The sequence below is a fragment of the Typopeltis vanoorti genome, chromosome 8, assembly GCF_054136105.1.
Source record: "Typopeltis vanoorti isolate ZY-2024b chromosome 8, IOZ_Tvanoo_1.0, whole genome shotgun sequence".
Classification (NCBI taxonomy): Eukaryota; Metazoa; Arthropoda; class Arachnida; order Uropygi; family Thelyphonidae; genus Typopeltis; species Typopeltis vanoorti.
In genome coordinates this window covers 61,975,765-63,129,197 of record NC_143556.1, presented here as the reverse complement: position 1 = coordinate 63,129,197, position 1,153,433 = coordinate 61,975,765, and the positions used below count along the sequence as shown (strand labels likewise).

General features: G+C 35.7%; 8 protein-coding genes and 4 non-coding genes across 24 annotated transcripts; 6 read left to right on the top strand and 6 right to left on the bottom strand.

Annotated features, from left to right (window-relative positions):
• Positions 1-17,513: 17,513 nt before the first annotated feature.
• On the bottom strand, positions 17,514-19,645 carry Bx42 (Puff-specific protein Bx42). Its single transcript, XM_090396714.1, has one exon. It carries the CDS (start codon positions 19,339-19,341, stop codon positions 17,743-17,745), a length of 1,599 nt encoding a protein of 532 aa, XP_090252840.1. The 5' UTR covers positions 19,342-19,645; the 3' UTR covers positions 17,514-17,742.
• A 25,453-nt stretch (positions 19,646-45,098) lies between these two features.
• Positions 45,099-209,224, top strand: LOC150104049 (uridine-cytidine kinase 2-like). The gene is made up of 7 exons (XM_090396713.1): positions 45,099-45,242; positions 72,606-72,765; positions 90,605-90,701; positions 105,142-105,287; positions 116,465-116,562; positions 138,614-138,662; positions 207,522-209,224. Exons 1-7 carry the CDS (start codon positions 45,132-45,134, stop codon positions 207,647-207,649), a joined length of 789 nt encoding a protein of 262 aa, XP_090252839.1. The 5' UTR covers positions 45,099-45,131; the 3' UTR covers positions 207,650-209,224.
• A 30,766-nt stretch (positions 209,225-239,990) lies between these two features.
• On the bottom strand, positions 239,991-244,187 carry LOC150104048 (SWI/SNF-related matrix-associated actin-dependent regulator of chromatin subfamily E member 1-like). Its single transcript, XM_090396712.1, has one exon. It carries the CDS (start codon positions 243,977-243,979, stop codon positions 242,576-242,578), a length of 1,404 nt encoding a protein of 467 aa, XP_090252838.1. The 5' UTR covers positions 243,980-244,187; the 3' UTR covers positions 239,991-242,575.
• A 59,234-nt stretch (positions 244,188-303,421) lies between these two features.
• LOC150104047 (uncharacterized) lies at positions 303,422-306,669 on the bottom strand. Its single transcript, XM_090396711.1, has one exon. The coding sequence runs from the start codon at positions 306,478-306,480 to the stop codon at positions 304,927-304,929; it is 1,554 nt and encodes a 517-aa protein (XP_090252837.1). The 5' UTR covers positions 306,481-306,669; the 3' UTR covers positions 303,422-304,926.
• A 36,306-nt stretch (positions 306,670-342,975) lies between these two features.
• Positions 342,976-383,289, top strand: LOC150104045 (uncharacterized). The gene is made up of 8 exons (XM_090397012.1): positions 342,976-343,485; positions 355,033-355,083; positions 359,041-359,099; positions 371,271-371,365; positions 373,581-373,649; positions 380,250-380,310; positions 380,680-380,776; positions 383,086-383,289. The coding sequence occupies exons 1-8, from the start codon at positions 343,020-343,022 to the stop codon at positions 383,130-383,132; spliced, it is 945 nt and encodes a 314-aa protein (XP_090253138.1). The 5' UTR covers positions 342,976-343,019; the 3' UTR covers positions 383,133-383,289.
• TRNAP-AGG (transfer RNA proline (anticodon AGG)) lies at positions 360,697-360,768 on the top strand. The gene has a single exon. It is a non-coding gene; the product is annotated as a tRNA-Pro (tRNA).
• A 34,423-nt stretch (positions 383,290-417,712) lies between the features above and the next one.
• LOC150104042 (uncharacterized) lies at positions 417,713-597,629 on the top strand. Of its 2 annotated transcripts, XM_090396710.1 has the most exons (7): positions 418,427-418,451; positions 487,199-487,313; positions 493,620-494,261; positions 588,934-589,025; positions 591,108-591,244; positions 592,380-592,543; positions 594,840-597,629. In XM_090396710.1, the coding sequence occupies exons 2-7, from the start codon at positions 487,272-487,274 to the stop codon at positions 595,014-595,016; spliced, it is 1,254 nt and encodes a 417-aa protein (XP_090252836.1). In that variant the 5' UTR covers positions 418,427-418,451; positions 487,199-487,271; the 3' UTR covers positions 595,017-597,629. The 2 variants fall into 2 exon arrangements, with proteins under 2 accessions (XP_090252835.1, XP_090252836.1); XM_090396709.1 differs by lacking the exon at positions 487,199-487,313 and having other exon boundaries at positions 417,713-418,451.
• On the bottom strand, positions 461,293-461,364 carry TRNAP-AGG (transfer RNA proline (anticodon AGG)). The gene has a single exon. It is a non-coding gene; the product is annotated as a tRNA-Pro (tRNA).
• On the bottom strand, positions 519,186-519,257 carry TRNAE-UUC (transfer RNA glutamic acid (anticodon UUC)). Its single transcript has one exon. It is a non-coding gene; the product is annotated as a tRNA-Glu (tRNA).
• A 2,078-nt stretch (positions 597,630-599,707) lies between the features above and the next one.
• Positions 599,708-940,294, top strand: LOC150104041 (ecotropic viral integration site 5 ortholog-like). 5 transcript variants are annotated; one of them, XM_090396705.1, is made up of 19 exons: positions 599,708-599,819; positions 614,935-615,078; positions 693,578-693,775; positions 761,105-761,309; positions 775,293-775,592; positions 789,730-789,855; positions 793,125-793,268; positions 807,972-808,061; positions 813,315-813,412; positions 820,061-820,121; positions 833,636-833,689; positions 853,978-854,145; positions 863,624-863,770; positions 870,610-870,759; positions 874,104-874,271; positions 897,613-897,759; positions 917,217-917,312; positions 930,264-930,356; positions 938,093-940,294. In XM_090396705.1, the coding sequence occupies exons 3-19, from the start codon at positions 693,630-693,632 to the stop codon at positions 938,354-938,356; spliced, it is 2,457 nt and encodes an 818-aa protein (XP_090252831.1). In that variant the 5' UTR covers positions 599,708-599,819; positions 614,935-615,078; positions 693,578-693,629; the 3' UTR covers positions 938,357-940,294. The 5 variants fall into 5 exon arrangements, with proteins under 5 accessions (XP_090252831.1, XP_090252830.1, XP_090252832.1 ...); XM_090396704.1 differs by lacking the exon at positions 599,708-599,819 and adding an exon at positions 614,069-614,317; XM_090396706.1 differs by lacking the exons at positions 599,708-599,819; positions 614,935-615,078 and adding an exon at positions 614,301-614,317.
• A 4,205-nt stretch (positions 940,295-944,499) lies between these two features.
• Positions 944,500-1,124,362, top strand: LOC150104039 (kynurenine aminotransferase-like). 8 transcript variants are annotated; one of them, XM_090396702.1, is made up of 13 exons: positions 944,500-944,580; positions 972,343-972,401; positions 974,724-974,874; positions 1,004,745-1,004,894; positions 1,035,402-1,035,488; positions 1,049,304-1,049,426; positions 1,058,476-1,058,596; positions 1,070,170-1,070,246; positions 1,078,304-1,078,393; positions 1,095,308-1,095,350; positions 1,114,798-1,114,871; positions 1,119,567-1,119,653; positions 1,124,160-1,124,362. In XM_090396702.1, exons 2-13 carry the CDS (start codon positions 972,349-972,351, stop codon positions 1,124,220-1,124,222), a joined length of 1,119 nt encoding a protein of 372 aa, XP_090252828.1. In that variant the 5' UTR covers positions 944,500-944,580; positions 972,343-972,348; the 3' UTR covers positions 1,124,223-1,124,362. The 8 variants fall into 8 exon arrangements, with proteins under 8 accessions (XP_090252828.1, XP_090252822.1, XP_090252829.1 ...); XM_090396696.1 differs by having other exon boundaries at positions 1,095,308-1,095,494; XM_090396699.1 differs by having other exon boundaries at positions 944,509-944,580; positions 974,729-974,874; positions 1,095,308-1,095,494.
• On the bottom strand, positions 1,100,599-1,100,672 carry TRNAA-UGC (transfer RNA alanine (anticodon UGC)). Its single transcript has one exon. It is a non-coding gene; the product is annotated as a tRNA-Ala (tRNA).
• Positions 1,124,363-1,153,433: the final 29,071 nt, after the last annotated feature.

Genomic DNA, 1,153,433 nt, shown 5'->3' with positions numbered 1-1,153,433 from the left:
TCTGCAAATTACATCTTCTCAATCTTTCCTCATACTCAACATTCCAGAGGTCAGAAACTACCTTAGTCGCCTTTGGACCCTTTCCAACATCTCTTCATCCTTCTGAAAACCCAGTGACCAAATCTGGGCACAAATAGTCCATGTGTGGCCTAATCAAAGCCTTATACAATGGAACAAGAATCTCCCTACTTCTACACGTCAGTGTCCTCCTCATCATTCCCAGAAGTCTTTGTGTTGTCTTCGCAATTTTGGCAATGTGTCCCCTAAATTTTAGATCCTTATCCACTATCACCCCCAGATCTCTTATTTCCTCTACCTCCAACAATATATTCTCACCAAGCATAAATTCTTAATATCATTTTTAAGGAAGGAAGAGAATGAGGGGCCATCCCTGGACATTATGTAAGAGTGTGGTTAACAAGGGTGTTAGGACTAGATTTTTTACTTGGAGGGTTGTGAAGGGGTGGAATGCATTGCCAGAGGTGGTTGTGAATGCTTTGTCTGTGAATGAATTTAATTAGAAATATTATAGGTATTGTGTAAATAATGGTTAGTGTGTCAATGTGGGGTCCCCCGCAATGAGTCTTTTGATTCCATGGAGACACCGTTATAAAAATAATAAGTTAGTGAAACATGATCTCCCTTTAACACACCCATGCTGATAACCACAGAGAATACTGTTGTTATCAACCCATTTCTGTATCCCACTTCTCACCAATCTCTCCAGGACCTTCACAACTCCAGATATACAGACTGGCCTATAATTTCAAGCTACAGCCTTATCACCGCCTTTATGCAGCGGAACAATTTTATCCTCCTTCCACTCCCTTGGAACCTATGCTGTTGCAAAACTCTTATTAAACAGGCATGCCAGTTCCCTGGAACATTCCCTTAAGATGCATGATGATATGTCATCAAATCCTATCACCTTATTAACATCAAGGTTATTTATTTCCTCGAATACCTCCTGCTCACTTACAATTAAGCTATCGTCTCCTATGTACTCCACACTTAAGTTCATGATTCCACCCTGATCAGGATGAAACACCCTTATAAATTGATCACTGAATACCTCAACGTCTTCTGCAGCAGTTACCATTCTGCCACTTTCGTCCCTTAACTTCATCGTTCCATGATCATTCTTCCTTTTACTTGCCACATATCTAAAAAACTCTAGGGTTTTTCTTAGCCTGATTTGCCAATCTCTGCTCATACTCTACTTTTGTTTTCCTTACTAACTGAGTCACTCTCTTGGCTTGTTCTTTATATTCTTCATGTGACTGATTACCATTATTCATCCTGTACTTCCTCCAAAGGACTTTCTTTTTCCAGATTTCATGCTTAAGTTCCACATTCATCCATTTTACACCTACCTTATTTAGCCTTTTGGATATATTCGTACATTGATGCTGTTATGTATTTCTTTGTAAGTTCCCATGCAGCATTTATTTCCTTACCGCTCAACTCCTCATTCTATGTTATAGCTCAAAGTTGTCTCTTAAGCTTGTCATAATCACCGGCCTTATAATTCCACATACAGTGGTATCTCGCTAATCCGAACCCTCCAGTAATCCGAACTGCGGTTTGAAAGGAAAAAAAGTGTTATTTATTATGTATTATTATTTTGTGTACTATTATTTTTATTTAATAATTATTATTTTAACTATTATTATTTATTTTATTATAGTACAGTATTTTTTACGTACTGTCGATTATATGGTTATACTGGAGGCCTATTTTGATGTATTGTGTGTTCACGTTTGCTTTTTTATACTGTACAGTACGTACTGTATTGTCGGCATGAATCACAAATATACACAAAAAGAGGAAATTCAAAACGTGCATAATTTGGTTAAAAATATAAATCCAGATGATGAAATTTCACAAACATGTTACGGAATGGATTACAGGTAGAACCGAAAGTGAAATCAGTTCTACCTGTAATCTACTGTAACAGTAGATTACAGTACAGTAGCTTTTTTTCTATCAGTTTCTATCATTGATGTACCATTAGAATCTGATTATTTTTGTCTTAAACGCTAGTTATTGTTGTCTCTTGGGGGGAAATTTGCTAATCCGCAATGGGCACGGTTTTTATTAGTTCGGATTAACGAGATACCACTGTATATCCTTTCCTCGCAAAAGCCTGCATATGACTAGCCACAACACAGATGATTACTTTATGATCACTTTCACCAACTGGAGGAAAATGTGAAACCCACTCTAACAATTACATCCTCTGATGAAATGATGAGATCTATAACTCTTGATCCTCGCGTGCCTTTCTTTACACCTGAGATAGTTCTCTCTCAAGAACTCAAGAAATTCACTTTCCTTATTCCCAAATGCTATCTCTTCATTCCAATCTATATACCGCCATAATTAAAATCACCCATAATAATTGCCCTTCCTTTGTTCACTAATCCAAGTTGTTTATACATTTCTTCATCACCATCTTCCACATTCCCAGGCCTATAGCAACAACATCCATTGAGAGGAAGACTAAATATGTCTTCCTCTCAATCTCCACGTTACACCACACTGCCTCATAACGATTGCCACTATTTTCCCTTTTCATATCTACCTTATGTGGACTTAATTCCCCTGCTATCATCAGCAATACTCCCCCCTTCCTTCCTGCCCTTTCTATCCTCACAAAAAATACTGTACCCTTCCATTGCTGTACCCTTCCATATAATTCCCATTATATTATCATCTTCATTCAACCATGTTTCACTTATTCCAATGTTCTGTGGGCAAATAAACTCAATCACTGAAACCATTTTATCCCTTTTATTTCCGATACTTCTGGCATTTGTAATCAAACACAATAGTTCAGTTTTAGGTCTATAGCTAGTCCTATCCAAGTCATATGTTGGTTGTGATTTCCCCACTACACCTGCCAAATCACCTTTATCACTGCTTACCACATATACCTGCTCAGTCTCCACTTCTCCACCCACACTGCAATATACATTCACTTTTTCTATGTCTCCCTGTCCACCTGAGCCCCCCCCCCCATTTCCCTGTTCCTCTTGTATTTCCGTTCTCTCTTCCTCTCTCACACTACTACTGTATCAACTGCCAAGCACTGCCGTCTCTTCAGTACCACTCTCCTGATTTTTCTCTTCATCTCACTGTACTTCCACACAATACTTTCATCCAGCAACACTTTCTCCAGCACACTCATCACTCCAAAGCCATTTAAATACAACCCATCACGCCTGTATAATTTCATTCTTCCCTCAAACACATGCCGTACTCCCACAAACTCCACTCCCTTCTCCTCACACAGCTCTGCCAACATACCGTTCATGATTTTGGCTCTCCGTCGCAACTCGTCATCATCATACCTGGGTAACACACTAACAACTTTCCTACTACATTGTTATCTTTCACTCTTCTCGATAGTCTCCTGATATTTGTCCTCGCATCCTTCTTATGTCCAGTTAGATTATTCATCCCTACAATCACAACTAACTCTTTCGCTCGTTTCTTCCTCGTATCCAATGCCTTAATTATCATACTCATTCTTCCACCCGGATAGCAGACCTTATGGACTCTGTCAGTAACTAGCCCTCTTATTATGGATCACTCAGAAATCACAATCGGGCATACCCTGGGCAACGTTGAAACTCAATGTTGGCTAATCCTTCAGCTACCGGAACAACCATGCGAACTATAAATCAGCCTTCTTCAAGGCCAGCTTTTAAGATGACTTCAATAAATATTGAAGGACTGTCATCCGAAAAGGAAGTTTTATTAGCAGACATGTGTGATACATGCAAATGTGATGTTTTGGTTATCCAGGAGACACATCGAGGGGTAAACAGCAGTAGACCAAAAATTCATGGCATGAAATTAGTAGCTGAGAGACCACACGAGCAACACGGTAGTGTTATATTTGCTAAACCAGACTTGGATATTAGATCTATACATATGACATCCCATAATAATATAGAGATATTAACCATCGAGATCAAGTTCTGCACAATCACATTGGTATATAAGCCACCTAATACAGATTTTGTCTTCAAAGAACCTGCCAACTTTAACGCCCAGAAGGTTAAAATAATACTCGGAGACTTTAATTGTCAGAGTTTAACATGGGGCTACAAAATCACTGACAGGAATGGTGCTGAGCTGGAAAACTGGGCTGAGAGAGCTTATCCACGATCCCAAGTTAAGACCATCATTCAATAGTGGAAGAGGGAGAAGAGGATATAATCCAGATAACATCTTTATCAGTGAACTGCAAGCGACGAAGATAGTAGAAGAGCCGATACCAAGAACTCAGCATAGACCTGTTTACTTGTGAAGTCAGAGCCATTATCAATCCAGAGATAGTACCTTTTAAGCGATGGTTTAATTTTAAAAAAGCAAGATGGGATGGATTTGCGAAGGAACTCGATCAGACAGTAAACACTCTTGAAGCGGATCCAAGTAACTATGAAGGGTTCGTGAATACCATCCAAATAGTATCTCGGTGGCACATACCATGAGGGTGCAGAACTCAATATATATCGCTGGGCTTAATGAAAACCAGACGGAACACCTAAAAGAATATAAAATCAGATATGACAAGGATCCTTTCGCTATAGACACAGTTGAGGCAGGCGAAAACTGATGGACAAACTCACGGATGGTAGAAAGAGGAGATGGATGAAGCTACTGCAGGATTTGGATATGAAACAGAACAGCAGACGAGCATGGAAACTGGTGAAGAATTTAAGCAACGATCCAACTAAAACTCCAGTTTACGTAACAGAGGTCACGCCAAACCAGATCGCTCACCAGCTATTATTGAATGGCAGGACAGAAAAGAAGATACTGAAAACCAATCTTACGCACATTAAAGAAGCTAATTCAATAGCCTCTCCGTTCTCCGAAGAAGAACTAAGAAAAGCAATATGTCACCTGAAAGAGAATAGAGCTGCTGGCTCAGCCGACATTCGGACAGAACAGATAAAGCGTTCTGGTCCGGTAACCATCCAATGGCTGGTGAAATTGATGAATAGGTGTGTAGAATCTCTTCAGTTGCCCAAATTATGGAGGAAAGCTCAAGTGGTACCTTTACTTAAACCAGGAAAGGAACCTACAGAGTTGAAGAATTTTCGCCCTGTTTCTCTCCTCTGCCACTTGTATAAAGTTTTTGAACAAATGATTCTGGAAAGAATAGCAGCAAACATTGATGAGAAACTTATACCCGAGCAAGCTGGTTTCTGTCCCGGAAAGTCCTGCTGTGGCCAAATTCTGAATTTCATGCAGCACATCGAAGATGGTCACAAGAAGAAGCTTGTAACTGGAGCAGCTTTTATCGATCATTCAGCAGCATATGACACTGTTAATCACAAGAAACTGTTGGTCAAGCTGTACTAAATAACGAAAGATTTTCACCTCATGAATGTAGCTAAAACCATGCTCCAGAATCGACGATTCTATGTAACTTTGCAAGGAAAGAAGAGCAGATGGAGAAATCAGAAGAATGGTTTACCTCAAGGAAGCATATTGGCCCCGATGCTCTACAATATTTATACTAACGATCAGCCAACCCACCCAAAAGTGAGGTGTTATCTATGTCGACGACACAGTTATATGCAGTCAAGCAAAGAGTTTTGAAGTTGAGAAGAGGTTGACAGAAGCCTTAGAAATACTCTCCAATTACTATGAGACCAATTGCCTGAAGCCTAACCCAAACAAGACTCAGGTATGCACTTTCCATCTGCGCAACAGGAAAGCAAAACGCCAGTTAAACACTGTCTGGAGAAGAAAACGCCTCGAACACTGCAGCAATCCCAAATATCTTGAAGTTAAGCTGGATCGTACCTTGTCGTATAAGGTACATTGCCAGGAACTAAAAGGAAAAATCTATGCAAGAAATAACATCATAAGAAAAATGACCAGCACAACGTGGGGAGCTCAACCAGAGGTACTTCGCTCGATGGCTTTGGCATTGTGTTTTGCTGCAGGGGAGAATGCTGCCCCAGTGTGGGTGGCATCCACCCATGCGAAACACGTGGATGTGGCTTTAAATGATACCATTAGGATCATGACCAGTTGCCTAAGTCTAACCCCAGTCAACAAGCTGTATCCCTTAGCAGGCATAGCACCACTAGGCATAAGACGTCAAGTGGCCGGTGAGATGGAGAAAAAAAAGCAGATGACGGACGAAAGACATCCAATGTATGGCCATATCATCACGGCTTCTCGACTCAAATCGAGGCATAGTTTTATGCAAAGAACTAAACTACTGATCTATAAACCTGAGGAGCGACGCCTTGTTCTATGGAGGAAATCAGTTCAACTTCAAGAAGTCCCCATAATTAAGGAAGAGTTAACCAAGGGATATCACCTATCCTATAGCACCTGGAGGACTCTGAACCGTCTTAGAGTGGGAGTGTCCAGATGCAGAAGAAGTAACCTGATGAAATGGGATTATGCAGATGATGACAGCTGTGACTATGGAGACGCCCAAATTGACGAACATCTTTTATGTTGCCCAGATCTAATCGATGTGTGCTCCATGGATGACATTCTGATGGTCAATGACAGGGCGATACAAGCCACTGTTTTTTGGATGGAGAGGATATGATTGGTGTTCTGGACTCGGAAAGTAAAGTAAGTAAGTATTATGGAGTTTCCATATACTGTACCGAGAAAAAAAAAAAAAAAAAAAAAAAAAAAAAAATTATTAAATTCACTAATATCAGAGTACAATGAAACTGACAGGCACACAGCACTAAACCAAGTAATTCTATAATTATGTATAATCTGTGAAGTTAATTTTTAATTATTGTAAATGGTCAATAAGAACATTTCTAGTTGTGTCAGAAATATATTTCAAAGAACCATTAAATAACCGAAATTGTATGTATTGCATAAAATTTTGAAAACAGTATGACACAAAATCAAGTTTTTATTATTATTCAGTATTCCTATTGAAGATCTGCTCAATATGGAAAGAATAATGGAAGATCAATGTGGAAAGCTTGCATTAGATACCAAAAAAAAAAAGTATTGTACAGGGTGGCAAATGGGATTAACGTGTTCATTGCCAAGCTGAAAATTGGAATTTCATGTGGTGGCCAAATTTTTGTTTACTTGATAGTGACGTCCACGCGATAACGCGTGATCGGCCGTTTGGTGAGGCCTCGCATCACGCGATATCGTGTGATTGGCAATGAACGTGTTAACCATTTAATATTTTTATTTATTAGCTATGAAAAACTACATCACATAAATGTCCTCCATTTTCAGCTTCACAAAGATGGGCTCTTTCTATGGCATGTTCCATGACAACTGTTAATATTTATGGCTGCAATGCCCTAATTTCTGCACAAATGTTCTCCTTCAGTTGATGGATTGTTTCAGGATTGTTCACATACACCTTTTCCTTCAGGTAACCTCATAGGAGAACATTTGTGCAGAAATTATGGAACTGCAGCCAGAAATATTAACAGCTTTCATGGAACACGTCACAGAAAGGGCCCATCTTTGTGAAGCCAAAAATAGAAGGCATTTATGCAATGTGGTTTTTTTTTCATAAAAATCTCCAGGTTCTGTATTTCATTATAACAAAAATAAATAAAAATAATAAATAAAAAAGTTTTTAAATATTTAAACCCCTTCGTGACTTATAAATCACTCTGTACTATTTAAATTCCTTTAATGACATGAGGAGCTTAATGATCTTCCTCAGCCATAGCCAAGTTAGCCAGTCTTGGGAATGGGCAGCAGGGTTTTTCCCCCAGTTTATCTGGGGTTTTTCATCCCGCAAGCAGGCAAACTGGCCCTGTGAACACACAGGTTACAGTCATAGGATACCTCCAGGAATAAGGAGTAACCAACCTATTCCGTAGGATTTCGGTTCCGAATGCCTACACGGTAAAAGTGTAGGTCTATGCGCGAGCTTAAATTACGATTGGACTGTCTTGCACCCTCCAATCTCACAAGCAAAGTATTATGTGCACTTACCACCCTTCCCCCCCCCCCCTCTCTCTATCCAAAAATCCATTCTCTTACTCCCTTATACAACTTCCAGGTATATCTCCTTGTCCATTTCTGTTGTTCTACCATTTGAAATATCTCTCCCAAATGAAATGTCTCAAATGATATGGCCAATTGAAGAACTGAAAATAAAATAAAAAAATACTGTCCATAAATGTAAAAAGGCCATTTTTTTTTTTTTTTTTTAATGTGGTTCCCACTCACCAAAAATTGTAAACCTATTGTACATTAGTACCATAATCAGAATAAGTTATTTATTGCTCTTATTTTATATTTTTACAGAATCCAGAAACCTTGTTCTAGCAACCAAATATCACAATTTTTCAAGCTTTGGAAATTAATTTCAAGTGTATACAAAAGCCAGTGCAACTTATACAGTTAGATGAAGGCACAGATGTATCAAAAGGAAAATCAAAAAGTAATATTCAAGTCCTGAAATAATTATTATCAGTCTTTGTATTCTCTCTAAAGTTTCATCATGCCTTCAAATGCTGGTAACAAATCTAAGTACAGATGTGTTTTAATCAGGACTTTATACAATCGCTACTACATCTTTCCCCAGTTAGTATCCTCCTCAGTATTGCAACAATTCTTTAGATCTTCTCTTACCAGCTGCATCATGTTGTCAGAATTTTTTTTAATATCAGTTTCTATCTTCAAAAAGGAAGATCAAATACATTGAACAGCTTAGGCCCTTGTGGGCTCATTAATAATTGAACAATTTTTAAAGGGATAAAAAATGACAGTTAAATACACAACTGCTGATCAAGTAAAATTGCATTCTCAAAATTAAAAAAAAAAAATATATATATATATATATACATCATCATGTTGTACCATCATTTTACATTGTAGTTTAAACCAATAAGAATACAATTCCAAACTGCCAGCCCATCCTCTTTCATTCAGTATCCAGGTAGATACCTAACAGGGTGCACCATGAGAAGGTGAGGATTGGACATTAGATCAGAAGCCTCAGTCAATTCTCTGCATTCCTTAAAAGGCTACGTGGTGTGAAGGTCTCCTCCCAGTTATATAGCTTTGACCCTTAAGCATCCCATATATATATAAATTTTTTTCCCTTGCCCATTAGCCAGTGAGCAGAAGCTGTATATCATTTCACAAATAGTAAATATAAAAATTTAGTGAATGTGCATTAATAAAAATTATAATTTTCATCATTTTGCTTAGTGTTATCTTCAGTTTCTCTGCTACTAATAATTCATGCAGTATCAATACAAGTGCTGACAGAAATGTTTTTATTTAGGCAACAAGTCTACATTTCTTTTGAATACCATGAGTTTGATCAACACTTATATCCATTCAAATTTTTAAATATAACATGTATCAGCAGTAGAATGTGTAGAAAAGGAATTTTAAAAAATTTTAACATTATGAATCTTCAAAAATTTTATCCTGATGCATACCAAATGACTTCAAGAAAATTGGCATTATTTCACACATTTGTGTCATCTAATTTACATTAGCATTGGCTTTATGTATTCTTAAAATTAATCAGACATTTCTTCAATTCTAAGCTTAGCTATATCATTTAAGAATGAAATTAAATCTTTTATAGTTTATCTTCCAGTTTTATCACATTATTTTTGCAGCAAGTACAATTAATTCTCTTGCAATGTCAATGCTGTTTATCCAATAAATTTCAATCTTATGCAAACCTATGTTTACCTTGGCTGTATCATAGGGATGGAAGAAAAGAGTTGTTTTTTAATTTCTTTTCCCCCACCCACAAGGATGTCAAAGTCTGGTTGGTTTTATACATTCATTGATAAGTTAATTATGGATTCTGTTTATCTTCATCTTTTAAATGTCAATCGATTAACTCTCACTAACTTCTATGTTTCACTTGCTTTTAAGTTAATTCTTTTTATTGCAGAATATTTTATTACTGATTCATTATCCTATATTGCCATTATTTTTCCTTTTTATCAATAAATTTGTCTTTACCCATCGATCCCATATCTGTACAGGCTTGTTTTGTAACATAACATTTACTGACAAAGAATACATCACAAAAATAACAACAAAAAAAAAAAAGACAAAGTAACTGGCTCAGTCAATATGCATCTTTTCTACACACACTTCTAATTGACCATTCACCTCTTGGCTGCCAAACTATCTACAAAAACCCAAACTTATTTCATTTTGTTACTTGCGCTTGTATAATTTGAACTTTATACTGATGCTCTTGATACTTTGGCAAAAAAGATCTATAAAACAAACTGTCATGCAAGTCCTCCAATTGTTATTATGTTTAAGTTAATAAGTTTAGTTTAATCCTTTATCCAAGGGTGAGCAAACAAAGTTTGTGCCTGAAAGTATCTTCAGGACTGGGGTAAGGTGGTCAAACCTACCACACACATATTCTCCCATCCCACAATATATGAGAAAAAAGTAGAATTATCAAGTAATTATAATTTCCATAGAGCTGCACTGAAAAATTACTTCTCTTTTTGCTTCAAGTCTTAAGACCTGCTACCAAAGTAGTTCTAACTGCCTAAGACAAACCAAGGATCACCTAGATCCTTGGTTTGTCTTAGACAGTTAAAAGAGGGATTTCCTGATCCCTCTTTGATCAGGAGAAAAGAACATAAAAAAAGTACATTCAGAATGCAGAATCAAAAAGTGGACTATCTCAGCATGCCATAGAGAAAGACCACTTCATAATGGAAGAAAGCCAGGCTACTTTACAAATCCCAGTTCAAATCAGAGACTGTTCCTGGAAGCAGCACAGGTTCACAAAACCCGATTAACTGCAACAGAACAGATGGTATAATTTTAAATAGATTTCAGTGCACAGCCCTATCTATCCATCAGCATTAACAACGGAATCACCACAAAGAGCACCACTGTCGCTCTCCATGCACGGGACTGTGCTTGTAATCCAGGTCATTTTAGTTGGTCTTCACTGAATGTGTAGTGTTAAATTGCCTCTGATAGCTTAAAATAATGAAACATCACCTGTAATTGATTAATTTAAGCTATTAAATTATTTGTTTACACCCAGTGTTCACATAGTTTTATGTTCCTGTGTGTTAAGGCTTAAGTGCTGGGAAAAACTCACGATAAAAGTTTAATGGAGTGAAACAGCACTAGGAAACAATTAAAAATAGGTGATTAAAAAAAATTAGTATATCTGTAACTGAGATGAAATACTGAAAGCATTAAATACTATTTTTAATCATTTCCTAGTGCTGTTTCACTCCATTAAACTTATATTGAGAGTTTTATTGTTTCAGAAACTTTACATGAATAACAGCAATGACTAGAAATTTAAACATGGAATTACATCTTTTTGTTATCCATTCAAACAAATAGGAAAAAGGATCATTAAACTAAGTTTCACAGCTTACACATGTAACAAAAATTACACAGAATTTATTCAAAAACTCCACTATATTTCATCCAGCATTATGTAGACATCATCAGAGAGATAGACCATTAAATACATTCAAAAGAAAAATCAAAATAATGAGTCATATCTCATGCATATATTAGCTCACGTGTTGGTTGCAGCTTTAGTATATGATATTACACCATTATAGTTCAAAGGAACAATTGTAGTAAGCTGTGTAGATTAAAAAAAAAAAAAAAAAAAAAAAAAAAATATATATATATATATATATATATATATATATATATATATATATATATATATACACACAATTAATAGTGATCACTTCCTAAATATTGGAAATTGGCACACAGGTCTGATCAGTTCAGGTTTGGATGATTTCTTAGTATTTTACATGTTTCAAGGAAAAGACAATTGAATTTGAACTTGGAGTGAAGAAGTTATATCTGGTTTCAAAGAACTCTGTGCCTAATGTCAATAGCATGAGAAGCAATGCAAGACTGTATGCAATATCCAAGTTTTGGGAAATGATTACTATCAGTTATTCATAAGTTTTTTGTTTTTAATTTAATAATTATTTGGATTTTTTTTTTTAATCTACACAACTTACAATTGTTCCCTTTAGACTCTAATAGCGTAATATCATATACTTCAGCTGCAACCGAGACATGAACTAATATATGCATAATTTATGACTCGTTTTGATTCATCTTTTAAATGTAGTTAATAGTCAATCTTCCTGATGATGTCCATGTAACATTGGATGAAATATATTGCAGTTGTTGTATAAATTCTATATAACTTTTATTACATGTGCAAGCTGTGAAGCTCATTTTAATATGTCTAGTGCACAAGCTCCAGTAAAGTTATTAATTAGGAAAAAGGATTTTACTGGTTGTAAGCTTTTTTTGTATATCTCTTCATTTCTGATTTTGTCAAATTTTGTGTTTACATAATTTTCCAGTGTTCTCATTTGGTAATAACATTTAACTGTAACAGCTCATTTCAAATGCATAATTAATCTTATTATACTTCTACATATACTTATCACTCCATGTTAACATCCAGAAATCTTGTTCTAAGTGATTGCACTTAATTTTTGTTTAAAACTTTAGGGGAGAAAAAAAAATGTACATAAGAAAAAATTAGGACTTAATAGAAGATTGATACAATATTTCCCACAGAGATGGATAAACAAAGCTCTCAGATCTGTTTAAATTTGGAAACCGACAATTTGCTTTACTGTATAATTCTATCAATCTATTAATTCCTAAGTTATCATTTTCTTATTTTATACACACAAGCACACAATTTTTTTTTTTTTATTAATTAGGAATTTTATTAACCAGTTGTCATATGATATGATGGTGGTGCTTTTTACAATGCTTCTATTTTAATCATGTTCCACTGTCGCTGTACTGAAGATGTCTTTGAAGGTGAAAATTTCAAGTCATTAAAATATTTTTTAATGACTGTTGGTACTCATGCTGTTGGTACTCAGCAGAGTACCAACAGCATCAAATGATTGTCACCTTCCAACCACTAACTATGCTCAGACTTGCTTAACTTTATGCGTGAGCCATTAGTAGCAGAGACTCTACCAATTGACCAACCTTTGCTGGCTTATTATCTCTTAAATATCTTTAATAAGATTTACTAGTTGCTTTTTTTTTATTTTTTTCCTACTACCATTATTATGTCATCTGCACAGAGATCAGACTTATTATATTAATATCAATTTCTTCTTTTTCATTATTACATATTCACTGCTATATTTAGAATATCATGTAATTATATACTATCAAATGCTTGATGCAAAACTATACAGTACGAGAAGCATTATATTCTCTAAATTTTTCTATTAACTGTTTTAATGCAAATATTATGCCTGTGCACGACCTGCCAGATCTAAAACATTGCTGTTCATCATTAATATCAGAGATTATCACTGTCCTCATCTGAAACCAACAGTTTCTGTGAGAGAAAAATCTAGCTGTCACTCCTTTCTTAACCACACAGGCAAACTTAAATTCCACAAATGCTTCTTTATCCTTTCCTCACATTCCATATAACAAAAAATTTTCAATATACTAAGTACCTTCAATTCTTCAACCTCTGTTTTCACGTCACCGTCACCTCAGCCAACAATATCTTCACTTGGATGATATATCCTATACAAAATGATCACTCAGTATCTCAACAATTTTGTCTGCCTCTGTTACCTTTGTACTATCTGTACTCATTAAAGTTATCCTTCCATAGTCATTCTTCCTTCTACTTGCTGCCACAACAACAAAAAAAAAAACTGGAACTTCCTTTCACATGTTCAGCTAATCTCTTCTCATAATCTGATTTTGCTTTCCTTACCATGCTAGTGTCACTTTTCTTCTTATATACCTTCCACATTTTCTTTGTTTGCAGCTCATGCTTAATGATACTATGCATTCGCTAACTCCTACCTGATTGACTCTCCTGACTTCGGATATATAATGTGATATTGCTTCTTCCAGATACTTCTTGACTATCCCTCATGCACTGTGAACATCCTTCCCTTGCAGATCTTTATGCCATGGTACTGCTTCAAGCTGTCTTGTAAGTATATCATAATCACCTGCCTTGTAGCTCCACATATACCCCTTCTTATCTGGAATTTCCACATTTTGCTATCTCACAAGTCAAAACCACATAATCACTTTTCCCAATGTAGTCACCTTAGTTATGGACATACCTTCTGATCCTATAACTAGATCCAACACTCTCGTACTCTAAGTACCCTCCATCACATTCTTCTTCAAGTAATTAGCTCTCAGTAGGTGTATAAATTATATTTCCTTCCTGCCATGTGATCTTTTCTCCTTCCAATCTATGTCTCCAAAGTTGAGATCCCCATTATAATTACTCGACTTGCACTCTTTGTACTAATCTGCTGGTGCATATCTCCCACACCATCCCTGGCAACCCCCCCCCCCCCCGGGCCTACAGCAGCAACCAATTTTATATTTTGCCCTATTGGCCTCAATCTCACATGAAATTGACTCAAAAGAACTGCCATCTGACATACTTTTCTTGGCTGCAATTCATCTCCTATCATCAGTGGTACCCCACTCCCTCTCCTGTCTGCTCTATCCTCCCTGAAAATACTAAATCCATCACATTCAATCCAAAAAACTGCATCATCTGCTGTAGCTGTCTCACTAATGCCTGTAATGTTTGATGAGCTACACTAACCAATGGCAAAAATTCCTCCCTCTTGTTCCTGATACTTCTGGCATTGATATACAGAAACTGCAGCATCCCTTGAAGCCTCCCCCCCCCCAATCACCTGTACTTCCTGAATTGACTACCCTATTCAATAGTTATGCTCAAGAAACTAGATTCTGCACTTGGTGATTCTCACACTCATTTGCCTCATGAGTGCTTCCACACACACACACAACCTATTTGCATCAATCCTAGTTTCTTTAGTTTTTCCTAGCTTTGCACTTCCATACTCTCAGTGAATAAAGCTCTCTCTCTAAATACAGGAATCCCTAGATGTTACCGCATATATCAAAATCACGTTAATCAAATATAACAATCAATGCTAAAAAGTACAATTCGTCAATGATTGATTACTGTATTAATAATTCGTTTTATATGATACTCTTTTAGGAAAGATAAAAATGAATGCAAAGTAAATGTTTAATAAATACTTGTACCTACATTATTTACTGGAATTTTTTTATCGAAACAAGTTATCAAGAGTCGTTTGAACAGTTTTGTTTTTTTCTTATCGGCATAATGACTCTCCAGACCTTGGCAAACAAGCAATAAAACAAAGAAAAACACTGCAAATATAATACATGATAGTACAAATTAATTGGATATTGAATCCAACATTATTTCATAGCCGAATATAGAGACCACAAGAGTTTTGTGCCGAATATATAGAAACTAAAAGTTTCGGCTGATGCAAGCATAACCAACCTTGTGAGAAACCATAGTAAAGGTGGAGTAAGTTCCAGATCACTTTTGCTTAGTATTTTCCATAAATGTAAAACACATCTCCAAGATGACATGTATGATAAATAAGCCTTTGGCTCTCTATTTCAGTAATGCATGATGGTTTATTTATTTTCAGTTACAATCTAAAAATTATTGAACAAAGAATAAAAAAAAAAAACTAAACCATACTATACTAACATTGGAGGTCACGGTATCTCCCAGGTACAATTTACTGTCAAATATCACTAACCTTTACATAACATGTGTTAAACCAAACTCGCAGCAAAAAAACAGTGCAGAATATCACTTGTAATATGAATGCACAGCAACTCATGACCTCCAAGCTATACACTAATTGTGTAAGAAAATTTATATTAAACATTTTGCATGTATCTGTCAGATCAGTGACGAGCTCCGCAGGGTTAAAGGCGCGTTAATCAAAACTCTTGCCGCATATATCAAGGGATTGTCGCAATTAATTTTGCCACCACGTTAATCAAATCCCGAGTTAAGTAAAACTGCGTTAAGCAAGGGATACCTGTAGTTTTCCCAGTATTCTTGTCATCTCCCAGAGCAGTGCAGAACTTTTAAAAATACCCTTGTAGATATCTGGAAATACTGATTTAAGCATTTTTTTTAATAATACAGGTATCTAGTTATGCATCTAAATCACTTAATTGTTGTTTTCAATCTTGACAAAGTCACATACTTTCAGAATATAATGATCAGGATTCATCTATGCTGGGCTCACTTCATTCCAAACAAATACTATTAAATGTTAAAAGATTATTACACTACTATAACATAGGAAATTCAGCACAAAAAAACTAGTATTAAAAGAGGATCAGGAAAAACCTTTGGTTGCCTTAGCTTGGTACTAATATATTCTATTCCATCTAAATATACACAAATTGCCAAGTAAAAAGCTTTCACATGCTCAAAATATTTCAACTGAAATATTTTGAGCAAGGAAAATAAATAAGCAAACTACACTATCAATTTTTTCACTTAGTTATAAACTTAAATCACTTAAACAGAATGGGCAAAGAAAGATTAGCAAAACAAGTGTGCTCTGCCAGGTTGGCAGGAAAACGACCCAGAGGAAGAACAAGATATAGGTGGATTGATACGGTACAAAGTGCCTTAGACGATAGAAATATAAGATCTGATAATGTTGGAGTCTTGACAAGTAACAGACTGATTTGGAGGAAAATTGTAGATAGGAAGTTAGTGATGATGTAATTTTTTTTTCATGTAGTACTATCATATCCTGTACACCCCTTGAGGGTACATGGCAGGAATTTGATGATGATGATAAACTTAAATTTGATATCAGTAGTTTACTTCTGTAATCATACAGTAAAGCACATGTACAGGTATTTATTTTTCCTGTGTTAAACCAAACTCACAGCAAAAAACAGTGCAGAATATCACTCGTAACATGAATTATCGCCACAGAAGCTAAACAAGACTGAAGGGTATATACATGTATTTAGTATTATTTCTGATCTCAATGGAGTCAATATAGGATTTCGCTATGCATGTCCATAACATGTTCTCAGACTAGTCATGTTTCACAGCAGTACCTGCCAAGAGAAAAACTCTGTTCATTCCATTTAACACTGCCTGAAAAGGTGTTTAAAAAAATTGCTCCCAAAGAGATTTTAACTCAGATCTCTTTTCCAAAAAAGTAATGTATGGCAAAAACCATTCTGTCAGAAAAACATTTCCAATTCACAAGCATATTATTTTCAAAGATTCACTCTCTTTAAAAATATTTGCAAGTTCTAAGTTCTACTGTATGATTTGATTAATTGCAGACTATATATATAAATTTAACACACACAGATCAAAAATAATATTGCACCCATCAAAAAAATTTTAGAAAAAATAGGAAAATTTTTCTGACTGAAGTAGTAACACTAACTTGCTTTAACTCATATAAGGAGTAAACAATCATTTGGTTTACATCTTATTTTTTTTTAACTATTAATGACTAATGTTTAGGTAACACGAAGGAGAAAATTTTATTTCAATTTCCCCTATTAATTTCTTTCTTGTCATTAGTAAAAACTGCAACTAATTTAATCCTGTAACAAAATCTTTCATAACAATTTTTTCCTTAAACAAATAAATCATGCATAAATAAGAAACACTTTAAAAAAAATTTAATCATATAGTTAGTACACAATGTTATGAAAATCATATCAGAACTGACATTGCTGTGGGAAATGCAAATAATGAAATCTATGTACATATCTATATACACCACCTGAAATTAAAAAATGTTTACCCATGTGTATATGTATATGTCTATATACACAAAATCTTAAAAACCACTCTGGCATGTTCGTTTATCTCTGAAACATACTGCTTTAGTCTCTTCTTCTTTTGGAATGCTCTCTTTCATACTCCCTTTTATCATCCACAGGACGTTTACTAGCTTTTTTTGCCTCCGTCAAGAATTTATCCAAACCAAAAGGATCTTCTTCCTCCTGTTTTTCAAACTGTACTGGGCCTTCACGTCTCACTGAACGATCAGTACCAGAAAAGTCTTTATCAGGTACAAAACGAGAACTTTTAATAAGATTTTCTAATTCATCTCCATATATCTCTTTATCCTGATTGTGTGTTGGTCTGTATATATTACGACTCACACTTTGATCTCTCCAAGGTTTATCATAAACTGAATAATCTTCATCATCACCAAACCCACTGCCTAAGCCTTTAGTCTGATTAAGCAGTCGCTGATCCACTTGAAGTTCTCCCATTGTTTGTCTAGTATTAGGGAGACCAAGAGCTATTTGTTCACTAATATCTCGCTCACGCTGCTTTTCCAACTTGTTTCTCTTATCTGGGGCAGCTCTTGCAAGATTTCTATCTTTCTGTCTTTCCTTATGACGTTCATATCTAAGCTGTTCCCGTTCTCTTGTTTCTTCATCAGCATTAGCTTGTGTACGGATACCTGCACGTTCTTCACGAGCTTTTTGTGCCAGTTGTCGCAAATGTTCTTCTTTTTTCTCCTTTTCTTTCTGGGCTAATTTCTTTTCTAACTGTGCTCTCATTTCTACAGCTTCTCTAGCTTTTCTATCTGCAATATATAAAGCTTCTGCCAATTTTGCAAAATTTTCATTTATATGTACTTGCTGAAGTCCTCTACCATCAGCAGCTAAACGCTTATCCAGGGGTATAGTATAACCTTTGGCATTTTTCCAATTAGAAATACAAGGTGGAATCCTCCATTCCTGTTGTTCTTTAACTGTGACTTTACGCGTGGGGGAATGCATTACTGTTGCTGGAGGAGATGGTGGCCCACGTGGGATCTTTTTATTTGTTTTAAAATGAGGTGGTTCCATTGGATCCTTCTGAACCTCTACCATTCGAATTATTCTCTGCTTAGCTCCAGAATTAAAGGCTATTCCCTGTTGTGTTGGTGTATATCTTATATACTGAGCTGCTGCTGGTTTTTCTGCTGCTCGAACAGGCATTGCTGCTGATATTTTTGTGTGAATTAAACTCTCTAATGCCACTCGGGTTCGTTCTGTTGTATCTTGAATTTCCTCTTCAGATGGTTTTTGCAAGTGTGTATCATCATCTCCAGGAATTTCTGCTGGCAACAAGTCTTTGAACTTATGATATATAAGCTTATCCTTACTATGTCCCTGGCGTACAATAACATCATATTTTATCTTTCCTTGTGCGTCCAGCTGTACAGGGAGTGCATTTGATGTGCTTTTTTCTTTTTTACGTCCCATCTCCAATGGATACTGCGCGACATGTATCTCAGGAAAAGCCCCGCCATCGCCGAAATCTTCAACAGAACGGGGCACCCAACCCTTCCTTTGTCCATACGGTGGCGCTGTACGCGAAGTAACAACTAATGCATGAGATGGAACTCGTCTTAATGTATCTACCTCATCTCGATCATACACAGCTTGAGTGGGAGCTGGCAAAAATGACTTTAAAGTCGCCATATTAGCTGATCAGGTAAACTTCATTGGCTTCTAGCGGTCATTTATAGATTTAAATTATCTTCCAAAATTAAAGTATAAGAAATACAAATCACACACATATTCGTGCGCTGTTTTCTTTTACATGAAAATAAAATATCTTGCAACTGAACTGCAATAAGCACGCACAAATAAACACAAATCATCCATATCACAATTCCAATCGCTACACTATATCACAAAATAGCTTTTTAATCTCGCACTAAGTGTTCTTAATCCAATGGCATACGAAAATACACATAACATTTTTAAGAACTAATAGTATATATGCACATTGAATTAATAATAATAATGATTCATTTAGTTATAATAATCATTGTTATTTAAGAAAAATGTAATTAGTGATAATCTTGGGCCAGCTATCTCTGATTGGCTACCGGGCGTTTGACCTGCTCTCTCAGTTTCCAATAATTAGATAGGGCTAATATATAGCCTGGAATAATCCTTATAAGGGAATATATGTGCTGTGATTTTTTTTTAAGAAAAATTAGTCCGTTTAAGTAAGAAAGCTTTAAAAAGTTGTTTATTTTAACGCAGTTGTACTTCACGTATTTCTACAGACAACCACCAGGCTTGTTAATCTTATCTGAGGATAACTTGGGACATCTATGGTTTACTATCTATTCGGAATACATTTCACGTTACGCACCCGTTTTAATTGCATACATAGTTGTGGTTTAGCAAGCAGGAACACACACCTGTAATCATCATTTCGTGTCTGTGCATTCAACATACGATATACACCAAATGGTTTGCTGCCATTTTGCGCTGGCGAGCATCCGTTTTTATACGTGTGTTAGGATGAGAGGCCTTCATATCCTTTAATGCTTTTTATTCCCCAAAGGGATTAACTGCAAGTTTTTTTCAACACAACTGAAGTGCTCAGTTGTTACTGGTAATTAATTTTTTGTCTCTGACTATTAAAAATATTAAAAAGAGAGTTCAAACAACTGCACCCACTTGTATTCTTTAACTGTTATACGATTGTTTGAAAATAGTGTAAGTTCTATTTTCGATTTTTCTGCGTTGTTAGATTAAAGATTCGAGTTTTAGGGAGAAAACAACTTATCTGCTTGAAAGATAGGGCTATTCAGGAACTAGCTGAAAAACAAGATAAAATAACCTTTGGTCAGCCATTAGCATTGAACCTGTAATGCTTTTTTTAGTGATGGCAAAGGTTGGTCGATTGGTAGAGCCTCTGCTACTAATGGCTCAGTTAAGTAAGTTTGAGCGCGGTTAGTAGTTGGAAGGGGTTCAATCGTTCGATGCTGTTGGCACACTCTCCCTCGATGAATCTTTGGTCTCCTGGAGGTGTCAAATAATAATAATAATAATAACATTACGGAAGCTAAAGGATTATCATAAGAACTACATAGGCATCTATTCGATGCCTATGTGGTTCTTATGATATTTTCGGATTTCTGTAGGACCCGCATCATATTTATCGAATGGAAATTGGTTGGTTATTGTCAGGTATATGAAATATTTAGGTGGCCTGTGGTTGTTATATTTATATATGAAGTAGTTTAATTAGTGTAGTCTTCTTGTCAAACATTGTTTTAGTTATTTTGTGTAATTGGGACTGAAGCAGCCTTCGACATTCCTATGTAATATATATGCATTTAAACTTCAATATCTTGTGTTCTCTGTGCACAATGCAAATAAGTGGTGGCATCTTCTTTCTGTTCCCCAAACTCCACTTTTGCTATTTTATTGCAGTAATCGTAATTTTTCCCGTTTATATTCTACACAGAATGAATATGTTGCTATAATATATGTTAAACTGTTTCCCATGATACCTTGTACAATAATGTTTTTCAAATAATGGATGTATACAAGAGGTAGCTGCTCAGGGGCTCACTTTAATGAGCGGGAGTGGCGAACCCGAGTTACCTATACTGGGCAATGCCTTAATTCATGTAATATACGTCTGTTATATTATCTTTAGACTGATCCCTACTATTCTTTCCTTCTTACTCCTTCTCCCCCCCCCAAACCTTTCCTATTTTACTTTTCTTCATCACGTGCAGTGGGAGCCTGCCTTCTCTTCCAGTTATTTGCCTTATCTAGTAGGCTAAACAAACACAAAAGAAGACAATGGTAAACTACTTCGGTATGTATTTTTCCAGGTAAATCTTATGAATAAAGGCTTAATTTATTGTAATATAGTACTGGAAGTTGGGATTCTTAGGTTGGATAGCAATGAAATGGCTACTGGGGAAGGGCAGTGAGCAACTTCCAAAGAAGTTAAAAAGAACGATGAAACTCGATCAATGTGTTCTGGAAGTACAACTTTTGATAGATAATCTCAGAAGAAACTTTTCGGCTTTATTGATTTACATAAAACTGGAACATGGAATGTAAGAAGTAAGTATCAAGGAAAACTGAACTGGTAAACAAAGAAATTAAGTGAGATGGACGGGAATGAGTCACTTTCATAAGGATGATTTCATGATATATTACTCTGGACATGAAAACCTTCGAAGAAATGAAATAGCATTCATACGAGGGTAGTCTGAAGAGTTTTCGGCCTCCACCATAGATGGCAACACAAGCAACACGATTTTTTCTTCAGTTGATACATCTGTCATAAGCATCCATGTGAAATTGCAAGTCATTCTATCAAGTAGTTTGTTTTATACAGCTGTCTGAAGCAAAAGTGTTGTCCGTATCCCTTGAAATGGATAAAATGGAGTATAGATAGTGCGGTTATAAAATTCTTTGGCAAAAGGTTTAACGCCCAAATAAATTCTTTCAAAGTTCACACTCTTCTCCTTCGTTTTCGACAATTAAGAAATGTGCTGCCGAGTTTAAACGGCCCCTACCTAGTCTTGAAGATGATCCACGTAAAGGACGTCCAAAAAGTATAACAACACCAGAAATCATTGATCAAGTACATGATATGTATTGTATGACATGCGAGTCAAAGTGCATGAAATTGCTGAGACTATAGGCATTTCAATAGAACGTGTAGTATATATTTTGCATGAAGAATTGCAAACGAAAAAGCTTTGCGCAAGATGGGTGCCGTGTTTACTCACAGCTGGTCAAAAATGCACTCGCATGAAAGTCTCTGAACAGTGCTTGGAGCGTGTTAACAAGAATAAAACTGATTTTGTGTGTCAATTTATCACTATGGATGAGACTTCGATTCACCATTACATACCAGAATCCAAACAGCAGTCTAAACAGTGGACAGAAGCTGGTTGTTCAGCGCCAAAGAAGACAAAGTGGGTTCCATCAACAGGAAAGGTCATGGCATCAATGTTTTGGGATGCTATTTATCTTAAAAAGGGTAAAACAATAAACAATAAAGCAAGGGAATATTATTCCGACCTTTTAACCAGACTAGACGAAAAAAGTCGTCAGAAAAGACTCGGTGTGCAGAAGAAAAAAATCATCTTTAATTAGGACAGTGCACCTGCCCATAAAGGTGTTTTGCCAATGGGAAAATTAAGGGATATTCGCTATTAATTGTTGGGACATCCACCGTATTCCCCAAATTTTGCTCCCTCTGACTTTTATCTCTTCCCAAAACTAAAACACTTCCTAGCTGGTCAGCCTTTTTCTTCGAATCAAGAGTTGATTATAGCTGTAGTGGGGCATTTTGCAGATCTTACTGAGAACCACTACAGAGATATGATAATTGCAATGGAGCATCGTTGGGAAAATGTATTATTCTTAATGGAGAATATATTGAAAAATAAAAATAATTCTAAAATAATAAATTCGTTTTTTCATTGTTAGGGCGAGAACGTTTCAGACCATCCTCGTAGTTAGAAGAGAATACAGAAAATAAATTTTGGGTTACAACTCAGTGTCCAATAGAATAATTCTAATCAGAATATAGACATATCCAGTGAATGTTACACTCATATAGATGTGTACACACACACACACACACACACACACACACACACACACACACACACACACACACACACACACACACACACACACACACACACACACACACACACACACACACACACACACACACACACACATTACAGATTCAAGTGAAGACGAGGTTGAAGAATTCTACAGCAGCTTCCAACAAGTGGCATGCAATATTCATAACACAGATTTCCTCTTGATATTAGGTGATTGGAAAGAGAAAAATTGGGAGAAAAAGAAGAAAGAGCATCACTGGAAAATTTATATTAGGACTGAGGACTTTAGCAGGAGAAAGGGTATTGGAGATTTGTGTTGTTTTATTGCAAACACTTGCTTCCAAAAACATAAACGGAGATTATACATATGGACTTTACCTGATGGAGAATACAGAAATCAGACAGATTATATTGTTGCCAGTAGAAGATGGAGGAGGGCTATCCAAGCAGCAAAAACTCTACCTTGTGCAGACTGTGGGATAGATCATAAATTATTGATAACCGAAGGTAAACTGAAATTAAGGGCTAAGAAGAAACAAAAGGACAATATATCATATTTGATTTAGATCCTATAAATGAAGCATTTGAAGTAGAAGTCGGAAAGAAATTAAAAGGTCTGGAGAACACGGGAAGAGAATTAGAATAATTATGGGAAGAAACAAAATGTACAGTCATAGAAGTAGCAAGGAAGACTCTAAGTAAAGAAACAAAATAGAAGGTTCTAAATGGTTGACAGAAAAAAGCTATAACAGAGGAAAGAAGAAAATGAAAGAAAGACAAGGTTAGACAACTGAGTGCAGATCTCCAAGGATAGGCTAGGAAATATAAGGGAAACCATCTAAGCAAAAGATGCAAGGAAATTGAAGAAAGCAATATTATGGGTAGAACAAGAGATCTGTCTAGAAATTAAATGATGTTACAGGGAAGTTTATCCCAAATTAGGATTTGTAAAAAGTAATTCGCGAAAAGGTATGATGGAAGAAGAACAGTGAAAAAAAAATGGAAAGAGTATATAGAGGATTTGTACAAGAAAGATAATAATGTGGAAGGAGAGTTTAAAATGAGAGAATTTGTTGAGAAATCCATGATAATGAAAAGTGAAGTAATATCAGCAATAGAATAGATGCCAAAAGCTCCTGGATCTGATGGTGTGTCAGTGGAATTACTGAGAGCACCTGGGGATGAAGAGTGAATATATTGAGTGAAATTTGTCAAAAGGTTTGGAAGAAAATATACTGGCCTAGAAATTGAGAAACATCAGTTTTCATCCCAATCCCATCAGAATTTTTAAATAATCAGCTAATGCCTTTTATTCCCTTATAGGAAGGACGTTTTATCCTTAAGTAACATTTTTGTAGACTGAGTGGGCAGATCAATCTCCACTAGTAGCTAATTAGAGATGGTTGACGCAAGGACCTTACTAATGTAAGTGCCATGCAGTGAAGAGAAGACTAACAAGTGGTCCCTAACCCTAACACAATATTTTAAATGGCTGAAATAATATGGATTCTACGGTAGATTTTCTTGCGTATATGGGGAACAAAAAAAAAGGCTTCTGGGAGAAAAATCCTGCTTTCCAGTGCCAGAGATCGAATAACACGGAAACCGGTAAAAAGGACTTAGAATGGGTTTCTCTCATCCAAGTTCCAAAAAATCAATTTCCAGAAAATATCAGAATTACTGTGAAAATGACTGTTCTCAAACCGTATTTTCCACAACCTACTTAAAAAAGGGCAAGTCTAGTTGCCTCAAATTGAACGTCATCAAAGAAAGGAATGGAGTATTACTAACAGAAGAATTGGAAATCGAAAACAGATGGAAAGAGTACCGTGAACTGTACAATACAGTGGATAAAGAAAATTTGGAGGATCACTCTCACCAGGAAATTCCGATTTGCACATCACCACTCAGGCATGAAGTTAAAAGAGCAGTTCAGCAGCTTAACAGCAATAAGACCCCAGGTGCAGATGGAATCCCAGCAGAACTAATTAAGTCCACAGGGGATGGAGGAATAAGTGTGTTTCATAGATTGAATACAAGGATATGAGAGAGAGGATCATGGGCTAGAGATTGAAAAAGTCGATTTTCATACCACTACATAAGAAGGGATGTATGAAGGCTTGGAAGAACTATAGAATTATTAGTTTAATATCGCATGCAAGCAAAATTTTACTGAAGATCATGATAAATTGGATTGAGGCCAAAGTTGACGCAAAGATGCCTGACAAACAAGCAGGTTTTAGGAAAGGTAAGGGCACCAGAGATCAAATACTTTGCCTTAGACAGATCGCAGAAAAATATAAAGAATTCAGACTCCCTCTGCTAATGCGTTTCTTAGACTACTCTAATGCTGTTAACTGTGTTCAGCATGTGAAACTGTGGGAAGTAATGAATATAATGGGTTTTGTTCAATGCACTATCAGGATGATAGCCAGCTTTTAGAGGGAGCAAGAAGTCACGAAAAGAACAGTTATTGGATTGACTGATTGGCTTCAGGTGAGAAAAGGAGTTAGGAAAGGAAGTTTACTTTCACTTCATTTGTTTAGTACATATTCAGAGGGCATCATGCGTGAACCATTGGATAAGCTCATAACAGGAATTAGGATAAGAGGTAGATTGATCGGTAATCTGAGGTATGCTATAATATCCCGTTTGTAATGACATGGAAGAACTAGGACTAATTCCTAACAAAGTTATCAAGATCAGTAATAAGCGAGGATTTCAACGCAATCCTAGCAAGACAAAGATTATGGTTCTCAAAGGAAATACAAACAGGGAAGCTCTTGATAAACAAATGCACGTCAATGGAGAAACAACTGAGGAAGTCAACAAGTTTGACTACCTGGGTTCCATTATTAATGTGAAGGATTGTTGTTGAGAATACGTCAGAAGCAGATTAGGAATGGCTAAAACAACAGTCGGAAACTTGTCTAAAATCTGGAATAGTGGATCTATCCTTATTGGAAAAAAGGGTTTTGAATGCAGTTGTTTTTGCAACAGCGAATTATGGATGTGAGACTTGGAACCTAAAGGAGTCGGATAAGAAAACAATAGCTGCTTTTGAGATGAGTTATTACAGAATGCTGTTGAGGTTATCATAAACTGAAACGAGTACAAATGAATGGGTGTTAGAAAAGATCTGTAGAACTTTGAGGCTCCCTAAGGATATTGACGAAAGAAAGTTAAAATACTTTGGACACACTGAAAGGATGGAATGAGGAGGTTTCTCACAACAGTAATAAAAGATAAATTTCCTGGAAAAAAGAAAGGGGTATACCATCAATGAGATGGATGGATGGTGTGTTTGTGTGTGTGCGTGTGTGTGTGTATGTGGAGTGACTGATCTTCAGAGAGTTGAGGCCTTCAGAAAAGCATACGACAGGACTGCATGGTGAGGCCTGGTGTGGCACATCACCAGGTGGCAGAAAAATAAGTAATATAAGATATGCAGATGATATAACCCTCATAGCAGAAAGTAAGGAAGATCTGGAGCGGTTGATTCTATTCGTTAAGACGGAAAATAAAGCTGGGCTTAATTTAAACATCACCAAAACAAAAGTGATGGCTTCTGACAATTTTAAGGAATTTATAATAGACTGAGGTAAAATGGAAATGGTTGGTATTTAGGGTGAATGTTTCTTGTTCATAGTATATTCTTAGAGCTCTTTTCAGGCTATTGTAGTTTGTAAGGTTTCTGTATTCATAAGGTAATTTGTTTATCATGTCTGGGATGTTGAAGTTTCGTATGGGCTTTCCGAAGTGATTATTGTATTTATATATGATAAAATTAGTTGTCTGCGGTCTTGTTATACGGTATGTATTTCTGACTATTCTGTAGTTGGCATCGAAATAATGTTTCAGCAAATCTGCATAGTCACATAAGTGTTTTGCTGTCAGTATTTTGCGTTCTGACATTGCAGTGTATATAAAATCGATATTGTGTCATTGTTCCCAAACGATCAGTTTTATCATTTTGTAGTGTAACGACATTAATCAATTTAGTTTCTAGGGTGCACAGCACACGTTGTTACAGAGTATCTTAGTATATTTTGGCATAGTGCTTTTTATATTAGTGTTTTTAGGCGTGTGGGAACTATGTCTTTTAATCTGTAGAGTTTGCCAGTTAATGTTTGGTGTTTGTTGTGTAGTTGGTTTATGTAGCTATTCCAGTTCATATCTGCAGCGAAGTAAATTCCAAGGTATCGTATTGTTTCAACCTGAGTGATTGTAGTGGTTTTAATGTTCTGTGTGTTTTTTATGTTGGAGAGTGAATATTGGATGGTTATATATTTGTTATCAACTGGTCGAGTCACTGGATTTCTGAATATCATTAATTTTTTCATACCTGAGTTTGGGCGTATGGGGTTTTTGGTGAGCTAGGCTATGAGCAGATTTATGTCATGTGCATATTTGTTTGGGCTATGCTTCATATTATGGATGGATATTACAGCTGTATCGTCTACATATTGGAAGATCTTACCTTTGAGAGGAAGATGATCAACATCGTGCGTATAAATGTTGATTAGAGTTGGGGAGAGTAGTTCCCTGTGGCACTCCACAGGTTACTGGTAGCTCTCTACTTCGGTTTGGCCCAATACGTGTGATATGCTTTCTATTTTTAAGGTAGTTTGTAAACCACATGTGCAGAGGCCAATCTTTTCCAACATGCCTCAGCTTTTCTAATAAGATTTGATGTGTGAGTGTATCAGATGGTTTAGATAGATCAATAACGAATACCATTGCAATTTTGTTTTTGTCTAAGGCGGTATTAATTACGTCTGTAAAGTTTTTCAAGAGAGAGAGAGAGAGAGAGATTCCCTTATTTTCCTGAAAACTGTAATGGGTTTTGCGAATAATATGAAAGTTCACTGGATATACGGTGAGTTTCTTTAGTAGGATCCGCTCCATAATTTGATTGATAATTATTAATGTTGCTATGGGTCTGTAATTGCTGATTAAATTTCTTTTTCCATGTATGTAAATGAGTGTGATTATGGTGGTCTTTAGCATACTTGGTATCTATCCTGTTTTAAATATATTATTTAGTAATTTTAGTAGGACAGGGCCGAAGCTAGTTGCATGTTGCTTGATATCCTTAGGTCTTATCCCATTGAGAGCTATTCTGGCGGTAGCCAGTGCCGGATTTACGTATAAGCTAAAAAAGCTACAACTTAGAGCCTCGCAATCTGCCGGGTCCTCAAATAAAAAAACAAAAAGACCAGCTGATGTAATTTAAAACAGTAGGGGCCTCTGGGTTTTGTATAGCTTAGGGCCTCAGAAAGTCTAAATCCGTCCCTGGCAGTAACATAGCTGCCAGCAGGGCCACCCTTGTCAGAGAGGCCTCAACTGAAGAGCCAGACTAACAGTGTTCCATCTCCCATCTTAATGGTGAAAAGTAAGAAGAGGTCCATACCGGATCAGTCGATGCCCTGGTCATCAAGGACTGCGTCTGATGTTAGGGATCCTGAGCATCAAGCGACAAGTGTGCTATACGACCCAGCTGTCCTTGCTGGGCAATCAGGACAGGAAGCTGAAAAGCAACTGGAAGAAACCAAACGTAAAAAATGGATTGTAGAAGAAAACAGAGAAGTTATGAAATGTTTTTACAGATAAACACAAGAAAAACGAGATTTCAGAAGCGTATGCATTTAAATTGGAAACAAATATTCCCAGAATCTGCAATAACAGAGTAAAGATTTATTGGCCAAAAAAAATTCATTTTTCGTAGCAAAATATTTACTGAACTTGAGTTGCAAGAGTTATGTAATAAACCAACAACTCCAGTAATAGCAAATCATCAGGAGGTAGATATATCAAACTTTAGAATTCAACTCAGTAAACCTCAAGCTGACGACATATCTCAGAATGTTTTGACAGAACTGCAGTGTAAAATGAAATCAGAGATATTGGAACATATGAACTCCATAAAATGTTGTTGAAAAATACCTTGACGAGCAGAGAAAAACAAGTTATTGTACCTCTGTACCGAGCCCTGATAAGACTGCATCTCGACTACTGTGCCCAGATTTGGTCACCTCGGTTCCTTCTTGATGGGGAGGAGGTTGAGAGGATCCAGAGGCGAGTGACTAAGATGATAGCAGGTCTATGGAATGAACCATATGAGAACAGGTTGAAGATTTGTGGGTTGCAGAAACTTGTTGATAGGCGGAAAAGGGGAGACATGATTGAGACATTCAAATTGCTAAAAGGATTCTATAGGATTAATTCAGATGATATTTTTGAGATCAGGACTGGTGGTGGGAGAACTAGGGGACATCCATGGAAGCTGGGCAAGAGCGTGGTTAGCAGGGGTGTTAGAGCTGGGTTCTTTACTTTTAGAGTGGTAAATGAGTGGAATAAGCTGCCAGAGTCTGTTGTAGGTGCTATGACAGTGAGCGAGTTCAAGGCAAGGTATGATAGATACTGTGAGAATGTTGAACAGCTGCGTGAACATGATGTTTAGGGCCTCCCTCGATGAGTCTAAGGACTCCTGGAGTAGCCCGTGGTAATAATAATAATAATAATAATAATAATAATAAATGGCCATATAAGACTAACGTCATTAAAAGCTTTACATAAATCTAAGCTAAAACAGCTTCTCTTAGACGCAAATGCTGTGATTAAAACCATCACAACCAACAGCATAAAGGAAACAAATCAACTCCAATACAGCATAGCCTATATCATTACAGTGAAGCTTCGTTGCAAACCGCAAGAGCAAAAGCCAAGGATGAAACAATCTATACCATGGAAAATCCGGTTGAAACGAAATGTCAACAAACTTCGAGCTGATCTAAGCAACTTAAATAGTTTTAAAGAAGGACAGCTGATAAATAATAACATCAAAAACAAACTGTTTAACACATAATTTGGCCAACAAAACAATTTCTGAAGTTACCGAAGAGCCAAAACAAAAAGTTATAGCGACTTCACAGAAAATTAAAAGATATGAAGCAAGAATAAACTATTATATACAAAATATCCAATTTCAACAGAACCAACGTCAGTTCTTTCAGTCTCTCCAGAGAAATACAAATGCAAACAATCATTCACCAGAAAAAGAAGAAACACTCAAATTTTGGAATAATTTGGTAAATCTGGGATAATCCTATTGAACACACTAAAGATGCTTAATGGAGGAAATAGAATCAGAAATGAAACAAAACAAATGCAAAATGTCATTATCTCTAAAGAAATGGTGAGTGCACAAGCTAGAAAATTAAAAAACTGGAGTGCACCTGAATGGCAGAACAATTTAATTATTTGTTGCAGTCAGGCTCAGTGGAAGACTGGATGATATCTGGGCGCACTTTTCTCTTAATGAAATATAAGGATAAGGGTGAAGACCCAAGTAACTATCGTCCAATAACAGCCTACCAACTATGCTTAAGCTGTTCACTGCAATCATAGCAAATTTCATATACCACTATTTATCAGAAAATCAGATTTATCCGATTGAAAAAAAAGGCAATTTTTGAAATGTAGAGGAACAAAAAATTTTTAAAAATGTAGAGAAACAAAACACCTGATCCTTATTAATAAAATGATTCTCAGAAATTCTAAAGACGAAAAACTAAATTAAACATGACATGGATAGACTCCAAGAAAGCATTCGAATCCCTTCCACACTCCTGGATCCTAAAATCACTAGAAATATTTGGTATTAGCAAAAACATATGTTCGTTTCTGGCTGCTGCTAGGAAATCGTGGAAAACAACTTTAATTGTGAATAATAAAGGATTCTTAGATATTAGAATTAAACGTGGAATTTTCCAAGGTGATTCCTTGTCACCACTGCTCTTCAACATTTCTTTGATACCTTTGTCTATGATTCTGAAGAAAACAAAACTTGGATATGAAATTCCTAAATGTAATATTCAAATTTCCCATGTGTTGTATACTTGAAGTTATATGGAAAATCGGCCCAGCAAATAGATTTTTTATTGAACTCAATTCGTATTATCAGTCAGGAGATCAAAATGTAATTTGGTTTAGATAAATGCGCAATTTTATCGCTTAAACGAGGAAAAATTAATGACACTAGCAATTTTAATTTTGATCAAGAGAAATATATGAAAGCAATTTCAGCTGACGAACACTATGAATGCCTAGGAATATTAGAAGCCAGTGATATTCTCCACTCGAAAGTTAAACAGCATGCAGCATCAGAATACATTAAAAGAGTTAGAAGTATTCTGAAAATAAAACTAAATGGATTAAGCACAATTAGAGCAATGAATTCTTGCTATACCAGTGATCTGATACAGAGCTGGCATAATAGACTAAACAAAAGAAGACCTGGACCGCAAAACCAGAAAAGTAATGACATGCATCATGCATTACATCCACGAAGTGACGATGACCGATTGTACCTACTGAGGAGAATAAGTGGACGGGGTCTGCTGCAAGTGAGAGAGACTGTGGAAGAGGAAGAAATTAATTTAAGAAGTTACAGCGACAATAGTTCTGACCCAATGCTTAAAGCAATTACACAAGAGGGGCTTCTAAAAGCAACAGAAAACATATCCGATTACAAAAAGGAACAACAAATAACCGATATGTGCGTTGGAAAAATAAACCCTTGCATGGCCAATTTCTTCCGGATATTGAGGACAAAATTGACGTGAACAAGACGTGGCAATGGCTAAAATATGGATATATTAAAAAAGAAACAGGATTTATTCTAGTAGCTCAAGAACAGCCATACAAAATAATGCAATGAAAGCAAAAATTTTGAACATCAATAATAACAGGAAATGAAGATTATGCGATCAGAAAGATGAGACTATAGAACATCTAATATGCCTGCAGCAAGTAACTCAAACTGATTATATATACCGCCATGATCAAGTGGCCAAAATAATTCATTGGCATGTATGCAAAAAACAAGTCTTACCAACTTCTGATAACTGGTGGCAGCATAAAATAGAGACAGTATTGGAAAACGAAACAAAAAAAAAATTCTCTTGGACTTTATTTATTAATTTATGCTTATGGCTACATGAAACTGGTAAGTAAAGAGTACAATCACAATTTGCAGCAACAAATGATGAAAATCTTAACAAATAAAAGTTCATATTTATGTTGTGAAGTGCATATGACATGCACTTCACAACATAAATGTAGCTGTATCCTAGGTTTAATTAGAGAGCAGTTGTGTCCTATGTGAGAAAACTTTATCCATTAGAGGGGAGCCCATTTCACATTACACCATCTTCTAACATGAGGAGGAGTTCTGTTGATACCATGACGAGGACAATGAGAGTGACAACGAGAATAACATCTTCTTGGTGAGACGGGACCGTGATCTTCTGTTTCTTCCATAACCATCGTCACACCAACTATAGGTCAAGGTCCAGGCTGGAAAGCCAATTCAAGGCCTCATCCGTCACTTTGTGGATGTCCTTCAGGCCACACCGTGAAATTGACGCCTTGGACAGTCGTACACAATATGAGTAATCGTCTGAGCCACGGGAGAACAATCACAATAAGGGTGATCTGACAGCCCCCATTTATGTAGAAGGTAGCTCCATCTGCCCTGACTAGATCTGATCCTGTTTATTGATGACCAAATCTTCCTAGGCAGATCAAAACCATGCTGCAGAGCACAGGGATCTTCTACCAGGAAGCCGTTTGTTGTTCGATTGTTGGACCCGTGTTCTCTCCATATGTCAGATATTGGTGGCAGCGGAGCTGAAGAGTGTTCGTCCATGGACAAGAGAGCCTTTCTAGATTTGATGCGTAGACTAGGTGGGTTTATGAGAGTCTGATGTAGGGGCAGGAGTGGGTTGCTCACTGCTTTATTAAATTTCTTAATCGGGGCTTGTCTTCTCCGTATCTTGGATTTTAGAATGCAAACTGATCTGCATTTGGAACTCAATAGACCTGACATCACAATTATCGAACATCGACAGGTTATTGATTTCGCAGTACCCAGTGATAATATTAACAATAAAGAACTGGAAAAAATGACGAAATATCGAGATATGGCAATCGAAGTTGGCCGGTTTTGGCTTAAACACACCAAAGTCATCCCAATAGTTCTGTGCACTTAGTGCAATCTCAAAGAAGCTATCCAACTATTTACAGCAATTAAACATGAAGGAAGTGACCGCATATGACCTAAAAAAAAACAGCATTACTTGGAACAATCCATATTTTACGACGCCACCTAACGGTCTATTCTTAGATTCTTGGCTAGAATCTGAATTGTTCTGTATCACCAGCCAAATTTTTGTTTATATGATATCTTGTGTTTTGACTGAGTATCAATTATGTGAATAATAATAATAATAATAATAATAATAATCATAATAATAATAATAATTTTTTTTATCGATCTGTTAAAATATTTACACATACAATAAACATCTTTAGTGACATTGCAACTTATAGTTTTACAGAATTCAGCACAAAGTGCTACATTTTCTACATTGGATTTCAATTAAAATTTTTAAAAATACTTTTTGCCTCTGTATTATGTATTTACAACACATGTTCTTCTAATATTTACAATAAAGATTATACAGAATTTTTTAATATAGAATATACATAATAATAATAATAATAATAATAATAATAATTATTATTATTATTATTTATTTATTTATTTTATTATTATTTATTATTATTTTAACGGTGTCTCCATGGAGTCAAAAGACTCATCGCGGGAGACCCGACATTGACACACTAACCATTATTTACACAATACCTGTCATACCTCTCCTTAAATTCATTCACAGTTGAAGCATTCACAACCAGTTCTGGCAAAGCATTCCACCCATTCACAACCCTCCAAGTAAAAAATCTAGTCCTAACACCCTTGTTAAACACACTCTTACAAAATCTCCAGGGATGGATCCTCGTTCTCTCACATCCTGCTCCTGCATTGGTCTTAAGAATATCATCAGTATCAATCCTGTAAAATCCCTTTAACAATTTAAATACCTTTATCATATCTCCTCTCCTACGTCTATCAGCTAGTTTTTGGAGCCCACAGATCATCAACCTATCCTCATAGGGAACATCCCACAGACCTGCAACAATCTTTGTAACCCGCCTCTGAATCCTCTCTACCACTTCTGCATCACCAAGAAATCCTGGCGACCAGATCTGTGCACAATAGTCCAAATGTGGCCTTATTAATGCCTTATAAAGTGGAACAATAACTTCCCTATCCCTGCTTGTTAGTGTGTTCCTCAACAACCATGTAATTTAATGTGATGTTTTGGCAATCTTAGCAATATGCCCTTTAAACTTAAGTTCTCTGTCCACAATAACTCCCAAGTCTCTTGTCTCATCAACTTCCTACAGTTCAGTTCCGTTAATATAGTAAACAGCATGCGATGTCATCCTCCCGAAGTGCATCACCTTACACTTAGCCACGTTGAACTGACAGCCATTTACCTCAGTCCATAGCGTCAGCCTATTTAAGTCATCCTGTAAAATATCCACATCATTTGAATTGATTATCGCTCTTCCCAATTTTGCATCATCAGCAAACAAGTGGATATTTCCATTCAAGGTATTTCCAATATCATTGATGTACAAATTAAACAATAGAGGACCAAGAACTGAGCCCTGAGGTACACCACTAGTCCCTTATCTTTTCCTGGACTCAGCTCCTCCGTAAACCACTCTTTGATATCTGTCCGCCAGCCATCCTTTAATCCAATCACCATCTTCGGATCCAAACTCATTTGCTCTAATTTATGTAACAGAGTTCCATGTGGAATCCTGTCAAAAGCCTTTGCAAAGTCAAGCAGTACCACTGAGTAAGGATTTCCTTTATCCAATTCTACTGTTACTTTATTATAGAACGTAAGCAAATTACTCAGGCAAGACCTACCCTTCACAAAACCATGTTGCCACTTATAAAGTATCATATTGCTGTCCACCCAGTCCTGAATTCTAATTTTAACTAATTTTTCCAAAATCTTAACCACCACTCCAGATATATTGATTGGTCTATAATTTGCAACATCAGTCTTAGAGCCTCCCTTGTGCAATTTAACTATTTTCCACTATATTGGCACTTTACCAGAACTGAGGCTTAAATTAAACATCCTGGTTAGAGGAGTTGCTAATTCTCTTGCACATTCTCGTAACACATGGGCCGATATGCCATCTAACCCAATGGCAGTGTTAGCATTAAGGTTCTTTAATATATTAAGCACCTCAATTTCATCTATCTCTATACTCTCATCAGTCAATTGCACATCTGACACTGCACTATCACTACGAAGATGGTACACTTTTGCGAAATGATCACTAAGCAATTCAACTATTTCTTTTGCTTCAGTAATTTCCTTACCATCAACCCTTTTTAAAGTATTCTTTCCATGGATATTCTTCCTTTTACTAGCCACATAGCGAAAGAACTCTTTAGGGTTTCTTTTGGATTCATCAGCTAGCTTCCTCTCATAATTAGCTTTGGCTTTCCTTACCACACAGGTTACTCTCTTTGCCTGTACCTTATATTGCTCATTGGAACGCTCATCACCTTTTTCTTTATATGTCTTCCACAACCTTTTCTTTATCTGCAACTCTTGTTTAATAGTATTAGTCATCCATTTTACTCCTACTTGATTTCTCCTTCTGACTCTGGGAATACAGTCTGATACAGCTTTCTTCAAATACTCCTTGAGAATCTCCCACGTACCATCAACATCTCTCCCCTTGAATTTCTCATGCCATAATACAGCTGAAAGCTGACTTCTCAGCTTTACATAATCACCAGCCTTGTAATTCCACATATACCCATTCTTAATAGTATATTCAGTACGTCTTTCAATCTCCCAGGTCAAGACCACATGATCGCTTTCCCCAAGTGGAGACATTGTAACTAAATTACTTATTGATATGTTCTCCGATGTTATGACCATATCTAACACTCTAGAATCTCTTGTCCCTTCCATCACATGCTGTCTCAGGTAATCATCTCTTAACAATTGTATAAACTCCATTTCCTTTGTTCCTTGTGACCATTCCTTTCCCCAATCTATGTCCCCAAAGTTAAAATCCCCCATAATAATTACTTGACCTTTACTCATCGTGCTAATTTGCCAATACATGCTATCTACATTCTCTCTTATTCCCCTTGGATTATAGCAACAACCAATTACATATTTCGCCTTGTTAATCTCTATCTCACACCAAACAGCCTCTAATGAACTGCCCTCTACATACTTGTCACAGTGAGGTACTTCTATCTTTTTTGGCTTTAATGTTTCGTCTATCATTAATAAAACCCCTCCCCCCATTCTGTCATCTCTGTCCTGCCTGAAAATACTGTACCCCTTACATTCAATCCAATAACTATATCATTCTTGGTTAACCAAGTTTCGCTAATTCCTATAATTTTTGGCCATGTTGTACTAAGTAATGACAAAAATTCTTCACACTTATTCCTAATACTTCGAGCATTGGTATACATAAACTGCAATACTCCCTTCCTCCCATAATATCCCTGTGTGCGAATCACCCCACTCTGTATACTGTTAATTTTCTGCGAACAATTAATCCCAGTTTCACAACGATTAATGACATTAGTACTATTTACAGCTAACTCTATCACCTGCCTCCCTAGCAAATCCCATTTCCCTGTTTATGACCCTTTACTCTGTCCTTTATCAATAAATGTTCTAAATGCCAAGCTCCTAATCCATTTAAGTGCAAACCATCGCTCTTAAAATACTCCTTCCTTTTATCAAACTCATCCCAGACATTCATAAAATGAATATTCAGTTTCATTTCTTTGCAAAATCTTTTATACAATCTGGACACCATTCCATTTACTATAATTGCTCTTCTGTTCATTTCATCACAATCAAATCGTGGTAGCACACTCATGATCTTTGCACTCTTTGCATTCATTGCAATCATTAAATTCTTCAAATCCCGTCTTACAGGAAATCTTTCGCTACGTAGATCATTCGTCCCTATAACTGCAATAATCTCACTCACTTTATCTTTCTGCAATTTCACAGCCCTAGTTATATCCTTAATCTTTGACCCTGGATAACACGCTTTAATTACTCTACCACCCTTCACACTCTTATTATAGAATTCCCATACAGCACAACATCTTTTTTGCTTCTTCTTAACTTGACATCGTTTACTCCCACTGATGCTTGTTTTTGTTCCTGAACCTCTCTCACATTCTTTAGTATATCACTCAGCAATATGTGTGTATCTATTTCTGCACTATTTATTCCATGCACATATTCACTTCTGTCATTCTCATACTTTGTCATTCTTAATCCCCCCATACTTCCTATTCCATAAAAAATATTAGAACATATTGGAATTCTAAAAGATAGATCATACAATTTGCTCTGATCAAAATTATAAAATATATTACAGTCATTTAAAAATGTCCGTTCATTTGTTTCAGGAGAACTTGCACAACACAGTCTACTCCACATGCTTCTATCCGATACATTGGGATATGGCTGTATAAAACATGTATGTTCCCTATGTGACTGATGGTAGCTAACTGCGAAGTCTTGATGATCACTTAAACTTGGGATATTAGTCAAACCAGATGTATCATCATATATTACATTAAAACTTCTGCGATCATACGAGTCACTTAATACAGGCAAAACATTTGATATATTAGAAGATGTGGAATGGACTGCACAGTCTTTCGTTTTTACTTTGACATCAGATTCAAGAGGGGATACTATAGAAACACAAGATGTTAAGTAATCTGGATTGACATCCCCAGCAACCACAGAAGAAATGGCTGACTCAGATGACATACCCAAGTTTGTGACTGGCAGGTGAGAATCAACCGTAGCATCAGAAACCGACAACACACTGCCATGCACACATTCACCTGAATTGATGAAAGGACCATCATCACCGCTAAAAACCGTGACTGCAGCATCAGAAACCGACAACACACCGTTATGCACACATTCACCTGAATTGATGAAAGGACTGTTGTCATCACTACCCAAGGTTGTGACTGTTAGGTGAGAATCAACTGTAGCATCAGACATTGAACAAGACAATACACCCGTATGCACACTTTCACCTGACAGTTGACCCTCAGCAACCAAGTGAACAATGATCGGTTTCCCTGCTTCGTGACGATCATAATCTAAAGCGCTCTGCTGTATGCCTTCCACAGAATCATTGTACTTATTAGCAACTTCCAAAAAATCTTTCATTTTTAAGAACTCTGCAGATTTTAACAATGATGGAAGCATATCCCATGAAATATTAATTTCACCATGGTACATATATTGGATCATCAACCTTAAGTCGTTGAACTTCATGTCATTTAATGTCACAACAGGATGATTACTTGGGTTCTCTAAAAATAAGCTGTATAGAAGAGTGCTGCTTGCAGATAGTACTATTTTGTGAGCCTTAAGGGTCATTCCTTCACACGATAATGTTACATCCACCAAACTTTCACTAGCAAGTAATTTATTAAAAACAGATAATATATTAGGTGTGTGATTGTGCCCTTTCAAACAAATTGTCTGTGATCTTGTTATCATATTGAGTTCTGAACTAAGTTTAAAATAAAATACTCATATTAAACAACAGTAAACAATACCTAACAAAATTTACATACGTTGCTGGAAATAATTATCTCGGTATTATACACTTATAATCAATAGATTTCATTTAACATCCAGTATATATGCTCAGAGAATGGCAGTATTAGGCTTAACAACAAGAACGCGATCACTATAACATATCATTCTCAAAATGTTTCATCAAACACGTCATTATATGAATAACCAAAAATATCTAACACAAGGATTTACATACGTAGCTACAAAGAAGATTTAACAGTCACAATAGCGAGATTAGGCTTAGCTGCAACGATGCCGAATCATACAATCTGATACCAAATACAAACCAATTATCTCAAATGCAAAAATACTCGACACAAAATAAACACGCTTGACTTGAAAGAAGCACCTAACTGAGAAATACACAGCCATAAAATATAATTTTTTTTTTTAATTTAAAGATGTGCACATTAGAAACGAGCCTACACTACTGCGCCGCCACCTACTATTATTATTATTTATTTTTTTTTATGTGTCAGATAAATTGCATACATAGATGCTGTAATAATTATATATATATATATATAATATTTATAACACATTACAATTGTGAATAACAGGTACTTGCAAGTTAATAATTTTCTTCCTTGAAACTTAGCAGAGCTTATCTGAGGAAGATAGTAGATGATAGATGGTGGTGGTTTCTTGGTTATGTTCCTATACTGGTCACAAGCCAGGTGTTGATTTTACTGTTTGTTGGTACGTACTTGGAAGACTTCAACTGCTATTACAGTTTAACTTTTTTTTTTGTGCAGATAGGGTTGGATTTAGACATGGCATGTTTGTTTCTTTGTGTTCTTGTAGTGATGGTTTTTTGAGAGGGGCTTTGTCATAAGTTTGTGTGTGCGTGTGAGTGCGTGTGTGTGGGAGGGGGGGGGAGAGAAACAGGAATTGCTCTAATTTTCATTCTCGCTATAATATTTATATAACGCCTGTTTCAGCTCTCTGTATGTTCCTAGGTTTCTGTTGATGAACGGCAGTTTGTTTATCATGTCAGGTACATAGAAGTTTCGCGTGGCTTTGCCGTGCTGATTGTTGTATTTATATGTTATGTCGTTTCTTGACTGTGGTCTTGTTATTTGATATGTTGTTCTGATTACTCTATATGTTGGGCTGTAGTAATGTTTTAACCTGACTGTGTAGTGGCATAAATGTTTCACCTTAAATATTTTGTGTTTTGTCCGTGCTTCCTGCATAAGAGTGGATTGTTCACAGAATATCAGTTTTACCATTTTATCTTGCAACCATTGTAGCCTGTTAAGTCTGTAGTCTGCACAGAATGTGTATGATGTGATTGCATATCTTAAAATGTTTTCACATAATGCTTTATAGATTAGTATTTTTATGTGGGTTGGGGCAATGTCTTTTAATCTGTATAGTTTGCTTGCTATTATCCTAAGCTTTTTATGTAGGTAATTTTTATGGCTATTCCAACTTTGATCAGCATCGAAGTGAAGTCCGAGATAGCGTGTTGTTTTCACTGTGTGATGGTTGTAATTTTAGGTTCTGCGCTTTGTGTATAGGAGAATGAATTTCGGATAGTGAGATATTTAGTTTCTATGGGCAGGGTTTGGGGTTTTTGAACACCATTAGCTTTGTTTTTCCAGGGTTTATATATATGCCGTTTTCGGTTAACCAGTTAGTGATTTGATTGATGTCGTGTTGCATATTTGTGTAAGCGATATTTGCATTGTTGTGAATAGATACTATGGCCGTGTCGTCTGCGTACTGGAAGATTTTACTTTTTAGGGAGAGTTGGCTTATGTCGTGTGTGTATATGTTAAATAGAATGGGAGATAGGACAGCTACTTGCAGTACTCCACAGGTTACATGTACCTCTTTGCTGTATGCTGATCCTATACGTGTGGTGTGCTTTCTGTTTTTCGTGTATGCTTTAAACCACTGGAGTAGACAACCTCCAATTCCGATATGGGTTAGTTTTGTAATAATAATAATAATAATAATAATAATAATAATAATAATAATAATAATAATAATAATAATAATAATAATAATAATAATAATAATAATAATAATAATAATAATAATAATAATAATAATAATAATAATAATAATAATAATAATAATAATAATAATAATAATAATAATAATAATAATAATAATAATAATAATAATAATAATAATAATAATAATAATAATAATAATAATAATAATAATAATAATAATAATAATAATAATAATAATAATAATAATAATAATAATAATAATAATAATAATAATAATAATAATAATAATAATAATAATAATAATAATAATAATAATAATAATAATAATAATAATAATAATAATAATAATAATAATAATAATAATAATAATAATAATAATAATAATAATAATAATAATAATAATAATAATAATAATAATAATAATAATAATAATAATAATAATAATAATAATAATAATAATAATAATAATAATAATAATAATAATAATAATAATAATAATAATAATAATAATAATAATAATAATAATAATAATAATAATAATAATAATAATAATAATAATAATAATAATAATAATAATAATAATAATAATAATAATAATAATAATAATAATAATAATAATAATAATAATAATAATAATAATAATAATAATAATAATAATAATAATAATAATAATAATAATAATAATAATAATAATAATAATAATAATAATAATAATAATAATAATAATAATAATAATAATAATAATAATATTGTTATTAATAATAATAATAATAATAATAATAATAATAATAATAATAATAATAATAATAATAATAATAATAATATTATTATTATTATTATTATTATTATTATTATTATTATTATTATTATTATTATTATCCCTAATCCTAACACAATGTGGAACTTATTATTATTTTTGTAAGTTCCACATTGTGTTAGGATTGGGAACCACTACACAACACTTGCCAGCAGTGTCTTCTCCGGATGCTTTAAAATTCGTGGTAGACTTGGGCCAGCTATCTGTGATTGATTAGTGGTGGAGAGATTTAACTGCTCCCGTAGTTAGCTAGAACAAAACGGCCCAGCTTACTCTTTCTATATATATATATATATATATGTGTGTGTGTGTGTATATACATACACATGTCTATATGTTCACTGGGCATCTACAGATGCCGTATGGTCACTCCGATGCTCGGTGATGTATCACACCGGGCCTCGCCATGTAGTCCCCTTGTTTGCTTTTCTGGCGACCTCAACTCTCTGAAGATCAGTCACTCCACACACACACACACACACACACACACACACACACACACACACACACACACACACACACACACACACACACACACACACCAACCATCCATCTCATTGATGGTTGACTTGGAAAGTCAACCAGGAACCTTTACCTTCTATTACTGTTCTGAGAAGTCCCACTTCCATCCTTGCTATGTGTCCAAAATATTTTAACTTTCTTCTGTCAATATCCTTAAGGAGCCTTAAAGTTCCACTGATATTTTCTAACACCCATTCGTTTGTACGCCTTTCAGTATATGATATATGATACTCGCTTACCGGCTTTCGAAATCGAAAAATATTTACATTTTTTTGTGAATTCCATATTAATCTTGAAAGCATGATTTTTGACTGTGTTGAAGCATGCAATAGGTTGTTCGCATTAACAAATACTCTGTTTTCTAATGAAACAGTCATATTGTGTTCCCATATCATGTGAGTTCTATACTGTATAACTCAAGAAATACATCCTGCAATTTATTGTATATCAATTCCACTCAGAGAAAGCACTCATGGACCTTTGAAATATTTGTTACCCAAAGAAGCTACATCATGGTCCAATGGTTTGTGGCATTGGTAATAGTCTGATCACATAAAATCCACTCCAGTCAACATTGTCAGTCAATCTAAATGTAAGTATGCAAAAAAGCCAAACGACTGAAGAGAAAGGAAAGCCAAAAAAGCTAATATCATGTGGAATGGCGATACAGAAATTTGAGTAGTGCTGTGTAGAAACAATTAATCTATAATTCAAAAAAATCTACAGGAATTCAAGTTAGCAGTAGGATATGATACAAAGAGCTGCAGAATTCTGGTGAAACAGCTGACCTGACCATAGATATCAGCAATGTAGAATATACCAGTATAAAGGACATCTGGACTACTCTGTAGAACATTGGATATTAGCATTATGAAGTAGAGACTCACCCTGTTTCCTTTTCTAATCGAATCCGCGAGTGTTGCTGTGGGAAAATGCATAAGGGAATTCCATTTGCCCAGGTTCACATCGCAACAGTGAAATATAGTGCCAGAGGATGATGGTTCTGGAGCTGTTTCTTTTGATACTCCTGTTATGAACTTATTATACCTTGTTGTAGCAAGGAAGGATAAACGCTTAAGACAGTACTTCTGGGTAATGTAATGTTTCTAATATTGTGACAGTTTTATGGGACGGACCCATGTCTCTTTGAGCACAACAATACACCATATGGCTCTTGCTACAGATTCTATTGTAATTGGGAGGGGCGAATTTTGAAATTTTGACTTGACTGCAGAGAGTTTTCATATAAGTTCAATAGAACATTTTTAAGATGAACTAAACATCAATGTGAACCATATTGGTGCATTCGGTGGCACATGGACTGTTGGTCATGTTGAAAGAAGAATGTTTCAAAATATCCTATTTATGGTATCTGTTGGCAAGCATCTGTAGAGTGTAGCAGGGAAACAAAGAAAGGGTGGGACCACATGCTGTTGTGCTATGTGCAGTTTAGGTTTCTTTGAATAAAATGCTTCTTCATACTTATTTCCAAAAAATTACCTTTCCTTTTTCTTAACTTTGGAACTTTTCAGAGCCAAAGTTTTCCAGTCTCCTGTATAATCTCCACTGCAGTGTAGAAGAATCATACCTAATGTTGGAAGGAGAGCTCTGGGTTCGATTCCGGTCCAAGACGTGAGGAACCTTTATCTGGACTCTTTCGACTAAAGGTGAGTTAACTTGTCTGATACAGTATCAGGGATTTTTTCACCCGGAAATTCGGGTTTTTCTCCCCAGAACAGGCAAACCGGTCCCGTGAACACACATCTACACACATAAGTTGGTCGATTGGTAGAGCCTCTGCTACTAATGGCTCAGTTAAGTAAGTTTGAGTGCGGTTAGTAGTTGGAAGGGGACTAATCGTTCGATGCTGTTGGCACACTCTCCCTCGATGAGTCTTTAGACTCCCTGAGGTGTTAAATAATAATAATAATAATAATGATGATGATGATGATGATGATAAGACACACTGGGAGGCATAGGGCCAACTACCTCATTCTCCAGTCTCCTTTGTGAAGTTCACAGCTAATAACCTTAAAGCTTAAGAAGAAGAAGAAGAAGAAGAATGTTGGGAAGATCAATTGTTGATGACAAAACGGCAGCGATGGTGGCTGCGATCATCTTCTTTAAATTAGGATGTGTAATCACACACACTAAGGTTCTATTCCACCGTGACACCAAACTCCATCAGGAATACGGAATACTCTATTACAGCCAAATATAGAACAGTAAGAATGCAGCCCTTCTTCCTTTATACGTAATTACCAACTAAAATAAATAAAACCACCTTCTATAGCTAGCTACATTTTGAGTACCATTTTTGTACAAGACATCTTTCATAATTAAATTTATACAAATGTTATTCCTTTTAAATAGACAAATTAATGAGTACGAAAAGGTCTTGAAAACTGAGCTGATAAACGCCGTAGCCTGTTTATCGTTTATGAAAAACCTTTAGGAATCGAGTTCAAATGTTGCATACAGCAAAGACGTTCATCAAATTCTGCTTTTGAAAAGCTCTATACCCCAAAAGTTTTATAAGGCTTATGTATATTTTTTTTAATTTAAAAAAAATACCCAAATCGTACACCCTAAACTCCGGCTCTCATCACCAAATGTTTGAGCTTGTGAAAAGAGAGTAAAAATTATATATTTCTGATAAAGCTGATTTTACTGAGATCGTGTATCATCTTATTTATTATTTTTTTAATACCGAATAACTAGGAAAATTATAATATTAGAAATGGTTTAAGAGAATATAAAATTAAAAATAAAGGTACAAGATGTATAATGGATTTTACACTATGTTCTCATGAGTTTCGTGAAGACTGCTGATTTGATATACACATATATCTTAATAACAGGTGGTGGTGGTGGTAGCACAACACAGCATTTATTTTAATTTGTTGGAGGGTGACACAATTTTGTATCAGCTGCGTTTTTGTTATGGTTATTAAGTAACATGGCTGCTTTTGGGAATCCTAATACTCCCAAGTTTTTTAATGGATTCTGTGCTTTCGAAGATAGAAGTCCATTTCTGATTGGTGTTGCAGGGGGTACTGCATCTGGCAAGGTGATAACTGGTTTTATTGTGTTACTTATTCTAGGTATACTGCCTTATCCGTTGTAAAAATATATAAATATTACTTAGGCTGGCAAGTTACGATGTATGATGTTGCATCCATCTTCCGGATAACCTTATTTCGTTTAATCACAGACAATTATTTAATTGCGGAAAACGAATGCTATTTTGTAGGATTATTATTATTAGAAAGTCCTTAATTTTAATTCTCTTTATTTCGTGATCATCGGGCGATATATATATATATTTTTCCCCCCATAAATATATGTCAACAAATGTTTTTTTTTTTTTTTTTTTTAATAATCAATCTAGCTACACTGCTTCTGTAAAATAAACATGCAGTCTCGACCTGGAAGATTCACAGACATGCAGTCTCGACCTGGAAGATTCACAGACATGCAGAATTTTCATGTAAGCAGGAATATATGTGGAATTGCAAAGTAGGTGATTATGACAAGCTGTGCAGTGTTACCTCTTCAGTAGAGCCATGGCAAAAGAATTTACAGGGGGATAGATGGTGGTGTCCGGGAATTTGGCCAAGGGATGTTTGAAGAAGGCAGTATCAGACATATCCAGAGTCAGTAGGATAAACCAGGAAGGAGTTAGATGAATGAAAGAAAAAAAAAAAGATCATTAAGCAGGAGTTGCAGACAAAGAAAAAGTTCTGAAGGGAATATGAAGAAAAGATGATCAGGATGTCTAGGAGCAGAACAAGGTGCAAGAATAGGGACCTGTATGCTAAGGATGGCCAAAGCTAATTAGGAGAGAAAGCTAGCTGACAAGGTCAAAAGAAATCCTAAAGAGTTATTTTGTTATGTGATAAATAAAAGGAGGAATGACTATGGAAGCATAACTTAAAAATGTGCTGATGGTGGGAGATAACAGAAGCAATCAAATAGTTGAATTACTGAGAGCATTTTACAAGGGTGTACCATGTAGGTGGTGGTGATTTCAGATGTGCTGTGGTCTTTATTATTGGGGGAGAGGAACATTTAATATCTTATCTATTTTTTTAAGGGCTATAGCAATCAGCTAAAAATATTTAGCAAATATTGGCAAGTTCAGTGGTATGAGCGATATCTTCTTCCTCTTCTTTTCATGGCAGATTGAGCTGCTCAAATACAAATTTTTGCCATTTCTTCCTGTCTGCTGTCATTTTGTATAGTTCTACTATGGAGGTTTAAGTGAGTGCCTTCTTTTATGTTGTTGATTCATCCATTTCTTGGTCTTCCTCTGATGGACTGTCCTTCATTGCTGCCATTTAATAATATGTTCAGTAGTCTTTCTGGGTTCATTATTGAAACATGTCCAAACCAGCTTAGTTTACTTTTTTTTAGTGTTGTAATTTCCTGAAAGCTCTTCTGACTTTTTCATTTGGTTTTCTTTCTGTCCAGTTTGTTTTATTGATTTTTCTTAGGCATTTCATCTCAAAAGTAATGAGTTTATCCATTTCTTATTTTCTTAGGATCCTGAGCATTCTGACCCATAAAGCACTGTGAGAATTATCATTGTTTTATATATCTTGAGTTTGAGTTCTTTACTTAATCTTCTATTGTTCTATATTTTTTCTAACTTGCCATTGTTATCCATCAATTATTGATTTTATGTTTTATAGTTTCGAAATAATCAAGATCTTCGGTGATCACTGAGCCTAGGTAATTGATTTTTTTCACTTGTTCTATATCATTGTTTCCTATTTTTATTTAGATTGTTACCCTTTTTCTTCCTGTTACCATTAGTTTTGTTTTACTAAAATTGATTTTTATATCATATTTGTTACTTGTTTGATGCAATTTGGTCAGAATATTTTCTAATTTTTCATGGCAGCCTGTAGTGTTAACTATGTCATCAGCATAAGTGTGTTATGTCTTCCATTTGCAATTATGCCTTCGCATATCCATAGTGCTTCATCCACTACTTCTTTTAGGTACAGGTTAAATAAATGACAATGGGTATCCTTGCATAATGCCTTTTTAAAATGCTATTTGGTCTGTTTCTATATTTTTGTATTTTACTAATGCTTGTGTTTCTGAACAGTAATTCTAAATGTGATTTAATAGGTATTTGTCAAATTCTATATTTTCTGGAATTTTAACAAGTTTACTTCTGTTTATTGAGCTGAAGGGTTGTTTTTTAAATCTATAAAGTAGCAGTAGTTTTTTTTTTTTTTTTTTGTTTTGTTTGTCTCATAAAATCTGCTGGTCTGTTTAATATGAAAATTGCATCGATTGCGCCTCTGTTACTTCTGAATCCCATTTTCCCTTCTTCCATCTGTTTTGAATAATCCTGATAAATATTTTATAGCAGTGACCTAGAGGAGTAATTGACCTATAATTAGTTCAGGATCTGGTATCTCTTTTTTTGTGGATGGGTATGATTTGACCTGTTCTCTATTCATTTGGTATATTTCCTTATTTTATTATTTTATTGAACAGTTTCTGTAAGTAATTTATTGTTCTTTCCTCTCCTTTTCCCAGAGGTTCTTTTTGAATACTGTCTGTGCCTGGTGCTTTATCATTTGTCATTTGTTTGATTACTCATGTATTTCTTCATTCAGAATGTCTTTTGTGTCAGAAGTTTCTTCTGGGTGGGAGACATCTTGATTTATACTTTCTTCAGCTGCGAATGTCTCTTTATAGTGATTAGTCAGTATATCTTTTATTGTTATTTGTTGTAGTTCATTCTTTTTACAATATTGAAATTGAGTGTAGTGAGTATGTTTTAGTTGATTCTTTAACTATTTCACAAATTGTCTTGGAGTCATGTTTTTTGTATGCTGTTCACACATTCCTGCTTTTTCTTCTAAATATGTGGTTTTTGTTAATCAACATTTTTTGTGCAGTATTCTATTTTCCTTGTTATCTTCTTTTGAGAGGTTAATTTTTTATGTTTTTTTTCTTTCTCATAAATCCATAATCTCTGGTGTAATCCAACCTTTATTTACTCTTGTCTGGTAGCCTAAGTGCTTTTCTGCCTGTTTCTGAAGCTGCATCTAGAGCAAGATTAAGTTTTCTTCCAATGCTCTCTGGTAATTAGATCTGGTTAGACTATCTTTGAGTTTTGAGATGTCTGTTTTCCTTTGTTTTTTTTTTTGTGGTTTGTTCCATTCTTTTTAAGACTGACTCTTAGTTTGGCTGATAGTATTTCTTGGTCTGTCTATGTGAATTTTTTTTAATGTTTTGACATTTTGGAATGAATGTTTCCATTTTTTATTGATTATATATTCTATACAGTTTTTAATTTCATTGTTTGGTGATGTCCAGATATATTTATGCTGTGGCATGTGGTAGAATAAGGTATTTGTGATACAGTTGGTTTATTTTGCAAAAATTAATAGAGTCCTCCCCTCTCTCATTCATATTTCCATGTCCAGATTTTCACATCACTTCTGCTTTATCTTCAGAGCATTGACTAATCATTGCATTAAAATCTCCCACAATAATCATAATATCCCTTTTACTTGTTTCACTGATTTCTTCTTCAATTATTCCAGAAATGGACTATATTCCTCCTCTTTGCATGATTGGTCTGGAGCATAAGCTTCTATTATTTATATTATTATTATTCCTGATACCTCCAAGGAGTCCGAAGACTCATCGCGGGAGGACACCTACAATTGTCTCAACCACTACACCGAACCTCTACTACGAATCAACTCCATCTACCACCCAGCTCCACCACAACTATTATTTTTGTATGTAAATTACGTGTGTTCTGAAGGGCCGATTTGTCTGTATGCGGGACGAAAAACCCGAGTTTCCGGGAGGAAAAACCCTGCTACCTCCATATGAGATCGGTTAACTCACCTTCGATTGAAAATCGTCCAGATAAAGATTCCTCCCATGGCGACGAGAATCGAACTTAGGCCTATTCCAATCGAAGGGTGCAATGTATGCACCCCGTTGTTCTTCCAATTGCGCTATGGAGGCATTAAATATTATATATATATATATATTCCTTTTTCTTTTGTTTTAAATCTTACTAAGATAATTCAAGAAGAAATTGGTCCTACATCAACTATTAAGTTTAGGAGCCATTTTTTAAAGATTAATGCTACACCTTCTCTATGCTGATTATCTTTCTTTTCTGAGTAGAATATGCTTGCATTTTTAATGTCAACTTTCCCCTTGCATGCATGTCCAGTGATATTGATAGTTGAAACATTATATGTGCAGTTTGCATTCCACATTGTCTTCACACCTCTGTGGGCTTGAGTTAGGCATGTTGGCTTCCCTTATATGCACTATTATTATTTGTACTTTTTCTATTTGCTAATCCATCTTTGAGGATTTTAGGCAATTAATACAACCAGTTTGCCACTCTTCTGCTGCATATGCTACTTTGGGTGAAGCATAGACCCTGAGAGAAGTAGTCTCCTACTGTTTTTAAGTAGACCACTCCTAATCTGGGATATAGATGCCTTTTGCAGACGTTCCTGACATGGGGGACAAACACTGCATTCACCAGTAAACCTTGGCTGGAGCCCATTCTGGATACTGACAGCTGGAGCCAGCTAATCCCAGTTATTTATAGAGGTATGCTCCTCTGAAGGATTTTCTGCATTCATCATCGTTGAGATATGAAATCTTTTTCCGTTAATGGGTCTGTTTGCATCCTCGTGGAAGGATGTTTCTGAGAAGGAAGGTCCCGTGGAGTATGATGAGAATGTGGACTTGACTCATCCCCCATGAGCAATATCATTCGAACAAATAGCTCTGGCATTTGTTGTGATTGTACAATGCAGACTAGAAAGTTGACGAGCATGGTTAAGAAAAAAGTTTAGTATGAGAGGAGATTAACTAGTCAGGCCAAGGATATCTCATGGGAATTTTTTTTTATTATCTGGCAAGCAAGAAAAAAAAATAATTATGGAAGGGTGGTGGATAGTTGCTATAGCACAGCAACCATAACACGCAGGTTTTAGGGGAATTAGAAGTGAAAGAAGCAGAGGTGGTGTATCAGATGTTGATTGAGTTGGATATTAATGAGGTTGTGGAAACGGATGACATATCACTTGTATTTTTAAAGAATGTGTAAAACATTCAGCTCTGTCTACCTGGTTATTTAATAAACCTTGTAGTAGGAAGAGTTCCTAAGAGTGGAGAGCAGGCAACATAGTACCCCTACAAAACGCATGGCTCTAGGACGGAAGTTTCAGTTATAGATTCATCTGTATCTCTTCAGTTGTGGTCAAAGTAAGGTATTGAGAGGTTGGTTAGGAACAGAATACAGGATTGGGTTGATGGATAGGATTCTTTAACGGTCAACATGGTTTTGTAAAAGGTAAGTCTTGTTGTAGTATACTTGCATTTTATGATAAAGTGATGAATGTGTTAGATAAGAGAAATTCATATACAGTGATATTCTTGTACTTTGCAAAGGTATTTGATAGATTACCTCATGATAAGTTAGTGTACAAGCTGCAGAGGATTGGAATGGCTCTTAGATGGAGATTGGCTCTCTTAACAATAACCACAAGTTGTATCTGATGGAATGGTGTCTCAAAAAAAAAGGAAAGTAACCAGTGGTATGCCTCAGGGATCTATTCTGCTCCCTCCCACACCATTAAATTTATTTCCTGGAAATCAAGCAGAAAACTTCAGTTGCTTGCTGATGATTCAAAATTCGGAAAAGTTATGAGCAGCATTGCTGTGTTAATTCTCTTAAGCAAGATTTACATACACTGTTCTTTGACAAATAAGTGGGGTTTATAGTTGTAGTTTTAATGTTAAGTGCAAAGTGTTGCACAGGCATTAATTATGGAAATCAAGGTTTTTCCAAAATGGAAACAGTAGGAGAGAGGGAATGAGAGAGATGTATGGGAGTGCTAGAAGAGGAGAGAATGGAAACAGTAGGAGAGAGAGGTATGGGAATGCTAGAAGAGAGAATAACTGTAGAGGAGAGGGAATGAGAGCGACCTATGGGAATGAAAGAAGAGGAGAGAATGGAAACAATAGGAGAGAGGGAATGGTAAGATGTATAATGTATGGCGACTCAATGATCCATGGTGTTCAAGATAGGATGCATGAGGAGTGTTTGCCAGGAGGAACAATAGAAAGGGTGGCTGTGGCAATTAAGAGAGGTGAAAGGGTGGATGAGATGATTGTGATGGTAGGAACGAATGACTTGAGTGGTAATGTAAGTCGGGCAGCGAGAGATATGAGGTTTTTGCTTGAGACTGTACGGAAGAAGACAGAGAGAGGAAAAATAGTGTGTGTGTTGCCTAGGTATGATAATGATGAGCTGAGCAGAAGAGCGGTGATATTGAATGGCATAATAGCAAGAATGTGTGACAAGAGGGGACTGGTACATGTGGATGCTTGGAGTGCGTTTGAGGAAAGAGCGGAATTGTATGCGAGAGACCATTTACATTTGAATGAGGAAGGACGTAGGCATCTAGAGAGATTGCTGTTCTGAAAGAGTCAGTGTGTCCCAGGGAGGATGATAGCAGGGGTGGCCTCTTGTGGGAATGGATACTTGGGAGAAGGGAGACGGTGTCAGGTAACACTGAGCCCAGTGGAGTCTAGAAGGGATAATGCTGGGTATAGAAACAATGGCATTTATATGCTTTATACTAATGCCAGGAGTATCCGGAATAAGCGAGAGGAATTGGTGGCGCAGATAGTATCAGCCTGGCCAAAAATTATTGGGATCACTGAGACGTGGTTGACAGAAGGGGATATATAACAACAGGAATAGAAGTTGCTGGATATAGCATTTTTCGTCAGGATAGGAGGGGAAAGCGTGGTGGTGGGATACTGCTTATGATAAGTCATGACCTATGTCCTCTAAGAGTGGAAGCTTTGGAAGGAAGTGAGACAGATGATTTTGGGTGTGAGGTAGAGGTAGGCAAGACAGGATATTTAGTGGGGTGTTGCTACAGACCCAGGAGCACGGAGGATGGGGACCAGGAGATGTTTAGACAGCTAAGTTTGGCAAGTGCAAGAAGAATGATTGTTATGGGAGATTTTAACTACAGTAGTATAAATTGGAGAGAGGAAGATGCATGTAGCAATAGTGGAATGGAATTTCTAGAATTCTTGAGGGAGAAATGTCTTAGGCAACATGTAACAGAGGGAACAAGAGGTTCAAGAGTTTTAGATTTGGTTATAGCATCAGAAGAGTTGATAATAACTGAGATGACATCTCTCCCACCAGTTGGAGAGAGTGACCATATGGTTTTGACTTGGAAAATGAATAGACATGCAGGAGTATCAAAGAGACGGGAACTTATGTGGAATTATAATGCAGGTGATTATAATAGTCTTAGACGTCAACTTCAGGAAGTTTCATGGAGGGAGGAATTGGAAGGCCGGGATATCGTTAGTGCGTGGGAAATTGTGAAAGAATATTTGTTAGCAGCAATGGTAAGTTGTATACCACGAGTGAAGAAGAGGACACAATTTGGAGCAAAGTGGATGACAAACAATATTAAACAGGAATTGCATGTGAAAAAGAGGCTATGGAAGAGATATAAGGAGACAGGTGAAGAGAGGATGCGTGAAGAATATAAGACTCAGTCCAGGAGAGTGACTAGTATGGTGAGGAAGGCAAAACTGGAATATGAGAGGAGATTGGCCCTAAGATCCAAAGAAAATCCTAGGGAATTTTTTAGCTATGTGTCCAGTAGGAGGAGAAATGACTGTGGAAGAATGATATTGTGGGATAAAAATGAGAATAGAGTGACTGATGCAGAGGACATAGTGGAATTGTTCAATGACCACTTTATTGGAGTATTTCATCCTGGAGGAGTCAGTTTTAATGCTAGAGGGATAGGGCAGGTTCAAGGTTTAGAGGTACAGGAGGAGAGTGTGTTTCAGATACTGAGAACTCTGGATGTCAATAAAGCTTTTGGACTGGATGGTATTTCACCATGAGTTTTGAGAGAATGTGCTGAAGAACTGACAGTGCCTTTAACCTGGCTTTTCAATGAAAGTCTGGCTTCGGCATAGGTGCCCAGGGAATGGAAGGAAGGTAAGATAGTGCCATTGCATAAGGCTGGTAACAGACTGGAAGTGTCTAATTATAGACCAGTCTGTGTGTCATCAGTAGTTGTTAAGATCTTGGAGAAAGTAGTGAGGGACCGTATACAGCATTGGGCATATGAGGGTAATGTTATCTGTGAGAGTCAACATGGATTTGTGAAAGGGCGCTCTTGTTTTAGCAATATGCTGGCCTTTTATAATAAAGTTACAAGAACATTGGATGAGAGAAAGGCATATACTGCAGTTTTCTTAGGCTTAGCAAAGGCATTTGATAGGGTGCCACATGATAGGCTGATATTTAAGTTGCAACACATGGGTCTGGATATCAGATTGGTCAACTGGATTCAGGATTGGCTGTCTGATAGGTATCAGAGAGTTGTGTATGGTGGAGCAGTTTCAAGGAGACGGAAGGTTACAAGTGGGGTCCCACAGGGCTCAGTACTAGGACCTATATTGTTTAACCTTTATATCAATGACATTGCCAGTGGATTGCAAGGGGATATTCAGTTGTTTGCAGATGATGCAAAGCTGGGAAGGATTATTAGTAATAGTGCAGATGTGGTAGCCCTGCAAGAGGATTTGAATAAGCTAGATAGATGGGCAAATGAATGGGGGTGTCAGTTTAATGCAGCAAAATGTAAGGTCTTGAGGTTTTTGTGAAACATCAATGGGATGCTGCATACTCTATGGGAGGAGTTATACTGGAGGAAGTTGGGGAGACAAGAGATCTGGGGTTGATGATTGATAGAAATCTGAAGTTTAGGGGACATATTGCAAAGATGGTGAAGGTAACGCAGAGGATTGCTGCAATTATGAGAAGGACACTGACCTGCAGAGATAAGAGGGTTATCATTCCGTTGTATAAGTCTCTGATCAGACCACACTTGGATTATTGTTCTCAGATTTGGTCCCCAGGATTTGAAGGGGATAAATTAACTGTGGAAAAGATACAAAGACGGAATGACAAAGATGGTCTCAGGACTGTACAAGGATAGTTATGAGAATCGGCTGAGGGAATGTGGACTGCAGAGTTTGGCAGATAGAAGAAGGATAGGTGATATGATTGAGACTTTTAAACTGTTGAGAGGTGGTTACAGGGTTGACACTGGGGAGTTCTTTCACTTAGTTGAACAGCGGGAAGGAGTGATGACAAGAGGCCATCCCTGGAAGTTACGAAAGGAAACTGTGAGCAAGAGGGTGAGGACTGGTTTCTTTGCATGGAGGGTGGTTGAGCCGTGGAATGCATTGCCTGATAGAGTGGTGAGGGCGAGAACGGTCAATGAGTTTAAGGAGTGGTATGGTAGATTTTGTGTTTGTTAGGGGGAACTTCCCCTTGATGAGTCTTGACAGACTTTATGTTCTTAGAAGGACCTCCCACGATGAGTCTTTTGACTCCATGGAAGCCTGAATAATAATAATAATAATAGAATCTGATCATGTGCCATATTTCAGTGGTGTAAGGATAACCTTGTCAACTTCAATGCTACCAAAACCAGCCCTGTTTTATTTCATGCAAGAAAGAGTACGCTTCACCTCTACTCATCTTTTATAATACTGAAATTTCCACATATTTCTGTATTATTGGTAACTAACCACTAGGTCAAGATCTCCAGCCTTTCCTAGAATAAGCACATTACATCCATGGTCTCAAGACATTATTCCCAACACTCCAACCTTCCTAAAGCATTTCCCTTAATTTTTGAAATAGTCTTTACATGTACCATTCACACTCAAGCAGTATCACTTAATCTTCTAGTAGTACAACATATTTTCAGAAATGTTCAGGGTACAGAGCAATACAGTTAACTGATGACTCTTTTCTCACAGACTCACTTTCTCAGAGATACTGTTTCCTTATGCCTCCTCTATATGCATATTTTCATTAGTGCTGAGATGTCTACCATCGTTATTTCACTTTCTTAAAAGTCTGTAAATTTTCAGACATTTGTCTTCCTCTTCTCCACTTTGTCAAATGGAGAAGAGGAAGTTTAGCATTGGTGGGAAATCTGAAGAAAGGAACCAGTCCACAGATGCTCTATAAATTAGAGGCCAATATTTTGATGTCTAGCCTTTGCTTTTTCTTTTTGGAGCAGACCTGAGTGTTGACTGGTTTCTATGCTGTAGGACAGATGCCATATGAGTGAAAGATTGTAAAGATGATATAGGATGGGTGTTAATTCTGGAGTACAAGACTTATGCATATCCAAGCTATTTAGGATGCTTCTTGATGTCCTTCTAAAAGCATTTCCCCTTAATTTTTGAAATAGTCTTAACAAGTCTCATTCACACATAAGGAACATCACTTTATTAGTAAAACATATTTTCAGAAATATTCAGGGCATTTGGAAAATGCTGAACAATTGGGGAGGGGGGAAGGCAAAGCAACATGTCTGAATAAAAGGCTAAATTAGTGCTTAAGATATTAGCTGAATTTTAATCACATAAAACTTGCGATTGTTTTGGAAATTTATAAAGAATACTGTCCATCCTTAGCATTGTATATAATCACAGCAGTGAAATTCAGAGGAAGAAGTAGAGATGTCGTCCTGTGTATACCTTCTTGTTGGTTCAGACTAGAACCTTAAATCCAGTTTTACAGTAACATATTGAACTTCTTCACGGTACCTATGCCCTAGCAGTTTTCTTTAGACTTGGATCTTTGGTGTCCCAATATAATAATACTGTATAAACTGGCTTGTGCTTGATTTGAATAAAAGTTCTAGAATTAGTCTAGCAATCCTAGAGCCTTGATCTAAAACCTATAGAACATTTAGGTAACAACAAGCATAAATGTTGAAGCAGGATGAGACTGATATATCTAACTCTGACATTTGTGATGAACGGAAGACATTGCATGTTATATACAACAAATTATATTCTTGTTTTAATCCTTTACTCCAAGTGTAAGCAAACAAGGTTTGTGTGTCAAGTATCTTTACACACAAACATTGTTTATTCTATACAAACTTGTAGAGGCTGTGACTTCACATCAATTTCTTCAGTATTACATAATACAAAAGCATTGTGGGATACATTACCCAGACCAGACACTCCTATTAGAATGTCGGAGAGGGAAATCATCTCCAAAAATTGAGTAATCTAAAATATCACTAAACCTCTGAAAGCATTACTCTAAGCTCATCACTCCTGATCTGAATCATTCTGAGACATTCAGTGATAAGTCCACCCAGTAACAGGCAAAAAAAAAAAAAAAAAAAAAAAAAGCTACCACTGAGTAGAATTGCTCTATTCCTAGGAAGCCCAGATATGAAAGTTATGAAAATATCAAAAGTGGGAGCTAGACCCAAGAAGATACCTTAAATTATTATTATTATTATTATTCAGGCCTCCATGGAGTCAAAAGACTCTTCGTGGGAGGTCCTTCCTAAGAACATAAAGTCTGTCAAGACTCATCAAGGGGAGGTTCCCCCTAAGAAACACAAAGTCTATCATACCACTCCTTAAACTCATTGACCATTCTCGCCCTCACCACTCTATCAGGCAATGCATTCCACGGCTCAACCACCCTCCATGCAAAGAAACCACTCCTCACAGTTTCCTTTCGTAACTTCCAAATCAATGCAGAAGTTATATATTTTCCATATGCAAGTAGTAAAATGATGTATTATCATATTACTAAATACACTTGATCAGAGATAGTTTTCTCACTTTTAGAAAAAATGTCATACTTAGATAAGAAATTATATTCTCGTTTTAATCTTTTACTGAAGCATAAGCAAAAAATTTTTACATGAAGTATCTTCATGACCAGTTTACTTATACATATATATATATATATATATATATTTCAAATTTCAAGATAATATTTACAAACAAAATCATGGACTGGCTATGGGTAATCCTTTATCTCCTGTTCTTGCAAACATTTACTTAGAAGATTTTGAAACCAAGGCTATCTCTTCCTTTATTTTAACACCTAAAGTTTGGAAACGTTATGTGGATGATGTCTTCATTGTTTGGAGCCATGGACATGAATCCCTTATGGTTTTCCTCGAACATCTCAATAGCCGACATCAAAGTATTAAGTTTACTGCTGAGCTTGAAACGGATAATTCCTTGCCTTTTCTTGATGTCAAACTGACTCGCTCTTCTGCTGGTAAACTAAAAATATCGATATATAGAAAACCCACACATACCAACAGATATCTGCACAGTCAATCTCATCATTTCCCTCCTCATAAGCTTGGAATAATTTCCACCTTGGGACATAGAGCCCGTTCTCTTCTTGATGATCCAAATGAACTGCTTACAGAAATAAACCATCTGAAAACTTCTTTCAAAGTTATTGGATATTCCAAGAAAATCATTAACAAATTCCTTCTTAATCCTCCCAGACATCACTCAGAAGAAACAAATAGATTCAAAAGCAATATATCTATTCCTTACATAAGTACTGTTTCACCTAAATTAGCAAAAGTTCTAAAAAAATACAATATCAGAACCTTGTTCACTCCACTTCCAAAGATCCGTTCCTTAATTAGCCAATCAAAACCTTGTCATCATCAACTCAAATACCCTGGCGTATATAAAATATTATGTGACTGCGATATTCCTTATTTCGGGCAGACAGACAAATCTGTCGAAATGCGTATGGAAGAACACATGAGAGACATTACTTACAAGAGACAGCGAGCAAGTGCATTATCAAGTCATATCCTCTTCTCGGCTAATCCTAATGATAATAACCAAAGTCACAAAGTCTGCTGGGAAAAATCTACAAACATCTTCCGTTGCAGTGACGAAATAGAGAGAAAAAATTGTGGAATCGAGAGAAATCATCTTCAATCCTGTTCATCTAAATAACAACTTAAGCTACAACCTCCCGGATAGTCATTCAGCTGTAATCATGTACTGGCGTTCACGTGATGCAGCAAGCACGCACTCTCCCAACAATGCAACAAATGAAAGAACAGCTTCAAATACAACTACAACGTTTTAATGCTAATTATGTATAAAGACTGTCTATGATGTTCATAGTCTTTTAACCCTCAATGTTTAGTGTTTTTTCTTTTATAATGTCACCTGAAGAAGGCTGTTACAGGCCGAAACTAGTAGTGTGTTTATATTAAAACCTTTTTAATTAAATCTCGATTCTAGTCATTCAATATTTTTCATAAAAATATATATATATATATATAGAGAGAGAGAGAGAGAGAGAGAGAGACTGTTGACTTCACATCAATTACCTCAGTATTTCATAATGCAAAAACATTATGGAGAGGGTCACCACTGAGACTGGTTTTGACCTTTATTGAAATCGCATCAGTCAGAGCTAGATTCAGGAAGATACCAAGGATAAATAATGCAGAAGTCATATATTTTCCTGTGTATATTATTATTATTCAGGCCTCCATGGAGTCAAAAGACTCATCGTGGGAGGACTTGTGTTCTCTTTATAGACTTGTGTTCCTTTCTAAGAAACACAAGTCTATCATACCACTCCTTAAATGCATTGACTGTTCTCACTCCCTCACCACTCTATCAGGCAATGCATTCCATGGTTCAACCACCCTCCATGCAAAGAAACCACTCCTCACCCTCTTTCTCACAGTTTCCTTTCATAAGTTCCAGGGATGGCCCCTTGCCATGACTCCTTCCTGCTGTTCAACCAAGCGAAAGAACTCCCCAGTGTCAACCCTGTAACCACCTCTCAATAGTTTAAAATTCTCAATCATATCACCTCTCCTTCTGGGAAGGAGAGGTGATATGATTGATTATAGTTGATATGATATGAGCAGAGGTAATATGATTGAGGGAGTCTGCTCCCTCCCTCTCCGCTGAGGGAGCAGACTCCCTCAGCTCCCACGACTGAGAGTCTGCAGTCCACACTCCCTCAGCTGATCCTCATAACTAACATTGTACAGTCCTGACACGATCAGAGTCTTATACAATGGAATGATAACCCTTTTATCTCTGCAGGTCTGTGTTACCTTCAATACCTTTGCAATATGTCGCCTAAATTTCAGGTTTCTATCAATCATCAACCCCAGATCTCTTGTCTAACCTACTTCTTCAAGTTTATCTCCTCTCATAGAGTATGCATCGATGTGTCCCAAACCTCAAGACCTTACATTTGGCTGCATTAAACCGATACCCCATTCATTTGCCCATCTATCTAGCTTATTCAAATCCTCTTGCAGGGCTACTACATCTGCACTATTACTAATAATAGTGCAGATGTGGTATCTTCCCAGCTTCATATCATCTGCAAACAACTGAATATCCCCTTGCAATCCACGGACAATGTCATTGATCGTCGATTGCAAGCAACACTTAAGCAACATCTCCACCAACATCTCCTCAATATAGGTCCCAATACTGAGCCATGTGGAACCTCACTCACTTATAACCTTCTGCCTCTTTGACATTGCTCCCCATACACAACTCTTGGATACCTAATGGACAGCCAATCCTGAATCCAGTTGACCAATCTGTCATCCAGATCCACGTGCTGCATCTTCAATATCAGCTTATCATGTGGCACCCTGTCAAATGCCTTTGCTAAGTCTAGGAAACAATATATGCCTTTCTCTCATCTAATGCTCTTGTAACTTTATTATAAAAGGCTAGCATATTGCTAAAACAAGAGCGCCCCTTCACAAATCCATGTTGACTCTCACAGATAACATTACCCTCATCTGCCCAATGCTGTATACAGTCCCTCACTACTTTCTCCAAGATCTTACTATTGAAGACACACAAACTGGACTGTAATTAGACACTTCCATTCTGCTACTGCCCTTATGCAATGGCACTATCTTACCTTCCTTCCATTCCATGGGCAACTTTCCCGCAGCCAGACTTTCATTGAAAAGCCAGGTCAAAAGCACTGTCAGTTCCCTAGCACATTCTCTCAAAACTCGTGATGAAATACCATCCAGTTCCACAGATTTACTGACATCCAGAGTACTCAGTATTTGGAACACACACTCTCTTCCTGCCCCTCTAAACCTCATACCTGCCCTATCCCTCTAGTATTCAAATTGACTCCTCCAGGATGAAATACTCCAATATATATATATATATATCTTATCTACATTGCTTTCTGTTAATTGCTTTATTATCTAGCTAGTTTTCGCAAGGGATTTAAAAAAAAGAAAAGAAATTAAAAAAATCTTCATATGGACCAGCTAACTTTCAGTTTTTAAAATATTCAAAGCTTCTTCACATCTTAAATGGGAAAATTGGATTTGGCTCTTTTCAATCATAGGACATTGTGATTACCAGCTTAGCTGCAGAGGCTCTGTATAAAATTTTTATAAAATATTTCTTACATATATTATTTATATATTCTTATATACATTTTAGATACATGCAAACCACGAAATTAATATTAGGCGAACCTCAATGAACCAAGTACCTTGTATAACCAAATTACAGATTTCAGGGCTGCCTAGTGCTGTGTTTCACCACCAGAAGCACCATGTTTCGGTGTTATTTGTTTGTGTATATAAGCTTTTTAAGGACAAATTGATAATTTCATCTCTTTTTTTTAACACATGATTTGTTTTTAAATTTCCATCCCCATATTTAAAGTGGATGGAAGAAGAGAACAAGTGGAAATATGGCGGCACAGCAGCTATAAATTTTCTGCTGTAATTTTTCAACCAAATACTACATAATACAACCAAGTAATACCAGTGAAATACAAGATGAGTGAAAAAGAGGTATCAAAATACAATGTAGCCATTTAGCATTGGTTTCCTATTTCAATGTTATCAGCGAACAACTGAATATTTCCTGTCAGATCATTTTCTATATCATTAATGTATAAATTAAACAACAGAGGACCAACTGCTGAGTCTTATGGTACACCATTGGTTACATGCCTTCTTCTAGACTCACTCCTTCATAAACTACCCTTTGATATCTGTCCATCAGCCACCCTTAATCCAAATCACCAGATTCATATCCATCCCAATTCACTCCAATTTAAGCAACAGAGTTATATATGAAATTCTGCCAAATGTCTTTGTAAAGTCCAGTATTATTATTATTATTACAGGCAACTCCAAGGAGTCCATAGACTCATCGAGGGAACCCCTAACATCATATCTATCATACTTTGCCTTGAACTCATTTACAGTCATGGCACCCACAACAGACTCTGGCAGCTTATTCCACTCATTCACCACTCTCCAACTAAAAAATCTAGCTCTAACACCCTTGCTAACCACACTCTTGGCCAGCTTCCATGTATGGCCCCTTGTCCTCCCACCACCAATCCTATTCTCAAAAATATCTTCGGAATTAATCTTATAGAAACCCTTCAGTAATTTGAATATCTCAATCATATCACCCCTTTTCCACCTAACAACCAATTTCTGCAACCCACAAATCTTCAACCTGTTCTCATAAGGTTCATTCTATAGACCTGCTATCATCTTGGTCACTCGTCTCTGGATCCTCTCCACCTCCTCCCAATGCAGAAGAAACCCTGGCGCTCATATCTGGACACAGTAGTCTACACGGGGTCTTATCAAGGCTCGATACAGAGGAACAATAACCTGTTTGTCTCTGCTTGTTAAAGTATTTTTCAACAACCAAGTGATTTGATGAGCTGATATAGCCACTTTTGCGATGTGTCCCCTAAACTTCAACTCCCTATCCACCAACATTTCCAAATCCCTGGCCTCGACAATCTCCTGGGGTACAGTTCCACCAATGTGATATACTACTGCTAATCTTTTCACCCCAAAATGCATAACCTTACATTTTGCCACATTAAATTGACATCCATTCTCTTTAGCCCGTCCTCCAAATTATCCTGCAAAATTTTGACATCCTGTGCACTCACTATTGCTCTACCCAACTTTGCATCATCAGCAAACAAATGAACAGTTCCTCTCAGATTCTTTTCTATATCGTTAATGAACAAATTGAACAGTAGTGGTCCAAGAACAGAACCCTGCGGCACACCACTAGTCACAGACCGTCTTTTGGACTCTACTCCTGAATAAACCACTCTGATATCTCTCTATCAACCACCCTCATATCCATCTCACCAACCCTATATCCATCCCCATATGCTACAGTTTACTAATTAGAATTCCATGTGGTATCCTGTCAAAGGTCTTAGCAAGGTCCAGTAGAATCACTGTAAACCCATTACCCTTATCCAGTTCAGCCATCACTGTGTTATAAAACGTGAGCAAGTTACTGAGGCATGATCTACCCTTCACAAAACCATGCTGTGCCCCATACAAGTATCCCATTTTCATCTATCCAATCCTGTATTTTCCTCTTGACTATTTTCTCCAAGACCTTGACAACGATTCCTGAAAAAACAGCAGTCTTGGAACCTCCTTTATGCAGTGGAACTATTTTCCCCTCTTTCCACCCCCTTGGGACTAACCCAGACCCGAGACTCAAATTAAACAAAATGGTCAAGGGCACTCACAATTCTTTAGCCGTTTTACGTACGACACGAGCTGGTATACCATCCAATCCCACAGATGTATTGACATTGTGATTTTGTAATAGACTATTCACCTCCACTTCATTCACCACAATTCTCGTATAAGCTGTGGGTTCTTTCATTCCTGCAATGTCACCACCTGGATGATATACTCTTGCAAAGTGCTCGCTCAGTAATTCCACTATATCAACTGATTTGGTTACCTCCCTACCTTCGGCATTCTTTAAAATCATTCTGCAATATACATTTTTTCTTTTACTTGCAGCATATCGAAAAAACTGTTTGGAATCGCTGAGTAGCCATTTCGGTTATCTACCTGTGCTATCATTTTATCATAAGAAGTAAAGAAATTATTAATGCAAGACCTACCCTCCACAAAACCATGCTGCCCTTATGAAGTATCATATTCCTATCCTCCAGTCCTGAATTTTGTCTTTCACAAATATTTCCAGTATCTTAACCACCACTCCTCAGATGCTGATTGGAGTATAATTTGCCACTTGTGTCTTGAAGCTTCCTTTATGCAGTGAGACTATTTTGCCCCAATTTCTACTCCATTAGCACCTTCCCATTATTGAGGTTTAAATTAAACAGCTTGGTTAGGTTAGGTTAGAGGAGTTGATAATTCCCTTGCACATTCTCACAATACATGGGTCAATATGCATTTAATCCCATGGCTGTGTTTGCATTGACGTTCTGCAATATTTTATGCACATCCATTTCTTTAACGTCTATTCTCTAATCAGTCATTGTCACATCCAGCATTGCAACATCACCACGTACATGGTACACCTCTGTAAAATGCTCGCTCAGTAATTCAACTATTCGATTGCTTCTGTTACCTCTCCACCATCAACACTTTTTTTATTTGCCACATTACAAAATAACTGTTTAAGATTTCTTTTGGCCTAATTAGCTTTAGCCATCCTTACCATACGTCACTCTTCCTGTGCCTTGTTCTGCTCATGGACATGCTGATCATCTTTTCTTTATATTCCCTTCACAACTCTTTCTTTGTCTGCAACTCCTGCTTATTGATGCTTTTTGTCTATCTGACTCTTTCCTGGTTTATCCTACTGACTCTGGGTATGCAGGTCTGATTTCTTCAAACACCCCTTGGCGACTTTTCCCATTCGCCACCATCTGCTCCCCCCCCCCCTTCAAATTCTTATGGCATGCTACTGCTGAAAAGGTGATACTCCTCAGCCTGTCATAATCACCTGCTTTGTAATTCTACATATATCCCTACTTAACTGAAAATTCAACATGTCTGGCAGTTTCCCACATGAAATCTACATGATCACTTTCCCCAAGCAGTGGCAGCATAGCTAGATTGTTACTGTTAAGTTCTCTGGTGCTATGATCAGATCCTCCATTATATGCTGCCACAGATAATTATCTCTTAGGAGCTTGTATAAATTATATTTCCTTCCCTCTGTGTGACCATTCTTCTTTCCAGTCTGCTCCTTCCATCCATAGTGGAAATTGTTATCACATTATGGCATATTGCATTATTTCAATTAAATCTTTATTATATACATCATTACTAACTTCCTGATAATTTTTCTATATGCTATCTATCAAGATTCCAATATAACCAGATTTATATTTTATTCTTCTAAGGCACTTCTTACTGTTAATTATCCACCTAGATAATTTTTTCCTCTTGGTCAAAAAAAAAAAAAAAAAAAAAAAAAAAACACCAGCTTTGCTAACCTTTCTTGTACCATTTTTTTCTAAGACACATATATCACCTTAGAATAGCTCTGCTCACACACTCCTAAATGCTAAAAATGTCTAGTTGTTCCTAATAACCTCATTCTTAATATGGTTCTGTTACTGATGCCATCTGTTTAAAATTTCATAGAACTCGATCTGAGGTCTCCAGTCTTTAATCATGTGTTTTATTTCTAACCTAAATCTCAGATTCATAACTTAAAACTGGTTTGAAAACTGTCTTGTATACAGCTAGTTTAGTGTTTTGATTAATTTTTCTCATTCCATATAAATATATTCACTTAACTTATCAATATCATCTTTGCTAATTCTATTGTCTCTTTCCATATTTGCCATTTATTACAGAATATATCAAATTATTACAGCAGTTATTCAGTTTAGTTATGGATTCCTGCAGATTTATACTGGATTAGGAGTACCACATAATTTACATCACCAATTTTGATATCAAGTTTAACTACTATTCTTCAAAATGTGAGCTGCATAGATGATGAATGATAATGAAGAACGTGTGCACCCTTGTCTCACCTGATTTTACATCAGACTATCTTCCTCTGCCTGCTGATGTACATCTGAAATACAGACTTTATTTCTTGATATAATGTCCCATTTACACTATAAAACTGGATCATTTTGAACAACTTTTGTCTTGGCCCCCTTGTCATTTAGATCTACAGAACTTAAATACAGATTCTTGTTATTCTTAAGATTTTTCAGCTGTTCATCTTAAAGTGAAGATCTGGTTCTGACAACTTCTATCCCAATCCTATCTCCAAGCTTCCCTTTCACAATTTTTTAGCCTTTCTCAAGTCTTCTTTTGCTGTGCCTTTATCCCGTGTTAAACGGGGTTGACGTTCCCATCTTTAATCTTCTTCCTCCAGGTTCTCCGGTACAGGGCGTCTTCCCGACTCCATCCTTTCTCCCTAAGATCATCTGCCACCTTATCCCTCCACCTGAGATTGGGCCTGCCTTCTTCCTCCACCTCCATGCACTCCACTCATTTACCAACATACTCCTCACTCCTCCTCTCTACATGACCGAACCACCTCAGCCTGCTTTCATGTACCTTCTTACCGATTGGTCCCACCTTGACCATCCCTCTGATGTAGTCGTTCCTTATCCTGTTCTTCTTTGTCACATCACTCATCCATCTCAACATCCGCATCTCTGCCACCTCCATCTTCCTCTCCTGTTTCTTTGTTATAGGCCATGTCTCTGCACCATGAAGCATCACCGGCCACACCACCATCTTATACAGCTTTCCTTTCATCTTATAATTCACTCTCTTGTCTCACAGGACCTCGCTCATCTTCCTCCAGTTCATCCAGCCGCATGTTATTCAGTGCTGTATTTCCTCATCCAGGTCTCCATTCCTCTCAACGACCGACCCGAGGTACTTGAATTTCTTCCATGAAATTAACCTTTCACCCCAGAGTCGTATGACCATATCCTCGTCACTCTCCCCTGTTGACATATATTCAGTCTTCATCCGGTTAATTCTCATGCCTCTCTCCTCCAATACCTTTTTCCACTCTTCCAGGGTCTTTTCGGGCTTCTCTCTGGACGATTTGCAGAGAACAATGTTGTTGGCAAACATCATGCTCCATGGATCCTCCTTGACGTCCTCCACTAGTACATCCATGACCAGGTCAAAGAGGTAGGGGCTCAGAGCTGATCCCTGGTGGAGTCTGATGACAATGGAGAACTCCTCCGTCATGCTGACTAGACCTGACCCGAGTTTTTGCTCCCTCATAGATCTCCTTCACCAACCTCGCATACTTCTCCGACCCCCCCCTCTTCCTCATACACCTTCATACCTCCTGCCTGGCCACTCTGACATACGCCTTTTCCAGGTCTATAAACACCATTTGCAGCTCCACCTTGTTGTCTCACCATCCAACTAATGCTATGGTTCCACCTTGTGGAACCACAGCATTAGTTGGATGGTGAGAGGATAGGGAACGATCTGCCATCACACATAGTGTGCGTCCGGACAGAAAGAAACAACAGCATACCAACTTAATACTATGAAACAAAGTTTTCTTCCATAATGCATGCACCAGTGACTGTTATTGCTGACAGTTTGCTGTATAAGTACAACTTTAATTTATACAGTTGATGAAAACTTTTAAAAGAAGAATAAATATATTAATCAAATATGAGCAAATGACAGTTTGGTAGTAATTAAAAAAAAGTTCTTTGTGATGATTCATTAATTTGTGAATTTTACAAAAAACTGCTTGGTGGAAATATATATTTTGTCATCACCATATTTGTACCTAATAACCAGACAAATGAAAAAACATAAGTTTTGTTTCAACAGGACTGAATTTTATTTATTTTTATTTATTTATTTATTTTTTGTGCTGGTAAGTCATGTTTTTTTTTTTTATGTTTATTCCCTTCATGTTAACTGATGATGATCAGTATAAAAATATATATCAATAAAATAAATTTAGTTGAATCCTTTATCCAAGTGTGAGCAAACAAAGTTTGTGCCTGAAAATATCTTCAGGACTGGGGTAAGGTAATACAACACCAGGCAACTCGTAGCAAAGGTGGACCAAGCTAACATCACTCCTATCAGTATCTCCCATAATGTAAAACACATCTCCTTGTGGATATGTATAATGTTATGCATTAAGGGAAAGGCCACTACCCAGACAAGTTTCGACCTTTATTGAGGTCTCTTCAGTGAGAGCCAGATCCAGAAGTGGAGCTACCAGGCAGAAGCAATGGCAGGTCATCTCTACCTATAGGAGTTGCCAAATGGTGTGCCACCTTTTTATTAAATTACTCTGGATTTAGAGAAAGATGTTGAAAGTTTATTTTTCACTTGGTTAGAATATAATAAATTTAGTTTAATCCTTTATCCAAGTATGAACAAACAAAGTTTGCACCTGAAAATATCTTCAGGACTGGGGTAAGGTAGTACATGGAGATGTATTTTGCATTATGGGAGATACTGAGATAGGAGTGATGTTAGCTTGGTCCACCTTTGCTACGAGTTGCCTGGTGTTGTACTACCTTACCCGAGTCCTGAAGATATTTTCAGGTGCAAGCTTTGTTTGCTCACACTTGGATAAAGGATTAAAGTAAATTTATTATAGTCTAACCAAGTGAAAAAGAAACTTTCAATATATCAATTCAGTTTTATTTCATGAAATTCATGCTGTGTCCAAGAACACTGGTAGTATATCAAAATTCACATATCCAACATGGAATGGTGCTGCTTCAGCACATGTGTTCATGACAGAAAAGAGAAATTACACTCTGGAATTTGTGTGTGTGTGTGTGTGTGTGTGTGTGTAAAATGTTACTATTAAAGTATATAATTCAGTTATCCTGTAGAATAATGGGTAATTTTCATTAGAACATGAAATGGAAATTTTATTTCATGCTTTATCTAGGTAATTTATAAAATACCCAAGTTGTCTATAGAGTAAAGTAGTTAATGTGTGTATGTATGCATATATATATATATATATATAACAAATATTAGTTGGCAAAATGTTGCAATGTCTATTAATTTCTAAAATAGAAACATGATTTTCACTTTCATAAATTTCTAGGTCTGATAAATACAAATAATGAATATAATAGTAAAAATAATATAATGTAAATAGCACGAAAAGAGCCATTTGTTTATTTTTAAATCATTCTCACTTTTTTGGTACAAATGCTAATACAGAGCAAGCAACACCTTTTTCATAGTCTCTGCTCTGGAACTTTTACATACACATTAGAACCAATATAAGCTACCAAATATGTGACATTGGAAGTCTTTTATATTGCACAAAATACACATCTTTTCAAACCCATCAGGCTCATCACCTACATCTAATCCATATTATTATTATCATCATCATTTGACCTCCATGGAGTCAGAGACTCATCGTGGGAGGTACTCACTATTGCATACAATGCTCATCCAACTGCATCTTAAACTGATTCAATGTGTCCACATCCACAACACACTCAGGCAATGTGTTCCACTCGCCAACCATCCTCCATGCAAAGAACCTACTTCTCACTCCTTTGTTCACACCCTCCTTATACAGTTTCCAGCAATGCCACTTGTTCTACTCCCTTCTCCCATTCTATGAAAAATCTCTTCCATGTCTACCTGATAATAACCCCTGACCAGCTTATGTCTCAATCATATCCCTCCCCCCTCCTCCTATTCACAAGGCTCTGCAACTTATATTCTCTCAATCTGTCCTCGTACTCCACATTCCAAAGACCACTGACTACCTTTTATGAATCTTCTCTGTACCCTTTCCAACATATCCTCGTCACCATGAAAACCTGGCGACCAAATCTGTGCATAATAATCCATATGAGGTCTGATCAAGACTTTATACAATGGAATCATAACCTCTCTATTTCTGCACGTCAGGGTTCTCCGCATCATTGCCATTATTCGATGTGATGTCTTCACAACTTGCACAATGTGGCTCCTGAATTTCAGGTCCTTGTCCCACCACTCTTAGATCTCTCATCTCCTCTACTTCTGTTAGTTTCCCCACCAAGTGTATACTTTGCATCCCATCGTTGCTTACCAAATCTCAAAGCCTTACCCTTGGCAACATTGAACTGACAGTTCCACTTACCTGTCCATTCATGCAATCTATTCAAGTCCTCTTGTAAGTCATTAACATCAGCCTGTCTGTGCACTGTTCTCCCCAGTTTTGCATCATCTGGAAACAGCTGGATATCACTAGTTAAACCCAACCCAATATCAATATCAGAAAGTTGTATATGGGGGGGTGCAGTATCTCTTTCGAGATACTGCACCCCCCATATACAACTTTCTGATAACTATCTGACAGCCAGTCACTGATCTAACACAGAAGTCTGTTATCCAATCCCATCTGTTTCAATTTATTTAAGAGCTTGTCATGTGGCAGTCTATAAAAGCCTTTGCATAATCCAAGTACAACCACTGTATATATATATATCTCCTCTGTCCAAGGTATTTGTCACCTTGTTATAGTACATAAGTAAGTTAGTGAAACATGATCTACCCTTAACAAACCCATGCTGATAACCACAGTGAATGCTGCTGTTATCAACCCATTTCTGTATCCTACTTCTCACCAATCTCTCCAGGACCTTCACCATGCCTTCAGATATACAGACCAGCCTATAATTTGAAGCTACAGCCTTATCACCACCTTTATGCAGTGGAACAATTTTACCCTCCTTCCACTCCCTTGGAACCTATGCTGTTGCAAAACTCTTATTAAACAGGCATGACCAATGTTACTGCCAGTTCTCTGGAACATTCCCTCAAGATGCATGGTGATATGTCATCAAATCCTATCACCTTATTAACGTCAAGGTTATTTATTTCCTCAATTAATGGATGATGCGAAGCTGGGAAGGGAATTAATAATAGTGCAGATGTGGTAGCCCTGCAAGAGGATTTGAATAGGCTAGATAGATTGGCAAATGAATGTGGTGTCAGTTTAATGCAGCAAAATATAAGGTCTTGAGGTTTGGGACACATCGATGCATACTCTATGGGAGGAGTTAAACTGGAGGAAGTAGGGGAGGCGCAATCTGGGGTTGATGATTGATAGAAACCTGAAATTTTGGGGACATATTTCAAAGGTGGTGATGAAGGTAACACAGAGGATTGCTGCAATAATGAGAAGGACACTGACCTGCAGAGATAAAAGGGGTTATCATTCCATTGTATAAGACTCTGATCAGACCACACTTAGGCTATTGTTCTCAGATCTGGTCCCCAAGATTTGAAGGGGATAAATTAGCTGTGGAAAGGATACAAATAATGATGACAAAGATGGTTTCAGGACTGTACAAGGATATGAGGGAATGTGGACTGCAGAGTTTGGCGGATAGAAGAAGGATAGGTGATATGATTGAGACTTTTAAACTGTGGAGAGGTGGTTACAGGGTTGACACTGGGGAGTTTTTTCGCTTGGTTGAACAGTGAGAAGGAGTCATGACAAGGGGCCATTCCTGGAAGTTACGAAAGAAAACTGTGAGAAAGAGGGTGAGGAGTGGTTTCTTTGCATGGAGGGTGGTTGAACCATGGAGTGCATTGCCTGATGGAGTGGTGAGAGCGAGAACGGTCAATGCATTTAAGGAGTGGTATGATAGACTTTGTGTTTCCTACGAGGGACCTCCCTTGATGAGTCTTGATAGACTACGTGTTTCTTTGGAAGGACCTACCACGATGAGTCTTTTGACTCCATGGAGGCCTGAATAATAATAATAATAAAATACCTCCTGCTCACTCACAATTAAACTATCCTCTCCTATGTCCTCTACACTTAAGGTCATGATTCCACCCTGATCAGGATGAAACACTCTTATAAATTGATTACTGAATTCCTCAACAATGTCTTCTGCAGCAGTTACCATTCTACCACTTTCATCCCTTAACTTCATCTTTCCACGATCATTCTTCCTTCTACTTACCACATGTCTAAATAAAACTCTAGTGTTTTTCTTAGCTTGATTTGCCAATCTCTGCTCATATTCTACTTTTGTTTTCCTTACTGAGTGAGTCACTCTCCTGACTTGTTCTTCATATTCTTCATGTGACTGATTACCATTATTCATCTTGTACTTCCTCCAAAGTACTTTCTTTTTCCAGATTTCATGCTTAAGCTCCAAATTCATCAATTTTACACCTACCTTATTCAGCTTTTTTGCCTTTGGGATGCATTCATACATTGATGCTGTTATGTATTTCTTTGTAAGTTCCCATGCAGCATTTATTTCTGTACTGCTCAACTCCTTGTTCCATGTTATAACTCGAAGTTGTCTCCTAAGCTTGTCGTAATCACCAGCCTTATAATTCCACATATATCCTTTCCTCTCAAAAGCCTGCATATGACTAGCCACAACACAGGTGATTACTTCATGATCACTTTCACCAACTGGAGGAAAATGTGAAACCCTTCTAACAATTACATCTTCTGACGAAATTATGAGATCTAGAACTCCTGATCCTCGCATGCCTTTTTTTACCTGCTGCCTGAGATAATTATCTCTCAAAAACTTGAGAAATCCACTTTCCTTATTCCCAAATGCTATCTCTTCATTCCAATCTATACCGCCATAATTAAAATCACCCATTATAATTACCCTTCCTTTGTTCACTAATCCAAGTTGTTTATACATTTCTTCATCACCACCTTCCACATTCCCAGGCCCATAGCAACATCCAACTAAATATGTCTTCCTTTCAACCTGCACACTACACCACACTGATATACTACACCTAATCCCTGTAATACATGAATTGGGAATTTGCACCCAATGCAAATGATGGAGTTTATTCTTTAAAACATTTTGTTTTGTTAGAATTTTCATCAGATTCCATTTCTATATTCCATTTATATTTGTATCTGCTGTAGAAATTTTAGTTTTCTTCTTGGTGGTTTTCTTTATTAGAAATTTGTTTCGAACGCTTTCCAAAGCTTTTGCTAAAATCCCTGTGAAGTGGTGTTTGTATAGTGCAGCACTAAAGTTAGGATTATCTATTTCAGTAGTATCTAAAGGTATATTTAGGAGTGTAAAAGATAAAGGTTTAAATTTGTTTAAAGCTTCATCTTTTGTACTCCCAAATAAATCTTTAAGTAATATTGAAGTATTTTATACTTCAATATTGCTTAAATTTTACCCTATCTTTGTGCAGTATGAAATGCAGCTTCATAGCAAGATAATTTAATACCACAGTGGTGTAAACTATTTTTCACAACTTGGAAGAATGGTAGTGCCTCACTCCATTTATTTGTGATATCCTGCATCAATATGATAAATATATTTCCATTGTCCTGATTTGCTCTTTTTATACCATCCTGACAATGCATTGGTTTACCCATGTACAGTTTTCAAATCAGGCCACATACCTTTTAAACATTTTTATTATTAGTCACCTACATCTAAACATTATCAAATAATCACCAAGGCTCAACTACTGTTACCAACATCAACTGTTGACTGACTTTCTGAGCTTAACATTCCCAAGAGTAAATTTCTGTTACAAAATAGTGTTATTTTATAGAATACCTAGTTAATGTTCAAAATAATTTCATGCCTTACCTCAAAATATCTGTTACTGTATAGAATACTTAGTCATTCCACAGAATAACCAATTTCATGCTTTTAACTTATATCATCCTTGCTAAATGGCTCCTTTTTATTTTTTTAAAGTCTACAGTATGTAGTAAGATAATGGAAAAGCTTGGTCAAGACTGTGTGGATCATCGCCAACGACAAGTAGTATGCATAAGTCAAGATAGCTTCTATAAAGAATTAACTGATGAGGAAAAGGTTCTAGCATTTAAAGGGATGTACAACTTTGATCATCCAGGTATGTTCAAAGGAGAATTATTTAAAAAAAAAAATATTTTGTCTTAATTTAAAAAAAAAAAAAAAGATTGCTCTGCTTTGGAAGAAAAAGCAAGTTTTGATATGTTTCTGTAATTACACAGGAACGTATTATGAAAGAACATTCCCAGCAGGAGAATGAATGTGTTGGGGGAGGGCATTGTAAGATTGACAAAATCTAAATGTCAAAAACCCTGAAAAATGCTTTAATATGTCACAGAAACTTCCAAAATATGAACTAAATATATTTTGTTTTATTAATTAAGAGCACAGCTTCCTTCTCTTCTCCCTTGTGTTGAATAATGTGTGATGAATGAGGGAGTGAGCAGTATATTTTTTATGCAGAGTGGGTGAGTGGATTGCATTGTCTTGAGTATTGTGAAGAGTTGGAGGTTCAGTACAGTAGCAAATTAAAAAAAAAAAAAAAAACAGCAGTTACTTAAATTTATTTAAAGGTTGAGTTAGATAGCTTTGTCATTTGGTATTTTAAATTATCTGTTGTACATGCTGCAACATGTATAGGCTTAGCTGATAAGTGCCCTGAACATTTCCATACTATCTTTCAATGGGGCAATAACTTAATCTGGTATAAATGCTTAGATGTTAATTATCACTTATGTTGATGTTTAGTGGAGAAAATGCACATCTAAAGATAATTAAATTTATTTAGATAATTAGATTATTAAGCCAATCTTTCACCTTGGTCACCAAGGCAACTTCATTGGGCACAAAGAAATATACCAAGCACAGGTGCACACCTAGCAGGAAGGCAGTAATTGTAAAAGGTGGGCTCCTCTGCAGTTTTTAGACGTGTGTTTTCTCCACTAAACATCGACATGAAGGGGGGGGGGGTAAATAACATAGTCACCTTTAATAATTCCAAAGCAGTTGTTTTTCTTTTGAATTTTACATTCCTATGTAAAATTCTTGATGTTTAGAAGAGGACAGTTCAGCTGATTGACTCTGGCTACTTTCTCAAAGATGGTCAGTTTCTATGTTGTCTCTCTCTTCTACAGTTATTTCCATATGTGCTGTTCATTAAAACAGACATTCATCATGCCTTCCCTCATTTTGCTAAACCTACAGTAATGTTGAACAACAGCTGCCCAACATCCTTTATTAGTCGAACTGCTGACTCCATGAACCTACTATTCTTATTCATCTTTCATTCCTTTTTTTTTTTAAATCCCCCCCCCCCCTTCAGAAATCTCTATAAGACTGATGCTTAGAATAACAGAACCTTAAAGGTTTTGCAATTTTCTTATTTAAATATGAAAATTACTTATTATTAAAATACTCTGGATTAGAGCTACTTGTAGAAAATTTTTTCACTTGGTTATAAATGAAATTAATTAAAAATGCCAATAAATTATATTCTTGTTTAATCTTTTATCCAAGTGTAAGCAAACAAAGTTTGCACTTAAATATCTTCAACTACTATTATTATTATTACGTGACACCTTTAAGGAATTCAAGGACTCATTAAGGGAGGGCAGTTCAACTCTACAACTCTGTCTCCACCACTCAATCCACCAACTGCAGCAAACCGCATCATCTACTGCCCATTACCACCACCACTGGTATTTTCACACACAATCACGAACATCCATGCCAAAATGCCAATAAATTATATTCTTGTTTAATCTTTTATCCAAGTGTAAGCAAACAAAGTTTGCACTTAAATATCTTCAACTACTATTATTATTACGTGACACCTTTAAGGAATTCAAGTACTCATTAAGGGAGGGCAATTCAACTCTACAATTCTGTCTCCACCACTCAATCCACCAACTGCAGCAAACCACATCATCTACTGCCCATTACCACCACCACTAGTATTTTCACACACAATCACGAACATCCATGCCCATGGTGGGAGTCTAACCTGGCTGGAGATCCTGGCTATATTTGGCTGGAGAGTGGATACACTAACCACTTGGTTTTAATGTCACAAAAACTTTCAAAATATGAAATAAATATAAATTTAGTGGAATTGTTTTATTAATTATGAGCACAGCTTCTTTCTCTTTTCACTTGTGTTGAATAATGTGCTGTGCTATATATAATAACTATGCTACTTGTATATGGAAGCTTATGACTTCAAATAAAATATTCTAGTTTAGAGCTAGTTGTAGAAAGTTTCTTCACTTGATTATAAATTAAATTAAAAATCTTGCATATTCTAGTATTTTGTTGGAATTATTAATGCATGCATTCCACTTCTTATAATACATAGAAGGTTCATTTTTATTCAGGAACAGATGGACTTTTACTGTCCCTTCTTTCTGAAGACTGGATTAAAAATGTTGCTATAGTGTGAAAAACATTTCATCCCCAACAGACACTATACTGTATAAGCAAGAAAAACAAGTTGTTTTATGATATCACTAAATACAGTACAGAGACATTTTCAGTCTTTGTACTATATTTATCAGCAATTAGTGTAATTAGAAACAACCAGAATGACATTTCATAATGAAAAACACTCCTCTTCCACGGACAGTATGCTGCATCATGCATCCAAGTAAAACAGATTTAGTATAGCACTAAACATAGTATCTAACTAAATACATTTGTCCTACCATCCTGTTTCAAATTTTCATTGGTAGTAAATATGTGTAACAGCTGTTTATAATGATTGGAGGGAGGAAAGGGAGCATGGCAGGATGGAAGTGGGATTTATACAGTTGCTTGCTAAGGGATAATTACATGAAACAACATGTTATAGAGAGGACAAGGAGTTTGAGGGTGTTGGATCTGATGGTAGCATCAGAAGATTTATTAATTACCAAGGAAGATCGCATGGTCACTCTCCCCATTTGGGGACAGAGTGTCTAGCCTCCAATTAGGAAGAGTGACCATGCGGTCCTGTTCTGGGAAGTTGCCAAACACGTGGAGTTCTCTGTCAAGAAGAGGTTTATGTTCTACTACAAAGCTTGTGATTATGAGAGATTCAGGAGTCGTCTTGGAACATACCATGGGTTGAGAAGCCTCAAGGAAATAATGTCAGTAGTGCATGGAAAGTGATCAGAGACTGCTTGAGAGTAGCATCAGACTGCATACTCAAGGTCAGGAGGATAAACCAAGTTGGAATTAAGTGGATGAGTATGGATATTGTTATACTCTGAATGAAAGGAAAAGTCAAAACCTTTACCTTCATTCAGATTTAACACGGTTTATCGATTCCAGAGCCAGTATTAATATATCAAGAGAGAAATAACCAATTGTAATTTATCAGTTACATTAATATTTAAGAAAGTTTTACCTAATGCATCATATGGAAAATGATTAAGTGTTTTGTGAAGTTTAAACTGTGTGTAATCTATGTAAGTGCTATTACAATGTTGAAGGCAAAGGACAATCCGATTATACAGCAATGGCCTGAAGGCACCTAATAGAACGCGCGCGTGGATGTCCTCCGAAGAGCACGCTAGGGGAGAGATTGGTGCTAAGTGCTGAAAGGAGTGACGCGCCATGAGGAAAGGGGAAAATCAGGATGGCATAGGCAAGAAACATAGGGCGCGCGTTTTAAAAGGCGCTGCAGCGCTAGCTCGACTTTTTTTTCTCGTTCCCTTTACTGGAGTGGTCATCGGCGGAGAAGTCCATCGTGAGGTCATCGCAGCAAGCGGCAATGTCCATGGACAGTTCTAGGCTGTGGAATGACCTGACACAGTAAAGTTCCAGATCACGCCGGGGATCGAAGACCCATGCCCAGCTGATTGATGAACAAGCAGGGAGCTAGAATTGCACCCCCCCCCCCCCGTCAGTGATGTGTTCGTGTCCGAATTCAACTGATGTGTAGAAAAGCTGAAATTGTTATTCTTTAGTGATTTCAATGCTTTAAACTCAGAGTAAGAAAGATTAGGATGAGGAGGCTTGGCATTAAAAAGAATTTTTGCACATTCAAAATGTAATTTGTTGGCTGTTTTTTGGGATAAGGATCGAATACCCCTGTCTATGTTATGAAAAAAATCCATAATTCGATCCTTATCCCAAAAAACAGCCAACAGAATTACGTTTTGAATGTGCAAAAATTCTTTTTAATGCCAAGCCTCCTCGTTTTAATCTTTCTTACTCTGAGTTTAAACATTGAAATCACTGAAGAATAACAATTTAATTATTACAAAAGCTGATAAGGGGAAGGCTGTAGTGATTCAAGATAGGAAGGAATATGAGAGAAAAATGTCTCTTTTACTTCGCGACTGTTCAACTTATAGGCCTCTTACATCGGATCCTGACTTAATTCTCTTATAGATAATGTATCTACATGGAATGAAGATCAAAAGAAAAAACTTAAAACCTTCTTGGTCGTCCACCTAGATTGTATGGTCTTCCAAAAGTTCATAAACCATGCATTCTGTTAAGACCAGTCGTAGATTGTATAGGTTGCCCCATTTACAAAATCTCAAAATTTTTATCAAATTTACTCTCCTCTTCAACTAGAAGAACTGATACTTATATAAAAAATACTTTGGATTTCAAAAATAAAATTTCAGATCTTCATTTGGACGTTTCTGATATCATGATCAGTTTAGATGTTGTTTCTTTATTTACAAATGTGCCTCTTTCTGAAAGCATTGAATTACTACAACAGGAATTTCCTTCAGACATTGTAAACGTATTTGATTTTGTAATACATTCTGGTTATTTTTCCTTTAAAAATAAGTTGTATCAACAAATTGAAGGAACAGCAATGTGCAATCCTCTTTCTCCTGCTATCTCCAATTTCTTTATGGAACATTTTGAACAATGTATCTTTGACAACATTTCTCCCAGACCTACTCATTGGTTCAGATATGTCGATGACATTTTTGCTGTATGGAATGGCTCTTCGGATGAACTTCAACAGTTTCTCACTAAGCTAAATGCACTTCATCCTAGGATCAAGTTTACCCTAGAAGTAGAATCAAATAAGCAGTTAGCCTTTTTAGATCTTCTAATTCTTCGCCAACCCAGATGGTAACCTACATTTCTCAGTTTATAGAAAGAAGACTCATACAGGCCATTATATCCATGCGGAATGTCATCACCATCCCAGTCAAACGGCAGGAACTATTAAAACACTGGTTCATTGGGCCCACTCCGTTTGTTCTTCAGATGATCTTTTACAGAAAGAACTACATACATAACTTCTTCCTTTCTATCTAATGGTTATAAGAATTGCTTCATTAAAAGAACTTTGAGTAGTTTTAATATGTCTTCCTCTTCAAACACAGAAGAAATAACACTCATTCCTATCCCTTATGTACAAGGCATCAGTGAACGTATAGCAAAAGTTTTAAAACCACTGAATATTTTTGTTGCCTTTCGACCCTTTAGAAAAATCTCCACCTTTCTCACTTCTCCTAAGGACAAGCTTCCGCATCTTAATCATCCAGGTGTCTACCAGATTCCGTGTTCTTGTGGATTATCTTATTTCGGACAAACGGGAAGATCTGCCTCTATTCGGCTAGAAGAACACCAATCTTATATTGAATACTAAACCTGAAAAGTCTGGACTTGCAGAACATGCCATCTTCACTAGACATAGAGTTCATTGGAGAAAGACAAGAGCTCTTCACAAAAGTCAGTTCCTCATGGAACACCTTTATAAAGAAACATGTGAAACTCTACTTCATTCTCCTAGCTTAAACAGATCCGACAGCTTACGGCTATCCACTTTATGGGAGATAGTACTTTACAAATCACCTAATCTTTTCTAACTTTTTATTGTATTGATTTTTTTTTTTTTTTAGGAAATTTATTGACATTTTTAGTCATCTTACACCAGCTACTTAGGTGGTGCTTTTTGGAATTGTCAGTTATTGTTTAATTTGACTTAATATGTACTGAAGATGCCTGTAACAGACAGGTGAAAATTATACTATTAAATAATTTTTGTACATGAGTTTTTTCCGTTATTAATTTTGTATTGAGCTCTCATTGAAAGAACTTTAGAAGTTATGCTGATGAAACTTAGGAACTCTATACTTAATTGGAATAATAGTGTGAAGATAATTGTGAATGTATGTGAATTATAGAAAGAATAGCCTTTTATGGTGTCATATATAGATGAGAGTTAGATCTTTGTTAGAATTAATGGTATGAAATTATGATCTAATATGTTAAAGGAGATTTAGCAATCATAAGTGAAACTACTCACTTCCCAATATTATCAAGATTAATTTTATGTCAGTAAAAATTTCTTATGACATGTATTATGTCTATTCAGTGAATTAAATGTTAATTTCTTTTGAAATGAATATGAAGACTTGCCTGATTTCCATTTTACTGAACCGTTCATAAAAGTTCGAACCAAGGTGGGAGGTAAGAACAGAATAACAAACATAAAATAGGGGGCTACGACTGTGAGATAAATCCTAACAGTGAGATTAATTGAGAATACTCTAAGTGTTTAAGAATTACGAGACAGTGTGCTGATCTAGACTTTGCTTCCATGAATAAATATTCATCAGATACATTTTAAGGTGGCGCAGTATAAATATAAATTTTCCCTAAAATTAAAAAGGAACCAGTACCAGAAACAACGGAATTGGCACCAATTAACGATATTTCCTTTGTCTTCATAGCCCATGTGCATATCTTGTAAAATTGCTCATCAGCCTAGATTGATAGTTAAGACATGACTCACTGATGTTAGATTAAGAAATTACTAAAGGGGGCAAGTCAGAACAGAAGATATATGAATACAAATATTAAATTAAAATTGGAACCCCAGTTTAACAATGATGCAGTTCGACAGGATTTGGTTCATGGGATTAAGATACAAAAATAAATGAACCAAAGTGAACAGGTTGTAAAATAAATCAGGCAAGATAAATTCTAAGAAACTTTGAAATTTATAATTTTGTTGGGAAAAAGAAAGTTGTAATTGATACATTGAAATAGCTGTAGCATCTAGTATGAAAATGAATAATAGTGAATTTTTTAGGACCGTGAATCTGCAGCAAGTCTTTCCACAATTTTCTGGGGAGGAATCCGGCGACGTATTAGCATTCTTCTCCTACGTCAAAGAACTAAGAAAATTGGCAAATTGGTCTGATTTTCAGTTGCTGATTTTACTTAGGAGTAAACTAATAGGCAAAGCGAAAAACTTCATGTATTCCTCCCCGATATTGAAAGAAACTTTAGATTATGAAAAATTTAAAGATGTGTTAATCTCTCAATTCTCCAAACTAAGAAGCATAGGACCCAATCTGTGGAAGCTACAGAGAAGCGCTCAGAAGGATAGGGAAAGCGTGACAGAATATTTCAATTGTCTGCTAACCCTAGCCAGCAGTCTCAGTGTCTCAAGTAACGATAGACCTCACATGGATTGGGCAGTATTACATCAATTCAAGCAGGGTTTAAAATTAGAATTGAGAGAAACTGCATACAAGAAAAAAACTAACAAACTTGGAGGATTGTTACAATGCTGTTAAAGAGAAAGAACAGATGCTCAGCGATATTTGTCCCGCATCTACCTTGGGTCAAATTAACATCATCAAGGAAACTGATAATTCCGCAAATAATAGTAAATCAGAAAAGGAACATAAGAGAGAAAGGAGAACTTAAAACAATCAATGGAATAATGATGGACAGAAGTCTATAAACTTTAGTCAGGTAACCGATTATGATGAAAACTTAACAAAAGAAAAGAGTCTGATGAATATGGAAGAAGTGAGTTCTATGGTAAAGCGAGAAGTGAAACGGTTGCAGAAACCAATGGTGGACCGTCTTGATGCGGTATTACAACAGCTGGTGGCCATCACTGTTAGAACCTCAGTCACCTATCCCTCAACTTGAGAAAATTGAAGAAATGGTCAAACAAGAAGTTGAACGACAGCATCAGCCTATGTTAAACTGGCTTGATGAAATGATGCTGAAATTAGAAACACTGACTGAACAAAGATCGATGTCCCTCATCCTCAGTCACAGAGAAGTTATTCTCTAGGAGACCATATGGAACCCCCCAAATGTTTTAAATGTGATAGAATTGGGCATCTTGCCCGGAATTGCTTTTCTAATAGGAGACCCTCATGGAATAGCAACAGGGAATCAAATTTCGGGCATGTGCTCTATAATAAAAGAAGAAATAAAGGCCCTATGAAACCGAGGGAATCGAGGATGATAATCCTAGGAAGCATACAAAGATCCCCATGTCGCATGTTGATAGACACTGGCTGTAATGCTTCTATCATAAATGAAAATTACTTCTAGAGCATTAAATCAAGAATTTGGAAAGGCATAATTGAGTTGAAGAAACCAGTCACACTGTCGACTATTTCTAATTCAATCTGTCATGCATATAAGAAAGTCCGTGCAAAAATATATCTACCTGAGTTTGGGTTGTCTGTCTGGCAAGAACTACTTGCTTTTCCCTCATCTCCTAGCTCTCGTTTGCAAATTATCCTAGGAACTGACTTCTTACAGAGATATCAATTCTGTTGCAATTTTTACAGAAGTGAAATGGCCATAATGGGTAGGAGGAGGTTTGCCAGGAAGAAAAAGGAATTAGAACATGATGTCAGGAAACCCCACTTAGAGAGAGAACTCACGATGTAAGTAATGCAGAATCACCAGACAAAGAAATGGAAAGTATCAGGGATATTCAAAGTGGGTCTCTAAACACTGCTGACCCCGAAGTGAGATGTAATCCAAATATCTGCAGTGTCTCGTGTAACTGGATAAAGTTACACGAGACACTGCAGATAAAGAGCTGGATAAAGACACTTGCAACTCGGAGGCAGAGACAGGATAATTGTCCAAGTATAATAGAGGTATATTGTATTGAAACGATCAATGAGAATAATGAACTAAGCAGTGGAAGTAAGTGGAACAAATGCCTACCAAATCAACTTTGCCAAGATCGAGACTGGCAATTCACATATATACAAAAAACAAAAGGGGTTTTTTACAGGGAGTACATCATATTAACAAGGAAGTTGATGACAGAGAGGATGCGAATTGGCAGAAGTACAACCTGAGACCAAGGAGAAAGCCCCCCCCCCAGAAATTGCTCAGGAATGACAATACAAAAAAAAAAAAAAATTTTTTTTTCTTTTGCAAATAAAAATTTTTTTTTTTGCGAAAGGGTTAGCCTTTGTTATACTCTAAATGAAAGGAAAAGTCAAAACCTTTACCTTCATTCAGATTTAACACGGTTTATCAATTCCGGAGCCAGTATTAATATATCAAGAGAGAAATAACCAATTGTAATTTATCAGTTACGTTAATATTTAAGAAAGTTTTACCTAATACATCATATTGAAAATAATTAAGTGTTTTGTGAAGTTTAAACTGTGTTAATCTATGTAAATGCTATTACAATGTTGAAGGCAAAGGACAATCCGATTATACAGCAATGGCCTGAAGTCATATACGTGCACCTAATAGAACGCGCACGCGGATGTCCTCCGAAGAGCACGCTAGGAGAGAGATTGGCGCTAGGTGCTGAAAGGAGTGACATGCCATGAGGAAAGGGAGAAATCAGGATGACAGGCAAGAAACATAGGGCGAGCGTTTTAAAAGGCGCTGCAGTGCCAGCTCATGGCTTTTTTCTCGTTCCCTGTACTGGAGTGGTCATCGGCGGAGAAGTCCATCGTGAGGTCATCGCAGCAAGCGGCAGTGTCAATGGGCTGTTCTAGGCTATGAAATGACTTTACACGGTAAAGTTAAAGATCACGCCGGAGATCGAAAACCCATGCCAATCCATCGAAGAATTGGCATTGCCTCTGACAAAGTTGTTCATTCTAAGTCTCAGCTCTGGCAGCGTTCTAAGGAAGTGTAAAGACAGTAAGATAGTACCATTGCATAAAGGCGGCTCCAAGACAGAAGTAGCAAACTACAGACCAATTAATATATCAGGAGTGGTTGTTAATATATTGGAAAAGTTGGTTAAGTTGGTGGTATAATACAACAGTTCGTGAAATAGGGATGCAATACTCTCTAATGGGCAGCATGGCTTTGTAAAGGGTAGGTCCTGTCTTAGTAAATTATTTACATTTTATGATAAAGTGACAACAGAATCAGATAAAGCAATGGCTATGCCATGATACTGCTCAACTTTGCCAAGGCATTTAACAGAATATCACATGGGAAAACTATAACAAAAACTGGAGAGGATGGGAATGGATATGAGGCTAGTAGTATGGATAGAGGGTTTGCTGACGGATAGACACCAGAGAGTAGTATATGGTGGAGTGGAGTCTTGGAGAATGATGGCGATTAGTAGATACCTCAGAGTTTGGTACTAGGGCCACTACTCTTTAATTTGTATATCAATGACATAGGTAAAGATTTAAGAGGGGATATTCAGTTGTATGCTGATGATGCAAAACTGGGGCTAGTACAGTTGATAAAGGTAATGTAGATATGGGCAGGATGATTTAAATAAATTGGATTGTGGGCAGAGGATGTTGATTGTCAATTTAATGTTGTAAAATGTAAGGTTATGTACTTCAGGTTGAAAAGGTTGCATATCATGTATCATATTGATAGTATTGGTTTGCAGGAAGTTGATGAGGTTAGGAACTTGTGGATAATGGTGGACAAAGAGTTAAAGTTCAGAGGGCATATTGCAAAAGTTGGTAAAATGAATTACTTGGGTGTTGAAAAGCACGCTAACAAGTAAAGATAAGGAAGTTATTATTTTCTTTATAAGGCTGTGATTTGTTCACAGCTTGACTATTGCACACAGATTTGGTCACCTGGGTTTCTTGCGGACCAAGAGGTGTTCGAAAAGATTCAGAGACAAGTGGCCAAGATGGTGCAGGTTGTGGAATACTCCCTATGAGTATAGGTTGAAGGTTTGTGGGTTACAAAGTTTAGTTGATAAGAGGAAAAGAAGGGACATGATAGAAACTTTAAGATATTAAAGGGGTTTTATAAAATTGATGCAAGTGAAATTTTTCGATGTATGACATAGTCAGAGAACTAGGGACCATCATGGAAGTTGTGTAAGAGTGTTGTTAGTAGGGGTGTGCAGACCAGATTTTTTGCATGGTGAGTGAGTGGAATGGATTGCCAGAATCGGTTGTGAGTTCCCTAATGGTGAATGGATTCAAGGAGAGGTATGATAGGATTTGTTTATATAATTTACTCTGTGTCTGATGTTTACATTCTTTGTGATGTGCACATGAAATGTTTTCAACCTGTACCATTGCAGTGGTGTGTTTGGGAACAAAAGTTACTAATCAAAACCTGATTTGGACTCTATGAATATGCCATAAATAATAATAATAATGCAGTGATTGGGTGCAGAAAGCACACAAGTTATGTAAAGCAAATAAAGATGTATTTGTATGTATATAACTTGCATATCTTACATACACACAGGGTGTTTCAGAATACCCATTACAAACTTTAGGGTTTATAGGGGGTGGGGTCAGGTTTTGATTAGTAACTTTTATTCCCAAACACACCATTGCAATGGTACAGGTCGAAAACGTTTCATGTGCACATCACAAAGAATGTAAACATCAGTCACAGAGTAAATTACATTTTTAATTTCATAAACAAAAGGTGCTTGAAGTTGTGAACACCAGCTTGACAGCATGCATTACACCTGCATAGCAAGTTCTAGTGCACGCTTTCAAAAATTCCTGGCATGGTTTGGATCTTGCTTGCTGCAGTCAGTATCCTTGTCAACAAATCTTCTACTGAATCCACAGGAGTTTTGTATACGTAGTCCCAGATAAAAAAAAAAAAAAAAAAATCCAGTGGAGTTAAGTCTGAATGTGCAGGTCATGCCACTTTTTGTCCACTGCCAATTTATTGCTCACCAAACATTTGTAGAGATGATAGTGTCGGATGTTACATGAAAGTGTGGTAGTGCACCATGTGTTGCCTAATGTGCATTGCCACATCTTCCAACAACTGTGGCAGTATCTCTTGTAGTGTCAAGTACATAGCGGCATTCGGGGTGGAAGAAGAAGACATGGTCCAATCAGCTCATCACCAACGATACCTACCCACATATTGGCAGCAAACTTGTTCTGGAATCTATGGTGGTGGTGAGTGATGTGAGGGTTGTCCCTGAACCAAATGTGGTATTCTGGCAGTTCCTCATGCCTTTCCTAGTGAATACAGCTTCATCGGTAAAGATCACCAGTTCTGAAAATTGAGGCTCTTCTACATGATGTTGACTGAACCACCTACACAACCCAACTCATGGTGCAAAATTGATTGGGGCCCAGTGCATGATCCTTCTGATACTGGAAGGGTGGAGCTGATTGACATGCAGAGCCTACCAGATGCTAGAGTAAGGGACACCCATGTCATATTGAAATATTGAAATAGAAAGCCAGAATGCGAGTGAAAATAGTGGATCGATAGGGAATTGCGGTGTACAAGATGGCAGTGTTGAGCGGTGATCTAAGAAAGAGCGAGAGCAATTATACAGAAAGAGAAAATGATTTGAATGATAAAAAAAATGAGGAATTATTTGTAGGAAGTGAGATCACTAGGCTGCGCGCAGTGATACAAGATGCGCAGCGGCAATTAGAGCACCTGCAAAACTCTTTCCAGAGTGATTCGGCTAACGTAAATAAACAGCGTGGGCGAGTTTCCGAAATGAAGGAGAGAGTGTTGTATGGTGACTCGTTATTAAGAGGAGTAATAGATGGGAGTGTAACTAAATCGTACTTACTGGGTGCGAAATTTAAGGATGTAAGTGAGAGCATTAGAGTGCAAAAACAGAGGGTGAAAGAAATAACAATTGTGGCTGGTACGAATGAATTGAAAGGTGATAAATTTTTTATGAGAGAGGACTTGAAAGTATTGTTAAAGGTAGCGAAAGAAAAGAGTGACAGAGTTAGAATGGTGAGTCTATTAACGTGGTATGACAGAGAGGAGTTTAGAAGGAGGGCCATAATCGCAAATGATATTATGCGCAGGTTATGCGGACGGTGTGGTGTGGAATTTGTGGACGTGTGGAATGAGTTTGATGGGCGAAAGGACTTATACAAGATGGATGGCCTGCATTTGAATGGACTTGGTGTGCGGAGACTGGAAAAAGTGTTGCTGAATGAAGTGAAAATGGATGTGCAGAACCAGGGAAACTAGAACTACCAAGGAGGGGGGGAAGTGGATATCCAGACATCAGTGAGACAGTTGAGTGTAAAAATGTATATAATGTACCTGAGCCAGCAAAAAGGACAAAAAATGGGAATGGGATATTTAGAATAACGCATCAAGATAGGGGTGGGACAAAGGGAACACTGCAATTCATGTATACTAATGCCAGGAGTATTAGGAACAAGAAGGAAGAATTTTTGGCCTTGATTGGCTCTTCCTGGCCACAGGTTATTGGCATTAGTGAAACATGGCTGACGGAAGATGATATAGATAGTGGGATAGAATGTGTAGGTTATAGTATGTTTAGGAGGGACAGAGAGAATAAAATTGGGGGAGGGGTGTTATTGATGATAGCTGATGAACTGCAGCCAAGGAGAATTGAAGTATTGCAGGATAGTGAAAGGAGCTCATTTGAGGCTATTTGGTGTGAGATTGATACTGGCAGAATAAAATATACAGTTGGGTGCTGCTATAGACCAGGTGATGGAATAGATGGTGGAGATGGTATGCATAAACAAATTGATGAAATGAGTGGAAGGAGGGTAATTATTATGGGGGATTTCAACTATGGTAACATTGATTGGAAGGAGGAGAGGACACATGTGAGGAAGGAAATGGATTTTATTCAATTATTAAGGGATAACTATCTGAAACAGCATGTAATTGAAAGTACTAGGGGTGTGAGAGTGCTTGACCTGGTAATAGTATCTGAGAATTGACTGTAATGAATATGACCATGTTGCCACCTATTGGTGAGAGTGATCATAAGGTCTTGACCTGGGAGGTGGCTAAAGGTGTGAAATTTGTGATTAAGACAGGGTATATGTGGAATTACCGTGCTGGCAAGTATGACAAGCTTAGGAGATTGCTTGGATCAGTGCCATGGCATGTACAACTGCAAGGGCTGGACGTCGATAGAGCATGGGAAATGATCAAAGAGCATTTACAGGAGGTTATGGCTGATTGTATACCTAAGGTCCGAATAGTGAAACAAGGAGGGGTTAAATGGATGAATAACACCATTAAGCTTGAGCTGCAAAAAAAGAAACAACTATGGAGGGAATTTAAAGAAAGGGGTGACCTGCAGGCACACGAACGGTATAAAGTACAGGCCAGAAGGGTAACGAGTGTGGTAAAAACAGCAAAAGCCGATTATGAAAGGAAACTAGCTATGCAAGCAAAAGAGAATCCCAAACAGTTCTTTCAATATGCCGCAAGCAAGGAAAAAACTGTACATGGCAAAATGATTTTAAGGAATGACGATGGTAAAGAGTTCACTGAACCAGTCGATATAGTGGAGTTACTGAGCGCGCACTTTGCAAAAGTATATCATCCAGGTGGTGACGTTGAAAAAATGAAGGAACCATTAGTTTATATGGGAATTGTGATGAATGAAGTGGAGGTGAATAGTCTATTACAGAACCTTAATGTGAATACATCTGTGGGATTGGATGGTATACCGGCACGGGTCTTGCATGAAGCGGCTAATGAATTATCAGTGCCCTTGACCATGTTGTTTAATCTGAGTCTCAGGTCTGGCTTAGTCCCGAAGGCGTGGAAAGAGGGGAAAATAGTTTCACTGCATAAAGGAGGATCCAAGACTATGGTTGCAAATTACCGACCGATCAGCATATCAGGAGTCGTTGTCAAGGTCTTGGAGAAAGTAGTCAAGGGAAAAATACAGGAATGGATTGATGAAAATGAGATACTGTACAGAGGACAGCATGGCTTTGTGAAGGGTAGATCATGCCTCAGTAACTTGCTCAAGTTTTATAACAAGGTGACGGCTGAACTGGATAAGGGAAATAGGTTTACAGTGATACTATTGGACCTGGCAAAGGCGTTTGACAGGATACCACATGGAATTCTAATCCGTAAACTACAACATATGGGAATGGATATAGGGTTGGTGAGATGGATAGCTGGGTGGTTGATGGAGAGATATCAAAGAGTAGTTTATTCAGGAGTAGGGTCCAAAAAACGGCCTGTGACTAGTGGTGTGCCACAGGGTTCTGTTCTTGGACCACTGCTGTTTAATCTGTTCATTAACGATATAGGGAAGGGTCTAAGTGGGACAGTTCATTTGTTCGCTGATGATGCAAAGTTGGGTAGGGCGATAGTGAATGCAGAAGATGTCAAAGTCTTGCTAGATGACTTAGATAGATTGGAGTTCTGGACTAAGGAGAATGGATGTCAATTTAATGTGACAAAATGTAAGGTTATGCATTTCGGAGTGAAAAGATTAGCAGCAGTATACCACATTGGTGGAACTGTACTCCAAGAGATTGATGAGGCCAGGGACTTGGGAGTGTTGGTGGATAGGGAGATGAAGTTTAGGGGGCACATTGCAAAAGTAGCTAAATCAGCTCATCAACTCACTTGGTTGTTGAAAAATACCTTGACGAGCAGAGAAAAACAAGTTATTGTACCTCTGTACCGAGCCCTGATAAGACCTCATCTCGACTACTGTGCCCAGATTTGGTCACCTCGGTTCCTTCTTGATGGGGAGGAGGTTGAGAGGATCCAGAGGCGAGTGACTAAGATGATAGCAGGTCTATGGAGTGAACCATATGAGAACAGGTTGAAGATTTGTGGGTTGCAGAAACTAGTTGATAGGCGGAAAAGGGAGACATGATTGAGACATTCAAATTGCTAAAAGGATTCTATAGGATTAATTCAGATGATATTTTTGAGATCAGGACTGGTGGTGGGAGAACTAGGGGACACCCATGGAAGCTGGGCAAGAGCGTGGTTAGCAGGGGTGTTAGAGCTGGGTTCTTTACTTTTAGAGTGGTAAATGAGTGGAATAAGCTGCCAGAGTCTGTTGTGGGTGCTATGACAGTGAGCGAGTTCAAGGCAAGGTATGATAGATACTGTGAGAATGTTGAACAGCTGCGTGAACATGATGTTTAGGGCCTCCCTCGATGAGTCTAAGGACTCCTGGAGTAGCCCGTGGTAGTAATAATAATAATAATAATAATAATATGCAATGCAATGGGTACTCATAGAAGGGGTTCTCAATACGATGAAGAACCTCCTTGTCTGGGGTACGGCAAGTTCTTGGAGCTCCATAGTCATATCTGTTGGCATTGAAGGAACCTGTTTCCTGCAACCGCTGATTCACTGGTAAACAGGATGTGTGATGGAGTTGAGCAATGTGGGAAGCACTGTGTACAACCATTGGGTAGCCCTCCCATTACATTGAGCTTAACTATTCATTAGTGATCGTGTTGGCATAGTTAGTCAGCATTCATATAATATGCCATTGTGTATTAAAGTCATCTGCGTCAATGTGACACTGCATTATCATCACTAGGGAGAGCATTTTTATGGTTTCAGCATGAGCTCAACCTGAGGAGTTATCCAAGGGGGGCTCTATTAAAATGAGTCAATTTCTTTGCTGATCACCCACTTGTTGTGGTTGAGTTCATGATAAAATTGCAATAAACATCCTTTCCCTGGGCAACACAAACCACCTCTTATTATTAATGGCCTGATCCATACCAGTGGCTGAACTCATGTCAGCACAGACCCAGAAATGTTTTCGACCTGTATCATTGCAACAACGTGTTTGGAGACATGGATTTCTAATCAAAACCTGATCTACACTGATTCCCCTACATACCCTGGAAGTTTGTAATGGATGTTCTGAAACACCTTGTATAAATCGGTTCAAATTGAATTTGATATTTTCAATATCAGCAAGACATTTCAAAATGCTAATTTTACCAGTAAAATTCTACCGAAAAAGTTGCAACTAACATGATGTATAAAAAGCATTTCTGAAAATGCAGAAGCAACATACATACATTAAAGCAAGTTCCCATCTGCAGTTTTCTTTGCATATGGACACTGTCCAGCACAAGCGTGTTGAAAAAAGAAACATTACTCAATGTTTGCATTATTCCTCTTCAGTGTATTATTTGAGGAGTAAAATTCTTAAAATAAATTCTCTTTTAAATTCCATTATTGAGCTCATTATTGATATTTTTTCTTGTATTAGTATAACTTATGTTCACTGTTGAATCCAGTACTCTTTTACTGAAATAGTTTATATATATCTGGTTGATGGTTTTTTTAGTATGTAAAAATTTTATCTTTAATGTGGGACTTACATTATTGAGGAATAAAAAAGATAATATTGGTTCTATGAGAAATAACATAAATGTAAACAACAACAAAAAAAAAAGAGCAAAATTTTTCAAATTAAATCTAAAAATGTGAAATGTACAAACTGAGTAGTTTTTTTTTTTTTTTTTTGTGGTCTTGCTGTTTTCCAAACACTGGCTGATTGAGTGTACAAGTTTCTCATTGTTGTCTGATAAGAATTTTCAGTTGTCTTACAGCCAAGTATGCATACACACTGCTTTTTAATTCTAAAGAAACACCTTTTGTTTTTACCCTCTGTAATTGTTCGTGCTACTTTTAAACTTTTTGATCCATTCATACAGTTTTCTTTGATCTATACAATTTTTTGCTATACAGTGTTCATGTTCTCCTATAAATCTTAAAAGATTTCCTTCTTCATATAGAAATTTGAAGTTATTTATTAAGGAACAACTGTTTACTCCTCAGTTGTATAACAGGTAAAGTCAATATGTGATGACCTGAGTGTGTTCTAACAGTTTATTCTTACATCTATGTTGCCTTTTTTAATTTCTGTATATTCTTTATTATTTTTTTTTTTTTGATTTCTTGTATAACTGTCCTACATTCAACATATTATAATTTGTTAATATTCAAACATTGTCTTTTTTATTCTATAGATGCATTTGATAATGAACTTATTATCAAAACCCTAAGGGAAATTTTAAATGAACGTGTTGTAGAAGTTCCAGTATATGATTTTATCTCAAATTCCAGGTGAGTTTTGTAATATAAGTTGAATGCTTTTATAATTATCAAATACTTATAAAATGCATTATCATTTCAAACTAAATAAATCTAGTAATTATTTAGTTGATTAGAATATCTGAAACACTTCTTATATGAATCCCACCTAGGTTATAAACCTATAGTGCATACTACCATGAATGGGGTAGAGATTCAATTTTTCAGAAATTCTTCTTTAGAGACTAAATATGGAACTTTTGCATGCCACTTCCACCATCTAGTAGTTGCAATGGTAGTCTCACACTGGGTGATGAAATTCTTTTCTGACCTAATGACATTCATACCTGTAGTGGAATTCAAACTCTCCTGACCTTATTGGTTGGAGAACAGAAATGTTGTCCACAATATACAACACTCAAAAAAAAAATTTTTTTGGGGGGGGGGGAGAAGAAACACCTTTTAAAGATACTATACAGTTGATGTTTTGACTCTTTCATATCAGAGTTGAGATAAGTAGTGCCTACCTCTGTAAAATTCTTAAAATAAATTCTCTTTTCAATTCCATTATTGATCTCATTATTGATGCTTTTCTTTTATTAGTATAACTTATGTTATACTAATATAAGAAAGTGGCTTACTTCGGTAAGTAAGGCACTTCTACAAGGAACATAAGCTAAGAATTCCATGACATTAATTAATCCATAGTGTTGTTGCTAAAGTGAAAACAATTATGCAACCCTGACCTGTAGAATTTTGAAAAGAATTGCAAACAACACATACTACTATTCGAAAAAAAAACAAAAAAAAATATTAAAATAGACTTGGATAAGCATAAACCATATTTGTCAGCCTAGGTAATAACTAAATACATAATATTCTGTTTTTAATAACAGCTGACACATGTACAAAAAAATAGAATTTATTAACTCCAATATATATCATTCTTGTTACAAGGATATCATCAGGAATAGAAAACGAGCGGTTGACAACATTCAAATCAAAACATATGTCATGTTGCAAATATTTACTTATACTCATCTCTTGGTCACAGCTGAGTACACTGAGAATGTTATTAGAGTTGAAAGGGGAAAAATGATTAGCTTTTGTAATTCATATGCAAGGTTACAAATTTATTCATCGTTACAAAAAAAAAAAAAATTACAAAAGTCAATCACAATTACTTCCAAAAACTGAGACAAGCATGCCATCAATGTGTTAAAATTCAGGCATTGTCATCAAGTTTCAAGAAAAAATCAAATTTAAAACAACTGGAATGAAGAATTTTGGTGTTTCATTCTAACAAACTCTGTGTCTAATGTCAGTTGCATGGTAAGCAAGGACTGACTTATCATATTTGGATTCCAAGAATTTGGTGTAGTCCTATTTTTGGATTCTATTCTCAGCAGAATTTAAGCTGTCTTCTTTTCTACCAACCACCAAAGATAAATAACTACCTCTCTTTGACTGGCATCTGTCAGTTGTTCTGTAAGATTAGAATCCAAGAACATCAGAACTACATCGTATTCTTGGAATTTGGTTAATTTGGTCTGACTTACCATGCCAAATGACAGTTGACAAAGAGATTCTTTAGTCAAACTAAGAATGTTTACTCCAGCCAATTTTAAATCATCTGTTTCTTGAAACTTGTGAAACTGTACAACATCCACATTTTAATCACATGGATTGAATGCAAAGTAATTGCAATTGACTCTTCATAATATTTTTTATAATTAATAAGTTATGTAATTGTGTACTTGAATTAAAAAAGCGAACCGCTATTTTCCTTTGAACTCGAATAGTGCATTCTCTTGCCTAACTCAGCATGTGATTACTTGTTTGTGTTTTGGTCAAAGCTAAGACACGAGCAGATTGGACTGGTGTCGAGGCTAGCTGACGGAGCTCTCGGACGTACTGTCAGAGAGCTCCTGAAATATTTGTGCTTTTTGTTGATTTATTAATATTTTGTTAGATTTAATTGTGTAATTTTAGTTAGATTTAATTGTGTAATATAAAACACTTTAGGGCACTAAAGTGTTTTATAACATAATCTATGTCAGGAAGTCGCCGCTAGAGGGATTCATAGTGTGTAGTGTTCGTGAAAGCTCCAGATAAGATAAGCGTTATTTTCAGTTATCGTTGATAAATTTACTTTAATATTGCGTAGTTTTGTTTGCCTTGCGTATCTTAGTGCGTCTGTTTGTGTGTTTTTGGTGTTTATGATTTATAATTTGATAAAATATGTTACTAGTAAGTATGGCTCCAGTACGAAGGAAAATGGCGGCCAGTAATGATGGTTCGCCATCTTCTTTCAAGAACGGTAATGTAAAGGAGATGATTCAGTGTACTATCTGCGAAATGTACGCTTTGCGGAGTGCAGTCAGAGTGTGGTTAGATAATAATAAAGGAGTGAATGTGTGTAGAAAATGTAGGGAGAATGAGGAATTGAAATGTATTTCGGATCGTGAGTGTGATATTTTTGTCAAACTTCAGAATGAAGGAAATAGGGATATGACAAGAAACAGCGAGGTTGTACCAGAGAATTGCGAGAGTGTGAATGTAGAAAGTGTGAATGATAGTATTAATGGTTTTACAGAGAATAAAATAGATGAGATAGATGCAATGAGTGAGATCGCGTTGTTGAATGGTGCGATACGAAAGGCAAAACAGCAGCTAGAGTGTTTTGCTCATACGGCTGAATGAACCAACCAATAATAAAAAGTATGGCAGGAAAAATAGGCGTATGAGTGTGAACATGAACAAAATGAAGGATAGAGTGCTGTATGGAGACTCGTTAGTACGAGGTGTGTTAGTAGAGGATTTGACAAAATCGTACCAACCTGGTGCGACCATAAAGGATGTAACTGAGTCTATTAGAGAGCAAAAGGAAAGGGTGAAAGAAATGGTTGTTGTGGCAGGTACGAATGATTTGAAAGGAGATAAAATGGAAATGATAGAAGACCTGAATGAATTGTTTGAGGTAGCAAAAGAAAAGAGTGAGAGAGTTAGAATGATTAGTCTTTTGCCACGGTATGACAGTGAAATGTTTAAAAGGAGGGCCATAATTGCGAATGACTTTATGCGTGGGTTATGTATGACGAGTGGTGTGGAATTTGTGGAGTGAGTTCGATGGGCAAAAGGATCTATATAAGATGGATGGCCTGCATTTGAATGGTTACGGTGTAAGGAGACTTGAGAAAGTGTTGCTAAATGTAATGGATGTGCAAATTCAGGGAAACTAGATTTATTAAGGGGGGTGGGTAGATATACGGTCCTTAGGGAGGCAGTTGCAAGTATGAATGAATATAATATGCCCGAGTGAATAAGGACAACAAATCAGAGTGGGATAGTTAATATAAGGCATCAAGGTAGGGTTGGGGCTAATGGGAGTTTTAAATTCATGTACACTAATGCTAGGAGTATTAGGAACAAGAAGGAAGAGTTTTTGGCCATGGTGTTGTCACTTCCAGACCACAGGTTATTGGTATTAGTGAATCATGGCTGACTGTAGAATAAAATGGGGGGAGGAGTATTGTAGAATATTGTATAGCTGATGAGCTACAGCCAAGGAGAATAGAAGTTGAATTGCAGGATAGAGAAAAGAGCACATTTGAGGCCATTTGGTGTGAGATTGTGGCTAGCAGAACTAAATATACAATTGGGTGCTGCTATAGACCAGGTGATGGAAAAGATGGTGGTGACAGTATGCACAAGCAAATAGAAGAAATGAGTGGAAGGAGGGTAATTATTATGGGAGATTTCAGCTATGGTCGCATTGATTGGAGTAAGGAGAGGACACACGGGAGGAAGGAATTGGATTTTATGCGGTTATTAAGGGATAACTATCTGCGACAGCATGTAATGGAAAATACTAGGGGTAAGAGAGTACTTGACCTAGTAATTGCATCTGAGGATTTGGCTGTAACAAATATGACCTCATTGCCACCAATTGCTGAGAGTGATCATAGGGTCTTGACTTGGGAGGTGGCTAAAGGTGTGGAATTTTCAATTAAGACAGGGTACATGTGGAATTATCGGGCTGAAAAGTAAGACAAACTTAGGAGTTTGATTGGTTCAGTACCATGGCATGTACAACTGCAAGGACTAGAAGTTGATAGTGCATGGGAGGCAGTTAAGAAGTGTTTGCATGAAGCAATGGCTGACTGTATACCTAGAGACCGAATAATAAATCAAGTAGGGGTTAAATGGATGAATAACACCATTAAGCTTGAGCTGCAAAAAAAGAAACAGCTATGGAGGAAATTTAAGGAGGAAGGTTACTGGCAGGCACATGAACGGTATAAAGTGCAGGATTACGAAAAGGATTACGAAAGAACATTGGCCATGCAGGCTAAAGAGAATCCTAAACAGTTTTTTAGATATGTAGCAAGTAAAAGGAAAAATGTACGTAGCAGAATGATTTTAAAGAATGCCGATGTTAGGGAGGTAACTGAATCAGTTGATATAGTTGAGTTACTGAGTGAGCACTTTGCAAGTATATATCATCCAGGTGATGACATTGCAGAAACAAATAAACCAGTAGATTATACGGGAATTGTGGTGAATGAAGTGGAGGTGAGTAGCCTATTGCATAACCTCAATGTCAATACATCCGTGGGATTGGATGGTATACCAGCTCGTGTCATTTGAGAAGCAGCTAAAGAATTGTCAGTACCCTTGACCATTTTGTTTAATTTGAGTCTCGGGTCTGGGTTAGTCCCGAGGGGGAGGAAAGAGGGGAAAATAGTTCCACTGCATAAAGGTGGTTCCAAGACTGCTGTTGTAAATTACTGACCGATTAGCATATCAGGAATCATTGTCAAGGTCTTAGAGAAATTAGTCAAGAAAAGAATACAGGATTGGATAGATGAAAATGGGATATTGTATGGGGGGACAACATGGTTTTGTGAAGGGTAGATCATGCCTCAGTAACTTGCTCACGTTTCATAACACAGTGACGGCTGAACTGGATAGGGGTAATGGGTTTACAGTGATACTACTGGATCTTGCCAAGGCCTTTGACAGGATACCACATGGAACCCTAATCAGTAAACTGGAGCAGATGGGGATAGATATAGGGTTGGTGAGATGGATAGGAGGGTGGTTGAAGGAGAGATACCAGAGAGTGGTTTATGCAGGAGTGGAGTCTGAAAGACGGCTTGTGTCTAGTGGTGTGCTGCAGGGCTTGTTCTTGGACCACTGCTTTTCAATTTGTTCATCAATGATATAGGAAAGGATTTGAGAGGAAGTGTTCACTTGTTTGCTGATGATGCAAAGTTGGGTAGAGCAATTGTGAGTGCACAGGAAGTCAAAATTTTACAGGATGATTTGGATAGTTTGGAGGACTGGGCTAGGAAAAATGGATGTCAATTTAATGTGGTAAAGTGTAAGGTTATGCACTTTGGGGTGAAAAGAATAGCAGCAGTATATGGAATTGGTGGAACCGTACTCCAGGAGATTGATGAGGCCAGGGATTTGGGAGTGTTGGTGGATAGGGAATTGAAGTTTAGGGAGCACATTGCAAAAGTGACTAAATCAGCTCATCAAATCACTTGGCTTCTGAAAAATACTTTAACATGCAGAGAGGAACAAGTTGTTGTTCCTCTGTATCGAGCCTTGATAAGACCCCTTCTGGACTATCGTGCCCAGTTATGGGCACCAGGGTTTTTTCGTGATGGGGAGGAAGTGGAGAGGATCCAGAGATGAATGACCAAGATGATAGAAGGTCTGTGGAATGAACCTTATGAGAATAGGTTGAAGATTTGTGGGTTTCAGAGATTGGACGATAGGCAAAGGAGGGGTGATATGATTGAGACATTCAAATTACTGAAGGGTTTCTATAAGATTGATCCAGAAGATATTTTTGAAAATATGACTGGTGGTGGGAGGACTAGGGGCCATGCATGGAAGCTGGGCAAGAGTGTGGTTGACAAGGGAGTTAGAGCTAGGTATTTTACTTGGAGAGTGGTGAATGAGTGGAATAAGCTTCCAGAGTCTGTTGTGGGTGCTACGACCGTGAATGAGTTCAATGCAAGGTATGATAGATATTGTGTCAATGTCGAATAGTTGTTCTTGACATGATGTTAGGGCCTCCCTCGATGAGTCTGTTGACTCCTCGGAGTTGCCCGGAACAATAATAATAATAATAATAATAACAATAGTAATAATAGTAATGTTTTGAAAGTTGTCAACTTGTCTTCCCAAAAGGAAATAATTAGCATTTCTGAGACAAAGAAAACAGGTGAGATCTTACTAAATAATAAGTATAGCATATTATATTCAGGCAACAACAGACAAGACAAGGAAGGAGTGGTAATAGTGTTCAACACCAAACACAAAGATAAACTTCTTGATTGCTAGGAGTTTCATGTAGAGTTATGTGGGCAGACTTCAGAAAGGAGGAATGAAGAATGAATCTTATTTGTGCCTGTGGTTCCACAGAAGGTTCACCTAAGGAAGAAATTTTTTTTTTAGTCATTAGAGCATGACTGACCTAAAGAAAATGGAAAAGTAGTCCTTGTTGAAGATCTAAACAGCAGAGTAGGAAATTAATCCTGTTAAGCATATAGGAATGTTTTGAGAAAAGTTAGGAAAAAGGGCAAGGCTAATAATAATAGTAAGTATCTGCTGAACTTCTGCTTAGGACAAGAACTGTTCATTACTAATACCATGTTCCAACGTAAAGATGTGCTCAAGTTCATGTGTAAAGAAGACATAAGAAAGAAGAAAAGCCTCATTTACTATGTCAATGTTGATAGTGATATCATGCTGCTTCAAGATACAAAAGTGTAGACAGGATTTGAAATTGGAAGTGACAACCACTTAGTTCTAAGTAGGATAAAAATAAATATCACATGGAAAAGAGCAGTATGTAAGAAAGTTTTAAAAAGAAAGTTGAGCAGCTTTTACAGGTAAACTGGAGTTCAGTATTTTGAACTCAATTATACAAACATTATTGAAGAAAAAATGAAATAGTTTGAAAACATGAACCAAACTTGGGGTCTCAGTGACAAAGTGTGAAGAAAACATTGATTGATTTCAGCTAGGGAGGTATATAGTAAGTTGTTCTGCAAGGATTAAAAAATAAAAAAACCATGGCAGACACAAGGTGTTAAAGAAATAGTCATGGAAAAAAAAAGCATACTGAAAGTTCCTCGCAAATAAGTCTGCAGATGCACTAAAAGAATGCAGAGAAAAATGTAAGAGAGCTGAGCTGTGTAAAATTAGCTAAATAAAAGTCATGGGAAGATTTAGAATATAGAAGACAAATATCAGGAAGTTGGGAAAATGTTCTGGAGGCTATTGAAAAAAACTTAGAAACTGAGGAAAAGAGTACCTTAAAAGGAATCAAAGATGATAAAAGCGACATGAAAACTGAAGATAAGGATATCTTAGATATCTGGAGTAATTACTTTGAAAGATTGTTAAATGAAAAAACAACCAGTGACAGAGCTGTAGTAGAAAATTTTCAAGGGAAATGCAAACAGGAGTACATATCAATAGTTGAGATAGAAAAAAAAAAAAACCAAAAGTGTGAAAAGGCAGCTGGAGTAAATTTGACCAGAAGGGATAAATATGGTGGTATAAAAGTTTTGCAGTGGCTACACTACATAATTCAGAAGACCTGGTCAGAAGGTTCAATTCCAGATAATTGGAGTAGAGCTTTCATCTATAAAAAAGAGAATAAATCTGAATGTGAGAATTACAGAGAAATTTCTCTACTAAGTTTTCCAGGTAAGATTTATGCAAGCATTCTGGAAAAGAGACTGAGAAAAATTATGGAAGAGAAGAATAAGCTTTGCAACATTGAACTATCAGTTCAATGTTGCAAAGTGTAAGCTTTTGAAATTTGATAAGCAATGATGGTATGCAAAGTATACACTTGGTGGGGAAACTTTAAAGCTGGTAGAGGAGATGAGAGATCTAGGAGTGGTGATGGACAGCAACCTGAAATTCAGTGGCCACATTACACAAGTTGTGAAGTCGTCACATCAGATAATAATAATGCTGAGGGCCTTGACCTGCAGTAATAGAAGTTATGATTCCATATTACCCTTGATCAAGTCATATAAGGCCTTGATCAGGCCTCATATGTATTATTGTGCACAGATTTGGTCACCAGATTTTCATGTTGATAATATGTTAGAAAGGGTCCAGAGAAGATTCAAAAAGGTGGTAAGTGGTCTTTGGAATACGAAGTATGAAGATAGATTGGAAGAATGTAAATTGCAAAGTCTCATATAAGTGAGTCAGAGGTTATCAGGTTAACATGGAAGAAATTTTTCATAGAATGGGAGAGGGGAGTGGAACAAGGAGCAATTCCTGGTGGGAGGGGAGAGTGTGTGTGTGCGCAGGGGAGTGAAGAACAGGTTCCTTGTATGGAGAGTGGATGGTGAGTGGTTTATTATTATTACATGACACCTCCAGGAGTCCAAAAACTCATCGTGGGGGAGGTACACTACTCTACTTCGCTAAATACATCTCATCCTATCCACTACTACTTAATTCTACAACTACGACACTATTACCATCAATGCCATCTATTGCCCATCATCTCTAACAGCAGTATTTTATTTTTGTCTGTAAAATGTGTGTGTTCTGAAGGCCAATTTGTCTGCACACGGGATGAAAAACCCTAGTTTCTGGGAGAAAAAACCCTAATACTACCATATGAGATTGGCTAACTCACCTTCAACTGAAAAAGCCCGTATAAGGATTCTCCTCATCACAACGAGAATTGAACCTAGGTCTTTTCCAATCGAAGGGCGCATGATAAATGTTCCATTAGCATAGTAATGATTTTATGGCTGTTTCCCGAAATTTGATTCTGCAAGTTAGTTTTTAAATGTTTAGATTATTTGCCCTAGGAAATCCTTGGGGGGGATGGGAAGAGAAAAAAATGGTGAATCCTAAAATAGAAAGAAGGAATGTTTTATATGAATTTTCTACAATGCATTAAAAGATGGAATAGAAAAATATAGAAAGAATGCAAGACAAATGATGATGGGCAAAGAAAATAAATGATCTGGATACCAAAGTGAAATAGAAAAAGACCAAGGAAAAGATGGTGGGATGGTTTTTGAAAACAGGCACTACAAACATTTTATGCTTAATGGCGGAGAAGAAGAATGTACCATCTGAATATAGAAATTCTCTTAATTATCTATTTTTATGATACCCATGGTTTGGAAAGACCTCGGTTCAGATCTGTGAAAGACATGACAAATCTTTATCAGGGCATTTTCATTTGAGAGTTAGCTAGTCGAGGAGTGGCAGGTTCTCCTCCCAGAAACATGGATTTTTCATTGTACAAATAGGCAAACCATCCAGAAGGATACTTGCAGTTGACAGTAGTCATGATACACCCAATAGATTAACTACCCTATCAGAGCATTAATTAGGTTTTCAAAGAAGCCAAGTTACTTGGTCATGACAGGCCATTGAGCATGATATACACAAGAGAAAATGGGAACAGAATTTTATATATTAAACTATTCTTTTCCCTTCTATATACAAGAAATCATTGTGTTTTCTAGAGAAAACACAATGATTTGTTGTATGCCTGCCCAGTATTATCAGACAAGGTGTGAAACAGTTTGTCACATGAGCAAATACGACAGGAAACAGTTAGTCTGTAACATATTAATCATGTATATCAAACTAAAGAAATATAACTCATATTTCTTAATATGAGTTAAAATATTAGTCTGCAAAATGATGCAACTAAATGCTAGACTACAACTTTAAAAAAAAAAGTGTTCAGAAAGATTTTCACTCAGCACACTTTGACTTCTCTAAAACAATCCATTTTGATAAGTAACAGAGCAACTAAATTGAAATAGTGCCACAACTTTGATCTAGAACAAATTTTTATTTATTCATTTACTAACTTTTCCTTTATTTATTATTCATTTTTTTTCTTCAATTTTTTAAAATTCTTTCAAATTAGTGTCATGACCAATACTGTTCAGTGATTTTGTTATGATCTGATTCCTGTTCATCTTTGGTTGAAGGTCTATATTATATCATCCCTTGATGATGAAGAGCAGCTATTTTCTTCATTTCTTTTTACATCCCTATTGATATTATAGTGGAATGGCACCTTTGTAATTTCTTTCTTCCAAACTGACCTCTGTTCTTGGTAGAGAAAATAAACAACTATCAACCAAATCAAGTTCACATCAGAAGAATCTAATAATGCATTGCCGATTCTTTGAAAGTTTAATTTCTAGAACTCCAAGTGGGTTTCTGAGTTTTTCAATATACAGAAATCAACTTTCACCAACAGATATATCCATAAGGACTGATGACATCTATTCATTCGGATACTAGGCATTGCTTAAATTCTTTCTTATTGTGGCAACATAATTTATTCTTATGAGACTTGTCACAAGAATGACTGTGTCCATCTCACAAATGCAAGAAGGTAGTAATAGGTACTTCCCCCCCCCTCCGTCTTTTCCTGTTGCAATAAATCCTCTATCCGCACTCAGTTATTGACTATTTAACATATGCCTTTTCATTTTTTAAGTTCAGCTGTTTAAGTTCAGAAAGCCAACAGAAGTTTTGAAATAGCATTAATTGAACTAATTCATGAATGCTGGTTATTGAATTAGTTGAACAATGCTAATATTTAATTTGACAGGCCAAAAATTGTATAAGATTAAAATATAAATTTTCAATGGAGCAGCAATAATAATATATAAACACTGATATATATTATAATATTTTATATTACATAACATAATATAATTGACTCAAACCAGCACATTGTAATACTGCTAGCTTGTCATATTAAACTATAAAATAATTATGAACACACAAATGTATAAAACTGCTAAAAATAAGAAACCTGTAGTATGTTTAATATGACAACTATAAGTATTACAGTGTACTGGTTCAAGTAATTCATGATCAGATTATACAACGTACTTTGTACAATTTCATTCTACAATGAAAGAAAAGAGAAATTGATTACAAGATTGTGTGCTGTAAAACTTATCATGTACTAAATGTACTTATGTTTTTGGCTTTATCATACGTTCTATACTAAAAAAAGCCTTTAAATAAGGATTTGAAGATTCTACAAAAGGTTATCTTTCAAGAACATTCAGATGTTTTTGCAAAATATCAAAAATATCAGGTGTTTTTCTTATCAGTGCCTTTCAAAACATCTACTACTAAATAGCAGTAGCTAGCTTTTGTTTGCTAGTCCAAAAAGACGAGTAATTCGTTTATTGTAGCATTTCCTTTAAGAAAAAAAATTAAACAATGCAGCCAGCATTATTTAATTTTATTTAAATTTTTAAGGGGGGTACCTATGGAAGTGGTGTTTGCTTCCATAGCACTAGGCCACTTGAAGGACAGTTATGGTTTAGATTCTAGTCGCCAACTAGAGTAACTTTTTTTGAGCCTTTCTTGAGCTTATTCCTAAGTTGTCCCAAACACTCAAATTTTTAACCTTGCATCTCAGAAATCAACCATATAACATACTACTTCAGACATAATATAAACCTATTAGGAGTTTAGGACACAAAGATTATTGAAGGAAAAATGAAAGAGTTTGAGAACAGGAATCAAACCTTGGAGATTCAGTGGCAAACTCTGAAGAAAACATGATTGATTCTGCCAGAGAGGCATGTGGTGAGGTTGTTTGTAAGGATAAAAAAATCAGAACTCCCTGGTGGACAAAGGAGGTTAAAGAGGCAGTGAAGGAAAAGAAGAAAGCATACCAAAAGTTCCTGTCAAATAAGTCAGCTTGTGCTCTTAGAGAATATAGAGACAAATGCAAGAATGCTAAACACTGTGTAAAACTAGCTAAACAAAAGTCATGGGAGGACTTTGGCAAGAATATAGAAAATAAATATCAAGAAGGTGGCAAAATATTCTGAAGGTTGTTGAAGAAGCTTAAGAATGGAGGAAAGAGTGCTATAAAAGGAATTAGAGATGATAAAGGTGACATGAAAACGGGAGAAAAAGATATCCTTGAAGTATGGAGTAATTACTTTGAAAAACTGCTAAATGAAACAAGCAGTGATGACAGCACAATGGTAAAAAACACTGACCAGGCATGCAGTCAGGAATACATATCCATACTTGAAGTAGAAAAAGCTATCAAAGGCTTGAAATGTGGAAAGGCAGCAGGAGTAGATGATATTCTACCAGAAATGCTGAAGTATGGTGGTATAAGAGTCTTACAGTGGCTGCACTGCATAGTTCAGAAAGCCTGGGCAGAGGGACGAATTCCCGATGATTGGAGTAGAGCTCTCATAGTACCCATATATAAAAAGGGAAATAAAACTGCATGTGAGAATTACAGAGGTATTTCCCTACTGAGTGTTCCTGGCAAGATCTATGCAAGTATACTTGAGAAACGGTTGAGAAAAATTGTGGAAGAAAAGCTTGGTGAAGAACAAGCTGGATTCAGGCCAAATAGAGGCTGTCAGGATCAGATCTTCACTTTACGACAAATAGTCGAGAAAGCATGGGAATATAACAAAGATCTGTATTTAAGTTTTGTCGATTTGGAAAAGGCATATGACAAGGTCCCAAGAGAGAAGCTATTCAATACGCTGCAGTTATATGGTGTCAATGGGACATTATATCAAGCAATACTTAGTCTTTATTTGAGTTGTAAGTCAGCAGTTAGAATTGAAGGAAGTACAGGAAGATGGTTTAATGTTAAATCTGGTGTGAGACAAGGATGTACATTATCCCCTCTGTTATTCATTATCTATATGGATCACATTATGAAGGAAAGTGGTATTAAACATGATATCAAAATTGGAGATGTTAATGTCAGCTCTTTGCTTTATGCAGACGATGTTATACTTCTAAATAAATCCGCTACAAGTCTGCAAGATTCTCTGACTAAATTGAATAGCTCTTGTAATAGATATGGTATGAAGGTCAGCAATAAAAAGACAAAGACAATGAAAATAGGCAGAATCATTGAAAATGTCAACTGTGTTTTGAATGGAGAACCTGTGGAACAAGTAAAACATTTCAGCTATTTAGGCACGATTTTTACTGAAGATGGTAAATTAAATATAGAAATAGACAACAGAATCAGCAAAGCTGGTATGGTGGGAAGTCAATTGAATAAATTCATATGGAATAAGAGAGAAATTAGTCAGAACACTAAATTAGCTGTATACAAGACAGTTCAAACCAGTTTTAACTTATGGATCTGAGAGCTGGGTCAGAAGTAAATTCATTATCTATATGGCATCAATGGCAGTATCATATTAAAAACGAGGATATTAGGAAAGAACTTGACATTGTCAGCATCCAGGAATGCATTAGCAGAGCTAATCTCAGGTGGTATGGTCACTTAAACAGAATGGGCGAGGAAAGATTAGCAAAACAAGTGTTCTCTGCCAGGTTGGCAGGAAAACGACTGAGAGGAAGACCAAGATATAGGTGGATTGATACGGTACAAAGTGCTTTAGACGATAGAAATATAAGATCTGATAATATTGGAGTGTTGACAAGTAACAGACTGATTTGGAGGAAAATTGTAGATAGGAAATTAATAATGATGTAATTTTTTTCATGTAGTACTATCATATCCTGTACACCCCTTGAGGGTACATGCAGGAATTTGATGATGATGATGATGATGATAATAAAAAAACTTTTCATCTACTCCAGAAATGCAATTTGAAGAGAACACTGTTCAAGATAAGTATATTTATTGCTATTGCATTAACCAGGAATAATGAAACTCTTAATGGATACAACTTACTTCATGCTCAATGCTAAATTACTTCTTAAATGCATTCACCTTTATATTAAGCCTTTTGAAAAGCCACAAAACTTATAATTTTTTCCCATAAAACTAATTTTAGAATTTCATATATTAAATAAACAGCTATGTGCCTCTAGAGTTGTAAAATTAGATACTCACCACATAAAGGTAATGCATGATCCAGTAATTATGCATTACCTTTTGGTTAACAAGAAATCAGTAAGGCATGACAATGTATGCCTTACTATTTCTTGTTAATCAAACCTAAATGCAAATATTTTCAGGCAGTATACAAATACTTGCAGAGGCTTCATATTCCAAGAGATCAGTGAAAGCAGAGTGCTACATCACTGTTATTAGTGTAGATAATAAGATATATTGGAAAGCCAATTGGAAAGAGAAGGCAGGATAGACCTCAAAAAGGATATTGGATGGATAATGAGACTGGAACAGACTAATATGGTCTATATCTGTAATTAGTGTTATGACAATGATGACGAATAAGATATATAATTTTATAGGTGAATAAAATAAAATATATATATTAATCTTTAAGCCATTTAGAAAATTGGCATAAGGAGATGCAAATAATAGATTTAAATGTTATTGGTTGAATGAAAATCCTTTTCATTGAACTGAAATAGATAACTATTTACTTTAATGTTTTAGTTTCTTACTGTGCAATATCATGCTTATCTCTAACTGAAATGATATTTATTATAGGAAAAAAGATGAATCTATAACAATTTATCCAGCTGATGTGGTATTTTTTGAAGGCATATTAGTATTTTACTTCCCAGAAATCAGAGATCTTTTTCATATGAAATTGTTTGTGGATACAGACCCTGATACTAGGCTTGCAAGAAGAGGTGCATGTTTTTTTTTTTTTTTAATTAGTTATTTTGCTTTAATAAAATTAAATTTTTAATTGAATTTAAAATTTATGATTAATTGCACCAGAAAACAGAAATAAATGAATGACAAAAATACTAAATATTTAAGGCAGGATATAAGCAATTATATATATTTTTTCTCTTGAGGTTTGATTTCCAACACAGTTTTGCTCCACTTAATGTATTTTGAATACAACAGCTTGCAGCTCTTGTGTAGATCACGTTAAAAATATATGTATAGAGCAGCTTTTCTCAAACTTATTTTTGCTAAAAGAAAATAAGTTTGAGAAACACTGCTGGTTTTCCTCATGTCGTCACATTACTGCCTGCTCATCATATTTTTGTTCAGTATGTTCAACACAGCTCTTGAATATGCTAGCTCTTATTTTGATGTCTAGCTTAGGATCTATGATTATGGATTTGATACTGTTAAAGGAGGTCCATGCAACTATTCTTTTAGATATTTTTTTCAGAAATATCGTTGTCCATGTTTATTGTTTGACCAAGGTGTGTGTAGGATTCTATACTTTCTATGGTGAAATTATTTAGTTGAATGGTGTGGATTTGGCAGTATTTATTTCTCATCTATTTAGTTTTGTCAGGCTGAATTTTTAGTTCTATTATTGTTAAATTCTTTGGTCACTTAACAATAAAATTGAGTTATTTTCTTTTGGTTTATTAGTCGACCATAAATATTAAAAGATCTACACATCTAGTTTCACCAGCTATTCTGTCTGGCTACTTCAGGACAAGAAAGTCGGTACAATAACGTTTACTAGTAAAAAAGAAGAATGGAGTAGCACAATTAAATCAAGTAAAATTAAAACTGAAACGTAACATCATAAGCATGGAGTGTGTTGTATAGTTTTTTGCGAAAAGTTTTTTCTGTTTAGATTATCTCCTGTTCGGAGTACCACTGCAGCTTCTTTGAAGTTTCTACATCTAAAATCTTCTATATAAGGCATGGAGCTGTTATCCCAATCGATGGAGTGGTGAGAAATCGAGAAATGATGGGCTAATCCCGAAATGTCTGTTCTATTGTTGTTAACATCTCCTATATGTTCTTTTTTTCGAATTTCTAGGCTTCTTGAAGTTTGTCCTATAATTTAACCCAAAGGAACATGGGATGTTGTATACACCTGCGTATTTGTAAAAGGCATTACTGTCCTTAGGAGATCTTAAGATGTGTCGTATGGTTTTGACAGGTTTAAGAGCAACTCTGATGTTGAAAGCCATGAGTTTGGCTATTTTTGTTGAAACTGAGCTGGCATAAGGGATGGCGATAGATGATGTATGTTCTGTGACTGGAGGTAGTTGCTGTGGATTGTTCCTATGAAGACTCTTTTGGATAACCATTGTTTACCAGTGTTTGAGATATGAATGTGAGTTCATCAAGGAGATCTTTTTCTTCTAAGATAATATTGGTTGCTCTATTTTTAAGCATATATGTAATGATGAGTTTTTTGTGTATAATGGTGAGCTGATTTGAGATGTAGGTAACATCCAGTGTCTGTAGGTTTTCGATATATTGTGAGCTGGATTTGTCCATTCTCTTATTTCTTTATTAGTGTATCTAGAAAAGGTAATTGATTGTTCTTTTCCAGCTCTAACGTTAACTTATTTTCTGGTGAAAGGAATTTATTTTTGTAAGGAACTCAAATAAGGTGTTTTCTGTGGCTTTCCAAATAATGAATATATCATCTAAGTATCTCCACCAAATCAACGGCTTTGGATTTACTTTGGATATGATATCAGCTTCTAGTTTTTCCATGAACAAATCAGCGCACGGAGGTGACAAGACTGTCCATGGCTAAGCCATCAAGTTGTTCATAAATAGTGTTATTTACTTTACAATAATTTGATTTGAGGCAATGGTGAAAGAGCTGAACTATGTCATGTGGTTAGAGATTTTCTATGATCTTGATAACTTCTTCAACAGGCACATTTGTGAATAATGACACTACGTCAAGACTTGCAAATATGTCTGCATTTAAGATGGTGATGACTTTTAATTTTTCCGTGAACTGCTTGGAGTTCTTTATGAAGGAATCTGATTTCTTTATATTATCTTTCAAAAGACCGGCTAGATATTTAGCTAGTAGATATGACGGAGAATTTATACCGTCGACAATCGGGCGGAGCGGAACTCCAACTTTCTACACTTTTAGTGCGCCATATAAGGGTGGCATCAATGGGTGTAGAGATTTTAGACTTCATTATAATTCTGAAGCCACCTTGTCATATTACGTAATAGGAAATTAGTCTCATTTTGATTTTATGTAGTTGAATCTACATCCAATATGCAATAGGTTGACACGTCTGAAACTAAATCAGTGATCTTCATTAGGTAATCTTTGGTGTTCAAAATAACCATATAGTTGCCTTTAGGATGATTATATTTTTGTTCTTTTTTAGGTTTTAGAGACCATGCTTTTCAGGAGTTATATTAGGTTTTGAGGTTGAAAGGATGATGGTGCTTTTTAAATGAATATCATTTGCTACTGTTTCTGAGAACGAAGAAAGTCCTTTTTCTATGTTGCTTATGAAATCAATCTTTGGAACGTGATCTGGAGCGATAGCGAAGTTGAAACCTTTTTTTAGTATGTCAGATTCTGGTTTTGATAATGTGTAGTCCGAAAGGTTGAAAATAACTTTTTCATCTGGGAGACACGATCTTGCGTCGTGTATTCTTTCATAGAGTCTATTGAATTTATTAATTTGTGATTCTTTACCAACTAGAAAAACTTTGTTAAAACTTTATGAACCATGCAGTCAAGAATATTCCAAATGTCGCTATCTATGTTGTTAGAGATGTCTTCGAAAAGTTCTAAGCATTGGAGATCTATTTTACTAAGTACATATCTGATGTGCTGGATTCATTCACGTAGTAAAGCTTAGGATGCCTTAAAGTAAATCTGTTTGGTTCTTATTGATTGTATCTGCTCTTTAAAGTTAAGAACTTAGGAATGATATTGAACTGTCTACATCTTTTTAAAAAGGTTAGATGGTTTAACATTCTTGCTTTTTTACATTTTAGTTTTTCAAAAGAACGTACCTTATGCTTTGTATAGCCATCAAGACTATTCATTATTGTTAAATTCACTTAACATTAAAATTTAGTTATTTTCTTTTGGTTTATTAGTCGACCATAAATATTAAAAGATCTACACAATTGTCAACAAGTTTCACCAGCTATTCTGTCTGGCTTCTTCAGGACAAGAAAGTCGGTACAATAACATTTACTAGTAAAAAAGAAGAATGGAGTAGCACAGTCAAATCAAGTAAAATTAAAACTGACGTGTAACATCATAAGCATGGTGTGGAGTCTCAGTCATTGTTTGTTGAGCGTGTTGTATAGTTTTTCGTGAAATGAAATTCTGGTAAGCTAAGTGAATTTATTAGGCTTTTCCAGATGTCTTTCAGTATCATTCCTTGATTTCTGTTTAGATTATCTCCTGTCCGGAGTACCACTACAGCTTCTTTGAAGTTTTTACATCTAAAATCTTCTTATATATAAGGTATGAAGTTGTTATTTTATCCAAAAGATTCTTCATAGGAACAATCCACAGCAACTACCTCCTGTCACACAATATGCATCGTCTATCACCATCCCTTATGCCGGCTCAGTTTCAACAGAAATAGGCAAACTCATGAGGTCTTTCAACGTCAGAGTTGCTCTTAAACTTGCCAAACTATACGACACATCTTAAGATCTCCTTTTATCTCCTAAGATCGCCTTTTACAAATACACAGGTGTATACAACACCCCATGTTCCTGTGGGTTTAAATTATATAGGCCAAACTTCAAGAAGCCTAGAAATTCGAAAAAAAGAACATATAGGAGATGTTAACAACAACAGAACAGATACTTCAGGATTAGCCCATCATTTCTCGATTTCTCACCACTCCATCAATTGGGATAACAGCTCCATGCCTTATATAAAAGATTTTAGATGTAGAAACTTCAAAGAAGCTGCAGTGGTACTCCGAACAGGAGATAATCTAAACAGAAAAAACTTTTCGTGAAAAACTATACAACACGCTCCATGCTTATGATGTTACGCTTCAGTTTTAATTTTACTTGATTTGACTGTGCTACTCCATTCTTCTTTTTTACTAGTAAACGTTATTGTACCGACTTTCTTATCTTGAAGAAGCCAGACAGAATAGTTGGTGAAACTTGTTGACAATTATGTAGATCTTTTAATATTTATGGTCAACTAATAAACCAAAAGAAAATAAGTCAATTTTTTTTAGTCCTATTTTATTACAGGCATCATTCACTTAGTGAAGCATTGTTTCAAGTTGCAGAGGATCTTGAGCTATAAGTATTATATCATCTGCAAACATTAGTATTTGGAGCAGCTCATCGATGTTTGTCACCTTTTAAGTCAATTTTCCTTAAAGTGCTTTCCAGAGTACAGATAAAAAGCTTTGCTGATATGACTCTTGTTGCACATCTCGCTTTATAATGATAGTTATGGTAGTTATGAAGTTGTCGAATAAGGTTATTTGTGTACAGCTACCACTGTTAATTTCATTAATTTGATTGATGTAGACTGAATCAATGCCTTGTTCTAGTAGTGCCTGTAAAACTGCATTATGTTCTATGAAGTTGAAGGCTTTTTTAAAGCCAATAAATAGAAAGCAAAGTGAGATCCCTGGTATTCTTTGCATCATTCACTGAATTGGGTAACTACTTGTATGTGATCTATTGTAGTATATCCTTTTTTGAATCCTGCTTGTTCATTTTTGGGCAACTTGTATGTAGAAGCTAATGACTTCATTCCTGCTCAGTCCTGAAAATACTTTTTAATGTGAATCCTACCCATAAAGATATCATACTAGGTTCAGTTAACTGTTAGATAATCTGATAACTCTGCTCAGTCACCAGTATTTTTTCACCATAGTACTTCACTCCTTCAATAAGTAGAGTGGCCAGCATTCATAATGATGCTAGGTGATAAAAATAGAGTATCCTGATTTATAAGTCTACTGAAAGAGGTTCCATATCATCAGTGCTATTCTGAAGCAAAATGCTGATGGGAAGGAATTTTATGTCGAGAGTTGACTGATATATAATTCACTTTGACTCCTCAATAAACATTATATGATCATTATTGTAAGTCTTGGAAATAGGTCAGTTTATTTGATTTAATTTTTTTTTATCAGTTCCCTGTATTTGAGTTTGATGAAAATACTGGTCACTAGGGTTAAACAGTTACATTTCACTATATAAAGTAAAGTGCATAAAATATTAATTTGGTTCTGCTTTAAACAATTTTCCTTATTTTTCCTCATATGTCATTTCTATTCTTACACAGGGCAGCCCATAAGTCACAAAGGGTCATTTCTTATTTCTTACTTCTGGAGTAATTACTTTGAACATGTAAACTTTTTTTGATTATTAATTTTTTCGTTCTATTTTTTTCAGGTATTCTAAGGAAGATTTGGGAAATTAATCATGGAAAAGTTCACAACCCAACAGCGAACTAAAATCGTGTAATTTTATATTTTCATGATTTTTGCAAATAATTCCATGAAGATCTGCAATTAATTGGCTTGTGTATGCATTCTTCCTTTGGGGTTACCTGAAGTAAAAGATGTATATGAACAAGCACCAAACAATCCAACAGCCGAAGTAGATATTCATGCAGAAATTAGGGTGGTGCAGCCAAAAGTATTAACAGCTGTCGTACAACATGCCATAGAAAGGACTAGTCTTTGTGAAGTCGAAAATGGAAGGCATTTACATGATGCAGCTTTTCATAACTAATAAAAAAATATCTCCAGGTTCTGTATTTCATTATAACAAAAAACAAAAGTAATTAATAAATAGTTATTACATGTTTTAAACCCTTTGTGACTTATGGGCTACCCTGTATAACCAACCTTTTGCCGTTGTTCATATCCATATTGAAAGTTTCTTTACATCTGCGTGGATTAATTTGTTTTTTTGTAATATCATATCATTTTCTTATTAATACAGTTCACTAGCAAATGATGTTAACAATAAATCTTGAGGTAATCTTTAAAAAAAAAAAAGAAAAAAGTAATTGTATTTAGGCTTTAGTACTGGTTGAAGCTCATATTCTTGCAGTTTAATAGAAAGAAGAAGCATTATGAATGATTTAAAGGTTAACGACTCCAACGTTTTGTTTATCACAAAGACATTGGGGATAAAGTACAGGAAATGTAGTTTACAAGCAATATAAAAGAAAAGAGGAAAAAAGGAAAAGATTCAATAGTCTTAAAAAGGTTGCCTTCTGTGAGTGCTAGTAGGCAGCTATGATTGTTGGGAAAGGGAGCTAAAAATTATGATTTTTAGTTTTGTTTATCACAAAGACATTGGGGATAAAGTACAGGAAATGTAGTTTACAAGCAATATAAAAGAAAAGAGGAAAAAAGGAAAAGATTCAATAGTCTTAAAAAGGTTGCCTTCTGTGAGTGCTAGTAGGCAGCTATGATTGTTGGGAAAGGGAGCTAAAAATTATGATTTCCCATATCTTGTGGACTTTGGTAAGAATATAGAAAATAAATATTAAGAAGGTGGCAAGATATTCTGGAGGTTGTTGAAAAAGCTCAGAAATGGAGGAAAAAGTGTTGTAAAAGAAATTAGGGACGATAAAGGTGACAGGAAAACTGGAGAAAAAGATATCCTTCATGTATGGAGTAATTACTTTGAAAAATTGCTAAATGAAACAAGCAGTGATGACAGCACAGTGGTAAAAAAAAACACTCAACAGACATGCAATCAGGAATACATATCAATACTTGAAGTAGATAGACAAAGCCATCAAAAGCCTGAAATTTGGAAAGGCAGCTGGAGTAGATGATATTTGACCAGAAATGCTCAAGTATGGAGGTATAAAAATTTGACAGTGGCTGCACTGTGTAGTTCAGAACCCCTGGACAGTGGGATGGAATTCCAGTTTATTGAAATAGAGCTCTCATAGTACCCAAATATAAATAGAGAAATAAAACTGAATGTGAGAATTAAAAAGATATTTCCTTACTGAGTGTTCCTGGCAAGATTTATGTAAGTATACTTGAGAAATGGTTGAGAAGGACTGTGGAAGAAAAGCTTGGTGAAGAACAAGCTGGATTCAGAGCAAATAGAGGCCCTCAGGCAGATTTTCACTTTACGACAAATAGTTGAGAAATCAGGAATGCAACAAAGATCTGTATTTAAGTTTTGTAGACCTGCAAAAGGCATATGACAAGGTGCCAAGAGGAAAGCTATTCAAACCACTACAGTTGTATGGTATCAATGGAGCATTATATCAAGTAATGTTGTTGTTATGTTCCATCGAGTCGTTTTTGACTCCTGGTGATGCTATGAACATACACTCTCCATTTAGATCTGTCCCTGGCTATATCTTTCAGAATTTCCAGTTGCATCTTTAACTCTCCATTCACCCATCTAATTCTTGGTCTTACTCTTCTCCTACTTCCATCAACTTTAGCAAGCATCATCTTCTCCAGACTATCATTTGCTTGCATAATATGCCCAAAGTATGACAATTTTTGCTTGATGATCATAGCTTCGAGAGATCAATCTGGCTTTATTCCATCTATCACTGATTTATTGGTTTGCTTTGCAGTCCATGGTATTCTTAGTAAACGTCTCCAAACCCATAATTCAATTGCATCTATCTTCCTTCTTTCACTCTTTCTCAGTGTCCAACTTTCCCATCCATACAGTACTACGGGGAATACCATTGCTTTCACGATTCTGATTTTTGTTGCAAGGCTAATATCTTTATCTTTAAAGATCTTGCTTAAATTTGTCATTGTTTTCTTTCTGAGTAATAATCTTCTTCTAAATTAAGAAGAAGAGTAATAATCTTCTTCTAACTTCTTCAGTACAATACCCATATTTATCAATTCAGGATCCTAGGAGCACAAAATTGTCAACTACTTCCATTTTCTCCCCATCTACTTCAAAATCATTAAGTTCACATGTTGCCATAACTTTTGTCTTTTTGAGTTTTAGTTTAAGGCTATATTTAGCACTTTCTTCTTTAACTTTCATAAAGTTTCTCCAAATCTTCTTTGCATTCTGCTAGCAAGGTGATATCATCTGCATACCTCAAATTATTAATATTTCTTCCACCAATTTTAATTCCAACTGAAGACTCCTCCAGCCCTGCATTCTTAAAATGTATTAGCTGTACAAATTAAACAGGTATGGAGATAAAATACAGCCTTGTCACACCCCTTTACCTATTATGAAATATTCAGTTTCCCCAAGATCTGTTCGGACAGTAGCTTCTTGTTCATAATAAAGATTCCTCAGAAAGATAATGAAATGCTCTGGGACTCCCATTGTTCTTAACACATTCCACAGTTTCACATGATCTACAGAGTCAAAAGCCTTACTATCGTAAAGGAAACAAAGGTAGACATTCTTTTGATAACATGCGATACTTAGTCTTTATTTGAGTTGTAAGTCAGCATTTAGAATTGAAAGAAGTACAGGAAGATGGTTTAGTGTTAAAACTGGTGTCAGACAAGGATGTACATTATCCCCTCTCTTATTCATTATCTGTATGGATCACATTATGAAGGAAAGTGGTATTGAACCTGATATCAAAATTGGAGATGTTAATCTCAGCTCTTTACTTTATGCAGATGATATTATACTTTAATAAATCCAGTACAAGTCTACAAGATTCCCTGACTAATTGAATAACTGTTGTAATAGATATGGTATGAAAATCAGCAATAACAAGACAAAGACAATGAAAATAGGCAGAAGTATTGAAAATATCAACTGTATTGTGAATGGAGAACCTATAGAACAAGTAAAACATTTCAGCTACCTATGCATGATTTTTAGTGAAGATGGTAAATTAAATATGGAAATAGACAACAGAATCAACAAGGCTGGTATGGTAGGAAGTCAACTGAATAAACTTATATGGAATAAGAGAAATTAGTAAAAACACTAAATTAGCTGTTTACAAGACAGTGTTCAAATCAATTTTAACGTATGGATCTGAGAGGTGGGTTAGAAATAAAACACTTGACCCAAAGACTAGAGACTATAGATATGAGAGTATTGAGAAAGATTAGAGGCATGAACAGATGGCATCAATTGCAATATCATATTAAAAATGAGGACATTAGGAAAACATTCAGGAATGTGTTAGTAGAGCTAATCTCAAGTAGTATGGTCACTTAAACAGAATGGGAGAGAAAAGATTAGCAAAACAAATGTTCTCTGCCAGGTTGGCAGTAAAAAGATCCAGAGGAAGACCAAGGTATAGATGGATTGATACAGTAAAAAAAAGTGCCTTAGACAGAAATATAATATTTGATAATGTTGGAGTCTTGACAGGTAACAAATTGATTTGGAGAAAAATTGTAAATAAGAAGCTAGTAATGATGTAAGTTTTTCATGTGGTACTATCATATCCTGTACACCCCCCCCCTAGAGGGTATATATCAGGAATTTGATGACGATATCTTGTGGAGATTCATAAAATATTTATTGAGGTTGACTTGTTTTTAAGATTCACTGCTAATTCAGAAAAGTGTCTATCTGTACACTTACTGCAGTAAAGCATAAGTTATTATTATTATTCTGTGCAGGCTATTCAAGGTGTGGACCTGACCGACCATAATTATGGAAAGGAATGTATTTCTTATGTTCCAAACAGCTATCAACAGATTTTCCAGTTTGTCCACTCTCTTAATATCAACTCCCTCCTCTTAGTTCCAGGTCTATACATAGTTTTTTGTACTTGCAGTTTGGCTTATGAATAAGTAAATGTCATTTGTATAACAACTTTCAAAAATTTATTATTGAAAGTTGTTTTGAACAAGGGAACCATTTGTAGATGGTACCTAATTGATACTGATACATATTGATACTTAAGTGAGTTAAATTACTTTTTACAGTGGCATTAGAATTTGTTTCTGACCATATGTATGAATTTCATGTATTTTTGTCATAATTGTGAGTAAATAGCTCCTTCACAGAACAAAATGTGTTAATGAATGCAATCAGTATTCTGCCAGTTACAAAATTCCATTTGATATGACACCTAGATTTTGAGATACTGAACATTCTTTATGTGGTGCAAATAAATGCTTTCTTGGTTGTAAAGTCTGTGCAGTTTGGTTTGCAGAATACTGAGATATTGATCTTTCATGTTCTTACGTGAGGACACCCACTCTATTGCTGCAACAGTATTTTCTCATTCAGCTGCATACCCAGATGACACATGAAGTCTAAGAAGCATTTTACTCTTGCATTTTGTAGGAAAAATGTTGCTAGTATCTGGCAACAACACTATTCCATTGTAAAATCCATAAATATAGACAAGTATATTGGGCATATTCTATATTAGAAATGTGGAGGGCATACTAAATACAACATTTATCATTGTGAGACAATGATAAATTACAATCTTTTTTTTTTTATGTCATTCCAACTACAGAAGTTTGTAATCTGCAGTACATGTAGTATTTTGGGTGGAATAAGATATATATAATCTGGATACTCCATTCTAGAGAGCAAACTTGGAATTGTTTGATTTCTAGCACTTTTCAAGCTACTTTCGACCTCTTATAAGTGGAGTGATGGTCTTATACCAGTCAAAAAAAATTTATACCAGAGATATTCACAAACAACCATGCCACAGCATAATTTAAGATTGCAGCCTGTTGGTTGGAAAGCAGAGATGGCATCCACTTGGCCAACCAGCTGGTTACAGTAGATGAGCAACTTTTAGTTCCCTTTAAGGTTGCAAGCAACACATATATGGATAAATTGCATTGCATATTTTAATTTTAATTTTTTTTTTTCTTTTTATGGGGAAATCCATCCACAAGAAGTTAGTCAACATTAGTAACGTGGATGGGCGAGAAGGAAGTTGTTCACATTTACCTTGAAGACTTGTGAATCATATTCCTTGGGTGGTATTTATTCAAAAATACCACTGCCAAGCCCCTGAGGTTATGTACGTTCCTCATGTCCCATCCTGTATATATAGCGTTTTATTCAATTTTACTTTTTTGTTAAATGTTAGTCAATACTGAATTTTGATATTCTTGTCATTTAGAATTATGAGCTATTTAATTGATTTTAACTCATTTGATCATTGTAGACATTTTTCAGGTTTATTTATTTATTTTTTTTTTAGTACTTAGAGATACTTCAGTCAGAGGCCGAGATTTAGAGCAGATTCTACACCAATACACAACTTTTGTTAAGCCAGCATTTGAAGAATTTTGTTTACCGGTAAGCTATATAACAGTTAATTGTTGAAATTGTATATGAATTATTTTAAATATGGATATCCATATTTAATAAGATGTTTAATATTTTGTTAAGATGGGAAGAACAAGAGGCCATTCTTAGAAGATGTATAAAGATATGGTGAAGAAAGGGGTTTAGAGTAGATTTTTTATGTGGAAAGTTGTTGGTGAATGGAATGCATTGCTGGAGTGCATTGTGAATGCAGGAAGTTTAAATAACTTTCAGAGTTCATTGTGATAGACATGTTGCTGGTTGAGTGGGCCTCCCATGATGAATCTGTTGATTCCATGGAGGTTACTGAAATAATAATAATCATGTTTTATATAAGTAAAGTGGATATTAGAACCAGCATTATTTCAAAGACAAATGCAGAAACTATGAAAGTTTCATAAAAAAATAAGTTGAAAAGAGAGCTTATGGGAATACACTCACCAGCATTCAAAAGTTGCCTTAGCGCGGACCAATTAGAAAACATAGGTACCATCCAAGCATCTATATGTTTAGCTTCTATTAGTCCATTTTGATAAGATTTCACTGGCCTGTTTCAAACTGGTTGGTTCTCCTTAGAAACCTTAAGAGATTAAAAACTCTCATTCCTCATTCAGTACTATGCAACTTGAAATGTCAGAGAGGTGTATTTTTTGTAAGCGAACTCTCAGTTAGTGCGTAAAAGTATTTACTAAAATAAAGAGCCAATAGGCTTCATTTCAGCGATGCAAAATTATATAATTAAAGTGGATATTAAATCCAGCATATAATTTTGCATCACTGAACTGAAGCCTTTTGGCTCTTTAATTTAGTAAATACTTTTATGCATCGACCAAATGTTCGCTTACAAAAATTACACCTCTCTGACATTTCAAGCAGGGGCTGCTCGTGCATAGGCACTGCAGAACTGCAGCACCCCCAGTTTTTCTCAATATATAAATATATTTATTCATTTATTTATATTTGCTTGTAATATTTAATTTTATCATCAACAATCCTATACAGTTCTCTTATTTTGTATAAAAAATAATAAAAATCCATCTTGTAGCACTTAGTAGGGCGAAGGATGCTAGCAGCACTGTGTTTACCACAGTGCCATATTGCTATGCACGTCATAGTGAGATGCGAGCTATTAGCATAATGCAGCACTGTCCTTCACGCAGTTCCACTGTTGTTTATATGCAGTTTGTGCCAGTAGTCAAGTGTTCATAGTGCTTATCGTATTTATTTGTCTCTTTAAATATTTGGGCATTACAATTAAAGATATAACATTTGTTAGTTTTTATTTTAGAACATTATTGGGTGGGGTTATGATAATGGATTTTATTTTTAAGTAATTTTGAATTATACTAAACTGTATAATTTTATTGATAATAAACAATATTTTTTCATGAAACAAAACAAGAATATATTTTATTTTTAAGTAATTTTGAATTATACCAGACTGTATAATTTTATCGATATTAAACAATATTGTTTCATGTTTAATTTTTTTTAAAATTTTTATCATAATTTTGATATTTTATCCAAATAAGTATACACTGTACTTACAGTGTGTGTGTGTGTATATTTCAAAAGTTGCAGCACCCCCATGATTTCAAGCCACGAGTCGCCACTGATTTCAAGTTCCTTAGTACTGAATGATTTTGCTCTCTTAAGGTTTCTTCCTGGTCTCTGAGGAGAACTAACCAGTTTGAAATAGCTGCCAGGCCAGTGAAACTTTATCAAAATGGACTAATAGAAAGCGAACATATAGATTCTTGGGTGGTGCCTATGTTTTCTAAGTGATCTGCACCAAGGCAATTCGTGAGTGCATTCCTGTAAGCTCTCTGGTCAACTTATTTTTATGACACTTTCATAGTTTCTACATTCAGCTTTGCAATAATGCTGGATCTAATTATCCACTTTACTTATATAATTTTGCATTGCCGAACTGAAGCCTTTTGGCTCTTTAGTAAATATTAATATTTTTTTAGTAAGTAAAACTTTTTTTTTTACTCTTATTACCATATAAAACTTAATTATCCTGAAAATTGGGGTAGATGATTACCATCTCTCAACAAGACCTTATTGGATGCTTTAAGCGATTGAAAAAGTGCCATGTTTGATCATATGTTCATATATGTTTATGTTGGTCTGTACAGCAGGGTTTCCAGATTATATATATAATCTGTCCTTGTTTCATCCCACAATTCAGTTGATAACCATTCATAAGTAGGATTTCAGAAGAAAGTGGAGGGGGGGGGGGAACTGACTGCTTAGAACAAAACATAGCAGAATTTGTTTAATTAAATTAGTGCAAAATAATTCTTATTTTTATTACATAATCATTAGCCCTCATGGAAGTGTACACACAGACACACAAACAATAAATAAAAAATTGCCAGCCAGAAAATAATGATTATATTATTTCAGTCATTGATGTTATATGCAAACCATCTGCAAATGCAAAGAGATGGATAACATGACAAATTCCTGAAATTGCACTTCTCTATTAATTCCAAATGCTTCTGGAGTGCCAAGCTTCTATCAGACTTGTAGAACGTTGATTCTTTGTTAACTAATCCTGTTATTGATTAAGCCATCTTATCCGTTCCCATTATTTTACAGGTTCGATCCCCAGGCCTGTATATTTAATGTTTCACTATGCTATATACATGAAAGTCCGCGCAGTTATCCTAGTGGCTATACGCTTTGCAACCATATGCCTGGGGAAGGAGTGTCCTAAGTTCGATTCCTGTTGGTGACGTGAGATGCTTAAGGATCTTCCTCAACCATAGCCAAATTAGCCGGTCTCAGGCATGGACAGCAGGGTTTTTTCTCCTGCAAAGCAGGTAAACCGCCCCTGTGAACACACGCTTCCACAGACATGGTATACCACCGGGAATAAGGAGCAACCAACCTGTTCCGTGGGATTATCAGTTGTGGAAGCTTACGTGGTAAAATGTGTAGACCTGCGCGAAAGTGTAACATATAATGACGATGGCATACATGAAAAACTAAGTTTTTACTTTTTTATACAATTTTATTAAAAATTGTGTGTGTGTGTGTAAATAAATACAACATATAAAGTAAAATTGTACTCACTTTTACTCTCTCTCTCACACACATACACATTCATAACCTTAAAAACTGGGTCAAATCTTTTCTTACATTAAATGGAGAATATCTGCAAAGGCAGAAGTTAACATATTTCAGTCAGAGACTCAGACATAACAGAGGACTTTACAAATCTTGTTTTTGAAAGTCAGAACACATGTTCATCAATCTTACATTTACTAAGGAGAAACAGCAGCAACAAATTTCCTTGCACACAGTTCACATAAGAAAATGACAACACATGACTGTATGAGTGATTTAATTTAATTTCACTGAGAATGTAGTTGTTTCTGTGTTCTTACCTGTTTTCTTTTTACTGATTTCATGTGAAATTTGTAATAGTTATTCAATTTAGTTATAGCTCTGAAGATTTACTGGATTTCTTTAGGAGTATTAACATTATTTGCATAAACAGTTGAGTTTAACATATCTGCTTTTAATATCAGGTTTAATGACACTTTCCTCTGTAATTTTCACATTTAGTTTTATTTCCATTTGAATAGGTGGATAATATGACACCTGAATCATGCAGAATTAGCCATTATAAAACTTATATAATGCACAGTTGAGCAGTGTGGAATATATTAGCTGATCTTATTATATATTGGCTTAAACTTAGATAGTCAGTATGAAATTTCATACTAGCTGGGTGTCACCTAGTTAAACAAGATCGTTGTTTTCCTCAGGGGAATCAGGACAAATGCTGAAAAGGCTAGTATGGAATAGTTCTCTTGATTTGCCAACCTAGTTAGTGTATCTGATCTCCAACCAACAGTTTATGGGTTAGAATCCCACCATGGACATAGATGTTTTGTGATTGTTCTTAGGTGGTAGATGAATTTCATTGCCTGGTGTGAGAACTACCTTTCCACTCTGGAGACATGAAGTGACTTGAAAAAGTTCCATGTTTGGTCTCTCTTTCTGGACCAAGTAAAAAATAAATTATATAATAAATAATGCAAAAAAAATTATAAAAAATTAATTTAAAAAAATAGAAAACAAATCCTGACTTCACTCAGATCCCAAGTGCTATAGGTTTTACAACCTTTCATAGGTGTGGCAGTCACATAAAGAAATTGGAAAACCCTGATAAAGGTTCATCACTTCCTAGACATAATTTGACCCTAGTGGTTTCAGCCAAAGGATTTCATCAAAACTGAGCTTCAGAGACTATGATTTATATAAATGCTTTAGTAATTTGTTTATTTTCTGTGTACATCATTTCAGTGTTACCACTCCAAGAATCTTAGAAGCTTCCTTAATGGTATTTTGTACAATACCTGTTTTAGCTCTGTGATTCTGATGTTAGTTTTTGCATGTGTGACTTGTAATCTTTTTTGTTTTTCTACTATAGTGCTGCTATTTCATCATTCCAAATTTTTAGTCCTTTTTTTTTTTTCTTCTTTTACTCTTGGTTTTTGTTCCTAGAACCTCTGTATCTGAGATGTCCAGAAATGTGCTATTTACAAACTGTTGTCTCTCTTCTGAAGACTCCTTTTTTTTGTTAAGGATTATATAATCTGTTATTAATTGTGGTCCTCTGCTATTACTTGTATATTTTCAGATATCTTTTTTCCAGAATATTTATTTTTAATTCTTAATTTGTGTGCCTCCACATCTCATTTGACACATGATGACCTTTGGTTGGAAAGACCTGGAAGTGAGCCTTTATGATGGAATTGATGATGTTAGCTGTTTCCATACAGAGGTGGAAGAAAGTTTTCTTCCAAAAACTTGTTTTTGGAAGATTTTATATAAATCCATTTATATAATTTTGGAAGAATTTATATAATCCAGTTAGGATTAACCACCATATCATAGCATAATCAGGTTTCTAAGAATACAATTTGTTTAGCAATGAGAAGCCATTAAGTCGCACATATGGGCAAGAGAAGATGAAATTATTCTTTATTTCATTAAGTTATGAGAAATCTCTCAGCTTATGGCAGTTTTGATTTAAATGCTGTTCTCTGTTAACCTTTGATATGTAGTATACTTTGTTCCTCACTCTATCATTAGCTTCCTGCAGTTATCTAATAATATTTGTTATTAGATAACTGCAGGAAGCTAATGATAGTGTTATCTAATAATAAAAATGTTATCTAATAATAAATAATATTTATTATTAGATAACATTTACTATAAAATTTCACTTTAATCTGTCTTTTCTTTTTAAAATTTATAGTTGCTATTATAAGTGTATCTCTTAATTCTGATTCTTTCCTTTGTTATCTGTTATCATAGATACACCACAGCTTTCTCTTTTAGTCTGTTCTGTTCTGTACTAGAAATATATCTTCACAGTTGATTCTTACTATAACAAACTAATGAGTCCAATCAAAGTTCCATAGATATAGGCTTACCATACGTCCCAGTTTGAAGGTATGGTCCTGGCCAGTTTGTCATTTTGTCTCAGTTATTTGGTAAAAATTTAAAAGTGCAGAATATACACGCAGTACAAAAAGTGTAGCCTTGGAAAATGGCGATTAGGCAACACGAATACCCCACTTTGACTCTGGCCTGTACGCTGCATTACAAGTCATTGTGGAGCATGCACAATCTTAGTTGAGTTTAGATTGCAAGTCGGTGTTTCTTTTTGGCATGTTGTTTGTGATTTTTTTTACTTCATTAAATTAATTTAACCCCAAAATGCCAAAAAGAAACTGTGTGTTTACGGATGAATTAAAAAAGGATTATCCATTTTTGAAAAAAGGTTTGTGGTCATATTGACAAAGTGAAATGTGAACGGTGCTCTTCAGAATTTTCTGTGGCTCATGGTGGACGTTCAGACATAAAAAATCACTTGACATGCGAAACATAAGGCTAGTCTAGCAGCGGCAGGAACTTCCTCAAAGATATTGTCATATTTTAAAGGTGCCGATCCAAGTGACAAAGAATTTTTAATCGCTGCTGAAGAAGCAACTTTGTATTTCATGTGATATCAAAGCTTTTTGAAACAAAGTTTAGACTGGGTAGAACAAAATGTGAAGCTGTCATTGTTAATGTGATTGAGCCACTGTTGTTTCAGCAACTTTGTGAAGATTTAAACAAAATAAATTTTGTGATGATATCGATTGATTCTTCCAACAGGAAAGAAATTAAAACTGTGCTATGTGTTGTGCAGTATTTTGCACCAGATTGTGGAGTAAAAGTTAAACTTTTAGACTTTCAATCAATTCCTGGTGAAACTGCAGAAATACTGACAAACCATTTAATGTCAGTTATGAAAACTCATGATATAACAAAAAAAATTATTGGATTTTGTGGAGATAACTGTAATACCAATTTTGGGGGTGTAAAACGGAGAGGTGAAAACAATATTTACAGTCGATTGAAGCTAGGAAGAAATATTGTGGGAAATGGTTGCAGTGCTCACATTGTTCACAACTGTCTTCAAACTGCAGTTGATGTTCTACCTATCGAAATAGAAGCTTTAGTAGTCAAAATTTATAAATATTTCCACGTTTATACAGTTCGAGTCACTCAACTAAAAGCATTCTGTGAATTTGTAGATGTAGAGTATTAAAAAGGTTCTTCAAGATAGCAACACTTGTTTTCTTTCGCTACTTCCAGCTATTGACAGAATACTTGAAATCTATGAGGGACTGAAATCATATTTTATTTCACAAAACAGTTCTTTGATAATGATTGTGGTGAAATGTATTTGTGGTTTGTGCATGGGCAACTCAAATTGTTTAACAAATCTATCTTGATTATGGAAAGTACAAAAGCGAGTGTAACAGATATTGTCATTGAACTTAGAAAATTAAACACAAATCTTGAGGAAAGGCGTGATAATAAATTTATACTTCAATAAGTAAAAAAGCTTTTTATAATACTGGAAAATAATGGAAGTATTAATACAATATTACAAGAGTTTACAAAATTTTATGACCGATGTCTTTCTTACATTGAGCTTTGGGAAAACAGTTTTGGTGGAGCAGAATCTTTTACTTGGATAAACAACAATGAATTAACTTGGTTGGAAATTGAAGCTTCGGGTGAAAAAATTAATGAAACTCTTGCAAATAATGCAATAAACGTGGATGAACTGTTTGATGAAGTGGTGATTGCAAAAGCTTTTTGGTCGGCAAACTATGACATTTTGAAAAATACAAGTTGCAAAGAAAAATGGATACAACTATTCAGTCATTTCAAAGAAAAGAACATTTCATTGCCCAATCTTGTCCAAATTATGGAATACATTTTCAGCCTGCCAGGCACATCTTCACCTGTTGAAAGGATATTCTCAATAATGAATAACATATGGACTGAAGAAAGAGGTAGAATGGTGAATCAACAGTAAAAGCTGTATTGCACTGCAAACTTAATAGTGAACTAAATTGTAGTGAATTTTTCAACGTGATTAAAAATAACAAAAATTTTTAAAGAAAGTTCACGCTAGTGATAAATATTAATAACTTTTTAATAATAAGTTATGTTCAGTTAAGAGTAATTAAAAATTATTACTTCGAAATGTTGTTTTTTGTTAACCACTCCATTATTTAGCCTTTTGAATCATAAGTACTTAGCGTAGAAGGCGTTACTTTCTGTTTTGAGCAAACTCTCAAAAATGTCCCAATTTGATTAAAAAAAAAAAAAAAATTATGGTAAGTCTACATAGATACAGTGTAAATTTCTAAAAGCCACTTTAATTTTTTATAAATTTCAGGAAAAACATCATATTGAATTCAAAAATCTCCGTATAACTTTTAAAAAAATATATAAGATGTGCAGCTTTCATAGATAAGCTGTAGACTTAAATATACAAACATTATTGCAGAAAAAATGTAATTCTCTTTTAGTCTGTTCTGTACTAGAAATATATCTTCACAGTTGACTCTTACTGTAAAAAACTAATGAAGAGTCCAACCAAAGTTAGTTAGATACAGTGTAAATTTCTAAAAGCCACTTTAAGTTTTTGTAAGTTTCAGGAAAAAAATCATATTGAATTCAAAAATCTCCACATAACTTTTTAAAAAATATATAAGATGTGCAGCTTTCATTTCATAGATAAGCTGTAGACTTAAATATACAAACATTATTGCAGAAAAAATGGAATGTGAAAATAAGAATCAAACCTTAGAGATTCAGTGCAAACATCTAAAGAATAATTGATTCTCTCAGGGAGACATGTAGACGTGATGAAGTTGTCCACAAGGATGGAAAAACTCAGAAATTCATGGCAGATTCAGAGTAAAAGAAGCATTTGTAAAAAATGAAAGAACTGAAAGTTCTTGGCAAATATATCAGCATGCGTCCTTAGAAAATACAAAAAATAATGCAAAAAAAGCTAAGTAATAAGCAAACATCACAGGAAAGATTTTGAGAAGAACCTAAAAAGCATTTATTACAAAAGTAGTGAAATGTTCTGGAGGTTATTAAAAAAAGTTTATAAATGAAGTTTCAAAAGGGTATTATAAAAGGAAATTAGATGCTAAAGATAACAGAAAGTGAAAATAAAGATATTCTAGATAATATTGTTTTATTTTCCTATGTAAATCACACTCTTAAGAGTTAGATTATGTGGAAAGCTGCTTTACAGAACAAACATGAAAAATTCTTCAAACCTCTTTAGGCATCCAGTAAGGCAGTGGCTTTATGCTGGGTGATGAAATTCATCTTCCACCCAATGACAGTCACAAATATCTAGACCTGTCAGATGTTTAAAGTTATTGCTTTGAGTTTTAAATGAGAAAAGCAGTTACAAAACAGTGGTGGAAAATATTCAAGAGAAATGCAATTGGGACTACATATCAATATTTAAGTTAGGAAAACCATCAGAAACTTAAAATGTGGAAAGGCCACTAGGGTAGATAACATTCATCTAGAAATGTCAAATATTTATCCTTCCAAATCAGAGTTGGAAGGATAAATCAGGTAGTAGTTAAATGGATAGTAGTATCATTAAGTAGGAACTATAGAACGCAAGAATTATGAATGATATACAAGGTAGAAAAATTATCAGCAGGCTTTTGAACAGATGCTGATGGTAGTGATCACTTTGCAAGGATGTATCATGCAGGTGGAGATGTTGCTGTAATGGCCATAGAAACAAGAATATCATCTTGTGTTAGGAGGATGTGCAAGAGACTTAGCATTTTCTCTGATGAGGCAATCTAATTATGTGACATTTTGGAAACCAGGGACTCATTGTAAGAGCACACAACTCACTGTCTATACTATTTATTCTTCCATTTATGCACAATGCCACTCTTCATCAAATAGCATAAGTGGAGAGTGGGCACAGTGGTTTCAGAGTGCTGTATCTGGTAATAGCATAATTGATTTGGATATAACAAATGGATACAAAATGATATTGCTGGACTTTGAAAAAGCATTTGACAGGATACTACTTAGAGCAAATATACTGTATGTAAGATGGTAACATGGATAAGAGGGTGGCTGATAGAAAGGTATCAAAGAGTACTATTTAGCAGAGTAGAATCCAGAAGAATGCAAGTTACCAGCAGTGTGCTGCAGGACTCTGACTTGAGATGCTTTTATTTAATTTGTACCTGAATATAATCAGAAATGATATGGAAGGAAATATCCAGTGTTTGCTGATGGCAAATGCTAGGAAAGACAATACTTAATAAAGATGATGTAGAGATCCTGCAGGATGATTAAAACACACTGATATTGTAGTCAAAAGATAGAGCTTTTTACTTTAATGTAGCAAAGTTTAAGGAGGTTATGCACTTTGGGATAACAAGATTACAGTCTTTGTGCTACATTGAAGTATTGAAAAGAATTGAAGTTCAGAGGGCATTTGCAAAAGCAGTCAAAATAGCTCATAGGATCACTTGGATGTTGTTCAACATCCAAGGAAATAAGAAAGTTATTATTCATCTTTATTAAGGCTTTGCAGCTACATCTGGATACTTGTACTGATTTTGTAAAATATTTATTGGGAATGAAAAATGGTGAGGGGATCCAGAGTCAAGTGATTGAGATAATAGAACTCTCAATGAGAATATTTTGAAGATTTATGGATTACAAAAATTGGGACTAGTGCAGAAGAACAGAAGAATTTTTTTTAATATGTAATAAGAAGGGAGAGAACAACCACCTTTGCAGACTTGACTACTGAAGTGGTTGCTCTGCAAAGGTGGTTGTTCTCTCCCTTCTTGTGTGGCCATTTCCTTTATCCAACTCAGCTTCCACTTTATTATAGAAAGTGAGCAAATTAGGCAAGACCTACCCTTCAAAAAACTATGCCTTTCCTCATAGAGGATCATATTCTTATTCATCCATTCTCAAATGCTGTCTTTAAACAACTTTTCCAGTGGAGATGCTGATTGGTCTATGATTCTCTGTTTTGTGTTGGAGCTTCCTTTTTTGCAATGGAGCTATTTCATGTTGTCAGAACTGAGACTTAAAGCCTGAGCGATACTATCGATTCTCTTGTACATTCTTGTAATACATGCTGATATCCAGTCCTATGGCTGTATTCACATTGAGATTTTATAATATTTAAGAACCTCCAGTTCATTATGTCCATTCCCACATTGATCCATGTCATGTGTGTGTTGGAGCATTATTCTCTACCTGGATGATGCATCCTTACAAAGTGATCACTCGCTCAGCTATTTCTTCTGCTTCTCGCTCCCCATTATCAGCATTCATTGAAGTTATCACAGCATAATCATTCCTCTTTTTACTCATTATGTTGTGAAAGAACTCACTTAGATTTTCTTTGGCCTCTTCAGCTATTTTCCTCTCATAATCTGATTGTTGCTGCTTAGTGAGCACTATTTAACTCCCATCTGATTTATCTTCCTCCTGACCCTGTTTATTATGCAGTCAGATACTACTCTCAATAACCCTTGCTCCTTTCCCTTGCACTGCTAACATCCTTGTGTTTATTTTTTATCATTTTTCATCTCTGTAAAGATATTGTTTTATATCGAGTGTTTAGTATACACGAGCAATCCAATGACTTTTAACTCTTTCTTTTAGAATCCAGAAAATTGACTTGAGTTCCAAATAAGAAAAATATATACATTTAATGAAACTAAAACATTATCTACATTTAAATAAAATTACATAAATAACTACAAAATTAATTGGATCGGAGTCCTTCAAAATAAGTCTACTGATTTCATTATACTAAAAAATAAAACCATTCATTCTCTGACTCATTCTATTACTGGGTTGTTTAACATGTACTTAATCATATCTACCCAACTAAACACTTGGTTTTCATAACAACGAAATGTTCATCAGAGTCAGTTTCTTTGTTGGGCCTTTTCTGAAAACATGGAACTACCTCTTCACTTCCATAGGATCCGTTTTTTTTTAATTCCTTATTTAGCATGCGATTTTTTTTCAATCATTCCTCCTGTTTCACTGCAGTATAAATATTCTTACCTCTCACAGTTCACAAATTACCAATTTTTGTACCAGAGAAAGCAGTTTCTTCTACTATTTCATAAACAACATATCTAAGTAGAGCTCTTCATGTTAAGCCACTTTACAGTTTCAGATTTCAGCAATTCCATTGGTTTAGTGGAGATTTTTGAAAAATTGGTTACCGCTCGCATTCAGAAATGGGTTCACAGTGAACTTTGCAATGAACAGCATGGGTTTACTAAGGGAAGGTCATGTTTTAGCAACTTGCTCACATTCTATAATAATAATATTACCATTGAACTAGACAAGGGGGAATAGATACACCATGATACTTTTGGATTTTGCTGAGACTTTTGACAGAATACAGCATGGAAGACTGTTGCATAAATTGGAGAATATGGGTTTGGATTATAAAATATTAGCAAGGATAAGAGGATGGCTGAATGACATATCAAAAAGTGGTATATATGTGTGTGGGGGGGTGGGGGGGGATGAGTCTACAAGCTTTAAGGTAACTAGTGGTGTACCACAAGGATCAGTCCTTGGTCCACTGTTATTCAATTTGTACATTAACGATATTGGGAAGGATTTGACAAGTGACATACAGCTATTTGCTGATGATGCAAAGATAAGTAGGGTAATCAGGAATGCTGCTGATGCAGTACTTGCAGAATGAATTGAATAGGATGGAATTGTGGGCATGGGAAAAATGGATGTCAGTAAATGTAAAGTCATGCACTTTGGCTTGATTAGATATCCAATGTTATATTATATTGGTGGGATTATGCTAGAAGAAACTGATCAGGCTAGAGATCTCAGAGTGTTAGTAGATAGCAAGTTGAAGTTCAGGAGCTATGTAGCAAAGTTTGCAAATACAACTCAAAAGATAATTGCAATGCTGACATGAACTTTAACATATAAAGATAAGGATGTCATTTTGCCTCTTTATAGGGCCTTGATAAGACCTCACTTGGACTATTGTGCACAGGTCTAATCTTTTGGTTTCCATTATGATTTTGATACAGAAGAGAGAGTGCAAATGAGGGTGTTAAAAATGATATCAGGATTGTGATATCTGATTATGAAGACAGATTGAGAATTTGTAGACTGCACACACTAACAAACAGGAGGGAGTGATATAATTGAGACGTACAAACTTCTGAAAGGGTCATACAGGATTTCAGTTGATGGAATATTTCATTTTATGGAGGGTGGGGAAAGGACGAGAGGGCATCCTTGGAAACTGAGAGTGAATGCCTCTAAGAAAGGGGTGAAGGCTAGATTTTGCTCTCATAGGGCGGTGCGTGATTGGAATGGATTGCCATTGGATGTGGTGGGTGCAAGCAGTGTGAATGGATTCAAGAATAAGTATGATAGCTGGTGCGTGTAGTATGTGGCCTCCTGCAATGAGTCTCTGACTCCCTGATAATAATAATATGTAACCTCACTTAATGGATAATGATGCCTTCTTTTTAAGTGATTTTTTGTTGTATACATTTTATTTCAGTGATAGTAAGTCTACTCCAGATGCAGTGCTGGTCCTGAGGATTAAATTTGTTCTGTCGTGGGGCTAAAGTTTTGCAAATGCCTATTTTCTCAGTAGATGATGTGATTTTTTAAATATTAATAAATAATATTTTACGTGAGTTAATTCCGTTATTATAATTTTAATTATTATGAAAAGATGCTTAAATCATGTGGTATCTGAATAGAGTCAAAGAAGAAATATAATGGGAATGAAATGCATATGCAATCTCATTAACAAGAAATCCACTAGAAGATTTTGATGCGAAAAGCATATCATGGGAATAAGAATAAGAGGAGTTATAAAATATTTAAAGCTTAGGCCAGAATAGTTAAGAGTATTGTATGGAAAACTAAGTTGAGGCGAAAAGAAATTGGCTGCCACAGGCTAAAGGCAACCCAAAAGAAGTTTATCATTATGCTGCAAGTAAAAGGAAGAATGACCGTGGAAGAATAATTTTACTGAATGCAGACAGTACCCTAGTATTAGAAGCAGGTGAGGTAGTTCAAATATTGAGACCTAATATAGGTTAATAGATCCACCAAGATCTATTAACCTGGTGTACTATAGTGCACAGTGCTACCACTACATTGGATGAAGAGATAGAGGTGCATGAGAAGGAGATTCTAGAGCCATTGCATAATCTGGATAAGAAATTGGCAGATCAGCACATATGCTAAAGGAATGTTCAGCGAAACAGGCTGGGCCCTTGATATGTTTGCATAATTTAAGTCTTAGCCCAGGAAAGGAAAGAACGCTTGATAGTTCTGTTGGTGGTGCAAAAACTGATGCGTCTAACTACTGACCTGCCAGTATCTTTGTTAGGTGGCGGTGAAGATTTTAGAGAAGTTGGTAAGAACTTGTATACAGAAATGAGTGGACAAACAAAATATTTAATAATAAGGTGTGACACCTTTTGGCTACTTGCATATGAAAATATGACTTCTGCATTACTTCAACCTTAGAATCACCTCTTGGTCTGTCTCCCACTGATGAGACTTCAACAAAGGTTGAAACTGGTCTGGGTAGTGACCCTTCCCAAAGCACATCTCCTTGTGGACACATTATACGTGTCCACAAGGAGATGTGCTTTGCATTATGGGATACTAAGGCAAGTGATGTGAAGTCATTAGCTTCTTTATACGAGTTGCCCCAGTGCTGAAAATAGTTCAGGTGCATACTTGTTTTCTTACAATTGGATAAATAATTAAACTAAGTATATAAGAAGAAGGCAGGGTAGACCTCAAAAAAGGATATTGGATGGATAATGAGACTGGAACAGACCAATATGGTCTATACCTGTAACTAGTGTTATGATGATGAACTAAGTATATAATTTCTTGGTATCTTTAATTTAAACAAGATATACTTTGCAAAAAACAGCATGGGTTTACCAAAGAGAGGTCAAGTCTGAGCAATGTCCTCATATTTTATAATAATGTTATGGCTGAGTTGGATACACTTTTATCCTGTTGGACTTGGCTAAGGCTTTGTTTGAATACTACATGAAAAGCTGTTGCATAACCTAGAGAATATGGGATTGGAATATAAACTATTGATTTAGGTAAGCAGGTGGCTGATGAAAAGGTATCAGAATGTGGTATATGTGGGATGAATCTGCCAAATTTAAGGTGACCAGTGATGTGCCCAAAGGATTAATCCTTGGACATTGTTGTTTAATTTATACATTAATGATATTGGAAAGGGGCTGACAGGAGAGCTTGATGTTTGCCGAGGATGCAAAGATAAGCAGAATAATCAGCATTACCACTGATGTAACGTGGAAGTGTGGCCAAACAATAATGGCAATTCAATTCAGTGTTGCGATCAATTCATTGTCAGTAAGTGTAAAGTTATGTGCTTTGGTGTGATGCAATACCCAACAGCATATTATATTGACGAGATTATGCTTGGTGTAACCGATGAGCCTAGAAATAGATAGAAAGTTCAAGTTCAGAGGTCATATATCAAAAATTGCTATATTGCGATAATAATTGCAATGTTGAAATTAACATTGACATATAAGGATATGGATGTCATTTTGCCTGTTTATAAGGCCTTGTTATGACCACACCTGGACTACAGATTTGGTCTCCTAGGTTCCAAAGGGATAAAAAAAAGCTATGGAAAGGCTGCAAAGAAGAAGAGTAACAAAGATGATATCAATTATGGAGTTATAGATTGAGATTATGTGGACTGTAGACACTGGTAGACAGAAGGAAGATTTATTTATTTAGCGTATGGGTAAAAAGACAAAAAATTAATGAGCAAAATGATATGCAGATTGACAGTTCAGTTAACTAATGGATGGCACATCTGGGAGTGAATGCAAGTTTTCTGAGGCCTCCAGGGTAGGATATAGGGCAGTCATTAGTCACAGTACCTCATATGCATAAAGGTGACTGTGAAATTCCCCACAAATGTAATAAGTGAGCACAATAACCTTTGACTGACCTTGTCCAGTCCTAAATCTGTTTACTGGCTCCAGAGATGTCAAGGTACATTGAATCCTGGAGGTTTGATGGTTGGATCTGAAATCAGGTACTTGTTTGTAGTTCGTTCCAGTCTTCGCCACCAGTCCTGGGGACCATCATCTGGTATTTCCACAAACTGGATGGAAGATTTGGAGGTGAGGTGGAGAGATATCTTGATGTAAAGGAAGGTACATGTTATTTCTGATTTTACTTATTTCTTTGATGGTAGTTTCATCTCTTCTAAAGCATGGAGGAGTGATATGGGAAAGAACAGTCAACCATAGGAGAGGGTATAAGAATTTGGTGATGATTCTCATTGTTATGTTAAGCTGTGTGTCCACAAGAGTTGTGTGATGACTTCAGCTCCAAACTGGTGAACAATACTCTGCCGCTAAGAAGACCAAAGCCAGGGCTGCAGTTCTAAGATTTGAGGCATTACAACCCCAAGTTCTGCCCATGAGATTGTTTATGATGTTGTTCCTGGCAGATATCTTTAACTTCATTTTTTGAAATGTTTTCAGTATGTTAGACTACAGTCAAGTGTGACAGAGCCTTGTGGTTATTTAGGTGGAAAACTGAAACAACAGTTTTGCTTTGGTTAGGAGATAGTCCTCATCTTTCAAAGTAATTTTACAATGAGTTCAGATTTTGCTCAGTGTTTCCTCAAGGCTTTGGAAAATACTGCAATTGCTATGTCATCAGCATAGATAGATTTACAATTAGCTGTTGGAGGGATGTTGCTTGTGTACATGTTGAAAAGAGCTGCTGCGAGGACAGATCCTTGTGGCAATCCATCCTGCATGATAAATGTTTTGCTTTTTTGTGAATCTAGATGAATAAAACAATCGGTCTTTTCTCCTCCCTGAAACGTCTTATTGCTCTCAAATACTGCGTTCTAGATAAAACAATGTTACTTCGCTCCATGATAAGTTTCATTTTATTCTGGGACTTTTTAAAACAAAATCCGATTTCATGAAGTATTTTCCTTAAAGTTTCTCTTTTCCAAGGAAAATTAATTTTTTCTTTAAGCACAGGAATCAATTTTGGAACAGTTGGCACTCTTTTCTCGACCATGTGAAATTCGTGAATAGTTCTTCTTATAACATCTACATCAAAATCATTCAAATCTACGGTGTCGATGGTTTTCTTTACTCTGGCGCTTTTTTTTTAGGAGATTTAAATTTTGGCTTACCTTCACCTTTTGATTTCCTACGAATTCTTTTAACAGTCGACCTTGATACGCCCGCAATTGCACTTGCACGTTTTATGACTTGAGAAAAGGGAACAAGGAGACGATTCTTTTTCGCAGAATGTCAGCACATTATTCAATATTCTTTTGGAAGAGTTACTGAAACTACAGTCAACAAGTTCTGTTGTTAAACAACAACAGAACTTGTTGACTGTACTGGATCCATCATACAAATTAATAATAATAAAAAATGCAAAAAAGCAATAACAAAAATCAAGCTAGTACTAGTACAGCGACAGACAAGAAAGCACGTGATTTTGCATGTTGGCGACCAATTTGTACATCCTTCATTTCTTTATCCCCTTCAGCATGAATCGACTATTCTTGGCAAAATGTCAAGGAGAGATCTACAAACGGTGGGCGAACTATACTGGTAGTAAAGTAGAGGTCATGGTTGTCGCTGATCCCCATTTTATTTCAGATTTGAAGGTTCCAGGTTGCTTGCTGTCATAGAGGAGGTGGAGGCTTTTTTTATTTAACATCCAGTCTTAACTGCAATAAGTCTATAATATCATAATACCATAATATACTGTACGAGTTGAAATCACCAAAGATGTGCTAGAATGAGCTGACTGAAGTGCGGGGCTTGGCCAGTCTAATAGAGGATGCTTATATACATTGTATATTGAGAAGTTGTGCAGCTAGATACCAATGAAAAGTTACTTTGTGAATGGTCCAGAGATTCTTTCCAGATTTACTTTTGCATAGATTGCCAGGACATGTCTTTCATCAGGTTTATCAGTGAGAAAAATGTAATCAGAAATGATATTTCCTTTCAACAAAGAAATACTGTGAGTAGGCATATTTAAATAAATTATAATAACAGAATTAACTCACGTAAAATGTTATTTAAGTATAATTTTCACCCAAGTATCAAAGGCGTCTTCAGTACAAGGTTGAACAATAACTGACAATTCCAAAAGGCACTAGCTAATGCAAGATAACTGAAAAAGATCATTAAATTTCCTAACTTATTAAAAAAAAAAAAACTTACAGAAAATAAAAAATAATGAAATAATAAATATATATATATATATATACAATTAAAAAAGTTAGGAGAGATTAGCTGATTTAAAAAGTACTATCACCCACAAATGGTATAGACATAGACCATCGGATCTGTTTAAGTTAGGAGAGTGAAGTAAAGTTTCACATGTTTCTTTATAAAGTTGTTTCATGAGGAACCAACTTTTGTGAAGGACTCTTATCTTGATTATATTATATTGGAGTGATATATTATATCACTCCTCTTCCATCACACAAGGAAGAGGAGTGATATATTAGAGGTCTATAAACTTTTGAGAGGGTGCTGTAGGATATCGATCGATAAAAATTTATTATATGGACGGTGGAGGGAGAGAGAGAGATAGAAAACAAGGGAGCATTCATGTAAGTTTGTATGCAGTTAAGAAAGGAGTAACAGCTAGATTTTTCTTCTTTTTTTTTTTTCTTTTTTTTTATCCCACACACAAGAGGTACAAGAACGTATAGCACATCAGTGCCATGTGTGAGGTGCAGATAAGGATTAAGAAAAAAGAAACTTATTTGACATTCTTAAAGAGTTGTAGGCTGAAATTGTTGGAAAAACATCATGGGGAAGACTATTTCAGAGGATAGAGGTAGATAGAATAAATGAGGAAGAGGAGAACCTTTGAGTTTGTAGTTATACTGAAAAGGGATGTTGGGCTGCTACTCCTGTTTTAACAGGCCTAGCAGTAAGTGGAGAGATGTTTATTAATTCACTGGAGCAATAACCATGGAAGTACCTTTAGAAGACACTCAGGGCTGAAACATTATGTCTGTGAGATTGAAGAGAGAGAGTTCGAAGTGAGCCTGTGAGAGAACTGTCATCTATGAGTCGAATTGCTTTCCTCTGGACAGGATCCAGAATTTTTAAGGTGGTTTTAAGTGCACTACCCCAAATGTATGAACAGTATTCTAAGGATGGTGAATTTGGGATTTATATAGACTTAATAGCTGGGTGGGTGTAAAATAGCTTCTTGAGCTAAAAAGAACGCCTTATTTTTTAGAAGCAGATGAAGCTATTGATGTGATGTATTTGTGCTAGGAGTGGTTGGAGATAAATGTCATTCCAAGGAGAGATGGTCTTGTCTGGTGATGTGTGTGTGTGTTACTGAGGATGAGGGAAGGTGAGCTGAGATCCCCTTTTTGAGGATGGTATGGCGATTGGTGTTAAAGGCACTAGTTGCAAAGCACATGGTTTGTCAAAGCAGCATGATAAATGGAGAGTGATATTGTCAGCAATGCTATGGATAGAATTTGTAATGATTGAGAATGGGTCATTTATGTATAAGAGAAAGAGGGTAAGTGAGAGAATGGAGCCCTGGCACACTCCTGCATTGGTGGCAAAGCTTGAAGAGAGTTCTATCAACCATGACATGCAGTGAACAACCAGAGAAAGCTAACTATCCAGTTACAGAGGGTGGCAGATAGACCAAACTAAGGAAGGCAGTTTGCAAGGCAGGCTTTGATGTCAAACACAATTGAAAAAACCTGGAAATGTCAAGGATGACATTTCCTGTTTCTCTGAACCTTTTCATGGCATGTGTCCAGTGGTGAGTGATGTAGGTTGAGATATCAGCCATGGATCTGGATTAGCAGAGTCTGTAGTGGTGGTTGCTGATTAAGGTGAGTTTCTAGGTAGTGAAGAAGTTAACCATTGATAATCTTTTCCATTATTTTGGAGAGGATCGAGGTGATGGCAATTGGTTGGTAGCTGGACAGTACACTTTTGTCTTCCTTTTTTGGAATGGGTTAGATACATGCTAGCTTATGTGATGGGATAGGCGCCAGCTTGTATAGAAGATTGAAAAAATGTTAGCAGAATGGTATAAGCCAGGGGTCAACAACCTGTGGCTCCGGATCTGCATAATGGCTCTTTGAATGAATAATTGCAGCTCTTTTCATTATTAAATGATCTATCTAAACATAGAAGTAAAAATAAATTTTTTGTAGGTCAAATGACCCCCTAATCATATGTCGATACTCAAAAAATGTCAGTTTACATTGGGTGCGATCAGCCAGGCAGAGCGCTACTTTGTAGCGAAAATTAATCGCTACAAATTAAATTAATTTGTTATTAATTAATTCGCTACCATAGCAAATGCCGATCGCTACGGTAGTGCTACGATCAAGCAGTTGGCTCGGGCACATTTATGACGTCATGCTAGGCTAGCACATGTAGCACTTGCCTGTCTGAACACACCCATTGTCTTCGCATATAGTACAGGTGTTGTCTGTAAATCTGCTCACTTTGTTAAAATAAGTAAAGGTTGTGTAGTGGACGTTGCAGTGCCTTCATTTTCTGGTGATTGTGTTAGGTAATGTGAATATTGTAACATTAAATTAAATATTAACAAAATAAAAATATTTTTATAGTATTTAAAATGTCAGCAAAGAAGAGAAAGATAGAACAAGAAAATCGAGAGTTTAAAAGTGAATGGACCGAAATCTACGCATTTGTAGCAAATACAGCAGGATTTCCAATGTGTTTAATATGCCATGAAAGCTTTCAAACAATAAAAAATCAAATATACAAAGACATTTTTTAAATAAATACGATACATTTGACAAAGCATATCCACGGGGGAGATGAAAGAAAAAAAGGCAGTAGAAGAGTTGCAACGAAGTAAACCTAACTAAATATTCATTTTCCAAATGGATAAAAGAATCGAGAAATACAACTATTGCTAGTTTTGTGGCCGTTCAAGAAGTTGTTAAAAGAGAAAAACCTTTTACGGACGACGAATATGTGAAAGAATGTTTTATTAAAATGTCCGAATATCTTTTCTGCAATTTTAAAAACAAAGCAGAAATAATTACAAAAATAAAAGACATACCATTATCTGCTAAGATTGTAAGGGACAGAACTATACAAATGGCAGAAGATATAACAAATCAGCAGGTTACAGATCTAAATTCAACACCAGGATTCTCCATTGCATGTGACGAATCATGTGATGTGGATGACATTGCACAGATAGTAATTATTTGTAGATACGTAAACTCTCAAGGACCTCGGGAAGAATTACTTGATATACATGTACTGCCACTTACAGGAGAAACTCGTGGAGAAGACATTGAATCTGCTGTTACCACTTGCTTGAAAAGTAAGGTTATTAATATTAACAAAATATCTATTGCGACCGATTGGGTGCCGAGCATGAAAGGTACAAAAAACGGATTTGTTTCTTTATTTAAAAAACAAATTTTGCATGACGTGTTTTCCTTTCACTGCATAATCCATCAAGAGATACTTTGTGCACAATGTGAGACTGTAAACTTGCACATGATTGTGGTCTGAGTTTCTGAGAAGAAAGCTATCCTCTATAGTGTCTGGAAGGAGAACTAGTTTAAAAAAAAAAAAAATCAGTGGTATAGAGAAAGTGGAGGGGATCTATTTGGAATTTGGGTAAGTTGCTGAACAAGTTGCATTAGATCATTTCTTATAGCACGACTGTCCTTGTTCTGGAGGTCATTTTATTTTCAGTCTTTGCTGAATGTGTGCCTTCAAAGTGCCTTAGATAATGCAAGCTTGAGACTAAAGGAAATTGGCTAAAGCACACCTTGCCACAAGACTAATCCTTTTATCCTTATGAATTATATTTCCATCGAACTCATGCTGTTTAATAATGAAAGCACTAAAAGGTAATAATTAACTAAATTTATTTAGCTTATTAGATTGTAAGCCAACACTTTGCTATGGTTGCTGAGGCTTCTTCATAGACACAAAGAAATACTAAGCACATGCTTGCAGGCACACTAACAGGAAGGCAAATGCAGATAGATTTCATCTATGGGTGCAGTGATGGAATCTTGCTGAAAGTCTCTCAGTGATGTTTTCCCAGATTTGGAGAATGTTATAGTGCTGTGGTTGGATACCAGGAACAATCTGTTTCTGTATAGGAGGAAGGTTTTGTTCCATTTTATCTGATGATCTGTATCCATGATGTCTGCCATCCTAGAACAACTGATGATGGATCTACTTTTTTGCGTTCTTCTAGGTGTATATTTGCTGTTCTTTCATTTTGTATGCGGTATCTAAAGTTTGCAGGCTGTAGAACCAGGATGATCTTAGATGGCTTTTGGGGAGCAGATAAGAGTAGCTAATTTTTGTTATGACCTGAAAGGGGGGGGGAGTATTAATCTAATTAGCTAAATAAAGTAAATTAAGTATTTTTATGTGTTTTCTCCATTAAACATTAACATGACTAGTAATCAACACCTAATCGCCATACCAGATTAGACTGAAGTTGAAATTTACACTCAATGTTTAATTTAATTATTTTATAACATCGATATCATGCCTTTAAATTTTTTCAGACAAAAAAATATGCTGATGTCATCATTCCACGAGGAGCTGATAATGAAGGTGAGTTAAAAGCCTTAAATGTATCTTAGTTATTCCCATTATTATTTATTAGATATGTGTGAATGCATATAACTAATGCATACCTTTTTGCTCACAAATATGCCAGAATTTGGGAAAATTGTTCTGTTGAGTAAGTCTGGCCATATATGGTTTTTAGGTGCTTATGCAAAATATTTAAGGACCTTAGATTATTTTTTGTCCATCTATTGATATGTAAGTTATTCTGAGATTCTGGCTATACAGATTTTGTTGAAATTTGATAATATCTGGAATCTTTGCAAAAATATTTTCAAACCATTTCGATTTTAAATTGGCAAAGAGCATTGAAATTGGATATTGCAATCAATCTTCTCTGGCTGATGGAATTTAATACAATTTTACAAGATGATGTATGTGTAATTTATTAGTGGTTTGCAATGAGATCAATTTTATTGCCAATGTTTTGCAAAATGATTGAAACTGATATTAATAATTCTGCACTAGCTGGATATTATGGGAGTTCATATCTTTCATCACCAGCCTGTGGAATCTAACAGTTGTGCTGAGGTTCAGCAGGTAGTGAGAGAAGAAGAGAAACAGGTAGAGAGGATAGTAGTAGGTATTAAAGAGGCCTCAGTTGACCTGCTTGGCCACACTTAACCTATTAACAGGTCTGGGCCAAGCAGATCTCCAACATTATCTCCCTATATCCGTTCTCTCAGCTTTCGACGGTCAGCCATTTCTGCAGATGTCTGACCGACGAAAGAGGCAAAAACAAATACAAAGAGAACACACAAATGAACAGAACTGGGATACAGCACTAAAAATTACACCAACAAAAAAAACAAGTGAATTGCTAGATTTAGACATGAAAAGAGTGGGGGAAGACAGTCAGCCATCTCTTCAGATATCTGACCGACAAAAGAGGCAAAAGAAAAACAAATACACAGAGAGCACACAAATGAGCGAAGAACAGAACTGGGATACTGCACGAGAAATTACACAAACAAAAAAAAAAAAAATGAGTGAGTTGCGTAATTTAGACATGAAAGAGCGGGGGAAGAGCCCAAGGAGCTGTACCGCCTCGCAGTAAGCCTTTGCTGCCGAGTTCTCAGGTCTGCCCCCCCTCCTATGTGGATTAATCATTATACCTATTGAAATCAAACTTAGAAACTTTTTTTTTTCGAGCTCGATGGAATTTAATAAAACATGCTTATTTCTTTTGAAATGTGTGATAGCATTTCAGTTGAAATGGAAATTACCACTTAATTTATGTATGTTTAAATTATGCTAATTTAAAAGAATGCATGGCAACTATATTTATGAAAAGCACTATGAGAGGCCAACATGATAGCATGCCATTTTCTCATTTTGTTTTGCTGAAGATGGTCAATTGGTCATCTATTGAAAACGCATAATTTTTTTGTGCTTATTTTTACTTATTTTGTGTTTATTATTAACTTTATGACTAATGAGCACACTAATAGTTCTAGTGGAAATTATGGTAAGCTAAGGAAATAGACTTCACTTGAAGTGCTTGAGTATGACACACATTAAAGATCCAAACAGATATTCATCCTCGATGAAGTAACTTAGGTAGGATGAGAGGGGTTACTCTCATAGGTTATTATCATGCTTTTTTGTTATCATTTGTTTATTTGTTTTGTTTGTTTTTCTTCTTTTTTTTTTCTTTTTTTTTTTAGTGATTATTTCCATTACTTGTGAATTTAAATTGGGTGGGATGTTCTGAAATATAACCTTCATGTAAATTAAGAAGCTGCTGTATCTCAAGTATACATAAACCGAAAATAGATAGATTTGTTACAAATGAACTGTAATTTTCAGTAAGCTCATTATATATTTACTGAAGTATCAATACTCAAGATTTCTTGTCTATGAAATTTCCATTATTCAAGTTAAAAGTTGGATTCAACTCTGAACTGTTTAAACTATATATTCATAAGAGCATGTTAAACTACTTCTAAAAGACTGATGAATATGTAAAATGTGGTAATTTTTTCACTATAATAATTGCTTCCTGGCTGGATGGAATGCAGTAATATTTGATATTTAGGATCATGATTAAGTTTTTTAATGGAAAATTAGGCAAATCAATATTATATCTTTAGTACATGTGCTCTTAGCAGCTGTAGGTTCAATCATTATGAAAAATGAATAGTCACTGTATAAGAATGATATTACAAAATGCAACTTTTTATGATCTTTAAATGCATTTGCTTGAATCTGTGATGCAACTTCAAGAAAATGCCTTTCACAATACATTGCATATGCATAATCATAGATATGTATTACACACCTCTTAATGCCTGATATCAAAATTTGAGATATTTAACTCAACTCTTTACTTTATGCAGATGTTGTACTCCTAAACAAATCCAGTAATGATAATGAGCAATGAAATAATGAAAATGAGCAATAAAATGACACTTTGAAAATAGGCAAGAACACTAAACAGCTGCATCTTAAATGGAAAATCCATTGAACAAGTAAAACATTTCAGCCTAATTAGGCACAATTTTCAGTGAAGAATGGCAAACTAATATGGAAATAGACGACAGAATTAGCAAAGATGGTCTGTTAGGAATCAACTGAATAAATTTGTTTGGAATAAGAGAGAAATTAGTCAAAACACTAAACTAGTTGTATACAAGCTCAAACCAAAATTAATTTGTGGATCTGAGAGCTGGAGACTATACATATGAGCATTCTGGGGAGTGGACATATGATATATGGCAGAACTATATTAAAAATGAGGATACAAGAAGGAACTTGAACTTGTTTATATTCAGGAATGTGTGAGCAGAGCTAATCTAAGGTGATATGGTTACTTAAATAGGATGGGAAAAAAATACCAAAGAAAGGAGATTTGGGAAACTGTAATAATTGGAGGGGCATAAACCTGCTATGTGTCATTAGCAAAATTTTCTGCCAAATTATTATTTCAAGAATCTTTAATATTTTAGATGGGGGCATGATAAGAGAGCAGTCTGGTTTTAGGCCAAATAGATCATGTATAGACCACATTAACCTCTCTACCAGCCGAGGTGGATGAAATAGTGAGACCAACTTGCACTTCTTTTCCATGTTATTCAATAAGTGTTACAGAATCGTATCCAGATTTATCTGGACGTATATATACGTCCTGGCTGGTTGGGGTGTTAACAACTTAAGAATAATAATCGAATTGTTGGGTGAATTTAACTCTCCTTTATATTTACTGTTTGTGCATTATGAAAAAGCCTTCGATTCCGTTGCTAGAGATTGTATGTGGAATGCACTTTAAAACAAAGGAATGCCACAGAAGATAATAAACCTCATACAGGAGGGATATAACAAATTCCAGTGCCAGGTGCTGCATGATGGATTTCTAACACAACCCTTTTAAACTCTTTCTGGGGTGCGAAAAGGATGTCTGCTATCTCCCTTATTATTTATACTGGTGCTAGATCAAGTTCTAGAACAGACAGCAATGAAATATGCCAAAGGAATATCATGGGAAAATAAACAAAATTTTGGGTGATCTAGACTATGCAGATGATGTATGTCTAATTTCTCACAGACATGCAGATATCCAAAAGAAACTAACCGCATTACAAGAAGAATAATCACTGAAAGTTGGTTTGAAAATGAATACAAACAAAAGAAATGAGAATCAATGTGAACCACAGGGCACCAAGTACAATTGAAAATGGAAAAATTGAAAACTGTTTTACATATCTTGGCAGTGTTTTATATGCAGATGGAGGAGCAACTAGAGATGTTGACATAAGGATTCAAAAGGCAAGAAGTGCATATGCTAAGCTTAGTAGAGTATGGAAAATGAAAAATATTCACACAGGATACAAAATTAAACATATTTAATGCATGTATATGGATGCGAAATGTGGCTGGTTTCAAAAGAAATACAAAGCAAATTACAAATATTCATAAACTGATGTCTGTGAAGCATATTTCAAATTTGATGGCCACAAATTATTACTAATGAAGACCTCTGGAAAAGAACAAATCTGCAGAAAGTCAATCTTGAAATCAGAAAACGAAAATTTAGATGGATTGGACATACACTTAGGAAAGATCATGAAAAAATCTATCACACAGCCCCGGAATGGAATCCACAAGGAAAGAGTGGCTGTCCTAAAAATACATGGAGGAAGATCAACTTTAATAGAATGTGCAAAGAAGAGTTTTATTGAACTAAGACCAATAGCAAGGATAAGGAACCGATGGAAAGCATTTATAGACTCCTGATGGAATCTGGGAAAGAAAAAGAAACAGGATGGGAAAGGTTAGCAAAACAAGATTTTTTTTTTTGCCAGAATTGAGAAATGATCCAGAAGAAGACCAAGATTTAGATGGATTGATAACAATTTCGTTAGAAGACCAAAATATGAGATCTGATAATATTGAAATAATGAGAGATAACAGATGAATTTGGAGAACACTTGTTGACAGGAAGTTAGTAATGATGTAACCCATTCAGGTATTACTATCATAATATCCTGTACATCTCCAAGGATACATATCAGAAATATGATTATGAATATTTAAAAATGCATAAATGTTTATTGTATAAATGTGTGTAAATACCTGAGTGGTTAGTGTATTCACTCTTTAATCAGTAGGCTGCAGGTCCTAATGTAAGACTGCCTTTCCGAAATCCCTTAGTCCTCCCACAGACTAATGTACACTATAGGTTTATAACATGGGTTGGGAGTGAAAAAGTATAATATCATATTGAAAATGCTTAATGAATATGTACCTAATGAATTGGTATCAAAAAAAGTAATTTTTTTAAAAATAAAAGGTTCATTGGCTGTTCTCAAGTAATTTCCTAGTCTGATTTAGTTGTGTTAGCCTGCTGCTGCTCAAGAAACACCTTTCTAAAAAATCTCATTCAGAAGTAGACAATCTATTTATTAGATGACTCCCTTTTTCACAGATTCACTCCATTTATAGACATTCTGTTTCTGGAATTCTTCTATCTGTATTTTCATTCAGTTGGCTAACACCATTTCTCCATTTCCTTCAAGACATTTAACACGCAGATAGCTGCTGTTTTGCATCCATTCACTGTTAAGTGTCAAGCCTATAAAATCAGCTTCTCATTCTGCTCTTTCTCACACTGGTTTATTTTTTTATTATTTATTTATTTTTTTTTTTTTTTTCACAGAAGGATTGTCTTTTCATTGTTCAAGAAACATTCTCAGTATAATTCTCAGTTAGCAAAGGAAAATAGCATGATACTGTAGAGATCAGATAAGTTATAATTTTGGTTTTGCCTTATCAGGATCATTCCTAAGAGTAAATATTTATAACACAAGTTGCACAATGCACAAACCCAGCCCATTACATGACACTGATGTAAATTGGTTTTATGGCCTCTTTGAATCTTTCCTTGCATCAATATTTTTTTTTTTTATTCTACTGCCAAGGCATGTGCATTTTATTTTGTGTTTATTACAGACACCACTGCTACATAGGTGACCATTTGCTCTAAAAGAAGGAAGGGATCCAAACTGTGCCAACATATTACTAAAAAACTCAGAAGGATTTGTTGGCACAGTTTGGATCGTGATATTAACCATTTTGTAAACACTTGGTAATAAATGTTTATTTTTATGGTTAAATATTCAGCATTTGTTTAAACAAGTACCTTAAAATCCTCATATGTTTAACCCTTAAGCAGTCATGTTGACAGACACCTCACACACAACACTGATGTCTTGTAGATTCTTTTGCCTGTCGTGTGTGGGATTTTAAAAAAAAAAAAAAGCATCATTTGCAATTTATTTTTTGATGAATATTTTAAATATGAACATAACATTTTCCTTAAAATGTAAACAGTTAATGTAAAATGTAGACAAGTAACCTTGTTAGTTTTATGATGATCCACACACAAGCAGTGGTTCACTCCATAATACATACATGGGCTAAAAGTTAAGAAGAAATTTAAGGTAAGATTTGAATGAAAAGGAAAAATATTCATTCTGGGTTTGAAGTTGAACTGTGAAGGGTGGTGACCATTTGTTGCATGTTTTAACAGATTCAGAAGAGAATGGAGGAATTACTGATAATTCTGATGAACACTGACCATGGAAATACACTCAGTAGACAAAGCATTAGAGATAGGGGTGATAGGAAGTTGACACTGGCATCTCCTGCACAGAGCGAAATGTACCCAACCTGAACGCAGATGGTAAATAAACAGACAGTGTATCACAATTAACGAATATAGGTAAATGTGGAGATCTTAGTGACTTTGATTGTTCACATATTATTGGTGCAAGACATATCGGTCATTCTATCGCCCAAGTGGTAAGAACCTTAGGGTTCTCGAGGGCAACTGTACCAAGGGGGTATACCGTGAGTATAGAATCAAACGGATGTACCAGTGAGTGAGTGGTGGCTGACCATACGGCAACTGCAGGATAAAAGCGGCATGAATTACATCCAGAGGTCCAAACAGTGTCAGTGAGTGAACAGTATGGCATACCTTACATATCATCGGCTATGGGAACCAGTGTCCTAATTGTGTACCGCTCCACTCTTGACAGCTTGTCATCAAGCATTGTGCCTCGTCTGGCATCAGGACCATCAAAACTGGACCTCAGCGGTGCAGACCAGAGTTGTGCGGTCTGAATCCTATTATCAGTTGTACCGAGCTGATGGGAGGATGTGGTGTCAACAGTATGAGGCCATGGCCCTATCATGCCAGGTTTGCTCTGTGATGGTTTGGGGAGCCTTTTCATGTGACAAATTAGGTCCTTTGGTGTGTCTGCAGAGGCCCTTAAACACTGCGAGCTACCAGAACGGATCACCTACACACTTTCATGGCTGCACATCCTGTGGCCAGCTTCAGCAGGACACTATGCTGCCCACCAGACTGCAACCACCCAGGCATGGCTCAAGGAACACTTATCTGAGTTTGGAACCATTCAGTGCCCCTGAGTCCCTGGATTTAAATATGATCAATTCTCTCTAGGATGCCATAGAGTGAGACATTAGATCCATATATCCGGGACCAAATGTCTAAGGTGCAGTTGTGGACAATGCTGCAACAGGCATGGCTGGAATTAACTCCAGCAACCCTCTAGCCTCTGATGGAGTCAGTGCCTTGGAGAGTACAAGGTGTTATTTGTGCTAGAGGAGGACTGACATGCTATTACGAGGGTTGTTTGAAAAGTTTGGTAAAAAAAAAAAAAAAAAAGTTAAACACATTTTTTTGGAAAAAATTACCTTTATTTCTCAACATAGTCTCCATCGAGGTCTACAAATTTGGTCCAGAGAGTTTCCAATTTTTTCATCCCATCTAAAAAGTAGGATTTGTCAAATTGTGCAAAATAGTCATTGACAGCTTTGATGACATCCTTGTTCGAAGAAAATTTTTTCCCATCAAGCCAAATTTTTAAGTTTGGAAACAAGAAGTAGTCACACAGGGACAAGTTTGGAGAATACTGTGGATGTGAAACCAATTTGAAACTCAGTTTGTGCAATTTTGCCATTGTGGCTGCCAATGTGTGAGATGGTGCATTGTCTTGATGAAAGAGCACTTTTTGTGTGCAAATTTTGGCCGTTTTTTCTCAGTTCTTCTTTTAAACGGTCCATCAATAATGCATAACAGACTCCTGTTATTGTCTTACCCTTTTCCAAATAGTCTATCATGATAATTCCTTGGGAATCCCAAAAAACAGTAGCCATTACCTTCCCAGCTGACAAAACTGTCTTCGCTTTTTTTCAATGCTCTTTCACTGGGCATTGTCCACTGTTTTGACTGCTGCTTGGACTCAGGTGTGTGGTGGTGGATCGAAGTTTCGTCTATAGTCACAAATCGATGCAAAAAATCCTGCGAATTGCGATAAACATCACCAAACACTGTGTTGAAATGTCTTTTCGCATGTGTTTTTGATCAACAGTCATGGCACCCATCGCACGCACACAGCTTTTTCATGTTCAATTTTTCGTGCAGGATATTTTACACCGGTCAGTTGAGATGCCTACAATCTCAGACGCTTTCACTCACCGGTCTTCCATAGCGATACCATGGATTAGGCAATCATTTCCTTCGTAGTGACCTCAGTTGGGCGCATCTTTAATGCACCATGAACTGCATCTAACTCGGCTTTGATCTGCGCGGCCATCCACATCTTCAAATAAAAGTATTTTATCACTGCACAAAACTCGTTTTTCTCCATTTTTATGAAAAATGTGAACAAGGTCATTTCAAGTTTTTTTTTCCTAAGTTGGTACATCTGTCATAAGCATCCAAGTGAAATTACAAATCATTCTATCAAGTAGTTTGTTTTATACAGTTGTCTGTATCCCTTGAAATGGATAAAATTGAGTATTGTTACGATGTCGTCGTAGTAGTAAATATTTGCTATTTACTTAATATGGTTTTATGGTTTAACTCCTTTACGTAACTATCTCTTGAATAATTTGTCTTAGCAGCACCTATAATGTGTCTGTCTTTGTCTTACTATTATATACTTCAGCCCCTCAGATTATCACGTGCGCGAGTCTGATCTACAAAGAGATTGTCTCAAAGTTAAGCCAACTCCTTAGTAACAAAGCTCCTGAAGTTAACTTCTCTTAAGGTTCTGGGAAAATTTATTTGTTCTGCTGCGCCACCCAAAACCCTTAGATTGGAAAACTTCTCGGTCAAGAAGTGAACCTTCAGATATGCACATGGTTAATCTAATCTATTTCTATACTAAGTTAACAATTATCAATACCTTCTATAATCAACCATGTTTGCAGTTGTGGTCTTAATTAACAATTAACTCCCGCTTAGATCTGAATAATTTATGAGTGGTGCATCGGATTCTTAGACATAGACAACCAAATTAATAAGAGGAAAAGGTTTATTTAACATAATGATCATCATACAGAATAAAGAACTTTCAATTATTAATATACATCATGCAGTAATTAATACTACAAAAACATTATGTTCAAAGATTCAAAGCTCGCATTCTTAGATTATAAAACCAATAATGACTTTTAGGTGATAATCAAGCTGTCTGGATTAGACATCTCTACAGCTCTTAAACATAGCTAGCAATCAACACAAGTACAATTATAATACATAGCACATATTGCTCACCGACTACGATTAAAATATCACAGTTCTGTCTTAATTTTAGATAGTCTCAAAACTTTATGAAGGTCTATGATTGTTAAGCTACAATTATCTTCCTCAAACACATTACTTGATTAAAGGTTTACTATACCGAACTTGAGGATTCCTCATTCCTGTTCTTTCGATTCTTGGATTCCTTTCCTTCCAAACATTTTCTTCCCTCTATGTTAAGGTTAAAATTCCTGTTGTAATAGGTTTCACGGTATGATAAGAACACAGATGGTTAAGAAAATAACTATTTATCAACTTAAAAGCTAATATTTCGCTGGCATTATAGCCAGCATCTTCAGAGCACACAACACAAAATTTGTTACAAATGCAAGACAACCATAATCCGGTGTAACAGTGGGGCTAGTATAAGTGATTGCAGCAGTGCAACACAAGACTAAAGTCCTAATATGGCGCCATCTAGGTTTAAAAAAAAAAAAAAAAAAAATTCAAGTTTTGAAATAGTAGTCCAAATGATAGTCTTAGAAAGTTTGATAAAATATAAATTAAAAAATAAAAGTAATAAATATTAATTTGGTCTTAGGATGACTGTCTCCCAAATCTTTGGTAGATTTATACAGCCATACTTGTTAAGGTTTGAAGTATGTTTTAAGGCTTCTGTTGATTCCAGGAACAACCTCTCTGACTTGTAGAAGCTTCTGTGCATTACTTTTGTTTCTTTCCAATTGATCCTGTGTGCAGGGGTATCCAAAGCATGGTCTGCCAGACCCGACTTACCATAGCGAAAGTGCGGATATATTTTTTGTGTTCACTGAGGCGGATGTCCACATTTCTTCCTGTCTGTCCGTAGCAGGCTTGATGGCAAGAACAGGGCACTTCATAGACACCTGGATGTGATAAAGGAGTGCATTTATCCTTAGGTGAACGGATGAGAGTTGCTAATTTTATATAAGGTTTAAATACTGTGCGTAGTTGGTGTTTGTTAAGCACCCTAGATATCTTTTCAGATGTGCCTTTAATGTATGGGATGGTGATGGTTTTGTTGTAGTAGTCTTCTGTGGTAGATAGAGAGGATTTATGGGTAGCATTTAGTATGTTATCTATTTTATGGGGATTATAACCGTTGGTTAAGAAGGTGTGTCGTAGGTGAGAAAGTTCAGCAGTGAGAGCATGCTCTAACTCTATGGGTTAGTGTTTTTAAGATACACAAATAATCACACTTCTCAACAATATGGTAAGTATCTCCCTGTATGTATGGGTTTTCTATAAACCGAAAATGATAAGGAACCTTCTGGAAGACGTGTGATTGTCAGGAAGGGTAGGCAGTCATCGGCTTCTAGTTCCATTGTAAAGTGAATTTTAGGGTGCTGGCTATTTAGGTGCACTAAAAATGTATTCAATGTGTCTGGGCCATGTGGCCAAATAGCAAACACATCGTCAACATAGCGTAGCCAGAGACTAGGTTTGAGAGTGGCTGTGTTGATAGCTAAGCGTTTCAATCAGTGGTACATTAGTGAATAATGAGGTGAAATCAAAACTCACCATTAGGTCTGAACTATTTAAGGTGTGGTTTTCTAAAATATTTTTTAGGTATGTAGAATTTTTAACAAAAGAGGGAGAATTGTTTGTGTAAGTGGTTAGTAATTTTGCTAAATGTTTAGCTAGTTTATATGTAGGACTGTTTATACTATCTACAATAGGACGCAAAGGTGTACCTTGTTTGTGTATTTTAGGAGCACCATATATTCTAGGTGCTTTAACGTGCATGAGTTTTTTGACAATTTCTTTAGGCCAGGAAGTGATTTTGTTCAGTAACTTGCACACCTTATTCTTTTGTGAGTTGGTGGGATCTCAATTTATGATTTGATATGTAGACCGGTCTTGGAGCAGTGCATGCATTTTGCTTTCATATTCTATTGTATCCATTACTACAGTGGCATTTCCTTTGTCTGATTTGGTTATTGTATTAGTGAAATATTAGCTTTTAAGTTAATAAATAGTTATTTTCTTAACCATCTGTGTTCTTATCATACCGTGAAACCTATTACAACATGTCTGATGAACACATAAGCCTATCCACGCGGTTAAAATTCCTGTCAGCTTAGGTTGGTCCTCATGGAGTCTGCATACCGATCATCTGTGCCTAGAATCTTCTTAAGCTGAGGCGATTCTGCATCCAGAATCACCTCGGCCTAAGATCTCTAAGTACCTGAGAGAGAACAGAGACTCCAGACAAAAAGCAAAGCCTTGGAAGGAGGAGGGGTTTCCAGCCCTTTTATATCAACCCCTGCCGGGACTCCTTGTAACTCTAAATTTTCACCCGACATGTTATTCCTTTGCACTCGTGGGTCCTGCCTTTTCGTAGTGTCTTCCCCAAAAACTTAGGTCGCCACGTGCGTATGCTTGAGGTAACTTTCTAATCCGGTGTCTTGCCTGCGTACTTTTGACCTTATAATCTCAGTTGATTATATGCAATTTACACAGTAATTCTTTTATATCAATTCTAACAGAAAATATGTATATAACAAATTCATTGTCTAACATACAATTTAGTAGGTATTTTACATGAGAATATTCACAAGTTTTACACTAATTATGGTATCCAATACTTGTCAGGCTATATACAACTTATACTAAAATACAAGCATATCCTTTTCAAGGGTTTTAACTTATCAAATTATGAATTAAACATTCCTTAGTGAATTGTATTCATTCACAATTTAACAGTATCGTGCGGTTATGAAATTCTTTTGTAAAAGAAGGTTTAATGCCAAAAGAAATTCATTCTAAGTTCATAAAAGTTTATGGGCACTCTTCTCCTTCATTTTTGACAATTAAAAAATGGGCTGCCAAGTTTAAACGTGGATGTACCAGCCTTGAAGGTGATCCACGTGAAGGATGTCCGAGAAGTGTAACAACACCAGAAATCATTGATCAAGTGCACGATATGGTATTGGATGACCAGTGAGTGAAATTGCTGAGACTATGGGCATTTCAAAAGAACATGTAGGATATATTTTGCATGAAGAATTGCAAATGAAAAAGCTTTGCACAAGATGGGTGGTGCACTTGCTCATAGCAGATCAAAAACACAATCGCATGAAAATCTCTGAACAGTGCTTGAAGCGTTTCAGCAAGAATAAAACTGATTTTGTGTGTCAATTTATTACTATGGATGAGGCTTGGATTCACCATTACACAGCAGAATCCAAACAGTAGTCAAAACAGTGGACAGAAGCTGGTTGTTCAGCGCCAAAGAAGACAAAGTCGGTTCCATCAGCAGGAAAGGTCATGGCATCAGTGTTTTGGGATGCTAAAGGCATTTTGTTTATTAATTATATTGAAAAGGGTAAAACAATAACTGGGGAATATTATTCCAATCTTTTAACCAGACTAGACGAAAATATTCATGAGAAAAGATCCGATTTGCAGAAGGAAAATAATTATCTTTCATCAGGACAATGCACTTTTTCACAAAGGTGTTTTGTCAATGGGAAAATTAAGGGATCTGTACTATGAATTGTTGGAACATCCACCCTATTCCCCAGATTTGGCTCCCTCTGACTTCTATCACTTCCCAAAACTAAAACTCTTCCTTGCTTGTCAGCATTTTTTTTTTTTTTTTTTTCCCTTCTCAAATCAAGAGGCGATTGCAGCTGTAGAGGAGTATTTTGCAGATCTTACTGAGAACTGGGAGGGGATAATGGCCCTGGAGTATCACTAGAATAAATGTATTAGTCTTAAGGGAGATTATGTTGAAAATTAAAAATAATTTAAAAATTATAAATTCGTTTTTTTTTTTCATTGTTAGGCTGAGAACTTTTCAGACCACCCATGTAGATACTTGGTTAGTCAGGTACATGGAATCTCTATGCTGTCCAATAGACCATCATGGTTTCAAATTCTCACTGTGGCATGAATGTTCCTGAATGTTTTTAAATGTTAAACTTTTTTGCCACTCATTGTAATACCTCCACTACCCTATTTAGTGAAGGCCTGAATTGGCTTGAAAAAACTATCATAGTTACTTTATAGAGTTATGAGAACCTGATTATCAAATCCTTAGTTCACTTATCCATAGTGTTAAATATATATATATAATAGGTTAAGAGCCTGTTGTGGATGGGGTTTACATAATGTGATGAGCAAAATGTATGACAGTTGTTTGAACATGATGTAAGATTAGCTTTTGGTCTTTTCAGAATAAGTTTGGGTCGTCTGATAGTTGGCTTGCAACTGTTTTTAACTTTCATATGAGCAGAGGAAGACAGAGACTTCAGTGAATGATAGTTGCAGTATGATTCTTCTATTGAATATCCTTAGCACACTTCTTAGATATCAAGGGCTTAGATAAGAGATGAATTGAACATGAAGTTGGGAACAAATGTTTCCATGCCCATAAGAATTGTTTCAGTGTGCATTCAGTACAAATGTTTATCAAGAAGCTGAAAACAGTAGGCCTGAAAGGAAATGAAGCACAGAAATTGCAAAAATTTAAACAGTCCAAAGACAGTAGCAGTTGTGTGAATGTTACTTTTTTGGGGAAGAAATTGACACTAGATTGTGATTTATTTAGGAGGATTATTGCTGATAACATGAGTGAAAGCAGTTAGGATTGTCTGGTATACTTGTAGTCACATGAACAGTTTTGTGTAAGACTCTTGGTGGTAGCACATACCTTGGCATCTCTACACTGCAGTAACAGTGTAATGGGAAAAGGGAAGCCAGTTGTCAGGTGTTGTAACCATTAAAATCTGAGGAAGGTGATTTTTATTATTAGGAAAATTGAATGAAGAGTTCAGGATTCAGAGAAATTTAAAATCAAAAAGTACAGAAAGTTTAATGGCATTAGAATTGTAGTAAAGACAATTATTATTATTATTCAGGCCTCCATGGAGCCAAAAGACTCATCATGGGAGGTCCTTCTTGGGAAACAAAATCTATCATACCACTCCTTGAACTCATTTATCAAGGAGTGAACTCATTTGTTAATGAGAGACAAATTTGCCTGAGAGAGTAGTTAGAGCAAAAGTTCTTGCTCTAACCACTCTCTCAAGCAATCCATTCCACGGTTCAACTACCATCCATGCAAAGAAACCACTCCTCACCCTCTTGCTCACAGCTTCCTTTCGTAACTTCCAGGGATGGCCCTTGTCATCGCTCCTTCCCATTGTCCCACCAAGCAAAAGAACTCCCCAATGTCTAACCTTGTAACTGCCTCTCAACAGTTTAAAAGTCTTGATCATATCACCTCTCCTTCTATCCACCAAACTCTGCAGTCCACATTTCCTCAGTCGATCCTTGCAACTGACATTGTATAGTCCTGAAACCATCTTTGTTATTTTTCTGTGTACCCTTTCCACAGTTAATTTATCCCCTTCAAATCCTGAGGACCAAATTTGAGAACAATAGTTTAAGTGTGGTCTGATCAGGATCTTATACAACAGAATGATAACTCTTTTATCTCTACAGGTCAGCGTCCTTTTCAGTATTGAAGCAATCCTCTGGGTTACCTTCACCACCTTTGCAGTATGCTCCCTGAATTTCAGTTTTCTATTGATCATCATCCTCCAGATCTCTTGTCTCTCCTATTTCCTCCAGTATAGCTCCTCCAATAGAGTATGCGGCTTCCCATCGATGTGTCCCAAACCTCAAGTCCTTACGTTTTGCTGCATTAAACCGACACCCCCCATTCATTTACACATCTGTCTAGTTTATTCAAATCCTCTTGCAAGGCTGCCACATCTGCACTATTACTGATAACCCTTCCCAGTTTCACATCATCTGCAAACAACTGAATATCTCCTTGCAATCCATTGACAATGTCATTGATGTAAAGGTTGAACAATACAGGTCCCAGTACTGAATCCTGTGGAACTCCACTTGTAACCTTCTGCTTCCTTGATATTTCCCCACCATACACAACTCTTTGATACCTATCAGACAGCCAGTCCTGAATCCATCTGACTAACCCAACATTTAAACCCATGTGCTGCAACTTAAATATCAGCTTATCATGTGGCACTCTGTCAAATGCCTTGGCAAAATCCAGAAAAATGGCAACATATGCCTTTCCCCTCATCAACTGCTCTTGTCACTTTATTATAAAAGGCAATCATGTTACTAAAGCAACAGCACCCCTTAAAAAATCCATGTTGATTCTCACAGATAACATTACCCTCATCTGCGCAACACTGTATATAGTCCCTAACTAATTTCTCCAAGATCTTAACAACTACTGATGACACACAAACTGGCCTATAATTAGACACTTTCATTCTGCTACCCCCCTTATGCAATGGCACTATCTTACCTTCCCTCCATTCCCTGGGCACCTTTACCATAGCCAGACTTTCATTGAAAAGCCAGGTCAAAGGAGCTCTCAGTTCCTTAGCACATTCTCTTAAAACTCGTGGTGAAATACCATCCAGTCCCACAGCTTTACTGACATCCAGTATTTGAAACACACTCTCCTTCTGTACCTCTAAACCTCGAACCTGCCCTATCCCTCTAGTGTTGAAACTGACTCCTCCAGGATGAAATACTCGAATAAAGTGTTCATTTAACAATTCCACTATGTCCTCTGCATCAGTCACTCTATTCCCATTTTTATCTCACAATATCATTCTTCCACAGTCATTTCTCCTCCTACTGTCCACATATCTAAAAAATTCCCTAGGAGTTTCTTTGGATCTTAAGGCTAATCTCCTCTCATATTCCAGTTTTGCCTTCCTCACCATACTAGTCACTCTCCTGGACTGAGTCTTATATTCTTCATGCATTTGCTCTCCACCCGTCTCCTTATATCTCTTCCATAATCTCTTTTTCAACTGCAGTTCCTGTTTGATATTGTTTGTCATCCACTTTACACCAAAATTGTGTCTGCTTCTTCACTTGTGGAATTCAGCTTACTATTGCTGCTAACAAATATTCCTTCAATTTCCCAAGCACTAATGATATCCTGGCCTTCCAATTCTGTCCTCCATGGAACTTCCCCTAGTTGATACCTAAGACTATTATAATCACTAGCCTTATAATTCCACGTACATTTCCTTTTCTTTGATACACCTGCATGTCTATTCATCTTCCAAGTCAAAACCACATGGTCACTCTCTCCAACTGGTGGGAGAGATGTCATCTCACTTATTATCAGCTCTTCTGGCACTATGACCAAATCCAAAACTCTCAGACCTCTTGTTCTCTCTATTACATGTTTCCTAAGACATTTGTTCCTTAAGAATTCTAGAAATTCCATCCTCTTATTACTACATGCCAGAGGTGTAGTGAGGCTATTGCCAATGTGGCCCCGGCCACATGCGCTAATTTTACTTAGGCACAAAAATTTACATTTTTCGGGTTTTTTTTTTTTTTTTTTTTTTTTTTTTTTTTTTTTTTTTTTGTAGAATGGTGCAATTTTCTTTCCTTGCCATATGTGCCAAAATTCCCCATGGCATCTCTGCTACATGCATTTTCCTCTTCCCAGCTTATACTGCTGTAGTTAAAATCTCCCATAACAATCATTCTTCTTGCATTTGCCAAGCTCAACTGCCTAAACATCTCCTGCTCCCTACCCTCTCTGCTCCTTGGTTTCTAGCAACACCCCACTAAATATCCTGTCTTGGCCACTTCTACCTCACACCATATGCTTTCAAAACCATTAGTGTCACTGCCTTCCACTCTTAGAGGACATAAGTCATCACTTATCATAAGCAGTACTCTACCACCACGTTTTCCTTTCCTACCCTGCTACTTCAATTCCTGTTATTATATCATCCTTCATCAACCATGGCTCAGAGATCCCAATAATCTTTGGCCAGGCTGATGCTATGAGCACTGCCAATTAATCTCCTTCATTTTGGATGCTCCTGGCATTAGTATAAAGCATAAAAATGTCACTGCTTCTATACCTATCATTATCCCCCCTTAACCCCACTGGACTCAGTGTTACCTGATGACATCCCCCCCCCCCCAAGCACCCATTCCCACAAGAGGCCACCCCTGAGATTAGGAGAATGGAAGAGATGAATGCAAGGCAAATCAGAGTAGGAGTGAGAGAGAGTTTTGGGAATGATAGAAGAGGAGATAATAGAAACAGTAGAAGAGAGGGAGTGAAAGAGAGTTATGGGAATGATAAAAGAGGGAGAGAATGGAAACAGGCAGAGAGAGGAAATGAGAAGAATGCAAGGGAGTGCTGGAACCAGGGATAGAGTGATGCCAGGACATCAGGTAAGTAGGGGAACACTGAGAGAAAGGATTAGAGGAGGGGAGGGAGTGCAGGTGAGCAATCAAGGAACAGAGTGGTAAGAGGTGTAGTGTATGGAGACTCAATGATCTGTGGTGTGCAAGATAGGATGCCAGAGGAGTGTTTGCGTGGAGGGACGATAGAAAATGTGGCTCTGGCAATTAAGAGGGATGAAAGGATTGTGATAGTGGGCACGAATGACTTGGGAGGCAGTGTAAATCAGACAGCAAGAGATTTGAGATTTTTGCTTGAGGTTGTGCAAAAGGAAACGCAGAGAGGAAAGTTTGTGTGTGTTGCTCAGGTATGATAGTGATGAGCTGAGCATTAATACTGAATAGCATAATATCCAGAATGTGTCAGAAGAGAGGATTGGAATATGTGGATGCTTGGAGGGCATTTGAGGACGGAAGAGAACTGTATGCGAGAGACCACTTGTATTTGAATGAGGAAGGACGAAGGCATTTGGAGAGATTGCTGTTTTCTGACCAAGTCAGAGTGTTAATGTAGAGAAACTAGAAGACGACAAACAAATTATTTGATAAGATGAGACAAGAAGATTTTTAGCCAAAGAAGATTGAAAAGAAAAAAATTCTAAGTTGGTTCTGTGTTTACTCTTACTTGGTATATCAGGATGAACATATGCACAAATGTCATCTGTAGATGAAAAGAATATGAGCATATAATTAGACAAGTGAGAGAAAATGAGTGTCGGCTTCTTCAGTTGTGATTTATCTCAACTGAAGAAGCTGACAGTGAGCAATATATCAGATTGTAAATGGACATTATTTGATGTTGGAAGTAAGACTTTTTGTAGCTTTCACCAAGGTTGTTATAATCCAGAAATCCTGCTTGAGAGACTAAACATGGAACTTTTTCAAGCCTATTCTGGCCTCCAATAAACAGAGCTCTGGTCCCACACTGGGTGATGAATTTCATCGCCCAGTGTAGGACCTACATTCAGACCTACAGCCCATTGGTTGGAGAGCAGATACTCGACCAACCAAGCTAGCATCATGCAGGTCTGAAAGTTTTAGGCGGTTGTCATTTTTGATTGATACAAAACTTTTTTTATGGTTGTTTTAAATAAGTTGAAATTGGAGAAGAATGGAATATGTAATAATGCATTCTTTACTAAGCCACACAATTACTTAGCCTGCCAAAAAACACACCTGGCATAATAATAATAGCAAGATTATTCACTAGCTTGGCATTTCCCAGTCTGACTACACTGCATATTTGTAAAATTATATACAGTAAATCATAGTCTTGATAGTCGACTGATCAACTAAATTAGCTTGCTGTGTCAGCTAATCTGGATCACAACTGATGGACATTTTCACTGTGCAAACTGGATGGAGCTTAAAGTAATAATATGACAGCTTTTCCTCTTATTCTCTTTCTCTGGTATTGTTGGCTCAACGACACATAGATGTTCTGATTGAGTATTCATTTGTGTTCTGTTAAGTAAAGTAAAATATTTAAATTTAATTATGGATCATAAGCTATTGAAAAGCAGTGTAAAAAAGAAAACTTGTTACTTTCAACTTATTAACTTATTGTTAATAAGTTGAAAGTGACAGAACTTTACAAAAATGTTTTTGAAAAAAATATTGCTGAAGGATTTGGCATGAGCCCATATACTTGTCAGGCATTAAAAAAATGAAAAGAACTAATGAATTTGCTTCAAAATTTGATGTGGTGGTGACAAATTTAGCATATCAAATAGGTAGATATTAAAGAACCCAAAGGAAAGTGTTGCTTTAAAAAAAAAAAAAAAAGCTGTACATAAGTGGTATATGCAGCAACATCTAATGGTATTTTTATTTTTCATAAGTGGAAGTACTGCCTGCATAGTACCACACAAAACGTTTAGCAGAAAAGTTTGCAAAACATATTGGCACAGTTACAGCCATGCTAAAACAGAACTGTTGATTAATGAAATAGCTCTTTTTTTGCATGCTCTGCCAAAAAGGGCAGAAGAAGAAGAAGAGCAAAGAGAAATGTGTCTGCACTTCTTTCTTCCCATGTAGGTGTGGAGCCTATCTATTAAAATCTGTTTTAGTGGGTAAGCTTGTTTGTTTCTTTGTCTGATTTATTAAACTCAACAATTTCTGCTTCTAGGAATAAATGGGTCCTACTTTTTATTTTATGTATGGTTCCTGCCAATCATGTGTTCTGTCATCCTATGCTTTCCAACATTTCATTTGTTTGCTGACCTCACCTATAAGAAAAATTAGAAAAATTTTCTAATTTTTCTTTTTTACTCATTTTTTTTTATTGTTCTAGTTAACAGAATTCAGATGTTTTCATTTGTCAATATAAATTTCATTTACACTATTTGCATTACAAAAATCTAAAACAAGCATCAGTAATTTCCCAAAGTTAAAATTTGAATTATTTTTTATTGGAATAGTACTAAATCAAAATTTATATGGCTGTAAAAGAATATAGTTTAGTCACTATCTGATAGTTCCTAATTGCCAGTTACTAGTACTTGAAACTGGGCACCGCATGGGAGAAGTAAAGAGGCTCTCCTTAAGAGGCTGAGAAGGCTATATATATATATATATATATATATATATATATAATGTCTGTGTCAGGACAAACTCGATGTAACAATCAGCCCAAAAAGAGAAAGACTACCTTGAAAGGTAATTGGAACACAATCAGAAGCAAGTGGAAGTGAAGTAGGATCTTTCCTGCAGACAGTAAGGCAGGCCTGAGCCTCTAGGTTACTGAAAATCACCACGTTGTCCTCACCCCATTTGATTGGGTTTGGCATAAAGGCATATTAAGTAAGCTCTCATCTTATGACCATTCTTCTTTTGATGAAAGCTGGTTGTGTTATGGTGATTATTGATCTTTATCTTCAAATTGTATAAGTAATAGTTGGAGTGGAGGGGTAATACCACAGAGTTCCTTTAACCTTCTTTTTTCTTTCTGTATAACAGAGACCATCTCAAGCTGATTATAAATCCAGTCTGAGTTTTGCTGATGATTGTACATTGCTCTCCTTTCTCATTGACAAACCTCACACCTACAATCGAAACTTCTACAACACTAACTTCAAACCATTTTCACACTTAGTGAAAACACCTTTCTCTCCCAGTCATCATTTTTGGTACCCAAATTTCAAGATGTCTCCTTTTGAAATAACTAATGTTTTTCTAATCTACATAAACATATCACAAATGTTATTGCCTCCTCAGCATTCAGGAAATTAGGTTTACTCTTTTGCTTGAGGTATTACTTTATCTCTAAACAACTCTAGTCGAGACAGATCATAAAGCTGTTCAACTGCTGTGCGGTGCTGTCAAAAGTTCCCTAAAAATACTTGATTTAGAAGAAAGCAGTTAGGTTGATTAATGCCTCATCTTTTGGTGATTCACTCTACTCAGTTTGTGCTATATACATTTTCTATGGATATTTTCATGGTCACTATTCATCAGAATTAGCCTCAACTGCAGTTGCTCATGCAATGGTTTTTCGGCACTTTTTCACAGTACAGCTCCGAACTATCAGAAAAAGTTTTGTTCTTCTTTGTTCATTCCCTTTACAACTATCTTTAGAACCTTTATTATGTTGATAAAAATATTGAACTGGATAAAAACTGATCAAAAGAACAAATTGCATTCAGGCCAAATGAAAATTTATCAGGAAGCTTTCACTTCAGGGCAACTAGTTGAGCAGTCAAGGAAATAGGAAAAAGGTCTGAGTTTTTCCCATAAAAGGCATTAACCTTATCTGTCATCACAGAACAAAAAGAAGTGGAAATATTCTTACACATGACAAAAATGGTAGATAGCTATCTGTAAATTTGCAATTGATGAAAGAATGGAGAAACATTCTAGAATTACTGACTGTTGATAATACCCAACATTCAAGCCAGTTAGCAGACCTGTATCTAACCAACATTCTACCAATAAATTATGAAGACTTCACTGAAAAGGAACTAAAAATAGCAATAGATCAAACAAAAGTAGGAAAATCCCCAGGATTGATGGAATCAGAGCAGAAGCATTTCAAAAAATGCTTGGTATGGTATAACATATATTCCAATCTCCTTGCAGATCACCATACAAAAGTCCAAAGTATTCTCAATAGGTTATGAAAACCTTATACTTCATATCAACAATAGACCCTTAGAAAAAGTAAAGGACTTTCAAGGTCTCAGTACATCAGCAACACAGAAAATGATATTAGAAAACATAAAAAGCTGGCTCTAGTCTTCCATAACAAACTCCAACCCATCTGGAATTCATCATTAATATTATTAAAGACAAAATTAAGACTATACCATGCAACCAGCAGATCCATCTTCTTCTATGGTTCTCAAACTTGGACAGTAAGCACCGAAAAAACTAGAGATCTATTGTACACCCACACTTCGTAGAGCTGACCTCGGCTTTGTGCCAAGAATAATCAATTCATGCTGAAGGGGAGAAAGAGATAAAGGATGCATGAATTGGCCACCAACATGCAAAGTCACTTGCTTTATACATAAATTTCCAACTGTTGTACAAGCAAAATAGTTACCACTTTAAGAACTAGAATTTTCATAAAAGAAAAGCTAATTTTCCGACATACAATAATAAACACTCATCCCACGAGACGCATTAATTACCTTAATATCGGAATGGATTCTCCTTCTTTTGACATGTGCAGAAGTGTCGAAGGATTTCACATCTGTGGGCGTACAGTAAATCATTTGGAACTACATGTCTCAGACTGATCCTTGGTTCTTGTAGATAAATTTATACATCGGTTGCACATGACTTTAAATTTTTCAGGAAATGACAGTGTATACTAAAATATTAATTAAAAAACTTTAATAAGTACCTTTTTATATTTCGGCAATGTTACATTGCCATCTTCTGAGAACATAAAACTATGATATGTGCATGCAGGCACTAACAATGAGCAAATGAGACTGATGAAGGCAACTGAAGTTGGTCCTAATGGTGCCCCCTAGTAGGCTAAATTGGGTTGTCTTGATTGTTGGGCTGATGTCTTTAGGATGCAAGCTTCCCAAATTTGGGAGCAATCTCATGCACCCAAATTTGTTGAGGTTTGGGAAATTTTTTAGAGCTGAGGCTGATTCCAGGAATAATCTTTCATACTTATATTTGCTGCAGCGTATTCTGTGGTGGATATCTAGAGCATGGTCAGCAAGTCCTGAGTGGCTGTATTGGTGAAACTGGATGTAGTCTTTGTGTTTGGATATCCTGATATTAGCTGTCCTGCCTATTTGGCCATAGTAGGACAGTTTACAACTTCAAAGGACCTGGTATACAGTAGATCTAGGTCTAAGGTTCATCAGCCTCATTTACTCGTTGTTAGTGCCTGCATGCACATATCATAGTTATGTTCCGAAGATGGTAATGTAACATTGCCGAAATATAGGAAGGTACTGATCCTTGGATACACTTGGATGGACTGTGTCACTAACTCTACTGTGCTAAATCTGGCTAAGCAAGAACCACTTGTCAATGCAGCCAAAAAATTACAAACTCGTATGGCTTGGATATCAACTCAGACATCCTGAAGTCTCACCCTTTTTGGAATCCTTCATCTTGTTCAAACCAGAAGATGGGTTGCCATAGATGAAGACCATGCAAACAATTTTGGTGATATATCTGTGACACCATTAATAGACTGAATTGTAGAACTCCATCTGACATCTACCAGTTAGCTCAAGATAGATAGACTTGGAAAACCATAATTTGCAATCTTTAATTTTTGATGTAAATCTTTTTTCCTTTTTCACATTGTATCAAATTGTGAATAAACTATTATGATGAAAAGGCATTCCTAGAAGTTATATAATGGTGAGGGATTTCTTTCTCTCACAGAGCATGATGGGTAAGTGGAATATGTTGTAAATGCTAGGAATATGAATGAGTTTAGGATTGAATTGTTTAGTAAGACTTCTAATCAGTCATTCAACTCCATGGAGGTTTATTTTTAATAATAATAATTACACACACACACACACACACACACACACACACACACACACACACACACACACACACAGACTATAAATTATGTAATTACAAAACTGTATTATATAACTTAAGTATGAAATTGGCATCTGCATTATTAGTATTCAAGAATGTGCAAGTAGAGTTTATGTGACTATTATATCGTCTGATTCAAAGTAGGCAAAGATATGGAAAAACAAAAAAATTATTAGTAAAAAAAAGCAAGGGATAATGTGAAGTGAGAACAAGATATAGCTGGATCTTCTTTAAATTTATTACAGCATATTCATCCTGTCATTCACTTATATAAAGACAATGTCAAAAAACTATTTAAAAGTGCTGGAAAGTCTGTTTTAGTTGTCTTTAAAACATTTCTCTTCCTGGTAGTCTGGTAATTCTATTATTTTTAGTATTTGCTGGGAGGTAGGGGGGGGGATTGAAGTGCATTATTACACTTGGTTGCATTTCTCCACTTTATGTATTTCATTATTAGTATGACAGTAGTATTTCTTAGCACTTTTCAGTTTTCATTTTTTTTTTTCAATGTAAATTCCAGACAGATTAAGTGTGGAAGAGAAAAGAAGGCAACTGTGACAACTGAAAAGATTTGTTGTCTATCATTATTCAAATTCTTCAACTATTGGTCTGCTGCACCATACTTACTGTCTGTGCATTCATTTCCTTCTCGGTTTGTGTATTTTAATTCAGTTGCCATTCTTTGCAAAAAAAACTTATTCTCTGTGAACAACAGTGCATTTCACTGGAAAAAGCTGTGTTCACATCCCATCTATGAATTCCAGAAATATAAGAACTTTTCACATGAAAGAGAATTAGTCCATTTCCATTGAAGTAATAGATTTTCTTGTCTGAAAATCTGGTATTTGTACTGGAAAAACAGATAAGTGAAAAATGCAAGCAATTTACTGCCTGGTTGCCTGAGTAGTTAGCATATCTGCTTTCCAACCAACTGGCTGCAGGTTGAAATCCTACCATGGGCATGAATGTTTGTAATTTGATGTCTGAAGTGACTTGAAAAAGATCCATGTTTGGTCTCTGGAGCAGAGTTTTTGAAGTATATAAAAAATAAAATAAAAATACAATTTTTTAATATTTTTTATATTCAATTTTGGCACCTGACTTTTTATAGTAGAGTGATGTATATAAACTTCGTAAACATGAATGTGTTTTGAAAGATGGGGGGGGGGGAACTGAAATTTGCATGGCTTGGCTTGTTGCTATAAAAATGAGTTTGATCAGTGATTTTATCAAAGGAACTTTCATTAATGAATCAGCCTTGAGGAGCTAAAATATAATTAGTGGAATTTATTCTTTTTATTTTGTTAAACTGTGCATTCTTTACAAAATAATTATCAATTCTTTATAATTGTAAAGTGAAAAGTAGAGTGATGTATATTGTTATACTCTGATAAGTTAGAATATTGAAATTTATTTTTATCAGTGTCTAACAGAGCAAACACCCAATAAGAAACATAAGATTATGCGTTATCTAGGTATGAGTTGTTTTGAATGTATTAATAAGAAAAGAAAGAATTGTAGAATAATGAGATGTTACTTGATATAAAAAAGGAATATGTAAGAAAAGAGTGCCAATATTAATTATATAAAGTTTAATACTGGGTTAAGATTAACATTACCTTTAATGTAAAATAACCTTTATTGTGAAATAACATGCAATGCCAGACCAACATAATCTGTGTAAACATAAGCTCAAAGTTCGGGGGCAAAGCAGTCCTGTGCTCGCGGAACGTATCTAGAAGTGGCAGGAGAGAATCGGACAGTATGAGGTCAGATGCACATGACGGCAAATTCTACGTGCCGTGTGAACAGCCAGAGTTATGCCAATGGCCGTTAGAGAGGAAGCATAAAAGGGTTAGAAACCCCCCTCCCTCTCTTGTTTCTTAATTTTCACCTCGTGTCGATCGAAGCTCTGTGGTGCAAGGTCCATCACTGGCATGCGATCGGACGGTTTTTTGGCGGGAAATTTAATCCCGAGATACTGCAGCAGGCTATGCCGCATGGAACGTCTAGGAAAGTACCTGTCCGGAAAGCTGTAACAAAAGAGGTCAGATAGAAGATCACGTTAACATATCAATGATCGGAAGCCTAAACCGTGCTATAGAAACAAGGCAATGAAGAAGGAATTTAGTGTAACAAAGGAACAGAACCGTCGTGAATATAGAAAGGACTATAGGAAAGAGAGTTATTGTGTAGAAGATTATGAGTGGAATAAGTATAATACGAGTTTGAATATTGAGTATGTCTGAAATATGTTTATAAGGATTTGACCCAAGGAGTGATTGATAACTGAGATTCCAAAAATTTAAGATTATGGTGTGAGATTTATGCTTTGTGTATGGTAATTAAGATTGATAAAAATTTAATGTGCTTTTCTGTGGAAAGTGTTGGAGTTATCAGATTTGATATATTCTTTAACTAGGTTTGAATGAAACTTTTATTTTGTATTATTAGTAGTATGTACAGTTAGTTAAATAAACCTTGCTATTCTTTAACCTACTTTGTCTCTTTATGGAATTCGATGCACCACTTGTAAAATTGGTTACGAATCTGGGCGGGAGATTTACAGAAAATAATATACGGTCACAATTGCATATCTCGTGTTATCTTTGTTCACTTCTTACCAACTTCTTGATTAACATTCTAATTAATCTAATAGTCCTAAGTGGCACAGCTTCAATAAATAAATTTTCTTAGGACTAAACGAGAAGTTGGTAACGAAGGGTTCGTTACATAGGTTTTGGCTCGACCCTAGGGCTATTCCTTTGTGATCCAGAGATACCATGTGCCTCACATAGGCAAGGCTTTAAGGATACACATAAAATATATGATTTAAAGGAAGTGGGACACAACAATATAAACTTGGTAAACATAAATGTATCAGTAATGAAAAGATAAAGGTGGGGTGTGGGAACTGAAATTTGCATGGCTTGTCTTGTTGCTATAAAAATGAGTTTGATCAGTGATTTTATTGAAGGAACTTTCATTGATGAATCAGCCTTGAGGAGCTAAAATATAATTAGTGGAATTTATTCTTTTTATTTTGTTAAACTGTGCATTCTTTACAAAATAATTATCAGTTCTTTATAAATGTAAAATGAAAAGTAGAGTGACGTATATAAACTTAGTAAACTTGAATGTATCAGTAATGAAAAGATAAAGCAGGGTGTGAGAACTGAAATTTGCATGGCTTGGCTTGACTTGACTTGTTGCTATAAAATGAATTTGATCAGTGATTTTATTGAAGCAACTTTCATTTATAAATCGGCCTTGAGAAGCTAAAATATAATTATTGGAATTTACTTTTTTATTTTTGTAAACAGTGCATTCTTTACAAGATGCTTATCAGTGCTTTAGAAATGTTCTTAAATTTCCTACAAAGCAGCCCTTAAAAACCTAGTATTTTGATTTTCAAATCTTTTTGTGGCTTGAACATTTGTATATTTTAGAATCTTATAGTAAGTTGGCCAGATATTCCATTTGTTATCTTTTATACTTTGTGGATAAGCAAAACATTTTGTGCATGGAAAGAATCTGCTTGTGTCCATGTCTACAATATATGGTGGCTTAAATATGCAAGTTAAATTTGTTTGCTTTTGCCACATTAATTCCTGCAAATATCGCTTTGTTCATCAATATTAGTCTTGTCCTACAATTAAGTATATAAGAAAAGTTTCCAGTGATTTAGAAGACTCGCATAAGACTCCTAATAACAATATTTAATGCTTCTCCTTAACCTTTGTTGTTACAGTTGCAATTGACCTGATCGTGAAGCACATCCAGGAATTTCTGCGTCAGACACACAATGGAGCAGATGTTGTTAGACATCCCATTGATATGGTAACACTTAATGTTGCTGAATTCATTCATTTAGAAGCAGATGGCATTAGGGGTCCCTTTTGTTAGATTCCTCTCTTGTACATATATACTGCTGTTAGATGATTTTATTTTGTTTTTATTTTTAGCTATGCAAAATGTTTCCAGAGATGCCTGCTTATAAATTGTGAAATTTTAATTTTCATGAACGAAACATTGTTGATTTGTCTGATCTTAAGAAACTTGCCTGTTTAAGTGAAATTAGATCATAGGGGATGGGAAAATATTGCAGTGGAAATAAGATGAAGATAAAAATTCATAAACTCTGTAAAACTTCACAAAGAAAATGTAAGAGCATGAAAATCATGAAAAGAATTTGCCTTTTTTTCATATATATAATTACCCAGATTATGTAGAAGAGATATAGAAAGTATTTACTTGTTAGTAATGTCATTGAAGGGAAATGAAGGAAGAATTGGTTACTCTTAAGACCTGGTCTATAATTTATTTGTAAGCCAAAGGCCAAAATAATATATCATATTTCTGATGTGTGCTCTCAAGGAGGGAGGAAGGATACTATGACATTATTACCAACTTTCTGTCAACAATTTTCCTCCAGATTTGTGAGGATTCCAATATTGTCAGCTTCTTATACTTCAGTTTTTACATGCACTTCTAACTGCATCAATTCATCTAAATCTTCACCCTCCTCCTCTGTTTCTTTTTTTCTTGTTTTCAGGCACCTGCTTTGCTAAGCTTTCCTCTTCCATTCTGGTTAAATGAGCATGGCCTTAGATTAGCTCTATTCAGAGTCCTGATTACTAGTATCTTTCATTTTAATTTAATTCATTTTACAAATGGTACCTCTTAAATTTGTTCAGCTTTGTTTGTCTATCATTATGTATATATAACCACTCCAGTTGACCAGATTTTATTGAACTCTTTTTTTTTCCCTTCCTGTGAATGCTAGATGGTGTACTTGAACTTCACTCGCAAAAAACTATTAGCCTGTGGTCAGGTTAAGGGTTAGATAATATGGGAAACCTACTCCAAAGATCAAAAATGGAACTTTTTCAATGTTTTGGCCTCATACACTGGGAAATGAAATTCATGTACCATTAAAAACATTCAAAACATCCATTACCTCACCACTTGGCAATTAAGGCTAGCAGCACTAAAATGCTGTAAGACTCATGTTTTGTGACTCCTGTTCCAGCCACCCTGAGTTGGATGCATGCTCAACTTCAGTAAAAGTCTGGTTAGCAGACTGCTTTGTGTACACCTCCTTTGTTGGACTGTTGATAGCTCTAGGTGATTTTGTACACTAAGAGACATAAACCATTGGACCAAAAGGAAACCACCTAGGATTTAACTGATGTTGACAGGGGGTACAGGTGTAGTAGTCTACATTCCATGGAAGAAGGGCATTATTAAGAACCACTAGCTATTAAATGAATTTCTCTGTTTATATTATCCTGGTTTCTTTTCCATGTAGTATGAGATATCTTATTTTGGTAGTGTATATGGTATTCTTGCATTCTAATTGTAATATTAGAGTGGATCAAGTACGAGACTACTGGATTGGCAGGCAAGTAATCTTGCTGCTGCTATTCTGCCTAGTGTCTGCATGAGAATGAGAGTGCTGCTAAGATCATGATCTGTATAGGAGTTATGAATTTTTTCTATATGACTGAGCAGAGAATTCATCAGCACACATTTCATATGTACTGATGAATTCTTTGCTATGCCATAAAAAGGAAAGCAGAGAGGTGTAATGCCAAAACTTCATGTCAGCAGGGTTCAAAGCTTGCTGCAGTGTTGTATTCACAGTAACCCTGACAAGTGATAAATGCTCACTTCCATGCATATTTGTTGATGAACAGATATGCCTACTATCTGTTCTCTGGTGAGTGAAGATCTTTGGTGCGCAATCTAAACTTTCTTTGTACTTGAATCTTTCATCTTCATATTTTCCAGTGGTCATAAGACCCTGACAAGTACACAAACTGTAGATATAACAATGATTAACAGAAATAAGAAACATGTGTACTAGCATTTCTCATCATACATGTGAGAGATGGATTTCCAATATGAAGAAAGATACCCTTTTTTTATCGATCAATGTTCTCTGCTTCATCTGTATCATGTGTTTGATTATGGGTAACAGTTATATCTACAGTGGTAAGCACTCTTTATTGGCTAGTCTATATGCTCCAACAAATGAGTCTGCTTGATTACTACAATATCAAAAGTTGTCACTTAATAGTACCCTAAACATTTTTGTATGACCAACCTACATGCACCAGCATTTTATTTCCCCAGTAATAGTAATAATAATAATAATAATCCAGATTAGCTTTTGTAACTATAATTTTAGGATAAGGTCGTGCTAGTCTTATGCCTTAAATACATATTTTTGTGTGTAAGTTGTGGATTTTCCTGGCTGGCTTGTTGCAGAATGAATAATCCAAAAACACTGCTACTTCTGTATAAGATATGTAAGGCTAACTACTCTTCATTTAAAAAGCCCTGATAACGGTTCTTCACATCGTTTGCCTCTCTGGTATGCATGTCAAAGACATCAGATGTTGTTATATTACTGATGTCAACACCTTAGTAATATATGTGCACCTCCATTTACAGACATTTAAGCCTGATCTGTTATTTATCACTGAACCTAACTGGCATTCTCTGACTACAACACATCTAAACTTTCCACAGCATATCATGCATGAGGTCTTCCATAAGAAGGGGGAAACGTGCACTTTTTTTTTTTTTTTTTTTTTTTTTTCCCCCAGGTCTGATATCCCATACCAAAGGTTATCAGATAGGGAACTTTCTTTATTATTTGCTTTGGCTCAAGATTTCTTTGCCTCATTTTGTTCTCATCATTTGCAGCCCTTTACTGCTCTTCTAATTCTGATGATTTTATGTCTCTCTCACAATTGATTGCTCAAGTTTAATCACCCAAATAGTGAACTAATCTTACTTGGAGATTTCAATGTTTGCAATTCTGACTGGCTTGCTTTCTCTAACTTCACAGACAAAGCTGGAAGAGTAGCTGAATTGTTTGCTGTCAGTAATGATCTAATGCAAATTGTTAACCTATCTACCCACCCACCAGAAATCCAGATAATTTTTATTTTCCCAATAATATCCTGGTCTTTTTTCTTAAGTAGCTCTCCCTCCAAATACACCATTGATATTAGCTCTCTTGATAACTCTTACCATAACCTTGTCCATGTTTCTTTTTCTAGATCATTCTTTTCTCAGCCATGTATCGTGTTAATATAATGATGCCAGCTAAGATAGCCTTGGGGATTTGTCTCTTTTCCATGATCTGATTATTGCTTTCACTCCCTAATCCAAGCACTGACTCTGATCTAATAACTGAAATTATTCTCTGTAATGAGCACTTTTTTATTCCCCTTCCATTCAAAATTTCCAACCCTTATTCAGAGGCCTTGGATTTCCAACAAATATGCTAAAACAGCCCAAGCTAAAAACTTCAGCTTACACTACAGCCCATAACAATTGAAAAAAAACTATCAACTAATCTAAAGCAGACTGTAAGGACCAAATGCACTAAGCTTGCCTCCTGCTTGAATGACAGTCAAGCTTTCTGGTCCCTTGTCAAGGCCATTGGGTAAAACTTCTGCTATACTATATTTTCACCTCACTGTCATCCTGATAGAACAGTGGCAACATCACCTAGTGATAAGGTAGACAACAGTCTAACCTCTTGGCAGCAGTCATCTCCAACTCTGGTTTGGGTGGCTAAGGCAAATCCCTGGTACTGTTCTGCAAACCATAGTATGCCTCTGATTTTTCATTAGGACATCAGAAAAATATTTATCAGTCTTTGATACTGACAAGTTCACTAACCCAGATAAGGGTGTGTTCTGTTAATCCATCTTGTATCATCTTTATATGTTGTCCTACTCATCTGGTATAGTACACCCACAGATTCGAGACCCTTCGACACTTCTGCACATGTCACAAAAAGGAGAATCCATTCTAATAATAGGGTAATCAATCAGTCTTCTGGGATGAGTTTATTATTACAGGTCGGAAAAGTTAGCTTTTTTTTTTACGAACATTGTAGTTTTTAAAGTGATAACTATTTTGCTTGTATAACAGTTGGAAAAATGTACGTGGAGTATTAACAAAAATTAAAAAAAGGTATAGCAGAAAACAAAAATTTAACAAAATTTATTTTTAAGAAAGTTTTATATAAACTAAAAATAATTATAGAGACAAACAGAAATTTTTTCAAATGAACTTAGATATTCTAAACTTAAGTTGAGAGAACTGAGACACTTTAATGTCCTAAACCAATTATTTATGTGACTCTTTTCAACAAACCCATGTTAGAAAAAAATTCCATTATCAAGTCCTATTAATCTTCATAGTCATCTGAATCGGTGTCCGAATCGCCATGACTTACACTGATCACCAAAGGTTCACATAATTCTTCGATAATTCCGTCTCTGTCCCAATACATATTTTCCATTCATGAGAGAAATATTTTCCCCAGTTTAGAACTGTAATACTTTCAGTCGCCTTACTTACAATCGCCTGTTCTGAAAGCTTAAAAAGTTTCGACATATCAATATCCCCAGTTATGTTGCGAATGGTGAATGAAATTTTTTACTTCTGCCCAAACATACTCAATAGCATTAATATCACAATGATATGGTGGTAGCCTCATATTTACCAATAAACCAATCTTTGAGAATCTTGTTGAATTTAAATAGTTTAGTTGTGGGCGAGTTTCTTTTGACCAAGTTAAGAAATTCAATTTTTTGCATATCTGGGGAATGAGAAATGTTATTTGCAGAGAACCAATCCATAAGAATTTGCTTCTTATTAGACCAATTTGGAACTTTGTTTAATTGACTGGAGTGATATGAAGCATTATCAATTATAACAACAGCATTTTTAGGAAGGTTTGGAATCAGTTTTTCTTCTGCCCACTTTTCGAAGATCATAGAATTCATTTGCTCATGGTAATCTCCAGTAATCGAATTGGCTTTCTATAGTAATTTGAATTCGGTAGGAAAACCATTTCTCCACCTGCACACAAAATTATTATGCGCCGCGAGGTATTTCCAGTTTGTAGCACTCCACATTCTTTAGATTGCCAACATTTTCCATAAGTTAAATTACTATCAATCCAAGTTTCATCTAGATACATAATCGGTTGTTTTCTCCTCCCTGAAATGTCGTATTGCTCTCAAATATGCGTTCTAGATAAAACAACGTCACTTCGCTCCATGATAAGTTTCCTTTTATTCTGGGACTTTATAAAACAAAATCCGATTTCTTGAAGTATTTTCCTTAAACTTTCTCTTTTCCAAGAAAAATTAATTTTTTCTTTAAGTACAGGAATCAATTTTGGGACAGTTGGCACTCTTTTCTCGACCACGTAAAATTCGTGAATAGTTCTTATAACGTCTACATCAAAATCATTCAAGGCTACATTTTTGATGGTTTTCTTTCTCTGGCACTTTTTTTTTTTTAGGAGATTTAAATTTTGGCTTACCTTCACGTTTTGATTCCCTATGAATTCTTTTAACAGTCGACGCTGATACGCCCGCAATTGCACTTGCACGTTTTATGACTTGAGAAAGGGGAACAAGGAGACTGTCTTTTAACAATTCTTTTTCATAGAATGTCAGCACATTATTCAATATTCTTTTGCAAGAGCTACTGAAAGGTTTAACACTGGGTCCATCATACAAATTAATAATAATAAAAAAATACAAAAAAATCAAGTTACTACTAGTACAGCAACAGACAAGAAAGCATGTGATTTTGCATATTGGCGACCAATTCATACATCCTTCATTTCTTTCTTCCTTCAGCATGAATCGACTATTCTTGGCAACTCGCCAAGCAGAGATCTACAAACTGTGGGTGTACTATATCTGTTCAACATTTAGGATACGGTGGTTATCCAACCCTTTTACCCAACCTGTCCTTAAAAAGGGGGATAAGTCAGCCATCAAACTTTGTCTTCACATCAGCACTCTCAAAAGGCGTGCCGAACTTGAAACTTAAGATGAAAGACTCATACCGATTCTTTGGGGGTTGCCAAACTTCATGCGAGGTCTCAGAGGAGGCCTAATAAAAAGGGACTTGAGCAAGCAGAAGGGGGTCCCGGTTCCAGAATTGCTGTCAGAGAGGAGGCTGCCCGGTCCAGAGACTGGGCAGCCTCCTCTTTCCGGATCCAAGTTGCTTGAGAGAGGAGTTTCCCGCTTCCAGAAAGGAGCTTCTCGGTTCGAGACATCGCTAGAGAGAGACTACTTCTAGGCCACAGACAAGGTTTCAAATTGCCGAAAGGAAGAGTTCCGATTGCCGGAGAAAAGTTTCCAGGCCAGGTTAATGTCAGACATTCACCAGTGTGTTGCATTTTCATTACAATTTGATGAATCAAACGACTTCACTGATATTGCTCAGTTAATGGTATTTCAAGATTATTCAAGTAAAGAAGAACTTTTGAAAATTATACCATTATTGGGAGGGACTAGGGGAGAAGACATTTTTTTGCCATTTGATGAATTTGTGAAACAACACAAACTTCCACTTTTTAAACTTGTGTCTATTACTACTGATGGTGCTCCTGCAATGATAGGTAATAAATCAGGCTTCATTTCATTATGTAAAAATGGTGACAAATATCCAGATTTTTTAAAGTACCACTGTATTATTCACCAACAAGTACTGTGTAGTAAAAGATTAAACACAAAAGATGTTTTGGATATTACATTTAAAATTGTAAATTCTGTTCGAGAAAAAGCCCTGCAATGGCGGTTATTTAAATTACAGGCAGATGATGATAGGGAACTTCTGTTGTACAATAATGTTCGCTGGCTCAGCAGAAGTCAATTTTTAGAAAGATTTCTTGTATTAATTAACGATATAAAAAATTTTCTTGATGAAAAAGGAGATATTTATCCACAATTGAGTGATAAAAGATGGTTGTTACACTTATCATTTTTAGTAGATTTCTGTACGAAATTAAGCAATTTAAATTTAGAGTTACAAGGTAGAGATAAAAATTTAATTGACATGTTAAGTTCAATAAAAACTTTCCAACAATACTTTTATTAAAGAAAAATATAAATGACCGCAAATTTAGACATCTCCCATAATTATTAAAAATTTTTGAACAAAATCAAGAAATACTTTGCTATGATTTAAAAGAATTTGTTCGTGGAAGAAATAAATTCAAGATTTAAAGATTTTAATAAAACTGAAATGATTGTATCTTTTATCAATAATCCTTTTCAAGAAAACTTGAACATTACAGAAATTTCAAATAAAATTAGTGGGCTGTTTGATATAAACCAAGCTGAGGTAGAACTTGAGATAATAAACATTCAGAATAGTTTACATTTAAAATCAATAAACAATGAAGTCATTTGGAAGTTTGCACATGAAAAATTCCCAATATTAACTGATATTGTGAGAAAAATTCTGTCGTGTTTGGATCGACATACTTGTCAGAATCCGCTTTTTCAAATATGACAGTCATAAAAAATCATTTACAAATGATCATTTGGATGATTGTCTGCGATTGGCCAATTCTTCATATCATCTTGACTATGAAAATATTGCGAGGTCCAAACAATGCCAAATTTCACATTAACTTTTTTTTTTTTTAAACAACCAGCATTTCCTGTAACTTGAGTTTGTAATCAATCTGTTGTTTTTTCTAACTTTGGTTTATAAAGTTAGAAAAAATGATTTTCTCTCCATTATTTTCAATAGAACTAAGGTTAGCACAATGGAACAATTTAATAAATTTAGTTTAATCCTTTATCCAAGTGTGAGCAAACAAAGTTTACGCCTGAAAGTATCTTCAGGACTGGGGTAAGGTGGTACAACACCAGGACACTCCTTGCAAAGATGGAGCAAGATACCAACACTCCTATCTCAGTATCTCCCATAATGCAAAACACATCTCTAATGTTATAATGTTATGCATTAAGGGAAGGGCCACAACCCAGACTAGTTTCGACGAAACTAGTGTTGGTAGCTTGCTCCACCTTTGCAAGGAGTGCCCTGGTGTTGTACCACCTTACCCCAGTCCTGAAAATACTTTCAGGCGCAAACTTTGTTTGCTCACACTTGGATAAAGGATTAAACTAAATTTATTATACTCTAACCAAGTGAAAAATAAACTTTCAACAATGGAACAATAGTTTGATGGCTGGTTGGTATTTATTTACATTTGAAATGGATTGGATGGCTTGCCTCCATTTTCTTAGATGTCAGATGAATATTATGACAACTAGTATATTATTAAAGAAATTATTAATTATAGAGCACAAGTTTTAAAATTGAGAGAGAGACTACTATTATGACCAGAAGACCTTCTGCTATCTATGCTACTCGCAGTTCTTCAGAGGAGACATACAGTGAGCTGTTCTCAGTAACGTGTACATATAAGGTGATCTGTGCATTTATTGGAACAGAAAAATTATGCCAAGAGGTTAGCCTTATTTTTGGATATTAGTAGAATACCATGTAGATGTATCTGTGAGAGAAACTGATGGAAACATGGTTGGGCAAAAATTGCATCCATTGGATTCAAAAGATAAAAGAAAGGCTCCGCTGCCATTTTAGCAGGAAGCAAATTACCTATTTCAAAGTGTGAAAATATGGTATTATGGTATTCTACTATTGCATGCTGCAGTATAGGCTGAGTGTGAAACTGGAGTTTTGGTTTCAAGCTGCTTGTGATATGCTGAATTTTTTCTTGGACTTGTATTATTTACTAACTGATTAGGATGGCATTTAATTCATTACCAATAGATTTGGTCTTGTGCACTATATATCTATTAGCTTTGCATAACTGCCACTGGCATAGTTAGAACTGTTGTCACCTGGGGCAGTCCCTGAGTTTGCTGCCCCTCTCAATACACACCAAAAATACTACAAAAATTTCAAAACGACATATAGGGAAAAATTTAAAACACTGTTTATTTTTGAAGTAAAACTTTAATTTCAACATTCTAAAATGTTATTTTTCTTGCTTTTCTGTTAGCAAAATTGTCGATGACATTGGGGCGAATTCTATTTCATAGTAATGTAGGTAATTCTTAATCAATTTTATTTAGAAAAACTCCTCTCACAACTAGCAACACTTACAGCAATTGTGAGGAAAATTCACAGTAGTATTACAATATTTGGAACTGAGTTCTCGAGACTGTATTTTAGAATTGACTGTAAAAGTTCAAAGTGCTGCCCGTGGTGGACCGCGCCCTCCAAACCCCCCCCCTAGCTACGCCATTGATAACTGCTACACTACTGTGTCTTGAATAGAGAAAATACTAAATATACTATAATGAAGTATATTTGGACAGTTCAGGGACATGTAGTTATTTTTTATTAAGGGATGATAATAAAAACAACTAGACTGTTAAATGTGCATTTAATATGCACATTTCATCTTAATGTAGTTTTCTTTAAAAAAAAAAAAAAAAGCAGTTTATGAACTTTCTTTTATTAAAGAAAAGATTATAAAGATCTTGAAATATTTCAGCTCTAGTCACTCTGACAGTCATTGGAGAGCAGTAAGAGAAACTGTTAGCAAACATAACTTTTTACATACAAGATGTGAACTTTCCATAGTTTATATCAGTGTTCCTCTACCTGTGGTCTGCAGGCAGACTTAAATTAAATAAATAAATATATATATATTTTTAATTATCCAAACAAAATAAGTAAAAATTATTGAAATAAAATGGATACTTAAAAAAAAACCAACAAATTGCGGCAGAATGATGAGTAATAAAAGAGGGGTGAATTGAACAACAATATGGTTTTATTGCTTCTGCCTTCCCTTGCTGTTTTGTCAGATTTGAAGTAAACACGTGTTATCCACATTTCAACCAATTGCTTGTTGTTTATTGATTTTTATTATTGAAGGTTTTTCTCCTTCAACCAAGGCTCAGTATATCTTCAGAAGTGGTAAGTGATACTTATCAGTAAGTATCACTTAGCACTTCTGAAGATAAGTGATACTTGAACAAAGTATATTGCGAGTTAACCCCAGTATTTATATATTTTTCGGAAACGTTTTTTTAATAATGGAAAAGTGGCTTAGAACTAGGACTTTGAAAAGAAAATGAAGCAGGTGATGCTAACTCTAATTGTGATACGTGTGTTGTAATGGCGAGTAAATCTGATACTATTAAAGTAGAAGAAACAAGCGGTTCAAAGAAAAAATACAGTAGGAAATATAACAGTTCATATTTGGAATTCAGGTTTACTTGTTGTTGTTGTGGAGATGAAAGTGAACAAAAACCTCAATGTGTTTTGTGTTATGAAGTGTTCGAACGAGTGCATGAAACTTGCGAAACTTCAATGACATTTAGAAACTAAACATTGTGATATGAAAAATAAGCCAATTGAATTTTTTTCAGTGATGCTTAGGGACCATTAAATCATGGAAAAGATATAGTTTCAGCCATGGGCACTGGAAACATCCTATCTCTTAAGTTCATGCATAGCGAAAACAGGGAAACCTCATTCTATTGGGGAAAATTTAAATTTACTACTTCCAACTATAAAAGATGTGGTAAAAACTAAGAGTATGTTTGGCAACAAGTTACTAAAAGATGTTGATTTGATTCCTTTTTCAAATGACATTGTCAGTCGCAGAATTAATGAGATGGCAGGTGGTGTAGAATCTCAGTTAATCGAAAGAGTTAAGAAGAGTCCTTATTATGCGTTACAAATAGATGACACTACTGATGTTACAAATGATGCACAGTTAATATGCTACATAAGATATGTACATGATAACAACATTCATGACGATATTCTGTTTTGTAGAACTTTGTCATCCCGAACAACTGGAGAAGAAATATTTTACACTCTCAATAATTACATAATACACGAAGGGATCCAGTGTAAAAAATGTATGTGCTTCTGTTCGGATGGAGCTTGCGTCTTTATAGGCAGGTATAATGCGGTTGTTTCTTAAGGTTAAGAAAGTAGCTTTGGATATGAATTGGGTACATTGTTTCATATATAGGGAAGCTATAAATTTCGATGCAGTAGAATTTTTCCTTTTTTCTTGCATTGACTTTTACAGAGGTCGCAACTCATAAACACGCTAAACTAACTTTGTATTAACATTGTAAATATCTTATAAGCCCATGTATTTAACCCTAAGAAATTAACATGCAAGATTGTACAAAAACAGAAAATGTCTAAATTGTAAGGTTCAAGGGCATTGCCTTAGAAATCGGCATAGTATTGATGTCAGAATTGTATATAGTGTAAGTGAATTTTAATGTGCTCAAAGTCAGCCTGATACCTTCAAGGTCAGTAGTAAAAGGGCGGTATACTTCTGAGGTAGTTCCGCTTTTTTGAAACGAACTAAAAGTGAGCTTTAATGTGAAGGTCAAGACGGTTTGCACAGGAATGTTCGAGGGCCTCGACCCTTCGTCACGAAAAAATTGTATAGAGGTCATCTAGGAGTGAAAAAAAAAAAAAAAGGGAGGGAGGAAAAGACGAGAGAACTTCAGAAAGAGTTGATTCGCCTTGTTTGTCGCTGCGGTTGAAGTCACAAGGGACAGCCACGGGAGCTGTGAAGCTACTGGGGGAGAAGAGAAGCAGGACCAGGCATGCATTGATAGGACAGTCGCTAAGTGCCTCGATCGTAGGACCCCCTTCGGCCAATTCATAGACATCGGGAAAAATGCGCTCCAAGCCCCGCGGTTCATCCAAGAGAGACAATGGAATCTCTGCGTGGAAGTCAAAACCTGAGACAGATGGGAAGCCAAAGGAACCTAAGGAATGGGTGCATAATAGAGTTAAAGAAGATATGCGAGTTAATTTCATTGTGTTTGCTTATACGTGAAACTGTCTGAGAAGGGCTGATAAGTTTCTTTAAGTGTTGATATAACTAGTCTAAGAATGGTTTGTTTACAGTTATAGTTAGAATAACTAGTTACAAATAATAAGAGCATAATATTCCTTTGAATGTTGATATTATATGTTGCATGACTCCGTGCATTTTCTAAATGTTAAATTGCTGAAGTTTTAAAGTGGAGTTAAGAGAGAATCCTTCCTATTGAATGATTTGTATAATTACAGTGTAGTGTAAATAAATGTTTGTTTTGTTTACGAAGTGTGCTGCCTGATCTTTATGCAATGCACTGTTTTGAAATAAACACGAACCTGTGAGCGAAGGAATTTAATCTTGGTCACGACTGTTTAATGTTAAGAAGTGGTTTAGGATAATTTCAGATTGAACTCTACTGGAAGTATTATGATATCTTATACCACAAGGAGAGCACTGGTGGCACAGTCCATTATTCTAAATAAATTTCCAGAGTTCTCCCGGTATAGAAAAAATACTAAAAGTAAAGTTAATAAAGAATAGGAAGTTAAAGTGTTAAAGGATAAAGGGTTAAAAAGGCAGTAGAGATAAACTAATAAAAGTAAGAATAGATTAGAGAAGATTAATTAATAATAGAAAATAAAGCATATAGAGAAATATGACAATGGTGCAGCCAATTACAAAATAAGTGTGCGTGCACACACACACACACACACACACAGGAACGATTACAAAGTGTTAGCATCCAAAGGAATGCCACCAGAATTTAAAATTGTGATATACAATGCTGTAAAGCTAGTTAATTTTATTAAGGCTCAACCTTTAAATAACAGGTTATTTTCAGTACTCTGCGATGAAATGGGCAGTGAATATATACAACTTTTGCTTCATTCTGAAATTCGCTGACTTTCCATGGGCACAAGGTTATTTCAATTAAAGCACGAAGTTTTATTCATTGTAAATGAAGGTAATTCTGATTTTCCATCACTGCTTGTTGACGAAGCATGGTTATCAGTACTATCCTTCAGACATTTTTTCAAAATTAAATGATCTAAATCTCTCCCTTCAGGGAAATTCTTCAACTGTTCTTGATGCCTACGACAAAATAAAGGCATTCGAGAAAAAAACTGGTGTTATGGATTAGTTATGTAAAAGATAGACAATTTGCACCTTTTCCAACATTGGAATCCTTTTTAGTGGAAAATTATATTTTTGTTGATTCTGAGTTTCTGGACAGGGTTTGTGACCGCCTCAAAACTCTGAAACAGAATTTTGAAACATTTTCCGAATAACTTTTATAAGAAATTTCTGTGGGTTCGTGATCTATTTCAGGCTTACAGTCACGAGAACGACCTTTCGTTATTGCAAAAAAAAAACAGTTAACTGATTTTTCAAGTGACAGTGGGCTTAAAATGCAATTCTGTGATTTTGGTTTGGCTCGATTCTGGATCTCGCCTTCGGTCAGAAGTGAATTTCCTGATTTATATGAAGAAGCATTGAAATCTTTGTGAGAATGGAGTTTCATCGCTCCTTCAAATAAAAACAAAATATAGAAATCGTCTTAGTGTATGTGTGTGTGCCGATCTTCGACTGAAGTTGACCAATATTGAGTCACATATCCAGCAACTCTCCAAGGACGGAGAAGCTCAGTCATCTCATTAAAATTAAGTAGTAACATAATTATATCATATTATTTATTTGTTTAATAAAAATGAAAACTTTGTTCAATGATGATACACTTTTAATCGTTTACTTCCGATTTAATTATGCTTCCATATGTATTCAAAACATGCTTTTACATTTATTATGTTATAAATGGCACAGTTTTTCCCAAATGTTGGTCATAATTCCTACGTAGGTTTTTTAAAAAATTACATAGTGGTCCGTGAATTGTTTTAGTCATTTTACAGGTCCTTCGGCTTAGAAACGCTGGTTTATATCATTATGTGAATATGTTATCATTTTGCATTGTTAGCAACTAATCCTGAAGAAACCAACAATATGAAATGATGAAACTTGTCAGTTATTTTCTTACTAAATCCAATTTTTTTTCCATAGATATTTTTCTTGTAAAAAATAATATCACCATGAATTTTTTTTTTTTTTTCATTGTTTTTCCTATGGGGCTGCTTAAAGGTCAAAGCTAAATAGCTGGGAAGACTTCCACATGGCTTAAGAAATGCGGAAAACTGACTGGGCTTCTGACCCACACCCATTCTTCACCTTCTCGTGGTGCACCCTGTTAGTGGTGTTATGTCCCTATCTTAAGATTTTGTTTGTCTTACAAACTGCCTTTGTCTATATTCTCCTAACTTCTACTTTCAAAACATCACCTAAATTTCTACCAATATCTGAGCTATTGTTCCCCGTAGTATCCCTAGTATTTGTATTTTAACTGCGCCCTTTGGGATATTTACTTTAAGATATTTTATACATAAACAGAGAAAAGGAACTCAAATATCTGAAAGTGTAACTATTGCAGTCGTGACACTATTCCTTGTTACTCAACATTAATTCCTTAAACTTCCCGTTTCTTAACATTAATTTCCCGCGTGGTTAGGCTCGAATGTTTCTAAGCGGTGCATTGGATTAGCAATATCAGACAACTTTCTTTATCATTAAACAAAAGGTTTATTATTTCTCTAAACATGGTACATTATCAAAATATTCAACTAAATTACTTACACACTAAAATTAGTTTAATACAAGTAGTTGGGCTGTGATTCGACAAAAGTTACTATGATCATTCCCCCACAAATTTTCATACAAAACATGAATTCACTTAACATGGAAAAATTAGATCACCACACATTATTAGATTATTCAACTTCAAGTACACTAACAAAATCATTAACTATTCTAGTACATACTCATGACAAATTCCGATTCTCTACACATCACACTAGGCATTCAAATTCCTCAGACTACTTGATTACTCAATTTACACTAATCAAACTCAATATTAACAAAATCATTTACTTCATTAACACACAACTATGTCATTAACTTTCCTTTTATATAGAATGTAGTAGGCATTCAAGATTCTTAGGGTAATTAATTATTCACAAATTATCGACACTAGCTAGCTTACTTTTAACACTCTCTATCAAATTCTAAAGTCCTGTTATAATTTCTCCCTGATCACCTTAACAGTTCCGTATTACGACAATGGTACCTATCACAAACAACTTATAGTTAACATAAGACAAAATTCACAATACCTTTCTTTAGCTTCACTTACGGGCCTTTACCTTCTACTGAACGAACTTGCTTGCATAACTTCTTGCAATTCAGGGCTATATAAACATCTGTGCCGTCGACTGTATTATCCGAAACGAGGACATCAATATTTTCACATCTTCCTATGACTCTATGGTATATTTTGCTTTCTACATAGGAATACGGAAATAGCTTTCCCGCTCACCTTCGATTCCTTGTTGTGGCATGAGGATATAAGCCATATCTCTTCACTCAGGAACACCGTGAAGTCCACTAGAAAACCAAACTCAAACCCCTGCTACTATCCAAACGTTTCTTCTCCTCTCGCAAAAAAGGCAAAAAGGCCTCAAGCCTCCTTGACTATCTAAACGTCCTCCCCCAAAACCAAAAAGAGCCTACTCTTTGAAAAAAAGCCAAAAAAGCCACGAGGGGGGGGTTTACCAACCCTTTTATAGCTGCTCCCCTGACGGTGCCCTTTCTTACTTCTTTCTCCCGCCTCCTACTTGTTTTCCGTCTGTCTACCAATTGGATAGCATTTTGCCGCCATACGTCATTTTGATCGGCAGCTCGTAACGAAGTTTCTATCCGGGTATAGGCCCTAAGCGATATTCCGTTATTTCCCTTGTTAGCCTCTATCTTAACCCCTTTTCAAACCTTTTCTCAGAATTCTACTTAATGCTTAATCTGTAGCCTCTTACATAGTGCATTTCATGACTCATTTTTTTATACTTATGCACTTAACTCTTTCATTCTTAATCGCATTACCATATTAATTCTTAGTTAGCTACTTATTTAATACAAATTCCTTGCTTAGTCATAATACATCTTAATACATTCTTTTCTTTTGTTATCTTAACTAAACAATAGACCTTTACATTTTACTCAATTTATACTGGATGCAAGAATATTTTATTAATTAAATTATCCTTTTTATGCAGGGGTTTTTATTTATGTTATTTATTTTTTTGTTACACCATGATAACTGAGAATACTATATTCTCAAGATATCAGGTGTAACAAAGGTCCCCCTTTAAACAAAAAATTTCTTTAAGAGAAATTTCTTTTTCCTTTGAGGTGTACCTCTTCCCCCTTTTTCTTTCCTTTACTTTCCTCCTGACTATAATAATTTACAAGTCTTGTACAATCAGTGAGTATGCGTGCAGCCTTCATAGCAAGAGGTATATCACAAACTAACCACTCAGTTATAGTCCTAAGTTTAAATATGAAACACAAGAAATCTGCATAAATAAACTGCCTCTCAGATTGTACATTTTCTTCTTTTCTCCTATTCACGTTCCTCCTTGAGTATTTAAAGAGACCTCTAGACCTTTCGAATCTCTCTATTAAGTTAACATCGATCTTTTCTTGACTACTTTCCTCTAATTTCTCTTCCCCTACACTTTGATCATCTATTACTTCTACGTTCGTCATGAGGTGAGTCTCCATCTGGCTGTTGTCTTTGGATGTTGAAGTTAATGAAGAATCAGTATGACTATCAATGCTTTCTTCATTATCCTTCTTAGACTGTACACTCTGTACTACGTTAGTCTCATCCTTCATCCTGTCTTGTTGTGATTCTCTAAACTTCCTTACCTTATTGTTTCTCTCTTTACCTGACCGCTTTCTTCCGTTTAGGAACATTTCATTACGAGAGAAGTCGCATGAGAAATTATGCTTCTCTAGAAATCCTATTCCTAAAATTATTTGTGAGCTTGGGCGAGATGTCCTTGGGAGGACCAACAATTCCTGCCAAACACACACATTAAACTCAGGTAAGTACAATTTCACTCTAATCTTCTTATTTATGTAAACACTAGAGGTCACAATCCCCAGTAATCTGATCGGTTTCTTTAATCTAGAAATGCCTCGCCATCCATGGGATTTTATTCTTTGAAAACAATGATCCGATATGATAGAAGCCTGTGAACCCGTATCTAGCAATACATCGCAATGCAAACCTTGTATCTTACCCTCATCATCATCAAATTCCTGCCATGTACCCTCAAGGGGTGTACAGGATATGACAGTACTACATGACAAAATTACATCATTACTAACTTCCTATCTACAATTTTCCTCCAAATCAGTCTGTTACTTGTCAAGACTCCAACATTATCAGATCTTATATTTCTATCGTCTAAGGCACTTTGTACCGTATCAATCCACCTATATCTTGGTCTTCCTCTGGGTCGTTTTCCTGCCAACCTGGCAGAGAACACTTGTTTTGCTAATCTTTCCTCTCCCATTCTATTTAAGTGACCATACCATCTGAGATTAGCTCTGCTAACGCATTCCTGGATGCTGACAATGTTCATATCCGTTCATGTTCATGATTTCTCTGCCTATCTACATAATTATGAGGGGTGTGCCCAAACTTCGACTCATATCTATTATTATTCATGGGGGATCTCCTATTTCTAAAACAGAAGCGAGCAAAGTGCCTTATCTCGTTACAATTGAAGCATCTAGGAGGCTCCCTTCTGTCTCTAGGCTTATTAGCTCTTTCTTGATTCTGGAAAGTAACTGTTTCATGTTGAGGTACAATTTCGGATAATCTCTGCATAACTGAGTCTATTCTATCTAGAAGGGGTCTTTGCAGACGCTCAACTTCTTCTCCAACCAACTTAATTGTTTCCTCAGTTTTGCTACAATTAGGCTCTAAGGTTCTGACAGATAATGTTCCTAATTGTTTCATTACCTCATCTAACCTATCCATAAGGGGCTTGTGGAGTATCTCTATCTCTTGCTTTACAATATCTCTTATTTTATCTGAATCAATACTAGACTCCGTCAAATTGTTTATCTCTTGCCCATTATCCTTTTCTAGTCTCACTCTTGTCCTTGATTTGTCTCTCTCTTTCTTACTCTCTTTACTATGTCTCTGCTCTCTTTCAAATACCTTCTTCTCTTCAATCACATTCACTGACGCCTGAACATGTGCGGGACGAAGGTCTCTGAGCAATTGTTCGCGTTCCCTTACCGCATCGTAACATTCTCTTAAATATGATAGTTTCTTATTGAATGCTGTCTCTTTCAACTCAGGTCTGACTCCCTGCCTGAATTGTTGGAAAATGGCCCAGTCCAAGTGAGGTTTTTCTTCACTATTGACACTCAGGGTACTAGCTATCGTCAGTAACCTGTTATGGAACTCAGCCACACTTTCCTTTTCTTCCTGAGAACACCTCTGGAGCTTCCATAAGTTAGGTCCCAAGCTTCCCAGTTTTGAGAATTCAGAAATTAGGACTGACTTAAATTGGGAGTAATCCAGGGTTTCCTTAAGAATAGGGGAAGAATACAGGAAAGCTTTAGCCTTTCCCACCAGTTTACTTCTGAGTAGGACTAGCAACTGAAAATCAGTCCATCCTCCAACTCTTCTAAGCTCTTCTATATAACTAAAGAAATTTAGGACGTCATCAGTCTCCTCACCCGAAAATTGTGGGAACACTTGCTGTGGATTAATATATCTAAAAAATTCGCTGTTGTCCATGTTTAAACTACTGGAGGGTTCAGTCATACTTGCATCCAATTTACACTAGTCAATTCTCAAAATTTCTCAACAAAACTTAACTTAATTTGTACCTCTTAGTTGTCTGATCTGCTACCAAAACCAACTTATTGTAAGTAGCTTATATTTTAGATTTTATTAGCCAAATTACATCCTGTCGACTGCGCCATTTGTTTGTTTCTGGATACTGAATGAATGAGGATGGCCTGTCAGTTTGGGATTTAGCCAACTAAATTGTATTCTGTATTGGCTTAAACCAAAAGACAATGATACAACATTTAATGTCATACTGGCTTGGACATCACCTAGTTATAAAAAACTCACACACACAGTTTTTTTTCCCTTTGTTTTTTTTCTCAGGAAACCAGGACAAACAGTGAAACTTGGTTACAAGAACAAACTCCAACTCAACATCAGAATTCAAGATTGACAATCTCAAAATAAGAAGTATTAATGGAAAAGAGGTGGGACTCGAGTATGAATTAGAGAGGTACCACATTCGCATAACTGGTGTTACTGAAACAAAGAAGACAAAAACAAGAGATTCTAAATAAAAACTACAAGCAAGATGTTATATTCAGGCAATACTGAGAAGGAAGATGAAGAAAATCTTGAATGGCATGCAGTTTCAAGCTTGTGGGCCATCAGATTGGGGAATTTGAAGTAAGACTTATTTGTGCTTATAGTGCCCTACAGAAGATTCATCCACTTCTTGGAGTCATTAGTCATTAGAGAAGGCAGCTGATTCCCAGCAGGAGTGGAAAGAATGTATGGTAATCCCATTACAGAAGGTGTTGCAAAGACCAATGCCAGCCTGGTTGGCCGAGTGGTTAGTGTACCTGCTCTCCAACCAACAGGTCGCAGGTTCGAATCCTGCTGTGGACATGGATGTTTGGGACCGTCTTTAGGTGGAAGATGAATTTCATTGCCTGGTGTGAGACCACTGCCCTGCTTATTGAAGGCCTGAAGTGGCTGAAAAAGTTCCTTGTTTGGTCTCTAGAGCAGGGCTTCTGGACCATGTAATAAATTAAAAAATTACAAATATATATATATATAATTGATAAAAATGGGGGAAATAATATCCTTAGCCCACCCATAGTACAAATGTACTATAGGTTTAGTAATAACATTTTGTGGGTGGTAACCATGTAAAAAAATTAAAAAAAAAATTTTTTTTTAAAAAATCAGTGGTGGTGAAGATTTTGGAAAAGTTGGTTAGGGCTCGCATTCAAAAATGGGTTGGCAGAGAATCTCTATTTTGCAATGAACAGCATGGGTTTACTAAGGGAAAGTCATGTTTTAGCAACTTGCTCACATTCTATAATAATGTTACCATTGAGCTAGACAAGGGGAATGGATACACCATGATACTTTTTAGATTTTGCTAAAGCTTTTGACAGAATACAGCATGAAAGACTGTTGCATAAATTGAAGTATATGGGTTTAGATTATAAAATATTAGTGTGGATAAGAGTATGGCTGACTGACAGATATTAAAAAGTGGTATGGGGAGGAATGTGAGTCTACAAAATTTAAGGTAACCAGTGGTATACCACAAGGATCAGTCCTTGGTCCACTGTTATTAGCTATCATTGCAAATAGCTTATTTGATGATGCAAAGATAGGCAGGGTAATCAGGAATGCAGCTGATATGCAGTATTACTTACAGAATGATTTGAATAGGCTGGAATTGTGGGCATGGGAAAATTAATGTCGGTAAATGTAAAGTCATGCACTTTGGCGTGATTAGATATCCAGTGTTTATGGAAGTTTTTCACTTGTCTATGCCAGCGTTTCCCAAACTGTGGGCCGCGGCCCCCTTGGGGGCCGTAGGTTTTGTTTAGGGGGGCCCGTGAAATAATGAAAACAAATTTAAAAGGTTTTAAGACTAAGTAGATTTTTTTATTTTAAAAGAAATATTTAACTTTTATTATTTATTATTTCTTTTTTATTTTTTATATTTTAATGGAAAAATTCGCACATTGGTGTTAGTTCACAAACTTTGCTTCCTGCGTATTTCGGTGCTTAATGAATGTTAGTAAATATTGCTTATTCATATGTTTCATTTCAAAGCAGTGGTTAATAATTGTATTTATTTTGAATGCTCTCCAGGGAAGCTCCAAATCTTCCTGTCCCTTTCATCACGCGTTCGTAATCAGGGACTGTTGATATTGACTTTATATACATATCAAAACTCGTTTTATATTATCACTGTCATCCGAGCTAGTTTTCTGTTACCAATAAAAGTTTCACATATACTTCACACATGAAAAAAAAGCTTAAACAAGTTCATGTGGGGAGATAGTAATTCTCTTGCAGTGGTAAACAACACCCTCCCTAACAGCCACTACTGCAGAGGCAATAAAAACAAGTACTTTTATTATGCCAGTTAATAAGGTATGAGGAGTCTGTGTAATATATTTCTCAACAAATAGAGCAATTAGAGACAAATGGGATAAAAACACACTAATTAATGAATCACATGTCCCCTCATACAGAAACTATGCTATATAGACTGAAACAAAACCATATGTTGCATGGGAAAACACAGTATCTAACTAAAAACTAGTGAGTTCGATTTCCCAAGGGAGCAATAAAATTCAACCGAACACGTTAAATTCGTAAAAGTGTTAAAACTAAGTAATATATATATAATGAATGTTATGGCAGTTTCACATATGGAATTCAGTTGAAGAGAGTTAGCATTTCAACTCAATTGTTAGCTATGCTTTTATCTTTCGGTTGTGCGATCTTTTGTTAATACCGCACCAATCATATGCACATTTTAATAACCTACCTTTGCTGTCTGTTTCGCGTTAGGCTAAATTACCGTAAAGGGAGAAAAGTCACAAAAGAGAAAAATGTTCCTTGTCCTGGGATTCCCTTATTCAGGTAATATTCACTAATTTCATGTGTTATCAGTCTGTGGTGTGCCAGTATTAGTAAGTGGTGATATTATTTGATCTATTCTACGTTAAAAAATTTAACCCTGAGATGGATAAGTGGCTGATAAAAAATAAAAACAAATTCCCGCGAACAATCAGAAGAAGTAGAAACAGACTCAAAAAAAAAAAGACAGTATTTCATATTTTACCAGAACAGCCCGCATCGTCTTCAGAACCAAACGGTAAGAGGCAAAAAATGTAATATATGCATTTGATTTTTGTAATATTCGCTGTGTATGTTTTGTATTGAATATAAATACAATAAATATTATAATAATATATCTCTCTATTACGATTTTTTTTCGAGGGGGGCCCTGAAATATTTTAATTTTTGCAAAGGGGGCCCTGACATCCAGAAGTTTGGGAAGCACTGGTCTATCCTAAATTATGTATTGGGTTTTATCCTTTATCCAAGTGTAAGCAAACAAAGTTTGCGCCTGAAGTACTTTCAGGACTGGGACAATTCATGGTAAAGGTGCTATAAGTTCTCATCACTTGCCTTAGTATCTCCTATAATGCAAAGCACATCTCCTTGCAGACATGTATAATGCTATGCATTAAGGGAAGGGCCACTACCCAGACTGGTTTCGACCTTTATTGAGGTGCTGTTTAAGTAAAGACATCTCTAAAAATTAGGCGGTTCCCCAGACCACTCCTTACGAGTGACCGTCCAACTCAGTGGTGGCTCCACTCTGTGACAGACTCACCCCACCACCAAACAGAGCCACAATCTCAGCGGTGGCCTCACTCAGAGACGGGCAAAAAACCTGCTCCCAAGCAGAGCCTCTCACATCTTAGGGAAAGCAACCACTTCTGCACAAAAGCACATCAGTGGGAGCCAGACCCAGAGGTGGTGATACTAAGGTGGAAGTAATGGAGAAGTCATATTTACCTATATGAGTTGCCAAAGGGTGTCACACCCTATTATTAAAATTCTCTGGATTAGAGATAAGTTTATGGAAGTTTTTTCACTTGGCTATGCTACTAATTATATAAACTTGGATACGTTTGCTTACAAACAAAACCAGTCTTGGTAGTTGCACTTCCCTTAATGCATAGCATTATACATGTCCGCAAGATGTGCTGTGCATTATGGGAGATACTAAGGCAAGTGATGAGAACTTATAGCACCTTTACCACGAGTTGCCCCAGTCCTGAAAGTACTTCAGATGCAAACTTTGTTTGATTACACTTGGATAAAGGATAAAACCCAATATATAATTAGATATCAAGTATCTTATTATATTGGTGTGATTATGATGGAAGAAACTGATCAGGCTAGAGATCTTGGATTGTTTGTAGATCAGAAGTAGAAGTTCAGGAGCCATGTAGCAAAGATTGTAAATACAACTCAAAAGATAATTGTAATGCTGAAACGAACTTTGACATTTAAAGATAAGGATGTCATTTTGTCTCTTTACAAGGCCTTGATAAGACCTCACTTGGACTATTGTGCACAGGTCTGGTTTTCTTTATGATTCTAATACAGTGGGGAGAGTGTTAAAAATGTCAGTGGCATACTGATTATGAAGACAGATTGAGAATTTGTCGAGTGCAGACACTAGCAAAGAGGAAAAAGAGGGATGATGTGATTGAGACGAACTTCTGAAAGGGTCATACAGGATTTCAGTTGATGTAATTTTTTTATTTTATGAAGGATTGGGTAAGGACAAGCAGGCATCCTTGGAAGCTGAAAATGAATGCTAAGTAGGGGTGAGATCTGAATTTTTCTGTCATAGAGTGGTGTACAGTTGGAATGGATTGCCATTGGATGTTGTGTGTGCAAGCAGTGTGAATTCAAGAACAACTATGATAGCTGGTCATGTAGTATGTGGCTTCCCTCGATGAGTTCCTGACTCCCTGGAGGTCTCTCTTAATGATAAAAGGAAAAGCTTGTCTTTGTTGGAGATCTAAACAGCAGAGTAGGAAATGAATACCAGATATATAGAGAAATACTGGTTTTTGGAAAATTTGGAGAAAAGAGCAAAGCAGATAACAATGGTAAGTACATCACCCAACATAAAGATGTGCACAAATTCCCCTTCAGAAAAAATAAAATAAATAACAAAAGTATAATTGTTATTGTTGACAGAGATGTCTTCACACTGATTTAGGACATTAGAGTATACAGGGCATTTTTTTTTTTTTATGTTGATCCTATCCCACCTACAAAAGGTTTTTAAACCTATAGTACATTCATACCATGGGTGAGCTAAGAATTGTTTTTATTTTTTTATTAAATTTATATATATATATATTTTTTTTCATATATTTCTTTTTGTTGTTGTATTTTTTTACTTATTTTATATATGGTCTGGAAGCTTTGCTCTAGAGACTAAACATAATAGAACCTTTTCAAGCCACTTCAGGTCTCCAATAAACAGGGTGGTGGTCATCATGCTATGTGATGAAATTATCTCTCACTTAAAAGAATTAAGGAGTGATCACATTTAGTTCTGAGCAGAATAAAAATTATTTTCATATTAAAAAGAAAAATATGTAAAGTATAAAGACATTAAGCAGCTTTTAGAGATGAATTGTTGATTGACTACAAATATTATTGGAGAAAAAAATGAAACAGTTTGAAAATGAGAATCAAATGTTAGAGACTAAGTGGCAGACTGAAGATAACATTGTTTCAGCTAGAAAGACATATGATGGTAAAGTTGTCTGCAAGGATAGATAGTGGACTTAGGAAATTGGGGATAGTTTTTGAAAAGAAGAGAGCATATCAAAAGTTTCCAACCAGCATGTGCCCTGAGAGAAATGTAGAAAAATGTAAGAAAAAAAAGCTTAGAAATGGAGGAAATAGTATTTTAAAAGAAATCAGATGATAAAGGTGACATGAAAACAGAAGATAACAATTTTTCTTGATGTCTGGATAATTACTTTGAAACATTACTAAATGAAAAACAGAATGGTGATTGAAAATATTCAAGAGGAATATCAGGAGTACATATTAATACTTGAGGTAGAAAAAGCTAACAAAAACCTGAAATGTGGACTAGATGATATTCGACCAAAAATGCTCAAATATAGAGGTAGAAAAGTTTTTTGGTGGATGTCCTGGTCTGGTGACAAGGTTGAATTGCAGTTGATTGGAGTAAGAGCTCTCATAGTATCCATATATATATATATATTTTTATGAAAAAAATTGAATGACTAGAACCGAGATTTAATTAAAAAGGTTTTAATATAAACACACTACTAGTTTCGGCCTGTAACAGCCTTCTTCAGGTGACATTATAAAAGAAAAAACACTAAACATTGGGGGTTAAAAGACTATGAACAACATAGACGGTCTTTATACATAATTAGCATGAAAACGTATTTGTATTTGAAGCTGTTCTTTCATTTGTTGCATTGTTGGCAGAGTGCGTGCTTGCTGCATCACGTGAACGCCAGTACATGATTACAGCTGAATGACTATCTGGGAGGTTGTAGCTTAAGTTGTTATTTAGATGAACAGGATTGAAGATGATTTCTCTCGATTCCACAATTTTTCTCTCTATTTCGTCACTGCAACGGAAGATGTTTGTAGATTTTTCCCAGCAGACTTTGTGACTTTGGTTATCATCATTAGGATTATATATACAGGGTGTTCGGGATAAATTTGACAGTTTCGTAAGGAAAAAGAAAATCTTCTTTGTATCTATTAAATTTAATGAATTGACAAAAAAACATTACAGGCAGAGTTAATTACAATACTATCAACAAGATTTACTCAAAATAACCACCATTAGCATCGATCACAGCTTCAATTCTGCTTCGGAACCTCGAACAAGCTGATGCTACAGTCTCCCTGGGAAGGGCCGCAAAAACTGTTTTAATTTTATCCATTAACTGGGCTTTTGTATTACTGGAAGTGCGATTGGTGTCTTTTTCAACTGTGCCCCTTCCAAAATAATCCATGGGGTTAAGGTCTGGGGAGTTTGGAGGCCAAACATTTGGACTGGTGAAGTCGTAGAAATTTTCAGACAACCATTTTTGACTTTTCCCAGAGGTGTGGCAAGGGGCCGAATCCTGCTGCCATACATACGGCCTACCATTGGCTACCCTTGTTATCCAGGGCTTGACTACAGTTAGCAACTCCACGAACAAAGCCCGAATTCCAATGTCAGGGTTCTTCAACACCTGTTCCTGCAGATTTGCGAGGAATTCTGCTGTACGAACGCAATCAGATCGTCTGCTAGGGATCTTTCTTCTTGCTACATCCTCGTAGTCACCATTGCAAGTCTCTAGTTCATGCCTGATTGTTTTTACTGTATTCAGGGAGCATTGGGCAGCAGTCGTAATATCCTTATTTTGATGGCGGGCACGAATCATCATGATACAAGTTATTCTCTTCCATGATTCAGGTGGGTTCCAGCTATCCATCCTTTCTGACATCTTGTATATGAATGAAGAAGGGTCCAAACTTTTAAATGAAGAGAAGTGTGTGTTAATACATGTAACTTACGGAAAAATATAATTAATTATAAATATGTTAAATTTATCCCGAACACCCTGTATATATATAATTATATATATATATAAAAATAAATAAAAAAAAAAAAGGAAAATATGATAGATGAGGCACTCTGGCACTGAATTCCTTTTCCTTTAAGTATATCATCATCCTGAAGTTTAACAGCCCCTCCCCTCTACATACTATTTGTAATCACATGTGCAACAGATGAATATCCTTTTTTTTTATATAACGAAACCTGTGGTGAATTCATCACTAAAATCGCATGTAATAACCACAGTAATGACTATTTAATTCGTAAATATTTCATCCCAAGTATCTTGGGATATCATCGGTACAGTAGTTTTGTTAGCTTACAATACTAGGAATAACATACAGTTAGGGCGCATGATTACAATGGAATCTCAATATGCGTGCAGTAACGTGTTATAGAAGTAAATTAAATATAACTGAAAAACAAAATTGAAAAAAAAATAATAAAATAAAATATATATATATAAAGATTATTTTACAGAATTTTGTATGACAATTTCCCATACTTTAGGAATAGTAAGCACATCGTTGCGGTTTAAATTTGGTCTGTGTAGTAGGGCTTCAGCACATTTATTTATGTAAACGTTCATATTTATATAAAGATCTGTGTAAAAGTTTCGACTTCTCCCAATGGATCCTGTGGTTTGGATTTTCAGCTCCGTGTTGGGAGAGGCCAGATTTCTGCAGTTTGAAAAGATGAACGTGGTCTTGATGTTCTGAGATGCGTTTCTGAACAGACCTACCTGTCTGACCAAAGTAAGACAATTTGCAGGAGCATATGGGATCTCATAAATGCCAGGTAACATCAGAGGTGAGAGTTTGTCCTTAGGAGAAGGTAACAAGTTATAGATTTGGTTGATAGGTTTGTAAGTAGTGGCAAAATTGTATTTCTTCATAATTTTTGAAAGATGTTCAGAGATGCCTTTGACGTAAGGTATGGGAATCCTATGGACTTTTTGTCTGGATTGATGTGTGGGAAGGTGACTGATGATTTTTTGAGTTGTTTTAAGATTATATCCATTTAGTATAGCTGTATTTTTGATTATTTCTAGTTCTTGGTTTAGAGAATCTTCAGAGGAGCAGAATTTGTGCGCTCTGGAAACTAGGGATTTAATGATTTTATTCAAATTTGTTATTACATCCAGTTACTTCACCTGGAAAGGTCAAACTTACAAACAAGAAGGAACAGTAATGGATCTCCTTTATCACCAAACTTAGCAAACCTGTTTCTAAAACACCTTGAAGAAAAAATATTCACTTTTGAACCCAAACCAAAAATTTGGTTACGATATGTCGACAACGTATTTATAGTCTGGGATCATCCCGAACAGGAATTGCAACTCTTTCTAGATAAAATAAACCTTCTTCATCCTCGCATCAACTTTACGCTAGAAAAAGAATCTTCACAGGGTATCTATCTCCTTTCTGGATTTACACATTCAAAGAAAAGAAGACGGTTCCATCACCACGCCTGTCTATCGCAAGCCTACATTTTCAGGTCGCTACATTCACAATTCTTCCGCTCATCATCCATCTCAGAATTTGGCATCATTATTTCTGGTATGCGTAATATTTGGCATGCACATGGGATGTGTAATATTTAGCAAATATTACGCATCATTCTGTGTTAATTTTTATGAAAAATTCTCTGAAATAACTTTTATTTGAAAGATGATTTGAAATTTGTTTTCCTTGTAAAACTGCAGTAAATGATTCTATCTAGAAGGATTTACGATTGGCAGGATTTCCAAAAGTGAAAAAATTCATTCAGGTAATAAACAGTGCTCAGAAACATTCAGAGCAGCACCTGTCTATCACAGTTTACATTAAAGTAAACTTTTTTGATGAGAATAACATCGAAATGCAACTTCTTTTGCTCTGAATTGAAAGACCAAGAAACGAAAGCCACAAGAATTCTTATACCATAGGATTTGTTTGATTCCTATCCTGCTGATATCTAGGAATATCCTCCTCACGTTTAAATAACACTCCAACATCAGTGAAAGCAGGATATCTGGAACTGTCTTGTTGAACTTTGTATCCTGAATGTGGCAATAAAGAGCATGAAAACAAAGATTGCAAGTGCAAAACGCCTAAGTGCATTAACTGTGACTTCAGGAGTATAACCAAAGGTGGAAGGATGAGAAAGAGATTCAAAAGATCAAGATAAAGTAGAACATTGCATATCATGAGGTGAGTGAGAAGTATACTACATCTAATGGAAATCCTGTCGTGCTGATTAAGGTAATAGTTAAAAAAAAAAAAAAAAACAGTATCTGAGAGAATATTAACACGAGTGTCTGTCCTGTCTTCTCACAATTAATCAACCCCGAATGCTGTGATTTGCTCTGCTTCTCATTAGAGCAGATTGTGCAGGGAGGGGGATGTGTTATAACTCCCGTAAACACACTAAACACTCCTGAAATCCTTCCAGACTCAATAGACAAAATGGATATCTACATCCATAGAGAACTTCAAAACCATCAAAACACTGAATATTCCAGATCACATATTCTTCAGTCAACCTAAGACCACATTCACATTTAACCTGACTTCTCTAGCTTCATTTTTATCTGGCCTCTAAAATGTACCTTGATAGGACATTGAGTCTCTTTTCAGTTAGATCAGTGGTCGCCAAAGTGGTCAATATCGACCCTCAGGGGTCGATATAACATTGTTAGGGTTGATAGAAAAATATAAGACATCATTGTACGGGTAATATTTAATTCGGTTAACTTGGATTACCTCCATCCTGAATGAGAACACAATTAAGAGTGAATCGTGGGAACAGTGACATGAATAAAACCTGTAAGATGGAGCAAGGTCATGAAAATAGTTACGGAGGCCAATCATGTAGGCCAAAATGATGTATTTACCAATAAACGGATGTTGGTGGTTCCCGTCCGGCGGCACGGCAGGAGAGAGATTGCAACACGTGCGTGGTTGCTTATTTACTTATACTTACACGTATTCGATCCCAGTTCTCATTTTTGCACATCGACATACAAGTGAGCATTAATGTTCTAAAATTCATCAACATACATATTATAATTCAATCATTATTCATTCACGAACTAAACTTCTCTATGTTGAATAGTTGAGCAGGGCTGGTAGTTTTGTACATCCTATATATACCTATAGGAAGATTGTATTATTGTTGTTTTGTTATCTAAATTAAATTTTATATATTATTTATCTCTCCTATCAAATATGTAATGTTAAGAAGGACGTCGAAAACAAAACTTATCCCTTTGACGTTAAGCCAATATAATAGTATATACTATTTTACATATACAAGAAACACTGTAACTATAAAATAAACAATCTAAAAACTCACATAAGTGTCTTTTCTGCTTGTCCTATTATAATTACGTAATAGTAAAATAGAGGGGGTCGATAAAAAGTCAAGAAACTCTTGAAGGGGTCGACGGTCAAAGAAGTTTGTGACCCCTGAGTTAGATTGTTGCAAAAACAATTCAAATTTTAATTGAGTTCTGCATATTTTAGTACAATTGTAATTTGTACTCCGAAGATGCTTGTTAGAAATCAAGTGAATTATTAATATCTTAATAAATTATTTTGTTCCTCTAATGGTGTTTATGCTGTCAAGTACTGTTATAAATACACCAACAGGTAAGCTTATTATGCTTTAGCAGAATTTGATTCTGCAATAGCCAGTTTACCTCCTATTATTGAATCCTCAACTGCAATATCTAAAAATGAAATTGGTTTCCACATTTATCTAAACCATGCTGAATGTGCAACAGCCAAGAAAAGCCCAGTGATACGCTTGGAATGTGTATCTATGGAAGATACAACATAAAATTTAATTGCTTTCAAACAGGCTTGTGCCCCAGCATGACACACTCATTGTCAGAGCTGAAAGAACTCCTTGATCCAGTTTACATCTTCTATAACCACATTAACCAACAGCAAAGAAGTTGGGGATAAAATAAAAAAAAATGAGGGGCATATATAACCACCACCCACTTTCAAGCCTGGAACACTATCAGAGAAGGGGAGAGAGAGAGAGAGATTTGCCAAAACATTGGCAGTGTTATCATACTCTGAATTCCTGCTACTAAAATACAAAGCAGAAAAACATCTGAACCTCCTCTTTCTTTGAGCAGTCTACAACTGGCCATTCACAATAAATGAACTAAAAACTGCTTTGGTTCAGCTGCTCTTCTTGTACAGCACAATTATTTTTCAAGAATGAATTTCTGGTAAAGGGCAATTATTGCCTTTTCAAAGCCAATAAAGATCCAAAAATTCCAACAAATTATCATCACTGACCAGCTGCTTATTAAATCTCAAAAAAATGGTTAACTCATCTTTTATTGTTTCTGGAGAGCAAGAACCTTTTTTCCAAGATAAAAATCTGGCTTCCAAAAATATCATTTTTAGAGATGCTTTCCTACAAAATGAAGACTGTTTTCTTTGACATGGAAAAAAAAAATTGGTGACTTCGTTTACTTGAAGATCTACAAGGCTGATTCTTTTCATTGAAACATATGATTTTGATGAAAAGAGGAAACCTTCATTTTTTTTCATCAAAACTAATCAAACCTTCCAAGTTTGATTGAGACCTACTCTCTTCTAGTTCTTCCAAGTGTGTTAAATATTGCACTCAAAAATTAACTCAACAGCAGAATAGCTTCCTCCTACTGTATCCATTTTTCCACCTGAGCACTTGCAAATGGCTTTAGGTTTTCACTACAGAGAACTGTTTGTATGCACTTTTGTCGCAAATATAATTTTTATCCTGACTTGGAAACTAAGTTTGTGGGATCCAACTACATTTTTAATATAAATTTTATTAAAGAACAAATTAACATTATTCAATTCTATAATCGGCATCGTTAATTATAACCTTATTCCAACGATCTACTAAGTAGATCGTAACACGTTATATTTATTGTCACGTTAACACGTTATGGTGTCACATTATATTATAACGTGACACTTCTAAGAACTCAAAGTGAGAGGGCACTCTGTTTTGCAGCATTTTTGTCTGTAAATTGTGTGTCTTCTCATAGCTGATTTGCCTGGACATGAAAAACCCCATTTTTTGGGAGAAAAAACCCTTATATGTCTGTATGAGATTGGCTTAACTCATCTTTAATTGAAAAAGCCCGTATAAGATTCCTCTTGTCATGACAAGAGTTGAATGGAAGTCTTTTCCAATTGAAGGGTGCAATGTTCTGCTGTTCTTCCAATTGCACTACAGAGGCACTTAGGATAAAGGTGTTTCTTGCTCAACCTAAACTGAGCACTTATCCAATCAAGACTCAGTTATGAGTCAAGTTCATACTTCTGCCAGAGATGATGTGCTTCCATGGCTGAAACTGATGCATGTGGAACATCACCTATTTCTTACCTTTATATTAAAGTGAATGAACCGTCATTTGTGTTTTGATGACAACTATCTTTGTACTATGCAGTTAAAATAAAATCCTGCCAGATCATCTCACATGGCCAAGTGAGGGGCATATATCCCTTGTTGAACACGGCACTTATACAACATAGTTTCGATATAAGATGGTCTACAAACTGTAGTAACCCTTTATCTTTTCATATATTTTTCAACGCACGACTTAAAAATCAAATTTTATCTTAGTTATATTTGTGTCTGCCCGTATTACACATGTAGTTATAAGTAATGAATTTATATTAGGAGAAATAACTTTAGCATACATTTACGTCAATTGTTTACTGTATAAAGTGTTTATTGTTTAAAATTGTCTTCGTTTTCTGCTAGGAAAGCGCATTAAAAATCATAAGTGTGTTAATCTCAAGCTGAGCACTTTATTTTTTGGTGAGTTACATACAATATGTAATGCTTTTTTTTATGTAAAAAAAATATTTTTATAGTAATGGCCACTTAGAGCGCTTTTGCGACATGGTTGAAAACGAAATTAGTCAATGAATTGATGGGGAAATAGATTTAAATGAGGAGGAACTGGTACAATTAATAGATGACGTTGAGCCAAATGGCAGGGAAAGTTCTGCTGAAGATTCTGATTATGATGAATCCATTAAAGAATTCAGTTTAAAGAAATTAGCAGAAGGATTGAACTTGGCAAGAAAGCTATTTTATGGATAATGATTTCTCAATGGAGCGCTCTGGAAAATTCACGAGATAATTGGATATTTGTTTAGCTCCGTATTACGAACTTAATAAAAAAAAATTGCAGCATAGGTGTAAGCAAGGTCTTATTACTGACTTCTTGATAAATAAACCAGCCGAAGTATGCAATGAGAATTATACAAATGATATCCAAGAGATTTCAAGTGTTGACAACGTCTGGCCACTCATAAATAAAGAACATCTATGAAATGTTAGTTTTGAAGAGAGTGATGACGATTTAAATATACACTTTATTTTATTTTGCCTAAAACATTTATGCATTATATGCAATGAAGTTTACGTACAATTTATAATTTTATACTATGTATTTGTTTCATAGTTTGTTTTCTTAACTTACATGAATTACCTGAATTAAATAAAAATTTTTTTTGTTGGATATGTCATTGTTTATATAATCTTTAAAAAAAAAAAAAAAATCGGAACCTAACCCTACTTTTTCTATGTGATTTGAGTCTCACATAAAGCGATTTATATAACACGACATTTATATGGAACCTAACATCCATGTTATACGAGGGTTACCTGTATTTTATTTCAAGTTGGGAAAACGTGGAACACAATTACACTGTGATACACCCCTTTGGATTGATATAAAAGAATTGATACAAGCAGTAGATATTAATGTAGAACATGTTGCACAAATGGCTCTAAAGACATCACTTTAGCACAGCTGTATTTCATTATGCAGCTGTGCAAGTTAAAGAAATATCCAATGCCTCCCAGCAGCTTTCCAAATGCAGTTTAAACTCAGTTTCTTAAAATTTTTGCAGTGTTCTAATTTATATCATTGTATGTAAATATATTTTAAACCTGTATCATACAAACATTATTCTTGGAAGTTTATTTTGCACCTGGTTAGACTATAATAAATTTAGTTTAATCCTTTATCCAAGTGTAAGCAAATAAAGTTTGCACCCGAAAATATCTTCAGGACTGAGGTAAGGTGGTACAACACTTTGGCAACTTGCAGTATGACCTCTCCTTATTGCTTCTGCCTTAGTATCTCCACGTTTGGGTCTGCCTTCCACTGACAAGACCTCAATAAAGGTCAAAACCGGTCTGGGTAGTGGCCCTTACTGTAATGCATGTCCACAAGGAGATGTGCTTTGCATTATGGGAGATACTGAGACAAGGAGTGATGAGCTTGGTCCACCTTTGCTGCCAGTTGCCAAAGTGTAGTACCACTTTACCTCAGTCCTGAAGATATTTTCAGGTGCAAACTCACTTGGATAAAGGATTAAACTAAATTTATTATAAACATTATTCTTCATACTCCTTAGGATTTTATATGTAGACTAAACTTATACACAAATACTTCAATCTATTTTACAATACAGATGATTAAGAAAATAACTATTTATTAACTTAAAAGCTAATATTTCGCTGGTATTATATCCAGCATCTTCAGAGCACACAACACAAAGTTTGTTACAAATGTAAAACAACCACAATCCGGTGTAACAGTGGGGCTAGTAAAAGTAATTGCAGCGTGCAACACAAGACTAAAGTCCTAATATGGCGCCATCTAGGTTAAAAAAAAAAAAAAAAAAAAAAATCGAAGTTTTGAAATAGTAGTCCAAATGATAGTCTTAGAAAGTTTGAAAAAATGAAATAAAATAAAAGTAATAAATATTAATTTGGTCTTAAGATGACTGCCTCAAAAATCTTTGGTAGATTTATACAGCCATACTTGTTAAGGTTTGGAGTATGTTTTAAGGCTTCTGTTGATTCCAGGAACAACCTCTCTGACTTGTAGAAGCTTCTGTGCATTACTTTTGTTTCTTTCCAATTGATCCTGTGTGCAGGGGTATCCAAAGCATGGTCTGCCAGACCTGATTGCTATAGCGAAAGTGTCGGATATATTTTTTGTGTTCACTGAGGTAGATGTTCACAGTTCTTCCTGTCTGTCCGTAGTAGGCTTGATGGCAAGAACAGGGCACTTCATAGACTCCTGGATGTGATAAAGGAGTGCATTTGTCCTTAGGTGAACGGATGAGAGTTGCTAATTTTATATAAGGTTTAAATACTGTGCGTAGTTGGTGTTTGTTAAGCACCCTAGATATCTTTTCAGATGTGCCTTTAATGGGATGGTGATAGTTTTGTTGTAGTCTTCTGTGGCAGAAAGAGGGGATTTCTGGGTAGCATTTAGTATGTTATCTATTTTATGGGGATTATAACCGTTGGTTAAGAAGGTGTGTCGTAGGCGAGAAAGTTCAGCAGTGAGAGCATGCTCTAGCTCTATGGGTTAGTGTTTTTAAGATACACAAATAATCACACTTCTCAACAATATGGTAAGTATCTCCCTGTATGTATGGGTTTTCTATAAACCGAAAATGATAAGGAACCTTCTGGAAGACGTGCGATTGTCAGGAAGGGTAGGCAGTCATCGGCTTCTAGTTCCATTGTAAAGTGGATTTTAGGGTGCTGGCTATTTAGATGCACTTAAAATGTATTCAATGTGTCTGGGCCATATGGCCAAATAGCAAACACATCGTCAATATAGCGTAGCCAGAGACTAGGTTTGAGAGTGGCTGTGTTGATAGCTAATTTTTCCAGATGTTCTATGTAGAAATTGGCTAGTGGGGGAGAAAGGGGCGAACCCATAGCTGTCCCATCTAATGGTTTGTATATTTTCCCTTTCCAAGTAAAATAACCTGCCTGTACTGTGAATTTAAATAGCTGAAATATATCTGGGGGAAATTGTGAATTTAGTAAGTTAAGTGTTTCAATCAGTGGTACATTAGTGAATAATGAGGTGATATCAAAACTCGCCATTAGGTCTGAACTATTTAAGCTGTGGTTTTCTAAAATACTTTTTAGGTGGGTAGAATTTTTAACAAAAGAGGAAGAATTGTTTGTGTAAGTTGTTAGTAATTTGGCTAAATGTTTAGCTAGTTTATATGTAGGACTGTTTATACTATCTACAATAGGACGCAAAGGTGTATCTTGTTTGTGTATTTTAGGAGCACCATATATTCTGGGTGTTTTAACGTGCAAGGGTTTGAGTTTTTTGACAATTTCTTTTGACCAGGAAGTGACTTTGTTCAATAACTTGCACACCTTATTCTTTTGTGAGTTGGTGGGATCTCGATTTATGATTTGATATGTAGACCGGTCTTGGAGCAGTGTATGCATTTTGCTTTCATATGCTGTTGTATCCATTACTACAGTGGCATTACCTTTGTCTGATTTTGTTATTGTAATGTGGTTATTATTGCGTAGTTCTTTTAGAGCTATTATTTCTTTATGTGGGATATTATTTTTGGGAGGCTTAGAATGGATAAGGATATTGGCTACGTCTAACCTAATATTATATTATTAGCTGGAGGCAAGTGGTAAATCCCGCGTTCAACGGAAGCCATTATTTTGGTTTTAGGAGTAAAACGGCAAAATTGTGTCCAAGACTTAAATGCACTCATGGCCTCTTTGGATAAGGTTGTCGATGATAGGTTCACAACATCCCCATCTTGATGAAATTGTGGCCGCTGCGTAGCTGGAGGATTTCAATTTTTTTTCCGGTGTCGGTTTTTAACTTTAGCGAATTCTTTATTGGCTGTCGAGTCGGAGATTCTATCCAAGATATCCCATAGCTCTGGGTTCAAAATGTCAGATAATATATCACATAGTACACTGATGGAGGAATTTATTTTTGAAAGTTCTCGGCGAGTAGCGTATACCTGTTCTCGTAATAGTGCTAAACTCGCTCTTTTATAAATACGTTGGGCTTTGGCTGAGTGAAACTTGTTCCTAATTTTCATACAGTTTGATATCAAATTGGTATCTCGGCACCTTTTTAAGAAGACACCTGTTCAGTTGCCGCGCCAATTTTACTTTCCACTTACCGTATTGTCGTGCCTTACGTATGATGTTATCTCCGTGAAGAATATTTATACGCGTGGATAGGCTTATGTGTTCGTCAGACATTTTTGTAATAGATTTCACGGTTTGATATGAACACAGATGATTAAGAAACCGTGAAATCTATTACAAAAATGTCTGACGAACACATAAGCCTATCCATGTGTTTTACAATACATTTACCAATGTATTTTATCTGTGAACCAAGCACATAAGTCTGTAAGTGATGCTCATATATCAGTAATTCTGAGAATTTTATACAGTAATATTTCAGAAGAATCTCAGCTTTGGCTTAAAAAGGCAGCAGCTTAACTTTTGTTGATACTCTTTTCCACTAATATGAATTGAAAGCTGTAATATTTTTCTAATCTGTTTTCATATTTAATGTCATCAGCTGCTAAAATATTTATGCATTTTTTTCATACATATATACAAATTCATACGAAATTACTGTGAAGTGTTCAAACTCTCTCACGATACACAAACTAAATTATTATCACAGATCTCCAGGGAGTCCAGGACTCAGTAAATCCTGAATTCCCTGGAGGTCACTCACTCAATATTCAGTGTGAGAAAAATCTAGCTCTCACCGTGTTCTTAACCATACACAAAATTAAATTCCACAGATGCCCCCTTGTCTTCTCCTGCATATAAAGTTTCAACTGGTATTCTCTAACCTTTATTGAAGTTTCTAGTCTATCGTTTCATCTTTCCTTCTCTTATCAGTCTACATACTCTTCTGTTTACACTCTCCACATCACCTCTGAATCTAGGAGACTAAATCTAATCCAGGTGCAGTCATATGAAGGACTTGTAAAGAGATAAAATTACCTACTTATTCTTACAAGTCAGTGTTTTTTTTTTCAGCATCACAATTATCTTCTGAGCTGTATTTGAAATTTTAGCTATATGACTTTGAACTTCAACTGCTTATGTGCCATAACTCTAAAATGTCTAGCTTTATCAGTTTCTTCATGCATAATCACACCAGAGTGCATAACTTTACACTAACTAACGTTGAATTGACTGCTCAGTTATTTGCCTAGTTTCAACTTGTTGAAGTCATCCTGTAAAGTGGTGCATCCCCAGTTGCTCTGGCAGTGTTTGCATCATTAGCAAACATAAACATTTGAATGTCTCTGTCAGGTCCTTTCCAATATCATTAATGAATAGACTGAACAATGGTCCAAGGACTAGTCACCTTAAATCGGGCAGACCCCCCCCCCCATATCACTTTCTGATACCTATTTGTTAGCTATTCTCTAATTTATGCAACAGCATTTTATGTGGTATCCTATCAAATGCCTCAGCAAATTCCAGCAGTATCATAGCATATCTGTTCTCCCTTATCCAACTCAGATGTGGCATTATGAAAAAAAAGCATAGTGAATTACTAAAACATGACCTCCCATTAGTAAACCAAAATCAGAGTATGAGAAGAAATTAGCAGTACAGGCCAGAGGTAATCCCAAAGAGTTGTTTTGGTATGTTGCAAGTAAAAGGAAGAATGATTATGGAAGAATAATTTTAATGAATGCCAATGGTAGTGAAGTAACTGAACAGACAAAATAGTTGAATTACTAAATTACTTTGCAAGAGTGTAACAGCCAGATAAAGATATTGCAGTAACAAGAGAGGGCAAGAGCTTATATGGAAATAAATTTAAATGAACTGGAGGTGCATAAGATATTATAAAACCTTGATATGAACACAGCCATGAGATTAGATGGTAGTGTGCCAGTTTTATGAGAAGGTGCTAGGGAATTGCTATTGCTTTTTGACCACATTGTTTAATTTAAGTCTCGGCTCTGGGTTGGTCCCAAGGGGATGAAAAGAGGGGAAAACAGTTGGCAAATTACTGACCAGTCAGCATCTTAGATGTCATTGTCAAGGTATTGTAGAAGTTGGTTAAGAGCAAAATGCAGGAATAGGATACTATATGGGGACAACATGATTTTGTAAAGGGTAGATCATGCCTCTAAAGTTACCTTTTATAATAGTTTTACAACAGCTGGATAAAGGTAATGAGTTTACAGTGATACTGCTGGACTTTTGACAGAATGCTGCATGGACATGGAGACAGATATAAAGTTGGTGAGGTGGATAAGGTGGTTGTTGGAGAGATACTAGACAGTAGTTTACTCAGGAGTAGTGTCCAGTAGGACTGTGATTAGTGGCATGCCTCAGGGCCCTGTTCTTGGTTCACTACTATTTAATGAGAAAAGTTTCCTGATTCTTGGGAAGTTAAAACTTCCCAAGATTTGAGAAACCTCCATTCTTAAGTCTCCCAACCAATAGCTAAGGGTACCCAATAGCACCCATAAAGGGTGCCCCAACATCCCTCATAGGACTTCAGGCTTTAATTAGTCTCATTTCTCTGCATTGTTTTTTGTTTGTTTTTGTACATGTTATGTCTGTGAAAAAGACAAAATATCAGAGCGATTAAATCTACTGTTTAATTTCTCTTTGTGCTGTATTCATTCCATTAAATTTTAGTAGAGTTCAAAGTAAAGTGTGATAGATATTGCACAAATGTTGTATAGTACTTGGCATAATGTTTATGCTCCCACCTCAGTGAGTCTAAGGACTGCATAAAGTTGCTGATATAATAATAATTCAGAAACAGTCTATGGAAAAGTGAGCAGAGAGAGTCTGTGACAGGAGTGTCTGAAACAGAAGAGGGCAACAAGGCTGGCAGTGCTGTAGATGTATTTGTGCTAGAAAAAGCTAATGTGAAAATTAGCCCAAACAGAAAAATCTGATCTTGACTTGAAGATCTGAATGTTATCAAAAACAATGGAGAGAAAAGTCAAATTTTACCTATGAGAAATAAACAGGATAGTCTTTTGATAGCATTAAAGTTCACCACTAGATTATTTGGATCCCGTTGAAAAATAGTAAGAAGTCAGGATTTCAGACATTATTTAAGAAAGATCTTAAATCACATGATCACTGCAAGGTGTTTGTTGAATGAAGAAGAAGAATGGAGTATACCATCATTAGCAAAACTCTAGATGGGATTTAAGGTAAATGAAAGAAAAGAGTCATTATAGCAGGAAGAGAGAGTTTGGACAAAACCCCAGACATCCCTTGGATACTTCAGTAACTGGCAACCCAATTGCAAGAGATAGAAGGGACCATAGGATGGCAGCTTGATAAGGAGACCTCTACCAGACTCTGTGACATCCTGGAATGTTGAGTAATTGCATGAGTTTTTCCAAACCTTTCCATGGTTTGTGTCCAAAGGAAGATAAGGTTAGCTAGAAAATCTTGCTGTTAATGAAATTGTTAATTCCATATTGATGATTGCCAGTTAATTGTTGGGCCTCCAGGTAGAGAAGAAATTGACAGCTGATGATCTTCTCCATTGGAGAAGATTGAGGTGAGGCAATGGAAAAGTAGTCTGATGGCTTTAATCTCCTTTTGTAAGGATCACAGTGTTCTGAATAAATTTTAATTTATGGCAAGTAGTGAAGATTTATGATACATGAAATTAATGTTTGACATGATTGTTTTGGGAAAATACTTTTGTTGAACAAGGCTAATTTAGCAAAGAAAAAAAAATGCACTGTCAAATTAAGCAGTGAAGAAAAATTAACACACAAAATTTGATTCTGGTATTTATTTACCATATTGTACAATATTTATATAATTGATTTCTGTTACTTCCCATCTTCATTGATGACTAGTTTCATTAACTAAAATTAATCAAATTTGTTGGTCAATTGGTAGAGTCTCTGCTACTAATGGCTCACACAAAAAGTTAAGCAAGTTTGAGCGCGGTTAGTAGTTGAAAGGAATCGATCATTTGATGCTGTTGGCACACTCTCCCTCGATGAGTCTTTGGACTCCCTGGAGGTGTCACATAATAATATCTTTCAGTATGGAAGGTCCCCTTCTTTTATCCTGGTATTATTGAACAACTTATATGATAATACCAAGATAAAATGGGGGAATACAGTTGACGCTTGAAGAATGCAGGTTTGAACTGCCAGCTCCACTCATATGTGGTTTTTTATGATTAAATATATCGGAAAAATATTTTGGAGATTTGCGACAATTTGAAAAAACTCGCAGGCGAACCGTATAGCTAGCTTAGAAATATCGAAAAAATTAAGAAAAAGTTAGGCATGTTAAGAATGCATAAAATATATGTAGATATTAGTCTATTTTATCATTTACTACAATAACGTATTACACAAATCTATTATAAAAGATTAAAATTTATCAAAACTTACACATGCAAACACTACAGACCATACATGGCCATCTGCAGTCGAGAGAAATGTAAACAAACATAAAGTTGCAGTATTAAATCATAACTGCATAAAATTAACTGTTATTAATTAAATTAATTAGCATAAAATAAAAATTTTATAATGATTCATTCACTGATGTCTAGTATTAGTAATATGTATAACATCTGCAGTGTTTAGTATCTATTAAGATAATATTGATGTAGATACTGATAGACATATGATTCGTATAAGCATAATTCATATGCTTAAGAATAGAGCGACCAACATTATCTCAGAAGAAAAAGATCTTGATGAACTCACTTTCATATTTCAGACCCTGATAAACAACAGTTACCCAGAAAATATAATCAAAAAGATTCTTCATAGAAACCCTCCACAACAGCAACCTTCTGTCACGCAATATACATCATCCTCCCTTATGCAGGCCTTTTGTTGTTGACCTTATTCAGTGTCAACAAAAAATTGCCAAACTCTTTCGGTCCTTCAACGTCAGAGTTGCTCTTAAGCCGGTGAAGACAATACGCCAAATTTTAAGATTACCAAAGGACATTAATGCCTTCTTCAAATACGCAGGTGTGTGCAACATTCCATGTTCCTATGGATTAAATTACACAGGGCAAACATCGAGAAGCCTGGAAATTCGAAAAAAAAGAACATGTAGGAGATGTGAACAACAACAGAACAGATACTTCAGGATTAGCCCATCACTTCTTGATCACTAACCACCATCTATTGGGATAAAAGCTCCATGCCCTATATAGAAGAGGATGTTCAATGTAGAAACTTCAAAGAAGTTGGCGTTGTACTCTGCTCTGGAGAAAATCTAAACAGAAATCAAGGAATGATTCTGAAAGACATCTGGAAAGGCCTAATAAGTTCACTCAGCTTACCAGAATTTCATTTCACTAAAAAACTATATAACATGCTCAAAAAAAAACAAAAAAAACAATGACTGATATGCCACATTCCATGCTTATGATGTGTTAAGCGCCGGTTTAATTTATTTCACAGTGTTACTCCATTCATTTTTTTTACCAGCAAACATTGAGTTCCATGTACCATTACACATGTCCTGAAGAAGCCAGACAGAATCGCTGGTGAAACTTGTAGACAATTGTATTTTTTTTTTCTAAAAATCTCTGGTCAACTAATAAAGCCAATATATAAAGTTCCAGTTTAATATTTAATAAGTGACCAAATACAGCATAGAGATGAAGCATTTTCGTAATAAATCATTTAAATTTCAAATTCTAATCTTCATGCAATTAGTCACATATTTAATAACAGGAATTGCTAGCATTAGGGAAAAATTTTTAGCATCAAAAAATTAAAGAATTATTAGATACTTTAAATATATTAATTTTAATAAAATTCTCTTATTTTCATTTTTAGTGGCAATTGATTTAATAGTTCAAGCTATTCAAGACTTGCTGCTTACCCCACACTCCAGCAGAGCAACAACTGATAATCAGAAAACAGTGGCAAATATGCTAGAGTCCTCCATTACCCGACCACATTGAATCATGCTGGAGAAATATTCTATTTAGTGTGTTTTATGTTCATAGCTCTTGGAGCTATTTATGTATAAACTATAGCAAGTGACGAGGCATTGTTTTTGCATAAAATAATCCCGAGCACAAACGAATTTTATTTTTTTTTTTTTTTAGAAAACTGTTTCTAGTCATTATTCAGAATTTCTGAAGAGGTAACTTAAAATGTTTTAGGTAAAGTCATTTTAGAAAATGGTTACTGCTCTTTGACATGTAAAAAGCTTATGAAGTTTATTTTTTTTTTTAATTCATTTCATTACTCATTTGTTTCAGGCTGTAGTGTTTATCTGCCACTATCTCTCATTTTATTAAAATAAATTTCTGATATAACTCTTACTCAACCACTTAAATTCGTTACAACAGGGATTACCTAGAAAAGTTGGAAAAACAAAAGTAATTGCAGTGTATAAAAGTATATTCTATTCATTTTTTATTCCTTTATTTAGAAACCTAGTCTATAAATAAATGATCTGAATATTTTAATACCAGTGCCAAATTATATTCTTTATAGAGTTTTATTTTGAAATAATGCAATCAAAATAATTGATTTATTTATTGGTTGATTTTAACTAAGAAAAGTGTTTTTATTCTGTTTACAGATTTTTTTTTTTCAACCTCAACTTCTTTATTAAAAAAAAAAAAAAAATGCAATTGGTGCATTTTATCCTGACTTTTATAAGCTGAAAAAAAATTGCCTGTACAAGGATTTTGCAGTCTTTTGTGGAATTCACTTTAGTCTGCACTAATGTCAAACAATGGTTGCACATACTTAAATAATTAAAAAACCCTGTCTCTGTAGACCAAACGAAGAACTTTTCAAGCTACTTAGCAGGATATATTGAAATTCATCTACCACCTAAAGACATTCTGCCACAGTAGGATTTGAATATATAAGCTATTGGTCAGAGAACAGAGATACTATCCACTCTACCAACCAGGCTTACATTTCTTTTCAATATTCTTAGTAAATTTCTGTTCTTTGCCATATATAATTTAATGTTCAGATTTTTTTTATAGATGTGTATATATATAAAACCCAACAAATATTGAATAAAACTAAATTCCTTAATTTAGTTTTATTACTGTTTGAAAGGAGTTAAATAGTAACAATTAAGGTTGTTATTGATATTTATAATTTAACTCCAGTTTAAATTGTGTAATTTTAGAGGGTATCCTTCCTTGGCTTAAGTGTTAGCTAGTCATATTGGTTTATTAAATTTAATTGCTGACAAGGTCAATTTTAACACTTGAAATGTTATGACTAAATTATTTTTAGAGCATTCATAATATCTTTTTTGTGCTTAAAAGCATATATTAATTAAAAATGTTTAGCAAGATTTATAATTGGAGTGGAGCTGTCTTTGTTAATGTTACTAAGTACAGTAACTGTTGACAAATTCATTTGATGCATGGTATAAGGTCTAATTGAATAGACATGTTCTCTGAATAGTTGTTTCTAATCGTAATGAGTTCAACACTAGAAAATGATCTGAGAAGTTTATTTTTCTTCAGAAAAAAAAAATTGACTGAATCATATACGGTCCACAAAATACAACCTAAAATATCAGTAAAATATGGTATGTGTATATATATATATATATATACATAGAATTAATAAAAAAAAAAATTAAAAGTATTTCTCAATTATAAAAAGTTATAAAGTTATAATTATAAAAAGAAAAAAATGTTAGTTTTATAAAACTAACATTTTTATTCTTACAGACATGCACACTCACCTGACTGGAAAGTGTTTATTCTTTTTATAATTGAGAAATACTTTTTACTTTTAATCTGTTTTTTAATTTGCTTCGTCATGCAAGTTAATAAATGATCACCTGTTTTTATGTATTACAGTAAATAAAAATGTCAAATTTGTGAATGTGTGTGTATTTTAGTATGTATAATAAGTGAACTTGTTATTAAAATGATTTATATTCAGAGGAAAATACATGTTATTAATGTAATATAGGACTATTAAATTTCAGTTAAGTTTTATTTAGTATATGTTTTAATTATATATTTCATAAGAACCAAGTATCTTTTATTTGTTTTTACACTGATTTTAATTATACATCATGTGAGAGATATATGTGGCTGTATATGTATATACACAGAGAAAGCAGAGTACTTATAACCTTTCTTATGAAAGGTTATAAGTACTTTTGTATCCGTACTTAAATTTTAATGCTGCATTACGTGAGAAAAATGTCTATTTTTAAGGCATTTTTTTCCTCAGTTTTTGTCTGAAGTTGGCTACATTTGAAGAGCTTTTGCAACTGAAGTGCCTTAAGTAAATGTTTTAATGCGTTATGAATTTATTTACACAAGTTGTAATTAACATTTACAATCACTTATCATATATCACAAAACTAAAGTATAGTTCCCACTGCAGTTTCAAATAAATATTTTTAACCTTAGTATGAAATAATTTTTATGTTTAAAGGGATAACACAAAAATGAAATTAAGCAGATAACTTTAAGTCATCTTGGCATAGAAAAAATTAATTCAACAAAAGTTGCCATAAGCAGAAAGAATATTAAAGGAAAGGATTAATTATGTATTTTTTTTTTGGATGTTTAATGTTAAGAGAACATATTCATATGAATATCTCATGTATCTGAGGACTCTTTCATTGGGAGCCCATCCAACCAAAGCACCGTTTCTCTTATCATACCTGTTTAACGTCATTCACAGATTATGTACTCATTCATCATTCCTGTTATCCATCTCCATTCCACTCATCAAGAAAATAATCTAGCCCACAGCCCTATTAATGATATTCATGAACAACTTCTGAGAATGATCTCCATTCTTTCCTCACCAATAATTTATTGGCATCTTTAATTTATAATGTATATCTATCCTATTACCTACCTACTCTGCTAGTTTACAATTCAAATTTCATCCATAAATATGATTTTTTTATCTAGCATTCCTCAGTCCTGGAAAAATCATAGTTACTGACCTGTTTTTCCCATTGCTTCATTAACTTGAAACCCCTGGAAATCAGATCCGAGTGTGGTAACAGAGATGTGATCATTTCTCTTATAAAGGGCTCGGGGAAATGCAACAATACACTGGTGTCCAAAAACTAAGGACAAATTACATTTTTGCCTGTATGTCTTGCCAGCATGCTAATAAATTCTATAAATTAAATTGCAATGTTTTTGTCAAAAGTTACAAATTTCCTCTGAACGTAGTTAAGAATTGATGTACAGTACTTACAGAAAACTATGTGGAGAGACATTTCAGTAGGGAATATGTCCACCCTGATTCGGGAGTTCTTGAGACAAACTGGCCCACTCCTTCTTCAGAGCAAGGATAAGGCCTTCTTTATTTTCTGGAAAGGATTTTCAAGCAGCAGTGCATCTCCCTATTGTGTTGTATTGGACTACATTGGACTAATCTGGGAACCGTGCTGGTGATTTGATTAATATTCTTAGTCTCCAGAAGTATCTCCACTGCACATGCATGATGTGGTGTAGCAAAGAATCCATAAAAATGAATTCTTTGCTTATAGCACCATGGAACAATTGAACATGACATTGAAGAACTTCATTACAATATCATTCACCGGTTATAGTCCCTTTTTCCAGCACTTGTAGCTTGGTGCATCCATCAAGCTTAATACCTCTCCACACCATGATTGCAACACCACCGTATCTATCCCTTTCAAGAACATTCTCGCAATGGTGAGCAGTACCACTTTCACACCAGATCAAGTGTCATCTAGAATCAGAAAAGACTAAAGCGACTTGTCTGTAAAGAGTACATGATCCCATTGATGTCTTGTTCAATTTTTATGAATACAACACCACTGAAAACGTGCCCCATGGTGAGCTGTGAATAAAGGGATATAGACTACAGGCCTTCTTGTCACAGGCATCTTGCCACAGTTTGGCAAGATATCCACATACCTGTGCTTGAATAGCTAACTTGCAAACTGTGACCTGCCATGGTACGTTCATTACATTTTGCTGTAATCACCAACAATCTGTCTTAATGCTCCGTTGTCAAGTGAGGGCAACCTCTTAGCAAATATCCGGAACACATTCTATTGGTTTGAAACGCTACCCAGAGCCTGGATACAATGCTATGTGAGATTCCAAACTTTGGTAATATCAGTAATTCTGCAGCCTTCTTCACGCTTTCCAATAATTCTTCCCTGCATGAAATATTGGAAAGCTTGAAGGTGTCTTCAAGATGATGTCTTTGAGACATTGCAAGACATCCAATTTGCAACTTTATTCCTTTACAAAAAGAGCTTCCTTCAAACAACTCACTTAGCACAGCCTTTTATTCTGTTGAGTGCTACCATGTGACTCCTTGGCATGCGATTCGAAAATTTGAACGTGTACCCACTTTCTACTTGAAACCGTAAGTTATACAAATGACCCCAAGCTGATTCATATGAATTTGGGATTGTATTCTTCAAAAATAGTGCTCATCCTTGGTTTTGGACAGCAATATAGCTCCAGAAACTTCATCTACCATCGCTTCAGCTGCCCAGTTATGTTAAAAATCTTGTCAGCTATGCCATGTGTTATAACTGTAAAGAATGTCTTTACATCAAGTGTTAAGTAAATATACAAGAGTTCAATCTGATTGGTGCAATGACTTTAAACTATTCCTTTTAGATCCAGGAAATGACTGACTCGAGACCAAATAAAAAAATATATGTTTAATGAAACCTTTTTAACACTATATACATTGTAAATAAAATTAATAACTACAAAACTAATGGGATCTAATACCTTCTAAATTAAATCTATACTTTAGATATCTCCTTTACCTTTATAGGATATTTTCATGCTCTCACTGACTCATTCTGTTATTGGTTTAACATGAGCTTAATCAGTCTATTAGACTGAACATTGTTTTTCCACAATGAATTCTGACAAACAAATGTTCATTTGTTTCAGTTCTTTATTAGGCCTTTTTCAAAATCTAAATCTGAACTTCTCTAGGGCTGTGCAGTGTTTCCTTATTTGTCATGCATTTGTTCCAATCATCCCCACTGTTTCACTGAGTATAATTATTCTTACCTCACAGTTTTATTACAAGATGCACAAATTTATTACCAGAGGAGGGGGGGGGGGATAAATAAATTTGCATTAACTTAGAATATCTACTTAACATCTCCTTTTGTTGACAGTCTGAACTCTTCCAGTTAAAGGATTCACCTTGCTACGATTCCTTTTCAGAATCTTCTATTAATATATTCCGAGTGTCAAGTTTTCTTTAAAAAACTTCCTAAAACAAAATTGTCTGGTCTGCATTCTCCAACTTCCATTCTCTCTCTCGTTTTCTTCGTTACCCAAGTACCGAGCGCTCTGTCAATCAACCATCTTTTTCCTCAGTGAGCATGCACACTTGTTCCACTATTGAGAAGCTAGTAATGGCTGACACATTATTGTCATTGGGGAAAAGAGAATGTCTTTACAATGAATGACAGATATAAAATAACACTTAACAGTTGTGTTGTGAATTATAATAAACAAGCATTGAAATTATTACAATTTGCAAATATCTAGTATACTGTGAAATACTTTATAATTCATTTTAACATATATATTAATATCGGACAACATTGCAAGTGCGGTTTATACATGTTACGAAGTCAAAACTAATAAAATACTAACATAGAGAAACAATTCTAAAAAGATTCATAATTGTAAGTTATGACTGTTTTTACAGTTTCCCTTATATAGGGGCTTAGTGAAATGCAATAATGTAGCTCCTAAAACTTCATCTACCATTGCTTTGAAATCTTTAGTCACCTTTATCATTTGTCCAAAGCACCAATTTGTTAATATCCTTCTAATGAACCCAGCTTAGTGTCATCAGGAAAGAACTTGGATATTATTATTATTATATGGGCATTTCCATGGAGTCAGTAGCCTCATTGCAGAAGACCCAAACTATCCACATAATATCTATCATACCTCTTCTTGAACTCATTGATAGATAAAGCACTCACAACTAAGTCAGCCAATCCATTCATTCACCACTCTCCAAGCAAAAAAATCTCATCCACACACCCTTGTTAACCATACTCTTAATTTCCAAGGATGACCTCTTGTTCTTCCACCATTCGTCCACTGCTGAAATATTTCCTCTGCATCAATCCTATAAAAATCTTTTAGTAACTTAAATGTTTCTGTCATATTCCCTCTTATCTAACTTCTGTAACCCACAAATACTCAATCTATCAATGTAGGAAGCATTCCTTACACTACTCACCAACTTGGTCGCTTGTCTCTGAATCCTTTCTTCAAGGAATCCAGGCGACTAGACCTGAGCACAGTAATCCAAATGTGAACGTATTAATGCCTTATAAAGAGGAATAATAACTTCTTTATCTCTACATGTTAGTGTGTTCTTCAATAACCGAGTAATCCTATTATCTTGAACACCTTAGCAATAGGCCCTATGAACTTCAACTCTCTATCCACCAGCAACCCCCCAAGTTCCTTGGGTACAGTTCCATCAATGTGGTAAACAGCTTGTAATCTTTTAATCCCAAAATGCATAACTTTACACTTTTCTACATTGAAGTGATATCCATTATCTTTTTCCCATACTGTTAGCTTATTTAAATCATCCTGCAAGCTCTCGACATCTTAATTATTATGTTACCCAACTTTGCATCATCAGCAAGCAACTGAATATCTCCCTTAAAGTCATTTCCTATATCATTTATGTACAAATGAAACAACAATGGTCCAAGCATAGAGCCTTGTGGCATACCACTGGTCAACTTCTTCATCTTGAACTCGCCTCCTCCATACTCTTTTTGGTGTCTGTCCATGAATCATTCTCATATCCACATCATCAGTTTAATATCCATCCCTATTTGTTCTAATTTGCATAACAGTATTCCATGGAGTATTCTGTCAAAAGCCTTAGCAAAATCCAGCAGTAACACTGTAGCTATTCCCCTTGTCCAACTCAGCTATTATAAAAAGTTAAGAAATTACTAAGGCAAGACTGACCTTCAACAAAACCATGTTGTCCCTAATAGAGTATTATATTCTTATCTGCCCATTCCTGGATTCTGTCTTCAACCAACTTTTCCAATACTTTTACCACCACTCCTGAGATGGTGATTGGTCTGTAATTTTCTACTGCAGTCATAGAGCCTCTTTTATGAAAAGTAACTATTTTACCTAGGGACCTTACCAGAGCTCAGAAAGTTAAACAGCCAAGTAAGAGGCATTGATAATCCCTTTGCACATTCACGTAATACCCAAGCTGATATCCCATCCAAACTTACAGCAGTATTTGCATTCTGCAATATCCTAATTACCTCTGATTCATTAACCTCAATTCTCCTAAGACAGAAATATCCTCACTCAGATGATAGAATTTTGAAAAGTGATTACTCAGTAACTCTACTATTATATCTGACTTGGTCACCTTGTACCATCAGTGCCCACTAAAGTTATCCTTCTAAAATCATTCTTCCTTTTACTTACTATGTGGTGAAAGAATTCTTTGGAATTTCCTTTGACCTGCTTGGCTAAGGTCTAATCATAATCTGATTTAGCCTTCCTTATTATGCTGGTAACCTTTCTAGCCTGAGCTCTGTACTGCTTGTGAAGCATTTTCCAATATTATTATATGTAGATGGAACAGTAATTGTTCAAGGACAGAGTCCTGTACTACCCTGCTAGTCATCATTCAACTACATTCTGACAGCTGTCAGTTAGCTGCTGTTTTATCTGTCATTCATTTATTGTCTGTCTCCACATCCCAATTGATACAATAACCTTCCACCTTAGCAAAGTCATGCAGTATCATGATATTTCCATTATCCAGTTTGCTCATTGCCAAGGCCAAGCTATAGTATGAGAAATGCCGAACACATTAGAAGACTAAGATTAATCTAGTATATTTGTATAAAAATCTTGTCCTTTGTACAAATTAAAATCATTACTCAAAAATCTGTTCTATATATTAAGACGTATTTTATACTTTTAGATCCAGTCTTTTAACAGTGTTTTACAGATGACTATATTTGTAAAAAAATAATTTTGATAATTGTGTAGACTAGGAATATAAGCAAATCTGTGAAATATCACAGTGTTGTATGAATGGAAACATTTGTGGCTCCTCTAGCTAAGTTCTTAGGAACCAAAATAATTATCAATTTTTAAGCTCAGTGAGTTTAATTGCATTAAGCGGTGACTGATGCATATCTTTATATAATAAGAAATTTGTCTTACAACAGATATTTGGTTATTTTTAGTTTACTAAGATTTTTTAATAACATTCCATTTTTATTTATATACAAGTCGATAAAATTTGTTTTTCTTCTTGCATCATTAACATTTTCTTAAACATGACTAATTGAAAAAATTTGTGTAGTGGCTCAGAATATTTCTTTGAAACTGTAGGTTGTTATATATTACTAAAATTAATTCATGACTATATGCATGCTTCAAGTAGCACAAGTACAACATACAAAAATATGTGCAGCCGACTCACTACAGCAAACTGCTGAAAAAAAGTCCCGACCAAAATCTCATAAGTAATATATGTTAAAAGAAATTTCCTATATCAACTATCCCTGTGATCCCTACAAGTTAGCTATAGTGGGAACCAACTGCAACATCTTCATTATTTAGTTTTAATTACTCTGAGTTGCATCTTTCATCAGAATTTTTCATTGTAGAAATTTAGATTTTCACAAAATTTATTCATATATGTCAGTAGTAAAAAAATAAAATAAAGATCTCTTTAACAGCCAGTGAACATGTTAATTCCTCTTCAAAGACAAGTCAAATATACAGAACTCAAACTGACATGTTTTATATGTAAATAAAATTTTTGAATGGCTAAAGTAGGTGATAACCATTTGCTATGATTGTATAGTATTAGAGATTAGTAGTTTGAAATTTGTCACCATATAAACTGTTAGACCTTGCAATCTTATAACCAGTTTTAAAATGTTATCTGAGTAGATCAGGTGTTGTAATATGCTAAGTATGTTGATTGTTGTATTGGCTGAAGAGTATTTATTATTCTGTATGGCATTGCCCTGGAACTTTTATATGTGTGAAAATGGTGCTCACCTCTTAAAATTTCTGTTTTTAAAAATTAATGTTAACTGCTGTTCAGAGATCGTAATATCGTTGATGTGGTAGGAATTCATTCCTTTATGTTCACTATTAAGAGTAATGTAAAATAAAAATATAAGTACAATAAAACTTTAAAAAAAAATTCTTTGTTACAATTTATTAGTATTATTATATTAGCACCTCCAGAAGCCAAAGGATTAATTGGAGTCCCCTTCCTCCCCAGCTATATATATACACACACTATGAAAATGAAACCTAGATTTTGCAAGGTTACTGACCACACCCTTACTTACAAGGGATGGCCCTTTGAAATATTGTCCCCTGTATGCATGTGATAACTGTTTCTATCATCTTTCTCTCTTGATTTATCAGCCTTCATCATATATATATATATACTCTCAGGAATGTGTAGGATATTGTGATAACAAATTTCTATCATCTTTCTCTCTTGATTTATCAGCCTTCATCATATATATATATATATACTCTCAGGAATGTGTAGGATATTGTGATAACAAAACATGAAAAGTTTACATCATTAACAACTTTCCTCTTTGAAACCACTATTTCTTCAACCTATTCTCATATGGCTTCCATAGGCTAGCAACGCATTGTACCTGCAGTGAATTTCTAGTGCGCCCTCAAAGAAATTATTGTAAATTGTTTTGGAGCTTGCAGCGTAGATCGCAGGTTATCTGATTCTTTACTAGTATGTGCTAAAATGAGAAAAAAAAACAAAAAAAACACTGCAAATATAATACTTGATGGTCCAAATTAAGTGAATATTGAATCCAACATTATTTCATAGCCAAATATAGAAACCACAAGAGTTTCGTGCAGTAGTGAAGGTGGAACAAGCTCCAGACCTCTTTCCTTAGTATTTTCCATAAATGTAAAGCACATCTTGCAGAGGTTAGCAACCTTTTTAATATGAAGACCACAATATAAAATTTGAAATTATGGAGGGCTCATGACATCTATTATAAACATACGTAAACCAAAGTATTTGCACTGATAGCGGGAGTGATTCAACAAACACACAAACTAAAAAACAAAGGGTTCTATTTAGAAATGATGTGAAGGGTAGTGAGAGTGGTCACATTGATAACTAGATGACGTCAAAAACTTAAACTACTTATGATCAGAGGTCTTCGTCCACTTGCATCTGATCTGACAGATAAATGCTAATTGTTAACATGAATATTCTTTAACCGTTTAAGAATATTCATGTTAACAATTAGCATGTATCTGTCAGATCAGATGCGAGCGCCTTGCTTTATCAATCATAATGGCAAATGTATTTGTTTAATTTGCAATAATAGTGTGACTATTTCTAAAAAAAAAAGTAATATAGAAAGACATTTCAAAACCATTCATGCCAATTGTAATTTTAAGTTTATTTAAATCAGGAGGAGTCGGCAACACAGCATCCACAAGCGTCATGGTGCCCACAGTATTGCACCCTTCATATTAAAAAGGTTGCCGACCACAGGGCTAGATATTACCTTAGTTGCCTCTAGACCTTTTTTTTACTAGGTTCATCCTCAGACATAAGCACAGAAATATGTGGTCTTATCAATCCTTTGTAAAGGGGAGAATAACTTGATTCCTACAAATCATTGTTTTTCAATATCATTATAATCTTGCAGTTATCTTTAGAGTTAAAATTCAGGGAAGAGGATGCATTGTTAAAGTTTGCGTAGTCCCTGAACTTTAGCTCCTTCTCCACTATCACTTCTAGTTGTAATGTTAGGCCTGCAAGGTCTTCACTCCAAAATACATATCTAGCACTTAGCAACACTGAACTAACACTCATCATTTGCCTGTGGCACCACTATTTTTTTTTTTTTTAAATCTTGTCAGTTCCTTAACATCCTTTCCAACTTTGCATCCTCAGCAAATTCCTGAACACTACTGTGTGTTACTTTTACATGGTATCATATATTGATTTCCCCTTGTCCAACTCTATTCACTATTATAAAATGTAAGGTTTTCTTTTAGGAATCTGCTATCTTACAAAGATATCCATTGATGAATCCTTACATCCTAATTGTATCCATTTTAAGGTTTCTATTGAAAATTTAATAATAATCAGTTTTATGATCACTTCTCTTTACTTGAATTTCAGATGACAATTTAGGGAAGATCTGACACCAGATTTTCAGTCTTTTGTGTTACGTGCAAGTTACTTTCTTGGAATAAAATATAAACAGAAAATGAAGCTATGGGTTTCATCCCCACCTTCCCTGACCAATTTCTACATGGGAAAGTTTTAAAATTGCCCCACTTTAGCTTTCTATCTGATTAAGGTATTAATGATGTCTTCTCAATTTAGGCCTCATGGCCCAGACACAATCCTTGAAGGCCAAATGTTGTCACATTAATTCCGTTAAGTTCAGCCTCCATACATTTCCTTTCTGATACCTGTCAGCCGACTATTTTACTTCATTTATCATTCCATATCACCATGGAACAAGATTAACAATAGTCTGGCCTTTCGACACACCTTCATAACATGTCTTTCAAATGATGATGTTTATTTTACATTATAGAGAAAACCTACTCACATGGGCAGATCTGTTCCAGTGAGGCATTCTTCACAGCTGAACTTAAACATATATGCCACACCACCATAACTAATGGCTACAATTCAAACAAAATTAACTCGATTCTTCCCCAATCCTTGAACTTCTATTAGGATTACAATAATGCAATTCTTATTCCCCTATATCCAGGATACATTCAAAAAAAATCTGTACCACCTTCAAATTTCACTTGAAACTAATTGCCCTTCCTCCCCTAAATACCAACTCTCCTCCTCAAATTTGGTATGGATACTTGGATGTTGATGTTTAGAGGAGAAAAGGCCCATCTAGAGATAATTAACTACAATATATTTACCTTTTAATTACAGCAAAATTTAGTTAATTATCTCTGGATGTCTCTTTTCTTTTCTAAACACCAACATGAGTTGTTCTTTCCAGTTCCTGATGTGTAATTCCTTGTTTCTGAAAGTGCAATAAGTGAATTCCTTGTTTCTGTATGAGTAAACCTGAAGATAAGCTAACATCTGTTTGGAATAACATAAAAACTACAAGAGGTGTAGGGAACTGTACTTTGAACATTACCTACAGATTAAATGGGCAAAAAAAACATTATGCTCATAATAAAATTTAATAGAATGAATACAGCACAAAGAGAAATAATTAAACAGCAGGTTGAATTGTTCTGATATTTCATCTGTCACAGAGACATCTTCAGGAATACAATATTAAAATTGTAATCACGAACAAAATAAGGGAAGAAATTAGACTGAAGTCCTATAATGGGGTGCCCTCTGTGGGTGGGAGGCTTAAGAATTAGTTTCCCAAATCTCATATGCACTTACCCAGATTAGATTCACTGTTTAATTCAGTACTTTAGTACTGGCATGTTAAAAGTGTGCTGCTACTGAGGGCATCAAATGAAGTTTCTTTCATAATATGATGTCTGCATATTATGAAAGAAAGAAAAGGTCCTAGCAGTGGATTTCACTGAGAATTCATATTTGTTTTTTTTTGGAGAAAATGTCAAACAGATTTGTTTCTGGTTAATGAATTAGCAACAGACATGTCATGAATGTTTCTAATGAATTAAGAGGGTGGCAAACCATCAGTAAGCAAGAGATGATTATCTTGTACATATTGAGCAGTGTGTTTTGGCAGACTGGTATGTGAAGATTAGAAACTGCACAAGAGGCAAGTTTTGAGACTTTTGATACATATGAAAATGTTCAAAACGAAATGTAACATTGCTTAAAATATTTTGGGCACAAAGTTATACAAGAAGGATAAGCTAAACTCACTGACAAATGCCTTATCAGGACCATTTGTGTTTAAAAATAGTGCATATAATTTAAGTTCCATTTAATTTCATAACTGTATTATTATTACCTTACACTTCTGACATCCTTTGTATCATATGCCTACCTTCCATTCATTTGGAACCCAGCTAGTGTTCAGGCTCAAATAACCAGATTAGAGGCATTGCCAATTTTCTTGCCTTTCTCTAACACTTCTGTGGTAACTGCCGTACATGAAGTAGTTCAACCCATAATACATTAATACCATGAATGGGGAGAAATAAGAAACTTGTTCACATTTCATTTGAAGACTTGCCAACATGATATTCTTTAGGAATAAATAGTATACCCTTCATACCTACTTATTATTATATATATATATATATAAGTAGGGAAATTTGTTCTGTGTAAGTTTGGAGTTAAACTGCAAAGGAATGTTGAATAGCTATTGCATGTGTTTTCATAGATTTAGAGGATACTAAGGGAATTACAAACCAATTCTGCTGAAGCCTGGTTGGCCAAGTGGTTAGCATATCCACTCTTCAGCCAAAAGGCTGTGGGTTCAAATCCTGCCATGGATGTTTGTGATTGTCTGTGAAAATACTAGTGGTGTTGGTTGGCAGTAGATGGCATTAGTGTGTAGATGATGAAGGTAGTTGCAGTTCATTGTAGTTGGTGATTGAGTGGTAGAGACGGAAAACTGTAGAATAGGTGCCCTCTCTCAATGTCTTTGGACTCCCTGGAGGGTGTCACATAATAATATTGATCGTGAAAATATTTGGAAAAAAATAAAAAGGAAGTATTTGGAGAAAATTGGTTGGCCAAGTAGTCAGCAAATTCTGCTTTCTAATCAACATACCACTATGGGCACGGATATGTTGCAAAGTTCATAGGTGGAAGGTGAATTTCATTCCCTGATGTGAGACCACTGCTTTGCTTTTATTTTTTGGAGGCCAGAAGTGGCTTGAAAAGGTGTTATATGTTTAGGCTCTACAGTAGAGTTCTGGATGATGTGACCTTAGCCTATGCACAGTACTGATGCTAATGTATTACAATAACCTTGTGTGGGCAGAATTCATATATATTACAAAGCAGAAACACCATCTATGTCTAAGAGGTGGAGTATCTCAAAGGTAGGTCATAAAATAACCTAAATTCTGAAATGGATCAAGTTTTTTTAGGCAGTTTTTATAGACATCACCCATGAGAACAGTATCCAGTGGTTGGACTGATTTAACAGCTGTTAGGGATAAAGTAATATCATGAATGAATAAAAGAGAGAACTTAATTATTTGGATGAATGCTGAGGAGACAAACATTTGTAATAAGTTTATGCAAAGAAAAGTTGGAGCATCTCACTTGACTTAATCCTCATAGAAAAGGTTCATTTTTTAAGTCTTTTTAACAATAGCCAAATCTCTTGGGCATTGTCAGGAGTGGAAGGATTTTTGTTTGATTATTTGTGAGAAATAAGACAGTATTCAGATTTGTAAACATGAAAGTTTGAAATCGGCATTTTAAACAATGTCACAGTCCCACTGAGGAATGTTTGGAGCTCAGAATTTAAGATTCATTTTAATAAATTATGGAGACAACTATTGGGTTATAGTAATAACTTCAATTTAATATAAACCAAAAGTCATCATTGGGAGTACACAAATATATACAAAGAAAAAAGGTACTTTACATATAGTATGCTAAAATCGCACTAATTTGGTCAATCATTAACGATGTTGGCCTTAACACCTGGTTTAAAAAAAAAAAAAAAAAACTATATCAAAGCTAGAGAGCTTTGTTATCTGTTTGTCTAGAAATTACTAACAAATAAATTAGAACAAAAACAGTATTGATGGTATCAGTTGTATGAAAGAGTTGAAATTATTGTTTAGGGTCGCAGAAGTGAGAGTTTACATGAAACAGAAGTTATGTGGGCTGTTTTTATTCTAATTTATCTGTTAGTAATTTCTATCCAGACAGTAGATGTCAAGCCAATATTGTTAACAATTAACCAAATTAATGTGATGACTTTAAAATACTATGTGTATTATAAAGTAGCTTGTGTCTTTGTATATATGTGTATACTCCAGATGATGACCCTGATATATGATGGTTGAAATGTTGCATGATTATTTTGGTTTATATTAAACTGAAGTTATTACTATAAATATAGTATTGTCTCCATAATTTATTAAAATGAATGCTGTTCACTGTGTAACTAAGAAAGAAAGAAATTAAGATTGTAAGAGTTTTGATTTTTGTAGCACAAGGCTTCAATCAGAAGTAGTTTATAAGCGTTAGTTTTTTTTTCTCTGTGCAAGAGCAGTACTTGCTTTGCAGAGCATTTATAATAGAGTAAACAATTTAGCACTGTACAATATGTCATAATAAGTTGTGTTTAAAAAATTCTGTGATAATACGCACACTTTTCCATTTTGTATTTCAATTTTAAGTTACTATGATTAAAAAGAATCCTTGTTAATTAATAACAATAAATAAAGAAATACGATTTTTGTATCATTTTGTTTTCACTTATCATAATTCTTAAATTAATCTTGAATAGTCAATGATACCATTATTTTCCTGGAGAGAAATTTTTTTGCTGTGACCCAGAAATATATCTTCAGAGGAACAAATAAATGGCTCCAATTCAGACATATAAAAAAATTTCTATCCAGGAATATTAATTCATGTGATTAGAGGAGGGGGGGGGGGTTCCTTTTGAATCATTCTGGAAGGAACATTATATTTTGGTTTAAGCTATTTCAACCCCTGCCTCAGACAATTATTCCAGAGTGGAACAAAATATTTTTTTTTAAATATTTTGTTCCACTCGAGTAATTTTTTTTTTTTTTTTTTTTTACTCTGGTAAATCATTCTGGTTTGGATCAAAAAATTTCATTCAGAAAATAATGTTCCATCTGAAAAAAAAAAAAAAAAAATCTACAACAGCAAAGACACTGTTTACATCATTTCTATAAATAAAATTTTGTTTTATCTGTATTTTGTATTTCAATAAATTTAAATTATCAACATTCTTTTTCTTGTTAATAGCTCTGATAGTTACAAGCCCCCATCAAACGCTCATCAGAGGAACGATTGTCTGTCTCTCTCTCTCTCTCCCAAAAGTTTGGAAGATTCTCATTCTATGTGAACATCGAAAACAGTTTTAATATTATTTATTAATATATTAATTTCTAGCATGCAGCAACTGTTTTTAATTGGTAAACTGATTGTCGTGTGTACTGTACTTTCATTTCATTAAATATGCTCCAAGATGGCAGAGGACAAGCATTCTCATAGAAAAAAGAAATAGAAGCCCTTGATATGACCCATTGCAGCAGAAAGGCATGGAACTTGATCAACAGAATTAGGAAGGATTTCACTAAGTCATATGAGCATCTGCAGGTAACAACTAATCAAATTGCTCACTAGCTGCTGCTGCTAAATGGAAAATTCCCTAAGAAGCACCTAAAAAATAAGCTACTTATAAGAACCCCAAGCGAGGAACAATGTGATTAACTTAGATTTCACCATCACTGAACTCAACGCTGCCATAAACCTATTAAAAACTAGAAAATCTGCAGGCCTTGATGATGTCTGCAATGAACAGATTAAACATTTTGGAACCAGGACTAAAGAGTGGTTATTAAACCTATACAACACTTGCCTCAGAACTCTAAGGACACCAACTATCTGGAGGCATGGCAAAGTGGTGGCCTTTCTGAAATCAGGGAAAACTCCAACAGAAGCAAAATTACAGATCTATATCACTACTCAGTAACCTTTTTAAACTCTATGAACAATTAATTTTGAATAGGCTACAACCCCCTAATCGAACCCCATCTTATTGCTGAGCAGGCTGGTTTTAGACCAGACAAATCCTGCACATCACAAATTCTCAACCTCACTCAATATATGGAAAATGATTATGAGCAAAAAGTAGCCACAGGAGCAGTCTTTGTAGACCTAACTGCAGCATATGATACCATAAACCATCTCACACTGAGAAATAAAATATACAGAATAACTAGACTATTGCCTTGTTCTCCTGATCCAATCATTCTTAGAAAACAAACACTTTTCTAAGGGGGTAGGAAGAGCCGCTGGCACCTCCAAAAATATGGCCTCCCCCAGGGAAGCGTGTTATCACCATTATTTATCAACATCTACGTCAATGATCTCCCCATCTTTCCAGGAACTAGAAATTTTATATATGCTGATGACCTTGCCATAGCTACTTAATCAAAAAATTTCAAGTCCATTGAAACTACTCTATCACTTGCCTTAAATAGTCTAACCACATATTATAGAAGTAATCAACTAAAACCAAACTCCCTTGAAAACCCAGACTGGCCTTTTCCACCTTAACAATAAGGAAGCCAACAGGAAGCTACAGATTTCTTGGGACGACTCTAATATAGAACAGGGGTCGGCAACCTTTTCAGGCTTGCGGGCCACATTCAACTTTTATTTTTAATAATCAGGCTGCAAGCGAAAATTAAGAGAAAATAGTGAGTGAAAAAAAATACTTAAGCTATCAGTTTTTATTATATCAATCTTACAAAAAACACAAAAATATTTAAAATATGAGATATGAAACAAGCATGAAAATGAAACTCAATGAAAATTATTATCACGTTAAAAACAAAGTAATAGAGTTTATACATCACAATATGTGTGTGTCTCTCCCTGCTTAATATGACTTTTGTGATTGTTTTCCCTTAGCCAGATTATCTATATCCACTTTATAACCTCAGGTTCATCAGTAAGTCGAGAAGAAAATTTATTTTTTCTAAAACTCATGGCAGAAAATGCTTGTTCACAAATGTATGTGCTTCGAAATGCGACTATCATCATCTTTGCGATACTAATTAATCCTTCAAATTTTTTTGGTAAGCATCGATAAAATTTTTGGATATTTTCTAACGAAAATGCGTTCTTTACTGTTTCATTGTGTTGTAATTCCAAAACTTCCATCTGTAGTTGGTTTGATACGTCATCAATGTCGGCATTAAAAGTGTTCAAAAATAAAAGCATTTTGATGCTATTTTTATGAAAATCCAGAAATCTTGTTGAAGATTCCGTTTGTAAATCTTCAATGATACCAACAAAAGTTCCCTTTTGTATTTGTCATCCAATTGTAGATGCAGATTTGCAACATATATAATGCTGTAGATTTTCTGCCATCATATGTTTCTTCAACAGACATTGTTTGCCTTCAAAAGATTTTATGTGTCAGAAAGCAGTTCTGCTAGTAATTTACCTTGGCCCTGGTTCAAATTAAGTTCATTAAGGTACGTTGTAATATCTACCATAAATGCAAGAGACATAATACATTTGTTATCAGATAGTTGTGTAACGTCCTTATACTCAACCGATTCATTAAAAATACTTTGCTTCTTAAATATGTTTTGCTGAGCATTCACAAAGAAGCTTCTAATTTATTAATGATTTTTAATAAGTTCACAGTTCAAACCCTTATATTGGCTTTCATGTTCATTCTCATAATGAAGTCTGATATAATATTCTTTCATAACAGCAAGACTTTTATGACAAATAAGACAAAGGGGCTTACCCCATTTTCAATAAAGAAGTACTTGCTGTTCCATTCATTATTAAAACCTTCTTCCTTCATCTGCAATTTTACTTTTTCTCGAACCCATTTTTGAAATTATTTTTAACAAATATATAAGACGGACCAGGGAACACAACTGCAAAAGTGCAACAAAATCTCGGGTTGCTGTCAGATGAAGTCGCCATCATGAGTGGGGATTTCATCCCCACTCGTGATGAATGACACGGTTGACTCGTGCCAAGTTGCAGGGCATATCACGAAGTATCAGTATCAAATTATTTTTAATTTATTATTCATATTATAAAATGTATTATTTAAATAATTCAACATATGGACCACATACCATGTAAGTATGGTCAACCTTTTATGGGCAGCCAAAAATGCACGTTTGGGCTGCATGCGGCTCATGGGCGGCTGGTTGCTGACCCCTGATATAGAACATTCCTGGAACCCAATCTACCTCGGTGTGACTCTCGATCGCACCCACTCATATAAAACACACATAGAAAAAACAAAAGCAAAAGTGAATGCAAGAAACAATATACTAAGAAAGCTTACCTCCTCCAAATGGAGTGCAGATCTTAGCACACTGAGATCTTCTTGGCTCTTTACTATTCTTCTGCTGAATATGCCTGCCCAGTATGGTCCAGATCCTGCCACGCAGAAAAACTTGATCCAGCATTGAATGAAAGCTGCCACCTAATTACAGGATGCCTGAAACCAACACCACTAAAAGACCTGTATACTTTGGCTAGTATTGAAAGTTTATTTTTCACTTGGTCAGACTAGGAGTTGCCCGGTGTTGTACCACTTTACCCCTGAAGTTACTTCTTGAAGATAAGTCCTGAAGATACTTTCAGGTGCAAACTTTGTTTGCACACATTTGGATAAAGGATTAAACTAAATTTATTATTGGCTGGTATTGTACCCTGCCCCCTTTCAATTCGAAGATCTGCATTCTCAGCTAATGAAAGAAGCAGATAAATGAATGATAAACACCACCCACTATTTGGCCAGACCGCAGTGCCTCAAAGACTAAAATCCCGACAAAGCTTCCAGGCAACTTTTGAACCACCTAAAAACCTCCCAGAGACAAGACTTCAACAATGGCTTGCACTATATCCTGAAAATAATACTGGTATTCCAACAGCTGAATATCTTCCATGTGGTGCTCACTTGGACTGGAATACTTGGAAAAGCCTCAACAGACTTCGAACGACAGGACGCTGCAAACAAAACCTCGTCAAATGGGGCTACTTCACTGGCCCAGATAACTGAGTGTGGGACAACCCAGTCCATGGAACACCTTTCTTGTCCCTTTCTTCCATCACCTTGCACAAAAGAGGACCTTATATCCTGCACAGAAAGAGCAGTTGGTTGTGCAGGATACTGGAGGAACATCTGACCATATTTATTGTATATAAGTTATGTATAGTTTCCTTTTTTTTCATATTTAATTATTATTCCCTGTATAATTCACCTACCAAATTTAAGCTGTTCTCATTTGTAATGTATCCTAATTTGTTGTAAATAATGTTGTACCACTTACTTACTATTGTACCACTTGTGTTTGGATATGAAATAAATAAAAATTTCATTAAAGTTAATTACTGTGTAATTTGTTATTTAACAAAGAGTGAAGTAAAGAACAATCCCTGAAAGCTAATAAAATAACAGGATGTATACATTCATCTATATGGAAAAATGAAATACTGACTTATGCATGCGAAACGAATAAAAATAAATAAAGCTAACGTCTTTTATTTGCTATAGGGAGTAGGCAAGGCCGTTTTAGCCATATCTAACTTATTTGGAGACTTGGGGGGGGGGCAATTCAATCTCCCCTGGTAGCCAATCAAACGAGATCATTTCACATATTGTATTTAAAATATTAAAAAAAATAAAACAAAATGTGATAGAGTGAAAAATAAAACGATTCATGAAGAAACCCCCATATTTAAAATATTAAAAAAAATAAAACAAAATGTGATAGAGTGAAAAATAAAACGATTCATGAAGAAACCCCCATACATGAATGGATAAAACAGAGATCAGAACAGAATGAACACATTCCAGATTGGATCCAAAAAGAATAATTAAACTAGCAAGAGACTAGAAATCAATAAATCCATTGTTCTTTTGGTCTACCAGTTGGTAGACCAAAAGAACAATGGCATTATTGCCTGCATTAAAGTTGTAGATGCTGAAGCTTATAGCAAAAGGAGAATAATAATAATACTCTTTTTTTAATTATTTCTTTTTTTTGTAAAAAAACAAACACATGACAAATATCCTGCTAATATACAAAAATTCATATAGAAACTATGGAAAGAATGCAACCTAAGGAAATTTCTTTTGTTAGTCTCTCCCTCTTGCTAGTGTTAAGTACTACTTTATGGATGTTTTCTATGGTATGTCTTTTTTTGTAACATTAATATCATAAGTAGATTTTAAAACTAGGTACTCAACAAAAATAAATGCATCTGTTCAGTTTTTTAAAGAATTGAAGTTTCATCAAGAGATATCCTTATAACACAAAACAGAACAAGTTATTTATGTAGACATTCAGAAGCAAGTTCAAATAAATTTAAATTACCATTTTCCTTAAAATACACACTATTTTACCTTTTTATTTTTACTTTTTTTACACTTTTTACCTTTATTCTACCTTTCTATAAAATTCCCTTACTGTTTCAAAATATTTTATTTAAACAACTGCTCGCAACATCACACAAATATGGTCAAATAATAGCAAAGTGAACAATAACAAAATAATTTTAGCAGGTAACAAACTCACCAAACTTATAAAATATTAATTAATAGTACACTATATTTTAGATTTCTGAAATTTCTGTATTTCAATGCATGTATTAACATCACTAAAAGCATACTAACACAAGGCAACATATTCAAAACTTTTATTTATTTATTCAGAGTAGAATCTAGTAGAAGGGGGCCTGTGACTAATGGTATGCTGCATGGCTCTGTACTTGGGCATCTATTAATTTGTACATTAATGATGTAAGAAGGAAGTGATCTGAGGGGAAATAGTTGTTTGGCAATGATGCAAAATTGGATAGAGCAATTGTCAATAAAGATTATGTTAAAATTTTGCAGGATGACTGCAAGAGACTGGCAGTATGGGCAAAAGTGAACGGATGTCCATTTAATGTGGCAAAGCGTAAGGTTCTTTGGGTAAAAAGATTACCAGCTGTGTACCATATTGATGGAACTGTACCCCTGAAAATTGATGAAGCCAGGGATTTGGGGATGTTGGTGGATAGAAAGTTGCAGTTTAGAGGGAACAGTGCAAAAGTAACTAAAACAATTCATCAGATTACTTGATTACTGAAGAACACCTTAATGAGCAGACAAGTGGGTTATTATTATACCTCTTCATAAGGCCTTGATAAGATGCCCACCTTGACTATTGTGCATAGATCTATCACCTAGGTTTCTTGAGGATGAGGTGGAGAGGATTCAGGAGAGATCAAGATGGTGACAGGTCTATGGAATACACCTTATGAAGATTAGTTAAAGATTTGTGGGTTACAGAAATTGGTTGATAGGCAGAAAAGTTTTTAACAGGATTGATACAGAGGAAATTTTCCAGAACAGAGAACAGGTTACAGAGAACTAAGGAATCCTTGGAAATTGAGCAAAAATGTGGTTGGCAAGGATGTGAGGCCTATATTTTTTTTTTTGTTGGAGTGGTGAATGAGTGGCATAGGTTGCTAGAGTCTGTTGTGGGTGCCATGACAATGAATGAGTTCAAAGCAAAGTATCTGGTGCATATTGAATAGTGCTTGGCATAATATTTAGGGCCTCCCTTGATGAGTCTATGGACTCCATGGATTGCCTATGCATTACTACTAATAATATTACTGCAGAATTATAATGAAATGATTAAACTGCATCTTAAAATTGCATTTAAAACATAATCTGTTTCTTTGTGGCCACTCTTTCGCATGTTAATTCTTTTTTTGGAAAGTAATCAAAAACTACTGGAAAAAATTAAATCCTTCACATTTTCTTTTTTTCTCTTGTACAAACATTCCTTATGGAGATAAAAAGTTAAACACAAGTTCATATTTATAAATTTAGGGACACAAAAACACACATGTTGAACAGATTATTTTATTAATTACTAATAAAATAAAACTTTACGTTTCGACCCCTGTATCGAGGTCATCATCGGAAGGATACATGTGTATAAGGAATCAAGCTACATGCTCTAGCTCTGTATATCGGTAAACTAAATCTACGTAGTTAATTAATCGTTTTCCCTAGCTTAACCTCTAGTGATTAAAAAAAATAAATAAATAAAAAATAAAATTAAAATTAATAAAAATAAATAATAAATAAAAATACAACTACAATAAACTGCTAAAGTCCTCATGTATTAATATTCTTCTGGATTTGTACAGTTCTGATTGTTATAATATGATTTCTTTCAGTTGCTGTTAAATGTTACAAAACACTTCACCAGGTTGTCTTCTTGTAGTGGGATTTTTCTATGGCTAATTTAGGTTGTAGATGGGTCCTCCACATTCTTGAAATGGTTAGGCCGTCATTTTTGTTAAGATTTGGGTTGTGTTTGAGCATTTCACATGACTCTTTAAATTTTCTCTCAAACCAGGTTTTGGTGCGGTGTAAGGACTTGCTATTTTTCCAATCAATTCTGTGGTATGTTTGGAGTGCGTGGTCAGAAAGGCCAGTTTTTCCAAAATGGAGGTATTTAATATGTCGTTTGTGTTCATCTTGTCTGATTGGGATAGTTCGCCCTGTTTCCCCTATGTATGGTATGTTACATGTGCATTGTATTTTGTATAACCCTGGGTGGGCTAGGTGTGGAAGAGGATCTTTAGAAGAACTGAGTAGATGTCTTAACTTATTTGGGGGTTTCAAGGTGGTTTTAATGTTGTATTTGCATAGTGTTCTGTCTATTTTTTCAGAAATGCCTCTAACATAAGGAATGGCAATAGCATTGTTGATGATCTTGTATTCCTGGTTTACAGCTTGTTCATTAGAACAAATTGTTAGAGCTCTGTGTTCAAGGGTGCATATGACACCTAGTTTTTGTGTTGGGTGGTGGTAAAAATTTTTGTGTATGTATTGGCCTGTGTGTGTAGGTTTGCGGAATAGATAGAACACTACGCAAATACAACATTAAAACCACCTTGAAACCCCCAAATAAGTTAAGACACCTACTCAGTTCTTCTAAAGATCCTCTTCCACACCTAGCCCACCCAGGAGTATACAAAATACAATGCACATGTAACATACCATACATAGGGGAAACAGGGCAAACTATCCCAATCAGACAAGATGAACACAAACGACACATTAAATACCTCCATTTTGGAAAAACTGGCCTTTCTGACCACACACTCCAAACATACCACAGAATTGATTGGAAAAATACCAAGTCCTTACACTGCACCAAAACCTGGTTTGAGAGAAAATTTAAAGAGTCATGTGAAATGCACACAACCCAAATCTCAACAAAAATGATGGCCTAACCATTTCAAGAATGTGGAGGACCCATCTACAACCTGTATAACAACCTAAACTAGCCATAGAAAAATCCCACTACAAGAAGACAACCTGGTGAAGTGTTTGTAACATTCAACAGCAACTGAAAGAAATCATATTATAACAATCAGAACTGTACAAATCCAGAATATTAATACATGAGGACTTTAGCAGTTTATTGTAGTTGTATTTATTTATTTATTTTTTAATCACTAGAGGTCAGGCTAGGGAAAAGGATTAATTAACTACGTAGATAGTTTACTGGTATACAGAGCTAGAGCATGTAGCTTGGTTCCTTATACACTTGTATCCTTCCGATGATGACCTCGATACAGGGGCCGAAAAGTAAAGTTTTATTTTATTAGTAATTAATAAAATAATCTGTTCAACACGTGTTTTTGTGTCGCTAAATTTATAAATATGAATGCTGATCACCGTGATAACCCTAAAAGAAAGAATTAAACACAAGTTGTACTGTGCTTGAAAATGTGGTATAAATGACATAAAATGAACATATTCACATCAATATCAAATTTAAAAATAGAACAAATGCAAGAATATGAAATATGTAGAAAGTTTTCCACTTGGCTGCAAATTAAATTAAACTTACCAAGAAATTATATTGTTTATTCTGTGTCCAAGCATAAGCAAACAAACAAGATCAGATGTGTAAACACACCTGAAAGGATGTATGCTTTGCATTATAGGATACTAAGGCAATTGATGTGAAGTCAGTGGCACACCTGTGGGAGGAGCCAAGGGCCCCCCCCTTCCAAAGAAAAAGGAAAAAAACACTAGAAAATTTTCCAAAAATCTTTTCCTAATTAAAATTCATTTTTTTATTCATGTTGTGTCATGTCTTCTATTTCTATACTATTTATGAATTAGCAATCACTGCAGATGCTCAAAGGCCGTATGCGATGCATTCAAAGGCCGTATGCGATGCATAGTATGTATTCTCAAATCATCTAATCAACTTCTCCCCCCCCCCCCAAGATTAAATACTTAGTGAACTCCTGTGGCCACTCAGGATTTACTGTGTGAAGTCATTGGCCTATATATGCAAGTAGCCTAGTTGTGAAGATACTTCACACACAAACTTTGTTTGCTTCTACTTGGGAAAAGGATAAAACAAGAATATAATTTCTTGGCAAATTTAATTTAATATGAAATATGTTATTCCAGTCTTAGGATTCTAAAATATTACCACTCTCTCAAAAATTTCACAAAGTTGAGAAGTCGAGGTATTGATGTCAATAGTAATGATCAAGTCATATGATGCTATGGCACAAGACTTGCATATTGTAATGAAATTGACCATGATGTCGGAATATTTTATCTCCTAAGGCAGGGGTTCTCAACCTTTTCCAGTGGCATACCACCATATTTAATTCAAGATATTAGATGTACAGTAAGCAAATCTGTTTTCGTACCACCTGGCAGTGGCTCACGAACCACCAGTGGTACGCGTACTATAGGTTGAGAATCCCTGTCCTAAGGGAATCTTTAAACACAAAATTTGTATCCTGTGATCATGATGGTTGCATATTTTAAGTTAACTCCTTGCTCCAAAAAGAAGTGCAAGTGCTGATCCAAAGGACTGATAAATATATCTGAAACAGATTCAACTGGAAGTTATACATACCATAGTATTGCCCAAATTAGATCTGTATCTGCTTAGGTTTCCTCTATTCAGGAATGAGAAATTTAAAAACTGTTAGGGAGAAGACAAAAAATAACAGATCCAATGGTCTATGTCTATCCCCTTTGTCAGAGATAGTACTTTTTAAATCAGCTAATCTTTTCTAACTTTATTTTATTATTTTTTTAATTGGGTGTGTATATATATATATATATATATACTTTATTATATTTTATTTTATTTTATATATATATATATATATATATAAAATAAAATAAATTATGTATATATATATTTTATTTTATTTTATTTTATTTATTTTTAATAAGTTAGGAAATTTAATGACCTTTTTTAGTTATCTTACATTAGTTACTTAGGTGGTGCCTTTTTGAATTGTCAGTTATTGTTCAATTAGCTTTGTACTGAAGATGCCTTTGATACTTAGGCGAAAATTATACTATTATTTTAATGGCTAATATAACCTATTTTCGTTTGGGAGTGCCCCTTCTTTTACATTGGCTCTTTACCCAAAATTCTGGGGCATTACTGAGGTGTTATAAAACTAATATATGAAGAATAAAAATAGGAGAAATTTTTGACATACATACCTTTTTGGATGTTGTTTTCTGTCTCCTTATTCTGGCAATGTGTCTTCATATGCTGTTAAAAGGAAGTTTTTTTGTTTTTTTGGGGGGGGAGGGGGTAAAGTAATGTGGAGGAATTATTTGAAAAAAAAACGGGTTTTTTAAATATATGTATAATATTATTATTATTATTAAGGGTGGGTAGAGAGCATTTTTTAGGAGGGGGGATGAAATTATTTTTTCGGGAAGAGGAAGGATTTAGGAGAAAAAGTCAGGGGTGGGAGTGAGCCGTTTCGAACCGTCGTCTTCAGAACTCGTGGGGGAAGTGGATGCTATGTCATATCAGTTAAGTGTTTCTGTCTTTGGTGTGTTTGTGTTGTCTCCTATTGGTCGAAGTCATGACCTACTTTTTATGTTGTGGAGCTTTCAACTCTCGGAGATTATGCAGGGTCGGTGGACATTTATTGAGTTTTCATTACATTTTATGGTTATCGTTTCCAATATTCTAAGCATTGCTTTGTTGTCTTGTATGTCTAATATTATGGCCTTGTCGAATTGTGGGTTATGTTTTTGTTCAAGGGCATGGACTGCTATTTCAGTTTTTCCTGTACTTTGTATCCTGTTTTTCTTTTGATTGTTGCGTTTTTTATTGTTTAAATGTTCTGGAATAGGGATATTATGGTCACAGAAGTGTTCTTGTAGCCTTGTCCATAAAGACCTGATGGTAGAACCTGTGTAGGTGACATCACAGTCTTTTTGGAAGGGAAATGTAAACAACGTTGTGGTGTTCTAATATTTCTTTGGGTGTGTGAGGTTTTTGTAGGTTTTAGAAGTGTTGCCAATTTTTGGTTTGTGGTGAACACCAGTTTATAGTCAGTGTGTTTGAAAATGTATTTGTAGGCTTTATATGTGTTCTGGATGTATGGCAGTTTGATAATTTTTTGTGTTGGGAAGTTTGTTTTGGTTGTCGGGTTGTTTGGCCCAGTTTTGGCTGTTTTGTTGGCGTAATTTATAAGTTGTGTTGGGTAATTCCGATTCTGAAAAATTTGTGTTAACTTCTTTATTTCTGTGTTGAGATAATTACGGTTTGTTGAAAACTTGTAAGCATTTATGAATTGTGTTAAGATGACTGATTTTTTAATCGATGAGGATGGTATGAGTTAAAATGGAGGTAGCTTCTGATATATGTGTGGTTTTGTGGAATATTTTCGTGGCTATTTTTGTCATTTGTTCTGACTAATGTCAAGTTTAGGAAATTGATGGATTTGTCATATTCAGTTTCTATGGTGAATTTTAGTCTGTTGCTGTGATCGTTAAGGGATGCCTGTAAGGTGGTGATGCTTGTTGGTTCTCCAATGCATAGAATATCGTCAAACTTATCAGCCATAAAAGGTGATGCCGGGGGGGAGTAGGAGTGATTCTATGTGTGTGCTAAGAACAATTTAGCTAAATGTCTGATGTTTTGTCCCATTGGGAGTCCAAAAATTTGGATGTACATGTTATTGTTAAAGCTAGAAAAGTTTGCTGAGATTACTGGTTTGATTAAGTGTATGATATCGCTGGGTGTTAATTTTGTTCGTGAATGTAGTGTGGGGTCTTCTGCGAGTAGTGTGTGTACGATGTCTAGTGTTCTGGGGGACATCTACATTGGTGTATAATGAAGTTGAGTCTAGTGAAGTGAGGATGTTTTCGTGGGGTTTTTCTGGAATGTTCCCAGAAATAATAACGAAAATTATACTAATAAAATAATATTTTATGTGACTTTATTTCAGTATTATAATTTATTTAATTATTATTATTATACAGGTGTGTCCATGGAGTCTGAAGACTCATTGCAGATGACTTGTTATTCCCACAATACTACCTATCATGTCTCCTTAAACTCATTCACTGACAAAGCACTCACAACCACCTATGGCAACCCATTCCACCTGTTCATCACCCTCCAAACATCCTTGCTAACCATAATCTTATACAATTTCCAGGGATGACTTCTTATTATCTCCCTTCCTGCTATGTACTGAAAAGTCTTCTGTATCAATCCTACAAAACCCCTTTAACATGTTCATTGCCAAGCTGAAAATTGGAATTTCGTGTGGTGGCCAAATTATCACGCGATATGTAATTCGGTCAAATAAGTTATATATTTTACAAATAAAAAACATTTAAATATAATAATTATAACTTTAATTATCAGTCTTTTATAATCACATAGAATTTTTAAAAATAACGTACAAATAGAAAAAAATAATTATCAAAAATCAACATTTATAGGGAACTTACTAAAAAAAAAAAAAAAAAAAAAACAATACTCAAAATAAATAAAAACCAAACTTCAAGCACGCTAAATCAACGAATAACTAAACAAAATCGTCGCCTTGTCCGAACACCGCCGCTGTGCGGACTGGCTAACATAAACAATAGACAATGGCTGGCAGCCATCCCCACTCCACGAAAGTCGATCCCTTCCCTAGTGGCCAATATAAATATTACGTGCAATTTTGCTGTGGCCGCTATACTATTCCACTTAGAAACTTGGCAGCGACGTCCACGCGATAACGCGTGATCGACCAACGATGAGAGCTTGTATCACGCGATATCGTGTGATTTTCAATGAACATGTTGGTGGCTTATATGGTACTGTCTTGTTTCCTTTTTTTTTTTTTTTTTTTTTTTTTTTTTTTGTCTACCAGCTAACTGACCCACAGACCTTCAATCTGTTCTCATAGGAAGAGAATTCCATAGACCTGCCACAATCTTTGTCACTTGCTTCTCTGTCCTCTCCACCACTTTTTCATACGTACAGAATCCAGATGACCAGATCTGCACACAGTAGTCATCCAGATGTGGATGAATAATTATTAGTCTTATAAAGGAGAACAAACAATAACCTCCTTATTCCTGCTTGTTAGTGAACCATGTAATCTGATGTGCTGTTTTGGCCATCTTTACAACATGCCTTCCTCCTTGTCCACTGTCACCCCCCCAAGTCCATGGTATCATCAATTTCCTGCAGTTCAGTTCCATCAATGTAGTACACAGCTTGTGATCTCTTCTTCCTAAAGTACATCGCCTTACACTTGACCATGTTAATTCTACATCATGTAGAGATCCTGCCAGATGATCACCTTTATTATCACTTTTTCCAGTTTTGCTTCATTAGCAAACAACTGAATATTTCCTGTTAAATTATTTCCTATATCATTGGTGTACAAATTAATTGAGGACCAAGTAGCGGGCCATTTGGTACACAAATAGTCAGCTGGTTGTTCTGGAGCCGACTGCTCCATAAACTACTCTTTTAAATTTGTCCATCAGCTACCCTGTAATCTAAATTACCAGGCTACATATCCAATCACATTTGCTCTAATTTATTCAAAAGAATTCCATGTAGGATTCTGCCAAATGCTTTTGCACAGTCCAGCAGTATCAATGAATAGCAATTTCTTTATCCAACTTCATTTATCCATTCACTCTGTTATAAAAAAATAAGTAAATTACTTAGACAAGCCCCACTTTGAACAAAACCATGTTGTTCCCTATAAAATGTCATATTCCTGTCCAGTAATGAATTCCCCATGGCTAGGTTCACATCCTATTTCTTCAACCTCTTTTCTTTCACTGGTCATTGTCATCACATCCCACATTGCAATATCACCAAACCAAAATGGTGCATACTTGCAAAATTATCACCCAGTAACTCGACTATGTTTACTTCTGTCTTCCCTGCCATTAGCACCTTTTAAAGTCATCATTCCAGAGTTGTTCCTCCTTTTACTTGCCACACAGCAACAGTACCATTTAGTATTTTTTTGGGGGCATCATCAGCTAGCATCCTCTAATAATTAGATTTGGCCTTCTTAACATACAAGTAAGGAAGTGTAAAGTTAATTTTGAAAGTTTATTTTTCACTTGGTTAGAGTATAATAAATTTAGTTTAATCCTTTATCCAAGTGTGAGTAAACAAAGTTTGCACCTGAAAGTATCTTCAGGACTGGGGTAAGGTGGTACAACACTAGGGCAACTCCTTGCAAAGGTGGAGCAAGCTACCAACACTCCTATCTCAGTATCTCCAATAATGCAAAACACATCTCCTTGCGGATATGTCTAATGTTATGCATTAAGGGAAGGGCCACAACTCAGACTAGTTTCGACCTTTATTGAGGTCTCTTCAGTGGGAGCCAGGCCCAAGTAGAGATACCAGGCAGAAGCATTAGCAGGTCATCTCTACCTTCTTTCTTTCAGGTGCAAACTTTGTTTGCTCACACTTGGATAAAGGATTAAACTAAATTTATTATACTCTAACCAAGTGAAAAATAAACTTTCAACATCTTTCTCTCTAAATCCAGATTAATTTATTAAAAAAGGGTGGCACAACATTTGGCAAATCCTATAGGTAGAGATGACCTGCTAATGCTTCTGCCTGGTATCTCCACTTGGGCCTGGCTCCCACTGAAGAGACCTCAATAAAGGTCGAAACTAGTCTGGGTTGTGGCCCTTCCCTTAATGCATAACATTAGACATATCCGCAAGGAGATGTGTTTTGCATTGTTGGAGATACTGAGATAGGAGTGTTGGTAGCTTGCTCCACCTTTGCAAGGAGTTGCCCTAGTGTTGTACCACCTTACCCCGTCCTAATGATACTTTCAGGTGCAAACTTTGTTTGTTCACACTTGGATAAAGGATTAAACTAAATTTATTATGTAAAGTTAATTTCTTCTGCAATTTTTCTGCAACTCTGCTTAATGATGTTATTCAACCATCTAACTCTTACCTGAGTTATCATCCTGACACTAGGTATACATTCTGATACTGCTTTCTTCAAATATCCCTAGACCACCTCCCATGCACAACCAAGATCTCTCATTTCCAAATTCTTGCCACAGTACTCCTGCAAGCTGACTCCTAAGTTGTCACAATCATCTGCTTTGTAATTCCACATATACTCCCTTCTTAACAGAAAATTTCCGCAAATTTGGCAATCTCCCAGTTCAAGACTGCATAACTGCTTTCTCCGAGAGGAGGCAGTATGGCTAGATTGGATATTGTTAAGTTCTCTGATGGTGTTACCAGATTCAATACTCTTGAACCTTGTGCCCTCTCCATTACATGCTGTCTCAGGTAATTATCTCTTACAAGTTGTACAAATTCCATTTCCTTCCTCTTCCTATGTGGAATTTAAATTCCCTATAATAATTACTCAACTTGAACTCATCATACTAATTTACTAATGCACACCATCTACAGTCTCCCTTATATCCCTAGATTATAGGAGTAACCAATTATGTATTACATCCTGTTGACTTCTATCTCACATTCAAATATCTTCAAATGAACTGTCTCACGCAAGCCTCAATTCTTCTGCTGTCATTAGCAACACCTTCTGTTCCCTCTGAAAACACCATATCCCTTGCATCTATCCCAATCCTCAGTCAACCAAGTTTCACTAATGTCTATGACTTATGGCCAAGTTGACCTAACCAATGCCTAAAACTCCTCATCCTTATTCCAAATACTTCTGGCATTAGTATACACTGTAATACCTGCTTCATCCCACAACCTCCTTTACACCTGTTGTTTAGCCCACTAAAGTTAAGAACCTGGGTAGCTACTTTCAGCATCATAGGATCACTCTCCTGTCTACTAACCTCTAGGCTGCCTGAACCCACACTCATCTGCATCTTCCCCTAAACATTCAAGTTTCTTTGCACTTTGAACTTCTAAACTCTCACTGAAAACACTTTCTCAAGACATATTTCCCAAATCCATTCAAATGCAAACTATCCCTCCAATAAATCCTTCCTTCCATCAAACTTCACACTATTCCTTCTGCATAATCTGTGCATTAACTTATTCACAATCACAACTCTTTGTCTCAGTATGCATCTATCATACCGTGGCAACAGATACAACTTTTCTTATCTCACTTTTCTTATTCACTTGTACTAGCAATTCTTTCATATCTTCTCGCATACAACACTTGTCACCTGCCATCATTCATACCAGCCCAAAATCTCCTGCACTTCATTCCCTGCATCCTTATGGCAATGCCATAAGGATGCAGAGAATGAAATTGTAAACAGAAAAGAAACCTCAAGTCCTAACTTGGTACCCTCTAACTGGATAAAAAGTTTTTGTTAGGTTGGAGTCGGTCTTAAAATAACTGTCTCAAATTTTAGGTAAATTAATGCAGCCATAGTTGGGAGTTAGGAGAGTGATTGTTGCTGTTGCTAACTCAAAAAATAGCCTCTCTCTCTCTCTGACTTGTAATAAGTTCTATATAGCACTTTTTTTTTTCTTTTTTTTTCATTTAATCCAGTATGAAGGAGTATTGCAACTGTGGTTTGCCTGGGTTACCAGAATGATGACAGCAAATGTATTCTTTGTGTTCTCTGTGACAAATGTTAACAGATATTAACTTCCTATTTGTCCATAGTAGAGCAAGTTAAGGTCATAAGGTACTTCCCATAATCGTGGATGTGAGAGAGGGTACAGACTTCCTCTAGTGAGCAGAAGGACTGCTAATTTGAAGTGTGGTTTCAGTATAGTGTCAAGATTATATTTATGTAATACTTTCTTTTCAGATACTTCAGATATGGGAAACAGGAATAGTCTGCTTTGGTCATTTGTGTTTAGGGAGGGGAAGAGGAAACGGGAGAGGGATGTAATGTTGTTCAGAAGATGTGGACATTAGCTTAAAATGTAGCCTTAAAATTAAGGATAATTGGTCCTTTGTGAGCTATGTTATTAAAATGAACAGACCTGACTCTGTGAGTGTCTTTAAGGATATCGTATGGTTGAGCAGAGTGATGGTAGCATCATTGTTTGTGTGTCTTCCAGAGAGTGTGTGTTGGCTTTCTATAAACAGAAAAGGCAGTGAACCATTTGAAAAGTGGGTGACTAGCATCTTCAGATTCTTTCTTTTGTACTGTAAAATGTATTTTAGGGCATTGGCTGTTTAGAGGCATTAAAAATGTGTGCATGTATATGGTCCATAGGGCCAAATGGCAAACAAATAATCTACTTAGCACTGTCAGACTGATGGTTTCAGAGTAACTATAACTATGTTGAGTGCTTTGGCCTTGAAATATTCTATATAGAAATCGGCCAAAGAAGGTGAAAGAGTGGAATGCATCAGTAAAAAAAAAAGTGTAATTTAGACCCCTGTTTGAAAATTAATGTCTGTTTTCATATTAGCATGAGGATCACAAACAGTTGGCAAAAATGGAAGTAATGGCTGAATAGGTTTAATCACAATCAGTCCAAGTGGTTCTCGATATGTTTTGGGAATCACTGAAGAAATTTTATTTTTTTCTTATAGAATAAGTTAAATAATAATAATTTGGTATACTCACTCCAATGTATACATTTGAAGAAGCAAAAAGATATTTTCTCTTAAATTTTTCTGTCCACATTTTTTTAACTTTTTCTTTCCTAAACAGAGTAAATTTAAAGTCTATATAAATTTAATATAAGAAATACTATGGCATGCTTCTATTTAATATGTTGCAGATTTAATAGTTGGCCCTTTGGAACTGCACCTGCAACATCTAATGGACAAGCAGAAAATAAAATAATGATCAGTTCCATTGCATACTGTGGCACCAAACTTGCATTATAAGACTTTACCACCATGCTTTACTTCAGTACCTCCTTTGCTGACTTATCAATCCCATGAGGCCCTTGAAAGACATGCTAGTAATAAGATACTAACTGAGAATGGAATAACATATTTCTTATTCTAGCATCAGAGCCATTTTCAAAATTAATATTCATTATTATTATTCCATGACATCGCCAAGTCCTCCCATGTTGAGTCCTTGGTGACACGCTACTCCATTACAACTCACTATCTCCCTTATATAATCCTTTGACTACATGACACCACTACTATCAACAGACACAGCAACATATGCCACCAACTAGTATACTTTGTCTGTAAACTTTCTGTGTTCTCAAAGCTGATTTGCTTATATATATGTCATTTATGCCATATTTTCAATCACGATAACTCATACTCTGCTTAATAAATGTTTCTGTGAACAGAAAGAACCTGACGATTTGATTTTTTTAAAATTTGGATGCTTTTGGATATTTTACAAAGCAAAATTGACATGCGAGCATTAATTGTATATAAATGCCTCATCTTTGATTTAGTGAGCAAGCCATTATTCTTAGGATATATAAAGAGAGAGAGAGAGCTAGCAGGTATAAATTTATGTTTCAACTAAAGTAATACTTCACTGTAAGACCATCACTGTGTGATTTAAACCATGACTAAATATATGATTGAAATAGTTTTTTATCTTATATATATAATCATGATGTACCTGTTGGGAATATGTTAGTATTCTATAAATGAATAAAATCATTAATTACTTTAGCCATTTAGATTGAAAATGTAATGGAAAACCTGCAGACAGTAAATATGTGTAATCTGATATAAATTTTTTGTATATCATTCTGTGTATCATATCACTGAAATTGTACCTGTCAACTAAAAATATCAAATATTCTTATCAAGTATTTCGTACTTTGCTGAATTTTCGTTGTATTGAACATTTTTTTTAGCAAAAGAAAAGAAATAAGTAGATTGTTGTTAGTGTTTAATAAAAAAAAGTTCTATTTTGGAATCTCAGTTATTTTCGGATAGTTTATCACCTGCAGATCCAAGAGATGATGCAAGTGCAGCTCCAAAAGGCTGACTATGTAAATCTGAAACAGATTCTTGATGTAATCGAATCCCCCTCACTTCTGTAGAAACATTAAATGAACCAGTTACTGCATCCTGAGGAGCTCGAGTATCTTCTGGCAAATTTTTCATAACGGAATGCCCATTCTGCATGTTTTCTACAGGAGACTGTTGCTCACTCTCCCTTTCACTTTCATGGGAATGACTTTCACTATTTTCTTCAAGATGTCCATTGGCAACACTTAAATTACAACTTGAGTCATCTAATACATCTTTATCTTGGTTGGAATGCTCTTCTGACTGAGTACAATCTTGCTGATCATCATGCTGCATGTGAACCTGCTGCTCAACTTCTTCACGTTGCCGACGCTGTTCTTCTCTTAATGACAAGTCTCTTTTCAGCTGATCGTATGCCCTATCAACTAATTTCTGATAAGTTGCTGTATCTACTGCTTTGGTGCATCGCTTTTTAAGCTCTTCCTGAAATGCTTCACTTGCTTCAAGAAACTTGCGTTTTTTTGCTTCAAATTTTTCTTCAATTTGTTGAAGTTCAGCTTCTAATTTTTTCTGATGCATTGTCAATGACTGCACCTGTCTCTTCAAAACACTCATACGAGCAGTAGTAACTACAGAACGAACATCAGGGACAATTGTTTCACTAAAAATTTCATTGATTAAACGATGATTTCTTAAATAACGAGCTGCTGCAATATGTTTTACTGAAAACTCATCAACATCCTCTTCATCTTCTGCTGGCTGAATGCATACTTTCCCATCCATCTTTGGTGGTGTTATCAATGATCCTGCTGGACTGCGCTCCAATGCCTCTCTTTCTTCAGCAGCTTGTTGTGCTCTCAATTTTGCTGCAACCCATGCTTGATATGCTGGAGAATTATGGTATGACTTGAGGGCTTCATTATACTCGATTTTCTCTGCTTCATAATCATCCATGTATTCTTGTTTTGATTCATCTGGTAGTTCTCTCCACATCTGACCAATAATTTTTCCAATTTCCCACAACTTCAAATCTGGATTCTGTGCCTTGACCTGATCCCAAACTTTACGACTATACCTCATATAAGGCATGAGAGGTTTGTCTGGTGGTTTTGGTGGCTTAGGTACTCTGGTATCGGCAACATTCGATCCCCGAGATCCAAGTTTGACAGGACTAAAGGATGGATGGCCATGAGGTGACTGAGCGAAAGGATTACTGGAAGCAGATGTCTGTACTGGCTGAGATGAAGTGGACACACTTGAACCTTGAGTACGTGGTCGAGAGGTTGAACTCTGAGAAGGGGTTGTAGTTGCTGTGGTTGTTGATTGACGATAATTGGTAGGCAATGCCATAACTATTCAATTATTCAAAATTTTACTTGCCTACCATTACTAATTCTACGCATAAAATGTTATTCCTTTCCACTTAAGTGAAGCTCGTTATATACTTCAAAGCATAGACAGTTTCATTTGCCTACCTTTACTGATTCTACACATAAAACAGTAAGTTATTCTTTTCCACTTAATGAAATCTCGTTAAACACTACTTCTAAAACATACACGCGTCGACAACAACAACCATTGCTTGTTTGTTATGACGTCTGCTTCTTAATCGAATTCATGTACAATAGAGGGCGCCAGTATGTGCTTTTTTTTAAAAAAAGAGAATGAAATCATTGGGTTGAGGCGATTAATAATAATAATAATTATAATTATTATTATTTAAAAAATTAGAAAAATTTTAAGGAGGTTTTAGATTAGGCTGACCATACGTACCGGTTTTTTTTTTTCATATTTTCCGGCCGTCCCGTGGTTTTAATGAAAATGTCAATTTTTTCTTTTTTAATAAAAACTATAAATATACTTTAATATTGATCAGTCATAAATTACTATTCAAAACTTATAATCGTATATCAATATCGTGGATACCAGTAATTTGTATAACCATGGAATCGCATTGTTCGATACTAAATATTGATATCTGCAGTGATTTATTCATAGAGAATAAAAAAAAATACATGTTTGCAACGCTTGCGTGTCTCAGGCGCGACGTCTGTTCTACTGTAGCGTTAGTTTTTGTTTTGCTTGTATGCTAACCTGTGGCTCTGTTATTCAATGCCGGTGGTTCAAATTTCATATATTTTTTAAATTTTTAAGTCTTATTTTTTAAATCTTTAGCTCTATCCTTGTAATGTCAAAGAGGCGAAACTGCAGCTTTAATGACGATCTCCAGAAAGGATTCAAATATATTAAACCGGACAAGCTGTGTAGTGATGGAACAAAAGTGGTATGCCAAAATTGTAATATCCATTATTCCGTTGATCATGGAGGCAGAAGCGACATCAACCAACATCTACGTAGCCAGAAACATAAGGATATTGAAAAGACTCTGGCTTCAGTTAAAAACATCAGTTGTTTATGGTGAGATGTCTGATTTTTCATCGGATAGCGAAAATGGATTTTATCTATTTTCGCTATCCAAACTAGCGAAAATCGCTATAGCGAAAGTGATAAAAGTGCAGAAAGTGAAGCTCTTGTTGCTTATCATACTATGAGTCACGGCCAAAGTTTTCGCGCAAATGACTGCTTGTCGACAATGATCAATAAAATTTATGAACCAAAATTTTCTTCAGCACGTACCAAATCAGAAGCAATAATTACCAATGTTTTATTAACATACATATTGGGCAAAGTAAAACTTTTTTTATCGTCTTACTTTTCATGAATACAGAATATTACATAACTACCGTCTTGTTTTTGCCATTCCAATGTCCCGTTTTTGTCTCAATGAAATATGGTCAACCTATTTTAGGTACACCACCCCAAATGTGTGACCAGTATTCTAAATATGGGCAGATTTGGAATTAATACAGAGTTAGTAGCTGGACGGGCTTAAAATAGCTTCTTGAGCTGAAAATATGCCTAGTTTTTTAGAAGCAGAGGAAGCTATTGATGTGATGTGTTTGGGTTATTGGAGGCCAGTGGTAAATGTTAATTCAAGGACAGAGAGAGAGAGAGAGAGAGAAAAAGAGAGAGAGTTATGGTCCTGTATGATGTGTGCATTACTAAGAAAAGGTGAGCTAAGATCCATTTTGCGAGAGAGAAGACAGGACTGCGTTTTATAGGCATTGAAGGTTACTAAGTTAACCTTGTCCTACTGAAGGATGGTATGGACATCATCGTTTAAGATAGTGGCTGCAGATGATCTTAATATATGGGATGACTGCAAACAATAATTATCAACAGAGTAGGATGAATGGAGAGTACTCTCGTCGGCAAAGCTATGAATAGGATTTTTAGTGATTGAGAGTATGTCATTTATGTATAATAGAAAGAGGGTAGTGAGAAAATGGTGCCTGAAGCACTCCTGCATTGGCAGCAAAGCTCGAAGAGAGGGGCGCCGTCCATCAGGACACGCAGTGAACAACCAAAGAGAAAGCTAGCTATCCATTTTCATTGGGTAGCAGGTGGGCCGATGGAAGGTAGCTTACAAAGCAGGCTTTGATGCCAAGCACGGTCAAAAGTCCTGGAAATCTCTAGGGCAACAGCACACGTTTCTCTGAAACTTTTTATGACCATGTCCGGTGGTGAGTAATGTAGGCTAAGATATCAGCCATGGATCTGGATTGGCGGACTCCATACTGGCCGTTGCTGATTAACTGATGAACTTCTAGATAGTGAAGAAGTTGACCATTGATAATTTTCTCCTTTATTTTGGAGAGAATTGAAATGATGGAAATTGGCTGGTAGTTGGACTGTATGTGTTTGTCTCTTTTTTGAATGAGTTATATGTTAGTTTCCATTAAATGGGACAGGTGTCAATTCTGTATAGAAAATTGGAGAGATGATAGAGCACTAGTGTTAGCTCTGGAACACAATGTTTTGATTGAGTTCCAGATTAGAGTAAAGATTTTATAATGTAAATGGAGTAATGTAAAGATTTGAGTACAAAAGCAGAGATACCGTCATGACAAGACGATTTTGCAGTGTTCAAGTTGTCTAATATTCTTCTTGCCTTTCTGCCGAAAGGCCACTGGAGACACACTCGGTTGCTGTTATGCAAGAAAGTGATTTGTCTTCGTTGTCTATGCAGGCGTTAGATCAAAAGAGTGAAGCGAGGAGACGGTTTTTTCTGTGCTGTAACAGTAGTGCCATCTAGACGGAAGAGTAGTAGCAGCAGAGGTTGCATCCAATGGGTTTTGCTAGGTACCAGAGGCCATGGATGACATTTGGACAAAAGATGAGTTTTCTGCTAGTGGCTTTTATGAAGATGGATTTGGATTTTCTGATAGCTGATTTACATTTATTGCATGCTTCTGCAAAGGCTGGGAGTGAAGATTGAGTTCTTGATGTAAACTACCTGTCGTAAGCCGAGTTTTTTCTTCAACTGCTTTCATACATTTTCTATTTGAATGAAGGCTTGGAAAGCGGAAGGGAATTTTGGATTGAGAGACAAAGGATGAAATTGACTGCCTAGTCATGAAAAGTAGGGCTAAATCTGTCATACTATGTAGATTTTGGTTTCATTGAATCATTTTGAAAGTATGCTGAAAATGAGCTAATTACAGAAGTATCACTACTCTATAGAGCTCTTTATATAATGGCAATATATCACAAATCTCATAATTCCCATAAAAACAACTGAACATTCAACTCGGAAATTTTTAGGTAGCATTGTTTAAAAGTTTCTAGCTTACTATACTACCTTTACACTTTGAAAAATGTCAAAGGGCTAAGCACGATGATTATTTGATTACATATGAACAAAGCACTTAAAATATAATTATAATTACCATGGGCTCTTTACCAACATATAAGGCAATATATTCCATGGTCCACCAATTCTCCATGAAAAAGACACTATTACCTCTGTTACAACTTCCACAGGTAGTTAATCGTGTCATCTGTCCATCAAACTCTGTAGTTTGTATGTCCTCAATCTATCTTCATAACCGACATTTCTATCCACCTCTATACCTTTGCAAGGTTATTTCATCTCCATGAAATCCCAGTTACCATTTTAGACATGTATTGCAGATGTGACCTGAGCAAAGATTTGCTCAGCACAACCACAGCTCTTTTATATCCAGGCGAACGTTCTTCTCAGTATTACAGCAATTTTCTAGTTACTTTCACAATGTGCCATAAATTTCTAATTTATATCGACTGAATATCTCCCTGCAATCCAGTGACAATGTTATTGATAAACGTTTAACAGCAACGTTCTCAGTATTGAGCCCCTGAGGATCCTCACGTGTGCCCACCCTTTTCCTTGATACCGCTCTCATCCCTACACATACATTTGATAATTCAGAGACAATTTATATAATCCAATTAACCTGATAACTAAACCCATACACAATTTAAATATCGACTCTGCGGATCTACTTAAATAATAATATCCTCATCTACCCAATTTGGTATATGATTTCTTACTAATTTCTCCAAAATCTTAATAATTATAACTACACAGAGGCGTATGAACACTTTGGCATTGGGGAAGTTGCCAACGTTGCTTGTGTCAGGACAGTTGATCAATTATTGAAACCTTCACAATATACTTGTATAAATAAAAGACGCTTAGCTAAAAATTTTCCAAGGGCACCAAAAATCTTGTTATGCTGTTGTAACTACAGAAGCACAGTTTGACACCTTCATTATATCATCACCCTTATGCAATAGGGTGATGATATAATCTTACATTCTATCCACACACTGGGAACTTTCCCTGAACCTGGACTCTATTCGAAAAGCCAGGTCAGTGGAATCCATCTCTTCAGGAATGAAACCTGAAATAATCCAATAAAATGATAAACAGCTATGTCATCTGCATTGGTCCCTTGACCAGCATTTCCATCTAACAGGTTCATTCGTCCATAATCATTTCTCCTCCTACTGACCATGTGACCATGTGATGAAAATGAAAGAATTCCTTAGGATTTTCTTGGATTTCAGTGCTAGTTTCTCCTTATTCCAATATACTCTATTGTGTGTATATATATATATATATATATATATATATATATATATATATATGTACTTCTTTTGTCCATCGCTGATCATGTCTTCGAGCAATATACCCAGCCCATTGCCACTTCAGATGCTTCACTCTGTCTCATGATGTCAGACTTTGGTTTGATTTCTTATCCACGTGTTCCTTGTGAACCAGTCTTATGATACTAACATACTAAATATGTGTTGTTCTTAATTTTTGAATTTCTTTTGCATTCAGTGTCCATAATGGTTGAGACAGTTGTAGGTGTCCTCCCGCGATAAGTTTTCGGACTCCTTGGAGGTATCAGGAATAATAATAATAACAATATTTCACAGCCATATATGTCAATATAGGAAGAATACATTGGTTAAAAACTTTTCTCTTCAGGCATAATGATAGTTGGCTTTTTAGTAGTTGACCGCAATGAATAGGTCAATTTGGATTACCAGAATTTTTTTTTTTTTTGAAATTCAGTGATTAAAGAATTCAATCTACGTAGTTCTGTAGGAATAATGCCTGCTGTATGAGGTAACCAATAAGTTGGAATTGATTTAATAGAGTCTGTAATTAATCTTAAGGTATTATTCAGTTGGGAATCAACAATCCTTGTACGAGAGCTAATCAGCCACACAGGAGCAAATATTCAGCACTTGAGAATACCAGAGCAAGAGCTGTTGTCCGAAAGGTAGAGGCTCCTGAACCTCAAGTAGTGCCTCAGCGTCTCGTAGGATATTATTACGTGTCCTGAGTTTCTATGCCAAGTTTGAAAGTAACAGAACGGTCAGCTGTGACTCCCAAGTACTTAGGGAATTTATTATGTGGAAGTATAGTGTTCTTCAATTCAATTTTTAATTCCATATTTGCCAAGTCATTATTTAGATGAAAACAGGATATTACTGTTTTGCTCCTATTTAAACAGAGTCTCCATCTTTTAAAATATTCATCCAGTATAGTTAAGTCAGCTTTTAAAATTTCTTCTGTATAATTTATGCAGTACAGGTGGTTCAAAATTCCACGTGCAAACTTTGAGGGGGAGGTAGAGAACATCAAAATCAACCACATAGGAAAGCATGACCGGAAACGCCACCCAAAAGTGATAGGTGGCGCTGTTCGCCAAGGCTCCAGGTGAGCAATTTGGGCTTCCTCATTCAAGCTTTCGATGTCATACGAAGGACATACGTCGTTTTACGAACGCTGAAACGGCAGACATGCACCTCGTTTACCATATTATGTATCCAACTACTATTGAACTGTTCAGTTACGCCTAAGAAAGTTTTTTACACTACTTAACTGCCTTTGTAGAAAGACTATCATACATTCTTTCCCGAACCGAGAATCGAATTATACAAACATATCAAAGACCTGAACATTTCTTTAGCATGCCTTCTGATATTCCATATTTCCGTATTGCCGAATTTTTAACAAATAGCTCTAGAACTTTCTACCCATATACTTCTCTCTCTCTCTCAACTATTTTACTCTCTCTCTCCATCCAGTGTGGTGCCACACCTGAGATCTACGAGTTCTGACGCTTTGATTAAATCTAACACTGTTTGATCCAAACTTCCTTCTTTCACATGCTGTTTGAGAAACTTGCGTCACAACAGCTCAATAAATTCCCCATCCGTAATGATTGCTCGTTTAGGTCTGTATATTTTAGCATCAGGTACACCAGATTGTCTCAAACTCACTGCTATGGAATATGACTATTGTCATTGCTTTCATGAATTTCTACTCTAACTGGGCTTATCTCGTATCATTAATGGTATAATTTCCTATCCAATCTCTTTTATCTTTCTTAAAAATAATATACTATTTACACCCGATTCCAGTTACTACATCCGATAGAACGCCAAATTTTACTACTGCCAACAATCTTAGTCCACAACTCATTCACGAAGACAACAAATCCAATTCCTTTGTCCCTGATACTACTTGCATTAGTGTATAGACATAACAAGTTATCTCTTGGATTTTGGTATTCTTAAATCTGCAGTTTACTTGGTCCAGCTAGATTTCCCTTTCCCATCCTAGCTCGCATTCAACATCCAGACAAACGGACCTCGAACACACAATTACAGCACATACACCTCCCCACCACACCATTCCTTTATTCCTAATTAGGGCAGTTATTCGACATTCAAAGTTAAAATGATAAATCTTATATATTACGTAGCTCACAAAGCAGATTAACAAAGGATGATATTAAAAAAAATAAATAAATAAAAAATTAAAAAAACTGGAGTTGTGATTATATTAATATCTCCTTGACCGGATGATTTTACAACTCGGAATTATTTTCTCATAATGAGGGAAATTCATATTTATTTCTAAGGGAAAAAATTCTATTAAAAGCAAAAGTCATTATGTTATTTCTATGGCTATTTTTAAATGCATATACGTAATTTCTTTAAATACGGGCAGAAGAAAAGCAGTTAATGAAAACATTTGATAGCGTGTGGCTTCACAAAAGAATCGCCTTATTGTTAATAATAAAAGTACACAATGATGAAAAACGTTTAAGAAAATCAGTCTTAACAAAAAAACACCAACTTTTTTTTTCCGATATATGTGAAGTTCTGAAACTTAATTTCCATTACTGTAAAAAAAGAGAAAGAACCCAATATTTAAGAAATTCCTCGATGAACTTCTAAGTAAAAAGCAAATTCTGAAGTTTACTAACTTACCTTTTTTTTATTTACTTAGACTTGCGTAAAAAAGTGCAGTTCTCTGGGATCAGGGACATTCAAAGTTAAAATGATAAATCTTATATATTACGCAGCCCATGATCAAGAGTTTTTTTGCTGTCACTGTGATCGGACGTATTCCTTTAGACTCTGCCTAGTTGATTTTTATATAGGGTTTTTCGGTAAGCTCGCATTGCACTAGAACTAACACAGTTCGTGATCTACTATCTCCCCCTCTGTATGAAATATGCAGAGGTCTAATGGCCGGCAGGCCCCACCCGCAATGAGGACCAGTGGTGATTGAATGGTTTTTAGGGAGTTAGATCGCTGCACTGTGTCCAAGTAAGCTCCTGAAACTCCTTTTTCCTCGTTTTTAGGATAGTCTCCTATAACAGACTAACTTTTTGCTGGTGGACGCTTATCCTAAGCTGTCTACGGGATTTGCTAGTAGACTCTCAGTCTACAGGATTACCCGGGAAACTGCTAGTTTCTCTTAAGCCAAACTATGGACTCTCCCGAGCTTGACTTCAAACAGCTTTTGGCTGTCTTTAAGCATATTGGAGGCCTACTACAAAGGAAATGGCCAGGTAAGGTGGCAATCCACCAAGTAGAAGAGGTGGATACAGAGGACTGTCAATTTCCTGACCCTCTCCCCAGCACTTCTCAAGATAACACCAGAGAGATTATGTCACCGGTTAACGACCAGCCCCTAGTGGACTCAGATAACGCTACAGACTATCAGGTTGTCAGCAGAAAAAAGCGTAAGAAGAGTTTACCAGCAGCAGAGCCTGAAATAGTATGTCAACCCTTGGAAAAAACAACTCCAATGGAATTAACAGCACAACCTAATGAAAGAACAAAGACTGTCTCCAGGGTACAACCCAAAGAGAAGATTCCACCTCTGATCTTGAGAACAAAAGAAAAATGGTCTGCTATCACAACAACGATGAGGAATACAAACATCAAATTTACATCAGCCAAAAGCACAGATGAAGGAATCCGAATCCAACCTGAAGGAATTTCGGACTACCGCCAGCTCACCAGACTTATGGATGAACTAAAAGTCCCATATCATACATTTCAGCTCAAAAGCGAAAAAAACTTAAAAGTAGTTATTAGAGAGCTGGCTGATTCCAGTGGAAGAAATAGCTACTGACCTCAGATCACAGGGCCTAGAGCCGATCAAAATTTCACGAATGTATCGAGCTGACAAGCGCCCTATGCCTCTGATCTTGGTCGAGATCAGTAAAGAGCATAGAGAAATTTACGACCTTAAAATAGTATGCAGTTTGGTCATCAAAACTGAGCCTCTCAGAAGAAAGGCTTCAGCTGGTCAATGCCATCGCTGTCAAAAGTAGGGGCATGCACAAAAACTATGCAAAGCGGAATACAAGTGTGTCAAATGCGGTAACAATCATCGCTCACACACTTGCGTCAAACCACGAACCACACCTGCTAAGTGTGCGAACTGTGGCGGCCCACACCCAGCAAATTACAAGGGATGCCCACTCCACCCATTCAACCTGCAGAAGGCTAGAGAGGAACAACCCCTGCCCAATCAGAAGTGAATTACACCTGAAATCAAAACACGGGTCGTTACTCCTGAAAAGTCATATGCATCTGCAGTCTCTACAAATAGCAAACCAGTATCGTGCAACCAAACCACTGCAGCAACCATAATTGCTACTTTAGAAGAGATGTTAACAGATGCAAAACAAATCCCAATCAGGCTGACACCAACAAATTCCTCAAAAACACACAAATCATCTTCTCTATGATTAATGGATAACACAGTCAACTTAACTAACTCATTAGAGATTGCTTATTGGCATGCCAACGGGCTAAAGAACAATCTCCTGGAAGTAAAAGAATTTGCTGAAAGTTATAAGATAGACATCCTTTTAGTCAACGAGACGTATCTTCAGCCTTGCGTCAACCCCAAAATAAGGCACTACACGCTGCTAAGATCAGATAGACTCAACGCCAGAGGGGGCGGAACTGCTATATTTGTCAAAAAAAAGCATTAGATACAACGAGATCAAGAAATCAGCAACCACAAACCTGGAAGAAACTGGAATTGAAATACATACAAAAAACACAGGCAGTCTAAAACTATATTCGGTCTACAACCCTCCAGGCAAACCAATTCTAGCCTCAGACCACTCCCAGCTCCTTGACACAAACGAAGCAACAATAGTGGCGGGAGATCTAAACGCAAAACACCCTGCATGGAACAGCAGGAACACCAATAATAATGGGAAGAGCCTACACAAATTTGCTATGACAAGAAACATCACCATAGCAGGTCCTGTTGAACCAACACACTACGGACCACTCGGCATACCTGACGTGCTGGATATCGCCATTTTCAGGAACACCCCACATCAATTCCAGTTGCAGGTTATTAATGATCTTAGCTCCCACCACAATCCAGTTCTGCTTAGCCTAGGCGGAGAAGCAGAAACCATCCCTGAACAATCCTACCCAAATCTGAAGAAGCTCAACTCATCTCTCAAGAACATCACAGGCCCTGTCCCATCTATCTCCTCACCCAAAGAAGTAGACATAGCGATTTACAAACTGGAAAGCACAATCCAAATTGGCCTTGCAACAGCCTCCACAGTTACCGTTCCAGCCCAAACTAACCTGCTCCCAGAAGAGATTCTAAAGCTTATCCGCAGCAAAAACAGAATTTGACGTCGGTACCATACAACACTATCACCTCAGGATAAGCAAGAGCTTAACAGAGCAACAAACCTAGTCCGATATGCAATTAAAGACCATAAGAATCAGCAATGGGGGAGGAAACTAAGCTCCTTAAAAGCTGAAGATGACTCACTATGGAAAATGACTAAAGCCCTCAGCAGCGATCACCCCAACATAAAACTAATACACGGAGAAAAAGGTATAGTCTACCGAGATGATGAAAAAGCAGAAGCTTTTGCAGACTCTCTGGAGCTGCAATTTCAACCAAACTACACTCATGCGGACTTGCGCTTCATTGAAAAAATCCACAAGCAAGTATGCTATGCACTTCATCGTTCCACCACCCATGATAACACAAACTATACCATGCCAAATGAAATATACCAAATCATCAAGAACTTCAATAACAGAAATGCACCAGGTCCTGACCAGATTTCAAACAAAATTATAAAAGCACTCCCTCACAAAACAATAATGCATCTAGTGGCTATCATTAATGCGATGCTAAGACTCAACTACTTCCCCACTCGCTGGAAGCAGGCAGATGTAATCCTTATCCACAAATCAGGGAAAGCACCTCAGTTCCCCCCAGATTTACAGACCTATCAGCCTCTTGTCAGGCCTGGGGAAAATAGCAGAAAAAGTAATTCTAAAACGCCTACAAAGCGAAACGGACAATCTAGGTCTAATCCCAAAAGAACAATTTGGTTTTCGAACTGGACACTGCACAGCTCAACAAATCCACAGACTTATAGAATACATAACTATTGGATTTAACTGGAGACAGCATACAGGTGCAATTTTCCTAGATGTGGCGAAGGCCTTCGATAAAGTGTGTCACAAAGGCCTCATCCACAAACTAATTACTGCAAAATACTCACTAAACCTCATCGAAATCATAGATTCTTACCTAAAAGAAAGAAAATTTCAAGTGAAACTTCGTGGCTCAGATCAACCACAAGAAGTATCGCAGCAGGTGTCCCACAAGGCTCCCTATTATCGCCATTGCTCTTTAACATTTTTATCTCAGATGTCCCAAACACAACATCAACCACCATGGCATTTTATGCAGATGACATGGCGATACTGACCAGATCGCTCAGACCATACCTGGCCACACAAAGATTACAAAATGCAGCAAAGAATCTTGAAAAATGGTTTCGGTTATGGAGGATTGATGTTAATGCAGATAAAAGTACGGCCATTCTATTTACAAGGAAGAAAGCAGACCATCATGGAGCAATCACAATGTTCAATACTGTTATTCCATGGCAAAAAGAAGTAAAATACCTGGGAATCAAGCTAGATAATCATCTCAGCTTCAACTCCCACATCGCTCATGCTTGCAACAAAGCAAACTCTGCAATAGCTCAGCTCTACCCTCTACTCAACCATAGAAGCAAAGTCAGTCCAGAAAACAAATTAAGAATATTCAAAGCAATCATCAGACCTATTCTGACTTATGGTTCGCCAGCGTGGAGCCACACCTCTCCAAGCAACATCAAACGACTACAATTAATCCCAACCAAGTGCCTCCGAATGATCTTTGATGCCCCGTGGTTTGTAAGGAACACTATTCTCCATCAAGACGGAAACCTGCAAGACATACCTACATTTCTCCTCCAGATAGCAACCAAGTACTTTGCTCAGGCATCACTCCATCCCAACCTACTCATTCGTGAGTCATCAGATTATGATGAAAAAGGCAGATGGAAGCATTATCGCCCAAAGGCGGCCCTTATCACAAATTGAAATCTCTCAACACAGCCCTAATTAGGGTGAGCCAAGTGCTCAAAAATATCTTGTGTTAAACCGGGAATTATTCATAGCGATGAAGGGATTAGAGTCCACGGGACTGATATCCATCAAGCCACAGAAGTTATCAGTTATCAGTCTCACAAAGCAGCAGATTTGATCAAATGACAAGTTGGAATTATCTGAGCACAATTAGGTAATTTTAACCCATAATATAGGATCGTGGGAGACTACCTAGAAACAACAGTCGACGTCTTCGACTGCTGTTTCATGAACGTAGTTATTTTAGTGTAATTCGATCCACCTGACTTGCGGAATGGAAGAATCTGAGCAAAGGCCACATTCCTTGATAGTATGATAATTTAGCGCTTCCTCTAATGTAACATTTGAAGGGAATTATTGACATGACATTGATTCTTTTACCTAAAAGAATCAATGTCATGTCAATACGCCTTTAGATTTATCACAATACGCCTTTTGATAAATCTAAAGGCGTATTCGATATGTCTTTTGATAAATTTAAAGGCGTATCGAAACAACATCTATCCAATTGCCTTCTTAGCTCAGTCGGTCGTATAGAATACTCCGTTTTATTAGAAATCGCTTCAAAGATGGGGGCGGGTGGAAAAGTAAACTAGTCGATTACGTAACATAAGCCAAATTAAGTTAGTGACTTAATTTTATTCTAAAACTTGAATCACCAGAAAATGTCATTAAGTAGGAATATTTCTATTTATTCATGGTTTCATTTTTAATGTGAATAGTTCATTCCAATGAACAATAAAAAAATTCAATCAATTTGACAAAAACAGTTAAAGGCACTTGGCTTTTTTTTTCTTATTTATTTCTTTTTTTTTTTTTTTTTGTTCTTGTCGTAACCAGCAATCTTGAAGAATACCTATTGATAATATGCATGAAATAAGGCAAATATTATCTTGCATGTTTCGGAATTTTACTCTGTTTAGAAATTATTGTATATATCATTTCAAGGGTAAGACACTTTTACGTATAAGCAGAATGCATTTATTTATAGTAAGCTTTAAGAAAAATATGGACATGCTGCAAAGGACGAATCGCCATTTAAAAGTTACCGTCATTTCCATAAAAGATGCCATCAATCTTCGATTCTAATAAACGACTTTTGATTGCGCATATAACATTAAGCCATCAACAAAATCAACCTTCAGTAGATCTCGATTTACAAGCTTCGACATACTAAAATGACTCATGCAATTAATCTTACTTCTTTTTTCAGGAATGTGATTCAAAGTCCTCAAATATCTCTATTGGTCATTTTGTCCAGCTGTATTGAAAGTATATTTAACCCTGGTGTAATAGTGTGCTCAGACTTGAATAGTAAACTGATCAGAATGACCAAGTGGAAATGTATGGATGCGGAAAACGCTTCCTATTGCAATAGATATTTGTGAAAACAAACCTGTTGTCCATCCTAAGTCTCTTATAATTATTTAGTCGAACAGCATAAGTAAAGGTCTTGTAAAATAAATACACGCTGTTTTTATACTGTGAACGAAAACACTTCTCTACTAGTTCAATGATTACATGGTTTTGTCTGGAGCTCTCTATATCTGCTGTATTCTCTTCTAGTACGAATCTGAATACAAAACATTTGAGCAATGTTGAATTAGAAGTAGAAAAGTAATGCATTAAGCGATCTATTTTAGATCAACTTGGCTTATCTACAATGGCGGCTCGTGGCTTGAAATCGTGGGGGTGCTGCAACTTTCGAAACATACATGCACACTGTAAGTACTGTGTATATATGTTTGGATAAAATATCAAAATTATGGTAAAAATTAAACATGAAAAAACATTGTTTATTATCGATAAAATGTTACAGTTTAGTATAATTCAAAATTACTTAAAAATAAAATCCATTCTTCTTGTTTTGTTTCAAGCGAAAAGGTCAATAACGTTTTCCCTGATGTTTGTGTGACTCTGAAGAATTTTTTTCTCCGTTGAAATCATTGCAAGTGCATTTAACCTATCCTGATTCATAGTGCACCTCGGAAATGTTTTTATTCTCTTTAATGTTGAAAAACAGCATTCAGGCTCTGATGTAGTCATAAGAATTGTGAAGAGAAATTTTATCCAGGGCCAGCGGAAGCGGGCATGCAGGCGCCGCTACGAAGGGGGAACCGCCGCCGGGAGCAGAGTTCATAAGTACATTTTTAAGAAACAATATTTTTATCATAAAAACAAAAAATGCAATATTGATCATTCTAAGAATGATCAATATTGAATTTTTGATCAGCCGGCTCAACCGCCTCTTTGATCAACTGGTTTGTTTACAATTTTGCAGCGAGAGCAGGCTAAATGCTTGCCTGCAGATTGTTGTGCCTACTGCAGTCTATCTAAATTGAAACTGTGAACGGTTTTTATGCGCAGAAACGAATTTTCGTACAAAACATTTGTTGCTAGTTAACCAGTCATATGGTACACATCTCAGTAGGCTACTGACAGTAGCGCAGTGCGGACTATTATTTCGTCTCTGTGTCGTGTTGTGTAATAATTTCTTATGGGTATAAAATAGAAATGGAATCAAAAATTTAAAAAAGTTACCCGTCGCACAAAATCGTAAGCGTCATGCTGCGAAAGAAGCAGATATTAAGAAACAAAATGAGGCTCTTAATAAATTTGTTAAAATATTAAAATATTCTGATGCAGATTGTAACCAACTCGAATACATCAGAAATCAGAGTTGAAGAACTGTGCACATCGTCCAGTTTGCATGAAAGTACTATTGCAACTATTTAACAAGATAACAAGACGCACGATTTAAGTGAAAAACAGTTAGGAGAAGATTTAGTTATGGTTGACCACGAAATTAACACATTGTTAGTCTCTGTAAATTTAGAAGATCCAGGTGAATGGTGAAATATTGATGAAAAGTTACGAGTTGTTTTAATTGAAATGGGGCCTGATCAAAAGAAAAATATAATATATCCCCAGAGATACATATGGTCGTAAATTTGGCGACACGTATTATAATAGAAAAATAGAAATCGGGGAGTTCTTGCCAAGAACATGGCTCATTTATTCCGAAACTTTTTTGCTTTTGTTGCAAACTTTTCGTACTTACTGAATCACGTAGTCTTGTAGAAGGTTATAACGATTGGAGAAATGTAAGTACAACTTTGCATAGACATGAGACCAGCTTAACTCACATGAAAAATTTTTTAAAATGGAAGGAACTTGATAAAAATTTAAAAAACAAAACTACTATTGATTGCCAGACTCAAAGCATGTATGAAATGGAAAAGAAACATTGGACGAGTGGTTTAGAACACTTGATTGAAATGATAAAATTCCTTGGTAGCCAAAATTTAGCTTTTCGCGGATCATCTGATAAATTATATGAAAGGAATAACGGCAATTTTTTAAAATTAGTCGAACTGTTTCCTAAGTTTGATCCCGTTATGGAAAATCATGTTGAAAGGGCCCTACAACGAAACAATAGAGTACACTATTTGAGGAAAGACAGAAAAAATGAAATATTGGAAACTTTAAGTAACACAATCAGGGATACAATTTTATTATCAATTCGAAAATCTAAATATTATTCCATAATTTTAAACTGCACACCTGATGCAAGTAAAACAGAACAAATGACCATTATTATTCGCTTTGTTTCCTGTGACAATGGAATCGTCAAGATCAGGGAAAACGTTTTATTATAATACGTGTCGCCAAATTTACGACCATATGTATCTCTGGGATATATTATATTTTTCTTTTGAACAGGCCCCCATTTCAATTAAAACAACTCGTAACTTTTCATCAATATTTCACCATTCACCTGGATCTTCTAAATTTACAGAGACCAACAATGTGTTAGTTTCGTGGTCAACTATAACTAAATCTTCTCCTAACTGTTTTTCACTTAAATCGTGCGTCTTGTTATCTTGTTAAATAGTTGCAATAGTACTTTGATGCAAACTGGATGATGTGCACAGTTCTTCAACTCTTATTTCTGATGTATCGAGTTGGTTTCGGATCTGCATCAGAATATTTTAATATTTTAACAAATTTATTAAGAGCCCCAATTTGTTTCTTAATATCTGCTTCTTTCGCAGCATGACGCTTACGGTTTTGTGCGTCGGATAACTTTTTTTTATATTTTTGATTCCATTTCTATTTCATACCCACAAGAAATTATTACACAACACGACACAGAGACTAAATAATAGTCCGCACTGCGCTACTGTCACTAGCCTACTGAGATGTGTACCATACGACTGGTTAACTAGCAACAAATGTTTTGTACGAAAATTCGTTTCAGCGCATAAAAACCGTTCACCGTTTCACTTTAGATAGACTGCAGTAGGCACAACAATCTGCAGGCAAGCATTTAGCCTGCTCTCGCTGAAAATTGTAAACAAGCCGGCTGATCAAAGAGGCGGCAATATACATTTTTTTAAATTTTTATTCGGTGTATCTGGCCTTATTTATTTTGATATTGATATTTTTGTTTTTATGATAAAAATTTTGTTTCTTAAAATCAACTTATGAACCGTTCTCCAGGCGGCGGCGCCTCCTTCGTAGCGGCGCCCGCATGATCTGCATCTTCGCTTCCGCCGATCCTGAGAGTAGCGAGTGGTGAACGTTCCTTTTCCAAGTTGAAAATGATTAAAACCTACTTAAGTACAAGTATGTCACAAAAAAAAGGCTTGTTAGTTTGGCGTTAATAGCTATTGAAAATGATATATGGGCGGAATTAGACGTTAAAACCATTATTTCTAATTTTGTGAATATGAAATCAAAAACCCTAAAATTTTAATAAAAAAAATTCAAGTGTATTTATGTAATTTAATTTATTTTCTGTTATTCTGTAAAGATGTTATTTTTTTGAATACTTATATTAAATATTCTAATTATTTCTGAATTCTTTTCTTATTTTCAAAATGCAAGAATTTTTTAAACTTTAGTGCAAATAAATTTTAACTTTAATTAAAATTCATTTTAATTTTGTTAGCGATTCGGGTAGGTGAGAAGGTTATAATCCCTGTATTATTATAATCAACAATTAAAGTGAAGTGGCTTTATCAAAATTTGCTTTAACGTTTGAGAATTTTTTAAATATTCGGGTTTTTAACGATTATCCTGCCTAGTCAACATCCCTGGTTCGTTACATTTAGCGAACCAACGTGTGGCTGTTCTGTCAAAATTTATTTATGAAATTTCAAATAATTTAAATTTTTATTATCGTAAAAGAGCCACACACGCCCGGATCATTACAGGGGCGCTTAGATAGAAATTGCATGCGGGCGACAAAGACCCTAGCGCCGGTTCTTGATCCAAATACAGGGTGGCCATAAAATAACTTTCCCTCTTCGGAGGCATCAAAAAAAAAAAAAAATCAGCTAACGCCTTTTTATTCCCGTATACCGGGAGTAAGCGAGGCCATTTAGCCCTATCTAACTTTTTGGAGACTGAGTGGGCAGTTCAATCTCCACTGGTACCCAATCAGAGACAGATGGCCCAAGGCTATCACTAATTAAGCGGTACGCAGTGAAGAGAGATGGCTCAAATGTGCCGCCATCTCGTGGTCACTAACCCTAACACAATATATATTTAATGTCTGAAATAATGTGGGTTCTACGTTCGATTTTCTTGAGTTTACAGGACGAAAAACCCGAGTTTCCGGGAGGAAAAACCTGCTTGCCCGTGCCAGAGATCGACTAACTCGGGAACCGGTCGAAAAAAGGCTTAGAAAAATTTCCTCTAGTCACCGACTAGACTCGAAACCAAATCTTCCTTCGTGCGGCCAAGCGTGGTGGTGTGCAAACGCCACATCCATTGAGCTACACAGGCTCCCTTTGGAGGCATTTGTAGCTAAAACCAATAAACAGAATGAGACCAAATTCTATATATTAAGACTTCTGAAGGCAAGGGGAGATGATTTCCATGAAAAGAGATTTAGTATGAAAAGTTTCCGACAGGGGAAATTTTGGCGCTGGCGGAGTAGAAAACAAGCGGATAATTACATTAAAGGCAGATAAAATAATAATAACATTTCGACGGTGTAAGCGACAGCCGAGTCACTGATTCCAGATGGATTTGTGGGGTGTTACAATGATAATAATAATAATAATAATTAAACGAAAATAATAACTTGCAAGAGACACAGTAATTAATCTAGTGATTGATCTCACAGGAAATAACGTTTTATTCATCGGAATCTGTTTCCATCTCTTCTTGCACTGCTTTCCGTCCTCTGCTAGGAGGCTAAACGTGCGCAAAGTTAATATGAAGACTACCATGATAATTTTCATATGGTGGTTAAATGGCATTTTTCTTAAACCTCTTTTGTCTGATTCAATATATATTATGCCATGCACGTGTATAGTTTGATTTTTTTTTTTTTTTTCAGTAAAGGGATATCATCAGAATTTCGATATTAGTACTGCATTATACGAGTAAAACGACTGATGCGTTTTATCTTTTTTCAAAATGGTATATTCACTTTCGAGACCTCGTGATTTTCTGTCAATGATAGGTCTCTACAGTGGAGTTACGGATTATATATAAAAATAAATTTTAAAAAATTATGATAACTAAGATAACTTTATGATAACACTAACATAACTCCTAGTGATCCAGTTTATTAAAACTTCTTAATCATAGCTCTCAGTGCTACATCTGACATAGGACCTGTACGCAGGTTATGAAGCCTTCTAAATTCCTGACGGGCCGCTACGGCATTGCACTGTTTAAGGTAAAACAACTTAACAAGTAAAGCACGCTGGGGCAAGGTAGTACGCATATTGAGCACAATTCGTCAGTCAGTTGCCTGAACTGCCTGAACGTTCCCAATCCCTTTTTAAGTGGAATTGGTGGCGCTGCTGTCACGTACGTATACTAAAATTTGCATAATCCTTTTTACCTGCGTTTAGTGAAAATAATTGACTGCTTTCGGCTACGCCAGCGTCCAAATTTCCCCTATCGGTGACTTTTGGTACTAAATCTTTTTTTTTTTTTTTCGCGGAATTCATCTCCCCATGCCTTCGAAAGTCTCAATATAAAATGTGGTCTCATTCCGTGTATTAGTTTTAGCTAATACACGGAATGATACCTCCAAACAGGGAAAGTTAATTTATGCTCACCCTGTATTTTGCACACTCAAATTGCACTGCATTAGTGCAATGCAAGGTAGGGTAACTTGGGGATGCCGAGGATTGTATTCTCGTAAGTTCTCAGAAACTTTCATAGTTTCTACAAAAATTCGGCTTTGCAGTAACGTTGCATCTACTATCCACTTCCAATGTAATTTTACATCGCCGAAATGAAGTCTTATGGCTCTTTCGTTTAGTAATAGACAATTCATAAGATTTAAATTGCGCGCCGTTCTGAGTAGTTCTCAGTTATCAGATCGACTGTCGCGGTATCGCAGTGCTTGTGTTCAAGTAACCCTTATTTTACTTAATAATGGTCCTAAATCGCAAGAGTAGTGAGGCTGGCAATTCGGATATGCCGAAGAGAAGCCATAAAGTGCTTCCTTTTAAGTGAAAAGGTGAAAGTTCTCAACTTCACAAAATAATAAATAAATGACCGATTCCCGAGTTAGTCGATCTCTGGCACAGGCAAGCGGGTTTTTCCTCCCGGAAACTCGGGTTTTTTATCCCGTAAACTCAAGAAAATCGACAGTAGTACCCACATTATTTCAGACAGTAACAAATATTGTTAGGGTTAGGTACCAATAGATGACAGCACTTGTTTGCCAACCTCTTCATCGGTAACTGTTATAATTAGTGATAGACATGGGCCATCTATCTCTGATTGGCTACCGGTGGAGATTGAACTGCCCACTCAATCTCCAAAAGCTAGATAGGGTATATAGGTCTCGCCTACTCCCTATAAGGGAAATAAAAGGCATTAGCTGATATTTTTATTTTTTTTAATTTTTTTTTATATAAATGATAATAACGTATAGTGAGTTGCTGAGATTCCATTCACATAACTTTTATTACAGTATGTTGTTATAATTATTATATTTTATTATTGGTTATTATTGTTAATCTCTTACTGTGCCAATTTATAAATTAAACTTTAAATTAAATCATAGGAAAAAACATAGTATATATATATATATATATATATATATAGGGTACGGTACTATTCGGAGTTTCAGGTATCCGCGGGATGTCTTGAAACGTATCCCCAGCGGATAAGGGGGGACTACTGTAATTAAAACTTGTTACAATGAAAAATGGGGTATCAAAGTCCATTTTCTATCCCGCTTATATGGAAATGTTCTTTGTCCTGTCCAATTTAAACTTACCTTAAAACATTGTTAGATTATAAATGGGGATTATGGTTATTGGGAATATGGTTAGATTAAAAGTAAACACGAGAGATTATAAATGGGGGAAGGAAAAAAGAAAGATGGGGACAAACATTCCAAAACCTTTGCATGGTTGGTGTCTAGGGTAAGGTTTGCGGCTTATCTAACATGGTACTAATATACCAATTATAATAGATTTGCCTTTTATGGGTAGGATTCACATAAAAAAACGGAACAAAAAAGCAATTTTAAAATAATTTTTTACAGAAAGAAAAGGTTATACTACTGAAACCATTTCAGCAGTTAGCTTTCCTACTGATGTGCGCGTAATATCACAAGCTGTGTTGATATCGCAGTTTTTTCATTCTACTCAGATGAAACATGTTTAATGAAACATGCGAAGCATGAATGCGACCTGTCCGAGTCCTTTTCAACGCATTTCTAAAGTTCGTCAATACTGTCAGTTTTGACGAACCTCAAATAAACTGGAAATCACCGATCTATAATGTTGACTCGTGCCATTTATCAGATAAATCTAAAAGAGTGAAATCTGAACATCCTAGCCAAGATTACAGAATACTGAAGCTCGTGAACACGCACATTTTATCGAATACTATCGATATCTTAGTACTTGCTTAAAAAATGAATCTTTACATATCTGTTAGATGCTACTGTAACGGTCTCGTGCACTAGCAATCGCAGTATTTCCTGCTTTAAAAAAAGCAAAAAAAAAAAAAAAACCTCTCACAAGAGAAGCAGTGATTCAAGGATAACCTCGTGGTGAATATGAAGAAATGCGACTTCGAGATAACTTTGACTTTAAATTGGTTCAAAGGATCACAACAGAGCAGCACAAGAAATTGCTGGCATTTATTTTCAACAATTGACTTGCCATGAATTGTTAACATATCTCAATGTTTCTAAGTACCAATGAATAATTTAGTGACGCAATACTGCTGTGGTTTAGAATATTTAAACAATGTTCATTTTTGTTACTTAGAAACATTGAGATATGTTAACAATTCATGGCAAGTCAATTGTTGAAAATAAATGCCAGCAATTTCTTGTGCTGCTCTGTTGTGATCCTCAAGCGATTCGCAAATTGTGAAATCATATTTCGAATTGAATTAGAGCGAAAAAGGAAAGATGGATAGGGAACATCATGAAAATGCAGAACATCACGCCGGCTACAGAAGACTGAGAGAAGAAGCAGAAATAGGTGCCGCTTTCATCGAAGGTTTAGCAATAATATCGCTTGGTTTAACCTTCTTTGTATTTTGGTATAATGTTTTGACATTATACCCATGGCAAGATGGTAAATAACTGATAACTTGGACTCAAAACCCTAGTGTCAAATAAAAAATAAATCCCAAGTGCATATTTAATGGTTACGATAATTATATTGTAGTTGCAATTAATGTAAAATTTTCTAATGATAATAAATATACAAGCAAGAGCATAGTTATGTTTGTCTAATCCAAAATATTTTATCAACTATTTCACAAGCTAGAATAAAGTTAATCGGAATTTAAAAAACAAAATACATTTTCAACTCCTGGAATACTATTTTCAGAACTGAAAACATTGTTTTAACAGTACATATTTCCGAACAGTAATCCAACTACAGCAAAGTATAAGTTATTATCGTAGTAGATGTTCGGTGTAGTGATTGAGAAAGTTGTATCAATTGAGACAGTTGTAGGTGTCCTCCCGCGATGAGTCTTCGGACTCCTTGGAGGTGTCAGGAATAATAATAATAAGAAGAACACAACTCTTCCAGGTAATCGGGGAATCAATTAAGTTTCCTATAATGATTGAATACTAACGCAAGGAAAAGTATGCAAATTCTCATATATTACTTAGTGAGAATAGCATGTAATATTTAATAAAGTAACCCTATCAAAAATCGCAGTACAGACGGAAAAACAAACGTCCCTTGACTAAAAACACTTGGGTTCGAATCCTATTTTACTCGAATTGGCTTAGCAAGCTCAATATTGCGGGAGCTTGGCCGTTCGGTAGTAATGAAGCGGGAGTTAAGCCAGAAGGCAAAGCTGGCTGTCTTTAATACAGTCTATGTCCCCATCCTCACTTACGGTCATGAGAGTTGGGTAATGACTGAAAGAATGCGGACACGAATCCAAGCGGCTGAAATGAGGTTCCTTCGAGGGGTTGCGGAGCTGACAAGACTCGACAGAGCAGCGTAAGAAGCTCTGCAATTCGGGAAACCCTCAATACTCAACCGCTGCTTCTCCGTGTTGAGAGATCACAGTTACGTTGGTACGGACACCTGGTCAGAATGCCACAAGAGAGGCTCCCTCAGCAGGCCATCTTTTCCAAGCCAGAGGGTGGGAGGCCACATGGAAGGCCAAGGACTCGCTGGATAGATTATATCCAAAACCTTGGGTTGACACGTTTGGGAATCCTACCAGAACACCTGAGCTTGGTGGCAGAGGATCATGACCATTGGAAGTTCCTCTTGCAGCTGTTGCCCCCACAACCCACAATATATATATATATATATATATATATATATATATATTGTATTCCCTGTATGTTGTATTCCTTGAGAAATACGGGGGTAAGACTGTTTCACAGTACAGCAGTAACAGGGATGAAGGAGAAGGGAAAGAAACTTGATCTGTGGGTTTCAAGGTGTACTGTAAAAGGATGTTGGGCAGCGGCTGTACATGTTCCAATGGGTTTAGTACAGACTAGGGAAATTACTGATGTTGTTTCAGATGAACATTTCCATTGGAAATATTTATAGAATACACAAATTGCAGAGACCAAACGTCTATCTGAAAGTGAGGGGAGCGAGTCGGTGAGAGATGGGTCATTTATCAGTCTAATTGCTCTCCTCTGTATTGAGTCAAGCATTTTGAGGGAGCTTTTAGGAGCCCACTCTAAATGTGAGAGCAGTATTCGATAGCTGGGTAGATTTGTGATTTGTATAAGTTTAACAGCTGTTTAGAGGTGAGGTAACATCTTGAGCAAAAGAGAAATCCTAGTTTTTTGGAAGCTGAGGATGAAATGGTTGTGATGTGTTTATGCCAGGAGAGGGTTAATGTCCGGGTAATTCCGAGAAGAGAAATCTCATCTTGTCTGGGAATTTGAGTGTTATCAGTTCTTGTGCACAGACCTTCAGGATAATTGGAGGAATGCCATCATGGCCAGGAGACTCTTTTGTGTCTAATTTAGAGAACAGATTTATGATCTCTTTTTTTGGCAATAAGATATATGGGGCATTGTATGTTGGGCAGCTGGAATGACTGGAGGGAATTTGCCATTGTCAGTTATGTGTGCATTGGAGGCAAAGGGTTAAGCCAGGAAGGTTAACTATTTCAGTGCAATGAAGATCCGTGTGGCCAAAACTGAAACATTTGTGGTCTCAAGAAACCAACCAAATGCACTCTACATGTGAGTGGAGTCCTATTGAGGCAGGTGGAGAAGTTTAAATACTTGGGTCCATATTCACGAGTGATGGAAAGTGGGACATAGAGCTAGATACTTGAATTGGCTCAGCGATGAAATGAGGTTCCTTTGATGGCTTGTGGGATGACAAGACTTCACAGAGTCAGAAGCTCAGCAATTCAGGAAACCCTTAATACTCAACCGCTGCTTTTCCATGTTGAGAAATCACAGTTACGTTGGTAGGCACCTGGTCAGAATGCCACAAGAGAGAGGCTCCCCCAGCAGACCCTCTTTGCCAAGCCAGAGGGTGGGAGGCCACGTGGAAGGCCAAGGACTCGCTGGATAGATTATATCCAAAACCTTGGGTGGACACGTTTGGGAGTCCCACCAAAACACCTCAGCTTGGTGGCAGAGGATCGCGACCATTGGAAGTTCCTTTTGCAGCTGCTGTCCCCATAACCCAATTAGGAAAGGTGGGCCTTGAAGATAGATGGATAGATGTTGCAATTGAGCCATCTGGATAAGACAGGGATGGGAATAGTGTAGGGCAAAAGTTATGACCAATTGCCTTCGCGAGAGACCAAAAGGCATGGCTGCCATTTGGACAGGCTGCAAGCTTCCTGCTTTTTGCCTGTTCAACTTCTGTTTTTGAAGCACTGATAATTTTCTTGCATCTGGAGGATGATGGGATTCTTGATTTTAGTTAGTTGTGGTATTCCTGATTTTTCATTTGTACAGCCTTGGTACATCTTTTGGAGAAGCAGGGTTTGGACGGGGGAAACGGCAGTTCAGAGTAGTGTTGGAATGTATGATTTCATGCCAGTGAGGATTACTTTGGTGATAGGTTCGGTGCATATGTTTGGACTGGAAGACCAGAAACAATAATCCAACCATGATATTCTCGGAGACTGACCCAACTGGTAATGTTATAATGCCAAAATACCCTTGTGTGGGAGTGACTGTTTAAGTGTTGTTGCATGGAAGGGAAGATGAGCACTAGGTTGTGGTCAGAATTACCCAGGGGCTTTCGAACAATTTGTGTAAGGTCATTAGTGATGGCAAATGTTTCAGCATCTCTGCCTGCAGGATCTGTATAACTGGAAAGCCAGTTGGTGTTATGGACATTGAAACCACCCAGGAGGATGATTTCACTGTTTGGAGAGTGGGACTTGAGAAAATCAACTTTCAAGGAGAGGAAATGAAAGAGCTCAGAGTGGTTGGTAGTATTAGGAGAGTGATAGAGACAGTAGATGAATTTGACTGAGTGGGGTGAGGGATATTTTCAGCCAAAGGTCGAAATTTGGCGATTCTAGGTTAGGTGCTCTCTGGCAGGGTATGTCAGAGCAGATATATGCACAGACACCACCCTTGGGTGGAAAGGAGTTAAATAGTGTATAGTTAGGAAGGTTGAGATGAATAGTGCTGGGAAAAGGTGAGAATTGAGTTGTTAAAAAGAGTAGGTGGGGTTTGGTGTACTGTAGATGGTATTGGATGCTATGAAGGTTGACGTTGAGGCCACAGATGTTGGTGAAGTGGATATGCAAAAGTTCTGTGAGGCATGGATTTGACCACAAGGGTCTTGCACGTTTCCTATGCAGTTCCTGCATACTGGTCTCCTTGGTGGCTACTAGTGACGTGACTTGATTTTTGCATTAGTTTGCTCTGTTTGTGGTGTATCATCCAACTCGTCTCCATTTTGCCGTTTTTCTTCTAGTTGTCTTTGGAGTTGGCGTCTTTGTTCTCTCTGGGCAAAAGTTAAATCAAGTCGAGCACGTACATGCGACTGGGGAAAGTGTCCTTTAGCTTGTTGTTTATCGCCGTTATAAATTTGGACGTTTATCGGTGTGTTGCAGGTCACTTTCATGAGACATAGAAAGTTCGTTCCATCCTTTCTTTTGCTTATGGATCTGAAACGGTGGCATTTGATGATATTTCTGGGTTGAAAGTTGCATTCTCCTGCTAGTTTGCCGACGTCTTCTTTTAATGATTTACCGGAAAGTTCAGGATAACGGCGTTGAGTCTCCTATTTTCGGCTTCGTGCGACTCGTGACCATTGATGCAATTAGTTCGCGAAGTTCTTTAGCGGGCATGGGTGCCCTTGCGATCGGGCTCTGGTCGTCGAGTATTTCGAGCCTAAAGTTTCCAACTTTTGGATTTTGGAGCAGAGAGTATCTATCATAGTATTAAGCTGTTGTTCGAGGTTTTCAACTCTCTTGCGTAGGTTTAGTAGCTGTTTTACGGAAGGGAGGCACATCGTATAGAAGTAAGGCTGGCTGAGATCAGTAAAAAGCTTGTGCGCTGATTCATCTATTTTCGCGCAGGAAGTATGTAGCCAGTGGCAACAGAAAGCGCCCAATATACCTTTTTTTTCTTTCGGTAACTTCGGTTTCACAGCTGCGTCATTTCGTATTGGCATTCGATTTGTTGGCGATTGGCTGTGCTACGCTGACGGGACTCGAGGTAATCTTTCGTTGTTGGCCTTTGTTGCCGCCATGTTTACTTCGTACGGTAGGCATTATTTTTTAATTGTAAAAAATAACTGATTTGACGGATTATGGGTAATTACGAGTTGTGCTGAAGTAATCGGTTCCTTAGTACCCTGTGTTAGTTTTCCGTTTACTGCTTATTTTGCACTAAAAAAAAAAACACTTTCAATTACGTTAAAATGTGGGAGCACAAGTTTAACGTAGCTTATTCACAGGCGCTACCTGACGTTACTATATAGGATAGGAGTAACATTTATAAGGAAATGTTTGGCGCTTGTCTCACACCGAGGTGCTAAGATTTTCCTTTCATAAAGTACGAACTGATTAGTAATCACAATGCAGATGATATACATGCTTGCCTCTTAGCTTAGCTGTCATGAAGTATTCCTCATCAACAACCTGACTTAAGAAATATTGTAAAGAATTTTGTTTTTGTTATTTAAATCATTGATTGTGGAAGGGTTTAAGTACAAGACTCCTTGATTAAAGAATGGAATGATACTCGCATAAAAAAAAAAAAAAAAAAAAAAAAAAACATGGGTAAGACTGAGTTAGTGAGAGAAGGTATTTATCTATAGGGAGGAACAAAAGTACAAGCTCTGTGATATTCCGGAGTTGGGAAAGAAATGCGAAAAGAAGAAACCATCCATACGTGAATGACAAGACTTGCGGGCTAGTCAAAGTGTGGAAGGGAGACTATAAAAAGACAATTTGATGTGATCTTATAGTCTGATTCGATTGAATATCAAGAACGACCACAGTTTTCTCCGACACTATCCACGGTTTATGCCCAAAAAGGCAGATCAATTCTAGTTCCTAAAAATTATCTTCAATATTCCAGAATATCATCGAAAATTTCAGATAATTATTGAAACATTAAAGAACAAATTTTGGGAATTAGACTGACAAATACAAAAAGCACCGTACCATGCAGATAAAAAAATTATACCTGCCTAGTTACATTTATTAATCTTTGCATGTCTTGAACATACTTGATTTCGAGTAAAGCAAGCATATCAAACAGATAAGGGCGGAATTACATTCTAAAGTGGAAATATCGTAATACAACATTTCCAGGTAATTTGGATACACAAACCAGATAATGTATAGAATATTCTTTTTCAAAGTGGTGTTAAATTTGTTATTGATGAAATCAGCCGAAAACAAATATTCCTATTTGCATAATTTTAGAACGTTTTTCAGAATTAGCGTGTGTTTTTCCCAATCTGTCGGTTTTGTTTTCTTTCTGTTTAGTTTCTTTTTAATTATTATTTTCCTGTTACCCCAAGCTTACATAACTTGATCGTTTGGGTGTTATGACTGTCCAGAATTTTTATTCAACAGGGTCCATAAGTGAGAAATTGCACATCTGCTGAGGTCAATCGAATGAATAATTGACGGAATTCGGTTACACAAGCGTTTGAGGGAGATTTTTGCCAGTCATTATTTTCATATAATTAAATTCATGGCATAGGAACGTGAAACATGAGAGAAATAAGGTCAAAAGGGGAAAAAATGATCTTTAAAAAATTTCGTTATAGTACTAAACTGCATACCAACTCACTAATTATGTCTTTGGAATGAACTAAATTAGTTCATTTCAAATTTTGTGATTTGAATTAGTTCAACTAATTCAAATCACATAAGATTCAAATACAATTAAGACTCGTAAATATTGAAAATTTTCCAATATTCAAGTGCAGCTTTCTGAAAATATCAGATCGCCTGAACAGAGCACTAATTTATAAGATTTTTATATGATTAACAAATTTCAGAAGAATTCGGGCAAGAAATATGACGTAGATCGGTAGTACTCATAAAAATGAACTTGGTAAATATGTTATTCGAATGGAATGAATCACATATTCAAGGTGACAAAATGAATATTAAAGAATACGATCTTATCTCACTTTTTTTTTTGCAGGATTTGATTGTTCTGGTTTTGTTCTAAATTCAAAGTTTATTTGGCGGAGGTATAAGGAAAGCGATTCGCATAAACAAAGCATTCGTATGTAGTTTATGAATTCATTTCTTTCTAATTTCGAATCCCGTTATTTTATTCAGAATATTCGAAGCGACGACTTTTTCATATATCTTAAGAAGAATAATTGGCAACAGATTATATCTTCAAAATCCTACTAACTGAAAGTTAATTGAAAATCTTAAAGAAAGATTTTCCTCAGATGGGATTGTTTCATTTCCAAGATAGGTAAACCATCCGAAGAACACAGTGATCTAACAGTTTACTGCTTTAATTGCTTTGACATAATTCAGAATCAGAACTTAATTCCCTGTAATAAAGTTTTTTTTAAAAAAAACGTGTTATTTGTGTACCCGGTTTCCATTCTCATTTTCGTTGAATGTGCGAGACTGTTCATTCAACTGAGTGAGAGAAAGAGTTCAAAAATAGTTTAACTTTTAAATAACTTTGAAAAATTATAATCGAAAGATTTAAAATATTTTATTATCGAAACGTTGTGCAATCTCAGATTGAGAAATAATAAATAACATGTGACATATTCGGATACGAGTAATTGAGAAAGAACTGAAATTGAAAATAAATGACAAAATCATAAAACAGGTACCATAATTTGAACAGAATTCTGCATACACCGTGTTTTTTTTTTTAGTAGAAAGTACATTACATACAGTTCGCTCATTTTTGTTTTCCCTAATGTCATTTAAATTAAACAGATTTTTCGTTCTCTTCATGAGCAGATGTGCCTAACCCCTTTTTTTGGGTTGGAACAAACAAACTTCTGCTCTTTATTTTTTTATTGCAAGTCAAATTTTATATTATGTATATATATAATTTATATATGTATTAGCTGTATTATATAAATAATTATATATTGGGGGAAAAAACATAAGACCACATACGTGAATAATGTTTACATAAAGAGTAAAATTTATACAATTTAAAATAGGCGATGATAAATTTATTTAAATATAGCATTTATTATATTTAGATAAAGATACAATATAAATGGACAACGAGCATGTATTTTTTTAACATAACCTTTCAAAATCTGGCGTTAAGTTAGTTATGGATATTCTTAAAATTGCTTAGGTGTTCGTCTGCAAATATGTGACGAAATTTGTTTTTCCAGGTAAGTCATGTTTTGTAAATGTTGATTCACAGAAGTAATTATTGCCAAAAATTACAAGTATTTGCTTCGATTTTTTTTTTTTTAATTTGTGAATCCGATAATCATTTATAAAAGTTGTGCAAATGATTTAAATATTAATGAAGAAAATTTAAAGAATTCAACAACTTCCTTTTGCTTGTAATTCTCTTAATAGCTGAATATCTTAATTTCATTTGGTTTGTGATTTTCTATTTGGCTTGAGGGCAACAGAGAAAATTTCATAAAATGACAGTGGAGGAGTTGTATCTGTCTACGATTCAATGAAGGGGGAGGGGGGATTTGATATTCGCACACTTCTTTTTTTTTTTTTGTGTGTGTGTGTGTGTGTCATTTGTTAAATGTTATGTTGTGCATTTTATTTATTTTTGTCTCAATGCTGAATATTGATTGTATATTCAAATATTTAAAATTTATTGTGAAATTTTGAACTGCAATACAAATTGGGGATTTCTAAAGTGTATAAATAAGTGTTATAAATTGCAAGTTCACGGACACAAACTCTTCCAAGTGCATTAGAATGTAAAATTTGCCGCTACACAGACATGTAGGGACTTTTATATGTCTATGACAGGAATAACTTGTTATTTCTTGCATACCTGAGAAGTCCCATGTAATTAGAACAAATTTAGTGGTAGTTTTAATCAATAATTAGTCATTTTGTGTTTCGATTATTCTGGTCATAGTTATTAATGTCATATATATGCTAGCCCACTTCTAAATTTTTAATAGTAATAATGATTAATGTCTAAACTACTGCAATCCATTATTCTTGCAATTCCTACACTTTAAAACCATTAATTCCTTATATAAGAATATTTAAGATATACTGATAGTTCTACTCCTTTTCTCTCTGCTTCTCTGTTTGCATAAAATAGAAATTGTAATAAATAAATAATAATAATAATGTTGTTGTAATACACAAATTTCATGCAACTAACGTTACATTGCCAAATTTAACCCAAAATGGAATGTTCACACCAACTTTCGTCCTAAATTCATTAAAATTCCTTCTGACCAGAAGATCCATAACCATTTCTATAGCAAATGGCTTCAGAACAAGAAGCATCTTGAGTGTTCACTGCAGTTCAAATGCTTTTTCCTCTACCCAGAGCATCCGCAGTGCAAAATCGAGGACGTCGTACATTTGAGAAAGAGTTGCATTTAAATGCAGTCTAGGACTCTTATAGAAAGTTTGATAACTTTTCAATTGAAGGTAAATTAGCTGGTCTCACATGAAAATTATTATTATTGTTATTCCTGACACCTCCAAGGAGTCCGAAGACTCATCGCGGGAAGACATCTACAACTGTCTCAACCACTACACCGAACCTCTACTACGAATCAACGCCATCTACCACCCACCTCCACCACAACTGGTATTCTATGTCTGTAAATTGCGTGTATTCTGCAGGGCCGATTTGCCTGTATGCGGGATGAAAACCCCGAGTTTCCGGGAGAAAAACCCTGCTACCTCCGTCTGAGATCAGCTAACTCACCTTCGAATGAAAATCGTCCAGCTAAAGATTCCTCCCGTCGCGACGAGAATCGAACTTAGGCCTGTTCCAATCGAAGGGTGCAATGTACCGTCGTTCTTCCAGTTGCGCTACGGAGGCAATTAACAAGCTAACAAAATAACAAGCTTTCCCTTCCTTTAAAACAGACCAGAAGAATACACAGACATAATACACTGGCTTCGTTACTTTAGCAGTTTCTACTGTAATTCCACCAAATCTCCACCCCACCAAATTCCCCTAAAAAAATAAATAAATAAACTTATTTTCTCGCCATCGACTGAATATGTTCAGATCAGCAAGTCAACCTGTAGCATTTATTTGTACGAGTAAGTCTGGCTCTCTCAAGATCTTGAGTTTAGCCCTCCCTCATTTTTCTCCATATAAGAGATCAATTGGTTACGCTACGGATACAAGAGTAAAGTTACAGCAATACAATCCAAGTTATTTCGAATGAATAATTGCATGAAATATTGGTGCTAATTTTCCCTATTTTGGAAATAGGGAAAATTCATTTTAAATAAATTGCTGATTGTGTAGTACAAATGCACATTTTATTATTATTATTTAATTGCAAATACACACAAAAGGCTGGAAATCTGTAGAACATGACTTCTTTAATAAAATATTTATTTCAAAAAAAAAAAAGATTTCATTCTTGAATTCTTTCATTGCTATTCTGTGGGTGTATAGGACAACAAAGCACAACTACCTCTTTTTTTTTAATGGTTTCGAGGTGTTACTTTGGAAGGCGTCCAAATTTCACAGTAGAATTCTACTTCAACTCTTAGAAGAGGTTTGGCCGAAGGGATGTAAGAATTATAAGAGAAAATTTCAGGTCTTTATTTAAATAAAAAAAATACTGAGAAGATGAATTTTATTTTACATGAAACAAATATTTCAGATAAGGGAATGGAATCCAGATCTTTTCAATAGGGAGCAATTACTACTGTTGTACTTATTAATGACAATATTTGCTTACTTGGTTGTATTATTAAACAAAACAAAAAAAAAAAAAAAAAACTACATTTAAACAGATGACCGATTCTAAAAATTCCAATATTTGGTAAGATTGTGGTGTTTGTTAGTAACGCTTCAGTACCGTAATAAACAGTTTGTTACTGGGTGTTATGACACAACATGATTATTATCATTCATGAACTGCATTTTAGGCCGTTGTTTCGAAACATTTCCTGTGACGTTTGCAGATTAATTTCATGCAGCTGTATATTTTGATTTTATCCACTGTTATTTACGAAAGAAAACCTCTACAGATTCTGAAAATTCATTCACTTCGAGATTCAGATGGTTTGCTAGGCCCACTATTACAAACTTCCAAAATCATGCACAAACCTTTTTAATGTCTTTTTCCATATGGCACTCATACATTGAGAGGTCACTTCATCCCAAGCCACAGCAATATTTTTAATATCATGATAAATATTGAATGTTTTCCAGAATTGCATGAGTCTGGTCATTTCCTTCAGTGGTAAAAATGGCTTGTGTAAAAGTTCTCCGTAGATAATAAACCTTAAACACTGCAAGAACTCCCTGATCCATCAGTTGGAGGGAGAAACATGACCTTGAACTTGGTAAAGATCACTGGAGCATTATCTAGAATTAATAAAATTTTAAATTCTACATTTTCTTTCACACAATAGCTTTTTATTTCACTTGCATAACAGTTGATTAAGGCATCCTGAAACAATTTTTGAGCTATCCACGAATTTTTATTGCTCCGATAATGAACTGGAAGTATGCTTCCTAATGTTTTTGAAGATTTGTGGATTCTCATTGTGCCATGTCACAAATGGTTTCAGTTTATATCCAGCCATATTAGCCCCTAACAGAATCGTAACACGGTTTTTAAGAGCTTTGAAACCAGGCATAAATTTTATCTTTTTGTGGATGAATGGCCACTCGCGCATTTTTTTCCGAAACAAGGACATCTCATCCATATTAAATATTTGCTGTGGCAAATAATGTTCCTCCGTAATAATTTTATCCAATTTTCCCACAAACTCCTTGGCAGCCTTCTCAGCACTTGCATATTCCCATACATTTCCACATTATGCAGCGCAAAATCTGCTTGAATCTTATGAACCAACTGGAAGAAGCGTTGAATTCATAGTCATAATCGGGTTCTGCTTTCTCCTTCAATATGTTGAAGAGACTTAGTGCGTTAGCGGTCATGGTCACAGTGCTAAGGGGGTATGTGCTTTTGATTCAGGTCCTGTATCTATGAGGCAAGTAGCTTTTCGATATCACCGATAGGACCTTGTTATCGTTTCATCACTATCATCGATTTAATGGAAGTAGATCCTTTCACAGCCTCTACGAGTTTATCCTTATTTTTCAAAATGGTCGTCACTGTAGAATGAGACTATCTGAAGTCATGTGCGATCACATTGAGGAGCTTACCAGCTTCACAACTTGCAACTTCGTTTCAAGATCAATTGCTCGCCTCTTTTTCTGTGATTTTTGATTGTGCATGTAGGAGCCATGTTGCACAAAACATCGAGACATATTTAACGATAAATACACAAATAACCCATTTCTCAAACACAAAATCAACAGAGGAACTGTTGAAGACACATGCCAACTACCGAGGGTGATTGCCGCGCATGCTTTACCTTATGCTCGCTTGCGTCTTGTTCGAAAGTATAGCCGAAAATGTTATTCCCTTATGGAATCACGGACGCATCTTAGAACGGATATAAGTCGAGCGATGACTGTACTACCTTTATATGGCATACCTTTACTATGTGGAGGAAATGCCAACTCAGTTATTAGCTGATGAATCATTAAATGACTTTCATTCCTTCACAGTGAGAATCACTGGAAGTTTAATTTAAGTATTATATTTGCCATACTTGAATCTGGTGCAGAGTTTTTAATTAAGTATTAGATTAAGAAGTTTAATTAAGTACTATATTGCCATCTTTGATTCTGGTGCAGAGTTCACCCCCACACAGTTTTATATGCAGTACAGATAACAGCCTATATTGTATGCCAAACCCACTGTCATCTTCTATCTTCCAGAACATTTTCTCAAGTAACCAGTGTTCCAATTTGAAGGAAGTGACATTTTTAAATTTCTGATTATGAATAGCAAACAAATCATCCCCCTCCCACCCCAATCATGGTTGTTATTTCTACACTCTTTTAAATATTCATTTTTATTCTGTTCTAGTTATTTTATAGCCCTAGTATTTCAGCATCATTAGTTTTGAGTTTTCTGAATGCTATTCTAATGTCTTCAGCATTTTCTCCAAGTAGGCAACTATAGTCTACATAACCTAATTGTAGGTTATGTAGATTATGTTACAGTTGTGCTATCTTTTACAGTTTCTCTAATACATTTTCTAAAGCTAAATTCAGTAGAATAGGTGAAAGGGTATTTCCTTGTTGCAGTGCTGGCCTAAAGTTCAGATCTAAATCCATTAGCCAGTACCATGCTTCAGCTGTCAGTGGTGCAAATTTTGATTAAATTCATTATCTTATGAAAGATTCCAAGTACATTTAATACTCCCAAAAGGCATTATCAACGAATGCATTTTTAAAATCTACTAATAAAATACGAACTGACTTACTCTATTCCCATTTTTTTTCTGTAATATCTGTCTTAGTATAAAGAGACAGCTCCAATGCTATGGAGCTGTCTCTTCAAAATCCTGCTTGATATTAAGTATATGGTGAGATTCTTTTTAGTATAATTATTATTATTATTATTATTATTATTTGACACCTCCAGGGAGTCCAAAGACTCATCGAGGGAGAGTGTGCCAACAGCATCGAACGATTGGCCCCCTTCCAACTACTAACCGCGCTCAAACTTACTTAACTGAGCCATTAGTAGCAGAGGCTCTAGATAAAATTTTGTAACTTGTGAACTGAAGTAACATCCCTCTCTAATTTTTGCATTCATTTTTATTTCCTGTTTTATATATTGGTTAGTAGTAGTAGTTCTTTCCATTTTTAGTTGGTCTTTTTCATAATAAAATTACCAGTTTATGTATTTTATAGTTAATTCACTTCTACCATATTTGATGAGTTCAGCTACTACTCTACTAGTATTTGGCACCTTATTGTTTCTGAGTTGCTTTTTACTTCCTTCTGCTTTGACTAATGAAGGTTTAAAATATTTGTAGGTGGCTATGATGAGTTTTCTATTCAAAAATCTCATCAGGATCATCGCAGTTTAGGAGTTGGTTAAAGTACTCTCTCCACCTGTTTGCTATTCTTTAAGTAGCTAGTGTATACTTTTAGTTTATTTTTTTAAGTTGAGCCCATATATGAAAGAGTGGTTAGTCAACTTATAGTTACATTAATACCATGTGAGTAGTGGGTTGGGAAAGGAAAACTTGTTTACTTTAAAATTTAAAAGTAAAAAATTAAATTTAAAATTTAATTTAAAAGCCTGTATATTGTATTCTTTGGGAAACATATATGAGGGAAGACTGTTCCAAATTACAGTTTTTACTTCCATCTACTTTGGTTAGTGAAGGTTTAAAATATTTGTAGGTGACAGCTGTGATAAGTTTTCTATCCAAAAGTCTCACCAGGATCATCACAGTTTAAGAGTTGGTTAAAGTACTTTCTCTACCCAAATCAAGACCAAGATCATGCTTTCTGATCAGAGACAGCATGGCCATGTTGGTTGTGATTAGATTCTCTGATGGTATCACAAGATCTAGCACTCTAAAACTTAAATACTCTCCATTACATGCTGTTTCAAGTAATTGTCATACTAGATGTATATATTCCATTTGCTTCTTATCCCCATAGTTAAAGTTCCTCATAATAATTTGCTTGCATTCATATGTTAATTTGTTGATGAATATTATCTACATCTTCCCTTGCATTCCTTGCCTGTAATAGCAAAATTGCCTCAAATGCTGCACTGCCTTACATCTCTCTCTCTCTCTGTCTGTCTCCTGCTAGCCTCTTACTCTTTTTGGCTGCAGTTCATCAACTGTCTTCAGCAGTAAATACCTGAAAATACTATAATATTAACTCGCATTCTATTCCTGTACTTACATCATCCTCCATCAGCGGAGTCTCACTAATGCACATAACGTTTGGCCAGTTTGTATTAAACAGTAATAGTGTTAAACTTTTGCTCTTATTCCTACACTTCAACCATCAGTATAAATAAATTACAGTATTCAATTAGGTCCATAACTATCATTTCATCTCATGTGGATATGAATATGGTATTTGTGGATACAAATACTATATTCATATCTATTGCCCACAACTACCTTTTCATATGAAGTATCACATATCACATTCATATCTATTATGTAAATATTAAGTTATATGAAATTTGTTAAATTTAAATATTCGTTATTAGATATGAAACTGAAAACATGGAAAAGAGATTGATTGATAGCTAAATCTCAGAGTATAATAAAGGAGAAGACATCCTAATGTTTAGGCCTATACAATGATTATCAGGCATCATGTTGTTTCAGGAAATGATTTTAATTATTAATTTTAAAATTTTAATTATTACTTCTTATATTTCCTAAGTTAAATTGGCATCTTCAGGTATTACTGCATTGGTATAAAACACGTGCAGGCACTTTAGTAACAAAGTACAACAGGAGAGACTGGTCTATAATTATGCCACTTATTGGTTTTGGTTGTGTTCTTTGCCATTGGGTCAAATGTCTGCAGATAAGGATTTACCATATGAGAGGCAGTTTGATACAACTGTATTTGTTTAGGTCGGGATAGCTGGTAAGAGCTGCAGCAGATTTAAGGAAAAGTTTTTCAGATTTAAATTTGCTTCAGTGAAGTAAGGTAGCTTTTTTTTTTTTTTCAACAGATCATGTGCTGAATATCCAGGATATGGTCTGCTAATCCTGAGTAGCCATAGTAGTGTAACCAGATGCAGTTATGGTGTTCTGGTTTATGTCTGGTAGCAGACAATAGAATGAATGGTTGCAACTTCAGGGTACCTAGTGCACTCCAGGTAAATCTAGTGATTGTAGTTTTCCCAAAAGACCAACTACAACCATTGGATATACATATATATAATATTAAATGGAGGACCATAAAAGGTAATAAATATATAAAGGTACTGTGGGATGATTTCAATAGATTGACAGTGTGGAAAAACAAATGTAGCTGCTTGCAATGCAGTGAAGTGTAAGGATATGCAGTTTATGGTGAAATTGATGTGATTAAACTAGAAAGTTTAGAACTGGGTATTTGAGGGTGATAGTAGATTGGAAACTGTTCAGAGGACATTGAAACATTGGATAAAATGACTCAAAAAATCACTTGGATTAATCCAAAGAAAAGAACAACTGACAAGTGGGAATAAGAAAGTTATCTTCTGCATAAACACCAATACGACCACTCTGCACTAATATGCATGGATTTCATAGGAACGAAGAAGTAGTGAAGGTGATCAGGGGCGCGCCAGTAGTGTCTGGCACCTTTGTGCAAAACTTTAGTTGGCGCCCCTCTCCCCCTCCCCTCCAATAAAAAAAATCACTTTTAAAAAACGTTTTTTTAAAGTATTTCCTCCTCTTTGGCGCCTGCGTGCATCGCACACATTTCACATATGGCCGGCGCACCCCTGAAGGTGATTAATATCATGGCAGGTCCTTAGAATACTGCTAATCCCCATAAAAGACAGATTGAAGGTTTGTGGATTACAAAATTTGGTCAGGGAAAAAGGGGATATAAAATAAAAGAAACAAGTAGCAGACAACAGATTAGACTGAATATGCCAATTCTCATCCAATCATTAATGGTAAGTGGCACTAATTAGACTTGATCAGTTCATGGGAGGAAGAACATCTTGGAACAACAAGTGCTGCTGGGTTACACATCACATTCGCCTGCTGGACTGACTGCATGATAACACTCTGTCTCCACCCAATACATTTTTAGTTTGAATCTTGCTCTAGGCATGGATATTTGTGAATGCCTGTAAGTAATATATGAATTTGTTTCCCAGGAAAACTATTGCCTTACTTATTGGAGAAGTAAAGTAGCTTGAAATAGAACCATATTTGGTCTCTAGAACACTGTTTCCAGATTATCTAGTTTACACTTTCACAATAAATAAATACATGCGTGTGTGTGTGTGTGTGTGTGTGTGTGTGTGTGTGTGTTGTGTTGTGTTGTGTTGTGTTACTCCCACAATGGAAAAACATCTTGTGTTTTCTCCAATGTAGACTGGATGCTAAAGTAAGATCGAGTCATGCTGTTATTTTGAAATGTATTATATATATAACAGTGAGCAAAGTTTGTTTTCTTTTAATGTTCATGAATACAATAAAGGGTTTAATTTCTTAAATTACTTTTTCTTGTAATTTAAGAAATCTGGTGCAAAACTCGCAAAAGTGCAGTTAAATATTAAAGTGTTACCAACTGTATATAAGTATCTGTTCATCTCCACAATTAAAGAAATTTGTACTCTTGAAGAAAACGTGAAATTAACTCTAATTTTTCAACAGTGTAATGCACCATATGTCCTAGTGGCTGTGCTCTTCGCAATTATAACTCTTCTCTTGAAGAGTTGACCAACAAAGAATTGGTCAAACTGGAGGAACAACTGTTGCAGAAGAGGAAAAACGAGAAAAGGAAGAGGGGGGCGGGAAGAGAACCAGAAAGAAGTAGTTAAACAATTTACAGTGAAGGGTCTTGCAGAAATGTTGTTTGCAGTTAGCGATGTTCTCAAAATGGTTAAAGACATGGACCACAATGTTGAACGCTACTTAACAATAGAAACAAAAGTACATGATGCGTTTGCTTGCTATGAACAAATTTATGATGAAAAGAAGAAGAGGAATAAGCAATGTACATTGAACATTTTCATCAAAAAAAAAAAAGTTATACCAGAAGAGTCACAGCCTGATCGTTCACACAGGGAAGGTAATGAAGATGTGATTGTGGAGGAAGATTTGGGTGATTATTCTCCTGTTTTATAGTAGCAGTAACACACAGTACAGTTTTATAATAAGGTTTTAAAAATTAAAATGACAATATATTTATTACAGTTAAGTCCCTAATCCCTATAACTCTGTTGATTTAATGTATCGACTTACATCCTGCTGGATGTAAGTCGATACATTAAATCAACTGAACCCGGACGTGATAAGTCAAGGGATGACTGTAATTGTAAGGGTCAGTAGGGCCATGTTTGTTGAAATAGGATCATCTCTAGATCTTCTCAAATGCTTCTACATCAAAATGAAACTAGATGACCACATCTAAGCACAGTAATCCAAGTGTCGTCTCACTTGTGCTTTATACAGTGGCCCACCTCCTTATCCCTATATGTTAGTTTTTATTATCTACAATTACTTGTCACTTAATAATGAGAAGGACACTGACTGCAGAGATAAAATGGTTATCATTCCATTGTATAAGACTCTGATCATACCACACTTAGACTATTGTTCTCAGATCTGGTCACCAGGATTTGAAGGGGATAAATTAACTGTGGAAAGGGTACAAAGGTGAATAACAAAGATGGTGTCAGGACTGTACAATGTTAGTTATGAGGATCAGCTGAGGGAGTGTGGACTGCAGAGTTTGGTGGATAGGAGGAGGAGGGGTGATATGATTGAGACTTTTAAACTGCTGAGAGGTGGTTACAGGGTTGACATTGGGGAATTCTTTCGCTTGGTTGAAGCTTTTGTAGGTAAATTAAACAAAGCCTCTTATTCTGAGGGTTGTAATCAACCTAACCTAGCCAGACCTCCTGCATTTCTAAATGCTAGATGATGTAATGATTTTGTCATCATCAAGGTTTATTCATAACTCACAGGTGTGAATAGGAAAGAATATACAGAAACATGAATATAACCACAACACTTACTCTTGGAGATAGTGTTGTGGTGATGTCTAAGTTAGTGAGAGGAGCCTATCAGATTTGGTACAATTTTTGGAACGGATGGTGAATGGAGTGGAGTACCCTCTGGCTACGAGTCCTTAGAAGTGTCATGCAGTAACAATAATTATTACTACACGGGGGGGGGGGGGGTTACAATGAGAGGTCATCCCTGAAACTGTTTAAGAGTCATGTTAGTATTTAAAAAAATTGAAAACAATTTTTTTGCATGGTGAATAAATGGAATATATTACTTGGGTGAATGCCAACCAGTGACATCGCATGCCCATTTCAGTTAGGTGTACTGCCATGTGGCTATGCAACCTGTGTTACAAAATTCATGCCAGTTTGATCATATGGTTACATTTTTATCAATGTTTAAAAGTTTTAAAAGTGCACAGTGCATTAGTGCTAATCTTAATTAGTCCGGTGCAATTAATTGTAGGAAAACTTTGAATACTTTCATTTATCAATTAATTTTAACCAAATATGAGTAGAGTGGGGGAGAATGTGTTAAACACATATCGTGAATGAGAAGTGTCTTGTACTCAGTTTTTGTATCTTTGTGCTTGCGGAGAAAATTTGGAAGAGAAGGATGAGGCTTACCTTCTTTGACTACAATCATACAATCTGCATGCAAAAGTTCTGGCAAAAAACAGGACATTCAGTAGATCGTCAAAACTGATTGTCAGCACACCCAGGCTAAACACATCAGCTCACAATTCATGCACACATGAAACTCAGAAAACAAAAACAGCAATTCAAGACAAATGACAATGTTCAGTTGGATTGGTTGACACAATAACCAATCACTGCCACTGATTTCTGGGTGCTATTATCTCAGCTCACACCCTGCCTCACCTTCTGGGTGGATTTAAAACCACTGCAATGCTAAGAATTTGACCAGCTATGCTATCTGTACATCTTTTCAACTGGCTTGAAGGTGTATGTATTTGTGACTGCACAACAGGCTATTAACGCGAATGTGATGAGTCAAAATTTACAAGTTGAAAAGTGTCCTCTTCATGAATCATTAGTATATAGTGTTTAATTTTAGGAGTCATGCAAAACCAGAAGACAGCTAACACTATCCACTCCACTAAATTACATTTCTAAGAAAGCATAATGTAGTTATCTAGTTGGTTCCCCCAGAATGAACATCATTTGCATCTCATCCATTAAAACCAGTCTGTGTGTGTGTGTGTGATGCAATGGCATATGAAAGTGGAAAGAAAACTTGAAAGAAAAATTTTCCTCTCCCCACGAAACAACTGATTTATTCTATTATTTTCTTTTCAATTTTTCAGAATTTAGTTCTTAATATTTCTTATATACACACGGACAAAGAAATTAGCTCACTAAGAAGGAAGCATAGGATTCAACTGAAATTTTATTGGTGTAATGATACAGGTGAGTGATGCACATGATGGCAAAAACAGAGCTGAAGGACAATTACAAAGGGATCTGTGGTACACAATCCAGTCATCATCAACAGTGCATTGCACTGCCTCGTGCAGCATTACATGCTGCAATACGGTCTGGCATGGTGGCGAACAGATGCCTGATGTTGTCCTGCGGCAGACTGGCCCACACGTGTTGGATGCTGTGCTCCAAATCTCGGATATTGTAGCACGGTGGGAGCTGCCGTTTCAACTGCTCCCAAACATGCTCGATAGGGGGACAAGTCCGGGGAGTGGGCAAGCCATGGAAGTGTCTGTACACGATGTAGGCAGGCCTGGGCAACCCGAGCCGTGTGCGGATGGGCATTATCCTGCTGGTATAGCACTCTTGGTATCCCGGTCAGGAATGGGAGAACATGGGGCTGTAGGATGTCGTCCACATACTGCTGCCCCCGTCAATGCGCCACGTACCACTACAAGGGGTGATCGGCTATCGTAGACTATGGCTCCCCAAACCACATAATGCCTGCTGTGTAGGAGGCGTGGTGCTCGATAGAGAAGTCAGGATTGTGTCCTTGACCAGGGGTCCTCCACACCCAAACACGATGGTCATCTGTCCCCAAGATGAAGTGGCACTCATCGCTGAAGACCACATGTTGGCAGTCTGTGGCGTTCCACGTCGCTCTCGTCTGGCACCACTGCAAACGGAGTCGACGATGTTGCAGTGTTAATGGGAGCACACGTAAGGGGTGCTGGGATTGTAGATTCGCCTCTGTGAGGCGTCAGGAAATGGTTTGTGGGCACACAGGAGCCCCTACATCTGCCTGTATAGTGTACCGGGTCACCGTGGGATCCCTCCGCGCTTGCTGCAAGATCCGTCAATCCTCTCTAGCGTTGGTCCTCCTGATCCGACCAGTGCTGCTCTGCTTTGCTTTTCGCTTTAATCGGCTATCGACCACACTCCAGCTTTATAAGGCTGCTGGTTCGTGCTTGCAGCGCCACCGCAGGGTGTGTGGGCATGCGCAATCGCACCAAACTTGGATCATTTGCATACCACCCCACACTGTAGCTATTTGCTTAGTTTCGCCTAGGTGCACTAATTTCTTTGTCCGTGTGTGTGTGTATGTGAAAATGTACTTATTGAGTTTTATATTCAAGCAATGATAACATTTTGGGAATGTGTAAATTTTATTAATCAGAAACAAAGCATGCAAGTATTATCCTTCATACAGTTTGAAGAAAAGAATGCTTTTTTTTGTTTTTAATTTAACAATTTAACGAAGAGTGCTTCTCATAATTGAAGATAAAGGAAACCAATATCAAATATTTACTTTATATATAAATATAAATAATAAGTAAATAAACAAATATACACGGGGATTATAATTAAAGTTCACATTTTGAAAGGTTAACTGCTCAGCAGAATGGTTTAACCTTTAACATGATGATGTGTGCAGCAATAGAATTTCATTCTGCACTAAAACCAATATTTATTCTAAAAGTTGCCACTAAGGTGACTGCAATACATGTAAATTACATATGATACTCCTAGTATGTGGTGAAATACTGCAACCATACCATTTATGCAAATGACAAATGTCTCCAATGATGTATGCTTCGAAAGAAGCTACTATAAAACACGTAGTTGTGGAATATGTCAGTTCATGGCCAGTGAGCAGACAATTAAAGCACAATGTCACTATTATCAAAGGATTGTGTACTTCTTGTGAAGTTGTTTCATCAAAATAACAGATGTGCCTTGATAGCGTTGTGAAAGTTCAGAACATTAAAGAGATTAAATATAGGTTCTATGACTACAAATGACACAAAATGATCCAGAAATTTGGAGACAGGTTCCTTAGATGTCAAACTTGAAAGAGAATGGAATCCCATCGAACAGCAAACATTGGAGGAAGTAGACACAGCTTTAGAGGAAGAAAGGATGGAAAATATCGTAAGCAGCAGCAACACAAGATGCATTGCACAACCTTTAGACAACCCCATAAGCATGGTTCACAAAATCATAAGGCAAATCTGTGCTGTTATCCTTACAAGATTTTCAACATTTAGCAATCTCTTAATCCCGACTGGGAAGCACGAGAAACATTTGCCCTGCAATTTCTTGCTTGGACTGAACTGGACAATGATTGGCCATGCAACATTTTCTGGACTGAAGAAATTCTCTTCCATCTGGACAGTGCTGTGAATATGCACACCTGCAGAATTTTGGCAACTGCAAACTCACATGTTGTGGGGCAGATTCTGCTTCATTCACAGAAGGTCACTGTTTGGTGTGGTTTTGCAGCAGAATTCATTATCGTACCTTTCGTTTTTAAGGGGCTCAGTTCTGCTTGTCTTATGAGAATGATATTCATCTCTCTTAGCCAATCAGGTGATTCCAACACTTCAACAGCATCATCAAATGCCATATCCACTATATTTTGAGTGAAAATCTATGCTTTGTTGTTGAGCATGCGATTTTGTGATTTCAGCACAATGCGGACAACGGAGGATATCATATTGAACATGTGTAATCACACAATGTGCCATGTGTACCCCACATTTTGTGACATTTTGAATTACCCACTACAGCAATGCAGAGCCATGTATTTCCCTAGTGGCAGCTTTTAGAACTAACATTGGTTTTGCACAAAATAAAATTCGATTGCAGCACACATCATGTTAAATATTAACTTATTCTGATGAGTAGTTACCTATTTACAGCCTTTCGAAATGTTAACTTTAATTATAATCACCCTGTATATGTTGAGTGTACAACTAGTGAAGTATTGGCAACTATTTTGTTTCCTTGGTGTTGTGAATCAAGCTACAAAGCTTGATTAAACAAGTGATTGCAGAACCTTGTGATATCCTGCTTTTCTATTTTGAAATAGTGCACTCTCCTCCTCCATACACAACTTAATGGAGACAGCACCAACAACTAGTCATGTTTGTAACCAGGTTACTAACTGATTATCCATTCCCATCCTACTCAATTTCACTAATAGTTTTTCATGTAGTAGTTATCAAATTCCTTTGCAAAATGTGGAACAGCTACTGTATAAGTACCTATCTTATCCAATAAAATGGTTTTAGTTTAACATCACTGACTTGGATTCTCCTTTAAGGTAGTCCTATTTTCACACTCATTCCACACTTCTGAGACTGTTCTCCTGGCAGACAGTCAAACAACCAAGTAAAGGGATCATTTGCACATTCCCTTAACACACACACATGGTGACATTTTATCCAGTCCTACATCACTTATAAAATTAAGACTGGTTAAAATTTCAAACAGTTCACTTTCCTGAATTTCTTATATATCCCATTCATTCTCATTGTTGTTCAACACAAATTCCAGTCCCTTAGCCTAAAATATACTTGAAAAACCTTTCTTATAACTTCAGTGGTCATGACCCATCAACTAAATTCAGTTTTTTGTACTCATCCTTTTTTAACTGGCCACATAAATGTAGGATTCTCTAAGATTTTTTTGGGTGTTCACCCAGTCTGCTTTCATATCCCAATTTCTTCTTCCTCACTACTCTTGTCACCTTCCTGGCCTGTCTGAGGGCCATCCAGTTCTTTGTATCTCCTCCATAATGATTTTTTTTTTAATCTGCAACTCCTGCAAAATTTGATGATTTATCAATTTACTCCCACTCTAATTATCCTTCTTATTCTTGGAATAGGAGATTTCAGTAGTAGTGTTTACACATCACCATTGGTAACAGAATATCATGTGAGTAACTGGTATTATCAAAACAAAAGAAGAATAAAACAGGTGAAATAATACTAAATAATAAACATGATATGTTAGATTCTGGATGCAATGCTAAGAGAAAAGAAAAGTTATCTGTATTACCACTAAACACAAAGATAAACTTCTTCAGTAGCAGGCAGTTTCACGTACAATGACGTGGATATCTACTAAGGAAGAAGTAGAGTAACTTTTTGAATATGAGGATTATTTGAAAAGTTTGGTAAAAAAAATAAGTTAAACACATTTTTTTTTTGGAAAAAATCACCTTTACTTCTCAACATAGTCGCCATTGAGATCTACCCATTTGGTCCCATGAGTTTCCATGTTTTCACATCCCATTTAAAAAGTAGAATTTGTCAAATTGTGCAAAATAGTCATTGACAGCCATGTTGATATCCTCGTTTGAAGGAAATTTTTTTCCACTAAGACAAATTTTTAAGTTTGGGAACAAGAAGTCACATGGGACCAAGTGATGAGAATACGGTGGATGTGGAACCAATTTGATTCTCAATTTGTGCAATTTTGCCATTGTGACTGCCAATGTGTGAGATGGTGCACTGTCTTGATGAAAAGCATTTTTTTTGTGTACCAATCTTGGCGGTTTTTTCTTCAGTTCTTCTTTTAAACAGTCCACCAATGACGCATAATAGATTCCTGTTATTGTCTTATCCTTTTCCAAATAGTCTATCATGATAATTCATTGGGAATCCCAAAAAAACAGTGGCCATCACCTTCCCAGCTGACAAAACGGTCTTTGCTTTTTTCGGTGCTCTTTCACCGGGCATTGTCCACTGTTTTGACTGCTGCTTGGACTGAAGTGTATAGTGGTGGATCCAAGTTTCATCTACAGTCACGAATCGATGCAAAAAATCCTGCGAATTGCGATTAAACATAAGTCAAACACTGAGTTGAAATATCGTTTCGCATGCATCTTTGATCGACAGTCAACAATCGCACACACACACAGCTTTTTCGTGTGCAATTTTTCGTGCAGGATATTATACACCCATTCATGAGATGCCTACAATCTCGTGCACTTTCATTTGGCAGTCTTCCATAACAATACCATGGATTTTATCAGTCATTTCCTTGGTAGTGACCTTAGTGGGGCATCCGGAGCATGCGTTATCTTTGATGGACTTACTACCACGTTTAAACTCATTTATCCAAAAAATAAATAGTCTTTAATGCTTGTGCAGAGTACCATGAACTGCATCTAACTCGGTCGTCCACTTCTTCAAATAAAAGTGTTTTTATCACTACACGAAATTCATTTATCTCTATTTTTATGAAAAATGCGAATATGGTCAATTTTAAATGTTTGCAAAATGAGAACTACGTGTCACATGTGGCTAAAATTTTGCCAGGGATCATGAAAACGATGATACGTGCCGACACTGGTATGAATGAAAGAATTCATACCAGTGTCGTCATCTATTGGAAATTTGCCAAACTTTTCAAACAACCTTCGTAATTGGCAATATTAGCTGGTTCTTGATAAAGTTCTAAATAATGCAGCAGGAAATAAATACCTGACCTATAGAAATGTTCTGAGAAAATTTGAAGAAAAGGACAGTAGCCATTGAAAGAATGACCGAACATTGCATTCTTTGATTGAAAAAGACCTGTTTTTGACTCTTGCCTCGATGAGAGAAATCTTCATATGGACTTTTTCAATTGAAGGTGCATTAGTTGATCTCATGTTGAGATAGCAGGGTTTTTTCCACAGAAACTTGAGTTTTTCATCCATTTACAGGCAAATTGGCCATGAAAATACAAGCAATTTACAGTTAAAACACAATGCTGTTATACATGATGGCAGTAGATGTGGTAGTAGTGTCATTGTGTGTATGTGGAGAATTAAGTAGCAGGGGAGACAGAGAAATGTGTATAGCAGAGTGTCCTCCTGTAATGAGTTCTTGGACTCCTTGGAGGTCTCATGTAATAATAATGAAAAGTACCTGCTGGATTTCTCTACAGGAAATGGATTAGTTATTACTGACACCATATTCCAACATAAACAGATGCATAAATTCACATGAATAGAACACACAAGAAAAGTCTTATATTATTATTATTATTCTGATTCAGGCCTCCATGGAGTCACAAGGCTCATCGAGAGAGACCCACCCTAGAAAACACAAAGTCTATCATACCACTCCTCGAACTCATTGACTGCTCATGCCCTCACCACTCTATCAGGCAATGCATCCCATGGTTCATTCACACTCTCCATGCAAAGAAACCACTCCTTACCCTTTTTGCAACTTCCAGGTATGGCCCCTTATCCTCACTCCTTCCCCCTGTTCCCACAAATAAAAGAACTCCCAAGTGTCAACCCTGTAACTATCTCTCAACAGTTCTCAAAGTCTCAATCATATCACTTCTATTTCTTCTATCCACCAAACTCTGCAGTCCACATTTCCTCAGGCTATCTTCATAATTAACATTGTACAGTCCTGATACCATCTTTGTTATCCACCTCTGCACTCTTTCAATGGTTAATTTATCTCCTTCAAATCTTGGGAACTAACTTTGAGCACAGTGGTCCAAATGTGGTCTGTTCAGGGCTTTATACAATGGAATGACAACTATTTCATCTCTGCAAGTCAGCATCCTTCTCAGTATTGCAGCAATCCTCTGACTTACCTTCACCACCTTTGCAATATGTTCCCCGAATTTCAGGTTTCTATCAATCGTCACCCCAAGATTCCTTGTCTCCCCCACTTCTTCGAGTACAGTTCCTATAACAGAGTATGTAGCCTCCCATCAAAGTATCCCAAACTTTAAGAATTTACATTTAGCTGCATTAACCTGTTATCCCAATTAATTTGCTGCCCATCTGTCCAGTTTATTCAAATCCTCATACAGGACTACCATATCTGCACTATTACTAATAACCCTTGCCCGTTTTGCATCATCTGTAAACAACTAAATATCCCCCTGCAACCCATTTACAATATCATTGATATAAAGGTTAAACAACACAGGTCCCAATACTGAGCACTGTTAAAATCTCCTATAACAATCATTCTTCTTGCACATGTCAAGCTCAACTGCCTAAACATCTGCTCTTCAACCTCTGTGCTCCCTGGCTTGTAGCAGCACCCCACTAAATATCCTGTTCTGCCTGCCTCTACCTCATGCTATATACTTTCAAAACCATTTGTGCCATTGCCCTCCAAAACTTCAATTCTGAGAGGGCATAAGCCATTATTTATAAGCAGTACACCACAACCACCACTACATTTTCTCTTCCTATTCTCAAAAATGCTATACCCTGCTACTTCTCTTCATGTCAGTATATCATCTTTGGTCAACCACGTCTCAAAAATCCCAATAATCTTAGTATATGTTATATACTGTACTACTCTAATGTACTATACTTATATACTAACGTTTTATTGACTACGTAATTAACTGTGATATGTTCTGCTAGTGCAGGATACAAGAGTGTAGTGGATTTAATGCTGGAACTGATCACTATTTAGTTTCCAGTATAATAAAATTTAGTATTATTCTAAAGGGTATTTTTAAAAGATTCAAAGCCAAGCAGCTTTCATTCATAACTATAAACTTAAATGTACAAATATTTTTGGAGGAAAATGAAGAGCTTTGAAAGCTAGCACCAACTGGAGTCAGACTCAGTGGCAAAATCTGAAGAAAATGATAACTGCTTCATCCAGGGGGGGGGGGGGCACATGGTTGAGGTGATTTTCAAAGATAGAAAAATCCAAAGTTCTGAACTCAAGAAATTACAGATGCAATGCTAGAAAAGAAATCATATCAAAAGTTTCTGATTAGTTAGTCAGCAGGTACCCTGAGAGAATACAATGAAATGTAAGAAAGTGTGCATAATAGTAGTAGAAATGTAAAGGGGGTGGGTATGTGTGTGAGAGAGTATCCGTAGCTCAGTTAACATAGATGAAACACTTTTGTCAAAAGACCTGGGTTTGATTCCCATCAGTGATGTGAGGAACTTTTATCTGGTCTCTTTTGACCAAAGGAGAGTTAGCCAGGTAGAGGGTTGAAATAGGGTGGTAGAGGGTTTTTTTTGAAATCAGTCCGTTGTGCCCCATCTCCCCCATTCTCTGGACTTAGCCACAGCAGATTTTTTCCTGTTTCTCAAACTGAAAAACCACTTTGAAAAGACAATTTCCAAACTATAGATGAGATTCAGGAAAATGCGATAAGAGAATTGCATGCCACCACAGAAAGTGCATTCCGACAATGGAAGAACCATTGGGAACAGTGTAATGTCAGTAGAAGGGACTACTTTGAAGGAGAGAGTGCTTGGAATGTTGTAAAATGAGTGATAGTCTTTATTAGCAAAAATTTGGTCTTTTTTTGAACAAACGTCGTGGAAGTGTGTGTGTGTGTGTATATATATATATATATTCTTACTCCAAACAGCAAAGCCATCAGAAATCTGAAATGTGGAAAGACATCTGAGGCAGCAGTGGCTGCTGTGCGTAAATCAGAAGGTTAAATCCCAGATGACTGGATCAGAGTATAATAGTGTCCTTCTGTAGAAAGGGAAATAAAGTTAAATATATGAGAATAAGCCCTATGAACAGCAAGCTCCCCAACCTTATCTTGCAAGTATCCTCTCCATTCTCTATGACTAGCTGATTTACTGATTATTTGAGTAATGATTGCAGATACTTAGATATAAAAACTGATTGAAGTAGGATTTGAATGCAATCAGTCAACCAGGCTAGCAAGCACTCTTGAAGAGCAGCTAAGAAACATTGTGGGAAAAAAACTAGAGTAAACTTGGGCTCAGAACAAATAGTGGTTTTTAGGAACTGATGTTTATATTAAATAGATAATGGAGAAATCATGAGAACATAACAAGGATAAGTTCTGTAAATACAGAAAGGGGATATGAAAAAAAGTACCAAGAAAAAAGGCTGTTCGAAACAGGAGTTATATGGTGTGCATGGTACACTGCGTAGAGCAACATATATAGCTGTTTTAGCTACTTTTGCTATGTGTACCCTAAACTTTTAACTCCTGTTTTAGTAATCTACTTGCATTTTATGATAAGGTGACATGTGTTAGATAAGAGGGAATTATATACACCGATATTCTTAGACTTTGAAAAAGTACGTGATAGATTACCACATGATAAATTGATGTACAAGCTACAGAAGATGAGAATAGATAGTATATTAGTTATATGGATCAGAGATTGGCTCTCTGAACGATACCAGCAGGATGCGTATGATGGAGCAGTGTCTCAAAAAAAAAAAAAAAACAGGAGGGTAACTAGTGCCGTGCCACAGGGTTCTGTTCTTGTGTCCCTGCTGTTTAACTTTGTAAATGATATATCATGTGAACTGACTGGGGATCTTCAGTTATTTACCAATGATGCAAAGTTGGGAAGAATTATAAGTAGCACTGCTGATATTAATTTCCTTCAGGAAGATTTGAGTAGACTTTTTACTTGAACAAAAGAGCAGGGTTATAGTTTTAATTTCAATAAGTGCAAGGTGTTGCATTTTGGAGTGCAGAAATATAAGGCTGCTGTGTACCATATCAATGGTGTCATACTACGGGAAGTGGATGAGATTTGAAATTTGGGAGTGATGGTTGATAGTAGATTGAAGTTTAGAGGGAATATTGCTAGTGTTGCAAAGGCTGCACATTGTAGTTCTGCTATGATAAGAAGTACTCTAACATGTAAGGATAAGGAAGTGGTTGTGCCACCATATAAGGAGCTGATCAGACCACATTTGGACTGTTGTGCTCAGATCTGGTCACCTAATTTTCAATGTGATATGTGATGTGGAGACATTGGAGAGGGGGGGGGGGTCCAGAGACGAGTGACTAAGACAATATTGGGACTTTGGAATGCTGGCTATGGAGAGAGGTTGAAGAAATGTTGATTGCAGAGTTTGGTGGATGGATAGTAAGAAGAGAGGTGATGTGATAAACATTTAAGTTAACGACAGGATTTTATCAGATTAATCCAGAGGGGATTATAAAAAGAGTAGAAGGTGAGAGAGGAAAAACCAGAGAGGTCATTCCTAGAAGTTATGTAAAAGTTTAGTGAAAAGGGATGTGAGGAGTAGATTTTTTACATGGAGAATTGTCAGTGAATGGAACACATTACCAGAATGTGCTGTTAATGCAAGGAGTGTTATGGACTTGAAGATTCTATATGATAAATATGTTGTCAGTTGAATGAAAGTCCCACGAGTCTTTTTTCACATCATAAATGCTTCTTTTTGAAGCATTTATGATGTGAGGCTCGGCCCTGAGCTGTTTCTTATCTGCAAATCTGGCCATGGATGGAAGGTGGAATGAATCATTAAAAAAGAAATTATTTAGCTGAATTCTTGGCTTATTGAAGAGAATGAAGAATTTTTAAGAACATGATATTTTAGAGTGATATCCCAAAGGTAAGACCACTATACTGAAAAGTATTGTTCGGTAGGACATAAAGCCAAACATTTATAGAAGCTGAGGCAGCTATATGGCTATAATTGTATGTAAAGAAGTAAGTCAAGTAGTGTATTTTGTGGGAAATATGATGCTGAAGCTAGATTACATTTTTTTCCTTCTCCTCCTCTTCTATTTAAGGATGGGCTGAAAATGAGCACTTAAGGCCCTACTGCTTGCAACTGATCTTGAAATTTTGATATTTTCAATACTGCCAGGTTTGTCACATGAGAAGTGGAGTATCCTATCTTCAGCAAAACTTGCAGAGCCTATGTAAGCAACTGGTTGATGAGAGGAATAAAAAGGATAAATAAAAAAAGTTATTTTTTATATATATTATAACTAGTGTGTAGAAATTATGAAATAAAAAAAAACTGCTTGGAAATAGATTATTCTATAGTATAGTTGAAAAGTGATTATTAGTATTTGAAAAGTTGAAATAAAGTTTCCTTAATACCTTATAATTAAATTTCAGGAAACATAATCTTAAATTTTAAACATTCATTTAAAATCGTGAAAATAATATTATTCTATACAGTACTCTGTTGAAAAGTTGAATATCTTTTTCTTAAATGGAAATGATGTGTTCCCTTCTGACAGCTGATTATATAAAGTAGTGTATAATAATTCTAAATGCTTGCCAAAAAGAAAAGAACAAGTCAACTTGCCCCTCTTTCCCTTTTTTTAAACATTTCAAAGTTCAGCCCAAGTATATAAAATTATGGATGTACTTCCTCCAAAAGCTGCCTTACCAATGTGTGAATTACAGTGATCTCAATTATCTGACCTTGAAATAACTGAACCTTGAATGGGTTAGTGTCAGACATCTTTAGTATAGCACCAGAGCCTCTGTAACTCAGTCAGTATAGACCAAACTCTTTGGTTTGAAATACCTGGATTCGATTCCCATCCATGACCATGAGGAACCTTTAGCTGGTTTCATATAGGTTTTTTTCACCCAGAAATTCAGGTTTTTCATTCCTCAGAACAGGCAAACCAGCCCATGAACACACACACACACAGATCTACAGTCATCAAATACATACTTAATCCCTCACTAGGAGGCTCAACCAGTCCTAAGGGATGGTCGAGGAACGGGTGGGGGGGTAAACAAAGTTAAACTTTGTGGCCCCACATACATCTTCAGTCTATCCTCTTAAGGAGCATTCCACAAACCTGTCACTAGCTTGATCACTTATCTCTGCGTACAAACCATCACTTCCTTATTTATCCCTAAGAAATCCAGGTGACAAATCTTGTACAGAGTAGTCAAGATTTGACTGAATCATAGCCATATAAAGTGAGATGATAACCTCCCTGAAAACAGAATAGCTTTCCTAAAAATAGCTAAAAGGATTACTTGGATGTTTTCAACATCCAAGCAATCCTTTGCCATTATTAATTCTTCTCCCTCCTCCTCCAAACATTTTGAAATCTTCAAATTTATTGTTCATGCTGGTTATTTTATGGACATAGGAATACATAGACACATCTATATGAGACTGCAATGGAGTCTATCGTACCCCATCTCCCCTATAACCAATTTCTATATGTAACATAGATGAAACACTGATATTTGACCTTTTAGTTTGGCTGTGCTGCTACATTGATGATATATTTCATTTATTATATATATATATATATGATCATAGGCTTTTACTTGGTTGTTGTGATACATTTTAAAAACAGATTTAATGACTTAAAAAACCGAGATACCTTATAAAGATTTTAATGAGAATAATACAACTAGTTTCAGCTTATAACAGCCTTCCTCAAGTATTCATAAAGGAAAAGAATAGTAATAAACATTGAAGTATCTAAAAACTGGAAATTACAGGTAAAAATTGCCACACATAATTGATACATAAAAAAGTTGTATTTTTTCGAGTTGTTCTAACAGGCGTGCCATTGTTTATTGCAAGTGTATGTGCAGGCTCACGTGAACGCCAATACTGAATAACTGCAGCATGGCTATAAATAAAATATCCAGGTGTATATAAATTATGGTGCGATTGCAATATCCCTTATTTTGGACAAATCTATTGAACAACGTATAGAAGAGCATAAGAGAGACATCTCTTACAAAAGATCTAATGCAACTGCATTATCCAATCATGTTCTTTTTTCAAATAATCTTAATGATGATCAACAAAGCCACTCCGTTTGCTGGGATAGATCAGAAAATATTTTTCGCTGTGATGATGAGTTTGAGAGAAAAATTGTAGAATCAAGGGAAATCCTGCTGAACCCTGTCCACTTAAACAACAATTTGAGTTATAACATCCCAGATAGCCATGCTACAGTTATTCAATATTGGCGTTCACGTGAGCCTGCACGCACACTTGCAATAAACAATGGCACGCCTGTTAGAACAACTTGAAAAAATACGTTTTTTATGTATCAATTATGTGTGGCAATTTTTACCTGTAATTTCCAGTTTTTAGATATATGAATATCTGAGGAAGGCTGTTATAAGCCGAAACTGTATTATTCTCATTAAAATCTTTGTAAGTTATCTCAGTTTTTTAAGTCATTAAATGTATGTTTTTAAAAAAAAAAAAAAAAATATATATATATATATATATATATGATATATGATGAGGCTAGGAATCTGTAAGTGATGGTGGACAGAGATTTGAAATTCAGAGACATGCTGCAAAAGTTGCAGAATAGATCAGAGGATTATTTAGATGCTGAAGAGCACATTGACAAGTTAAGATATGGAGGTTATTATCCCTCTTTATTGGGCTATTATTTGGCCACATGTTGACTACTGTGCACAGATTTGATCATCTGCATTTCTTGGGGATCGGCAGGGGCGGTGGTGAAGATTCAGAGATGAGTGACCACACTGGTGACAGGTCTGTGGAATGTTCCCTATGAGGATAGATTGAGGGTGTGTGGGTTGCAGTTTAGCTGACAGGAAGAAGAGAGGGAATATGATAGAAATTTAAGTTACTAAAGGGATACTATAAGATTGACACAAGAAATTTTTCAACACATAGAGAGTGGGGGGGGGACAAGGGGTCACACTTGAAAGCTGCTTGAGAGTGTGGTTAGTAAGGGTGTGCATACTACGTTCTTTTCTTGGAGTAGTGAATGAGTGGAATGGATTGCCAGAGGGTTGTGAGTCCCTAACAGTGTATAAGTTTAAAGAGATGTATGACAGTTATTGTATTAATGAATAGAGTGGTCTCCCATGATGCCCATATAAGTAATATTAATAATAATATTTACTATTTTGCCCCATGATCATAACAGTGAATGGAGCTTCATGCCATGTTTAAATATACTCTATATATGTTCTCTAATAATGTTGGCATTATAGAAACTGCATGTGAAATCATGGCTGATAATCAATACATTCACAATTCTGACCATGAGTTGTCTTTGAAGAATATCCTAATTCATTCATAACTGCATATTGAGATCTAACTGTTGTACTCAACTAATAAATGAGAGCCGGTATGGATTCCACCAATGTCATTCAACAGAGGGATCTATTTACCTATGGCACTTACCTCAGGATAAGAACCGTGAAAAATTTTGCAAATCCCAAGGGGTTGCACTAAATATCTCCAAGACTTTTGACTGGGTTTGGCACAAGGGTCTATTAAATAAGTTCCCATCATTTGGTCTGTCTCGTGGCTTCTACAACTGGATTTCCAATGAGAAATTGGTGGTCAACTGGAGCAGGTTGTTGAGGTATAGAGAAATAAAAAAAAGACGATGGGTTAGAGCAGTGTCTGGTCGTTTGAGGGGTATGTGGCAATTTTCGGCTATGCATAATTAAAGGAGTCATATTTTTCAACAAACAGTGCAATTAGAGACAACAACCAGGATAAAACGGCACCAACTAATGAATCACATTCCCTCTCCAACAGAAACTGCTGTATAGACCAAGCAAAACCATATGTTGCCGGTGGAACATATGGTTTTGCTTGACACCACCCTCATCGTTAATGTGTTAAAACTAAGAAATATATAGTGAATGTGTTTCAGATATTACGGAATTTGGTTGAAGGGAATTAGCATTTCAACTCAACTGTTGAAATGCTAATTTGTCTTTGGTTCGCTCAATCTTTTGTTAATACCACACCAATTATATGCAGTTCTTCGCTGCTCTACGTATCTCAAGTCTTGTAAATTACTGGTAATTTTTACTTGGCACATAATGTGAAAGAAGATGACTTTGACATCTACCCAAATAGTTTCTTTGATGCATGCAAAGAAACTGTTCTCGATGCCAAAAGTAGTGAAAGCGAGTAGGAGCTTCTTGGTAAGTTGCACCATTTTTCAGTTTTTTTCTGAAAACTTTAGTTTCTGAAAATTCCCACACATATCCCGCAACATGATTTTTTAGCTTTAATTTTGGGAAAAAAGTGCCATTATATATTCGAGTAAATACAGTATTTTTTTTTAGCTTTCAAATTCTTACGTATGGATCATCGGTTAAAGATTGGATTTATAAAACCCCCAAAAGAGAGCAATATAGCAAATACAAGTAGCTGTAAGCAACAAGAAAACGTTGATATAGCATCTGGATCAAATGAAATTGATAAGAGTGTGTCGTCTGACATCTCTAGAGAACCAAAATTTAAAAATATATCATATTTTTTGTTTACATGAACACAGGGGCAGCTCGTCTATAGGGGCTGGGCCCCACCTATATTTGTATAACTAGCCCAATAATTGTAGTTTTAAAAAATATATTTGTTGTAATTATTAATTTTTTTTTATTTATTTCCAACACGTTTTATTGTTTAATAAAAAAATTACTGTAGTATTTTGTGGTATAATGCGACTTAGTACTGTCTCTGGGGGCCAGCCACAGCTGGCCCTATTTTATACGTGTAGAACACAGGGCATGTATGAGGCAAGTGCACTAGCGATCGTGTTTGTTTACCAAGTGCAATGCTTATCTTGGGGCCAGTTTAGTTTGGCCCAGTCACTGTGTTTGTACGTAAATAGCGGGTGATTCTTTCATTGTCTTATTATTTATTCTCATTGTTGATCTGTTTTATTGTTTTTAGTATGTTTAATTATTGTTGTCGTTTTTTGTTATAATTTATTTTAAAGTTTAAATTTTTATTATGTCCATAAACAATACATTTTAACTATGAACAAAATCGATAGTTTATTGGAAAAACGTTTCTGGTTATTTCTCAGAAGTTTCGACATTGATTTATAAAATAAATAATAGAAATAATAACTTTTTTGTTTTAACACTTGAAAAATGAAAACATTTTGCATGGCGGCCAGCTGGAGTCTTTGGATTTCTGGTTCAATGCTCTAGTCCGTTGAGCTATGCCCGCAACTGCAAATCTTTCGAGTTTTCGTGTTATTAATACGTTGAGCCCGTATATGTTACGTCCTAACAATTTTAAAAAATGAATAGCTCAATGCATCAGTGGATTCTGACTAAACATTATTGTAATAGAAATAATGACTATAAATCAATAATAGAATCCACTATATAAATATAAAAAAATTAAGTTGTTTTTGGCCCCTGGCCCCACCTGTTTTTATTGTCACCAGCCACCACTACATGAACATATAAATTCAAATAAAATAGATATTTAATTTTAATTAATATTTTAAATTAATTTATTTTAATTAATTAATGGATTTATTTTTTTAAATTAATTAATTAGGGGTACTTGGTAATAATGAAAATTTAAGAAGGGGTACGCGGATATCTGAAGTTTGAGAAACACTGGGTTAGAGGAAGGACAGAACCTTGTAGACCGTAGCATTAACTATGCAACTAATGCTGGGATGTACAGGGTTCTGTCCTCTAACCCCCCCCCTCTCTTTTTTTTTTTTTCTATACACCGACAACCTGCTCCAGTTGACCACCAATCCAATACACAGTTTTGCTGACGACAGTACAATACATTTCTCCTCCTCACTTGGCAAACCTTGCACCAAACAAACATAAATTCTGCAAGCATAAATTCTGATTGCCAAACCAGTCAGATGTTGAAATTGATACTACCCATCTCAATTCTGATTGCCAAATCTTTGGCAATCAGAATTGAGATGGGTAGTATCAATTTCAACATCTGCAAAACACAGTCTGCCTTATTTCCCACAAAAAAAAAAGAACCACATTCTCCCAGCCTTACCCAAATCTCTAAGAAAGATGAGATTTCTCTCTCTCTCTTCCCTTGACATCAACTGTCTTGGCATAAACACATTACAACCACTGCCTTCTCAGCATCCAAAAAATTAGGATTCCTCTTTTCTCAAGGCATTACTTTACCTTCCAAAACAGCTATTAACCCTGTGCAATTCACAAATCTGTCCATCCATTAAGTACTGCTTGTACATCTGGGAAGGTGCCCTCAAAAGCGCCTTAAAAATACTTGACACAATACAGAAGACAGCAATCAGACTGATTAATGACTCATTTCTTCCAACTTACTCCAATCACCCTTATGTAGGCATTTAGTGTTTACTGCAGCATCTTCTATAAATATTTCATTGTAAATGTTCATCAGAACTATTATCAATAATTCCTCCCCCTCTTAAAACCACTGAAACATGTACAACTACCACTCAACATCCCTTCAAAGTCCAACTCCAATACTTACAGAACAAGTTTCTCTTTATCCTCCTCCATTCCTATTCCTACTGCTGCATTCTGGAACAGCCTTCCCATCCACGTGTTTCACAAGGAATACAATGCATGGACCTTCAAATCTAATGCGAACAAGTTCTCCCTTGGTGCAGTTAGAAGTACATTAGAAGACTGAAATGAAATATTGGATTGACAATATTGAAGTCCTGAAAGTAATAATGTAAAATTTTCACAAAGCATAATATGTACTTGTAGAAAGTTTTTTTTTCACTTGGTTATAAATTAACTTTGCCAAGAAATTATATTTTGTTTAATCATTTATCCAAGTGTAAAGCAAAAACAAAACTGCATAACAAGATCCTGAACATCCTAATCATCTTTCCCTCCAAAAAAACTCACTCTGGATCTAAACCTGCGAACAGTGTTAAAATTTAGTCCAATTTTTCAAAAAAAAAAAAAAAAAAAAAAAGCATTAGATGAAAAGCTAGTCAGAGCACAACATCTACATGGCAAAGTAGTTTTGCTAAACATCATTTAACAAGGAGATAAACTCGGGTTAATCTCCTTGTTAAATGATGTGTAGCAAATACAAGAGAGAAGTATAGACGATCTCATATTATGAAATATCCTGCTTTGCTGAAAAATTAAGCAAATAGCATAAATAAACTAGATATCAAATTTTTCAGTAAAGTTAGTTATATAAGGCTGATTGAAATATTTGCAAAATCTATGGTTTGGAATTTTGACTATTCAAAGACAGATATATATACTAGAAACTTTTTTTTTAATGGTTTTTAAATACTGAAATCAGGTGGGGAAAACCTCAGGAAGTTCTGAAAACAAAAAGATGAATTGTAAATTTGTATTTTCTTTAATTCAAAAGCTGCAAATTCAAATTACTTCAAATGTTTTAAAACTTTTTTAATTATGCAATTTTAGAACTTTATTTTTTTTAATTATATGATTTTAAAAATTAAGTTTTTTTTATACTTATGATTTTAAAACAAAAAATGGACTTCTTTTGAGTTTACATAAATCTACTTTTTTTTTCTCCTTATGGCATAAGATGTTGCCAAAAAATAATAATGCATACCATAATAAGCTTCAGCTAAAATTTGAGAAAATATGAAATACTTGATAATCTCTCTCTCTCTCTCTAAGACTAATTTCTAATTCATACATACAATTATAATAACAAAACTATATATCAAATTATGTATATTTGCTGCCAGCAGACATTCAGTTGAAGTTCTAGTTTCATGGCTAAAAAGATGATTGTTATTATTCCTAAAACTACAGAAAGTTAAACAGGTTCATAATAGGATCATTAATCTATTAAATAAAATAATTAAATTAAATAGACTAATAGACTTGAGTTCAAATTAAATGCAAGCTTTATATTCCTATATAAATGGATATATGGAATATTCCAAAATATGAGATTTTAATGGCTAGATCAGAAATTGTGCATTTACAAAGCCTTTCCTCTGTTTTTATATGTTAAGCAGCAGTTACTGATTTGAATGATTTTTATTTGGTATTACAGCTCTGTTGGTTTCAAAATTTCAGTATTAAAAATTCAGATTCATTACTAATAACAAACTCGCAGTTCTTTCCCTAAAATGTCTCATTAAGCAAATTATGACCATTACAAAATGATTATATGGAAACAACACATGCACGTTTATTACCGTCTCTTGCTTTCACCATTTCATTTGGTAATCAAGGGCCCAAACCCTGTCACCGAACTGGTTTATTAATTCTATAAACATACAGAAAAAAAAAAAAAGAAAAAAAAAACGGGGAATACTATGTTATTTCACAAGACTTTTTGAAAAATAAACTACCACAAGAAATACCTGCCAAGATGATACAGCAACGCATATCATAATTAGAAACTCTGAAAATATTATAACCTGAGGAAATTCCTCATTATTAGAAATGTTTTTTTTCTCTCTTTCATCAGTGTTGATTTCTACATTACAATGTTTCCTATGGGATGTTTTTTAAATAACATCTGCTTTCACAATGAGATTTTAAAACTAAGTCCTCAACAAAAATACATGCAATCTGTACAGGTTTTTTCTTTCCCTTTCCTTTTTTTAATCCCTTCAATTTCATTAAGAGATTTTGTACTACACAAAACAGAATAAGCTATTTAAGACATTATAGAAGTTCAAATAAATTTCAATGGCCATTCCTATATAATAGGAACCATTCTTCCACCTTTCTAAATTACCTAACTGTTTTAATGCTTCATTTAAACAACTGATTGTGATGATACATTTAGCATATGATGATGAAATGGCCACGAGGCAAAAATGGGCAGGTATGGTACAATCTTATGAAACCAACACAATGCTAATGTTATAATGCAATTTTTAGTATGCATGTATTCTTTGGTCAGTTTGTTTTGGGCAATGAAAAACTCCACATTTCTGAGGAGAGGGGGGAACTCTCCATATGAGACCAGCTAATTAAACCTTAAATGAAAAGCAATCATAAAGATTCTCCACTTTGTTCAAAGAAGAGTAATAACTAAATATGAATGAACACACATATATATCTCTCTATATATATACATAAATTGTGCATATTTACAAAACCGATGTTTCTTTCTCTTCTTAGAATAGCAGGCAACAAATCATCAAAATTACAGTTATCTAATTTTTAACCAATAGTACACAATACTTTATACTTCCACAAACCTTACGAAGAGGATTTCACGTAGTAGCATTCACTAAATGTATACTAAGACAAGGCAATACATTCAAAATGAAACTCTTTTCAATTACATAAATGTAATTTTCAGTTTTAGTTTTGAAAGATTATCACTGCATATCTCTTCAGATGCAATACTGTCATTGATTATTGACAAGTGGACAAAAAAAAAAAATAAATAAAGGAAAATATTACTGCAGAACTGTAATGAAATAATTTAAACTGCATTTTAAAGTAACTACTTCCAAAAATTTGAATGTGTGGAACACTTGCTCCTTTGTTGGTGGCTTCTCTTCTGCACGTTATTTCTGTTTTGCAATTCAGCAACCAAAACTTGATATAAGAAATTATATTGCTCACATTCTATTTATGTTTATAATAACTTTATGACTTAAGCACATAACACAAATTTGTAACCTGCTTCAAAATGTGGCATAAATAATGACATAAAATGAAGACTTTCACAAGCACATCAACTTTAAAAATGTTCCTAATACAAAATGTTATTCCATTCTTAGTTCTTAAGTATTACCAGCACGTCCCTCAAGTGTCTCATGGGCTTGAGAAGTCACTGGATGAGGTACCGATGTCAGACGTGGTGGTAAAGTTATATGATGTTGGGCATCTTGAGGTACAAAACTTGCATCTTGTGCTGAAACGGATCGTGATGGCTGTATATTTTCAGTTATTTTATCTCCTGCTGTTCCAATAGTTGATCCAAGTGCAGCTCCAAAAGGCTGACTATGTAAATCTGAAACAGGTTCTGGATGTAATCGAATTCCTCTCACTTCTGTAGAAACACTAAAAGAGCCAGGTACTGGGTCAGGGGGAGCTCGAGTATCTTCCGGCAAATTTTTCATAACTGAATGTCCATTCTGCATGTTCTCTATGGGAGACTGTTGCTCACTCTCCCTTTCACTTTCTTGGGAATGATTTTCACCATTTTCTTCAAGATGTCCATTGGCAACACTTAAATTACAACTTGAATCATCTAACATCTCTTTGTCTTGGTTAGAATGCTCCTCTGACTGAGTACAATCTTGCTGATCATTATGCTGCATATGAACCTGCTGCTCAACTTCTTCACGTTGCCGACGCTGCTCTTCTCTTAATGACCAATCTCTTTTCAACTGATCATATGCTCTATCAACTAATTTCTGATAAGTTGCTGTATCTACCGCTTTGGTGCATCGCTTTTTAAGCTCTTCCTGAAATGCTTCACTTGCTTCAAGGAATCTGCATTTCTTTGCTTCAAATTTTTCTTCAATTTGTTGAAGTTCAGCTTCTAATTTTTTCTGATGCATTGTCAGTGACTGCACCTGTCTCTTCAAAACACTCATACGAGCAGTAGTAACTACAGAACGAACATCAGGGACAACTGTTTCACTAAAAATTTCATTGATTAAACGATGATTTCTTAAATAACGAGCTGCTGCAATATGTTTTACTGAAAACTCATCAACATCCTCTTCATCTTCTGCTGGCTGAATGCATACTTTCCCATCCATCTTTGGTGGTGTTATCAACGATGCTGCTGGACTGCGCTCCAATGCCTCTCTTTCTTCAGCAGCTTGTTGTGCTCTCAATTTTGCTGCAACCCATGCTTGATATGCTGGAGAATTATGGTATGACTTGAGGGCTTCATTATACTCGATTTTCTCCGCTTCATAATCATCCATGTATTCTTGTTTTGATTCATCTGGTAGTTCTCTCCACATCTGACCAATAATTTTTCCAATTTCCCACAACTTCAAATCTGGATTCTGTGCCTTGACCTGATCCCAAACCTTACGACTATACCTCATATAAGGCATGAGAGGTTTATCTGGTGGTTTTGGTGGCTTAGGTACTCTGGTATCGGCAACATTTGATCCCCGAGATCCAAGTTTAACAGGACTAAAGGATGGATGACCATGAGGTGACTGAACAAAAGGATTACTGGAAGCAGATGTCTGTACTGGTTGGGAAGAAGTAGATACACTTGAACCTTGTGTACGAGGTCGTGGAGTCGAACCCTGAGATGGAGTTGTAGGAGCTGTAGTCGTTGACTGGCGATAATTAGCAGGTAACGCCATGCTTCAAGTATATTCTTCTTATTACAGATCTTTTGAATTTACTAATTATTGTTTTTCTACTACTGCACTGCATAAAGTACTAAACTATTCATTAATAGTTAACTTAAGCTTGTGTTAAATATCTTTCCTAACAAAAAATACATACTTGACAAAACCAAATATCGTTTGCTGGTTAGCTTCTTAATAACGGACTTTCATGCAATAGAGGGCGCCAATGCAGTAAAATTAGTGCTGGATTTCCATCGTTTCTTTCTTTCTTTTTTTTTTTTTTCTCTATAAGAAATAAAGCAAGTATTTCATATTAAGATGAAAAGCCAAACGGCTATATTTTCTGGCGAAGTTAATTAAATTAAGGGAATAAAAATCCCTTATTATTTTACAGCCAGTATGCCAAACTCTAAGGGGTCACTTACGCTTGGATTCGCCGATAGTTCTTCGGCATGAAACTCGTAGATCGTAGTTTTCGATCTTAGAGTTTTGCATACTGGCTGTAAAATAAGAAGGGATTTTCTTACCCTTAATTTAAGTATTTCATATGTTGTTAATTAAAGACATTTATATATATAAAGATCCGCAGATATTATGTGACGATTTTATAGTTTTATAGAAATATATCTATTCGTGTACGCTACGCATAATGTGTAACCAGAATGTGCACATTCTAAGTTTTACTGTAATATGCCAATAATCAGAGAATAGATTCCAAGAACTGTATATCAGATTAGCAGTAAGACGCAACGGTCAGTTAAAAAGATATTATGTGCATTTATCGAATAGAAATTCACAAGATTGGCCAAAATGGGAAAAAAAAAAAAAAAGGCTTTTCTCTAACAGCGGAGTTTTTATTTATTCATGTCGGTTCCCCCCCCCCTCCCCGTTCCTCGACCGCCCCTTAGGACTGGTTGAGCCCTCTTAATGTATTTTTGATTGTAGCCTGTATGTTCAGGGGGATGGTTTGCCTGCTTGCGGGATGAAAAACCCCAGATAAACTGGGGAAAAAACCCTGCTGTCCACTTCCAAGACCGGCTAGCTTGGCTATGGCTGAAGATGATCCTTGAGCTCCTCACGTCATCGACGGGAATCGAACCCTAGGATACTCCTTCCCCAGGCCCATGAGTCACTAGGCTAACCGCGCGGACAACAGCGGAGTGACGAAAGTTTCTGAACATGATGACTTGTATATGTAGAAAGTTGAACAGGATCAGATTTAATCCAGTTTTTTTTATCCCTCTCTCTTTTAGGGTTATATTAAACTCTTAGACTTGGAATGTCTCACAAATGCATTGTATATCAGATTTCTTTTTTTCTTATACATATATACTGCTTGGAAAGAAGTTAGCAGACACTGTCTTTGGATAAAGTGCATCGGGCTGTGTAACGAGTCACGTGTTTGTAGTCGGTATAAATTGGAGGATATGATGCTCCTAAGTCAGTGCAGCTATGTCCAGGTGAAATAGCTGCGAAACGGGAACTGATTGAGTTTGGAAGAGGCATTGTGATAGGATGCCATGTTGCAGGCATGTCTTTTCGGCAAATTGTTGACAAATTGAGCAATCCCAAGTCAACAATTAGTGATACCATGCTAAGATGGAGTCAACTGCAAGTGTTACCCGCAGTCGGAGCACTCACTACATATAGCATGGCAGGGTGCTATGAAAGATAATAATAATATATATAATCCGCCATTCGTCGGCCAACACATTGAATGTGGAGTTCCGGGCATCGACTTAACACGAATCTGCACAAAAACATTCAGAACCGAGGCTCACAACATGGCTTTCTATGGTAGGACTGCAATTCACAAGCAACACATTACCCTGACAAACATGCAACATCATCTTCAGTGCTGCAAAGAGCGTGTACAATGGGACGTGGAAGCTTGGATGTTTCACGTCTCCACTGTGTTATTGGGCGACGAATCACATAACAGCCTCTAGCGAGCTGATCGACGGATGTGGGTGTGACGGATGCCTGGTGAACATCTCTTTTCACGAAGTGTGTAACCCCTGTTTTTTCTTGTTTTGGCATCGGATCTCTGTTTCTCTGTTTGTGGTGCCACAAACATTGAACTCTGAGAGGTATCTGTTACCAGATACCTCTCAGCGTTCAATGTCATCTTCCAGGTAACATCCTGGAAGATGCAATGCTACCTACTTTGTGGCGTTTTTACGCGACTGATCATTGTCTCTTTCAGGAAGACAATGTTCTCGTCATAAGGCTGCTATTGTAACTGCGTGGTTTATGGAGATAAACGTCACCACACTTGACTGGTCTCCACTAGCCCTGATCTCAACCCTAATGAGTATCTGTGGGATGAACTCGACCGTCAGGTGAGGTCAAGTGAAGTTTGCCCCACAACAGTTCAGGACCTCATGACATGCCTACAGGAAGAATGGTCTAAAATTCCCATTGATCGCTATTGTACGCTTGTGGAAACTAGGCCCCATAAGATTGCTGCATTCATCGCAGCAATGTTACTACATCTTATTATGGTTGCTGCCATCCTTGTTTGTTTTCTCACACTATGTTGTCTGTTGACTTCTTTTCAAGCAATGTATAAAGAAAGCCTAGAGAGTTTAATGCATAATGTTCTGTGACAAATCTCCAGACCTCTAAACATCCCAAACTCCTCTTCCAGAGATCCCACTGAAGCAAAATAGAAAGATCACCTACTTCTTTTGCACACCACTGACCACTTTCAGTCATGCTTAGGAAGTGTTTTTCTAATCAGCAAAACTAGAAACGAACTAAAGCAGTTTTTCTTCGGGCAACCTCTAGCTATGGATGCAAAACGATTTCCACAGGGTAATAATAATAATAATTAGGGTATTTATAGGCCTTTAAGGTCCATGTCCTATCTACATTGGCTTTCAACTGTAATATTAGGATGAGATATGGCTTGATTTATGAATAAATATTTTATGTACACTGCATATGTTTTTCAGGCCAGTTTGCTTGCGAAACAACCCGAGTTTCTGGAGAGAAAACCTTTCCTCCTCCATTGGAAATCGATTAATTGCTCTTATATTGAAAAGCCATGATAAAGATTCTTCATTTCTTATAAATGATTCGAACATAAGTCTTACCAACCAAAGTCTTTTGGTCGGGAAGGCCAATTTTACAGGAGACTAACGCTGATACTAGTATGTTTTAATGATATATTGACTTTTCTTGTAATATGAGAGGGGGGGGGGAGATTGAACTAAAAGATATTAGTTGGAGGAAATTAAAAATGAAATAATAAATGATAGGTAGATTAATGAAGAAAAGGAAAAATAATGGACGAGCTTTAAAAAATTAGCCATTGACGTTTATACTCTAAACGAAGTATATGAAGCCATTTATCCTAACGAACTTTTTGAAGAGTAGTATGCATCTTGCTTCTACCCCTAGACAATCACAGTTAGCTTCCCCAAGACTTCTAGTGATTTTAATTGGCTTCAGGGAGGATAGTATGAAAGGCAATTGGCACCATCTAGTGATCGCTAACGAGAACACCATATATTGTTATGTAAAATAGTGTAAATTCCACGGTCGATTTTCTTGAGTTATGATATTAAGACACGAACTTCCGGCGGGAGTATAGGACCTACTAAAGGGTGCCAGAGATCGGCTGACTCGAGAAATAGTTTGAGTTCGAAAAATTACTCTGTTGGCGATTAACATCGAACTTAGAACGGGCTTGTTTGGATTTCCTTGCGTTACAGATGCAAACGCCATTTTGACATGGCTACAGGCCTTCTGGAGGTCCTTTTATTTGGCAAAATTTTGTTCTCGAGCTCTGAGGTCAACTTGATTAAAGAAGGTGAATTCTGACTTTATCTTTGTTAATCAGGACTCAATGAGCTGCCATTATCTTTTTAAATAAAGGTATTAGATGATTTATTAATTTATCTATAACTGGTTCTCAGTTATGTCATCACTAGCAAGAACTGCCACAACATGAAAAATCTAAGTTAGAAATCCCGCGAGAAACCTTTAGGAGGACTTTTCAAGTAAAGATGAATTTGTCTTATCCCACCTCACAATAAACAAGCGGGAAAGGGGGGGGAGACAAATATCACCTTTCCGTTATAATGACGACTACATCAGATGAAGTACTGTAATATAAAATAATATATACTTATTAAACTAAAAAAAAAGCAAACTAGTCTAGTTTTGTGTACTCGTCAGAAGCAAAGCTTTTATTACAAAATAGTTAAAAAGATGGAGACTTAAACAATATCGCCTTAAGCAACGAAAGAATACAATGGATGAAAACAAAAATAAACAATGAAGGTGCGAAAGCATTAGTAATAGTTGGTATTTTTGAGTTTCACAACGCAATATGCATCAATCCAAGGGCTGTAAATGTCAGATTTATGAATAATAAAGCCTGAACTTGGAGTAGAATGATGTCTTGTTTGTTAGTTCAGTGAGTAGAAGTGCGAAGCATTTCGGAGACCTCCTTAAATTTCTGAAAAAACATATGCATGTCTTTTTTTTTTTGCCAAAATGTTGTATGGTGCTAACTGGTTTTCTAAAAAGCTAAACGAGATACATGTTTTCTTTTCGACATCTTTAAAATGCTGTGACATCGGAATCGCTTTGGGTCGTTCTGTTTTACCACCATGAGAAATGCAGTACAAACAGTGACTGTTGTAGACCTCTGGTTTCTCGAGAGGACGGAATAAAAGATTTCAAAGGCTCTGAGAATCTTAAGATGTTGTGTAGTGTAATGAAAGTCCACTTTTATGTAACAATTTCGAAAAAAATTAAAAATATTGCTATAAGGAAGAATGACCTAATTATCAATGTCTTAGGTGACGTTTGTCTTTGTTGATCTTCCCAGAAGAGTATGGGGCATCCATTGAAGGAGTATGGGGGAGATAACGAATATTTATGGGATCTATATATTACTGGAGATGGTATAGACCCTTCTCTTTATGTTTTGATTATTCCTATTATCTGTAGGATGGTTTTGAGTGAAAGCATGGATTAATCAACCAATGTATTGCTAGATTCCATCATATTTCCTGTTGCTTCTACTAATGAAAACTGCCTGAAAAATAGGTTTTTAATTCCACAAGCAAACTTTATATTAAAGTGTGAGATGTTACGATATTTCTTGAAATGCCTCACTTCTTTGTTTGAACCTGGATAGAAGATAAAAATATCTTGAACATCCCACAACCAAATTTTAGGTTTTGATGGCATCTTTATATGCCATTCTTTTCAATGGATTTCATAAAGAACTAGTAATGAGACCAAGTCCACAGCAAGACTGTGTTTATTTCCAGTACATATCCTTTCTTAAACTGAACACAAAAAATGTCTTTTGTATACAATGTCTGAACTGCACGATGGTATCCACTGGAGAAGATCTCGAAGTACTAAAATTTCTTCTCTAGGACTTTTTTGTAGAAGTTGGTACACAACATATGAACTCTCTAGAATAATAATAGTGTTATACGTGCTACGTTCATTCTCTCAGCAAACTGTAAAAGTGATTCTTTTATTCCTTCGTGAGGTGTTTTGCCAGATTGCAGAAATATGAATCCTTAGCATCTACCTTTGGTCTCAAGCGAATTCCTGTTTTATAAATGTTTGGGGATAATTATAAATGTTCCGTAAATTCTTGGAACTAGTGGATGTTTTGAAGTAAGGCAGTTTTTTTAATTTTTTAGATCAATTATCGTCATATACCTTGTCTCACTCAGAGAAGAATTTATCAAATGGATTCAATTTTGCTTTAGCAACTTACAGTATCTCCAAACTAGACCTGACGGCAATGTATAAAAAGGAATGGAATATATCCAAGAGATTCGTCTAACCAAACTAGCATTCAGGCAACTTCCTTTGTTTACCTCAAGCAAAAAAATCGCCGAAAAATATTCCAGAAAATGAACTGACAGCATTTGAAAGTTATTTCAACAACAACAATAACATCATGGTCATCATAGATGATAGAAAGATGTGCTTCAGTTTTTTGACTTTGAGGAATATATCAACAAAATTAATAATTTATCAGGTGACAACAACACCTATGTCACACTAGATTCAAACCAGGTTTGTCATACCTTCACACAAGAAGCCCATGATTTGATATTAAAAAAATTCGACAGCTGGTTTGAGGAATTAAAAACACACTTCATTTCAAAACGCCTACCGGTTCCAGGAAACGTAAGATTCATAAACTGGAAACACTTTACTTTGAGACTCTACAGATACCAGAGATTAACTATATGCAATTTGTTCAAACATCTCTCTCTCTCTCTCTCTCTCTCTCTCTCTCTCTCTCTCTCTCTCTCTCTCTCTCTCTCTCTCTCTCTCTCTCAGTACCATCGAACACAGAAAAAACAAATTGTTAATCAAATACAGATTATATTTCATTGAGATAACTGAAGAAACAAGAACTCTCCCACCTTCTACCAAGTTTAGATGTTACCAACTTTTTCATAAATATCCCTCAAAAAAGAAACGTTGGCCTTACTTCGAAATCTTTTTCAACCAGCTGTCGTCTTTTCAGTATCTGGTTGAAAAAGATTTCGAAGCAGGGCCAACGAACCAAATTTTTTACTGTTTCACGATATGTAGCAAAACAAATATAAGGTCTTCCTATGTACTCTTCTCCTTCCAATTCGTTATTAAATCATTTGTAAAGAAAGCTATAGACAGAGACAATCAAAAGTATAAAATACGGTTACGATATGTTGACGATATTTATATCGTCTGGCCATGTTTAAACAAAGAATTGGTGCATTGCAAGAATTATCTTAATAGCCTGCATCCTAATATCATTGAAATTAGAAACTGCAGGGCATATTATATCTCCTTAATATTTCCCTAGAAGTCTCTGGGAATAAAAGTTTGACTTATTCAGTGTAGAGAAAAGTTACCAACACTGGCAGATTGCTTCATTCTTCCTCTCACCACCACACCTTACAGAAGATATCGGATATCTGATAAAAAAATATCCAGACGCCTGCTCATCCTAACTCTCATGCTAATATGAAAAGCATTAATATGAAGTTGGTCCACCCATCGTTACTTCTGGGAAGGCTTTCGACCAGATTTTGGTAAGTTCCTGTAATTCCTTTCCATTATTCCAGAAAACAGTATTACTGAGGTTGGTCAGTAATGTCGCGAAGATTATGGTTCTTGAAGGAAATATAGACAGAGAAGGGCCTCCTGAGAAACACGTGAACCTTAATGAAGAAATAACTACGGTACAAATCTGGATATCTGGAATCCATTCTTAATTATTCGGATTGCTGTTCAAAAGATACAGAAAAAGATTAGGAATGTGTCTATGACAGTGGTTCTTATTACTATTGTCGTAGATACATTCCTATAATTCTATAGTCCGGAAAGGCAGATCTAACACTATAGGAACAAAGTTAAGGATTCTGGAAGCAGCTATGTTTTCGGAAACCACCCAAGAGACAAATGGATGAGTCCTAGAAAGGATCTGCAGGACTTTAAGACTCTATAGAAAGAATGATGGAAGGAGGACTTTTCAAAACAGAAAAGAGTACAGTTCCTAGAAAAGGGAGAAGTGGTAGACCTTAAGTGAGATAGTTGAATCGTATGTCTGGAGTGAGCTTTAAGAAAGCTCAGAATAGGACTTCTTATTGAGAATTTCATGTGGCACATAACTAAGATACGAGACTATATGACATCTGCTGATGTCTAATGAAAATTTCACTATGATGCTCAGCAGTTGTGAAAAAAATCTGGGGGGGGGGGAGTTACACTTTTCTGGAAGCAGCTATGTTTTCGGAAACCACCCAGGAGACAAATGAATGAGTCCTAGAAAGGATCTGCGGGACTTTAAGACTCCATAGAAAGAATGATGGAAGGAGGACTTTTCAAAACAGAAAAGAGTATAGTTCCTAGAAAAGGGAGAAGTGGTAGATCCTAAATGAGATAGTTGAATGGTGTTTCTGGAGTGACTGATAGTGTAATGACAAGTAGTGTATTGACACCCCTATAGATATGAGTAGAGAAGACAGTTTATTTATGTTCGTAATAAATTTAATGAAGAACTTCTTATTTATATTTAGAAAATGCAACAAAGATGTTATTCTATATTCCACTTTTATTGCACTATATCTGTAAACATCTTCTACAACACGTATATATAATAGTTATTATATGAAAATAATTGTGTTTTTATTGGTCATTTACAAATAAAAAATACGAAGAAACACCTAGTTTCATCATAAGGATTAATGCTTCTTTAGGAAGAATAAATGTAAAGATGACAAGTATTGTTGTGTACATGTTATCGTAAAATTGAGTGAACCATTATAATATTGAAGTACAGTTGAAGCAGCAGGGTGAGCCAGTGAGGTGTGACGTATTTTCTAGCATTGTTTACAGATGATCGGCTGAAAAGTCTCCATTCTGTCTTCCTTTCATTCCATGCTTAATATACTGTTAGGGCCAAGCAACTTGGCATCTTAGAATACAATTACTGCTTGTGATATGTTGTTTAATCCTATTTGCATTTTTTCCTTTTTTTTATTTCTGTCAGCTGCGTGCAGCCGATTTATCTGTTTTGCGGGATGAAGAACCTGAGTTTCCGAGAGAAAGAACCCCCCCCCCCCCATATGACACCAGCTAACTCACATTTGATTGAAAAACTTTAATAATGACTCTTTGCGTCCTAGACGTGATCTGAACCCAGGTCTTACCAACCACAGGGCATCTTCGATGACTGCGCTACTGAGATTCCTGGTAAAGTTAAGTTAGATATTTTAAGTGATCTAATTACTGAGTTTCAGGCATAATTTAGGATAAGTCCTGTATTTTGTTAAGAGAACCATATATGAATGAATGAATGAAATGGTAGCAGATTATTTAACTGACCAGAGTGTTCTTCATGATATGGTATAGAGGGTTTGTTCAAGTGGATGTCATTATGCGCGTGGGAAGAGTGGTAAGCCAGACCCGATTTTTCTAATATGTTATAAGTCGCATATCGAAGTGTGCCTTTACTCCTATTTCGAAACCCTTACAAATCCGGCCTACAGGAAAAAAGAACAAGGAACAAGGAATTGAAAAAGAAGGCTATACATGATAATGAGAGTCTTAGAGGTTACTCTGATATTACGAATTTTAAGAAATTTTGCAATTTTAATGGAGAGATTTCCGATGGAAAGGATTGAAATGGGGTCTCTACAGCGAATGTCAAAATTTGGCAATTAAAACGTCAATTTGACAATTCTTAAAAAGAGAATTAAAGTCAGGTTTCAAACTGTCATCCTGTTGTCCTCAACTCATTACTCTGAAAAATATTAGGGAAAATCATAGCAAATAACTTCTTCACTACCTAGAAATATATCATTTAATGAATATCACCAATATACTCGTAGATTCCGCCACTCACGTTCTATAGCAGATCTCCTCGCTAACCTCACCTTCATTTAGACACAGGTCATAGAAAGATGTAAAGGAACTCATGTTGTTGCCCTTGATATTTCCAAGGCATTTAATCGACTCTTGCATATGGCTTCGCTCCCAACTGTCATCTTATTCTCTTTTTTCTCATACTTTTATGAGTGGATTGCCAACGTTCTCTGGCCGGTCAATGCTTGTCACGTTAGACGGTTCATCTCATAGCTCATTTTTCCATTAATACTAATATACCCCAATGCTCTGCTTTACCTATATTTTCTCTCTCTCTCTCTCTCTCTCTCTCTCTCTCTCTCTCTCTCTCTCTCTCTCTCTCTCTCTCTCTCTCTCTCTCTCTCATACATCAATGATATTCATCTTTCCGGACTAACACTAATGCCCTACTTATTCATCGCCTTGGTGATGACAATACACTCCATTCCGCTTTGTTATTCATAAATCCTTATCGTACTCAAATAACTCAGACATTAAGATATTCTATGGCTACTGACCTTAGACACTAATCATCAAGTCATTCTTAAGAACATGAACATAATTTAGTAAATTTAATTTGAGCGAAACTCAAATCTTGCCTTTTTTGCTGGAAGAAAAACTATATATCGCTATCCCTCACTTTTAATAATACTCTGCTCAGTAACTAAGATAAGTTTTCTCCCCCTACGTTACGAGTAACTTTCACATCTAGCATATCATGGCATAAACATATCAGAGATCCCAGCTTGTTTTTAGCTTTCAAAAAGCTTGGAATTCTTTTTCATTATAAATATTACTTCTCTTGTGCTCAGCTCCTAACACTTTATAAATCCCAATTCAGCCCAACCTTAGAATAATGTTCTCAGATTTGAGTGTGCACACCAAAGCCTTCCTGAGAATGTTTGATTGTATCAATTCGCTTAATAGATGACAATGTTATTTTTTTATCATCGCTTTCTCTCACAGATGTCCACCTCTTCTGCACTGCATTTTCTACAGTTATTTCTATGGATGCCGCTTTATTTAACTGGACGGTAGTATTCTTCCCTCTGATCATGTACGAACACAGGCAGCTGGTGGGCACCATCCATATACCGATCAGTTCTAGACTCATGGAAGCAACTTCTCATTCTTTTCTTTTATTGTAATTTTAAATACATCTGTTATTTGAAATACATATACCGGCCAATGAATTAGAAACTTTTATTTAATACCGTGTTGGACTCCTTTAACCCAAATTACAGCACATATGCTGTTTGACAGAGATTCCACAAGGTGTTGGATTGCATCTACGTCTACAATACCAAGCGTTCACCAAACAGCCCTTTGTGCAGTTTGGCAGGCGACAGCTCATTGCACTCCTTCGTCTCATTTGATAAACCTTACTCTATAAAAATCACCTCAACTTACATAACATCAAACACCACTGCCCTCAATTCTGATCTCCAAGCCATTCTCCAATTGAGTTCAGATAACATCGTCAATTTCAATGCTAGTAAAATCTAGTTCTGTCTTATTTCTCACAAAAGAACCATTTTCTCCCAGTGTTATCTTTGACAGCACTCAAATTTTTGGAATCATCTTGACATCAAGTCTCTCCTGGCATAAACACATCATAACCATTCATCATCAGCTTCTAAAAAAACTAGGATTTCTCTTCCAGTCAAGACGTTACTTCACCTCTGAACATCTGTTAAACTTATACAAATCACGATTCCACCCAGCTGTTGAATACTGCTCTCACATTTGGAGCAAGGTGCTCCCAATAGCTTCTTCAAAATGCTTTACTCAATACAGAGGAGGGCAATTAGATTGATTAATAACCCACTCTTACCAACTCACTCCTCCCACTTTCGCACAGGTGTTTGGTTTCTGCAATATGTGTATTCTATATATATTTCCATGACAAATGTTCATCTGAAATAGCATCAGTAATTCCCCCACTCAGTACCAAGTCGTTAGAACACATGCAGCTGCCGCCCAACACCCCTTCGCAGTACACTTTGAACACTGAACAAGTTCTTTTCCTTCTCCTTCATTCCTACTACCGCTGTATTGTGGAATAGTCTTTCCCTTATGTGTTTCCCAAGAAATAAAATATACAGGTTTTTAAATCAAATGTAAACAAGTTTCTCCTTTCCGAAATACGTTACATACTTGTACGTCAGTACGGTACTAACGTACTTTAGGTTGATTAACTAATCTATCGTGTATGGGCAGAAACATAAAAAAAAGGTAGCCCCTTAATTGACTCAGAATTGGCGGAAGGGACATTGCTTGCGAATCTATTTTTCTAACATGTTTCATATTCTCAATGGGGGTTCCGATCAGAGCTTTGTGGTATCCAGGGAAGATGGTGGAAGTTGTTGTAATGCTCGCCGAACCACTGCTGAACAATTCTTGCGTGAAAAACAGTAGCATTGTATTCCATGAAACAGCTGGATAAAAAGTCAAGATTGCAGGATGGACTTGATGGGCAACCATGTTCAGATATTCCTTGGTGGATACCAATATGTTACCTTCCAGCAATATCAGGGGACCCATCCCGTAGCAACAGAACATGTCCCAAACCATGACACCACAGCCAGAACCTTAAGTTGTGTTTGCGAGACAAGTTAGGTTCGTTGTTTCATGGGGACTCCCCACCAAACTCTCTGCCTACCGTCAGTACAGAACAAGTTATACCCCTTGACTCGTCGGACCACATGACTTTTTTCCGGAAATTTCTCCTACGGTGATGTCAGTAACACTGTAGATTAGGGTTCCCAAAGTGGGCGGTGGAATTACCTAGGGGGGGGAGGGCGCTGAAGGTTTGCTGCAAAATGCTAAAGTGAGCAATAATTAATTGCAGCTGTTTGGTTATTATTATTGTTGTTGTTGTTTCCAATACATTTTTCGCTGTTTTCCATGTCGTAGTTTTCCAAGACATTTTTCGAGTTTTTTGTTGGTAATTTCTAAAGTGGTTCATTTTTACATTAATAATAGCGAGCGTGTTATAATGTATATTCCCATATTCTTGTTTACTGAATAAAAATGTGAAGCTTTTAGCTATGTAAGTGTTGTGTCACAACTTGGAAAATTATACGTTATGTTATATTGAGGATATAAAGATAAAGGTTATTATTTACAAAAAATTGCTTTCAAGTATGTATGAAAGCTTATTTCTGCATGCTCCAGAATAGAAATGACAGATGCAGATACGTCAAATAAGAAATGTAGGTAGTATAGCATTGAATACCTAAAATATGGATGCATACCAGCACCAACAGACCAGAAGCTGGTGCCCATTATGTGAAAGGATCTTCTCTAATGAGGTCATGAAGCCTTCCAGAATAATTGAACATTTGAAGAAGGAACATCCTGACAAGTTAAATAAGAATTTAACTTTCTTTCAATCTCTCCGAGATAAATTTCAAAAGCGATCAACAATTTCAAGCATGTTTTGCAATGCTTCGCAACAAAACACCGATGGTCTGCATGCATCGTACAACATTTCATTGTTGATCGCAAAGTCTGAAAAACCACATACGACTGGTTAGGAATTCATCCTGCCAGCTGTTAGTGAGGTTCTGAGTACGACATAATTAAGACTATTCCTCTCAGCAGCAATTCTGTGCAAAGGCGAGTAGATGAAATGACTGCTAATGTTGAAGAAACATTATGCTGAATATTAAGGAGAACAGACTTTGCATTACAACTGGACGAGTCAATTTTACCAGGCAATGAATCTTTGCTTTTAGCTTATGTGCGTTTTGTAAAGGAAGAAAGTTTGATCAAGAGTTGTTATTTGCAAAAGCTACTAGATACATACACTAAAGGGGAGTCAATATTTCGTGTTGTTGAGCAAGTTCTTCAAAGATAAGGCAATCCCACTTACTAACATACTTTCTTGTGCACCACTGATGGAGCACCATCAATGACAGGTCGCTACAGTGTGTTTGTCACCTACTTGAAAAAAGCAGTATCAAATATATTTACCATTCACTGTCATTCATCGCCAACATCTGGTTGCAAAAAACCTCAGCGATCGCTTGCTTTTACAATTCACTACACGCTGTCATTACTGCAGTCAATAACATCAAAGCCCATGCTCTCAATGATAGACTTTTTCGATAGCTCTGTGATGAAAATGATTAACATTTTGAACCTTTGCTGCTAAATAGTGAAGTTCGTTAGCTGTCAAGAGGTAACTGTTTGAGACGTTTTTATGATCTTTTTGATACCGTTGTATAGTTTTTTGAAGACAAAAAGGTTTTGCTCAGTGATGAACTCAAAGCTATCAGGCATGATGTTGCTTATTTATCAGATATATTTGCAAAATTTAATGAAATTAATTTGTAGCTGCAAGGCAATGATATCAATCTAATCAAGGGCAAATCTTCTATCTGAACATTTATTTCAAAGTTAAATCTGTTGAAGAGAAACCTAGGCTGTCATGAGCTCTACCAATTTCCCAGCCTGTCCTAGTTAGATGGAAAGCGTGGGGTGCAAACTGATGATCTGCAAGTTTACTGTTACCATTTGAATATGTTGCATGAAGATATGATTGAGCGATTTAAGAATCTACTTTCGTTGGAAGTTCCAGATTGGGTAATAAATCCATGTTCCGATACTGAGGTAGTGGGAGCCATGGAGGAAGAACAACTAACTGAGCTACAAAATTACTTTGAGCTGAAGCCAAAATTTAAGAAATCTTATCAAGAGTTTTGGTTGCAGAAAGAGATCTCTGCTCGCTATCCTTCACTGTGGAGAGTGGTTAAGAAGCTCCTTATTGCATAGGCAAGAGGCTTAATATTTGGTGGAACGTAGTTTTAGTGTGGTCATTCAACTTCTTTCGAAAAAACAAAGAAAAACTCCAGATAACTCAACGTGGAGATTTAAGACTCCTGCTAAGTGATATTAAACCAGACACAGGAAAACTGGTATCACTTCATGACGTCCATCCATCACATTAAGGATTTTCTGAACATTCAAGTCAATAGCTGCTATTGAATAGCATTATAATACAATGTTTTATTAGATTTTAATGTAAAGTTCAGTGGTGGCCCTTACATAAGCACTGAGACACTGCAGCACCCCCAAGGAAAAAAATTAAAAAATTAAATTTTGTTTGTGTTTATAAATAATAATAGTGCTTACAACATTATATAAATGCAGAACAACATGTTAAAGGTTACAGCTTATGTTTTGACATTCATTGAATAGTTAATAATTGGAATTGTTCGATTAACGCTTTAGATTACGAAACAAATGCACTGCGATCTAACGCCGATATTCGTTTGCTCTTGTCATTGCACGTTACGTCATTCCCAACTGTAACTACTCAAACGGCAGTGTATTTTTAGTATGCTTACGCGCCTTATTTCTGTGAGATATGAAACGTTTATTATTGCTGTGTGTGCGTGGTAAACTACGTTTTGTAAATCTTATTTTATTTTGTTAAAATAAATAAAATATTTATTATTATTATTATTATTATTATTATTATTATTATTCCTGACACCTCCAAGGAGTCCGAAGACTCATCGCGGAGGACACCTACAACTGTCTCACCCACTACAACGAACCACTACTACGAATCATCTCCATCAACGTCATCTACCGCCCACCTCCACCACAACTAGTATGTTTTGTCTGTAAATTGCGTGTGTTCTGAAGGGCCGATTTGTCTGTATGCGGGATGAAAAACCCGAGTTTCCGGGGTTTTTTCTCTCGGAAACTCGGGTTTTATTAATAATTTTTATTAATAGTTTTTATTAATAATTTATTAATTTATTAATAAATAAATGTTATATTTATTTATTAATAAATAAATAAATATAATTATTTATTTATTATAGATACAAGGCTGAATTATGACAAGTGTCACTGTTGAAAATATGAAAAGAATAATATTTTTTAAATTATCGTTACACGAAACAAATGCACTGCGATCTAACCTAACGCCGATATTCTTTGCGCTTGGCGTTGCACGTTACGTCATTAGATACACTGCCGCTTGGGCAGTATATCTAATGTCTGCGCTCGTTATTTCTGTGAGATATGAAACGTTTATTATTGGCGCGTGTTCGTGGTGAACTATTTTTTTTGTAAATCTTATTTTATTTTGTTAAAATAACATATAATTATTTATTTATTATAGATACAAGGCTGAATTATGACGAGTGTCACTGTTGAAAATATGAAAAGAATAATATTTTTTCAATTATCGTTACACGAAAGAAAATGCACTGCGATCTAACGCCCATATTCGTTTGCACTTGTCATTGCTATTGATACGAAACTTTTATTATTGGTGTTTGTTCGTGGTGAGGATGAAATATTTTTAATAAAGCAATTTTTAATATGTAAATTTATTTATTAATAAATTCGTTACTGATTAGGAAAAAAATTTTTTTTTTTTTTTTGTATATGAAGCATCCCCACTTAAAATTTTCGCCGGCCGCCACTGATAAAGTTGCTATTAAAGTTAAATGTTTTTATGTAAATGTAAATTGTAAATTAATAATTTGCTTTAAAAATGTTATTACCGTTCCTTGTGGGTTGTGTGAATCGCTTTTCTGAATGTAGGGTGGGGTCAGGTAAGGAAGGGGGGCACTGACGATCAGTTTATGGAGTCGAGGGGGCGGTGGCCCGAAAAAGTTCGGGAACGACTGCTGTAGATGGACATTCTGGTTCTTCGTAGAAATCAGTGGTTTTCGTATATGCATGCGACTGACAATACCAATCCTCTTAATTTCCCTTGGCATAGTTCGGTGAGATATGGGTCGGGAACAGCCTTCATTAAATACTTCCATCAGCATACAGAAATTTCTGTTTGTCCGAACAAGTCTTCTCAGACGATGGCGATACCGTTCCACTGTCTTAGGACCACAGGTAAGCCTTTTAGAAAAGCATTATGGATTATTTTTCCACTGATCAAAAAACACCCAGAATGTATCACCTTTTGAGAAACCAGTCAGCTCTGTTCTTTTCAATATCATGGCTCCAGCCAGATGGGAACCAACAACAAGCCTCTTTATCGAAGGATCCAAAAAATCCTTTATTTTTCCCATTGTGATCAACGCTATTGACAATTACTGACCAGCAACATTCTTAAATAGTTGCTTAGAACACATGGTGACGCATGACCATTGCTTAGACGATTTCATTTAATAATTTGCTACTGTGTATGCGCGTGCGTGTGTTTCTACAGCCGATTTTGCAGAGTTTAATGTTTTATTTATTATACTTATTGATTCCTAGGTCTATTTAAATTATACTGGAAAGGTCATATGAAGGTAATTTTATCGTTCACAAGGATTCAATTTCATCATGTAATGCCATTCTGCATCTTCGTTTTCTTCCCGACAATAATTACCTCCATTTGTTTAGATGTTCTTAGATATGTGTTTAGGCCTGATCTGTGGAGGTGATTTTAGAAAAATGTATCTTTTTTCATGACAGTTCGACCATGGACAGGTGTTGAATCAACAGCCTTTATGTAGCCGTTAAGCAGTATAGGCAAAGTGAAATGTGTCTTTTATATTTCCTGTGTTTACTGAATTATTGCACAACGAGCGTTAACTGAGCCTGCATAGCACTGCGTAAACATTTTTGGTTCCATAATATGCTAAACTTCAAGAAGAAAGACAGTCATAGGAACTTTTACGTAGTCTTTTTTTTTTTTTTAATTATTATTATTATTATTATTATTCCGGTTAGTTTCCAAGTTAGGTCATTTTGAGCACGCAAGTAGCATTCGCACCCCCCCCCCCCCGGATGCTCAGGATTTTAATCCCCAGTCAACAGCACAATTAACACTATTTCAGAAAATAATACCTTTCAGGAATACGAGAATGTAGCAGCTGTCTATCATATAACTCCTTTCCAAAAAAAAAAAAAAAAAAAAAAATAGGACTAAAAGAATCAGGGTAATAAAAGACATTAGAGGATTTATTTTATTTTTCTAATTAATTGTACACTAATATTTATTTGTTAAACTAATTATTCTAATTATTTTTGGCGTCTCCAAGAATATCACTTTGTTTATTAATAGTAGCTTAGCGCAGTTGGAAAGACGACGAAGCTTTTTTTTTTTTATATCTTGTTATTTGCCTTTCATCTGGAAACATCTGACAGACATTTTCAGTTGGGATTTGGATAACAACACAAGAATAATTTTCAATTAAAAACGAGGCAGATAGATAACACTGCCACTTCCATGAAAGACATACGGAGGCTGAGTGTTTCTCCCGCAGAAATTCTGGTTTTTCGCCCCACAAAGTAGGCAAATTGGAGAACACAACACAAATAATATGATGTCCGCAAAGCTTTAGATGCTTCTATCGTAATTCAATCCAAACAGTTTGTTGATACCAGCCATTAAAGGAGTCAATCGGATAAGGATCTGAAACTCTAGATTTAAAAATTCGTGATACATTTAACATAAACAAAAGTCAAAGAAACCTTAACTGATATACATCTAATATATATCTGATGTATAAAGAAACCCTAAGGAATATACGCATCTAATAATACAAAGTTATGTTTTAAAAAACGTCATTTATGAGCTATTCCTGAATAAAGCACTACGTATGGTATTAGTAAGTGCATAATTATTGATGTTATGCAAATTAACTTTATGACTTTGGAAGGAAAGAATGCAACTGAAGTTTACCGTTATGGAGAAATCAGTAGATAATGTTTGCAAAACTATGCGATAACTAGTTGAGCGCAATTTATTTTTCTCTTTTATCTATTATTTAATTTAAGTTATATTTTTAAATATATTTTAATAATAAATAAATAATAGCAAAATAAATAAATAATAATAAAATAAATAAATAAATAATAATAAAATAAATAATAGATATGTTATAAATATAGTTAAACATATTTTATATTTTACTTTATATTTATATTATATTCCTACCATTTTTTATTACTTATTTTTTACTTATTTTACTTCATTTTATTTTTATGGTGTTTATTTTTGGGGAAAGAAATGTTAATTCAAAGCTCGCTAAACTAGTAATTAGCACGCAGACGTAAATAAACCGAGGCGAAATCTAGTTATTCCACACCTGACCGACGTATTTACCTCTTTTATATTGCGATCGTCATCTTGAATGGAATGCGCTCGTCCACCGCTATCACCTTCTTCAAGTTACACTTGTGGTAGCCATGGCAACCTCCAGCTTCTCGAGGAACGTATTACCGTGTGCATTGGCAGCTCAGCCAATCGCAGTTAGTCAAGCGTTGAAGTGGGAATTCAAAAACTATCGCCGTAGGTACCTGGTATGGTGCCAGAACTAAAAGTTCTAGTCGTTTAGAAAAACGGAGTGTCACTCGTTGTGTGTACCATTGAGGAAGTAGTGAATTAGGTATGATGTTCTTATTTACTTGGTTCTGTAGCGTCTGCTATAGAACGACTGAGGTAGAAAGCTATTTGTTCGCTATGACGTAATTATTTGTGTACAATATTTTTAAATTAACAACTATTATAGGGAACGTTTTGAATGCCATTTCTTCTCTATATATATTCTTCTTGGTTGAAAGAGTTAAAAGACCTTCGACAGTGTCGAATATAACGATATACAGGGACTTTTGGAGATTTATTAATTACCTTTAAATGACTCCTGTCTGGGTTCAATACTGATTCATGGAGCCACTCTCGTAATAACTTTCTACCAATGCACTGTAATAATCTTATGATTGCAGTTCAATACATACAGACTGCATTCATATGAACCCTAAAATTCTTTCGGTTTATGTTGTAAATAGCATATATCAGTGTAAATACACAAAACATATTCACAGAAATTTTTTTTTCTTACTTCAGTGACAAAATAATTACTTGGTATTTAAATTTTTATTCAAATATTATTGTCAGTTAATATTATCTTGATAGTTACAAATTAAAGTGAGGTGCTAATTGCATAATTATTAATGCAATTAGCACTAATAATAAATTAGCACCGATGAGATTGGGCTTCAAGGAGAAGGGGTAGAATAAATGCAGCCAATGCGATGCATTGGAATACATAAGGGACTCAAAAATATGTAATTTGTGATTTTCCCTGTAGCTTCCCCACTGCTGGGTATAGTCCTCTACATTGCGGGGAGGGGGGGCCTACTTCTCCCATGGTGACCTACTCCATCTTTGGACAGTGTATATATATATATATATATATATATATATATATATAGTTGTGTGAAGGTGAAATACAATCGCAAACATCCATGCCCACAGACCGGCTGGTTAGCCCAGTGGTTTACGTATCACTCTCTAGCCGAACTAACCAGTCGGTCTCAAAAATATATCTGAATTTTACTATAATATAATATAATATTGGGTCTCCGTAGCTCAGTCAGTATAGACGAAGTCCTTTGGTCCGAAAGAGCTGCGTTCGATTTCCGTCAGGACGTGAGGAACCTTTATCTGATCTCTTTCTCCCAAAGGTGAGTTAATCGGTCTCATACGGTGGTAGAAGGTTTTTTCTCTCGCAAACTCGAGTTTTTTGTCCCTCAAAACAGACAATTGTATATAGAGTCCAAGGAGACTTGGAAGGCCATGGGCGCTTGAGTGCCTTTTAAAAGCCATATTAATGATTGAATGATATAATATTAAATAATCGTTATAATTCTTATTATCGTCATTGACATTTCATTATTATTAATTTTTATTAATAATAACGAAATTAATTAGTTGGAAATAAACTGGTTTACATCTAGCTAGTAAATTATAATTTTACCAAGTAACTAATAATTATAATAATAATGATAATAATAATAATAATAATAAAAGTATTATTTTTGTTATTAATTCCTAACTTATTAATTCCTTGAGAGAGAGCTGCTTAAGTTTTTATCAAACGGCAGAAACTTGAAAGTTTACATTAAAAATATTTTACAGATCAAGGTTTTATCCGCAATATTAAGTAGAATGGCGTTTCCTTTTTAACCATCGATAACAACGGGATGAAGACTCGTTTCTTATTTTTTATCCTGAAATTATACGTGAACTGACAGCTGCTTCCCATCGTAGATGTTTTCATTAAAATGAGCATCTGCAGTGCACATGGTTTAAAGGGAAATGAGGAAAACATCTGCTATGTTGCCTAAGGAAAATTGCAAAACGCAGAACAATGTAGATGTGTGTGATCACGTGCAAGCATAAAGAAGCCATCCTGGAATGATCATCACATTAACTTTAGAATTTATTAGGCAACACACAAGCAAAAACAAAAGTATGCTGTAATAAATTCAGAATATAATTGTATTACTGAGCTGTTTGGTAGTATGTTCCTAATAAACATGATAAATACAGAAATCGTCCAAAATCTCACTGCAAACAAAAATAAAACTAAACAATTAAAAATTTTTTAAAATAATATGTAATGTAAGTAATAATACATAATTATATATATATAATATGTATATGCGTGAAATATATTCACGTCAGACTACTTTTTATAGAGGCTAGTGACTTCATATCACTTGTCTTAGTATGTATCCCATAATGCAAAGCACATCCCCTTTCAGGCGTGTATAGTGCAATGCATAATGGGGGTGGGGGCACCACCCAGACCGGTTTCGACCTTTATTGAGGTCTCTTCAGTGGGAGCCAGACGCGGGAGAGATACCAAGGTTGAAGTAATGCTGAAGCCCCCCCCCCCCCTATTATGCATTGCATTATACGCGCCTGAAAGGGGTATGTGTGCTGTGCTTTGCATTATAGGATACATACTAAGGCAAGTGATATGAAGTCATTAGCCTCTATTTACAAGTAACTCTGACGTGAATATATTTCACGCACAAAACTCAAACCAAGTATAAAATTTCGTAGTATCTTTAATATATATATATATATATATATATATATATATATATATATATACCAAGCAATTTTATAAGCTAGGTTTTTAATCATTTTTACCAAGTAAGCAAACAGAAAAGTAAGTCAAGTTTGCGGCTGCACGTAATGCAACACTAGGCAACTCGTTGTAAAGGTGGAGTACTCCACCTTCCACCTTTACAACGAGTTGCCTACTTGCAGCCGCAAACTTGACTTACTTTTCTGTTTGCATATATATATATATATGTGTGTGTGTGTGTGTGCAGGGTAGTTCAAAATTTCACGTACAAATTTTGAGGGGAGATAAAGAACTTCAAAATCAACCATATTCACATAGGAAAGCATGACCGGAAACGCCACCGGAAGGTCCTAACAAGGATATAAAGATACAGAAATAACACAAGGCAGTAAGTAGTGTAAAAAACTTTATTAGGCGTAACTGAACAGTTCAATAATAGTTGATACATAATATGGTAAACGAGGTGCATGTCTGCACATCTCAGTGTTCGTAAAACGACTCATGTTCTTCGTACAACGTCGAAAGCTTGAATGAGGAAGCTCCAATTGCTCACCTGGAGCGCTGGCGAACAGCGCCACCTATCACTTCCAGGTGGGGTTTCTGGTCATGCTTTCCTATATGAATATGGTTGATTTTGATGTTCTCTATCTCCCATCAAAGTTTAAAAATACATCAAGAATATATATATATATATATATATATATATATATATATATACGTGTGTAGTAAAAAAAATATATATGCAAAACGAAACAAGTGGCCTATATGGAGATAGGTGAAGATAATTCTTAATCTTCCTTCTTTTTTTTTTTTTTATCTTCTGAGTTCTTCATAAAAACAGTTTTTCTTCACTGAACCCCCCCCCCCCCCACACACACACCGAATCCAAAAATACACACCTTTTAACTAAATTGTATTATATTTATTAATTTTTATCGAAACCGAATTAGAAGACCGATGTTCTTGATGTATTTTTAAATCATATATTATATTTTATATATTTATTAGTATTATTATTGTATTATAATATAATTTGCCCATTGATCCCGTTGAGAATCCCTGATGTAGAGTATTAGTCATTTATATCGGTAATAAACTTATAAGTGACAAGCTTCTTATGAGAACTTCATTCTATCAGTTAGTTATTAGAGGAAAGAGTGCCTTGTATTCATCGTAAATTATTATGACGGTTACAATCCAGGATGGTTTCCTAGGGATTTATGTAAGTATTGTGCTGTTATGGATGTGGTTCTAGAGAGGACAGCTGGCTAGAAATTATGAAGCAATACCGAAAAAAAATTAATGTATATCAATGCAAGGAGTTGAAGAGGACATTTTAAATATATTTGGGGAGGGGAGTTAAAAATAGTGACGGCAGTTATCTGACAAAGTATTGCCGAATTTTTTTTCCCGGAAACTCGGGTTTTTCATTCCTCGTACAGACAAATCGGCCTTCAGAACACAAGCAATTTACATACAAAAAATACTGTTGTTGAAGATGGGCGATAGATGGCGTCGATGGTAGTAGTGTCGCAGTTGGAGAAGTGGAGATTAGTAGAGAGGATGAGATGTATTTAGTGAAGTAGAGCAGTGTGACCTCGCACGATGAGTCCTTGGACTCCCTGGAAGTGTCGCGTGATAATGACAATAATTGTGACTCTTCCATCCAAAATGATTTATCTTTCCTTTCTTTCTTCCTTGTCTTCATATGGGCAAATTATTTGATTATTTCAGACAAGCCAAACTGTCATGCGTAATAAGTGAAGACTTTTGAAGTTTGTTTTCCCTCCCTTCTCCGAATATCGGTTTCCCCCCCCCCCTTTCAAAAGCGAACCTCCTGGGTCAAGTCCCACGTGATCTTTCCCTTAGGACAGCACAGAATGAGTCAAGACAGTTTTGATACTTGACTGCGTAATCCCTTCCGTGGTGTAGTGGTTTCAGGTCCCACATTCAATCGAGATTCACTGTTTTAGTCGGATAAGATTTGCCACCAGTAATCAAGCATACCTGTTCAGTCTATGAACATACCCTTGAGGGACACACCACAGATTATTGATACACCACAGTATCCAACCAATCCAGATTAGGTTGGTTGATATTACGTCCGAAACAACCGAGGCTACGAGGACAGTGTGCTATATCTGTTCATTACGTGTGTTCTTTGGCTGGTTTGCCTGTTTAGAATTTGCGAAATGAAAACCTCAAGTTTCAACCTCTTAAGAGACGGCTAACTCACCTCCACTTGCAAAGTCCTTATAACGTTATAAGGCCTTCGAAAATCCCAGTAGGATTCAAACCTAGGTCTAAACGTCGCGAAGAAAATAAAGTATATCTGCTCCTTAAATGTGATTCTCGACTTACGTAACACATAACAAGTTTATGATAATTATTATTATTACATAGCACCTCCAGGGAGTCGAAAGACTCATCGAGGAAGGGCATCTACTCTACAACTTTCTGTCTTCACCACTCCACCAACCCCAACTACCTTCATCATCTTCACCAACGCCATCTACCGCCAACCATCATTACCACTAGTATTTCCACAGATAATCCCAAAAATCTATGCCCACGGTGGGATTCGAACCCGCAGCCCTTTGGCTAGAGAGCGGATACGCTAACCACTCGGCCAACCAAGCCGGCTAGAAGGGGGAGGGGATGAAAATTCCCTATTGCAGAAAGTTTCATAAAGCAAAAACCAAAACTATGATATAAATCGATTTAAATTTTGTTGCATGGCCACAACGAGTCATTAAAAAGAATAACGGTTATTAATTATTTATTACTTTTTGAGATCAGGATGAAATCAATCGCAATACTGATCTTATAGTGGTTCCATTCGAACACAGCAGATGTTTTGGTTTGGAAGCAAGTATTTTATTTATTATTATTATTATTATTATTATTATTATTATTTTTCATCCATGTCGGTTAGCCGATTTGATACGGAGGTAGCGGAGTTTTTTCTGACGGGAACTCGGTTTTTTCATTTTGTGTATACAGGTAAATCGGCCATCCGAACAAACGCAGTGTTGGTGATGATAGATGATAGATGGCGTTGGTGGTATTTGTGTGTAGTGGGAGAATTAAGTAGTAGGGAAGACGGTGAGGTGTTTATAGTGGAGTGGATAAAATGCCCTACGGTGATGAGTCCTCGAACTTCTTGGAGGTGTCACGTAATAATAATAATAATTTTTTTTTTAAAACATTTTATTATGTCTCAGTATAAGTTACATACAATAATAATATTTACAGTATTTACAATAAGGATTATACAGAATTTTTTTTTATGTCTCAGATGAATTGCATACATAGTTGCTGTAGTAATTATATATACAGTATATAATATTTATAACGCATTACAAGTGTGTATAACAGATACTTGCAAGTTAGTAATTTTCTTCCTCGAAGCTTAGCAGAGCTTATCTGAGGAAGATAATAGATGACAGAGGGTGGTGGTTTCATGGTTGTGTTCCTATACTGGTCACAAGCCAGGTGTTGATTTTACTGTTTGTTGGTATGTGCTTGGAAGACTTCGACTGCTATTACAGTTTAACTTTTTTTTTTTGTGCAAATAGGGTTGGATTTAGACATGGTGTGTTTGTTTCTTTGTGTTCTTGTAGTGATAGTTTTTGAGAGGGGGGGGTGTCATAGGTTTGTGTGTGTGTATGTGTGGTGGGGGAGAGAGAAACAGGAATTGCTCTAATTTTCATTCTCGCTATAATATTTATATAGTGCCTGTTTCAGCTCTCTGTATGTTCCTAGGTTTCTGTTGTCAAACGACAGTTTGTTTATCATGTCAGGTACGTAGAAGTTTCGGGTGGCTTTGCTGTAGTGATTGTTGTACTTATATGTTATGTAGTTTGTTGACTGTGGTCTTGTTATTTGATATGTTGTTCTGGTTACTCTATATGTTGGGCTGTAGTAGTGTTTTAACATGACTGTGTAGTGGCGTAAGTGTTTCACCTTAAATATTTTGTGTTTTGTCCGTGCTTCCTGCATAAGAGTGGGTTGTTCCCAGAATATCAGTTTTATCATTTTATCTTGCAACCATTGTAGCCTGTTAAGTCTGTAGTCTGCGCAGAATGCGTATGATGTGATTGCATATCTTAAAATGTTTTCACATAATGCTTTATAGATTAGTATTTTTATGTGGGTTGGGGCAATGTCTTTTAATCTGTATAGTTTGCTTGCTATTATCCTAAGCTTGGTATGTAGGTAGTTTGTATGGCTATTCCAACTTTGATCAGCATCGAAGTGAAGTCCAAGGTAGCGTGTTGTTTTCACCTGTGTGATGGTTGTGATTTTAGGTTCTGCACTTTGTGTATAGGAGGATGAATGTTTGATAGTGAGATATTTATTTAGTTTCTATGGGCAGGGTTTGGGGGTTTTTGAATATTATTAGCTTTGTTTTTCCAGGGTTTATATATATGCCGTTTTCGGTTAACCAGTTAGTGATTTGATTGATGTCGTGTTGCATATTTTTGTAAGCGATATTTGCAGTGTTGTGAATGGATACTATGGCAGTGTCGTCTGCATACTGGAAGATTTTATTTTTTAGGGGGAGTTGGCTTATGTCGTGTGTGTATATATTAAATAGAATGGGAGATAGGACAGCTCCTGGCGGTACTCCACAGGTTACATGTACCTCTTTGCTGTGTGCTGATCCTATACGTGTGATGTGCTTTCTGTTTTTCGTGTATGCTTTAAACCACTAGAGTAGACGACCTCCAATTCCGATATGGGTAAGTTTCGTTAACAAGGTTTTATGTGTTAGTATGTCGAATGCTTTTCTTAGGTCAATGAATACCACTAATGTTATTCTGTTTTTATCCAATGCAGCGTTTATTAGATCTGTGAAATCTTCCAGGAGTGTTGCTGTTCCTTTATTTTTTTTGAAAGCCGTATTGTGTTTTGGGTATGATTTGAAATTTTTCAACGTATGTGGAGAGTTTCTGATGTACAATGCGCTCCATGATTTGGTTGATTACAGGCAGCGTGGCGATAGGTCTGTAATTACTTATTATGTTTCTTTTTCCCTGTTTGCGTATCAGTGTGATTAATGCAGTCTTCAGTGTTTCAGGTATGTGTCCCGTTTCGAAGATTTTATTTAACAGTTTTTGTATAACTGGAAGTAGGTCGGTTGAGTGTTTCTTGATGTCTTTTGGTCTGATTCCGTCTATCCCCGGTCCTTTGTTAGGATTAATTTGTTGAAGTGCCAGTGATAGTTCTTTTGTTACTGTGGGGAACCACATCGACTGGGTTGCTCGTGGACCTAGTGTTTGTGTGAGGAAAGGTTGTTTCTTGTAGCTTTTGGACAGAGTTCACGAAGTGCTGATTAAAGTTGTTTGCTAACTGTTTGAGGGATTTGGGGTCGCAGGCAAAGCTGTGTTTTATTGTTTCTGAGGCAGTGGTTCTGTGTATATTGTCCAGCATTTCATTAATCAGATGCCAGGTTTCCTTTATGTCATTCTGTGCTGTTGTTAATTTGTTGCTGTAATAGTTTCTTTTTGCCGTTCGAATCTGGGTTGTTAGGAGATTCCGTTTTCTTTTGTATTCAGCTTTTAAAGCGATATTGTTCGGCGACTTCTTAAGTTGTTTCCATAGGGCATCTTTTCTTTGTATGTCTGTTATCCATGGATTTTGTTTCGTTTGGGAGCGTATTTTTATTTTTGTTAATGCTTTGTTATATATTTTGTTAAATGCAAGTTTAAGATTATTATATACAGCTTCAGCAGAGTCTAAAGATGCTATCTGCATCCAGTCTGTTTTTCTGATTTCATCGTTCACTATTGCTTCGTTTACAATGCTATGATACTGTTTTGTAGTCTCAGTGATTTTTATGGGTTCTGGTTCAGTGTGTAACTGCAATGCTGTGAAATAATGGTCTGCTAGTTTGCATGTTATGACGGCTGCTGTGTGGCTGTTTGGAGGGGCCCTTATATTTATATGATCAATGCAGGTTGAGGTTGTTGTGTTTCCGACTATCTCTTCTCGTGTATACGACTGTATGGATGGGGTTATGTTATATGCCGATAATAGGTCTAGGTATTGTTCTGTGTTGTTATTTATGTTCCTAATGTTTATATTAATGTCTCCTATTATTATCAAGTATTTTGAGGTGCCTACTTTCGTGGCTGAAAGCCATCTGTTTAGTTCTTCTAGGAATTTTGTGGTGCTTAAGTTGGGTGGTCTGTATATTGCGTTTAATATCAGGGAGTTTTCTTGTTTGATGTTTTTAATTTCGATGCATATGTTTTCTGCGTATTCTAATTTATAGTTTATTTCTGTTACTTCTAGTTTATGTTTGGTAAATATTATTATACCATCGCCTCGTTTTGTTTGTCTGCAGTGTTTGTGTTGTTGGAAGTGTGGCATTTGGTAGGAGGATGCTTCTTCGTTTGTCGTAGATACTTCAGTCAGTATTAAAATGTCTATTTCGTCTATATCTTCCTTCAGATAAGCTTGCAGAGTCAGCCAGTATTTTTGAATGCTTCTGATGTTGATGTGGAGAATAGATAGTCCTTTTTTGGGGATTGTCAGTTGTTTCCATTCTGATATTGATTTCAGAATGTGGCAATTATCATGTTCCGGGGTGATTACGTCTACTTGATGGTGTGCATTCATGTTGGTTGGGGTGCTGGTCCTTCTTTACGAGTTGTCAATATTCCTTTCAGTGTGACAGCCTGTTGAGGTCATCTACGGATTTTATTTCGATTGGTTTTGCGTCTTGTGTCTTTCTAAGGAATATTTTGCTGTCTCTTATCCATATAAACTGGTAACTGGTAATAATAATAATAATAATATAACAGTGTTCTATTCCTTCTCTTCAAAAGACCGACAGAGAGAGAGAGAGAAAACTAGAATGACGAATACCTTACAGTATGATTTACGTATTTTGATCAGAGATTCTTTGAGTTATTACTTGCGTGGTGAAGACGTAATCTTTGGATTTATAAGTTCACAAAGCGTTCATCTTAAGGAACGTTTCTATATCATAACTCCACAGATAGCACTTATAATTGTACTGAGATTCAGTGTTCCTGACATGAAGAAAATTCATGGCGTAAGGGCTACCACTAACGAAAAGCATGTATTCCTTTTTGCATTTACTGACGTCTCCTTTAACCACCGAAATTCCCCGCCCACCAAACCAACGAATGTATTCACTATATCTCTATGAAGTATACTTTATTCTAGTTTCTCTCAAACTGGTTTGAGAGACAGGCTCTTGGATCCATGAGTTTGATGGGTAGAATTGTATGTATGTACGAACACATGTATGAAAATTTTTTTTTTATATCTTAATAAAATTTTAATTTTTTTTCCTAAAATTTTAATGAAATTTTAATTTTTCTTTCATAATTATTTTTTCTTAAAATTTTAATGAAACGTATTAAAAAAGAAAAGGAGATTATGTGAAGAAATAGCGTATGAAAATTAACTAGACTTCAAGCTATTTATTATTATGAATCTGGAAATTGTTGAGCATTTTTATTTTCCGTGCACGCACATTTTTATCCAGCTCAAACCACAGGGCAATCATTTCCTGTCTCATGTCATCTCTTGTACCTTGGATCAGTCTGTAGATATCGCTATCAACGATAATGTGATCACTGTTTTATTTATTTATTTATTTTTCAAGTGCTTGCGTAATGCATGTAGCAACTTCCGCGACGCTAGGCATGAAAAGGAACGACTTGCAGGTTCAATTGTAATCACTGACTATAGGAACATTTTATTAAAAAAAAAAAAAAAAAAAAAGCGAATTCGAAAGTTAATTAATCTTTGGTGCAGACAAATATCTCCCCTTCTGGAAGAAATTTATATTCGCAACTCAACAAAATCGGCCGTATAGAACACAATGCATACAAATAAATACAAGTCAGAATTAGAAACATCGCCTTTCTTCTGAACTGACTATATGATGAAAGGTGGAGGCTGGCTCCTGCTTATTCCATGGAGAAAATAAAAACTGCCACGGATTTACATTTATAACGCTTTTTTTTTTGTTTGTTTTTTGTTTCGTTTGTGTGATTTTATGCAAATTTTTATTTTAGAACATGGAATTAGCAACGAGTCGTCCGTATTCCACAGCAAAAATCACTAAAGTGCTTATCATTTTTATTATACTGTCATTTTTTTCCATATTTCAAATTATTTCTATATGTCTGGGATTAAATTCCAACTACAAATATTTGTTTCTAACAAGAACTAGATTATCTGCTTTCTTTATATTTGTTGCCCTATTTTATAATGACTTGAAAATGTTTTCTTCTCCAACACAGGCGCAGTTAGTCGCATTTTCCAATTTCCTATTTTGGAATTCACCAACATCACTTTGCTTGAAACTACTTCCTGTTAAGAGCTTCCATAGTTCTGTAGTTAATAATCTTCCATAGATTATCTTTAGTATTTGACACTAACTATGCTTTAGGGTAATGACAGTGCCCTTTGATTAGGAAGACCTCGCTTCGAATCTCCTTTGAAATCCTGACACTCGGAATTTCACCCGGCAAAACAGGCAAACTGGCCTGAAGGCTCGGTGCGTCGATTAAGCATAATGCCTTCCCACCATGATCCCAGCACTGCCGTATCTATCCCTCTCAAGTTATATGCAACCGGAGACTCGCCGGGCATGTTGAGAATGTGCACTCATAACGACTCTTATAGCGGTCGAACCACCCACAACGTCTAGCAAAAACTGCTGGTTGCTTTTCATCTTTCGCAGGCAAGAGCATGTTCTGCTAGTTCTGATGTTGGATCCATATAGCCAGCATCCTTTCCATTTTATAAATTGCATAACATCCAGATTTCGTTACTCTGGTCACGCTGAGATTTTTGGACAATTTGAGCGCTCATGCGAATAGCATCAGCCAATATCACTGTAGCATCACTCAATCCAGTGGCTCTTTGAATGTCAATGCTGCTTTCACCGCTATCAAACCGATTCAGAATTTCTAGCTTCACTGCTGAATAATAGGATTTCCTAAGCCTTTTCTTCACTTGGTCTTAATTCACATTCTTCTTTTCATCCTTACTGTCCTTTGTTTTCCCCTTGCCGGACATCTTTATTATTATTATTATTATTATTATTATTATTATTATTATGTGACACCTCCAGGGAGTGCAAATACTCATCGAGGGAGAATGTGCCAACAGCATCGAATGATTGAACTCCTTCCAACTACTAACTGCGCTCAAACTTGCTTAACTTTTTGCATGAGCCATTAGTAACAGAGGCTCTACCAATCGGCCAATCTTCCTCAAAGGACACATTAATTACCGATAAAGACAATACTGCATAAACCAGTGAGGCAGTAGGGACTCTTAGTGTCTACAAATGGACACTAAGCCACTGAAAACAGCGGATGGGGGGGGGGGTAAGAAACAAAGCGCATGAGCGAAAGCTTTCACACCTTTGATAGAAAACAAGGATAGTCCTTATGTAGCGTAATAATGAAACCGTGTATATGCGAAAATGCGGATAACGAGAGTTACCTGTATACATAAACGCTAATGCTAAGTAATGATTTCAGTCATGCTTATGCTGCCATCTCATATTAAAAAATTAAAGTTATCACAATTCAGTTCGTATTATTTCTGAGATGACTTCGTATTAGAAATGAAATATATATATATATATTGAAAGAAAGAATAAATATTTATTATTCCTCTTCGTAATAGCTTGTGATCTCTCATCAGTGTGCCCAAGTCTTCTAGAGATGCCGACCTAACACATATGGAGTTACAACTTGTGATTCTTGCGTGTCCTTCAAATCCGGCCGTTATATGAGCTTTCGAAAACTTACTACTGCAACGGTTTCACGTATCCGCCTCTCTCTCTCTCTCTCTCTCTCTCTCTCAATGACCGCATGTGACCGCTAAGACGTGTTTTCGGTTACCACCCTCAAGGCCGCAAGAAAGAATTTGCAGATCGGTGTTGGAGTAGGGGAGGGAGGGAAGGAGTACTTCTGAGAGCCTTAATGCTAAGGGTAGGTGAATAGTTACAGCCTTGAGATAGTGGGGGCGTGTTGACTATCTATCCTAATGCCTTCCGAGGGTGGTCAAGTCACGCGTTAACTCAATGTGGGAAAAAAAAAAAAAAAAACTGACTTCAGAAATATTGTACGGTACATTAAAATAAAAGTTTTAAAATTTTATAAAGTAAAAAATATAAGCAGGATTTATTCATAGAACACGTAGGATCTCAAATTATATCAAATATTGTTTGCAGCCTGAACGACAAACAAAAACCAGTCGTACAGTTTTGGAAATAGTAACTCATTTATTATTATTATTATTATTATTATTATTATTATTATTATTATTATTATTATTATCATTTTTACTACTACTACTACTACTACTACTATTAGATGTTTGTATCTTTTATTTATAGTATCTTCTACTATACAATATCTCCATTTAGTCAGAAGATTCATCGTGGGAGACCTACATTAACTGCTATTCGCATAACACCTATCATACCATGTGTTAAACTCATTCACTAGACTTACGACTGCCTCTGGTAATGCATTCCAATCATTCACCATTCTTCAAGTAAAAAATATAGTCCGCATATCCTTACTAACCACGCTCCCACACGACCTGCAAGGATGACCCCTAGTTCTCTCTCTCTCTCTCTCTCTACTCGTCATCTATTAAAATATTTTTGTGTCAATCTTATAGAACTCCTTTAGCAACTTTTATGTCTCTATCTTGTCCACTCTTTCCTTCCTATCAATTAGCCTTTGCAATCCCATACCTTATCTTCATATGGAACAGTCCACAGACTTGGTCACTCGTCTCTGAATCCCCTCCACCATCTCTCAATCCCCAACAAATCCAGATGACAAAATCTCATCACACTAGTCATGACGCTGCAAAATCATAGCCATATGAAGAAGCAAAATAGCTTCCCTATCTTGCTTCCCACATAACATTTAAGTAATCCTATGAGCTTTTGCAATATGTCCTCTAATGAAATTTTCCAAGCCCTGTATATATTTGTGTGTGCATCGTCACAATGCTAGGAAACGGAAAATGCTCTCACTCAGTTGAACGTTCGTGTTTCTGAACCGTGTTCAACAAGAGTCACTGTCTTTTTTTCCTTTGTTGGAGGGAGAAAAGTAACAAAGTAGCCGGCATTAATTACTTTGATATATACTCAAGAACTTAAGAATAGTTAATGTTTCAACGAAGATTTCGGAGAAAATTAGATTTTTTAAACAAGATGGAACACCACCCCATTGCCACAATGCAATAACAGGATTCCAGTGAAAATTTTCCAGTGTGGTCATGAAAATCAAGAAATTAAAACGGACTCGACAAGCCTGTAGAATCGATTGGCGGAAGTACACTGCTCAAAACAATTAGGGATATTTTAGTTTCTGTCGGATAATTATAACTATTGGGTACGTTATACATAAATAAATATTTCTTACTTGTGGATAGGGTGTAATTAATGAGATATTATTTAAATAATCGATATTTATTACAAATTTAACAAATTGTGCATTTTAGCGTGAAATAATTTTAAGAAGAATTGCCAAAAACGCTTTTGTTAATTTTTAATAGGGCGTGGTCTCCATCAACAGCCAAAACAGCGGCACATCTTGATTGCATGGACCAAATAAGATGATCAAACAGTTCTTGTGGAATATTTCCCCACTCTTCTGTGAGAGCAATTTCGAGCTCTTGAAGCGATTGTGGTGGCACCAGTGGAGCAGAAACGCGCCTACCTAATGCATCCCAGACAGACATGTCTGATTGGATTACAATCTGGTGAACAGGCAGGCTTGTTCATTCGTTCATTCATTCAATACCTTCTTCCTCAAACCACTTTTGTACTAAATTTGCACGGTGTGGACGAGCATTGTCATCCATAAAAATGAATTCTTGGCCAATTCCAGCAGCATATGGACAAACCAAACTATAGGTTTCAAAATCTCATCGCGATACCTTTCAGCTGTTAAGGAACCCATTTCTGATAAAACAGAGATCAGTATGGCCACCTATACTCATTCCAGCCCATACCACCAAACTCCCACCTTGATGTTGGGGTCTTTCACGAACAAATTATGGATTATTTCTTGTTCCGATTTCATACCATATCAAGATACGTCGGTTATCTAGTTGCAGACTGAACCTGGACTCGTCACTAAAAAGTACACGAGCCCAATCCTCATTTGTTCAATTGCGGTGTTTCCTGTGCCCAAATTCTTCGGGCTCATTTGTGATTTTCAGTAAGTGGAATGCAAACCATTGGTCTTCGAGCATATAAACCTATGGCATGAAGATCATTTCAAACATTTTCCGTCTCCAGAAAGCGATTTCAAAGTCGCAAAATTATGCTTCAAGACACACGACACGCTTAGCGACAACGTGCTGCGTTTGTCCAGCTTCTAATTGACCAATGGCTCTCCATGCCATGGATTCCGGGATATGTTGCTTTGCCATTTTTAACAAAATAATGGGTGGTAGGTGACAAGTTTACAATTGAAGTGATAATTATCCACTGTGGAAGCGCAACAAGCCATGATTTTATACCCCCCACATGCTAATATGGCTAAGACACGTTTCGACAAGTCTTAACATGATTTTGTACGCAGTTGTATGTTCTACACTGTTGTATATTAAGAATATTTTAAAATAAATGTATTATATTTGTAAATTATTTTTATAACTTTATAATTTACAGGAAAACCAAAATGTCCTCTAAGTGTTTTGAGCAGTGTATTTTTTAAAAAAAATAAAAATGTAACGAGTTTACATACCGTTTGGATGTGGTGAGGACTTTAATGTGGACTCCGTGATAACACGGAGTCCACATTAAAAGCTTATTGGTTAGGTTGGTAGGTTAGTATCTTTGTGAGTTACAAAAGAAACCTTGCAGTCTTGAAAATCGTATCTCTAGTTTAGGTTACATACAATAAAATTTTAAAACTGTCGAAGTCTTTTTAAAATTAGTCTGCATATTTATGTTTATTTATTCCTGCATGACATTTCTGTTCCAACAGGAATAGAATATAAAATACTTTAGTGCATAAAAAGATTCTAAAACATCACACTAATTATTACGTATTCTTGTCTTAGGATGTCATAGTTAAGAGAATATATAACATGGAGACTACTTCAAACAAAGTGTCTACGAAGAAGACAAAATTTCCCTTTTGGCTTAAACTACCTGTCTTATCACGAAGAAATAGCCTTCCTGCATCATCAGATAGTAAAAGCACACACCATAATTCTTCCACACATAATAGCAATGCTGGGAAACGATCTATTGGGACCAGCATGGAGCCTGCTGCTTTTCTCTCAAATGAGGTTACTAATTCTCTTAACTCAGTTGCCTTCTGCTCTTCCAGTAATACTGTTTGTATGACTCGACGTGCAAAAGAGAAATCTGCTAAGTCTCACCTCGACCATGACACAGTTCCTAATAAATTTTTGCTAGACTTTCGCGATACTCGCAAAGTCCACTTTGCTGCAGTCGACAACGATAGTGGATATCCTCGGGTATTTTCGAAACCAAATTCCGTTCTTTCGAAGCATGACCTTGAAAACAAGGAAAATTTAGTGAATCCAGCTGCAAAAACAAAATCTATTTTGAGGCCTACATTAAAGGATGTGGAGAAAACTCAGAAAAATGATATCACTGACTGTCCCAAATATCAGCACCATCATGACTCCTGTGAAAACAAGGTGCACCTTCGACATCAACCTTCAGCAGGATTTCCAAAACTGTTTCCTAGAACTTCAACAAGAATCAGTCTAAAGGATAAACGTCAATCGTTTCCATTAATGTCAATGTCGGCAATTATGCCTGATCCATTAGTAGTTGCTTATAAATCATCTCGTGAGTCTAAATCAAGCGGTTCAAGTAGTGATCATTCTCAAAGTGTTGGAAGTCGTCATTCTGGTTCACATGTAATCATCGGAGAACCACTCAGGGAGCAGTTTAAGCCTATAACTAAAACTCAAGAAGTTTATGCATCTGGAGTCGTCAGTAAACGTACAAGTCATTTAGATGATTTTCCTCAACGCGTATGGTCATTTGGCCCAGAAATTCAGCGGCATAGTCTGAGGAATGTACAAGAAGTGCAACATCCCAAAATTTCCTTTCTTCGTAAATACGAACCTAAACAGAATATTATCAACAGAAACTCGATTAGAAATCGAGTTCGGCCCGATTCAGAAAATAATGAGAAATGCTCGACTGGAGATACAGAAACAATGAAAACATCTTCTCCTGGAAAGGGTTATGGACGAACCCTACCAAAGAGCTGGAAATATTTCCAATGGATGAAGGAAGATGACTGCAAGTCCACTATGGCTGATGACGAATGCAGTTTAAATTGTAGCTGTAATGACTGCAAATCTGTAGTCTTGAGAAAACAAAGAGACCACAGAACGGCATCCCGTTCGTCGTGTTATTTCTTCAATGAGCCAGACAAAAACGATGTCAGAATGGCCCAGCGAAAAAGTCTTCGGAACAGAAGCAAAAGCCGCGAAAGTCGTACGGAAAGTGTTATTTCAGAAAAACTTTTAAATAGCAATGCACGACTACAATCGAAAGAAGGAAATGGCCAAATATTAACATCTGAACATTGTGCCGGTGACGTGTGGTACGAATGTGAGTCCTTAGGTGATGATAGTAGACAAATGCAACGAACAGTACAAAATAACGTACAGGACCAAACACAAACGGCTGACATCAAGTGCCAAAATGAAAATATTTACGGCAATGAAAACATCAGCACAATTGTAGAGCGGGCAGTCAAGCAAAGCATTCAGCAATTTCTAAATTTAAATACTATACCTGTATTAAAGACTCCTGTAAAGGAAGTCCATGAATCATCGCATTTGCGGGAAAAATCAACTGTGGACACCCCAGTGTACGTTAATCTCCATGTCTATAATGTTGGATCCGGAGAAAGAAAGGAGAACTCAATGTATTTGGAGAAGTCGAATACTCTCACGGGTACTCCGCTGAAAACATGTTCAGCAGTACTGCCATCTGTCGGGAAAGTATTAAACTTTGATCCTGCACATAATAATCTACTTATAGAGGCATTTCAGAAGTTGATTCATGATAGAAGTGGTGAGTCAGATGCAGCTGTTTCGGAAGATTCTGGAATAAAAGATGATGCGACATCTTCGTTTAAGATTTCTTCCATAGAAACTGTGGGCAATTATCCAACAGTAAGTACCGATAAGACTCGAGTGATTTCAGACCCAATAGTGTCTAAAAATAAAATAGTATCGCTGCCTCATTCAAATTCACTACCAAATTTATGTGATCGCATGGACCACACCACTCAGTCATCCTCAGACGCCCAGTTACAAACTAGAAGGTGGCAAAGCATCACCCGATTGCGTGCAGAAGAAGTGAGTAAAAGAATTGCTCAGTTATTGAGCTGTCCTCCCCAAGATGAAGGCTCTAATATAAGTGCGGATTCTGGTTCATTACCCACGTCGAACTCCAGGAATGAAAGCCTTCCGAGTAGGCATTCTCCGGATGGATGGGAAAAAACACCAACCTCAGACGACAATGCAGTAGTTGTGGATGCGGACGACGATGACGAAAATGCCTCCAGTTACGAGTCCACTTATACAGAAAGCGATCTACAGCTGCTGGAAGAAAACAGAAGACGAGGTATGGGATTACCTGTTATAGGAAGGCTCACAAAACAAAAATCAGGGTGCAGCATCTCACGATCCCCTGTGAAGTCTTTTAAGTACAGGGCCATGGATGTGCTCACCGGAAAAGGTATGTGAGTTTATCTGTAGATTGTTTATTGTAGATTTATAAGTTATAAATGAAAATTGAAAAAAATATAAATATAAAAAAATCAAAGGGTCGGTCAGGTACTGCTCATAATAGCAGTTTTGCTTATTGTATTATTATTTAAAATAGAAGAAACATACGCAATCATGGCTGTATATGAATTAATAAATATCATACAACACGAAACAAATACAAAATATACAACAATATCGCACGACAATATGAAATACGAAACACATCGTCTCTCTCTCTCTCTCTCTCTCTCCGATTTTGATTCACTACTTCAAAACATCTCAAACTGTTCAATTTTGATTGAGTTGCTGAATGAATAGACGAACGCAGGTTTACTCATTACTCTTCTCTCTCTCTCTCTCTCTCTGTGTGTGTGTGTGTGTGTGTGTGTGTGTGTGTGTGTGTGTGTGTGTGTGTGTGTGTGTGTGTGTGTGTGTGTGTGTGTGTGTGTGTGTGTGTGTGTGTGTGTGTGTGTGTGTTATGAACTAAATCAGTAGAATAAAAATGGCCATTGTTGTCTGATTTTTCTTCCCTCACCCCTCTGCAAAGAGTTCCAGTATAAAATTAAATTCCATGAAAGTACAAACTAGGGATTCTATGTCTCGGCTATTTTACTATTTCTGGAACTCGATTAGTTTTGACTTGCTTCTCCGAGTCAAAACTAACCATTTATCACGTTTATCATTGGACCATTCTTTTTTGAGGACATTCGCCAGTCGGGTTCTGTGGCTTGCTCAGTTACTACCGAGAGGCATCACGATATGATAAACAATTTTGTTGTGCCACAGCTGCAGCAGCAGCAGCATCTGTGCATGGATTCAGTCATTTTCATGCAGGATGGGCCCCTCCACACATCAATCGATCCGTACAGAGGTTCTTCGCGAACATTTCACGGAAGTCAGAGTGATCAACCGTCCTCTTTCCCATTGTATGTTCACCTCATTCACTGATCTGATCCCCTGTGACTTCTGGCTCTGGAGGATTTCTCAAAGACAGGGTTTATCGGGATCATCCTGATAACTTACCAGCGCTAAAAGACAGCACAACGCAGCATGTGGACAACATCAGTCACGACCAACTGCGTTCTGTCATTGAATATACTGTGCAAAAGATGAAATTTGTGGCATATCGGGAAGGGCAGCACATTGAACAGTACAGCCCCGCGAATGCATAATAGAAGTAAATAAAAATGTGTTATTTTTGCTTGTGTCGCTTTTCTCCTTCTCACACACGCAGAAAAATTACTACATCTACATTCGGTATACCATATAGCGCCCCTGAGGATGAATTTTGAAACTGCCTTCCCCCCCCCCCCCACCACCACCTCAGATATCGCTTATGAATGACGCACAAATTCCTGCAATATTTTGCAGCATATTTGGATCACTGGATGGCGCTCCACAAGGCCTTAAACAGGGATACTTTAATTTTGATTACTCTATATATATATATATATATACTTTGTCAAAAATTAAAGAAAAAAAATCTAAAATCAGTATTTTTTATTTATTTTTTTTAAAGTGCGTATTAAGATTCACCAATGGGATATTTCCTGATATTACATTCCTAATCCATTTATTCTAATAAAGGGTATTAATAATGATTCCTTTATACAATAAAATTTCGCTTTTTTTAGCTGTGATTACACCCCAAGGAACTGACAATGTGAGAACACTGATCTCGCGTTCTCGTTCCATATATTAACTGCGTGTGCTCCTGCCTATTTACAGTCGTGTGGGAAGACCCTGCCATCTCTGTATGATACCGAAGTTATTTGCGTTCAACACAGGATTCGAACAGAGATCCCTTTTCAATCAAAGGGCTGCTTCACATCTTCCGGACAGTACCTTCTGAAACGAATGTTTCGGATTATATTCGTGTTAACAGGCTGTGCCATGGAAAAGTTTTCTGTGTCTTCGGCTCACTCCCGAGAAGTTTAAGTTAATAACCACTCGCTAGTATCCATATTTTCCCGTCTAATGCCCTCACTTTGCTAAAGAGGCAAAATGTCCTAAAAAAAACTTTATAAAGTTTTATTTACCTAAACGTCAAAAATTAGAACTCTATCAAAATACCCATAAAACCAGAGAAATGTACCAGTTAGCTAATTCCTTATGCGCCAAGGAAAGGAAGCCCAAAAGACTCAGAACAAAAGCTACAAATGACGAGAAACCTGAAAAACAAAAACGAAGAACTCTGAGTGTGGAAGAACCACTATAGAATAACTCATCAGCGAACTTCACTACAGGTGCTTTGCCAGAAATAATAATCCAAAAGAACCTTCTCATTGGGTGTAACAATTATACAATTATACTGTACAAGCATTTGAAACTGAAACTGCAAAAACCGAAAGAACGAGAAAGCACCTGATTGGATAGTATAATAGGAGAAGCTATTAAACATGGAGGAAAAGAGTTTTGGAAATAACTGCTAAATATCTGCAATACCGGTCCAGCTACATTCCATCACAATGGACAGCAGACCTAGTAATACCAGTACCCGAAAAAAGACAATCTAAACAACCCAGAAATTTACAAAGGAATCAAACTGCTTCTTAACACATTGACAATCTATAACAGGATGCTTCCAAACCGAATTGAATCCTCTTCTACTCGAAATTCAAGCAGGTTTCTTGAAAAACAGAAGCAGTGTTGAGCACATCCGCTGCCTTGCTAGAAGGATCAAGAGATAAAAACTTTCCCTCAATCTTAAACTTCATAGATTTCTCCAAATCCTTCGATTCAATCAATAGACAAAGGATGTTCAAAATTCTCAGTTATTACAACGCACCCTTGAAAATAATCAACGCAGATAGCAAAACCTTATCACTCAAGAGTAATGGTTAATTACTCTTGAGTGATGACTACTTAGGGCTTTCTTATTTCCACTGGAGTTCTTCTTGGAGACTCTTTTTCACCGTATCATTTTATTGTTACCCTTGATTATGTCTTCCGCCTCACATAAAATGGGTACGGAATAACTGTCGATGATTCAGCGGGATAAATTATACTGGGTGATTCTAAACTCGGACTGCCCAAGCTACCCAGATAGTTTATGTAAAAATGCAGCACTGATCAGGTTGGTAGTCAACAGCAGTAAAACTGAAGTCCTAAAAAACAGAAAAGAAGGAAATATTAGTCTAAATGACCACATTCTTGAAAAAGTAAATGATTTTCAGTACCTTGGTTGCTACATCGATACTATAGCTGACATAGTGAAAAGAAAACACAAATCTCAATTCCATAAAAGTCTAACTAATATCTGGAAATGTATTATAATCACTACAAATACCAAAATTCGTTTGTACAAAACCAGCAATCAAGCTATATTTGCATATGGTGCCCAGACATGAAATATCGCTACCCAACGAGCAGTTAAAATCATCAACAGCTTAGGGACAAAATGCCTGCTAACAAAAGTAGGATATACAAGATGGCAAGATCGCATTCCTAATGCTGTTATTCTTGAAGAAAGCCAGCAAATATCCTTAATAAAAAAAAACAGTTCAAACATATCAGCTGAGTTGGAACATCAACTTAGACAAGCACCTTCACGTACGTTCAGTGTTCTTGCTCTCTGCAGGCCAACTATTGGACACAGAGGAAGAGGAAGATCAAGAAAACAGTTTTAGTAATACAAAAGCAAACTTCTTTTTGAAGATGAGAACCATCGGACATTTATCTTTAGGTACAAAATTAACAGAGCAACTTGGCTCACTTTCATCTAATCGACTATATCTCCATGAGTTTTTGCTACATGAATATTTCTATGCATATTTCCCTATTCATTAATGAATAAATGATGATGATGATGATGAAATTTAAAATGGCAAATGAAACCGCGTGATTTTGCGATTATGAAAAAAAAATAAAGAAGTAAATTAATAATAATCGACCCACGTAGTTTGCTGTATGCAATACTAGTTATATCAATTCCAACCTGCTTATTCCTTTAAAAGATTCCTTTTCCCCACCTCCCCTCCAAAAAATCTGCTCACTCACATTATCAAAAAGTATTAAGTTTTTCTTTTAAATCGCCTCTTCCTTTATTTATTTAGTTAGTTTCTTGTTTATTTATTTTAATTTTACTATTATGTTTTTTTTGTTTTAATTTTTAATATTTTAAAATTTTTTATTAATAAGATACATATTTGTTTTTGCTCCTGTACCTTGTCTCAATCCTCTTCTTTTAAATTAACAAAATAAACTTTTGGAATTTGTGCACTTATATTGTGATCCACATATAAAACAGATTGCTAATTAAGTTAATTGAATTCATATAAAATACTATTATTTGTTCGATAAACATTTTTCTATTCACTCGTCGTACGTAATGGGCGTATAGAAAACAACAAAATGTAGTAGATTAGATTAATAACACCTATTAATAAAGTGAAAATGTACTTTATTTTCACCATGAGTTTGGTAGACATATACATATCAGGAAGTTATGAATCTTAAAAGATTAAAGCAATCACTGTACTTTTTAAGAACGTTTAATTTCGCTTCCTTTTTCTTCATCTTAACAGCTGCCTAACGGACAATGAGGAAACTCCATTCTTCGTGGGCCACAAATTTGCAGTAGCTCTTTTCTGTTATATCTGCCCTTTATGCCTGTACTGAAGAGGTCATTTCCGTGGGTTTAGTGGGAGAAAAAAAAAAACCGGTTTTCCGGAAGAAAAAAAACCTTGCTACCACCATTTGAGACTAACTCAGCCTCAGTTGAAAGCACTCCAGAAAATGATCCTCCCATCTTGATGGGATTCGATCAAAGTTCTTCCGACCAAGGAGTGCTTGTCGATTGTTTTAGCACGCCACTCAAATTATCTTTAGCTTTGCAGTACAGCATCTTCAAATTCTTTTCTGTAAAACATCTCCAGTTCTGGTAAGAAACATATTTCCGTACAGCGTTAGCCAGGCGATGACGACAATTGATTTTCCATCATATCCTTTGCTTCCGTCTTGATCTCCAGTTCCATCCGATTATCCATTTGGTAGAAACCTAAAAGGAGAAAAAGAAATCCCAGTTATTCAACCGGATCCCTCCGATGGAGATAACCCATACGGAAGGACACAGTACAAAACAGTCAGTGCACCGTTCCCCCCCCCCCCCTCCTAACAGGCAAATATCTGCGGTATTCGTGTCCCTATCACACATCCTCGGGATCCGGTTATTCTTCCTCATTTTCGCCCATCCCCCCCCCCCCCTCCTCAGGCTTTTCCTTACGTCCATCCCCATCACTACACCCTTGATGAGCTTTTCCTGCGTGATGGATGCGCCAGGTTTCAACTACGCAACATCCTGTGTAGGAATAATGGCGTGCTTCCTCCAAATCCTCCTCGCATTCAATACTCTCGACTCAGTTAAAATGCAACGCACTCATCGCTCATCTCTCGTCCTAAAATACTTACGTGACACCAACATACACATGAAAATGAGTCCCAGATTGGTAATTGTAAATCCTATTTATTTGATTGAAGTCTTCTGTAGTCTAACTGTTGACACCTCATAGATGTATACGACTTTTGATTAAGTAGAAATCGTGCTGCTGATTAAATATTTCTGCCGATGACACGACTTGTAACTTCTGTGATTACTATACACTGAATGACACAACAACGAAAGAGAAAACTACCTTTTGCAAAAATTGTTTGTTAGTTTCAATAGTACTGCAGTATTGTATTCAATAATGCAACAGTATGCTTTGCTTTAACAATGGCAGCCTAGAACCAGGGTTTGAAAAACTTCGTAACTGCAAACCCGATCTTTTTTGTTTTTTCCTTCTTCTTCTTTTTTTTTTTTTAAATAATAATAATAAGCGTTATAAATTCCAGCTGGCATACAAGCTCGTCCAGGGCATGCTTTTACAAACAAACAAACAGTTTATTTACAAACTTTATTTACAAACAGGCATACCGAGGATGAGTTTGAAGAGCAAATATCCAAATTTAAAGAATTAATGGAATCGGCTTATCGCTTTAGTCTTACTTTGGATGAGTGGACCAATATTGGAAATATAATGTATTTTAGTATTGTTGTTCATTCGCATGACGCAAAAATGTTTAACCCTGCGGAGATCGCGGTCGAAAAAATTGCAGCTTAGGTCGCGTGTATCTGAGAGATACATTCATTACTAGTATGTGCTAAAATGCGATGAAACTTTTTAAAAAAAATGCAATATAATACATCATGATGGTTTATTTATTTTCATTTACAATCTAGAAATTATTGAACAAAGAAACAAAGAAAATAACAACAAGGTTTTTTTTTTACTATCAAATATCACTTTCGCATTCGACTATCATTCTCATCATTGGACTCGAGTAACAAAATCGTTGAATCTCTTCAACATCTGATGGATTATCCAATCGATATATTTTTCCAGCCATTTTCAACGGTAAATAATAATAATAATAATAATAAACTAAACCAATTCTATGCTGACATCGGAGGTCGCAGTATCTCTCAGATACAATTTACTATGAAACATCACACCCCTTTACATAACACGTGTTAAACCAAAACTGACCTCATGAACAGTGTGGACTATCACTCGTAATATATACATGCGCAGCTACTCATGACCTCCAAGCTATACACTGGATATGTGTAAGAATATTTATATTAAACTATTTGTTTGTATCTGACAGATCAGCCGCGACTTCCGCAGGGTTAATTTAGGATTAGTTCGTATAACCCAGAAAATGTTCGTCAACTGACATTCAGAATATTGTGTATTTCTAGTCTTGGAGAATATGCTATTATATGTGGTATGCCATGCTCTTCCCCCCCTCTCCTAGTTATCAGTTCAGTCGGAAGAGCCAAGTACACTTTAATTGGAAAACCTAAGTTCAGATATCGTCTAGAACAGCGCTTCCCAAACTGTGGGCCGTAGGTTTTGTTGAGGGGAGCCGTGAAATAATGAAAACAAATTTAAAATGTTTTATGACTAAGTAGATTTTTCTTATCTTAAAAGAAACGTATTTAACTTTTATTATTTATTATTTATTTTTTGTTATTTTTTATATTTTAATGGAAAAATTCTCACATTGGTGTTGGTTCACAAACTTTGCTCCCTGTGTATTTCGGCGCTTAATGAATATTAGTAAATGTAGGCTTATTCATATAAGTTTCATTTCAAAGCAGTGGTTAATTGTATTTACTTTGAATGCTCTCTGAGGAAGCTCCAATCTTCCCGTCTCTTTCATCACGCGTTCGTAATCAAGCGACTGTTGATATTGACTTTATATACATATCAAAACTCGTTTTTTATTATCACTGTCATCCGAGCTAGTTTTCCTTATCAATAAAATTTTCGCATATACTTCACACATGAAAAAGAGCTTAAACAAGTTCACGTGAGGCAATAGTAATTTGCTTGCAGCAGTAAACAACACGCCCTCCCCAACAGTCACTAACTACAGAGGCAAGAAAAACAAGTACTTTTATTATGTCAGTGAATAAGGTATGAGCAGTCTGTGTAATATATTTCTCAACAAATAGTGCAATTAGAGACAACTAAGATAAAAACGGCACTAATTAATGAATCACATGTCCCCTCATACAGAAACTATGCTGTATATATAGACTCAAGCAAAACCATATGTTGCACCGACAAACACAGTATCTAACTAAAAACTATTGTTATTAATTAGATGTGTGTGAGTTCGATTTCTGAAGGCAGCAATAAAATTCAACCGAACGTGTTAAAATTTGTAAACGTGTTAAAACTAAGAAATATATATATATAGTGAATGTCATGGCAGTTTCACATATGGAATTCGGTTGAAGAGAGTTAGCATTTCAACTCAATTGTCAGCTATGCTTTTATCTTTCGGTCGCGCGATCTTTTATTAATACTGCACGAATCATATGCGCATTTTAATAACCTGCCTTTGCTGTCTGTTTCGCGTTAGGCTTAATTACCGTAAAGGGAGAAAAGTCACAAAAGAGAAAAATGTTCCTGGTCCGGGGATTCCCTTATTCAGGTAATATTCACTAATTTCTACGTTAAAAATTTAACCCCGAGATGGATAAGTGGCTCATAAAAAAAAATAAAAATAAAAAAAATAAAATAAAAAATCCGGCGAACAATCAGAAGCAGAAACAGACTCAAAAAAAAAGGATCGTATTTCATATTTTACCAGAACAGCCCGCGTCGTCTTCAGCACCAAACGGTAAGAGGCAAAAAATGTCGCATGAAAAAATTCGAAAATACGATCCTTCTTATTTGAAATATGGGTTTGTACCATCATATAATAATCCAAACAAACCTATGTGTGTAATCGCTGTAAACAGTTATCAAATGATTGCATGCGACCCGGAAAACTTTGTCGCCATTTAGATACTGTTCATGGGGAATATAAGAGTAAGACAATTGAGTTTTTTCAAAGAAAGGCTGAAGAATTAAAACGACAAGCTAAATGTTTTTCAAAGCATGTTAAACTGAATGACAAATTAGTAAAAGTATCTTTCGAAATTGCTTTGTTATTTGCAAAAACAAAGAAACCTTATACAATTGGTGAAGACCTCGTCTTACCAGCAACAATAAAAAGTTGCGAAACTATCTATGGTTCCGAAATATCAGAACTTTAAAAAAAAAATTCCTGTGTCTAATAACACAATTAAAAGAAGAATAGATTGCATTGCCGATAATATCATGTGTACATTAATTTCACGAATCAAACAAAGTAATGCATTTGCCATTCAGCTGGATGAATCTACGGATAATACAAAGGACGCTAATTTAATGGTTTTTGTTAGATACCTCTATAATTTTCAAATTCATGAAGATCTACTGTTTTGCAGAAATCTTTCTGGTACAACCAAAGGAAAATATATATTTGAAAAAGTGAATATTTTTTTTAAAGAATATGAACTTGATTGGCAAAGGTGCATTGGGATTTGCACTGATGGTGCCGCAGCCATGACAGAGAGAATTTCAGGTTTTGTAGCAGAAGTAAAAAAAGCTTATCCGAATGCAAGACATTCATTGCCTTATCCATAGAGAAAACTTAGTATTTCGACAAATGGAAGAATCGCTGAGTAAAGTATTATCAGAAGTTTCTACTGTAGTTAATTATATAAAAAGTAATGTTACTAATACAAGACTGTTTCGTATTTTATGCCAAGAGATGGATTCCAATAACGACACTCTTTTTTATCACACAGAAGTAAGATGGTTGTCCCGCGGGAACCACCTTACTTCTGTTCTGAAACGAGTTTTAATATTGAAAGATGAACTACGAATTTTTTTTCTTGATAAGAATCCCATGTTAGCATCTCATTTTTATGATCAAAATTGGTTGTGTTTCATTTCTTATCTGTCGGATTTTTTCGAAAAAGTTAATGATTTGAATCTTTCTCTGCAAGGAAAAAGCACCAATATATTAACACTAAACATTAAATTGCAAGCATTTCAAAGTAAATTTTCTGCGTGGTTAAAAAAGTTTTAAAGATAATAAAAACGGAAATGTTTACTTCTCTTCATAAATATGTTAAAGAAAATAATATTTTACTATCAACAGAAAATAAAAGGATAATAATGAACCACCTCACAAATTCTATGGTTTTTTTCGAAAAATATTTTCCTAATTTGAATGAAGATAAAGAATGATTGGATAAGAACATTTGCTCCTCTACAATTTAGCAATCTTCCATGGTCATCCCAAGAAGAACTAATTGATATGAGAGCAGATTCAACTCTCGAATCAGAATTTCTTAACAGTGATTGATCCGAATTTTGGATTCGACGACAAAAAGAATGTCCTTCATTAGCAAACGCAACCTTAAATGTGTTAATTCCTTTCGCATACGTTTGTGAAACAGCATTTTCATCATTATTGATAATTAAAAATAAACATAGGTCCTGCTTATCAATGGAAGTATTGGAAAGAAATCTAAGAATAGCCGTTTCAAATATTTCACCTGATATTGACTTTTTGTGTAGCAGTATTGAAACACATCCATCACATTATTATTAAACTTCTTTTATGTTTTTAATTCTTTCTTTATTACTAATCGTCTAACGTTTCATGTGCTTGTGTACAATATGCAAATGTACAATAACAATAAATCTATCTATATAAGAATCTGAGATAATGTGCCATGTGAAATGTGTATGTAAGATGCTAAAAATGTAATATTTGCATTTGATTTTTGCAATATTTGCTGCGTATGTTTTTGGATATAAATTATAAATTAGTGCTGAATATAAATACAATAAATATTATAATAATATATGTCTCAATTACGATTTTTTTTCGAGGGAGGCCGTGAAATATTTTAATTTTTATAAAGGGGACCCTGACATCAGAAGTTTGGGAAGCACTGGTCTAGAACGTCCGGAACATCTACGAGAATTTTATGAGTGAAAGTAAGTTAGCCGATCTCAATAGAAAAGAGCATTGCTCCGTACCCCCGAAATCCGAGTTGTTTTCTTCTTCTTCTCCGAACATGCTAAAAATGCTTATAGTAATGCTGAAGCATTACTATAATTGGTGATGACTATAATTGCGCTCATCATTGGTGATGAGCACGCACGCACGCACACACACACACACACACACACACACACACACACACACACACACACACACACACACACACACACACACACACACACTTTTTGCATCTATAACAGCCATCGCACGAAGTTGTTATGATATGCCTTACATTTTGGAAAGGCAGATAGTCCAGCAAAGATCGCCAGCAGAATTTTTCGTCCGATTTTTTTTTTTTTTTTTTTTTTGTTAAATCTGTTTCAATCGAACAGACTCTAGCTGTCATTAAATGTAATGACAGGAGTTTGTATTTCTCCTCGTGGTATTCTGTCTTCCGCTAGTATACGTTCATTTTCAACCCGCACCGTAACTAGCAGACAATCATGCCTACGATGTGTCATCGTATCATAACACCTCTCACATTAAAAATCACCTTGTTTTTAATTGTCTACTCCTGCAGAAGGGAGATCGTCTGTACATCCTTCTTACTGTATTCTGCATCTACCACGTGATTTCTGAATTTATCTTTTTCCTCCAGGATTGAAGTGCCCTGTGACGATATGATGGAGTATAAAAGTATGTGTATGAAAATACATAAGAAACAATATCACAAACTGCTACTTTTCTTTTTCGCTTAAGAATTAGTATATTATAAAACACTTAAACATCAAACAATCCATGAAAAACACGTGCCCATATACACATTTAATGAGATAATACAGTAGTATGCGTGCGTGACAGCTATTCATGTTTCATAAAGGTACTGCCGATTGAAAGAAAAAAAAAATGTATACAAACTTCTGCGAGCTTTTGCAGTAATCTTAGTTAAGTACATATTGCAGCGCAAAATTATTAGGCACGTCATATTTTACTAAATAAATAATTTTTCTGTTACATATTCGAAGTAATTCTTTATATTTTATAAAATAAATGTCGCATAAATTACAAAGCATAATAAACTTTAAATATGTAGTTTACTAAATAAAAAAAGTAATTCATTTATTTTACCTTTCAGCCAAATTGAAGCTGGACATTTACAACAACTTTGGATTGATTACTGTCCATGGTAAGTGGTGTGTGGTCGTGTTCAAATAAACACGACCAGTGTCTTAAGAATGACGTATCTAACCTCTTGGAGAAAAGTTTCGATTTTATAAATGCTAAAAATAACCTTGTGTATTAACTGTATCATAACAAGCGAAATGAGAGTTAATATCCATGCTACCTGTTCTCATTTGCGATACGTGAATGTTATAATTAGGTCTCCAAGCAACCAGATTCACTCATTTAATGCTAACTGCTAACGAAATTGGCCTGATAGAGTATTAATCAGAGTAATCAATATGCAATTAACCTGTTAATTAACTTAATTCCTTAATTATCAACGAATGTTTTTTTCCCTTTTTCTTTCTTTCTTTTTTTTTTTTTTTTTTTTTTTGTATCATACAAGACGATGGTCTGCAGCCGATGCTCTTTGCCAGAAACTGGTCGTTACATAAATAATTACGTACAAAATCAGACTCGTGGCACGAAAAAAATCTCCTGCCCTCGGTTGAAATACTAGCTACCCAGTTTCGAAATGCTTCTGCAATTTGGCGTAAACAGCACGAAGCTCTATCCCCTAGTTGCACAGTTGGGGCTCAACAGGCCGGTGTGCAGGTGGTTAGTTGCGTAATCACGGTTAAGATATTATTCATGTTCCCAACTGAGTTTTGTGTACTGCTTGATTATTATTATAATTATTTTTATTGTTACCAAGACCTTTATGCTGTTATTTTTGTCCTTACGTTCAGACCTTCTTAAGCGCATATGTGCGCGCCTGCGTGCTAACTGTGTAAATTGTGCCAGAAGAGCAAAAAAAGTGAAGTATTGCTGTTGATTGCTTTCCAACACATTTTATATTGTAAATTAAATAAGCGATTATAACGTCAACGATATTTGCAATTGGTTATCCTGGTTCATTAAATAAATACTACTAATAATAATAGTAGTAGCTGCTACTACTACTACTAATAATAATTATTATTATTATTGTTGTTGTTGTTGTTATTATTATTATTATTTATTATTAAGGAGGTAACGATCTTTAGTACAAGCAAGTAGGATCTCCCGGAAGCATTTTAAACCAGCATTCTTAAAAATCGACCGTAGAACTCACACTTTTGCAGGTAATAATACGAGTGTTAGTGTTCAGTGTCACGAGATGGCAACAGTTGTCTGCGTACAGAAAACTGTTGCCATCTCTCTTTCTCCCTCCCTCTGTCTCTTTCTCTCTCCTACAAGGCTTAGTTCATTGAATTTGAGTTATTGCCAGTGAGGGTTCAAGGATGGAAACTGGCTGCCTACTGTCTTCAAAAAGTTAGGGATAAAGGAGCTCCGTCTACTTTCTTTGGGAATAGAAGGCGTTAAAGAAAGAAAGATTTATTGTAATTACTAGTTCAATAAACAGAGTTCACAGTCAACGAGTAACAAGAAACATGAATGACAAATGAGATCAATTCGGGCCTTATCCAAAGGCCGATGAAGCGACTAGATATCGTAGTAAAATGTGAGATGTCTCTAAAAGTGCTTTTTTCTCTGGAGCTGAGATGGTGTTATATCAGGGAAGCTCAACTTTTCGAGATGTTTCATAAATGTTCTTGGTATTATGACAATTGGGACTGTTGTTGCTTTCTTGCTCCAGAGTTTTTGAATTTCAGTCTTCAGATCCCTATACTTCGTTAGCTTTTCATGCACTTTTTCGTCTACTCTACTATCCCCTGGTATTCCTACATCAATAAACCGCGCATGTTCTTCGATTACATTAATGTCTGGCATATGTTCAAGATGTCCATGTGTCTTAATTTTAAAATCCTATATATCTTGGCATTTTCATTTTCAATAACTCTTTCAACTGTGTGTTCCCAAGGGATTTTGCAAGTTTGGAAATAACATTTCTTGCACAAGCTCAAGAACTTTCAACTATATATATAGTTGAAAGTTCTTGAGCTTGTGCAAGAAATGTTATTTATATATATATATAAACCTCGGGAAATATGCCCACAAAATAGTTAATTTATTTAATAATTCGGCCTATTCGTGTTACTGGCAGCAATTTTTCGTTTCCATATCCACAGTTGGAAGCAGTGAAGAATGCCAAGTCCACAGTGTAACCCTGAATCGAAAATATTGACTGACAGGAGTCAACTTCTTGAATCTGTTTGGAGTGGCAAGCGGCCACAAGACCCACGAGTATTTCAACCAGGGGCGCGCCGGCAATGTGTGCGACGCATACAGGCGCCAGGATAGTAAAGGCGCCAAAGAGGAGGAAATACTAAAAAAAAAAAAAAAAAAACGTTTTTTTAAAGTGATTTTTTTATTGGGCGGGGGGGAGAAAGGGGCGCCAACTAAAGTTTTGCACACAGGCACCGGACACTACTGGCGCGCCCTTGATTTCAACCCTACCAAGAGTTGCAGCCCACGTTTTTGTAAATAACAACAAATGGTATCAACCTTTATACTTCCTATATGGTTACGCTCCATCTCACAAAGTAATGATTGTAAACGCGTTGTTTGAAAATAATAACATCAGAACATTACAGTGACTAGTAATTCAGGGCTTCGACCTGACTCTGATATAGAGGCTGGAGTGCAAAATTATCGCCAATATGTCATCATTTTTGGCTTATCTAGTCTTGGTGCATCAAATGGATGTAACACGAATAAAAGTAAGATTTAGTACAGGTCTCAGCCTTTTGTGGTGAGCTTACTAGAAAAAAACAAACAGACAGAATCCCAATTATTTGTATAAATTTAATATACTACCGGAAATAGTGGGTTTCATTTTTCAGCTCAGTCTGTGCGCCCTCTCTGAAATGTTGTCTTTTCATCATCGACTACTATCCATTCAGTTCTTTCAGAACAATATGGTTTCTGTCTCTGTAAACAAATCCTGCGAATTTTTCTATGCCCTTGCAGGATCAACAAACCAGTTAAGTATTCATCTTTTCGACTCAGAGTTGTACGTAATAAAACAGTCACGTGAAATGTTCATGGAAGGGAGATAAAAAGTAGAATATATAAATAGCATGTCAGCATACAGAATTCGAATCAAAATGAATAACAACAACAAATTCATTCCTAAGAGCTGTTGTAATAGGTTTTGGATCACATTTCGATTCCCAAGATGGGACAACTGACATCAGTTGTTGGCCCTGAACAGGCCCTAAGGCCTGCTAAGTATTCGTGGCTTTCAGAACCGTAATTTTAGGACAGGTGGTTAGCCTTGTGCCTAAATACATCTTTTTTGTGTGTAAACTGCGTGTGTTCTCCTGCTCGGCTTACCTGGTTGCAGGACGAAAATCCCCTTTCCGGGAGGGGAACCCTTCCATTATCATATGAGACTAGCTAACTCAATTTTAGTTGAAAAACCCTGATAAAAGTTCTTTGCTTCGTAGGCAGAATTCGAACTGAGTTACGGAGTTCAAGGTAGGGTTATCAAGCATGCAAAATATAGCAGGCCTCCATTAATGATAACCAGAACTTCACCAAATGAAATGCATTGAGAAAAAAAAAAATCAAGTGACCAGTTTTGCATGATCACAAAACACTGACGAGAGAATATGATGAAAGAGAGTGAGAAAGAGAAGCTTCATCAGATAACACGTTATAGTCGTGGCCCAATTTCTTCGACTGGTTCGGTATTAATCACTGTTACGTGCAGAGATGGATCACTGGCCGTGTTCAGTGGACCATTTATCAGTGTAACACAGGATACTCTAAGCAAAGTCTTACTGACTGTGCTAATGAATGCCCAAACACTTCCGAGATGAATCTGCAGTCCCACAGCGAGATTTAGTGCAGGTGGTATTTTCCACAGCCTACATTTCTCTCATTAGTTCGATACGTACTTGGGGTGGGGGGTTCATACAAATATTTAAACTCGTATTACGTGAATCAGGTGCCCATAAAATGCATTTTTAATCTTCTCTATAAATACTCATGAAAAATTATCCATTTGTGAAGATTTATTTTTCGTTTTCAGCAATCCGTGCTGCGAAATTATCTTCCAGAAGATGTCATCAAGCGAATGCTTACATCAAGGTAAGATATCCAATTTGGATATTCATATCATAATTGCATATTATAATAACATATTATGAGATTGTTCTTTGATATAAATTACAGTTTTCTCTGAGTATCCCGTTATCTCCAAGATGTTAAAATGTGTTCCGAGGAATTTTTCTCAATTCCGTCGGACGCTACAAAATCCTATACAGTGATTTTTTATTTATTTATTATTATTATTTTTTTTTTTTTTGAAAGGACTGTTTCGTCTCTTTTGCGAGATGGAAACAAAAAACAAAAAAAAAAAACAGTTTCCTGAAGAAAAACTATGCTTCCTTCGTACGAGACTGGCTAAATCATCTACAGGTGAAAAAAAGGGGAAAAAAAATCTTAGACATGATTCGAACCAAGTTTTTGTTTTCATCAAAGGGCATCCTTGATACGACTAAACCGACAGTTCCTTGTACTAGGATTGTAAGAAGTACAGCCTTCCCATATCTCGAGGAGTTTCATACAACCATATTCCTTGGTGTTACGTTTGATTTTAGCCATGGCATTGTGCATAAATCAAATGGATGTTAAACATTAACCTAACCTCAATAATTATGGTTATATGAAACTCTTCAGCATATGGGAAATTAATCTTGTCCACGATAACTACTTCGTCTTGCAATTTATTTCACCTACTCACAAATCTCCCCCAAGCGAACCTAGTTTTCTGTTTTGGTTATAAATGCACGACATATTGTAGATTTTATTTCCATTGATAGAACCAGCGTTACGCTTCAGTGCTTACACTATAATCATTATTTGATATGACGCGAACATTATAGTCTTCAAACATTTCTATTATACTTGACAAGAAATTTTATTCTTGTGTTAATCTTTTGCCCAGGCGTAAGCCAAGTTTTGTGCGTGAAGTATCCTGACGACTAGTCTAGTCTACTTATAAAGTGTATATATGCACAAACAAATGCACAAAACACTAGAAATTTTCCAAAAATCTTTTCCTAATTAAAATTCATTTTTTTCTTTATGTTGTGTCCTGTCTTCTATTTCTATACTACTTATGAATTAGCGATCATTGCAGATGCTTAGTCATAGGTCGTATGCGATGCGTAGTGTGTATTCTCAAAACGTCTACAGATGTATAACATCTGTCTATTTCTTCACCTCATCCTTTGTCCTAATATGTTACTGATTGTGTTAGTATAAACTTATATTATTATTGTTACATTAACTCTCTTAGTGTCAAAGACTCATCTAGGGAAGGGAGAGAGAGAGAACTTTAGACCATTAACACAGCAAACAGGTTTACAAATCGATAGCTAATGTTTCCGATGTGATTAGTAAAACTATTCATTTTGATCAGATAAATGAAATTTTGATAAACTAGCTATTTGCAGCTGAAGATTCAAAGCAAATAGCCATCTAGCCGGTCAGCCAATTCGTAACAGAAAACTGTTTGAATATTTTTGTGAAGGAATTCAGTATTATTAGTGTACATTCATTTAAATTTACACCACAAGATGGCAGCACGACCCCATGAGATATCTCTTACACATGGTATCACTTAAAATCACGGTCAATAGCTATCTTTATAAATGATAGATACGTGCTCTCATAGTCGTGTGGCTCGTTGGTCTAGGGGTATGATTCTCGCTTAGGGTGCGAGAGGTCCCGGGTTCAAATCCCGGACGAGCCCAAGGTGATTTTTTTGTTTTTTTTGGCTTTTCGTGGCGCACAATGAAAGAAACGAAGTGCAAATATAAATAAATGTCCATACTACGAAACAATCTTTTTTTTTTTTTCTTAAACTGACATGAAAATAGGGAAAACGATTTGAAATTGAAATAGATGTATCACTGAAACATCGTTATAAGGCGTAAGTATGCTGGATGATGGTTTCCATTATTTATTATTATTATTTATGTGACTGATTAAATGCTTTAAAAGTGCACATAGTCGGATCAGTCTATTATCTTTTTTTAATTTTTTTTTTCGATATCATACCATGCTTTCACGAATATCTCTACTCCACACTGAGAAATATGAAGAATGGATTGAAAATTGCATGTTTATTTAATTTAATAAATATGTGATTGTATTTATTTTTATACAAAAAATTACATAAATTACATTGGAGGTGTCGCGGTGTAATAATAATAAAAGATGGAAAGGTAATCATTACTTGGCATGATACCGCTTTAAAATATTTTTTTAAATCAAAATTTGGCGAGAATACAAATTAAGCAAAGTACAGTATAATAATTGAGCTGTTTAGGAATATCCCACTTTAATAATCGATTACGTAGCTGCAATCTCTAGCGAAGTTAAAATATACTAGCTATTTGGTACCCTTATCCCTCACTCCCAATAAAATAAATAAATACATAAATAAATAAAGAATAGCCTGACTTTTTCTTCATTTTCTTTATTATCCTCATTCCGGGAGGTCCACTGCAAAACCCAAGCTACATGAGTGATATGCACGGGCAAAAGAAAGACTGAAAAATCGAAATCCCGTCTGGCATTCCTTGTAACTTCTCGTTCTCCCCCCGCCCCTCACTCTCTCTGGATAAAATCCTAAGAACCATTTATTGATTTGTGCAGAAAATTTTCATAGATTTTTCGACACCTCTGTAACACAAAATAATAATAATAAAAATCTCGACAAGTTTACTTCGTTAAAAATAAAAATCCTTCTTACTCATGAATGCCATCTATTCGCTAAACAACGAACTGTAATTATAAGTTTAATTTACAATTAAAGTTATATTTATAATTCTTATGAAAACCGAGTATGAAACTTTTACAGTTTTCATACTGAGTTAAGCGAATTTTAGTAGTAAATCAAGTGACTGAAAAAATTAAATCACCGCATACGTACCTAGTGACCTGAATTAGGTGAGCGTGAACAAACAACAGGCGGAATTGTTTGTACTCATTTTAATAATAATAAACTTTCGTTTGAAATTAATTGGCGTCATGTTTTTCCATGACAACAGTAGGTTCCATCTTTTTGCAGCTCGGTGGTGAGATGCACCCATCTGCTATTTCCGGCTACGACGCGAAGAACCTCTTTTAACATTCTTTTCATCCGAAGTGGCAGTTTTTTTGTTTTTGTTTTAATCCATAAAACAGGTAAGTCAGTCAGAAGAACACACGCAGTTAATAAACATAATCCACTGTGCCTTATAACTCGAATTGCTTCAGTCGTAATTGTAAAACAGTCCACTTTCAAACATTCCGCGTTTGAACTGAAAAAAAAAAATAAAAATAAAAATAGAAAGAAAGAAAAAGGCACTAAAATTAACCATTTTGGTGTCCTAGGCAGTACAAGGAGTAATTTATTGATAAATATGTAATTCACATATATTTATTTATCCGTCTATCTATTTTTTTAAGGTACTTTCATATTAGAAATGCTGGTCTCAAACTTCGAGAATATGCAAGATTCTTCTTTTTATTTTTATTTTATAGATTGATTTAATTTGTTCTCAAAAGCAATATTATTGTAAAATAGTATAATGACGTTTTTTTTTTTTTTCAATCATTCATTGGTTGCAGAAGAGACGGTGCATGCTAAAAAGTAAGTTGTGATAAGTAAACGCAGTTACTGTACAGATGGGCAAAGTGTTTTTAACTGAATATTAAAATAATAGCATTGTTTTAAATGGACTTAATACAATACACTCTTATCTGAACTGAACAGTTAAGGTAAGAGTGTTAAGCAAACGGTTTCTTTACATGACTCGAAGCATTAAGTTCGTAAAACTGAATAGGCCTGACTGCATTAAGGAAATTACTTTTACAAATAAACTGTATAGCTTTGCAGCATTCCTAGACTTTTTTTTTTTTTCATTTAATATCACTACATACGTTATTTACTGTTTAATAAATGTCGTAAGAAAGTTCATTTCCCATTCCATACAGAGAAGTGAATTGCGATGTAAATTTTGAATTAACTTAAGGATTTGAAGAATTTAAAGAATGAAGAATGGCACGTGTTCTCGAATTAATGCAAGTGCGTTATTTAATGTTGACAGATTTCCTGTTTCGGCACAATGTTGATGACGAGTGACACTGACTGGCGGCTTACCTACTGGCCAGTGATTTAAAATAAGCACGGCAAAACACTTTTTGGGATTTATGATCCAGCTGTTTTACTATTGAGATTGAAGTAAGAGGAACACTTTAAAAAGAGGTGCATTTTATGTATGGGCGGGCTAGAACGTGGGTTTTCTTCACTTACACACGCACTGTAACATTTAAATGACAATTAACAAAGTCCAGCGACAAAGCGCTGACAAAAAAGTATCACGCAACTTGCTTATTGAAGAGAATTACGTTTCACGTGCGTGGGAAAAGCGTGCAGAGCAAATCAAACCGTTCTGGTTTGAGTTGCAGTTCAGCAAAAATATGTGGGTGATGAGCGTGACGATTAAGCGTCCGCCATTCATTCTGTCTAGCAAATAGACTTCCGCGATTTTTATTATCATTGAAATAAAGGGCTGTTATGACATCGTAGACTTGTTTTATGGTTGATTCATTGGCCATTCGTCTCGAAATAAAAAAAATAAATAAAAATAAAAAGCTAGCAATGAGGTGGCTGAAAATAGCTTGCTTTGTGTTTCTGAAAAAGGAAATATCCTTTTCTTCTTCTTCTTCTTCTTCTTCATATAGCTTCCTTGGTGATAGGGTTTAGCACCATGTCCTTCCAGTTCTCTCTGTTGGTGGCTTTCTTTTTTGTTTCTGCATAGCCATGCGATCCTGTCGATGATCTTATATCTTCAAGCCATGTCCTTCGTTTTTTGCCTCTTGATCCTTTTCCCATAATTTTTCCTTCTAAAACTGTTAATATCCTCTGTCCTGCTGAACTTCTCAGTATGTGTCCTGCCAATCTCATCTTTCTCCGGATCATTTCCTGTAATAAAGATCTCTGTGTTGTCATTCTCTGTAGGACATCTGTATTTGTCACATGTTCTGTCCATGGGATTTTCAGTGCTCTCCTATAGCACTACATTTCAAAGGCCATTATCTGTTGCCTTACTCTCTTCTTGAATATCCAGGTCTCACTTCCATACCATATGTGAAAATTGGCCACACTAATGTTCTTATCATTCTTTTCTTTGTCTCGATAGTCACAGAACTTCTGAGCAGACCTTTATTTTTCCAGAATGCATCTTTAGCTATGGCTGTTCTTATTTTTATTTCTTTATCTTGCTTTCCATCTGCAGTAAAGTAGGTGCCTAAATATTTGTATTCTGTTGTATGTTCAATTTTCATATTGTTTATGAATATTTCCGGCTCGGATCTGCTTTCTTTTGAGATATTCGTAAATTTGGTTTTTTTGCATGAATATCTAATCCAAATTCTTTACCTTCTTAAATCAGTAGCTGCAGTAATTTGATTAATTTGTTTTCTGTTATTAGAATGGTATTATCAGCATATCTAAGATTGTTGTATTTTATACCATTGATACTAATTCTAATTCCTGTTTTTTGTTTTTCAATCTTTTTCATCACTGTCTCACTATAGATATTAAATAGATTTGGTGAAAGGATACAACCTTGTCTAACTGCTCTTTTTATTTTCACTTCAGAAGTCTCAGAGTTAAACACCTGCATTTCCTGTTTGGTGTAAATCATTTTTGTAATCTTAAGTACATGCTCTTCTGTCTAATTTATCTAATATATTGAACATTTTATTATGTTTTACCCGGTCAAAAGCCTTATGAAAGTCTATTAAGCATATGTAAATGTTCCTATTTCTTTCAAATGATCTTTCTATTAGTAGTTTTAGTTCCGGGATAGCATTAATGGTTCCCATTCTTTTTCTGAAGCCTTTCTGTTGTTCACTCAATTCACTGCTTATGGCTCTTTCAATTTGTTTGTTAATAAAGGTTAAAATAATTTTAGATTCATGGGATATTAGGCTGACATTTCTGTAAACCTCATAATTTTGTGCATTATGTTTCTTTGGAATTGGTATAGATGTTGTAAAAACTTCAGGTAATTGTATTGTTTTATAGATGTCCTGAATGGATTCCACTAAATAGTTGTTATTTTTGCCAGTCAAAGCTTTCAGCATCTCAGCCGAATATTATCACACCCAGGGGATTTATTATTAGGAAGATTCTTAATTACATGTTCTACCTCCTTTCTTGTGGGTAGAGTGGTATCTGTTGTTACGTTTAACTTAAGGTGTCGTGAATCATCCAACATGTTACCACTATCATCATCATCATAGAGATCTGATAAGTGCTCCACCCATCTTCCATTTAATTTTTCCTTATCAATGAGTATGTTTCCATCTTTGTCCTTGATGTTATTAGACTGTCTGCGTTTTGTTTTTCCATTAAGTTCTTTCACTTTCAAGAATGCTTCTCCTCTGGTTTTGTTCCTATTTTGTAATTCTTCTATCTCGGTGCACTGCCTATTTATCCAGTTTTCTTCCAGTCTTTTACATAACTGTTTGATTCTTTTATCCAAAGTTTTAAATCTTAACCTTTCTTCTTCATTTGCTCCTCTTTTCCGTGTTCTTCTTTCATCAATAAGGTTGATTACTTCTTGAGTTATCCATCGTTATGTTTTTTTCTTTCTTTCTTCTTGTTTATTGATGTGGTTTTTAGCAGATGTTATGATAGCTGCTTGTAGTCTATTCCTTTTAGAGGGTTCATTTTCGTTTTGCAACTGTGCAGACAGCAGTTCTGAAATATTTTCATTAAATTTTGATTTTATAATCTGATTTTGTACCATTTGCAGATCCCATTTTTCGGGTTAACTTCTTTTAAATTTTATTGTTTTCAGGCGAATATTCATCTTCATTAAGACTAGTCTATGATCAGATCCACAGTCAGCACTTGGCATCACCTTTGAGTTCCGTATTCCATTGAAGTAACGTTTACTAACTACAATTGATTGAGTCCAACTGATTTTTGTATCTTCCATCCGGACTTTCCCATGTGTATCTTGCTGTTGGTTTTTGCTCAAAATAAGTGATAGTTATGATGAGATTGTGCTTGTTACAGAAATCAATCAGCTTTTGTACTCTCTCATTCCGAATTCCTAGTCCAAATGGACCCACGTGTGTAGATGTTCTCTCTCTGATCCAACTTTTGCGTTCCAGCCACCCATAGCACAAATAACTCTATCTTTCTTGCCCCAGACTTCCTTTATACACCATTCTATTTCATCATACATGATATCTATTTCTGCGTTGTCCTTTTAAATAGAGTTTTTTTTTTTTTTTTTTTTAATTTGAAATTCGATTTGTGGGGCGAGGGGAGGAGAGTGCGTTTCTGTTATTCCCCTTTGGATCCTCCACTGAAATTACGTTGTACGGCTATTTAAGAATAATATTATTAATTTTACACATGCAAGTTGCAGAACCTATAGCACTTGTGTCGTATTTGGGCGATTTTGAGTATTGAAAAAAAGCTGCAGCACGCAATAATTATTGCATTTACATAACAACTTAGGAATTCTGTTGTTCCATGTGCTGCTAATAACATACTACACATAAAAAACTTATTTTGTTAATACCAGCTTCTGGCTCTTAGCGCATAATATATGCGAGAATCACACCACTGAATACATTAAGTTACCAAGTGCCCCCTTATTAAATAATAAATAAAGTATATTTCATTGTAAATGTCTATTTTATTTGAATTTATATGTTCATGTAAACAAAAAATATGATTTATTTCTAATAGAACAAAATTTGGAATAGGTTCCTCTTCATTTCCCGTCCACGAAAATCCACATTACAAGTAATTCATATCATACTTAAAGATTTTTCATCTTCTTCCTAGTTGGTTCTCTAGAGATGTCAAACGATACACCCTTATCAATTCCATTTGATCTACATACAATATCAACGTTTTTTTGTTGCTTACAACTACTTGTATTTGCTATATTGCTCTCTTTTGGGGTTTTTATAAATCCAATCTTTAACCAATGATCCATACTTCAGAATTTGAAAGCTAAAAAAATTACCGTATTTACTCGAATATAACTGGCACTTTTTTTTCCCAAAATTAAAGCTAAAAAATCGTGGTGCGAGATATATACGGGAATTTTCGGAAACTAAAGTTTTCAGAAAAAAACTGCAAATGGTGTGACTTACCAAGAAGCTCCTACTCGCTATCGCTACTTTTGGCATCGAGAACAGTTTCCTTCTGTGCATCGTCAAAGTCATCTACCCATTTTCTTTCCCATTATTTCAAGCAAAAATTACCAGTAATTTACAAGACTTGAGATACGTAGAGCAGCTATGAAGAAGTGCATGTGATTGGTGCGGTATTAACAAAAGATCGCGCTAATCAAAGACAAATTAGCATTTCAACTGTTGAGTTGAAATGCTAATTCTCTTCAACCGAATATTATTCCATAATATTCCATAATTCCATAATATTTCTTAGTTTTAACATGTTCACGACGGGGTGGTGTCAAGCAAAACCATATGTTGCACTGGCAACATATGGTTTTGCTTGAATCTCAGCAGTTTCTGTTGGAGGGGAGATGTGATTCATTAGTTAGTGCCTTTTTGTATCGCAGTTGTTTCTAATTGAACTATTTGTTGAGAAATATAATGATTCTATGCGTTAATGATGCATAGCCGAAAATTGCCACGTACCCTGAAGACCTTTCGCGAACCCAACGTGCGGTACGCGTACCACACGTTGAGAAACACTGGTCTAGGGGTATGATTCTCGCTTTGGGTGCGAGAGGGCGCGGGTTCAAATCCCGGAAGAGCCCGTTCATTTTTTCCCCTTGTATCCTCGAACAGTCTTCTCTTTATGTGTTTCCCAAGAAACAGGGCCGCATTTATACTTTTGGAGGCCCGAGGTGCAACATCATTATGAGGCCCTCAAAAATAAGTATTTTTTTAGTTTATTGAAAATAAAAGTCAACATTTCCATAAAAACTCATTTTAATAACACAATACAACATATACATATATTTGCATTTTAAAAAAAAGTATAAAAATAAATCAGTTCAAATTTAAATAAAAAATTAATAACTAAAAGTTTTTTTTTTCTGGCTTTGGTTTTAGCAAATATATCTGAAATGTCATCATAATTGATCGAGTCCATTACATCTGATTCACTGCATAATAACGACAGGTCACTTGTTTTATTTTGGTGCAAGTTGCTTCTTAAATGATTTTTTTATTCGTTTCAACACTGAAAATGAGCGTTCAGCACTTGCATTTGAAATAGGCATCGTCAAAAATATTTTTAAAATTGTTTCTACGTTCGGAAAAGTAGACCTTAACCCATCGTTTATGAATTTGTACATATTTTTAATTGAAGAATTTTCTTCCTTTATCATTATTAAAAATTGCTTAACTTCATCAGTAAAGTTTTCTGGATCAATATCAGTCCCATAAGTTTGTAAAATTTTATCAATACTATCTTGTACTGTCTTGATCTATATCTTCCTTCAAAAAATGTCAAATATATCTAATATGTCGAAATAGTTTTTTGTTCTTTCATTAATTTCCAAAATTAGCTTATCGCAAATAACATTAAATTTTCTTTCCATGTAATATAATCTCATTGTTAGATTGTGAAACTTCGTCACACATTTTTTTTTCTTTTTTTAACTCTTTCCTTTTCATCTTTAAATTTTATCTCATCTGTCAATAAAATCGCTTCTTCATTTACAGCAGCAAAATTATTTCTTATATCTAAAATAAAACCAACTAAAGAGTGTAACAAATTATTAGCTAAAAACAAATCCATATGGGGATCTTGTAGAGATTTACTAGTAGCATTTATTCGTTGTAAAATTTTGTCCCACATAACTGTTAAAATAAAATTGCTGTTTCTAGTTTGTCAAAATGTTCAGCCAATGATGAGCTCTCTAATTTAGAAATACGTTTTTCATGAGAAGAAATGGATAGTTCAAGTAATGCGTCTTTAATTTGTTTATATCCACGTTTCAAAGTCAATATAGCGTCAGCTCTTTGCGGACCACCTCGTTTCACTTAGTCTTTTAACTGTTAAAGATTTTTTTTCTAAATGTTTAAGGAGTATACCCCCCATCTTCTTGTTGAAGATGAAAAGTAATTATATACATTTTGAATAAAACAAAAATATTGCACTGCTTCCGGACAAGATTCCGCGGCATAGTTGCCAATTAAATTTAAGGAATGACTAGAGCACGGTATATAATGTGCAGAGGGACTACGTTTTTTCAGCTTATATGAAAGTTTTTTAGCCAATATGAAAGGTATCTAAACCTGTATAGATACTTTTCATATTGGCAGCGTTATCATAGCTTTGCCCTCTGCACATTTTTATATCCAAAGATAATTCTTCTAATTTTTTTAATACTACCTCTTCTAAATATAAGGAATTATGTTGTGTAATTCTGATGAACCCGATAAATGTTTCTCTAATCTCAGAATTTACGGCAACGTACCTAAATATCATAGCTAGTTGGTCATTATGGGCAATGTCTAGCGTTGAATCCAGTATTATTGCAAAATAAGCAGCGTCCTTAATATCTGATATTAATATTTCTCTTATTTGTTTAGCTATTAACGCAATGAATTCATCACAACTATGGTAAGAAAGATAATTTGATCTGCCAGAACCACAGTTGGCGTACATTTTCATGTGATGTTTTAAAAAATCATCAAATTCACTTAAATAATGTAAACAAGATAAATAATTTTCGCAAGAATCAGAAAAAATATCATTTGTATTTCCTCTAAATGCTAGCCCTAGTTTACTCGGTAACTTAATGGTAGCTATTATTCTTTTTAAAACCTCTCTCCTTTTTAATTTTAATTTGTATTTTTGTGTATTGGCGATTAAAATAATTAGCAAAAAAAAATTGATAGTGACATTGATCCTCCAAAGTGATACAATATGAAGTGAAGAAAGTATGAAAGGATTCCTTATTTTACGCTGGCATTAAAAACTATAATTATACGATAAAAACAAGCAGCAAAATGAATATAACTCATAAGTATTTAGTCTGATATAACTTAGATTCCGGTTACCGAGCAAACGGCAAGCAACTGCGTTTCTTGCTGTAGGCCATAGAATCTACTACGTACGCTTAATGTAGTTAAGTGTTCTTTTCAGCGTGAAGGATTATCGCACCTGCTAATGAACATGACGGTCAAACTACACTTCTTATCCATGTTCCTTCAACAGGTGGACAGAATATTATCCAGGTTTGCTGGACGTGTATATATGTCCAGCAAAGAAATGGTACTCTTACATACGTGAATTTTATGGAATGCAGGAGTTCTTGTTAGTTTTATATTCTAAGGAAAGTATTTTTCAGCGGCCTCTAGTTTTTATATTATGAATTTAATATTTAAAAATAAGTATTTTATTTTGCAACTATAACTACGCTGTTTTTTTTTATTGTTCTTTGTGAGGAGTAAGGTTTTAAAATGAGCCCCCCCCCCTAGAGAGTGAGGTCCCCATCCTGCGCCTCATGCGCCTAATGGTAAATGCGGTCCTGCCAAGAAATATAATGCTCGGGTCTTCAAATCAAATGTCAACAAGTTTCCCCTTTCCCAGCTCTCTACTCCATCCACATAACGTACCATAGGTCGACTAACTAACCTCTCGTGTATGGCATCAACTTAAATAAATAATATGACGTTAAAAGCGCCACACAATTAATGTGCCCATAGAGTGATGTTCTAATTTTCAAAAAAATGCAATTTCTTTAACAGGCTGTGAATTTTTCAACAGTTTTGGGCAGGTAACTGGTGTTTGGAACACCACTGGGTTAAAACTGAAAACGAAATGAGAAAAATGTAGATAATGACATTACCTTTATTTGCGTTGATGGGAGGCTTTTTTTGGGGGGGGGGGGGTAATATCGGGGAGGGAATAGTAGCTAAAGTGACTGCTGAGTATGTTGTTGTACATTCTGACTGCAGAAATCCATAAAACTGAATTTTAGCAAAAGCTAAAATAGGAAGAACTAAACCTGTCAAAGGAGAAAGATATATAGTTTTCTCACACACATTAATCGTTTGCTTTCTTTTCTTTCTTTTTTTTTGTTTTCACGGATAAATGTGCGAGACACATTGTCAGAAGATGCCATAATCCATTTTAGTTAATCCCAATAAATTCTTTCCATTTTTTTTATATTTTGTTTATTACTTTTGTAAGAAGGAAGCCTTATATTTTTACAGTGGAAGTAATACGGATTCGTATTTTTAAAGGTTTCTCTTCAACCTGACGAAACTAAACGAGTTCACTGGAGAACTAGTGTCATCAAAGCCAATAACAGTCCTGTATTCGATCAGAAATTTTCCTTGTAAGTGTCTTTTATTATTCTTACGTTTATCCAACAAAATATTAAGAGCAAAGTTTATCCAACAAAATATTAAGAACACCCTCTTTGTTCTTAAGAACAAAGAGGGTGTGAACCTAAAAATATCAAAGAATAGAGAATCTTGTTTTCACTTAGCATTTCATCTAAATTACTTGGTACATGATAAAATAATTAATGAAATTAAGTTTGAATTAGTTTGTTTTTCACTTAATTTAAGTTATTAAAAGTGATATTTCGTTTAACCAAAATATCACTTTTATTATATGTTAATTATCCCAACGGAGAAATAAAATCCTTTTTTGCATGAACGTTCAAAACAAAAAAAAAAGGGGGGGGGGGGGGTTCATATTTATTGATCTGCACTTATAACGCGTTCTTTCAGGAAGCAGTCTGTATTTATATAGGCAACATTGGCCCTGCGGTGACAAATTCTGAAAGACACTAGATATTTAAACATGTTTTTTAGATATTGTATAATTTAACAAAGTTTAAAAATTGTTAGTATTATAAATTATTATTATAAGTGCCTATATAGCCTTGTATCAATGTTTCTTATTTCATAATGCTAGACCGTTAGAAGAAAGACTGTTATAGGTTTGATTCTAGTCGACAACTAGAAGAGCTTTTTCCTTTTTTTTTTTTTTTCAGCTAGTTCAGAGCTAATCTTTGAAACAGACCAATGTTTTTTCCTTCCTCTAGAAATCATGTTTTTAACCCTGCAACTCAGAAAACGCTTACACACAGAACCGCTTACATTTTTGCAAATAAAAATGTTGGGATTTAGGATCACGAAATGACAGTTCTCTACCTTACTCTCACTCCCATACATAGAAAATCATCAATAACCATAAATTCAGCTATCGTTCAGGGAGATCAACGACTAAAGATGGAGATTTTCCATCCACCGATGTCCAAACATTAGCTTGGTCTTAAACGAGCTTCGTCTACTCTCTTGGGAGAATAAAAAGGCGTTAGAACATTTATTTTTGTTAATTATTACAAATATATAATAAAATAATATATTTTATTGAATGATAAGATTTCCATTGTCAAAATTATAAAAGTTATTAAGTGTTTATCTAAATATCTGTCATTTGGTATATGAAAATAATAAGAAGTAAATGTCACATAAAAAAAAAAAAAAATTCCAAATTCTTAAACTCGGTCGCATCCATTTTTAAAATTAAAAATCATAATTATTAATACAGACATTCCTCACTTAGAGAAAGAATTGTTGCCGAAAACCCTTTTATTTAACCAAATTCTTTAAATAAATTCTTTTTTCCTATCGACTTCAATTATGCAATTTGAATATCCAGCATCGGGCATAAAATATTTGATTATATTAAATTTTCAAGTGAAAGCACATCCTTTGTGCGTGAGTATTTTGTTAAAAATATTTCATTTGTTGATATTTTATATTAATCCGTTTTTTAATTTTTATATTCACATATTTTATTTAAAATATTGTTCGTTAATATTTTTACTATGTATTACATTAGTTAAATCCAAAGTTATTTAATAAAATGCCACGAACATAAAAAAAAAAAAAGTCATATTGGGATATGAAGAATGATGCATATTTTTTATAAATATTAATACACGGCGATCCTGTGATTTCGCTCAGAATCAATTTCGAAAATATAGAACATTTCACAATAAAAGTATGATAAAATAAAACGTACAATTTTTCATATTTTAAATATCATGTTTTAAGTCCTTTCTGCAGTGAAATCATATTACTGCACTGTTTTTAAGCATACACAATCGGAATCAAGACTGAAATTTAAAATGCGTTCAGGGAGATGAGAAACTCCAGTTTTTATTTATTTATTTTCTACTTTGTTGATCGAGGAGTATTTAATTCCGACGATGTATTTTAAGCGAATAAATAACTAATATGCTTGTATAGGGTTGAGTGCGTGATTTGCTTTAACTGGGGAGAGTAATGACATCGCTGTTAGAACAAATGAATGCGTCTTATTTAATGATTTAAAAAGTTTGCTCTCTTTTTTTATGTGTAATTTAAAATCAAATTTCGTTCAGCAAGGCATACCTACAGTCTTATTTTGTTATATCTGTAATTATTCTCAGAATTAATTTAATATCCTAAACATAACGCCTTCATTTATCTTTACTCCAGATATATTAATTTTTTTTTTTTAATTTCTTTTTGTTTCTGTTATTTTCAATTTAGCGAGACTCTGGCAGACGACAAACGCAAGAGATTACTCATCTCGCTGTGGCATAGGGACGTTATTAACCAGTGAGTATCGTATAATGTAAATTCTCTAGAAAAGCTCTCGTGCATAATTAATATTTTCAAATAGTTAATTATTTATACTAATGAATTAAATAAATTGCAATACATTTTAAATGATGTTTTGGAGTATATTAAGTATATAAAATAATCTTTAAGCCATATACTTACTCCCAGACCAATTTTAGACAAATGACGATTATGTACATTCTTGAAAAGACCTGCTTCACTGGAGATATTCATAAAGGAAAGAACGTTTATAAAATATAGGAGGAAATATTATCAAAATACTTTTTTATAAAATAAAAATAAATAAACCAGTGGGATAGAGATATAACTTAAAGTTGTTTCTGGAAAATATATCCCCTGTTCTTAACTGTGGCGACACACCTAGTGGCATATACTTCGCACAAGAGATTATTTTAAGAATTTACTCTCAAACTTGGAACATGTAACTGAAAACTAAATAATCAATTGTAATTATTTATAAACTTATTAATACATATATAATAAATCATATAGTAGTAATATAAATAAAAAATAAAAATAAATCACCTGATTTATTTTTCTTATTTGTAATAGATTTTTTTTTTTTTTTTTTTAATCTTTAACTGATAAAAGTGAATGACGTTCGTCGAAAACCGCGTTATATGTATGTGTCGGATTCTTGCCGACAAAAAAAGACACAGAGGAATTCAGGCTGTGAATAAAAATAAACTATGAATTTGTGAATAAAAAAATAAAGTATGTAATTACTAAAATAAAGAGCCAAAAGGCTTCATTTCGGCGATGCAAAAATTATAAAAATCAAGTGGATATTAAATCCAGAATTATTTCAAAGCCGAAAGTTTTAGTTTCATATTTCATACGAAACTTTTATAGTTTCTGTTTTCGGCTTTGAAATAATTCTGGATTTAATATCCACTTGATTTTTATAATTTTTGCATAGCCGAAATGAAGCCTTTTGGTTCTTTATTTTAGTAAATACTTTAACCCACCGACCGAGAGTTCGCTAACGAAAAATACACCCCTCCGATGTTTCAAGTTCCTTAGTTTTTGCTCTCCTAAGGTAAGTAAACACAGACCGAGTGTAAAAAGGCAGGATCCTAAGTCCTAACTACCGTCCTCTATGGATGCATTGATGAATCTTGCCGAAGGACTCAAGATTTTGGTGTCCTAGATTTTTGATAATGTGAGACCATCAAATTTGTTTACATTTGGAGAATGTTGTAGTGCTGTCAAATTCTAGAAATACTCTCTGATTTTTATCTGCTTCTCTGCAAAGAATAAGTTTTCTTCCACTGGATCTGATCTGTATCCGTGGGATGATCTGCCACAACACAACGGCTGTAGTGTAGATAATAGACATAGTTTCCGTGTTTTTCCAGATGGATATTATCGGTTATTCCAATTTTTCCGAAGTATGCTAGTTTGCAGAAGCAGCAAATAAGCATCAGAATGATCTTATATGATAGAGGGGGATCTTTTGCTAATTGGATAAGGGTAGCTACTTTTTAGCATGGCTTGAAGGAGGTCTGTATGATATCTTTTAAGAACGCGTGAAATATTTTCTTAGTTGAGCTGGATTTAAGGATTAGCAATGGATGTTTTGTGCTCTAGACTTAGTGAATGTTGCGTTTGGGGATGGGGATGGGTGCAGAGTTCTGCTGATTTTGTGAAGAGGAATCCATTTGCTAAAAAAAAAGTGTCCCGGATGTGATTGATTTCGGCGGAGAGGGTAGTGTGGTTCGAGCAGATACTTCGAACTCTATTCGCTAAGGCTTTGATAATACCCTACTGCTGGCAGTAGGGTATTATCAAAGAGAAAGAAAAAAAAGATAAAAATCCGTTGATAGCCTGGCGACTAGAGTGTCAAGGAAGAGCAGACAGTTATCGTTTTCCTTTTCAATGGTGAAACAGTTCCTTGGGTGTTGGCTGTTGATGTGTGCTAAAAATACTGCCATCATATTCCAGTCATGTGACCAAACGGAGAAAACTTCGTCAGCATAGTAGCCATATCGTGGGTTTGAGAAGAGGAGCGGAGTTTAAGGCCGTAACCCCCCCCCCCACACACACACACACATACACACACACATCGGAACATTTTCGGATAACCACGTGAATCTGTCTGTTCTTTTCGTGATCTGGAACTGCACGACTGATGTCACATATAGCGCCGGCTTCAGAATTTCTCCGAATATTCTCAAGTAGTAACATTTCTCGCTTTCTTAGGTATTGACTGGTGTACCAGAGCTCCCATTTAGTCTTTCTCTTAATAATAATAATCACTCTCCGAATGTCGCAAATGTTTTCCATCGGCGTCGTTTAAAAATGATTAATATTGTTTGTCTTACCATTACGGAAGTTTTTTAAATAAACACTTATGCAATGCAAACATTACTTAAGAGCGGTTCAAATTACAAAACTTGAAGAGCAGTTCACGCTACAAGTCTGAAGATACATCTGGCATTTGTTACAAATAGCAGAGTTTAATTTAAACGTTCTTCGATTATAACATTGTGTTATGTTTCTCAGAAATCCAGTCATAAAAAACTGGTCCTCTGAAAAACTGTTCCCAGTGGATATCACGCGAGTTTATATAATTACTTTCTGCCATCTTCGTTCTCTTCAAATAATGCTACGAAACGCTTTACTTACAACTATTACACGTTCCGTTCTTGCTACGACAGAATTCTGGTCCCAGAAATGAGTGGTGATGTTATTAGAATACAAATGACTCACTGTATTTGGCAGTCTTTTATATTTACTGAAAACAGACTTGGAAATATGCCGGTGTTTTATTCTGTTTCGTACGGAAACGTTAGCAGCTGCTTTTATTGGAAAATCAAGGCCTTACATTTGAAGAATATGCAACTATGGGTAATTAACTATGCAGAGTTGAACCCAACATACGTAGCTGGCACATGGTTTAGCACACATCATCAGTCAAATTTGCATAGACATTTATCAATCGTTAACTCTTATATGCAGTCAGTTTATTGGCATAGTTTCAAAACTGATTTTCTTCAAATACAGTTTACTGAATTTAATTCCATTCCCATCGCTGAAATCTGATCATATTGCACCCGTCAACTGTTTCTGAAGAGTCGACCTTAGTGGGTAGTGATACGTTATTAGCTAGTCATTTTATTAGTTTCATTAATTAATTAATGTATTGGACCACGTTAGATGTGGAGTGTTGTTCTAACATGACTGCGATGATGAAAAATGGAACACGGTACCATTTAGATCAGCAAGCCTGGGAAACATTGCAGTGGCTGATCAGTAAAGAGTATGATGAAATAATGTTCAGTTCGTCTTACAAATGTTTAGCGATATTTGGTGGTTAGAAAGGTCAAGGATTTTCCATTCATCGTGGATAATTTAATGACGATAACCTAAGGAAATATCACATAAAATATGTGATGTGTTTTCATAAGTGTCATTGTCTTGCACAACTTCTGCCATTTTTCTTTTATTAGACGTTTTATCGCTGCTCACACATGTCCCTTTTGTGTACTTAAAGTTACTTTACGGCTCTGAGGTCGTCATGCCGTACAATAAGTTGATGGAAACTATTTATGTTTTGAAATAGCAACCCACTCTTCTTTTGCAATCCATTTTTTTTAAAGCTGAAATGATATATTGTCATATCGGTTATTTTTATTTTGTTGTTGTTGTTGTTGTGACGGGTGGAATTATTTAGACCCTTACGTAATAATTTGTGATTATTTTAAAAAAAATCGATGTGGAGAGTATTGACCTCACTAAATTAATGATACCATCATCTGTGACTAAAAAAAAAGTTTCTTTTTATACACTTCCAAGAAAGAGATGATGAAAGGAGTTAAAAAACTAAGAAGGAAAAGACTATTGCTGATACTGATATTCTTTATGATAACACAGGTCACATAGTATCGTCTGGTAACCATCAAAATGGTAATAATTATTTTGGGGTGGACAGTTTTGTTGAACAGGTGGCGCCCAAAAGCCCGACTTGCGCTTAGAGATTTTTTTTAACCACTTTTTAACCTTTAGAAGATCTCCTTTTTGTTCAAGATGAGAATGACGACGCTAAAAAAAGGGAAAAAAAGATAGGATAGTGAGTATTCAAATATGATTCTCCCAAATCATAAAAGTCATCATCTGATACTCAGCTAATCGTAGTCCTTTTGGTATACCAAATAAATTACATTGTTTATCTATTAACTTTTTGTTTTGTTTTGTTTTTTATTAGCTTTTTAGAAGAATACTTCAACATAGCAGTCTTCGTGTGAACTAGGATACTTCCACTGTAATTGTCAGATTAAAGTATTGGGAAAGAAACATACTTTTTCTAGTAAACATGGTTTTGCAATAAGAGTCAAACATAATCATTCTCTGGGAAGTTAATGTCGAAATACTTGTTTCATTATAATTATCTTTTCCAGTTGGTTTTTTTCTAGAGAAAAGTCAACTCATTATTAAGAAAGTAAACCATCTACTGAATATATCATTCATGATTTTAGAGCTTATATATGAAACGATCCGGATAATCGGTTCAATGTTGAATGCGTTTTATTGTATCTGGAAAATGCGTATTGCAGAGCGTCAAGGACGTATTGATCATGATAAGAAAATAAAAAGAAGAAAAAAAAAACATTTGCAAAAGTAAAAAGGGGAAAGTAGTTGTAAATCACATCAAACAACTTATCGTGAACAATTTATTGACCTAATTTTGATGTGGATTTAGAGACTAAAGGGTGTGTGGGGGGGGGGGGGGAGGAGAAGAGTAAGTTCGGCATTGAATGAATTAAGAAAAAAAACGTCAACGAAAAGAGTGTTAGAAACTAATGGAAAGTGACGTCATCATGACTTTTCGTAAAGTTTCTTGACAGTAAGATGGATGAAGGAAATTTCCAAACGTTACAAATATCGGTATCTTAAATTGCATAATGTATGTTAATCTGTAGTTGAGATGTCTTCAGTAATCCCAGGGTGTGTGAAGCGCAGTTAAATATCTAACACAGTTTGAAAAATATTTAAATTGATTTCGGCATATTTTCATGAGAATTTAAGTACTATTCTGAACAGTCTTTTCTTTCTCAGGAAAAAATATATCAACGTGTTGGTAATAAATAAATAATTTATAATATTTAGTATTTTAAAAATATTTTATAAGTATTGTTTAGTTATTGATCAGAAAAGTTTAGACTTCAGAATTTTCGACTAAAAAACTACACCTGGATACATTAGAAACTTTTATGATATTATGTTCGCATTTATTAACTAAATGAGAATATTACACAGATTAGTTTTATGAATAACTTCCCGATTATTTTAGAAATGGCCATTTCACCCCTCCAGGTGGTATCACAGCGAAAGCAAGTTTACATGATGCTGAAGGTGTGTGTGTGTGTGTGTGTGTGTGTGTGTGTGTGTGTGTGTGTGTGTGTGTGTGTGTGTGTGTGTGTGTGTGTGTGTGTGTGTGTGTGTGTGTGTGTGATGCATTGTTATTTGAAAGTTGTTGCTCAACATGAGACAAGAAGGAAAGTGATGTAATGGATTTTGTAAAACATATCATTGTAAGATGCCGGTTGGAGGATGGCAGTATTGTAGGCTGTTTACATGTGTTGTAGTCAGGGCCGGCCATCTCGGAGATGCGATGCAATGCACCCGGGCCCCACGATTGAGTGGGCACAGTCGGTATACATATTATATGCGGAAACGTATTATATTTCGAATGTTTTTTTTTTTTTTCTGTGCCAAAATCATTTGCAGGTAATAGGTTTTACAATACGTTTATTTAATCCTTTAATTTTTACCTTTGAAAAATATTTTAGGGCCCCAAAAGGTTTCTTGCACCTGGGCCTCTTTATAAAGAAGGCTGGCCCTGGTTGTAGTTAAGGTATTTCAAGACACTGGACAGGACGGAAGGCGAGCGTCCACGTCTTATCATGTTTGTTTCTGTTGAACGCAGGTTGAACACTGTGACTGATCATATACACCCCTTCATGGTGACTATCTTCTCAAATGGCACACGTGCGTTCCAGCAGGAAAATGCACCATGCCACTTTGCCTCCTATATTGTTCGAGAGAGGTTTGCCGAAAACGACAGTGACGTCTAGGTGTTACCATGGCTGTCGGATTCGCCAGATTTGAATCCCACAGAATATCTCTGGGTTTACGTGGATCGAGAGATCGGGAGCTTAAATCCTCTGCCTTGAACACTCCCAGATCTACGGCAATCAAACCTCACGACGTGGTGCAGCATATCTCTTGCAACCTTTAGAGGTGTTGTAGAGGTCATACCACGTCACGTACGGTAGTTCTCGCATCATAGAGGAAGAACCTACGAACTATTAGGACGGGAGTCATAATGTTTTGACTGGAACATTTATATTAAATGATTACGTGCATATTTAACATGAATACACTACAATACGACTAAATAAGACCCTGCGCATGCTCGCTAGAGTTAAACAAATAAGTTTGGTCAAGATTCTCGTTTAAACAGTTTATAGAGAACTACACGATTATATTTCCCATTCGTTGATTAGGTTCTGAACATCTTTAAATAACACTCACGCAACTATTGATAATTTTTAATTTTCTTTTCACTTTTAGACGCAGTGAATTTTTGGGATGTATGTCTTTTGGAATTCCTCATATTCTAGACTCATCTCAGGTAAGATAGTTCTTTTTTTTTGATGTTTTGTTCTACATTTTAATTGTGTTCGAAAAACGGATAGTATCTTCCATTTACGAACACATAGTTGCACGTATATATGCCGATATTAACATACAGGTAGTACATCTCGAAACTGCATAATTCTTTTAATTGTTAACTCATTTCTACCATAATATGTCTCTTGTTGAGACCTACTATGATAATAATATATAATATTTAGAATAATATAAAATTGGAAAAGAAGGGATCAAAATTATTTATTGCCCATAGATTTAAGTTAGGTAACTGATGTGCTAACTTATGATTTATATTTAATTAAATTAAACACTTTCAGTTTCAATATTTGTTACTATTCTTTTTATTTAGAAAATCGCTGGATGGTATCGCCTTTTAACAGAAGCAGTGGGAATTCGAAAACATTTTGCAGCTCATCCTAAAAGTAAATCCAATCTTCCTTGGAAAGGTTAGTATTTTCATTGACTTTAACGTGAACGGACTAAAGGGGCTTTCATAGCCCTGTGGAAATGGTGTTTGCGTCCACAGTGCTAGGCTACCCGAGAAAGATTGCTTCCTATTCGTTTCTAGGTCGATTAGAGGACCTTTCTTCAGCTGCTTCTCGAGTTACTCGATCTTTGATATTAACATTTAGGATTTTTAATCGAGCATCTCAGAAAATGACCGTAGATTGCACATGGCAGAAAATAATACGAGTGTTAAAGTTTCGGGCTACTAAAGATGGTAGCTGTTTTCTGCTACTCTCTGTCTCTCATAGAAATCTATTTATTGATAGATTCAGTTTATTATCAGTGAAGGTTGAAGGATGGTGACTGGCTGCCTATCTGTCTTCAAAAAGGTAGGGCTCGGTCTACTCCTTCTCAGGAGTCAAAGGAGTTAGATGATTTATAATTATTTTATAACCTACAGTTTCTCCAGTATTTCATCAGACATCATAGAAAACAAGGTAAAGCGTACAAAGATCGAAGACACAGTAAAATAAAGAGAGGTATGATCTCTTATCTGAAAGGTAGATTTAATATTTAATGGAAAGTAATACTATCGTGTTTCAAGATATTCTAGAAAGAACTGATCATTTCTTGCGATGTTCCATCGAGTAAACACATTCAAGGAATAGCATTTGTTTGTATTTACATTTGTCAATTTGAATTTCTGAATATCTAAAGTTGTTATTTACATTTGTAGCTTTCAAACTCACATGATGATTTTCGGAGATGCTTTTCTAAGCTTAATTTATACAGATCTAAATTCTTTTATTTTGCTTATGTCTTATTTCTAATTATTCATGGCGAAGAAAAGTTACATTTATGTTTAATTTGTATTCATATATTTATGCGAATGCACATATCAGAACCTTCAGCACTTATGAAAAATAATTTCAATGACGGCGTACAATTTATTAATGGCCAGTGTGAAGGTATTGAAGATGTTTACAGCAAATGGAATTTATTATTTTTATTTTGTGAATATTTTTACTGTGATTAATGAACAAATATAGAGCTTGCGTTTATTTTCGTCTGCTACCCAAGTTATTCAAGTTATCTGTGAATAGTTTTTTTAATATTTTATTTGAATTATCCTAACGATATGTAATCTTATATTTGAATGTTATTTTGAAGAATTCCATCAATGGTATGTTTTGTTTTTCTCACCAACTGAATGGTTTAAAATAAAGCAATACTTTTTATATCTTGATTGCTAAATACGATATACATAACATAATTCATTGCAAAAATTATTGCTCTTTTGTTATAAGTATTTTATGAAAATATTTTTAAACATTTTAATGGAATCCGTTCGAATTATTTTTCTTTATTTTTTCCATTCAAAATCCATGTAAACAGTTTTTTTTTTTTTTCAGGAATATTTCTTTTCGTTACTCGCAATTTTTTTTTTTCCCAAATGAAAAAAAAAAAAAAAATCGACATATATTTTTGATAAGCAGTGACCAAACATCTGCGAATATCAAAGGAAAATATTTCTGAAAAAAAAAATCTATAAACTATTTAATTACTTTTCATAAATAAATAACTTAAATTAAGGGGATATTAAATTCCGCATAGTTTTAAAACCGAATAAGAAACTCAAAGATCGGAATCAGAGAGTTTCTTGCCGAATATAGTAAACTATAAAGTATCGGCGACACTAGCGTTAGCAAATGCAAGTGATCCAAGTTAGCCAATGCAAGGTTTTAAAACTATGCGGGATTTAATATCCCCTTAATTTAAGTAATGTTTTCATTGCCGAAATGAAGCTTATTAGCTCTTTATACTTAAGTAACTTAATGGTTTCACCTGTTTGGAAAACTCGTTCGCAGAGTACATAAGTTCTTTTCGCTATACACTTTGGTATTAGGTCTAGCTACTCACTGATGAAGCCTCAAAAAAGGCTGAAACCGGTCTGGGTAGTAACCTCCCTCCATAATGTAATAACAGCATACATTTCCTAGGAAATGTGTTTTTACATTATGGAAAATACCTAAGAATAGCGATCTGAACTTCCTCACCTTTGCAACGAGTTGCCCCGGTATTGTACTACGTACTAGGATCACTTGCATTGGCTAATGCTAGTGTCGCCGATACTTTATAGTTTACTATATTCGGCAAGAAACTCTCGGATTCCGATCTTTGAGTTTCTTATTCGGTTTTAAAACTATGCGGGATTTAATATCCCCTTAATTTAAGTAATGTTTTCATTGCCGAAATGAAGCTTATTAGCTCTTTATACTTAAATAAATAACTGTTGTTCTCATTTTAGATACTCCAGGCTCCATCATCAGGGTGTCAAAACCGTTCCTCGTATAATACTAGACGATATACAATGCTTAGCAGCATTCTCATTTCTATAAAGGCAGTCTTTCACGATGAAATTATGAAGAAAACGTGAAAAATTACATTTGATTCGATGAATGCTAGCCTTTAAATCATGAAATATTAAGAAAACTAGAGATTTTGTTGTTGTTGTTGTTGTCACAGTCTTTTATTAATTTTTTTTTTTTCATTTATCCTTTTCTCGTGCTTACACAGTCTTTTTTTAGCTCTTTATTTGCTTACAACTAATTATTAAGTAGAAAAACGTCCTCCACTTTACATCCAGGCTAAGTGTAATACATCAAAAAATGAATGCAAATACTAGATGACTCTGTTCGTAAAGATGCATCTCAATCCTCGTTAATGCCATTGAACGTTAAATATCTTTGCAGTGCAGCATCGATCATTGATTTTGGACTCCGAAATGTTATAAAGAACCCATATTGAGGCACAAATCTTACTACAAAACATTCAAATGCATCATTAGAGTTTGCAAAAGGCTTTGAAAACAAAGCTTCCAAGTCAAGTTACTGTAATTTGAACTGAAATAATCAGTATACCAAGAACGTCGATTAAGTATTGCAAATTTGCTTATTAAGAAACTACATTACCTACACTGTGGCAAATCTAAGAAAAATGAAGTTCAGAATTGAACTTCAAGAATTGCTTACTCCGACCCAGAGGATTTCGTTTAGGCTTAAAGTGAATCTTAAGTTATCAAGCGTCCACCTATATTTGAATCCATGGATGAATATATGAATCCGTGTATGTACTGAATGGTACGTTTATGGAGGATATTTAGCTCTTTCTGTTCTGTTTGAAAAAGAATCCCAAAATCGATTTTCTTTAATATTACAAGCTAGTATATTAAGCCAATTATTAATTGTATTTTTAAAAATATCATCAGCTGGTTATTTCTGTCATTCTTACCAAAGTTTTACTGTACAAATCTGCTTGTTATGTTATTACAAATGTGTACATATTTCATCATGCAATAAATATTGTTTGAACGATGTTGTAATTGTTTTACCTACAGAACCTCCGATGTTTTTTAACTGGTATTTATAATTCGACACAATAATGGCCAGTATAAATTATTACTTAAACTCCTCTTTGTCAGTTTTTGTGGAATATCCATCTTCATGTGTCTTAACGTACAAAGAAGTGTTCCGAAGTTGGCACCAAGCCAACGTCTTTCTTTTCGTTGTTTGGCACCTACTGTAAACAAATGCTAAATTCATTGCCTAATGTATGTGAGTGTGATTTTTTTTTTTTTTTTTTTTTTGAGTTTCCGATTCTGTCTGCCTCGGAAGGAAGACTGGGATGGAGATAACAACAAACTTCTAGAACTGTATACAGAAAAGAGAATATAAAATCGTGATGCGTCAGTTCTTGGGAATTATTTACAAAACACTGCTCATGACAAGCACAGCCATATGCAGCTTGGCGCGTGAGTATAACAGCGGAATTCGATCAATGGGTTACTGGAGAATGCCGAAACGATAAAATTCTGTCGAAATTTCTTTGGATAATATCTATCCAATTCCTTTTGAACGATAATCACTGATATCTGCATACGTCAGGATGTTATTGAACTTGGTCCTGCTTCTATTTTACTGTCATTTCACTTTTTCTTCTCCCGACGTCTGTCTTATATACCAGTACTAGAGCTTCTGCATTCATACATAGGCGAAGAAAATTTTATAGAACAATAGCCCATTTATTACTGCAACAAGTAAGTCGATAAACTTGTACGTTTTGTCGCCAATCTTTGGGCACTCAGGATCTGTTTGAAATCAGCTCTATACAGTTTGATAAAAAAAAAAAATAAAGAAATAAAGAAATCTTCTAACGTTTTTTTTTTTTTTAATTTCCCAAAGGAAGTAAGCAGAACTCCTTTAACACTTACTTTAGGAAATAGGTGGGTACCAGTGTCCACTCTTAGTTGCCGCTGATAGAGTTGAGTTCAAAGCTACCGTTGATTTTGAAAACCTCAAGAAAAAACTACGGTAGACAGCATTTTCTCCATTTTATTTCCTTCAATTTTAATAAAACACCAAAGTGCGATTTATATTATACCTTCTATACTATTTCTGGCAATATACTTTGTGTTAATTAATAATTCAACGCTTTTTTTTAACGGAATAATGAGAAGAATATTTACTTCAGTTGACAAATAGAGGCATCCAATGCGGGTATTCAATTAAAATATGACCTCTACAATGAAGCGCTACATTCTCGCATATTAAATTAGCGGATACGTGCGAGGAATCAAACATATTCGGGATATTTTAGCAATATTAGAGCACATTTAAATGAATCTGGGTTATCTACTTTAAAAAGTTATGACCTTCCGGATGGTATGCAGCGATCTTTGCACTAGTCAACGCATCTGTGGTAAATCAGTCTAGAAATGGTGTGTAGCTTCCGAGTTGTATTCAGCTCTTTTCCACGATGTTTTGAAATCGATTCTCCATTCGAAGTGCTTTTCTGCCTTTGGAAGAGGAACCAGGGAAAGGTAAGCTAGCGAGTAAGATTAGTAGTTAACCAGTGGGATGTGCTCAGCTAAGAATTTTTGTTGGTTATCATGACTGCGTTCAAGTCCATATCAGGTTGCTTTCTGGATAAGCTACTGGTCCAAAGTTCGTGGCATAATATGCATTAATGTCATCTTAGTAACTTAAAACCTACCATCAGTCAATACGTTGCAATGATGTTATCTTTCGATCTAAATGCTATATAACAGATTGGCTTTAACAGCTTGTTGAATGCCAGCAAGATAAACTAATTATGTCAAGATCTATTATAGGTTATACTAATCTACTACAAAAGTTAGTATGGCCTTCATTTATCGCTCCTGTTCAGGCAAAGGAACAGATTACAATTTTTGTTGAGATTCTTCCTCGGAATTTTTGTACTTCTGCTGCTTCTTTAAAAATCCTGCAGAAAAACTGGTTGGACACGAAACATAATTTAAAAATGAAGATTGTCTTTCTTCCACTATGTACTCAGTAAATCTGATTTTTTTCCCTTTCCAGAAATCGTCGTTTCGATGTCTCTTAGCAAATTTTCATAGAACTATTTGTCCTATGTATGTTATCATAATTGTGCCTTTTTATAAACTCCTGATTTTTAAACTAAATGTGCATGTTCCGTTAATTTAAGATGAATAGATCCAAATTTCGTATTTCTCTTTTGTCTTAGGATGACTGCTATTTTTCTAAAGTTACTATGAATAGTAGGGTAATGGAACAGTTAAAATTTTTCGTAGGTACGTTTCTGTTATTAGTCAAGAGAATACAACATAACTTCTTTCTGTATTTCTGTAGCATTCCGTTTTACACATTTTATTATAAAAACAACCACCGGCGCTTTTCAAATGGACTTGAGCATTCCAATATTGCAAATTCACTCACTGAGAAATACTTTCAGTCTAATAAATCTCGTAGAAACTCCTTCTCACTCAATGACAGCTGACTGAGATTTCAAAAGAAACGCACCAAAATATAACTCAATTGAAACCCTATTTCAACGAAATGCAGATCAAAATACCTGCCATTTACCAAACAAAACTGAATGAAATAAGATTCCGAAATCATTGGTTTTGTACTATTGTACAAAAATATGAGAAATATAATCCAAAAAAGAAACACGAAGAATGAATAAAGATTCGCGAATGCATCTTCATCTTACCGGCTAATCGATAGATCTATCTTCTAGCCCATTTAGACGAATTTTTTCTTTTTTATTGTTCATTCCATCCACAAAAGATGGAAATCTATCTTATATTAACACCACCGGTGTGGTAAGAGTTACATGATCCAGAAGCCCTAACATGGACTTTTTTTTCAAACCACTTCAGATATTCAGATGAAAGTCATCTATTAACTAAAGATAGAAACATCCATCAAAGCTACGGCCTGTTAGTTGGAGAGTAGCCACGTTATCTATTCTACTAACCAGGTAATGAGCTAGTATCAAGAGCAGGTTTTCTGGACAACACTCACAGTATAAAGTACGATAGGTTTAAAACCTTTCATCAGTAGATTTACATAAAAGAAATTTAAAAAAAAAATAATACATGCATCTGATTATAATCCTCTGCTATACAATTAAATATATCGCATTCACTATTATGCTTATCTTTGAACACAAGTCGCAAAATATTGAATTATGCATTGTGAATTACAGTATGCATTATACACTGAGCAAAGTCATCATCCATTTGCCCTCCGATAAATACCTGTAAATAGGCTGGAAAACAGTTTAGAGAGAGAGAGAGAGAGAGAGCAATCATGTTTCAACATTGCTGATTACCCATACATCAGCAAGCAGAGAAAGAGTCTCTAGCGATAAATAACTGCTAAGTCATTGAACTACAATTCTCCTACGATCTAAATTCTTTCCCATTTAATATAATTATTGCTTAAATCAAGCCTACTGCTTACCAGCTAATATTCTTTTCTATCTTAAATGTATCCTATACATTTAGGATAGGATATACTACTACAAAATGACAACAAATATGCTGTTGTCACTTTATTCCTCCATGGGAGTAGACGTAATTATTTTAGGCTTAACTTTTGGAAATTTGTAAGCAGCCAATTTTCACCCTTTTTATCTCTGGTGGTTGAATTCACCTTTACTGACGATCTAAGTACGGCAGACAACCGCCACCATCTTTTGTATTGTTGTCTGATATAATGAGTTCTGGCCTGTTTTTCTAAACAGTGGAGTTAAAAGCCAGAATTTCCTGCAGAAAAAAATAATAATAAACCTTCCCTATCAGTGCCAAAGATCGACTAACTCGAGAACTGATTGTGTCAATATTCTATTCTTAATAATATTGATGTTAAGTGTTTGAGTCGCTGCACCCATGAAAAAGTGGTTCTTATCTTCGATATATCAAATACATTAATTCGCATTACAGTACCTACCATGATAAGCTACACGCATCAGCGTCATCTCTCCTCCCACATATTCTTTAGCCTTTTTAAGCTTTTAATAACTTAATGAAAGACTTCATTAATCATCGAGTAGAGATTTCATGGATACGATCGCTTTGCGATCTCTGGAATAAGAGTTATTTGGCATTTTTGAACTGAAATAGAATATATCACACTTCAAGTAAACTAAAAGAAATTTAGCCGCCGTAGCGCAATTGGAAGAATAGCGAAACATTGAGCCCTTCGATTGGAAAAGGCTTGGGTTCGATTCTCGTCGTGACGAGGGGAACCTTTGGACTTTTCAATTGAAGGTGAAAAGTCCATTACATTGGTAGAAGGGTTTTTTCTCCCGGAAACTCGGGTTTTTCATCCGGCGTACAGACAAATCGGCCTTCACAACACACGCAATTTACAGACAAAAAATACTGTTGTTGGTGATGGGCGATAGATGGCGTTGATGGTAGTAATGTCGTAGTTGGAGAATTAAGTAGTAGTAGCGAGGATGAGATGTATTTAGCGAAGTGGAGTAGTGTGTCCTCCCATGATGAGTCCTTAGACTCCCTGGAGGTGTCACGTAATAATAATAATAATAATAAATATCGCTGTTGGGAAATTTTGGAATTCTCAAAAGCCGAATTTCTAATTTACTGTTTTTTCATTGCATAAATTCATATAATATTTAAAAAAAAAATCAGCTAACGCCTTTTATTACCGTATAGGGAGTAGGCGAGGCCGTTTTAACGCTATCTAACTTTTTTGGAGACTAAGACTAAGTCGGTAGTTCAATCTCTACTGGTACCCAATCAGAGACATCTGGCCCTAGGCTATCACTAATTAAGCGACACCCAGTGAAGAGGCGGCTCAACAAGTGCCGCCATCTCGTGGTCGCTCACCCTATAAACTGATAAACTAGATTTGAAATTAAGTCTTCTTTCATGCGGTCAAGCGCCATGATGTGCAAACGCCAAATCATCAAATATGTACTTCACAAAAAAAAAAATAATAATAATAAATAAAAAATAAATAAATAAATAAATAATAATAAAATGCAACAATGTATACTTTTTTTATTCTTTCATGATTATAAAAGCATATTTAATATTTGATCTTTGGTATAATCTAAATTTGGGGAGTCGCTTAAAGTCCAAAACTAGATAACTGGGAAGAGATCGCCACATATTCTTTTAAGGAATGTGGAGAACTGGTCATGGTTCCTAACTCGATATCCAAATCTCACCTTCTCATGGTTTTCCAAGTTAGTAAGAATCCAGTGGATAATGAACGAACAAGTGTGGACTAGCAATTTATGATTTAGTTTACCAAATTGTATTTTCTATTGGCTTAAAAAAAAAAATAAGAAAGAAAATGCTAGCACAACAAGATAAAATGTCATGCAGCTGGTACGTCGTAGAGTTAAACAAACGATCCCCTCCCCCACTGTTTTTTTTTTTTTTTTTTTCAAAGAACTAGGGTGAACAGGGAAAAGTCATTTAGTGAAACAAGCTCAAACTCAACATCACTAAAATTGAAGATGGCCACCATCATCATAAGATATCAATGGAAAAGAAGTGGTACAGTCAGAAGAATTAGAGAAGTACTACATGACATGATTGATATTACTGAGACGAATATTAAAACAGGCGAAACTGTGCTAAATAATAAATATAATGTGTTATGTGTGTCTCACTGATCTCACTGATCATGTTATTGTTGATAGCGACATCTTTACGCTCGTTCAGAACACAAGAGCATACAAGGGATTTGAAACTGGAAGTGATCACCATTCATTTTTGAGCTTAATAAAAACGAATATCATATTGAAAATAAAAATTAAAGAGGAAATCCTGAAAAAGAAGAAAGGTAAAGTTTTTAGCGAGTAAATTAGTGTGTTACCGAGTGAATACAGAAAGAAAGAAAAGAAAAAAACACGCGAGAAAGCGAAGCAATGTGTAAAAAGTTGCTAAACAAAATTAATCGGAAAACTGGTAAGAATATAGAAAATAAATATCACGAAATATGGTAAAATGTCAGTATATTAAAAAGGCTTAGAAATGGAGGAAGGAGTGTAAAAAGAATGCTGGAAATAAATGGAGGAAATATTATAAGAAGAATCAAAGATGATAAATGTGGCATAAAATTTGAAAATAAAACATTTCAGGATGTCTGGAGTAATTATTTTGAAATGCTAAATGAAACAGTGAACAGTGTTAGAAAATGTACGAGAAGAATCTAAAATCTTAAAAAGGAAAAATCATCTTGAGTTGACTCATTTTCATAAGACTAGAAACACACTCTTATATCGAGGTATAAAGATTTTAGTGGTTGTATGATACTATAATTCAGGCTGATCAGAAGGTTAACTTTCGGATGATCGGAGTAAAGCTCTTTCATGGTACTCATCTATCCGAAGGGGAAATAAAAGTGAATGTGCAAAGAATTTCCCTGCTGAGCATGTCAGACAAGCATTCTCGAGAAGAGGCTAAGAAAAATTGTGAAACAGAAAATGTCGGAAGAACAAGCCGGACCCAAAGATGCGAGGATCAGATTTTCACTTTACAACAAAGAGTTGAGAAATTACGATAAAATAACAAGGAAAAGTTTTGTAGATTTGAAAAAGGCAAAATGACAAGGTGCCAAGAGAAAAGTTGTTCGAAAACGATACACAGTTATATGGGGTAAAGTGGACATTATACAAGGTGACAGTCTATATTTAAGTTGCAAGTCAGCAGTTAGAATTGGATGAGGTACGGGAAGATGGTGCGATATGAAACTGTGTAAAACGAGTTGTACCAATTTCCGCTGTTTGTTATGATCAATATGAACCACAATATGAAAGAAAATGGAAAGAAACTTGATATCCGAATTAAAGATTTTAATACATAATAAAAATTAACTGAAAAGATTTAGAATAAAAAAATCGATATTAATAGAAGTCAGACTAATATTAAAAGTACAAATTAACATCCTTTCAAATCACGCGTCACTTAATACTATAATGCTGAAGTTGCAGGACTTGAGAAACCAACCAAGTTTGCTGGTTATAGCTTTAGCTTTTTTGTTTCTTTTTTTTTTTTTTTTTTTTTTTTCATTTAACTTTAGGAGGTTATGCGACAAAAACAACCACTGAAGAATACGAAAGGATAATTGTTGGCATTCTTACTTGTCGTCCCGTGGGCACGAATAAGATTTATTTCACATCTAACAGGTAACCATCCCTGGAGGAGATCACTGGTCTACTGAATTACGTCATATCACGCACACATTCTCGCTAAAAATAAGGATTAGCAGCATGGTTTCATGGGAAAATTTTAGTGCCTGGAAAAAAGTTTTTTTTTTTTTTTCCTGTCAACTATGCATAGTAGTCTTAATCGAAAACCAGTTTTTGTTTAAACGATTAGACTTCATTAATCTTCACTTACAGTAGAAGTACAGTCTCCAGCCAACAGGCGGGAGACTGGGCTAAGTGCAAAAAATATATGCAATTTATAGCAATCCCGCATGGCGCAATACACTAGATATAGGTTTCCGTGAGTTACATAAAAAAAAAATAATAACTTTTCTAGTTTTGTGAATATACTATAAGGAATAGCCAAATCTTCCCCTACATTGTCAAGACGACATTTTTTAAAGCATAGTTGTGTAAAAATGGAGTACTCAGCATACTATGCGGAAACACTGGTTTGGCTAACAGCAAAATCGCTTATTAACTGTGAGCTTCGCTGCGATTGTTTTTCCTTAAAAAATATCCATGTTTTTTTTAGCCATTTTGACAGAATCGATGTCATCTTAGAGAGAGATAATCCAGAATTTATAATGGCTTACGATAATAATGATATTAACGCAAACGAGCGTATATTATTTGTCAACTGTATTGCACTTCAAATTCTCAAGGTATAAAAAAAAATTAAACAATTTGAGACCAGAAAGGCGAAATAGATGGGCTTGTGGATGATGTAGTAAAGTGGACAGTTTTGGAAAAAGAGTTACAGCGTAAAATGGACAAATGGAACAGTGTGACAGAACTATGGATTATTTATCAATATAGTTCGAACAGTGTGACTGATAATATTCGTGGAGATTCAAGTTTTTGAGGTTGATGAAGGCAAAAACAAGAATCTACTTGCACTAGAAAATTCGGAAGAAGAAAAGAAAAAGAAGAACGTGAATTAATATCAGAGAACGAGAGAAAGAACAAGAAAAAGACCATATAAGGGAAGATTCTGAAACTTGACCTGAAGTAACGTCCCTTAAAAAAAAAATAATAAAAAATAAAAAAAAATAATAATAAAATATATATATATATATGGGAAGACAGAAAGAAATAGAAAGCTTCGGTCGGTCAGACAAATTTCCTGTTATACCAATTATTTATGATGATAATAAAAATTTTATAGCACAAGCGATGCACAGACTCATGCTCTCACAAAGGCACGAACGTACTGGAAGAAAACCGACATGTTGCATGTGGTCGGTCGCTCAATGGATCTTGATTAGTTTTATATCTTTAAAATGTCCCACGTTGTTTATGAAATGTCAGATGTAGAACAATATTATTCAACTTTTTCTTAATATTAATTTAAAATTAAGAAATTTCTTAATTTTATTGAGAATTAAGGAGTAATTATTTCAATAATTTTGATTATGAAGAAAAAAATATCGAAAACTTTAAACTGCTTACCCTCCCTCTCCCCCTTATGCGGCAATGGCCCGTATTAGCCAATACGGGAGGTCATTAGCTCTTACTAGGTAGTACATAGAGTTTGGCTCATGTTAACAGCATTAGTTAATTGTTTTTTCTTTATTGGGATTTATCCTACGAAAGAAAGAAAAAAAAATAGATACGAGAATAATCCTTAAGGATAATTTTCGCCCTCTGCAGTTCTTATATATCCTTATCGTTCTTCCGGCATTCTTTTTTTTTCTTCTTCTTCTTTTCTTGTTCTTCATTTATTCTCTCCTTGAATCTATTTTTAAAGTGAGAACTTTCAGTTAATTGAAAAACATTACCTTTGATATTTGCGCTTGGAATTGGGGAACAATGATAAGCATTGAAGTCCTCTCTTTTAGTGCTTAGCAGAACTGCGCTATTAAAAAAAAAAAAAAAAAAAAAAAAAAATGGAATGACGCGATATTCTTGGAATTGTGTTGTGGATAGATGTTAGCGAAAGCTACTTTTAAATATACTCCCATGCGCGTTTCTCTAACTTGCGTTTCATACGAAGATTCTAATTTCGTAGAAAACATTGCAATGTCGAACTTCCAGAAATAGACTCTTTTCCCCCTTTCTCTCTCTCTCTCTCTCTCTCTCTGTGTGTGTCTACCTTGAGCATACATGGTATATGAATATGCTAATTACACAGAACTTGTTCTTTTATGAAGTTCAAGCCATGTTTTATAGATACAAGTAAATGAATATTACTATATATTAAAATTGTCTTCCGTCTTTTGATTCACAACATAATATTTTATAATAAATGTTTCTCAGCTTATTTAGTTCATATTAATAAAAGAAATATCTTAATAAATTCCATATTAACAGTAACAATTGCATGTATCATATTAGCAAAAGGGATAGATTTATTAAATTCAGCGACTAGAGTACCATAAAATATTTATAGGAGCTCTGTTTTTATTTTCAACGCATTTAATTTCTATTATATTATATTATTAAATAACGATATAATGACATTTGCAATCTTATCACTGAATCAGTTGATATAGTGAAATTACTGAGTGAGCATTTTGCAAGAGTATATCATCCAGGTGGTGACATTGAAAGCATGAAGGAACCATTAGTTTATAAGAGAATTGCGGTGAATGAAGTGGAGGTGAATAGTCTATTACAGAACCTTAATGTGAATACAGCTGTGGGATTGGATGGTATACCGGCATGGGTCTTACGTGCAGCGTAAGACCTGTGAATGAATTAATGAAAATGAGATACTGTATGGGGAACAGCATGGCTTTGTGACGAGTAGACCATGCCTCAGTTACTTGCTCAAGTTTTATAACACAGTGACGGCTGAACTGAATAAAAGTAATAGGTTTACAGTGATACTGCTGGACCTGGCTAAAGCCTTTGACAGGATACCACATGGAATTTTAATCCGTAAACTGCAGCATATGGGAATGGATAAAGGGTTGGTAAGATGGATGGGTGGGTGGTTGATGGAGAGATATCAGAGAGTAGTTTATTCAGGAGTAGAGTCCAAAAGACGGTCTGTGACTAGTGGTGTGCGGCAAGGTTGTGTTCTTGGATCACTGCTGTTTAGTTTGTTCATTAACGATATAGGAAAGGATCTGAGAGGAAGTGTTCATTTGTTCGCTGATGATGCAAAGTTGGGTAGGGCAATAGTGAATGCAGATGTCAAAATCTTGCAGGATGATTTGGATCGATTGGAGTTCTGGGCTAAGGAGAATGGATGTCAATTTAATGTGACAAAATGTGAGGTTATGCATTTTGGGGTGAAAATATTAGCAGCAGTATACCACACTGGTGGAACTGTACTCCAGGAGATTGATGAGGCCAGAAACTTGGAAGTGTTGGTGGACAGGCAGATGAAGTTTAGGGGGCACATGTGGCTAAATCAGCTCATCAAATCACTTGGTTGCTGAAGAATACTTTGACGAGCAGAGATAAGCAAGTTATTGTTCCTCTGTACCGAGCCTTGATAAGACTTATCTCGATTACTGTGCCCAGATTTAGTCTCCTAGGTTTCTTCTTGATGGGGAGGAGGTTGAGAGGATCCAGAGGCGAGTGACCAAGATGATAGCAGGTCTATGGAATGAACCTTATGAGAACAGGTTGAAGATTTGTGGGTTGCAGAAATTGGTTGATAAGCGGAAGAGAGGAGATATGATTGAGACATTCAAATTGCTGAAGGGGTTTCTACAGGATTAATTCAGAGGATATTTTTGAGATCAGGACTGGTGGTGGGAGGACTAGGGGACATCTATGGAAGCTGGGTAAGAGTGTGGTTAGTAAGGGTGTTAGAGCTGGGTTCTTTAATTTTAGAGTGGTAAACGAGTAGAATAAGCTGCCAGAGTCTGTTGTGGATGCTATGACAGTGAATGAGTTCAAGGCAAGGTATGATAGATACTGTGAGAATGTCGAATAGTTGTGTGGACATGATGTTTAGGTCATCCCTCGATAAGTCTGAGGACTCCTTGGAGTCGCCCGTAATAATAATAATAATAATCTTCTAAATAGATAACACAATGCGAATGTTTATATACACTCGTTAGGACTAACAACAAAGTGTATATAAGTTGTTACTCATCATCATGCGTATCAAGGATTTAGGCCTAGCGTGGCTTGTTCCGGCATTAGAAGTCATCGTTTAATCGTTTAAGAGGACGTCCTAGTTTTCTTTTTCCTAATCGTTTGTACTTTAAGGCTTGTTTTGGTAGCCTTTCTATTTTCATTCTTTGAACGTGTTCCATCCAATTATGTTTATATTTTTTAATTTTTTCTATTACTGATTCTTGGTTTAATTCTTTCATAATTTCTTCGTTTCTTTTGTGATTAAATAGGGTATACTTTGCAGTTTTTCTGATAAACTTCATTTCTGCTGTTATTAATTCTTCGTTGGTCTTTTTGTTTTATTGTCCAGATTTCACTTCCATACAATAAGACTGGTAGGGCTAATGTATTGTATACTTTTAGCCTGGTTTGTTTTTGAACTAGGTTTGGTTTAAATATAAAGTTAATTACACCTGTTATTTTTAAATATTTTACAATTTTTACGTTTATATCTTTTTCATTTTCATATGTGATCCTAGTTCTGGTTGTTACTAAATAAGTTATTACTAAATATCTAAAAATGATATAGCATATATTTTAATTTAAAAATTAATTATAATTAATGTTTACTGTGAAGTCGTTTTGAGGAGCACTCGTGTAACCATTTTCTATTTTAATCTGATTAATAATATTATACAAAAGACAACAAAGTTAGCTTTCTAATATTCGCAAAATGCCACAGTGCCATCTGGCGATAAAAAATCAAACCATATAAATTAACGAGGAAATTAAAAAATCTCTGCTACAAATGATATAGACAACGAAACTTTTTAAAATATTTTGTTTCTTTTTTTTTAAGTGCAAATAAAAGAATCGCTGTTTGCCTTCTAACCCAGTGTTCCCTCACGTAACCCCCCGCTCCACTACCAACACAAACATGCCTCACTAATCCCCCGACTGCTAAATAAAGATGAAAAAAATCTTATGTGGAAGAAAGAAAGAAGCATACCGTCTCGGTCGTTGCCAGTGTCAACAAGACCCACGTTCCACATTTAGACGTGGAGGGTCTCGGAGAGACTGTCAGTTCAGTCGCAACCTGTGGAACCTCTGGGCATCGCCAGGTCGACGTTTGTTTACAAGAAAGTACTCATTACCCACATGTAACACAACTTACTGTATCTGGTCCTTTTCTTGGCGCTGCAAATAAACGAATTTAAAAAAAAAAACCTCTTAAATCATCGATATACTGGAGCAAAGTATATTCTAGACACATGCACATTGTTATGTTTTTTTTTAGACCAAGAACAAGTATTAAAATATGTTGAAAGAGTATCCGTGTTGATTTTTTAGCTAATGCCACTCTAAACTAGTTAACACAGTAGGTAATAAGATCAGAAAATTTCTTCGTGGACTGATTGTTGGCAGTATTCAATACAGATATCTTTGGCTTCCCTGTTGCCAAAACATGCTTGCTAACAATTGAAGATTAATGTAATAAAGTAATCTTCATGCAATAAATGGCGTTTATTGCACGAAGATTTTATTTCTTTTAAAATAAAACGCCATACTTTGACTTTTCAAATGATGTCAGATTGAGTACTGTAACCATCAAAGTAACTTACAAGAAAGCAAATTTAACATTAAGAAAAATAAATATCCATTTTTTCATTAAAACTGAACTATAATAACAGCAGCACCATAACGTAACCTTTACGGATAACAAACTCTGTGGGAGGGGAAAAAAAATTCAAACTCCCCGAATATAAGTGTAGTGAGGATGCTATGAGCTAGCGAAAGAAGAAATTTGATCTTGGTTACGGTTCTTGTTTTTTATTTCTAAGTCAGCAAAATTAAGAACATGAATAACTCCTCCAACCAGCCATTTCTTCTGTCCTTTTCTGTCATTCTCTTCAAATTAATTTAGCCCTTTCCACTTTTCCTTACTGACCGGAAAAAAATCTGTCACTGATGAGAAATCAAATTTGGGATGGGAAAAAGAATCTTGAGAAACACAGTAAACGTCTGAAGTGATGCCATAGGCACATTTGTTTTAGACCGGCTCCGAGTGATTTACTAAATGACCTATTAATATTCATTAATAGAAAGAAAACATAGTCATGTGAAACTCATTGATTGCAAAGTTTGAGAACAAAGATCCATCCACTACCACATGTGCATGCGACCAGAGAGAGAGAGAGAAAAGTCAGAACACAGAGATCTGACTACTAACCTAACCTATAAGTCAGAAGACAGACTATCCAGTAATCTTCCACATAATCGGTGGTCATGAACTCATCTAAGACCGGCTATCCACTAATTTTCAGAGGTTAGTTAGATGTACAAGATCTTCGCCTACTCCCTTTGAAAATGAAAAAGCGTTGGAGGCTTTGTTATTTATTTTTAATTTGACGGCAAACTAGATCATACACTTTTAATGAATATTTCAAACATCCAGATCAAGTACTCGTTTTTCATGTATAATTTTACTGCCAGATGTATCGCGGTGTTGTACGTGAAAAACAGTAGTTCTCATGAAAGCAAGCCTGCCATAGACAGTATGGAGAGTAAGAAAGAATAGTTTTAAGCAACTGGACAGAAAATAATTCTTGAAGTTATTTCCAAAATAACTAGAATATCTTTCGGAATTCATATTAAACTCCAGAAGGGAACTACTTCGAATGAATAACTACTTCACCTGCAATTACTGGTAATTTGCACATACAACAATTATTACTTTAATGTCACATACATCGTTTTCGTTTTTGATTCATGTATTAGAAAAGGGATGTTGCTATAGAAATATTAGTAACACAATCATTTAGACTACCATCAGTGAATTTAGTATAAGAAATACACACTAAAGCCTATACCAGAACCAAATACCGATAGATCAACATACTATAATTTCGAGTATCATGAAAAAAAGTCCGTTGGTGATTTACTAATACATTTCTTATTCATAGGAGCGAGAGAGAAAGAGAGAAGATAATATCTAAATCTCATTAGCTTCTCTGCGTCGACAGTGCAGTCCCTTATCAACAGTACTGAAACCCTCGAAGTTTCTCTCCCATCCAACCAGAGCAAAGAGCTCTTCTTTGGCACGTGACTGCATCCTTATACTTGCTCTTTGACTTTGGAGTAGTTATTTCTAAGAAACGTTTCTACTTCCCTTTTGGTAATTTCTTTGTTCGTGTTTCGGTAAATCAGCATTTGCATGTATTATAAACGTCCCCCCGCCCGCGCCTATCGTCTGTTTTTCTCTTCAGTGATCTGGTTACGAAGATAAGTAGGTAAGTACAAAGTGAATTTGTCTATATTTGTTCTTTATCAAATACTTTCCATTTGATTATTCTCAACAAAGGAATTAAATATCAATAGAGAGAGAGAAGAACGACGGCATTCTTCACGTCTTTGTGTTCAATTGTCTGAATGAGAAATCCCCCCCACCCCTTTTTTCCAAGAGCACACTTGCTTGTAAATGAATGCAGTTCATTCCTTCGTAGTATTAATAACTGAAGAACTGTATCCACTTCTCTCTTCCCAACTATTATTTGCCTTGGGCTTCATTTTTTTTTTAAACTCTGCTTAGGATGACCTCAAGACCTCCATCGATAGCCTGTCAACAAAAGGAGACCCAGTCTGAGTTTAAATGCAACTGAATGTTTTAATTATCGAAACAGGAGCCTAAAAGTTTTCACTTTGGCGAGGATATTAAAATCCGTTATTCTTAGATAGCCACGTGTTTGAAAGTCAATCGTTTGAGTATTGACTCATGTTTCGATTCCGATTCCAAAGGTTGTATTCTCATAATCTCATGGACTTTCGAAATAATAAGTTTGGAACGTCGAGTGCAAATCGTACTAATGCGTCCAACAACGGTAGGTGATTTTGTTGATATGAAAATAATCTAATATACTTGATTCGTGTTATCACAAACTGAGAGACTGCATACCTAGAAGGGTGGCAAGACTGATCATGGCCAAAGGAAGGCCCAAGAACTATTAAGATATGTGAAGTTTAGATTTCTTTCTCCGAAATGTAGTGTTTTCCCGATGATTATTTGAATAAAGTGTACGAGTATTATGAATGCTCATTTCTAGACGATTCCCAATCTTTATAATCCCTTCCCCGAAAATTTAAGAAACTTAAAGCACACTTTACCATGAGAAGGAAGGATGCTTCAAAATGTTTAAATCGCTCCTCTGTTTTCGTGCTAAAACCGTTCACCTAAAGACCGTGAGTAGAATGACTACCACCACGATCACCCCTACTGGATCTATTTACATTTTAGTCGTTTTTTAACATCGAATTCCGAGAGGATCAGAGAGGCGTGTATCACATGCCCTGGAGGCAGCAGAAGCCATCCAATTCTGGGAGAGTTGGCATCCCCAGTTACCACCCGCATTGCTAGTACCCTGTCCTATCTTCGCTGGGTAGGATTGGTACATAAAATATAAATAAATACAAATAAATAGTGTAACTCACTATTTAGACGAGTCTGTTGTCAATATATTAATTTCGGATGGAAAAGTCGCCACAATCTACGCTCTATTCTATGATCTTACCAGAATTTTTAATGCGTTCGTATTTCTTTTTGCAGCTTTTTATTTTCCTTACGTTCAATAGTAGGTTTGGCACCTGCGCAGTTGCATGCTATTTCGACTAATATACTATGTATTTCATTTTTTTTTAATTTGTTTTTCCATATTCACTTTAGTAAGAGTAACAGTTTTGAGGCTGGAGTATTTTAAAACATCGTTATATGTAAGTAGGGAAAATAATTTTAATTAAAACCTTTTTTTTTTTTTTGCTTCAATAGTTCAGAGAATTATTTCTTTTCGTGCAAGGAAACTGATGCGCCATCTACCGATAGAATAGCAATGTGATGTAGTCTTTCAAATCTTTCATTTCTTTATAGCATTAACCACAGTTGCCGTTTAACATCTGTTCGCTTGTGCCTGGAAAAATCAAATTGAATTTCTCAAAAAAAACAGAATAAGTAGAATGCACTTATAAATAATAACAGCTAACCTTTCTTAATAATATCAAACTACAATGATAATTAAAATAGTAGTGGTATATCAAAATTAATATTAATAAAATTAATATGGTTTTTGTTCTTTTGGTGGCCGTAAGTATACGAGATGAGATTTTAATCGAAGAATATGGAGACAAAACTGTGGCCAAAACCAAAAAATTAAAAAGTCTCGGGACTTTTTAATTGCAGTTTTGATTCTTCTTTAAGATACTAGTATGAAAATGGACAAAAAAAAAATGGAAAATGGTGGTGGAGGTGGGCGGTAGATGGCTTTCATGGAGACGATTCGTAGTAGAGGTTCGGTGTAGTGGTTGAGACAGTTGTATCAGTTGAGATAGTTGTAGGTGTCCTCCCGCGATGAGTCTTCGGAGGACTCCTTGGAGGTGTCAGGAATAATAATAATAATAATAAACCGACATTTTCCCTACGTATCAACTTATAAAGGCGCCAATTTATGTATATTTAATTATAAAGGAAGTTTATTTTATAAATAAAAAGGTAACAATATGCAAAAATAAATAAATAATAATAATTATAAATTTAGTGAAATAATTTTAAAATATAAAATCTCGTAAATAAAAAAAATAAAAATAAAAAAACTGCCTGCCGAGTGGAGTGGGGTTTCGAGACTAGACATCCTGTGTGTGTGTGTGTGTGTGTGTGTGTGTGTGTGATTTCATGAAATGTTCATGAAAAAACGTTAAATATATATAGTGTATGCTTAGCCATTTTTTTCATAAAAATTAATCCTAGCTTCGAAATCAATAGGATTAAACTTTCTCGACACGCTTTAATTTACTTATTCTCATAACCAACGTTATTATTATTGTTATTTCCAATACTATTATTCAACTAACACTTTACCCGCACTCTTCGAACAGAACAAATTGGCGATGTGTTAACTGTACAGATGTAAATAACTTGAATGCCAATAATTTCTCCATGACAAACGTATATTAATGAAAAAACGAATACATTCAACATCATACACTGAATCTCTGTAGCGAACATAAAATATAATAATAATATATATTAATTGTATAAAATCAGTACTATGTATGCACGATGATGTTGATGATGATAGTTTTATATAATATTATGCATATAACGTTCAAGTGTGCACATGCTAAAAATATTATTATTATTATTATGCAAACTGCAATGAAATAATATTACTTACCTTGTGCAATTATGAACTATTATTTCAATTCTTGCCATAGTAATAATAAATAATATTACTAAAAATCATACATAGATTGTATTATTTGATCAATGGCAAATTATGAAAATTAAAATGAATTAATTACATTTAGTACTGAACCATTTGTAAATGTATTGTGGCCTAAATTTTAGTATATGCATGTCATTTATTTGAGAGATAACGAATTATTACTATGATTAAAAATATTATTATGTTTTCAGACAGTTGCTTCTACACCGCACAAAGTGTCACTTAAGACTTCAAACATGGGTAAGAATGAAGTGAAATATCAAACACTGTAAGAGTGATGCTTCAGATCTAATATTGAACAGGTATGTCTTCTCATTCATTAACAGAGTCGAATGAAACTCGAGATGGAAACAAAAAGGACAACTACAAAGAGGCTGATCTGCAAGACGATGTTCTCATCTCACCTAATCAAGCCCGTCATGAAGGAACGGCCTCAGGTACAAGCATCTACTTTTCGTATGACACCGACTCCATCCCTTTCATTGATGACAGCGATCACGAGTATCCGGATATTACCAAATTGCGTTCGAAAAGTCTTAGATTGCCTAGAAGTAGTGATAATCATTTCGACCTTAATTTTAAAGGCAAAACGGCTCTTGTAAGCAGCAAATGTTCGTCCGATAATCCACTAAACACAGTTCCTGAGAAATGTAGACCGGAAATTGAAATCCTTCGTCATTGTGTTCCATCTCGAGAGTTCGCGGAACCGATGGATCATCTGACTGGGCTAACGCCCAAGGTAAAAGATGCGGAGACAAAAGGAAGTATTTCGACGAACTGGTTTCTCCACAGCACGGCTTTTGAACGAAGGAATAGAAATGTTGACAGTCTTCCAAAATTAGGTTTGTTGCCATACATCTGGGGGACGCTTTTCGGGGAACGGTCTGTTTCGGAGAAACACTCATCAAATAGTCGAATGTTCCGTCCAAGAATTTTACCTGAAAATGAAGGTCAAGATTCTCATTCCAGCTGCCAAATAGAAAGGCAGTCATTGAAAGAGGTCCCAGCTGCAAAGAGTCAATCAAAGCTTGATCGAATGCGCATATTACTAGGACTCAAAGAGAGTAGTTTAAAAGAGAATAGTTGTCCAGAAGCTGTGAGAGAAAGCGAAATGGAAAACGCAGTTAGTCGAATCCAGTGGCATCAAAAGAAGAGAAATAGGCTCGAAGTCATCCCAGAACAAAATAGGAAAAATCCTCAGGTAAATCGTTATTGTGTGTTTATTGTTTAGTAAATAACTGTTTATACGTACGTTTGCTCTGCACTAAGAAATGCAAGATATGTTTATATTATGGTTTTGTAGGCATGCAATTAGGTATCTTTGTTTTAATCGGATTAAGTGCTGCAAAATAGAACAGACAAATGCTTTAACTATGCATATATTACCTTGGTTATTTTTCAACAATATAATTCCTGATAGCCATCTTTATTTCCTAAAGATAAAAAATATTTATACATATATTTATTTAGTGATACTAAAAGCACCCTTCTTAGTACAGATATCCAGGACCCAAAGAACACTTATTTTATAAGCACTTTTCAAACGAGATGATATCCGATCTCATATGGGAACGACAGGGTTTATCCTATCACTAGTCGTAAAACAAGACAAACCATCCAGAGACCACATGCGTTAACAATTATTACATACTAATGAGAGAATTAGTTGTCCAGTTCTCCAATTCACTACCACACGTAGGTTTATAAGAAACAAAATAAGATACAGAAATAAAAAAGGAATGGCATCCCACTATCAAAACCTACATTTATTATTATTATTATTATTATTATTATTATTATTATTATTATTATTATTATTATTATTATTATCTGAGATCTCCAGCGAGGGAAGGATTCATCGAAAGAAACTCTACATTACCCACACCAGCTATCATATCCTCCCTAAAACTCATTCACCCTAGATGCACTAACTATACAACAGGTAAATTGTTCCACTCACTCACGTTTTTACGAGTTTACACTCTATATACACTCTCATTCCCATAATCTACCTTCCATAATCCCTATATTATATTCACGACTCTTCTTTTCACTCTTTTCACAGCTTCTTCATTCCTTCCTCCTCCTCCTCCCTGAGCCAAAAAGACCAAATCTTAGCAGTAGTCCAGGTGGTGTAAACAGGCAAAATAACTTCCTTATCCTTAAACGTCAATGCTCGTTTCAGCATCACAATTATCCTGTAAGTTCTGTTTGCATTTCTTGCTATGTGACCTTTGGATTTCTACTTCCTATCTATTACAACTCCGAGATCCCTAGCTTCATCAGTTTCTCCAAGCGTAACCCCATCAATATAATATGCCGTTGGAAATCTCACACGCCCAAGTGCATAACTTTACACTTCCTGATACCGAACTCTTTTACTCACAGTTCCAGTTCCAGCTTATTCAAGTCATTCCATAAGTGCTGCAATCTCTGAGTGCCAGCAAACAAATGAACGTCTCCTGTCAGGTCCTTCCTGATATCACGAATGTATATGTTGGAAAACAGTGGTCCAAGGACTCATCTCTGGAGCACATCAATAGTCACTTTAAATCTGTCAGATTTTCTCCTTCCCCCATATATGCTTTCTGATACCTTTCCATCAGCTGCCCACTTATCCAAATCAACACTTTATATTCCAATTCCATATTCTCCAATTTATGCAACCGCCTTCATGTGGTATTCTATCAAATGCGTTATCAAAATCCAATAGTATCATAGTGTATCCATTCCCTTTATTCAACTCAGTCGGAACACTATTGAAAAATATGACTAAATTTCACATGCACGATCTCTCTTTAGTAAACCTATACTTTTCCTGCCAGGTATAGTTTGTCTCTCAACCCATTTCGGTATGCGAATTCTTACCAACAGTAGCGTAGCTAGGTTTTTGCTATGACAGTTTCGATCCTTCTGACTCAGGCGTCCTTGACAACTGTCCCACTTCCATGGAGTTTCCTACGCTACTGCTCACCAAAGTCTAAAATCTTCACCACCACTACTTCTTAGATACTGATAGGTTGGTAGCTGAAAACGCTACTCTTGAATAATGAAGCTATCATACATTTTTCCATTCCTATTGGATTGTTCCTAAGCTGACTCAACTTTTACAACCAGGTCAGTTAGCTGAACCTAACTAGTTCAGCTGAACATTCCTTTAGCATACATGCTGCTGTTCTATTTGTCCCATTGCTAAATTCTAATTCAGATCATGCAACAGCTTTAGAGCCTTCTCATGCACCATATCTCTTCATGCAATGTAGTGGTAGCAGTTGTACGCCATATTGCACACACCAGGTTTTCACATTTAGAACACCATGAATTCAGTATAGAATAGACTGATACAAGTCATGTACATAAGATAATGGAATTTTGGACCATTCTTCCTACAAAATATGTACCAACTGTGCCAGTGATGACACAGGTAGGAAATGTGATCGATCCTCGGAAAACCGATTGGAAACAACGCCGTGAATGTTTCCATACCTTGCCATATACTGTGGCTGGTGATATACCTACGATTTCTGCGGTTTGATTACGCCAGCTCCTGAAATTATTATACATTTTTGGGGGGTCACTGAGGTCTGACATTTTGCACATTAACTGCACAACAGCTAATTCAACATAGACTGGCACTGCTCTGTGATAGCCAATATCATAAAAATGTATCATAAAAAAGCCCCACTACAATTATTTTGATGACCCCCTGTATATTTCGTAACCTCCATGATCTTCATTCTCACGATATTCCTTTCATACCTATCTTCTTCTTATGGATCTCTTGCTTAATAATGTTGCACCTCAATTTCACTCCCACCCTAATTTGTTCTTCAAACTCTATGAACAGATTCAAATACTGTATCATTTAAGCACTTTCCACTGCTTCTCATGAACTACTGATATCCCTCCCATTCAAGAAATTATACCACGGGACTGACCCTGGTGTTATCCTGAGTTTGTCATAATTTTCTAGTCTGTAGTTTAGCATACATCCCTGTCCTAATTGGAACATCCATATATTTAGCTCAATATATTAGCTAACATATTGAGATCCCTTCTGACGCTATGATCAAATGTTACAACTGAGTTCCTTCTTTTGCTTGAGAAAGTTGTCTCCTAAGAGCGCAATAAATTCTCCTTCATTCTTATCATGAGTTTTGTCTGCTACCCACCCAATGTTCGAATAATTTAACTTACCCATAATGATTTGACTATGCATGTCATCGTCCCCAGATTGAACGCAAATTCTATAGCAAGCAATACCTACCACATACTTGTATTTCATTCCATTAGCCTCCACTTCAAATCAGATAGCTTCATAGTCACTGCTTCACGGAATATTATTACTATTATTGCTTTCTTGCGTTTCTACAGTAACTGGACTCAAATCACGTCACACTATTGTTAGTATCCCTCTCTCTTTTCTCTTGTCTCTTCTGTCCTTCCAAAAAATACTATACCTTTAACACTCGATTCCAATTACTACATCTGAATCTGAGAGCCAAGTTTCGCTAATGCCATCTTAGACATCAGCAACAATCTTAGACCAGAATGTATTCAGCAAGACAATAAACTCAGCTCCTTTGTCCCTGATTCCCGTAGCTTTTTATATAGGCATGACAAGTCATCTCCTGGCTTTTTCGTATAATTACATCTGCAATCTGCTTGGCTCAGTTTGGAAACTTTCTCTTTCCTTCCAGACATAGACTTCAAAAGTCCAAATCCAATGCCTACAGACCAACCTCTTCACTAGATTCATAACTATGCTCACTGACATTAATATCATTATCATATTTGCATACCTGAGCTGCACTTACGTACACACATTCTTACCATTCCTCACATTATTAGCAGTAGTTCTAGTAGTTATTGGTGTTGTGGTTTGTGGTTGATTAGAATTACGACTGGAAAAACTCAGGTCATGAGGTCAATATAGTACAGCTGCTAACTGCGTACGATTTCATAACGGTTTAACTCATCCTTAAGTAAAATTCCTGTAATTTGTTTTTTTTTAAATATCACAATCCCACCAAGAACTGTTGCAGGCTGCAAACCTGTAGGACATTAGTACTGGCTGAAGATAATTTAGAAATCCTGACCCAAACATAAACCTTTTTCAGTCCACTTCAGACCTCCACTAGGCTTAACAGTAACTATAACCGAGAGATGAAACTCATCTACCAGTTTTTCAAAGACATCCTTGTCGCTCTAGAGAGGTACCTAACAGCAATAGTAATGTATTATTAAAGTTGTATTGGTGCTATCAGTTCGTGGATAATAAACAAAAGTTCGTTGAATAAAATTTATTGCACTAAGGTTGTTTAAACATTGCATCTATGTTTCGTGTTAGTATAGTACTCTCACTCCTTCTGTCACATACGAAGTTCAGAATGGCGCATTCCATTTGCTGCAGTTGATAGACCGTCAGCAATACTGGTAAAAAAAAAAAAAGGTCGCTACTTCATGAGAAAGATGAAGAGATGGTGGCATTTGTGGATGGGTGGATCACTACAGAATTCAGAATAATTATTTGATGATTTCAATTCTTCAACAAAAAATCACTTGATTTTTACTGTAGTCCTTGTGTTCCATGTTCCATGTTAGAAATAGGTCTGAACTTATCTTCTTTCGTTATCTGAATTAGAAAATGTAGATTAGTTCAATGGCTGACTCATAGGTAGCGTTATTACAGTTTTGTCTGAAGAATTTACATTTCTATATTACTTAAATAACATTTATTATTAATATCAAAAGTATTCGATCATGTGACAAGCTGTCAAAAGCGTATAGTTTATATTAGAAATGTCTAAATAGAAGAGAGTCTTACCTGTGTCCTGTCGGTGCCGAAAGGCACTTATATTTTTCCGCATATGGAATATATTTGAAAAGAGTAGAAATAGTTAGTGACTGAAAAAAAAAAAACAATAAAAGTGAACCATACTTTTTAATATATACTGTAATGTCGGAGTACACTGATCTTGTGGGATCTATTTCAATGCAAACACAGTAAAATAAGTGGATATGACAGAAACCACAGCGAGGTCCACAGTTTGATAGCACGAGTTTTGTGAAACTAATTTCTTCTTGTCTGTTATATGGCGACGATACGACTTGTAATCCATTTATCTGGTGGAGATTATCTTTCTCAGGTGTAGCACAAATGTGAAATACTATTCGCAGTTTCTTAATCAAAGTGTAAACCAACAAGTCGACTTCGATACGATCAAGTCTGTCCATAAAATAGAATTGAAATAACTTGCATATATATTTCTTGCACTTGCTCAGAATCCCTTCCCTCACTGCTCACTGAGAAAATTCTTTGCTTCCAATAGCATTATTTTGCCATTTATTAGTAAGAAAGCTCTTCCAGTTGAGACTGGAAGACTCAAGCTCACCGCCTGTCTCATTACTTTATCTTTGATCGACGGTTCTATTCTATCAGTAATTGCTACCCACGGTAATAGTTTTGCATTTTTCTAGAGGCAATAAAGCATTTGTTGACAAAAATCAAATAATTCCTATTTAAACATAAAACTGACTAATCGAAAATTGTAAATATAATCCTGAATAAAAATTAGACCAACGACAACAAGAGTGTACTTTTTCCCTTGGTCGATTGCTATATAAATTCACACGAATAAGTCACAAATGAACTGTTAGATTTATCTCATGGATTCTATACACTTAGGCGCCAAACCATTTATGACCACCCAGCGTGTTTTCGGCCAACCAAACTGTAGGTTGGCGGAAATTTACTGGAAATTGGAAAATTTGATATTTTTCAGTCCTATGAACGATGAAGTGTGGGGAATGGAAGAGAATATTTACAATGTGTTGGCTGTTTCGAACAAGTAGTCATCATCAGAAAAAAAATATGAGGAGTGGGTGAGTGAGAATATAGATGGTAATTCCCTATAAAGTTTCCTATAGAGTTAATGCAATAATCTCTCTCTCTCTCTCTCTCTCTCTCTCTCTCTCTCTCTCTCTATATATATATATATATATATATATATATATATATATATATATATATAGAGAGAGAGAGAGAGAGAGAGAGAGAGAGATGTGTGCGTGTGTGTGTGTGTGTGTGTGTGTGTGTGTGTGTGTGTGTGTGTGTGTGTGTGTGTGTGTGTGTGTGTGTGTGTGTGTGATTAACCTCAAATTGAATAATACACTCAACTATTAATTTTTTAAAACCTCCATTCAATCTTTTTAAAATGGGGTCACGTTTATCACGTGGTACTTTTGAATTTAAAAAATAAATTTGGCCATTTACAAGCAAAGTCGTCTTGTGACGAGTTTTTTTTTTTTTTCTTAAAGTAACATTTTAGATTTTCAGAACATCCATTATGTTGAAATTCTGTAGTCATTCTCGTTGGGGATGAGCCAAGAAAATAACGACTTTGAAAAGAGGGAATGCGGTCAAGTGCTTTATTTACGTTTGATACTTTTTAATAGTTAAAACGGAAAAATAGCTTCGGTTGACAGTAAGGCATTTGAGTCCATACTTTAACTAAACGAGAGCACACACACACACACACACACACACACACACACACACACACACACACACACATTGATAGCCAATAAATGTAGGCCAGCAAAAACTGCTTGCCATTGCTTTTAGTTGGCAAGTACTCACCAAGATTTATGCCACTCAATGTTTCCCGGAGCATTTTTGTAGCCGTATATGATCTGAAACAGTTTGGAAGAAATTTGCAATAAATAAATGCTGAAAGTGTTGAAGTGATTTTCTATTAATAATAACAATAATGACGTAGTTGACGTGGAAAATCAGTTTACTCTTATTTATTATTGATTGCTTTTGAGCAATTATTTTAAACTGAGCGGTTTAGATGCCTCATTTGGCGATGTAAACCTGTGGATATTTCCAAATAGCTCAAATTCACTTCTTCCATTTGTACAACCAAGAGATTAAGAATATCAAATCACTTTTACCCCAAAGGTGTGCCACTACTAAAATCATTGGAGCCTAAGTAATTTAATATGTGGTACAATCCCCCTCCTTTTTTTTTTCAGAGCTTTGTTTAAAGACTGAAGTATTTTATGCAAAAGAATATGCATTTTGATATCTACAGTATTTCTGTTTCTAATAAATCGATAACAGTGTCCGAATATGTTACCAGAAATCAGAGAAACTGGTTTGGTAGAGAAATTCGTTATGTAGTCATTTACACTAACATTACTACTACTGGTTTGATTTGTCATTTGCTTGTAGCATCTGCACCACTGATTTTTGTGCTCTTTTTATTGCGGGTATTTTGTGCAAAAAATCGTGTACTGAAGACCATGGAGTACGCACTTTGCGAATGGATTGACAACTGGATTTATAGGAGCTATGTCGAAAAGCTTCCTTGCTGCGAGTCGATCTGTATCCACTCTACCGTTCATTCTTAACACAGAATTAGTCTTCAACATCACTCGTGCCATGCCACGATACTATATCATGGCATGGCATGATAGAATACTAATAGGAGTATTCTATATGAGGATTCTATGAGTTCTTTTGCACGCAAGTTAACTTCAGCTGCGTCTCAAAGAACTCTGCGTTTTCTCTGCGCTGTGAAGGGAGTCATTTTTGCGACATGTATGAGCAATGCAGTAAGCGAAATCACATCTTCGCGAGCTGCTAAACGTTGGTGAATGCTTGCATCTTTGAGTAAAAGCATGCGTATCGCCAAAGCGTTTATGAGTGAAATCTGTTTATAAAATTAGCGGTTTCAGGCAATCAATTTAATGCAACCTGCCTTGCATTCGTCTGCTACATCCCTCTAAGGGGGTAAGCACTTCATGTCTGTAGATGTGTGTCCACGGGGCCGGTTTGCCTGTTTGTGGGATAAAAATTCTGAGCTTCCGGAAGGAAAAAACCTTCCACCTGCGTCTATACTGATTGAGCTAAGCAAGCTCGTCTATAGAAATGTTGGTTCACAAAAATATCGAATGTCATTTTGAATGATAAATAGCCCTATTTCTAAATCACTAATATTAAGAGAAAAAACTTTTAAAATACTTCACTTGAAAATAAGACTGAAATTTATTTTTTTAACTGAATTTTTTTAAATTTAAAATGACGTATATCAAATGTTGATAACGAAAACCTGATCAGACCAGATCAGTATCATGCCTCATCAGGCTATAATCGTTTTTTAAACTGTAATCCAAGGATCACCAATAACAATACCAATAAAACTCGCTATACATACAACGAAACTGCTAAGCTACTAAATCTTTGACCAATCTTCTATTCTTATTTCTGCCAATGATAGTACTACACTTCAGTTTTCATTCTTATTTGAAAGATATTGCGCTACCCAAACAGTGAAAACTTCATTAATTAGTTTCATCTTCCAGAGGACTTGGCTATCTCTCCTCCTCGATGCCTTTTCTTATCACTGATTCATACGTTTCAACTGGCTAAAAATTTGGGGGGAAAAACATGAGGAAGTCTAACTACCATTATACACTAAAATTGGTCCAATCCTCAGTCCACCTCACTGGGATAGACTAAGGATTTTTTCTCTGTTATTATTAATTTTTATGGTGTTTTTTTTTGTATATTTATTCGTTTTTATATAGTGTGGAAACCCTACCTTTAGAGACCAAACAGAACTTTTTCAATCCACTTCGGGTCTCCAAAAAGCAGAACAGTGTCTCATACCGAGCAACAGGCTGCTGGTATTAAGAATTTCTTTAAGAATGTCAACACACACACACACACACACACACACACACACACACACACACACACACACACACACACACACACACACACACACACACACACACACACACACACACACACACACAAAAAAAAAGCCTGAATCAATCCCATAATATTGATATACCAATTTTGATAATGCGTTTTCCACATCGCCATAATTTTCTGTGGGAATATCACATATTTCGTCACTTGTTTCCGAATGATTCGGGTTCGAATCGAATTTCATAGGATTCGAATCAAGTAAGGCCTGCTTTTAGACAAAAACCCAGATTAGTTTATGCTGGGTGGAGATAAAAGAGATTCTCTCCACAACTTAGGATTTTGATCTTTAAAAAAAAAGCCTAAGACATACCATATTTCATGGCTTTATCTTTCTGCATCTTCTTCCTCTACAGCAATTCTAAACAACGGAACTTAACTCACCTTTTAACTGATAACAAATTGGCTTCAATTTTCACAAAATGCTCAGATTCAATCGATAAACTTCCCACTCATTTTATATCTTTACAATGTTCGTTTTAGTAAAATAAAATACAAATAGCGTAATAGAAATATTGCATTTTAATACTGCATAAGTGAATTTATATTTTATAAAGGAAAGAAAATTATAATTTATATTTAAAATAAGCGACTTATTTTCATAAAATTTCATTTCATTACAAATTCTGATGCTTCTTAGGAGAAAATTAGCATCATCATCATTTCTTTAGCTACAGAACACTGTAAATCCAAAAACATCGACTTATTTGCCTTCTAATAGTGCATCTACATCACCAGAAGTAGAAGCAAGATGATTCTTACATCGACTTCCGCGAATTGGGCTTTTTTGCACGCATGAATGAACAATTAGTCAGTGAACGTTGTAGGCCAGCTTCCAAGTTATATTTTGCTAGACGACATGCACCATTTTAAACTCCCCAAGAACCAGTTGTATCCTTCACCTTTTTCGTTTAGTTATTTTTGAGGAGAGGCCACTAATGTGCGTGTTTCAAACGCGGTGCCGTCGAAGGTCATTCCAGTATCGCTGCATCCTCTACCAAAGTAGCGGTGAGACAAAGGCAAGCTAAAAATAGAAACAGTAAATGAAAATGGATGACGTCTCTCTCTCTCTCTCTCTCTCTCTCTCTGTGTGTGTGTGTGTGTGTGTGTGTGTGTGTGTGTGTGTGTGTGTGTGTGTGTGTGTGTGTGTGTGTGTGTGTGTGTGTACGCGCTTAGGGGATCTATCATTGTTATGAGAGATTCTGATTTTTCACACATCCTCAAACCCACGGTATTTGTGCAAACAACGTCATCAGTTGTACACACACACACACACACACACACACACACACACACACACACACACACACACACACACACACACACACACACACCTTGCTTCAGTCATAGCTATAAAATAGGCCTAAGATATGAAGACGGAAGCGAAGGTGATAAAATATTTTTATCTTCCGTTAGCTGCGGAAGAATGTACGAAGTGCGACACATACATGGAAATATCGATTATGTAAAAAACGTAGTGTGTTGGTTTAAAATCATCGTGGCAATTTTGTTACCCAGGGTCAGACTAGCTAAACCTGTTACATATTCATGAGGATTAGTCCTGTCGATGTTTGTTTACCCTCCGGATCTTTTTTTCCTAAAATAGAAAAGAATCGAGGATTTCAGACAGATCGATTCGACCTTCCCTACTTGCTTAATACTGCATAACACAGTGTTTCTAATATTGAAAGATTTATAAAGTTCGATGGGAAATAGTTCTTTATTTTTATTCTTGTTCTAGTTTAACATATTCAAGTAATAATCTCCGATAATAAAAATAAAATCTTTGTGAATTTTTGCTTGCATTTTGAAAATATGAGGTACTTTGTAAACATCTATAAGTTTCTACATTTTTTTTTTATCAAAAGGGTGGGATTTAATTAGTAATATTTCAATGAATTCAACAAATTTTCTCTAGAGTACGCTATAAAGTACAATGGAATAAAATTTATATCTCTTCAAATCTTAACTCATGTCTTAAATAAGTACAAAAGTCCATAAATTCTAAAGCATAAGTTATGAAATTAAATGTATTGTTTAATTTTTGGCTAGATGGGTGAAGCAAGAATGCTTTCATATTTCCCGTTATCTGTGAAGAAAATGTATGGATAGGAGGATAAAAGCAATAGCCAGTGGCGTTGCCGCTCCCTCTCAATACACATCAAAAATACTACAAAAAGTCAAAACGACGTATAGGGTAAGTGTTCAAAGTACCCCCCCCCCCTAGCTATGCCACTGACAATAGCCGAGCCTCAGTTAAAACTTCATTGGCTATAGCATTGCCATCCATTACCCTCCCTGGGTAGCCATTTTAGTCGCTTCGTACGGGATGCATGGGCTATATTGGTGATTTTTAAGTAAAGCCCTGTTTAAAAATTAGAACGATCCCGAGATCACTCTATAGTGGCCGAAAGATCATCTAACTCAGCGTCGGCCCACTCAGTGACAGGCTCACCCTACCATCGAGCAGAGCCGCCCATATTCCAGGGAAGGGCATTCACCTACAAGGCCCCACCCGAAAACACCCTTCCCGGAGACTCAAAATGCTCTCTCGGGGCAACCCCCCCCCTTCACCGAGAGCAAAATTTCGGAAAGAGAGCGAGACTCTGCATCCATTTTAGTCGCCTCGTACGACATGCATGGGTTACATTGGCGCTATTCTTATCTCACCACACATTTCACTGTAATATTATTATTATTATAAGATATGGAGATAAAGAAAGGTTACAATGTATATTTCATTATTCACTGTTAAAACTAAATTATTTTTGTGATAAATAAAACTTTTTAATGCATTATTAAAGAATTAATGTATTTCATAGAAGCTAGAAGTTTTTTTTTTATCTTAATATGAATTTTAATAAGTTAATTATTATTCTTATCGATATCTTTGAAATATCGTTTTGTGTGTAAAGTGCATGTGTTTTCCTGGCTGGTTGGTCTGGTTATTAGATGAAAAACCAGATTTTTCGAGATGAAAAGTCTTGACTTTTTATTTTATTTTAGTACTTACTTACTTACTTACTTCTATTCTTCTCTCTCTCTCTCTCTCTCTCTCTCTCTCTCTCACACACACACACACACACACACACACACCTACGAAAGGACTCTCACTTGATGTGTAGGCAAAGACTGAATTGCAACTAAAACACTAAATCTGGAAACTTTAACAGTGACTATGTAGGTGATGGGCTATTTATAGGAACTACCAATAAAAGCGAGATCGCGCGTGTGTGTGTGTGTGCACACACACACACACACACACACACACACACACACACACACACACACACACACACACACACACACACACACACACACACACAAAGGCAAACAGACATAATAAGAAAACCGCTATAAGCAAGCGACCCTTAACACCAGTCAGGTAAATAACTTAATTCTTGTGTAGGCGTTTAATCATCTCTGGAGTTGTCACCTTCTTCCAACTACTCGCTCGCCTAAGCGTCTTAACGCACGTTGATTAGATGTTTTCTACGACCTTTTCGTGTTCGTTGTATAAACCGTTTAGTCAAATTTACTGTTTTCTTTTTTTTCGTTTACATTGCAAAATATGCTTTGCGCATACAAACACAACAGGCGGTAGAAGGATTAATTAGGAGACTCTTTATACTCATTTATTGGATCTTATTGCTCTATCTTTAGTTACTACGTGTTAAGTGATATGTAATACCATTAGATAGAACAGCGATACATTCATTAAAACCAAAAATAGATACCTTAACAACAAATGTCTCGGGATGTGACTGGTAATGATTCATCTGAGAATATTTTTAAATCTTGTTTTGTATTGTTTCTATGACTACGACGCGAGAATCTATGTAAAATGCATACGCGAATATTAATAGTTAAGCTCGTATAATGTCAGTGTGGTGGCGCCTCGGTATTGCCGACGCTTTCTGGTTTGAAAAAGAGTCGAATTCTATCTAAAAATTCGACGAACATTTATAACAGGATTTTAAGAAGTTAATTAGTAGTAAACAGAGGGTAGCATGCTTTCTTCCTTCCTTGCCAAAGTAATTTTGAAGACGATGAATATGTCAGTGATTTGAGGAATACGATGATGACATCAGCTCTGCTTCTTATCTTCCTTAGTTGGGTTACCAAATTGTTCAACCATTAATCCCTCTCTGAGCACCGTGATGTATTATTTACTTCAATATGTTCTCAGTTGAAATTCTACTTTCAACGAACGTATCTAGTTCTGTTAGCGGAGGCAGAAGTATTAATCAGAAATTATGAGATATTTTGTGCTCACCAAACGAGTTGTGGTGACTTCTATAACCACTATGGGGAACAGACAGTATATCTGTCTCTTGCTATGCTCTTCTTCTTCTTCCTATCATGGATTTTAGACCAAGTGGCCACATATGATCTCTCATAGCATCGCTTTTTCCATTTATTTTATATCCGTGTAGTATTTTTGGCAGTCTACTATTGACCATTCGATTTAGATGTTCTAACCATTTTTGTTTATATTTACTTATACAGTAATTAATTGGTTTTATATTCAGGGATTGTAAAAAATTTTCATTTGTTTTATGATCCCACTTAGTGTATCCAACTGTTTTTCTGAGAAATTTCATTTCTGCTGTTTGAATCCGTTTATCATTCTTCTTTTTATGGTCCATGTTTCACTTCCGTATAATAAAGTTGGTTTAGACAAGATGTTATATTGTCTGATTCTGGTGTAGTTTTGTACCAAGGATTGCGGTTTATTTAACCAAATTTGATATTTTAATGTTTAGATCTCTTTCGTCTTCATACGATAAGTCGTTTCCCAGGTATCTGAAAGTATTTACTTGTCCTAATGTTTTATTATCTATCACAATTTTCCTTCTTAATGGGTTTTCGCCTTTGAAAGCCATTATTTTTGTCTTTACTTTTGACATTCTTATATTATATTGTTCTGAAATTTCATTTTATGATTTTATTGATCTCTGTAGATCATCTGATGTGGCTGATATAATCTGATCATCTGCAAATAATAGCGTATCTATCTTTATTTGTATACCAAATGGGTCATGCTGTTCCAGATTGCTATAATTTTATTTATAATTGCTTGCTCAGCTGTAAAAACTTAATGAGAATTTCTATTGGCTAATAGGATGATAATAAAGAACAAACTTATGCAACACCAATATATGATTAGTTATAACTGAAGTTCTAAACCTTCATAAAAACACAGTCCTTGTAGAACCATCCTAGTAAAGTACAAACAAGTATGGCAGTGAAATAATGTAGACGTGAACTACTTGTAGGTGTACTGAAAACAAATACAAATACGCTAGCAATATAAGAATTAACTCACTCATTTTGTATGGATTCTACAGCTTTAGATTTGGCCATCTTGCAAGCGATATTAAATATCTACTAACACAACTTTATCAACAGTAATTTAGTCACGTGATAAAGACTATTTATAGCAACATGCAGCGCCATGTCGCACTAGGATACAGCAGGTGGTATTGTATCCTACAAGCACGACAACGGGAAATTTGCCTCTTTCTGCCTATTAACCCATGACGTCGGTTGAAAATTCAGAGCAATATATATTTGTACATGTGATGTCGTCCCATTTATCAAACTTACAGGCGCTGTGACGTCACTGAAGGTGTTGAATAAAAGTATAAAGTATCGTCGTCTTGGTAACAGTTTAGTCAAAAAATGTCGATGAAAAAAAGCGCTGTAGATACTTATATAAAAGGTTGATCAGCGCTATTTTGCAATTATTATTAAATTTGATTAATGACAGCAAAATGCTTGCAGTTCCAGTAACACAATAGTGTGGTTTGCTAAGTAATAAATCTACGGACTCTTCCCCCCCCCCCCCCCACACACACACGTACCTCCACCGATACTAAACAGTATTTAGTACGGAGGTATAGTCCAAGCACAGTAGCGGGAGCTCTCGTTGGCAGACTGCCAAGAAGAGTCATTTCATGTTGAAGGGAAGAAAGAAATAAGACGATGTACGAATTGTCACCAACATGCAAAATCACGTGCTTTATACGTAAAATTTTCCAACTGTTATGCAAGCAAAATAGTTACCACTTTATAAACTACAGTGATCATAAAAGAGAAGTTAATTTTCCGACGTGTAATAATAAACAACTCATCCCAGAAGACGAATTGATTACCCTGTTATTGGAATGGATTCTCCTTCTTTTTGACATGCGCAGAAGTGTCGAAGGGTCTTGTATCTGTGGGCGTACTATATCACAATTCCCCTTCTCTCTCTCTCTCTCTCTCTCTCTCTCTGTGTGTGTGTGTGTGTGTGTGTGTGTGTGTGTGTGTGTGTGTGTGTGTGTGTGTGTGTGTGTGTGTGTGTGTGTGTGTGTGTGTTAGAACTTTTCTTCCCATTCTCAGAACCCTAAACTTGTGTTTGGAAGAGTGACATTAGACCCCAACTTAAATTTAGACAGTGCGGTCTTATTTATATCGCAAAGAGCTAAGTTTAGATCCACCAATGCTCTGTTAGCAAAGTAGTCAGTTTGCTTTTGATTCACAATGAGAAAGCCACCCTTTCAGAACTTCAGGTGTCTATACAGGATAACAGACAAAAGTCTTCCCTCCCTTGTGTTTATAACGTAAGGAATATTAATTTTTATTTATAGGCTAAAATATCGATGTGTTTATCTTCTGTTTGAAATCTTAGCGCCCCCCCCCCCCCAAGGAAAACAGTTCATTGCAAATATAAGGTTAAAATGCCACTAAAAGAAAGAAGAAAATCCCTAACGGATTTGATTAGTCCTGCTTTTCAATCGCAACATTAATGAGCAGACCAAGGAAACTCTCTTGTGGTTTACCAGAAAATGGTTCAAAATATAGCGAGGAATTTTTAAAATAGTGAATTTGCTGTGTAGAGAATTTGTTGAGATAATTCAATCAGGATTGAATTCCTTACTTGGTCATTACCAATCGTCCATTATGTTGCCCTTTATAATTCGCTGGCTGACCCATAAAAGGTCTGCATCTCTGAGTGATCTTCGAGTTAACAGGCAACAACGTTTTACAACTCAACGGTCAGAGCCATGGGATACCGATGATGACACAGTAAGTACTTTTCTGTGTTGATTTGTTATTTTCTATTAGGGATATTGATGTCAAATTGAGGCCCAATTTTAAATATGTCCTCTCCTTTCGTAAAAGCGCCACATATGCGAATTTTCAACTTATTATACAAAAACCTGACTTCCACAACACTCAGAATTTTATATAATTTATAAACACTTTAATATTCATTTCTTCATTTCTTGAATTGTATAAATACTTTACACGTATTATACAGTCATCACAAATATTATTTCTGCATATGCTTTCCCATTGCGCTGTTATTTCATTTTGCTTATTCAGTTGTTCCAAAATATAAAATAACATTGCGATAATAGATTTAATTGATTCTCGTTTCTGTTACTGCGTGTTGTCTGAGCATGCGTACTTGGATATTCTATGCCTATTGATAGAAGTGACGCTACAACGTGTTTCTGAGCCAAGTACGTGTTGTGATCTCATACCTAATGCCCTTGACTTTCTTCTCTTTCCCCCACATCTTTGTGTCCTGTTTATTAGCGAATTAAAATCAAACCCCTTGACTTTACAAATAGAGCTGTTTGCAAAGGCTTCATGCATTAAAGAATATCGTTTTCAAAATTTCTATAGCAAACAAATATGTTTATCATTTGCATTTTTTAATATATATATTAAAACTTGGTTATTTTACTCCTAATCCCAAGTAAGCAAACAGTTAAGTTTGCGCCTGAAACTTAGTTCAAGTCTAAAGGTGGGGCAACACCTTTAGACTTTTTTTTTCAGACGCAAACTTAACTGTTTGCTTACTTGGAATTAGGAGTAAAATAACTAAGTTTATAAAATTACTTGGTAACCCTAATATACATTATTCTCAAGGTAAAAAAATCTTATTTTCATCTATATTTCCTCCAGAGATTATTCAAAATAAAAACACCTTTTAGCAATTTGCATAGGTAAAGTTGATAAGGCCCTGTACCTTGGTATTGGATCACGAGCAGGATGTGATCTTGAAACCTTGGTATGATTGAATTTATTGCTTTTTACTAGAATGGACGAGTAGTGATACCGTGGATAAGTTGTTTTAGTAATGTTCGAAGCGTTCTTCATTTTATGAAATATCAAGGTAAGACTTTGATTAGATGCAATTTAATTGCTATTGCTTTCTTTAGCCTACGCTTGGTATTGCTGGTAGTCCTTTGCGGCTGCGGGATATTCTATAAAAAAATTTCTGCTGGCAGGTCTTTAGACATGCGGGATTTTTATTAACGCTCATACGCAGTTAAAACGATATGAGCGTACCTGACCTAGACGTATTCACTGATTTGCTCGATAAAGAGCAAATCCGGCTCTTCCAAAAAAAAGTTCAAGCTGACATGGCCTACTAGCATGATCGAGTCACTCGATAAAAGGCTAGCACTCACTTTTATTAAAAAGCTTCTCAAAAAGTTTGAACGGGATTGGCCCGGCTACTTAAACTTATATTCTTCACCTGAAGTCGACGTTGAGGAAAATGAAGACGCTCCTCAAATGGAAGAAAAACTCAATCTAGTTGTCTCTACCTCTAATCCTTCTGATCAATGAGAAATCCACGCTCGTAAGAAGAGAAAAACTCTCGCTGCTGAGCCAACAAATGATGTTGGTATGGACGAGGACGTTCCCATTACAGATCCCTCTGCCTCCCCCAATGAAAAGGTGCCACCGATTATCCTAAGGGAAAAGCAGAGATGGATAATACTTAGAACCATCATGGCTAACTTACAAATAAGTTATAGATATGCTAAAAATGCCGACGAAGGCATAAAAATTCAGCCCACCACGGTGGCTGATTATAGAAATCTTACAAAGGAACTGGACGCAAGAGGAACTCAATATCACACATTTTCACTTACCTCCGAAAAACATCTGAAAGTGGTCCTACGAGGAGTCTCCGAGGATACTGACACGGATGAAATAGTTACTGACCTTAACTTACAGGATCTACCTCCCATAAAGGTCACTAGAATGTTTAGATCAAATAAGACATCTATGCCTTTAGCCTTAGTAGAAATTCATAACATTTACAAAGACATCTATAATCTAAAATCAATCTGTGGACTCAAAATAACCCCAGAACCATTGAGAAAGAAAGCATCTTCTGGGCAGTGCCACAGATGCCAAAAATTTGGCCATGCCCAGAAGCTATGCAAAGCTCAGTTCAGATGCTTAAAATGTGGAGAATCATCCCACAAACACCTGCGCCAAGCCAAAATCCACCCCGCCTAAGTGCGCTAATTGTGAGAGTCCTCACCCTGCTAATTATAGAGGGTGTATACATCACCCCAAAAACAGATGGAGCAATCCAGATCATCGGTCTACCTCGTCATCTAGTGCGAGAGTTTCTGAAGCTCAGGCTCCTCAGTCCTCCAAGAGTGAGATCACGACAACAGGTGCTCGCCCATCATTAACTGAGCCCCTTAAGAAAATGAATCTTCAACATCAAGCGAGAGCATATGCTGATGTGGTCCGCTCCAAACAGATAGTACAAACCCAGAACCTGAATAATCCACATTCGAATCTATCAGCTATTATCACCTCTTCTCTTGCAAATATGCTGCAGGATTTCAGCAACTCAAATCCATCACTAAGTGCTACAAAAAGATTCTTACAGCAAACCCAATCAATATTATCTGCACTCTTTGATGCATAGGGAAAAAATTGCCTCAAATTCTCTTAGGATTATTGCTTGGAATGCCAACGGTATCAAAAATAAACTGTTAGAAATCCAGGAATTCAATAATAGATACAACCCAGATATATCACTAATCAATGAAACTCACCTGAGACCTGCTGACACCCTAAACATCAGAGGGTATCAGATTTACAGAAACGACAGACTTGGGTATAGAGTTGGAGGTACAGCCGCCCTTATCAAAAACTATATCAGTCATCATTCAATAACCAACCCTACAATCACTAACCTCGAAATCACAGGAATTAATGTCCTCACAAACTCAATTGGAAACCTAAAAATTTTTTCTGCTTACAACCCTCCATTAAAGACATTATTAACCTCCGATCTGGATGCCATCCTTGGAGTAAAAGGACCGGTCGTCATCGCTGGAGCCTTCAATGCAAAACATCCTGCTTGGAACAGTAAAACTATCAATAAAAATGGTCGCATCCTTTCTAGCTACACAGGATCAAACTATGCTGTTGTGTCTGGACCTACCGAACCAACTCATCTCAGTACGTCTGGCACTGCTGACACCCTGGATATAGCTATCCTGCAAGACATTAAAGTACAGTACAGCCTTAAATCACTAAACGGGCTGTCGTCGGATCACAACCCAATTCTACTGCAATTGGGAGAACAAGAATGCCTGTCTCCTCCCCCCTCTCATTTAGGCATATCGTGGGAGAGACTGTCTGAAGCACTTAGGGATCAAATTGGACCCGTCCCTCACATATGCACACCAGAAGATGTGGAATCTGCAGTGACTAGCCTCACCCAACAGATTAAGTCCACAATAACGATTGCAACCTTCCACAAGCCTGTTCTCAAACCTGGTCGTTTACCTGAGGATATTATGGACCTGATCAGAGAGAAGAACAGAGCTAGGAAGAGATTTCGTAACACTCGCGCTCCTCAGGACAAGACAGTGCTTAATAGATTGAATGGAGCAGTAAGAGATGCACTTAAAACTCACAGAAACCAAGTTTGGGATAAAAGGTTAGCCTCTATCTCACCTATTGATCACTCTATCTGGGGGTTACTGAGAAACATAAAAAATAAAAACAGATCCCCCCATAATCTCAAACCAGGGCCTAGTCCACACAGATGCAGATAAGGCGGAAGTCATACTAAAGAATCTTGAGGAGCAGTGCAAACCTTCTTATAACAACTTAAATTTCAATCACTTGTACAAAATCCACAGACAAGTCAGGCATGCATTAAATCTCCCAGATACCAGCGCTGACCATATTGCACCCGCATCACCTGTTGAATTGTATGATATTATTAAAAAACTTAAGAGCAATAAAGCTCTTGAACCAGACGGCATCTCAAACAGGGTGATCAAGCTGCTGCCTCGAAAAGTTGTAGCGCACCTGACCAGTATAATAAATGCAATCTTAATAAATGCTATTTTCTTTCCACCTAGAAACTGGCTGATGTAATTCCTATACATAAGCTAGGCAACGACCCACACTTACCCCAAAATTATCGTCCAATCAGTCTCATCTCCAATCTGGGTAAGGTTGCGGAAAAAGTAATCCTCTCACGACTCCAAACCTCAGTAAATGACCTAAACATCCTCCCTAAAGAACAGTTTGGTTTTCGGACTACGTTTCAGGCGCAAACTTAACTGTTTGCTTACTTGGGATTAGGAGTAAAATAACCAAGTTTATAAAATTACTTGGTAACCCTAATATAATATATAATATAATATACATTATTCCCAAGGTAAAAAAAAACGTGTATATATATATATATATATATATCTTAGTGAGATGTGCTTCACATTATGGAAAATACTAAGAATAAGAATATATCTTAGTGAGATGTACTTTACGTTATGGAAAATACTAAGAATAGTGATTAGAGCTTTACCCACCTTTACGATGAGTTGCCTTGGTGTTGCACCACCTTTAGACTTGAACTACGTTTCAGGCGCAAACTTAACTGTTTGCTTACTTGGGATTAGGAGTAAATAACCAAGTTTATAGAATTACTTGGTAACCCTAATATACATTATTTCCAAGGTAAAAAATCTTATATATATATATATATATATAATATATATATACACTGTATATTAAAGTACGTGAGATTTCAACTAGCATTGATTAATATTGAAAGTATCCCTCCCTCTTCTTTATTTTTGTCCCGTCTACAAAAGGTTAGTACCATAGGTAGGTAGGTAAGCTAAGTATTTTTTTTAATTTATTCTTTTTATTTATGCTGGCTATCTTAGGACGACAGTTACGCCTCTTAGACAAGCAATGTGGGTTATTTTTCCACCGATTAAACACCCAAGATACCTAACCTTTTGAGAAACTGGTCAGCTCTGTTGTTTTCAAAATCGTGGCTCCAGCCAGACGGGCACCCACAATAAGTTCTTCATCTAACTCAGAAAGATCCTTTGTTTTTTCCCATTGTAATCAACGCTGTTGGTAATTACTGGCCAATAACATTCTTAAAATAGTCTAGAACACATGATAATGAACTTGACCAAGTATATTGCATATATGCTGTGTAAGTGACGTTTACTTATATCTGCATAAAAATTTCTAATTCAGTGGCCAATATGTGTACATTTATATCAAAACATTTACTGCATTTTGATACTATTCGATGTTAAAGGTACCTAAAATCAATAATAATTTAAGCATGTATTGCTTTGATTTATTAAAAATTCGTGGAATCTTGTATTGTGGATGTCAGTAATTCATTGGAAAACGTGTATAAAATGATTCCAAATAATACTATACTTCAATACATTCAAACATGTACCACAGTAAAAAAAAATATTCATTTTACAAATATTGTGAATGTTTAATTATGGAAACTCCACAGATCTCTCTCTACAAGAAATACTATACTTTAGGAACACAAAATTGTCCAATAGTCTCATCCAGTTTATTTTCATATTTGGATTATCAGATAACAACAACAACAAAAAGTGTTCTGTGGAGTTTGCTTAGCTCTCTCTATAATAAAAAATAGTGATAAGATTCGCACTATCCCTCCCAATATTTTGTGTTCAAATTCCAATTTGCGCTACAAAGATTTTAAATTCACTTTCTCCTTAATTGCTTCTCACAGTCAAGTAACCGGACTCCATAAAAACGTAATTAATATCAAGATAGGGAGGTTAATCCAACTCTTTATCCTGCTGTTGTTGTTTAAGCGTGTGTTCACTGGTCGATTTGTCTGTATTGAGGGACAAAACATCCTAGTATCTTAGATACTCGTCTAACTCACCTTCAACTGCAAAACACTTATAAATGCACCTTGCGTTTATGTACTAGTACACAGTACATCTATCTATCTATGTATGTAATAAATGTACTAGATAGGATGCGAACTCAACTCTTTACAACCTGGTAATGATTCAACTCGCATTCTCACACAGAAAGTATATCTTTTTTTACCAAAAAACCTCCATTGATTAAGGCAAGAAATATTAAATCACTGGCAGAATATTATTAGTAGGTTTATGAAACTTTAAACTTTTGTTTCATTCTTAAAACTTGTCTAAATGGTTCCTTTTCTGTATGTATGTAGGGGGGTAGTGATATTTTCTATGAAACCCAAAGATTACCTTCAAATTCCATCGGCTGTGATAGAGCTAAAAATGCCATTCAAAAACTGCCTCGAAACATGCTGGTAGAGATTACGAATTTTCCATTTTCCTACTGCAATGTTTCATTCTGTTCATAAAAATGCTGTTATTGAGGATATGCGAAATAAGGTTTAGTGGATGGATGCACTGATGTATTTATAAATGGGGTAGGCAGTTTGGTAACAGATGAAAATCCTTCAAGTTTATTGAGGGAATAGACGAAGACGAATATAGTAACGTATATAAACACCCATCAAATAAGAATATATATATATATATATATATATATTCTTATTTGATGGGTGTTTATCAGAATGTTCACTTAAAAACAGAAATGTTTTCCTTAACTATGCAAGTTCGAGTTGTAAATGTGTTCCGAATGCAGCTTTTTTTTTTCATTCTCAATTTTATTAGTAACATCTCAGTTTAAATTTATTGATATGTTTAAGTAGATTGTTGATGTTTATGGTTAGCGGTATCTACCCTCACTGCATCACCTCTGACCAACAAGCAGCTGGCGTTGTTCCTAAAGTTTTATTTCTAGAAATATCTTAAAAAGTTCATTTGTAATAGTAAGATTTAGCTTATCACGCTGTATTCTTATTGGCTTGAACCAAAAAATAATGATGATACAACAACATGGAATGTCATGTCGGCTGGGGTGTCTCGTAGTTAAACAAGGTGCGCTGTTGTTGCCAGAGAAATAGAGTGAATAGTGAAATATTAGCTGAATTCAAGAGGGATCGTCAACATAAGAAGTATCAATAGAAAAGAGTGGAAAGTGGCAGATGAATTCGAGAAGTACCCCATTGACAAAATAGTTGTTACTGGTTTGACAAAAACAGGTGAGTTCTTCAAAATAACGTGGATTTGAAATTGGACGTGATCACCCATTTGGTTTTGAGCAGAATGAAATCGAATATCGTATTGAATAGAAATAAGAAAGTTTTTAAAAGAATCAAAGACGAGCTCTTGGAGACTCCTGGCGGACCTTGAAGACAACATAGATGGATTCTAACACAGAGGCATGCAGTGAATTTGCCTACAAGGAAGTCAGAACTCTATGGTGGAAAAAAAGAAACGTATTGAAAGTTCCTAGAAAGTTATGTTTGGAGAGATTACAGAGACAAATGAAAGAAAGCGAAGCAGGGTGTAAAATTAGCTAAACAAATGTCATGGGTATAGTTTACTAAGAACATCGAAAAAAATATCAGGAAGATGCAAAAATGTTCTGAAGGTTATTGAAAAAGCTTAGAAATGGAGGAAAGTGTACTGTAGAAGGAGTCACATATGACAAAACGACATGAAAAACTGATGATAAAGATATTCCAAAGGTGTGGATAAATTACTTGGAAGATTGCTAAATAAAACAAGAAGTGATAGAATCACACTGGAAAATTTTCAAGAGGAATGCAATCGGAAGGACATAACACTATTTGAAGTATTAAAAGTTCCATCAAAAACCTGAAATGTAGAAAAACAGTAGACCATATTCCACTACAAACGCGCTAATATAAAAATTTTAAATAACTGCACTTCATAATTCAGAAAACATAACGAGAAAATCAAATCCCGGATAATTGGAGTGCAGTTTTCATGATAATATTGATGATAGTACCATCTATCATCAATATTATCATCAATAGATACGATATGGTTTTCTTCCCTATCAAATTTCGTTTTCGTGTTACAGAAAGAGTATCGCGTAAAAAAAAAAAATAATTAAAACACAAATCAGTTATTATAAATGTGGCGTTATTACAATTCTCTATTAAGTAGTAAGTTGATAATATCAGAATTGTCCTCACCGATGGTTCCAACTTCAAATGAAAGGTGGAGAAAAAAACTACATCAGCAAACCTGATAAAATGTATTTTGCGTCCGCGGCAATGTACCGGATAGCCTTTAGTAAGATATCTTTTAAGTTAGGATTACATCACATCTTTATTCAAAAGAGAAGTGCTAGTTCAACGTAAAAATACACTCGTACGTTCGATCTGTAATGCCGTGCTAATATTTATGTTAGTTGACTGTTTTTAATTACACGAGTTTTCAACTGAGGTTGAGGTTTCAGGTATTTTGGTAGACTATTACTATACTTCTGAAAATCTCAAAAAGATACTTCGATTAGTATTTATAGAGATGTATACGTAAATCCTGTATATCGCAATTATTCATATAACATAAAATAATTAACAGTTTCGACATAATGGACTCCATAGCTCAGTGTTTCTAAGAAGCCCTTTACCTGAAAGATCTGAATTCTAATCGCGGAAAACCTTTATCAGACTTTTTCAATTGTGAAGGTGGTGAGCTAGCCGATCTCATACGGAGAGAGTAGAGGTGTTTTTTTTTTCTTCTTCAAAAATCCAGGTTTTTCATCCCGCATCCAGGCAAACCTTATTCTTCAATTAAGGTTACGAACGCCAATCTAGGAGGACGCAGGCCTTAAAGATCTGTAAAATACCGTGGATTATTATTATTATTATTATTAATTTCAGCACGATAATTGTGTACTTCACATACAATAAACTTCTGCTATATTGTTTAATTGCTGAAATAGATCACCATCATATAGTATAACTACTTGAAATTATTAAGAATCTTAATAAATTATCTACAACATTTTTTAAACTTTAATATTTATAAAAATTAACATTTTATAATTTATTTAAATTGAAATTTATTAAACATTTTAATCCTTATTAAAACACCTTGTATTATTTTATATGAATTATATATATATATTTAAAACAGAAAATCATCTGGTCAGAATGTGAATCGACCGTGAGATGCGTTGATTAATACCCTTAGAGGGTAATGGATGGCATTGCTGTAGCCAATGAAGTTTTAACTGAGGCTCGACTATTGCTGTTACCCTCCTGCCATGATCAGAGCTTTCATAGCGCAATAACACCTTATCCCTACACTGTCCTCTACAGATAACGGGAAAGATGAAAAGCATTCTTGCTTCGCCCCTTTAAGCCAGTCCTTATCCTTATAAGGACTGGATATTCAGATTCAATACGGAGAAATGAATTAATCGACCGTGAGATGCGGTAATTAATACCCTTGGAGTGTAGTGGATGGCAATGCTGTAGCCAATGAAGTTCTAACTGAGGCTCGGCTATTGCTGTTGCCCTCCTGCCATGATCAGAGCTTTCATAGCTCAATAACACCTTATCCCTACACTGTCCTCTACAGATAACGGGAAAGATGAAAAGCATTCTTGCTTCGCCCCTTTAAGCCAGTCCTTATAAGGATTATAAGGTTGTTTTATAATTTGATTTTGGACTGGTTTCGAAACGTAGAACATTCACTTCAGTATTTATATTTATATTTATTTATTTATTATCTCGTCTAAAAGCAAAAGTGTTTTTGTTCTAGACTATAGAGTACAGACGTTGAGGGAATGTGAACGCAAAATTGTCACTTCGAACATCAGTTCAATTTCACACTATTATAAGTTATTACTATGAATATTTTTGTATCATTAAGGTGATCAGAAACATTAAAATAAATTTTGTTAATTTACTGAAGATTACTGTATGCTTCACATTCGGATGCATAAATGTAAGGAGTGTGTTCTCTCTTGTAGAATTTGGAAAGTATACTGAAAAAAAAAAAAAATCAGTTACATTCATAGGGTATAACTAACGTATATGTAAATGATGCATAAACCCAACATTCTGTTTATTAAACTACACATCCGGCCAATGAATTAGAAGCTTTTCTTTTCCGTGTAGGCATGTGGCCGCCAATACCGATCCTTATCAATTCCATGCGCACAGTTCGGTTGGGATAACAGCCTTCGTTAAATGCTTCGGTCAATGGCTGTATACATGTTTGTTCGTACAAGCCTTCTCAGACGACGGCGATCTCGTTCCTGACGGTCTGTCTTACGACTACAGTTCTGTCTCTTAGACAAGGAAAGTGGGTTATTTTTCCACTGATTAAACACCCGAGATATCTGATATTTTGAGGGACCAGTCAGCTCTACTGCTTTAAAAATTGTGGCTCCAGCCAGACAGACAGCCACAATAAGCTCTTTATTAAACTCCGAAATATCTTTTGTTTATCCCATTGTGATTAACAGTATTGACGATCACTGACCATAAGCATTCTGAAATAGTTGTCCAGAACACGTGGTGATGCACGTGACCAAGTATCTTGCATATATACGTTGCGTAAGTGACGTCGTACATCTGCATAAAGCTTTCTAATTGAGCGGCTGGTATGTGTACCTACATAGAACATCCTGAAAAGTTTATATTCCACTACTTCAGGTATAAATACACCGCATTTATAGCTGTCTCAGTATAAGAGGCTCTTCTCTAAGGAGAACTCCTTACTTAACATCTCCATAATGCATTTAGGAGATGGAAAGAGCTAAGCTAATTCCGATTAGGAGCTTATAAGGACCATAAACTTCTTGTTTGGGAGGCCACACAGTGGCGAATTCTCCATGCTTGCTGCGCAAGCTCATTAATTGAGAAAGAAGTAATATTTATTTGTTAATAAATGCATGCATTTATAAGCATTCCATTTAGGCTTTTATTTTTGTAGACAGAAGATGTTTTAAGCTTGCGCGCAATAATTGAGCTTTGCGTTGTGTATCGAAGGCCGACGCTAGTCAAGCTCCCTTGGCTTGCTCGGTTGTGGGAGCATCCAGGTCCTCGCTTCAGCACTGTGATTTCATGCGCGCGCATAGCCATTTCCGCTCCCTTTACGTCATCTCACCCTGTTGCTTAAACACGGGCCATACACAGTCAAAGTAGCTCTAGCCAGTGAGCTTCAGTCAGACTTTACAAGTGTGCGTGTTGCTTGGGAAAATTAAGTCACAACCAACTTTTTATGACGATGTTATTGACCAGTTCATAAAGAAGAACCATAGGGCAGAATTTGTATTCAAGTAGCTAAATTGAAAAAGATAGAATATCATTTATAAAATAAATGTTGTATTTGTATGATTGAATGTACATAAATGTCTAAATATATAGTTTTAAATGGTCAATAATTCGTTATTCCGCTAATCACACCTCTCACTACCTGAATGACAAGCGCGTGTATTTCAAGACCAGCATTCGCCCCTGAGGCCACAAGATATTTCTCCTCCTAAAACTCGAGTTCATCATCCCTAAAAAGAGGCAAACGGGCCAGAAGAATACACCCAAGTAGTAATACACACACACACATAATCTGCTCTCCTCCTAGTCTTAGCTGCTTTGACCATCATTAGAACAACTCAACTGAAGCCGCGTGTCCTTGGTTGTCCCTCGTAAGGTTGCTTACCCTCAGCCTTGATATTTGCTTCGCTAATGAGTTTTTCGTATTTCAGAACTGTTCTGTTCTGACGGTAGCGCACCAAGAACTGACTTAAATTTCTTCAAAAGAGAAAAATCAGTTAGTCTATGACCTTTTTCTTAATCAACTATCTTTACACTTTCTTGGAAACTTATAATCTTATAAACAAGAATGCATGTTGTTTAATATTAATAATAATTAATAATATTATTAATAATATCACTGTTAAACATGTTAAACATAAATAAATAATTAGTGTGATCATAAATTTCATATATTATTATTATTATTACGTGACACCTCCAAGGAGTCCAGACTCATCGGGGGAGGGCACCCACTCTACAACTCTCCGTCTCCACCACGTAATCCACCAACTACAGCGAACAGCAACTACCATCATCTACACCAACGCCATCTACTGCCACCACTAGTATTTTTTGTCTGTAACTATCATCATCGTTACCAAAATTTTCCATAGTGTTAAAATTAAGCAATTGGTTTTTTGTGTGTTTTTCCTTCAACCCAATGGTTGGGTGGGAGTCGAATGGTTTCTTGTTGTCGTCCTTGATAATGGTTATTCACGTCATAGACTGGATTCGAACCCAGGTCTTTCTGTCGAACTCAACTGAACTAAAAAAACTATTCAAAGAAGATCGCCATGCTTTGCTATTAAAATCATTAGAAGCTCTACTCAACAAATTCCAAATATAGAACTTCTGCAAATGTTTTTCACAAAAGTACAATCTAATATATTGATGTGCTAAATGAAAAATCGTTTTATCTTTTTTAAAGTATTGAAATGGGAAAGAAACTTCCGACAGAAGCCACCCACCCATTCCATCCATCCATCCACGCTTTCACACACACACATTATTCGATTTCCTTCCCGCTCTTAACATTGCTAGCAACAGATATTTTTCACCTTCGCCGTCATAGCCACTTTCAATAGAGCAACCAGTCAAGCGGCAGTAATCGTCTGTTTTTCATTTTCCCATCGACCTTTTCTGGCGATAGCTACTACGAACTCCCCCCCCCCGTGAACATTTCCGCTGTTATTTATATTTTACTGGACCTCTGCCATTTCAAATTATCAACCCACCCAACCAGCTGCTAGCTTTTCATACAGGTAGAACAGAATGGCTTATTTTGTATCGATTTTGTTAATAATACAGATGCTGTGACACTCTTATAGTTTAGTGTTGTACACAGGTTGACATTTAAAGGTCTTGAAAGCTTTTTCTACTAATTAATCGGATCGGTTTTGTCTTTGGTTAATCTGATACTTTCTCATTTATACATATTATTCACTTGTGTACTACTAAGACGATACTTTTTCAAATCCTCCCGCTTAAGTACTTTGAAATTGAGCGGAAGAAAGGTCGCTGAAGTGAGTGTTATTACAACTCAGATTAACGACTGCTTAGAGAGGTACTGAGTCGTATCAGAATGTCTCTTGAGGTGGGTGTAAAGCTTTAGGAAACAGAGACTGTTCGGTGAAAATTTCTAAGCTCTGTTCTACACGTTGCAAAATTAGATTTCATGCATAGTCGTTAAAGAGCCGAGATTTACACGAAATATTCATGTGGAGGAAATGTTATGCATTCAGTTTAGCGCTTGTGACTATCTGTTAAGCCCACGAAAGGTAATTAACTGACAACACACAGCACCGTGGGTAGACCAAACGGTTTGGTAATCTGGAAACCCTGCTCTATAGACAAAACATGGCATTTGCTCAAATCACCTTTGTCTTCCGATAAGCACTGGTCTCACAGTGGGTGTGAAATTCATCTACCACCTAAATATATTTACAAAAATCCTTGGACATGGTGAGATTCCAACCACAACCAGACCAACGTAATATATATATATATATATATATATATATATATATATATATATATATATATATATATATATATATATATATATATATATATATATATATATATATATATATATATATATATAAGTGCCGGCACTTATATATATATATATATATATAAGTGCCGCCATTTTATGGTCTACAACGCTAATAGAGGTATATTATGTCCTGAAATAGTGTGAGTTGTAAATATTTTTGTGCCCAAGATCGACTAACTCGCAGAAGCAAGCCGAAAAATAGCCTGGAAAATGTTCCTCTATGCGGCGACTAGAATCGAACAGGTAACGCCCTTTCTTCGAGCTGTCTAGTGCTATATTATAAGGTAACGCCATTTTCACAGAGCTACACAGGTACCCCTAATGATCTAAATAAGAATTAACTATTAAATAATGCTTATCGAAAGTATTTCCATTGACAATATTGGAGTCTTTACAGATAACAAAATAATTCGAAGAAAAATTGTTGATAGGAAGTTTGTAACGAAATATTTTTTTGATGTCGTAATATCCTCACCTTTTTCAGGAGGTAACATATCAGGAATTTCATGATGATGATGTAGTAAAATCAAAATTTCCGCAGAGGATATTGCAAAAAAGTCTTCTCTTATTTTTTTCTACCATCTTATTTTTAGCCATGACATTCAAAGTAACTACTAATATTTAGGGAAAGTTTTCCTCCTCAGGTAGTATTCTTAACTAATTTAGAATTATTTTTCATAAATATCATATGTATACAAGAGAAGCCTTTCTAGAATATGTCCATGAAATAATAAAAAAATACTTTAAAGTAGCTACATTATTTTTTACAATATTTGTCAACACAATCTATCTCCCTTCAGTCTCATACGGATGCGGCAGATTTTTTGCCTCCCAGAAACACGCAGTTTATAGACAAATACACTATCCTCACACCGCTAACTATTTCGGCCATAATTTCAAACAGCGTCAACCTTCCCTCTCTTTAAAAATATTTCCCCTCGCTTCACAGGTCTTTCAATGCCATCATAATAAAACTCTTCAGATTGTTTTCGGAGCAATTTTTTTTACCTCTGCTGTGGACTGCTCATCATTTTTAAAATGTATAACTTTGAAACGTGTCTTTGTTATTATTATCACGTGACGCTTCAAAGGAGTCCAAGGACTCATCGCAGGTAAGCACTCCACACCACACCACGCATTGTCTACAGTGGCTAATCCATCTACTCATGACTAATGTCATGAGTAGATGGATTAACCATCTAGACGCTACATCATCTACTGTCCATTAACATTTCTGTCTGTTTGCATGTATTCTCTGGTCGATATGTCTGTATGCAGGATGAAAAACCTGAGTTGGGAGTAAAAACCCTGCTACCTCCGTATGATAGCGGTAACTCACCTTCAATTGAAAGGGAAAAAATCATATAAAGATTCCTCTCGTTATGAGAATCGAACTCGGTTTTTAATTTAGAAAATAGCTAGAAGTCTCTAGAGCTAATTCTAGCCTGTAGGGAGGATGTTCTATAACTTCAAATCTAGTTTATTAGGCTACAATCGCTTTATTATAGCCATATTCTGTATGGCTATAACTCATGCTAATATAATGTTCAATTTAATTCAACGATTTTCTCTGATTAACTGCTTAGTTTTCTGTTTATGAAAATCAGCAGTTACAGTTTTTAGTCGTCCACTTAGTGATCGCTCATTTATGTCAACAAAACATCTACAGTTGCTTCGCATAAAAAAAAATTCTAATTGGTGAATTTCAATAACCATCACGTTTTAATGCGTCAGAAATTCAAATACTGGGCGCGCTGGAACAAAACAAGATTAGACACGTTTTAAGGTCACTCATAGTCCAAGAGGTGTGTGTGTGTGTGTGTGACAATATATGCCGGGTTTGGTTTGCCGAATGGATAGCCTAGGGCACAGATGTTTGTAAATGCCTTTACGTGGTATATCGCTTTCATCGCCAAAGTGAGACTCTCACGACGCTTATTGGGGGATCTGAAATCGTTCGAGAAAGTTCATGTTTGGTATGTAGAGTAGAGTAGAGCAGAGTTTCCTTATTATCTCTCCTGCTTCCTAATGGTACTGATGTGCTATAGGTTTACAGCCTTACGAGGGATTCACGTTAAACCTTACAGTGGAGACCAATTCTGACTTTAAGCAAGCAATACGAAATATTTATGAAAAACTTCTTGCATTTAGCACATGTTTCAATGAGAACGATGAATTCGACCTTCTTTTCACAATCGAATACTAACGTATACGTATTTTGGAGCCTTCATCGCGCCTTTAAATTCAAACTACTTACTTGCCCAACAAAAATCAATATTTAATAGTGACTTGATTGAGAAAATATCTTTCCAAAGCTCAGAAAATTTTCTTTATTCATTTCTGTAACCCCTCGGGATTATAATAATTTTAGTATGAACTCAGTGTTTATTAAATCAATATCTTTACCTTGAATATTTGATATTTCAGAATGAAGTTTCGATTTTTGCCCACACTCCAGATGGATCCATTGATAAAGTACGTTTGTCCCAAGAGTCTCCTTATTTGTTGCATTCATCTTCTACACAAGTACTTTATAAAATCTGTGACTTCACAGCGAAATTTTAAGATCAACTGTTGGAATGAATTAAGAATTAATTAATTAAATACTTGACTTAATGTATGACGCAAACATCTTCCCATGAACGTATTTAACTTGGCATTTATGAAATTTCCTACGCTATTAATGGATTAAACTGAGCTGGTTTCAAACATAGTTACCAATCATTCTAACATCGTGAAAGTAAGTCCCGAAAGAGAAAACTACGCAACGAATCTCTTTACAAATTATGCAATTTTTTTTTTCTTTTAATTGCGAGCGACAGTTTTCTAGAATGGTTATTCTATAGGTAAGCGCTCGCGTGTATCCCTCGAGGTCCCTCTTGCAGCTCCTTGTGGTAGCAGGAAGCAGACTGTCACTACTTTCATTGATCGGTTTTACTATTTGCATAAAGCAAACACCGTTTTCTCACAAAAACCTCAATTATACTGTTCCTTCGGAGGTTGTTTGAAGACGGCATCAAATGATTGTTTGTACAGCTCATACGCAAAACGTCAGTAAAGTAGCTAGCAGTTACAGTACTGCTTGCCTTCCACGTGTTTATCAAGTTCAGGAACAATCGAGCCGGTCGTGTGCTGCCTAGATGAGCTATTTTTAGCAACAGAGATGCTTCTCAGACAGGTCATTACGTGCATGGATGACGACAGAAGAACACGCTCCAGTTTTCTCGCCTGCCTAAGGGAGGAGAGGGAGGGGAAAAAAAGATAGAAAGGGGAGAAAAAAACGATACGAAGAACCAAACAATCGGACAGCTGTTTAGGCACTTGGTCACGTGAATGTGACGTCACTAATGCCAGTAGTTTTTTTAGTTTTTGTTGTTGGTGCGCTATAAGGATTTCAGTTTTTTTTATTACCATCTATTCTTCCATATCGTAATAAAGTACATACTCTTCATCACAAATTTTACGTTACTTGAGAGCTAGGTGCCAAATTTCTTCTTAATACATGAAATCATCGCCATTTTCTGATGAGTCAATTGCATCAAATAACTCAGTTTAAGCATACTTGAGATTGAGAACTTATTATACCACATCGTAATCTAGTGCATTCACATACGAAATTAGTTAAGCAACCAAACTAATTATATCAAAATGAGACAAAATAATTTTAATTCATCCTATTTTTCTGTGTAGTCATCCAGATTTAAAATCTTTCTTTCAATATCTCCAAGAACAGTATATAAATACATCTACCGTATAATATAAAATGCTAAGCCTTTTTTGTAACATTTTTGTGTCACGTTTTTTGTCAAGTTATTTGAAACGTTTTGAAACTCAGGGGCTACCCTCAGTGTCGAGTTTTCAAAATTCGAGTCATCAGAATTCAAGGAGAACCTGCCTACCATTCCGGAACCCCCGGGGGGGAGCCGTAGGCGTCAGGGGGGCGGATCCCTCTAGTAATTATATAATATTATATAATACTTCTTTTTTTCTTCTTTCCAACATGGATTTTAGGCCTGTTCTGGTGTCATCTCTTTCTTGGTCTTCTGATTCTTCTTTTTCCACTTAATTTATATCTGTAGAATATTTTTGGTAGTCTGCTGTTCATTCGATTTAGATGTTCTATTCATTTTTGTTTATATTGTCTTATGTAGTATTAATTGGTTTTATATTCAGGGACTGTAAAATTTCTTCGTTTGTTTTATGGTCCCACTTGGTATATCCAGCGGTTTTTCTGCGGAATTTCGTTTCTGATGTTTGAATTCGTTTTTTATCTTTCCTTTTCATGGTCCATATTTCACTTCCGCATAGTAGAGTTGGTTTTGACAAGATATCATATAGTCTGATTCTAGTGTGTTTTTGTACTTGGTTGCCTTAAATATATTATTTATTATGCCATTTACTTTGACAAAGTTTGATATTTTAGTATTTATGTCTTTTTCTTCTTCGTATGATAGATCACATCCCAAGTATCTGAAAGTATTACTTGTTCTAATATTTTATTATCTATCACTATTTTACTTCTTATTGGGTTTTCTCCTTTGAATGCCATTATTTTTGTTTGTTCTTTAAGTATTGTCCTATTATATTGTTTTGAGATATCATTTAATGATTTTAACGATCTTTGTAAATTATCTTCTGATGTAGCTAATACTATTTGATCATCTGCAAACAGTAGTGTATCTGTCTTCTTTTGTGCGGTTATCTGTATACCAAATGGGTTATACTGTTTCCAGATTGTTATAATTTTAATTATATATATTGAAAATCAGAGGTGAGAGGGTACCTCCTTGTCGTACTCCTCTTGATATATCTTTCCATTCTGAGATGTGTTCTAATTTAACTGCTATTTTATTTCCTGTGTTTATTTCTTGAACGGATTGTAAAAGTTGGTTTGGTATATTTAAATTGGTTAATATTTTAAACAGTTTTGGTCTACTAATTTTGTCAAAGGCTTTTTCATAATAAAAAAAGACCATGTCTGTTTCTTTTTGAAATTCTCTTGTCTTTTCTATTAATAATTTTAGAGTTAAAATTGGATCTATGCAGGATCGGCCTTTTCGGACACCGTTTTGTTCTTCTAGTAGTTTGTCCTCTGCAACATTGCTTAGCTTTTCTTTTAATATTCCTGCATATATTTTATATCCTGTATTTAGCAGACTAATTCCCCTATAGTTATTGCAATCTTCTTTATTTTCTTTTTTATAGATTGTAATAACCAGTGCTTTTTTCCAAGAGTTAGGGGTTTTTCCGGACAACCAAATTAAAAAATTTCAGAAGTCTTTCATTAAATTTTTCACCTGCATTTTTGTCTAGTTCTATATTTCTATTGTCTTCTCCTGGTGTTTTCCTATTTTTCTCTTCTTGATTGTATTTTTCATTTCTAACATTGTGATATTTTCTATTAGATCATTCTTTGTTTTATAAAATTTTATTTCATTGTTTTTATCTGTCCAGAGATTTTGGAAATGAGTCACCCATTTTTCTAAATCTATTGTTGGTATTTTTATCTTTTCTTGTATTTCTTTATTCATGTATTTTATTACTTTATAGGTTTTGGGTTGTGGCTTAAATAAATCATTTTATTTTGTTACGAAATTGTTCCATTCTCTCTTTCTATGTTTTTTTTCCTTACTTCTCGTTTTGCAATTTCTTTTATTTTCTGCTTCTATTGTTTTGGAATTTAGCCATTTCTGGTAACCGTCCTTTTTTGTTTTTATTATATTTTCTATTTATTTGTTCCACTCTCGTAGTCCTCTTTTTCTAATCCATTTGCGCTTTATTCTGAAGCTTATATAATACAATTTTCGATATCTATATAATTTCTAAATAATACAATTTTCTAAAAAAAAAAAAAAAAAAAAAAAAATCATTGCTTTGTATGCCTTTATTAGATTCAATATAAGATCATTTATACAAATTTTTCAGTTTCTGGAACATTAAATTCTCATAAGTAGGATCTGCAAGTATGTGAGAGGAAGGATATTTTTCAACTCTGGTATTGATTTCTGGTTCAAAATTGCCTGGCATTCAAAGAGATGGAATAGTCTGTTGTGATTATTCAAAATATTATCTGGCCTAAAACTCAAACTTTTCCATTGAATGTGCTGCAGTAAAGGTTCCAAAATTTGTTTCAGTTGTTTCTGGAGTTTCATTAACAATTTGGAAAGCCCAAGTAGGCTGATCAATGATTATAGCATCTTCAGTTCTGAGAAGTTCAAAAACATTTGTCCTTCCTCACTTAGTTGACTGAAGGAATAACATTCCCTTTCTTTAAGACCCTTATGTAATACAAAATGAAAATTGAAATGATTTTATTATGCAATCTACTGAAGACTAGACTCGTCACAGGCTGAAACACGCTCCACTTACCACACTGACTGCCATACATCAAACTCAGTTTGAGTATTTTATTGTCAGTCTCGTAAAATCGCAACATCTTCCACACGAAAATAACTGGCACGTACAGAAAGTACATTTGGCTAGCAAGGAACTGGATACGCTCCAGTTCTTTACTCTGTTTTATTCTAACAAATACTTATTTATTTCGTATCCAAACGCAAGTGGTACAGTAGTAAGTAAGTGGTACAACATGATTTACACCAAATGAGGATACATTACAATGAGATCAGCTTAGATTTGGTAGGTGAATTATACAGGGAAATAATAATTAAATACGAAAAAAAAGGAAACTATACATAACTTATATACAATAAATATGGTCAGATGTTCCTCCAGTATCCTGCACAGTCAACTGCTCTTTCTGCGCAGGATATAAGGTCCTCTTTTGTGCAAGGTGATGGAAGAAAGAGGCAAGCAAGAAGGTGTTCCATGGACTCGGTTGTCCCACACTCACAATTGTCTGGGCCAGTGAGGTAGCCCCATTTGATGAGGTTTTGTTTGCAGCGTCCTGTCGTTCGCAGTTCTGTTGAGGCTTTTCCAAGTATTCCAGTCCAAGTGGGCACCACGTGGAAGATGTTCGGCTGTTGGAATATCAGTATTATTTTTAGAGTATAGTGCAAGCCATTGTTGAAGTCTTGTTTCTGGGAGGTTTTTAGGTTGTTCAACAGTTGCCAGGAAGCTATGTCGGGATCTTAGTCTTTGAGGGCACTGCGGTCTGGCCGAATAGTGGGTGGCGTTCATCATTCATTTGTCTGCTTCTTTCATCAGCTGAGAATGCAGATCTTCGAATTGAAGGGGGTGCAATACCATCCAAAGTATACAGGTCTTTTAGTGGTGTTGGTTTCAGGCATCCTGTAATTAAGCGGCAGCTTTCATTCAATGCTAGATCAAGTTTTTCAGCATGGCAGGATCTAAACCATATTGGGCAGGCGTGTTCAGCAGAACAGCAAAGGACCAAGGCAGAAAATCTCAGTGTTTTTAAGTGGGTTTTATATGAGAAGATGCGATCGAGAGTCACACCGAGGTAGATTGGGTTCCAGGAATGTTCTATTTTCGAGCCTTACCAAGAAATCTGTAGCTTCCTGTTGGCTTCCTTATTGTTAAGGTGGAAAAAGCCAGTCTGGGTTTTCAAGGGGTTTGGTTTTAGTTGATTGCTGGTATAGTATGTGATTAGACTATTTAAGGCAAGTGCTAGAGTAGTTTCAATGGACTTGAAATTTTTTGATTGAGTAGCTATGGCAAGGTCATCAGCATAGGTAAAATTTCTAGTTCCTGGAAAGATGGGGAGATCATTGACGTAGATGTTGAAAAGTAATGGTGATAACACACTTCCCTGGGGGAGGCCATTTTTTTTGGAGGTGACAGCGGCTCTTCCTATCCCCCAGGTCCACATAAAAGCGTTTGTTTTCCAAGAGTGATTGGATCAAGTGGACAAGGCGATAATCTTTAGTTATTCTGTATATTTTATTGCTCAGTGTGAAATAGTTTATGGTATCGTATGCTGCAGTTAGGTCTACAAAGACTGCTCCTGTGGCTAGTTTTTGCTCATAACCATTTTCTATATATTGAGTGAGGTTGAGAATTTGTGATGTGTAGGATTTGCCTGGTCTAAAGTCAGCCTGCTCAGCAATAAGATGGGGTTCGATTAGGGGTTGTAGCCTATTCAAAATTAATTGTTCACGGAGTTTAAACAGGTTGCTGAGTAGTGATATAGATCTGTAATTTTGCTTCTGTTGGAGTTTTCCCTGATTTCAGAAAGGCCACCACTTTGCCATGCCTCCAGATAGTTGGTGTCCTTAGAGTTCTGAGGCAAGTGTTGTATAGGTTTAATAACCACTCTTTAGTCCTGGTTCCAAAATGTTTAATCTGTACATTGCAGACATCATCAAGGCCTGCAGATTTTCTAGTTTTTAATAGGTTTATGGCAGCGTTGAGTTCAGTGATGGTGAAATCTGGGTTAATGATATTTTGTTCCTCACTTGGGGTTCTAAGTAGCTTATGTTTTGTGTGCTTTTTAGGGAATTTTCCATTCAGTAGCAGCTAGTGAGCAATTTGATTAGCTGTTACCCGCGGATGCTCATATGGCTTAGTGAAATCCTTCCTAATTCTGTTGATCAAGTTCCATGCCTTTCTGCTGCAATGGGTCATATCAAGGGCTTCTATTTCTTTTTTCAATGAGGAACGCCTTTCCTCTGCCATCTTGGAGCATAATTTTTCTCCTGCTTGGATAGTCCCTTCTGAGAAGGGGTTGGTGTTATAAAATTGTAAATTATAGGTCTATGTTGAGTATGTGGAATCGGATTTAAGACCTTTTTAACACAAATGTTGGATATTTTTGAGCTAACAAATACGAGGCCTGGCCCCAGGTAGGATCCTTTAGGGCAGAAATTTGGGAGCATTTTAGTTCGATCACTTGCGTTTGGTTGATAGCAGCTTTAGCTTCCCCTAATGGGTACTAGCAGGGTGCAGGAACGAGAACCTAGCTGCTGCGCACCCCCCTAACAAATATGAAAGTGCTTCATAAATCATCAGGGGCGAATTCTCCATGCTTGCTGCGCAAGCTCATTAATTGAGAAAGAAGTAATATTTATTCGTTAATAAATGCACGCATTTATAAGCATTCCATTTAGGCTTTTATTTTTGTAGACAGAAGACGTTTTAAGCTTGCGCGGCAATAATTGAGCTTTGCGTTGTTGTGTATCGAAGGCCGATGCTTGCTCGTCTAGTCAAAGCTACCTTGGCTTGCTCGGTTGTAGGAGCTTCCAGGTCCTCGCAGCAGTGCTGTGATTTCATGCGCGCGCATCCCCATTTCACGTCGTTTCACTCTGTTGCTTAAACACAGGCCATACGCAGTCAACGCAACTCTAGCCAGTGAGCTTCAGCCAACCTTTACAAGTGTGCGTGTTGCTTGGAAAAATTAGTTACAACGAACTTTTTATGACGATATTATTGACCAGTTCATAAAAAAAAACCGTAGGGTAGAATTTGTATTCAAGGAGCTAAATTGAAAAAGATAGAATATCATTTGTAAAATAAATGTTGTCTTTGTATGATTAAACGTAAATAAATTTCTAAATAGATAGTTTTAAATGGTCAGTAATTCATTATTCCACTAATCACACCTCTCACTACCTGAATGATAACAAGAGCAAGCGTGTATTTCAAGACCAGCATTCGCCCCTGTAAATCATTGGAGCAATCTTGTATGCTCTACACTAGAGCACAGAATTATCACGTGCATTCAGGACTGAGTTCTCTTATTCTGAAGAAAGTGAATATTTGTAAAACAAAACTGTATCAAACAACATACTGAATCATATTTATTATGTAATGGACAAAATGATTTTTAACATTTCTAATGGATATTAAAATTCCCGAATGACAATTCCTTTTTTGATGTTTTTTATTAAGTTTTTTTTTCTAATTAACTGGGAAAAAAAGTACGGCTGGAATGCAAGTTTGTTATCTGTCAACTAGAGGTGTTCACAGATTGTCTGGGGAAAGTCGAGTTTTCTGGGGGTAAAACTCGATGGGGGTAAAAAATACAATACTCCGTACGAGACCGGTCAATCCCGATTCATTTCATCCAGAGACGTAGAAATGTTCTTCGTGTACCAAACAGAGTTCGAACTTGGTTAAGACCAAAGCATAGTGATGAGGAAAAATTACGTTGAGTTAGTTGTTTGGAAATACAACTGAATCACTTAAAGCTATGAGGCAAGCAGCGTTTTATATTTATTAATTGTGTGTCTTCCGGCCGGCTTGTCTGTTTCGCCAATGAAAAACCTGAGCTTCCTGATGGGAAATCCTTTCAACTCCCGTATGAGTTCTGCAATCTCGTCTTCAGGTGAAATAACTCTTAGAAAGGTTCTTCGCATCGTAAACAAGATACGAACCAGGTCTGTAAAACGTACGGCAAAATCGTTACCATAATGGTTTTTCTTTCTCACTGTTGTCGGCATCAGGAGTGTATTGATAAAAGACTGTGACATCACCAAAAATTTGGCATAATGATACCATTACACCATACTGCTACTTTACTGCTGTATGTGTGACTCTGTTAAAACATAAATAGAACAGATGCGAGAAGTTAGCAAGCGGCTCTTTCGAATGCCAAATTTGAGAGGCTCTAATGTTATAAAAAATTTAATTTAATAAAGGTTGGAATTATTTCTTACTCAAGAGAGAGAGAGAAAATAAGTTGTACCGGAATAGACAAAATCTTCTACTAAAAGCAAATTTCCTAAGAATTCATATACAGTAAGATTTATATAGTTTCTTTCAATCTTTCTTAAAATGTATATCTCGTTGAACATATTATGCATCTCTTTCATACAAATGGTGATTCAATGGACTGGTAAGTAGAACGTAGGCTCTGTTAACGTCGCTGAGTTCCTTCCCATCATTATTTACAATATTTATTAAGCAATTATTCTTTTTGGACGAGTCACTTAATGACCAAAAGCTAGATAACTGAGAGGAGGAGACTTCTATATTGCAAGAAATGCAGATAACCGAGGTTTGTGACCCAATGCGCACTCTCTCTCTCTCTCTCTCTCTCTCTCTCTCGTAATGTACTCTGTTAGATATTCTCTTGATAATGAACGAACGTAGAAGTTTTATAACGTGCTACGTAAACATAGCAGAATGGATGAAAAGATATAAGAAGAGTATGCCGTTCTTTGTTTCCATGATCTGCGTGAACCAACGAGCTGTTTCGAAGACTTATATTTATTTCTTACTACACTTTCTGTCTAGCAAAAGTTGAGAATTTTTCCGAGATAGAGATGGTATTACTACTTCTGTTTTCTCTCTTCATTCCACTGAGATAAGTTTTTTTTATTTTCCTGATGATAAAATCTACCAACATCTAATTTAAGTTACATTCCGCAAGGTGGCCAAAATCTCACTTAATTGAAAGAAGTAAGTTTAATGAACTACCTAGTATATGATCTAAATCTGTATATTTTATTATCAAAGCAATAAGGAAAACAGAACCTTTGGGACCCAGGCTGTAAAAAATGTAATTTGCTTGTTACGAGAATATTTACATTTAAAAAGAGAATTGGGGAACTGGCTGCGAATATTTGGGACCCTAAAGGTACTTTCTACATTCTCATTGGAATTTCTCTTCGAACAGCTGATTGCTGTTAGCTATAAAAGGTAAAAGATTCTACCAAGATAAACGTTTCGTGCTAAACAACCCACAGCACATTAGTACCATGGATGAGCAAAACGCTGTGGAGAAAGAAGAAGCTTTTAACATTGGATTTGAAAGTGTTCCTGTTGAAGGCCTTGTAGAACGCCATCTAGTGATCCAACTGCTACGAAACCTTGCAGGAATACATTGTGTGTCATGCGGAAGCAATATCTCAGGGGTAAAAAAGTACTTTCAAAATTCACCACCAGAAAAGCGATCTTATGGGATGCTTAAATGTTAAGAACTCCAAGGTGGGTGGGGGGGGGGGGAATAGGATTTACAAAATAATTACTTTTTGTCCATCAAATTTTTTTCTTTAACTTCTTATTTTTCTATCTATAAAATTCTCAATATAAGTATTGCTTATCAAAATAAAAACTATTAATTTTAAGCTTTGTTTATCTGGTTATATCAATTTTAAATTCACTTGCAATATATATTTTATTTATACAGTTTCTTTATGGAGCTAACTATAAATAGATCACCCGTGGAAATAGTTTAGGTTGCCAGAATATCTTGTTGAGACGTTATTACATTAGAAGTATTTCAATCCTTATTTAGATCCAATGGTGAAAAAGATAAAAATACAATTTCTAAGTACATAAAAATGTTGAATTATAGTATATCCAGAACTTCGTTAGAATTCAGTATATATCACTTCAATTTTAGTATATAAAGAATAAGTTAATTGTATATTACTATTTTATTATATTATTACATACATGCCAGCCTGGCTGGTCGAGTGGTTAGCATATCCTCTCCAGACCAAAGGCTGCGGGTTCGAATCCTGCCGTAGGCATGGGTGTTTGTGATTGTCTTTGGAAATACTAGTGGTGGTTGGTGGATTGAGTGGCGGAGACAGAGTTGTAGAGCAGGCGCCCTCTCTCGATGAGTCTTTGAACTTCCTGGAGGTGTCTAATAATAATAATAATAATTAGAAGAGACTGCTAATAATAAATTAGAATAAGATTGGATAAAGTTGTTTATCTTGTCTGCAATGTTTGCTTTGTCCATATATTGCGTGTGTTCTCATGACAAGTTTGCCTGTTTTGTAGGATGAAAGCCCGAGTTTTCAGAAGGAAGAAACCCTGCTTCCTCTATATGAGGCTGGCTCTATATGCGTGTTATCTTCTCTCTCATTACAGTTTTATAGAGAGTATTGATATTAGTAGCGACGGTAATGTTTTTCTTAAGTCATTCCTTGCCATTATCTTGTCTCATTTGCTGCAACGCACCAATTAAAATCAGTAGCCCGTTAGTAATAGTAGGCCGTGGCACGACTCCAATACCGAGAAACTGGTTCACTGATACCAAAAATGTCAAAGGTTCATCCAAGACTGGTTGTTTTCATAGTTCCATAATAGCGAGGAAGGAACGACGAACCAAAGCAAAAATCACTGTAAGCGTGTCCTTTTGTTTAATAAATAGCCTGCAGAGGTATGGCAACAAAAGGTAACGTGTGAACCGCGTCATGAGCTGCACAGATATCTATGACACGTGCAGTGAAGGATGTATCCATTACCAAAAATCATCGCAATATCACCCCCGTTGAATGCCAGTGTTTTATTGCCTTGAACAGATCCTCAATAACGTGTTTTAATATTGCTCTTCCGCAATCCAGCCATGGAGAGAACCGATGTTCAAGGTTTAGTCATCAATCAAGAGATTTAACACAACCGCTGTGACGTCATTCGTTACGTCACTGCTTTGGCTGGAATTCTTTTATGAAGATAGGCACCACAATGTTGGAACTGCCGATTAACTGCCATACAGAAACGTTCCTGTAAACTATATTTGATCGCAGTAAGCCTTGCATTACACTGTCGGCACTCTTGTAGCTTTAGTAACACGGATTGGTAAATGAAGGGCAATGTCAGCAGTATTCTACGGCACATCTCCAATAACACGCTAACAGTTGCAGTTTTTCCTGACGTCACTTCCTGAACTGTATTGATCGACTTTTTTTTTTTTATTATTATTACATAGCTAAAGCCTAACAGCCGAGTTTTTATAGGGGATATTAAGATAGGATGTTAGTATCAGTGCACGACAGGGATGCAAAGGATATAAGCTCAGAATAAAGTCGCTACTTTGATAATGAAAAATGAGTTGTTGGGAACAACAACAAAACACATTAACATTTCGCAAACGACTTTGCCCAGATATGAGACAGAAGGGCAGTGTCTTTATAACTATGTCAAAAACACATTAAATTAGCTAAGTTAAGGCAGATATTTTTCTATAGTCATGGGGAAATTCACGCTGTGTATTTGCAACCGTAAAACTTGCTCCAGTTCTTTAAACATCGTGCATGCATTAGTCAATAGTTTCGCCACTAATTAAAAATATGTACTATAGGTTTGTATATAACCTTTTGTGGGTGGAAGCTATACAATAAATAAATGAATAACGGGTGAATGTTTGGATCGTGGAGAGCGGATGTTCACCGCTCTGCACAAGGGTGTAGTAATTCTTGTAGACTTATAGTATACTGCAGTCCTTTTAGAAAGCAAACGAAATGCATGATATATTTCGAAAAATCTGAAATTCTAAATTTGAGTTGAAGAGCAAATGATAAAACACATGCAAAAATATTAGCTTTCGCTACGGATAGATGTAAAGATGAGTAATTGAGAGATCTGAGATGTTTGAAGAAATTGATAGTTGAGTTTCTTTTCACAAAAAATAAAAATAAACCAACTAATGCCTCTTTCTCACTTTAATAAAACCTGTGATTCTTTGCTAAAAAGACTGGAATTAGAATCTCGCGTGAAGCATGGATGAATGCCTTACGCGAGAGAAGCTTAAATAGATGCTTGGATTTATAAAGTGTTTATTTTTTGTTTTTAAAAAAGGTAATTTTCATTATTATAGATGGAAATGAGCTTCAAGCAGATATGGAAGATTTCAAAAGGTTCTCTCCCCTTCTCCTTTTTCCTCCTTTCCTATTGGTAATTTATTCTTCGTTGCTTGGCTGTTGTTGACCTTTTTTTTCAGACAAATTCAAGTCTGAAGGATATGGAAAATTCATCCACTCCTTATCAATTTATTATCGATCATCCTGCGTACCACTAATCGAACTAGCACTTGGTATAGTTTGGTTGGATTGGAATTACGGTCGAAGCAACTATGAGGTCAGTGTATTACAGAAGTTAACTGCGTTTGTTCTAGCCTGCTTTTTGGGATGAAAAATGCGAGTTTCCGGTGGCGGGGAACTGTATTATCTTCCGTATGAGACCAACAACCTCACTTTCAGCTGAAATCCTTTAGGTTCTTTGGACGAGATTCGAACCCTGGTCTTTCACCAAAGACCTGGGTTGACACTTCATGAGTTTCAGTGTAGTATCAAGTACTAATGCAGTGATTTTGTCGTAAGTTTCAGTTCATCTAAATCTCAGTGATCGGTGTTTTATACCTCTTCATTTTTACTTTACTGGTACAATAAAAGGGTTAGTCGCATTCTGAGTATTTGAAAGTATCAGTCTCAGCAAGATTCGCAAATGTGTATTCTCCTGGTTAATCAAGAAGAATCTTCACCGTCTCATTTCATTTTGTTCTTGGCAATAAATTTGACTCTTTGCAATCCTAGTATTTTTTTCAGAACGATTCTGCTTTCTTTATGAAATCATGGCTATCGAAGAAAGAATGTTTTCCCCTAATAAGTCTTATTCTTTCAATGAATAGTAAAGTCTTCATTTAATTATTGCTTCTGTTTATTTGACTTCGATGCAGAATGTTTTCCGCATTTTAAAATCAACAAAGCCATAGAAAAAAAAGTTGTGCAAGTAATCCTCTTGAGCTTCTTGAGTAAATCCTCTTGAGACTTAATTTAGAGAAACTAAAAAAAAACTTTTGAATATGATGAAACCATAGAAAGTATTGCAGTTGTCGGTGGTCCAATAGAATTCCCCAGTGCCAAAAATTATCTTTAAAAAAAAGGGGGAAGCTTTGAGCAGTGTAATTTCAAAGAATCCACGATCTCTCTGAAAACATCCCTTTTCAGAAAGGAGGAAAACAACTTTCAGTTTCTTGAAACGATTACTTGGAAGTTTGCCCGTTTCGGATAATGGAGGAAGGGGGGGGGGAGGGAGATGTAGTGAGTGCAAAGATGAAGAACCAAATCTTGGCACAAAGTCTGGACGCGGAAACTTTAATGATCGTTAAGTGGTGTCGGAACACGACGTCTCGCTGCCGGCCATTCGTAAGGGACTTTACATTTAGGTTAACTCACAATTAATAGCCACTAATGACAAAAATCTGTGTTCTTCTGAACCTCCATATAATGCACGAAGTGGAGTGTTGTGGGCATATATTTGTCCCAGAAATACATTCTGCAAACATAAACTAAAATTAATCCAAAAAAATTCCAAGTTATTTAATAATTAGCTGGTCTTTTAAGATGACGGTGAAGCCGACTGTCCGGTAGTGAGTCAAATTCTGCTTCTGACCTATTTCTTCTTCTTCTTTTTCTTAGAGACCAAATATGGAACTGGTTCGGGCTACCATTGACATCCAATAAGTTGGGTGGTCTCGCAATAAGGGGCGATGAAATTGACCACATAATTTAATCGCATTAAACTGGGATCATTTGAAATTTTATAGTGCAAAGTGTAATTCGACCCTTCCTCTCTCTCTCTATTTGTATGCGTGTGCATGTTTATAGCACAGCTATACTTTGCTACCAATAGTCCAGGTGTGAATTGCACTGTAACATGAAATTTTATGAGAGCCTTTATATAACGGATCATTTTCATCGCCTGGCATTCCTACCCTTTGATTTTTTGAAGCCTGAAATGGCATGAAGAAGACCATGGTTGATCTCTAGAATGAGGTCCTAGCAAATCGCTGGTCCAAACGGCGGAAATGTCATAAAAATAACCAATATCGCATTACTTGCAAGTATGTAGAAACATTTTAAAAATGTCACTTGATGAGGCCGAATTCGATTCTATGAGAATATACTACTACTACTACTACTACTAATAATAATAATAATAATAATAAATGCAGGCTTATTTTTAGGATGCAAACAACTAAAAACTGCTGTTTGTTACAATGCAAGCAGTTTTTAGTTGTAAGAGTTTCGTATGTACACGACTATTACAACTTCAAACTGCTGTAATAGTCGTGTAGATACGAAACTATTATTATGCTAAAATGCAACTATTGTTACAATGCAATCTTATTAAAAAAAAAAAAAAAACCTTGACTAGTGTCAAGATACAAACTTGGTGAGCTATTGTTGCAATACAAATACAACTGCAATTAGGATGCAACCATTAAATCAGGGGGGTTGGCAACCTTTTCAGACTCGCTGGCCACATTCAACTTTTATTTTTAATAATAGGGCTGCAACCATTTATTGAAGAGAAAACAGTGAGTGAAAAAATTTAAAGTACGAGATTACGAGATAAAGTACGACATTCTTTGATATTATATTCTTTCATAACAGCAACGCTTTTATGACAAATAAGAAAAAGTGGCTTACCCCCAGTTTCAATTAAGAAGTATTTGCTGTACTATTCCTCATTAAACCTTCTTCCTTCATCTGCACTTTTACGTTTTCTTGAACCCATTTTTAAAATTATTTTTAACAAATATACATCCTCTGAAAATAATAGTTGATATTATTGAATTATATTAAAAGGTGGACCAGGGAACGCGACAAAAGTGTGCCAAAATCTCGGTTGTCGTCGGATGAAATCGCCTTTGTTATCCCCCCTCGTGATGACTCACACGGTTTACTACCGCCAGTTGCACGGCGATATCACGAAGTATAGGCATAAAATTATTTTGAATTTATTATTCATATTATAAAACGTATTACGGGCCACATGACATGTAAGTATGGTCAACCTTTTATGGGCCTCCAAAAATGCACGTTAGAGCCGCATGCGGCCCGCTGGCCGTCGCTTGCCGACCCCTGATTAAACTATTGTTATAATATAACTTTTCTCTCAATTCAGGCAATTCAACTTTGCTTGTGATGGGGAGGCTATTATTATAATTTAGTGATTAGCTTCTTAATTCATAGGGAGGATGATGGATAGCCTCATCAATATTTTTAATATTTCAATGGGAGTCTTTAAACATAGTTTGGGCTGATTGTTCATAGAAGTCTACATCACTACAACAAATATTAAAGTTGAACATTTGCGTTGTGAAATACATTTTTAATCCTACTAAACAGACCGTGGGAAGGTTATGTCGAATCATTTATAAATACATTTAAATCCAACACGAATAGAAAATAAAAAGAGGTAAGTCTATATTCACTATTGGAATGTCTGCATTCTATTATAATGTAGACGATAATGACCAGCAGTCGTGACCTAGGTCATTTTGTTAGACCACTCTGTAGTCAATATATTATTCACGTGTGTGCTAGCGTTATCTTCAGTGAGCTATTTGACTGGCCAGACTCATAAACTCCGCTAGATGACTCTGTGTTTTTAATAATATTATCCAACGCAATTGCTTTTTTTTTTTTTTCAAACTTTTTTGTGCTTAATTTGAAGATAGTTGTACTTTAATGCACGCAACGCCATCTGTTGTTTTTTTTTAATAAAAACAAAACAGTAAATATCTTATTCCCCCAATAAACTAGATGTAGATATTACAGCCTTTTCCAGACACGTGTAATGTCTTTTTCTATCGTGCTTTCTGATATAATTGATTTATGAACAACGAAGGAACTTCACAAACAGATTAGTTTTACGAAAATTATGTCGTATCGGTGCAAATATTAACTGTCTGGCAGAGTCTGGTGGTCGTTGTAATTTCTCATTTATTTCTAATTCCATTGTAAGTGATGATCCTTGTAAAGGGAGATTGTTTAACAGATCCTCAAATGTTAAATCGAATCCGCAATGAAATGTTTGATGGATATCAAATGTGGATTATCGTGTGGTACTCAAGCTGTCTACGAACAAAGTACATCGATTTCTCGAATACTTATTGCCTAGCACTATATTGAGAATTCCCTGTATTCATATTGGGTGTTTTTCTCTGCAATATTATACAAAAAAGGTTACGTTTTAGTTCAGTCTAAAAAGAAAAAAGAGAGAGAGAAAGTTGAGAAATCTAGCTTAAGTTTTAGAAAACACAGAATTAGTAGCCGGGAGAGGGAAAATTTGTGTCTTGAGCCAAAAATGATGGCTAGCGTTTTTTTTTTTTTTTTTTACTGCTGAAGAGAACTATGTTATTCTCGTCCCATTGAAGAATTGTATAGAGATCGCTGTTTAAGAAGATTTTAAAGTATTTTTGAATCTTGGGATGTTTGTACACTGCAGAGCGCGGGTCAAACGGGTAGGGTGAAACAAGAGGATATATTAAAATCATCAAAACTAAGAAAGGGATAACTGATCATTGAAGGAAGGAACCTTTATGTATAGAAGAAAGAGTAGAAGGAGATAGAACAGAAGTACTCCTGAATGAATGAAAAAAAAAAAACTCTAATGCAGGTAGCCATCCACCATGACATGCAGTGATCCGATCTCAGGCTATCCAATTACAAAGAGTGTAAAGTAGACAAAGAATAGCTATTGACTGAGCAGGCCTCAATACCAGACACGATCAAATGCTGAAATATCAAGTGCAAACAGCATAGTGTCTCTAACCCTTTCAATGACGCGTATCCAATGGCGGATGATGTAAGCTAAAATGGATCTAAAAGGAGAAATTCATACTGGTGGTCATGGATTAACTGGTAGGCTCTTGGGTAGTGGAGAATAAGTTGATTGCTGATGATTTTATCCGTTATTTTGGAGAGGATTAAGATGAAGGAATACCCAGCACCAAAATACTTTCTGGTATTAAGTTAAAATTCTACTGATATACTTTTGCCAAAGACAAAATCACAGAAGGCATATGATGCACTATATGTGGTGTTTCTGGTATGGTATGAGGTGATTTGTCGTGTTCATCTGTGCAGGAATGGAGGAGAAGAATGAATCCAGGAAGCGATCTTTAGGTTAGTGCTGGTACCACTGTTACAGCACTAAACATCCTTAAGTTTAGTGATACAACAGTGGTGCCATCTGGATGAGAGGGGTGTAAGTACCGATGAGAAGTCGCCCCGATTTGTAGACAACTTCTAACTTGTACTTATGCTCATCTGTACTTTATGCGGAATCCATGCACCAATCAGATAGATGGAAGGCCCATAAAATGCAAGTGAGATTAGGCCACGTTTGTCTCCATTGTTTATGTTTATGTACACTCGTTTCTCTGTTTTGTTTTTCCACTATTGGACATAAAACTATAGAATTTCGCATGGTCGCCTCGCTTGACTAGTGAAAATATTCACTACATTTCTGTTGACTTGACTGACTGCAAATTTATTTAATTCGATTGTTTTTCACCGACGCAGATTGCAATAATAGCCTTGCAGTAAAAGTCATGTGTAGAAATCATAAAATACGCGAGCATACACCAATGAAGGAAAAAGTCTTCGATGCTGTGGACCAAGTGACAAGCTGATAGAATTGGTATATTTATGGAGCTGTAATTATCTTTGATAATACAGTTACTTTAATTATATGTTATTATTATAGTGCACGCCAAGATGTTTCCCATTTAGCGCATCGCACAAAGGAAAAACTGATCTCTCTCTCTCTGTTTCTCTTTCTTTTTCAAGGGTTATTATCTGTTTCTTGACCTTTTCCAATGAGAAAAAAAAAAGAACAAAAGAAATAGCGAGTGTGACGCACTCTTAATTACAGATGTCCCTATCCAGGCGACTTCCTGTTTATGGTTCAGTCTTCATTGTGGTCATTTATCGATAGACTTCGTTATATTTGTATGGAGCGTCGTTACCATGGTTTGATCTCATTTACTGTGCCATGCAGCGTAATAACAACTTCACCACATTTTATTCTTCCTCTTTTACACTGCCTGAACTTGATGCTATTACCAGTGGCTATCAGCGCTTCACAAAGAGATGACGTGATTCAATCTTGGACTAAATTTAATATGCGAATTATGTAATAGTATTGAGTCCTAACAATAGACACGGATGTGATCGTGCAGTCAGGCAATAATCGTATTAATAGTAATCGTGTTGTGAAAAGACCGTAAAAATGAAGCTAAATTTCGTGTTTAGCCTGAAAAGATAACGTCGCTGTGAATGGGCTGATTGATAGTTATCACTGGTCGCTCACAAAACAGCTAACTTGCGTGCTTCTGTTCATGCAATACTCTTACTCGCCTTACATAGATCAGTGCCAGTTTCTTTACAACGTACGAGGATGCCATACTTGTATACTCTTACAGGTACAGAAACTGTCGAGTTCATAACTTTGTGCAAATTTGCTGTGTAATGTTTGGTTTGTTACTACTTCGAAAGTACCACTAGAAATATTGGCATCTATAAGGGATTTACGAAAAACCCCTTAACAAATACGTGTTAATATTGAGTTTAATAATGGGTTTTGAAACAATAAACAACGCATCTCATGATGGAATTTGCTGATGACTTCAGAGACTGTTGTTCGAAACAGCTTCTATTGTATAGAAAAGCGATAACATCACAATTAATAAATAAAGACCAGTAATGATCTTACTGCGATTAATAATAACCATTTGATAGAATAAGGTGTAATTGAAATATGAATTATACGATTCGCGAAATGTGGCACGTAATTGATTAAGTTTAACATATCATCAATTCCTTATACAGGAAGCGTTTTGAGTTCATTCACATTAAATCACGATGAGCACTAACATATGCATCCCATTAATTTATTGGGCGGTCAATAATTTTGCGGATGAATGCCTTACGCTTATCTTTAGCTTTCAGATTGCATATGAGCTCTTGATTTCAAAACTGAAGACAGGAATTGCACAGAAAGAGATGCTCCAACACTGGCGATATTGGCACATCTTGCATTTATGACCAGCGGCAAGTCTGCGGTGTATTCGGGTAAGCATGACTGAATAGCGTGACGTTGTTAGATCCAACAGATGCCTTAAAAAGCTAACTGTGCAAGTCTTTGACGATGAATTTGAAGACGCTGAATTAGAGTCTTTAAGGATGTTTCGACTTCATCGTCGAATTTTTTTCTGGGTTGATGTTGGTAATACGATCGGCGACTGCTTGCTTCAAACCATGAGATGATCCGAAATCTATAAGGTTTTCATATTTATAAAATTATAACTTCATAAGGAAATTGAATTAGAAATATCATACACGCTCGCTATTCTCTTTTTATTTGTTGTCGTCATTAGGTGTACGTACCAATTCAGTTTAACCCTTCTCAAGGGTTGAGCTGAAAATGTCAATGAAGCCGCCTTGATCCTGACCATTGCGATGTGTGATGTTGCTTATTTGGTATAGGAAAGAGAGGGGGGGGGAGCAGAAGTTGAATGGGAAAATCTGTGCTCGCATACATGTACTTTGTCACGACATTTTTATTTTTTCTGTTTTTCATGATCTAAAAACTTCCATCTAGCAACAAGAGTTACTTTACGGATTTGCTGTTATCTGAAGAACGTACCAGCTCGTCAAGTTTTCATCATTCGTTCTCTTTCGAATAGGGAATAGTCGTGTTATTATGATATCATCTTCCTGTTTTTCTCGATCTTTTTTTTTTGTGCCCTGAACCAACTATCTACTTGTTTTGCTGATGAAAACCCAGAGTTTCTGGGAGGAAAAATCCTTCCAACTCCTTTGATTGAAATCACAGTTTTATTAATAAGGAAAAATCTTAGTAGAGGTCCTTGACTAAATTTCCTTAATATATTCCTTAAAATTTCCTAAATTTCCTTCATAATTCCTTAATTTTATAATTTCGCAAACTTTCTGATCTTGAACCTTCAAATGGACATACTGAAACACAATTTATACGCATTTTATTTATTTATTTATTTCAAACGCATACACAAAATAAAAATAAAAACCTGTTACTTCTATAAAGTTCTGTTTGATAGTTCGTTTGGTGACCACAACACTTCTTGCCAGTGTTTTCCAAACAATGAACAACTATTTATCAGTTTAATAATAATAATAATATGCAGTACTTACGAACCTTTAAGGCCTCTGACCTGTTAAGTATTCCAATCATAATTTTAGAATAACATAGTTACACATGCCTAAACATATATTTTTGTGTGCAAACTGTTTTTTTTTTTTTTTTCATCCGAAAATCAGATAAACCTGGTTACGGGATGAAAAATCCGATTTTCATCATCTGGTTATCGCTTAACTTCAATTGAAAATCCTTTATAAAGATTCTTTGTGTGCTAGACAGGATTCAAATCTGACTTTCCAACCAAAGGTCTTCATAGAAATTATGTGATCTAACAGACGCTTTATTTACCAGTCTAATATACATTATTTATTTGAAATAATTTTGTAACTTATATTTTACTTTGATTTTAAATATTATTAAATTTTTATTTAAAATCATTTTCTAAAATTCTAAAAATGTATTATACACTTTAAGATTTTTTATATCCTAATATTACAATTAAATTTTGACAGATATCAAAAAAAAATTGAAGTTTTTAGATTTATGTCTACAAACTTGGATGGACATGCGCTTTTGTAATCAGATTCTCACTGGAATTCACTTACATCAGGTGGTTCCTGTAATTAAATTCCCCATCTGGAAATCTTTCTGCTCTACTATTACCCAAAAGCCCGATGTAATGAGTAAAAGTGAGCAATTCAGAGTGATAAATGCTTGATTGTCGCCGAGTAAGCCACTTGAAAATCGTTGAACCTATCTCAGTTCATTACTGACTGCTGAGCTATCGCTATCCTCCTGATCGATAGGTTCGTAACTAAATCGAAAGCTTCTTGGGACTTTCCGTCAAGATGTTAGAGGTAATAATTCACGAGAAGGTGCACACAAAAGATTGCAGAATTTGCAATCCTTTATTCTTTACTTAATTCTGCACTCTTGTACAATATTTCAGCGGTTGAAAGTTTATATTTTAGACAAACCCTTGTACACCTTTCGGCGTTTTACATAGACTAAAAGAAAAATGGACTTCCTGTTCAGTTATTCGTATGAAGGGGTATTCAAGGTAGAGCGATTCAATCTAATACCCTTGGAGGGTAATGGATGGCAATGCTGTAACCAATGAAGTTTAACTGAGGTTCGGCTGTTGCTGTTACCCTCCTGCCATGATCAGAGCTTTAATAGCTCAATGACACCTTATCCCTACACTGTCCGCTACAGATAACGGGGAAGATGAAAAGCATTCTTGCTTCGCCCCTTTAAGCCAGTCCTTATATAAGGATAAGGTTATTCGTATGAAAATGAAGAAAAATATCAGGAAACCAAAAGTCCTTTTTAGGACTTCCAGGGTAACAAATGGCAATGCTGTTGCCAATGAAGTTTTAACTGAGGCTCGGCTATTGCCGTTACCCAGCCATGACTAGAGCTTTTTAGCTCAATAACACTCCATCCACACAGATTATCTTCATTCAGATGACGGGATAAAGAGTCAAGGACTCAGTCCATCGCCCAGTTCTTTTAAGAACTTTAAGAACTTAAGTTATTCGTATTGTAAGTATTCCAATACTCATGACAGGGCGAAGTGCATATCATTATATACAGCAGACAAAACAACTCAACTAAAGCTATCAAGAAGATTAATATCTCTTCATTGGCCGACTACCAGCAACTTCGTTAAAATGCCAAGGGTCAGCTTTTAGGCGTTTAGATAGTTTTCTTTGCACCTATACGCACAATTAAATAAAAACGCTATTAAACCCCACTCGGATGATTTCTCTGGTTACATTCAACCAAATAACAGAACGTAACGCTTTAAAAGCATGCTTCGCAATGCATTTCGAAATCCACTCTTAGTTTCAGTTTGATACAGGTAAGAGATATTAAGCTCTCTTAATGTAAATACTATAAATGGTGGGCTAATGATATACTTGAGAAAGTAGTGAATAATGTAGCATTATTATATACAATTAAATATATAATTAAAGGGTCATTTTACGTTATTAAGTCTTAGTTCGGTATATAGTCCAGAATGTTTAGACCTTAGTTCTAAGGTAATAAGACTGCTTCTGAAGCAGCCGTATTATCTTTCTTTTTAGAATTTTTCTGCTAAGTAAAAAACAAATAATAAGCTAAAATATTAGTAATATGGATATAAGGAATTCCCTTTTTTAAGAATTTTAAGAAAGAAAGAATATTGAACGGGAAAATCATTTTTTTTTTTTTTTTATAAAGTAATAGTCAGTTGTAGGAAGCGCTGTTAGTTTATCATTTATGAAGTCAGATAAAGGGCCCGACACTTTGGAACTCTTTTGTTTTTCCTGTTTATGGTGGCTGTTTTGGGCACGGCAACAGAACACGCAATATTCAGAACTGTCTTAGAATGGCCTGAAAATTAAAATGCGACTATGATAATAATGGAGACGTATAGAGGAAAGAAAAAAACTCACTTCAATCTAACAAATGAAGCTTCGAGGAAAAACCGTTTCGATCATGCATGTGCTTTCTGTGGCGGTTAAGATAAGATAAGGAAGAGTCAGAAATCGAACCCTAATCTTCATGGTGACACCACTGACCTGAAAGCATTGAGATATAAATAGCCATCTAACTATTTAGTCATTATTGGTAGAGAATACATGGTTTTTTGTTTTAGTCATAAACCATGGATCTGTGGAGAATAAAAAAAAACAGTAACTTTATATAGGAAGTTGATTGAAAAGTTGGACCCTGTTTCGCAATGCATAAATAACTACGATCTTCGATGATGATGATGATAATAATAATAATAATAATAATAATAATAATAATAATAATAATAATAATAATAATAATAATAATAATATAAAGATCTGGCCATTTAACCTGTGAAACTGATAGGTTAACGGAAAAAGTGTATGCAGATGTGGAAACTAAAAAAATAATGTTGTTGTTTCTTGTATAAGAAAATTTGGCTTTAATTTATTGATGGAAAAGAAAGGAGTGTACTCTAAGAGAAGAATACTGATTTGGAAGGAGGACTAACAAGCAGAAATTTCCTCTGCCGTTACAAACAAATTAAAGGGTTTCGCTTTCTGAGACTCGAATTTTTTCCTTCCTCCAACCCTTGAGAATTTCTTTGCGTTTAAGTATTGCCGTTGGTCCTATGGGTTAGGGGCCGATTGTTTCATGTGTTATCTTCAATGTCCTTCGACTTTCTTAATTTGTTTTATATTCATTCAGAATGCACGTTGGTTGACATTATTTCTCCTTATAGGCTCATTTTAATTACTCTTCTGTAAACTTGACAACTTCGCACAAAATTGAATGCTAATTCTTTTTTGTTCTGAACAAAAATCACTAATACTTTGTTTACTAATTTCGCTGTACAGTATGCTCTATGGAAACTATACCAAGGAAACTGTCCCAAGAGTGAGTCAATTAATACATGCCTATAAACGAAAGTGTGATTTTTTTTTTAAATCCTTTTCCAACTTTTCAAAAATTTAAAAAATTTTAAATTTAAAAAAAAAAAAAAGCTCAGAAAGTGTTTTTTTTTTATTGTAAACGTTCAAGTTAGCGGAACATCTCTCAAGACAAGAAAATATCCTGCACTCCATTTTGTGTTTTTATTATACCTATCTACAGATGTTAATGTCTCTCGTATGTAATGAGTTGCTGCAATGACAGGTTAATCTACACACAACACCATTGTGCTGTATACGTTCTGCAACTTCTTGAATCCGGGGATCAGGATAGGATAACCTTCCACTCCTCGAAACGAGGTCATCATGACGAAACTGGGTTGTCAAGTGCTAACAAATGACAATGTCCTCTGACTATCGTTGTTCAATATTTTCTATGGAAGCCAGACTGGACTTACTGATGATATAGGCTCTGTCATATTGTGATTATTTATATTGAAAACTGGCCACAGAACGATTTAGAAATAATGGAATAATGGTATCATTTACCTCTGTGTACTCTCCAAACTCCTTTCTGTATGAATTCTATTCCAAAAAAAATAATTTTCTTGAAGGGGTGAACCGGAACCTCCGAAACTCAGTTGGTACAAACTAGTCAATTTATTGGAAAGACCCGGGTTTGAATCCCATCTGATGTGATCCGGGTTTGAATCCCATCTTTTTAATCATATGGGGAGTTAACCAGTCTCATACAGAAGTGGAGAGTTTTCTCGGAAACTATGGTTTTAGTCCCTGAAAACAGACAAACCGTCCTCATGAACACGCAGATCTATAGGCGTAAATACTTGCCCTCATGGAATGCAGCACAGGAACGGTGTGTCTGTTGAATTAATTTGCCTTGACCTAATCAGGGGATAATACCCTTCCTAAAAGACGGAGGGGTTGAAGAAAAAGTGGAGTTCACCATTTTTATTAATAAAGTTCAAACCAACAAACGATGATTTAATTTGCATTGAGAATTTCCAAAATGTAGTCTAAAATTTTGCAAATTTTAGACTACATTTTGGTGCCGTATACTTTGGTCTTTTTTTTTGTATATTTTTAATACAAACATCCAGAAAGTTGAAAAAAGTGGAATTAAGACGATTAAAATTAAAAAGGAAAGAAATCGTGGATCCACACGATTATGAAAGAAACATCAAATTGAAGCAATCATCATCAAAACAAAAATGCTGGATCTCAGAGTGAGCGCGCGCGCGCACACACACATACAGAGAGAGAGAGAGAGAGAGAGAGAGAGAAGACAAATCGAGAGAAATGTTGCAATCGAATAATTAAAAATTATCCGATTCTTCGTTATCCAATAACACATTCATACTGCTTCTTACATTAAAATTAACCGTTGGCACAGCAGACAGTGCCATCTTGTAAAGGGATGCAAAAAGACATAATGGAATTTTAGTCTTTGTTTTTAGAAGTCTAATCATTTACGGGGAAATCCTCAAACGCAGCAGTGCATTGTTCATCCAGGCTACTTTGCAATGCAGATCGCATTTAGGTGGGAGATAATGTTCACCATCTGGTGTGACACCATCTGGGCCAAGTCTGATCAGCAGGCATCCCACATTAAATAATCCAGAATCTCTGCAATAGCACACCGCAGTGCCCAGCTGTAATATGCTGTATTGGCGTGTTAGCACTGGTTGTTTGGCAGAGCGTTTAGCGTATCCGCTCTCCAACAAAGCGGCTGCAGGTTCGAACCCAGCCGTAAGCATTTGTGATTGTCTTTTGGTGGGAGATGAATCACATCCCTCTCTCTGCTAAACCATCCACCCAGCCAGAAGTTCGGAGCAGAATTGGCTTTAAAATGTTCCGTGTTAGGCAGTGTTTCTGAAATATAATAAATTAATAAAAATCCTTAGCCTACTCACGGTACTAATATACTATAAGCTTACAACCTTTAGTGAATGGAGTCACATAAAAAATGCATCCAACTTGTTGTCGGTGAGATTATCTTAAAAAGAAATAATGCAACCCAATGGCGAATGGTAACTCGTACGAGTTAATTATAAACAGCGTTTCGATATGCCTTACATTCTATCTTTACATTTGCGAAAGTTCAATTCCAAATAGTCTAGTGTTTACTCACTAGATTATGCCACCGGCTCCGTATTCTAAAAATAGAACAGTGCTTTTAGGCACGCGCACCGTCTTATCAAACACCACAACAATAACGCAATTTATTATTGGATTAAAGTATAATGATGGTAGTAGCTGCACATAGTAAAACACGTTCAATCTATAAGGCTATGATGTAATAGTGACGTCATGAGTTCGAAAAATTTACAATGGGAAGGAGAATGATTGAGGAATAAACCAGAGTCGAGGTTTTTTCTTTGAAAACAATGCACATCATTTGCTACTTAAGTGGGATACTCTATCAGGAGGGGGGGGGCTTCCCTTGATCCCTTACTTCGTATTAAGGCAGTAGGAGTAATTACTAGCGGGAAAATAAACACGACCACGTTCGCTGTTTGCAAGACAAACGGATGGATGTCATGGTAACCATCTCTGTGACAGACTAACGCAACAAAGTGACTTCTTATATGAGATCCATTTTAATTGATCCTCGCGCAATAACTGGGTGATGGAATGATGAAAACAACCAATTTAATGTTTTCCTGTTCTAACCTCGTGCATTGTGTTGGTTGTCATTTTATCTTAACGCTTCCGACCCCTTTTTCCCACCCTCCCTTCCTCCCAGGCTAGACGCGCTAACGGCACTACCAAAGGCAGGGGTGGGCAAGGTTGCTGACGTCAGCAAGAGTCATAGCATCGCACGCATGGGCCGCCACGGTTGCGCTCGCTAGCTGGTTTCTCTCTACTCAGACCGATGGGAAGATATATCAGCGACTCGGTGCTTTGTTTTGCTCAGTAGCTAGTGGTAGCAGGGCTCATACTCTGGTGCAAACCCGTCTGCTTTGCTTCAACTAAATTGCTTTCATTACGGTGAGGTAAGTGCATGGTTCATTCTACTTTTAAACGGTTTTCGATTGTGTTTTTTTTTTTCGAAGTTTTTTTTTTTACCCCGTAAAAGAAAAACTACACCCGTCTGTGCACTTAGATTAATAGAGCATCGCTGAGATTTTTTTTTTTTCACTCTAAAATTTTTCTTTGAATGTTAAAGTTAAGATTTTGCAAATTTCGAAGATTAGCATAAGCGTAAAGTCACTGTGCTCATCGAAAGAAAAGAGGAACTTCAAAGCTATTTTATAATTCCACAATGGCTTTGATCTCTGGATAAGAATGTGGTATTCAAAACTGGTGGCAAACAAAAATTGATTAAAAAATCTTCACGGGCTCGTCCGGGATTTGAACCCGGGACCTCTCGCACCCTAAGCGAGAATCATACCCCTAGACCAACGAGCCAGCAAGACAGAGAGCATAACTATAAATTATACGTTAGATAGTGCAATTTAAATAATTCGAAAAATCTCATCTAGACACCAAAATGGTAACTTTTTCTAACTCATTCATGCTTTTATAAGCACACTACATAAAATGAAAAAAAAACCAGAAATTATTTTTTCATTTAGTTGAACATTTCCAAATGCTGTAATATTGGACACTGTCAAATTATTTTTAGCTTGTCATTAAACATGGGAAATCTAATTCCGTATTACTAGGATATCAGTTTGATTTTATGACTAATAGTCATCTGTGCTGTAACGTGTGCAAGTCTTATGATGGGACATCTTCAGATTTCTATGATGGAACATCTTCAGATGAGAATCTTATGATGGGACATCTTCAGATTTCAGGTCTCCTTCTCATTCGCAAGAGATTATTCTTAAATATTTTCAGGGAGCATTGCTCTCCCAAGAAGTGTAACGGACGTGTAGCCACTGGCTTTAATTAGTGAACTAATTTTGTCCCGTTTGCGCTATTTATATTCGATCATCTACAAAATCAAAGCGTTCTGGGGAAAACGTTAAAAGTCGCTGCGATACTTACCTTCAAACTAGCGCGCGCACACTTCCAGCCGACATCGATATGGTAAATGAAGATTTAAAATGAAGAAGAAGGAATTGGTGCCATCTGGCGACGAACGTAAGAAGCGATCTGAACTAATACAACATTCATTCCATGATAAGGGTATTTACTACTTGTTTGCCTGAATTTTATTTCTTTAACGTTTTAAATTTCCAAATGGTTGTTTCGTATTTTACTTTTTCATTTAATGAAGTAATTTAATCAGAAATATTCAAGTCGGGCAAATAGAATTCTTGGTGACTGGGCATTCTTTTGTATTAATAAGAATTTAGAAGTTAAAAAGGATCTCCAAAACGAAACTTTAATGGTAAGATAGTCCTCCTTAATAAACTGAATTTTGCTATTTATTTTATAACTCGCGTTGATATTGGTGCCTTATTTTGTAATGAACTCGAGATCTTTTTGAACAATGTTTTGAAACTTATGGAAATGATACTGCGCACGCAACCAGCACCGGGCCGGTCAAAATAAAATCCGAAACTAGAACAAACGATAAATTAGTAATACGATGAGAATAAAAAAAAAAAATAATAAATAAATAAAGTAATTATTTTGGTGTAAACTATTAAATTTTCATTAAAATAAAAACTCGAAAAGATCTTACTTAATTACAATTGTTTCCTGTATTTTAATTAAAAGTGACCTAATTTTCTTTTGTTGGGGAGACCATATTTATGGAGGTCGCTCTTGGGTTAAGCATAATATGCGTAGGCGATTTGCCCAACTTCTCATTGATTAAATCATGAACTAGTACGTTTATGGTAGCTGATGGCAGTGGTGATTTTTATAACGATTTTCAATGATAGGAATATAACATCTTCTAGGTAAAAAGTAACAAAAAAAAATCACATTCAATCAGGACGGAAAAGAAGGTATGAAAAATGTGGACGCTCTCAGTAAGGTGAAGGTATTGCGTGATAAGCTGCCATTACTCATATGGAGTTCAAAGATATTAGAAATGTTACCAAAACTCAACACACAGATATACAGGAATACGTTGACAAATTGCTTTTATTCTCTCTGAAAAACAGAAGGTGGAAAAGTAAAAAGTATTGCTCTTTGTAGCTATTTAACGGGAGCAGCTATCTTGAGAATGCAGCAACCAAAATGTAAGCACGGTAAAAGTAATGAATAAAAGTTTATTTATATAGTTTAAGAAAAATAAAAATTGAAATTGATCAAAAGAATGCACTGACAATAAAAGAATCGACACACTTAACTAGTAAATGATCATTCATGTTAACAATTCCAAATCTTAGTGAGAATAAAGATAGGAATATAACATCTTCCTGGATTCTCAGAACTCTTTATGGTTGCTTCCTGTTCTTCCGTATACCTTTCTGCTACTAGTTCTGTAGAAGGAAAGGTTAGGAAGCGAAGAAATAGTTAAAAGGTGAAGATGATGTAAGGTGTCGACTCATCAAAATGATGACTTTTCTGCAAAGGGAAAAAGGAAGAGAAGTTGGACACTCAACTGCTGTATGTAGGAGGACGATCATAAGATGCTAATTTGATCAAGAAACCTTTAATCAAAACAGAGAAATTGCGTGGGTTTCACTAAATCCCCACCGCAGTATTTGTTGAAAGGTGGGTGTCATAAGCGAGAAACTCATCTGTGAACAGCTATGGGAGGATGCATATTGATCGTCGGTGTTTAGATAGAACGTTTCACACACACACACACACACACACACACACACACACACACACACACACACACACACACACACACACACACACACACACACACACACACACACACACACACACACACACACACACACACACACACTTCGTGAAATTCTGAATCAAGTGTTTCCTCAAAAACATTGGGCTAAAACCAATCGTTGCTTTGCAGACTTTAACAACAATAAAAACATGATAATTCTATTTTTTCGATCACCGACTTTAATTGAATAATAAAATTAGACTGGGGTATATTGGCCGAAGATTTTAATAACACATTGTGTGTGTGTGTGTGTGTGTGTGTGTGTGTGTGTGTGTGTGTGTGTGTGTGTGTGTGTGTGTGTGTGTGTGTGTGTGTGTGTGTGTGTGTGTGTGTGTGTGTGTGTGTGTGTGTGAGATTAAAATCTTCGGCCAATATATCCCAGTCTAATTTTATTATTCAATTAAGCAATAAAACCTTTTTCGTCGCACATTCGCTAGATCTTCTTGCTGATGTCACCAAACAGTGGGTAAAATAAGTAAGAAGTTTTCCTGCGAAGACGTTGTGGCCGAATCTATATTAATCATCACTAATTGGGTAATAGATAGGGAATATAAAAGTCGAGTGTTAATATATTCTTCGTAAATCTGGAGAGGACCGAAGGAGGTATCATAGATCGATAAGTGGACGTTGCTATGGTAGTGAAATGGACTGATAACTAAAAAGGTTCGGGGAGCATAGTAAACACCAAGGGGAGAGAGAGGATAAAAATGCGACATAAGCTAGGCAGCACAGATATTGAGAACAGTAATGGCGTTACTCTTTCAAAAGAGAAGATTTTGTTATAAACATGTGGATCATGACGTTTCCGATTTCGTTCTGTCAGTACCTCAACCCGGAGCGTTGAGTGCGAAGTACTTATTGGAAGATTTTGACTTAATCATCCAGTAGTTTAAAAGCACAAAGCAGAAAAATATGGGAGACGAAGAGAGAGAAATATAAGAAAGGGAACAGACCTGTAATAGTTTTATCTTTATTTTATTATGATTCTCCACTGCATTAGAAATGCTTGTGTTGGTATCACTACCAATGTATACAAATGTGTGAATCGTATTCGCTCGAGTGAAATTTGTTGGAATTTTTTTTATTGCCTCGGCAAACGTTTAGAAGTAATGTTTCGGCCATGAGGCATGGTCATGACTCCGATGAGTTCGTGGGACTGACCGATAAATACTTTAAATTGGAAACGTGAAATCTCACAATGGCTATGATCAGCTCGTGGGGATTTATCCGCCCACTTTCTCAATGGTAACAATATGTTTATCACCGATATCGGAGAATAAGAATTCCCAGCAGTAAGTTCTGAAATCGAGAGCGATGATGTCGTTTTCGTGGAAATCAATTACTCCGTTCTGATCCATATAACATATTTTTTAAAAATATATTTTATTGTATTATATTATACAGTATATGCATTTTACGTATTCGAAGAACATTAAAGTGATATTGCATTTATCGGAAACCAAACAGTGTAAAAGAAACTCATCTTGGTGAATGCAAATGTGAATTAAACGTCTTAGTAGCAAATCTGGTAATCATATTATAAAATCAAAGAATATCTATCCTTCTTTACAAGTTAAACAGAAATACGGAAGGTGTGATAATTACAGTAAAAGGAGAAATAAAATGCACCATATTATAAAGCTTAAGATAAAGTCATGAGAAATATGTAACCAGTGAAAAAATAATAACAGAGAATAGAACCTAATACAGAAAGCCAATGATTAAAGTTCGGCTATTAAAAGAAAAGTTTGAAAATTAAGGATTAAAATATTATGATGTTTAAATGTCATAATATTAAGCAAAGAAAAATTCTTGCCTACTAAGAAGACTTAATACACGATATACCAAATCCTAATCCCTCCAGCTATTAGTAGCACAAACTTCGGCGTACACGTAGTTTTATTAAGAGTGTCGACTACAAATAAAGAAGTGCTGGAATAATTTATGAATATTGATTGATGATAAGTCAATGCAAACTATTGGATTCATCAACCAACTCATTCTTTCTTGGTGCTAATATTATTAGTAAAGAGTATCAGTTAATTTTTAAGTACGGTATTAAAGATTTGATTTATTCTTAAAAAAAAACTATGGCGTGACTAAAGACTGCGCTGTCAAATAGGTTAAAAAATATACTGGATTTATGAATATCTGCCAAGAAGACTAGCGTTGGCACCAAACCTAATTAATTAATCATTCCTCCCTTTACTTGGTAATATTTGGACATTTTTTTTTTGTTTTTGCAAACGACAAAAAAGTAAAGACTCAAGTAAACAGTTAAAACACATGTTAACGAAAAATAGTTAACAATATATACATTTGATTGCGACATCCTCAACTGCATATATATATAGGCATTAGAAAAATCCGTATTGTCCACTATTGTTATGTTTTCATAGGCTTTTTATATATTATGCATACCAGGGGGATCCTACTATTTTTTTCCCTTCTAATAATAGGTGACTGGAAGAGCGTCAAAGAAGCGAGAGCACAGTAGGCTTCTTCATATTACGATATTTTCTAGAACATCCGCTTCTTGGGTACATGTTGTGCACGACCGTTTATATTAAAAGAGTTGCCATTTTTGTTTTTTCTTTCTCTGACCGCATGTTGTCTTAAATGAAACTTCTGGTTTAATAAATCGCTTCCATAGTTATTTTCATTGTTCCAGTTCGTTAGTTCTTTCATGGGAGTTCATTGACGTTTTAGAAGTTAACTTCTTTACTACAAGTAATAAAGCATTTTGAGATTAAGAAATTTTCACTTTACAGACTTAAAAGCTCTTTACGGAGACATTTATGTCCATCATAAATAACAGAATTTGTAATTACACTTAACTCGTCTAGGAGTTTCTAGGATAAAATAAAATTACATGTGTTACTTATTAAGAAAATTACTCAATCAATCGTTCACTAAATTTACAGAAAACTATAGAAAATTCGAATATTCAGTAGTTGTAGACATTTAAATTACTTTAAATTAATTAATAACTAAAGAATTTTACGTATTCAATTATATTTAAAAGCAAAATTATTTTATATCTTCTTTTTTAAATAAGAAATTTCTTCCAAAATATAATTTATAAGTACACCTTTTTTAATCATAACTTCTTGTAAATAAAATGGCTAATTTATTTTATGTGTGATATGATATCGATGAGGTATTCAGCTGATTTCTTTATGAGAAAATTTAGAAGGAAAATTCACTCGTTTAAGAACTTTATTGTTCAAGTCGATGAAGTTATTTCTAAGAATTTAATATTCTCAATAGTAGGAAGAAGATTCGATCCAAACCTGTTTGATCTTACAAATTTGTAGTTTACGAGTGGAAGATTGTAATGATGATTTTCCACTGTGATGTGCATTAATTTTCGAAACTTTCACTGGAGTATTTCTAAAGTGTACAGAGAAGCATCGTTCAAAGGGAGCACTCTTTTTGCTTCTTACAACCCACACGTTTGTGGCAAAGAAAACTTAATGTTATTTCTTGTCGAAATTTGACGAAATTTTTTACTTAAACAATAATAATTATAAGATCTTGGTCTTCTTTGTGGAAAGGAAATCTGTTTTTCTTTTATATGTATGCCATTTTGAGATGGTATCCTTACAACACGAGACAATAATTCCTTATTTTATTAGGTAAAACATTGCTATTCAGTTTTCCTTTATATGTGAAAAAAAAAAACATGTATGTTGTTCTGAATTTTTTTTTCTCAAAAAATTATCAGCTTTCTAAAAATATCATTTAGTAAAAGCGTCGAGTAGGAAATGGAAGTAAAAGAAGTATTGTCTCCTTGTTGGAATTTCTGTCTGAGATATTCATTAGGATGTTTGAGAGATAATAAACATAGAACGTCAGAGAAAGTCGGCATCCCACTCCTGCTTGTGTTCTTTTCCATTACTCTCTCCCTTCCAAAATTTTCTCTTTTCCCATTTCTTCATCTCTCTCTCTCTCTCTCTCTCTCTCTCTCTCTCACACACACACACACACACACACACACACACACACACACACACACACACACACACCACATGGATGGTCGGTTCTTTATTTATATATATTTCAGGTTTTTGAATATTTCAGGCTCTGCTCATTTCGGAATCGCATGCCTTTGTGATCACACAGTGATGGCTCTAACTTGAGGATGCTTTAGTAACTGGAGGCAAAATATTAATAATAAATTCCTTCTTCGTATATTCATTCAAATTAAGTGGATATTGAATCCCACATTCTTTCTTAGCCCAATAAGAAACTTAAAGATAGGAAATCTAAGAGTTTCATGCTGAATGTAGAAAACTATAAAAGTTCGGCGATTCCAAACGTAAGCCAACACCTTGAATAATTTTACTTCGCCGAAGTGAAGCTTGTTGGCTCTTATCTCAGTAATTGTATTAGTGCACCGTTTGGCAACTCGTACAGTAAAAGAATAAGCTCTGCAATACTGCAACCTTAGTATTTACATCTGGGTCTACGTACTCACTGATAAGACCTCAAAAAAAAGGTCGAAACCGGTCTGGGTAGTGACCTCCTCTCATAATGTATAACAGCATACATCTCCTAGGAGTTGTGTTGTACATTATGGGAAAATACTAAGGACAGTGATCGTACCTTACTCCACCTTTACTACGAGTTGCCTTATTGTAAAGTGTTGGCTTACGCTTGGACTCGCCGAACTTTTTTCTATATTCGGCATGAAACTCTTAGATTTCCTATCTTTGAGTTTCTTATTCGGCTAAGAAAGAATGTGGATTTAATATCCACTTAATTTGGATAATTTTACTTCGCCCAAGTGAAGCCTGTTGACTCTTATCTCAGTAATTGGTATATTCATTATATAATCCGAAATCCCTGCTGACTACACAGACTGACTAGAGACTACACATGGATGTTTTTCATGTCACTTCAGTCTTCCATTTAAGGAGGGGGGGGGGGGAGATCGTATTGGTCGATGTAAATCACTACCACCTAAATATATTCACAAATGCGCATCCCACATTGAACCCACAATTGGTTGACTGAAGAGCTCCCACACTATCCACTCGGTTAAGTGATTATTATTTTGTTGAATAAGCATTCACATATAGACGTTGAGGTTTCTGTCGCTTGAAATATCCACACTTATTTTGTCTGGCGAGCGCCACGTACTACTCATAGAAAAAACATTATTTAATTGCTAATTTTGCGTACATCTTCAGATTAAATACAAACAAAAAAAAGAAAGAAAAATGGGGAAAAAATATCAAGAACTGCTTATCCTTGATCGCACCCAGAGAAGGCCATCAAGATAATAGGCCACTAGTTAGAATATTTCGAGCTCTACTTAAGAATGCCTCAGTAACTGGAGGCGAATTTGGTAATAAATTCCTTCTTGATATATTCATTATATATGAGGGTTATTGAGAAATAAAGTTATCCAAGCTGCACTCATTGTCTTTAAAGCAAGCATATATTTAGCAAAATACATATACAAGCCTTCGATATAATCTCCATGCCTAATAACTGTTACCCAATGTTTTAGGTAAGTCTTGTATTGCCATCAGCAAACTTATTTTATGTATTTGATATTTGAAGATCCATCGAGTTGAGTAAAACCACAAAACCCAGAAAGTTTTTAAAATAGAACGATAAGTAAGGAAATTTATAGCAGTCGAAGGGATGTGGATATGTACATATATGAAGAGTATTCCATAATGAGGATACTCTTTTCATAATTATAAGAAGGGTAATCTCATTAATGGTAGGAGGAAAAACAACTTGAAAGCGCAATTTGTATAGTATCAGGTTCTTATATATGAATTCACAAAGCTTAAAGAATAACCTTATGCAGCTGAAAGAATTAATCGGAGAAATCAAACTATATATTGTGGAAATTTCTGAGTCTTGGCTTAACAAAGGTGTTTATTCTGCCGAATATGTAACAGTGGTGGTGGGGGGGAGAAGCAATAGCATATCAAGGAAGATTCATTTCGATGATGCAGTGAATTCCTATTCGGGACAGGAATTTGAGTGCATAATAAGCACGGAGTGTACAGTTGAATAGTGATAATATTATGCGCTAGCGATCAATGGAGAATTTTAATATGGGAGATGTTGAAATGGAAGGATGAAAGTGCTGATAATGTAACCGGTAGTATTGGTAGTAAATTTTTATAGCAGCCTCGTGATAGTTGTTCAAAGCAACAGCTATGAGAAACTACTACAGAGGGGTTGGATCACGGATTTGACAAGAACATCAAAGGAATTAATGACTGACCATATTAACTGCTTCGAATCCTTCTGTAACGATCATTTGCCTTTGAAAAGGAAATTCAGACTAAAGGCCGGAAACGATCATTAGAAATCATCAAGTGTACAATTAAAAAAAACTAACTTTGTTGGTACGTTGAGAGAATTAAGAAGTATTAACTTGGAAACATTGTTTAATAGAAAAGACACTAATGTAACGAGAATAACACTAAGGGACGTCTTGCTTAATTGAATATTTAAATTTATCCCTAGGAGTAAATTTCGTAATAATTTTGAATTCAACTGGATGAATATTCATAACTTCTAATTTCCGGCCTTAAAGAAATAAGAAAAAGATTGCGAAATAGTATCGATCTAATAAATCACCTCTCAAGCATGGTAGATAAAAAGAAACAACTGGCGTTTACTGAATTATTAATTAAAGATTGCAATGCAGAATTTCAATTACGACTAGGCAGTTTGTCTTGAAATTTTGGAATGATCCAGCTGTTACAGAAAAATTTCATAATTATTTTGAAGTATATATGTGAATATTGGTCAGTTAGCATTAAAAATATCGCATCAAGGAAAAGATTTACATAATACAGGAGGAGGAAATATTTGATACCTTAAATCACTTGGCAATTCTATGATATTCCTCCTTAGTAAATAGGAGAAAGGCTGGTGGTCATAAAGATGCACGTCAGTGTTAATTAATACCTTTTCTTTGACCATCTTTAACTAGTCTCTGAGATTGGGTATAGTTCCTTCCGATTGGAAGTTTGCAAGAGTTATTCCAATTGATAAGGGAGGGAGTCATCACAATAAAGTAGAAGCCTTCTTAATGATAGTGACAAATTAATGGAAAATTTGATTACGAATCGTATCCAGGACCTTCTTGACAAGAATGACTTGTTGAGCACGGCAGAGCATAGTTTTTTTTTTATGACAAATTTGCTTACTTTTCTTATGAAGTGGTCACGAGGAAAATAGACCAAGGTACTAACCATTACGTAACTTATATCGATTTTAGCCTTTGATGGCCTTCCACATAAAACCTACTGATTAAAGTATACCAAATAGATCTTGATGATCTTCTAGTCATATAGGTGGGAAGTTGATTGATTGATAGAGTACGACAGGCGCTGGTGTTTAGGGGAGAATTTTTAAAGAGTAAAGCTTTTAGCAGTGGAGTGTCACGAGGATCCATGTTAGGACCATTGTTATTTAATATATTCATAAATGATCAACGTACAAGTATTAAGAGTAAAAATTTTCGCTTTGTCGATGAGGTAAAGTTGAGTAAAATAGCCAGTTGTTCGGATATGTTTATTAGGAGAGAGAGAGAGAGAGAAAGAGAGGAGTGGGGGTGTAAAAGTTAATGCGAACAAATGCGAGCATATATCCGACTCATTAAGAATATAATAATAGTTGGATATGAGTTTAATGAGTTTAATGGACAGTTCTTTAGAAAAAGTTGATGAATACAAAGATTTGGCTATTTTGATTGAGAAGGAATTTAAGTTGAGGAATCATATTGGTAACACAACTTGAAAAGCCCAGAAGATTGTGGGGATAAATGAAAAGAAACTTCACTTCAAAAAGAAATGAGATAGTGATACCGTTATCGTCTTTAGTCAAGCCAATATTGGATTATGCCTCTCAGTTTAACTCACAAAAGTTTTTAAGGGATGTCAAGGAAGTCTAAGGTATTCAGAGAGGATTGGGAATCGGTTAGTTAGTCTCGGTCTGGTGGAATTCATCTAAAAGGAGACGAAGAAGAGATTTGGTTGAAGTTTATAAGTTAATTTAGGGCATATATATAAGAGAGAGAGAGAGAGAGAGGCAGCAGGAGTGCTGCATTTGGCTGATTCGGGGTCTGCTAGAGAACATGATAAAATGAAAGTGAAGAAGAGGGAGGGTTAGAATAAATATACGAAATTCACTTTTACTGAAGGTTACAAAATATGTGGAATGGCCTTTATTAACGGATTATAGAATCGATGAATTAAACTAGATAGTTGTTATGGGTTGAGAATATGTTAATCAAAACATATATATAATGGCTGTCTCATTTCGTAGTGTTGAACACGACGGTATTTTATATATTTATGTATAAATATGTATGAAAATATAAAAATAAAAAATAAAAATAAATAAAAGTTGAAAGAATGAATAGGAGAAGATAAGCAGAGTGAATTTAAATAAATTCGTAGTACTCATATCTGTTTGGCAATGGCGATTAGTGTGGTTCACCCGATGTTATATTTTGCTTCTCTGATTTAGTTGGTGTCCGACTGTGGCTGTAGAGTTGTTTTCCTCTGTAGCTCCGGTAACTCCCACGAACATAAAACTAACTTTGAACACATTTCGGTTTTGGTTATAATAATAATAATAATAATAATAATAATAATAATAGTAGTAGCAACAACAAGAATAATAAAGTCTAATCGCTTCAGCAGATCTCGTCAATTATAGTGAATACTTCACATATTCTTGCTATAAAAATTATCAACGCGGTTTCCTAACTTTAATTTAGAAGAGAAGGCTACATTATTTTTATAGTAATTCCTCCATCCACGAAACGTCGACACGTGTAACCATAGTATTACTATAATTGGAGAAGGCTACATCATCTAAAAATCCTGCTTTGGACACCAAATATGATACTTTCCAAGTCACAGGCAGCCAATAAGCGAGGTCTTGCTTCTAGCGTTAAAAATCATCTATTAATAAATACAAGTAAAGTGCAAAGACACGAGTAGTTAAAACTTTTAAGACAGTCTAATCAACTAAGTTGCAAATATATTGCTAAGCTGAAACAGATTAAAATAACGAAAAATATATCTAATTAAATACAATTTAATTCACACACGCCTAATACTTTTAGCCTAATTTATTTTAATACAAAATTCTTGGAGCTATTTTAGATTCGTCATGATATTCAATATATTTCGATTTTTTTATTCAGACAAAACAAGTTAACCCTAATAGGACTGAAGAATTAAGGCATATTAAGCAGCAGTTTATCTAGAGCAATCGACCACTTCCTACAAGATAAAAACGTAGCATAAAACAAACAAGGAAAGAAAATTAAGCTATTCCTCTTTACTTTCTGCGCGTGAGTGTTGTGTTGCTATAATTTAGCAATTGGTTTGATTTTTACAAGGAGATATTCGTTATGCATTACTAGTTTTGTACCATATTGCTCACTAAATTTCTCGATTTTATTTAAATGTTTTTCAGTTTTATATTCCTTCCTATATTGTACATTTTATTCATTCCTTTCACTCAGTGAGTTTTAAAAGCAAAAGCCATTGACATTTGAGTATCGAAGAAGGTTACAAAAATATCGTATTTCCTTTTCCATCTTCATCTCAAGTGCATCAGAAACAAATGGCGCAAACTTTCGATTATAAAAATGTGGAGTTCTACCATTCACGTCTCTCTCTCTCTCTCGCTCCAACTTGCTTTGAGAAAGTTTCTATTTTATTTCTTATTCGAATTTGTGCAATAGAGCGAAGCCATCTCGTCTTTATAATATTTCTCTCCCCACCCCTCACTATCAGTCCTACACTATTATAGTTCAGATCATAAAAGCTGATAGTCTCAACATTTCTTTCTCTTTTAGAGTTTTGTCTCATCTACTATCTCTTTTCATTTCTGTGTTCCTATTCTTGATTTCAGAAAGATTTTATTTATATACGTATAAGAATTTCTAAAGGTAAAGTTGATTTTAATCATACACATGTTTCGATACATAACACAGAGGGCGCTTTTATAAGTCTTGACTGTTAACAAATGCTTAGCAACTTTAGGATAAGTAGACAATCAAATGCTGTTTAATAATAATAATAATAATAATAATAATAATAATAATAATAATCTGCGTACTTTACAGGCCCATAACCTATCCATATTGGTTTTCTCATTCCCATACTTTTAGAATAAGGTGGTTTGGTCTTATGCATAAATATATTTTTTATGTGTAAGTTGCGTGTTCTCCTGGGCAGTGTGCTACACCAAATATTATGTGTTTATCGTATTTCAATTATCTATGGGATACTTTATTCTAATCTAAAATGTTCTAACATTTTTCTAATTGAATGATCGCTTCTTATTTACGATATTCGCTTGCAAGCCAAAGACGTCACTATGATAGCAACATTCTCCAACTTTGAATTACCCAACTAGCCAAGTACTTAATCCACTGATGTCATTCTACTAATGTTTTACTAGACCTTACGAAGGATTTCCGTATTATAATGAGAAGTAATAACGAAGACTGCATACCATGTCGTATCCTCTTTCGCCTCGATGAATTTTTAATACAGGGATGCAAATCAGCCCATGGCCTTCATCTTACATAATGACATGGATTTAATTAGGATTGTGGAAGTATTCAGAGATGGACAGATTCCATCAAAATACAATTAGGTGCATTAACATACTAGAAATGGAAGCATGCATCAACTACGCATAGAGAATCAATATTAAAATTAGCCTTTTCATAGAAGCACTTGTTATATCTTGCATACGAATTTTTCGAGGTAATAAAATACCATTGTATCATTCCACTTGAAGATGCAAACCTTTCCTGAGTACTCAACACCTCTTTAGTACTGATTGATGATACAATGCGGAATCTATACGACGTTTTGCTTCCTGTAACTAAACTCACGTTGTTGTTATTACTGCTGGCGTTATTTCTTTTCCCAAACCTCTTCCTACAATTAGGCTTAGAAGAAAGCGGAAACTAAATGTAGTGCTAAATGAAATTCCGTGCATTTCTTATTACCTCTTAAACTCATTGTTTTGCTAGCGCAATACAGTTTAATTTTCTCCTGGGCATATACAATAATTTATAAGGTTCTTTCTTTAATTAAGTTCCATTTTTCTGGTCGCTTCCTTGCTCCGAAACATTCAATTTATGAAATCCTCGAAGAGCGCAATTAGATTGCCTGCTATCAGTTGGATGGAAGATAAATCGAGGTGTATCGTGGTAAACAACAACGCATTTTTCGTAATCCCATTTTCATTTATTTCAAAGAAAAACAAGGAAATGAATTTACCTCCAGCTGAAGGAAGAAATATCTCATTCATTATTGTAAATAGAAAATTAGCAAATATCGGTCTCTGTTATTAGCATAGGAAACTAAATTCAGAGTATTGTTTTCTTACATAATTCACAGTTGGTTATTTAGCGTTTTTTTTTTTTAATTAACCTTGAAACGTATGATTCATTTTCTTATGAGATCAGATTAATGAACAGAAAAGTGTGGATTGTTGTAACCGGATGGATAAAATATCTGCATAGAAAGAGCACAATCTAATTAAGATAACCATTAGGGTGTGGACTTGTAATAAATAATCCCATTATGTGCGTTTTGATTTAAAAATATGCAATTGGTCGTAGATTGAGAGAAAATAGAAATAAACATAGAAAACTAATCAGATTTCTTAAATGAGAAAAATATATCATAATCATTATTACCCTATTCCTATTCATAAATAATTTCCATTAGTACTTTTGAGTATCAGCATTGAGATACTAGCATGAATGCATCTCTATAGAGGGCGCTTTTGCGCGTATGTTAATAACTACAAATAGTTATGACGTAAAAATAACAGTCTCCAACTTTTTTAACTGGAGCGTAAAGCAGTGTTGGATTGCTGAAGTCCGATGTGTCGCTATCATAAAGAGAGAAAGAAAGAAAGAAAGTAAAATTCTAGCAAACTGAGTGCCTTTTACGTTTCTCACAGGCAAATGTTACACAGAATTGAAAAACAGAAGGTTTAGAGATTTTTCTATAGACTTTTGCATATTAGTATTTTTGCCTAAATACCCACTAAATACCTTGGCATGTTGTTATTTAACCATTAATAAGGGAACAAATTTGCACTCCAATCCCTTCGCAAAATATAAAGACTATTAGCCCTAATCAACCCCACTAAATACCTCGATTGTTATTTTTGGCCACCACTGCAAGGATGAGAATGTATTATGGAAATAGCAAGCAGTATTCCTTCGTTGGGCTGTCAGGCTTCGAAGAAGGCTGACAGTATTTTAATCTCACTGTCTGATGTGAAATGCTGTCACTTATACAGCATAATTCAATTATATGCAAATCAGCAAAGAGAGAACTCTAACCTTGAAAGTTTGATGAGAAAAATTCGCTTCAATAACGTTCCTAAAATTTATAATATTTGTAATTAAAACTTAACCATCATTAGACGAATACAATTGATCTTTTTTTTTTCCTCTGGAGAATAATACAGCCATTGCACATTGTTATTACTCAATTCACTGTGAAATATAAGGCAGCGTATGGTGATCAAATAATAAAGAAACCTGCCTTTTGTGAAGTTTAATTATTAGCATTAAAAAACTGATTAGCCCGTTTGACCTTTCGAAGAGCTTCTACTTTTGTTGTACACACACGTACCCATATTTTATCCCATTTTTAACGCGCATTTTAAAAGCCTGCGCATGACATTGTGTTCTGTAAACTCACCAGAGTTAATCTCTTCTCAATTTTTATCATTAAAAGTAGATTTAAAACAAATTGAGATGACTGGGAAATTTTTTCTCAAAAATACCAAATATTCTGTTTGAATAAAATCCCTCAAGCGAGAACAGAATTATAAACTATGTATAGACCAAAGGGAATGGAATTGGTAAAAGGTCACAAGAACTTGAATAGCGTTCAGTTGTTTTTAATGATAGTAGTGTAGCTACGACCATGAGGTGAGATTATTTTCTTCGGTCCAGTGTCAGTGATTGGAGCGAATCAAATCCGAGTATCCATGAAGGAAATAACTTTCTTCAGAGACTCTCTCACTCTATAGGATTCAAACTGTATTTCTTATATAGGGCAATCGTTATAATGACGATAGAATAGTAATTAATACTTGGGAATTACTGCGAGAAGGTTTTCCATCCATTACACGCTTCCGGTATGCAGAGTGGTAGCTTCTCATCGAGTGGTGAAAACCATCTGCTAGCCAAAGACATTACGACTCGTATAATGGAAAGTGAAAAGCAGTGATGCTATCCTCCCACCTGGACAATCAAGGTAGAGGTTTACTAATTGCATGTCATTCCGACACCTATGACGAATCATAGCAGTAGTAATATCAGTAATGCGCAGCTGTAAAATTTTAAAGCTGCGCATTACTAATATTATTTTATTTAGAATAAATTGCGTTAACTTGGCCGTATACTCTATTACAGTCGTGAATATGTCCCAGCCATATGCCGTTCCTGAGCCTGGATAAAAATGGGGGATTAGGGAAAGCAATGGTGAACTACCCTGTGAAACTCTCACCAGGAATACTTTGTCGGCAATGCCTACAAAGTCACCTACGGTCGGAAACGACTGAAAGGAAAACCAGTGGCCGTGCTCTTGATTTGAAGCCTAGGATGAACTCTTTGAAAAGCCAACTAAACTTAAAGCTGAATGTGTGTTTGCATTTTAATTTGGCTTCAATGTATATTAGAGGTAGAGAAGCTCTTCAAAAATATTTTAAACAGCATGCTTGCCAGCAAGAAACACTGAATACTACTTGAGAGAATAATGGAAAAGCTGCGGTTAGCTCTATTAGAACGGAGACTAGAAATTCCGCGGTGTATTTGGTCTTTATTCCAGGAATAGTTTATCTGTTTGATGATAAAAATTTCTCTCACCTTCATCTGAGATAGCCACACTAATTAACGTGATTAAGAAGGTCTGGAAAACTTTCTCGTAATCAGCGTAATCAGGATTTGAACTTCGTTTTTGTGAGAAGCACATTGCCTGTCAACTTACCACAGACGTGTTAGTGTCGAAAATGAAGAAGAGTAACAAAGGAACCACCTGAAGAACCTCTTTCTTTTTCTCCTGTGTGTGTGTGTGTGTGTGTGTGTGTGTGTGTGTGTGTGTGTGTGTGTGTGTGTGTGTGTGTGTGTGTGTGTGTGTGTGTGTGTGTGTGTGTGTGTGTGTGTGTGTGTGTGTGTGTGCAGGCCGGCGGAAGCGGGTATGCAGAGTGTGGACGCCGCAATGAAGGGGGCGCCGTCGCTGGGACACGGTTCATAAGTTCATTTTTAAGAAACAAAATTTTTATCATAAAAACAAAAAATTCTTAGGATGATCAAGATTAAAATAAATAAGGCCGGATACACCGAAATAAAAATTTAAACAGCCGCCTCTTTGATCAGCCGGCTTGTTTACAATTTTGCAGCGAGAGCAGGCTAAATGCTTGCCTGCAGATTGTTGTGCCTACTGCAGTCTATCTAAAGTGAAACGGTGAACGGTTTTTATGCGCAGAAACGAATTTTCGTACAAAAGATTTTTTGCTAGTTAACCAGTCATATGGTACGCATCTCAGTAGGCTACTGACAGTAGCGCAGTGCGGACTATTATTTAGTCTCTGTGTCGTGTTGTGTAATAATTTCTTGTGGGTATAAAATAGAAATGGAATCAAAAATTAAAAAACGTTATCCGGTGCACAAAATCGTAAGCGTCATGCTGCGAAAGAAGCAGATATTAAGAAACAAACTGGGGCTCTTAATAAATTTGTTAAAATATTAAAATATTCTGATGCAGATTGTAACCAACTCGATACATCAGAAATCAGAGTTGAAGAACCGTGCTCATCATCCAGTTTGCATGAAAGTACTATTGCAACTGTTGAACAAGATAAAAAGACGCATGATTTAAGTGAAAAACAGTTAGGAGAAGATTTCGTTGTAGTTGACCACGAAACTAACACATTGTTAGTCTCTGTAAATTTAGAAGATCCAGGTGAATGGTGAAATATTGATGAAAAGTTACGAGTTGTTTTAATTGAAATTGCATGTTCAAAAGAAAAATGTAATATATCCCAGAGATACTTATGGTCGTAAATTTGGCGATACGTATTATAATAGAAAAATGGAAAACGGGGAGCTCGTACCAAGAACATGGCTCATTTATTCCGAAACTTTAAATTCTGTTTTTTGCTTTTGTTGCAAACTTTTCGCACCTACTGAATCAAGTAGTTTTGTAGAAGGTTATAACGATTGCAGAAATGTAAGCACAACTCTGCATAGACATGAGACTAGTTTAACTCACATGAAAAATTTCTTAAAATGGAAGGAACTTGATAAAAATTTAAAAAACAAAACTACTATCGATTGCCAGACTTAAAGCATGTATGAAATGGAAAAGAAACATTGGACGAGTCTTTTAGAACACATGATTGAAATTATAAAATTCCTTGGTAGCCAAAATTTAGCTTAGCTTTTCGCGGATCATCTGATAAATTATATGAAAGGAATAACGGCAATTTTTTTTTTTAAATTAGTCGAACTGTTTGCGAAGTTTGATCCCGTTATGGAAAATCATGTTGAAAGGACCCTACAACGAAACAATAGGGTATACTATTTGAGGAAACACAGACAAAATGAAATATTGGAAACTTTAAGTAACGCAATCAGGGATACAATTTTATTATCAATTCGAAAATCTAAATAGTATTCCATAATTTTAGACTGCACACCTGATGCAAGTAAAACAGAACAAATGACCATTATTATTCGCTTTGTTTCCTGTGACATTGGAATTGTCAAGATCAGGGAAAACTTTTTAGGTTTTGCAGATATATCAGATTCCACAGGACGTGGTTTATGTGCAACAATAATGGAACAACTGGAAAAATGGAACATTCCCATTGAAGACATGCGAGGTCAAGGGTATGACAATGGGGCAAATATGAAAGGGAAAACATATGGGCTCCAAAATTTGCTTTTGAACAAAAATCCTCGAGCTTTTTACGTGCCATGTGCTGCTCATACTCTAAATTTAATCATTAACGATGCAGCCAAAGTGAATGCAGATACAATTAGTTTCTGCAATTATTCAAGAAATATCCTTTTTCTTTTCATTCTCTTACAAACGTTGGGCAATCCTTTTAAAATTCGTAAAAAAATTAACATTGAAACAGCCATCAGATACGCGATGGGAAAGTAAAATTAATGCAATCCGCCCTCTACGATATCAGTTAGGAGAAATTTACGATGCACTTTTTGAAATTTTAAATAATGAAAATTTTAATAAAGAAACTCAGCATGAAGCACAAACATTATGTGCTAAAATAAAGGACTACAAATTTATTTCTCTTATAACTGGGCATGATTTACTTAACAGAATAAACCCTGTGAGTAAAATGCTTCAAGACAAAAATATGAACATTACACTTGCTTTAGAATCTATCGAAAACTTAAAAATATTCTTACAAGAGTATCGATCAGTTACAAATTTTAAAGAAGTTCTACAAACGGCAAAAGAACTGAGTGAAGAGGTGGATGGAGAACAAGAATTTAAAACTGGTACGGAAGTTCGACGATGAAAGAAGACACGACAATTTGACTACGAGCATCATGACGAAATGCCACAATCGCCAGAAGATAAATTTAGAGTGAATGTGTTTTATACACTTCTAGACGTTGCAATGTGTTCGTTAATAGAAGGTTTTGAACAACTAAAAACATATTATGATAATTTCAATTTATTGTATAGATTACTAGAAATTAATAACGAAGATTTACGAAAAAATTGTGACGATTTAGAAATTCTCTTGAAGGACGGCGACAATAAAGACGTAAATGCAATAGAACTATATGACGAGTTATGTGCTTTCCGGGATATTTTACGGAAGGATAATTTAAATATTCAAAACCCTTTCGATATTCTTAATTTTATTGTGTCCAATAATTTATCTTTCCCTAACTTTTCAATTGCTTTAAGAATACTATTAACCTTACCTGTTAGTGTAGCGAGCGGTGAACGTTCCTTTTACAAGTTGAAATTGATTAAAACCTACTTAAGAACAAGTATGTCACAAAAAAGGCTTGTTAGTTTGGCTAATAGCTATTGAAAATGATGTATGTGCGGAATTAGACGTTAAGACCATTATTTCTAATTTGGTGAATATGAAATCAAAAACCATAAAATTTTAATTTAAAAAATTTCAAGTATATTTATGTAATTTAATTTATTCTAATATGTTCTAATATTTCTGAATTCTTTTCTTATTCTCTCATCTATCTTGTGTTTCTTTTATTTTCCTAGAAGATAGTTCCACTTATAAAAATTATTAAAAAACTTTTACAAGTTACTAAGAATTTAGTTGTTGTTGTTGTTGTCTTGTCCTTTGAAGAGTCCTAGATGCCTCCGTGTGCTCCCCACACTGCTCTGGCCATGTCTATGATTCTGCTTGTATAGAGCTGTTGTTCAGGATTAGGATCCATTTCTTTCAAGGCTGCTGCAATTGCTGGACAGACAAAGATGTGAGTGGGTGTCAGTTCAGTATTAGGGCAGTTGACTCGTCATTAAAAAAATGGATGCCGTTGCCACGTTAGTCACCTTGAAATCGGACCATAAGAAATTTGGTCAAGAGCTTCAAGGGGTCCATGAGGGGGACCGCGAAGAGGTGTGGTCGGACTCCCCCCCCAATAAGAATTTAGTAACTTGTAAAATGCAAGAATCTTTTAAACTTTAGTTCAAATAAATGTTAACTTTAATTAAAATTCATTTTAATTTTGTTAGCGATTCAGGTCGGTGAGAAGGCTATAATCCCTGTATCATTATATTCAACGATTAAAGTGAAGTGGCTTTATCAAAATTTGCTTTACATTTTGAGAATTTTTTAAATATTCGGGTTTTTAACGATTATCCCGTCTAGTCAACACCCCTTTGTTCGTTACATTTAGCGAACCAACGTATGGCTGTTCTGTCAAAATTTATTTAAGAAATTTCAAATAATTTAAATTTTTATTATCATAAAAGAACCACACACGCCCGGATTGTTACAGGGGCGCTTAGATAGAAATTGCATGCGGGTGGCAAAGACCCTAGCGCCGGCTCTCTGTGTGTGTGTGTGTGTGTGTGTGTGTGTGTGTGTGTGTGTGTGTGTGTGTGTGTGTGTGTGTGTGTGTGTGTGTGTGTGTGTGTGTGTGTGTGTGAAACGTATGCATGCTATTGTTTGGCCTTTAAATCCAACATTAGCTAACAAACCGTGTTCAACTCTTTTAATACTGTAGAAGGGGGATCAGGCTTATCTAAAGGACACCATCTGGTCGCGCGCGCGCGCGCACACACTAGGGAGGGAGGAAGCAAAAGAGGTGTAGCACACTTAGTGGTTTATCTGTTAACATTCTGTTGATATCGCAGCTTGAAAGATAATTAATAGAAACTGTGAACCTCTTTGTTCTCCCCCTTCAGAGGAGAGACCTGCGAAATAACGTGTCTACACCACACTTATCTGTATCCGCTAAGTGCTCGTTGAGTGGCTTTTCCCTCGTCTCAATCAGAGTCACGTCTTTATGAAGTCTCAGTAAAGAGACACATCTGCCACTATCCATGACGTTCAACTCTTCTGTAAATAAGAAATTAATATTATCCTGCATGCAACTCTCTGTTATGATGTTATTGTGGTATCACTGACGCTGCTTTACCAGAGAATCGTGCGTTATACTTAAATAACAAATTCTAAAACAAGAAACTCAACATCGCATATAATCTATACCCGAAAGAAACAACAGCTCCAAAACAGGAACGGTCCATTCTTCACATTGTGTAACCCATAAAAAAAAATTCTGAGAAGTAAAACGAACACAGATATTTAGAATGCAGTTTCAAATGTCTTCTCACAAAGGTGAGATCACAGTCAAATGAGCAGAGATTCACGAATTGATCACAGTCAGGATGATTCTCCAGCTGCAGCCATTAACGCTCCGGACATCCCATTAATTAAAACTATTGCTTTAGTCACGTGATTGACACCTGAGATTCCGCACATTACCTGAATGCCAACAGTCTATTAGGGGGTAATGAATATGTAACGAATCATAAGGCATTACGACACACTGAAATATCATTGAGTCGATAGGAAATTTGATTTTAAAAAGGCGAGTGGTGAAAAGTAATGAAAGGCATTTGAAAATGTATGAAGAGAACAGAAAGACAAGTTGTAGATGAAATTGCTGCACAAGGATTGCACAGATTGATTACGTGTTACAGAACACTTGCAAAGCAAATACTAATTTCCTTATTCCTATAACTAAAATATTACTTTAGGAATATTAATAATTTCATTCTTAAATAAAAAGCAGGCGAAGTCATTTTAGCTCTAACTCGTTTGAAAATTGGTGAGTAGTTGATCTGCACTCTTAGCCATCGCTATCGCTAGACTATGGCTATCAATGAATTTATAAGCATCCTGGGAGGAGAGCACAGTAGAGAATTGTTACCATTTCGTGCTTCCTAGCTCTTACATTGTGTGAAATACTCTTGGGTTCTTTGGTCGATATTCTTCAATCAGTTTTCTGAGGGAGGGACCTACTCCTATGCAAAAGATCGAATTTCTCGGAAACAGGCTAAAAAGACATAGGAAAAGTTACTCAGTAAGCGACTAGAATCTAACTTATAAGGGTCTTTCTTCTGGCAATTTAGCGTTATAGAAGCAAACGCCATTTCCGCATTCTTATATTTTAAAAAAATCTCATTTTTGTATATTATAAATTGGATCCTCCAAGCATCCTTGGAGGATACGTATCCTCCAACGATGCTTATTTTTGGAGGAATAAAGAATTAGGAAATTCTTAATTTTCCTTCTGCAAAATATCCCGAGAATATCCGTGATAAACATAATATATGTCGTAGCTCCTTAGTAGTTGGACCTAACTGAAAAATGTGTAATTGCAATTACAGATCATTAAAAAAAAAAAAAACTGTAGTCCTTTACATTCAGTTCCAACTGTCTTTCTGTGTTTCGGTATAAAGATCAGTCCCTCACTTCAGTGTCCATAATGCCAGATCAGTATGAAAAGCAGATATTCTTTATCTTATAGTGTATTCAGTTTTGGCAAACTACTGTTTGCTAAAACTGAATACACTATAAGATAAAGAGAGCAGCAAGTCGTCTGACATTTGTTCAACTTCTTGGGTTTTTTTTTCTTATATTTTTATTGGTAATTGACAAAATTAAAAATAATTAAGATTGATTCCCTAAAGTTTTCTTTCCTCCTGATGCCTTCATTTCCATGACTCAATTCGGCCTTCTCCGCGAATATTTCTCATAATCTCTAATTGTCAATTGAGTGTTCCTCCATAAGAAAGAATGGAAAAACACTTCTCCTCAATTCCTCCCCCCCCCAAAGAAAAACGACCTTGCTAGCTTCAGAGTATTAAAGAAAGGCGTAAAACTTTAGGCGGCTTTGTAGAATAATTGGTATACTTCCCAAGGAAATGCCACTAGGCGTCAAAAGATGTTTTCTGCCCTAAGTGCATGCAGCACCCAGATCAAACCATAAGGATGTCTGGATGAAGCACAGAGGAAATCTGTGGAGAGAAAACAATTGTTTCCTAAGCGATGCTTTCATTCAGTCTCCTTTCACATGTTTCTGCTTCACTGTTGACCTAATTTTACTTCCAATGGATTTCTGTTAGTCCTAAAGTGCAATACAAATAAACTTTTCACATCCTGCAGCAACTTCATCGGCTGAGATGGAGCTTGTGTAAGATCTGAAAAGATTTTGAGATTGCTGAGATTATCTGTGTTGTGTGAGCACTACACTGAAAGATCTCAGAGATGGAGGAAGGGATGATCTCTCTCTCTCTCTCTCTGATGAGGTACCAGCAACAAATTTGGAATTTTTTACGAGAAGATTACTTAAGAAAGAAACCTATAGGAACTTAATACGTATCATATGTCAAGGAGTTCGTTAATCCAGGACCTCTGCTTTAGAAATGAAACAAATCTCTTTCAGGACTACAGTAAACTCTGTTGGGTGCTTTACACCTGGTGCTGAAATGCATCAACCACTTAAAGACATTCACAAATTTCCCATATCTCAGAAGAAATTGAATCCACAGTCAGTGAGTTCACGATTGAAGGACGCTATACGTTGGCTACTAACGAAAACAAAAATGTTTATAGATGAAAAGAAACTCTGTCGTTTCCGGCTGAGACCTTTTAATTAACCTTTGCTTGCTTGAAAGACGAATTGGGGAAATTTCTTACATCTTTATCCAAATTCGAATCCAGAAATTTCTGAAGAGTAACAGACTTCTAGATCGTATCACAGATATCCTTTGTTTAAAACTAAACGACTCAGAACTATGGTTTTACCCAGCTGGTTCATGGATTTAAGGAAGAATTTTATTTAAGAGAATCGTTGTACACTATCCTTTCAGATACATTAAAAGATTTTATTCTACATCCTGTATAATGTGACTACCCATTAACATTGCAATGTTAATGGGTAGTCCAGTTACCAACATTTCTAGGAGTTTATTAGCTCTTCTTATAACGGACTTTTATTTTAAGACTGGAATATATATTTTCTCTGATCTCGGCTGTCATTTTCTTAATAAAGAAGTGTCGTGAAAGAGCTGTTAAGTTTTACGATTCTTCTCAACATAAAATGCACGTCGGATGATTTTTATCAACATCGCCATTTCCTAACTGCTTCAAATGAATAACAGGCTCTGACCCTTCGATGCTTTCTACGAATAAAGTTAGTATGCACTCAGTGTTTGCTTTGGACTGTGCTTGTATGACAACATTTGTCTAATTAGAAGTTGCGTGTGGGTGGATGGGGGTGGGCTTTATTTATTGATCGATGTAAATTGGTGTCTCCTACACTGAAGTGGTTTTCTCCTAACTGAATAGGCCGCTGTCGACTCTGCGTGTCGTTGGAATGGAATTATATATCGCAGTATGTATTGTAATGCTCAAGAAATTCTAAACACTGTAATTAAGATATAATATCTTAGTTTTTGAGTTTAGTATTAGATGACTTTGATTTTGCCAATCAATTCAAAAGAAATATGTATAATGGATGCAGATTTGCATGTGTTTGTCCTCCTTATTATGGATATAACCACAATGTCTCGCATATGGTTTCTCGAATACACGATCTCCAATATCTAGCTTGAGATGTCCGTTTTTCAGGTTTTAAAAAATGTACTTCTCTCTCTCTCTCTCTTATATCTTTAATTGTTCAAGATTAGTCAGTCCTGTCTTAATTTCGGTCTCTCTCTCTCTCTCTCTCTGTTCTCTTTCCTTGTGTCTTTAAGTGTCAAAGATTAGTCAGTCCTCTTCTTAATAACATCATTTTTAATTAAATCTACGCGTCTTCACTTTCTTTCTTAGTGATGGAAAGGTAATAAATGCTATGAACCCCCAAACGCTCTACTTAATGATCACTGGTCCTCATTGTGAGAAGACGAAAATGCCATTTCTAGCTGGTCTTGACTTTTGCTTATTCTCATGCTGATCGCTCTGAAGATAATTACTGTTTCTTTGGTTAACTGTCAAGATATTTTCCCCTTCCTCCCTCCCCATACATTAAGATTATACAGATTACGATATGGCAATTCAAAACATCATTAGTGATAGGTAGATGGCGCAGTTATCCAACCCATACGCACAACACACTTCCATAGAAGGAATATTGATTAGCTGGCTTCTGTTTGCTGGTATCCCACTCGCTATCGCAACTAAACTGTCGGTAGCGGAGAGATGAGAGGAGGCCATGGCGACTGTGGGTATTTCAACTTTTGAACTTGTAACCTTCCCTAAAGGAAGCGAACTTCGTAACAAAAGAAGAAAATAATGAACCGAAATAGGACAACGGACGATCACATCACAGGCTGATCTTATTGATTAACCACGTCGCCAAACAATGTCTTTGGACCTGAATAGAACACAATCTTGGGAGACTGAAAGTGATCAACTTTCTAGAAATAGCTAAGGAAAGAGATGAACGGAGATGCTGGGGATTCCCTGCTAATGTTTCTTAATGCAGGTGAGATAGTAAACGATCTGTAATAGAACTGACAGCCATGAAGAGGCTCTGTACTAGTCTTAGACTACCGGTAAGTAATTCTCCATCTGTTTTGTCAGCTGTCAATTGTGGATTAAATAATCACACACACACACACACCTATAAATTGTTGGCTGTGTTTATTTTCTTACTGACATCCTTTTAATTATAATGAGGATTTTAACCATATGGAGATTCTGGATTAATCCACGTATTGATATGATATTGATTAATCCAGATATGATAGATACTGTGTGAACGTTGAATAGTTGTTCCAGACATGATGTTAGGGCCTCCCTCGATGAGTCTGTCGACTCCTTGGAGTTTCCCGGAACAATAATAATAATAATAATTTTAGTTTCAGTTTTCAATGTTGAATGTCATCTAGTACTTTATTTCCTTTTCAGTAAGGATCATTTTTAGCAACGATGAACTCAGTGTAAAGAGAAAAGTCAATACTATATCAAAATACGTGCATTGATGCATCACATGATCATATGTTTCAAACTGGTGCCACTGGAGGTTAGTGTCATGGGTAGTTTATTTTTCCTAAATCCTTTATGGTTTTATGCCTGAAAATTCTATTGCAACCAGTATATATATATATATATATATTCATTCATTCGATCCCATTTTTATCAACGCAGTGATTTGATGTAGCAGAGCCCCCTATATCAAAAACTTTTTCATTTATCTCCTGTGTTTTCATTTTTTTTTAGTTCATTTTCAATAAATCTTTATCGTAATAAGCATTTTATTCATCCAGATTGTATTAATAAAGTAAGCCATTTGAATAATCAAATAAGATTAATTCATAAACACAATACGTCCTATATTTTGAACAAAACACAGGGTGTCCACAAATGTTTACCTTGATTTCAACTGTCTATAATATTTTAACAATGAAACTAACTGAATGAATTTTGTTGCAGGTAAATTTGGGCACTCATCAAGTTTCCATACTGATATTTTCAGTATACTGCTTTTGCCACCAGGAGCGCTGCTGCTGATTTTCTTTAAAAATGGCTTCAGTACAGGAAAAAGCATAATGTGTTCTGTGGCTAGCAGAAACAATGAAATAATTTTTTTAAATTTAAAATTGCAAAATTTAAATTTAAAATTTAATAATTTAAAAATGTTTAATTAATAGTTGTTATGCATTGAAGTCCAACTTTGTGTTCCATTTCAAATATCCACTGAAGAGTTATAATATATTATAAGCATGGGCCCAACATAAAAAAAAAGGGTAAACATTTGTGGACACTCTGTATTGACTGTAAGATAAATCTCGTCTGTCAGTTACGTTATTTATATACTAAAATCACATAAGAAAGGTTGGAAAACCAGTAGCATATTTTATGATCAACTGGAGCAACGTTGTAGGTTTTTTTTTTAGGGGGGGGGACTTCGTTTTCGGTAAGTTTGAACTTAGACTTATGCCTTTGCATGCTTAGATGAAAAAGGAGAGATAGTGGTAACTAGTTTAGCAAGAAAATGCTTATGAAAATACCTATAGAAAAGGTACAAGAAAGTGGTTGAAATAAATCTGTCTGAAAGAGAGAGCTGATTTTTAAAGAATTATTTTATGCAATCCCCCTCCTCCCATCTTAAATATGACATTATTTTAAAATTGGGTGAATTTCGGATTTGTATAGTTTTACAACTGTGAGAGCTAGTAGTGTCTTGAGTTGAAAAGACGGTTTTATTGGCAGATGAAGAAAGACTATGAATGTGATGGGAAAGGCTTCAAGGTGTAAGTCAGCTCTTCAGAAGAGAAAGGTAATCTTATCTTTCTCTTCTGGAGATCTGAGTATTGTCCAAGATGAGGAAAAGTTGAAATAAGATCTTTCTTGCAAAATAATAAAACAAGACTGTGTTTTGATAGTATTCAAGTTTACTAGGTTATGTTTGCCACAATGGAAATCGACAAAATCGGTGTTTATGGAAAATCTTGAAGCCTGAATCATTTGAATTACAAGATTTGTCAAATGAAAATGAATGGAGTGTACTGTCATATGAAAAACTGTGGATGGGATTGAAGATTAGTAAGATGTATTTCATTTTTATCTTTCTTATGTCACAAAATGTCTCGCGATTATTCGTAATCACTATGACGCAATGTAAGCAAAAAACATTTCGATTAGACATGAATACTCAGCATGTATTCTTTCGTGTGTTTTTTTTTCATTCCCTATCTTAATATTATTCTGATCAGCATATTTAATATTAAATTAATGTTAAATATACTGAATCATAAAGATCTCCAAATAAACATAACTAACATCAAAGGATGCTCTATAAGAACAAGGTATTTGGCCGACATAAGTAGCAATTGTTCAAGAATATTTGTCATTTCCGGGATGCATTAAATTTAAGTTTCTCTTTTTAATACGAAAGCTTTTAAATAATTTTCTTTTAGTAGATTTTAGTAGATCTAATCTGAGTGCGACCTTTATATATAAGATATAAAGAAATTAATCCGTACTACAAAAATGACACCATGTTGCGTTGTGCATCCAATTTTGCTTTCATTGATTAAAACGTAAATAGTTATTAAATAATGATAAAAAAAAATAACAAAGTAAAAAAATATAGAGATTATATTATTTAAAATCCTAATACATTTTCATACACCTTTCATTTTATAAAATAACTTTAAACTAAAATGAACGAGATGCAATTCATGGATTATTGTAATTACTGTTCATAAATCGTAATAAATTTGTGCCGCTAGTGTCATTCGGTAACTTTTGAAGTTAGTTTGTTCTATGTTCAAGCAATTTGCACTTAAACTCGATATAAATTTCAAGAAAGAAATGGCCACTACTGAACAAACACAATATACAGCCTAATGTTTTCATTAGGGACCACAATATGAAAGAGAGTGCAAGTGTATAGGGACCGATAGTCATTTCTGTAAATCGGGTAGTTGAATTACTTGTTGCAGTGATAATTCCTATACACCTTGTGGCTTCAATAGGAGTTTCTCTGCTATTATGACAACACCACTTGTGGCAGGCAAGATTACCGATATTATCCCTGACTTAATTTGGTCCATGGTAATTAGAGCGATCCAGATTTAATTATCTTTCACATGTGCAAGCGATAGCTTTTGATAAGGAAGAATTCACTTGTCTTACAAAAGTCGCATATCATCTTCCAGGAGCTTATAAAAGATGCAAATTATTGCCGGCCGAATTCGCTAATTATTCACATAAGAGCTAAATCATTCTGGTTCCAGTAAATAGAGATTACTTAATCTTACCAGCTATGGAATACAAACAAAACCTATTATTATTCTTTAAGTTAGCGTTTTACGATGGTCTATAACTAGATATGAATATACTAATACTTAAATATCAGTATATTCATGTAGAAATTTGATGTATTTAGTTTGTTAATGAAAAAAAAAATCTAAATAACGATATGTGTTATAATAGCACTTATTTAATTTGTTTTATCTAAATAAAAACAAATTAAGTTTTTTTTATTTATTTTTATCCATATATAAATTTATTTATTTATGTATATAGAAATCCAGATTTATCTATTTACGAGCGTGTATAAAATAGCATTCAGGAAAAACATTTGAGAAATCTTTACACATTCTTGGCTGATGTTACTAATCTAAAATTCTTAAAAGTGATTTTTCCTCTTGAGTTTAAAATTTTTTTAAAAAAGATTTAAATGGGGATTTTATGCAGAATGTCAAATATTATACCCGGATCAGTATAATAATGTGAAAATTATACGCGGAGTACTACATAGATTTACACAGCATTGAGACGTGTATCGGCACACAAAAATACTTATTATTACAATAAAGAGCCTAAAGGCTTAATATGGCAAAGCTTGCCACTTCTATGAAAGACAACACATAACCATTTCCACTACTTTAACACGTGAACCCAGCCTCGGCTTCATATATTCGCCTTTTATTAGTGCCTTTGAGTGGCAAGCTCTGCCAGAATGAAGCCTTTGGGCTCTTTATTTTTGTAATTTATCTACACATTTAATGGCAATTAACTTATGATCAATATACATTTCTTACATGAGATGCTTGCTATGGTTGGAGAGGGTTCCCCCCCCTCTTAAGGTTTCTGCCTGGTCTCTGATGAGAACCAACAGTTCGAAACAACTGTCAGGCCAGTGAAACGTATATCATCAAAGGGTAGATTAAATGCGAAATTTTCGTACAAATTTTTGAGTCGATGTAGACGAGACGGGGGAGTTAAATTTTACTCCTTTGTGCTTTACTTATTTTTTAAATTTATTTATTATTTATTGAGAGGTCTGTATATCCCTGTGGAATTGGCTTTCGCTTCTCTCTCTACGACAGGCCTCCCCAAGAAAAGATTGCACTAAGTTCGATTATAATCGTTAATTAGAGGAACTTTGACTATTTTTTTTTCTCGACCGGTTCCCGAATTATTCACCCCTGGCACGGGCAAGTAGGTTTTTTTTTTTCCTTCATGAAACTTTGTTTTTTTTTTATCCTGTCAAAGAAATCGCTCCTAGAATTCCTCAACATTTCAGTTAATAAAATATAGGGTTAGGGACCACGAGATTAGTAAACTCATGCACTTCAATAAAATCAGTCTTCCCAACACATCAACAAATGCTAAGAAATAACTTTGAACAAAACTAGCAACGGAAATGAAACATAGAGACAATATCCCAATCATCGCAAGCGATCCGGTATTGCCACGTGCTCCGTACGTGATATAAACCTCGTTACTTTTTATTCTATGTTCCCAATAATTCAAGTGAGTGAATAGCGACATTCATCACTTAAATGGTGTATCGTGTATTTTATGGTCCAAGATAAGCTAGAACTAGTATCAAATAATTCATCAGTCCAGACACGTCTTTCGACACGTGGAATTAAGGTTATTTTAAGATTGATAAAAAAAAATAATAAAAAAAAACAAAGAATGTTGAATTTGTTTTGTGATTTTTCGCTGTACACTCCCCGACTTGCTGTTTTTAACCACTAAGTTGATCATTATATTTTCGTACCCTGCTTAAAAGTCATACTTTTGAGAACATATGGAATAACATAAATATTCAAATTACTGACGTATTCGTAATATCGAAATTGTTAAAAACCAATCACGAAACCTTGAATAGTAAAATAAAATAAAAAAAAAAAAAAATTGGCTGCTCACCAAGTTAGTTTGACCTTCGGCAGTTGGAATTTACTTGTCAAGTGCACTGCTGTTTTTTACGCAAGTAATTGGCTTGTTAATTCAACTAAAAAGATTAATATTCCCACTCTCCCCTGATTTAAGCAACCCAATTTGCGTCATATTCTACCCACCTGAATATACGACTAGCAAACGGCAGTAAACATGTTCTGAGCTCTCCATGACCGGAATATAAATGATTGCTAGTTGGGTCACTCTACAACAGTATTTGTTTGTGTCTCTTATCACCTTTTTGCCGTTTCTCTTTCATTTTCAGTCACTCACAATATTTAAAAAAATCCTCAACTGGATCTACGTACACTAAGATTGAATAAAATTTAATTTGCTATTCTCTTTGTGTTCCACATAAACCAGAAATATATCTATATCCCCCCCCCCAAAAAAATGCAATAAAATGTAATGAGAGAGACTTTCTATCAACTTCTGTGGCCACTTAAAAATGATATACATACGATTGTAACATATTTTAGAAACCCCTGGGCTAATGGTGGGAATGCAAATTGCAATGGCATAATGTTTGCTTCCGGTAAAGAAAAAAAAAAACTTTAACCTTGGCTTTAAATAGACACATATTCATGAAATTCACAGTTCTGAGAATTCGAGATTTATTTCAGTAGCTTGAACTACTGATGTAAATGGGTGAAATTTGGCACGAGTGGTAGCGTCTGTCTGTTTCAAAGAAAACAAATCTTATGAGAATAACATCGTTTTAAGTTTCCTTTAATAACGCCTCTAAAGTTCTACTGATTTAGTGTTCTCCAAAAGAAAAAAAAAATGTTATTTCTGTCATTTAATATCTATCTAAGTAAGTCCAACATCCACCACTATGTGGTGCTACTGTTCAAAGTCATAAACTGATAATAATCAACAAACACCAACTTGAGCTATCGAATTCTGTTAAAGGTCAGATAAACATATTCGAAAATTCAAACATAGAAAAAAAACTGTTGCTGATAAAACTAATATTTCTAAGTAATTTTGTACCCAATGAGTTTTATTTTATGACTTTGGACGCCTGTGTTGAATGCTATCACTACATATGACTGTTGATAAGACTATACGTCCCAAACTTTACAGAGATAGGACTAATGACTACTAACAAGTCATCCCCCTTAGGGAGGGGTGGGGTAGGGATTCTTTAGCGATATGCGAATAGTTTAGCATCTCTTCTAGTAGGAAATTGTTCAAAGATCCATATAGACAATGGCTTCCTGCTGCAAAAACGAGTTTTTATTACATTAAACTACCGGCTCTTCTACGCTAGTTTAAGACTTGGTTATTGGCCGATACCGTGTGGGGATGACATTTATCTCTTAAACGTTATGATAGAGCTTAAAAAGGAAATATAAAAGCATTTCTCCTTCCATAAGATACATGTGCATGCACTTAAAAACTAATGGTCCATTCATATGCCTATCACATATAATTAATGAGGTATATGCAGGACCATGAGTGATGTGAAGATAAGCAATCATATCCTTAATTCCTGCTTGTCGCGGCTAATGACGTCATGGATAACGTCATTTATCTAATTGAGAACACACACATATACAGTGACATTCACGTAGTGTTTAACAGTGTACTCTAACTGCAACGTGTATTTTATTTTCTGTTTTTACAGGAAGTACTTGTGGAAGAGTCTGAAGATCCTTCTAAGAAATGGACCGTAGCTGCCATGGAACGCTACATGTGTGAACACTCCGAAGATAACGTCGCTCTTGGTCTTCTACCTACAAAAGAGACATCCATCATGAAAGAATCGGAGAAATCGTCAATCGGAAACAATGGTGATGTCGGAGAGAGTGGGGGAGAAGACTCTAGTCCTTCTTGGGGTTCCAGTAGCACCGGCAACACCCCTTCGTACAGTAGCGGATGTCTGGCATTCGAATTTGGACAAAAGTGCACGGTGAGTTCTGACGACATCTTGTCGAACACTGTGAACAGCGACGGAGCAGCGAGAAAAGTTGAGGGTAACGGCAATTTAAAGCGATCCCACACTTCCAAATTAAGAATCTGCGGTAGTCTGAGTTCGGACCAGTTAGATGTGCTGGACTCGGAACCCGAATCGCCTACAGAAACTGTCACCAGAATGCACAAAGGTAGGAAAGGATCTGCGGACATTGGTAAACCCCGTCTAGCAACCGAAGGAACTCCGGGATCTACAGAGAAAGGAGGAAAACTTTCTCGATTGTTAAGGAGAACCCACAGTGCAGGATGTTCGAAAGATGTGCCCGTACATGCGCTATTCTTGAGGGAAAGAATGGTAAGTTGACCTTTCCGATAATTGTCATCATAATAAGAGCCGTTTTCTGTTTCCAAGGGATGTTAATGCGCTTAAATAAGCCTTCAGATCTCAGGAGAGGCGTTGCTATAGTAAATAGACTTACTACATTGAGGGAAGAAGCCTCTAATGCACTTAATATACTCGCGTACCTCAAAACCTTTTGAATGTGATTTTCTCCTGGGTTTCTGTTTATCTTTCTAATAATGTTTCCTAATTGAAGAGTGAACATATAGAATCATTTAATGTCAAATATCATTTGATCAAATGTTTATTACTGCCAGTATAGTGGAACTTTGTAATTCTTCTTGCATTTTGTATATTATTGGAAAGAGAACATTTGAAAATTTTGAGTTTGATCTTGAACTGCTTTAATCTGGAAGAGCAAAAATCTCTTTTATAAATAAGCAAAAAAACAATAAGAAAAACTGGCCATGCTTACTTTCTCACCTTTAACTGAAAAGTCTAACGTTTTTTTTTTTGCATCCTAGATTGGATTAGAATTACCTGATACTGCTAAATACCAACTCAGAAGCTCTCTCTCTCTCTCTCTCTCTCATGGTGCAAATATTTCCAATATTTATTCCTCATTATATCAGATACATAAAAGGTATTTGAATATTTCTTGTCCTCAAACGGAAACTCAATAATATTTGAAACAGCTGACCTTTCCGAAACTGGGAAGTGTACTTCTCTTTCCAGTTTCGTTGGCAATCCAATATATTTTAAATCCCCCCCCCCCGTAACCGAAAAATGCCTGCGCAACTTTGTCAGGAAAACTTTTGATTCCCCCAAACTCCTCAGAATCAACAAATGTTCATTTTGGAAAGGAAGAAAAAAAAATGTTGTAACTGACAAAGGTGATTGGTCTCATAATCGCAATAATTAATTCGGGGTTGAGAGACACTCCGACTAAAATAGAGTTTTGATGTATATAGCTGAAAGGAATAATCCATAAAGATATCGCTCACGAGGAGGAATTTACAATAATTACTGGGAGTATGGCAACAACATCCTGACCATAAATTGCTACAGTAAAAAAAGTCTGAAATTATAAATAAATAAAATTATAAATACCGGGGCAAAAGTACATAGACATAATCATTTATGGTAATACAAGGCTGTCCATTTAAAATTTTGATTTGTAAAAGAAAACTGGCGTAGAACAAAATATGAAATCATCCTTAATACCAACATATAATCAACTGCTTAATACAAGGAAACAAAATATATAAATTGACTATTCCCCCCCCGCTCCCCCCCAGAAATAAGATTTGGTGTATTTATTCTTAAAATAAGAATGTCAGTCTTAAACTATATTAACACTGAATTCTATTTTGTCATAATCATGTAAATACAAGGCTGTGAATAAAGTCTAAGGAAGGTTTAGCGATTAAAACCACCTCACAGAACTTTCCACCACACACCACGTATAATATCCAAATACAAGAAAGCGTGTGAAAATTGTATGACTCAGATTATTGGCCATTGAGAGGTCTATTTCTGACAAGGAGGAAAAACTGAAGAAAAAATTCAAGATATATAGTTGGCATTGTCTGTTCAAGTAACTGAAGATATGGCAAACAGTTCAGGAAATAATAACCGAGCTAATAATGAAGGAAAGAAAGAAAGACGGAAGAATGAGTATCAAGTGATCAAAGACAAATAATGAAGTAAAATAAAAAATCAGATTTGTCATCCCCCCCCTCCTGCCCAAACTACAAAAAGTAAAAGAAAGTGTTAGCGCTCACATACGCTGTGAGTGCTAACACTCAGAGAAACAATTATAAAAGCTTAAAATATATTTTATAACATTAGTATAAAAATTATTTGGAATATGTCTTATCCAGTTGTCAGCATGGATTGCATCCATGCTGACAACTGGATAAGACTATTCATCCCCGCACTCTATTCATCAGACAAATACCCCGCTTGTTGGAGGTCTGAAGTGGCCTGGAGGACAGCAGAGTTTTATGATTATGTAAGCCTTATCCTGATTAATGTATTATAAATTTACAACCTTTCATGAGTACGATCCCAAAAATAATACCAGCAATAAGTACATTTTCTCAAATACTTTCCCACCGTCTTTAAAAAGTAACCTTAGAGGGATTCACTTCAGGAAACACATAAAAAAAGTCGTATCATTCCCTCTCAAGCACAATGTAGAAAACGAAGAAAGAAAAGAAAAATCGGAGGCTCACGTTCCTCACGAAACCAATAAAAAAATAATAAAAAAAATACGACACGTGTCTTCCTACTTTGGGGCACGTGTCGTTCTAACAAAGTGGAATAGTCAAAACATAAATCTTACCAAATCAAATCAGTGACTTTATCGAAAACTTGAAAAGCAAAATTCACTTGATCGTTCAAGATAAACAAAGGTTTGGTTAAGGAAAAAAACGAAAGAATTGATGACAGGTAAAAAAAAAATGGCTCGCTAGCAATACTTGCTTCGAAATTTTATAAAAAAAAAAAATTTAAACGGTAGAGTAGGTCGTTCCAAAGACGACAACAGCAAATGTTTAAAACCATGAAGTAAACGACAGATGTATTACAATACTCACTGAGTACAATTCGAATCAATAGAATAGAAAAGTCTGGGAGAGCCTGGAATATATCCGATCCGAATACAGCTGAACCATAAATCGTTCAAGAAATAAAATTAAAAAATAAAGATAAATAAAAATGCATTTTATGTTCACTCGGAGTACCAAAAATACAGCTTTTGTAACAAGAGAAAAGAGAAACACAGAAAGAGAGAGTGTCCTCGGAGCATCTGATGTTCGAGTGTCATATAGCAGGGGTGGCCAGAGTTTTTGCAGCAAGAGCCCTAGTTACCTACCAGAAATCGTTAAGAGCCACAAATTTACTTTTTTGGAACATTTTTAAGGGCAACATCAAAATCTTCCTTAATATCAACGCCACGGGTACTATCTTTTAATGCTATTAAATCTAATAATTCTTCTCGCGTCACTCCGTCCTCAAGAACGAAACGAATAAAAATTGCTAATTGTGGTTGGTCTGTAATGTCAGTTGATTCTTTTGTACCTTTTTAAATTTTCTGACAAGTTAATATAAATATAACTACATTGCCGAACATCAATGTAGTTAATTGAAAAATTAAATTAAAAACAATAGAAAATTAAGAAAAATTATAAATATTTTTTTTTTGTTAGTTGAGCCGCAATAAAACTTAAAATAGCCACATGCGGCTCGAGAGCCGCAGTTTGGCCATCGTGGTCATATAGCACAAACAAGACACTTACGATGACACAAAAAAATTACGATTAATAATGAAATGTAACATAGACATTTATACTTACACAGCTCTTATCAAATTCTTCTAAAAAGATTTAAAGGAATTTTAAAACTTTTAAAGAAAAGTTTTACATTTTTTTAAATTTTAAAACTTTTATTCATTCCTTTTTTTATCCATAGCAAAATATTTTACTAGTGATAGTTTATTATATTTTTTGGGGAATAAATTATCTTCTGGTTATACAAATAATGATCCGAATTTCACTAGTGGGTAACTACACCCATAAGATTAATTAATCATCTTATCCTATTAAAAATCATAATTACGGAAACCAGGGTTAATTTGCAGATTGTGGGCTCTAAGGGCCTTTAAGTGCAAGCGATAAATAGACATAACGCTTCGTTGATCTCACAATAGTTAAAACAGAAATTATCAACTTCAGTTGGCGGTACAAAAGTTTAGTTAGAAGCGTCTTCCCTATTTCTCCGAATGCACGAATTACAAACCTTGTTAGTAATTTTTAAAACGGTGTTTCACTTCGAAAAGGATTCCACAGTTTAATTTCTTTCTTCAATAATTTATGAGATAACCTCCATTTTATTCTCGTGTTATGTAAAAAGTAATAATTAACCTAAAATTAAAATAAATAAATAAAAAAAAACTAAAATACCGAAAAAATGGGGGGGGGGGATAAAAAATGCCTGAATATGAGAAACTGAAAACCAATGAAGAATCGTTGCTCTAAATCTATCACTATCAATCCAATGCTATTAGTCTTACAAAGTATTTAGTATTTCCAAATAAGATAAAATAAGATCCTAGATAAATATAGTGTAGGCTACTACTTTCCTCGAAATAATGGCTTAGACTTCCAGTGGGAACCCAAAAATGTTGGGGGAGGGGGTGGCATCTATTTCATCCAAACAATAAAAATACTCAGAAAACGGATAATAAACCACAGAGCAGTTGGAAGGGCAACGGGACATGCGCTATTTGAATGGAAAAGACCGGAATTCGATTCTAACCATGACAGGAATCTTTGTATAGGCATTTTCGAAGTGAAGGTGAGTTAGTCGATCTCATATGAATATAGCAGGGTTTTTTTTTCTTTATTTATTTTCCCCAGAAACTCGGATTTTCATTCTGTGTACGGCATATTCTGTATGTAGGCAAATCGTTCAGAGAACATACGCAGCTAACAAACAGAAACATTATGTAGTGGCTGGTAAATGGTGTAGTCAAGATGGTAATTTGTGCAGTGTTCGATTGCTTCTTGTGATATAGACTGCTGGTTCGCGAGTTCTCGAACTTCATGAGCATGCAATTAATAATAATAACAAAAATGAATACGATAACATATCTAAATTCATAACATCCTATCAGATAGGATGTTATGAATGTCAGGTGATAGATAATATTGCTGTTCTGAGATTACTTTACTTACTAGTGGTCTGAAATAGCTAGAAAAAAAATTATATTTGGTCTCTTGAATCGTTTTCGGAAATATCTAACTAAAAAGCCCACCAAATGTAATAATATGCTATGCAAACAAAAACATACAATCCTGTCGTTGAATACTTGCAGTCCAAGCTATTTTACCATTCAAGGTCATTTGACAGTTTAATTTGGCTATTCCGTTATAAATCGTCTATTAAAAATAATTTTGATGTGTCCATAATTTTACGAAATCTGTTACTTCAGCGAGAGCCTGTGTAGCTCAGTGGATGTGGCGTTTGCACACCACCGCGCTAGGCCGCACGAAGGAAGTCTTGGTTTCGAGTCTAGTCGGCGACTAGAGGAAATTTTTCTAAGCCTTTTTTCGACCGGTTCCCGAGTTAGTCGATCTCTGGCACGGGCAAGCAGGTTTTTCCTCCCGGAAACTCGGGTTTTTCGTCCTGTAAACTCAAGAAAATCGACCGTAGAACCCACATTATTTCAGACATTAAATATATTGTGTTAGGGTTAGGGACCACGAGATGGCGGCACATTTGAGCCGTCTCTCTTCACTGCGTACCGCTTAATTAGTGATAGCTTTGGGCCATCTGTCTCTGATTGGGTACCAGTGGAGATTGAACTGCCCACTCAGTCTCCAAAAGTTAGATAGGGCTAAATGGCCTCGCCTACTCCCGTATACGGGAATAAAAAGGCGTTAGCTGATTTTTTTTTGTTACTTCAGCTTGTGGTTTGTAGTTTTTTGTGATCTGCCACTGTTAGTTTATACACTGTATCCTTATAAGGACTGGCTTAAAGGGGCGAAGCAAGGATGCTTTTCATCTTCCCCGTTATCTGTAGAGGACAGTGTAGGGATAAGATGTTATTGAGCTATTAAAGCTCTGATCATGGCAGGAGGGTAACAGCAATAACCGAGCCTCAGTTAGAACTTCATTGGCTACAGCATTGCCATATGTTAAAGCCGTCTCTAAAAATTCGGACGAACCCTAGGCCACTCAATCGTGGGCGAAAGACCGTCCATCTCAGTGTGCTCCACTCAGTGATGGCCTTCCACCAGCTACCACCACCACCGAGCAGAACCGCTCATATTCCGAAGAAAAGCATTCACCGACAAATCCCCTCACCGGGCCGTGCCGAGAACACTTTCCCCGGAGACTCAAATTGCTCCCTTAAGGCAAAATCCTTAAGAGAGCGTACCCAAAACTCTCGAATCTCAGCGCTCCTGGGGGGTAACAGCAACAGCCGAGCCTTAGTTAAACTTCATTGGCTACAGCATTGCCATCCATTACCCTCCAAGGGTATGGTATTATTCCTACCACTTTATACACCGAACGAATGCTTTAGTTTCTAGATGTAATTAATATATATCATATATCAGGAAAAAAAATGGGGTCTTTGAATGTGACTTGTAAATACCTGAAAACTATTATATTATTTAAATTTTACATCCTGTATCATAGATTATAAATCTTTCGTGATAATACTTATCAAAATAATAATAACAAATACAATATACAGCCACATACCAACAATCTTATCCTTACGCTCCGCTAGATTTGCTAGTATACTAAACTTTTCCTGTTTGCACAAGGAAATTACGCCACAACAAAACGGATGTAAACGTTTCATTTGGTGCTAAAATACACTTTCAGTATCACGCAGAGGCCATCAAGTGCCACAAATCAGGAAATTCTTCTTGTCATCTCTAAAATATAATTATTATATTTTCTTAATTTAGGTGTAAATGTTCTGTTTAAGTAAGCTAAAGTTTTTAAAGGTAATATTAAATATTTATTTTGAATTTTATTAATCATGTTTTATTATATTATATTCAATATAATGATATTTATTCATTAACATTTTGTTATTAGTAGCGAAAATTAAATATGACATCAATGCTGATTTTCATCCCATTGAACTAAATGAAATAGCTGGACTAATCCGAGATTAGTGCATTTAGTATGAGCGACACAATCTCTTGTGATTTTAAGGGGAAAATTTTATTATTATCCGATAACTCCATTAGAGCAACATATCCATTGTTCATTCCCAGCCTGTGGTTATATGTTCGTTGCTGTATTGTGTTTTAGAAGAAAACTTGGGAACCAGTTGAGTTTGATATTCTGAATATCACATCGCTGGACTCTGATTCATACAAACAGTATTACTAGTTACCTAGTGAAAGACAATAGCTGGAAATCCTACAGAATGTTATAATTGTTATCTCTTAAATGCTCATAAAAGATGTTTCATTGTCATCATAAATGGTTATTCGTAATTCAGCTATCATTATTACTCTGTTTATTATGTCCTCTAACCGGAGCCATGAAATGATATTGCACTCCGGCTATTCAAGGATGACGTCGTGTGACGTCATAAGTAGCTGTTTACAAGGAATAACAGAACTTTCGATTTAGAAAAGGAAATATAAAACTATTGACTTGGAAACGGGAGGAAAGTTTAGGGATGATTACTCGCAAAAAGATTTCTAAGTTATATTATTAATATTAAAGTAATTAAGCAGCAAAAGTTCGGTGTTTGATGACTAACTATTACTGCACATATATAAAGTTAACTTTAGATAAACAAGAGATTGACTTGTAAACACGAGAATCTTGTACTATCTACGTATCAGAACTTATATAAAATAAAGAAGTATAAAATGATTTTGAAAGAAGCATTTCCCCCCCTTAAACTAAATGCTTGGGCTAAACAGATGGAGATTGATTTCGAACTGAAATAGAAAAATATCACAATGATGTATTCATTAAGCAGTTGTCTTTAAATATCAGTTGTTGTAAAGGAGGGGGGGGGGGTTGATTTGAGAGGAAGGAATGTGACGCCGTTACAGGAATACCATAATAATAATATATAAAATCCAGACATGAGCATAATATGGAAGTTTCGAAACGTAACATATATATATTTTTTAATTTTGAAATTTTTCAGAAACAGAATCGGTGACTTAATATTTAAATACTATAAATATCATTTAAAAATATCATAAATATCCATTGTTATTATTTAAATTAAGGGGATATTAAATCCCACATTGTTTTTGTTTCAAAACTGAATAAGAAACTCAAAGATCCGGAATCAAAGAGTTTCATGCCGTCAACTTCGTAAGACCTTGTACTACGTGCTTTAGCTTACGCTAGTATTCGTTCGCCGATACTTTTATAGTTTACTATATTCGGCATGAAACTCTTGATTCCGATCAAGTGAAGCCAGTTGGCTCTTTATTTAAGTAATCCATTGTTATTTTATATTCAAGCTAACTGGCTATACCATAAATATGGATGTTTATTATTCTTTCTTAAAAAATTTAAATATTCAGGTTTTGAGATTTTTTAACTTTTCTTTTTAATGTTATAATGAAACACCTATTATGGTTTAACTTATAAAGGCTACATCTTATGGAGGTACTATTGTGGCTTCCATTGGATTAATACCCTTGGAGGGTAATGGATGGCAATACTGTAGCAAATGAAGTCCTAACTGAGGCTCGGCTATTGCTGTTACCGCTCTTGTCATGATCTGAGCTTTAATAGTTCAATAACACCTTATCCCTACACTGTCCTCTACAGATAACGGGGAAGATGAAAATCCCTACACTGTCCTCTACAGATAACGGGGAAGATGAAAATCCCTACACTGTCCTCTACAAATAACGGGGAAGATGAAAAGCATTCTTGCTTCGCCCCTTTAAGCCAGTCCTTATAAGGACACCAGTCCACAAGGGAATTCGACCGTGAGATGCGGTGATTAATACCCTTGGAGAGTATGGATGGCAATGCTGTAGCCAATGAAGTTCTAACTGAGGCTCGGCTAATGCTGTTGCCCTCCTGCCATGATCAGAGCATTAATAGCTCAATAACACCTTATCGCTACACTGTCCTCTACAGATAATGGGGAAGATGAAAAGCATTCTTGCTTCGTCCCTTTAAGCCAGTCCTTATCCTTATAAGGACTGAATATTCAGATTCAATACGGAGAAATGAATTAATCGACCGTGAGATGCTGTGATTAATACTCTCGGAGGGTAATGGTTGGCAATGCTGTAGCCAATGAAGTTCTAACTGAGGCTCGGCTATTGCTGTTACCTACCTGCCATGATCAGAGCATTAATAGCTCAATAACACCTTATCCCTACACTGTCCTCTACAGATAACGGGGAAGATGAAAAGCATTCTTGCTTTGCCCCTTTAAGCCAGTCCTTATAAGTATATAAGTATATAAGGACTGGATATTTATCTTTCTTCTTTGAAATATGATTGGCAAACTTATCATTGGAAATTATTAATATAATAATTTTAATTAACTTATCATGCATCATAATCATCATCATCACGAACCATGGGCGCACTGCCCGTTGATGTCCGATGCCTGCTTCACTATCTTCTTCCACCTTTCTTTGTCCAGTGCACAGTGTCGCAGTTTTTGTACACCCATTCCACACCAGTCTTTTATATCGTCTATCCATTCTCTGCATGGTCTACCTCTTCTGTTTAAACTATCCAAAATACCAAACATAAATGTCTTTATCTTCCGATCCTCACTCATTCTACAGATGTGTCCAAATAATTGCAGCTTCCGTTTTATAATCTTGTGCATTAGATTCTGTTTTGGTTGTATCTTCTGATAGAGCTCTTCATTGGTGATTTTCTGTACCCATCCTATTCTTAGAATCTTCCTGTAACATGTTCTTTCAAATGCCAAAATTCTTTTTGTTGATTCCTTATTTATTACCCACGTTTCAGGTCCATACAGTACACCGCTGAAGATGCATGTTTCCAGTACTCTTAGTTTTGTTTGCAGGCTGATCACTTTACTTTTCCAGATGTTATCCATTGCCTTCAGATTTGCCAAATCTGAAGACAATGGATACCATCTGGAAAACATATTTGGGAAGTATGATTTGCCAAATCATACTTCCCAAATATGTGAATTGTTCTACAATTTCTATATCAGTTCTATCCACTTGTATCTTTTGTTTCATGTTCTTCTCATCAAATACCATTGTCTTTGTTTTTTCCAAGTTCATAACAAGCCCAAATCTCTTCCCTTCCTCATTTAATAGTTTCAATGTTTTTTGTAGTTCTCTTTCGTCTTCTTCAATAATAACAATGTCATTTGCAAATCTGAGATTGTTAATTCTCATTCCGTGTACAAATATTCCTTTGGCATCTTCCTTCAGTTTGTCCATTGCTCTTTCTAAATGTGCGATGAAAATGCTTGGTGATATTGGGGTTCCCTGTCTAGTACCTCTGCTTGCTTTAAACTATTTCCCCAAAGTATCACCTATTCTAACTGCTGCAACTGCATTCTGATAAACATCTTTTAATATAGCTATTAGTTTTTTATAAATTCCATAGGATTTCAGAACTGCTAATGTCACTTTCTGGTCAATACTGTCAAATGCTTTCTTAAAATCAACAAAACAAGTATATTGTTTTTGTTTTTTTTTCTCCTAGCTTTCTCTGCTATTAACCTCATTGTCAAAATCTGTTGAATTGTAGTTCTATCCTTCCTAAATCCTGCTTGCTCGTCTGCAAGGTATGCTTCCAATTGTGTTCTCAATCTTTCTGTCAATATGGTCACTATCACTTTACCAAGGTGACTTATCAAGGCAATTGTTCTATAATTTTTACATTCTAGCTTATTTCCTTTCTTGTATAATGTTACTAATATTGATTTCACCCACTCCTCTGACATTTTCCCTTCTTTCCATACCATATTACTTAGTTGGTGCATTTCTGTAACCATACTTTCACCACCATATTTAGTCATTTGTCCAGTAATGTTATCGTTACCAGGACTCTTGTTGTGTTTTAGCCGTCCTATTGCTTTTTCTACTTCTCCTCTTAAAATGTCCATATCATGCTCGCTCATTACCTGGTGGTGGTATCTGCTTCAATTCTTCAGTCAGTTTCCCAAAGTTATCTGAATCTAGTTTTTCTTCATATATCTCACTACAATATCTTGTGCACCGCTGTACAATTTTTTCTTTATTCATCAATACTTTGCCTTTTTCATCTTTAATTGTGGTCTGTTTGGTTGTCACTTTCTATTAATGATTCCGATCATTTTGTATACCTCCCTTGTTTTATGCTCTCCATAGTACTGTTCTATATTGTTGCATTGGGCTTCTAACCATTTCATCTTATTCGTTCTGACTGCATTTTTCACCTCATTACACCTTCTTGTATATTGCTCTTGTATTTGTTCTGATGTATCCCTTACCTTCAACATTCTTTTCTCCTGTACTAACTTCAGTGTTTCTTGTGTAATCCATTTCTTCTTGATCTTCTCTTCTTCTGGTACTGTTTCTTCAACTGCATCTTCTATCGCCTTCATTACTCTTTTCACTCTTAAATTCGAGTATTTTTCTTTCTCCACACTTTTAAGTTTCTCTTCTAACACTGTTCTGTACCTTTTTACTATTTATGCTTCACTAATCCGTGCTGTATCTCTTCTATTCTGGTGTTGGGGTTTATTTTTCTTTTTTAATTTCAACTTGATGTTTGCAATTACTAAGCTATGGGCCGAGTCTATATCCGCTCCTTGAAAAGTTCGACATTTCTGTACTGATGTTATCCATCTTCTTTTAATCATAATCATATCAATCATGATTTTTGGTTTTCCCATCATTTGATCGCCACGTTCATTTTCTACGCTCCTTTTGTTGGAATCGTGTGTTACAGATCATCATCATCTCGTGGTCCACAGCAAATTCTAACAATTTTTCACCTTGTTCATTTCTTTCTCCTAAACCATATTTTCCCATGACTCTTTTCCAATCATCATTATTTATTCTAACTTTGGTATTCCAATCTCCTTCAGTAATTAACACATCTTGCTTTGGTATTGTTTCTATTGTCTCTGTCAGATCTTTGTAGAATAAGTCAATATCCTCATCTGTGCTGTCAGATGTGGGTGCATATATCTGGACTATTGATATGTTGAATGGTTTTGCCTGAAATCTTGCTACTATGATTCGTTCATTGGCTGGTTTGTAGCTTAACAGTGCCTCTCGAGCTCTTTTGCTAAGAAGGAAGCCAACTCCTGCTTCGTGCATGGTGTTATGTCTTGACCATATTACTTCGCATCCATTGATCTCTCCAGAGGATGTCTATCTCATCTCTGCCAATCCTTGTATATCCCACCTATATCTCTTCATTTCTTCACGAAGTAATTCTAGTTTGCCTGACATCCAGAGTGTCCGCACATTCCACGTTCCTACTGATAACAGTTCTGTTAGTTTCAGTTTCTGTTTCCTTTATATACCCCGATCGCTCGATTGATATCGCGGGCCTTGTTTATCCGGGCAACGCCCGAGCCGGCATGTTGTAGCTGTTGATTGTATAGGCATCAGATAACTTATCATTGGAAATTATTAATATTTATAAATCTATTTAGCTGATGATAGATGAATTACATTACCTGTCGTGAGATTATATCTGCTTATTGGAGATTGATGGTCACTTCACAAAGCAAGAAGTTTTCTGTGTTGTTATAGATTATTTATTCCTAAGCCATCACTGTGGATTATGCCAAAAATTTATAGCCTTTCGTGGGAGGGGTGGGGGGGTATTCACGAAAAAATATCGCAAACACTAATGAAAGGCGAGTATACGGGCTCTCCAATTTGATGTGATCAAGTCCCTTCCTCGGAGTATTTTGCATGCCATCCTGACATTCCATACCTGTTTCGCTAACTCTGTTTAAGCGACTGTCTTCTCTCTTTTCACGCAATAATGTCCTTTTCTGATACTTTCACTTTTAATATGAGTGTGCCGTTGATGCTACTCAAAATCTCCAATATTGGTTTCTAGTTTTTCAACTGTTTTATTTTTTAACCCAATTTTCAAACGGCTACCAACTGTTTTAAATGGAAGTGTATAATTCGTGATCAAAATATCAGCATATCAAAATATTAATTTATTATTATAATTTCGAAATTTCATCACTGTATCACTAATTTTAAAGTCGAAAAAGTAAAATTAAATGAACTTATATCCCTTTTATAATCGAAGGAAATGGACTCCTATTTTAGGAGATTCCTGAAGACATTACCGGTGTATTGTGTGTACCATTTCGTACCTTAGTGTGGGAAATATAAATAAAAATTTGTGATAAGTTCAGTATGAGAGAGGACATGAAAGAGTTATTGGAAGAGGCGAGAGTGAAGAGTGAGAAATTGCAAATAGTAAATATATTACCTCGATATGATAAAAATGAATTAAGAAGGAGGGCTGTGATGGCAAACGATTTGATGCGTAGGCTGTGTAGAAGGATGGATGCGAGTTTTGAGGGAAAATTAGATTTGTATAAGAGGGACGGTTTACACCCGAATGCGTTTAGCATCAGGAGTCTTGAAAAACTAATGACTGGTATGAGACCTAACACAGAGAGTCAAGGAAACTAAATTATAATGGGAGGAATGGTGAGAATATGAGTGTAGAACGACAATGTATATAACTGCGTTAATGACAGGAATGGGCGTTATCATGGAAATGATTACGAGACGAAAACGATCTCGACTCTGTGTTTGTCCGGTTCGGACCCAACAAACATGTGCAAAGACGTCTACATGTATAAAGCACTAGAGAAGAATAGAGATCTATAAGTTGTCCAACTGTGACATGCACAGTTTGACAACTTGCAGAATTTGTATACTCCTGTCATGCCGACTGCAGACAGGAGTATACAAAAGAACATGCAGGTAGATTATTATGTTTATACACGAATACTAGGAGTATCAGAACAGACAGAGTTTGTTGCTTTGATCAATATGTTGGGACCTCAGATTGCAGGCGTTAGTGACACCTGGTTATCAGTATCAGACATACTTACTGGTATTGAGTGAAAAGAGTACAGTATTTTTAGGATGGATAGGGGTGGAGAGGGCCAGGTGCTAATGATATCGGATGACTTGAATCCATGAATTTCATGTGGCAGTGAGTTTGAAGCCATCTGGTGTGAGGTAGAATCTAACAAGATCAATTACATAGTGGGGTGTTGTTACAGACCTGGTGGATCGGTTGCTGGTGATGAAGAAATGCTTCACTAAATAGAAACGATGGGCGCGAAACGACTAATCATAATGGGACACTTTAATTATCCAAATATTGATTGGGTAGCAGTAAAATCTCATGAGAAGAAAGAAAATGCATTTATTCAGCTGTTGCGGGACAACTTTCTCAAGCAGCATGTGACAGAAGGAACTCGAGGTCAAAGAGTGCTAGATTTGATTATAGTGTCAGAGGGCATTTCAATTCAAGACGTAACTATTCTGCCTTCGGTTGGTGATAGTGATCACCAACCATAAACTTAGTCACTTAGGAAGTGACTAAATTTATGAATGTTCCATTCAGAAAAGGTTACATGCTGAACTAGAAAGCAGGAAATATGACCAACTAAGCGCCTCCGTAGCGCAATTGGAAGAACAATGGTACATTGTGCCCTACGATTGGAATAGGTCTAAGTTCGATTCTCGTCACGACGGGAGGAATCTTTATGTGGACTTTTTCAATCGAAGGTGAGTTAGCCGATCTCATACGGAGGTAGCAGGTTTTTTCTCCCGGAAACTCTGGTTTTTTCATCCCGCATACAGACAAATCGGCCCTTCAGAACACACGCAATTTACAGACAAAAAATACTAGTTGTGGTGGTGGGCGGTAGATCGCGTTGATGGAGATGATTGGTAGAGGTTTGGTTGTATAGTAGGTGTCCTCCCGCGATGAGTCTTCGGACTCCTTGGAGGTGTCATGAATAATAATAATAATAATAATGAGAAGATTATACTGAGTTCAGTGGATTGGGATCGGTTGCTGGATGGAAATAATATCGACATTAGAATATTGTTTAAATGCATGGGAAGCATTTAAACAATACTTAAATGATGCGACATCAGAATGTGTCCCGAGAGTTCAAAAAATAAATAGGGTAGGAATCAAATGGATGTGTAATGTCATTAAGCAAGAGATTCATAAGAAACGGATCGTAGAAGGAATACCGTGTGCATAAGGATGACTTCCGTCATGAAAATTATAAGCAGCAGGCTATAATAGTCACAGTTGTTGCAGAGAAAGCTAAGTCTGAGTATGAAAAGAAACTGGCTCTGCTTGCGAAAGACAACCCACAAGAATTCTATTAAATTGCTGCAAGTAAAAGAAAGTATGAATATGAAAGAATAACTCTTCTGAATACAGATGGTGTGAAGGTGACAGATGCAGAAGAGGTTGTTCAACTCATGAGTGCCCATTTTGCTAAAAGCTATCAACCTCATGTATGCAAAATTAAGTTCACTGCCCTTTTCACTGAATGAAGAAACTCAAGTGTATAAAGAGGAAGCATTAGAGCTGTTGCACAAACGGAATAAGAATTCAGCAATAGGGATTGATGGGATATCAGCACAGGTGCTAAAAAGAGTGTTCGGCTGAACTTTGCCTTTGACCAGGCTATATGATTTGAGTCTTGGAACAGGGAGGATTCCGCAGGAATGGAAAGAATGTATGATAATTCCACTGCACAAGGGTGGTGCAAAGACCGATGTATCCAACTATCGAGCAATCAGTATCTCAGGAGTGGTGGTGAAGATTTCGGAAAAATTTGTTAGAGTTTGCATTCAGAAATGGGTTGACAGTGAATCTCTACTTTGCAATGAACAGAATGGGTTTACTAAGAGAAGGTCATGTTTAAGCAACTTGCTCACATCCTATAACAATGTTACCATTGAACTAGACAAGGGAAATGGATACACCATGATATTTTGGGATTTTAAAACGCTTTTTGACAGAATACAACATGGAACACTGTTGCATAAATTGGTGAATATGGATTTGGATGATAAAATATTAGCGTGGATAAGAGGATGGCTGATTGACAGATATCAAAAAAGTGGTATCTGGGAGATGTGAGTCTGCAAGATTTAAGGTAACGAGTGTGTACCACAAGAATCGATGCTTGTACCACTGTTATTCAATCTGTACATTAATGATATTGGGAAGGATTTGACAGGCGACATACAGCTATTTGCTAGTGATGCAAAGATAGTTAGGATAATCAGTAATGCTGCTGATATACGTTACAGCAGAATGATTTGAATAAGCTCGAATTGTGGGCATGGGAAATTCATGCCCACAATTCATATGCAGTAAATGCAAAGTCATGCATTTTGGCGTAATTAGAATGGGGATCTTGGGGTGTTAGTATATAGTAAGTTGAAGTTCAGGGGACCACGTACATTTACGCTGAAACGAAATTTAACATATAAAGATAAGGAAGTCATTTTGTCGCTTTACAAGTCCTTGATAAGGCCTCACTTGGACTATTGTGCGCAGGTCTGGTATCCTGGTTTTCGTTGTGATTCTGATACAGTGGAGTAAACTGCAGACACTACAAACAGGAGAAGGAGGGGTGATATGATTGAGACGTACAAACTTCTGTAAAGGTCATACAGGATGTCAATTGATGGAATTTTTCAATTTATGGAGCGTGAGGAAAGAACAATAGGATATCCTTGGAAGTTGAGAATGAATGCGGCTAAGAAGGGGATGAGGGCTTGATTTTTCTCTCATAGGGTGGTGCGTGACTGGAATGAATTGGCATTGGATGTAGTTTATGTAAACAGTGTGAATGAATTCAAGAATAAATATGATATCTGGTGTGTGTGTGTGTGTGTGTGTGTGTAGTATGTGGATTTCCTGGAAGTCTCTGTTAATAATAATAATAATTCATAATCCGCATACTTGCAGGCCCTTAAAGCCTCAGATTCGTGTAGAGGAATTTTTTCGAGTTTTTTTTTTTTTCCAAGTTACTGATCTTTGGTGCAGGTAAGTAGGGTTTTTCTCCTGAAATACCTGATTGTTAACTCCACAGCCTAAAAAAATATATAAATCAATCAGGGAACTGAAAATCTTTCAGATGCAATGTATGCCTTAAGATTTAGAACAAAATGGCAACATTTTTGCAATAATCATTCCCCTGAAAACTTTGATTCGTTGGTATCCTGTAGCTCACTATCGATGATGGCTGAAGGGTGGAGAAAGGCTGCCAGTGATCTTCAAAAAAGTTAGGACTAATATGGCTCCTCTTTCTTCTTTTGGGAATGGGAAGCTTTAGAGGATTCATTTTATTTTTATTTTTTCAACATTTGATTGCCTAGTTTTCATGGTGAATGAGAATATATTAGAAAGAATTCAGAGACGATTGATTAAAGTGATTTCTGATCTGTGGAATGTTGGGTGAAGAGAGATGGAGAGAATACAATTTGCAGTTCCTCGTGGACTGAATAGTCATAAACCTTATAATGTATATATATTAGATGTGTTTCTTTGATATAACTTAAAGAATAAAACGCAACTATTACAAAAGTTAAAAGCCAAAACTGGAGATCGTTGGCAGCTACTCTGGTGATGGAGCGCACATGGCAAGATTTGAGTTATAGAAGAGGTGCATGCTGAATTACAAATGGAACTCGCATAAAACATGTTCATTAACAATATTTTTTACTACTGTATGTTATTGTTTTTTTTTTTAAAATAAATTGCATTTAAAATACGGACATATTATGGAAACTATGTACGATTATGATGCGACAGAGAGCAGCTTCAGAAACCTAAAAATTGGTGCATCATAATTTGCAGATGCTGCTCCAACAATTAACGTAATTTAAAGATGTTATTAAAAATGCACTTCTTGGAACCCCCCTCCCCCCTCCTTCTCTGTTCACAGATTGTTTCCCGGACGTTGGTGTTTATAGCGATGTCTCCTCTACGTCCTGCCATCATCACACACATTGGACTGACACGAAGTGTTGGGAGGAGTCGGGTTTGAAGGGCACAAACGTTTTTCCTTGAAAAGCAGCCATCCGTTCTTTTAAAATAATGGCAAGTAATTAAAAGGGAGATAGAGGAGGCAAAGAGGTTTTCCATATAGAGGTCGTAAAATGCACACCTGCTTGTTATCTGAAACCATTATTGCACGCTGTTTATCTTCGCTTCCTTCATTTGTTTCTCGGCAATAACTGACCAGGGTTGTCGCCATTACCTTCACTTTTAGGGTCACATAACCCGTAGTGACGTCAATGCGACGTCAACGGACGCACCAAAAAACGTGGGGACGTGCTGTTTAAACTCGTCAGACAACTTTTACGAATCGGTAGATGTGCCCTGCCTACCACTTGTCATGACCTCCGTTTCCTGTTCACTTTTGCTCCGTATGCCTCGCAATGACACCACTTTCCTCTCCGCCGTCGAGGTAACAGCAAATAACGCAGCAGGATGGCATAAGTTGACCACCCAGAAACGCGCTGCGATGCACTCAGCAGGTGATATTTGCTACACAGTAATGAACCTTTTCCAAACTCATCTAAGAGAGAGAACTGAATCACTCTGTTGATAACTGGTTGGTATGCTAGTTACCCAGGCAACCAGACAAACCGAAGTCAACTAATTATCGTGTGCAGCTGCCCATCTACACAAAGTGCACAATGAAACAATTATCATATGCACTCTTGGGACCCAGAGTTTTGCTGCTGTGCAATATGCCGGTGTTAAAATTAAAACGTCTGGATTTCTATCTTAAATAAGATTTCTTAAAGTAGTAAAAAAGAACTTTCGAAAACTTTTTCGTAAACATGTAGCTATTTATTTTTTCAGAAAGATCATAAAAAAATCTTCATAATTCTGAAAACTTCTAAATCTTGCTAACAGATGGCTCCACTTGAACCTATGATCATTCTGACTTCAAGATGCTCTAAATATGAATGCTTGTTTATTCATCAATCCTGAAGCGTTAATCGGAAAAACTGAGATAGCTAGCAGTTTTCGTTTTCAATTCTTTCAAAGGTGTTTTATTATTTTATTTTATTTTTAAAAATAATTTGATATCTGTGCTGACATTATAAAATAAAATAATATTATTACTGAAATACACAGACATGTAAAAAGTCTCAGTCGTTAGTGGTTTTGTTTAAATGATGCCAAATTGTTTTCTGTTTTTCAGAAACTTTAGATTATCTCTCTTACAAAATGTTATCGATCTTCCGTCCACTTATCTTGAAATATATTATAAAAGAAACAATCATAGCTTTACTTTTACATTTTCCAGATAATGCACGAGTATTTATATTTTTAAACTTCACCAATAGTTCGATTTTATTCGTATGTAGAAGTTGCCCAAGGAATATAAAGATTCAAAAAGATTTTTTGAAATTTTTAAAGTGATTGTTTTTTGTTATCAGCGAAAAATGCCTTTTATTCTCCAAAGGCAGAGGAAAGGCTGTTTAGCCCCAGCTAACTTTTGAAGACTAGAGGCAATGAATCGCCACATAATCACAGATAGTTGGTTTAATCCTATCAATGACTTTAACTGCCATCTGTGAGGATAGTACGGAAGACAACTGTCGCCATCTCGTGGTCCTTAACCCTAACTCTATACATATTATTGTCTGAAATAGAATGAATTCTAGGAAGCTAAAGGAAATCTACCATCGATTTCCTTTAGCTTCCTAGAATTAAAAACTCTAGTTTCCAAGAGGAAACCGGAAAATCGAATTTTGAATGAACTTATATCCAACTTACAATGACTTTTTGGGGCAGCCTAGTGCTACAGATGCAAAAGCGATTTCCATAGGGTTACTATATAGACCTTTTTTTTTTGATTTTCCATATACATGTATGTATTTAAAGGTGCAATGTTTCTATCCTCTACTGCCTTTTTGTTCTCTATAGGTAGTAGGAGAGCCTATTTTAGTCTCAACTGGTAGCCCATAGCTGGTCCAAGACTAATCATAAACGCCATCCAAAGATAGGCAGGCATGTGCCGCCCTCTAGTGGTCCCTAAACCTAATAAAGTATATTCTTTGTCTTAAATAGTGTGAGCTCTACAGTGGATCTTCTTGCGTTTACGGGGCTAAAACCCGAGTTTGCGGAGGAAAAAGCTTCTTGTCCATGTCAGAGATCGACTAACTCGGGAACCTGTCGAAGAAAGAGTTAGAAAAAGTTCCGACTAGAATTGAACTTAGAACTGTGTTTCTTCAGGTGGCCTAATGCATAGTCTTCCACTGGACTATTGATCTTTGCAATGTTTCTAATATCAGGATTTTTTTTCTGAGACAATTTAATTTTTTCTAGACGTACCTTCCCTGTCACAGCATATCATCCTCCTCCTCCTCAAGTGTGTGAGGCCATTTAATATCCCCGAACTCATATGGGTGGTATAGTATAATTATTTAAATGACAATGACTAAGATAAGATGTTTATTTCTACAGATTTCCAGGGGAGGGGGGTTCTGTCATGACACTTCTAAAAAAACATTATGAGGAGTCTTTTAATTTTTCATGTTTGCTTCTCGATGATAATTTTAAAAATATCGTTCTGAACAAATTTTTAAAAAAAGGAAACGAAAAAAATAATTCAAAAACCCTCTACACTCCTAAAAAAATCAATGCCTTAATATTCAAGTGCCAACTATTTTCTGTCTTTAAATGTGTCACTCACTTACGATATGTTAATTTATTTTTAAATCTAAGTCATTCATGTTTTAATTAAATTATCCCAACTAGTAAAAACTTTAAAATTAGACCCGAGTTTTACTGTCTTTGTGATGTACGACGCAGCAATGGAAAAATATTTTAAATTGACACTAGCAATTTATGCGTTAAAAAAACTATTATTTGTTTTATCTCACGAGCACTATTACCATATGATTGCCACTTGTCAACAAGCACCTATCTCTGTTGCTAACTGGTTCCGAAAACTTTCCTACGTCCACCGCTATTAGACTGGGCTATACTAGTTCAGTGCCAATTGACTACTATTTTAACAAGAAATAGCGACGACATTGAAAGAGGGCGAAGGAAAGTGAATGACATAATTATGGCTGACAGGTTAAACAACACAAATCAGCACTTACAAAAGACCTAACCAAATAAGTGAGGTGTCGCTGTCGTCATGTACCACGACTGCCGGAACACAGTTAATACATTATTTGTAAGTAGCATAAATAGAAGTTTGTCAAGGCCATTTAACCCTGTAAACCAAAACGAAGGCTACAGTCATAGCTTATCAGACAATTGCAATCACTAATAAACAAAACGAAGACTGGGCATGCGCATTTCTTGGTTTGTATATTGGCAGCTCCAATTATTAATCGTACTGGGGCTTGCAGTTATGTTTTTTGACGCCAGCCATTGAAGTTCTTGGTTCCTACCTTTGTTTTAATTATAATTATTAGTACCTGCAAGTACTTATGATATATATACGCGTATACAATTAACAGTTAAATAATATTGTAGCTTTTAAAATAAAGTTTTGTGTACAATGACGTGTACACATAGACATCAATTGATGCACTAAAATCTTCTTGTGAATCAAGACATTGCTTTACATTTATATTATCTAATGTTCTCTATTTAATGATTGTTCTTCTGTCTTAATTCCCAGGCAAAGGTGGATTTGTTGCGTGCCACCTATCCGGCTACGCCAAGTGTCAACACCCTGAAATTTCTGTTCCAGCTTACGATCGATATATTCTAGTTCTCTCTCTCTCTCTCTCTCGCTTGTGTTATTACGGAACTGTAACCTCATTCATTCTGATTGACGTCATCCGATTCAAGTACGTCACAGACAGGAAGATGCTGTTAGTGCGAGGAGTGACGTAGGCTAAAAATTCCATCATCGGCGACGAGCGATTATAGATCAGCAGCCCTCCTTTGAGGCCCTCGGTCTGTTACTGACAACGCAAGAAAGTAAATCTAGGAAATTATATCTTAAGAAAACAAAATAAAGACGGTAGACATAGGGTGCTATTAATAAAGTATTTCCTGGCTGCCTGCTTGGCGCACTTAGATTATAGATAATGAGTTGGTTGCTGAAATTTTTGTTAATTTTTTTTTAAGCTTTCTACCGCCTGCTAAATGCGACTTTCTCATGTCAGAAACTCATTAAGAAATACGTATTAAAAATAGAACCACTAATATAGTTAGTGCTCCTTGCTGTACTTCAAACATTTCGCAAAATGGCCAAATTGCCTTCGCTGGGATCGTAATGAAAGAAGAAGGTCGATTGTGTTAAGCAGTTTTATATAAAGCAGCAAGGGATAGGTTTGCATTCTCAAATTGGAATAGTTATGAAGGAGGGGGGGAAGTATCCATCGCTATAGACACAATGCATATACAATGGAAGGAATCTGACTTCCATTTAATAGAAATTAATTATTTAAGAAAATCTCAGTACGTTTTTTTTCTATCCCTGCATGTTTTCGGAAAAATCATGTTGCAAAAATTACCTTTTACCAACCAAATGAGTGGCTGTTGAAAATTCGAAGTAGTGAACTAAGGCCAACAAGCACATCTAGCTTGCTAGTGGTTTTAGCAAACTTATAGTTTGTATTATTTATAATTCAATAGCGTTTTTTTTTTTTTTTTTCATTTGTGCATTTTATTTATGCTGGGAGAATTAACCCTTGATACACAACAGAGGAGTATACCAATGCTCCCGTTCTTTCTTCATATAAAAACTCCTATTGCTGAAGTTCCTATAGGGGACCATTCCTTTCTGGAGACATAGATGGTTTTCTGGAGGGAAGCGAGTTGCTATCATAAAACACTTTTGTTAATGAAATTTTTAAAATCCTTTGTTTGGTTGAGATAGTTTAGTTGTTATACTGTACAATTCAAACTCACAGAGGCCTTAAGGTTTGACGTTGTTACAAACATTTTAAATCTCAAAATTCCTTTGTTTTCTAATTATCCCTGTCTTAACTCAGCTCGCCTGCTTCTTAAGTCAATGGATGAATGTTCTGAATTCAAAATGCACAAGGAAAGGCACTTTCTGTGTTTTCTGTTTTCATTTAATGTTAATATTGCATATAAACTAAACCACTTTGTATAAAAGGTCAAAATGCAGACAGATGCTTTGTCAGTAATTCCTAGAAGAGCAAAGTGCACTCACGCTAATAAGAAATTTGTAGAAGTAGCATTTGTGAATGAAGTAAAATTATTCAGATGAAATAATATATATTTACAATTACTACCTCAAGAAAAAATACTATTCAGAATCTTAAACGAGAAAAAAAAATGAAAGCGGGACAAAAATATCAATAATACGCTTGTTACTGAAGTTGTACACATGATAAAACCTTTTCGTACATTCTGCAGAATTAGTTTGCGTAATTAGCACGAAAGATGGCGCTGAGAAACAATCAGACGTCATATATCGCTATCGGATTATTCTTGTGAATTGCTTCGAAGTGTATACGCAGTTTCAAAGAGGTTATTGATGATATTACTAATTTGTCACTGCATGCCTAAGTAAACGTTTAAACTGTCGAGATTAATAATGGCGAATATCGTAAACAAGATAAACGATTCTGTATACCAAGAAGAACTGATGAGTGGGATCAGTGATCACAGTAGAGTGTTTTTACAGCAAATCTCTCTCTCTCTCTCTCTCTCACACACACAACACACACACAAAAAAAAAAAAAAAAAAAAAAAAAAAATTCAGAGTCTATACTGTATTTGCCAAAAGTAGTGTCAAAGCCCATATGATGCAAAATTATAGAGCCTATACAAATAAGATAGTGGAAAATACGTATATAAAGGAGATGTCAGTAAGTACCATGTTTAGTTTGAACTGAAATGCTAAAGGATAAAGAAATTAATGACCTCGAACATCATCGAGGATGGGAGAACCTGGATCTGATAGATAAATTGGATTCCCATTTATTCTTTGTCTTGTCTTCATCTCTGCATGCTATCATCATTAAAATTTTGCGCAATATAGTCTTACCAAAACAAGAGAGAGAGAGAGAGAGAGAGAGACAGAATGCGATTGCAATGATTACAATTATGAGTTCATTTATGAAGTATACGCAGTTATCTTCCCTCTAAGTGAGCCGCCATCTTTAGTTTCATATAACCTAACTTTCAACATCGGGGTCTTCTTTCTCTTTCCTTGTGTTTTGAGATTTCTATCGTATTCACATTATATGCTACACCAATCTATACAGAGTCCGCGCGGTTAGCCTAGTGGCTTTGCGCTTCACAACCATATGCCTGGGGAAGGAGTGTCCTAGGTTCGATTCCCGTCGGAGACGTGAGGAGCTGAAGGATCTTCCTCAGCCATAGCCAAGGTCTTGGGCGCTGGCAGTAGGGTTTTTTCCGCCAGTTTATCTGGTGTTTTTCATCCCGCAAGCAGGCAAACCGACCCCGTGAACACACAGGGATACAGCCAAGAATACCTTGAGGCATAGGAGTGACCATTCTATCCTCGTATTTCGGTTACGAAATCCAAGCATGCTTGGAAGGTTGTGGGCCTTAAAGGCCTGTTAAAGCCATTGGGATAGAATCTATACAGAAGTATTAAAAAAAAAAAAAAAAAAAGAATATTCTTGCAAATACATCACTTTCTTTCCCCTGATTGGCAGTACGGATCATTTGGAACATTTTCGATCTGTACGCGATAGAAGGCATATTTAATGATGCTAACAAAACATTTGGGATAAAGTCCGCACTTTATTATCTTTTAAAAAGACATTTTTTTTTTTCAAAATTGCTAGTGTCTGAATGGTTGTAGATTATGGTGTAGACGAGAACTCGATGCTTCGATAATAGATATACCGAATGTGATAATTTATTTAAAAAAAAAAAAAAAGTTCGTAGCTGATCTTCAGATATTGTCAACTGACTGCACAAGAGGATATATTCATCTGATTTAGCTTGATTAGATTTACAACCAAAACTTTCATCAGATATTAGTACGATACATGGCCTAAATTGTTTTCATTTTTTAACCTAATAATTAAGTGTTTCCAGAATGGGTTGCTCGTTATGTCGTATCGCAGGTGAACTGGAGGATGAGGAAACCTGCTCTTGAACTTTAGATGACCAGCGAACTCAATTTCAGTTGAAAGCGAAAGAATCAAACCCGGGTCGTCTCTGTAAGCAATATGAATACTAACCAGTAGATTTCATTGGGAATGATAATTACATCTTATTGCTATTTTTTTTCTTTTTCTAAGGTTGCTCGTGTCCTAAAGGGGATTGGAATCCTCTTATACTTTGTTGCATTAAACAAGAATTACAAGAATTGAGTGCTGAATATTATATTCAAAATTGCCCTCTTCCCCACGCCGAATAACCAGAATAACAAATTTCCAATGAGGAGGAAAAAAGCAACTTTTCCCACGCCGGGAATCGAACCCGGGCCGCCTGCGTGAAAGGCAGGAATCCTAACCACTAGACCACATGGGAGACCGATCAACTATTTTGCTTTCATCGTATTATCAGTTAAACATTCGTAGTTTTGTTTAAAAGTAAAGGAATTTCATTTTACCTATAAGTTCATAAAAAAGTGACAGAAAAACTAAGTAATTATATAAATCTTGAACATTGATCAATAATTCTATTAAAAATTCATTGGTGAACAACATCATGAATTAAAAAGGTGTAATATACTGCACCTGAATATTTTTAAAATCATTTCGACGTGATTAATGGCTTAACATTTATTAAACCAATCTTAAAATTTGTCCGCAAATAATAAGTACAAAAGTTAAGATCTAAAATATAAACAAAGAATGCACGGGCAGCAAAGTTGGTTCATAAATTCAAAGCGTGCAGTTGCTACTGCTGCCATCTGTTGATTATATTTGGTACTACTAAATAAATTGCATTATATTTAATACTACTAAATATAATGCGATTTATATATCGCATTGGAGTAATTAGGTTTGCTCTCCCCCCCCCACGCACAATATTTTATGGTCCCTTTAAAATCCTGTGAATTTTTTTTTGGTTAATCGCAGAGCTTTCGTTGGTAGGCTCGCCCTCTGGAATTCGCAGTATGGCATCTCCTGCATCCTCGACATCTCAGAATATTAATAACTGGTCGCACAAATTTTCTCGTCTTTCCTTCAACGTTTTAGGTTTAATGATTTGTTACGGTCAGGTAAATCGATTTCATATAAACCTAATTAAAGCTTCAACAGTGTGGTTAATTCTATCTGCATAATTTGCTATATCTTTCAAGTTGAATATATTCTGTGGTTGGTTTGTCTTGGCTGGGGGGGGCGGGAGACCCTGTACCCAGTAAAAAATAATAATAAAAGCAGAGGAAGCACTAGAAGACAAGTGCTGATTAAAAAAAAAAAAAAAACATGCCAAATATTTATAGCATCAAACCCAAATATGTGGATAGCTAACTTCTCAGAAAGTTTTCACATTTCTTTCAAATTAAGTGAAGGTTTGAGCTTTCAAATATTCATTTTCAATTTCGAGAGTGCTGAAGGTGTAACACAAGTCAATCTACTTTGCAAAAAATATTCTCAATGTGTGCTATCGTCTGAGTGTCATCTAAAATGTTTATCAAAGTCTTGGGTCAGCGAGCAATGTGTAAATATAGTAACCCGATTCTAATAATTTGCTGTTAAATTAATAGAACTTTTTAAATTATACACCATAAAAATGTCGCTGAAAGAAAGATTGTTTTAAAAAAATGTAAATCTGATGTTTTAAAGTTTCCTTTTTTAACCCAGCCTGTTAATAATCCTTGAAATCTGTGTACGAATAGCTTCTGTGATAGGAAAAGTAAAAAGTCCCGATGATGGAATTATCAGTGCCGTAACGAGGGTGGCGAAAGAGGCGCCCGCCACGGGCGCAACTAGATTTGGGGCGCAAAACGTAAAAAATAAAAATAAATAAATAGATATAAAAGTCCGCTATTTTATATTGTATTTTTAAATTTCAGCAAAACGCCGCTTTAGATACACAAATTCTGGGACACACTGCAACTCATTTTGATGGGGTTAATAGTAATTGCATTTAGCAAAATTTAATTGTTATATTTAAATTTTTCAAAATTTTTGTCATTTTTGGGTTGGGTTGGGGGGCGCTATTAGACACTTGCGTTGGGTTAAGTGGAGCGCAAGTAAGACACTTGCCACAGGCGCTTCATACCCTCGTTACTATACTGGGAATTATACCAAATTGATTTAGCCATCATCGCGTGGCACATTTTAAACTATACTCTGTACTATAACATGTTTAAACTGAAAGTGAAAGTAAGTTTAAAGTAAAGTAAGTATTAATAATAATAATAATAATAATAATAATAATAATAATAATAATAATAATAATAATAATAATAATAACGGAAGAATACGATCCCAACAGCGTTTTTATGTCAAACTAACATTCGAAAATATATAAATCCGATATCTTAAAGTGTGTTTTTCTTTATTCATAATTTCTAGTAGTCCGTGTTATCTAAGTGTATAAAAGTTTTATTATTATTATTAGAAAAAAAATCCTCATACTAAATCAGAAAGTTCGATTATGTAACATGCATTGTCTAATAACTGAATTCCTGTGCATTTTACATACTGAGTTACGGAATAAAGTGATTTAAGCATAGACTTCCATTGAATAGTTTAAAAAAATGCATTATATCATTTGTTTCTATTTTTATTCGAAGATAGTTATTTTGAATTACTGCATCGTTGTATTATGTTGACACATAGAACCGCTTTGTGATTTTCTTACTGGAAAAAAAAAGAGGGTAAGTGGCAATATTCACGAAAGATGGCGCCACATGTTGACAGCGACAAATTTTCCGTATTCGTTGAACGAAAACAACAATCCGAAAAGTAACGCATTTCTAAATTAAATTCCAAAATCTATTCTGTTTGTTTTTATGCCCCACGTTTATTTGCCAAATCGACAGTTGCATTTCTTTAAAAAAAACTATAACAAGATTTATGGAACCAATCACTGTCGGAAAATATAAATAAACTTGAATGATTGCAGGAATGGTTTATATAAAGTACCCTAACTTGCTGCAAGTCCAATTTCTGCTATTGTTATTTCAATGGCAAATTTACTGCACGAAAAGCATTTTGAAATCCATTGTATGCACATTCTCTGCTGCAGTCTTGTTGGCAAGCCTGCTAACGGATGAAAAATTTCCCATTTTCGACAAGTAAGAGCAAGTGAATAGTGCAACGATATATCATTATTATGATATATCGTTGCACTATAGATAAGTCATTATTATATTATATTATAATATAATATAATATAATATAATATAATATAATATAATATAATCAAAGAAAACTGTTTTATTAATTTTTTAAAGAAAAAAGCTCGAAATTGCTACTTTTTAATAAGTACATAGGTAAAAATATTACGCTAGTGTTCGAAGTGTGTGGGTGGGGTAGAGATTAAGAACTGCCAAATATTCTCTGATTCTCTTTATTTTTTAAAAGCTCAAAAAATTGATCACTTTTTGAATTCTCACTATTCATAATAATACAACTATGTTTAACGTAGAGTAAAGCACTAATGTATAGATTTTCAATTTTTCGTGGACACAATTCATACCAAAAACAAAATATATAAATAAAATAAAATAAAAACTAAATTCTCCCATATTTATTTATTTATATTCTTTAAACTGTCTTTATATCAAACAACAGAAAATCAGAGTACCGAACAAGTGGCGCCACGGAGTTGGAGCGGTGATGCAGCGAACTACAAATTAATCTCAGTGAAGTAGAATTCAGTTCCTTGTGCAGGATGGGGGAATTAGTAAACCGTAACAAGCAGAGTACTTATGCTTCCTCCTCTGGGATTACTTTTAATGTTTAAGTAATAAATATTAAAATAATAAAGATAACAATTATTATTAGAAGTAAATAATCATAAACAAACGAGTTTAAATAATAATAAATAAATTTTGAAATAATAAATACAAAACTTAACATATTTCTTAATTAATGAACAATCCTCCCCCTCTTGTCTGGCAATTTTTCCATTCTTCACAATGAAATCTTCTTTGTGATGTGATAGAAATATTAACAAATTTATTAGCATCTACTTTTCTGACATTTCAAGTAGCTATAACTACCAGAATTATAACAACAAAAGCTTACGACTTGTCAAGTTTAAGAAACGTTGATCTAATAATTCATCACTCCCCATCCAGTAACTGAATATATTCAGCAATATGTTAGACGCCTCATGTAGCTTGAAAATGCTTTATATTTATCCTGTCAAGTAGGGTTTCTACATTGTTACCCTAAAATTCAAATTAAAAAAAAAAGTACGGAAAATCGCATAATCACAAGAGTTTCATTTTGAACTTTTACTACAGATTCGTAGTCGGCGAAATTGCTGATATAATTCAATAATATTAAGTATGTTCGCCATTTATCTGGGAATCTGGAACTATATGAAATCTGGGAATACAAAATAGGGGGGGGGGAGGCAACGTGGCTGTCAGGATGGTCGCAACTGTTTTTCCTTTTATTTTTCGCCTTTTTCTGTTTCTTTTCTTTTCTTTTTTTTTTTTAATTCCGGAAAATCTCAGGAGTTGGTGGTAGAATAAAACGACTTTCCAAAACAAAGTCAATGGGACGAAATCGGTGGTGCTGACAGCAGCTGTGTCGAGAAGAGATGGCAAGTGGAATGAGGACCCGATACGGATCCCGATAGCGTGTTTCTGTCTGACCCACCACACACACACACACACACACACACACACACACACACACACACACACACACACACACACACACACACACACACACACACACACACACACAATATCCATGAATTGTCATCACCGTTGAATGTTTCATATGGAAGATAGTTTAAGCATGCATTTCTCTCTCTCTCTCTCTCTCTCTCTCTCTCTCTCTCTCTCTCTCTCTCTCTCTCTCTCTCTCTCTCTCTCTCCCCCAGTGTGTGTGTGTGTGTGTGTGTGTGTGTGTGTGTGTGTGTGTGTGTGTGTGTGTGTGTGTGTGTGTTGTATCGAAAATCCTAATAATTCTCCATTCAAATTTATTAAAACTATGCAAAGAGTGTTAGTGGGTGAGTAAACAATGAGGAGAATACGTAAGAGCGAAAAAGAGACTTTTTTTTTTAATCTCACTTAAGTATAAAATAAAGAAAATGGTCGTAGTTGTCGTGGTCGTTTCTTAGAAAAAAATATTCGCAAAGTTTTTCAATTAGTTGCTAAGAAACACTTCGTTCATCTTTTAGATGAGTTCGCTTTTTAGCGGTGTCTTATTGACACATCACTAGCTTGTCACATCCTATCTGCCTCACGAGGTTCTGAGGAAAACTGTCACGTGATCGGAAAGACAACAAATGCTCCTAGGACTATGAACACACACCGCTGACCTTGAGTTGTTGTAATCCTGTGTGGCCACCCACTTCACTCATGGCGCATTTACGATCTACCTACTCAGTTTCTCTCTCTCTCTCTAAGAAACTACAGCTGTTTGAGTTTTCGTAGTGTCAAACACAAGAAAACAAAGACATTGTCACACTTTCTACCGTTTTTCATGAGAAGTCCATTAAGCCCTTCAATTAGAGAGTTACTGTCGCTCTATGAAATGGGAAGCGGTTAGAACTTGTCATTGCTGTCGTCACTCATGGGTGGACGTACAATTATCTCATTTATTAGTGATATTATATTCGTCATCTATTGTTAAAATGACTAAAGTTTACTCGTAAAGTTCAAGACAAAAGAAGGCAGTTGAACACAATTTAAAAAACATCAAAACTGCCTTCCCGAGGCGTCACCTTCGCCGAAAAGAAAGATCAAGTCCGAGAATTACCAAAAGATAATTTGGAGCTTTATCAGCAAGGGGGGGGGGGGAATCCAAATACTTTCAGTTTGTATGAAATCCTGACATTTGTATATACTTGTTGGGACATCTGAAAATAGCTTTATATACATAGATATGGCGCGGGGGGGGGAATTATCTTATCATCCTCCCTACTAATTCTATTTTTAGTTAATATAAGAATGGTAGTTACCAATCAAAGAGAATAATCTAGGATGTTGACTAATCAACACTAACATATACGTAAATATTTAATATTGTTTAAGCACGAGAAATGGCTGCTTCTTTTCATCTTAAAAATTCTATAAAGGCTATTTCGTATGCACACACAGTTTTGTAGTATGGTTATATTAACTCATATATGAATTACAGACATTTCTCATTCTTGGTTGAAAAGAAGTAATTCATATTACACTGAGGATGTGCACACTGTTATCGAAATAATTAACGATTTCTGTGATTCCTGTGTTATTACACAGGTCTGGAAAGAAATGAGCTGTTTAATGATGGGTCGCAGATCACCTGTGCACTCATCCTCACAGCGAAATCCACGAAAGTATTAATTTTCGTACGATACAATGAAAGAGTATTTGTTTGAATAAGACAGATATGAGATATATTTCCGTATTTTCTTGATGCAATAAGTTCTGCATTAGTCTACGAGTACCATGCTTGCTGTACAGCGATTCACAATTTCAAAGTATCTCCATTTGACTTATTGAATTTTGTTTTCGTGGATAAATTCAGTCACTGATGATTATAAAAATAAAAAGTTAGGAAGTGAAAGAATCTGGAGGGACACAGAGGAAGACTGTTGCATGGAATACAACAGTCTTCTTCTCCATTCTCGTGAGATATACGTGGACCTCTTTTTGATAGTGAGACCCTTGTGAGAGTGAATGGGTGAGATCGAAACATGCAAGATACCTGCAAATATTCAAGTTGACTGAATTTGATATTAAGAAAAAAATAAATAAATAAAAGAAGAAGAATGAAATAGCGTACTATTCACGCCGGAGTTCTAGTTATATAACAACGCATATTTTTAAATCTTAGATGTACTGCACGGAATATGTGATTACAAAAATTATAAAATTTGCTTTTATGTGCGTGTTATAGCTTTTTATTTGAATGAAATCATCTCTGGCATGTTTCTCATCCATTTCTATTCTACAACATACTTTTAAAAATCCAAATTGCCACATCATTAAAAAAAAAAAAAATCCTTTTCGTCGTAATTGCACGATATCAATGAATATGAAATTAAAATTGTTTTATTTTTAAAAACAATTCTTTATATTAATTGTTAATACAATCAGTTATTATTTTAAGAACATTCGTGATCAATGAATAAATGATTTTTTTTTTCCGATATGAAAAGATCGACTACATGGGTGCTAAATAATGTATTAATTCGATAATCTACAGTTAAAGATGTTTTTTTTTCGAAAAAAAAAAAAAGTCATTCTCTTTGTTATTTGATAAAAAGGGATGAAATTAAAATTTACAAATCGGTAAATACAACTAGGAAAGCATATCTATAAGAAAACTAAAGTTTTCTATTTTCAAGTTACAAGTCATCTGTGGTGAGGTAAAAATAATAATAGACTCTTATTAAGAATGAATGAAAAAAATAAATAAAATGAATTTAAAATTCGTAAAAAAATAAAATAAAACAAAACATTCTTAGGAGGGTTTTTTTTTTTTTTTTTTTTAAATTCGTTGGTTGTTACATGTTTCTGATCCCAGTGTGTTTAATTTTCACATCGGCGCCTATTCCTATTACATCCTATTCAAGATTCCAATATTTGATTGACCCTTTTAAGTAAATCTCCCCTACGCACCCCCCTTTTAGACTACCCTCAAACTAGTATCCGAAACTCAAGGGATACGAGTGCAGGGACCCTCTTGTATCAACGATGTGTTTATCTAAATTTCTCTGTATGTTCTCAAGCCGTCTTGTCTGTTTTGAGGGTGAAAACATGACTTATCTATGAGGATAAAAACTCTTCCATGTCCGAGTGACATTGGCTAACTCATCCCCAGCTGGGAAAAAAAAAAAAAAAAAGAGAGAGGGAGAGAGCGTTTTACCACTCTAGATTTAATAAAATTAATAAATTAATTGAATGCATTTTTGATTTTACATCTCATCCGTCTTAACTAATTTCTTTTTAACATTAAGAAAAAAAAACATTAAAAATTGAATCATGACAGCGGTTAGAATTATGATTTTCTTTAGCCACATTTATCATACTCTTTAACGAGTAAAAAAGCATTTAATCTTTCATCTTCAGCAAGTAATCGCTGCGAAACCATAACTCAAACACCAATCATCATCTATTTAGAAACCTCGACAGACTGTAAGAAATCCATTCATTGCTCGCTTAGACGCCTAATGTTTTATGTATGAAAAATATTAAAAGCACAAAACACCCAGCGGCTGAGTTGCAAGCAAATATTTTTGTTATTCACTAGACAGTAAAACGTGTATGCAGACAGTTTGTAGATAATCAAATGAACATATTAATAAATACAACGAGACTTTTGTTTCTATAAGTGATTATCCGCTAGGAGGTTGTTGCGACTCTAGCGGGTGTCATTAGAGGAATTGTATAAGTACTTGGTACTAAAAGTTAAAGATGTGAAAAGCTAAGACATCGCGTGCTGGTTCTGTGACATGTCGAAATTGCTGTTTTAAATTGAACAAGCGTGTGGCTCATTTATCATTTATCACGTTACTCAATGGGTTGCTATTTTTGGCTCCTTCGTGGCTGTCATGAATTAAGTATGATGCAGGGGAAAGGGGGCAATAGACGTGTGTGTCTCTCTTTAGAAAGAGAAACTAGAAAGTTTTTTCCCCCTCTTCAGAAAGGTTATCGTATTACAAGTGTCTTAACGTAAGAAACATCGCCCCAACATGACAACAGGATGTCCATCTGTCCAAAGTTGTTTATTTTGTAGTATTTTTACAGAATAAATTTAAACCAGAAATACACAAATTACTTTTATAAAGAATGCATTAAATGACTATTTATAGAAATAAGATAAATAAATAAAAATAGATTTGTATGGAGGTGAGGAAAATCTTCAGTTATGAATGTAAATAAATATACCCAAACAAATCTATACGTGGGTTTGTAAGTCTTGTTACACAGTGATGATTACTTAGTACTCGGTTCATGTGCTGTTTGATTCCCCCCCCCCGCTAGCATTTAATTAGTCAGTTTTAGTCTGAGGTTGGGAGGATTGATTTTCCTCCGGGTACGCCAGTTTTCTCTCTCGCAAATATAAAATCTGCCTCGCGTTACATGTAAAGTACTGGCAATAAAAAAAGCAAACTAACATAGACTTGGCTATTTAGTGGAGTTTGTCGTTTTCACCCTAGATGGACTTTTCTCCTGGTGGAAAGCCAATGCAGGCCTGGTTGGCCGAGTGGTTAGCGTATCCGCTCTCCAGGCATAAGGCTGTGGGTTCGAATCCCGCTGTGAGCATGGATGTTTGTGATTGTCTGTGAAAGTCTAGTAGTGGTTGTGGGTAGTAGATGGCGTTGGTGTAGATGATGATGGTAATGTCCTCCCTCGATGAGTCTTTGGACTCCCTGGAGGTGTTATGTAATAATAATAATTCTGAATGTTTAAACAGAATTTTCTACCTCTCCAAATTAAAAGCTGTATAAGACCTGAAGAACCTCGTGATATAGTTCTTTTGATGAAGAGGGAATGGTGTGTGCGTGTGTGTGTGTGGGGGGGTGAAATAAGATAAATATCGTTACATAATTTATGGACAAGTTGTTTGTAAATTACACTGAAAACTGCCGCTGTAAAAGATCTTCAACTATCCTACAGTAAACATATAACTACAATCTTCTACTTCTGTTATTCGTTAGCCTTATTTTGTTGGGGGTAACCACTTTGGGAACTCCTCATCCCAGTACGAGTGACTACTTATTACGAATTAGGGTTAGCGCAAGACACTTCATGAGCTAGTTTAGCATCTCCAGTAAATAAGTTTGGGAATTGAACAAGCGTGTTGCTCATTGCTGTAATCTTTCTGCCTTAGATTCTGCAAGAATAAGAACTCTGAGACCAAATAACTTAAATATCGACAGTAATTGAATCTATTTGGCCTCGAGCTACGGTGATGAAATTCTTCCGGTTCATTCTCCTCTCAATTAACTCTCTCTCTCTCTCTCTCTCTCTGAAGAGCCTAAATTAATCTTGAATGCATGCAATTTATGGTCAACTACATTTAATAATTTAATACAAACATAGTTTAAGTAAAAGATAAAAAGAAAGAAAGAAATTGCCGGTAACTTGTTCAGAGAAAGCAGCTACCAGAAAAAAAAAAAAAGATCAAATTGTTTTTCCTTTGTTATGTTAACAAAGGAAAAACAATGTTAAAATAAGAAAGGAAATTACGGTGTTCATGCCCCGATATTTTGAAGTTATTTCGTCCCGACTGCGTCGTTATCAAGCTCTAAATCGATCCGTTTGTGACGTCCCAGACAACACTTCAGCATTAAATTAATTAATTATGTTGCCCTTATATTTTATTTTTAAGCCGATTCTTTCCTAATTAGTAGCTCTCTTAAAAGCTATGAAAACTGAATAAATTATTAGGCCATGAATTATGATGTCATCGAGCAAGAATTATCACATGACAATGATCAGTTTCACGCCATACTGAAATTTACAGGTTTAATACAATAATGTTTAAATTTGACTAAATATTACATTATTTTTTAATTGAGTTTCTATTTTAAGTATACTCATTATTTGTTTCTTGAAAAAGAATTTCTCTCTCTCTCTCTCTCTTTCTTATGTGAGTGTATGGGGGTGTGCTCTTTGGTTTAAGAAATCTGGGTTTGATTATCGTTTAGGATGCGAAGAACCGTTATAAGGACTTTTCAGCTGAAGGTGAGTTATCCAGTTTCATAAGTGATTTTTTTTCTTTTCAGTCATAATTCGAAAACAGTCCAAACTAAAAAAAAATGGACCCATATACAAAGGTGTCAATCACAGTGTCCATAGCGATGTTTTGGTTTTTGTTGTTTATTTGAAAGTAAACGAAGTCTTATCTGTATCATCTGTGGAATGGAAATAATATTTTCCACAACAAAAATTTCAGAAGTTAATCAAGTCACTGCATATGTTGTTAAAAATGAAATTATTCATTCCATAGAAAGAATCACTTCCCAATACTTGACTTTCTACTAAACACAATACACCCTCTGTTCAAAAAGAAACCGAACTTTTCAAAAATAGAAGAAACTAGTAGTGCCACCTGTTGTATCTTTTTGTTGTCGAAAGCGGCAACCTTCATTAGTGTGTGTCAACTCTTTATGACATTTGTTTCATTAGAAGCCCAGTGGTACCAAGAGTGACAGTGTGTTTTAACGAACGATCGGTTGTCACGATATTCATGCCGTACGCGACGAATTCTCGCTATCAATCGCTTCAAAAACTTCGAGATAAAACTCACCATTGACCGTTTGGCCAGGCGGAACGAATTCTTTGTGGATAATGCCCTTGGAATCGTAGAAACAAATCAGCATTGTCTTTACTTTTGACTTCATCAAGCGAATTTTTTTTTTATTTTTTTTTTTTCGAATGCCGTTCTTCTGGTGGTCTCCACTCAGCACTCTGGCGCTTGGTTTCGGGCTCATACTCAAAACAACTCCTTTCGTCACCAGAAACGATCGTTTCAAGGAAGTTTGATTCCTTACGAGCGGTTTTAATGAGGTCCTTGCAGTATTCGATTCGATATATTTTTTGGTCGTCGGTCAACTTTTGGGGAACAAATCGCGAATTCAATTTACCAAGGCCGAAACTCGCGGTGAAAATGTTATGCACAGTTGATTTTGGAATTCCCAATTCATCTTCAATCAATCTCACGGACTATTTCCGGTTTTCTTTGATGAAATCACGCACTTTTTGGATGTTAACTTCGCTCAGGCCCCGCTTTTCGTCGTTCTCGAGCGTCTCATGACCACTTTGAAATCGCTTAAACCACTCATAAACTTCAGTACGGGATAAGCAATCATCACCGTATGCTTTTTGAAGCGTTTGATGCGTTTTGTAAAACTTTTATCAAGTTTAATACAAAAGTCAATCGCAGATCTCAGTTTGAAACTCATTTTTCCGCCCGTTCGTCAAAACACACAGTCACTCTTGGCACTATAACTCCGCTTCTAATGAAACAAATCTCATAAACAGTTGATACAGCACTAATGAAGGTTGCCGCTTTCGACAACAAAAAGATATAACAGGTGGCGCCACTAGTTTCTTCTATTTTCGAAAAATTCGATTTCTTTTTGGACAGAATTCATACATTTCTTCTGATTCTAAGAAACAAATTTTAATTCGAAAATAAACTGGTGTCAACCAATTAAATATTGAGCAAAAAGACGAGAACAGTCCATCATATTTGCGTTGCACATGAATACAAACTTCAATTAACTGCATTCAACACATTCTTACTGTGTCAAACCCCTTTAATTTCATGAATTTTTCTTGTTATTTCTCGCCCAATCTTGTCCGTGCTTCCATTGGTCCCCATCATGAAGATTTGACATGTTTCTCTGAATTGAGTTTTTTAACTAGGTTGACGTTCTAAGAAAATTACGTCTTTTCCTAACGTTTATACTGAAAGAGTGCACAAGAGTCACTTATATCGTTTATATAGAGGGCAGTGGTGTGTCTTCCAGTTGGTTTTTTTTGTCTTCCGTTACTTCAACTACGTGGAATCGAGGTACATCAAGTGGGCTTATATCTCAAGTACTGTTACGTCTTTCTGCATCAAATGACCTACCAAAATATACTCTTATCTCCCACGTAAACTTATTCTCAATACGACCGAACGGCTAAGATGTTTGTGGAAAATATTTAAAAAACAAACAAAAAAAACTTGAATTTCCATTATCTGAGGCTTAAATATCACGATATAACAATGAATGACATTAAGCCTAAGACGGTATCGTCTTCTTTGCTTACGGCTAAAAAGACTTCAACTTAGATGAGGATGTTATTGTCTGTTGGAACGTGCCTATCGAAATATCAGTCAAGTAGGTGTAAACGCAGGTTTCTAAAAATAGTGCAGACATCTGTCATTCGCGCATGATCATTCGGTCGTGGTTGATAGCAAAAGTGCTAAATTAATACTAATATGAAATAAAGTTCTTAAAAGAACTGGGCGATGGACTGAGTCCTTGACGCTTTATCCCGTCATCTGAATGAAAAAAATCTGTGTGGAGGGGTGTTATTGAGCTAAAAGCTCTAGTCATGGCTGGGTAACGGCAATAGCCGAGCCTCAGTTAAAACTTCATTGGCTATAACATTGCCATTTGTTACCCTGGAACTCCTAAAAAAGGACTTTTTCTCCATCATCTCGTCCATTAATATGAAATATATGAAATAAAATGAAATACTGTATTTATTTCAATTTAATGCATTACAAATATATAAAGATATATGAATTAAGCAAGCTGTTGCTAATGGTGGATATGTGAAATAAATAAAATAAAACAAAATATTAGAACAATTATTTAAATGTTTCTGATTTATAAAATAAATTTTAATTTAAACTTGTCATACAAAAAAGATGATAAAGATGTTTTTTTTTTTTTTTTTTTTTTTAAATCTCAGAATCGCTCAGTGCTGCTGCTCCTAGAAACTAGTATGTAGCGTGGTTAAATCATGCTATCAAAAACGCAGTTGACCTTATATGGCTTGTTTGTTTTATGATGCTGATCTCCAGAAATCCATAATGCAACTCTGTAAAGTTCAAAGAAACCTACTCTGTACACATCTCTTGCGTGGAATATTAGCAGAAGACTAGATAACAGATGCATTAGATGAGTTTTCTTGAGCGTTTATGATCTGCTATCTCGCTGCATACTAATAAATTCTATAATTCAATTTGACAAGTGTTATGAAGGATTGTAGGCGATTTTCACAGTTGAGAAACATTCCACAAACAATTCTATTTGAAGTTGCGCAGTATTTTCGGTCGCTTTTTTTTTTTTTTTTTTTTTTGCAATCTGTTGTCAAGCGGTTGGTGCACAAGTGGTGTCAGTTGAATTTCCCAACGCAGCATTTCGTAGTGTTGCGAATAGTATTGGATATGAGAATTCAAACCCAGACAAATACTTTATAAATTAATTACTTAATTATAAATTAATTCTTGACATCACCAGACGTAGCAGTGTTCAATATTTTTGCGTCAATCATGCACTTTGGGTGAAGAGTGAGGGGACTATAACGAAAGACTTAATGATATAAACTAATTTTCGTTTGTACAGCAGCATAATTACTATATGGATTTAAAGGATTATAAAAGATTTATAAAATCTCTATTGCAGTCTATTCAAACTGTTGGAATCCAAGTGGGTTAAGAGTAAATTTATTTTTGTTTAAGATTTAAGTCACGCCACGCTCATTATTTTCGAGAAATTTTTATTTTTTTATGAAATAATAGTGTAGTTTATATTTTTTTAATTATTATGAAATTATAAATATTCTTTCTTTAATATCTTCTAAAATTTTAAAAAATATTGCATACACCTTTAAATATTTCAAATCTTAATGATACAATTATAGGCGCCGAATTTGATTGTGAAACGTGAGTCTCCGCTTTTAAGAAGGGATGATTTTTAATGCTTCAGTGTTCTGAATGATGTATCTTTTAATTCAATATAAAAGAGCCGCACTTTGATCAGCTAAGAGCCGCGGCGGTTGCCAAGTGTTTATATATGTGATCAGTGATTTAAATAGTCGTTATGATTTTCTGAAGAAAAATTTATTTTGTAAAAAATATTTGCTACTGATGCTGGTAGATCGATTTGATCTACGGGATATTTATATGTAGAGGTAAGTGTTCTTCATTCTGTGAAACATTTACTACCTTTGCTGGTAGATCGATTTGATCTACAGGATATTTACATTGGGCTCTAGGTCCCACTTCTCAAACTTTATTCTAATAGAGTTGTTGCCTTCTATCAATCATGACAAAACCTCTCAATGAAGGCATATTTGAAGAAGTTTACAAAGAATTCCTAAGATTAGGAAAACGTTTGAGCGACAACTGGCCAGGGAAAGTAAAGCTGTTAGATAGGATGGGTGATTCTAATGAAGGAAGTATGTTGACTGAACCAGAATCAAATCACTCCACGAATACAGAGAATGCTGCATCTCAGGATAATACTCCGCAGTTTTTGGAAACCAACACAGAATTTCAAACAGTCAAAAAGAAAAGGAAAATCTCCTCTACTGCAGAGATACACCCAAAACAGTGGAGATAATGTAATTAAAGAAAGGGTACCCCCAGTCGTCCTAAGGGCCAAGGAGCACTGGACGTCCGTTGCATCCACACTGAAATCTTCAGATATCACCTTCATTAAAGCCACAAACACAGAAGAAGGGATTCGCACACAACCTAAAACATCATCAGATTACAGAAAAATGACCAAACTTCTAGACAACAACAATTTGCCATATCACACTTTTGCACTCAACAGTGAAAAAAATTTAAAAGTAGTGTTAAGGGGAGTAACTGAAACATTACAAATAGAAGACCTCACTGCAGACCTCCAACTTAAGGGATTTAGCCCAATTAAAGTCAGCCGAATGCGGAGAGCTGATAAAACACCCAATCCCCTAATTCTAGTGGAAATAAGCAAAGATCAAAAACATATATACAATCTCCAAACCATCTGTGATCTAGTCATAAAAGTTGAGGCATTGAAACATAAATCAACTACAACCCAGTGCCATAGATGCCAGAAGATTGGGCATGCCCAACGCTGCAAGGCTGAATTTCGTTGCGTTAAATGTGGTGGCAAACATGCATCAAATGAATGCCATAAACCTCGTACACTTCCAGCAAAGTGTGCAAACTGCGGAGGACCACACCCTGCAAACTATAGGGGCTGTATAGCATTTCCTCAAAACCAAAAATTACAACTCAAAACCAGTAAACCTCTTCAAGAACAAGCGTCTTCCCATCAAACCATAGTCTCCACAACGGATGGAAGATCGTATGCTGAAGTTACAAGATCAACCTTCCAAAAAGACCCAAAACCAAAGCAGTCACAGCAAACCAACAAACCTATCCTACTGAACATAACAAGCCACTTAGGTGAAATGCTTGCTGAACGCCAACAAACCAACCCAACTCAAGAAGACAAAGATATCATCTTAAGCATACACAATCACTCTTTATGGAAATTCTTAATGGATAAATCTAAAAGAAAACCGAAATCATTATAAATTGTTTCATGGAATGCAAATGGTTTATCTATCAAATTACAGGAGCTGCAGGAGTTTGCAGCAGAAACTCAAGCAGACATCATCCTCATAAATGAAACACATCTTCGTCCAAGTGACAAAATCAGAATCAATAGTTATAGCACTTACCGTACAGACAGATGCTTTGCTAGAGGTGGAGGCACTGCCATCTTTGTGAAAAGTAACATAAAACATAATTCAATAGCAGAACCCCAAACAGAACACATGGAAACTACAGGAATAGAAATACATATGGAAAACACAAGCAGCATTACGATATATGCAGCCTACAACCCCCCAAATAAAAAACTCCTTGAATCTGACTTAGAGGTGATACTAAATACAGGCAGAGCAGTGATTATAGCCGGAGATCTTAATGCCAAACACTCAGTCTGGAACAGCAGAAACTCAAATATTAATGGAAGAATACTCAACTCTTACACCACTTCAAGAAATATAATAGTAATAGGACCCACTGAACCCAAACATTATGGAGCTACCGGTCGTCCTGATGTACTAGATATAGCTATATTAAAAAACATACCGCACAGCTATCAGATACAAGCAATCAACGACTTAAGTTCTGATCATAACCCCATCATATTACAACTAGGCACCATACAAGATATAACAGAAAACACCACCACATTTATAAATTGGAAACAACTTCCCTCAGCCTTCCAGGAAAACCTTGGTCCAATACCGCATATAACATCTGCTGAAGATGTAGAAAAAGCAGTGAAGACTCTTGAAAAACAACTGCTGACAGCTATAACGCAGGTAACAAATATAACCAAATGTACACCATCAAATAAACTTCCACAGGATATAAAACGTCTTATCCAAGAGAAAAACAGATTAAGAAGACAATATCAGAGAACAATGGACCCAGCGGATAAACAAGCAGTCAATAGAGCAACAAGCCAGGTTCGATATGCCCTAAAGGACCACCGTAACCAACTCTGGAATAACAAAATTCTCCAATTAAACACAGAGGATCAATCAATATGGAAAATGATGAAATCACTCCGTTGAAAGCGTTTTACATTTCCTCCAATCCAAGGTGAATCTAATGTTGTCTACAACGACGAGGAAAAAGCTGAAGCATTTGCTGACAGTTTAGAAAAACAATGCAGCCCCAATTATATCAATACAGATATAAATTTCATAAGTAAAATTCACACCCAAGTGCGTAAAATAACTCAAAATGCCTCATTCCAATCCAATAACAAATCCGTGTCACCAACAGAGTATATGAGATTTTAAGAAAACTAAATAACAAAAAGGCTCCAGGTCCAGATGGAATAACAAATAAGGTACTCAAGTTACTTCCTCGCAAAGGGGTTATGCATCTAGTAGCCATCATTAATGCCATCCTCCGGCTAAATTATTTCCCACAAAGATGGAAAATTGCCGACGTTTTCCTAATTCCCAAACCTGGGAAAAATACACAGTTTCCTGAAAATTACAGACCAATCAGCCTTCTTTCATGCATAGGTAAGATAGCCGAACGTGCTATTCTCACACGGCTTCAAGAGGCAACAGATATCAACCATATAATTCAAGATGAACAATTCGGCTTTAGGAAATATCACTCCACAACGCTACAAATTTACAGAGTTATCGAACATATAACCCAAGGGTATGAATGGCACCAACACACTGGCGCAGTTTTTCTAGACATCACTCAGGCATTTGATAGAGTATGCCATCATGGACTAATTTTTAAACTACATGAAGTTGGTATTCCATTGCCACTAGTGCTACTTATCAAATCATATCTACACAACAGAAAATTTAAAATAAAACTCAACGGTATCAGATCCACAGAGAGGAGAATCACAGCAGGAGTACCTCAAGGCTCTCTACTATCTCCCCTACTCTTCTCCATATACATGGCAGATCTCCCCAAACTGTCTCCAGCTATCACCGCTCTGTATGCCGACGATACAATCATTATAGCCAGATCCCTCCGTCCACACCTGGCCACAATCAAGCTGCAGAGAGCAGTCAATGGATTGGAGGATTGGTACACCAAGTGGCGTATCGCAATTAATCCAAACAAAAGCTCTGCAGTACTTTTCACCAGACGTAACGCAGAACCGAATACAAGCATACAAATGTTTGGTAAAATCATCCCTTGGCGCAATTCTACCAAATATCTGGGAATTCATCTTGATAGACGTCTAAACTTCAAGTCACATATGGATAGTGTTGCCACTAAGGCAAGTCAGACTATAGCACAGCTATATCCACTTTTGAACAGGAACAGCTTCCTAAGCATAAGCAACAAAATCTTACTTTTCAAATCGGTAATCAGACCGCAACTAACTTATGCCTCTCCAACCTGGGGTCACACGACTAAAAGCAACATCAACAGACTTCAGATAATACAGAATAAATGCCTAAGAATGGCATTTAATGCCCCATGGTTCATCAGAAACATCCAGTTACATCAAGAAGCCAATCTTCCAGATATTAAGACCTACATGACAAGCATTGCAGAGAAATTCTTCACAATCACGGATAATCACCTACAGTAAATCAGTTAGTTCGACAGGCAGCGGACTACAAGCCCTCAGATCGTTTCAAACATAAAAAACCGAAATCCTCCATCGCAAGAGAAAGCTGATACAGCCTCAATGCTCACAATGAGCAGGGTAAATTACCCACAATAATCTCATCACCCACAATCTAAAATCCAGATGAAGGGATAAAGAGTCAAGGACTCAGTCCATCAACCAATTAAGTTCATTCATCTTTGAAATATGGGGACTTTCGCTTGAAATTTGATGAGAGATTAGACATGTTATTTTATTACTTACTGATTTGATTTTATATAAGGTTTTTCGGGAATTTCACATTGCACTGGCGCAAACACAGTTTGATTCCTACTCTCCTCCCCTCTGCATTAAACATGCCAAAGGTCTGATGGCCGTATAGGCCCACCCACTAGGATGACCAGTTATGGATGTATGGCATTTTAGGGAGGTAGGTTTTCACCTTGTGGCCAAATGAGTTCTTGATACTCCTTTCCCCTTTTAGTATGGCATTACAAATTTGTTTTATTAGCTAGTAGACTTCCGGGTGAGTCTACAGGATTTAATAGTAGGCTATAAGCCTACAGGATTGCCTAAACAGGCATAACTGAACAAGAGGTATATCTACCAAGGCTCTCTTTATCCCAGCATGGACATCACAGACGATATTGTTCAAACCTTTAGCAGAGATCAGTTGCTTGACCTGTTCAAGAAGATATTAAAAAGATTTGATACAGAATTACCAGGATTTATAAACATATATGCCCAGATCAATGACCAAAAAGGAGAGAATGAGGATACAGAGGACGAATTTACAACGGCCCCATCGCCCAAGAATCCTCTACAGATTGACTCCCAGGGTGCACAGGCAACCAAAAGACGGAGGATATCTTATGGAAGAAGATATAACACCACAAGTTTCAGAAGACAAAAAGGTAAAGGTCCCACCGGTGATTCTCCGAGACAAAGAAAAGTGGACATCAGTTTCAAGGACCCTTGGTGAAAAAAACATCAACTTCTCCAGGGCCAGAAACACAGATGGGGAGTTAAGATTCATCCCGCTACTGTCTCAGATTATCGCAAAATGTCAAAAATGTTGTCATTTTCACACCTTCGCACTAGCAACGAGAAAAATCTTAAAGTGGTCCTCAGAAGGGTTGCCGAGGGCATCACAACAGATGAGGTCCCTGCCGACTCATCACTCAAGGACTTACCCCAATTAAAGTTAGCAGAATGCTGAGATCTGACAAAAGGCCAATGCCTTTAGTACCAGTAGAAATCAGCAACACCGAGAAAAAGACATAAGAGGTGACAGATATATGCAGGCTCAAAATTACAACTAAGCCTATAAGGAAAAGAGCATCGATAGGCCAATACCACAGATGCCAAAAGTTTGGGCATGCCCAAAATTTGTGCACAAGCAACCTACAGATGCCTAAAATGTGGTGAACGCCACAAGACCAGCTCCTACACCAAGCCAAGAACTAACCTGCTTGTTGTGCTAATTGTAGAGGATCTCACCCCGCGAATTACAAGGGGATATCTTTATCACCCAAAAAATCGTGGGTCAGCAAGAGTGAACCTTGCTCCCCCAAGTAATGACACCATAAGCGACCAAGCAGGTTGCCCTCCTGTTCAAAATACCTCACCTTCAGCAGCACAGGAAGACACGCGCCCTTCATTCATGACCAAAACATACGGAGAGGTGGCACAAAATCAGATTCCTTCATCTCAAGAGCAAACAAACAACTCCAACTTAACATCAGTTCTTACTGCTTCTCTTGCCACCATGCTGCATGAATTAAGCAAAGCAAGCTCCTCACTATCCTCCAGAAAGAGATTCTATCTAGAAACCCAATCTATACTGACAGCTCTGTACAATGAATAAAAAATTCAAACCAAACACACTCATGATAATAGCATGGAATGCTAATGGTCTGTTAAACAAAATCCTTGAACTGCAAGAGTTCACTCACCGATACAATTCTAATATAGTCTTAGTTAAAGAAACACATCTGAGGCCAACTGATAGCCCCAAATTATGGGGCTTCGTGATGTATTAAACAGACAGACTTTCCGCCGGTGGAGGAGGCACAGCCGTGTACATCAAAATTTATTTAAAGGTAACGTCCTGACCAACCCACAAACCAAGAACCTCGAATTAACAGGTATTGAAGTTCATACTAACAATACCGGCAGCATCAAAATCTTTGCCGCATACAACCCACTTAGCATCCCATTGTTGGCATCTGATTTAGATTACATTCTCGGCTCCACTGACTCCGTTATCATGGCTGGAGATTTCAATGCCAAACACACAGCTTGGTTCAGCTCCACCAACAACAATAAAAGTCGTGCACCAAACAATTATTCAACCTAAAACTGAATAGTCATAGCAGGACCTACAGAGCCCACTTGTCACAGCCCAGTTGGAAGCTCAGATGTACTTGACATAATCATTCTGAGAAACATTAGATATCAGTATCAGCTGAAAACACTAAATGAACTGTCTTCCGACCACAACCCCATCCTGCTTAAGCTCGGTACACTCGAGCAACTCACTCTTTCGCACTCATTTATACCTTGGGACAAACTCTTTGGAACTCTCCCAGAGCACATCTACCCAACCCCTGTTATTTACAATAAAGAGTAGATAGACATTGCTGTAAACAACCTAACCAGTCAAATAAAAAAAGCAATAAATTCAGTTACCCAAACTACAGTATTTCTCCCGATCACCCTTTAATAGCAAGATCACTCAGCCCCTGCCTGGTAATCAGTGGGCTCCAAAGCAGTATTCATATACTAGAAAAGTGGCTGATGGACTGGAGGATTCAACTAAATCATTTCAAAAAACAAAGCTCGAAAAAGATACCACTACACAAGAGCCCCAGAAGATAAAACAATACTGAACAGATTAAATTGGCAAGTCCGTGATGCTCTTCAAAAGCACCAAAACCTTGATTGGGAAACCAAATTGACTAATCTAAACCCAGAGGACAATTCCGTCTGGAAATTCTTGAGATCTCTTCGCACTAAAAGCAACTTATACCCCCAACAGACTAAGACGGGAGTAGTCCACATTGACAAAGAAAAAGCAGATCTAATGGACAACTTGGAAACACGATGTAATCCCTCTTATGAAAATTTAAACATCAACCTTATCTACAAAATTCACCGCCATGTCAAGCAAGTCTTAAGACAGCAAAAAGAAAATTCAGAACCTATCACACTTACTTCTCCAGCAGAAATATCAATTATTATAGCCCATCTGAAAAACAAAAAGGCTCCAGGTCCAGATGGCATCATCAACAGAATAATCAAGTTACTACTCAGAAAAGATATAATTCATTTAGTCAACATAATCAACACTACTCTCAGATTTCAGCACTTTCCCACAACCCGGAAGACAGCCGACATCATCCCTATCAAAAAGATTGGAAAGAACCCCCCCCCCCCCTCCTAACTCATAGAACGCTACAGACCTATGAGCCTTCTACCCAGTCTTGGTAAAGTCGCTGAAAAAGTTAACTTACAAGGCTTCAGTCTGAAACGGACAAGTTAGGAATAATTTCAAATGAGCAATTTGCGTTCCGTAAAGACCATAATACTGTACAACAGATATATAGACTGGTTGAACAAATCACAAAAGGCTACAATTGGAAGCTCCATACAGCTCCAGGCTTCATAGATGTTGCAAAGGCTTTTGACAAGATGTGGCATCAGGTCCTGTTTTATAAACTTATATAATTCAACCTACCTATTAAGTTAATAAAAAATAATAGATGCATACCTCAAAGACAAATTTATGCAAGTCAAAATAAATGAAATCGCACCAACTAGATGCAAAATCCTGGCTGGCCCCCGTGTTATTTTCAATTTACATAGCTGACATTCCCCAAAACCGTAGTACTACCATCACTGCATTATACGCAGATGACACCCTCTAATAGCAAGATCACTCAGCCCCTGACTGGCAATCAGTAGGCTCCAAAGCAGAATTCATATACTAGAAAAGTGGCTGATGGACTGCAGGATTCAAGTAAACTCCCCAAAAAAGAACAGCTATAATGTTTTCCAAAAAGAAGGTCCAGAGCAAGAAGGACATACACCTATTAGGAGTCAAGATTCCATGGCGGAGTGAAGTCAAATACCTAGGCATGATACTTGACTAAAGACTTCAATTCAACAATCATATAAAACACATTGACTCGAACACATCTAAAGCAATCGCGCAACTCTATCCCATGACCAACAGAAGAAGAAAGCTAGATGTACAAAACAAACTACTTATATATAAGATGGTAATATGCCCAGTCATCACTTACGCGTCTCCTGCTCGGAGCCATACCTCGAATACAAATATTCAAAAACTGCAGAGGATACAGAACAAATGCCTGAGGATGATTCTGGATGCCCCATGATTCATAAGAAACTCCAAGATTCACAGAGAAGTCAACATTCTTTATATCTCTTCCCTTCTCCATGATCTAGCAGAAAAGTTCTTCATCAAGGCAAGTAATCATCCAAACCCACTGATCAAACAAGCTTCGGACTACAATGAAGCGGGATACTACAAATATAAAAGACCGAAATCAATTTTATGCTCAGCTAAATGCAGCTAATCTCAATGCTCTCACAGGGCGAGCCTAGAGTTCACTAACACTCCACTCAAAAAACCTCCCGCACAAACAAAGGGGAATATGAAAAGCATTAGTGCTTCACCCATGAATATCTCCATCTGTAAGGATGTTTCTGCTTTGAATACCTTTATGAAAAAAAAAAATTATACCTTTTGATGATCCGATGACCAAAATTAAAAAACATTAAAATACTAATGTTTGTCACTTCCGACAGTAGGTAATATACTGATAATAACTTCAGAGTCATGTTGGTCTCCAGTAATGCTGCATCACCTCACGTATCATTAAAGAGTGATTCAATAGCAGTTTCTTCATTGCACAAATTGTGTTAAATTGTGACATGTGAGCCGTTACCATGTAAAATGATATAACGAAGGCGTGCATGAGCTAACAATAATCAGAGGCTGGCGTAAATAGTACCAAATAACATACATCCTGTAATTATAACGAAGAATCATACCCACGCACAGTTATCAAATAACTCACGAATCCAGTTACCAAGGAAACCTTACTTCAACAATATGTTGAAATCCACAAATAAGAGATGAAGCAACTAAGCTGTAAAGATTCGATAATCACATATGGACTTCTGAAACCCAGGCCTACAAAAATACTTTCTCAGGATCTCTAAAATGGACTTTATTTCCAATTGTGCTAAGCCTAAGCTACAGGAAAGTCATACATGAATAACTACAATAAAATATTTCTGCTTTTTATTTTTTTTTTTTATGAAACTATTATCGTTATTACTAAAGTGTTACTGAATGGATTTAAAGTCTATTGCAAACATTTTAATAGTTTTACGTATATCAGGGACAAGGAAATAAGATCCATGTTTCCTCGTTTTGTTTACTGGATAAAAATCTCGAATATTTTCCTGGATAATTTATCATTTCTGAAGTATACTTAATGTATAGAACTGAACATTTATATTGTTAATAGTTATTTGCAAAATAAGGTATTCCTTTATGAATACTGTTTAGGAATGCAATCCGTAAATTTCAGAACAACGAGAGAACAGAGTCCATCCTTTGTTCTATTGAAGGAGGTCACTCGATCTCAATGTCTTGACGGAAATACCGTGCACGTTTCTCCGTAAGTCAACCCTTCCAAGACATATTTGTTAATTATATCTACCAATGAAACTGTGTTGATTTGTAGATAGCTTGCTCAAATTCAGTACCATTTGACTTGTTTGTGGTTACCCATGAAGGATTTTGTTTAAAATCTCTTATTGGAATCTTTCTTCGAATAATTACACTCCTGTTTTGTCACCTTTAATTTTACAAGTTCAACAAAGAGATTTTTGTGTTTGGTTGAGAGGAAGTTGGTGGATTATTAACGAACCTTGTCGCTTCGTTGTCGAGTTACTAGCTTAGAGGCCCCTCTCTTCAAAGCATGTGCTATAAATAAACGCTTCTAATTAGCTAATAGATTGAGCGACAAGGAAAACTCATTTAATGACTTGTACACAAACAGCGAAAATTTTTCCCTTGGATTCACGTGTATTTTTTTTTTTTATTTTATTGCGTAGTAATGATTAAGTAATCCCAACTCATTTAACTGCTTAATTAACTGTTTTAATTCTTTTCCTATTGACGTCATTAGCTCTTGCACCAACAGAGCATCAAGAAAACTTAAACAGCAATTCAAATGAATGTAATAAAAAAGTAAATAATAGATAAAAAAAATAAAAATAAATAAGCCCTTCAGCTATTATGAAGCTACGATGATGAAAACGATTGCGAAAAGAATTTTTTTGTTGGTTGAGTAAGATTATTTTTGAGGATAATAATAAAATAATGAATACATTTATAAGGAAAAAAAATACCTCCATTGTTTAGTGAAAAAGATACGAAGAAGCATATATTATAACCCAAACTTAAAGAATAACAATAACCTATATTGTTACGCAAATACCAACGTTTTTCAACATCCACATTATTTTTATTTTTACTGTACTTTTTTTGCAAACACAATTTTTTTTTTTTTTTTTTTTTTTTGGCTAGATGGGCAAGGCAATCCATACATTATCTGTAGAAGAAAATGTATGGATGGAGTAATATAGACTATAAGCTCTGATCATGGCAGGAGGGTAACAGCAATAGCCGAACCTCAGTTAAAACATCATTGGCTACAGCATTGTCATCCATTACTCTCCCTGGGTACCCATTTTAGTTGCCTCGTACGACATGCATGTGCTGGTATGTAAGTAAAGCCCTTTCTAAAAATTAGGCGATCCCCTCGACCACTCCCTATGAGTGATCGAAAGATCGTCCAACTCAGCGTTGGTTCCACTCAGTGACAGGCTCGCCCTACCACTGAACAGAACCTCTCATATTCCAGAGAAAGGTATCTACCGACAAGGCCCCACCGGAAAACACTCCCCGGAGACTCAAATTGCTCGCCCAAGGTAAAAAACCTTAAGAGAGCGAAACCCTGTGTCCCATCTTAGTCGCCTCTTACGACATGCATGGGCTACAGCGGCGCTATTCTTATCCCGGCCACCACAAAAAGCACTTTTATGCCCTTATAGTCCTTATAAGGACTGGCTTAAAGGGGCGAAGCAAGAATGCTTTTCATCTTCCCCGTTATCTGTAGAGGACAGTGTAGGGATAAGGTGTAATTGAGCTATTAAAGCTCTGATCATGACAGGAGGATAACAGCAATAGCCGAGCCTCAGTTAGAACTTCATTGGCTACAGCATTGCCATCCATTACCCTCCAAGGAAATTGGATTGAATCATTTCCATAGCCCACTTTTATGCATGTAATTTTATATATATATATATGATTTATATCTGATATTTTTAATGGTGTCTAATTTAAGTTAGATAACAAATCTAGACTTGAAGTAAATTTATAATTACGAATAAAAAATGGTTGTATATTTTTTCATCCTTTAATTTTATTATTTCTTTTTATCATTTATGTCTCATTTATCTCTACCAATAGCTTACATGTCATATGTGAATTTTTATATTTTCTGAGGATGGGATTGTTTTATTTTTTATTTTAATTTTTTTTTTCAAAGATTCACACACGGATGTAGACCGCACTTCTTTAAAGCATTCCATTGGTTAAATAAATTATGTCTCCCTGGAGGTGTCACGTAATAATAATAATTATAAGAACTGTATATTATCTATAGATTTTAAATGACGCTTGCCAATTTTTTGGTATTAATAAATTTAACAAGAATGAAATCAATACTGAGTAAACTGAGGCTGATTACCATGGAAATATAATAAACCAAATGATTCTTACGGGTGCCACTCAATATAATGTTTATTTAGATTCAGTGGTAGTTAATTTGACCATGGAAATTTTCATTCTATACATGAGATCATGAATATTTTTTGTTGCAGTTGTTGTCTTATATTTGCCAGTCTCAACATTAAGTCCAATTCGGAAGTTAAGCACAATAATTGGAATTTATTGTGCTTAACTTCCGAAAAAATATGAAGCGGAATTTTTTTGCAAATTTCATTTTTGTTCCACTCCGGATGGACGGACGGACAGACAAACAAAGCAGTCATACCAGACATTTGCACACTGCTTGAGAAACTCATCTATTAAGGACCTGTTGCGGTATTTTGTTTACACTATTTAAGAAATATTTGAGAAAATCGTCCACTAGAAGCAGTAACATCCTGTTTTGAAATGTGGTTGCCTAAAGATTCATAAATTACATTTATTCAATTTATTTTCCCGTAATTTTCCAATGCTTCGAAATGCAACTGGCCCTACATATTTCATGCTGGCAGTAGGAAACCTAAATGATATTTTTGAGGATCCTGTACAATAATTAGAAACGTGTCAACATTTATAGGTTATTTACGTCCGGCTTCATCTCTGACGTCAGACGGACTACTGGATCACAGCGTAGACAAAACTGCAATCACCAAAACAAATAAGATCTGTGTCATAGCTGCCATGTGGGAGTAGTGGCATTGTGGGGAAATATGCGTTGAATGAAGCGTAATACGGGTAGGAACTGAATGCTTTGCTTTTAACAAAAGAAATGTTGAAATATTGGCAAATGCACTACCAACGTAACAGCAGCACGTCGACATATCACACCGAGAAGCATTTTGATCTTTATTATCCGCGTTGCTTCCGCTTCTAAGAACATTCCGAAAACAAGCTTTAAAGTATGAGAATTCAGTTCATTCGATATTCTAAATTATTAATTTCATTTTAGAGAAATAAAGAGCAGTAATAGTTTTTAAATACACCAGTCTAATAATAATAATAATAATAATAATAATAATAATAATAATAATAATAATAATAATAATAATAATAATAATAATAATATAATCTGTAAAGAATAGATGAATATAAAGCAAAAATTTAAATGATAAAACTACCCGATTCTTTCCATGACTGAAGTAAGGCGAAACTTTTAGGCCTATATTTTGGAAATCGGAAGCAGTTGGGCTTCTCCCTGAGTTATCATCAGAAGTGGAGTTCACTCGACTCTCAATGACTCGGACACCTGAGTCATCTCTTGTTCCGAACTCTTATTAGATTCCCCATTATTTTATCACTTATAGAAGCGGGTTTTAGAGGAGGTTAAAAATCTAAGTTTCTGGGAATTAAACGCTACTCCTTCACCAATTCCCACTCACTGTGAAACTCATTTTTAAAAAAAAAATAGATAAAATTTAATATCTGGGTCAGCCATTAGATTCGAGTCTTTAGCAGTTCTTTTGGAGTCAAGGTAGTTAACCATGCAAAATAAATATTGTTCCCTTTGTGGTGCGATCAACATGCAAAACGTGGAAAAGCAGTATGCATGATGTCACTTTTGTCTTGCTCACAAATAAGTTTTATAGATGCAGAGATTGGAGAACTCTATTGTTGACTGTGGCAGTGGCGCACCCAGGGGATCCTGCCCTTCCCCACAAAAAAAAAAAAAAGAAAAGAAAAAGGAAAAAATACTGGAAAATTTTCCAAAAATCTTTTACTAATTAATTTTTTTTTTCATTTTAATTTCATTTTAATTTTAATTCATTTTATGTTGTGTCGTCTTCTATTTCTATACTACTTATGAATTAGCGGTCACATAGGTTGGGAATACCCTATAGCTCTCGGTATTTCTGCCGCTGAGAACGCAAGGCGAACGAAGTAATGCTCGGACGGATCGAGCGCTACTTCGTTTGCCCTAGCCAGGCCAGAGGAGATCACAGGTATCATGTATTGACAATCACTGCAGATGCTCAGTCAAATGCAATGCAATGTATGCAATGCGTAGTGTATTCTCAAATCGTCTACTCAACTCACCTCTCCCCCCCAAGATTAAATCTTGAGTGCTCGGCTCCCCAAGATTAATTCCTGAGTGCTCAATGCTCCAAGATTAAATCCTAAGTGCGCCACTGGACTGTGGTATATAGAAAAGATAACAGTGGCGGCCAGTGAAAATTTTAAGTGGGAGTGCTGCATATACAAAATTTAAAAAAAATAAAATAAAATAATTCTTTTTTTCCTAATCAGTAACCAATTTATTAATAAATAAATTTACATATTAAAAAATTACTTTATTAAAAATATTTCACTCTCACCACAAACAAGCACCAATAATAAAAGTTTCGTATCTCACAGAAATAACGCGCGCAAGCATACGATACACTGCCCAAACGAGCAGTGTCGGAATCACTTGTAACATGCAATGACAAGCGTAAACGAATATTGGGGAAATTATCGCTGCAATTAGCGCGATAATTCTCACACTGCATTAGTTCCCAGTGCATTTATTTCGATAATTGAAAAAATATAATTCTTTCCATATTTTCAACAGTGACACTCGTCATAATTTAGCCTAGTATCTATAATAAAAGAATAACTATATGTTATTTTAACAAAATAAAATAAGATTTACAAAAAATAGTTCACCCTCACCATGAACATGCACCATTAATAAAAGTTTCGTATCTCCCAGAAATAGCTCGCGCAAGTATACGATACACTGCCCAAACGAGCAGTGTCGGAATCACTTGTAGCGTGCAATGACAAGGGCAAACGAATATCTGCGAGGCTAGCTGCAATTGGTCGAACGTGATCATATCGACACAGCGTTAGATCGCAGTGCATTTGTTTCGTAATCTAAAGCGTTAATCGAACAATTTCAATTATTAATTATTCAATCAATGTCGAAACATAAGCTGTAACCTTTAACATGGTGTACTGCATTTATATAATGTTGTAAGCATTGTTATTATTTATAAACACAAACAAAATTTAATGTTTTCGTTTTTTCCTTGGGGGCACTGCTGTGTCGTAGTGCTTATGTACGAGCCGCCACTGAAAGATAATGAACGTTATATGGAACATGAGAAAAATCACCGATAATAAATGCACTGCAAAACGTTGATTACATTACTGTCTCAACTTAGAGAAGTTTAAAGAATCGAAAAATGGAGCCTTATTTTAAATAAATTGAATTCATGCAATCCTGTAGATCTGTGTGTAGTTATTTGGTAACATAATTAAAAAATTAATGAAAATTAAATAAATTTTAAATAGTGTTTTATTTAAAATTGTAACACACACACACAATATTTGATATATTAGTTTATTTTGTATTTTATAAAGTACATAATTCTGATGTGTGGAATCTTCCACTTGAAGGATCAAGTCAGAAACATATCTCGTTATGATATTATGCGGTATTGTTATTATAATATATCATCACCCAGCTTTTGAACTCCAGTTTGCTTAGCACTGAATTAGAGGAATAAATACTGCAGAAAGATAATTACAGTAAGGAAAGCGATAGTAAAAAGAACTAAATGAAGAAACAAAAATAATGAAAACCAAACGAGTTGAAATAGATATAATAATTATGACATAGTAAAAGTAAACTAAAACATACTACGGGCAGTCGAAATACGATGAGGGTGCTTTTCTTAATTCGTTGCAAAATGACTACATCTGAACTGGTGATATTTTTTTTTATTAATTTATTTTTATATTTCGGAAAATTCCATTCAAGTCAAGAAACGGCAAAAAGTTTCTTTTGATGCGTCTTACTCGAAGTTTAAACATAGAGCAGCAGGAAAGAGGCATAAAAGTGTGTACGGAAGAAATGGAAACGATGTAATGGATTTACTTTACAGCTATAAAAGAGAAAGATAGTTCCCACCCGGTTATAGGCTACGCAGCAGTGTAAACTACAAATAGCAGGGCCACATTTGAGATCGTTTTGTGATTGGCTATGTGCTTCAATGTTTGGATGGTAGTCGTTGAAATAGTCTCATAAAAGAGACAGTTGATGGTGTTGAGAGTGGAACTTTTTTCAACACATTTCTCCTACATGATTCTCGCTTCAACTGTTGAAGTTGTATTTTTGATCCTACTTTGGACATCTTAGGTGTTCTCCTTTTAAGACTGTAAATAGTATTCAACTCTTCTCTGGTGATATAATATATATATATATATATATATATTTTTTTTTTTTTTTTGCGACTTAGTTTCTGTGTACTGACTGCAATCCATTCCTGGACTCAAAACACGTACATTTCTCTTTTTTTTTTTTTTTTGGTTGTATAGTGTTATGTGTTAAGGAAGGAACTATTGAATAAATACTTAATCAAATTGATTTTGGAAATCGTTCGAAAGTTTATTATAAATAAGCCATATATCTAGAATTTAAAAGTGTATTAAAATATTTGCAGATTATTATTTATTATTTAAGTTCTTTGTTATATAATAGGTTATTATTATTATTGTTTTATTTAATTTTTAATTTTTAATTTTTTCTTTCAATTTAATTTTTATTTTTTCCATGCAAATTAGTCGTTCGATGACCTACACAAGTCGACGTTTGAATTTCTTCGCTTCTTTTTTTAATCGTCATGTTTCTTCCTCTCTTCCCCCTCCCCTATCAGCGTGTGTTTTAACAATGAAATTGCAAAGCAGAATAAAATATCCCAAATAAAAGATGAGTAATAAAACTATTCTAATATTATGAAGTATAACAACCCTGCTAACCCTTTCTTGCTGGGATTATTCCTGTAACAAACTTATAATTTGAGGCTTAAAATTACAATCAAATAAAAGAAAATTCAGTGGAAAAGAGAAGGAAAAAAAGGATTAAAATATTTCAGAATGAATACAAAGGATAAACGACATGATAAAAACGCCCCCTTTGATTATTTCCTGCTTCTCCTTCCTTTTATCAGCGAAATGTCTTTTGTATAATCACAATTCTAAACTGTAATGGTAAACAATTTAATACCCGTCTTAATATCAACAAGTGTTTATCATTCCTTAACTTTTATTTGTAGTTTGCATTTGTAGATTACAAAAATTAAATAAATAACATATTTGGAGCCTGAGTCTGTGTTGCCTAGGCGTGTTCATTTTTAGGAAGAAACAAATTGTCGTACGTCTGGTGATTATTGAAGAATGTTTACAAAAATGTTTTGTGTTACTTGCGTGTATTCTCTTGGCAGGTTTGCCTGGTTTCAAGGAGGACCCTGCCTCAGCGATGTAGCTAGAGCTTTTGCCGACAGGGGTGGTCGCCTAAGTTTGCCACCCCTCTCAATATACACCAAAAATACTACAAAAAGTCAAAACGACGTATAGGGAAATAAATTAAAACACTATGTTTATTTTTGAAGTAAAACTTTAATTTCGACATTCTAAAATGTTATTTTTCTTGCTTTTCTGTTAGCAAAATCGCAGCAATAATAGCAAGCAATTCCATCCTTGCTATGCTTGCTGCGCAAGTTCATTACTTGAGAAAGAAGTACTATTTATTTGTTAATAAATGCACGCATTTATAAGCATTCCATTTAGGCTTTTATTTTTGTAGACAGAAGACGTCTTAAGCTTGCACGGCAATAATTGAGCTGTGCGTTGTGTATCGAAGGCCGATGCTTGCTCGTCTAGTCAAAGCTACCTTGGCTTGCTCGGTTGTAGGAGCTTCCAGGTCCTCGCAGCAGCGCTGTGATTTCATGCGCGCGCATACCCATTTCACGTCGTTTCACTCTGTTGCTTAAACACGGGCCATACGCAGTCAAAGTAGCTCTAGCCAGTGTGCTTCAGCAACCTTTACAACTGTGCATATTGCTTGGGAAAATTAAGTTACAACCAACTTTTTATGACGATGTTATTGACCAGTTCACAAAGAAGAACCGTAGGGTAGAATTTGTATTCAAGTAGCTAAATTGAAAAAAGATAGAATATCATTTGTAAAATAAATGTTGTATTTGTATGATTAAATGTACATAAATTTCTAAATATATAGTTTTAAATGGTCAGTAATTCATTATTCCGATAATCAGACTTCAGTCACACCTCTCACTCCATGAATGATAACAAGAGCAAGCGTGAATTTCAAGCCCAGCATTCGCCCCTGCAAAATCGTTGATGACATTGGCTAAGTCTACTTCATAGTAATGTAGGTAATTCTTAATCAATTTTATTTAGAAAAACTCCTTTCACAACTAGCAACACTTTCAGCAATTGTGAGGAAAATTCGCAGTAATATTACAATATTTGGCAATGAGTTCTCGAGACTGTATTTTAGAATTAACTGCAAAAGTTCAAAAAGGTTCAAAGTGCCGCCCGGGGTAGACCCTCTCTAGCTACGCCTCTGCCCTGCCTTCTTCATATGAGACTAGCTAACTCACCATCAGTTGAAAGGCCCTAATAAAAGTTCGAACCACTGGTCTTCCTTATTAAATGGTTTCGTCGAAACCGATCGAGTTACTGTGACTCTACCTTGCCTGTGGATAGGATTTCATATAATATAATAAAAATTATTTTCATTACGTTATATTTAGTAGATGTCGTTGTATTATTATTGTTACTACTTGAACATGAACAATCTAGAACAAATGGGTCAATTCTTTGTTCCTTTCTGGCCCTGACATATTTTAATGTGCAAGTGGACATAAGCCCACTCTGTCCCTTATTTTAGAAGATAATTTTGTCTGTCTAACTTCCTTGGACTTCCCGTTTTTATGCAATTTACTACTTCCGGCTTTCACCATGACACTCACTTACTTCCTTTCTGAAGTATTTGGGCGTAGTCTGACGTACTCGCTTGATATCTTCCATATCCTGCAAATGGCACAGCCTTATCGTACTTAACGGAACAAAAAAAAAAAAAAAAAAAAAAAAAAAACCTCTTTAATTCATCAACATGTTAGTCATATATTTGAATACCACCTGAAAACACAGTTTCGATCACTTCTTTCAAGTTGGCTGTTCTTCAATAATTTACGTACGTTTCCGGTTCAGCACGCCTGTTGTGTATCATGGAGTAATCAGCTCTTGAAGAGCTTCAGTAAATAGACATTTGCCACCTAGTGTAATATCATTGGCACAATGCCAAAGTTTTCGTTGAAATGAACTTCAATGAGGTTCGGATTATGTGTGCCAGTTTTCTGTGCCGGAATCACTGAATATATTAGCTAACAATGATATAACTGCATGGCGAACATCTTACCACTGAACTGTGAGCGGCTAACCTATCTATAAGAAATCAGAATCTATTATTTTCACGGAAATATGGAAGAATGGCATTATATCCATCTTTTTAATTCAAACCAATGAAACTATCTGATAATACAAAGATTTTTTTTGCATATCTTTTTGGTTTATTTATTTATTTTTATTTTTTGTAAATCTTTGGAGCTTCACTATTATTCAGTTCATTAACTAAACACCCGTATCATATTTCTACGAAAAGGTCGTGTTTCTAACAATCGACCATCAAACACGACTCGTGGCGTGATGGAAAACCTTTCACCATAAACCACGCCCTTAGTTCCAGTTACAACTCTTGTAACACTCCTTCGTGCCATCTCCAACAAATCAATCACTTTTTTTTTTTTTCGTAATGAAGACTCCATATCTATTGCAATAAGTTAAATTCGCTTCACAATTTGTACAACGGAAGTGTGATTTATTTCATAACATCGTTGATAAAATTCCACACTGGCGGATTTACAGATTCTTTCTGTGTTGCTTATCAAATTTATTTGATTATACTGCCATACGTACACCCGGATCCTTCGTCATTGTTAACTGTATCAAGTTTGTCTTCCAACTAAATATTTAATTCGAAGGATGTTCTAAGTTACACAGTAATTTCTAATTTAATTTAACAGTATTAAAATTTAAATCTTCTCACATTGGAGACCATAAGATCACCTTATCCAAATATCATTATAGATTAACTCTCGTCGGTGACTTGGACACCAAACTTATAACACTAATATCAATATATCATTGTGGACCCTGCACGAAATGTTGGCCAAAATCCAAATAAATAATATTGAAAGAATTCTTGAATAAAAATGGTTTCGATCTCCTTTTTTTCCCCCCATAAACCTGTGCGTGGGGCCTCTTAGAATATCCTGTATGAATGCTTCCATTATTATGATTTATTTATTTTTTTGCCACGGAGGTTAAACTTATCAGTCGGTAGTTTACATTAGTCTGTGACCTACTTTTTATAAATTAGAATGACATTTGCCTCTTCTCTCTCTCTCTCTCTCTCTCTCTCTCTCACACACACACACACACACACACACTGTCCGTTCCGTCTATCGTTAGAATTTCTTATGTTTTCTTATGATAATATAAATTATTTCTTCTTCTTCTTCTCATTTCCCAAAGAAATTATAGAAACCAGAAGAAATTATTTGTCTGCATCAATTATTGATTATAATTTTGTGCATTACTTTATAGTTATACGCAAAAGTTAGTAATGACATTTGTATTATAATAATACATTATTACTAAATTTTATTATTATTATTACTATTATTATTAAATCTTTTATTATCGTTATTATTATTTTCTGAGCCGTACAGAGTGCAATTTGCAATTCTAATACGAGAAAAAAAACAAAAAAACATACTGTTTGGCATAGATTCCACAAGGTGCTGGTTTGCATCATCGTCTACAACAGGAGTCTTCAACGCATGGCCCGCGGGCCACCTGTGTCCCGCGGAGCTCTTTGCCGTGACCCGGCGGCCATTTTGAAAAAATAACTGCTAAACATTAATACGCGATTAAATAAAAAATAATTTCAATGAAGCCCGCGGGCCACTAAGCTATACTGCGGTATTAAGAATTGTAAGATGCTTTCCAGATTCACAAGGAACACTGTGCATTTGATACTTTACATAAAATCCTATAAAAATAAATATTAAATAGACATGCTTCTTCAGTCATCTACCAGCGCCAAGCGGTACTCGGTATTTAAGTACTAGTACTAACGTCGCAGGAAGATGGCTGAAACAGTAGTTCGTTCGATTGCACTGTCTAGTGCAGTGTAGAACGAACTACACTGTCTAGTGTAGTTCATTCGATTGCACTGTCTAGTGCCTATGACACGCGTGTCAGCACTGACATACTTGAAGGTTTCAGGTGACACACCTTGGGTGTTGAAAGATATTGGTATTCTGATGAAAAAACTGCGATAAATCGTGTAAGATCGCTCTTAGTTAAGGCGAAGGTAGATTTCGGTTCATTTAAAGAATTATATTTTTTAGTTAGCCTATTGCTATTTTATTTTGTAACTAGCCTATAAACAACGAGCGTTTTAAGATTACGTTTTCTTTCTTAATCATTATAATTTCTGCATAGTTTATAATATCATATGATATTATAAAAACTTATAAAAATTATTATCAATATTATATGATACAAACTTATAAATACGTGTTTTATATTTAAAAACTCGAAGTTTTCATTTTACTTATGTGTGAAATTCGTTCATGCATGCATTCCAAGTCTCTCGACTGAGAGAAAACATATATAAAACCACTTTAACAGAAAATATAATTCGCAGCATTAAATATTGAATTTCTCTGAGTAAATAATGAAAACATATTTATAGTTGCAACAAATTCAGTAAATTGTGTTAAATAATGCAAATAGTAACAACTTACGATGACGTCGCAACAAAGCCTACTAAAATAGCTACTATTTAGTAGCATGATAGAGAGTAAAACGTAACAAGGTTGTTATGAACGTACTGGTAATAAATCTGGCAACCCTGCTGAAAGAAGTAGTGGTAGTCTTGCATGGTCTGCCATTCAAGTAATTTGGTTGCTGGTGTATAATTTATTTCCAGTAATTATTAATTCTTATTAATTATTACTGCTCATTTACCGCTGTATATAATTGTGCTCTTTTTTAATTTGTGAACCCTTTTACAAGGGCAGCTAGCACCAATAAATTCTAAAATTATCAGAGAAAGGAAGTGGACGAAATTTCCAAGCTGCCTGGACTGAACAATATAGTGTTATTGATAGAGGCGATAAAGTTTTCTGTAAATTGTGTGGTGAGCTATCTGTGAGTAGCACTTGGCATGTAAGAAGACATTTTGAAACTAAGCACAAATGGCTCCTAGAAAAATCTTTTGAAGAAAGCAAAGAGTACATATCGCAACATCTAAAACTCACAGAATCACAATCAGGGATTTTAATTAAATTTGTTTCAGGACCTTAACATTTAGTAGCTGCAAGTTACAGTATTTCACATACTATTGTTGAACATGGGAAACCATTTAGTGATGGTGATTATATTAAAGAAGCTTTCGTAAAGTGTGCACCATTTTTATTTGAGGACTTTCATAATAAGGAAGCTATTGTAAAGCGCATGAAAGAGATTACCATTAAGTAGAAATACTATTAAAGACAGAGTTATATCAATTAATGCTAGCATAGAAAATCAAATACAACAAGACTTGAACTCATGCCATTGTTTTTCATTTGTCTCAACGAAACTATAGATATTACATCATCAGCTCGATTGGCTATTATTGCAAGGCATGTTCACGGTGATTCCATGCACGAGGAATTGATAAAGTTAGAATATTTACCTCAAAACACGATAGGCAATGACATATGCGACTGTGTTGTTAAAGTGTTCCGTGAGAAACAGATAGATTTATTGAAAATATTTTAGATTACAACTGATGGTGCACCTAATATGGTTGGCCGTAATGTCAGATTTGTCAATCAATTTACAGAATATGTTGGTCATCCCCCTGGTTTGTTTACATTGTATTATACATCAGGAGACACTGTGTGCGAAATCAGGCTTAAAGGATTTGGATGATGTGATGAGAATTGTGACAAAGGTAACTAATTTTATTGCTGCCAGGGCTTTAAACAAACGAGAATTTAATTCACTTTTAAGCGAAGTTGAATCAGTGTACAATGGTCTATTAATGTACAATAATATTCGATGGTTGAGTCGTGGCCAAGTACTTGAACGGTTTGTTGAATGTTTAAATGAAATGAAATTATATTTAAATACAAAGGGCATGGAGCACGAATTTTCTCAGTTGAACGATTCTGCTTGGCTCAGTAAGTGATGTTTTTCACAGATTTTTCTTTCCACCTGAATGAACTTAATATATAATTGCAAGGTTTCGGAAAATCTGTCGATGTTATGTTTGGCACAATCAAGAGCTATGAGAATAAACCCAAAATATTTCAACGTGATTTAGAAAGTAACAATTTTGAGTATTTCCCAAAGAGTGAAAGTTTTTTTAACGAAACCAGTCCCAAAAATCGTGAACGACATATTAACAGTCTATCGAAGTTCTAGTCAGTAACTGAGCAGTTTTCTTCTAGATTTGAGCAATTTCGAATGTTGGAACAAACAATTCAATTCATGAAGTATCCTGATGAAACAGAATTCATGGATCTTAAATTAGATGGCGGTTGGATTTAAAAGATCTAGAAATGCAACTAGCCGACTTCCAGTGTAATCCTATCTGGAAAAGAAAGTTAATTGCTCTTAGAAATGAATTAGAACTTGAGCGGGAACGTCTGCATGATACCGCGTGTAAAGACTGTGAAATTCTAAGCGTGGAATAACCTACCCGAAAACTTTCATGCTCTTAAAATCTTTGCTAAAGCTCTTCTAACAATTTTCTCTTCTACATACTCTTGTGAAACTCTATTTTATGCCTTAAATAATATCAAATCGAAAGGGAAAAATAGATTGCAATGATTTGAGCGCTGCCTGTGTAGCATTAAAATGTACACACTATAGCCCTTCTATAAAGCAACTTTCTACCAGTACTCAGCAACAGAAAAGTCATTAATGTAACGTAAGTTTGGAATTTCACTTTATTAAATTAATTGTATAATATGAATTCATAAATTTTATATCAATGTTCTATTAAACAAGCCTAATATGATATGTATAAGTCACCATCTATGATTATGTAGTAAAATTTATAATGCAGGTATGCAAGTGGCGTATCAACAACGTCAATATTTTTTTAAAAAAAAGATGTTTGACACACCTGGATAAAAATGTTCGCCATCACTGGTCTAGTGCCTTCCAGGTACATCTTGAAGGTTCTCGATACTTCGTTATTTTCATATAAATACAAGAGAATCTCATCCACAGTCAGTCAGTCGTGAACAGTGTGATATTCGTGTATAAGCGCACGCAGGTTCGTCGTGTCAGCCATAGCCTATTGTGGTTTTATATTGTCAGACTTTTATCATTAGTGTGAGACATATTCAGTGGATAATAACCGTTATATGGCCATTTTGGATCATTTTTTGGGTTCACCTTCCATCACTATGGCGTCTACGAGTAAAAAGCGTAAATCAAGTGATTCTTGTCGTGTTTTTAATGAAAGGTGGACCAGTTTGTACTTTTTTTTTTTGTGCCGATCCACGATAAGCCAGTGTGTTTAATTTGTCGTGAGTCAGTGTCAGTATCTATCTATCTATCCCAATGGCTTTAACAGGCCCTTAAGGCCCACAACCTTCCAAGCATGCCTGGATTTCGTAACCGAAATACGAGGATAGAATGGTCACTCCTATGCCTCAAGGTATTCTTGGCTGTATCCCTGTGTGTTCACGGGCCGATTTGACTGTTTACAGGATGAAAAACATCCAGATAAACTGGCGGAAAAAACCCTACTGCCCGCGCCCAAGACCGGCTAACTTGGCTATGGCTGAGGAAGAACCTTCAGCTCCTCACGTCTCCGACGGGAATCGAACCTAGGACACTCCTTCCCCAGGCATATGGTTGCGAAGCGCTAAGCCACTAGGCTAACCGCGCGGACTTGTCAGTATCAAAAGAATACAATATAAAACGACACTATGAGACAAAGTATGCATCCAATTTCGATCACCTTCAAGGGCAGCTTCATGTGGACAAAGTGAACCGTCTCCAAATTGATTTAAAATGCAAGCAGGGTACGTTTAAAAGGCAGAGGGAAGAGAGCGAAGCGTGCGTCAACGTAAGTTATGTAATAGCTGAAAAAATTGCTAAAAAAATCAAAAGCCTTCTTGGACGGCGAGTTTGTGAAAGAATGTCTCATCACTGCTGGGAATATTCTGTGCCAAATAATAAGGAATTGTTTAAAAACCAAGTTTGTCTAGGGTAACTGTAACACGACATGTCGAAGAACTTGCCAATGACATTGAAGGAATTTTTTTAAAATAACGGTCGTCCGAATTTACGTCATATTCACTTGCTTTAGATGAGAGCACAGATGTGAAGGATACAGCACAACTGGCTATCTTTGTCCGTGGCATTGATCAACAATGCTAGTGCTCGTACCTATGAAGGGAACGACGAAAGGCACTGATATTCTTGAAGTCGCCAAGAAAATGCTCCAGCGTTTCGACCTCAGCTTAACCAACCTCGAGGGTGTGGTAACTGATGGTGTCCCTGCTATGGTAGGAAAGAACGAAGGGTTTGTTGCTCTGCTACGGAAAGAACCGGAAATAGAAGGAAACGATTTCGTCCATTATCACTGTTTAATCCACCAGGAGAATTTGTGCGCGAAAACTATTGGATCTGAGAATGTCATGAAAGTTATTGTGACTGTCGTCAAATTATTAGGGCAAGAAGATTGAATCATCGTCAATTCCAAGAGTTTTGGACCAAAGAGTGCGAAGCGGATCACGACGATGTGGTTTATTATAGTGATGTGCGTTAATTGAGCAGAGGGAAAGTTCGTAAAAGAGTCTTTAACTTAAGGAGCGAAATACAACAGTTCATGCAAACCAAGGGGAATCCGATTGCGGAATTTAACGATTCGAAGTAGATGACAGACTTTGCCTTTGTGACCGACATCTCGTTGCATATGAATGACCCAAATACGCGGCTACAATCCAAAGATCAATTGGTGCACACTCTTTGATCACATCGAAGCTTTTGTGGCCAAGCTCAAACTTTGGGAGGCACAACTCGCAGAGTCCAACGGTTCGTCTCTTGAGGAATACGCTACAAAATGAGCCGTGTTGCGAAGTGAGTTCGAAGCAAAATTTAGTGATTTTTGTAACCAACAGTCTTCTTTAGATTTATTTTCAATGCCGCCGAAATGCCAGGCTCAGAACAAATGGAGCTGCTTGAACTCTAAAACAACTCTTCTTTGAGAGAAAAATTATTCAATGCGCCCTTACTTACATTTTACAAAGACTACATTTCTGAGGACGCATTCTCTAATCTTTGCCGGCATGAAGATGTGCGCTTTGTTAGGAAGCACATACTTATGTGAGCAGTTTTCTTCTCCAGAATGAAGCATGTGAAGTCCAAGAGACAAGAACTGAGATTATGGATCAACATCTCGAGAATACTCTGCATAGCGACTTCCAACATTGATGACAATATCGACAAGCTGGTCAAGGAAAACCATTGCCAAGTTGCCCATTGACATTGTAAAAAATGAATGCTTTCTTCATTAAATTATCTTTTTTCAAGTATTGATTGTATTTACTTATCATGAACCCGAACTCCTACCTACGCTCTTAAAGCTGAGTTTGATTATTTTTATAGGATTTGATGTAAAGTATCAAATGCAAAGCGTTCCTTGTGAATCTGGAAAACATCTTACAATTCAAAATATCGCAGTATGCTTAGTGGCCCCGGGGGTTTTCACTGAAATTTTTAATGCGGCTCACACTGTCTGAAAGGTTGAAGACCCCTGGTCTACAGCGTACCAGGCGTTCACCAGACAGTGTTTTAACTGACTCGGATTTGAAGGAAGAGGAGTTTTCTCCCGGATGTTTTTCTAACATGTCCCATGCATTCTCAACGGGATTCAGATCCGGGCTTTGTGGTAGCCAGGGAAGATGGTGGAAGTCGCTGTCATGCTCACTGAACCACTGCTGAGCAATTCTTCCTCGGTGAACCGTAGCATTGTTGTCCATGAAACAACCGTCACCTGCTGGATAAAAAGTCAACATTGCACGATGGACTTGATCGGCAACAATGTTCAAATATTCCTTGGAGGACACCCGTCCTTTCAGCAATATCAGGAGATACTCTCAACGAGATACTCTCAACGAGATACTCTCAGTAAATGTTTAGACATAACATTATCATATCTGGCAATTAATTCAACAAGCTTCAAAAAATTGTCGCTATTGTGAACATACAATTTATCAGATGTTCCTCGAAAGGGCAAACATTGAGCAAAGAATTGAACAATGGCAATTAGGCGTTCTATTATGCTCCTCCAATGGCGAGCCTCTGCATTTAATAATTTTTGTTGCGTGGAATCAATCGTTCTGTTCTAATTTAAGCTTAGACGACGACTTATGGGACTCCAGTGGTTTTTAGATTTTTCGTGTTCATTAAGATACAGAGATAAATGCCCCCAATCGTTATATCCGTCAGCAGTGAGTAGTGAAATTTTATCACTGGAAAACAACTTACAAGAGAAACAAAATACACAATCTTTTTCTTTAGAATACACTAACCATAACCGATTAATATGTTCTCCATTGCTCAGTTCCCTAGTATAATGATTCAATGAAAATTTCCGACCATTAGAGCTGCGCGGAAAAACGAAACGTTTTCGCCTTCATTGTTACTAATATCGACATTATTGGGATCGCAATTAGAAGTACTTGCCATGAGCTCATAATTTTTGGTTTCGGTCCTTTCGCTTATTTTCTCTTGTACTACATTAGATGTTTCAGTTTTTAGATATTTATGCAAAGCTGCGCTTTGTTTCTGAATATCGCATTCTTTTTCTGCTTTTCGTTGGCGATATTCTTGCCCCTGATAGTTTTTTTTTTTTTAATCAGACATATTGCAATGGTAAAATTATTTTAAATGCTAAATTGTAATAACTGTATCAAAAAAGTATTATTAATAATCACTGCACAACTGTATTGATGTATTTTGATTCTATTTCTTTAATTGGTTTACTCTTAGCCAATTATCTCATTATGATCGTTTGGTCTCATTGGTTAAATGAGATGTGCCCTCAGGTCAAGGTCAACTCACGGCCAACAATGGAATCGGAAATAAATGCAAGATAGAAGGGGTGTTCTGCTATTGTCGCATCGTGTGATATTTACACTGACAGTGCGATATTAAACTCAACATAATACTGCATTATTTCAATGATTATGATCGTTTTAAAAAATATACAGTACAATGAAGTTTTATTATGCAAAAATTTAACTCACGACATCCTGAAGTCTGGTTTCAACAGAGAAAGAATAAAGGACTTTTTTTATTTTTCGTATAGTTTAGGCCAGTTTTGCCGCCCTAAAAAACTTGTCGCTCCGTACAAATGCACGTGTTGCACCGTCGGTAGACCAGGCCCTGGATACAGATAACAAAACCTGCGATTATTTTCACTCGAAATTCAGTCTTTTTTAATTTCTCCCAATACCGAAAAAGGATGGACACCATTCTCTACTAAATTCATTTAGGTTGTATCTTAAAAAGTAACTCAATAAACATGACCAATCATAAATCTTTGTCCATCTAGGTTCTACCAGAATCATTTCTACGTGATCAGCACTGCGTCAAGGCCATCATAGTTCCCAAAGTGAAATGTCATGAATGGGAATAAAAATAATATTAATAAATGTAATTTAAAAATTGTAAAGGCTGTAGAGTGATTAAAAGTGGTAATGGAAGATATACTTATAAAAGCATTCGTACGTAAATAAATAAATAATTGAAGGACTGAAAAGGCAGGATGATTGAGGAATTTAGAATCAGCTACTTTGTTGGTATTATTTTCTCTTTGTAATACGTATTGCTGTTGATGCAATGCGATGTTACTCCTGCCTGAATTTCAGAAAGAACCGATATTCTCGATTATTAAAACTAATGCTTGACATGTAATGGAAATCCATTTTCAGGAAATCCTGAGCGCTACGGGAAAAAAAAAAAAAAAAAAAAAAAAAACTTCAAATAGCTGAGTGATGCGACTCGTGGATAGTATAGGAAGATAAGAGGGAGAATTTTTTTTTTTTAAGTAAATGTTCCTCTATTTTTAAAGTGCTTTCGTCCTTGCAATAATTGAATTCGAAGCTTGAAATTTGACAGACTATCTTAGAATCGAAGTTATAGCAGGTCGCTATTCAGTAATGATTGCTGTAATAAGGATAGTTACTCTTTACAGTACTTGATTTAAGAATCATTTTCATGTCTATAGGATGTGTAGATGGGAGAGGTCTTCCGAACAATCACACAATATAAAACACTAAACAGTTACTAAAGCTATAGAATATATACTAACTTAATTTAATATAATATTACCAGAGTCCCCCCCCCCCCGAGACAAAAGAACGTATATCGCAGAATATGCCAGTAAAGATTATTAAACATAAACAGTTTATCTTACTCCACCTCGCTTCATAAATTATCATGCCATCTTCGAAAATATTTCGATTATAGTCTTTCTGAAGTTTTACATATTATTATTTTAAAACTAGAATTTTATTTTAAAATTTTATCCACGGGAATACAAGAAAAAGAAAAGGATAAAGCATGGAATTAATAGGATAAAGCATTAGTTTTTATGACATTCAGTATTAAGTGAAAGACAAATTTCTCAGAAGTGAAAGCGATACTCTTTCTGCTTCAGACTTCTTCATTTTTATTTTCCAAGGATCACATCCGGGTTAGCGTAAACGGAAAGCTGACCGTGGGTAAAACTAAATTTCAGCAATTAAATTCCTAATGTTGTGATGGCTGCTAATTACGAAAGAGAATACTATCTGAATCGGAAATTGTAAAGAAAGAGGGAATGTAAGAGTAATATCAAAAGGAGTTATATATACCCTTGGCAGTAATATCGTCCTCCCCCCCTGCATTCCCACTAATCTGAGCAGTTTCGACATTTTTTTAACGATCAACCTGCTCATTGAAAAGTTTGTTGGTCATGTTTAAATTTCTAATTAATATAACAATGACGTCGAATCGAAGTGTGAATTCGCGATAAGACCTTCTTTTTAAAGAGGTTGTTACCATAATAATGCCCTTGAGTACAAAAACTATCTCTTCTTCCCTCCAATGTCAGCTCTTTTTAATTAACACTTTATATTCTCCCACGCCTATCTCTGGTGACGTCATGTCTCAAGGAAATTTAGTTATTATTCACCTGACCAGTTTCCCTGTTTCTCTTGCACTCATTAGTAAAAATGAAACAGACTGGTTAGCCTCTAGCACCATCAAGTCATGGCATCAGGCCATTATTATTATCATCACAGGATAATGACGCTTGTTCGCTAATAGTCGGAAAGGGCGCACATTATTATAAAAAATCGAAACATATATTATTTAAAAATATATAATTTAAGCAATTCTCTCTCCCTGTCTCTATATGTATCTTTATACTAATTAAGAGATATACTGAATCGAAATAGCAACCTTTCCCGATTTATATATATATATATATATATATATATATATATATTAGGTTTTGATAAATGTTCTTCGGTTCCTCCGCCGAATCCATGTCTTTCCAACCGAAGGTCATCGTCAAAATGGACTGAACTACGGAAAATAATAATCATATTTATTATTATTATTTCTCTGTTATTAAGTATGATTGTTATTTTCTAATTTTCTTGTTTTAAAACTTGTTGCTACTATAGGTGTAAACACAAAAAAAAAAAAAAAACAGAATAATCAGGTCAACTCTTTGTTCATTTTCAAGAAGTGGATATTTATTAGTATATGTAGTTTCTTCCACCCCTTATCATAGGGGGGGGATTATTTTGTCTGCCCAACTTCCTTGCTCTGGGAGGAAGTTGGCGAACAGACTGTCTGTCTATACGCATATATAACGTGTGCACTGTTGCTTAGTTCCTTTCCCTAACATGAACCACCCACCTGAACTTTCTTAATTGTTCTGTTTTAGTTTCTTTAGTTTCTACTTTTAAGAAGTATTCCTTTGATTTTCTATATGAAAAAGTTTCCATTTTAATCGATGTTGGCCATAGAACTGAAACTAGATATTCATATTTCAGATATTTCATTCATATTCATATTCATATTCATATTCATATTCATATTCATATTCATATTCATATAATAGTATACCTCAGGGTACGAGAATGATAGAATTTGCAAGCACATTCCCCATTGAATATATTCACCTGCAGCTCAAACATTGACAAAGTTTTTACTCCTAATTGCTTGTTCACACACACACACACACACACACACACACACACACACACACACACACACACACACACACACACACACACACACACCGCAGTCATAAATAATTTCATAACATGCTGTATATCGAACCGATTTTTTTTTTTTTTTTTTTGGCTAGATTGGTGAAGCAAGAATGCTTTTCATATTCCCCGTTATTTGTAGAGGACAGTGTAAGGATAGGATGTTGTTGAGCTATGAGCTATGATCATGGCAGAACGGTAACAGCAATAGCCGAGCCTCAGTTAGAGCTTCATTGGCTACAGCATTGCCATCCATTACCCTCACTGGGTACCCATTTTAGTCGCCTCGTACGACATGCACGGGCTGCAGTGAAGCTTTTGTTAAAGTAAAGCCAAACTCTAAAAATTAGGACAATCCCTAGACCACTCCATAGTGGCTGAAAGACCATCCAACTCAGCGTTGGTTCCACTCAGTGCCGGGCCTCCTCCACCACCGAGCAGAATAGCTCATATTCCAGGGAAAAGCATTTGCCGACAAAGCCCCTCACCGGGCCGTGCCGGAGTACACCCTTCCCGGAGACTCAAATTGCTCCCTCAAGACAAAAACCTTAAGAGAGCATTCAAACTCTCGAAACTCTGCGTCCATTTAGTCGCCTATTACGACATGCTTGGATTTGCGGTGGTACTATTCTTATCCTGGCCAACACACGTGGACACCTCAATTTTATAGTCCTTATAAGGACTGGCTTAAAGGGGCGAAGCAAGAATGCTTTTCATATTCCCCGTTATCTGTAGAGGACAGTGTAGGGATAGGGTGTTATGAGCAATTAAAGCTCTGATCATGGCAGGAGGGTAACAGCAATAGCCGAGCCTCAGTTAGAACTTCATTGGCTACAGCATTGCCATCCATTACCCTCCAAGGGTATTGGATTGAATGAATCAATCACCGCATCTCACGGTCGATTGATCCCTCACCTCAATTCTCCTTATATGGACTGGCTTAAAGGGGCGAAGCAAAAATGCTTTTCATCTTCCCCGTTATCTGTAGAGGACAGTGTAGGGATAAGGTGTTATTGAGCTATTAAAGCTCTGATCATGGCAGGAGGGTAACAGCAATAGCCGAACCTCAGTTAGAACTTCATTGGCTACAGCATTGCCATCCATTACCCTCCAAGGGTATTATTAATCACCGCATCTCACGGTCGATTAATCTTCCAACCTCACCTTTTCCTGATATATTTTAATTTTTGGTGTAAGCGGCAATTTCAATTAGAGTTGCAAACCTTCAATTTCGGACAAAACATATATTTTTAATTCATTAATAATTTTTATATTTTTCTTTATATTTTGTTATATTCTTTTAATTGAAATTTGTAACAACTTTTTTTTATTTTCTCTAAATATGAATAGCTAATAACTTTGAGATTTTAGTATATAAAGTTCTGAACGTGTTGATTTTTCGTGTGCATGATTAATGTTAAGAAATAAAATAAGAAAATCCGCTAACGGCTTTTATTATTTTCCGTTAGAAATATAAATAATATATATTTTTAAATAAGTCAGAATGATGGAATTGTTTATTAAATAAGGATCATCTAATATTATATCACATTTTAAACATAGACGGAGGGTGGGGGGAAAGGATTCTAAAAATGCACATTATATATATACATATATAATGTGCATTTATATATATATATATATATTTATTTATTTATTTATTTATTTTAAACCTGGTTTTACTCCATTTCCAAATAAGCAAACAAACAAACAACTCAAGTTTGCGCCTGCAAGTGTTGCAAGACTAAGGCAACTCATGGTAAAAATAGAATAAGCTCTGATCACTAATCTTAATATTTATCCTTAATGCAAAGCACATCTCCTGGAGGAGATGTATGATGCCTTGTATTAAAGGCAAGGGGCCACTACCCAAACCGGTTTCGACCTTATGAATAAGTAAAGCCGTCTCTAAAAATTCGGACGATCCCTAGGCCACTGAATTGTGGACAAAACACCGTCCATATCAGCGTTGGCTCCACTCAGTGAGGGCCTTCCACCCACCACCACCACCGAGCAGAACCGCTCACTCATATTCCGAAGAAAAGCATTCACCGACAAAGCCCCTCACCGGTTCGTGCCGGAAAACACTTTACCCGGAGACTGAAATTGCTCCCTTAAGGCAAAAATCTTAAGAGAGCGAACTCATAATAGCCCCGCACCTGTTTCGACCTTTATTGAGGTGTATTTAAGTAAAGACCTCTCTAAAAATTAGGACGATCCCTAGACCACTCCATAGTGGCTGAAATACCGTCCAACCCAGCGTTGTTCAACTCAGTGACAGGCTCACTCCGTCACCGAGAAGAATTCAGCGTTGGCTCTACCCAGTGGCAGGCTCACCCCACCACCAGCCAGAGCCATAATCTCAGCGGTGGCCCTACTCAGAGACAGGCAAAAACCTATCCCCAAACAGAGCCTCTCAAAGCCAGTCTCCACCAGTTCCGACCCCTATTGAGGTCTCATCAGTGGGAGCCAGGCCAGAAATACCAAGATTTTAGTAATACAGAGCTTATAAGTATTTTACCAGAACAAGTTACCATAAGGTGTTTTAACCTTATTAAATAAAAATCTCAGGAAGAGATATAAATGTAGAAAGTATTTTACTTTGGATATAATAAATGTTACAGATACCAAACTATTTTAAACCTGATTTTACTCCATTTCCCAAGTAAGCAAACAGACAAACAAGTCAAGTTTGCGCCTGCAAATTGTTCTGGTAAAATATTTATAAGCTCTGTATTACTAAAATCTTGGTATTTCTAGCCTGGCTCCCACTGATGAGACCTCAATAAAGGTCGAAACCGGTCTGGGTAATGGCCCCTTGCCTTTAATACAAAGCATCATACATCTCCTCCAGGAGATGTGCTTTGCATTAAGGATAAATATTAAGATTAGTGATCAGAGCTTATTCTACTTTTACCATGAGTTGCCTTGGTCTTGCACTACTTGCAGGGTCAGCTAGACTTGCAACACTTGCAGGCGCAAACTTGACTTGTTTGTCTGTTTGCTTACTTGGGAAATGGAGTAAAACCAGGTTTAAAATAGCTTAGTATCCTTAACATATATTATACCCAAGGTAAAAACCTTTCTATATATATATATATATATATAAATTATACACTCATTCATAATAAGTGGTGGACAAAATAATATTGTACCCCAAAATAATCTGAGAATTACTTTTACAAAAAGAAGAAGGGGAAAAAAACTGCATTTACAATAATTGGACCTCAAATAATGTTTTGTTTGATGAGGAAGAAACTTGCTTGTATGACAAGTTTCATCCAAATAATGATCGCAATTACGGTATATTCAAAAACGCTTTCAAGGTTGGTAAAAGTAATAAAATAAAACAATAGTTAGAAACTATTCATGAGTTCTAAGCAGTCCTAATAAAGCTCCAACCAGAACCAAGTTTTTGACTTAGTTCGCCATAAAAGCTACGATGTTTAGCAATCTCTTCCTCGCTATAAGAAACTCCACATGGCTGGATAGAAGTGGTACAAAGCGACTTAATGAGCAGTTTGCAATGCTAAAACAGCTAATCTTTGATCTCCGTGCACTCATTTTCGCGTGAACTAAATCGAAGAATGTAAAAGTTAATAGGGAATTTTAGACATGATGAGGTAACAGGGAAAAATCAGATCCTAAGAAGAAGAACAACAACAACAAGAAATTCTTCGCCATCAAGGAAATTATTGGAAAATAAAAACAGAAATAAAACCTTATGTTCGGTTGCCCACTACTAGTTAGGTAGCAGTAATAAATAAGACATTTTATTATTTAGGAAGCACTAGCTGAATCAAAACACGAGAATTTAATGTGTATTTGGTTACCTGTATTACAGCCAAAGTTTAAAAAAAAAAAAAAAAATTAAATAAACAGTTCTAGCTTCCTCGGCAGTTTCCTGGAATTTGTTATTTTTTTAGCATTTTTATTTATTTTTAAAAGTGGTTTGTTACATTTTCAGAGTTCGGAAGTAACATAGAAGGGGCAGATAGAAGGCAATGACCTGAACTATATATATCTTAGTTGCTGGCCCCACTTTCTTGTTGCTAAAAGTTTGGCTAAACAACGCCATCTTTTTCTGAATGTGTTCGATTTAAAAAATTACTTCCTTATAGCCTTTCTTGAAAGATTCTTCTTAATTAACGGTGATATATGGGAAGTCTGTAATAAAATATGATCGTCTTACATCATTGGCACGTCTCAAATTAATTTCATCAAAACTTTGGTTTGACAGAATCTAATTTTGTCTTACATAAAGCCAGTCTTCATTCCTTGACTTGTTTCAAGTGATATATTACATACGACACCAAAATTATAGAGATTTTTCCCCTTTTTTCATAGTTCGGTGAGTTTTAAAATAAACTAATAATTAGCCGAGCACTTACCACCATAAATTTAAAAAAGTAGTTGGTATGAAGCTGTCTTTAGCTGTAAAGATCTGGGTGATCGAATCTGAAGATGGTAAGGAACATTTCTAAGGCATGTCAACAAAGAATAAGTTAGTTGGTCTCATACGGGTTGGAAGAATATTTCCTCTTAGAAACTCGAGCTCTTCTGACAAAAATAGACAGCGAAAAAAAAAGTCAAAAAAGGACACGGACAACTGATAGATAACAGATTACGTGTATAGGATTAACTTCTTTCTCCAATAACATATTGATAAAAGCAGAGTTTATTAGGAAATAACAGACATTTGGGACGAACAGTAAGGAAAGATGAGAAAGGGATGGAAAGGCATTTGTTGGATCCTGTCAATGAGTCCCTCACTCCCTAAAGGTGCCTACAGTTTTTATGTAGTAATGATTACACAGCAAAAATATATAAATCTGTACCAATCAGCCTAGTCTCAAGTTGGGCTATTTTGAGTAGAAAATAGCGACTAAGGCTATAAGGCCAGTGTATTACGTCTGTTAATAGTGTGCGTTCTTCTGGCCGGTTTGTCTGTTGGGCGAGATGTAAACCCGAACTTCCTGGAAGAAAAGTCTGCCACTTCCTCATGAGACCGGTTAACTCACCTTTAACTGCAAAGCCCTTATAAAGGTTCTTCTTGTCCGGAAGAGATTCGAATCCAAGCGTTTCCAAACAAAGGGCATTGTCGATACCTGAGTTACGAAGGCTTCCCAGTTTCATGTGTGCCAGTCACCATTGTTTACGTTAATTACTTTGACTTCAAATTTAAATAGCATTCATATCTTACCAAATGTAAAATAAAAATAAACACTAATTTAAAGAAATAAATCAATAAGGTCAACCTTAAAATTTGGAAAAGAAATCTTTTAAACGTCGAATTATTTGTAAGTTCTTGATATGTTTACCGAAATCATGCTGTTATTGACAATATACTGTCTTGCTTCAAATTCTCACCCAACCCAACGAAGGTTCTCTTTTTTTTTTCCCCTTTCTAATACTTCCATCGTAATTATTAGCTTCGTTATAATTTAGTTCTCAGAGTATAATTCAGCTCTCCAAGTAGTTTACATACAATCCAAGCATCAAGAGCATCTATAGCAGTGCCTTAAACACTGATTTCCATACTATCCTTCAGTAGGGCAAGGACAACCTGGTCAATCATCTTCAATGCCACCAGAACGTAGTTTTTTCTCTCGCAAAAGGGAATCTCGACTCGACTTTCCTTATCCTCAGTAATACACTCACTCTCACTAGACAGGATCAGATCCCTCTCTTCTTGGACTGACATTTACCTTCAGCCTGTCCTGGAATAAACACATCCTGGATACATCGCCCCAGCTACTAAGCCTATATAAATCCCAAATCCACCCATCCTTAAAAGAGTGTTCGCATATTTAGGGTGGTGCACCTAAAACCTCTCTAAAATTCAATGGCGGCCCGTACATAAGCACTGCGACACTGAAGCAACCCCAAGGAAAAAATTAAAATTTTTAATTTTGTTTGTGTTTATAAATAATAACAATGCTTACAACATTATATAAATGCAGTACAACATGTTAAAGGTTACAGCTTATGTTTTGACATTGTTCGATTAACGCTTTAGATTACGAAACAAATACACTGCGATCTAACGCTGAGTCGATATTATCACGTTCGACCAATTGCAGCCAGTCTCGCCGATATTCGTTAGCGCTTGTGATTGCACGTTACAAGTCATACCCGACACTGCTCGTTTGGGCAGTATATCGTATGCTTGCGCGTTATTTCTGTGAGATACAAAACTTTTATTATTGGTATTTGTTCGTGGTGAGGGTGAAATATTTTTAATAAAGCAATTTTTTAATGTGTAAATTTATTTATTAATAAATTGGTTACTGATTAAGAAAAAAAAATTATTTTTATTTTTTTCTTTTGTATATGCAGCACCCCCCCCCCACTGCTAAAATTTCTTAATGCTGTCAAGAGGAGAACGATACCCCCCCCCTCATCGATTTGCTGCAGCCTCTATGACCCTCCTCTTAGATGCCATGTTTCACCTCTGTGTGTCTTCTATAGGTATTTCCATAACCACTGTTCCAGTGAACTGGAAAACATCGCTCCTCCATTTACCGTTGGGCGTGTTAAAACAAGAGCAAAGTTCCTCATAATGTGTTTCCGAACAAGTTCAACCTCCAATAGACTTTCTTCACTCACACACGCACTGATGTGCTATAGATTCTTGTACCTCGCGTGCGTGTGTGTGTGTGTGTGTGTGTGTCACACAGGATCAGATCCCTCCCTGAAGTGACATTTACTTTTTGCCTATCCTGAAATAAACATATTACATCAATAGCTTCTTCAGTCTCCAAAAACTAAGCATTCTTTTCAGCTCAAAAAGCTATTTTACATCGACCGAGCTACTACATCCCCACATACGAGAGGTACAAGAATCTATAGCACATCGGTGTCAATAAAGATTACGTATTTCACAGGCGACTCCTGTTATATCCTGCTCGTTAATGAACTCAAATTAATGACCACAAAGCCTGCAAATCATTGGGATTTATGGCTGGTAGCCCTTTTGATAATACATGCACACCAAGGTAAATCCGGTATAAAACTGCTTCACATATTGGTTAGAATGTCAATAATGCTACAAATAACTATTTTTGATATTATTGACTATGTGAAAATTCCTCAAGAAGTGCGTTTATTCTATGACATTTGTGAGAACGAGAAATGAGAACAGTCTGTAATCTATCAAGATATGACAGGAGGGGAAAAAAATAGATGCATATTTTCAAAATGAAAATCACGTCCTTGAAAGGATTCAAATCTAAGTCTTTCCAGTCATGAGGTTATGGCCCTACGATTTGAAATATCCTTGGAAACGTCCTTGAAATATAACAGAAGAATTAAGAATAGAAATACGACTACTTTAAATGCTCAAGAAGGAGAACATAAAGACGGAAATATCAAATAAATGACAACACGAGGAAAGCGACGACAGTGACGAATGTCATTAAACACGTCAAGGAACATCAATTTAGAAGCAGGAAAATATTTTTTGCCAAGCATAATGGACATGCGATCAAAATGACTATGAGTGTAAACATGAGAGCGAGTAATTAAAAGGAAGGTCAGGTCAAAGATGGCAGTGGGAAACAATTCAAAAAGTTCTGCATGACGTTGAATTTAAAACTACGAGGAAAGATGAGCAAAGATGATGATGATGGTAATGAAGAGAGAGACACCAACACGTGGCTAAACTTCTGTAAATAAATAGGCACTTCTATATAGATGAACTTTTTTTTTTTTGGTATAGTTTGTTCCCTTGCGAGAAAACATCAGAGATAAAATTATTATAAAATGTTTCTTGAAGAAAAATTGCGCGTCATTTTACCAATGAATTTTCAAAATGTATTGCAAATCCGGGTTAATGTGTTTCCGATTCCGCTCTAAAAAGAAGCATTTTGTATAATACATAAATTCTTCCTTTAACATTTTAAATAAATTTATACTGGAAAGATTATAAACTTACAGTATAGTAATTCCCGGGTAGACTAAGATTTAGATAATTCACTGTTCTCTAAGAAATGTAAACATCTCCGAAAAGATCAGTATATTAAAATTCACGCTATGAGTGTTATTTTGGCGAATTTTGTCATATTAATTTTTGTTACAATTTATCAATTTATCGGGGCATTCCAATTGAATATGGTTAGCCGATCTCACACGGCGATGCAAGAGTTTCCTCTCCGGAAACTCGAGTTTTTTTGCAAACCAACCTGAGAAACACGTGTCAGCGACAGAAACAGTGACAGCCATAATACGTTATAAGATTAACCTATTTCAGAGCATTAATTAGGTTTAAAAAATAAGCAGTTATTTGGCAGTGGCAAGCCTTTGAGCCTAACACGTAGAGGAAGATGGGATGGGATATTTTGGAAATTTCAAAATATATCAGTAACTTGATTTTTCTTATTCAATTTCTTAAAAGAAGATTTGTAAAATATAAATTTTTAATATATATGAAAAATTCACAATTTTTCTAAAGAAAGGATTTGCTAATCTAAGTATAAACATGGAAAAAATTTCATATTTTTCCGTACTTTTCTTTTACGGATTTGGCGTAGAATTTGATGATGCCTTTAAGGAAGTATTAAACTACAATTAACTCTAAGCCTTTGGAGTTGCTTATAATCATGCTCAAATAACCAAGGCTATATATATTTATATATAGGGAGATACACATCCAACTCTGTATGTGTTCTCAGATCATTTGATCGGTTTTGCCGATGAAAAAACCTTGTATGCGATTGGATAAGTCATTTTCATTTGTAAAGCCTTTAGAAAGGCTCCTCGAGCCTTAGACTGTATTTGAATCTGTATAACCAAGATAGAAGAATATGAAAATCTGAAGAACAAGGCATAGCGTTTTCTTCTAACTTCACTACGAAGGCGTCAATCTGTACCAATCTATATTACTATGATAAGTTGTGCTTTGAACAATCGGGAATGTATTAAAAGTTCCATTACTTTTTTTTTCTTTTCATTTTGCTGGCTCTGCTTGTTACTATGTGCATTAGGCTAAAGAAGCGTCACCAATAGAGGGCGTAAGGAGCACGTCCAGGAAATTTAAAAAAAAAAAAAAAAAAAAAAAAAAACCTCAATTACAACATTTTCATATGGTAATAACTTTCACAGAATCAGAAACTGCTAAAATGACATCACGATTCATTCTTGAGATAAATAAGTGGGGGAGGGGGGGGGGAATAAAACAATCTGTGCCGGCTGTGGAAAACCGTCAACAACATATAGCAAGCTGCGCAAAAGTTGCGCTAGTTCGTGTTTCCTGCGCCAATGGCGTTCATTAACAAGAAAGTATGATTTTTAGGTTGCGAAAGGAAATTCATTTACTACACCCGAGCTTTACCTCTCGGTACTAAAAACAGACGTCATCACACAATACGAATATACACACTCCCTTCATTGTCTAGCAGTTAATGAGCGACATGTCTCCATCGCGTATATGTGTGCATAGGGGCGGTTAAGAGCTGATGGATGTGGAATTTGTTGTATATGTGTTTACATTACACTTTACAAAGAAACTTAGAACTTTTTTATTGTTCTTCAGAAAACGAGCTATGGTAAACTTTACATGCGTAATTCGTGTCTAAAGGCCAAGCACTGAGAATAAAAAAAATTGAAAGCTATTTTAAACTGGTCTGTTAATTTAGTAAAAGAGATTGAGAAGGGTGGTGCTTGAGCTATCTTTAGACGTTTTCAAACTACTTCGACGGTTGAGTGAACTTCATACAGCAATAACAACGCCCTATACAGCGTCAGTGAATATTTTTTGCATAGTAATCTCCATATCATTAGATGGAGTTAATACCCTCAATCTGAGTGCTATTAGAGAAAATTAAATGCCTATCTCATTTCCAATGATTTTTCCACCACTTGGAAGGTAATTGCACAATATTTACCCACGTACGTACACACAGGGATGTTGTGGAGAGTATGCAGTAGACTATGCTATAAGTGCCATTATAGTCTTCGGGATAAATGGTGCAAAATCCAACTATTCTGATCTGTAAAAGAAAATTAACTCTTGCAGATAAATGAGTACTGAGGATCTTTACTAGATTTTTTTCTTTTTAAATGTGAATCCCATTCGCGAAATTGGAAACTCATAGCACATTCTTAACACTTGGAATTTTTCAAAGTCACTTCAGAAATGCAATAAGCCTAGTAGTGGTCTCACAACCAGCAACGAAAATCGTACCCCCTCTGTCCAAAAAGAAACCGAACTTTCCGAAAATAGAAGAAATTAGTGGCTCCACCTGTTCTATCCTTTTGTTGTCGAAAGCAGCAACCTTCATTAGTGTTGTGTCAACTGTTTATGACATTTGATTCATTAGAAGCCGAGTTATAGTGCCAAGAGTGGCGATGTGTTTTGACAATCGGTCGGTCGTCACGATATTCATGCCGTACGCGACGAATTCTCGCTATCAATCGCTTCAAAACTTCGAGATAAAACTCACCATTGATGTTTGGCCAGGCGGAACGAATTCTTTGTGGATAATGCCCTTGGAATAGTAGAAAGAAATCAGCATTGTCTTTACTTTTGACTTCTCCAAGCGACTTTTTTTTTTGGATGCCCCTCTTCTGGTGGTCTCCAATCAGCACTCTGGCCATTTGTTTCGGGCTCATACTCAAAACACCCCGCGCGGTTAGCCTAGTGGCTGTGCGCTTTTCAACCATATGCCTGGGGAAGGAGTGTCCTGGGTTCGATTGCTGTCTATGACGTGAGAAGCTGAAGGATCTTAGCCATAGCCAAGTTAGCCGGTCTTGGTGGTGGACAGTAAGGTTTTTTCCCCAGTTTATCCTGGGGTTTTTCATCCCGCAAGCCGGCAAACCGGACCCGTAAATATACAGGATACAGCCATAGGACATATAGACGAAGACAGAAGAGGAGGTGGGTGCTATCTGTCTTAATTCACCGCCCATTAGACATTCATGGCTTAGCCATGAGTGACACAATGGTTCATTAAGGACTATAGGAGAGATAGATAGATAGACTCAAAACACCACGTTTCGTCACCAGTAACGATCGTTTCAAGGATGCCCTTACAAGCGGTTTTAATGAGGTCCTTGCAGTGTTCAGTTCGATACATTTTTTGGTCGTCGGTCAACTTGTGGGGTACAAATCGCGAATTCAATTTACGAAGGCCCAAACTCTTGGTCAAAATGTTGTGCACAGTTGATTTTGGAATCCGCCACTTCATCTTCAATCAATCTCACGGACGATTTCGGGTTTTCTTTGATGAAATCACGCACTTTTTGTATGTTAACTTCGCTCAGTCCAGTTTTTAGACGGTTCGACTTTTCGTCGTCCTCATGCGTCTCACAACTACTTTGAAATCGCTTAAACCACTCATAAACTTGAGTACGGGATAAGCATTCATCACCATAAGCTTTTTGAAGCATTTGATGAGTTTCGGTAAAACATTTACCAAGTTTAACACTAAAGTCAATCGCAGATCTCAGTTTGAAACTCATTTTCCGACCGTTCGTCTAAACACACTGTCACTCTTGGCAGTATAACTCGGCTTCTAATGAAACAAATGTCATAAACAGTTAACACAACACTAATGAAGGTTGTTGCTTTCGACAACAAAATGATACAACAGGTGGCGCCACTAGTTTCTTCTATTTTTCGAAAAGTTCGGTTTCTTTTTGGACAGAAAGTGTATGTCACCTAAAGAATTTGAAAACCACATCATAGCAGGAACTTAGAGGTTGTTATTTCGAGAATGGAGATGCTCACTAGGACAACCAGACTTTCGAAAATGTTAACCACTGTATATTTAATCCACTAAATGACGTTTAGTGGATTAAATCTCAAAGCAACTGTGTTTCAACATCCTTGATACCTCAAAGTGTCATCTTAAAACACAACCAAAGATCTAGGATTAAAAAAAAAAGAAGAAGAAATGCTATTCAAGATCAATATCACAGTTTTGCTGTACCATAAAAGCAGAAATTCTACCTCAATATGGACATTTTTGTGTATAATAACAACTTCAATTTGTGCGAATTGCGACAATATGTGTGTTGTCCAGATCAGGTTCTTTGAAGTTTATTTTCATTTTATTTATTTTATTTTTTTTAAATCCGAGTAATACCGATTTTATTTATTTATTTTATTTTTTTATTTTTTTATTGATACGTGATATTTGTGCTATTGGGGTTGATAATTAGTTTGTTCAAAATAATCAGCTTTTTGGATCGTTGCAAGTGAAAAACTGAAATGGCGATATCAAATGTAAACATAAACATCTTATTGACCTTGTACAGAATTAGTGTACTCTATTAACCCCTTTCAACTTCTCTTATTTTTGTTCAGTTTCTGAACATGTCAATATTTGCGCTGTGGATGTAATATAAAATAGTAAAAGTGCTGTAGCCAATCTTCTCTCTTTTCACAACTGCATACTTTTATGTCCAAAAAAAAAAAAACAGTGTTTGTCAATGAGCCATAAACCAGTCAGACACGTTCGACCAAACGTAATGTTTGACGCAAAACGATGAGTAATCCACTTTACTATTCACTCTTTAGATAGCACTGGCTATAAGGTAATATTTGATTAACCCTTTTATATCAAGTTCTGATAACCATAGATTTGGAGGTAAAGAATTTACGCATCTATATTTTCCAAGTAATCCTATGGATTCATTCTATTTAATTTTATTTTAAAATTCCAACACCAATATACCGTTACATTCCAATATAAATAAAGCGGATCTATACACGTAACCGAAGAATATACGCAACACTGGAGACACGTTGTCATGTAAAGTATTCATTTCAAATGACACAACACCGCATGATGATGAATCACTTTTTAAAAATACAGAAATCTCTTTATAGTTTAAAATTTAATGTTATTCGTTGAGAAATAAAAACAGTATTGATAAGGTCAAAGGAACAGAATGTATATGAAAATGTAATTATTCTTGAGTGAATTATGGTATTTGAATTTTAATATTCATGTGGAATAAATTATAAGTCATTATTATTGCTAGTAATAGCATTATATATATATATATATATATATAATGAAAAGTTTTTTACCTTGGGGATAATATATATTAAGGATAGCAAGTAATTTTATAAACTTGGTTTTTTTACTCCTTCTCCCAAGTAAGCAAAACAGTTAAGTTTGCGCCTGAACGTAGTTCAAGTCTAAAGGTAGTGCAACACCGGGGCAACTCGTTGTAACTCGCTGTTGCACTACCTTTAGACTTAAACTACGTTCAGGCGCAAACTTAACTGTTTTGTTTACTTGGGAGAAGGAGTAAAAAAACCAGTTTATAAAATTACTTGGTATCCTTAATATATACATACATCAGAACATAGCCAAGTTAGCCGGTCTTGGGCGTGGACTGCTGGGTTTTTCTCCCCGGTTTATTGGGGGGGGGGGGTTCTCCCGCAAGCAGACAAACCGGCCCCGTGAACACACGCATATACAGACATAGGACACACCGGGAGGTATAGGGCTAGCTACCTTATCCTCGGGACGGGTACGGCTTGGAAGTGCTTAGGACAGCTCCGTAAGAGGCCAATAGGCCTAATAAGAAAAAAGGAAGAAGTTACTTGTGATTATTCTGACTAAAATGGATTGGATCACCATGGGGGACGTGGGGATTCCACAGGCTGAATATCTTCCTTCTGATCATCATCATCATCATCATCATCATCATGTGTATATATATATATATACATACGTATATGTGTGTCTTGTACATAAGATTGTGTCTCCGTCTTATTTTTTCAGGCCTCAAGTTTAAATAATGCCTTTCTTAATGAATTTTTTTCCCTGTTTAGGGTGTGACGGGGTGTGACACTTATTTCCTTTAGTGTGTTGAATCTGTGCGAGTGATCAGTGCCATATTGAAGATTCCTAATAACCAAACATTTAAACCTCTGACGTAATAGGCTTGTTGGCTTCCTGGTAAAGTCTTATTCTTCGCTGAATTCCTGTCCGATTTAATTGATAATGGACAGGAAATGGAAGACAAACAAGTGTCCTCTACGTAGTAATATGGTAAACACCGAAGATTCTTAGAACAGAGAGAGAGAGGATTGTACTCTAAATGAGGCGAATGCGAACACAAATGTACAATGGAACACGATAACAGTTAGAAACAAAAGCGATAGTACTTTATACTTATAGAAGTTCCGATAGAAAACACAAATAAAGAAAATAAGAGAAAAAATCCGTCTTCTATAATTTTATTGAATTTGAATATGGCTTGCCTCAGTTTTATATCATCTTTCCCGTAACGTGTTAAGTTCAATAGTCTGTCACAATCAAGTAACTTGGCATCGTAAAAACCTTTAATACTTAACTAAAGCTCTATTAAGGAGATTAATCCTATCTACATCATCTTCTGTATCTGCTAATGTGTGTTGTGTATTCTATGGCTGGTTTGTTTGTGTGTTCGCGGAATGAAAAACACGAGATTACTTATGAGACAGGCAAACTTATTTGCTGCTGTGAAAAGTGCTTATAAGCAGGTTGGTATCTTAGACGGGATTCGAATCCTAGTCTTTCTGATCACAGGGCATCGTCATTATCGACTGAGTTACAGAATCCCACTTTCTCTCGACTTCGTATATTTCTCGCGAACTAGAAGCGGAAGGAACTCTAACGAACAATCCGTGCTCAAAAAATCCTTCATCCTTCATAATTCGAAATTCTTTTCAAGCTACTGAAACCTAGTAAACTAGGCAAACGATTGTAGCTGCACTAGACGAGAGTCACTAAAGATGTTGCGTACAACCCTTATGTCATGCTTCTAGGTTGAAATAGTCAATAGAAAATAATACTAACCAGCGCAAAATTGGTGTACAAAATTAGGTTTAAAAAAAGCGTTAATAGACTCATTTCATTTTACATTTGACACGGATAATAGTCCGAAACAAATAGTTTTGAAAATAATAATAATATAAATAATATAAATAAAAAGGCGTCTAAAAGTTAGAATGCATGAAAGTGTCTAAAAGCTGTTGATGGCCATAAAAAAAAATAAAAATTTAAAAAAATGGAAGAAAGGAAGAAAGAAAAATTGTTATCTCTGCTTGAGATAACAATTTTCCCTCTCCTTTCCTGTTTTTTCCCCGAAGAGAAGTTTGCAGTGAATTCTTGTTTTGCCAAGCCAATGCATGTATTAATACGATATAACAAGCACTTGCTAGGGTCAAATACATCAAACACGGAAAAGAGCTAGGACCATTTAGATTACATCTCAGAATAAGTTTTGTGAGTTTTACTGAGTTTTGTCTTTCATGTGATTCTGTGTATATAACCTACAGTATATAAATATATGTACATCCTGTACAACTATGGTACAAAAATAAAACGGTAGAATATAGCTTAGCATCGTTGTTAATATATTGCTATTAGATCGACTTTCACAATTAAAAGTTTCTCAAATATACGGCTGAACTACTTCATATCCGATTGCTGCGGTCCCTTGAGATGAGAGGCGCAAGGAAATTAAACTACGAGCGTAGGAAATTATCTTCATCGGAATTAGAAATCGCATTACAACACTGAGCAACTCTTGGAGCTTCAAGTAAATATGTTTAGTGCACGCATGCGTGTCATGTACAAGGCTCTGACGTCACACGCAGCTGCTAACTTGCTAGTGGTAACAGACGACAACAGAGCACGTATTTCAGTCGCAAGCAAGATCTTTTGGTAAAATATCGTGTTGTCACTCAGGAGCGGTAAGCAGTGACAGGTGGCTGTCGGCCTGCCTAAACAAAGGTCCTATATGTTGGGGACATCTACAAATAGTCGTATGAAGCAGTCGTCCACAGTTTTCTGTAACATGTTGCAGGTTTTGATTGTGGTGAGTTGATTTTACATTACTCTGGTTTCTAGATAGACATTTTAATTTGCACTAGTACTTGTTTTGCAGAATTCATAAATTTAGTATAAAGAAACAAACGATGCTTTCGTAGGGTGTTTATTATTTCTTAAAATATAGGTTTCTTTGGGGGAGTCTATTCCTATTAGATGACAGTTCCGAAACAAGGTTAGCAACAACTTATTTAGTTGAAAACGATGGAAATTTCATATTTTTTATCCTATTTTAAAAATGAAGCAGGAAGCAATGTGATCTTCAAAATGTTGGGGGAAAGTTATTCGTAGGTTTCTATTCAATAAATTATAAGATTTTTTTCATATTCGGTCCTCTTTTTAAACTTGGGTCCTATACCCAAGCGATATTAGCTCTGGCTTCAGGCAATTCTTGGTTTGAACCTTCTCAACGAATGCCTAAAAGTGCCATTCGTTGAAATTTTAGACAATTTTGATAATGTATAAAATTTCAATACCAACAAAAAAATTTCCCAAAGTGTTCATAGACATTTAGCTCTTTCTGTAGAGGATATTTGCCATATAAGTTTATTAAGTTTTATTTATTATTTCTGTTGGTTTATTATCATCGCCATCATCATTATTATTTGAAATATAAAAATGAATTATCTTATGGTAAAATTCTCCATTAGTTGCTTGAATTATCTATTGCGTAAAACAACTGAATTGCATCATCAAATTCTTTACGTACCGGAGAAGCTAGTCAACATTTTAAATTATTCTTGTCTGCAGAGTCCGACTTATTGCCAATTCCGTTTTGTGTACACAGTTAAATAAATCGTGTACTGTTGTTGATAACAAAACATTATATCATAGAAGTAAGAAGTCCGCACAGGATTAATTTTTAACTGTAGCAATTTCTAACAAATATTGCGCACTATATAAGCATTCTATATAATTTTTTCCAAAATTTTAAAATGTTAAAAAAGAGAATAAAAATCATAGGGGGAAAAAACGCATTCTGTAGGATCAATAATAATATTATGTTCTTCATAGTCTATCAATAAATCATTATCACTCAAGTATCCAAAAAGTAAAAAAAAAAAAAAAAAAGGAAGAAGCTACTGCTATAGTGCAACTATTTAAAGAAAGGCTAATGTAAAAATCTATTATAAGACTCTTGGCAGAAGAAGACCTGGGTGTGCCAACACTAAGAAAAGGTGCACCTACTTAGTCTTTGACCTTTAATAACCATTGGCACTTGGGTGATATATATTCTACTTGTGAGTCGTATGCTTGTTCTAATTTATTATGAATGCAGGGAATTTCTTTTAAAATAATATGGACATCAAGTGTTAATCGGAATAAAAAAAAGTTATAAAACTTACTTTTAAATGGGTGTGCATGCTGAAGGTGAACAATTTTTATCATTCTGTCAGCTTGAGAAATATCTGTGCAAGACAGAATTGCCAATCAAAGTACAAATTACTGCTGATATACGAGCATTGTATTGTATTGGATTGGATTGGATGTACTCATTCTTCCCTGTGTTGTTTGTCCTTGTGTTTAGTAGAAATGATCTTTTGAAGGTCAGTTAAGCGGATACGATTTAATGATTAACACATGTAATAGATGTTGATAGCATGTAATAATAGTGATGTCATGCAAAGAAGCCATTAATCTTGAGAAATGGTTCCTTATTATTCATTCATAGAGGTCAGGGGATTGTTTTCCAACACAAATGTTACATTAAGAAATTAGTTTCGTTACACTATAAATATTTGGAATCATCGCCTACGAAATATTTGAAGGGGTAGGGATTTAAAACTATCAACGCATGCGCGACATATGTGTTTCTGAGTCTTTACTGAAGGCTTACGTAAACTAGCTTGAAAGCGCTGGTTGGTTTGGTGGTTTATATTGCGCCAAAGGCAACTACGGTTATGAAGTAAGTCTATTATGTCCCTAGGTTGTGTGTTCGATGGCCAGTTTACATGCTACGAATGAAAAACTGGGAGGAAAAATATTTTCATCCCGTATGAGATTGGTTGGCACACACATAGTTGAGAGATCTTTATAAATATCTTCTCGCATTATGATCATGAATGTAAGCCGGGTTTTTCCGATCAAAGAGCGTTGTCTCTCTCTCTCTCTCTCTCTCGACTGAGCACGGAGGCGCTCCTTAAAAAATAGGGGGAGGGAAGGGGAGGGGGGGTACGTTTGGTTTCTAGAGCGAATTCCCGGTTTATCTAACCATCATTCACTCATTATTGCTGAATGAGAGAACGATGGAACATGCGGTCTCCCATTGACAAAGACCCGGGTTCGATGCTCGTCATGAATCCCGACATCCTTATATATGAGTTTTTTCCAGTTGAAGGTGAGTTTCAAGTTTCATACGGAGGTGGCAGCGCTTTTTTTTTTTTTTTAATTTCTACATGAAACTCAATTTTTTTTTCTTTTTTCCGTAAACCAGACAGAGAATATTTGCAATTTATAGACAAAAATACTGTCCAGAGTGTAACAGACTCTGTGTCCTGGGGCTCCATGACGACATTATAATAATAATATTATTGAGCTGTGAAGAACGAATTTTCTGAGACCTCCGCCATCAGCTTTTCAATCAGCACTTAGCAACCAAAAGTCAGACCCCCCCACCCCCCTCTTTCTCTCTCTCTCTCTCGGACTCTGAGGACAACTTTAGTCAAAATATTTTAGAAAACCCTATCTAATATTGTAAATTATACGCAAGTATCTTTATGGGATGATATTCACAAAATGTATTAAATAGTAATGATATTTAAAATACTGCCAAATATGAGCATGTTCTGAAACGTATTAAAATTCTGACAGGCAATAAGATCTTCAATTATTAAGCACAATACATCGATAATTGTTACAAGTTAATGTAACCTTCAACCCATATCGAAGGACGAATTAATCCCGAAAAAGGCGAATAAAACGAGAAGACGCTCTGCTGTCTGGCACGTACCCTTAACGTCACGCTTCCGGAATATAAACAAGAAATCTCAATTTAGATAGCAATCTTTTTTCGGATATACTGGATTAAGTTGAGCAGTTGCATAACTGTCTTAAGGAGGCAGTTTCTTAACGGCATCATTCTGCTTCGTAAAACATTCTGGGTTTATCCGACGTATTTCAATTTGCTCGTCTCAGGAAATGAGTAATAAAATTGTTTCTTCAAGAGGATGAAGTTCGAAGTATAATAAGCAGTTCGAAATTTTTTTGGTGTCCTTTGTGTGCCCACTTGTGATTCAAGTATTCTGTTAATATTTAATATATCAAATAAAAAGAACGTTGGCGAGATTACATCCGAATAGTGTACTGTTTAAATATGATTTTGAATTTACCTTAATTCAAATTTACCTAATATAGATAGTTTATAACTATCTTGTTATGAACTATCTATTAATTTTCCCTTCTCTCTCCTAATATAATGCGAAAAAAAACCATAAAAATTATTTGATAATTTTCAGATGATAAATTTTATATTAGTTTTATCAGATGATATATAATAAATATTTTTAGATGAAAATAAAAAACCATTGCAGTAGCCGTTTATGTATTAAACAATGCGTATGTTCCGATCAGTTTGCCTGGTTTGTAGGCAAAAATAAAATAAAATCAAATACCACCCTTTGTATGAGACGGACGAATCCGTTTCATAGATATTCCTCCCGTCCTAGGCAGAATTAAATCCAGATTTTTTTCTAATAAATAATCACTGTTTCTACTAACTGCACTTACAGACAGGCTGCAGTCCTGACTTCACCTTTAAAATGTCTAACTTCAAACCGCATTGGTGATTTTCAAATTAAATGGATTAATTTTATATCACACAAACAAATGATACGATTTCACCATTTTTTGCAAAATAAATAAATAAATAAAAAGTTCTAATAACGAAATGAAAAAAAAAATCTTGTAATCTGATATTTTATAAATTTAAGTGATAAAAACTTATGTTCGTTGTGTTACTCTGATACTTTTCAACCCTATTTATCCGAATACGATATCATAAGCTGTCCTTTCGGACATGTTTATCGAGTTAGTAAACACCACCGCTCAGTTTTCTATCTGGAGATCTAACCTCGGTTTTGTAGCTGAAGTTCAACCATCCCACTTTTTTTTTATTATTATTTTTCTCTTATCTTTGCGAGTAATTCGATAGTTTTCGCGCCCTTCTCTGTCTTTCACTTCTCATTGCTTCTCAAAATGCCTCGCTATAAACGAAATTTTTAGTGAGGTCAGCGACTAGTGGAGTGCACGTACGATGCCATCTGTAGACCTCTGAACTCCTTTTTTCTTCTTTTTATAAGGAGAGAATGACGGGAAAGTCGTGACCTCTATTTAGCTGTTGTCAATCATATCATGTTTCACATAAGCGAACTCAAATATCTTACAGAAAGATTTTTCTTATCTCAAATATTGCGTGCTTTGAAGAGGGTATGTACATGAATTTTGCTTTTTTTCCCCTTCGAAGATGGAAAAGACTGAAGGTTGCCAAGATTCCACACATAATTCAAATAGACGTAAAGATTCCATATAAACATGTATCTTTTATTATGTATCATGTAACATATATCTTTTAATATAAGCGAATTAGGCATTTTCTAAAATTTCTTTCTGTTTTCTTTTTTTTTTTATTTATGTTTCATTTATTATTGTATTTATGTTACCTGCAGAGAAGTCAGTTTAGTGTATTATTGTCTTGTCTTTACCTGTTTGAAGAAATAGAACTGTAACGCGATATAATTTTTTTTTTTAGTTTATGTACGTGCTACGATCAATTTGCGAATGTAAATTGGACTCATCGAAGAAGTACAGCTACAACATACGACCATAACTTGAAACTGGACTTAATCAGTGTCCAAAGTGATAATGCCAAAAAATGTCTTTAGGGTTCATTAGGTGGATGCTAACTCCGATGCTTACAACAACAGATACGTTTGTTGTGCTTTTGAAACATTTTATCGCTTTTTTTTGTTTGTATGTTATAGTCGTTTTAATTCACGACGGCACTTTTTATGTGATGAGTACAGTTTTGTAATCTGACACTGAACTCGCATTTTCAACTGTACATTCATAAATATAGTTGCTAGCTTGATGACTGATGTAAATAATGTTGGTTCGAATTCTACTATAGCACTGATATTTGAAAGTCTCTAGAGGGTAAATGATTTTCATTACTATATGTGAAGGGATTTACGGATTATGTAATCGTTAATCTCCACTGATGACACTAAGATATACTACAGGTTTTCAGCGTTTCGTGGGTGATACCATAAATAAAGAAATAAATAAAGCTCAAAAAATGGAATAAGGCGCTGCATGAATATCGCACAACGTTTTGACATTTCAGTAGAAATTGAATTCTGAATTCCCAGTAAAATACGAAAATCCAGAAAATTAGTACACAGTATATAGAACGCTGCAGAATTCAGCATGGAATTTAGGCTTCATGACACATCACATATCTGCTTTGTTATCTTAACATAAATAAGCATTTCGCATGCCTTAAAAAGATTATTTTGTTTTTTCGAACCAAATTCCAATTTAGATAATTAAATACTGCTTTCGGAAAATCGTTTTACTCTAAATTTTGTTTATTGCATTTTTAAGTTTTTTTATGTTTTTGGACATTTGCCACTTTATAGTTGTGCCAAAAGGTGTACCCTAAAACACTTTAGTTAGGAAAGGGAAAGATCATGATCTAAAGATATCACTTTTCCTTTACATGCCAAGTTAATTTACACAACTAGTAATTTAATAGTAAATTAACTGCACGCAACTGATAAATGCAACCGTTGCAATGATAAGGGGAGTCCATAGCGACTGGTTATATGAAAGGTGTACGTACCAGATGAACTTTGGCTACTTGTAACGAGTAAAGCGAACCCCTTTCCGGAAACAACAAATGCACATCGGCATAAGTCGATCTTTTCCAGATATTCCATGACGTCAAACTGCACTCGGGACTTAAGTTTCCAGCGCGCCGATCAACTGAAGCTGTGCTATAAACCATATGGTATAGCTAGTATGGGAATTGAGGAAAGACACGCGCGCACTACAGATATCAACGGCTGCTACATCAAGAGCTCCTGACCTCGGAGATATTTAGAAAAGTTTAAAAATGGAAGTACATTATACCGGTGTGTGTGTGTGTGTGTGTGTGCTGTAGTTTATTGTTAGACACCAGTCAACATGATTACAGCCTCTAGTGCAATTGCTTCCGGAATAATGAAGCAAATATGTTCAAGTGATTAAAGAGAATCAGAAAATCATTTTAAAGGCAAATAAGTGCACTTGTACTTTTGGCTCTGCTATTAATTGGTTACGAAGAATATAGAAATATTACAGGAGAAAAAAAATTGACACTTTTTATATCATCCAAATCACTCTTTAATGAACATTATTGTACTATAATAATAATAATAATAATAATAATAATAATAATAATAACTCTTAGTTATTTGCAACTTTTTAATGCCAGTATCTGCCACTAAGTGTCTTTCATTTAGCTATTCTAACTAACAAGGAAAAGTGAAATGGCTTTTTTAAAAAACTTGATTCACATGAAGTTTGCTTCACGTGAATTTTATCGGTCTTTAAACAATACACTAATTTAAAGGTAAAAAATTGCTAAATTTAGTATAAGATATGAGAGCTTTTCACTTTCGTGTAGCTTATGATACTTTATTTATTTATTTACTATTGCTTTTTTTTTTAAAAATAGAGAGTAACATTTCAAATTCTGCATCGGTATTCTAAGTATCCTAGTCATTGTTTCGAATAAAACAGTGACACAATTTCGGTACAAGACCGGCTTGTTTTTTCGATGACACACTGTGTGTGCATTTATATAGAACCTGATCGTGTTGTCTAGGCCAAGTTAAGATTAAATCAGTAACTAATAATAGCCATGCCACTGGGTACCTCGCGACCTACTGTCATCTCCTTCCTTATTTTGACACTACGGAAATAGCAAAATCAATAGAACTGGGCATACTTCATCCATCCTTCCTTTCCGTTGCCCGTTACTATAGCAACGATGGGTGGAGAACAGTTTCGATCAACGACTCGAACTTTGACATACCCTCTTGACGTCACAATGAATAAGTTGGCGTCACTACAAGGTTCTCAACTACGTCTTGTGAGCACGTACCATTATTCTAATGATAATGCAGTAATCAATTTTGTTTTCAGGTGACAAAGCACCTTTTCAGTTATCTGTTCTTCTCATCGAAGAATGCAATTCCAGTACAGGATATATTGCAGCGGAAAAATGCTTTGTGTGTGTGTGTGTGTGTGTGTGTGTGTGTGTGTGTGTGTGTGTGTGTGTGTGTGTGTGTGTGTGTGTGTGTGTGTGTGTGTGTGTGCGCGCGCGTGCTTGAATTCGAGTTAACGCACTGAAGAATGCAATTCCGATACGTCATACAATGCAGAGGAAAAATCCACAAAACACGAGTTTTACTTTTTTTTTTTTTCTGGTTGTGCTAAAGTTAAAAGAATTGTTTCATTTAATATCCTTTCATTGAATGAATCTTTTAAATCTGTGCGTAGTACAGCTATCATTTACATTGCTAACTCGTGATATTCGAATATTTGCAAAATTAGAATCCTTTTATCAAGGGAGAAATCTAGAAAATAAATTAAAAATCTGTCATAATGTTTTTATTCTTTGTTATACTTATCGGATGACATTTTGAGAACGCTGCTTTTAAGAATTGTTCTACAATCTTGATTCTGGAGTGATAAAAAAAAAAAAATCTTACTCTGTTATCATTTCTAATTCCTTCTCTATAAGAGGCCTGCTTTTCATTTGAGCCTAGACTTATTCGTGCATGTAATTTAAAGGGTAGCCGACTAAAATAAAAACATCGATCATAATTCATTATTTTAATCAATATCTTGATATTTAAGTGCAATTCTTCTCTTTGACCAGAGTGTGGCATACTCTCTTTGGAACAGTAAATAATATTATGAGAATTTAAACAAATGTGTAATGCACTAAATCACAAGACTTTTTACTGCTGTACTTGCATGAAATATAGATACTTGATAACAGATATGCATTGAATTTTATGAATTTCTAATAGAAGATGAATACCAAAATAGTGTGCTGCTTTCACATGCGGAAAATCATCCCTACCTCTTTTTTTTTCCTTTCTTTTATTCTTTTCTTTATCCCCCCCCCGTATAATCATCATTTAGCTCTACAATCTCCTACGATTATCATGCTAAATGATCTTGGGATTGAAGACTTCTACATGGATCTGCTTATGTTACTAGAAGGAACATTTCCTGTTACAGATTATTAAAAAATTTAAAACAAAAAAAACACTACAAGCTTTTCTATCTACCACTGATTATTGTTTATGATTATTTTGAAAATTGCAAACCTCTCCAAACTATCGCCAAAGTTGAACTACCCTCACCAACATATCGATATGTGTTCAAAAAGATGACAGCACAGAATTTTGGTATGCACTCGTGTAGAATAAAAATGAATGATTCATGAAAACATTCTATAAAGTCATAATATATATTTTTTTTTCATGCAGCCCGTGGCTAAGACAAAGTCAGCCGAATCAACTCCCACGTGTACTCGAGAGGATGGAGATGACAAACAGAACAGGAGGCCCAGAAAGACACTGTAAGTATATCTGTATATTTAATCTAGAATAGATAATAAATTTAGAATCTATAACAATTACTAAAAATACGCATCACATCATGATTAATCATTCGCCAATGACTTCATTTAGATAATTAAAATTTAAACAAAAATAAATAAAACTAATAAGCATTAAATAAAATAATATTGGCGTGCACCTAAAGAAAGTACTTTACTTATTGTGATTCCGTTTTTTTTTTTCGAACAAAAAAAATTAACAGTTTTTGAAAGGACTTTTTTTTTTTAATATAATAAAACTAAAGAATCATTTGAATTATTGTTTGTCTGAAAACTGCCGATTGACATGTTGTAGCTGTGACTGATCAATTTCGAATAGTCTGATCATAAATAATGACATCTCTTTGATGTGATAATAACTAAGTTCTGAGCTTCATTAACTTAAAATGCGTATCATTTTTACATAGCTCGCTTTTGCATTCTTTTGATATCTCTCGAAAATAATAATGCAATTTGCATTTTATTCATAATCTATAATTGCATTTCTTCAGAATTTTCAAATATTTCCTAAAATTCTAAGGAAATAACGCTTAAATGTTCTTTATTATCATTTAAAATCATATTATGATAAGGAGCTATCTTCTTTTAAGATAGCTCCTTATCATAATATAATATTCAGTGCTAGTTCACAAACGAAGTGCTATAAGAACATACATTAGTACGAATGACTTCAATGAAGCCATTCACAGGACTTTCATATCTTGAATAAAGCTATTCATATTTAGAAGAGCTAATGAAAGTCGATGCCCCTGCTGCACAGTATTCCATTTAATAACATCGGATGTTATCAGTCACGCTTGGCAGATGTTTATTTATGAAGGATGATTACTATTACAAAGAAAATCACACTAACACCATGTTATTTCAGATATATAATTGCTAATAATAATAATCATAATACGTTGAAGGATTTCGCTTTTCTTTTCTGTGTGATACGAGCTCCGACGCTTTCATGTTGCGACGTTCTCCTAGTGTTTCTGCGTAACTTTATTCCTTATCATTAGTTGCAATTTATGCGATCAAAGAGGGGCGAAAAATTCTCGAAACGTAATACTTACTTGTAATTAAATACCTAGAATAGCGTCGTGTTGGTATACTCTTTTTGCTTTCGGTAGTCATTCTAGTTGTGAAAGCACTGTAGTGTTCAAGAATAGTAAACAGTATTGCAGCTGCGGTTAATAAATGTATGCAACTATAGAAAAGTAGTGTAGCATGTGTGTGTGCGTGTGTGTGTGTGTGGTTCACAGAATGACGGCCTTGACAGCAGAGGGGATAAAAGACTTCATATATCAAAGATGACTTCACGCTGATATAAGATTGTGGACCGACAGCATGGCATTCCAGAGAAAGTGGTAGTTTTGAAGTTTTTTTATTCATGATTCGGTGTTGTTGTTTTGAATAAATACTAGAATTTTAAATGTTTTTTTCGTCCGGTCTAAGTCCGATGGGATTGCCATTAAAACAAGTTAATAGCTTTACAAATGAAAAGAGGATTGGTCGTCTTTCAGTACAGTTTGCAAAATTCTTAACACTTATTAGCGAAGATTCCAAATTTTATTAAAATTTAGTATCTGTAACCATCATTTGTCAACCTATCTCAGATTTTCGTTTAAACTGAACATTTAGTGGTAAAATTTGCCAGAACGTTTCGAAATAATACAAAGTAATAACTCTCCCCTCTAGCTACACAGAAATTAATTAAATTTGATATTTAATATAGTTATAAAAATGGCCTGAATCATCTAAACTCCTGGGTTTCAATCAGAGAAATAGTAACAAAGCATTTCGTATCGCTATGAATCAATTAATTAAGCTTCATTATTAATTGAACCTTAATCAATTAAGGTTCAATTAATTTGATAATGAAAGCTTTCACTTATACAAGACTGCGATTGCAAAACGCTTTTTTTTTTTTAATGATTATCATTTCCATACTTTCTCATTGCGTTATTTCTAATACATTTTATATAATCATAAATTATATAAATAACTGACATGCAAAATTATAATTTTCTCTTAAAATTTTATTTGATGTGTTTACAGCGCTCAGGATATGAAGTTACGCCTAAGTTTCTTAAGACGTCGTCATACTGACACTTCTCTTCAACCATCGATCAGACCTTCACCCGAGGAAGCTCAGAAATGGGCAGAATCTTTTCATGAATTGATGGCAAGCAAATGTAAGTAAATAGATGCTTAGTTTTTAATACAGAATTTATTAGAATACATACTCGCTGGCAAGTTTATTAGGAACATCTCAGGACTGCTTCATGAAGTTACATTGCTGCCAAATTATCACAACATAAAAAAATAAAAATGAAATAAAAGAAAATAAAAAATGTACCACAGGCTTGCTTGGTTGCAAGATGACCACAGTTGTGTCAACAAAATATTCGATACACTGTACTTTTAGTTTAGACTCCAGCAGATGACCAGTGCTGTCATCACTTCTATGCATGAATCAGCATGTACAATGGAAACTTTTTCCGGTTCTTCAAATATTGAAAAATGTTGATTGGTGTATTCCAAATTCTAGTTGCGCTTTTTCTGTTGGAAAGATCAAGATATGAAAAAAAAAAAAAAAAGGAAAAAAAAGAGAGATTTTTCTGAATTCATCTTGTGTAGAAGGAATATTTCACACCTGTGGAAGAACAACTTGATATCTTGCATCCATCGTTGCGAACTGGGTGCCTTCCTTCGTTTACTCAAGCAAAAGTAGCGTAGAAAAAAATGGTCTATTCCATTAGTTCCATTAATGGTCTAAAAATGGTCTAACTTAGAAAACTAATAAAGTACGACGATATACCTTTCTGGCGCCCCGCAATTCGTTTCTGGGCTGATATCCCTGCAGAACGCTTGCACATTCAATGTTGTTAATAAAATGGCCATTGAGTTTCAGTTTATTTAAGTTAATTTTTTTATTTAAAAAACTTTTAAAAAATTTAATTAAATTTAATTTTTTTATTTATTTAAGTTAATAATAAATAAAAAAGTTAATAAACTTAGCTAATACTGAATAAGCGATACTAGTTTTTATCTTATATTTTAAAGATGAATCTGTCTTTTATTTTATTATTATAATTTATCTTCACACACAATAAAAATGGTAATTTTGTATCACCAGGAAAAACCGAGTGTAGAAGTTTAAAAAATGTAAAAATTACAAATCAAAATAAATGCATGAAATCTCGCAAGTAATAATATTATGTTGGTTTTTTTTCTGTGATTAATGTTCACTTAAGCAAGAAAAATCATTAGCATAAAAACAAATTTTTTATTTTTATTTACTTATTTTTTTTTTTTTAATATTTGTAGATGGACTTTCCTTATTCCGAGCCTTTCTATCCCGAGAGTTCTGTGAAGAAAACATCGAGTTCTGGCTTGCTTGTGAGGATTTCAAGAAATCCAGGGCGACTAAACTCTCTTCCAAGGCTCGCAAGATTTACAACGATTTTGTAGCTGTACAGTCACCTAAAGAGGTATGATGAAACCACCATGTTTTAGAGTTATATTTCAAGAAGTAACAGTGTGAAAGTTATTTATTATCGGTGGTTTTAACAAAATGCTTACACACTTGTTAATGCTGCATGTTATTGTCTGTATTGCCTATGCTATTTGCGATTACACCAAAACTACTAAACCTATGAGACAGAGATAAAAATCAAAGTTTTCTAGATCAAAATCTTTGCTACTTCCTATGAAAAGAAACCAGTTCAAACGAAATGCTTTGATAAAGTTCTCTCGTGTTCGGGATTCGAACCAATGTGTTTCCAACCGAATGGCAGAAGTTATTCTTCTAGCTACGATACGGAGGTGCATTAGTAGATCCAGTATGGCCTAATGAATGCTAATGAAATTTGGTTGACATCCGGGAAGTTTGGCTACCTAGTTTATAAACCACAGCTTTTCTGTAGTCTAGACTCTATATAATTACTCAGCTGGATCTACAACAATATGTTTTGCTAATAACTCTTGTATTTGGCCAACATCAGAACGAATACTCCTCATCAAATGTAGGAATGATTATTTCGTATTATATTACAGGTAACCCTTTATCTTTTCATATATTTTTCAACGGGCGACTTAAAAAATAAAATTTTATCTTCGTTAATTTTGCGTCTTCCCGTATCGCGCATGTAGTTATAAGTAGCGAATTTATATTAGGGGAAATACCCTTTAGAACGCACGTACGTCAATTGTTTATCCTATAAAGTGTTTATTGTTGAAAATTGTCTTCGTTTCTACCAGGAAAACGCATTAAAAATCATAAGTGTTAAATTAACTTCGCCAGAAAAAATAGCCGTTTGGCTTTTTATCTTAGTTATAAATCATAACTGTGTTAATCTCAAGCTGAGCACTTTTTTTTTTTTTGGTCCATTACATATGTAATGCTTTTTTTTTATATAAAAAAATTATTTTTATATTAATGAGCACTTAGAAAGCTGTTGCGATATCATTGAAAACGAAATTGGTAATTAATTAATGCGAAAACAGATTTAAATGAGGAGGAACTGGTACAATTAATAGATGACATCGAACAAAATGGCGGGGAAAGTTCTCCTGAAGATTCTGATTGTGATGAATCCGTTAAGAATTCAGTTTAAAGAAATTAGCAGAAGAATTAGACTTAGCAAGAAAGTGAGGAAGTTATTTTACGGATAATGATCCCTCAATGGAGCGCTCGGAAGATACACGAGACAATTGGATATTTGTTTAGCTCCATATTATGAACTTTATATATATATATATATATATATATATTAGGGTTACCAAGTTATATATATATATATATAAAACACTGCAGCATAGTGGTAAGCAAGGTCTTATTACTGACTTCTTTTTGATAACTAAACTAGTCGAAGTATGCAATGATGCACATATTACTCATTGTACATAATGCATAAATATTTTGCCTAAAACATTTATTTATGCATTACTCGTATGCGCAATGAAGTTTTCGTACAATTTGTAATTTTCATCATTACATTTGCTATCTATGCATTTGTTTCATAGTTTATGTTTTAACTTACAGCGAATTACTGAATTAAATAGAAATATTTTTTGTTGGATATATCACTGTTGTTTATATAATTAAAATAAAAACGATTTCGGAACCTGACCCTACTTTTTCTATGTAATCTGAGTCTCGCATAACGCGATTTATATAACGCGGCATTTCTATGGAACCTAACATCCGCGTTATACGAGGGTTACCTGTACTTAAATATATCTTTATGATATTTCTATTATTCGTTTTATAAAAAAGACTAATATGTGTACAAAAGGATCAGGCTGCACTAAAAACAAAAAAGTCAATAAATAGCATTTGTATTGAGATATATTGATATTTAGACCGGGAGTTTCATACACTCTAAAGTCCAGAGTCTGGACACATATGCCTACCATTCTTTCCACTTTATTTGCTCATCTTTATAACATCTTAATGATAGAGACATTAGACAAAATTTCGATTTAAAAAAAAAAATTGAATTTAGAAATAGTCGAATTTGACTCTGAGACAGTTAATCTAGTGCTGCTTCTCAAAATTTATTAATATTGTAAAGCTATTTCAATTTTTGATTTAAAATGAACCATAGTTAATTGTTATGTCAGAGATTTAAAAGCATTTTCAAATAGATAATTTTTGAATCAACTTTGATTTTTTTTTTTCAAAAATAATATTCATTAATTTTTTATCATGATATTCTATATATCACACTTGAATAACTTCAAATTTAATATTCTCAGTTACTAATAACGCATTTTTGTTTTCAGGTGAACCTTGATTCCAGTACTCGGACGTCCATTATGAATTGCCTGTCCAATCCCGACCGTGGCTCTTTTGACCATGCCCAAAGAAGGATTCAAGGAATGATGGAACAAGATGCCTACCTCCGTTTCTTGCAATCTGAGCTCTATCAAGAGTTACTGCGAGCGACCAACCCAAGATGAACTTTCTGATGACGTCATCATTAAACCTTGCTAGCTGCCGTGCCTGGATGCCCGATCTCAGCTCGTGGAGTCAGCTCATTTTCTGCTGCCTACCTCAGAGATTGTGGCATCCATTTTACAGACTCTTTCCTCTTGTGTTGGACTTAAATGTTCTCTACAATACGGTGATATCAGAGTATGCATAACGGACAATTTCAGACTGTGTTGCTGGTCGACACTACGATGCCTTGAATGTGACTGCTAGAAGCAGCAAGTGAAACTTCGCATTGACTAAGGTGTATAACCCCCGATGCTTTTCGTGGATCTGCAGTAGAAGAAGAAGAAGAAGTGAGACTGGATGGATTCGCCGCACTGCTCTTAAAAAGAGTATTCCAACCTTGTGTGGAACTAACACCAATATCCAAAGCTTGCCAAACCCCATGACTGAATGATAGTTATTTTTGCTGTATACCAGTTTATATAAGTGAACATGTTTCAAATGGAAATGACAAACAGATTGCATCCCGGCTTATATACATTCCATATTTATGTCTCATGCATTGCTGGGAAACAGAAACGAAAGAATTCAAAAAGACATTAATGACTGACTGCTTTTATTTTTCTTTCTCCCCCTTTTTATCTGGAATATTTTAATATTTAATGCGTTTAATAGAAAAGCCACAGACTGACGCTCTGTGTTTAAGACAAATTGAAAATTTTGGATGGATTCAAGGCATAAAATGGCTAAAGATAAAGAATATATGAATGCCTGTATTTATTTTTTAATCTCTGTTATATCAGTGACATGGTATATTGAGTTATATTTTCTTCAAAGTTAAAATAGTCATAGATGGCGATGACAATTGCCGGTTTTCGGTTGCAAATATAAAATCTAACTAATAAAAGAATATTCATATACTTTCCACTGGAATATGACGTTGTATTTAAGAATGATTTATTTATATAGCTTTGAGTTTCAAAAATAAGCGGTTTAAATACTGTGACAACACGCCCCGAAATTAAAGGTAGACGTTAAGGTTATTTAAATCTTATCGGTGATCTCTAACACTAGCCAATGGGGTTTGCTAAATAACGCATATATCAAGAAGACAAAGGTTCTTTTAAATGTACAATATGAAGATTAAGAAAACTCACTGCGCCATAGATCTATCTAAAATAAAGTAAATTCGTGATAAACTTTTGCACTTATGTCGATAAAATAAAGCAATTGGAACGAAATGACAAATCCTTAATTGTGATGCTGAGTGTTACTTATCTCTATAAAAGCTGATATAAAAGCAGTCCACATTTCTGTCATATCGCGCAAATGGCGCAGTCATTTGTCTGATATCGACTTTTGTGAATCCTGATATACATTCGTGAATCCCTGTCATAAGTTGAAATTTTATAATCAAAATCTAATATTTTATACTGATGAATATTGAATACACCAACCAGGAATAATAATAATAAAATAAACAATAATACATTAAAACAAATCTTTTGCTATCAGAAATAAAAATACAAGAAATGTTTACGTTTTAAGAACTGACATCCATGCTAATAAACGAAACGAAACCTTTTGCTAATTTGGGCTATGTTTTTTTTTTTTTTTTTAATTGCATGAAATGCGCCACTAAATCAAGAACGGAAAGCTTCGTATTCAAAGTGTCTTTTGGTGTAAATAAATGAGTTATTTATTAAACAAATAATGCAAATACAATATGCTTACGTGATGAGTCAAGGCTTTCCATAATTATTGACAACATATGGCTATAATAAGCCTTATATTTAAGTAATAAAAATTGCAAGAGCAATATCACATTTCACAAATAAATCAATTAGCCAGTTTATTACTTACGTCTGTGTGTAAAACAACGTTAATATGAGTATGAAATAAATACTCAGAGATGCAATCATGATCCAAGTGCATTTATGTATGTCGAAAATTTTAATTCTATCATAACTTAGCCATTTTTAAAGCATCAAAGCCCTAAGTAATCGACTTGTCGAATTCATAAGAAAAACTAACAAAGTAAGTAAGAACTATGAATATAAATAAAACTATTCTTGTGAATTATTCTTAATTATAGCCTTCTTAATCTAATTCTACTACGCCAATTATACGATTTGCAAACTGACAGAAGTTAATACCTCTTATTACCTTGTATATTCTATCCTCATTCGTATTTATGGAGACGTTCCTGTGTGCGTGTATAATATATTTATTAACGATTGGAATATCTAATAAGCAGTTACAGGAAAGTATATTTTACTTATGAGAAACTAATTTATCTGGCAGGTTTCATTTGTCAGGAATGTGTTATTTATTTGTGGAACATTTCATACCATATATTTTGTGTCCTAGGTGGTTTACTTAGTGATAACCCAATTAAAAAAAAAAAAAGAAGTATTTATCAGCTCTCTCAGTTTAAGGAAAAGTGTTTTCCCTTTAGATTTTAATTTGACATGTAAGCAAAACTACTGTTTATGTTGTCAAATGTGATGACTTTTTTTTCCCTGTTATAACAAGACCTCATTGCTTTAATTAGATATATCTCACAAGATACGTTCTGATGTCACTCATTTGAAATGTACTTCCATTTATTAAAATAAAATCCAACTCTTTTGTTCCTTGTGGTTGATGTGTTTTTATTTTTATTTATTTTTTATGAATTCTAATTCTTATTTATATAAATTAATTATATAATATCGGAAGCCAATATACAAATAGAATGAAGGAGTGTTGTATTAATACAATCGTATCATTACTAAATTATAGTGTATTGATTACATACTCAGTGAAGTCTTTTAATTAAAACTTTTAAATACTGTTTTGTATAAATGGTTTAGTGTTTTGATAAGAGAACTGTAGAAGAGGCATCGTTTTCATAATAGTTAATTTTAGTATATGAATATAATTAATGCACAACTGTTTTTGATGCAAATCGAAACATGCCCATACATATTACATCATGTAACACTTCTCTTCACCCAGAAAAGTGACACAGTAAAATCCTCATTATTTTATAGCCCCGCCTGAATAAAATAAATAAACTCACCAACTCCCTTTATTCCCTAAAAGGAATAGGTGAGGTTGTTTATCCTTAATTAACTTTTGAGGAAGGGTAGGCAATTATTCTCCATTCCTTCATAGATAGCTGTCCCAAGGCTAATAATGATTTTAATAGGAGAGTATGGCAGACAAATGCCGCTGCTGCTGCTCGTGGTTCTTAAACCTAATATTATGTGTTATTGTTTGAAATAGTTTGAGTTTTACAGTCAATTTTCTTGGATTGCGGTATTAAAATATGAGTTTTCGGAAGGGTAAAACCCCATTTGCCTACATCAGAGCTCGATTGCAATAACACATAACCGAATCGAAGCTTACCAAACTTCCTCTAGTCGAGGACTAAAATCAACTTAAAACGGTGTTTCTTTGGGCAGTCTGGTCTCCTATGGATAAAAAACCATTTTCACAGAGCTATACGCTATACAGGCCTTGCTCCTGAATAAACAGAATTATATTATAAATAATAATAATAAGCTAACGTCTGTTATTCCCTTATAGAGAGTACGCGAGGCCTTTAAACTCTATCTAGCTTTTGTAGACTGAGTGGGCAGTTCAATCTCCAGCGGTAGCCAATCAGAGATAGTTAACCCATGTCTATCACTAATTATAGGCAGTCACCGATGAAGAGACCGACAAACAAGTGCTGCCATCCCTTGGTACCTAACTCTAACAGGATATGTTACTGTCTGAAAACGCAAAGTTGACAGTTGAAATTAGCTTGACACCCACTTTCAAAAGTCTGAGATAGCAAAATTCTTATACCCTTGGAAATAAGAACAGCAATCCTAACGGAATGAAAAACCCGAGTTTCCGGGAGAAAAAAAACCGCTTGCCCGTTCCAGAGATCGACTAACAAGTTGAAGCAAGTCTTAGAAAAAGTTCTTCCAATCGGAGACTAGACTCGAACTATAAATCTATCTTCGTGCGGCCTGGCAGGCCTATCTTACTGATATGCAAAGAGCATATATTACAATTATACAGTTTGTTGCAAATATTATACAAACATCGCTTCCGTTTTATTCCCCATAATGCATAGTAGTCACGAACTACATGAAGCAACGAGGTATAAAGACTATGGAAATATACCAAACAACTCTGGTTATTTACATTTCTGGAAAAGTAAGATTAGAAGCAATCAACTGCTGGTTTTCATATTAGCTAAATATTGCAAGCATAAAGCTGTTATATGATTTACTATGGCGAAGAAGTGATGGTTGAAAAGAAACAGTCAAGCAAACTGCTGAAAAAGAAGAGGAGAATTTTATAACGATAATCTTTCTGGAAAAATCTGAGATATATAATACGCTGATACCATGGTTGAAAAGACTTTTGCATTCCTTCCTTCATGTATCAGTAAATTTCTCTGAAGCAGGAATTCAGAAGAGTCCAAAGCTGTCCAGATTTCTATCCAGACGTTATTCCCTGAACTTCGTTACTTTGGTTTACAAGGAAGAACTGTTGCATGTAGTCTGAGCGACACCCTAAACAATGGCGCGCGCTGATTGTCTTGAATTCCTAAAGTAGAATATAGAGCAGGGGTGACCAACGACGCATCCTTTTGGAGCCAAAATAATTCCAGTAAGACTTAGAACAGCCGTAACCTTTGACCGATGTGATGGTACGGGAGTAAGTGAGTGTGCGCATGGCGAGATTATAACGAGCTTGTAAGAACTGCATTGACTAATTACATGCCTAATTTTAAGGAGCTTACTAAGAAAATGGATACAAGGAAGGCCTTTACTAGTAAATAAGTAAGTAAAATTATTGTGTTTCGACTCTAAAATTATTCTAATTGTTCAAAGTAAACTTCATTTAATGTGTTTCGGATTAAACTTTTTTATTGCAGTAATTTTTATTACTTCTGTTTTTTTTTCTCTCTCTCTTCTATTTTTTAGATTTTATTCCTCTTTTTTGTTGTCTCCTTTTTTTGTTTATTTTTTCCTAGTAGATCGTGAAGAGCCGCGTGACTCGTAGACAAGAGCCGCATGCGACTCGCGAGCCACATTGTGGCCACCCCTGATATAGAGTAATGAATTATGGGAAGTAGGATATAGAGTAGAGCCTCAGTAGCTCAGTCGATATAGACGAAACCCTTTGGTCGGAAAAACCTGAGTTTCGATTCCTGTCAGTGACGTGAGGAACTTTATCTGTTCTCTTTCGACGAAAGGTGAGTTAGCCGGTCTCATACGGTGATAGGTGGTTTTTCACCCGGAAACTCGAGTTTTTCGTTCCCCAGAACAGGAAAACCGGCTCCGCGAACACACGCACTACAGACATAGAACATACACCGGGAAGCATAGAGCTAACTACCTTACCCTCGAATTCTGTTTGCGATTGCGAGTCCAAGAATAGTTGGAAAAAAATTTCGACACCGTAAAAGGTAGAAGAGGAGGATTAAGTAAAGTAAGGATATAGAGTAATGAATCATGATACAACTCTTGAAATCAGCTAGGCTAGAGGAACAAGAGTTGGCGGCTTCCAGGAAGCTTAATTACCAGAGTGTATCGTCTCCTATTTGAACACGTTCATTGCCAATCACGCGATATCGCGCGACGCGAGTTCTCACCAAACGGCCGATCACGCGTTATCGCGTGGACGTCGCTAACTAAATAAAAAAATAAAAAAAATTTGGCCACCACACGAAATTCCAATTTTCAGCTTGGCAATGAACGATATCGCGCGATCACGCGATGCGAGTTCTCACCTAACGGCCGATCACGCGTTATCGCGTGGACATCGCTAACTAAATAAAAAAAAATCAAAAAAATTTAGCCATCACACGAAATTCAAATTTTCAGCTTGGCAATGAAAGTGTTAAGTGTGACAGCAGTAGTAGATCTTAGCATAGGGACGCTTCTGGTGTGGAATAGGACTTTTTTCTTCTTTTTTCATAGTTCAGAAAGAATGAACATAGAACTTCATACTGCTATTCTGAACAATTGTTTATTTCCTGCATTGTTATGGTTCCATGGTAACCATTCCAGTTGAATATCAAAATGACAATGAACCATTATCATTTTCCAAGGATTATAGTAACGTAGTGTGAGGACACGTGGAAGCTCAAAAGTAGGTCAACATCTGAATCCTTTTCAGAAGAATTTAAAAAAACTAAGGGCAAGATAAACATATTTAAGTTTGTTGTATAAACAGCAGCCATTTGGATTGGAGGAATTGTCCAAAATACTTTGTCACCTTAATAATATATAAACGAAAGTCTACTCTGATGAAGAGCATCTGTAATTGCAATCAAAGACGTGTGAAGATTTGGGAGACACACAAACATTCGGATAATTTGTGTAATGAAGTGTATATTTAAAATAAATACGTAGTAATAAATACGTAGTTTAAAATAAATGCAAGTAATAGTCGTTTATGCGGACGCAAAGTTGACAGTTGAAATCAGCCTGACACCCACTTCCAACAGAGTCTGAGAGAGCAAAATTTTTATACCCTTGGAAATAAGAACAGCAATCCTAACTAGAGTTTACTCAGCACGCACGCACGCACGCACACGCGCGCGCACACACACACACACACACACACACACACACACACACACACACACACACACACACACACACACACACACACACACACACACACACACACACACACACACACACACACACACACACACACACACACACACACACACACACACACACACACACACATTATTTAGGTACAATTTCTTGTAATGGTATGCAGCAAAGACACAATAGCAAATATCGCATTATCATCTAGGGATAACAGATTATTTTCTAAATGATGAAGTCATAAAGCAAACAACTATTGGAAACAATAGCAGCACGGTACCACCTGGTAAGAACAAGGTGATAACACATCCCATTGCGTCCTGCTGATTAAATAATGTAACTTTTTTTGATTACAGTCTCTGAAATAAATCACAACAAAGATGTCGTTTATGAAATGAACGCGGGCGTTGGAAGTAAAGTCTGATGACTACAGCTACTATTATTAAGTCAATTCAAACTCTAAAATAAATCAATAATTTAATATTAAGAATGCTTACATTGCAGCGGCGAATGCTGGTCTTGAAATACACGCTTGCTCTCGTTATCATTCAGGGAGTGAGAGGTGTGATTGAAGTCAGATTAGCAGAATAATGAATTACTGACCATTTAAAACTATATATTTAGAAATGTATGTACATTTAATCATACAAATGATATTCTATCTTTTTCAATTTAGCTACTTGAATACAAATTCTACCCTACGGTTCTTCTTTGTGAACTGGTCAATAACATTATTATTATTATTCCTGATACCTCCAAGGAGTCCGAAGAGTCATCGCGGGAGGACACCTACAACTGTCAAAACCATTACACCGAATCTCTACTACGAATCAACGCCATCTATCGCCCACCACCACCACCACAACTAGTATTTTTTTGTCTGTAAATTGCGTGTGTTCTGAAGGGCCGATTTGTCTGCATGCGGGATAAAAAACCCGAGTTTCCGGGAGAAAAAACCCTGCTACCTCCGTATGAGATCGGCTAACTTACCCTTGATTGAAATCGTCTAGATAAAGATTCCTCCCGTCGCGACGAGAATCGGACTTAGGCCTATTCCAATCGAAAGGCGCAATGTACCGTCGTTCTTCCAATTGCGCTACAGATCGTCATAAAAAGCAACACGCACACTTGTAAAGGCTGGCTGAAGCTCACTGGCTAGAGCTATGTTGACAGTGTATGGCCTGTGTTTAAGCAACAGAGTGAGACGACGTGAAATGGCTATGCGCGCATGCATGAAATCACAGTGCTGCTGCGAGGACCTGGAAGCTCCTACAACCGAGCAAGCCAAGGTAGTTTTGACTAGACGAGCAAGCATCGGCCTTCGATACACAACGCAAAGCTCAATTATTGCCGCGCAAGCTTAAGACGTCTTCTGTCTACAAAAATAAAAGCCTAAATGGAATGCTTATAAATGCGTGCATTTATTAACGAATAAATATTACTTCTTTCTCAATTAATCAGTTTACGCAGCAACCATAGCAAGCATGGAGAATTCGCCCCTGTTACATTGGTATAACTGTCTCTAAATAAACATTAAAAACAAAATCGCATTATCCGGAGAAGGGATAATCAATATTTTTGTCCGGTAGCAAAAATACTTAGTTACGTCATTGTCTTGATCTTTATTGTTAGAATCAAGATGCCTGAACACTTGGGAACAAATCGAACATCAAAACATAAAAATTAAGAATAGAGTATTCGATTCAGAAGAAGATCAAATGTTGTGAACCAATACTGCATGTCGAGCTTACTGAGTTAAATTTAATTATCCTTTCTCTGGCAAAGGCGATATCAACACGTTCTGCGGTAACAGAATTTTCCCCACTCAAAGCAAATTGGAAGTATAATGTGTGAGGACAGGATTAATCACCATATGCTCGATTTATTTATATTTATTTATCTAGTGACAATTGCTCTGATGTTGTAATTTTTTGAAAAAAAAAAACCCTCAATATTGGTTGAGCGGCTGTTAAGCTAGACCGATAATGAGAGATCTTTATATTCTACTTCGCAAAGTCAAAACAACCAGAGCTAAAATCTATTACAAACATTCTATTCCATGCCTCCAGCCAATCAGCAATGTGTTATGATACTAAGAGTATCAGAATAATTGTTATACTTGAAGTGAGCCCACAGTTCGTTCTCCCGGAAGACAGTGTAATGATCTAACAGTGGGGGGAGGGTCAGTTGTCAACCATAATAATGATTAAAATGGTTAATGTGTCGTTAGTCTTGTCGTGGTTTAGGTTCCAATCAATTCAAAGATGTTCTACGAGATTTAAGTCGAATATGGGAGCAGAATTATGCCAATGTTGGAATCTCGTTTTTCTCAAATGAGGGGCTTAGAAGCCTGTCTTGCTTTACGAGAGAGAGAGAGAGAGAAAGAGAGAATCGCATCATACTGGAGGACCAAACTCCAGAGCACTACTAAAACGTAGGGGTCACAGAGTTGACAAATGTGGCAATATACAGTATGATACAGAATGAGGGTTATCAATACTTTTATCATGAGTGAGATTCCAAACCACGAAAACACTATAGCACTTCTTTCACCGAAGTAAAGGGTTGCAGGAACCCGCAGCAGGTGGAATTTCTCAAAATGAAATTTATCCACTTGACTGTAAGCATTATTTCGTTGTGCATGGTATCTACTGAATGTTTTGCATTTGTTCTTTGGAATTTGTGGGCTGTAACTCTACCATATAATCTAAGACAGGCGGCGCCCTACAAGTGCCTTGGTCCACAGAGAATTTTAATGCTTGGACAGTTCGGAAAACACCAACTCGAATTTTCTATGGGAGTAAGTACCATATCGCGAAACCCTGAAAAGTTGGAGAGAGGCGAGAGAAAGCTCACTCACAAATTTCAACAAAAATTCTCAAAAGACCTTTAAAAGTTTTATTTTTTTATGGGGGGAGGGAAATGTAATTACGTCACTCACTGTCTGAATTATATCTTTTAAGTATTCTTTCTTTTAACAGGCCACTATAGACTCGGAAAGAGTCAAGCGCTTTTCTGTAAAAACTATGAGAATAAATTACTGATATGATATAAGAGCTTTGTTGTTATTTATATGCTGCTGAATAGTTTTGGTTTTTGTATAATTTTGCAGTTTTATGCCTTTCTTCCTCACCCCTTTATAAAATTTAAATATATAAATATCGGTTTCTGAACAACTAATCCAAACGGATATTATGTTTAACTACTGCTTTCCTTCTCACGTAAGAAAAACCTAAACTGCTGCCATCTATTAATTGAAGTAAGAAGTACAAAGAGACGTATCCACCAGAGATACGAAAAACAAAACGCTACCATGTTAAAATTTCAGTAATCTTCAGAAGTGAACAAAGATATCAAAGAAGGAAGGCTGGCACTGTTCCAGACATAGTTTCCAACCGTTTGGAAAATGTAATAGAAATAAAAGTTATTTAACATGAAAAATTATGAACAAACTGCTAAATATTTAGCAGTTTGTGGAGATAGAGAGTGATAAAGTAGATGCCCTCCTCCTGAGTCTTTGGACTTCCTGGAGATGTCAAGTAATAATAATAATAATAATAATAATAATAATAATAATAATAATAATAATAATAATAATAATAATAATATTTTTAAATCTATTTAATTATTTTATTTCATTTTAAATTTTCTTGAAGAAAAATCTCAAATAATTATTAGCGTTTTCTTATCATGCATTTACAAACCCATGTGCTTAGATGTAATTCGATTAGCTTTTGTAGAAAAAATAGAAATCTTTTCCAGCAGAAATATAGAGGTATGGTATTTTTTATCGGTACTAATAAAGATTCTCCATTCTTTTTAATAACTTTCATATGAGAAGTGATTTATCATTTTTAGGAGTATAATTTTTATAATATAACACCGCATTTAGTTATTAAATATTCATTATGACAAAGAAAGGATATTAAAAAGAATGGATTTTTAATATCATTTTATAGATGTAATTTCTCTGTATACGGTTAAGCCAATTTTGATTTCGATGTTTAATAAACAACACCCACTTTTTTATTTATATGATGATTATGGCTTCTCTTATTTTATGCCAATGATATAATATTATTTGTCTTTTTATCCTCCTTCCTTATCAATTTTTGACTTGACCATTTCCTCAGGACTTCCGTCGATAGCAGACTTCCTTCATTTCTCAGACAGAAATGCTAACTTGTAATTATATAACAGGATATGTTCTCTTCTCCACCAACACAACTCCAGACTCTTGTGGATGTAGAGATTATCAGAGATCACATGACATACACGATCGGATCTCCTTCTCATATTTCTAATTTCTCACACTAGGTTTCATCTCGCTCCCTCTCTCCTTTATATACTGTTCACCTCTTAAGTTTATTTTTCGAAACAATAAAATAGCTTTCCTATATGTAGATTTCCTTATCTGCTGCAACGCTTCTGCGTCCATAACGCTAGACGGACCAAAGAAAGACTGATAATATTGGTTCATGAATGATCTCCTCCCAGGAAATAAAAATCACTGACTTTTATTAATAAAATTTGGAAAATCCATTCGAAAATTTAATAAATACCATTTCTCTAGCTTAATGTATTTAATGAAAGAAAGAACAATTAGGAAACAACAGTTAAATTGAAAATGCAAATCTGCATTTTCAATTTAACTGTTGTTAAATCTCAACAAGAGAAATTTTAGTTTATCAAAACGTTTATTGTCATCATTTAGCAGAATTTACTTCAAGCTGATTTCATTGTGCCTGTATACCTCAAAGTATACTTCAAAGAAGCCCATATACCTCAGTCGGTTTCGATTATGCTCTTCAATGGAAAAAAACCAAGGTTCGAATCTCCTCTAGGATGGAAATAACTTTACAAGATTTTTTTTTTCAACTGGACCCGAGTTAGTTGATTTATACTTTGGTGGCAGTGTTTTTCATCTAGAAAATCCTGTTTTTCATTCCGTACTACAGGAAAAAACCTGCCAGAAAAACACACGCAAGTTCCAGTCATTATACGAGTATTTAGGCTTAGGTGCTGGTTTTTACTTATAACAATTTAATGGAATAACTACAGCACAAAGTGAAATATTTAAAGAGCAGGTTTGATCGTTTCAATATTTCGTCTCTGTCACAGAGACATCTTCAGGAAAATAATGCTAAAATTGTAATAACATACACAAAAACAAAAAGACTTGCAAATACTTACAGGTTCTTAACTCTGTAAGTTCTGAGTCCTGATCTCAATATATGCAACATTTTTTTGATAAACTAAAATTTCTCACCAGATCGCTTACTTCGTTTATAACTTTCATAAAAGTCGCTTTCATCACCCAAAAATTGGATGAAAAATTGCATTAAAAAAAAAACATTTTCGTGGGAAAGTATAAGTACATTAGGCCTACCACAGGAGAACTATCTAAATCTTCTGTTTGTTTTAACACGTTAGTCAGGCACAAACCAAAAATCTTCTTAAGGGTTTTTAGTTATTTGTTTGTTTTGTTAACACTACAGCATCATAATATTCAAAAGAAAAATATTGTTAACTTGAATCTTCTTCCTTAATTTATGAACACGTGCATGCGCCACGCTTCATGCGATGTTTTCTAGCTTAATTTGATCCTCAAAATTCACTGAAATGTGTTTGCTAAATATGTTTTAACAAATTCTTTAATGCTTTTTCACCTTTTTTTTTTAAAGTACAGAACTACAGACAGAAACAAAACGTGTCTGAATTAGTTCTTGATGACAGAGTCTGCTTGTGTATGTGATTAATTTAACCGAAAATTAAAGATGCTAAATGAAATAGAGATTTACTAAAATGAAGAGCCAAAAGGCGTCAGTTCGGCGATGCAAGATTTATAAATAAAAGTGGATACTAGATCCAGCATTATTTCAAACCCGAATAAAAATAAGTTGACCAGAGAGCTTACCGGCATTCACGAGTTGCCTTAGCGTGGACTACTTAGAAAACATAAACGCTACCCAAGCGTCAATATATTCGTTTTCTCTGAGGAGAATCAACCAGTTCGAAATAGCTGTCAGGCCAGTGACACCTCATCAAAATGGACTAATAGAAAGCGAATATATAGACTCTTGGACGGCGCCTATGTTTTCAAAGTAGTCTGCGCTAGGGCAACTTGTCAATGCCGGTTCCCGTAATCTCTCTGGTCAACTTATTTTTACGAAACTTTCATAGTTTCTAAATTCAGCTTTGAAATAATGCTGTATCAAATATCCACTTTACTTATATGAAATAAAGCTGGTCTGCATATTCCCCTAAAAATAATACTCAGGCTGATCCTCTCCTGGGTATGAGAATATGATGCGCAAGACCGTCGCCAGGTTAGATCGCGCCCTGAGGCAAACAATTAAATATCGCTCCTGAGACAAAAATATAAGAAAATCTTCAATTGCTATTTTGTTTTTATTACAAAAGAAACATTAATGCAAAACAATTACATAATATTAATTAAATGTTTGCTCTACTGGATATCGCACAATAAAACTTTATAAGCTTTAAGTTTTTGAAAAACACTGATCTAATAAGTGTGTTCTAAAATGTTTAGCTTTAGTATGTATGACTATATTTTTTATTATTAAAATGTAATAAGCACATAAACTAAACTAAACGCCGTATATTTGTAAAATATCTTGTTGCCGTAATATGGCGCCTACCGCAATATGGATGAACGAGTGCCCTTATGAAGCTGCGTCGTGAGGCAGACTGCCTCTATGCTACACCCTGTCGACGGTACAGATGATGCGTACTTCCATGATACGTTTTGCAGTTAATATGCACCTGTAGAATCTATACGTGAAGCAAAAATTGCTCTCATATTGGTGTTCTGAGTTCATAAGTACTCACGTAGTACTAATCACAACTATATAAAACTATTCAGAAATTGCGGATTCTCTTTGAAATAAATCTTTCTCTATCTCTGCAAATAATACAACTTAACATTTATCCCTACATAACAAACATTTTCATCTTTGATTCCGCGTAGTATTTTAATCATTTTAATTCTAAAGCACAGTCTTCGTTTAATGGGCTATGGAAAAAAAAATAATAATCAAAGAATAACACACACAGATAACAAAAAAAAAAAAAAAGACTGTCATTGAAAGTAAAAGTTATAAAAATGATTGAAACATGCAATATAAATTTAAAGCACCATCTTTCTAGAATATTATTATTTTAAGGCTTCCACTGAATCTCTAAAATTATTGGTATTGGTGTGTGTGTGTGTGTACCTGAACAGGTACACACACACACACACACACACACACACACACACACACACACACACACACACACACACACACACACACACACACACACACACACACACACACACACACACACACACACACACACACACATCAATAACTATCATACCTCACCTTCTCTCAAAAGTGACTCATTCATTCTTTCTCCAGCAACGCATTCTCCCCACCCACTGTTTCTTGTATAAGGAATGCACTTCTCGCTCCCTTGCTTATACAGTTTTTAGGGTTGGCCTTTTGTTCTCTTATCATCAACCTTCCCTGTTCAATAGCAAATTTACACTTATCTGACAAACTTCTCTCTCCAACTTATGTCTCAATCATAGTTTTGCAAACCACATCCTGTCGATCTATCTTTATATGTAGTATTAATTAATGCAATCTTAAATTAATGTCTCTGAATTTTCTCATGTCTCCGTACCTTCTAGATTTTCTTCAGGTGACCAGAGTTGTCTTCACTGTATTCCCGAATTAAATGCTTTGAACAAAGATGAAATTTTTCTTCTCCGCACAGAAATCCTTTGAGCGAATTTCAAAGTGTTGCAATATGTCCATTAAACTTTAGCCTTTTATCAAACACTTCCCAAGGATCCTCATCTATTTTCTGGAGTACAGTTGCATTCAAAGGGCGCTGTCATTACCGACTAAGCTATGGAAACTGGCTGATAGATTTCAATGAGTTATATATGGAGGACCATCGTCTCAAAACGAGAAGTGAGGAAAGTGGAGTACCACTGGGACCATTTTCGTTAATTTATATGTTGAGTGTACGGACCAAGGTTTAAAATATGATATTCAGCTGTTTGCATTTTTGAAATTTGAGAAAGTTAGCAGCAGGTAACCCTGGTGCTCTGTGTCACTTCAGGACTATTATTACAAACTAGCGAAGCACTTTTATAATTTTTTTAAACTAAAGATGAGTTAGCCAGTCTCATACTGCCTTATGAGTTTTTTTTTTTTTTTTTTTTTTTTTGTAATCTCGTTTTTTCATACTTTACAACTTACAACAATCAAACCAGCCAAACGAACATGCATGATTGACAAACAAAATACTCCAGCCTCATTGCTTTAGACGTAATTTTTAAGAAAAATTCTTACCCACTTCACGGGTTCATTCTAATAATTTTTCCGACTACGGCGGCCAGTAGTGGGAAAAATGGCTGCTTCCGTGAGAGCATGGATGTATCATTTACGAGCACCAAGTTAAATTACTTCCCCTATCATGTACTGCATTAGATGACAGACCACCAACCATCAGCAACGCCCAACTTTCATATTCATACTATTGCTGTCTGGACTTTGACAAGAACAAACACTTTAGTTATTAACACTTCGCGACTCTTCAAATTGCTGCAACAACACGAAAGTACTGGTATAATAGTTCCAAACTGCTGACAGGCTCTTGAAATCTTCAATTTAACACTAAAAAGTTCCAAAGGCAAACACTACTTATATGTGTATAAAATAACGATCAATATTCTTCTTCTGAACAGTATTATTCTACTTAAATAGATCTTGATGCCAAGATGAATCCTTTTATATCTTGTTCTTCACATTTGACAGAATTCTCTCATGGAATCATCTGTTCAGTTACGTAATTTCATCATGCCTGTATCTATCTTTCACCCATTTTACTTCTAAAGGCAACTTTCAGATCCATAAGATTAAAACAAATTCGAAACACAGTATTCTGTAACTTGAAGTTTATATATATTTATATACTGTATATATAAAGAAAACTATATTATAATAATATAATAATTATATTATTATAATATAGTTATATAAAAATAATATAATAATTTTCTTTATATATATATATATATATACAGTATATATATATATACATTTCTCATATTATATATAATTTCTCTGTTATTTAGTATAAATTTATTCATCCGATATCCAACCATACTAGCTTATTTTTCTATTTAATTTTTCCAGCTTCACCAAAAATTGTGGTTAAAAAGCCGAACTATTTTATTTGTTCTATAGTTCGTGTTTCTACCCATATTCATAGTTTTCGTTATTTTTATTTCAAACCACATTTGTTATAGCAGTTATTCAATGTACTAAACAAATTCGAAGACTTATAGGAATTTATTTCAACCATCTAATGCATTTTATTCTCCAAAGGATAATACGTTTATACCTAAGTTGCTTTTTTTAAGATTAGTAGGCAGCCAGGCTTCACTCACTTGTCTCCGCTAGTTGAGTTCATGGCTAGCAATGATTTTGAAAATTTTAGGGAGCGAGTATGGCAGACAACCGCCATCATCTCGTGCACCTAGAAACTAACTGGCATTTTCTGAAATAGCAGTAGTTTTAATATAATTTTTTTTGAGTCTGGATGAACACTCATGTTTCCGAAGGAAAACTCTACTTTCTTTCAAAAATATCTACTAACATGGGAAGCGGAGGGGAGAAAAAGTTCCTGTAAGAAGAATCGAACATATAAAGATCTTTCGTAGTCTATGGAAATATAAATGTTGATACACGTTTATATTTATATGTCACTATATAAATATGTCATACTATGTATAAAATAAAGAATCGCGTTTAAGAATTCTTCTTTACTTCTGGTACCGATTTTATTGGATTATAGTCACAAATAAGTTGCATTTTACATTTTGAAATCAGTCTACATTACTGTCCTTAAAACTGCCATTCAAAAATCTTGTTTAGGATTAATATACTATAGCTACCCCCCCCCTTCCCGATCGCTGCTCATGATTATTATTCAAAAGAATATAATCTATTTTAGTCTTCTTCATCACAATAACGTTTAGTTATGTGGGCATGCATTTGTTTAATTCCTCTGCTAGCTTCACCTCTTTTCCCATTGACGCGTTTCATGTTAATTGTATCTATCTTCAATTCTGGTGAGTCTCCTCCAGTACCTGACTTTTCACAGGTTTACTGAAGAAAAGGTGGGGGGGGGGGGTGGAATAATAAAGTTACTAAAGTTATGTATTATCGTCATATTATATATAATGTAGTTTAAGCAATTATAATTAGGCCAGCTAATTATATTAGATTATACTGCCGACCAATCTTCGTTCTTTCACTATCTGGTAGACAGATAGTAAACTATAATGGGAAGTTAGTTTTTATCTTAATTACATTGTACACTGCACTTTTAGCTATTTTAAGAACGGTAGTGCAAGCTATAAAATTTGAAGATCCCAGGAGAACTTTACACGCCTTAAATTGGTTTATGCATGTAAATAACAAAAACTAAACATTTTTTAAAATGATAATATAAATTCGAATTTTAATGAAATGCTATTAGTGAAAAATGGAAGGATTCTGCATGACCACTTAGTAACTTTCAATAACGCTAATTCTACCAAAGCAAAAGGTAAAGATTTGATCTTAATTGCCGACTAGGGAGAGCTTTTTAGGCATTGTTTTCAACGGATTACAGAGTTAGTTTTTGATGGAAAGAGTAGGACATTTTTTAAACGAAACTCGGCGTTTTAATCGAAAAATTAATTCAGAAAAATCGACTGTACAACAAGCACGAATACACAGTACCGTCGACAGGGTGGAGCAAAGAGGCAGCCTGCCTCACGGCGCTGCTTAATAAGGACGCTCGCAGCCATATTGCGGTAGGTGCCGTCGCTACCAGGAACTGTTAGCGTAGCAAGTGCGGAAAGAAGTTTTTCCAAGCTTAAACTGATTAAAAATTATTTGCGAACAGCAATGACCCAAGAAAGATTGGTTGGTCTAGCAACTATATCTATATAGAGGCGAACATGGCTTATAATTTAAATTTAGAAGAGCTTATAAACAGTTTTATTGTGCGATATCCACCGTCGTAGAAACAAAAATTAATTAACATTATTATGTAATCGTTTCGCATTAATGTTTCTCTTGTAAAAAAAAAATAGCAATTGTAGCTTTTCTTATCTTTTTTTTGTCTTATAATCCATCAGGGGCGATATTTAATTGTTTGCCCCAGGGCGCGATCTAATCTGGCGACGGCTCTGTGAATACAGATAATTAAATGCTACTCAAAAACTAGGAATATGCATTTTTCTAGCACCACATAGTATTCTACAGTTGAATGCAGACGATTGGTCATGACTGCATTCGACTTCAGGCATGAAGAATGGTGGAGATGGGCTGTTTACTGATTTTCAAAAGGTGAAGGCTGAACAAGTGCCGCTCCCTTTGAGAAATGAAAACGAAGAGGATTTACTTTGTTTTAGAAATCTAAAAAATCAAAGACGATTACATGAATAAAAATCTTTAAAAAACTAATTGTAATACCTAATATCTATACAATACAATTAATAATTGTAATACTAATTGTATTAACTAAATTGGAAGAACGACGGTACATTGCGCCCTTCGATTGGAATAGGCCTAAGTTCGATTCTCATAGCGACGGGAGGAATCTTTATCTGGATGATTTCAAGCGAAGGTGAGTTAGCCGATCTCATACGGGGGTAGCAGGGTTTTTTCTCCCGGAAACTCGGGTTTTTCATCTCGCATACAGACAAATCGGCCCTTCAGAACACACGCAATTTACAGACAAAAAATACTAGTTGTGGTGGTGGGGTAAGTGGGCAGTAGATGGCGTTGATGGATGATTCGTAGTAGAGGTTCGGTGTAGTGGTTGAGACAGTTGTCCTCCCGCGATGAGTCTTCGGACTCCTTGGGGGTATCAGGAATAATAATAATAAACGAATGATTCTAAAATCTCTCTTGAAGGTTGAATGAACTATATAATAACGTGCAACTGTTCATGACAAATTTTTGTAAAGAATAAAATGTTCACTTCTAACAACCGTAAGTGTCTCTGCTAACAATCATTTCCATGTAGTTCGCATTACTTGCTGAATTATGTTATAAATGACAATTATTTTCTGAATGCTCAAGTATAGCTTACCGCTCAGGATTATGTTATTAGTGCTAAAAGAGGTCCGACTACTCTGGAGAATTAAAAAGTTGTTAGAGTAGTTATTTATTATTTAATATACATGGTAAACTAATTTTAGTCAATTCTCGATTATTCATGTACTAATTAATTAATTAGTTTACATGAACCGTATTTTCATGAAGGTAAAGTACACTGTTTGGATTACGTCAGTTACGAGAGGGCGCGAAAATCGTATCTGCATGCTTATCTATTAGGTAAACAGGTGGTTGTCAAATTTAAAAGCATGATGATAGTACGGTTTCATGTAATTCTTTGAAAATCTCTTGTAATTATTTAATTATATTTTTTAAAGAATTTCAGAACTGGTTTTTGCACTCTATATGTGTTTTGATTCCAATCATACGCGACTTCGATAGCGAAGACTCTTCTGCTTACGTCGTAATTTTTTTTTTTTTTTTAAAGTAATTTTCTGAGAAATATATTATTTGTTCGAGTGTTTTTTTTTTTTTCCCCTAATGAATCGAGGGAGACAATCACTCCTAGTTTCTCTGAAGGTATGGTTTCAATTATATATTGTTATTAAATTAATTTAGGAATTTCTTGCAGGAATAATTGAACAAATTAGTGAAAAGGCCCCTTGGAGGATTGATGACACCCATCCTTTTTCCTTTCGGAGTCTTATATAAACGCCAGATTTTATTTATTTATTATAATCGTTTAATATTTTTATTATGATTTTTTTTTCTCGGTGTGAGGCCTTGTGCGAAATTTTTATTTCTCAGTGGGGCGCCTCCCCCCCCCCTTTCCTGCAATACACGAAAATGATATATTGGCAGACCATTCGTGTAACTGTCGTCTACTGTTGTGATTGGTATTGACTATGTAATTATTATAGGCAATACCAATCTTTCATGGAACCATAAAACTACATTCAGTGTCTGAATTTGTATATATCGTGCTAGAAGATTAATTTCAATATAAGCTCATTTTCAAGCACTGTATAATTTAAAAAAAAAAAGAAGAGAGAAATCAAACATTATAATAAATGTAGTCGGAAAACCTACTATCTCGAACATTTAGGTAATAGTATATTTTTTATCTATATTTACATGGAATATGCGAATAAAAATAAGTTTTCTTTTCTTTATTTCCCCCCCCCCCCCCCACTTAGAACTCTTCTCTTCTGTGGAAAACATGGCACAAAAGATTAATAGTGTAGGTTCAGTAAGAAAGTACTTCCTTTGGCAGTCAAAGAGGCAAGGATTGAACAAACCTAATTCTAAAAGGTGACAAGTGCAACATAAATGTAATGAAGGTAAAAGAATTTTGAAAATGTTATAGAATTCTGAAGCAATAAGTAGCAGCTAAAGTCAATGGAAATTTAGTTAATTGATTAAATGCTATACTTTGCTCTTTCCTCCCCTTCCTTTTAAGATATGTTGCATATCATTTAAATGAATATATGTAGCATACAGGCATTAGTTTTATTTTATTTATAAATTCATCCTGAATTATATAAAGAATAATTGATTTCTGCTTAATTACTCTTATTAAAAACAAAATTTTAACTATTGGAAAATGAATGTATTGTGGTGAAAGTTGACATTTGACTTCTAATTAATACATAATAATAATAACAATGCTTAATAATATAATGTAATACATAACATTACTACATCACAAATGGATCATTATAATGATTCATTTGTCATGGTGTCAGCTTGATACCATGATAAATTATGATGCAAGAGTGTCAGTTGTCTGTGAAGCTGATTTGTAAATAGGAACTGCTTGTGCTGGATCAGTAGGATGTGTAAGGGGAGAGCTTCTGCTGGATCAGTAGTGTTAGTTCTCTACTCTATAAACAGTTTCATGGAGTGGAGAAATAGAATGCTTAGATTAATAGAAAATAATTATAACTTTACTTAATGAGTATCACATAAACTTGCAAGAAGTGGGTTACTTTTTTATTGGTTTACTCATACTGCTGTGTTATAGCAGTACAATTAACTCTGGACAATGTCCTTATCAATTGAAGCATTACTCAAAACACCACAGCCAGATTTTCATTTATCATATCTAGGTGTTTATTACATTTCAGTCTTGAGGTGTGTGTATGTGTTCAGTTATAAGACTTTTTTTATGCTCCTATAATGGCAATCACTAATCTGCTTGATTGTATATTCACTTAGCATGTAAAAGAGAATATAACTATTTTAGGGTTATTATAAATAAATTAAACCTGTTACTTCATCATAGAACTATTCATGCTCCCATCCCAGAATGTAGGTTATGAATGTTAATCAGTTATTGCTAAGGTAATATGGAGTTTCTTGTGCTAAACCAAGTATAGAATTAAAGCATTAATTTGTTAAGAAAAGTAATGTAGAGAAGTATATCTCAGAATCCTGGTTGTAATGACTATTATTCTTTGCAGCATGTAAAAAAAATGGATTGCTTATTTCATAACAAACTAGAAGATGTGGTCACTGGAATTGAATGTGATGGGTACAGTATTTTCAGGGAGGATAGAGAAGATAGAACAGGGGGAGGAGTACTGTTGATGATAGCTGATGTGTTGCAGCCAAAGAAAGTAGTATATCATGATGATAGACATGTGAATAAGAGTTCATTTGAGGCAGTCTGGTGCGAAATAGCGACCAACGCAACCAAATATACAGTTGGATGCTGCTATAGGCCAGGGAGTACGGGGGGAGATATTGAATTCATGCATCAGCAACTTAGTGCAATGAGTGAAGGCTTGGTGATTATTATGGGGGATTTTAATTACGGTGATATCAATTGGAAGGAGGAAATATCACGTAGCAAAAAGGAAATGGAATTCATACATCTTCTACGAGATAATTACTTGAAACAGCACGTAACTGAAGGGACACGTGGTGTGAGAGTGTTGGACCTGGTTATTGGTTCAGAGGTTATATGCATAAGTAAGGTGTCCTCGTTACCTCCAGTTGGTGAAAGCGATCATGTGGTATTGACTTGGGAGGTTGCAAAATCTGTGGATTTTTCTATTAAGAAGGGGTATGTACGGAACTACAGGTTAGGCAATTATAACAAGCTTCGGAGTGAGCTTGCAGCCATCCCATGGCAGAACATATTGCAAAGGAAAGATGTTAGCAGTGCTTGGGATAAAATCAGCGGGTACCTGAGGAAAGCAATATCAGATTGTGTCCCCATGGTTAGGAGGTCAAACAAGGCAGGCATTAGATGGATGAGCAGTAGTATCAAGCTTGAACTGCAAAAAAAGAAAATGTTATGGAGAATTTACAAGGAGAAAGGCGATCAGGACACCCATGAGCAGTACAAGGCTCAAGCTAGGAAAGTTACCAGCATAGTAAGAAAAGCTAAATCAGATTATGAGAAGACCTTAGCCAAAGAGATCAAGGGTAATCCCAAAGAGTTCTTCCGCTATGTGGCAAGTAAGAGGAAGAATGACTTCGGAAGGATAACCTTAGTGGGTGCCGATGGTATTGAGGTGACAAAATCAGATGTAATAGTCGAGTTACTGAGTGATCACTTTTCAAAAGTCTATCACCCAAGTGAGGATATCTCTATACCTACAGCAATACCTAATGTGAGAATTGAAGCTAAAGAATCAGAGGTATTAAATATATTGCAAAACTTAAATGCAAACACTGCGGTAGGCTTAGATGGAATATCAGCTCGGGTGTTGCGTGAATGTGCAAATGAATTGTCAACCCCTCTCACCTGGATATTTAACTTAAGTTTGAACTCTGGTATGGTCCCTAGGGAGTGGAAGTTAGGCAAAGTGGTTCCTTTGCATAAGGGTGGCTCTAAAACTGCGGTATTGAATTACAGACCAATCACCATCTCAGGAGTAGTGGTAAAAGTATTGGAAAAGTTGGTTAAAGACAAAATTCAAGAATGGGTGGATCAGGATATGATACTCTATAGAGGCCAACATGGTTTTGTTAAAGGTAGATCCTGCCTTAGCAATCTATTAACTATTCATAATAGAATAACATCTGAGTTGGACAAAGGAACTGGCTACACAGTGGTACTTCTGGATTTTGCTAAGGCTTTTGACAGGATACCCCATAGAACACTGTTACGCAAATTGGAGCAGATGGGAATGGATATTAAATTGGTGATATGGATAGGAGAATGGCTCAGGGAGAGATACCATAAGGTGGTGTATGGAGGAGCCGAGTCCAGAATGAGGCAGGTGACCAGTGGTGTGCCTCAGGGCTCTGTGCTTGGGCCAATGTTGTTTAATTTGTATATAAATGATATAGGAAACGGCTTAAAGGGAGATATTCAGTTGTTTGCTGATGATGCAAAGTTGTGTAGTGCAATAAAAAATCAAGCTGATGTTGAAAGTTTGCAGGAGGATTTAAATAAGCTGGTAAAATGGGCAAAAGAAAATGGATGTCAGTTCAATGTGGAAAAGTGTAAAGTCATGCATTTTGGGATTAAAAGATTACCAGCTGTGTACTACATCGATGGAAAGGTACTCCAAGAGATTGATGAGGCTAGGGACTTAGGGGTATTGGTAGATAGGGAGATGAAGTTCAGAGGACACATTGCTAAGGTGTCCAAGATTGCACATAGGATTACTTGGTTGTTGAGGAACACACTGACATCCAGAGATAAAGAGGTTATTATTCCCCTTTATAAAGCATTGATACTTCCACATTTGGATTACTGTGCTCAGGTCTGGTCACCTGGATTCCTTGGAGATGAGGAGGCTGTGGAGAGGGTTCAGAGAAGAGTGACCAAGTTGGTGAGTGAAATAAAAAATGCTCCCTACATTGATAGATTGAGAGCTTGTGGATTGCAGAGATTGGTTGATAGGCGAAGAAGAGGGGATATGATAGAAACATTCAAATTACTAAAAGGTTTTTATAGGATTGATGCAGGGGAAATGTTTCAGCTGTGTGAAAGTGATGGAAGAACAAGAGGTCATCTCTGGAAATTAAAGAAGAGTGTGGTTAACAAAGGTGTCAGAACAAGGTTTTTTGCCTGGAGGGTGGTGAATGAGTGGAATTCATTGCCTGACTTAGTTGTGAGCTCTTCGTCTGTAAATGAATTCAAGAAGAGATATGACAGATATTGTTTTGCTAGTTTGGGTCTCCCGCGATGAGTCTACTGACTCCATGGAGATACCCGTAATAATAATAATAATAATAATAATAATTTTTTTTATACTTTGTTTTTTTTTTAATATAATTGAGTGTATTAAATTGTGCAAGGATCCCATACATTCCTTTTATACATACATATAAAAATCATGGAAACATAGAAATGAATGTATAATCAAATTTGATAATGCAAAATATTCATAAAAACAATGAATATCCTTTCTTTCATAGTTACATGGTGATCAGCATTCATTATAATAAAATTATACAGACAACTATTGTGTTAGAGCAATGACTTCAATTTAATATAAACAGGATTAATTACCTGATGTTTCAACCTTCACATCAAGGTCATCATCAGAAGTACAAACACACAAAGAAACAAGCTATATTACAATATGCATAGCATGCTAAAGTAACACTAAGTTGGTCAACTGTTAATGCTACTGGCTTGTCTTCTGGTGAGGGGAAAAAAAAAAAAAAAAAACTACTGCATCCAAATTAGAGTTTTCTTATCTGTTTGACTAGAGATTTAACAAATGAAACAACAGGAGTATTGATGGTGACTAGTATATGAAATAGCTAAAATCATTGTTTAAAGTCCTTAAGTTTTCTGGAAAACTTGAAACAGAAGTTAGGTGGGCTGAATGTGTGCCATCCATATTCTTGGGATTTTTAAGCCACCATTATTGTTTAGATTAGAACGGTTGAATTTCACAGGCTTTTTTAAATTTTCATTCATACCAAGTTTTATTACACTATAAGAAAAGGTTCCTCTCTGATTAGTTTGGTGTAAGTATTCAGAGCATGATCAGAGAGACAAGTTCACCAAAATTGTTAAATTTGATGCGTTGTATTCTTTATTCTATATTGGAATAGGGAGTGTCCTGGTTTAGCAATATAAGATAAGTTATATGTACACTGGATATGATATACTGCAGTGTTTCTCCAACTTTTCTTATGACGGAACACTTCACAAATCCTGAATTTTTAACAGAGCACCTTGGTTAGAGTCGAGTATCATTGGTCTCATATTCAATGTAAAGCTAAGCGCATACTATCGCCGAAGCTGGCTGTATTGCATCGCAAAAATGCGACAGCGCACACTACAGGCATGCCAGGCTGCAGCGCATCGCATTGACCTTGCTTATGACTGCACACTTCCTCCTTACTTCACTCGGAGGTGTCGACAGCCACGTGCGGTTGAGTCAAGGCCATTGTGCACTGGCTTATTAGCACAATCCACACAGAAAGTGATGAGCACCTGATTTTCAAACATGTCTGAACTTATCGCAGCATTTAAAACCATTCCAGGCTCATATCAATTTTGATAATTTTTCACGGAACACTTATTCACTTTCTGCGGAACATAGCTTGGGAAACCCTGGTATACTGGATCAGAAGGAGTCTTAATTCCCCATCCTATAAACAAGTTCGTAGAGTGGAGAAATAAATATTTTGCATAATTAAATTTAAAATTCCTGATTCCTTAAGACTTTGAGTCCTATCGATGTAAATATACATCAATATGTATATATCTTTACAGTAGGTCTAGGACTCAAAGTATTAAGGAATGTAGGATATTATGTACTACATGAAAAAGTAGTACTAATTTCTATCAACAGTTTTCCTACACATTAACCTGTTTTCTGTCAAGACTACATCATCATCATCATATTTCTGTCTTCTAAGGCACTTCTTAGTGTGTATCATTCTATCTAGATGTTGATCTTCCTCTGGGTCTTTTTCCTGCCATCCTAGTAAAAGAAACTCTAATCTAGCTCTCAGATCCATGTGTTAAAATTGATTTTAATACCTTCTTGTATGTGGCTAGTTTAGTGTATTGACTAATTTTTTTTTATTCCATACAAGTATATTCAGTTGATTTCCCACCACACCAGTCTTGCTAATTCTGTTGCTATTTCCATATTTAATATGTCATCTTCACTAAAAATTGTCCCAAATAACTGAAATGGATTCAGTTGATATTTTCGATGTTTTTGAATTTTTTTTTCTTTTTATTATTGATTTTCATATCAAATTTATTACAACAGTTATTTATTTTAGTCAGGGAATCCTGTATATTTGTACAGGAAGTATTTAGGAGTATAGTATCTTCATAAAGTAAAGAGCTGTGATTAAAATATCCATTGTGAAGGAACTGGATCCATATAGATGATGAATAATAGTGGAGATAATGTACCTTTCTCGCACCTGATTGTAACATGAAACAATCTTCAGGTCTCCTTTAATTCCTACTGATGACTTACAACTCACATGTAGACCATATTGCCTGACATAATATCCCACTTGCACATATAACTGTAGCTATTTTGATATTTCCCTTGATACCTTATTTGCCTTTTCTAGATCTACAAAACTTAAATACAGATCCCTGTTATATTCCCATAGTTTTTTGGCTTTTTATCTTACACTGAAAAATCTCATCCTGACAACCTCTGTTTAGAACCCAGGTTTTTCTTCCTCAACCATCCCTTCTGCAACTTTTATTAGCCTTTTCACATTCAGTTTTGTTTTATTTTATTTTATTTTATAGATGGGTATTATGAGCTCTACTCCAATCATCTGGAATTTGATGCTCTCTGACCATAATTTCTGAATTATGCATTGTAACCACCACAAAACTTCTATACCTCTATATTTGAGCATTTCTGGTCAAATATCATCTACTCCAGTTACCTTTCCATATTTGAGGTTTTTGATGGTTTTTTTCTACCTTAAGTATTGATATGTTCTCCTGATCACATTCCTCCTGTCATTTCTTGTTTCATTTAGCAATCCTTCAAAGTAAGTACTCCAGACATCAAGAATATCTTTTTCTTTAGTTTTCAAGTCACATTTAACATCTAATTCTTTCATGGTATTCTTTCCTTCATTTCTAAGCTTTTGTTTTTAATGAACTCCAGAATATTTTGCCTCCTTCTTGGTATTTATTTTCTGTTTTTAATCTTTTCTTTAGCTAGTTTTACACTTTTTTTTTTTTTTTTTTTTTTTTTTTTTTTTTTTTTTTTTAAACTTCCTGAATCTTCCATGCAGTTATGTATTTTTTTCTTTCACAGACAACCTTGCTACATTCCCTTCTGGCTGAATCAATCTATTTCTTCAGATTCTGCTGAATTTTCAAGGTTTGTTTCTTGTTTTAACTGTTTCATTTTTTCTTGAATAATATTTGTGTATTAGTCTATGGTTCAACTCTGTAAAAGCTGCTCAACTATGATTCATTTTAAAATGTTCTTACCCTTTTCTTTTCAATATGGTATTCCATTTTAATCCTACTCAACACTAAATGGTTTTCAGTTTCAACTTCTTTGTTGAAACAGTGATGATACAACTTCTCTTGTGTCCTGAACCAGTGTGAAGATATCACATAATGGGATTCTCATTTCTTGCATCTTCTTTCCATGAGAATTTATGCACATCTTTATGTAGGAACATGGTCTTAATAATAACTAGTTCATGTCCTAAACAGAAATCAAGTGGGTACTTATAATTATTAGTACCCATATATAAAAAGGAAAATAAAACTGAATGTGAGAATTACAGAGGCATTTCATTACTGAGTGTTCCTGTTAAGATATAAAACAAAAAAGACAAAACTGGCGAGATATTTTTGAGCAATAAATAAAAATTGTTATATTCAGACAATGACAATCAAGGAAAAGAAGGAGTAGCCATAGTATTCAACACTGAATATGAAGCTAATCTTCTTGAATATCAAGCAGTCTCAAGTAGAGTGATGTGGGCAAATATGAGAATGGGGAACTGGACAATGACACTTATTTGTGCCTATGATCCCACAGAAGGTTCTATTAAGGTAGAAGTGGAGGAATTTTTTGAGGCTTTAGAGAAAGCAACTGACACAATGAAAAAGGAAAAGTTGGTCCTTGTTGGGGATCTAAATAGCAGAGTAGGAAATGATTGTGAGACATACAAAAATATTTTGGGAAAATTTGGAGAAAAGAGCAAAGCTAATAATAATGGCAAATACCTGGTTGGATTTCTGCTCAGGACATGGACTGGTTATTACTAACACCATGTTCCAACATAAAAATGTGTAAAAATTCACATGGAGAGAAGAAGCAAGGAATAAGAAAAGTCTAATTAACTATGTTATTGTTGATAGTGATGTTTTCCCACAGGTGCAGGACACCAGAGTGTACAGAGGATTTGAAATCAGAAGTGATCACCATTTACTCTTGAGTAGGATAAAATTGAATTTCATATTGAAAAGAAGAACATATAAGAAAGCTTTAAAGAGAATAAAAGTTGAGCGGCTCTCAGATGTGAACTGTAGACTAAATACACAAATATTATTCAAGAAAAAATGAAAGAGTTTGAGAGCAGTAACCAAACCTTGGAGATTCAGTGGCAAGCCCTGAAGAAAACACTGATTGATTTAACCAGAGAGGCATGTGGTGAGGTTGTGTGCAAGGATAGAAAAATCAGAACTCCATAGTGGACACAGGAAGTTAAAGGGGCAGTGAAGGAAAAGAAGAAAGCATATCAAAAGTTCCTAGCAAATAATTAGCTTATGCTCTTAGAGAATACAGAGACAAATGTAAGAAAGCTAAACACTATGTAAAACTGGCTAAACAAAAGCCATGGGAGGACTTTGGCAAGAACATAGAAAATAAATATCAAGAAGGTGGCAAGATATTCTGGAGGTTGTTGAAGAAGCTCAGAAATGAAGGAAAGAGTACTGTAGAAGGAATTAGAGAGGATATAGGTGACATGAAAACAGGAGAAAAAGATATCCTTGAAGTATTGAGTAATTACTTTGAAAAACTGCTAAATGAAACAAGCAGTGATGACAGGACAGCGGTAAAAAAAAAACACTCACTAGGCATGCAGTCAGGAATACATATCCATACTTGAAGTAGAAAAAGCCATCAAAAGCCTGAAATGTGGAAAGGCAGCTGGAGTAGATGATATTTGACACCAGAAATGCTCAAGTATGGTGGTATAAAAGTCTTACAGTGGCTGCACTGCATAGTTCAGAAGGCCTGGACAGAGGGACGAATTCCCGATGATTGGAGTAGAGCTCTCATAGTACCCATATATAAAAAGGGAAATAAAACTGAATGCGAGAATTACAGATGCATTTCATTACTGAGTATTCCTGGTAAGATATATGCAAGTATACTTGAGAAACAGTTGAGAAGGATTGTGGAAGAGAAGCTTGGTGAAGAACAAACTGGATTCAGACCAAATAGAGGCTGTGAGGATAGGATTTTCACTTTACGACAAATAGTGAAGAAATCATGGGAATATAACAAAGATCTGTATTTAAGTTTTGTAGATCTGGAAAAGGAATATGACAAGGTGCTAAGAGAGAAGCTATTCCAAACTTTACAGTTATATGGTGTTAATGGGGTATTATGTCAAGCAGTACTTAGTCTTTATTTGAGTTGTAAGTCAGCAGTTAGAATTGAAGGAAGTACAGGAAGATGGTTTAATGTTAAATCTGGTGTCAGACAAGGATGTACATTATCCCCTCTGTTATTCATTATCTATATGGAACACATTATGAAGGAATGTGGTATTAAACCTGATATCAAAATTGGAGATGTTAATGTCAGCTCTTTGCTTTATGCAGATGATGTTATACTTCTAAATAAATCTGCTACAAATCTACAAGATTACCTGACTAAATTGAATAACTGTTGTAATAGATATGGTATGAAGATCAGCATTAAAAAGACAAAGACAATGAAAATAGGCAGAAACATTGAAAATATCAACTGTATTGTGAATGGAGAAGTAATAGAACAAGTAACACATTTCAGTTACTCAGGCACAATTTTTAGTGAAGATGGTAAGTTAAATATGGAAATAGTCAACAGAATCAACAAAGCTGGTATGGTAGTAAGCCAACTGAATAAATTTATATGAAATAAGAGAGAAATTAGCCAAAACACTAAATTAGCTGTATACAACACAGTATTCAAGCCAATTTTAACTTATGGATCTGAGAGCTGGGTCAGAAGTAAAACACGTGACCAAAGACTAGAGATCACAGATATGAAAGTCCTGAGAAAGATTAGAGGCATGAACAGATGGCATCAATGGCAATATCATATTAAAAACGAGGATATTAGGAAAGAACTTGATATTGTCAGCATCCAAGAATGCATTAGCAGAGCTAATCTCAAGTGGTATGGTCACTTAAGCAGAATGGGAGAAGAAAGATTAGCAAAACATGTGTTCTCTGCCAGGTTGGCAGGAAAAAGATCCAGAGGAAGATGAAGATATAGGTTGAATTGCTACAGTAAAAAGTGCCTTAGAAGACAGAAATATAAGACCTGATAATATTGGAGTCTTCACATTTAACAGACTGATTTGGAGGAATATTGTAGATAGGAAGTTAGTAATGATGTAAATTTTTCGTGTACTATTATCATATCCTCTACACCCCTTGAGGGTATATATCAGGAATTTGATAATGATGGTTTAGCTAGTTTTACACTTTTTTTTAACTTCCTGAGTCTACCATATAGTTATGTATTTTTTTCCTTCACAGACAACCTTGCCACATGCCTTTCTGGCTGAATCAATCTATTTTCTTCAGATTCTGACACTGAATTTTCAAGGTTTGTTTCTTGTTTTCACTGTTTCATTTTTTCTTGAATAATATTTGTGTATTTGAGTCTATTGTTCAACTCTGTAAAAGCTGCTCAACTGTGATTCATTTTAAAATGTTCTTACCCTTTTCTTTTCAATATGGTATTCAATTTTATCCTACTCAACACTAAATGGTTTTCAGTTTCAACTTCTTTGTTACTCTTGTGTCCTGAACCAGTGTGAAGATATCACATAATGGGATTCTATTTCTTGCATCTTCTTTCTATGTGAATTTATGCACATCTTTATGTAGGAACATGGTCTTAATAATAACTAGTTCATGTGCTAAACAGAAATCAAGTGGGTACTTCTAATTAGTAGCTTTTACCCTTTTTATCAACATTTCCCAAAACATTTCTATCTGTGTGGTAATAATTTCCTACTCTGCTGTTTGGATCTCCAACCAAGTTTTCATTTTTGTTTGTGTTAGTTGTCTTCTCTAATGCCTCAAAAAAAAAAAAAAAAAAATTCCTCCTTTTCTCTCTTAATAGAATTTTTCTTTGGGACCATAAGTACAAATAAGTCTTTGTCCAGTATACCCATTCTGATATCACATCACTCTACTAGACACAGCCTACAATATAAGATTATCCTTGCATTTAATGTTGAGTATTATAGCTGCTCCTTTTCCTTGATTGTAATTACTTACCTGAATATAACATCTTGTATTTGTTGCTTAGAAAGATTTCACCCATTTTTATTCTTTTTGTTACACCTATTCCAGTGGCAGCTGGTGACAATAGAAAGAGGTGGGGCCAGGGGCCAAAAACAACTTAATTTTTTTATATTTATATAGTGGGTTCTATTACAGGGGGGCAGCTCATCTATAGGGGCCAATTTTTCTTCTAGACTTAATAACGAGAAACGTTTTTCCAATGAACTATCAATTTTGTTCATAGTTAAAATGTATTGTTTATGGACGTAATAAAAATTTAAACTTTAAAATAAATTATAAAAAAAAACGACAACAATAATTAAACATACTAAAAACAATAAAACAGATCAACAACGAGAATAAATAATAAGACAATGAAAGAATCGCGTGCTATTTATGTACAAACGCAGTGTTTGGGCCAGACTAAATGGGGCCCCAAAATAAACATTGTGCCCGGTAAACAAACATGATTGCTAGTGCGCCTGCTTCACAATCAAAGAATCATGAGCTATGTATGTACGTGCTAACACAGTGACTGGGCCAGACTAAACTGGCCCCAAGATAAGCGTTGCGCCCAGTAAACAAACACGATCGCTAGTGCACGTGCCTCATACATGCCCTGTGTTCTACATATAAAATAGGGCCAGCCGTGGCTGGCCCCAGAGACCATACTAAGTTGTATTATACAATATTGCCACAAAATACTACAGTAATTTTTTTATCAAACAATAAAAAGTGTTGAAAATAGATCAAGAAATAATAATTATAAGAAACATATTTTTTAAAACTACAATTATTGGGCTAGTTATTAAAATATAGGTGGGACCCGGCCCCTATAGACGAGCCGCTCCTGACCTATTTTATTGATCTGATACTTAGCCAGGGCAGGAAACAGAAAGCAGATCTCTCTTGCTCTGAAGAGAAAACATGGCAGTAGTTACTTTACGTCTCCAGTAAGCAAGATGACGATAGTGTTTCACTGGTTGATAGCCATCTACCATCTTGAACTGTGTATTGCCAAACATGATTTAGCTTTATCATCATCAAATTCTTGATATGTACCTTCAGGGAGTGTACAGGATATTATGACAGTACAACATTAAAAAGTTGCATTATTACTAACTTCCTATTGACAATTTTTTCCTACAAATTAATATTGAAGTCTTAATAGATTATCAGATCTTATATTTTTGTCTTCTAAGGTACTTTTTTACTGTATTATTCTGCCTAGATATTTGGCTTCCTTTGGGTCTTTTACTTGTCAACCTGGCAAAGAATACTTGTTTTGCTAATCTTTCATCTCATTCTGTTTAGGTGACCATACCACCTGAGATTAGCTCCACTAACAATTCCTGAATGCTAATGATGGAAAGTTCTTTCAGAATATCCTTATTTTTAATACGATATTGCTGTTGATGCCATCTTTGTCAGAACTCTCATATTTGTGGTCTTGTGTCTTTGATCAATGTTTTATTTTTAACTCATTCTTAGATCCATAAGTTAAAATTGGTTCAAACACTGTCTTGTATATAGCTAGTTAAGTGTTTTGACTAATTTCTCTCTTATTCTGCATAAATTTATTCATTTGATTTCCTACCTTATCAGCTTTGCTAATTCTGTTGTCTATTTCCATATTTAATTTGCCATCTTCGCTTAAAAAAAAAAAAAAAAAAGGTGCATAAATAACTGAAATGTTTTTCTTGTTCTGTATGTTCTCCATTCAGGATGCAGTTAACGTTTTCAATGTTTCTGCCTATTTTCATACCAGATTTATTATGTCAGTTATTCAGTTAATCAGGGAATCTTGCAGAGACTTTTACTGGATTTATTTAGAGGTATACCATCATCAAATTCCTGGCATGTACTCAAGGGGTGTATAGCATATGATAGTACTACATGAAAAACTTACATCACCATTACCTTCCTATCTACAATTTTCCTCTAAATCAATCTGTTACCTGTCAAGGCTTTAACATTATCAGATCTTATATTTCTGTTTCTAAGGCACTTTTTACTGTATCAATCCACCTATATCTTGGTCTCCCTCAGGTATACCACCTGAGATTAGCTCTGCTAACATATTCCTGGGTGCTAATAATGTCAAGTTCTTTCCTAATATCTTCATTTTTAATATGATATTGCCATTGATGCCATCTGTTCACATCTCTATTCTTTCTCAGGACTCTCATATCTGCAGTCTCTAGTCTTTGGTCAAATGTTTTATTTCTAACCCAGCTCTCAGATCCATAAGTTAAAATTGGCTTGAACACTGTCTTGTATACAGCTAATTTAGTGTTTTGACTAATTTCTGTCTTATTCCATATAAATTTATTCATCATCTGCATAAAGTAAAGAGCTAAGATTAATATTTCTGATTTTGATATATATCAAATTTAATACCACTTTCCTTTATAATGTGTTCCTTATAGATAATGAATAACAGTGGTGACAATATGCATCCTTGTCTCACAACTGATTTAACATCAAACCATCTTCCTCTATCTCCTTCAGTTCTAACTGCAGACTTGTAACTCAAATATAGACTTAGTATTGCTTGAGATAAAGTCCCATTTACATCATATAACTGTATGCTTTGAACAGCTTTCCTTTGGTACCTAGTCATATGCCTTTTACAGATCTACAGAATTTAAATACAGATTCCTATTATATTCCCATAATTTTTCACCTTTTTTATCTTAAAGTGAAAATCTTATCCTGACAATCTCTACTTGGCCTGAATCTGGTTTGTATTTCTCCAAGCTTCCCTTCCACAATTTTTCTTAGCTGTTTTCCAAGTATACTTGCATAAATCTTACCAGAATCACCTTGTAGAGAAATGTGTATGTAATTCTCACATTCACTTTTATTTCCTTCCTTTTTTAGATGGGTACTATGTGAACTCTACTCCAATCATCCAGAATTTGACCCTTTGAGCAGGTCTTCTGAATTATGCAGTGTAGCACTTTAAAACTTCTAGAACTCCATATTTGAACATTTCTAGTTGAATACCATCTACTCTAGCTGCTTTTTCCATATTTCAGGTTTTTGTTGCCTTTATTATTTTTTTTTTCTATTTCAAGTGTTGATATGTATTCCTGATTGCATTCCTGTTGAGCAATTTTCTATCATCAGGCTGTCACTGATTGTTTTGTTTAGCATTATTTTGCATTAAATGCAAAATAATGGGTACAAAATGATTTAGCTTTCATTTTGTACAAATTATTTTGCATTTAATGCAAAATTAATCCTTAAAAATGATTTAGCTTTAATGAATATAAAAAAGGGGTGCTTAAGGGTCAAAGCTGTATAACTGAGAGGAGACCTCCACATCGCCTTTAAAGGAATGCATAGAACCGACCAGGGCTTCTGACCTAATGTCCAATCCTCACCTTCTTATGGTGCACCCTGTTGGGTATCTACCTGGACACTGAACGAACAAGGATGGGCACAATTTGGGATTTAGCCGACCAAATTGTAATTCTTATTGGCTTAAACCAAATTATAAAATGATGGTACAACATGACAAAATTTCATGCCGGCTGGGGCATCGCCCAGTTAAACAAGGCCCCGTTGTTTTCACCAGAGAACCAGGGTGAACAGCGAAAAGTCAGCTACCAGAACAAATCTGAAAAAACACCCCAACTCAACAACACTAAAGTTAAAGGTTGATACTATCAACATAAGAAGCCTGAATGGCAAAGAAATGGAGCTAGCTGAGGTTAGATAAGTACCAGATCGACATAATAGGGGTGACTGAAACAAAAAAAAGACAAAAACTGGTGAGATCTTTCTGAGCAATAAATACAAAATGTTATATTCAGGCAATGACAATCAAGGAAAAGAAGGAGTAGCCATAATATTCAACACTAAATACAAGGCTAATCTTCTTGAATGGCAGGCAGTCTCAAGTAGAGTGATGTGGGCAAATATGAGAATGGGGAACTGGACAATGAGACTTATTTGTGCCTATGGTTCCACAGAAGGTTCTACTAAGGTAGAAGTGGAGGAATTTTTTAATGCTTTAGAGAAAGCACCTGACACAAAGAAAAAGGAAAAGTTGGTCATTGTTGGGGGATCTAAATAGCAGAGTAGGAAATGATTGTCAGACATACAAAAATATATTAGGAAAATTTGGAGAAAAGAGCAGAGCTAATAATAATGGCAAATACCTGTTGGATTTCTGCTCAGGACACGGACTGGTTATTACTAATGCCATGTTCCAACATAAAAATGTGCAAAAATTCATATGCAGAGAAGAGACAAGAAATAAGAAAAGTCTCATTGACTATGTTATTGTTGATAGTGATCTTTTCTCCCTTGTGCAGGACACCAGAGTGTACAGAGGATTTGAAATCAGAAGTGATCACCATTTACTCTTGAGCAGGATAAAATTGAATTTCATATTGAAAAGAAGAACATATAAGAAAGCTTTAAAGAGAATAAAAGTTGAGCGGCTCTCAGATGTGAACTGTAGACTAAAATACACAAATATTATTCAAGAAAAAATGAAAGAGTTTGAGAGCAGTAACCAAACCTTGGAGATTCAGTGGCAAGCCCTGAAGAAAACACTGATTGATTTAGCCAGAGAGGCATGTGGTGAGGTTGTGTGCAAGGATAAAAAAATCAGAACTCCCTGGTGGACACAGGAAGTTAAAGAGGCAGTGAAGGAAAAGAAGAAAGCATATCAAAAGTTCCTGGCAAATAAGTCAGCTTGTGCTCTTAGAGAATACAGAGACAAATGTAAGAAAGCTAAACAGTGTGTAAAACTAGCTAAACAAAAGTCATGGGAGGACTTTGGCAAGAACATAGAAAATAAATATCAAGAAGGTGGCAAGCTATTCTGGAGGTTATTGAAGAAGCTTAGAAATGGAGGAAAGAATACTGTAAATGGAGTTAGAGATGATAAAGGTGGCGTGAAAACGGGAGAAAAAGAAACCCTTGAAGTATGGAGTAATTATTTCGAGAAATTGCTAAATGAAACAAGCAGTGATGACAGCACAGTGATAAAAAAAACACTGACCAGGCATGCAGTCAGGAATACATATCCATACTTGAAGTAGAAAAAGCCATCAAAGGCTTAAAATGTGGAAAGGCAGCAGGAGTAGATGATATTCGACCAGAAATGCTGAAGTATGGTGGCATAAAAGTCTTGCAATGGCTGCACTGCATAGTTCAGAAGGCCTGGACTGAGGGACGAATTCCCGATGATTGGAGTAGAGCTCTCATAGTACCCATATATATATATAAAAAGGGAAATAAAACTGAATGTGAGAATTACAGAGGTATTTCCCTACTGAGTGTTCCTGGTAAGATATATTCAAGTATACTTGAGAAACGGTTGAGAAGAATTGTAGAAGAATAGCTTGGTGAAGAACAAGCTGGATTCCGGCCAAATAGAGGCTGTCAGGATCAGATCTTCACTTTACAGCAAATAGTGGAGAAATCATGGGAATATAACAAAAATCTCTATTTGAATTTTGTAGATCTGGAAAAGGCATATGATAAGGTGTCAGGAGAGAAACTGTTCAATATGCTACAGTTATATGGTGTCAATGGAGCATTATATCAAGCAATACTTAGTCTTTATTTGAGTTGTAAGTCAGCAGTTAGAATTGAAGGAAGTACAGGAAGATGGTTTAATGTTAAATCTAGTGTGAGACAAGGATGTACATTATCCCCTCTGTTATTCATTATCTATATGGATCACATTATGAAGGAAAATGGTATTAAACATGATATCAAAATTGGAGATGCTGATGTCAGCTCTTTGCTTTATGTGGATGATGTTATACTTATCAATAAATCCACTACGAGTCTGCAAGATTCCTTGACTATTATGATGTTATACTTATTAATAAATCCACTACGAGTCTGCAAGATTCCTAAATTGAATAACTGTTGTAATAGATATGGTATGAAGGTCAGCAATAAAAAGACAAAGACAATGAAAATAGGCACAATCGTTGAAAATGTCAACTGCATTGTGAATGGAGAACCTGTGGAACAAGTAAAACATTTCACCTACTTATGCACGATTTTTAGTGAAGATGGTAAATTAAATATGGAAAAAAGACAATGGAATCAATAAAGCAGGTATAGTAGGAAGTCAATTGAATAAATTCATATGGAATAAGAGAGAAATTAGTTGGAACACTAATTTAGCTGTATACATGACAGTGTTCAAACCATTTTTAACTTATGGATCTGAGAGCTGGGTCAGAAGTAAAACACTTGACCATAGACTAGAGACCGCAGATATGAGAGTCCTGAGAAAGATTAGAGGCATGAACAGATGGCATCATTGGCAATATCATATTAAAAATGAGGATATTAGGAAAGAACTTGACATTGTCAGCATCCGTGAATGCGTTAGCAGAGCTAATCTCAGGTGGTATGGTCATTTAAACAGAATGGACCAGGAAAGATTGGCAAAACAAGTGTTCTCTGCCAGGTTGGCAGGAAAAACGACCCAGAGGAAGACCTAGATATAGGTGGTTTGATATGTTTGATATCTTTGGTACTTTAGACGTGCCTTAGATGCCTTAGACAACAGAAATATAAGATTTGATAATATTGGAGTCTTGACAAGTAACAGACTGATCTCAAGGAAACAAGAAGTTAGTAATGATGTAAATTTTTCATGTAGTACTATCATATCCTGTACACCCCTCGAGAGTACATATCAGGAATTTGATGATGATGAATATCAAGATAATCAAAGTATATCTCTGAAAAATAACCTTATTATTATTACGGGCGGCTCCAGGGAGTCCTTAGACTCATCGAGGGAGGCCCTAAACATTATGTCCACGCAACTATTCGACATTCTCACAGTATCTGTCATACCTTGCCTTGAACTCACTCACTGTCATAGCACCCACAACAGACTCTTGCAGCTTATTCCACTCATTTACCACTCTAAAAGTAAAGAACCCAGCTCTAACATCCTTGCTAACCACACACTTGCCCAGCTTCCATAGATGTCCCCTAGTTCTCCCACCACCAGTCCTGATCTCAAAAATATCCTCTGAATTAATCCTATAGAAACCCTTCAGCAATTTGAATGTCTCAATCATATCTCCCCTTTTCTGCCTATCAACCAAGTTCTGCAGCCCACAAATATTCAACCTGTTCTCATGAGGTTCATTCCATAGACCTGCTATCAAGTTGGTCACTCTCCTCTTGATCCTCTCCACCTCCTCCCCATCAAGAAGAAACCCTGGCACCCATATCTTGGCACAGTAGTCGAGATAAGGTCTTATCAAGGCTCGGTACAGAGGAATAATAACTTGCTTGTCTCTGCTCATCAAAGTATTTTTCAACAACCAAGTGAGTTGAAGAGCTGATTTAGCCACTTTTGCAATGTGCTCCCTAAACTTATGAAAAGCTATTTAGGAATGTCTGATACATCTTCTGATATTCTTAACAAATGGGTAATTAATATTTCATCACCTGTGCACTATGTATAAGATTAAAGTTTTAACCAAAAGCTTGGAATATGCATTTCCTCCAAAACAGATGATTGATTATATGATTAATGTTGATAAGCATTCATGATATCTTCCTGCACAACTAATAAACTGTGATTTGAAGTGGTATAAGTTTTGTAATAGAGCTAATGTCTCCAGCCGAAACATTACAAAATATGAATTTTTAGTTATTCAAAGGAATAACTAGGAGAGTTTCATATAGCAGTATTATAAAGAGTGAGAAAAAAAGAGCAAAGGTCAGCTTGAATTACTCTGAATATCATAGGAAAATATTTTGCTTATTATGTAATAGAACCTCTAATAAATTGCTTTCTAATCTTCCTCTCATATCGCAAGTAAGAGCTAAATAAAATTTTGGACATCACATCTGGGAATAAAGATATTTTAGCCTAACTTCATGCTTTTTGGGAATTTATGAATTGCCAAAAATCCATAAAATTGAAATTCTGCTGCATCTAATAGTTATTTCTGTCTGTACTCTGACATGTAAAATCATCAAATACATAGGTTAATGTATTCATTCAAAGCACCATATCCTTCTTATGATAAAAAACACTTTGGTTATTTCCAAAATTAAAAACCAACTCAATGACACAATGGCAGTTGTATTAGTGAGAAAGAATGAAATATAAATCATTACAGACTACTCTTCCGTGAAGAAATTTTCTTCAGATATTTTTAAACTTGACTATAAATTTACATGTTTGCCACAGTAATTAACTTTTTAATAATATGTAAATATTTTGTCTTAAGTATCATAAGACATCATCAGCACAGTTATTAAACAACAATAGGAATTATAGCCCAATAGTTTTTAATCCTTAAACATGCTACTGTATACATAGAGGGATTCCAGTGTAAGCATACACACTATTTTTTATGTAATTTCCTATTGTTTAATAACTGTACTGATATCTCAATGATACTTAAGACGAAATTTTTACATTTCATTAAAAAGTTAATTACTATGGCATCATAGTATATGTGTGAATTTATAATTGTAAATATTCCATGGGTTTCACTATACTGTATAAGAAAATTTCTAAACTTTGTATTATGCTTTTCATACATTCTGGCTATTTCACATAGAGGAAAGTATTATCAAGAAGTCAAAGGAAAAGTAATGGGTTGCTCTCTTTCATCTTACTTAGCAAATTTCTACATGTTTCATCTTGAAGAATAATTGTTTGCAAATATATTTCCAGCCTTGGATTTGATCCTATTTTGTTGATGTGTCTGCTATCTGGTCCAGTCTCTGAAATTAACTTCATATCTTTCTAAGATCAATAATATTCATTGATGCAGTAAATTTATTGTAAAAAAAGCAACTTGACAAAAAGAGAGAGGGGGGGGAAAAACAAAACAGAAAAACTTGAAACCTTTTCCAGACCATCTCGTACATAATCTTCCTACAGACTATTAAGTTCTACTATTTATGGAAAGTCTACTTTTACTAGAAAATTTATCTATGTTGACTCCTGTCATCTCTGTTCAGATTTCGAACACATAAGAACTGACTTTGCTTCATATGGCTGCAACTTACATCATTAACAAAATGCTAGGTAGCATTTTGTTACACATAGAAATTATCTGTCTATACACATAGATAATTTCTTTAAAAATTGGTTTAGCTATTCCAAATATGAATCAAAATTCAGATTTGATATTTGTGTCATAGGTATTTCTGAGAGTTGGAGTGGGGGGGGGGCGGGAGAAACCTCTCATATTCTAAGAAAATTCATCTTTTAGCTTCTGAAAAAGAAAGAAGAAAATGTAGTTTCTTTCCCCTAAAAACAAATACAAATTATATCCCTGGTCTTCTGGCATTTATAGAATTTCATGTTCATAACTGTTATGGATAAACTAGTTAATCTGAAGTGAGAGATGAAGAGCATATGGATTATTTCCATTTTCAGAAAAGCGACATCTTGATTGAGTGACAATAACTTAACCACTGACCACCAAATTAAACGGTAGGAATCGCACTTCATCGTAATCCATGTGTTAAGGCTTAAGTGCTGGGAAAAACTCATGATAAAAGTTTAATGGAGTGAAACAGCACTAGGAAACAATTAAAAATAGTATTTAATGTTTCTGATATTTCATCTCAGTTACAGAGATATCGTCAGGGAGTACAAAATGACACACACACAAAGGCAGCACAAAACTGAAACACGTGGATGAAAGACTAGTCCTAAACTAGGTGGGATGCCCTCAACGGACACCTGTTGGCAGCCTAGGATGTAAACTGGGATCTCAAAGTATTAGTGTTTCCCATATTTTGGGAAGTTTCATGCAACCATATTTATTTAAATTAGGCTGATTTTTAAGAGCAAGAGCAGATTCTAAAAAAAAAAAAAAATCTCTCTTTAAATTTACTGTGATGGAGCATGATGGTCTTTTTCCAGTTGATTCTGTGAGCTGTATCCAAAGCATTGTCTGCAAGGCCATATTGACCATAGTCATGACTGCAGATGTATTTTTGTGTTTTTCCATTTAGATGGTAGTTGATCTAACTGTATGTCCATAGTAGGCCAATTTGTAGGGACAAGGACCTTTATATACACCTGGAACTGAGAGGGGGGGGGTTGTCTGCCTAGTTAAGGCTCTAGTCTTTTGTCTACATGTTTAGTTTTGTGCTGTGTATATGTGTGTTACAAGTCTCATTTTGTACTCCCTGACAATTACTCTGTAATTGAGGTGAAATATTGGAAGCATTAAATACTATTTTTAATAGTTTCTTAGTGCTGTTTCACTCTATTAAACTTTTATTATGAACACTTCATCATCATCATAAGAGGGGGAGGGGAGTGATATGATAGAGACCTACAAGTTAGTAAGGGCTATAGGATCAATGTTGAAGAGGTTTTATACAGAAAACAGTGGGAGATTGGGAAAGAACAGGAGGCCATCCCTGGAAGCTGTATAAGGAGAGTGTGAACAAGTAATTGAGAAGCAAGTTTTTTGCATGCAGAGTTGTGAATGATTGGAATGTCTTGCCTGAGAGTGTGGTGTCTGCAGAGAATTTGAGTGTGTGTGTTTAAGGCATGGTATGATGAGCTGTGCATGACAAAAGGACCTTCTAAATGAGTTTCAACAAAAAACAATTAAAATTTTACACTGACTAAACCTGAACAAGGAGGATTCCATGTCTTGTTTCTTCTAATTGGGAGATAATTATCTGAAAGATGATTATCTCTCAGATAATTATCTTTAAATTAACTACAAAGATAGATATTGGAATTACATTTTAGCTTCAAAAGATCTGATATTACGAGATCAGGTGTTATATAACTCACTATAATTTTATCTCATCATCATCATCAAATTCCTGCCATGTACCCTCAAGGGGTGTACAGGATATCACAGTACTACATGAAAAAATTACATCATTACTAACTTCCTATCTACAATTTTCCTCCAAATCAGTCTGTTACTTGTCAAGACTCCAACATTATCAGATCTTATATTTCTATCGTCTAAGGCACTTTGTACCGTATCAATCCACCTATATCTTGGTCTTCCTCTGGGTCGTTTTCCTGCCAACCTGGCAGAGAACACTTGTTTTGCTAATCTTTCCTCTCCCATTCTATTTAAGTGACCATACCATCTGAGATTAGCTCTGCTAACACATTCCTGGATGCTGACAATGTCAAGTTCTTTCCTAATATCCGCATTTTTAATATGATATTGCCATTGATGCCATCTGTTTACGCCTCTAATCTTTCTCAGGACTCTCATATCTGCGGTCTCTAGTCTTTGGTCAAGTGTTTTACTTCTGACCCAGCTCTCAGATCCATAAGTTAAAATTGGTTTGAACACTGTCTTGTATACAGCTAATTTAGTGTTCCGACTAATTTCTTTCTTATTCCATATGAATTTATTCAATTGACTTCCCACGATACCAGCTTTGCTGATTCTGTTGTCTATTTCTATATTTAGTTTACCATCTTCAGTAAAAATTGTGCCTAAGTAGCTGAAATGTTTTACTTGTTCCACAGGTTCTCCATTCACAACACAGTTGACATTTTCAATGATTCTGCCTATTTTCATTGTCTTTGTCTTTTTATTGCTGACCTTCATACCATATCTATTACAACAGCTATTCAATTTAGTCAGAGAATCTTGCAGACTTGTAGCGGATTTATTTAGAAGTATAACATCATCCGCATAAAGCAAAGAGCTGACATTAACATCTCCAATTTTTGATATCAGGTTTAATACCACATTCCTTCATAATGTGTTCCATATAGATAATGAATAACAGAGGGGATAATGTACATCCTTGTCTGACACCAGATTTAACATTAAACCATCTTCCTGTACTTCCTTCAATTCTAACTGCTGACTCACAACTCAAATAAAGACTAAGTTTTGCTTGATATAATGCCCCATTGACACCATATAACTGCAGCGTATTGAATAGCTTCTTTCTTGGCACCTTGTCATATGCCTTTTCCAAATCGACAAAACTTAAATACAGATCTTTGTTATATTCCCATGCTTTCTCGACTATTTGTCGTAAAGTGAAGATCTGATCCTGACAGCCTCTATTTGGCCTGAATCCAGCTTGTTCTTCACCAAGCTTTTCTTCCACAATTCTTCTCAACCGTTTCTCAAGTATACTTGCATAGATCTTGCCAGGAACACTCAGTAGGGAAATACCTCTGTAATTCTCACATTCAGTTTTATTTCCCTTTTTATATATATTGGTACTATGAGAGCTCTACTCCAATCATCGGGAATTCGTCCCTCTGTCCAGGCTTTCTGAACTATGCAGTGCAGCCACTGTAAGACTCTTATACCACCATACTTCAGCATTTCTGGTCGAATATCATCTACTCCTGCTGCCTTTCCACATTGCAAGCCTTTGATGGCTTTTTCTACTTCAAGTATGGATATGTATTCCTGACTGCATGCCTGGTCAGTGTTTTTTATCACTGTGCTGTAATCACTGCTTGTTTCATTTAGCAGTTTTTCAAAGTAATTACTCCATACTTCAAGGATATCTTTTTCTCCTGTTTTCATTTCACCTTTATCATCTCTAATTCCTTTTACAGCACTCTTTCCTCCATTCCTAAGCTTCTTCAACAACCTCCAGAATATTTTGCCACCTTCTTGATTATTTATTTTCTATATTCTTGCCAAAGTCCTCCCATGACTTTTGTTTAGCTAGTTTTACACACTGTTTAGCTTTCTTACATTTGTCTCTGTATTCTGTAAGAGTAAAAGCTGACTTATTTGCCAGGAACTTTTGATATGCTTTCTTCTTTTCCTTCACTGCCTCTTTAACTTCCTGTGTCCACCAGGGAGTTCTGATTTTTTTATCCTTGCACACAACCTCACCACATGCCTCTCTGGCAGAATCAATCAATGTTTCCTTCAGAGTTTGCCACTGAATCTCCAAGGTTTGATTCCTGTTCTCAAACTCTTTCATTTTCTTTTCAATAATATTTCTGTATTTTAGTCTACAGTTCACATCTGAGAGCTGCTCAACTTTTATTCGCTTTAAAACTTTCTTACATGTTATTCTTTTCAATATGAAATTCAATTTTATCCTGCTCAAGACTAAATAGTGATCACTTCCAATTTCAAATCCTCTGTACACTCTGGTGTCCTGCACCAGGGAGAAAACATCACTATCAACAATAACATAGTCAATGAGACTTTTCTTATTCCTAGCCTCTTCTCTCCATGTGAATTTGTGCACATTTTTATGTTGGAACATGGTGTTAGTAATAACCAGTCCATGTCCTGAGCAGAAATCCAACAGATATTTGCCATTATTATTAGCTTTGCTCTTTTCTCCAAATTTTCCCAAAATATTTTTGTATGTCTCACAATCATTTCCTACTGTACTATTTAGATCCCCAACAAGGACCAACTTTTCCTTTTTCATTGTGTCAGTTGCTTTTTCTAAAGCCTCAAAAAATTCCTCCACTTCTACCTTAGTAGAACCTTCTGTGGGACCATAGGCACAAATAAGTCTCATTGTCCAGTTCCCCATTCTCATATTTGCCCACATTACTCTACTTGAGACTTGACTGCCATTCAAGAAGATTAGCCTCGTATTTTGTGTTGAATACTATGGCTACTCCTTCTTTTCCTTGATTGTTATTGCCTGAATATAACATTTTGTATTTATTGCTCAGAAAGATCTCACCAGTTTTGGTCTTTTTTGTTTCAGTCACCCCTATTATGTCGATCTGGTACTTATCTAATTCCTCAGCTAGCTCCATTTCTTTGCCATTCAGGCTTCTTACGTTGATAGTACCGATCTTTAACTCTGGTGATGTTGAGTTTGGGTTTGTTTTCAGGTTTGTTCCAGTAGCTGACTTTTCGCTGTTCGCCCTGGTTCCCTGGCGAAAACAACGGGGGCCTTGTTTAACCGGGCGACACCCCAGCCGGCATGAAATTTTGTCATGTTGTACCATCATTTTTTATTTTGGTTTAACCAATAAGAATACAATTTGGTCGGCTAAATCCCAAATTGCCAGCCCATCCTCGTTCGTTCAGTATCAAAGTAGATACCCAACAGGGTGCACCACGAGAAGGTGAGGATTGGACATTAGGTCAGAAGCCCTGGTCGGTTCTCCGCATTCCTTTAAAGGCTATGTGGAAGTCTCCTCTCAGTTATACAGCTTTGACCCTTAAGCACCCCTATAATTTTATCTGTTCTGTTTAAATTGAAAATATTGTTCTTGTGAACAAAATAATATAGAAATCTGTTTAATGCCAAAAAAGGTTTTTCCTAACTTAGACTGTGGCCAAAATTATTATTGGGGAACTTTCACTTTGAATTAACTGAGGCAAGCTGTAGCCTAATGAGACCAAAATATCTCCTGCATTAGATAACCTTCTGCAGACCCAAAAGGTTATCTCATAGAAGAATACTACAATTTATTAGTTCAAAAAAAAATTTTAAACCAGTAATGTTATTTTTGAAATATCAAGTTCATTACTTTCAGTAACTTACACTTCATCTCAAGACATTGTGTAGCCATCAAAGCAGTTGTAGATTGTGTCAGACTTGTTACTCCAAGAGGAGCTGTAACATCTTCACTAGATTAGCAAAGTTAAACAGAAAGCTACTGAAGTTCCAACCAATTTTTTTTTTTTTTTTTTAAATATCTATTACATCCAAGAAGGATTAGCAATGTATAGTGTATTTTAATACCATGAGTGACATAAGGATGAAATCATCCACCAATTGGTGAGAGTGACCATGAGGTGATTACCTGGGTGGTTGCCAGCAGTGCGAGGACCTCTGTGAGAAAAAGGGTATATGTGGAACTACAAGGGGGGGGGGGAGATTATGAAGAGCTCAGGAGACAGCTTGCGGGTGTAGTGTGGAATGAGGAGTTAGCTGAAAAAGAGATCAATGCAGCTTGGGGGATTTTCAAAAACTGTTTAGTAGATGCAATGTCTAAATGTATTCCAAGGGTGAGAAGGTTAAATAAGGTGGGTGTGAGACGGATGAATAAAGAGATTAAGCATGCGATACAGAGAAAAAAGGGCATTGTGGAGGCAGCATAAGAGAAGGAAGAACAAGGAGGGTGACTTGGTTGGTGAGGGTAGCTAAAGAGAGGTATGAATAGCAGTTGGCTAATGAAGCCAAAAAAAATCCCAAGGAGTTCTTTCGATATGTAGCCAGCAAAAGAAAGAATAATTATGGAAGGATGACATTGATTGGAGAAAGTGGTATAAAGACAGCTGATGCAGAATGTGTGGTGGAGATACTTAATGAGCAGTTCATAAAAATCTTTCAATCTTGTGAATGTGAATATTCTGAAAGAATGATTGGTTTTGATTGGAGAAAGTGGTATAAAGACAGCTGATGCAGAATGTGTGGTGGAGATACTTAATGAGCAGTTCATAAAAATCTTTCAATCTTGTGAATGTGACTTCATGGAGGGATTGAGAGCAGTTGATAATGGGGAGGAGAGACTGACTGTAGGTGAGCAAGACGTGTATGGGGAGTTGAGTAAACTAGATGTTAATAAAGCTGTGGGACTTGATAATATATCACCACATATTCTGAAAGAATGTGCCAGGGAGTTGACATCTGCCTTGACATATTTTTTTAATATGAGTCTTGCACTCCGTCAAGTTCCTAAGGAGTGGAAGGAGGGCAAGATTGTGCCACTTCATAAAGGAGGTGATCGAACTCAAGCATCAAACTATAGGCCTATCTGTGTGTCAGGTGTTGTTAAGTTGTTGGAGAAGTTTGTGAGGACTAGGATCCAGAGTTGGGTTGATAACAATGGTATTATCTTTGATGGACAGCATGGATTTGCTAAAGGGAGGTCATGTTTTAGTAATATACTTACTTATTACAATAAAGTGACTGCTTCCTTGGACAGAGGAAAAGGATACACAGTAATATTCATTAGATTCGTTAGTACAAGGTGTGTTAGTAGAGGATTTGACAAAATCATACCAACCTGGTGTGACCATCAAGGACGTAAGTGAGTCTATTAGAGAGCAAAAGGAAAGAGTGAAGGAAATGATAGTTGTGGCAGGTACGAATGATTTGAAAGGAGATAAAATGGAAATGATAGAGGACCTGAATGAATTGTCTGAGGTAGCAAAAGAAAAGAGTGAGAGAGTTAGGATGATTAGTCTTTTGCCGCGGCATGACAGCGAAGTGTTTAGAAGGAGGGCCATAATTGCAAATGACTTTATGCACGGGTTATGCATGACGAGTGGTGTGGAATTTGTGGACGTGTGGAGCGAGTTCCATTAGTGAAAGGATCTATATAAGATGGATGGTTTGCATTTGAATGGATTCGGTGTAAGGAGACTTGAAAAAGTGTTGTTGAATGAAGTGGATGTGCAGAATCAGGCAAACTAGATTTATTAAGGGGGGGGGGAGTAGATATGCAGACCTTAGGGAGGCATTTGAGTGTATCAATGAGTATAATATGCCCGTGCGAATAAGGACAACAAATCAGAATGTGATAGTTATTATAAGGCATCAAGGTAGGGATGGGGCTAACGGGGGTCTGCAATTCATGTACACTAATGCTAGGAGTATTAGGAACAAGAAGGAAGAATTTTTGGCCTTCGTTGGCACTTCCAGACCACAGGTTATTGGCATTAGTGAAACATGGCTGACTGTAGATAATATAGCCAGTGGGATTGAATGTGATGGGTATAGTGTGTTCAGGAATGACAGGGAGAATAAAATGGGGGGGGGGGAGTATTGTTGATGATAGCTGATGAGCTGCAGCCAAGGAGAATAGAAGTTGAATTGCAGGATAGAGAAAAGAGCACATTTGAGGCCATTTGGTGTGAGATTGTGGCTAGCAGAACAAAATATACAATTGGGTGCTGCTATAGACCAGGTGATGGAAAAGATGGTGGAAATAGTATGCACAAGCAAATAGAAGAAATGAGTGGAAGGAGGGTAATTATTATGAGAGATTTCAACCATGGTAGCATTGATTGGAGTGAGGAGAGGACACACGGGAGGAAGGAATTGGATTTTCTGCGGTTATTAAGAGATAACTATCTGCGACAGCATGTAATGGAAAATACTAGGGGTCAGAGAGTGCTTGACCTAGTAATTGCATCAGAGGATTTGGCTGTAACTAATATGACCACGTTGCCACCAATTGGTGAGAGTGATCATAGGGTCTTGACTTGGCAGGTGGCTAAAGGTGTGGAATTTTCAATTAAGACAGGGTATATGGGGAATTATCGGGCTGTAAGTATGACAAGCTTAGGAGTTTGATTGGTTCAGTGCCATGGCATGTACAACTGCAAGGGCTAGAAGTTGATAGTGCATGGGAGGCGGTTAAGAAGTGTTTGCATGAAGCAATGGCTGACTGTATACCTAGAGCCCGAATAATAAATCAAGTAGGGGTTAAATGGATGAATAACACCATTAAGCTTGAGCTGCAAAAAAAGAAACAACTATGGAGGGAATTTAAGGAGAAAGGTGATCGTCAGGCACAATGAACGGTATAAAGCGCAGGCGCAGAAGGGAGTAACGAGTGTTGGTAAGAAAAGCAAAAAAGGATTACAAAAGAACATTGGCCATGCAGGCTAAAGAAGAATCCTAAACAATTTTTTCGATATGTTGCAAGTAAAAGAAAAAATGTATATGGCAGAATAATTTTAAAGAATGCCGATGGTAGGGAGGTAACCGAATCAATTGATATAGTTGAGTTACTGAACGAGCACTTTGCAAGAAATATATCATCCAGGTGGTGACATTGCAGAAATGAATGAACCAATAGATTATACGGGAATTGTGGTGAATGAAGTGGAGGTGAGTAGTCTATTGCAAAACCTCAATGTCAATACATCTGTGGGATTGGATGGTATACCAGCTCATGTTGTACGTGAAGCGGCTAAAGAATTGTCAGTACCCTTTACCATTTTGTTTAATTTGAGTCTCTGGTCTGGGTTAGTCCTGAGGGGGTGGAAAGAGGGGAAAATAGTTTCACTGCATAAAGGAGGTTCCAAGACTGCTGTTGTAAATTACCGACCAATTAGCATATCAGGAATCGTTGTCATCTTGGAGAAATTAGTCAAGAAAAGAATACAGGATTGGATAGATGAAAATGAGATATTGTATGGGGGACAACATGGTTTTGTGAAGAGTAGATCATGCCTCAGTAACTTGCTCATGTTTTATAACACAGTTACGGTTGAACTGGATAAGGGTAATGAGTTTACAGTGATTCTACTGGACCTTGCCAAGACCTTTGACAGGATACCACATGGAACTCTAATCAGTAAACTGGAGCAGATGGGGATGGATATAGGGTTGGTGAGATGGATAAGAAGGTGGTTGATGGAGAGATACCAGAGAGTGGTTTATTTAGGAGTTGAGTACAAAAGACGGCTTGTGACTAGTGGTGTGCCGCAGGGTTCTGTTCTTGGTCCACTATTTTTCAATTTGTTCATCAATGATATAGGAAAGGATCTGAGAGGAAGTGTTTGCTTATTTGCTGATGATGCAAAGTTGGGTAGAGCAATTGTGAGTGCACAGGATGTCAAAATTTTGCAGCATGATTTGGATAGTTTGGAGGACTGGGCTAGTGAAAATAGATGTCAATTTAATGTGGCAAAGTGTAAGGTCATGCATTTTGGGGTGAAAAGATTAGCAGCAGTATATCACATTGGTGGAACCGTACTCCAGGACATTGAGGCCAGGGATTTGGGAGTGTTGGTGGATAGGGAATTGAAGTTTAGGGGGCACATTGCAAAAGTGGCTAAATCAGCTCATCAAATCACTTGGCTTCTGAAAAATACTTTAACAAGCAGAGACAAACAAGTTATTGTTCCTCTGTATCGAGACTTGATAAGACCCCATCTACACTACTGTGCCCAGATATGGGCACCAGGGTTTCTTCTTGATGGGGAGGAGGTGGAGAGGATCCAGAGATGAGTGACCAAGATGATAGCAGGTCTGTGGAATGAACCTTATGAGAACAGGTTGAAGATTTGTGGGTTGCAAAAATTGGTCGATAGGTGGAAAAGGGGTGATATGATTGAGACATTCAAATTACTGAAGGGTTTCTATAAGATTAATCCAGAAGTTATTTTTGAGTATAGGACTGGTGGTGGGAGGACTAGGGGCAATACATGGAAGCTGGGCAAGAATGTGGTTAGCAGGGGTGTTAGAGCTAGGTTTTTCACTTGGAGAGTGGTGAATGAGTGGAATAAGCTGCCAGAGTCTGTTGTGGGTGCTATGACCGTGAATGAGTTCAAGGCGAGGTATGATAGATACTGTGTGAATGTCGAATAGTTGTTCTTGACATGATGTTAGGGCCTCCCTAGATGAGTCTGTCGACTCCTTAGAGTTGCCCGGAATAATAATATGCTTGGATTTCGCAAAGGCTTTTGATAGAGTACCTCATGATAGGTTGACAGTCAAACTAGAGCAGATGGGGTTGGATATTAGATTGGTGCATTGGATTGGAGACTGGCTATCTGATACGTATCAACAAGTTGTGTACAGGGGGGCGATATCCAGGAAAAGGAAAGTCACTAGTAGAGTGCCTCAGGGGTCTGTTTTAGGTCCATTGCTGTTTAACTTGTATATTAATGATATAGGTGAAGATTTGGATGGAGATATTCAGTTGTTTGCAGATGATGCAAAGTTAGGACGAACCATGAAGTGTAATGAAGATGTTGTGGCCTTACAGGAAGACTTGAATAGATTGAGTGATTGGGCACGGAAATGGGGATGTGAGTTCAATGTTGCAAAATGTAAGGTTTTAAAATTGGGAAAACAAAGATGGGATGCAGAAGTTATGCTTGGTGAGAATATATCGTTGGAAATAGTGGAAATAAGAGATCTGGGGGTGTAGTGGATAAGGATCTAAAATTTAGGGGACACAGCCAAAATTGTGAAGACAACACAAAGGTTTCTGGGAATGATGCGGAGGACACTGACGTGTATAAGGATTTGATTAGGCCACACATGGACTATTGTGCCCAGATTTGGTCACTGGGTTTTCAGAAGGATGAAGAGATGTTGGAAAGGGTCCAGAGGAGACTGACTAAGGTAATTTCTGACCTCTGGAATGTCGAGTATGAGGAAAGATTGAGAAGATATAATTTGCAGAGTCTGGTGGACAGGAGGAAGAGGGGAGATATGATAGAGACCTACAAGTTGGTAAGGGGGTTGTTATAGGATCAATGCTGGAGAAGTTTTACAGAGAATAGTTGCAGATCAGGGGAGAACCAGAGGTCATCCCTGGAAACTGTATAAGGAGGGTGTGAGTGGGGGGGGTGAGAGGCAGGGTTTTTTTTTCATGTAGAGTTGTGAATGATTGGAATGCCTTGCCTGAGAATGTGGTGTCTGCAAAGAGTTTGAATGTGTTTAAAACATGGTATGATGAGCTGTGTGTGTGATAAAAGGACCTCCCAGATGAGTCTTTGACTCCATGAGGGCTTGGGGTGGTAATAATAATAAACAGAGAAATCTGTTCTATCTAAATTTATACTTATCACATGAGAAAAATTTGGACTCTTGTGGAAGGCTGGAGTTTTTTGGGGGAAGATACTTCTGTGCAGTTTCCATGTTTTGACTAAAGAATTAGAACTTTCTAATCTTATTGCTATTTGTAGGTTGAAGGTCAGGAAATTTGACATTCAATTTCAAATCTGCCTTAGCAGAATCTTTGTACCATTATTCAAATCCTAGAAGTAATGAGTATTGTGTTTGACAGACTAATATTGTTTATTGTAAAGTATAATGTGTGTGTGTAATATAGATAACAGACAAATTTGTTGCAGAGAGCAGGCTGTACATGGAAATATATGTAACAGAGTTTGAGAGCTTTATGAAACTATTGGTCCTGATCCTTCAAAGTTATTTATATTTCTGAACCTTTATTGGGGTCAGAAGACTCATTGAAGATTAAAGTAATAACAGTTAATGTATTGAATAAGTTGGTTATTGCGAGAATTTAAGATTTTAATGGATAAGAAAGTGATTTCTGTGTGGGAGAGGATAGCATGGCTTTGTGAAGGATAGGTAATGCTTTAGTAATTTACTTACTTTGTAATAGGCAGTTGAGTAAGATAAAACTAAATGGCTACATCATTATACTGCTGAATTTTCTAAAGGCACCTGAGAGGATACCATGTGAAAATCTGTTGCGCACACACACTAGAGCAAAGAGGTGGGAGGAATAGATATGCGGCTCATGATATGATTAAAAAGGTGGCTGATAGACATAAAAAAAAGAAATACATTATGGAGCAGAATCATAAGGAAGGCAGGTGACTGGTATGACAAAGGACTTCATGTTGGAGGCTTAATGGATTGTATACAGCACTCAGAAAGGATTAAAACAGAATTTAATACTTCCTATATTTCATCTCAGTCACTGAGACCTTCAGGGATTACAAAAAACGAATGTAACATATACACAAATACCACACAATACTAAGCCCAACCACATGGGTGACTCTAAAGTCTTATCTAGGTGGAGCGCCCTCTAGGGGTGGTTGTAGGTGGCCTGGAATGTAAGGTGGGATCTCTGATAAGTGTTTCCCAAATCTTAGGAAGCTTAATGCCACCTGTATTTATTAAGATTTGGTTCATTTCTGAGAGCTTCTGCTGATTCTAAAAATAGTCTCTCTTTTTTGAATTTGCTATGGTGGAGCATGGTGGTTTTTTCCCATGAGATCCTGTGGGTTGTATCCAAGACATGGTCAGCCAGGCCTGACTGACCATAGTCGTGGTTGCAGATGTATGACTTGTGTTCCTCCAGGTGGATGGTTGCTGATCTGCCTATCTGTCCAAAGTACGCCATCTTACAGGAACAGGGTACTTTATAAACTCCAGGCACTGAGAGAAGAGGGAGCTGATCTTTTGTAGAACGGATAAGGATAGCAAGTTTGCGGTGGGGCTTAAATGCTGTGTGCAGGTTGTACTTTTTTAAAATCTTTTTTTGATTAGACCGGGGAATGGGGGAGGAACTGATTATTTTTTTAATACTGTGAATGCTGTAGCCATTGGAGAGGAAAGTGTTTTTCTGATGTGCCACGGATGTAGGCAGTACAGTAACGGGGGTATGAAGCGCCTGTGGCAAGTGTCTAACGTGCACCCCCTAACCCAAAAATTTTGAAAAATTTAAATGTAACAAGTTAAATTTTACTAAATGCAATATGTTAAATACTTACTATTAATCCCATCAAAATGAGTTGCAGTGTGTTGCAGAATTTGTGTCTAAAGCGGCATATTGCCGAAATTTAAAAATACAATATAAAATAGCGGACTTTTATATCTATCTATTTATTTTTTTTTTTTTTTACATTTTTTGTGTGTTTCGCCATGCCCTTGTTACAGTACTGGATGTAGGGTATGGTGGTGGCATTTCCAAACTCTTTCTGAAGAGAAGACCAGGGAATGGGGGAGGAACTGATAATTTTTTTAATACTGTGATTGCTGTAGCCATTGGAGAGGAAAGTGTTGTGTATATAGTCAAGCTCAGTTGTAAGGGCGGTTCCACTGGAACAAAGAATGTGGGCTCTCTCGGTTAGTTTTAATAATGCTATATTGTTGAGCGAGGTGGTGGTGGGAGAGTTTGTGAATGTATCTGCCTGTGTGCGTAGGTTTTCTATATACAGTGAAGGAAAGTGAATCATTAGGAAGGTGTATAACTAAGGTATCTAGGAAGGGTAAACAATTATTCTTTTCCTTTTCCAGCATAAACTGGATTCTTGGTTGTAGGCTGTTGAGGTGACTGAGGAAGGAGTCTAATGTGTCTGGGCCATGAGGCCAAATAGAGAACACATCATCTATGTATCTTAGCCAGATATGTTAGAGAGGAGGCTAAGTCTGTGGCTCGTTTTTCAAAATTTTCCATATAAAAATTGGTGAGAGTGGGGAGGAACCCACGGTGGTTCTCTCTATCTGCTTGTAGATTTTGTTCTTCCAAGAAAAATAATTAGAATTGATGGCAAAGGAAAAGAGATCTAAGATGTCAGCAAAGGTTGGTTGATTGGTAGAGCCTCTGCTACTAATGGCTCATGCAAAAAGTTAAGCAATTGAGTGTGGTTAGTAGCTGGAAGGGGTCAGTCATTGTCATTCGATGCTTTTGGCACACACTCCCTCGATGAATCTTTGGACTCCCTGGAGGTGTCATGTAATAATAATGTCAGAAGGAAAAACGTTTTCTAAGAGTGTTAAGGTATCAATTAAGGGAATATTGGTAAACAGTGAGGAAATGTCAAAGCTTATCAATATGTCTGTGTTATTTAAGGTTAGATTTTCTATTAGGGTTTTAAAATGGGTAGTTTTTTTATATAGGATGTGGAAAGTCCAATGAGGGGGGGGGTCAGAGAGTTGGCCAGCTGCTTTGACAGTTTGTAGCAAGGTGCATTAGTGGCATCTACTATAGGTCTTAGTGGGGAATGGGTTTGTGGATTTTTGGTAAACTGTATATTCAGGGGGGGGGGGACAGAAAGGTTTGAGTTTTTTCGTAATGTCCGGCGGCCAGGAAGATACTTTTTTTAAGTAAGTTTTTTAATTTTTTGACTTGTGTTTTTGTGGGGTCGTGTTCTAGTGGGATGTAGGTAGAGCGATCTCGGAGGATAATCTCTATTTTTCGATTGTATTCCGTGGCATTAAGAACGACTGTGGCATTACCCTTATCTGCTCTGGTGATGATGATACTTTTTTCTTTCCGTAATTTCCTGAGAGCAGTGTGTTGGCTGGACGATAAATTACTTTTTGGAGGTGAAGACTGGGAGAAGATGTTGACGATGTCAAGTCTGATGTTATTTGCTATCTCCGGTGCTAAGCGACAGATCCCACTTTCGATATTATACATTATATCAAGTACTGATGGGAAGTATTAAATTCTGTTTTAATCCTTTCTGAGTCTGTATACAATCCATTAAGTCTCCAACATGATGTCCTCACAGCATTTAAGCCTCTACACATGGATGCCAAAGGACTATACTCACTGCTGCTATTTAATTTGTACATGAATGATAATTTTGGGAATGATTTAAGATTGTATTCGCAACCTTAAATCATTCCCAATATTATTCCCAACAATCATTCCCAACATTCTCAATATACAAATTAAATAGCAGCAGTGGTTTGCTGATGCTGAACTAGGAGTGATACTTAAAGGTGATGTACAGAGCAGGACAATTTAAATAGACTGATAATGTGGGCAATGAATTACCAGATAGTCTATTGTGCAAAGTATAAAATTGCACACTTTCTGCTGAAAATATTTCAGGTGTTATTTATGGAACTGTACTGCAAGAAATTTAAGCTTAGGAATTTATGGATGATTGAGTTGGGGAGTTTAAATCTCAGATGATACCTTTTCATACTTGGGTAAAATAGCACAGAGGATTGGATCACTTAGTTATTGGCAAATAGACTGATGAGTAGGTATAAGGAAATTATTTCTCTTTATAGTGCTTTGATACAACCATATCTGTATTATGCACTCTGATTTAGTAACCTAGATTTCGAGGAGATGAGGATGTGGTGGAAGGGATCGAGAGGTTAACGAAGATCATGTGGCATTCCTGGATGTTGCACAAGTGGAGAAGATGTGTAAGAGAGAGAGTGAGTAGTATTTTTTGCATGAAGAGTGGCAAGTACAAGAATGCTTTACCTGAGAGGATGATTAGAGTATAGGCCAGGCGTGGCCAACTTCTTTCTGTACGAGGGCCAATATATGATGAGTGGTGGCGTCATGGGCCGCACACTTTTAGCTTAAATAAAAATAAACTCTGCATTTTTTCAAGGCAATAGTTATATGTATTTAATTACTATATTTGTTAAACCATTTTACTACTGGGAGAACAATATAAAATACTTGATTTACATGTAACACAACTTGATGAGAACACTGTGGATGTTCATGTGCGGCAACAAGTTCATCAAAGTCGATTTTCAAAAGTTGATTCAGTGTTGAGAATATAAATTTTTTCCGTCATCAGAAATAATGAATATAACTAGTATATCAATCAGAAAAACTGCAATTGAAATTAATAGCTAAATTAATAATACATATAATTTAATATAGTTTTTATCCTGCCGTGGGCTACACAAAATCATGTTATGGACCGCATGCGACCCGCGGGCCTGCTGTTGGCCACCTATGATGTAGGCTATAAATGAGTTTGGTATGATAAAGTTTGTAGTGCCCACAGGGGGATCTCCTGAGATGGGGTCTCATGACTGCATGGAGGTCCTGAATAACCTGTATGATACCAGGAATCCAATTAACCTCTGTTGCTCAATCCATGGATCCATTACTCTCAAACCTATGCATTATATTAATGAAATTTTGATTTTGTCTAGACTAAAAAGAGAATTTTTTTTTCCTTTCTCTGGTCTTTTCCCAAAAATCATTTCCCCACTACTATAAAGTGAAAGGCTTGTGCACTGCTTATAAACAATGCACAAGCAAGTACAGAATCAGCCTAACTGATTCTGTACTTGCTTACAAAAGTAGTGACACTTCTGACATTGTTCCAGATATATGCATTATTTAAAAAAATCTTCAAGTCTGTATAGTTTTTAATATTGTTTGTTTTTAATGTCATAAATTAAGAGTACAAAAATTTGTTTGCACTAAATTTGAAGACAGTTGAAATGAAACATGTTCACACACAAATAATATTTTGAAATTAACAGAATTATTTTTCTGTATTAACCCTAAAAAGAGATCACAAAGCCCATAAGCACATAGTGCCATATGAAAAAAGTAGTTAAAAAGAAGAAATGTATTTCTGCAGCTAGAGATTGTAGCCCTTGGAAATTAGGAAAAATTAGGAATCACTGAAGTAGAGTTCTCAGATTATTTAATCCTTAGTCCATCTAGGGTACTTAAAAATAAACTATTTAGAGCACTGTTATTGTTATCATTCCTCCATGGAATCCAAATACTCATCGTGGGAGCTCCCACTGTTTCTGCATTCGCCACACTTTCGGGCAATATATTCCAACCACCTACCACTCTCACACAACCCCCCCCCTGCTCATCTTCCTTTTTTATATTGCTACTAGGAATTATTATTATTATTCCTGATACCTCCAAGGAGTCCGAAGACTCATCGCGGGAGGACATCTTCAACTGTCTCTACACCTTACCTCTACTACGAATCAACGCCATCTACCGCCCACCTCCAACACCGCCACAACTAGTAATTTTTGTCTGTAAATTGCGTGTGTTCTGAAGGGCCGATTTGTATGTATGCGGGATGAAAAACCCGAGTTTCCGGGAGAAAAAACCCTGCTACCTCCGTATGAGATTGGCTAACTCACCATCGATTGAAATCGACCAGATAAAGATTCCTCCCGTCGCGACGAGAATCGAACTTAGGCCTATTCCAATCGAAGGGCGCAATGTACCGTCGTTCTTCCAATTGCGCTACCGAATGGCCCCTCTTGTTTTCCCCTAAGAGTATCTTAGAAGAGCAGTTACTTTTCTTCAGAGGAATCCATACTCTATGCAAACATTGTCACAGTGTTTATACAGAATTAAGAAGTGAGTCTGTAGATGCAAAGAAAATTGTTTCTTTTATTTGTGTGGAAATGTGTAGGTCCTTCATTTTGTATCGACGAGAATCGAACTTAGGCCTATTCCAATCGAAGGGCGCAATGTACCGTCGTTCTTCCAATTGCGCTACCGAATGGCCCCTCTTGTTTTCCCCTAAGAGTATCTTAGAAGAGCAGTTACTTTTCTTCAGAGGAATCCATACTCTATGCAAACATTGTCACAGTGTTTATACAGAATTAAGAAGTGAGTCTGTAGATGCAAAGAAAATTGTTTCTTTTATTTGTGTGGAAATGTGTAGGTCCTTCATTTTGTATCTATTTTACCTGATCATGGAAAAATTACCATACAATTTATTTTATTATTATTTATTTATTTATTTTTTTTCAAATTCAGAAAGGCCATAGATAGTTTCATGTCTTGTTGCAGTGAAATCTCCCTCCCCCTCCAAAAAAAAAAAAAAATATATATATATATATATACAGATATATTATATATATATATATATATATATATATATATATATAATATATCTGTGGCACTGAACTACAATCTCTCTCCTTGGCATGCTTTCAGCCTTCCTTTTGATGAAAGCTTTAGATGATCCATCCATTTCTGTATAGGGTCCTTTAGCATTTTTGTTGTCTACACGTTTACCCTCCTTCCTTCATTGTAAAGTTTCTTTTCAGTGTTATGCTGAAAGGATGTTATAGTCTGATTAAACAATGATTTCTGTACGGCCATAGTTCATCTTATTCATTAAGGCATGTTTTGAAATGTTTTAAGTTTGATCACAAGTTTTGGCTGCTGAACAGAATCGGCGTTGTTAGATTTTAAACAACTTGAACAGATATGCAGTCTGAATTAACTCAGATTTATGTTATATGTCTGCTGTTATGAAAGCAGTATGAATTACATTAAATAAAATATATAAGGGGAAAAAATTGAGATCAAGAAAGAAGCAAAGAACAGTCCAATGGAGAACAATGATTTAGTCCCCATGATTTACAGGGAGTGAAGAACATAAGTATCTGCTGTTCTAAAAGCAGCATGAATTACATTAAATAAATATAAGGGGAGAAAATGCATTCTGTAAATTTTCCCGTTGTGTATTAGGCTAAAGGGATTGTCACAGCGAAGTAACTTCTTTGAAACTACATTAATGCTCTGATAGGATGGTTAATCCTATCTGCAGAGTGTATAATAGGTGTCAGGTGCATATGTTCTTCTGGCCAGTTTGTTTTGCAGGATTAAAAAAAAAAAAAAAAAATTGATTCCAGGAGGGAAAACTGCCACATCATAATGAAACTGGCTCACTCACCGGATTGAGGTTATTCAGATCCTAAATGAGATTCAAACCCATCTCCTTCCACCCATAGGGCATAATCGAGCTATGGTGTCGTAAATTATCTGAGCACTGATTAGCATGAAGCACTTGATTTTTCTTTTCAGACAAATTATTATTATTATTGTTCATGACACCCTCAAGGAGTCCGAAGACTCATTGCGGGAGTATAGCCATGTTAGAAAAATTACATTAATTTCCCGATGTTTTGACCTTTGATCTTCATATTAAGTTCATCATCTAGAGTATACACATGTATACAGAGACAAGCTATATTACATTTCAAGAAGACAGTGATTTGATCAACCATTATTCTACTGGCCTGACCCTCTAGTGGGGAAAAAACACTACATTGCAGCAGATGTTGTCCTAATTTAACATGAGAGTTTTTATGTAGTTTTTTTTGTATAACTTTGATGTAGTGTTTTATTCATTAGAGGTTAGGCTAGTAAAATAACAGTTGATCAAATCAGTGCCTCTTTGGCATACTGTTTGAAATGTAATATAGCTTGTGTGTGTGTGTGTGTGTGTGTGTGTGTGTGTGTTAGGGAGTCCAAAGACTCTACAATTCTGTCTCCATCCAGTTCTCCAACTACAATCATCATCATCTACCGCCCACCACCACTACTAGTATTTTTCACAGACAATCGCAAACATCCATCCCCATGGCGGATTTGAACCTGCAGCCTTTTTGCTAGAAAGCGGATATGCTAACCGCTCGGCTAACTAGGCCGAAGGTCGAAACATCAGGAAATTAAAGTAATTATTTCTAACATGGTTGTAGTCTCCATAATTTGTCTAAAATGAATGCTGATTACCATGTAACACTAAAGGAAAGGATGAAACACTTGACACTCTAGAAAGCAGTAAATGTAATGTTTTATCACTGAAAGTAAAAAAAAAAAATTTCAACTTGCTGATACACGAGCAGCTCAAACTCCCAGGAAGATATTTAATATAGGAACTCCATTGCACAAAGTCACTTGATATTTAAAAAAAAAAAAACCATGTGCAAAAGGTTATAAAGCTATACTCTTTATAGTAATAAAAGGTGTATTATTATATTGAGCGGTCTAAAGTTTAGATAATCCAGAAATCATACTCTACAGATTGTTGGTACACATAGTACTTTTCCCAGGCCATTTCATGCTTCCAATAAACAGTTCTCACGAGAACTAACTTTGAAAATTTTATCATCAAATGTTGATTAACTTTATCATTGCTGCTTTGTGTAGCAATGATCAAGTTAATGTAGGTTAATGAAATCTTCTCATTTAGCCCAGTTCAACATTGCCATGAATGATACATATTATTTTCACTAATTATAATCACTATATAATGTGTTGATTTTACACATGCAAATAAACTGCATAAGCAAGATGGGGCAGTATAATTCGAGATAGTCGATGCTTTTATTTATCCTGCCCATATCAAGAATCAAAATTATTTTGTGAGCATTAATTATGTGATTCAGCAGTTGATACGACTGCAGTTTGTTAACTTGCAATTTCTTATTACAGAACAAAAAATTTAAATGAATGTAAAATTAATGTTTGTTTGTGGTATCATCATGTTTTATTATGTGGAGCAACATAAATTGCTGTCATTAGTCTACATGTAGAAAAGTTCTGCATGACAGGTCGAATTTTAGATATCTTAAAAAAAACTGTGTACTGTTAAATTATCGGAATTAGCGCGTACACACATCGTGCTTCAGAGTTAATATCCATCCTGCATCATCACTGCAATCTATTATACATATCTAGTATTTATCCCAATGCACGGAACCAATTTCATATCCATTCTATTCCAAAAAAAAAAAAAAAAAAGCGATAAGTGTACTGTCAAGCTACCAACCAATTGTACTTTCCATAGCGAACCTGTAAAACATGTGAAATAGTTCAGCTATTTAGGCACTATTTTTAGCGAAGATGGTAAATTAAATATGAAACTAGACAGTGGTTACGCACAGCTGGTATGGTAGGGAAGTAGTTGAATAATTTATTTGGAATAAAATAAATTATCCAAAATACTAAACAGTATATGCACGAGTGTGTGTTCAAACCAATTTTAACTTATGGATTTCAGAGTTGGGTTAGAAATAAAACAGTTGATCAAAGGCTGCAGACCACAGTTTGGAGAAAAATTTGGGAGTGAACAGCTGGCATCAATCATTAAAAATGAAGGCATTGGGAAGGAACTTGACATTGTTAGTTCAAGGATGTATGAAGAATTAATCTGACTATAAGCAGAACTAGATTAATTCGTCACTTAAAGAGAATGGGGAGAGGAGAGTTAACAAAACAGGTGTTTGATGCCATGATAGAAATGAAACCCAGAAGAAATGGATGGATACGGTTTTATTTATTCTTATGGAGTTTCTTCCTTTTTCTCCCCCGTCCTTATTGGGGCGAGTTGAGCCCCCTCATGGGGGGTTAAGTATTTATGGCTGTAGATCCGTGTGTGTTCATAGGGACGGTTTGCCTGCTTGCGGGATGAAAAACGCCAGATAAACTGGCGGGTAAAAACCCTACTGCCCGCGCCCAAGACCGGCTAACTTGGCTATGGCCTCAAATTCCTTACGTCTTCGACGGGAATCGAACCTGGGACCCTCCTTCCCCAGTCATATGGTTGCGAAGCGCACAGCCACTAGGCTAACTGCGCGGATGATGGATGCGGTGAGAAGTGCCTTAGAAGATCGAAGTATAAGATCTGACGATGTTGCAGTCAGGAGAATAGCAGATAAATTTGAAAGAAAATTGCTGATAGGAAGATAATAACATAAGCTTAATCATGTAGTACTGTCATAGTATCCTGCGCACTCATCGTTATCAAATTTCGGAAGTGTATGAGGAAGTGGATAGCGCGAGTTACTGGAGGTAGTTTTTTTGTAGTTCCTGAAAATTGTAAAAATGTTAAGTTAGCAATGACAGGAGTTCGTAAAATATTAAAATAAACGAAAGCGTTAGCGAATTGTTTACTATAGAATATGAGGTGGTTATCAGACTACTTTCTTATATTTTGTAGAATGGCTGACCTGTTAAGCCAAACAAGATTATTTCGCTATTCATCGTGATATGGTTTTTTAATCTTAAGTACACAAAGATTTTATTTTTTATTTTTTTAAAGAAATGCGATTGTTTATAAATGAGTATTCCGAGTTCATAATTTGTTTCACGTACCGTTTTGAAGAGTTTTTCAGTTAAGTAAATATTCTTATTTTGTCACTGTCCACTTGGACTGGTGAAAAGTCGCTATCTTTTTTTTATGTTTGGATACCTGAAATAGCTTGCAGAAGTTTCTGTATTTGGGCTTGAGATCAGGGTTTCCAGACTAACCCGTAGGTCATCACAGCTAAAAAAAAAAAATGTACTATAGGTTTGGATATTCTAGAGGCTCATTCGAAACATTTCTGCTTCTGAAATCTTGGAATAAAATTCTTCTTTTAGGAATGCAACAGCTACTCCTTTGCCATTCTCTATTTATTATTATTATTTCTAACATTGTGTATTCATTGTTGCCAGCTATTAAAACCACCATACTTGGTTGTCCTGAAGGCTAGAAGTTTTTCTAGTTTATTTGCTTTAAGTGCTGGAGAAATAATGAAATTCGTGAAGTCCCATTTGGCAAATTTTCTCAGAATATGATGTTACGGAAAGCAACTTAACAGTCTCCAAATTTGTGAGATAATAAAAGGATTCAGCCTGTAAATTTTTACATATTTATCCACCTGTTTGTAAATACGGCTTCTGTAGGTAGTTGCGCTGCCCTCTGATTAGAAACACCTGAGTAGAACATTTTTAAATGAAGGTGAGTTAGCCGGTCTTATCCTGTGTTTTTTTTTTTCTTTCGCCTGCAAAATACAGTCTAGCCATAAAAGTATTTATGGCTAGACTGTATTGAACAGCGCATAAACCTTTAACCTATCAGTAAATCATTTACAGCTTTCAGCACATAAAAACCACATGTATCACGTGCATATTGCAGCACACAATGTTTGAAAAGTCCCCCCCCCCCCGCCTTTGCCTTCACGCACACCCAGTCTGAGGCCACATGTCGATGGGGGTTGCCACTGCTTTCTCCAGATCCATCTTCAGACTGGCGATGCTGGGTATCGTTCCTTGCAAGCTCCGACCATAATTTGAATGCCAACGGATTCAGATCGGGACTTCCAGACAGTCAATACGGTGGTGGAAGCGAATGTGAACCTTCCAACCGCTATTGGAAGGTTCACTGCCTACCGTGAAACAAGGTGTTGTTCAGGGACCATACCGCAGGTTCCTACACGGTGTCTTGATACACCTTGGTGAAGATTTTGACCCTTTTCTTGCAGAAATGCAATGTATATTTCCGATATGTCACCCCCCCCCACACACACAAAACCATTACTGACACAGAGTGATGACCTCTCTGAATCCTGAGTGCTCTGGCATGTGCTGTGCGACCACCTGAGGCATATACTCTATCATTTTAGTGGTTAAACGACTCTTCAATCGTGAAAATCTCATCTGCCAAAAGAATATCTGTCTGTTATTCGCGTACCGCCGGAGAAATGCCTTTATCACTTTCAGCTGCATAAGTTGTGTTAGGAAGTGACGAGTAGGGTGACGACAGGCTCTCATTCCTAGCGAAACGTTCATTCTCTCGCGACATCACTTTCTGCGTTCTCACAGGATTATGGCGGAGGCGTGCCTTTACAGTCCTCACAAGCTGTGCGTCCTAACGCAGCGTGGTCGACCTGTTCTTTTGCGGTCAGACACCGCAAAAGAACAGGTCTTCTGGATATTTATAACGGTTAATAGTCCAATACACAAACATCCTACTGATCCCGAGTGTTCAGCATGTTAAAAATAACAGGTGGCTGCATTCCAACCTTGTGAATTGCTATTACAGCTACACGGTTCTGCTAATCTTCCCACTGCATATTAACCTGTAGCTAGACAACTCTCTAGTGATAAACACGCAAATGTTAGCTGCACAGTGCCACTAACGAAACCCAACTGTATAATTATGTGGGCGCCGCTAGGGTGTGCGGAAGTTGTAGCAGTATTTCTGGCAAGAGACTAGTTAGACAAATCAATCAAAGAACACACGTGATAGTCTGTTCCTCTTCGTGGCGTTTCTGTTCCATAAGTTTAACTAATCCACATTTAGTAAATTAAATTAATTGCTGCGGGGAGAGCATATTATTTTTCATTAAAAATTATTAGATGTTACATCAAAGCATGTTAAAAATAACAGGTGGCTTCATTCAAACATTGTTGAATGATAAACAGATTTTTCATGTGCTCTGTCATAAAATTTTTAAAATTCTTTGAAAAAGTAATTACTTTTTTTTTTTTTTGTAATTTTATATACAGTACTTCTTTGAGGTACGTTATGTACCTAAAAGTTGAAGTATTAAATTTTTGTCTATATGCATATTTTCTCTCGGTTCCGGATAATGGCAGGATTTTTTTTTTTTTTTTTTAGTCTAGCAGAGCAGGCAAATCGGCCAGAAAAGCATACGTAATTAGTTGACATAATATCCTTGTTTCATAGCGATAGTTACTTAATTCCAAACAACCCAACCGTCGGCTGTTGCTGAACTGATTTTATTGAAACTAAGGCCAACTCGCTTTTCGCTTCATCCAGAAATTTAACAAAACGTTGCGAAGAAAACTTCTACTAGATAACTGTGGCTCTATGGTATATAATTAGTTTTGGTATTTAGGATGCCCATTCAATTTCAGTCTGGCCATTTTTGGCGAAACGAATAATATACATGCAGAAGACGAGAAAAACGATCTAATTGGTTCTTGGACATATTTCAAAATGCACACGCGAGCGAGCGCATATACACAAATACAAAAGCTACTTAGATAATAAACGATGTCAATAAACAATGCTATTACGAAACACGCCTTTTTGTAACTGCCTCCGATCATTTCCTTATTTGTTTATCATTATATTTTTCTGATTAGTGAGACTTACAAAATTGGGTCGCTATTCTTTCATTTTTTTCTTTACTATAATAAAACATTGGTTAAATTAAAAATAATAATAATAATAATAACTCGGTAAAATTTTTAAGAGTTCAAATTAAAACTCATGTCATCTCCGTTTCTCTTTAACTGCTTTTTTAATATTTAATATTAAAATAAAATGCTCTAAATATTATACATTTCTTTGAATAGGCAAAATGCTGACTAAAATATTTTTGGATTAAAATGTAATTTTGGTGTCCGCCTTCATTACAAAAATTATGAACTGCGGCATCGGTAGCAGTCGCTTATGTAACCTTAGTGCCAGTCATTCCAGATCCGGCATTAAAATAAAATGCTCTAAAAAACGCCTTCTGGGAAAATATTAGTGGTTTCTTCCAAAAAAAAAAAATTAAATTAAGGGGATATTAAATCCCACATTGTTTTTAAACCGAATAAGAAACTCAAAGATTGGAATCAGAGAGTTTCATGCCGAATATAGTAAACTATAAAAGTATCGGCGATTACTAGCGTGAGCCAATGCAAGTCCTAGTACGTAGTACAATACCGGGCAACTCGCAGCAAAGGTGATCAAGTTCTGATCGCTATTCTTGGTATTTTCCATAATGTAAAAACACATTTCCTAGGAAATGTATGCTGTTATTACAAACCGGGTAGTGGCAGGAGGTCACTACCCGGTTTCAGCCTTTTTTTGAGGCTTCATCAGTGAGTAGCTTTCAGCCTGTGATAATGATCGTTGACTCGAAAAAGGGTACAGCAGAGCGGTTAGCGTTCTATGAAAAAATTTTTCTTGTTAGTTTAAAACTAAGAATTTGTTCCGTATTTTTCATACTTAGGTTGGTTTAATTTTTAAGTGGAAAGGATATTCCTGCACATTTTATATTTTTAATGATAACCCCAATTATTGCACGTGAATTTAAGGATATCGTTTTTACTCTGCACTCTCGAAATATCAGAAACAATAATTATATTGCTAAGATTCTTGAGAAGAAAGTGATTTTAGCAGTGTGAAAATCAGAATTTCACACGTAATCATTAGAGATAACTAATTATTATAATCTCATTTTTTTGAAATGTCGTTATTGTTTTCCCCTCCCCTCTCCTAATTGATTGACACATGGCTAAAGAATTCACAGTATATATACTCATAACAGAAGCATGAGTGGGTCACCGGCCTCGCATTCACTTCCTTTTCATGCCCACGCAAACATCCAACCTTGTCACAGTCATATGACCGCCCATCATGCTCTAATACCCTTTGCAGTTTAAGAAAAATGAGGGGGGGGAAGAACCTACGCATTTTAACGGCGGTGATTATTAGCGAATTGACTTTTCTTGCAATAATTTCCTGCTTTGGTATCCTGTTCTGTCAGATTTCTTGTGTAGTTTTGTTCGAAACCAGTCGAACTCCTTAAACAGTTTAAGCATGGAATTATTAAACCTGAATACGTTATTTACAATTGCAGTATGGATTGATTCGGTACACAGTAGTCATGTAGAAAATAATTGAAAACATATTTGGTATTGTATTTGGTTATTCATTCACTTAGAAAGCAACAAAAATGCTCTGTTTAACTTTTGATCATCTTTGCTGGACAAGCAATTATTTCAATTGTCATATCATATGACACTTAAATCTTTCGAAATTTTTGGATGAAATCATTGCCCCATAAAAGGTGTTTTTGTGTTCTCCCACCCACTAAAGGTTGTAAACCTATAGTACATCAGCACGGTGGACAGGCTGTTTTTGTTTTATTTATTTTATACATAGTCCGAAAACTTGCTCTAGATGCGGTGGTCTCATCACTGCGATGATTCATTTCAGTCCCCACTTACGAGGGGGGGGGGGAACTGACAAGTTCTGATGTTTTATCAAATTGTAATAATTTGTTCATTTTCTTTTAGGATATATTAGAAGACATGTCAGACACCTCAGTTCCTTCAAGGTGATTATCACAACTTTTCAGCATACCCTCGTAAAGACTGCCAACTGGGCCGACAAAAGATAGTATAATATATTGGTATGCATGCGCTTAAGGGCTTTGTTCGACTTTGTCTTCCTAATTGTTAAAAAAAATATATATATATATATAATATATATATATATATTACTAAACGACGCCATTGTTCAGTACTACTCGTGTAATGTGGAAAGACGGAAAGTATAAGTCATTTGGTTACATGATAACTTCAGTTTAGTTTCGTGAATACACAAATTCCAATTGTTTTTGCTATTAATTTCGTTTTTATTTTGTGGTGAAATGATACGTTAGAAATGAACCCCCCCCCCTTCCTCTGTACAAAGCCACTTACCAGCCTACTCATATATAAAAGTAGAGGGACGTAATATTTTTGTTTTCCTTACGTTCGGCTTGTCTCTTTCTTTGACAATAAGAATATATATATACAGGGTGTTCGGGATAAATTTGACATATTTATAATTAATTATATTTTTCCGTAAGTTACATGTATTAACACACACTTCTCTTCATTTAAAAGTTTGGACCCTTCTTCATTCATATACAAGATGTCAGAAAGGATGGATAGCTGGAACCCACCTGAATCATGGAAGAGAATAACTTGTATCATGATGATTCGTGCCCGCCATCAAAATAAGGATATTACGACTGCTGCCCAATGCTCCCTGAATACAGTAAAAACAATCAGGCATGAACTAGAGACTTGCAATGGTGACTACGAGGATGTAGCAAGAAGAAAGATCCCTAGCAGACGATCTGATTGCGTTCGTACAGCAGAATTCCTCGCAAATCTGCAGGAACAGGTGTTGAAGAACCCTGGCATTGGAATTCGGGCTTTGTTCGTGGAGTTGCTAACTGTAGTCAAGCCCTGGATAACAAGGGTAGCCAATGGTAGGCCGTATGTATGGCAGCAGGATTCGGCCCCTTGCCACACCTCTGGGAAAAGTCAAAAATGGTTGTCTGAAAATTTCTACGACTTCACCAGTCCAAATGTTTGGCCTCCAAACTCCCCAGACCTTAACCCCATGGATTATTTTGTATGGGGCGCAGTTGAAAAAGACACCAATCGCACTTCCAGTAATACAAAAGCCCAGTTAATGGATAAAATTAAAACAGTTTTTGCGGCCCTTCCCAGGGAGACTGTAGCATCAGCTTGTTCGAGGTTCCGAAGCAGAATTGAAGCTGTGATCGATGCTAATGGTGGTTATTTTGAGTAAATCTTGTTGATAGTATTGTAATTAACTCTGCCTGTAATGTTTTTTTGTCAATTCATTAAATTTAATAGATACAAAGAAGATTTTCTTTTTCCTTACGAAACTGTCAAATTTATCCCGAACACCCTGTATATGTGTGTGTGTATGTATGTATATGTGTGTGTGTATATATATATATATATATATATATATATATATATATATATATATATATAGATCCCGTATGAAATTTGGTCAGAATGCTGTATCAAAATGTTATCTTTAAATTAGTAATTTTTAAGTACATTATGTTAGATATATTATTAGCAAGTATTTTGCAATCGGATGATTCACAAGCTCAAAATAGGATAAACACCTATTTTGAACATTAGGATTAGGGTTAATATTCTGGAGTGAAACTATTTTTCGTGTAATAGACTCCTATCTTTGAAAATGGAGTTAATTTTTCATTTTTGTATGGCTTAGAGAAGGAGAGGAATAAGTCCGACAGAATTTTCTGTCGGACTTATTCGAGTTTATGGTACTCTAAGATAAGAGAACTAAGGTATTATTTCATGTTAGATAGTTTATGTGAAAAACAAATTTGCTGGATCTATAACTGATTTAACTACAGGTTACCAGATATAGTGACGAGGTTCAAGTAGAGATAAATATGGTGTGGCATCGAGCTTTCAATCGCTCCGAACATGCAGATATTCTTCAGACAACAAGCGTTTATATGCCTATAAAATAAACCTACTTAGAAATTTGTGGGTGTTATATACCATGAATGTTATTAGTACTGTAGTTTATAAGGACAATAAAACCTGAAGCTTCTGGGTTTGTAACCTAGTTCTAATGTATTTTTATTTTATTTTTTGCTAAGTAGGGATCAATCCTTCGATTTTTTTCTCCCTTTGATTAGCTTATGTAGTAACATGTAACTTATGTTGTGTAAGGTACAGTACAAGCGCTTTATTTTTAAATTCCGAAATACTGATAGAAACGTGATTTGTTTCATATACGATCATAAATTTTGTTCATTCATGAAAGTGGTAGCGTTTCACTGGTAACGAAGGTTAGTAGTTAGTAATCTGTGTCTATTGACATTGTGAAAAATCGCATTTTCTCCCTTCTGAAAAGCTAATGTACTGGTCTGGGTCGGTTATTTTGAATTTATGTCCGAAATTGAGTATCGTGCAGTTATAAAATTCTTTGTAAAAGAAGGTTGAACACCAAAAGAAATTCATTCGAAGTTCATAAAAGTTTATGGGCACTCTTCTCCTTCATTTTCGACAATTAAGAAATTGGCTGACTAACTACGAGTCTGTCACTGTTAATGGCGTGCGTTCTTGAACGGTTTGCCTATTTTCATATTTGATTCATTCCAGTGGCGCACTCAAGATTTAATCTTGGGGGGGGGGAGAGTTGAGTAGACGATTTGAGAATACACGCTACGCATTGCATGCCAGCTATGACTGAGCATCTGCAATGATCGCCAATACATGATACCCGTGATCTCCTCTGGATCGGCTTGGGCAAATGAAGTAGCGCCTGAGTACCAACTTCAAATCTTTTGCCAATAATGTTGCCATCTATGGTCGAGGCCTAGAACTTTTCAGACCACCCTCGTATATGCACATTTGTTTGTCAAAGATTCTTTTGGAAAGATAAAAATATCTTTCCAAAGAATGGAAAGATATTTAAATGGGAGATTGTTTTGCTTTGAATATGCAGAGGATATGTGAAAATTGTTTAGCCTAGAATCACTGAATATGTATAGAATCCTTTCAGTTAAAATTGTTTCGGAGTTTGGATTTTGATCACGGGCGGATTGGAAAGAACTTGTATATTATCATTGCCACCTTTCTAAACAGCAACAATCTACTAATGTTTTTCACTTGGTCATGTGGGTTGAACGTGGTATATCATAAAAATAAAATAGATGATTTAAAACATCAGGATAATTTGAAAAAGAATTGAGCTGTTTTCAATGAGGAATTACGGTTATAAATGACATGCGTGCATGCTTCTTTTGCTATAATTAGTTGTTTGATAACGAGTGCTGATCTTAGCCCCCCCCCTCAATGAACAAGGTAGTCATTCATCTGGAGTTTGACTGCATAATGATTTTAATGACTTAATTATTTTTAATGTAGATAGTCTATATTGAAAAATCTGTGAATTTGATCAAATGAACAAATATTTATAAACATGTTGGAATTCAGTTGCATGGCGTTTTAGCTGCATATCATCTTGTTTTATTACTCCGGCTGGCGATCTTGTGCACGGAACGTTTCAACTTATGCACGAAATGGTTTCCAAAATACTGCAGCAATGAAAACGAACGTTTTTCAGAAGCCGTCAATCATAAATATTTTTAGCAGTAAAAAAAAAAAAAAAAACTATCACTAATTCAAAAGCGAAGAACGAGATATTTTCATATACAGATTTCTGTACTCTAAGTATGTATGTATGTGTAGCAAAACAAAAGGTCCACTTATTAAATCTTATTTACTGAGTCACTGATGAAAAAAAATGTGATTAGACCCTATTATTTAATGCAAATCCCACCTTTGAGACCAAACATCAAATTAATTTTCTGTTTAAAAAAAAAGGGGGGGGGAGAAGGAAAACTTCATAAATTTAAATACATGTCAGTAGTGTTAGTATGCTGACTCTGTTTCCCCTTGAACTAATTATTTTCATTTTGGTATATAAATCCTTGTATTGTGTAAAGTATGTTATTATATAAACAGAGGGAGGGGAGAGATATTCGATTGTTGATATAAGTTTTTCATGTGCTTTAAGGAAATTTCGACAATTCCTTATAATTAAGTAAAAGCATACTAAAGAATGATAAAGAATTTACCTTGAAAACAGTTTGAATTTAGTAGCTTTCTTATTCATATTTTCTCCTGAAGGTTAAGATACTCCAGGAACCGTGATCTAGAGACCAAACATCAAAGTTTATCAAGCGTTTCGCTTCTCCAGTAAGCACGGTGCATTCACACCAGGCGGTGAAATGTATCTACGTAAGAAATAGGATATCTTCTAAATCACACCCCTTGATATTTTTGCTCTGTTTGCTTTTATATACTTACTGGATGCATTTTTTGTTACGAGAAACGCAACTCATACAGCTTTTATGATTGTGTGTATGTGAAAGAGAGAGCACACATACACACACCAATATTCAAATCTTAATCCAGACACTCTTCAGAAATGAGTTAAAATAGAATTGTAAATTATATTAATGTAATATATAATACCATAAAAAAAACAGTTTAACATTCATTAAGTTTAGTATTTGAAAATGCCATATGTATGTTATGTTATAATTATTTTAATATAACGGAGATCCGTTCTACTTGCTTCCTTAATGGAAAATAATGAATTCTGCATTCGTGAATTTCTCGACTTTGCATGATAAGATGTGAGCATTCACTGTGTGCATTGGCACGTCACTTTACCCCTCTTTATGTTGATTAACAGAGCTGAACAATTTTCGTTTAGATTGCGAAACTACTCAGCAAAGAGGGAGCCCCCATAATGTGTTCCTTCCTGGGAGTAAAGTCTTTTTCTCAAACCATCTTTATGGAATGTACAGGTACTTGGTGTTCATTGCGCTGATTTGAATATTTTTGCACCATAGAGTGAATTGCCAACAAGGAAATGTAGTTAACTGATATTCGATCACCTAAAGCGTGTCCTTTTCGTTACCTGACCGGAGGCTATCTTCTTTCGGTTATGACGTTGACATGTTGACATTTTATAGTACCGATATCCACTTTCCGTTTCTAGTATGAACTTTCAACTTTCCATTTCTGGATGATAGAAACATTTTGTGACTATCCTTCTGCAGTTTCCATGTTGTTTGAGAAATGTTTACATCTGTAGCAAAGGTAATCTTGCGTGCTATTTATGTAACATGCGATTAACAGTAATTTCCATTGTTGAATGTCATTGAAATCCCCTAATGTTTTAGGAATTTTAGAATTAGTACTTCGCAACATTTTTCACCCAATAAATACGTCTCATTAGCCAATGTAACCTTGACAGCAGGAAAAATGTAAGTACATTATTCATTACGATATCATTTGGACGCATATATGAATATTTGCTTGCTTTATAATTATACTACGCGTACAATTAGTTAAAATTTTTCGTGTAGTTGCGACACAATTTTTCTGTAATTTTCTTGGATTTGGTTGACTAAGATGTCATGCCGTTACTATTACAAGTTCTATTGCAGTTGAATGAAATGCAAGACAAGGAAGACTGCAACAACTGAAATGCGACCTTTTGTAATATTGCTATTTTGATACCACCCTCCATATCTGACGTTGTTCAAATATCCCTTAAGAGAAATCTGACAATGTGGTCTCTGGATTCAAGTTAAAAAAACAAGTATATATATACTAACCAAAATCATAAATAGATGCATTTTGTGCCTAACTAGAATTAATATATCGGCAAATGTTACTAAGGATCCCAAAATCTTAATTTTTATGAAACACGGCCTAAGTATAACCCCTGAAATTATGCATTTGAAGTTAAATGCCCAGTCGCCAGGAGGATGCGACATTTGCTCTTCAGTTGAACATACTAGGGTGCAGTCAGTCTTTATAAGGCATTTTCAACTGAAGGTGAGCTATCCTGCCTCATATGAAGATGACAGAATTTTTTCCTCTCGTAAACTTGAATATTTCATCTTGCAAACCGACTAGAGAACACCCAACAGACATACTGACCTCATACATGTCTTAATTACTTCGGCTGTAATTTTAATTGAACGAAACGAATTCTTTTTTATTATGTGGCCCCACCCACGAAAGGTTGTAAACCTATAGTACATTAATTCCAGAAGTGGGCTGAGAGATTTTTTGTATTATTTTGTAATTTTTTTTTTTTAAAAAATTCGGTAACTGCTTTAGAGAACCACACATGGAAAACGTTTTCAAATCACTTCAGGCCTCCAATAAAACGGCTTGAAATTCATCTCTCATCAAAGGCATCAGAAACATCGATGCCAAAGTGTGATTTTGAACCCTCTTCCTTTTAGCCGTTACGTTAACTACTCTGCCAACAAAGACTCGCCTTGATTCTTACACATAAGCATCTAATGTATCTGCAGTGATAAAGGTTCATTTTTTTTTTTTTTTGCTTCACGTTTACTTTTTATTTTGCTTCATACACAAATAATCATGATTTTTCTCGTTATTTGATTATTACTTTCTCCTTTCCTATAGAACAGTAACTATTTTTTTCCTTTTTTTTTTATCGGTTCCACTCACAAAACCTGTAGCAGATGAATACCGTGGGTGGTCTGAAGGTTAAATTATTATTTCAGCTTGCTATCAAAACTCGAGTCCATGAAGGGTAGTGGTAATGTCATCCCCCCCCCTCACTACAAGAAAAATATTAATAGTTCGACATTGCTAAGAGTGTAATGTCTCAAGTCACCATTTCTTGAACTCCCATATCAACTTCAATTATAACATAATTAGCATTGAAATTTATCAGTAATGAACAGTTTTTAAAATAATATTCATAACATGTGCATTGCATTAGTTGTTCATTTATCTGATATACAGAAACTTATAATGATTCGTTAGAGCCTTGCACCTTTTACAGTTTTATTAGAATAATCCTCATTGTTCCCAATATGATTAAAACATTAATTCTAATTGCATAAATTAGTTGTTCTTTATGAGCTAATATACATTCGTTTTTAATCTGTCTTCCATGCATAACATTTTGCCTTGTTCTTAAAGCTATTCAGACTGCCTGCTTCCAGAACACCGAGGAAGACTAGACTATAAAATTTTCCACCTTAACCGCAAAAAATAAACGATCTATATTCTAATTTTTATTTGTTCGTAAAGCCTGTTTTTAATGTTCCTGAGTAGATCCTGATACAGCCAAGTGCAATGAAGACCAGGTAGCTACGTTATAAATGCTATGAATGAATTTATAAATTTCAACTTGTCTCCCCTCCTCCTGTTAAGCTAAAATTGTAGTTGATATGATTCCTTAGTGGATTTTCTCTGTATACTTTCAAGCCTTTCGTCCATTAGAAATATAGATGATCATAGCTGAGTCATACTCAAAATGCCCCGATGATCAGAGACTTGCATAAGGTTATAACTTTCTTTCTTCAGCAAGTCTACCAACAGCAATTTACCAACAATCTATTATGCTTTACTAGTTGTGTTACCAGTATAATTTCTGAACTTTAATATCTTATCTACTATAATACCCATCTTATATTCAATATCTTTTCCAGTGGAATATATTTATATTCTCGCATTGAATTTCAAACCCCGCTTTCCCATCTACTCTTCCAGTCTTTTAAAATCATTCTGAAAAAGATTTGAGGTCACCGGAACAGTTAACTGCTGTGCCAAATTGCATAATTGGCGAAGAGAGGAATTCGACATCCCATATATGAGCCTAAATAATTAAATGTAGTGAATAATAAAGGTCCTAAGATTGAGCCTTGCAGAACTTGCTCCAAACCCTTGACTTCTTAACCCCCCCCCCTCACTTCCCCACTTGTCTGCCTGCCAGCCATTACTTATTCATTAACTAAATCATCAAATACCCTATTGATGCATCTCGATTAGCAGTTCATGAAAATAATCAGGAACTTTGCTCTAGACGCCAAATAGTAACCATTTCGGATCAATAAGTAGAGTAATGGTCGCACACTAGGCGGATCACAGACAGTTCACAACAATTAAGATGCATTTGCCGAGTTTCATAACCGAATGTCAGTTTACACCGTCATCCATATCTAATATTAAGGTTGAGACGAATAAAACGCAGTAAAATGCAAAACGGAATTCTTATTAATTAACGAGTTTTTATCGAAATATGTCAAAATTGAACTCTACCATGTTTGGGTATTTTGCGACATTTATTTATTTATTTTTAAATAAGAATGAAGGATGACCACGTAATTCAGCCTTATTTTAATTTTAGATTTTCAAACTCTTCCATACAGCATACAAGACGTTTGAGGACGCACTGAGATAGAACAGAACTAAAATAAACATTTGGATTGCTGTCCAGTGATTATTGAATACTAGTATGCTAAACTGGCACCAGTTGCAAACAATGCTTAGCTATGGGTGAATGCGTGTGCCCATATCTTTCATTCTTTGATGTATATAATTAATGCTTTAAATCAGTTTCTCGATATAATCCCTCATTTTGGATTAAAATCGTTAATGGACCGTACGTTGGACACCCCAGTAATCACTGACGAACTGAGATCACCATACCTGTGTAAACAAGAAAATGAACGCTGGCTTATATCATTAGAAGTTTTGAAAACTTTTGGAAAAACACCAACATTTTAAATCGAGAATATATACTCAGACTTTTAAAGCCATTACCCTGAGGCAACTAAGACCTTGAGGCGATGTTATGTCTATTAATTACTTTGTTCTGGTTTGTAGGGAGAAGAATACTTCCTTCTCCATATGAGACCAGTTTAGTTAACTCGCCTTCACTTCAAATCCTTACAAATACCTTGCACCTACACGGACATTGTTTAACTTCAAGGAATATAATTAACATAACTGCGAGGAATTAATAGTGAGGAGTTTATATGATTCAGTTGCTAAAAAGTCATTTGTTCTAACAGGAGAATGAAGTATAACTTAATTGAAGTTAACTCCGTCTGTTGTATTTGGCTTAGCCTGAACTCGTATGGCACAATAATAATAAAGATAAAAACAAAGCAGTATAGGTGATTTGTACAGTTGGAGTAATAAATTATGGAATGGTCTTCCCAAAGTGTTATGAATACTTTTAAGAATAAAGTAGATACGTTATGGGCGGAACGTGGGTTAAAAATTTATATCAAAAAGTTTGTGTATTAGTTGATAAAGAACAACTACTTGTTCTGAAAGTTTTCGGACAACGATGATAATTGTCTCTGGTGTGTTTCTAATTAGCTTCTATTGTTTCTGTAGTTAACTGAAATTTTGAACATTAGTTACGCGATGAATTAACTAGTAATGGATACGTTAGGGAGATTGTTAATTATTGCTAAACTTTGAATGATATTTATGATATACGGAGTTTCTATGGACATTCAAGAAAAATAGTGATTTGATAAGACATTTGATAACATATAATTAGCACTGTTGAACCTATTAATATTGTTTTTGTTGTATGAAAGGGGGGTGCTATTCCCCCCACCACCACCACCACGTAACTCAAAAGCATGAAGGCACCTATAGTTCGCCCACCGTTTGTAGGTCCCTGCTTCCCGTCTTTCCAAGAATAGTCGATTCATGCTGAAGGGGAGAAAGAAATGAAGGACGTCCGAATTGGTCGTCAACACGCGAAATCACGTGCTTTATAGGTAAAATTTTCCAACTGTTATACAAGCAACAGTGTTAACTACAATAATCATAAAAGAGAAGTTAATTTTCCGACCAGTAGTAATAAACAACTCATCCCACAATACGGACTGATTACCCTATTATCGGAATGGATTCTCTTTTTTCTGAGATGCGCAGAAGTGTCGAAGGATCTCTAATCGGTGGGCGAACTATACTAAGTAGGTGGGCCAGTAAGCCCACCTACTTTCCTCCTAGGAAGGATATAGCTATCGAACAGATTATACTTTTGCTAGAAATTTCCAGTCTTTCAGGCACCGATAATCTATAAAGGAAGCAAAATGTCAACTCTTACGCACACAAGTTACAAGTAAATCGAATCATTTAATTTTATTCGATTTAGCCTTGGAAATTTCATTTCGCTATTTTTTGTCCATAAAATGTGTATTCTATGGACAAAACAAATAGTTTTGTCCATCCATAGAATACACATTAAGTTAGATTGTTTGAGATAATGAGTGGATATACAGCTCTTCAATGTTTTATGTTCATCATTTGCTGTTGTTAACTTCATTTCGTTCGAAATTTATCACTGATAACTTTACACGGTAATTGTTGAAGCACTGTTCATATCTAACTTTTCTGGATGAATGAGTGAACTGAAAAAAAAAAAAATAGTAATGAACGAGTAAATCATGAACTAGCTTCAAATTCTTTTTGGTGACCTATTTTTACTCAGTTTCTTTCGCAAAACTGAATTATTCATATACAATATCGCTCTCTAACGGATTCAGACAGATATTTCAACTGAGTACATGCTTTTTTGTTGCATTTTTTTATGTAATAGATGCAGTAATTTACAATATAAGATCAACTATAAATTCCTTAATAATATCCCTAAGTGTAAGGGCTGGTGATTGTGGTTTGGGGAAATTTTATGGGGAAAAAAATCCTTAATATAATCTGTATGGCAGTCCGCACAAGAGCAATTGGTCTACCCATAGATCGTGTTTTTAAATTATTTTTTAATAATAATGAACGGATTTGATTAGATGAGTATTTGATACCAGTATTCATTTCATGGATTTCTTTTGTTCATTGATTAGTTTCTTGACAACTAGATCGGAGTTAATTTTCAAATTTTCTTGTCTAGACTTGCACACTGTTATCCGATTGATAGTTTTAATATTTGGTATTAACAAGTTGATATTCATAGAACATGCATTCAGACACCAACTAGAAATTGGAATAACATTTTAATAAAGAAGCAGTATTTTTCAAATAAATACTCCAAGAAGAGGTAGGAAGTGATAATTATTGTTACAAGGAAACTAAGATGCAAATGTCATCGCTATAATAAGCATATAACTTTGAACAATAAGATGATCCTAACGTTATATCCATTAGTAACATATGATAAACTTACTGAATGTATTAAATGAACTAAAATGTAAATTGCTATGTTATTAGATATATTATACAAGAGACATATATATATATATATATATATATATATATATATATATATATATATATATATATATATATAGTAATTATTAAAAATCTCCTTGTTCAGTAATTACTTCACTTTGTTTACATATTTATTAAAAAAAAGATGAATGATATATATCTCTTGTATAATACATCTAATAATATATGCAATTTGTATTATAGTTCTTTATTTAATACAATCAGTAAGTTTATCATAACTTACTAATTTTATCATAACTTACTAATCTACCCACAGAATGTTTAAAGGGATATAACGTTAGGCTCATCTTATTGTTGAAAGTTATAATTTCATTACAGCGATGCCATTCTGTATCTTTAGTTTCCTCGTGGCAATAATTGTCATTTCTTACCTCTTCTTGGAGTATTCATTTTTTTATTTGAAAGATCTTGTTTCTTCGTTATGTATTCTAAGCATTTGATGGTCATCCATCCCACACATGAGGACCTTTTGAATATTACTCATTGCAAAGTTCAGTTCGAATTTCAGAGGGAAACTTGCCGTCCGAGCAGTTAAATATTAGCCAAATCCAGTTATCCTCTTAAAAGTCCTCAAATACCAGCGCTTTCAGCTTCACTCACAACGCTGAAGTAATCTGTGCGTCGTTAAGGCGGAAACCGCACATAGTTGGAATTTAGTGACGCAGGAAAATAAGCGACTGTTATGGTCCTCGGTTGTGGGGTTCAGCGCTACAAAATTACTTTCTTTACTTGACCCTGAAATATTAGCAAAATAAAAACAAAATGTGAGCTTAACATAGCGAATAAGAAATACAAAATTAGCTAGAACTCAATTTTATTGAATTTTTTTGAGATTCTTGTACTACTCAAAGGTGTGACGAAATATTTAATTTGCATCATGAACATAAAATAGGTGTTCGTGTTTTGATATTAGTTCTCAGCAAAGAGGAATTGCACCTGTATCATAAATAATGAAATGGTCACTGGTTCGCATGTTATGCAATGCGCTACGCGTTTCTAATGTGATCGATAAATCTGTGATGAAAATTGACGAGGAACAGAAAGCATCTAATTAAAAGTCAGTTTTAAGTTGCTCTTCATTGGCAAAAGTGGGAAAGAGTATGAGAGTCAGGCCAGAGTGTGGCATGTTTGGTCTGGGTGAACGGAACACCCATGGTGAAAGACTGTTGGAATTTTCCCATGCTAACAGATTAGTTATTACCAATACCTGCTTCCAGAAACATCCACGACGGACCTATACTTGGACATCTAACATTGATAGGTCAAGGCACCAGATTGATTACATCCTTGCTCTCCAGCGGTGGAAGACGAGCATCTCTGATGTGCTTCCTTGTACTGGAGCAGATTAATACTAAGACTTCGAAACTTCCAGGTCAGGTACATCCCACTAGATTGGATGCCATCAAGCAGGACAAGGAAAAGTTCTAGTGGATTCACAGAAGAAACATCAGCTCGGTTGAATGATTTTTTGGAGATCAATGAGGAGAACTCACCAGAAATGCTTTGGGAAGGAGTCTATGTAATAATACAGGATACAGCGAAGAAGTATCTCGGCCTAATAAGAAGACAAAGAGACCCATGGATATCAGATTCAACATGGAAACTAATCAAAAGAAGGCGGTTGAAAAAACAAAGAGACACAGGGACTGAAGAATATAAGAGATGCATAGAGAAGTCAGAAGAGCCATCAAGCAGGACAAGGAAAAGTTCTATACTAATGAATGTGAAGAGATAGAATTCAAGGATGTTTTATTTAGTTCATGACTTAAAGCACAAGTTTAAGCCTAAATTGAATGTCATCAAAGATAGGAATGGAGCATGGCTAACAGAAGAGTTGGAAATCAAAAACAGATGGAAAGAATACTGTGAAGAACTGTACAGCAGAGTGGATAAAGAAAATGTGGAGCCCTCTCACCAGGAAAATTTTGATTTGGAACCTCCTCCACTTAGGCATGAAGTGAAAGAGCAGTTAAGCAGCTTAACAGCAATAAGGCCCAGGTGCAGATGAAATTCCAGCAGAGTTAGTTAAGGCCACAGGGAATGGAGGGATAACAGTGTTTCATAGATTGAAATCTGTGATTATTAAGGATATTGGAAGAAAACCGACTTCTTCCAAGAGACTGGAAGAAGTCGGTTTTCATACCACTACATAAGAAAGGTGATATGAAGGCATGCAAGAACTATAGAACCATTAGTTTAATATCTCATGCAAGCAAAATTTTATTGAAGATTCTAAATAGGATTGAGGCCAAAGTTGAGGCAGAGTTGCCTGAGGAACAAGCAGGTTTTAGGAAAAGCAAGGGCACCAGAGATCAGATCCTTTGCCTTAGACAGATCATAGAAAAATATAAAGAAATCGGACTCCCTCTGGTAATGTGTTTCTTAGACTACTCGAAAGCTTTTGACTGTGTTGAACATGTGAAACTGTGGGAAGTAATGAAAATAATGGATTTTCCTCAACACACTATCAGGTTGATAGCCAACTTGTACAGGGAGCAAGAAGCCACGGTAAGAACAAGTGTTGGATTGACTGATTGCTTCAAGTTGGAAAAGGAGTTAGGCAAGGATGTTTACTTTATCCTCACTTGTTTAGTATATATGCGGAGGACATCATGCGTGAAGCATTGGATGAGCTCAAGACAGGAATTAGGATAAGAGGTAGATTGATCAGTAATCTGAGGTATGCTGATGATACAGTACTCCTTTGTAATGACATGGAAGAACTAGGACTAATTCTCGACAAAGTTAACAAGATCAGTAATAACAGAAGACTTCAACTCAATCCTAGCAAGACAAAGTTTATGGTTCTCAAAGGAAATACAAACAGGGAAGCTCTTGAGAAACAAGTGTACCTTAATGGAGAAAGAATTGAGGAAGTCAGCAAGTTTGAGTACCTGGGATCCATTATTAATGTGAAGAATTGCTGTTCAGAAGACGAAAGAAGAAGGTGAGGAATGGCTAAAACAACAGTCAGAGACCTGTTTAAAATCTGGAAGGATGGATCTATCTCCATGGGAACAAAGTTGAGGATTTTGGATGCAGTTGTTTTTCCAACAGCGACTTATGGATGTGAAACTTGGAACCTAAAGAAGTCAGATAAGAAACGGATATCTGCTTTTGAGATGTGTTACAGAAGGCTGTTGAGGATATCATATACTGAAAGGCATACAAATGATTGGGTGTTAGAAAAGATCAGTAGAACTTTAAAACTCCTTAAGGATATTGACAGAAGAAAGTTAAAATATTTTGGACACATAGAAAGGATGGAAGGGGAACTTCTCAGAACAGCAATAGAAGGTAAAGTTCCTGGGAAAAGAGGAAGGGGTAGACCATCAATGAGATGGATGGACTGTGTGTGTGTGTGTGTGTGTGTGTGTGTGTGTGTGTGTGTGTGTGTGTGTGTGTGTGGAGTGACTGATCTTCAGAGAGTTGAGGCCTCCAGAAAAGCAAACAACAGGACTACATGGCGAGGCCAAGTGTAGCACATCACCGAGCATCTGAGTGACCATACGGCATCTGTAGATGCCCAGTGAACATAGATAAATTATTTTGTTTGTCTAATGTTTCACTGGATGGACAAAATATGTTTCACTAGTGAAGATTTTTGACATTTCTGCTGGTCGTGTAGTCGACTCCAGCACTGTCCTACCTGCTGTCTGCTATTCCCCACTTTATCCCAACAGATTGTGCGTTTGAATCTTGTTGTAGCATGTATATTTGTGAAGGTCTTAATGGTAGTAAGTGATTTTCGTTCCCAACTGAATGACCACCTCAGCTTATAGACTTGAAGTGGCTTAAAAAATAAAAATAAAAATAATACATGTTTGCTCTCTGCAGACTTCTGGATTATTTAACCATTAGGCACACCCATGGTGCTAAATATAGACGAGTTTACAATCTTTTATGGGCAGAGGTCATAAAATAGGACTGACCATAAATCGACAAAAAAGTAGCTAATTTTTCATTGTAAAATTATGCCTCTTGGATGTACTTTTAGCATGCTATATTCACCTGACATTATTTTGCATTGCTACTTCTAAGTAACTTCGCGTCTTCGACGCTGTGATTGTACATCAAGGACGCGAGTATCTCTCCTCTCTCAATTCGAGCCATATCCCCTTTTATATTACACATGTGATTTCTGTAATCACGTACTTTGACTTCAAAACATGCCGTCAAGGAACGAAATCTATAACATTTCGTATTTTTCTTTCTAGAATGCTGCAATTAGTATATGCAGTCAGCAGCTAAAATTTTGTATCGAAGTATTACTTTAACATTCTCAACAATTGACTAAATGAGGTGAGGTTTTAATAGCAACGTTGAAATTTCCCTTCTGGAAACTAGTATGAAATGTTAAACTTCTGGATCGATAACAATTGTGAACATTATTACAAATGTAAATAGCTTGTACGACGCCCATTTCCGAAGTTCTACACATTGTAATATGGCGTGAAGTCATTTTACAAGCCTTCAGTATAATCTCCATTTTGCCTTATCGCTGGCAGCGTTTTGATACCTCTTGTATTCCAGTCAGCGAACTTTTTTTTTTTTTTAAATATAAATGTATTTGACAATGAAGGTAGTTGCAGTTAGTGGAGTGGTGGGGGCGGAGAGTTGAAGAGCTGGTGCCCTCCCTCGATGAGTCTTTGGATTCCCTGGAGGTGTTATGTTATGTAATATGTAATAATTATGTAATACGTCGGGTCACTTCAGCAGCTACCTCATCAATATAATAGCGAAGCGTTTCTTATGTAATAGTTCCCACCTTCACATCAGCTGGTTTTCATCTGATTTTCATTTGAAGGCTGGAACTATTACACCATCCCAATGGATACGCATGCACGGTGTGCGGTCCTGTTGAAATGATCCTAATATATTATCTTTTATGTCAGTTCAATTCCATGGAAGGTTGAACTTAGCATTAGTGTTGTGGATAGGATAAGGATTAGATAAATCAGAAACCGAATTATTTTTTCTCCACCTTTAGGCCCCTTGTAAAGCAGGGTGATGGTAGTCTCTCGTGGGCCAGTAAGTCATATACCATCTAGACCAGGGATCACCAAACTTCTTTGACCGTCGACCCCCTTCAAGAGTTTCTTGACTTTTTATCGACCCCCTCTATTTTACTATTACGTAATTATAATAGGACAAGCAAAAAAGACGGTTTTTGGTAAATACGTCACATTTTGGCTTACTTAATTGACCTTCGTAACTATTTTCATGACCTCACTTCATCTTACAGGTCCTATTCATGTCACTGTTCCCACGATTCACTCTTAATTGCGTTGTCATGCAGGATGGAGGTAATCCAAGTTAACCGAATTAAATATTACCCGTACAATGTGATGTCTTATATTACTAATTATATGAAGAGCCAAAGACTTCAATTCGGCGATGTAAAATGATTTAATGATGTCTTATATTTTTCTATCGACCCCTAACAATGTTATATCGACCACTGATCTAGACATTCACAAATACGATGCAGTACGATCCGAACACAGCCTGTAGATTGGGAAACGAGAGAGATTATTCACTCAGCCAATTGCCATAGCACCAAACTTGGGATTTTTTTTTTTTTTTTTTTTTTTTTTTTTTTTAAAGCACAACTTAAAGAATGGATTGTTTTTAATCGGTTTCGGAGCACTCCCGGAGCGGGGGAAGGAATATATATATATATATATATATATATATATATATATATATATATATATATATTTTTTTTTTTTAATAATGTAATATTTAGTGGAAGTTTTAAAGAACTTTAAATTTCAAAAATGTATCTTACTCATGTTGCCCCTATAGACTGCTGTTTTGCAAATGTTGATTATGAAATGGAATATCTAATCTCACACTGCAGCGTTTCTCTCATAACATGTTAGCCGGTGCTAGTGTGTGTATTAAATGGCAGATAATTTCAAAGAATTTTTTACGTAGAGTTTAAAGTCTGGGCAGTTATTGCACAACCGCTGAAGGGCATACAAATGGCTAGTATTCATAAATGATACATGAATATACTCGTAACTAATTTTAATCTATGCTTTCATGTATGGTCAAGGTCTGTTGGAGTTTGTATTTACCACGGAACTCCTGATATAAAAGTAAGAGGAATGAAAATAATATACGGCTCTTTATATTAAAATACAGTACATGCAGGAACTTTTTGCCAACAAAGATCGAAATTAATTTTACAAAAGACACTAAAGTTTATAGAAAAACAAATATCGTTCACTTGTTATTAACTTTGTACTTCATGCTCTTGGTACAAAACCAAGATAAAGTGAAGCAACTAAGTCAAAATAGTTTCACTTATGTTTTGCCTAGTTGTTTAATACATAGTCGCTTCACAATCCTGGTGTAAACCTAATAGTAATAGCACATTAAAATAACCGTTTTGACTGGCAGTGGCCAAGATCTATTGCTACTAATAATTATATCAGTACTGACTGATACAGCATTCCAGTTTTAAAAGGTTGTAATTCCCAGTGAAGAAAAAACGTTTAACTGGTGCGGACTTGAGATTTACTTGCTTTGATCATGGCTAGGTAACCGTAAATATATGTAGCTACATTATGACTTTGTACTTGCAGCTACAAGAAAAATCAACAACGTTTTTAGTTTTATTTTGGTTCACATGAATAATTTGTTATCCAAGTTGTTTTTGTCATTGTTATAAATAAAATGTTTTTGTTATATAAAAGTGTTTCTTTGCGCATGTTATTCTTGGTAAGTACAGGACTTACTGGTATTCTGTTGGTCCTACTACATATAATTTATACATTTTGATAGAAATCAAAATGTATAAATTACAGTATCCTGCGTGTTGTGCAGTATTAGTTGCCTGCTGTCTAAAATGATGAAACTAACATTTAATCTATCATCTCTTTGTGTCATTGATTACGCTGGAAAAACATCTTGATAAATCCTGAAACTTCAAAGACAATTTTTCAAGATTCTTCTTCTTAATGTAAAATTAGATGGCATATGAGCTATATACCTCCATCCAAAAAAATTTGCGAAAAAAATATGTAAACTTCACTTATAATACAGTATTAAATAACACCGTAATAGTCTTAATGAGTTACTAACTATTAGAAATATGTCCTCAGTCTACAACGACAGGCTCATTTTAAATATATTTATTCCATAAACCCATTGGACAAATATTATTCTCTAGAAAATGGTGGATAGATTCCTTATATACAAGGCTGTAAGATACTCGCATTCCAATTGATCAAAAGAAACATCAGTATAAAAAAACAACAATAACAAAAAAAAAAAACCCTGATAATCAATAAACACTTTATTGTCCAGACTTTTCCGTTATCCTTGTGAAGAAATATTACGCCTATGTACAGAATAACCACATATCATTTCACAATCGTGAAAACTGATTCATTCTGTGCAATGCAATTTTTGCACTGTCACTGCTGCAACTATAAATTATGCTGTAAGAAATCAAGAATCTTGTAGTGTTTGTTTTGTTACTAGAAGGTAATATAAAAATATTAATTTAAAAAAAGCACACGTACCTCGTAAAGTGTGTATTCAAAATTTTGCAATTTATTTATAATAAATTCATAAAATACCATGTTCACCATCCATTTACAGTTTTTTAATACTGGCTACAACTACCCAAAGGAGAGTGGCAAGTCTCATTGGGAGCCTCTGTATATGTCATGTTTCCGTTTGTTTTTCTGCATATAAACAATTTCACCCCCCCCCGCACACACACACATACAGGAAAAAAACGAAAGGTCCGGAAACTTGGATGGATGGGCAAGTTTGTAGTCTACCGATCAGGGAAACGATCATCGAGATGAGTTTCACAGCAAAGAGAAAAGCGAAGGAGCTTCATTTAAAATACATGCGCCGCCGCCGTATAGTTAAAACGTACATGTAACAATAGTGGCAGTTCATCTTGCAGAAGTCATAGACGAATGTCATCTTTAATGACATTCAGAAATAATCTGACCAACTGATTAGACGATACAATATCTCACATTAATACTGATGAAATGTTAAATTATTTTCCACAGCAGTATCAAGATTCGTTTTCTGAATGTTCTTGTGAATTGCATGCGTTTTCATCATCCATGAAAACGCTCGCAATTGATACATTTGAGAAGGTGAGTTAACGGTCTCATGCGGAGATAGAAGACTTTTTCAGGAAGCTTGGATTTTTCATCACACAAAACAGACCAGAAGAACACACGCAATTTACAGTCATAATACACAGGCTTCAATCTTGGTTTGTTTCGGGCCATAATAACTCCAAATAGCACAAGAGCTCTTGGGGACGAGGTGTTCCGCATCCCATGTTGCTTGTTCCGTGTGTGGAACAAGCAACATGGGATGCGGATTTGTGTTAAGATTTCTATTCTTTAGTTAGTACAAAAGCAGAACTTGGTCGGATGCTTCAAAGTTCAAGAAAATTTAACTTGAAGATATACTGGCATTTGAGTTGAAGCGTGTCTTTATTCTTTGTCATTCATTTAGCAGTGAGGTTCACAACTCGGAACTCGATATTGACTGTGAGTAGATAGCGCGTGCTCTCTCCCTAACAGGCTGTTGGTTCGAATCCTAATGTTGCAACGGTTTTAGGTAATAGATTAAAATGTTCAATTTATCATAGTGAGAATCCCCACCCTTTACAGCGTTATTGGGTGGGATACACATAATGAGATGAAATGAATAATTTATCGATTAATGTATTGATGTGTTTAATACTAGCATGTTCTTTTTCAGATTTATTATAATATTTTACATCATATAGTTTAAAATTTATTCGTTCTATTTACTGCTAACTTTTGAATGTTTATAAAATTAACAGACACGAAAGTTGCAATTGCATCTTGAGAGGAGCGCACTAGAAATATAGTGCTCGAAATCTGTTGATTTATTGCAATTTTAGTTTTCTACTTCTGTTAATATTATGAGGATAATTTCAGAACTTCTGCACAACATGCGTAGGATATGTAATTGTTTCCATCCTCACGTCATTTGTAAGCCATGAATAGAAAACGTAGTTTTCTTTTTCTATTGTTCCTATTCTGTGAAACAAGAACTTTAAATTGCAAGAATAATATTTCTCGAGTCGGATATCGCGCGTATTACCAGTGTTCATACATCAAAATTGAAACCACAAAGTACTGATTTTATTGCAAAGCACGCGTGGCAAGTGCCACCCGTGCTTTGCAAGGATCATTAGCATTGACAAGGTTTCTGCTGGTTAACCAATTGGATATCAGTCATAAGCCATACTGGATATTATTGAAATATATTTACAGGCATTTTGTTATTATTATTTGTCACCTCCAGGGAGTCCAACGACTCATCAGCGGAGGGCATCTGCTCTACAACTGTCTCCACCACTCACAGTCCACCAATTGACCGCAACTACACCAACGCCATCTATCGCCACGGACAATCACAAACATCCATGCCCACGGCTGGATTCGAACCGGCAGCCTTTTGTCCTGTAATTTTATTAAAGTTTAACAACAGCACTGTGTGCAGAACTTATTTTGATATGATCCTCTTAATAGTCCAGTAATTATTGATTTCTATCTGGTATAAACTGAGTTTTTTTACAACTTAAAGTTTATACCAGATAGAAATTTCCCCCATAGGAATTAATTTATTATTTTCATTGCTAAATTAATTTTCATTCAGAACTTGCCAATAGAAATTAATTTCTACTGGCAGGTTCTGAAAGAGATGTTACATTGTGAAATCTTTATTTTATAGTAAATAGAGGAAAAAATGTAAATTGGGGAGAGTGTGAAGACTGTTCTGATGTTAAGTGAAACTGTGGCGCCAAAACTTGAGCAGACACACTTGGTTTAGTTGATTACCATGCAATATATAAAAATTAATGACTATAATATATCAGATAATCAAATTGGCCTTCTGCTTTTGTATTGATTAACGAAGTTTTCAAGTGCAATTTTTGATATTCTCTTCAGTCAATGCAACAGCTTACTGGATAGATGCTTTAATGCTGCTTTTTCAAATCCCTAAAATTTGAAATAAAATTGCAGAAATTACATCCATTAAATTTGTTTTTTAATTATGTAAAAATTCTCCAAGTTAAGATATTATTTTGCTACCCATGCTGGAAAAGATTCTCATATTTCGGAATTTTAGTGCACTGTCGAGGAAAGATTCGTAGTCACTGTTATAAGGAGTTAGGAGACTGCGTCCGCGATTTTTTGATTCACTGATTTTGAGCTAGTACCAGAACAATTCGGTATCTTTAATTTTATTGGTTGCGTAGAAAGCTTAAAAAACGGTTATCGTTTAAAAATAAACTATTCTTAAAATAAAAACCCTTCGTGCATTTATTTGTAATAGCTCTCTCCTTCCCTATATTCCTAAAGCATTGTTTAATATCTTTTGGGCAGAAGGCGATATTTATGATAACTCGAACGTTGCGATAAAAAAAAAAAAAAGATATGGGGAATAAAATAGGCATGTGGAATAATGCCAAATGTAAAGAATAACAAATGAAAATATTGCATTATACGTACGCGCATTCGTCATGCTCATATGCCTGTCGGCTTCTGTGAAATTTGTTTATAAATTCTCTTGCTTTCGAAGTAAACTGAGGTATGTTTTTAAATTTTACACCGATATTTTCACCTACATGATACAGTTTTTTTTTTTTCATAATTAGCTAATTTCAGTTTTTGTGCTTCATTTAGCAGTGCAGATCTTGTTACTCTTTTCATATCCTCCCGCAACTTCGTTTCATTCTTCAATTATTTCAAGCTTACATCATTAACACCTCCCTGAGTTTTCTCTCTGAGTCGTCTTAAATCTTTTCGCCATTCTTTTATCTTTCGAAAGCATTTTCCTCGTTCGCCGTTATCTGGTTTTTCTCATTGATGTGTTGGGGAGTTAAGTTAGCTGTGATACCATTGTAGTTTCTGTCAGCCTTTCGAATTAATTATATTTGTCGTAATAAGATGGCTTTTCATAGTTAATTCGTTGATGATGTATATTCTTCAAGGAAAACACAAATCACCTTTAAAACGCAACATACGAAAAACAGCAGTTTTTCCATGTAGTTGATCATGTTTGATGCAGCAACTTTTTTTTTCTTGCGTAAGATTACTTCTGTAAATATTACATTGATAAATTAAGGGTTAAAACAATATTCTGTCACTTCTAATTCAGTTTTGTGAATTTGGTTGCATTCAACGACAAGTATAATCAGAGCAAATATCGTAATTCTGCAAGTATTTTCAGACGAGGTACTGTAATATGTTGTCATAGTCACTTTTACCTCGTCCGGATGAGAAATTCACCTGGCTGGTGCACGCGGAAGCGGTGAGTCATATCCGTCAGCAGTCAGTCGTGCCTGTAAAACAAAGCACTTTTGTACATCTTTAAACTGTCATTATTTTTCTTTTATTTTTCTGTTCTGTATCATCGTTATAAGTATTTCAGTGTTTTGAATGTAAATAACTGTAGAGATTTGAGTTTCGCTTTAGTATTTCAAATAAACATAATTATCGAAAGATTGAGTATTAAAGTATTATATAGAACAGGCTTCTTTATACTTGCTACTTAAAATAACCTATAAAACCTGCTGAAAATAAATTTCCTTCAAGGTTAACACCTCTGAGTAAACCATTTTACAAAACCAGATTTAATCACTGCTATGCTATGTGTGAGTCATCGTATTGGTATCTTTCATATTTATGTCACAATTAGAATGTAGTTCAGTTGACTCATGCTTCAGACATATTAAACAGTGGAAGAGCTAGGATTATTACTATTTTTTTTATTAATCCCACACACCAAAGTTGCAAAACATGTCAGCACCGTAAATTGGCGTCGTTGAGAAAGAAAGAACCTATTTTGTTTAGTGTGGTACACGCAAAGCATTTTTATCATTTTCAAATTCTCTTATAATAGAAAGGGATCTGGTATGTCTTGCTAGTATTATGTATGATATACCTGAATTTTTTGTACTACCAAGGCGTACGTACTTTCAGCTAACATTGGACTTGTTTTCTTTACATAACAAACTCATTGTTTTTTCAATGCAGGTGTTTGCTGTACTTATGATTTCCTTAATATTCATAAGTTCAGTGAATAGGCCAAAATTCAATGGCAGGCTTGCTTGAGACTAGCTGAATTATTTATTTAATACACCTCTGTTAATATCTTGGTTTTCATTTCCACATGCATTTTTATAATTCATATAATGATTAAAACAAGAACATGGCGTGAAGAGATTTTTTCATAACTACAGCATTTATTCACGCTGCACTCCTGTGTGGAAAGCTGACCACAACTACAGTATGGCGCAAAAAATAAAATAAATATACTGCATGTATATACTGTAAGTGTCGAAGTTCAGTACACGTTTTGTGCACGTATTAACGTCGTGCTGCAACTTGATAAGAACAAGTCTACACACAAATAGACAACTGATTTATAAATGTCCCGAACAGGATTTTTGTAGGGAAATTTCATTGCACGCCAGTTATCTGGAGTTTTTCTTTTACAATATGATCCTCGTAATTGGATTAGCAAATCAAGCGCTCCCGTTGTTCAATGCATTATTAGAAAGTGTTTGCAAAGGCCTACATCTTTTCAAACGAACTATGCTGAAATTAGCGCACATCTGCATCTCTTGAAATAGTTTTCTTTCTAAGGATGCTTTCCAGTCTAAAGAAGTGGGAAGTCACAAAGATTTCTGGATACGCAGGATAACATGTCATGCCACATGATGAAGAAACCAGTGTCAATAAGACCAATTGTGAGGAATTTTACTTAAGAATTGCATTGGACCACGTTGGAGAACGGTTCTATACACTGATGCATGGTTTGGTCTTAGGAAAGAAATTCCTAAATACATTCCAATTGCATTTCTGGATGCAATACACAGCCAGCGCTGGAAGTATAAAAGTTCTCTAACGTCAAAGAAAGTGATCAATTGCCTTGACATTTTGTAAAAAGGGAATATAATTAAATGTCCTGAGTGAGTGACTCAGCGTTTCAATAAGCATTTTAGAGAAACCACACAGTCATCCAGGACATTTAATGATATTCCCTTACAAAAATTTGGGAATTTTTAAGTCGGTTATCTGATATTGTATGTGTGCGTTCAGTAATACATAACTTCTGGCACACACCACCGGACTAACGATATAGGTAATAGTAATAATTATGATCAGTATGAAATCTTTCTTGTATACCGAATATTTTATCAGAGAAGTCTGTATACAATTATTATGATAATACAATCATACTATACCTCTCTGAAGTGGGAAGAAATATCAACTGAAATAACTCTTGTGGTTGTTACCTATCCCTTAAAGTGTTATATCTTGCTATTAAAAATTAGTTAATGAATTAATTCCTATCAGAACACCAGTCGAAGTTTTCTTCGTTTTCCACTGAGGTCAGCCTTTACCGTTTTGTTATTTAATTAGCTAGGTATCTGTTACTAAAACATTTCTGGATGCAATACACAGCCAGCGCTGGACGTGTAAATCGTTCATCTGTTCTCACTCAATGTCAAGCGTCGTTTAGTGTGGTGCATTACGGGTAATGGTTCATTAGCCAATGGGTTTCTCATTTTAGCAATGATGAGATCCATATGCCTCCATTTTTTAAGCTTCTCTTGAAGAAAGATTCCAATAATAATGTTCATGGCGTGTAGAGAATTTTTCATATCTTTCTTTTATTATATATTATAATATGTAAGAATAATCGCGTTATTATTATTTTTAAATGATGCTGGCTTCGAACTAGATTTTAGATAACGGATTGTTCATCAATTATGTAACGCTATCTTCTAGATTTTTAGATCCCTCTTTCCCAAGGTATAACCTTCTTCTCAAAAGAGTTAATTTGATGATCCACAGATTTCACATGAAATAAATATTATTTGAGTATCTCAGTGTTTTCAAAGTTTAATTCTACAGAAGCTGGATTCATTCGGTGAAGACGGCTGAAAATCGTTAGGCAACTGCTCTCCATGCGTTACCGCCATCAATTCTTCATTTCTACTACTGTATTTATAAATTTTTATTCATTACTCTATGAAATCGTGTTTTTTTTTTTTTCCCCCGAGAGGAAGGCTGCTGAGAGTAATTTCTCACAATTCCCTTACCTCTGCCGAAGATTGACAAAATCTAGAACGGGCAGGAAAAAAAAAAAAAAGTTAAAGTTTTCTACTATAACTAGAATCGATTTATAACTGTCTTTCTTCTGCTGATTTAGCGTAATGAAATTTGTCACGAGAATCATTGGGATATTTAATTTTTTAAAAATCATCTTGGTTTAGAAAATGTATTTCTTTCTCTACGCGTTTATCCCGCTCCAATGCAGGGTCCGCGTGCTACATTTTGATACGACTTTTTGTTGGTACAACCCTCAACCGGCCTGCCGCTGGGGGAGGGGGGGGGGTGTATTTTTTTTACTATAGCAACGTGTGTGCACTGGGCCGGTTTGCGGAATGAAAAACCCCAGATAAACTTGGAGGGGGAAACCCTGCTTTCCACGCCCAAGACCGGCTAACTTGGCTGTGGCTGAGGAAGATCCTTAAGCTCCTCACGTCGTAGACGGGAATCGAACCTAGGACACTCCTTCTCCAGGCATATGGTTGCGAAGCGCATAGCCACTAGGCTAACCGTGCAGACTTTTAGAAAATGTATTTATTAATAAAATAAAAAAAAGCATTTTAATCATTTGTATTGATCTCTTGATGGATGTATTTATAAACTGTAGTCAGTTACGTTGCAGTATTTCCTGTATAAATACAGCGATTGCGGTGCAGTACTTACAGTAAAAAAGTGCAATGTTTACAGTACAGTAGTACAACACTTTAGCCCAGTGATCTATTATACGACAAGGGAAAGCGTTGTATTCTCCTTAATAGTTTTTCATCCCGTAAAATACACCAGGATACCTGTATTCTCTTCTCAAGAATACATGTAGTTAACAAATATGATATACTATCTTCAGTATTACTTACTTCCTCTGTAATTCCAAGGAATACAATTTTTTTTCCTCATTTTCAGAGTCTGTAACAATTATTTTTTCAACAGATTTACTGCGTCAATAAACAATGCACTTTCTACATTTCCCATCTGGGCCTACCATCCACTGAATTAGAAACCTGGTCACATGCATCACCGCATTTTCTGGACAATTATTTAAGAATGTTGCCGGTCAGTATTCACCAATAGTGTTGATCACAATGAGAAAAACAACGGATCTTTCGGAATTCGATAAAAGGCATATTGTGGGTACCTGTCTGGTTGAAGCTGACTGGTTTCTCAAAAGGCAAGATATCCGAATGTTTAATAAGTGGGAAAATAACCCTCATAGCTGGTCTAAGAGGTGTAACTGTAGTCCTAAAACAGTCTGTCAAGAACGAGATCGCCTTCGTATGAAAAAGCTGCACGGAACTTAACTGTGTGCAGAAATTGAATGAAGCATTTAACGAGCCTGTTCCTGACCCATATCATACCGAACTGTGCGCAGGAAATTGAAGGGATCGGGTATTGGCAGTCGTATGCCTCTACGTAAAATAAATGTTTCTAATTCAGTGAATAGCACAGTACTATTTTTTCCCCTGTTAAATGTGTGTGTGTGTGTGTGTGTGTGTTTTGTGCAGTGGCGCACTCAGGATTTAATCTTGGAGGGGGCCGAGCGCTCAGGATTTAACCTTTGGGTGGGGGCCGAGTTGAGTAGATGTTTTGCGAATACACACTACACATCGCATATGACCTATAACTGAGCATCTGCAGTGATCGCTAATTCATAAGTAATAAGTAGCACACAACATAATTAGGAAAAGATTTTTGGAAATTTTTCTAGTGTTTTTTCCTTTTCTTTGGGGGGAGCCCGGTCCCCCAAAAGAAAAGGAAAAAACACTTATCCTTATCCCCCCCCTGGGTACATCACTGGTTTTGTGACTGGTTTGCCTGTTTTGCTGGAGGAAAAAATCTAAGTTTCCAGGAAAAGAGAAGAAAAGCTACTTCCGTAAAAGCCGATTACATTCATTTCAAAAATACACATAAAAGTTCCTCTCATGCCGAGAATCCAGCACGTCTTTTCCATTGGAGGGCGCATAATCCACCATTCTTTTACTGCACTACGGTGGTAGAATAATGTAACGTAGAATAGCATATAAAGCAATATTTCGGCAGCATAGTCTGTCTTCCAAGCTACAATAAGTTTCTTTTTTAAGTAGGATTATGATTTCATATTGATATTTGCTAGGATGCAGTTGCTTCTTTAAGTCATCAGTTGTTGATCTTGTGAAGCGCTTTGCTTGGATGTTGCTCTAGTACATTTTTCACAATTTGCATTCACAATCTTTTCCTGTATGTATTTAATTTATGGACAGTTGTTAAGCAGTGTGTGTTCGTTCGTCTAAAATTCGAGATGTAAGCGAAAGAATTAATCATGAAATATCAATATCAGAATTTTAGTTTTCCTACAACTGTATTGACAATGGCTATGAAACTTAGCCGAAAATTTTACAAATAAAAATATTAAACGTAAGTGTTTCTGCTATTAATATTTTATGATACTTGTATGTGTGTGTGTCGACTTTGCCGGTTCATGAATATTTCACTAAAGTTTATAAGGCAGAACACCGGAATAAGTTGATAACACGACTTTTCATCGCGCACGAGATTTCTTCATGTGTAAACAGACAAATAGTAGACAAAATAAGGACTAACAAAGTGACAACTGTTAGTCCTTATTTTGTCCATATAACTGATGTTATATCCTTATATAACATCAGACACAAAGAAGACTGATGTTATTTTTAAAATATTTCTAATTGCTCAGAACGTTGTGCGTGTCGTAGTGTAGTGTATATATATTTGTTTCTTGGGTGTTATCTGACAAGTAATTCCTGAATTTATGTGTACTGTATTTCTTTTGTTCTAATTAGAGTACGATTTATTCGATAGTATTTCATGATCAAGCATATAGAAGTATGAAAATGAAGTGATCCACTTTATTAAATTTACAAAAAAAAAAGGGGGGGGGGAGTTACTAGCAGGAATATGCGACTTGCTGAAAAGTAGTACAATGCTGAATGGCGGTTATACTTGAAAGCCTGGGAAAGGCATTTCGTTAATTAAATGGTTAACTGGTTTTCTTTGCTTTACTTTTATTTTTAACAAGAATACAACGTGCAGAACTTTTGTTGCTATTCAATGATGTTTAGATTCCTTATCTCTTATTAAAGCTTAAACGGCTTCTTAATAAAGCCGCTTACTGGAAACAAATCTAAACTTTAATTATAGTCTTCTGTTCTTTGTTATTGAATCATCAGTTTTTCCCAGTGTATAAGCATTCCTTCATTCGTCACTTGGCGATTTATGGTTGTTATCAATACCCTATAACTGCCATCTTTTCATTGAAAAAAAAAAAAAAAAAAAACCTAACTATCTTTATCAATAACACAAATTCTTAATAGGATATCGCAATGTGAATTAAGCTTTTAAAAGAACCTTAATAGGTATCTCTACAGAAAGATACTGAATGTTTGAGTATCCCCCCCCCCCCGCATTTAAACAGTAAAATTTTCAGTTTTATTTCTGCTTTTACAGTTTCTCATTTTATTAATATTTTATGAATAATATTTAACAATAAATAATTCATAATATTTCAGTAAAATTTGTGTACCTTAACACACACTACAATGATTATTACTACACTGCCATTTATCTTCTTCCTTGAAAATTAGCTGATATCTAATCTTCCCAGAAAATTATACCCCATTCAGTTGATTGCTTTCTTGTCTTCAAAATAATGCAAGAATCTGTTAACAGCCAATTTACAAAATCCGACATCCTTTTCCTTAACCAATGATCGATAGCATATTTCTATTCTAGTTTTACAAGAGGAATTTTTGCGATCAACTACTTTCGGACGAGAGCCACTGCAAGGTTTGGGAAAGCAAAAGCTGTTGCTCTTGATATCTCGAAGACAACTGATCGATTTAGATTAAAGGCTGTCGAGTAATCTTCCACAGTGGTGTCTCTCTCTTCCCTGTTTTGCGATAGTATCAAGTTTTTTCTGTCTTTTGTTATAGATAATCTATAACAAAAGATTTTATTGTCCAATTTCTTTTCTCCAGTGCCATTTTGAAAACTCTTATGTACTTGGCTTTCATTTATAAGTGTAAATAAAAAAAAATGTTGAACATATTTTTTTTTTTGTTATTCTTCGTGTGCCACTGCTATGAAGATACAAGTATATGCAAATAGATGAGAATAATTTCTCAGCATAACTTCCAAAATAGTTCTAATTTTTAATGCATTAGTCATGAATTATGTCTTGCTACTCACGAACCGATTATTTGACTTCTGATTTTATCTCGCTGTGGCTTATGAAATGTTGGCTATAATGGCTCTAAACAGACCAAATGGATGGAAGTCACTGGAATCTAGTTGAAGACTATGATCCTGATCTGAAATTGTATGTACAGCCGCATAGACGTCCGCAGGGGGGGGACAAACGGGGCACTTGCTCCCCCCTGGGATATACTTGTGAAAAAAAACCCCAAAAATTAAATAAAAATTTATTGGTGTAATTATTTGTTCCCAAGCTTTGCCTCCCCTGGAATTTTTGTTCCCCCCCCCCCCCCAGAAATTCTGCGGACGCCCATGCACAGCCGTGCTCTGTATCTTCCTCACTGTGATGCATGGATAGACTAACATTGACTGCAGTCTGTGACGATGCAGTTCAAACATTCATCTTCATTACTGTGATAGTGCTGCAGATGCCTAATCTTAATGTACCATTCATAGTCATTTAGCTTTTAGTGAGATTTTCTTGTACCCGCTGTGCTGCCATCATCCCTTAATGCAGCCATTACAAAAGATATTGCAAACTCCGTATGGAGTGTGAAGATCATCAGTAATGCCCTTTGAATGGTATCAATGTTAGCATCAGTCTGACCTTGAACTGCTCTTGCTAGCAATTTATCGTTGGGATAACAGTAACAGCTTGTTCTTCTGTGGACATAAGAAAGACGCTGTGTTTGGAATGCAGTGCCTTATGATCCGGAAAAAAAAATATCCGTAAAAGACATCGAGCAATTTATCTTTTTGTGTATTTTGAAATGGTTATAAGACTACAATATTACACAAGAAAATGTTGACACAAAATCTTATGATTTTTTTTTTCCCTCAAGAAGGTTCTGCCTTTATAAGCAGAACCTCAGAAATACCTACAATCAATTGTTAATTGATGATATTAATGATATTCTTCAGTGGTGGTCTTGGGAGGCAAATGATAGCATAGCCAACCTCCTTTCTGTCTCATTTCCTGCAAACAGAATTTTCTCCACTTGATCCTACGTTTTAGAACTTTTTTTTTATTTGAGAACAACACACTGTTTCATGTGAGATGCCATTGCTCAGCAGCGACACAAAATGTCACTACAAATTCTTGCTAATAAACTTTTAAGGATTGCTCTCAAAGCCGTAAAAATTTTAGTAACTCCACATATAAATGACAAATAGAAGTCAGATTAATGACCCCCCTCTCTGAATTGACTTGCCAGAATTTAATCGTTAGTTATTTACTGTATAATTATTAAATGGTGTACGTATTTGTGATCTCCGAACTCTGTGCGTTTTAGGGATAGCTGAGAAGAAATCCATATTTAGAAGGGGGAAAAAATATACGAAAAACAAAGATTTGCAGGTCAGTAGAAGCAGACACTGACTAGTTCTGGATTGCACTTTTTAAATAGTTGTTTCGTTCTTCTTTGTCATGTAGTATATCTATTTTTATTTCAAAAATACTGTTAAACCATGAAGCTCGCCCGCTGTGAATGTTTTGTTGATATTTTCTATTGTTTTTATAGAAATTAGAATCTTTTCCGTCCACTGACATGAAAAAATCGAATAGCATATGTTATTTCACGTCATGCTCACATTTTTAAAAAGAAACTGCTGAATTTGCGAAGGCAATCGTTGTCCCCCCCCCACCACCTTCCGCCATTACCTGTAGCAGCTGTCTTGACTACGCATTTGTCATTTCAGCAGTATGCCTTAGAGATGCTAGAGCATTAAAGCTACTCAGGTCGCAATGGTTCGCCTTGCTCATGTCACTGCAGAGGCAAACAAGCTGTTTCTTCCTACTTTTATGAGCATTCAGATGTCACGTGACAAGATATACGATAGCTCGTTCTTTCAGTGTTCCAGAAGTGGAAAGACTCAGGATAATCTGCACACGATGAATGAAAGCAAAGTAATTAACTTTTACATCCTTATTTATGAATTTGAGCTGATAAATGAATTAAAATCTTACTGAATATGCATACAGCAAATAATGTGAATACATACGAATTAAAAAAAAAAAAAAATCAACTCCACGTCCGGTTAACATAAAATTGGTCATTAGGAGATAAGCATTTTGTTGATACTTTTGGAAATATGCATTTAAAAAATCATAAATATTTAAGAGTACCTATTTGATTTTATAATGATTGCCATTCTCAATTTACTACTAAGAAATAGTATTAAATACCACAATCCTTATTTCACAGAATTTTAATCCAATGGCTACCACATTCAAGATAATTAACGAAGTGCGTTAATATGGAATCTTCTCCTCCTAAAGTCATTTCATCGATTTCTGTCACTGTTTCTGAGGACTGTCGTAATGAAATTTCTGAAGACCCTTTACCAGGAAACTGCACTAAAAATGATATGGAGTTGTTGGCGCGACTCGAGATGCAAAACAGGTCAGGTTATGTAACAATCATTTATTTGCTATTTTCATTTTTTTCCCCCTGTTATGTTTCGCATACTAATATGAAATGTTTAATTTCTTTTTGAATTATCGAATTTTGCAACGGATTCAGAAACATTTGAAAATATTCGTCAATCCAATAATTTCAAGTCCATTTTTATAACTTTAAGATCTAGAACAGCTTTGATGTTAAGGTGTACTGACTTATTAGATCGATAAGCGTTTCTAATCAGGACTTGATTTCTAGAATTGTACTTGCTGGGAATGCAGTTAGAGTAAAAGATGTGTATGATTTGGTATGCACGAACGATATATGAAGTTGTTCATGTGTTTGCATCAGCAGTCAACATTTCTCGTCATCATTTATTGTAAGTGTAACATTGAAATGTTTTTTCGAAATGCGCTTTATTGTGTATGTAAGCAAATTATGCAGTATGTTAGAATGCCCACTCAAGGTTATTGCATTGTAGTTAAACAAGTCTAAATGTGTTTTCCAATTGTTTACGTCCATTGTCCTGTGCACTCCAAGGGTAAACATGTTAGCTCTGCTTTGCGATTGTGCCATGATGTCTATAAAATAAAATTAAAAAAAAAAAATGAATAGGTGGGAAAGAATACATTAAATTACAGTTATCGTAACCTTTCTTGGATTCATTCCCATTATTTGCGTTCACTATCTCAAAAGCCAAGCCATTTCAAGCACTGCTCTGCGAGAGAAATTCAACTCCTTTATAATCTTTAACCTCAAACACAACCATTATTGACATTGAATGTGGCTGATTGTGGGCTGAACTTTCTTTGAATCAAGGAGCTTAGGTAAGTCGCTTTTCTGATTATTTCAAGACATTATTGAAGTCTAAAATTTTCTAAAATATTCCTCTATCTTATTCTCTGTACCTTTTTTTTTTTTTTTTTTATTTATACGACCTATTAGTAAATGAACATTGATCACATCAGCTTTTTCAGTATGTTTTTAATTTCAGTTTTTTTTTTTTTTAACTTGCTTGTTTTGGGTAGAAGGAAAATCGTGTCACTTCTTTATCCTTTGAAAAGCCTTTTAAAAGTTCATGGTGGTATTGTATTAGAATCCAAATTAAACAGGCTATTTAATCTGGATTAGCCTAGAAAAGTAAGTCGATTAGGAAAACTTCATTCACAGCATACTATAAAAACAAAACAAAAAAAAAACAGGATTGTAATAATCCAAGACAAATATTTTTCATAAGCCAATCATTAGTTAGATATTACCAATTTGTGCATATATTGGAAAAGAAAAAAGATAATGTAAGTAGTTACGTTTCAAAGTACCACACTAGGGTGCTGACTGACACGTTTTCATCACTACGTTTGGGGATCCAGTATTATGTAAAAAAAAAAAAAAGTCCCGTAATATGTCGTGACAAACAAACGGTTCTGAATGATTTCTGTATTCATTCTTTGTTGTCAGGTACATAAGACAAAATCTACACATATCCTATTTTTACCGTATTCATCGCATCCTAATCAGTTTTGGTATTATAATTGTGGTACTTATTTCACAAAAGGAGTTTTGGAGGCTTCAGAGATTAATCCCAAAACCTCCAGTAAGATTTACGGTTAACGATCCTTCTTGCGATGGTCTTCGGCATACTTGTTCCACTTTCGTTACTTCCTCTCTTTTACAGTCATCTCTTTTCTGATTTCGCTTTCCTCTTCTTCATTTCAGTGGTTTCTTTACTCAAGCCACAGTGTGATTTTAGTAGTAGACTTTCGTCTACTATTTATAAACTACTCGAAAGTCTACTACTTCTAAACAGTAGTCGACTTTCGTCCACTCTGTTTGTTGTAGATGCTTTATAAGATTCAGATTTTCTTTGAAAATCTGAACCTTATAACAACTTTTCATTTTCTTTGAATTTAAGGGAGTATAATCCTACTGTCCTAAAACCATAAAATCAAAATCATATTTTATTTCAAAATATCCTACATATTGATCCTTAGGCGGTTGAGCAGAATGGAGAATTGCTCGTTTGGAACTGAGCCAAACTGCCAAGTTTTTTTTTTTTTTTTCATAATCTAAAATCGATCTCGACTTCTTTATTGGTGTGAAAACAGCTGTATCCTGTAATGTATTAGATAAATGAGGTTAGAAGAAAATGATCACGTAAATATTTTTCTGTGCTGCGATCACTTTTTGGAGAAAAGATTTGACAAGTTGGCTCCAGTGACAAAATAATTTTCTCTTATGATATGCTACAGGAATATTTGAAAAACCCCAGTTTCGAACAGATTCATGTTGAACCATCCGAAAATACTAGCATACGCTAATCTGTGATAACTGCACATTCAACGTACCGTTAGCATACTCTTCCTGACTTATACCATTATGGGCAGTAATACCCTCTCCTCTACCGTTGCGATGCGCAAAGTATAACACTGTTAATGAGTTGAATCTTCCTGCAATGACGAGGAGTTCATATTTTCTTCGCTCCTTGACCATCACGTTAATTTTGTTGTGTGTAAGATTTTTATAGTACTCGTCGAAAATAAATAAAAAAAAAAACTTAATGATGTTTTCACAGCCAGATCCTCGATCTGGAATAATTTAATAATTAGAGGCTTCTAAGCGAAAGATTTGTTTCTTTTAATGAAACATCTAAGAAATCAGATCGATCTTGGCAAGTTGTCAAAACGAGCTTTTTTTTTTTTTTTTTTTTTTTTTTTACCCAAAAAGTTCTTACTCGCTTCCAAAACGTGTCAGAACTTCAATCTGCAACAACTGCTCAAGTCGAAGACATTGATTACTAATGCACCAGTCCAGTCCAGTCTTTATTTTTTTTTTTTCCAGTTGAAGGTGAATTAGCTGGCCTCCTGCGGAAGTGGATTTTTTTTTTTTTTTTTTTTCTCGCAAAGCAGGCAAACAGGCCAGAAGAAGGCATGCATTTTACAGACAAAAATGGCTTTGGCTCATCGCCTTAGTTGCTTTGGTTGTAATTCCAAAACAATAACAATAGCCGTTTTTTTTTTTTTTTTTTTTTTTTTTTTTTCCTCGCAAAGCAGGCCAGAAGAAGGCATGCATTTTACAGACAAAAATACCTTGGGCTTCATCGCCTTAGTTGCTTTGGTTGTAATTCCAAAACAATTTGGAATTACAACCAAATAGCCGTTCCCCCCCCCCCCAAGGGACTTGAATTTACTAGTCGTCTTCAACAGAAAGAACCTTGTATTTTTAATTTTTCAGGAACATGCTTTACTTACCCTTCTTGACGGCAGAAAGTGCGGTAAAATTCGAAATTAGTCTCCGGAATAATCGCATGAAGCCAAAATATGCATTAAAACTAGAATTTGTAACATTAAAAAAAAAAAAAAAAAAAAAACGTATATCAAAGTTGTCCGTTTTATAACATGCAAATTTATGTTCTCATCTTTTTCACAACCTTCAACAATGGTCTTGTGATTAATATGTGCGTGCTCATGTTTATAACCAATTTGTGACATAATGTTCACATTTGTTCTAACCTGCGTATAATTTTATCAAAAGATCATATGATACGATGTACAAATATATACTTATACTAATCGAGGATAGCCTAAAATGTTATTGATCTTCCCATCCCAATAGTAGCAGAAGTGGCGATATTTGAATTGTAGTGTGCCACATACAATTATGCAGGACGGAATTTTATTACTCACCTAAAAAGAAATAACGTATGATAGAATTAGGGTAGTTTGTTCTTTTTGTTTAATTCTGACATAAAACAATGCATAAAAAAATAATTAAAAGCTCGGTGTACAAAATTCGATAGAACTCTGTACACGAACTATAGCCCATCGATTAACCCTGTCAAGAGATAATATCGTGATTGGGATATTCATTTGATAATCTAGTCTTTGCAACTCAAAGTTGGATTGTTTTAACGCCGTTTTTTTCTGTCGAATGAGACAGTTTGCTAGCATTGAATTCATGTTTTGCGACGTCACTTTTGTTACAAAAGGATCCTTCTTCTATGCACGGGGACATTAAAAGCATGGCGTGTTGCTTGCTGAGAGAGAAGGAAGGAAATTATTTTATTTATTTGCTTTGTAGCGGCTTTATCGTATCAGTCTCCTTTGTGCTGAGTTTTTGCAATAGTATATCACTTGTTAGTGAGGCATATTTTTAATATATTGTTTTGAATTTTAATGTTTCCCACCCACATAAGGTTGTAAACCTATATTACATTAGTACTTTGGGCAGGTTAAGGATTTTATCATTTTATTTATTTTGGTCAAACAGGATTGCCCAAAATTAGCAATCTGCGAGTTTTCCTTAAAAATAGTTCTCCCATTACTAGTTGTAATAGGTGGAACCATTTTATGCTAATTAAGTGTAGTCTCCAAAGTATATCAAATCCGCTAAGTAAATATCAATCATCAGCGTGTATTAAAGATTTTAATTTTTAATTTCATAGACTTCTACTGTATTTTGAAAACAAGTATTTTATTTTATTTTTTTAACGTGTATATTTTAAGCATTTTCTTGTTTATTTTCAATTCTTATTTTATATTGCTTTCCTTAATTTTTTTAATCGTTTTGAAGGCCGTAACATGGTTCTCTGTATAATTTCATAACATTATTTCTGTAGGAAATTAGCCTTTAATTGCTCTATTTTCAATAAATCGCGCATCACCGTAAACGACCACGTTATTCCAGAATACAATTATAGACTTTTTTTTTTTTTTCCCCAAGTGTGTAAACTGATAACACTTAAATAACACCGAACTTAAATTAATCTTTACTGGGAAGGCGAAATATTACATATGGTAATATTTCTCCTGAAGCAAAAGTAATTTGATAAATTCCAGTTACTTTGTTTTTGTGGTATTTCATCAGGATTGTAATTTAGACATTCCTTTCACCAAGAAGCATGAGTGTCGCGCGGCACCAACATGAAGAATGCGAATTATCAATATCCCATTGTTCTCGATTTTTATTTTATTTTATTTCGTTTATTTATTTAATTTTAATTTTTTTTTATCGGCCTGTTACATCCCATCGTTGAGCATAGATGCTTCCAGTTTTCTTCGTTCTTCTCTCACTCACTCACACGGCTCGTTATCCAATTGTTTCCCGCTGTTCATGTAATCTCATCTCGTCGCCTCTTTCTCTACATCTCTTTCTCTGAATAACTTTCTCTTTCTTTGTATATATTTTTGTAATCTTCTGTGTGCTTTTAAATTCCCCCATATGCGTTTTACTCCCATTGTTCTTTCGCGTTTTTCTCCCCTCATTAATTTTTTTTCTTCTTAAATCAATGAGACCAATTTTGGACACTGTATGTTAATTTGGAAAATGAACAGAATCACTGTATTCTTTTAGGGGAGATAGATAGGTATATTTGGCATCAACACCGAGCCAATCCAGGCTTCAATAACGGGGGTCCTGCTGTGAATCCGCATCTCGCTATGGTATGGATATTGAGGCAAGGTTAAGATGACATATGAATCTTATTGCTTGATTTGAGACCATTACTCTGCTTACTGGAGACCCGAAGTGACTTAAAATGATCTTAACACTTAGTTCACTTTGGAACCGAGTGTGCTATAGTTCCGGCCTTCCATTTGTGGGATTATCATTAAAAAAAAATAACAAATAAAGGACTCCTAAAACCACTTTTTCCTTTCCTTCAAAGTACTACGTTTATAGATGGAGTTCTTGTTGTATTTAGCCACTCGTGCATTGACTGATTAGATAAGGCTTCTTTGTTGATCTGTGAATGTCTGTAAAAGTTTTGAAATTGCCAAAAGTGAGAGATTACCGACATAGATGTTCCATTAAATTAATTTTAATCTCCCCTCCCCCACTGTAAAATCTTAATGACAGGTATTCCGCATATTACAATATAGGTCACATGATTAGATCACAAGTTTAAACACTTATATCGCCAAAATAAATAAAGTAAGAAGTGTTAAACAAACTTTGTATGTGCTTGTAATGGAAATTCTCGTGTTAGCTGTGTGGCGTTGACAACAGCCTCGCAAATCAAATGACTGATTTCATAGTGAAAGTCAGAAATGGTCGCGTTTTCTATAGCAGTATGGAAAATCTCCTCTACCACTACTACTACGTAAATCGATTCGAAACTGGCATATACAATTTTTGACACGTGGCTGTGTGCAGCATCGGAAACCGAGGCAAGAACGGCTTCCAGAAACTACAGCGAAATGTGTGTGGGGGGGACACTCGAAGTTACAACTTGCATTTGATAATATTGGTATATTTCCAATAAAATGCAATATATTATACGTGACAAATTATATTCTTGTTTTAAACCTTACTCAAGTGTAAGCAAGCATAGTTCGCTTCTCTCTACTCAGACAATATTGCTATGTATTTTTGGGAAGGATCACTACCCATACAAAGTTTTGGACAGTGACCCTTCCTGTAATGCGTAGCAATATACACATCCGAAAGAATTTTGCATTATGGGATACTAAGGTAATATGGCGATACACATACACCATTACAAAATTAATAACGGAAAAAACTCACGTACAAAAATCTATAAATATTTTTTTTCGTTATTAATTTTGTATCGATATGTCTACTCACGGTATACCTCTTTTAAAACATACACCATTGCCTTAGTATCTCATTGTGACACATTAGTCTACTTGTATATAGAAGCTGTCGACCAGTGTGTCACAATGAAGTCGGCTTCTATATACAGGGTGGCCCGTAAGTCGCAAAAAAGTTTAAACTTTTTATTTTATTAATTTTTTTAGTTTTATTTTATTCAGGTATTCTAAGGAACATTTGGGAAATTGATCATAGAAAAGTTTACAACCCAACAACGAACCAAAATCGTGCAATTTTATTTTGAAAATCAGTATTTTTGGCGAGCGAATAATTTCATGTCGCGAAGATCCGCAGTTAATTGGCCATCACGTTCTCCAGATTTCTTCTTGTGGAATTCCTGAATGAAAAGATGTATGTGAACAAGCCCGAGACAATAGCTGAAGGAGAAACGACGTTCGTGCAGAAATTAGGATGCTGCAGCCAGAAACATTAACAGATGTCATGGAACATACCGTAGAAAAGGCCTGCCTTTGCGAAGCCGAAAATGGAAGGCATTTTCGTGATGTGGTTTTTCATAACTATTAGAAAACTCCAAGTTTTTGTATGTCATTATAACGAAAAAAGAAAAAAAAGTTTAATCATTTAATAATTTGTAATTATTTTGTGACTAATGGACCACCCTGTAGAAGTAGCCTAGTCGTAAAGGTGCTTTGCGTGCAAATTTTGTCTGCTTATACGAGTACTCGGATCAAGATAAAAATTTTTTCTACTTTTTCTGATCTTGAGTATTTTAATAATATGCATTGACCTGGCTTGATCATTGCCTTCCATTAGATGCTTGCCTGTGGTAGCCTCTACTGAGGTGGTCTTGATCAGGGCCACGTCAGTGGTGTTTGTTCTAGATCAGAACGTCTTCAACTTTTCCTACTCTCGACCCCCTTTTCGCCCGAGAAATTTTTACGCAACCCCAGGGGTATATAGGTATAAAAATAGGTATACAAATCAAACATTTACTGGTAATAAATCATAAAGAAATTTATTTGAACACATTTTTTTAGTATACATATAATTTTGCCATTTACATGAAGAATTACAATACAATAGTCTTGAATCTGAGCCGAGGTGTTTCTGGTAGCGTTCGCTGCGTTGCATGACCAGTGCGAAGTTTGCATATTTTGTTTTCAGAACCAAGGCTGCAGTGATGTAGTGCGATGCAACACCGGCGAGCACTGCCAGAAACACCCGGATTCATTACGCGTTTGATTTTGAATTAGTTTTTGGTCGTTGCCCGTTCAGAAACTTTTTACTGTTGCTAAATTCTTCGCGACCCCCACATTCGGTTATGCGACCTCGTTTGGGATCGCGACCCACAGTTTAAGAAGCTCTGCTCCAGATGAGGTTCTTGCTGGCTGTTTGCAGTTGTTGATTTTTGGCTCAATAGTAAGATTTTGCCTGTAACTAGGTTGAGCAAAAACTTTTACGAGTGTTGTCTGGCAGAATTACTGCTGAGCATCCTGTGATCGAGAGAAAATAAGTTGGAATGATCCTTTAAATCATCCATTGAAACCAGTGTTCTGAATGATCACCTAGTTTTTTAGTACGACGTGGCTTACAGACGAATCTTATTCTTGCATTCCATTCGATGCTTGCCTATGGCATGACTCATAATGACGTGGCCTTGATACGGGTCCATCGGTGAGTGCTTGCTCTAGGAAATGAGCGGTTCTTGCTGCCTGCTTGTGGAGAGTGGAACAAGCAGGGTGTCACCAGGTAGAGCTGAGGATTTTGCAGGTGTTATCGGAGTGATCAAGAGTAATGAGTTAGAATGGTCCTTTCAGGTCACTCATTGAAAGTTGATCTGAAGGAACACCCGGACTTTGAAAACCATTTCGTGTACTTATACAGCAAAACGGGTATGATGAGTAGTAGCTCTTCCCGTAATGCATAGCAATATATACATTCGAAAGGAAGTGCGCATTGCATTATGGGATACGAAGGCAAGTGTTGTAAAGTCAACACAGCCTCTTTTGTTTGCTTGTACTTGGATAAGAATTAAAACAAGAATCTAATTTCTTGTCAAGTATTTTTATAACCAAGGGGGAAAAAATCTATAATAAAATGCAATGTTTCATCTTTCTGGCGCTCTTCATTTTCGGAAATGTTAATCGAAAATTGTGACCTGATTATGGAATACCCTGTACTATTTTGTTGATTAAATAATTCGCCCATGGCAGTTTTTTCTTCATACTCTTGCAACCTATATCGTATTATGTAAGATATACACGTATGCTGATTTTCAGGTTTCACGCTAAAAGTGGTTAATCTTTTGTAGATTAACTGGTTTTACCCTAACATCATTTGCATCAAAAATAAATAAATAAAATAAAAAATAAGAACTCAGTCCGAAAAAAAAGAATAACGATGAAAATTCCGCATAATGAACTTTTCACGTATTTCTAATTATATGTTTAAAACATTGGGAGTTGAAAGTAGAGGTAAATAAATTGTTAATTTAGAAGTTTTCCCTCTATTTGCGTGTGCTGGAGTTTGTTAACTGTCATCGTTTCTCGAATTTAAATAATGACATTGTGTTTGAATACATTTTGTATTCTGTGTTACGTCCTCATTACTCTAGAGTAATGAGGACGTAACACAGAATACAAAACATGGTCTGCGTTTTTTTTTTTTTTTTTTTTTACCTACTTTCTCGCTGATATAAAAAAAAAAAAAAAAAAAAAGATACTAAAATCAAATGACATCGCATTGCTTTAAAATGTTCTCGAGTCTGTCGGATTCATAAGGCGTATTTAGAACCAAATTTGAAAGGGAAAAAAAGTGGTTAGTTAATCCATTCAAAATATAGTTAAAACTATTTTGAAATAAATAATGGAAATTAGATGGAATATCTTTATGAAATAAAAGCTAGTGACTAAAAATAAATAAATAAAAGAACGTCGTCATAGTAAATTATATAGCATGAAAGAAATGTAGATATAGTTAGTTGGTTATGAATACTCAGTACCGTCGACAGGGTAGCCTAGAGGCATCTGCCTCACGCCGCGGCTTAATAAGGGCGCTCATTCATTCATATTGCACTAGGCTCCGTCGTAGCGACGTTAATGTTTCTCTTGTAATAAAAACAAAATAGCAATTGGAGATTTTCTTATATGTTTGTCTTATAATCCATCAGGGGTGATATTTAATTGTTTGCCTCAGGGCGCGATCTAATCTGGCAACGGCCCTGTGAATACTTGGTCAAAAATACTGTGCAGCGATAGCTTATCCCCCCCCCCCCCCCGGTTTCCAGAAGTTAGAGCTAAAAGAACTCCTCTTTTTATTCCCTTTGGGAATAAAGAGTTTCAAGTACAGTATATAATACATACTACACAAGAGAAGTTTTAGAAGTAGCGGATTAGTGCCATATGTGGGCAGGAGTTCTCCTTGGGGTAGGTTACAATGTGAAGGGAAGAACAACGGAAATTTGAAAGATTGTGAAACGTGCAATAACAATGGAAATCTTTTTTTTCTGAGTAGTCGCGTGTATGCTAGTTTCAAACTATAGTACATATATTAACCAATAAGTTATTTAAGGCAGTTGGTTACAAATCACGATTTCCCAAATCTTCAGAATGGATAAGTACAATAGGGCCTCTCTACTTTTCCTCGATTATAAACGTTTATTTACTGCTTCATGTTGTAAGTTTGTGTTATTCCAGTGGATTCCATAGCTAGTTACAAATTTCATGTTTCCTAGAAAACGTTTCCATAAGAATCATTAATCGCCAACTAGAGGAGCTTTTTCCTAGGCCTTTCTTTTTCAACCAGTTCCCGATTTGGTTGATTTTTGACACAGGAAAATAGGTCCCCCCCCCCCCACACTCAGAAATTGGACTTTTTAACTTCGCTACTCAAAACACGGGCGAGCTAAACGACCGTCGAATTCTCATTTTTTCAAATGTAATATGTACCTGTTAGATTTAAGGCCACAGGATGCTCGCACTCTTGTGCCTTAACCTCGCTGAAATCACTGATTCATTGATGGCTAAAGAAGTTTTGCTCAAGCTTATCCAATAAAAAAGCGTTAGAGGATTTAGTAGTTATTTCTTTATAAATATAAATAAAATTTTGAAAAATAACTGAAGTATTTCATTGCTGTTATTACGCCACATTACTGGTTGATGTGATGTAATTCTTTCATCTCCACAGAGGTTAAAAAAAATAATTTCACAATTGAATTTTTTTCGAAAAAAAATGTTTTAATTGTGATATTACACAATTAGCAGGCAAAACATAGTCAAAAACCAAACCTCAAAGCTTAATACGGACCGAAGTGCAGGTGCCGAAGAACCTGTTCAACACGTTGACCTAGCTATGGTGCGCCTGCCTGTAAACGGGCGACCTCTTAAGATGATATTATATTTCTCAGCCGGCTTTTGGGAACCAAACATATCCATTGCTTTTCTTTTCCTCTGCTACATTAATTCATGGCAGAAACACAAGCATACATATTCCTATACAAATATTAATATAGATTCTTTCTGTTATGACTATTTGTACTGCACATCAGTGATTTGTATTTCAAAACAGCCATGGACCTTACTTTGAGAACCACCGATCTTTTCACTGTTCAGCATAGCTAACTCTACTTCTTCCCAGAGTTGAATATTCTCCTTGTTGATATTTTCTCTCTTCTATAAAAGTCAGTTTTTGATGCTTTACCATAGATTTTCAACATCAGAGAACCCACTTCGTATGTGCGAACGCACTGCAAGCTCCGCCTAGGAAAAAAAATATGGGCTCATTTGCATTTGGAAATTTCCTCGTGATATTTTAAAACTCAAAGTATGGCATTGTAGCTTAATTATTTTAGTCTTTATTCATAATAAAATGTTATTTTGACATTTATCCATATAAATGTATTACAGTGTTTAAATAATATTCTCATTTCTCTGGCGATGCTGCAGTAAAGACATGCGGGGTCCTGGCGCAAATAGTTCTCACTGTTTTTAAATCTGTATACCAGGAGCCACGATGAAGTACAAAAACTGAATTAGTTGCAGAGAAGAAAAACTTTCATTTTCGTATATAAGTTTATAATAACAATAAAAAAAAAGCATTACAAAAACTATTTTTTTAAATGTCCCGTTTTTTTTATTTTATTTTAGGTTTTACCAGTTTCAAATTCTGTAATTGTCATTGAATTATTTATTTCAATAATTTTCTTTAATTTGTCATTAAATATAAAGTATTAAGGCGAGAGTTTAAAAGTGATCGAAGATATTTTAATTCGAGAATAATTTTTAAGTTTTAATTTAATTTGTTCGTTACCAAATTTCGAGATCTCAAAAGCAGCTCTGGAGTAACTGCGCCAGGACTAATGTGGCGTTGCTAGCTGGACTTTTTTTTTCTTGCATATCATTAGTCACTACAGCTCACTGTATACCTGTCTGTGGTTTGTCTTGGAAATAAAAAGTGGAATTTATATTAAGGTATGATGCAAATAGGTTCTGTGTTCTTTTTGCGTCAATTACAGTACATAAAGAATAACTGCTGTTGACTTGAGGGAAGCCATACCTTTCTGAAAGTGGAAGATGTGCTTCGAGTAGAATTTTCTTAAATATATCATTAAAACTGTTCTGTTTTAAGCTTTTGCTTCAAGATCCGTAGTTCTAAACGAATTTTTATCCCGTCTTACTCTATTTAATTATTTATTTATTTATTTTGCTATTTTTAAAATGCTTCTAAATATCACAATACAATGGAGCATAGCTGTATATGTATCTCGATGTTTGATCTGTAGGAAAATTTCCGTTTGTTTATTATAATGCACAGGAAGACCTATTGTACAAATTCACTATGCATATGAATGTCTTATCGTAGTTGTTCCATACTACTCGTGATATTAAGATGTCTGACAAAAATCACGATTGCATGCGTTGTTTCCTTCGGTTTCCTCGTTTCAACAAAATAAAGAACTTTAGAACCTGTTTGATCTTTAAAAAAATATCAGATATCTAATACATGCATACACGGTTTAAAAAAAGAAAGAAAGAAAGAAATGTGTAACGTGCCTGAAAAACAGGTTGAACGTCTTTCTGACCCGGCTGTAACCCTTATAAGGATAGAGCAGGGCAATGGTTGAATAGTCCTGTAAATAGCATCTCTGAAGAATGGCGTTTATGTATGCCTTTGAACTATTAATCTTTGAACGAATAATTTTTTTATTGCCTTTGTTTTCTTTTATCGCTGATAGCCTGTGTTTCGATTTCTTTATTCCTATATTCTGTATATGTATTTTTTCAGGCTATCATAACTCGTATCCTTCCTTACATATCACATTATCTTTGCCGATATCATTCTCTTTCATCCTTTGGGATTTTTTTTTCTAATATTTTTTTATTACTAATCGAAGTATAGCGAAATAATGAAAACAAAATCCATGCATCATTCTTCCCCAAAACCTAAAGATTGTCTCCCATATATACGCAAGACAATTCAGTGAGCGATTAGCTTAGTGTAAAATAAATTTATATATCTTCCATCAGTATGTAATGTCCTCATATTACGATATCAAGCAAGAGTGATGCAAACCTGAAAAGCCTATCTGAATATGAGACAACGGTAGAAAATGTTTGATGATGAATAACCTGTATGTAAGAACAATAATCCATATGTTCCATTGATCAGAGTAGACCTTGATGAATTTTTAATACTCGGTTTTCGATTACATCAATTTAATATTAACGTTCAACTAGATTTTAGTTTTACGGGAGAAGAAAGTGACATTAATTGATGAAATCGAGTATGAATTTTTGATCGAAACCAGTTTTTTTTCTGCCTTGGAAAAAAAATAGTTTGCGCATTCCAAAAACATAGTCTCCAAACATCACGAATTTTTATTTTCATAGGAGTGGTTTGGAAATTGCTTATTTTTTTTCAAGATTTATTTTCTATTCATGGATTAGATCTCATCTTTTGTTATTTTTAAGCTATTATTATTTTCCGAAGCATTTATTAATGGAGTGTTAGCATTTCGAACATATGCTCGTTACGCGTGTGACAGATTGTATTTTATTTCTTGGCTAGTCATTCTTACTCCTGAAAAATAATTGTCTTTTTCTTAATACATCTTTGGTTATTTCAAAACCTTGTATTTTCCTTGAATATTTGTTAATGATTGGTTTAGTTAGGTATTTGTTTGCTTGCTTTTCTCATTTGCCTGCCGAGTAGGCAGACGTATTCTGTAGTTCCTCATCGAGATTCGTTTTGCATTCATTAATAATTTGAATGTTGCGTCGGATTACGTTTTTTATTAAACTATTTATTTCAGGTTTGAATGGTGTTGAGATTAAAGTTAAATTAATTTTTTTACATCTGTTTTCTGGACGGTTTTTTTGCGTGTGATCTACTTCAGCTATCGAATGATTCGATAGCTGATTTAACCAGGATGCCTCTTCAAATGGAAGCATCTTGCTCTCACATTTAGAGTCGATGCAAATATTTTTGAAGATTTTTCATCGGCAATATTATATAAGCATTTTCTTTCTTTGTACACGGAGTTTGGAGACTAGCATTTTCTCACGATTGATCTTCTGCGTAAGTCACTCATGCGATCTCTGTTATCTGGGCTACGGTTCACTCGGTATGAAAGATTTAGGTTCTCAGCTTCATGCGGGTGCATTTGGTCTGCTCTCAGATACCAACCTAGTTCATATTAGGGATGTATAGACTACATTTTGTCTGGCCCTGACCAAAATTTTGACCTGTCTGTAGGTAGGGTGGCTCTACTCCAGGAAAATCAGCTACACGTTGACCTTTTTTCAGCTTAATCAATGAAACGAAGTTCCGTATTTATTATTATTATTTTTTCCCCCCTGTGGGTGCACGATAACTAGGTTAACGATTCACTGTTTAAAATATTGGATCACTAAAATTTGCTTTTAATAATAAAAATTTTCAAATCCCCAAACAGAGACAGGCAAAGAATGCACGTCTATATATACTGATGTCTTGCGCGATGCATGATAGAATTTTTTTTTTCTTTGATGCTGCTCTAGCTATCTAAGTGGAAACGGAAACAAATCTAATATATAAATATGTGAGTCAAAATTTGATGGGCTCAGAAAAAATACATGGAGTGCAGTTTTTCTGTTTGATATTTATTTTATGGTTTTTTGATATCTTGTGGATTCAGAACTTTACTTCAAGTACATAATTACCGAATAAGCGGTATAGAATTAACTAGTTGGATTAAAAGTAAAAATAAATAAATGTGCCTCGGAAAATTATGGTCAAGAAGATTTTGATTTTTTTTTAATATGCTTTCTCAAGAAAAACCAAATTGCAGACAAATCAAAACTAATTTGAAAAGATCTTGAATGAAATCTCCAAATGAATTAGTTTATTGTTTAAGCCTTTGATTCCAACTTCACTCTGTTTGCATCTAGATAATATAATCTCCATTTATCTATAGACAAAAATACAGTCTCGTATCTCTTTTTCAGTTCATCTTGTACTTAAGAACCAAGACAGATCTTTCCATCACTGCAGTAATGCTCTAATTTTGATTATTTCTTAAGTCAACTCTTGCCCTAGGGTGGCGATATACAGAAGAATTTTATATATAACCATTTATATACCTCAAGTTTAAAAACAGGCAAAAGTTTTCGAATATACCTTGCGTACCATTCTTGAAATCGGATCAAATTAGTACCAGGCAAACATTTGTTACATGGACTCGCATGTTGCTTAATTTTCGCGTTACACAATAAATTTGCCTGCCATTCGTAAATCATTAAGTACGATCATGAAAAAAAGAGGCTGGGAAAATTCCGTTATTATCGCTTCAAATGTCTAATTTTTGAAGTCCGAAATTTGCGGAAGACATCATTGTGGCGATCCTCTCAGAAGACTACTAACAAAAAAGTAACCGGCTATTCTATCACTCATGTCATTTATAACAGGTGTTTTGTTAGTCAAACAGAGTCTGCAATGCCACTTATACAATGTTGTTTTTATATTATAAGCGAATACTATATAACGAATAGCTGCTACTGCAACAATTTTCTGCTTTATTTTCGAACTAGAAAATGAAATTATCGTATTTTTAACAGGATATACAATACAAGCACACCCTTTTTTCCCAATTAGTTATCGGGACGAGAGTTGAAAATCAGATGAAATGAGAGCAGCGTCTTCCAAATGCTCGCAAAGATTGATATTCGTTTTCTCATGTTATACAAGCAAACGTATCATTCTCGAAGACATTTGTGGTACTGTAATTTTTTTTCCATCGACATATATACATTGCGATGTATGTCAATGTATTTAACTTTAATTATTCTTGGTATCAATATTTATTATGTATAGCCGCTTCGGCCTACAAGCAAAGATTGTTGTTTCATTTGTCGTTACTTTACTTTTAGACTAAACCGATGTTAATTCTATATAACTCCATCCAACTACTTTTACCAAATCACTTTGTGCATTCAATTGACACATTACGAATCATTTGCGCTCTATCATTCACTCAATTGACACATTACGAGATATCATTTCACAAAATTGACATCTCATGATCATTCTTTCTACATCTTAAAAGATGCATCAATTGTCATGAATTTACAGTTGAACTCAAGTCGAAGAATAAACTCCCACCTCTTCATTAATATCCTTCTATTGTTCACTTTAAGAACCAGTTCCTGAGTATTCATATCTAATGTTAACATCTTTTATTTCTTTCCAACCCCCCCCCCTTCATCTATTCATATAGATGAAGAGGAGAGGTTGAATAGAAATAAGAGTCTGAAAGAATTTAATAAAATTCTTCTTTCTGTTAAAGCTTTTCACCGTTTGCGAATTTCATCCTACGCACTATTATAACATTTTTTTTTTTTTTTTCTGATAAAAGTTGTTCTTGCTGCTCTGGACACCAAATCGTCAGTTCCTGACGCATTATAGTATCGGGGTATATAGTCTGGTAGTAATGTCGATGCTTCCTGTACCGCGTTTAAAGTCTGGAAATTTTCTCGAGTTGCCTTCTATCTTCCCCATTCTTCAGAACTTAACGAGAAGTTAAGTTTTTGGAGACTGAGGAAACTTTCAACAAAATGAAATACTGTATTGTATACGTACGACCAGGGGCACGCCAAGGGTATTTGCCGCCTGGGTGCAAACTTTTATCTGCCGCCCCTAATACTGCATTGTATAATCCAAATTAGATATTAGCTACACAAAATGCCGCCCTATCAATGTTGTCCCCCCGGGTGCGGTGCACCCTCGGGTTGGCGCGGCCCTGCGTACGACTTACAGGCATAATACACTAATTTCTTCGATTTTCTTATATCTCGTAGTTTGCATTGAGATTTTTCAGTTTCGTTTCTGCAGAGTAGATCCATAATTATTCTCCTTCATCTCTGAGCATCTCCACTAACCATTAGAGGATTTTCTCGTAGCATGATTGTCCGGCTCTTCTCTGTAAAGGATACTGTTTTTATTTTATGGGACGTTTCCTTCAACGGCTTGATAACGCATTACAGCTGACTGAAGACAGTTACAGTGCTGTTAATTCTAAACCATTTGATTCTGTAGCTTGGCAGTTGTTTGCGTTTATTCTACTGATCCTTCCTACCTTGGTTCTTTTGATAATATGCTTCCATCTTTAAACAAAACTATCGGTTCTACGTTGTGTGTGTGTGTGTGTGTATATATATATATATGTATGTATATGTGTATGTGTATATATATATATATATATATATATATAATTTATTTTAAACTTTGCGTAAAAATATACTCACCAAAGAGATTAGACCACTGTGTACTCAGTGCGCCGCTTGCTTGAACTCTTCTGAATTCATTTTTAATTTTTGAGTCTTATTTTATTTCTCTAGTAAATTTTTAGTTTGTGTTCGTATCACCGTTTAAAAATTGGAAATACAGATTATTAAATTATCTCATGTGCAGTAGTTAATGAATAATATATGCAGTAACATTTTAAACACGGCTATGGGTTGATAATAAATAGATGAAAACAGTCTGATGAAAACTTGCGAATCAGAATCTATTGCCACGAAAGAAATTTTTCAAGAAATTCGCAAACTGGCAAATTCATTTGTTTTGGAGTTGTATGCCATGTGATACTACTTCTAAAATATCATTGAAACGAAGAATTTAGTTTACAAACTATACAGAAAAAATTGTATACTAAATTTAAAATTAATATGTTCTTACTAACTTATTGAATAAAGAAAATTATAAAATTGTTCGAACATCAATAGAATGGAAGTCGATGTACGAATTGAGAATCAAATGAGATGTATTATTCTCATTTCAGTTTTAAATTTATAATCCTAAACCCAATTCTGCCACATATTTGTTATTAGGATTTCTGTTTCTAATTGAGAACTCACTAGCATTTTGGTAATCTCCTTTATGACATACTTACTCATCCTTCTTATGGTGTTCTTGCAAGCGTATAATCCTATGACTTTATCTCATTAATTGCATGAGCGTAGTTAATTAAGCATACCTAATCCGGATTAGGCAAGAATGCTTCCTTAAGAGACTGCCAAGTTTATCTGCTGAGCTAGATAAGGGTGTTTATCTAAAGCCAAGTCCTACTGTACTTCGAGCGACCTTGTGTGAAACATGGTATTCTAACATGCGATCAGTTATCCAGCTTTGTATGTTTGTTTCTTGTCTGATCATTCAACACATTTGATCCGAGAATGTTGGTTAGCCAATCGTCCGCGGACGTCGGATAGCCAATCAGGAACGTGTGTTAACGGAATAAACTGATTATCCGTAATTGAGAAGGAAGTTCTAACCGCCACCCCTTTGCTGTCTAAAAGTTTTTCTTTTCCTCATTAATAATACTAATAAAAGTAATTAACAATTAACATAATCGAAAATGTTAATACTTTACTGGCTTTTGTTTTCTGGTAATGTAGTGCACGATCGATAGTTTCACGCATTTACTCTACTCAATTTTCCATATTTTATTACAATACTCCCTTCTAGACATCTTAATATTTCATTATCAGCAAATACCAGTACCCATGATCTATGCAGATGTCATGAAAAACTCAAAAAGCAGTCTCTATCGCAAGATAAAGCTGAGGTAAGCTGTGTAATGAATTTGGATTAAAATTCTTAATTTTAAATCACAAGGTTTTGCGTATCTTTGTAGTGTAGATATTTATATTAAGTATTAATTATTGAAAAGCATAACTTATAATGAAGTTTATCGAATACTTAAACAGTAGGACTGACATGGCCTAAAACAATAATTATATATCTTTTTTAGTGTTACTACAAAAAATGCTCAATGCATGCACAGACAAGTGGTTTGTAAAAGCAGTTATCTTCCAGCCTACTTAAATATTTAATCCTTTCGTGTTGTATTGTTTCCTGCTTTTGGCCAGATGTCGGTATCTTTGTTAACCTATTCTTATGACGTTAAGCATACCAAAAAAAAAAAAAAAATTAGTCAACCAAAACATTGACCTAGTTGTCCCATGAAGCATTTTCTCTTTGTGAGCAGTTTCTTCCAATAGTTAAGTAGAAGAAAGTTTGATTTCGATATTGATTTCACATTAGGCATTTGTATGGAACATTGTTATTAAATTCACATGCGAAAATAGCTGTTGAGGTGCAGGTAAACTTGAATGTTTATCTGGTAGATAAATTGCGAGAGAGAGAAAGGAGAAAAACTGCAGCTTTACGATGAACGAAATATTAGCAGTGCGCGAGGCCGAATGTGTAAACACTCTGGATTATCTTAATTATCCAAAGTAAGTGTTATTTAAATAGAAATATTCTTTGCATAATGCTACTGGCCTCTCCATACTTCATATGTAATAGAAACAACACGGGTGGAATGAAAACATATTATTGGGTGTAGAGTTAACAGTTGTCTTAATTATGAATTTTAGTTTATTGTATACGTTGTAAGAGAAATCAAGGTATTAATATTCAACCGTAATCAAGTCCTCCATTTCATATTTCGGGCGAAGGTTGGTCGATTGGTAGAGCCTCTGCTACTAATGGCTCAGTTAAGTATGTTTGAGCGCGGTTAGTAGTTGGAAGGGAACCAATCGTTCGATGCTGTCGGCACACTCTCCCTCGATGAGTCTTTGGACTCCCTGGAGGTGTCAAAATAATAATAATAATAATAATATTTCGATTAGAACCAATCTAATGAATGCCTCCAGTTTGTCTATTGCTCTAATATAACACTTACCCGCTCGATGTTACAAGCTTAATTTATTGCACTTGACCCTAAGCCGACCGTTATGATTGCAGAGTAATCATTTTTTCAAGGCAACTTTCAGCACCAAAATAAGTAGCGTTCAGATTTCACTACTAAGTGTTGATTGCCTTTAATGAACATGGGTCATTCTGATGATCTAGTCACAATTTTAGTGACGTCGTTAGATATTTAAAGCTGTTTAAAAATGCTCATATCTAAATTTTAATCTTTCCATATAGCACAATTTCCAAGGGACCATGAACCAGTTTCTATGGCCTATTTTTTATATATATATATATTATGACAATTCTGCTTTTCTTTTAAATTATAGAAAAGATGTTTCATAATCAGTATTTACTCGTGAAGGGATTAATTTCCTGAAAATTTGGGTTGTTCTCTTTTAGCATTTAGCAAGTTACATAACTAAATTTCTATCTTAACTAGTGACGAACCTATTTTTTTTAATTTCTAAAACATCTAGGCTTTCACTTAGTATTTCGACCTACATGGAAGTAATTTGTTATTAAAATATATTGTTGAATAATTCGTTTTATGTAATTTAAAACCGCAATTTGATCCCTGTTAATTTCGTAAGTTAGATTTATATTTTCTAAATTAAGCTAATTTTACTAGTAGTGATAAAATTAAGCTCACTTGCAACTTCACTCACAACATCACTGTTTTAATTTATTATGCGATCCTATGGTGCAAATTTTTTTCTTTACTGAATCCGACGATGACCATGGGAGTTGGCCATCTTCTGGACCAGTAGGAAAGAAATCTTAGACAACTTGCGAAACTCTTAATGGTGTGTGTGTGTCAGGGGGGGATATCATATTTAAAGATGATATCCCCCCACTAAAAAAAGGTCTAAAAACATCGATGGATATCTGATTTACAAAATTATATTTCAAGCTTTTTGTCTAGTTCTCCTTTTTTTTAATTTTATTTTTTTTATTGAAAATCTAAAACATAATGACGCCCTCATTTCGACACTAAGTTTTTTTTTTTTTGCTTTATTGTAAATTGGCTCTAGAAACTGTTTATAAACCAGATAACGTAGCATGTTTTTTAAATAATAGCTTACGTTATTACTTAGTTTGATCACAGCCGATAAATAATATCGGCTGTGATCAAATTTTTGTATTTTGTATTTTTAATACAAAACTTTCATATATTTTGTTACCGCTTATGATCAAAACATACGAAATTAATGGTACAAAACAGTAGCTCACTTAGGATTTAATCTTGGGGCGGGGACGAGTTGAGAATATACACTACGCATCGCATACGACCTATGACTGAGCATCTGCAAGTATAGAATAGAAGATACGACACAACATAAATAAAAAATGAATTGTAATTAGGAAAAGATTTTTGGAAAATTGTCTAGTATTTTTTCCCCTTTTTTCTTTGGGGGAAGACACCCTCACTCTCCTCTGGGTGCGCCACTGGTACAAAATAAACAAGAAAAAGTTGTCAGAGAATGTAACACTGAGGGCATCGAAATGAAAACACTTCAGAGGTGATTCACCATGCCATCTCTTTTCTATTTAAGCTTCAGGGAGTTACGCTTCTGTGCTTTACACCTTTTAGCATAACCCCTGCAGATTTTTCGCATTTATAAATTCAATGTTATACATTGAGTGGTACGAACCCTTACAGTAAAAATGATATATTTTTTTTATTCGCATTTGACTTATGGTATAATTTACATTAAAAATCCTTGATTATAAGATTCTAAACGGAAAAACAACTTGGAAAAATTTGTTTTCTTTCCTACTGCTCCAGAAGATGGCCATCGTCGGATTCAGTAAGGAAGAAAATTTGCACCATAGGATTGCGTAATAAATCAAAACAGTGATGTTATTATGCGTGAAGTTGCAAGTGAGCTTAGTCTTATCGCTATTAATAAAATTAGCTTAATTTAGAAAATGATAAATCCACACCTAAGAAATTGTCAGGGATATGGTGAGTTCCACAGATCTACTTCTCGTTCTTTGTACAGTCTTTCCATAGCATCAGCTTCTACGAACTTTTGTTGCTCCAATGGACTGAGTTCAGTGACTGGGTGAAATTACCGAGACTTCTTTAGTTCTGAGACGTATTGTTCAACTTATTATTATACAAACACCTCCTGACGTCGAGACTCATCATTACCACATCACTGTTAATATTTTAAACTGTAGATTAAATTATTATTATTCATTACTAGGTAATTTAGCACAGAAATAGCCTGCTACTTAATTATGAGACCTGTTTATCTCTAAATTTGGGTAATTCGTGAATGTATATCTTCCCTAGATTAAATTATTATTATTCATTACTGAATTTTAATTGTAGATCAGGACGAGCTCACTGGCAAATTCATGCCTATTGCATCACTGTTGTATGAATTTAACTTACGCTTTCATTCTGCTTGTAAACCTTTCTTTACTGGCAAAGAATTATGAGACTTGGTCGAAATTTTTTTCTGAAAATAATTTAAGTTGCTTTCCTTTAAATGTTATCAACTCGGTCTAGGCAGCAACGACTTACATTCACGAATTACCCAAATTTATAAGAGATAAACAGGTCTCATAATTAGGTAGCAGGATATTTCTTCCCTAAAACCTGGCCGAAAATACATGCAATTAACATACAATATATTATCTCATAGCTTTTAATTGCTTTGGCCATAATTTCAACCAGCTCAACTGAACTCGGATTTATACATTTTCAGTATATGCAGCTCTACTATCACTAATGTTTAAAGTCGATTTTATGTTTTGCAAGAGGTACACCTTATAGAGGAAAACCATCCCCACAACGTAAACCGATACAAATTGATTTATTGCTGAATACAAAACAGGAATGGGGGGGGGTAAGTAGGTCAGTCATATACCGAGCATATTCGCTACTGTGGCCGGCCAACCTTGATGAGTCAAACGAGAATGACCATCTCGCATTAGTTGGTTGTGTATATTTTCCTTCATTTTTTCACATAGTTTTATTATTTTCTTATATAATACTGACATGTTGAGCAGTACTAACCTGAATTATTATACACACATTTTTAATGAATCTATCCTTCCAGATATAACAGTTGGCTGATTCTACATATTTTTAACCCTATCAGGGAAAAAACACGAACTCCTATCTGTGTTTTATATATATTGGAATAATTTATAAATTCCGATTATATCTTCTCTTTCTGTCCTATTATATAAATAGTCCAACCCATTCAGTGGAGCTTAAGTGTAATATCATTTTCTCCTACAAATAGTTTCTTTAATTTAAACCTACGATCTGGAGTTCTTATCAAATCTGAATCCTTTAAATCCCCTGTAAACAAAATAAAATACCAAAATCCTTTTATTTGTTAACTCTTTTTAGTCTGCTGATTCAACTGGTATTCATATCCATCTAATCTTATCAAAATGTATATACTATATTTGTTCACATTAAATTTCACTTCCCGCTCTAATCCGTGCTCCAATCTTTTAAGATCATCCTGTTGACAACTGAAGTCACTGAACAGTTGACTATTCTACCCAGCATCACATCGTGATGGCATTTGCAAATTTTACTCTTAATATTTGAACCCGAACGATTTTTCACTGCATAAACAAGTTCCTAACCGAATTCTGTGGATCTCGCGCCTTATATCATGTCTTCTAGATTCCTTGCACTATTGCCTGTTGTCTGTCTGTGTTCTTTGGCGACCTTTCCTTCTTTCTTTCTCTCTCATGATATCCACTCAGTGCTTAATATTTTCCATCTTTACATGGCCAGCCCGTCTCCACTTACATGCTTAACAATATCCTCTAATCTAGTCATCTCTAAATTCATTCTTTTTCTATCCCTGCTAATATACAAGATACTTCAAGACTTTTATTTTTTCTTACCTTGAGGATTTTCCGTAATTCTTATATTAGGATTGGTGATTTTGTACATGCCTCAGTTAAATTTAGTAGATGATTTGTATCTGTTTCTCTGCCTGTATCGGTCTCCATAACAATTACTATATATTTATATATATATTTTTTTCTCTATTGTAATCTATTATTTTTTGCTTATTTTTCAGTTTTGGAATCCATTATTCATTTCATGTAACCCTCGTTTGATAATTTCCAGAGATTTTGTTTTCTATTATGTTCTTATATTATATTTTCTCGAGTTTTTTTTATTTTTATTTTATTTCTTTTCTAACTTTCACATTTCTACAGATTCTTTGTCTATGCTACCTTATGTATCCGTTTCCTTAATTCATTTATATTACCGTATAAAAGTGTGCAGATTAATAGCATTCCTAAGTAGCTGTAATTCGCCTTTTTTGGTCGATTGGTAGAGCCTCTGCTACCAATGGCTCGCAAAAAGCTAAGCAAGTTTGAGCGCGGTTAGTAGTTGGAAGGGAATCAATCGGTCGATGCTGTTGGCACACTCTCCCTCGATGAGCCTTGTGACTCCCTTGAGGTGTCACATAATAATTAACAATTTAATTAACGCGAGTTTTCTATTATATTTTATCATACTTAATAGCTTGTGTCAAATTTATACTCTTTTCTTAGAACGTCTTTTGAGAACTCGATCGTTCATCCAACGGATTCCAGATTTATTATGCGTATCTTTGATTAATGTCTCTAATGATAGAATAACTACAAACTTCTTTCCTCTCGTATGGATATTAATTATAACTAGCTCAATTGACTATTCAGGTAACATTAAAAGAAATTGATTTTTAAAAGCCAAAGCCACTTGTTAGCTTATAAGTTAGTGATCACGTAAAATCATTGAATGAATTCGTTATGTTTCGCAACTACTGAATTTTTCTCCGAGTAGAAAACAAAAATACATTCTTATGGGGCATATTAAAGATGTGGTTATAGTGTCCCACAGTTTTGACGGTGTAGAGTTAGGGGATTGCGTCACGTTTGACGTACATGTAAATTTCATTTCTTCGATATTATTCTTATTTATCCTACATTCTGTAGCAAATATAGGTTCAGTGGATAAAAATCCTTTTTAACCAAAGAAATGCTTACACATACGAGAATTGTCTTCGAATATTTGCTCAACATCTTCAATGAATTGGCCGGTGCGGCACTGTGATTACCCCCCCCCCCAAAGATATCTAAGTGTTCATTATATCTCTAATATTTTATTGCACGGATCTCAACAAAAAAATTATGGATTAATATTCAGAATATTAATAATAGTTGTATAAACTTCTTAAACTGTTGTATAAATCATATCACGGACACTAAGAACTATGCACAATTCTTTACTAAGCCGACCAACTCTCATATTTCAATCCTGGGTTTAAATGCGATATGCTTACTTAAACTTAGCACAAGAAGAAATATGGCTCCGAAACGTCATTAGGAATGTATGGAGCTTAGTATACCAGTTTATACAATTTACTAATAGGTCCTATAGAAAGTTGATCATAGAATGTCACGTTTTATAAAATTCTGTAATCTGGGTATTTTTTATGGTAATCCAGAATACGAAAATTTGTTAACCCCACCCCCCATAGTGTTGTATTAGTATCCTAGATGAGAAGTAAGGTAGCGACAAAGAAAGAATTCAAAATGACTATGAAGATCTGATTTCACACTTCAGGAAATTCATATACAAGGCTTTCCAAAAAACAACATTAGAGGAAATGAGCGGGGGGGGGGTAATTGGACTTCGAGTTTGAAGTTCAACTGTTGAATTGAATAGTCACTGCACGCATCTTAACAGATGTAAGAGGAAGTTATTATAACAACTGGAAATATTTGTATAAAATGCGAGCATCAGAAACTTAATGTCTGTGAAAGTGTGGAGTTTATGCGGATACCTACTCACGAAACGTAACATGTTTAGGATAGGGCGAAATAATCCGGGAAGCTTGCTTTAGAAACTAAACATGATACTGTTACTTCAGGCCTCCAGTAAGTGGTATCACATACCAAGCGACGGAAATAGTCTACCACCTATTTGGCGAGAGTCCGATCATTAATCAACCTAATTGCACGTGCACGAATCAATGACTTTTAGGTAACTGAATATGAGAACAGTATTCAACGGTTGGAAGAAATTTGTATAGTTAATAGTAGTTCACAGATAAATTTAGCAATTCCTGGAGCGAAAGAGAAAAACGGTACTTCTTGGCTCACCCCATAACATAAATTTTCAGATAATTTAAGTGGCTGTTTTCAGTAATGCAAATTTAATCAACATTTGCATCAGTAACAGCCAAATTATAATCAATGGGAAAATTGGATTCGAACATTTCGCTATTAAGAGTAGGATTGAAACAAGTAGACGATCTTCCATCCATCCTATTTATTTCGGCTTTCGAAAAATGTATTAAAAAAACCGTAATAAAATAATACAAGTATAGACAAACAGTATTTACTTAGTAAAAAGAAATGCTGAAAACGTTAGAATAGAGACATCAGAATATATTGTTGCTGAAAAATTAGAATTACAAATCGATAAGACCGAATATTTAAAAATACGGAGGAGCAACAACCAAGGGGAAATGACCGTTTTACTATTCAGTCAGGACTAGAAATTTAAAAATGCCACTTTATCCAAATATCTGGGAACATTAATTGTTCAAGATAATAAAATTAGTACGGAAATGCAGTCTGAAATACATGCATAAAATAGATCTTATCATATCACTACATCATTTATTATCTTCCAGAATTCTCTCAAGCACAATAGGTCTTATGATTGTCTTGTATATTTCTATTGGTGTATATATAGAGCAGAAACTTGAAGCATAATAGACCAAGATTTAAAAAAAAAAAAAAAGTCTTACTGATCTTTGAAAATAGAATGGTTAAGTCTAACTTTAGACATGTAAGAGAGAATGGAGAAGAGCTAATCAAGAGTTACTACTAACTGCATAGATTCCCCCCCCCCCCCCATTGTGGAAAGAAGAAATGACAGAGATGAAACGAATGATTAAGCGTTCAAGGAGGTCTGTTGGAAGGTGATCTAGAGGAGGATTGCTGTGATAATGGGAGAATGACATACATCCAAAAGGACTTGGGAGATGAGAAATTCTGGATTAGCTTAGAAAAGCTTGGGTTAGTAAAGAATAGAAAAAGGAATGATACTCGCAGCGACGAATCTTCAGAGGTTCTATAAGCTAAAAGAGATTCGACTTAAGAATTCTTATCGGGTGCTTTCAGAACCACGCAAGAAATCGAATAATATACGTATGGAAAAGATAGTTTGGAATAAAAAGCTAGTTAATTTATTCTAATTTAAAATGAAGCCAGGTTAATGAACAAAGGTTACTATAGTTGGCCCATTTAAACCGTTCATAATACGAAGTGAAGACTGTGATTTAGCATTGCTACTACAGAATTTTAAATGCCACTAATTTGTATAAATTTTCGAAACCAATCAAGAGCACACACATCTCTATAGGACCTTTCCTCTCTGCTCTCCGTCCAATAGGGTTTGAATTCCACTGTGGTGTGGATGCCTGGGAATATGGATTAACATATTTCATCAAAATGTGAATACCATTTTGGATAGGATTCCCGTAAAAAATTGTACATTGCAGGATAATAAAAATTGTCAATTTCATAAGAGGATTTTTGAAGATCGTGACAGCCATTCTTCGCTCTTCAGTTATTACTGATGGTGAATTTTTGAGGCCATTAATGAATCAAAGCTTTCAGCGATGAAATTGACAGACAAATGCCGTTATCGCGGACCTAAACCTTAACACTGGTATATATTGTCCATTGAAAAGAATGTGTGCTCTACGTTATATATCAGGGATGAAATTCCAGGTGTGCGGTGCTCATCCCCCGAATAGCAATACCGCCGATATTGTATTTTTGCATTTATTTCCGTTCAAGACTCCCCTAATTTGTTTCCAGACTTCGCGTGATTCCTAAAAGTAAACAAAATAGATATGCTTCATGAAGAGGACACTTTTCGACGCGTAAACATTGCATCACATTCGCGTTAATAGCCCGGGTGTGCATTCAAAATGCATGCGCCTTTGAAAAGATGTACAGATGGCGCAGCGGATGAAATTCTTAGCGTTCTATTAGTTTTAAACAGAAGGCGAGCCTAAGTGAACTCTGAGACAGTAGCACCTAGAGGCTGTGATTGGTTTTGTTGTGAGTTGCTGTTTTTGTTTTCTGAGTTTCATCTGTTTTGTGTGTATGAACTGATACGGTAGACAAGTTTTTAATATATAATTTTCGATAAATTTATAACTTTTTTGCCCATATTTATAATGGGGAAACAGTATTGTAGTCGAAGGAGGTAAGCCTCGTCCTCCTCTTCCAAATTTTACACCTTTTGAGTAATTCAAATATACCAACTAAATATAGCATTCTCCTTCATTATTGTTTTCTAATACAGTATCTTAAAACAAATACATTGTCCCCCACTCTACGCAGATTTGGTTACAATTAATTGATAAATTAAAGTATTCAAAGTTATCCTACAATTAAATGCATTAGACCAATTAAGATGAGCACTGATGCCTTAGACACTCTTAAAACTTGCATATATCGATAAAAATGTAATCACACGGTCAAACTGACGTGAATTTTGTAGCGCGGGTTGCATAAGCCACGACAGCACACCCAACCGAAATGGGCACGCGGCTCCACTGCACACTTAAAAACTACGTTTCTGGAAAAGACGCTTCTAGTCAGCAACCAGCATCGAAATCGAAACGCCATTTCCAAGGCACCCTTGTTTAAAATATCACTATGGCAATTTATTATTATTATTCCAGAATCGTTACCAGTGTGAGAAAAAAAAAAAAAGCCGTGCAGCTAATCACGTAAGACCACATTTCGGAACCTAGATTAAATGGATGTCAGGGTCAATATAATGAAATTTAATGTAATAAATATAATATTGTTATTTAAACGCGTTACTATATTTTATAAGTAAAATAATTAAAAAAACAAAAACATCTGTTGTACATGTATTTAAATTAAATATGTGTATAATCAGTTCCTTAGTGAAGGGTAAAAATATTAATATCATTTTATAAAATGCATTAAGTGAATGAAAACACATAATCTGTCAACCTACTTTAATTTCTCATTTATCTGTCGGACATCTTACCACATTAAGTTTATTACATACTCGTTTCTATTTGTATATTACACTAGTATTTTGGTTAGGCTAAGGATTTTTTTTTTTTTATCATCGTTTATTTTATGTATTTTTTTTACATAGTCCATAAACCCTGCTCTAGAGACTAAACATGGAACTTTTTTTTTTTTTTTTTTCCAAACCACTTTAAACATCCATTTTGTAGGCTGAAATTCATGTACCACCCTAAAGATAATCACAATCATACATGACCATGGCAGGATTCGAATCCTTGGTCTATTGGTTAGAGAGCGAGTAAGTTAACAACCAGGCTAACCAAGCCGGGTAAGGGCTGCTTTAAATCAGTTCTGGTTGTCTGGTGCGCATCGGCTTGTTAATAAGCATTAACAAATTTATATGTACTCACACTTCAGGATATTTTTAGTTAAGTTTATCGCGGCATCTCATTTGGACAGCATTCTGTTCTGTTTCTTTCGTATTTTTTTAAAAATCGGCTCGAGCAACATCTTGTGCCTTTCCTGTATACTTAACTATCAAAAATCACTGCGTTAGGAAAGTAATTCTTCCTCGTCGGCAAGAGTTAGTATTGCTTCACTTGATTCGGGCGCAGTTCCAACCAATCCCATGCTCTGAAAATAAATCATAGCATTTTTTTAAAACTACTTCAGCCGATCAGTAAGCAGGATGATCACACTTGTCGATGAAAATTATCTACAGACTGTACGTTGCAGACACTATTGATTTAGCAAGTCTGATCTACCAAGCGTACCAATCCTCAAATATGCCGACGTCATTAAGAACAGCAAATGACTGAACTTGCAGGCTCTTTAATGTTTCATTGTTTTGTCCTTTGAGCAGAATCCAATGCTATTCATCAATAAAATTGATTGATGAACTAATTAGATATTGTGATATGGCATCCCACTGGTATCCGTATTGTGCAAACTATAGTGCTTCGCCACATCCTTATATGACGTTATAACCGAGGAAAAAATATGCAGTGCGGTATCCTGTTTTGTGCCCTGGTATAACACAGACAGCTCAACCATTTGGAACAACTAATTTTTCTCAATTGAAGGGATATCAGATGCTCTTATCAACATAGTGTAGCTTGTGAATAAAAATTACCTCCCAAAACATAGCACACAGTTACACTAGTTTGTCATTGGTGACACAATTTTGTCTTGCGTTGGATTTAAATACTAATTATGGGTAATTTCCATGTGAAACTATTTGTAATTTCAGAAAAGTTAATATTTCTTGTTTTTTAGTAAAAGTGTTAGTCATCTAGTCAGCATGTACAATGACTGTTTATAAACGCATTGGATTGTGCAACAATTGGAATCACGTTTTGTAGCATATGCAGTATATCAGTCCACCTCGTGCGTCACCGATGAGATTGTCTCATTTCATGTCTTATTAATTGTGACAGGCTGTTAATATATTACAATTCAAAGTCTTATTTTTTAAATTACATTTGCTTGTATTAAACCTGATGGTCTTAATTATTATTATTTTATTAAACTAATTTTGTCATATTGAACTTTAGTTTTAATATTTGAAATATAAGCTAAAAATAGCTTTGGCTACTTATCTAGTGAACCCATATGGCTTTACAAGTATCGTAAGGTGTCGAATGAAGACGATACCAGGGAGAGTTCCACTCTTAATTAGGACTGGTTGAATAATGCCAAAACTTTGCATGTGTTATCCAGTTTGTGTGTTTTTAGGGAGGGATGATCCTATATCTGTATGAGAATGGCTTACTACCTTTAGTTGTCAAGTCTGTATAAATGTTTCTCGCGTCGTAAATTGTATTCAGATAATCCAGGTCTTTCCAAAAGATGCTGTGTTCTTCCCATCCATTCTAAAACACATTTTGCATTTGAACCAAAGTAAACGTATCATTGGCCTTCCTCAGTGTGTTACTCTGATCAGCAAAGATTAATGTACATAGTATATAGAAAGATACACACAGAACGTTATCAACGTAGGTCCTCACAATATTACCATAAATGGATATGGCAATTTGCTTGCCATATCCATCTAAATCTGAAGGACATCACTTCAAAATTCTATGGCTACTTCCCATGAGAATCATGAACAGAACAGAACGCAGAACATTGCTGGTTTGATGGGTGAAGCACTAATGCTTTTCATATTCCCCTTTGTCTGTGAGGGAGGTTCTTTCTCGCTTGTGAGGGCGTCGAGATTAGCTACATTCAGCTGAGCATAAGATTGATTTGGGTCCTTTATATTTGTATTATTCCTCATCATTGTAGTCCGAAGCTTGTTTGATCAGCGGGTTTGGGTGATTACTTGCCTTGATGAAGAACTTTTCTGCTAGATCGTGGAGAAAAGAGGAAATGTAAGGAATGTTGACTTCTCTGTGAATCTCGGAGTTTCTTATGAACCATTGGACATCCAGAATCATCCTCAGGCATTTGTTCTGTATCCTCTGCAGTTTTTGAATATTTGTATTCCAGATATGGCTCCAAGCCATACCAAGAAGTGAAGTCAGTTTTAAGCATTTTTATGTAAAATGCAACCCAAGCGGAATAAGCTTTCAGAATCGCAATAGTTTTACAGGCACATATGAAATGCAATTTTTGAGATCTCATTTGTAAATTTTTTACTTGCAGAAACGGAGCTGTTAGAAAACATGCAATTTCTTATTAAACGTAACCGATTTTTCAGCTCGCAGCTGGCGTTGACAGCTTCTCACAAGCGGAGAAACTTAACAGTCTGAGTATATCGGAAGTCGTCTGCTATCGCCGTGGGGCATATTTTAAGTTAGCATGAGCTGCTGTTTGCGTGTCCGTGTTCACTGTACGTCGACAGCGTCGCCATTCGTTCTTGTTTTGTTACGATGTTATTCTTAGAATGCGCCTACATTGTTCCTCCAAAATTCTCGTATAGATTTGTTTTGTTAGTTTGATTAATTTAAGTCTTAATATATGGTACTAGTAGTTTGTGCTTAATATGCGTCAGTTATTTTTGGCAATGATCTTAGTCGCCGCTCTCCTGTAATGGTGCCTACATCGCAATGGAATCGCCCTGTCGTGACGGAGGAGATGATAATCGAAGAACTCTACTGACATTGTTCATTACATAGGGTGTGTATGTGTGTTCGTGTTTCTACTTTCGTGCAAAATAACTAAAAAAAAGAAAAAAAAAGAAAATAAACATCTTGTAATCATTGTCACTTTGTAAATATAATGTTTTTATGCCAGAGTAGTAGCAGAAGCAGCAATGATTTTACATATCATTAGGAAATTTTAATTTCAAGAGAAACGTTTACTGAAATGACAGTCTGATCTCCCTCCAATGCATGACCAATTTCGGTACTTATCGAGCTTCGCGGACAAATAACGATGGATCTGCTATTGAACTCGAGCTTCAAATCGATTATTTGGTTTTCAGCAGCATTTAAAATTCTAAGATTGTAGACTCGTCATGGTTTAATTTGCACCGTTCATTCTATGTATAATGGAATTTAGCCAGTCGCAAATTTCTTCGACATCCAGTTTGGATGGAAGTGAAGATGATCACATTTTATGTGGTGAAAGTCCGGAAATGGCAAAAAGTCCATCATTCCCAGGTATTATATGGGAATGGGGTAAAAGGTGAGTAAATTAACATTGCTTTATCAGAAGTAGCTCAAATCGTGAATATTGTCTTCTTCAATCATATTTTCATAAATTTAATTTCATCTTGACAGTTCATTAACTGTCAGTTTTGTTTTGGCATTTAAGTGGCATTTTTATTATATATTACAATATGCTTCCCCACAGGATCAGTCTTAAATGATACCTAAGTTTTGAGTACAGTGTTTCATGACAGAGAAAGGCTTTTATTTGTAGCTGCTCTCATGACACAGGAAAGAATGTTTCCATTCAGAAACTTAGGTCCTAACACATTTTTGAAATGTGCAAAGTCATTTAAAAATTTGAAAATTTCAGTATATGAATAGAATTGAATCATTTATCCATTTTATTATTTCAGAATATGATGTACCCAGGATCTTTTTAGTACAAGAGTTTTCTTGAGGATGTCGAGTTATTCAAGTGAATTGATTCATATCTCACGCAATGGAATAAAATGTATAAGCAACTTTGGAGAAGTCATATGCAGTTTCCTCTCTCCTCCAATTGCATATTATTACTTAGAGTTTTGAGAAAGACAAAATTTTTTGAATCCTTCCACTCCTCATAAAGTTAGATATATGGGTGATATGTTTGAAGTTGGACCACATTCTAAGTTTTTTTTTTTTTTTTTGGTTACTCATCATCCTTAGTTGTTTGCAGATAATGCAAAGTTGGGGAGAGTTATGAGAAGTAGAGCAAAAATGTTATAGCTTTACAAGAGGACCTAAACAGACTGTTTGAATGGGCAAGTGTGTGGGATGTCAGTTTAATTTAGCAAATTGTATGGTTTTAAAATTTGGGAAGCAAAGATGGGATGTACAGTATAGGATTTGTGAGGATATTTTAGAGGAGGTGGAGGAGATGAAAGATCTGGGGATAATTGTGGATAGGGATTTGAAATTTCACGGATAATTTTGCTAAAATTGTGAGGACAACACAGTAGATTATGGGAATGATGCAGAGAACACTGATGTGTAGAAGTAAGGATGTTTTGATTCCATTGTACAAGGCTTCAGACCACATATGGATTACAGTGCACAGATTTGGTCACCTGCTTTTCAAAAGGATGATGAGCTGTTATAGAAGGTTCAGAGATGATTGAGTTGGTTTCTGGAATGGGGAATATGAGGACAGATTGAGAGAATGCAAATTACAGAGCCTAGTAGGTAGAAGGGAGATACGGTTGTGATGTATAAGTTGGTAAGGGATAATTACGAGATTAATGTGGATGAGATTTTTCATAGAATATCTGGAGAACGAGGGCCATTCCTGGAAGCTGTATAAAGTGGGTGTGAGCAAAGGAGGTGAGGAGTATTTTATTTTATTTTATTTTTTTATTTATTTATTTATTTATTTTTTTTTGCATAGAGTGGTGGGGGATTGGAATGCATTGCTTGAGAGTGTGATGAGTGCAAGGACAGTGAATGCATTTAAGTCAAGGTATGATGAGCTGTGCATGTGAGAGTGAGATCTCTGGCAATGAGTCTCTTGACTCCATGGAGGTCTATTTATAATAATAATTGAAATTATCAAAAAATCAAATTTATGCTAGAGGAAAAATCAGCTGTCTGTCCTTCATGAATACTCTAATTAATAATGAAGCTGATGACTTGTTACCTTCTCATTTTTATCAAAAGTCTGGGAGGGTATGTTCGTTTGCAATGGAGTGATAAAAACATTCGTGTTTATGTTTAGTGAAAAAAATGAATATTTAGAGCTAATAATTAACTAAGTTATTTAACTAATCAGATTAATAAGCCAATATTTTGCCTTGGTCACCAAGGCATCTTCATGGATGGAAAGAAATATATTGAGCATGTGCATGCAGGCACACTGATAAGAAGGAAAACACAGACTGATTGTAAAAAGTAGGCTCCCACAATCCTGATTAACACCCTCTATGGGTGTAGTGTTGGACACTTGGTAAAAGTCCCAAAATGTGATGCACCATTAGCAATGTGATGTACCTGAATTTGTTTAAGTTTGGGGAATGTTGTAGTGCTGTGGCAGATTCAGAAATACTTTCATTTAAATCTGTTACTGTATAGGAGAGGGATCCCCCCCCCAACCATTGGATTCAGTGATCTGTATCCTTGGCATATCCATCTAGAAGAATATAGAGGATATGTTCATCAACTACAGTGTAGATGAACATATCCTCTATATTCTTCTAGATGGATATTGGTAGTTCTTCCTGTTTGTCTGAAGTACTTGAGCTTCCATGAGCGAGGGATACTGTAGTGGAGAGGATCTTTAGGTGAGCAGATAAGGGTAGCTAATTTTTGGCAAGGGCTGAAGAGACTCTGTATGTTATGCTTTTTAAGAATGTGTTCAAGTTTTTCTGAGGTGCCCCAGATGTAGAGATGTAATTTAATAATGGATTTTTTATGTTTTGGAATATGAGGGGGGGGGGGCTGTGGAGGTTGGCCAAATGGGCTGAGAGCTCTGTCAATTTTGTTAAAAGGGAAGCCATGGGCTAAAAATGTGTCCTGAATGTGATTGATTTTAGTGGAGAAACTAGTGTGGTCCAAGGTGGTTTCAGCTATGTTTGCGGTTTTGATAACATTATGCTGCTGGGAGGAATGGGATGTACTTTCCAGTGTAGGTGGGTTTTTCTGTAGACCGGTAAGGATGTGGATGATATATTTGCAGTTGGACCACATTCTGAGGGAACTTTTTTTTGTTGGTGGGTTTTCTCTATACTGAAAAGGATAAGTATCCATTTGATAGTCAAGTAACTAGTGCCATGGAAGGGCACTAGTTACTTAACTTTTCAATGGTGAAATGGAATCCTTGGATGTTGGCTATTGAGGTTTGCTAAAAACGTTTCTAACATATCCCTGCTGTGTGGCCGAATGGAGAGCGTCTGAACATAAGGTACCCATTTGTGGGTTTGACAGGGACAGAGATTAGTGCCATGTTTTCAGAATGTTCCATGTAAAGATTGCAAGGAGGAGCCCATAGCTCAGTCTTCAATCTTCTTGTGGGTTTTTCTCTGCTAGTTAAAATAACCAGAGCACGTAGTGAAGGTGAATAAGGTTGATATGTCTGGGGATAGTCTGAGTTGCGAAGTTTCTTTTAAGGGTATTTGATATATCCTCCTTATTCATTAGTGAATAAGGAGGCTATATCATGACTAACCATGATGTCATGGTGTGTGAGTATCATACTTTATAAACAAGATTCAAAGTACACAGATTTATATGCGAAGAAGTGTAGCTAGTAATGAGAAAGTTTCTTGGCTATGTGGCCACTTCATAGGTAGGGGAAACCAGTCTACTGTGTGTCTCAAGGGTATGTTCTGTTTGTGTAGTTTTGGTAATCCATAAATCATTGGAGGCTTGGGATTATATGGTTTGTTTTTGAATAGTTCAGGAAGCCAGGGTACAACTTTAATAAATTTTTGAGAGCTTTTTTTTTTTCTTGTGTGTGTGTGTTTACTTAGGTTAACAATCAGTTAGGAGATATGCTGATCAAACTCTGAGTAAAATCAACATTTTTTAGTCATATTCAGAGTGATCATTGTTGGCTACATTTAACTGGATATTATTGGCTTTGGGGTGGGAGGCTGCAGATGCTGCATTCTGTTTTTGCCATAATTTGCAAACTTCATATTTCCTTCAGCCATAGCCATAGCTAAGATTGAGGGCTTTGATAGCTTCTAGATTATCTTGGAGACCATTATTTTGAGACAGGTGCAGTGATGACACTTGCTGAATTGTCATCACTACACCCATAGAGGGTGCCAGTTAGGTCTATATGAGCCTGCCTTTTTCAGTCTGTATTTGTTTTCCTACTTAATATATTTCTTTGTGGACATGTGAGATGCCTTGGTGACAAGCAAAATATTGGTTTATTAATCTAATTAGCTAAATTAATTTAATTATTAGCTCTCAACATCTATTTTACCACTAAACATGAATGTGAGTGATAATCAGCATCCAGGTATCTATATGTTGATGTTGAAAAACATAGTGAAATTAATGATAAAGTGGGCAGTAGTCATGTTGAAAAACAGTGCAATTAGTGGTAATGCGGTGAGCAAGGGTGACTGCAAACAAGCATGTGTGACTGGCGATAAAATAGAGTGAATGATAGTGAAAAAAGGACAATTTGAATGCTGAGTTGATGAAGATGAGGCAGATGCAGAGTGAAATGAAGAGAATTTGAGATACATGTGGAAGAGTGAAGAAGACGAAGACAAATGATGTTGGTATGAAAAAGGTAGCAAAAGACCCACAAGTGACATTGTATGGTGATTCAATTATTAGAGGTGTGGTAAACAAGAAGATGCACAAGGGATGTAAAATGAATAGATTGATTGAGGCATTGGATATGAGGAGTAAATGAGCAAAGGAGTTGATAGTAGGAACAAATGACTTGACTGGGAATGAGGAGAATGTAAGATGGGATATCAGGAGGGTGTTGAGAAAGATAGTGTGATAGTCAGTGTGTTGCCCAGGTATGACAGTAATGAGATGAGGCATAGAGCAAGAATTATAATATGTTTGGAGAAATGTGTGAAGAGAAAGGACTTAAGTTTGTTAATGTGTGGAACGAGTTTGGAGAAAGAAATCGAACTGTATAAATGTGATGACTGCATTTGAATGGTTTTGTTGTGAGTCATTTGAAGAGACTGCTGCTGCTAGAGGGGAAAGTAATGAGTGCAGAGAATGAATCTCAGAAAATAAGAAGCAATGTGAAACAGTTGGGGTAGTAAAGAAGGAGAGATTATAGTGGTGCTTATGAATGAAGAAGTGGGTAACATGAGTGTATAGAATGAGAGAACAAGTAAGACAAACAGGGTAGACAGGGGAACACAGTGTGAGAAAGATTAATACTTCAAGAGGGCGTGAATGCTTGTGCAGACAAAAAGGGAGGGGGGGATGACCTGAGATGTGGGGGAAAACAGTTGATTTAAAGAAGATTCTGGGATGAGTAAGGAGAAAAAGAAATGGCTCGAAGAAAGTATGGAGAAGTCGCATCTGGTAAGTGGTATTAATGAAACTTGTTATAGATCCAGGAATGAGCTGTTATGTTTGTATATGAATGCTAGAAGTATCAGAAACAAGGGAAATGAAATGGTTTCATTCATTCACTCATTCACTCCAAAATTGTTGGAATAAGTGAGACATGGTTGGATGACATCCTGATATGAATAGAGATGGAAGGGAATGATGTATTTCATGAAGATTGATGATAGAAAAACAGTTATGTGCATACAAGGGGGAAATGTAGGGTTTTGAGGTGGTATGGTGTGAGATAGAGGCAAATAGAATGAAATACTTTGTTGGATGTTGCTATAGACCTTGGAGTGTAGTGACCAGGAAATGTATAAGCAAATTAGTCACGCAATTGGAAAAGGGTATCATTAAGGGTGATTTTAAAGACGTCAATATAGATTGGGATGGCTAGATAGCAACTGGAAGTAAGGAAAATAAATTTCTTGAGTGTTTGAGGGACAACTACGTCAGGTGTATGTAACAAATGGCACATGAGGATTTGAGGGTCTTGGATTTGATCATCTTATCAGAGGATGTTATTGTAAATGAGGTGTCACATCTTCCTCCACTGGGGAGTATGACCATGAAGTGATTACCTGGGTTGTTGCCAACCATGTGAGGACTTCCATGAAGAAATGGTATATGTGGAACTAAATTGCTGGTGATTATAAGAAACCCAGGAGACTGCTTGCAGCTGTAGCATGGAATGAGGAGTTGGATGGAAAGGAAGCCAATGCTGCTTGGGTGATATTCAAGAACTATCTAGTAGAAGCAATGATGAATGTATTCCAAAGGTGAGAAGACTAAGTAAGGTGTGAAATGGATGAATAAAGAGATTAAGCATGCAATACAGAGAAAAAAGGCATTATGGAATCAACATAGAGGAGTGGTAATAATCTAGAGGAATGTCACTACAGAGAACAGGCAAGGAGGGTAACTTGGTTTGTAAAGGTAGCAGAAGTTCAGTATGAGCAGCAGTTAACTAATGAAGTCAGAAAAAAATCCTAGCAAGTTCTTTTGATACGAAGCCAGCAAAAAAAGAATGATTATGGCTGCACACTCATGATGCCACTAGGCATCATGAGTGTGCAGCCTTGAAGTATTTTAAAACCTTGAAATGCAAGGTTTTAAAATTTGGTAAACAAAGATGGGATGTAGAATTTACTCTTGGTGGGGCATATTGTTGGAGGTGGAGGAAATAATAAATCTTGGGATGATGAATAAGTATCTAAAATTTAGAGGACATATAGTCAAAATTGTGAGGACAACACTATGATTTCTGGCAATAATGTAGGGTACGCTGACTTGTAGAAATAAGGAGATTCTGGTTCCATTGTATAAAGCTTGGATTAGGCCACATGGACTACTCTGCACAGTTTGGTCACCTAGGGTTAAAAGGATGAAGAGATCTTGGAGAAGGTCTAGAGGCTATTGACCAAAATAGTTCCTGATCTCTGGAATGCTGAATATGAAATAAGGTTGAGATGATGCAGTTTGCAGAGTCAAGTGGATAAGAGGAACAAGGGTGATATGATGAAGACATACAAGTTAAGGGGTTGTTATAGGATAAATGTTGAAGAGATTTTTCATAAAATGGTGGGAGAAGGGTGAGAATAAGAGTTAATTCCTGGAAGTTGAATAAGGAGGGTGTGAGCAGAGGGGTGAGAAGTAGGTTTTTTGCATGGAGAGTTGCGAATGGTTGGAATGCATTACCTGAAAGCACGGTATGTGTGTATGACAAAAGGGACCTTCTAGATGAGTCTGACTCCATGGGGTCTTAGGATAATATCACTAATATCTGATTAGTGATAAAAACATTATTACATAGATCCAGTGCCCACACTCATGTACTCTTTCAAAAACATTGTTTCAAACTGCAGTAAATAGGATCTGTAAAATAGCTTCATTCTTCATTAAATGAAGTGGACAATTGCTTTCCTTTCCACCTCTGTCTGATGAGAAAAGGTTATCCTTTGCACATTAGAAGAAAAAAAAAAGTTCAGATTTGATAGCATAATTATTAAAGTTATAGGAAATAAAATTATATATATAATATTATATATTTTTTATGTTGGGGGGGGTCATTAAGTCCCTAAAAAATGCTCTCCCCATTATTTCTTACCTGATTGTACCTGCAATAAGAACAATGTGGACAGCTCATATGGTAAATATTTTTACCATATGAGCTGTCCAGCTAGATCTGTAGAGAGGTAGCTGCAACTTGAGGACCAAAATAAAAAAATCACAAGGTCATTTTTTGTTGAATTAATTAAAAAATACAATTATTTTGAACATCTACAATTACACACATACATGTGAATTTTGTTCAGTTCAGATATGGCTATAACTTGGCTGTCATGTGAAGTTTATTATGGAGTACCCATCCACGAGAGGTTGGTCAACCTATAAGTATGCCGATACTGTGACCGACCGAAATTTGTATACTGAAAAATGTAGATGATTAATATTATAGGTTATAGGCATTAGTGAGACTTGACTAACAGCAGATGATGTAGTTACAGGGATTGAATGTGAAGGGTTTAGTATTTTCAGGGAAGATAGGATGGGGGACGGAGTACTACTGATGATAGCTGATGAATTGCAACCAAAAATAATAGGCGATAGGTGGGAGACAGGCTGTTCATTTGAAGCAATCTGGTGTGAGATTAAGGCCAGTAAGGCAAAATATACAGTTGGTTGTTGCTATAGGCCAGGGAGTTCTACAGATGATCTGGAAGACATGCATCACCAAATTAAGTCCCTTAAATAATAATCACTCAACCTGTACAATGAATACAGGTTGAGTGATTATTATTGGGGACTTCAACTATGGAGATATAGACTGGAAGGAAGGAAATAGAATTTATACACTTGCTGAGAGATAATTACTTAAGGTAGCATGTGATGGAGGTGACTAGGGATGGGAGAGTATTGGACGTGGTCATAGGATCAGAAGAGCTATCCATAACCAAGGTGACAATATTGCCTCCAATTGGTGAAAGTGACCATACAGTCTTGACTTGGGAGATTGTAAAACATGAGAGAATACTCTGTCAAGAAGAGGTATTTGTGGAACTACAAGACAGGTGATTATGACATGCTTAAGAAGAAGTTTAAATCTGTACCATTGCATAAAATACTGCAGGGTAAGGATGTTTAGTAGTGCATGGGATATAGTTAAGGGTCATCTAGAGGAAACAATATTAAATTGTATACCTAAGATAAGGAGGATTAATCGGGTAGGAGTTAGATGGATGAGTAATATCATTAAGCACAAGCTGAAGAAGAGGAAAATGCTCTGGAGGGTATATATATATAAAGAGAAGGGTTGACCAGCAAACTCATAACAGTACAAGGCTCAGGCAAGGAAGGCAAAATCAGATTATGAGAAGAATCTAGCCTAGCAGCCTTAAGGAAATACCAGAGTTGTATCGTTATGTGGTAAGTAAGAAGAAGAATGACTATGGAAGATTAACCTTAATGAATGATGATGGTCACGAGGAGACAGAAACAAATAAAATAGTTGATTTACTGAGTGACCACTTTGCAAGGGTATATCATCCTAGTAAGGTTACTGCTTTAACCTATGTGACAGATACTAATGTGGGAACAGAGATAGTTGAATTGACAGTTCTTAGGATATTGCAAATTCTCAATGTAAATACAGCTGCAGGATTAGATGGGATATCAGCTAGGGTTTTGAGAGAATGTTCATGGGAATCGGCAATACCTTTGCTAGGCTCTTTAATTTAAGTCTTAGCTCTGGTAGAGTTCCAAGGAAGTGGAAAGAGGGCAAAATAATTCCTTTTGCATAAGGGTGGTTCTAAGACTGCAGTAACAAATTATAGACCAATCAGTATCTCAGGCGTAGTGGTAAAATTACTAGAAAAATTTGTGAAAAAGAGAATTCAAGAATGGGTAGATAAAAATATGATACTGTGTTGAGAGTCGGTCATGCCTTAGTAATTTACTAACTTTTTATAATAGAGTAACAGCTGAGTTGGATAAAAGAAATGACTACACGATGATTTTGCAAAGGCATTTGACAGAATACCACATGGAACTCTGTTATGCAAATTAGAACAAATAGGGATAGACATGACACTGGTTAAGTGGATAAGAGGGTGACTGCTGGACAGATATCAAAATGTGGTATATGGAGGGACAGAATTAAGGTGAAAACAGCTGACTAGTGGTGTGCCGCAAGGCTCAGTGGTAGGACCATTGCTGTTTAATTTGTACATAAATGATATAGGAAATAACTTGAAAGGAAATATTTAGTTGTTTGCTGATGATACAAAATTAGGTAGAGCAATAGTTAATCAAGGCGATGTGGAGAGCTTGCAGGAAGAATTAAATAGGTTGTCAGTATGGGCAAAAGTTAATGGGTGTCAGTTTAATGTCAAGAAATTAAAGTTATGCATTTTGGGATAAATAGATTATGAGGGTGGTTTGAAAAGTTCTCGGCCTAACAATGAAAAAACGGTTTTATAATTTCAAAATTATTTTTATTTTTCAACATAATCTCCCTTAATCAAGACTAATACATTTATTCCAGCGATGCTCCAGCGCCATTATCCTATCCCTGTAAGTCTCAGTAAGATCTGCAAAATACGCCTCTAAAGCTGTAATCACTTCTTGATTCGAAGAAAAAGGCTGGCCAGCAAGGATGAATTTTAGTTTTGGAAAGAAATAGAACTCAGAGAGAGCCAAATCTGGGGAATAGGGTGGATGTTCCAATAGTTCATAGTGCATATCCCTTAATTTTCCCATTGCCAAAACACCTTTGTGGGCAGGTGCATTGTCCTGATGAAAGATGATTTTTTCCTTCTGCAAACCGCGTCTCTTCGCACGAATTTTTTCGTCTAGTCTGTAAAAGATCAGAATAATATTCCCTCGTTATTGTTTTACCCTTTTCAAGATAATTAAACAAAATGCCTTTAGCATCCCAAAACACTGATGCCATGACCTTTCCTGCTGATGGAACCGACTTTGTCTTTTTTGGTGCTGAACAACCGGTTTCTGTCCACTGTTTTGACTGCTGTTTGGATTTTGGTGAATCCAAATCATCCATAGTAATTAATCGATGCACAAGATCAGTTTTATTCTCGTTAAAACGCTCCAAGCACTGTTCAGAGATTTTCATGCGAGTGTGTTTTTGATCTGCTGTGAACAAGTGACAACCATTTTACGCAAAGCTTTTTCATTTGCAATTCTTCATGCAAAATATATCCTACATATTCTTTTGAAATGCCTATAGCAGGGGTGTTGAACCTGTCGATCTCTTGTGTATTCCTCCTTACTTGCAAATTTAATTAAAACTGAAAACATAATATTTTATTTATCATTATTTTGTATTATTTTTAATTCGCCTTAAGTGTATTACTATTGTTTATTTATTTTTCTTTAAAATTGTCAAATCAGTAATTTTCTTATAAGTCTGGGTAAATGAATTAATTTGGATCAGTGGAAGTCAAACAGCGAGCCAAGTGAATATGATTATAAACAGTGTAAAAACTCGATTGTAGCTTAAATATTAAATATTCCAAAGCACATTACATCAATTTTTTACTTAGGTTAAGTCCCATGTGAATATTGTAAAAAAATAAACTTTGTTTGTCTCAGTATAGTTTGTATTAGATGTTTTTGTAAATAACTTTTGAAGCTAACTGTATATACTGCTTTAATAAGAATATGTTAGAGTGTTAAAAACAAAGGCAATGTTTTTTTCGCCGAAGCTGTACATGGCGGCATTAGAAAGATTGTTATTGAAACTTGTATGTATGAGAAAGGCTTGCAGGGTTTAAGTGTAAACATCTCTGAAGTCAGTCAGAAAGAGTTCGAGCAACTTTCCAATGGCTGGCAACTTACAATCAAAAGAAAGCGGAGGACCAAAGGCATGCCGAACTTGAAACTTAGGATGAAAGACTCATACTGATTCTTTGGGGGTTGCCAAACTTCATGTGAAATTTCAGAGGAGAACTAATAAAAAGGGACTGAAGCAAGCAGAAGGGGTCCCGGTTCCAGAATTGCTGTCAGAGAGGAGGCTGCCAGGTCCAGAGTCGCCGATAGAGAGGCTACCTGGATCCACGTTGCTTGAGAGAGGAGTTTCCCACTTCCAGAAAGGAGCTTCTCAGTTTGAGACATCGCTAGAGAGAGACTACTTCTAGGCCAAAGACAAGGTTTCAAATTGCTGAAAGGAAGAGTTCCAATTGCCGGAGAAAAGTTTCCAGTCCAGAGAGGGATCCAGTTAACAGTTGGCAACAGCTCTAGCTGTTGAAATGGCAGAAAAAGAAGGCAGTCATCCAAGCATTTTCGGTGAGCGCAAATAGAGAAGAAAAGGCAAGGCAAATTTCCCGAAGCACCTTCGCTCGTAAGTTTTTCTTTTCACCAAGGGAGAGTAACCTTTTGCCAGAGCTGAATGAGCCCACAGCCTGCTACGTTCCTGATGAGATGCAGCCGAGCCAAAATTTCCTGAAGAAGATCTGAGACTAAAGAATTGCCATAGAACATTTAGTGAAAGACTTTTGCTGAATGTGAGATACAGAGCCTTTGTAAATTCAAAACTGTTATATAATTCCTGTTATATTTGATACAAGAAAGACTTTTAAGATATATGTTTAATAGTGTTAAGAAATGTCCATAAGAGAATCAATTGGCATGTTAGAGGTTGATATCAAATGTGTAAAGATAACTTAATACAGATTTAGGTAACCTCTTTATGAGTAAGCTTAGAGATTAATAAGTAAAAATTTGTAAACTGAGAGTAGGTGACCTTATCTGGTAATTAGTTTACGGAATTAACAACGCATATAAAGTATATTAATTAAAGGTAACTTTAACGAATAACTTCTATATTTTGGCAATGTCACATTGCCATCTTCAGGAACATAAAGATATGGTATGTGCATGCAGGCACTAACAAAGCAAATGAGGAAGAAAGCAAGAAACTTTATGATACTTTATGACGTCTCATGCGCATTGGCAAAAAAAGAATTCGAAAAAATATGAAGTCGGCACTTGAAAAAATACGAAAACCTGACAAAGAATTCTATTTCCCAGCCACCACTCAACACTGTAGTCAACCTCTCATCGGCAGTTTTAAAGCCTGAAGCACTTACCGCACTTTCACGTGGTCACAATTTCGCCCTAGCTCCTAAAAGAATACCTGCCGAAGAAATCATGATCCAGATAGAACGTGAGATTCGCAACCTGCCTAACCATATCGCCAACAACGTTAGACTGGATGTAGTCGGTGTTCTCACTAAAGCCAAACCTCCAAAAACGAATATGCAGCCCTACAAGAATTGATAAACAACAAAAAAAATAGTAATCACCAAGGCGGATAAGGGAAACGCCACTGTGGTGCTCAATCAAAAAGACTACAAAGGTAAGCTAACTGCTTTAGTACTAGACTGTACGACTTACCTCCCCATTGAATATAATCCGACCAGCTCTCAGAATAGAACTCTCCAGACTCTTTAAGAAGGTCACTTCTTGGCCTGTGGAAGTCACCAACAAACTAAAACCTTATAACTCTAGACCTCCCCGATTATATGGACTCCCAAAAATACACAAACAAAATATGCCATTGCGTCCCATAGTGGATGGCATTGATTCCCCCACATATAAATTAGCCAAGCATTTAGCCAAAACGCTCACACACTACACTGGCAACACACCATCACACAAAAAAACTCAGCCCACTTTAAAGCCAGTATAGAAAACCTTACACTCCAACACACTGACATAATGGTCAGTTTTGATGTCTCCTCCCTATTCACTAATGTCCCACTCAAAGAAACCCTAGAGCTCATCCAAGCCAAGTTTCCTCCTAATCATGGGAGACAGAAACAGACTGATATCTCAGCCCTATTTCAGTTCACAATGAACTCAGGCTATTTCGTTTGGCAAGGAAAGTTCTACAAACAGATAGAGGGGACAGCCATGGGTTCACCGCTTTCCCCACCCTTGACCAATTTCTTTATGGAGACATTTGAAGAGAAAGCCTTAAACTTCACCCCACAAAAACCCACTATTTTGCTTCGTTATGTGGATGATGTGTTTGCTATTTGGCCACATGGCTCAGACACACTCCACTCCTTCCTAATACACTTAAACAACCAACACCCCCAGAGTCCAGTTCACCTTAGAAAAAGAGGAAAACGACACCCTCCCCTTCCTAGACACTTTAATCACCTGCCAGCTTGATGGATCTTTAGTTTTCTCTGTTCACAGAAAACCCACCCATACTGGCAGATACATTCACCAGCAGTCCCCCCCCCCCCTCACAACAATATGGGGTTATAAAAACACTATATTACAGGGCAAAATTAATCTGCTCAGATGACAAGGTCAAAACTAAACCACATCCTCAACACTTTCTTAGCCAATGGCTATAACAACAAAAAAATCCAAAAAATACTAAAACCAGTAAACCACAACCCCCTCCACAATAAAGATTACACCAAATCTATCACCATCCCCTACATCCAGGGCACCTCTGAGAAAATAACCAATATCCTCCAAAAATATGACCTTACTTCCTGTTACAGACCATATAAAAAGTTGGCATCCCTTATCCGCTCTACCAAAGACCAACCACTTCCCCTAGACCTACCTGGTGTATACCAGGTCCCTTGCAGCTGCAAATTGTTCTACTTTGGCCAAACAGGCAGAACAACAAATATCAGGATTTCAGAACACAAAGACTACATCCGGTTTCACCAGTACAGCCACTCTGGGCTGGCAGACCATGCCTTAGATACCCACCATAAAATTCGTTGGAAGAAAACAAAAATAATTCATCGCAGAAAGTTTAAATACGAAAGATTATTCAAAGAATCTTCAGCAGCTCTAAAAAACGTTCCTAACCTCAACAAATTTGGGTGCATGAAACTACCCCAAATTTGGGAGACTTACATTATGAGAACTTCAGCCCAACTGCCAAGACTACCAAATTAGCCTGCCAGAGGGCACCATTAGGACTTTAGGAACAATATTTGTTTCTTGCTTTCTTCCTTATTTGCTTTGTTAGTGCCTGCGTGCACATACCATATCTTTATGTTCCTGAAGATGGCAATGTGACGTTGCCAAAATATAGAAGTTATTCATTAAAGTTACCTTTAATTAATATACTTTATATGCGTTGTTAATTCCGTAAACTAATTACCAGTTATGTCTGACCAACGTATAAGCCTTGCTACTAGAATAGGTGACCTTATGTGTTAAAGAAAGTATTTAATGTTGAAAAAAGAAGGTTTTCTAATTTTTGCTAAAGAGTTTTTATAGATGGATAGAGAAAGCAATCTCCCTAACATTAAAATTGTGTATATTTCATAGTAATGTAAATACAGTAATTGTCATTTGACTTTCTTGTTAAAAGAGTGCTGCCTGTTTGTTTATTTACAACTGCACTGTTTCTAAAATAAATCGGACTTGTTGAGTGGGAATCTATGTGAGTTGTCCAAAGCATGAAATTAAGAAAAAGAATAGACCACGACTGTTTGTGAAAGTTTTAATATAGGAATTTGTGTTAGAGAAAGAGAAATCTACCAGCCGTATATTTGAGTTCTTTTTGCTAATCAAAGATATGATGCAAAACACATCTCCTTGCGGATATGTCTAATGTTATGCATTAAGGGATGGTATCTCCACTTGGGCCTGGCTCCCAATGAAGAGACCTCAATAAAGGTCGAAACTAGTCTGGGTAGTGGCCTTCCCTTAATTCATAACATTAGACATATCTGCAAGGAGATGTGTTTTGATCATGGGAGATTACTGAGATAGGAGTGATGTTAGCTTGCTCCACCTTTGCAACGAGTTGCCCGGTGTTGTACCACCTTACCCCAGTCCTGAAGATACTTTCAGGTGCAAACTTTGTTTGCTCACACTTGGATAAAGGATTAACCTAAATTTACCGTGGATCTGTAGAACTGCTTCTTTGGCAATCTGTTGAACTTTGGTGGAGTAGAGCTTTTCTCTAGGGTTATTGTCAATTTTCTGTAGAGCAGCAATAATTGCTGGACAAGAATAAATATGGACAGATGTTAGTTCAACTCCTGAACAGTTTTTGCATGTTTCATAGCTCCTACTACCGTCTGGCTGAATTTTCATGCCTTTAAACTTCCATCCTTAATCTGGTGATGATTGTGGTTATTTTTCTATTTTCATTAATTTCACTGATTTCATTCTTCTTCTTGATAGTTTGTTTTACCAATCTTATTTTGGCGACAGAGTTAGCATCAGTTAGTGATAGTGAGTGTAATTTTTGAGGTAAGTATCTTGCTTCTTTGGCTAGTCTGTCTGCTCTTTCATTGCCTTCAATATTTACATGGGCTGGTATCCATTGCAGTGTGCAGTTCTTATTTTTCTAATTTAAGGTTGTTAGTAGTTCATGAATTTCCTGTGTGAGTTTTGTTTTTCCAATTTTTAATGCCTCAAATGCAGATTTTGAGTCGCTGTAGATGGTTCTTTCCTCTGTAATGTTTATTACTGGATTTGAGAGATAGAATTTGAGAGCTGTTTGTATGGCTGTTAATTTACAAGTGAAGTTTGAAGCTATTTTGCAAGCTGTGGTTTTGATTTGCATTTCCTTGCCTCCAGGTAGAGTAAGAAAAACTCACCTCCTTGATTGAGTGCTTCATCAGATGATCCATCAGTGTAGGCAGTGCCGGTGCTACCATTTAGGCAAACTAGACAACTGCCTAGGGTGCAAGCCATGAAGAGGCACAAAACTTCAAGCTATGCTTTATTCATACTTGACTAAAATATCAAAATTAAATAGTGATATATGATTAGGTATCGATTCTTTTTCCTTATCCTTCACACATCACACTATTTTACTATTTAACACTTGGTTCTTTTTTGTTCCTTACCTAAATGATTTGAACTTACCGCTATTTAAAATTCAGTTGAGATAAATATTTTAAAATGTTAACATTTTAAAATATTAAATTTTGGTATTTTATAGCTTTTTTTTTTGTAAATGAATTATAACAGAGAATTTTCAAATTAATTAAAAAAAAATTAAAAAAAGCCCTATTAATTTAACCTGAAAGACAATTTTATTTTGTTATGTCAATTAGAAACATTTTAGTTTTTGAAATAAGGGGCACAAAATAACCTGGCAATGACATGGTTTGGATTATTTAAGTGATATATAGCATCAAGTCCTTTTATTTTCTTGCCGTGAATCGTTTCTCGAACAAGGTTCGAGAAGATTTAAGTTTATCATTGTGTTTTTTGGTAGAATAGTGGAAAAGAATGGCTCTTTGCTTATTTCAATGGATAGATGCTCTAAGTCAATCTGTTTTCTAATTTCTTGATCATATTGTAACGTAGATGATCTCTTTAGTCTAGATTTTCTTGGCCAGGCATCGAAAGTCCTGAGTGAGATGTGATCCTGTTGGTGGCTCCTGATTCTGTTAGTGAATTTAACTGTGGAGAGTTTTCTACTGTCTTCTAGTATGTGATGCCCACACACTCTTGTTGAGCTTTTACATTATTTGTGGATGAGACTGCACCTATGATAATTTTTGCTGTTCTTGATTGTATTCTGTCAAGTTTTTCTTTTGAGCTAGCAGAAGCTGGAGCCCAGATTGATGAGGCATATTCCATAGTGGGTCGTATGAGTGCCGTATATGTAGTTTTGAGTGTCTTCAGTTTTGCACCCCACTTTGTTCCACAAAGCCTATTGATGATATTAAGCTTTTTAAGAGCTTTATTAGATAGATTTGTAATATGAGCTGTAAATCTCAGTTCAGTCTAGGATTAGCCCTAAGTATTTTGGAGACCGTATTTTCTATTTTGGTATTATATATTTTGATTTCAGGGTTGTAATCGTGCTACTTTTTCTATCAGTGGAGAAGATGCTCAGTTTTGTTTTTTTCTGGGTTTATCTGTAGTTCGTTGGCAACAATTGTTAACTAGCATACCGACTAATAATCAAAAGTATGATAGAAAAAATAAGGGTATGATAGTGAGTGTAAATATAATGAAAGAGCGTGTATTGTATGGAGATTCCCTAGTAAGAGGTGTGTTAGCTGAGAGTTTAACAAAATCGTACCAACCCGGTGCGACTGTAAAGAATGTAAGCGAGTCGATTAGGATGCAAGTGGTGGTGGGTACACAGCGGGTGAGGGAATTGATAGTGGTGGTGGGTACAAATGATTTGAAAGGAAATAAAAAGGCTATGAGTGAGAATGTGAAGGAATTGCTTGAGGTGGCAAAAGAAAAGAGTGAGAGAGTTAGGATGGTGAGTCTGTTGCCACGGCATGACAGTGACGAGTATAGAAGGAGGGCCATAATTGCTAATGACTTTATGCGTCAATTATGTTTGATGAGTGGTGTGGAATTTGTGGATGTGTGGAATGAGTTCAATGGGTGAAAGGATTTGTACAAAATGGATGGATTACATTTGAATGGATTTGGTGTGCGGAGACTTGAAAAGGTGTTGTCGAATGTGGTGGAAGTGAAGTTACAGAACCAGGGAAACTAGAGTTATGAAAGGGGGGGGGAAGTAGATTTGCAGATTTTAGGGAGACAGTTGAGCGTGTGAATGTGTGTAATATGCCCAAGCAAGTGGGAAAGACCACGAATCAGAATGGGATACTTAGTATAAGGCATCAAAATAGGGATGGGACAAATTGGCTTCTTCAATTCACGTATACAAATGCCAAGAGTATTAGGAACAAGAGGGAAGAATTTTTGGCTTTGGTTGGCACTTCCAGACCACAGGTTATTGGCATTAGTGAAACATGGCTGACAGAAGATGATACAGCTAGTGGGATTGAATGTGAGGGGTATGGTGTGTTCAGGAGTGACAGGGAGAATAAAATGGGGGAGGGGTGGAGTGTTATTGATGATAGCTGATGAGCTACAGCCAAGAAGAATAGAAGTGGAACTGCAGGATAGAGAAAAGAGCACATTTGAAACTATTTGGTGTGAGATTGTGGCTAGCAGAACAAAATATATAATTGGGTGCTGCTATAGACCACGTGATGGAAAAGATGGTGGAAATATTATGCACAAGTAAATAGAAGAAATGAGTGGAAGGAGGGTAATTATTATGGGAGATTTCAACTATGGTAACATTGATTGGAAGGAATTGGATTTTATGCGGTTATTAAGGGATAACTATCTGCGACAGCATGTAATGGAAAATACTAGGGGTCAGAGAGTGCTTGACTTGGTAATTGCATCTGAGAATTTGACTGTAACAAATATGACCACGTTGCCACCAATTGGTGAGAGTGATCATAGGGTCTTGACTTGGAGGTGGCTAAAGGTGTAGATTTTACAACTAAGATGTGGTACATGTGGAATTATCGGACTGGTAAGTATGACAAGCTTAGGAGATTGATTGGTTCAGTGCCATGGCATGTACAACTGTAAGGACTAGAAATTGATAGTGCATGGGAGGTGGTAAAGAAGTGTTTGCATGAAGAAATGGCTGACTGTATACCTAGAGTCTGGATAATAAATCAAGTGGGGTTAAATGGATGAATAACACCATTAAGCTTGAGCTGCAATAAAAGAAACAACTATGGAGGGAATTTATGGAGAAAGGTGACCTACAGGCACATGAACAGTATAAAGCGCAGGCCAGAAGGGTAACGAGTGTGGTAAGAAAAGCAAAAAAGGATTATGAAAGAACATTGGCCATGCAGGCTAAGGAGAATCCTAAACAGTTTTTTCGATATGCTGCAAGTAAAAGAAAAAATGTATATGGTAGAACGATTTTAAAGAATGCCGATGGTAGGGAGGTAACCAACTCAGCTGATATAGTTGAATTACTGAGTGAGCATTTTGCAAGAATATATCTTCCAGGTGGTGACATTGCAGAAATGAATGAACCAATAGATTATACGGGAATTGTGGTGAATGAAGTGGAGGTGAGCAGACTATTGCAAAACCTCAATGTCAATACATCTGTGGGATTGGATGGTATACCAGCTCGTGTTGTACGTGAAGCGGCTAAAGAATTGTCAATACCCTTTACCATTTTGTTTAATTTGAGTCTCTGGTCTGGATTAGTCCCAAAGGGGTGGAAAAAGGGGAAAATAGTTCCACTGCATAAAGGAGGTTTCAGGACTGATATTGTAAATTACCGACTGATTAGCATATCAGGCATCATTGTCAAGGTCTTGTAGAAATTAGTCAAGAGAAAAATATGGGACTGGATAGATAAAAATGGGATACTGTATGGGGGACAACATGGTTTTGTGAAGGGTAGATCATGCCTCAGTAACTTGCTCACGTTTTATAACACAGTGACAGCTGAACTGGATAAGGGTAATGGGTTTACAGTGATTCTACTGGACCTTGCCAAGGCCTTTGACAGGATACCACATGTTACTCTAATCAGTAAACTGGAGCAGATGGGGTTGGTGAGATGGATAGGAGGGCGGTATGCCAGAGATATACCAGAGAGTGATTTATTCAGGAATTGAGTCCAAAAAACGGCTTGTGACTAGTGGTGTGCTGCAGGGTTCTGTTCTTGGACCACTACTTTTCAATTTGTTCATTAACGATATAGGAAAGGATCTGAGAGGAAGTGTTCACCTGTTTGCTGATGATGCAAAGCTGGGTAGAGCAATTGTGAGTGCACAGGATGTCAGAATTTTGCAGGATGATTTGGATAGTTTGGAGGACTGGACTAGGGAAAATAGATGTCAATTTAATGTCTCAAAGTGTAAGGTTATGCATTTTGGAGTGAAAAGATTAGCAGCAGTATATCATATTGGTGGAACCGTACTCCAGGAGATTGATGAGGCCAGGGATTTGGGAGTGTTTTTGGATAGGGAGTTGAAGTTTAGGGGGCACTTTGCAAAAGTGGCCAAAACAGCTCATCAAATCACTTGGTTGCTGAAAAATACTTTAACAAGCAGGGACAAACAAGTTATTGTTCCTGTATATCGAGCCTCGATAAGACCCCATCTAGACTACTGTGCCCAGATATGGGCACCATGGTTTCTTCTTGATGGGGAAGAGGTAGAGAGGATCCAAGATGAGTGACCAAGATGATAGCAGGTCTGTGGAATTAACCTTATGAGAACAGGTTGAAGATTTGTGGGTTACAAAAATTGGTTGATAGGTGGAAAAGGGGTGATATGATTGAGACATTCAAATTACTGAAGGGTTTCTATAGGATTAATCCAGAAGATATTTTTGAGAATAGTGGGAGGACTAGGATCCATCCATGGAAGCTGGGCAAGAGTGTGGTTAGCAGGGGTGTTAGAACTGGATTTTTTACTTGGAGAGTGGTGAATGAGTGGAATAAGTTGCCAGAGTCTGTTGTGGGTGCTATGACTGTGATTGAGTTCAAGGTGAGGTATGATAGATACTGTGTGAATGTCTAACAGTTGCTTTACATGATGTTAGGGCCTTCCTCGATGAGTCTGTCGACTCCTTGGAGTTGCCTGAGATAATAATAATAATATAGATGAGAAATAGGAGCGAGCTTGAAACAGAACCTTGTGGGACTTCAGCCCAAGTTCGATGCATATTGAAATAAATTCCATTAACTTTTACTTTCATTTTTCTTCCTTTCCTGAAATCTGAAATCCAAATTAATGCATTCCCTCTTATTCTGCTATCATATGCAATTTTTATTAACTTTTGTCTCCAGACGCGATCATAGGCAGTTGTGAGATCCAAGAATATTACTGTTGTCTTCTTTGGTGGTTTTTCTTGCAAGCCTTCTAAGACTAATTGGCAAAGATAAAATAATTGATCTTCTGTACTGTGTTTGAGACCTGTATGCAGTTTGGTAGAAGTTGATCTTGTTATTTTCTAAGAGCCAATTCATAAGTCTGGTATGTATTATTCTTTCGTTTAGCTTACAAAGAGTGCTAGTCAAAGCTATTGGTCTGTAGCTGTTACAGTCACTAGGGTTTTTGTTAGGTTTTAGTAAGGGTATAATGACTGATCTTTTCCAGATTTTTGGTAGTTTACCTGCATTCCAAAAGGTGTGCAGAAGACAGATTTGGCTATTTTTCCCATGTTTTTAACCACACTACTGGCCAAGACGTCTATAGACGTTAATCATGGATGCGAAGTGCATATTAAAATTGTAATACCATTCATATTACATTGAAATATATGATGGATACGAAGCATATGGGATGTGTATTTGATCCATAATGACCTGTAAGGTGGCTAATCATATCTCGAAAGATAAGATCAATTCCGGGTGATTTGGCAGGGTCAGTTTGACTAATTGCTGTTTCTAATTCTGTCATTGTGAGGTCCTGAGTAATGATGTCTTCAGAGGGATAGGTTCTGGATTGTATTAGCAGTTGTTTTGCAATATTCCTGCACTTTTTGTCTTCTTTGTTGTATTGCAGCTTACTTGCATTAGAGTAATGTTTGGCTAGTAAATTTGCCACAAGTTTGTTTGTTTGTTGCTGCTACTGTATTGGTTCCTGAGGAGACTGTGTTTGAAGAGTGATCAGTATCTGGAAGTGTTGCATTGTTTAAAATGTGATGATGTTCCAGTGTTGTGAGTCTTTTCTTGGGTCTAGTCCAGTGGTTCCCAAACTTTTTCGATTCTCGGCACCCTTGCTGAATCTAGGTTTTCCCAAGGCACCCATGTCAAATTCTAACAAGTACACTTTGCGAAATAGCGAACAATTTTTTTAATTCAAGGGTTAGGTAAAAATAAATAAAACATATTTAAGATCACAAAAAAAATTAATTGAACAAATTCAACTAATCATCATTAGTGGGATGGATAAGCCTGTTGATAACCACACATTTTCTCAAATCTTGGAATCAAACTGGACACAGCCACCCTCATTTCCTTCTCCACATTGATTTTCGCACAATACTTAGTTTTTATCACAGTGACTGCCGAAAATCCAGCTTCGCACAAATAAGAAGTCGCAAATGAAATTAAAATTCTCTGATCTTTTTCACTCAGAAGGGGATATTCATCTTTTACTGATATCCAAAATTCAGTTATGAATTTTGACCTGTAAGGTGGCTAATCATATCTCGAAAGATAAGATCAATTCCGGGTGATTTGGCAGGGTCAGTTTGACTAATTGCTGTTTCTAATTCTGTCATTGTGAGGTCCTGAGTAATGATGTCTTCAGAGGGATAGGTTCTGGATTGTATTAGCAGTTGTTTTGCAATATTCCTGCACTTTTTGTCTTCTTTGTTGTATTGCAGCTTACTTGCATTAGAGTAATGTTTGGCTAGTAAATTTGCCACAAGTTTGTTTGTTTGTTGCTGCTACTGTATTGGTTCCTGAGGAGACTGTGTTTGAAGAGTGATCAGTATCTGGAAGTGTTGCATTGTTTAAAATGTGATGATGTTCCAGTGTTGTGAGTCTTTTCTTGGGTCTAGTCCAGTGGTTCGCAAACTTTTTCGATTCTCGGCACCCTTGCTGAATCTAGGTTTTCCCAAGGCACCCATGTCAAATTCTAACAAGTACACTTTGCGAAATAGCGAACAATTTTTTTAATTCAAGGGTTAGGTAAAAATAAATAAAACATATTTAAGATCACAAAAAAAATTAATTGAACAAATTCAACTAATCATCATTAGTGGGATGGATAAGCCTGTTGATAACCACACATTTTCTCAAATCTTGGAATCAAACTGGACACAGCCACCCTCATTTCCTTCTCCACATTGATTTTCGCACAATACTTAGTTTTTATCACAGTGACTGCCGAAAATCCAGCTTCGCACAAATAAGAAGTCGCAAATGAAATTAAAATTCTCTGATCTTTTTCACTCAGAAGGGGATATTCATCTTTTACTGATATCCAAAATTCAGTTAATTTCATGCTGCTAAATTTTGTTTTCAACGTATTGTTGCAACACAACTCAATGAGATTCTCTTCTTCTTCGGCAGCAGTAAATTCAGATGGAGCACTAGCATTAAATGGATCTTGAATCCATGCAAATTTATTGATATTATCATTTTGAAAATATTTCCCAAACTAGGGGATAAGCTGCGATATGTGTTTTTTGAAAATGGATTTCATACCTCAAGAGAAATGAACTCCATTGGAGGTCAAAAACTGTTGTAACAAGGGGAAACATTCTTTGCCTCCGTCTTCATTCGTTATTCTTTTTCATAGTTTTAGTTTTTTATAAAAGCTGAAATTTTCTCAGTGGATTTTAAAGGTGCATGTTGCATCCCTGCAGGGAGAGATTCAGAGCATTCATCTTTTCAAAAATATCACATAAGTATGCTAGTTTTACCAAAAAATCTTCTTTCACAAAATTTTCGGTATACTTGTGGTCTTCCTCTTTAAGAAAAATATAAATTTCCTGTTGCAGTTCAAATGTACGAGACAAAACATTACCACGAGAGAGCCATTGCGAAGTGCTGTAGCACAACGAAGACGTGTGCTCAGATTCCATATCCTCGTATAGTTTTTTGAAAAACCTTGCCTTCAATGGCCATTTTTTTATAAAGTTTACTACATTCACTACATATTCTAAGACCTGGTTCAATGTAGGACTCAGATATTTCGATGCGAGTGCTTCCCTGTGAATAACGCAATGGGTCCACAGTGCATCAGGGGCTTTGCTTCGAATAAGTGCCCGCAAACCTCCATAACAGCTGGACATAGAACGAGCACCATCAGTACAGACACCAGTGCACTTAGTCCACTTCAAATTATTTTCGGATATAAAAGTATCAAGGATCTCGAACAAGTCTTGAGCCTTAGCACCAGCAGTGATAAGGCTCAAGACTTGTTAGCGATCCTTGATACTTTTATATCCGAAAGTCTTCTACAGTCATTGTCGAGGTCTTCTACAATGTCATTACCATGTATAAATTGTACATAGCAAATCAAGTGAGCATCATCATTATCTGTGGCCTCATCCAAAACTCATGTGCAACCCAAATTCCTTCTCTTTTATTTTTTTCAATTAATTGATCATTGAGATCCTTCGCTATGTGCTGTATTCTGTGACTGATGGTGTTATTGGACAAAGGCACTTTTGAAAGCAGCTTCCCAGCAGACTCACCGATCATAATGTTCACCATATCTACAGCAGCCGGTAGAATGAGTTCTTCTGCGATGGTATGAGGCTTATTATATTTTGTGATTCTATGTGCCACCTTGTAAGATGCTAGCAAAGCATTGCTTAGTATTGACGCCTGCTTATAAAAACCACCTTTTTGCTGATTTAACTCTTTTAACTTTCTGGTAAAGTAGTCACGAGATGTATTAACTACGCTGGGATGATTGGTTTCTAAATGGCATTTCAACTTACTTGGTAGCATGCACTCTGGTGCCAAAACTGTCATACACATGACACACTGCTGCCTCCCTTCACCATTGACTTCTGTCGACGTAAAACCAAAATCCAAATAACCGTCATCATATTTTCGATATTTACGCTTCTTCACACTCTTGCCACTATTTGACAGTGTGCCCTCTTTATTTTCTCTCTCACAATGCTTATTACTGTTCAGTAAAAACTGATCCATTTTTAAAAATACATACGAGAAGAAATACTTCAAAAACTTCACTTGACTAAATCACAACAATATTCATTTGATACAATCTCCGAAAACTAATTCAATACTAAGACCCTGCGAAACCGACAGCTATTTGTATATGACACAAAGAAACTTGATTATTGTAGAGAATAACCATTTGTAGAGGCTTCTGCAAACAGTTATTACTAAGTGAGTTACTGGTTTGCACCATGTCCGCTAGATGTCGTGTCCTATCACATTGAATTGAAAATGGAAATAAAATTATGGAAATTTTGTAATCGCAGTGCCCCTGTGAGGAAGTCATGGCTCCCAAGGGTGCCACGGCACACACTTTGGGAACCACTGGTCTAGTCTATTGCAGAATTCTTCCTGCTATATTTGTTTGCAGTTAGAAATTTCATCTTCTATGTTTTGAGTTAATTCTATTAACTTCTTTCTGTTGTCTTCTGTATTATTTTGTTTTAACTGTTCATTGATAATAACTCTTTCAGTGATCATAGCACTGATATTGTGATCTTTATGAGACCTCTAGAAATTGAATTTTTTGCAGTTTTCTGTATGTTGTTAGTTAGTTCTAGTAGTTGTTGATCAAGTTCTTTACTAGTGGGTGTACCAGTGCAATATGTTTTTAATAGTTGTGTGTATTTAGGACAATTTGCTTTTCTGAAGTTCCAAGATCTCTTTGTCTGTGGTTTTTGGTCTAGTTACAAATTAATGGTTGTGATAATAGGTCTATGATCACTGATGGCATTGTTCAGTATTTTCCACTGGGTAAGACTCGCAGTTTCATAATCTACTGCTGTGATATCTATGCTGATTCTGTGCCAGTTGTTTTTGACAGATATTTTGCCTGTTGTTTATGATCTCAAGATTTAGATCATCAATTATGTCTTCTGTTTGTGCTCCTTTCCGATCTAGTTGTGGTGATCCCCAAGTTGGGCTTTTGGCATTTAGATCTCCTAAAAGGATCTTTGTGTCTGACATTGTTTGACTTACTTGTTGAAGTAATTCTGTATTTATATCTGTGTTGTCTGGGTGATATGCATTGACTATTGTAATAATGCGTTTCGGTAGAAATATCTTGACTGCTTGAGCCTCTGCGTTACTATTTATACTGCTGTTTGTAGTTGATACGGTTTCTTTATATTCGATGTGTTTGGTCCGTAGGAGTATAGCTAGACCTCTGCCAGAACGATCCAGTCTGTCTTTCCTTAATGTTGAATAGCCTGTTTTGAAGCTTCAGATTTTGATTTAGTTTCATTTCTTGTAAGCATACAATGTGGATGTTATTTTTGTATAAAATTTTCTTAAGTTCTTTCATCTTTTTTTGAGTGCTGTTGATGTTTAGCTGAAGCATGTTGTTGAGAGTCCTCATAGCATATTTCTCATCGAGATCCCGGACGACAGTTTTCGACGTGTCAGCTACCCTGGACACTGTAGTAAGTTTGTGATCAGAACAGACTCTCTTCATGGAATTGGGTTTGCCAGAGGCCTGTTAGCCAGCAATTTTCAGGGTGTTTCTCTGCAGGGTTTGATGTAACCATCCAAGTGGAAAAAAAAAAAAAGTGGTAGAGGGTTAGACAAAAGAAAACTTGGGTAAGATACTAGAAAGTTTTCTGGGTTTGATGTAACCATCCAACTCTTAAAAAAATTTCATGCTACCGCATTGGCACTTCAAACCCCTACTTCTTGCCACTTCCGGAAGCCTTGCATGTGGGCAAATGCCTCGGATGTGGGGTTGGACTTCTACAAGGCATTCTTTCTTCTAATGGCCACACATCAGAACTCCTTAGAATTTCTTTTGCCCTCATTTGCTAACTGCACTTTTGCTACCTTAGCAAGTCACTTTTCTTGTCTGCTCTTTGTACCCCCCCCTCTTTCCTCATGCAACTGACTATTACCACTCATCTTGTGCTATCTCCATAATGTCTTCTAATGAACAGCATGCCTCACTTCTTTATTCATTTATTTTGCAACTACCTTTATTTGATGAATATATTACCATAATCAAAATCACCATAATAAGTTTTCTTATTAACCAGACTAATTTGCCTATACATCTCCTCGTGGTTATCCATATTACTAGGCCTATAGCCACACCCAACTAAATCTTTCATCCTGTCTGCCTCTACTTCACATCATACCATAATGCCTCAAAACCACTGCCACTGTTTGTTCCTTTTATCCCCACCTTGGATGGGCATAACTCCTTTGTTACCATTAATAGCACTTTTCCTCCCTTTCTGCTCTGTCTGTTTTCACATAAAAATCCTATTTCTATTCCTGTCAGAATATCATCCTTGTCCAATCATGTCTCACTTACTTCAAGTTTTATACTCTGTTAATGCCATGATTTCATCTCCCTTATTTCAAATACTTTTGGCATTTGTAAACATAAGTACTAGCCCATTTCTGATCTTACTCTCCCCAGACCTAAAAGTTGCCTCTTGCATCCCCATCTTAATCCTTTCTTTTACATTTACACTTCTGTATCCATCATCCATCATCCACATCCTGATCCCCTCCTCTGTTTCCTTGTCTGTCTTATGTACCTTTGCACTCTTTACATTCCTGCCACTTACCTCTTCATTCAGAAATTCTCCTATTCTGCTTTCCTGCTCTACCACATCACCTCTTGCTTCCTCGTGTCTTCCATTCACTTCAGTCATTATTCTCTCTTGCAAACAGTTTCCAGCTGACACTGTATCCGTTTAAAAGTATTCCATCTCTCTCTCTCTCTCTCTCTACAGCTCTATCCATTCCTCGAATTCATTCTGTATGTTCATGAAATGAACTTGTTTCTCCTTACATGCTTCTCAGATTTCATATCTTTCTCTGCTCCTCTCTGTTTATTTATTATTGATCCTATGTAATTAAAGTTCTCCACTGTTTCTAAAATTTGGCCATTCATTAATTTTTTGTTTATTTATTTTTATCATTTTTGTTTTTGTTTTATTTATTCATAATCCAACAGTCAAGCTTCTTAATTGAGTTTTGTTTTTGTCTTCATATGTTGTTGTCGTGTGTGTGTCAGTAAATATATAATCATCTGCAAAATCCAGATCATATAGCTGTTCTATTGAATTCCACTGTATTCGTTTTGTGTTTTTATGACATTTCTCATAACCCAGTTTACAACAATAAGAAATATTGTTGTAGAGAGAATGTATCCCTGTCTAACTCCTGTTTTAATTTCAAGCATTTCTGGTTGGCTGAGTGGTTAGCATATCCTCTCTCCAGCCAAAAAAGGCTGCAGGTTTGAATCCCACCGTAGGCATGGATGTTGGTGATTGTCTATGAAAGTGGTGGACGGTAGATGGCATTGGTGGAGTTGCAGTTTGTTGTAGTTCGTGGACTGAGTGGGTGGTGGAGACAGAGAGTTGTAGAGTAGATGCCCTCTGTCAATGAGTCTTTGGACTCCCTGGAGGTATCACATAATAATAAACTATGTTGATAATTTTACATGGTATTCCATAATGACATTAATTTCCATATTGCTTCTCTGTCGATGCCATCACGCAAAAAAAAAAGCCTTTTCAAAATCAGCAAAGTTGATATAAAGTGACTGTTCTGTTATTATTCTTAGTTGCTATTTGATCTATACATGACCTGTTGGCTCTAAATCCTACTTGTGTTTCTATTAGCTTTTGGTCTATTTCTTTTATTTTTATATATTTTTTTCTAGTATTATTTCTGTTAGTATTTTACCTGTTTAATAATGATATTCCTTTCCAATTATTGAAATAAGTTAAATTTTCTTTTTTGCTATTTTTATCAGTAACACAATATTCCATTCATCTGGCCACTCTTCTTGCATAAATAATAGATAGTATATTCACTGTTAAATCTACATCTGCTTTAATAGTTCAATTGGTATACCAGCTGTTTTTCCATTTTTACTTTCTTTTAGTGGTTTTTTTTTTTTTTTATTTCACTGTTTTTTCATTTCTTTAGTGTCCATTTTTAATTTTCTTTTCTTTCTGGTATTTGACTTTCTTCAAGTTTTTTTCTGTTCATTATCTCTGAAGTATTCTACCCATCTTTCTATTTTCTTTTTATCATTGTTTATTTTATTTCCATGTTATTCTTTAATAATACCTCCTCTTCTTTTCTTGCACTGTCACTGTTCTTGTAGAGGTTATCTTTTAGTATAACCTCTAGTAGCTGCAATTTCTGCCTCATTTAGTAGGCTTTCAATACACTTAAACTCCCATCTTTTCTTGTATTTTTCCTAATTTCTATGTATTTCTTTTTATTTGTAAACTGTAAACTGATGTTATTCTTATCTTGTATTATTTTTTTTCTTTGTTTCTTTTTTTAGTTTTGTGCGGGAAGATATCCATTCTTTGTCTTTTCTTCTATGCACTCCTAGTGTTTTTTTTTTTTTTTTTTTTTTTCCTGCGGCTTCATGGTATATGTTTTTAATACCTTTCTATTATTCGCTTTCTGGTTGTAAAAGGAAAAAAAAAAAAAGTATTGACTAAAATAAAGAGCCAAAAGGCTTCGATTCAACGATGCAAAATTATATAAATTAAGTGGATATTAATCCAACATAATTTCAGAGCCGAATACAGAAATTATAAAAGTTTCGTATTTGAAAGTTGACCAGAGAGCTTGCAGGAATAGTATATTAATATACTATTCCCCTTGCGGGAATAGTAAGTTTGTAAGTACAGAATGCCTTAAGTCAGGTCTTCCATAACCTGGGGACCACCTGTATGTTGGAATTGTGATCTAAGCTGAATATTGTTGTCTACCAGTTTCATTCTTCAGAGGTATTTGATTGGACAATCTGTCAGATTTTAATGAGTATATAAAAAAAAAAGTATATTTCTTCATTTCTGATCTTATCAGATTTCATTTTTCTCCACAATTTTCCTAAAGTGTTTGCATTTTTATACTAATGTTTAACAGTGCATCTGAAACATACCTTAACTGTTTCAGATGCACAAATTAAACTTGGCCTTATGTTATTTAAATTCTCACTCTTCTAAATTGCTCTTTTTAAATATCCAAAAAAAAAAAAAATCTGATTTGCCTTAAATGGTTGCTCTTTCTGTTCCTTTTAAATTGATCCAAATTTCTACATATTTAAAATTCATCACTTATTATATTTATTTGTCAATTACATCTGGTAGGTCGTCTACTAATTACAAGCATTTTGGATTTTTTTTCTGTAGCTGTTTCCATGTTATATTTTTGGCAGATCTGTTAATTTGTGAAGAGAAGTATTTTATTTTTATCTTCTGTCTTCAACCATTATTGTGTCATCTGCATAGCAAATCAAATCAGATTTGCTATATTATCTTTTAATTCAGTTATTTCATCTATTAGAATATTGAAATTTAGTGCAACCTGTCTAATTTCTTTCTTCATTTCAATTTCCGTTTCATTATTAAAGTATTTTATTATGCAGTTACGTGTACTAATTATCATTTTTGTTAATCAACTTTGAAGTCTCTGATATGACTTCAATGTAGTGTCTCTAAAAAGGTGATGAAGAGTCACTTCATCACTTTGATTCACTTTATCACACTTGATTCAGCCAGACAGTGACTGGACTGGCTGAATTCATGGGTAGCATTTTCAGGCTATCAGCTATGGGCTAGAATCTCACTGTGGAATAAATGCTTGTGATCATTAACACCTAAAGATATTTACCATTTAGGCATTAATGATCTATTATTATTATAAAAACCTGCATGGAGTCAAAGACTCATCGTGGGAGGTCCACTGTTATACACACAGTTTATCATACTGTGCCTTAAATATATTCACTGTCTCTGCACTCACCACACTCTCAGGCAAAGCATTCTAATCACTCACCACTCTCCATGCAAAAAACCTGCTCCTCGCTCCCTTGCTCACCCTCCTTATACAGCTTCCAGGAATGACCTCTTGTTCTCCTGCTATCCTCACCCATTCTGTACAAAACCTCCCCGACATTAATCTGGTAATAACCTCTTAACAGCTTATGTCTCAATCATATCTCCCCCCCTCCTCCTTCTATCCACCTATTTCTGCAAATTGCATTTTGTCAATCTGTCTTCATACTCTACATTCCAGAGACCAGAAACCACCTTAGTCAATTGCCTCTGAACTTTTTCCAACACAATTTCATCTTTTTGAAAACCAGGTGACCAGATCTGTGCACAGTAATCCATATGTGGCCTGATCAAAGCCTTATACAAAAGAACCATAACATCCTTACTTCTACAAGTCAATGTCCTCTGCATCATTCCCGTTATCCGCTGTGTTGTCTTCACAATTTTAGTAACATGTCCCTGTGAAATTTTAGGTCCTTGTCTACAATCACTTCTAGATCTCTCATCTCCTCTACCTCTTCCAATATGTTTGCACCGATTGTGTACTTTACATCCCATCTCTGCTTCCCAAATTTCAAAACCTTACACTTTGAAACATTGAATTGACATCCCCACTTATTTACCCATCCAGCCAGTGTATTCAAGTCCTCTTGCAAAGCTACAGCATCCACGCTACTCCTGATAGCTCTACCCAACTTTGCATCATCTGCAAACAACTACACATCACCATTCAGATCTCTCTCCAGATATCATTTACATACAAATTAAACAGTAATGGACCCAAAACAGACCCTTGAGGTACACCACTATTAACTTTCCTCTTCTGGGATATCGCTCCTCCATAGACAACTCGCTGATACCAATTGTTCCAATTTAATTACCAGCTTGTCATGTGGCAATTTATCAAATGCCTTTGCAAAATCTAAATATACCACTGTATATGCAACACCCTTATCCAACGCATTTGTCACTTTATTATAAAAAGTAAGCCGGTTGCTAAAGCACGATCTTCCTTTAGTAAATCCATGCTGGCCGCTAAAGAGTATTTTTCTGTTGTCAACCCAATTCTGAATCTTATTCCTGACTAACTTCTCTAATACCTTGACCGCAACTCCAGGCACATAGACTGGTCTATAATTCAAAGCCTTACTCTTATCACCTCCCTTATGAATTGGAACAATTTTACCCTCTTTCCACTCTTTTGGAACTTGACCCAGTGAGATGTTGAAAAGATATACAAAAGCTGTTGTTAACTCTCTAGCACATTCCCTCAAGACACGTGATGAAATAGCATCAAGTCCCACAGCCTTATTTACATAAAGTCTATTCAATTCCTCATATACCTCCTGTTCACTTACTAACAGTTCCTCCTTTCCCACTGCTTTCAAGTTCTGCATGATGCTACATTCACAAGAATGAAATACCTTTAGAAATTGTTCACTAAATATCTCAACTATATTCTCCGCAGTTTTTATCATTCCTCTGTTTTCACCAATCAATCCCATCCTACCATAATCATTCTTTCTTCTACTGGCGACATATCGAAAAAACTCCTTAGGATTTTTTTTGGCTGCTTTAGCTAACTGCTGCTCATACTGCATTTTTGCTACCCTTATCAAGCTAGTTATTTTCCTCGCCTGCTCTTTGTACTTCTCATGCAACTGGTTGTTATAAATACTCATTTTCATCTACTCCTAAATTATTTAAATTATTTTGACCAGACTTGGAATAGTGTTGTTTCTTAGTTATTTTAAGATAATTTGAGAATTTTTGCACAGTTAAACCAAAATGGTATGATCATTAACACCTAAAGGCAAAAAAGTCTTTAAGTGTAATGATTATTGTATGGTGTAAAATCACTTCCATGCTTATTAGAAAGCTGAAGCAACTGGATAAAAATTCTAGCCACATTCACTAGAAGGGTTTTTGGATTAGTTGATGCTTAAACCAGTCACAGTACTAAATGTAATATAGGTTTACAACCTCTGCAAGCAGGATTGACATAAACAGGAAAAAAAATGTCACTAACTACCCTTTTTATAAAAATTATTTTCCAAATTCAGTCCCCAGGTTACATACGAGATACATTCCTGAGAACGTCTTTAAGTCGGATTTGTATGTAACTCGATCCCTGATGAACAGCACATATATGGTAATAATAATGATAATACTATAATGATGCATATATGGTAATAATAATAATACCCCTGTACTGTAATAATAAGTTACAGAAACTATTGTGCTCTTTCTTTTAATTCAAACAAATAGAACATAAAAACAAACTCATACAAAAAGCTTAGATAGGAGAAATTTCAAAAAAAGAATATTAAAGGTTACATCCATGTCTTGCTTGCTGGAAGGGGCATTTTTGAGGCAAGAAGGTAGACTAACATTAATCGGAAGATGATGACAGAGATGGTGCTAGAGAGGATGGACCTGGTGCTGGAGAATCAGGATTTGATTCTGTTGCTGGAGGAGAGGAGCTTACCACTGAAGTTGGTTTCTTGAAAAAATGTTATCTAGTGTTGTGTTTGCACAGCCTTTTTTCTTTTTTTCAACATAAAATGCCTTGTAGCAGCTGATGTTCTCACTAACTGCATGGTAAACCTTTGCAAAATCCTAACCTCAATGTTAGGATTTTGCAAAGATCAAGCTTAGCAAATCCTGCTTCAATGAGACGAAAGGCCTCAGCTAATTCTTACCGAGACGATTCTCGGCTCGGATCTTCTGATTCTTTGTGTTCTTGTGTTTCTATCAGCTACTTCTCTATCTCCATAAGGTCTTCATTGGTTAATTCTTGTGAATGGGACTCTAGTAAGTCAATGACATTTTCATTGATGTCCATTTGCAGTGCATTGTTACTATCCACCACAGCTTTTCTGGCAATGGCAATGCCGTCTTCTTCTTTGAAGCCACGAAAATCATCACAGAATTGAAGGCACAGTTTGTTCCACACCCCTTTAATTGTCGATTATTCTCTTCCTCCCAAGAATCAGCAGTGTTTTTAATATCATCATGGATTTTATAATTCTTCCAGAACTCTCTCAAGGTCATCACATCATCTTTCATAGCCCTGACTGCTTGCAGGAATGCATGCTGTAATTAATAAGCTTTAAATGCAGAAATGACTCCCTGGTTCATTGGTTGTAGTAACGATGTATTGTTAGGTGGTAAAAATATGACCTTTACATTAGGGTGAAGGTCATCTAAAGATGTTGGATGTCCAGGAGCATTGTCCAGCACAGGCAGAATTTTAAAGGGAATTTTTTTTCCAAACAATAATATTCCACAGCAGGATTAGTGTGACCCAGGCTCTTAAATTTGACTTCCAAATAATGGGAACAGCTGCTTTAATAATCCGCCGAAGTGCAGATTTGTTTACATGTGCAAAAGAAATTAGTTCCCAAATTATTACTTTAATTATTAATTATCCTTATGGGGAGCCTGTTCGTAAGTACAGATCGCCTTAAGTCTGGTCCTCCATAACCTGGGGACTGCCTGTACTGTAAAATTGTGATCTAAGCTGAATATTGTCGTCTACCAGTTTCATTCTTCAGAGGTATTTGACTGGACAATCTGTCAGATTTTAATGACTAAATCTAATTAATGGAAGAGCTAAAGTACTGTGATAACAACAAGAAATGGACAAAAATAGCATATTTTTTCTCCTCTTCTACTTTTGCAGACAACTTTTATAGATCACATTAGTTGACTGATTTTCACTAAATTTACAATTTGGCTGTTTCTGATGTTGCCTCTGAAAAATTCATTGCATTTAAAATGAAAGTGGATTGTAGGGAAAGGCAGGTTTACTTTCTTCACAGATGCTGCTCTTGCATCATTCAACCAATTTCAATGAAACTGGAATGATGTTGTCTAAAAATCATTTGAGAAATTCTGGTAAATAAGACAAAAATGGAGTTATGTGTGTAATTCCTTTGCAACACCTCTACTGACTGCATTATTCAAATTATTTTGACTAAACTTGGAATATTGTTTTAGTTATTTTGAGGTAAGTTGAAAATTTTTGCATAATTAAGCCAAAATGGTCTGATTGTGAAGGAGGAGGAAGAAGAAATTAAATGCCAGATAGCTGCAAACCACATCATCAGCTGATTTTGACCAACTATTTTACTTGCTTCATGCTTAAAAAAGTGAGCAAAGTACTTGGAAAGCAAGTGATTACCTGCAGTTTAATAGATGCTTTCTGGTTGAAATGTCAACTAGATATGTTATTTTAATTGTTGAGAATGCAGTTTATCTGAGCAATACCATAATGGCAACAATGATAAAACACTAAAAAATGTCAACCCATAGCCACTTAAAGTATGGCCAACATGCTGCTTTCTTAGTGCTTTGTTTTTTATAAATGATTTTTTAAAGATACAGTACATTGTGTATAATTTACTGTTATAGATTGCATAAGTTTTCATTAGGAATGTTTGTCACTTCTCATTCAAAGAATTGCAAAGGCTTGGTGATTTAACAGATAACATCTTTTTAGGTTATTGGAAGCAGATGCTAAGTCACTCAACTCCCTCACTTCTGGCCATTCTCGTAAGTCATCATGTACCAGTTTAGTATCAGTGACATCTGGCACCAGCCAACATAGTGCAGTTGATGAAGATGGAGAAGATGTGTGGCAGCTTTGGGGATATATAGTCAATGACTGGGAAACATACACAAAAAAGAAAAATCTTTTTGTCAAGGTATGTATATAATTAGTTTCTTCTTCTCTGAAACTTCTTGCACTTTGCTGGTATATTGATACTAGAGCTTATATTGGTTAAGAATAATCAAATCATATTTTTTATATTGGTTGGTTAGGATAATTCAGATTTGGTATCCTTGATTCCATTGACTTCAAAATCAGTATGATAAGAGTTACAAAAGAAGACTCATTGTGCTCCTCACTCTCTCTGTCTCTCTCTCTATATATGTGTGTGCGTAAATGTTTAAAAAGTACCATATTTTTCATTGTGCCTTATAAGATGCACTGATGTATTGGACGCATCACATTTTTGTCATAATGTATCATAATGTAAAACCCATCTCCTAGGAGATGGGCTTTACATTATGGAAAATACTAAGAATAGCGATCAGAACTTTTTCCACCTTTGATACGAGTTGCCCGAGTTTGTACTACGTACTTGGACTACGTGCATTAGCTCACGCTGGTAGTTGCCGATACTTTTATAGTTTACTATACTATATTCGGCATGAAACTCTCTGATTCCAATCTTTGAGTTTCTTATTCGGTTTTAAAACAATGTGGGATTTAATATCCCCTTAATTTAAATAATGTTTATATCGCCGAAATGAAGCCTGTTGGCTCTTTATATTTAAGTATTTAATATTTTCTATATTTTGTCTGCTAGATTGGACTTTAGAGTCACCCACGTGGTTGACTTAGTATTGTGTGGTATTTGTGTATATGTTACATTAGTTTTTTTGTAATCCTTGAAGATGTCTGAGTGATTGAGACGAAATATAGGAAGTATTAAATTCTGTTTTAATCCTTTTTGAGTGCTGTATACAATCCGTTAAGCCTCTAACATGATGTCCTCACAGCATTTAAGCCTCAACACACCGACTTCACATTATTTGCCTTAGTATCCCATAATGCAATGCACATATCTTTACAGACATGTATAATGCTATGCTCCCACTGATGAGACCTCAATAGAGTTCGCAACCAGTCTGGTAGTGGCCTTTTCCATAATGCATAGACTTTGTACATATCTGTAAAGATACGTACATTGCATTTATATACATGCATCTATATGAATATACTTCATGTCCAAACTTTGTTTTGCTTAAGCTTGGATAAATGTTAAATCAAGATTATAATTTTTAGATAATGTAATGTGTTGGACATTCCATGCCTTGCAATAGAACAGTTTTTTTTTCAGTAATCATCCCCCCCCCCCCCCCACACACACACTTGTCAGCAATACAAAAATTTTGATTTTTGTAATATTAATGAAAATCGAAATTCTCTTCTCATTGTTAAAATATTTATGGAAAGTTGGGAACAAACATGGATTTGAAAACCAGCAATATGACATACAAATGCTTTACAATATTATAGTATGAAAAATTTATTGTTCAGTCAGATGATTTTTGTATTTAAAAAATAGCATTCTAGGAGATACCAAATTTTTTGCTATCCACATTATGCATTATTCACCAGGAAGAGATAAAATTCTGTCTATTTTTATTATGAGAGATTTTTCAAATGGTACCATCTTCTCATTTCACTGTGATGTTATGGTCAGTTGCAGGGATGACTGGAGAGCAATCCCAGGCACAGAATAACAACTCAAGGCAGTAAATTCAGATAAGGCTTAACCACCTAGGTGCACCTCATCTCAAGATTTTAGTTTCAATTAGAACTTTTGGTTGTTCAGGTGCATGAGACTGGTGAAAAAGGAAAAATGGATAGCCTTTGGCTACGTGATGGTATAAAATAGCTGAGCCTTTTTTTCTATCTATGCTCATGAACACCTGTTTATTTTTATTTTTTCACCTTAGTAAAGGTTGAAACAATTATGGATAGTGATCCTTTCCATAATGCATAGCATTATACATGTCTGAAAGGGGTGTGTGTGTGCTTTGCACTGTGGTATATCAAGGCAATTAATGTGAAGTCACCAGCCTCTTTATAGAAGTAACTTAGTCATGAAGGTACTTCGTGTACAAACTTTCTTTACTTACACTTGCATAAAGGATTAAACAGGAATCTAATTTCTTGGAAAGTTTTAATTTACTAAACTTTTAGAGATTGTTAGATCTGCATTCATCAAAAAAAATCCAACAACAACAGAACTGAGACATGTGCTTTATGCCACAGACTGTAATATCAACAAGCATTGTTCAAATGCTTGCACATTAATTAATACAATGACAGTTTTTTAAGAATGTTGTAGGTAATTAATTTTTTCTAGTATTTTTATACAAGTCTGCAACCTTGATGTTGTAAATCCAGTGACTTAACGAAACTTGTTGAGTTATGTTTATTTTAATAAATGTGCTTGTTTAGTAACATGTGGTCTCCATAACAGAAATTAATTGAAAGTCTATTTAATTTAATTTCTGTTATGGAGACCACATGTTACTAAATATTTGTGTTCATCTTATCAATGACTGTTCTGTTCTTGTTATCTTGCATAATAGTTTTTGAAAGTAATTACTCCAGAGATCCATAATATTCTTATCTTTAGTTTTTGTATTATCTTTATGATCACTTTTGTTTCATTCTTTCCTATATGCCAGAACATTTTATCATTTTGGTAATATTCATTTTCATATTATTTCCATTATTTTATTTTATTACATTTTTACATGTAATTCAGCTCTTCTACATTTTCTATATATATTATATTATATATATATATATATATATATATATATATATATTTTTTTTTTTCCTGTGGTGACTTGGAATTCTTTTTATTTACTTATTTATTTTTTGGACTGTTTCTTCAGCTTTCTGTGTCCATCAATTTTTGCCACTGTTATATCATATTATAGTTCTTGTTTTCCTGCTGTTTCACTTTTCTCCAATAATATTTAAATATTTTAACTCATTTCAGTTGGATACTCATCTGTAAATTGTTACCAATTGTCACTTACTGTTTCAAATTTCCTGTGCACTCTTATATCTTGAATTAGTCTGAAGACAGAAAAAATGTGCATTTATCGAGGGAGGACCTTAAAAAAGGTCCTCGGATATGCTAACCAGGCCGGAATTGCTATTATGATAACAATGATTTTAATTTTTCATTGTAGTACTAACTTTCTGTAAAAATTTCTCCAAATTAATCTGGTATCTGTCAGAATTCCAATATCATCAGAGCTTATATTTTGACCTTCTAAGGCACTACTTACTGTATCAATCAAACTAGTTCTTGTTCTTCCTCTGAGTTTTCCTACCATCCTGTGAAAAAAATACTTCCTTTGTTAACCTCTTCTCTTCCATTTTGTTCAAGTGATCATATTCCCCTTAGGTCAACTCTGCTCTCTCACACTTCTGAATGCTAACAATATTAAGTTCCTTCCTAATATCCTCATTTTAAATATTGTTATGCAATTGATGTAATCAGTTCATTCTCCTTATTTTTTTCTCAGAACTTTCATATCTGTAGTCTCCAGTCTTTGATTAAGTATTTTATTTCTAATCCAGCCGTCAGATCCATGAGTTAAAATCTGTCCTGTATACAGCTAGTTTAGTGTTCGGACTAATTTCTTTCTTATTGCATATAAATGTATGCTGGCTCTCCACTGTACCAGTTTTGCTTATTCTGTTGTCTATTTCCATATTTAATTTGCCATCCTCACTAAAAATTGTGCCTAAATAGCTTAAATGTTTTGCTTTGTTTTATAGTTTTTCATTCAGGTTTCATTACAACAGTTATTCCATAACTCAACAACAGCTGAATTATAGAATAACTGTTGTAATAAACATTTAGAATCATGTATACTTTGTACTGGATTTAAGAGTATAAAATCTGCATAAAATAAAGAGCTGAGGTGAACATCCCCAGTTTTGATATCAGCACAGTGTCACTTTGCTTCATAATGTGATCCACATAGATCAGGGGGAGGGCAACCTTTTACGTTCCATGCACCAATTTTTTCACATACAAGTTCAGATGTGCCATACAACTCTTGTACCCTTAAAAACTCCCTGTAGAAAATGTTAATAAAGACATATTTAATATAGACATGATTTATTGATTTAATATAAAAACAAGATAAATATTACGGGGCGCTTAAGGGTCAAAGCTGTATAACTGAGAGGAGACCTCCACATAGCCTTTAAAGGAATGCGGAGAACCGACCAGGGCTTCTGACCTAATGTCCAATCCTCACCTTCTCGTGGTGCACCCTGTTGGGTATCTACTTTGATACTGAACGAACGAGGATGGGCTGGCAATTTGGTATTTAGCCGACCAAATTGTATTCTTATTGGTTAAACCAAAATAAAAAATGATGGTACAACATGACAAAATTTCATGCCGGCTGGGGCGTCGCCCGGTTAAACAAGGCCCCCGTTGTTTTCGCCAGGGAACCAGGGTGAACATCGAAAAGTCAGCTACTGGAACAAATCTGAAAACAAACCCCAACTCAACATCAGAGTTAAAGATCAGTACTTTCAACGTAAGAAGCCTGAATGGCAAAGAAATGGAGCTAGCTGAGGAATTAGATAAGTACCAGATCGACATAATAGGGGTGACTGAAACAAAAAAGACCAAAACTGGTGAGATCTTTCTGAGCAATAAATACAAAATGTTATATTCAGGCAATGACAATCAAGGAAAAGAAGGAGTAGCCATAGTATTCAACACAAAATACAAGGCTAATCTTCTTGAATGGCAGTCAGTCTCAAGTAGAGTAATGTGGGCAAATATGAGAATGGGGAACTGGACAATGAGACTTATTTGTGCCTATGGTCCCACAGAAGGTTCTACTAAGGTAGAAGTGGAGGAATTTTTTGAGGCTTTAGAAAAAGCAACTGACACAATGAAAAAGGAAAAGTTGGTCCTTGTTGGGGATCTAAATAGCAGAGTAGGAAATGATTGTGAGACATACAAAAATATTTTGGGAAAATTTGGAGAAAAGAGCAAAGCTAATAACAATGGCAAATATCTGTTGGATTTCTGCTCAGGACATGGACTAGTTATTACTAACACCATGTTCCAACATAAAAATGTGCACAAATTCACATGGAGAGAAGAGGCTAGGGATAAGAAAAGTCTCATTGACTATGTTATTGTTGATAGTGATGTTTTCTCCCTGGTGCAGGACACCAGAGTGTACAGAGGATTTGAAATTGGAAGTGATCACTATTTAGTCTTGAGCAGGATAAAATTGAATTTCATATTGAAAAGAATAACATGTAAGAAAGTTTTAAAGCGAATAAAAGTTGAGCAGCTCTCAGATGTGAACTGTAGACTAAAATACAGAAATATTATTGAAAAGAAAATGAAAGTGTTTCAGAACAGGAATCAAACCTTGGAGATTCAGTGGCAAACTCTGAAGGAAACATTGATTGATTCTGCCAGAGAGGCATGTGGTGAGGTTGTGTGCAAGGATAAAAAAATCAGAACTCCCTAGTGGACACAGGAAGTTAAAGAGCCAGTGAAGGAAAAGAAGAAAGCATATCAAAAGTTCCTGGCAAATAAGTCAGCTTTTACTCTTACAGAATACAGAGACAAATGTAAGAAAGCTAAACAGTGTGTAAAACTAGCTAAACAAAAGTCATGGAAGGACTTTGGCAAGAATATAGAAAATAAATATCAAGAAGATGGCAAAATATTCTGGAGGTTGTTGAAGAAGCTTAGGAATGGAGGAAAGAGTGCTGTAAAAGGAATTAGAGATGATAAAGGTGAAATGAAAACAGGAGAAAAAGATATCCTTGAAGTATGGAGTAATTACTTTGAAAAACTGCTAAATGAAACAAGCAGTGATGACAACACAGTGATAAAAAACACTGACCAGGCATGCAGTCAGGAATACATATCCATACTTGAAGTAGAAAAAGCCATCAAAGGCTTGAAATGTGGAAAGGCAGCAGGAGTAGATGATATTCGACCAGAAATGCTGAAGTATGGTGGTATAAGAGTCTTACAGTGGCTGCACTGCATAGTTCAGAAAGCCTGGACAGAGGGACGAATTCCCGATGATTGGAGTAGAGCTCTCATAGTACCCATATATAAAATGGGAAATAAAACTGAATGTGAGAATTACAGAGGTATTTCCCTACTGAGTGTTCCTGGCAAGATCTATGCAAGTATACTTGAGAAACGGTTGAGAAGAATTGTGGAAGAAAAGCTTGGTGAAGAACAAGCTGGATTCATGCCAAATAGAGGCTGTCAGGATCAGATCTTCACTTTACGACAAATAGTCGAGAAAGCATGGGAATATAACAAAGATCTGTATTTAAGTTTTGTCGATTTGGAAAAGGCATATGACAAGGTGCCAAGAGAGAAGCTATTCAATACGCTGCAGTTATATGGTGTTAATGGGGCATTATATCAAGCAATACTTAGTCTTTATTTGAGTTGTGAGTCAGCAGTTAGAATTGATGGAAGTACAGGAAGACGGTTTAATGTTAAATCTGGTGTGAGACAAGGATGTACATTATCCTCTCTGTTATTCATTATCTATATGGATCACATTATGAAGGAATGTGGTATTAAACCTGATATCAAAATTGGAGATGTTAATGTCATCTCTTTGCTTTATGCGGATGATGTTATACTTCTAAATAAATCTGCTACAAGTCTGCAAGATTCTCTGACTAAATTGAATAGCTGTTGTAATAGATATGGTATGAAGGTCAGCATTAAAAAGACAAAGACAATGAAAATAGGCAGAATCATTGAAAATGTCAACTGTGTTGTGAATGGAGAACCTGTGGAACAAGTAAAACATTTCAGCTACTTAGGCACAATTTTTACTGAAGATGGTAAACTAAATATAGAAATAGACAACAGAATCAGCAAAGCTGGTATCGTGGGAAGTCAATTGAATAAATTCATATGGAATAAGAAAGAAATTAGTCGGAACACTAAATTAGCTGTATACAAGACAGTGTTCAAACCAATTTTAACTTATGGATCTGAGAGCTGGGTCAGAAGTAAAACACTTTACCAAAGACTAGAGACCGCAGATATGAGAGTCCTGAGGAAGATTAGAGGCGTGAACAGATGGCATCAATGGCAATATCATATTAAAAATGAGGATATTAGGAAAGAACTTGACATTGTCAGCATCCAGGAATGCGTTAGCAGAGCTAATCTCAGATGGTATGGTCACTTAAATAGAATGGGAGAGGAAAGATTAGCAAAACAAGTGTTCTCTGCCAGGTTGGCAGGAAAACGACCCAGAGGAAGACCAAGATATAGGTGGATTGATACGGTACAAAGTGCCTTAGACGATAGAAATATAAGATCTGATATTGTTGGAGTATTGACAAGTAACAGACTGATTTGGAGGAAAATTGTAGATAGGAAATTAGTAATGATGTAATTTTTTTCATATAGTACTGTCATATCCTGTACACCCCTTGAGGGTACATGGCAGGAATTTGATGATGATGATGATAAATATTACTTACCTTAATTATTACATACTGCTGGCCTGGTTGGCCGAGTGGTTAGTGTATCTGCTCTCCAGCAAAAAAGGCTGCAGGTTTAAGTCCTGCTGTGGGCATGGATATTTGTGATTGTTTGTGAAAATACTAGTGAGTGGCAGATGACGTTTGGGGTAGATGATGATGGTAGTTGCTGTTCGTTGTAGTTGGTGGAGACAGAGTTGTAGAGTAGGTGTACTTGATGACTCATTGGGCTCCCTGGAGGTGGCATGTAATAATAATAATAATGAGACTTGAGTCTGTTTTCATTTCATCAAGCTTTTAATGTTTGAAGTTAAATTAGTTACTGAGAGCAGCAGAGAATTCTTCAGATTTGAATCAATCCTGATGTCATTTTGTTTTTAATCAATTTTTTGGCTGAAAAATGCTTGTTCACATCTGTATGTCATTCTGAAATGACAGATATAACTCTGGGCAAATTTTATTAATTCCGGAAAATGCTCACAGGGTAATGATCGCTAGTAATTAATCATGCTGGAAGCATTTGAGACTGAGGGAAGCTCATCAGATTTCATGTTCAGTAATGAATTTGTTTTCAAGTCAGTAAGTTCCATTTGTATGTTAAGGCATCTTCATAATGTTTTGTTCACTAAGTTAAAATGGGTTTATAAATGCAAGTATGCAGTCTTCTTCTTTAGCAAAATCACAAACTACTTTCAACTGACTCTTGCAATAACCTGATTTTTTTTTATATATTTTGTAAAATTGTCATTATCTTCAGCACATTCACTCTGCTCTTTTAAATGTGGAAACTGGCTCAAATCCTCATTTTCTAACCGAAAAGTAAACAGTTTTAACTTCATCTTGAACACATTGATATCATTTGCTAAGCTAGGAAATAATTTGTTCTTGCCCTACAGTTTCAAATTTAGATATTGAGATGGCTGGTAGCATCAGCTAAAATGCTAAATCAAATAGCCGCTTTTTATCACATAAAAGGGTTCTTTCCTCATGCAGCTCATTTTTCTCTTCTAGAAAATTATGAACAGTACAGGTAACCCTCGTATAATGCGGTACTTTTACAATGCAGTTTACAAATTGTAGTAACTCTTGTTCAATGCTTATACAACGCGGTTTCAATAAAAACACGGTCTACAAATTGTAGTAAACCTTTATCTTTTCATATATTTTTCGCCACGTGACTTAAAAAATCAAATTTTATCTTCGTTAAATTTGCATCTGCCTGTATCGTGCATATAGTTATAAGTAGTGAATTTATATTAGGGGAAATACCTTTTAGCATGCATGCACATCAATTATTTACTGTATAAAGTGTTTATTGTTGAAAGTTGGCTTCATTTTCTGCCAGGAAAGTGCATTAAAAATCATAAGTGTGTTAATCTCAAGCTGAGCACTTTATTTTCTGGTGAGTTACATACAATATGTAATGCTTTTTTATGTAAAAATTTTATTTTTATAGTAATGGTCACTTAGAGGGCTTTTGCGATATGGTTGAAAACAAAATTAGTGAATTAATTGATGGGGAAATATATTTAAATTAGGAGGAACTGGTACAATTAATAGATGACGTCAAACCAAGTGGCATGGAAAGTTCTGCCGAAGATTCTGATTGTGATGAATCTCTTGAAGAATTCAGTTTAAAGAAATTAGCAGAAGGATTGGACTTGGCAAAAAGTTAGGAAGCTATTTTACAGATAATGATCCCTTAGAGCTCTCTGGAAAATTCACGAGACAATTGGATATTTGTTTTAACTCCATATTATAACCTTAATAAAAAAATTGCAGCATAGTGGTAAGCAAGGTCTTATTACTGACTTCTTGATAACTAAACCAGTCGAAGTATGCAATGAGAATTATACAAACGATATCCAAGAGATTTCAAGTGATGAAGACGTCTGGCCACTCATAAATGAAGAACATGTACGAAATGTTCATTTTGAAGACAGTGATGACGATTAAATTATGCACTTTATTTTATTTTGGCTAAAACATTTATGCATTATGGGCAATGAAGTTTACACACAATTTGTATTTTTACAAGTTTATACTATGTATTTTGTTTCATAGTTTATATGTTTTCTTAACTTACATGAATTACCTGAATTAAATAAAAATATTTTTTGTTAGATATGTCGTTGTTTATATAATTAAAAAAAAAAACGATTTCGGAACATAATCCTACTTTTTCTATGCGATCTGAGTCTTGCATAAACTGATTAATATAATGCGGCTGGTTACCTGTATTTTTCAGTATCCAAAATCTACTCAGAACCTGTCCTAGAAAGCCAGCGCACCTCACAATGAAGAATGAGATTGCCATATTCCAAATCTAACACTTCCCAATATTCTCTGAATTCTCTTCTGTTTAATCCTCTTGCTCTAAGTTTATTCACACAGTTCACAACCAGTAATATAGCATGCTGCAAATTTAACCTTTTTCCATACAGTGACTCTTGGTGTATAATGCAGTGATATTTTAGTAAAGGACGACAGAAAAAATTTCCAAGCAAAATTGCAGTCCCAGTGGCTTTACCTATCATTGACGGTGCTCCATCATTACAAATACTGAGTTTACTAAAATGTACTTGTAGATTTTCTAGGCATGATTCGCTTTCTCAAATATGTGTGATTCTCTTGTTTTTCCATGAAGTGATTCAAGACCGATAACTTCTTCAAAAACATTAATATTATCATCAATTCCTCTTAAAAATGCTTAACTGGACTACATAACATGTCAGTAGATACATTCAAAGCTAAAGAAAAAGTACAAGCATGGACAAGGTCTTTCAGTTGCTCAGGTACATCATGAGAGAGTTCTTCAGTGCATCTTGTAACTGTTTCTTCTACTTTCCTTCAATATTTTTATCACCAAACATTTTGCAAATATTTGGAGACTAGGCTTAACAGTTTCTTCTCCATCAGAAAAAAATTTTGTTTTTTGGGCCAATGCTTAAGCAATTTCTTAGGACACTTCTGTCATTGCCAAACTTTCATAACTTCTTTTAACAAACATATTTCATCTTCTTTTGATTTTTTTCCTTTTTCTTAATCACATATTTTCTCTGTAACTCAGACCTGAGCACTAGCTTCAGTTTTCCTTCTATTTCAGTCTGATGTTGTGTTTTATAGTGTCGATTACGATCATGTCTTAATTGACATGATCTTAATCGACGGTTCAGAGACCCGCAGTTACTATGACAAAACTGCCAGTACCTTGTCTCTCCAAACAGGCTTCTGCCAATCACTAGCCTTTGTTAACTCTGTCGATTGATGTCATTAACGGCTGATTCTAAAAGCATTCATACATCTGCAACTCGGTGGTGGAGTAAGTTAATGCATTAATAATATTTTGAGCACTAGCCCATAAAAATATCTGAAAAAAAAATGATTGTCACTTTTCAAAATTCAAGTTAAAAGTCATCAATTATGCAAAAGAACATGGAAATAATTTATGGAGATAACTACCGTGTTAGAGCAAAAACTTTAGTTTAATATAAACCAAAATGAACACTCGACGTTTTGACCTTCATATAAAGGTCATCATCTGGAGCATACATATATATACAGAGAAACAAGCTGCACTACAATCTACATGGTTTGCTAAAGTTACTGACCAACCATTACAACAATTATTGGCCTGACCTCTGGTGGAAAAAAAAAAAAACCCTTTACTACATCAAAGCTAGAGTCCTATTATTATCTATTAGGTTACAAAATTAAATTTGGCTGGAGAGCAACATGTTTATATATATATATATATATATATATATATATATATATATATATATATATATATATAAAAAAACAAAACTGTGATTATACTTATAAATTTCAACCAATTGGTATGGAATAGTTTCTAATAAAACCTAAAAATTGCTTAAAGTCCTATGCTAGATACTAAGTAGGCTGAAAATGTGCCATCCAAATGTTTGGAATTTTTATGCCACCATTATTGTTGATATTAGGACGGTTAATCAGAATTTCACAGGCTTCTTTAAATTTTCTTTCATACCAGGTTTTTGTATGATGTAAAGAACAGATACTTTTCTAATCAATTTGGTGTAAGGTGTATAGGGATTATACATCCCTATACGTAAAAAAAAGAACACAAAAGACACATTAAGTATAACGATTTTGGTGAAGCAGGCCTCTCAGATCATGCTCTCAACACCCTACACCAAATTGATTGGAAAAGTACCTGCTTTTTACTTCATACAAAAACCCTGGTATGAAAGAAAATTTAAAGAAGCCTGTGAAATTCTGATTAACCACCCTAATATCAACAATAATGGTGGCATAAAAATTCCAAGAATTTGATGGCACATATTCAGCCTACTTGGTATCTAGCATACTTTAGGACTTTAAGCAATTTTTAGCTTTTATTGGAAACTATTCCATACCAATTGGTCGAAATTTATATGTATAATCACAGTTTTGTTTATATATATATATATATATATATATATATATAAAAACATGTTGCACATGACAAATTGCACATCCGATTTGGAAACTCAGTTCTACACCATACCAGATATCCTAAATACCTAGGAGTTACACATGATTGCATCTTATCATATAAGAAACATGCAGAAAACAAACACAGTTGGAAAAATAAGAACTAGAAACAACATCCAGAAATTATGTGGCTTTTTTTTGGGTGCAGCAGCAGCCACATTACGAACATCCACACTCGTATTGGTTTTTTCGGTAGCAGAGTACTGCGCTCCAGTTTAGCTCAATAGCTGCCATACCAAATTAATTGACTGCCAGCTTAACACCACAATGCGACTTATCATTAGAATCATAAAAACAACTTCTGTTTATTGGCTCCCTATGTTGAGTAACTTAATACCACCAAACCTACAAAGACACGATGCTGTACTATGAGAATACGATAAAATACTCAGAAACACTGAATTGTCTATACACAACGACATACTAGAGCTACCGCTCAACAGACTGAAATCAAGAAAGTCTCCCCCCCCCCCCCCTCCGTGAAGCTAAACACCTGAGAACAACCAACTACAATACCAAAGAACAATGGAAACGAATGTGGAGCATACATACCAATGCCCAACTCAAATCTTGGTTTGATAGGCATTGTCTTAACATCCCGGGTATGGAACTGAGCCAAAAGACATGGATAACACTGAACAGGATTTGCACCAGATATGGAAGATGTGCAAGCTCTCTGTACAAGTAGGGAAAAATTCCTCACAGGAACGTGACTGGGGGCCCCTGAATCAATCAATCCACCACATTTCTACTGCGTGCAGTCTTTGTGCATACACGGGTCAAAGAAACGACTTCCTGGAGGTGACAACGCCCGTTATAGACTGGATCAGACAACTTGATCTTAACTTACGAGTGTTTTTTGTTGAAAGTATAAGTGTCTTTGTTTTATTCTAATTGTTTGTCACTTATTTTTTACATATTTATTCTGAATTATGCACCTTTATAACTGCATGTAGATTGCCATATGCTAAAATAAATAAAATTAAAATTCTCTGGATTAGAGATAGTTGGTGGAAGATTTTCCACTTGGTTATACTATAAATTAAAGATGCCAAGAAATTATATTCCTGGTCTGGCTCCCACTGATGAGACCTCAATAAAGGTCGAAACTGGTCTGGGTAGTGACCCTTTCAATAATGCATAAATTATTCATGTCCATAAGGATATGTGCTTTACATGGGATACAAAGGCAAGTACTGTAATATCAAGTCATTAGCTTTATGAGTTTCCCTGTCATGAAAATACTTCAGGCGCATACTTTGTTTGCTTATGCTTGGATAAAAGATTAAACCAAGAATATAATTTTGTGGCATCTTTAATTTATCTTTTAAAGCAGTCCACATTAAGGCAACTTGGAGATGTATTCCCTGCAAGCTCTCTGGTTAACTTATGAAACTTTCATAGTTTCTACATTCGGCTTTGAAATAATGCTGGATCTAATATCAATTTTCCTTATGTAATTTTACATCGGTGAACTGAAGCCTCTTAAAACTTTTTTTTTAAGTAGATGCCATTTGCATATTTTGTTAACTGTTTATTTATTTATTTATTTTTTTTTTTTTCATGCCATATGTTTTGAGATGACACAAAAGTTCACTTGTTGATGACACTATGCTTTGCGTTATTTTGGAACACATTGGACAACTAGCTGATTTTTGTCATCCTTTTTTAAAATGTTATCAACATTCCCAATATTTTTTATACTTTGTTAAGGCTAACTACAACAAATATAATTAAGTAATTATTTTACTATTCTTTATTTCACACTGCTTATGCATAGACATGCATGAAGTGACTGGGATTAAAGTGAGCTCAGAACAACCCAGTTATTTTATTTCTTTTGGCAAGAATATGATTTTCAGATTAGACAAGATTATTAAAAAAGCTCAGATTTCTTTAGAAATATTTCTACTATTCCCAGCAGTTGAGAATTTTAAGGATTTTCCTGGAAATTCTCAAGAATATGCCCTATGTGTTACTATTTTTTTTTTCTGTTTTATTTTATTGCATTTGATATTGTGTTTTTATTACATCCTGCTAATTTCTTTTCCAGGAGATGGTGCGTAAAGGAATTCCTCACCACTTTCGTAGTATAGTATGGCAACTCCTGTGTAGTGCTCAGAACTGTTCTGCAAGGGAGCAATATACAGATTATATGAAAAGCACTTCACCTTGTGAAAAAGTGATTTTAAGAGATATTGCCCGTACTTATCCTGAGCATGAATTTTTTCGTGAAAAAGATGGTCCTGGGCAAGAGAGCTTATTTAACGTTATTAAAGCTTACTCTTTACATGACAGAGAAGTTGGTTATTGTCAGGGTAGTGCATTTATTGTTGGTTTACTTTTATTGCAGGTAAATGCTTATGTTTCTTTAGTTAACATAAACATTACTCTTGTCATTTGACTATAAATTTTCTTTAAACTGCCTTTAATATTAGTTTTTAGTAAGGTAAAGCTTACTGTTGCATGATATATCATGGATATGTGAATTCAATTTGGATATATAATATGTCATTATGCTGTTTCAATGCATTCCACATTTTTAAAATGGTTACAGGAGGAAAAAAAAAGCATTTGTATCATGCAAAATGAAAACTTGTTCTGCAGAAAATGGAAAAATAAAACGGAAAAACACAATTTGGTTTGCAGAGAATTTATAGCAGTTATAATTGAAAACTGATTACTAATTAAAATTGTTTATATTCATATTTTGGTTTGTAGATTCAAAGATAAACAGACCTTTATATAACCACATCGGTTTTTACTATAACAAACTTGTAGGTACCAAATAGTAGTAGTAGTTTTAAAGAAAAAGGTTTGTAGTAGTGTTATTACTTGACAATGTTGATGCTGTGAAACTTTAGGCTGGACATTTCAATAGTTTTATTTTTGTTAATATAATGATCTTTGCTCTAGTGAAAGTTGAGTGTAGTTGGTTGTGATGTTGAGCTAAGCCATTAAAAAAAATAATGAATAAAGAAAAGCTTATAGAGTTGCAGTCTAACCTCTTAATACTAGGAGTGAGTTAACACTCCCTTTTGAAAATTCTTGAACTGTTGTTGTGTAAAGTTAAGTTTATGATAGTTTATGTAGATTTTATTCACCAAGCAGTAATGTGGCTTGAGCGAACCCTGCTTTAAAGTGGGACAAATGCTAGGAAGAAGAAGCAGTAACATGGCTATGAAATCAACAATGAAGCAGATTTGGTTGATTCTAAATTAGCTGTCCATTTGAAAATTTATTTCCCAAGTCCTTAAGATATCTTTATTTGCAGTTCTTTCAGATGGGATGGGGGTGGTTGGCAAATAAGTTTGTTCAGTTTTTCAGAGTGGAATGAAACACATTTTATTTAATATATATAATACATACTAGTCAGTTATATATTGACCCTCTTTTCAATGACCTCTTGCCATCTGTCCACCAACTTCATTATGCCGCGTTCATAAAACTCCTGAGGTTTACTGGCAGAAAACGGATCCAGGTGTCTTTTGACAGCCTCCTCATTAGCAAAGGTTTTCCCATGCAGAGAATTCTGCAACGATCGGAATAAGTGGTAATCGGAAGGTGCCAGATCCGGTGAATACGGAGGATGCGATAAAACATCCCAGCCAAGACGTAACAATTTACTCCGGGTTGTTAACTGGGGTCTGGCATTGTCATGGTGAAAGACAACTCCTTTCCGATTTGCCAATTCAGGATGTTTTTTGCTAATTGCATGGGCCAGTCGCATTAACTGTGAGCAATAGACAGTTGAATCAATCGTTCTGCTTGACGATAACACCTCGTAGTGGACAACACCTTTATAATCCCACCACACAGAGAGCATGATGTTCTTTGGGTGCAATCCTGCTTTCGAGGTTGTTTGCAGCAGTTTGTACTTGTGTCCCCATGATCTTTTATGTACCACATTATCGTACACGACCCGTTTTTCATCTCCCGTAATCATCTGCTTCAAAAATGGGTCGTTTTCTTGGCGACGTCGCAGCGAATCACAGTGGATATGCGAGCAGTCATATTGGCCTCAGTCAATTCATGTGGCACCCAAACATTGAGTTTTGAAACATATCCCAGCTTGTGTAAATAGTTTTCAACGCTTGTACGGGATATGTTCAGTACTGCAGCAATCTCCCACACTGTTTGTGATGGTTTTTTGTCAACAATATCCTTCACAACACTCGAATCAACCTCGGTCAGGAGACTGGCGTGAGGCGCATCACTGATGTCGAAATCTCCAGAACGGAATTTGGCAAATCACTTTTACCATACACATTCTGTTAAGGCACCATCCCCATATACGCTGCATATTTTTTTATGGGCCTCCGCAGCTCATTTGCCTTTTTTGAAATAAAAAAGCAAAACATGCCAGTAATGTACATTATTTCCTTCCATTTCTAAAAATATGTTGCTCAACTGAAGTAGGCCGAACGAAAAAGCAAATGAGCTTTGGTTTGAAAGTGACAGTGGTGGGAGAGTGTACTAAAAATGCTATGAAAATGAGGGTCAGAAGTGAGGGTCAGTTCAAATGATTGAAGCAGTAGCTGTAAAAGAAGATAGCATTAAAAGAGAGAATAAGAGTGAAGATCGAAGAATTGTAGTATGACAGATGTTAAGAATGAACAGTTAACTGTAATGAGGGAGATAGTGGAGGGAAAAAAAAGAAGTGCAAGAAAAGAGAAAGGAATGCTTGACTAAGAGAGAAGGAATAATTAAGGAGAGTGACAAAATTGTGCTTCCCAGGTGCAATAATTAATGATGTTTAGAGTGAAAGGGTTAAAGTGAATTCATTGATTGTGTTGGCTGGAACGAATGATTTGAAAGGCGAATGGTATGGTGTGAGAGGACATGAAAGTAGCAAAAGAAAAGAGCGAGTCTGTTGCTGTGGTATGACAGAGTTGAGCTCAGAAGGAGGGCCATAATAGCAAATGAATCGATGTGTAGGTTATACAGGAGGAATGATGTAGAATTTGTGGATATGTGTGTAGCTAGTTTGATGGATGAAAGTACTTACACAAGAAGGATGTTTGCATCTGAATGGATTTGGTGTTCAGAGTTTGGGAAAAAGTGTTCTTGAATAAAATGAAAATGAATGTGCAAAATCAAGGAAACACTACGGTTTTTTTTTTTTTTTTTTTTTTTTTGGGAGGGAGGGAGGAAGGAAAGAACTGTTGTGTAGATACACAGATATCATTGAGGCAGTAGAGAGTAAGAATGTGCATAAAATGTCTAAATTAGTGCCACTGACCAAAATCTGATGGTATAAAGCATCAGAATGGTGGTAGACCTAAGGGATTTTTGCCCTTTATGTACAGTAATACAAGAAACATTCAGAACAAGAGGGAAAGGAGTTTTTGGCATTGGATAGTTCATCGAGGCCAAAGCTTATTGGAATTTGTGAGACATGGCTGATAGAAAATGACATAGTGGGATAGAATGTGAATGGTTATAGCATGTTTAGGATGGATAGAGAGGAAATGAATGGGTGGAGGAATATTATTGATGATAGCCGATGAACTGCAACCAAAGAGAGTAAAGTTCAACTGCAAGCAAGTGAAAATAGCACATTGGAGACCATCTGGTGTGATATAGTGGCCAGCAGAACAAAATATATAGTTCAATGCTTCTATAGACCAGGGGATATAAAGCATGATGGGGATAATATGCATTGTCATATAAGCTCAGTGAGTGGAGGGCAAGTAATTATTATGGGGCACTTCAACTATGGGAACATAGATTGGAAAAAGGAAAGGACACGTGAGAGGAAGGAAATGGAATTTATGCAGTACTAAGGAATAATTACCTGAAGCAGTATGTTATAGAGTGTACTAGGTTTTGGGAGCTCTAGATCTAGTTAAATTAAAGATGCCAAGCAATTATATTTTTGGTTTATCCTTTATCCTAGTGTAAACAAACAAAGTTTGTGCATGAAGTATTTCATGACTAAGTTACTTGTACATAGAGGTTAATGGCTTCACATTAATTGCCTTAGTATCTCATAATGCAAAGCACACATCCTTTTTTGTGTGTATAATGCTCAGATCATGGGAAGGGCCACTATTCAGACCAGTGGGTACTGTCATCAGTGGGTACCACATCTAGAAGTGATACTAAGGTTGACTTTCACTACTTGTATATGGGAAATATGACTTCTGCTTTACTTCAGCCTTGGTATTACTTTTAGGTCTGACTCCCACCGATGAGACCTCAATTCAAGGTCAAAACTTTGAAAGAAGTGGGTAATGGCCCTTCCCATAATATGCTTAGCATTATACACTGAAAAAATGGATCAGTGCTTTGCATTATGGGATACTAAGGCAATTATAATGCAAAAAGCCATTACCTTCTATGTACAAGAAGATTAGTAGTTAAAATACTTAATGAGCAAACAAAGTTTGCTCACACTTGGATTAAAGATAAACCAAGTGTATAATTTCTTGGTTTATAAATATATAATTTAATTTACTTTATAACCAAGTGGAAAACTTTCAATAGCTAGATTTAGTAATTGCAACAGAGAATTTGTCTATTATCAGTATGACCACATTCTCACCAGTTTGTGAGAGGGATTATATGGTCTTGATCTGGGAAGTTGCTAAATATGTGGAATTTTCAGTTAAGAGTGGGTATATGTAGAACTACAGGGTAAGTATGATAAGCTTAGGAGATTGCTTGAATCAGTGCCATGCCATGTGAAACTGCAAGGGCTGAGTGTTGATATGTATGAGAAGTGGTAAGAGTGTTTGTTTGAGGAAAGTAATAGCAGACTGCATACTTAGGAGAATAAATCGTGTGGGAGTTAAATGGATGAATATCATCATTAAACTGGAGCTACAAGAAAAAGAAAAAAAAAAAAGCAAAAATTCTGGAGGGAATTCAAGGAGAAAGGTGACCAACAGGCACATATGAGCAGTACGAAGCACAAGCCAGAAGGGTAACCATTGCAGTTAAAAAGGCAAAAGCAGAGTATGAAAGGAGGTTACCAGTGTAGGCCAAGGGTAATTCAAAGAGTTCTTTTGATATGTTGCAAGTAAATAGAAGAATGTTTATGTTTAGAATGATTTTGATGAATGCTGACAGACAGTAGGGAGGCAACTGAATCAGGCAAAATAGAATTACTAAATGAACACTTCTGCAGGATTGTATAATCCGGGTGGAGATATTGCAGTAACACGAGGTAATATCTTATAAGGAAACTGAGGTTTATTTATTTCATATGATGATAAAACAGCAGTGAGCCCCCTTTTACAGGGAGGTATGGCACATCTCAATCCCTCCCTATTTTTTATCTGGACTCAGGAACGGCATAGCTGACGAATCAGACCTATAGCTGGAAGGACTATCTTAAGTATTCCTGACTGTAATCTGTGTGTTCATAGGGCTGGTTTGCATGTTCTGGGGGACGAAAAAACCAGAGTTTCTGGGTGACCCACCTCTGTATGAGACCGCCTAACTCGCCTTTCATCGAAACAGGTGCCAAGTAAAGGTTCCTCACATCGCGTATAAGAATCAAACCCAGGTCTTTCTGACCAAAGGGCTTTGTCTATACTGACTGAGCTACGGAGGCTTGAAACTGAGGTAAATGAACTGGAGGTGCATATTACAGAACCTTCATGTGAATACAGCTGTGGGATTAGATGGTATATCAGCTCGAATTTTATGAGAAGGTACTAGGGAATTGGCAGTGCCTTTGACCATGTTGTTAACTGTCTCAACTCTGGGTTAATCCCAAAGGGATGGAAAGAGGGTAAAATAGTTCCATTGCCTAAAGCAGGGGTGGGGAAACCTTTTTAGTATCAAGGGCGAAAATTGCTAATTTAAAAACTTCCACGGGCGATTGGCAAATTTTAACTCATATATAGTGTATGTAGTGTGCAATATATATCTCAATAAGTAAATGTGCAACATTCTCATCTGATATGGTATCTTTTAATTACAATTGTGTAGACATATAATTATAACAATCAAGCAAAGGCTATATTTATTTTATTTAAAAATTTATTATAATTAAATAAATTTAATTATAATAAATTTAAATTATTATAAAATTTTATTTACATGTACATACGAGTACATCAGCAAAGGGGCGAATTGAAACAGACTCTCGGGCGAAATTTCGCCTGCGGAAGTTCCAAGGCTTTGGCACTCCAAATTACTGACCAATCAGAATATCAGGGGTCATAGTCAAGGTACTGGAGAAGATCAAGAGCAAAATATAGGGATGTATGGGTAGATAGAAATGGGATACTATTTGGGGTGGGAGAGGGCAACATGGATTTGTGAACAGTAGGTCATGCCTCAGGAACTTGCTCACATTTTATAATTCAGTGACAGCTGGGTTGGATAAGGGTTTACAGTTATACTGCTGGACTTTGCAAAAGCTTTTGACAGGATACTGCATGGAATTCTAATAAATAAATTGGAGCACTTGAGGATGGATATGAAGTGGATAAGAGGATAGCTGATGGAGAGATATCAGGTTAGTTTATTCGGAAGTAGTCCAGTAGAAGGCCTGTGACTAGTGGTGTGCCACAGGGCTCTGTTCTTAGCCCTCTACTATTTAATTCGTAACTCAATGATACAGGAAAGATTCTGAGCAGAACTATTCAGTTGTTTGCCAATGATACAAAATTGGCTAGAGCAATAGTTAATACAGATCTTAAAATTCTGCAAGATGATTTAGATAGACTGGCAGTCTGGGCAAAGGAGAATCAATGTCAATTTAATGTGGTAAAGATTATGCATTTTGGAGTGAAAAGATTACCAGCTGCATATCACATTGATGAAACTGTACTTCAGAAAATTGATGAAGTCAGGGATTTGGGGATATTAATGGATAGGAAATTAAAGTTTAGGCATATTGTAAAAGTGGCTTATCAGACAAGCAGGTTATTATACCTCTTTATAGAGCATCAGTAAGATTTCATCTTGACTACTGTGCACAAATCTAGTCATCTGGGTTTCTTGAGGATAAGGAAGAGATGGAGAGGATCCACAGGTGAGTGATCAAGATGGTAGCAGGTCTATGAAATGTATCTTATGAGGACAGGTTGAAGATTTGTGAGTTACAGAAAAGGGGTGATATGATTGAGACATACAAATTACTGAAAGTTTTTTAAAAGATTAATACAGAGGAAAATTTTCAGGACAGGTCTGGTGGTGAGATAACTAGGGGCACCACCCATGGAAATAGAATGGGTGTAGTTAGCAGGGGTGTCAGGACTAGATTTTTTGCTTGGAGAGTGGTGAACAAGTAGAATAGGTTGCCAGCCTGTTGTGCATGCCATGACTGTGAATAATTTCAAAGCAAAGTATGATAGACACTGCGCAAATGTTGGATAGCGCATGGCATGATGTTTAGGGCCTCCCTCGATGAGTCTCAGGACTCCATAGAATAGCCCTTAATAATAAGAATTCGTTTGGTTTTAGAAGAATGAATGCAGCTTCCTTTAATCATATTTCAGATGATTAATTGATTGTTTTATTTTCCAGTCTGCTCAATGGCAAGTTTTTAGGACTTGGTTGACTCTTGATTTCTTATAAGGAGTTGTCCAACAGTTGTCTAATATCTTAAACATCCTTTATCTTTTAAAAGTTATAACCTCTTTTCTCTCCCTTCAAAAATATTATTTAATAATAAAAATATTAGTTAAATGTATCATTATTAGATGAAACTGACAATGCAACCCACCATCTATCTTCCTTCTACATGCAACACCACTATCAACTCTTTATATGCCATGCCACTATACACCCAAAATGCCATCTGTGGCCCACTGATAGCATTTTTGTCTAATTTATTTTAATAACTTATTATGCCTTAGTGATCTATTCATTGAACATTTTAAACAGTTATCTAATCAGTAGAGATGAAAGAATTCAGTTTGCACTCTTCACGAAACTTATATATTCATCCTGGCAGTGCCATTTTGCAACTTTTTCCTCATGAGTAATAAAGAAAAAGTTGTAAATTAAAGATACCAAGAAATTATATACTTTTTTACTTGGTTTAATCCTTTATCCAAGTGTAAACAAACAAAGTTTGTGCCTGAAGTATTTTCAGGACTGAGGAAACTCATGATAAAGGTATGACTTCACATCACTTGCCTTAGTATCCCATAATGCAAAGCACATCTCCTTGTGGACATGTATAATAGATAGCATTATACATGTCTGCAAATCATATCACCTTTACCACGAGTTGCTCCAGTCCTGAAAATACTTCAGGCGCAAACAAAGTTTGCACCTGAAGTATTTTCCAATTGTCCAATTGTAATAATGTTTAATTATTACAATTGGTTTAATCCTTTATCCAATTACAATTGGATAAAGGATTAAACCAAGTATATAATTTCTTCGTATCTTTAATTTATAGTATAACCAAGTGGGAAAACTTTCAATGAAGAAAAAGTTGATTATCATCCCCCACCTCCCTTCTTTTTTTAGCAATACGTGAGAGTTTAATTTTTGACATTGATTTTAGAAGTGCATGTAGTCTATAATGGCTCATCCATAAAAGTATGTAATGATAGATCTGTATTTTAAAATTCACACCTTTTATCATATGTAAATGTCTCAAATTATGTAATAAAATTACATAATAGAAAATAATAGTAAAATTATTAAAATAATAATTATCAAATTCTTGTTAGGCACCCTCAAAGGATGTATAGAGTGAGTTTGTTATCACTAACTTCCTGTTGCTGATTTTCTTCAAAATTAGTTCTGTCACTTGTCAGTACACCAATATTATATTTGATATCTGTATTACGATTTAAAAAAAAATCGTAATACAGATATCTACTCTATACTATAAAATGATAAGCTGAAATTGGAAACGGATGTAGGCTGTAACGTTTTTGTGTAACATTTTTGTCAAGTTATTTGAAACGTTTTGAAACTCAGGAGCTACCCTGAGTGTCAACTCTTCAAAATTCGAGTCATCAGAATTCAAGGAGAACCGGCCTACCACACCGGAACACTGGGGGTTGGGTGCCACAGGCATCAGGGGGCAGAGCCCCCTAGTATTATTATAATATTTATTGTATTTATATTCAATACAGAGCCTGTGTAGCTCAGTGGATGTGGCGTTTGCACACCACCGTGCTAGGCCGCACGAAGGAAGTCTTGGTTTCGAGTCTAGTCGGCGACTAGAGGAAATTTTTCTAAGCCTTTTTTCGACCGGTTCCCGAGTTAGTCGATCTCTGGCACGGGTAAGCAGGTTTTTCCTCCCGGAAACTCGGGTTTTTCGTCCTGTAAACTCAAGAAAATCGACCGTAGAACCCACATTATTTCAGACATTAAATATATTGTGTTAGGGTTAGAGACCACGAGATGGCGGCACATTTGAGCCGTCTCTCTTCACTGCGTACCGCTTAATTAGTGATAGCCTTGGGCCATCTGTCTCTGATTGGGTACCAGTGGAGATTGAACTGCCCACTCAGTCTCCAAAAGTTAGATAGGGCTAAATGGCCTCGCCTACTCCCGTATATACGGGAATAAAAAGGCGTTAGCTGATTTTTTTTTTTTTTTTTATATTCAATACAATTTATATTCAAGATTTTGCATTTGTAAGCATTTTTGTGTGCTTCTTATCAATACCTTTGAAATGAAACTTATACGAATAAGAATATATTTACTGATATTCATTAAGCGCCGAAGCAAAATTTGTGAACCAACAGCAATGTGTGATATTTTTCCATTAAAAATTAAAAAAAAAACAAAAAAGAAATAATAAATAATAGAAATTAAATACTTTTTTTATTTTTTAAGATTAAAAAAAAACTACTTAGCCTAAATAGCTGAAATGTTTTTCTTGCTCTATAGATTATTATTCGTGACACCTCCAAGGAGTCCGAAGACTCATCGCGGGAGGACACCTACTGTACAACATCATTGTTTAGGTGTCTTTTTGTTACAGATGGTCATGAGATTGTCAGTACACCAATAAATAAATTATTCAATTTACAGAATCCTGGAGAGATATACTGGATTTCTTTAGAAGTACATCATCTGCATAAAGCAAATAACTAAGTTTACCTCCAATTCTAATGTAGATTTAATGCCTCTTTTTTTCACTCTTTAAAAAATTTTTTTTTTATTATTATTATGACCTAATACCTCCATGGAGTGTCCAAAGACTCATCAAGGAATTGCATCTGCTCTACAACTCTGTCTCCACCACTCCACTAACTGCAACTACCTTCATATATACCAGCGCCATCTACCACTGACCACCACCACTATTTTCACAGACAATCACCAACATCCATGCCCACAACAGGATTCGAACCCACAGCCTTTGGGCTGGAAATCGAATATGCTAACTACTCAGCCAACCAGGACAGGTGTACTTATATCCACTGTTATTCATTGTCTATGTGGATCTCATTATGAAAGAAAGTAGCATTAAATCTACATTAGAATTGGAGGTAAACTTAGTTATTTGCTTTATGCAGATGATGTACTTCTAAACAAATCCAGTCCATCTCTCCAGGATTCACCTGATTTTACATCAGAAAATTAGCTTTTTTATCAAGCTATTTTCTTATATTTCTTTTAATTCTAGCTGCTGACTTATAACTTAAATATAGACTGTGTGTTTTTATATAATGTTCCATTCACCTTCATATAACTGAACTAGAATTCTAAACAGATTTTCTCTAAACTGATGTTGATAACCTCTATTTTGCCTGAATCTAGCTTGTTCTTCTCCAGATTTTTTTCTATAATTTTTCCCAATTATGTTCACACAAATTTTACCTGGAGAACTTATTATAGTAGAGGAATGACTCTAATTCTCACATTCAGTTTCATTCCCTTTTTATTGATGGGAAATGTGAGAGCTCTACTCCAGTCATCTAGAATTAGACCTTCTGTTAGGTTTGAATTGTGCAGTATAACCATTACAAAACTTTTATACCTCCATATTTGAGCATTCTGGAGTTTTCTATTATTCATGTATTCATTATTCATGTCTTCTATTATTCTATCTTTGTATTCACCAGTTGATTGGGAACGCTCTCAAAGTATCACCAAGAAGTTTGGTCTTGTTACCCCCACACACAACGAGTTGCAAGATTCCAGTCCATATGTGGTCTCAACAGTGCCTGCCATCCAAAGATTTTTCTGTGGATTTTATTTTGAAAGATCTGCAAGGTGTTCATTTGATTTTTTATAAAATATAAAATAGTAGGCCAATTGATTGTCTTGTATATTACAACTTTAATTCTGTTAGAGAAAATTTTGGAAGATAACTGATATGATCCATTTAATGTATCTTCTAGTCTGTATTTCTTAACAAATTTTGACATCTCAAGTAATTAATTTCAGATATTTGAAGGAGGTGGTATTTTTAAATACTTCTTCAGATAATTTTCCTCTTGTTGTTGGTGGTTATTGTTGTTTACTTTAAATATTAGTTTTGAGTTTCTGAATGCTATCTAATATCTTCAGCAATTTTTACAGCTTGGCAAATATCTGCCTATTCTAATATTATTGTTCTGCTTTTGTTAACATTGGGTTTAGCTTCCAGTGATGTGACCTCAATAAAGGTTGAAACTAGTCTGGGTAGTCATTCTGTTCATAATGCATAGAGACATTATGCATGTCTTAAAGGAAGTGTACTTTGCATTATGGGGGATGCAGGCAATTGATGCAAAGTCATTAGCCTCTATTCTAATAGCCTAGTTGTGAAAATACTTTGTGCAAACTTTGTTTGCTTACACTTGGATAAAGGATTAAACAAGAAGGTAATTTCTTGGCAAGTTTATTTCCACAACTTCCTTACACTTTGTGTTAACTACCCCACAAACATTAAGAACCTGGGTCATTATATTCATTGTCATGTGATCATTCTCCTGCTTACTGACATTTAGTTTATTTGTACCCACACTCATCTGTCCCCCCCCCCAAAATAAAAAAATAAAAAATTGCAGTTTTCTATAGGTCATCCTTTAGGCAGTGTTACCATTTGGATCTGAGAATGGCAGAAGTTGTATCCAATAGCCTTAGCAATGGAACCAGTTGTGGAATGTTTTTTCCCACTTGGTTACAGTGTATATTATACTTGACAAGAAATTATATTCTTGTTTTAATCCTATACTCAAGTATAAGCATAAGTGTGACATAACTTCACAACTAGACTACTGACTTTGTATCCCTTAATGCAAAAACATTATGGGAAGAGTCACTACCTAGACCAGTTTTGATTTTTATTGAGGTCTCCTTAGTGAAAGCTAGACCCAAGAAGATAACAAGGATATAGTCATGAAGTTGCTAATGCTTGAGCATAGGATGGAGGGGGTGGAGTCAGGAAAGTAATAATTTCTTGTTAATATAATATATATAGTCTTTGAACAGCATGCAAGTTTTTTTGTATTTGGTCTTTGCAAAATCTGTGAATTTTTATTTATTTACTTTTTAAAGATGTTGCAGACTGTAGTGTAGCCAGAGATGCATGGAGGTTTTGACTTGAACAATTTGAACTGCACAGAATTTTTATCTTAGATCTGCTTTGGCACACTTAGTGAAGAACCAAGGCCAGGATAGTGGTGAACAATTTTGTATGGAATAAAGGATGAAGATTAAACTAGTTATGAAGTTGAGCATAAGATGGAAGAAAAAAAAAAATAGTCAGTCAGGAAAGTAATAATATGGATTATTTGTGGAAAGCCACAAATAATCCTTGCTGAAATGAAGTCTTTCATTCCAGCAAGGATTATTTCATATATTTGTGGAGTAGATGTTTAGATGAGGAGAGTGAAAAACAGTGATCAGATCATGGAAAGGAGATGCACATAAAAAAACCAGCAGTCATCTTAATTGGCACCATTGTATGTCATAGGAACTAAGGTTGAAATTGACTGGGAGAAGGCCATTCTGTATAAAAGGTTGTGATTTTCAAGAGGAGAATAACACTACAGTATATTTGAAGAGAGATATGTGAAGTTAGAGAAAGGAAGCCAGTTTGAATTATGAATTGAAGTTTTCAAGGAAGTTGATATCACTAGGTAATTAGACTATAGGAAATCTACTTTTGAAGATAAATCTGAGGTCAGCATGGCCATTGGAATTAGGATAGCTGTAAAGGCAGGAAATGAAAGCAACAAAGTGAGGTAAGAAAATCTTGTTCCTGGACAAATCATAAAGTGGTATTCGAGATTAGTAATGTTAGTAATTCATGGCATGGAATGTTAGATATTTGACAAATGCTTATGTTCTGAATGCAGCTAGGATAGTTAAGATGAACTATAGTTATAAAGGATGCCAGTCAACTTTCAGAAAGTAATAACAGATTAAGTTCAGTTGCGTGCAAATAATGGCTATCATTAATGTTTAAGCTCTGGATGTTGAAGTGGAAGTGTTTTTTGTGGAGGTATATTTTATTCTTATTATTTTTATTTTTATTAGACTGTCATCTTTCATATTTGATTAGAAACTTACAGAATGGGGAGACATGTAGTAAGAGTGACTTGTAAACATCACTCCTGTACAGGTGGTGTCCAGGATTCACTAAAAGCATGACTTGACAGTGCCCACCTATATATGGCTATATTCTTACTCCTTATAGACACAATTTAGTAAAGTAGCAGCAAGATTATTCACTAAATGATTGGAATGCCTCCCGATTCTACTACCACCAGGTTTGGTCTCATATACTATCTTGTGGCTGACCCATGGAACTATTTTATTGCAATACCTTCAAATCAAGGAGATACTGGCTTTGATGTTAGTGTCCTGAGCATGTCCATTAAGACTTTCACTGCATGTATGAAGGTATTTCTCTAGAGATGAAACATGGCCATAACTACTTCACACTTCCAATGAGCAGGTGTTTCACTAAGCAGATTCCATATATGGCATTGCATAGTTTCCAGATAGTTTGTGTTATTATATAATACTAATTAAAGACAGAAGTCATGTATTTAAAAATTGTTTTATGTAATTCGTAGAATTTTCAGCTGTGTTTCATAGCCATTTTCATTACATTACAGAAAGATAACCACAAAAAATAGAGAACAATAATTAAACAAATTCTACAAATAAACAATTTTACATAAGTGACTTCCTTCATTAATTAGTATTATAACGTCATCTTCTGCTTATGTCTTGATTTTTAAATCAAGATTGTGTTACCACACACACACACACACACACATACTTCTATATCTGTCTCATTTAAAATTCTGAGAAAAGACCTGTAATTGTAATTCAAAAGGTTTATGCATTCACATGCACACATCTTTCTTCAATAAAACTGTTTTGTCTGCAGTCTGGTAAGTGTATGCTGAAGTAGTTTAATACAACTCAAATAAATGTAATCTTTTATTACCTGAAACTTCTAATTATCATATTGTAAATAAATTTTTGGGAGAAGCAATATGTTGTTTGGAAGTTTACTTTATGTATTTGACTGATAAGTCTTAAATGATTAAAGAACTTTTCTTCTTTTATGCTTCAGTCTAGAAACAAATATTAATAAACAATATTTTCAGATGCCTGAGGAAGATGCATTTTCAGTTTTAGTAAGGCTCATGGAGGATTACAGGTTACGTGAAATGTATAAGCCCAGCATGGCTGAATTAGGACTATGTATGTATCAACTAGAATGTGTTGTACAGGTAGGAATTTTTTTTTTATGATAAATTTTTATGTGGTACTATTTTAAATTATTTACATAAAATGAAAAATAGTATTTAGTGATGATAGTTTATTGCAGAATAATGAATAGAGGTGTTTAATGATGTAGCATTAGTTTATATCCAGTACTGTTCCTTTTTTTTGTCTGCGTTATTTAGAATTCAGTTATGTATGTAGATATCTGAAATATCTTAATTCTTTAATTGCCTGTAAGTTTTTTAAACTTGATCTTTAATCCTATTTGAATTTTTTTTGTTTTTAACCTGATCTAGAAACACTGCTCTAAAAACCAAACATGAAACTTTTTCAAGCCATTCAGGCCTCCAATAGTGGGTTTTTCTTACACTGAGATTAGGATTTGAACCAGCAGCCTGATGGTTGGAAATCAGATGTGGTAACCACTTGGCCAACCAGGCAAGTAATTTGATTGCTTGTTTGCAACATTTTTTAGACTTTGTTTTATGGTGGTTTCCTTGACTATTCATCATTACACAGAGAGAGAGAGAGAGAGATAATGTCAGAAGTTGGGCAATATGTAAAAATGTGCTTTAGTTATCTTTCTCTCTCTCTGTCTGTCTTATATGACCTAATCAGTGCAGTCTACAACTATGCCTTACTAGTGTTCCTGAAATCAAAATGTATTATAGCTTGATAAACTTGTTTCCAATTTTTTTTTTATCATTGCTTAGCAGTAAATTTGTTTATGGTAGGAAAATGTCATTTTAGATAATATTTAATTAGACAGGTCTAAAAAGCACCACCTAAGTAGCTAATGTAAGATAACTGAAAAGGTCAGTAAATTTCCTGACTTATTAAAAAAAAAAATATATATATATATATATATATTTATGCAAAATAAAGTTACTACTTTTTAAATCGGCTAATCTTTCCTATCTCCCACAAAGGGGATAGGCATCGACCATTGGATCTGTTTAAGTTAGGAGAGAGAGAGTGAAGAAAAGTTACACATTTCTTTATAAACCCATTCCATGAGGAACAGACTCTGTCTAGTGTTGATAGCATGTTCTGCAAGTCCAAATTGTTCAGGGTCAAGGTCTTGAATATAAGACTTGTTCTTCTAGCCGAATAAAAGCAGATCTTCTTGTCTGTCTGAAATAAGATAACCCACAAGAGCAAGAAATCTGGTAGATGCCTGACTGTTAAATTATTTAAGGAATTTACAACATATACTGGAATATTAATTAAAAGAAACTTTAATAAATACCTCCTATATTTCAGCAATGTCACATTGCCATCTTCATGGGAACATACAACAAATGGCAGGCACTACAGAAAACAAATGAAGCAGAAGAGAGAAAACTACTGTTGTTCCTAGAGTCCTAAAGGTGTCCCCCCCCCTAGGGGGCTATATTGCTTTGTCTTGGCTGTTGGACTAAAGTTCTCAGATGCAAGCTTCCCAAATTTGGAGCAGTCTCATGCACCCAAATTTGTTGAGGTTTAGAAAGTTTTTTAGAGCTGAGGCTGATTCCACGAACAATCTTTCATATTTAAATTTGCTGCGGTGTATTAACATGGCTTTCTTCCAACGTATTCTGTGGCAGGTATCCAGAGTATGGTCTGCAAGTCCAGAGTGGCTGTCCTGGTGAAAGTTCAAATTGTTCAGGGTCAAGGTATTGAACATAAGACTTGTTCTTCTATCCAAATAAAAGCAGATCTTCTTGTCTCTCTGAAATAAGATAACCCACAAGAGCAAGAAATCTGGTAGATGCCCAGATAATTGAGATGTGGAAGCTTGTCCTTAGGAGAAGCGAGAAAGGTAGAGATGTTTCTGATGGGATACAAGGCAACAAAAATATTCAGCAGTTTTAAAACTTTCACTATGTGTTCACTAATGCCTTGTATATAAGTGATAGGAATATGAGTTATTTCTTCTGTATTTGAAGAGGTATAGATACCACAACTGTTAAAAGCTCTTTTGATGAAAGAATCCTTAAAATTATTAGTATTAATATGTTGTAATTCTTTCTGTAACAGTTCATCTGAAGAACATAAGGAGTGGGTCCAATGAACCAATGTTTTTAGTTCCAGCCTTTTGACTGGAATGGTGATGAGATTCAGCATGGTCATTCATTTCAGCATGAGATTCAGCAAGAGTCTTCTTCTGATAAAATGAGAAATGTAAACTACCATCATGTTGATGAAGAATTAAAAGATCTAAAAAGGCTAACTGCTTATTTACTTCTTTTTCTAGGCATTTTTAGAAAGAAACTGTTGTAACTCAGAGGAAGAGCCATTCCAGATACCAAAAATATCATCCACATATCTGAATCAATGAAGGTGAAATGTTTTCAAAAATATGTTGTTCAAAGTGCTCCATATAGAAATTGACAATAGCTGGAGAAATAGGATTGCCCATTACTGTTCCTTCGATTTGTTGATATAACTTGCTTTTAAAGGAAAAATAATCAGAATGTATTAAAAATCAAATAGTTGAACAATATCTGAAGGAAATTCTTGTTGTGATCCGGTGCTGTTAGATAAAGGAACATTAGTGAATAAGGAAACATCTAAACTAATCATAATATCTGAAGCATCCAAATGAAGATCTGAAATTTTATTTTAAATTCCAAAGTGTTTTTTTATGTAAGTAGCAGTTCTTCTATTTGAAGAGGTAAGTAAATTGGATAAGAATTTGGAAATTTTATAAGTGGGACATCCTATACAGTCTACTACTGGTCTTAATGGAATACCTGGTTTATGAACTTTGGAAGATCATACAATCTAGGTGGATAATCAAAGAAAGTTTTAAGTTTTTTCTTTTGATCTTCATTCCAAGTAGAAACATTATTGATAAGACAATTGTCTCTTTAATTGATTACAGGTATCTGTAGTTGATAAAAGATTAATTACAATTTATACCATTCTGCCCTCCATGGGGCAGAATGGTGTGATTTATAATTTATTCAGAATTTCGTTCAATAAATAGCATTCTGTGGCAGTTTCAGACTCATCACAACCAAACTTTTTGTTTTGCTGCATATAACTTGCTTGGGAAAGAAGATAACTCTGTTTAAATCATAAGGCTTCTTGGAATCAGGCAAGAATAACTTGTAGAGATGATAAAGTTCAACACTATTGATGGACTTTAGTGAAAAGGTTAATCGTTATTCTGGCAAAATTTAGTTGATAAAATATTCTATTTACTTGACCAAAACAGGTCATTGAGCATAATACTAATTTCATATATCCATCCAATTTAGTGTTACTCAAAACTTAAATTTTCTTATAGGAACAACTGCCAGAACTTCATGCACATTTTCAAGCACAAAGCTTTCACACATCTATGTATGCATCATCATGGTTTTTGACACTCTTTACATCATGTTTGCCATTTCATCTGTCCTGTAGGGTAATGGACTTATTTCTTTCAGAGGTATGTTTTTTGCTACAAGTTCTTGGTATTTGAATAAATAAATTATAACCTTTGTGTATTGTTGCATTAAGCTACAATATTGAAATAAAAAAAAGAAAAAATATGTGAAAAGCAATTATATTAAGAAAATTGAAAGCTGTAAGAATAAAAAAAATAATGGCTTGGAATTTCTTGAACAATGTTTGTTTCATTTAAGAGACAAAACTTCATTTATTGTTTTGGATTGGGTTCTGTCCAAGTGTGCAGTAACATATTAATCAGTCAGTAGGTATATGCTAATATAAATTTGGTGTTAAGAAAAAAATTAATTAAATGAAAAAAAAAATTTAGTTTGAGGTAAAACTACAAGTGTGGAAACCTTTTAGTTTTTACACACACAAAGTCAAACGAGTCTGCCCACAAGGCTCCTGCTGTGGACCAGGCTTCAGGAACATCCAGTATGATTTGCTATTAAGACTTCCTTTCAAAATTTAAACAAAAGTCATAGCTTTTGCAGATGATGTGATGATGATTTGGGGACATGCCGCCTTACAATTAGAAGTTATAGCCAATGAAGGACTCTTTAAAATTGCAGAGTGGATATGCAATAAGAAAGGTACATTCAATAGTACCAAGTGTAAAGTACCCACATCTCACGTAAAAAAAATCAAAACAACCTGTAACGGTCTTCCTAAATGGGGAAGTTCTTGAGGTGGCCTGTGAGCTAAAATACCTAGGAGTAACAATAGATGAAAAATTTACCTTCAATAAGCACATCTCATAAGTTGCCAAAAAAGTTTACAAATTATAAACCTTCTAGCAAAGTCGGCAAGGATTAAGTGGGGATAAGGACAATGAGCACTGAAAACAATATATACCGGAGCTATACTACCATTGGTATCTTATGCTGCACACCTTCCTGGAAACATACACTAAAATCAAAGAAAAACCGACAAAAGCTAAACAGAGTTCAATGCCTTAGGACAATATCTATCGAAGCAGCTTACATTATTGCAACTCTAACACCGATCTGCCTGAAAATACAAGAATTTTCTTATGTATGAAGTTGCTTCTGGATGATATAACGAAAATGATAACATCGATCCAAATTGCTATGAACATCTGCTTCACTATAGTAGGTGGCCTGCCTCACCCACTAAAGAGAACATATATTGCTGATCTTCATACCACATCTATTACAACAGTTTTCAATTTAGTCAGGGAATCTTGCAGACTTAGCAGATTTATTTAGAAGTATAACATCATCCACATAAAGCAAAGAGCTCACATTAACATCTCCAATTTTGATATCAGGTTTAATACCACTTTGCTTCATAATGTGATCCATACAGATGATGAATAACAGAGGGGATAATGTACATCCTTGTCTGACACCAGATTTAACATTAAAGCATCTTCCTGTACTTCCTTTAATTTTAACTGCTGACTTACAACTCAAATAAAGACTAAGTATTGCTTGATATAATGCCCCATTGACACCATATAACTGTAGCATTTTGAATAGCTTCTCTCTTGGCACCTTGTCATATGCCTTTTCCAGATCTACAAAACTTAAATACAGATCTTTGTTATATTCCCATGATTTCTCACCTATTTGTCGTAAAGTGAAAATCTGACCCTGACAGCCTCTATTTGGCCTGATTCCAGCTTGTTCTTCACAAAGTTTCCACAATCCTTCTGAACCATTTCTCAAGTATACTTGCATAAATCTTACCAGGAACACTCAGCAGAGAAATACCTCTGTAATTCTCACATTGTTTTATTTCCCTTTTTATATATGGATACTATGAGCTCTACTCCAATTATCTGGAATTCATCCCTCTGTCCAGGCCTTCTGAACTATATAGCAACTGCAAAACTTTTATATCTCCATACTTGAGCATTTCTGGTTGAATATAATCTACTCCAGCTGCCTTTCCACATTTCAGGCTTTTGACTTTTTCTAATTCAAGTATGGATATGTATTCCTGATTGCATGCCTGCTGAGTGTTTTTTACCACTGTGCTGTCACTAATTGTTTCATTTAGTAATTACTCCATACTTCAAGGACATCTTTTTCTCCAGTTTTCATGTCACCTTTATCATCTCTAATTCCTTTTTACAGCACTCTTTCCTCCATTTCTGAGCTTCTTCAACAACCTCCAGAATATTTTGCCACCTTCTTGATATTTATTTTCTATGTTCTTACCAAAGTCTTTCCAACTTTTGGTTAGCTAGTTTTACACAGTGTTTACCTTTCTTACATTTGTCTCTGTATTCTCTAAGAGCACAAGCTGACTTATTTGCCAGGAATTTTTGATATGCTTTCTTCTTTTCCCTATATAGTATCATATTCTTATCAAGTCATTTCTAAATTCTGCCTTTTACCATCTCCATACTACTCCAATTCCCGAGTCTCTGATTGGTATGTTGTTTGCTACCTCTGTCTTGACAGACATGAAGATCAGCTACCATTTGAATGGAAGAACGTAAAAAATACACCTGCAGTCATGACTATGGTCAATCGCACCTTGCAGACATTCTTTGGATACAGCTCACAGAATCAGTTTGAAAATAACAATCAATCTCTATCAGTAAATTGAAGAGGAAAAAGGCTGTTTTTAGAATCTGCTGCTGCTCTTAAAAATCAGTCTAATTTAAATAATATGGTTACATAAAACTTCCCAAAATATGGGAAATACTAATACTTTGATATCCCAGTTTACATCCTAGGCCACTGACAGGTGTCCAGAGAGGATATGCTTCACCTAGTCAGAACTCTTTCATCTTAGTAGTTTTTCGTCCATGTGTTTCAGTTAGGTTTTTACTGCCTTTGTGTATGTGTGTGTGTGTTATAAGTCTCATTTTGTACTCCCTGATGATGTCTCTGTAACTGATATGAAATATTGGAAGCATAAAATACTATTTTTAGTCATTTCCTGGTGCTGTTTCACTCCATTAAACTTATGAGTTTTACCCAGCACTTAAGCCTTAAGACATGGATATGTCATTCGTGGTTAAGATATAGCATGCAAGGCTAAACAATATGGTAAGCTGAAACTTCAGTTGTCTAGACCAGTGACTTCCAAAGTGGGAGGCACTGCCTCTTTGGCCTTGCACTGGAACGATTCAGGGGTGGGCATTAGTGGCCTCATGAGCAAAAGAGGGTGTTGAATCGAAGTAAGGGGGCAGTGAAAGCATAAAGGACAAATTAGTTGCCGAAAGAAATTTATAAAAAATTTTGATGATGTATAATGTAAGTAAAGATCGTAATGGTTGCTTTATTTTCCAAGGAAACATACAAAATGCAAGTCACATCCGATCAGTGTTGAAGTTCGACAACAGGTCTTTAATAAGCAAAGTGTTGGTGTATGTGGACGACTTTCAAGTCATTGGGATTTTACAAGTCCATTATGCATTGGCAGGAACATGTACATGTTATGACTTGTTCACTTTATAATACTATAAATACATGAGACATGAAATCAGTTTTGGATTGTTTCTGAATTGTGTGCAAGCAGTTAGCAATTTGATGTAGTGCATATTTGATTTCTAGTTGGTACCTTACTTAGACGAATTGTACACAAAGCAAATTACTGTTGTTCCAATAAAACAGCAGGTTTCACATGAGTATTTTTATACATTTTCTTGTAAAAATAATTTGGTTTAGGTTTGGTTTATTTACAAAATTGCATTCTAGCAATTTTGTAAATAAACAAACAAAATATTACCAATGTGCCTCATTTGCCAAAAAGTTTTTTTCAAACGAATCTACGAAGCCTTCAAGACTAGAAGAACATTTGACAAAAGTTCAGGCTGATAAAAAAAGATAAGGATTTATCATATTTTCAAGCACTTGAAGAAAAATTTTTGAAACAAACCAACATTTACAGGTATGTTTTCAGCAGCATCCAAACTAGATACGATGATGGGTTGTGCACCTCTTACAACATTTCCGCACTGATTGCTAAACCAGGAAAACTGCATAATGTTGGTGAAGAACTAATCATACCAGCTGTTAGTGAGGTCATACACACTGTACTGCGCAAGCCAGCATCTGATATTAAGAAAATTTCTTTGAGCAATAATACAGTGCAACGAAGAATTGGTGAAATGGCCCAGGATGTTGGAGACTCATTATGTGAGTATTTAAAAACAACCCAGCTATCTATACAACTTGATGAGTCTACTTTACTAGGAAATGAAGCCTTACTTTTAGCATATGTATGATACTTAAAAGAAAAAATTTGCCAAGAATTATTATTTACTAAAAATTTGCTAACTGACACTAAAGGAGAATTGATATTTCATGCATTGGAAGAGTTTTTTAAAGAAAAAGAAATCCCTCTGAGTAATATCTTGTCAGGTGCTACCAATGGGGCTTTAGCGATGGTAGGATGCTATCGTGGTTTTATTGCATATTTCAAAGAGGTGGTGCCAAATGTATTCACTGTACACTGTATGATTGATCATCAATATTTGGTTGCCAAATACCTGAGTGATTGCCTACACAGGTCAATTACATTATGTAATTACAGTGGTCAACAAAATCAAGTCATTCATTGAATGACAGAACTCGCTGCTACAGTTTTTTTTTTTTAAAAACGGGGATGATTCTTTATGAACCAACTTGATTAAGTTGAAAAGTGACATAGCTTATTTGACCGACTTGTTTAACAAATTTAATGAAATAAATCTATGGCTCCAAGGTGATGAGCAGAATTTAATAAAAACAAAAGCTGTTATTTCTGTGTTTGTGTCAAAACTTGTCCTGTACAAATGAAACTTAGGACAAGGAGAATTCAGCCAGTTTCCAAATCTGTCAACATTGGAAAAAATGTGAAGATGTGCTCAGCTGTTGTCAGCACTTGGAGGCTCTCCATTGTGATTTCAACCAACGATTTAAAGATATTCTTGAAATGAAAATACCCAATTGGGTTTGGACCCATTTTCAAGTACAAACACAGAAGAATTTTTAAAATTACAAGAAGAATTGATAGAAGTATCAACAGATGAGAAATTGAAATGAAAATTAAAAAACTGGTACCAACAGTTCTGATTGCAAAAGCAGATGCCCATACGTTATCCTGGATTGTGGGCTATAGTAAAAAGTTTTTAATTACATTTCCATCATCATATTTAGTGGAACATAGGTTCAGTGCAGTCACTAATCGTTTAACTAAAAAAAGAAACTGACTGCAAATAGCTGCTCATGGTGATTAAAGACTACTGACAAGTATAGAGCCAAATATCAATAAATTGGTAGTAGCACACCAGGCTCATCCTTCTCATTAGGATTGTTTTTAATATTACTGATCACTATTTACTATTTTATGTTAGATTTTTACATATGTGCAATTCGTTTGTTTTCTTAATTTTAATAGTACGCTCGGGTCTCTTTTTATGCGGATTTGAAGTTATGTCGTGCACGCTCACAGATACGAGACCTTTCGACATTTCTGCGCATGTCAACAGAAGGAGAATCCATTCCAATAATATGGTAATCCAGTATTTCCCGAACTTTTCCTACAACTGAAACACTTCACAATTCATGGAACACCTTAGTTATTTTGTAATGTATTCATTAATACTTAATTGTTAATTCAGCTGATATTTTATTATTAATTAATAATTGATCATTAATTAATAATTAATTAAATTTGGCCCAATGGAGAAAAAAAGCACCAAGGAAATTTATTTTCTTTGGAAATGAAAATTGCAATTTTAGATCTACGGAGAGGGATCTACGGTGATTGGTAAACATTTTAATTTAGGTGAATCTACTATAAGAGCAATTAAAAAGAATGAAGTCGCAATAAGAAAATCTGTCATTTCTGGTACAAAACTAAGTGCCAAATTATCATCGTACTCAAGAGATGCTTTATTAGAAAACATGGAACGAGTGCTCGGAATTTGGATTGAAGAATTAACTCAAAGAAGAATTCCTATAAGTGGTTATTTAATTAAACAAAAGACTCTTCGGTTTTTATGAACAGATGAAGCAATTAGAGCCGTTTACTTCCACTCCCCAGGCTGATAAGAATTTTGGGCTAGCAAAGGATGGTAAACCAGGTTTTTAAAAAGGAATGCACTTCATAACGTGAAGATTACAGGCAAGGTTGCAGCAGCAGATGAAGAAGCAGCCAAAAATTTTCAAGAGAAGTTAGCCAGAATTATTGAAGATAGTGGATATTGTCCTGATCAAGTGTTTAATGCTGACGAAACAGGATTGTTTTGGAAGAAAATGCCTAGTCAAACTTACATTGCGAAGTTCTGAGGAAAAAGCAAGTGGGTTTAAAGAAGCAAAGATCGAGTAAGTTGTTACTTTGTAGCAATGCATCAGGAGATCGAATGTTGAAACCCCTCCTAGTAAATAGATTTCTAAGACCACATGCTCTAAAAGGCAAAGATCTAAAACAGCTGTCGGTACATTGGATGGCTAATACAAAGGCCTGGGTAACAACTGCTGTATTTACTGAATGGTTTAATCATTGCTTTGTACCAGAAGTGGAAACATACATGAAGCAAAAAGCTCTTGATTTTAAAGTTTTATTAATTGTTGACAATGCACCAAGTCATCCGCATTTAGAACATCCAAATGTGCAGGTAGTGTTTTTTCCACCCAATACAACAAGCATTATTCAGCCATTAGATCAAGGCATAATTGCTATTTTTAAAAAATATTATGTTAAGCACACTTTTAAATTTATATTGGATAAACTAGAAAATGAATCATTAACAATAACTGAAGTTTGGAAAAAATTTTCTATTTTGGACTGCTTAAATCATGTTGCACCTGCTATTGCTAAATAAGACCACAAATTTTAAACTTGCTGGAAAGCAGCTTGGCCTGGATGTATTGCAAACAGTGCAACCATGCAAATGTCTACATTATCAGATGAAATCATTACATTGGCACGTGAAATTGGTGGAGAAGGTTTTGATACATTTAGCCAGAACGATGTAGACGAATTGCTTGTGGATAATGCCTTAAGTGACGATGATATTATTGGATATCGATTAACTTTAGATATCGTCGAAGATCCAGAAAACGATAGTGAAGTGGAAGAAAAACCTGTTCCCCTCACTGCAAATGTAATTCGAGAAGGTCTTGAACTGTGCAATAAATTGGAAAATCATTTTCTTGTTAATGACAGAAATTCTGAATGAGCCTTTAAATTCCAACGTGAGCTGAAGAACTGTATGTCTGGATATCACGAGCTGTATAACAACTTAGTGAAATCATCATTGCAAAGTTTAATCGCTGATTACATTATCAGAAGAAAAAAATCAGCACAGAATGAGGATGAAGCTAATTCTCTTTGTGAAGAACCATTGCCTTTACCATACAGATCTGATGCGCTGACTATCTCTTCTGATGATGAAAGTGATTTTGCACCAGTTCGCAAACGTTGCTGAATATTGTCTAATAGTGATGATAATTCTGATGACAAAATGTTAAAAAAAAAAAATGTTACTTTTCAATAAAATTAAATGAAAAAAGCTTTAAAACAACCTTAGGCATTGTTATTTTCCTGAATTTTCATAAACTTTTTTTATGCGATTTTAGGTTTATTTTAATTCATTGCTTCGGTTTTATGCGGTTTAGAAAATTATGGAATGTATCCTTGATTTTTCAACATAAGTTTAGGACTTTTTTGTGTGTGATTTTTTATATGCATTTTTTTGTGAACATATCTACTGCATAAAAAGAGACCCGACTGTATTATTAAATTTTCAGCTCCAGCTTGTCCTATGCGCTTACATGATTTATGTTTCTTTTGTTGATTTCAATTATAGTTTTAAAATTTCAGTTCCAAGTTGTCTTATTTCCAAACTTCAAAATCTCTACTAGATGCATAATAAAATGCAAATTTGTTTCTGTATCTATCCATTTGTTTGCTTAAAACTTGAGAACTTCTGATCCGATTTTCTTTTATCAGGTAGAGCTGGTCAGGTCTTAAGAAAGTAGTTTCCGGGGGAGATGGGTGCTGAATAAATTTTTTTTTTTGGAAAAGGGGGATGGTAAGCCAAATAACTTTGGGAACCACTGGTCTAGACAATTAAACCAGCTGGCCTTTTTTAAAAGATGTCAGAATGCTGGAATTTTACTTTTTGGGTTAAATTAAACATCAAGTTCAAATCCAAAAAAAGCCCTCCATATCTACAAGCTTGTCAGTTTTTTTCTGCTTTGTGAACAGATTGCAGTTACATGTTATCTATTAATGCATTCATCAGCTCATTGCAGTCTGAACTCTCAGTGATTCTCAGCACAGAACTCTGTACTATTCTCTTTAATATTTCAGAAGCTTCAGCTCAAAATGAATTCTTGAAAATGAAAAATAAACATATAAGTACAACAAACCTGTTCCTTAAGTGCAATCTCTTCATACTGTAGTGACACTTCATATTAAGTCTCAGCCAAAGTTTTTCCGTTGCACCTTGACAAGTACCGGCACTAAAAAAACTATTTTTTAATCATCATGAAAGTTGTTTTCTTGATCATAAATTAGTAAATAATAATATTTGGTTAACCAATCAAGTGTTGATCAATTTTATTAATTAACTTAACCAACTAGTTTCGCCACACTTTTCTGTTGGCTTCTTCAGGGCACTTACATATAGGTTTAAACACTCTCACAATTATGCGTAACTGCAAAACTGACAAGAATAAAAACTGACTAGAATAATTACAAATAAAATAGTATCGAACGTGAGTGAAACACGTATCGCATGTACAAGATCAGCTAGTTGTTGCTGAGGAACCGTCTGTAGTTTGTATTAAAGTTCATTTCTTCCGTTTTTAAGGCTCTGATTAGGGTTTTCCATATCTCAGGCAGTATTAGGCCTTGATTTCTGTTAAGGTTCACAGTAGAACGGGCGACTGTGGCTGCTTCTTTGAACATTCTTGAATGGTAATCTTCCTCTAAGTAAGGGGAACAGCTTTTGTCCCACTCGATGACATGGTTAGTTGTGGAGAAATGAGACGATAGGCCAGAAATGTCCTGTCTGTTGTTTTTGACATAGCCAATGTGCTCCTTTTGCCCGATTTCGAGGCTTCTCGAAGTCTGTCCGATGTAATTAGAGCCACATGAGCATGGAATATTATAGACTCCAGCCTATTTGTAGAAAGGATGGTTGTCTTTTGGAGATCTTAGTAGTTTACGAATAGTATCTATAGGCTGAAATGCTACTCTTATTTTGTGTTGTTTGAGGAGATTGGCGAGCTTGTTGGAGATGCCACTTACATACGGAATTGCAATCGTTTTTATATATTGAATCTCTTCTTGTTCTCTTTGTGGTGGTTCAGAGAAAAGGATTTTATTGACTAGTCTTCTTGGATAGCCGTTCTAGTACAGATTGTTGGAAATAAATTTTAACTCATCTTGAAGGGTCTTGTTGTCCGTTGAGATGCAAATAGCTCTTTTCTTTAACATGTGTATAATACTGAGTTTATGTGATATGTGGTGAGAGGAGTTAAAATGTAGGTAGCGACCTGTATTGGACGGTTTTCTGTACACCGATAGATTTAAACTGCCATCAGTTTGTTTTTTGATTAAGATGTCTAAAAACGGAAGTTGTTTTTCTCTTTCAAGTTCCAGAGTGAATTTAATAGAATGATAGAAAGCGTTGATCTTTTTGAGAAAATCATATATGTCATCTTTGTTATTGTTCCATATGATGAAGATATCGTCCACATATCTAAACCAAATTTTAGGTCTAGGAAAAATTTGTGATAGGATTTCAATCCTACAGCAATACATCCACAACTCAGAGAGTTACATCAAAAACTCTGGACATTTCGTAGAAAAGCTAAAAAACATCAAGATATCGGATAATGATCTTCTAACCAGCTTAGATGTCATCTCTCTCTCTTTACAAACGTTCCCGTAGTAGAGGTCATTGACATCTTAAGTACCTTGTTCCCACAAGATATAACCGTATTGTTTGCTCACTGCCTAAACTCCAATTATTTTTCTTGGAAAAATAAAATCTATCAACAGTTAACAGGCTTGGCAATGGGAAGCCCACTCTCACCTTCATGTGCTGACCTCTTTATGGAAGACTTAGAAAACAAAATCCTATCACAAATTTTTCCTAGACCTAAAATTTGGTTTAGATATGTGGACGATATCTTCATCATATGGAACAATAACAAAGATGACATATATGATTTTCTCAAAAAGATCAACGCTTTCCATCATTCTATTAAATTCACTCTGGAACTTGAAAGAGAAAAACAACTTCCGTTTTTAGACATCTTAATCAAAAAACAAACTGATGGCAGTTTAAATCTATCGGTGTACAGAAAACCGTCCAATACAGGTCGCTACCTACATTTTAACTCCTCTCACCACATATCACATAAACTCAGCATTATACACATGTTAAAGAAAAGAGCTATTTGCATCTCAACAGACAACAAGACCCTTCAAGATGAGTTAAAATTTATTTCCAACAATCTGTACTTGAACGGCTATCCAAGAAGACTAGTCAATAAAATCCTTTTCTCTGAACCACCACAAAGAGAACAAGAAGAGATTCAATATATAAAAACGATTGCAATTCCGTATGTAAGTGGCATCTCCAACAAACTCGTCAATCTCCTCAAACAACACAAAATAAGAGTAGCATTTCAGCCTATAGATACTGTTCGTAAACTACTAAGATCTCCAAAAGACAACCATCCTTTCTACAAATATGCTGGAGTCTATAATATTCCATGCTCATGTGGCTCTAATTACATCGGACAGACTTCGAGAAGCCTCGAAATCAGGCAAAAGGAGCACATTGGCTATGTCAAAAACAACAGACAGGACATTTCTGGCCTATCGTCTCATTTCTCCACAACTAACCATGTCATCGAGTGGGACAAAAGCTGTTCCCCTTACTTAGAGGAAGATTACCATTCAAGAATGTTCAAAGACGCAGCCACAGTCGCCCGTTCTACTGTGAACCTTAACAGAAATCAAGGCCTAATACTGCCTGAGATATGGAAAACCCTAATCAGAGCCTTAAAAACGGAAGAAATGAACTTTAATACAAACTACAGAAGGTTCCTCAGCAACAACTAGCTGATCTTGTACACGCGATACGTGTTTCACTCACGTTCGATACTATTTTATTTGTAATTATTCTAGTCAGTTTTTATTCTTGTCAGTTTTGCAGTTACGCATAATTGTGAGAGTGTTTAAACCTATATGTAAGTGCCCTGAAGAAGCCAACAGAAGAGTGTGGCGAAACTAGTTGGTTAAGTTAATTAATAAAATTGATCAACACTTGATCGGTTAACCAAATATTATTATTTACTATTAATCATTTCCTGGTGCTGTTTCATTACATTAAACTTTTATCATGATGTATGTTTTGTGTTTATCAGTGCAGATGGTGGTGATCCACCTGTCTCTCCAAAGTATGCCAACTTTCAGGAACAGTGCACTTTATAATATAACATTCACTGAGAGAGAGAGAAAAAGGAGCTCTTTAGTGGAATGAATAAGGATGGCAAGTTTTGGTTGGGCTTAAGTGTGCAGAGGTTGTATTTTTTTTTTTTATTGGTTGAGATCTGTTGAAAGAGAGGTTCCATTTGAACAAAGATCGTAGGCTGTATTAGTTAGTTTTATTGATGCCATATTTATTGAGAGGGATGGTGTTGACAGGAAAGTTTGTGAATGTATCTGCCTGTGTGAGTGGGTTTTCTGTATACAGTGAAGGAGAAGTTACCATTTGGAGGGTGTGCCAGTAAGGTATCTAGGAAGGGTAAGCTATTGTTTCCTTTTTCCATTAAACTGGATTCTTGGATGTAGACTATTAAAGTGACAGAGGAAGGAGTCTAATGCATCTTGGCCATGAGGCCATATAGAGAAAACATCTACACTATCTACCAATAATTGTCTGGACACTAGCAATTTACAATTGATACCAGCACGCAAACCCTAATATTGGGTATGTCTATCTTTGGCTCTGATAATCTCCTGCACCCTTTGAGGGAGGCTTTCCACCAATGTGTTGCAGACATCAGGTGGAATTTGTCTCCATTCCTCCATCAAAGCAGCACTAAGTTCAATGACAGATCGAGGATGTGCTACTCTGGACTTCAATTGCTGCTCCAATTCTTCCCACAGGTCTTTGATGAGGTTGAGATTAGGACTCAGGCCAGGGCAGTCATTTAACACCCATCTCTTCATACCATTCAATAATAGCTGCAGCTTTGTGGCATGGGACATTGTTGTCTTGATGGTAACACAGGTCTGTTCCATAAAAATTCCACAGTGTAGGCAGCACCTGATTATCCAGAATATTAAGATACTGAGCTGACTTCATGGAACCACAGATAACGACCAGTGGTCCCACTCCAAACCAGCTGAATGCACCCCCACACCATTACTCCTCTACCATCAGACTTTACTGTGGGTACAACACACCATGGTAGCTCACACCCTGCCATCAGACTGGAAACAGGTGAACCTTGATTCATCACTCCAGAGTACTGTTTTCCACTGGTCAATTGTCCAGTTCACATGCTCTTTGCACTAGACCAGACGAGCTGTCTTTGTTGTTGTGATGTTGTTCATCTTGTGTGCCGCTGCCCTTCATTGGAAACTAAGTAAATGGAGTTTTTTTCATACAGTTTTAGTGCTCACCATGGTGTTACTGGCGCTCTGGAACTCACCATGAATGGTTTGTGCCGATTGTAGCCAGTTTTTGTGTGCCACCCATTTTAACACCCTCTTGTCATTTTTGGTGGCTGCCCTGTGTGTTTTCCTGTTCTAGTGATGCCAGAACTTCTTCATTTGTTGATCACATCGCCAACCTTTGATTTTGGATGCTCCAATCAGCAATGGCATGTATGGACATGCCACCATTGTGACAGCCCAAGATGACACCACTCTCGAAGTTACTGAGTTCACGTTGTGTTGCTATACCATACCACCTATATTCAACTGCTACGATGAAATACTGCTTCCTACTATCTGTATACAGTTTTTATGTTATTAACAAACCTGGAATGTTCCATAACCTCAGATAACAGGGGGGTGTCTGGACAATTGGTAGATAGTGTACATATCTTAGCTTGATGTGTTCTCTATCTGAGGTGACAGATGGAGCCTAATGTGTTTGGGTCATAAGTTTTCAAATGGGTCCCTGATAAAGCAATGCAGCCTCTCTCTCTCTTTTTTTTACTGGACACTATCCCAGTTGGCATGACATATCATGTTGTATGATAATTGTTTGTGGTTTAAGCCAGTGCTACATAGTTTGATTAGCTAGTCCCAAATCGCCAGTCCATCCTCCTTCATTCAGTATTTAGGTAGATACCTAATAAGAGAATGTATCAAAGAAGGTGAGGATTAATTACACAATAGCTGATGGCCAATTCTTCACATTTCTTGCAGGCTATGTGAAGGTCTCCTTTATCTATCCTCTTTTATTTCTTTAAATTATAATTTAAAGTTTGGGTTATTTAAGTTATTCTTAATTAGAAGAATTCATAATTGAAATAAATCTAACTCGTTGTACACTGTTAGATGAATTACACAACACCAACAGTGGATGTTATAGATACTTGATTTTTCTTTTATTGAGAACCAAGGAACAGTCATTCTTCTTAGCAGTTAGCCAACTTTAGCCATCCTTTGCTTTAAAGCAGTTTATTTAGCCACTTCTTGCATCTTAGATTTCCTCTTGGGTAGCCTGCTTTCACCTGTGAGGAAGACTAACTGAACTACTGAAGAGGGGGGGAAGATCGTTAACTGTTCATGACAAAGGTTATGAAAACTGGCTACAGTAAGCCTGCTCTCGTGAAAAAAACCTTTCTCATATGGTTGTTTTTACCATAGGTTAAGTTAAAACTATGCATTCAGCATAAAAACTTCATGGCTACTTTTCCTGAACAAAGATAGACTCATCTAATAACAATCTGTTTTTTGTTTCAATTTTTTTCTTTCATTTTCCGTACACATTCATAATTGAAGCTACTCTCTTCTGTTTGAGATGGTCTACTTTTGTGTTTATCACTACAGTTACACTTTTCCTCTGTGATATAGTTGTTTTATTAGATCAGTTAAATTAAAAATAAATGTGCCTAGAATTATTTGCAAACATTTCATAAGTGGTGTATTGTGTTGCTACCTGATAGCGAGTACAGTTTTAGTGAATTTTTCACTTTTATTTGTAGCAATAGTTAATAGTCTCTGCTGTGGTATTTGTTAAGTAATTTGTAGTAGCATTTCATTGCAGCAGTTTCTATGTATAAATTAAGTGTATCAAGCTGTGTGTCACACTTGTATTAAAACTTATTCAAAATAAATCCTTCTGTGCTCAACTGTTATTTTGTAATAAAACTCCAGTTTTAATTTATGCTCATGTTCTAATTCACAGTCAGAATTAAAACATTTAATTTGTAATATGAAAAAAATAAATAAACTACACTGTTAACTGTTCATGACAGAGGTTGATTGAGAGATGTGTATGGAGCTTGATGCTCAGTGCCAATGTTAAGACACATGTTGGTTATTCTAATTCTGTGTCTTAACTGTGTTAGTTCTCACTATGCTCTGATATGATATTGAGTACCCACTTACCCATTACTCTTTGATAAGGGAAAAAAAAAATGTATTAAAAGTAGCTCAGGTATTATGGTAATATTTAAAACACACTAAATGCTAACTAAACAACCTATCTGGCAATTATGCTGATCTGGAGAATTTTTATTAAATGCAGGGTATGGAAATGATCTTTAGAATAGCTGTAGCCATTCTGCAACACTGCAGAGATGATTTGCTTCAGTTGGATATGGAAGGTATGTTAAGGGTAAGTAAGTTTCTGTTGGAAAATTGATATATCTTTCTATATCTTTACGAATATTGTGCTCATTGCAGTTATGTATTTTATTTCTTTCAGTAAAGGAAGTTGTTGTTCTGCATATTTTTTTAACAAATATATTTTAGGAAAATAACATAAGACTTCAACTTCGCAGTAGAAATTATTAAAAGAAAGAATAATAAATATTCCTTATTTATTTTGTCAAGTAAACAAAAATTTAAATTGTTAAATGCTTTAAAATTTTTCAGAAGTAGTCAAGAATATACAAAATTGTAAACCTTTGAGTTGCCTTGATATATTGCACTATTTAGAATAGACATGAAAGCTACTCATAAATTTCTCTTTTGTTATTACTTTTAATGGTTTTGCTGGCCCCTCAGCTGCTTTGAATTGTTTCTGTTCTAGTCATAAACAGTGGCGTAGCTAGAGCTGTTGCTGCCCGGGCAGTCCCTTAGTTTGCCGCCCCTCTCAATACACACCAAAAATATTACAAAAAATCAAAATGACATATAGGGAAATAAATTAAAACACTATGTTTATTTTTGAAGTAAAACTTTAATTTCAACATTCTAAAATGTTATTTTTCTTGCTTTTCTGTTAGCAAAATTGTCGATGAAATTGGCGAAGTCTATTTCATAGTAATGTAGGTAATTCTTTAATCAAATTTTATTTAGAAAAACTCCTCTCACAACTAGCAACACTTACAGCAATTGTGAGGAAAATTCGCAGTAGTATTGCAATATTTGGAACTGAGTTCTCGAGACTGTATTTTAGAATTAACTGCAAAAGTTCAAAAAGGTTCAAAGTGCTGTCCGGGGTGGACCCCCCCCCCCAGCTACACCATTGATCATAAACACACAATTTTCACATTCTTTTGCTTCACTTTTTATTATAGATGGATACTATAAGAGCTCTATTTCAGTTATTTGGGAGTTGACCTTCTGACCATACCTTCTGAATTATGCAGTGTAGTGTAGTAAGAATGTAAAAGCTCAATATCAGAATGATACCAGTGTTCTGGAGGTTATTAAAAACACTTGGAAATAGAGGAAAGGGTACTGTAAATGAAATCAGAGTTAATGATATTCTGAAACCCTGTAGTAATTATTTTTGACTGTTTGTGAAATGACACAAGTAATGACAGAACAGTGGTATAAATTATTCAGGAGTATGTAGCAGTACTTTAGTTAGGTTAAAAACTCATCAGAAACTGGATAGACAGCTGAAGTAGCAATATTTGATCAGAAATGTGGAAGTATAAAACTTTAGACACCAAACTTCAGACTTCAGCTATTGCCAGTGTGCAACATATAGACTCTCTCTGTCAAGTCAACCCTACCTTCCTGTGGTGTAGCCTTTCCACAAAAAGGACTTGCAAAACCAACAAGTATTCCTGCTATAAAGGAATACCTTCCTAGTTGGAGAAAATGCCAACTGGACCACTAGATGGTAGATGACCTTTATTGCTCAGTGAGATACTATATCCTACTTATTGGAGGCCTGAAGTGTCATATGCCATTATTGGTCTCCAGAGAAGGGATTCTGGTTTGTATCCCCCCCACCTTCTTCATGCAATGAGAGGGATGCTCTTCAAGGCTATGTCATACATACCCATAACCTCCTCCATTTCAAGGGTATATCAGTTAAAACAGTGGTTCTGCAGGCTGGCTGCTAGTGCATGGGCCTGAATCTGTCAGTAATGAGTCAGAGGCTTCCCAATCGTTTGTTGCATGATCCTGTTGCCACATACTCTACCAGGTTGTCCTAGAGAGTGAGTCTGAGTAGTAGTATGTAGGAGGCACTGTCACATTACGGCAAGAAGGCTGGTCACTCTGTACTAAGAAAATAATGGGAAATTCAAATGCAACAACCGGTTATAATTGTTTGCTTAACAATGGTTATCTTTTAGGCAAGTGCGTGGTACTACCAGGTTAAAAGTAGAACACTTCTAGGAAGTAGAAAATTGAAAACATTTAAAGGTTGGGGGGGGGGGGTGTTCTCTGCAGTTAAAAATTATATGAGTTCCTGCACTCCTCCACTCTATCCTTCCATCTAATGGTGATGGTAAATCTTACAAACAGTGACAGTACAACAGAAAGGAATCTTCTTAAACTAATTCCAGTTAAAATTACATAATGAAAACAATCACTACATACGAGTCAGTTTGACCAGACCTTTTAACTCTTGATAGAAACCCAAATATCATCTGCATCCACTACTGTTCACCTACAGTGTTCAAATTCCTTTTGTCAGAAGGATGGCACCTGTGCCTTTGTGAGATCAGACATTGCATACTAGAGAGCAACTATTTATTGGCTAAACCTCTGCTTTCAATCTCCTCTGATATACTTTCAACAAATATCAGCAGCTGAAGAAAAAGTGTTCAGCTTACTGCAGGTGGCTCACATCAAGATCTCCAGCTTCACACTCTGCCTCTACCAAAGCACACCATAAATGTAAACTAGTCGTAAGATCTAAATCCGATTTCATAATGGCTAGCGGCAGAAACTTGCTTCTTGTCCTAACAAAAGCCATGCTTTCTGGTCTCTTGTTAAGGCTGTTGGATGCAACTTTTGATCACCCGTACTTCTCTCTCTGTCATCTTGATGGCACCACTGTTACTTCACCCAAAGATAAAACTGACCTCCTAGCCTTGCTCTTTTCCTTGAAATCCTGCATTGATGACCAAGGGAAAGCATATCTTGATTTCTCTTTGTCATACAGTGCTCAAATACCACACTGGAATCTGAACACTGTTTGCCTTCTGTAGTTTTTTGACACAAGAAAATTACTAAATAACTTGGACACTGAAAAGTCTCCTGGTCCTAGTGGCATCTCTCCAATTATTCTTAGACATTGTGCTCCAGAGCTAACACACATCTTCTGGTTGGCACTTAACCCAATGCATGAAATCCATGGAAGGAATTGATGCTAAGTCAACAGCCTCCATGTTCATGTAGCCTGGTTACTGAGATACTTAACGCGTGCAAACTTTGTTTGTTTGTAAAGGATTAAACAAGAATATAATTTCTTGGTGAGTATAGTTTACATTGTAACCAAGCGAGGGGAAAAATTCTCTAAAATCCTCACTGTAGTTTTGCTGATCATAGGACACCCATTTCTTCTACATTTGACAAACCTTGCAGTGTGCACATCTTAAGCAATCAAGATTTTCTGCAACCATTCTTCACTGGGGTGGTGATGACAACATAGGCACCTTCACTGTCCTGTCAAAAAGACCATCTTGTCTTTCTTAACACACACATACACACACACACACACTTAGTTCACTTCCCCTTACTTTAGTACCTAGCTTAATATTTCTTGGCACTATATAGCCTCTCCCTATATAAAACATATCACATCTGTAGCTTTCTCAATCTTCAAGAACTTAGTATCCTTAAAATTATTTCTCAACTGTCCAGCTACTAACTCTGTTTACAAATCCCAAATATAGTAATTCTTAGAGTAACTGCTCTCATATTTGGATTGATGTACCAAAAAAAACCATCCTTAAATTTGGTCACAGTGAGTATTGTTTCTGAGATCTAAATGAAGTGCCAATCTTTCTTTCTATATTATTATCCATTGGTTAGTCTCATATAGAGTAGCAGGGTTGTACTTCATAGCAACTAAAATTTTTGCAATTAACATAATACTGACCTTTTTGTAGCCTTAGTTGTTTAGACTGTAATTCAAAACAATTATTATCCAGTGGCACTGACTTTGTAAAAAAAAAAAAAAAAAAAAACATATATATATATATATATAAAAGATAATTAATTTTTTAATGAAATGTTTCAGTTGAAATTATTTTTGCTAATTGTTGTGTAGATGATCTTCATTGATATTTAGATATAACTGCTTTGTCTTGAACCTTCTCACAATAAGGTTCTAACTCATATAACAATCATATGCATAATTTAGGCAGTGATATAACTATCATTCCATGAACACTCTGTGTAGTAGGGGAAAAAAAATGTAAGTATATCATTATTTAGGTGTATTGATGTTGTTATTTGCTTGAATCACACATCTTTGTATCCTCCTTCTGCCTTAGGTGCATTTTCCATTATTAGCTTTAGCAGAGTGTTAATACTTGTTAATACTTGAGACAAGTCCTTGATCTTTATCTACTATGTAGGGCTTTCTTAGTTTGCTTATTTTCAAATTTCACATACACACACACATATGGTATGATAAAATAAATCTCTTTCTAGTGTATTATATACAGGGTGTTCGGGATAAATTTGACATATTTATAATTAATTATATTTTTCCGTAAGTTACATGTATTAACACACACTTCTCTTCATTTAAAAGTTTGGACCCTTCTTCATTCACATACAAGATGTCAGAAAGGATGGATAGCTGGAACCCACCTGAATCATGGAAGAGAATAACTTGTATCATGATGATTCGTGCCCGCCATCAAAATAAGGATATTACGACTGCTGCCCAATGCTCCCTGAATACAGTAAAAACAATCAGGCATGAACTAGAGACTTGCAATGGTGACTACGAGGATGTAGCAAGAAGAAAGATCCCTAGCAGACGATCTGATTGCGTTCGTACAGCAGAATTCCTCGCAAATCTGCAGGAACAGGTGTTGAAGAACCCTGGCATTGGAATTCGGGCTTTGTTCGTGGAGTTGCTAACTGTAGTCAAGCCCTGGATAACAAGGGTAGCCAATGGTAGGCCGTATGTATGGCAGCAGGATTCGGCCCCTTGCCACACCTCTGGGAAAAGTCAAAAATGGTTTTCTGAAAATTTCTACGACTTCACCAGTCCAAATGTTTGGCCTCCAAACTCCCCAGACCTTAACCCCATGGATTATTTTGTATGGGGCGCAGTTGAAAAAGACACCAATCGCACTTCCAGTAATACAAAAGCCCAGTTAACGGATAAAATTAAAACAGTTTTTGCGGCCCTTCCCAGGGAGACTGTAGCATCAGCTTGTTCGAGGTTCCGAAGCAGAATTGAAGCTGTGATCGATACTAATGGTGGTTATTTTGAGTAAATCTTGTTGATAGTATTGTAATTAACTCTGCCTGTAATGTTTTTTTGTCAATTCATTAAATTTAATAGATACAAAGAAGATTTTCTTTTTCCTTACGAAACTGTCAAATTTATCCCGAACACCCTGTAAATTATCTACAAATTATAATTCTGTATTTTTAATTGTACTTGCTTTGATTTAAATTTGTAATAATATTAAATAATAAAAAATGATACTTTCAGTATTTTCAAAAGGAGATGCCAGCAAAATGTGAAATAAATCAAGACTGCCTTATTACTTTAGCACTTCAAGTCAAGTATAGTGTCAAGAAAATGAAAAGGTAAATTTATTTTATAGTTTGAAATATATTTTAAATGACTTAAAATCTTATTAAATTCATCATTAACAATTATTCAACAGAAAATTTGTCAGGCTAAGTGGATCAAAGCTCCCCATCTCTTTCTGTCCTCCTATCAGGGGCGAATATTCAGAGTGTGCTAGGTGTATTTTTGCATTTATTCCTGATAAACTCTCCTCTAATTGTTTCCTAGCTTCGTTTGAATTTTTAAATTAAACACAATATACTAATACTTCATGAAGAGAAAGTTTTTGATGAGTAAACATTGCATCGCATTCATGTTAATAGTCCAAGTGTGTGGTCACATATACAAACAACTTTGAGCCCTTTGTACAGATGGCACAGCTTGTTAAATTCTTCATGTTCCAGTGGTTTTAAACTGCCTAGAAGACGAATACAGGGTGTGCGCTGAGACAATAGCACCTAGAAATCAGTGGCTGTGACTGTTGTTGTGTCAACCAATCCAATTGAATGTTATCATTTGTCATGCATTGCTGTTTTTGCTTTCTGAGTTTCATCTGTTTTGCATGTGAAGTGTGAATTGACTTGGTAGGCAAGTTTTTATATATAATTTTCTATAAATTTATAACTTTTTTTTACCCATATTTACAATGGAAAACAGCATTGATGATCTAGTTCCTTTGTACAAGGGTGGTGTAAAAACTGATGTCTAACTACCGACCTATTAGTATCTCTGGTATGGTAGTGAAGATTTTAAGCAGTTGGTAAGAACTCACATACAGAAATGGGTAGACAAACAGGCTATGCTCTGCAAGGAGCAGAAGATACCACATGAAGGGCTGTTGCATAAAATGGAGAATATGGGATTGGAATATAAACTCTTGACTTGGCAGGGGATGGTTGACAGACAGAGATCAAAAAAGTGGTATACAGTGGGTGTGAATCTGTCAGATTTAATGTGACCAGCGGTGTACCTCGGGGGGGTCAGTCCTTGGGCCATTATTGTTCAATCTATACATTAATGGCATCGGGCAGGGTCTACATCAAATGTGCAATTGTTTGCTGATGATGCAAAGATAGGCAGAGCAATCAGGGATGCTACTGATATACTTACAAAATGATTTGAATAGACTGGAAATTTGGGAAAATGAAAATGGCTGTCACTTTAATGTTAGCAAGTGTAAATTATGCACTTTAGCATGATTAGATTTCCAGCGGTATATTTTATTAGCAGGGTTATACTACAAGAAACTGAAGAGGCAAGGGATCTTGGCATACTGGTGGATAGGAATTGGAAGTTCTAAGGTCATATGGCAAAAGTTGCAAATACAACTCGAAGTATAATTGCGATGATAAGGAAGTCATTTTGCCTCTTTATAAGGCTTTGAATAGACCACACCTGGATTATTGTGTGCTCCTGGATTCCAAGGAGATAAAGAAGCTGTGGAAAGGGTGCAAAGAAGAGTCACAAAGATTATATCTGGATTATGGGATTCAGATTATGAAGACGGATTGCGAGTGTGGATTACATACTCTGGTTAACAGGAGAAAGAGGGGTGATATGATAGTCTATAAACTTTTGAATGATTGTTATAGGATATCATCTGATGAAATTTTTCATTATATGGAAGATGGGGAGAGAACACAGGGGCATCCATGGAAGTTAAGTTTGTTCACTACCAAGAAAGGGGTAGATCTGTTGTTTATGAAGTAGTAGTAGAAGAAACTTCTTTCTCTGGTACAAAAATGAGTAAATTGTGCATCCAAATGAACTGCCAAAGGTAAAATTGTTTATATTAAAGTAAGACAGGAGGAATAATATTGTATGCCACATAACGGTGATAAGAAAGGATCCCATGGAAAAGAAGAAGAAAATTTTTTCTATTTTTTGGGAGGGCCTAACAAGGAAACTGACTCTGAACATTTTTGTTGTTGTGAAAACAAGGTGTTAGTCTGGTAGAAGTGATTAAGTATATGTCAAACAATCCAATAATAGAATGAATTATTTTAATATTTTGAATAAAAAAAAATCTCTTAAGTGTAGATTTATTTTAGAGGCCTTGGATCTGGTTAATTTCGTAATTATTTATGTAATTTTATTTAAAGTGTATATATTGTTTCAGTTTCATCAAATGTATATATATTTTATATTTGGTCTTGAGTAGTTGGTTTTCCAGATTCTAAAAGAAATCGTTCAAAGTCATTGCACCAATCAAAATTGAACCTTTGTGTAATTAATAAACATTCGGTGTAAAACAATTTACACAGAATCTTTTAACAGTAGCGAGTGCACCTAGCGTGAATGAATTTAAGGGAAGGTATGACAGTTGGTTTGGGTGATTTATAGCCTCCCTCGATGAGTCTCTGATTCCCTGGAGGTCTGAGGTAATAATAATAAATTCAGTTATGCATGTCTAAACTTTATAAACTTTATAGTAGGATCACATGTTATTCGCTCTATCAAGCAACTTATAGGACACACATCACAAATGTTAATTATTAATAATTCATGTGCCATTAATGAAAGTATTTCTACAAACACTTATTCTTTCATTTACTTTCCTCATTCTCACTTGACTTAATAATGATCATTCACATATTTACACCTTTGAGTAATTCAAATATACCAACCAAATAAATATATCATTGTCCTTCATTATTGTTTTCTAATATATCCTAAAACAAACACATTGTTCCCACATTCTACACAGATTTATTTACAATTAATTAATAAATATTGAAAGTTGGGTCAAAGCTGTATAACTGAGAGGAGACCCCTCCACATTGTAAGTCAGCAGTTAGAATTGAAGGAAGTACAGAAAGATGATTTAATGCTAAATCTGGTGTGAGACAAGGATGTATATTATCCCCTCTGTTATTCATTATCTATATGGATTACATTATGAAGCAAAGTGGTATTAAACCTGATATCAAAATTGGAGATGTTAATGTGAGCCCTTTGCTTTATGCAGATGATGTTATACTTCTAAATAAATCTGCTACAAGTCTGCAAGATTCTCTGACTAAATTGAATAACTGTTGTAATAGATATGGTATGAAGATCAGCAATAAAAAGACAAAGACGGTGAAAATAGGCAGAAATTTTGAAAATATGAACTGAGTTGCGAACGGAGAATCTGTGGAATAAGTAAAACATTTCAGCTATTAGGTACGATTTTTAGTGAAGATGGTAAATTAAATATAGAAATAGCGAACAGAATCAACAAAGCCGGTATGGTAGGAAGTCAATTGAATAAATTCATATGGAATAAGAGAGAAATTAATCGGAACACTAAATTAGCTATATACAAGACAGTGTTCAAACCAGTTTTAACTTATGGATCTGAGAGCTGGGGCAGAAGTAAAACATTTGACCAAAGATTAGAGACCGCAGATATGAGAGTCCTGAGAAAGATTAGAGGCATGAACAGATGGCATCATTGGCAATATCATATTAAAAATGAGGATATTAGGAAAGAACTTGACATTGTCAGCATCTAGGAATGCATTAGCAGAGCTAATCTCAGGTGGTATGGTCACTTAAACAGAATGGGCGAGGAAAGATTAGCAAAACAAGTGTTCTCTGCCAAGTTGGCAGGAAAATGACCCAGAGGAAGACCAAGATATAGGTGGATTGATACGGTACAAAGTACCTTAGACGATAGAAATATAAGATCTGATAATGTTGGAGTCTTGATAAGTAACAGACTGATTTGGAGGAAAATTGTAGATAGGAAGTTAGTAATGATGTAAATTTTTCATGTAGTACTATCATATCCTGTACACCCCCTTGAGGGTAGGTGGCAGGAATTTGATGATGATGATACATTTAATTGCATTGGACCAATTAAGATGAGTGCTGATGCACTATGCACTCTTAAACCTTTCATACGTCGAATTTTTAAATAAAAAAAAATGCAACCATACTGTCAAATTGATGTGAATTTTGTAGCATGGGTTGCATAAGCCATACAACAGCACACCCAACCGAAACGGGATGCGATGCCACTGCCTCCTGTATATGACCAAGGGAAATCACCTCCTACCATATTGGAATCCAAGCACTGTATGCTTCCTTTAGTTTTTCAACAAAAGGTAATCAGGATATTACTTTAAAAAAAAAAAAAAACTTGGATACAGTCTTTTGGTCCTGGTGGCATTTCTCCAGTTGTTTTCAAACATTGTGCTATTATACATATCTGTTACTTATCCCAATGCATGGAAGCAATCTCATATCCATCCTGTTCCTAAAAAGGGTGATTGAAGTCAACCATCCAACTACCAACCAATTGCCATCACATCAGTCCTCTCCAAAATAATGGAGAAAGTCATCAATAACCAATTCCTCCACTACTTATAGACCTACCAATTAGTCAGCGACCACCAGTACAGATTCCACTATTCAGGATGCACAGTTGACCTTGTAGCTTACATCACCCACTACTGGATACATACCATGGAAAGGTTTGGAGAAACTTGTGCTGTCACCTTTGATATTTTCAAAACTTAGACGTGTGTGTGTGGCATCATGACCTGCATAACAAATGGCCATCCTTTGGTCTCCCTGCCACTCTCTGTAATTGAATAGCCTCCTCCTGGTTGTTCTCTGTGAGTCATGGTGAGCTTCACCATAAATGCCGGAGTGCCCCAAGGCTCTATCCTATCACCTTCTTTCTCTTGTTCACAAAATGACCTTGCAGTCACAACTAATCCTATCCACAGCTTTTTTGCTGATGATAGTACTCTCCATTCATCCTACTCGTGCAACAAACCATGCAGTATGCTGATATTCCAGGCCACAAAATCATTTACAACTTGTGCCTTAAACATTGATCTTCATAGTATTCTTCAATGCGATGAGGACAACCTTGTGATGTTCAATGCCACCAAAACAGATAAATTTTTTTGTTACATTTTTCATTTTTTTTAAATCAAAGAGTAACCAGTCACGAGAAGGCAAAGTGCCAGGCTGTTAAAAATCTGCTGTCCAAAACATAAGTTTTGGACAGCAGAAAACATAATTTTTGTGGTAATAAGCGATATTGATTACATATTGGTATAATTTTATTTTTCATAGCTTGGTGTAACTGTGTCATTGTGGCACTTTGTGTATTTGATATGTATGTTTCTTTTACTAATTTTTGAAGCTTGCAGTTAATGATCAGAAAATGGTAGCCTATAATTAATCAATTGTAATTATTGATGTGGATTTCTCAAGAATAGTTTATCATAAGTGCACCATGTATATATGGTGGAGTGTGGAGAATTTGTTTGTGTAGAGACTGAATAGGAGACAAGAGAAGGTATGGGTATGTCAAAAATGTGATATTCTGTTAGACAGAGTTATCAATAAATGCAACACTGACTGGTGGAACTGAAGTGAGCATAATTGCAGAAGCAAAAAAACTGTATGAATGAAAATTAGTAAGACTGTGGAAGCAAATAAAAATAGGAATGAGGGAACAAAAGAAATGAATGACAGACCAACAGTGTGATTGCTAGGATGCAAGACTTGTAAAACAGTTGATCAGAATGTGAAATGAGATTAGAAATTTGGATAGGAATGAAAGAGTACAAAAGGATAACTGAAGAAAGCATGAAAAAAAAAAAAAAGAGGTGATGATTGATTTGAGAGTAGCAGTATATGGAGATTCTGTTATTAAAAGTGGTAAATGAGAGGATCCTCAAGGTCTGTTTTTCAGGAGGGAGAATTAGCAGGGTAATTGCATTGAATATGAGAACCATTGGTGGTTGTTGGAACAAATTATTTGGTTGATTTCCCAACACACTGATGGGAAATGATCAGTTTGTTACCAAGGAATGGGCAGAGACAAAGAGATGGGGAGAAGAATCATGAATAGTAGGTTGGCAATGCCATGGTGTGAGGAGAATTGAGTGTAGTGATTGTGGGGTGTCATATGCTATCTCTCCCCCTTGGTTAGAGTTATCATGAAGTGATTACTTGGGTGGCCAGCCATATGAAGACTTCTGTGAAAAAAGGATATACAGTAGGTGGAACTACAAGGCCAGTGATTATGAGAATTTTAGGAAATGGCTTGGAGCTATAGGTTTGTGTATGATAGTGTCTACCTCCTGCAATGAGTCTTTGACTCCATTGAGTTTTGGCATTAATGCTGTTTATTTTAACATACATATTGCATTGACAAAGAGGAAAGGTCACAAAAGGCGTTTTTCCTTTTATATTTTTTACTCGAAAACCATCTCCATTATACTGTCATTATAATGGAATGTAAAGCACCATAAATTATCTTATTGGGCGGGGAAAAGCAGTTGGCAAGCCATGGGAATCGTTGCTTACCAATCCTGAAATTCTTACCATGATGTTTTTTCCAGACCAAATTAATTGTGATAAATGGACATCCATTGTACAAGACCAGGTTCACTCCATACATCCAAAAACTGCACACCATTCATTTAACAATATTTATCAGTATTGTACTTTGATTATTTGTTGTAAACATGTTGAATGTCGTAATTTTAATGATTGCGTTGGAGAAGGGAAAAAACTAGAAATAAGAACTGCTAGTTATCTGATGGAGGAAGAAATTACAGATATGATAGAGATAATTTAGAGGTATCACCCTCCATAATCCATAAGTAATGATCAAAGACTTTTATTGTTATTTTAATCTTATTAATTATTTCTAGGTTTGAAAAAGATTATATAACTATAAAAGCAAAAGAACAAGAAGAAATGGTAGAATTAAGGGTAAGTTGATATTTTTATACTTGGATTGTTTGTATTTAATTTATTTTTTAGAGATGGTGAATCTCTCTATTGTCAGATTTCCTATGTGTTTAGTTTCTTTCCCCTCCTTTATAAATATTTGGAGTAATCTCGCTCCGTAAGTTCTTTTTCAGGTAATTAATCTTTTTTTTTTTTTATATAATGGTGTGATATTAAAGTTCTTCAACTTCACAACCGAAAAAGTTATAAATAACAGAATGAATGTTATTATTATGACTGTTATTACAGGACACCTCCAAGGAGTCCAAGAACTCATTGTCTCAGAGGGCACACTACTTTGCTACACAACTTGCCATCTTCCCTACTTAATCCTCTGACTACACATAACCACACTACTACTACCATCAACTACATAATGCCATCTGCTGTCCACTAACACACACAGTATTTTTTTTCCATGTAAATTGCATGTGTTTTCTTGGCTGATTTGCCTTTATGTGAGATGAAAACCTTTCTACCTCTTTATGAGATTGGCTAACTCACCTTCAATCGATAAACTCAGTTTTTTCCACTCAAAGGGTGCAATGTCCCATTGTTCTTCTAGTTGTGTTATGGAGTAGCTTATTATATACTAATTTCATGAGCAAAAATGTTTACTTAAAAAGTTAAATATGAAATTTATTATTAACAATTTCATTACCATTGATGGTAATAGTATAACACACATTTTTAGATGTCTACAAAACACTAATCTTGTAGCCACCTCAGTTGTAGATGTTGGTATACCTCTGCATTTGTTAGAAGCATTGATGTGGCATTGAGATTTCAAGAAAAAGCTATTTGTTCTTCTTTTTAAAGTTCACTTTGCAAGTTCTTTCTCATTATACTACTAAATGTGAACTACACCAGTCTCTTCAAAATATAGAGAAATTCACAGTTTAAATATTAAAGTAAAAATTATATAGAATTCATTAAAATTTATATATAATTGAAAATTATAAAGAATTCATTCAAATACTCCAATATATTTCAATACCCTACCTTAAAGGAACCTCAGAACAAATAGCAAGGATGCTTCATAAATTCAATCTATATGCTTCCTTCAAACCAGCTGTTTTCTTTCCTGTCATCAACAAAGAATACATTACCACCTCTTTCCTTACCAGGTGTCTATCAAGTATTGTACCCTGCTCGTGTCATTACTATTATTTGACACCTCCAGGGAGTCCAAGGACTGATCAAGGGAGGAGCACCTGCTCTACAGCTCCGTCTCCACCATTCAATCACCAACTGACCGCAACTACACCAATGCCATCTATTGCCGACCACCTTTGGTATTTTCACAGACAATCACAAACATCCATGCCCATGGATGTTTGTGATTGTCTGTGTTTGTGATTCAAACCTGCAACCTTTTGGCTGGAGAGTGGATATGCTATCCACTTGGCCAATCAGGCTGGCATGTCATCTTTCTTATTTTGGAGAGACTGGCTGTTCTGCCTTGATTAAAATTGAGGAACATCAAGATTTTATTGCATTTTTGGAATCTGGCAAGTGTGGCTGGCTTTGCTCCTCATGCTATTGACACTAGGCAGGGAGTTCTTTGGAACCAGACAAAACTTCTTCACTCCAGTAAGTTCAAATTCGATAGTGTTTTCCTTGAAGCATGAAACATTAAGAATCATCAGAACCTGAACCAATCTGACTTTATGCCAATATCCAAGTTTTGGGAAGTGATCACTAATTAATTGTTATTAAGTTTTTAATTTATGCAACTTACTACAATTGTTCCTTGAACTCTAATAGTGTGATATCATGTACTTCAGCTCTGAGTGAGACACGAGCTAATATACACATTTATGACTCATTGTTTTTGAGTCATTTTTTGAATGTAGTTAATGTTCTGTCTCCCTGATGATCCATGTAATGTTGGATGAAATAAATTGGAGTTTTGGAATAAATTCTATATAATTTTTGTTACATGCAAAGCTTACTTTAATATGTGTAGTTCACATATTCCATTAAAGCTTATTATTCACGGTTTAAATTAGCAAAGGCTATTAGCAGATATTGGTTAGCTAAGATGATTTAACAAAATTGCAAAAGATCTTTTTATAATATGCAGTGTTTTTAATATAAATAAATAATTACTAAATTACTATGTTTCTGGAACCAACAGCTCTTGGATTTGGCCACAAAACAGGTCGTATTTTGGCTGGCTCGAAAACTTGCTGCCATTAGTTATCATTGCATTGTTTTATTATGAATTAGTCTGTTGTTGCCATTATAGTTGACAGTATTTCCATATCATTGTAGTTGTTTGTGTTTATTATATTCTAGTTTTTGATTGGCATGAAAGCGCAAAGAGCACCAAATTGTTGTTTAAAGGGTAAAACTGTTCAAGGATTTTTGGAATATTACAGACGGCCATTATCAGTAAAATTATGTCCAAAGAAAATCCACATAGGTCTAATCTAGCATGAAGAGACTTGTTTTCTTTGAAAGTGCATGAGGCCAAACTGTTAATCAGCACTTTTAGTTATGTGTCCTTAGTCATTTAATGGAAGATTTGTCAGAAAGGCAGTGCACAAACCTGGTTGCTTCACCAAAAATATTCAGTACACAACATTGTTTGTGTGCAGGTTTTATCCAAGAACAACATGACTGTGATCCTGCAAATAGCAAGCATAGTATTGGTATTTCTGAACATTACATCCTAAAACAGAAGTAATTCCTGTAGGAAGAAATTAGTTCAATAATTGAATTAAAAGCATAAATATTTTACTTAAGTTTCTTATGGCATCATCAGTGCTGAATGTGGGCAGGAAGTACCTGAATATATCATCATCACATTCCTATATTCACTCTCAAGAGAGAGTACAGGATATTTTGATATACAAAATGATTGTTTACATTTATTAATTATCTCCTATCAACAGTTTCATTCCTAAGTAGTCTGTTACATGTTAGATCTTGTATTTCTGTCTTCGAGGACATTTCTGACCAATCATTCCACCTAGATTTGGTCTTTGTGTCTTTTTCTTGCCATATTGGCAGTAAACACCTATTTTACCAGTCTTTCCTCTCCCATTCTGTTTTTTGCTTAAGTGACCATACCACCATATATTAGTTCTGCTCACACATTCTTAAATGCCATATCAAGTTCTTCCTAATAATTTCATTTTTGATATAATTCTACCATTGATGTCATTTGTTCACTCCCCTAATTTTTATCAGAAGTCTCATACTTGTGGTTTCTAGTCTTGATCAGCTGTTTTGTTTCTACCATCTCTGAGATTCATAAGTTAAAATTGATTTTAACACTGTCTTATATAAAGCTAGTTTAGTGTTCTGATTAATTTCTTTCATATCTCCACCATAAACTCATTCAACTCATTCCCACCACACCAGCTTTGCTTATTCTGTCTTTTTCCATATTTAATTTGCCATCTTTATTAAAAATTGTAACTAAATAGCTGAATTGTTGTATAGTTTTCCATTCAGGATGCTGTTGATGTTGTTGTTCTATTTTCATGTATTGTTGATTTTTATACCAACTCACATCACCTATGATGCGAGTTAGTCTAGGAATGACGACAACAACAACAAAAAAAAAAAAAAAAAAATGCAGAATCTAATCTTTCGAGTGACATAAAATGGTCAGTACATAGTGGAAAAGATAGCTGGCAGCATAAAGGCATACTACAGTTTATGTACACTGATGTCAGAAGTATCAGGAATAAGAGGAAAATGAGGTTTTAGTATTGATTGTCATAAACATTAGTGAGACTTTGCTGTTATCAGATGTGAGTTACAGGTACAGAATAGGAGTAGAGAGAAGGGATATACTATTTTCAATGAGGGTAGAGAGTATAGAACAGGAGAATAGTTGCTACTGATGTTAGCTTATCAAATAGCCAAAAAGAGTAAGAGGGCATCAGGAAGACAGATGCAGAAGGCATTTAATTTAATGAAATCTGGTGTGAAATTGAGTCCAATAGGATAATATGCACTTGATTGTTGCTATAGGCCAGATTGCAGAAAGGATAATGTGGAAGACATACATCACCAAATTAGTATAATTTGGTGATGTAGGATTTTGGGGGGACTTCAGCTACAGGAGCATAGATTGAAAGAAGGAAAGATGGCAGAGAGGAAATAAAATTTATTCACCTACTAAGAGATAATTACTTCAAACATAATATCATGGAAGGAACTGAATGTTTGAGAGTGCTTGATCTTGTAGGAGCAGAGATCTGTCGTCCATAACCAAGGTAGTCTTCAATTGAGCAGAGTAATCACGAAAGTTGCCATACATGGAGTTTCCAGTAAAAGAATGGGGGGGAGAGAGACATATGAGAGCTAGATCAGGTGAATTGTGACAAGCTTAAGTGGAAGCATTAAGAATTAAGGACATAAGAATCTACAAGGAAGAGATGGTACCAGTGCATGAAAGATGGTCAAGGAATATCAGTAAGCAGCAGCTGTAAAGAAAATGAAATGTTGCAGAGGGGACATACTCACTTATTCTCTCTCTCTCTGCTTGGAAAGAAGTCAACAGACACTTTAGTGTGAGGAACAAAGAGCCATGGTACCCACCTTAATATGTAGGAACATCCTTTCACTACTGCAGCAATCCAAAGAGGCATACTTTCCACAAGCATACAATAATAATCAATGGGAATTTTGGACCATTCTTCATGTAGGCATGTAATGAAGTCCTGGACTGTTGTGGAGTGGACATCCCTTGACCTCCCCCAATGCTCCAGTTCATCTCACAGATGTTCAGTAGGGTGGAGAGAGGCCAGTCAAATGTGGTGACATTTATATCCAAAACTGCACAGTTACAGCAGCAGTCTTATGACAGTGTGCAGTAGTCTTGCTGAAGACAATAGTCTGTTCCATAGAAAATTAGAAAGCATTGCATTGTCCAGAATGTTCAGATACTTCTCAGAGTTCAATGTTTGTGGCACCACAAACAGAGGTCTGAGATCAAACCAGGAAAAACAGGACCATACCATCACACTGGCACCTCCAGATTTCATAGTGTTGGGGTTACGCTCTCTCTCTGGTGAGAGACATTCACTGGGCATCCGTCACCCATCCGCTAAGAAGATGGATGGACACCCACACCCATCCATCTGCTTACCAGGGAGTGTAGCATGATTTATCACTTCATAACACAGCTTTCCAAGCTTATACATCTTGCTGTGCACTTTCTTTCCACCACTGAAGACGACACTGCATGTTGGTTTGAGTAATATGGGGCTTGCATATTATGGTCCTACCATGAAAACCTATGTTGTGAGCTTCACTTATGAACATTTTTGTACAGATTAGTGTTCCAGTCAATGCCCAGAACTCCACATTCAGTGTGTGTTGGCTAACAAATGCTGGTTTTTACAAATATTCCTTTGTAGCATCCTACAGTCACATTCAGTGAGTGTGATGGGAGTCAACTGCAAGTGCCACCCATAATGGAATAGCCATCACACTCACCAAATGAGGTCCTGGTATCATTGAATGTTGACCTGGGATGACCAAATTTGGCAACAATTTGCCAAACAGATAGACCTGTATCTAGCATCCTGTCACAATGCCGCTTTCAAACCCTGTTGCGCTGACTTGGGAGCATCACATATTCTTTCAATTTATACTGGTACAAAGATATGACTCATTACATGGCACAATGCATCTTGCCCATGGGGGGGGGGTGTCTTCTGTTGACTTCCAAGCAGTATGTGTGTATTTTCTTATTTAAGGAAAAAAGGTTGTCAGCAAGCTCACGAATAGTACAAACATCAGCAAGAAAGGTGACCGCCATGGTTAAGGAAAACTAATTCCAAAGAATTCTTGCACTGTGTGCAGGTAAAAGGAAGAGTGACTATGGAAGGTTCTAGAAAATGTGTGAAATACAAGAATTAGATGTACTACAGTGCTGAGTTAATCCTTATAAATAAAACTCACCTACAATCAACTAGTTTTTTGTATGATGATACAATGGCCATGAGTCTCTTTTATGGGAAGGTACAGCACCATCTCAATCCCCCAAATTTTATCCGGGCTCGGGACCAGCATAGCTGACGAATCAGGCCTATGGCTGGGTCAGTATTCTTGACTGTAATCCGTGTGTGTTCACGAGGCCAGTTTGCCTGCTTGCGGGGTGAAAAACCCCAGATAAAGTGGCGGAAAAAACCCTGCTATCCATGCCCAAGACTGGATAACTTGGCTATGGCTGAGGAAGACCCTTAAGCTCCTCATGTTGTCGACAGGAATTGAACCTAGGACACTCCTTCCCCAGGCATATGGTTGCGAAGCGCAAAGCCCACTAGGATAACCACGCAGACAATATTGAACAGTAATTGCCTAACATAATATTTATAATTGTATATTTTCATTAAAATACAGAACAGAACAAAATTCAATGTATTTTAATGAAAAGATATGTATGTTCCATATTACAGTGACAGAAAGTATATTGTATATTACAGTGACAGTCCCAATGTCAGGTGGACAGCATTAGGTGTTTGTCAAGCACAATATACACAATGAAATCACAGATCCTGCCCACTTCTGATATAGAAATCAATGGGGTTGAGGTGAAAACTGAAAATGCAGATCCTGATAAAATATACTCTGTCTGTAGCTCTCCAAACAAACAGTTACTGGAAGCTGACTTAGCTAGACACAAACCAAGCAGTGCTAGTAGCAGGAGACCTGAATGCTATGCATGCAGCCTGGAACAACAAAACTACTAACTGAAATGGTAGAATCCTCAGTGACATTCTTGTCACCAAGGCGAGCTTCGTAGTTCTGCATAAACTCTTTCTTGACTGAAATTTTTACATGTTGAGCAACCTCCCAGGATAAGACTGCATGGTCTTATCCTGGGAGGTTGCGATTGTAGTTATAGATAGCATCTTCTGATGCTATTACCAGTCCCACATGCTCAAACCCATTTCTTCTAAGGAATATATAATTCCATATATCATGTAGTTCTTAATGATGATCATAACTGTGTAAAATTTGATTTCTAGTTAGTTACTTCTGTTAGCAACTGAGTCTTAAATGAAACAGCTATATGTATTAGTGGTATCACAGTCAACCAATACACAAAAGAATAAAGTTTGTAAAGTAGTGCCAAAAAGTCACTTCTTGCCTCAAAGAAACTTAACAAATTTGAGCCTTTTCATGTACAGCCCCAGAATATATGTAGCACCAGAAATTCACAAACGTGATACACCTTTATGCCCAGTTATGGATAGTATAATTAGTTCTCCATATAAACTTGTCAAACATTTTACTTCATTACTAGTTCTCATAGATAATTCTTCCTCATCAAAAAAAAAAAAAAAAAAAAAAAAAAAAGAGATTCATTTAAAAATTATATAAAAAAACAATTCTGAAAAGTGCAGACAAAATTAGTTTCAATATTACTTCTTTATATACTAATGTGGAGTGCTTAAGGGTCAAAGCTGTATAACTGAGAGGAGACCTCCACATAGCCTTTAAAGGAATGTGGAGAACCGGCCAGGGCTTCTAACCTAATGTCCAATCCTCACCTTCTCGTGGTGCACCCTGTTGGGTATCTACTTTGATACTGAACGAACGAGGATGGGCTGGCAATTTGGGATTTATCCGACCAAATTGTATTCTTATTGGTTAAACCAAAATAAAAAAAAAAATGATGGTACAACATGACAAAATTTCATGCCGGCTGGGGCGTCGCCCAGTTAAACAAGGCCCCCCCGTTGTTTTCGCCAGGGAACCAGGGCGAACAGCGAAAAGTCAGCTACTGGAACAAATCTGAAAACAAACCCCAACTCAACATTACCAGAGTTAAAGATCGGTACTATCAATGTAAGAAGCCTGAATGGCAAAGAAATGGAGCTAGCTGAGGAATTCGATAAGTACCAGATCGACATAATAGGGGTGACTGAAACAAAAAAGACCAAAACTGGTGAGATCTTTCTGAGCAATAAATACAAAATGTTATATTCAGGCAATGATAATCAAGGAAAAGGAATAGCCATAGTATTCAACACAAAATACAAGGCTAATCTTCTTGAATGGCAGTCAGTCTCAAGTAGAGTAATGTGGGCAAATATGAGAATGGGGAACTGGACAACGAGACTTATTTGTGCCTATGGTCCCACAGACGGTTCTACTAAGGTAGAAGTGGAGGAATTTTTTGACGCCTTAGAAAAAGCAACTGACACAATGAAAAATGAAAAGTTGGTCCTTGTTGGGGATCTAAATAGCAGAGTAGGAAATGATTGTGAGACATACAAAAATATTTTGGGAAAATTTGGAGAAAAGAGCAAAGCTAATAATAATGGCAAATATCTGTTGGATTTCTGCTCAGGACATGGACTGATTATTACTAACACCATGTTCCAACATAAAAATGTGCACAAATTCACATGGAGAGAAGAGGTTAGGAATAAGAAAAGTCTCATTGACTATGTTATTGTTGATAGTGATGTTTTCTCCCTGGTGCAGGACACCAGAGTGTACAGAGGATTTGAAATTGGAAGTGATCACTATTTTGTCTTGAGCAGGATAAAATTGAATTTCATATCGAAAAGAATAACATGTAAGAAAATTTTAAAGCGAATAAAAGTTGAGCAGCTCTCAGATGTGAACCGTAGACTAAAATACAGAAAGATTATTGAAAAGAAAATGAAAGAGTTTGAGAGCAGTAACCAAACCTTGGAGATTCAGTGGCAAACTCTGAAGAAAACATTGATTGATTCTGCCAGAGAGGCATGTGGTGAGGTTGTGTGCAAGGATAAAAAAATCAGAACTCCCTGGTGGACACAGGAAGTTAAAGAGGCAGTGAAGGAAAAGAAGAAAGCATATCAAAAGTTACTGTCAAATAAGTCAGCTTTTACTCTTACAGAATACAGAGACAAATGTAAGAAAGCTAAACAGTGGGTAAAACTAGCTAAACAAAAGTCATGGGAGGACTTTGGCAAGAATATAGAAAATAAATATCAAGAAGGTGGCAAAATATTCTGGAGGTTGTTGAAAAAGCTTAGGAATGGAGGAAAGAGTGCTGTAAAAGGAGTTAGAGATGATAAAGGTGATATGAAAACAGGAGAAAAAGATATCCTTGAAGTATGGAGTAATTACTTTGAAAAACTGCTAAACGAAACAAGCAGTGATGACAGCACAGTGATAAAAAAAAATACTGACCAGGCATGCAGTCAGGAATGCATATCCATACTTGAAGTAGAAAAAGCCATCAAAGGCTTGAAATGTGGAAAGGCAGCAGGAGTAGATGATATTCAACCAGAAATGCTGAAGTATGGTGGTATAAGAGTCTTACAGTGGCTGCACTGCAACGTTCAGAAAGCCTGGACAGAGGGACGAATTCCCGATGATTGGAGTAGAGCTCTCATAGTACCCATATATATAAAAAGGGAAATAAAACTGAATGTGAGAATTACAGAGGTATTTCCCTACTGAGTGTTCCTGGCAAGATCTATGCAAGTATACTTGAGAAACGGTTAAGAAGAATTGTGGAAGAAAAGCTTGGTGAAGAACAAGCTGGATTCAGGTCAAATAGAGGCTGTCAGGATCAGATCTTCACTTTACGACAAATAGTCGAGAAAGCATGGGAATATAACAAAGATCTGTATTTAAGTTTTGTCGATTTGGAAAAGGCATATGACAAGGTCCCAAGAGAGAAGCTATTCAATACGCTGCAGTTATATGGTGTCAATGGGGCATTATATCAAGCAATACTTAGTCTTTATTTGAGTTGTAAGTCAGCAGTTAGAATTGAAGGAAGTACAGGAAGATGGTTTAATGTTAAATCTGGTGTGAGACAAGGATGTACGTTATCCCCTCTGTTATTCATTATCTATATGGATGATGAATAATTATTCATTATCTATATGAAGGAAAGTGGTATTAAACCTGATATCAAAATTGGAGATGTTAATGTCAGCTCTTTGTTTTATGTGGATGATATTATACTTCTAAATAAATTTGCAAGTCTGCAAGATTCTCTGACTAAATTGAATAGCTGTTGTAATAGATATGGTATGAAGGTCAGCAATAAAAAGACAAAGACAATGAAAATAGGCAGAATCATTGAAAATGTCAACTGTGTTGTGAATGGAGAACCTGTGGAACAAGTAAAACATTTCAGCTACTTAGGCATGATTTTTACTGAAGATGGTAAATTAAATATAGAAATAGACAACAGAATCAGCAAAGCTGGTATGGTGGGAAGTCAATTGAATAAATTCATATGGAATAAGAGAGAAATTAGTTGAACACTAAATTAGCTGTATACAAGACAGTGTTCAAACCAGTTTTAACTTATGGATCTGAGAGCTGGGTCAGAAGTAAAACACTTGACCAAAGACTAGAGACCGCAGATATGAGAGTCCTGAGAAAGATTAGAGGCGTGAACAGATGGCATCAATGGCAATATCATATTAAAAATGAGGATATTAGGAAAGAACTTGACATTGTCAGCATCCAGGAATGCGTTAGCAGAGCTAATCTCAGGTGGTATGGTCACTTAAATAGAATGAGAGAGGAAAGATTAGCAAAACAAATGTTCTCTGCCAGGTTGGCAGGAAAACGACCCAGAGGAAGACCAAGATATAGGTGGATTGATACGGTACAAAGTGCCTTAGACAATAGAAATATAAGGTCTGATAATGCTGGAGTCTTGACAAGTAACAGACTGATTTGGAGGAAAATTGTAGATAGGAAGTTAGTAATGATGTAATTTTTTCATGTAGTGCTGTCATATCCTGTACACCCCTTGTACAGGATATACATGGCAGGAATTTGATGATGATGATGATATACTAATGTATCATTAATTGAGACCATTGATTTGTTAGTCTCATTTCTTCCCAGATATATTTGAATTATTCAAATTTATAACACATGTAATACTACATGGAAAAGAAAAATATACAAATAACTAGGACTTTTTCCTTCTTTGGCCAATTTCTACATAGAACACTTAAAGTACCAAGTGCTCAAACCATTGGTTTGGCTGCCTTTAACTTCCACTTGCTGAATTGCCATGCTTTGTATACAATATAATCTCCGTGAAGAATTCTTAGATGAGTAGAAAAGCTTATTTGGATGTTTGCTATTTGACCACATGGTCCAGACACATTAGATACATTTTTAATGTATTTAGATTGCCAGCACACTAAAATCCACTTCAGAATGGAAAAGGAATGATATAACTGTCTGCTCTTCCAGATACACTAGTCACAAGTCTTCCAAATGGTTTACTATCTTTTTCTATTTAGAGAAATCCGACACATACTGCTGGATATTTGCAAAAATAATTACACCACCATCCAGCAGTATGATATGTTAAAAATATTAATACGTAGATAGCTCTGGATTTGTGTATTAGTGTTTTTATATGCTCTAGAATATAAAAATATTCCTCCCTTCTCTAATACACAAGGCCACAGCAAAATTGTTATTATCCTAATACATTCAGGGCACATCTGAAAAGATATTCAGAGTGCTTAATAAATGCCAGCTCCAAATTACATTTAAACCATATATAAAACTTGGCAGCCTTTATCTGTTCATCTAAGTATAAACTCAGAGAGGGCAAACTCTCTTCATGGACTGACATTTATCTCCAATCTCTCTTGGCACAAACACATCACATCAGTAGCTTCCTTGGCTTTTGAAGACCTAAAGCATTCTTTTCTGCTCAAAATGCTATTTTACACCCACCAAGCTACTAACCCTGTATAAATCTCAAGTCTGCCCATCCTTAGACTAATGTACACACATTTGGGGTGGTGCATTTAAAATCTCCTTAAAAATTCTTGATGCCGTCTAGAGGATTTGTTAGTCTCATTTGGCTCCTAGGGTGTCCCCCTCCCCCCCCCGGCTCGCTTCAACCTCTATCTCACAGATGCAATGTTTTAGCTCTGTGTCTCTTCTACAGGTAATTCCATGGTCACTGTTCTAGTGAATTGGCAAACATCATTCCTCCACTTGCTGTTAGGCTTGTTAAAACAAGAGCAGCTGCTGTCCATCATCCTTTTACAGTACAACTGCAAAATTGTTGAATCTGCTTCTTCTCTTCCTCATTTATTCCATATGCCTCTATCCTCTGGAACAGCCTTCCTCATGATGTGTTTCTTAACAATTTAAACCTACAACTCTTTAAGAAGAATGTCAATAGGTTTCTTCTTTCTCAATCCTCAACTGCACCTCACACAATGGCATCAATGTTGTGCTATAGGTTCTGTACCTCTTGTATGTGTGATTATTAAAAAAAAAAAAAAAAAAAAAAAAAAAAAACCTCCTTGATCATGTCTGGGCATACATGGTCTGCCCTGTAATTGACCTGGCTTATTATGGATTGATATGTTGAAGTTTAATGAGAAAACACATGTCTAGAGAATGATTACCAACTAAATTTTATTTAGCTAATAAATTACTTTTTCGTTATTTCACCTTGGTCACCAGGGTATCTTTATGTGTATAAAGAATATAACTAATCATGTGCATGCAGGCACACATGATTAGTTATTATTAGCAGGAAGGCAAACCTAGAGTATGAAAGGCAGAATTCTACAACCCTAACTGGTGCCTTCTATGGGTATGAATGAACTCACTGATAGTCATAAAGTAATGGTCTTCCAAATTTTAGGTAAAGTGAGGCAGCCAAATTTGACCAGATTTAGTGAAGGCTGTGGTGGATTCTAGAAATAATTTCTGTATAACAGGGAGGTTTTTTCACTGGATCCAGTGATTAGTGTCCATGGCATGATCTGCTACTCCAGATCAACTGTTGTATAATGTAGGTAATGGACATTTCTTTGTTCCTTCAGATGGATGTTAGATTTCTTCCTGCTTGTTCAAAATAGGATAGTTTGCAGGAGCATGGTATGCTGTAGAAGCTCTACACCATCCTGTGGTCTTAGCAATAACCACTATGTGATCTGAACCTGGCTTATTCTTCCCTGGATTTTTCTTCTCCAGTTTTTTAGCCTCTTCTCAAATATACTTGTATAAATCTTCCTGAAATGCAGTAGGAAAATTCATCTAATTTTCACATTTAGTTTTATTTTCATTTTTATAAATGGATGCTATGATTTAGAATTTAACTTTCTGATGACTAAGTGATTCCAATGTCTGATTTTTACTTCTATTTGTATTTATAAAAATATTATCATGGTATATATATGGTGGTAAAGCCTGTGATTCTTGGTGAGAAAAGCATTGTGAGTGAATGTGTTCACTGACAGTATTTAAAGTATCATTTATATAAGCAGTTTGCCTTAACACAAGGGAAAATGAGTTTTCTCCCAACTGCAAGTTGATGAAATCCACTTTCTTTTTAAGCTTTGCTTAATGAAACTCTGTAGTTAAATCACATATAAGAAACAGTTATCTTAACTAACTTCATTATTCATATTAGTTAAATATTTTTTAATAATGTATAGAAATTTCATCTTTAATTTAAAAATGTTATTAATATGAAATAAAAGAACTGTAGTCTTCTTTTAATTTACTTTCAGCAACTGCGTACAGAGAACAAAATACTAAGACAGAGAATTGAGCATTTGGAGCAGGTAAAGATAACCTTTTTCAGTTTTATTGTTTTGCTGTACAGTACAATATAACTTTCTCAGTTTATGTGCCCATTTCTTCTTCTTCCCTTCTCTACATAAATAATTATCCAGGTACGTTCACCTCATTGAAACCAAAAGAAGTAGTTCATCTTGGTGGAAGTTTTGGTGAAGAATTTCCTTTAATCAGTTTTTACACTGTGGTTAGAAATTTTTTATACTTGGCTAGAAATTTTGGCTAGTTGTACTAAATTCATAAAATAAAGAGAATTAATGGTATTTGGCCTTATTTTAAGGTCACTGTCTGATAATTTTTACTGTAGAGATTGGGTGGTAGGGGGTTAGGAGTTGCTTTAGTGACAATTATAGAATGTGGTGACCAGAACCAGGAGTAAGTGTCTAAGAGAGGGATGAAAGGAGAGATGGACTGAGAATCCACATGAATTGGTTATGTCTGGATGGAAAAATGGAATAGATTGTGTTGGGGGTTGGAGGGTCTTGTAAGGACTTACAACTAAGAAGTGGAATAGGTTGAGTTGGCTGTAGTTTTTTTAAATACAAAGAATAATAAGAATAATTGAGAATTTTTGACATGATTAAGTTAAAGTGCACTACAGGCAAGTATGGTGATGTCTATTGACAGGAATAGAGCTAGAGGGAGATACAATACAACACTTTCTATGAGAATAAGAATGGCAAGGTGTGTGTATGTTAAAAAAATTTTTTTGCTAGCCTTTCCTCTTATTTTGTTTTAAGTGACCATACCATTTGAGATTAACTCTGCTAATACATTCCTGAATGCAATGAATGTCATGTTCTTTCCTAATATGCTTTTTTAATATGATATTGCCACTGATGCCATCTGTTCACTCTCCTAATTTTTTTAGAATTGCATATCTCTGATTAGCTGTTTTATTACTCATCTTTCTTTGATTCTCAAAGAAAGATGAGTTTCTTTGGGTTTGAATACTGTCTTGTATATAGTAAGTTAGTGTTTAGACTAATTTTTCTCTGATTCCATTTAAATGTATTCAGTTGACTTTCTAATATACCATCATCATCATCATCATCAAATTCCTGCCATGTACCCTCAAGGGGTGTACAGGATATGATAGTACTACATGAAAAAAATTACATCATTATTAATTTCCTATCTACAATTTTCCTCCAAATCAGTCTGTTACTTGTCAAGACTCCAACATTATCAGATCTTATATTTCTATCGTCTAAAGCACTTTGTATCGTATCAATCCACCTATATCTTGGCCTTCCTCTGGGTCGTTTTGCTGCCACCCTGGCAGGGAACACTTGTTTTGCTAATCTTTCCTCGCCCATTCTATTTAAGTGACCATACCACCTGAGATTAGCTCTGCTAACGCATTCCTGGATGCTGACAATGTCAAGTTCTTTCCTAATATCCTCGTTTTTAATATGATATTGCCATTGATACCAGTTTTAACTTATGGATCTGAGAGCTGGGTCAGAAGTAAAACACTTGACCAAAGACTAGAGACCACAGATATGAGAGTCCTGAGGAAGATTATAGGTGTGAACACTGTCTTGTATACAGCTAATTTAGTGTTCCGACTAATTTCTCTCTTATTCCATATGAATTTATTCAATTGACTTCCCACCATTCCAGCTTTGCTGATTCTGTTGTCTATTTCCATATTTAATTTACCATCTTCACTAAAAATCGTGCCTAAGTAGCTGAAATGTTTTACTTGTTCCACAGGTTCTCCATTCACAGCACAGTTGACATTGTCAATGATTCTGCCTATTTTCATTGTCTTTGTCTTTTTATTGCTGACCTTCATACCATATCTATTACAACAGCTATTCAATTTAGTCAGAGAATCTTGCAGACTTGTAGCAGATTTATTTAGAAGTATAACATCATCTGCATAAAGCAAAGAGCTGACATTAACATCTCCAATTTTGATATCATGTTTAATACCACTTTCCTTCATAATGTGATCCATATAGATAATGAATAACAGAGGGGATAATGTACATCCTTGTCTCACACCAGATTTAACATTAAACCATCTTCCTGTACTTCCTTCAATTCTGACTGCTGACTTACAACTCAAATAAAGACTAAGTATTGCTTGGTATAATGCCCCATTCACACCATATAACTGCAGCGTATTGAATAGCTTCTCTCTTGGCACCTTGTCATATGCCTTTTCCAGATCGACAAAACTTAAATACAGATCTTTGTTATATTCCCATGCTTTCTCGACTATTTGTCGTAAAGTGAAGATCTGATCCTGACAGCCTCTATTTGGCCTGAATCCAGCTTGTTCTTCACCAAGCTTTTCTTCCACAATTCTTCTCAACCGTTTCTCAAGTATACTTGCATAGATCTTGCCAGGAACACTCAGTAGAGAAATACCTCTGTAATTCTCACATTCAGTTTTATTTCCCTTTTTATATATGGGTACTATGAGAGCTCTACTCCAATCATCGGGAATTCGTCCCTCTGTCCAGGCTTTCTGAACTATGCAGCGCAGCCACTGTAATACTCTTATACCACCATACTTCAGCATTTCTGGTCGAATATCATCTACTCCTGCTGCCTTTCCACATTTCAAGCCTTTGATGGCTTTTTCTACTTCAAGTATGGATATGTATTCCTGACTGCATGCCTGGTCAGTGTTTTTTACCACTGTGCTGTCATCACTGCTTGTTTCATTTAGCAGTTTTTCAACGTAATTACTCCATACTTCAAGGATATCTTTTTCTCCCGTTTTCATGTCACCTTTATCATCTCTAATTCCTTTTACAGCACTCTTTCCTCCATTCTTAAGTTTCTTCAACATCCTCCAGAATATTTTGTCACCTTCTTGATATTTATTTTCTATATTCTTGCCAATGTCCTCCCATGACTTTTGTTTAGCTAGTTTTACACAGTGTTTAGCATTCTTGCATTTGTCTCTATATTCTCTAAGAGCAAAAGCTGACTTATTTGCCAGGAACTTTTGGCATGCTTTCTTCTTTTCCTTCACTGCCTCTTTAACTTCCTGTGTCCACCAGGGAGTTCTGATTTTTTTATCCTTACAAACAACCTCACCACATGCCTCTCTGGCAGAATCAATCAATGTTTTCTTCAGAGTTTGCCACTGAATCTCCAAGGTTTGATTCCTGTTCTCAAACTCTTTCATTTTTTCTTCAATAATCTTTGTGTATTTTAGTCTACAGTTCACATCTGAGAGCTGCTCAACTTTTATTTGCTTTAAAACTTTCTTACATGTTATTCTTTTCAATATGAATTTCAATTTTATCCTGCTCAAGACTAAATAGTGATCACTTCCAATTTCAAATCCTCTGTACACTCTGGTGTCCTGCACCAGGGAGAAAACATCACTATCAACAATAACATAGTCAATGAGACTTTTCTTATTCCTAGCCTCTTCTCTCCATGTGAATTTGTGCACCATACCACCTGAGATTAGCTCTGCTAATGCATTCCTGGATGCTGACAATGTCAAGTTCTTTCCTAATATCCTCGTTTTTAATATGATATTGCCATTGATGCCATCTGTTCACGCCTATAATCTTTCTCAGGACTCTCATATCTGCGATCTCTAGTCTTTGGTCAAGTGTTTTACTTCTGACCCAGCTCTCAGAGCCATAAGTTAAAACTGGTTTGGACACCGTCTTGTATACAGCTAATTTAGTGTTCCGACTAATTTCTCTCTTATTCCATATGAATTTATTCAATTGACTTCCCACCATACCAGCTTTGCTGATTCTGTTGTCTATTTCTATATTTAATTTACCATCTTCAGTAAAAATCATGCCTAAGTAGCTGAAATGGTTTACTTGTTCCACATGTTCTCCATTCACAACACAGTTGACATTTTCAATGATTCTGCCTATTTTCATTGTTTTTGTCTTTTTATTGCTGACCTTCATACCATATCTATTACAACAGCTATTCAATTTAGTCAGAGAATCTTGCTGACTTGTAGCGGATTTATTGAGAAGTATAACATCATCCGCATAAAGCAAAGAGCTGACATTAACATCTCCAATTTTGACATCATATTTAATACCACTTTCCTGCATAATGTGATCCATATAGATAATGAATAACAGAGGGGATAATGTACATCCTTGTCTCACGCCGGATTTAACATTAACCATCTTCCTGTACTTCCTTCAATTCTAACTGCTGACTTACAACTCAAATAAAGACTAAGTATTGCTTGATATAATGCCCCATTGACACCATATAACTGCAGCGTATTGAATAGCTTCTCTCTTGGCACCTTGTCATATGCCTTTTCCAAATCAACAAAACTTAAATACAGATTTGTTATATTCCCATGCTTTCTCGACTATTTGTCGTAAAGTGAAGATCTGATCCTGACAGCCTCTATTTGGCCTGAATCCAGCTTGTTCTTCACCAAGCTTTTCTTCCACAATTCTTCTCATCCGTTTCTCAAGTATACTTGCATAGATCTTGCCAGGAACACTCAGTAGGGAAATACCTCTGTAATTCTCACATTCAGTTTTATTTCCCTTTTTATATATGGGTACTATGAGAGCTCTACTCCAATCATCGGGAATTCGTCCATCTGTCCAGGCTTTCTGAACTATGCAGTGCAGCCACTGTAAGACTCTTATACCACCATACTTCAGCATTTCAGGTCGAATATCATCTACTCCTGCTGCCTTTTCACATTTCAAGCTTTTGATGGCTTTTTCTACTTCAAGTATGGATATGTATTCCTGACTGCATGCCTGGTCAGTGTTTTTTACCACTGTGCTGTCATCACTGCTTGTTTCATTTAGCAGTTTTTCAAAGTAATTACTCCATACTTCAAGGATATCTTTTACTCCCGTTTTCATGTCACCTTTATCATCTCTAATTCCTTTTACAGCACTCTTTCCTCCATTCCTAAGCTTCTTCAACAGCCTCCAGAATATTTTGCCACCTTCTTGATATTTATTTTCTATATTCTTGCCAATGTCCTCCCATGACTTTTGTTTAGCTAGTTTTACACAGTGTTTAGCATTCTTGCATTTGTCTCTATATTCTCTAAGAGCACTAGCTGACCTATTTGACAGGAACTTTTGATATGCTTTCATCTTTTCCTTCACTGCCTCTTTAACTTCCTGTGTCCACCAGGGAGTTCTGATTTTTTTATCCTTACAGACAACCTCACCACATGCCTCTCTGGCAGAATCAATCAATGTTTTCTTCAGAGTTTGCCACTGAATCTCCACGGTTTGATTCCTGTTCTCAAACTCTTTCATTTTTTCTTCAATAATCTTTGTGTATTTTAGTCTACAGTTCACATCTAAAAACTGCTCAACTTTTATTCGCTTGAAAACTTTCTTACATGTTATTCTTTTCGATATTAAATTCAATTTTATCCTGCTCAAGACTAAATAGTATCACTTCCAATTTCAAATCCTCTGTACACTCTGGTGTCCTGCACCAGGCAGAAAACATCACTATCAACAATAACATAGTCAATGAGACTTTTCTTATTCCTAGCCTCTTCTCTCCATGTGAATTTGTGCACATTTTTATGTTGGAACATGGTGTTAGTAATAACCAGTCCATGTCCTGAGCAGAAATTCAACAGATTTTTGCCATGATTATTAGCTTTGCTCTTTTCTGCAATTTTCCCAAAATATTTTTGTATGTCTCACAATCATTTCCTACTCTGCTATTTAGATCCCCAACAAGGACCAACTTTTCATTTTTCATTGTGTCAGTTGCTTTTTCTAAAGCCTCAAAAAATTCCTCCACTTCTACCTTAGTAGAACCTTCTGTGGGGACCATAGGCACAAATAAGTCTCTTTGTCCAGTTCCCCATTCTCATATTTGCCCACATTACTCTACTTGAGACTGGCTGCCATTCCAGAAGATTAGCCTCGTATTTTGTGTTGAATACTATGGCTACTCCTTCTTTTGTTTGATTGTCATTGCCTGAATATAACATTTTGTATTTATTGCTCAGAAAGATCTCACCAGTTTTGGTCTTTTTGTTTCAGTCACCCCTATTATGTCGATCTGGTACTTATCTAATTCCTCAGCTAGCTCCATTTCTTTGCCATTCAGGCTTCTTACGTTGATAATACCGATCTTTAACTCTGGTGATGTTGAGTTGGGGTTAAAGGTAGAAATAGTGGTTGATATTTTTATGGCTTCATGGTATTAGATGAAGAGATATTTAGTGGAATATTGCTTATAAGCTTGGAAATGTAGAGGGTGCTAACAACGAAATGTTTAGACAAAATGAATTTGGCATATAGACGGTGTTCAAACCAGTTTTAACTTATGGATCTGAGAGCTGGGTCAGAAGTAAAACACTTGACCAAAGATTAGAGACTGCAGATATGAGAGTCCTGAGAAAGATTATAGGCGTGAACAGATGGCATCATTGGCAATATCATATTAAAAATGAGGATATTAGGAAAGAACTTGACATTGTCAGCATCTAGGAATGCATTAGCAGAGCTAATCTCAGGTGGTATGGTCACTTAAACAGAATGGGCAAGGAAAGATTAGCAAAACAAGTGTTCTCTGCCATGTTGGCAGGAAAATGACCCAGAGGAAGACCAAGATATAGGTGGATTGATATGGTACAAAGTGCCTTAGATGATAGAAATATAAGATCTGGTAATGTTGGAGCCTTGACAAGTAACAGACTGATTTGGAGGAAAATTGTAGATAGAAAGTTAGTAATGATGTAAATTTTTCATGTAGTACTATCATATCCTGTACACCCCTTGAGGGTACATGGCAGGAATTTGATGATGATGATGATATGTTCCATCGAAGACCAGCCACAGTCCATAGACCTACCAGGTTAGGTCCCTTGTAGTTGTAAACCATCTTACTATAGCCAAACTTGCAGGATAGCCAACATCAGAATTGCTGAACATAATCTGTTTCCATCACTACAGCCACTCAGGACTTGCTGACCATGCTTTGGACACACACACACACACATATTATAGAATATGCTGGAAGAAGGCCACTTTACTCCATCACAACAAATAAAAATACAGAAGCCTTTTCCTTGAATCTACTTCTGTCTTAAGAAATTGCTTTAACCTCAACAAATTTGGTTGCATGAAACTGCTCTGAATTTTGGAAGCTCTCATCCTCTGTACTTCAGCCAAGGATGCCCAATTTAGCCCACTAATGGGCATTATTTAGGATTTTATGCTTGTGCTCAGGTGACATGCTTCATCTTCATTACTTAGCATAGTGCCTGCATGCACATATCTTATTATAGTTTGTTCCCTGACGATTGCAGTTTGACTTGGTTGAAATTGTTACGCATTAATTAAATTTATTATAGTTAATGAGTGTAGGTTGTAATTTCCTTAAAAAATGCACTTATGAATAAGCAATGTATAACTCTTACCACCAGACCAGCTATCCTTCCATAATCATCCCTTTTATTCTTTTAGTTACTACTTATTAAAAGAACTCTGGGTTTCCTTTGGCCTGCTTGGCAAATTTCTTCTAATCTGATTTTTGCCTTCCTTACCATGCTGGTTAACTTTTATGTCTGAGCTTTGTATTGCTTGTAATTCGAATACCTCATAGGCATAAATTTCGAATTAACTGTATATGATACTTCAGATGTTTTCACCATATACATTTACAACAGTTAAAAATTGGATACTACCATTGAAATGAGCATCCTACAAAAAATAAAGGAATCTGTTCTATTTTTAAGAACTGAGATTCTGAAATATTACTGTATATAAATTAGTGACACTTAAGTGAAAAAAAAAAATCTTAATTGGAAAGCAGACAATGCAATTTAACATAATTTTTCTTAAAAGCAGAGAACTTATCTAAAACTATAAGCCTTAGGATAACCACACCATATATCCATATTTTGAATTTTGTAAGGAAAAAAAAATTGTTGAAATCATATTTATTTTAATACATATTACTTGAAAATCTTTTTTTATAAAGATTTAAGAAAATTATTTTCAACATAAGCTTTTGATATGGCATGTAAATAATTTCTGCAACATTTTCAGTAAAATGAAGGAACCTGAATAAAATAACTTCCATTGCATCAGCTTGAAAAATAAGACTGCAAGTATTTCTAGTAATGAATAAATTTATTGCTGAGAATTAATTTCATGTCATATTTTTAAATAATTTATTTTAAGACATTCATTGTCAAGTGAAATTCATTTTTACGTATTCATTTTTATGAATAAACAAAATAAATAAAATGTAAAGCAAATTTTTTAAGTATTCAAAGGCAGAGTTTCTGATACAGGAAATTTCAGTCAGGTAGTCTCCAGTGATTCCAGCTTACAGTTAATCCATTAATGGCTTTGACAGTAAAGAATTAACAATGGAGTAGGGTAAATACTAGATAAAAACCGAAAGCCACTCTTTTTCTTCCATAAATTTGTAATGTGGCTCATCTATTTGATCTACTTTGGCTGGTAGAGTGGTTAAATGTATGTTGAAATAGTTATTAGGGAGAGACCCCTTTTGGCAATATATCTCACTTACTGTGAGAAAAACATGCTGCTTCTCATGTGTTTGGCTGAACTCTTGTCCAACCTCAGTTGAATGACCTTGGGTTCTTTCCTCTCCTACAGTATATTAAGTCTCCCTTACATCTATCCCTGTAAAATTCTATCATGTCCTATAACAGATGATAATTTCAAATTTTATGTATTGGAAATAACTAACAGTGATTCTTTTGATGACATTGTCCCCCCCCCCCCCCAACTCTTAGTTTTTCTTTCATAATAAAAAAAAAAAAAAAAGAGTTAAATGATAAAGCAATAAAGACAGTGACAAAGCAATACATTGGTAATGCAATTCGGTTTTATTTAGTGGGGTGGGAGAGTGCAATGATCCCACAAATAACAGTATGAGTAAGTAAGAATGAATTATTTTTCTCTCCCTTCTTTCCTCTAATATTCAATGATATATTGTTTCTATTTGAATGATTTTTGCAACTGCTTCTGGTAAATAATTAAAGGGAAACGAAAATTATGCTTTGAAAATAGAGATCCATCTAGGTAGATAGAAAATCAAAAAGTCCCAAAAATTATTTCAGTAATTATTTTGATATTTGGAATACTATGTAGATTTATTACAGAAATACATGTTATTTCTTTTGTTATATCCTTTGTATGCATGCATATGTGCATGTGTCTAGTATAATTTATTTCAGCCATGAACAGTTTAAATTCATATCAAAAACTTAAATAAGAGAAGAACAGATGATATACAAAAAAATAAACAACTAACTGAAGCTTGTTATTCTTTGGCATTAAATAAAAATATTGTATTTTACTATTAGTAATAGAGGCATAAATACATTTCCTGTGGATGTATTTCCGTGGATCCGTATCTCCACTAAAACTGGCCACAACCATTCTCCCACTTCTCTAATCGTGTACAAACATGGACATCTGTTAATTAGCATCCATATACTATTTGGCTCCAGACTCATCATATGAACTTTTATCTTCCTTTATTCCATGTACAAGAATACTCTGGTCATATGATACATTAGGTTCCAGACCACCATCATGGGGAATCACTGCATTTTTTTTTCACTTGTAGAAGCATGTGTATTAAAAAATATATTTTTAATATATATATGCTTCATATATTTTCATAAATGAAGCATTTATTTACGTCAGATACATAAAAAAAAAAAAATTTGATATCATTTTTGCGAATATAAAAGCTATTCTGAATTGTCTGGCTTAAAGGAACGTGCCAACCTCTTTGGTCATCAATCTGCAACATTAAAAGTTTTTCCATTTTGGCAGTAAGATTATTATGTTTATGGATAACTGTAGTATTAACTAGTTTAGCACTTTTCTCTTCACTAAGAACTTTATTTGGTTTTAACAGCTGTAATAACAGTTGTGCAAGGTAAGTTTAGCCTCTGGTCTATCTCAGTGTTTGATACACCATTGTTACTAAATTTAATAATTGTAATCTTAACATTTAATGTAATAGGCTTACATGTTTTCTTCTTTTCATTGTAGGAACCGCATGCTTACTTTGAATTTTATATGCCATTTTAACAATGATAAAATAATAAGCAGTTTATAATTCATAGCAAAACACCAAAACACACTTGTAGGGAGTAATGACTGTTATAAACAAACAGTTTATGAAACTGCACATCAGTTGATTCATGGGAACGTTGTATCACTAAAATCATTGTGTGAAAGTAGTGTTGTATTTTGTGCACCGGTCAAAATCGAAAAGCATCTTATGGGCTGATTATTATGAAGTGAAGCATTACAGGTGGATATTACTGTACCTCTGTCCTTGGAAACACATAGAACCTTCAACTCTGTAAGAAAAAAAAAAGATTGCTTTCTTCTTTCTGATCACATGCCCCCTCCCACACACACACAGAGCACTGTCATTTTATAGATCTCGATCTTGTGTATGTACATACATACATACACACACACACACACAGGATTTTTAGGGCAGCATGGTTTGTATACAAAGTAGGATCACTGAAATGAAGCACTGGGAAATTTTATTTTCAAATAAAAATATTATCATAACAAAAACAGTACATTAATTACATTTCACATCAATAGCTTGAATTCATAGTGAACTCAGACTATTTCGTTTGGCAAGGAAAATTCTACAAACAGATGGAAGGGACAGCCATGGGTTCACCACTTTCCCCACCTCTGGCCGACTTCTTTATGAGACTTTTGAAGAGAAAGACTTAAACTCAGCCCCAAAACCCCACTGTTTGGCTTCACTACGTTGATGATGTGTTTCGCTATTTGGCCGCATGGCTCATATACACTCCGCTCCTTCTTAACACACTTAAACAACCAACACCAGAGAATCCAGTTCACTTTGGATAAAGAGGAAAACAATAGTCTCCCTTTCCTAGACACTCTAATCACTCGCCAGCTTGATGGATCCTTGGTTTTTTCTGTTTACAGAAAACCCACCCATACAGGCAGATACATTCACCAGTAACCCCCCCCCCCCACGACAATATGGGGTTATAAAAACATTATGTAACAGGGCAAAATTAATCTGTTCAGATGACAATGCCATAACCACTGAACTAAACCACATCCTTAACACTTTCTTAGCTAATGGCTACAACCCACCAATAAATATTAAAACCAGTTAACCCCTCCCCCCTTCATAACAAAGATTACACTAAATCCATCACCATTCTCTATATCTGGGGCACCTCTGAAAAGTTGACCAAAATCTTAAAAAAATACTTCTTGTTACAAATTGTTACAAACCATATAAAAAATTGGCATCCCTTATCCACTTCCCCTAGACCTACCTGGGGTATACCAGGTCCCCTGCAGCTGTAAACTGTCCTACTTTGGCCAAACAGATAGGACAGCAAATGTCAGGATTTTGGAACACAAAGACTACATCCGGTTTCACCATTACAGCCACTCTGGGCTTGCATACCATGCTCTGGATAACTGCTACAGAATACGTTGGAAGAAAGCCACGTTAATACACCACAGCAAATTTAAATATGAAAGATTGTTCATGGAATCAGCCTAAGCTCTAAAAAAAACTTTCCAAACCTCAACAAATTTGGGTGCATGAGACTGTCCCAAATTTGGGAAGCTTGCATCTCGAGAACTTCAGCCCAAAAGCCAAGACAACCCAAAATAGCCTGCTTGGGGGAAGCTTTAGGACTCTAGGAACAACAGCAGTGTTCTCTATTCTGCTTCATTTGCTTTTTGTAGTGCCTGCATGCACGTGTCATTGTTGTATGTTCCCATGAAGATGCCAATGTGACATTGCCGAAATATAGGAGGTATTTATTAAAGTTTCTTCCAATTAATATCCAGTATACGTTGTAAATTCCTTAAATAATTTAATAGTCAATAGCTTGAATTAAATAGAAAATATTTCGCATCAGTCCTCCTGCTTTTGGAATTATTGCAGTACAGTTATAGTTTAATTGGAGCACTTTTGATATAAGCATGGAAATTAAAAACAAATCATGTTGGGGGGAGTGAAGAGTTGCAATTATGTTTATTCTTGAACAGCTATATGCAGTAAACAAATGAAGAGAGGTTATTACAAACGATATTGGTAACATCACACCTCTGATGACAAAACATAGAACTAGATGGCTCTGAAATTTTGTAATTTAGTTATACAAGATACTCAGTTAATTGTATTTGAATAAAACAAAATCACTATTACTGTATTTTTCCCCACGTATAAGATGAACCCTACTTTTTCGAACCCAAAATTAAGAAATCAACAAGAAATCAAATGGGCTCCCTTTAGTGACTACAGCATGGCAAACTGAAGGTACCTGATGCTGGACCATGCCTTACTTCATGTAATATACATCTGTTACATTATCTGTAAATTGATCCTTCCCTTCTTTCTTTCTTTGCTTCTTTCTTCTCTTCTTGCTCCTTCCCCTCAATGTTATTAGAGTATTCGAGGGCTAGGGGTGAATCTTTCCTATCTTAAATTTAGTTTAATCCTTTATCCAAGTGTAAGCAAACAAAGTTTGCACCCGAAGTATCTTTTGGACTGAGGCAACTCATGGTAAAGGTGGACCAAGCTTTCATCACTACTTGTCTTAGTATCTCCCATAACACAAAGCATATCTCCTTGCAGACATGTATAATGCTATGCATTAAGGGAAGGGCCACTACCCAGACCGGTTTCGACCTTTATTGAGGTCTCATCAGTGGAAGCCAGACCCAGAGGTGGTGATACTAAGGTGGAAGCAATGGAGAAGTCATATTTACCCACTGATGAGACCCCAATGAAGGTCGAAACCAGTCTGGGTAGTGGCCCTTGCCTTAATGCATAGCATTATACATGTCTGCAAGGAGATGTGATGAGAACTTTGTCCACCTTTACCACGAGTTGCCTCAGTCCTGAAGATACTTCAGTCGCAAACTTTGTTTGCTTACACTTGGATAAAGGATTAAACTAAATTTATTATAGTCTAACCAAGTGGCAAAAAACTTCCAACATCTCTCCTATTTTGCTATGTCATTTTGTTTTATATAGCCACCGATGAGGGCAACCTAGCCCCGATAGGTGCCGGTCCCAATTGCGGATATGTGGTGAAGGTTGACATCAGGAAGAGCATCTGATCGTAAAACTTCCCTGCCAGCTCTAGTTATGATCAAATGAGTCAAATGAAAGTGACACAAGGGCTAGGGCATACCCCTTAAGTGACTCGCAACCACATCACCCTACAGCTGCAAGAAGTGGAGAAGGGCTAACGCATTAAGGGCGGGTGCAGTTAAAGAAGCGAGCCCAGCAGGTGGAGAGGATGTTGCGAGTGGGAACATTGAATGTTGGGAGCATGCCTGGAAGGGGAAGAGAGGTGGCAGACATGAAGAGGAAGTTGGACATTTCATGCATGCATGCAGGAGACAAGGTGGAAGGGGGAAAAAGGCAAAGGAACTTGGAGACGGGTATAAATTGTTCTATTCTAGAGCGAATAAAGAGGGAAGAAATGATGTTGGAATTGTGGTGTGTGGCAGAATGGAAGGGCGAAGTACTGGAAGTGAGTAGGAGGAACAACAAGATCATGTGAATGAAACTGGGTCTTGGAGAAGAGCAACTGGTTGTCTTATGTGTATATGCCCTGCAAGTTGGCTGTACAGCAGAAGGGAAAGGTGAGTTATGGAACATGCTAAATGAAGAAATGAGGGAACTGGAAGAAAACAAGATGGTGATTGTTGGAGGGAGACAGAATAGGGACTGTGAGAGTGCGCATGGTGGCCAAGGAGTGTGAATGATGAACCTGGAAGGAGAGAGGATTTTGGACTTCACAGTAGCGTTTGATCTGGCAATTGTGAACTCCTTTTTCTGCAAGAGGGAAGAACATTTGATAATATTTAGAAGTGGCAACAACAGCTCACAGATTGATTACATTTTGACTAGAAGAAAACATCTTAAGGCAATAACAAATTGTAAGGTAATCCCAACAGATCAAGTGGCACAGCAACACAGTCTGCTGTTTGCAGATTTTAAAATAAGGTTGAAGATAAGAACCTTTGAAAGCCATGGGAGGAAGACAAGCAAGTGGTTTCGCTTAAAAGAAGACAGTGTGAGGAACCGTTTTAGAGAGAGGGCGTTAGAGAGGATTTCAGATGGACTAGAAAGTGTACAAGATTGGTGGAGACATAATTAAAAAAGCAGTTCTAAACTGCTCAATTGAGGGGCTTGGCAAAACATCCGGAAAGATTAGAGAGCAGGAAGGTTGATGGTGGAATAATAGTGTACAAGAAGCAGTGATGGCTAAGAGGAAGGCAAAGCAGAAGTGGGATGAGTTAAGAGTGGAAGAGGACAGAGAGGAGTACAGAGAGAAAAGCGAGAAGCCAAGCGAGTTGTTGCACAGACAAAGGCCATGGTATATCAAGATCTTTATGATCAATTAGAAACAAAGGAAGGACAGAAAAATTTATCTATTTGCAAAAGGTAGAAATAAGGCATCAAAGGACATATTACATGTGAGGCAGATCAAAGACGCTGGAGAAAAGGTATTAAGGAGGAATGTGGATATAAGAAACAAATGGAGAATGTACTTTGAAGGACTTTTGAATGAGGAAAATGCAAGGACTCGCAGAGAAGACAGGCAGCCTTATAAGGGGATGGTGCAGAACATTAGTAGAGTGGAAGTGAAGGAGGCCATAAAGAGGATGAAGAATGGAAAATCAGCGGACCCTGACAGGATCCCAGTGCTGGCATGGAAGGCACTGGGGGAAAGAGGGAATTGACCTGCCATGGGTCCTGTTAATAAAAGTTTGTCAACAGGAAAATATACCCTAGGAATGGAGGGGGAAAGTACTCATATCCCCCATCTACAAGGGTAAAGGGGATGCACAAGACTGTAAGAATTACAGAGGAATAAAGTTGATGTCCCACACAATGAAAATCCTAGAAAGGGTTCTTGTTGGAAGACTGAGAAAGAAGGTGGAGATTGCAAAGGAGCAATTTGGCTTCATGCCTGGTCGATCGATGACAGATGCTATCTTTGGGTTACGGCAGATGATTGAAAAGTTTTGAGAGAAGCAAAGTAAGCTACTGTAATAATGTGTCGCTATTACTTGTTATTTATATTTATTCCTTTCTTATTCTCACTATTCTACCTTACTATTGCGTACTTAGTTTATCTACCTTTTGCACACTAAGAGTTTTATGCTTAAGGATACTAGAAAATTTATTTGATAAGACTGTGCCCCTGGTATCTTTTAATTGGCATAAAACTCAGTAATACGGCCAGTTGATTTCTCTCTCTCTTTCTCTAACACAAATTCCTTCAGTAAAACTTTACACAAACAGTTGTGGTCTATTTGCACTTAACTATACACTTCGGCTATCTTACTTGGTTTCTCGCTCTTAAGTTTGCGTTATTTAGGAACAGTGCATTGTAAAATAAACAATCAGGCGGCTCTCTATTGACATATAATTATAACACATTTTATTTTCAATAAAAACAAAGTACATTAAATAAGTGATAGGGAGGTTACTCTCTCTCTACCTATCCTTATACTTTTGGTATAAGGAAAAAACTTTCCCTTTTCAATATTAAATGACAAGACAATATAATTACTCTGTTACTTCTCTGCTAAAAAAAATCAAATTGCCGAGACTAATTTACTCATAAAGAGATTAGCTAGCTATGGCAAGTTATCTTACAATTTATATTAGAGTCTAAACACAAATCAGAGGACTCTCTTATAGATATTTCTTATTACTATTTCTTATCATTCCATTTTATGACATCGTCTAGATTACAAAAAGAATGTAACACACTTACAGAGGCTCTTTGTCACGACACCTTCCAAAGGGCCTGCGTCAAAGTCACTATGGTTTTTCTATCATCAGAGGCCTTAGGTTTCCATCTGGAGAGTCTTGTTTCAGGGGGCACTTCGTCGGAATATTTGGCAGGTCTTGGACTGCAGTCTTCCCGGTACTCAAAAGTTCAGGCAAGAAGTTTCAGCATACAAGCTTGACAATCACTCTGCGGCTTTTGGCTTCTATTGACTTCCCACAGCACTAGGACGTCCAACCAACACTTAGCTTTGGCTGTTCTCCCAATTTTTCCTCTGGCATAGGCTCGCCGTAAAGTCTCGTCCTCTAGGTCCAACTGCTTCTGGTTTTCTGCCGACTGCCTCTGGCTCTCTTCAGTAACAGCACTTCGCCTCTCCTCTTAGTAACTGCAGCTTGCCTCCCTTGATAACTGCGCCTCGCCTCTCCTTCGGTAACTGGACCTCGGCTCTTCTGTCGGCAGCTGGATCTTGCCTCCCCTCTGTCAGCAACTGGACCTCACCTCTTCTCTCTCGGCAACTGGACCTGGACTCTCCTCACGATGTTCGACTCAGTCCCCTTTTATTTTCGCCTTCTCGGGACCTTGCATCAAGGGTTGTAAACCCCGAAGAAATTGGCAGTTTTCCTTGATCTTTTTGTTAAGGCCGACCCGATCTTTCATCTCCTCCGTGCACTCTTTTTTTCCTTGTCTTGTCGGGCAGCGGAAACTTCTCTGAAACTAGCGGATCTCTTTAATACTAACTTTGAAGGTGTTCATGTGCAGAGCTCGCAAACAATTTTCTCTCTCACTTAATCGTAAACAACTTTGTGCTCTTATACATAGCTATTATAAATAGCTTTCGATGGCAAAGCATTTGTTTTGCCTTTGTTTTTGACATTCTAGAAACTTTAGCTAAAAACAGTAAATACAATCAATTCCCATAGGGTTATTTACATTAAAATTTCACATAATATACATAGAGACAAATAAGGTTATTTTTGTACAGTTCTCATGAGACTTGACCTCTGTAAAAATCGATGTAAAGCCCTTTGATATTTTTAAGCTACATCGAGTTTTACACTACATCTGGTATTTATTGATCTGGAGAAAGTGTATGATAGAGTGCCAAGGCAAGAAGTCTGGAGGTGTCTGAGGGAGAAGAAGGTACCGGAGAAATATGTCAGGTTGGTGCAGGAGATGTACAGAAATGTGAAGAAGAGTTTGGACATGCCTGGGAGAGACAAAACTGGAAAGTTGGAGGAAAGTACTGGAAGAAAGAAGTATGAGACTGAGCAGAAGTAAGACAGAGTATATGTATTACAAAATGGATGACAGCCAGGAGACAGATCTGGAGCTGGAAGGAAGTGTCATCAGGAAGGTCAGTGAATTTAGATACTTAGATTCAGCAGTGAAAGAGGATGGAGGAACTGGAGAGAGATGGCTGGAGTGTTATGTGATAAGAGGGTGCCGATCAATCTAAAAGGCAAAATCTACAGGACAGTAGTGAGACCAGCTATGATGTATGCTATGGAAACTTTGGCCCCTGAGGAAAATAACATCAGCAGGATGGAGGTAGTGGAGATGAGAATGCTTAGGTGGATGTGCGGTGTGACCAGAAAGGATCATCTGAGAAATGTATGGGGAACAGTGAAAGTTACGAACTTAGGAGCAAAGATACATGAGACAAGGTTGAGATGGTTTGGTCTTGTGATGAGGAGAGAGGACGAGTATGTGGGAAGAAAGGTCATGCAGATGGATGTGCAGGGGAGGAGGAAGCATGGGCGGCCAAAGAAGAGATGGTGGAGGAGGACTTGAGGATGAAGAACTTGGATGTGGTTACAGCCCAAGACAGGAGGATGCAGAGGAGACTCACTACAAACAGCGACCCTACTTAAGTGGGACAAGCTACAGAAGAAGAAGAGAACAAGAAATCAAATCAATACACTCAGTGGGAGGAGGTCCAAACTATCTCTGTGAAGCTGTATTTTCATGTTCTTTTGCATAAGTGACTTTTAACTTGAATTTTCAAGAATATGACTAATGTTTTTTATTTTCAGTCATTTTTTTTGGGCTAGCGCTCAAAATATTGTTAATGCATTAACTTACCTTGCCAACGAGTTTCAGATGTATGAATGCTTTCAGAGTTCTGATTAGTTTATTCAGAATCAGCTGTTAATGACGTCAATCAACAGAGTTAACAAAAGCTAGTGATTGATGGAAGCCTGTTCGCAGGGACAAGGTACCGGCAGTATCACCACGGCAACCGTGGATCTCTCAACCAGTTATCCCTTGTGTATAAGACGACCCCCAATTTTTGATCTAAAAATTTTAGAAAAAAATATCGTCTTATACACAGAAAAATACGGTACATTTCTGTACCTATGAAATTTTGATTTCTGCTGTTACATAATGTAGTCCTTCAATTGTCATATCACAACAGTTGTAGGATTTTATAAATATCATTGGCTTAATAATTAGGCCTTCTAATGTTGGCATTTTCATTTCTTGTCTAGTTTTCCAGTTTGTAAAAGAAAATTCATTTCCAAGGGAAGTCCATGATATTTAAATTAATCAGTCTCTTGGAAAGAAAAAAGTTTGAAGAATTTCACTGTATAAACTAATTATCACAAAATATCGAAATAATGTGCGAGTGCATTAATTTTTGTATCTATTGTTTCTAATGGGTATCTAATCATTTTCATTGAAACTGTTTTTTAAATAGAATTATTTTCAAACTTTCTAATAAATCTTTAGTACAGTTATGCAATTGTAACTATCACAAAGGAAATTTCTTTTAGGTAGTAGTTATGATTTGATAATATGTACATCTTCACTATCCTATTAATTCCAAAGATTTGCTCATTTGAACCTATTTTCTTGATGCAGTTTTTTTTTTTTTGTGAAATGCTTTCTAGTTGATTCTGAGATTATGACATCTACCAGAACCAATCTAGAAATTGTGCTCTAGAATTGGTAATATCTTTCAAACAAAAAATCCCACCCATTGGTTATGCACACAGTGCTCAGATAATTATGTTGCATGCGATTAATGTAAATAGAGAAATCTGATTACTAAACTCAGTTTGTTGCTGTCAGGACTGCTACAAAGGTGTTTTCCTTTCATCTTATTCAATATAACACTCCTGTTAAGTCATACTCATACTGCTCTAAATGGACACATGGATATTAATTTTATGCTTGTCAATAATAGGGTAGTGAAGATGCACTCATTATCAACTCATTTCCTTTGTGATTGTTACCCTTGCATAACTGTACTAAAAATTTGTGATTCTGAATTTCTTTGTGTCTATTTTGTTCTGTTTCTTTTCCCATTTCTGTGGTTTAGCAGTCCTATAGACAGCTTCCTGTATTGGTACCATGTTTTAAAATAACGAGTTTAATAAAATTAAATTAATATAACCCTACAAGTTTTGTAAGTTGTCAGGAGTATTAGCAAAAGCTGTACAAAAAAAAAAAGACTATAAAGAGACTGTTTTTTAAATAGAATTATTTTCAAAATTTCTAATAAATCTTGGGTACAGTTATGCAAAGGGTAACTATCACAAAGGAAATTTCTTTTAGGTAGTAGTTATGATTTGATAATGAGTGCATCTTCACTAGCCTATTAATTCTGAAGATTTGCTCATTTGAACCCATTGGACTCCCTGGAGGTGTCACATAATAATAATAAACAATTAATTACACATATTAGATGTTATCAGAACTTCACAATTGGTACATGTAAATAAGTAATAAGTAACCAATTATTACATTTTGTTCAATTTACACACTGTAATAATTATTAACAATTATTACACTGTTCCACTGATATTTTGTGGAGATCTGAAGCTTCTTTGAACTTATTGTAAAACTGTTACAATCAATATGAGACATATTTGTTTTTCACCAAACTACTTGATGGTCTGCAGTAGTTGTATGGGATGCTCAATGGGATGTGTTTGTTTTTCAATGTCTTGTGTGTTCAGACATGTTGATTCCCCCCCCCCCTCCCTATCCTGCCTTTCCATCTGGCCTATATAGCAAATGCCACAAGAGCAATGAATTTCATAAGTGCCTGGTTTTTAATGAGATGATGTGGAGGTTTTGGTGCATGTCAGAATCTGGAGATTTTATGAAATGGTAAAAAAAAGAGTACTCATGGAGTAATTTTGCCACTTTGTCTGTAATGTTCTTGATGTAAGCTGATTGCATTCTTAAATCTTGTTTAAGTTAAGGAGTTGTCAGAGGTGTATTAAGAATTTTGTGATAGTCTTGGGTTCATGACTATCTAGGGTGAGGTTATGCCTCAGATAGCACAGTCTTCATTCCTGTTAATTGACATACTGGACATATTGTATGCTCTATCTCATAATATTTTAATCATGTCATCTCAGAATCAACTACAAAGTATTTCAGGAAAAAACTGCATCAAGAAAATAGATTCTTTGAACTTTATTAATGATTGAGAATTCTTCAAAAAGTTAAAACAATTTTCTCTTTTAGGAAAGTTCAGCCCTTGCAAATCGACTAGTTGAAGGACAGCTTATTCGAGCGCAAGAAGCAGAAGATAGCTATATAATAAAACGTCAACTGGCATCACTTAAACAGCAAGAACAGTCAACTCAACAACAACTGGAATGGGCATATCAAAGAATTGAGGAGCTGCGTGAAGTAATTTTTTATTATAATTTTTTAATTGCTTATAAGTTTGAATGGCAAAAATAAATAATGATTAAAATACAGCCTTAAACCACTTTTCATGTTATATTATTATTTATTTTTTTTTTGTATGCATACAATGTAAATTTATCATATTCAAATAGATAAAATTTCTGTAAGAGAAATTCAGCTTGCATTGTAGTAATTTATGACTTATGATCTGTTTAAATACTTTAGTTACTTTTGATCTTGTGATTATTCTGTTCTGATCTGGTTATCAAACAAAAAAAATTTACTAAGAAAATGCAAGATATTTTAAGATATTTTGATATAGAACAATATATCTTTTAAATAACATTTTCTGTTCCATTGTTCCTGAAATTTTATTCATTGCTGAAATTCCGTAAAGTTTTAAATAAGATTTTTTTAAATTAAAGTGACATTAACGAATATATTTAAACAACAGTGTTGACACAAAAAAAAAGCATCTTTTAAAAGAAGTATTAAAACTTCTTTTTTTCTTTAAAGTAAAGAAATAAGGTTGTATGCCTTTAAGTAAATTAAAAGAGATTTCATATGCTCATTATTTAACAAGACATATGAAAATTATTTTGTTTTAATTTTTTTTAAATTGATATATCATTTTTAAGGCCATTCTAACCTCGTGATTAAAAATTATTGAAAGAAAGAGAGAGAGAGAATGATAAATATCCATTAGTAACGAAACAGTTTTTACCTCTGAAACTTAAATTCTTATTGTGACTGATAGCTTTTGAGAATACAACCATCGGTATGAGATTGCTCTACTTAAAATATCACACTCAGGAGCCTATATATGTGTAAAAGAGCCCGTTTATTTGCTGTTAACTAGTATAACTAGTTTAAAAATTCTGAGGACAAAAACCCCAATACCATAAAATCTCACATTTGAAAGTTTTTTATTTTTCATAAATTAACTTTCATTTATTATATTAATCAAGAACGTTATTATATTAACCAGAGGAGTTTCCTTTTGCAAACCACTAAAAGAATAATAAATGTCAGTTATTGTTTTATAATGCCCAGGTGGCAAAACAGTTTTTGCATTTAAAACTTAAAGAATTTGAGTTTCAAAGCGAAACATTTTTTGGTACTAGTTATTATCCTTAATTTTAATAAACCAAGATGACTATACTGTTTATATTCATAATTTATGTTAAGAATTTTCTTAAGAAAAATGCAATTTTGGAATTCATTCTATAACATTTTTTCCCCCAGAAGATGAGAATGAAAACAGTTTTAAAAACTGCTGTCAGACCAGTGAAAGCATTAATAAAAAGACAGAGGGTTCTTGGACAGAGTTTATCTTTTATGTAGTGCATTACCAAATTATCATGTTGAATATAAGTAGTGTTCTCATAAATTCTCAATCACTTTGTAACATTTTTGAAACATAAATACTGTTATTGTAAAGCGGTATGGGTGGATGTTTATTATCTTTCCTTTGGAATTTACTGTTGATGATGATAGGAGAATTATGATCTTCACAAGGTGGAGATGCAAGGGAGAATTGTGAGGTGGTTGACAGGATGATATGTTTTGTCATATGTTGCTATAGGCCAGGGAATGTGGAGGATGGTGATGAACAAATGTATAAGCAACTTGGGTTAGTGAACAAGAGAAGAGTCATCATTATGGGTGATTATAATTATACAATCACTCATAATGATGACTCTCTTAATCGGAATTACTATATTGGAATTGGAATACAATCTATATTGGAATTACTCTCTTAATTCCAATCTATATTGGAATTAAGAGAGCTTTTCAGTCTAAGAAAAACTAATTTCTTGAGAGATAACTGTCTTAGATCTGATCATTTCATCAGAGGATGTGATTGTTAGCGAATGATGCATTTCCCTCTAGTTGGTGAGAGTGATCATGAAACGATCATACCAGAGTGGTGGCTAATCATGATAAGACTTCTGTCAGGAAAGGATATGTGTGACGCTACAAGGCTGTTAATTATGAAAAGCATTGGAGACAGCATGGAATGGAGAATTAAGTGGAAAGAAGATAAATGTTGCTTGAGCACTGACTAAGAGCTGTTTAGCAGCAGCAATGTATGCATGTATTAAAGTCAGAATGCTGAATAACATAAATGACACATAGATTAAAGAATTAAGTGTGAAATCTGGAAGATGCATACTGTGGTGGCAGTACAAAATGAATAGTGGTAATAATCAGTTGCATGAATAGTATAAAGAATCGACTGGTAAGGTGACTAGTTTGGTAAGGGCAGCAAAAGTGCAGTATGAGCAGAAACTAGCAAATCAGGAAGAAACATCCTAGAGCATTTATGTGGCAAGTAGAAGGAAGAATGATTATGGTAAGATGAGGTTTGTGGATGAAGATGGTGGAATAATAACTGCTGCAGAGGACATAGTTTAGTAGGGTGAGAAATTCATCAGGTGTTTCATCCTTATCAGTGTGAAATTGTGAGAAGCTCAAGTGTAGAGGAAATGGGAGAAGATAGTTTACTCATGAGTGAGCAAAAGGTGTATGAAGAATTAAAGAAATGTATAACTTAGGCAGTAGTGCTTGATGATACATCATTGTATGTCTTAAAGAGACTACTCCAAGAGTCTTACAACATTCCCAAAGGTGGAAGGAAGATAAAATTGAAGATTATGATAAAGCCAACAACTATAAATTATAGTCCAATCTGTGTGTCTGGAGTTGTTTTAGGATTTTGGAGAGGTTGTGAGAGCTAGGATACAGAATTGGGTTGCTAATAGGATTCTCTGTGATGGTCAGCATGGATTTGTTAAAGGAAGTTCATGTTTTACTAATTTACTTGTGTACTACAACAAGGTGATGAATACATTGGATGAGGGAGATCCACATATGGTGGTATACTTAGATTTTTCGATGGCTTTTGATAAATTGCCATATGACAAGTTGGTGACTAAATTGGAACAGATGGGATAATGTACTGATTAGTAAGTTGTGTATGTGATTGACTGTCAGATAAATATGAGCAAGTTGCATATGGGATGCAGTATGCTGAAAGAGACATGTCCCTAGTAGTATGCCACAGAGGTCTGTTTTGAATCCATTGTTAAATTGCAATATTAATGATATTGGGATTAGTTGAACTGGAGATATGCAGATGATGCAAAATTAGGTAGAACAATGAGGAGTCAAGCAGATGTTGCAGGTTTACTGGAAGAGTTGAATAGGGCAAGTGGTTGTAAAATTTGGTACGCAAGGATGGATGCAAAGTGTACACTTACTTGGTGGGGAAACTTTGAAGTAGATAAGTAGTTGAGAGATCTGGGAATCTTAGTGGACAAGGATCTGAAGTTTAGAAATTACATTGCATAAGTTGTGAAGCCACCACATTGGATGGCAATAATGATGTAGAGGACTTAGACATGCAGAAATAAAGAAGTTATGGTTCCATTGTATAAGACTTTGATCAGGCATCATATAAATTACTGTGTGCAAATTTGGTTACTTGGCTTTCATGGGGATGAGGATGTATTAGAAAATATCTAGAGAAGATTGACTAAATTTGTATCTGATCTTTGAAATGTTGGGAATGAAGACAGATTGAGGAAATGAAATTTGCAGAGCTTCATGAATAGAAAGGGTGTGGTCACAATATGGTTGAAACGTAAGTTGGTAAGCAGTTGTTACCAGGTTAATAGAAGTAACTTTCATAGAAGGGAAGAGGGTGGGGGGGGGGTGAGTTTCCTTGGAAACTGTATAAGGGAGGTGTGAGTAAGAGAGTAAGGTGAGCAGCATGGAGAAAGGTTGATTGGGGGGGGGGGGGGCAGAATGCATTTCTTGAGGGTGGAGAATCTAGACATTTGGATGTTTAAAGCACGGTTGGATGAGCTCTGTGTGTATGTGTGTGCATTACGTGAGTCTTGACTCCATGGAGGTCTGATATTAGTAATTTTAAATCACAAAATGAAGGAATGTTTTTAGGCTCTTTTTTTCATGTTCTGCTTGAAAAAAAAATTAAATTAAAGTTATGCAAATGATATTTTTAAAAGAGCCTTAAAATTTTTTTTCCCCTTTAGCCTTAGCTAAGCCAAACCTTCCCTTGCTATCTGCAAGTTTCTTATAAGAAGAGTTTTTTAAATAGATATCTGGAGCATGAAGACAGAATTAATATCCTATTTTCTTAGTAAATCACTAAATGAAATTATCTGTCCCACTCATTTCATGATATTATTCTAGGATGTCATTTTTGACACTTTATTGTAGGTGGAAAATTTTTGTTTAGCATTATTTTCTGTTTGAGAATTATTGTCCATTAGACAGTTTTCAGTCATTAATAGTAATCTGCTAACTGTCTGCACGGTTGGCCTAGTGGCTTTGCGCTTCACAACCATATGCCTGGGGAAGGAGTGGCCTAGGTTCAATTCCCATCAACAACGTGAGGAACTCAAGGATCTTCCTCAGCCATAGCTAAGTTAGCTGGTCTTTGGCTTGGACAGCAGGGTTTTTCCGCCAGCTTATCTGGTGTTTTTCATCCCGCAAGCAGGCAAACCGGTCCGAGGACACACACAGATTACAGTCAGGAATACTGACCCAACCATAGTTCTGATTCGTCAGCCTATGCTGGCTCCGGAGCCCGGATAAAATTTGGGAGGAGTAGATGGTACCGTGAACTCCTGTATAAAGGGGGAACTCTGTATCACACGGAATTTATTTATTTATCTGCTAACTTACTAATCTGCAACTTTTCATTCCTGTTTCACAGAAACAGGAATGATACAAAACTAAGCTGAAAAAATTACTTATCAGTACTGCCACTGAACGTTTGTATCCCTTCGTGATAGTTTTTTTAAAATTGCAGATTTAACACTTTTTTTTTTTTATCCCATTCACTAGAACAGCTGACATCTTGCTAATTCAATTTTCAACCTTATACTTGACAAGAAATTGTATTCTTATTTCATTGATATTTGACTCTGCTGTAAACAACAAAAAAAAAGAGTGCATAAACTGTCTTCATGAATTTTTTTGTATACTATGAAAGCACTTTGTTTCACAAGTCAGTCGCTTCCTAGAAGTGAATTTTGATTTTTCTTTTCTCTGTAGAAGGAAGATTTGTTGTGGTGATGTGAAATAACACATTGGCAGAAATCATGAAGGATTTCCAGAATTCTGTAATCTAATTAACATATTTCATGGTATTTCAATGCTGAAAATTATTTTGGTTTTTTACAATTCTTCACTATTTCTCTGAATTACTTTGAATGATAAAACAAAAATTAAGACACCAATGAAAATGCTAAACTATGTTATTTAAGCAGAACACAAATTTATTTTATATCAAGACATAACTCCCATAGAATAAACCATTGTGCTGTTGCATCCAAGGCCATGTTATCTTGAAAGCTGAGATTGTCTGGAATTCTTAGAATTTCTGTAGCTTGATTGAAGTGACTTTCAAAGTGCAGAAAGAGAGCATGACACTTCAATCCTACTCTGTCTAGTATTTCTGTGTAGTTGTGTGATATGTGAGCCTAGATGTTTGAATTCTTTTTAGATATCTCATCTTCTTTGTCTTATCTCCAATGTGTTTGACTAATGTTATTCAGTGAATGATAAGGATGTTGATTGAGGTTGGGAGATACTTTTTAGGACTCAAAATGTAATATTTTTAGCTGCTATTTCTTGTATTCATATTCTTGTAAAGTGACAATCATTGGAGTACATTCAAGATGTGTTTGCCCTTAAGAATTGCCTTAGCTCTTTAGCCACAAGTCCTCATTATTCATATTTATGGAAATGTATATAAAGACTCTGTGTAAGTGATTAACAAAGCTTGGTGTACATGTGATGATCATATTCTTGATAAGAACTCTTAAGTAGGGTATACAGGATTCTATGATAGTACTGCACAATAAGTTTACTTTATTACAAACTTTTTGTTAAATAATTTTCCTCCAAATTAATCGTATTTGTTAGATCTTGTATTTTGGTCTTGTAAGGCATTTCTTATCTTGTTAGCCTGCCTAGATCTTCATCTTAATCTGAGTCTTTTTACTACAATCTGGCATCAAGCACGTCTGCTAATCTTTCTTCTCTCATTCTGTTTAAATGACCATACTACTTGAGATTAGCAATCATTCTTGATTGCTAAGAATGTTACGTTCCTTCCTAATATCTTTATTTTAAGCATGATTCAGCCATTGATGGGCTCTGTTCATGCATCCTAATTTCTCTTGCAGCTCTCATATCTGTAGCATCTAACCTTTGATTAATTGTTTTATTTCTAATACAAATTTCAGATTCATAAGTAAAATTAGTTTGAACACACTGTTCAAATCTGGGTAGTTGCCCTTCCCTTAATGCATAACATTATACATATCCACAAGGAAATGTGTTTTGCATTATGGGAGATACTGAGATAGGAGTGATGTTAGCTTGCTTCACCTTTGCAATGAGTTGCTCGATGTTGTACCACCTTACCCCAGTCCTGAAGATACTTTCAGGCGCAAACTTTGTTTGCTCACACTTGGATAAAGGATTAAACTAAATTTATTATTATTTTATACAACTAGTTTAATGTTTTGGCTAATTTTTGCTATTCTGTATAAATGTATTCATTTTACTACCCACTATATATTCTCTTCATAGTTTATTTCCATGATTAATTTGCCTTCATCACTAAAAATTGTGCCTAAATAGCTGAAATATTTCACTTGTTCTATATGTTCTTTGTGGATGCTCATATGATTTTTTTTTTTTTTTTGCTAATTTTCATACCAAATTTGTTATAGCAGTTATTCAATTTAGTTCAAGGGATCCTGAAGAATTAGATTTATTTAGGAATATAATATCTGCATCTTTTATGGGTGTAGATATTATACAAGTAACCTAGTCATGAAGATACTTAAAGTGGAAACTTTGTTTGCTTACACTTGGATAAAAGATTAAGCAAGGATATAATTTTTTGTCTGTTATAATTTACTTTGTAAGCAAGTGAAAAAACTTTTCATGACTACCTCTGATCCAGAGTATTTTAATAATAAGGTGATATACCTTTTTACTACTTCTATATGGAAAAATATAAGAATTCTGCATCGATATTTTCCTGATTGACCATAATCAAGATCACAGATATATTATTTTACGTTCTTCCATTTGAATGGTAGCTGATCTTCCTGTATGTCCATAGTAGGCCAACTTGCAGGAACAAGTAACTCTATGTATGCCTGGAACTGAGAGGGGAAGGAGTTTGTCTTTAGTAGAGTGGATAATGGTAGCTAGTTTTAAGTCATCTAATAATTAGCTTTAGCCTTCCTTACCATACAGGTCACCCTTCTTGCCTGTGCCTTGTACTGTTTATGGACTTCCTGACCACTTTTCTTTATATTCCTTCAACAGCTTTTTCTTTTCTTTTCTTTTCTGCAACTCCTGCTCAGTGATGCTATTCATCCTTAACTCCTGACTCTAGGTATAGTCTGATTTGGTTTTCTTCAAATATCCCTTGACCATCTCCCATGCGCTGTTAATGTTTCTCCCCTCCAAATTCTTATGCCTGCTATGCCACTGTTCTCAGCTGACTCCTCAGTTTATCATAATCACCTGCTTTGTAATTCCACATCCCTTCTTAATAGATATTTTTGCATGTTTGGGAATTCTCAGTTGATGACCACATGATCACCCCCCCCCCCCTCCCAAGCTGTGGCACATTGGTTATTGCTAAGTTTTCTGATGCTGTAACTCATTCCAGCACTCTTGAATCTCCTGTCCCCTCCAATTGTCTTGTTATCTCTTAGCAGCTGTATAAATTTCATTTTCTTTTCTCCCTGTGACCATTTCTCATTCTAGTCTGTGTTCACATAGTTGAAGTTCTCCATTATAATTAATCTGCACTACTCACTGTGATAATTTGCTAATGCATTCAATCTACATTCTCCCTTTAAAAGTTTATCATTTTCCTTTTGAAGTGTATAATTTTTTTGTTTTATTTTAGTAGCAGTATCTCAGGTATGAAAGGTGGTTTTGAAATTTTACATTTTCTCCTTATATCCCCTCTTTGTTCATCTTATGTTTTTATCTTTTGCTTAATATTTCTGTTTTCACATTCTTGTATTGCTATTTTTGTGTAACTCAGTTCAGTTAGGTGCCATGCATCTCATTTACAAAGCATGTGTAATGTGAAGAAATGAAAAAAAAAAGTTTTGAATATTTTATTTTGTGTAGTAAAAGAATTATTGAAGATTCTCTCCCCCCCACCTTGCAACCTTACACTCAGATTATGATGTATTAGGGTTCTTCTCCTTGTACACAGCTTTCTTTATCTGAGGAATTCCTGGGACAAACAAGCTAATTACCAGAATTTCTGGTAAATTCAGGTAATGGTATATTAAGAGAATAATATTTTTTTTGTTCTCCTGGAATTAGGTTCATTAATCACTTGAGTCTATATGACCATTTATACATTTTAATACTTGAATTGTTTTCACTATCAGTGGTGATTATTAACATGGAAGTTTTCCCAGAAATATTATCCATAATTATTAAACATAATTTTTTTATCACACTATTCATCAGCAAAGGACAGAAGGCTAAAATATAATTTATATTCTTTTAATTATAATTAAGTATATTTATAAATGGATAAAAGAAATAATTTTAACCTTTTATCTTAAAAACAGTTTAAAATATTCAGTAATACAAAAAAAAGTTATAAATAAAATAAAAATAATTTTATCCTTTCGAATGTCTGAATATTTTTTAAATGATTAAAGAATCAATCAATTTTTTAATTTCTTAAAATCTAAATAACTTGATACTTCTGTCACTAAGATGAGTTCTCAACTTGGTTACAAATATGCCTGATGTAGAAAAGGCTCTTTTTGATTCAAGAAGCTTGCAAAATATCTTGCAGTGCATTAAATAACATAATATTCATGTTCCATCTCAAAAGCAGTTTTTGCTTCAAATGTTTTTTTTTTTTAACTTTGAGTTTGACCATCTTCTGCACAGTAACATGGAACCACACTTTTTTTTGCACTTTCTTCATTACAGTTCTTAATAAAATATTGACACACAAATGATTTTGGATTAGATATTGAAGGATTAAAAAAAAATAAATAAAAAACAATGGCACATCAAGTGGTGATGAAGGTGACAACTGAGAACAGAACTGTGAGTTATTACCTGGATATCAAAGTTTAAATATTTTCCTATGAAAGTAAAAAATATATATTTCCTTATTTTGAAATATTATACTCAGGAAATAAGTATAATTCCACATGTTATACTCATTTAGAGAGTAATATTAGCATGCTTTCTTATTTTGGATGTAGAAAATATTACAATTCTGGGATTTCCCAGAATATTTATCTAATTCCCATTTTCAAATCAGATAGAACAGGTGGGATTCCAGTTTCCTGGAAAAGAAACTTTGATTTATATATATCTTACACAAGAATGTATCCTCTTTTTTTTTTTTTAATTATTTATTTCCTTACAGACAAATTCCCAGCCAAATTCATTGGACATTCCAACTGAAGATTTAATAAAGTCTATGCAAGAAGAACTAATAGCAGTAAAACTTAGAGAAGCTGAAAATCAAGAAAACATGCAAGATCTTATTCAGAAGATACAAGAATTAGAAAGTGTATGTATTTTTTTTTTTTTTTTCCTACTAGCTAAATATCTAGCCCATCTTTTGAAAGATAATATAAAAAAATCAGATTCCTTCATAAAGAATTCTAAACTTTTCACTTAAAAATTAAAAGGCATCTTCATCTTAAAAACAGACATCCTTGTTAGCTTGGATGCGGTTTTGTTATTCACCAATGTACCTGTTGAAGAAGTTATCAAGATCATTGACAATCTCTATCCACATGACACAGCTCAACTTTTTCATCATTGCCTCAAATTGAATTATTTCAGAGTGAAATAATTTATGAACAACTTGATGGCTTAGTTCATTGGCAGTCCCTTATCACTTCCTTGCTCTGATCTGTTCATGGAAAAACTAGGAGCTGACATCCTTTCCAAAGTAAATCCAAAGCCGTTGGTTTGGTGGAGATACGTAGATGATGCTCTCATAATTTGGAAAGGCACAGAAACTACCTTATTTGATTTCCTTACAAAAATAAATTCCTTCCATCAAAAAATAAAGTTCACATTAGAGCTTGAAAAAAATAATGAATTGCCTTTTCTAGATACACTAATAAAGAAACAAGAGAATGGACAAATCCAGCTCACAATCTATCGAAAACCAACAGACACTGGATGTTACCTGCACTTCAAATCGTCTCACCATATTGCGCAAAAACTTAGCACAATACATATGCTTAAAAATAGAGTGACCAATATTATCTCGGAAGAAAGAGATCTCCTTGATGAACTCGCTCTCATATCTCAAACACTAGTAAACAACAGTTACCCAAAAAAATAATCAAAAAGATTCTTCATAGAAACCCTCCACAGCAACAATCTCCTGTCGCGTAATATACATCGTTATCCCTTATGCAGGCTCAGTGTCAACAAAAATAGCCAAACTCCTTAAGTATTTCAACATCAGAGTTGCTCTCAAACCTGTCAAAACTATATACCACATATTAGGATCTTCTAAGGACACTGCTGCCTTCTTCAAATACGCAGGTGTATACAACATCCCATGTTCCTGTGGATTAAATTACATAGGCCAAACATCAGGAAGCCTAGAAATTCGAAAAAAAGAACATATAGGGGACGTGAACAACAACAGAACAGATACTTCAGGATTACCCCATCACTTCTCGATCTCTAACCACACCATTGATTGAGATAACAGCTCCCAATCGATAAGAAGAAGATTTTAGATGTAGAAACTTCAAAGAAGCCACAGTTGTACTCCACTCTTGAGAAAATCTAAACAGAAATCAAGAAATGATTCTGAAAGACATCTGGAAAAGCTAGAATTTCATTTTGCTAAAAACTATATAATGCACTCAATAAACAATGACTAAGACCCCATACTTATGATGTTACATGTCAGTTTTAATTTATTTGACCGTGTTATTCCATTCTTCTTTTTTACTAGCTAATGTTAGTGTGTACCATTATACTTGTCCTGAAGAAGCCAGACAGAATAGCTGGTGAAACTTGTTGACAATTTGTGCATATCGTTTATTAATATCTGGTCAATGAATAAAACTAAGAAAAAGCTCAAGTTTTAAAGTGTATGTATGTTTAATATAAACATTTTTTTTTTCAAAAATATGTTTGTGTTAATTAAAAAAAAATGAGCAAATTTATCAGCTAACCAGATCATTTTGTATTATGAAGTTGACCACTTTAAGCCAAGCAGACTTTAAGTTAAATGCTTAGTCATTTCTTACCTTAGCAAACATGGTAATATTGGACTTGCTCATCAAAAATTTGGACCAGAACTGAACAGTGTTAGTTTTCTAAAGGAAACTCGCAATAATGAGAGCTTACACAGGCTACAAATTAAAACTTATCAAATGGAGACCTCCATAACTTACTATACCTCAGTTAGTTATTCTTTTTCAAAATGATAATCAGTATTTTTTTTTTTTTTTTTTTTTTTTTGGCGGGATGGGTGCTCATGTAAGGGTTTTGACAAGCTAGAAAAATACATAGAACAAAAGTTTTCAAATTTATTTTAAACTGCTGACAAATATGAATTATTTTATAGGAGTAAATGTTTATTCGAATTCCCTAATTCCTTTTGAAGGATGATTCGTAATTTTTTCTTTAAATGACCATTTTTTGGTTTCTGATATGTGATGCACTAGTTCTTTGCTATTTGAAACACCAACAATGATGAACCATCACTAATCTGCCAGCATTCCTGATATCCTCTTTTTATGCTTTTATATATTCTGGTGACATCTTTTATCCTGCTCTTTGCTCACTACACTAGCATTCTCAGGAAAATATTCCAAATGAGATTCCAAGAAATGAATCTTGAAACACATACTACTGTCTGATTTTTCAAATTTAAGAATGGTTTGTAATCTGTATTTGAAATAAAGATCTTTTTCTACAAAACATTTTGCTATTATAATGTAAAAATTAATCTGTGCTTGATTTTTTTTTTAGTTTGTCACTGTTTCTTCAGCTATTGTACAATTAATTTCCTTATCTGGCCCCACTTCTATGAGCTTGGTGCCTAAAAACACTAAGAACTTAAAACCAAAGATACTTAAAACATTCACTATTTATGTGTAATGCCATAACAAATTGTTTCATTAATCCTGTCATGTATGAAAAGATAAAAGAAAATTATATGGATTCACTAAACTTTGGAGAGAGAGAGAGAGAGAGAGAGAGAGAGAGAGAGTGTGTGTGTGTGTGTGTGTGTGTGTGTGTGTTTAGCTTAGAATGAAGATTTCCTTCTTTATATCAATTTTTCAGGTTCTGGTAATCCCATTCACAAAGGAAAAAAATGGCATTTTCATATAACTAGATTGCTACTCCAGAAACATACAGAGAACTTTCATATCTCTGCATGTTAAATGCTTATTAGTCGTTTCTCTGTCTATATTCTTTATATTTCACATTTATGAAAATCTTAAACCTCTTGGTAATCTGTTGTACTAGATTTCACAGTTGATATGAACACATCATATCAACATCATCTTCAGCATTCTTGGTAATCTTTTAAATGAACAGAATAAATTACTGGGACAAAAGTGAAAAGATTTGCCATTTCATAGCAAAACACTTCTTGGTTGGAGAGCAGTGCTAACTACTTGGGCATGCTAATAATTTTAATTTAACTAAAATCCCACCATCATGTTGACCACTTTGCACTATATGAGACTGCCACCATGCTTATTGGAGTCCTGAAGTGGCTTGGAAATGTTCCATGTTTGTTTCAGGTAATTCTGAAATTTCTAGAGCAAGTTTCCTTGCTCTAAAACAGCATCAGGATTACATAACCCTTAACTCACTCTGGATACTAAGCCTAATGTACTATATGCTGCCAGCCTTTTGTAGATAGTAGTTTCACATAAAAAGACTACCTAAATTTCCAGGCACTGCTTTCTTTCCATTAAGCAAAAAGGATGGCTGACTGCCAGATATCAAAAAGTGGTATACAGGGGATGTGAATCTGCAAGATTTAAGGATAAATATTAGTTAAACAACTTCAGCAACATATACATCATGATTATAGACAGAGAGCTTTTGTCCCTTCGGACAGCTGTGCCAAGAATGTATATCTTCTTTCTTCTCTTCTCTCTGATTCCCAATGCCACCTTAAGCCTCTATGTATGGTGTCGCTGGACCTCCAAAAGGCCTTTGATAGCGTCTCCTTTCCTGCTCTCCTTCGAGCGTTGTCTATTGCTGGATGTCCAGAACCTTTTCTTTCCTATGTTATGGAGCTATACTTGGGTAGCTCCATCACTATCACTACAGGGTCCCGTGCAACTTCTATTCCTGCAGTGTGGGGTGTTCGCCAGGGGAGATCCTTTATTTCCTTTTCTTTAACTGCGTCATAGATGAGTTTCTTCATTCTCTTCCTTGCCATATAGGCTACTCTCTAGGTGCTTCTTCCTTTAATGCTATGGCCTTTGTGGACGATCTTATTCTCGTAGCCTCTACTAAGATAGGCTTGCAGGAACTCCTTGACCGGGCAGTCGACTTCTTCTCTATTTGAGGCCTTTCTATTAATGTAGAGAAGTTCTGCTCTTTAGCTCTTGTCCCCTCTAGTCATGATAAGAAGCTCGAGGTCGAGATTATAGTTTTCCCTGCACGGGAGGCTGTTGCATGCTTTGACCATCCCGGAAGAGTGGAGATACCTCGGTATCATGTTCACCCCCAAAGGAAAGGTCTTCTTTCCCCTCTATCCTAGAAGCTGGGATCGCTTCTTTGAGAAAAGCTCCTCTCAAGCCCCAGCAAAGACTGTTTCTCCTTTCCTACTATCTCCTACCTCGCTTTTACCACAAGTTAGTGCTTGGTAGGACATATATCTCGGTACTGTCCTGAATGGACAGGGCTATCCATTCAGCCATGAGATCATGACTCCGACTGCCACCTGACACTCCTACTGCATATTTCCATGCGAGGGTGAAGGATGGTGGGTTTGGGGTTCCATCACTTAGATGGCTGATCCCATGCCTGCGCTTCTGTCAAGAATCGCGCAGTTAGAACTATCTTCTTCCCCCATCCACATAGAGTTGTACTAGATTTCATTAATATGAACACAGATGGATAAGAAAATAACTATTTATTAACTTAAAAGCTAATTCCATTAATACATTAATACTATAGCCCATTAATACAAGAAGACTTTAGGCAGGCTAAAGGCTGGTCCCATTATCAAGGTACTTTAATCGAATCAGCACCTGCAGAACACAAGAGGTGGGCATCTCTGTTGCACTGTTCTGTAGATGGTGCTCCTTTAAAAGAGTCATATCTGGTGGCTCCCCAGCATGATTGGGTAAGGGATGGCACCAGACTCCTCCCTGGGTTCGAGTATATTGACCTTATCAGGAAGAGGATCAATGCCCTGCCTACTCAAGCCCACACAGCTCGATGGGGTAGTGACAATTCCAACTGTAGGGCTGGCTGCCACCACAGCGAGACATTGTCTCATATAGTCCAGTGTTGCTTCCGCACCCATGGGGTCCACATGAGGAGGCATGATGCTGTGGTCTCCATTCTGAACAACCGCTTTAAGAACAAAGGTTGGGAGACTGTGGTGGAACCACATTATAGGACCTCCTCAGGTTTGCATAAGCCAGACTTAGTGATTAAAAGAGATGGTGACGTTTGGGTAGTTGATGCCAGGGTTTACCAGCACCACCATCTCTTTACATGGCATATGGAGTGCAGATAGTTATAAGGACTTAAAACAGCCTGGGCGTACGCAAAAGGATATAAAAGTTCTTTTCTTGGGGGACCTACAGGGCACACTGGTGGCATGGCATTGCCACCAGAGAATGACTACAATGATAACTAGAACAGGCATAGGGTAAAACACTTGTAAAGGCTTAGGCCTATATCAAGTCTGGACGCGATGTAAATGTAGTACTGCCCATAACCAGTACAAAGATTAATAAAAAAAAATAAAAAAATAAATAACTAGTGGTGTACCACAAGGACTTTGGTCCACTGTTATTCAATCTGTACCTTAATGATATTGGGAAGGATTTGACAGGCAACATATAGCTATTTGTTGATGATGCAAAAATAGGTAGGGTAATCAGGAATGCTACTGATATGCAGTACCTGCAGAATGATTTAACTAGGCTGGAATCATGGACATAGGAAAATGGATGTCAGTAAATGAAAAGTCATGCCCTTTGGTGTGATTAGATATCCAATGTTGTATTATATCGGTGGGATTATGCTAGAAGAAACTGATCAGGCTAGGCATCTTGGAATGTTAGTAGATAGCAAATTGAAGTTCAAGGGTTATGTAGAAAAGATTGCAAATACAGCTCAAAAGATAATTGCAATGCTGAAACAGACTTTAACATGTAAAGATAAGATGAGATGGAATTTTGCCTTTTTACAAGGCCTTGACAAGACCTCACTTGGACTATTGTGCAGGTCTGGTCTCCTAGTGTGATTCTAATACAGTGGAGAGAGAGAGAGAGAGAGAGAGAGAGTGTGTGTGCAAAGAAGAGTGTTAAAATGATATCAGGATCGTGGAATACTGATTATGAAGACAAGTTAAGAATTTGTAGACTGCAGACACTAGTTTCAGTAAATGGAATTTTTCATTTTGTGGAGGGTGGGGAAAGGACAAGAGGGCATCCTTGGAAGCTAAGAAGGCAGGTGAGGGCTAGATTTTTCTCATTGGGTAGTATGTGATTGGAATGGATTGCCATTGGATGTGTTATGTGCAAGCTGTGTGAATGAATTCAAGAATAAGTATGATAGCTGGTGTGTGTGTGTGTGTGTGGCCTCCCTTGATGAGTGCATGACTCCCTGGAGGTCTCTTAATAATAATAATAAATTCTAGGAGACAATTAATCCAACATTTAAATCATTGGGTTGATGATTGTATGTATGCCATGAAACATCATTAGGCACTTACTGTGCCTAGGTATCATTTAGAACTGTAGAATATAGACTATTCACTCTATTGAGCATATGTATAATTTTATTTTTGTGCCTGTGAAACTGTCTTGGTAACCAAAGGAAAATATTGGAATAAGCATTAAATAAATTAATATCCCAGGCATTATTTTCTTTCCATTAAGCAACAATAGAATGGTAATCAGCATCTAAGTATCTACACCAGATTAATAAGTATTTTATTGTGCCACAGAAATCTATACAACATTCTCATATCCTTGAAAAATATAAGGATAGTGTTGGATTTCATTCTGCATAGAAATGAAATTTAACAACATTCTTGCTGACTTCATTAAACTTAAACATACTGATAAGCACCATGAGATCATTATATTTTAGATTCTTGAATATAGCTGAATTTGCTAGAATCTGTCACTCAATAATGATAGTTTTATTTTTTCTTTCTAGGCAAATAAATGCCTTAGAGAAGCTGTTCCAGATAGTTGTCTTGCTCAGTTGCAGGAAGAACTGATTGCATCAAAATTAAGAGAAGCAGAAGCTAATCTTTCCATGAAGGAATTATGCCAAAAAATTTCTGAATTGCAAACAATGTGGGAAGTAAGTTCTCTGAATTTTTATCTTTCATGGCTTTTAAGTAATTTGTGTTATATAGGAACTTGAAGTTTATTAGTACGTTATTATCCCACTCACTGTCTGTCAAAATTATGTCCATCAAAAGTATGATGCTAGCATATAAACAAAGAGTGAATGAACTTGAAATAGGTACATGACTTAACAACTCCAGACTTAAACAAACCTATACCATGCATAGTATATTGCAACATGAGATTTTTTTTTTCCATTCATGTTTTGAGAATAATGCTTAAACACACAATATTTTCTGAAAAAACCTTTATACATTAGATAATTGAAATATATCTTTACTGACATGGATAGAAATGTAAATTCCAACTCTAGATTTATGTTACTAGTAATTAAAGCAAAGTTGACAGAGCTCTTTTATAATACATCACCCTTTATTTCAACACCTATGACCTCTTCTAAAAGAAAATCTAAAGATTAATGAGAAGCCACAACAAAATAAATGTGATCACTGAAATATTCACATATCCCATACCTAAACAACCATAACCTGCATGTCTTTTTTGTGGGGGAGTGGAAACTCCAATTTTTGCTTGACTTTTCATGTTTTCAGTTAAGTTGAAATTGGAATGGAGACATAAAATACAGCAGGAATGGATTCTTATTAAGCCATGTCCTTGGAAAAATTCACTGAGCAACTTTGCAAATTGTGGCCTTGGCAGTGCCTTTCTCTCTATTTTTCTACTTGGACTCCTCCTGGCATGCTTGACAGAATATTGAGAGCAGGTTTATTTGCTTGCTGACCTGGAAACTCTTGGAAATCTTTCATCCACTTCAGGTAGCTTCTAAATAAGCATGGCGGTGGTCTCACATGGTACTGAAATTTGTCTGCCATCTAATAGTCATAAACTTCCATGTGTGCAGTGGGATTTGAACCTATGACATATTGGTTGAAGAGTGATAGCACTATCCTTTTGGAAAAACTTGAAACTGTTTCCCCGGTTGAGAAGTTTGTTTGTGTTTAGTGTTGAATATCTCTTTCTTTTTTCCAATGAGTATTGTCTGAATAAATCATCTTTTAGTTACTATTTAGCTATTTAGGATTATCTTACCTGTTTTTGAATATGCTTTGTCTTTCTTCACGCCATTTATAATAACATAGTATTGTTGTAATTCTTCTGTCATCTACATTTCTTTTTCATTGATGCCTATTATCAAATCTTCTGAAAGTAGTGTGTGTGTGTGTGTGTGTGTGTGTGTGTGTGTGTGTGTGTGTGTGTGTGTGTGTGTTTTCCTCCCAATAGTAACCCTACCAGGAGGTAATTTATTCCTACATTTCCAATTTTGTATCAATATTTACATTTATATTTTACATCTATATGTACGTATTCTGACCTTTACGTCCATATTTATAGTTATATTTATATATATACATATATTTACACTATATAATTTATGCAATATCAGTAATTTATGTTACTTTATGATAACTGGTAGTTGATCTTATTGGCAAATTTAATTAGTTCTGAGTAATACTTTTTTGATACTGGCCACTTGTCTCCAGAAATAATGACGTGTTGCATTAGGGGCATCCGGATGGAGTCCAGTAGATGACGTAAAGTATGTGTAGGTGTGAACTACAAATACATGATGGTGATTCCAGGATATGGAATCCATGTAAGTAGTGTCTTATTTTTCCATATCCCATTAGTAGTGTGGTTAAACCTGGAGTGTTTTTTCAGCCAGGGTCTGCTTCTGATGCTAGGAAAGAATTCTTTTGTTGTTGATCCATTTTTTGATGTTTTCCATTCTTTTCCCACAAGTCTAGGCTTCTTTCTTCTGCAAGTGTTTTTATAGCAGATTTCGAGTACTTTTGGTAACTTGTTTCTAGCTGCTTCTTTAGCCAACTGATCCACTCTCTCATTTCCTGCTACTCCAGTATGCGCGTTCACCCAACAGAACTTTATTTCCCATCCCAATAGAGTGATATTCCAAACCAGCTTTCTTGTCTGTTTTATTAATGCTATATGGTTGTTCTGGTTTTTTATGTTATCTATGGTACTTCTACTGTCACTGTAAATTGTTGCTGTCTTTTGATGTGAGGTGTTGACTTCTAATTCCTGGAGATATGTAAGTGAATGAACTATAGCAAGTTGTTCTGCTTGGTTGTTGGATCAGAGAGGATGCAGTCTTGAGCAGTGTTCTTGTATAATGGACTGCCTGTTATATGCAATGAAAGAACAGCCGACATTCCCTTCGGTTTTGCTTCTGTCAGTGTATATATGGAATTTGTCACTTTCAGAGCTTTCCTTCTCATTGATATTTGTTTTCTTTGCTGGGTGAAGCCACTTGCTGTAGTGAAGCGGATGTTCGTAGCAATTTGGATCAATGTTGGAATTTCTGTTATATCTTCCAGAAATGATGTCATGTATTAGAGATAATTCTTGTATTTTCAGGCAAATCAGTGTTAGAGCTGCAATAACGCAAGATGCCTTGAAAAATATTGTCCTGTGTCCTTTAATTATACGTATGACTATAAGGCGTTGAACTCTGTTTAGCTTTTGTCAATTTTTCTTTGATTTTAGTGAATGTTTCCAGGCAGGTGCAGCATAAGATATTAATGGTAGTATAGCTCCGGTATATATTGTTTTCAGCACTTATTGGCCTAATCCCCACTTAATCCTTGCCAACTTTGCTGGAAGGTTTACAATTTGTAAGCTTTTTTTGGCAACATATGGGATATGCTTGTTGAAGGTAAATCTTTCAACTATTATTACTCCTAGGTATTTTAGCTCACTGGCTACCTCGAGAACTTCTCGGTTTAGGAAGACCGTAACAGATTGTTTTGATTTTTTACGCGAGATGTGGAGCACTTTAGACTTGCTGCTATTGAGTGTGTGTGTGTGTGTGTGTGTGTGTGTGTGTGTGTGTGTGTGTGTGTGTGTGTTGTTCTAGTACTTAATTTTTCAGTTTACCCAGATCCTTCAACAGTGGTACTGGAGGGAGGGAGATCTTGTAAAATCAGGTGATGTCCCAGCTGACACGATATACAATGTTTTATCATTATAATGTGCATAGTTTTAGACAGGTTATAATAAAATTTTGTGAACTAAGTCCATGTCCTTTCCTTCTAGGTTATGTCTATCTATCTATATATTTCCTTCTAGGTTATGAGTTATATCTATCTTTGATCCTTTAACAACCTTCAAAATGGTCTACCACTTATAAACAACTGCAAATAAAAAAAATAAAAAAAAGTAAAAAAAAAATACATGTGATTAGTACCATTTTATTCTAGCAGTGCAATATTTTTTTGTATTCTCAAAATGGTAAAATATTAATAGCTTATTTTTGACCAGCAACATAAACAAGATGATCGCGTGGAGCCTTCACCGCCATCTAGAAAAGAGAACAGAACAACAGTTACTAAATTGCAAGAAGAAATTATGTCTGCTAAACTTCGTGAAGCAGAAGCAATAGCAGAGTTAAAGGAGTTGCAGCAGAAAGTCCTGGAACTGGAAACCAAAGTAATTTAAATTTTATTACTCATATAAACTGCAGAGAATTTCTACTGAATATCTGTCAGACATATTTTCTAAATTGTGATGCAATAATTAATTTTTTTCTTCATTTGAAGAATGATTTTTTAATCTTTTTTACTTGCAAACTGATTTTCTTTAGAGCAATAAATATTTATTTTAACAGCAATATTATTGCATATGAATATACACTTTGCACTAATTTTTCCTAACATTTATGCAGAATATTGATTGAAATAAGATATTAGCAGTTTATTTAACCAAATTGACTGCAGATATATATATATTTTTTTTTGTATAAAAATTAACAGGGAGTATTATATCAGTTCTGTTTTGAAATCTTCTAATATCTTGAGTTTAATACATGCTGTTGGTTTTGGCTTTCATCCAACCTTATATCTGCTAGCTGTTGGTTGACCCCACTTTCAAACATAAAGAAAATTTTTATTATACTGCGCCACTCTATGTTTGAAATCACGCAGTTATTGTGAAGGAATCAATCATCAAATAGCACAACAGTAATGTGAACTTACTACAGGCCGACATTTTCTTACTTATGCATAGGGTTTCCCTCAAGATTCGTATTTTAACGAGTGGTGCAATGAAACTGAAATTAGGCAAGCACAAGAATCAAGTTAAACAAGATATTTAATTCTCTCACAAATTATTCTTACATAAGAAACGAAAACTCTATTAAGATCAATACAATTAGAAAATAATTTATGCATTCTATAAAGTATTTAGATTCTACTCAGCTGAGTGCATCATTTACTGCTAGAACATATATATAAGGCTTTCACAATTCTCATCCGTTAGGATTTCAACTTAGTTTCACCTTAAACAACAACAATATTCAGCAAAACACTTAAAAATTAATTCTTTTTAGTCTCATAGAATAATCACAAACTTCAATTTTATCGAACACTTAGCTGGCATCATCAATATCTATCAGAGGATTAAAATAGTTCTTAAAAGGCTCAGTCTTGAATTTACATATACATTGTGAGATAACATTCAAACACGAACTAATTCTTCAATGAAGTTTCTCACATTAGTTTCACAAGGAAATGTTTTATAATATCACTCATTCAAGTTTGACTTGCTGGCTCCAGCAACACGAAATTTGACAAAGTTCTCTGTACACAAGCAACACTATCACACGTTAGTTATAGAATAGATATTCTTACCGGTATGATCATCATAGCTTGAACATTATGGAAAACTCTTACAACACTTCTAGGCTCTCAAATAATCTTCCACTATAGGCAACACAAAACTTATACTATCTCTGAGTTCAATAACTTATTTGTTAAGACTGGTAAATGTATTTTCTTGCTCGTAATAACTTGTCTTACGATAAATTTCGATCCTATTATTATCCTTTCACTCAGGTAAATTCCTGTACAAGGTGACAGGAAACTATAAATAAATGAGTTCGAAGTAAGATTCATTAAAATAGGAACAAGTTTCCAAATCTTTATCATGTCGTACGATCCCAGGTTAGATCACATCTCATGACCTTCCTACACTTTCTCCATTTTCCTTCTGGTTCCTTCTTCCTATATCCAATAAATCCTCTCTCTTTTTTCCGCCCAAACGTGTTTTTCTCCGCTCTTTCAGTTTACAACGAAATTCCCACGTGATCATTGTACAGTTCCCAACACTAAGGCACGCGCTCTCTCAAAATAACTTAGTTTTCTGACAGCAGTTAATCAAATCACATTAGCAGAGTCCCTTAGAAATACTTTCATTTTCAGTAACAACAAATGAAATGCATATATTACAGTTCACTTAGGATACATTTACAAGATAATATAAAGAATTTATATAAGATAAATAACTAAAAAAATTACAATTATTATTTCAATGAACAAAAAACAGTAAGTGTTTAAATTACAATTTACTTAGGAGCACACTTAGATCAGGAAATGCAATTCGTGTTTAATCATGAATGAAGTGTTAATAATCATAAAATTCTTCATTCACAATTTAACAATGCTAATAAATACTTGGTTATAATTTCAAATATTGAATGTTGGTGAACGGGTCAAAGCTGTATAACTGAGAGGAGACCTCCACATAGCCTTTAAAAGGAATGCGGAGAACCGACCAGGGCTTCTGACCTAATGTCCAATCCTCACCTTCTCGTGGTGCACCCTGTTGGGTATCTACTTGGATACTGAGCGAACGAGGATGGGCCGGCAATTTGGGATTTAGCCGACCAAATTGTATTCTTATTGGTTAAACCAAAATAAAAAAATGATGATACAACATGACAGAATTTCATGCTGGCTGGGGCGTCGCCCAGTTAAACAAGGCCCCCGTTGTTTTCGCCAGGGCAAACAGCGAAAAGTCAGCTACTGGAACAAATCTGAAAACAAACCCCAACTCAACATCACCAGAGTTAAAGATCTGTACTATCACCGTAAGAAGCCTGAATGGCAAAGAAATGGAGCTAGCTGAGGAATTAGATAAGTACCAGATCGACATAATAGGGGTGACTGAAATAAAAAAGACCAAAACTGGTGAGATCTTTCTGAGCAATAAATACAAAATGTTATATTCAGGCAATGACAATCAAGGAAAAGAAGGAGTAGCCATAGTATTCAACACAAAATACGAGGCTAATCTTCTGGAATGGCAGTCAGTCTCAAGTAGAGTAATGTGGGCAAATATGAGAATGGGGAACTGTACAATGAGACTTATTTGTGCCTATGGTCCCACAGAAGGTTCTACTAAGGTAGAAGTGGAGGAGTTTTTTGAGGCTTTAGAAAAAGCAACTGACACAATGAAAAATGAAAAGTTGGTCCTTGTTGGGGATCTAAATAGCAGAGTAGGAAATGATTGTGAGACATACAAAAATATTTTGGGAAAATTTGGAGAAAAGAGCAAAGCTAATAATAATGGCAAATACCTGTTGGATTTCTGCTCAGGACATGGACTGGTTATTACTAACACCATGTTCCAACATAAAAATGTGCACAAATCCACATTGAGAGAAGAGGCAAGGAATAAGAAAAGTCTCATTGACTATGTTATTGTTGATAGTGATGTTTTCTCCGTGGTGCAGGACACCAGAGTGTACAGAGGATTTGAAATTGGAAGTGATACTATTTAGTCTTGAGCAGGATAAAATTGAATTTAATATTGAAAAGAATAACATGTAAGAAAGTTTTAAAGCGAATAAAAGTTGAGCAGCTCTCAAATGTGAACTGTAGATTAAAATACACAAAGATTATTGAAGAAAAAATGAAAGAGTTTGAGAACAGGAATCAAACCTTGGAGATTCAGTGGCAAACTCTGAAGAAAACATTGATTGATTCTGCCAGAGAGGCATGTGGTGAGCTTGTTTGCATGGATAAAAAAATCAGAACTCCCTGGTGGACACAGGAAGTTAAAGAGGCAGTGAAGGAAAAGAAGAAAGCATATCAAAAGTTCCTGTCAAATAAATCAGCTTGTGCTCTTAGAGAATATAGAGACAAATGCAAGAATGCTAATCACTGTGTAAAACTAGCTAAACAAAAGTCATGGGAGGACTTTGGCAAGAATATAGAAAATAAATATCAAGAAGGTGGCAAAATATTCTGGAGGTTGTTGAAGAAGCTTAAGAATGGAGGAAAGAGTGCTGTAAAACACTTGACCAAAGACTAGAGATCGCAGATATGAGAGTCCTGAGAAAGATTATAGGCGTGAACAGATGGCATCAATGGCAATATCATATTAAAAATGAGGATATTAGGAAAGAACTCGACATTGTCAGCATCCAGGAATGTGTTAGCAGAGCTAATCTCAGGTGGTATGGTCACTTAAACAGAATAGGCGAGGAAAGATTAGCAAAACAAGTGTTCTCTGCCAGGTTGTCAGCAAAACGACCCAGAGGAAGACCAAGATATAGGTGGATTGATACGGTACAAAGTGCTTTAGACAATAGAAATATAGGATCTGATAATGTTGGAGTCTTGACAAGTAACAGACTGATTTGGAGGAAAATTGTAGATAGGAAATTAATAATGATGTAATTTTTTACATGTAGTACTATCATATCCTGTACACCCCTTGAGGGTACATGGCAGGAATTTGATGATGATGAACTGCAGACTAACTTATCAATAATGTATAATAATAATAATGTATTATTTATTATTATTTTTTCTGTTTCATAAATTTTAAATATTACTGGTTACTAAAATTATAGTAAATAACATTTTATATCAGCTGACAGCTAAGAAACCCAGGCCACATTTACAAAAATGTTAAGTAGTGTTGTTCTGTGTAAATCTATAAAATTCAAATTGAAACATCATCATCATCAAATTCCTGCCATTTACACTCAAGGGGTATACAGGATTTGATAGTACTACATGAGAAATTTACATCATTACCAACTTCCTATCTACAATTTTCCTCCAAAACAGTCTGTTACTTGTCAAGACTCCCACATTATCAAATCTTATATTTCTATCCTCTAAGGCATTTTGTACCGTATCAATCCACCTATATCTTGGTCTTCCTCTGGGGCATTTTCCTGCAAACCTGGCAGAGAACATTTGTTTTGCTTATCTTTCTTCTCCCATTCTAAGTGTCCATACCATCTGAGATTAGCTCTGCTAACACATTCCTGAATGCTGACAATGTCAAGTTCTTTCCTAATATCCTCATTTTAATATGATATTGCCATTGATGCAACCTGTTCATGCCTCTAATCTTTCTCAGGACTCTCATATCTGCAGTCTCTAGTCTTTGGTCAAGTGTTTTACTTCTGACCCAGCACTCAGATCCATAAATTAAAATTGGTTTGAACACTGTCTTGTATACAGCTAATTTAGTGTTCCGACTAATTTCTCTCTCATTCCATATGAATTTATTCAATTAAATTCCTACCATACTAGCTTTGTTGATTCTGTTGTCTATTTCCATATTTAATTTACCATCTTCACTAAAAATCGTGCCTAAGTAGCTGAAATGTTTTGCTTGTTTCACAGGTTCTCCATTCACAACACAGTTGACATTTTCAATGATTCTGCCTATATTCATTGTCTTTGTCTTTTTATCGCTGACCTTCATACCATAACTATTATAACAGTTATTCAATTAAGTCAGGGAATCTTGCAGACTTGTAGCGGATTTATTTAGAAGTATGACATCATCCGCATAAAGCAAAGAGCTGACATTAACATCTACAATTTTGATATCATGTTTAATACCACTTTCCTTCATAATGTGATCCATATAGATAATGAATAACAGAGGGGATAATGTACATCCCTGTCTCACACCAGATTTAACATTAATCCATCTTCCTGTACTTCCTTTAATTCTAACTGCTGACTTACAACTCAAATAAAGACTAAGTATTGCTTGATATAATGCCCCATTGACACCATATAACTGCAGCATATTGAATAGCTTCTTTCTTCGCACCTTGTCATATGCCTTTTCTAAATCGACAAACCTTAAATACAGATCTTTGTTATTTTCCCATGATTTCTCCACTATTTGTCGTAAAGTGAAGATCTGATCCTGACAGCCTCTATTTCACCTGAATCCAGCTTGTTCAGCTTGTTTTTCGCCAAGCTTTTCTTCCACAATTCTTCTCAACTGTTTCTCAAGTATACTTGCATATATCTTACCAGAAACACTCAGTAATGAAATGCCTCTGTAATTCTCACATTCAGTTTTATTTCCCTTTTTATATATGGGTACTATGAGAGCTCTACTCCAATCATCGGGAATTCATCCCTCTGTCCAGGCTTTCTGAACTATGCAGTGCAGCCACTGTAAGACTCTTATACCACCATACTTCAGCATTTCTGGTCGAATATCATCTACTCCTGCTGCCTTTCCACATTTCAAGCCTTTGATGGCTTTTTCTACTTCAAGTATGGATATGTATTCCTGACTGCATGCCTGGTCAGTGTTTTTTATCACTGTGCTGTCATCACTTCTTGTTTCATTTAGCAGTTTTTCAAAGTAATTATTCCATACTTCAAGGATATCTTTTTCTCCCGTTTTCATTTCACCTTTATCATTTTTTTATGATATTTTTTTTAATGATAAATTTTTTTTTATCATTTCACTTTTCTCCATTCCTAAGCTTCTACAACAACCTCCAGAATATTTTGCCACCTTCTTGATATTTATTTTCTATGTTTTTGCCAAAGTCCTCCCATGACTATTGTTTAGCTAGTTTTACACAGTGTTTAGCTTTCTTACATTTGTCTCTGTATTCTCTAAGAGCACAAGCTAATTATTTCCTAGGAACTTTTGATATGCTTTCTTCTTTTCCTTCACTGCTTCTTTAACTTCCTGTGTCCACCATGGAGTTCTAATTTTTCTATCCTTGCAGACAACTTCACCACATGCCTCTGCCTCTCTAGCTGAATCAATCAGGATTTTTTTCACGGCTTGCCACTGAATTTCCAAGATTTGGTTCCTGTTCTCAAACTATTTCATTTTCCTTCAATGATCTTTGTGTATTTTAGTCTACAGTTGACATCTGAATTCTTTAAAACTTTCTTTAAAAACATTCTTTAAAACTTTCTTACATGTCGTTCTTTTCAATATGAAATTCAATTTTATCCTGCTCAAGACTAAATAGTATCACTTCCAATTTCAAATCCTCTGTACACTCTGGTGTCCTGCACCAGGGAGAAAACATCACTATCAACAATAACATAGAGACTTTTCTTATTCCTTGCCTCTTCTCTCCATGTGAATTTGTGCACATTTTTATGTTGGAACATGTTGTTAGTAATAACCAGTTCATATCCTGAGCAGAAATCCAACAGGTATTTGCCATTATTATTAGCTTTGCACTTTTCTCCAAATTTTCCCAAAACATTTTTGTATGTCTGACAATCACTTCCTACTCTGCTATTTAGATCCCCAACAAGGACCAACTTTTCCTTTTTCATCGTGTCAGTTGCTTTTTCTAAAGTGTCAAAAAATTCCTCCACTTCTACCTTAGTAGAACCTTCTGTGGGACCATAGGTACAAATAACTCTGATTGTCCAGTTCCCCATTCTGATATTTGCCCAAATCACTGTACTTGACACTGCCAGCAATTCAAGAAGATTAGCCTCATGTTTTGTGTTGAATACTATGGCTACTCCTTCTTTTCCTTGATTGTCATTGCCTGAATATAATATTTTGTATTTATTGCTCAGAAAGATCTTACCAGTTTTGGTCTTTTTTGTTTCAGTCACCCCTATTATGTCGATCTGGTACTTATCTAAATCCTCAGCTAGCTCCATTTCTTTGCCATTCAGGCTTCTTATGTTGATAGTACCGATCTTTAACTCTGTTGATGGTGTGTTGGGGGAGTGTTTTCAGATTTGTTTCAGTAGCTGACTTTTTGCTGTTTGCCCTGGTTCCCTGGCGAAAACAACGGGGGTCTTGTTTAACCGGGTGATGCCCCAGCTGAAATGAAATTTTGTCATGTTGTAGCATCATTTTGTATTTTAGTTTAACCAATAGGAATACAATTTGGTCGACTAAATCCCAAGAATGCTAATTTTTTTTTATATGGTCTGTAAGTGGTTGAAAGGGTTATATATATATTTTTAAAGATTTTTACTAGTTCTTCAGATTTGGATTTGTGGTTTTAATATTTTTTGGATATAGTAGGAATTGCAGCCATTGGCTAAGAAGGTTTTGCAAAAGTGGTCAAGTTCTAAGCTAAATCCAAAATTGCCAGCACATCCTCGTTTGTTCAGTATCCAGGTAGATACCCAACAGGGTTCACCACGAGAAGGTGAGGATTGGACATTAGGTCAGAAGCCCTGGTCGGTTCTCCGCATTCCTTTAAAGGCTATGTGGAGGTCTCCTCTCAGTTATACAGCTTTGACCCTTAAGCACCCCAAAAATTGAAACATATGTTTGTTTATTTTAGAGATTTGCCGAACCATGATTTGGTCAAATGATCAAATACCAAATCGATCCTAGGATCCAGTTTACCCTAGATGTAGAATCAAATAAGCAGTTAGCCTTTTTAGATCTTCTAATTCTTTGCCAACCAGATGGTAACCTATATTTGTCAGGTTATAGACAGAAGACTCGTACATGCCATTATATCCATGCTGAATCTCACCACATTCAAAAGGCAGGAACTATTAAAACACTGGTTCATCGGGCCCACTCCTTTTGTTCTTCAGACGATCTTTTACAGAAGGAACCGCAATATATAACTTCTTCCTTTCTATCTAATGGTTATAAGAATTGCTTCAATAAAAGAGCTTTGAGTAGTTTTAATATGTCTTCCTCTTCAAATACAGAAGAAATAACGCACATTCCTATCCCTTATGTAAAAGGCATTAGTGAATGTATAGCAAAAGTTTTAAACCACTGAATATTTTTGTTGCCTTTCGACTGTTTGGAAAATTCTCCACCTTTCTCACTTATCCTAAGGACAAGTTTCCACACCTTAATTATCCAGGTGTCTACCAGATTCCGTGCTCTTGTAGATTATCTTATTTCGGACAAACAGGAAGATCTGCTCCTATTCGGCTAGAAGAACACCAGTCTTATATTGAATACTTTAGACCTGAAAAGTCCGGACTTGCAGAACATGCCATCTTCACTAGACATAGAGTTCATTGGAGAAAGACAAGAGTCCTTCAGAAAAGTCGGCTCCTCATGGAACGCCTTTATAAAGAAACATGTGAAACTTTACTTCATTCTCCTAACTTAACCAGATCCGACGGCTTACGTCTATCCCCTTTATGGGAGATAGTACTTTATAAATCAGCTAATTTTTCTCAACTTTTTATTGTATACATTTTTTTTTGTTAGGAAATTTATTGACCTTTTTAGTTATCTTACACCAGCTACTTAGTTGTGATTTTTGTATAATTTTTGCCACAGGCGAAAATTATACTATTAAATAATCTTTGTACGTGAGTTATCCGTTATTAATTTTGTATCGATATGTCTACTCACGGTATACCTCTTTTAAAACTCAAATACCAAATATTTGGATTGAAATTTAGCTGAAACACCAAATATTTGGATTGAAATTTAGCTGAAACACCAAATATTTGGTGAAAGCATTCTGAATTCTAAACATTCTGGATTAAATTTTATAAACAGATTTTTTTAAAAAAAATACTCATTAAAACTGATAAAAAATTTAATGCTTGTATATTTTTTGTTCAAAACATTTGTTTATAAAATTTAATCCAGCATGATTTGGATGAATATCTGCAGTTATTTCATGTGGTTATTTGATTGAATAACCATATAACCACAGCACTGGTACAGGCTGATCTGACTAACTTCCAGTTTCCTCACTATGTAGAAGAGATTGTAGTCCAGCAGGATTGATAGGACCTTGAACATTCTGCATTGAAAACATTCTAGAGCTTTTACTGCTGATTCCCCTCTTATGTAAAACAACTTTACTGGCAGTGCATTATCCACCAATGTTAGTTGGTGGATAACTGCGACTGGAAGCTCGCACGCATTCATTATGAGCTGCCAGCGGTACACCTTGTGTTTTATAGAACTCTCATTTGCATGTATCTGACAAATGAAGCTTGCAGTACAGCACCCTCTATTGGTGAAAATTTGAACTATTTTTTTTTTTCCCTGCCAAAAAAAATCTTGCTCCTTGTGATTCACTTCAAACCACACTTTAATTTATGGGACACCCTCTGTGTGTAGTATAGTGTAATAATAAATAATAATAAAAATAGTAATAATAAAGTAACAATAATAAATAATAAAAATAGTAATAATAGTAATAATGGACAAATCACCCTTCATCCACTGGCCCAGTTTCCAATAATTCCATTTTTTGGTTATTTTACTTTGGACTGTTTCTATGTCTTGTCTATTGTTGCAGGATATTATTTATCTCAGATAAGTTTACTGTGTCATGATTTTTAGTTTTGTAAAATTTGTTTCAAGTCTTGTCAGTTTGCTTGTGTTGTTCAATTCATTTATCATCTTCATCAATTCATTGGATCTTTTGACCCAATTTGTTTCCTAAAATACTGATACCTTTCTTCTTCATCTAGTCAGGTTTTCTGAACACATGTTGAAGTACAGCTGTAAAAGGTATCTACTATTGGGTCACCTTGTTTAATACTTTTTTATTGATTGGGAAGTACTCTCCCTTTCTTTCTGCACAAAAAATTTGGTTGACTTGTTGTAAATAGCGTGGATTAGTTTGATATAATAAGTAGAAAGTCTCGTTTAGTGGTAAAAAACACACAACAGTTGTAAAAAAAAAACACTCCACAGGCATATAGTCAGGAATACATATTCATACTTGAAGTAGAAAAAGCCATCAAAGGCTTGAAATGTAGAGAGGCAGTAGGAGTAGATGATATTCGACCAGAAATGCTGAAGTATGGTGGTATAAAAGTCTTACAGTGGCTGCACTGCATAGTTCAGAAAGCCTGGACAGAGGGATGAATTCCCGATGATTGGAGTAGAGCTCTCATAGTACCCATATATAAAAAGGGAAATAAAACTGAATGTGAGAATTACAGAGGCATTTCATTACTGAGTGTTTCTGGTAAGATATATTGAAGTATACTTGAGAAACGGTTGAGAAGGATTGTGGAAGAGAAGCTTGGTGAAGAACAAGCTGGATTCAACCCCAATAGAGGCTGTCAGGATCAGATTTTAAGTTTTGTTTATCTGGAACAGCCATAATGACACAGTGCCAAAAGAGAAGCTATTCAATACGCTGCAGTTATATGGTGTCAATGGGGCATTATATCAAGCAATACTTAGTCTTTATTTGAGTTGTAAGTCAGCAGTTAGAATTAAAGGAAGTACAGGAAGATGGTTCAATGTTAAATCTGGTGTGAGACAAGGATGTACATTATCCCCTCTGTTATTCATTATCTATATGGATCACATTATGAAGGAAAGTGGTATTAAACATGATATCAAAATTGTAGATGTTAATGTCAGCTCTTTACTTTATGTGGACGATATTATACTTCTAAATAAATCTGCTACAAGTCTGCAAGATTCCCTGACTAAATTGAATAACTGTTATAATTGTTATGGTATGAAGGTCAGCAATAAAAAGACAAACACAATGAAAATAGGCAGAATCGTTGAAAATATCAACTGCGTTATGAACGGAGAACCTGTGAAACAAGCAAAACATTTCAGCTACTTAGGCACGATTTTTAGTGAAGATGGTAAATTAAATATGGAAATAGACAACAGAATCAACAAAGCTGGTATGGTTGGAAGTTAACTGAATAAATTCATATGGAATAAGAGAGAAATTAGTTGGAACACTAAATTAGCTGTATACAAGACGGTGTTCAAACCAGTTTTAACTTATAGATCTGAGAGCTGGGTCAGAAGTAAAACACTTGACCAAAGACTAGAGACCACAGATATGAGAGTCCTGAGAAAGATTATAGGCGTGAACAGATGGCATCAATGGCAATATCATATTAAAAATGAGGATATTAGGAAAGAACTTGACATTTGTCAGCATCCAGGAATGCATTAGCAGAGCTAATCTCAGGTGGTATGGTCACTTAAACAGAATGGGCGAGGAAAGATTAGCAAAACAAGTGTGCTCTGCCATGTTGGCAGGAAAACGACCCAGAGGAAGACCAAGATATAGGTGGATTGATACCATACAAAGTGCCTTAGATGATAGAAATATAAGATCTGATAATGTTGGAGTCGTGACAAGTAACAGACTGATTTGGGGAAAAATTGTAGATAGGAAGTTAGTAATGATGTAAACTTTTCATGTAGTACTATCATATCCTATACACCCCTTGAGGGTTCATGGCAGGAATTTGATGATGATGAAGTCTTTTTTAAGGAAATCTCTCTCTCTCAAAGGTATATTGGTGATTAATGAAACAGTATCAAAGGCCAATTAGAATATCTATAGATAAAAGATGGAGTTTAGAAGTGTGTTTAAAATTAACAGCAAGATGATAATTGCTTAGAAACTTATAACTGTGACAGCAAATTAAGTCTGCTACAGGTCTCAATAAAATGTCTTGTTTATAAATCTTAGAGAGAGCATGTAGTCAGGCAGAATGTCTCTGATAAGTTCTCAGTTTCTTTTTGAATTCAACTCTGATGATTTCACATAGAGGTTTGTTCAGTCATTTAATCTGACAGAGTAGGTTAATAAGCAGGTGATAGGTAGCTGTAGTGACAAGCATTAGGTATGCTTCTTCATATTTTATAACCGATTGTTGGTTCTTGTAGCGATAAAATTACTGTTATAGAGCTTTGTAAACTCAGATTAGAGGCAGATGTGTAGTTTTTATAGAACTTTAAGCTATGTCTGGAGGTGTGTTATTCATATCTCTTATCAACTAAAAGAAATTCTTTATTGGTATACTTTTGGGGATGACTATAGCTAAAGCATTTCTGAAAGGATAGCCATTTAATTATTAATTTAGTCATTTTAGTAATAAACTGACTATTAATTAAATATTATATTAGCTTTGATTAACTTAACTTTGATAGAGATTAATCTGTTAGATGATTCTGTAGAAATCTGGTATATGATAGTTCATTATTAGTAAATTCTGCATTTGATGCTTTGGCATCATTAATTTGACATACAGGAAAACCTTGTTTAATGTGAATTCGATATGCGCAATAATCAGTTAGCACGATTGAGTGAAATGATACTATTTCCCATTTTAAGCGAGTGATTAATCAGTTAACACGATTTTTTTGTTGCCAATCCGCACCGAGTGGAAAAACTGGAGATTGAGGATTATAACCAAAAAAAAAGAATACCTCTTAGTACAGGGAATATTCAGGCAAAAACTCTCAATATTTTTACCTCATTGAAAGAGACCAAATTTCAAGAGGAATGTGAAAGCTTTACTGCGAGTTTAGGATTGTTTTCACCATTTTAAAAATTGAACTGGACTGCATAATGTAAGAATAACTGGGGAATCTGCTAGTGCTGATAAAAATTCTGCTACCAAGTTTCCTGAAGAATTGCAAAGGATAATTCAGGAGGGTGATTATGACGATTGGTAGATATTAATCGGCAACAAAACTGGTCTCTTTCGCAAGCATATGCCAACTAAAACTTTTCTAACTAAAACTGAAGCATCTCAACCAGGATACAAAGTATCTGAAGATCATCTTATGCTCTTATTAGGAGGCAATGTAGAAGGAGACTTTAAACTCAAGCCTATGCTAGTTTATCATGTGCAAAAATCCAAGATCTAACATTATTAAAGAAATCAGCACAGTTGGGGAAAAAAACTTGGATTTAATGAACTGAATAATGAAGATGTGAGAAACTTGCTCGATTCCCGTTAAGCTAGAGTTAAGCTTTACACATATGGAGAACTTCAGCTGGCTAGTACAATTTTTAGAAAAGATGGCACATTAAACATGGAAAGCAGTAATTGAATAAGCATGGCCGGGTATGATAGTAAACTATTCAGATAAATTTTTATAGAACAAGAAAATGGGAAAGATACCCAAGGAGTGGAAGGAGAATAAGATAGTTCCATTATATAAGGGCAGTAGAGGGATGGAAGTGTCAAACTATAGACCAGTTTTTGTATTTCATCAGTAGTTAAGATTTTGGTGAAATTAGTGATGGATCATTTACAGCGTTGGGCAGATGAGGGTAATCTTATCTGTGAGAGTCAATATGGACTTGTCAAGGTGAGCTCTTGTTTTAGTAATATGATTGCCTTTTATAATAAAGTTACAAGAGCAGTTGATAAGGAAAAGGAATATTCTGCCACTTTCTTGGATTTTACAAAGAATTTGATAGTTTTTCACATAAGTTCATATTTAATTTACAGCACATGGGTTTGGATGTGTCAGTTTAGTGAACTGGATTGGGGATTGGCTGTTTGATAGTTATCAGAGAGTTGTGTATGGGGTGGGGGGCTGTATCAAGGATGCTGAAGGCTACAAGTAGGCTCCCCTAGGGCTCAGTACAGGGACCCATATTGTTTAACCTTTATATCAGTGGCATTGTCAATGGATTGCAGGGGATATTCAGGCTGTTTTCAGATGATGTGAAGCTGGGAAGAGTTATTAGTAATATTGCAGATGTGATAACTCAAGAGGATTTGGATAAAATGGAGAGATGGGCAAATGAATGAGTGTTTCAGTTCAATTCAGCTAAATGTTAGGTCTTGAAGTTTGGGATACATTGATGCTGCATACTCTGTTGGAGGAATTGTACTGGAGGAAGTGGAGAGAACACAAATGATCTGGTATGATGATTGATAGATACCTGAAATTCAGGGAATATATTGCAAAGGTGATGAAGGTAACCCAGAGGATTCCTGCAATACTGAGAAGGACGCTGACCAGCAATTAGTTGTCGTTCCATTGTATAAAGCAATGATCAGACCACCTCTGGACTATTGTGTTCAAATTTGGTCCCCAGGATTTGAAGGAGATAAATTAACCTTGGAAAGAGTGTAGAGGTAGATAACAAAGATATCAGGACTGCATAGTGTTAGTTATGAGGATAGACTGAAGGAATGTGGATTGCAGAGTTTGGTAAATAGGAGAAGTGATATATGATTGAGACGTTTAAACTGTTGAGTGGTAGTTACAGGGGTTGACACTGGGGAGTTCTTATGGTTGGTGTAACAAGGGGAAGGAGCAAGGACAAGTGGGCCCTCCCTGGAAGTTGTGAAAGAAAGTGATGAGCAAGAGGGTGAGGAGTGATTTCTTTGCATGAAGGGTGGTTAAACTGTGAAATGCATTGCCTGATAGTGGTGAGAGTATGAGTGGTGAATGAGTTCAAAGAGTGGTATGATAGACTTTGTGTTTTCTAGGGTGGGCCTTCCACAATGAATCTTGCAACTCCATGGAGGTCATGAATCATAATAATAATATAAAAGATTTTGAGGAGAATGAAAGGAATCAATAGAGAGCACCAGTGGTGAGCTATAAGGGGCTCGTGCGAGCCTTTTGTTAAATTTTTCTCAAATTTGCGAGCCCCTTGTTCTTCTTGTTTACTTTTTATTTTTTCAAAAAAAAAAAATTTTTTTTTTTTGAAACATTAAGCAACAAACTCATACGGTAACCTAACAAAAATTAGTCTATTCGGCAGTGTATAGATTATTTGGAATTATTGTTTCAACTCCTCTATAATGAATGCGCCCAAGTTTGAAAATAAGTGCATGCGCTATCGTTACCCTTCTGGTAGCCAATCAATTAAAAGTTTTTGTGTGAAATATGGCTTCTTTTTTTTTTTTTTTTTCTGTTTGACGTTGACGATGTGAGCCCTTTGTTAAAATTTCCATAGCTCACACTGGATAGCACTATTAAAGGACTATAAGAGAAATTAATATTAATAAAAAACTTGACATTATTGATATTCATGAACATATAAGTAGATCTAATCTGAACTGTAGTCTAAAAAATTTACTAGGGTTTGAAGCAAAAATTTTAGGAAAGAGACTGATCAGAAATAATATATATCTAGGTTAATGCAATTAGGAGTTCTGTACATCTGTTTTGATCTTTTAAAAGGTGTCAGGTCTGATAAAACAGCTTTCTTCTTGGGAACTAGACTTTTCATATCTGGTATATCCCTTTGAGCTGTATATCAGATGATGAACATTTAATTTGTTAATTTGTTTTTATCGTTTTCTTGATATAAATTTAGCATCTGATGTATTCTTCTTTTCAAGGATTAGGCATTTGCCTGCCTGTTCTGGCTTCACTAGTCTTTCCATTTGCAGCTGGTCCCCCCCTCTCTCTCTCTCTCTCTCTCTCTCTCTCTTTCCCTTTGGTCCACCATCTGTCCACCTCTTTTGGTAGTTGATATCCTTTCATCCTAAATAGATGTTCTTTCCATTTCTCTCTATATTCCTTGATCTTTTCATTTATATCATAAATATCTAGTTCTCTTCTGATATCTTCATTTCTTATATGGTCCAACTACTTTGTGCATCCTTTAATTGCTCATAATTATCTCCTCTCTGCAGCTTGTATTTTACTTTCATCTTTTTTTTTTAATGGTCTGTTTCTGAACCATATAGTAGAGTGGGAGTGGCCATTACTTTATAAAATTTTAGTTGAGTTTCTTGTCTGGTTTTTTTATTGTGTCCTTTTAATTGTTCCACAGATTTTCTAAAATTTCTTTATTTTTTTCATCTATATCTTTATCTAAAAGATATAGATGAGATGACTTTTAGATAACATATCTTTTAGATATGTTATTATGCAGCCTAAATAATAAAACTGTCATCTGCGTTCTATTATTTTATTTTCTATAACTATTTTTGATCTAACATGATCTCAACCTTTAAATTACTTTTGTTTTCTTTTTTGTGAAATTTTTAATTGTATTGTTAGATTATTTTGCTAAATTCATATACTCATTTTTTGAGGTCATCTTCATTGTCTTTTAATATAATCTGATTATCTGCATACAGCATTGTATTAATAGCAGTTCTTCTGGTTAATTGGATACCTTGTTTTATTGTTTTCCATATTTTAATAATCTTTTTTAAGTAACGAAACCTGTGGTGCGATCATAATTAAAAGAAACACACGTATTAACCACAGTGAAAATTATTTATTTGTAAATATTTCATCCTAAGTATCTTAGGACATCATCAGTACAGTAGTTTAAAACAATAATAGGAATAACATACCATTAGGGCGCATGATTACAATAGAATCTTATGAAATGTGCGTAACGCATTACAGAAGTAAAAAAATAAATAAATATAAAAAAATAAATAAATAAAAATTATTTAACACAATTTTGTATGACAATTTCCCATACTTTAGGAATAGTCAGAACGTCGTTGCGGTTTAAGTTTGGTCTGTGTAGTAGGGCTTCAGAACTTTCTTTGTATAAACGCTCATGTTTATATAAAGATCTATGTAAAAGTTTAGATTTTTCCCAATGGATCCTATGGTTTGGATTTTCAATTCCGTGTTGAGAGAGGCCAGATTTCTGCGGTTTAAAAAGACGAATGTGGTCTTGATGTTCTGAGATGCGTTTCTGAACAGACCTACCTGTCTGTCCAAAGTAAGACAATTTGCAAGAGCATGGAATCTCATAAATGCCAGGCAACATCAAAGGTGAGAGTTTGTCCTTAGGAGAAGGTAACAAGTTGTAAATTTGGTTGATAGATTTGTAAGTAGTGGCAAAATTGTATTTCTTCATAATTTTAGAAAGACGTTCGGAAATGCCTTTGACGTAAGGTATGGGAATCCTATGGACTTCTTCCTGTCTGGTTTGATGTGTGTGTGGAGAAGTGACTGATGATTTTTTGAGTTGTTTTAGAATTATATCCATTTAGGATGGCTGTTTTTTTGATAACTTCTAATTCCTGGTTTAAAGATTCTTCAGAGGAGCAGAATTTGTGTGCTCTGGAAACTAGTGATTTAATAATGCCAGATTTCTGAGATGGATGATGAGCAGAAGAATTGTGAATGTAGCGACCTGAGAATGTAGGCTTGCGAAAGACAGACGTGGCGATGGAACCGTCTTCTTTTCTTTGGATGTGTAAATCCAAAAAGGAGATATCCTGTGGAGATTCTTTTTCTAATGTGAAGTTGATGCAATGATGAAGGAGGTTAATTTTATCTAGAAACATTTGTAATTCATGTTCGGAATGATCCCAGACTGCAAATACGTCGTCGACATATCTTAACCAAATTTTTGGTTTGGGTTCAAAAGTGAATATTTTTTCCTCAAGGTGTTCTAGAAACAAGTTTGCTAGGTTTTGTGATAAAGGAGATCCCATTGCTGTTCCTTCTTGCTTGTAAATTTGAACTTTCCAGGTGAAGTAACCTGATGCAATAACAAACTTGAACAATTCAACTATATCAGACGGAAATTTTTGAGTTAGTAATTCTATTGTTTCTTTATGGGGAATGTTTGTGAAGAGGGAGACAATGTCGAAGCTGATTAACAAGTCAGTTTTTGATAGTTGAATGTCTTTAATTTTTGTGTGAAACTCAGTAGAATTTTTGATTGAAGAGACTGAGGCCTATGTGAGGGTGGAGAAGGTTAGATAAGAATCTTGATAACTTGTAAGTTGGACTGCTGATACAGTCCAAATTAAAATATAAAAAAAAAAAAAAAAAATATTTATTTTTTTATATATTTATTTATTTATTTTATTTTTATTTTATTTTATTTTTATCTTTATTTTTACTTCTGTAACGCATTATGCACGTTTCATGAGATTCTATTGTAATCATGCGCCCTAACGGTATGTTATTCCTATTATTGTTTTAAACTACTGTACTGATGATGTCCTAAGATACTTAGGATGAAATATTTACAATTAAATAATTTTCACTGTGGTTAATATGTGTTTCTTTTAATTAATTTTAATAATCTGATCAATATATATATATATATTGAATTGAGTTGGAGATAAACTACATCCCTGTCTGACACCCTGATTTATTTCAATCTCTTTTGGTAATTTACTACCTAACACTGTAACTGCATTTTTGTATCTTTAATAAACTTTGTATAGCTTGTACCAAATGTAATGGATATCTTTGTTTTTCATTATATTCCATAGTTTTTCTCTGTGTATTTTATTAAAAGCTTTTTTGTAATCTATAAAGGCCATGTGAATCTCTAAATTAAATTCTCTTCTTTTTTTTTTTTTTCAATAATTTGTTTCAACACATAAATATTGTCTATACATGATCTTCCTCTGAAACCATTTTGTTCTTCTGTGAATAGATTGTTTGCAATATTTCTTATTTTTTTATTCAAGATTTTACTGTAAATTTTGTAACCTATATTTAATAAACTTATTCCTCTGTAATTTCCACATCATCTCTTGTCTCTTTTCTTAAATATAGATATAACCATCTGATGGAACCTTGCATTTCCTCAAAAAAAAAAAAAAAAAAAAAAAAAAAACAGTTATTTATTAATTTTAAGAATCTGTCATGTAAATCTTCTTCACTACATTTCCAAAGCTCTGTATTTATGCCATCTAATCCAGTTGATTTTCCATTTTTTTGATACCTTTATTGCTTCTTTTAGTTCCTCCAATTATATTTGTTCTATATCAGTACTGATCTCTTCGTTATTATTTTATGTTATGAAATTTGGGTCATACCATAAATTCTTATAATGTTCTATCCATTGTTTCTCTTGTATTATGTTAATTTCTGCTGTATCTCTTTCTTCATTGTGTAATTTTCTTAATATTTTGTAGGCTATGTTTGTCTTCCATGTATGTCCTCTATTTTATTAATAAATTTGTCCCAAAAATCGTGGTGAGCTTTTTGTACTATGGTTTTAGCTATATTTCTTTTGTTTTTGTATATTTCTTCTGTTTCCTTTGTATGTTTTTGAAGGACTGATTTGTATGCCTTTTTTTTTTATTGCATTTTCTATATTTGTGTTCCAGAATTTTGATGTTTTTCTTTTTAATATTTTATTTTTCTTTCCAAGTACTCCATAGGCTCCTTTATGGATCATCTTTATTAAAGTTTTCTATTCTTCTTCTACATCTTCACTGATTTGGGCTTCTTTAGGTAATCTGTTAATTGTGATTGATAACAGTATTCTAATGCTTTCTTCTTGTAATAGATATACTTTGTATACTTGTTCTATTTATTTTTTCATATTTACTTCCTTTCTCCATTTTTTCAGATCATTATTTAGTAGTCTCTAAAACAGAAATACCAGCAAAAAATGTTCTGAAAAAATTTCACTTCCTCTGTAACATGTACATCTCTTACACATGGAGCTAGTTTCTGATTAATAATGATACAATCAATTATAAATCTTGTTCCTCTGCCATTCCAAGTATATTTATTTATATTATTTTTTTGAGTAAAAGTTCCAGGAAGAACAATGTGGCTTTCGCCCTTGTAGAAGCACAACTGACCAAATCTTCACTTTAAGGCAAGTCTGAGAAATCTTGGGAATATGCCAAGAATGTCTACACATGTTTTGTAGACTTGGAATAGGCATATGACCGGGTTCCTCAGGATAAGCTTTGGCAAGTAGTACAGGAGTATGGAGTGGATGGCCAACTATTAGCTGCAATCAAATCCCTGTATGAATGCCCAGAGTTCTGTGTCAGGGTAAACAGCACAAAGTCTGAACCTTTCACAGTCTCTGTTGGCCTCCGCCAAGGGTGTGTTCTGTCACCCTTCCTTTTCATAATATTTATGAACTGGATTGATAGGTGCAGCCGAGGCAGTGAATGTGTCAGAATTGGAAGATGTAGCATTGGACGTCTGCTTTTTGCAGATGACCTAGTTCTGCTTAGCTCTTCCACAGATGTCCTCCAGGACCCTGGATAGGTTTGTAGCTGTTTGTGCAGAAGACGGAATGAAGATCAGTGTGGCCAAAACTGAAACATTTGTGGTCTCAAGACAACCATCTCAGTGCACTCTACATGTGAGTGGAATCCCACTGAGGGAGGTGGAGAAGTTTAAATACCTTGAGTCCATATTCATGAGTGATGGAAAGTGGAACGTAGAGCTAGATACTCAAATTGGCTCAGCAAGTGCAATATTGCGGAAGTTTGGCCATTCAGTAGTATTGAAGCGGGAGTTAAGCCAGAAGGCAAAGCTGGCTGTCTTCAATACAGTCTATGTCCCCATCCTCACCTATGGTCATGAGAGTTGGGTAATGACTGAAAGAATGCGGACATGAATCCAAGCAGCTGAAATGAAGTTCCTTCGAGGGAGGAATTGCGGGGCTGGCAAGACTTGACAGAGTCAGAAGCTCTGCAATTCTGGAAACCCTCAATACCCAGCCACTGCTTCTCCGTGTTGAGATATCACAGTTATGTTGGCACCTGGTTAGAATGCCACAAGAGGGGCTCCCTCAGCATGCCCTCTTTCCCAAGCCAGAGGGTGGGAGGCCATGTGAAAGGCCAAGAACTTGCTGGATACATTATATCCAAAACCTTGGGCGGACATGTTTGGGAGTCCCACCAGAACACCTGAGCTTGGTGGTGGAGGATTGTGACCATTGGAAGTTCCTCTTGCAGCTGCTGCCCCCACAACCCAATTAGGAAAGATGGGCCTTGAAGATATATGTATTCTTTTTTTTGAAAAAAGCATTAGTTATTTTAAAATTATTGAATTGAATTTAAAATTATCCATTGTTATTCATGGAAATTTCCCCATATTTTCCTAAGACATTTGGGATTGGATTATTTCCAACTCAGGTATTAAGATCTCTTTCTGTTAATATTTAGTCATTTTTATTACATTTATTTAACTGTTTTTGTAGTTCCTCATAAAATTGTTTGGAATCTTCTTTCCTGCCTTCTTCAGGGGCATATACTTCTATTTAAGTAGCTTCTGTTTGTTTTTAATTTAACTGTTATAATTCAATCATTTACAAAATTGTACTTTTATATTATATTTTATCATTTATTATCAATTCAAATGGCCACACCACTAGAAGCTCTGATATGCTGGTCCACTCCACTATGTAGCATAGTAAAACCATCTATATCTTTTGTTTCTTTTAATTTTTTTTCTTTTTTTTTTTTGTTTCTGTTATCACAGCTATATTAATGTTTTTAGTTGTTTCACTAATTCTAATTCCTTTGTTGTTATGCTTCGCACATTTCACATGGCTGCTTTTAAAATGTCCGAGACTCCTAGTAATCTGATGTGCTTGTCTTAAATGCAACTTATGCAGTTTTTTCTTTATTAACTGAGCTTATATTTTTTATATTTCATATATTTTTCATATTTTTAACATTTATTTGGATTTTCAGTTTCTTTTTCTAAGATTTGGCTCATAACTTTGAAACTAGTGTGTATACATACATATTAGTTTCTAAACAAGAACCCATTCTTTGAGGCTAAACTGAAAATTCAAACGGATGTTAAATAGTGGCAGAGTTATCTTCAAAACAAGAAATATGTAAATTTCCTTAAACTCAAGTTCAGCTAACATCACCAACAAAGAAAAAGAGAATTAAGTTAGATTTATGACAATGTAATCTGATGTTAGATTTAGAGAACACAGTAGATTCTGGTTAGTTATTCTACTGGTTAATTGGAGCAGCTGGGACAAGTCTGGAAGACCAAAAACAAAATGAGGATATAACAAGATTTTGCTTCATTCTGTTGGGTCACTCAGTAACCTCTATCACATGGAGTGTTTAGAAAGATTACATAATCTTGCTTTAGAAATTTAGTGTGGCTCAATAAAATAGCCCTGCTGACAAAGCAGGGCTATTTATTGTGCCACATTGGATGGTTCCCCTGTGTAATAAACATGTTACACTGTTTGGAAAAGCAAGCAGCAGATTGTTACACATTCTGCTTTCTAACATATTAGTAACTAGTAAACAAAAGCTGTCAGTTATTGGAAAAAGGGCCGTGCCTTGATGTTCCATTGTGTATCTTCAATACTATCAATGAAGATGAAGATTTTGAGAAGAAAATTGAAGCAAAACATCAGAGGACATTAGAAGAAAACGAAAGTGATGTAGCCAGAACTTTTATTCCTGGATTATGACTATTTCTTGCACTAAATACTTGAGCTGATTTTGTTTATTTGCAGACAATTAAAAAAAATAAAAAAGACAGGCTATGCTCAATTAGTTTCTGTGACATCCTTAACTGCTAAGAACTGCATGCATATTTAATACATATATATAGATGAAATTATTTTTATGACAAATATTTTACTTTAATTAAAGCCAATTGTTTAAGTTTATAAGTCAGTGATTTTCCTATGCAATAAACAGAAAGATTGTCTACTTATTTTGTCTTATGTACATAAACTCTTGATGTGCAACTTTATTTAACTGGGCCAAATTATGCTCTTCCCAATGTGCCCTAATTAACCGGAATCCACTGTATTTAATCTGCATTTTATTATATACCCCCCCACACACACACACTTGAAATCTTATAGAAAACCATTAACATTTTGTACAACAAAGTGTGAAATATAAGATATATATAGACCATTAAGAGATCTGCAGTCACCAATTATTATACTTTTGTTTGAGCCACTGTTGCTCTTATTCATATTATGTTCTCTTATTCATATAATAATATTTGCATTGCAAGTAATGTAAGTTTTGGTGTAACCTGATATGACTGTCCATCCTAACAGTAGTAGAATGTTATCAGAATTTAAGAAAAGGTTGTGAGATAAATTAATGTTTCAGGAAATGGCATAGTTTTAGTTTAAACTTTATTTGAATGCATTCAACTGTTCCCCCCCCCACCCACCCCTCCTTCCCATTTCTTTTGAGTATGCTTGTAAAAGCTGCTTTATTAATATAATTTCTCAATGTCTGGATGAAAATAAGATCACCTACATATATATATATATATATATATATATATATATATATATATAATTTCTATAAAAACTTCTTTTTCTACTATTTCTTTTCAGAGTCAAGTTAGCCATAATCAGATTCGTAGACAGGCAGAAGAAATGGATAAGTTGGAAGTCCAGTTAAAAGAAATGGATGAAAATTTACACATCGCAAACAGTAAGCTTACAGAAGAAAAAAAGAAGTATATGGACTTGGAAAAGAAGGTAAAGACTAAATTCTGTAAGTGAATGCATTCTCACATGTTGATTGTCCACATGCCTGCATTTTGAAACAAATAGGCACTCTTTATGTGTGCCGATAGTATCATAATCATCAAATTCCTGCCATGTACCTTCAAGGGGTGTACAGGATATGATAGTACTACATGAAAAAAAATTACATCATTACTAACTTCCTATCTACAATTTTCCTCCAAATCAGTCTGTTACTTGTCAAGACTCCAACATTATCAGATCTTATATTTCTATCGTCTAAGGCACTTTGTACCATATCAATCCACCTATATCTTGGTCTTTCTCTGGGTCGTTTTGCTGCCAACCTGGCAGAGAACACTTGTTTTGCTAATCTTTCCTTGTCCATTCTGTTTAAGTGACCATACCACCTGAGATTAGCTCTGCTAACGCATTCCTGGATGCTGACCAATGTCAAGTTCTTTTCTAATATCCTCGTTTTTAATATGATATTGCCATTGATGCCATCTGTTCACACCTATAATCTTTCTCAGGACTCTCATATCTGCGGTCTCTAGTCTTTGGTCAAGTGTTTTACTTCTGACCCAGCTCTCAGATCCATAAGTTAAAACTGGTTTGAACACTGTCTTGTATACAGCTAATTTAGTGTTCCGACTAATTTCTCTCTTATTCCATATGAATTTATTCAATTGACTTCCTAGTATACCAGCTTTATTGATTCTGTTGTCTATTTCCATATTTAATTTACCATCTTCACTAAAAATCGTGCCTAAGTAGCTGAAAGGAGTTCTCCATTCACAGCACAGTTGACATTGTCAATGATTCTGCCTATTTTCATTGTCTTTGTCTTTTTATTGCTGACCTTCATACCATATCTATTACAACAGCTATTCAATTTAGTCAGAGAATCTTGCAGACTTGTAGCGGATTTATTTAGAAGTATAACATCATCCACATAAAGCAAAGAGCTGACATTAACATCTGCAATTTTGATATCATGTTTAATACCACTTTCCTTCATAATGTGATCCATATAGATAATGAATAACAGAGGGGATAATGGACATCCTTGTCTCACACCAGATTTAACATTAAACCATCTTCCTGTACTTCGTTCAATTCTAGCTGCTGACTTACAACTCAAATAAAGACTAAGTATTGCTTGATATAATGCCCCATTGACACCATATAACTGCAGCTTATTGAATAGCTTCTCTCTTGGCACCTTGTCATATGCCTTTTCCAAATCCACAAAACTTAAATACAGATCTTTGTTATATTCCCATGATTTCTCGACTATTTGTCGTAAAGTGAAGATCTGATCCTGACAGCCTCTATTTGGCCTGAATCCAGCTTGTTCTTCACCAAGCTTTTCTTCCACAATTCTTCTCAACCGTTTCTCAAGTATACTTGCATAGATCTTGCCAGGAACACTCAGTAGGGAAATACCTCTGTAATTCTCACATTCAGTTTTATTTCCCTTTTTATATATGGGTACTATGAGAGCTCTACTCCAATTATCAGGAATTCGTCCCTCTGTCCAGGCTTTCTGAACTATGCAGTGCAGCCACTGTAAGACTCTTATACCACCATACTTCAGCATTTCTGGTCGAATATCATCTACTCCTGCTGCCTTTCCGCATTTCAAGCCTTTGATGGCTTTTTCTACTTCAAGTATGGATATGTATTCCTGACTGCATGCCTGGTCAGTATTTTTTTTATCACTGTGCTGTCATCACTGCTTGTTTCGTTTAGCAGTTTTTCAAAGTAATTACTCCATACTTCAAGGATATCTTTTTCTACCGTTTTCATGTCACCTTTATCATCTCTAACTCCTTTTACAGCACTCTTTCCTCCATTCCTAAGCTTCTTCATCAACCTCCAGAATATTTTGCCGCCTTCTTGATATTTAATTTCTATATTCTTGCCAAAGTCCTCCCATGACTTTTGTTTAGCTAGTTTTACACAGTGTTTAGCATTCTTGCATTTGTCTCTATATTCTCTAAGAGCACAAGCCGACTTATTTGACAGGAACTTTTGATATGCTTTCTTCTTTTTCTTCACTGCTTCTTTAACTTCCTGTGTCCGCCAGGGAGTTCTGATTTTTTTATCCTTGCAGACAACCTCACCACATGCCTCTCTGGCAGAATTGTAGGCATGCCGATAGTAGGATATTGGTAATTCTCTGTTGGAGAGATGTTAATAAAATCTGATATTTCACCCATCTATTTTGGATATTAACTAAAATTGATTGACATAATTCACTTGTGGTTAACATATGAATAAATTTTAGTATAATAATAACATCCAAGTGCAAATATGAAAGAATGGTATTACATTGTTGCACTGCCAGTTTTTTGTGGATTCAAAAAATCCCTATACATGAGATGGTGGAAGATGTCTTTCTTCACCCTGTGAAATACCACCACCTTACTTATTAGACGTCTGAAGTAGCTGCAGCCACGTTTGGTTGCTAGAACAAGGGTTCTAGTTTCTGTCTCTCCCCCCTCCCCCACTCTTCTCATGCAGTGAGAGTGATACTTCAATGATATAATAATCGTACTGTAGGAGACCTGGACCTTCTCCCCTTCAAGGGTATAGCAGTAAAACGGTTCTACAGGCTGGCCACTGGTTAGTACACAGGACTGAACAGGTAGTAATGAACCTGGAAGGTTCCTGATTAGCAGTATGTTTGTGAGTCTGTTACCTCTCAATGCATTCCCCACTTTCTTTTTTATCTCTTCCTTACCAAACATAGTGAACTGCAACTGAAAGAAATGCGTTTCCACTGTGGATCTCAAAAATTCTCCCACACAAAATAGTTAACCATAAAAAACATTAAAAATCCATCCAAAGAAATCATAAAAGACAACAGAAATCCAACCAAACAACATTAATTCTTACTAAGAAAAAGTTTCTACATCCACTTTACCAACATCTATGGCCTAAACAGCAATATAAACAGTGTGCACCACCACCTACAGTCATCTAAACCAGAAATACTATTCCTTTCAGAACCCCAACTGGCAATCTCAATGGCCACTATACACCTCAACTGCCCAAACTACACATTATACAGCGCTTTCTGTCACATGGGTGGCATATGCATTCATCAGAACCGACATACCATGCCAGAGACTGCAAATCCTTGAATCCCCACTGTTTGATTTTCTTTGGCTCAAAATTTCTCTACCAAATCAATTTGCCCTTTTCATATGCTCCCCTCTATTGCTTTCCAAACTGTTTACCACTCTGACCTCTTCAACTTTCTCTCTCTCTCTAAAGCTCGACTTTATGTAGTCAAAATATCCCAGTAGTGAGGTCATCCTACATGGGGGACTTTAATGTTCACAACTCATATTTGCTTTCCCCCCCTCCCCTCCAGTTTCACCAATCTAGCAGGCAGGGATGCTGAGGTGTTTGCCATCGGCAATGACCTATCTCAGATCATCAGTCCTCCTACCAGAATACCAGACAACCTCCTCCAGTTTGCCAACACACTTGACTTCTTCCTAACAAGCTCCCTTTCCAGATGTACTGTGGTTGTCAGTTCCTTTTGCCAGAACAACCTTCAGCCACCAGTTCAGTCTCATTGTCCTTTGGCACTACAAAGGTGCCAATTGTGGGAGGACATCTGTGACTTCTGTTCCTCCTTCCCATGATCCGACTGCTTCAGTTCTGATCCAAACATCTTCTCAGGCCGAATAAATAACAGAAATCATCCTCAGAGGAATGAAGTCTTTCATCCCTTATTCCACTCTAAATTCTCAGCCACCATTCAAGCCTCGGTTCTCAAAAAAAAAAGTGTGCCAATGCTGTAAATGACCTGTTCTCACAGATTTCCAATTCAAAGCTTTGCTGATGACAGTACACTTCTTTTCATTTGACAAACCTTAAAATCTTTTAGTGCTCAAGTTTTAGAATCCTCATGACCAGGGACTTGAATTCAGATCTCTTAGCTATATCCCAGTGAGGCAATGACAATCTTTTAAACTTCAATGCCACCAAAACTCAGTTCTGTTTGATCTCTTGCAAGAAAGAGTTCATATCCCTATCCCTTACCACCATTAATATTGAGATATCCAAACATGATCAGATTTTCTTCTTGGACTGACCCTGCACCTCTGATCTTTCCTGGCACAACCATATTTCAACTATAGCTTTTGCAGCTGCCAAAAAACTTGGTGTGCTTTTTCACACAAGACACTACTATAGACCTTCACAGCTGCTAACTCTATACAAAGTTGAAATCTGCTCAGCCATGGAATATTGCTCCCATATTTGGAGTGGTGCACCAAAATCCTCTCTAAGATTGATTCTATCTAGAGAGGGCAGTCCAGCTAATTAATGATCCCTCTCTCACATACCCATTCCAATCCCTCTCTCACAGATGTGCAGTTTCTGCCTTGTGCCTCTTCTACAGATACTTTCATGAACAGTGTTCTGCTGAATTAGCTACTATTATTCCTCCACTCTCCTCCAAAATCATTAAAACAAGAACTACCGCTAACCAACACCCTTTTACAGTTCATCTTGAAACTCACCGAACCAACTTATCTGTCTCCTCTTTCATTCCATCTACTTCTATCCTTTGGAACAGTCTCCTCCACTTTGCCTTACCAAAAGATTACGATCCTCAGCTATTCAAGCAAAATCTGAACAGACTCTTCTTCTCATATATTCCTCTTGCCCACACGTGGCACTAATATGCTATAGTCTGGTGGCCTTTTGTATGTGGATCAAATATAAAAAATAAAAAAAATTGTCCCTTTTCAAGCAGGACCAAGTTAATTTTTAAAGGGTGATTGAGATTTTTCTGGCAGATCTGAGTTTTTCCATTACAGTCCAGTCAAAAACGGCTACCTGTTTTGAGTAAAACAGGTAGCTGCTGTACTAGAAGCACAAATCAGTAGATGGCATAGTAGCATTTTAATCAGGCCTATTTATAACTTTCTCCAATTGCTATAGAACTCAGATTTATCATTTTCTAGCATATATCTTAAAGGGATATACTAGATATTATATTTAATAGTTCTTTACTAGTTTTCTATCAGCTGTTTTGTTTCAGATTGATCATTTGTCAGTGCTCTGATTTGAACAGAGCTTACTTTTCAATCTTCTAAACACATGAACTGCAAAAATCTATCAGTATCTTTCTCTAAGCCCTTTTTTTTTTTTTTTTACTAGTCTTTGGTTTCCATTTTATTGCTTCAAAGACTTTGCTTTCTAATCTTTTGCCTCCATTTTATAGAAGTAATCATCCATCTCAGATTAGCTCTGGATGCTGATAACAGTGTCATAAGTAATGTCTGATATTTTCATTTTTAACATGATTCGTCTACTGTTATCTGTTCATTCTTAATTTTCCTCAGGATTCTAATATCTGTGGTCTTCATTTATTGAGAACAATTAAATGATCTGTCATTTTAGATTCACATGTTAAAATTGTTTTGAACCTTGTTTTATATATTGTCAGCTGAAACAATTTAGGTTCTAAGTTGTTCTGTTTAGACATGTTTTGAACAGTTTTTTCTTTGGTACTTTATCATATAGTTTTTAAGATCAAAAAAAGCTTTAAATGGAAATACTTATTACATTTTCATGATTTCTTGAGATATTCATGCCTTGAAGTAAAATCTAGTATTTCAATGCATTCTAAATCCATATTGTTCTTCACTGTTTTTCCATTTAATACTTAGTGTTTTCTCAAGGCTTACGTAGATCTTTCCAGGTACACTTAGTTGAAAAATTCTTCTATAATTCTTACATTCAATTTTATTTCCTTTTTATAAATTGGTCATCTGAAATCTTACTTTCTGAATTTTGCAGAAATTATCTTAATTTCTGAATTATGTAAAAACTGTACTCATTTAAGCACTTCAGGTTGAGTATCATTTACTGAAAGGTGGAGAGCCTCTCCACCTTTTAGGTTTCTGATGGGTATTTCTACATTTTGTAGTGCAAACTACTTTTTGCATTCCCCTGGATTTTTTCTACCACAATTCTTTTGCAGGTTTACCTCATTTCATAATCTTCAGATTCCTGATATGCATCCTCAGGGGAGGTATACAGAATATTATGATAGTACAACATTGAAAAGTTACATCATTACTAACTACCTATTGTCAATATTCCTTAAAATTAATCTATTATCTGTCAAGACACCAATATTATTAGATTTTATATTTCTGTCTTGCAAAGCACTTCTTATCATATCAATCCACCTAGATTCAAGGTCTTACTCTGGGCCTTTTTCCTGCCATTTAGGCAGAACACTTGTTTTGCTAATCTTCTCTCCCATTCTGTTTAAGTGACTTTACCACCTAAGATTAGTTCTGCTCTCACATTCTTGAATGTTAACAATGCCAACTTTCCTAATATCCTCGTTTTTAAAATGATACTCAATAATGCCATGTATTCACTCCTAATCATTCTCAGAGCTCTCTTATCTGTGGTCATCAGTCTTTAATTAAGTGTTTTATTTATAACCCAGCTCTTATGTCTGTCTATTAAAATTGGTTTGAACACTGTCTTGTATATAGCTAGTTTAGTGTTTTGGCTAATTTCTCTGTTATTCCATATAAATTTATTCAGTTAACTTCTTGCTAAGCCAGCATTGCTACTTCTGTTGTCTATTTCCATGTTTAGTTAGCATCTTCACTAAAAATTGTGCCTGAATAGCTGAAGTGTTTTATTTATTCTGTAGATTTTTCATTCAGGATGCAGTTAATTTTTTTCAGTGGTTCTGCTTATTTTCATTCTCTTTGTCGTTTTTTTTATTACTGATTTTTTATTACGCGTAACCTCCAGGGAGTTCAAGGACTCATCCTGGGATTTTCATAGCATATTTATTACAGCAGCTATTCAATTTAGTCAGAGAATCCTGCAGACTTGTATAATGATAATAGCGGAGATAATGCACACATCCTTGTCTCACAATTGATTTAATATCCAACGATCTCTCAATATACCTCCTTTGATTCTAATTGCTGGCTTACTAAAATAATTTTGTGGCATCTTTAATTTATGACTATGTATTGCTTGATATAATGTCCAATTTACACCATATAACTGTAGCGTTTTGAGTGCTTTTCTTTTAGCACATTGTCATAGGCCTTTTCCAGATCTACAAAACTTGTATATGTACAGATCCTTCTTTTATTCCCATGATTTCTCTGCTATTTGTCTTAAAATAAAAATCTGATACTGACAACCTCTATTTGGTCCAAATCCAGCTTGTTTTCTCCAAGCTTCCGCTAGTCTTTTCTCAAGTATACTTGCATAAATCTTACCAGGAATACTCAGTAGTGAAATGCTTCTATGATTCTCGCATTGTTTTCTTTATCTTTTTATAGGCATAAATGAACATAATTATGGCATTGCTGAGACAAAGAAGACAAAAGCAAGTGAGATGTTACTAAATAATAAGTATAGGATATTATTTTTAGGCAATAATAATCAAGGAAAGGAAGGTGTAGCAATAGCATTCATCACCAAAGAAGATAAATTTCTTGATTGAAAGGCAGTTTCAAATAGTTATATGGACAAACTTCAAAATGGGGAAATGGACAGCAAAACTTATTTGTGCCTATTATCCCACAGACGGTTTTAATGAAGAAGTGGAGGAATTTTTTGAGTCAATTAGAACAGGTAGCTGACATAAAGAAAATGGAAAAAAGTAGTCCTAGTTGGAGATCTGAACAGCAGAGTAGGAAATGAATCCCACCAGCCATATGGGAACATTTAGAGAAAAGGACAAGGCTAATAATAATGGTAAGTATTTACTGGACTTCTGCTAAGGACATGGACTAGTCATTACTAACACCATATTCCAATATAAAGATGTGCACAAGTTCACATGGAGAGAAGACACAAGAAATAGGAAAATCCTCATTGACTACATCATTATTGATAGTGATAGCATCATGCAGGTTCAGGATACAAAGTGTACACAGGATTTGAAATTGGAAGTGACCATTACTTTAAGCAGGGTAAAAATGGATATCACATTGAAAAGAACAGTATGTAAGAAATTTTTAAAAAGAATTAAAATCAAGCATCTTTTACAGGTAAATTGTAGACTCGACTATACAAACCTTATTGAAGAAAAAATGCAATAAATTGAAAACAAGAACCAAACCATGCAGCCTCAGTGGCAAACTCTAAAAAAGGCATTGATTCAGCTAGGGAAGTATGTGGTGATCAAAGGAACTGCAAAGTTCCTTTGATCACCACATACTTGATAGAAACCTGATACTTGATACACCACATGATAGAAAATTAAGAAATTAATGGTGGACACAAGAAGTTAAAGAAGCAGTCCTGGAAAAGAAGAAAGCATACCAAAAGTTCCTAGCAAATAAGTCAGATGCCCTAAAAGAATACAGAGAAAAATGTAAGAAAGCTGAGCTATGTGTAAAACTAGCTAAACAAAAGTTTGGGAATACTTTGCTAAGAGTATGGAAAATAAATATCAGCAATTTGGCAAAATGTTCTGGAGGCTATTGAAGAAAAGCTTAGAAATGGAGGCAAGAGTACTGTAAAAGGAATCAAAGATGACCATGGTGGCACATGGAAACTGAAGATAAGGATATACCAGATGTCTGGAGTAATTACTTTGAAAGACTGTTAAACGAACCAAGTAGTGACAGAACCATACTAGAAAATTTTCAGGAAGAATGCAAAGAGGAGTACATATCAATATTTGAGGTAGAAAAAGCCATCAAAAATTTGAAATGTGGAAAGGCATCTGGAGTAGGTGATATTTGACCAGAAATGCTTAGGTATGGAGATATAAAAGTTTTGCAATAGCTGCACTGCATAATTCAAAGGAACTACAAGTTGAATTCCTGATGATTGGAGTACAGCTCTCAGAGTACCTGTTTATATAAAAGGAAATAAAGCTGAATGTGAGAATTACGGCCCTTAGCCTTTTCTTCTCTGTTAATACTTGAAAAGAGTTTGAGAAAGACTGTGGAAGAGATTGGAGAAGAACAAGCTAGGTTCAGGCCAAATGGACGTTGTCAAGATCAGATTTTCACTTTAAAGACAAATAGTTGAGAAATTGTGGGAATATGACAAGGACCTGTACTTCAGTTTTGTAGATCTGGAGAAGGCAAACAACACGATGCCCAGAGAAAAGCTTTTCAAAATACTACAATTATATGGGGTGAATGGAACATTATACAGAGTAATACATAGTCTATATTTAAGTTGTCAGTCAGCAGTTAGAATTGCAGGAAATATAGGAAGATGGTCTGATGTAAAATCAGGGGTAAAAGAAGGATGCACATTATCTCCACTCTTATGGATCTATATGGATCACATTATGAAAGCAAGGCATTAGGCCTGATATTAGAATTGGAGATGTCAAACTTAGCTCTTTGCTTACTCCTAAATGCACCTAGTGCAAGTTTCCAGTAGTCTCTAAATTAAATAACAGCTAAAAATTTGGCAGTATGAAAATCAGCAATAAAAAGAATAAAACTGTGAAAATAGACACATGCATAGAAAACTTTAGCTGCATTCTGAATAGAGATTCTGTAGAACAAGTAAAATTATTTCAGCTATTTAGGCAACAGTTTTTAGTGAAGACGGCAGGTTAAATCTGAAAATAGACAACAGAATAAGCAAAGCTGGTATGATGGATAGCCAGCTGAATAAATTTATATGGAATTAACAAGAAATTAGCCAAAACACCAAACTAGCAGTATACAAGACAGTGTTCAAACTAGTTTTAAGTTATGGATCTGAGAGTTGGTTAGAAATAAAATTATTTCAGCTATTTAGGCAACAGTTTTTAGTGAAGATGGCAGGTTAAATCTGGAAATAGACAACAGAATAAGCAAAGCTGGTATGATTGGTAGCCAGCTGAATAAATTTATATGGAATTAACAAGAAATTAGCCAAAACACCAAACTAGCAGTATACAAGACAGTGTTCAAACTAGTTTTCAGTTATGGATCTGAGAGTTGGTTAGAAGTAAAGCACTTAATCAAAGATTAGAGACCACAGGTATGAGGATTCTGAGAAAAATTTGGGAGTGAACCAATGGCATGAATGACACAATCATATTAAAAATGAAGCTATTACAAAGGAATTTGACATTAGCATTCAAGAATGTATCTGCAGAGCTAACCTAAGGTGGTATGGCCACTTATTAAATAGAATGAGTGAGTGCTTAGCAAAGCAATTGTTTGATGCCATGATGTCAGGAAAGAGACCCAGTGGAAGACAAGGTCTAGGTGGATTGTGATTCAGTCAGAAATGCCTTAGAAGCAGGAAATGTTAGATATGACAACATTGGAATGCTCACAGGTAATAGACTGATTTGGAGGGAAATTGTTGATAATAATGTAAACTTAAGCATGTAGTTCTGTCATAGTAACCTGAACACCCCCTTGAGGACGCATCAGGTAATTGATGATTATAGATGGGTACAGTCAGAGCTCTACTGCAGTCATCCAGAATTTAACACTCAGACCAGGCTTTCTGAATTATGTAGCGTAACCACTTCAAAACTTTTAAATCTCCATATTTGAACATTTCTGTTGAATATCATCTATTCCAACAGACTTTCCATATTTCAGGTTTTTGATGACCTTTTCTACTTTGAGTATTGATATGTACTCCTGATTGCATTCTTCTTGAATGTTTGTTTTCTACCATCATGCTGTTATTGCTAGTTTTATTTAGCAATCTTTCAAATTTATTATTCCAGACATTGCCTTTATTTTCAGTTTTCATGTCATCTTGGTATTAAACACCTGTTTAATCACTGATTACTTTTACAGTACTGTTGCCTCCATTTCCAATCTTTTTCAATAGCCTCCAGAAGATTTTGTCACTTTCCCGATATTTATTTTTTGTGTTCATACCAGTTTTCCCATGACCTTATTTCATAATTTTTCAGAATTTCAAAGTAATTATTCCAGGCATCCAAAATATCCTTATCTTTAGCATATATATATATATATATATATATATATATATCAGCTTTAATACCTTTTTTATAGTATCCTTTTCTCCATCTCTAAACTTTTTTAATATCATCCAAAATATTTGGTACCTACATGATTTTCTTTCTTTTTTTTTTTTTTTAATATTTTTTCCAACATTTTTTCTATAATCTCTTAAAAAGCACATGCTGACTTATTGGTAGTGAATTTTCTTGTGACTTCTTTTCTTTTCTTTTTTTTTTTTCCAGGACTGCATCTTTAACTTCTCAAATCTACCATGACATTCTGATTTTCCTGTCCAGACAATTTCACCAAATACCTTCCTTGCTCGAGTCATTTAATGTTTTTTCAGATTTCTTTTTCACTTGGTTTTCTGAGAGTTTTGGTTTTTGTTTTAAACTTTAGTTTTTTGTCAGTAATGATTGCATGTTTGAGGTTTATCTTTAAATCTAAGTGCTGTTCATTTTTGATTATTTTTTTTTGAAACTTTAGTAGACATAGGTATTATTTCTGGGAAAATTCCCATGTTACTCCTCTAAGTAAATATTATTTTTATGGCTATTTTAGCCTATTTTTGTTTAGGACTACCCTTTTTTATAATTTCATTGGCTTTTTACTACTTAAATTTTAAGGCATTACTGATGTTTTATATGGACAGATATATGAAGAATATATAGGAAGAGGGGGGGGGAATATATATATATATAGGAGGAAAAAAACTGGACATACCTTTGTGGGTGTTGCTGGCTGTCTTCTTTTTCAATGGCATCCCGGCGATATACATTCATTGAAGGAAGGACGTATGACTGAACGGAAGGGGGGTCGGAAAAGTGGGGTTTGAGAGATGTAGGAGAATTATTGGTGAAGCAAGAGGTATGTGAACTTTTTTGAAAAACCCATTTTTTTTTAAAATATTTTTTAAAATGTTAAGGGTGGGCAGAAAATACTTTGGGATGGGGGTGAACATAGGAATTTTTGGGGAAGGAGAAGGATATAATGGGATAAGATCAGGGGGGAGAATGGGGTGCAAGCCATTTCAACAGTGCATAGTCTTTGGAGCTCATGGGGGAAGTGAAGGCTATGTCATGCCAGCTTGGTGTATCTGTGTTGTATTCTATTGGTCGGAGTCATGACCTAATTTTTATGCTATGGAGCTTCCAATTCTCCGAAATTATGTAGGGCTGGTGGATGTTTACTGAGTTTTTATCACATTTTATGGCTATTGTTTCCAATATTCTAAGCATTGTTTCGTTTTCCTGTATGTCTACTATTATGGCCTTGTCGATTTGTCGGGGTATGTTTCTGAAGGGCATGGACAGCTATTTCTGTTTTTTCCTGTATTTTGTATTCTGTTTTTCTTTTGGTTGTTGCATTTTTTATTGTTTAATATAATGGTTTTTGTATACATATTTTTGTATACTATATATACAAAAACAGAATATAAAATACAGGAAAAACAGAAATAGCTGTCCATGCCCTTGAACAGAAACATATCCCCACAAATCGACAAGGCCATAATAGTAGACATACATTAAAACGAAACAATGCTTAGAATATTGGAAACGATAGCCATAAAATGTGACAAAAACTCAGTAAACATCCACCGACCCTACATAATTTCCGAGAGTTGAAAGCTCCGTAGCATAAAAATTAGGTCATGACTCCGACCAATAGAATACAACACATCAAAGACAGAAACACCAAGCTGGCATGACATAGCCTCCACTTCCACCATTAGCTCCAAAGACTATGCACTCTTGAAATGGCTTGCACCCCATTCTCCCATTACTGATCTTATCCCATAATATCCTTCTCCTTCCCCAAAACTTTCTATGTTCACCCCCATCCCAAAGTATTCTCTGCCCGCTCTTAACATTTTAAAAAATACAAAAAAAATCCAGGTTTTTCAAAAAAGTTCACATACCTTTTGCCTCACCAATAATTCTCCCACATCTCTCAATCCCCACTTTTCTGACCCCCCTCCCACCCCCAGCTTCCGTTCAGTCATACTTCCTTCCTTCAATGAATGTATATCGCCTGGATGCCACTGAAAAAGAAGACAGCCAGCAACATCCCACAAAGGTATGTCCAGTTTTTTCTTCCTATATATTCTTCATATATCTGTCCATATAAAACATCAGTAATGCCCTAAAATTTGAGTTAAAATCTGATGACATGATAAAAAAGGGGTACTCCTAAACAGAAGTAGGCTTCAGTAGACAGTTTCAAACTTGTGCTGCTCAGTACATGTTATAGTAATCACTGCCTATTTAAAATCCATTGTACATTCTAGTATCTTAGACTCTTTTTTTTTTTCTCTCCATCTGAATTTATACACATCTGTATTGGGGCATGTCATTACTAATGCCTAATATGTCCTGAACAAAAATTTTGCAAATATTTAGCATTACTGTTAGGCAGCTATTTTCTCTAAATTTTCCCAAGATATTCTTTAAGTATGGAGTTTGCTTTATACTCTTTAACTAGCTTCAAGAACTAGCTTCTCTTTAAGCTATCCTTTGTATTGACTCAAAAATTGCTCTGCCTCTTCCCTATTAGAACCTGTGTTAGGACCATAAATACATCATTGACCAGTTTGAAATTTACTCATATCACTATTGTTAAATATTGTGGTTATTCCTTCATTTCAAAGAACACTTTTATTTGAATATAATATCTTATTTAAAAGGATTGAATTGGTATTTTTGTAATTTTTCTACTGGCTATACCTCTGATTCATTTTGTTCAGTGATTTCTGTCTTTAATTCTGTTTGCTACAGTACTGGATTTTTTTCATCTTCACTAGGCAATACCCTGGACAGCTTGTCTTCTGATTGTCATACCACAATAACTTCATGATATCCATCCTGGTTGGCTGAGTGGTTAGTGTATCTGCTCTCCAACCTAAAGACTGCAGATTTGAATCCTGCTGTGTCATGGATGTTTGTGATTATCTGTGAAAATACTAGTGGTGGTGGTGGGCAGCTGATGGCATTGGTGTAGATCAACGCTTCCCAAACTGTGGGTCACAGCCCCCTTGGGTACCGTAGGTTTTGTTGAGGGGGGGGGGAGTGAAATAACGAAAACAAATTTAAAATGTTTTAAGACAAAGTAGATTTTTTTATCTTAAAAGAAACATATTTTATTTTTATTATTTATTATTTCTTTTTTGTTATTTTTTATATTTTAATGAAAAAAATCACACATTGCTGTGGGTTCACAAATTTTGCTTCCTGCGTATTTCGGCACTTAATGAATATTAGTAAATATATGCTTATTCATATAAGTTTCATTTCAAAGCAGAAATCTAAGAATTGCAGTTTCAAATATTTCACCTGATATTGACTTTTTGTGTAGCAGTATTGAAACACATCCATCACATTAAATTATTAAACTTCTTTTATATTTTTAATTCTTTCTTTATTACTAATTGTTTTACGTTTCATGTGCTTGTACTGCAAATGTACAATAACAATATATATCTATCTATATAAAAATATGAGATAATGGCCATGTCAAATGTGTATGTAAGATGCTAAAAATGTAATATTTGCATTTGATTTTTGCAATATTCGCAGTATATGTTTTGTGTTGAATATAAATACAATAAATATTATTTATTGTATTTATATTCAATAATATAGACATATAATAATATATGTCTATATTAAGATTTTTTTTCGAGGGGGGCCGCAAGATATTTTAAGTTTTCTAAAGGGGCCCTGGCATCCAGAAGTTTGTGAAGCACTGGTGTAGATGATGATGATGGTAGTTGATGGTTTGAGTGGTGGAGACAGACAGTTGTAGAGTTGGTGCCCTCCCTCGATGAGTCCTTGGAGGGGTTTCGTAACAATAATAATAATTCAGTTTCAATAATATCATTTAAATACTGAATTATCATTCATTCATTCTTGGTGGACATTTAATGAGAGGATTTGTAGGAGGGTGAGGATTGGACAGTTGGCCAAAGGCAGCAATTTTTTTGCATTCCTTATAGGCCCTTTGGGAGTTGTCTTGGTTATGTAGCTCTAATTCAGTTTATTTTGTGAAATTTTTATACAATTCAGCAGTATTGTTTCACAATGATGTAGGTGATTTATCCTAACAATATAATTTTTGACTTGTTATTGCTAACAGTAGCTTGTTTGTTTTATGGAATTTAATGTTTCCTAAACTAAAAGTTAGCCATGTTAAATTAACAATGAAATATATTGATATTTCAGTATACCAGTTACTTTTATCAGAAATATAGATGCTATAGTTGCTTAAACATCATTCCAAAGCACATCTTAAAATTGTGTATATAATTTTAGGTGCAAAAATTTCAAAGTTGAACATTGCAATTTTTTGTTAGATTGTGCAACTGATATGCTATATACCAAAAGAAATCATCTGAATTAACATAAATTTATAATACATTGATTGTTATCAATTTGGGAAGTGCTAGTAGGAAGAAAAACTATGTTTCAGAAATAACTGGTAATTAGCTTAAGGAATTAACAACGCATATAATGGATATTAATTAAAGCAAACTTTAATGAATATCTTCAATATTTCGGTAACGTTACATTGCCATCTTCAGGAACATACAAATATGGTATGTGCACGCAGGCACTAACAAAAGCAAATGAGGAATAAGGCAAGAAACTAATATTGTTCCTAAAGTCCTGATGGTGCCCCCTAGCAGTCTAATTGGGTTGTCTTTGCTGTTGGGCTGAAGTTCTCATAATGTAGGCTGCCCAGAATTTGGGGTAGTTTCATGCACCCAAATTTGTTGAGATTTGGAACGGTTTTTAGAGCTGCTGATGATTCCATGAATAATCTTTTGTACTTGAACTTGCTGCGGTGTATTATTTTAGTTTTCTTCCAACGAATTCTATGGCGGGTGCATGGTCTGCCAGCCCAGAGTGGCTATACTGGTGAAACTGGATGTAGTATTTGTGTTCTGAAATCCTGATATTTGCTGTCCTGTCTGTTTGGCCAAAGTAGGACAATTTACAGCTGCAATGGACCTGGTATACACCAGGTAGGTCTAGGGAGTTGGTCTTTGGTAAAGCGGATAAGGGATGCCAACCTTTTATATGGTCTATAACACGAAGTCAGGTCATATTTTTTAGGATATTGGTTATTTTCTCAGAGGTGCCCCGGTTGTAGGGGATGGTGATAGATTTAGTGTAATCTTTATTGTAGAGGGGGGGGGGGAAGGTTGTGGTTTACTGGTTTTAGTATTTTTTTGATTTTTTTTGGGGTTGTAGCCATTGGCTAAGAAAGTGTTGAGGATGTGGTTTAGTTCATTGGTTAGGGCATCATGATCTGAGCAGATTAATTTTGCCCTGTTGAATAGTGTTCTTATAACCCCATATTGTTGTGTGTGGGAGGGGGATTGCTGGTGAATGTATCTGCCTGTATGGGTGGGTTTTCTATAAACAGAGAAAACTAAAGATCCATCAGGCTGGCGAGTGATTAGAGTATCTAGGAAGAGGAAGGTGTTGTTTTCCTCTTTTTCCAAGGTGAACTGGACCCTGGGGTGTTGGTTGTTTAAGTGTGTTAGGAAGGAGTGGAGTGTATCTGAGCCATGTGGCCAAATAGCAAACACATCATCCACGTACCGAAGCCAAATAGTGAGTTTTTGTGGGGCAGAGTTTAAGGCTTCCTCTTCAAAGGTCTCCATAAAGAAGCTGGCCAAGGGCAGGGAAAGTGGTGAACCCATGGATGTCCCTTCTATCTGTTTGTAGAATTTTCTTGCCCAAGCGAAATAGCCTGAGTTCATTGTGAACTGAAATAAGGCCGAGATATCGGGAGGAAACTTGGCCTGGATGAGGTCTAGGGGTTTCCTTGAGTTGGGACATTAGTGAATAGGGAGGATACGTCAAAACTGACCATTATGTCAGTGTGTTGGAGTGAGAGGTTTTTTCTACTGGCTTTGAAGTGGGCTGAGTTTTTTATGTGTGATGGTGTGTTGCTAGTATAGTGTGTGAGCTCTTTGGCTAAATGTTTGGCTAATTTGTATGTGGGGGGAATCGATGCCATCCACTATGGGACGTAATTGCACATTTTGTTTATGTATTTTTGAAAGTCCATATAATTGGGGGGGGGTCTAGAGTTATAAGGTTTTAGTTTGTTAGTGACTTCCACAGGCCAAGAAGTGACCTTCTTAAGGAATCTGTGGAGAGTTCTAATCCGAGAGCTGGTAGGATTATATTCAATAGGGAGGTAAGTGGTACAGTCTAATAATAAAGCATTAAGCTTACCTGTGTAGTCCTTTTGGTTGAGAACCACAGTGGTGTTTTCCTTATCCACTTTGGTGATTACTATTTTTTTTTTGTTTTTCTTCATTTCTAGTAGAACTGCATATTCGTCTTTGGATAAGTTGGTTTTTGAAGGTTTTGCTTTGGTGAGAACACCGGCTACATCCAGTCTGATATTGTTGGCGATATGGTTAGGAAGGTTGTGAATCCCACATTCTATTTGGATCATGATTTCCTCGGCAGGTATTATTTTAGGAGCGTGGGGCGAAATTGTGGCCGCGTGAAAGTGCGGTGAGTGCTTCAGGCTTTAAAACTGTGGAAGAGAGGTTGACAACCATGTTGAATGGTTGCTGTGGTAAGGAAGTAGAATTCTTAATCAAGTTCTCTATTTTTTCAAGTGCCAACAACGTATTTTTTTGAATTCTTTTATTGCCAAAGCGCATGAGACATCATAAAGAATCGTCCAAAGATCATGGCCGAGAGTATCTGAAAGGTAAGGTTTTGTTTTTGTCGGCAAGGAGAACGTGCGTCGCGGTGATTTGTTCTCTTAATAAGGCGAAACTAGTGCAGTTATAAATATGGAGAGCTTTCTGTGAAGTAAAACAGTGCTTCACGGTGTTGTTTTCCTCGACATCCTCATTTGGCCAAACAGGCAGGACAGCGAATATCAGGATTTCAGAACACAAAGCCTACATCCGGTTTCACCAGTACAGCCACTCTGGGCTGGCAGACCATGCTTTAGATGCCCGCCATAGAATTCGTTGGAAGAAAACTAAAATAATACACCGCAGCAAGTTCAAGTATGAAAGATTATTCATGGAATCATCAGCAGCTCTAAAAAACGTTCCAAACCTCAACAAATTTGGGTGCATGAAACTACCCTAAATTTTGGGAAACCTACATTATGAGAACTTCAGCCCAACAGTCAAGACAACCAAATTAGCCCACTAGGGGGCACCATTAGGACTTTAGGAACAATATTAGTTTTTTTGCCTTCTTCCTCATTTGCTTTTGTTAGTGCCTGCACATACCATATTTGTATGTTCCTGAAGATGGCAACATGACGTTATCGAAATATTGAAGTTTGCTTTAATTAATATCGTTATATGCATTGTTAATTCCATAAGCTAATTACCAGTTATTATGACCAACATATGTTGGTCATAATAACAAGAATTATGCTTCAGAAAATGACTGAAATGTACATCTTTTGGCTCTTTGCTAATTTTCATTGTTTTGGTTCTTGGAGTGTTATTTCAATTATTTTATAAGAACTATTTTCAGATCAGAGGGAGAGGGGACTTCAGGATATATAATAGATGAAATAAAAATGGACTAACAAAAGCATAGTAATAATGCACTAGCACTATGCCTTGTAATTTTTATTTAGTGTTAGTATCAGAAAAGAATGGTTCTTCTAATCATTAGTAAATGTGCAGTTGTCTGTCTGGAGATTGGCTGATTTATATACTGCTATTTCCCTGTATAGGTCATGTCTTTTAAGGTAACATGAATTGCTATACATGTATAGCAATAATATGTGAGAAATATGAATTCTGCCATCAATATAGCTCTTGATTACTGTTACAAGGGAAAATTTTGTCAAGTTTATTGACAAATATTTCTATAACATTTATATAACCCAGTGAAAATGCTTGCTATGAAAGTTCCTCCATCAATGCAAGCATTGATGGAGGAACTTTCATAGGACTTGTTTATGCAAGAGTAAGATGAACAGTTTAGACTGAGGGGGCAGAATTTTTTATTTTTCCAACAACTTTGATTTTACCCTGCCACCAAGAGACTTCCCCCCCCCCTTCCACACACACACACACACACACATGCTCAAAGTGAGGATTTATCATCCTATTAATAGTCAGTTTATGAAAGTCGGTTTGTTTAGACTTAACAGGCTGAGTCTAATACATGAATAGAAGACAATGAAATGAATGCTGACCTGCAGAACTTTTCACTAATACTTAAAATAGCTTGTAGATCTGAATTGCATAAAATTTCTTAGGATAAGTGTATGATAGCTGCTTATTCTAAACAGATATGTTATCAGATATCTGTTTAGCAGGTGTAGCAAGTTATCCATCTAGAAGGATGCTCCTTTTATTTAATTATTAGTACTTTTTGAAATATTACTCTAAGTTTTGATTAATCAGATTGCCGTTTGTTTTCATTCCAATTGTTTATCTTCATAAAGATTAGCTTTGTGATGTTATGCATTTAACAGTTCATTGCTATTTCATTTTTATAGATGAAAGAACATCAGATGATGTCCAGAATCAGAGAAATTGAACATTCAGGAGAGGTAGCTGACCTTCGTAAAAAGATTACATCTTTGCAAATGAAGGTAGATCTTGTTTAGTGAATTGCTTTTTGGCATGCTTATAAAAATGTCTGCATTATATTTTAGAGATATAATTGAAAAAAAGTCTCATAGTAACCTATAAGTGAAACTTAATAGTTTCACAAAATTTAATTGCCTCTTTTCCTCTGAAGCATCTGCCATATCCATCCAATATCAAAAAAGGGTGTAAAAGTAGTTTGATTTCTTGCATCATATCGTGAATGTCCACTGTTCTACAGACCAATCACAATGTTCTTCACACCAGTGTAGTCTGCATTATTCGTTGCCATTATTGATATTTAGCTTATATGCAAGTTTTGTTGATCATGCAGTTCTTTAAATGCTGTCATTAGGTCATTTCATAAATAATTTCTTATGCTAACTTGTAGAATCTTTGAACTCTGATTATTTCCAGAAAGCACTTCCAAGACTTGCATAATTGCCTTTTACTCTCTTACTGTTTCTTTCCTGTGCATTCATTCTGTGACTGAGGGAGCACCTTCACATTATAGTTTTCTTTTACCAGCGTGTCACAAATATTGATGCATAATTGACTATGGGTATATCTGTTTGTGCTATTATTTTTATAACTATTGTTCTTCCAAGAACTGAGAGAGAGAGAGAAATTTAAATGCCGATTATCTCTTTCCATGAACACATTCACTGAACATGCATGCACTCACAGCTAACACTAGCCCATTCCACACAACTCACTATATCAGAAGAACTTGGACCTTATATGCTTCCTAACCATACCTTTGGCTAGATTCCAGGAATGCCCCCGCATTCTAACTGCACCAGCCATATAAGCTGTAAAATCTACTTGTATTGCATTATAAGATCTGCTTATTAACATGTATTTTGCTATCATATATCCTCTCTTCCTTCTATTCCTGCGCACTTTGAAGATCACATTTCCTTAATCTGTCATCATGCAGTTCCATAGGCTGGTTATCTTCGTACTTGCACTGGATCCTTTCATCTATTTCCCAATCTCTTTGATGAAACTCATGATAGTATCTGCATGTAATAGTCCAGACATATTCTTATTAAAGCCTTGTAAAGTGGGGGGAATGGCTTCCTTTTTTTTTACACGAGTATTGTTGAAAGTTTTTCAATTGATTATACTATTAACTAAAGATGCCAAGAAATTATATTCTTGGTTTAATCCTTTATCCAAGTATAAGAATAAGTTTTGCATTATGGGATACTAAGGCAAGTGATGTTAAGTTATTAGCTTATATAAGTAGCCTAGTCATGAAGATACTTCACATGTAAACATTGTTTGCTTACACTTGAATTAAGGATTAAACCAAGAATATAATTTCCTGGTAATTTACATGAGCGTTGTCTTCAGGGATGCATTTATCTGATGATTTTAACCACCTCAGCAGTGTGCCCACTAAACTTTAACTCACTGTCCACAATAACTCCCAAATCTCTCTCTCTCTCTCGTTTCACTGACTACCTGCAGCAGATTTCCATTAATATAATACTCTGTCCAAAATGTATAAGCTTGCATTTTACAACATTGAACTGATATTCATTGTCATTTGCCCATATAACCAATCTGTTCAAGTCAACCTTCAGAGGCTCTGTATCAGCTATGTTCCTTATCACTCTCCCTAACTTTGCGTCTTCAGCAGATGACTGCATATCATCCCCAAGTTCCTTGCTAATATCTCAATATCATTAATATACAAGTTAAATAATAACAATGGCCCAAGTGCAGAATCCTGCAGTACACCAATTGTTGCTCTTTTTCACTAAATACAACTGTACATGACTCAGTCAGCCACTCTCCTATACATGTTTATTTTGCATACTGATCCCTTTGAATTTGTATAACCAACTCTCATGTGAAATATGGAATCCTGTCAAATGCATTGACATTTGACAGGATTCCATATGTTTGTCTCAATACTTGCACACATTGTGACGCGCGTGCATGTGTGTTCAAACACATGCGCACATTCTTATGCAAACAAATGTTTTTTTAAGAAAAAAATAGTAATTCAGCATAACCACTACCCACAATTTCCGATTGAACAATTTAGAATGGGAAAGGAATGACTGCTTCCCTAGAAAAAAAAAAAAAAAAAATTAAAAATTGATTTGATATCTATATTAGTATTCTATATGCCGTATTGATAATATTGAACGCAAACCTAATTTATTGGATTCAAAAGTGAGTACCGTGCCTTTGATTCTAACTTAAGAAAACATTCGATTTGGCCAAAATAAGATAGCTGCCAAGAATAGGGTTCATGATAAAACAATTGCCACAAACTAGAAAAAAGAGGCAGTTTTTCCTTCATAATAGGTAAAGAAGGTTGTCAACTTCCATACTGATTTTGAATGTGATTTGTAGTTTATATTGGCAGAAATATACCTGAAAGACACTTCTGAATATATTATATACAGGGTGTTCGGGATAAATTTGACATATTTATAATTAATTATATTTTTCCGTAAGTTACATGTATTAACACACACTTCTCTTCATTTAAAAGTTTGGACCCTTCTTCATTCATATACAAGATGTCAGAAAGGATGGATAGCTGGAACCCACCTGAATCATGGAAGAGAATAACTTGTATCATGATGATTCGTGCCCGCCATCAAAATAAGGATATTACGACTGCTGCCCAATGCTCCCTGAATACAGTAAAAACAATCAGGCATGAACTAGAGACTTGCAATGGTGACTACGAGGATGTAGCAAGAAGAAAGATCCCTAGCAGACGATCTGATTGCGTTCGTACAGCAGAATTCCTCGCAAATCTGCAGGAACAGGTGTTGAAGAACCCTGGCATTGGAATTCGGGCTTTGTTCGTGGAGTTGCTAACTGTAGTCAAGCCCTGGATAACAAGGGTAGCCAATGGTAGGCCGTATGTATGGCAGCAGGATTCGGCCTCTTGCCACACCTCTGGGAAAAGTCAAAAATGGTTGTCTGAAAATTTCTACGACTTCACCAGTCCAAATGTTTGGCCTCCAAACTCCCCAGACCTTAACCCCATGGATTATTTTGTATGGGGCGCAGTTGAAAAAGACACCAATCGCACTTCCAGTAATACAAAAGCCCAGTTAATGGATAAAATTAAAACAGTTTTTGCGGCCCTTCCCAGGGAGACTGTAGCATCAGCTTGTTCGAGGTTCCGAAGCAGAATTGAAGCTGTGATCGATGCTAATGGTGGTTATTTTGAGTAAATCTTGTTGATAGTATTGTAATTAACTCTGCCTGTAATGTTTTTTTGTCAATTCATTAAATTTAATAGATACAAAGAAGATTTTCTTTTTCCTTACGAAACTGTCAAATTTATCCCGAACACCCTGTATATATATATATATACATATATTTTTTCAGAAGTGTCTTTCAGGTAGGGGACCGTGGGGTCAGAAAGAGATCTCACTAGGTGTGGTAATTGATAATGATCTGTTGAATATATAATTAATTATATCAAATAGCCATCATGGTATTTTTTTGTGATTTAATTTATCAGTAGTGCTGATCTGAGTAGAACAGATAGTGTGAGCTAGGCATGCTGAAGTTTTTTTTTTTACAAGATCTGCCTTTTTTGTGGTGATTAATGTTGGGATATAATGAATATATCCAGTATGATACACTTTAAATTCATTATACTAAGAAATGAATGGTTCCATCAATTACAGGTTATGAATGTATCTAGAAATAGGACACTGCTTTTTTTTCACCCAAGGTCTTAGACTGATTGTGTAACAGTGTTCATTGCAGCCTATCTGTCTGTTTTCATGGTCTTCCAACTGATCTTTAGTACTTGGTTTCTATTTTTCTATTCTCCTAATTACTTTGCCTTTTTGCATTCTATGAACATACTTTTGCCATTTTTTTTTCTTTCTTTTTTCTGTTTGCCATCTTTTTCATTTATTTTACTGATTGTAAGGTGCACTTTTTGTATATCTCTTAATTTTGGATCTTATGAAATTGTTGCAATAGCTTTTTGCACTTCTTTAATATCTGTGTTTTTTCTTTTTCACTTTTTAAAATATCTTTGTAATATTATACTATCAAATGCTTTATGTAAATCTATAGAACATAAAAACTGGAGTGTATGTTCTATTGATTTTTCTATTAGTATTTTACTGCAGGTATTGTATCTGTGCACGATCTTCTAGATCTAAAACCTTGTTTATCATTTAATGTCAACAATTAACTTATGTCTTGAATAAGTTTTCTACAGATTTTTAAGGTAATAGGTAATAGATTAATCTCTGTTATTATTTGGATCTGTTATCTCCTTTAAAAAAAAAAAAACTTGACCACTGTAATATTGTCTTTCTCTTCCTCCATTACAGAATATAGAATGAGTTGATCCTTCACGAATCATTCTGTATTTTGTCTATTCCGACTGTTTTTCTATATATAATTTTTCTTATTGCAAGAAGAAACACTCAAAATTGAACAAAGTTGATACCTATGAACTTACTTACAGGAACAACTTGTAAGTCTAAACAGTTTCAAATCTCAATTCATTAGCTTCATTTGTACACATATTCTACATTCTTCTTTAGCAACAAGAATTTTTAGGTAGATATTTGGTCTGAAATGTGAGAACATGCTCTAAGAACAGATTTAGAATTTGTATAGGGTTAACTGTTCATTCACCTGTATAGGATACTTTTTTTTCTCTCCTTTGGGAACTATTGATGTGATTATTCCAGGAGAGGTTAGAGGGTATATGTCAGTCTAAGAAGAGAAATCCCACTTTATTGAATATTTGGATATATTTATCAAGGTTCCATGAAAGAACAGAACTGTAACAGAACAGCGAATGAACAGAACTATGACAAATCAGAACAGGGGAAAAATAAAACATTTATTTTTTTAATTATTATTTATTATTGTCGTATCTCTATATGTTGTATAGATTTTTAATCACTACAGGTTGTCCATTCGGTGTAAAAACATCAATGTATAGTTCTACAACATTTAAATGAGCAAGTCCTTCACAGACCCCCCCCCCGTGGCTCCTTATCGGTTTTGTCAAAACTTATCCGGATGTACGGAATAATGGGATGAAACATTTTTGTTCTAGCAAAAATACAAATAAACTGTGTGCCTACATTTCCAAGAATACTAAGTAATTACAGGGGTACTTCTTAAGAACTGAGCAGCTTACCAGATTATAGGATTACCTGGAATAGGTACCCTTTCACTCAACGCCCCTAATGCAGTTTCTAGTAAGTTTGCAATATAACACTTTTATTTTAATTTACCATGAAAATTTTACTTAGTGTCCCTAAGTAAAATTTTCATGGTAAAATCATCATGGAATTTTCACTGACACAGAAAGGAAATCAAGTTCTACTGTACCAAGGATATGAATATACCAAGTATAGGGAAAACGAGAGTGGAGTGATTACCTGGAGATGCAGTCTACTTTGCCACCAAATGCAGGGCATTCTTGAGGACACAGGAAGAAAATATCATCGGAGAGGTCCCACAACACTGCCATTATTCTAATCCTCAAAAAGCACAGGCAAACATTTTAAAGGCTAGGATGAAGCAAGACATCAAGGCAGTTGGTGCAACTCCGAGGAATGTTATGGGAAATATTTTATCAGAAGTGAATAGGGATGTTTTGGAACACTTACCAAAGCAATCCTCACTCATGCAAAGTCTTTTTAAACAATAAAGAAACTACTTATATTCCCAATCCAGCTACAACTGATTTTCCTATCTCAGAGACGTATGCTGACCTCATTTTGTATGATACGGGAGCTGATGACCCAGAAAGAATATTGGCAATTGGGAATGATGATCTGCTCTCAGAATTAGACAGGGATGGCATTTATGGAGACGGAACATTTGATAAAGCACCTAGCATGTTTTTTCAGCTGTATACATGGCATGTTAAGATTGGCAATTCATATCCTCCATGTATTTATTTTCTTTTCCAAAAAAAAGAATATGGATATATACAACAGAATGTTTACCATATTGTAACAATTGGTGCCCAATATAACACCCCAAAAGATTCTGCTGGACTTTGAAATACATGTCTGCAACTTGAGTAGCAGACATGTATGTCTGCTATTCAAGTTGCTTTTCCACAAGCAGGGTGTTACTTTCACCTTTGCCAGAGTGTTATTAGGAAGATCAACAGTGTTGGCTTAAAGGAAGTTTACGAGTCTGATATTGACATGAAGTTGAAACTGAAGTCCCTACCTGCTCTCTCCTTTGTGCCAATAACAGATGTAAGAACTGTCTTTGACCAACTAGCTGCCACATTTCCAGATGAGGATAACTACAGTGAAGTTCTCACATATTTCTTCTCAACCTACATCGAAGGAGTTGCAGGAAGATCACCTCTCTTTCCAATTAGAATATGGAATCATTTTAAGGCTGCTGCTGAGAGATGTCCTAAGACTACAAATTGTTGTGAAGGTTTTCACAAAGCCTTAAACTCATTGTTTCATTGTAGTCACCCAAGTATTTGGAACCTATTAAATGGATTAAGATGAGATATAGTTTGCCAGCGATTATTATTAGCCAATGCCCATACAGGTCGTCCAGAAGTCAGAAAAAAGAGGTATGAGACCCTTAGTAATCAAGTGGCAATTGTTGTGCAGGAATATCAAAACCAAGAAGAAAATTGAGGTTTTTATGCCGAATGGCCAACCTGCAGTGATTAAATTTTTTATATATATATATTTTATATTTTGGTTTATATAGATATTTCATTAATAAATAGATACGACATATCGAGATACGACACAAATAAATGCTTTATTTTTTCCTCTGTTATGTCTTGTCACTGTTCTTTTTCCTTACAGTTCTGTTTTTTTTTTTACTGTTCTGTTTTTCATGTTCTATTACTTCCGGTTACCATTTATCAAAAGTAAGGGAAGTGAAATCTTTCTTGCAAGGATAACAGGGCTGTGTTTAGTATGATTGAATTTGAGTTGTCCTCACCCAGACAAAGAATAGCAAAGAGATTAGTCTTTAAGGTATTGGTATATCTTGAAACCTGGAATGTTTGAATACTTCAAGGTTTGTCAAATGTTGGAATGGAATATGCTATCCTCAGCAAAATTATAAATAGAATTTGAGATCAGTGAAAGAATCTTATTACATTATGCTATCATTTTTGTTTGTGGGTATCCTAATGTGTACCTTGAAGATACATATAGTACAAAGACAAATTTCTGTAAACTTTTTCTCATTGTTTGTGGACTAGAAGATCCACTGTGGATTGAGAGAGGCAGAATCCACACTGGTGTCTGATTTTGCTTTTGCATAATGAAGCAGGATCTTCTCCATTATTTTTAAGAGAACTGATGGAGAGAGAGCACTGGATTGATAGTTTGACAGACTTATTTCTCTTTTAAAGAAGGGGCTAATAGGCTTACTTCCATGCCATCAGGTGGATGTTAAATAAGTATGAAAGTTTAGAGGTGATATAGTTCTGGAACATAAATACAGTTCTATTGGCTGAGGTCTGGGAGTGGGAAGGGGGGGGGTTACCATCAGACAAAAAGACTTGCTTGCATCTAATCTAGTGAAGATTATTCTGATGACTTTCTGGAAACAAAAGGCTAGAGTGGATATGTACTCTTATATAGCAGGGTACAATTTGCTTAAATGGAACTTAAAAAACTATCACTTTGCTGAAAAAAAGTAATTGTATAATATTTATTCATTATATGAAAAATGTACTTCAAGGTCTGAGAAAAGGTTTGTGAAGTAAAATATACGAACTGATTCAAAAATTAATTATACCTCAAAAATAGTTAAATATTTATACAAATGTTATGTGCAGAAATGTACTTAAATATGTGAGAAAATGAATTATAAAGTAAAACAGTCACACACACACACACACACACACACACACACACACACACACACACACACACACACACACACACACACACACACACGATCAAAAAAAGACTGAACTTTTACTATAAAAACAAATTTATTGCTCATTTCACATTTTAGCACTGTCCACTTCAAAGTAGTCCCCGCTACTAATGATACACCATTCACAACATTTCTTCCATTATTGGAATGCTTCCTGGAACGCACTTTCTGTGATGGCATGCAGTTCTCTTATCGCATTTTCCTGAATCTCCTCTATGGTTTGGAAACAATGTCCTTTCAAAGTGGTTTTAAGTTTGGGAAACAGGAAAAAGTCTGCTGGGGCTAAGTCCAGAGAATAGGATGGATGGGGCACAATGGATGTTGATGTTTTGTCATATAACTGCGGATGAGGAGTGATACGTGAGTAGGGAGCCTATTTTTTGAAAACAAAAAACCAGGACACAATAAATTTTGTAGAATTAAGGGTTAAGAGAAATTTTATTCGTTAACATTATGTATTTTAAAATAAAAAAATTAAATATTTATTTGAATTTGATTTATTAATTAGATAACATAAATGTTTATACATACGTCAAATAAAGAGAATTCTAATAACACTTAAACACAGATGACAATACTTAAACACATTACACTTAAATCAAACATTAATAAGTATATGAAACATAAAGACATAGAATAAAGATATAAAATGTTAATATGTCAATAAAACGAGAACTACAATGTAAATACAATAAAATATAAACAACACAAGCCTTATTCATATTGTGTAGATGCATAATATCTGAAATTATATGAAAAATAAATTAATTTAATTATGTAATTTAATTTAAAAATTTAAAAACAAAAAAATTTATAATTAATTTTTAATATATACCTCCTATCTTCCTTATTCTGCCTCTTCTTGTACATTGCAGCTGGTCGTTGCCTGTCCCATTTTACTGCTACTTGCAGAATCATTGAATATATTTGGTTGAAGAATTGATTTTGTCCAAGAGTTGTCGATTCTTAGATACTATATCAAATTTTATTAATTTTTTTATTAATTTAAAAAATACAATATTCACAATTAATACGAGAATGCAAGAATACGAAATGAACAGTTCAAAACTAGGGTTATATCACATACCCTATAGCAATATAAAAAAACAATTTAGCGCCTGACGCGTGAAGCTTCGTTCGCGTAGCATACGATATCAGATGGTCTGAAATGTTTCTCATTGGTTGAAAGAAAATGGACTATTGTGGCGCGTTAATATTCAAAAACATGTCAATCAATGAGAAACATTTCGGGCCGTCAGATATCTTATGCTATGCGAACTACACTTGAGACAAAAGATTGCTAAAAATTTACGGCCGACCAGACGAACGACATAGATGCCGTGGTTGCGATTAGTTAAACATACAGTTGGGCGACTGTCTCCCTTATTCTGACATTCTTTTCTCTGGCTGAATGAAATGTATGGAACTAAATCGTTTTCCCAAAATTCTAACATTCTGGTAATTCACCGAACTACAAAATAAATATGTCTCTGCTTTTTTGTTTTGTAAATATACATTTTTAAAAGCACCCAAAAATATTAAGACTTGTACTTATTCTTATTAGAAATGTTAATATTTTTATATTCTAAAAAAATCCGGGACATTTAGCATCCCGAACTACACATATTGGGACGCTGGGACAGAAGTAATAAAACTGGGACGTATGAGATCCCTACACGTGAGCTGGCACATTGTCGTGGTGCAACAACCAAGTCTGGTTTTCCACAAGTCCCTGAGCGCAGCATCTCTCAAACACTCTAAAACTTCCTGGTACAACTCTTTGTTTACCATCTGGCCACATGGTACAAATTCATAACGGACAATGCATTTCTAATCAAAAAACACAACCAACATCATCGACTCATCCATGCTTTTTTTTGTTCAAGGAGACCCTTTCCCCTGCAACAATTGCATCTTGGTTTCAACATCATAGCCATAAACCCATATCTCATCTCCTGTTATGATGTTCTTAAAAAAGTTTTCATTACCATTTGCATTGGAAAGCAGTTCCTGACTGATTTCAACACAGTTCTCTTTCTGATGGTCAGTCAACAAATGCAGCACAAATTTTGCACAGATGCGATGCATCTGAAGTTTTTCGGTCAAACTTTGATGGCAAGATCCTATTCTAATGCTCACTTTGTCAGCAACTCCTTGGACAGTTAAATGACGATTTCCATGAATCACAGCATGAACTCTCTCTCAACATGGTTGTCGTCTGATGTGAAAGGTTGTCCAAGCCTGGGATCTTCACCGACTGACGTTCTGCTTTTTTAATGCTTAAACCACTCATAGCACTGCGTTTGGCTCATACAGTCCTTCCTGTATGCTTGGTTAAGCAATTGTGAAATGTCTCTGAAATGTACCAAGTTTGCAGTAAAATTTCACACACACACACACACACACACACACACACACACACACACACACACACACACACACACACACACACACATTGTTCTTCAAACTCTTTCATTGTCACTTTGTCACTAATCCAACAAACAGCTTATGCACATGCTCACTTCAGCGGATGTATCTTGACGACTAATGCTCATAGCTGAACAGGAAAAATGGCACTTTGTTGTCAAAACCTGCCACTAGGTTTGCTCAGTAGCCACAGTGCGCTCTCTGTGCAGCTTGCCATGCTATTTAAAAAGTTTGGTCTTTTGTTGAACATGCCTCATATATAATTCAGAAAAACAAAGTGGGCCTCAATAAGGAAATTGCATGCTTGCATATTCTCCTTCACAGGACAAAGTGTAAAATGGAAAACTTGCAGAAACATCAAAAGATTAACAGAACTAATAAGAGAAAGAAGCAGGAGGTCCAAGGTAGGAATCAAGATCACGTGAATAAACAAGAGAAATAAAGAAAATTTTGCATGGAGATTCTATGATCAGAGGTGTACTTAAAGAAAGTGTAACAAAATCTTGTTTCTCTGCCACAAAATTTAATAATATTAGTAATTCTATTCAGATGCAGGAAAGGTAAGATGAAAGAACTAATTGCTTTGGTTTGCAGTAATGACCTGAGAGGTGAGAGTATTCTGTGAGGGAGGATGTGAAGAAGTAGCTGGACAAATTGAAAAAGAAGAGCAAGAAGGTGAAGATGATAAGTTTCCTGCCATACTATGATAGAGGTGAATTAAGAAGGAATGTGGTGTTGATTGCAAACAAATTAATATGCAGGTTGTATGAAAAGAATGATGTAGGGTTTATAGACCTATGGTCTAATTTTGACAGAAAGAAGGATTTTTGTTATGCTGATGGACTGCACTTAAATGGTTTTGGTGTTAGGTGTGTAGAGGGAGCTTTGTTCACTGAAAGTGCTGAAGCACAAAGGTGGGAAAACTTAAGCAATTAGGGTAGATGCAGGTGAGTGTATCTCAGAATAACGAACAAATGTAGAATCTAGTCTCTCAAGCAACAATATTGAATAGGTAGTCAGTTCAGGAAGTAAAATAGATAGAGGCCTAAAGGTATCAGAAACAAGGGAATGGAATTTTTAGCATTGGTTGGTTAGTACAACCTTGCCAAAAGTTATAGGCATTAGTGAGACTTGGCTAATGGCATATGATGTAGTTACAGGGATAGAATGTGGAGAATTTGGTATTTTCAGAAGGACAGAGAAGATAGGTTGGGGTGGGGGGTACCGGAAAGGAAATTATAGTTATCCCATTTGGCACTAAGTAAGGACATGAGACTGAGAAAAGGATGAGTGACGAACTTTCTGTAGAAAAATTAAGTAAACAAAAGTAAGTATATATATATATTGACACATACAATATATATATTAAAGGTGAGCTGATCGAGAAAAGTGTGAAGTACTGGAAGAATGATTGCCAAGTATTCAAGTGGGGAGATGGATAAATTGCATTAGATCATTATTAATGAGAAATGCTTCAGCATTTTTTTTTTCCCACCTTGAGCAGTAAAGTTAGAGAAATGAAGCCATTTTGAGTTGCAAAAATTGAAGTCTCCAAGAATGATGACCTCACTGTTTGTGCAGTGAGACTATAGACAATCAGACTTCAGAAGTAAACAGCTAGATGCTCCACTGTAGATCATGAAGTGGGGAAGGGACTTGCCATTTCTGACATAGCATATCTGATTTAATGAATACACATGTACTGCCCTTTCTGTGGAAGGAGTCATATAAAGATGGGATACCTGAAGCAGATAATAATGGAGGCTGCCATTTGAGATTGTGTGAGAAATAAGCTCTGGCTTGTGTGAGAAATAAGGTCTATTCATTAAATAGTAGTGCATGTTATTTATGCTTGTTAAGGCCTCAAATGAGGGTGACACTGTGAAAGCAGCCCAGATATGAATAGTGTAAGTGACATCAAGATTATTCGTTAGCAGATTGGAAAGCTTCCTGATGTGTTACCATCAGGTTTTGTCCTATGAGTTAATAGCCTGTCTATCCTGCAGAGCTGCTGGATAAACTGTACACTTGAGTGGAAAAGATGCTGGTTCCCTAGTTGATTACAGTGCATTAAGCATATTCATGAACAGTGTCTTCTGTGCCTCCTGTGAAGGGGGGGGGAGGAGAATCAATTATGAAAACAGTCATTTTAGTTCAGATCTACACAGGAAGAAAGGCAGTGGATATTTCAGTAGGCTATGGAAGTTATGCACTACCTGGTTGGCTTTCCTCCAAATAGGGAAAATATACTTTTCATGCAGAAGTACTTGCCTGATGCGTCAGAGTCCCATTTCTGGAAACTACAGGCAGGACTACAGAATGTTGGGACTGGTTTTACTAGAAGCCTTATATTGCACATTGCCAGCACATTGATTAAGTCCAACCAAATTTGACATTCACAAGATATACTTATTGCTATTGTTCAGGAATTATTTTTATAGAATGTAGTTTGGATATTTTTACTGATTTTGTCAAAATGGTTTAAAAACAATCAGATACTTGAAAAAAAATATAATGATGATATGGAAATGAATATGAGATTGAATTATTGCAATCTTGTAAAACAAAGTGAGAAGCATAATAAATTATTATTTATTTTAGTTGAAATTTCTCTTTTATAGAATGAGGAGCTTATAACAACAGGATATTTACAAGACAGTGAAGAAAGTGAAGTGAAAACTCTTAAGGAAAGAATAGTCATGTTGCAAGCAAAGGTGATGTTATTTACATGATAATTATCTTACTCTCCTATTTCTCTCATCATTCTCCTCCCCATGGAACACCTATTCGTGGTAGAGGGGACCTACTTTCCTTTCCCCCCCCCCTTTCTTTTCTTCTCTTATTCTTCACTTTACTTCTCCTGAGTCTTTTTTTATTACCATTTCTTCCAGACCTCCATCACTGGAATCCAACACCCTGCCACCATGTTTGCCATGGTGGCAGGATGTTGAATGTCCATGCAACCCATGGACATCTGGAAAAGGGGATCCTGGTAGTTTTGCACTGCTTTTGCCTCTGTTTCAGCAAGACGGGCAGACTTGGATGGCCCAGCCAAGATCATTCGGTTAGTGGGCTTGCCTGCAAGGGTCAACAGTGTTGCAGTAAGTCTCTTCCCCCCCCGGTCTGGGATTGGGACCCAATGCTTGCTATAGTGCTGATATAGCATGTGGGGTTCCACTCCTGAGCACAATTGCTTACCGGTCATTGGGTGTCCATGTGTGGCTCTGTGGTGGATGGGGAGCTGTGGTGCCAAACAAAAACCTTTGATCATGAGTTCTTTATCCTCAAATGTTTTAGAGGTCCTAATAAGATTAACCAAGTACTGATACCAAAAATACATCATTTAGTAAGAATCAAAAGATGTGTGATATACCAATATAAATGTTCCAATTTTTCTGATCATCCATGCAACAGGTGAAAAACCAATTGGGAAAATGTTGTCCTTCTTTATTCAAAAGGATTGAGAAGAACTGGCAGGCTCTCCAAAAACAGTTAAGAACTCCATTCTGGTGATATCTTTGTAAAAACAACCTGTCAACAACAACATTCTGAAAAACTACTCAAAGCGACATCAATGGGTGGAATACCAGTTACAGTAACACTTAATTTCTGTAGAGGAGTGATATCAGAATGGGATTTACTCGATGTTCCTGATGAGGAGATACGTTCAGAGCTTAAAGATCAGATAGTGACAGGTGTGAAGAGCGTCCTTATACATAGGGATGGTCACCTGGGTTCAGACCAGGAACATCATCCTTGCTTCTGATACATCTAAGTATCCAATATTGTTAAAAGCACGGTATCTCAACTGTCCTGTTCAGCTGTACATCCCTAATCCACTATGATGCTTCAAATGTCCGAAATATGGACATGTCCTAAACATGGCTCTACTCTATCACCTGTGCCTGGTGTGGTAGTAAAGAGCATGATAACAAATCTTGCTCTGCAAAGAAAGCTAAATATGTTAACTGTCGGGAAGATCATCCAGCTTACTCTTGTGCATGTGGGAAGTAGAAAGATGAAAAATAAATACAAAAGATTAGAACAGAATAAAATATATCGGAATGCAAAAAAAAAAAAAAAAAAAAAAAAAAAAAGGAAGTTAACCACCACACTTGTCTTGATCCTCTTATGTTGAGAAGGTGACAGGTAAGAAAATATGAACAGCAACTGAAACTTATATATCCATCACACCATCTGATAATTTCACCATACGTGAACTTTGATTGTCAGTGCTTCTCTGTTGAGCACATCAATCTCATGACATACAGTCTCACTTCAGAAGTACTTGCCTCATCAGACTGAACCATTTTTGGTTCAGTTTAATGAGAACCCATTCATCAAAAAAATTATGACGGCAAGGATATCGCTTAAAGATAAACCACCAGACACCTTCACCAAAAAAAAGATGGATATTTCAATATCCACTGAAAGTAAATTAAACTTGCCAAATGATCCTGACAAATCAGATGATAATTTTTTTTTTTCTTTCAGAGGAAGAGATGGACACTGGCCGTCCATACTTCCCAAAAGCAATTGATATAAACCTGATGAAAGGTAACCTGTCAACTTCCTGGAAATCGGACAAGTCTAGCCAAAACTCATGGGTTTTGTCAGAATATCGATGATATTAAGATTTTGCTGCAGAAACATTGAAAACCTAGTGAGGATCCTACCTTCAGAAATTTTACTGTTGTATGCAAAGACAGAACTGGAGATGGTCCTGCTCATGGTGGAGTACTGTCCTAGTGGGGCAGTCATTATACTCCTTTTCATCATGTCCAGCTTAATACCACTATGGAAGCAGTATTAAGCTGGAAATGATGAAAACCACTGGCTTATAAGATAAATGAAATAGAATTTGATAATCTTATATTGCAACTGCCAGAGCCTGTCCTTCTTATGTATGTGACTTTAATGGGCACGGCACAACACACTGTAAGGGTAGTGCCAGCACAAATGGATGACGTCATGTCATTGAACGAGTCCTTGACAATAATGACCTCCCCCTTTTCTTCCATGTTTACTCATTCATATTCTGCAATAGATTTTACAATCTGCCATTTTGCCACTTCTCATATGGGACATCAAAGGGAACGTGTATGGACGATATCATTTTCCTGTACTTTGCACAATGGCTTCATAGGAACCATTCTTTCCTGTATAGATCCCCATGCAGATAATGAACAAAGTTGACTGGAATGCCTTTTATCATCTTATCAAGTTTAATGCTAATACAGTCAGTCAAACACCTATCAGTGAACAGTAAAGTATGTAACAGATTGTCTTGTCCAGGCAGCAACAGCCTCAATTCCAAAAACATAATCTCTATTCCCACTCTATCCAAATCCTTGATGGTGCCCAGAGTCCCAGGCAGCCATAAAAAAGATCAAGACAGAGCATATTTCATAGATACCCTGCCACATTAAACTTAATAACATTTTAAATGTGCTCAGGCCAAAGCACATTATGTGAGATGTCAGAGTCAAGAGCAATCTTGAATCCATTTTACCTCATCAATTACTCAAACAACCAGTGCAAAAGTTGTATGGGATAAAATGAAGCTAGTAGCTTCGTTTTATTTCATACAATTTTTATTTATAGTAGCTGATATGAAGCTAGTAGCATGGATTTGGGGAAGGGGGCTGACAGACAGATACCAGAGAGAGTAGTATGGGGTGAAGTGGAATCTAGGGGAATGAGGGTGACTAGTGAAGTACTGCAGGGTTCTGTACTAGGCCACTACATTGAAATACTAGTGATATACGGAAGGATTTAAGAGGGATATTCAGTTGTTTGCTGATAATGATGTAAAACTGGGTTGAGCAATAATCCTGCATGATGATTTAAATAAATTGGCATTGTGGGCCAAGGTTAATGATTGTCAGTTTAATGTTGCAAAATGTAAGGTTATGAAGTTTGGGTTGAAAAGGATACATATGGTGTATCATGTTGATGGTACTGGATTGCAGGAAATTGATGATGCTAGGGACTTAGGGATAATGGTGGGCAGAGAAGTGGACAGAGGGCATATTCCAACAGTTGATAAAATGCCCAAAGGATTACTTGAGTGTTGGAAATACACTAAAAGTAAAGATAAGGAAGTTATTATCCCTCTTTATGTATTTCAGTTGCATCTTCACTACTGTGCACAGATTTGGCTATCTGGGTTTCTTAGGAACTAGAAGGTGGTAGACAAGATTCAGAGATGAGTGACTAAGCTGGGAACAGGTCTGTGGAATGCTACCTATGAGGATTGGTTGAAGGTTTGTGGGTTAAAAGTCTAGCTGATAGGCAGAAAATAGTGGACATGATAGAAACTTTAGATATTAAATGGGATTTATAAAATTGATGCAAGGGAAATTTTTTCAATATACAACATGTAGTCTGAGAACTAGGGACCATCCATGGAAGTTGTGTAAGAGTGTGGTTAGTTGGGGTGTGTGGACCAGATTTTTTGCATGGAGAGTGGTGAATGAATGGAATGGATTGCCAGAATTAGTTGTGAGTTTCCCGACTGAATGAGTTTAAGGGAAGGTATGATAGGTTTTGTATGTATAATAGTTAGTTTGGGTCTCTCATGATGAGTCTCTGAACTCCAAGGAGATGCTGCATATAATAATAAAATCTGGAAAATGAAAGATAGATACAGAACCTACCGTTTGTCTACCTTAGACCATAATGGATATGTTGTTGCTTATTCTATTTCAGACACTTTGGGAGAAAATTATGCCAGGATCTCAGCAACACTTTCATATCCTCCAATTTTTAATATGAAAGAGCAACAAGAGAAACTGTGGTTAAATATTTTCTATCAAAGGGTTTGAGTTGTACAATCAGCCATTTACCATTAATTATTTATACAAAAACACAAGGAATAAACATTATTCCTTGGCACAAGTATCTCGAAAAGAGCAATTAGCCATTTGTTAAGGAAGAACTAAAAAGCATTTTTTTTTTTTTTTTTTTTTTTTTTTTTTTTTTTTTTTTTTTTTGTCTTACCCCAATGCAGTGTCCTGTCCATTATGAAATAAGACATCTTCCATCATCTTCTATGGATCTCCTTCTCTTAACATATAAGGGTACACTTACCAGTGAAGAGTTCCCAGATGCTTTGCATAAGTGAGTTGTCATTGCCATTTCAAAACCACGAAATGATCCAACACAAACAAATAATTATTGACCTATTGCTCTAACCATCTGTCTTTATAAAATGTTAGAGAAAATGGCTAATGCCAGACTTCTGTGGTATTTAGAAAGCAACAGTCTTCTCTCCAGTATACAATATGGCTTTCATAGACATTGTTCGACTCTAGACTATTTGGTCCATTTTAGAAATTTGTGTAAGGCACATTCCTGAACCAAGAATATCTGGTTTCAGTATTCTTTGACATGGAAAAAGCTTATGGCACAGCCTATAGATATGGCATATTAAAAGACCTGTATAACCTAGGTCTCAGAGGACACTTTTGGTATTTATTAAAAACTTTCTGTCCACCCTAGTTTTCCAAGCAAAAGTGGGAAGTTTGCTATCTTATTATCAAGAACAGAGTTTTCACCAAGGCTCTGTCTTAAGTGTGATACTTTTTACTATCAGGGTTAATTCAATCACTAAACAGCTTCCTCCTATATAGGCAATGTTCTATATGTTGATGATTTCACAATTCACTTATAACATTAGGGTAATTGAAAGACAACTTCAAGCATTCGACCATGTCTCTTCATGGGCTCTTAGTAATGGGTTCAGATTTTCAGCAGAAAAAACTGTGTACACTTCTGCCGAAAACAGACTCTTCACCCAGATCTTGTATTAAGGATGGACAAACTGTTATTCCAGTAACAATAGAAGCTAAGTTCTTGGAACTCATCTTTGACAGAAAAGTTATTTCTTGTATGCATTCATCAACTGAGAGAAAAGTGCAAGAGAGTATTGAATCTTCTTGTACTCTATCCTCAGCTGAATGGATCTTCATTGCATCATCTTTATCCTCCTGTTCAAAGCTGGATTATGGGTGTGAAGTCTATGGTTCGGCAAGGCAGAGTAACGTATAATGGTTGGATTGCATCCATCTTTAGGGTATATGGACAGCTACTGGTGCCTTTCATACTTCGCCCACCCAAAGCATTTATCTTGAAGCAAATGAACCAGCTCTATCATTTAGATGGAAACAGTTGTCTCTTAACTGTGCCCTAAAAATAAAGTTTCTCCCAGATCATCCTACATAGATTAGTCTCTTTTCTTTATGTTGATAGGCTCAATGTCATACACGCACACATCAGGCTGCCATACGTACTTATCACATGTCAGACTGTCATACATCCTTTTGGTATGCATATTAAAGAGATTATGGAAGTTATTGACATGAATGTTAACATCACCTACACCAACTATAACAGTTCCACCATGGTATGGGTAATGTTAACGTTCATGTCAATAGCTTCCATAATCTCTTTAATAATATGCATACCAAAAGGATGTATGACAGTCTGACATGTGATAAGTACGTATGGCAGCCTGATGTGTGTGTGACATTGAGCCTATCAACATAAAGAAAAGAGACTAATCTGTGTAGGATGATCTGGGGGATTTGCTCCAGTTTAGTTATCACTTGTGGTGGGGCAATCTTTCAAAAGCCTTTGCAAAATCTAAGTATACCACTATAGGTGCATCATCTTTATCCGATACATTTGTTATAGTACATACGAGAGTTGTTTGAAACGTTTGGTAAAAAAAAAATAAGTTAAAGGTGATTTTTTCCAAAAAAAAATTTGTTTATCTCTCAACATAGTCTCCATCAAGGTCTACACATTTAGTCCAGTGAGTTTCCAATTCTTTCATCCTATCAAAAAGTAGGATTTGTGAAATTATGCAAAATAGTTATTGACAGCCTTGATTTGACATCCTTGTTTGAAGAAAATTTTTTCGCACTGTTCCAAAGTTTTAAGTTTGGGAACAAAGTCACACAGGACCAAGTCCGGAGAATACGGTGGATGCGGAACCAATTCGAACCTCATTTCATACAATTTTGCCAATGTGTGGGACGGTGTATTGTCTTGATGAAAGAGTACTATTTTGTGCACCAATCTTGGCCATTTTTTCTTTAGTTCTTCTTTTAAATGGTCCAACAATGACACATAATAGACTCCTGTTATTGTCTTACCTTTTTTGAAATAGTCTATCATGATAATTCTTTGGGAATCCCAAAAAACAGTAGCCATCACCTTCCCAGCTGACAAAAAGGTTTTCGCTTTTTTTTCCAGTGCTCTTTCACTGGACAATGTCCACTGTTTTGACTGTGGCTTGGACTCAGGGTGTGAATCCAAGTTTCATCTACAGTCATGAATTGACACAAAAAATCCTGCAAATTGTGAATAAACATCGCTAAACACTGTGGTGGTGTTTATTGCATTTTTTTATTGCATTTTTAATGCTTTTTTGATCGACAGTCAACAATCGCATCACTCATCGCGCACACACAGCTTTTTCATGTGCAATTTTTCATGCAGGATATTATACACCTGTTCAGTTGAGATACCTACAATATCAGCAAACTCTTGCACTTTCACTCAGCAGTCTTCCATAACGATACCATGGATTTTGTTGATCATTTCCTTCTTAATGACCTCAGTCAGGCATTCGGAGCACACTTCATTTTTGATGCTTACGACCATGTTTAAACTCATTTATCTAAAAATAAATAGTTTTTAATGCTGGTGCAGAGTTCCCATCAACTGCATGTAACTCGGCTTTGATCTGTGCAGCCATCCACTTCTTCAAATAAGTGTTTTTTTCACTGCTTGAAACTCATTTTTCTCCATTTTTATGAAAAATGCGAACACAGTCATTTTAAATTTTTGCCAAACGAGAACTATGCATCGCATGTGGCTAAAATTTTGCCAGGTGGCATGGAAAAGATGATACTTGCCGACAATGGTATGAATGAATGAATTGTGTCGCCGTCTATTTACCAAAAAAACAACTGTTGGGCAGTTATTTTTGGTAAATTTAAAAATTTTCTACAATTTTAATAATCCTTAGTTTACTGTTACTAGTTCGATTTTCATTCTTTCATGTGTTAGATTGCCATTTATTTTTTATTTTTTTATTTATTTTTTTTAAAGTTTGATTATGTGTACATTCCATGCTATAATATGAGTGTTGATAGTGTATTTTATTTTAATATTTTACTCTTTTAATATTCTGCCACATTTTTACTTATTTACATGGATAACACATTTCTTTAAGGTTGAGGTTATGCTTTTGCTAGAATGCAGAATTTGCATTTTGTCCAATTGTTTCAGTTATAAAAATGCAACTTGTAAAAATGTAAGGCTTCAAGCTAACTTCATTGCTACCACAGCATTCCTACAACAAAAGACATAACCAAATCACATGTATAATATTAATAGCATGTCTGTGGAAAATACTGTATTATTTTTTTCTTTATAGGTGACTCAACAGGCAGATCTTAACAGAAGATTGACACTGACTTTGGAAAATCTTGCCAGTGATGACAACCATAACACTCCTAATACCCAAAATAATTTTACCCATGTTAGTGGATATTTTGATGGACTAAATTTAAGCAGGAATAATAGCACTTCAGATGATGTCGGATATGATCAAATATATCAGCTCCAATTAGACTCACAAGATACTTCACAGCACACTGAAATAGATCAACTAAAGAATAAAGTAAATGGAGAACTTTAATGTCTTCCTCTTTTGTAGATACCTTCCATCTTTTTAAAAATACTCATGCATTCAGAATTCCACTGAATTTGGGTACTACAATAAAAGGAATTCTCTTCAAGTCTGAACTGCTATTGCATATTAGTTAATAAGAAAACAACTTGAGAAATATAGATGCATTTGAAGTCAGAGAAGTGAAAGATTCTATCATGTTTGCTAATTTTAATGGATGTTTTTGACTTTTGTGAACCTCCTAACCGTCCATGATGAAATAACTGTTAATTTGTACTTTATTTTTTTATTATTTTTGTTGCTTTCAAACCATGCCCACTACAAAATGTTTCAATGAATTTTACTATACTTACACAACTTAATTCTGTTGGATTTTATCATATAATGAATACCAAAAGTTGTGTTATTAATCTGCTCAGTACTGATGCCAAGTAAGAAATTTCTAAATGTTCATATTCAGCAGTTTCCATTTATGTATTGTGTTGAAGTTGGATATTGCAAGTGTGTATAAATCAGAGAAACGTATTCAAGACAGCTGAGGAATTTTTGCTTTGAAGATTTTGACTTCCTTCATCCCTCCAGAAAAAAAAAAGAAAATAAGTCTCTCAGTGGACTAATATTGTAATTGGAAAAAAAGAATGTTATAAATTAGTATTCCTCTCAAGAGAAATACTTGTATGTGTATTTTAGAAGGTTGTACAAAGTAGAATTAAGATTATTGACAAATATAAAGATAAGTTTAGAACAGTTTTTGAATTCCTTTTCATATGTCATGTCTATCACATCATATAAACAAACAAAAAGTGTGTGTGTGTGTGTGTGTGTGTGTGTGTCTGTATATATATATAATATTAACTATAGTCTATTACAGAAGCCGATCATCAGATTGAATTGCATTAGGCACTAAACATAATGAATATATCAAAAATCATATATACTGAATATTAGATAAGAATAATAGCTTTTGCAACCTGGCAGTTAGTATTATAATTATTTTAATCATACTTAATTCCTTAAGTTTTTGTATCTTTCTAAATGCAAAATTGGATTTTTTTTTTATGATTAAGCCATGATTTGTTTAGAATGGCAAGTTCAGAAGTCTGATGTATTCATTGAGTTATATAATTTATAGATTGGCTTCTTTCTGTGTATTATTTCAAGGAGGTGCCAAGATTGTATATAGTTAGTTCCTATTATAAAAGTCACAAATGCGAATGAATTAGCATTTACTGATTTTGCTCTCTGTAATTGATCAGTCTTTTAAAACAGAACAGTTTGAAATTTAACTGAAAAGTGATGAAAAATATGCTTCTTTAATATTTAGTTCCTGTTCTTTAAACAATTTTTTTTACAAACTATTTATTTGTATAGTATATATGTTTAAATATATTGTCATTTAAAAAAGGAAAGGCAATGATGTGTCCATACATATGCAGTGCATAAACCTGTAAGTGATCAGTTATTCATTGAAGGTTTATTTCATCATCTAAAATTATATATATATTTTTTACATGTTAAAGTCTTGTGATAAAATTGGAAATCACCTTTTTTTTTTTCAGTTAAAGTAATCTCTCATTTTGTGTGTGTGTGTGTGTGTGTGTTGGAATGAAATTTTTACTAGCCTAAGTGATGTCTATGAGAATAGGTTTCCAGTAACAGCGATTGCCTTCAAAATTAAATATAAATGCAATGAAATTAATCATTCTGTTATGATCATGTACAGTTTGTTAAATGGAAATAACCATACGAATTAAGTTTTAATAGAAATCTTGTTCTTGCCATGTGAATACATTATTTATGGCAGCAGCTAATTAACTGTTTGAGAACCTATTCTGAAAGTCGTTAGACTTCAACAGTGTGCATGTACCTATAAAAATCATATTTATGTATATAAATATTATAATCATATGGCAAGATTAATATTAAATATGAATTTATTATACTGTTTCTTATGTCTCTTTTTTTTTTTTAAACACTCACTATTATATTTCAATAAAACATGTATTTATGATCCAGTAGTGACAGGTGCAGGCTTCAGTTTTAAGAGAGGAGGTTGAATAAACTTATGAAGCTTTCTCCCAATGGCATTAATTCAGATTTTGCATTTATAATTTTTTCATATTTAATTTTTTAAAGCATGCCGATAGAATATTTGTTATTTAATTAAAATTCACAATATATATATATATATATATATGAAAATTAATAAAGTTTAAATGACTAAACACCGAAAATAATAAAGAATGGAGTTTAATAGGAACACTACTAGTTTCGTTGATAAAACAACTTCTTCAGGTGTCCAAGTACAAAGAATTATAAACAAAAATTCACAGAAATATTACATAATAACGACAACAGATCTACTATAAACTGTAGTAGGTGCTATAGTTCCAGCTGTATGTGACTGTGTGTGTCTGTGAGATATTGCAAGAACGCCAGTACTGGAGTACTGGACAGCAGAGATATCGCATTAGATAAATTGTAGCTGAGGTTACTATTCATGTGAATCGAGTGAAATTTCTTTAGATTTGAGAATACGTCTCTCACGTTCATAACATTTATGCATGTTTGAAGTTTGAGACCAGTCTATAAGATGTTGGTGGCCTTTGTCGGAGTTTATTGAAAATAGGGCGTGGCTGGAGAGAGCGCTAGCCCGGGTTCTGTTGTTGGAAATATCTCTTGTGTTCCTCAACATGGAAATGGATAGATTTATCTGTCTGTCCATAGTAAGGCTTTCCACAATTACAAATAATCTTGTAAACTCCTGGGTACTGAAGAAAGTGATGTTTTTCTCTAGGTCGACTGAGGATGGAACAGAGTTTAGGAAACGTAGTGAAACATGTTTTGATGTTGAACTTAAGAATTTTAGCCAGTTTGGAAGAGGGGAACTAATAAAAGGCAAAGAGATATACGCTCTTGGGGAAGAAGAGTCTTCCATAGTAGGTTGACGACGGCAGAAAAGAAATTTCTCAATATTTTTTAGAGTGAAACCATTGTTGAGAAAGGTCCTTTTTAGTAAATTAGCTCTATTTCGTCTAATAATAATGATCTTGCTTGATGTGCCAGGGTGAGATAATGCCAAATTTCTGTGGAGGGTAGTGATGGAAGGATGCACGAAGGTATCTATCCGTATAGTTTTATCAATGAAACTAGTAGTGTTCCTATTAAACCCCATTCTTTATTATTCTCTGTGTTTCGTCATTTAAACTTCATTAATTTTCATATCATTTTCACCGAGTAAATATGAATTTAATATATATATATATATATATATATATATTTTTTTTTTTTTTCCCCTTAAACATTTAAACCTTGATCTTAGTGTTTTTCAATCGTGTGAGGATATATATATATATATTTTCCCCCTTAAACATTTAAACCTTGATTTTAGTGTTTTTCAATCGTGTGACGATAATCTGATCAGTGCTATTAAACCACAACCCTGTCTCTTTCTTACATGAAAAAAAAAGTTTCTTCACCTCACGACACAGCTTGTAAAAAAAAAAAGTCGACAGACACCATAGTGTGAGGAACAAACAACCATGGTGCATACTTTAATAAGAAGTAGGACCTCCTTTTGCTGTGACTACAGCAATCCTACTTGACTAACTTTTCACAAGCATACAATAGTAGTCAATGGGGATGGACCATTCTTCCTGTAGGCATGTGATGAGGTCCTGAACTGTGGGGCAGCTGTCCCTTGACCTCACCTGATGCTGCAGTTCACTCCACAGATGTTCAGTAGGATTGAGATCAGGACTGTTGAGGACAGGCAAGTGTAGTGATGTATATGTCCACAATGTCACAAGGCTGCTGCAGTTACAGCAGCAGCCTTGTGACATGGCACATTGTCTTGCTAAAAGAGACAGTGGTCAGTTCCATAGAAACATGCCATAAAGTAGAGAAGGCATTGTCCAGATACCTTTCGGAGTTCACTGTTCATGGCACCACTTAAGAGGTCCGAGGCGAAACCAGGAAAAAAGGACAATACCATCACACCGCCAACTCAGAATTTCATAGTTGGGATTATGCACTCTGGTAAGAGGTGTTCACTGGACATCCACCAAACCCACACTCGTTTCCCCAAGCCCGTGCAACTGGCTTGGGAGCCTCATATTCCTTCAATTTATACAGACTATAAACACGTGACTCATTATATAATCCCGAACCACCGTCTCCACTACTTCCTACAACTGCTGTACATGAATTGACATTGCCACCACAAAACACAACGCACTACTGTCAGCAATAGTATTTTTTGTCTAATGTGCTATAATAAGATGTAAGCCTACAGTATGTAGCATATGAATTCTTTTAAAAATCGAGACATAAGAGAAATAATTCCTCATGCAATACTATTACCAGATATTATTACATTTAATTTTAATGTCTGTGCACTAATTTAAATAGATTAAAAGTAATTTATTTTGAATATCTATGAATGCACACGGAGCTATTCCCCTGCACCCGATAGTGCACATGATATCACGTGTTTTGAATTGAATTGATCTTTTTTTTGTGTTTTTTCTTATCTTATAATTGTATTGAAATGGCTATGAAACTTAGCCGAATATTTTACAAGCTTCCAAGTCCCATTATACACGCTCTTTGAACAACTAGAGTCAATACTGCACGAGGCTCGCAATTGGGTTTCCATGATAAGAAACCCTTGTTGTGAGGCTCGTTTTTGTACAGATTCGTGTTCCAGTCGATAACCGGAACTCTGCATTCGACATATTGGTCGACGAATAGTGGTTTTTACATCCTTTGTAGCACCTTACTATCATGTTCGGTTGGTGTGATGGGTTGTCCACTGCTGGTAGCATTTGCAGTTGACTCCATGTGCTTCCACCTTATCAGTATGTTATCACTGATTGATGGCCCAGTTTGCCGAACAGATAAGGTCTGCAACATAACATCCTATCACAATGCCTCTTTCGAACTCCGTCAGTTCCCTTCTTGCAGCCATTTCACCAGGACAGTTGCACTGGCTTGGGAGCCTCATATTCTTTCAATTTATACAGGCTATAAACACGTGACGCGTTATATATATAATCCCGAACCACCGTCTCCACTACTTCCTACAACTGCTGTACATGAATCGACATTGCCACCAATAGTATTTTTTGTCTAATGTGCTATAATAAGATGTAAACCTACAGTCTGTAGCATATGAATTCTTTTAAAAATCGAAACATAAGAGAAATAATTCGTCATAAAATACTATTACCAGATATTATTACGTTTAATTTTAATGCCTGTGCACTAATTTAAATAGATTAAAAGTAATTTATTTTGAATATCTGTGAATGCACACGGAGCTATTCCCCCTGCACTCGATAATGCACATAATATCACGTGTTTTGAATTGAATTGATCATTTTTTGTGTGTGTTTTCTTATAATTGTATTGAAATGGCTATGAAACTTAGCCGAATATTTTACAAATGAAGACATTACAATTAAACCTAAATGATTCCGGTAATATTTTATAATGTAGTATATGAAGTAACTAAATGTTAATAAAGAAACTTGCCTCTAGAGTCTAAACATGTATCTTTAGACGTCTTCACTTAACATTATAGTGGCATCTCATTGGGCAATGAATTTCAGCTAACACCCAAAGACATTCATAACACAATAGGATTTCAACGATCTCGTAGAGAGGCACTATCCGCTTTGATAATATGTAAACTGCATAATCCCTGTCTTAATATCAAAGTACAGTTTAAATAGAATATTCTTCATTCTTTTAATCCCGGAGAAACGCTTGTCTCTCAACATAATCAGTTTTGTTAATGTCAGACGTAAATAAATATTTCTTTATTTAAACACTTTATTTAAACATAATCATGAAACCAACAGTGACAATATTATGCAACATTTAACACGTTCATTGCCAAGCTGAAAATTGGAATTTCTTGTGGTGGCCAATTTTTTTTTATTGAGTTAGCGACGTCCACGCGATAATGCGTAATCGGCCGCACGGTGAGAACGCGATATCGCGTGATTGGCAATGAACGTGTTAAGTGAGTTTCCCCCACCTTACTTTCACCTCTCTTTCGTCTGTAATCTTATCAGCTGCTTGTTTGCCACGTTTATTGATTTAATTCCACACACACATTCCATGTCGAGATAACGTAGTATCAGCTTGTAAAATATTTTTAGTAACAACGGGAGCAGAGTATATTTGGATTTATATTCGCCAGATTCGTTCAAGGTTACTTTTACTGGGTAAGTACTGGGTATATAGTATTAGTATTATTGTGCGACACGTTCAAGGAGGCTAAAAATCACCAAAGACGCATATTTGATAATATGCGTCTTTGGTGATTTCAATTGCAAAGTTGGCAATTAAAACCGTCTTATGTACGAAAATGTGGCTGTTTTGCAGACAGCTCGACAATTTTGAGTCTTATGGGATAAACACAAAAATATTAAAAACAATGGTCAATTAAATCCATATTAAGGTTTATGATTTCAGTAATGACAAGTCCTTATAAATCATCGTTTAAGTGCATATATATATATGTTAAAGATACCAAGAAATTTTATAATTGGTTTTAATCCTTTTCCCAAGTAAGCAAAACAGAGTTTTGTGGTGAAATATATTCACGTCTGAGCTACTTGTATATAGAGGCTAATGACTTCACATCACTTGCCTTAGTATGTATCCCATAATGCAAAGCACCCCCCCCCCTAAACATCTTTTCACTACTTACAGCATGTGCTGAGTTACCCCAAAACACTACATTCCTCAAAATACAAAGAAATGTATCTTCCGAATCCTCATTAAGTATAAAATAAAAATATTGGTCACTTCTTTTATCGAATTACAATCTTTACTTCGCTGTGTTAACACTAAACATGGTTTGCTAGGTGCTTTGGATTTATCGCGTATAGCGCGACATCCTTTGTACTATTTATCTACACCATGGACAGATGAAAAAATTTGTTGGCTAACGTCGAAGAGTATGGCGGAACAAACATCCATTCCTGGTGGGTGATTAGATTCCGTAGCTTGTTGGTTGGAGAGCGGACACTTGAACCACTTAGCCAAATGGCTGGGGTTTAAAAATCATACTTACCTGCATTGAATGATTCATTACTTCATTTTTTTAAAATCAAAAACTTTTTGATTCTTTGATAGGATATTGAGCAAAATTCTACGACAATTGACTTTCGTATTGCTAAATTCCATTCGGTATTGTCTATAGAAGTATGGGTTCTTGGAGGATGAAGATTTTGAAATCAGGGATTAAAATCGTACTTGCTTCCTCCAATATATTAAATCAGAAAATAAAATTTTCCTCTGGTCGAATCGCTGTCTTTCTTCTATACTATCACAAACTACAGTGGCACCTGTTTTTTATAATTACTATTCCATGGTATTATTACACCAGATCATGGAGGTAAAATGCATGTATTTTATACAGCACCTTTTCTGGGTTGTTATAAAGTTCACATTTAGAAATATTCATACAATTTAGTAAATGCATTGACGATGCTTACTCGATCGATGTTACGGATTTTGCAGATGGGGAAGACTTTTATGCCATTGACAAACTTGAGTGGTCTTTAGGCGAGAGATCACGGTAGTGGCACAGCGATTAAACTTGGAGTTGATGGTAGCTCCTGGTTTTTCTGCTGAATACCAGTGGTGAGTCACGTTCTGGAGAATCATTCTTTTTGTTTTCTTTTTGAGTGATTTTAAAAAGATCGAAATCTGTAGCATCAGTTAATGTTGCAGCCATTTTTGCTACTTCATCTAGAGTTTCATTTCCCTTTAATCCAACATGGGATGGAATCAATTGGAAAATTATTTCGGAATCCTTATGTAGTTTATGTTTTTTGCTATGTCTTTGAATATTTCTTGATGACTGGTATAGCAGTTCTTAATAACGTAAAGGGCTGCTAAGGAATCTGTGAAAAATATAAATTCCTTTGGGTTTTGTTTATCCAAATGTTGCAGTGCTGTGTTAATGGCTATTTATTCTGCATGATATGAGTTGCATCCAATACTGTTAATTGTTTTTAGTTCTATATTTTGAGAGCCATATGCTCCACTCCCAGAATTGCCATTTGGATTTTTGGAGCCATCTGTGTAGATCTGGATCGAGGCAAGTCCATATTCCATTATTTTTGAAAGAACTAATCTCAAGATTTCAGGGTTTTCTAGGCTTATTTTCTAACGGTTTCGTATTTCAAAATTGATAGCTATATTTTTCTTGTCTTGATATGGAGGAAATGCTGGGTAGTTGGCTATTTTGATTGGACAATCGAAGGGAATTTTATTTTCCATGATTTCGTGCATTGTTGATTTTTTCTTTATTTTGTTTGTTGGTTGCCAATTTTTTAAAAGTTCATTTGTTTTCTATTATGTGCAAAGTTGGCTCTTTTTTCCACAAATTTAGTAAGATTTTCTTGCCACCTAATTTTTAAAAGAACAAGGTGGGATTCGAATTCTGCTATTTTTCCAGGAGTTGAATTCCTTAGTCCACATATGATTCTAGCTGCATTTTTCTGAATTTTTATAAGCTTGTGATGTTTGCATCCAGATAGGTGAAGCATATTCCATTATGGGTCGGATAATATAAGTATATGTGACTTTTAAGGTTTTAGCATCGGTTTCCCACTCTTTACCTGAGATACTTTTCAAGATATTTAGTCTTCTTTTTGCTCTGACCGCCACATTGTTGATATGTTTATTAAAGCTTGGTGATGGATCTACAGTAACTCCAAGCTATTTGGGGTTTTCATTAAATGCAATTAGTTGACTGTTTAGCTGAATCTTTGGTCTCCACTTTCTGAGGTGGTTATTAATGGTAAAAACATACACAAATTTCTGATTTAGTAGGGATAGTTTTGATTTTTTTGGTTTTCACAGTGTGTAGATGAACTTTCAATTGCTTTGTTTAAGTGACCTGCTGTTTCTAAGTTGTTATGAGCTGAGAATAGGACCAAATCATCAGCAAACATAGCTAGCTTGGTTTCTTTATATTTTTATCTAAGTCGTTTAAGTAGATGGAAAAAGGAGTGGACTCAAAATGCTGTCTTGAGAGGGTCCCTGTCTTATTTTCACTTTCTTTGAAAGGTATTATTTATTCTAACTCGAATTGCTCTATTTCTTAGAAAGTCATAGATCCAGTTTAGAACTTTCCCTTCTATTCCAATATGACAAAGTTTGGAAAAGAGTTTCTGCCTCCACACCTTCTCAAAGGCATTGCTAAAATCTATAAAAGCTGCAATGGTGGATTTGGTAGGTTTGGTCTGGAAGTTATCTTGAATTGTCTGGGTTAAGTAGAAAAGTTGATCAGCTGTTGAGTGATTTCTTCTAAAGGCAGCCAGAAAATGTAGTAGTATACTATTTTTGTTTAGATAGTAATTCAAACGTTGGAGTGTCATTTTTTCCATCGATTTGCCTGGAATTGAAGTCAGTGAAATTGGTCTATAACTTCCCGGTTGGTCTTGAGGTTTGTTAGACTTTAAGATTGGTCTGACTGTGGCTGTCTTCCAGTCTTTTAGAACTTTTCCTTGTTTTAGGCTATTGTTGCATAGGCGAAGTAGCCAATCTAGGGCTAGGGAAGGAAGATGTTTAATTATAATTCCTTGTATGTTATTTGGTCCACATGATTTATTTATATCTAGTCTCTCCAAGGCATCTCTCAATTCAGAGATTGTAAATGGATCCCAGAATAATTTGTTTTTATTTTTTTTGGGAATTTGCAGCGTTTTTCTGCTTCTGATCCTGTTTTGATATTTGATGGTCTTTCCCAGTATTAATCTCTAGTTTACTTATATTTTGAAAATGAAAGGTCAAGGTATTTGCAATCTCCCTGTATCCAATTTTGATATTACCAGTGGATTTTTTAGCATGTTAGTCTCACTTGCCTTTGGTAGTTCTCTTGTAAATTGGCAGTCACTTTTCAGAGTTCGGTATCTGAAGTGTTGGATTTAAGTTGTGGGAATATTCTTGCCACCCAGTTCTTTGTAAAGATATATTTTTGTTTAATTTCAGCATTCATCTTGTACTCGATCCTGGTATCTAAAGTGCTTCCAATTTTTAAGATGTTAAATAATTCATTTCGTTTAGTTATTTTACTGGCATGTTCCTGGTGAACCTTTGTGTAGTCTGAAATAACTTTTCTTCTGGAGCCCCTTTGGGATACTTTTCTTTACTGCATTTAGGATAGGATTCTTCCAGGTTATTTAGTCTTTGTCTAAGTCATCATGGTATGTGTGATCTTTCAGCATTTTAATTACTTCCTCCTTGTATTTCTCCCAATTTGCCTTCTGGAAGTTCCAATGATATTTTCTTTTTTGGGTGGGTCTAGCAATTTTTGGGTTCAGATTGATTAATATTGGGGTATTGTCACTTCCTACTAGTTCCAAATCAGACCAAATTGCTTTGTTATGAAGATCTGGAGACACCGCAGTAATATCTGGGACATCTTTTGTACCATAAGAATGAGATAAATAAGTAGGTTCTTCACTGTTAAGAATCATTAGTCCTGTTTCGTCTAAGAAATTACTCAGGTTTATTTTCTCAGAACCCCATAACAGGTGTTTGCTATTCCTGATCCTAAGATAATGGAGTTTTCTTCAACAAGATGGGATAGGCTGGAAAGATTTGGTCCAGGTTTGTCAGGAGGATGATAACAATTGAATATGTTTAATGGCTTTTTACTTAGTTCCAGTATTTGGATTCCTTGTATTTCAGTTCCATCTGCTACTATGTCTAGTTCAATAATTTATACGACAAGTTTCGGATTAGTGTCAGAAGTCCTCCTTCCTTTTGGTCAGCAAGCCTATCTTGTATGATATCAATGATATCATACGACAATAAGTTTTTTATGTTTAGTCTGCTGGTTTGTCGAAGTTTGGTTTCCTGGATGCAGATAATATCAGCATCATGTTTGTCAGCTAGTACTAATAGTTCATTTAGTTTTTCTTTGCTTGCTGGAGTAATGATGCCATTTAAATTACATTGAATAATATTAATATTTCTTGTAATAGTTGGAATGATTTGCTCATTTCTCAACTCTGACATCATTTCGAGTTTCTCACCTAAGATCGTTTTGTTGCTTATCTCTTTTACATAGTTCCTAACAAGCAAATCTGGATATAAGCTATCATTTCCATGTGAAATGAGTATGGAAAGAAACGTTGCTGGTGTCTAAAGAAAGTTTGCTTGACCAGACATACCACAGCCAAGTGGTACGTCTACGAGATTTGTTATGTGTAGTCATCTAGTTTAAAAAAAAGTTACGAGCAAGTATGTTCCCAATTTCTGAATGCCTCGTACTCAGGTAAATATGGCAGATGTGACTGCAAAAGAAGTACCGATAATCTTACTTCTAAGATGCGCAGATGAGCAGCGTGCAATTGTCCAGTGGTTTAAAAATTTTCCGAGCAGGGCATCTGCGAGTCAGCGGTGATGTAAAAATAAAATAAAAATATAGATAGGGGTTGACCAGTAATAAAAAAGTGCTCGGCCTGGAAATGGTGAATTATCATGGGAAATGCATTGTTTTTACCTCCATAAACATAACGATTTATTTGTGGAAATGTGAAATATTTGACAAATATGCCTTTTAAACTAGAAACGTCGAGGAAACAAATCACGGCGAGAGAAAAAACAAAACAAAAAAACTGCCTAATCTCTTAGTTTTAAATATGTTTAATAATGCAATGCGCCATTAGTGCACCAATGGAGTTTTTTTTTTTTTTTGAAGTATCTGCTATATAGAGATAAAATTCAATAAATTTTGAATGATTGCATGAATATCTAAGTTTACAATAATTCTTTTTTAAATGCCAAACATTTCACGAGCAAGGCATTATTATAAAGTGCTTATGCTACCCAATGGTTGCACACTGGTGTTTTCTTCTAGCGATAGAACCCCAAAAAATGATCATTATAGGTTCTATTTTAGTCACCAACCATATAAATTCGTTCTAGGCTTTTCTTAGGCCATTCTAAATTAAATGTTCTTTTGAAGATGAGTCTTCGACTCCATGGGGGTCTTGGGTGGTAATAATAATAATAAAAATAATAATGTGCAAGTAAGGTACATCTAAAAAAAAATACCGTAGAACTTGCACAGTTTCAAACGTAAATTATACCTGTTAGGTGACCATGAGATGGCGGAACTTGTCTATCATAATCTGTCTCTCTCTCTCTTAAATGTTTTGATTCATTATAGCTTGAACTCCCTATCAGTGATAGCTGAAGGGGAACTGGTTGATAGACATGTTCAAATGACTATACTTTTACTTAATGGCAATTGAGCTCCATGGTACTCAGAACAAAAAGTGGCCTAGGAGTCATCGAGAGCCAGAGAATCAAAAGAAAGCGCGAAGAAATGAAGAACTTAATAAAAAGAAGTCGGGAAACTGTTATCTGACATTGCTTAATCGCCTCTTTAGCAATTGGAAGAACAACGGGACTGCGCCTTCGAATGGAAGTGACCAAAGTTCGATTCTCGTCGTGAAGAGAGGAATCTTTATATGTACTTTCTAAATTGAAGATGAGTTGACTGATACAGAGGTAGGAGGATTTTTTCTTTCGGAAACTCGTGCTCAGTTGATGTGATGTTTAAACTCCTAAACGCTAAACCGCTCGTCACCAGTTCGATTCTAGCCGACTAAAGGAACTTTTTCTAAGCTTTTTATCTGCCGGTTCCCAAGTTAGTCGATCTCTGGCACGGGCAAGCAAGTTTTTTTTTCCAGAAACTGTGGTTTATCGTCCAGTAAATTAAAAAAAAATCGACTGTAGAACCCACACTATTTTCAGATATTGAAATATTGTGTAAGGGATAGTACCACAAGATCGGCCACTTGTTAGCCTTCTCTTCACTGGGCGCCACTTAGTGATAGCCTTGGACTAGCTATCTCTGATTGGCTACCAGTGAAGATTGAACTGCCCACTCAGTCTCCAAAAGCAAGACAGGGCTAAAACAGCCTCGCCTACCCCTATACGGGAATAAAAGGCGTTAGCTGATTTTTTATATAGGCAAATTGGCCAAAAGGACACCCGGAATTTATACGAAGTACTATTAATTGTGGTAGGCAGTAGATGGCATTGTGTGTGTATGGTCGTAGTGTGTATTAGGAGGATTAAGTATGGGAGAGGGTGAGTTGTTCTGTAGTAGTGTGTCTTTCCACGATGAAGCCAAGGACTCCTGGGAGATGTCAAGTAATAATCTTGTGCAATTTTCTTTAGAAAACAGAATGTCAAAAAATTATGGAAACACACCTGTTTTACCCATAAAAACAGGTGTGTTTTTATGGGTAAAAAGATTTTACCCAAAAAATTTTACCCATTAACCACGACTTTAAATCAGAATTTAAAGTCGTGGATAATGTTTGCAGGCTGTGATTTGTGCATGTAGTACTATTGGTGGGAAGTGATGTTGATAATGGTGATTTTTGGCATATATTAGGTAACTTACATTAAATTCAAAATGAATAGATATTGTATGAGTTTAACAATACAAGTTGCCAACGGGATGGGGTGGAGGTGAATAAAGCCACAGGTTACTCTGGTACTTTTTTTATTTAGCTCTACACAACTCAGTCTAGGTGTATTATTATTACCTGATATCTCATGGAATTCAGGATTCATCGCAGTAAGCACTTTATACTACATATATACATATGCACTAGATTTTCCACCAGTAGTACTCCAGAATATACTGTTCACTGTCCAGTAATTGTATTTCATTGCATATTCTTGTAGATTTCCTGTGTCGAGAACACATTTTACCACCGTTCTTAGAACTGCGCTCTGGAGGCACACTACAGTTTATTAATTATTCTTTAATGCTGCTGTTATTTTATTATAATCTTTTCTTTTATGAAAACCACATCCAAGAGAGAGAGGTTTCAACATATAGTACACAAGTACCGTGGATGGGCAAGAAGGAACTCGGCATTTGACTTGAAGAGCTGTGGATATTATTTTTTGAGAAACACATATGGTCAGAGACAAGTGGGCGGGCGAGCAGCAGAAGAGACAAACAAAGAGTGGAAATGTGTTTTCTGGATTTACAGTTAAACTGTGAGATTGACTGGTAGGTGCATAAGTTTGGACAGAATTGACAGAAAAAGGGGAGGAATTATAATTATTGATGCCAATTCTGATGAGCAAAGTCCATAGAAATATTCATAGATAATGCCTATGAAAAAATGAGTAGTGTGTTAGTGAAAGAGGTGTCATTAATCAATCTAACTCCCCCTTTTCTGCAGAAAAATTCAGTATTTTAGGGAGCTTTTTGGGGCACCAATCCATATGTAAGAACGATATTCAAATGGTCAGATGGGTTTTGTGATTTATATGGGGATAGGAGATGGTTGCCGTTAATGCCTCTAGGGAAAGAGAAAACGTTTTTTGTATGTAGAGGAGGCAATATTTGTAGTTGTATATTTGTGCCAAGACAGATTTAAAGTTAGAGTTATTCCATGAAGGTGAATCGCATCTTAAATAGAGATTTGGATGTTGTTAAAAGTAAGACTAGAAAAAAAAAAATCTCTTTTGTTGAAATAAAGCAGGGCTGGGTTTTACTCGAATTCAAGTTGACAAGGTTATCCAAACCCGGTTGATTAATGTTTGAACATCAGAATTTAAAGTCGTGGTTAATGTTTGCAGGCTGTGATTTGTGCATGACAAGGTTTATTAAATGAAAATGTGTAGTGCAGTGTACTGTCATCAGTAAAACTATGTGCTGAATTGGCAGGCGCGTGGCGTAGATCATTTATATATGGAAGAAAGAACAGACCCTTGTCGTACTATAGCGTTAGTTATATAGTTAGAGGCGTGTATATATGCACAAAACAGGCAATAGGGTCTTTGGCGCCCGCATGCAATTTCTGTCTAAGCGCCCCTGTAACGATCCGGGCGTGTGTGATTCTGCAGGCACGAACGGGGTATCTCCCCGATGGCGGCGCCCCCTTCGTAACGGCGCCTGCATGCACCCCATGCTCTGAATGCCCGCTTCCGCCGGCTCTGTATATACATAAAACGTGAACAGCCAGTCAGAACGTTGTCAACTCAACTGCAGAAGTCAGGTGAAATTATAAATGATGGAAGTTTGAAGAAGGACTGGTGTAAGTTCGATTTTAATTGCCGACTAGAGGAACTTTTTCTTGACCTATTATATTACTAGACCTTGTGCTAGACCCAGTCAAAAGCTTGAAGATATCAAGGGCAACTACTTGCGTTTCGCTAAATTGCTCCATGGTGTTTGTTCAGAAAACAGTGACATAAGTAAGTAGGTTCCCTGTTGATTATCAATGATGGAAATAGTTGAGAGCCGTGGAGGAAGCATAGGAATAGGACGTTGATGGTTATTTTCATTGCTTTAGAAAGCATTCAGGTTGGGGAAGTTGAATGGTAGTTTGAACATAAAGATTTGTTACAACCCATCCTCCTTAGAAACCAGTTGATATATGGGCTAATTTTTAGAGTACAGGAAAGATGCCATTGAAACAACAGAGTGTAAAAATGAGACATGATTGTTATAGTGTTGAAATAAACGTTGGAGCGCACACCTTTAGAACAATCGAAGACGTTTTTGTATCCAATTTGAACCTTTGTTTGATCTCTTTCTGGAAAACGTTCATATAAGGCATTGTGTGTTTACCATTTAGGACATTTGCCATGATCATACATCGAAGAATTGGAGACAGATGAGGCAAGCAAATTTAATATTTTCAGTGGGTAATGATTCAATAGTACCAACTGGGCGTAATAGTCGTGGAACTGCGGTTGAGTAAAAGTTATGGCCAACAACTTTGGCATAAGACAAGCAGACATGATTGTTATTTTGGTGGGATTCAATTTCCTTGCTCTTCACGCCTCTATCAAAGTCAGTTGTCTATGCGTTGATACTTTTCTAGCAGATATTTCGACTGGTGTTGGTATTACAGGAAGATGAAGTTTTGGTTGCAAGCCAGCTTCTATATTCCTGACTCTTCTCTTGTGAAGCCTTGGCAGAAGTGTGGGGAACTAGGACTTAGGTAGGGGGTCAGAAATTTATGGCGGAACGGATATAAACGTTTATAAGCAGATAAGAGCTGTTTTAGTAATTCGTTTAATACATAGGTTTTTTGGTCGCATGGCCGGAAACGGTAATCTGGCCAAGGAAATGGTATAGATGTTGCTGAGATCATTCCACTTAGCTTTCTTGTATATATATATATATATATATATATATATATATATATAATGAAGGCTGCCAACATGAGATAAACTGGACAACAACTTCAAACCATATATGCCACGACTAGGTAGAACGCCGCATAGTCGAGTCTAAGGAAATTGTTATGGATCCTCATCATATAAACAGTAACCTTAGTTACAATTTACCGGACTCATTCAACTCTGCTATCAGATTCTGGCACACTCGTGAAGTCACACGCGCACAGATGCCTAACAATAGAACTTTAACACAGACTGCAGCTCCAGTTCAAAGTTAACTGAAGTTTATAATAGTCGAATTTCATTGACACAATGTTTCTTTATAGTGTTTTTTTATTTGCTTTCTGTGTTTCTTAACGCCTGAAGAAGTCGGCCTTCCGACGAAACATGCTGCGTTGTGAATAAATTTAATTGTTTGTTCTAACTCTCGGATCTAACTCAGTTTATAAAAATATGAATATATATATATATATATATACACGAGGGTGGTCTGAATAGTTCTCGACCTCGATCATAGATGGCAACACTATCGGCAAGATTTTTTTCTAAATTGGTACATGTGTCATAAACATCCATGCGAAATTGCAAGTCATTCTATCAAGTAGTTTGTTTTATACACCTGTCTGAAGCAAAAGTGTTGTCTGTATCCCTTGAAATGGATAAAATTGAATAGCGTGCGGTTATAAAATTCTTTGTAAAAGAAGGTTTAATACCAAACGAAATTCATTCGAAATTCATAAAAGTGTATGGGCACTCTTCTCCTTCGTTTTTGACAATTAAGAAAAATGGCTGCAGAGTTTAAACGTGGCCGTATGAAGATGATCCACTTGAAGGACGTCCAAAAAGTGTAACAACACCAGAAATCATTGATCAAGTGCAAGATATGGTATTGAATGACCGGCGAGTCAAATTGCGTGAAATTGTTGAAATTATAGGCATTACAAAAGAACGTGCAGGATATATTTTGCATGAAGAATTGCAAATGAAAAAGCTTTGCGCAAGACGGGCTTGCTTACAGCAGATCAAAAACGCACTCGCATGAAAATCTCTGAACAGTGCTTGGAGCGTTTTAACAAGAATAAAATTGATTTTGTGCGTCGATTTATTACTATGGATGAGACTTGGATTCACCATTACACACCAGAATCCAAACAGCAGTCAAAACAGGACAGAAGCCGATTGTTCAGCGCCAAAGAAGTCAACGTCGATTCCATCAGGAAAGGTCATGGCATCAGTGTTTTGGGATGCTAAAGGCATTTTGTTTCTTAATTATCTTGAAAAGGGTAAAATAATAAATGGGAATATTATTCTGATCTTTTAACCAGACTACCAGAAAAATTCATGAGAAAAGACCTGATTTGCAGAAGAAAAAATCATTTTTCATCAGAGCAATGCACCTGCCCATAAAGGTGTTTTGGAAATGGGAAAATTAAGGGATCTGCACTATGAATTGTTGGAACATCCACCTTGTTCCCCAGGTTTGGCTCCATCTAACTTCTATCTCTTCCCAAAACTAAAACTCTTCCTCGCTGGTCAGCGTTTTTCTTCGAATGAAGAGATGATTGCAGCTGTAGAGGGTTATTTTGTAGATCTTACTGAGAACCACCACAGGGATGAGATAATGGTGCTGGAGCATCGTTAGAATAAATGTATTAGTCCTAAGGGAAATTATGTCGAAAAATAAAAATAAATTTGAAATTATAAATTCGTTTTTCATTTTTAGGCCGAGAACTTTTCAGACCACCCTCCTGTATATAATTGATAAAAATAGCAAAATGATTTTAGCCCACCCATGACTAATTTACTATAAGTTTAAAGAAAAATCTTTCGTGGGTGGGAGACACAAAAAATATACAGATCAATTTTGCGAAACTACACGATGTATTTTATTAGTATATGCAGTGCTATGTGAACGCTATGGCATTATTGCAGTTGTCAAGGCCTCCAGAATCAGGACATTTTACTAATTGTCGAGTTTACCACATTCAATTTGAGAGAGAGAGAGAGAGATGCTGAGGTGATAATGATAATATATGATATATAAATATATGATAATATAAGAAACGACTGTTAACTTCTTTTCTTGAAATAGTAATTTGAGTTCAACAAGCACCTCTATTATCATCAACTTCCCTTCCTTAGATGGACATTTTACTGCCCGACATTGTAGTATTCCTCTCTCTCTCATTTCAAAAGAAAAAGAAGCATTTCACACCAATATCTTTAACTAAGAGAATACAGTCATTCAATCTAACTCACTGTCATTTTTAATATCCAAAATAGTAAATTCATTTTAGAATTTACTATTTGAGGAATGCAAGAGTTTTATATGCCCAACGATTATTTTCGAATCAAAATTTTGAATTTCTGCATTCACTCTTGTCATAAAAGAAAATTATTCATATTAGGTTTTAGGAGAAGCCTAAAAGGCTTTATTTCAGGGATAAGAAATTAATTAAAGATGAGATATGATAAATCGTTCCTTATTTCATAGTTGAATGTTAAAAAAAAGAAAGTTTTGTCTATGAAATAAGAACGGATTTGTAATATCCTTATGTCTATGTTTTTAAAAATCAAGGAAATGTTTTATACTCTTCGTCAATTATTACACACACTCTCTGCGAGTTCACTTACGAAAAAATAAAACTCTACGAGGTAGGATCACTGTGGTATTGAACACAGTTTTTGCTTCTTTAGTTTTTGTCCTAATCTGTGACGACGTTTTTGTAACTTGGGCGGTTTTGAATACGTTGTTCCTGTCCTGGTCTGTGGCAAAAAGTAGGTCCGTGCACGCTTTCAGTTTGGTGCCAGCCACTTGAAATAGTGATCCCTTTGCGGAAGTGATAAACCTGCGGATTACTAGACAGCAGTTCCAAGTTTTTGAAATTGGAGAACTTTGATAAAACGTAGGCCTCTGTCTGCCTGCAGGTTGGTGCGTTTACAGCACATACCTGTGGTTATGCCGAGCTGAGGTTCAGCATAGTTTTCAGGTGGATCAGATTCACAGGAGATCCAGCTACTTGATACAGCGATTCCTTTGGAGCACTGGCAAGTTCAAGGCTACCTGAGAGAATGACTTTTTTGGCCACGCACAAGATTTTGGAACTTGAGCCATTTGAACATTCATTTTTTGGTGTGTGATGAGAAGAGTAGGCCCGACCACACTGAAGTTTTCCACTGTGCTGAGCAGAGGCTTGGTGTGGGGGTGGTGCTTGCCTTTGGCTGTGCTGGGAGGAGATTTAGCAGTTTCATATGGAGCTTACAGATTCATGACAGATCCACTTTGCATAGACGGACCTAATTATAGGTACTAGCAACGTCTCAGCCAGTTGGCAGAGTAATCATTTAGGCCATTTGAACACTTATTTCCACTTGGTCTCTGACGACAACAGTCGGTTTATGCATGCTGGCGGGCTTTGTCTGCTGCTTCGCTGAGCAGAGGATTCTAGTGGTACTTGTCTATGGCTGTGGTGGAATAAGATTCGCACAGTTTTAGGGTGCAGGCCTACAAGATTCATAGGAGGTCCATTTCATAGACAGTAATCCGTTTGAGGTATTGACGAGTTCTGAGCTATCTGATGAGAGAGAAAGAGAGAGAGAGAGAGAGAGAGAGATGAGTTACCTTATATGGATATCACGATTTTCATGCATGGACCTACCGCTGTCATACATTTCCGCTCAGTCTCTAATGACACCAGTAATTCCATAGCCGTCGGCGTTCTTTATCTACCACTGCAGCGACCATAGTCTTGACTAGGTGGAGGTATTTTCCTGTCGCTATGTTTGGCATGAGGTTTGGCATAGTTTTCGGGCAGAGCCTACAGATTCACAGGAGATTCAGCTACTTTAGACAATGACCCCATTGGGATGCTGACAAATCTCCCTGCACGAGTGGCCTTTTTTTTTGGGTCACTCACATGTTTTTAGAACTTTTATGATTTGAATATTTATTTGTGCCTAGTCGCTGATGAGGATCAACATTTCGAAACAAATGTCAAGCTATTGAAACCTAAGTAATGCACTAATATAAGGCGACTATATGGGCTGCTGGACATACTTCGTGTTTTTTAAAATAGTGTAAACCAAGGCAACTCCTATGCTGAGGGTTCTATTCTCGTAAACTCTATTCTAGTTTCAAATTTTCTGTACATTTCTATAAATTTCTATAACTTGGTTATGAAATAACGACGGTTTTACAATATCACCTATTTATATTAATTCTCTCCATATTAATTGAATATTCTATCTTATATTATAATATCCCCTATTTATATTAATTCGCTTCATATTAATTGAATATTCTCTCTTATATTTCCTTTAGAAAGCTTTCATGCAATGGATATTCCTTTTATATGTTTCTATTAACAGAAATGACAATCATAGAGTAGGCTCAAAAACTAAGTTCCTATAAAGTGTTTTTCTACTTTAAATATTCTACATATTCTGCATTAAATATTCTTTCTTTGTTTACGTTGCGGTTTCAGCAACTTCATTTTTTATGAGATTGTAAAACATTTCCCTCATACTAAAACGAATCCGCTTTATTTCACCATATTCTGAATAATTTTCTTAATAATCCCCGTTCCTTTTAGATATCTCCATCCTCATCTGTTTGTGTAGGATCCCTGTTTCTGGCTACCGGTGGAGATTGAACTGCCCACTCAGTCTGCAAAAGCTAGATAGGATTAAAAGGTCTCGCCTACTTCCTATAAGGGAATAAAAGTCGTTAGCTTATTATTTATTATCACGTATCACTCCAAATATCAAACTTTATCAAAGTAAATGGCCAAATAAATAAATAATATATTTAAGCCATCCCTAGTACAAAAACACACTAGAATCAGACTATATAATGTCTTGTCAAAACCAACTTTACTATACGGAAGTGAAACGTGGACAATAAAAAGGAAAGATGAAAAACGAATTCAAACAACAGAAACGAAATTTCTCAGAAAAACAGCTGGATTATATCAAGTGGGTCCATAAAACAAATGAAGAAATTTTACAATCCCTGAATATAAAACCAATTAATTACTAAATAAGACAGTACAAACAAAAATGGATAGAACATTTAAATCAAATGGACAACGGCAGACTACCGAAAATATTATTCACATATATAGCTCAGTAGAAGTGGAGTTTGCACTCTACAGCGCTTGACCACACGACGAAAGGCGTTTTAATCTAGTCTTCGACTAAAGGAACTTTTTCTAAGCCTTTTCTCGACCGGTTCCAGAGTTAGTCGATCTCTGGCACGGGCTAACGGGTTTTTCCTCCCGGAAACTCGGGATTTTCGTCCCGTAAACTCAAAAAAATCGGCCGTCGAACCCATACTATTTTCAGACATTAAATGTATTGTGTTAGGGTTAGGTACCACCAGATGGCGGCACTTATTAGCGGCCTTCTTCACTGCGTGCTGATTAATTAGTGATAGCTTTGGGCCAATCTCAGATTGGCTTCCAGTGGAGATTGAACTGCCCACTCAGTCTCCAAAAGTTAGATATATCTTAAAAACGGCCTCGGCTGCTCCCTATATGGGAACAAAAAGGCGTTAGCTGATTTTTTTTAAATAAAATAAGTGGAAAAAGAAGAATCGGGAGACCAAGAAAGAGACGGCATATAACTGGAGCATGCTACCTTCCTAAAATCCATGTTAGGAAGAAGAAAAAGACATATCACTCCAAGGAGTCAACGAACTCGTCGCTGGAGGGCACTACTCTACGCCGCTACACACACACACACACACACACACACACACACACACACCTGTCCGTCCACCAATACTATGTAATAACTCTCCTACCACACACAACTACCATCAACCCATTTATCGTCCGTCACCACCAATAACATTATTTTTGTCTTTAAATTGCCTGTGTTCTGAAGGCCGATTTTCCTGTACGCAGGATGAAAAATTCTAGTTTCTGCTATTTTTGTATAATATATCATGTTGATATCATTAAATTTATTACTTTCGAATATTTCAGAACAACCAAAAATCTGATACTTTGCAATATTTTTTGAATATCGACTTTGAAAATATGGCTCTTTTCTTGCCACCTTCTTGCAGTGTAGCATGGCAGTCTATAGATGGAGCGCTACGTTATCCCTTCTTTTACGCCCTACTCTCAACGACTGACGTTTTGTACTCTATAAGTGTAAGTAGCAGTGACGTAAGTAGATGACTAGCTTTCGTCATCACTCAGTTAAGAGTAAGGGATGGTGGCAATTTCGAAATCTTAGGAGCGAAGAGAAGGAAAATATCCATTATTGAAATTTTATTTCATGCCCGGTTGATGGAACTGATTAAAATAGAAAAACATCCACTTTTTATTTTTGTAGTTATAAGATTAATTTATTAATTTCTTCGTGAAAATCGGTGCTATATTTCAGAAGTTATGATTTAGTGTACTAATAACATTGTCAGCTTTATTATTACGAGTGCAGAAATATAAGGCTGTGCATTGTATTGACAAGTGTTGTACTGCTGATAGTGGATGATATTCAAGATTTGGGACGATGGTTGACAGTAGACTGAAGTTTAGAGGACATGGTGCAAACACTGCACATCGGAGTGCTGCCTAGATAAGAAGTACTCTAACATTCAAGGATAAGGAAGTGGTTGTGTCACTGTATAAAGCACTGGTCAGACCGTACGTGGACTATTGTGCTCAGATTTGGTCACCTGTGTTAAGGAATATTAAAGAGCGAGATACAAATGTGACTCTGTTCCTATCATATTCTCTCAGCTATATTGTGCTCAGATTTGGTCACCTGTGTTAAGGAATATTAAAGAGAGATACAAATGTGACTCTGTTCCTATCCTATTCTCTCAGCTATATGGCTGGTGGAGATAGCTGAGTGAGGTGATTTCGAGTTACTTTCCTTGCCATAGTATATTTTATGACTGTAACCATGTGTGTTCATGGAACCAGTTTGCCTATTTTGAGGGATGAAAAACCAAAATTACTGGGGGAAAAAACTTCACCCCCATACGAGAGTGGTTAACGAATTAACCCCTTTAGTCATTAGAGAGCAGATAAAGGTTCCTCACATCACTGATGGGAATTGAACCTATGTCTTTCCGACCAAAGGGCTTCATCTATACTGACTAAACTACAGAGGCTCCGTGACTCAATAAGATATAAAAATGCATTATGAGCAGCAGTTAGCCAATTAGGCTAAAGAAAACTTCTAGAGAGAGAGTGTGTGCTTTTAATATGTGGATATTGGAAAAATAATGTTTATACAAGGATGACTAGTAACAACAGCAAACAATACAAACAATTAATTATTCATTAAATACTGCAGTATTTAATGAATAATTCATCAAAGGAAATTATTTTATCTTCACAAGTGAAACATCATATGGAGTGCAGAGGAAAGAGGAAAAAGAGTAGTAAGCAGGCAGGAAGTATATGAGTGGTAAAGCAATCTCAGTATTAATAAGGCATTGACAAAACTCCTTGCATTAACAATGTGTTGTCAATGCAAGGAGTGTTAAAGATTTTAAGATTTGGTATGATAAATATGTTGTCAGTTGAATGAACCTCCCATGATGAGTCTGCCTATTCCATGGAGGGTACATTAATTATACAGGTATCTTCATGGAATCAGAAGACTCATCGTGGAAGATTCATTATTCACATAATACTTATCATATTTCCTATTATTATTATTACACCCTCCATGGAGTCAGCAGACTCATTGCAGATTCTCCTCAAATTCAAACTCATTCACCAATGAAGCACTCAAAACCACCTCTGGTACCCATTCACCAACCTCCAAGCAAAAAATCTAGTCCTGACACCATTGCTAAACAGACTTGCACAACAATTTCCATGGGCGACTCCTCATTCTCTTCCTGTTATATACTGAAAAAAAAAAACAGTGTCAATTTTATAGAACCCCTTGAATAACATATGCTTCCATCATGTCTTCTCTTTTCCACCTATCAACTACTTTTTGAAAACTGCAGACCTAGAGAGTATTCCATAAACCTGCCATAGTTTTTGTCATTAGCCTCTGAATCTTATCCACCACTTCGTCCCCATGGAATTCCAGTGTCCATATCTTTGTGCAGTAGCTCACACTTGCCCTTATTAAAGCTTTATATAGGGAAAAATTAACTTCCCCATCATTCCTGCTTGTTAGTGTGTTCTTCAACAACCATGTAATCTGATATGCTGTTTTGGCTTCCTTTGCAAATTGCCCTCTAAACTTCAACTTCCTGTCCACAATTGCCTGCCAAGTCTCTGGTATCCTTAGTTTCCTGAGCTTCAGTTCCATCAATATAGTACACCATTTGTGATCTCTTCTTCCAAAATTGCATCACCTTGCACATGGCCACGTTGAACTGGTGGCTGTTTATGTTTGTCCATACTGCTCATCTATCCTCAATATCTCCTTCATTTACCATCATTCTTCCCAGTTTAACATCATCATCAGCAAACAACTGAATATTTCATGTCAAATCCTTTCCTATATCATTGATGTACAAATTAAACAATGGAGAACCAAACATCGAACCCTGTGGTACACCACTGGACACCTGCCTTCTCCTCGACTCAGCTCCCCCATAAACCACTCTTTGATATCTGTCCATCAGTCACCCTCTAATCCAAATAATCACTAGATGCACTTCCATCCCCTATTTGCTCTAATTTATGCAACAAAGTTCTATGTTGAATCCTGTCGAATTCCTTTGCAAAGTCCAGCAGTATTGCTTGGTAGCCATTTCCCTTATCTAACTCCATTGTCACTTAATTATAAAAAATTAGCAGATTAATATGGCAAAAATTACCCTTCATAAAACTAGGGGGTTCCTTATATATCATATTGCTAACCACACAATTCTGAATTCCATCCACCAATTTCTCTGATACCTTAACCACAGCTCCTGAGATCTCGATTCTTTCCCCCATATGCACAATTCACAGAGAAACGTATGCTTAATTTTAGGATTGTGTAGTAAAGTAGCCCTTTGTAAACTTTATCTTCTGAGCCATTGTAAAATCTTTATTCTCTTTACTTAATACTTTCATTTTGTCAAATCTTAATTCTTAAATCTTAAATGCACTTGTATCTGTTCCTTTAGTAAAATCTTCTATAGTACAATCTTTATCTCTCTTAACTTCAATCTCTCTCTTGGCCGATCTTTACACATAAGAAAGATTCTAGTGGTTTGGGGGACAAAGGGAATACTAATGGTCAATGCCACTTCCTTTGTCTCCTCACTGGTTCTAATTCCTTTTTCGGATTCAGGGAAAATTTATTTTTCACTGCACTACCCCGAATCCTAGATTAACAACGAGTGTAGAACCAAGGAACCAGAACACAGTTTAGCATACAATCTTATATTACAATAAATTACATTTGCAGTCGTAGCCCGTATTTTATGAGCAAGTGCAATAGAGAAGAAAATCAGTCAAGTCATCAGTTAAACAAAAAGAACAAAACATTTAATTCAATTGAAACACTTTACACATTATGAATACACTCTGATTAAGTATCCTACAATTGCTAATGAATGAGCACTAATTAATCAGATTCTCTATATCTATTTTAGCATGCAAGACAAAGAACTTCATTTATGGTTCACAATTTAAACTTGAAAATTTACACTTATTCATCAATACTAAAGACATTTGTTAACTGAATTATTAAATTAGCTTCACGTGCTCTCATACAATTTCTCTCACAAAATTCTCACAACTTATTCAATCATTAAAAGAGACAATTCCTAGACTCCACGCGCTCTCGCACTATTTCTTTCATAAAATACTCATTATTACTCTATCATTAAAAAACCAATCTCTAGAGTCCTTCCTAAAATTTACAGATATCCTTCTAATACACATTTACTTATAAAAAACATAGACTGTACATTACCAATTGCTGGGAAACTATCTGGCCACCTTACATATCTCGTCTGGACAATTACTTTCAACTCCACATTCCTTCTGCTTTTTCTGAGGCATTCTTCAAGGGTTCAAGCTGCTCTTACTTCTGCTACCAAATTTAGGTAGACATTGTTCTCTGGTGAACTGGCTCAACATCATAATGATATCTCCGCAAGCATCGGTGAATATCTTCTGCTGGGCTGGTCGCCGACCGGTAAATTTTGGGAAATCCACGGCAAAGTTCTTCACTCATTGTCTCGAATCCGCGGGGAATGATGAGGCACCACTCCACACACAACAGCAAGAAAGCTCGAGATCTGGAGCGTGAGAGCATAAGAATAAGCTAAGATTGTTTTTCTGGCAATGCATGACTTTTTAAATTGCGCGCCACAAGTTCACACTGCGTCATTGATTTCTCCTCCTATTTTTCAGCATCACCTCACGTCACCCAGTACTGAGTGTCACACACGGAATTCTTAGCGTACTCTTCCGAGCGTGTGTCTGTGTGTGTGTGTGTGGGGGGGGACTACTTGCTTACCAAAAGGGTGCACCTTTACTCTTTGTTGAATGTGTTCAGAATCCGGCCACTTTTATTTAATCGGATTATCTCTTTCTCCCAGCAATTTATAAGTACTTACACGTAAGCAGTAAGGTTTAAGCAATTTAGCAATTCACAATACTTTATATTATAGCATAAATAAATGAAAGATTCTCAGTTTAGTAATATTTTGGTAATTTACAAGTATATTCTGATATATCAATAATTGATTCAAAATGTAACCCTATGTTAAGTCTGAAGGAATCGTAAATTAATTTAATTTTTATTTCATTCAGAACTTAACACCCTTGTATTGAGCTTTGGTTTCCCTGAAAGTGCTATTATAATGATGAATGTGATCCTCCATAGGTGAGCTAGTAACAATAAAACCATATGGCTTCATCATTACTGATTTGGTTGGAAAGTCCTTTGTTAAAATCCTTTTTAGGATATAAAGATTCTTACAAGGACTCTTTAAGTGAAGATGAGTTAGTTGATCTTCTATGGAGGCAGCATGATTTTCCCAGAAACTCAGTCTGTTTAAGAAACATACAACCTGAAATTAGCTCTGCTCACACATTTCTGAATGCTAACAATGTCAAGATCTTTCCAGATAATTTCATTTTTAAGCTGATAACAGAAAGAAAGAGGTGTGAGACTAGAGAAATAAGAGATTGACCAAGAGAGAAAGAAAAATCAAGGAGTTAGTGTTTTGTATGACAGTTGACAAGAGTTTGACAAAATCGTGCTTTCCATGTGCAAAAATTAATGATGTTAATAAGGATTCCATATGAATTTATTCAGTTGACTTCCTACCATACCAGCTTTGTTGATTCTGTTGTCTATTTCCATATTCAATTTACTATCTTCACTAAAAATTGTGCCTAAGTAGCTGAAATATTTTACTTGTTCCACAGGTTCTCCGTTAACAAAGCAGTTCACATTTTCAACGATTCTGCCTATTTTCATTGTCTTTGTCTTTTTATTGCTGACCTTCATACCATATCTATTACAATAGTTATTCAATTTAGTCAGAGAATCTCACAGACTTGTAGCGGATTTATTTAGAAGTATAACATTGTCCGCGTAAAGCAAAGAGCTGACATGCGGATGATGTTATACTTCTAAATAAATCCGCTACAAGTCTGCAAGATTCCCTGACTAAATTGAATAACTGTTGTAATAGATATGGTATGAAGGTCAGCAATAAAAAGACAAAGACAATGAAAATAGGCAGAATCATTGAAAATGTGAACTGCTTTGTGAACGGAGAATCTGTGGAACAAGTAAGACATTTCAGCTACTTAGGCACAATTTTTAGTGAAGATGGTAAATTAAATATGGAAATAGACAATAGAATCAACAAAGCTGGTATGGTAGGAAGTCAATTGAATAAATTCATATGGAATAAGAGAGAAATTAGTCGGAACACTAAATTAGCTGTATACAAGACAGTGTTCAAACCAGTTTTAACTTATGGATCTGAGTGCTGGGTCAGAAGTAAAACACTTGACCAAAGACTAGAGACTGCAGATATGAGAGTCCTGAGAAAGATTAGAGGCATGAACAGATGGCATCAATATCATATTAAAATTAGGATATTAGGAAAGAACTTGACATTGTCAGCATCCAGGAATGTGTTAGCAGAGCTAATCTTAGATGGTATGGACACTTAGAATAGGAGAGGAAAGATTAGCAAAACAAATGTTCTCTGCCAGGTTTGCAGGAAAATGCCCCAGAGGAAGACCAAGATATAGGTGAATTGATACGGTACATAGTGCCTTAGAGGATAGAAATATAAGATCTGATAATGTTGGAGTCTTGACAAGTAACAGACTGATTTGGAGGAAAATTGTAGATAGGAAGTTAGTAATGATGTAAATTTTTCATGTAGTACTATCATATCCTGTACACCCCTTGAGGGTACATGGCAGGAATTTGATGATGATGATGAGGCAATTAGGGCATAAAAGGGTAGGGTGAAAGAAATGAACGTAGTGGCTGCAACAAATGACTTTAAAGGAGAAAAGTGTGGTATGAGAGAGGACATGAAAGTAGTAGCAAAGGAAAAGAGTGAGAGAGTTAAGATAGTGAGTTGTCACAGTATGACAGAGTAGAGCTGAGAAGGAGGGCCATAATAGCAAATGACTCAATGAGTAATTGCATCTAGTAATTATTAGTGATCTAATAATTGCATCTGAGAATTTGTCTATAACGAATATGATCATGTTACCACCAATTGGTGACAGTGATCATATGGTCTTGTCCTGGGAGGTGGCTAAATGTATGGAATTTTCAGTTAAGATGGGATATATGTGGAAGTACAGAGCTGGTAAGTATGACAACCTCAGGAGTTTGCTTGGATTTGTGCCATGGCATGCAAAACTGCAAGGGCTGGATGTGTATAGTGCACGGAGAAGTGATAAAGGAGTGTTTGAGGGAGGTAATGGCAGACAGCTTACCTAGAGTCAGGAGAGTGAATGAATATCATCATTAAACTGGAGCTGAAAAAAAAAAAAATTGTAGAGGGAATTTGAGGAGAAAGTTGACCTGCAGGCACAAATATAGTCCAAGGCACAGGCCAAAAGGGTAACTAGTGTGGTAAGAAAGGCAAAAGCAGATTTATGAAAGGAAGTTAGCAATGCAGGCTGAAGAGAATATGCTGTAAATAAAAGAAAGAATGTATATGGTAGAATTATTTTATGAATGCCAATGGTAGGTAGGTAACTGAATCAGTCAACATATACTAAGTGAACATTTTGCAAGAGTATATCAACCATATTGCAGAAACGAGAGAGAGCCAAAGGCTTATACAGGAACTAAGGTAAAAACAGAATGGAGGTGCATAGCATATTACAGAACCTTAATGTGAATACAGCTGTGGGATTGGATGGTATACCAGCTCAAGTTTGACGTGAAGTCGCTAGGGAATTGTCAGTGCCCTTGACCATATTGTTTAATCTAAGTCTCAGAACTGGGTTAGTCCCGAGGGAGTGGAAAGAGGAGAAAAAAGACTGATGTGGCAAATTACCAACCGATCAGCATATCAGGAGTTGTTGTCATAGTATTGGAGAAATTCATCAAGAACAAAATACAGGAATGGGTAAATGGAAATGGGATATTGTATGGGGGGCATCATGGTTTTGTGAAGGGTAGGTCATGCTCACGTTTTATAATACAGTGACAGCTGCGTTGAATAAAGGTAATGGGTTTATACGATACTACTGGACTTTGCAAAGGCCTTTGATAGGATACCACATGGAATTCTAATCAGTAAACTGCAGCACATGGGGATGGATATAGGGTTGGTGAGATGGATAGAAGGGCGGTTGATGGAGAGATATCAGAGAGTAGTTTATTCAGGAGTAGAGTGTCCAAAAGAAGGCCTGTGATTAGTGGTGTGCCTCAGAGTTCTGTTCTTGGGCTAGTGCTATTTAATTTGTTCATTAATGATATAGGAAAGGATCTGAGAGAAACTGTTCAGTTATATATCTAGGGAGTGGAAGTTAGGCAAAGTGGTTCCTTTGCATAAGGGTGTCTCTAAAACTGCAGTAGTTAATTACAGACCAATCACCATCTCAGGAGTAGTGGTAAAAGTATTGGAAAAGTTGGTTAAAGACAAAATTCGAGAATGGATGGATCAGGATATGATACTCTATAGAGGCCAACATGGTTTTGTTAAAGGTACATCCTGCCTTAGCAATCTATTAATTTTTCATAATAGAATGACATCTGAGTTGGACAAAGGAACTGGCTACAGAGTGGTACTTCTGGATTTTGCTAAGGCTTTTGACAGGATACCCCATGGAACACTATTACGCAAATTGGAGCAGATGGGAATGGATACTAAATTGGTGATATGGATAGGAGAATGGCTCAGGGAGAGATACCAGAAGGTGGTGTATGGAGGAGCTGAGCCCAGGATGAGGCAGGTGACCAGTGGTTTGCCTCAGGGCTCTGTGCTTGGGCCATTGTTGTTTAATTTGTATATAAATGATATAGGAAATGGCTTACAGGGAGATATTTAGTTGTTTGCTGATGATGCAAAGTTGGGTAGCGCAATAAAAAATCAAACTGATGTCGAACATTTGCAGGATGATTTAAATAAGCTGGTAGAATGGGCAAAATATAATGGATGTCAGTTCAATGTGGAAAAGTGTAAAGTCATGCATTTTAGGATTAAAAGATTACCAGCTGTGTACTACATTGATGGAACAGTACTCCAAGAGATTGATGAGGCTAGGGACTAAGGGGTGTTGGTAGATAGGGAGATGAGAGGACACATTGCTAAGGTGTCCAAGATTGCACATAGGATTACTTGGTTGTTGAGGAACACACTGACATCCAGAGATAAAGAGGTTATTATTCCCCTTTATAAAGCGTTGATACTTCTACATTTGGATTACTGTGCTCAGGTCTGGTCACCTGGATTCCTTGGAGATGAGGAGGCTGTGGAGAGGGTTCAGAGAAGAGTGACTAAGTTGGTGAGTAATGTAAAAATTGCTCCCTACATTGATAGATTGAGAGCTTGTGGATTGCAGAGGTTGGTTGATAGGCGGAGAAGAGGAGAATATGATAGAAACATTTAAATTACTGAAAGGTTTTTATAGGATTTATGCAGGGGAAATGTTTCAGCTATGTGATAGTGATGGAAGAACAAGAGGTCATTCCTGGAAATTAAAGAAGAGTGCGGTTAACAAGGGTGTCAGAACAAGGTTTTTTGCCTGGAGGGTGGTGAACGAGTGGAATTCATTGCCTGACTTAGTTGTGAGCTCTTCGTCTGTAAATGAATTCAAGAAGAGATATGACAGATATTGTTTTGCTAGTTTGGGTCTCTCGCAATGAGTCTACTGACTCCATGGAGATACCTGTAATAATAATAATAATAATATTTGCTGATGATGCAAAGTTGAGTAGAGCAATGGTGAATACACATGATGTCAAAATTTTGCAGGATGATTTGGATAGATTGCAGACTGGGCTAAGGAGAATGGATGTTAGTTCAATGTGGCAAAGTGTAAGGTTATGCATTTTGGGGTGAAAAGATTATCAGCTGTATACCACTGTACTGTATACAGTGTATACAGTACAGTGGTATACACACAGTACAGTGGAACTGTACTCCAAGAAATTGACGAAACCAGAGACTTGGGAGTGTTAGTGGATAGGGAGTTAAAGTTTAAGGGACACTTAACAAATGTGGCTGAAGCAGCTCATCATATTACTTGGTTACTGAAGAATACTTTGACAAGCAGGTTATAGTTCTTTATTGAGCTTGATAAGAACCCATTTTGACTACTGTGTGCAGATCTGGATGTCAGGGTTTCTTGGTGATAAGGAAGAGGTGGAGAGGATCCAGAGGCACCAAAATGGTAGCAAGTCTATGGAATGAACCTTATGAGTACAGGTTGAAGATTTGTGGGTTACAGGTATTGGTTGATAGGCAGAAAAGGGGTCATATGATTGAGGCATACAAATTATTTTATTATTATTATTATTATTACGTGACACTTCCAGTGTCCAAAGACTCATCGAGGGAGGGCACCTACTCTAACTCTCTGTCTCCACCACTCATTCCACCAACTACAACTAACCGCAACTACATCTATCTCCCACCACCACTAGTATTTTCACAGACAATCACAAGCATCCATGCCCATGGTAGGATTTGAATCCGCAGCCTTTTGGCTGGAGAGCGGATATGCTAACCACTCGGCCAACTCAGAGGAAATTTTTCAGAGGTCTGGTGGTTGGAGAACTAGGTGCCCCACCCATGGAAACTAAGTAAGGGTGTAGTTAGCAAGGGTGCTATAACTAGTTTTTTTTGCTTAGAGAGTAGTCAATGAGTGGAATAGGTTGCCAGAGTTTGTTGAGGATGCATTAATGACTGTAAATGAGTTCAAAGCAAAGTATGATAGATACTGCGCAAATGTTAGAGGGTTCTTGACATGATATTTAGGGCCTCCCTCAATGAGTCTAAGGATTCTTTGGATTTGCTCATAATAATAATAATAATAATACTGCATTGCTGAATGTAATTTTTATGCATGCATATTGTATAATAATTCCTTTTTTAACTATTTATGTACTGCTATAATAACATTTGGTGTAATTTTATCTCTATGTAGATAAAATTATCACATATTGCATTCCTTTGCTTGATTTTTGTACATGCATTTTGTTTATTAGTTTGTACTGTTGACTGTTTATGTCAACAGTACAAACTGTTTTTTTATGTACTTCTACTTTTGACCTTATGTATTGCTGTAACTTTTGACCTTGGAGTAATTTTGTTTATATGTAGATGCTGCATTGTGGAACTTAATTTTTGTGCATGTAGTAATTTATGTTTGACTGTATATGTGCTGCTGTAACCTTTGTTGTAAATTTGTTTATATGTATATACTGCATTGGTTTTCTCTTGGTTTTTGTACATGCATGTTGTTTACAATTTTTCTTTGACTGTTTATGTTTAGCTGTAAACTTTGACCTTGTTTATTGCTGTAACCTTTACTATGGTTCAGTATGACCTTTGTTGTTTTTGTGCCAAGAAACTATAAACCAACCAAACCAACCTGACTGACTGTAGTCACAATTACAGATGTATTTTTATGTTCTTTCGTGTAGATGCTTGCTGACTATCATTATTATTATAGAATCTTCTGGACCTCTCACAAACCTGCATTTCATTAAAAAATTAAGCTGTGAATTGCAGTTACTATTGCACTGTGCATTCCACAACTAATCCGTTGTTGTTATTATTATTATTATTATTTGACACTTCCAGGGAGTCCAAAGACTCATCGAGGGAGGGCACTTACTCTACAACTCTGTCTCCACCACTCAATCCACCAACTACAACGAACTGCAACCACACCAATGGCATTTGTCGCCCACCACTAGTATTTTCACAGACGATCGCAAACATCCATGCCCACAGCAGGATTCGAACCTGCAGCCTTTTGTCTGGAGAGTGGATACGCTAACCACTCGGCCAACCAGAATGAACGGGCTCATCTGGGATTTGATCCCGGGACCTCTCGCACCCAAAGCGAGAATCATATCCCTAGACCAACCAGCCACCATGCTATTATCTCAATGAAAAAGCTATATTCCACACCTTGTCCCTTACTTGCCTTACCTTCTGTATTGATCTCCACTGTATCTACTCTTTAAGATCTTTCCACCCAATGTCTCAAAGTTTAAGACAGTTACTGCATATTGTTTTGTCCACCATAGCATTTTATAACTTCGTGGGATAGAGTTATGTTCTTCCTTTGTTTTTAACTGTTTATAAGGTGCCATTACAATGTCTGTCTGTTTTTTATTTTATTTATTTATTTATTTTTATATAGGTAGTCATGACTTCTCATGGACCGGCAGAAAGATTGCATGGAATGCAGGAAAGTGTTTGGTAAGTAACTGATATTTTCAGATATTACTCTGTTGACTTTTAAAAAATAGTTATTAAATGAAGATGTTAATGGTATTATTTCGTTTATTACTAAAAATAGAGCTCTACAAATTAAAAAAAGACAAACTCATCAGTGGTCAGCTCTTAGTATTGCTATTTTCTTCAAATTCATTCTTTGTATTTATACCTTCAACTGTAATTCATTGATGAGGTTGATGCAGAATTGTCTTGGTTTGAAAGATTTAGGTTCAAGTTCTGTGTAGGATGTGGTTTATAATGGCTTTTCAAGTAAATGTGATTTACCTGCTCATACACAAGTAGCAGATTTTTTTCTGTATGGGGGCACTTTACTTTTTCATGTTAGACTATTTTATGCAAAGCATCCAAACTGTCTAGAGAACACATACAATTGACAGATGAAATATACTGGCATTATTGCCTTGACTCTAATTCCAGTGAATTGTGAGGGGGGTGAGGAGCACTTCCTTAGCTCAATCAATATCAGCAGCATCCTCTTTGGCAGGAAAGACTTGGGTTTAGATCCCACTAGAATGTAAAGAACTTAAGGGTTTTGTGACTAAAGGTGAGTTTTTTGGTCTCATACATCCTGTAGAACAGATAAGCCAGCCAGCCAGCACAATACATGCAATTTTTTTGTTTTTTATGTTGGGGCCCCATACATGGAAAAAATCCTCTTATCCTCTTATTACTTTATAATGCACTACTTTAAACTTCCAGGAATGGCTCCTTGTCCTTATTCCTTCCGCTCATTCTACCATATGAAAAATCTTCTCATTGCCAATCCGGCTCTCCTCAACAGTCCAAATATCCCAATCATATCCTTCATTCCCATCCTCTATCCATCAAACTTTGTAGTTTGCTCACCATCAGTTTGTCCTCATGACCAACACTATATGCAGACATGATATCCACCTTGCACTATTCTCTAAGGTTATTTCATCTTCCTCAAATCCCAGTGACCCTGAGCAGCAGCCCAAATGTGGTCTGATCAGAGCCCTACACAGTGGAACCACCATCCCTTTATTTCTGCTGGTCAACATCCACCTCAATTCTCATCAACTGAGTGCTTCAGTCATATTTCTTCTTTTCTTGCTCTTATCATCAGATTTAGTGTTGAGCAGTTTTTACATTTGTATGTTATATGCTTTTTCAAAATCAATAATGCTGACCTGATCTCAGCTATTTGTTGTAAGGTAGAATATGGTTTCTAACAGCACTTATTTTGGCTAAATTCAGCTTTTTATTAACCAATTTTCCTTTTAACAATTTTTCTTGGTGTTTTCTTAAATATACTTGCATAAATCTCTTGGAACCTCATTATGAAAATTCTTACATAACTCTCACATTTAGTTTTATTTTCCTTTTTATAAATCATTATAAGATCTCTGCTTCAATCATCATCTGGAATTTATTAATCAATTAATTTGCAGTGTAGCTATTGCAGAATTTTTATATCACCATATTTCCGGTTGAGTATCATCTACTCGAGTTGTCTTTAGGTTTCTCATGACTTTTCTACCTTAAGTATACATATTCACTTATGATTGAATTGCTGCTTGATATTTTCTGACTCCTATATCATTTGTTACTTTGTGTAACATTTTTAAAGTAAAATGCTCCAGATATCAATAATGTTATCATCTTCAGATCATCCTTATCATTGCTCTTATATCTTGGATAAGGGTGATATAAAATCTTTGATTCCTATTAAATACTCTTTCCTCCATTTTGTCATCTTCATGATATTTATTGTCTACATTCTTTTCAAAATTGTCTCATTTTATGATTTTGGTTTAGCTACTTTTTTATGCTTGAAGAGTACATGCTGATTTACTAGATAGGAGATTTTTATAAATTTTTTTTTGTGGAATACTTCATTAATTTTCTGTATCCACAATGGAGTTTTTCTTTTCCTGTTTTTCAGCACATGCTGAAAAACAGGAAAAGAAAATTATGTCAGTAAATTATGTCTTTAGTAAATTATGTCTACAGATGTCTTCAGTAAATTATGTCATTTACTGAGGACATCAGTAAATGACATAATTGATTAGAATTTTCTTGTTTTGTGCATTGTGTGTGTGTGGTCTTTCACATTGATGTTTATTATTAAATGTCAGTTGAAAGCTGTCAAAAATGAGCAAATCTCAGTGTTTTAGTCTGTTAGGTTAGTTATTTAAATGACATGGACTTTATTTCTTTGAATTTTTTTTCCACTTCAATCTGATTTACTGTTGTTGATATTGATTTGATTTTTAATTAATTTTTGCATTTATATTATTTATGTTGACATGGTCTCTGAAGGACAGAATTAGTTCAGATTGCCTTGGAGTATGAGCCGGTTAACTTAGGTCAGGGCTTTCCTGATTTTGCAGCTCCACAACACCTGACACAAGCACTTTCTGATATTGTTAGTGGACCTGACATACTACTGAATCAGTATACAAGTGGATTTGTAAGTCACATATACTTGATTTTAATATAATTTTTATATTTGGTTCTGTAATTTTAATCAGATTTTTCTGATGCAACTAATTACTTTTAATCTTCTCTGTATTGAGAAACACATTCAGATCTCTCAATAATTATATCCTATTCCCTCAGCCATATGGCTGGTGGGGGTAGGTATATGCTACTATGAGTGTTTATAATAAATTTAGTTTAATCTTTTATCCAAGTGTGAGCAAACAAAGTTTGTGCCTGAAAATATCTTAAAGACTGAATATGGTGTTGTACTACCTTACCAGGGTAAGGCAGTAGTGGCACACCCAGGGAAGGGGGGGCCAAGGGGCCCTTCCCAAAAAAAAAGAAAAAGTTAAAAAACACTAGAAAATTTTCCAAAATACTTTTCCTAATTGAAATTCATTTTTTATTTATGTTGTGTCATGTCTTCTATTTCTATACTACTTATGAATTAGGGGTCACATAAGGTGAACCCTATAGCAGTGTTTCTCCGCGACGATGGGATAGGTGGTCCATAGGCTTAAATTAACCAAATAAATCTATATATTTTAATTATCCAAACAAAACAAATTAAAATTGAATAAGTAAGTAAAAATTATTAAAATAAAATGAATACTTAAAAAAAAATAATAAAATAGTGGCAGAATGTTCATGGAATGAACATTCTGCCACTATTTTATTATAATAACTTTTTATAAGATATTTCTGTGATTTCATGATCCATTTCAGGCTTGCAGTCATGAGAATGACCTCTTGTTATCGAAAAAAGAGCAGCTAATTGAGCTTTCAAGTGACAGTGGGCTTAAAATGCAATTCCGTGATCGTGGTTTGGCTTGATTCTAGATCTCGCCTTCAGTGAGAAGTGAATTTCCCGAATTATTTGAAGAAGTCGAAAATCATCATGCAGTTTTTTACAATCTATCTTTGCGAGAAATGATTTTCATCGTTCCTTCAAATAAAACCAAAATACAAAATTTATCTTAGAATTTGTGCCGATCTTTGACTGAAGTTGACCAATATTGAGCCAGATATCCAGCAACTCTGCAGAGGCCGAGAAGCTGAACCATCTCATTAAAAGTAAATAGTGACATAATTATATCATATTATTTATTTGTTTAATAAAAATTAAAACTTTGTTTTAATTTTTATCCACAAAATTTAATTTTTTATCTATATATCTGGCCTGGTTGGCCGACTCTCCAGCCAAAAGACTGCGAGTTCAAATCCCGCAGTGGGCATGGATGTTTGTGATTGTCTGTGAAAATACTAGTGGTAGTGGTCAGAGGTAGACAGTGTTGGTGTAGATGATGATGATGATTATAGTTGTGGTTGGTGAAGGCAGAGAGTTGTAGAGTAGGTGCTCTTCCTCGATATGTCTTTAGACTACCTGGAGGTGTTATGTAATAATGATATCGACAAGCTTTATATGTTCATTGTGCATCACATAGTTTGAATTTAGCACTTGGAAATGCTATATCTGTGACAAATAAGAAATTGCATTGGCATAATTGAAAAGGTACACAATTTCTTTAATACCCCTAAAAGACAGGATGTCCTTGTTGTTTATAATATTAATATCTTTTAAGATTTATAATATCTTTATTTAGCTTGATTTATAATATCTTTATTTAGCTTGATTTATAATATCTTTACAAATCTGAAAACAAACCCCAACTCAACATCATCAGAGTTAAAGATCGGTACTATCAACGTAAGAAGCCTGAATGGCAAAGAAATGGAGCTAGCTGAGGAATTAGATAAGTACCAGATCGACATAATAGGGGTGACTGAAACAAAAAAGACCAAAACTGGTGAGATCTTTCTGAGCAATAAATACAAAATGTTATATTCAGGCAATGACAATCAAGGAAAAGAAGGAGTAGCCATAGTATTCAACACAAAATGCGAGGCTAATCTTCTTGAATGGCAGTCAGTCTCAAGTAGAGTAATGTGGGCAAATATGAGAATGGGGAACTGGACAATGAGACTTATTTGTGCCTCTGGTCCCACAGAAGGTTCTACTAAGGTAGAAGTGGAGGAATTTTTTGACGCTTTAGAAAAAGCAACTGACACAATGAAAAAGGAAAAGTTGGTCCTTGTTGGGGATCTAAATAGCAGAGTAGGAAATGATTGTGAGACATACAAAAATATTTCGGGAAAATTTGGAGAAAAGAGCAAAGCTAATAATAATGGCAAATATCTGTTGGATTTCTGCTCAGGACATGGACTGATTATTACTAACACCATATTCCAACATAAAAATGTGCACAAATTCACATGGAGAGAAGAGGCTAGGAATAAGAAAAGTCTCATTGACTATGTTATTGTTGATAGTGATGTTTTCTCCCTGGTGCAGTACACCAGAGTGTACAGAGGATTTGAAATTGGAAGCGATCACTATTTAGTCTTGAGCAGGATAAAATCGAATTTCATATTGAAAAGAATAACATGTAAGAAAGTTTTAAAGCGAATAAAAGTTGAGCAGCTCTCAGATATGAACTGTAGACTAAAATACAGAAAGATTATTGAAAAGAAAATGAAAGAGTTTGAGAACAGGAATCAAACCTTGGAGATTCAATGGCAAACTCTGAAGAAAACATTGATTGATTCTGCCAGAGAGGCATGTGGTGAGGTTGTGTGCAAGGATAAAAAAATCAGAACTCCCTGGTGGACACAGGAAGTTAAAGAGGCAGTGAAGGAAAAGAAGAAAGCATACCAAAATTTCCTGTCAAATAAGTCAGATTGTGCTCTTAGAGAATATAGAGACAAATGCAAGAATGCTAAACACTGTGTAAAACTAGCTAAACAAAAGTCATGGGAGGACTTTGGCAAGAATATAGAAAATAAATATCAAGAAGGTGGCAAAATATTCTGGAGGTTGTTGAAGAAGCTTAGGAATGGAGGAAAGAGTACTGTAAAAGGAGTTAGAGATGATAAAGGTGACATGAAAACAGGAGAAAAAGATATCCTTGAAGTATGGAGTAATTACTTTGAAAAACTGCTAAATGAAACAAGCAGTGATGACAGCACAGTGATAAAAAACACTGACCAGGCATGCAGTCAGGAATACATATCCATACTTGAAGTAGAAAAAGCCATCAAAGGCTTGAAATGTGGAAAGGCAGCAGGAGTAGATGATATTCGACCAGAAATGCTGAAGTATGGTGGTATAAAAGTCTTACAGTGGCTGCACTGCATAGTTCAGAAAGCCTGGACTGAGGGGCGAATTCCCGATGATTGGAGTAGAGCTCTCATAGTACCCATATATAAAAAGGGAAATAAAACTGAATGTGAGAATTACAGAGGTATTTCCCCTACTGAGTGTTCCTAGCAAGATCTATGCAAGTATACTTGAGAAACGGTTGAGAAGAATTGTGGAAGAAAAGCTTGGTGAAGAACAAGCTGGATTCAGGCCAAATAGAGGCTGTCAGGATCAGATCTTCACTTTACGACAAATAGTTGAGAAAGCATGGGAATATAACAAAGATCTGTATTTAAGTTTTGTCGATTTGGAAAAGGCATATGACAAGGTGCCAAGAGAGAAGCTATTCAATACACTGCAGTTATATGGTGTCAATGGGGCATTATATCAAGCAATACTTAGTCTTTATTTGAGTTGTAAGTCAGCAGTTAGAATTGAACGAAGTACAGGAAGATGGTTTAATGTTAAATCTGGTGTGAGACAAGGATGTACATTTTCCCCTCTGTTATTCATTATCTCTATGGATCACATTATGAAGGAAAGTGGTATTAAACCTGATATCAAAATTGGAGATGTTAATGTCAGCTCTTTGCTTTATGCGGATGATGTTATACTTCTAAATCAATCCGCTACAAGTCTGCAAGATTCTCTGACTAAATTGAATAGCTGTTGTAATAGATATGGTATGAAGGTCAGCAATAAAAAGACAAAGACAATGAAAATAGGCAGAATCATTGAAAATGTCAACTGTGTTGTGAATGGAGAACCTGTGGAACAAGTAAAACATTTCAGTTACGTAGGCACGATTTTTACTGAAGATGGTAAATTAAATATAGAAATAGACAACAGAATCAGCAAAGCTGGTATGGTGGGAAGTCAATTGAATAAATTCATATGGAATAAGAGAGAAATTAGTCGGAACACTAAATATATTAGCTGTATACAAGACATTGTTCAAACCAGTTTTAACTTATGGATCTGAGAGCTGGGTCAGAAGTAAAACACTTGACCAAAGACTAGAGACCGCAGATATGAGAGTCCTGAGAAAGATTAGAGGCGTGAACAGATGGCATCAATGGCAATATCATATTAAAATGAGGATATTAGGAAAGAACTTGACATTGTCAGCATCCAGGAATGTGTTAGCAGAGCTAATCTTAGATGGTATGGACACTTAGAATGGGAGAAGAAAGATTAGCAAAACAAGTGTTCTCTGCCAGGTTGGCAGAAAAACGACCTAGAGGAAGACCAAGAAAAAAGTGGATTGATACGGTACAAAGTGCGTTAGATGATAGAAATATAAGATCTGATAATGTTGGAGTCTTGACAAGTAACAGACTGATTTGGAGGAAAATTGTAGATAGGAAGTTAGTAATGATGTAAATTTTTCATGTAGTACTGTCATATCCTGTACACCCCTTGAGGGTACATGGCAGGAATTTGATGATGATGATGATTATTTAGCTTGCAAAAAATATTTGCGTGCACCTTACCATTGTCTAAAATAATGCAAAAATCTCACAGTGACCACTTAATTGCCCTAAATTTTGTTGATGATGTTGTGGCTCAATTAAATACTGTTCGTGAAACACCAGATTCTTCATTTAAAGATATTTACGATGAAGCATGTGTAAAAGCCAATAATTTTAATATTGACATTGAAAAGCCTAGTACTTCATCAAAACAAACATTGAGGTCCAATGTTCCAGCCGATTCTGTAGAAGTGATTCTGTATTTCAGGAGAACTATTTCATTCCATTTATTGACCAAATATTGACTCAACTTCATGAACATTTCACTTGGCACCGCAACATTTTGAAATATATTTTTTTCTCTTCTATCAAATGGAAAAGATGCTCCAACAGCAAGTGCAATGGAAGATTTTCGTCAATTATGTGAATTTTATGCCAGCGATTTGCCTCATACAAATCCAGCAATTTTGAATGCCGAATTCAAGTTGTGGTATAAGAAATTTGAAAAACCGTTTGCAATAGCTCCATGCAAAAACGCCGTTGATGCATTTTCAAAGTGCGACAAAATGATATATCCTAACATCTATAACTTATTAAAAATACAGTATTTGCAATGCTTCCGGTAACAACATGCGTCAGTTTTTAATTCAAGAGCTTTGTAAAATAAAAGAAAACTGGATTTTATTCTTTAAATAAATGTTTATAATCACCTAATGAATTTTATTGAATGAATGGAATTTAACGAATTTTAGTTGAACTGATAAAAATATTTTTAATGCAAATTCATTGTATTAAAAATATTTTTATCTGTTCAACTCGCGATTAAATCTTGGGTGCGCCACTGTAAGGCAGTACAACACTGGGCAACTCGTAACAAAGGTGGACCAAGCTAACTTCACACCTATCCCAGTATCTCCCATAATGCAAAACACATCTCCTTGCAGATATGTATAATGTTATGCATTAAGGGATTGGCCACTACCGAGACTAGTTTCGAACTTTATTGAGGTCTCTTCAGTGGGAGCCAGGCCCAGAGGTGGAAATATCGGGCAGAAGCATTAGCAAGGTCATCCTTACGTATAGAAGTTTCCAAAAGGTGTGCCACCTTTTTTATTAAATTACTCTGGATTTAGAGAAAGATGTTGAAAGTTTATTTTTCACTTGGTTAGACTATAATAAATTTAGTTTAATCCTTTATCCAAGTGTGAGTAAACAAAGTTTGCGCTTGAAAATATCTTGATGACTGAATATGGTATTGTTCTACCTTACTGGGGTAAGGTAGGTGTCCGCAAGGAGATGTGTTTTGCATTATAGGAGATACTGGGATAGGAGTGAAGTTAGCTTGGTCCACCTTTGCTACGAGTTGCCCGGTGTTGTACTGCCTTACCCCGGTAAGGTAGTACAACACCATATTCAGTCTTGAAGATATTTTCAGGTGCAAACTTTGCTCACACTTGGATAAAGGATTAAACTAAATTTATTATAGTCTACAAGTGAAAAATAAACTTTCACCATCTATCTCTAAATCCAGAGTAATTTAATAAAAAAAAGGTGGCACACCTTTTGGCAACTCCTATAGGTAAGGATGACCTCTCTATTGCTTCTGCCTGGTATCTCCATCTCTGGGCCTGGCTCCCACTGAAGAGTCCTCAATAAAGGTCGAAACTAGTCTGGGTAGTGGCCAATCCCTTAATGCATAATCCCATTATACATATCTGCAAGGAGATGTGTTTTGCATTATAGGAGATACTGGGATAGGAGTGAAGTTAGCTTGGTCCACCTTTGCTACGAGTTGCCCGTTGTTGTTGTACTGCCTTACCCTGGTAAGGTAGTACAACACCATATTCAATCCCGAAGATATTTTCAGGCACAAACTTTGTTTGCTCACACTTGGATAAAGGATTAAACTAAATTTATTATAGTCTAACCAAGTGAAAAATAAACTTTCAACTATGAGTGTTGTTTGAAAAGTTTGGTAAAAAAATAAGTTAATCACATTTTTTTTTTGGAAAAAATCACCTTTATTTCTCAACATAGTCTCCATCGAGGTCTACACCTTTGGTCCAGCGAGTTTCCAATTTTATTTTTTCATCTCATCTAAAAAGTAGGATTTGTCAAATTGTGCAAAATAGTCATTGGCAGCCTTGATAACATTCTTGTTCGAAGAAAATTTTTAAGTTTATGAACAAGAAGTCACACGGGGGCCAAGTCTTGTGAATACGGTGGATATGGAACCAATTTGAACCTCAGTTCGCGCAATTTTGCCATTGTAACAGCCAGTGTGTGGGGATGGTACATTGTCTTGTTGAAAGAGCACTTTTTTTGTGCACCAATCTTGGCCATTTTTTTCTTCAGTTCTTCTTTTAAGCAGTGCCACAATGACACATAATAGATTCCTGTTATTGTCTTACCCTTTTCCAAATAGTCTATCATGATAATTCCTTGGGAATCCCAAAAAACAGTGGCTATCACCTTCCCAGCTGACAAAGCGGTCTTCACTATTTTCTGTGCTCTTTCGACAGTCAACAAAAAGTGCGCTTGATCAACAGTCAACAATCGCAGTACCCATCGCTCACACAGCTTTCTCATGTGCAGTTTTTCGTGCAGGATATTATACACCCATTCAGTTGAGATGCCTACAATCTCGGCATTTGCACTTTCACTCGGCATGCTTGCATAACGATACCATGGATTTTGTCAATCATTTCTTTCGTAGTGACCTCAGCCGGGCCTCCGTAGCACACTTCATCTTTGATTGACTTAGGGCCACGTTTAAACCCATTTATCTAAAAATAAATAGCCTTTAATGCTATTGCAGAGTTCCCATGAACTGCATGTAACTCGGCTTTGATCTGTGTGGCCGTACACTTCAAATAAAAGTATTTTATCACTGCATGAAACTCGTTTTTCTCCATTTTTATGAAAAATGCGAACACGGTCATTTTAAATTTGCCAAATGAGAACTACGCATCACACGTGGCTAAAATTTTGCCAGGGGCATGGAAAAGATGATACGTGCCGACACTGGTATGAATGAATGAATTGTGTCACCGTGTATTGGAAATTTACCAAACTTTTCAAACAGCCCTCATATACTAGGGAAATGATTATGAGCAAGATGGTTAAAAAATTCTTATTTTCCTAATTAGTAACCAGTTTATTAATAAATAAATCTACAGATTTATTTATTAATAAATTGGTTACTAATTAGGAAAATAAGAATTTTTCTTTAATTATTTTGTATAAGGAGCACCCCCCATTTAAAGCTTCACAGGCCACCACTGGATTGGTGTTAGGGATTGTGCTGCAAAAATGTAAGAGAAAGATAGCAAATTTGTTGCTTTAGTCTGATAATGCAGAGTTAATGAAAAGAGCAGTGACAATGAATCGGATGGTAGTGAGAATGTATAGGAAAAGAGGTCTGGAATGTTACTGTGAAAAGAAGTGAGTGATCATTTGGCTATAGTATTCCTCATGTTGAAGGCTTAATGGATTTTTTGCAACACTCAAAAAGAATTAAAATAGAATTTAATACTTCCTATATTTCGTCCTAGTCACTAGGACATCTACGGAGATTACAGAAACAATTAATGTAACATATACACAAATAACAAACAATACTAAGCCCAACCACGTGGGTGACACTAAAGTCCTATCTAGGTAGAGCGCCCTCTAAGGGCAGTAGTAGGTGGCCTGGAACGTAAGGTGGGAACTCTGGTGATGAGTGTTTCCCAAATCTTCGGAAGCTTAAGCAACTGTATTTATTGAGATTTGGTTGGTTTTTGAGAGCTGCTGCTGCTTCTAAGAAAAGTCTCTCTTTCTTGAATTTGCTGTGGTGGAGCATGGTGGTTTTCTTCCATGATACCATGTGGGTGGTGTCCAAAACATGGTCAGCCAAGCCTGAATGGCCATAGTTGTGTTTGAAGATGTAAGACTTGTGTTCCTCTAGACGGATGGATGCTGATCTGCCTGTCTGGAACAGGGTACTTTGTAAACTCCAGGCAGAGAGAGAGGAGGGAGCTGATCTTTCATAGAACGGATAAGGGTAGCAAGTTTGTGGTGGGGCTTATATGCTGTGTGTAGGTTGTACTGTTTTAGTATCTATAAGTATTGTAAACTAGGCAGAGGAAGCAGCTTAGTACTAAGGGAACTGAATTATTGAACTTCTTAAGGGTTAACTCTCTTAGGCAGTTTGTGGTGGAGAAAACATGACGATCAAGGGTTTTGGACTTTGTCATAGCATCAGAGGCTGTGATTGTGACTGTGATATCATATATGCCCTAAGTTGGTGACAGTAACCATGGTCCTGACTTGCAGGATGAATAGCCATGTAGGCGATCCAAGGAGAATCCCAAATAATTTTCGTTATATGGTCAGTAGGAGGAAAAATTATTGTGGATGAATTATCTTAGTGGATAGAGATAGTACTCAGGTGACCAAGGCAGATGACATAGGTGAGCTATTTAATTATTATTATTAAGAGAGACCTCTAGGCAGTCAGAGACTCATTGAAGGAGGCCAGCTATCATACTTGTTCTTGAACTCATCCAAACTGCTTGCATACACAACATCCAATGGCTGTTCGTTCCAATCATGCACCACTCTATGAGAGAAAAATTTAGCCCTCACCCCTTCTTAGCAGCATCATTTTCAGATTCCAAGGATGTTCTCTTGTCCTTTTTCCACCCTCCATAAAATGAAAAATTCCATGAACTGAAATCCTGTATGATCCTTTCAGAAGTTTGTAAGTCACAATCATATCACTACTCTTTCTCCTATTTGCTAGTGTCTGCAGTCTCTCCTTTGCACTCTCTCCACTATACCTGGTCTCCTGGTTTTCGTTGTGATTCTGATACAGTGGAGAGAGAGAGAGAGAGAGAGAGAGAGAGAGAGAGAGAGAGTGAGTGCAAAGGAGAGTGTTAAAAATGATATCGGCATTGTGGAATACTGATTGTGAAGACAGATTGAGAATTTGTGGACTGCAGACACTAGCAAATAGGAGAAAGCGTGGTGATATGATTGTGACTTACAAACTTTTGAAAGGTCATACAGGATTTCAGTTCATGGAGTTTTTCATTTTATGGAGGGTGGAGAAAGGACAAGAGAGCATCCTTGGAATCTGAAGAGAGTGGAGAGAAAGTGCAAAGGAAAGTGTTAAAAATAATATTAGGATTGTGGAATACTGATTATGAGGATCTGTGTGCACAATAGTCCAAGTGAGGTCTTACTAATGCCTTGTAAAGAGGCAAAATGACATCCTCATCTTTATATGTGAAAGTTCATTTCAGCATTGTCATTATCCTTTGAGTTGTATTTGCAATTTTTGCTACATGATCCCTGAACTTCAACTTCCTATCTACTAACACTCCAAGATTCCTAGCCTAGCCTGATCAGTTTCTTCTGACATAATCCCACCAATATACTACAACATTAGATATGTTAATCATATCAAAGTGCATGATTTGCATTTACTAACATTGAACTGACATTCTTCCCATGCCCACAATTCCATTCTATTCAAATCATTCCGCAAGTAATGCATGTCAGCTGGATTCCGGATTACCTTACTTATCTTTCCATCATCAGCAAATAGCTATATGTCACCTGTCAAATTCTTTCCAGTGTCATTAATGTACAGATTAAATAACAGTGGACCAAGGACTGATCCTTGTGGTACACCACTGGTTACTTTAAATCTTGCAGATTCACATCTCCCATATGCTACTTTTTGATATCTGTCAGTCGGCCATCCTCTTATCCACGCTAATATTTTATAATCCAAACCCATATTCACCAATTCCGCAACTGTCTTCCTTGCTGTATTCTGTCAAAAGCCTTAGCAAAATCAAAAGTATCATGGTGTATCCATTCCCCTTGTCTAGTTGAATAGTAACATTATTGTAGAATGTGAGCATTAACCAATTTTTCCAAAATCTTCACCACCACTCCTGAGATACTAATTGGTCGATAGTTGGATAAATTGGTCTTTACACCACCCTTGTGCAATGGGATTACCATACTTTCTTTCCACTCCTTCAGAATCTTTTCTGTTCTGAGACCAAAATTATATAGCCCAGTCCATAGATGGCGAACCTATGGCACGCGTGCTAGAGGTGACACGTCTGAGAATTTTGCTGGCACGCCAATGATTTACAGGTGATATCCTTTTATACACTTATTAATTCAACTTTTTTTTAATTATTACAATACGAACAAGTTAAATTTTGTTTTACACGCGAGAGCAGCTATGAAGATGTGCATATTTAATGAGTTTGGTAAAAAAAGCAAAAGTGGATTATGAAAGGAAACTAGCTATGTGCAAGCTAAAGAGAATCCCAAACAGTTCTTTCAATATTCTGCAAGCAAAAAAAAAACTGTACACGGCAGAATGATTTTAAGGAATGACGATGGTAAGGAGGTCACTGAATCAGTCGATATAGTGGAATTACTGAGCGAGCACTTTGCAAGAGTATATCATCCAGGTGGTGGCATTGAAAAAATGAAGGAACCATTAGTTTATACAGGAATTGTGATGAATGAAGTGGAGGTGAATAGTCTATTACAGAACCATAATGTGAATATATCTGTGGGATTGGATGGTATACCGGCAAGGGTCTTACGTGAAGCGGCTAAAGAATTATAATTCTTTAAGGGCACTATTAATTATCAGTGCCCTTGACCATGTTGTTTAATCTGAGTCTTGGGTCTGGTTTAGTCCTGAAGGTGTGGAAAGAGGGGAAAATAGTTCTACTGCATAAAGGAGGATCCAAGACTACTGTTGCAAATTACCGACTGATTAGCATATCAAGAGTCGTTGTCAAGGTCTTGGAGAAAGTAGTCAAGGGAAAAATACAGGAATGGATTGATGATAATGAGATACTGTACGAGGTACAGCATGGATTTGTGAAGGGTAGATCATGCCTCAGTAACTTGCTCAAGTTTTATAACACAGTGACGGCTGAACTGGATAAGGGTAATGGGTTTACAGTGATACTGCTGGACTTGGCTAAGGCATTTGGAACAGGATTCCACATGGAATTCTAATCTGTAAACTACAACATATGGGAATGGATATAGGATTGGTGAGATGGATAGGTGGGTGGTTGATAGAGAGATATCAGAGAGTAGTTTATTCAGGAGTAGAGTCCAAAAGATGGCCTGTGACTAGTGGTGTGCCGCAGGGTTCTGTTCTCGGACCACTGCTGTTTAATTTGTTCATTAACGATATAGGGAAGGATCTAAGGGGAACAGTTCATTTGTTCGCTGATGATGCAAAGTTAGGCAGGGGCAATAGTGAATGTCAAAATCTTGCAGGAAGACTTGGATAGATTGGAGTTCTGGGCTAAGGAGAATGGATGTCAATTTAATGTGACAAAAATGTAAGGTTATGCATTTTGGGGTGAAAAGAATAGCAGCAGTATACCACATTGGTGGAACTGTACTCCACGAGATTGATGAGGCCATTTTCTACATTTATATCTCCTCCTGAGATTTTTGTTCAATAAGGTTAAAACACCTTATGGTAACTTGTTCTGGTAAAATACTTATAGTATACTTATAGTAATACCTATAAGTTCTGTATTACTAAAATCTTGATATTTCTAGCCTGGCTCCCACTGATAAGACCTCAATAAAGGTCGAAACCGGTCTGGGTAGTGGCCCCTAGCCTTTAATACAAAGCATCATGCATCTCCTCCAGGAGATGTGCTTTGCATTATGGGTAAATATTAAGATTAGTGATCAGAGCTTATTCTACTTTTACCATGAGTTATCTTGGTCTTGCACTACCTGCAGGGTCAGCTAGACTTGCATTACATGCAGGCGCAAACTTGACTTATTTGTCTGTTTGGTTACTTGGGAAATGGAGTAAAACCAGGTTTAAAATAGCTTGGTATCTTTAACATTTATTATACCCAAGGTAAAATACTTTCTTCAAGGTTGAAGATTTGTGGGTTGCAGAAATTAGTTGATAGGTGGAAAAGGGGAGTATGATTGAGACATTCAAATTGCTAAATGTTGAAAGTTTGCAGGAGGATTTAAATAAGCTGGTAAAATGGGCATAAGAAAATGGATGTCAGTTCAATGTGGAAAAGTGTAAAGTCATGCATTTTGGGATTAAAAGATTACCAGCTGTGTACTACATCGATGGAAAGGTACTCCAAGAGATTGATGAGGCTAGGGACTTAGGGGTATTGGTAGATAGGGAGATGAAGTTCAGAGGACACATTGCTAAGGTGTCCAAGATTGCACATAGGATTACTTGGTTGTTGAGGAACACACTGACATCCAGAGATAAAGAGGTTATTATTCCCCTTTATAAAGCATTGATACTTCCACATTTGGATTACTGTGCTCAGGTCTGGTCACCTGGATTCCTTGGAGATCAGGAGGCTGTGGAGAGGGTTCAGAGAAGAATAACCAAGTTGGTGAGTGATATAAAAAATACTCCCTACATTGATAGATTGAGAGCTTGTGGATTGCAGAGATTGGTTGATAGGCGAAGAAGAGGTGATATGATAGAAACATTCAAATTACTAAAAGGTTTTTATAGGATTGATGCAGGGGAAATGTTTCAGCTGTGTGAAAGTGATGGAAGAACAAGAGGTCATCTCTGGAAATTAAAGAAGAGTGTGGTTAACAAAGGTGTCAGAACAAGGTTTTTTGCCTGGAGGGTGGTGAATGAGTGGAATTCATTGCCTGACTTAGTTGTGAGCTCTTCGTCTGTAAATGAATTCAAGAAGAGATATGACAGATATTGTTTTGCTAGTTTGGGTCTCCCGCGATGAGTCTACTGACTCCATGGAGATACCCGTAATAATAATAATAATAATAATAATAATAATAATAATAATAATAAAGGGTTTCTATAGGATTAATTCTGAGGATATTTTTGAGGTCAGGACTGTTGGTGAGAGAACTAGGGGACATCTATGGAAGCTGGGCAAGAGTGTGGTTAGCAAGGGTGTTAGAGCTGGGGTTCTTTACTTTTAGAGTGGTAAATGAGTGGAATAAGTTGCCAAAGTCTGTTGTGGGTGCTATGACAGTGAATGAGTTCAAGCCAAGGTATGATAGATACTGTGAGAATGTCGAATAGTTGTGTGGACATGATGTTTAGGGGCCTCCCTCGATGAGTCTAAGGACTCCCTGGAGTCGCCAGTAATAATAATAATAATATGATTGGTGCGGTATTAACAAAAGATCGCACGACCGAAAGACAAAGGCAACCAACAATTGTTGAATTGAAATGCTAAATCTCTTCAACCAAATTCCATAACATCTGAAACTGTCATAACAACATTCGCTATATATTTCTTAGTTTTAACACATTCACAACAAGGTGTCGTTTATTGTTCCGACGGAACTTCTCATTACCAGTGGGTTCAACTCACACAAAGTTTCAACCCTTGGTTGAATTTTATTCCTGCTTGTTTGCTTTTGAGCTGGCAGGCAAACTCACACATGCATTATATGTATAGTGACCATATTTTTTTTGGAGAAAATAAAGGACAAATCAGAAATTGTTTCATAATAAATAAAAATAAAAAAAAGCAGGTTGCGTTTATTTGTTTCACTAAAACTAAAAAGCTTTATAGCATTTATTATAAAATATATACATAGCATTTTAAGCAATCATATTATTACTTAAAAACATTTAATTTTGATACTTTTCACAAGAATGAACTTTTTTTTTAATAAATCAGGTTCGTGTTTTAAAAATTCATAAAACTGTACACAATTTATGTCAAATTTTGTTATGAATGCATGCTTTCAATGTTTCGATTTTAATTGTTTTTTTTCACTGGTCCCACATATTGTTCACTAATGAAAATACTCGTTCAGTGGGGACATTAGATCCAGGGAGATATAAGCGAAATCGTCGAGTTTTGCTTATATTTAAAATGTTTTTAAAATATACATTTTTATCTGTGAAATATTTAAAAATTTCAACCCATCTACGTCATCAGGACTCGTCATTTTGTCGCCATTCTTCAATCTTTTCACTGGTGACATAACTTTTAATGCACAAAACTTCATCAGATAGTTCGCCATCATTTATGTTTTTTAAGTTCCAGTGACTGGAAGTGAACAAAACACTTTCCTCGATCTTTGCCCACAGAGGAATTTCTGGTGGTAGGACCCATTCAAATACTTTCATTTCCACGAAACAGCTGTCCCAGTTATTTAAATAATCAATTTTACCAATTATTTAAATAATGCATTTTACCAATTACAGGATTGGTAAAATGCATTGCATCTTTAAATATGATGGCATCAATATTCAATTTACTATTTCAATTCACAAAATAAAGGACATATGGTCACTGTAATTTATATGGCATGTTTCAATTTGTGGTAGAATTTTATTTGAAGTTAGCCTTTGTGATCTGTCATAAGACATTGAGAATTTCAAATGCAATAAAACAAACACTTATTTCATGTAATTGAAAAATTGTACAATAGATTTTAGTTAGATACTGTGTTTAAGTGCAACATATGGTTTTGCTTGAGTCTATACTGCATAGTTTCTGTGGGAGGGGACAATAATAGTGCAATTAGAGACAGCTGAAATAAAAACTGCTCTAACTAATGAATCACACTATTTGTTGAGAAATATATTACACAGACTATAAACGCCTCTGTACCTTATTCATGGATACAATAAAACTACACTGTTTTTCTTGCATCTGCAGTATAATGGCTGTTGGGGAGGGCATGTTGTTACCGCAGGGAGCGAGTTACTATCACCTCAACGTGAACATGTTTAAACATTTTTCATGTGCCAGGTAATGACATCAAAACTTTTTGATGTCATTTTTCGTAAAGTAAAGTCAGGGGTGTGAGTTATACGTAAGGGCATCTTATATTCGAGTAAATACTGTAAGCATTTTCCCAAGTTGACATCCTTCTGCTGCTTCCCCTGCTCAGCTGACTTCTATGGTAAGTTACAATGCATAAATATTTTTCTCACTACCGTTTTCTTTCTTTCTTTTTTTTTTTTCAAATCAACATCATTAAAATCAATTTAATAATACAATAATAATTTTACACTGAATAATATTATAAATTTATATATAAATATTATAAATAAATAAATAAATTTTCTATTAATTTTTCCCCTACTAAAAACTGCCCGGCACGACAGCAACTCAATTTGTAAACTTTTGACACTCGCACATAAAAGGGTTCACCATCACTGTCCTAGTCAGAGGAACAGCCAGTTCAACTGTTCCTTAACCTAACACTGTTTTAGTACCCATGCTAATATCCCATCAGCCCCTATTACTGAATTCAGTTTGTGCAACAGCTCTAATACCTCCCCTTCATACACCTGAGTTCCTTCATCCAGTGAGAAGAGATAGCAGTGAACTCAATGTTGCATACACCAGGGGTTGATAGATTTTTAGCAAAATGGGCACTCATTAGTTGAACAACCTCTTTTGCATCAGTCACCCTCACACTATCTGCATTCAGTAGAGTTATTCTTTCAGTTTCATTCTTTCTTTTACTTGCAGAACATTGATAGAATGCTTGTGGGTTGTCTTTAGCTTGCTGAGCCAGTTTCTTTTCATACTCAGGTTTAGCTTTCTGTACAATAGTTGTGACTCTTCTGGCCTCTTGCTTATACTTTTCATAATGGACATCATCCTTATGCACATGGTATTCCTTCTACATCATCCTTTTCTTACAAATCTCTTGCTTAATATGATTACACATCCATTTGACTCCTACCCTATTTATTCTTCGAACTCTCAGGACACATTCTCAAATTCCTTCTGTCACATGTTGCTTGAGGAAGTTGTCTCACAACAGTTTAATGAATTCAGTTTCATTCTTCTCGTGAGATCTTACTGCTTCCCAATTAATGTTTGGATAATTAAAGTGATTACTCTTTTCACGCTTATTGTCTCTATTTGTACTCTATCTGTTACAGACCTGATGATGCATTTCTTCATCACCAGGTCTGTAACAATGCCTCATTACATATTTGATTTTGTTAGATTCCACTTCACACCAGATGGCTTCAAACTCACTGACACATGAAATACTGTTACTAGGTCTACAATCATATGTCTCAATTCTAACTGAATTCAAGTCATCCAATATCATTAGCAGCATGCCACTGCTTCTCCTATCCTGTCTATCCTTTCTAAAAATACTGTACCCTTTACATTCTATACCAGTTAGTATGTCTGATTCTGATAGCCAGGTATGACTAATGCCTACAATCTGAGGTTCCAACATATGTACTAAGGCAACAGACTCTACCCCTTTGTTTCTGATACTCCTAGCATTCATGTACAGACATAATCATCTACCTGGATGTTCTTTTGTATATTCTGATATACAGTCTGCATGACTCAGTTCTTCTCTATTCTTCTCTAGTGCCTTATATATGTAGACATCTTTGCACATATTTGATGGGTCAGAACTGGACAAACGCAGAATCAAAATTGTTCTCTCCCTATAATCATTTCCAATAATGCCCATTCCCATCATTAACACAGTTATACAACATTGTTGCTCTTACAGTCACATTCTCACCATTCCACTCATTATAATTTAGTTTTTCTGACTTTCCATGTTAGGTCTCATACCAGTTATTAGATTTTCAAGACTCCTGCTACCAAATGTATTCAAGTGTAGGCCATTTCTCTTATACAAATCCAATCTTCTCTGAAAGTCACTCCACACATCCAAAAACTTGCATCCATTCCTTCTACACAGCTTATGCATTGAATTGTTTGCAATCATACTGTACCCTTTATGCTCGATACCAGTTAGTATGTCTGATTCTGATAGCCAGGTCTGACTAATACCTACAATCTGAGGTTCTTCGTAGTTCATTTTTATCATATAGAGGTTAATCTTCTTCTCTGTTGCATCAATCCGAAGATTGGTTAGTTATAGCAGCATATCATAACATTCTGTCTTGTGACCTCCTTTTTATCTCTTCATAACTCTTAGCGGTGGTTAGCATCATTACGTTGTTTATATATGAAATTCTTGGTCTGCCTTGTGGCATCTTTCCTTCTACAGTCTCCTCCATTATTTCTGTAGTCAGTTCCTCCATGCCTCAGATGGTGTCCAATTAGGCTTTTTCTTCTCTTATTAATGTGGTTCATTAGTGACTGCTCTTCATGAACTATTTTCTATATGAACTATTTTCGCTTTCTCACTCTTTATTCTCGCTGCTTCCAACAACCCTTTCATGTCCTCTTTCATACTGAACTTATTGCTGTTTAAGTCATTAGTACCTACTACAATCATAATCTCGTTTGCTTTTCTTTTCTGTTTTTGAATTGCTTGTGTTATATATTGATAACAACATGCTTCTTTTATAAACAACATTAGTTACCTGATTTTCGTTACTTACTAACTTACCTGATTCTGTGCTTCGTTGTTTCTTATTTTGCTGCTTAATTTTCTTAACCTTCCTGTGTTCATTCTAATTATCACTGTATTAGAGTATTTCATCCTAGTAAGCCGGTTTTATTCTTGGATGATAAGAAATGAAGTATTACAAGTGAATGAAGAGAATGTATTCCAAATACTATGCACATGTTCTATTCTACTACCACCCTTATGGTGGTGGTGGTGGTGGTGGTGGTAGAAGAGGTATCAAACTACAGAAATTCCTCAGTTGTCCAACCACAGAAGGAGAGCAGTTTGCTAGTTGGATAATTGAAGGATTGGGTAACTGAAGGGTAAATTGGGTAAATACAATTATATGCTGCTGTATCACAAGTCAGTTGACATATTAACCCATCCAAGGGGTTAATTGAAGGTCAGATAATCAGGAGATCACTGTAGAGGCTACTTTATATTTCTTCTGAAGTTAAGATTTTGGAGAAATTGATAAGAACTCATTTCAGAATTGGGCACATGAAGGAAATATTACTTATGCATGCTAGTATGGATTTTTTAAGGGTCACTCTTGCTTTAGTAATCTGGCTGTCCTTTGCAATGAATGAAGCTGAGGCGTTCGCTGCCATTTTTTTGGAGTTGGAAAGGTGTTTAACAGGATGCCACATGACAAGTCAGTTTTTAAGTTGAAGTTTATAGGTTTGGATCTCATGTCAGATTGGAAACTGGCTTTCTGATAGTTATCAGAGAATTGTAGATGGGGGAGTGGTATTAGGGAGTGGAAAGGTTACAAGTGGAATTCCATAGGGTTCAGTACTGGAACTATTACTATTCAGTTCTTTATGCTATATTAAACTGATAACAATTCTCCTTTGCTTATACTTCCAGTCTGTTTACATCATCAAAGGTTACAAGTGGAGTTCCACCGGGTTCAGTACTGGGACTATTACTACTCAATCTTTATATTATGCTATATTAAACTGATAGTCATTCTCCTTTGCCTATACTGCCAGTCTGTTTACATCATCCTGTATGATCTCTATGTTATCTTATTATTAACTATTTCTCTTCCAGTTGACTATTATTAACTGTGTCTCTTCCAATTTTGCATCATCAGCAAACAGATGAATAGTTCCTTTCAAATTAATTTCCTCTATCATTAATGTACAAATTTAATATCAGTGTTCCAAGTTCGGAGTCCTGCGACATGCTATTAGTCACAGTTCTCCTGGACTCTGCTCCTGAATCAACTGTTCTCTGATATCACCATCAGCTACTCTCATATTCATATCACCAGCATTATATCCATTTCTGTTTACCAATTTATGTAATAGAATTCCATGCAAAATCCAGTCATATGACTTTGCAAAGTACAGCAGTATCACTGTTTAGCCATTACCTTTATCCAACTGTTATCACTTTATTATAAAATGTGGGATACTAAGGTATGACATGCTCTTTTAAAAAAGAAAAAGACCCCCTCCCTCACTACCCAGATAGTTTCCCATCCTAATTTAAATCAGCATATCCAATACCTTAACCGCCACTCATGAGATGATTCTGAAAGTTTTTTTACTTGGCTATACTACAGATTGAAGATGTCAAGAAATTAGGCTAATGACGTCACATCAGTTGCCTTAGTATCCTAGTACTGGTTGAGTGGGCCTCCCTCAATGAGTTTGTTGACTCCATATCGGTTACCAAAATAATAATGATGAAAGCACACATCCTTTCAGATGTGTATAATGCAGTGCATTATAGGAAATCCACTGCCCAGACCAGTTTCGACTTTTATTGAGGTATTTTAAGTGTGGGGATACCTCTCTAAAAACTCTGAGCAATCTACAAGATCACTCCAAATCTTACTGAGTGACCCTAAAGGATCACTACTAAACTCATTACTCCTGACCTAAATCACTCCAAGGCAGGAAACTCAATGGTGGTTCCACCCAGCGACAGGCAAAAACACGCCACCACATAGAACCTCTACCCCCCCCCCCCAGAAGTAAGCAAACCCACTGAATTAATAAATGTCATCAATAGGAGCCAGATATCTGGAAAAGTTACCAAGGTTAAAATCATGCAGAATTCATATATTACCCATATAAAAGTAATCAAAAGTTTCACATCTTATTAAAATACTCTTGATTAGAGATAGATGTTGAAAGGTTTTTTTCATTTGGTTATACTATAAATTAAAGATGTCAAGAAATTATATTCTTGGTTTAATCCTTTAAATCAAGCGTAAGCAAACAATGAGAAGGTATCCCTTGCTAAACGCGGGATTTGATTAATGCATGGTCGAAATTAATTGCGACAATCCCTTTATATACGTGGAAAGAGTTTTAATTAACTTACCTTTATATTTACCATGCAAAAACATGCAGGCCTTGAGGAGTATTTCCTGGCTGAGAGAAAAAAGTCGTGAGCATGACTATGTCATTTCTCCCATTAAGCATTAAGATTGGGTGTATTACAAGCTTCAGTTGTTCTGCTGTATTTACAAATTACATTCTTCTTAAATTTTTTCATCAAAAAAGAATTTCATCCAAATTCTCTTAATAATCTATGTGAGAATGTGAAAGTTATATTTTTTTCTACCAAATATGACACCATTACTAAAACCCATGGACATGGATGTCATTGTAGGTTTCAAAGCCTATTTTCTTAAAAAATACATTCTCAAAGGGTGGAAACAACAACAGGAGAAATTGCGATTACGCTCCAAGAATTTTGGAAACATTTTAACATTAAACACGCAATTGAAAATATTTATGACTCGTGGGAGCAAGTGTCTTCTAGCTGTGTGAGAGCTGTTTGGAAAAACCTTTTGCCAGAATGAATGTGCTAATGATTTAGGTGATTTTCAAAATCCTGTGAACAACATGGTTTGTAGAAATCGTTGTAACTGGTGAAGACCTTGGTTTTGATGTGTTGATGCAGACGATGTTAAAGAATCATTGGATTCAAATTGAAAAGATTTCAGCGACAGCTATCTTCTTGAAATTGAACAACAACGTGCATATGAAGATAACGAACAAATGGAATGTGATTTTGTAATTATATTAAAGATTGTTATCTCCTTCCAAAGGAGATAACAATCAAGAACTGGATGGAATATTTCGCAGTTTAGAATTGCTTAAGCAGCAAGTAATGGATATGGATCCAGATGTTAATCGAAGAATGCTTGTTTTTGCCGAGGTCTAGAGAGTCATTTTGCTTTGGTTGTTCAAACTGTTCAAACGACTCTTGATAACTTTTTTTGATAAAAAATTGCAGTAACTAATGTAGGCACAAGCATTTAATATTTACATATAATATTAAACATTTACTTTGCATTCATTTCATTTTTTATCTTTCCTAAAAAGAGTACCATATAAAACTAATCATTAATACAGTAATCGATCATGACGAATTGTAATTTTTACCATTGATTATTATATTTGATTAATGTGATTTTGACATACACAGTAACATCGAGGGATTAATTAATCACGTTAATCAAGGGATACCTGTATCTTCACGACTAGGCTACTTGTATATAGAGCCTAATGACCAATACTAAGGCCGTTGATGTGAAGTTAGCCTCTTTATGCAACTAGCCCTGTTGTGAAGACTTCATGCAGAAACATTTTTTGCTTGCACTTGGGTAAAGGATTAAACCAAGAATATAATCATATCACCATATTATTAAAATATTCTGGATTGAAGATAGTAAAAAGGTTTTCTACCTGGTTAGTAAGTAAATTACGCTAAAAAAGAAATTATGCTTTTTTTTAATCATTTACCCAGCACTACTTTGCACACAACCTTTGTTTGCTCAAGTAAAGAATTAAAACAACATCATTTCTTGCCTAGTGAAGATACTTCACATGCAAACTTTGTTTGCTCATCATCAAATTCTTGACGTGTACCTACAGGGGGTGTACAGGATACTATGATAGTATTATATAGAAAGTTACACCATTACTATCTTCCTATTAACAATTCTCCTCCAAATTAATCTGTTATCTGTCAAGATGCCATTATTATCAGATCTTATATTTCTATCTTCTGAGGCACTTTTTACTGTATTAGTCCACCTAGATCTTGGTCCCCTTTCTCCCAAGCAGCTATTTACACACGAGGCCGCCCCCTGCTACCATCCATCCTAATACTTGTAGTTTCCCTAGTTTCCCTGCATTGATACACTGACTTGTTCAGAGAACAACATTTTCCTCTCCAGATGCCTACATCCTTCCTCATTCAAGTGCAAGCCATCTCTCGCAGACACTTCCTTTCTGTCCTTGAGTGCCTTCCAGACATCCATGTAATTCAAGCCTCTCTTTCAACACATTCTGGCCATTATACCATTCATTATTATACCTGGGCAACACACTCACTATCTTCTTTCTCTCAGTCTTCTTCCATACAACCTCTAGCATGAACTCAGATCTCTTGCCACCTGATTCACACTGCCTCTCAAGTCATTTGTGTCCCACCATTACAGTCATCTCATTCACTATTTTTCTATTCACTTTCTCTCGTTTCCTCTCTTTCACTGGTTCTTCTGTTTTCTCCCTTCTAATATTCTCATAATTTTCTCACTCTCACAAACTCACTCACTCACTCCTATTCTGATGCACTTTGCATTTGTTGTTTCTAGTCCATTAATCTCTTCTTTTCTACCACCAATAGCACTCCACCTCCCTTTTTACCCTGTCTATCATCAGGAAATACATCATACCCTTCCATCTCTATTCCTGTCAGGATGTCATTCTCATCCAACCATGTATCACTTATTCCAATAATTTGTGGGTGAAAGATGTAATCAATGCAACCATTTTATTTCCTCTTGTTTTACCCTGTCTATCATCAGGAAATACATCATACCCCTCCATCTCTATTCCTGTCAGGATGTCATTCTCATCCAACCATGTATCATGGGTGAAAGATGTAATCAATGCAACCATTTTATTTCCCCTTGCAGGCCATCAAGTCTCCATACATCAATCACACCTCTTACCACTCTGTTTCTTCCTTGCTCACTTGCATCCCCCCCCTCTCTTCTAACACTTTCTTCTTTGTTCCCCCACTTACCTGTCATTCTGTCATTTCTTCATCCCTGGTTCCTGAATTATCTTGCCTTTCTCTCGTTTCCTCTCTTTCACTGGTTCTTCTGTTTTCTCCCTTCTAATATTCTCATAATTTTCTCACTCTCACAAACTCACTCACTCACTCCTATTCTGATGCACTTTGCATTTGTTGTTTCTAGTCCATTAATCTCTTCTTTTCTACCACCAATAGCACTCCACCTCCCTTTTTACCCTGTCTATCATCAGGAAATACATCATACCCTTCCATCTCTATTCCTGTCAGGATGTCATTCTCATCCAACCATGTATCACTTATTCCAATAATTTGTGGGTGAAAGATGTAATCAATGCAACCATTTTATTTCCTCTTGTTTCTGATACTTCTAGCATTCGTATATGAACATAATAGCTCATTCCTCGTTCGAGGCTAGCTGGTGAACGGTCGTGCTATCGGAGAGCTCCTGAGAGATTTGTGTTTTTTGTTGATTTATTGGTGTTTTGGATTCAATTTAATGGACTTAAGTGTTTAATTTTGGTATATTATTAGAGCTTTATTAACGTGGTTAGTGTACTAAAGTGTTTTATAACATAATCTATGTTGGAAGTCGCCGCTAGATGAATTCGTAATGAGTAGTGTTCGTGCAAGCTCCAGATAAGATAAGTATCATTTTCAGTTATCGATACAAATTACTTAATATTGTGTAGTTTTGTTTTGTTTGCCTTGCGTATTTTAGTGCGTCTATTTTTGGTGTGTTATAACGTTTAATTTGACAAAACACGTTACAGATAAATATGGCACCTGTGCGTAGGAAAATGGCGGCCAGTAATGAAGGTTCGCCATCGTTATCAAAGAACGGTAGCATAAAAGAAATGAGTCAGTGTACTAGCTGTGAAACGTACGCTTTGCGGAGTGCGGTCGGAGTGTGGTTAGATGATGATAAAGGTTTGAATGTGTGTAGAAAATGTAGGGAGAATGCGGAATTGAAGTGTATTTCGGATCGTGAGTGTGATATTTTTGTCAACCTTCAAAATGAAGGAAATAGGGATATGACAAGAAACGGCAAGGTTGTACATGAAAATTGTGAGAGTGTGAATGTAGAAAGTGTGAATGATAGTATAAATGGTTTCTCAGAGAACAAAAAAGATGATATAGATGCATTGAGTGAGATCGCGTTGTTGAATAGTGCGATAGAAAGAGCAAAACAGCAGCTAGAGTGCATGAACAAAAGTAGACTGAATGAACCAAGCAATAATAAAAGGTATGACAGGAAAAATAGACGTATGAATGTGAACATGAACAAAATGAAGGATAGAGTGCTGTATGGAGACTCGTTAGTACGAGGTGTGTTAGTAGAGGATTTGACAAAATCGTACCAACCTGGTGCGACCATAAAGGACGTAACTGCGTCTATTAGAGAGCAAAAGGAAAGGGTGAAAGAAATGATTGTTGTGGCAGGTACGAATGATTTGAAAGGAGATAAAATGGAAATGATAGAAGACCTGAATGAATTGTTTGAGGTAGCAAAAGAAAAGAGTGAGAGAGTTAGAATGATTAGTCTTTTGCCACTGTATGACAGTGAAATGTTTAAAAGGAGGGCTATAATTGCAAATGACTTTATGCGTGGGTTATGTATGACGAGTGGTGTGGAATTTGTGGATGTGTGGAGTGAGTTTGATGGGCGAAAGGATCTATATAAGATGGATGGCTTGCATTTGAATGGTTACGGTGTAAGAAGACTTGAGAAAGTGTTGCTGAATGTAGTGGATGTGCAGAATCAGGGAAACTAGATTTGTTAGGGGGGGGGGGAGTAGAGATACAGTCCTTATGGAGGCAGTTGAATGTAAGAATGAATATAATATGCCAGAGCAAATAAGGACAACAAATCTGAGTGGGATAGTTAATATAAGGCATCAAGGTGGGGTAGGGGCTAATGGGGGTCTTAAATTCATGTACACTAATACTAGGAGTATTAGGAACAAGAAGGAAGAGTTTTTGGCCATGGTTGGCACTTCCAGACCACAGGTTATAGGTATTAGTGAAACATGGCTGACTGTAGATGATATAACTAGTGGGATTGAATGTGATGGGTATAGTGTGTTCAGGAATGACAGAGAGAATAAAATGGGGGGAGGAGTATTGTTGATGATAGCTGATGAGCTCCAGCCAAGGAGAATAGAAGTTGAATTGCAGGATAGAGAAAAGATCACATTTGAGGCCATTTGGTGTGAGATTGTGGCTAGCAGAACTAAATATACAATTGGGTACTGCTATAGACCAGGTGATGGAAAAGATGGTGGTGACAGTATGCACAAGCAAATAGAAGAAATTGGTGGAAGGAGGGTGATTATTATGGGAGATTTCAACTATGGTCGCATTGATTGGAGTGAGGAGAGGACACACGGGAGGAAGGAACTGGATGTTATGCGGTTATTAAGGGATAACTATCTGCGACAGCATGTAATGGAAAATACTAGGGGTCAGAGAGTGCTTGACCTAGTAATTACATCTGAGGATTTGGCTGTAACAAATATGACCACATTGCCACCAATCGGTGAGAGTGATCATAGGGTCTTGACTTGGGAGGTGGCTAAAGGTGTAGAATTTTCAATTAAGACAGGGTACATGTGGAATTATCGGGTGGGAAAGTATGACAAGCTTAGGAGTTTGATTGGTTCAGTGCCATGGCATGTACAACTGCAAGGACTAGAAGTTGATAGTGCATGGGAGGTAGTTAAGAAGTGCTTGCATGAAGCAATGGCTGACTGTATACCTAGAGTCCGAATAATAAATCAAGTAGGGGTTAAATGGATGAATAGCACCATTAAGCTTGAGTTGCAAAAAAAGAAACAACTATGGAGGGAATTTAAGGAGAAGGGTGACCGGCAGGCACATGAACGGTATAAAGCGCAGGCCAGAAGGGTGACGAGTGTGGTAAGAAAACCAAAAAAGGATTACGAAAGAACATTGGCCATGCAGGCTAAAGAGAATCCTAAACAGTTTTTTAGATATGTAGCAAGTAAAAGAAAAAATGTACATGGCAGATTGATTTTAAAGAATGCCGATGGTAGGGAGGTAACTGAATCAGTTGAGATAGTTGAGTTACTGAGTGAGCACTTTGCAAAAGTATATCATCCAGGTGGTGACATTGCAGAAACGAATAAACCAGTAGATTATACGGGAATTGTGGTTAATGAAGTGGAGGTGAGTAGTCTATTGCATAACCTCAATGTCAATACATCTGTGGGATTGGATGGTATACCAGCTCGTGTTGTACGAGAAGCAGCTAAAGAATTGTCAGTACCCTTGACCATTTTGTTTAATTTGAGTCTCGGGTCTGGGTTAGTCCCGAGCGGGTGAAAAGAGGGGAAAATAGTTCCACTGCATAAAGGTGGTTCCAAGACTGCTGTTGTAAATTACCGACCGATTAGCATATCAGGAATCATTGTCAAGTCTTAGAGAAAATAATCAAGAGGAAAATACAAGATTGGATAGAAGAAAATGGGATACTGTATCGGGGACAGCATGGTTTTGTGAAGGGTAGGTCATGCCTCAGTAACTTGCTCACGTATTATAACACAGTGACGGCTGAACTGGATAAGGGTAATGGGTTTACAGTGATTCTACTGGACCTTGCCAAGGCCTTTGACAGGATTCCACATGGAATTCTAATCAGTAAATTGCAGCATATGGGAATGGACATAGGGTTGGTGAGATGGATAGGAGGGTGGTTGACGGAGAGATATCAGAGAGTGGTTTACTCGGGAGTAGAGTCCACAAGACGGCCTGTGACTAGTGGTGTGCCACAAGGATCTGTTCTTGGACCACTGCTGTTTAATTTGTTCATAAATGATATAGGAAATGATCTGAGAGGAACAGTACATTTGTTTGCGGATGATGCGAAGTTGGGTAGGGCAATAGTGAATGCAGATGACGTCAAAATTTTGCAGGATGATTTGGATAGATTGGAGGTCTGGGCTAAGGAGAATGGATGTCAGTTTAATGTGGCAAAATGTAAGGTTATGCATTTTGGGATGAAAAGATTGGCGGCAGTTTACTGCATTGGTGGAACCCTGCTCCAGGAAATTGATGAGGCACGAGATTTAGGAGTGTTGGTGGATAAGGAACTGAAATTTAGGGGACACATTGCAAAAGTGACCAAAATAGCTCATCAAATCACTTGGTTGCTGAAGAATACGTTGACAAGCAGAGACAAGCAGGTTATTGTTCCTCTGTATCGAGCCTTGATAAGACCTCATCTAGACTACTGTGCTCAGATTTGGTCACCTAGGTTTCTTCTTGATGGGGAAGAGGTGGAGAGGATCCAGAGGCGAGTGACCAAGATGATAGCAGGTCTGTGGAATGAACCGTATGAGAACAGGTTGAGGATTTGTGGGTTGCAAAAATTGGTTGATAGGCAGAGGAGGGGAGATATGATTGAGACATTCAAATTACTGAAGGGTTTCTATAAAATTAATTCAGAAGATATTTTTGAGAACAGGGCTGGTTGTGGGAGGACTAGGGGACATCCATGGAAACTGGGCAAAAAGTGTGGTTAGTAAAGGTGTTAGAGCTGGGTTCTTTACTTTTAGAGTGGTGAATGAGTGGAATGCGCTCCCTGAGTCTGTGGTGGATGCTGTGACGGTGAATGAGTTTAAGGCGAGGTATGATAGATACTGTATGAATGTCAGATAGTTGTGATGAATATGATTTGGGGCCTCCCTCGATGAGTCTAATAACTCCCTGGAGTTGCCCGTAATAATAGTAATAATAATAGTAATTCCTGGATCTATGACAAGTTTCTCTGATACCACTTACTAGATGTGATATCTCTATACTTTCCTTGAGCCGTTTCTTTTTCTCCTGACTCACCTTAGACCCTTCCAACTGTTTTATGTACATCCAGGTCATCCCCTTTCCTTTTTGTCTACACACATGCATTCACATCCTCATATTCACAATCTCTCTTATGCTGTGTTTCCGTGTCCACTCTGAGTCTTTCCATTTTCCTGTTTATCTTGCACACTTGTGTATGACATAGCAGCGTACTGACTATGTTTCCTATCACACTATTATCTTTTATCCTTCTCAACAACCTCCTGGTATCCACTCTGACATTCTCCTTGTTCCCAGTCAAGTCAGTCCTCATATCCAATGCCTCAATCACTCTATTAATTTTACCTTTAGGAAAACAATCCTTGTGCATTGTCTTGTTTACTACACCTCTAATAATTGAATCGCCATACAATGCTACTCAGGTCTTTTGTTACCATTTTCATACCAACATCATTTGTTTTCGTCTTCTTTATTCTTCCATATATATCTACAATTTTCTTCATTTCACTCTGAATCTGCCACATCTCTTGTCTCATCTTCTCCAACTCAGCTTTCAAATCATACATCTTTTTTTTTTTTTCACTATCATTCAGATCTCACTATTTTATCACTGTCACACACACACACACACACACATCACTGTCAATCCCACTTGCCACTTGACCATTAACTGCACTCTGTTTTTGAATGTTATTATTGACCACTTTATTGTTATTTTCACTGTTTTTAATGTCATATGAATTATCATCTGCTTTATCGTCAATTGAACTTTTTTCCACACTTTCATTTCCACACATACTCTGAACGTTCACACAATCTTCAACTACTGTGGTTATGACGCCAATGTTCCCTATTCATATTTAACCTGTTCAAATTCATTTTGCCTCTTTATAAGGCTTTGATAAGTTCACACCTGGATTATTGTGTGCAGATTTGGTCTCCCGTGTTTCAAGGGGATAAAGAAGCTGTGGATAGGGTGCAAAAAAGAGTTACAAAGATTATATCAGGATTATGGGATTTAGATTATGAGGACAGATTGCGAGTATGTGGATTGCAGCCTCTGGTTAACAGAAGAAAGAGGGGTGATATGATAGAGGTCTATAAACTTTTGAATGGGTGTTATAGGATATTAACTGATAAAATTTTTCTTTATATGGAAGGTGGGGAGAGAACACTGGGTCATCCATGGAAGTTAAGTTTGTTCACAGTCAAGAGAGGGGTAAGAGCTAGGTTTTTCTCCCAGAGAGCAGTGAGTGAGTGGAATAATTTGCTCTTAGGGATAGTGAGTCCATCTAGTGTGAATGAATTTAAGGGAAGGTATGATAGCTGGTTTGGGTGATTTATAGCTTCCCTCGATGAGTCCTTGACTTCCTGGAGGTCTCAGATAATAATAATAATAATATTTAAGCAAGCCTTATAAGCAATATTATAAATATGCTGATAGTATTAGGGTATATTTATACTGTTGGAATGAACTGGTTCCAGTTTCAAATTGCTGGTAACTGATGATTAGTGGATGACAGATCTTATTAAATTAATGAAATTTAATTAGATCTTATTAAAATAATGAAACATCGAACCACTTCTGGCATAATTGGAATGCACTTCTTATTTTGCCTCACATTATTCAAAGTGCACCTTTTTTAGATGATTATCTTAGTTTACTCATTTCCAGACTTTTTTTCACAAGTGTTCATCTTGGTTTCTAATTAATTATATTAGACATATTATTCTGCATTTATAATCTCTTAATCTTTGAGTCCCATATTTAGAAAGGAAGTACATAATTTATTAATTTCAATATCTGTGATCTTACTTGATTATTTCTTTGCATGTGAATAAGACATGTTACTATTCTATCAGATTACATTCTTATGTTTTTTTTGTTTTTATTTCTCTCATTATTTGTTGCAGGGCCACCCAAGATTAGTAAATGCCTTGTCAAAATTATATTCAAAATTAATTGGCCATGACATTAATCCTCAGAAAGATATTTTAATCACTGTGGGAGCAGATGAAGCTATTTACTGTGCTATTTTAGGTCTTATTAATCCTGGAGATGAAGTATGAAACTTATTCATTGTAATTACTGAATAGAAATTTATTAGAAACTGATATTTAAAAATGGTGATGACCATTAGAAATCTTTAAGTAACAAAAAATTAAAATGTTAAGTTAGTTATGAAATTATTTCAATTGTTCATTCTGTATTATTTCAAGAATTTTTTTTTTATATTGTAGTGAAAATGTTAAGATGCTATTTATTTATTTAGTGTATGATGTAACAGTTGTGGGACCCATGCAGGTATGTATGGCACAATCCTATAAAACAGTATAATGTTGTTGATTTAATGTAATTTTATCTGTATATTGCATGTGCTATGGTTGATTTGAGGAATGAAAAAAAAAAACATTTCTGGAAGGAAGGACCCTTTCACCTCTATAAGACCTAACTGATCTTTAGTAGAAAACAGGACAGCTGAAAGTTGTCATTGATAGAGCTTTGAATATACAGATTTGATGACCTTGGTATTTCAGATCTTTAGTATTCTACTATTCTGAGCTTTCATGGACTCAGAAGACTCATGGAAAGTTCTTACTCTCTACAGACTACATATATCATATCCTACTTTAAATATGTTACTTTAAGTATGCTTAGTGCTCATGCACTTCCACCCATTTTGGTAATGCATTCTACTTGCTCACTATTCTCCACTTTGCTGAGAGCTTCTGCATGTCCAGATTTGGGGATGATGATCCCAACTCATTCTCTGGATATCCCCAGGGTCTTTGCAATGTTTTTGGCTGGTATTTGTCTATCATCAAGAATCATGGCATGTACTGCATTGATGTTTTCAGATGTGATTGCTGTGAAAGGTCTTTCTGACCTGAGAACATCTGCTGTCTTGGGATGCCTAGTTTTATTCTCCATTCCAAAATCTACTCTTACTCACTTATTCATAAAACTTTTAGAGATGTCTACTTGTTCTCCCCTCATGTATTGTTCTCTGTCTCTCTCTCTCTCTCTCTTTCTTTGTGTGTCTTGCATGCACAGCACGAGGGTGTGCTGAAAAATTGTGATAATCACTATGAAGGAATTGAGGTAGAACCATGTAACTTTATTCTACATATTCCCCATGAAGTGCTATACACTTGATACTATGCTGCTGCATCATTTGCAATCCCCTGAGAAAAAAAGTCTTTCCCTTGTTGCACAAACCAGTCCTCAGCTGCAGATATGACTTCATCATCTGTGGTAAATTTTTGTTCCTTTCAAGTGTTTCTTTAAATTTGGGAATAGGACATAGTCAGATGGAGCCAGGTCTGGCAAATAGGGTGGGTGAGGCAGACATTGAAAGCCCATGTTGTGTATTGTCTGTTTGGTTTCATGAGCAGTGTGAGCAGGGGCATTGTCCTGCAAAAGCAACATTCCTCTGCTCAGTTTCCTGCAATGTTTTTCCTTCAGTACCTCCTTTAATTCCTTCAGAATTGAATAAACTGCTGGTATAAAGTTTCACCTTTTTTTTTTGAGGTATTTGGTAAGGATTACACCATCCACATCCCAAAAGACAATGGCAAGAAAGTCAACAAACCCAAAAGTCAGCAATTCCTTGCTGACTTTTGGGTTTGAAACTTCTTTGGCCATGGAGCACCTTTGTGTCTCCACTCCATTGACTGTTGTTTGGTCTCTGGGTCATAGTGATGATGCCATATCAGTCAATACGAGCCAAAAACTTTGCACCTGATTTCTCAAAATGACCCCAAATCCCTTGAGATGACAACACACATTCTCTCTTTTGGTCAGCGCCTTCAGACATTTGGGTATCCACTTTGCTGAGAGCTTCTGCATGTCCAGATGTTGGTGGATAATGACCCCCCCCCCAACTCATTTTCTGGATATCCCCAGAGTCTTTGCAATTTTTGGCTGGTATTTGTCTATCATCAAGAATCACAGCATGCACTGCATTGATGTTTTCAGGTGTGATTGCTGTTGAAGGTCTTCCTGACCTGGGGCATCTGCTGTCTCGGGATGCCCAGTTTTAAACTTGCCCAACCATTTGGCAACTGTTGGATATGCTGGGCACAATCCCCTGAAAGTCTCACACAAAGTTTGGTGAATCTCAGTTATGAACTTTTTCTTGCAGCACGAGAAACCTGATGACAGCCTACACCTCTGTGTCTTTGAATTTCTTCAAAACTTCTGACATATCTTATATATTAAAAGAAAAAGAACAAATTACAATTTGATGAAGTATGAGGTTAAAGGATTTTAAGATATCTGAAACTTATGTTTTCTCTCTCCTATCTGAAGTTTCAGATCATATTTCCTTAATCTGTTCCTCCATAGTCTAAAGACAACTTAGTCATTTATCCTAGACATTCTGTGGTGTTTTCTTATCTCTTAGATATCATTCTGATTAATGTAAACAGTAACCAGATATTCTGATCAATGCCTTGTACAATGGCACCATCCTCTCCTTGTATGTGTCAGTGTTATTTTCATGATGGCAGCAGTCTCTAGACATTCACAACTCCCAGAACTTCAAATCTGTTCACTATCATCCTCATATAACAGGGATTTTTCTCCTGGAAACTTGGGTTTTTCATGCTGCATACAGACAAATTGGCCCTTCAGAACACACACAATTTACAGACAAAAAATACTAGTGGTGGTGTACAGCAGATTGTGTTGATGTAGATGATGATGGTAATAGAGGTTCGGTGTAGTTGGTGGATGAAGTGGTGCAGATGGAGAGTTGTAGAGTAGGTGTCCTCCTTCTATGAGTCTTTGCACTCCTTGGAGGTGTCACAAAATAATAATAATAATAATAATAATATCCCTTGATTTTCTACTTCTTGTTGTGCAGAAGTTGAATAATATAATACATCTCATTCCGTTTCCTCTAGCCAAAATTGCACAGCCTTGTACCAACATTGAATTAATACTATCTATTCATAGTACCATCCCTGTTTACATTTATCTTAAAGCAACAGAATCAGAATTCTTTACATTAGAATTCTCCACTGTTGCTTTCCCCCCAATTTAACATTATCTGCAAATAATTGAATATCTTGTTTCACACTCTGAGCTGTATTATCAGTAATCCCAGACAGGGGCGCTCCATAGTGTCTGGCACCTCTATACCCCTCCCCCCAATAAAAACTCACTTTATAAAAACATATCAGTGAGTAAAAATGAATTACGAAATATATTAATTATAAGTTTATTGAACAAAAAGCAGAAATTACAAATAAAAGCAAAAGGTATAAAAAACAATAAACATACAAGAAGGATACAAAAACAAAAATAATTTGGAAAAAAAAAGTAAATAAATAATAAAATAAATAAATAATAAAATAAATAAATAATACTAACTTACAAGTATATAAAATAGGAACATATTAAACATTATTGGGTAAAGAAATAGTTAAATAAATATTTAAACAGAAAGAAAAATCACTTTGTCATCATCATCATACGTATCAAGGATTTAGGCCTAGTATGGCCTGTTCCGGCCTTAGAAGTCATCGTTGAATCGTTTAAGAGGACGTCCTGGTTTTCTTTTTCCTAATGGCTTGTACTTTAAGGCTTGTTTTGGTAATCTTTCTGTTTTCATTCTTTGAATGTGTTCCATTCATTTATATTTATATTTTTTAATTTTTTCAATTACTGGTTCTTGGTTTAATTCTTTCATAATATCTTCGTTTCTTTTGTGGTCAAATAGGGTATACTTTGCAGTTTTTCTCATAAACTTCATTTCTGCTGTTGTTAATCTTTGTTTGTCTTTTTGTTTTATTGTCCAGATTTCGCTTCCATACATTAAGACCGGTAGGGCTAATGTATTGTATACTTTTAGTCTGGTTTGTTTTTGAACTAGGTTTGGTTTAAATATAGAGTTAATTACTCCTGTTATTTTTAAATATTTTGCAATTTTTATGTTTATATCTTTTTCATTTTCATAAGTGATCATACATCCTAGGTAGTTAAATGAATTCACCTGTTCTAAGATCTTGTTATCTAATACTATTTTAGTTCTTGCTGGATCTTGTCCTTTAAAGGCCATAGTTTTTGATTTTTCCGTTGATATTATCATACCATAATCTTTGGATATCTCATTTAGATTTAAAATAGCTTTCTGTAAGTTATCTTCAGAATTTGTAATTATTATTTGGTCGTCTGCAAAGAGGAGAGTGTTTAAGTTAACTGAAAGTTTAATTCCTTGATGTAAATTTTTACTCCATTTTATTATTATTTCATTTAAGTAGATATTAAAAAGAGTTGCTGAGAGGGAACATCCCTGTCGGACCCCTTGGTTTATCTCTCTTGTATATGATAGCTCGTGATTTAATCTTATTTGTATTTGATTATTTTCATATATACTTGTGACAGCTTTTAGGATATTATTTGGTATTTGTCTTTCTTTTAATATGTTAAATAATATGTTTCTTTTAACTTTATCAAATGCTTTTTCAAAGTCAATAAATGCAATATGTGTTTCTAAATTATATTCTCTTCTTTTCTCTATTATTAATTTTAGGCAGAAGGCTGGGTCTATACATGATCGTCCTTTTCTAAATCCATTTTGTACCTCTAGAATAAAGTTTTCGGAATATTTCATTAGTTTGTTATTTAAGATTCTGCTATATATTTTGTAACATGAATTTAGTATACTGATACCTCTATAGTTTTTAGGGTCATCTCTATTACCTTTCTTAAAGATAGGAATCACAATTGCTTTTTTCCATTCTATTGGGGGGATACCAGTTGAGTAAATTTTATTTTAAAATAATAAGAGTCTTCCTTTGAATCTTGTTCCTGCGTATTTATATAGTTCTGAACCTAGCTTATCATCTCCAGGTGATTTTCCGTTTCTTGTTTCTTTCAGGCTGATTTCTAATTCTTCTTCAGTTATTTCCTTTTCATTTTCGTTAATTGTTTGCCAGTTGTCTTTTTTAAAATATTTGTCTGTCCACAGTTCTGTGTAGTAATTTAGAAATTCTTCTAATTTCAATTCAGTGTTTAATTTTATGTTTTCTTTGGTATCTGCATTTAGGTGTTTCAAAATCTTATATACATTGGGTCTTATTTTATATAAATCATGTTCTAAATTAGAAACAAATTTATTCCATGATTCTCTATGTCTTTTTCTGACTTCTCTTTTAGCTATGGCTCTTATTCTTTTATATTCTATTTCATCTTCTAATCTTTTACTGCTTAACCATTTGTGATAGGCTTCTTTTTTCTTTTTGATTATTTCTTTGATTGTATCATCCCAGATCTTCAGTTTTTTTCTTTTATTGAATTTTTTGGTCTTTCCTAAGCTTTCATTTGCTGCTGCATTTAGTATCGTTTTTATATTAAGCCATTCTATTTCTATTTCTTCATTTTGTTTTATTTTATCTAGATACTGGTTAATTCTTTGTTCATATAGCCATTGTACATTTGTGTCATTCAATAGTCTAGTTTTATAAACAAATGTTTCAATTTTTCTTTCTGTTCTTGTTACTTGTAGCCATTTAGGTGGTAATCTTAATTTTATTTTAACAAGGAAGTGGTCACTGCTTATTTCATATCCTCTGTGAACTCTAACATCTAGTGAAAATTTTGATGTCTTTTCATTTAATATGAAGTCATCTAATATTGATTTCCATCCTCTTGCTGCCCAAGTATATTTATGTATGTCTTTATGTTTATAGAAGGAATTCATTAATTTTAGGTTATTATAAACTACAAAGTCAATCAATTTTTTACCATTTCTGTTTAGAGTGTGTTCTCCGTGTATTCCTATATTATTATTAATTTTCGTGTTTCCAATTCTTGCATTTAAGTCTCCTGCTAAAATTATGTAATCATTTTTATTTATTTTATTATATATGTTTTGTAGCTGATTATAATAATCAATATTATCCTGTTCTCTTCCTTCTTCTGGGGTATATAAACCAATTATTGTTAAATAGCCTCTATCTATTTTTATTCCAGCTTCTATTATTTTTTCATTCCATAATTTATAATGTTTTAACTGTTTTGAAAGGGAGTTATGAATCCAAATCATGACTCCTGCTTGTGCTCTTTGGTCTCTGTCGACTCCACTGTATATCACGTTAAAATTTTCAGTTCTCATAGTTCCTTTTAATTTCTTTTTTGTTTCAGTGATGATTACTGCTATTTTAAAATTTCTTTCATTTAATAACTGGTCTAATTCTATTTCTTTATATGCTATTCCTCTTACATTCCAGTTTGCTATGTGTATTATATTTTGTCATTTCCATTTTCGCGTTTCCCATAGATTCAATCCGATTATCTTTTTCTGTCAGCTTACAAGTATGGTTATGTTCTCCATGTCAGGGGACTAGCCTGATGATGGAATAGTTCAGTGGTAGGGCTGCTACCTTAAGGCTTCTGAACTCGCCTTCTTCCGAATTTAAACCCATAGGAGGAATAGGGTATATTGAAGGGGAAAGGGTAGATTATAGAAGAAATATAGTAAGGTTTATAGAGAGGACATAGTTGTAAGGCCAGAAATGAAAAGACCCCATGGACCTCGAGTACTCTAATAGCACAAGGGTCATAAAGTAAGAAGAGTTGGCTGATAAGGCCTTATAGGAAAGATTAAAGTAAGTGGGTCTTCCTCAAAGTAGAAGAAGGAGAGGATAGATCCAGCTAGGGGTCCATGGGAGTGCCGCTTCCCTTACAATCAAGATGATTGCCCCTTATGGCCCTGTTGGTCCACGAGTCCTTATTCAGTATATTCGGACCACCCCACCATATATATATATATATATATACACACACACGCACGCGCATGTACACACACATGGTGGGCTCTCCTATCTGCCACCCAGGGGACGCACTCTCTAGGGGTTACAGGGTCCCCTGAGAGAAAAAAAAAAAAAAATCACTTTGTGAATTGAACTTTTCTAGTTTTCATTAATGAAAATTCTCGACTAATATCATGTATATCAAGTTGATCTAAAATATCTGACTCTATTGATATAATGGTAAGATTTGAAAGTCTGTCTTGTACCATTGTGGAGTGCAAGTATTTTTTAATAATTTTAAGTTTAGAAAAGGACCGTTCCGCTACAGATACCGGTAATGACAAAAGAATCCGAAGAGCAATTTTCGAGTTTGGATAAACTGTGATTAAATCATTTGAATAAATATACTGAATTATCTGATGTATATCATTTTTAAAATTATAAATAAATGGTTGACAGTGTAAAATTTCTTCGCATAAATCATCTGTGTCAATGTCTGAATGATTCTCATGTGTTAATTTTTGTCGTAACTTTTTACAACAAGATAATAAATATTCTTTATTTTGTGAAGTACTTAACAAATACAAAAACTTAAATGAATTCATATGTTCTTTTAATAAAGTAAATATTTCCTGCAAAATTCTAATGTTTGATCTATTATGCAGAGAAAAAAATTTACTTTAAATGAAATTTCAGGATCTACTATATTTTCATGTTCGTAATCAAATTGTGTTGTCTTTTTATGTTGCCTTAGTGGTCTACTATTACAAAATACAGATTCTGTGTCAAATTTTGCTGCAATTAATTTTGAGCTTTCTACAATTTCTTTGCAAGTTTCATCAGACCTATAATCATTTAAAAATTGATTTAGATCATTCAATGCATCTAAAGCAAGTTGGAGATTCATAGATGAAGACTGCAGTATTTTGCTGACAAAATTCACTTTATTTAAAATATCATACCAAATCTTTGGCGCCTGTGTGTGTGTGTCACACGCATTGCACATATGGCTGGCATGCCTCTGATCCCAGAACAGAATTCTGTAGTGCACTATTTGTTGTTCTCTTCTAAGACACACTTCCACTTTCACATGTCATTGGTATCTGTTATTCATCCATTCCTGTACCCAATCTGCCAATCTCTAGTACTGCATCCTGCAGATTTCTATCAAAAAAAATCTTGCAAAATGAGAAAAAGTTGTTGCATACGGGCTTGCTGACCACCTTCGGAACTTGCCTATTGTTTGCAGTAAACTAAGCAGCTGAGTTGAATGTCTCCAATTTTCATTTCAGGTTCAGTGCTACTTTCCTTCATAATGTGATCTATACAGATGATGACTAACAGTCAAGGTAGGGTGATTTTACGTCAAATTATCTTCATATATTTCCCTTAGTTATAACTGCATATTTACATTTATAGACTTCGTATAACGTCCCATTTGCGATAAAGTTCCATTTGAGCTAGACTCACAATATTTCTTCTGTCACTGAGACATCGTCAACAAGGAGTACAGTATGACACTTGTAACACACACACACACACACAGTATTAATCTTTTCTTGGTGCTGTTTCACTCCATTAAGCCTCTAACATCAATTTCTCTACTTAAGTCTTAACACATGGATGAGACCTCATAAAGGTTGAAACTGGTCTGGTTCATGTAATGTTTTGCAATAATGCATCCAAAAGGAAGTGCTTTGCATTGTGAGATATTGAGGCAATTGATGTGAAGTCAACAACATCTATATACAAGTAGTCTGGCTGTGAAGATACTTCATGCACAAACTTTGTTTGCTTACATTTGGAAATAAGAATACAATTTATTGGTAAATATAATTAATTACATTGACTATGTTCTTCTCGATGGTGATATCTTCAGTGCTGATTCTGGACACAAGAATATGTAAAATATGGAATAGGAAATTATCACCATCTAGTTTTAAGTCTGATAAAAATGAATTACCTAGTGAAAAGTAAAAATATGTACAAAAGTTTTAAAAATAATCAAAATCAAGCAGTTTTCATAGGTGAACTGTGGACCAGTGAATTTCAACCTTTCACCTCCTGAGGGCTGCATTCACTACTGGAAAAACTTTGTGGGTCACAGACAAAATCTGTTGACTTTTTTTTTAGAGTGAATTAGTCAAATTATGCTCTTAGTCAGAGATAGAGGTAGAAATAATTGAAAATGTACTATTAAACAGTAAAATTTAGGGAAAATGAATGTATTGCATTCATTAAAAGATTACAATAGTCAATAGATATACAAAACAAAATATAATAAAATATCTGTCCTAATCGAAAGATAAAATTAAACTTATGAAATTAATACATTTATTTATCAGAAGATGTACACATGCGAGCCTCTGTAGCTTAGTCAGAATAGAAGAAATCCTTTGGTCAGAAAGACCTGGGTTTGGTTTCTGTCCATGATGTGATGAACTTTTATCTGGTGAGGTAGACTAAAGGTGAGGTAGCCAGTGTCATATGGAGGTAGAGAGTTTTTTTACCTGGACACTCAGGTTTTTTGTTCCTGAGAACAGGCAACAATGTGGAAGAGATAGGGTTCTCACCACATTCTCTGTATACCTGTAGGCAATCATGAGTCACACTATAGTAGTCAATCTCCTGGATGGAGAGGACATATGATGACGATGATATACATATGCTCAGTGTGATATTCCAAGCTGCACAATCTTAAAATATTATGCAGATGATCTTTGAAAGTCTTGATCTACACTTTGATTCGACTGCTTTCATTTTTGAATTTGATTCACAGATATATATGCTACCAAAAATGGAGAACATGGCTGCTGCAAATCTCTTTAGGTTCACAAATGCATGTATCAGGTAGTGCTGAATATACTGACCAAGAATTTTACAGAGCCTGATATATCACAGACACATATTATTTACCGAACTATCTCATTTACATGCAGAATAATACTCATTTCAGGTTGGACTCTTAAAATATTGAACAATGATTACCACAGTCTATAATCATTTTATCATTGGATGCACTTCAGAATTAACTGATAAAAGTAACAAAAACAACAAAAAAAAACAACAAATCACACACCTTGACACAAGACACTAGGGAAGAATTCACACATTTCGCAAAACTTATCTGGCATTATGAGCCAAAACGCTCACACACTACATTGGCAACACACCATCACACATAAAAAACTCAGCCCACTTTAAAGCCAGTATAGAAAACCTCACACTCCAACACACTGACATAATGGTCAGTTTTGACGTCTCCTCCCTATTCACTAATGTCCCACTCAAAGAAACCCTTGAGCTCATCCAAGCCAAGTTTCCTCCCGATATCTCAGCCCTATTTCAGTTCACAATGAACTCAGGCTATTTCGTTTGGCAAGGAAAGTTCTACAAACAGATAGAGGGGACAGCCATGGGTTCACCACTTTCCCCACCCTTGGCCAATTTCTTTATGGAGACATTTGAAGAGAAAGCCTTAAACTCCGCCCCACAAAAACCCACTATTTGGCTTCGTTATGTGGATGATGTGTTTGCTATTTGGTCACATGGCTCAGACACACTCCACTCCTTCCTAACACACTTAAACAACCAACATCCCAGAGTCCATTTCACCTTAGAAAAAGAGGAAAACAACACCCTCCCCTTCCTAGACACTTTAATCACCCGCCAGCTTGATGGATCTTTGGTTTTCTCTGTTTACAGAAAACCCACCCACACTGGCAGATACATTCACCAGCAATCCCCCCCCCCTCACAACAATATGGGGTGATAAAAACACTATATAACAGGGCAAAATTAATCTGCTCAGATGATAAGGCCCTGACTATTGAACTAAACCACATCCTCAACACTTTCTTAGCCAATGGCTATAACCCCAAAAAAATCCAAAAAATACTAAAACCTGTAAACCACAACCCCCCCTCCCCCCCCCTCCACAATAAAGATTACACCAAGTCTATCACCATCCCCTACATCCAGGGCACCTCTGAAAAAATAACTAACATCCTCAAAAAATATGACCTTACTTCCTGTTACAGACCATATAAAAAGTTGGCATCCCTTATCCGCTCTACCAAAGACCAACCACTTCCCCTAGACCTACCTGGTGTATACCAGGTCCCTTGCAGCTGCAAATTGTCCTACTTTGGCCAAACAGGCAGAACAACAAATATCAGGATTTCAGAACACCAAGACTACATCCGGTTTCACCAGTACAGCCGCTCTGGGCTGGCAGACCATGCCTTAGATACCCACCATAAAATTCGTTGGAAGAAAACAAAAATAATCCATCGCAGCAAGTTTAAATACAAAAGATTATTCAAAGAATCTTCAGCAGCTCTAAAAAACGTTCCTAACCTCAACAAATTTGGGTGCATGAAACTGCCCCAAATTTGGGAGACTTTCATTATGAGAACTTCAGCCCAACTGCCAAGACTACCAAATTAGCCTGCAAGAGGGCACCATTAGGACTTTAGGAACAATATTAGTTTCTTGCTTTCTTCCTCATTTGCTTTGTGTTAGTTCCTGAGTGCACATACCATATATTTATGTTCCCGAAGATGGCAATGTGACATTGCCGAAATATAGAAGTTATTCATTAAAGTTACCTTTAATTAATATACTTTATATGCGTTGTTAATTTCCGTAAACTAATTACCAGTTATGTCTAACCAACGTATAAGTCTTACTACTAGAACCAGTTTTATCTGGCATATGTTTTGATGGGTAGTGACTGAAAGTGGTAGGAATGGGATATTACTAATTCAGATGAATTCGAACTCATGTTTGACTTCATTCAGCAGATCTCGATGTGTCTCAAAATTGATTGTTTCTCACAGTTCTTTACCTCTCCATAACAGTTGGTGAAAACTGATGCTGAAATGCCACCATTTGTTTCCTTTAAACGATGTCGGTCTATGTCCATAGACCGACATCGTTTAAAGGAAATGACCAACAGTCTATATATATAGCTGGGAAGAAGAATTAGAGAAATTTAATACAGATTCTTTTAGTGATCATTTATTCACATAGTTACAAAATGTCAACACTGTCAAATGTATATAAAAATATGAAAGATGAAAATTGTGCAGTCCTGATATCAACTTTGTTATATGCCTCTGCACTCTTTCCAGGGGTAATTTATCTCCTTCAAATCCTAGGGACCAAATTGGGAAATGGTGAAGAAATATTTATCAGCAGTATACAGTAGCAATAGCAAACTGTATACTGCAAGTGAGGAAGAGAACACAGTTTGGTGTAAAGTGGATGACAAACGATATCAAATAGGAACTGTAGGTGAAGTTTATTTTCAAGGATAGAAAAATCAGAACTTAATGGTAGATTGAAGAAGTTAAACTCTTAACTAATTTTCCAAGAGAAAGGTGACTAAAAAAGACTTAATTTTTTGTTATTTTTATTATGCCTTAATGAAATTTGTTTAGAAAAACAAGCTTCATTAAGAAATCAATGTGCTTCTTTGATTGGCCTGATTTTCCACATAGAATGTATGCATTCCATACAGCTACCTTGGAAAGATAAAAAAATATTTTCTTTTCATATTTACTACAGTATTATAATTTCTTGTTATTTTAATCAGCTCCAGTGTGGGGGACGATGACAACTTTGCTCTTATCTCGACATTCCTTCATTTCAGATGAACAAACTGTTGAAAATAGAATCACATCATGTTTATCTTTCTGTTTCATTTCAAATTACAAGAAAATAACTACAACCACCAACTCTCTCTCTCTGTCTCTCTCTACATGACAAAAGACAAATACTGAATGGCTTCACACCACCCATATTCTACCCACATCTGCTATGCATTATGCCACTCACTAACTATCCCACCAATAAGAATCTGTATTCCATCTTAAGCTGTTCCATGGGAAAAATGGTCATATGAGTATGTTAATTTAAATACTTAAAATTAGTAAAAATACAAGACAGACTTGGGAAATATTTTTTGGTCTTATGGACATACCAGAATATATTCAAGTGGTTAAAGCAGTTAAAGAAATGAACCTGGAAAAGAAGAAAGCATATTAAAAGTTCCTAGCAAGTAAGTCAGCATGTACGTTAACAGAATACAGAGAAAATTCTAAGAAAACTAACTTAAATATAAAAGTAAATAAACAGAAGTCGTGGAAAGACTTTGATCAGCATGTACTATGGATAGATAGTATGCATCACGTTTTGAAGGCTATTGAAAAAAAGCATAGAAATGGAGTAAAGACTATTCTAAAAAGCAGTTAAAGAAGAGAAAAGTAACATAAAACTGAAGATAACATAGAACTGAATATATTCTGGATGTCAGGTGTAATTAGTTTAGAATTTTACTTGAGATAAACAGTGATAGAACAGCTGTAGATTATGTTCAGGAGGAGTATATATCTTCACTTGAGGTAGAAAAAACTATGAAACTTGAAATATGAAAAGGCAGCTGGAACAAATGATATTTCACCAGAAATACTGACAGTGGAATAAAGTTGTATATTAGCTGCACTGCATAATTCAGAAGACGATTGACTTCTACAAGAGAGTACAGATCTTATACTGCCCACCTATAAAAAGAGAAAAAAAAAACTGATGTGTGAATTACAAAGGAATTTATTATTATCATTCAAGACCTCCATAGAGTTACAAGATTCATTGCAGGAGGGCTGCCCATCCTAGACAACAGTCTATCATACTACTCCTTCAATTCATTGACTGTTTGTGCTCTTACCACTCTATTAGGCAATGCATTCCATTAGCCACCCTCCACGCAAAGAAATCACTCCTTTCCCTCTTGCTCACAACTTCCAGGGATGATCCCTTATCCTTACTCCTTCCCCTTGTTCCACCAAACAAAAGACCCCCATCCCCCAGCATCAACCCTGTAACTACCTCTCGACAGTTTAAAAGTCTTATTCATATCACCTCTCCTTCTATCTACCAAACTCTGTAGTGTAACATTGTACAGGCCTGATATCATCTTTGTTATGCTTCTTCACTTTTTCCATAGTTAATTTATCTCCTTCAAATCCTTGGGAACAAATTGAGCACCAAATTGGGAAATGGTGAAGAAATATTTATCAGCAGCAATAGCAAGCTGTATACTGTGAGTGAAGAAGAGAACACAGTTTGGTGTAAAGTGGATGACAAATGATATCAAATGGGAACTGCAGGTGAAAAAGGGGTTATGGAAGAAATATAAAGAGAGGGGTGAAGAGGAGATGCACGGAGAATATAAGACTCAGGACAGAAGAGTGACTAGTATGGTAAGGAAGAGAGAAAAAAAAATCACGAATTCTTTTCTTATGTGACTGGGATGAGGAGAAATAACTGTGGAACAATGACATTGTTAGAAAAAGAGGTAGTATAGTTACTAATGTAGAGGACATAGTGGAGTTGTTTAATGAAGTTGTTTATTGGGGTATTTCATCCTGGAGAAGTAGGTGTTAATACTAGAGGGATAGGCAGTTTTGAGATTTAGAAGTGCAAGAGGAGAGCATGCTTCAAATGCCAAGTACTTTGGATGTTAATAAAGCAATGGATAGGATTTCACCATGGATTTTGAGGGAATGTGCTCAAGAACTTACAGCTCTATGGCTTTTCAATGAGCATTCAGACTACAGGAAAGATGCCCAAAGAGTGTAAGATAGTGCCACTGCTGAAGGATGGTAGCAGAATGGAGGCATCAAACTATAAATCAGTTTGTATTTTATTAGTAGGTGTTAAGATTTTGTAGAAATTAGTGAGAGATCATATAAAGCACTGGACAGATGACGGTAATGTTATCTATGAGAGTCAGCATGGGTTGTATTAAGGGGTGATAGTGTTTTAGTAATCTCTTCACATTTTATAATAAAATAACAAGCAGTTAATGAGGAAATGGCATGTTATGCCAATTTATTTATTTCACAAAGACATTAGACAGAGTACCACGCGATAAGCTGATATTTAAGTTAGAGCACATGAGTTTAGATGTCAGATTAGTGAATTGGATTGAGGATTGTGTATAAGGGAGCAGTATCAAAGAAGCAGAAGGTTACAAGTGGGGGTCCCACAGGGCTCAGTACTGGGACCTGTACCGTTTAACCTTTATATCAATGACACTGTCAATGAATTACAGGGAAATATTCAGTTGTTTTCAGATGATGTGAAGTTGGGAAGGGTTATTAGTAATAGTTCAGATGTAAAATCTTGAAGTTTGGGATACATAGATAAGAAGCTGCATTCTCTGTTGGAGGAACTGTACTGGAAGAAGTTGGGGAGGCAAGGGATCTTGGGGTGATGAATGATAGAAACCTAAAGTTACCTATCATTCATCATCTCCATCATTCATGTCAGGGGACATATTGCAAAAGTGGTGAAAGGAGCCCAGATAATTTGCTGCAATACTGAGAAGGATGCTGACCTGCAGTGATAAAAGAGTTGTCATTCAATTGTATATTGCCCTGATCAGATCACACATGGACTATTGTGCTCAGTTTGGTCCCCAGGATTTGAAGGAGATAAATTAACCCTGGAAAGAGTGCAGAGGTGGATAACAAAGATGATATCAGGACTGTACAATGTTAGTTATGAGGACAAGCTGAGGGAATGTAGACTACAGAGTTTGGTAGATGGAAGAAGAAGGAGGAGGAGAGGTGATGTGATTGAGACTTTTAAACTATTGAGAGATAGTTACAGGGTTGACACTGGGGAGTTCTTGTTTGGTGGAACAAGGGGAAGGAGCAAGGACAAGGGGCCATCTCTGGAAGTTATGAAAGGAAGTTTTGAGCAAGAGGGAAAGGAGTGGTTTTTATTGTGTGGTATATTAACTTGCTATTGCTGCTGATAAATATTTCTTCACCATTTCCTATGTACTGATAATATCTTGCCTATGAATTCCTTCATCCATGAAAGAGCCCCAGGCTGATTTTTAATTTCATTATAATCACCTGATTTATAATTCCACATAAATTCCTTTCTATTTGATACTCCTGCATGTCTGTTCATCCTCCAAGTCAAAACCACATGGTCATTCTCTCCTACAGGGGGAAGAGTTGTCTTGGTTACAATCAGATCCTCTGATGCTATGAGCAAATCTAAAAACTCTTGAACCTCATGTTCTTTCTACTACATGTTGCATATGCCATTTTATATCACTTTCTCTTTGACTCATTAGATCATAGCTAGAGCTGGCAGTGAAGTTTTACGACCCGATGCCCTTCCTGACGTCAACCTCACCATTTATCTGGACTTGGGACTGCATAAGATGAAATGACTTAGCAAGATAGGAAAGCTTCACCTCTAGCCCTCGAATACTCTAATAGCATTGGGGGAAGGAGCAAGAAGAGGAGAAAAGCAAAGAAAGAAAGGGAGGGACCAGTCTACAGATAATATAACAGATATATATTACATGAAGTAAGGCATGGTCCAGCATCAGGTACCTTGGGTTTACCATGCCCATACTCACTAAAGTGAGCGCTTGAGGAAATGTTGGAAGCATGACTGGAAGGGGAAGAGAGGTGGCAGACATGATGAGGAAGAGAAAGTTGGACATTTTATGTGTGCAGGAGACAAGGTGGAAGGGGTAAAAGGCGAATGAACTGGGAGATGGATATAAATTGTTTTACTCTGGAGTGAATAAAGAGGGAAGAAATGGTGTCAGAATTGTGGTGTGTGCCAGAATGAAGGGCAAAGCACTGGAAGTGGGTAGAAGGAACGACAGGAACATGCAAATAAAATTGGGTATTGGAAAAGAGCAAGTGGTCATCTTATGTGTATACGCCCTGCAAGTTGGCTGTACAGCAGAGGAGAAAGATGAGTTCTGGACCGTGTTAGATGAAGAAATGAGGGCACTGGAAGAAAACAAGATGGTGATTGTCGGAGGAGACTTGAACGGACACACAGGGAGACAGAATAGAGACTGTGAAAGGGTGCATGGTCGCCATGGAGTTGGAATGATGAACCAGGAAGGAGAGAGGATTGTGGACTTTGCAGTAGCATTTGATCTGGCAATTGTGAACTCGTTTTCTACAAGAGGGAAGAACATTTCATAACATTTAGAAGTGGCAACAACAGCTCACAGATTGACTACATTTTGACTAAAACATCTTAAGATTGTGACAAATTGTAAGGTAATTCCAACAGATCAAGTGGCACAGCAACACTAACTGCTGTGTGCAGACTTTAAATAAAATCGAAGATAAGAACCTCTGGAAGCCATGGGATGAAGACAATTAAGTGGTTTCACTTAAAAGAAGAGAGTGTGAGGAATCGTTTTAGGGAGAGAGTGTTAGAGAAGATTTCGAATGGACCGGAAAGTGTACAAGATTGGTGGAAACATAATTCAAAAGTAATCCTGAGCTGTGCAATCGAGGTGCTTGGTGAGACATCTGGAAAGATTAGAGAGCAGAATAAAGATGAAATGACAAGATAGGAAAGATTCACCCCTAGCCCTCGAATACTCTAATAGCATTGGGAAAGGAGCAAGAAGAGGAGAAAGAAGCCAAGAAAGAAGGGGAGGGACCAGTCTACAGATAATATAACAGATGTATATTACATGAAGTAAGGCATGGTCCAGCATCAGGTACCTCGGGTTTGCCATGCCCGTACTCACTTTAGTGAGTACGGGCATGGACCAAGAAGGAAGGTTGGTGGTGGAATAATAAAGTACAAGAAGCAGTGACAGCTAAGAGGAAGGCAAAGTAGAAGTGGGATGAGTCAAGAGAGTGGAAGAGGACATAGAGAGAAAGCAAGAAGCCAGGAGAGTTGTGGTGCAGGCGAAGGCCATGGCATATCAAGATCTGCCATGGCCTTGATCAATTAGAAACAAAGGAAGGACAGAGAAAAATTTACCAACTAGCAAAATGTAGAAATAAAGCAGCAAAGGACATCTTACATGTGAGGCAGATCAAAGATGCCGAAGGAAGAGTATTATGAAGGGATGTGGACATAAGAAACAAATGGAGAATATTCTTTGAGGGATTTTTGAATGAGGAAAATGCAAGGACTCACAGAGAAGATTGGCAGCCATCTGAGGGGATGGTGAAGAACATCAGTAGAGTGGAAGTGAAGGAGGCCATGAAGAGGATGAAAAATGGAAAATCGGTGGGCCCAGACAGGATTCCAGTAGAGGCATGGAAGGCACTGAGGGAAGAGGAAATTGACCTGCTGTGGGTCCTGTTTATGAAAGTTTTCCAACAGGAAAATATACCCGAGGAATGGAGGGAAAGTATTCTTGTCCCCATCTACAAGGGTAAAGGACATGCACAAGACTGTAAGAATTACAGAGGAATAAAGTTGATATCCCACACAATGAAAATCCTAGAAAGGGTTCTCGATGGTAGATTGAGGAAGGAGGTGGAGTTGCAAAGGAACAATTTGGCTTCATGCCTGGTAGATCAATGACAGATGCCATCTTTGGGTTACGGCAGATGATGGTGTTTATTGATCTGGAGAAAGCATACGATAGAGTGCCAAGGCAAAAGTCTGGAGGTGTCTGAGGGAGAAGAAGATACCGGAGAAATATGTCAGGTTGGTGCAGGAGATGTACAGAAATGTGAAGACAAGAGTTCTGACCTGTCTGGGACAGACAGAAAGATTTCAAGTAACAGTTAGCTTGGATCAAGGTTCAGCATTAAGTCCATTTCTGTTTAATATTGTGATGGAGGAGGTGAGAGAAGACGCACCTTAGACAATGTTGTATGCAGATGACATCTTGCTATGTGCAGATTCAAGAGAAGTGGCAGCTAAACTGGAAAGATGGGGGAAAGTACTGAAAGAGAGAGAGGTATGAGACTGAGCAGAAGTAAGACAGAGTATATGTTTTGCAAAGTGGATGGCAGCCAGGAGACAGATCTAGAGCTGGAAGGAAATGTCATCAGGAAGGTGAGGAACTTTAGATACTTAGGTTCAACAGCGGAAGAAGATGGAGGAGCTAAGAAGGAAGTGGGATGCAGGATACAAGCAGGTTGGAGGAACTGGAGAGAGAGCTGGCTGGAGTGTTATGCGATAAGAGGGTGCCGATCAATCTGAAAGGCAAAATGTATAGGACAGTAGTGAGGCCAGCTATGACATATGCTATGGAAACTGTGGCCCTGAGGAAAAATAACATCAGCAGGATGGAGGTAGCAGAGATGAGAATGCTTAGGTGGATGTGTGGTGTGACCAGAAAGGATCTTCTGAGAAATGACTATGTGAGGGGAACAGTGAAAGTTACGAACTTAGGAGCGAGGAAACAAGAGACAAGGTTGAGATGGTTTGGTCATGTGATGAGGAGGGAGGACGAATATGTGGGAAGAAAGGTCATGCAGATGGATGTGCAAGGAAAGAGGAAGCTTGGGCGGCCAAAGAAGAGATGGAGGGAGCTGGTAGAAGAGGACTTGAGGATGAAGAACTTGGATGTGGCCCAATGCAGGAGGATGTGAAGGAGACTCATCATTAACAGCGACCCACTTAAGTGGGACCAGCTTCAGAAGAAGAAGTTGCATATGCCATATTAACAGCGATCCCACTTAAGTGGGACAAGCTGCAGAAGAAGAAGAAGTTGCATTCCAGAAATTCCATTCCTTTACTGCTATTTGCAGTTTATGCTTCCTGATTTATACTTCTGCCTAATGATCTGCTCCTCATCTTCTATGCTTCATGCGCTTCCTGACTTATAGCAACACTCCCACTAAATATTCTGTCCTGTCCACCTCAACTGCACACCATATGCTCTCAAAACCATTAGTACTATTGTCCTCCAAGTCCTCCACTCTGAGAGGAGACAACTCATCACTTATGAGCAGCACTTCATCACCATAGTTGCCTTTCCTATCCTGCTACTTCTTTTCTTGTCTGTGTATCATCTCCTATCATTTCCTTACTTAATATTCCAGGTATAATTTATTCAAGCATACTTAAGAAGAGGCTCAGAAATATTTGTGAAGAGAAGCTTGGCAAAGAACATGCTGAGTTCCTGGCCAAAGACATCATGGGTTTTGTAGATCTGAAAAAAGGCATATAACAGTGTACCAAGAGAAAACTTCTTCAAAATGTTATGTTCAGCAATATGTAAGTATTTAGAATTGAAGGAGATACAAACAGATGGTTTGATATGATATTAAGTATAAGATCCTATTTCCACTCTTTTCATCCTTTATATGGATCACGTTGAAGGAATGGGGGATTAAATATGATATCAAAATGGAGATGTGAAACTCGCCTTATTACTTTACTCTGATATTAAATACTCCTAAATAAATTCAGTACAAGTCTTTAGAATTGTAAATAACTGCAGTAATAAATTTAGTATGAAAATCAGCAGTGAAAAGACAAATAACATGGAATGCATCTGCTGCATCTTGAATTGGGAAATCTACAAGTAAAATAAATGAAATGAATAAAACATTTCAGCTATTTAGGAACACTTTTTAGTTAATATAGCAAAGTAAATATGGAAATAGTCAACAGAATTAGCAAAGTTAGTATGGTAGTGAGTCAACTGAGTAAATTTATATGGAATAAGAAAGAAATTAGTCAAAATGCTAAACTAGCTGGGTCAGAAGTAAAACAGTTCATGAAAGACCAAGAGAAATATATTAGAAGAGTGAACAAATGGCAGCATCACTTGTAGAATCACATGAGGATATTAAGAATAGACTTGACATTTTTAGCATTCAGGAATGTGTGAGCAAACTAATCTCAGGTGGTATGCTCACTTAAATTGAATGGTGAGAAGATGGGTTAGCAAATAGGTGTTTTATGACAGGAAAAATATCCAGAAAAAAAAAAGATCTAAGTATGCTGATGTAATAAGAAGAGCATTAGAAGGATGAAATGTAAGATCTATCAATATTGGAATCCTGATAGGTAACAGACTAATTTGTAAGAAAATTTTTGATGGGAATTCTGTAATAATGTGAATTTTTCATGTAGTACTATCATAGTATCTTTGATGGCTCATATCCAGAAATCAGTTTATGTTCATGAACATTTATGTTTTTTTTTTTTACTGTTATAATATTATATCATATAACTTCATATGTTTATATATTTTTACCCAAAATAAATATTTAATTTCATAGTTGTTATTGTTGTCTTTTTTTTTTAACTCAATTTTTGTTATGCAAAACATGAGTATTTCATGAAAAAAAAAACAGCAGAAATACTGGTATTTTCATTTTGCTGTGGTATTATATTACCTAGTGTTCATGGTGCTGCAGATGTTGTTTACATATCACCAGAAATTTTTTGTCGTAATGCACAGGACAGGGCTTTAAAATAAGTTTAAGGAGAAAATAGTTCTGCTGTATAAGGCACTGATCAGACCTCATCCAAATATCTGTGGATGAGGTCTGATCTGTATGATCCTTATTTTGTTATTATGTGGTCTTACAGTGATCTCTCAAGTATCTGACCTTGAAAGATCCAAACTTTTAATGATCTGACTCTAAAATGAGTTATATCACCCACCACCCTCTGGTAAAGCATTATATAGCTGTACCATCAGTTAACCAATCTTTCAATTGTCAGGCCAGCAACTTGATTTCCCACAGCCGTTGATAATCGAGGGAGGATTACTAATTGAATCACACACCTGTTTATTATTATTATCTTATGATAATAATCCTATGGAGTCAAAAACTCATCTAGGAGGTTTATTTTGTCATACACACAGTGCATCATACCGTGCTTTAAATAAATTCAATTTCTCTGCAGACACGATGCTCTCAGGCAATGCATTCCAATCATCTGCAACTCTCCATGCAAAAATCCTGCTTCTCACTCCTTTGCTTACAGCTTCCAGAGAAGACCTTTATTATCCCAAAATCTCCTGCCATTTTATGAAAAACCTCTTCAACATTAATCCTATAACAGCCCCTTGCTAACTTTTGCATCTATCATATATCTTATCCACTAGATTCTGCAAATTGCATCATCTCAACCTTTCTTCATATTCAACATTCCAGTAATCAGAAACTATTTTAGTCAATCGCCTCTGGATCATCTCCAAGTGGTTGAGACAGTTGTAGGTGTCCTCCCATGATGAGTCTTCAGACTTCTTGGAGGTATCAGGAATAATAATACTAATAATAATAATCTCTTCATCCTTTTGAAAACCAGGTGACCAATTCTGTGCATAGTAGCCAATATGTAGCCTAATCAGAGTCTTATTCAAAAATGGAAACAGAATCTCCTTACTTCTACAAGTCACTGTACTCTGCATGATTGCCAGAATTTGTTGTGTTGTCCTCAATTTTGGCAATGTGTTCCCTAAATTTTAGATCCTTATTCACAATCACACCAAGATCTCTTATTTCATTCATCTCCAACACTATAACTCTGCCAAGAGTAAATGCTACCTCCCATCTTTATTTTTAAAATTTTAAAACCTTGGATTTCACAACATTGATCTGGCATTCCCACTCCCATGTTCAAAAAAGTTCATCCCAACTTTGCATCATCTGACAAGAATTGAATATCCCCATTCAGATCTTTGCCAATATCATTGACATATAGGTTAAACAGCAATGGTCCTAAAACAAATCCCTGAGGAACATCACTAGTGACTTTCCTCTTCTGGGATTATGCTCAACCATACAAAACTTGTTTATACCTATCAGACAGCCAATCTTCAATCCAATGCGCTAGTCTAATATCCACCCCCATCTACTCTAGTTTGACTATCAGCTTATCATACAGTATCAAAAGCCTTTACAAAGTCCAAGTACCCCCCCCCCCACATACACACTGTGCATTCATCTCTCACATCCCATTCTGCTGTCACCTTATTGTAATAAGTAGGTAGATTACTAAAACATGACCTCTCTTTAGCCTTATTAACATCGAGTTTGCTTAATTCCTCATGTACCTCTTCATCACTTACTCAGTCTCTCCTCCTCATCATCCACTGTTTGCAAACGCTTCATGATGTCACATTTACAAGGATGATAAACCTTTATGAACTGCTCATTAAATATCTGAACTATATCCTCTACAGAAGTTGTCCTTGTACCATTTTTTCCAATCAGTGCCATCCTACCATAATCTTTTTTTTTTTTTTTTGCTGGCTACATATTGAAAGAACTCCCTAGAATTTTTTTTTTTTTTTTTTGCTTCATTAGCTAACTGCTGCTCATACTGAACTTTTGCTACCCTTACAGACTGAGTCAACCTTCTTGCCTGTTCTTTTTATTCTGATGTTGATTATTACCACTCCTCTTCTGTTGCCTCCATAATGTCTGTTTTCTCTGTATTGCATTACATGCTTAATCCTCTTCATTCATCCATTTCACACCTATCTGATTTAATTTTCTGACCTTTGGAATACATTTATACATTGCTTTTACTAGATAGTTTTGAATTTCACTCAAGCAATATTAATCTCCTTTCCATTCAACTCCTTATTCCATACTACAGGTCCAAGCTGTCTCCTGAGCTTCTCATTCAACAGCCTTGTAGTTCCACATTTCCTCACATTTTTTTTTTTTATGTTGAGTCCATACACGAGAGGTTGGTTGGTTGATCAGCCAATAGTACGTTAGTACCATGTATGGATGGTGGGTAAGGAAAGAAGGTACTTGTTTACATTTGATTTGAATGATTGTATATCATATTCCCTGGGGAACACAACAAGGAGAAGACTGTTCCACAGCACAGCAGTTGCAGGGATGAAGGAGGAGAAGAAGAAACTTGTTCTGTGGGTTTCAAGGTGCACTGTGAAGGGATGTTGAGCAGCAGCTACACATGTTCCAACAAGCTTAGTACTAAGTGGAGAATTATTGATGCTATTTCAGATGAACATTTTTCATGGGAATATTTGTAGAATACACATAGCATGGAGACCGATTGTCTGTGCGTAAATGGGGGGAGTGAGTTGGTAAAAGATGGGTCATTAATAAGTCTGATTGCTCATCTCTGCATTGAGTGGAGCATTTTGAGGGAACTTTTGGGAGCCCTCACCCCACCCCCATACGTGAGAGCAGTACTTGATGGTTGGACAGATTTGTGATTTGTATAAGGTTAGCAGCTGTTCAGGGGTGGAGTAACGTCTTGAGTGAAAAAGAAATCCTAGTTTTTTAGAAGCTGAGGATGCAAAGGATGCAATGGTTATATGTTTATGACAGGAGAGGCTTCATGGCAGGGTAATTCCAAGAAGGGAAATCTCATATTGTCTGGAAATTTGTGTGTTGTCAAAAATAATACTGGGAGAAAATGGTTCTTTTTTTTATGAGAAATAAGACAGTACTGGGTCCTTATTAGCATTGAAATTGTCTACGTTATCTGAACCCCATTTGAGGATTGGTTGGAGATCAGAATTGAGGGTAGTGGTGGTTGATGTTCTGTAAGTTGAGGTGAGTTGTGTAGAGTAAGGTTTATCAACCTTACTCCACAGGTTGGCAACCACCCAGGTAATCACTTCTTGGTCACTCACACCAACTGGAGGGAAATTTGACACCTCATTTATAATAACATTATTATTAACAAAAGTCCTCCATGGAATCAAAAAACTCATCATATTCACAAGGCTTTACAAACTGCATTCCTTCAGTCTATCTTCATATCCAATATCCCAAAGACCAGTTACCACCTTAGTCAGTTTTCTCTGGATCCTTTGCAATATCATCATAACATACTCTGATGAGATAATCAAATTTAAGACCCTCAATTCTCGTGTTCCCTCTGTAATATACTGCATGAGGTAGTTACTCGAGAAACTCATTTTCTTTACTTCCGTTTGCTATTTTGTCATCCCAATCAATATTGCTGTTATTATAATCATCCATAATGATCACCCTTTTCCTATTTGCTTGGCTAATTTGCTTATACATTTCCTGGTAACTACCCTCCACATTACCAGGTCTATAGCAACGTCCAATGAAGTATTTCATTCTATTCATCTCTATCTCACACCATACTGCCTCAAAATGACTACGTCAAATATTGTCATGGTTTAATACAATCTTGTGTTAAATGATGATAGTTTATTTTAATTTTAAATTTCTTATTATATTTATTAATTTTTAATTTTTCTAGTATTTATTATTTAAATCTTTATTCTTACTTTTCTTTACTATACCATATAATATATTTTCCTTGTTTTTTTTTTTTTATTCTTTATGATAATCTAAATCAGCAAATTTATCAGTTACGTTTTTGTTATCAAATGTGAATCCCACCCATGAAAGGTTTTAAATCTATCAGCAGTATTGTAGTTTGGCTAATAGCTATATAATCTGGAACCCCTGTTCTGGAGATCAAACATTCCACATTAGGCTTCCAATAAGTAGTGTATGTAGTTTAGCACCATGTGATGAAATTTATCCATCATTTAATGGCATTTGCAAACATCTATTCTGAAGATGGAATTTAAACCCATAGTCTGTTGATTGGAGAGTGGATATGCTATTTACTCACCCATCAGAATTGGCAAAATAACGCTGAGATTCCTTTGAGTTAATAATTAGTTCACTGGGAAAAAAAACAAAAACCCATCATTCCCATAAGGTGAATGAAAGGTGCAGGAAATTGATCTCCATAAGGAAGATCAAGTTCATGCGCCTTTTGTTCATCTTATAAAGAATTTTTTTTTTTCCCCTGGTACATTTATCAGCTCAAAGGAAAGCAACCTCAGTGTTATTTTAAGCTGGTCTGTTTTAGCCAAGTGGTTAGTGTATCCACTCTCCAGCCAAAAGGCTGTGGGTTCGAATCCTGCCATGGGCATGGATGGTTGTGATTTCTGTGAATATATCAATGGTGGTGGGTGGCATGTGTTGGTGTAGATGATATTGTAGCTCTGGTTTGTTGTATTGGCAGTGGAAGTGGAGAGCCGTAGAGTAGGTGTCCTCCCTCGATGAGTCCTTGGACTCCTTGGAGGTGTCACATAATAATAATAAGCCATGTTATTTTGTAAACTTAGAGAGTTGCAAATGCTGGAAATGTATTGTCAGAGAAGGTGGTAAATTGAATGGAATTTAAGTCAATTTAAGGAAAGGTATGACTGATAGAGTTGGACAGCTAGTTTTAAGATTGTCACAGGGATTCAATAATAATGTCATTGTCTCTATTCCTTAATGTGTTCGATTTGACTTGCTGGTGTAATAGCAACATTTCTGGAGCACACTTGTGAGGACAGTGTGTTTACCTTTTGATTGGAAATACCTGGATTTGAATTTTCTCCAGGATACGAGAAACCTTTATGTGGATTTTTTTTCCAGCTGAATCTGAATCTCTTGATAATTTCAGAGATGGAAGGATTTTTCTCCCCAAGCTTTGGTTTTTTTTTTAACCCTGCAAAATAGACTGACATAGATTTATAACTATTAATGCATTTTAAAATGAATATTTAAATTGTTTATTTTTCAATAATGTTTTCAAAACTACATCTGTTTTCTATTTTAAAAATGTCTGCAATTTTAGAAAACACGTGCAATTATTTACTTTTTTTTTTACATTATTAGTTTGATTAAAAATTATGGACAATACAACTCTAAAGCTATACAAGTCTTAGAATTGCTTCAACCATAATTTTTAACCAAATTAATAATACAAAAGAAAGTTGTTGTTTTTTTTAAGCAAGACAAAGAATTTACAAGTTTTTATTTTTAAGTGATTTAAATATATTAATGGAGGAATCAGAAACCTGACAGTTTTAGTATTATATTAAAAGATGCATCTTATATATAACTTATATGTAAATGTATAATTTTATATGAATATTCATCTCAGTTGCTGGCTTTGGTTGGTGGATAGCATACCCTCTACAACCAGTTGCTAGTTTTAATTCCAATGCTTTCTAAATGTCTGTAGGTTAGACGGAAAATTTGATCTCCCTGCATGAGACTGCAGGCCTGAAAAGCTTCATGTTGGTTTTTAGAGCAAGGTTTTCAGATTATGTTAAAAAAAAAAATATATATATATATATATATATATATACAATAAAAAAAAAAAACTTATCCCACTCACTCCTCTAATGCACTATGAGTTTATAACCTATCATGGATGAGAGCCACATAAAAAAGTATATATATATTTGTTATTATCACTCGGAACTTTCAAGACGTCACAAGATTTATTGTGGCAGACCCTCCTTAGATAACACAAAGTCAGCACAGAATCAGTTGAACTCTCAGTTCCTCAGCATGTTCTCGTAAAACACACGGCAAAATTCCATCCAGTCCGGCTTTATTGGTATCCAGAGTGCATAGTATTCGAAACAGGTTCTCCTAATGCTCTTCTGAACCTTGAACACTAAAGTGATCATTGATAATCTTCACTGAATTGTCACTCAACTCCTATTTTCATCTAATATTGTCATTCTTCCATAGTCATCAATTCTCCTTCTACTGGCTACATAATGTAGGATGTCTTTAGAATTTTCCCTATATTGCAGGGTTAATTGTTTCTCATATTCCAGTTTTGTTTTCCCACTATTCTTGTCACTCTCCTAACCTGAGTTTTCTCTTCCTCATACGACTGCTCTTTATCCCTCTCTTTATACTTTCCCTGTAACCTTTATTTCATCTACATTTTTTGTTAGATTTTATTAGTCATTCACTTTACACAATAATGTGTTATCTTTTTCACTTGGTGTGTGTGTGTTTGTGTTTGTGGAGGGGTATATAATTTGCCATTTCTATTAATAAATATTTCTTCCTGAGGTCCCATGCACTGATATCTTTCCCTTCCATCTTCCAAAGTGATTATTATAATCATCTTCCTTATAATTCCACATAAATTTCTTTCTCCTTGATATATCATCTGTATGTCTATTCATCTTTCAATTCACAACTACATGGCCACACTCTCCAACTGAGGGCAAAGATAACATCTCAATTACAATCAGATTCTCTGATTCTAGGACTTGATCCAAAACTTGATTAAACTTACCAAGAAATTATATTCTTGTACTGACTACAAGCAAACAAAGTTTGCATGTGAATTATCTTTGCGAAGGCTAATGACTTCACATCAGTTGCCTAAATATCTCATAATGTAAAGTACAAACTGTTTTGGATGCATATAATGCTATACATTGTGAAGGGCAACTACTCAGACCAGTTTCAACCTTTGTTGAAAACTGATAAAGTTTTAACTTGGATAAAGGATTAAGCAAGAATATAATTTCTTGTGAAGTTTAATTTCAATTATAACCAAGTGAAAAAAAGTTTATACAAATCCAAAACTCTGGAACCTGGTGTTCCCTCTACTATTGCTTAAGATGTTTGTTCCTCGAGAATTCTAGAAATTTCATTCCTTTATTACTATATGCTGTTTCCTCTTCCCAATTTATATTACTGTTGTTAAATAACCAATTCCATGAGGATTACAAAGACCAAGCAAGGTGACTTGGTTGGTGAGGATAGATAAAGTGAGGTATGAACAGCAGTTAGCTAATGAAGCCAAAAAGAATCCTAAGGAGTTCTTTAGATATGTAGCCAGCAAAAGAAAGAACGATTATGGAAGGATGACATTGATTGGAGAAAATGGTATAAAGACAGCTGTTGCAGAATGTGTGGTAGAGATACTTAATGAGCAGTTCATAAAGGTCTTTCAATCTTGTGAATGTGACTTCATGAAGAGATTAAGAGCAGTTGATGATGGGGAGGAGAGACTGACTGTAAGTGAGCAAGAGGTGTATAGGGCATTGAGCAAACTAGATGTAAATAAGGCTGTGGGATTGGATAATATATTACCACGTATTCTGAAGAAATGTGCTAGGGAGTTGATGCCAGCCTTGACATATTTTTTTAATATGAGTCTCGCACTGGGTCAAGTTCCTAAGGAGTGGAAGGAGGGCAAGATTGTGTCACTTCATAAAGGAGGTGATAGAACTCAAGCATCAAACTATAGGCCTATCTGTGTGTCAGGTGTTGTGATTAAGTTGTTGGAGAAGCTTGTGAGAACTAGGATCCAGAATTGGGTTGACAACAATGGTATTACCTTTGATGGACAGCATGGATTTGCTAAAGGGAGGTCATGTTTTAGTAATCTACTTATTACAATAAGGTGACTGCTTCCTTGGACAGAGGGGAAGGATACACAGCAATGTACTTAGATTCCTGTTAGATTTTGCAAAGGCTTTTGATAGATTACCACATGATAAGTTGATACTCAAATTGGAGTGGATGGGGTTGGATATTAAATTGGTGCATTGGATTGAAGACTGGCTGTCTGATAGGTATCAAGAAGTTGTGTATGGGGGGGGAGAAGCAGTATCCAGGAAAACTGGTTGACTGGTTGGTTTGGTTGACTAGAATCTTGATTAGTTTGTGCAGCATCTTAGCGAAATAAGTTGCAATAGACCACTGTAAATTATATGTACAGAGCAGAGAGTTAGACTAAAGAGTGTGGTGTTAAAATTACATGTTTATTACCATAAAATTCTGACCAAAAATGAGTAGCCTCTAAATGCTTATTTGTTAACTTCTGTATGCTATTGGATTCTTATAATAAAATGTAAACAACTGCAAAAAAAAAAAAAAAAAAAAAAAAAAAACCAGCGCCTCCGTAGCGCAATTGGAAGAACGACGGTACATTGCGCCCTTCGATTGGAATAGGCCTAAGTTCGATTCTCATCGCGACGGGAGGAATCTTTATCTGGTCGATTTCAATCGATGGTGAGTTAGCCGATCTCATACGGAGGTAGCAGGGTTTTTTCTCCCGGAAACTCGGGTTTTTCATCCCGCATACATACAAATTGGCCCTTCAGAACACACACAATTTACAGACAAAAATTACTATTTGTGGTGGTGTTGGAGGTGGGTGGTAGATGGCGTTGATTCGTAGTAGAGGTAAGGTGTAGAGACAGTTGAAGATGTCCTCCCGCGATGAGTCTTCGGACTCCTTGGAGGTATTAGGAATAATAATAATAATAAAAGGGAAGTCACTAGTGGTGTGCCTCAGGGGGTCTGTTTTAGGGCCCTTACTGTTTAACTTGTATATTAATGATATTGGTGAAGATTTGTATGGAGATATTCAGTTGTCTGCAGATGATGCAAAGTTGGAACGAACCATGAAGAGTAGAGAAGATGTTGTGGCCTTAAAAGAAGACTTGAATAAATTGAGTGATTGGTCATGGGAATGGGGATGCGAGTTCAATGTTGCAAAATGTAAACAAAAATGGGATGCTGAATTTATGCTTAGTGAAGATATATTGTCAGAGGTTGAGGAAATAAGAGATCTGGGGGTGATAGTGGATAAAGATCTGAAATTTAGGGGGGACACAGCCAAAATTGTGAAGACAACACAAAGGCTTCTAGGAATGATGCAGAGAACAACTGACTTGTAGAAGTAGGGAGATTCTTGTTCCATTGTATAAGGCTTTGATTAGGCCACACATGAACTATTGTGCCCAGATTTGGTCACCTGGTTTTCAGAAGGATGAAGAGATGTTGGAAAGGGTCCAGAGGCAACTGACTAAGGTCGTTTCTAACCCTCTGGAATGTCGAGTATGAGGAAAGATTGAGAAGATGTAATTTGCAGAGTCTGGTGGACAGGAGGAATAGGGAGATATGATAGAGACCTACAAGTTGGTAAGGGGTTGTTATAGGATCAATGCTGGAGAGGTTCTACAGAAAATAGTGGGAGATCAGGGGAGAACCAGAGGTCATCCCTGGAAACTGTATAAAGAGGGTGTGAGTAGGGAGTGAGAAGCAGGGAAAAAAAATGTAAAAGCAAATCTGTGTAAACTGGAGGGATCACCTGTATATTTATTTATTTATTTTATGCTGACAGAATTCATTGGATTTTATATCATTTTATGACCTGTTTATTTACTTTATTTTAATCATTATTAGACTTCATTTTGTATTTTATGGCACTTGAAATTCTTTTCTTTGATATATGTAGGTGATAATTATTGAACCCTTCTTTGACTGCTATGAACCAGTGACAAGAATGGCAGGAGGTATTCCTGTTTTTATTCCACTTCGATTAGTAAGTTTTTATAATTCTTAATGCATGTTTAAAATGAATTTTTTAAATCTCTTTTCTTTTTCCTCTTAAATTTCTTAAATCTCTTTTCTTTTTCCTCTTAAATTTCTTAAATCTCTTTTTTTAATCTCTTTTCTGTTTTAAAATTTTGTAATGCTCATTTTTATTTAAAAAAAAAAAAGAAGACAGAAATCAGCGAACTTTGTATTCCCAGGTACAACAATGTTGTAAAAGAAATTCCCACAGTAAATTGATATCATGAATAACTATTTCTGTGATCCCTATGAGTTTGCAGTTGTGAAACTCAGCTGAAAAATTATGAGTGAGGGTGTGACACTTGGAATAAATCTATATGAAATTAAAAAAAAAAAAATTAAATTAAAACATGAAACTAGCAATGTAAAAGACTTTTAACTTATGAGTCACAAAATTGGTTTGGAAATAATGGATCTAAGTAGGATTTCTGTCCCAAGAATCCTAGGAAATTTTCATATCTTTCTTGTCTTTGGGGCCCAGAAAAGGCAGCTTGAGACTCGAGATGTTTCATAAATTTACAAATCTGAAACAGAGACGCATCAAATTTATTATAATTTTTTGAATATTTAATTTTAGTAAAATGAGTATTGCATCACAGATTATAGACAATAGTTAAAATTATGATGGTGGTTTTTCCCTTTCAGTCGTTACTTTCCCCAATCCCTCACAATTTTATCCGGGCTGAGGACTGGCATATGTCTGAGACGTATTCATGACTGTAATGAAGTGTGTTCACTGGGCTAGTTTGCCTGTTCTGGGGACAAAAAACCTGAGTTTCCAGGTGAAACAACCTCCATATGAGACCGACTAAATCACCTTTTGTCAAAAGAGACCAGATAAAGGTTCATATCAACGACTGGAACCGAACCCAGGTCTTTCTGACCAAAGGAGGCTCAGTTAAAATTATATTATGAACTAAAATCTTTATTGATTGCAATGAATACAATGCTATTTGTTATTTTATACATCTGTTTTTGTTTCTATTAAATGTAATATCATAACATGAATATGAATCAAGTGTGATGAAACAGCCACTGTAAATGGACATTTTTATTACTTAGCCGTTTCAAGTTGGTTCATTCACAAAATTATGCCCTCTTATCAGGTGATTTGTTAAATAAACAACAACAATGATCACTATGAATAGTTGACAGACTTTCATTGTTGTGAAGTTATTATTTCCATTTTTACCTTTAAATTTGGATCACATTTCATAACAAAAAAAAAAAAAATCAGCTAATGCCTTTTTATTCCCATATAGAGAGTAGGCGAGGCCTTTTAGCCCTATCTAACTTTTGGAGACTGAGTGGGCAGTTCAATCTCCACTGGCAGCCAATCAGAGATAGCTGGCCCAAGGCTATCACTATTTAAGTGGCACGCAGTGAAGAGAGAGGGCTCAACAAGTGCCGCCATCTTGTGGTCCCTAACACAATATATTTTTTAATGTCTGAAATAATGTGGGTTCTACGGTCGATTTTCTTGAGTTTACGGGACGAAAAACCCGAGTTTCCGGGAGAAAAAACCTGCTTGCACATGCCAGAGATCGACTAACTTGGGAACCGGTCAAAAAAAGGCTTAGAAAAATTTCCTCTAGTTAGATTCAAAACAAAATCTTCCTTCATGCGGTCAAGTGCTGTGGTATGTAAATGCCACATCCACTGAGCTACATAGGCTCTCTATTCATTTCATAACATGATAACAAAAAAGATTTATAATTTTAATTGTTATTAATTTTATAATTTTAATTTTCATTAATTTTAATTTTAATTTTATAATTTTAAAATTATAACTAAGGGATAACTACCTGAGATCGCATGTCATGGAATATACTATGGGTTTGACAGTACTTGATCTTGTAATTGTTGCTGAGAATTTATATATGACGAATATGACCATGTTGCCACCAATTGGTGAGAGTGATCATATGGTCTAGACCTGGGAGGTGGTTAAATGTGTGGAATTTTCAGTTAAGATGGGATATATGTGGAATTACAAGGCTCGTAAGTATGACAAACTTAGGAGATTGCTTGGATCGGTGCTTTGGCATGTGAAACTGCACAGGCTGGATGTTGATAGTGCATGGGAAGTGGTAAAGTAGTGTTTGAAGGAGGTAATGGCAGACTAAAATACCTAGAGTCAGGAGAGTAAATCAAGTGAGAGTTAAATGGATGAATATCGTTATTAAGCTGGAGCTGCAAAAAAAAAAAAAAAAAAAATTGTGGAGGGAATTTAAGGAGAAAGGTGACCTGTAGGCACATGAACAATACAAGGCACAGGCCAGAAGGGTAACTAGTGTGGTAAGAAAGGCTAAAGCAGATCATGAAAGAAAGTTAGCAATGCAAGTTAAAGAGAATCCCAAACAGTTCTCTCGATATGCTTCAAGTAAAAGAAAAATAGTATATGGCAGAATGATTTTAATGAATGCTGATGGTAGGAAGATAACTGAATCAGTCGAAATAGTAGAATTATCTAGGTGGAGATATTGAAGGAACGAGAATATATGAGAACTGAGGTAAACGAAATGGTAGTGCATAGCATATTACAGAACCTTAATGTGAATACAGCTGTGCGATTGGATGGTATTATACAAGCTTCAGTTTTATGTGAAGCGGTGAGAGAATTATCAGTGCCCTGGACCATATTGTTTAATGTAAGTCTGAGCTCTAGGTTAGTCCCGAGGAGGGTGGAAATAGGGGAAAATAGTTCCATTACATAAAGGAGGTTCCAAGACTGATGTGGCATATTACCAACTGATCAGCATATCAGGAGTTGTCAGAGTATTTTAGAAGTTGGTGAAGAGCAAAATACAGGAATGGGTAAATGGAAATCTGCTCATACTGAAGCACATGGGGATGAATATAGGGTTAGTGAGGAGTTTAGTTTATTAATAGTCATTTGCCAATGATGCAAAGTTGGGTAGAGCAATAGTTAATAAAGGTAACATCAAAATTTTTTAGGATGATTTGGATAGATTAGCAGACTGGGCAAAGGAGAATGAATGTCAGTTTAATGTGGCAAAGTGTAAGGTATGCATTTTGGTCTGAAAAAATTACCAGCTGTATACCACATTGGTGGAACTGTACTCCAGGAAATTGATGAAACCATAGACTTGGGGATGTTAAAGCCAGAGACTTAGTAGATAGGGAGTTAAAGTTTAGGGAGTACATAGCAAAAGTGGCTCATCAGATTACTTGGTTACTGAAGAATACTTTGACAAGCAGAAATAAGCAGGTTACTGTTCTCTTTATTGAGCCTTGATAAGACCATCTTGACTACCGCATGCAGATCTGGGTGTTAGGGTTTCTTGGTAATGAGGAGGAGGTGCAGAGGATCCAGAGGTGAGTGATCAAGATGGTAGCAGGTCTATGGAATGAACCTTATGAGAATAGGTTGAAGATTTGTGGGTTACAGAAACTGGTTGATAGGCAGAAAAGGGATGATATGATTAAGACACAAATTATTGAGGGTTTTATACAAGATTAATTGAGAGGAAATTTTTCAGAACAGGTATGTATGGTGGTGAGAGAACCAGGGGACATCCATGGAAAGTGAGTAATGCAGTTAGCAAGGGTGTTTTAACTAGTAGAGTTATAACCTAGTTATAACACAATGAGTTTAAAGCAAAGTATGATAGATGTGCAAATGTTGGATAGTTCTTGACATGATGTTTAGGGCCTCTCTCGATGAGTCTCATTGGGGTAGCCTGTAATAATAATAAAATAATAATATTTGGTTTAGTTTTCGCTTCAGTTTCAAAATGAAAATAAATCAATTTTAGTTTAGAAATGAAGTTTAGAAATGCTAAGAAATGTAAAAATGAGGAAGTGATTCAGTGCAAATTAATGTCCAAAGCAAATTTCATGTAGGAGTTCAAACACTAGTCCGCTAGTGATTTATTAGTGGACATTTAGAACATATATTAGAACTAATGAGGCATTTAGAACATATACAAGAGTGACATTTTGAAGTCACATAAAGAAGTGCTGAGGAAAATACAGAACCTTCATGTAGCTCAAAAAGAATTTGCACTGATCACTCGATTTTATACTTATGTAAAACAAAGTTAAGTGAGGATTGTATCTAGATTGGCTACTGAAGATGGAATCCCAATTTGGGCAATTTATATTGGTTCTTTTATATGTGAATCAATTCAAAGCAAAATTATGTATTATGAAAGCAGCCTTTTAACTACTGTGAACATAAAAAAGATAGGAATATATTCAAAATATTAAAGAATTAATAGAATCAGAAAATATTGGAAATAAAAGGTGTTTCAGTATTGTTGGTCATTCAGATTATTCAAAAAGCTTTAACTTAGGATTAGTTCATTACCTGGAAACATGTTTGTCATTTGATATTCAAAATATTGTGGACTCACGAATACAAAAATTTGGAATAGTTTTGAAAATAAACATATTGGGGCTCTAATTACAGATAGAGTGAGGATGCTGAAATTTGGATGCAAAAGCTCAGTTGAAAATTTACTCTGCCTTAATGAAACCATTTGTTTAACAGTTATTGATGCATTTTATAAAAATATAATAAAGAATAAATAACAAATATTCTTAAAAAGTAAGTTTCATGAGTGAAATTGTATTGTCCCAGGATCTCGAGACCCAGGAACAGAAAAATAACCAAGACTCAGAAATCCTATTTCTATGGAAAATTAGGAAAGTGAATGGATGGCATCAGTGGCAGAATTATGTTAAAAATTAAAATGTTAGAAAGGAACTTAACGTTATTGGTATTCAGTTGTGCATGTGTATGTGTGCACATGCATGGGCATGCATATCTAAAGTGGTATGTTCACTTAAACAGAATGGTAAAGTGTGATATCTGCAGTCTGTTATGTTGGCAGCCTTGTACCATGCACAAGACTTAGTGTGAGCCACCAAGAATATAAACAGCTGAACAGCAAGTCTTCGAGTAATGGTAATTTGTTCATTAATGTGACCGGATGCAGAAAGTATGTGCTGTGTGTGTGTGTGTGTGTGTGTGTTTGTGTGTGTGTGTGTGTGTGTTAACCTCTTATGTTAATGTATTTATTCAAAAGAACTTGCACTTTTTTTCACAAAATTAAAGCTAAAAAATTGTGGTGCAAGATATATGTGGGAATTTTTGGACACTGAAAAAACCGAAAATAGGTATTACTTACCAAGAATCTCCTATTTGCTATTGCTACTTCCAGTTTCCAGCGAGGTTTCCTTGTGTGTATTGTCAAATTCACCTAAATAGTGTCATCTTCTTTCCCATTATTTCAAGCAAAAATTACCAGTGATTTACAAGACTTGAGATACGTATTGAACAATCCTTCATGACACGCGAAATGGATAACAATGGTTGGCTGGAAGAGATAGAGCAGCTATGAAGACATGCATATGATTGGTGTGGCATTAACAAAAGATTGCATGACCCAACAACAAAGGCAAGCAAGCCAACAATTGTTGAGTTTAAATGCTTATTCTCTTCAACCAAATTCTATAATATCTGAAGCTGCCATAACAATATTAACTATATATTTCATAGTTTTAACATGTTCATGACATGGTGGTGTTTTGTCCGTTTATTGTTCCGATGGAACTTCGCATTACCGTTTGTGTACCGCTTCCACATTGTGCAGGCAGGCTCAGCTAACACAAAGTTTCAACCCTTCGGTTGAATTTTATTGTTGCTTGTTTGTGTGCTGCTTCCATGTCGAGCTGGCAGGCAGACTCATGCACGCGCACACACACACACACACACATTACATGTCATGTTTCAATTCGTGGTAGAATTTTATTTGAAGTTAGCCTTTGCGATCTGCCTTAATGGCATCGAAAATTTCAAATGCAGTCAAAGAGACATTTATTTTATGTAATTGAAAAATTGGAAAATCGTTTTTAATTAGATGCTGTGTTTGCTAGTGCAACATATGGTTTTGTTTGAGTCTATACAGCATAGTTTCTGTGTGTGTGTGGGGGGGGGGGATATGTGATTCATTAATTAGTGCCATTTTTATCCCACTTGTTTCTAATTGCACTATTTGTTGAGAAATATATTACACAGATTGCAGATGTCTCTATACCATATTCAGTGATACAATAAAACTACTTGTTTTTCTTGCATCGGCAGTATAGTGGCTGTTGGGGATGACTCGTTCTTTACCACATGGAGTAAGTTACTATCTCCCTGATGTGAAGTATTGAAACTTTTTTTCGTGTGCAAGGTATATGCGAAATTTTGTAATTAATTTTTTTGTAAAGTAAAATCAGGGGTGTGAGTTATACATGAGGGCGAGTTATATTCGAGTAAATACGGTATGTATCAGTAATGCTTTATGTTATTAAACCTGTGTTCTACTACTTTTGGTTTCTGATCTTAGAGGATGGGATCCAAGTGAATATAAGATATGAAGTATAATTTGTATACAGCTGTTATGGGCATTTGTTAACAGAATGGTAGAAGATCAAGCAGCACACACAATAATTGGTACCATAGGCTTAAGTATTGGAATTCACGCCAATGTCAGGTGATTCTTGGGAAATGTACAAGGAACAATTAGAATATTATTTCATCACCATTGGAATAAACGATGAAATGGAGAAGGACAATCATTTGTACAGTGTTTGAAAAACAATGTATGTCATTATTTAAATTAAGGGGATATTAATCCCACATTGTTTTAAAACCGAATAAGAAACTCAAAGATTGGAATCAGGGAGTTTCACGCCAAATATAATAAACTATAAAAGTATCGGCGATTACTAGCGTGAGCTAATGCAAGTAGTCCTAGTATGTAGTACAATCTCGGGCAACTCGTTGCAAAGGTGAGTAAAGTTCTGATCACTATTCTTGGTATATTTTCCATAATGTAAAAACATATTTCATAGGAAATGTATGCTGTTATTATATTATGGTAGGAGGTGACTACCCAGACTAGTTTCAGCCTTTTTTGAGGCTTCATCAGTGAGTAGCTGGACCAAATAGATACCAAAGGGTATAGCGAAAAGAACTTATATACTCTGCTATACGAGTTGTCAAACAGGTGCAACCATTAAGTTGCTTAAATATAAAGAGCCAATAGGCTTCATTTCAGCGATATAAAATTATTTAAATTAAGGGGATATTAATCCCACATTGTTTTAAAACCGAATAAGAAACTCAAAGATTGGCATCAGAGAGTTTCATGCCGAATATAGTAAACCATAAAAGTATCGGCGATTACTAGCGTGAGCTAATGCAAGTAGTCTTAGTACGTAGTACAATCTCGGGCAACTCGTTGCAAAGGTGAGTAAAGTTCTGATTGCTATTCTTGGTATTTTCCATAATGTAAAAACACATTTCCTAGGAAATGTATGCTGTTATTATATTATGGTGGGAGGTCACTACCCAGACTGGTTTCAGCCTTTTTTGAGGCTTCATCAGTGAGTAGGCTAATATCCCCTTAATTTAAATAATTTTATATCACCGAAATGAAGCCTATTGGCTCTTTATATTTAAGTAATGTATGTCATGTTTGCAACACCCCATCAAGTTAGTGACCTCAATTATGACAAAGCAGTTAAGCTGCTGTTAAATGCCTTCAATCCATGTTCCAGTAAATTTGTGCAGAGGCTAAAATTTCATTACTGTGATCATAGGGCAAACGAGTCCTTTGCCCAAGTATCTGGCAGTTTTGCAAACTGAGCGTTGCAAGTTTGTCAATTTAGAGGAAACCTACTAGACTAATTTGTGGCAAGCATGACTAGGACTAGAGGTTGTAACAAAAGGTTGTTAGCTGATCATTGCCTCATGCTCCAAAAGATGTATGATGCAACAGTAACAGAAATGGTGACATATAAAAAATGTCTAAAATAAAAGCCTGCCAATCCAAGTTATATTTCATCCGAGAGAGAGAGAGAGAGATACAGGAAAGTAAGGTATGTTCCACAAGGGAGGAGCAAACAAAAATATGTTGTATGGGAGAGAACATCATTGCTCAACCTGCCAGTGGATTCAGGTCATATGTTGGTTCATTAATAAATAAGGCTGCTTAGAATAAAAAAGAAAATGTGTTTGCCAAGAAAGGAGAAGGAAACAAAACCAAAGGATTAAAATCTTTTAGGAAACAGTTTTGGCTCATGTTACACAACAGAGGAGCCACAAGGGGCAGATTCCTACTTAATATATTTATTCCACATGCTCTCAGCAGCAATGAATGCTTATGAACAAACAACTTCTGGATGGAAAACCTCTGGAGATGAAGCTAGATTCAGGTACAGCATACTCTCAGATCAGTACAGATACCTTTGACAAGGTATGTCCAGAAAGTAAACAACTAGAGAAAGTAGCCTTTATAAACATCTAAGGAAAAGTTGTACACTCAGAGCAAGTGCAAAATCAAAGTAGAATGGAAGATACATACTGCCATACTATCCTTACTTGTCTTAAATGGAAAAGGTCTGAGCTTGGTTGGAAGAAACTAGTTTTAGGCACTAAGAATCAAACTTCTTCATAATTTGCAGTTACAAGAGCAACTAGTGCCTCAAGAAACTCAACAACTGTTGACTAATTTTTATGGGTACAACAGAAAGCTTACCGATACACATAACCCTCAAGAAAGGTACATCTCTGATTTTTAGAAAACACTGCCAATTTTCCTTTATGTTATGTGACGTGGAAGAAGCCATTAATGAGTTAATCCATGAAGAGATATTGAAACCTATTTTACACTCCAAATGGGTGATACCAGTAGTCCAAGTACTTAAAACAAATGAAAAGATAAGACTGTGTGGAGACTACAGATGCACATCATAAATTTTGATAATACATCAGTGAAGTATTATCAAAACTTACAGGTGGATGTTGATTTTCCAAAATAGATCTAGACAATGCTTATCTACAGGTGTCTATGGACAAAGACTCAACAAACATTTTAACTTTAAACACCATTAAAGATTACATTTTGAAGTGGCATCAGTGCCAGCATGTTTCCAGAATCATGGAATCAGTCCATCTAAGTACACTATGACACAGGGATTCTGGCTAGGAGTGATTCCATGATTCTTTGGAAACATGCTGGCACTGATGCCACTTCAAAAAGTAATCTTTAATGCACAAAGAACTTTGGCAAAGGATAGGTGAATTCCTGAAAAGAAGACTTCTCGATGTTGGACTATACATTAATAGTATTAAATGTGAAATCCAGGCTATAGAATATTAGGCTTTAAACTTGATGAACATGGAGTATATCTGATGTTGAAAAGGAAAAATTAGCCATTATATCTGGTATTTAAAAGTTCCATCAGTATATTTTTGGAAGACATGTGACCATAATTACCATTCATTGACCATTATAGGTTTACAGATCCCTGGTACAATTTCACCATAGATGTTACATTGGGCATTAATATTGGTACGTACAATCATACCTTAGTTTACAGACCTGGGAAGAAACATCAGAATGCAGACACTTTTAGCAGACTACCATTATGAACAGTGAAACAAGGTTTTCCAAATCATTAAGCTCAGAGTTTTCTAATAGTAGCACATCTGAAGGATCTGGAAATCCTAAGACTGTTATGAACAGTGTTACATAGCTGACTAGATTTGCAGTATTCTGTCAAATGCCAGCTGTATCATGGTATAGCTATTTCCCTTATCTAATTTTGCTGTCACTCTGTTATAAAACATAAGTAAATTACTAAGGTAGGACCCACCTTTTACAAAGCTGTGCTGTCCCCTTCCTCCCAGTAGAGTATGATATTACTATCCACCCTTCCTGGATTTTACTTTTAACCAACACTTCCAGTGCTTTGACCACTACTCCTGAGATACTAATTGGGTAATTTGCTACTTCTGTCTTGGGGCAACCTTTATGTAATGGAATCATCTTATCCTCTTTCCATTTCCTTGGAACCTTGCCAGAGCAGAGATTTACATTAAACAACTTGATCAGAGGCACTGCTAATTCTCTGGCACTTTCTCATAGCACACAGACTGAGATGTCATCCATTCCCTCTGCTGTATTCACATTGATATTTTTCAATATGTTGAGCACCTCCAGTTCATCTACCTCAGTTTCACATCGACTTCTGTCACATCACCTGCAGAATCTCCGTCTCGATGATACACCCTTGCAAAGTGATCACTTAGTAACTCAACTATTACTTCTGCCACTATCTTGCCATAGCTATTGATTAAAGTTATCCTTCCATAATCATTATTCTTCTTACTTTCTACATAGCAAAAAAATCTTTTTGGACGTATACCATCATGGTGTACACATACCACCCACTGAACTGGAAACCTTTATGCAGATATACGTATACATTACTTATGCAAGGTTTATGGCAATATAGATTGGAATGATGAAATAGCAACTGGAAGAAAAGAAAATGAGTTTCTTGAGTTTTTTAGGGATAACTACCTCAGAGTATGTAACAGAGGGCACACGAGGATAGAGGGTCTTGGATTTGGTCATCTCATCAGAGGAAGTAATTATAAATGAGGTGTCAAATCATCCACCAGTTGGTGAGAGTGACCATGAGGTGATTACCTGGGTGGTTGCCAGCAGTGCGAGGACCCCTGTGAGAAAAGGGTATATGTGAAACTATAAGGGGGGGGGGTGATTATGAAGACCTCAGGAGACAGCTTGCGGGTGTAGCATGGAATGAGGAGTTAGCTGGAAAAGAGATCAATGCAGCTTGGGGGGGGGGGGGGGGGGATTTTCAAAAACTGTCTGGTTGATGCAATGTCTAAATGTATTCCAAGGGTGAGAAGGTTAAATAAGATAGGTGTGAGATGGATGAATAAATAGATTAAGCATGTGATACAGAGAAAAAGGGCATTGTAGAGGCAGCATAAGAGAAGTGGAAATAACCAATTCCATGAGGTCTACGAAAGACCAGGCAAGGAGGGTGTCTTTGTTGGTGAGGATAGCTAAAGAGAGGTATGAACAGCAGTTAGCTAATGAAGCCGAAAAGAATCCTAAGGAGTTCTTTCGATATGTAGCCAGCAAAAGAAAGAATGATTATGGAAGGATGACATTGATTGGAGAAAATGGTATAAAGATGGCTGTTGTGGAATGTGTGGTGGAGTTACTTAATGAGCAGTTAGGTTAGGTAACGGTCTTTCAATCTTGTGAATGTCACTTCATGGAGAGATTGAGAGCAGTTGATGATGGGGAGGAGATACTGACTGTAAGTGAGCAAGAGGTGTATGGGGAGTTGAGTAAACTAGATGTTAATAAGGCTGTGGGACTAGATAATATATCACCACATATTCTGAAGGAATGTGCCAGGGAGTTGATACCTGTCTTGACATATTTTTTTAATACGAGTCTTGCACTCCATAAGGAGTGGAAGGAGGGCAAGATTGTGCCACTTCATAAAGGAGATGATCGAACTCAAGCATCAAACTATAGGCCTACTGTGTGTCAGGTGTTGTGATTAAGTTGTTGGAGAAGCTTGTGAGAACTAGGATTCAGAGTTGGGTTGACAACAATGGTATTATCTTTGATGGACAGCATGGATTTGCTAAAGGGAGGTCATGTTTTAGTAATCTACTTACATATCACAATAAAGTGATTGCTTCCTTGGACAGAGGAGAAGGATACACAGTAATATACTTGGATTTCGCAAAGGCTTTTGATAGAGTATCTCGTGATAAGTTGACAGTCAAACTAGAGCAGGTGGGGTTGGATATTAGATTAGTGCATTAGATTGGAGACTGGCTATCTGATGGGTATCAACAAGTTGTGTATGGGGGTGCAATATCCAGGAAAAGGAAAGTCACTAGTGGAGTGCCTCAAGGGTCTGTTTTAGGGCCATTACTGTTTAACTTGTATATTAATGATATTGGTGAAGATTTGGATAGAGATATTCAGTTGTTTTCAGATGATGCAAAGTTGAGACGAACCATAAAGAGTAGTGAAGATGTTGTGGCCTTACAAGAAGACTTGAATAAATTGAGTGATTGGACACGGAAATGGGGATGTGAGTTCAATGTTGCAAAATGTAAGGTTTTAAAATTTGGAAAACAAAGATGGGATGCAGAATTTATGCTTTGTGAGGATGTATTGTTGGAGGTGGAGTAAATAAGAGATCTGGGGGTGATAGTGGATAAGGATCTGAAATTTAGGGGACACATAGCCAAAAATTGAACCTTGCCAGCAAAAGTTGGTCGATTGGTAGAGCCTCTGCTACTAATGGCTCGTAAAAAGTTAAGCAAGTTTGAGCGCGGTTAGTAGTTGGAAGGAGTTCAATTGTTCAGTGCTGTTGCACACTCTCCCTCGATGAGTCTTTGGACTCCCTGGAGGTGTCACATAATAATAATAATAATAATACAAAGGCTTCTGGGAATGATGTGGAGGACACTGACGTGTAGAAGTAGGGAGATTCTTGTTCCGTTGTGTAAGGCTTTGATTAGGCCACACATGGACTATTGTGCCCAGATTTGGTCACCTGGTTTTCAGAAGGATGAAGAGATGTTGGATAGGGTACAAAGGCAACTGACTAAGGTAGTTTCTGACCTCTGGAATGTCGAATATGAGTAAAGATTGAGAAGATGTAATTTGCAGATTCTGGTGGACAGGAGGAAGAGGGGAGATATGATAGAGACCTACAAGTTGGTAAGGGGTTGTTATAGGATCAATGCTGGGGAGGTTCTGCAGAAAATAGTGGGAGATCAGGGGAGAACTGTATAAAGATATTCCACTGAATAGGGGAGTGAAGGCATTTTTTTTTCGTGTAGAGTTGTAAATGATTGGAATGCCTTGCCTGAGATTGTGGTCTCTGCAAGGAGTTTCGGTATGATGAGCTGTGTGTGTGTGTAATAAAAGGCTCTCCCAGATATGTCTTTGACTCCATGAGGTCTTGGGGTAGTAATAATAATAATAATATTCATAATACTTGGTCAAATGCATTACTATGTGTTCTAGACAAATGGTCAGCAAACATCAATATTGTTGATCACCATGGGAAAAACAAAGGATCTTTTGGAGTTTGATAAAGGGCTTATTGTGGGTGTCTGTCTGGCTAGAGCCCTGATTTTGAAAACAGCAGAGCTGACTAGTTTCTCAAAAGATGAGATATCCTGGGTGTTTAAACAGTTGAAAACTGACCCATATTGCTTGTCTGAGAGGTGTAACTGTGGTCCTAAGACAATCTTACAGGAACGAGATCATCATTGTCTGAGAAGGCTTGTATGGACAAACAGAACTTCATGTGTGCAGCAGTTGACTGAAGCATTTAATAAAGGTTTGTTCCCAGCCCATATCTCATCAAACTATGTGCAAAGAATTGAAGGAGATTGGTACTGATAGTCACTAAAGTAGATCCGACATGTGATTAAATAAAAGTTTCAAATTCAGTGATCAGTATATGTATTATTATAGAGGGCTGTGAGTTAAATAGTCAACTTGGTTTTTTGACTGAATATATCAAACCTTTATTTGTATTTTGCTTTTTAACCTACAGGATTCTTCTTTTTGAACCATTTTACTGTTAAGGCTGTTTATTTGTTCAGAAATAGATGATTACACTATGATTCAAATTCTTCAATGCTCATTCTGGAGCAGTTTGCAGATATCTTGTTAGTAATAATGTAATTTATCCGGAATTTCTTATTTTATATATTGAAAATGCACATGTCATATATAGTATCATATACGGAATGAATCTAAGATAAAGTATAAAAGGTGTGGTGATAATCAGATTGAATTCTTTGGATGAATCTTGTGACACTATGGAAATTTTATTCATTATTATTATTAATCATAAATTAATGCATTTTAATGAATATTTTATTTTATTTTTTTTCCAGAAACAAGATGGAATTTCAGGATTTAGTGATGATTGGATTCTAGATCCTCAGGAACTAGTTTCCAAGTTCAATAAGAAAACAAAAATGATTATTATAAACACACCTCATAATCCACTTGGTAAGGTAAGGCAGTTCATTTATAATTCACTCAAATTTCAGTTACTATAATAGTCTTTTCTATTTTAATTTTAGAAAAAAAGAATCTAAGTAAAGCAACAGGTAAGAAAGATTGTAAATGGCTGTCAGAAGAAGCTATTCAAATAGCAAAAGAAAGAAAGAAAAAAGAAAAATGAAACTTCAGAGAAACAAAGAAAAGGTTTTGGAAGTTTATTTTGCACTTGGTTAGACTATAATAAATCTAGTTTAATCCTTTATCCAAGTGTAAGCAAACAAAGTTTGCGCATGAAAATATCTTCAGGACTGAGGTAAGGTGGAGCAACACCAGGCAACTCCAAGCAAATGTGGACCAAGCTCTCGTCACTCCTTGTCTCGGTACTCTCATAATGCAAAGACATCTCCATGAGGACATGTATACTGCTATGCATTAAGGGGAGGGCCACTACCCAGACCGGTTTCAACGTTTATTGAGGTCTCGTCAGTGGGAGGCAGACCCAACCATAGAGATACTAAGGCAGAAGCAATAAGAGAGGTCATATTTACCTATACGAGTTGCCAACAGGTGTACCACCTTATTATTGAATTACTCTGGATTTAGAGAGGGATGTTGGAAGTTTATTTTGCACTTGGTTAGACTATAATAAATTTAGTTTAATCCTTTATCCAAGTGAAAGCAAGCAAAGTTTGCACCTGAAAATATCTTGAGGACTGAGGTAAGGTGGTGCAACACCAGGCAACTCCAAGCAAAGGTGGACCAAGCTCTCATCGCTCCTTGTCTCAGTATCTCCCATAATGCAAAGCACATCTCCTTGCAGACATGTATACTCTATGCATTAAGGGGAGGGCCACTACCCAGACCAGTTTTGACCTTTATTGAGGTCTCGTCAGTGGGAGGCAGACCCAAATGTGGAGATACTAAGGCAGAAGCAATAGGAGAGGTGATATTTACCTATACGTCTGGGTAATGGCCCTTCCCGGGGATAGCCAACAGCTGGATGAAGCAACTCTACTCCAGACGCCAGTCCCATACCGTTGATGGACGGGTAAGGGGATGGTTTTAGATACACCATGTAGGTTGTTGCAGCCGTAGTGGTGTTGGCCGAAGATGAAAATGGGATATATGATGCCGCCTCTGGAAAAGCAACGGCTCCGCTGTCGTATTCTTCGCCGATCCTAGTCAATTGAGTCTGCCTCCCACTGACGAGACCTCAATAAAGGTCGAAGCCAGTCTGGGTAGTGGCCCTCCCCTTAATGCATAGCAGTATACATGTCCGCATGGAGATGTGCTTTGCATTATGGGAGATACTGAGACAATGAGTGATGAAAGCTTGGTCCATCTTTGCTTGGAGTTGCCTGGTGTTGCACCACCTTACCTCAGTCCTGAAGATTTCAGGCACAAACTTTGTTTGCTTACACTTGGATAAAGGATTAAACTAAATTTATTAAAGAAAAGGTTAGACAGTTCATTCCAGATTTCCAGACACAGGCCAGGAAAGATCAACATTTAAACAGAAGCTGCAAGGAAATTGAAGAAAGTAACATTACAGGTAGAACAAGAGATCTGTTTAGAAACATAAATGAATGTTACAGGGAAGTTTATCCCTAGATTAGAGTAGAAAAAAGTAATTCAGGAAAAGTTTGAAGTGAAAAAAAGATGGGAAGATTATGTAGAAGATTTGTATAAGAAGGATATCATTATTGAAGGAGAATTTGAAAGGAGAGAATTTGTTGAGGAACCCATGAAAATGAACAGTAAATTAATATCAGCAATGGAACAGCTGCCTAAAGGAAAAGCTATTGGAGTGTCAGTGGAATTATTGAGAGCAGTTGGGGATTAAGTAGTGAATATATTAACCGAAATTTGCCAAAAGGTTTGGAAGAAAATATACTATCCTAGAGATTGGAAAACATCAGTATTCATCCCAGTTTTTAAAAATATCAAATCCCATCAATTGTGAGAATTATAGAACAGTCACTTTAATTTCGCATGCAAGTCAAGTTATGCTGAAAGTGATCCAAAGAAGACTAGAGCCGTATGTGAATAGAGAAATACCAAAAGAACAGGCAGACTTTAGAAGAAATAGAGGACCTAGAGACCAGATAGCAAACATGAGATAGATTATGGAAAGAACAAGAGAATTTCAGAATGAAGTATTCATCTGTTTTACTGATTATTAGAAAGCTTTTAATTGTGTAGATCACAACAGACCGTGGAATGTGATGAAATCAATGGGAATACCTGAGCAGCTAATTCTCTTCATCAGAGAGCTGTATGACAAGAAGCTTCAGCAAAAAGGTTTGGAGAAGAAAATATATTGGCCTAGAAATTGGAAAATGTCAGTATTCATCCCATTTCTAAAAAAATCAAATCCCATAGATTTTGAGAATTATAGAACAATCACTTTAATTTACATGCAAGTCAAATTATGCAGAAAGTGATCCAAAGAAGGCTAGAGCCGTATGTGGAGAAACAGATGGTATGCAGATGGAATAAAAGAGTTGTGGCAGGATTGTATACTATCATCCTATCTTTTTATTATTTATAGCAAATATCTTATGAGAATGACTGATCTAGAAAAGAGCTAGCAGAAATTAAGATTGGTGGCAGAAAAATAAGTAATTTAAGATATGTAGATGATGCAACTCTCATAGCAGAAACTAAGGAAGATCTGTTGCAGTTGATTGTTTTGGTTAAGAGGGAAAACAATTAAACCAGGCTTAATTTAAACATCAGCAAAACAAAAATGATGACTTTTGATCATAAATTTAGATGACTTTATGATCGAAGAAGATAAAATAGAGATGGTTGAAAGTTATTATTTACTAGTGTCTAGAATAAGAAACGATGGTCAATGAAGTTAAAAGAAGTTTTTCTAAGCAGCTGAAGAATGAAAGTTGCAAATTTATTCTTCAGCTACACAGAAAATTTGCAGATTTTGAACAACTATTATAAATTAAAGATTACAAGAAATTATCTTCTTTGTTTGAACTTTTATCCAGGTGTAAGCAAACAAAGTTTGCACATGAAGTAACTTCATGACAGGACGACTTGTATAGAGGCTAATGACTTCACATCGATTGCCTTAGTATCCCATAATGCAATGTGCATATCCTTACAGATATATATAATGTTATATATTATGGAAAGACCCACTAAAGGTCGAAACCAAACTGGTTTCGACCTTTATTGAGGTCTCATCAGTGGAACTAGACCAAAGTGATACCAAAGTTGAAGTAATGCGGAAATCATATATACATATTACTTCCATATACAAGTAGCCAAAAGGTATCACACCTTATTATTATAATACTCTGTATTAGAGATAGATGTTGAAAGTTTTTCCATTTGATTATATTATAAATTGATGTTTAGTGATTAGCCTCTATATATGAGTTGCCCTGTCATGAAGTTACTTTATGTACAAACTTTGTTTGCTTACACTTGGATATAGGATGAAACCAAGAATATAATTTATTGGCATCTTTAATTTATAATGTAACCAAGTGGAAATATTTTTATTGCAATTATCATATATATTGCAAACTTTATATTGCAGCTATTTGTAAACTTTATATTGCAGCTATTATATATATTATTTGTTCTAATTTTAATTTAAATATAAAAAATAGTTGTAATTTTTTATGACTTTACAAACTAATTAAAATTTATTTAGATATGATCATCTACCTCTCAAAATGCATGTTTTAATCACTATGCCAACTCACTTTAAACATATTCTGAGTAGTAGTAGTAGAAGAGCTTAGGCAGGAGTTAGTGAAAATGAAAAGTAAAATGAAACATCTGGAAGAGGATATTAAACATCTAAAGAAGAGATTGGCTGATGAGAATGACAAGGAGGAAGTTAGTATTACAAAGAAAGAGTCAAAGGATCGTCGTATATCATTATATAGGGACTCGATCATTAGAGATGTGATGACTAATAAAGTGCACAAAACATGCTTTCCTGGTGGAACAATGAAACAAATAAGTGATGCGTTGCAGAAAAAGAAAGAGCAAGTATCAAAATTAGTGATAGTCGTGGGCACAAATGATTTAGTTGGAAAAAAAAAAAGAATGTCGATAGAGAATTGAGGAAGTTGTTGCGACATGTAAAGGATGACGGTGTTGTTGGAAAAATTGTTAGTGTGCTGACCAGATATGACAATACTGAATCAAGAAGAAGGATAGAAATAATGAATAGTAAGATGGCTGAGTTGTGTGAGGCAAAAGGAGTTCAATTTGTAAATATATGGAGTGAATTTGAAGGAAAGTTGGAATGGTTTAAAGTTGATGGATTGCATTTCAATGGGTTTTGTTGGGCATTTAGAAAGGCTATTTTTTTTTCTGAGAACACACAGAGTCAAGAAGTTAATGTAGTAAATGATCATATTCTACTTGTGAAGGAGGATAGCACAATTAAACAGATTGTATGACAGGAGGAAGATGAATGCAAGGTTGAAAATGTGGTTATGTAAAAATATCATAATTAAAATTCGGAATATTTTTACGTATTGTTTATGTTAGTATGTTTATTAGTTTTGTTTTCATAACACGCATTGTCGGCACTTGCGATGTGCCCGTTATGGAAATTGTTTTGTTAAAAGTGATATGTAAAGCAGTTTAAAAATTGATGTACTTACCATATTTGATATTTGTATTACTTAAAATAATTTTATTGTAATTTAAAATTATCAAAGATTGTAAGTTAGATAGGACTAAATGGCCTCGCCTACTCCCGTATACGGGAATAAAAAGGCGTTAGCTGATTTTTTTTTGTGTGTGTGTGTTTTATGAAGACATTCTCTTGTCGCTAATGGAGGCAACGTGTCAGCCATTATTTAGTTTCTCACTTGCCACGGAGTGCGCATGCTCGCCAAGAAGTTTGATGAGTGATTGACAGCTGACAAGAGAGCGCTCGGTATCTGAGTAACGGCTGTAAACAAGATAGCATTCGGAAGGAATTTAGAACACAGGCCGGCAGACATTTAGGTTCGGAAGGAACTTAAGTTTTTTAAGTGACAGTCGGAAGAAAATTAATAGTATATTCCAAAAAAGGAATCGTGGAACTATTAAGTTTTAATGTGGATAAATAAAAGGGAAATATTGCTATAGATCGTTTTAAAAGGATTATTGGAGAAAACGCTAATTGGAAGATTTGTAGTAGATTCCAAAAGGAAATCGTAGAACTGTGTAGAATCGTAGTGAATAAAAGAAGAATTTGCTATTTACGTTCTAAAGGAATGTTTGAGAAAACTTTGATTAAGAAGTTTCATCAGTATTAAGGATGTCTGATCTGACTATTATTCCTACTAAAAAGAGACAGAATTAAGTCAGGAAGATTTTTTATGTGTGCTACATGAGTGATGAAAAAGGATCCTGTAAAATGAAGAATAGAGTCATATATCTTCTGAAACGGGCCTTGACAGAGAGAGAAACTGGCTATGAACATTTTGTCATTTTGAAAACAAAATGTTTAGTCTTAAGTGTAAGTTTATTTTAAAAAGGCCTTGGATCCAATTAATTTGTAGTTATAGTTATGTAATATTGTTTGAAGTGTATATATATTGTTTTAGTTTTATTAAATGTGTTTATTTTGTATTTGGTCTTGAGTCAGTGATTAATTGGATTCTGAAAGAAAGAGTTAAGATCATTGCACCAATTGGAGTGAACCCTTGTGCATATAATAACATATAGGTACACTCAGAATAAAAAAATAATTGTTAGAAACAGAGACATTCTCTATGGTAGGATAAATATTAAGATATAATATCTATGAATATCCTTATCTATATAAAAATCCACCAATTATTAACAGTTACACCAACACAAGGTGATGGAACGCATAAAGGTGAGGATGAGACATGTAGGAATGGAAATCAGAGTTAGGATCAGGGAAAGGGGAGTAGTCAGACCAAAGAGAGAGGTGTAGTATAGCAGCTAGGATAGAAAATGTTGATGCTGCTAGAATGGCCTCAAAGACACAGGAATTGTTCTGTTTGTACACATGTGTAAGTAGTATTCGAAACAAGAGAGCTGAGTTTGTTGCATTGAATGAGTCAGTATGCCCAGAAATAATTGGAATAAGTGAAATTGATTGAAGAGGATGTGATGTCAGGGATAGAAATGGAAGGATGTATAATTTTCTGGAAGGATAGGAATGTGAAAAAGAGGAAGGAGAGTGTTGTTTAATGATTGCAGAGTTATTGTGTCTACAAAGTGTAGAAGTTGATAGGACATGCACAGATTTTAAATCTGTGTGGTGTGAAGATGAAATTAACAGGCTAGTATATCTGATAGGATGCTGTTATAGGCCAGGGAATGTAGAGAATACTGATTGTGAAATATTTAAGCAAATTGGATGGACATGTAAACAGAAGGCGTTCCTGATGGGAGACTTTAATTACAGGAATATAGAATGGAAGGAGGAGATTCTGTATGGGAACAAGGAGAGTGAGTTTGTTGAATTTCTGAGAGATAAATATCTTAAACACGATGTGATGAAGCAACTAGAGGCTTTAATATTTTGGATTTGGTGATAACTTCATAAGATGTACTTGTTAAGAAAGAGTTGACACTGCCACTGGTTGGTGAGAGTGATCATGGGTACTTATTTGGGAAGTGGTGAAACAAGAAAAGGTTACTGCCAAAACGGATATATGTGGAAGTATAAAGTAGGTGATTATAGGAAGCTCTGTAGTCAGTTAGCATCAGTATGTTGGGTAGATGAACTGACCAGAAAAGATGTTGACAGTGCATAGAAATTCACAAGGCAATATCTGACACAAGCAAAGTATAACTGCATACCAAGGATTAAGCAAGTAAATAGAGTAGAAGTAAAATGGATGGACAGTGAAATCAAACAAGCTGTGTTGGAAAAGAAAATGCTATGGAGGAGGTACAAGACATTTGGTGGTGATTGGATCTATTAACTGCAGGCTAGGAAGGTGACAAGCATGGTAAAGAAAGAAAAAGGTGCAGTATGAGAGGTGATTGGCTGGTCAGGCAAAGGCTAACTCAAGGGAATTCTGCTATATGGCAAGAAAGAGGAAGAATAATTATGACAGATTGATGCTGGTGGATAGTCACAGCAGCAGAATAACAAATGCATAGGATATGGTGGAATTATTGAATGAGCATTTTATCAGTGTATATCATACTGGCATAAATGATATGGTACAAGGGAGGCAAATATTAGGAGAATTGGAAGTGAAAGAATTAGAGGTGTATTAGGTGTTGATTGGGTTAGATCTTAATAAGGCTCTGGAAATATGTATTCCTAACACTTTGAGTCCTATTGATGTAAATATACATTGATATGTATATATATTTGCAGTAGGTCTAGGACTCTATGTCCTTGACTTGGTTATTTAATGAAAGTCTTCCAGTGGCAGGGTTCCTAAGGAATGGAAAGAAGGCAAAATAGTACCACTCCACAAGCATGGTTCTAGGATGTTTCCAATTATAGACCAGTCTGTATAACTACAGTTGTAGTCGAGGTGTTGGAGAGATTGGTTAGGAATAGAATACAGGATTGGGTTGATGGACATAGCATTCTCTATGATGGTCAGCATAGATTTGTAAAGGGTAGATCTTTTTATAGCAATTTACTTGCATTTTATGATAAGGTGTGTTTAGGTAAGAGAGAATCATATACATTGATATTCTTGGACTTTGCAAAAGCATTCATTTGATAGATTACTACATGATAAGTTGGTGTACGTGCTACAGAGGATAGAATAGATAATATATTGGTTAGATGGATCAGTGATTGGCTCCCTGAACGATACCAGCAAGTTAGGTATGATGGAGCAGTGGCTCAAAAAAGGTGGGTAACTAGTGGTGTGCCCCAGGCTGTTCTTGGGCTACTGCTGTTTAACTTGTTTGCAAATGATATATCATGTGCTATGTTTGCTGATGATGAACAGTTGGGGAGAATTAATAGAAGATTTGAATAGACTTTTGACTTACACAAAGAAGTTGAGTTGCAGTTTTAATCTTAATAAGTGCAAGATGTTGCATTTTGTAGTGCAGAAATATAAGGCTGTACTATATTGATGGTGCCGTACTGCAGAAAGTGGATAAGATTAGAGATGTGGGAGTGATGGTTGACAGTAGACTGAAGTTTAGAGGGTATATTGCCACTGTTGCAAAGACTACACATTGTGGTGCTACTATGATAAGAAGTACTAACATGTACGGATAAGTCAGTGGTTGGGCCACTGTATTAAGAGCTGGTCGGACTGCTCTTGGATCCCTTGATGTGGTCACCTGATTTTCAATATGATGTGGAAGCATTTGAGAGGGTCCAGAGATGAGTGACTAAGACTTAGGAGTTGAAATGGAGAGAGAGGTTAAAGAAATGTGGATTGCATAGTTTGGTGGATAGGAGGAAAATAGGTGATATGATAGAGACATTTAAGTTAGTGAGAGGATTTTATCAGATGAATCCAGATGGGATTATAAAAAAAATAAAAGGTGAGAGGGTGAAAAAAGCCAGAGGGCATCCCTGGAAGTTATGTAAGAGTGTGGTGAAGAACGGTGTGAGGAGTAGATTTTTTACATGGAAAATTGTCAGTGAATGGAACACATTCTGAGGAATAATGCAAGGGGGCGTTAAAGGATTTTAAGATTCTATATGATAAATATGTTGTCAGTTGAATGAACCTCCCATGATGAGTCTGCCAACTTCATTGAGGATGCAGTAATAATAAAAACTTCCAATGATTATTAGCTAATGTTTCTCTTTTTTGTGAAACTTTTTCATGAGTTATGTTGAAATTCAGGTGATATGAAAAGGTTGAGAACTTCTCATTCATAAACTATGTTTATTTAGGAAGGGGATAAATTAGAACTCTAAGTGCATTTTCAGACCTTTGATTTCTTAAATTGCACTCTTTATACTTTAATTTTGCAGATTTTTAAACTTCTCTCTCTCTCTCTCTCTCTCTCTGTGTGTGTGTGTGTGTGTGTGTGTGGTGAAGTTTTTGGTTTGAAAATATTTAAAGTTTTTAGTCTGCTTAAGTTGTATCCAGTTTATTACTTTATCTTTCTTAGGTTTTTTCCAGAACAGAATTAGAGTATATTGCAGCTCTCTGCAAAAAACACAATATCATTGTTCTGATGGATGAAGTGTATGAGTGGATCATATATCGTGGTTCTGAACATATTCGAATGGGTGAGATAGCTCATTATTTTGAATAAATGTTTAGCCAGAATTTTGAAAATTGAATGTCTTTGGATAGCAACAAAGGACAACTATTAAATCAATATGAATTTTTGTTAAAAATATTATAGCAATTTTAGGCTTTTTTTAATAGATATTTATAAAATAATTTTTTTAAGCTTAAAAATCTTTTGTGTGATTCTTCTTCTTCCTTCTTAACTGGCTACTCTAGTTTTCTTCCTGTCTTCATTAGTCGAGTAGTTGTCATAGAAAACTTCCAGAAATATAGCATTTATTGTTAAATTAATAACTTTTATTGGATAAATAGGTAAAAGAAGTAATGGTTAACATGCGACATGAATCTTGCAAGTGCATTATGTGAGTGTGGAGTTTTGTTATCATATTATTATAATTATTTTTAAAAAATTATAATAATATGATAGCAGGAATGATAATAGGAAATAGATAGTGGAAGAAAACATTGCAAAGTATTATGTCACTTGATTAATAGGCCAAGAGTTACCTCTCAATTTGTTCCTTGTCTAATATACAAATAGCACTGTATTTAATTGCTCAACATTTTTTTCATTTTTTCATAATATTTCCATTTATTTGAGCAGCTTTTAACTTATGTATGTGAACAATGTGCAGTTATAATTTATTTATTCATATGGGATTGTCTTCCCCCTTTCTCCCCATCCGCTTTTTGGGAGAGTGGGTTGAGCCCTCCTAATGAGGAATTAGGTGTGTATATATATATTTTATGACTGTAATCTGTGTGTGTGTGTTCACAGAGCTGGTTTGCCTGTTCTGAGGGATGAAACCTGAGTTTCCAGGTGAAAAAACCCTCTACCTCCATATGAGACCGGCTAACTCACCTTTAGTCAAAATAGCCAGACAAAGATTCCTCAATATCATAGATGGGAATTGAACCCAGGTCTTTCCGACCAAAGGGCTTCATCTATGCTGACTGAGCTACAGAGACTCTATACAGTTATAATCACATTACACTACAAGTAATGGTTAATATAATACACATTATTATTATTACCAAGTGCAGTGAAAGATTGGCATGTAAGTTGCAGACATTAAAAATGGTTACTTAAATGAAATAATAACTTATGTACTTTTTTAATTGAAGATGTAATTTTCAGTTCAGTTTCTTAATCATTCTCAGTGTGAAGTACAACTGGAATAGTTATAATCAAATAGAATAACAGTTAAAGAAAAACATACAAGCTTGATATGCAATTCTTAATAGAGTCCAATGAAAAATTCAGTTGAGTATGAATACACACACACACACAGTTTCATTATCATCTGCCTAAGGCAGGTTGAGCTACCATGAATAGTAACTTTCCAGTCCCAATCTATCAGCAGCCAAGTTATTCAAATTTAAGAGTTCACACCACTTATATTCTAGATGCTTACTATCTATTTTCTTATAAGTATTCCCAGCAATATCATTCCTTCTACTCTTCCATTTTAGAGAATTTGAGGAGGATAGTAGGCATTCTGTACATATTTCCATATTTATATAGCTGTTTTTCTCTGATTATTAAGAGAGGCCTTCAGGGAGTCAGGAATTCATTGAGGGAAGCCACATACTACGTGGCACCAGCTATCATACTTATTCTTGAATTCATTTACAATGCTTGCACTCACAACATTCAATGGATTAATTCCAAACACATTTCCCTATGACAGAAAAATCTAGCCCTCACCCCTCTTCTTAGTAGCATTCATTCTCAGCTTCCAAGGAGGATAGTAGGCATTCTGTACATATTTCCATATTTATTCCCCTCTTGTCCTTTCCCTACCCTCCATAAATTGAAAAATTCTACTAATTGACATCCTGTATGAACCTTTCAGAGGTTTGTAAGTCTCAATCATACCATCCCTCTTTCTCCTGTTTGCTTGTGTCTGCAGTCTACAAGTTGTATAGGAAGTTGTATTTGCAAATTTTGCTACATGGCCCCTGAACTTCAACTTCCTATCTACTAACACTCCAGCATCCCTAGCCTCATCAGGTTCTTCAATCATAATCCCTCCAATATAATACAACATTGGATATCTAATCACGCCGAAGTGAATGACTTTACATTTACTGACGTTGAACTGACATTCATTTTCTCATGCCCACAATTCCAGCCTATTCAAATCATTCTGCAAGTAATGCATGTCAGCAGCATTCCTGATTACCCTACCTACCTTTTTATCATCAGCAAATAGCTGAATGTCACTTTTCATATCCTTCCCAATATCATTAATGTACAGATTGAATAACAGTGGACCAAGCACTGATCCTTGTGTACACCACTGGTTACCTTAAATCTTGCAGACACACATCCCCCATATACCACTTTTTGATATCTGTCAGTCAGTCATCCTCTTATCCATGCTAATATTTTATAATCCAAACCCATATTCTCCAATTTATGCAATAGTCTACCATGCTGTATTCTGTCAAAAGCCTTAGCAAAATCCAAAAGTATTGTGGTGTATCCATTCCCCTTGTCTAGTTCAATGGTAACATTGTTATAAAATGTGAGCAAGTTGCTAAAACATGACCTTCCCTTAGTGTAAACCCATGTTGCTTATTGCAAAGTAGAGATTCACTGTGAACCCATTTTTGAATAATGCGAGCCCTAACTAATTTTTCCAAAATCTTCACCACCACTCCTGAGATACTGATTGGTCGATAGTGACCAATCTTGGTCACTATCGGCCAATCTTCATAGTATTTCACTGAGCTTCCAAGGTTTGGTTCTTGTTTTCAACTATTTCATACTTTGTTGAATAACATTTGTGTATTTGAGTCTACAGTTTACCTTTAGAGCTGCTTGCCTTTTATTCTTTTTATCCCTTAATTAGTTGCACTTTTTTTTGTTACATAATTAGTCGCATAGGGTTAGAAATCACTCCTTACTCCACGACCTGATTGCACCGATGGCCAGCAAGCGACTGATTCAGTGTGAAATTCAGATACTCAAAATTGCAACAAAAATCTGTCGTTGGTCTTTGCACTACCCTTATACAATGGAATTACCATACATTCATTCCATTCCTGTGGAATCTTCCCTGTTCTGAGACTCATATTTAACAGCCTGATCAAAGGAATAGCCAGTTCACTTAACACTCTTTTTTCATATATCTCATCAATCCCTATTCCTCAATTCTTATTCAATTTGTGCAACAGCTCTAATACCTCATCCTCATACACCTAAGTTTCTTCATCCAGTGAAGAGGTAGCAGTGAGCTCAATGTCGCGTACACCAGGTTGATAGCTTTTAGAAAAATGGACACGCATTAGTTGAACAACCTCTGCTTCATCTGTAACCCTTGTGCCATCTGCATTTAGAAGAGTTATTCTTTCATATTCATTCTTTCTTTCACTTGCAGCATATTGATAGAATTCTTGTGAATTGTCTTTAGCATGCAAAGTTTCTTTTCATACTCAGACTTTGCTTTCCATACAACAGTTGTGACTATTCTAGCCTGCTGCTTATAATTTTCATAATTCACATCATCCTTTATACACGGTATTCCTTCCACATCATATTTTTCTTACGAATCTCTTACTTAATAAGAAATACTCACTGCCACATGAAATACTGTTAGTAGTAATACTACAATCATAGGTCTCAACTCTAACTGGATTCAAGCCATCCGATATCATTGCAGCATGTCCCCTCCTCTCTATCCTTCCAAAAATAGTTACGCTTTACACTTGATACCAGTTAGTATGTCTGATTCTGATAACCAGGTTTCACTAATGCCTATAATCTGAGGTCCCAACATATTGACTAAGGCAACAAACTCTATCCCTTTGTTTCTGATACTCCTAGCATTTGTGTATAGACATAATAATCTACTTGCATGTTCTTTTGTATATTCTTTGGGGTGAATATTCCAGGTGTGTGGTACACATCCATCAAATAGCAATATCACTGATATTATATTTTTGCTTTTATTCCCATTAAAGACTTCAGACTTTGTATGATTCCTAAAAGTGAACACAATATACTAATGCTTCATGAATGTGAGAGTGATCATAGGGTCTTGACTTGGGAGGTGGCTAAAGGTGTGGAATTTTCACTTAAGACAGGGTACATGTGGAATTATTGGGCTGGAAAGTATGACAAGCTTAGGAGTTTGATTGGTTCAGTGCCATGGCATGTACAACTGCAAGGACTAGAAGTTGATAGTGCATGGGAGGCAGTTAAGAAGTGTTTGCATGAAGCAATGGCTGACTGTATACCTAGAGTCCGAATAATAAATCAAGTAGGGGTTAAATGGATGAATAACACCATTAAGCTTGAGCTGCAAAAAAAGAAACAACTATGGAGGGAATTTAAGGAGAAAGGTAACCGGCAGGCACATGAATGGTATAAAGCGCAGGCCAGAAGGGTAATGAGTGTGGTAAGAAAAGCAAAAAATTATTACGAAAGAACATTGGCCATGCAGGCTAAAGAGAATCCTAAACAGTTTTTTAGATATGTAGCAAGTAAAAGGAAAAATGTACATGGCAGAATGATTTTAAAGAATGCCAATGGTAGGGAGGTAACTGAATCAGTTGATATAGTTGAGTTACTGAGTGAGCACTTTGCAAGTATATATCATCCAGGTGGTGACATTGCAGAAACGAATAAACCAGTAGATTATACGGGAATTGTGGTGAATGAAGTTGAGGTGAGTAGTCTATTGCATAACCTCAATGTCAATACATCCGTGGGATTGCATGGTATACCAGCTCATGTCACACGAGAAGCAGCTAAAGAATTGTCAGTACCCTTGACCATTTTGTTTAATTTGAGTCTCGGGTCTGGGTTAGTCCCGAGGGGGTGGAAAGAGGGGAAAATAGTTCCACTGCGTAAAGGTGGTTCCAAGACTGCTGTTGTAAATTACCAACCGATTAGCATATCAGGAATCATTGTCATAGAGAAATTAGTCAAGAAAAGAATACAGGATTGGATAGATGAAAATGGGATATTGTATGGGGGACAACATGGTTTTGTGAAGGGTAGATCATGCCTCAGTAACTTGCTCACGTTTTATAACACAGTGACGGCTGAACTGGATAGGGGTAATGGGTTTACAGTGATACTACTGGACCTTGCCAAGGCCTTTGACAGGATACCACATGGAACCCTAATCAGTAAACTGGAGCAGATGGAGATAGATATAGGGTTGGTGAGATGGATAGGAGGGTGGTTGAAGGAGAGATACCAGAGAGTGGTTTATTCAGGAGTGGAGTCTAAAAGATGGCTTGTGACTAGTGGTGTGCCGCAGGGCTCTGTTCTTGGACCACTGCTTTTCAATTTGTTCATCAATGATATAGGAAAGGATTTGAGAGGAAGTGTTCACTTGTTTGCTGATGATGCAAAGTTAGGTAGAGCAATTGTGAGTGCACAGGATGTCAGAATTTTACAGGATGATTTGGATAGTGATTTGGGGTGAAAAGAATAGCAGCAGTATATCGCATTGGTGGAACCGTAATCCAGGAGATTGATGAGGCCAGGGATTTGGGAGTGTTGGTGGATAGGGAATTGAAGTTTAGGGGGCACATTGCAAAAGTGACTAAATCAGCTCATCAAATCACTTGGCTTCTGAAAAATACTTTAACATGCAGAGACAAACAAGTTGTTGTTCCTCTGTATCGAGCCTTGATAAGACCCCATCTGGACTACTGTGCCCAGTTATGGGCACCAGGGTTTCTTCGTGATGGGGAGGAAGTGGAGAGGATCCAGAGACGAGTGACCAAGATGATAGCAGGTCTGTGGAATGAACCTTATGAGAATAGGTTGAAGAATTGTGGGTTGCAGAGATTGGACGATAGGCGAAGGAGGGGTGATATGATTGAGACATTCAAGTTACTGAAGGGTTTCTATAAGATTGATCCAGAAGATATTTTTGAAAATATGACTGGTGGTGGGAGGACTAGGGGGCCATGCATGGAAGCTGGGCAAGAGCGTGGTTGACAAGGGTGTTAGAGCTAGGTTTTTTACTTGGAGAGTGGTGAATGAGTGGAATAAGCTTCCAGAGTCTGTTGTGGGCTACGACCATGAATGAGTTCAAGGCAAGGTATGATAGATACTGTGTCAATGTCGAATAGTTGTTCTTGATATGATGTTAGGGCCTCCCTCGATGAGTCTATCGACTCCTTGGAGTTGCCCGGAACAATAATAATAAACATTGCATCATGTTCACGTAAATAGCCTGGGTGTTCTTTCAAAATACATACACCTTTGAGCCCTTTGAAAAAATGTGTAGATGGTGCAGTTTTCTTATTATCGAAGGAGGTAATTCTTAGCATCGAAGGAGGTAAGCCTCATACTCTTCCAAATTTTACACCTTTGAGTAATTCAAATATACCAAATAAAATATAGCAGTATCTTATCTTATATAGCAGTATCTTCACATTATATCTAATATGCAGTATCTTAAAACAAACGCATTGTCCCCCAACTCTGTGCAGATTTCATTACACTTAATTGATATATTAAAGTATTAAAAGTTATCCTACAATTAATTGCATTAGACCAATTAAGATGAGCACTGATGTGCTATATACTTTTAAAACTTTCATACATTGATAACAATGCAATCATATGGTCAAACTGATGCGAATTTTGTAGTGCCAGTGTCATAAGCCACGACAGCACACCCAACTGAAATGAGCACATGCGATGCCACTCTCTTGTCTGCAGTCTGCATGACACAGTTGGACAACTTGCAGATCTGTATTCTCTCTCTAGTGCCTTGTACATGTAGACATCTTTGCACATGTTTGACGAGTCCAAACCAGATGAACACAAAGTCAAAATTGTTCTCTCCTTGTCAACATTTCCATGACAAAGCCCATTCCCATCAAGCACAGTTATATAACATTGCCGCTCTTACACTCGCATTCTCACCATTCCTCCCTTTATAATTTAGTTTCCCTGACTCTCTGTGTTAGGTCTCATACCAGTGAAGTTTTTCTAGACTCCTGATACCAAACGCATTCAGGTGTAGGCCATCCCTCTTATATAAATCCAATCTTCTCTCAAACTCACTCTGATTTTTGTTATTATTGAAATATTGTATTTTAATTTTTCTGTGATCTCCTGATTGGTTTTCATTTCAGTCCATGATGTTTTACTTATTTTCCACAAACACTTGTTTTCGAAGCCTGTTAATTTTGTTCTTCTTTTTGTTTGATAACCCAAGTCTCTGTACTACCATTAAGAACTGTGGAGTACCTTTGAACTATATATTATGATTTTCTTTGGAGAGATGTGCATTTTTCCATATACAGCAGTACCTTGCATAGTATGATTATGAACATTGCATTTTTCGCCATAGCACAATTTATAAATTTTAACACTTTAAAAATCTTTTAGCATTAGCATGGTACTGTACTGTTTTCCTACCATAGTGATTTAGCATATTGCAGTAACAGCTGTATCGATACATGCTTTAGCATTATTTTGGCTTTAGCTCAGCAAAGTCATGGACACTTTTAATACAATTATGAGTGGGAAGAGGAAATGCTATGAAGCTTGTGAAGCTAACAAAAGTAAATAGTTTACACTGGAACCAAAACTTGAATTATAAAGTGTGATGATAAAGAAGAAGAAGAAGCATTGTATGCTAAAAAAACATGTGACAAAGAAATGAATGAGTCATTGGTACAAATGTTAACTAAGAAGGAGAAGAAAGATCAAATTAAAAAAATATGAAATAGCCACAGCATCTTATGACAGAAGTGATAATTAAACATAGAAGTTCTGCAAAGGATTATATGAAACATCTTTTAATGATATGCATTGAAGACTGACTGCAGTCAGAAAAAATTCCATTAAATGAGATGATAATCAAGCCAAAGCAACAAGTCTATATGATGGTAAAAACAGAAAAGAAAATAGAGATGAAGAAGAAACTTTTTCAAGAATAAAATAGTTTCCTCTTCATCTCTATTTTCTTTCACTCACATTAGCTTTCATTCATTCATTCATGTGTGAGTGATATATAGCCTCCTTTGATGAAGTCCTGACTCCCTAGTGATCTTATAGTAGTAATAATGATAAATTAATTCAGACATCTAGAATATCTTTATCTTCAGTTTTCTTGTTTATATTTATCATCTGTGATTCCTTTTTAGTACTCTTTTCTCTATTTCTGATCTTGATCTATATCTGCCAGAATATTTTGTCGCTTTTATAATATTGTTTCTTATTCTTAGCAAAATCATCCCATGACGTTTGTTTAACTACTTTTACACATTGCTTCATATTCGTACATTTTTCTGTATTCTCTCAGAGCACACATGCCTGACTTACTTGCTAGGAACTTTCAATATACTTTCTTCTCCATGATTGCCTGTTTAACTTCCTGAATCCACCATGGAATTCTGATTTTTCTGTCTTTGCAGACATCTACATCACCTTTATCCTGACTGAATCAGTCAGTGTTTTCTTCATAGTATTTCACTGAGCTTCCAAGGTTTGGTTCTTGTTTTCAAACTATTTCATACTTTGTTGAATAACATTTGTGTATTTGAGTCTACAGTTTACCTTTAGAGCTGCTTGCCTTTTATTCTTTTTATCCCTTAATTAGTTGCACTTTTTTTTGTTACATAATTAGTCGCATAGGGTTAGAAATCACTCCTTACTCCACAACTTGATTGCACCCGTCGTTTGTTTTTGTCAGAAATTGAACGTGAATGACTATTGGGGTCAAATAGATCCAATGCAACTAATTAAAGGTTAAAATCCTTTTAGAAACATCAAGATATTAGCAGAGCTGAGAAGAGAACATGGCAAGAGGTCCAAGGTAAGAAGCAAGATTGTATTAATAAATGACAGGATAAAGATAAAATTTTGTATGGAAATTCTATGATCAGAGGATTATGAAAAGAAATTAGCTGAGCAGGTCAAAGAAAATCCCAAAGAGTTCTTTCATTAGGTAGCAAGTAAGAGGAAGAATGACTCTGGAAGGAATAACATTAATGAGTGCTGAGGGTAGTGAGGTTGACAGAAGCAGGAAATGAGTGACCACTTTTGAAGGGTATATATCATCCAAGTGGGATTGCAGATGTGACAGGGACCGAAGCAGGAATAGAGTTTGATAAATTGGAGGTACTTAGGATATTGCAGAATCTCAATGTAAATACGGCTGTGGGATTAGATGGATTATCAGCTCGCATTTTGCAAGAGTGTTCAAGGGAACTCCCACTGCCTCTGACTAGGCAGTCTCAGCTGTGGCAAAGTCCCAAGGGAGTGGAAAGAGTGCAGAACAATTCCTTTGCATAAAGGTAGCTCTAAGATTGCAGTGGAAAATTACAGATGAATCAGTATCTCAGGAGTGGTGGTAAAAGTACTGTAAAAGTTGGTCAAAAAGAGAATTCAGGAATGGGTGGATAAGAATATGATACTCTGAGGGGCAGTATGACTTTGTGAAGGATTGGTCATGCCTTAGTAATCTGTTAACTTTTTTATAATAGAGTGACAACTGAATTGGATAAAAGGAATGGCCATACAATGATACTGTTGGATTTTGCAAAGCCGTTTGACAGAATACCACATGGAACCCTGTTGTGCCAACTGCAATAAATTGGGATGGGTATGAAACTGGTAATATGGATAAAGAGATGACTGATGGACAGATACCAATAAGAGTATATGAAGGAACAGAATCCAGGAGGAAGCAAGGGATTAGTGGTGTGCTTGGACCACTCATGTTTAATTTGTATCTAAATGATATAGGAAATAATTTGAAGGTAAATATATATTAATTCAAATATTTATATACCTCTAGAAAATATGATGATGCAAAATATAGTAAGGTTAAGGCAACGTGGAAAACTTGCAGGATGATTTAAATAGTGTGTCAGCTGGGCAAAACACAATGGGTATCAGTTTAATGTGGAGAAAAGTAAAGTTATACATGTTGGACAAATATGACACAAGCTGTGTACAACAGTGATGGAGCTGTACTCCAGGAAATTGATGAAGCTAGGGATTTGGGGGTGGTAGTAGATAGAGCATTGAAGTTTTAAAGGGCATTGCTAAGGCTGCCAAGATTGCTTATAAGATTACTTGGTTATTGAAGAACACACTGACAAGCAGAGATATGGAAATTACCATTCCTCTATATATACATATATAAGGCCACGATATAGCCTCATTTGAATGTGCCAAGGTCTGGTCACCTGGGTTTCTTGGGGATGAGGAAGTAATTAAGAAGATTCAGATGCAAGTGACCAAGATAGCTAGTGTCCTGTAGAATGCTCCCTGTGAGGATAGAATGAGGTTTGAAAGTGGGTTGCAAACATTGATTGATAAGTGAAAAAGAGGGGATGTGATAGAATCATTTAAGTTACTTAAAGGATTTTATAAGGTTGATGCAGAGGAAATGCTTCAGCAACAAGAGGTCATCCATTGAAGTTTAGTAAGAGTGTAATTAGTGAAGGTGTGAGAAATAGTTTTTTCATGTGGAGAGTGGTGAATGAATGGAAGAGGTTGCAGGAATCAGTTGTGAGCACTCTGTTAATGGGTTCAAGGAGAGGTTTGATAGGTATGATGTGGATAGTTTGGGTCTACCACAGTGAGTATTCAGACTTCATGGAGATGCCCTTATAATAATCATACTACTACTATTAATAATAAATAATAGTTTTTCTTTTTCAGTATGGTATTCACAGTATGGTAATTACTACATAACACAGTATAAACAAAAATGGATAGAACATTTAAATCAAATGGACAACAGCAGACTACTAAAAATATTATACAGATATAAAATAAGTGGAAAAAGAAGAATTGGAAGACCAAGAAAGAGATGGCATGAGACCAGAACAGGCCACCTGGCCTAAAATCCATGTTAGGAATTCAATTGCATCCTGCTGAACTTAATTCCTGTTTCAAATCACTGTATATACTCATGTCCTGAATCAGAATGAAGTTATTGCTATCAACAACAGCATAATGAATGAGACTTTATTTATTTCTCATGTCTTCTCTCTGCATGCAAATTGTGCACATCTCTAATACACTGTTAATAATGTATTAGAACATTATTAACAGTGTACTTTGTCCTGAACAGAAATCCAGCAGGTGCTTAACATGATTATGCTTTGCTCTTTTCTCAAAATATTTAAGTGTCTGGTATTCATTTCATACTCTGCTGTTTAAACCTCTAACAAGGATCAGCTTTTCTCCCCCTTTTTTTTTAATTAGCTTCCTTCTCTAATGATTCAAAAAATTCCATAGTCTTTCATTATAGAACAGTTAGTGGGACTATAGGCACAAATGAGTGTGATTGTTCATTTCCCCATTTTGATATTTTCCATGTCATTCTACTTGAAATTGTCTGCCATTTAAGAAGGCAATTTCAAGCTGAGTGATGTAGGCAAAATTCAAAATGGGAAACTAGTCAGTGAGACTTGTTTGTGCCTATGGTCTCATGGAAGGTTCTACTAACCCACAATATATGCGAGTTAAATATATTGTTTATTGAATTTCTACATTTGTATCATGAATACATATCATGCTGAAATATAATAATGTTTTCACTTGAGAAATTTTATTTTTTTAATATAGCAACATTACCAGGAATGTGGGAAAGGACAGTTACAGTAGGAAGTGCTGGAAAGGCATTCAGTGTTACTGGATGGAAGGTAATTATTATTATTTTTTTACCCCCCCCCACACACACAACAGCCCAAAGAGCCTATAGCAAACAGATGTCATGCAATGGCAGGGTTAGGAATTGAGTAATATGTTAATATTCTTCTTGAACTGTTGACAATTGCAGTCCTTTAAAAATGCTTGATGAGAAACACTGTTCCACAGAATTGAGGTGGAAGGAATGAAAGATGACTGGGAGTAGTAGGTTCGGTGAGTATGCAGTTCAACTGTAAGGATGTAGCAGCTGTAGCATGAGTTCCTGTAGATGTGGCCTAAATAGGAGGCTTAATGAATTCTAAGTCTACTAACACTGGCCATGAAAATATCTGTAGAACAGACAATGCAGAAAGTTATCTTCTGTGGGAAAGTAGCTGAAGAGAGTCTGTAAGAGAAGTGTCATTTATCAACTGGACTGCCCTTTTCTGGACAGCATGAAGAATTTTTAGGGAAGTCTTAGGTGTACCACCCCATACATGGGAGCAGTATTCCAATGTTGGTTGAATTCGGAATTTATACAGAATAAGTAACTATTCGGCAGAGAAGTACCAACTTGACCAGAAAAGGATGCCAAGTGTTTTGGAAGCTGTTGATGCTATAAAGGTTATATGATTGTGCCAGGAAGGTTTGAAGTAAGAGTCAGTCCAAGAAGAGAGATTTGGTTCTGACTGTTGAGCTCAGCATTGTCAAAAGTAAGCAGAAAAGAGTTTTTTTTTTAAATGGGGAAAAACAAGCAAAACTGTGTTTTGGAAGCATTGAAGTTCACTAAGTTTCTTTAACCCTAATCATGAATACATTATTAGATGATCTTGAAGCCTCAGATGTTTCAGCACTGCCAACTTATATGAGTGTAGTGTGTGTCATCAGCGAAACTATGAATAGGGTTTGCAGTCATTGACAGCAGGTCATTTATATAAATCAGGAAGAGGATGGCTAAAATACTCCCTTCAGGGGGTTCTATCATTTTAGATTCCAGACCCTATCAAAAGCATTGGAAATATCAAGAGTAATGGCATGGGTTTCTCCAAACTTTCCATGGAATGGGTCCAAATGGGAATGATACGTATTTGGAAATGATGTAGATCTTCTGTGGATCTAGAGTGCCAAAATCCATACTGGTAGTCACTAATTATATAGCAGTTTTCTAGGTGTTGAAGAAGTTGACTGTTGATAACCTTCTCCATTACTTTAGACAAAACTGATGTGAGAACAATAAGTCAATAACTTGATGGTAAATATCTATCTCCTTTTTAGGGAATTGTATGAGCTTTCTTCCATTCTGAAGGGTGGATGCCAGCACAGTACAGTTTAGTGAATAGATGATAGAGTATGGGTTAGGACTACATCTCTTGAGCACAATGGTTGAAATTCAGTCAGGACAGGACCAGCTGCCTTTATACACATGCCAGGCTTTCTTTTTTTTTTTTTTTTTTGGTTAGAGTATGGGTTAGGACTACATCTCTTGAGCACAATGGTTGAAATTCAATCAGGACCAGCTGCCTTTGTACACATACCAGGTAAATATCTATCTCCTTTTTAGGGAATTGTATGAGCTTTTTTCCACTGAAGGGTGGATGCCAGCACAGTACAGTTTAGTGAATAGATGATAGAGTATGAGTTAGGACTACATCTCTTGAGCACAATGATTGAAATTCTGCCAGGACCAGCTGCCTTTGTACACATACCAGGCACAGCATTATAAACCTTTATATAGATGTATGTAAATGTCACTTGTAAATTTGAAACCTTCATGCAGATATATGTAAACATCACTTACGACTGAAATCTTGCTTTCTTTCTACTCATTAAATTTTGTGCTCACACTGAGTCAGAAGTTAAGTAACCAAGTTGGAGACACTGCTAATCTCTCACACATTCATTCAGTACCCTGACTGATATTCCATCCAGTCCCACTATTGTCAGAATCACATTCTTGCAATTGTTTTATTACCTCCAACTCATCCACCTTTATCCTTTTGTCTAGTTCTATCTTAACATCTGGATAGTTAATGAACCTGCCTGGGATGTATATGTTACTAAAGTGACTGCTTATCACTGATTTCAAAACATCTAACACTTTCCTACCCTCTCTATTCCATGAAGGTCATAGTATTACTTTCAAGCCTTCATGGGATTTGAAGGCCTCCATAATAATAAGGAAAAAAGATCACAGATCTTTTTTCCTTATTACATAGCAAAAAAAAAAAAAAAAATCATTTGGATTTTAAAGCTTTGTCAGGCATCATATGGATTACTGTGCACAGATTTGATCACTTGTTTTCATGATAATGAAGATATATTAGAAAGGATCAAGAGAAGATTAGTAACTGGTCTTTGGAACATTTGGTATGAAGACAGATTGAGGGAAGTTAATTTGTAAAGCCTCGTGAATACTGAAGAGGAGAGGGGATATGATTGAGATATTTAAGTTGGTAAGTTGTTACTGGGTGTTAATGTGGAAGAAATTTTTCATAGAATGGGAGAGGATAGAACAAGAGGCCATCACTGAAATGTATCAAGAGAGTATAATTAAAGGAGTAAGGAGATGATTCTTTGCAAGGAGAATAGTGTAATGTGTGAGTGGAATGCATTGCCGTATAGTGTGGTAAATGCAGACACATTAAATGAGTTTAAACAACCACAGTTTGATGAGCTTTCTGTATAGCTCATCAAACTGTGGTTGTTTAAACTTTCCATTGAGTCTTTTGACTCCATGGAGGTTTGGTTTTAATAATATTAATAATTTCCCACTGCTGTTTCAGCTAACTTTTCTTTTTCATTTTTTTTTGTCTAATTTTGCTTTTCTGATTGGCTGTCATTTCACTCTCTCTTTTTTTTTTTTTTTTTTTAATGATGTTCTGGATAGTTGGTAATGGATCCACATTTTTTGTTACTTTTGCTGCAATGTTCTGTCCATTCATTTAACTTCCATGCAGTGTATTATCCTAACTCTGAAGACTCAGCCAGATATAGTTTACTTCAGGCATCCTTTGAGTGCTTCTCATGCACTGCTGATTCCTATATCCTGCAGTTTTTCATGCCAGAGTACTGCTCTAAGCTATCTTCTTCTTCTTCTTCAAAGTTCTCACATGATTTGTTACCTCTCAAGTTAAAGCTGCATGATCACTTTCTTCGGTTGGAAGCAAAATGGCTATCTCTTTTATGTACAGGTTTGATGCAATGGCTATATCCAGTATTCTTATACCATCAGTTCCTCTACCATAAGGTAAAACCACCTTATGGTAGTTTTACCTTAGCAGTCCCATCCATTACATACTGCTTAAGGTAATTTTACTTCACCAGCAATATAAATTTTCATTCCCTCCTCTTACATGCTATCTCTTCATTCCAGTCTCTATTCTGATAGTTGAAATCACTCATAATAACAGTTCTGTTTATATCCATACGATTTATCTATCTGTGCACTTTGCAGCCATTTTCAAATGACCTGGCTTGTATTAGCATTCAACTGCGTATTTTGTCCTGTTAACCTGTACCTCACATCAGACAGCCTTTGAATGCATTTCCTGAATTACTCATACTACCACTGTTTGGGATGTCCACTCTGGTTGAATTTAATTATTTTGCACTCATTAGCAATACTTTACCTCTTTTCTATCCTCTTTGTCCCTATGCCCATCACATTTTATGAATTATCCTCTTCTCTTAGCCAGGTCTCACTTCTAATGTCCATAATTTTTGGTCCCTTTTGATTTACCAATGCTAAAAATTCACCTTTATTTCTGATGCTTCTGGCATTAATGAACACACATGATAACCCATCTGATTTATGTTCAAGTAATCTGACTGAGTTGATTCATCAATCGACTTCGTTCCTCTACTACTACAATCATAAACCAATTTGAGACGACACAAAATGTTCAAACAAGGATATCATAAACTCAAATCCAAATAATGTATCATCTTTACAATATTGTCAGTTGTTTATTGCTGATTATACAAATTACATGTGCTTCGTGTGCTCTAAATGTTGCTTATTAAAATGAAACTTACAATATGATTGGGTTCATCCATGAATAGCAAACAATCTTACACAGCAGTTCCATCGCTTCAAAGATGAAAACTGTATATATATATATATATTATTATTATTATTATTATTATTACAGGCTACTCCAAGGAGTCCTTAGACTCACCAAGGGAGACCCTAAACATCATATCAAGAACTATCCAACATTTGCACAACTATCATACTTTGCTTTAAACTCATTCATAATCATGGCACCCACAACAGACTCTGGCAACCTATCCACTCATTCACTACTCTCCAAGCAAAGAACCTAGTTATAATTAGCAAGGGTTAACACCCTTGCTAACTACACCCTTACTCAGTTTTCATGGATGGCTCCTAGTTCTCCCACTACCAGACCTGTTCTGAAAAATTTCCTCTGAGTTAATCTTGTAAAAACCCCTCAGTAATTTGCATGTCTCAATCATATTACCCCCTTTTCTACCTATCATCCAGTGTCTGTAACCCACAAATATTCAAATTCTCATGCGAACAAGTAGATTTGTTCACATGAGATTCATTCCATAGATCTACTACCATTTTGGTCACTTGCCTCTGGATCTTCTCCACCTCTTCCTCACCAAGAAACCCTGACACCCAGATCTGCATGCAGTAGTCAAGATGGGTCTTATCAAGGCTCAATGTTACTGCTCCTGTTTATTGTCTCCGCTCATCAAAGTATTCTTCAGTAACTAAGTGATCTAATGAGCTGCTTTAGCCACTTTTGCTGTGTGTCCCCTAAACTTTAACTCCCCATCCACTAAGCCCTCTCCCCCAAGTCTACAGCTTCATCAATTTCCTATTTCCTGGAGTACAGCTCCACCAATGTGGTATACAGTTGGTAGTCTTTTCAGCCCAAAATGCATAACCTTACACTTTGCCACATTAAACTGACATCCATTCTCCTTTGCCCAGTCGGCAATCTATTCAAATCATCCTGCAAAATTTTGACATCATCTATATTAACTATTGCTCTACCCAGCTTTGCATCATTGGCAAATAATGAACAGTTCCTCTCAGATCCTTATCTATATCGTCAATATACAAATTAAACAGTAGTAGTCCTAGAACAGAACCCTGCATCACACCACTAGTCACAGGCTTTCTTTTTGACTCTACTCCTGAATAAACAATTCTCTGATATCAATTGTCAAAGACTTTTGCAAAGTCCAGCAGTATCACTGTAAACCAGCAGTGATATACTCTAGCAGAGAGTGTATCACGTCCTGGTGATATACTCTTGCAACGTATTCACTTAGTAATTCTACTATTTCGACTGATTCAGTTACCTTCCTACCATCGGCATTCCTTAAAATCATTATGCCGTATACATTTTTTCTTTTACTTGCAGCATATCAGATGAACTGTTTGGGATTCTCTTTAGCCTGCATTGCTAACTCCCTTTCATAATCTGCCTTTGCTTTTCTTATTACGCTAGTTACCCTTCTGGCCTGCACCTTGTACTGTTTGTGTGCCTGCAGGTCACTTTCTCCTTAAATTCCCTCCACAATTTTTTTTTTTTTTTTGTAGCTCCAGCTTAATGATGATATTCATTCATTTAACTCTTACTTAATTTACTCTCCTAATTCTAGGTATGCAGTCTGCCATTACCTCCCTCAGTCACTCCTTTATCACTTCCCATCCACTAATAACATCCAGCTCTTGCAGTTTTACATGCCATGGTACTGATCCAAGCAATCTGCTAGGCTTGTCATAATTACCAGCCTTGTATATCCACATATTCCCTGTTTTAACTGAAAATTTCACACATTTTGTCACCTCCCAGGTCAAGACCATATGTTCACTCTCACCAATTGATTGGTCATATTCGTTATAGACAAATTCTCAGATTCAGTTACTAGATTGAGCACTCTTAAACCCCTAGTATATTCCATCACATGCTTCTCATGTAATTATCCCTTAGTAACTGCATAAATTTCATTTTCTTCCTCCCACGTGTCCTCTCCTCCTTCCAATCTATGTTTCCATAGTTGAAATCACTCATAATAATTACTTGGTCTCTACTCATTGAGTCTATTTGCCAATGCCTACTATCTCCATCATCTTTTACATCCCCTGATCTATAATGGCATCCAACTGTATATTTTGTTCTGCTGGCCTCTATCTCTCACCAGATATCCTCAAATGTGCTATTTTCATTGGCCTTCAGTTGAGCTTCTACTCTCTTTGATTGCAGTTCTATCGGCTATCATCAGTAACACCCCCCCCCACTCCCCCAATTCTTTTCTCTCTATTATCCCTGAACACACTATATCCTTCACATTCTATTCCACTAATTATATCATCTTCTGTTAATCATGTCTCGCTAATACCAATAACCTTTGGCCAGGATGAACTAACCAATGATAAAAATTCCTCCTGCTTGTTCTGACTGTTCCTGGCATCAGTGTACATAAAGTGCAAAAGCCCCCCCCCCAGGCCCCACTGCTATTCTGATGCTTTATACTAACTATTCCATTCTGGTTTGTTACCAGTGGTACTAACTTAGGCATTTTATACACATTCTTACATTTGTCTGCTTCACTGATGTCTGCATATCCACCCAACAGCTCCCCCTCCCCTCCAAAAGGCTCTAGTTTCCCTTATTCTGCACATCCATTTTCACTTCATTCATCAACACTTTTTTTTCCAGTCTCCGAATACCAAATCCATTCAGATGCAAACCATCCTTCTTGTATAACTCCTTTCACCCATCAAGCTCACTGCACACCACTCCTGCATAATCTGTGTCGAGTCATTCGCTATTATGGCACTTCTTAGTTCTACTCTGTTATACCACAGCAACAGACTCACTATCTTAATTCTCTCACTCTTTTCTTTTGCTACTTCCAATAATTCTCTCATGCCATACTCAAATCTCATTTTCAAATCACACACACATATATATATATATATATATATATATATATATATTGTGCTATGGTATAGAGCTGGGAGTATTCAACCAGAAATCCTATTTTAGGGACCACTCATGGTCTTTTTTTCATTTCACTTGCAGACATTGATAAGTAATGTAGTAATAATAGTAGTAGTATCACATTAGATGATTAAATTAAAATGATCTGTTATTTATAAACATTTGTACATATCATACCGTAGTGATATTTGAATTTTCCATCCTGCTGCTTACAAAGCAGAAACTTTGGTAGATTTTACTGGATAACATTATGGATGATGATGATGAGAGAAAAAGAGAATGATATCAAGAGCAGTGGTTAATGAACTATAAATATGGTACAGATGCTGTCAAACTACTTTGTTAGTTTTTCAGGCAAATGAAGCTGGTATATTGATTGATATTTGGAGCGAATGGATAATAGGCATAGGGAAAATTGAGAAAACAGTGGAGGCAGAATTGAATATCACTATGGATAATAAGAGAATTCTGTGATGTCTACAAATTGACAAAACAAACTAATAAGATCTCTCTCTCTCACTCTCTCATGTTCAAGAGTATGGGTTTCTAACAGATAGCAAGAAAAGGAAATTATAATCATAAAGGAGAAAATAAAAGAGATAAAATAACTTATTTTTAGTTAAAAGTACTTAGAAACTAATTCTATTTTCTCTTTTGATGAAACCATAAGCTGCTCATTGTAACAAAATTAACTATGAAATTATTCAAAATGTAACAATGAACATTACAACTATACCAGTAAGTTATCACACCTTAATAAATAAAAAAAATGTATATTCTGGATGAATATACCTCCCCAAAAAAATGCATATTCTGGATGAATATACCTCCCCAAAAAAATGCATATTCTGGATGGATAACTGTTGAAGGAATGAGAATAAACTGCTGGTATTTGAATATTTGACTCTTTTTTTTTTTGTGACAAATTCAAATTTCCAAACATGGTTCTGTACTTACTGTTATGATGTGATTTTAGAAGTAGATACACAAAATATTATATGCATCTCAAAAATATTGCTTTGTCCTCATTTTCTGAATATTTCATTTTTCACTACATTCTGATGTATACTTAATTTCTATAGCTAGGATGGGCATATGGACCTCAACATCTGATGAAAGCTCTTCAACTGCTTCATCAGAATTGCATTTATGCTTGTCCCACACCACTTCAGGTAAATATAGTTATGTCTTTACACCTGCTGAAAATTCATTATATTTCCTTTATATTGTCTTGTCATTTGATGTTATTGTTTTCATGTCTGTAAATTATTTACCTATTGAAAATATTATATTATACTATTTCATATTCATTTCATTATTTATTTGACCTGCATTACTATGAATTAGTGATGTTTTAGAGGTTTAAAAAAAGTTGCTGTTTATAAGACCAAGAGAGACAAGTAGGTGAGGGTGATTGAGGGTGAGGATAATGAACAAAATGTGAATAAAAAAATAAAAGTTGGGAGTATAGTAAGTTTGTAACATCATGAAGTTTTTGAAGATGGTTTTAATTGGGAGGATGAATAGGGAAAAAGAATAGGTAGCTTGCAGAGAGAGATAGATGTGCTGAAAGAAGACTTGTAATATCTCAGAAACGAGCTGAGAAGCATTAAGGATGAGATTGGGAAAACAAAGGGGAGAGAATAGGAGAACCAGTAAAAGAGAGGGAATGAGAAAAAAATGCAAGAGAGAGATGGAAAGATGACAGAATAACAGGTAAGTAGGGGAACAAAGAAAGAAATTGTTAGAGGAGAGGGAGAGTGAGGGATTGAGTTCAAGGAGTGGTATGATAGACTTTGTGTTTTCTTGGATGTACCTCCCATGATGAGCCTTGTGACTCCATGGAGGCCTAAATAATAATAATAATAATAATAATGAAACCAAATAGAGGTGCTTAAGGGTCAAAGCTATATAACTGAGAGGAGACCTCCACATAGCCTTCAAAGGAATGTGGAAAACCGACCAGGGCTTCTGACCAAATCTCCAATCCTCACCCTCTCGTGGTGCATCCTGTTAGGTATCTACCTGGATGCTGAACAGAAGAGGATGGGCTGGCAATTTGGAATTTAGCCAACCAAATTGTATTCTTATTGGTTTAAACCAAAATTTCAAATGATGGTACAACATGACAGAATTTCATGCTGGTTGGGCGTTGCCCAGTTAAACAAGGCTCCCGTTGTTTTTGCCAGGGAACCAGGGCAAACAGCGAAAAGTTAGCTACTGGAACAAATCCTAAAACTTACCCTAACTCAACATCACCAGAGTTAAAGATCGGTACTATCAACATAAGAAACCTGATTGGCAAAGAAATGGAGCTAGCTGAGGAATTGGATAAGTACCAGATCGACATAATAGGGGTGACTGAAACAAAAAAGACAAAAACTGGTGAGATCTTTCTGAGCAATAAATACAAAATGTTATATTCAGGCAATGACAATCAAGGAAAAGAAGGAGTAACCATAGTATTGAACACTAAATACGAGGTTAATCTTCTTGGACAGGCAGTCTAAAGTAGAGTGATGTGGGCAAATATGAGAATGGGGAACTGGACAGTGAGACTTATTTGTGCCTATGGTCCCACAGAAGGTTGAAAGAAGTGGAGGAATTTTTTGAGGCTTTAGAAAAAGCAACTGACACAATGAAAAAGGAAAAGTTGTTTCTTGTTGGGGATCTAAATAGCAGAGTAGGAAATGATTGTCAGACATACAAAAATATTTTGGGAAAATTTGGGGAAAAGAGCAAAGCTAATAATAATGGCCAATACCTGGATTTCTGCTCAGGACATGGACTGGTAACACAATGTTTCAACATAAAAATGTGCACAAATTCACTTGGAGAGAAGAGGCACTAACACAATGTTTCAACATAAAAATGTGCACAAATTCACTTGGAGAGAAGAGGCAAAGAATAAGAAAAGTCTCATTGACTATGTTATTGTCGATAGTGATGTTTTCCCACTGGTGCAGGACACCAGAGTGTACAGAGAATTTGAAATTGGAAGTGATCACCATTTAGTCTTGAGCAAGATAAAATTGAATTTCATATTGAAAAGAAGAACATATAAGAAAGCTTTGAAGAGAATAAAAGTTGAGCAGCTCTCAGGTGTGAACTGTAGACTAAAATATATAAATATTATTCAAGAAAAAAATGAAAGAGTTTGAGAGCAGGAATCAAACTTTGGAGATTCAGTGGCAAGCCCTGAAGAAAATACTGATTGATTCAGCCAGAGAGGTATGTTGTGAGGTTGTGTGCAAGGATAGAAAAATCAGAACTCCATGGTGGACACAGGAAGTTAAAGAGGCAGTGAAGGAAAAGAAGAAATCATATCAAAAGTTCCTGGCAAATAAGTCAGCTTATGCTCTTAGAGAATACAGAGACAAATGTAAGAAAACTAAACACTGTGTAAAACGGCTAAACAAAAATCATGGGAGGACTTTGGCAAGAACATAGAAAATAAATATCAAGAAGGTGGCAAGATATTCTGGAAGTTGTCGAAGAAGCTCAGAAATGGAGGAAAGAGTGCTGTAAAAGGAATTAGAGATGACAAAAGTTACATGAAAACAGGAGAAAAAGATATCCATGAAATATGGAGTAATTACTTTGAAAAACTGCTAAATGAAACAAGCAGTGATGACAGCACAGTGGTAAAAAACACTGACCAGGCATGCAGTCAGGAATACATATCCATACTTGAAGTAGAAAAAGCCATCAAAAGCCTGAAATGTGGAAAGGAAGCAGGAGTAGATGATATTCGACCAGAAATGCTTAAGTATGGAGGTATAAAAGTCGTGCAGTGGCTGTACTGCATAGTTCAGAAGGCCTGAACAGATGATTGGAGTGGAGTTCTCATATATAAAAAGGGAAATAAAACTGAATGTGAAAATTACAGAGGTATTTATTTCTCTGCTAAGTGTTCCTGGTAAGATATGTGCAAGTATACTTGAGAAACAGTTGAGAAGGATTGTAGAAGAGAAGCTTGGTGAAGAACAAGCTGGATTCAGGCCATATAGAGTCTGTCAGGATCAGATTTTCACTGTATGACAGATAGTTGAGAAATCATGGGAATATAACAAAGATCTGTATTTAAGTTTTGTAGATCTGGAAAAGGCATATGACAAGGTGCCAAGAGAGAAGCTATTCCGCTACAGTTATATGGTGTTAATGGGGCATTATATCAAGCAATACTTAGTCTCTATTTGAGTTGTAAGTCACTAATTAGAATTGAAGGAAGTACAGGAAGATGGTTTTAATGTTAAATCTGGTGTCAGACAAGGATGTACATTATCCCCTTTCTTATTCATTATCTATATAGATCACATTATGAAGGAAAGTGGTCTCAAAATTGGAGGTGTTAATCTCAGCTCTTTGCTTTATACAGATGATATTATTCTTCTAAATAAATCGGCTACAAGTCTGCAAGATTCCTTGACTAAATTGAATAACTGTTGTAATAGATATGGTATGAAAGTCAGCATTAAAAAGACAAAAGGCAATGAAAATAGGCAGAAACATTGAAAATATCAACTGCATTGTGAATGGAGAACTTATAGAACAAGTAAAACATTTCATCATCTTCACTAAATGATTTTTAGTGAAGATGGTAAGTTAAATATGAAAATAGTCAACAGAATCAACAAAGCTGGTATGGCAGTCAACTGAATAAATATATATATTCAGCTTAATATATATTTATTAAGTCTAACTGTTCAGTCTATTCAGTATAATTTATAGTCTAATCAAGTGGAAAAAAAACTTCCAACAAAATATATATCAATACTTGAGGTAGAAAAAGCCATTAAAAATTTGAAATGTTGAAAGGCAGCTAGAGTAGATGATATTAGACCAGAAATGCTTAAGTATGGAGGTATAAAAGTTTTGCAATGGTTACATTGCACAATTCAGAAGACCTGGTCAGAAGATCAAATTCCCAGTGAGTGGAGTAGAGCTCTCATGGTATCTAAAATAAATATAAAGCTGAATTTGAGAATACAGAGGAATTTGTCTACTAATTGTCTCAGGTAAGATTTATGCAAGTATTTTTGAAAAGAGATTGAGAAAGATTGTGGAAGAGAAACTTGGAGAAGAACAAGCTGGGTTCAGGCCAAATAGAGGTTGTCAAGATCAGATTTTCACTTTAAGACAAATAGTTGAGAAATCATGGGAATATGACAAGGATTTGTACTTTAGTTTTGTAGATCTGAAAAAGGCATATGACAAGGTGCCCTGAGAAAAGCTTTTCAAAACATTACAATTATATGGGGTGAATAGAACATTATACAGAGCAATATGTAGTCTATATTTAAGTTGTCAGTCAGCAGTTAGAATTGAAGGAAATACAGTAAGATGGTTTGATGTAAAATGAGGGTAAGACAAGGATGCATATTATCTTCATTCCTGTTCATCAACTGTATGGATCACATTATGAAAGAAAGTGGCATCAAGCCTGATATTATAATTGGAGATGTCAAACTTAGCTCTTTGCTTTATGCAGATGATGTTGTTGTACTCCTAAACTCTTCTAGTGCAAGTCTCCTGTATTCATATTCACTAACTAAATTGAATAACAGCCATAACAAATTTGGCATGTTAATATACTGTAGGTCTATGAATGCTAAAGACATTATCATGATGTTTCACAATAGTTCGTTGGTCAAACAAGATGAAGACAGAGGACAATTTTAATTATTGGAATATAGTTTTGAAAGTGGAGATATGTGAAATGAATAAAAAAAAAATAAGAAGAAGGAATTTCTGGAGTATCTTAGGTAATACTGATGGAAGCAATGTGAAGTATAGTTTTGGATTTGGTAATAGCTTCGGATGATGCAATTGGTAGGGATATCAACACACTGATTACTGACATGATTATGATATACTTATCTAGGAGTTATCCAAACAGCGAAGGTTTCATTAAAATAAAGAATATATGCATATCCTATTTTCACTTACATGCTGAGCCTATTTTCACTTACATTAATTAGGTTTCAAAGAAGCAAGTCACTTGTCACAGCCAAGTGACTTGCTTCTTTGAAACCTAATTAATGCTCTGATAGGGCAGTTTTTCCTATCTGCATAGTACTGTATTATGGCCATGAAAAATTGTGCTTCCAGAGACTTGCTAACTTAACTTTAGTTGAAAAGGCCTGATAAAGGTTCTTTACTTCCTAGATGGGATTCAAACCGAGTCTTTCAAACTTCTTTAGATGTCTCACTATCTGATTATCACCTTTTTTATCTCTGATCAAAATGAAGTTGAATGATTTTTTTTTTTTTACTTCTAAGCATTAGGAGTTTGTAGGAGAGGAATTTATAAACTTGTATCTCATTGGGAAAATGTCATAGATTGTGAAGGTGCATATTTTTCCACATAAAGGTGTAGGATATCTGCTATTTAGTGATATCAAATTATCTTACATTATTTTTTTTAAAAAATTTTTAGCTGCAGCCAATTTTGAATAAATAAATAAATAATAAGGAAAGGATTTTTATTTTATATGTAAACATTTCTTAAATGTTTGACAAAAATGCATTATTTCACGTAATCAGAAATTTGTTTACTTTGCATGTAAAAGAGATCTTTGTGTGGTTGCAGCTCTTTGCAAGCTGTTTGATTGCGATATTTATTTGTATTCACCTCTAATTTAGTTATTTTATTTCAGTAATATAACTTTGAGAGAAGAAAATATTGATGATGATTTCTGACGATATTTTCACACAATTAAAGAACTGCAGTCTTGTTTACAACAAGCAATTGTTTGCTCTCATCTCACCACCATGTTGCTTTCTGCATCAGGCAGTAGTGTGATTGCATGATGTTAGTACTTTCAAAGAGGAAGTTGAATTAGTGAGAGAGAATAACAGAACAGCTGTTGCATTGACTAGAACAGGGATGATGTTCTGGAGGTTTAGGGAGAAATAGAGATTGAAGGAATTCTTAAGCCAAAAAAAAAAAAGGTGGAAAAGAGCATTATGAGAGAATCCAGTAGTTATCCCAAAATTAACAGCTGAATTTCTTTTAAATAAAGCTGTAGCATAGATAAAATTGATATATCATTTCTCCTGAAGCAATGGACTGTTCCTTTTGATATGTTACGCAACAATTGTATTCTAGTTAAGTGCTGTAAACTCGAAAAATATGGATTCTCTTTTGTGTTCAAGGATACGGAAGAGGTTTCCACAAGTAAAAAAGAACCTTAAAATTATTTTTGTATTTTACTGATGATAGAGGCTAACAGGGCAAAATATATTGTTAGTTGCTACTATTTACCTGAGGGTCCAGTGGAAAATGTGAATGCTGTGCATTGGTGGATTAGCACAATGAATGCTCCCGAGCAATTATCATGGGAGATTTCGATTATAGGGATAGCAATTAAGATAAAGAATGATAAGTTTACTCACTGCTGATGGTAGGAAAGAGTGACAAAAGCAGAAGAAATAGTTAAGTTACTAAGTGATCACTTTGCAAGGGTATATTATCCAGGTTGAGACTTTGCATTCACTGATGTGACAGAGGCTGGTGCTAAGAATTTGTGGTAAATGAACTGGAGGTATTCAATGTATTGAACAATATCAATGTGAATACAGCAGTGAATATAGATGGTGTCTTAGCTCAAAATGTGCAAGGAAACTGGCAGTTCCTCTGATGAAGTTGTTTAATCTAAGTCTCAGCTATGACAAGGTTCCAAGGGAATGGAAAGAAGGTAAGATAGATCCATTACATAAAGGTGTCTGCAAACCAAAAGTAGCAAATTACAGACCAGTTGGTATCTCTGAATATTAATTGGTCTATGACTATCCCTTCACTGTTCATCACCAGAATCAGATATTTTTGACTTCCTGTTCATTTCCTCTACTGCTGTTCTCTGGAAACAAACTTTATTGTTATTATTATGTGACCTCCAGGGTGTCCAAGGACTCATCGTGGAAGGGCACACTACTCATGTCATCACATCTCATCCTCTTTACTACTACTAAATTCTTCACCTACGATACTACTGCCATCAACACCATCTATCGCCCATCATCATCATCATCAACAACAGTATTTTTTTTTTGTCTGTAAATTGCGTGTGTGTTCCGAGTTCCAAACTTCCTTTATCTGATTTGTAAAAAAAAGTAAATTTTCATAAAGATACAAATAAATATATTATTATATTTACGGCTATTTTGCCTGCTTCTGTTTAGGAGTGCCTCTGTTTAAATGTCATTGGCTTTTTACTCAATGATTCCTAAGGCATTGTAGATGTATATTTACCAACAAATATATGTAGCATAAAGGAAGAGAAATTTACACATTCCTTTTTCCTTGGTGTTGTAGTTTCTTTCTGCGGTGTGCGGACTACTGCAGTTATGGTGTTTTGGAAGGAAGTGTGTGTGTTGTGGGGGGGGGGTCTTAGGCGATGTGGGAGAATTAAAATAGAAAATAGAAAAAAAATCCGTTTTTTTTGTATAATATATTTATATATATATATATATATATATACAATATACGTATATATTATTAGGGATGGGTGAAGCATTTTTTTACATAGGATGGGAAAGGGTGAAAGGGGTTGAAAACAGCAACTGGTTTGTTGAGGGGGGGGGAAAGGGGGTTGACGGGGTGCGGTCCGTTTCGACTATGTTTGGTCATCGTCTGAACTCATGGAGGAAGTGGATGCTATGTCAAGTCGGTTTGGTGTTTTTGGCTTTGAAGTGTTTGTGTTAATTGCCTATTGGTCGGGGTTGTAACCTCAATTTTACTTTGTGAATTTTGTAAATATAATAGTTTGTTAAGAGGAGTAACATGGGAGTTTTCCCAGAAAAAAAAAATAATATCCATACGAATAAATATTATTGGGTATCTACTTGGATACTGAACGGACGAGGATGGGCTGGCAATTTGGGATTTAGCCGACCAAATTGTAATCTTATTGGTTAAACCAAAATATAGAATGATGGTACAACATGACAAAATTTCATGCCGGCTGGGGCGTCGCCCGGTTAAACAAGGCCCCCGTTATTTTTGCCAGGGAACCAGGGTGAACAGCGAAAAGTCAGCTACTGGAACAAATCTGAAAATAAACCCCAACTCAACATCACCAGAGTTAAAGATCGGCACTATCAACGTAAGAAGCCTGAATGGCAAAGAAATGGAGCTAGCTGAGGAATTAGATAAGTACCAGATCGACATAATAGGGATGACTGAAACAAAAAAGACCAAAACTGGTGAGATCTTTCTGAGCAATAAATACAAAATGTTATATTCAGGCAATGACAATCAAGGAAAAGAAGGAGTAGCCATAGTATTCAACACAAAATACGAGGCTAATCTTCTTGAATGGCAGTCAGTCTCAAATAGAGTAATGTGGGCAAATATGAGAATGGGGAACTGGACAATGAGACTTATTTGTGCCTATGGTCCCACAGAAGGTTCTACTAAGGTAGAAGTGGAGGAATTTTTTGAGGCTTTAGAAAAAGCAACTGACACAATGAAAAATGAAAAGTTGGTCCTTGTTGGGGATCTAAATAGCAGAGTAGGAAATGATTGTGAGACATACAAAAATATTTTGGGAAAATTTGGAGAAAAGAGCAAAGCTAATAATAATGGCAAATATCTGTTGGATTTCTGCTCAGGACATGGACTGGTTATTACTAACACCATGTTCCAACATAAAAATGTGCACAAATTCACATGGAGAGAAGAGGCTAGGAATAAGAATCTCATTGACTATGTTATTGTTGATAGTGATGTTTTCTCCCTGGTGCAGGACACCAGAGTGTACAGAGGATTTGAAATTGGAAGTGATCACTATTTAGTCTTGAGCAGGATAAAATTGAATTTCATATTGAAAAGAAGAACATATAAGAAAGCTTTAAAGAGAATAAAAGTTGAGCAGCTCTCAGGTGTGAACTGTAGACTAAAATATATAAATATTATTCAAGAAAAAAATGAAAGAGTTTGAGAGCAGGAATCAAACCTTGGAGATTCAGTGGCAAACTCTGAAGAAAACATTGATTGATTCTGCCAGAGAGGCATGTGGTGAGGTTGTCTGTAAGGATAAAAAAATCAGAACTCCCTGGTGGACACAGGAAGTTAAAGAGGCAGTGAAGGAAAAGAAGAAAGCATACCAAAATTTCCTGTCAAATAAGTCAGATTGTGCTCTTAGAGAATATAGAGACAAATGCAAGAATGCTAAACACTGTGTAAAACTAGCTAAACAAAAGTCATGGGAGGACTTTGGCAAGAATATAGAAAATAAATATCAAGAAGGTGGCAAAATATTCTGGAGGTTGTTGAAGAAGCTTAGGAATGGAGGAAAGAGTACTGTAAAAGGAGTTAGAGATGATAAAGGTGACATGAAAACGGGAGAAAAAGATATCCTTGAAGTATGGAGTAATTACTTTGAAAAACTGCTAAATGAAACAAGCAGTGATGACAGTACAGTGGTAAAAAAACACTGACCAGGCATGCAGTCAGGAATACATATCCATACTTGAAGTAGAAAAAGCCATCAAAGGCTTGAAATGTGGAAAGGCAGCAGGAGTAGATGATATTCGACTAGAAATGCTGAAGTATGGTGGTATAAGAGTGTTACAGTGGCTGCACTGCATAGTTCAGAAAGCCTGGACAGAGGGACGAATTCCCGATGATTGGAGTAGAGCTCTCATAGTACCTATATATAAAAAGCGAAATAAAACTGCATGTGAGAATTACAGAGGTATTTCCCTACTGAGTGTTCCTGGCAAGATCTATGCTAGTATACTTGAGAAACGGTTGAGAAGAATTGTGGAAGAAAAGCTTGGTGAAGAACAAGCTGGATTCAGGCCAAATAGAGGCTGTCAGGATCAGATCTTCACTTTACGACAAATAGTCGAGAAAGCATGGGAATATAACAAAGATCTGTATTTAAGTTTTGTCGATCTGGAAAAGGCATATGACAAGGTGCCAAGAGAGAAGCTATTCAATACGCTGCAGTTATATGGTGTCGATGGGGCATTATATCAAGCAATACTTAGTCTTTATTTGAGTTGTAAGTCAGCAGTTAGAATTGAAGGAAGTACAGGGAGATGGTTTAATGTTAAATCTGGTGTGAGACAAGGATGTACATTATCCCCTCTGTTATTCATTATCTATATGGATCACATTATGAAGGAAAGTGGTATTAAACATGATATCAAAATTGGAAATGTTAATGTCAGCTCTTTGCTTTATGCGGATGATGTTATACTTCTAAATAAATCCGCTACAAGTCTGCAAGATTCCCTGACTTAATTGAATAGCTGTTGTAATAGATATGGTATGAAGGTCAGCAATAAAAAGACAAAAGACAATGAAAATAGGCAGAATCATTGAAAATGTCAACTGTGTTGTGAATGGAGAACCTGTGGAACAAGTAAAACATTTCAACTATTTAGGCACGATTTTTACTGAAGATGGTAAATTAAATATAGAAATAGACAACAGAATCAGCAAAGCTGGTATGGTGGGAAGTCAATTGAATAAATTCATATGGAATAAGAGAGAAATTAGTCGGAACACTAAATTAGCTGTATACAAGACAGTGTTCAAACCAGTTTTAACTTATGGATCTGAGAGCTGGGTCAAAAGTAAAACACTTGACCAAAGACTAGAGACCACAGATATGAGAGTCCTGAGAAAGATTATAGGCATGAACAGATGGCATCAATGGCAGTATCATATTAAAAACGAGGATATTAGGAAAGAACTTGACATTGTCAGCATCCAGGAATGCGTTAGCAGAGCTAATCTCAGGTGGTATGGTCACTTAAACAGAATGGGCGAGGAAAGATTAGCAAAAGAAGTGTTCTCTGCCAGGTTGGCAGCAAAACGACCCAGAGGAAGACCAAGATATAGGTGGATTGATACGGTACAAAGTGCTTTAGACGATAGAAATATAAGATCTGATAATGTTGGAGTCTTGACAAGTAACAGACTGATTTGGAGGAAAATTGTAGATAGGAAATTAATAATGATGTAATTTTTTTCATGTAGTACTATCATATCCTGTACATCCCTTGAGGGTACATGGCAGGAATTTGATGATGATGATGATGATAAATATTATTTTATAATAGGATTCAAATTTAATGTAAATAAATTTCTTTCTTTATTTCTTTGTACATTCCACAATACTAGTATACTAGGTTGTATACTAGCTAGTATACTAGTGGCGAAGTTTAAATCTCATGTTTAAGATCACCATAAGAAACATTAAGTTTCAGCTCTGGCAGGGTTATAAATTAGTTGAAAGTGGGTAAAATACTTCCCTTACATAAAGGTGGCTCCAAGACAGGAGTAAAAATTACAGATCAGTTGATATCTCAGGAGTATTGGAAAAGCTGGTTAAAGTTATTATTATATTATTATCATCATTATTATTATCATGAGTCCTCAATGGAGCCAAAAGACTTCAAGAGGTCCCGTCTCATTATACCTTGACTTAACTACATTCCTGTCTCTGCACTCAGCACACTCTCAGGCAATGCATTCCAATCTCCAGCCATTCTCCATGAAATAAAAATTTACTCCTCATTCCCTTCACTCAAAACCACCTTATACAGCTTCCAGGGATTGCCTCTCATTCTTCTCCTGACTCCAGATATTTTATGAAAAATCTCAGTAATGTTAATCTGGTAACACTCCTTACCAACTTATACATCTCAGTCATGCCTCCCCCCCTCTTCCTTTTATCCACCAGGCTCTGTAATGCATTCTCTCAATCTGTTTCTCATATTCCACATTCCAGAGACCAGAAACCGACTTAGTTGATTATCTCTGACCCTCTCTAACAACTCATCATCCTTTTGAAAACTGAGTGATCAAATCTGTGCACAGTAATCTATATGCAGCCTGATCAAAGTCTTTTAAAATGGAATTGAAACATCCTTCTACTTGCCAATGTTCTCCACAACATTCCCATAATCCGCTGTGTTGTGTTCAAAATTTTAGCAAAACGTCCATGAAATTTCAAATCCCTAATTGCCATCACTGCAGATCTTTCATCTTCTTCACCTCTTAACCAACACCACCAATCCTATACTCTGCATCCCATTTTTGTCTCCCAGATTTTAAAACCTTAAGCTTTGCTACATTAAATTGACATTCCCACACACTCACCCATTCAGACAGTCTGTTTAGGTCCTCTTGCAAAGCTACAACATCTGCTCTACTCTCATAACTCTACTCAACTTTGCATCATCTGCAAACAACTGTATATCACCATTTCAGCCTTTTTCAATGTCATTTACATACAAATTAAACAACAACGACTCTAAAATAGATCCATGGGGTACACCACTAGTGACGTTCCTCTTCTGGCCTATTAATCCCCCATACACAACTTGCTGATACCTATAAGACAGCCACACACTTGCCCATTCAGATGGTCTGTTTAGGTCCTCTTGCAAAGCTACAACATCTGTTATACTTCTCATAACTGTATCCAACTTTGCATCATGCTGTATATCACCATTTCTACTTTTTCCAATGTAATTTACATACAAATTAAACAATAACAACAATGACTCTAAAATAGATCCATGGGGTACACCACTAGTGACTTTCCTCTTCTGGCATATTACCCCCCCCCCCCATTCACATCTTGCTGTCAGACCAATCTCCACTCCAATGCACTAATTTACTATCCAACCCCATCTGTTTCAATTTAATTACTAGTTTGCTATGTGGTATCAAAAGTCTTTGCAAAATCTAAATGTACTACTGCATATCCCACCCCTTGTCCAATGTATTTGTCACCTTATTACAATATGTAAGCAGATTGCTAAAACATGATCTTCCTTTAGCAAACCAATGCTGTCCATTAAATAGAATTCTTCTACTCTGAATCCTTGTCCTCATTAAATTCTCCAACACCTTAGCCCCAACTCCAGAGAAGCTGATTAGTCTATAATTCGAAGCTTTAGTCTTATCACTCACTTTATGAAGTGAAACAATTTTCCCATCTTCCCACTCCTTTGGAACTTGAGCTAATCTAAGGGTCATGTTAAAAATGTAAGTTAAAGCTGTTTTTAACTCCCTGGAATATTAACTCAAGACATGCAGTGATATACCATCGTCTCACGGCCTTGTTTGCAAAGTTGAATCATTTCGTCACCCACCTCCTGCTCACTCACCATCATTGGTTCCTCCCCAATTCCCACTAGTCTCAAGTTCTGCATTATGTTTCAATCACAAGGATGGAATACTTTAATGAAGTATCCTAGGTTCTTTAACCTCATTAAAGAACCTAGGATTTCTTTTAGCTTCATTTCTATTATGTGAATAATGGTTAGTGTGGGTTCTCACGTGATGAGTCTTTTGACTCTGTGGAGACACCTGTTTAATAATAATAAAACAATTTTTTCTTCTGTTCCAAACTCAGATATGGTGTAATCAAAGCTTTATACACAGCATTTTCAGCCACATAATTATCAAAAATATATTAGTGTTTTAAGTAATTGCATTATCATTAATTTAAGTATAATGCTCTTGAATATGTCATTAACATTAACTCTGGGTGGCATCCTTAAATCCCTTGTTCTAGTTCATTTTAATAAGAGTTTGATTATGATGTTTTGAAAAATGACTTCTCAGTTAATCCTTTCAGCTGAACTAAGGTGAAATTATTACATGCTAAAGCTAAACCCATTGATTTTCTTAGAATTTCAAGTTATGCTCCTTCTTACATTCATTTAGTTGGACTCTGCTATAAAATATGCCATTATATTTTCTGAGAATAGACACTTCTATATGTATATGCAGAAGTTTTTCTTGTTGGTTTAGAAATCTAGATAAACATTTTTTTAAAGAATTGAGCACTTACAAATTTACAGTAGATCATCCACAAATGCAAAATCCTTTTTATAAAATTTAAATGGTAAAGATAAATAGCAGATGGTAAGTGCTTCAGAAATGATTCATCCATCTATTAATTTAATTTCAGAAGTTTTTTGAATTTGAAATAAATTTCAGTCATTCAGGTATGTTTTTAGTTCAGGTCCAAAATTAGAGTTGCAGTCTCAGATTTGTTAAGTGGTTCATCCCACAGTGAATCTCATGACTCCATGGAAGTCTGTAATTCTATTACTACTACTACTACTAATAATAATAATTAGTTCATTTAGAAATTGTAGCCAAAATTGAGATGCTTAATCCTGTATACCAACTACTTTACATTACTACAACTAGAAATTCTTTATTCATTCCTGTTTTCTGTTTAAAACGAACAGTACAGATTGAAAAACAGTTAAGTTATTATTATCCTTATTATTATCCTAAGATTCCATGGAGTCTAGGAGGTCTCTTTGTCACACACACACAGCATATCATACCTTGCCTTAAACACGTTCAAATTCTCTGCAGACACCACACTCTCAGGCAATGCATTCCAATCATTCATTCATTCATTTCTATCCTGATCTCCCACCATATTTGAAAAACCAATTCAATGTTAATTCTATAGCGACCCTTTACCATCTTGTCTCTATCATATCACCCCCTCTTCCTCCTATTCACTAGACTCTGTAAATTGCATCTTCTCAACCATTTCTTCACATTCAACATTCCAGAAATCAGAAGCTATTTTGATCAATTGCCTCTGTACCCTTGCCAACATCTCTTCATCCTTTTAAAAACCAGGTGACCAAATCTGTGTGCAGAAGTCCATATGTCGCCTAATCTAGGCCTTATACAATGGAACATTCTAGTTCCATTCTATTTGTAGAAGTAAGGAGATTCTACTCCTTACTTCTGCAAATCAGTGTCCTCTGCATCATTGCCAGAATTTGTTGTGTTGTCCTCACAATTTTGGCAATGTGTCCTCTAAATTTTAGATCCTTATCTAAAATCACCCAAAGATTTCTTATTTCCTCCACCTCTAACAACATATCCCAACCAAGTGTAAATTCTACATCCCATCTTTGTTTCCCAAATTTTAAACCCCTACATTTTGCAATATTGAACTGGCATCCCTGCTCCCATGCCCATTCACTCAATCTATTCAAATTATCTTGAGGCCACAACATCTGCTCTGCTTCTCATATTTTGTATGAATATACAACTGAATATACTCTATGCAAATTTTCCCCAATATTATTAACATTCAGTTTAAACAGCAAAGATGCTAAAACAAACCCCTCAGGCACCACTAGTGACTTTCCTCTTCTAGGATATTGCTTCCTTATACACAACTTGCTGATACTTATCAGATAGCCACTCTCCAATCCTATTCATTCATGTAATAACCAACCCCATCCACTCTAGTTTGACTATCAACTTATCATGCAGTAATCTAGCAAAAGCCTTTGCAAAATCTACTGTGTACCCATCTCCTTTGTCCAATGAAGCTGTCACCTTATTGTAATATGTAAGAAGATTACTAACATATGACCTCCTTTTAGCAAATCCATGCTGTCCATCAAAGATAATACCACTGTTATCAACTCAATTTTGGATCCTGGTCCTCACCAGCTTCTCTAACACTTCACTTTAACCAAAATAACTGACACACACATATTGGCCTATAATTTGATACTTGAGTTTTGTCACATCCCTTATGAAGCAGCACAATCTTGTCTTCTTTCCACTCCTTTGGAACTTGATCCAATGTAAGTCTCATATTAAACAAATATGTCAAGGCAGATGCCAACTCCCTGGCACATTCCTTCAAAATGTGCAGTGATATATTATCAAGTTTCACTGCCTTATTAACATCAAGTTTGCTCAATTCCCCATATAACCTCTTGCTCACTTACAGTCAGTCTCTCCTCCTCATCATTATCATCTACTGCTCTCAAACTCTCCATGATGTCACATTCACAAGAATGAAAGACTTTAATGAACTGCTCATTAAATATCTCAACTATATCCTCCATAGCAGTTGTTCTTATACCATTTTCTCCAGTCAGTGTCATCTTTCCATAATCATAGTAGTTTGTAGTAGTCGTTTGTTTGTTTGCTGCTAAATATAAAAAAAACTCCCTAGGATTTTATTTGGCTCCATTAGCTAACTGCTGCTCATACTGCACTTTTGCTATCCTTACCAACCGAGTCACCCTCCTTGCCTTTTTCTTTGTAATTGATATTACCACTCATCTTATGTTGCCTCCATAATGCCTTTTCCTCTATATTTCATACTTAATCTCTACATTCATCCATTTCACACCTATCTTTTTTAACCTTCTGACCCTTGGAATACATTTAGTAATTAATTATAAACTTAATGCATAAATTTCTGATTATCATTGTAGAAAATTCTGTATTGAATGGTTAGATTTTTTATTTAGATGTTTTAGTCAGTTAGATCTTTTGTTTCTAAGAACAATAAGATGACAAAACAATTTTGTAATTTTTTAATTGTTGTGTTTTTTTGTATAGAAGAAGCCTTGAATGATATCACACATGGATATTTGACAATGTAAGAAACACACATAAAATGGCAATTCTTTTTATTAACTTTTTTTTGAGAATTATTACTACTTTTTTAAAAGACAGTCAAACCTTGAATAATTTTACAAATGGTAACAGGTTTTCTAATTTCCCTTTTTAGCAAGATACATTTAATCTTGTTCATTAAATTATTCAAGTTTTTATCCCATCCCATCTGGAAAGGTGGTAAGTTGCAGATAATGTGTTAGCTTCTTTGAATTGTGTTAATATGTTGTAATACAGTATCATTCTTAGTAATCAAATTCAAATTTTGAATCTTATTACTGAAAATAATGTTATTATTAAAATATTTACAGCAAATTAAAAATGAATTTTAGAGATTCAAAATGCATTTTATGAAGATTATTTAAAAGTTATGAATTACAAGTATACTAAACCAGCTGATAGAATTGTCATTTTATACAAAAAGAAACCATAATGTTGTTTTTACATCTGGCATGTGATGCCTACCTAGTTATAAAGCTAAAATTTTATTTCTCTGAAAGAAGCATTATGAAAATTATATTATATTTGATCTATCTAAACCACAAAGTGAAAAGATCAGGAAATTTAAATATTCTAATTGAAACACTAAAAGAGTGAGTTTATATTTTATTCATATATTTTCTCAAAAGATATTTTTGTTTTTATTTTTCAGGAAGCTGTTGCCATAGGATTTGAAACTGAGATTGAAAGAATAGGTACACCAAATAGCTATTGGAAGCAGTTATCTGATATGCTTGAAAAAAAGAGAGATAGAATGGTCAGCTTCCTATCCTCAGTAGGAATGGCTCCAACAGTACCTAGAGGAGGATATTTCATGATAGCTAATTTTTCAGATTTAGGTATAACCTATTATTATCATCATCAACATCAGAGACCTCAGAGTCAAGGACTCATCAAGTTAGACCACACATCATCAACACCATCTGTCATATCTTCTCTTAAACTCATTCATACTAGATGCATTATCCACTTCAATGGACAAGCTGTTTCACTCTCCTCTGTGAGAAAAAAATCTAGTTCTCATCCCTTTCTTAACCACACACAAACTCAACTTCCACAGATGTCCCTTTTGCCTCTCCCCATCCTCCATATAATGAAAAATTTCATCAACTAATATCCCATAGCATTCTTTCAGAATGGTAATTATGGGTTCTCTATCATATCACCCCTCTTTTTTGTGCAGTGTCTGCAATCCACATCGAATCTGCACAAATTAGTCCAGGTCCAGTCATATTAAGTTCTTATAAATAGGCAAGATAACCTTCTTATCCTTACATGTCAACACATTCCAGACATTACAGCTATTGTCTGAGTTGTATTGCATCCTTTGCTATGACCTTTGAACATTAACTTTTTTATCCACCATAACTCCAAGATCCATTGCCTCACCAGATTTTCCAAGCACAATCTCACCAATATAATATGCTGGAGGAAATCTCATCTCACCAAAGTATATATAACTTTAAACAACATTGAATTGATAACCATTGTCATTTGCTAGCATATGCCAGCATGCTCAAGTCATTCCATAAGTGCTGCATATCAGTAACATTCTTGATGGCTGTTGTCTGAGTTGCCAAACAATTGAAAATATCCTGTCAGGTCCTTCCTGATATCAGTGATGCATAGATCAAACAACAAATCCAATCACTGATCTCTGAGGAACACCACCACTTGTCACTTTAAATCTGGCAGATAGACTCATATCACTTTCTGATACATGTCTGCCAGACACCTGCTTATCCAATATTCCAATCTCATATTCAATTTATTCCACAGCCTTTCATGGTATCCTATCAAATGCCTTAGCAAAGTCAAACAGTATCATAATGCATCCATTCCTTAAATTAAAGATGTTTCATCTTTAATTTAAGGAATGGATGCATTATGATAATTGGTTTCATCCTTTATCCAAGTATAAGCAAACAAGGTTTGCACATGAAGTCACTTCACAACTGGACTATTTGTATATGGAGGCTAATGACGTCACATCAATTACCTTAGTATCCCATAATACTAGCTCGTATTATGGGATACCAAGGCAGTCGATGTGAAGTCAGCCTCTATATACAAGTAGCCCCATCATGAAATTACTTCATATGCAAACTTTGTTTGCTTACACTTAGATAAAGGATGAAGCCAAGAATAAAATTTCCTTGCATCTTTAATTTACAGTATAGCCAAGCGAAAACACTTTCAGTATCCATTCCCTTTATCAAAGCCAGGCATAACATTCTCACAAAATATGAGCTACTAAATTAGTAGGCAAATCAATCTGATTTTGAAATAGTTTTTTTAATATTCTATAGTAGTTTGTTTAGAAACCAGCTATGTTCAGAATTAGGAATTAAAATGTGTATGAAAAAAAGTATGAAGTATATTACAGACTTATAAAAAGTGTGTTGCATCTTTTTCTCTTTTTGTTAAACTTTGCAATTCATATTCTCTCTATCTATCTTCAGAGTTAACATTTCATATGCCAGCTACTACCTTGGTTATCCCCAACTTGGTCTTTTCCATAGTCTCCTCTTCCTACAGAAATCCAGATATCCAAATCTATGCAGTTGTACAGTCTAATCATTGCCTAATACAGTGATGCAATCATTCTTTATTGTAACTTGTCAGCATCCTTTTTTTGCACAATTCTCAGTTTGTATGTATTCTTCGCCCTCATGCATCAGGTTTTTATCTGCTGTCCATTCAGCAGCCTAGTTATCCACTACAAAGTGAACAACTTACATTGGCATTCTTAAACTGAAATCTCCTCCTCCTAATTTGCCCATTATACAACTATACAAATTCTTTTTACAGAACAATTACATTTTTCTTTGTCTGTAATCACCACAACTTTTTGTATAATTTAAAATGGCTTCCTCATCTCCCTTAATACCAAGCACCATCTACTGTATTTATATATAAATCACATGGCAATATCTCATACATAGAATCTCATTGTATGCCACATGTTCCCTTCTTTTCTGGGACACCACTCTCCTGCAATTTGTTAATACCTGTCAGTCAACTAGCTCTTCATCCAGTCTTTCTATATCATAAGTATTCTTATACTATCCCAAATTTCCATTAGCTTGAACCTAAGACAAATAAGGGTTAACCCAGAGTGTTACTTTACAACAAATATTTGAAAAATCATGGGAATTTATTAAGGATTTATATTTCTGTTTAGTAAATATAGTAAGGCATACACTAATGTGTTAAAAGAAAAGCTGCTGAAAACACTACAATTATATGCTGTAAATAGGATGTTATATACAGCAATATGTAGCATATTGGAGGAATTTTTAGATTCATTAGAGCAAACATCTGACATAAAGGTAAAGTTGGTCTTTGTTAGCGATCTAAACAACAGAGTAATAAATGAATATCAGATATTCAAAAATGTTTTGGAAAATAGAGAAAAGAGTAAAGCTACTAATAATGGTAAGCACCTGCTAGATTGTGTTCAAGACATAGACTAGTCCTTGTTAATACGATGTTCCAACATAAAGTTATGCACAAATTCATAAGGAAAGTTGACATGAGAAATGATAAAAGTCTTGTTGATTATGTTATTGTTGAAATATCTTCATCCTGGCTTAGAACACAAACACATTGAGGTTTTGTAATAAAAAGTGATCACTATTAGTTTTAATCATGATAAAATTGAATTCCACATTGAAAAGAAAACTAAAAAGTTTTTTCAAACATCAATGTCAAGCAGCTTTCAAAGGTGAACTGAAATAGTTCTCAAATATACAAATATTATTCAATAAAAAATGAAAGTTTAAAAAACAAGAACTAAACCTTGGGAACTCAATCTGAACCTGGCAGAATCTGAAGAAACCTGATTGATTCAGACAAAAAAGCATGTGGTGTTGGTTGTAAGGAAAGAAAAATCAGGAGTCCATATTGACCAAGGGAGTTAAAGATGCAGTCAAGGAAATGAAGAAGGCATATTAAAAGTTCCCAGCAAGCAAGTAACATATGCTCTGAAAGAATACAGAGAAATATGTAAGAAAGCAAAGGTAGATAAAAAGTCTTTGGAAGACTGGTGAGAATACAGATAATGAATATTAGGAAGATGGCAAAATGTTGTAGAGGCTATTGAAAAAAAAAGGGGAAAAAATGAGGAAAGACTACTATAAAAGGAATTAGAGATGATCAATGTGTAAAGATAACTGAAGGTATTTTAGATGTTTGTAGAAATTACTTCAAAAGATTTCTATATGAAACAAATGTTATTTCTGATAGAAGAGTAGAAAATATTCAAGAGAAATGCAATCAGAAGTACATATTAATACTTAAGGAAAAGTCATGAAAAACCTGTGAAATGTGGAAAGGTATTCGGAATAGTATGTTCAACCAGAAATACTCAAATATGAAGGTCTAAAAGGTTTATGGTGGCTTCATTGTATAAGCTATAGGGTGAATATGGGATGATTACAGTAGAGTTATCACAATACCCATCTATAAAAAGGTAAATAAAACTGACTGTAGTGTAGGAATTACACAGGAATTTCTTTGCTGTTGTTGCGGATAGTATTCATTGAAGCATAAATGTTTACTTGAGAAGAGACTGATAAAAATTGTAGAGGGAAAACTAGAACAGTAAGCAATGTGTAGGCCAAATAGGGATTGTCACGATCAGATTTTCATTTCAAGACAAATAGTTGAGAAATTATAGGAATATAACAAGGAAGGACTATTTTTAAGTTTTGTATATCTAAAAAAAAAAAAGCATGTAATGAGATGCCTAGAGAAAAACTGTTCAAAACATTACATTTATATGATGTCAGTGGGACATTATACAGAGAAATATATAGTCTGTATTTGAGTTCTTAGTCAGCAGTTAGAATTGAAGGAGGTACAGAAAGATGGTTTACTATAAAATCAGGTGTGAGACAAGAATGTACATTATCTCCAATGTTATTCATCATCTACATTGATCACTCTACTAAGGAAAGTGGCATTAGGCCTAATATAATTGGGGATATTTGATTCAACTCTTTATTATTATTATTATTATTATCCAGGCTTCCATGGAGTCAAAAGACTCATCGTGGGAGGTCGTTTTTAGGATACACAAATTTTATCATACCACTCCTTGAACCCATTGGCCATTCCCGCTCCAACGACTCTCTCAGGCAATGCATTCCAGGGTTCAACCACCCTCCATGCAAAGAAACCACACCTCACCCACTTGCGCACAGCCTCCTTTCGTAACTTCCAGGGATGGCCTCCTGTCATCGCTCCTTCCCGCCGTTCCACCAAGTGAAAGAACTCTCCAATGTCTACCATGTAACTGCCTCTCAACAGTTTAAAAGTCTCGATCATATCACCTATCCACCAAACTCTGCAGTCCACATTCCCTCAGTCGATCCTCATAACTCATATTGTACAGTCCTATAACCATCTTTGTTATCCGCCTCTGTACCCTTTACACAGTCAAATCCTGGGTACCAATTCTGAGAACAATAGTCTAAGTGTGGTCTGATCAGGGTCTTATACAATGGAATGATAACTCTTTTATCTCTGCAGGTCAGCGTCCTTCTCAGTATTGCAGCAATCCTCTGAGTTACCCTCACCACCTTTGCAATATGCTCCCTGAATTTCAGTTTTCTATCAATCATCACCCCCAGATCTCTTGTCTCCCCTATCTCCTCCAGTACAGCTCCTCCAATTGAGTATGCACCCTCCCATCGATGGATCCCAAACCTCAAGACTTTACATGTTGCTGCATTGAACTGACATCCCCATTCATTTGCCCATCTGTCTAGTTTATTCAAATTCTCTTGCAGGGCTGCCACATCTGCACTATCTGATAACCCTTCCCAGTTTCACATCATCCGCAAACAACTGAATGTCCCCTTGCAATCCATTAACAATATCATTGATATAAAGGTTGAACAATACAGGTCCCAGTACTGAGCCCTGTGGAACCCCACTTGGAGGTGCCGGGGATCGAGCCCGGGGCCTTTCACATGCATAGCGAATGCTCTACCACTGAGCTACACCCCTCCCCACACTCATTTATTTATTTATTCGTATGGCATGAATATCAAAACATGCAGTACAATATACTTTAATAACATATAAAATTAAAAGTCAAAAGTCATTTTAAAAACCAATAAAATTAAAAGGTTACATCCATATTGGTCAGATAGTTCATGGCTTCGGGTGTAGCACTTAAAAAGTCCAATTTGTCTCCTGAATATGCTCTGAGATAATACTGAGTCACAATATGGTTCACAGTTTGTCTCTGAGCGGGGATGGTCGTTTACCCCATTTAAAAAGCATGTCCGCACATAAACCATGACCAGTTCGTATTCTATTAAGCTGAGTCCAGGATTTTCGTGGGAGGTGTGAGCAAGCATCAAAATTGGTATGACACTACCTATAGCAAGATCCTTTCCACGACCGCGTTGGAATTTTAAAAAAGCAAATTGGAGAAATTTTGCGAATGAATTGGATAAATGTGTTCGGTGGATACCTGCTAGAGTTGTAGAGTACAAGAGATTTGTAGGAGCAATCATATCAACTGCGAAAAAATATATCCCTAGAGGTTACAGAAAAGATTATGTCCCTGGATGGAATGAAGAGAGAAACGCAAGTTCTGTTATGCTGATGACACTGTAATTGCCATTCGACACAAAAATATGAGTCAGGCCGAAGACGTACTTACAAAAGATCTGAAAACTATAGGTGAATATTATAAAAAATGGAGGCTCCAGCTCAATCCAGACAAAACAGAAGTATCAAGCTTTTACCTTAATAATCACATGGCAGATGTCACTTTACATATCTTCTTTGAAGGATGTTTACTACGACACAGTTTCCAAAGTACTTGAGCGTTACCCTGGACCACATGCTCTCTTACAAGCAACACCTAACAAACGTTTCTGCTAAGTTAAGAACCCATAACAACATAATACAAAAACTAATAGGCACGACATGGGGAGCAACAGCCGATAATCTGCAGATTACTGCTCTTGGTCTAGTTTTCTCTGTTGCCGAATATTGCTCACCAGTGTGGCTAAATAGCACAAATGTTAAACTTGTTGATAGCCAACTAAATAATACAATGAGACTGATTTCTGGCACAATTAAATCAACGCCCACACACTGACTTCCAGCTCTTAGTAACATTGTTCCACCGAATCTGCGCAGGACTAAGGCTCTCTTACATGAGTATAAGAAAATCTTGGAGAACACAGCCTTACCAATACATTTAGATCTCCCAGACTTAAGTGTATGACGATTGAGATCAAGACATCCACCACTACAATTAGCCCAACTACTACTACATTCTAACTTTGACTTGAAGCAAAAGTGGCAAGAACAGTGGGAGAGCCATACAGATGACCCCCACACTCAATTTATGCAACATAAATTAATGATAATAATGATGATGGTCATAAATAAATTATGCACAGGTCTGCAGGATTCTCTAACTAAATTAAATAACTGTTATAACAAATTTGGTATGAAAATTGATAATAAAGGATAAAAACTGTAAAAATTGGCAGGAATAATGAAAACATTGGGTGAAATCTGAATGAGAATCTTAGAAAAAGTAAAATAATTCAAGGATTTAGGCACAATTTGTAGTAAAGATAGCAAATTAATATTGAAATAGACAATAGAATTTGCATAGTGGTATGGTAGGTAGTCAACTGAATAAATTTATGTGAAATAAGAGAAAAATTAGTCATAACATTAAACTAAACTATATACAAGACAGTTTAGAGATTTTGTAGATTTTACTAAAGCATTTGACAGTATTGATAGAGAAACATTATAGCTAATTATGAAAAGTTATAGAATTCCTGAAAAACGTGAGAATATTGTTGTGTTATTGCACAGCAAACAACATCAGAATGGTTTAAGATAAGGACTGGTGTGAGACTTGGTTGTGTAATGTCTGGTTTATTGATTGGATTATGATCAAAGTTACAGGTGCAAGAAGAGGAATTAAATGGAATTTAATTCCTCTTCTTGCACAATAGAATTGTGCAAGAAGAGGAATTAAATTAGTCTTTCATTGTAATGGAAGACATACAAGTAATGGAAGACTTGTATAAAACAGCTGAAATAGTTGGTCTTAAAATAAATGTGACTTAAACAAAAGCAAAATAGGTCTTGATGGATGGAGGAAAAAAAAAAGACCCAAAGGAAAGACCAAGGTCAAGGTAGGCAGCAAACAACATCAGAATGGTTTGAGATAAAAGGATTGGTGTGAGACTTGTTTGGATAATGTCTGGTTTATTGTTTAACATAGTCATTGATTGGATTATGACAAAAGTTACAGGTGCAAGAAGAGGAATTAAATGGAATCCTATGGCACAGTATTAGGCAATCAGTCTAATATTTTGTGGGAATGAAGAGGTGGAGAGGATCAGTGGTGAGCAACAAAGATTGTGGCAGGGCCAAGGATGCTCCCTTTGAGAATAGATTGAAGATCTATAGGCTTCAAAAAAATAGCTGATAGGTGAAAAAGAGGGGATTAAAGGATTTTTTTGAGACACTGAAGACTTTTTCAGTGACTAGCAAGAAGACAGAGAACAAGGGAGTCACTTGTGGTAATTGTATTGGTGTTAGGACTGTATTTTTTACTTGAACAGTCATGAATGGATGGAATGGGTTGGCAGAGGTGGTTATGAATGCTTCATCAATGAATAATCTTTTCCTTTAATGTTACACAGTGATCAGTATTCAGTTTTGGTAAATAACAGAGACTACAACCTTGTTAACAATAATTACTTTAATTTCCCAACATTTTGACCTTCAAATCTTCGGTATACATATACAAAGATAAGCTATATTTCATTTAAAACAATATGCCAAAGTGACAGTGATTTGATCATCCATTATTCTACTGGCCTGACCTCTAGTGTAAAAAAACCTACATAAGGATATATTCTATTTATAACATTGTCAGAGAACAAATTCATATTAATACTTTTAATACATTTTAATACAGCAATATTTGTGGTGTAATCAATAATTTAACATAAGTGTTTGTTATATTATGGCTAAGATCTCAGACTACTACAGTGCTAATTATAATTTATAATGAAAGGTAATGGATAGAATATGTACCATCCATATTCTTGGGAATTTTAGATAATTATTATTATTAAGATCAGGGTGATTGATAAGAATTTCACAGGCCTCTTTAAATTTGCACTCTTACCACGTTTTAGTGTGATGTAATAAACATGTGCTTTTCCAGTCAATTCTATGTAGAGTATTTAGGGAATGATCAGAAAGACAAGATTTACCATAGTTATTAAATTTAATGTGTTGGTTTATGTTCCTTTTTTTTTGGAGGGGGTAGCAATTCTGTGTCTTGTTTCACCTATAAGGCAAATTATGGGTGATTTTAATTATGGCAATAAAGACTGGAATGATGAGATAGCAACTGGAAGTAAAGAAAATGAGTTCCTTGAGTTTTTGAGGGATAACTACCTCAGACAGTATGTAACAGAGGGCACACAAGGATTAAGGGTCTTGGATTTGGTCATCTCATCAGAGGATGTAATTATAAATGAGGTGTCAAATCATCCACCAGTTGGTGAGAGTGACCATGAGGTGATTACCTGGGTGGTTGCCAGCAGTGCGAGGACCCCTGTGAGAAAAGGGTATATGTGGAACTATAAGGGGGGGGGGTGATTATGAAGAACTCAGGAGACAGCTTGCGGGTGTAGCATGGAATGAGGAGTTAGCTGGAAAAGAGATCAATGCAGCTTGGGGGATTTTCAAAAACTATCTAGTAGATGCAATGTCTAGATGTATTCCAAGGGTGAGAAGGTTAAATAAGATAGGTGTGAGATGGATGAATAAAGAGATTAAGCATGCAATACAAAGAAAAAGGGCATTATGGAGGCAGCATAAGAGAAGTGGAAATAACCAATTTCATGAGGTCTACAAAGACCAGGCAAGGAGGGTGACTTAGTTGGTGAGAGTAGCTAAAGAGAGAGGTATGAGCAGTAATTAGCTAATGAAGCAAAAAAGAATCCTAAGGAGTTCTTTCGATATGTAGCCAGCAAAAGAAAGAATTATTATGGAAGGATGACATTGATTGTAGAAAATGGTATAAAGACAGCTGTTGCAGAATGTGTGGTGGAGATACTTAATGAGCTGTTCATAAAGATCTTTCAATCTTGTAAATGTTACTTCATGGAGAGATTGAGAGCAGTTGATTATGGGTAGGAGAGACTGACTGTAAGTAAGCAAGAGGTGTATAGGGAGTTGAGTAAACTAGATGTTAATAAGGCCTTGGGAATAGATAATCACCACGTATTCTGAAGGAATGTGCCGGGGAGTTGACACCTGCCTTCACATATTTTTTTAATATGAGTCTGGCACTTGGTCAAGTTCCTAAGGAGTGGAAGGAGGGCAAGATTGTGCCACTTCATAAAGGAGGTGATCGAACTCAAGCATCAAACTATAGGCCTATCTGTGTGTCAGGTGTTGTGATTAAGTTGTTGGAGAAGCTTGTGAGAACTTGAATCCAGAGTTGGGTTGACAACAATGGTATTATCTTTGATGGATAGCATGGATTTACTAAAGGGAGGTCATGTTTTAGTAATCTACTTACTTATTACAATAAAGTGACTGCTTCCTTGGACAGAGGAGAAGGATACACGGTATTTCACAAAGGCTTTTGATAGATTACCGCATGATAAATTGATACTCAAATTGGAGTGGATGGGGTTGGATATTAGATTAGTGCATTGGATTGGAGACTGGCTATCTGATAGGTATCAACAAGTTGTGTATGGGGGTGCAATATCCAGGAAAAGGAAAGTCACTAGTGGAGTGCCTCAGGGGTCTGTTTTAGGACCATTACTGTTTAACTTGTATATTAATGATATTGGCGAAGATTTGGATGGAGATATTCAGTTGTTTTCAGATGATGCAAAGTTGGGACGAACCATAAAGAGTAGTGAAGATGTTGTGGCCTTACAAGAAGACTTGAATAAATTGAGTGATTGGGCATGGAAATGAGGATGTGAGTTCAATGTTGCAAAATGTAAGGTTTTAAAATTTGGAAAACAAAGATGGGATGCAGAATTTATGCTTGGTGAGAATATATTGTTGGAGGTAGAGGAAATAAGAGATCTGAGGGTGATAGTGGATAAGGATCTAAAATTTAGGGGACACCGCCAAAATTGTGAAGACAACACAAAGGCTTCTGGGAATGATGCGGAGGACACTGACGTGTAGAAGTAGGGAGATTCTTGTTCCGTTGTATAAGGCTTTGATTAGGCCACACATGGACTATTGTGCCCAGATTTGGTCACCTGGTTTTCAGAAGGATGAAGAGATGTTGGAAAGGGTCCAAAGGCGACTGACTAAGGTAGTTTCTGACCTCGGGAATGTCAAGTATGAGGAAAGATTGAGAAGATGCAATTGGCAGAATCTGGTGGACAGGAGGAAGAGGGGAGATATGATAGAGACCTAAAAGGTTGTAAGGGGTTGTAATGGGATCAATGCTGAAGAGGTTCTACAGAAAATAGTGGGAGATCAGGGGAGAACCAGAGGTCATCCCTGGAAACTGTATAAAGAGGGTGTGAGTAGGAGAGAGTGAGAGGCAGGTTTTTTTCATGCAGAGTTGTGAATGATTGGAATGCCTTGCCTGAGAGTGTGATGTCTGCAAGGAGTTTGAGTATGTTTAAGACACGGTATGATGAGATATGTGTGTGTGTGATAAAATGCCCTCCCAAATGAGTCTTTGACTCCATGAGGTCTTTGGGTAATAATAATACTAATAATTACAGATGTACTGAATACGGTATACCCCAGGGTAGATCAGTGGAGGAAGTGGTTCCTTGGAGGAGTTGAATAAGTTCTTTACTTTTGCCAGAGGTATAAAGGTGGCATTAAGGTTCTATTTCTGTAGTATTCTGTTTATTTTATCTTATATCTCTTTAGTGTATGGATTAGCTACAGTTTTATTGTAATCTAGCTTATTTTTAATATTAGGTGCAGTCTTGTGAAGAATTTTGTTGATGGTATTTTTGCTGTAGCCACTTTTAGGAAGGTATTGGTGATAACTTTTATTATTATTACACCCTCCATGGAGTTGGCAGACTCATTGTGGGAAGTTCATTCAACTGACAACATATTTTTCATATAGAATCTTAAAATCCATCACACTCCTTGTATTAACAACACATTCTGGTAATGCATTTTGTTCACTGACAATTTCTTCATGTAAAAATTCTACTAAATTCACTTCTTTTCCTCCTATCCACCAAACTCTGTAATCTACATCTCCTCAACCGCTCTCCATAACTAGCATTCCAAAGTTCAGACATTGTCTTAGTCACTCACCTCTGAACCCTTTCCAATGTCTCTACATCACATTGAAAACCAGGTGACTAGATTTGAGTACAATACTCCAAGTGTGGTCTGACTGGTGCTTTATACAGTGGTACAACCACTTCCTTATCTCTACATGTTAGAGTACTTTTTATCATAAGAGCACTACGATGTGCAGCCTTGGCAACACTAGCAATATACTTTCTGAACTTCAGTCCACTGTCAACCATCACTCCCAAATCTCTAATCTCATCCACTTCCTATTGACGTAGTACACAGCCTTATATTTCTGCACTCCAAAATGCAACACCTTACACTTATTGATGTTAAAACTACAACCCCCCTCCTTTGTCCAAGTAAAAAGTCTATTCAAATCTTCCTGAAGGGAATTGACATCAGTTGTGCTACTTATAATTCTTCTCAACTTTGCATCATCAGCAAACAACTGAAAATCCTCAATCATTAACACAATAAAAAACAAGAATTTAAAGATTTGCTCCACTGAGCCAATGGGTCCATGCATTTACAAACAAGTTAAACAGCAGGGGCCCATTTGCTCAGTGGAGCAAATCTTTAAATTCCTGTTTTTTAGTGTGTTAACAATGCCTAGATTTTCTGTTGGGTGGTAGTTAGAGTTTATGTGTATATATTGGCCGGTATGTGTAAGCTTACTGTAAACAGTGAAGGAAAGACTGCCAGAAGGAAGACATGTGACAAGTGTATCTAAAATTAGAAGTTCTGACATTCAATTTCAATTATGAATTGTATGCATTTGTGTTGCTTGTTTAGGTTCATTCCCAAACACCTGCTTAATTTTGCTGGCCTGGTTGTCTAAGTGGTTAACATATCCACTCTCCAACCAACAGGCTGCAGGTTCAAATCCTGCCATGGGCATGGATGTTTGTGATTGTCTTTAAGTGGGAGATAAATGTCATCGCCTGGCGTGAGGTAACTGCCCTGCTTATTGGAGACCTGAAGTAGCTTTAAAAAGTTCCATTTTCATCGAGTTCATCATTGTTCAGGGCATGGCTTGAAAGGTAAATCACATAGCTGTTCATTGAAGGCAGTTGGTTGCTCCTGTTATCTCTTATTTCTGGTTAATAGGACAATTAACAAATTGGATTGTTAACAGTATGCCACAATTGATAATTGTGGCATATTGTTTGAAATGTAATATAGCTTGTCTTTGTATATAAAGTATATGTGTTTACTCTACATGATGACCTTAATATGAAAGTCAAAACATCGGGGAAATTAAAGTAATTATTCTTAACATGGTTGTAGTCTCCATAATTTACCAAAACGAATCAGTGAATGAGTTTAAGAAGAGGTATGATAGATATTATGTGAATATTTGGTCTCCCACAGTGAGTCTTTTGACTCCATGGAGATGTGTGTATAGTAATAATAATTCATTTATTTTTACCATTCAATTATGTTAACAGTAATCATGAGGCATTACTAAAAATTCTGTGGATAAAATTTAAAAAAATGACGTGTTTTTCAATTCTTAATGTTTATCCTATTTATTATTTTCTTCTATTGACCACATAACAAAATAGCTTCTTAGGATTCAAAATAGCTTCTTTTGACTTATATACTAATTATGTTGAATTACATTTTGTGTTCTGATTTTTCTCCTTTCTTTACTAGTCTCACATTTTTGGAGCATATGCCATGCTTTTTTGTGCATACTACTACTACGTGTGGACAGACTTATGTGTTCGTTGTACACGTTGTTTATTTTTTAATGGTATATATTAAAACACAGAAAAATAAGTAAATAATTAATTTATTAACTTATTGCTGATATTTCGCTGGTGTTATAACCAGCATCTTCAGAGCACAAAAACACAGTTTGTCACAATACACAAGACTATAACAACATGGTGTAATCAACAGACTAGTAAACAAAATTGTAGCAGCAACACAAAGACTAGAGTCCTGATTTTGACGCCCTCTGTCTGAAAAAAAAAAAAATGCACTATCACATAAGACTAGAGTCCTAAACAGAGAAAAAATCCGGTACTAGATTTTCTTAAGATGACTGTCTCCCAGATTTTAGGCAAATTTATACAGCCATATTTGTTGAGATTTGGAGAGTGTTTCAGAGCTTCTGTTGCCTCTAAGAACAATCTCTCCGACCTGTAAGAGCTTCTATACAGTACTTTTGTGTTCTTCCAGTTGATCCTGTGTGCAGGGGTATCCAGAGCATAGTCTGCTAGGGCCGACTTGCCATACTGATAATGCCGGATGTATCTTTTGTGTTCGCTGATGCGGATGTTCACAGTTCTTCCTGTTTGACCTTAGTAGGCTTGATTACATGAGCAGGGTACTTCGTAGACTCCTGGATGTAATAAAGGGGGAATGCTGTCCTTGGGTGAGCAGATAAGGGTTGCTAATTTGCCACACGGTCTGAATGTGGTGTGTAGTTCATGTTTATTAAGAATTCTTGAAATCTTTTTGGATGTGCCTTTAATGTATGGGATGATGACTGTTTTGTTGTAGTTCTCTGTGGTGGAAGTGGGAGGGGTTTCTTAGGAGCGTTTAGTATTTTGTTTATCTTATGGGGATTATAGCCATTGGCCAAGCAGGTGTGGCATAAGTGAGCCAGTTCAGCAGGAAGAGCATTGTCAATGGAACAGATTGCTCTTGCTCTGTGGGTTAGCATTTATAACATGCCATATTGTTGAGAAGGGTGATGGTGTGATTGTTTGTGTAAATATCTCCCTGTATGTGTGGGTTTTCTAAAAACTGAAAATGATAAAGAACCATCTGGAAGATGTGTGATAAGTGTATCCTGGAAAGGCAGACAGTTATTAGCTTCCAGTTCCATTGTAAAGTGGATTTTTGGATGTTGGCTATTTAAATGCGCTAAGAATGTTCCCAATGTCTCTGGGCCATGTGGCCAAATAGCAAGCACATCGTCATAGCATAGCCAAAGTGTTGGTTTGAGAGTGGCTGTATTGATTGCTAGTTTTTCCAGGTGTTCTATGTAAAAGTTGGCTGGGGGGGGGAGCCCATGTCTGTCCCATCTATGTTTGTATATTTTCCCTTTCCATGTGAAATATCCTGCATGTATTGTGAATTTTAATAGTTCAAATATATCAGGGGGAAGTGTGACTTCAGTAGATTGAGGGTTTCTATTAGTGGTACATTTGTGAATAGTGAGGTGATATCAAAGCTTACTATTAAGTCTGAGCTTTTTAGGGTATGGTGTTGTAAGATGCTTTTTAGATGGGCTGAATTTTTGACAAAGGAGGGAGAATTGTTTGTGAGTGGCTAGTAGCTTAGTTAAATGTCTAGCCAGTTTGTATGTGGGACTATTTATACTGTCCACAATTGGGCGTAAGGGTGTACCTTGTTTGTGAATTTTTGGTGCTCCATAAATCTTAGGTGTTTTAACATGGAAGGGCCTTGAGTTTGTTTATGTGTCTTTGGGCCAGGAAGTGACTTTTTCAATAATTTACGTGCCTTATTCTTTTGTGTGTTGGTGGGATTGCGATCTATAATTTTGTATGTTGACTGATCTTGTAATGTGTGCATTTTGTTTTCGTATTCTATTGTGTCCATCACCACGGTTGCATTCCCTTTGTCTGCTTTTGTTATGATAATCTGGCTATTATTCTGTAGCTCTTTTACTGCAATGATTTCCTTATGTGGGATATTATTTTTGGGAGGCTTAGACTTGATTAGGATGTTGGCCACATCTAAACGTATGTTGTTGGCTATTGTTGGAGGCAGGTCGTATATTCCCCGTTCGATGGATGCCATTATTTCGGCTTTTGGAACTTGTTTGGGAGTCGTGGCAAAATTGTGCCCTCGACTTAAAGCACTAGTGGCTTCTTTGCTTAAGGTGAGCGACGATAAATTCATGACAATGAGGTTTTATTGTAATTGTGGTCGTTGTATAGTGTTGCATTGTTGGAGATTTTCAAACTTATTTTGGTGCCGATTTTTGACTATGTTGAATTCTTTTTTAGCCGTTGCGTCGGTGATGTTATCTAGGATCTGCCATAGTTCCATATTCAGAATATTATATAGTGATTCACGTAGTGCATTGATGGTTGAATTTGATTTTGCTAATTCTAGATGAGTGGCGTTAATCTGTTCACGTAATGGCGCTACACTCGCTCGTTTATAAATGCATTGGGCTTTGGCCGAATGGAACTTGTTTTTGATTTTAACACAGTTCGGTATTAAATTGGTGTCTCGGCACTTCTTTAAGAAGGCTAACCTGTTAAATTGCGCACCATTTTTAACTTCCACTTACCTGTGAACATCTGCATCAGCGAACACAAAAGATACATCCGGTATTATCACTATGGCAAGTCGGGCCTAGCAGACCATGCTCTGGATACCCCTGCACACAGGATCAACTGGAAGAAAACAAAAGTACTGCACAGAAGCTCTTACAAGTCAGAGAGATTGTTTCAGAGAGAACTCTGAAACACACTCCAAATCTCAACAAATATGGCTGTATAAATTTGCCTAACATCTAGGAGACAGTCATCTTAAGAAAAAACTAGTACCGGTTTTTTTCTCTGTTTAGGACTCTAGTCTTATGTGATAGCTGCATTTTTTTTTTTCAGATAGAGGGCGCCAAAATCAGGACTCTAGTCTTTGTGTTGCTGCTACAATTTTGTTTAACTAGTCCGTTGATTACACCATGTTGTTAGTCTCGCGTATTGTGACAAACTGTGTTTTTGTGCTCTGAAGATGCTGGTTATAACGCCAGCGAAATATCAGCAATAAGTTAATAAATTAATTATTTACCTATTTTTCTGTGTTCTAATGTATACTGTTAAAAAATAAACAACTCTTACTACTGTTTTCAGTCTATTTTATTGTTTCCAAAGTGCAAAGAATTTAATTAAGAAGTCTGCTTTCACAAATAGTTACACATAGTTTCTTTTGCTGTCTGTCTGATGTTATTTTTCCTGACCACTGGAATACAGGTGTAACATTGCATGTAACTTCTTAATGAAAAATGTCTGTCCTCCTTATTTCTTCCCCTCCAATTATTCATGTCACTGTTAATTGATAATTGTTAATTATTACTTTTTTAAAGCACATCTGATCCTGTCATTCAGTCAGTTCTTATTACAGGAAACTCATGGAAAGAAATCGTTTATTATAATCAAAGGTTTGCAGTATCGAATTTCCTTTTAAACTGTGAATGATCATAATGGGTTGCATCAATGGTTTAAAGCAGTGTTCAATGATCTTTTTTTGCATGAGAGTATGAATTCCCATGATATCTGTCTGATGGCTAATGTTAATAATAACATTGAAGTTATGAGACTTTGTCCTTGACTTCTCAATAGTTTATTATTGTTATATGGTTATCTTTATGAAGTCAAGACACGTTACAAGAGACTGACACTAATCATTATTCGTACAGTAACTGTTATACTTTTTCTTAAATCCATTCACTCTCAGGGCACGCACAACTATCTCTGGCAGTCTGTTTCACTCCTTCATCATTCTTCAATCAAAAAATCTAGTTTCCCCCCTTTCACTAACTACTTGTACACAACTTCCAGGGGTGAGTGCAAGTTCTCTCTTACTACCCATCAAGTATTGAAAAATTTCCTTCAAGTCAATATTAGAACTCCTTTAGTAACGTATAAGTTTCTATCATGTCCTTTCTTTCTGCCTGTCAACTAGACTTTCCACCCCAACCTCATTCCTAAGAAACTTCGATGACCAAATTTGTGTACAGTAGTCAAAATGAGCCGTATCATTGCCTTATAAAGAGAGAGAGATAATAACTCTATCTCTACTTGCCAGTGTGTTCGTCAACATCCAAGTAATCCTTTGAGATATTTTGGTAAATTTTGAATTGTGCTCTCTGAACTTCAACTTTCTTTTGACCATCATCCCCAGATCTAGCTTTGTCGACCTCCTGCAATCCAATATCATCAATGTATTACACAGTTTGTTTTCATTCTAAAGTGCATAGCCTTACATTTTGCAATATTTAAACAACAGCCATTATCCTCTGCTCATGCTGCCAATTCATTTAAACCATTGCCTTTATCAACTATTTTCCCTCCTCAGTTTTGCATCATCAGCAAACAACTGAATATCTTCTCCTTCCTATATCAGTAATATACAAATTAAACAGTAGTACAGTAGTACTTCTGGTACAGAGCCTTCAGACCCTCTGCTAGTCACCTTCATTCTACTAGATTCCACCTTTCCATATACTAATCTTTGTCTGTCATAGTTTTCAAAACTATTACACGAGTTGTATGGTATTCTGTCAGATGCCTTTTAAAAGTTCAGCAATAGCCATTTCTGTTATCTAATTCTGTTGGCATTCTATTATAAAATGTGAGTAAATTACTAAGGCAGGACCTACCCTTTACAAAGTTGTGCTGCCCACTATAGAGTATCTTATACCTGTCCACCCATTCTTGAATTCTATCTTTGATGAACTTTCCAATACCTTACCTTAACCACCATTCATGAGATTCTAATTGGTCTGTAACTTGTTACTTCTGTCATAGAGTGACATTTCTATAATGGAGCTATCTTATCCTCTTTCCATTCCCTTGGGACCTTGCCAGAGCTGAGACTTAGAGTAAACAACTTTCTCAGAGGTGCTGCCAGTTCTCTTACACATTCTCATAGTACACTGGCAGACAGTGCCATTCTTACACCTGGGAAAGAGGTAAACCTATCCCACCCACACTTTAAAGGGCTTCATACATATATCACAAACAAAAAAATTTTTAAATAAGGGATAAAAATGAAATTTTATGGAAGTCTTATGGAAAAATAAATTTTTATGGAATAAATATATAATAATTTATGAATTATATATATCTATTATATTACTCAAATATATTTCAAACACTGTCGCCAATCAACAGAATACCCAGACATGTGCAATAATAATTAAATTCAATCATCCCTGATATTTTGCCAATTTAAAGAAACCATAGTATTACACATATTTTTCAATTTTTTTAATTATGAAGATATATTTGTCAAGGTGATGAAACTTATTTTATTTAACAGTTTGTTAGCTTGATTTATAACTTAAATATTTAGACATGTAGTATGCAGGCCTCCATTTGTATGCTTTCCCTGAGTACCACCACTTCATCTACCTCAGTTCTCACATCATTAACTGTATGATATGATCTTGCAAAGTGATCACTTAGATCAACTGTTTCTGCTTCTGTCACTTTCCTATGATGATCACTGAGTAAAGTTATCCTTTCATAATCATTCTTTGTTACTTGCTACATAGTGAACAAACTCTTTTAGATTTACTTTGCTCTTCTTAGCTAATTTTATCTCATAATCTGATTTAGCCTTCCTGAACCATCATAGTCACCCTTCTTGCCTGTGCTGTGTATTACTCATGAGCATGGTGATAATATTTTTCTTTATATTCCCTCCACAGTTTTTTTAGATCCTGCTTTATATTGCTACTCATCCATTTAACTCCTTGGTAAACCTGCTTGGTTTATCATCCTGATACTGGCTATGCAGAGTCTGATATTCTTTCTTTGTAGCTTCTCATACCACATGATTAAGATATGCAGACTAACTCATGCGACCATGAAGTAAGAAAAATACTTCATAATTCATTACCAATACTTATTAGTGATATTGTAATTATTTTCAATAAAAAAAAAATCTGTATAATACTTGCTGCACTGCTTTCTCTTGCATTCATGACACTATTATGGTATGCAAGTTTGTTGCAGTGGCATTTTTTATAATGAGAAGTGAATATGTAAGTATGTACTTATGAATAAATAAATAAATAAATACATATATGTGTATTTTGTTATGCAGGTTCTAAAGTTAATATTGAAGAAAAAGGCAGAACTAAGGACTACAGATTTGTTAAATGGCTTTCAAAAACCAGAGTAAGAGTATTTTTCAATTGATTGCACATTAAGAAGATTTCAAATGTGATATTTGGCTGCTATATTTTGTTAATATAGTACAAATCTGTTTAATGCAAATAAATTATGTTAAATACTACAGAATGCATCCTTGCACACTTAATATGCCTAGTGGAGGGAAGGGCTCCTTGCTTCTTTCCTTTTCCTCATTTTAAGGATTTAGAGTTAAAAAAACGAGAGTGATGAGCAGAAGATAAATTAAAATAACAGTTAATGCATTTATTGATATTTTAAGAATTTTTTTTTTTTTTATGTTAGACCAAGTACAAAAGTTTACAAAATATACATCACTTCAGTGCCATTGTGGGTAATTACAAATTACATAAGAACTTCATTGATATGCATTTTCATTTTTATCTTTAACTCCAGTTGGATTCTAGCATCTTGGCAAACTCATTTGTATATAAAGCTAAGAATAATTGACAATGACCAAATTGAACTTTTTTGGTTTGTATATAAGCACACTTTCTCAAAACTTTGGCCTTGTATATCATTAATGGTTTGATTTTGAAGTTATTTGATTTCCCTTAATTCATTCACACATCATGCACATATTTATGTCACAGCTGCAGTGCAGTGTTGTAGTCAGTAATGTCAGATACATGCATTTCAAATACTATTCAAAACTAAAACTTACTGCATTTTGTAGTGCTGCCATAATCTCTACATAGCATCATGACATTTTTAAAGTATAGGGATAAAGGTAAGTCGATCGACTCACCTTTATTGTGAAGCTTGAGAAACACTGTTCTAGAGGGTCATCATTATCGTTGTTTCGTAATATGTACTCTTAAGGAATGTAGTCCGATAGTAGTATACTACATAATTACATTTACATTTCCTAGTGGATTAAAATGCAAAATTTAAGTAAGGGCTGTATTTCGAGTGAAAAAAAATCTGTTTCATGTTTTCATTAAATAATAGTTCAAAAACTTCACATCAGAATGTCATCATATTGCAGAGTTTTTTTTTTTTTTTTTTTTTTTTTTTTTTTTTTTTTTTTTTTAATGTTGCTCTCACCCATGAAAGGTTATTTGCAAACCTATAATGCATTATGAACTGTGGATGGGCTAAGGATATTTTCCCCCTGTTTTTATCAATTTTATATTTTTTTTGTATTTTTTCATTTATTTTTTATATTGTTCAGAAACCCTGCTCTAGAGACCAAAGATGAAACTTTTTCAAGCCACTTCTGGCCTCAAATAAGCAGGGGGGGGGGCTTGCACCAGGTGATGAAATTCATCTCCCACTCAGCAAATACACTAATAATAATGTTGAGAATGTGAAGAACTTTGTGATTTAGACATTAGTATAACAATCTCAGTAGTGTTATGTCAAAAACGGATGAACACCGACCAAGAGAGATGAGTAGCGTGATTAAGGGTGAGGATAAGAAGCAGAATGTGAATGGAAAAATAAAAGTAGGAAGTATAGAAAGTTTGAAGCATCATGATGTTTTCAAAGACGGTGTTAAGTGGGAGGATAAATGGTGAGCAAGAGTAGGAGAGAGAAATTTATGGGAATGATGAAAGAAAAGAGAATAAGAGAACCATAAAAGAGAGGGAATGAGAAAAATGCAAGAGAGTGCTGGAATCAGAGATGCCAGGACAACAGGGGAATAAATAGGGGAATAAAGAAAGAAAGTGTTACAGGAGAGAGTGAGAGATGCAGGTGAGCAAAGAAGAAACAGAGTGGCAAGAAGAAATGCGATGATCCATCATGTGCAAGATAGAATGCCTGAAGAATGTTTGCTTGGAGGAACGATAGATAGTGTGACTATGGCAATTAAGCAAGGTGAAAGAGTGGATGAGATGATTGTGATGGTGGTGGGCACGAATGACTTGAGAGGCAGTGTGAATCGGGTGGTAGGAGATCTGAGGTTCATACTTGAGGTTGTATGGACGAAGACTGAGAGAGGAAAGATAGTGTGTGTTTTGCCCAGGTATGATAATGCAGAGCTGCAAAGAGCATCAATAATGAATAGTATAATAGGCAGAATGTGTCAAAAGAGAGGCTTGGAATACGTGGATGCTTGGAGGGCATTTGATGACAGAAAAGAATTGTATGCAAGAGGCAGCTTGCATTTGAATGATGGCACCTGGAGAGACTGCTGTTCGCTGAACAAATCAGTGTGTCAATGTAGAGAAAGTAGAATTATCAGAGTGGATGGTAGCAGGGATGGCTTCTTGTGGGAATAGGTGCTTGGGAATACATTATGTAATGCTGAACCCAGTGGAGTCTGGAGGGAATAATGATAGGTTTGGAAACAGTGACAATGCCTTGAGGAGTATCCAGAATAAAGGAGATGAATTGGTGGTGCTAATAGCATCAGTCTTTCCAAAAATTATTGGGTTTTCTGAGAAGTGTTTGACAGAAGTATACTGAAGATGATAGGAATAGAAGCAGTAGGGTACAGCATTTTTTGACAGGATACAAAGGGAAAATGCAATGTGAAGTACTGCTTATGATAAGTGATGACTTATGTTCTCTGAGAGTGGAGGATTTGGAGGACAGTGATACTAATGGTTTTGAAAGCATATGGTGTGAGGTAGAGGTGGTGAGGACAGGATATTTAGTGGGATGTTGCTACAAGCCAGGGAGCATAGAGGGTGAAGAGCAAGAGATGTTTAGGCAGTTGAGCTTGGCAAGTGCAAGAAGAATGATTGTTATAACTGCATGTAGTAATAAGAGAATGGAATTTCTGGAATTCTTGAAGAATAAATGTCTTAGACAACATGTAGTAGAAGGAACACAAGATTCAAGTAGTTTTGGATTTGGTCATAGCATCAAAAGAGCTGATTGTAACTGAGATGGCATCTCTGCCCCACGTTGGAGAATAACCATGTGGTTTTGATTTGGAAGATGAATAGATATGCAGGAATATCAAAGAGAAAGGAATGTATATGGAATTATAAGGTGGATGATTATAATAGTCTTAGATATCAACTTGGAGCAGTTCCATGGAGGGAGGAATTGGAAGGGTGAGATATCATCAAAGCTTGGGGACTTGTGAAGGAATATTTATTAGCAGCAATAGCAAGCTGTATACTGCAAGTGAAGAATAGAACACAATTTGATGTATTCAATTCATCTACATTACACTCCACCATATACTACTCTCTGGTATCTGCCAGCTGCTTCCTCTTCCATGCCACTAGCTTCATATCCATTCCCATTTGCTCTGTATTATGTAATAATTTTATATGGAGTATTCTGTCAGATGTCTTTTCAAAGTCCAGCAGTATCATGATGTAGTCATTTTCTTTATCCATTTCTGATATCATTTTATTATAAACATGAATAAATCACTAAGGCAGGGCTTAGTTGCACACCATAGAGTTATTTATTATAAAATTATTGTACTTTGATCTTACCACATCTTGGCCATGGACTTAGTTTCCTATATATTTTTGAAGTGGTGAGAAGAATCAGGAGACAAGTGATCAAAATTGTGATTGATCTGTGAGGTTGTTCTCCTATGAAAAAAGACTGAAGGTTACAATGTTTAGTTGAAAGGCAGAAAAGAGGCTATAATAGAAACATATGTTACTAAAAAGAATTTTATAGAGGAAGATACAAAAGAATTTTTCAGTACATAACAAAAAGGGAAGTCACGAAGAGTCACTTCTGTAAATTGTGTAAGAGTGTGGTTAGTAAAGGATGAAAAGATTTTTTGTTTGCATAGTGATGAATGAATTGAATTGGGCTGAAGGAAGCATTCATGAGTATAGCGAAATATATGAGAAATGTTGTGGTAATACTGATTAGTATTCCCACAATGAATATTTGGACTTTGTGGAGATGCTGTGTAGTAATAGTAATAATTAAATTAGTGGTATTTTGTTAGCTTTAATGCTGTCATCAACACAAATCATGAAATGTCGAGTAAAATATAATTAATAAAGTTGTTTCTATTCTCTTTAAGACATGCTAATCTTCAAAAATTTAAAGTTATGTCTGATCACTGCTCAACCACATTTTAAAAATATTACATAATTGAGCCAGTACCTTTTACAAATGTTATGAATGTTCTTTCAGTTGTTGTTATATCTGTTACTAGGCAGCAGCAATTAAGAGTGATCCTTACCTAATAAATCATTCAACTCCATGGAGATCCAGTAATGGCAGTAATAAGTGAAAAAGTAAAGTAATTTTCTATATTATTGTTTTGTTAGTTTTTGACATGAGCCTCTGTGGCTCAGTCAATATAGACAAAGCCCTTTGGTCGGAAAGACCTTTATCTGGTCTTTTTCGACTAAAGGTGAGTTATCCGGTCTCCCCCCCCCTGTTCTGGGAAATGGAAAACCCCCTACTCTGGGTTTTCCATCCCCAGAACAGGCAAACTAGGCCCATGAACACATGCCCATGAACAGACATGGATACCCCCGAGAAGCATGGGGGGGGGGGGGCTGACCACCTTATCTTTGTATATGGCTGCATTTAAATGAAGAGAAAATCCTTGACACTGCAAGATAAAAGATGAAGAAAGGAATAAGAAGAGGAATAGTTTTTGACATTCAGTATATGTAATTAGTAGAAATCACTTGTTGTCATAAAGTTTACTATACTGTCATTATTTTTAATGGCTTTGATAGTAGCATGTTATATACAAAAGTTTTATTAACTTCTTATTTTAATCAATTTTATATCTTTCAGAAACTTCAGGGTATTCCACCTAGTATCTTTTACTGCAATGAACACAAATATCTTGGAGAAAATTACATTCGTTTCTGTTTTATTAAGGTAAGGAGATAAACTGGTACAAAAAAAAGAAGAGAAAGTAGATCTCTGACATGTTCTGTGAAACACTGTTCCTCATTTTATTCTTATTCTCAACATTTCACACTGATAATTAATTGCTTCTGGATTTTCTCCAGCAGTTTCTTATCTCCTACATATTCAGGACATCAGATCTGATTGACCAGATATAGTCTGATCAAGATCTCATACAATGTCATATAGTTTTATTCCAGTTTGTTAGTATCCTTCTCAACATGTGGCAATTTTTTTTTTCCTTCATATTCCCTGCTCACCAGATCTCATCTTGTTTACTTCCAGAAGCACATTTCCACTAATATGGTACAGTGCATTCCATTTTTTCTGGTCCAAAACATCCTTTACATTTGGCAACATTAAATAGGTTGGTTCATTGGACCTCATCTGCCCACCAAACCAGTCCATTGAAACCCTCCTCAAGTGATATCAGATCATTATTTTCTGTCATTTCTCTCCACAGTTTTATATAATCTGTAGTTGAATATCCCTCTTCAAGCTTTGTATTATGTTATCATCAGCATCATTTAAACATTAAACTTCATTTGTTTATGATACTGTGCACCACTACACTACATTACACTGCACTACACTGAACTGCACTACACACACACACACACACACACAGAGAATACACTGATAAAAAAATGATTGAGAAACTAGATCTGTTAAGATTATTAATAGACTCATTTGGGAAGGGCTTCCATTCTAGACACCTCACTTATCAATGCCTATTATACCTCACCTTCAATTCTTTTGATGTTAACACACTACCTATTTTGGAAATTTGTTGCACTTCTGCACCTCTGCTACTTTTCATACTAAAAAAATATCTATTCTTGTGCATCCAGGGATGACCTCTTGTTCTCCCCTCACTCACTACCCTGCACAGTAGCATCCCATGTGTATCTGATAATATCCTCTTACCAACTTATGTTTCAATTGTTTCCTCTGCTCCTCCTCCAATCTGCCATGTTCTATGAAACACTGTTCCTCATTCTGTTCTTATATTCAACATTGATAATTACTTGCTTCTGGATTTTCTCCTGCAATTTCTTATCTTCTACATATTCAGGACATCAGATCTGATAGTCCAGATATGGTCTGATCAAGATCTTATACAATGGCACATAGGTTTTTTATTATTATTATTATTATTATTATTTAGGCCTCCAAGGAGTCAAAAAACTCATCGTGGAAAGTCCTTCCTAGGAAACACAAGTCTATCAAGATTCATCGTAGGAGGTCCTGCCTAGGAAACACAAAGTCTATCATACCACTCCTTAAACTCATTGACTGTTCTCGCTCCCACCACTCCATCAGGCAATGCATTCCACGGTTCAACCACCCTCCACACAAAGAAACCACTCCTTACCCTCTTGCTCACAGTTTCTTTTTGTAACTTCCAGGGATGGCCCCTTGTCATCACTTCTTCCTGCTGTTCAACCAAGTGAAAGAACTCCCCAGTGTCAACCCTGTAACCACCTCTCAACAGTTTAAAAGTCTCAATCATATCACCTCTCCTTCTTCTATCCACCAAACTTTGCAGTCTACATTCCCTCAGCCAATCCTCATAACTAACATTGTACAGTCTTGAAACTGTCTTTGTTATCCGCCTTTGTATCCTTTCCACAGTTAATTTATCCCATTCAAATTCTGTGGACCAAATCTGAGCACAATAGTCATAAGCGTGGTCTGATCAGGGTCTTATACAATGGAATGATAACTCTTTTATCTCTGCAGGTCAGCGTCCTTCTCATTATTGCAGCAATCCTCTGTGTTACCTTCACCACCTTTGCAATATGTCCCCTGAATTTCAGGTTTCTATCAAATCATCAACCCCAGATCTCTTGTCTCCTCTCCTACTTCCTCCAGTATAGCTCTTCCAATAGAGTGTGCGGCTTCCCATCAATGTGTCCCCAAACCTCAAGACCTTACATTTTACTGCATTAAACCGATACCCCCATTCATTTGCCCATCTCTCTAGCTTATTCAAATCCTCCTGCAGGACTACCACATCTGCACTATTACTTATAACCCTTCCCAGCTTCACATCATCTGCAAACAACTGAATATCCCCCTGCAATCCACTAACAATGTCATTGATATAAAGGTTAAACAATATAGGTCCCAGTACTGATCCCTGTGGGACTCCACTTGTAACTCTCTGCCTCCTTGAAACTGCCCCACCATAAACAACTCTCTGATACCTATCGGACAGCCAATCCTGAATCCAGTTGACCAACCTGACATCCAAACCCATGTGTTGCAACTTAAATATCAGCTTATCATGTGGAACCCTGTCAAATGCCTTTGCTAAATCCAAGAAAATGGCAGTATATGCCTTCCCTCATCTACTGCTCTTGTAACTTTATTATAAAAGGCTAGCATATTACTAAAACAAGAGCACCCCTTCACAAATCCATGTTGACTCTCACAGATAACATTACTCTCATCTGCCCAATGTTGTATATGGTCCCTAACTAATTTCTCCAAGATCCTAACAACTACTGATGACACACAAACTGGCCTATAATTAGACACTTCCATTCTGCTCCCCCCCTTATGCAATGGCACTATCGTACCTTCCCTCCATTCCTTGGGCACCTTTACCATAGCCAGACTTTCATTGAAAAACCAGGTCAAAGGCTGTCAATTCTTTAGCACATTCTCTCAAAACTCATGGTAAAATATCATCCAGTCCCACAACTTTACTGACATCCAGAGTACTCAGTATTTGAAACACGCTCTCCTCCTGCCCCTCTAAACCTCGAACCTGCCCCTCTAAACCTCGAACCTGCCCTTTTCCCTCTAGTATTAAAATTTACTCCTCCAGGATGAAATACACCAATAAAGTGTTCATTGAACAATTCCACTATGTCCTCTGCATCAGTCACTCTATTCCCATTTTTATCCCACAATGTCATTCTTCCACAATCATTTCTCCTCCTACTGGCCACATAGCTAAAAAATTCCCAGGATTTTCTTTGGATCTTAGGGCCAATCTCTTCTCATATTCCAGTTTCGCCTTCCTTACCATACTAGTCACTCTCCTGTCTTATATTCTTTATGCATCTTCTCTTCACCTGTCTCCTTATATCTCTTCCATATCCTCTTTTTCTCATGCAGTTCCTGTTTAATATTGCTTGTCATCCACTTTACACCAAATTGTGTCCTCTTCTTCACTTGTGGAATACAGCTTACTATTGTTGCTAACAAATATTCCTTCACAATTTCCCAAGCACTAATGATATCCTGGCCTTCCAATTCCTCCCTCCATAAAACTTCCCCAAGTTGATGTCTAAGACTATTATAATCACCTGCCTTATAATTCCACATATGTTCCCATCTCTTTGATACCCCTGCATGTCTATTCATCTTCGAAGTCAAAACCACATGGTCACTCTCTCCAATTGGCAGGAGAGATGTCATCTCAGTTATTATCAACTCTTCTGATGCTATGACCAAATCCAAAACTCTTGAACCTCTTGTTCCCTCTATTACATGTTGCCTAAGGTATTTATCCCTCAAGAATTCTATAAATTCCCTTATTCTACATGCATCTTCCTCTCCCCAGTTTATACTGCTGTAATTAAAATCTCCCATTGGTGACTTTCGTAACTTTGGAAATGCATCATCCTAAGCTTCACCCTTTTGTCCTTAGGATTCCCTGAGGACAAAATCACTAAATCTCTTGTTTACTTCCTGAAGTGCATTTCCACTAATATGGTACAGTGCACACATTCACACTGATATCTGTAAGCTAACCATCCCCATACACAAACATTTCTATACAGATGAAATTACTCTTATAGGTGCTTATGAATTTGACAAAACACAGCTAAAATTACTTAAACTTTAAGTGTTTCATACAGCACTTTTCTCTCAAGTTGTTTTATTTGGTGTATGCAATGAATCTAATTATTTATGAAGACAAAGCAAACAAATGAAAATATTTTTGAAGACAAAGCAAAAAAATGAAAATACAGTATAAATATACAAATTTCAAAAACTTTTAGTTAGTTTAGTTAGCCCAATAATATAATGAAATGGTATTAGACAAATAATACTATAATATAATTAAAGAAAATTCAAGAAAACACAGTGACTTAATGTGCAATCTATTGTTTGCTTATGTTCAGATATGAATGAAAACATGAATAACTGTATGCAAGAATGTATCTTACGTTATCTTGGTTTCTTGTAAACTTTCCGTTTTATGAATATTCCTTTATGTTTTTATACATCTGAAGTTTCTAGTATGTTTCATTTTCTGTTGCTGAAATATAATAGTCATCAGTGTGTTATTTATTTTTATTTTTTGCTTAAAGATTTACACAGTGTCACATTAGTTTCTGTATATATTGAAAAATGAAAGTTTAAGAATAAGTTTACATTTTTTTATTTTCTTTTAATTTGTTACATTTATTGCTATTACTCTATATCTTTATTTATTTTCCATTTCTTTTTATTTAGGAAGACAGTACACTCAGAAAAGCTGAAACCATTATTAATGATCTTAAGAAATCACTTGAATAAATGATATTTTTAAAGTGATTAGTTGCAATTAATTTCTTTTGCAAGCCACATGAGCAAAATGTAAGCCAAATTTCTCTTTAGTGAAATTTGCCTTTCCATTGATAAAGTGTGTAGTTTAATAAAGACAATAATACCACTAACTGTGATTTCCTTGATTATTATTATTTTCTTGACCTCCATGGATTCACAAGACTCATCATGGGCAGTCAACACAAAGTCTATCATACCACTCCTTAAACTCATCAAATGTCTGCACATTCACCACCCTCTTAGGCAATGTATTGCATGCTCTTACCACTCCCCATGCAAAAAACGTACTTCTTACTCTTTTCCTCACCACTTCCTTTTGCAACTTCCAGGGATTTATAATTCTTAATACTGTATTTTACAATTTATGCTTGTACTGTCTTGTAAATCTTAGCTGGCCTGATTGACCAAGTAGATAGTACACCTGCTCACCAACACCAATATGTTGTGGGTTCAAATCTCACTGTGGATGTAGTTGTAAAAGCCTGATCTGGCTGAGCTTGTCTTTAAGAAAAACAATAAATAAAAAATAAGTATAACACAGCTGTTGCTTCTAAAAATATTTATTTGCCTTTTCTATATTCTGAATTTATTCTGAATTTATTCAGAATAAATATATTATTTGTTCTGTGAATTATTTCTGAAAAAATAAATTCAGAATAAAGGCAGCTAAATAATCTCCAATCCAAATGCTATTTTTTATTCCTTTTCTTTCTTATTGCTTATATAAGTATAGTTCATATTTGATTGAGAGTAATTATTTCTCATCAACAGTGATATACAATTTTTGTATAGTCATCTCATATTTCATTCCAATTACTGCTGCAATTGGTACACTTGGAAGAATGATGGGATCAGTTTGATTCTTGTCATGATGAGAGTAATCTTTATATGGACGTTTTCAATCAGTATAGGCAAATCAGCCAAGAGAACACATGCAATTTACATACAAAAAATACGATTAGTGGGCCATAGATGGTTTTATGGTAAATGATGGATAGTGCTTGTTGTTTATTATTTTAACGGTATAATAGAACACAGAAACTAAGTAAATAATTAATTTATTGACTTGATGCTGATATTTCGCTGGTATTATAACCAGCATCTTCAGAGCACAAAAACACTGTTTGTCACAATACGCGAGACTAAAACAACATGGTGTACTTAACCAAAATTGTAGCAGCAACACAGGTGTTGCTGCTACAATTGTAGCAGCAACACCTGTAGCAGCAACAAAATTGTAGCAGCAACACAGGTGTTGCTGCTACAATTTTGGTTAAGTACACCATGTTGTTTTAGTCTCGCGTATTGTGACAAACAGTGTTTTTGTGCTCTGAAGATGCTGGTTATAATACCAGCGAAATATCAGCATCAAGTCAATAAATTAATTATTTACTTAGTTTCTGTGTTCTATTATACCGTTAAAATAATAAACAACATGTTCGACGAACACATAAGTCTGTCCACACGTTGATGGATAGTGCTGTTATGTGATGGAGAAATAACTAGTGGAGATGATGATGTGGATTGGAGGGACTCCCACATTGAATCCTTGAACTTATTGGAAGTGTCAATAATAATGATAATATTTTTCTTCACATTAACTGTGTTTTGCAGCATATAAGTCATATCACAAGATAGAATGTGTAAAAGTTGGTGGGAGGGTTCATAGTCAGCTGATATTCACCAAATATTTGCAGTACAGTTTTGGAATGTTGAACACAGGTGTACAAATGGTGTACCACATTCAAAAATATCCGTGAAAGTAAGCAGAACTTCCTCACTCTGCACAGCTGCTGACTGGTCAGTTATATAATGTTACCAAACTTGGTAATAACTTGGATAGAAAGCATCTCAAAAAGTCATGAAAGAAATCGCTTTTTTTTTTAAGTGTTGATGGTTATCCTGTCCTTATAGTCCAGACATATCTGCTGCTATGATAGAAGTAATGACAGTCTGAATTAGAAGCACAGAAATTGACATCAGTGTAAGTGCAGCCTGTGTTATCTAGTAACTTTGAATTACTCCTGAAGAATTTCAAGCTGTAGTAAGGCTAAAACTTCCACATTATAGGCTAAGTGAGGGACTGTACTTTGAGACGTGTACCTAAAGTGAAAAAAAAATTTGATGATTTATTGATACACTGTGATCAAAATTCTAATTTTTATTTCTAATGCTTGCATGCTGTTATGCTTATTTTACAATGAATTATAGGAGGGGTTTCCAAAAGGTAACACTTTTTTTTTTTTTTTTCTTGAGGATGTTTAATAGGAATTTAAAATTATACACCAAGAAATAAGTGAACAAGCACTACTTCACAAAGCATCCAACATTATTGATGCACTTCTCCCAATGAGAGATCAGTTTATCAGTAGCAGTACTGAAGAAGTCTGTGACCACTCCCAGTAACCAGCATCACAGCCTGCCTGATGAACATCCTCATTCCTAGCGAAATGCCTTCTGGAAAGGTATTTCTTGAAGGAGCTGAGCAAATGGAAGTCTGAAGGTGCTATGTCTGGGCTTGGGGGAAGGGGCAGAGTTCCCCAACAATTACAGTGCACCACTCACGAGTAGGAGTGGTGTGCACAGTGCATGGAGTAGTGTTGTTATGCACCAAAATCACACTGCTTGTCAGAAATCATGGTTGTTTGTGATGAATTGAATGTTGGCTTTCAGTTTATCAAATGTTGCACAGTAAAACTCTGCATTCATTGTTCCTCCCTTTGGTAAGAAGTTCACCAACAGAATGCCTTGGCGATCCCAGAACTAGCCATGACGTTTTGGATAGTGGGAACAGTTTTCAAATTTTTGTGCACAGAAGATTGTGGATGTTTCCAGGTCATGGAGTCTTGTTTGCTCTCTGGGGTAAAGTGATGAACCCACATTTCATCTCTTGTGATTAGGTGAGTGAGAAAATCCTCTCCTTTGTCACTGTATCATCAGGTTCTCTAGACACATCCTCATTGTGCTGCCTTGTGCTCTTCTGACAATGGTTGAGGCACCCAGCAGGAGCACACCTTTCAAAAGCTAAGGACATTGCGAACTTACTCAAGTCTACTTGTGCAGTTTCATTCACCAGTCTTCAAGAACGATGCCCTTAATTTGCAAAATGTTGTCTTGCTCGATGAAGGCCTGCCTGCCTGATGCCAATCCTCAATGTCACCATAGCCTGCTTTAAATTCATTGCACCAAAAAACACACCTGCTTCTTTGATATCACCTTTTTGCCATTCACCGTGAACTTATGAATGTCACTTGGTGACATTCTCCAGTTCATGACGAATGTCACTTAGTGAAGCCCCCTTTTGCTTGTAAAAAAAACACAACTTCATGGATGGTAGCCACCATCTTGCAACTGGAATTAACTGCGAGGCGACAGTAGCGCCACGCTGCAGTGGCAGTCTCTTTGAACATTATTAAAAAAAATGTGTTACCTTACTTTTCAGAAACCCCTCATAGTATCTATTAATCCATTATATGTTCTAGAGTCTGTTTTTCCAGGCTTTGTATATATGTATATCCTGCACACGAGAGGTACAAAAATCTATATCACATCAGTGCCATGTTTGAGGCGGAGATAAAGGTTGAGAAAGAAGAAACCTATTGACATTCTTAAAGAGTTGTAGGTTGAAATTGTTGGGAAACACATCATAGTGAAGGCTGTTCCAGAGGACAGAGGTAGGTGGAATAAATGAGACAAAGGAGAAGCAGGTTTGAAGAGTTTGCAATTGTACTGTAAAGGGGATGTTGGACAGCTGCTGCTCTTGTTTTAACAAGCCTAACAACAAGTGGAGGAATGATAATTACCAATTCACTGAAGTAGTGACCATAGAGCTACCTAAGAGACACGGAACTGAAATACAGGAAAACCTCGCTTACCGTAATTAATTGATCCATCAATTAATGTGCATTAAGCAAATACAATAAACAATAGGAATAATTATACTTCATCCATAAGTTATCGTAAATTTGGAAAAAAATTACAGTATAAGCTATATTAGAGGATAAAATCATAAAATCATTAATAAAAATCAATTGCTTAAATTTTTATTTAATGTCTAAACATTTGATTGAGCTACTTTTTTACCAAAAAAAAAAATTAAGTGAAGATGTTTGAATCGTGCTAGATGTTTTCATCTTGTCATGCAATTTGCGATAGCTGGTGATCGCTTCATCAAGAATGGTGGACTTCGAAGCTTCGTTCCATATCAGGATCAGCATCAAACAAAATTTCATTAACATAGTCAATGTCATTGAAAACTAGCTCAAGTATTTTTGCAGTTAGCTTCTTAGTCATAACATTCTCTTCTTGTTTGCACTCCTTATCTTCTTTTTTATGCATACTATTCTTTTAGGTGAAGGAGATCATTCTCACTTAACTGTTCTGAATGGGAATCTAGCAAGTTTCTTACATCTTTATTATCAGTTCATTAAATACTTGGTTTGGTTTATAGTTTATTTAGCACAAAAACTACAAGGTCATACTGTGCCATACTAAGGTTACAACTATACATAAGCAGTTAAAGAAAATTGTAAACAATATGCTGTACAAAAATTAGGTTCCATAAAGCAGCATCTACATAGAAACAGAATTGCTGCAGAGGGCACAGCAACACATAAGGTTAAAGATTACTGTAGTACAAAATTATCAACAATACAAGTTAAATAAACAAAATGCATGTACAAGACACCAAGCCAAGGAATGAAGTATCTACATATATAGTTAAAATTATAACAGATGTTTTTACACCCATACATAAATAGGCGAAAAGGAATTATTATACAACATGCATGCATAAAAATAAAATTTGGCAATGTGGTATCTACATATAAACAAAATTACAAGGAGGTTACACAAATATACAAGGTGTCCCACAGCAATACATAATTGGTCAAAAAAAATAGTAAATAATATGTATGCACAAAAGTTAAGCTGGGCAATGCAGTATCTACATACAAACAAAATTACTGCAGCATTTAAGGCAGTACATAATTAGACAACAATACAAGTTAATAAACAAAATCCATGTACAACACCAAGCCAAGGAATGCAGTATCTACATATATGATTACTACAATAAGATTACAACAAATGTTATTACAGTAATACATAGAGTTAAAGAGGAATTATTATACAATATGTATGCATAAAAATTAAGTTTAGCAATGTGGTATTTACATATTAAAAAAATTACAAGGTTACAGAAATACATGATTGGTCAGAAATTAAATTAATGAATAATATATACATTAGTACTCAACTCCTGCACATATACATCACGAAACATTACGTATTTTGTAATGTACATGTACAAAAGTTAAGTGAAGCAATACGGTATTTACATATAAACAAAATCACAGTCAAATGTGTTTGTATAAATTAATTCTTTGTAAAAAATTAAAAAACCCGTGCAGTCTGCCCAAGTCTGTCAGCATCAGCCTGAGTGTATATGGTCTGGTCAGGTAGGCAAAAATTTCATTCCTCTCTCATGCAAAGTGCTGGTACTCTACCATGATATGATAAATAGTGAGATGTGTATTGCATTTTTCACACATGGGGGGGTTCATTAGCTCTCAGTAAATAAGAATGTGTAAGATGACTGTGACCAATGTGGAGCCTAGCGAGAACAACTTCCTCTCTTCTCTTTATTCATTGACTAGAATGCCAATGCTTAATTTCAGGTGTAATGTCATATAATTTGTTTGTTAATGCTTTCTACCATGATGACTGACATTGAGCAATTAGCTTTGATCGTATAAACTGTCTGTAGTCTGTATATGGTACTGTCAAACAGTATGTGGAGAAAGTTTGAGCTGATTTAGCATCTGCAGCCTCAAATCCCTTAATTCCAATGTGGTTGGGAATCCAGCACAACTGAACATCAAAATTAAGGATTTTTATTTTGTGAAATAGGTGTAACACCTCATAAAATACTGGATGTGGATTATACATAGGAGAGGAGATAGCCCATAAAGAGCTCAATAAGTCTGTATAAATTATATACTTTTAGTAGTAGTTTTCTTTTATATGAACAAGTGCAAGCCGAATGGCATGTAACTCTGCTGTATAATTACTGCAATCAGGTGGGATCTGGTTGGAGATAATGTCAGTAAACACAGCAGCACAGACAACAGAAGTATTAGTTCTTGAACCATCGGTATAGATAGGCAAGAAATCAGAGTGTGCTGCTCTGTGTGCATTAAACAGTTGGAGGTAGACAGATGATGGAGTATGAGATTTCTGTAGCTGACAAAGTGAGAGGTTGTAGGATAGTGTGCAAACCTACCATGGAGGGATGCTGTTATGTTTAGTGTAGGCAATGTCAACATTTATACCAAGAGCTTGCATAGTCTTTTTAACACGCATACCGAAAGGATGTATGGCAGTTTGAAGTGTGTGGTATTGAGCTTCCCAGTGCAGAGAAAAGAGACTAGTCCATATAGGATTATCTGGGAGAGACTTTATCTTTAGGGCATAATTAAGAGACAACTGTTTCTGTTGAAGTGATAGAACTGGTTCATTTGCTTCAACATAAAGACTCTGAGTGGGTGATGTGCGAAAGGCACCAGTAGCTATCTATATACCTGATGATGGATGGAATCCAACCATCACAGGTTACTCTGTGTTGCAGAACCATAGACTTGAGACTCATAATCCAGCTTTGAACGTATAAGCGCATAATAAAGATGGAGCAATGAAACTCGATCAACCCCCCCCCCCCCACTCAGTAGACGATAAAGTGCAAAGAAGGTTCAACGCTCTCTTGCACTTTTCTCTTAGTTGACAAATGTGTGCTAGAAATGTAAGTTTACTGTCAAAGATCAGTCCCAAGAACTTGGCTTCTGTAGCTACTGGAATAATAGTGTGTCCCATTCTTAATTCAGGATCTGGGTGAAGAGTGCATTTTGGACAGAAGTGTACACAGACACTTTTTCTGTTGAAAACCTAAACCCATTACTAAGAGCCCACAGAGAAACATGATCAATTGCTTGCTGAAGTTGTCTTTCAATTACCCTCGTGTTACGGAAGCGGCAGTAAATTGTGAAGTCATCAACATATAGAGCATTGTCTACAGTGAGAGGAAGCTGTTCAGTGATTGAGTTAATTTTAACAGCGAAAAGTGTCGCATCTAAGGCAGAGCCTTGGGGAACACCCTGTTCTTGATGATATGATCGAGATAGCATATTTCCCACTCTGACTTGGAAAATTTGCCTGGAAAGAAAGTTTTTAATAAATACAGGAAGGTGTCCTTTAAGACCCAGGTTATAGGAGTCTTTTAATCCCATATCTCTAGTCTGTGTCATAAGCTTTTTCTATGTCAAAAAAAATTGAAACAAGGTGTTCTTGCTTCAGAAATGCATCTTTTATACAAGTTTCTGAATGAACCAAATAGCCTAAAGTTGAGCAATGTCTATGGAACCCACGTTGTGTATTGGAGAGAAGATTGTTGCTTTCTAAATATTAGAGAAGTCTGGTATTAACCATTTTCTCTAGTATCTCACAAAGACAACTGGTCAGAGCAATGGGTTGATAAGTATTTACTTGTGTTGGGTCTTTTCCTGGTTTTAGGATAGCAATAATAATTGACTTATGCCAAGAATTTGGAAACTCTTCCTCTGCAAGTATTCTATTGTATAGTAAGAGAAGGGAGATCCATAGAAGATGATGGTAGATGTTTTATCATTTCATAATGGATGTCATCAGGCCCTACTGCACTAGGGTGAGATAGTAGGAGAGCTCTTTTTAATTCCTCCTTAAAAATGGCTGATTGTATGGCTCAAAAACATTGGTAGAAAAATTTAGTCTTTGTTTCTCCTGTGTTCTTTCAGAATTAAAAATTCAGGAGGATATGAAGCTGTTGCTGAGATTCTGGTGAAATTTTCTCCCAGAGTGTGTGCAATGGCTTTGGGATAACACTTCCATTATGGTCTAAGGTAGACAAACAGTGTTTGTCTATATTTCTATATCTGCCTTTCATTTTCCGAATTTTATTCCATACAATTTTTGGACTGGTCATTTCATTAATTGATGTAGTAAATTGGATCCATGATTGTTTTTGACTCTGATGCCTCACGCAGTGTGCTTTGGCTTGAGCATGCTTGAAAGCTATACGGTTTGATGTGGTGGGATATCTACGAAATATATCCCATGCTCTGTGATCTTTTTTGGCTGTCTGACATTCTGGGTTCCACCAAGGCTTTGGATAGAATGGAAACCGAGATGATATTTTTGGGATGGAGGCTGCTGCTGCCTGGACAATGCACTCTGTTATATATTTTACTGCTTCATTGATAGGCATTTGACTGATGGCATCAGCATTAAATTTTGCAAGATGAGAGAAAGTGTTCCAGTCAGCCTGGTCCATTTTCCATATAGGTATCCATGTGGGTGAACATAGTTCCTGTGAAGACATTATCCAGAGAACAGGAAAGTGATCACTTCCATATATGTTCTCTTCAATGTCCCACGTGAGCAGTGGAAGAATAGAAGGGGAGCAGATTGTAAGATCAATTGCAGAATATTAACGGGTAGGCATATGGAAGAAAGTATTGAGTTTGTTATTTAAATAATATTATTTATTGGTTATTATTATCAAGAATTCTTTCAATGATTCGACCTCATCTATTAGTGTTGGCCATAGAGTATTGTGACCATTAAAGTCACCCATCAAAAGTATGGGTTCAGGCAGTTGTGAGATAAGGTTATCAAGATCAATTTCATTTAACTCAGCACTTCGTGGTAAATAAATTGAACATACTGTAATAAGAAATCCCATGGAGAAGTGAATCGTTACTGCTTCCAGAGAAGTATTAAGTTGGACCTGATGGAAAGGAATATGACTGCCCACTAGGATAGTTACTCCTCCATGAGCAGGACCACCTCCAGTTCTATCCTTGCGTACAACAGTGAAATTCCTAATGGTAGGGTTGTCATTGAGTCTTAAGTATGTTTCCTGTAGACAGAAACAGAAAGATTTGTGTTTCTACAACAAAATCTTGATATCATCGATATTCTGGTGAAATCCATGACAGTTCCATTGTACAAATTTTCCTATTGTTTTGGTTTTAATGACTTGTCTGGTTTTTGGGAGGTTGAGGGCTTACCTTTGTCATATTTATATTTATCAATTGTTTTGGGGAAGTATGGACAGCCAGTGTCCATCTCTTCCTCTGGCAGAGTATTCAATACATCTGATGTGTTAGGGTCAATTAGTAAGTTTAGTTTACTTTCACTGGGTACTGAAGTATCCATTTTTTTCTGTGGGAGTATCTGGTGGTTTATCTTTAAGTGATATCTTTGCCATAATTTTTTTGACTAGTGGATTTTAATCGAGTGGGATCATTTTTGGAGTTGTCTCTGGAGTAAGGCCATGGTCAAGTGATTGATGCACTCAACAGAGAAGTACTTGTGATCATAAGGTGCAGATACAGTGAAATTATCAGATGTGGAACGGACAAGCTTGAATTGCTGCTGTCACTTTCTTAATTGTTACCATCTCATCATAAGAGGATCTCAGAGCAGGTGTGATAGTAGCTAGCTTTCTTTTTCCATCCTGGTATGTTTTGCTCTGTTTTCATTCTTTCTATTTCTTTTTCATCTTTCCATTTCTGGCATGCCTGAGAGTAAGCTGGATGATCTCCCTGACAGTTGGCACATTTAGCTTTTTTTTGCACAGCAAGATTTGTTATCATGCTCTTTACTACCACATTGAGCACAGGTAGTAGAACCATAACAGGCAGTTTGGGCATGTCCATATCTCTGACATTTAAGATGGTGGGTGAGAGCTCCTCACCCACCATGGAGCCACACATGGATGCCCACTGCCTGGCATGCAATGACTGCCCTCAGGAGTGCAATGCCAGGGCTACCCCAGATGCTATACCAGCAGTACAGCAAGCCTAGGATCCCCACCCAGGACCATGGGATGAGAGACTTACTGCAACACTGTTAACCCTTGCAGGCAAGCCCACTAACCGATTGATCCTGGCTGGGCCATCCAGGACTGCCCGTCTTGCCGAAGCAGGGCCCAAAGTAGTTCAAGACTACCAGGATCCCCCTTCCAGATGTCCATGGGTTGCACTCATAGTAAACATGGTGGCAAGGCGTTGGATCTCAGTGATGGTGGTCTGGAAAAAAGGATAGTGAAAAAGACTCAGGAGAAGTAGAGAGCGAAGAATACTGGAAGAAAAGCAAAAAAAAAAAAGGAAGAATGAATAGAGCCAGTACCATCACTGGGAGGTCCCCTCCACCACAAACTGGTGCGCACATGGAGGGGTTATTAAATGCAAGTTCTTTTCCAATTGTGCTGATTTCTTCAATGATGTTAGATCTTAGATTTTGTGCACAATAAACTAACATAGACTTGAGAAGTCACCTTCTGCAGTGCCTCCTAATAAAAGCTTAAGATGATCTTTAGGACTTTGTATCCTGGTTGAGATGCTTCAGTTTTTGCTAGGAAAGTTTTGTTGGCATACGTTTCCCAAAAGAGACCAATTTCGCCGACATTGAATATTTGAAGATCGTCATAATCACCTTCCTGAATTCTTTAGGAAACTTGGCCACAAAATCTTTATCAGCACTAACAGATTCCAGAGTTATTCTTACGTTATACAGTCCAGTCTGATTTTTAAAACGGTCAAACCATCCTAAACTTGCAGTAAAGTTTTCACATTACTCTTGAAATTTGGTTTCTTTCATTGAGATAAAATATTGATAGCTTTTGTCTGAATATTCCCTGTACTAAGAGGTATTCTTTTTTGGTTATAATCCTCAATCCAGAGTGAAAGAAGGCGAAGTTGGATGTAAATGCCAGTTCAAGGAGAGAGAGTTCTTCAGTCTGACAATGTGTAAATTACTGAGGATGAAAGAAGGTAAGCTGAGATCCCATTTGAGAGAGAAAAGTCAGCGCTGTGTTTTGGTGGCATTGAAGATCACTTGGTTATCCTTGTCCCACTGAAAGATGGTATGGAGATCAGTGTTTAAGGTACTGGCTGATTTTGATGTAAGGGATGCCTGGGAACTACATGGTTTGTCAAAGCAGTAGGATGCGTAGAGAGTGCCATGTTAGCAAAGCTATGGATAGGATTGTAGTGATTGAGAGGTCTATTTATGTATAATTATGAGAAAGAGGATAGGTGAAAGAATGGAACCTGAGATACTCCTGGATTGGTGGCAAAGCTCAAAGAGGGTGCTATCCATAACGATATGCAGTGAACAACCAGAGAGGAAGCTGACCATCCAGTTACATAGGGTGGCAGGAAGACCAAAGGAAGGCCATTTGCAAAGCAGGCCTTGATGCCAAACATGACTGAAAGCCTTAGAAATGTCAAGGGTGACAGCACATATTTCTCTGAAACTTTTCATGGCATGGGTTTAGTGGTGAATGATGTAGGCTAAGATATCAGCCAGGGATCTGGATTGGCAGAATCCATACTGGTGGTCTCTGATTAACAGGCAAGCTTCTGGGTGGTGAAGAAATTAACCATTGATAACTTTCTGCATTATTTTGGAGAGGATTGCGGTGATGGCAATTGGTCAGTAGTTGGATGGTAGGCTTTTGTCTCCCTTTTTTTAGAATGGGTTCGATACATGTTAGTTTCCATGAGATGGGATAGGTGTAGGCTAAATATAGAAGACGAAGAGATGATAGAGGACAGATGTTAGCTCTGAGCACAACATTTGAGTGTAATCAAGATGCCATCAAGACCAGACAACTTTGTAATGTTCAAGTTTGTCTAATATTGTTCTTGTATCTTTCTGCAAGCTCAAACCACAGGTGTGATTGGCCTTTATGGTGCTCAGTTGCTGGTATGGAAGGGGATGATTTGCTTTTGTTATGAAGGAGATGATTTGTCATCTATACGGGAGTTAGAGGAAAAGAGTGATACTAGGAGGTCAGCTTTTTCTTTGGGTGTTGAAACAGTGGTGTCATCTGGATGGGTGAGAGGTCAGAATATAGGTATACAGAAGTTATGTTTGATGGCTTTTACAAGGGGTTAGAGGCATGGTTACTGTTTGGCCAAGAGACAAGTTTTCTGCTATTCGCCTTTATGAAGTTGAATTTGAATTTGCTGATAGTTGATTTACATTTATTGCATGTTTCTGCTTAGGCTGAGTGTGAAGTATGGGTGCTTGATGCATGCGATCTGCAATAAGTTGAGTTTTTTTTTTCTTCAAATGCTTTTATACATCTGTTGAACAAGGGTTTGAAAGCCATTGAGGATGATTTCTGTGACTTATTCAGTGCAGGTGCCTGGGTCAGAAGAGCAGAAGCAGTAGTCATGCCATGGAAAAGAAGAAGAGTAATAGTCGTGTAGATCACCCACTTTGTACGAGGTGTGACAATTTAATTCACGGAATGCACCAGTAAAAAAAACCTATGTTCACAACTATACCTTAGTGGATACTGTCACCTTCGAAGTAGTCGTCTTGTGCATTTATACACTGGTTTAGACGTTCCCATTTTTGGAAACAGGCCTGGAACTCCTTTTCCAGAATACTCGAGTTCCTTTATCACATTATGCTGGATATCAGCGATGTCAGAAAATCTTTGTCCTTTTAGCGCAGTCTTTAATTTTGGAAACAGCCAGAAATCACAGAGAGCCTAGTCGAGTGGATAAGCAGGATGATTTAATTCGGTAATCGATTTTTTTGGCCAGAAACTCTCTCAAGATGAGCGTACTATGGCTTGGCGCATTGTCGTGATGGATGATCCACTTGTCAGGACACAAATCAGTCTTTTTCTCCGAAAAGAATCTCGTAATCTTTTCAGCACCTCTAAATAGCATTGTTGGTTGACCTTTCGTTTGTCCCTATTCAATGAATTCATAGTGGACTGTCCCATTGTAATCAAAGAAACACACCAGCATGCTCTTGAACTGCGAACGTGACATGCGTGCTTTTTTCGGACGTGGCGAACTAGGGGTTTTCTTCTGTATGCTCTGGCACTTTGTTTCGGGATCGTATTGGAAGCATCAGGTTCCGTCACCCGTAATTACTCTCGGAAACGTGCTTATTTGCAGAAAGATCAGGCGCAACTTGAACCTGCCACTGCTTCTGTTCGTTCGTTAAGATCTGAGGCATAAACTTAACAGAAATCTTTTGCATACCCAATTCTTCAGTTAAAATTGCCCTGACTGTTTCTCGATTCATTTGCAATTCATCAGCCATTAATCGCACACTTAATCGTTTGTCTGACCATACCAAAGCTCGCACTCTGTTCACATTTGCATCCATCATTTTTGTTTTTGGCTGTCCTAAAACTGAAATCAGTTTTACTGATTTTCACACAAAATTTGAGATTAACACACTGCTTAACACGTGTCAAAGTTTACATGTATATCTCTATTGTTTTTGCAATAGCTAACTAGCAAATGACTCTATCGGCTCGAGGTTTACGCACGCATTAGTTAAAAGATGTACAGTCGCGATTACTTACATGACTCCAACCAAATCACCACAATGGGCGACACAACGCGGCCGTTCAGGGAATTAAATTATCACACCTCGTATGATCAAAGAATTAACCAATATTTAAATAAAATAAAACGAAATGAGGAGCCTGTGCAGTTCAGTGGATGAGGCGTTTGCATACCACGCCGCTTGACCGCACGAAGGAAGACTTGGTTTCGAGTCTTGTCGGTGACTAGAGGAAATTTTTCTAAGCCTTTTTTCGACCGGTTCCCGAGTTAGTCGATCTCTGGCACGGGCAAGCGGATTTTTCTCCCGGAAACTCGGGTTTTTCGTCCCGTAAACTCAAGAAAATCGACCGTAGAACCCACATTATTTCAGACATTAAATACGAGTGTTAGGGTTAGGGACCACGAGATGGCGAAACCTGTAGAGCCGTCTCTCTTCACTGCGTGCCGCTTAATTAGTGATAGCCTTGGACCAGCTATCTCTGATTGGGCAGTTCAATCAGTGGGGATTGGCAGTTCAATCAGTGGAGATTGAACTGCCCACTCAGTCTCCAAAAGTTAGATAGGGCTAAAAACGGCCTCGCCTACACCCTGTGTATACGGGAATAAAAAGGCGTTAGGTGATTTTTTTTTTTAACGAAATGAAGAAATAAAATAGAATGGCTTAATATAAAAACGATACGAAATACAGCAGCAAATGAAAGCTTATGAAAGACCAAAAAATTCAATAAAAAGAAAAAAACTGAAAATACGGGATGATACAATCAAAGAAATAATCAAAATGAAAAAAAGAAGCATATCATAAATGGTTAAACAGTAAAAGATTAGAAGATGAAATAGAATATAAAAGAATAAGAGGCATAGCTAACCGAGAAGTCAGAAAAAGACATTTCGAATCATGGAAGAAATCTGTTTCTAATTTATGAAGAGCCTTTGTAGCTCAGTGGAAATGGTGGCAAGATGGTGTTGACGCCTGAGTAGCTTAATGTTTTATTATTATTATTATCATTAAGTGCTCCTACGGCAAGTGAAATCGCTCGCGTTTATTAGGATTACCCGGGCAGTCACGCTAAAGGAAGTCGAGGAAATACGGAGATCAACGGTCACTTCGCAGTCAATGCGAAGGTCATCCAAAAAATTAAACTGCGCTCTGTGATCTTAAGTGTGTGGAGCGTCATGGCGCATCACTCGCTCTTAAACCTGATCTGTGGCGATACAAGTCCGTCACCTGTTCATTTGCTTTCAACAGCAAAGGTCAATCTAACAAGTAAAGTAATAATTTTGTATCTCATTTATCGTCAAATTCAGAAAACATGAAAATAATAATAATAATAATAATAATAATAATAATAATAATAATAATAATAATAATAATAACGTTAAACCAACCCATTCAACCAACAATAATGGCCGGAAGTAGAAAATATAATAATATCAGTAGCCGAAAAAACCTGAAAATGCAATCAGTGCGTGGGAAACATTTAAATTAAATATCAGAAAGGCAGCTATCCTAATAGGAAGTACAATAAAGAACTAGCCAAAGAGAGGACAGGAAGAAGATCTTTAAAAGATCTATGCTACTCAGACAGAACCAACAGACAAGTAAAAACAAAAATAAATCGTTTAAAAAATAATAGAAAAGAACTACAATACGAGGAAATAGAAGGCATGGTTATGGACGCGTTCAAAAGCTGTAGAAAATAACGAAGGCAAAACATCCACTGCCTGGCTGTTTGAAAGAGACTGCAACGAAAGAAGAAGGATAAATGCTCTGCATTATGAAGGGGAAACATTGCAAGAAGATGCAAACTTACTGAAAGTGTCTCACAAACACTTCACAGCTCTATTCACAGAAAAAGAGAGTGATACCATTGAAGGAAATAAATTCGTGTCATTTTTACCCAAGGTAACTCGAATGGAAGCTGAAGAGATTGATGCCCCATCACAATATCGGAATGCAAGAATAAGATTTTAAAAAGAATCCCAAATCTTTTCCCACCACTCGAGGAGATTTTCCGTTTGGGAGATCTTAAAAAGATCTCCCAAAAGGAAAATCTCATGGAGCAGATGGCTTAACAGGTTAATTCTACAAAAGATATTTAAAAAATTTGAAAACTTGTTTATGAGGATGACTAAACAAATGTTAGAAACAGGCAAAATCAGAAAACCTCTTCACTGGATCTATCTATCTATCTATCTATCTCTCCCGTAGATATATGGGATGTTATCAGTCCATTTTGATGTTTTGATGTTACCAGTCAATTTTAATCGAGATCGACCCCCTGACCCTTGATCCCAGAACGATTCCTTCTAGTGCTTGCTTTGGAATGGCATTAGCCCTCTCCGCATGTCCAAACCATTTTATCTGTCTTCTTCTGATGACTGTCAAAATATTTTCTCTTTTTTTCCCCGTCTATTGAATCAATCAGTTTTCGGACATTTTCATTGGATTCGTGAGAGGTATGAGCAATTCTCAGAAGTCTTCTGTAAGTTTTCATTTCAAAAGACAGGAGCCTCCTCTCATCTTCCCTCAATAAAGTTCACGCCTCACAACCACACAAGAGGATAGAACTCACCAGTGTGTCAATTAGTCTTAGTCTGGTTGTGATTGCTATTCTGTTATCTCTCCACAATGGTTTTAACTTCTGTAGGGCCACGGTTGCCTTAGCAATTCGGTATTTAATGTCGGTTTTTCAGCAACCATCTTGACTACTCAATGTGCTTCCTAGATAAGTGAACTTGTCAACATTTTCAATTTGTTTATTGTCAATTTGTATCTTTAAGAGTTCAATGTCTGGCATTGTTTTTGTTTTTTGCAGGTTTATGTATAATCCATATTCTTTTAATGTTCTCTTGTAATTCTTGACTTTCTGCCTGAAGATCGATATCGTCTGCAAAACGTAAGTTGTTTATTCTTAGTCCACCAACTACTATTCCAGTGTCATATTCATGAAGAGCTTCATCTATGACATATTCCAATTTTTAAAACAATTAAAAAGAAGAGGGGAACAAGATGCATCCCTCTCTTATCCCCATTCTGCCCTGAACAGTTCACTGCTGTAATTTTAAATTTCAATTCTCATATCAGATGAGGAATAAAGAGATTTAATAATCCTAATGATTTTATTGTTTATACCACAATGTTCTAAAATTCTCCATAATGCCTCGTGCCATATTGAGTCAAAAGCTTTTTGAAGGTCTAAAAAGTTGTGACTACTTTCGATACATCACCTTAATACCAAAAGTTTCCAATCCAGAAAAACTGAAGGATATAAAAAACGGAGAGGTATAATATTGTTAAATACAGATTATAAAATAATTTCACAAATTCTTACAAACCGAATACAGAGATTTCTACAGAAATTTATATCGCCTAATCAAGCATGAGCAGTAAAAGGAAGAAACAGGGGCTTCTGCATAGGCACTGCGAAACTGCAACACTCCCAATTTTTCTCGATATATAAATATATTGATTAATTTATTATTATTATTATTATTCCTGATACCTCCAAGGAGTCCGAAGACTCATCGCGGGAGGACATCTTCAACTGTCTCTACACCTTACCTCTACTACGAATCAACGCCATCTACCGCCCACCTCCAACACCACCACAACTAGTAATTTTTGTCTGTAAATTGCGTGTGTTCTGAAGGGCCGATTTGTATGTATGCGGGATGAAAAACCCGAGTTTCCGGGAGAAAAAACCCTGCTACCTCCGTATGAGATCGGCTAACTCACCATCGATTGAAATCGACCAGATAAAGATTCCTCCCGTCGCGACGAGAATCGAACTTAGGCCTATTCCAATTTATTTATATTTACTGGTAATATTTAATTTTATCATCACCAATCCTATACAATTCTCTTATTTTGTATAAAAAAATAATAAAAATCCATCTTGTAGCATTTAGGAGGTCAAAGGACGCTAGCAGCACTGTGTTTACCACAGTGTCATATTGCTACGCGTGCAAGTATATGCACGTCATAGTGAGATGCGAGCTATTAGCGTAATGCGGCACTGTCCATCGTGTATTCCACTGTTGTTTATATTTAATTTGCGCCAGTAGTAGAGTGTTCGTAGTGCTTATAGTGTTTACTCCGTCTCTTTAAATATTTGGGCATTACAATTAAAGACATTTGTTATAATTTTTATTTTAGAACATTATTGGGGTTATGATAATGGATTTTATTTTTAAGTAATTTTGAATTATACTAAACTGTATAATTTTATCGATAATAAATAATATTTTTTCATGAAACAAAACAAGAAGAATATATTTTATTTTTAAGTAATTTTGAATTATACCAAACTGTATAATTATTTTGATAATAATAATTATTATTATTATTATCAAAATAATTCAATAATAATAATTATTATTATTATTATTGAAACCTCCAAGGAGTCTGAAGATTCATCGTGGGAGGACACTTATTGTACAACTCTCTGTCTCCATCACTACACCAATCTTCTACATCAGCGCCATATACTGCCCACCACCACCTAGTATTTTTTGTCTGTAAATTGCGTGTGTTCTGAAGGGCCGATTTGTCTGTATACTGGGATGAAAAATCCGAGTTTCCGGGAGAAAAAACATTGCTACCTCCGTATGAGATCTGCTAACTCACCTTCGATTGAAAAAAGTCCATATAAAGATTCCTCCCGTTATGACGACAATCGAACTTAGACCTTTTCCAATCGAATAGCGCAACGTACCGTCGTTCTTCCAATTGCGCTACGGAGACGCAATTGGAAGAACACTAAACCATATTGTTTCATGTTTAAATTTTTTTTTTTAATTTTTACCATAATTTTGATATTTTATCCAAACTCGTATACACTGTACTTACAGTGTGTATGTATATTCCGAAAGTTGCAGCACCCCCCCCCCCCCACACACACACACACGATATTAAGCCACGAGTCGCCACTGGGAAGAAATATAACATACCAATAACACATCTTAGATGTGCATACAGATACTATCAATTGACCAACAGACCATGCATATTATAAGTTTAAACATCGAAAGAGCTTTTGACACAGTGAGCCATGAATACGTCTTTGAAGTAATAAAAGAAATAGGATTTGGAGCAAACTTCAAGAACTGGTTTAAAATATTTTATGAAAATGCAGAAAGCGGTATATAATCATAAATAAAAAAAACTCTCCGCCCCTATCCAAATCAATTGTTCCGTACGACAAGGTGACCCTCTATCTATGGCTCTCTCTTTGCATTACATTTGAACTACTAATTAGAGTAATAAACACAAATAAATTCAAGGAACAAATATTCATGGAGAAAGCGAAGGAAAATTGCTAGCTTATGCCGATGACATAACACTCACTCTAGAAAATGAAAAATCTATGGAGGAAACAATGAGAATATTGGACTCCTTTGCAAAGGCCTTAGCTCTTACGGTGAACGTGGTGAAGTCTTGCTGTTTGGTGATCAGCGACTGGAAAAAGGAACCTAAAATACCGGCGGGAATATTGAGAAAAAACTACTTGTCAGTATTAGGAATAAAAATTGGAGGCCCAGACACATATGTAGATCAATGGAAAGAGTTGTATGAAGCGATATTTAAAAAATAGTAATATGTGCAAAATAGATCCCTTTCTCTGAGAGGCAAAGCTAGGATTTGCAATATGTAATTAGTCTGTTGACTGTGGTACAAACTACATAATATTCCATACCTTGGATAATGGGCAGATAAAATTCATATGCTCTTTGCGACATACATATGGTGTTCATGATATGAACTAATGCGCCGTATAACGCTCTTCCACGAAATAGAAGCTGGAGGTGTCGGACTAGTTAATATATACCTAAAAACATTGATAATCAGAGCCATAACTGTAAAAGCACATAATAATTCATACCACTGATACCCAATTGCTTTTCTACAAAAGTGCCTTCCTGATAAAGTCATCAGCTCTCTTCCTTTGATAAAAAAAAACCCACCAAGAATGTTCACTGAAATAGCTAAAGGATACCGGTTTATAGAGGAAAATAGCGGCATTGAGTACCACATACCAAATCAAGAGCAATATATGCAAAGCTATCTGGAACCACTTTCCCAATACCTCAAATATATGTTTCCCAATACCTCAAAAATATGTTGCTTAAACTGAGCTTAAGCTCAGTTTAAGCAACATACTGTATTTCTTCATTCAATAAGACCTTTCTATGTAGAACCATTTTCCTAATACCTCAACATTGAGAGCAAAAAAGTGAAGAGATCAAACTAAGCTCAGTTTAAACAACGTATTTTGTCATCCAATAAGTCCTTTCTATGAAACATATTTCTTTAAAGTTCATGCATGTTTGCCAAGCAAAATGTGGATTGTCCAGACCCATTCCGTACTGAGGTGCACAGAAATCGAACACGTTCATAAAAAATAGGGAATAAATAATACACTGAACTGTTTGGGCACAAAAATTTTGCATCCAGGGGACGCAAACCCACGGAACGGCTCTGGTTGTGGCAAAAGGAATACCGTTGGATGATCTTGCAACCTGTCAATTCTGTAACCAGTCAGAAACACTTTACCACATGATGATTTATTGCAAAAAAGCAAAAGAGATCAGGAGTCTTGTGAAATAATGGATGCCAAATAATAAATGAAAATCTAATATATTGTCTAAACAAGTAAAAGTTAAGCAGGGTACAAACAATCATAATTATTATAACTATGTTTACCATTTGGACATACAGGTGTCCAAATAGTAAACTAATGCATATGTATGAGTTTACTATTTGTAGTCATGCATATATATGACCATATGCATGACAGAACATGCAGTGAAAATATCCAAAGTTCCATAGATGCCTCCAGGGTGTCATGGGAACTCTATCCTTTGAAAAAGATGAATGCAGAGGAATGAGAGTCCTTAGGAATTCGCTTTGCATTAAAAGATATCTGAACAGAAAGAACCTTTATATAAACCTTTTTTTTTTTTTTTGTGTGTGTGTGTGTGTGTGTGTGTGTGTGTGTGTGTGTGTGTGTGTGTGTGTGTGTGAGAGAGAGAGAGAGAGAGAGAGAGAGAGAGAGAGAGAGAGAGAGAGAGAGAGCACCAGTTAATAAGACAATTTCTGGAATGCTAAGTGAGTTTTAAGAAATCAAAATGTGTAATCAAATAACGGTCTGTTAAAATAGCTAACAAATAAATAGTTAATATCAGAAAAACAAAGCATTACGAGTTAAAACATGAATATAACTAATAATGTAATTAGTGTTATGCAACTATTCACTATTAATCGGCACGCAGTGAAGAGACGTCTAGCAAGTGCCGTCATCTCGTGGTTCCTAACCCAACCTTTTTTTTTTTCTTAATGTCTGAAAATAGTGTGAGTTAGACGGTCGATTTTTTTTTTTTTTTAAGTTTTAGGGAGAAAAAAAAAACCCGCTTGCCTGTGCCAGAGATCGACTAAATCGGGAACCGGTCTAAAAAAGGCTTAGAAAGTGTACCTCTAGTCGGCGACTGGATTTGAACCCAAGCCTTCATTAGTGGGGGAAAGCGTCGTGGAGTGCAAATGCCATTTCTACTTAGTATATTTGATTAAACCAATAACAAATAAATACATAGTAGTAAAAAATAAATACACACTAAATATTTACATATGCTTTAACTCTCTTTAAGGGTATTACTATTTGTTACAAGTAATTCATTTCGTGAATTTACTTCTCTTAGTCATAGACCCTCCTACCGGCCAAGGTGGATGAAATAGCTAGACTACCCCAGACTTTTTCATGGATCAAAACTTCACCGGCATTCTAGCTTTTATCAAGTATTTATCAAGTATTTACCCTCCTCCGCTGTTAATCCCTTAACGGCAATTTGAGAGCCATTAGCGGATTAACCGTGGTCAAGCGACTTTTGTGTCACTTGTCTTTACATGTACTCTGTTACTTCGAATTTTCTTCACTGTACTAGGATATTTGATCGTTTTTTTTTTTTTTTTTTTGCTGAACAATTTATTTCTTGTCTCTTTCCAAAAATAGAAGTTTCACATCTCCCAAAATAAATAATCAATCCTGAAATGACCATAGATCAGCCTTTGCCATGAATATACTTTAGTAATAATTAATTTCCTCCACTTTACCTACAGTATAGATTCTTTTTCGCGAATTTGCAAATGTTTGTTTACGTTTAAAATATTTTGTCAAATATTTATATTTTTAAATAACATTTAGTGAAATAAATATGGCATTTTGCTTTCTTTCTTTGCAAAATATTTTTATATGGATTGTCACATTTCAATTTCAGGAACGATTTTTTTTTTTTTTTTTTTTTTTATGAACAACAAATGATTATAAACTGCATTACTCGGTTTCCGATATTGTATCTTTTTTGGTATCAAAAATTTATACCTAATGGTATTTTATCAGAGACGCTTCGTCTTCTTCTTTTGCTGAAAATTGCAACAGAGGGTTTTTTTTTTTTTTTTTGTAGGATGCACATTACTATAATATCCAGTGCTTAACCACTGTAGATATGTTGAAAATATAATAGGAAGGATATCCTGTATGGAATGATTAAAAATTTATGCTCATTTTTAGGATTTTTTAACGTACCCCACCCTCTCCTGTCCCGGAACTGAGTTGCATAACTACTTTAAATTTCTACAGCTTTGAAAGCTTTCAAGACGGTATTCAAAATCTCTTATTTCAGTTTACCGTTTTGACAAAAGAAATAAAGCAATAATATTGTTGTATATCGAAGTTTCTAATTCTGTACTCTTTCTTTGAATCTGAAATCAGCGGTCTGCTGAAATTATTCTAAGATTTAGAAATACTATGCTGTATTTTCAACATGTAAAACCCACACAAAGAAGTCTCAATTGTGTTATTTCTGTTTTTTTTTTAATCTAAATATTACTACTTCTATTTCTGAAGAAGCTGGCAAACAAGTGCTGCCATCTCTTGGTACCTAACCTTAACAAGATATGTCATTGTCTGAAATAATGTGAGTACTACGGTCGATTTTCTTGAGTTTACGGGACGAAAAACCCGAGTTTCCGGGAGGAAAAACCCGCTTGCCTGTGCCAGAGATCGACTAACTCGGGAACCGGTCGAAGATGAACTTAGAAAAAGTTCCTCCAGTCAGCGACTAGACTAGAATCTAGGTCTAACTTCAAGCAGCCAAGCTGCAGAGGACGCAAGCGCCACTTCCACTGAGCTACACAGGCTTACTACTTTTATTTCTGCTGATTGCTATTTCTGAAATACGTCTTAGAAATGCTGGACAATAATCCTCTTACCTAGAGGAAAAGCTAAAAGTCTTAGATTACTCTTTGGAGAAACACAAGACAGAAAGTTCCCTAGAAGTCGCACTAAATTGCCTCAAGCAAGAATGTCTTGTTTCGTTTTCTGTTGTTCAGATATCCTAACACAGTAAAACTGACATTTCTTTTACAGGCTGATGAAGTATTTATGCCAAAAATGATTTCTTTATTTATAGTGATCAGTTTCACTTTTATTATCGAAAAATTCTAAATTATTTGATAATTATCTTGAAAAAAATTACTTCTGTTGCTGTCTTGCTTGCCATCTCACAAATGAATTGTATATTGGGTATACTTTCTAATATTATTTTCTGCCCAGTAACAAGTTGTAGACTAACGGAGATTACCAACGCCCTCCCCCCCCCACACACACCACCACCACTGGGAACCAGATCAAAAGAACATGCCCAGAAGGCAGCACACTAAAGTACCTCGTGCAATAACTGAATATTTTACAGGCAGAAATTCCTTGTTCTGTTTTTCCATCTTTCTGATTGATAGCAGACATTCGAAGCATATTCTGATATTGCATTTGTAGGATGACAGTGTTTTTAAATATTAATTTCCCCTATTAACCAACGTCACATAACTTCTTGATTTATAATAATAGGGAAATAATATGTATATTTGCAAATTTATAATAATCAAAACTTAGTTTCTGTGTCGAAAAAATTAACCGTTATGTGGAACAATTATTATGGAAAAATCACGAAATAAATAAAAACTGTACCTATGTTTCATAACAGCTTTCGGGTGTCTGGTAATGTTGCAACAGGGGGAGGGGCTGATGCTATCAAAATCGAAATAAAGTTCATTTGTATTGTGAAAGGAAATGAAATTTCACATTTGATGCATTTGATGTACATATTTTGAATGATAAAAATAAGCAAATGTATCGCTTACTTTAAAAATTGGAGAATAAAATATATGAATTATGCAGTAAATATCTATAACTGTTAATTTCATTTTGTAATGACCAATTATACAGGGAAACCAAGTACAAAGAACAGCAGATTACTATATAATATAAAGAAAAAATTTAGTGATATGATTAAAGAATTTCACGTTATTCTCTATAAAGCAAAGTTGCTCCAGCGTGTCCTAAAGGAAATCTGTGAAGTATTATTCGATTTCGATGGTTTTGTACAAAAATAAAAACAATATAATCTGGAACGTCGGCAGCCGGTTTTCTTTTCTTTTTTTTTAAAAGAATATTTCAAATAATTATCGTGAATTAATTTCTTCGAGAACAAAGAATAATGTTTTGTCTAGAAAGCGATCAGAAAAAAATAAGCTCAAAAAAATTAAAAATGAAATTGGTTCTGCAGCCTGTGTAGCTCAGTGGATGTGGCGTTTGCATACCACCGCGCTTGGCCGCAAGAAGGAAGACTTCATTTCGAGTCTAGTCGGCGACTAGAGGAAATTTTTCTAAGCCTTTTTTCGACCCGTTCCCGAGTTAGTCGATCTCTGGCACGGGCAAGCAGGTTTTTCGTCCTGTAAACTCAAGAAAATCGACCGTAGAACCCACATTATTTCAGACATTAAATATATTGTGTTAGGGTTAGGGACCACGAGATGGCGGCACATTTTGAGCCGTCTCTCTTCACTGCGTACCGCCTAATTAGTGAGCGCTTTGGGCCATCTGTCTCTGATTGGGTACCAGTGGAGATTGAACTGCCCACTCAGTCTCCAAAAGTTAGATAGGGCTAAATGGCCTCGCCTACTCCCGTATACGGGAATAAAAAGGCGTTAGCTGATTTTTTTTTTTTTTTCTGATTGGTTCTGCAAGGTAAGGCAATATTTAAGTGAAGAAATTATGCAAGACCTTTATTTTGTCCAGAAATTAAAATTGTATTGTACAATAAAAAGAGAAAACAAAAATATAAATGATTTCTGTATTTTTAGTCTATCATATATAACTAAAATCCAATTGACCAGCATAGAATAAGTATTTTTATATGTGCGTTTCTTGTTATAGGCAACTGAGAGGTAGCTAGGAACGTGAGATAATCCGATTAACCGTTCTCTTCAGCGTGAAGGTTTATCACACCTTCTAATGGACAGGATGGTCAAATTGCACTTCTTATCCTGGTTCTTTAAACAGGTGGGCTGAATCATATCCAGATTTAGTTGGACGTCTATAAACGTCCTAGCCGTTTGGAAGGTTAACTCAGTGATAGAATTGGGCCAGCTATCTCTAATTAAGTGGAGATTGAACTGCCAACTCAGTCTCTAAACGGCCTCGCCTGCTCCCTATACGGCAGGGGTTTCAAACTGACGGCTCGCATGCGTCCCCCCAAAGCAATTTCTTGCTATCCACGACGCCTTAAGGAAAGATTAAAAAAATGGTTGCTTTTTATAATAAAACAGAAATACCGTATTTACTCGAATATAACTCGCCCTCGTATCCTCTACCCTGATATTACTTTATGAAAAAAGAAATTAAAAAGTTTTGCATATACATCGCACACGAAAATAAAATTTGACTACTTTCACGTTGAGATGATAACTCGCTACCAGCAGTAAACAACACGCCCTCCCCAATTGCCACTATACAATTTAGATGCAAAAAAAACAAACAAATAGTTTTACTTGTTTCGTAAACGTGTTAAAACTGAGGCATATAGAGTGAATGTTGTTATGACAGTTTCAGATATTATGGAATTTGGTTGAAGAGAATTAGCGTTTCAACTCAAAAATGTCGGCTTGACTATGTGCTTTGGTAACGCGATCTTTTGTTAATTCCGCACCAATCATTTGCACATCTGCATAGATGTTCTATCTCTATTGGCCTACCATTGCTGTCTATTTCACGTCCTGCTTTCACTTCTCATTAGACAATGAAACGTGAAGGGTTCATTATGTATCTAAAATCTTGTAAATTACCGGTAATTGTAATTTTTATTTGGAATAATCTAAAAGAAGATGACGCAATTTGGGTAGATGACTTTGACAATGCACACAGAGCTGGCGGAAGCGGGCATTCAGAGCATGTAGGCGCCACAGCCGGGGAGACGCCCACTTCGTGCCTGCAGAACCACACAAGCCCAGATCGTTACAGGGGCGCTTAGATAGAAATTGCATGCGGGCGCCAAAGACCCTAGCGCCGCTTCTGAATGCACACATGGAAACCGCTCTCAAGTCCGGAAGTAGCTATAACTAATAGGAGATTCTTGGTAAGTCATCCCCATTTTCAGTTGTTTTTTTTCTGAAAACGTTAGTTTCTAAAAATCCCCGCATATATCTCGCACCATGATTTTTTAACTTTAATTTTGGGGAAAAAAAGTGCGAGTTATATTCGAGTAAATGTTATATTCAGTTATATTTCTTGCGGCCCACGACGCCTCAAGGAAAGATTAAAAAAAAAGGATGGTTGCTTTTTATAATAAAACAGAAATACTGTATTTACTCGAATATAACTCGCCCTCGTATATATATGACTCACACCCCTGTACCCTGAGTTATATTCAGTTTAAGGCACAGTTAGATGAGCATTGTGTGCAATAGTGTATACCTCCCACGATGAGTCTGACTCCATAGAGATCAAATGTTAACAATAATAATAATAAATACGCTATCGATTTATTCGTTTTCATACGACATTTATAGTTACAATATGGATGCAACGACTTGCTATAATATAATTGCAATAATAAAAATTTATATCGCAATTTCAATGTTAGATCCGATCCTAATCAATCGTAAACTATATTAATGCTTTCATTGTTAATTTATAGCACGCTGCTGGTAGCGTGCTGGAAAAGTTGAATTCTATTCAGTGGCGAATTCTCCATGCTTGCTGCGCAAGCTCATTAATTGAGAAAGAAGTAATATTTATTTGTTAATAAATGCATGCATTTATAAGCATTCCATCTATGCTTTTATTTTTGTAGACAGAAGACGTTTTAAGCTTGCGCGGCAATAATTGAGCTTTGCGTTGTGTTTGTGTATCGAAGGCCGACGCTAGTCTAGCTACCTTGGCTTGCCCAGTTGCCATGTCATCTCACCCTGTTGCTTAAACACGGGCCATACGCAGTCAAAGTAGCTCTAGCCAGTGAGCTTCAGCCAGCCTTTACAAGTGTGTGCGTGTTGCTTGGGAAAATTAAGTCACAACCAACTTTTTATGACGATGTTATTGACCAGTTCATAAAGAAAAACTGCAGGGTAGAATTTATATTCAAGTAGCTAAATAAAAAGATAGAATATCATTTGTAAAATAAATGTTGTATTTGTATGATTAAATGTACATAAATTTCTAAATACAGGTAACCCTCGTATAACGCGGTACTTATACAACGTGGTTTCGATATAACGCGGTCTAAAATTGTAGTAACCCTTTTTTTGAACGCGGTACTCATACAACACGGTTCCGATAAAACACGGTCTACAAATTGTAGTAACCCTTTATTTTTTCATATGTTTTTCACCGATGAATTAAAAATCAAATTTTATCTTTGTTAAATTTTTGTCTGCCTGTCTCCCGCATGTAATTATAAGTAGCGAATTTATATTAGGGGAAATATTCTTTAGCACGCATGTACCTCAATTGTTCACCGTATAAAATGTTTATTGTTGAAAATTTTCCTCTTTTCTGCCAGGAAAGTGCATTACAAATCATAAGTGTGTTCATCTCAAGCTGAGCACTTTATTTTCTGGTGAGTTACATACAACATGTAATGCTTGCTTTTTTGTGTAAAAAATTATTTTTATAGTAATGGTCACAAACTGCAACGAAAGGGAAAAGCCAACATTGAAAACAAAATTAATTTCTCTCGAAGAAAAATATTCAAAATCTTGGATCGGTTGAAAAATGGAGTAAAACCAGGAGTTTTTGCAGGGACTTTGAATTTAAATGAATCAACAATTCGAACAATCAAACAAAATGAACATAAAATCCGAGAACATGTTTATTGCTGGGTCAGAGATAAGTGCAAAGCGCGTTGCTCGTGTACGCAATATTCTAATTGAAAAAATGGAGAAATCTCTAATGATTTCGATAAAAGATTGCACCTCAAAAGAAAATTCCTATGGACGGAAATCTTATTAAACAAGAAACTCTCAAAGTTTATAAACATTTATAGTGCAGACCAGGTGTTCAATTTGGATGAATCCGAGTTATATTGGAAAAAAGTGCAAAAACGCACCTATATTTCGAAAAATGAAAGATCAGCTCCTGGATTCAAAGTTTCCAAGGATAGAATTACTCTACTGTTTTGTAGTAATGCATCAGGTGATTACATGACAAAACCAGTGTTTATTAACCAATCCTCAAATCCTCGTGCTATGAAAGATTAAAATATGCACTATTTTATTTCGCCTAAAACATTTATGCATTATGTGCAATGAAGTTTTAAGCACAATTTGTAAATTTTATACTTTTATACTATGTATTTGTTTCATAGTTTATATGTTTTCTTAACTTACATGAATTACCTGAATTAAATCAATTTTTTTTTTTTTTTTTTTTTTTTGTCGGATATGTCATTATTGTTTTGATAAAATTGTGGATATACATTGTTATATAGAATGTATAAATATTTCATTTATTCAAATAAAATTTGAATAAATATAAAAATAAAAATAGGAGCTTTTTCGAAATTAAAGGAAAAAGGATCTGTAAAAATCGAAAAAACTTCTTCTTGCTCCTTAAAATCTTTAAATCGCCTATCGAATTCTTCTTTTATCTTTTCTGGTTTGGGACAATACTGAGAAAGAGAACTTTGATTCTTATTGTTCAACTGTTCACACATAGGAAAATAATTTAGAATATTCTCTTTTAGAAAAAGCGCCTCCGTAGCGCAATTGGAAGAACGACGATTCCAATCGAAAGGTACATTGCGCCCTTCCATTGGAATAGGCCTAAGTTCGATTCTCGTCGCGACGAGAGGAATCTTTATGTGGACTTTTTCAATCGAAGGTGAGTTAGCCGATCTCATATGGAGGTAGCAGGGTTTTTCCTCCCGGAAACTCAGATTTTTCATCCCGATATACAGAGAAATCGGCACTTCAGAACACACGCAATTTACAGACAAAAAAAAAAAAAATACTAGTTGTGGTGGTAGTGGGCGGTGGATGGCGTTGGTGAGGATGATTGGTAGAGGTTCGGTGTAGTGCTGGAAACAGTTGTATAGTGGGTATCCTCCCGCGATGAGTCTTCGGATTCCTTGGAGGTATCACGAATAATAATAATAATAATAAATGATTAAATGCTGGCTTGGTTGGCTGAGCAGTTAGCGTATCCGCTCCCCAGCCAGAAGGTGCGAGTTCGAATCCTGCCGTGGGCATGGATGTTTTTGATTGTCTGTGGAAGTACTAGTAGCGGTGGATGTAGTGACGGTTAGTTATAATTGGTGGAGATAGAGAGTCGTAGGGTAGGTGCCCTCCCTCGATCAGTCCTTGGACTTCCTGGAGGTGTCACGTAATAATAATAATGAAATTTAATTGTGGTTTAATTTGGATTAAATGCTATCTATT

What these genes read in the sequence shown, in the direction of transcription:
- Bx42 (XM_090396714.1), bottom strand. Translation starts at nt 19,341, where the DNA reads ATGGCGACTTTAAAGTCATTTTTGCCAGCTCCCACTCAAGCTGTGTAT.
- LOC150104049 (XM_090396713.1), top strand. Translation starts at nt 45,132, where the DNA reads ATGGCTGCTTTTGGGAATCCTAATACTCCCAAGTTTTTTAATGGATTC. An exon ending in TACTAGGCTTGCAAGAAGAG is followed by an intron (nt 105,288 to 116,464) that starts GTGCATGTTTTT and finishes TTTTTTTTTTAG; the next exon opens with TACTTAGAGATACTTCAGTC. An exon ending in TTGAAGAATTTTGTTTACCG is followed by an intron (nt 116,563 to 138,613) that starts GTAAGCTATATA and finishes AAATTTTTTCAG; the next exon opens with ACAAAAAAATATGCTGATGT.
- LOC150104048 (XM_090396712.1), bottom strand. Translation starts at nt 243,979, where the DNA reads ATGGCATTGCCTACCAATTATCGTCAATCAACAACCACAGCAACTACA.
- LOC150104047 (XM_090396711.1), bottom strand. Translation starts at nt 306,480, where the DNA reads ATGGCGTTACCTGCTAATTATCGCCAGTCAACGACTACAGCTCCTACA.
- LOC150104045 (XM_090397012.1), top strand. Translation starts at nt 343,020, where the DNA reads ATGGACCACACCACTCAGTCATCCTCAGACGCCCAGTTACAAACTAGA. An exon ending in GGATGTGCTCACCGGAAAAG is followed by an intron (nt 343,486 to 355,032) that starts GTATGTGAGTTT and finishes TTTACCTTTCAG; the next exon opens with CCAAATTGAAGCTGGACATT. An exon ending in AAGCGAATGCTTACATCAAG is followed by an intron (nt 359,100 to 371,270) that starts GTAAGATATCCA and finishes GTATTTTTAAAG; the next exon opens with GTTTCTCTTCAACCTGACGA.
- LOC150104042 (XM_090396709.1), top strand. Translation starts at nt 418,326, where the DNA reads ATGTTGCCCTTTATAATTCGCTGGCTGACCCATAAAAGGTCTGCATCT. An exon ending in TATTCTTGAGGGAAAGAATG is followed by an intron (nt 494,262 to 588,933) that starts GTAAGTTGACCT and finishes TTTTTCATGCAG; the next exon opens with CCCGTGGCTAAGACAAAGTC. An exon ending in AGGAGGCCCAGAAAGACACT is followed by an intron (nt 589,026 to 591,107) that starts GTAAGTATATCT and finishes ATGTGTTTACAG; the next exon opens with CGCTCAGGATATGAAGTTAC.
- LOC150104041 (XM_090396705.1), top strand. Translation starts at nt 693,630, where the DNA reads ATGGAATCTTCTCCTCCTAAAGTCATTTCATCGATTTCTGTCACTGTT. An exon ending in AATTGCAAACAATGTGGGAA is followed by an intron (nt 870,760 to 874,103) that starts GTAAGTTCTCTG and finishes ATTTTTGACCAG; the next exon opens with CAACATAAACAAGATGATCG. An exon ending in TAGTCATGTTGCAAGCAAAG is followed by an intron (nt 930,357 to 938,092) that starts GTGATGTTATTT and finishes TTTTCTTTATAG; the next exon opens with GTGACTCAACAGGCAGATCT.
- LOC150104039 (XM_090396696.1), top strand. Translation starts at nt 972,349, where the DNA reads ATGACTTCTCATGGACCGGCAGAAAGATTGCATGGAATGCAGGAAAGT. An exon ending in ATCAGTATACAAGTGGATTT is followed by an intron (nt 974,875 to 1,004,744) that starts GTAAGTCACATA and finishes TATTTGTTGCAG; the next exon opens with GGCCACCCAAGATTAGTAAA. An exon ending in AGCTAATTTTTCAGATTTAG is followed by an intron (nt 1,095,495 to 1,114,797) that starts GTATAACCTATT and finishes TTTGTTATGCAG; the next exon opens with GTTCTAAAGTTAATATTGAA.